Here is a 1,153,433-nt window from a genome sequence, read left to right as displayed (position 1 = left end):
GATGGTGCCAAGAGACTATTTGTATATTATACAATTCCAAATAGAAAACATCTCTTGGCTATTCTACTCTGGTTTTTCATCATTTACATGTGGTTTATTTGAATTCTATAAAACATGTCTTTACCCTTCCTTCATTCCTAGTATATTTCCACTCAGTTGATAAAACTAGTTCATTTGCTCACCAAGTTTATACCTATTTATGTATTAATGTTATATTCAAGATGTTTCAAGTTTCTATTTCACACTGTATAAACCATTGATCCAGTTTATGTCTATCTAATCAGAAAATTATTACCTTGAATTAATTTGAGATGAAAATATATTATGGAGAATAAATACTGTAAGTGCAGCCATCATTTATATTACTGTTACTCCTTGAAGACCAGTTAGGGTGGGGCAAGAAGGATATGAGAAGTTTATAGGTTAAAACAAAAACATTGCTTATTTATTTTTGTAGCTTCAGTCATAACAATCTGTTATTCTGCTATAGATATTGAAGTTACTTTGCACAAGTGAAATAAATAATAGAACTGAGAAACTATAGAGTCCTGAATCATATTTGCTGGGCATCACTCACCATTTGACTAGTGAATCCCACTCTTGTTTATCACTATTCTCTGAAGTATTTTGCTCCTATTTTCAGTACTAGAATTCATCTACATAACTTTGTTATTTATTCCAAATTTTCAGATTCTCCACTATTGTGATTTTTTAATTGCAAATTCCCTTCAACCACATTAGTTAACTGTTGTATAGCATACATTCCCTAGATACCTAGATATAGTGGCAACAAACAAACAAACAACGATTTCATTATCACTCATGAGTATGGAGATAAACTTGGTTGTTCTAATCTGGGTTACTTAGTTTGCTTGTGCATGTAAGGTCTGCAGTAGGTTGCCTGGGGGCTGGCTGGTGTTTGATTGCCTCATGAGTCTGAAGATTAGCTCTCAGTGGTTGGAAATAAGATAAAGTAGGCCATATGACTCTCCTTCTTCTGCACATTAGCTAATCTTGTTCACATGGCAGTCTCAGGGCTACATAAGCAGGAGAACAGAAGCAAGTAAGGCTTAGAATTCATACAATATGATTTGTGTTGCATTCTGTTGGTCAACATGTATTACAAGTACAGCCTAGATTCAAGGGGCAAGAAATAAATGCTACTGCTTGATGTATGACCTGCAATGTTATATCACAAAGAGGGTATGGTTATAGAAAAAAAAAGATGCATTGCAACTATTTTTGTAAATCATATTTCACAGTTTATTTCCTGACCACAATTGTTTACATCTATCCCATTTCAAGAGCCTCAAAATTCTGATCAAGTTATGGCATTTTGTTCCAAGTACAAGATCTCACAATCCACCTCAAGTTTTGATGTCACTCTTATAATAATAAAATTTATATGATATATAGCTCTTTACATGGAAAGCCAAGAAATAAAAACTAAACTATCAGACCCCATACATACATGTAACTTACAAAGGAGGGACAGAGACAGATTAACTCTAAGAGTCAGTGACACCCAAGGTGAGAAAGAATGAGGTGTGCTATAGTCACTGGCCCATGGCAATTCTAAAATCTTCCTGGGTAAATGTTGTCATAACATCTATGTTTGGAAAAAGAGTTGTATATATTCTGTGAATGCATTTGTGTGTTGATATGTATGTAGGCAATCGTATGATTTAAAAAATTCACAGCAATACAACTATTCTGAAAGTGTACTGTGTTATTGTCAGTAATTTAATGTTAGACTGAGAGATTTAGGAAGCATGGATGAACAAAAACTACACAAAAAACCACCCATGTTTATGTCCTCCTTCAGAGATAACCACAGTGACATTGTACATGTTTTTAAGCCTTTTAAAAGTGCATTCAGGGTAACTGGATGGCTCAGCCAGTTAAGTATCCAACTCTTGATTTCAGCTCATGATCTCATGGTTTGTGAGATCGAGCCCTGCATCAGGCTTGCACTTACAGTGCAAAGCCTCTTGGGATTCTCTCTCTCCTCTCTCTGCCCCTCCTTCTACTAGTATGCTTTCTCTCTCAAAATAAATAAACTTTTTTTTAAAAAGTGCATTCAGTTTTAATTAAAAATAAAAATATCAAAGTATAATACAGTGTATATGTAGAAAACATTGCATATAGACAAGATATATAATTTTATGTAAATTTATTTTCTTATTTTAATATAGGAGTTTGCTCCTATTAATTATATTTCTTAGGAATGATTATGTTTGTCTAAACAGAATGGATATTCTGCATCATCTATATGTAGTCATTGATTTCTATCAATTAACTCTTCAATTGTATATTGAGAGGATTGGTAGCTTTTACACTCTTTTCTGTAAATTATTTAAATTGTGTGGGTTTGTTTTAATATTGATTCTTAGTTTAAAACATATCTTGCATTTTCAAAAACAAGTAGAGAGATTAGTCTGGTGGGATTTATATGAAGGAGTGGAAGAATATTTGGGGGTATTAAATTTTTACAAAGTAGCCATTATTAAAATATGTAAGACCTTATAGATCATATATGGTCTTTATGTAAGTATAAACAGTTATGTTTACAAGGAAAAATGGTATATGATGGGGGAGCAAGGAGACAAGCTAGAGAGGGTCATTTAAATAGTCCATTGGTGAGATAGTGGTAAATTATTTAAATATTTTCCTTTAAAATTTTATTTATTAAAATGTAACTTCCACTTAAAAGTGCACATACACATACCATCCAATGGATGCTCATTAATTCAATACACTATCCAGATCAAGAAATGGAACCTTACCAGCAGCCTAGAAGATCCCCTCTTTTCAGATACTACTACACCCACTGGTTAACAATATCCTTACTTCTAGCATTATAGATTAGTTTTATATGTAGTGAAACCTTATTATATAAGGATTCCCTCTCCCACTTTCTTGCTAGCTTTTTTCCTCAACTTTGTGAAATTCATCCATGCTTTTGTACATAGGTGAGTTGATTCATTTTTGTTATTTAATATATTTTATTGTATTATATACTGTTATCATGCATTACAACATTCATGAACAATATGGTAGTTTTCAGTGTTTAGTTATTACAAATAATTTTCTCAACATTCAGGTATATGTGTTTTGGTGAACTTTTGCACAAATTTATTTTGAATATACACATAAAAATAGAATTACGGAGCCATAAGGTATATGCTTGTGCTCTAATTTAACAGATATTTCCAAACAGCTTTCCAAAATGTTTGTACAAGCTTACAATGTAACTATCCATGTATTAGAGTTATATAGAGTCCAGAAAAAGATCCATATATAGTGTCTTGATATTTGACAGAAGTGAATCAGAAATGCTGTAGAGAAGGATGATGTTTTCTTTTTTTAAAAAAAATTTTAACGTATTATTTACTTTTGAGAGAGACAGAGACAGAGTGCGAGCAGGGGACGGGGCAGAGAGAGAGGGAGACACAGAATCTGAAGTAGGCTCCGGGCTCCAAGCTGTGAGCCCAGAGCCTGATGTGGAGCTGGAACTCATGAACCAAACTCACGAACCATGAGATCATGACCTGAGCCGAAATCGGACTCAACCGACGGAGCCACCAAGGCACCCCTTTTTAAATTTTTTTTAATGTTTTAAGGATGATGTTTTCAATAAAAAAATGCTAGATCAATCAGATATTCATAAGGAAAAAATATATACTTAGTGCCACCCCTACCAATATCATACCCTTCCTAAAAATCTCACATCTTTCCTAAAAATCCGTTCTATACAGATTGCAAATCTAGATGTAATGGTGAAAAGTGAGGGTTTTAAGGGAAAAAAAGCATAGGAAAACATAATCTGACATTAGAGTAAGCAAAGCATTCTTACATGGGGATCAAAAGTACTAGGTCTTAAAAATGATAAATTATATGATAATGGTATTAACAACTTGTTCGTCAAGGATACATTAAACTATGAAGAACAATCTAAAGAAATGAAGAAGATATCTGCCATAAATATATCAGAGAAAAAAGACACCTACACCCAAAAAATCATAAAACATCTTACCGAGGTGCCGGGGTGGCTTAGTTGGTTAAGCATCTAACTCTTCATCACAGCTCAGGTCATGATCTCAGGTCATGAGTTCAGGCCCTGCATTGGGCTCAGTGCTGGGTACACAGCCTAGTTAAGAAGAAGAAGAAGAAGAAGAAGAAGAAGAAGAAGAAGCGGGAGGGGGGAGGGGAGGGAGGGGAGGTAGAGGAGAGGGAGGAGGAGGAGGAGGAGAAGAAGACATCCTATAATTTATTTTTATTTATTTATTTATTGGTGCATCCTAAATTTAATAAAAAAGAGACAAGCCAATTATCTCTCTGAACAAATAATTTAAACAAATATTTTACCAAAAAAAGGATACAAAATTGAAATTAATCATATGAAACCTGCTTAAATCTTTAGTCATAAGGAAAATACTCTGTAGAGCTAGAATATGATACTATTACATGTGAAAATGGCTGAAATGGAAAGTATAGAATATACCCAGTGCTGGATAATACCCAATATATGAAAGACCAGAAGTATGTTCCCTAATTCCTCACCCCTCCTCCAAAATTCTACTTTTGTCTGTTGTTTCCACTTCATAGTGCTAGGATTTTTATCACAATCTGATAAACTGACTTCAAGTCTCAGTTGATATATTTACCTGGCTGCTCAGTGTGTTGTTCTTGGCATAGACATTGTCTTAATTTCCATTACCATAACAATTTGGAATTACAGAAAGAGCCTGAAATCCTTTTAATGAATGTAAACTTTCTTTGCTCTCTAACAAAAAGAAAATGTTCTTTTTTTTCTAGAGTCAAAGTTTAAACAAACTTATATGCTCTAGTTATTTTTTGAAGTTTGAAGTTCTCTCATCATTCGTTAATTGGTTCACTGATTTATGTATTCTCCCTTATTTTTTTGTACTCACCTAGAATATATAAATTAACTTGTAGGGAATTGTGCTATGAAATGTTGTAAGTACACAGGGAAATACATAGCTTCTATGGTCAAGTAGTCCAGAATATATTTAGGAGAAACACTACCAAGGTGTTCTGTTAAAGTTAAAAATCATACTTTAATACTTATACATATTATATTTTTATAATTTTTTATGAAGGATTTGGGCATTATATCTTATTTTTACATGTCTTTTACTCCTAATCTTACAATGTGAAAGTAAATTTTTCACTTCATGAGGAAATGAGGGTTTTGTTTTTGGTTTATTTATTTTAGAGAGAGAGTGCACTTGAGAGCAGGGGAGAGGGGCAGAGAGAGAGAGAGGGAAAGAGAGAGAATCCCAAGTAAGCTCCCCACTCAGGGTGGAGCCTGATATGGGGCTTGATCCTATGATCCTGGGATCATGACCTGAGTGGAAATCAAGAGTCAGATGCTCAACCAACAGAGCCACCCAGGCACCCTAAAGAAATGAGTTTTTAACTGTCTCTTAGAATTTATTTATAAAATAGTCCTGGTAGTCTGAAAAACCTGATAATGTACTGCATTATCATAGTGAACACATTAATTACTTCTCCAATATTGATCTATTTTATTGCTTTTGATCTCTTTTTCCATTTAAATAAATTATCTATTCATTTATCAATATATTCAAGAGATGCTTTCAAAGATAAGCCTGGATATTCTGATTAGAAATAAAGAAACAGACCGTTTTCATACACTGTAAGATTGTTTAGGAATATAAAAATGTGTACACATAACCTCAAGGCGGAGTAGAAAGTAGTAAGTGAGAAGAAATCTATGAGTGGTTTAAGCTAAGTGCTAGATAATTATAAGGGCATGAAAAGGGTAAGGAAGAATCCACTTTGGTTGGTAGGACCGGGGGGGGGGGGGGGAATATCAGAGACATTAACTTTTCACCTGGCTATTTAAAAATGACAGGCATTTAGGTTGCCTGTTTGGCTCAGTCAGTTGGGTGTCCAACTCTTGGTTTCAGGTCAGGTCATGATCTTATGGTTTATTGAGTTCAAGCCCTGTGTCAGGCTCTGTGCTGTCAGCATGGAGCATGCTTGTGAATCTGTCTCTCTGTCTCTCTGTCTCTCTCTCTCTCGTTCTCTCTCCCTCTCCCACTCATGTTCTGTCTTTCTCAAAATAAATAAATAAACTTAAAAGAATTAAAAAAAAAGAAAGGCATTAGGACAAAGGAAGGAAAGCGTAAACAACCACAAGAACAGGAATACATGGTATAGATTTGAGGGTCAAATTGGCTATGAAGTTGAATGTATATATCAGAATAATAGGAAATGATTTGAGAAAGGGTTCCTCCTATCAGATGATAAGAGCCATGAATGCCACTCTGAGGAAAAAAGATAGTAAATGGTTAAGAACATAAATTCTGAGGCCAGACCACATGTTTGGAGCTCAGGTTATTAACTCTCACTCTGACCTTAGGCAAGGCACTGATCTTCAGTGCTGTGTGCCTCAATTTCTTCCTCCTAGATAAGTATCTTGTGGCTTTGTGGTAAAAATTAAAAGACTTAGTAAGTGCCAGCTGCTTAGAACTATGCCTCGAATGTGATAAGTGCTTGAGTTCAATAAATGTTATTTAATATTTTATTAAAATTATGCAGGTAATGTAGACCTTGAAATTTGTGAGCAAGTAAATCATACATATTTTGGGGTGCATCATTTTGGGTTCATTCTTTTTGAATTTAATGGGTGGAATGCTTCTCTCAAAATAAATAATATTTTTTCCAGTCCTATATAAGATAAACAGATTCAAGCACACATATCTTATGTGAAATTTACATACATAATTTATATTAGTAATAAAATCTCATGAAATACTATATTATTTTCTACTGCAAATCTTCACAAGAAATAGTAACAAGATTTTCCTAGATTTAGTATAGAAATACAGTAAATCCTTGGTTTGCCAGCATAATTTATTCCAGAAACATGCTTGTAATCCAAAGCACTTGTATATCAAAATGAATGTCTCCATAAGAAATAATGGAAACACATGATTTGTTCCACAACCCAAAGATATCCATATAAAAATGATTACAATACTGTAATATAACACAAAATAATAAAGAAAATACAAAATACAAAGAAAAGCAAATCTACCTGCACTTATCTATGAAAACATTCATGGCTGGTGTGAGGGAGACAAGAGAGAAGAGGGCTATTGGCAGGACGACTTTCACTATCACTAATGGAATCAGTGCTGTCGGCGCAATGAAATCTTCTTTTTGTGTAGCTTTAACACAGAACCTATCCAATGACACTTGCTTTTGCCTCCTTTGAGGGTTTCTTGGAAATATGACATTGCACGGTCGTTAAACAGACTCATTGCTCACGCTACAGCCTTATTTGGGTGGTGCTTTCCTACAAAATTTTGCACTGTTTCCCACATTTTGCACATCTCCCTCATCTCCTTTGAAGTGAGCCATTCCTCCGCCTTTTTCTCCTCCTCCTCTGGAAATGAGATCTCCATAACCTCTTGCTGTTGCTCACCCACCAGCTCTTGAATGTCTTCCTCATTCACCTCCAGTTCCATGGTCTTCCCCAATGACACAATTTCATTGACAATTGGGAGCTCCTGTTCGTGAGCAAGACCCTCTCAATCATATCCAAAAACGCAATTGGGCCACAGTTTTCTCCAAGCAGAATTAAGGGTTCTCTTGCTGACCCGTCCCAGGCCTTATCGATGATCTTGAGGCAGTTCACAATGTGGAAATTATATTTCCAAAACTCTCAGAGGGTAAGGTTTGTTCCTTCAATCACCTTGAAGCATCCCTGAAATAGTGCTTTGGTGTAAAGTTTTTTAAAGTTTGAAATGACTTGCTGATCCATGGACTGGAGGATTGGAGTGGTACTGGGAGGAAGGAACTTAACCTTCATGAACTCAAATTCCTCCAATAAGTCATCCTCAAAGCCTGGAGGATGAGCAGGAGCATTTTTCCGTAACCAGCAAGGCTTGGAGTGGCAGATTCTTTTCTAAAAGGTATTTCTTCACTGCAGGACCAAAACCTCATTGATTTACTCAATAAACAAGTTACAAGTGACCCAAGTCTTGCTGTTGGACCTCCACATAACATTTAACTGGCTCTTCTGTGCCTTGAATTTCTTGAAGGCTTGTGGATTCTCTGAATGATACATGAGCAGGGGGCTTGACTTTGAAATCCCTCCTTGCATTAGTACCAAACAAGGGTGTGAGATGGTCTTTCTTGGGCTGGTGACCGGGCATTGCATTTTCTTCTGTAATCTAGGTCCTCTTCAATATCTTTTTCCAAAATGCCCCCTCTCATTGCAGTTAAAAACTTGCTCTGGCAGGTAACACTCAAAAATCATGAGCTTCTGGAACTCAGTAGCCAGTGCCTCAGCTGCCTTAGTGTTTGAACTCACAGGCTCTCCCTGCCTCACAACACTATGGATGCCACTTCTCCTCTTAATGTTATCAAACCATCCCCTGCTTGCCTTGTAAACTTCTTTATTTTCTGTTGACTTACCCAGCAGTTTACTTATGAGGTCAGGGTACAAGGCCTTTTCCTTCTCACAGATAAAGTTTTCAGTCACAGTATCACCTGCCAGTTGCTTCTCATTTATCCAAACCAGAGGCAACTTTTCTACATCTTCCAGAGCACATGGGCATTGCTTTGATATTCTCATGACTCCTTTTTCTGCACCTACCCCCCTTCTTTCTTCTTTAATACTGTGCAAATGGTGGATGTAGACATAAAATCTTGCAGATTTGGCCACTTGCATACCTCATTTGACTTTCTTGATGATTTCCTTCTTAACTTCCAAATCATCTCCTTCTTCTTACTACCTTTCTTTTCAACCTTTTTCTGCATGGAGGCCATTGTATACACTCGCACGGATGTTGACTACAGTACAATATTAATAAACTCTTTTATTACTCTATTTAATGTAACTGACAATAAGACAGCAGAGGAAAGGGTCTATCTCTGTAGGCAGCTTGACCTAGAATAAAACAAAGCATTCCCAAGTTTACTCTTGTATGGAAAAGCAAAGGACTGTACACGGGTACTTTGAAGTGACAATACACTAATGCCAGTGGCTGGCACCTTCCAACATTCTGAAAAATCACTGATTTCTGCCACCCACTGTGGCCTGAGACTAACATCCATGCATGGGAGATTATCACCCACAATCCTACAGTGAGAGAGAGAGAGAGAATAACCATTGGCTTAGTTGTGACCATGTGACATTCAGTATCACATAATACTCATATTGCAAGACATTGCTCATTGACCAAGTTAAAATTTATTAGAAATGTTTGTTCATCTTGCAGAACACTCGCAGAACAAGTTACTTACAATCCAAAGTTTTACTGTAATATATATATATATATATATATATATATATATATATATATATACACACACATATATATATATTTAATTTCTACTTTGCCTGATTTTTTTAAAGCAATATAGAATTTGTAGCATTTACAAAATATATTTGAAACAAATTCTCTTTCCAGAACCCAATAAAAAGTTTTAAAAATACAATAAAACAGTATCTCTTTTGATCAGAAAAAAAGTAAAATTAGCCTTTATTTTTGTTCTACTGCTATTAAAGTATTATGCCATATGGAAATAGTATTCTCTATTGACATAATATGGTTTAGTATTGCGGTAAATAATTTGAAATGGATAATTTAAAGGATGTATACACTCAACGCATATTTCCAGTGAGGTTAGAGTATCATCTGTTTCCAAATGAAACTTTAAAATATGAAATCACAATTTAATCTAATTTAATCTATTTGATCTTATTAATGTAATATTTATACAGATCAAAAGAAATACCAATGTTCAATTTAATTTTATTTTTATCCATTTCTCCTCCAAGTTTTTCTTATATTTCAGAGATTTTTATCTTTAAGAAAAATCCTCCTTTACCTCTTATTATTCACAGTTTTTCTTCAGCTGCCCAAGAATTTATTTATTTTTCACACACACACACACACACACACACACACACACACACACACAACACACCCCATGTATCCTCTTTATACTGTTAAGGATGGGGTAAATCAATCATTGCTTTTTAGATATGGCAAGAATTTCATAAGTATATATAGTGATTAACACAAGATAGGAATCTGATAGCCATAGTTCAGATTTCTGCATTCCAGCCTTTGGTGACAACAAAATCTGTCCAATAAACCCAGTTGTGTTTTTTTTTTTTTTTTTAATTTTTGTATCCTATATATGGGAAACTCTTCTTGATCTCCCTTGTATTCTCCAAACCTTTATGGCCTATCTCTCAACCAGCCCCATTCAATAACTAATGTGGATATGTTTTTCCTAAATGTTACAAACAGGCTTACCAAAAGAATATATGCTCTGCACATCATTGGAGGCTGAGGGCACCTAGGAGTTGAGGGTTGAGTAAATCAAAATCTTAACTCATGGTACAACATCATCCCTTGTCTTTAGAAGACTTCCCTTTTGTCCAGTTTATTTATTTTTATTTTTTGTGCCAATTTACCACTCCTTAGATATGCATTCTAATTAGATAACCAGTCTAATGCATTTGATATATATTCTTTTCACTATATGTGTTTTTATAAATTACACATTGTTTTGCATGCATATTTTTTTCCATAATGGTTTGTGGTATAAATCATATTGTTCCTTATTTTTTTCATTATTATCTTTAAAAGTCTGTCCTTCTTGTTAAGTATACAAGTGGTCCGTTGCTTCTAATTGCTGTTGTTATGTGTTCTCCATTCTCCATGGTGTATGTGTGTGTGTGTGTGTGTGTGTGTGTGTATACAGATAATTATGTAAATAAGCAAATATATGTAAATATATATGTGTGTGACTTTAAGTGTGGGTGTATGTATATATAGAATATATATATGTATATATATATATGATGTACATTCAGTATTATACACATGCACAAACATAACTATATACAATGTATATGTATACATATAAAAATTATCTATGTATAATTCTTAACTACCCATTTTGCTTTCAACCTTTGCTTTAAATGCCATATTTAAATGGAACCTCTATAAAATAAATAAATGGCACCTTTATAAAATTCGTCCTACTCCACAGAGATAGAATTCATGATTTCTTCCTTTGTGCTATATTAAAACTTTGTATATGTTAGCTTACAGTCATTATTTGTCTAATTGTGTCACATTTATACATAATGCTAAGATCTACATAAGTCTATTTTGAACAAAGAGTAATTTCAAAGTATAGGCCAGATTTTTATTGTTAAAGAGCCATTTATAATTAAAATGTTCCAGTATCAAGGTGAGAGTGAGGGAAGAAGGATGATATTGCTCAGAGGGTGTTAACTACCAGCTATATGATTAACAAGTTTGGGGATGTAATGTTCAAAATGTTGATTATAGCTACTAATACTGTATCATATTATTGAATGTGCTAAGACAGTAGATCTCCAATGTTCTGACCATAAAAAGGTAATAGTAGCTATGTGGCAGGACGGAGGTGGTTGCTAATACTAAGGGAATAATCATTTCCCAATTTATAATTGTTATCAAATCAACACATTGTACACATTACAATTATACAATGTTATGTGTCAATTATATGTCAATAAAGCAGGGGGAAAGTTCAATTATCTTATTCTGAATCCACCTGAGAAGACATAAATTTATAGTGTGTGGAGAGGGAGGCCAGCAGGGGATGGAATCAATGAAAACAGAGAATTCCCTAAATAAAATTCAGTTCTTTCCCCTTTGGAGATGAAATTGGCATTGAAAATTATGGAAGAGTTTCACCACGAACTTCTGAGTTAAGATTCCACTCTGAGTATTAATATCTATCCTCAGGAGATGCTTTAGCCAAAATGGACTATGATGTGTCTTACTGACAAACAACTCCAAATGATTAGTGACTCAACTACACATAAAAAGTATTTATTTGTCATATTCAGTACTCTCTGCATCTGAATACAACTTCAGTCCAACTTTTCTCCATATGTTGGCTCAGAATTCTAGGCTGCTTTGACTTAAGAGCATTTTCACATCAATTTGTGCTATTATCATTGGTCCTGGAAGAAAGATGGCTAAAGATCTGAATTCTGGCAGTTAAATGATTTCATTTGGGAAGGACACATTATGCCTGCTCTCACTTTATTGCTCAGAACATGTCACTTGGCCGTGTCTAATGTCAAGAGAGACCAGGAAGTGCAGTCTTCTTATGTGCCCCAAACTAAAGGAGTAGCTTGAAGGAGGTGGTGTGTTTGTGTGTGTATTTAGAGAGACAGAAAGGGAGAGGAAAAGACAGGGCAACCGAACAGAAGCAGAAACATAGGAAGTATAGTCAACATTCATCCAGAGATTTTTAACGAGGATCTATGTTATGCATTAAAGGTCTCTTTGCTTATAGTTCCCTATTTGTGTATATCTCCCTTGTTATCTTGGGAATTTCCTAGTTCTGACAGCCCCCCCTATTTATGATGGATTGACTTACAATTTTTCGACTTTACAGTGGTCCAAAAGTAATATGCTTTCAGGCACCTGGGTGGCTGAGTTGATTAAGCATCTGACTCTTGATTTAGGGTCAGATCATGATCTCATGTTTCTTGAGATAGACCCCCTCAGGCTCTGTGCTGACAGCACGGAGCTTACCTGAGATTCTCTCCCTCCCTCTTTCTCTCTGCCCCTCACCCACTCTCACTTTCTCTCTCTCTCAAAATAAATAAATAAACTTAAAATAAAAAGTGATATGCACTTTTGATCTTTTCCTGAGCTAGCAACATATGGTATGATACTCTCATGGTGCTGGGCAGTGGTATCAGTCACATGGTCACAAGGGTAAATAACCAATACTCTAACAACCATTTGGTTTTTCACATTCAGTACAGTATTCAATACATTGTATAAGATACTCAACACTTCATTATAAAATAGACTTTGTGTTGGGTGATTTTGCCCAACTGTAAGCTAATGCAAGTGTTCGGAGTGCGGTTAAGATAGGCCAGTCTAAGCTATGATGTTCGGTAGGTTAGGTGTATTAAATGCATTTTCAACTTATAGTGTTTTCAATTTACAGCAGGTTTATTGAATTGTAACCTTATCATAAGTGAAGGAAGATCTGTACTGAGGAACTTGGTTTTCTTTGTTTCCTCAGGAGCTAACACAACCCTGCTGTGTCTCATGTTTACTTCCAAAACTCAGTGAGGCTTACTGCTTAAAACTTGAAACTGGTATTAAAGAATAAGCATCAGAAGAGGATTTAAAAAACAGGTTCTCATCCTGAATATGACTCTTCACTCTTTTGATCCAAGTTTAGTCTTTTATAAGATAAAAAATAAGGACTCTTTCACAGACTACCACATTATGATGTTAGTCTTAATACCTGAGTGCCTTACTGTTTAATTCACACTTGGTTTGTTGCAGATCATAGGAAGTGGGATGATTTTATCTACTTGGTTATGCAAAGGCATTTCTGGTGGTTTCTGGGAAACCTGGCTGTCACATTCAGAGCCAAACAGATAAACAAAATTAAACAAGCAAAATTCCCATATTTCTCATAAGTTAGAATACATTTTTAGTAAAAGTTTGTGTAGCCTTTATGTCATATAAACCCTAATGCAGAAATTTCCAATTCTGTTTAAAGTTGTGGCACACAGAGCAAGTAGCAATAAGCACAGTGAGGTAAGGACAATGTCATGTATGTCATGTCTAGCAGTAATCAATTTGGGTGCTCTAGTCCCCCTAGGACCTGTCAGGCAACATGGGGAAGGCTCTATATTGATATACCTGTAACTCAGGTTAGAGGATTTGTCCTTTTTTAAAAAAAGATTATTTATTTATTTTTGAGAGGAGGGAAGAGGCAGAGAGAGAGAGAGAGAGAGAGAGAGAGAATCCTAAGCAGGCTCCACACTGTCAATGCAGAGCCTGACACATGGCTCTATCCCAGGAACCTTGTGATCATGACCTGAGTTGAAATCAAGAGTCAGATGCTGAACTGAGTCACCCAGGTGCCCCAAGAAGTTCTGTCTTAAAGGGTCAAGTCTTGGAAAAAGCTGATATGTTTTTGCCTTCTTTATACTTTAGTCAATCATTGGAAACCATTCATTGAACACTCTATGTGTATTGAGCACCTTGTTAGCCACTGGGTACATGCAGGGGAGAGTAACATTATAGATATAGTTCTTATTTGTCAAACATTTTAAAATGAGCTTTCATTTTCAATTAAATGAAATTTATGTGGCCATCTCTGAAAAGTAAGGAGACTTCTTGAATCACTTGGTAATCAACAGTTTTCAATGTGGGTCCAGGTTATCTGGGGTTTGCAAATATTTCACATATATTTTTTTTTATGACTCCCATTTTGCTTAGCTGTTATTAAGAGCTCTTCATAGTTGTAATGCAATTTAAAATAGATACTTTGAGACCTTTCAAATAAGAGAGTTACTCATGTTAAAAATGAGAAAAGTTATTTTTAAAAATTTTTTTAACATTTATTTATTTTTGAGAGACAGAGACAGAGCATAGGCAGGGGAGGGGCAAAGAGAGAGGGAGACACAGAATACAAAGTAGGCTCCAGACTCTGAGCTGTCATCACAGAGCCCAATGCAAGGCTCAAACCCACGAACCATGAGATCATGACCTGAGCCAAAGTTGGGCACTTAACCGAGTAAGCCACCCAGGTGCCCCAAAATGAGAAAAGTTCTTAAAGCTGTCAAGATTTGCTCACAGATTCTTAATTTATGAAGAATCTCACATATACCATGTTTTTTTTCCATTTTATTTTGAGCCATAAAATAAATATATACTGTGTTTATTTTTGCATGATAATGCAACTGAAGATATACAAACTAAGTTGAAAAGATAGGATTCTTTCCCTACCATCAGTTGATAGTTTTGTCATAATAAAAACCTTGGAAATATCAACTATCCAAAAACAATCCTTTCTCAAAGGATAAAAGGATGTTCTGATCTAAATTCATTATAGGTAATTGAAATAAATAACTCCAGCTTATAAAAGCAACAAGGTATAATGAAACATTTGCAGTATTAAAATGTACAAGCATCACTTCAGGAGTTCATAAAAAATGCAAATCCTCAGGTTTATCCCAGATGTACTGTTTCAGTAGGATGGTGTGGAATCTCAAAACAATATTTTTAGAAGACCTCCATATGATTATTATGAAAGGGATACTGGGACCCACATTTTCAGAATACTAGTTTTATAGAAAAAAAAAGAATTAGTTTAAGTGTCAGGCAGGCATACCTGGATTTAAATTCTACCTCTATCTTGGGGCGCGTGGGTGGCTCAGTCAGTCCGGCGTCCGACTTCAGCTCAGGTCATGATCTCAAGGTCTGTGAGTTTGAGCTCCGTGTTCGGCTTTGTGCTGACAGCTCGGAGCCTGGAGCTTGCTTCAGATTCTGTGTCTCGCTCTCTCTGCCCCTCCCCTGCTCATGCTCTGTCTCTCTCTGTCTCAAAAATAAATAAAAACATTTTTAAAAATTCAAAATAAATAAATAAATAAATAAATAAATAAATAAATAAATAAATAAATTCTGCCTCTATCTCAAGTACTATGTGTGTTAGTTATATATTGCTATATATGATATAAATAAAACTCAATGACTTTAAGCAATGCACCTCTATTACATCATAAATTCTGTGTGTCAGGAGTTGGAACCTTCCTATCTGGGTCCTCTACTTATGGTTTCATAAGGTTGGAACTAAGGTGCTGACCAGAGTGAAATTCACCTTTAGAAGCTCAACTATGGAACAATCCACTTCCAAGCTCCCTCAGTTTGTTGACAGAAATCATTTCCTTTTGGTTATAGGACTCAGAAGTTTGGTGAGTGTTAGCCAGAGGGCACTCCTAGAGGCTGCCCATTGTTCCTTGACACATGAGCTTTTCCAACATTGCTGCTTACTTCAGGAACTATGCAAAGTGAATCTCTAGCAGAAATCCGTGGGCAAGATGGAGTCTTACATAATGTAACATAAGCTCAGATAGGACATTTTACCACTTTTTTCGTATTCTACTAGAATATGGAATATGCACCTCAACTAGAAAGGTCACATGTGCTGCTCTTTCTCAAGATGAAGGGATTATGCAAAAGGTGTGAACTCTAAAAGGTGCTGATCATGGGAAACTATCTGAGAATCCGTCAGCCGCAGTGTGACCTGAAGCAAATTGTTTAGCACTATGCATTCTTAACTTCCTTACCTCAAAACAGACTTAACACATGCCTTGAAGAGGTAACATAAATGAAGGTCTGGCATGTAGTAACTATTTTATTAGTTCTGTTAATGAATTATAGCTTTAAAAGGCAAAGAACCACAAGGCTTTAATGGCATGTCTAAAAAGTCCCTTCCAATTCTGTGGTTTAATGTCCAAAAATTATGTTCACACTTTTATTGAATATAATCTATCTGAAGAGCTTAACATAGGCTCTGTCTTATGGTAGACATTCAATAAATGTTTTTTCCTTGATAGGAGTATTTTAGTAAATGTTCTTTTCTTTTATTTCCTTAAACATGACTTTATTCAAGGATGTCCTTTCTATAGACAGCTGAGAGGATGACCCCTCTTAGCTGTGTTTTACTGAAAAATAATTTCAATTTGGGAGTGAAAACTGTGAATGCATCCAATGGAAATAAAAGCAAAGACTCCCGAAAGACCACAGGGAAGAGTTTCCATAGGGAATAGAGCACACAGAATGTTCTGTGCACTAAGGGCTGCAGCTGCTTCAGCTTGGGCCTCATCACATAGCTGTCTTGACAGCCTCTCACTGTAGAGTGCAAGCAATTAGTAGTGCTCTGAACATTTTCCTTTCTGCTCATATTCAAAGACTTAGCGTTTTCTCCCACTGGCTGTTTCCTCAGCACTTTTCCTCCACTTTTCTAACATATCAGAAGAAAAGCGTGTAGAGATCTGAAGATAATAATTTGAATGCTGATCTCAAAAATAGTAATAATAATGAAGTGGGGAAACTGAAGAAAAAAACACTACAAATAACCCCCTTATTTCTGTGCATATGCATCCTGTTTCCATAATTATTCTATCATTTTTCTGTTTTGTTAGAGTGGCTTTTTTAAGAGAATTTGGTAGGTAGAGATATGAGAATTAGAATGTTTAATGTAGAAGTAAATACTATAGATGAAAAAATAAAATATTCTTCTCTTTTTATCCTATCAATGTACACACAATAAGTCTTCAGAAAAAAGATCACAAGAGAAAGCATAATAAGAGATTTACTTCTCAATCAGATAAACCCATAATCTCTGAAAAAAATAATTTGTTCTTAATGCGCCATCATTTCTTAAATTAATCTATTCAGTCTCTGACCCCTCTGTATATCCTGTGTAAATCCTTCCTCTTTGCTCCATGATAAGCTTATTAAATTTATAAACAGTTGTTCTACCCAGTAAGCATCAACTGGTTATACTTGATAACTGTCACAAGTTGGGACACTTTTTTCATTATGCAGTATATTACAATTTTGGAAATTCTTTTGCCAGCAGCAAAGAGCCTTTTTTAACCACACATTAGCCAGAATATTAGCCAGCATACCATTACATTTTGGAAATTAGTGCTGCTAAATAAATATAAAATAAATTCTATTTAGAAAGTATTTCCTGAAAACTGAGATACAAGATAGATAGATAGGTACTTATGTAGGCAGGTAGATGATATGCTGTGAAAAAAATTACAAAATGGAATAATAAAAGGTTAAACCTGAGCCAAGATGAAAGTTCATTAGCTCAAACTCTGAGGTGCTAAGTGCTTATGTCAGAACTGGGTGTGGAATATCCAGCCCTGCTACTCCTGGTCAAAAGTTCCTTCCACCGAGCTCTGCTGACTCCATATAGGTTTGAAAAATGGAGCTCAGAGAAGTGGATAATAAAAACTCATAATCTTTTCCCATATAATGCATACTCTCCTTTTTATGCATAGCAATCAGGATTATTCATGCCTTCCTAAATGTTCTTATAAAGCCCTCAGAATCGTCCAAGCAGCTACCAAAAGGGCAGATTGTATAGCTAGAAACATCTATGTATTCACGCCTCACAGTCTGGGGGGAATAACAACAGAAATAATTTCAAAGTAGATACAAAGCTCTTGGGGATTAAGTCAGATAATTTGTCTAAATTTATGAAAGAAGTAACATTATTACTACTGCCTAACTTCCTATTTCTTTTAGTCACACATACAAATGGCTTCAAAACAGTATAGTTTTCTAAAGGTAAAAAATTAATGTAGCCCTTCAGAGTTTCCAATCCTTTGATTTATAGGAAAGGATATCCATACTAAGTATGTTCTCTCAATATATGCTCTACTGTGTGTGCTGCATATATTTTTTTACAGTGTCTCAGTTGTTCTGCCTGAAGCTCTGTGCTTTCCCCTAATGAAAATGAACCACATTACATTCAATGCAGGACATAAAAGAAAGATCTTTCAGGAATCAAGACAAGTAATTTATCAGTTTCATCCTCAAAGTAAACCACAAAGACCTATGGGTCAAATTTGGGATCAGTCACAGTACATCTGCACATTCACTTTAAAAGACCTGACTTCCAGGGGTCGTTAGGAGTCTGTTCAAGGTTTCTGGTACATAAACTCTCAAAATTTAATTACAGGCATGAATAAAGCAGTAATAGTTTCAAACTCCATAGTATTTATTTAGCTAGCCAACCCTGTAGTGATGCATTTTCATTCATTCAGGGTGAGATGAGCACAGTCAGCTATGCAACTGATATATGGCTTCTAATATAATGCCAGTTGGTTGAGACTTTATTGGTTAGACCCTCAGTTGAATCTGTCATATATTGAAATAGATACACAGTGGGCTTGGCTTTAGGAAATTTTAAACTCTGGCTCTTTTGGGAAATATTATCCATAAAAAGCCAATTGCACCAGGATTTGCTGAGTGGTGGTGACTGTTGGCAGAGAGAGAGTGCTCCGCATCCTGTTGTCTGCTATTCTGGAGTGCTGTGGGCTATAATGTAATTGGTAGACTATATCCTCTGGGGAGCCTTCAAAATCTGGCAGTCCATCTCCTGTTACCCCCTCTATAGGTTGTAAATTTAAAGATAATTTAGAAGGTGATCACTTTTTTTTAAACGTAAATGTACAGTAATGCAACCTGCAAGATTAGCATTAGTCAGACTAAGGTGTCACAGACAAGAGATTTAACTTCCTTTAATTTGATACTCCGGGCACTGGTTGGAAATACTTTCTATACACATAAATCTTCCTGAAATGGTACTGTGCATTGTATATTACATGGCATGTGTTTCATGAGAAGCTAAAAATAGTAAAAAATGAAAATAAAATTAAAAAATCCTAACTTTGGGTACTATAATTGTCCAAGGTTCATTTTATCAGAATAAAGCCGATTAGGTATTTTTAATCTTAGCTATTCCTAATCAAATGTATATAATTTACACAAAAAGGTATATGATATTATAAAAATTTCTGAAAGCATTTTTTTCTACCAGTAGGAATTTGAAAGATATATAAGTGAGATTGTGAGTCACAGGCTTTTGTGAGTTTTTAAACACCTTAATTTACATAAGAAAGCTTATGTCTTAAGTAACAGCGACTCTTTTCCCATGTTGCTACTGAGTACTACATTAGTTTGGCAGTCAAGTGGGGACAATAAGAGTTTGATTTATCAGTGTTACACAGATTGCTCTACAGAATTGCTTATCATCTTCAGAGTAGGTAGTCTGTAGTATAGCTTATGTAGCCTTGCAGTTAAATGTGATAAATTTGCAAAGAAGCCAATGGAGTTTAGCATTTGATAAAAGCTTTGGATCAGACAGACCAGAGTGCAAATCCTGCATCTGTGTGACCTTGGAAAAACATTTAACTATGTCAGCATGTATGGCAGTAAAAGGGATAATAATTCTATTAAACTCAGAAGTGATTGGGGAAGTCAGAAGAAACTATACCTATGCTGGGTTAAGTAATGTATTCGGTAAATGGTAGCTGATTATTATGTTATTTATAAAAGTAAAAATGGCAGTAGTAGTAGTACTAAGTAGTAATTAATTAAGACAGATGTTAAGAAGAGAATCTATTCACTTCTCCTGCTACTTTAGGACATACTGTAAGAGTTTTACAGGCAGAAGAAAAAGTTGGACAAGCATTCCAGTGGTGTAGAGTTACATATCTAGATAGTACTGAGAAGTGTGGTATAGGTAGGTATGAGATGGAGACGAAAAATGGTACATTCTGTGAAAGATTTGGAACACATTTCCTTGCTAAGCTAAGCTAGAATTTCTCTGAAAATACTGGGGACTAACAAAGATTTTTCAACAGTAGGCACTATGACACAACTAAACCTGTACATCTTCTAACGTGTTCTCAGGAGAGTGGAAATTGGTCACTGTCCCCACAATTTTATCTGCAAACCCCTATGTAAAACCTAGTTCAGTTCAGTTTTTCCAGTTACTTTTTGATTGAAAAAAGGTGCCAAACACCTTTCTTGGATTTTGTGAATGGGGAGCAAGACACAGGTATATTGTGCTGTTGGACTTAATTATTTTACGGAAATGGGAAATTAGATCATCTACTGAGAAATGGTAAGGCTGAGAATGAGGTGAAGAGTAAAAAGTGTTCCTCTTGTTTTTGTTTTGCTTTGTTTTAATAGATACTGACACTAAAAAAGGAAAAATATGATTAGACTTCCCTCATTGCAGACTGAGTTAGATCGGAGACCATTTTTTGTGTGGTCTTCTACCCTGCAGAAGCAGCAGAGTATGGGAGAGGAAGGGTGGGGGTCTAATCCAGTCTAGGCTTCAGATGAACAACCTTATGACAGTAAAGTAAGGGAACTGAAGAATCAGGGGAAAGAGTGGCTCAGAAGATCAAATTGCAGTCAGGATAGAATAATGACAGAAGCAAATCCAGAAAATAAATTAAAAAATATCCAACACTGGATATTGCTTGGAGTTCAATAAGCAGATTTAATAGGAAAGAGAAAATGGAAGATTAGAGAGCGGTATACTGGAATATAAGAGATCTGCTGTGTACGGGGTGGTAAGAAGAGTAAAGGCCTTAAAGATGCCGCATCATCATCCCCACAATCTGTGGATAAATTTTATGGCAAAAGGGACTTTATGAATATGATGAAGTTAAGGATCTTAATGCTTATTTATTAAAGTTTGTATAAGACTTCCCAAGACATGATCTTGGCAAGATTATCCTGTATTATTCAAGTGAACCAATGTAATCACAATAGTCCTTATAAAAGGAAAACAAAGATCCAAGCAGTAGTAAGAGATGTACCAATGGAAGCAAGTGGAATAATACAAGGAAGAGACCAGGAACCAAGAAATGCTAGCAGCCTCTAGAAACTAAAAGAGAGATGTAACAAATTCCCCTTCTGGAGCCTTCAGAAGTATCAAGCTCTGCCAACACCTCAATTTTAGTCCTTTAAGACTCATTTTGGACTTGTGTTCCACCCCCCCCCCCCCAACTATAAGAAAATAAATTTGTGTTGTTTTAAGCCACTAAGTTTGTGGCACCATAGAGAACTAATACAGAGGACTCCTGGTTGCAAGGTTTAAAGTTAAAGTGTGCGTGACAAAAATAAATTGGCAGTGAATTAATTGCAAGACTTGAAGTTGAGAGATTTACTAACTGATCCATGGAAATAGAGAAGAATGTGATCTTACTGTGAAAATCTTATACAAACTTTAATCAGTAAGTCAGAGATGCTACCTCCGCTATAAAGCTACAGCAAAACAGTTTTTTTTTTTTCTTTTCTGTGATCCTACAATACTTTGATTATGACTGTATGTATTAGGTAGGGATGCCATAACAAAGTACTACAGATCAAGTAGCTTAAACAACAGAAATTTATTTCTTTACCCTTCTAAGGGTTAGGCTCAACCCATGAATTGAGTTGGGGGGTAGGGAGACAAATTGAGCCCATAACACTGTACTGTAGCATTTATAATAGCAGTCTGAGTCTATTTTGAGTTTATTTTCTCTATCATGGGATCCTAACCTCCTTGAGGGCAGAGATGCTGCTTATTCAAATTGGTATCCTAGAAATGTCTATCACTGTCTTGCTTATAATAAATTCTTAACACATAAATAATTAAATGATCATTTTGACAATCCATTTTTTAAATGTCACTATCTAATTTCTAAAAAAAAAAGTAATTACCCATCTGGTATTAAATGCTAATAATTTTTCTACATTTCCACACATCATTAATACATTCTATCTGGGATCATTCTACCTTTGTCTGTGATGGTGTATAGAGATTAGATGATGATGAAGTATACTCTAAGTGGTGTACTCATAGTTCTATCTCAAAGAATAGCAACAAGCTACTTAAAATAAAATTTACAGACGCTCTTCATTTTCCTATAATCTGTATCATTCAACCCATTTCAATAAAAATTTTATTGATGAAAATTGATGATTTTCAATTTCAGTGATGAAAATTGTTATGCAAAGTGTAGTGGTAGCCATTCATTCATTTATCAAATGTGTATGAAAGATTTCTTATGTGCTGCTAGTGAACAAAGTAGACTGATGGAGAGGGTTTGGTTTTGTTTTTTTTTTTTTTTTTTTGATTAATTTATTTATTTTGAGAGAGAGAGAGCATGAGCAGGGGAGGGGCAGAGAGAGAGGGAAAGAGATAATCCTAAGCAGGCTTTAAGCTATTTGCATGGAGACCAACATGGGGCTCAATCTCATGAACTATGACATCATGACCTGAGCCAAAATCAAGAATCTGACACTTAACCAATTGAGCCACCCAGGCACCCCCAGACTGATGGAGTTTAAGTAAAGAAGTAATAAAGAAAGATCTTAATGAAATTCTTTCACAAATGTTTGGTTGCAATTGCCATAAATGAGATATATAAGGTACTATGGAGCCTTATAATGGGAGCTTTACCTAACTACAGAGGAGGGAATGTTTTATCTAGGAAGTTTGCTTTGTCATGGAAGATCTCTAATGAGACGGGGAGTCACTAAACGAAGAGAGGAAGGAAGACCATTTCAGTAAGAGGATAGTATGTGCAAATATCCTGTGACAAGACAGACCTTGAACTCAACTAGGGGTTGAAAGAAGAATGAGAACACTAGGAATGGGGACAGCTAGGAGGAATGTGGGAGATCAGCTGTGAAGGGCTCAAGAAGACATGTTAAAGTCTTTGGTATTTTTCTTAAGAACAATGGGAAGTCACAGCTGGGTTTTAAGGGAGAAGGTGCCATGACTGGATTAGTTTCAGCAGCACCATTTTACTTGAGGATTGTAGAATAACTTTGAGAAAGACCAGAATGGACATAGTAGGTCAGTTGCAAGGCAGTTGCAATGATCCACAAAAGTAAAGATGGCAATTGAATTAAATGGTAAGCTGTAGAAATGTAGAAGAATTTTCAAAATACTTCACATAATTTCAGAAAGACGAAAGGTAATATTAATATGTCATATTTTAATGTCATTTTATGCATATTTAAACACATTTATATTGCTTATTTTTCTTTTTTTTTTAATTTGTATTTATTTTTTTATTTTTTTTAATGTTTTGTTTATTTTTTTTTTTAATATATGAAATTTACTGTCAAATTGGTTTCCATACAACACCCAGTGCTCATCCCAAAAGATGCCCTCCTCAATACCCATCACCCACCCTGCCCTCCCTCCCACCCCCCATCAACCCTCAGTTTGTTCTCAGTTTTTAACAGTCTCTTATGATTTGGCTCTGTCCCACTCTAACCTCTTTTTTTTTTTTTTTTTCCTTCCCCTCCCCCATGGGTTTCTGTTACGTTTCTCAGGATCCACATAAGAGTGAAACCATATGGTATCTGTCTTTCTCTGTATGGCTTATTTCACTTAGCATCACACTCTCCAGTTCCATCCATGTTGCTACAAAAGGCCATATTTCATTTTTTCTCATTGCCACGTAGTATTCCATTGTGTATATAAACCACAATTTCTTTATCCATTCATCAGTTGATGGACATTTAGGCTCTTTCCATAATTTGGCTATTGTTGAGAGTGCTGCTATAAACATTGGGGTACAAGTGCCCCTATGCATCAGTACTCCTGTATCCCTTGGATAAATTCCTAGCAGTGCTATTGCTGGGTCATAGGGTAGGTCTATTTTTAATTTTCTGAGGAACCTCCACACTGCTTTCCAGAGCGGCTGCACCAATTTGCATTCCCACCAACAGTGCAAGAGGGTTCCTGTTTCTCCACATCCTCTCCAGCATCTATAGTCTCCTGATTTGTTCATTTTGGCCACTCTGACTGGCGTGAGGTGGTATCTGAGTGTGGTTTTGATTTGTATTTCCCTGATAAGGAGCGACGTTGAACATCTTTTCATGTGCCTGTTGGCCATCGGATGTCTTCTTTAGAGAAGTGTCTATTCATGTTTTCTGCCCATTTCTTCACTGGGTTATTTGTTTTGCGGGTGTGGAGTTTGATGAGCTCTTTATAGATTTTGGATACTAGCCCTTTGTCCGATGTGTCATTTGCAAATATCTTTTCCCATTCCGTTGGTTGCCTTTTAGTTTTGTTGGTTGTTTCCTTTGCTGTGCAGAAGCTTTTTATCTTCATAAGGTCCCAGTAATTCACTTTTGCTTTTGATTCCCTTGCCTTTGGGGATGTGCCGAGTAAGAGATTGCTACGGCTGAGGTCAGAGAGGTCTTTTCCTGCTTTCTCCTCTAAGGTTTTGATGGTTTCCTGTCTCACATTCAGGTCCTTTATCCATTTTGAGTTTATTTTTGTGAATGGTGTGAGAAAGTGGTCTAGTTTCAACCTTCTGCATGTTGCTGTCCAGGTCTCCCAGCACCATTTGTTAAAGAGACTGTTTTCCATTGGATGTTCTTTCCTGCTTTGTCAAAGATGAGTTGGCCATACGTTTGTGAGTCTAGTTCTGGGGTTTCTATTCTATTCCATTGGTCTATGTGTCTGTTTTTATGCCAATACCATGCTGTCTTGATGATGACAGCTTTGTAGTAGAGGCTAAAGTCTGGGATTGTGATGCCTCCTGCTTTGGTCTTCTTCTTCAAAATGACTTTGGCTATTCGGGGCCTTTTGTGGTTCCATATGAATTTTAGGATTGCTTGTTCTAGTTTCGAGAAGAATGCTAGTGCAATTTTGATTGGGATTGCATTGAATGTGTAGATAGCTTTGGGTAGTATTGACATTTTGACAATATTTATTCTTCCAATCCATGAGCAGGGAATGTCTTTCCATTTCTTTATATCTTCTTCAATTACCTGCATAAGCTTTCTATAGTTTTCAGCATACAGATCTTTTACATCTTTGGTTAGATTTATTCCTAGGTATTTTATGCTTCTTGGTGCAATTGTGAATGGGATCAGTTTCTTCATTTGTCTTTCTGTTGCTTCATTGTTAGTGTATAAGAATGCAACTGATTTCTGCACATTGATTTTGTATCCTGCAACTTTGCTGAATTCATGTATCAGTTCTAGCAGACTTTTGGTGGAGTCTATCGGATTTTCCATGTATAATATCATGTCATCTGCAAAAAGCGAAAGCTTGACTTCATCTTTGCCAATTTTGATGCCTTTGATTTCCTTTTGTTGTCTGATTGCTGATGCTAGAACTTCCAGCACTATATTAAACAACAGCGGTGACAGTGGGCATCCCTGTCGTGTTCCTGATCTCAGGGAAAAAGCTCTCAGTTTTTCCCCGTTGAGGATGATGTTAGCTGTGGGCTTTTCATAAATGGCCTTTATGATCTTTAAGTATGTTCCTTCTATCCCGACTTTCTCAAGGGTTTTTATTAAGAAAGGGTGCTGGATTTTGTCAAAGGCCTTTTCTGCATCGATTGACAGGATCATATGGTTCTTCTCTTTTTTTTTGTTAATGTGATGTATCACGTTGATCGATTTGCGAATGTTGAACCAGCCCTGCATCCCAGGAATGAATCCCACTTGATCATGGTGAATAATTCTTTTTATATGCTGTTGAATTCGATTTGCTAGTATCTTATTGAGAATTTTTGCATCCATATTCATCAGAGATATTGGCCTGTAGTTCTCTTTTTTTACTGGGTCTCTGTCTGGTTTAGGAATCAAAGTAATAGTGGCTTCATAGAATGAGTCTGGAAGTTTTCCTTCCCTTTCTATTTCTTGGAACAGCTTGAGAAGGATAGGTATTATCTCTGCTTTAAACGTCTGGTAGAACTCCCTTGGGAAGCCATCTGGTCCTGGACTCTTATTTGTTGGGAGATTTTTGATAACCGATTCAATTTCTTCGCTGGTTATGGGTCTGTTCAAGCTTTCTATTTCCTCCTGATTGAGTTTTGGAAGAGTGTGGGTGTTTAGGAATTTGTCCATTTCTTCCAGGTTGTCCAATTTGTTGGCATATAATTTTCATAGTATTCCCTGATAATTGTTTGTATCTCTGAGGGATTGGTTGTAATCATTCCATTTTCATTCATGATTTTATCTATTTGGGTCATCTCCCTTTTCTTTTTGAGAAGCCTGGCTAGAGGTTTGTCAATTTTGTTTATTTTTTCAAAAAACCAACTCTTGGTTTCGTTGATCTGCTCTACAGTTTTTTTAGATTCTATATTGTTTATTTCTGCTCTGATCTTTATTATTTCTCTTCTTCTGCTGGGTTTAGGCTGTCTTTGCTGTTCTGCTTCTATTTCCTTTAGGTGTGCTGTTAGATTTTGTATTTGGGATTTTTCTTGTTTCTTGAGATAGGCCTGGATTGCAATGTATTTTCCTCTCAGGACTGCCTTCGCTGCATACCAAAGCATTTGGATTGTTGTATTTTCATTTTCGTTTGTTTCCATATATTTTTTAATTTGTTCTCTAATTGCCTGGTTGACCCACTCATTCGTTAGTAGGGTGTTCTTTAACCTCCATGCTTTTGGAGGTTTTCCAGACTTTTTCCTGTGGTTGATTTCAAGCTTCATAGCATTGTGGTCTGAAAGTATGCATGGTATGATTTCAATTCTTGTAAACTTATGAAAGGCTGTTTTGTGACCCAGTATGTGATCTATCTTGGAGAATGTTCCATGTGCACTCGAGAAGAAAGTATATTCTGTTGCTTTGGGATGCAGAGTTCTAAATATATCTGTCAAGTCCATCTGATCCAATGTATCATTCAGGGCCCTTGTTTCTTTATTGACTGTGTGTCTAGATGATCTATCCATTTCTGTAAGTGGGGTGTTAAAGTCCCCTGCAATGACCACATTCTTATCAATAAGGTTGCTTATGTTTATGAGTAATTGTTTTATATATCTGGGGGCTCCGGTATTTGGTGCATAGACATTTATAATAGTTAGCTCTTCCTGATGGATAGACCCTGTGATTATTATATAATGCCCTTCTTCATCTCTTGTTACAGCCTTTAATTTAAAGTCTAGTTTGTCTGATATAAGTATGGCTACTCCAGCTTTCTTTTGGCTTCCAGTAGCATGATAAATAGTTCTCCATCCCCTCACTCTCAATCTAAAGGTGTCCTCAGATCTAAAATGAGTCTCTTGTAGACAGCAAATAGATGGGTCTTGTTTTTTTATCCATTCTGATACCCTATGTCTTTTAGTTGGAGCATTTAATCCATTTACATTCAGTGTTATTATAGAAAGATACGGGTTTAGAGTCATTGTGATGTCTGTATGTTTTATGCTTGTAGTGATGTCTCTGGTACTTTGTCTCACAGGATCCCCCTTAGGATCTCTTGTAGGGCTGGTTTCGTGGTGACAAATTCCTTCAGTTTTTGTTTGTTTGGGAAGACCTTTATCTCTCCTTCTATTCTAAATGACAGACTTGCTGGATAAAGGATTCTCGGCTGCATATTTTTTCTGTTTAGCACACTGTAGATATCGTGCCAAGCCTTTCTGGCCTGCCAAGTTTCAAAGGAGAGATCAGTCACGAGTCTTGTAGGTCTCCCTTTATATGTGAGGGCACGTTTATCCCTTGCTGCTTTCAGAATTTTCTCTTTATCCTTGTATTTTGCCAGTTTCACTATGATATGTCGTGCAGAAGATCGATTCAAGTTAGGTCTGAAGGGAGTTCTCTGTGCCTCTTGGATTTCAATGCCTTTTTCCTTCCCCAGTTCAGGGAAGTTCTCAGCTATAATTTCTTCAAGTACCCCTTCAGCACCTTTCCCTCTCTCTTCCTCCTCTGGGATACCAATTATGCGTATATTATTTCTTTTTAGTGTATCACTTAGTTCTCTAATTTTCCCCTCATACTCCTGGATTTTTTTATCTCTCTTTCTTTCAGCTTCCTCTTTTTCCATAACTTTATCTTCTAGTTCACCTATTATCTCCTCTGCCTCTTCAAGCCGAGCCGTCGTGGTTTCCATTTTGTTTTGCATTTCGTTTAAAGCGTTTTTCAGCTCCTCGTGACTGTTCCTTAGTCCCTTGATCTCTGTGGCAAGAGATTCTCTGCTGTCCTGTATACTGTTTTCAAGCCCAGCGATTAATTTTATGACTATTATTCTAAATTCACTTTCTGTTATATTATTTAAATCCTTTTTGATCAGTTCATTAGCTGTTGTTATTTCCTGGAGATTCTTCTGAGGGGAATTCTTCCGTTTGGTCATTTTGGATAGTCCCTGGAGTGGTGAGGACCTGCAGGGCACTTCCCCTGTGCTGTGGTGTATAACTGGAGTTGGTGGGCTGGGCCGCAGTCCGACCTGATGTCTGCCCCCAGCCCATCGCTGGGGCCACAGTCAGACTGGTGTGTGCCTTCTCTTCCCCTCTCCTAGGGGTGGGATTCACTGTGGGGTGGCTTGGCCCGTCTGGGCTACTTGCACACTGCCAGGCTTGTGTTGCTGGGGATCTGGCGTATTAGCTGGGGTGGGTAGGCAAGGTGCACGGGGGCTGGAGGGGCAGGCTTAGCTCGCTTCTCCTTAGGTGATCCCCTTCAGGATGGGCCCTGTGGCAGCGGGAGGGAGTCAGATCCGCTGCCGGAGGTTTGGCTCCGCAGAAGCACAGAGTTGGGTGTTTGCGCGGAGTGAGCAAGTTCCCTGGCAGGAACTGGTTCTCTTTGGGATTTTGGCTGGGGGATGGGCGGGGGAGATGGCGCTGGCGAGAGCCTTTGTTCCCCGCCAAGCTGAGCTCTGCCGTCAGGGGGCTCAGCAGCTCTCCCTCCCTTTGTCCTCCAGCCTTCCCGCTTTCCGAGCAGAGCTGTTAACTTATGACCTCCCAGACGCTAAGTCGCGCTTGCTGTCGGAACACAGTCTGTCCGGCCCCTCCGCTTTTGCCAGCCAGACTCGGGGGCTCTGCTTGGCCAGCGAGCCACCCCTCCGCCCCGGCTCCCTCCCGCCAGTCCGTGGAGTGCGCACCGCCTCGCAGCCCTTCCTACCCTCTTCCGTGGGCCTCTCGTCTGCGCTTGGCTCCGGAGACTCCGTTCTGCTAATCCTCTGGCGGTTTTCTGTGTTCTTTAGGCAGGTGTAGGTGGAATCTAAGTGATCAGCAGGACACACGGTGAGCCCAGCGTCCTCCTACGCCACCATCTTCCGGGTGTCCTATTGCTTATTTTTCAAGTCAAGTCCCCTTAACAGTAAAGAATAATACATTAAAGTTTGATAGGTGATTGAGACAAAAAGAGAAGAGTGACAGAAGGGAATTTCAGTGCCAGCAGAGGCACTCCTTACTATTACTTTTGAATAGTTATACTAAACATTCATGTAGGTTTTGAATTCTATGTCATAATATATTTGTGGTGGTTTTAATATAAAATCATTTCACTTCTCTCCCTAAAATTTTCTAGTGAAATTCTTTCTATTGGATGATGTACCATCTTTATTCTAAGAATCTTGTACCTCCTGATTACTTCCTGGGAGTAATCCTGGGAATCCCTGTCCCCAATTTTACAAGCCATCTGACCCTCTCAGCTATCACCCAAAGAGCCATGCCAGGGAGGGCCACTACCATGATAGAGAAGAGAGACCCGGGATGTAGCAAGACCAGGAGATCCCTAAGTTTGTTCCTGGAGATGAACAGACCTGGACCTATGGGACCATCATAAATACAGTAAAGTTTTTGTTTGTCAGATCTCAATGGCAAAGCTGTAATATGGCAAAGGTTAGGTGATTTATACATCACAGTATTGGGAAAATAAAATGTAATGAAATTCAGTTGGCTTCAAGTATTAAATCCATATAGACTAAAATATAAATAGGCATTGCCAAGAGAAAGCTGAGAAGGCCTATTTCAAAATGTAGTTATTATACAGAATCAATTGCAATTTTAATAGAAATAATACTTTATCACAAGCAACATAAGAATTACATGCTGCTGCATCAAGGTAAAATGGAAATAGTAGCATCGTAACACATAAAATAGCACATCCCTGGGAATGTTGAGACTTTGATAATTCTTGACACATTTTTAAAATTTTATTAGTTCCATGTAACTCCAAATAGGATAAATGGTGAGACATGAAAGTTTTCTCTATCAATTGGAAATTTAAAAATACAGTTTTTCAAAATACCTACATGAAAGAGATCACTGTGGAAAAATGGGTAGTAGGTTCTAAAATCTGGGGTTAAAAACTTGCTACCACTCTTTGACTATAAAGAAAAATGTAGTTTCTTGAGTCACAATTGTTTACACACAGCACATATTTGCATAAAAATAATCAGCTTTTTAAGATTGTGGGTTTTCTGACTCTGAAAGCATGTAATTTCAGTATGAATAATTGCCAGTTATATGTAGACATTTAGTGGCTGATGCTAGAAATGAAAAGTAACGACAAATTCTCTTGTATTTTTTCCCCAGTAAACTCTTTAATTCTTATTGTTGCACATGATACTTTAGCGGGGTCTTTCCCAACCAGAAGAAAGTAAAGCAAAATTGCTAACTCTGAAATGTGTACCACTGAAAAACAAAAGTAAAAACTATATTAAAGTTAGTGAATAAATTGCTTTTAATTATGTCTTGAAACAAAAGACTAAATAGAAACCATATTGTTTGGATCAAAATAAAATGTGAAAACAAAACAATAAAAATAAACAGAAAGATGAATCAAGAAAAGAGATATTTGCTACATGAAAACAAAACCTCTGTATTTCATTGCCCAGAAAGAACCAAAAACAATTTCTGAAATCTGGTATCCATGTTGCAAATGCAAAATTAACAATACTCAGTTTATAGCATATCCCAGGGGAAAAGAAAACATTAGTGGAAGAAATGAGCAGCCTTAGGAAAACTAAGACATTTTGTGTACTGACGGAATTTATAGAGCTTCCCCAGTTTTGCAATTTCAGTAGCAAATAATTACACCACTGTCTTACTTGGAAGTACCGACTTTTTTTTTTTAAAGTAGGACAGGAGCAGGTCATTGCCAGAGATAGAAAGTCAGATGTTAGAAAAGATTATGGTTTTAGTATGAGTACGTTCTTCACACAACTTGATAAGTATCAGAGGCAGAAAATAATGAGGAGAGTCTTGATGACAGGATAGTTAAGAGCATGATCTTTGGAGCTGGACTGACTACATTCAGATCCCAGTCTTGCCTTTTGATAATTACATGATCTTGAGCAAATCATTTAATTTTTCAATGTCTCGATTCATCTGTAGAATGAGGACAATAATAGTAGCTGCATCCTTTAATCACTGTGAGGAATAACTGAGTAAAAGGGAACCCTTCAGATTATGTTGAATGAATTTGAAGTACAAAGCGTTTGCTATGATAACAGTACATAAACTCACAAAAAATTATAAATAAATGGGCACATACATTTTAATTACTTTGTACCAAGCTTTGTACTTGTTCTTTACTTACTGTTCAAAATACCTCCACAAACTCATATTAAATTATTTGCTTATTAAAGACGGAAAAAGCATAGATGTCACATTTTTGTGGAACTTTTGATGATTTTCTATAACGAGGCTTGTTGCCTCTCCTTTGAGTTTCTATAGTATACTCTGTTGATCCCCATCTTCTCAGTTGCCATGCAGCATATTAATTGCCTTTCTAATTGTCTGCCTTCCAAATCATAATATAAGTTCTGTGAATGCAGTGTCTGTGTTTTGTTCACTCATAAATCTCAGGGGCCTGTCATGGTCTTTGTCATTAGTAGTGGGTCAATAAATACATGCTTGTTAAATATTCTATGAGATTCTCTGTGACAGACTGTAGATTGAGTGGCCCAAAACTTATTTTTAATTATTCTTTTTTTTGTCCCCTTTGCTATAAATCCTGAAAAATCCTGTCACTTGCCCAGCCTCTCTTGCCATGTGACACAGTTCTAGCCACTAAGCTATAAATGAATGAACTACGTGAAAGAAGTATGATGGTATGTGAAGCTTTTGTTTTTCTTTAAAAAAAAAAAAGGATAAATGTAACAGATCCCATTTCTTTCTCTCCTTATAGCCTATATGTATTGTAGAGCAGTACAATCTTAAGACCACAATCTGGTAACCACAGTGGTTATGGGTATTGTGTCCTCTCACCCAAAGCTATATGTTGATGCCCTAAACTTAGGTACCTCAGAATGTGACTTTAATGGAGACAGAATCCTTACAGAGGTAATTAAGGTAAAATCAAACCATTGGTGTGGTCCCCAATCTAATATGACTGGTGTCTTATAAGAAGAGGGGATAGTGACAAACACAGGCATATAGGGAAGACCATATGAAGACACAGGAAAAAGAGGACCATCTACAAGCCAAGGAGAGAGACTTCACAATAAACCCAACTCTGTGTCAACACCTTGACCTCAGATTTTTAGCCTCCAGAATTATGAGAAAATAAATTTTTGTTATTTAAGCCACCTAGTTTGTGATTCTTTGTTATGGCAACTCCAGCAAACAAATGAATTCATGGACCCAAGCCAACATGTGAAGGTGATACAACAGGGCTTGGATAGGGAAACCAAAATCCAATAACTACCTAACTTTAGACTTATGTGAGATAAATAACTTCTACTTGTTTGAGCCATTGTAAGTCAGAATTTAACTTCAGTTGCTACCTCTAGAACATTCTTCCTTTTTTTATACTCTCTCAAGTTTGGCATGAGAAGTATCCTATTCCTAAAACTTGTATCAGTTTGTTTACCTAACTGTCCAGAAATAGTAAACTAGCCAGACTGGGGTCAGAAAAGTCAAATGACAGCTGCAAAATCAGTATAAGGATAATAACTAATTTAAATTAAATTCAGTAGATTTTTTTTTAAATGAGTCTGCTAACAACTGACATTCTCTTTGAGAATGTGATTAAATGGGCCTTATCTGTAAAATATCCCAACATTTCAATATTTTTAGAGCTTTTAATAAAGATTATATGCTGGTTATTAGAAGAGAAAAAAAAAAAAAAACAATCCGAGCAAGGATTTTAATAGAGGTACACAAAAATATAAGTGGCAGAGGGAAAAACAAAATTTTAACAGGTCATGAGTGTAATAAGGGTCAAAAGGAATTTAAAATTAGAATGATGAGCCAGAAAACAAAAACAAATATTCTTAAATTCTGTTAATTATGGCTAAAATTTTTAATGATGGTACTGCTATTACATTCTAGGGTTTTTTAATCATTCTATTTATTATTCCAAACAATTAGGTCTTTACTGCATTCAGACAGGAGAGTAACTCCAAATTTCCCCCTGAAGGTCTATTCTCTATGACCATCCTAGACTATTTTTCTAAGCCTAGATTCCTTAGCAAATATTTTCTAAGACAAATCTTATGTGTAAACACTGCATTGAGAGAGGCAGTACAATCACAGAGAAACAAGAGTGATGGTGAAGGGAAGTGAGGCAGTGAAGAAGGGCAAGCAAGTTTAAAGTTGTATACTATTGAACTGTGCCAGCTTCACAGGAAATAGCTGCTTAGTCTTGTGGAATATCCTCAGAGCCTGTAAGATACCACCCTCTCAAAACTGCCAGGAGAGGAAGCAAAAGCAATCGTTTAGTATACTTTTTCCAGTCTTTTATCTTTCTTTGGTCAAAGATTATTTCATTTTGGGGGCACCTGGGTGACTCAGGTCATGATCTCATGGTTCATGAGTTCAAGCCCTGCATCAGGCTCTGTGCAGACAGCTCAGAGCCTGGAGCCTACTTCGGATTCTGTGTGTGTGTCTCTCTCTCTTCCCCTCCCCCTCTCACGCTCTCTCGCTCTCAAAAATCAATAAACATTTTTTTAAATTAAAAAAAAATTACTTCATTTTTAAATTCCCTCTCTCATTCTTCTGGATCTTGCTAATTGTCCCCTTTGGGTAGCTCCTGGGGAATCCGGCACTTCCAGGAGTCCAGTTAAGTCATACTGAAGAACTGGGATTGCTTCATCTCATACTGTGAGGGTGCAATAGAATTCTTGCTGAGGCCCCGCTCTCACTCTTGGGGTGGTAAGATCATTTAAAATGTTAAAAGATGAGGCAAATGCAGTGGTAATAAAGTTTGGCTTGGAGGCCATGGGAACAGTGAAAGCCGTCACTCTCTGTGGGAAACACCCTAGGGCTAGAGTGGAGCTAAGCAGATCTGGAAGGCTCATAAACGGGCCTGAATACAATTCAATTTTCAGTTGTCTGTGAGCTTCACACTTTCTGTTTGACTAATAGTACGGCATCAATACTCTAATATATTTATTTGTTTGAGCACAAACAGAATTATATTCTAAACATGCACTGTCATCATTCTTGCTATGTACATGTATGAAGTTAACATGAGCTTCAATATTTGCTTTAATTTCATCATAACTTTATGCTTAAAAAACACTTTTGAACCATTTATAAAGGAATCATTAAATTCTTCCAGTTTTCCCCTTTTGGGTTGCATGTCAGGGTGGTACTTTTACTCCTTTGAAGTTAGAAATGTAAGCGAGGGTGGCAGGTGTCACATTCAGGCAGAAGTAGAAGGGCCCTTACATGAGTAGCTGTATAATCTTCCTATGGTCCCATTGATCACAGAAGCAGGAGCTAAGCTGGAGCTTGTGAGGCTGAGTAAAGTAATCAGGGCTCCCTACCCATACAAGTGGGATTGGTAGTCTCAGAAAGAAACTTTTATTATGTTAAGCCACAAAGATTCAGGGATTGTTTGCTACTGAACCACAACCTAACCAATCAGAATCCTAAAAGGAACTCCTTAAACCAAATGATTGAGGAGATTTAAATGAAAGGTGTATTTTATGAAGCTATAGTCATCAGAGGTCAGGGAAACTGACCAGGAATGATGTAGTATGTGAGGCTGGTAACATTGGAGAGATGCTATAATGGCTAGACCAGAAAGGACAAGAAGAGGGAGAATTAGTTAATATCCAGGAATCTGGATAGTCTAGTTGTGTGGATAGGGCCTGACAATAGCTATAGCCTTCAGTAGAGGAATGTAGCCAACCCAGAGTGACCTGAAGGAGAATAAGTACCCTGACTCTGTTCTCCTTTTACTACCCAATTTTTCTCTTTCTCTTTCTCTTTTTAAGTTTATTTATTTATTTTGAGAAAGAGAAAGAGAGAGTATTTGCAGGGGGAGGGGAAGGGGTTGCAGAGAGAGAGGAAGAGAGAGAATCCCAAGTAAGCTCTGTGCTGTCAGTTTGATGCAGGGCTCAAACGCATAAACTATCAGATCATGTCCCGAGCCGAAATCAAGCGTCGAATGCTTAACTGACTGAGCCACCCAGGCACCCCCCTCCATCTTTTTCCAGTAACTTCTACTGATGGACACTCTTAGAAGCTGGAAGAAAAGGAAGTATATCAATGCCAATAATAACATCAGATGCCCCAGAAAGGAGCACAAAGTAACGAAGTGTAAAGAGAGATCTACAAGGCCAAATGGAAATGTCCACCAATGTAACCTATCCTAATTGATATAGAAACTGTTACTGGATACTACTGTGACAATAAGGCTAAAATATGTGGGATTGATATAAGGGCTAGGTAACAAGTAGGGAAGCATGACATAGGAGTCTGAAAGGATGATCCAAGTTATGCAGGGTCCAAACATTTGGTAACATTTCCACCTTTTCTCAGAAGGCAGCTCTGAAGGTAAATTTGTGGTCCTAGAAGTGACGGGAAAATACAACATTAATGGTGTATAGTGGTTATTATTGGCTGTATTTGGCAAGGTATCAGTAGAGCAAGATGCACTGAAGAAAACAGACTTTAAAGAAAATAGGAGGAGTCTGCAAATTCAAGGACATGTTGCTTTGAAAACAGAATTGCTTCTCAGTTCCAAATAGTAAAAAAATAAATAAATAAAGTGGAGAAATTCTTTGCATTAAAAAGGCCAATTAAAACTCAGACTCTTGGCAAGCATGGCCATTTAATGGCATGGCCATTAAACTCATTGTTAAAACCTCTGAATGGCTTACAGCAACACATGAAGAAAAATACGTTCATTTAATCAAAATCTCTCTGGGAAAATAGATTAAATGTTTAGATTTCCTACCCAAACCTGATCAGATTGTGGCACCTGCAATTATGCTAAGAGAGAGACTGATGGGGCTTTAGTCAATAAACTGTGAGCAGATGACACCCATTCATTCTGAGCATAGGTCTTAGGGCCAGTGCATGAGTTGTCAGGTTCTCTTCTCTGCTGTGGCAATCTAAGAGACAGGTGTCAAGATGAAGCCTCTGAAGGCCTTTGACCCTGGTAAGAGAAGAGAGCCCCCTACTGGTATTTTAAACATGAAGCAAGAGTAAGAGACCGCATTTGGTTCTATTAAGCCACTGAGTTGTGTGGTCATTTATCATTATCTAACATATCTTGAATATTACAAGCCAGTAATCAACTTCTAGAATTGAAGACATTATGCAATACAGTAGTAACTATGGAAATGTAATCTGAACAAGTGACACCATAACAGGCAAGTAATATACAATAAGAAAAACCATGAACTACAGTCAAGATGAAATGACTGGTACAAACCTTTATGCTCATTCAAGCCCTTTGGAGCATATGGTTAGTTAGGGAAAAAGAGAGAGAGAGAGAGAATTACTTTAAAGATTGTGAAGAATTTTACATTTCAACTTTGTAAAATATGTATGAATAAGTTTAGGGTTTTTAAATCAAAAAGTACAAAATCATCCATTCGCAATTTTAAATAATTTTCAGACACCATTTTGATCTGTCCAGAAAATTATAAAGATCCAAGAATAGAGGACAGGGGTTTATAAGGCTGATAGGAAAATTCTGTTTAGTCTACATGTCACCTCTGGAATTTCAGGGGAAAACTCTATGGTATAGTACAAATTATATACAGTTGATCCTTGAACAACATGGGTTTGAGTGAATTTTTTTCAATCAATAGAGTACAGGAGGGATTTTCATAATGACATTTTCTTTTCTCCAGCTTACTTTATTGTAAGAATACAGTTTATAATATATGTAACATTCAAATGTGTTAATTGACTCTATGTTTTTGGTAAGGCTTCTGGTCAACACAGGCTATTAGTAATTAAGTTTGGGGTGGGGGGGAATCAAAAGTTATATTTGGATTTTTGACTGCATGGGGTCAGGGCCCTCAACCCCCTGGTTGTTCAAGGGTCAAATGTATTATATTTATTCCAGATTCCTGGCATGGAGGTCCTAAAACCCTTGGAATTTCCTCTGTAATAAGAGTTGTTTGTTATTCATAAGGAGCCCCTTTGGACCCTGCCGGAGTTATGAGTTGGCTACTCACAGGCCCCTATATAGCTTCAGGATGATGGCTGGTCAGCAGAGGCACCAACCACATGATCATAGGGTTGGAACTTTTAGCCCAGTCCCTGAATCTCCTGAGAGAGTGTCTGGACATTGAGCTCAATTTTCAATGGCTTATGACTTAATCAATTGTGCCTATGTAATGAAACCTCAATTAAAAACTCAATAACAAGGTTTCTGGGGGCTTCTGGAATGGTGAACACATTGAGGTCCTGAGAGGGTGATGTTCTTATATAGGGCATGGAAGCACATGTCACCCCACCCCGTACTCCCCACCCCTGCATAACTTGCCCTATGCATCTTTTTTCTATTTGTTTTTTCCTGAGTTTTATCTTTTGTAATAAAACTAATCATTAGTATAGTGCACTCCTGAGTTCTGTGAGTTGTTCTAGTGAATTATCAACATTAAGTGGGAAGTTGAGGGAACACATGAATTTGTAACCAGGTTGGCTGGCAGAAGTGCAGATAACCTGAGGATCCCAATTTTTCTGGTTCCTGAAATCTGACTGGAAGTGATCTTGTGGGGCTGAATCCTTAACCATTGGGATCTGTGCTAACTCAGGGTAGTTAGCATCAGTATTGAAAAGAATTATTAGACAATCAATTGTTATTGAACTGTGGGAAAAAGACAGCTCTAGATCCAGAAAACAGCAAGAAAAGTTTAGTCTCAATTTTCCCTGAAGCCAAAGTACACTAGGCATTATCTGGATTAGGAGCTCCAAGTGGAGGCAAAAGTAACTGTGAGGGAAGTCATCATGTGTCTGGTAGAAAAATCGCATGATGATTGGAATATAGAAAAAGGTCCTTCAGAGGCTAAAAAGTCTGTGTGAAGGAGAGCAAATTTCCATACATAGAAGAAGCAATGTATGAGTTTGCTTGTTTTATTTCTATTCTGCTTGTTATATTTTGTCTAATATTAATTTCTAAATTTTCTTGGATTTCTGTATGCCTACAGATGTTCCATTAACTTTGGCCAGTTTGTTTTGTGGCTGTTCCTTCTAGATTCATTTATTTTCATGATTATTTCAACCTTTGTTTTTCTTTTCAGTCAAATTTCAGGGTACTAGGGTGCCTCCTCCAATAACTTGCTCTTAGTCTGTGTATTTTTCAGTTATGCATCTGGTTTTTCCTATATTCATACACTTCAGTCTTCAAACCCAGCTATGCCCAGAAATGTCCTCAAGCCAGTCTGTTAGTTGGGAAAAAATCAGCATATGCTCCAAAGAACAAGTCTCAGAATGATGGAAGTTAGGAAAGCTTCAGGCAATTAGAGATACCACAAAGCTCCCTATGCCAAACAAAGCACAGCACTAAGGAATCTTACATAGATTATTGATTTGGAAACAAAGTGTGTCTGTATTCAACAAACCTCTATTTCCAACTCTCTGGGGATTGGAGATTGTAAAACGCAAGATGTAGCCCCAGAAAAGGATCAAGAGTTGGAATGAGCTAAGAGAGGATGCATATTTAGATCCTAAATGAGAATGTGAATGTTAATTAGAACATTATTCAGTACTACTGGGAAGGATCCATAAACACCAATAGGAACTGTTTCAACCTGGAGCTACCAGGCTAATTCCTCTGGGTGCCATATTCCATAGGGAAGGAAATGCATCTCCTTTTCCTTTCCAAGTTACAGAAAATTCTATTAAAACTGTCTTAAATACAAAGGGTAATTTTTTTGTGTTACATAACTAAAAAGTCCAGGAAAAACTCTAGTCAACATAGCTTGGTACAAAGGACTAAAGGGTATTTAGACCAGGTCTATTGCCACTTGTTGACTCTTCTCTCTTCCATTTTGGCTTAATTATAAACTCTTCTTACTAGCCAGATGGCTTCCATAAGTATCATGGCTTTATTCTTTCAGGGTTGGGTCCAGTATGAAAGAGTAAGGTCTTCTTTTTCAAAAGTCTAACTAACATCTCAACATCCTCATCTCTGAATTAATCAGTGTAGCCAGGGGGAAAATGGTATGCTTAGAGATGCTGAGGCATATGATAGGTAAAAGATTAAAGCTATTAACCCCATTTAGTGAGCATCACAATAGCATCCTATATCTTTGGACATCACTAGGAAGAGCAAGAAGACAAAATAGTAATGAAAAAAATTTTTCCTCCAGCACTGGATAGGATATATAGTAAAGTTCATCAACATTCTATAATGACATATGAAGATTTAAGCATTTTAATCCACCAAAAAGGGGCTGATCAGTACACTAACATACGTGGATAGTAAGGGTGAAAAAAATAAAGATTAGAATTTGGAACCTCTTCAAGCCAAACATAGCTAAAAGATTTCATGATGCAGTCTTGCCTAGATCATGCTGGAAAGCCCAATACCTGGACCAGGTGCATCTTATCTATAATGAAATGCACAATATGATTGTTAAGGAATGGTACACAGAACAGATAGAGCTGAACAAAATTTTCATCTTTCACTCTCAATATCCCTAAGCTTATACAACTTGGGCCAGTACCTTCCTGAATGTATTGTTATAGAACTAAAATGAAGTTCAGTTACCCAGATGCCTCTGTGAGTAGCGGTAACAAGTTCTTGCCTAGTTTTAGACTCCATCCTTCCCTCTCCATCTGACAGACATTTCTGAGGGATCTAACCACCTCAGAGATAATGTTGGGAAAGAAGAAATAACTAGTTTCTATTCAGTCCTTACCATGTGCAAGGCTTTTATTTTTATTATCCACTTTACATAAATTATCTTTTCTAACTCGTCCAACAGACTGAAAAAAATATTATATATTTTTCTTTTTTTTCCTCAAGTGATCAAAACTAAGGCTTAGAGAACTCAAGTAATTTGCCTACATTTACACAGTACACAGTACTGTTTCAGCTTAATTTCAGAGCATCTGATCTCCACATATTATGATTCCTGTCCTTCCTCTCTTCTTCCTTCTCTTCTTTCTATTTCCTTTCTATCTTTATTTTTCATGTGTATTCATCTTAGCATTTTAAAAATAAAAGCCTGAAACATTTCATATATATTTGGAATTATCTTTGGAATTTTCTTCAGTCCCATTTCCTACTTTTACAATGGAAACCACTATACTGAATTGATGTATAACCTTCCAACTTTTACTAAGTCTAAGGATCCACATAAAATACAGTGTTTCCAGTTTAATAAAAAATCATAAATCATATGAAAAATTTCTTATTGTATAAGTTGTTTTGATCATTTGACTTATTTTGAGGATTTAATACATTGATACATGCGTATTTGGCTTATTCTGTTTTAACTAATTTATGGCATTTGAAATATAAACATACTATAATTTATTTATCCATTTCCCTATGATGGGCATTTAAAATAATGCTATTATTATCACACATGTGTATGATGACTGCAGCATTATATGTGTATACCTGTTTCCTTTTGCATATTGCATTAGTTTTCTATTCCTGCCATAATAAATTACCATAAATACAGTGGATTAAAGCAACACAGATTTATTACCTTAAAATTTGTATGTGTTTTGGCATATCAATATATCTCAAACAGTTTTCTTTCATTCCATATATTCTTCTAAGAATGCATTTTACTCAGGGCATCTGGGTGGTTTTGTCAGTTAGGCATCTGACTTAGGCTCAGGTCATGATCTGGAGGTTCATAAGTTTGAGCCCTGCGTCAGGCTCTGTGCTGGCAGCTCAGAGCCTGAAGCCTGCTTCAGATTCTGTGTCTCCCTCTCTCTCTGCCACTCCCTCACTTGTGCTTTGTCTGTCTCTCTCTCTCAAAAATAAATAAATATTAAAAAGAAAAAAACTCTAATGATTAAAAAAAAAGAGTGGATTTTACTCTTCTACTTCATGGATGTGTCTTATCTTTTAACTACTATTTTACTACTCTTGGCTGACATGTTTTAAGTTCTCTGCCCAGAATATAATAATTTGTTCATCGTTAGGGACATTTCTCCCTCCTAACTGTGTACTATTGTATCTTAGATGTGGTGTCCTGTCTCTGTAAAATAAGATATGCTCAAAATGTTTTATAAATGAATTCATAGGTAGTTGGGCTAGCGCCATGTAACTATGTTTTATTTCATGGCCTGGTCTTGCTGGCCATAGATTACTGGGCAGATGATAGGCATTTAGTCCAGTCTGAGCCAGTGAGAATCCCTTCCCTAGAGATTTGGAATTGAGGCCAGATGAATATAGTCTCAGATTTGGCTGGTTTCTTGAACAGCACTGTAAGGATATGGGCTTTGTGATGTGATCATCTTCTACCTGGTATACTATATACAGACAAAGTCTACAGAGAACCATGAAGTAGAGATACTGAATTAAAAAGGTAGAAATATATGGAGAAAATATGAAACATGAGTGCCCTGATGCTTTTTAAAAGTTTTCATTATACTTATAAAAATTTTTAAATGTGCTTTTCTTTTTAGCAGTGGTTCTCAATTTTTAATGTGCCTCAGAATCACTAAAAATGTCTGTTAAAAATTCAGATGCTTTTGTCCAACCCTGAAAGATTTTGACTCAATGTATTTTGAGTAGGCCTGGGAATTTACATATTTATCAAGTATTCCAGTTAATCCTGCAAGTGTATGAGAACCACTGTTTGGAAAGTGCTGCATTGTGTCGTGTTCCCTCTTTAGTACTTCCTCTGGACTCCTTTTTTTCCAGGCTTCTTTCCCAACATCATCATCGTCTACCTGCCTTGCAAGAAACAAATCTCCTTATTAAGTGCTATGTACATATACCACATAAAATATTATGTGAAGCAAGTACAAAATTATTTCTTTATTTCTCCTCTATCTAGTCACCTATCAACCATATACCTAAATTCCCAAAAGACAAAATAGTACTGGAATACATTTTATTTAAAATTTTTTAACATTTACTTTTTAGAGACAGAGACATTTATTTATTTATTAGAGAGCATGAGCAGGGGAGGGGCAGAGAGAGAGGGAGACACGGAATCTGAAGCAGGCTCCAGGCTCTGAGCTGTCAGCATAGAGCCCAATGTGGGGTTCAAACTCACAAACTGCGAGATCATGACCTGAGCCGAAGTCGGAGGCTTAACCTACTGAGCCACCCAGGCACCCCTGGAATATATTTTATTTAAATTGAAGTTACTCAAATGAGTGAAGGGTTATATATATCAGAGACTGTTGTTCTCTGAAAAGAAAAACAATAGAAGAAAATATTTTATCATCTTTATTATTAGATATTTCTCCTGAAGACAAAAGGAAACTTGTGAATATATCTTTAAAGAATCACATATTTAAACTGCTCATTATAAAAAACAAATTCACAAAATAAGTACACACAAAATCCCTGGCACTGCAAATTATAAGGATTCATGACTTTGTACTTACTCTTAGAAGAAAATTCTGATGCCATTAGTAGGTATTAATTGCCTGGTACCATTATGATATGATGGCAAGAGAATGGAATTAACCCAAATTTCAATCTAAAAGGAAGAATATCTTTATTTTATTAGCAGGTAAATCCTTGTAATGGAATATATTCAGTCTGCTAAATATGCCAGGATATTTAGTTTCATTTACAAGATTGCAATCAGAGTTAATGAGAAAGCATAATTATCTGATCTGTGTTTTTATTCCCTTCTTTTCCTTTCATTTTTAACTTCTTCATGTATTATTCTTCAGGATAGATGCTAGTCCGTCTAAATGTTCTATTTTATTATAACCTAAATATGCCATAAATAAACATGTTATACAAGAAGGAGAATTGTTTATTCTTCTCTCTGAGCCATTCAACTTCCTTCTGTGACAGGCTACAGAATCAAGCCAAATGAATGTTGGGAGGCACTATGAATTTATCAGACTAAACACACATTAAAGCCAGATATTATGTACTAGAACTGTATTAACACTTTGGTCATTAAAACTGCTTAATTAAATTTAATTGTATTTCCCCTACATTATAGAAGTTACACACTAACCATATCGTCTTTCCTGTCCTAGAAAAGAAAGCTTTATTCCAGAGCAAGTCAACAGTTTAGACTTTCAAGAGTATCTTTGTGATTAATTATATCATCTTTCATTACCAAGGAAAGAAATAAGGAAGATCAATATGTTTATTTGATAGTGCCAGACTAAGGGTTGAAACATGATATTATAGAGCTTTGTATAGAGCACTATTAAGTATTTAATCACCATGTAAGTGCTGCTATCTGTCAGTTTTGTATTATTTTTCTATAAAGTGAATAATACACTAGTAATAGTCAAGTCAAACCAAACAAGAAATATAGATTCAATGATTGGACAACAAAGATTCGAAATTGTGAATTTAGGCCAGTTCTTTGCTTTTAATTAGGGTCTAGGTCAGGTGATTACATGTGTGTTTAATATAGTAGACTTTGTGCATTCGAGAAATGCAAAGATAATTCAGACATGCAATTAAATATAAAATGGGAACTGAAACATACAATAAACCACATTTTGCATTTTTAGAGGAGGGAAAGAACTGTCTTCTTGCTGAGGGTTAAAGAAAGCATCATGAAGACTAAAATATTACCTGGACTTTTGAGAATGGTTGCAATTTGTGCAGGAAGAGAAAAGGTTAGTTCAGATGGAGGGAACCTCATGAGCTGTGACAGATATATAAGAAGGAGAAAAGAATCTGATTGAATTTGACTGAAATAAGAATTCATGATAGGAAGTACTGAGAAATAATTTTTTAGAAAAAACAATTGGAGGGAAATCATTAAATGGGAGATGGAGGGACTAAAATTTTTGTAGAGAAAAAGAAGGCATTGAAGATTTGAATAGTGAGCAGAAGGGACCATAGTGAGCCAATAAGCCAATACATTTACTTTACATGTTGTACACTTTAACTTCTTTTTAAGTTTATGGTGATCCTTTCTCATGATCATGGTCAGAGAAAAATAACAATCTGAATTTAAATCAGCCTTTCAGTAGTCTTTAGTCTAGATAATAAATGTAGGACAGGAATATGCTTGAAGGGCAACAAACACTGACAGCTGTGTCCTTAACCTATATTCCCTTGTCTGTGTGGGCCAAAGTGAAGTGCAAAGTTGTGCAGTCAAGACTAAGGGACTATATAGTTTATTTGATGAAGGAAATAGCTATGTGAGACTGTGTGTTTATGGTAACTCTGAGTATGATTATGCTTGGTTTTAGTGTGACAAGCTATTTCTTTAATGGAATATCAACTGTCACTCATTTCCTTAAAAAAATCAGTAATAATATTATTGTTCTGAATAAGGCAGACACACAATCATATCAGTAGTTTTTTCTTATCATTATATTTATGTACCAGAAATATATCAATTTGTGAACAATACAAATTATTCTGTTTCTCTGACAGGACAGGTCATGAATGAAACATACTGGCTATTCACAATGTGCACTGGTTGCGTATAGTTCTATTTGTGGGAAAATGTATACCTTCTTTGTGTGGCAATGCCACAGAATTTGTTTGAATGTGAAAAGTTACAGACACACCCACCAGGATTTTAGGATCTTCTTGCATTATATGTCAACCATCTCAGTGTAAGATATAAGTTGGCATAATGAGCCTTAGCCTGAGGGGGAGCATAGTCTACCAAATATAGAGAAAAATAAATTTGGCTGTTGAGGTATTACCATTGTGAGGTTAAAATTTTCTCTATCTCATTTGGATGTTTTATTATCAGCTTCTAGTTTACCTATATATTTCAGAGTGGACATATGTCTAGAATTAATAAACTTAAAGTTTTTTAATGGAGATATGTTTCATATTTTCTTGCCAAAATATTTCTAAGAACAAAGATGTTGCTATCCTTAAAAAATAAATGAATTATCATTTATTTTAAAATAACATTCCCAAGAATAGATTTAAAAATAATTTTCCTTTTGGCAGTGGATATTAGAAGTAGTGTGTGGAACGAGATCTAAAATCTGTGTGGAATGAGATCTAACGGTACTGTAATTTGCTTTAGACCAGGGTTTCTCAACTCTTTGTTGTTGGAAGACTGCCTTGTGTATTGTAGAATGTTTAATAGTATTTTTGACCTCTACCTGCTAGATTCCAGTAGCAACTCTGAAGTTACAAAAACCGAAAATACTGCCAGACAGTGGCAAATGTCCCTGTTTGATAACTGAGTATATACCAATGCATTGGTTATTCATGGCTCTGTGTGACAAATTACACCCAAAATTATCTGCTTAAAACAACAGACATTCATTATCTCACTATTTCTGTGGATCAAGAATTTGGAGATGGCATAAATTGGTTCTCTCCTTAAGAATCTCTCGAAAGACTGGAATCAAGTTGTCAGCAAGAGGTGGGGGTCTCATCTGAAGGTTCAACTGGAGAAAGATCTTAGCTGATTTGGTTATTGGCAGCATTCAGTTCCTGTACACTGTTTCCTGGAGAGATGGAAGGCCTCAGTTCCCAGATGGCTATTGGCTGGAGGCCATCCCATGTGGATCTCTTCCACAAGGAAGCTTTGCTCATCAAACTGTGCAAGTTGAGAAGGCAATACTAAAAATCTGCAAGCAAGACAGAAGTCAAATCTTTTTTAATTTAATCATAGAAGTGACATCCCTCAATGTTGTTATATTTTATTAGTAAGAATCAAATTATAAAAGGGGATTGAATAACATAAGGCCATGAATACTAGAACGTGAAAAATATTTCGGGGCCATCTGAGAATCTGCTTACCACAATCAGGTGGGAAAAACCTGACAGCTCATAAACTCTGCCGATATTATTCAGTATTCTGCTTTCTAGAACAATCACAAATGCCCTCCATCCATCCTAAGTGACCAGGAAGGTATACACTATACAAGTAAGATATAAAGATAGTCTAAAAACTAACCACCACATAAAATAAGTTTCAGACATACAAGATAAATCTATATGATTGGAGTGGCAGTAGTCCTACTGGGTGATGAAAACTATTGACTTTAAAACAGGTTCAAAAATATTACTTTTATCTATAGCACAGTGAGGATGGAAGGAATTGACTAAGTCAAATGGATGTTTTTATGAAGAATTAGTATTTTAAGGCATCAAGTCTTCTACCCTTTTCCTTTCAACCAGGAGAGGGAGAAAATTAGCCACAGTAGTTTTAGTTACATAGGCAACAAGAAGTGCATTTCTTTCAGTTAGGTCTCTTTCACTTTATTTTTTCAAATTCAAACATTTTTTGACAATTTATAGTGAGAAGCACATTTTTATATTAAGACACAGAACCCATACACACAGAGACAAGCAGATATGCAACCAGAGTAAACATCAAGTATTACCCACCTCTTAATCTATTCTGATTTAATACTCTTCTCTCCTATTCTATTGTCTCTATTCTATTCTATTCTATTCTATTCTATTCTCTTATTCTGTTTAATTTCATTTTGATTTAATTTCAATAATGATTTAAAATCATTACATTTATTTTATCACTCACTAATTTATAATGTTTGGAAATGACTGACCTACTCAAAATTGCTGGTCAGAGGTTGTTCAGGTTCTTGTATGTAATAATACATACAAGATAGACATAATTAGAATCATCTAAGTAACATAGTTTTAAAAACAAAAGTCAGAGAGAAGCTTTTTCTTCTGCCTGTACCAATGCTATCAGTGAGTTTTGCAGTGATGCATCAGCCACCAAGGTATTTTAAGTGAACAACAGCATCTGTTAACACGTCTAACTAACTTTAAAAAAAATCATCTGCAGACATGAGGGCAGTGATGCTAACAGGCCCATTATGGAAATATACCTGAGACCTTGGCCTTATTAACACCTTGAATGCTAACCAGGCATCTATGAAAAGACAGTGAAACAGGTCAGCATTTTTTGTCTTTGGATCATGTCAAAGGTTAGAATTATTTCTTAATGTTAAAGATTTTTACACAACTGCTTAAATATGAAAATAAAATTGCCTATCTGTGCATTTCTGGAAGGCTGAGGGGAAATAAGAAAAAATAAAAACTAAAGTGTATATTACATAGTTTTAGAATTCTTAGAAACTAGAAAATATAATGAAGAAATTTAGCCTTTAGAATTCAACTTTTAAGTACTAGTGTATAGTCCCAGGTTTGAAGACACCGTGTTCCAATGTAAATAGCATGACCAAAAGAAATCAGTGTAAATCAATTTTTTAATTCCCATTCGCTTACCCTTGTTTACACTGGGAATCTGCAAACTGTTTCGCAGAGTATTTTTCCAGTTAGCTACTCTTTGAGTGTGATCAGTAGGAGGAAGTACTGGGGACTCAGAGACAAATCAGGAAGAGAGGAACATGGTCATCTTTCTCACCCTTCCACACTCTCACCCAAGCTCCCTTTCTTTCTTATTCTGACATTACTTCTGGAGTGTTGGCCACTGTGGTGGAGGCCTTACCTCTGTGCTTCCATATTCTGGTCCTAACAGTTCTTTCTTTGTGTTCCCCCAGCCCTTCAGGTAGCAGCTGCTTCTCACAGTTTCTCATTTCTGGGTTAACACACATTCCAATTTTTGCTTTTTCCATTTCAAAAACCTGCATAAGCAATTCCCTGTGTTAAATCTTTTCTGTTTGAGATCCCTATTGTGGTTTCTGTTTTCCTGATTGTAGGCTGTCTGATACAAATGTAGGTTTGAATACTGCCTTTGGTCACTAGGTTTGTTATTTGGCCTGGGTTTGTTATTTAAATATTCTGAGGTTGATCTTTATCTCTGATAAAAAGATGGAAAAATTAGTATCTGCATTTCAGGACTGTTGTGAGCTTTAATAAGATGGTATACTTAATGAACATGGCATGGCGCATAATAGATATTCAAAAACTATTATTAGTAGAAAGTATATTTATAATAGCTATTTCTATAGCTGTAGAGAAAGCACTTTTGTTTATAGCTAATAGATTGATAATGCATATAAAATAGTAAAGTTAACAAAGTTAATACTTTGCATGAAGTGAAGTGACAAAAAGAAAGTTCAGTTGATTAAATACTGGTGTGGAAATTATCAATCTCATTTAGAAATTTTACTTAATTATTGAATTTCATCCTGACATCTCATATAGATAAAGGTCAGGTTGAATGATGATAAAAATATCCTGTAACATGTCTACATGCTGTGATTTCCAAAGATTCAGTGCTAGATTGGGAACAAGTTTGAATGTGAGCTGGAATGAGCAGTCCTGAACAGATATTTGTATATAATGTATGGAATATATTTATTCTTCAAAGAAAAGAATACATAGCAAATATATATACCTAAATTCATGTAGAGCCTTTGAGCCTTTTTTTTAACTTTTTACCTATAGATTTGTAGTAAGTTGCAAAAATTGTACAGAAAGTTTCCATGTACCCCGCACCCAACTTTCCCAAATGGTTACATTTTATATAACTATAGCATAATATCAAAGCCAAGAAATTAAGATTGGTATTCATGTCAAGTTCATGTCGTTTTATCACTTGTGTAGATTCATGACATAACCACCAAACTCAAGATACAAAAGCTTCATCACCACAAAGAAATCTTCCCTTCTTTAAATCCTTTGCTCTTTTATGTTTTATAATATTTTATAATAGCCTTAAATGTTTCCTCTGTATAGAAAACCACATCACACAAATGTAATAATTTTTGCTTCATTATCAAACACAATTTAGAAACTCATGAGAAGGAACATTTACTGTATTTGCTCGTATTTTTACTTTTTCAGTTCTTTCTTTCCTCATGCTCTGAGATTTGTTGTTGTTTTTAATCATGCCCATTTTGTTTCAAGAACTTTTTTAGTCATTCTTTTAGGGCAGATGTACTGATGACAAATTCTCATACTTTTGCTTCACTTGAGAAATTTTGATTTCCCTATGATTCCTACAGGATATTTCACTAGATATAGAAGTGTACAGAATTCTAATTGTTTTTCTACTATACGTAAGGTGTTTCTCTAGTGCTTCTTTCAAGATTTGTTCTTTGTCTTCGGTTTTCAGAAAGTTACTTATGATATATTTTAACATGACTTTCTTTGGGTCTATATTGTTTGTGGTTCACTCAGCTTCTTGAAGCTGTAGGTTTATACTTTTAATAGTTTTAGAAAATTTTTAGCCATTGTATCTTTGAATGATTCTTTAGCCACACTCTTTTCTCTACTCTTTTTCTGGGAATCCAATAACATGAATGTCAGTTATTTTCTTATAACCCCACACATCTCAGAGGCTCTGTTTATATTTTTTAGTTTATTCTTTCTCTCTTGTTCATACTAAGTAATTTCTATTGTTCTATCTTCATGTTTACTAATTCTTTCTTCTGTTCTTTACATTATGTTGTTGAGCTTATTCACTGAGGGTTTTTGTTATACATATTTTTTGTTCTGAACTTCCCATTTGCTTATTATTTGTATTTTCTGTTTTTTTTTTGTTTCTACTTTCTATTTTTTAATGCATTTAAAACAAGTTTATTATTTCTCTTTGAAGCCTTTTTTTTTTAATGACAACTACTTTAAGATCTTTGTTAGATAATGCCAGCATGTGTCATTTCCACAATGGCATCTGTTGATGGCTTTTTCATTCAAGCTGATATTTTCCTGGTTCTTGTTATGACAAGTGAGTTTCTGTTGTATCCTGGACATTTGGGGTATTATATTGATAGTGTTCGGAATTCATTTAAATCTTCTGATTTAGCAGGCTTCTTCTGATCCTGTCCCAGCAGGGGAAGGGGACCACAGCCTAGAATGAGTGTGGAAGTCTATGTTCCTCATGAAGCCTACACTGATACCATGAAGGAGGTGGTGTCATTAATATTAGGCATGAAAGTTCCAGCTTCCCACTCATTCTTCTTGGATCTCACTTTAGTGGGGAGGGTGAGGAGGAGGAAGAGAGGTGCTGCTCATTATAGACAGTAATAATGTGTGTCTGTACTCCTTACCCAGTGTTTGCTAACAGGGGTGAGTTGGAGCATGGTTTATTATCCATGGTATTTGGCTGGGATAGGGAAGATGTTGTCTAACAGATTTCTTCCTGCTAACCCTTTTATGGTCCTTTGGCTAGAACAAAGTGGTATTTATTGTATAATTATTTTTTTAACTTCTTTGTTGGCTATGCATCTTTTGTTGTTTTCAAGTTGGTTGCATTTTCATTTCTGAGTCCCAAATATATGAACCTGAGAAATTTCACCAAATCATCCCTTGGGCCCCAAAGTTCCTAGTTGGTCTGTCCTCTTCTCCATACCTATCAGAATTTTCATATATATATATATATATATATATCCTGAGCCTGATTGATTTTAAAAGTATAATGCATTTCTAATTAATACTGTGTTTATCATAATTTAAAAGGTGTTGTTTTAATATAAAACAGTAATTAGTGGTTAGAATTTCAACAATAAAAGTTGTTTAATTATGATACAAGCAAAAAATAAAATGTAAGCATCTCTGGGCAAATCTAGTACTTAAGGCATCTAATCCCTACTCAGGAGCAATGGCCTTGTTTCTATCACCATCAACAATGTCAGAGCCCAGAGTTTCTGGCACCTTCTTATCAACTTTGTCTCTTTTATCAGCTATTGGTATGATGAAATAGCATCCAAGAGCTAGCTCCCCAAGTTGCTAAGGTACAGAGTTAGTTCTAGATTACCTATAGTAAAAGGACAGTATGAATGTTGATCAATCAAATGACTTCCAACACATGTGCACACTATGTAAGAGAGGTGACTACAAACACTAAACATACACACATACTTGTAAATCACATACTCTTGCACATATGCATGCAAACTTACAAACATTTTTAAAAGACTTTGTTCCGATTCATATCTTTGTTCCATAAGTTTTATTATTGTACCTTATGATTCAAAACAATTGACAGTTTAGAATCAATCAAATATGGTATAACATACAACGTACAAGAGGTAAAGTTTACCCTTTCATTTGTATTCATTTATTCTATAAATATTTATTAAGCAGCAACTAAATGTGAGACATGGAGGAATTAATGTTAATAAAGCACTTTATCTGCCCTACAAGCTTCAGAAGTTTGAATTTCATTCATGGAGACAAAGAAAATATTTATGAAAATATGTCAAAGGGTATATCCAGGAAGTTACAAGAATAGCAGTCCTAGTCATCCATAATCTCAGTTTGACATGTCCTCAAGCCTTTACCTAGAATCATTTATTTCTTTATTACCCCTGGCTTATTCTCTCTTTCAAACTCCTATTCACATGTCAAATGTCAAGTATGAAGGTAAGTTTTCAGAGAAAAAAAAACTCTTAGAAAAGCAATTAAGAATTTTTGCCACAGAACTCTGATCATGTATTTTTTCTACTTAAAATATGCATTTAAAACTAGCTTTGAAAAAGAGTTACATTTCCCTTCAAATAATCTACTTTGTAAACTAATTGAAGATGTTGGGCTTAGTTCATAGTCTATGACCAAACTAAATGGCGTATTGTCCTGATAGTTTTTGACCCACCCTAGATGGAACCAGAAATCATGGTAAACATGGTACTGGCCTTGGGAAAATATTAGTTTGGATATAAAAGCACATACTCACCAGGCATTCATGCTGGCAGCAGGATGATCCAGTAGGAGGAAAGGAGGTTTTGAAATCAGAAATTCCAGCCATATCACTGGTATTTGACTTTGGGCAAGGTACATAACCTCTCTAAGTTTTTTCTCTGATCTCTCCAAATGGAGTTATGATTAATATTAAATGCAATAGAATACATAAAATTGTGTGTTTCCTTGCCACTGCTACCATTGCCACACTGATCTCAACCAGACTCCAAGTGAGAATATGAGAGGGGACAGTCTCAGAAAGGGATGGGAATAATAACTAGAGAACAGGAGGTTCTCTCATCTTAGATCAAGGTGATGATGAAGGTAGTAGAGAAGAGGAAGCTAGTTTTGTAGTGACTATTGGAGCCACATGATCTAGTATGTGTGAATAAGCAGGGCCCGGCATGGGGTTTGAACCCAGGCAATAAACCAGGCCTAGCCTCCTGTAATGTTGTGAATGTAGAGTCTAATGAAGGAGTTAAGAGCATGGCCTTAAAAGAAGGACATTTACAATTTTATTAGGTAAGCCTAGACCACAATTGGGCTCAGGAATACTATTATCCTAGGCTTACTCTAAAGTTTATTTAAGCTATAATCTCTGCCTCTAGCTATTTTAAAATGGGCTGTGGACTATATTCCTTATTTTCCATTCTTTCTCTTCATTCTTTCCCACTGCATGGCAAGTTTAGTGATATGGATAAAGCTTAAATATTTGCGAAGCCTTTATTTTACAACATCAATTAGTACTTTAAAATAACCGTTGATATTTTCTAATATAAATTCAATTTCCCCTAATTTATTCCAATTAAAACAAATTTCTACCTAAGTACCAATGACTTCGAAAAATATTAGTGATATATTTTTATAAACACTTACTTTAGTGTTAAAATTTATTTCATGGGGGTATTCTAGATAAAATTGAGATAAAATTTGTTAAAAGCTTTCAATGTTGAACAATTTCATAACATACAGTGGGGTACATGGCAATAGAAAAGAAGAAATTTTTCACCAATTCTGTTTTATACTATCTCAATTTCTGGTAGTAGAACAAGTCTGTGCCAAAATACTTTTTTGAATATTTTAATATGTGGCATAGTTTTATGATGCTTGATATAGATCTCTGAATTTGGACATCTAGTGTGCATATCTGTATTTGGAAATCCAAGATGAATACAAAGGTCAGAGAAGATGTCACAAATCCTAGAATCTTTAAATGATAAGACATGAGCCAATGGATTGGAGAGTGCAGATGTCATTATGCTATGATCAAATATCTCAAAGCTGATTCAAATGACCAGTCATATTATGTGCAAATGGGTTAAACAGATTTAAGTGGTATTAATGCAGCAAATTCAGAATTAATTTTAAAATCACTCCTATACAAAGCTCCTTCTCAATCTGTCCTTCCTATGCTGTGTTTCTATGGGATATTTAGACCATAAAGTTCTTTTACTTTTCCCAAGACTCACATTTCATCTGATGCTTTTCAATAAATTCACTGTATTTCTTGAGAAAGCTAAATTTGCTGTTAAACTTAGTCCATATTTAAATACGTAGACAAATAAAGTTACAAAAATGATTCATTTCATAATCTTGACATTTTTGACCAAACTCAGGAAGCTAAGGATAGATAGCACTGCAATGTTGAATGGCAATTAGCAATTAGGATCACTTTAACTGGAAGAAAATCACAGAGTATCCTATTTCTCTAAAATGGTTCCCCATTAAGGGGAGGGGAAAAGCAAAACAAAAGCTGGCATTGTCTAGTAAAAGTCATTAAAAGAAACATAATACAACTGAAAATGGAAAAGATACTGCCAGAAAGAAAATGGTGTGACTAAGAGCCCTGCAACTGTAGTTAGCAGTGAAGAACTACAGCATTTTGAATGGTAAATCACATTTACTGTAATAAGGAAATGTAAAATGTTTTTTCTCAAATATATTCTAGCTCCTTTAATACCCATAATTGGTCATTGTGAATAACCAAGCCAACATTTGAGGCGTTGATGGAAAAGGCATTTTTTAAATTATTTATATTATACATATCAAGTATTACCACATCATTTAGAAACTGTGTACTTTCTTGAACTTAATGAAGCTCATTAATTCTTCCCAACACAGTAAGTATTTACTAGCTAACACAATAGTGAAAGTTCCATTTCCAAGCCACTAGCTGAGCTATTGTAGAGGAGAGTATATTTTACGAATTGATTCAAAGCAATCTCTGTAGGCTCTCAGTAAGGAGGTACAGTAAAAAGTAGTGCTGTCTTGTGAGTCAGTTAGTCTCACTCTAGTTAAATATATACCCAGAGAAAGAAAACCATGCAGCATTTCAGAATCTGGGCTTAAAATCAATTTATGTTGAGAACCAAAATGTCTCCTTTATAAATATTTATAGGAAAGGATTTCAGATTATATGTTCACCATTGAATGGTGCATATTATTCTTATTAATGTTTCATAAACATTTGTACAAAAAACAATATGCTTTACTTTGCTTCTAAGTATTAAGTAGAATTATTGCAGCATCTGCTTCCAATGGTTGAGTGCACAAGCTATTCATGCCTTGTCGTAAATTCTGTGATGCATTAAGATGTCATTAAATGTACCTTCTGTGGTTGTCTCCTAATTTACATACCTTGTAAATCATCAGGTAAAAATCAAGTGAACTGGGGAATAGTCTCCTATGTTCTTCCCTTCTGCCACAGACTGAATGCAATTCATATTCTTCTCTATTCTAGACTCCAGCCACCTCTCATGCCTCATCTCTGAACCTGAGTCTCAGAACATGTGAAAACATAGTTAATGGACACAATTATTAATCATTTTTAAATTATGTCTATAATTGTATAGAAACAAACTTGGAAAATAGGCTAGGAGATTAAACATGAGGTTAGGCTTATATAGTTATATATTTAGTATGTCTGCTGTAAAGGAGAGGCTGCATTTCCAAGGGTGCAGCAAGTGGAGAGAACATGGAAGAACACTGAGGGATTAACTGTCTTTTTTCTCTCGGTCCTGTTTCAAATGCCCTCACCATATGGTTCCTAGAACCACGGAATCTCAGCATTAAAAGAGGCTTGTAGCTCACTTGGTGCAACCCCCATCCATTGCAGGATTCCCCTAGATTAGCATCCATCTGTTGTCTAAACACTTCCAGTTATGGGGAGGCCACAGTTTTGTAAAAAACTCCATTCAGTTTGTCATTTGGATAGACTTCTTTTCAGTGTTGGAATGATTTTCCTAATTTAACTTTTAACCCCTTGTCTTCTCCTTTTTCACAATTGTAACAGTGGCAATTTTTCTTCAGTTTCAGTGGCCAGATTGGAATCTCCTCATGTTGAGTGCTACTGCTTTGTTAAGGGACTTTGTCACTACAATATTATTCCTCTGATTTCTGCTACCTAAGGCATTTAGTTCAGAACTACTGTTAAAACCAACACAGTTTCAGGCTACTAGGCCAAGTCACAACTTTAAGGATGCTAGAAAATTGAGAGAAATGAACACATTTGCATTTTTACTAAAGTGGACCTAGAACATTAATAATAATTTTTCTATTACAGAGAAAGATAAGATGTCCTAGCAATTTTAATGTTGACCCTTGTATTTTGTACTGAAGTTTGGATGAGATTAATATCCCACAGAAGACAAACATAAAATTGTTTGAGAGCAGTGTCATTGAAAACAGATAAATATACATGGATTTTTATATCTAAGACACAGAAAAGGGAGAATGATAGTTTATGATCAGGGTTCTCCAGAGAAACAGAACCAATAGGATATATATGGATATTTATAAGAGGATACTTGTTATAGCAATGGCTCATGCAGTTGTGGACGCCAAAGTCACACAATCTACTCTCAGTGAGCTGGAGAACCAGGAAATCCAGTGGTATAAATCAGCCTAAGTCTGAAGACGTAAGAAATGCAAGAAAGAGGGGGTCACTGATGCAAGTTCCAGAGTTCAAAGACCTGAGAAACAGGGCAAGGGAAAATGGCAGTCCCAGCTCAAGAAGAGAGAGAGGGGATTCATCTTGCTTTGCCTTTCTCTTCTTTTTGAGCCTTTTAAGGATTAGATAGTACTCTCCCACACTGGTGAGGGTAGATCTTCTTGACTAAGTCTACTGATTCAAATGCTAATTTCTTCTGGAAACATCCTCACAGACATATCCAGAAATAGCTTGCACCAGCTATACAGACATACCTTAGCTCTGTCAAGTTTTCACATAAAAATTAACCATCACAATGGAGAACAAGAAAGGAGGCATGAAATCATTATTTACAAATACATGAATCCATGAGGAACCATAATTTTGCCAGATTAAATTAGCTTGTTTCATTAAAAAATTTTCTTCTAAACAAAAGTTGTCTAGCAAATAAAATGTGTGTGTGTGTGTGTGTGTGTGTGTGTGTGTGTGTGTGTGTGTGTGTTTTAATTTCAGGGTCAGATTTTCCCCTTATGCTATGTGATTTACAAGCTATAACAATTCCAACCACTAATTCCATGGTCACTTGTTATGGGCTTATACTAGAAGATGGACTTCTAATATTTTGCCTTAGAGAGGAAGACATGGTTACCAAGTGATGGGCAATTTTAAAAACACTGTAACATATAGAAAAGCATCTTGCTTTTCCTTGTTGTTTCTGCTCAAAATACATACATCAGTCTTTGCAACAGTGAATCCTTGAATTGCTATCAGACAGGGCACTGTGAGAAATGAGAATTCCCTGCAGTCTCTAAGCCTGTTAAAGCACCAAGAGATTCTTTTTGGTTTCATCCCCCAGAAAAACACTCCAGTGTCCCGAGGAATCAAGGGAAGGGACGAAGATGAATACAGGAGTGGAGAGGTCAGCAATAGGAGAGCAGAGAAAGTTGTTCCCTTTAAAAATGTATTAAAATAGTGTACAACACTCTAATATATCATTTTGCAGCATGTTTTCTCTTTGAGGCACTAGAGGCAATGCCAAGGAGCAGATATCAGGAGAAAAGTGTAGACAGCAAAAAGAAATCCAAGTGTATGAGCTTCTCTGACATTTTTCTCATCTTCCATTGGCAAGGTTTCAATGGGCACACCAGGTTTGGGAAACTAATTTTAAATGTCACTCTCATAAGAACACAGTCATGGTTTCTATCAAATGTAAAAGCAGATCCATTCTCAATAATAACACATATACAAGATTAAACCTGTGTTAAGTCAGTTTTTCGAAAGGAATTAAGATCTTATTAATGTCAAGGAAAACAAGCGTATACTTCCCACATGTTAGGATTTAGAAACTAAAATTCCCCTCTTAATGAGTGATAATTAAATAATTATCTGAAATGAGTTTATGCATACAGTGCAAATCTGGAAAGCTAATATTAAAAAGTTCATGTGAAAAAAAAAACACATTTCTTCTGAGGGATGCCTGTCTGGCTCAGTTGGAGGAGCATGAAACTCTTGATCTTGGGGTTTTGAGTTTGAGTCCCATATTGGCATAGAGAACACTTAAATAAAATACTTGAAAAAAATTAGAAAACAAAACAAAAAAAACATATCTTTCCTTTTTTGGAAGTCATATAAGTTTATGCATGGAAGATTTCACAGGAAAAATTTAAGAAATACTTGTAGATTACACCAGGCCTTTGATTCAACCCCAGTTTCACATAAATTTAAATATGGAAGGTATCTTTGAAATCACTCATCTTCTCCTTTGTCATTAGAAAATTGAGGCATCTTGGGGCACCTGGGTGGCTCAGTCCATTCAGTGACCAACTTCTGCTCAGGTCATGATCTTGCAGTTTGTGAGTTGGAGCCCTGCATCAGGCTGTGTGCTGACATCTCCGAGTCTGGAGCCTGCTTTGGATTCTGTGTCTCTCCCTCTCTCTCCTCCTCCCCCACTCACACTCTGTCTCTCTGTCTCAAAAATAAATAAACATAAAAAAAAACTTTAAAAAAGCAAAAAGAAAATTGAGGTTTCTTTACATCCTTCTTAACCAAGGACAACTGGACATTTGGTAGAAGAAACAGAACTAAAACTCCCAGCTCTTAAATTCCACTCAGTGTTTTCCTTTACACAACACATTGAGAAGTGCAGCAGCTTTGCATGTTTGTTTTTATAACATCAACCATGTGGAATCCTGGGTACCGGGAATTACAGTATTTCAACCTAATAATGATATAGATCATGTTTTGCCTACCATGTACTACACACTCTACTAGGTAGTTTATATCCATTTATTTCTGAATTAGTCAAGAAAAGTTTGATTGAATACAACTCAAACCCTTCACACAAGCTTAGAGAATGATTCATGAGTCTAAAGTTTTGAAGGAAATTTCACAGTCTAACTTCAGGAAATATACTCGTTAGAATGTTCTAAGCTACCAGTTCCATTTCTAAATTCTCTATTTTTGTTTCTCTTTCCATATGTAATCTATTTTACACAATGCTAACCATCATTCTTTTCAAAATTCTTAGCTTCTGCCTTCCAGGAGTTTGACAGGCCAGGAGACTTTGAACAACCATAGACCCATTAACCTCTGATCACTTCAAAGACCAAAAACCAAATTTCTGAACTTCTCTCTCTCTCTCTTTCACTCATTTGTTATTTGATAAGTAAGAGAATCTGATTGTATTCCTCCCTTTCATTAACTACAATAAAGTTTTTATTAAATTCTGCACGGGTCAATTGATAACTATCTTCTAAATACACACACACACACACACACACACACACACACACACACTGTCTACCTAATAAAATAGTCCATTTCTTAAGGTCAGGTACAATTTTTTAGGCTTCTTTTATATGTTCCGGAATCCTGGGCACATGGTTAATAATGAATAAATCATATTCTGATTGGTTGAACTGTCTATGGTTGCCTTAAATTTTGATACAATCGAAGACCATGTCCATGAATTATTCCCTCTTAGCCATTGTTAACTGTCTTCAGTTTCTGAAGGAATCCAAAACATGTGACAAATTCTATCCTCTCTGCAGTTTAATATATTCATATGGGAAATTATTCAAAAAACAGTTTGAAATGATATTAAGAATTATTCCCTTTATATCCAGACAATGTTGTATAATGAAAAATAAGCACTCCATAGACCAGTAGTCTAGATTCACTTCTCCCTCTGATAGTACAAGCGTGGAGAAATTCCTGAAACTCTCTGATCTCAATTTGCTCATCCAGCACCCACGTTGTACAATGGTAGGAGATGGAAAGAAGGAAGTTAGACAAGAAGTTTTCTAACTATGTTCTGTCCATTCTGAGGGTCCTTTGGAACTCAGAACTTTCTTGGACAATCATAAGAGCTGTTTACGGGAGAGTGTGGAAGATCAAGTAGGGTGGGGCTTTGTTATTCCCTTTAAGCCTTAACCAGAGGAGCTCCATTTTTATTGGGGTTATCACTCTCAGATACTAGAATTCTATAATCTGCTTTCTTTTGGAAAGTTGTGCTATTTTTTTAAACTACAGAACTAAATTATATTTCAATTCTTAAGTTATATGATATGAATGAGAGACAGTTATTTATGGTCTCTCATGGGTTAAAAGAATGGTCTGCCTCTCCAACTCTCACATTCTCCAAATTTTGTACAAAATCCTACCCCCCACATAGCAGCCAGGAGAAAGCCCCGTCTTAAAGCCCTTGCAGGTAACATAGCAAAGGCGTAATGCTCACACTTGAAGATGAAAGGGGAAGCTGCTGGCTCACCAGTCACAACTTTTGGTATCTCTGCCATCAAATGCAACTGGTATCACATAGGACCTGCTCTGTATTCATTTATTTTATAGGATAAACACCTAGAAGCTGGATAAAGAATAAAAGGGAAAGACCTAATGTATATCAGAGGTCAAAATGATAAATTTGAGAATTCTTGCTTAAAGAGGACACATGTGATTTGGCAGATTTTTTAAAAATATGTTTTATTTATGATTAGTTTTCTTTGGAAGTGAGGTGGGGAGAAGTGAAGCTGAGTTTGGTAGTGGAAATTAGTATATTTATTAGCATTTTATCTTTGAGCATCAGCAAGGCATTCTTGCTGTGTCAAATATTGAATTAGATACAGTTGTTTTCCAATGACCTCACTTTTTTGTTAGAATATTTTCTATTACTATCCAAGTATAATCAATTCTCATGCCAAGAAGCAACAGAGAATCCATTAGAGACATTCGTGTCTATTGGACACTTCTGAGAAGCATGGTGGGTGGTTTCCCAATGCTAAATTAATTTTTCGGTGTGATAATCCAGGATCATCTGTGTTATGGAGGTAGTCCATTCTTGCCATAATTTTCTTGGCACAAATATTTAAGAACTCGTTCACAAATATTCTAGAATCCCATCCTTGACCCAGTTGTTTTTAATCCAAGGTATGGTGGATATTTTACTTAAGGAAAAATAGTTATTAAATCACAAATTTCTATGTATATTTCTATGATGATTGATCTATTAAATCATACTAAGATAATAATACACATATGCCCTCCCCCAGTATTTTCTACATTATGACCTCATGCAAAATTAAATAAATCATTTTGCCACTCTTCTGGACATGAAAGTTGCATCCAATCACATTTTATGTCACTGAGTTTCTTTATTAGTTAGGAGTTGTGTTTTTTTGTTGTTGTTGTTGTTGTTGTTTTTTTTTACTTATAACAAGACCAGACTCCAGCAGCTAAAATTAACTAGTGTTTATCTTCTCACAAAAGAACATCAGTAGGCATTACTAGATTGGTGGGTGAAAGGACTTCATAATGTCATTAAGCAACTCAGACTCCTTCTATTTATCTGCTGCATGCTTTTCTTTCTATGTCTGTCCACAAAGTGAGAAGATGGTACCAGAACTCCAAATTCCATGTACATGTTGTAGCAGGAAGAAGGGAAAGGGGAAGGAAAGGGCAAAGGACTTCTCCCAAATAATTTAGCTCTAATTAAGGAGCCTTTCCAGAAACACCATGAATAGTTTGTATCTATACCTTATCAATGAAAATTTACACACCTGACACCTAGTAAATTTACACACCTTTACAACTAGTAAAGAAAGAAGTTGTAAATGTAATCTTTTAGCTGTACCACAGGACCACTTGAATAAAATGGAGGATGGAGGTAGGGGAGTATCTTTTCTTAAGAAAAGACAAGAAGGAGAGAAAGGATATCAACTAGTAACTAGCAATTATGGCACAGTGGACTGCATGTGATCAAGTGTCTAATTATTTTGTTAATGGCTTCCTATTTTGATTGTGTGTAATCCCTGAATTTTACTGCTTCCTAACTATGCATGCTCTTGGACAGACAGCTTGGTTCATAGAATGCCATATATAGGTTCAATGATGGGTAGAAAAGTATTACTAAATGTGTATGTGTGTGTGTATATTTTAAGATGAGCTGAGGCAAGTTTAATTTATTTGACATTATGTTAAAGTAATTTAAAAGAAGAATTCTGTAAACTTTGAACATGTTGTTTAGCCAATTTGATATAGGCATAAAGCTAAAATCTTCTTGAGGAAATCCTAATTCATATCTTGAACAGACTGATAGTATAACATTAAAACTCTGACAATAATATTATGAATTATAGAAAGAATAGGCTCCAGTTAAGTAATTAAAAAAAATTAATGTTATTTATTTTTGTGAGAGAGAGACACACACACAGAATCCAAAGCAGGCTCCAGGCTCTGAGCTGTCATCACAGAGTCCAATGCGGGGCTCAAGCTCATGAACCATAGATCATGACCCAAGCCGAAGTCAGACGCTTAACTGACTGAACCACCCAGGTGCCCCTCTAGTTCAGTGATTTTATAAATAAATGAAATATCTGTTATGATATTTTATCCTTATAGGATTCTTCATTATATAAGAAAGTGTAGGGGTTCCTGGGTAGCTCAGTCAGTTAAGACTCCAACTCTTGGTTTTGGCTTGCATCATGATCTCGCAGTTAGTGAGTTTGAGCCCCACATCCAGCTCCACATGAATCCCAAGAATCTTCTTGGGATTTTCTCTCTCTCCCTCTCTGCCCCATCCCTGCTCATGCACTCTCTCTCAAAAATAAATAAATAAATAAATAAATAAATAAATAAATAAACTAAAAGAACAAAAGAAAGTGTGACTTCATATTTGACTTTATTTCAATTCAATAAATGTAAAGCATGGTATAAAGGTTGACTTCTCAAATGAAAAGCACAAAATAATACTTTTTAAATGAAATCCAAGGTCATTAAGAAACTAAATGGTATCTGTAGATTAATCTAAAATAATGTACAATACCAATTATTATATATTTGGTAAATTCTATGTAGTGATTAGAATATGATGTTGGTGGTTAGTTCACTACATTGCTAAACTACTAGGAAGTTTTGTTGTTATTGCTATATTTAGCAATTTTTCCTTTCAGCTATAGAGTATAACCGAAAGACTTGTTTAATAGGATAAGCACTAGTCTACTCAGTTGATTGCATTATAGCAATTTTTTTTGTGTTTTTTTTTTCTTTATTTGTAAACATTTTCATACAGAGCATGGTCTTAAAGCATTTTATATCTAAAAAAGCTGGTATATCTCAAAAACTTGTCTAAAATCTCTCAGTGTAATTTCCACAACACATGAGGATTGCATATAGGATACTAGCACTTGGAATTCAAATCCCACTTATTTTTAGGATAAATTAGACAGGAGACCATCATGAAAACTGAGAATGAGAAGGTTAGTTAGCTCAATTTACCACCTAATGAAGAAATTACTCCTATCACTTTTGACAGATCATCATCCAGTTTTGTGTAAATATTTCTAAGAACATTTCTTTCTTTATATTTTTTAAAAAGCTGGCATTTCTTGAAAAAACAATTTTTTTTCCTTAGTGTGAGATTGTAGGGGAGTAAAACTTTTCCCTTCTCCCCTTCTAGATTCTTTGTCTGCTCTAATAACTGACAGATTAACAGGAGAAAAACAAATTTAATTTTGTATGTACAGGAGCCCCAAAGATATGAGGCTCAAAGCAATGACCAAAGCAGGCTGATTTTGTATACCTTTTATAGAAAAAAATAATAAATTTGTGAAGAATTGACAAGACAGATAAGTCTGAGCGTGGGGTAGCAAATTAGTGAGGAAGTAGTGATGTTTGTACGGCCTTCGCAGCCCTGAATTCCCTATCTCTGGCAATAAGGATGCTTCTATTCTCCTGGTATAGGGAGAGTACCTTCACATGGGACATCTGCTTCCTGCTTTCAGCAGGATAAATGAGGGTCAGAGTGTCTTTCTTGTACTTGCTGTTACTTAGGTAACTTTAATTCAAAATAATCAGTATGCTAAAATGGCATGATTTGGAGGGGCATACTTTGCTCTCCTTCAGGCTGAATACACCCTATGTGCTCCCAGATACTGCCTTAACTTCATGATGTAGGATGACACTGAATCAGTCTAAGCATCCCTCCATATGACTGGCCTTTACACATTGGGAACCAATAAACATACCTTTCCTATTTCTCTCAAGCTGACAATTCCTATCTGTTTTCTTTCATGTAACAGAGCTTTCAGGCTGTTAACCAGCTCTTTCCAGTTTTCTGGCCTTATAATAAATTTTTCTTTTGCCACATTCATATTAAAGTGTGCTTCTATAACAAACACAGAAATCAAGATATGGCTGAAAACTTTCACCTCCCTTGCTTCAGATACTGCATTTCCAATACAGCCTAAAGTCATTTATCTCTGTTTGCAGCTGCAGCTTGGTGTTGTCTCAGTATGAGCTTATAGTCAATTAAAATCACTAGGTCACTCTTGTTTAAAATTTAATTAAGTCAGTTCTCACAAAAACATAATGAGAGACATTTTCAGCAGCCTTGTTGAAATCTAGATGTCTGGGGCCCTATCTTATTCCAGTTAAATAATCCTATCAAAACAGGAGAAAAGTCAGGAAAAATAAAAGAACACTTCTTTTTTACTCAATAAACAGAGACAGAGTCATAACTACCAATACCTTCCATGATTTTGTTTAATTTTGTTGAGGTTGTTGCCAAGATTACTTGTCTATGTTTTTAGAGGTTAAGCTTCCATAAGAAAGAAGGAAGGAAAGGAGGGAGGGGGAAGGAGAGATTTGCATTTAATATTAGGTCAGGGTCTAAACCTGGTGTCTTCATATCTTCAGGATGCTATAACAGACTACCATAAACTTGGCAGCTTATTAAAAATAGAAACTTATTTCTTGCAGTTCTGGAGGTTAGGAAGTCCAAGATCAAGGCCTCTATAGATTCGGTGCCTGGTGAGAGCCCACTTTCGGGTTCTTAGATAGTTGTCTTCTTGCTGGATCCTTATATGGTAGAAGAGGCTAGAGAGCTCTCTGGGGTCTGTTTTATAAGGTCACTATTCACATTCATAACAGCTCCACCTTCATGACCTAATCACCTCTCAAAGGCCCCACTTTCCAATACCTTCACTTTGAAGGTTAGGATTTTAGTATATCAATGGGGGTGGGGGGAGGCAAACATTCAGCCCATAGTACCTGGATATTTTAAATACGTTGTAGTACCTTAAAAGTTAAGTCCCGATTGTACTCACTTTCAAAATCATTTAGTTCGGATAAAAAATATGACTTCTCACTAAATTGTTCTTATATACTGTGTCTGAGCTTGCAATCATAATAACTACTGTATTACAAACTGGGCATTATTCTTGAGAACTTTGCATGTATTGATGCATTGAATTCCAATCACAGCCCTGTTAAGCGGAAGCTAGCTACGTTCATCCCTCTTCCAGAAATGAGAAAGGTGAGACTCATAGAACGCAGGCTATTGCCCTGGGTCACACAACCAGCAATGGGAAGAGATACAGAAATACACACAAATGGGCTGGAGAGCCAGGGCTTCTAACTACCAAGCTATTTTGCTTCACAGTGATCATATATGGGGTTGTGCAAATGCAGGCCCCGAAATGAATTGTTTCTATTGAATTATTTTAATTCACAAATTTAGCAGATAATGTTGGTTTTTTGTGGTGATGGTGGGGTTCAGAGTGATGGCCAAGAAAGAATTCTTGAAGACATCTTTGGTGCAAAAAGGTGATTTTATTGAAGCATGGGGACATGACCCGTGGTCAGAAAGAGCCAAGCCGCACCGGGGTTGTGAGGAGTGGTTCCTTATATACTATGAGGTTGCAGGAGGTAAAGTCAAAAGGAAGTTTCTTAAAGGGATTTTCCATATGCTAAAGACTCACAGATTACTGGAGGCCTAGCTATTGTCAAACTAAGGTTGCTTTTCCCTCTAGTAAAGCATTAACATTAAGACAGTAGGGAGTTCCTGGAGAACCATTTTGCTCTGCCTGCCTCAAGTATTTGTCAATGGGCTGCAGGTTGTAAGGAAATCCAATTTTATCTGCCATTTCCTTCTGCCTTTGTTCCTCAAATCACTGTCGAGGGGAGGGTGATGTTGGGGCTCCAGGGAAGAGTCTATGGGTTTCTAGAGATTAAGCTAATGATAATAGTGCCTTTTTCTTGTAATTTACTAAGATATTTGTAAACTGATGGAGACCCTATAAGTTTAACCATTTGTTTTCTGTCCTTTCTTTTGTTCTTGGGCAGCCAGGAGTGCCTGAGGAATATCACACATATCCTACCTGTGGGGGGCAGGTAATGCTAGCTTGTGTTTGACCCTCGGCTTGCCTTATGGTCCCTCATCAAGACCACTCCAAGTTTTGTTTACCTAACAACTATTTAGGAATGGTCTGAATAGTCATCATTTACAGTAATCAAATTTCAAGTATGTGTCAATTTAGGGAGGGATTGCTATTTATTTATACATTGAGTGCCAACTTCAAGAGAAATAATTTAAAAAAAAAAAAAAGCAAGGATATATTATGAGTATTCTTCCATGACATTTAAGTTAGGTGTTCACAAGAAAGGATTTGATTGAACAGACACAATAAGATGTTAATGACAAATAACCACTCACCACTTGTCTCCTTTCTTTATATCTATTTGCATATTCAAAGAGAAACTTGTTAGACAAAGAAATGGATGTCACTTTTCTAACACTTGCCTTTCATTTGTAAAGGCAGTTTTACAATACCTCACAATACCTGCTTTTGACCCAGAGAAAAAGCATTTTTACTCATTTGAAATTGCCTTAGCATCTGAATTTAATATGGATTAATCCTCCAGTATAAATATAAATCACTGTTAATTTTATAAAGATCTCTCCCATAGGGAAAAATGACTATTACAGGTGTTCATCTTCATAACAAAATACAAATTACAGCTCTAATCTCTTTAGAGATTCACTCTTCATATACCTCAAATACTTCATTATGCAACATTATTTTGTTATAAACATCTCATTGTTCTGTCTTGCAACCAGATGTGCTGAAGACAACTCTCTCACTCGATAAAATATATGAGAATGGAAAAGAAAGAAAATCATTTCCTCTTTTATTAAGCTAGAATGGAAGCTATGTCTTGACCTGTATAAAAATAGCAAAGGGCAACTTGAGAATTTTTAAGGTAAGCATAGGTTCCTGAAATATCACTGTTGCCTGTTTTAAGAGAAAGAGAGAGAAATGAATTCTCACTTAGAATGTATTAAGATTCAGAAAATACACATGGATAATTATATGCACGCTAGACAGGGTTCTACTGGCCTGAAGGAAGTGTTTTGTTTATTTAATGAAGGTTCATTAAACCCATGTTTACAATGTAGTACACAAACATTTGAGAAAATAAAGTAACAGTTTAATATGATAGGATGGGAGAATACAGTAACCATATATAACTGGTAACTATTCTAATAAACATTTTTTCAAAACTGGGATTTCTTTTGTTCGCTTTAAAATACACACACACACACACACACACATATATATACACAAATACATATAAATATATATGTGTGTATATATATATATATATATATATATATATATATCTGTTACTATGTATATGAACATATCTGCATTTATTACAGTTTTAACCATGGCTGTAATAGGAGCTAGGATTTAAGTCTGGTGCCTAGAACTTAAAGGGAGGAGGAGGCTTTTCAAGGGCTATGGATACATACCCAGAGACAGGGAATCAGTCAAGCAAGGTCATTGGCTCAAAACATTGCACATATGGATGGATCACCTAATTCTTCAACAAAAGGAGCTATAGTAAGATGAATCTTGGAGGTACTTCTCATAGCCAGTCACTCAAGGTTTGAAGCTCCGTCCTGGGAAGCTGTATTTTTCAAATACTTAAATGTTCCCAAATGACACATCTAAAGAGTATAGAGTAATTCACAATGTGGGTGATCGCTGAGTGAATCTTGGATTTATATTCAAATGGAGGGGGCAGCTAGTGTGTGATAATCATGTTTAGGATTATGACTATAGTAGACAACTTTATCAAACCATAATTAAAAGTAATGATTTGACTTGATTTTCAGTATCAGTGACTTTTTTATTTAAAAAAATCACAACAAAAGCATTTCCTTTGTAAAACCAAACTTTTTATTTTAATTCAGTTATTGTTTGCCAATGTCCATTTTTTTAAATGTATATTTATTTATTTTTAAGAGAAAGAGAGAGAGAATGTGCACACACAAGCCTGGGAGGAGCAGATAGAGAGGGGGACACAGAATCTGAAGCAGGCTCCTGGCTCCAACCTGTCAGCACAGAGCCTGATGCAGAACTCGAACCCACAAACCATGAGACCATGACTCGAAACCACTAACCACGATATCATGACTTGAGCCAAAGTCAGACACTCAACTGACTGAGCCGCCCAGGCGCCCCACCAGTGTCCCTTCTAAATGATAGTTGTTAAAAAAAAAGTTATCACCTGCTAGTGAGAATTGAAGACATTACTATATAGAACATAGAATTAATGAATATATCCCTTATATATGGAATCTCAGTTTAACCCATAATTAGAATACATCATACAACCTAAAATACATTGGTAGGTATAACACAAACATATATTTATATCATGGGGTTTGAAAAATTACTGTACTATAGAAGTATACATTTTCTACAATCCAGAAATAACCAGAGGTTGATATTAAATCTGGTTCAAAACATATATCCAATTGTTCATATGTTCTGTTAACATAAGCCTAGATCTAAAAACTTAGTTTCATTTGTTCTATTAAAGTAGATTTCTATATCTGAAAAGAGTGTTTGTTTTAATGTGAGGCAAAGAGTCAGAAGGATAATGAAAATAATATTTAAAAAATTTTTAATGTTTATTTATTTTTGAAAGAGAGACAGAGTGCGAGAGGGGGAAGGGCAGAGAGCAAGGGAGACACAGAATCCCAAGCAGGCTCCAGGCTCTGAACTGTCGGCACAGAGCCCCAGGCTCTGAACTGTCGGCACAGAGCCCCATGTGGGGCTCGAACTCACAATTGTGAGATCATGACCTGAGCTGAAGTCCAGCACTTAACAAACTGAGCCACCCAGGCACCCTGAAAATAATATTTAAATACAAGTTTAACATTCTGAAAGCATAATTAATTGGGCCCATCATCATTATTTTCAGCCTATATGGTCAATTAGGCCTGACACAAGAAAAAGGAAGCTAGCATTCTAACTGTGTAGCCATAATGTCTAGTAAGTTTTGTCACATAATTTTCTGTAATGCATTGACAAGGATTTATATCTAGAGATGCCTGGGGCCCAGTTGTTTAAGCATCCAATTCTTGATTTTGGCCCAGGTCATGATCTCACAGTTCGGTTCATGAAATCTAGCCCCCCACTGGGCTCTGCGCTGATAGCCCAGAGCCTGCTTGGTATTCTCTCTCCCTTTCCATGCTCCTTCCCTGATGGCTCATGCTTGCGCATGCTCTGTCTCTCTCAAAATAAATACATAAATTTAAAAAGCACAAACAAGTATTTATATCCAACTTTGAACTAAATACACTGAAACAGTTTGTTTTATTTGGGTTTCAAAGCTCTTTTTTAAACTATATGTATTTTTTCATATAACATTATTTTTGTGTGTAAACATTTTGCCTTTCTTAAACAAATTCTATTTTACTTTACTTTGATTTTAAATATGTATACTTAACATATTTATGCAAGATGGAAGAGAAATCTTGTTTTACTTCTCTAGAATTTGAGGACTATTTAGGTACAAGCAAAGAAAAAAAGTGAAGAAAAAAATTATACAATTATCATATAAACAAAGGTATGTAGATAAAAAATGATGAGATTCACAGCCAGAACTCTGACCTGAGTCCCTCCTCTAACCATTGTTTGACATTGCCCTGAGGGAACACCTACCAGGTGGCTGGTAGGGTGCATCTACAAGGTAGAACTGTAAAATCTTGCAAAAAGCATGATAGAAAAAAGCAGGTCAATCTCACAGTCAGGCCAGAGCCAGAACCACTTCTTTATGCAACTTAATGACCATTCACTCTCTTGAAGACAAGCCTACCCCATACTTATACATTACCAGGCTAACACCTGATTAATAGTGATAGTTAGGTCACTAACTGTCAAAAGAAACAAAATGCATTAACAATTACATTTACAAAAAAAATGCTTAACATAGCAAAATTTGCACAGAATAATGGCTATAATTTATTGAGCATTTATTTTATGCCAAGTCCTGCCTGTTAACTTTTAATTTATCCATAATATCCCTACAATGTAGGAATTATTATTCCTAGTATTATTTCTAACTTCTTACTAAGTAAATAGAGGTTCAGAGATGTTTAATGACTTGTTCAATTTCCAAAGTAAAAAAAAAATGATTTAAGTATTCTTTCCTGCAGTTCTTATTTCTACAGTAAATTGCATCCCCAAAATACTTCATTGATAGCTGATAATTTCCATGTTTATGCATTATTATAATATGTATATAAATGCCCATTCTACTTTCTAGATTCATAATATAACTGCTCATATCTGTAGTCACACTAAATTGTGTCAGTTATCTATGTCCCAAAACTTCTTGTATATCGATATTATCATAGTATCTATATTATCTACATGTCATTAAAATATAAAAGAGACAATTGAAAACTTGAACTCTCAAAAAGTTTTTCTTTCTTCTGTATGAAACCAAAAATCCAGAGATTAGGAATTATAGCAGGTGAATACTTTTTCTCATGTGGAAAATCTGTGGCATGAGATAATGGCCCTAAATAAAATATAGCTCTGACAGTCATAGTGTACTTAGTAGTGTTATATTAGTATTTAGTGGTATTTTACTCCAATTTCATTCTTCCCTTTGGTGTTAATGGTAGGATCGATGATACTTTCTGTCTCTTCTTTGAAATCCCACAATGTTTTATATGGATTCTATAAGAATTTAGTGTATGATATGTAGTTAAAACAGCAACAGAAACCCTTAATTTCAGTGCCCACATGTTCTGCATTCAAACCTATACTTAGCATTTTAAGAATTCTGTAGCAATGATACTACTTTTCAGAAATGTCAGCGAATTACCCCTGAAAGATCTCCCCTTTCTCTTCCTAAAACTATAATAAATACTAGTGTATGATGTTTAGTGAACTGAGTTAAATGATGAGCCATATCCGTTACAATAAAAAACACTTTCAGAAATAAATGATATCTTGACTTGTTACACTAATGGAGAAAAGCATATGCCTCCTTGATCATACATCTTTCTTGAAGTGCATCTTAAGGTCTCTTTGCCATTGGCATCAGCCAGCTAAAACATTAAGCTCATTTGGCTCCTTTAGTGGAAAGATCCAGTCTGACCTAAGTCAATGAAGGTAAAAAGTGCATATGATTTAGAGGCTCTAATGCAATAGCTAATAGCTTTTCTGGAGTAGCACGTTTTATGTCCCCAGTGCATGCTTCCTGTTTCATTCACTTTAATTATCCAACATTTTAGGTATGGTTCTTCCCATCCAACTTCCCTGTTGTGTTAGAGTTAATTACTGTTCATAATCATAGTACTGGATCATTGAAGAAGAAGAAAGAAGCCACTCTCTGATGTCATGTACTTCCCTGGCAGATAACAGGATTATTCCCATGAGGATACTTCTAGTATTTTGTCCAATTTGGTTACAGTTGTCTCCAGAGACATGATTTCTATCATTTTTCCTGAAAGATCATTTGACCCCTTATTAATTTAATGGATTTTATGATGATTTTTCTTTTATACACAAAACATACATTCCATTTTCTTAATTTCACCTAATTTTCACTAGGTAAGAGACCTCATAATGGCGTAAGTAATTTATCTCCACTTTCCAACTATATTCTCTCCATAAGATAGTGATATAAAATGATCATAGTGTAATTTTATACTAACCACATAATATTAAATTGATTTTTCACCTATTGTGAAAAATGGAACTATATCTTAAGATATTTATCTTTTTAAAGTAACCATTAGTTAAGTAACCCTTGAAAGTAAAATAAATGAAATGTTTTCTTGGGTAATTATGGTCTTCTAAACTTAAAAAAGTTGGCAATATATTCACTTGCTATAAAATTCGGAAGGTAGCAGAAATTATATGATCAAAAGAAAAACTCTCCCATACTTTTCCCCTTAAGCATTCTTTATTGCAGTCAGTTTTTCCAGCAGTCTTTTTTTTTTCTTTAATGTTTATTTATTTATTTTGAGGGAGGCAGGTAGGGGCAGAGAGAGAGGGAGAGAGAGAATCCCAAGGCTTCATGCTGTCAACACAGAGCCCAACATGAGGCTCAGTCTCACAAACCATGAGATCATGACATGAGCCAAAATCAAGAGTCAGATGCTTAACTGACTGAGCCACTCAGGTACCCCTCTCCAGCATTCTTACAAAGGTTTTCTTTCTTACCTATTCTCTACACAAGTAAAATAAATACACATATAAATATATTGCATGACTGTATGTAGTGAGAAATCACAAAACACAAATGGCAGTATAAAAGAAAATTAATTTGGAACTTCATTATTTCACTTAAAATATCAAGTTGATATTTCCATAATATTATTAACAGGGCTGCCTCATTTTTTTTGTTGTTGTTGACTAGCACCAAACTTATAACCATAGAGGTGGCAAGAAGTGGTCAGATCTTAAACCAATTTGAAAGAACTAACAGGATTTTCTAGGTGCTAAGGATGACTCCCAAGTTTTTTGGTCTGAAAAACTGAAAGGATGCAGTTTCCTTAATATATATGGAGAAGATTTTATTTTATTTTATTTTATTTTATTTTATTTTATTTTATTTTATTTTATTTATTTTATTTTATTTATTTTATTTATTTTATTTTTTTGACATTTATTTATTATTGAGAGACATAGAGACACAGAGCATGAGCAGGGGAGGGGCCGAGAGATGGAGAGACACAGAATCTGAAGCAGGCTCCAGGCTCTGAGCTGTCAGCACAGAGCCTATGCAGGGCTCCAACCCACAAACCACGAGATCATGACCTGAGCTGAAGTCGGATGCTTAACCGACTGAGCCACCCAGGCACCCCCAGGAGATTTTAAAATAGACCAAGATTTCTGGGAGATGATCAAGAGCTTAGGTTTTAACATGTTGACTTTCAGATATGGGGTTTTTCATCCATAACAATATAGCTTTCATCAAGTTATATAAAACATTAGTTCTAAATCTATGGAAAGGTTCATACAAATTTTTGGTTATATTAAACAATTCCATATAACTAGAAATCTGGTTATCAGTTCTGTGTAATCAGCATCCTGATTGTCTAATAATTACATAGGATTTTTTTTAAGTTAGCTCTTTTCTAGAGTTTTTGTACTGATAATATCTATGTGTCAAAAAACTTCTGTAAATAATGCAGAAAATCTGCAAATCTGTAAATTTTCAAGAAGGTTACCATGATGTACAATTCCAGAAGCATCATTCCCATTCTGTTCCCTATAAATGGTGCCTCCTAGAGTAGAAGAGGAGTATGTATTTTTTAATGCATGTGTTCATGAGTGTTCAAAAGCAGATCAGATGTAAATACTGATAAACAACAACTTCATTAATTATAAAGTAACCTATTGATTAGTATATGCCTGCCCAAACTTTCTTTTGCCTCTGTTCAGCTGGTTTTCTTCACTTCTTCATTCTTTCTTCCCTTAGTACTCCTGGTTTCTGCTGCTACTTCAAACACTATCAAAGACCTCCCTTACTATTGGCCTCCTCTTGCTGAGGCTTTCTCCTCTCATACCAGTACTTAACTCAGCTGAGGAAGACTTTAGGGTGAGGCATCTTTGGTTCTAAGATGGAACTAAAACAGAATTGATAGCTGGCTCAGTTTGGCTCATCTATACAATGCTATTTAAGGGCAAATTTGAACTTATTTCTGATTTGCGAGGTGAAAATGCCAATTTTATCATTGTAAATTTATTTTGAATAAGAAATTCTATATGTGGGATTTATGGGCTATTAGAAATTTCAATTGTGTTGGAAGGATGAGAGGCTGAATAGATTAAACCAAAACTTTCTTAAAGCCCTATCAGCACATATCTAGTAGACAGATACCCAGCTTGAAATTGAAAAAGGAGAAGGAATGGGAAGAGGAAACAAGGGGAGGGAAAAGGAGAAGAAAGAAAAAGAAATGCTGGAAATTATATTCTGTTCTGCTTATAGAATGTACATTTTCTGTTTCTACCAGCTTTAGAGATGGAAGTTGTGTACCAATACTGAATATTTTTTTAAACACGTACTCCATTTTTATTGGCTAAAGTACTAAGTTAAACTGTATTTTCAAGCTTTATTTCCCAAATCACCTTCAAGAACAAAGTCTATAGGGTTTTTTTTAGTAGACCCATAAACAGTAATTCAAGAAAAGTAACAGTGACACATTTATTTTAATTGTTGAGTGCTTTTCAAACTTCAGTGATTCTCAGACATATAATGAAACTACATTTGATTTACTTCCTTTCAATTTTTATTTTGTTGTTATCAACTTTCCAACATAATGTCATAAATAATGGAAACTACAGTTATAAATTCTACTTAGATAAAAATTTCTAATTTTAAAACTATATTGAAATTTTTCTTCCTAGAATACCTTTGGGATAAAACTACTAATTTCACAGCTTTCATTCAGACAGTGGAGTTCTATTTGAATGTCCCATGATTAACCATTACATTGTTTAGTCACCTAGCATGATATCCAAAAAAAAAAAAAAAAAAAAATGTAAAGAGTCAATATAAATAACTAGGTAAATGCAAAAGACCAGAGCTGTTTTTGTTTTCGTTTTTGTTTTTGTTTTTCTGTCTATGACTACTAAAGCATAATTCAGAACTTGAGAGTGTGACTTTGTGCTGATTAGGTGCAGTTAGCAAAGTGAAATGTGTTTCAGCCTTATTACTCCAAGCCTGCCGTCTGGTAAAGAACACAAAACCCAAAACCACAACCTTTATGCTTGAAGCATATTTTCTTCTCTAGACCCTGATTTCCATGAATCACAGTCTTTAGATGCTGTTATCATTTTAGTCTAGAACCACAGATAAATCTTCCTTAGATAGTGGACCATGGATTCAAATACTTCTTTTGAAACTCTGGGATGTATCTGAAGCTTCAACTCTTTATGGAGCTCTTGGTTTTCTGCCACCAATTTGGTTAAGGGCCCAGTCAATGTCTCTCCTCAACACCTTGGCCATATCATCCTCATTCTCATTGCCTTCATCATGTTTAAATATTGTCAATTAAATTCTATATTTCCTGATGTTAAAGTCTATGACCAACACAATGGAAGGCACATACTAGGTACTCAATACACAAGTTTAATGAATGGTCATTGGCCTGGGCACATGTATCATCTTATTGGTTAATCTCCCAGAAGTACATACCAAGCCTCATATTTCTTTCTTTCTTCACTTGGGCTACTGGGACTTTTTTTTTTTTTTTTTTTTTTTTTGCTTTATTTCCTCCTTCCTGTCAACTGCTTTTGTAAAGGAAAAGGATAAGAAAGAGAAGGGAAGAAATAGTGCAAAGAAAAAAGAAAAGAAATAGTGCAAAGGAAAAAGAAAAAGGAAATAAATAGCAAAAATAAAGTAGGACAAAGGGAAAACTTGCATCAAAAAATCAATATATACTTAATTACTAAAATTAATAATGTATATAAATAGTTAGAAAAGTAAATAGGCAATATAAATTTCTGAATGGGGTAGGGAGAATAAATGCAGTAGATGTATCTTTTTAAAAGTAATTTCACCAGTATGGAATATAAGAAAGGGTGTAAGCTTTAGAGGCAGTCATTGTGGGCTTGAAATTTGTTTCCCATCCTATCCAAATTTATAATCTTGGGAAAGTCATAGCTTCTCTTCAGTCTGAATGTCTTTATTTGTAAAATGGAAATAATTATGTGCACCCTGTAGGGTAAAATTCTTGTTAAGATTAAAAGAGATAAATCTGGAAAACTGCCTGGTATGCAGAAGCTCAAAATGGTATTTTCCCTTCATTTCCTTTTTCACAAATCCTCTTTGTTAAAAAATAGTGTGAATCAATGAACAGGTGACTGGAATTCTCTGCCTCAGTTTGGAGTCAGTGAGGCCTTGAATGCTCACAGATATGCCAACTATACAGAGTGGAAGCAGATTTCCAGGAAAGGCTAGTTCAACTGTGATAAATTATCAGTATTTGATCAAAGGTGGTCACCTATGATGAAAATGATTATGCATTTTATTAGATTGAGCTTTAAATACTCTAATTTTGCCATTTTCTTTTTTAACCAGATTATGTACTTCTTGTCTCAAGGAACTTTAAAAATTAAAAAAGGCAGTTTTTCTGTACTGCAAAATAACTATGAAAACAAAGACTTTTCCTTAAAAAATCACTTTCTTAGGACAATCATTATATCACAGTACTCATTGTGTAACATAATGCTGAGGAAAGTTTGGAAGAAAAGAGAAACACATCTATAATTGCATTCATTAATCTTATTTTCAACGTTTCAAAATGAATTGTGAAAAATTGTTAGGTGTCCAAACTTCATAAATGCTTTTATCTCCCTAAATATTATTAAATTCCACTCAAATACAACTATTTTTCCTTCTTTACAAAATCTTTAATATTGTATAAATCCTCATTCTTCCTTTGGGTGCACAGAGGAAGTTACATGAACAGAAATTAATCTGTTTTATGATTAATGATAATTATATAATTATGATCTGCCATCGCAGATATTTACCAGGTGCTTCCTGTGTACATGGCGTTGAGCTTCTAAAGATACAGGTCAAGGGAGGGAAACCAGCACACAGCCTCTCTCCAAAGAGTCCATGGGGAATTGGCTGCTATTTGTCCTAGACCAAGGTGTCTGGATTATGCCTGTTCCAACATTAGAAGCTTCCGAACACAGAACTGTTTAATAAGCTCAGTGATCTCTAAGAAACATTTGCCAGAAAGAAAACCTGAGGACCATGATTTCAAAGTGACTCAAACAGAGCTTTTTACTACAAAGTGTCTTTTCAATTAGAATGGTGGAAATCAGACAGTGCTAAGATGTAAGGTAACAAGGGCGGGCAAGTTAGGGCTGCCTACCGCTCGATGGGACTATTCCTTTCACGTTTAATTCAGCTCCTTGAAGAAGCCTGGGGTGCAGCAGATACCAATTCTTTGCATTTTCTTCCTTGTTTCGGCTCTGAGTGCCTTTATATAGTCTGTTATTCCTTCAGGTCTACTATGAAGAAGCTATTAGTTTTTAAAAGCTTTTGTTTCCAAGAGGTAGCCTTTTACCTCTCCCACAAGAAAATAAAATGACTAAATACTACAAGCTTGGGCCTGTTTCTAATCACGGGGAGATTAAATGAGGGGATCATTTGACAGTCTCTGTATGTTGGAAACATCAACTAATGACCTTTATTACTAACGACCTAGACCCTCAGGCAACGAACCCAGACAACACTGATTAAGAGAGAAGCCTGCTGGTTTTTACAGCTATATAAAATAGGAGTCTTTGTGCTAATAGAGAAGGGGTAGGGCAGAGAAAGAAATGTAAAAATGAATGAGCTATAAAAAAAAAAAGAAGGGCTTTTGTCTTTCTTTGTGCTACATGTTAGAAAATTAATTAGCAACTATGAAGGCTCAGAAATAATTCTGAATTAATGTGTGGGACTAAGTCTCTGGAATGGACAAATCTAAAAAAAAAAAAAAAGTTATCCACCAAATTCTGTGAACTTGGCCTGCACAGTCTCCAGAAAATGCAAACGTATCATTGTCTAAAGGCAGCTACATCAAGCACCTGAGACTTAGCAGAGGCCTGGCCAACTTCCCACCTGACTTCAGTAGTGGGTTTAGCCATTAATATAGTAATAGTCCTCAGGGGTCTCTCCTGTTAAGTGCTCTTTCTGTTCTCCTGAAGTGGCACCAGGGGACTGCTCTACTGCTCCTCCTGGCAGGGTGTTTTTTTCTCAAGCACCGCCCACTGGTTGAAAACACTTCCTTGAGATTATTGCCTAAACTTTGTTTAACCATTGTTAGTCCATTTGTCTCTGTCCAGGACTTTACTGAATGCAGCTGGTTCATATCCTTTTTTCATTTTAAAAAGACTTTAATACTTAAATCCGTATTGACCTCAACTATTCATTGATTTTCAACTATTAAGATATCCACACACAGAGAAAGTTCTTGCAGTTGCATTAGAAACCCCTAATTAAAATAATCTGAAGTACAAAGATTATGAAAAAGCATAAAAGCTGACTGAATAAAATTAAAATCACCTGCAAACCAACCACCTTCTAGAAATAGCCACTTTTAATAGTTGGTTATATTTCCAAAGAATCTTTCCTTATAAAAAAAATTGAATTCACAGAGTGAACTCTTTGTACTTAACAATGCATTGTGAGGACTTCCCCATGATATTGGAAACACATTTTTTATTGGCAGTCCAATGCTGGGCATGCAGAATACAGAACTCCAATAGATATTCCACATGAAAATAATCAGATCAAGCAACTAGTTATTTCAAAACCAATCAGCACATGATTAACAGCTAATTGTTAAGTTCTGCCTCCTAGTTAATTTATGAACACAAATTGATAAATTGTCTCTTCTAAGCTCCTGATTAAAATTATTAATTTAATTAACTTATCACTTATTAAAATGCTTTCTACATGAAGAATAAGATACAGTTTTAGATCATGGTTAGGGAAAAACAATTAGCTCTACCTTCACGTGACCACTTATTTGAAAATCTTGAGAGTTTAAAATGGCTAGTTTTTCTCCTTTGTAAAGACGTAGTTGAATTCAACAGTCATATCTTTGCATCTGTCTCATTAACTAATTCATTCAACAAATGTTTACTATCAGAGAGTCTGCTAGGTGTTGCCAATACGGCAGAAAACTAGATAGAAAAGACTTTGGGACTCATAGAGTTTACATTCTAATAAGGGGAGAAAGTAAAATAAAAAAATTGGAGAAGGAGAATTTACATGCTAGACCTCTGTGGGAGGGTTGAGTCCTTCCTGCTGAAGTTGAGACCGAAATGACAGTGTGGAGAGATTTGGGGAAAGCATTCAGTCAGAAGAAAGAGCATATGCAAGGTCTGTGAGGTAAGAAAGCTCCTGGTTCCTGTGGAGAACAGAAAGGAAGTCAGTTACTGGGGACAGTAAGTGAAGTTACTGGGGTATCGTCATGATGATGGAGAGTGGATAGAACCAGATTTATGCAGTGCCTTCTAGGTCATGGTAAGTATTGAGTTGGGGGTTGAGAATACCACCTGATTCATATTTCTTGTGGCTCCACAGAGAGGTGAGAATTTCCATTTCCAAGTAGGGAAACAAAGTATGAAGACCCTTGCCCCTTTACTTCAGGGAAGTAGAGTATGTGTGACTCAGTTCCTTCTGCATCCTCATTTTGGCTTAAGGGCACTCAGGATGGGTAAATTCTTTCCATGCCTTGTTCTCCATAAGGAAAGCCAAAGCCCAGGCCTGCTTTCTAGAGACAGATTTGTAAATCTGGATATTCTTGTCTCTCTGCAAACCAAACATGCCCTCGAGTGGACGGTCCGGGGTGTAGCTAGGTGATGAATACATCTGGTTCTGCCATATTATCCACAAAATATAATAACAAAAGCTTAGTGAAACTGCCCTACTACTTAAACAACTGAACTCATTTAATCCTCATAAAAATCCTAAGAGATGAGCAGGATTATTTTTCCTATTTTATAGATAGAGAAATTGAGACACAAAGAAGTTAAGTAATGAACTGAATGCCAAGTACACAACTAGAGAGTAGAAGAGCTGGGATTTGAACCCAGGTTTTCTGCTCTAAAGTTTATGCTACATCATTGATGCTTCTTCTAGTCTGCTCTGTATCTGGAATACTTTGTAATAAAAAAAATGTGAATGTAAGTAGTGTGGGAGACATACTTTTAAATGACTTCATATTATCCTACCTCTGCATTCACGCCATGGTGTAATCCCTTCACCTTCAGTATAGAAGGAACCTATTATTTGATTGTAAATAAGAGGATAAGGCCAAAGGTTGTGAGGTAACTTCTAAGATTCTAATTTCTATCTTGTTAGGAGGCACTGTGTATTGACTCTTCCCCTTGCTGATTTTAGTGAAGTAAGCTAGCTATTCAAAAGGCCTACATGGCAAGGAACTAAGAATGGCCTATGGCCAACAATCACCCGGGGGCTGAGCCCCACTGCCTGATAGTCAAAAAGCAATAGAATCCTGGCAATAGCTACTTGAGCTTGAAAGTGGATCCTTTTCGATTTGACTTTCAGATGAGTCCCTTGCCCTGGTCAACACCTTGATTTCAGCCTTTTGAAATCAGCCTTTTGAAGTAGAGTTACCCACTAGCTATGTCTATTCCTGAAACACAGAAAATATGATAAAATAAATATGTGACTTTTTAGCCACTAAATTTATGATAATTTTCTATATAGCAATAGATAACTAATACAAATAGTAATAGGATGTATATATATTGGCTACAGTGCCACTATAGTAGTGACCTATTGGCCCCAGTAAGCTTTTCCCTACTTATCTCTTATCTCTGGTTCAGGTTGTGATACTCCCAAAACCTGGGTGTTCTCTCTGGAAGTGGATATAATATACACTTTCTAGAACTGCGACTTGTTCCTCCTCACAGGAGAAATCAGCAAGGTTCGTGTGCCTTTCTGAAGTCATCGGGACCCAAAATTGTATGATCCCATGCCTTGATTACATACAACCCCTTGAATGGCTTTGTCATCTCCTGTTCTTCACTGGGTCACTTCTCCTGGGACTGTCTACCAGCAGCAATTACTTCTTTCTCACTGACTCACTCACTCCACAGCACACACTCAAGAAAAGTAGAAATACATTACAATCGGTCTGATCACATTGTTCTGTTAAGAAGAAAAAATTTTAAAAAAGAGCAAAGAAAATTAATCAATCGATCAGTCAAGTAACAATGGCCAGTAGGAAGTTGTTACTCATATCAGAGTCCTTGTAGTTTATAAACCAATTTATATTTGCTTTTGTATCTTTACTAACTGGCTCAATGAATGCTTTTTGAAGAGTGAAATAAGTGACGGGGTCAAATGATTGGTTTCATTTATGGCAGAGATGTCTGGAAAGGGACAAACATCAGAAAGGAAAAACGTAAGAGAGAATGGTAAGGTGAGAGAGAGGCCAAAAAAAGTATTTTTTGGTTCTGACATTAAAGTGAGAGCTAAAGCAAACTTGACACTAATTCCACATGCTACTGTTCCCTCCTCCATCTTTTAACAGATCTGGAGTCAGAACAGCTTTCATAAATGCCATAGTCACCTTTCTATAGACACCATTTTAAAAATGATTTCATTTACTAAATAGATTTCCATTGGTCAATACCATCTATTTAGTTGGTGAGTTAAGATGAAATCCTGTCAATTTGAAAATACCATAAAAGGCAGTGTACTATTATATGTGTAAAATAGTTGCCTCCCCCAAAGATTTCACTACCTTCTAAGATTTTGTTATCATTGGCTTCGGTTTAATATTAATGGGACATTAGATGAAGAAAACAGTCCAGAACATGACACAGGACAATACCCTAGCTGAAATAAATCCTTATATTAAAGATAATAAATCTTTAAAAGAAGTAGAAGTATGGTAGTTTTGCAATCTTGTTCACCAGCTTACACAAAATATTTATTAGCATGTTACAGTTTAAGAGGAAAACAGTGATTTGAGATGTTGAGTGATTCTAGATATATCTGATCAGACATATAACTTCCAAGTGGCAGCTAGAATTTTGATATAGAACACTGAAATTATCCACAATGGATTACTGAGATACGTATATATGGTCAGTCTGGTATTATGTGCACTAAACCTTGCATTTCAAACCCTTCACTTAATAGAAGGATATGAAAAAGTCAACATTCTTCTCAGTATTAAAAAGATCAAATTCATGTTATCAATGTAGAATTCACTTACATATTGAGTTAATTTTTCCCCAAATAGACCCGCTTTCTTCTTTTTAATTTTTTTTGTCTTTGTGAAATACATCGCCATGCACCAGAGACCCAAGTTAAAAATTTAGAATCATTCATATTTAGCCAGTATATGCATTGGATTTCAAGGTCTTGTTGATTCAGCCTCCTTGTAACACTGTGACGCTACTGCTTCCCCACCACTGGTGCAGATTCCTTTTAAATATAGCTTGCCTACGCTTCTGAAATAGTCTCCAAAATTGTCTCTGCTTCTCTCTGTGCTCCCCTCACACTTGTTCTCCACAATTGAAGCCAACATGATATACCTAGTATCGACTTCAGTATTATTAACCCTCTCCTCTAAAACCACGCAATGTTCTTTAATACATTTTGACCAAAGTTCCAACCTTTCAGAATGACATGCAGAGTCCCACGGAATGACACAGAATACTGCAGAATTCTGTCTACAGCTGTTTTGCTTTTTGTTTTGTTTTGTTTTGTTTTTCCTAACATAGCCCACTGTGTGCCATTGCTTTGTCAAGCTGCTCAGATTTCTTTGTCACACCCCCTCATTCCAGTCTATATCATACCTGGTTACACCACTCCTCTGCAGCTCTTCTACTCCTGCTTGCACTTCCTGGGAGACCTTCACTGTTCTGACCAGCTGAGAACATCTGGCCGTCTTTCATCACTCAACCCAAGGTTTGGCATTTTTATGAAAACTTCCTTAGTTCTTCCACATCCAAATAGAATTGACCTCTATCTACAGTTTATTTTCTATATTTTCATAATCTGTAATATTTTTGTGCACTTACTTATGTATTATCATGCCCATCTATGTCATAAACATCTAAAAAAAGAGAGAAAATTTGTTTTTGCATACTGAGCCCCTAGAAACAGTCCATTTAAAGACTGATATCAAAGTAATGAATAGGTTTTCTGATATGTTATTCCATTTATATAGCTTTGCTTATTATATATTTGATTTGTATTTGATCAAAAAATCATAAAGTGGTCATAATATACATAAATGTAGAAATAAACATATTTGAAATACCCACTTTTTTTGTATATTCTCCCTTTCACTTTGTTTTGTCCTTCATTTCAAGCAGTTAGACCTTTTGTACTCAACACCTCAATAAGGCAGAAGGAAGACTTGCTCTACCTATTTTCTAACAGCATAATGCCCCTCAGTAAATGGAGAAATGCTATGTATACAATTAGTATGCAAAATATTTCCTTATTTATTTTGAGTGAGAGAGATAGAGAGCAGGGAAGGGACAGAGTCAGAGAGGAAGAGAGAGAATCTCAAGCAGGCTCTGTGCTGTCAGCCTAGAGCCTGACACAGGGCTTGATCCCACAAACCATGAGATCATGGTCTGAGCTGAAATCAAGAGTCTGACGCTTAACCACCTGAGCCACCCAGGCGCCCCTACAATTAATATTGAAGAAGAGAATCTTCACTCTCACTCCAAATAGAAAATGTTCTTTTGGAAAAGAGGCAAGTTGGTGATGGCACATGATGAGGTCAGGATAGTAAATGGGTGGTTCCCTCACAGACAAAGAGAGCCTGAGCCTTGTTTTCCAGATAACACCATGGAAGTGGAGAGAAAAGGCAAGCCCTTAGATAGCCTTCCAGGGATTTCTGTACCTTATTTTTGAATGGAAATAGCAGCATGATACTTGTTCTTAGCAATATGGCATGGGGCTATAGGAGGCAGAGCCACAGGGTAAGGCAGAGAGGAATGAAAAGTCCCTTTGTGGAAACATATATGGATTGGTAAATGGGTGTGGACAAAACAATGGATCTAGCCCATAGAGAATGGGGATACTGAGGACCTAATGAATCTCTCCAATGCCTTGTGCTATGTGAGATTTCCCAGAACTTAGCAGTAACTTGGAAAAAGAGGAAGGGTAGGTTATATCTTAAATAAAATTATGTTTCCACCACATTGGCAGAAATTTAGTTGTTATACAAAATAAACTTATAAAACAGAGATTCTTACTTATATAAATTTGAGACAGTCTATCCCCAGCCAACAAGTTGATTTATTTATAGTTGATTCTTTTACCAGTCATTTTAATAACAATACTTTTCATTGAATGCCATATCAATCACTCAGGTGACTGAGTCAGCCATTCATATTACCATGATTGACAGATTTTTAATCAGGTAACTTTTGCCAATTAAATATACATGCATATGCTTCACTACTTAGAACTTCTATGTTTACTGGTATTCAACTTCAATTAATTCTTGGCTTGATTTCAAATTCATCATATTTTAAGGAATTTAATCTGATTTTACAAGAAAAGTATTTAGAAAGTTCCACCAATTCTTCTGTCCCAACTGAAAATAACTGATTTGCACTTTTCTCAGGGAACATACTGCTTTTTTATATCTTATATTATAAAGATTTGTGGGGCATCTGGATGGCTCGGTTGGTTAAGTGTCCGACTCTTGATTTTGGCTCAGGTCGTGATTTCACGGTTCATGAGTTTGAGCTCCATGTCGGGCTTTGCGCTGACAGTGCAGAGCCTGCTTTGGATTCTTTCTCTCCCTCTCTCTCTGCTCTCCCTTGCTCATGCTCTCTCTCTCTCTCTCTCTCTCTCTCTCTCTCTCTTTCTCTCTCTCTCTCTTTCCCTCTCTCTCTCTCTCTAAATAAATCAACAGAAAAAATGAAGATTTTTGTGATTTTTTTGTTTTCTCTCTTGGTCTTGTAAGCACCTAGAGGGTCTATTTATTTTTGTGGGTTAAACATTTTTGTATCTTCTATGGAGTATAGTAGACTTGTTTAAAGGTAGAAGTGCTGAGCAAACATTTAGCGAATGAATGAGAAAATCAGTAAGTCACAATTATATTCTATAGAGCCAAAGTCACAAATACATTTTAGAACCCAAACATATTAGGATAGAAATGTGTTTCTATCATGCCTATAGCTACAGAAGATGTTAATACACAAACTAATTCCTTCTGAAATATTTCAAATCTAACTATTTTTAATAACAAAATGTCCTAATAAGTTACAAGTTCTCTTGAAAGTGACTTCTGTGCTATTTGTAATATTTAATGATATTTGTGGGGCTTTTTAGAAGTTACATATCACTTTGGAAGAATATTCAACTAGATAGTCATGCAATGAGCTAGATAATCCTCCCTGGGGAATGTTTTCTCTTTGTGTACATGGGAGTCTGAGCAATGTTCTCTTGAAGATTATCTTATACCATGAGATGAGGCACTGCATCAGGTACCAGCTGCAATCTCCACATGGTTTTCTGCTCTAGTTTCAGAAAAACACATTGAAATAGACACATCTGAACATGATAAATGCAGGGATCACTGTAGCAGAGTCCTGTGCTCTGTAGGAAAGGATGCAGACAGTCAGTCAGATGGAGAGTTTAAAAGGGCATCCTGGCTGCCTAAGCAATCTGAAAACCATCAAAAGTGATAAATCTAGTGATATTCCCAGGTCATGTTCCAACTTCACAGTTTGAGTATAACCAAAGTTCAATTTGTGATCCAATTTCTCCTCTACACACTATCAAAGTTTGGTTTCCTTCTTGACAATATCACTTTTTGTCAACTGAGGTTCTGTTCACCCACTCCTACCAAACATTGAGTTCTTGTTCTATTATTATTCATTGCCCAAAATGGAACTGTATTTATGTTGTATATAATCTAAATGTTCCATATTGTCTTGTTACAAATCTGTCCAATATTTATCATTCAGATTTGTCCATGCGTCTTGCCACTTATATATATTAACAGTGTCTGCCTTGGATTATATCTACCAGATGTCCCAACTAAATTGATGAAACATGACAGATGAAAAATATGACTTCTTTTGTATTATTAATATCTGGCAACAGATTGCTATCTCCTAAAAAATATTTTGTTGCCTCTTTCAATATTTTTTCAGTATCTGCTCTGTCCTGGGCCCAGTGATAGGCACTAGAAATGCATCTCACTGACTCATACTGAAAAACAATAAAAGGAAAAGTTCCCACTAATGACTCAGAATGGGAACATCTACAGTGACGGTAAAGAGGGCCTTCCAAGTTAAATGGCAGAAAGTCAGTGATGCCTGATTAACCTCTCTTCACATTCTCACTGAAACACAACACAAAATAAAAGGTTATGTGGAGAGATTTAAAAATACTGGAACTATTTTTTTTAATTTTTCAAATATCAATAGAATGTCCACCAACCAAAGTTCTGATGAAGGCTTCAGGCAAAACAGCAGGTGCACACGAAGAAAAAGCATGATGCTCAGCAGTATTGTAATCACTCACTCCCTACAGACCCAGACTTTTTGTAAGCAGAGAGAAATAAGTCACACCCTTATAATACCAAACCTAGTTTATAGAGCATTCAAAGCTGTTTAAATCCTTCTCCTAGCCACATAACCTCTTTTTATGCAATAATTCTTTCCTACTTCAATTTCTAGAAATGTGTTGTATTTGAAGGAGGAAAAAAGATGTATGTTAGTGCTTTATGTCTGCCAGTAGCTGTCAGGGGCTTCACCCTGCCAAGGCATAGGAACAATACAATCTGGCCATTGTAGCTTACCATTTATTATCTGGAGAAAAGACACTCTATAACGTCTTTCCATTCATTCAGAAATAGGTAATTTCTGGTACAAAATTAGCAGTTTATTCTCCTGCTTTTTTAAATACTATAGACAGTGAAACAAGATAACAAAACAAAATCTTGAGACTTGTAGATCAAAATATTAATAGTTGCTTTTCTTTTTCATTTCAGTATTTTCATCTGTCAAATTTTCTAAAATAAATTTGTATTATTCTTGCAGTCTTAAAAGACTCTCTAAAATAACTCGGTGAAATAATTTAAACTAGGTCAGTCTCATGCTTTCAACAGATACTAGGACAGCTGGGATCTTGCTCTATTGGATTTGATTCAAAGATGATGTAGAATTTTGTGTTCTACACAGGAATTGCCATATGAGTCAACAGACTATGTGACCTTGCTCAGACTTTAACTAGATAGGCTGGCTACACCAAGTGCTTGAAATGTCTGCCTCTGAGGAAACAGAGTGAAATTGGAATTAAACCAAAGGATTTACCAGAACACAGTGACTATTAGAGTAATTCTCAAGAAGCTGACAGCAAATACATTTCACAAAAATCTCATCTCTACCCAGAACAATAGGAAATAGAATACATCTTGGGAATGGTATCACTGATATGATATACTGTGAACATTTTCATTTCAATTTTAATTCAAGGTCTATATGAAATAGGAAAAATAAAGTCAGGTGTTCAGGTTGCTTGGCACAAGGGACAAATGAATTTGCATTTAAGTTTTTTTAACTTTTATTCATTTTTTGAGAGAGAGAGAGAGAGAGAGACAGATAGAGCATGAATGGAGGAGGGCAAGAGAGAGAGGGAGACACAGAATCCAAAGCAGGCTCTGGGATCTGAACTGACAGTACAGAGCCCCATGCAGGGCTCGAACCCACGGACTGAGAGATCATGATCTGAGCCTAAGTCGGACACTTAACTGACTGAGCCATCCAGGAGCCCCTATATTTAAGTTTTATAAGCAATAACAGAAAAGGAAAAATAATGCCAAAGACAATAATAATAGCAACTATAACAAAATAAGTGACAATGCTAATACAAAAGTTTGGATGAATAGTTTTAAAAAGACTTCATTTTATTTAAGTTTCACAACTGTCCTAGCATATTGCTTTTGTCAATATTATAAATAGTCTAAGAGTACTCACCTTTTTCACAGCTTCCTTGTTAATTGATATTTCATGGAGTTTACAGTAACAAACTGGCAAGGTACCTTGTCTACTTATCACCTTCCTCAGATGTATCCTTTTCCTTCTGGTTGGGCTAAACTACCTCACTCACTTTGGGTCTTGAAGTACTCAGTTCTTGGAAATTTAAAGCCCAGCCCATATTCGGAAAGTGTGAAGCAAGACCTTGACATATCGGAGGGGAATAAAAGATTTAAACTCTGGCTGTGTTCGGTGGGTCTGTCATGGATTGCATCTCTTTCCCTGGAAAGAAAAAAAAAAAAGATATAACCAAAGACTGTATTAATTTGTTCCTAGAGACTGAATGCACAAAATCCCTGAACTTTGCAAAAATCTATTGTTTTGCAAGTCTTACTGACACCTGGTGGCTAAATCTCAACAGATTTCGCAGTAACCAGTGATGAGCTGTTTTTGCAATAAAACATCTAGGATTTGCAACACACTTGACACTGAGGGAGCACTAAACACTTAACTCCAGTGTAAGCAGAGTAAGAAATTCAGAGTTAAAGCAAAATCTTGCAATTTATTCATGTTCAAAGACACTCATGGGTATTCATTTTTAAATTTTTACCCCTATTTCAAAAACTCAATTCATCTGCTGGAAGCTACTCTGTGGGGAAAATCTTCTGAGAGGTTGAAGGTGCAAACAAAATATCCAAGATGTATTTCTGATATTAAATAGATTTTGGTTGCTTTTTCTCTACATACAAAAGCACTAATAGAAGTACCAATATTTAAAAACCTTTCAGTATTATGTAGTAGGTCTGCTTTGTCCTCTTTTTTTTTTTTCTTCCAGATAATAAGCAACATAAAAAAAAATATTACAAATTCACAGCTCAGGGAAATTCTACACACTGAATTACTGAGAGACTGAGGCCTTCTCATGGCTGTAATTTTAACCCAGTGGTTCTCAAACTTTATGATGCTGGAAAAAAAAAATCACTTTATCTTTAAACACACATTGACAGGATACACCCCTAGCATTTCTGGTTCAGATTCAGTAGACCTTGGGTGGAGATCAGGAATATGTAATTTTATCTTACTTTCAGACTTATATTCAGAAATCCCAGAAGGATCCATCTCTCATTCTTCAAATTCCTCTGGTCCTTCTCCCATTCTCAGTATCCTGATTGTCTCTGGAATCCCCACTTCCATATCTGTAGCCCACCTAGCATACATTCTACTTCTTCCCATAATATCATCCTGATTTTCTCTTAGTGAATAACTTCTGCAGCCTCAGTCATGTTGAGCCAGTGTGATTTAGAAAAGCTTGACCCCATGTCTATTTGAGGGTTGGGCATGTGAGCCACACCTGGACAAGTATTCTGTTTCCCAGACCATAGGAATTGGTTCAATTGCTAGATGGTGTGCATTTAAGGGGAGACTTTTATTATGGGAATTACTGAGCAGGAATCAGTGTCGTTGTGGTCACTTGGCTGGAAGAATATAACCTTGAAGGTGCTGTTGGCCATACGTATTACTCTGTATGAAAAGTAAAATCACACACACTAAAACCTGGATTTGTTTGTGTCTGAAGCTAGTCAAGACACTAACTTTTTCTGTTCCATTTGTTCATAGATTCCCTTTGTTTTGTTTCCGTTATTTATAATGACAAATTCTGTAATCCTAGTTCCCTGGCATATGACTGCCTCACCTGTAAGCTCTTGTGTTTTTCCTTCCACATTTTCTGTGTTTGGGAAAATGGCAAGGGCAGACCCACTGTATAGAACAGCGCACATTACAGGGGATTTAGGGGGCTGAGGTGAGGGCAGGTTGGGTAGAACTGCGTTCCACATCAGCCCTCCTCCAACTCTAATGGGCCCCCACCTCCCCTGGCACCACCAGCAGGAGTTCACAGTTCTTTCTTCACAAGTGATATTTTAGAAATGTCCCAAGCTCGCTCTTGCCTCCAGTCCACTTGGGCATCTTCAGTTTGGACTTGAGGTTATAATAGGCATCTCTCACCTCTCAAACACAGATCCAGTGCTGCCTGTTGAGAGGCAACTTCAGTGAGAAGCACCTGCTGGAGGGCAGATGCACAATGAATCCCATGATTTTAGCGAGAGCAATGGCACTGACGTCACTGCGCTCGTCCCACCAGACAGCATCATAGGCTTTGGCTTGAACTGCCGCCATAATGATGTTCACGTCCTAGTTCCCATTTCCCAGCGTGTTCTGCTCGCGGCGGGGGGATCACTGTGGTGTTCAGAGACAACCTCTGGAGAATCTCTTGCAGCATTTCCTGGGCAAAGGCATTGCTGTCCTTGAAGATGTTACGGAAGGCATGCAAGGCACGAAGGTCCCTGTGCTGTGTTTTCATGGTAGATTTGGGGGGATGCTGCTTGGGGCAGCTCCAAAGATTCAGATTCAGATTGTCTCCTTTCCATGGCTCGTGTAACTCATGTTTTCACTTTTGTTTCCAGAGAGGGCTGAAAACCCCTGCCCTTTCCTCCGGAGGAAGAATGTAAGCTTCTCAGCCTTTTCAGGATTCCTGAGAACTACCTTATTTTCTGGCGTCCATGATTTATGCCTTGTCATGGGGAGAAAAGGCTGGAATCAAAAGGACACACAAAAAAATCAACTTCTCTTTTTAATAGAAAGATCACTATTGGATTGGTATGCTTTGCCACCAATGTCAAACTGCAGATTTAAAAAAAAAAAAAAATTAAAGAAAATCTGTGGGCTCCTGGGTGGCTCCAGTCATGATCTCATGGGTTGTGAGTTTGAACCTCACATTGGGCTCATTGCTGTCAGCACAGACCCTGCTTCGGATTCCACGTCCCCCTGTCTCTCTGCCCCTCATGTTCTCACTCTCCCTCCCTCTCTCTCAAAAATAAATAAACATGAAAAAAATTAAAATGCTTAAAAAATTAAAAAATCATAGAAAATCTAAGACCTTGTTTCCCTTCTCCCACTCTGCCTTTCAAAAATATCACAATTTTCTTGCTGTATTTTCCTTTCTGCAAATGCCAACTAGGCCTCAAAGCTGGGGGACACAAAAGAATTGGTCACTTCACTCCTTTTCTGACATTTCTTTCCAAGCGCAATGCCACTGACTCAGGAGACAAGGCCTAGGTGGGAGTGGCTGGGCCACGGCTATAATATTATCACAGCGTTGCCCTCCTCATTATATACATAATAATGTAAAAGCTTCATGATTTGGCTTCAACTTCAATGCCTGTCACTACACCGATTTCTTAAATACTTTCCAGCCAACCTGGTACTTTTTCATTAGCTCTTCCTTCATCTAAATGGATTATTGTTATTGTTGCTGTTGTTGTTATTATTACTATTGTTGTTATTAATGCACTATTAATTTTGCCTGAAATGTACGTCACCTCGTTCTGCACATGGATAACTCCTAGACACCTTTCAGACAGCAGCTTAAATGCCATTTGAACAAGACCTTCTATAACCACCTCCCCTAAAAGTTGTTCTCCCTGTTAGTGTGTGTTACTGCATCCTATTCGTTTCCTTCATTGCATTTTGCACAGATTTCAACTATGGATTTATTCTTGCTTGTTTGTGTAATGTCATTCCAAGACAGAAAAAACTATGTGTACTTTGTCTAATACCAATAATAGATCCTCTAAAAATGGCACGTTGAACAGATTATAATTTTTTTTTAATAAGGGTAGTCCTGCACAACTCAATTAAAAGGAAAGATGAAATTCATTGTATTTAAGTTAGCTTTTACTCCAAAATAGCAAATCACCATTGTCTGGCACGTTAGCCTAAGGCTGCTTAACAGACCACTAAATTTTGGCAGCAGCATGCCAAATACATTTTAATTTTAGCAAAATTGTTAGAAATATTAGTCCGTTTAGTTATGCAGTTGTCAAAACTTTGCAAATGTCCTTCTGGTTAATGCTCTGTAGTTTCAAATGACTGCATATCTGCACGCTTATCCTGACTTTTCACACCTGCTTTGGGTAATAACCCCGGTGACATATGCAGACACAACCTCGTGCCTGGCTAAAGAACCAACTGACTCATCATCCTTCCTCTCCCTCAAGGCAGTGCTACAAATGTTTTCCATCAGGGTCCTCCTTCCTTCAGTATTGTAAGAAACAATCTCATTCAAGAATAGTCTCTGTTGTCTGTCCTCTTTTTCTCAGTTCCATAAATCCAATCATTTGCTTGGTTTTGGATAAATCTGTTGTAAGCCCATGGAATACCGGCATCATAATTGATAAAGGTAAACTTCTTTTCAAATAATTAAAATAATGTTTCAATAATTTAAAAAATTCACTTTTGAAGTGAAATCATACATGAAAAACAAAACAAAACAAAAGACATGCTGTTGATTTTTAATGTCTATGTGAGGGCCTAGAAACTCACCTTACTTGCTTCAAATACAAGCTCTAAGGAAAATTGAAATGTTTTCATTATATGTGTTATTTATATATTTTATATTTATGGCTTGTACCACAACAGCATTTTATTTCAGTATTTCAGTATTCTGTATTTCACTTATACAGAATGCAGTTTGATTTTGTTTTCTCATTAAGTTCATTCTCTAACATTAATAGGTTTTGTATACTAGTACAGAAACATAGTTTTCTGTGGGAAAATGCATTCCAAATTATAAGCAATTAACGTATTAAGTCTTTTGTATTGCAAATCCCATATTTGAGGATTCTTTTGGGGGAAAGTGATAGGAAATCCAATCTAGTCTTCTCCATAAAGGAGCTGAAGATGAATCCAAGTATTAAGAACACATAATGGATTATTAAAGAGATTTAAATAATAGTTTGGGGAGGGGTTAATTTATCAACCATGTTTATTTATGTTTAGGCAGATATAGTACAACACTGAAGAGGAGATATGAGTAACCACACATGTATTGTTCCTGGCTGTAATAAAAAACTCTTAATGTATGTACAGAAGATATGTTTTGTAATGGTTTTCCGAGAGGTGCTCATTATCGTATTGTTTACAGATTTTTTTTTAGTTAATAGGTATTAAACTTCATAACATGATTTGGTATAGCTACCAATATCATGATACTATTTTATTTCTTCTTTAACTTGTTTTTGTAGTAAATTACATTAATAGATTTCCTTATCTCAACTAAGTTTTGAAGTCATTAGACTCCTTCATGAGTCTTTAATACAGTGATAGGTTGTACTTACTAATACTTTGAGTCTCTCACATGTTTGCTTAAATGTGAAAATGTTCTTTTTTTGCATTCTTTCTGTTGTTTGCTATCAGGGTTTTGCTCAACTGGTAGAATTTGTTGGAAGATCTAGAAAATTTAAAATGAGAACTGTAGCTTCCTTGAAAGGTTGGTAAAATTTACAGTTTCCATGTTACATTTAATTATCTTTTTCCTTGTGTTTCCCCCCAGCCTCATCTGTAAGTTCTTTCAGTGTAGAGACCAGGTCCTGTACCTCTGAACATCCAGTATTAGTGTCAGCTTTGCCACATAACAGATATTCTGTGAATTAATGTTCAGACATTAACAAAGTGGTGCAGTTGGAGAATTCTTTGGATCTAGCCAGGCATAAATAATGAAAGGAAGAGCTTTCTTTACACAATTCTCCAAACTGTAAGCTTTCTCCCAAACAATAAATAATCCCTCTACTTTAAGATAAATGAGCATAAGGAAAATTTTTTTCATCTAACAGTAATATTATCTGGATGATATTCCTTGAACTCATTGAAGTCCAATTTTACTTTCATTCAGTTTTCATGAATCTTGAATATCACAGGGTACAGCCACACAATAAACATTAAAATGTTAATTTTCCCTTTGAAGAAATGATAGACTTTAAAAGGAACATTAAAATAGAGAAGACAACCAAATTTTGCATACACAAAAAGGTGTTTTCAAAGGTCTGAAAATCTCTACCTGTGTTCTGCTCTTTCAAAATAAAGGGGCTGAGAAAGAGTAGGACTATAATGAATGCACAGGTATTTGTTATCCAGGTTTTGGAGATGAACCCTTAATGTTTTTTTTTTCTTCTATTATTAACAGTTGAAAGCCTCAGCATACTTGAAAATAAAAGTGTACTTAACATTCAGAACAGCTCCTACCATATTCCTCTCTGAATTTTTCATCTCTATATTAAACGTGCTGAGCTCTCCCTCCTTGTAGACCACTTAAGCTCTTTTGTGAAATAGACTATGTCTTCTTTATCTTTATTTCCTTAAATATCCCTAGCATAATGGTATTCATGAACTAAAACATTCTGTAAATGTATATGAATTTCTTTTTAAAAATTATAAAAAATGTGAATGTAAAACTATGACATTAAAGACCACATTAAACAGTATGTAAAAGATATACTAGAACCTAACAGATTATATAGAAAACATGATTGTGCACATTTTAAGTAATATATTGTTCTCTCTATAATGTAAATGTTCCTCATTGGCTTGTTTGTATGAGGCCAAATATCTCATTTATTATTGTCAAATATTTTTCTTCAAGCACTTAAATATTTCTTTTATAGATATTTTTCCTGAATCAGAAGTTCTGACAATTGGAATTACTAATTATAAAACCACAAGGAGTTCAAAGTTTAGGTTTACTTAAATGGAAGAATTTTTCATGAAATGCTAAACATTAAAAAAATCCTTGAGGAAAAAATTATAAATTGCATTGGCATGACCAGCAGATTCTAGGTAAATGGACACAGATGGGAAGTTTCAGAACTTTACAAAACCCTTAAACAGACATTTTTCTTCCAGTCTTTTCTTTGGTGATTAAGATCCATTTTATAAAGATTGAAGTCAAGGAAATTATTCACATCTATGCTTAGTACTATTGAAGCATTAAGCTGACAACCTTTCTCACTGTATTTTTCCACATTATAAAGTGCCCCAAGCATTGTGGTAATTACCCCCTTGGAATATATAAATTGCCTTATATAAACTCTGACTATCGTTGCTGAGTTGGGCTTTAGGATTTTCTCTTGGGGCATTATAATAAGTTAAGCACCTATATTTGTCTTAAAATTCATTGTCCAACTACATAAGCCTCCAGTGTGACAAAACCCATTATTTTATGGCTCTTTTGTCTAATTCTAACAAAAATTAAGAAATTCATTTCAGCCTTTTCTACATAGAAGTAAATATTTTAGGAGAACACAACAGTTTTTATAGGTAAAGTGTCATGCCAAATGGAATGAACCTTCTTTCTGTAAATATTTTTTAACTTTCTGTAGCTTAGTTTGGGGGTTATCTCAGTTATTTATTGGATGATTATTGTATGTCAGGCTAGGGATTGGCAGTAAACCAGGTTGTGAGTAATTAACTGGGTGTTGAAAGATAGGAGACAAATGTTTTGGTGAGGAAGGTAGGAGTGAGAGAGAAAATTAGGTTGAGTGCAGAGACCCAAGATGTACATTACTCAGGACATTCAGTTATTCCTTGCTCTCCTCTATCAGAAAGAATATACTGAGTGAGAATGGAAAATTGAGAGTAACAAAGTGTTCACTGTTACAGTGCACAAAGATGCACTCCTACTGAGAAGGATCTGATTAAATTAGGTTGCTTGAAATTTATTCAGTGGCAAAGTGTAGGGAAAATTCACTAGGAAATAAAAAGGAATAGGAATAGCTTGCAGAATTGAAAATGCTGGTTTAAATATTTCAATTGTTATTTCTCTGTAGTAATGGCATTCTGTAGCAAATGCCCTCGCTTACCAAAGTTGGACACCTAGAACTGGATTTAGGATTACGTATTTGTTTTCTGAGATCTTGATAAATGTCATAAAAACTGAAACAGCAATTGCCATGTTTACTTCTTCCAAGTCACAGTGCCCAGATTCAGAAGGGTCTCAATCAATGCTTGAATAAATAGATGCATTAAAATCCTGTCTATGAGTTGTAGCATTTCTTTGAATTAAGAAAAAAAAAATGAGAAGCAAAATGCTAGAAAATGCTGATGTAAATTGGAAATTAACATTTAAAAACTGTTTTTAGCTACCAAGCTAAATCTTCCAGCTGAATCATAGTAAAGTAGTGAAATCAGTTTGCGAAAACAGGGTTAGTAATCCAAGTATAGGCAGTCCAGTGGTGTGAATAGCAGTATTATGACTTTTTCCCTTTTTTCTTACTCACGTTTAGGAAACTATGAGATTAGATTCTGGCATGCACAGGATTAATGGGAGAATGGGGTGGCCAAAGAACATGGCAGTCATTACTGAATTTGAGCAGTATGATAAAGTCTCACGCACCTTAGTAAATCCCAGAGCAGCACATGTCCTAATACTGAAAATGAAAAGTTAGTTGTAAAGCATTATCATGCCAGAGAGCTTTGTTAAGATGAGATTTTAAGAATCTTTAAATAGCTGATATTTAAAGAAATAACAGCATTATAATTGGGAGATACTTAATTCAGTTACGTATGTACTCTCCAGACAAATGAATTACTTTTTGAGAGAGAACCATAGTACATTTGGACGATAAAGTAAAATTAATTAACTCAGTGTCACAGTACACAGAGATTTCAAACACAAAAAGTCCGTTAGCTGAGCATGAGCCAGAAACTCAGTTTTCCAGACGTAGACCTGGATGATAGCTGTAATTCATGTCATTTTATGACATTTCATGGAACATTTGGTCATTATGACATTTATGATGCAATGAAATAGGCCATAAAATGCTGTAAATTGTTGGGAACAAAAGACATTCATATTTGTGATGGGCATTTGAGTTTCAATCAAGACTTTAGTACGTTAAATCAAAACTCACAGTTGAATGCAAAAGTTTTACTTTAACATTGTAGTTCTTTCTTTTATTTTTTCTCCTTCCCCAGCTCCTCTCAACGCTTCTTCCTCTCCACTCCCTTTCCCTCTCTCTCTCTTCTTTATTAAATCAGATGAGTAGTACAGAAGGACTATAAGTAAAAACAGAGGGTTTTTTTCCTCTCATATTTACTATTTCAGTATTTCTAGAGAGTGAAAAACATCTATACATATTAGTCTATGTGAATGGGAATAGCAAATAAAGAAATTGCAGAATACACAATTATCAGTTCATTTGTATATGTCTTGTGCTCAAGTAAAAATGTGGAACATGCAGAATGCTTACTAGTAAATGATTACTATATTTTTCCTAAATCTTGTAATATCATTTCCTAAAAACTTATTTTAGCACTTACTGTAAGGTTTTTAAAATGTCAGAATTGACCTTGCTGAATTATGCATGAAATTAATACAAAAGTTTTTTTTTTTTCCCCAGGAAATAGATTTAAAATGCATATTCATTTTAGGAAGAGAAAGACAAATGTATGCCGGAGAGCATTTTTACTAACAAAGCTTGGCTATTCTTTTAGATCTTGTTACTTGTTTAGGTTAGTATCTAGAAAGTCACCAGAGTATCATTTGAATATTAAACTTTGATAGAAGATTCATTACGACCAAAGTATTCCAAAAATGTCGTCACCCACAATGCTCAATCAATGTAGAAGTGCCTAGCTGCAAAAATATGTGAATGCAAATAAGAGTACTACTGTTATTACCAAGATTACAACATTCTGGGCTGCCTGGGTGGCTCAATAAGTTAAGCATCTGACTTTTGATCTCAGCTCAGGTCTTGATCTTAGGGCTGTGCATTCATGCCCTATTTTTGACTCTGCACTGGACATAAAGCCTACTTAAAACACACACACACACACACACACACACACACACACACACACACACATTCCAAACTTGCAATTTTATGGCTGGTTCACAAATAAAAGATTAATTCCCTTACCTAATGCATATAAACTACTGTACTTTCCAATTATCTACTTGCAAACTCACCTTTTACCATTGGGTGAAAGATAAAGACAGTTATTTGAATATTCCAATATTACAGAAAAAACAGTTGAAAATATTATTTAAAATTTTTTCCAATGTTATTTTGTAGGGTGTAGAAAAATATAGTGATGCATAATTAAGCTCAGTAACATGAAAATACTATTAATAAAAAGTTATTATACTAGTAGAATTACTCTCCTTCAATGTATTTGAACCACATTATTTTATCCACTGTTTCTCATTTAATCTTGTACGGTGTTTGTGGTCGAAGACCAGAGTAAATCACAGAATGGAAAGGCAAATGGGTTTGTTAGGAAAGATAAGTTTTATTGTTTTAATTTAAAAAAGAAAGTCTGTGCCATGAGGAAAAGTAGATTAAATTTACAAGGATATCCTCTCCCTTACTGACTGTATCACCCTCAATGGAGCTATATCATTCTTAAACACTCTCAGATTCACTTTCACCTAACATTGATAAGCTTCATATGCCTGCACTCTGCTAAATGTCTGCAAGTGCAAGAACTTGGTGTAGTCCTCAAGAAAACTTTCTGAGGACTGTATAACTCCATTTTATAACTGGTAAAACAGACTTGAGAATCTTGCTCAAGGTCACATGGAGATTGTTTCGAGATAGGGCTTTGAATCCACATCTACCTAGAATCTAGCACCCAGTCCCATGAATAAAGTCAGGTCTATATTTTCTTTCCCAACCTGTGTTATCTTTTATTTCCTTTTCTTGCCATATTGAATTAGCAAGCACTTCTTGTACAATATCCAAAAGGAGTGATTCGGGAAGGCATCCTTGCCTTATACCTGATTGTAGTGGGAAAATTTTGAAGTTCTCACCATTAAGAATGATGTTTTCTGTAGATTATAGCTAGGCTGTATTACATTAAGAATGTTCCTTTATCAAATTGAGAATTTTCCCCTTTATTCCTAGTTTACTGAGCTCTTAATTGGTGTTGGATTTTGTCAAATGCTCTTTCTGCATCTATTGAAATGATCATATGAAAATTTTAAATCTGTTGATGTGATAGATCACATGAATTGATTTTTTTGTGTGTGTGATTTTTGAATGTTGAAACCCCCTAGCATATCTGGTATAAAATCCATTTGGTCATAGTGTACAATTCTTATTATACTTTTTTGTATTATATTTGTTAATGTTGAGGATTTCTGCACCTATATGTTCATGAGAGATACTGGTCTACAGTTTTCTTTTCTTGTAATGTTTTTGTCTGGTTTTGGCCTCATATAGTGAGATAACAAGTATCCCCTCTGCTTCTATACTTTGAAAGAGATTATAGAGAATTGGTATAAACTCTTCCCTAAAAGTTTGATAGAATTCATCAGTGAGTCTATCGGGGTCTGATGCTTTCTGGTTGGAAGGTTATTAATGATCAATTTCTTTAATAGATATAGGTCTGCTTAGATCATCTATTTCTTTTTGTATGAGTTTTGGCAAGTTGTATCTTTCAAGGAATTGACCTATTTCATCTAGGTTCTCAAATTTGTAGGCATAGAGATGTTCATATTATTCTTTTATTATCCTTTTAATTTCCATGAGATCTGTAGTGATAGATGTCCCCTCTTTCATTTATAATATTAGTAATTTGTAACTTTTCTCTCTTTTTCTTCACCTAGCTGAAGCTTATCAATTTTATTGAGCTTTTTGAAGCACCAGCTCTTGGTTTTAGTGATTTGCTCTTTTTACAAAAAACATTCCTGTTTTCAATGTTATTGATTGCTGCTGTATGCTTATTATTTCTTTTGTTCTGCTTACTTTAGATTTAATTTGCTCTTCTTTTTCTAGTTTCCTAGTGAAAATTTAGTTTATTGATTTTATATCTTCTTTTCTAACATATGCATTCAATGTTGTAAATTACTGTATAAGCACAGCTTTCACAGCACCCCACAAATTTCGATAACCGTTTTCATTTTTATTTAGTTCAAAATATTTTTCTCTTGAGATTTCTTCCTTGACCCATGTGTAAGTCAGAAGTGAGTTGTTTAATCTCTGTGTATTTTAGGATTTTCTAGTCATCTTTCTATTATCAATTTCTACCTTTATTCCATTTGTCTGAGAGCAGACATTGTATGATTTCTATTCTTCTAAATTTGTAAAGGTGTGTTTTATAGCCCAGAATGTGGAATCTTGATGAATGTTCTCTGTGAGCTTGAGAAAATGTATATTCTGCTATTATTGGATGAAGTAGCATACAGGTGCTAATTATACCCAGTTTATTGATAATATAGTTGACTTCAATTATGTCCTTACTAATTTCTTCCTGCTGGATCTGTTCATTTCCGAAAAAGGGCTTTGAAGTCTCCAACTATAATACTATATTCATCTATTTCTCCTTGCAGTTCTGTTTTTGCCTTTTGTAGTTTGATGCTTTAAGAATTGTCTTTTTGGAGAATTGACCTTTTTATCTTTATGTATTATCTTTCCTTATCCTGATAACTTCTCTTCCTTTGTAGTCTGCTCTGTATAAAATGAACATAGCTTCTCCTGTTTTCTGTTTGATTTGTGTTAGCATGGTATAATTTTCTCCATGCATTTACTTTTAATATATGCAGTATGTATGTATATATATAATATATACTCAATATATTCAATATATATAATATACTTTTAATATATATGTATTTTTAAGTTTATTTATTTACTTATTTAGAGAGAGAAGGAAGGGGGAGGCAGAGAGAGAGGGACAGAGAAAATACCAAGCAGGCTGTATGCTGCCAGCACAGAGCCTGACATGGAGTTCTATCTAACAAACCAAGAGATCATGACCTGAGCTGAAATCAAGAGTTGGATGCTTAAAACTGAGCCACCCAGGCACTATATATATATATATATATATATATATATATATATATATATGTGTGTGTGTGTGTGTGTGTGTGTGTGTGTGTGTTTTACAATGTGTTTTTTCTTATGACAGCAAATAGTTGGGTCATGTTTTTCTTTTGTTTTGTTTTGTTTATTTTTATTTACTCAGTCTCTCAGTCTCTGTCTTTTAATTGGTGCATTTAGACTATTGATATTCAAAGCGACTATTTATATAGTTGTGTTAATACCTGCTCTATTTGTTACTGTATTCTATTTCTTGCCCTTGTTCTTTGTTTCTGTTTTTGTCTTCAACTCTTTTTCTGCCTTTTTTGTTTGTTTGTGTGTGTGTGTGTGTGTGTGTGTGTTTCTTTTCAGAGAGAGAAAGAGAGAGTGAGCAGGGGAGAAGCAGAGAGAGAAAGGAAGAGAGAGAATTCCAAGAATTCCAGTCTGCTGACTGCACAGAGCCCAGTGTGGGGCTCAGTATCATGAATCATGAGATCATGACCTGAGCCAAAACCAAAGTTGGATGCTTAACCAACTGAGCCATCAAGTTGCCCCATCAAGTTTTATCGTTTGATTTTTGGAAATCTTTATGTGTTCCAGATGTAAGTCCTTTGTCAGAAACGTGTTTTGTAGATATTTTCTCCAGCTCTGTGGTTGATCTCTTTTTTCTCTCAATTCTTTCATGAAACAAAATGTCTTAATTTGATGAAGTCTAATTTGTCAATTTTTCTTTTGTGATATGTTCTCAGTTTCCTGCAAGACTAACTCTGAGACTAATCTCCTGAGAGACGTAACTTTGACTAACCCAAGATCATAAATATTTTCACCTATGATTTCTTCTAAACTTTAATAGTTTTACACTTTACATTTAGTTCTACATTCATTTTGACTCAACTTTCATAAAAGATGTAAGGTATATGTTGATGTCCTCTTTTTTTTTTTTTTTGGCACACAGTTGTCTAATTGTTTACTACCATATATCAAAAAGACTATTATTTTTCCATTGAATTGCCTTTGCACCTTTGTCAGAAATCAGTCATTTTTTGGGTGTCCTTCTGGACTATTTGTTTTATTCCATTATTATGATTCTATACTTTAACCAATAACTTGATCACTGCAGCTTTGATTGCTGTAACTTTGTTCTAAATCTTGAAATCAGGTAATGTGGGCTTTCTAAATTTATTCTGAGGAGGAAAGAACATGGAGGATGGCATTCAGTTTTAGGGGTCAGCTCTGGAGGTAGCATACCTTACATCATTGTCAAAAATCAGACACATGGCCAAACCTAACTGCAAGAGATGCTGATAAATACAGGTTAGCCGTATGCAAAAGAGGAAGAATAAACAAGTTTGGTAAAGTCTGCTGGTTTCTTCAACAGAAATCAATGAATATTTTGTTTTAGCTTTAATGATAAGGCTGTTAAGATATACAAATTTTACTTCAACTCTATCTTTCCAATCTCATCTTTCATTTTCCTTGGAAAAATTACTAAAAAGTGGTATGCCCCTAAGTCTTAAGATTATGGTTTCTTCTGTTTCTTCTGCTGTATTTCTACTTCTCAAAAATCCTACCTGTCACTCACAGATGGCCTCAGATGCTACCTACTAAATGAAACATTTCTGGATTCCTAATGATATGTATGATGTCTCCTTTCTCTGGACCTCCATAATACTTTATATTAATGATGTTCTGTTTATACATTTTATTTTCTTTACAATTATTTATATACTCTTCACTAGGTTTATATTTTTTGAATATGGCTATAGTTTATAAATATGTTTTATTCCTTGCTGTATTCCTAACACAAGAACTCAGTAAACATATGTTTTATTGTTAATGGTTCAGCCAAATGGCCCTAACATTTCTAGTGAATTAAATTGAAGTCCTCATCGGGCCAAAGCTCAAATGAAAGAGCATCAGAATTCATATGGCATTTTGTCACTATGAAATGCTTCTATAAGGGTCAAAATATTTCTCTCTAGATTATAACCCCTAAATCTGTCAGAGGTTAGGGGAGGTGGCTGGAGAACACAAGGGCAGGGAACTGATTTCTAAAACCTATACTTCTGGTCATTTTTGTGGCTATGACTCTTAAAATATCATCAGTTTGTCATTGCCAAGGGAAGGAAAGCAATTCATACCTCTATTACCTCCTATTCCTTTTGTCCACCCTAGCCCAGGTGGGTTTTTCAAAGGCAGTTGGAAGAGGAGAAGGAACAAGAAGGAAACAATGAAATAAGGAAAATAACCCTGAATGTAAGGGGATTTGAAATATTCTGTGACCTACAGAAGTCAAGTGAATGTCAGAGTAATAATAGAGAGAAGCATTTTCTGGCTACAAACTTCATTAATTAAATTAAGAAGTGCAATTCCATTAATTAATTTAGCCTACAATATTCTAAGAGAACCACTGGGAATTCTCAGCATTTTTGTATCTCATTTCTGTTGTAGATGATCCCTGTCAACTCTTATTTCCTCCAAGTACCATGTGGACCATGGTTTATATTTCTACTACAGGCAGATGTTGCACTTAAACAGTGTTACTCATGAAATAGCCAAATACAAGTATATATGTTTCATCAATATTATATTTATTCCTCTGTATCTAAAATATTGGTGCATTTGTTAATATGTACACATAATTTGTTGATGACGTTTTTGTCTTTTCATCCCAAATATTTCATATCTCTCTAAATGTTATCACCCAGCTTGTAAAACCAGAAATCTAAAATCATCTGTATCACTCAAACTTTAGTCAACAAATCCAATTGATTATATCTTCTACAGATTAGTCTTTCTCTCTATCTAGCCATCATTGCTCTATTCAGATATCTTTATCTTATTGTCTAGGTTACAATAATAGCTTCATAACCTATCTCTTTTCTCTAATCAGTTAGTGACATTGCACCCATTGTTAATGAATGTCATCAACTCATTGCCTTCCTTAAAGTTTCTTCAGAAAACTTGTAGGATACAATTTCAATTTCCTAGTAAGAATGGCCTTCAAAATTTTCCCTGGACCTAATTAACCATTGCTGGGGGCGATGGGTGGGGGGGAGCATTTATTTATTTTTAACCTGGATCCACAGATAATTTCAGAAAAATAACAAATGTTATATTTATGTGCGATTTTCTTATGAGGGCAGTATAATTATTTTTCATTATTTATTCAAACTTATACATGACCTCTCAAAATTTAGTCTATTGTTCTATAATTTTATCGCTAACTTTCCTTCATAATTTTATGACTCAGCATATTTTCCCATACTGTTACAGCTTCCAGGTGCCTTTCCTTTCCCCCTCGATGTTTTAACCATACTTCCCCTGTGCAAAAAAATAAAAAAAATAAACCCATAAAACAAAATAACTTTTTAACTACTATATAATCTTCAACCCATAGTTCAACCACATCATGCTTCTTTTCAGCTCTTTTCTCCACTCTAACAGATTTAACAACTTCTATGAGCTACTACTATATTTTTTATATATGCCTTATGGTAAGCTGCTTCTTTTCTTAAAAATTTTTTTAACTTTTATTTATTTCTGAAAGAGAGGGGGGGTGGGGAAGGGGAGAAAGCCAGAAAGAAGAAGACAGAGGGTCTAAAGCAGGCTCTGCACAGTGAGCACAGAGCCCAACACAGGGCTCAAACTCATGAACAGTGAATTCCTGACCTGAGCTGAAATCAAGAGTCAACCACTTAACCAACTGAGCCACTCAGGCACCCCTGGTAGGCTGCTTCTAAAATGGCTCCCAGTGAGTCCTAGTATTCAAATCCTTGTATACCCTTTTCCCTTTGAATGCTATCCACACCTAATTATTTCCCTCTATTGAATAGAATACAGCCAAAGGGATGAAATGGCACATCCAAAATTAGGTTAAAAAAATCTAGTTTCCATCTTACTTGGCCTCTCTTGTTTTCTCTAATGAAGAAAACTGCCATGTTGTGAAATACTATGTGAAGAAGCTCTTGTGGCAAAGATCCAAGGCAAGCTTCTGGCCAACAACTCATGAGGAGCCAACAACCAGAGAGGAACTGAATCCTGCCAACAACCACGTGAGTGAGTCTGGAGGTGGTTTCACCTCCAGCTGAGCCTAGAGATGACTGTGGCTCCAGCTGACACTTGATTGTCAATATTGCCAATATTAGGGGACCCAGGAAAACCATTCTCAGATTACTGACCCACAGCAACTTTGAGACAATTAAATGTTGCTTTAAGCCACTAAATGTTGAGGTAATTTATTATTAAACAATAGATCAGTGATACACAGCATTATTATTATTATTATTATTATTTTGCTTGTCACAGGGAATATGGATTAGATGAAATAAGGTAAGTTTTGGAACTAAATCACACTGAGTTCAAATTCTACTTCTGCCACATTGTCAACAATGGATTGGACAAGTTACAATAACAGTTTCCTTATTGATTAATTTTGATACCTGTGTTTCATGATTGTTGTGAGAACTATCACAAATAATAGAGTCTCTACTGATGCTTTGTTATTGTTTATTGTATTATTTGTCTACAGAAGTGACTCTTCTGCTTCTGTATATGATTCTCAAAGGCAAGGATAATGTTCTCATCCACTTCTGTATCACAGTATTTGACATATAGTATTCAATAATAAATGTTGAATTTAAAATTAATTAAGTAATGAAAATTACATGTATTATATTTACTCCTTCTCTTAAAAGCAAGTATTTAGAAACATTCAGTGCTTTGGATTCTTATTTATTTAATAGGCATTCAAGAAGCAAAACCTGGAATCTATTTCTTCATATAAAAGTTGACAGTTTTAATTTTGCAATGCAGCTATTCTATTTCCTTCATCTTTCAAGCAACCATAGGATTTATGTTAGTTTTAATGTTAACATATGCTCATTATTAATTACTTAATGTAACTACAATCAATAGTGAAAACAAAACCTTCAAAGTATGCTCATGAAAGTAAAGCACAGCCAAAGTATCGTCCATTATTGGAACAAATCTGTTGTTCTCTTTAATCCCTCTCTCCCCTAGAGTTCACCACTTCTTGAAATAAAATAAATAATACTGTGGAGCACACTACTTTGTAATTCCCAAGAATGTTTTTTTTATTTTTTTAGTGTATGTGAATTAAACGCAGATTTTTATGTAAAAGCTATGTTTTTTTTTGTTTTTGTTTTACTATTTACCTCTCTTCTATATTTTATCTCTTTACATTTTTAAAGGATAAGCTTCCAGCTCTTACCCTCACCTGTGTTTATTCTTTTTTTGTTGTTGTATATTTATTTATTTGGAGAGAGAAAGAGAGAGAGAGAGAGAGAGAGAGAGTAGGGGAGGGGCAGAGAGAGAAAATCCTAAGCAGGCTCCATGCTGTCTGCACAGAGCCCGAGGATGGGCTCAAACTCACAAACCAGGAGATCATGACCTGAGCTGAAATCAAGAGTCAGACGCTTAACTGACTGAGCCACACAAGTGCCCTCACCTATGTTTATTCTTAAGTACCAAATTCCCTTCCATGCAGATATGCTTTGTCACAATCCCCGCTAGATTTTAAGTATTCTGTGAGCAAATCAGCATATAGTCACCTGCATTTTGCTCTAGATTCCAACACTTGTAGACTAATAAGGAGGTCACCAAAACGGTTCTCCTACATGAACATTTCTCTTCCAGTACTGAATCACTCATATCGGCCTAAAAATTATGCTGCTGTATTTCCCTTCCTAAAAAGATGTCTCTCAACCTCACTGTACTGCCCTCTCCAACTAGCATTTCATTGATTGTCTTCCCTTAACCACAATACACATCGAAAGACCTTTCTATGTTAATGTCTTCCATTCTCTTTCCTCTATTTCTCTCTTGTAAACATTTGAATTAGGCTCTCACCCTACAGCTTCACAGAAATTACTCTTGCCCAAAAACAGTGATCTCCACATTGCTATTTCAACGTCAATCCTCAACCCTAGTTTTATTTCAAGTATCACAGTCAGTTAAAAATTGGACATGGTAAAAAAAAATTGGACATGGTAGATCAAACTCCATATCTACTTTGTCCTTCTTGAGATATTTTCTTCATTTGACTTTCTGGATGCAAGCATTTCCTGGTATCTGTGTTCCATGTAACTGCCCCTCTCAATCTGTTTTAGTTTCTTCTTACTTTCCAAAATCTTAATCTAGGAATTCCCTAGAGCCCCATTCTTAGAGTTCATTTTTCTCTATATCTACACTGTCCAATGGAAATATGAACCACCAAAGAAATAAGTGAAATTAATTTTAATATATTTACTCAAATGTCTCTAGACATTATCTAATATTTAACTATATAGAAGTTTTAGTGAAATATTTTACATTCTCTTTTGCACACTAAGTTTTTGAAATCTGATGCATATTTCACACTTACAGCACATCTCAATTGATGGTAGCTATATTTCAAATGCTCAATAGCCATATATGGTTGTGGCTACCACATTAGACAGTACAGGTCTATATCTCTACTCCATTGATGTTTCCTTCTTGTTTCATAGTGCTAAATATCATCTATATGATGATGAGTACCAAATTTGTATTACAAGGGAAGATCTCTCCTTGAAAGTTCACACTTTTAGGCACAATGACCTACATGAAATATCCTCTTGAATCCCCAATACTCATCTCAGGCTTAACACACACATCCAAAAACAAACAAACAAACACACCTTCATCTTGTATTTTTTCCCATCTCAGTTAATAGCAACAGTAATGATTCCAAACATACAACCACAAAATCTTGAGTCATTCTTGATTTGCTTTTGCTAACATAGTCCACGTTTAATCTTGTTGGCTTTACATTCAAAATATTTCCCAGCATCTGAACACTTCTCACCAACCCAAGTTCGGACACTATCATTTCTTGCTGGTACTGATGTTCTAGCTTGCCAATTAATCTCCCTGCCTCTTTATTATTTATTTCCAAACATAGCAACCAAGGTGATCCTGTTAAGATATAGCAGGTGATATCATTCCGCTACTCAAAACTCTCCAATGGCATACAATGTCGCTCATGATAAAATGTCTTAGACCTGGATGGTTATTACTTCTTTACCTGTCTCTTGTTGCTCTTTCCCTATTTCTTTCTGCTCCAGGAATATGAGCATCCTTGTTGCACTCATACAGCAAGACTACTATTTGCCCTTTGTTTTGCCTACAAAGTTTTTTTTTTTCCCCATATACTCATGCTGTTGGCTTTCTCTTTTAAGTTTTCATCTATATCCTTTTAGTTACCCTCCAATTAGCATTTTTATCCTTTTTCTTCACTTTATTTTTCTCCATATAAGTTATCTCTGTCTAACATACTATATATTTCCTTAATTATTTTATTGTTGGTCTTTTCCACAAGAATGTAATCTTCATGAAGGTAAGTATTTATATCTATTTTATGAACCACTGGATACACATCACTGGAAAGATTACCATGTATAGAGAAGGTTCAGCAATATCTATCAAAGAAATATATGAGTTAATTGATTGATTAATATAATAAAACATCAGAATGTTTTAATGACTTTGGCAAACAAGTTGTTAAAGAAATAAGTAAATCTAGTGAAAGACACAATCTATATTTTCTTGTAAATAATTTTTAATTGTGGTATTATTGTGTTCCCCATTACTTGAAGCATCCATCATGAAAGGTAAAACCTGTCTAGTTAGTGTGAAATTAGGCTCTTCTCCCATAGAGAAGAATAAGGAAAGGGAAGTAGGAAATAGACCTCTTTTATTCCTCTAGTATTTGTAGAACAACTAAAAATTGGAATAATAATTGTTGCTAGTTACTGTTTTTCATTGAGAAAGCTATTGTTATAATATAATATTTGCATATAATTGACCTCCAAAACTGTGAACAGATAATAATTATATTCCAAAGAAAAAGCCATCACTCAACCACTCCTTCTACCCATTTTGTATAGAATAAAAAATAGGTCTGAAACTATAGGCCTTGGCATATTCCTCAAATGATAATTGTCCCATCAAAAGTTATCAATGTATCTCCATCAAGTACTATCTCAAATAGAAGTTAAATTCACACAATTCCTCTTAGTGCATTTACTGGTGTCTGGAATTTGGACATGGTCCAAAGATTTTGATTTTTTTTTGTTATTTTTCTTCCTTTAATTTTCATATGAGCTATACTCATTTTTTCTTCAGCTAGGTCCTGAGAAAAATTCCTTTTCGTTTTTGTACTTAACTATATTTTAGAAGCTCTGGAAATGTTTGAAGCACATGTAATTACAGAGGGAAAACATTAAGTATCATTTTGGGGAAAATATGCACTGTTTCTAATACTCTGTGGAGCCTCTGGTCTTTCTCTTGAGCCTAACATGGTTTTAAAAAAAGTTTTCTGTTTATTTCATGTTATATGTGAGACTGGGAGGTGATACGGTATAAGGAATGAAAGCACAGACTCGATATAGCATGGCTGGATTCACATCCTGACTCTGGCCCTTACTAGATGTGTGACCGTGCACAAGTTACTTAACCTCTAATTTTCCTCATATACAAAATAGTACTAACAATATCTCTTATATAGCATTATTATATACAATTACATTACATAAATTAGAATTACATTAATGTATAAAAACCTGGAACAATGCCTAGAATATATGTAATACCTAATCAATAGATGTTAGCTATTAGTAATAAAATGCAAACTTTATTCACATAAAAGAAGCACTATAAACTTACAATCTGCTGAAAATACAGAATGTTCTCTGGAAAACTAGTCAATTAGATGACTTAATTCAGGATATAAAAAGAAAAGGAAGTTTTAAAAATATTATCACATTTGTCTCTTATTAAGGAATTCTTCTGAAGTAGCACAGGCATAATTATGCAATGGAGCATGCAAATTAAATCCAAATTACCTATTACACAATTTAAATTTTCCATTAATCTATGTATTCATACATACAATTTATTCCTCAACAATTGTTTATTGAGGGTCAAGGGGCACAGTGGTTCAGTCTGTCAAGCATCTGACTCTTGATCTTGGCTCAGGTCATATCTCAGAGTTATGAGATTGAACCCCACATCAGGCTCTGTGCTGACAGTGTGGAACCTGCTTGGGATTCTCTCTCTCTCTCCCTCTCTCTCTTCCCCTCCCTCACTTTCTCTATTTCTCAAAATAAATAAACTTTAAAAAAATAAATGAACAAACAAATTGTTTATTGAGGGTCTACAATATTAGATTCTAACAATACAATGACCAAAATGTGGCTCCTACATTCAAAGTGTTCATAGTCCAGGAAGACATAGATAAATAAATAATCACCAAACCAAACAAATAAAAATGGTTAGGGAATACTGCAATCGAAATAAATACAGGGTGCTATGAAGATACAAGTCAAGGACCATATTAAGTATTCAGAATGAGGAGCTTTAAGAGAAGACTTCCTAGAGAAGTGACATCTAAACCGACTCTTGAAAAATGAGTAAGAATTAGCCACGAGAAGGAGGATGAGAAGTGGAAACACCTTCTCATTAGATGGGATAGCATGTGCAAATTCCAAGATCTAGAAGGAACATGGAACATTTACAAAACTGAAAATAATTCCAAAACAATTATTGCTTAGAGTGACACCAGTAGAACAAGGCAAGAAATGGGTCTTAGAAGATCTGAAAAGTTCAGACGATTGGATTTCTTTAAAATGAGGATAGCATCATAGATTTGATGTTTATCCTGAGTATCATTCAGAAGCATAAACAAATTCTATTTTCAGTTTATAAAGGGCATACTGACCAAAATGAAGAAAAGAAACTGGTGGGGAGTGACAGAGAACCTTAGAGACCAGTGAGAAAACTACTGTAGACAACTAAGTGAGAGATAATGAAGGAGACTGGCTCATGAGTATTTTAAGAGGTCAGTTCACTGTGAGCCCAGATATGCAAACCAGAAAGCTCAAATTCCTCCTGGCACTTTCATCTTCCACCTTCCTACCCCATATCCAAGTCATCAATAGGCCTTGTCAATTTTTCTTCCTGCTCTGGACTGAATTGTGCCCCCTCCTCCCCAAATTCATATGTTGGAGTCCTAACCCCAATGTGATGGTATGGGAGATGAGGCTTTTGTGAAGTGACTAGGGTTGGATGAGGTAGTGGTAATAGAACCCTCATAATGGGATTAGTGCCTTTATAAGAAAGCACACCAGAAATCTTGCTGCCTCTCCCTCCTGTCTTTGCAAACACAAAGAAGAAATCATGTAAGCACACGATGAGATGGTTGCCACCTACACGCCAAAGAAAAGAGGTATTAGAATGAAGTCTACTTTGCCAGCACATTGATGTTGGACTTCTTGGGCTCTAGGACTTCACAAAATACATTTCTGTTGTTTAAGCCATCCAGTCTATGGTATTTTGTTATGGCAGCCCAAGCAGACTAAGTCACTATCTGAATATCTATTAAGTCTCTGTGTTTTGCTCCATTTCACAGTGATATCACTCTGGTCCCTTACCATTTTCTCTTCTGTGGAAAACTGATACAGTCTTCTAACTAGCATCTAGATTTTGGTTCCTCTGTAACCTGCTCTCCTCACTGCAGACAAATGAGTCCTTTTGAAGTGTAAATCTAATCATGTCACAATTCCCCCTTAAAATGCTTCAAAAGCTCCCTGTCTGCCAAAATGAAAATAAAATTCATTTAACAAGACTTACTAGGCCTTACTCATTCTGATTCTACATATACTGCCAAGTTTTTGGCACACTACCCTACTGGCTTACAGGCTCTGTCCCAACAATATTTCTTCTTGCCATGGGCCTTTTGCTAATCCTGTGCCCCTTCTTTCCTTTCCACCTGATAAATCTTTACCTTTGTTTTGCATCTCAGCCCAATCTTCATTTAGGGTATCTTTCTCTGACATTCTGAAGTGAAGTTGTGCTATTATAGTGCTATGTCCCTACCATTCATAATACTCATCATACTTGTAACATTTTAGATATTTGCATGGTTACAGGACTAATGTTTGTGGATTTGTGTGCAACACCAGAATCTTAGTGCTATTAGGGATGTGAATTACACCTATTCTTTCTCCCCATGGTTGACCCAGTGCTTAGCACAGTGCCTTATATACTATTGGTGTTTAATAAGTATTTTTTAAATGACTAGATGCCAAAGCTTGGTGTTTGCAGGAAGAGGAAAGGTAAAATATGATGATAAGATTTTCAATTTGGGATAGATATTAGGATAATTATGTATGTCAGGGTGTGATTAATCTTGCAACATGATGTAGCTGATCTACCTTTAGACATCTACTATGGACTAAATTGTGTCTCCCTCCAAATTCATATGTTGAAGCCTTAGCCCTCACAGTGGTGGTGTTTGGAGATGGACTTTTCTGTAGTAATTAAGGATACAGGAGATCATGAAGGTGGTACACTTATGATGGGATTAGTGCTTTTATATGAAGATACAACAAAGAACCTGTCCTCTCTCTCTGTCCTGCCATGTGAGGACACAGTGAGAAGGCAGCCATCTGCAAGCCAGGAAGAGAGCTCTCACCAGAGCCTAACCAGTCCTGATCTTGGACTTCCCAGCAACAGAACTGTGAGAAATAAGTGTCTTTTGTTTAAGTCACCCAGTTTTTGGTATTTTGCTGTGGCAGCCTGAACTGACCAATATAGCATCCAAGTGAAGATATCCAGTAAACATTTGGATACGTAGCCTGATGCTTAGAAGACAGACATAATTAGAAATGTTTTCCAAACAAAAAAGGAAATCTTCAGTATACAAATTATAATGGAAAACAGTAAAAAAGGTAATATTGCTTTCCTAGTATGCATATAGAATGAGAACAAAATACATTTAGAGAGAAACTTGAGTTTCACTAATAAATCCATATTTAAAAATATGTAAAAATGTGATGGTCCTGCATAGAAGACTAAGGAAGAGGTTCCAAAGAGGAGGAGTTATGGAAGCCAAAAAAATAATTTCTAAAAGGAAGCTGTGTCAGTATCAGCTACTGAAAGGATAAGTCACAGAAAGATTGAAAATTGTAGTTGAGGGAAGTGAGAAAGTGATCTGAATAGATACCCAGAGAAATTACTCAGGAATGTTGAAAGTTGAATTCATATTTTTTACACCAAATCCATGATGATAGTAGTCTAATTGATTATTAGAGTTTCGTTAGATGTGCTTGACAAAAAGACAGGAGTGAGGTAGGGAGATGGTGAAGACGTTTCCAAGATACAGACCATAGTATCTAACACAGAATATGAATGTGGGCAAAGACGAGAAGAGCTTGATGCATCAGGAGAATTGGAGGGATAATTTGACTGAGGAGCCTCAAAGAATTTGCAGTATAGATATAGCAGGAACAGAGAAAAGCAAGCAAGCAAGAAGAAAAAAAAGTTTGGTCACAGAATGGAAATCTTGAATTTAATATTTCAGAAGTGAAGCAGTTTCGGGTTGTGACAAGTACCAGGGTATGATGAAAAGAGAGTGTAACTGAGGACTAGTATAATCTTGTTGAAAATGAAAAAGTCATAAAATGGTTTTGGGGTGGATCATCTATACTGAGTTGAGTAATGTCCCCCCAAAATTCATTTCTATCTGGTGCCTATGAATGTAACCTTATTTGGAAATAGGATCTTTGCAGATATAGTCAAGTTAAGATAAAGCTGTATTGGATTAGAGTGGGCCCTACATCCAGAATGACTGGTGTCTTTATACAAAAAAAAGAAAAAGACACAAATTTGCACATGAAGACACAGACATGGGAAAAGGCACGTGAAGATGGATCAGTCATAGTGATGCCAAGTCCTCGTGCCAAAGACTGCTGGAAGCCACTAGATCCTAGCAGAGATGAAGAAGGATTCTTCCCACGAATCTCTGATGGAGCATAGCTCTCCTGACTCTTTGATTTTTGACTTCTAGACTCCAGGTCTGTGAGAGACTATGGTTCTATTGTTTTAAGCCACTCAGTTTGTGGAATTTGCTATGGCACTCCTAGGAAACAGATACACAACCTACACAGATATAAACGTTACTCAATACAATGGCAGGATTGAGATGGAGAAGAGAATTGTGAGTTTGACTCAAAGCTGAGGACTGCTGATCAGTAGCATAAATATAGACTAATGCTTAGACCTTGGTGATTTACTAAAGAAACTAAGGTTGGAGAAGTTGGACATGGGTTTTCAAAATAACTAATCCCATCAACATATAGGTTGGCAGTCTCTAAAAATTCACTGAGGAATTCATCATGGCTTGACATGATGAATTATTCTAACATGTTCTAACATTCACAACATGAATATTGTTCTAAAAAGACCTTCACCCAATGCAGCAGGACAATGATAATACTCATTTCCCCCCAAATTCTGCTTCTTTTTAAGGAAAATCAAGCTAAGATGATTGGAAGAAGTCCTCTACCTCTCTGAAAAAATTCATGTTCACTAAAATTGATTTGGGAAAGGCACAATCTATATTAAATTTGATGTGCAGATTAAATCTCATGTGCCTGGTGAGATAAATTTTACTTTTTTAAAAAAAGAAAATGACTTTTTAAAACTTCTGATAATTAAAGTAGTACATGATAAAATGGTAAAAGATTCAGACAGTACTAAAAACAATAAAGAGGAAAGCGATATTTCACTCATAATTTTACTACCTAGATACAGCCACTATTAATGGTTTGTTGTGGGGCACCTGGGGGCTTAATCCATTAAGCGGGTGACTTTGGCTCAGGTCATGATCTCACAGTTCATGAGTTTGAGCCTTGCGTTGGTCTCTGTGCTGTCAGCTCAAAGCCTGGAACTTGCTTCAGATTCAATGTCTCCCTCTCTCTCTCTCTGCGCCTCCCCTGCTCATATTCTGTCTCTCTCTCAAAAATAAATAGAAATATTTTTTTAAAAAATTAAAAAGTTTATTATGTACAATATCAAATAATTTCACATATTTATTTTAAATGTAAATAAATATTGTAACTTTATTATAAAAGTTTCTCCATGAGTAATATGGCTTAAATCTATTTTTATATTGATACTTTTTTATCATTTTAATTGATAGATCATATTCAGTTAGATAAAGAAATATAATCAATGTAATTAGTGCCCTGAAATATTGTTTTTCTAAGTACTATTATAATCATAACTTCAATTAACATCCTGTGTATATATTTTTGCAGGTATATATGTTTACTTGACTACAGCCTTAGGGAAAAAAAATCAATGAAATAGAATTATTGACTCAGAGGGTATGTTAGAATGTACTAACTGTTATAACAGCCCCAAAATTCATAAGTTTTTTCTGGGTCATCCAACAGTCTATGAAACTAGGAAACAGTCTATGAAACTGCTCAGTAAAGCAGATCTTCAATGGTGTTTTCAATATTAAGGCTTCTCCTATCTCATCATTCTGCATCCCGTAAGTATTCAGAGTCCTCTGATGGATATTTTGCAAAGGAAGTATGAAGGATCACTTGAGGAGTTTTAGGAGTTAGGCCTAGAGATATCACACATCACTTTTACCCACATTCCACTGGCTGTAACTTAGTCACATGGGTATACCTACATGAAGAATGTGGTCTAAAAGTGTGCCCCAGAGAAAAAGGATTAGAGCTTTCAGTGAACCACGGTAGCCTCTGATACCACGTATCCATCTGGTCCCCAAATACTAGTTTTACACTTTTTCCTACTCACCTCTGTTCTGAAGAGATACATTCTGAAGACTCATCTGGTCACTACTTCCAACTTGAAGTCCAGAATATTAATGTGATATGAGTGTGGTCCTCTTTATTGGATCCAGATATAGCTACTCTCATCTGATGACCTTGAAGTAAAGCCAATTAGCATTGGCTTCCCCTACACTCAATATATGCTAGTGTAGTCGGGATAGAATAGACACAACAGAAAATCCTATTGGAAAAGGGCAGGATGGGAGCTGCATATCGGTCATTCGTATGCAGACATCTAGGTATCTCACTAGGAAGGCCTTATAAAGACTCCTTAACAGAGGGTATAGGATATTCCTTTTTGAGACTATGATTTGGTCTTTGTGTGGAACTGCTTTGTTTAATGGTTCTACCTACTGAGAAGTTATTATCTTCCTATCCTCCATATTCATAACCAAGGTAGACTGAGGTGACAATGAGGAATATATACTTCTTAAGTCTCCCCTAGTTTCATACCCTGTTCCTCTTAGTACAAATACTGTATCCTGAACATTATCATTTCAGTGGTCAATGGCTTTTAAGTTTAGGCTCATGTTTACTTTGGCAATAAAACTCTCTTATAAATTTAGATGTCTGTTCTATTTGCTTGCGGTGAGTCTCATGTGCCACTCACCACAACCAAAGCCATCGTTTAGGCAAAAAAAAAAACAAACTTAAGACTTATTTCTTTGTTGCTTCAAACACATGCTACTCTCTCAACATAATGGCAATTGCTTTGGCTAGCATAAACAATGGATGTGAAGTCCATATGTTTAATCTGATTTTTAAAATATTTTGAGGGGCGCCTCGGTGGCTCGGTTGGTTGGGCGTCCGACTTCAGCTCAGTTCATGATCTTGAAGTTCGTGGGTTTGAGCCCCGCATCAGGCTCTGTGCTGACCACTTGCTCAGAGCCGGGAACCTGTTTCGGAGTCTGTGTCTCCTTCTCTCTCTGCCCTTCCCCCGCTCACACTTTGTCTCACTCTGTTTCTCAAAAATAAATAAATGTAAAAAAAATTTTTAAATATTTTTAGTATATTTGACACATGATGTTGCATTAGTTTCAGATGTATAATAAACTTACTCAACTTCTCTATACATTATGCTATGCTCACCACAAATGTAGTTATCATCTGTCACCATATATCACTATTACAATATCGACTGCATTTTCTATGTTGTGCCTTTTATTCCTGTGACTTATTCAGTTCATAACTGGAAGCCTATATCTCCCACTCCCCTTCACCCATTTTGTCCATACCTACCCCTCTTACCTCTGGCAATCAGTTTGTTCTCTGTATTTTCAGGTCTGATTCTGCTTTTTGTTTATTTATTTGTTTTGTTTTTTTAGATTCCACAGATGAGCGAAATCAAATGGTGTTTGTCATTTTCAGTCTGACTTATTTCACTTAGCATAATACTCTTTAGGTCTGTAAAACAGACACGATTCATTCTTTTTCAGTTAGAAGCTTTACAATATATTCAAAAGCACTTTTCAATCTTATCCTTCACTGTTTAGGTTTTAGAAATGATAAGGTTTTTACAAACTTTTATTGCTCCAAATCTCTGTGCTCTCAAAATTCCTTTTCACATATAGTTTCATATATAGAAAGCCAAGACTTTCTTGAGCTTATCAATTAAAAAGAGCCAACACACACTCTGATTCTTTCAAACCAATTTCTCTACAGCTACAAGATCAGTAAGGATTGTGTTGTGCCTTCCAAATGATCATAGATAAGAGTTTTAACAAATATTTCACTACTGAATAACCTGGATTACCATCTTCTCAGCCTCCGAAATCAGTTTTCTTGCTTTGAGCCACCTGAGCACTTAACCTAATGTCTCATATATTAGGGTTTTGCTGTGCCAGCACAATACGTTAAGACACCAATTCATTTGTAAGTCTGTGTTTGTTACCAATAACTCCCAAATTTTGGTGGATTAACACAAATATTTATTTTCATTTTGCAATGGCACAGCAACACATGGGTTTGTGCTTGCCAGTTGTCCTGAGTGGCTCTTTTCCATGAAGTGAATCAGACACTCAGACACCTACCAAATCATAGCTCTTCCATTTCTTAGGGCCTTCAGGTTCTTTGCTGGGTTATCATAATTTAACTGATAAATATTTTATAGAGAGTGCATGAAAGATTACATGTGATATGTTTTAGTGGTCAGGATTTTCAGTGGTATCATCACTTCTAACCGATCTCCATGGGCCAAACTTACAACCATGTAACAGCAGGTCTAACATTTAATAGGAAATCTCATCCAACTGTGGGCCAAAGATGAAAAGAGAAGTGAGTGTTTAGGAGCACATAGAAGCCTTGAGAAAGTACTTTTTGATATTTGTTACTGCATTGTCCCTTGGATTTATACCAGATTGCCTTCCTATCAGCACTGTATGAGAATCCCCAAATTCCCACAATCCCGTAAACCATAGTATTACCAATGTCTTATTAACTGTCATTCTAGAATGTAAAATATGCAATTTTATAATTTTTGTAACTTATTTTAATTTTTGTTTAATTTTTGTTTAATTAAAACAAATTGTTTAATTTTTTGTGTTTGAAATCCGTATTGTTTATTGCTCATCTGTATTTGCAATTTTACCTAGTCACATTATTTGTGTATTTGGTGTTAGTCCATTCAGCTTTTTCAGGCTTTATCTGATTAGTTCTGTCTTTAAGTTGCCTTAGGAAGATGGGACAATGAATAATATTGGGGTTGCTCTGACTTTCTACATTTGTTGAGCCCACTGCATTTGGGAAAGTAACGTTAAGTAAAATTAGGGTAACTTACCCCTTTGGTCAGTGATTACATTTGTTCTGTCACTTAATGTATTAAAGCTATTTTGGTGAGAGAAGACCCAGGTCATTTTAATGGTCATCTGTACTCTTTCTTTATCAAATTCCCTTTATATTTGCTGCTGTTGAGCAGTACTTGCAGAAAATGGCTCTTAGGAGATTCTTTCTTGAGGATTGCCAATTCTAAAGTTTATTTCTCAAACTGAGCTGCAACAAAACAAACAAAAATGGCTTTGACAATTCTTACATAATACATAATTCATCTTGAGAGCTTAAAGCAAAACTATTATTCAATAAGGTAATGAGACTTTATTAGATGTTTGCATGAATAAAAACAAATCTTTCAATATTGACATAAAATATGTATACAAATACATATGCATATACATTTTTTCATATATATGAAAATCCATTCTCCCTTATTAAAGGTGATAAAACCAAATTATTTGACTTACAACTAGCAAAGTAGACAGTAATCACTTATAACTCGTGCAAAGTTAGTAGAATGATTGGTAAGACGTTTTAGGAAATTATCGGTATCAGTTTTCTATCTCTATGTGACATACTACCCAAAACTTGATGGCTTAATATAGCAGAGTTAAAATAACAAAGTCATTTACTTTGCTCACAAATCTGCAATTGTGGCAGATTTCAGAGTGATGGTTCATCATTGCTCTCTTCAACATCAGCAGTGATGGCTTAACTAGAAGCTGGAGAATCCACTTTCATGATGACTCACATACATGGCTGGCAAGCTAGTGCTGGCTATCAACAGGGAACTCTGCTAAGACTATGTTCCAGGAGGTCTTGGTTCTTCTGTATGTAGATATCTCCATTAGCTGCTTGTGCTTCCTCACAGCATAGTGACTGGGTTCCAAGAACAAGTATTCAAGAAAATCAGTAAGAAATTGCATCACTTTGTAACCTAGACTCAGAAGTCATATAGCCTTACTTCTGCTATATACATCATTACATCCAGATTCAAGGAGAGGGAATGTAGACCTTACCTCTTAATGGAAGGAATGTTAAAGTCACATTGTAAAAATAGAATATGGAATGAGTGATATTGTTCTTGCTATTTGGGGGAAGTTCGATGACTCATGTTATCAAAATAATCTCATTAATAGCCTTGGTTTCACATCTATAAGACTGAACAGAAATTTTAGTTTGAAAATGTATCTGTTGATGTTTATGTCTCCAATCTTTCTCTCCTGTCATCTATTGCTATGAAATAGCAATTACTTGAACAAAATAATCTTCTTTATGAGATCTCAAAAAACAAAATATACTCAACAAAGATATACAAAACAATAAACAAAATATTCAAAACAAAAAAAACCTCAATAAACAAAAAATAAATATGAATATATAAAAGAATTAAGCAATCAAATTTCCATAGAGCCATTCATTTGAGTAGATCATTATGAGAAAACATAAAATTTAGGTACAAATAAAATCAAGTAAAACATTTTTCTTTTTTTGTATGTTTCCATTTTTTATTTTATGTATCTATACTGTGATTTCTGTATGTTTTCTTTCTGCAGTATTTAAAAGAATTTACCATTGATTAAGCATGGGGAATTTTTTCTGTTATTGAACAGAATAACCAAAATCATAAATGGAAAAAATATTAACCATAAATACAATTTATGTTAAAGGAAGACAAATTTTTCATTGTCAGGAGGAGAAAAGTAAGAGTTTATTGCCCTGAAACAAATAAACAAGAAGAGAGGGTAGGAAGATATCTATATTTCAATAGACAGAATGTAAAGTTTTTTATTATTATTGTCTGAATATCCCTATTATCAGGTATTTGATTATACCTGTAAAGAGATAGTTTATAATTAAAAGAGCCAGATTATAATTGACCTCCCCAAAATGAGCTCTTACTTTCAAAACAAATTTAGAATTTGTTTCTGTTTAAATTCTATTTTTAAGAATTTTTAAAATTTATTAAAAACATAGAACTCAGTAACAAAGGGTATCACTTACAACTTATTTTCATAATATTAAAAAATAAATTAAAATGTTAAACTGGTACCAACACCAACTAGTGTGTAGTAAAATATACATGAAACCAGTTTGGCTAAATTAAAATGTGTTTTGGTAAAATATTCAGTACGATAACCAATCTGGGAAATTTTATAGTCTACATGATGAATCACTGATATATTTCATTTTTCCACTTATTTCCTTATTCATATGTGAATAGGAAAACAGGTTCTCAATTTAGCACTTGGGCTGTCTTAACACAGGAACATAACGAACACTGAATGTTAGGATTTTGCAATACTTTGGTGACGGTTCACTTCCTCAAAAGAAATCTCAGTTCTTTGGAATACATCCAAAAACCTAGAAGTAGGCAGCCAAAATAGACAAATGTAAACCCATAAGAGAGTCTCTCAGGGATTTAATCAGAGACAATTTACCATAATTTCAGGCAATTTATCAAACTAGATTAATGCTCTCCAAAATCAACAACAATAAAAGGCATACCTCCTTTTTTTTTTTTTAATGTTTATTTATTTTTGACAGAGAGAGAGAGAGAGACAGAGCATGAGTGGGGGAGAGGCAGAGAAAGAGGGAGACACAGAATCCGAAGCAGGCTCCAGGCTCTGAGCTGTCCGAACAGAGCCCGACGTGAGGCTGGAACTCAGGAAACCGTGAGATCATGACCTGAGGCGAAGTCAGCTGCTTAATTGACTGAGCCACCCAGGCGCCCCTAAAAGGCATACTTTCAACAACACGGAAGAAAGTGGAAGGGAAAAACCATCTATTGAGTACTTTATAGGTACCAGGAATGCTGTTACATAGTTTATAGATGATGTTTGTTCATTTAGTTTGCACAACAGACAGGTCTCACTACCTTCATTTTACAGGTGAGAATAATAGTGAGTCTCATTTAATTTGAGTAATCTGCCCAACCTGAGAGATCCAGGGTACAGCTCAAGTCTGTCTGCTTCTGAGGCTCTTTCTGTTTTCACTATGAGGGTATGACTTCGTTTCCCCTGGGCAGTAAAGGGACTACTGCTGCAGCTACACGGACCACAGCATGACTCCTGAAAGCTTGACATCAACAGAGAAGCGAAAAACTGCGGGATTAAACACTGAAGCCATAAGTGCAGGATTAAACACTGAGAACAAAATAACAGCCTGGGACCATTTGTGTTTGAAGAAAAACTTTACAACACAGCTCAAGTGTCCAACTTGGAGAATTCACTAATATCGATAATAATTTACCCAAAAGAGTGTGTATTACAGTTCAGAAAATTTTTCCTATCTAAAATACAATACATACATACATACATACATAACAACTTTCCCTGCTTAGGATATAAACTTTAAATATATGGAAAATAATAAGCTCAGGAGTCAAGTGACCTTGTCCCTAGATTATTTAGTTTCCTCCCCCAAAATCCTTTTTCTTATCCTATCACTGATCCCACACTCATCCTTCAACTTTTATTCCATTTTTTAATTCTTAATCCTATTTGTTATTTTGTTTATTTCAAAAATATTGAGGATATTCATTGTTAGAGTTTTAGGCCTTAAAATAGCCATTTATTAATTAAAATAACATTTTCTAAAAGAGTGTCCTTAAGTATTCATAGAAAAAAAAAAAAAGAGCTTGAACTCTACCCTTGGAGGAAATTTCTGACTAGGGCTAATCACATTAACAAATTAATATGAGCCATATTTTTATTATCATTGGATACATTGTTTTTATAAATTAAGCCACTTGAGATTTTTTTCTAGTCATCAAACTTCACATGTGTTTCTCAGTTTTCAGTCATAAAGTCATATGTTTTCACACATAAAGGTATTTCAAAAGACATGAAGTTGAACAGAAGTGAACAAATTCTTACCATTACATGTTACAAATAGGAACCCAAAATATGCATTTACTATTTAAACCGCTCCTATTTCTAGATTACTCCAGATTAGGCATTTGTGGCACATGACTAGATATATCACACTTGTTTTATCATTAACATTTACTAAATGTGAACATCCTCAAGGAAAAGGATATTATCCTATTTGTACTGGCCAAACTCCCTCTAAATCTGGTCTTCATCATGTCAGTCCCAGGAGCATACAATTAGCTTTGTAGTTGGAGTCCCAGGAAACAAATTTCTTTGACTTCTCTCTCTTATTAATTAGATCTTGGATGAGTTCAGATTTTTAAATTTTTATTACAACTATGTCATGGAATGGTAGGAGGAAATTAATATTGTGGATGTGTGTTCTGTGGCAGGTACGGTGCTTTGAATTTTTGTTTGATTCTGCCCCAGACAACATCTCACTAATTCTTCTCAATAATTCTGGCATATACGGTGTGTTAGGTCAAGTTTGAAAATAAGGAAACTGAGTCTCAGGAAGCTCAGAAAACTAAGAAACTTCCTTAAGCCTCCATAGTTAGAAAATAATAGTGTTTAGGATTTAAATCCATGCCAACTATTCTCAGACCAATATCCCTTCCATGATACTCTACTATTACTATCTAAGTCAATAAGACATATTATACATAATTTTCCGTTTAAAAGAAGTAAGGGGGAAGAGGGTTTTAAAATGCTCTGAATTTGTGGTCAAATAATACATATAAAGTTTATAAAACATATTATCTAAAATTTTCTAACTATATTTAGTGTAAAAATATATTTCATTAAGTTGCCATTTTAGTAAGTACAATATATTTTATTATAGTTATATTTATCAGCTTTTCTACTACTTTTAATGTACTTTAATAAATATAGCACAATTTTCATAAAATTTAGAATAGTAGAAGACCAAAATCCTTTAAATATATTCATAATTGTGATTTACTAAAATTATATAAAACTTTTATTTAACAGAGAATTTTTAAAAATAGAATAATTCCTCTTATTTTAAATCATCTAACTAAACTAGAGGGAAAAAATTGATTATTTTCTTAGAAGAGTTTGTCCAATTCTTTTTGTAGCATTTTCCCTCCCTGAATTTATTACTCCTTAATTAATCTCTTTTACTTTTCTTAATATTGTCACATCAACCAGCACACTGCTTTTCTCATTAGGCTCATCCAAATGATGGATTGTTTCCTGATTGGCTGAGCTCTTTTCTTCTCACGAAAGCTTTCTTTTTTTGTTCTCATCAAACCTTTTAATTGATCTTTTATGCCTTTTCTAGTCATTCCTAAAGGAGGGAAATGTCTCATCACCTCTATATTCCATGTTTATGGGCCCAGACCACATGAGTTTTCCTCTGTATGGTTTACCCAAAGCAAAAATAAACAAACTTGTCTATCATTTAAAATAGGAGATTTATTACTTTTAATTAGAACAAATCATGGCATAGCAGAAATAGCATATACATCAGGCAGAATTGGTTCTAAGTTTAGGACTGCACTGATGAAGTATCAGAGAATTTGCTTGGCTTTAGTGTACAGTCAATGATGCAGCATCCAGGCTCTGAAATAAAGTATTAGAAAGAATTTGGTGGCTTGTACAGAAAATGTGAGATGATATACAGATCTTGATCTCCTCTGATCTTGGAGAGATCTTGCTATTATCTTCAAAAAATTTTTAAATATTTATTTATTTTTGAGAGAGAGAGAGACAGAGTGCGAGTGGAGGGAGGGGCAGAGAGAGAGAGGGAGACAGAATCCAAAGCAGGCTCCAGGTCTGAGCTGTCAGCACAGAGCCTGACGCGGGGCTCAAACTCATCAACTATGAGATCATGACCTGAGCTGAAGTCAGACACTTAACCAACTGAGCCACCCAGACACCTCACTAGTATCTTTTATACATATTTCTGTTCATATCAGGTACAGAGCTCTTCAAAACTGAAAGTTGGCCTCTCAGAATGGCCTCTGACCACCTGCTCACTAACAAACATTTAGGAGTGATGGAGTCAGTTGTTGGGTAAATTTCCTATATTGGGGCAACAGAAAACTGGACTGAGCAACAGAAGGCATCAGAGAGAAGAATTAAGATTGTCTAGTGAGAAAGGCCTTAATGGAAACATCTTTTAAATCCTGTTTCAGAGACCATTCTCTCACTTTCCAGCACTAAAGTTTTGTGCATTCTGCAAGGCATAGCTCAAATTATACTTCCTGAAGGAAACCTCAAATCCTTCTTTATTAGCATAATTATTGTCACCCTCCTCTGTACTGTCTTATCAAACATTTGCCGTTTGCGTCATAGAAACCTGCAGCAACGTTGTTTTAGTGGTTTATGGGTCTGATCTACTCACTGGATCATAAAGGGACTCTCCTCCTGCAACGTCTTCACAGAGAAGAAACTCAGTAAGTTTTTGTTAAACTGATCGGAAGTATCAAAGCTGCTGTTTGAATGTGGCCAAACTCAAGAGCTGAAAGGATCTTGATCCATAACATCAAAGGTGCTTCCATCTGAACTCTGAACTCGCCTCATGATTGGAATTTCTGTAGTTATGAGAGAAGAGCATCTGTGTATGTGAGTGTGCACATGCACACATGCACGTGTTGGTTTTTTTTCTAAAATTATGAATTATTCTACTGCAATATTAAGCATTAAACAGGTTGTCTATAAACCTTTTTGTTTTAAGTAAATTTTATAGGGGATAAAATCACTGTCTTTGCTCAGCACATTTCTGGAGTGGAATTTTTCTTAAGAATTTGCCTTCAGGGGCACCTGGGTGGCTCAGTTGGTTAAGAATCCAATTTTGGCTCAGGTCCTGATCTCACAGTTCATGAGATCAAGCCCCAGGGTGTGCTCTGTGCTTACAGTGCAGAGCCTGTTTGGGATTCTCCCTCTCTTTCTGCCCCTCCTCTGCTCACTCTTCAAAAAAAAAAAAAAATTTAATCTTTATTTTTGAGAGAGAGAGAGACAGAGACAGAGTGTGAGTGGGGAAGGGTCAGGGAGAGAGGGAGACACAGTATCTGAAACAGGCTCCAGGCTCTGAGCTGTCAGCACATAGCCCAACGCAGGGCTCAAACTCACAAACCGTGAGATCATGACCTGAGCCGAAGTCATACACTTAACCAACTGAGCCACCCAGACATCCCGCCTTTGCTCACTCTTGCTCTCTCTCTCTCAATAAATAAACCTAAAAAAATATATATAAAATAATTTTTCTTCAGAATTTACTGTGGAAGAAAATTGTTGATCTCATTAGTTATAGTTGCAGGACACACTTCTTAATCCTGAACCTCTATTCTCTCTTCTTCTCCCTTTCTCTATCCTAATTTTTTATTTTAAGATCTGTCATTTTGTCTTTATTCTCAACTGACTAAAACAAACAAACGTACAAACATCCACTTAGAGAAACGGTAAAAGCGGTAGGCTTAGGAAAGCCTCTGTAACACATATAAGGCATGGGATAGTAATTTGAGTGTTAACATTTATGGGCCATTTACAATGCATCGAGGACCTCGATAAGTGCTTTACATGAATTAACTTGTTTGTTTCTGTTGTCCAAACCATTTCATGTGCATGCCATTATTTTACATAGTGAAATACATGAGAAGTTAAGTGACTTGCCCAAAGTCATACACTTAGTTAAGTGGTTAAACAGGGATTCAGACTCTCTCAGGTTGATCGCAGGTCCTTAGCTCTGAGTAACTACTCTGTCTAATTGAGATGATTTCAGGATAACTGGGAGACTAGTCAGCTTTTCTGTTCCTTCTCATTTGTACTCAGCACTGTTAGAGTACTCCTTATCTTGTATCCTCAGACCTTGCTATTCAGGACAATCTCCATACCCATTGTTATCAGTGCTTTTCACCTTTCTTTCAGATCATATAGTATGCAGATTCTATGCTATGCTCACAATTTGACTATTGGGCAATTAATACTGATTATGAATAAGACTAAGGGGCCAAAATGTCTACTAGATCCTGTACTCCCCAGTGTGCAGGGTCATGTGCTGAAGATGATAAGACATCCATATCAAGAAATGGAAAGGATCTTGGAAAAAAGGTAACAGTCCCAGTGCAAAATGATTTATACTGCCTCTCCCTATAATATTCCTTCTATATTCTTTAAAAAATGTTTCAGGGGCACCTGGGTGGTTCAGTCTGTTAAGCCTCTGACTCTTGATTTCAGCTCAGGTCATGATGTCACAGTTCCTGAGTTCGAGCCCTGCAATGGGCTCTGTGCTGATAGCATAGAGCCTGCTTGGGATTCCCTGTCTTCCTCTCTCTCTGCCTCTCCCCGCTCATGTTCTCTCTTTCTCTCTCTCTCAAAAGTAAAATAAAAATAACATTAAAAAAATTAAAATGTTTCAGTGATTCTGGTATTAGGTTGAGAGATAACAGAAAGTGGAAACATAATATAATTTTTTTTGAGGAAATGGATTTCTTGGAACCTACATAAATCTTGGTACACCATTAAGACAGGTCTAAATCATGATGTTTCCAGTATCCTGAGCAACTTGATGAGGAAAATAAAAGCTATTCAATTATGTGATTTGTATCATTGTTTAATGTAACTTAATGCCACAATGGGTTGTGATAATTAAAGAGAAGGGAGCTCCTGGGCATAAGAGGATGCCATGTATATCACACAGTTAAATTATCTACCCTAAGCTTCAGTCTTTCCTATAGAACACTCCTTATCATCCAGATTTTACTTAAAAAAAACCCGCAAAACCTCCCCAAACAACCAATTTATCTGTCCACGGTTTTGACTTTTAGAATGGTTTTCTCTCTTCAATCAAAATATATATATACATATATATATATACATATATATATATATGTATATATATATATCTCCCAGGGGTGTCTGGGTGGCTCAGTTGTTTAAGTGTCTGAATCTTGGTTTCAGCTCAGGTCATGATCTTACGGCTTTGTAGGTTTGAGACCTGCATCAGGCTCTGCACTGACAGTGCAGAGCCTGCTTGGGATTCTCTCTCTCACCTCTCTCTCTCTCTGCCCCTCCCAGTCATGCTGTCTCTGTCTCTCTCAAAATAAATAAACTTTAAAAAAAAAAGAATGCATGGAATTGAAAAGATTCCCACTTTAAAAAAACAAGCAAAATCAAAACAAAATATATATCCCAGTCTTAAAGCCATACAAAAATAAATACAATTATTTTTTCTTTTGAAATATCTTTAGACTATTTTAATGACAGCTACTCAGATGTCCTCTCTGGAATTTTCTTTGTTTGAAATAACCATATGCACCCATTTAAGTAGTTTCTATAAGCCTTATTTTTTATTTTTTTCATCCATTAATCAAATATTTACTGAGCATCTAGTATATGCTAGACACTGTTCTGGGGGCTTTAATACAGAGAAAATTAAGATAGATGAGCTTCTGATTTCATAAAGGTTGTATTCGTTAGGGGTGATAGAAAATAATCACATATACATATGTGTACAAATATACATATACAAGACCATTTTAGACAGGATAGAAGTAGACAATATACAAAATATAAAACATAGTATTGGCATAGAGATTGCTAGTACAGTGAGATTAGGTGTGTGTATATAAGAGGGAATAATTTTGGATAAGTGTTCCTCTTTAGAAGAATAATATGATATTAGCTTTAAATATTTGATAAATAGAAATAAATCTAGAGTGAGTACATGTATGTAAGGTTTAAGGAGAATATTGTATGAAACCATTTAAGTGTAAAACCAGGTCAGACTAGGAAGAACTTTATCATAAATTTTAAGAAATCTAATGTAGGTGCAGTTGCAGCCATTAGAGGGTCTCGAGTAGGGGAAATATATAATTTGATCCATTGTTAAAAGACAAACAAAAAACAAAACCCAAGTTTCCAAGAAGATAACAGACCATGGTGGAACACAAAAATGAAAGCAGGAAGAAAGACAATTTGGGGCCAATTACAATGGTTAGGAAAGAGATGATGGAAATTTAGGGTAGTAATAGGGAAGATGATCAAAAATAGATAAATTCAAGATATAGTTGCAAATAGAGCCAACAGGACTTGATGATGAATTGTGAGTGAGGGTGGACAAGGACAGGAATAAGAATGATTTCTGAAATTTTGACCTGACCAGTTTGGGAGAGAGGGTGTGACTCTGGCATTTACTGAGATACAGAGAAAGGGGACATTCAGTAATGGGGTGTGTGATATCACATCGCTATAATGTACACCTGAAACTAATGGAAAATTATGTCAATTATACTTCAATAATGAAACAAAATGGGGTGTGGATGGAGGAATCAAAAGTGCTCTTTAGAACTTTGCTAATTTTGAGAAACTAACCAGATATCCTAACTAACCAGGAGATAGCTACTATGCAGGTAGACCATTAGAAATGGGACTGAAACTGTGAAATGGGGAGTCAGAAACATTTCAGATGCTCATGAAGTCATGGAGCTGATTTAAATCATCAATAAGGCATGTATAGAGAGTAAACATGACTGGAGGCAACCAAGATTTAGAGGACATCCATGGAAAGAGAGATAAGCCAAGAAGACAGACGAGCAGCAAATGATACAGGAGAAACTGTGATTGTGTTAGGACGACCAAGGGAAGAGAGAATATAAAGCAGCATGTCAACCTTGCTGAATATTTGTGACAAGTGAAATAAAATGAGAACAAAGTATTGAATATAGCATTTGGCAAAATGAAGGTCACCGGTGTTCATAAGAATACTTTTCTATGAAGTCATGAGAGAAATGTCAGATACCAGTGAGTAGAAGAGAGAACAGAAGGTGATATATCATTAGTAATATATCTTTTTCAGGAAGTTATCACTTGGATAAAGTTGTACTATCAAGGAAGAAATAGAAATGTAAACTAGCTTGGTTGGAACATATGATCACAGACATTGTCATTTGCTTTTAGTGGTAAATTTTTAAACATAACTTGATCAATAGAAAGGGGAAAACATGATGATATAAAAGGAAATGTAACTGATGGGATAAAGCTTCTGAAAAGACCAGGTTATGCAGAAGTTTAGGAACCAATAGCAGACTTGGCCTTAGAAGCAGGGTCAACTTCCTCACTATAATATAAGCATTTTCATCATCATTATCAATGTTGGATATTTTCTTAATATCATAAAGTATTTCAATTTTTTTGCTAAATATTAAGTGAATTACATATATATTTATATATATAAATTTTAAGCATAATCATAGATTTTTAAAGCACTATCTAGTTTTTTTTAACGTTTATTTATTTTTGAGACAGAGAGAGACAGAGCATGAATGGGGGAGGGGCAGAGAGAGAGGGAGACACAGAATCGGAAGCAGGCTCCAGGCTCTGAGCTGTCAGCCCAGAGCCCGACGCGAGGCTTGAACTCACGGACCGCTAGACCGTGACCTGAGCTGAAGTCGGACGCTTAGCCAACTGAGCCACCCAGGCGCCCCAAGCACTATCTAGTTTTAAGGTGATCTCATATATCTATTTAAACATTTTTAAAATGGATCTTTAAGTTTTTAAGACTACATAAAAAATTATTCATTTTGGACTGATTTTAATATGTAGAAATTATGACTGAAAATCATCTCAGAGTAACAGACTTTAGATTATTATTGTTATTTGGTGGTGATTATTGTTTTTTTCCAAAATCAAGGCAATTCAAAGAAATGTTTTGTAAATTCCCTTTTCTATGAACAATATGCACAAAGGTAATAATTGATGGGCATAGTTTCTTGATTAGGCATTTGATGGTCAGTTAATGCATTTTCTTTCTACTTAATCCAAATTTATTTACTCATTTTATTATTATCCAGTAACAGGGATACATTTGTTGTTCATTTCCTTCTGGTAGTTGACAATGGTCAAAGGTGAAATGCTGGAATTGATATTTATCAGTGCACACTGGTCATGTCATTGCCTAACCTAGTATGTGACTAAACGTAAGCAAGTATGAATGAAAAGAACAGAGAACAAACACACCCAAGGCTTAGAGTTCTGGCCATGCCTTAACACCAATCGCACATAATGCTTTTGCTCTTTATATTTGCTACAAGGATGTGTCATAGGAAGAGTGAGGAAACACAATACAGAAAATGTTTTTGCGACAGAGTAGTTTTAGATGAGTACTTTCTACAGGACAGGGTTTTCTCATATTAAACCTCTGAGGTCAACAAGTATAGCCTCCCACTTAGAAACTACAACTTTATCAACTGACTTATAGAAAATTTATGATTTCGCACAAAGAGAGAAAGAAAGGACAAAGAAGAAGAGAAGGATGAGTACAGGGAAACAGGAAAAAAAACAAAAAACAAACAAACAAAAAATACACAAGGCCAAGGCCAAAGTTGTTTCTATGCACTTATGGCAGACAACCCCAAATTTCATTTCAAAACAGAGGAAGACAAAGCAATAGTCTTATGCCAATGATTCATAAGCAGGATGGGACTAATACATATATTTTATAGGTACAGATATATAGATTTATATAGTGTGTTTCAAGAGAACACATCACAAATTAAAGCAAAAATACATCTTGTTCCAGTATCGAGAGCTTACCCTAGTCAGCCAACTGAAGGGCCAGTACTCGTTCCTAGTGTTAGCTGGGTTTGTTAGCTGGTTAACAGAAAACTTGTAGAAGTTTCTTGAAGTTGACTGTACGTATTCTTCATTTTTATTTATTTTTATTGCTTACTTTTATATGAATTACTTGGGCACATTTAAGTTAGAAATTATAGAGATTGGCACAACTGTCACCTAAAATAAGAAAAATCATACTTCTGTTACCTACAGAACATTTAAGGGCTTGCAATTTGTGGTTGGTTTGAAGGTTTCACACTCATCAGGGACTTAGTTATAAGTATAAAGGACTAAGTGTTTAAATATGAGTACACTTATAGAACGCTCCTGTACTCAACCCATTCACATGTTTCACTGTTTAGATAAAAATTTTATGCTGACATTTAAATATTCTCAAGTTATTAGTACAGACATCTGTTAGAATTAGTTGACTACTACAGAAACTATGATTAACTCATCTTCCTTCTATCTTTTGCTCTATGATTCTCAACATGCAGTTTCCATCTGAAAGTCAAAATGACTACTGGAAATCCAGCTAATCACATATTATAGAATACCAGCAAATACAATCTTATCAGAAAAGGAAGTTGCACAGTCTCTTATTTAAGCACTCTACCTGGGAAGTTAATGCAAAAATTCCACATATATTCTAATGGCTAGAACATAGTTCTGTTATCACAACTCGTGAATTTGGGCAGCTGGAAAATAAACTTTTATTCCAGATTTCTAGGTACTCACATGAAACTCTGAAGAAAGGAGGAGAGAATGGATACCAGGGAACTACCAGAATTTTCTGCTACAAAATCACTTATATGTTTATATTTATTTATAGGCATATAGAAAAATACATAGTTAGCCAAACACATATTACTAAGAAATAAAACGAACATGGGTATAGGTAGACAACTAACATTTGCTGCTACAAAATCATATGTGATATGTGTATGTATGTGTGTATACCTACTTATATAAGTGTATGTATATATATATATATATATATATATGTATATATACATTTATGTATATATACATGTATGTATATACATATATGTACATATATGTGTGTGTGTGTGTGTGTAATTATTTATGTCTCACTAATGTTTCTGGTACTATTCTAACAAATTGTTTGTTTGTTTTAATTTAATCCTAAAACACGTTGATGTTGCAGATGAGGAAACTGAGGATTTGAAAATCTAAGAATTTGCTGAAAATCTTGCAGTTTGGCTTTGACTGACTGTATAATTTGTATTCTTCATTAAGATAGATGCATGGGTGGATGGATGGATGGATGGAATTTGAATAGATTGATGATGATTGGAGATACATGGATGCCTACTTACATAGATAGATAAAGTATACACTTTAATATTTTTTTCATTTCCCAGGACTACTGTAACAAAGTACTAAAAATTGAGTAGCATAAAATATCAAAAATTTATTCTCTGATAGTTCTAGAGGCTGGAAGTCCAAAATCAAGGTGTTGGTAGTATTGGTTCCTTCTGGAGGGCACTGAAGGGGATTTTCTTCCTTTTTCTCTCCTGATTTCTAGTGATTTCTGGCAATCCTTCTTTTAATTTTTGGCACTTCTGGGCTTCTAAATGCATCACTCCAATCTTTGCCTCCATTGTCACATGGAGTTCTTCCCAGTATTTCTGTCTACTCTGTGTCCAAATTTCCCTCTTCTTATAAGAACATTAGCTATTGGATTAGAGCCCCGTCTAATTCAATATAACCTCACCTTAACCTGACTATATCTACAGAGACCCTCTTTCCAAATAAGGTCACATTTACAAATACTGGGAGTTAGGACTTCAATATATCTTTTTGGTGAACACAAGGGAACTTATAATGGAACTCTATTTCAGTAGGCTTAAATTGACTTTCAACAAAAACTAACACTGATTATTCACAGTGATTTTTTTTCTTATTTATGTATTTATTTTTAATTTTTTTAATTTACATCCAAATTAGTTAGCATATAGTGCAACAATGATTTCAGAAGTAGATTCCTTAGTGACCCTTACCCATTTAGCCCATCCCCCCTCTCACAATCCCTCCATGTAACCCTCAGTTTGTTCTCCATATTTATGAGTCTCTTCTGTTTTTCCCCCTCCCTGTTTTTATATTATTTTTGCTTCCCTTCCCTTGTGTTCATCTGTTCTGTGTCTTAAAGTTCTCATATGAGTGAAGTCATATGATATTTGTCTTTCTCTGTCTGACTAATTTCACATAGCGTAATACCCTCCAGTTCCTCCACGTAATTGCAAATGGCAAGGTTTCCTTCTTTTTGATTGCTGAGTAATACTCCATTGTGTGTGTGTGTGTGTGTGTATATATATATATATATATATATATATATATATATATAATCACATCTTCTTTATCCATTCATCCACCAATGGAAATTTGGGGTCTTTCCATACTTTGGCTATTGTTGATAGTGCTGCTATAAACATTGGGGTGCATGTGTCCCTTTGAAAGAGCACACCTGTATCCCTTGGATAAGTAGGAGTGCAATTGCTGGGTCATAGGGTAGTTCTATTTTTCGTTTTTTGAGGAATCTCCATACTGTTTTCCAGAGTGGCTGCACCAGCTTGCATTCCCATATTCACAGTGATATTTTATCTCAAATAATTGAGTTGCTTTCCTAAAATTCCAAAAGAAGAATATCCTCAGGATCTGTTTAGCTAGAAAAGTCTGAACTCAAGTGAATTTGATTACACGTGCAGATTTCCCCTATTTTGGGGCCTAAGGAATAGCTACTTAATCCTGTCTTATAATGTGAAATCACCTATAAAAAGAAGAATACTATAACATTTGAATAGTTGGGAAACAAAAATCCCTATCTAGATCTATTAATAACTACTTAACCATCTCTAATTTGGTTCTTTGCAAAATAAACTAATATATACTTGTATCTTAAAACAGTTGAGTGAGAAATGGATGAATTATAAGTTATTAGATCTAAATCAAAAGCTAAATCATAGCTGCAGGAACAATCAATGTAGGCACTATACCTATCAAGAAAAGATCAACTGAAAAAGTCCTAAAACAATTAGAAAAATCATTTACTAATAATGGTATTAATTATTTCAGTCTTTAAAGCTCAATTCAAAGCCAAACTCAAACAAGTCCCAGTAGATGACCATACCCTGGAATGTAGAGATTGATATAATTTAAGCTAAAGTTAAAGATGTATCATAGGATGTATATCATAAGATATGCAGTTCTTTGGATAGAGAAAGAGAAACGTTACAGGATGTAATGTTGAAATTCATTGTGAAGGATGAGTAGATAATGATATATATTTTTTAAAAAGATTTAAGCAAGGTTTATCTGTCATTTGTATGTAGGATGAAGTAGATGGGAGATACAAGTTAGAACGTCTATGAAACTCATTCGTCTTTGAGTGAGGTGATGAAAGTGTGGAGTAGGATGTTGACAATGAAAATAAAGTGAAAAGAACTTGGATAAGGGATGTCTTAAAGGAAAACTGCATAGAATTTGGTGACTAATGGATCTTAAAAAGAAGGATTGGGATGAGTCGCATATCATTTAAATTTTGGAGACTGAACGACTAGCTTGAATCAAGACTAAGAAATAAGAGTTTTTCATTCAATATAGCTAACTAAAATGTCACAAGCTAGGACTAAAGTAATTTACAATATGTTGACTCCCTATCCACTAGCATTTGGAAGAAATCAGGAAAATGTCAACTCAATCTGTTTTTCTTCTGTCTTCAGGTATCCAAACAAAACTTACAACATACTGCTATGCTCCTTCTATTACTCCTTTCAATTTTTCTCTGGTCTAGTCGATCCTCTCTAATGGAATGTTGAGACAAATGTGATGTGCCAATTGCCTCTCATAGACATTTGTGTCACCGATCCCATGGTACTTTCATATCATGTTTTCCCCCAGTTCAATATTTTAAACTATCTGGAAGATTAATGAAGAAAGTTTATGCAAAAGAAATTATATAATGAGCAGTGATATGATATGTGAAAGAAAATGTACACAAAATCTGCTTTGCACCTTGCAGCTTAATCACCAATGGAGACTGTATAAATTTCACAATTAATTTCTGTTCATGCCATTACAATTTTTTTATTTAGTTAAATTGACTTTAAAAGATTGCAATGCTTTTAAATTATGCAAAAGACATTGTTTTAAAAGTCATAGATCTTATTTCAAGGGCTTTTAAATTTATTCTCTAAGACCTATTTGAGAGTCACATGGGCAATTATTAGGGTAAGTTTGCCTAGTAAATTCCTGTATTTTGCATAAAACTTGCATCTCAAACTTGATATATTAAAGAGGATGCTTTTCCTAGGAATATCTTAACAAATATGGAACATATAACTTGTATAGAGTAGATACTTTTTGGGTTGTTCCATATTTCAGTGTTCATGGTTTCAATGAGCTTATGCAGCACTTTAAAATTATTTCTAAAAGCTTAGGACATCTTGATATGCTCAAGTAAATGGTATGATTAGTTTTTATAGTTTTACAAAAATGTTGAAAGTAAAAATAAATAATATTTTCTATAAAAGTATTATCAAATCTCTTATGGAAAGAGATTTAGTAGTTTGATCAAAGACTTAGTTTTGAAGACTGGAGATAGATTTAAGGTAATCAAATATTAGAATCAAATGTTAGATAGTCTTTCAGATAAAGTAAAGAGATTAATTAATTATATTTACTTGGAACTTATACTAACCTGTGGAAAGAGTCAGGTTTCACTGTTGAAACAAAGTTTTAGATTAAAATGCCTTCACATCTCACCAAAGGGACAGCACTCATAAGGATTCATAACAGGTCAGCTTTGTCCATATTTTAAAGTAAATATTATGCAGAGCTCATTTATTTTCAATTATAAAGCAGTAAGACTATTTTGTATGGCTTTCTTATGTAATGTTTTCTTGTATTTATTTGAAACATATGTCATACACTAGCTAATTTATATACTGCTATATTTTAATACTGATACCCTAACAAAATGGACTGTGAGGAATTTGGGACTGATTATTCTTGACTTTGACAGCACATCAAATGCAAGAATTCTTTCTAAGTCAATGAAGAGTTGCTTGAAGCAAAAATCAAAAAAATGTTAATGCCTGATTGATTATCTCACCTAGATCCATGAATGTTTTGAAAAACAACTTGCTTTTTAGTAATAGCATAGAGATGGTATATCAAACAAACAGGTAGCCATCTGATACTATTTCATGGAAAATGATAAAGTAGTCATCATATACAAACGAGGTTTGTTCACAAAGAATTATTTCTAGATGCCTATACATTCTTATTACCCAAAGTCTATGTGAGGATTATGGGTATAAAAACTCTCTGTGTGTATGTATATGTAAATGTATGTGTCTGTGTGTGTATGCATGTGTCTATCTAGAAAGCTGCCTTGAAAGTTTAAGACCTTACTTGAAGAATGGCTTTGAGCACATTGTGAATTTCTAATGATAAAGAACAGATGGGATTGATTGCTAACTCAGTGTGAAACAGGAGGAAAATGCCTGCAGATATTCAGGCCTGGTATGGAACAGCTATTCCAGCCCCAGTAGCCAGGGCTTATCAGGGTGAAAGAACCAGACTGATGAACACAAGGCAAAGTTTGTGCAAAAGAAGTGAAATCAGCCTAGTAATTACTTGATTACTGAAAGGAAAATATCACTTCTGAAGGGAGATGTTTTAAATGAACTGAAAAATAGAGACATACTGGTCTCAGTAGGCTTCAATTAAAAAGTTGCAGGATTTGTTTTACTGGCACCAGGAGATGCCCAGTAGTAATTTATGTTCTGAGAGGCCTTTCATACACAAAGTCAGTGCCTCTTTTATTTTTAGACCCCCTAAGGCTCCTAAGGAAAGAAATATGCCAGTCAGATGGCAAGTCGGAATCAAACATCCACATAATCCAGAGAGGGAAAAATTATTTAAATACCTACGCATATGTCAAATAGGCTGCTTGGAAATCTTACTCTGTTTCTTCTTAATATCTGAGGAAGATAAAAGAAGAAACAAATTATTGTGACATAATAAAGGAGAGAAAGATCTTAATTATCATCTGAGGATGGTTAGAAGAATGGACTCTTGACTCATTTGGTGTAACATTTTTATAATACTTCAGGTGCTTAGAAATGCATGGTGTGTATAAGCCATTATTCAGTTAATGAGATGCTAAACTGCAATTTGCGTTGAAATTGTCCAGTGTTGCTTTTCATTAAAGAGATAATGACTCAGAAGATATTTTAGGTGTTGCTACAAGCTGCTGTTTTCATTCCATTTTTATTTGGCAAATTGGGTCACATTGTATTACAAGAAGATAATCTGACTTATAATATACCCATGTTACCTGATTTTGCAACACAGAAATGATGAAATGTGATAGCCCTTTTGCACCTGGCATGCAATCTCAGCATAATGCTATGCTGAAGCAAGTCAGCAGACCTTTATGCAATAACCTAAATTTTGCTTTAAGGCACTTTTGTGTATATTAAACTGTGCTCTTGTAGGGAAAACATCTGCAGCAGTTCAGTATGCTAAAGTAGACAACATCACAAAAGTCTGATGGGTTAGAGCTCTTATATTTCTCCTCAATTTGTTGGCATTGCAAACTAGCTGAGGGTATGCTCTCCATAGAACTCATTAGATCGAGAGAGGAAGCACCTGGCGGCCACTGATGTGCTAATGCTAAATCCAGAAGTAATAGACTTTCTTTGGAAGCATATATAACCAAGGCTTCAGGGCAATTTTCTAAGCTGCCAGGACTCTTGATACAGGGTCTAGATCTCTCAATCTTCCTTTCAGAACAAAGTGTGAGACTATCATGGAGAAAAGGCAATTCATAAATGTTTTAGTAGGATCATAATTCTCATCACAGATGAAGGTATGGCAAAATCAGTCAACTCTTACTTTGTTGGTACTGAAAACTGCTTCTCAGGAATGTTTTGTCTCTGTCTCTAGGCAGAAGTTGGCCAATTTTTCTGTAAAGGATCGGAGATAAATATTTTCAGCTTTGTGGGCTAAACTATTCATCTCTGCCCTTGCAGTGTGAAAGCAGCCATAGACAATATCTAAATGAATGAGTGTAATTATGTCACAATAAAACTTTATTTACAAAAACAGGCAGTGGGCCAGACTTGACTCACAGGTTATAGTTTGTTTACCCCTTTTCTAAGCCATGGAAGTGTTCATGGCTTGACCTGTTAACCCTATTTCTAGGTATGTATATTAAGGAAGATATTTACAATTTTAAAGACATTTCCAACCTAGTGTTGTTCATTGCAATGTTATCCATAATGGGCAAAAAAATTGTAATTGCCTTAATGCTCAACAACAAAGAAATAGTCAAGCTTATTAAATAGAGGTAACATTATGCAACTGTCCAAACATTATTTTGAAAAATATATAATAATACCTAAATATCTATATTTTAAATAAATGAAATAAGTGAAAAATTCAAGCTACAAAAATGTGAACACTTAAGAACAGAAATTAAATATGAACACACATACTCAAAACATTTTAAAAACTCAGAATGTGAATGAAAGTTCAATTATTCAAAATCCATACATATAAGACAGGAAAATCACTGGGATATTTCTGTACCTTAATTCAGCAGTCTCATATTGAGCATTTCTTATGTGAAAGGTCACTGTGTTAGACATTGGGGTGGCAGAAGTAAATGATAGCCTTCCACTTAAAGACAATTACAGACCAACAATGGAATATGACAGAAAAGATGAAACTATAACACGTCCTTCAGCGGATAATGAGGGAGAAGATTCTAAGGGAAGGTCAGGAGAAGAACTTGCCATAAAGGAAGTTAGTAGTTTAGTACCGCAGGAGCTGTTAGGTGGGGAGGGGAAGGAGGGGCCATAAGAGACCGGGTGGGAGAGAACTTGGCATGACACACTAAGGAGTTGAGACTTTATCCAGAAGGCAAAATGGACAGGGGGAGTGAGCTGCATTGAAGGGATTAAAATTCAACGTCAAGTAATCTCTTTAAAAACAAACTTTTGATAGTAATATAAGGGATCTACTAAATAAAGCAAGGACAACAGATAGGAAACAACTGTAGGAAATACCACAAGAAAGTGGTGCTGGAGAACTGGTTAAATCCTGGATCCTTCTCTTACTAAGTACATGACCTGCAGCAAGTCTATTAGCCATTCTGTCTCCTTCCCCTCATTTGTAAAGTTGATATATTGATACCTCCCTTAATGTAGCTAAAACCATTAGCACAGTTTATTTTTAAAGAATAAACATATGCTTTATTACTGATTGTAATAATATAGGTTATAAATATTAGAGTTTGAATAAAACACCTAATAAAATCAGCTTGAGAATCGTGAAGAAAAATTATACATATGTTTAGGAAGCTCCTGGATAGAAGGAAAAGTGGGCATCAAAATTAACCTTCTGGGGAATTATGCCATTAATCTGATTTGGAATTGTATGAAAAGGAGCCAATTTTGGAGATAGACACTTAAGAATTTAGCTTATGTTGGAAAATTATTAAAATAATTGAGGTATAAAAATATTGGAGTCTGACTCAGTACTGATGTGCAAATATGAAAACATATGACTCCATTGGAGTATACAGAATATGTGTAACATAATTCTCACCTGGCCTAGGCTTACAGGTTTGGGAAAACTTGAAGTGAAGAAGAAAGAGGAGAAAATATATTTAAATATATGACTGAGAGAGTGCAGTAAAGATCTGATATGCCATTGTTTGTACGTGTTTGGACAGAATTTTGGACAGAATTTTCTAATCATCCATTAGCATGTGAAATCCATCTTGGCAGGGAAGATATAGCTCTTGTGGATGAAAAACTCTTTAATATTTTCTAAGGAATTCAAAGCCAGTGGAAATCCAAGGAAATAAATTTCTAATAATAGGCTTAATTTTATCCTAATTTGTTTGAATCAATACTATTGATTGGCAATGCTAGTTTTCTCCCAGCTTTCAATTCTGTTCCCGTTAGCAGATGTTGCTTTGAGCAGAGATGGCTTGTCAGCACAGCTGCAGCCCCTCCTATTTACTTCTTCTTTATATGTAATCTGGAATCCCTGTCAATGTTCTTTACCATTGTGCACTTTTTTTTCCCTTTCGATGTATAATTTCTCCATAAATAACGTGCTAATTTCATGTTCTTGTCTATGATGTGGTAGCATGTCAAAGAGGCTTTTTAATCTGTAAACAAATTATGTCTATTGCTTTACCCCTGTCAAGAACTCATTGACTCTCTTGCTTGATGGAAGTTAATTGGTTTGTTAAGCCTGACACTCATCTTTCTTTTCATCAATCCATGCTAAATTTTTTTCCATACCATTCTATAGTTGCTTAAGTGTTCTCACGTTGTCTTTCACAATCATTAATCCAATATATTTCTTCACTAGAGTTACATTTCTCCTTTCAAGGGCTTAATGTCTACTGAGGTCTGTCCATAAGAAGACAATATTTGGCTGAATTTTTCTCAATTTGATATTTATTTTTATTTTAACAAATGAATTTGCATGTGTTCTGAGTTTGTTAACTTAACAGTTGTTAAGAAAGAGGAGCACACAGTGCCAGAAGATGAATCATAGTTCAACATGAGACCATAAGAGAAATTGAGATAGAGATGTTTATCACTCACACGTCCTGGAGAAAGTACATGGCATGCCTCCAGGGGCAATATGAGGAGGTCAAGGTAGAGTGCAAAAACAGACCTATACATAGGATCTGGGGCACCTGCCTTTATTTAAGTCTCTGGGTGTGTTGCTTTGGGGTTCTTGGACTGAAACCAGATTGGTCAACTCAAACCCAAAGAAGCAGGGTTTTGATTAGATTCCATGGGAATCTAATCTAAGCACGAGGGGAAGACCTTGGAGGGGTGGGGGAGTGGCAGGTGGGAAGACAATTGGTCACAGTTGGGCAGTTGGTGAAGTCATATCAAGAATTTGCATTTGCTTGTGATCTAAGGGGTATGCTGCATGAAGGACTAGAGTTAGTTTAAGGTCCCTGCAGGCCACTTGGCCAAACAAATTGGATCCTGAGGTTGCAGTACCATGAAGTAACTTAGCTAACCTCTCGACCACCCAGATAGAAAGAATATTATTCAAGACAGTGGTCTCTGTCAAATATCTAATCACAAATTAATAAATTTCATATGAAATTATAAAGTATAATCAGTGGGGGCGCCTGGGTGGCTCAGTCGGTTGAGTGTCTGACTTCAGCTCAGGTCATGATCTTGCATCCGAGTTCGAGCCCCATGTCAGGCTCTGTGCTGACACCTCAGTCTGGAGCCTGCTTCAGATTCTGTGTCTCCTTCTCTTTCCCTACCCCTCTCCCACTTGTGCTGTCTCTCTCTCTCAAAAATAAATAAATACACTTTAAAAAATTTTTTTAATAAAAATAGTATAATCAGTACCTCTACCTCTCTGTGAGGAGAGAGATAAGACAGGAAGGTTCTGGAAAAGCCAATTTTAACTTTTATCTCCCCATAAGTCACAACAATATCATATTAAATCATGCTGTTTGACAGTGACATCCATTCAACAACAGATCTATGAGAATGTCCTACAGTGATCAATTAAGGGAAAAATGTGACTTCTAGATATATATTCTCTTAGATATTTCAAATAATAAAATTATACTTTCTGGACACTATAATTATTATTAGACTCTCATTTTAACTTAGTGAAATAGGATGCAGTATACCATTAATTCAAAAACATGACATTATGAAGTGATCAAATGTTGAGAAGCTGTATTAAGCTTTCTATCTAGTGTGAATTATACCTATAAAATGGTATTGTGGTCATTTAGAACCAGCAAGCAGCCCTAAATAGCATAGAACAAGTAATAAATTATGGCTGAAATGGGTAATTCTGAACAATGAAGTAAAATAGAACAATAAAATATGTATTTAATGATTGACAGGAAATCAATGAAGAATAGACTTGGCCATTTGGCAGCATACCAAAGAATTATAAATTTAATAGAAATAGTACAATGTTAATTCTATTCATTTCACACATTATCTGTAATTTATTTAATCATATTGATTCAGCATCTATTTCATACAAAACACTATTGGGCAAGTTATTGGGCAAGAGAAGTAATATTTTCTCCACTTTTAAGGAGAGGCAGGAATGTGCACAAATAACATGCAGATATTGACAAAGAACAGAAGGATGAGAGAGACCTGAATATAGTCTATGTTCAAGAAGTAGATGTGGTTAGTCTCAAGATGTCAAAATAGAGCATAGACATTATAATTTGAAGGGGTTTCATTTTTTATTGTAATTCCAGTATAGTTAACATACAGAATTATAGTAGGTTAAGCTGTACAATACAGTGATTCAACAATTCTAGGTATTACTCCGTGCTCATCAAGATAAGTGTACTCTTGGGGCGCCTGGGTGGCTCAGTCAGTTAAGCATGCGACTTCAGCTCAGGTCATGATCTTTGTTTGTGAGTTCGAGCCCCGCATCGGGCTCTGTGCTGATAGCTGAGAGCCTGGAGCCTGCTTTGGATTCTGTCTCCTTCTCTCTCTGCCCCTCCCCTCTTGTGCTCTCTCTGTCTCTCAAAAATAAATAAATGAAAAAAAAATGTTAAAGAAAAAAGATAAGTGTCCTCTTAGTTCCCTTCACCTATTTCATCCATCTCCCCCCACCCGCCCCTCCACCTCACCTCTGGTAACCATCTGTTCTCTATAGTTAGAAGTCTGTTTTTTTGGTTTGTCTCTTTTTTGCTTTGTTTTGTTTCCTAAATTCCACATACGAGTGAAATCGCATGGCATTTACTTTTACATTTTAATCCAACAAAAGAATTTCAGGTAGAGTATCTCCTCAAATCTGAAACCAAAACACAATCAGATCCTGTAACTTTTTACTTGTTACTGACTTCTAAACTATTGTCTAGACCCCCAAATTCTATCATGGATAGTTTCAAATGTCATTTTAACACAAAAATTAATAAAACAAACAAAAAATATCAATGAAAATTAATACAGAGAAAAATACTTTCAAAAGAGAAAGCAAAAGAAAAAATACATACACATATAGTCTTTATTAATACTTCCTTATTTTAAGAAATCAGTCATAGACACAAGAATAAGGAAATAGTGACAGACATCATGCATAACACATTTTAGTATTCTGGGATGCATTGTCATAAATTATATTGAGAAAAATCAAAGAGAATAAATCAGTATTTATACCTTTGATGCCAGAGCATTATTAATTTTTCAACAAACCTTAGAATAATTTTATTAGAATAGTATATGATACATAATAATCTTAGAATGACTATTATCCATATATTTCTTATTTATTCATACAACAAACAATTTTTTTAGTGTATATTAATGCCAGAAACTTTTCTGGGCATTGGGAGTAACTTAGTCCGCAGTATTACTAATTTAATGGGAAAATAATAGATGATGACAAAAATAAAAGAGGGAATTTGGAAGCAGAATGGTGGCTTGGAATGAAAAGGAGACAGTAAATAAGCTAGATAGAAATATTACCTTGAAGGAAAATTATTAAATATAGACGAGTTAAAACATACAGTTGATTAATTTGATTCCAGATGAATGGGGTGGTGGTGAGGTGTCAGAGAAAGTCAAGAGGTGCAGTTAAAGGGAAGTACTAATTTTACTGCCTTTGGCCTAGATATCAGGCAGATGAGGTAGCATGTTCATTCTGGGCAATACTGCTTACTAAGGTATATATATATGATATATATCATAGATATATATGTGTATATATATATATATATATATATATATATATATATCTCATAGATACATGTCATAGTATGTGATATATACTGATATATATATATATATATCAGTAAACTCTGAAGTAGTCATACAAATAGCCTGATGAAGATCTGGAACTTTTCCCATACAAGAATGAGCCACCTATAATTGTGAAAAAATTTAGTCTGACTAGAAATAGACATGTGGGAGTGGTAACGGCTCTTTAGAACACAAACATGTCCAGAACTGAGAAGTTATGGCTCTAATTCTGACAAGCAAACCTTATAAGTTTCAGATATGGTGGGGGGTGGCAGGGAAAGTTCATTTGTTGATTTATCTCCCAAATCCCCTTACAAATTCTAAAAACATTGTAACAGTATTGTTTCAACAAGTCTTCTAGGGATGTCTTTTAGACTCATCCAAGAGCAGTTTTATGGGAGAAGTTTAGCTCTTAGGAGCTACTGAATTGCCTGGATTGGTAACATTTCAGGAATGTTACTAGATTGAGTATGGATATATTGATTAAAGTGCAGGACTTCTGTTTAAGCATCATGAGGGTTTGTAAAAACATTATCCAGTCTGTCTGGCTGAAGTTAGTCTATCCTGTTGGCAAACTCCCTTTGCATTGACCCCACCTATTTAAAAGTGAAAGACAAAGAGAAAATACAAGATAAATGATTACTTAATCTAAGAGATGTACCAGTGAAAACAGACGGCTGTGGTAAAAACAACAACAATCTACCCAGATAAAACTGGAATCGGATAAAATGTTCTTCCTAAATTGAAAATAACCTGCTCTGAATGACAAATCTGGAGGCCAGTGCTGAAAATGCATCTTAAAGTGAAATTACCCAATATTGAAATCCTACACCAGAAACATCAAAACGTATAGTCAACAATCTGATTAGTTTTCACTCTCAACTGGGCAATTATTGAGAGTAAAAGGTAAATAACCCACCTCATTCACAAAAGTAACAAAGTCAGGAGATGATCCTGTGTATGGAATTTGTCTGTGAGTTAAACTCCTCCCACCCCCACTGCTGGACTGGCCATGTAGAGTTGAAAAAGTCTTCAGGTCATGTGTAGCCTCAGCCCTTCCCACCATCTTAAAATTAGTGTATGCACTGTGGCATACTTTTCTGTCTTCTAATCCCACAACTGCTTCCTGGATGACAACAAGTAAGTAACAGGACAAGCTGCCTAGAACACTTTAGTTATCTAAGTCCCCAGACTGGGGAGATATTGGTAGGGGCTGAGGCTTCCTCCAAGTCTCAGTAAAGGATTACTAGAACAGATGTATCAAAATGAACATATAACAATATGGTTTATTAACCATGCTGATCTGACCAGAATCAGCAAGGAAAACAACCCATTAACTCATACGCAGCACCCAGAAATTCTGAAATAAGCATATTTGCATTTACACATTAATGAAAACTCAAAAAGCACTCTTTCTTTAGCCTTTTTTTGTAAAAGTTCCATTCCTGGACTTCTGGGATGGTCTGTGTCACATCTTAAGGTTGGTCTCTATCACTTCTCTCTATCTCTGTCTCTCTCTCAATGTGGTCCACACCAGCTCTTCCATAGTGTCAAAGGGTTATCTAATTTTGAGTCCAAATTATGCTTCAAGTCTATGACCTTATAGCTCCATGTCTTTATGATATGGAGAGTGCTATAACCTACCTTTACCTTGCCTACACACTGTATCCTTGGTAATAACTCGTGTACAGTTTGGTGTACAACTTTGGTGCAGGTGTGTACAAAATATATTATCATCTGTGATCAAAATCACACGTTCAGAAACTATTGATTGCTTTTCAGTGTATCTCACAGTCAGCACACAGCAAATGGTGTTAAACTAATCTCAGCGTTTCTCCAGTGTCATTGCATTTTGTCCTGTTTCAGTTTCAAAGTTTTCCTCACATGACTAAATGTACATTTTCTAATATACTAATATATTTTCTTGTGAATTTTACTTTTCATTCTAGCTAAACAAATCGGGGCTAACTTCAAGAATGGTCCTTCTAGTCTCTTAAAAAAAAAAAAGAAAAAAGAAAAATCTTCAAATTTCCCCAGTTTCCCAGATGAACTTTCCTTGATGGTTATTTGTCAAGAATAATGTTAAATTTTCTTTTCTTAGAGGGATTTAGAGATAATTAAAGATTTCTGAGGCCCTTAAAAGTGGCAATTCCTAAAATGTTATAATTATTTGGATTCTTAAAATATATATGAGTACATGTAAAATCAAGTTAGTTTCATAATGATTTTAACCAGTTGTATTGGGAAACTTTTCAACCAATTGCATTGATGTCACATAGAAATCCTATGTGATGAAAATAAGATTCTAAACAAACAAATAAAAAAATAATAAAAATCAATTCCTAAATAAAATTTTTAATCAGTCCTTTCTGAACATCCTTTTTTTTAAAAATAAACTTATTGTCATAGAACAGTTTTAAATTTATATTAGAATTGCTACAATATTTCAGAGCTCCCATATACCCCACACTGTATTCCAGATTATTAACATATACAGTAGCATGATATATTTGTTACAATATTGACACTTTATTAACAAAAACCCATACTTTGGGTTTCTGTAGTTTTTACTAAATATCCTTTTGTTGTTGTTGTTGTTGTTTCAGAATCCCATTTAATTTTCAAGTGTCCTTAAGTTCTCCTTGGCTATGTGTGACAAATGATCTTTATTTTTTACTAACATCTAATTTTCCTCTTAATTACATTCAAAATGCCTCCCAAAAATGTTACTTATAAATATTATTGATTACTTCAAGTGTTTAGTTTCAAGTTTATCCAGAGAATAAACTAACCCACCAATTGAGAGATACAGTATTGCATATTCCATTTCTAAAAATAGTCTTCTTTCCTCCTTTCCTTCTTTTTTCTTTTTCTCTTCTCCATCTCTCTTTTCTTCCTGTTTTCATTCTCTTTCTTTCTTTCTTTCTTTCTTTCTTCTTTCTTTCTTTCTGAAATGTTTATTGACTGCCACCTGATACACAGGCACTATTATGGGAATTTATCCAACAAGAAACCACTAGAAAACTTAACTTTGTAGGCCTTATATTTTAGTGACTCGAGACAATATGTAAAAAATAAGCATAATAATTAAATTACACAGCACTTTAGAAAGTAACAGATACCATGAAAGGAAGTAAAATAGTTCAGGGTAAGAAATATTGGAAGGGAAGTAGTGGTCGAGGTCATCCTCAATGGGCTTTTGAGGGAAGAGCTAAAGGAAATCGAGGAGTGAACCACGTAGCCATTTGGTGAAAGAGCATTCTGTGCAGAGGCAAGCAAGAACGAGGGCAAAGGCTTTGAGGCAAGAGCTGCTTGAAATATGTGGGAAATAGATAAGAATTCTGGCACAGGTAGCTGGAGCAAAGTGAGGAAGGAAAAGGATAATGGGCAACACTGTCAGCAAGATCACAGAGGGCCAAATCTGGTGAATCCTTAAAGAGCATTGTAAGGATTATAGCTTTAACTCTGAGAAGTATTGAGTAAATTTAGAGAGATTGAGGAGAGCTCTTCCATAATCCATGGTAAAGTGGAATTATTCTTCCTGTTGTGCTGGGAATAGACTATAGGAAGCAAGAGTGGAAGCCAGAGGATTGTCAGAGTCAATAGTAATAACCCATGCAAGAGATGGTGGTCCTGTGGAGCTAGTTGTAGGAGTAGTAGACATGTTTGGGCATGGTCTAGTTCTGGAGATATTTGAAGGCAGAGCCAAAGCAATCTTCTAATAAATTAGATGTGAGGTACAGAGAAAAGTAAGAGGATTCTAAGGACATGAGTCTAAACAACTGTAGGACAAAATTGTCATTAATATGACAAAGACCAAAATGGAGCAGTTTTGTGGAGGTTGGGGGCAGAGTTAGGAGTTCAATTTTAGACATGTTGAATATGAGATATCCTTTAGACAGCCAACTAGAGATATTGAGTATGCAGTTGAATATAGAAGTTTGGAGTTCAGGACAGAGTTCCAAAATGTATATATAAACGTGGTGCCATTAGCACACAAATCATATTTAAAGCCACAAGATTGCATGAGGTGCTCCAAAGGAATATGTGTTTAATAGGAATGAGTCACTGTACCAAGGCCTGGGACCTTCCAAGAACAAACAGTTTGGAAGACAGAAAGAGTTGATAGTCAGCCAAGAGAAAAATCCAGAGGAGTGGTGTCCTACAAAGCAAGTAAAGGAACAAAGGGCTTTGGGAAGGGGTTATGATCAACATCAACAGAAGCTACCGACAATTTTGAATTGAAGTGTTAAAAATTATAGTGAGATCATTCTATAGTCCCTGTAAAAGTTAATTAATGTAAAGGGAAAAGAGTGTGTTTGGGATTCAGACTTACATAAATGCAAATCCTCTCTGTCACCCAGGGTGTTCCTTGGGCAAGTTGCATACCTTCTTCATCCTGCATATTCCCGAGAAAAGAACATCCTCTGATCTTCCCCTGAAGTTGTTTGTCAGTTTGCTTTATATTTTCAGGCTATAAGCAATGAAAATATTTTTCAATAGGTATTCATTTTTTGAAGGCGTTTAATTTTAGCTTTGACTAAATAAGCCTGTATATTTTTCTCCAATAACAGTAGAATCCTATTTATGAATTGGGGTAATCTTTAAAAAGCTAGACAATTGGCCCCTTTTTGTCCCTGGCCTGGCCTATGTATATACGAATTAATTATACCTTGGCTATAAATTACTACAGGGGTTATGGAAAAGCAGATGGTCTATGAATGCTAAGATGTACATCTTTGTCTTTGTAACTGTAACAGGTGGTTTTAAAATTTAGTACTTCTACCTAACTATATGAAAGAGGTAAGACTATGGAAAGGCATGGCTAAAAAAATTGGCGACCTAGGGCTATATTTACAAGATGACCTTATTTTCAATTAGAAAATGATACGATACTTTTATAACTGACAGCTCCAGGGTACATGACTTGTGATTTTTAGCAATGAAGACAACCATAATCATAGCAAACATGGGGAGAGATAACTTGGGAGGCAGGAACTCACTTAAAATAAATGTTTTAATTGTTTGAAGTCAATCATTACTGCTGGATTATCAGTTATGATTTCAGTTATATGTCCATATAAAATATTACCACTCACAAATTTTCCTCAAACTCAGCAAAATGTAGAATCTGTCCTAAAAGCAAGCCCACACCACTCAAGGTTTTAAAGAAGCAATTTTCTAATGAGGAAATGACCTTCTTTACCCTTAGTGATAACATAGATTTGGGGTCAGAAGAATAAATGTCTTACATGGAGAGAAGAGTGACACCTATCAAACAGAAACCGAAGTTGAGTAACAAATAGGTTAGTGTGGTATTGGTAGCAAAACAGAGATAAATATCTTGGCCCAGGTCAATGGTTAGCATTTCATTCAGTACAGGGAGCCACTAGAACAGTAGCTAAGGCCACTCAAACAGTGGGGCTTCATATGTTTTGTTCTGCAAAAGAACACTAATAGAACTTGAGGAAATTAGTCAGCCATAATTGCACCCCACTTAGAAGAGGAACTTAAGATGTTGGAGCCTCAGTGATTCCAGTGATAGGTCCTCAGGTTTAATTGTTCTTCCCTATGCTTCTAATGAGGGATGTTGGGGAAACCCATGTTATGTTAGTATGAGCATTTGTATCAGCATCTCACTTTTTCTGCTGTGAGTCTTCTGAAGAAATCACAAAAATCATAAAGCCAATTACTTGTTTCTCTATTTCAAAATAAGACTGGCTAAATCATTTCAGACAAAATGTAAATGTATTCTAAAAAGAACCCTAAGTAAACAATTCCATCCTGGGCAACTATGACATCATATAATAGAAACTCAATAAATATTGAATGATGAACTGAACACATTCATAACTAACAAAATTCAACATCAAGATACGTTTCCTCATTGCTATGTTAGTCTCTCTGATTTTATTTTCTCTTACTATGATCTCAGTAAATGTAGAGAATAGCTAGCCATCAATCTCTGTATACTATCTGTTCTGTACATGAAGACTGTTATCAAATTTCTTTCATGATCCTCAAACCTACTCAGCCTTCTCTTCTATAGGCTAAATAATTCATTTCCCTTTTTATATTTTAGTATTGTCTGAGTTTCTTGAATTAGCCAAAAGGAAAAGGCACAGGGGATTTTGAACCAAATATTCCTTAAGTATGTTAAGAGTAATGAGAAAACAGCAGTGGTGTGTGGAGATGCCTCTACTAATACATGATAACCAACAGAAATTTTCAAAGAAATTGCCTACATCTGAATAATGTTATAAGTTGAGTCTTCTATAAGACACAGAAGAAAAGATGCTCAATGAGGGAGAATAAAAGGTTTGTGCTTAGTCTATATTCTTTAAATACATGTGCCCCAGTTCCACAGTTCCAGAACTCCTAAAATCTTAGGCTCCCATCCAATATCTGCTAATGTGTACACTCTATAAAATGACAAATGCTTTGGAGTCTTTTTGTACTAGTAGATTCTCTCTGAATACTAGAGAAAAGAAAAAATGGTTCATAAATTTCTGATGGCCTCAGAGAAAAAGAATCTTGAATTCTACTCAGAAAAGTTAAATATATAGAATGCAAGCTATTTATCAGCCTGACATGCACGTTCAAAGGAGCAGGACATGAGAAGTTTTAAGTTATGAAGAAAAGTTTTGCTACTGAGTTTTGCCCAACATTCTGGTCTTGTATAATACAAGGGGAGGGCATCCTGAGATGGTTTATGTCATGAAACAGTGGATTCAAGGGAAGTTAAATGTCTTTTCCTCCAAGAGACTGAGAAGAAACTGCTGATGTCGCAGATCTGGTTCCAGAGTGGATACGGAAGATTGGACAGCTACAACTTGACCTCTGTTTTCATGAGGGTGGCACCATCGCATAAGAACTCTTGTTAGTCAGTCCTCAAATACTAAGGCTTAAACTTGTCATGGGATTACTTTACTTCTAAATATTTTACTTGAATCAAATGTAATAGAAATAGCAATCTCATATCCCTTTCAGACATAAAAAAAATTTCTTGCCTTAACATTTGGAAAGATTTCCCAGGAGACTTGTCATCATTACTATGAAATGCAAATAATATAATTTAGTCATTTACCTCAACTTAAGTCCTTAATGATACCCCATTGACTCAAAAGGCCTGTATACAACTCAATTTTAATTTTTGTCTTAATTTGCAGTATGATTCAAAGGGTCATACTTAACCAAGGTTTTGAGGAAAGGGGGTTCTCAAATTTTGCAATATTGTCATTAGTGAGAGACTGAATGGATAACTGGTTTCCTGCAAAGCCTGTTTTCCCTAGGGAAGGTACTCACGCTAGTTAATCAACTGGAAAACAAGACACCTAGGGTTATCTCTTTACCACCCTATTTGCCCCATCAATAATGTACAGGCTGTCATTAAGAAGTCATTCCTCCCTTATGGGCTGAATTTTGAGAGGTGCATCATGTAGGAAAAAAATAGGAGTTATAGTGAGAAGACTATGGGTCACACTGTAATCTCAGATACATGCTGTGCTATTCTGCAGACAGTCTATCAAGATATGTTCCAAGGCACGCACAAGTGCATATAAAAATATATAGGCTGAGACCACCAAACTCATTTCATTAGGACCTTTCAAGGTTAACATTATAATCATGCTTCAGGGTATAAACTGATCACCAGCTGAGCTCTGGAAGACATTTCTTCTGTGGAAAGGCTATCCCCAGTGGGTTAGTTGCAGAGCAAGAACATTTTACCTTTTGCAGATATTTCTGTAGCTGTACCAAAATGTCTTTCTTATCTTTTTCTTTATCTTGCAAATTAAAGCTCAAATCATCAAGCACTACTGGTTTTAAATAATTCCAATCTGAGGCTTTCTTTTTTCTTTTCCTTTTTTCTGTTGTTGTTTCCAACATTTCCAATTAGTAATGTATATTTTCTTGGTTTATTTGTTTTATTTGCTAACAAATTTACATGAGAACTATGTATTAGAATTCATTATAATCATCTCACAATGGAAATTTCATTTAACTAAGGACACCATAAGTACTGTCAGTAGTTATATTAGAATGTAACAGTTTCTATTTCCCAGAATGGTGTGTGATGTTTAGCACCGACTCCTGGATCCCGCATTAGGGTGGTAGATTTCTGATGGTTCTGATCATTCACCTGTTCAACAGCATAAAAGACACAGATGTGATCCCCATCATCAGCTCCTGCAGCACAGTTCTGGCATTGAAATCTTCTGTGGAGTAATACCTTCCAAACATTGAACTCCCATCCATTACAGGAGTATTCCCACATAAGGAGGTGAGAAAACACAAGTTCGGGCTCCAAATACAACCAGACGGTAGAGAGAAAGAATATGAACATTAGCATGCCATGCTGTTGTTCTTTCAGTAGGATTTACCTAGAATTTCTTGTTCATCACTTGCTCCTTTTAGTGGGTGTCCTCTTTCATTTCAGTCTAGAACCTGGAGATTATTAGATACATTAAAAACAAATGAATAATATCCAGCAGTGGTTTCTGATCTGCCAGTAATGCTATGACTGAGAAGTCACAGCCCTTATGTTTTCTTTTTAATTATATACGGGATGTTATCTATATCCCCACAACCTGCTTTTGTATGTCACCCAGCTTGAAAAATCACCTAGAGCTGCATAGTTAATGACTTAGCAGCAGAGCCTATCTGCTGAGGCAGTAAAGCATTGACCCAGAGTGCCTGGGTTCAAAACCCACCTTCACCACTTAATTAGGCAATTAGTTAACTTTTCTTTGCTTCAGTTCCCATCCCCCCACCTGCCACACTTGGGGTTACTCACAAGGTCAGTGTAAGGATTACATGAGTTCATTCAGAACAGTGCCTGGCATACAGTATATACTCAGAGTTTATTGAATAAATAAAGTGTAAAGGTGTACATGTGGCCTATAGTAAATACTCATTTATTTTGTACTTTTTTAAATTTTTACCTTATATTAGAAATCTTGGCTTTATTTGGAGATAGAACCAAGCAAAAGCTGCCATTCTTGACAAAGGCTGTCTTGGGCAGTGCATATCAGAAATCCTAGAATTTCAGAGTGGCTTGAAGGCTCCTTTAGGGGGAGAATGTCAAATTGCTTAAAACTAATTTACTTAAAATCAATTGGCATAATAATCAATTTGCCTAAGGACACATTCATCTAAAATGTTCATTTATCAAATATACAACTTTTCATTTGTACCAACATAGTGTTAGCTCAGAGGCGTTTTTATAAACTCTCATAGTAACTGTTTGTCTACTTCTGAGGGTTTCCAAACATTCCAAGACATTTCACTCAATTAAGACAAAATGCTTAAAGTTTTATAAAATAGGTTAAAAAATACACAGTATCTTAAAAATCATTAGAGTGGTATCTTCTTATATGTGCAATGCTATATCTATGACAGATTTTTATTAGGAATATGATTATTAGGCTAATGGGTGCTTTGGGGGCTTAGACATTAGGAGAATTAATTTTAGGTGAACAGACTTCAGATCCCTTAAAGGGTCGGAATGTGAGAGCAGTAGCACTGGTTTGTGCCCTTGTCATTTTCGTGACTTATCTCTGTGACTAGCTTCAGCTCTGTCTTGACCTGCTCCCACATCTAGCCTGACAGCATTCAACTTTAGATCCATGACAAATTTCCAGACCTAGAGCCTGCTCACCCACCTTGGTTGACCCTATGACAAAGTAGCAAATCTATATTCTGCACAGACTTGATGTGGCTACAGAAATCTATTTTGCCCTGTCTATGAACTCACAATGGTACATACAATTTAATATAACAGCTTTTCATTTTACCTGTTTTGATAATATATATGTTACAGCATCCATCTTCTCTGATAATAGGTATTCAGTTCTCATTAAGAAAATGGGAAAAGATAGTTAAGAGGCAGAGGTATGGGGAGTTTGCCTAAGAAAAGAAAGTATGAAAGAATATTCAAAAGGTAAGAGGAAACATACAGTTTGCACACAAAGGAATCCTGAGATGTGTGTGAACTCACAGTACCTCTTATCAAGGCAGCCAACATACTAGACCTTTCTTTGAAATCAGTTTTGCTTTTCATTGATTCCAGCTCTTGTGTGGAAGACTCAATTCTCTACCATTGCTACTTCATAAAACTCTTCTCCAATTGCACAAGGACTACAAAGGCAAAGAATTTATGTTTTGACGACGAGTTTTAATTTTTTTCTGAACCCCGAGTTTGGTACAGAACATGCTAGGTTCCCAGAGTTTGTTTAAAGTTCTGTCTGCCTATTTCATGATGTGAGTGTGTCCGTCACATCATGTAGTAACTAGTAGTGTGGAAACTGACATCTGCCAACCAGTAATGGTGGTCATACCTCACTGCTGCTCCAACTGCTCACAGTCCGGTTCAGCCTGCCACCCTGAGCTCCAGCCAGCTGTCAGGACTGTCACAGCTGCCATCTTATTTACTGCCATAAGCTTTCTTGGCATTGTAGACCCAGACACTGCTGAGACGGCGCCTGTCATTGGCTGTAAAAGGCACAGAGACGAAAGACTCTGAGGAACCCTGGGAAGGTGCAACATGTTCAAACCACCTGACAGTGGAACCAGTCAGCACTGAGGTCTCTGAGGTTGTTCTTTGTTGACTGATAAGATAGGACAAGGCACAGTAGGCCCTCCAGAACTCCTATTCAGAGCTGTTTTAATTGAATGTGTCACTGACAAGGGACAATCACTTGGGCTATGGCATCTATTCCAAATGAAACAATTGTTTTAAAGTAATTGGTTGACAAGAAGCCTGGCAGCCATTTAGGATAAAAGGCACACATTTGTACAATAAGAGACAGAAAACATGCTCCCTGTAATGGCCACAAATAAGCTTTTGAACTTTTCCCTTTACTTCTCATGAAATGAGTCCTTTCAAGACCTCTGTTTGAATAACTGTTGAACAAGTTTAGGGACACCACTCTGCTTTCCATGTTTTTTACAAACATAAGAGACTCATTCTCAGCTTGTTTGAATTATCTAGCCACAGCAATTTGCAGTGGATTTAATAGGGAAAAAAAGTGCAGAGGGTTGGTTTGTCTCTGAACTTTTTTCAGATCTCACTGTTAACAAGTCCTGGTACAGGGCTGCAATTATACAATGTAAGACAGAAGGCCAATTACACCAGCTAGTTAGCACAGATTGGGACACATTTTCCCCAATATATACATGGTTTCTTAGGAGGGCAACTCGGTCTGCAAAAGCCGAAAGTATCTAAGCAAGTGGCATTTAGCCACGTAACACACCTGTACAACCACAGAATATATGGCACATTAGAAAGAGAAAAATTATATGCTCTAACCCACAATCACTTCATATACTCTAGACAAGATCATGTCCCATTATAATGATAAAGAAATCCGGCACTGTATAATATTTTACAAAATATTTCACATATCTCATTTGAGCCTCACAGTATTTGAAGCAGGAATTATCTTTAACTATTTTATATATAGGATGATAAAGCCCACCTATATGACCATGGAGTAGAGATTAAAGTGAAAGCAGTATTTTTGACTCCAAGTCATCAATGAATGACTGTTTCCAGCCCTCTTCTATTTCTGCTATACTGAATATGTTCTTCCTGTGAAATCATATCTAGTCTAAATTTTAAGTAAAATATGAAACTAAGAGAGAGAGAATTATCCTTTTCTCTAATACCTTCTTTTGTGAACTGGAGTTTCCACTATGAGTCACCAAGCACAAAAAGCCACTATAGTGGTTAAACATGCATGTTCTTAGTAATATTTTATAGGCTTGAAACGCAGCTCTTGACATCTATAGTTGTATGAACTTGGGAAATTTACTTACTTCTTTATGTCTCAGTTTCTTCATCTCTAAAAAGAGGATTCATTCTTACATTCATCCAGCCAGTATTACACACTCACTGTATGTGGCACGTATTCTCGGGCCCCATGAATATAATCGGGAACAAGCCAAAGAAGATAGTTAATAAATAGATAGTAGATATATTCATAGTAATAGCTGTAATGAAGAAAGAGAAAGTTGGGTAGAGGAGAGAAAGTGATGGTAGAATAGGGGACAAGGTGCTATTTTACATAGAATGATCAGGGAAAGCATCTTTTAGGAGATGGCATTTGAATGGAGATCTGTCCGTGGGAGGGAATCCTGTGAAGAGACCTACAGGAAGAGAGGGGAACAAGTACACAAGCCTAGAGCAGGAATGTGCCTGTGTGTGTTCATGGAAGAGTGAAGAGTATGCCAAAAGCAGAATGAGAGAAGTGGAGGAAACTGGTAGGCAGTAGGTCAAGGAGGTAACCAGTGGTCACTCAGGTAGGGCATGCTGGCCTTTTAAAAGATTTCTGATTTAGATCTAAATGTGATGGGAATCAATTGGTGCCTCTGAGGCATGGAGAATATCATTGCAACTACTGTTGGAAGAATAGTCTGTAGGGAAACAAGGGAAGAACAGAGAAACCATTTAGGAAGCAGTTTCAAATAATCTGGAAAGAGATGATCACATCTTGAACAAGGGCTGTTGCCATCACTCATGGTGGTGAGTGACTGTATTCTTTACTGCTGAATTGGATGGAGGGTGGAAGGGTAAGATTAATCGAGGGCGATGGCATCCAGTCTAAGCTGTTAGGTGAGAGGTGGCCCCAACTACTGAGCTGGGACCATCAGGGGTAAACAAGTTTTAGGGGAATTAAACACATCCTTAGGGTGTGTTTAATTCCCTTAGGGGAGTTAAATCAAAGGTTTCATGTGAAAATGAAAGAATTCAGTACAAAGCCTGGTCTATAATATGCCCAATAAACATTAGGTTTTGTTATGATTATTATCATGATCATTATTATTACTAATTATTCAAGTCCTATAAATCTTATTTCCTTAATAGCTCTCAGATGCATACTTACCTGTCTCTACTCACTGTTGTGTCTTGGTTCAATCCCTCATTTTCTTGTACTTGGATTCTTGTAAGAGCCACCTGAATTTCCCACCTCTAAATTAGACTATATTTAATCTATTTTCTTCGTGGCAGGAAGAATGGTCTTTTGAATATGTAAATTGGATCATGTTTCTTCCTAGCTTAAACATTTCAGAGGCTCTCTGTGGCCCTACAAGGAAGCTGTGATTCCTTAATGATCTGGTCCTTGATTACTTCTCAGTACTATCCTCCTGTTTTTTTCAGGATCCGATAATATCAAAATGCCTGTAGTTCCCTAACATTATAGGTATTGGATACCTTTGCCCACGTCATTTAATTTGCCTGGAATACCCATTTAGTCTCGATATAGGTTGCAAAAAATTATTCTTCTGTTTAAATCTTGCTTAGGAATCATCTTTTCCTTTGAAGCATTTTACAAACTCTCCCTGTGAGTGGTACCTTCACAGTGTCCCCTGTCTTTACATAGTTCTGTTACTATAAATAACATCCTTTTACATACAGAGGACTTTAACATGTATGTGTCTAGTTCTCTCTCCTAGACAATTGCAAAATCCTTGAAGGTAAGGATATGCCTTCTCTACCTTTGAGTGAATACATGTATACAGTTACTGACACACATATGTCCATCTTGATTTTATACCATAGCTTAAATGGTTTGTGAAAAGAGGGTCTCTCTTCATCACTCCTGGGTTCTAGATGCCAGAGACCAAGAGTGGAGTCATACTATACCTCTGCACTCTATGACCTAAGATCATAGTGGCTTAAGACAGGTTTTAGAGTTTCAGCAGACTTCTTCAGTTTGCTATGAATTTTCCAATGATGCAGTGGCTATTAACACTAGTGAGTTATGCTAAATTTGAAAATGACTATAAAAATGAAATAATAGTGACTGTGGAAATAAGACTTTTTTCCTTTGCCTCAGTAACTACTGCATTTTATCATGCCTTTTTGATAGCTAGTATATGTATCCTTTTATCTCATTACTACCTCAAACTGTTCATACCAAACTAGCCTCTTTGTAGAGATTTCAAGATCATTGCTGCCTTGGACCTTTTACATTTCTACTATTTTTAACATTCTTTCCTATTTTCTGAGACTGTGGGCCTAACATACGCAATTTATGAGTCACCTCTTCCTTGAGGTCTGTTCATTCACTCTGATTTGAATTGATAACTCCCTTCCCTGAGGTTATAACATTATCTACACAATTCCCATTGGATTCTGAATTTGCATGGTTTCATGATATTTTTGTATATTTCATTTATGCATTTATTTCTTCAAATAGCTTTTAATATGCTCACTTGAAAATACTGTCACATATCCCTTTCTGTATCTCTCAAAGCCCATGGTACAGTTTTGACCTCAGTACAGGTGTTCAATAATAAATGTTGAAGTGAAAAGAAAAATGTATAAAATGTGATGATCAAACCCATAATTATAATCACTCCAAGCTTACATTAATGGCCTCTTGCTTGATCTCAGATAGAATGTCTTTTGAGGCTCTCAAGGCAAAAGGTAATAAACATTTTATTTGCTTTCACTTACAACCATATCTAGGAAAATGAATTAAATTAAAACTTAAAATTTGATCATGAATAGTCTTTATTTTAAAGTCAAAAAGGGAGGCTCTATTTGGGAAAGGAAAGCCAAACTCATTTCTCCTTCAATTTTAAAGGAATAATAAACTCACAGGTGATGTATTAGCATGATGGAATGAGGAAGCAATTTTATCAGATCTTCCAATTTACTCTTTCAAGTAAAATGGGCCCCATCTGAAAATAATTGGCTAAAAGTTTATTTCTTTAAGTACTGCAAGTGCCAACATCTTGGAGGTCAAACCTCCTGAAAGCGAGGGGCCCCATGGACACAGACTATATACCATCTCTGTTCTCCAGCAACTACCAGAGAAACAAATAATTAGATTCACCAGGGGTAAGAACTTTAAAGGACCCAGTGAAATTGATGTTATCATGGTAAATCTGATACTTATTTAACTGCATTACACCTTTGTTTTTCACCATTGAAACAAGTTTTTGGAGGGAAATTTGAAAGTATTTCCATTTATCACATATTAAAGCATGAAATAAGGGAGTGTACACTTTTTATAGTACATAGTCTAAGAACAGTTTCCACTGCCCATGTCATAGCTAGTTACAGGTTCCTCACTAGACAATTTCACCCTGGCTGAACAGACCCTCCCTCCATTACTTGTTTGTCAAAGAAACTTTAAAAATGAAAGCCTAGGACAAAGGGCGTTTTAAATGAATTAAAATGGTCACAGCTGTTCCAAGGAACCTGGGGAAGACATGTAGCAAATTTTACTCCCCTTCATGTTATTTTTTCTTAGGATAACTATTGGCAAGTGGTCAGCCTGTCATGACAGAGTCCAATTAAAATTATATATCATTGCAAGTTTTCTTTTTTCTGAGGTCAATAATAGAGATTCTTCAGATAGCCCTTTGATATCCACTCCTGGGCATTTTAATTTCCTGACAAATCTATCATCTGAAATTTGCCATCAGGAGTAGTCAATCTCTGAGCAGTGATAAAACAGCACAAATCCTGGTACTTCTCATAGCACTGGAACAAAGAGACCATCTTTACAGATATTATTGTGGCTCTGTATTCTTATAACCTTACTTATGTCTGTGTATTAGAGTACTATAGGAATGAAATTCAGCCATGGATTTGATAAACTTATGAAAGAATGTATGAATATATGATATCTTAGACCAATATTTCCTTATCTTCCAGACCTCTCTGGTCTCTCAAATTCTCATTATGTTGTTATAAATCTGTTAAACATATTTTGGCTCTGTAAACAATAAAATTTTTATTCACTGACACAGCAAAACATAATTTCTAAAGAGTATACTGAGAATGAGTGGACATATTTTGAAGTGGAAAAATTACTAACACAGAACCAAACCACAAATTTTAACAGTTAAAAATTTACTGTCTTTGTGATACATATTTATCCAATTAAACAAAATTTAATATTTTTCCTTGGAATAAACAGAAATGCTTAGGATCCAAGGGGAACGACAGTTCGTTTGTTTTTTAACTGTTAACAACTTGTTACTTAACAAATCGAAGTGGAGGTCAGCAAATTAATTTATTAGAAAAATTAAACTGGATTAATAACAGCACTCAAAATATTTGGGGAAGCTATTGAGTTTATTTCTCAATAGTGATAAGCTGCTGTGGAAGAGATTAATGGATAGATTAGATGGCTTGAACATGAGAACTGATAAGACTTCGGCAACATGGAGCATCATGCATACTACATGTTGAGGACAGAATTGTGTCTTCTCAAAATTCATATGTCAAAATCCTAATACCCAGTATCTCCAAATGTGACAGTATTTGGAGATAGGGCTTTAAAAAAGCAATTAAGTCTAAATGAAACATTGGAGTGGCCCTAATCCAACCTGAGTAGTGTCCTCCTAAGGAAATTAGGATACAAAGAGACACCTGGGATGTGAACGCAGAGAAAAGACCATGTGAGGACACAATGAGAAAGTGACCATCTAAAAGCCAGAGAGAGAAGCCTTAGAAGAAACCAACCCTTGCAACATCTTAATCTTGGCTTTCTAGCCTCCAGAACTATAAGAAAATAAATGTCTGTTGTTTAAGCCCACCCATTCTGCGGTATTTTGTTACAGCCGCCTTAGCAAACTGATATACTAGGGAAGGCCAAGACCCATTAGAAATCAGTGCAATAGCATCAAGAATGGAACTGAAAAAGTAAAAGCTTCCCCTACCCCATGTATTTACCAAAGAAGTAAGAGCACAAGAGAGCAGCAGTGCCTTGGTGGCTTAGTAGGTTAAGTGATTGACTCAATTTTGGCTCAGGTCATGATCTCACAGTTCATGAGTTCAGGCCCTGTATAGGGCTTTGCACTGACAGTGTGGAACCTCCATGGGATTCTCTCTTTCCCTCTCTCCTTGTTCCTCACCCATATGCATGATCTCTCTCTCTCTGTTTCTCCCTCAAAAGAAATAAAATTTAAAAAAAAATTAAAAGAGCACAGGAGAGCAAGTTTGCATTTGAAGACTTATGTCCAAGAAGCATAAGATTAGACAATGCTATATACCAAGAATTCCAAACCACATTCTGATATATAGCAATAAAGGAGGATTGGGTAATAAATGCATTCTGAAATAAGGACAGGTGGTGTTCTGTCAGGCAATTTTTACGTATAGACAAGAACTTCTGATAGGGGCTAGAGGTAAACTAAGCAGGATTTAGATGTAGGGTAAGAGGATGGGCAGAAATTAGTGAAGTGCCAGATATGTTAGGCACTGATTGAGGGTTAGAGCAAGGCCGCCATCCTCAATTACCAGATAGGGTGAAATGGAGAATAGCAGAAACCAGTGTCATGTGAAGAGAGAAAATGCTATAACCCAGAAGCTGAATGAGATTTAGCTTCTTCCACTTTACCATTCTCCGTACTAGTACACCAGATCTTTTACCTAGATGGCATAGACCAGACATGTGGACATTGGAGCATTGATAGAGGGGTAAAGTGAGCTCATGTAGGTGTATAGATTTATGCAAGAATCAATTAATCATGGTTCAGTCAGAATTCTAAGTCTAGGGGAAATTGACTTAATCAGGTTAAACATTTATTCATTCATTCATCCAAATGCCAACATGTATGGAGAAACCACAATGCAGAGGCTTCTTCCTGCCTTGATTGATTTAGTAACTGATGATGCAGATGGGGGTGTTAGGGTGGATAGTTTAGAAAGGGCAGCTATACCTAAAGGTAGAACTCAAATGTAGTGAGCTATAGGGGAAGAGGCAGAGAAGGAAAGGTTGAATTACATTCATTTAGGTAATCTACAAATCAGCAAATATTTGTTGCCCTTTTACAATGTGCCTAGTTTTACACAAGTTTCATAGAGAATTCACAAAAAAAACTAATACATGATCTCAAGTTTTAAGGAACGATTCTGTTACTTAGCAAAAAAATATATTTACCTGAAAATATAAACTATGTGGCTTAGTGGAAATGAAGAGTATAAAGAGTCTTATAGATGAGCAGGGCACACAAATGTCAATGTGGATTGGGATTTTAACTGTGCATTGTAAACAGGGAATGTAAATGGACATTGGCACCAAAGAAGAAGAAAGCATTGAAGCCAAACATCTTGAGAAAAGGTTTTGAATTAGGAGATTAGAGCAGCATATTTTTTTTTAAATAGAAAGCAAACAGATCTTACCAGAGGGAGATGATTAGTTAAAGAACAAAGGAAATTTAAAGGCATTGGCTTCCCTAGGAAAGAGACTCTCAGATGGAGAGTGTGCAGAAAATGCATTAGGGAGTGGTCCCAGGGTCAACAGCTGTGCCATGAAAGAGAAAGAAGTAGCACTGAGCAGAAGGAGAAATTGGGCTCTGAGGCTATCTCAACAAAAGCTTCAAATGACCCAAGGGGAAACTCTGAAACTGGGATAGTCCTTCAGATTTGCAGGGGGGACTGAGCATCTATAGTCTTAAACTGACCTGTCAATGGAGTACAGACAGGAAGGGATTTGATCTTGTACAAACCAGTTGTTCTAGCTGAGGGCAATTGCCAGACACCTGACAGCTAGGGATACTCAGCTGGCAGTTGGGAGACTCACTCAGTCTTTGTGTCCTGGAAGGAGACATAGGTAACATTCTAGTATCCATTCCAATCCTTGTCCCTCTCAGATTTAGTTCTTTGTATGTGTTCTTGGAACAGCTCTTCCAGAACTCCAGTTTTAATGGGACAACTGTCCTAAACTCCTGATGGTCCTTCATTGCTTTTGGTTATTTAGATTGAGTCATACCCTTATTGGCTACCATCTGTCTTTCTCCTAAGGGACACATATTCTATTAGTCATCTCCATAACTCTGTGTGTCAAGCCATCCATTTACTCCCTTCTATGCTATGACCTTGCCACTAATTACAATAATTCCATCTACCTAGTTTGTGTTGCTTAAGTCTCCCCACCTGTATTTTATTGCTTTGAGTTCCTGATATCTCCATTGCTCTCAGAGAATGCAGTTCTGTAATGCTATAGTCTACCATCCACCTTGGCTTAATAGAGAACAGGCATCACTGAACTTCTTAGCGATACTGATTCCATTATCACCAACACATTTGTTTTTGCTTTGGTAGAATGAGCCCTCTGGGTGGTTCCAAGGAATGCAGTCATTGGTGGTATTTCAGACTTTACATAGTAAGATCTAGCATTCTCTTGACTGGAAGTTTAAATCTCTTCTCTATCTGCTATAACAGTTTTGACATTTCTACCGCACTTTGTGTTGTTTATTTTTTGTTGATTTTTTTCAGCTTTTAAGATCTAGAAGTATGTTGCTGAGACCTTGTTAGGTTGTTAAATCCCACATTCCATGACAATGCACCCAAATTGATAAATTATCCAACTTTATATTCTTTCCTGCCATTGACATACCATTTTAAAAATCCAATTTCATGAGTATCTCACCTCCTAGTTCCTACGAGCATATATTGCCTAAGTTCTATATCTCCTTATAAGTATAGTTATTTTTCTCCATTTGCAGGAATAGCACTTCCCTAATCTGATTATATTGGGACTCAGTGCTAATTATTATCTTTGTGTCCAGGAATGAAAGGGGGGATTTGAAGGGGCTGGCGGGGATGTTCATACCTTCTTGCAGGTGGAGGCCTGTGCATCACCCTTAAGCAAGAGAAAGCAACAGCCCTTAATAAGGAAAAGTGGGCCACCCTCACAGGCTTAGAGAATTCAGGAATATTTGGTGATTCAATATTTGAATGCTGCAACACTGGCATCCCACCCCATGACTCAGGGCCCAGATCTTTGGACAGGATACATGACTATGTTTGGCATGTAAATCTCTTAGGAGCTTATTATTAAATTCTAGACCCAGTCTGAATATTTCTCAAGTTTGAAGAAGTGAGAGCCTCTTTATATTCTAATAGGAGGACTCCTGACTTCCACTCATAGTTCTAAATACCAGTTAATTCTCCCAGCCTTTTATTATCCTTTTCCAAAGCATCAATTATACCTAGCAATACACATCCAATTCCATTGTCCCGTAATTATTTCCTCATTGTTCTCAAACACCTGATACGCCAGCCCTATTAATGCAGTCTCTTCCACAGTTGTATCATCCCAGTTTGCCACCAGTAGAAGTTTTAAGGATTACATTTGATCCTTTATACCAGCAGCTATATGCTCCACCTGCTACCAGTAATGGAGTCCCCAGTGCCAGAGAGCTGGAGGATAAAAGCTCCAGGTTGTTATCTTAGCATCTACTTTCTTAAGGCTGCTCATGGAACCAATTCCTGCAGGTTGGGCTCTTCTGGAAGCAGAGTTTGAGGTGGAGATTAGCATGAAAAAATTGGTTAGGGAGTGTTCTTGAGATTAAGACTTGTACAAGGAAAAGAAGGAAGCAGGATTGAGGGAGGGAGAAGTTATATTGTTATACAGTCCACAATAGACTCCACTGACCCCTAAGGGAACTCTGAAGCTGGGAGTTTAGATTTAGCCTTCTTGTGGCAAGAGGGCCAGATCTCCATACTTACATATCAGCCATTAAGTGTGGTCTGCTTCTGAAAAAGGAACTTAACCTGGGTTAAAGAAGCTCCTTCTATCTGAATGCAATTTCTGGAGATGTGGTAATGAGGGATTTAAACCTGCATCACTCCTAGTATCTGGAAAAACGTGTCTTTAAGTTTTAAAGAGGTATCTGGGCAGTGTATTAGAACATCCATTAATGAGGAACTCTGAAAAAAATGTAATATTTTATATATTCATTTTATATAAAATTCCCTTCCTTCCATACCACCATTTACTTTGTATAATGACATAATTTATTCAGTGCAACTAAATCTAAGCTATCACATAAAAGAACATAGAATTTAGTGAAATTGTGAAAACACAACCCCATTTGATTTCTTAGCAATGTATCACAGGTTACATAAGGTCAAGAGTTGACATAAATTTTTAACATGTATGATAAACTCATAATTACATAGATTGCCATCAAAATAAGCAAAAATAGCACAGAGGTTGCAATAATCAGGGTGAAAGGTTATGAGAGCTCAAGAACATAAAAATCTTTTAGAAAGCAGTATAAGAAGGGATCAAAGAAAATATTTATATAGAATAGTTCACAGTGGCATTTTGTACCACACAGAAGTTTCAAAGAGAATAAAGTTGCAGTTTATTTTTAAAAAAATGTTATCTTGCAGTAGAATACTACTTCTAATTTATCACAAAAATCATATTGGAATGCTTGTTATAAACACAGGTATCTGGTCTTATTCCAAACCCATCAGATTCTCTTAAGTTGGGTGACCCCAAAAGAAAACCCTGAGAAAAGTGGTTGAATACAAACAATGTAGTTGGAAGAAGATCGTAGGAAGCAATAGTAAGGGCATAGGGAAATGAAACAGGAAAAAAGTGATCATTGAGCAGGTTACAATTGAGGATAGTTGGAATTAAGTATTGTTAGAGAATTCTGGGATCGTGCAAATAGTTACAAATAGTTATTTCACCCAAGAGGCAAGGAAGTTCAAACCCCCATTAGTCATTGGCTGAGATCTGTTTCCAGTAGCATTAGTGCTTCATCACTTTTTATCTGTCCCACATGATCAAAGAAGAGCCCCTGGGAGGAGAGCTGCAAGTGCTTATAGTAGATGTGCCAGAATAGTGAGTCCAGATTGGATATGGATAGGTGAGGGACAGTGGTTGCCAAAGAGACTTTCCAGAAGAGGAGAATGGAGTTAAGATTTTTTTAAGTATCTTTTTTTAAGTTTCTTTATTTTGAGAGAGAAAGAGAGCGAGCTGGGGAGGGGCAGAGAGAAAGGGAGAGAGAATCCCAAGCAGGCTTCATGCTGTCAGCACATAGCCTGATGCGGGGCTCAACCTCACAAAGTGTGAGGTCATGACCTGAGCCAAAACAAAAAGCTGGATGCTTAAATGACTGGGTCACCCAGGCATCCCAAAAGAGCAGAATGGGATTAATGTTTTAATAAGATTGTTATGTAATTGATATGATCAAATAAGTTTGTACAATACCACTCTATGACATACTGATGGAAAGCTAGACATATGTTACAAATGACCAATATAAAGATACTACCTCCAGAGAGGGAGCCAAGATGGTGGAACAGCATGGAAGTTTTTTGTGTGTCTCACGTCCATGAAATACAGCCAAACCAACACTAAACCATCCTGCATACCTAGAAAACTGATTTGAGGATTAACACACAATCTGCACAACCTGAACTGCAGAATTCAGTAGGTACGCGGCATGGAGAGGTGAAATTTGGGAGAGAGAAGCTGCAGAGGGCAGGGAGCTGATTTCGCATGAGAGAGAAGACATATATGGGGGTGTGGCGGGTTAGAATACGGGAAAACACCCCTCCCCAAAACCAGCTGGAGAGAAAGTAGAAAATTAGAAACAGCCTCAGGGACTAAACTAAAAATGGATAAAGGAGAAAGGAGAGGGTTTAAATTCCATTAAGACTGTAAACAGGGGGAATGCAGAGTCTGCAACTCTGCAGCTCGATACCTGGTGGTGCTCTGGTGGGAAGGGCAAATCTCCAGGAACAGAATGGGGTCAGGGAAGTTCTCAGGCCACACAGGGAAAAGTGGCTCCACTGCTGGAAGGACATTTGGTAGAGACTGTGAGGCCACCTGGTCCCAGCAGACCCCAGAGAATGGCCACACTCGCTGGTGCTGGAACAAGGTCATTAAGGCTGAAGCCTGGTGCCATATGTGTGTTGTGATTTTCCATAATCCCTGAAATGCTGCTGCTACAGTATCTCGTGAATTTTTTCTGGGGTGGGCTGGCACCTGGCCACAGTCTCTGGGCATCAGCAGCAGCACAGTCCCGTGAACTTTTCTGGGTGTGGCTTGCATTTGGCCGTTGTTCAGTGAGACACTCCACAGAGAGGTAGAACGGGTCAAAGCCACAGTTCCTCAGAAGTAAGGGGCCAGGAAAAACAGCTGCATCTGAGACAAAACTTGGGAAAGAGTTACTACCTGGGGCTTGGTCATGGACAGTGTAAAAGCGGGGAGTGGAGGAAAACTGAAGACAAAGGATGGGTGTTCAATTGCTGATTGGGGAGAACAGACTTCCACTACTAGAGACTGGGTAGCTGGGTGATGCCATTTTCACCACTCCTGCACATGCGCATATGCACCTACAAGTGCAACAAAATACACCCCAGTAGGCTAGTAGCGCCATCTAGTGAAGAACGGAAGTCATAGTCTGACTTCTAGGGGAAAACAAAGTAATTTCAGTCTTATTTCAGTAATATTTCAGTCTGTTAGCAGGTCCACCTATTCAATTTTCTTTCTTTCTTTCTTTCTTTCTTTCTTTCTTTCTTTCTTTCTTTTGTTCTTTTTTATTTATTTTCTTTTTCTTGAATACAGAAAGAGAAAAAATTCACTTTTATTTTCAATTTTTATTAAAGGTATTTTTCTTTAATGTTTTTTTACTATATTTTTTACTTTTGTGTAACTTTTTTTCAAATTCTATTTTACTTCCATCATTTCATTTTAGTTACTTCAGTATATTCATTTTTTCAAATTTTCAAAAGATTCCTTTTTTTTTCTTTTTTTCCCCCTTTTTTCTCTAATCTGTCAAGCCACTTTCAACACCCAGACCAAAACACACCTAGGATCTAGTATCATTTATTTGATTCTGTGTGTGTGTGTGTTTAATTTTTTAATTTTAATATTTTTTAATTTTAATGTTTTTAATTGTAATTTTTTCTACCTCATTAATTCCTTTTCTCCCTTCAAAATGACAAAACAAAGGAATTCACCCTAAAAGAAAGAGCAGGAAGAAATGACAGCCAGGGACTTAACCAACACAGATACAAGCAAAATGTCTGAGCCAGAATTTAGAATCATGATAATAAGAATACTAGCTGGAGTCGAAAATAGATTAGAATCCCTTTCTGCAGAGATAAAAGAAGTAAAAACTAGTCAGAATTAAATAAAAAATGCTATAACTGAGTGGCAATCATGAATGGATGCAGCAGCGGCAAGGATGGATGAAGCAGAACAGAGAATCAGGGATATACAGGACAAACTTATGGAGAATAATGAACCAGAAAAAAAGGAGTGAGATTAAGCCAAAAGAGCACGATTTAAGAATTAGAGAAATCAGTGACTCATTAAAAAGGAACAACATCAGAATCATAGGGGTCCCAGAAGTGGAAGAGAGGGAAATAGGAGTAGAAGGGTTATGTGAGCAAATCATAGCGGAAAACTTTCCTAACCTGGGGAAAGACACAGACATCAAAATCCAAGAAGCACAAAGGACCCCCATTAGAGTCAACAAAAACCGCTCATCAAGGTATATCATAGTCAAATTCACAAAATACTCAGACAAGGAGAGAATTATGAAAGCAGCAAGGGAAAAAATGTCCTTAACCTACAAGGAAAGACAGATCAGGTTTGCAGCAGACCTATCCACAGAAACTTGGCAGGCCAGAAAAGAGTGACAGGATATATTCAATGTACTGAATCAGAAAAATATGCAACCAAGAATTCTTTATCCAGCAAGCCTGTCATTCGAAATAGAAGGAGAGATAAAAAGTTTCCCAGATAAAAAAAAAATTAAAGGAATTTGTGACCACTAAACCAGCCCTGCAAAAAATTTTAAGGAAGACTCTCTGAGGGTAGAAAAGATGAAATGTAAATAAATAAATAAAAAGATAGATAGACATAAATACTAAAAGCAACAAAGATTAGAAAGGACCAGAGAACACCACCAGAAACTCCAATTCCACAAGCAACATAATGGCAATAAATTCACACCTTTCAGTACCAACTCTAAATCTCAATGGACTCAATGCTCCAATCAAAAGACATAGGGTAACAGAATGGATAAGAAAACAAGATCCATCTATATGCTGTTTACAAGAGACCACTTTAGACCTAAAGTCACCTTCAGATTGAAACTAAGGGATTGGAGAACCATCTATCATGCTAATGGTCAACAAAAGAAAGCTGGAGTAGCCATACTTATATCTGACAATCTAGGCTTTAAAATAAAGACTGTATCAAGAGATGCAGAAGGACATTATATCATAATCAAGGGTCTATCCAAGAAGAAGACCTAACAATTGTAAACATTTATGCACCAAATGTGACAACACCCAAATATATAAATCAATTAATCACAAACATAAACAAACTCATTGATATAATACCATAATAGTAGGAGACTTCAACACCCCACTCACAGCAATGGACACATCATCTAATCAAAAAATCAACAAGGAAACAATGACTTTAAATGACACACTGGACTAGATCGACTTAACAGATATATTCAGAACATTTCATCCTAAAGCAGTGGAATATACATTCTTCTTCAGTGCACATGGAATGGTCTCCAGAATAGACCACATACTGGGACACAAATCAGCCCTCAGCAAGTACAAAAAGATAGAGATATACTGTGCATGTTTTCAGACCACAACGCTATGAAACTTGAAATCAACCACAGGAAAAAAATTGGAGAGGTAACAAATAATTGGAGACTGAAGAACATCCTACTAAAGAATGCATGGGCTAACCAAGAAGAGAAAGAGGAAATTAAAAAGTATATGGAAGTCAATGAAAATGATAACACCACAACCCAAAACCTCTGGGATGCAGCAAAGGTGGTCATAAGAAGAAAGTATATAGTAATCCAGGCCTTCCTAAAGAAGGAAGAAACATCTCAGATACACAACCTAAACTTACGCCTTAAAGAGCTGGAAAAAGAACAACAAATAAGCCCCCAAACCAGCAGAAGACAGGAAATAATAAAGATTAGAGCAGAAATTTATGCTATTGAAACAAAACAACAACAACAACAACAACAACAGTAGAATAGATCAATGAAACCAGAAGCTGGTTCTTTGAAAGAATTAACAAAATTGATAAACCACTGGCCAGTTTGATCAAAAAGAAAAAGGAAAAGACACAAATAAATAAAATCAAGAATGAAAGAGACGAGATCATAACCAACACAGCAGAAATAAAAACAATAATAAGAGAATATTATGAGCAATTATATGCCAACAAAATTGGTAATCTGGAAAAAATGGACAAATTCCTAGAAACAAACGAAACCAAAACTGAAACAGGAAGAAATAGAAAATTTGAATAGACCCATAACCAGTAAGGAAATCGAATTAGTAATAAAAAATCTGCCAAAAAAACAAGAGTCCAGGGCCAGATGGCTTTCCAGGGGGAATTCTCCCAAACATTTAAGGAAGAGTTAACACCTATTCTCTTGAAGCTGTTCCAAAAAATAGAAATGGAAGGAAAACTTCCAAACCCTTTCCATGAAGCCAGCATTACCTTGATTCCAAAACCAGACAGAGACCCCACTAAAAAGGAGAAATATAGACAAATTTCCCTGATGAACATAGATGCAAAAATCCTCAACAAGATATTAGCCAACCAGATCCAACAATACATTAAAAAAAATTATTCACCACAACCGAGTGGGATTTATACCTGGGAGGCAGGGCTGATTCAATATCCACAAAACAATTAACATGATTCATCACATCAATAAAAGAAAGGACAAGAACCATATGATCCTCTCACTAGATGCAGAGAAAGCTTTTGACAAAATAGAGCATCCTTTCTTGATAAAAACCCTCAAGAAAGTAGGGATAGAAGGAGCATACCTCGATATCCCAAATACCATATATGAATGACCCAATGCTAATATCATCCTCAATGGGGAAAAACTGAGAGCTTTCCCGCTAAGGTCAAGAACAAGACAAGGATGTCCACTCTCACCACTGTTATTCAACATAGTATTGAAAGTCTCAGCCTCTGCAATCAAACAACACAAAGAAATAAAAGCCATCCAAATCAGCCAGGAGGAGGTCAAATTTCACTCTTCTCAGATGACATGATACTCTATATGGAAAACCATAAAGATTCCACCAAAAAAACTGCTAGAACGGATTCATGATTCAGCAAAGTTGCAGGATATAAAATCAACGCACAGAAATTGGTTGCATTCCTATACACCAACAATGAAGCAACAGAAAGAGAAATCAGGGAATCTATCCCATTTATAATTGCACCAAAAATCATAAAATACCTAGGAAGAAATCTAACCAAAGAGGTGAAAAATCTATTCACTGAAAACTATAGAAAGCTTAAGAAAGAAATTGAAGAAGACACAAAAAAATGGAAAAAAGATTCCATGCTCCTGGATAGGAAGAACAAATATTGTTAAAATGTCGATACTACCCAAAGCAATCTACATATTCAATGCAATCCCTAACAAATAACACCAGCATTATTCACAGAGCTAGAACAAATAATCCTAAAATTTGTATGGAACCAGAAAAGACCCCAAATAGCCAAAGCAATCCTGAAAAAGAAAACCAAAGAAGGAGGCATCACAATCCCGGACTTCAATCTACACTACAAAGCTGTAATCATCAAGACAGTATGGTACTGGTGCAAGAACAGATACTCAGATCAATGGGACAGATATTCAGATCAGTGGAACAGAGAACCCAGAAACGGACCCACAAATGTATGGACAACTAATCTTTGACAAAGCAGGAAAAAAATATCCAATGGAATAAAGACAGTCTCTTCAGAAAATGGTGCTGGGAAAACTGGACAGTGACATGCAGAAGAATGAACCTGGACCACTTTCTTACACCATACATAAAAATAAACTCAAAATGGATGAAAGATCTCAATGTAAGACAGGAAGCCATCAAAATCCTTGAGACAAAAGCAGGCAAAAACCTCTTTGATCTTGGCAGCAGCAACATACTCCACACGTCTCCAGAGGCAAGGGAAACAAAAGCAAAAACAAACTACTGGGACCTCACCAAAATAAAAAGCTTCTGCACAGCGAAGGAAACAATCAGCAAAACTAAAAGGCAACCAACAGAATGGGAGAAGATATTTGCAAACGACCTATCAGAAAAAGATTAGTATCTAAAATTTATGAAGAACTTATCAAACTCAACACCCAAAAAACAAGTAATCCAGTGAAGAAATGGGCAAAAGACATGAATAGACAGTTCTCCAAGGAAGACATCCAGATGGCCAACCAACACATGAAAAAACGGTCCACATCACTCATCATCAGGGAAATACAAATCAAAACCACAATGAGACACCACCTCACACCTGTCAGAATGGCTAACATTAACAACTCAGGCAACAACAGATGTTGGCGAGGATGCAGAGAAGGAGGATCTCTTTTCCACTGCTTTTGGGAATACAAACTGGTGCAGCCACTCTGGAAAACAGTATGGAGGTTCCTCAAAAAATTAAAAATAGAACTACCCTACGACCCAGCAATTGCACTAATAGGTATTTATCCAAGGGATACAGGTGTGCTGTTTCGAAGGGGCACATCACCCCGATGTTTATAGCAGCACTGTCGATGATAGCCAAAGTATGGAAAGACCCCACATGTCCATCAATGGATGAATGGATAAAGAAATGGTATATATATATATATATATATATATATATATATACACAATGGAGTATTACTCAGCCATCAAAAAAGAATGAAATCTTGCCATTTGCAACTACATGGATGGAACTGAAGGGTAGTATGCTAAGCAAAATTAGAGAAAGACAAAAATCCTATGACTTCACTCATATGAGGATTTTAAGAGACAAAACAGATGAACATAAGGGAAGGGAAACAAAAATAATATGAAAACAGGAAAGGGGGACAAAACATAAGAGACTCATAAATATGGAGAACAAACTGAGGGTTACAGGAGGGATTGTGGGAGGGGAGATGGGCTAAATGGGTAAGGGGCACTAAGGAATCTACTCCTGAAATCATTGTTGCACTATATGCTAATTAATTTGGATGTAAATTAAAAAACAATAAAATTTAAAAAATAAAGTTAAAAATAAAGTGTCTGAATGAAGGAACACAAAAAATAAAATGAAATAACAAAACAACAACAAAAAAAGATATTATCTCCACTGGGAAGTACATAGTCACAAGGTGGGAGAGGCCAACTGACAATAAGTGTGAACACAACCAACCAGCCAGAGGAATTCAATAGCCACCTAATCACATAGCACTTAGATGATGAATTTCCAGGTAATCTTAGTATAATTGTAATTTGGGGAGCCCTATCTATGTAAAAGATGCTTTTGTTATTTGTTTATGTGAGTTTAAAAAGATATATTAAAACTGATAAATTTTTAACCCACTCTTTACTAGCCATTTAATTTCTTGAGTATTTTTCAATACACTTTAAATAGAAAGATGCTAAGGCAAAAATAATTAAATTGAAGTCTGTCTGAGGTAATGAAGTTAGTCTCCTCCAGATGTGGACTGTATCCTCCTTCAGAATTCATGATGAGGAGAGACGTTTGGGGGATCACAGTGATACTCTTTAAGCTTTAAAGAGTAGGCTCATCAACAGTGGGAATGTTTGCTGTCCCAAATATAATTGTGTTCAATCTAAGACCTAAATTATTACATTGCTACCTTTAATGAAATGCATTGGAAACCGAGTTTGAAATAAAAAGAAATATAAGAAGGGGTCAGGTTGTACATTTGTTCACCAAGCTGAAAAATGTTAAAGAATCAATTATATTCACTTTTATAGCTTTGTGTGTGTGTTTTAGGGTATTTAAAACACTTAAGTTTTCATTTTGAGGCTCCTAATAGTATGTTGGAAGTGGTGAGCAGGAAATAAACCACGAATGGCCTTATCAGTCAGAATGAAGAATTTAGATTTTACTCTAAGTTTATTTTTCTCTAAGTTATTGAATTATTTTAAACAAAAGATTACACACCATTGTTTTTAAAGAGATCACTCTCAGGAATTAGAGGCACACAAAGATGAATAGTTAAGAGAGTACTGTAGTAATACAGAAAATAAAGAGAAAGGATTTAGGCTAGGGGTTGGAATTTAATGGAATAGAATGGACAGATTTGAGATAAATGTTTCAGATAGATCGATGGCTCTAACTGCTGAACAGGATGAGGGGCCATGAATACTTTGATATTTAGAGAATATTAATAATCTCTGCCACACTACGATGCAAGAATGAATACAAAGTAAAGATAATTTCCAATTAACAAACAGTGAGTGTTTATTATCATCAGATTTACTGAGGGTGTTCTAAAAGCTCCATCATAGGAAAATAAAAATTAAACCTCAAAAGATAGATTAAGATACAATAGGGAATAACGACAAATACTTTTGTTAACGTATGGCAAATATTTACTGCATAAAACAATGACAAAATAGTGATGTCTATAGAAGTTTTTAAATTATGGAATTAAAATACAGAAAAATAATGACATGAAAGTGTCAAGAGATAAACAGGGTTGAGTATTTTAAATCTTGTATTGTTTAAGCGAAAGTTTGAGATGTGGATTCATTTCAGACTTTGTTAGGTATGCAAACTAAAAATGTGAGTATACACTAAAAAATAGAAAAAGAATGTATAACTTCCAATCCAAAGAAGAACAAAATCAATAAATGAAAGAAAAATAAAATGTTAGTAATGAAGAAAGGGAGAAAAAAGCATGGATATAACTGGTTAAAAAGAAAGTACAAAATAAAATGCCAGTTGGAAGTGGGGAGGAGGAACAGGTAAAATGGGTGAAAAAGAGTGGGAGATACAGGTTTCCAGTTATGGAATGAATAATTCACAAGAATAAAAGTCACAGCATAGGGACTATAGTCAATGATATTGTAATAGTGTTGTATGGTGACAGATGGTAGCTACACTTGTGGTGAGCATAGCATAACATATAGAGAAGTTGAATCACTATGTCATATATCTGAAAAGTAATGTAACATTGTGTGTCAACTATACTCAAATAAACAAAAATAATGGTGTAATAAATACAACTACCTTGATAATCACAATAAGTGTAAGTGGATTAAATTTACCATTTGAAATTCAAAGATTGACCTTTTTAAACAATCCAGTTATATGCTTTTTAAAATAAGAAACATACTGGGATGCCTAGGTGACTTGGTTGGTTGAGTGGCCAGTTCTTGATTTTGGCTCTGGTCATGATCTCATGGTTGGTGGGACTGAGCCCAGTGTCAGGGTCCATGCTGACAGCTTGCTTGGGATTCTCTCTCCCTCTCTTTCCCTCTTCTCCCACTCATGCCCTTTCTCTCTCTCTCTCTCTCTCTCTCTCTCTCTCTCAAAATAAATAAATAAACTTAAATAAATAAAGTAAGAAACATACCTATAGTACAATGACAGAATGGATAAAACATACTAAGACAACTAGGCAGATACTATCCAGGATGTAGCTGGTGTGGCTATATATAAACATCAAATAAATGATACTCTAAGATAAAAAAAATTATTAGAAATATAATGCTTTTAACACACTATATATTGATTGATCTGCCGTATGTAGTATATAATAATTCTAAATATGCATGTATCTAATATGAATTGACTTACCACATATAATACATATATTATATATATGAATTCAAAATATGCATGCATCTAATAACATCACCTCAAAATACAGAAAACAAAAATTAACAGAATTATGAGAAATCAACATGTCAATTCATGTAATATATGAAAATAGTAAAGAATTTATAGTTTTGGTTCTTGATGTTAAATTATTTCTTTTTTTAGTTATCTAATGCTATGCAAAAACCAACTCAAATCTTAGCAGTTGCAACCAACAACATTTATTTTTCTCTTGAATCTGTGATTTGAGCAGGCTTAGTAAGGATAGCTTGACTCTGTTCTACTTAGCCTCATGTGAGATGGCTTAAATGCTGGAGATCACCCGAAGTCTTGGCAGCTGATGTTTGGCAACTATTGTCACTCAACTGAGACCTTAGCTGAGGTATTTGTCAAAACACATATATGTGGACACCATATGTAGCCTAAAATTCATGATATGGTTGTTGGGTTCCAAGGGTGAACATTCAGAGAGAGTTGGGGTGGGAAGAGGGCAAGGCAGAAGCCCTATCACCTATTATCACCTGGCCTTGAAATTTATACAGCATCACTTACATTGCATTTTGCCAAGGCAATCACCAAGACCTGCCTAAATTTAAGTGGATGGAAAACAGACTCTATCTCTTAATTGATTGTCTAGGTTCTAGAAGAGAATTATAGAACTGGAAATTCTGCTGTGCCCTCTTTTTAAGAAATGCAATATGCCATACCCTTGGACCAGAAATGCAGCAAAAAAACACCAGCATCTTATCAATTTGACAAATAATGACTTAAACTTGACTACTCTGCCTACTTATCTTATTTTAAAATAAGTATCTTTACCCAGTTCTCTTTTAAAAGATAAATCAATTTTTGAACTACAAGAATTGTTAGGCCACCTAAAACTTATTATCTAAAGTAATTACCTATTATCAGAAGCAGTACTTTCTTCATTGATAGGTGGAAGTTGAAAAATTGCCATTGAAGTAGGAGACAAATGAGGCCTATTTTATAATTGCCTTACATGGAGTTTGCTCCGGCTTTTAAAAACCCCTGACCAGTAAACAACTTGGGTCAGATCATGAGATAGTCTACAAAACGCTTATACATTTGAAGTTCAATGAGGGAATAAGTATTTACTTAGTTTCAAAGCCACATTTTTCTTAGTAAATGGGGAAAGCATCAATATACAATTATACTGAGGTTTTATTAGCAATGCACCCAAAAAAACTAGTTTTTTTGTTTCTTCATGTGTTTTTGCTTTGCTTGCCTTCCTCCAAGGGATAGCATCTGTAGGTGATGACCTCCATGTTTTGATTCATTTTAGGTCATCCCAATGACAGCAGCACTATGTTGAAATTTGTGTCTCCCTCATAGCATCCACTAGAGTGTACTTCTTATAAGTACTTCAAATGAGCTTAAAAATGATCACAATTATTTACCAAAAAAATCACTGAAAATTAAACATTAATAAAATAACAAGGATACAGAAGATTGGAACAACACAATTAAAAAGTTTCCACTAAAGGGTATCTAGTGTACATATCTGTTTTTTCTAACTAATGATTTGAGAAATACATTATAAGTAGATAAAAGATTATGTAAAGTAGTATTAGGCCATACAGTAATAAACAATTATCATTAACACAGGTCTTCTACTAGATTTTTTAAGTGCTTTAGAGTTTTTGTTGCTATAGTAGATATGTTTAATATAAATTTTATTTTAAGTAAAATAAATTTTATAACTGTTCTTGGTGTATAGGAATGTGCTTTTATATACTAATTTACATTGAGGAATCTCACTGAACTCTTATTACTTCTGAGAATATAGCTGTGGCTTCTCCCTGGGTTCAATGTGCATAAGGACTCTGTCCATAGAGTCCTCTGAAAGAGGAAACTGGGGACATAAGGACTGTTGGAAACAATTCTGACTTTCGTGGTGGAGGGCAGGCCACTCTGTCCTGGAGTTCTTATTCCCAATGCTTAGTTTGATGGTGCAGTTCCTAGCCCATCTCCCTGGTTCTCACCTGCAATACTCAAGGCATGGCCTCAGTGGGAGGCTCACACTCCAGTTTTCACCATTCTGAATGCATTCATTAGGACATTAAGAGTTATGAATAGCTCTTGTAAAGCAAAGACTCGTTATGTGGAAAATCTCTTTTAGAGGGAAAAAATCAATTATTACCCACTTAGGTAATTGCCATTAATAAATTGCTTTTTAATCTGCTCACTCTTAAATATAATAGCTGTAAATACTTCACTGACATATTTGTTTAATATTTTTCTTTGGCTGCTCACATTTACTATCATAAATATCTATGGCATTTTATCTAGGGATTATATCAAATATTCCCAAATAGGCAAAGCTGTAGTTAAATATTCTGCCTTAGTATACTGATTCCTCAAGTAGTATTAAAAACACTATCAGTGGACTATACAGCTGTTTATTTTGTGGAATTTGAGAGATATTTTGAAGGCACCCCTGTTTCTACCTGAAAAAAATAGTTTCCAGCGGTAAGAATCTAAAATCCTACAATGAAATTCAAATAATCATTGTTAAAATTGTTAAAAATCAAATAATTCAGGGAAATTATGACCTTATATTATCTGAAACTGCCTATAGTTTAGTCTGACTTATTATTGTCATAAATACACAAACTTACCCTGAAATCAAGCTCACAAAACACCTTCTGTACAGAGGTAACACAAAAATAATATGTCATACAACAGGTCTGGTGTTTGATTCAGAATATAAGTGGGCCCTTGGTTATGTTAACACCTTTCAGTTATGAATGTCTTATGTGGAATTAGATGTTTCTGACTATGAAACAAAGACTTTGTGGAAATGAGATGTTGAATATGGACAAACATGGTGAAGGATGTGAAGTAACTGTAAACACATTTGTAAATGGAGAGGCTGGGTGGAAAGTGTGTGCAAGAATGGTACAAGAAAATACACTCACACTTATGTTGCCTGAGAACAGATTCAATTTGAACTCTGAACAAACTAAAATGTAGTCCAAGTATCATACTCATCAATTTTCTTTTAAGCAATTGAATACATTTTCTATGTGTCTACAGAGATCTTCTTGTTAACATGGATAATAATATTTCAAAAATCATTTTTAAATTAAAATTTGAAGTCCAAAAAGAGTTATGTGATAAGATTTTTTAAGTCATGAGAGGTCTGAATTCAAGACACAAGGCTAGGGTGTGGGAAATGAAAATGTACTTCTATACTAGTTGGGTAAATGCTTGTTAGCCAAGTTCCCTTAAGTAAATATATGGTTCTGGGCATTGGTTTTCTCATCTAATAAAATGAGCCTCATCAATTTTAACTAATTCTTAGGAAGACTGTTAAGTTGGTGATTTGGGATGTTTTGGAAGGAAATCATATATTCATTCATTCACTAGGGCCTTCTTGAATAATATACCACCACTCAGAACAAGAAGGATGAAGTCTTTGCTTGGATAAAGCTCACATTCTATTAAGGGTGAACAGTTATATGAATATAAAATATGCCAGAAAACAACAAGTGTCTAACACACACACACACACACACACACACACACACACACACACAGATTAAACCAGTGTGGTTGTATGGTCTGGGGTTGTGTTCTACCAAGGGTGGTCAAGAAGTCATCTCTACAAGGAGCAATCTGAGTAGGGTTGTGAAGGAGGCAAACTAATGACTGAGCTGGTTGCTTCGGGAGAGAGTGATCCAGGCAAAGCAACATGCCAGGACAAGTGTTCCAGGATTAAAGCAAGAGTGGCATAGGCAAAGGACAGCATGGAGGATAGCATGATTGAGAGATGTGAGTGAGGGGAAGAGGGAAGGGAGGTAATGTTGTCTAGAACACATAGCCTCTTACTCTGAGTTACCCTGCAAACCATGGGAGATTCTTTGAAGGAGAGTAGCATGGTATTCTTATGTAAATGTTAGCAGGATCACCCAGACCATGGGTTGGAATGGCATGGGTAGAATGGAGAAACCTTTTCCTATTGTGACAACCGAGTTGAATGATCAGGGTGACTAAATAGGATGGTGGTGGTGAAAGTGGTGAAAGTGGTCAGTTAGCTTTGGGCCCTATTTTATTATTTTTTATTTATTTTTTAATGTTTATTTTTGAGAGAGAGAGAGAGATTGAGAGAGAGAGAGAGAGCATGAGCAAGGGTAGGGCAGAGAGAGAGAGAGAGGGAGACACAGAGTCTGAAGCAGGCTCTAGGCTCTGAGCTGTCAGCACAGAGCCTGACACAGGGCTTGAACTCACTAACCATGAGATCATCATGGCCTGAGCTGAAGTCGGAAGCTTAACCAACTGAGCCACCCAGGCACCCTGTGGGCTCTATTTTAAAGAGAGAACCAATAGGATTTGCTGATGGACTGCATGTGGGGTACCAAGGAGCCAAAGATGGCTTCAAAGTTATCATGACTTTTTTGAAATGGTTCAAATATTTTAAAAATAGATCAATGTACAGTCTTGAAGTGTTTTGTTTCTTCCCCCTTATGGTTTGGATCAGTGGTTATCAAACTTGAGTATGTGGCAGAATCATCTAGAAAACGACCTGAGACTCTATTTTATCAACTTCCTCAGGTGATTGTAACACATGCTCGAGTTTAAGAACCACTGGTTTAGGTAAAGAAAATCTTTTTGGGATATTTACTAATGGCTAAAGTCCTTTTGCAACAAAAGCCAAAAAATAAATTAGAATTTTACTTATTTCATTCTATGACCAGGGACTTTTTAAAATATGTTATTTAGTATTTACTGAATAAAAAACGAATCTCATTCAACTAATCATGGATTTTTTTCTTCTGACATTTCCTTTTCTTCTTAGATTTAATCCCCAAACTGAATAATTTCCCCAGTTTCCCTATTGTGTTTGAAAACCACATTTATTCTTGGTGCCTGTTGCCCATAACCGGGCAGGTGAGTGTGTAATTCTCTTACTGTTTCCATACACAGAGGAAGGAATATTTGCTGGCAAAATGGAACACCGTGCTAATAGTTTCTGCTTTGCTACACTCACCCTCTTGCTCTTTGGGGCTTTAAGTTTCCCATTGTGCCTTCATTCTTCCAACAGAGGAAATTGTACCCCCCACAGGGATCATGCTGTGTTTTCAAATCCTATAGGTAATGCAACAATGGTCATTCCTGGAAATGGGGAAACCCAGAGAAAGGAAAACAGTTTTCATATCTGGGTCATCCCAGCTGCTGCTGGCTTAAGAAAGAAGCACAAGAAACCCAGGCACATGGGAACCTATGGTCTGTACCCAGTTCCTTTTCACACAGCAGGCTGCCTCTGTGTGGCTGAGAGGGCACTTGATGAGATGCAGTGGAGTGAAGGGGACTTCAGGAGAGAGAATGGAACGTGAGGATAAAATATTGGACAAAATGCAAATGAAGTAAAGGTAATGGCCAGCATTACCAGGGTCCGTTGCTTTCAATAACACAGATGCTTTCAAGAAGATGAATTTCCAGGACAAGAGACAGCACAGATACAATCTAATTGACAGAACTGTTATGGACAACTGATTCTATTATTTTCAACAGGCTGAATCAGAGAATCTGTAGAAACACAGTCATACCTTGTAATAATATTCAAAAGAGAGGAATGTATAGAAAAAGACAGAATTTAACTTCTTCATATTCTTTCACATAAATATCAAAAGATGCAAAGTTTCAAAATGACCAAAGTATAAACCTGAAAAATAGAATCCATATGATGTTAAATAATTTAATTAACGTAGTTGACACTTAGAGGAGAAATCAAAAGTAAAATCCTCTCAATCTGATAGCTATCTTTCATTCATTAATCTTTCAAACAAAACTGCTTCCCGAAAATTCATGCATCACCCACAACTATGGAATTATCTGAGGGCAGTTAATTCTAAAAAATGATTATAACAGATTTCCATAAACGGCTGCAACATGTACTATTTTACAAGATCTTAATATATTGATGGTACTTGTAACATTTTATTTAGATTTATTGGTTCAGTCATGTAAAAAACTATTTTTTCTTTCATTTTGAAATCAATTTTCTGATGTAAAATTTTTTCTCAGTTTTAAACCAGAGAAAGAAATACATATTAGGAGATTTTTTTTGCAAAGATATTTCTAAAACTATAAATATCTACTTAATTTTTTTAAAAATTGTATTTATTATTTTAGAAGCAAGCAACCAATGAGAAAAAAAAAACATTGAATAATATCTGCATTTTAGTTCCTTTACCTGTTAAGTCTTTTCTACAAAATTTGTGTGAATATCATGCAGCTCATTAAAATTCTTAGGAGATATGTGCCTCATAAATGTAGGATTACTAACTTTTTTTAAAAATTAAGTTAGACATCACAGAGATTTAGACACACGCTATACTTGGAAATCCCCCAAAATAGAACTGGCCTTACCTATTCCCAGGGATATTGGTGAATCAATACTCTAGTAAAATGGACTTTGGTTGTCTTTTAAATGAGAAAGCACTTTTAAAACTATAAAGAGCTTACAGAGAGTACGAGTTTGGGCATCATTAAAAATATCCATCTGTGTCACAATGCAGGTTGAGGATCATAGTCTCTGGCTCTGGGGAGCAACAATTAAACAATGGAAGAGCGTTTTTTATAAGATCAAGTGAAGCTTTCCCAGTTTCCTAAATTCCATGTTTCATTAGGCTTAACTTTATAATAGAAAAAATTTACTTGAGTTGCTGGATCAATAAATAGTTTCTTTATTTGCCAACTGTTTATTAAAGTATCATTCAAAGAACTTCTTTCTCAAGAAGGGGGGGTCATAAATTTAGGGAGGTCACATTCCTTTGGGAATCAAATGAAAACCAATTCTCACTGCTCTACTGCTGTGTGTATACACAAAGTTGTACTTACAGTGTCAAGAGGTCTTCTAACCATCTGAAATCCACATGAAGAATTCCTCATCTCCAAAGGGACTAAGGTTAATTCATTCAACAATCACTGACTGAGCACCTGCTTTTTTTAAAGAAATGTCGTAGGTGCTGAAGACACACAGGGAAAGAGGCACTGTCACAATCCTAGAATACACATATTTTGGATAAAACATATCTCTCTGAATCACACAAATGGCTTCACTTGGCTTCACAAAAATGAATAAAAAGTAATTATGATGATTACAATTTTGAATACAGTAACAGAATTGAAAATATTGAGCTAAAGGAAACAATGAGCTTTTCCCCCCTTACTTTTTCTTTTCTTTCTGCTTTTTGCTGTCCTATTATAATGTAGGTAATCATGAAATCTAAGCTTTGCTTTAAAAAAGTACATTATGGCTTACCGTGGAGTTAATAAGCATTTTTGAGTGCCTACAGTATGAAGAGCACTGCACTAGATACTGTAAAGATAAAAATCTAAATATTTTAGTGCTTTTATTTCCATCCATTTCTATGCTTTCATAATCATGTGTTCTCTCTCACTGAGCACTTGCCTCTGAAAAATGGTATTTTAACACTTGACTGTCTCTTTAGCAAAAGTCATCTTATTGAAATGATAAAACAGACTATATCCTGCTGAGCATGATATTGTGTGAGCAAATAGAGGAAAGGAATTAAGATTTGCTTAACATTGATGAATGTAAGGAAAAATAAACAAAAATGTCAAAAGATAAAGAATAAATGACAAAATGTATATATATAAGTATTTGTGTGTATATAAATGCCTATATGTGTGTGTGTGTGCGCGCGCACACGTTTGTGTCTTCTATGCAGGAAGGTCCTGAACAAAGAATGTGACAGCGGTACGCAAATAAGTATAACAGTAAACTATCCCTCCATTTGTGTTTTATATTTTCTCATTTGGGATCCAATTCACTGGGTCACTGGAAGGTAGGTGAGTGGACTGACGTAGGCAATATAAATAGGCAAAATAATGGAAAAGGCCCTCTTAGAGGCCCTCTGGGCATTGTTCATGAAGCGGGTGTGCTTTTAGCAGAGACAGAGACCCAATACAACACTTCTATTTCTGCAATTATTCTTCACCTGGAAAGTAAAGCAAGAAACGCAAATAATAATCATAAAAGAAGGAAAGGACAGCAGAATAACAAATAACCACACACAGTCACTTCAGACCTATTCTGAAACAACAGAATACACTTTAAAAAGCAGTAAAAACAATAAAAATCCAGTCATTGTGAAAAAGGAGAGCCTTAGCTGCAATAAAGGCAGTCAATAAAGAAGCTCTCTCATTTAAACATCAAATGCACATTGTTTTGCAACACCTGTTATTCAGCCATAATAGCTTTCTTAACCTGTCAAAGTGTTTAAGCTGAGGAAAAGAAATGGGCCTCCAGCTGTGCAGTTCTGTGGAGAAAGCCTGTGCGAAGCGATATTAGTTTAATGAAATGTGTACAGATTGTAATTGTGGTAATAAGAGGGCAATTCCCTGAGGTGCCATAGGAAGGCGGTGAGCGCAGCCAGGCAGAAAACAGAAGCTTGCAGGCTGAGGGAGAAAATGCAGGCTGCTCTGGAGAGAGGGCAGGGAGTGAGCCGGAAAGACCAAGAAAGAGGAATCCTGCGAATGTGTTTTCCGCAGACTCAGTCCAAGAAAGAAACCAGGTCTACAAGGGGTTAAAACCTTCTCCTTGCAGCACAGCTGACCCAGAGCTAATCTGAATCAGTGTTAACTCTGTGCTGCAGGTGCTGGGGAACACAGGGGAGACAGCTCTCAGTCAGTGACAAGATGACAATGACCCTTCTGAAACTCATATTCAGGCTGAGAGACAATGAATAATCAAAAATAAGTGAGGTGTAAAGGGAGTGATAGAAAAGAAGAAACCAAAATATATTACAGATCAAATAAGCGTTGCCTTATTTTTGTGTTTATCTAGACATCATCCTAGGATTTACTCAGAAAAGATCATACTTTAAGAGTATTCCTGAGAGAAGGAGTCACTTCTATCAGTTACTTGATAGACAATCAATTTATCATTATTTTAAACTTCCTGAATAATTTAAAAGCCCAAAGGTGAGGCATGTGTGGCAGGTCTCCATAAACCCTCATTGTATTTCTAGTTCTTTTTCTAAGTAGCTGTGTGCCTTTGGGCAAGTCTTAGAACCTCTCTGGACCCCCATTTCATTACCTGGAAATCTGAGGAAGTCAGTCTAAGCAATTACTCTCTATGATGCCTGTCAGTGGTCCCTTATTACCTAATAACATCAAGGTTCATTTTAATCATGACCCTTCTCTCTCCTCAGGGTTCATGTCCTATGGCCATGACTGTAGAGTTGTGAATGATTATACCAAAATCCTAGTGCTTCCTTATATATCTGATGTGACTTAATTCCTCTATAATTCATGGTTTTTCCTCTCTCAAAATTTTATTCAACTGGCTCAATTCTGTTTGTTCTATAAGATGAAGCTGAAAGCGCTCTTCCTATGTGCTCTTGTCTAGGCTGGAATGTCTCTCCCATTTCCCCCAATTTGCTAGGGTATGCTTTCTCTTCCTTCAATTAGCAGTTCAGACATGGCTTCTTTCAGAATGCACTTCCTGAGTGCCCAAGTCCAGGCAAAGCATTCATCCTATATATTCCAATAGCTTCTTCTACTGCCCACATCATGATGTCAGTCTATATTGTAATTGCATAGTTCCCAACGTCAATTAGATCTAAACTTCTTGAGACAAGGTTTATAAATGCATGTTAATTTTGTTTATGGTGGTATTGCTAGGGACTAGTAAAACTCCTGGTGGCTGGTAGACTCTCAGTGACTATGCCTTGAATGAATGAATGAATGGATAGAGTGCTAGGAGAAGATTAGTTTGCACATCCAGGCAGGGCAAAGGACCCATTATCCGTGCTAGCACCCTATGTTCCCTCTGAGTTCAATATTCTCTTTGTCCACCTCACTCATCAGACTATTTACTTTCTTCATGGTAGGAAGGCTACTATACTACCTTGCACAACATCTTCACTACAGAGATACACATTGAAACGTTTGCTGTTTTAGAGTTCTATGCAGATTATACAATCAGCCATTTCCCAAAAGGTTTTTCATCCCAAAGGGATTTTTTTATCTTGAATGGTAGAGATTGATTAGGAAATTATATATCTAACTACCCAATACCTGGCTTATTTTAGAGAGCATACTATGAACTTTGAAGGAGGAAAACCAAAAACAAAGAAAAAGAAATACATCATCAGAGTTGAACAAAGATTATCCAGTGTACTTTCTGTCTCCATAGAGGGACTGTAGGAGATTATAATTTTTGTCCTCAAAAAATGTGTAGACTGAAGAGTCTTCAAATGTTTTTGATAACCACTTATGAATATTAAATGATTAAATTATATAAAACTTTTCTGGAACAAGTTTATTTTGTTAATCCATAATATATGCCCAGGGATTATTTTTTTTTAGTAAATTAGATTAATCCTTTAATAAAATTGATCTGATAGGGCTTGAGCTCTAGAAATCATCTGTCAAATTATCCTTTCTTTGTTATGCATCCAACACAGTAGAAAGCGGCTTAGACTTTGAAATGAAAAATTAGGTTCATGTCCTGGTTCTCCGAGTTTGTTGGTTGGCCTATCTGAACTCAGTTTCCTCTTACAAAAAATCAGAATAATAATATGCTTTATGTAGTCCTGCCAAGTTCACATCCACAGTTGTTTAGGGCAGCTACCTTGAAGGTTTGAGCTAAGAAAAGGGAGATCCAAGAACATAGCAAATTAAACCTATATTTGCATTGTTTGGAATTTGATATTAGAACAGATTTTGAAAACCTCTTTAAGAATTCACAATTACTTGGAGATGGAGTATATTCTCCATGTAATTGCTAGGATTAAAGGCATACAGATATTTAGTTAACTACTCAGAAACCACAGGGTGCCAAGCCGTATTACCTGTTACTTCAAACTAATACTTACATATAGTGTTATAGTTTGTACAGCACTTTTTTTAGGAACAGTTGCTCACTTATTGTATGTAAAACACTTATTACCTGATTACCTGAAACTTGTGGCTGGAATATGGTCAGCCCTTAGTCATTAGCCAAATTTCTATAGTTTATCTTCAACAACTCTTGCAAAGAGGAATAATATTCTAATCCATGGCTTACAAATAGGAAAACTGGCTCAAAATGTCCAGTGACTTGCCTAAGCTTACCCACTAAGAATTGGCAGGTTAGAATTTGAATCTAGATGATGTAGTAGCAAATTGTGTGATGTTTTCATTGCTCTATGTAACTACCTATCCATACGCATGAAAGATGACTAAATTATTATGGAAAGAGGACAATATTAGAATCCAAAAATGCACATCTTTCTAGTGACTCTATGTATTTCAAGGGTCATTTACTTTTACTGATAATTGATTATAGTTTCTTTTTCAAAATTATGCATTGTTTTCACTCCTATGAGAACGGCATTCTCCTGTGATATTTCCATCACAGGTGTTATCTTTTAGATAATTAGGCTACCACTTGAAGGGGACACACTTTGTGTGAGGCCCTGCAAAGCTAGGAGCTTTACTATCATCTTCTCATTTCATCCTGCCCCCAACCTTAGGTGGTAAATAATATTATTCCCTATTTCCTAGGTGAGGAAATGGAGGTTTAGGGTTGCTAATTGATTTGCCAGGTACACACAGTTAATGAATGAAGTTAGGATTCTGAGCCAAATCCATTTGCATTGTCACCACCACACCACAATACCCTGGGGAAATGAAGAAACAAGTTAAACACAGCTTTTTTGTAGAATTATTTTTTAGAAATTCTCAGGTCTTTAATATACTAATGCACAAAGATTCTCTCCAATTGAAGGTGTAGAATACATCATGACTCAAACATTTTTGAAAATGGAACTACTTTTTTCTCAGAACATCCTGTGGAAGTACTATCCGAAGTCCATATACTTTAGTATAATTAGGTGATTTCTAAGAAAACCTCAAATCCTAATATCTTGTAGTTTCAATCCAAACTTTGCTAACTGAATCTCTCTTCTTTTTTCCTCTCTGGATCTCTTTTTAATCAAGAGCCCATTTTTTCCATGTGAAATAATATCACATAAACACAGAGGGTTGTAAGAAGGTCATAGGTATCAATGGGTGCCAATAATAAAATAACATAAAACAAAAAGCGTTTATTTCTAACAGGTAATAAGTACCATGTACATTTAAGTAATATCAGAGTAGATTGTATCGTCGGTTGGAAAACTGAGATAGGCTTTCCTAACTGAAATATATTTTTTAAATAATGTTCAAATAAATCAAAGAATTTAGCAAGTGTCCCATGACATGAAACCTGAGCTAAGGTAGTGGGAGAATTCTAAAATCTGTCTCAAACTAAACAAGATCTCTGAACCCAACTTTGCAATCTTTGTTTACTCTCTCGTACTCTTAACTTTTTCTGAGATAAAATTTTGAGCCAAATAAAATTCAAACCAAGCAAGCTGAACTTTTCATCTCTAATTTGTGTTAATTTTAATAATAGTTTGGAGGGTTTCTGAGACTTTCCCCAGCTGAGACCTCATATTGCGAGGTGACACCATCTTTTTAAATGGTCTTTACTCTTCTCTGATCCATGATGTCATGTGGAGAATCATGACCAATAGAACCTGACACGCCCTGTCATGGAGCCAGATACACCAGCTGGGAAGCCTAGTGAGCAACAAGCTTCAGCAAAGGGTAACTTGGAGGTTAAAAACTTGGCTTTTTCTTTTGAGGACCAATCAATTTGAATTACAAAGAACCTTTTTCAAATCTAAGCCAAGCAAATGACTTAGAACTTGTTCCATGGTCACTTTTGAATATAACAAGACTGTAGGACATTCATATATATACACCTTCTTCTGATTCCTTTTAAAACAGAAATTAAAAGTTACTTTTCTTTTAATATTAAAACAAAACTATTATACTGCTATATTCTTTTTTTTTTTTTTTTTAGACTGGTACATAGTTTTTTTTTTTTTTTTTTTTTTTTTTTTACTTTTTTAATGTTTATTTATTTTTGGAAGAGAGAGAGACAGAGCACGAGGTGGGGAAGGGGGAAGAGAGAGAGAGGGAGACACAGAATCCAAAGCTGGCTCCAGGCTCTGAGCTGTCAGCACAGAGCCTGAGATGGGACTCGAACCCACAAACTGTGAGATCATGACCTGAGCCAAAGTCAAGCACTCAACCGACTGAGCCACCCAGCTGCCCCTGGACTGTGGTACATTCTTAATAAAGCTCGAACTATATTAAATTGGCTGATCTAAAAACAGAGTATAAATATTGGCTTTCCACTGAATTCTATTTGAGTATTTTAAGGGAAATGGTGATTTTTCTCAGTGACTTATGGAGTAACTTGTATTTTATGTATGGGGATGAGGGCAAGATGTTCTCACATGGCTACCAGCATTGGCTCCCTTCTTTTAGGAAGGACGTGGTGATACTGCCATGGGCAAAACTCTGCCTAGGGATTAAGGTAACACGACTATATTGCTACTATCTAACCTTATTAAGATATGTCTCCATTTTAAGAAGAAAACCTTACCTCTATAAATGTCAGGGGAGATGAGTTTGAATTTTGGCTGTTCCATCAACTCAACTATTCCAGTAGCCCTATATTTGGCACATAAGTAAGACTTCCAGGATGAAATGCCTCTGCAAGCATTAGAGTAGTACGTACTGCCCCCACATTAAGTCGCTGAACTTCTCCACATGCTTTTTCCTACTCCTTATCATCTTTCATTCAACATCTGAACCCTAAGAAGTTACTTCTCCTTTTACCTAATCTCCCTCAATCAATTAAAAACAAAAGAATCAACTTCAGGTTAATATGAATGAGTTTTGCTGATATATTATGCTTCCATAGATACTTAGGCCATCCCCCTAATCACCAAAACAAACACTTCTGGTACCCCATTAAAAGGAACATAAACTTCATTGAATGCAGTGAAGGTAGAAAACGTAATGGCTTGGGGAAGCAAAGTCCCTAGCACTTCTGTACAGAAGTGCAATTCTGACCAGGATTTTATTAGAAAAGGATTTAGTCCTTGCTCTATGTATTAATTCAACATAATCCCTACCTGGGCAAATGTTTCCCATTCATAGTTTCTGAATGAGCTCTACTCAGGCTATCGTTTTTGCTGTCAGTAAATGTCACCAAGGTGAGAATTGTCTATTTCTTTTCTACTTCAGCCTTTAGCTTCAGCAGAAAACTTAAAAGAAAATGTATGAGCTATCTGTATTAAAAGGCCTTGGTCATTGAATCTTCCATATGTGCTCCCTGGGCATCTAGAAGTTCTGTTTTATTCAAGCTGCTCAAATTTAAGCATCTATTCATACTACGTTGAAATTGATATAGTCATAGCTGTTCCAAAACAATCTATTTATTAGGTCCAGGACTTTCTACCCCATGTCCTGAATAAAATAATCAGAACAGCTTCCTTTTCTCTTTTCTGCACTTTATTATGAGTTAGACATTTGGAAAAAATACAGATCAATGATTTTCCCTTAACATATGACATAGGTGGTTTGTTTGTTTGTTTGTTTGTTTGAAAAAGAGAGGGCACAAGTAAATGAGAGGCAGAGACAGAGGGAAAGAGAGAGAATCCCATGAGGGACAGAGAGGAAGAGAGCGAGAGGGAGACAGGGAAAGGCAGGGCTCACATGAAGCAGGACTTGAGCTCACTTGAAATGGGGTTTGAGCTCACCCGATGTGGGCTCAAACTCATGAACCATGAGATCATGACCTGAGCTGAAGTTCAAAGCTTAACTGACTGAACCACCCAGATGCCCTGACATAGCCATTTCCTCACAGATTTTCCCAGGTTACTGGTTATGATACACATGAAATTGGCTTAATGAGTCCATTTGAAGCCTGTAACTCTTCTACTTTTTGTGGGAGTAATTCACTTCCTATCTTTATATATATCCCTGCTGACGGTTTCAAATAGTGTATATGTTTCCTTTTAAACGTAGTACACAAAACCGAGTGCAGCAGTAGCATTTTCCACCCAGAAGCCAAGACAATATCGCAAAAGCTGAAAATAGAAGAATTTTAAAAAGGTCTATTACAAGACCGAATTGTTAACTCTGACTTTGCCTAGCATACTCCTCAAATATGGGGAACAATATTGGCCCTTTGTCGTTAGCGTCATTGGAGCTTATGCACCTTGATTTTAATTTATTTTGGTGATTTGGATAATAGCAATATATATATGTATATGTATACATACATGTATAAATATATATGTGTGTATATATGTATATATATACTATACATACTATAAATACATATATATACATATACATACATATATATACATATACACACACACACACACATATATATATATATACACACAGTATGCTCACACACAAACTTGTCAATCTTTACTATTAGAGAACATGAATTTTCAGGGCACCTGGGCTTTTGTTGGGCATATCTGAGTCATTCTTTCTGGCATCAGGAAATGATACTTTTGATCTAAGTGAACACATAACCAAAGGAAAAAGTATTTTCTAAAGTTAGCTTATAGTTTCCACTGCTATTAATATGTTGACTAGTATAGCATGATTGAAGTAAATGGCTTTTTAACAGTTGATCCAAACTGAGGCCAGGAGACTTCACAGTCACCACCGAATTCATGAGAAACCTAATCATTTTCTCTTCTTTAAAGTAAAATCAAAAAGCATGAAATACAGAGTTTAAGAGCACGAACTTTGAAGTCAGCTAGGCTTTACCAGTTATAAACTGTTATTTAACCCCCACGATCCTCAAATTTCCTCTCTCTAAAGTAGGGATAACAAAGGATAAGTGGAGATGAACAAAGGGTAAGTGGAGTTTATATAACATAAACTAGCACATAGTAAATGATCAATAAACTATTAATACTAACCTGTATTTCCTTAACATTTGCCAAGGGCATAGAAGAGTTCCTTCAAGTGTCACTGAAATTGGGTAATAGTTCGAGACTCTTTGCCTAAGGCTAATCAGTCAAAAGTGCAATAACCAATAGACATTCAAAACATTCCTTTAACCTTACATTTTTTACAGGAGTAAATGGGAGCCATCAGCATTTTAAGCTTCCCTTCAACCCATCTCCTGCACGTTGGACTGAGCTTTACTTAAGGTGTGGTTACTGAACAATGGCCAAGTTGAGGAAGGAAGGAAGGAAGGAAGGGAGGAAAGAAGAAAGGAAGGAAAGAAGGAAGGAAGGAAAGAAGGACAAGAAGGACAGGAAGGAAGGAAGCAAGAAGGAAAAGAAAGAAAGAAAGAAAGAAAAAAAGAAAGAAAGAAAGAAAAGAAAATGGTGATGGAAAGACTGGAGTTCTGTGACTTAGCAGTGAAAGTCTTTGTATTAAATTACCAGGCCTTTGAACTAATATGTCTCCTAAATGGGTAATTCCTATCATCAAATTTTATTTCCTTTCTTTATTGATTGTATTTCACCCATCACTAATTTTCTATTTCTCTTGGTTCTCATTAACTGCTTTCTTTATATCTTTTTGTTTATCAGTCCTTTGAGGAAATGTGCTCTGCAACATGTTTTAAACAGTAATAAGTTCGTATTTATTTACTTACCAAGCTGTCATTAAGAAAGCATCCAGTATATGCAAAGAAATGTGCTAAGGATGGACAAGTATACAAGGATAAACAAGATAAATTTACTGTCCTTAAGGACCTCAAATTTAGTAGAAAAAATTAAAAAGTGCTCACAGTAAAGAATAACATAAGGCAGATTCTGATTAGTTCCATCAAGTTATCACCTCATTGGCTTATGATAACTGATTTCACAGTGTCCAGTCTTGCATTGCTTTAATGTATATATACCTCATCCTGGAGTCATACTGGTCTTAATAAAAAATCAATTAATTAATTGATTAAAAAAAAACCAGGAGCGCCCAGGTGGCTCAGTCGGTTGGGTGTCTGGCTCTTGGTTTTGGTTCGAGTCATGGGCTCGTGGTTCGTGGGTTCAGAGCCCATGTTGGGCTCTGCACTGGTGCTGCAGGGCTGGCTTGGGATTCTCTCTCCCTTTCTTTCTACCCCTCCCCTGCTCATGCTGTCTGTCTTTCTCCCTTTCTCTCTCAAAATAAATAAATTTTCTTCTGTTGTCAAGGAAAACTTCAAACTCCATAAGGCATTCAGTGTTTTCCATGATTTGGCCTTGGTTAGCTCTAAGTCTCCCAACTTGTCCTTATCTCTCCCAACCCCCACCCTACTTTCTGTTTACTTATCTCCACCACAGAGACAATACGCTGTTGGTTACTCTATTCTTAGCACATACCAGTACCTACCTCATTGAAGCCAACTGACATATAGTTTCATTAAGGGGAAAATTATATGTCTTGTAATATTGAATTTAAAGTTCTAGGATAATATTCAGACCAATGTATCTAAAAGGTAACTGGAAATGTTGGATTAATGCTTGATATGGAAACTGGGGTCCATCATATACAGTTATCTACAGACACATGATCCTTTAAAGCATAGCAATAAACAAGATACCAAGAGTTTAATATGGTGCTATAGGGGCGCCTGGGTGGCTCAGTCGGTTAAGCGTCTGACTTCGGCTCAGGTCATGATCTCATGGTCTGTGAGTTCCAGCCCCGCGGTCAGGCTCTGTGCTGACAGCTCAGAGCCTGGAGCCTGCTTCAGATTCTGTGTCTCCCTCTCTCTGACCCTCCCCTGTTCATTCTCTGTCTCTCTCTGTCTCAAAAATAAATAAACATTAAAAAATATTTTAAAAATAAAATAAAATAAAATGGTGCTATATATTGAGTTAAACACAAATCTTTTCATTCTAGAACTTGAAAAAGAATCTAATATGCTATGATGAATCATCAAGTAGAGTATAATATGTAGTATTTACCAAATTAATTTGACAAAGGAGCATTTCTCTTGGCTGACCATCATTGGCTTATAAACATTTTGAAAGAGAGAGAGAAAAGAAATGAGAAGTGATGAGAAAGGTAGAAAGAGAACCAAGTATGTTAAGTGTTTTGAAAATAAAAGGATCTGTTTTAGGAATAAAGTGGTGCTTAATAAATCAAGTAATATTGGGGCACCTGGGTGGTTCAGTCAGTTAAGCGTCTGACTTCAGCTCAGGTCATGATCTCACGGTTTGTGGGTCTGAGCCCTGCGTCGGGCTCTGTGCTGACAGCTCAGAGCCTGGAGCCTGCTTCGGATTCTGTGTCTCCCTCTCTTTCTCTCTGCTCCTCTCCCACTCATGCTCTGTCTCTTGCTCTCTCTCTCTCAAAAATAAATAAATGTATAATAAAAAAATTTAAAAAAATAAATCAACTAATATTGGAAGACTTGACCGACATAAGTTATTTGCAACAAAATAAATGTAACAAAATATACAATATGGGGTAGAATGGAAGAGAAAGAGAGAAGGATAGTGAGGAAGAGGTGCAGGCACAGAATGAGAGAGTCTCATAGAGGTCAAAAGTGGAACTCGAATATAGCCATCCTGAATTGTCCTAATGATATGATTGAGGTGAAACCACCACTTTCAGCTTCCGGCTACATGAACCATACCGAACTGGGCCAAGAACTCTGCAGTAGTAATTCATTCAGGGCATATAGACATAGCCCAAAATAGAATTTGGATGATGGTTGTGCCTGTTGGAATTATATAATTGATGGGCTGTAGTCCCCAAATTGAGCTTATTTATTTATTTTTGACAGCCTAATTCATTAGAACAGGCACATTGACTGTTTAACATTCCAGAATCATTTGCTAAGGGACAAATAACAAATCTGACCCCAGAGAGACTGCTGACTGCCAATATACCTGTGCTTATTTTATATTCTCTTTCCACACACCCCACTTTTATTCCATTTTTATCTGCCATTTCTCTGTTTTACTTGACTTTTTCCCTTTAGAACCAAGCTTTCGGTGAGTCTCATTTTCCGCTTATTTTCCACCTTCCATTTTTTCTCCTTTCTCTCTGACCAACAAATGCTATATAGAAGACAGACTCATTCATCTCTAGAACCTTATCTAGGGGAGCATATGTTTCTTTTCTTTGAGGTCAGATTAACTATTCCTTATATGTAACAAAGAGGAAATATGCATTGGCAGCAAATTCAGCTATGGTAAACCATCATTTCTGTCCACTACGTTAAGCCAATTTAACATGCTTAAACATGCCTTTTGTCATCGACAACAAAAGCAAAAAGCAGCTGAACTCTGGTTAATAAATCATTTTCTGAGGCAGAAAGACTGCTTGGGAAATATGATGCCAGACATTTAAGACTATTCTCTAAAGGGTTTTAGTCAGGAGTTCACCCAATTTTCTTATGATTAAAACTGTTTTAACAAAAGACATTTAAAAGAACATGAGGAGTATCTAAATTTAAAAACCAGCTCACTAAGTAGTTGAGGCAGACTTTGTAGTTGCAGAAGAGTTTATTGGATGAATTATTACTCCATAGGGTACAGTAATGGGAATATATTATGGAGGTATTTCATGAGGATATGAATTCCAAGAAAAGTTAGCTTGTGCATTTCAAACAAATTGCAGGACTTCAACCTCTCTCTATTTGAGCTTCCACTTTTATTAAATTAAATTAAATGCATTAATTATATTTCAATTATTAACAGAGTATATAATACGTAATAAGGTTATAGGTGGAAGTGAGGTGACCTGAGCCCTCACCAAGAGACCATTGTGGCCACTGCCTCCCAGCTCCAAGAGTACATTGCAAAGCATGTACTGTAAAAGACACAAAACATCTCAACACACACACACACACACACACACACACAGGACAAACTTCTGGAGACCACATGTTCAGTCGAAATGGCCATCTATGTTTTAACCACACACACAAAGATATTGTATGACTATTATGGTAAAAACTTGACAGTATCATGTTTTATAATTGTCACTGCCAAATATTTGAGAAGATAGCATAAACAGGACTAGCTATTCACACTCTTGTGTTTTATTTCATTACACGAGGAAAAGAAATTGTGTGGTATCATATATTCGTTCATGTTAGGTAGTACATGCTTTCATTTTAGCTAGGACATTTTCTGATCAGATGATACATTTAGAAATACGTCTTCAGGTGGTCTGGGATGAATTTTTCTGGCCCAGTTTTTAGCTTCTCCTCCCATCCAGCTGGTATATGACTTTTAGAGCTTGGTCATGCTTCCAAACTGAGCACACTCAGAACAAAAGAGAGTAAAAGCCTTTGAACACACAGGTGCCGCTATATGCAGAATCCCCTGTTGCCATGCTTATTGATGTATGTGGGGGAGTGACAAACAACCCTGGCCAGATAATATAGTAATCTCCAATCTCTGAAATGACATTGTTTTCCAATAGATGACTAACATTGCAAAATACCATCATCCATATGGACACATAGAGTAAAATTGGGTTGAATGGCTTTTAAGGTGGTACAGCAAGCTGTGCTTTGAAAAGAACCATCCACAACCAAAAGAGGCAAGCAGCAAATCTCTGACTAGTGTATAGCTTGATACTGTCTTTTTAACAACATACTATATTTATATAAATGCTTTAGCCTTAAAATAATTAGGTCCATAAGTTAGCTAAATGCCTTCATAGTAACCGTGACATTTATGTGCCAGTTACTGTGCAAAATGCTAAATGCTCATTATCTCTCTTTTGTATGAGAACACTGAGCTGATAGAGTAAATTATTTAGTATGCCCTTTTAATTGTATTTTTATTAGATGTATTTAATGGAAAGAGCACTTCTATGAGACAACTTCTAAATTTAAGGCTACTGCTCCATACAATTAATACTACCCCCACCATCTTTCTAAGCAAATATTTATTGAGCACATACTATTCTACAGGCATTGTTCTAAATGCCTTACTCATTCAACATTCACAATAAACCCATGAAATATTATTATTACCATCTTACAGGTGAGAAAACTGGGAGCAAAAAGGTTGTTCAACCAGATATTACACATGGGATAAGAGGCACACACAAGACTTGTTCCCAGACATTCTAAGTATTCTTTTTTTTTTTTTTTTTTTAATTTTTTTTTTCAACGTTTTTTATTTATTTTTGGGACAGAGAGAGACAGAGCATGAACGGGGGAGGGGCAGAGAGAGAGGGAGACACAGAATCGGAAACAGGCTCCAGGCTCGGAGCCATCAACCCAGAGCCTGACGCGGGGCTCGAACCCACGGACCGCGAGATCGTGACCTGGCTGAAGTCGGACGCTTAACCGACTGCGCCACCCAGGCACCCCTAAGTATTCTTAATCATTTTAATGTACTGCCTCTTTTACAACCTTGGAATAGCTCACTTTTTGGGGGTATTATTGCAAAAATTGTTGTGAGTAATGTTGGTGAAAGAGTTTTGTCTTGTGAAAAGTGCCATGCAAATAGTGGTGATTTATTCATCCATCCCTCCTTCATTCATTGACTGCTTTGTTCTACTAAACAATGAAAGCATCAAAGTCAGTGAAATGTTATATTGTTTCAGATGGTAGACTGACTTCCTACTTCCTATCCAGCAATAAAGGGTCAAAAACACTGATTACAACCCATTCGTGTTTAAATTACACTTTGCTAATCCAAAAGTAGTTTTACATTTGCCAACTCTTGTCTGATCATTTTGTATGTTTCCCAGACAAATAATTAAAACAGTGTGAAACTTTCAAAGATATATCAATAAGATACTCACTTTAAATTGTGGTTCAATTTAACAGCACCTGCATCAGTTTCTCCCAACTTCCCAATAAAGCTTGGAAAAGCAACTTCCTTCGCTAATGTAAATATCCTAGAGAAAATAATTACAACTTAAAGTCAACTGTATGTGATACCCTATGTAATTAAGCACAGTTTACTCCAGGAATGCACAGATGGTTTAATATCAGTGCAATTTATCAGTACAATTAATCACATTATTAAGTTAAAAAAAGAAAAAAGTGCATTCATAGGCAGTAAAAGGCAGTTTTCAAGCATTTACCATTTATTCCTGCCTCACACAGCAGCCAGATACATCATTTTAAAACACAAAGCTTGGGGTGCCTGGGTCGCTCAGTTGGTTAAGCATCTGACTCGATTTCTGCTTAGGTCATGATCTCAGTTTGTGATTTCAAGCCCTGCATTGGGCTCTGCACTGACAGTGAAGAGCCTGCCTGAGATTTTTCTCTCTCTCCCTCTCTTTCTACCCCTCCCCACCCCACTCTCTCTCAAAATAAACTTTAAAAAATAAAATAAATAAAACATAAAGCTTATTATATCATTTTTTTCTTCAAAATTCTCCAATGACTTCCCACACTCTTTGAAAACATTTCGAAGTTCTTACAATGTCCTGAACAATTTTATATTGTCTGGCCCCAAATCATCTCCCTGATTTCATCTTTAAGCCACTTTTCACCTTATTTTTTTCCCATCTGTTTTCTAAGAAACGAAATGTACCCACCTTGGGGAACTCTGTAATTGAAGTTTTTCTACTGAAAACCTTTTTCATTATATTTTCATGTAATTTTGTCTCCTCACTTCATCCAAATTTTGCTCAGGTTAACACTCTTTAGAGAAACCTCCCTGTGGGAAATAGTTTTCTTTCTTTGTCCCCATATCAAGTTACTTTCCAACCTTGCTTTACTTTCTTTATAACATGTATCCATGGGAAATCATATTTTATGTTTATGTATCATTTTTCTGTCTGCCTCAATAGAACAATACATGGCATATGCTGGATGTCCAATAAATGTTAGCTAAACCAAGTCGTGAATTCAAACTCTGTATGCACCATGATGAATCTAATGATGTCTTATCATCATCAAGAACAATTGGGCCAAATCAACAGCCCACACCATATTTAAAATAAAATTTTATTGACATATAAAACACTACATAGTGTACATGACTTTAATGTTTCAGAGGGAAAAAAAAATCAAAGTACATATTTATAGAAGAAAAGATTCATAGAAATTACACCTACAGTGGATTTTCCAAAGTGGAATGTTTAAGTAGAGCAGTTACTGGAATTTTTGTTTGTTTGTTTATTTTTATTGTCTTTTGTTTTATTGTTTTTTATCTTATCTACAATGATTTCCTGTTTGTTTTTTATAACTGTGTGGTTGGTGTGTACAGCATTTCTGTCTGACAGAGATACACTGTACCTCTTGGTTGGTACAGAGATTTGCTTTACACTTGATTGGTACAATGGACTGAATGTTTGCACCCACTTTCCCAAATATGATGAAACCCTAACCCTTGGCATGGCCGTATTTGGAGATGGGCCTTCTAAGGAAGTAAGTAACTAAGGTTAAAGGAGGTCACTAGGGTGGGCCCCTGATCCAATAGGATTAGTATCCTTACCAAGAGAGATACCAAAGGGCTCACTCTGTCTCCTCATACATGCATCAAAGAAAGAGCGTGTGAGTGCACAGCAAGATGGTGGCCACTTACAAGCCAAAAGAAGAGGCATCAAAATGAAATCTACCCTGCTGGCACCTTGGTCTTGGACTCTTAGTCTCCAGACTGTGAGAAAATAAATGTCTGTTGTTTAAGCCACCCAGAGTGTAGTACTTCGTTAAGACAGCCTGAGAGATCAAGACAGTTGGTAAAATAAACAGACGAAGCAAATCATGATCAAATCGTTCACCGTCAAGTTATATAGTGAACTTAAGGACAAGAGTCAGATACCCTTTTGACTTTCTAAAATGTTTAAATTCAGAAAATGCAAGAAAGCTTCACATTAAATCAATCGCTACATAATAGGTACATGTGTTTGTACACTACAAGATTTCTTACGGATAAAGAATAAAAATGTGTGTTTGAAGATATACAAATAAGCATTTTATGCTGGACACATAAAACCTCTCTCAACCCAGTAACTTCAAAAATCCACTCAAAAGAAGTATTGAAATATTGTTGCTTAAAGATGTCCAATACTTAAAGATGTTGCTTAAAAGATATAATGACATTGGCTAAGTAAAGTAATGATTTATGGTATATTCTTACATTGGGAGTATACAAATAATAAATATCACACTTTAAAGAGCAATCGTATGGAAAATCACTTACAACGTAAGTTAAGTAAAAATAATAACTTAAAAAGTATATATTACAGAATTTAATTTTCAAAAATATATTCTATATTGTAGAAATAGATTCAAAAGAAACAGCACAGTAGTAATCTTTTAGGTGAAGGATGTGTTAATAACTTTTATAATTATTCTCTTTTTTATACTTTTTAAAATTTCAAAAACTCCTACAATTAGTATAACCAGGTAAAATGACTATAACTTTTTTGAAGGACAACCTTGCTTCTTATAAACCTGAGTACTTTTGAGACTTATCAAAGGTTTAAGATATTGTATATGAAAATGACATATAAGAAGAATATATAGGGAATATCTATGCTATTATGTTTGTGAAGCACGGAAGTAATATAAAAGGATAAAAGGGAGAAAAGCGATACATTTCACCATTTGAGAAAAGGCATCATTTTCCTTTTCCATAAGACAAAACCTAGGAATTATCTGTAATCCCCTTCTACCAATTTAGGATCAATTTTAACCCCCAATTATTTATCAAAACCAACTTTTTTTTTCATCTTTAGTTTCCTTCCCACCTGCATTACCCTTCTTCCAACAGAGCTGCTACATCAAAGTCAGAATCATTTTTTGAAAATATGATTTTATTCCCACCCCCACCTCTAATCTCAAACTTTTAGTTGTTCTCCAATGATCATAAAATAGAACGAGGCCTTCTTCTGAGCCCTGCATGATCAAAACCTGTCAGCTTCCCTTTGTGAAGCATTCTTCTTCCTGATCTAATCATAGTGTGACCTCATTTCAATTGCTCAGAGTACCACACACCCTTCAACCAGAGAAAGGAAGATACTCTTACCTAGCTGCATTCTTCAGATTCTGGTTCACTGGTTACTTCACCAAAACACTCTATGGCTGGTCAGTAAGGTGTGTTCCCTTACTGGAAGCACTTATAACATCTTAGGTCTTTCTTTCAGGACACTTAGCTTGTAGCAATGGATTTGTTTTAGTAACGATTTTATAAATATGGCTCTTCTTTGACTCTAAGCTCAATGAAACTCTGTGAAGTCAAGGACATCACCTGTTTTCACTTACTATTTTACCATCTTTCCCATTAGGCCCAGAAAAGTGTCTTGCATACAGTAGTGATTAATAAATATTTATTGAATACATATTTTCACAATATTTCAAAAATCTGCAGTTAAAAAATAGAAATACTAAAATACTCATAGACAAGAAAGAAAGGACATAAAAAGACATAAACAGTGCAATTTATTGATAAATACATAAAATGTAGCCCTTCAAATAACATTTATAAAAGATACAACCTATATCTGCAAAAGCTAAAAAAATTTCAATTAACACCTTAATGTCAACAGTGGCATCTCCAGATATCACTGCTATAGATCTTTTTATTTTCTTTGATTCTCTTTTCAATGTGTTTTCATATGATTATAAGCACCTATTAATGTTATATTATTTTAAAAGAAACTTACTTTTGACAACAAGTTAAATAAAATGATTCAAAATAACTTAATAGGGATATTTATCATCTCACATACTAAAAAGCTCAGAAGTCAGTAGGATTCTCAGGCTGATATTTTCAGTAGCTCAGTGCTGTCATCAAGAACTCAGGTTTCAAAAATCTCTCTGTTGGTTGTCTTTTATCTGTCAGCTTCTCCTTGATTTGGGACCTCATGGTCCCAAGTTTGTTGACATATTAAGTGAATCATTGCCTTTTGTTCAGATCTTGTGAAAGAGCTGAAGAAACCTCTCCCACAATCATAGACTATAATTGGGCAAACTTAGTTCCTTATGCCCGACTCTGAATGAGTAATGTCACCAGGGCAATGCCAGGCATTTATTGGCTCAGATAAATCAGGTTCTAGTATCCAGATAAGCTTTCTCTCAATCACATGGTGGAGAAGTAGATACATGAACAAAAATGGAGTGCTATAATGGAAAAGAAAGAGGTGAGAGACAGATACTAGACAACTAAAACTGTATCTCCCTTTATTGACACATATTAGAATTTCAAAAAAGGAAAGGAAAGAAAAAGAAGAGTAGAGAGAAGAGGAGAGGAGAGGAAAAGAAAAAAAGGAAAGAGAAGAAAAGAAAAGAAGTAAAACAACTTAAATATCTAATCAAGCACAGTAATGAGTGCCTTATACCCATTTTGACTTTTCATAATTTATATAAGAGAAAACACAAATTTTATCCCTATTGAACTGATAAATATCTTCTTAGATTAACAAACTCATTCTGGATAAACAATACAAATTTACATTTTCTTTTTTTTTTTAATTTTTTTTTTTTTAACGTTTATTTATTTTTGAGACAGAGAGAGACAGAGCATGAACGGGGGAGGGTCACAGAGAGAGGGAGACACAGAATCTGAAACAGGCTCCAGGCTCTGAGCTGTCGGCACAGAGCCCGACGCGGGGCTCGAACTCACGGACCGCAAGATCGTGACCTGAGCTGAAGTCAGACGCCCAACCAACCAAGCCACCCAGGCGCCCCACAAATTTACATTTTCAAGTATACAGATCTGCTCTGTATGCTACACATTTAATTTAGCCCAGATCTAGGCACATCTACAGAAATAATAAAGTGGAATAATGATATGAGCATCCATTTGGTTCAACAACATGGTACAAATAAACTAATTAAATGCACCAAACCTACTTTCAAAGCTGCATATGATAAAATTGATCCTTCTGCAGAGATTCTAAGCTTGTCTAATTCACAAAGGACAGAAATTCTGACTTTACAAAATTATTACAATGGACAAGTGGTAGTATTTACAGTGCATTCACAGTGCAGCTACACATTAAAACCTCAGGAATTAATCGTTCAAAGAACATCAGAAGTCCAAAAAGTATACTTCAGTATTCTAATATACTATGCAGTTATGGATTTCCTTTATATGTAATAATATCGATTCCTAAACATATAAATTGGGTTGAAACATATGCATAAAAATAGCTCTTTTTTATAATATCTGCATGTTGCTTATATAGGTAGTTAGATTTTTTTGTACACTATAATAGCTCTAAGTTCTTTTTGTCTCTGAGAAACTTGTCTGTTGATATGAATAGTTGTCACCTTTTCCATTTGTATATTTCGATCAAATGGAGGAGTACTATTGTCAAAGATAACTCTGAGATTCTACAGAGATAAACACGTCTTGGGATTTCTTACAACTGACGTAGAAAGAAAAAAAAGCAAATATTAGTTTTGACCCCCTCCTCAGAAGTTTCTCCATGTAAACTCAGGTTCTCAGCAGATTTCTCAAGGAAAATGTTATGACAGTCCACTAGCTTTAGATATGCTATCAGAACATCTAACTCTGTCTAGGTCTTTGAAGTTACAGACAGATATATTCTGATTCGGTTTCTACTTCATGCTTCAGCATTAAGCAAGGGAAAAAAAGAGAGGGGATGCTTTCATTTTTGAGGGCACCTAATGCAAAGGAATTTTACTTCTTTAGCTATCACTGAGGAATGCTGTTTACTTGCTCAGTCTACTCAGATCACTAGGGCAGTGAGCCAGACCACAGCACCCCATCTTACATTTACATGAAGGGCTTCTCTCAACTTATTTACTTGAGGAATGAAACAACAACAACAAAACTTAAGAACTGGTCAGTTATTTTCATTTTATGTCACAAAGCCATAAATATATACAGAAAAGTATAACTATTATATTCATACCACAAAATTTTAATAAATCTAGAAAAGAAAAAGAATAAATAGACCCTGTTAAGTTCTACGAAATCACCTTAGTATATATTAATAAACATTTTCGTAAATATTATAGTGAAAGGGGTTAATATGTAGCATATAACATATCTTTAGACATAAAGTTAATCTTAGTGAACTATGTCTCTTTTCCTAATATGATTTCAGATCTTTTCAGATAGCTCCTGTTGTCCTTATGAAGTCATAAGGCAAAGAACCTTATTCAACTACACAGTTAAGAATAGAAATGTGAAATGAATTGACCCAAACAATATTAATGGGTGCTTTATTTATTTATTTATTTATTTTAAGGGTTATTTATTTATTTTTGAAAGAGAGAGAGAGAGAATGTGGGGATGGGGCAGAGAGAGAGAGAGACAGAGAATCCCAAGCAGGCTCCACACTGTCAGCGCAGAGTCTGATGTGGGGCTTGATCCTACAAACTGTGAGATCATGACCTGAGCCAAAATCAAGAGTCAGATGCTTCACTGAGCCACCCCGGTGCCCCAATGGGTACCTAATTTAAAGTAAGTAGTACTACTTACAAAAGAGGATTTTCTGGATAGTAACAAGGAGCTTAAGATATGAACTTCCTTTCAAAGAATTAAACAGGTCACTGTGAGTAGATAAGGAATTCATAAAGCGTATGAACAGCAATGTTTGTATTTGATTACATGCAAAATAATGGGTTCCAAGTGTAGATGTTATAGAAAGTCAAAGAGAATATTATCAACGTGAGAAAAATTAGAAAGCTTTTCTTAAGGAGACAGAATTGCTTAGGATTAACACCTGTGATACAGACTGTTAGGTACTTACCTCCCCTTCCTTTTTACTCCTCAGTAAGGTTACACAAATTTTTAGAACATGTTACCACCTAGAATAAGAGAATACATTTCCCAGCTTCTGCCTCTGCAAGATGTGGTCATGTGACTAAGTTCTGGCCTATCAGATATAAGATGAAGTCGAAGATTATAGAACTTCCATGAAAGTGCTTAATAAAGACATGATTTTTTCTTGAAGAGACTCCCTTTCTCCCATTTGTTTTCTCTCTCTTTGAGGCTGAAATTTAAATATGATGACGCTAAGATTGTGTCATCATCCTAGGAGCTGAAAGTTAGAATCAAAGAAGGATTCTTTTGTATTAGAAAGAAGTCCCAACTTGCTTATATTACTGTCATTTTAAAAGTATGCAGCCAAATTTAAACCAACTAATATAATAGAGAAGGTAAGTGTCCCTGCCTGGGACACCAATAAGTTTTCTTTGTATTGGCTGCCTTGGGGAACATGTTAAAGTGACCATATCTGCTTTCAGGGATTTTACCCTAAAGAAAAATATGCTGAACAAAAATATTGCTTCTTATCTTGGTATCTTTTCCTAAATTGATCTTGAATGTGCAATAACTTGTATTGACTTGAGTTCTTTTGATTGAAAAGCTAGAGGCCAATTTCACATATGTCAGTTTGTTCTGAAGCACAGATCACGTGATCTTAAAGAATTTTCATCATTAGGTACTTTGTTTCAAGCATATCCAAAAAAGTCAACAAATACCTTTGCATTGGATTTTACTTAATAAAACAGAGACATATAGAAAATAGAAATATATAGGGGGAAATTTGCATATTCAAAGCATTTGACCAATAGAAATGACAAAACTTTTTTTGAAAAGATTAGTAAGGCAAAAGCATATTTTAAAAACAGAATCATCTTTCAATTCAATCATCTCCACTTATGTAGAGAATCTTAAGCAAATGATAAAGGGAAATACTTCTTAAGATTAGCTTGTTTGATTTTTTTTTAATTTGCTTTTTTGCAATAGATGTTCCTTAAATGTTTAAGAGCCAGAATTATTGAAATATGTTTTCAATGTGTGAAGTATTTTACACTATCTTCACAGTGATGCTTAAATTCAAATATTATGCATAACTTCAGGAATCACCAAAAATGTTTTCCTGTTCTGTTTTGCCTTCATTCCACAACATATTTATATTGTAAAAATATAAATATTACAAATATGTGTTTACAAAATCTTCTGTGATAAAAAAGAATAAAAAACTACTGTACACTTATAAATATAAAATAAGCTTGGGACATCACACACTCCACAAATGGCAGAAACACAAAGTTCAGAGGCACTGTTAAACCAGAAAAGCAATTTGATAAGTTGCCAACATGGTTTGTCTCCCTTAAGTTTTATAAAATCCTTTGTGCATATCTGGAAAGATAAAGTGCAGAAGGGTTTTCAAGGATCATCTTACAATCCTTTCCAAATGTCATTTGCCTTCTTGCCTAAAATAAAGCTTCAGTTCAAAATTAACACAGCCCCCTTGCTTAGGATTAATTTGGATACCTTCCTTCTTTAAGGAGCCAGACATTTTATACAACTAGTTAAAGAGTCCTGTTTGGCAAGCAGTTGGCAGAGGAGATCCCACCCCCTAGAGTTTTGAGTATGAGGGTCTATCAATGTCAAATCTAATTGCTCTCAGTGTTTCCCACGATTGATAGAGTTGAAGCCAACAAGTCCATAACATATCTCATCATTATAGCTTTCTCACTGTGGGGCTGATTGGTGCACCTGCCCGTGTCTGACCAAGGGCCAGTCAGATTTGTTTTTTTGTCTCTCTTCTGCTCGTACAGAGTAGAGCTGCCTCCTACCCTGAACATGGATTCACATTTATCATTTAGAGGAAATATGGGTTCATTACCAAATTCATAAATGAACCAGTATGACTAATTTTAAACATAATATGGGCAAAAGAAAAACTGATATTTTTTTTGTCTATGAACTATAAGACAGGCATAGACTTAAACTATAAAATGTGCATATGATTAAACTATAAGATGGGAATAACTACCAACTAACCATACACTATAAGGTAGGTGTCAACTTAATGCAACAGCCCATCATGGAGAGGCAGTTAAGGAACATACATTGAGAGAAACTATACCTCTAGTGGCTGCAGAATCCAAGGGTCATGCGTTTATAGGCTTAGAAGTTCATGAAGATAATTTTTGCAATATCAAAAAAAAATTCATAGTCACTAGTATTCGTGGTGCTCAGCTAGTTCAGATACGGCAACCTCTTTGACAGGGAACTCTTCTGAGAGGAGTACACTGAAGTGAATTAATGGGCAAAGCTACAGAGGTCATTTTTTCTTACTAGAGAAATAATTGCCTATCAAGACAATAACTTAGAATGTTCAGATGAGTCGTGGTATGGTAAGTGCACAAATAGGTGTGCACGTGTCTATATGTGTGTGAAATATGTAAAAAACTACAAAATTAGCATTCTATCTTAAGACCTGGCAGCATGCAATTAATGATTTCATAAACCTGATGTATTAGTCTCAAATATCTGTAAATATCATGTCCTAACTATAAATGTAAAATACAGCAATTTATGAGACAACCAGAAATCATTTTTGGCATAAAAATTCACTTTGAATAAACAAAATTCAGGATGAACCGATCTTACAATTTTGTTTTGGCTTGCAATCTTTATTTTAACATCAACAATTAATCAACAGAACTTATCATGGTCAATTGGCTTTCCATCCCAATGGCCATTATATAGGATGGCAGTATGTTTCCTCTTAGAGACTGTGCCAGTTTCACTGTGGAACAGATGGCAAGTCAACTGGGTTTAGGAGGGTAGTCTAGATGATGCCATATTAAGTGACATCTTCCAGCAGGAATCAATTTCATTGGACACTGGTGCCACCTTGACACATCACAAGGCTATCTGCTGCCTTCCATCAGACCTGTTGCCACTGTCACATGAAAATAGAGAATCTTGGGCAGTCATTGGGATAGATCTCCAGTGCACTCTTGGAAATCTCTTACAAAAACGCCCCAGCTTCCAGGTGAATTTCTGCCCTTTAACTGTTCAAACAGAGAAGGGAGTGTGGTTCTAGTCCACATTCTGAAAGACCTAGTGGTTTAAAAGAGTAGAATGCACCTTCCCTATAGTATCAAACACACAACTTTTTGTCTGGCTGAAAAAAAAAAAAAACAAACAGTGATATTACAGTCCCTTTATCCCCTGCAATATAGTTGCCTAGAATAATTGAAAAACAGCACTTTCACAGTAAAGCAGTAAAAATACTAATAACGTATAAAATCCCTATCATTATATTCTTACTAAATGAAAATACCTGTCACCCTATTCAGTCTAAAGCCAGGTTAAATTTGGCATGAATTTGTACATCCTTAGCATGAGCTTGGAACAGAAATAATTTCTTCTCCTCCATTCCTGGAGCTCTGACTTCTATTTGACTTTAGCTCAGCATTTCCATTTTATACCAGAACATGAACCCTCACTGGTATTCAGTTCCCCTGAATTGAAGTAATGTCTCAGCTAACGAGCGGCTTCCAGTAGGGATCATGTAACTGGCATAGCTACAGCAGAAACAGCACTGCGTTCTGCCAACATTCCCATTTCATCTACCCTGGGTAGCTTTATTGTTGTGCATGTTTATGAGCATGAATCTTCTTGTCTAAAGATTACAATACAAAAGAAGCAGATCTCTGCCTCTGAAATGAGGACTAAAGCTTTAGAATGTGGCGCCTTTGATAGCAAAAATTGTCATTGGGAAATTTACATCTCAGAGCAATAGGACCCACCTTTTTGCCAGATTGTAATCAGTTTCAATTCGGTCTCTATTTTACCAGCTGAAAGAAATATGCAGATTGCCTTTCAACAACAACTTTTAAAATTATTTTAATGCCTATTTCATTATTTTTTGAAGAAAATCAGCAAAGGTTTCCTGTTTTCTATGCTTAATTTCTTGTATTAAGAAATGATTGCGAATTGGGGCTTTTTTTTTAATCTTCAGTCCAGCATGCCTAAGTTCATATCACAAATCATCAACATTGAAAAAAAAGCAGCATTCTCTATTGGCATCTTTGTCTTTGGGTTTAGCTTTAAAATCCATTTCACGAACACCTGCTTTCCATGAGGATCAGGCAAAATATTCTGTTCAAAAATCAGTGCTATAGAGCATTGCCTGGTGGCTAGCGCAGATGACAAGAAGCGATGACAAGGAAATTTTCAGTGGATCTGTATCTCACCCAGGATTGTTTTTGTGAACCCGGGTAACCTGTGCCCTGCATCTGTGGTTTGGTAATATTCTACTCAAATTTGTCTGTCTGCATGCACAGGGCAGAGAAAATATCCAGCCATGAAAGGAAGATGGTTATTTTGGTTTATGAGTTAACTGAAATACCTCCACCTTACCCTCTACCCTCAGTCAAGATTTATTTCTTTGTCTCTTTTTTTGCCCAAGGGGAAGTTAAAAAGACTACTCAAGGCAGACAGCTACAGACACTGTATGGCGTTACTTCGTTCTCACAACAACCTTGTGAAGGAGATAGTATTAGCTCGGTTTTATAGTTCAGAGAACAGAGGCCAACGGAGTTTAGTTAACTCTTCAAGACTTACAATTAAGAGATAAGAGTCAATATTTGAACCCAGGTCTACATGACGTCAGAACCCATGCTTTTTTCTACTATCAATGATGGCAAAGCAGTTTTTCGTCTCTTGATGTCAACTCCAACTGATTGGCAGCAGCTCTTTGTAAATTTGTCCTTAGAAAGATTCTGAGGTCAAGACCCAAAAGAGATATGTGCTGGGTTCTGTTAGTCTTACCTGAGAAAGTGGGGGAGGGAGGAGCTTTGTCACAGGTGCTATGTACTTGACATGAAACCATTTGGTCTCCCAGGACCGGGTCTGTTCTCTGATCTGCAAGTTGGAAAACAGGCTTTTGTATGTCTTCATGTTGCCACTCAGGGTTGAAGTGTCATCGTGGTGAGCCCTACTATGATGCCTCCTCTGAAAACAGAAATCTGTTGCAATGAGATTTATAGTTAAGGAACAGATTGAGCGTGATACAAATTTCACAGTTGCTTATGCGCAATTTCATTAATGACAAAAACCACATGACAGCAGAAAGCTGCACCCTTCCGAACCAAGACGCATAGGAATGAACAAAAGGCATACATGCGCACACCTCAAATATCTACCAGCTATCCCAGCTGTGCTGTGAGCCACCCCTATCCACAGCTGGCACTGCAACTCTCCGACAGATTTCGGATCACTCTCACTTCACCACTTCACTAACCTTCGGGCTGTACTTCTGAGGCCCCCTCCCAAATGAGCTTCAGGTCTCTGTCAAGGTAAAGTTTCATACTGTATTATTTATCTATTTCCTAAACACTTAGAAAGTGTGTAAGTATACTACAGTTTTTATCAGCTTCCTATCTTTTTCTAATGTGTCATTAAAGTGTTCAAGTGTTTGAGATGCCTGGGTGGCTCAGTCGATTGAGCTTCCGACTTGGGCTCAGGTCACGATCTCATTGCTTGTGGGTTTGAGCCCCACATGGGGCTCTGTGCTGACAGCTCAGAGCCTGGAGCCTGCTTCAGATTCTGGGTCTCCCTCTGCCCCTCTTCCACCACGCGCTCTCTCTCTCTAAGAATAAATAAACATTTAAAAAATTAAAAGAAGATAATACTCTTCAAGTGTTTGTGCCTCTAATTCCATTTTTGCCATAAGCTTGGTGATCTTAATTTGTGTGTGCAAGGTTAGCTAAACCACTCTATGACGTTGCTCCCTGGCATCCGTTTTGTGTGGCCAAGTGGCCTACAGGGGCCTTGAACTGGCACTAGCCCCCTCATGCAAGCTCATGTGATAAGCACTGTCTCCACCCCTCCCGGGGCCTTCCCCTTGTGCCCCCCTTAGATAAGATTCCTGCAAAATTGACTAAAACCCCACTCTTTGGTTTGAATTGACCATCTGGCTTTAGCCCAGAACCCCAAAATCCTCTGCCCATGGACCCTAGTAAAGGCATGTGCCCCAGATCCTGCCACCCTCTCTGCCTGTACCCTGCCTTGACTTTCCCAAGTGGCCTTTCAAGATGCACTGCAAAACCTCTTCTAGGACCCGTGAGTAATAAACGTCTCAATTTCAATCCTCTGTGGTCTTTTGTTAAACACAGCTCATCCTCTCATACCTCTGAGCTCTACTTAACAAGTGTTATTTTCACAAAGTCACAACAGAGTGAATTAGTATAGTGATTTTTAGAACACGCATGTCTCATTATAGCAGCACTTATTGTACCTGAAATAATCAGATTAGACTTCGATAAACAGGCATTTAAAAAAAATACACCTGGGAAGAACCTAATTGATTCAGTGGCAAATCAAAGGTAGGGCAGCAGGAACAGTCACCCCTGCGGACAGGTAATGCAGGGATGCAAATCTCTCTGCTTTTTCTTATTACCATGCTCCAGTGAGCCTAAACAACATCAGTGGTAAATTACTCCTCTATGAAAAAATCTTTTGGTGGCTAAAATTTTCAACAATTGCTGCAGTTACTATTAAGTTTCACTAATTGACAAAGAAGTTTAACATTAGCACATTTTTATGGCATGACCTTTAATAAATATTGTTTTCTACATTAAAGTTATTTCAGGCCACTTCTAATATAAAATTGGCCCTGACCCATGTGGGCTCAACTATACAAATTCATTTGAAGAATAAATTCATCAGTGCAGAATTTTTCAAGCTCATTTTGGAGAAGTTCATTTCTCTAATGTCTGTGAAAAACCCTGTGTTTAATAAATTAGATTAGAAATAACCGTATTTTTTGTGATCGATTTGTTAGAAATGAATGAATAGAACACAGTGATTGTGAAGACAAAGAAAAACAGAATTGAGTTCCTTCAATTCTGTCAGTCCATGTGAGCACTTGGAGTTTTGTGCGTGAGGGTTTAAAATGCAAAACAATAAAACAAAGGGCAAACTATAAGACATAATACTTTTGATTGGTATGTTAGGCAGAATAATTACCCCCCCACACACACCCAAAGGAGTCCCTGAATCTATCAATATGTCACCTTACATCAGCAGAAAGGACTTCCAGAGGTGATAAAATTAAGGATGCTGGGATGGGGAGATGATGATGGATTATCAGGATGGGATCAACATGATCATGAGAGTTAATATGAGTGAGAGAGGGAAGCAGGAGACTGAGAAGAGATGAGACAAGGGAAGGAACAGGAAAAGATAAGGAGAGAGCATCTCCTCTTGAGCCTTGGGAAGGAACTCAGCCCTGCCAGCAGCTTGATTTTAGTCCCACAAGACCCAATTCATACTTCTGACTTCCTGAATTGTAAGGCAATAAATTTGTGTTGCTTAAACTCACTGAGTTTGTGGTATTTTGTTATAGTAGCTAAGAAACTAATACAATTGGTTAAGTGCAATTTTAGTGCACACATGAAATATTTTAATACATTTTAGTACCTTTAAAAATTTGTTTAATGTTTATTTTTGAGAGAGAGAGAGAGACACAGAGAGTGCAAGCGTGAATGGGAGGGGGTGGAGACAGAGGGAGATGCAGAATCCGGAGCAGGCTCCAGGCTCTGAGCTGTCAGCACAGAGCCCGACGTGGGGCTCGAACTCAAAAACAGCAAGATCATGACCTGAGCTGAAGACGGACCCTTAACCAATGGAGCCACCCCACACAGGTGCCTCACTTTTTAGTACCTTTAAAACTGAAAGTAATTATCTGTTTAAATTGTTAATTGTATTAATAAAGAACAAATCAATAAAATCATGATTATGTTACTATATAATTGTTCCCCAAAATAATTTTGTCATAGAGAAGAGAGAGACGTTAAAGAAAAGGTGTCAAGTACACTAAATATGTCAGTCATGGCACCGGTGATGAAGCCCGAGAATTCTGTCAGCTCTTCCCTGTCCACTCACATCTCTATGGTATCTGCTCTGATTTAATTTTCAACCTCTGCTCCCCCTTTATCATCCTCTCCACTTATGACCCTAACTGACTGGTTAAACACAATTGTTTAAAAATTTGTATCAACATACTGCAGGAAGAAAAGGGAAAAAGATAAATTGTTTCCATAATATGAACAGTCACTGTTAATTTCTTTGAGGGCAGAGACCACATTTTATTTATCCTTCCTCCCAGCATCTAACACAGCGTCTGGCATAAAACAGAACAATCAATAGTATTTGATTAATACATGAATGCTATAAAGAAAAGGTATGTATTTTGCATGTCCCTACTTCTCAGATATATCCTATGTAACTCCCACATGTCTATTAATATTCTGTTTCAAAGCCATATGTTTACCAAAATTTTACTAGGTACCCCCCACCAAAAAAACCATGAAATTCCTTCTTCTTTAAGTTCTAATGGCCTATCATTGTATACCACATATTAAATCTAATTATACATGATTTTATTTCCTCTGCTAAACTATAACCTCTTAAAGATTAGAGGCATATAGTTTATTCTTAACTGTGGTCACCACGGGACCTACAGAATAATTTTCATATGTTACATGATCATAAATCATTGTTCAATTTAAGTTGAAAGCACTATCTCATCATTACCTATTTCACTTCTATCAATTCATGTTTGTAAAAGTATGAAAATGTCAAACATCTTTACATTTGCTTTAAAACCTGTAAAATGTGGGGCGCCTGGGTGGCGCAGTCGGTTGAGCATCCGACTTCAGCCAGGTCATGATCTCATGGTCCGTGAGTTCGAGCCCCGCGTCAGGCTCTGGGCTGATGGCTCAGAGCCTGGAGCCTGTTTCCGATTCTGTGTCTCCCTCTCTCTCTGCCCCTCCCCCGTTCATGCTCTGTCTCTCTCTGTCCCAAAAATAAAAAAAAAAAACGTTGAAAAAAAAAAATTAAAAAAAAAAAAAAAAAAACCTGTAAAATGTAAGATCATACCTTTATCTCATTATCTTTACTATTTTATACTATAATGCATCAAACGAAGAAATTTCCTGTAGGAAACTAATTCTTGGAGATCTCAATATATATTACATGCACTTGTTCATGACCCTGGCTATAAATGAGTTATTTTTCCCTTCCCTTATCAAAACTGAACAGTTTAAATGGGTCTCTTTGATGTAAATGCATTTTCATACATTTTCAAAACATTTTCCTTCCTCCTTTTTATCTCTCTAAATCCTCACCTTACCCTTGCCCACATTATATTACCACATGTCATATCCTTATTTTCTGCAGCTAAGTGACCTATTGAGATTTATGGAGACTAAATGGTAATGACTTTAATAAAAGATGTGATGTGAAACTGCCTTTGCAATTTAAGAGTATGTCTCCCACAGTCTTTCCTGGATGCTAAAATAATCTGGGCATCAACCTTATGTCTCCATGTACAAAGGAGGCAGACAGCTGGAATTTCAGACAAACTGCATCCCCCTCCCCCTGCTCTCAAGACACCCCAAGCTCAAAGCCAGTGACACTACTACCTCTTGTGGTACTAACATAACTACATCAAAAGGCCCCAGGAAACTTCAGCTTTTCCTGAGTCTGATGCAAAAACATCAACAGAGTCTGTCTTGAAGAATAGTATCCGGCTCGACTCTCTAACATTTCTATCACAAATAATACACATAACAGTATCTTGGATAAACCAAGTCCAAGATGTTTCACACGTAACTGCTAAGTTTTTAGGAAATAGAAAAGGAGTTTTTTAAAGCTAGCATGAAAAGACTTAGAGAAAAATGAATTTGACTGGAGGATATGGATAAGAAGAAAATGTTTTCTCTCAGATGAAGCTACTTTCTGAAAAAAGAAAAATAGTCTCAGTGAAATGCACAAAACAGATCATTAACAAATGGAAAACCTATACATGTATCTTGTCACAAAATTTGTTTTAAATACACACAGTGGTTCATGATATGGTATCACAGACTGTAAGGATTCACATACTTCGTGTGACATTTGTAGATTTTCTTTCTAACAAAACATGAGAAGTAAGACATGGTGAGACTTGAATTGTCTGGAAGGAAAAAACACCTTTACATCTCTCTCCGGTGATCAGAGTGGGAAAGGAAGTAGTAACTTTTAAAGAAAATGAAAGAGAGGATGCCTTTAAAATGTGGGCTGTATGCTGGAGCCAACTCATACTGATTGGTGAGTATTAAGGTCATTGTGGAATTATTACGGAATTCTGATACATCATTGGTAGTCTGAAACCGTCTACAATGGAGGTGTCTAAAAACATGGATATTATTTATCAGTAATTATCCAGCACACACTAATTTGTGAAGCATTATTTAGCCTAGTGTGGTTTCTTTTGCATAGTTGAAAAAGAAAGGATACATTTAGGCTTTTTCTCGAAGATGGCGGCGTAGGAGGACGCTGGGCTCACCGTGTGTGCGTCCTGCTGATCACTTAGATTCCACCTACACCTGCCTAAATAACCCAGAAAACTGCCAGAAAGCTAGCAGAAAGGAGTCTCCTGAGCCAAGCGCAGACGAGAGGCCCACGGAAGAGGGTAGGAAGGGCGGAGAGGCGGTGCGCACTACATGGACTGGCGGGACGGAGCCGGGGCGGAGGGGCGGCCAGCTGGCCAAGCAGAGCCCCCGAGTCTGGCTCGCAAAAGCGGAGGGGCCAGATGCAGTGTGTTCTGACAGCAAGCAGGACTTGACATCTGGAAGGTTATAAGCTAACAGCTCTGCTCAGAGAACAGGAGGGCTGGAGGACAATGGGAGGGAGAGTTGCTGAGCCCGGACAACAGAGCACAGCTTGGCAGGGGACAAAGGCGCCCGCCAGCACCATCTCCCTCGCCATCCCCCAGCCAAAATCCCAAAGGGAACCAGTTCCTGCCAGGGAACTTCCTTGCACCATACAAACACCCAACGCTGTGCTTCTGCCCATCCGACCCTCCAGCAGCTCTGACTCCCTCCTGGGGCCTCAGGGCCCCTCCCGAAGCAGATCTCCGAAGGAAAAGCGAGCTGAGTCTGCCCCTCCGGCCATTGTGCACCTTGCCGATCCACCCCAGCTAATACGCCAGATCCCCAGCACCACAAGCCTGGCAGTGTGCAAGTAGCCCAGACGGGCCACGCCACCCCACAGTGAATCCCGCCCCTAGGAGAGGGGAAGAGAAAGCACACACCAGTCTGACTGTGGCCCCTGCGGTGGGCTGGGGGCAGACATCAGGTCTGACTGCCGCCCCGCCCACCAACTCCAGTTATACACCACAGCACAGGGGAAGTGCCCTGCAGGTCCACCGCAGCACTCCAGGGACTATCCAAAATGACCAAACGGAAGAATTCCCCTCAAAAGAATCTCCAGGAAATAACAACAGCTAATGAACTGATCAAAAAGGATTTAAATAATATAACAGAAAGTGAATTTAGAATAATAGTCATAAAATTAATCGCTGGGCTTGAAAACAGTATACAGGACAGCAGAGAATCTCTTGCTACAGAGATCAAGGGACTAAGGAACAGCCAGGAGGAGCTAAAAAATGCTATCAATGACCTGCAAAATAAAATGGAGACAACTACAGCTCGGATTGAAGAGGCAGAGGAGAGAACAGGTGAACCAGATGATAAAATTATGGAAAAAGAAGAAGCTGAGAAAGAGAGAGATAAAAAAATCCAGGAGTATGAGGGGAAAATTAGAGAACTAAGTGATGCACTAAAGAGAAATAGTCTACGCATAATTGGTATTCCAGAGGAGGAGAGAGAGGGAAAGGTGCTGAAAGTGTACTTGAAGAAGTAATAGCTGACGACTTCCCGGATCTGGGGAAGGAAAAAGGCACTGAAATCCAAGAGGCACAAAGAACTCCCTTCAGACGTAACTTGAATCGATCTTCTGCACGACATATCATAGTGAAACTGGCAAAATACAAGGATAAAGAGAAAATTCTGAAAGCAGCTAGGGATAAACACGCTCTAACATGTAAAGGGAGACCTATAAGACTCCTGACCGATCTCTCTACTGAAACTTGGCAGGCCAGAAAGGAATGGCAGGAGATCTTCAATGTGATGAACAGAAAAAAATATGCAGCCAAGAATCCTTTATCCAGCAAGTCTGTCATTTAGAATAGAAGGAGAGATAAGGGTCTTCCCAAACAAACAAAAACTGAAGGAATTTGTCACCACTAAACCAGCCCTACAAGAGATCCTAAGGGGGATCCTGTGAGACAAAGTACCAGAGACATCGCTACAAGCATGAAACCTATGGACATCACAATGACTCTAAACCCATATCTTTCTATAATAACACTGAATGTAAATTGACTAAATGCACCAACCAAAAGATATAGGGTATCAGAATAGATAAAAAAACAAGACCCATCTATTTGCTGTCTACAAGAGACTCATTGTAGACCTGAGGACACCTTCAGATTGAGAGTGAGGGGATGGAGAACTATTTATCATGCCACTGGAAGTCAAAAGAAAGCTGGAGTAGCCATACTTATATCAGACAAACTAGACTTTAAATTAAAGGCTGTAACAAGAGATGAAGAAGGGCATTATATAATAATCACAGGGTCTATCCATCAGGAAGAGCTAACAATTATAAATGTCTATGCGCCGAATACAGGAGCCCCCAAATATATAAAACAATTACTCACAAACATAAGCAACCTTATTGATAAGAATGTGGTCATTGCAGGGGACTTTAACACCCCACTTACAGAAATGGATAGATCATCTAGACACACAGTCAATAAAGAAACAAGGGCCCTGAATGATACATTGGATCAGATGGACTTGACAGATATATTTAGAACTCTGCATCCCAAAGCAACAGAATATACTTTCTTCTCGAGTGCACATGGAACATTCTCCAAGATAGATCACATACTGGGTCACAAAACAGCCCTTCATAAGTATACAAGAATTGAAATCATACCATGCATACTTTCAGACCACAATGCTATGAAGCTTGAAATCAACCACAGGAAAAAGTCTGAAAAACCTCCAAAAGCATGGAGGTTAAAGAATACCCTACTAAAAAATGAGTGGGTCAACCAGGCAATTAGAGAAGAAATTAAAAAATATATGGAATCAAATGAAAATGAAAATACAACAATCCAAACGCTTTGGTATGCAGCGAAGGCAGTCCTGAGAGGAAAATATATTGCAATACAGGACTATCTCAAGAAACAAGAAAAATCCCAAATACAAAATCTAACAGCACACCTAAGGGAAATAGAAGCAGAGCAGCAAATATAGCCTATATCCAGCAGAAGAAGAGAAATAATAAAGATCAGAGCAGATAAACAATATAGAATCTAAAAAAACTGTAGACCAGATCAACGAAACCAAGAGTTGGTTTTTTGAAAAAATTAACAAAATTGATAAACCTTTAGCCAGGCTTCTCAAAAGGAAAAGGGAGAGGACACAAATAGATCAAATCATGAGTGAAAATGGAATTATTACAACCAATCCCTCAGAGATACAAGCAATTATCAGGGAATACTATGAAAAATTATATGCCAACAAACTGGACAACCTGGAAGAAATGGACAAATACCTAAACACCCACACGCTTCCAAAACTCAATCAGGAGGAAACAGAAAGCTTGAACAGACCCATAGCCAGCAAAGAAATTGAATCAGTCATCAAAAATCTCCCAACAAATAAGAGTCCAGGACCAGATGGCTTCCCAGGGGAGTTCTACCAGACGTTTAAAGCAGAGATAATACCTATCCTTCTCAAGCTATTCCAAAAAACAGAACGGGAAGGAAATCTTCCAGACTCATTTTATGAAGCCAGTATTACTTTGATTCCTAAACCAGACAGAGACCCAGTAAAAAAAGAGAACTATAGGCCAATATCCCTGATGAATATGGATGCAGAAATTCTCAATAAGATACTAGCAAATCGAATTCAACAGCATATAAAAAGAATTATTCTCCATGATCAAGTGGGATTCATTCCTCGGCTGCAGGGCTTATTCAACATTCGCAAATCAATCAATGTGATACATCACATTAATAAAAGAAAAGATAAGAACCATATGATCCTGTCAATCGATGCAGAAAAGGCCTTTGACAAAATTCAGCACCCTTTCTTAATAAAAACCCTCGAGAAAGTCGGGATAGAAGGAACACACTTAAACATCATAAAAGCCATTTATGAGAAGCCCACAGCTAACATCATCCTCAATGGGGAAAAACTGAGAGCTTTCCCCCTGAGATCAGGAACACGACAGGGATGAACACTCTCACTACTGTTGTTTAACATAGTGTTGGAAGTGCTAGCATCAGCAATCAGACAACAAAAGGAAATCAAAGGCATCAAAATTGGCAAAGATGAAGTTATGCTTTCACTTTTTGCAGATGACATGATATTATACATGGAAAATCTGATAGATTCCACCAGAAGTCTGTGAGAACTGATACATGAATTTAGCAAAGTTGCAGGATACAAAATCAATGTACAGAAACCAGTTGCATTCTTATACACTAATAATGAAGCAACAGAAAGACAAATAAAGAAACTGATCCCATTCACAATTGCACCAAGAAGCATAAAATACCTAGGAATAAATCTAACCAAAGATGTAAAAGATCTGTATGCTGAAAACTATAGAAAGCTTATGAAGGAAATTGAAGAAGATATAAAGAAATGGAAAAACATTCCATGCTCATGGATTGGAAGAATAAATATTGTCAAAATGTCAATACTACCCAAAGCTATCTACACATGCAATGCCATCCCAATCAAAATTGCACCAGCATTCTTCTCGAAACTAGAACAAGCAATCCTAAAATTCATATGGAACCACAAAAGGCCCCGAATAGCCAAAGTAATTTTGAAGAAGAAGACCAAAGCAGGAGGCATCACAATCCCAGACTTTAGCCTCTACTACAAAGCTGTCATCATCAAGACAGCATGGTATTGGCACAAAAACAGACACATAGACCAATGGAATAGAATAGAAACCCCAGAACTAGACCCACAAACGTATGGCCAACTAATCTTTGACAAAGCAGGAAAGGACATCCAATGGAAAAAAGACAGTCTCTTTAACAAATGGTGCTGGGAGAACTGGACAGCAACATGCAGAAGATTGAAACTAGACCACTTTCTCACACCATTCACAAAAATAAACTCAAAATGGATAAAGGACCTGAATGTGACATAGGAAACCATCAAAACCCTAGAGGAGAAAGCAGGAAAAGACCTCTCTGACCTCAGCCTCAGCAATTTCTTACTTGACACATCCCCAAAGGCAAGGGAATTAATAGCAAAAATGAACTACTGGGACATCATGAAGATAAAAAGCTTCTGCACAGCAAAGGAAACAACCAACAAAACTAAAAGGCAACCAACTGAATGGGAAAAGATACTTGCAAATGACATATCGGACAAAGGGCTAGTATCCAAAATCTATAAAGAGCTCACCAAACTCCACACCCGAAAAACAATAACCCAGTGAAGAAATGGGCAGAAAACATGAATAGACACTTCTCTAAAAAAGACATCCGGATGGCCAACAGGCACATGAAAAGATGCTCAATGTCATCCTCATCAGGGAAATACAAATCAAAACCACACTCAGATATCACCTCACGCCAGTCAGAGTGGCTAAAATGAACAAATTAGGAGACTATAGATGCTGGCGAGGATGTGGAGAAACGGGAACCCTCTTGCACTGTTGGTGGGAATGCAAATTGGTGCAGCCACTCTGGAAAACAGTGTGGAGGTTCCTCAAAAAATTAAAAATAGACCTGTCCTATGACCCAGCAATAGCACTGCTAGGAATTTACCCAAGGGATACAGGAGTACTGATGCATAGGGGCACTTGTACCCCAATGTTTATAGCAGCACTCTCAACAATAGCCAAATTTGGAAAGAGCCTAAATGTCCATCAACTGATGAATGGATAAAGAAATTGTGGTTTATATACACAATGGAGTATTATGTGGCAATGAGAAAGAATGAAATATGGCCCTTTGTAGCAACATGGATGGAACTGGAGAGTGTTATGCTAAGTGAAATAAGCCATACAGAGAAAGACAGATACCATATGTTTTCACTCTTATGTGGATCCTGAGAAACTTAACAGAAACCCATGGGGGAGAGGAAGGGAAAAAAAAAAGAGGTTAGAGTGGGAGAGAGCTAAAGCATAAGAGACTCTTAAAAACAGAAGAAACTGAGGGTTGATGGGGGATGGGAGGGACAGGAGGGTGGGTGATGGGTACTGGGGAGGGCACCTTTTGGGATGAGCACTGGGTGTTGTATGGAAACCAATTTGACAATAAACTTCATATATTGAAAAAAAAGGATACATTTAACTCATTTAGACTGGCTTTTTGTTATTTCTCATTACAGAGGTTTTACTGCGTGGGTTTTTAGTAGTTTTGTAATTGTTATCACACTGTTGCATGTGCCTATGTTTTCTTTCCTCACCTAGTTCCTAAGGACCTCAGAGTCAAAAACTGTATTTCCTGTTTCTATTTCTGTCTAAAAGACCTGAGTACGCTACTAGCTTTGAGATTACATTGAATACTTGAGTGATGTCAGATAACTAGTGACATATTTTTGAAAAACAGTTACTAATATTCTCAAGAGGAAAAAAAATATAATAGTTTTATTCCCTTTATTTGAATCCAACATTTAGTTTCCAAAGCAATAATGGTAAGAAAAACGTGCTTTATTAATGTTTTAGATATAATTATACAGACATACCCTCTTTAGTACATATCATCCTCATTTTTACGAGCCTTGAAGCAACGCTGATATTTTGTCTTTTTGACAGTGTTGTATGCCAATCACCAAGGATGCTGCTTTGCAGTATTTATCAATAAATGCTTATGGAGTGATATATCAGTTCTCTTAATAGTCACAAGAACAAAAGATCAAATGTGTAAGTTTCTACGTTTACAGGGGCCAGTTTTTGTGTTCCCAATTTTAGTTTCTGGTTACTTAACTAATTTACTTAATTTTAGCTTCTGGTTAACTTACTGTTAGATCAGAAAAATCGCAATGGTATTTTGTAAAGTATTTTTGTATTTAGCAAGCTCTCTTTTTACCTTTACTAATTTGTTGATTCTGTTGGGCTTTCTATTATATAACCATAATCATCTGAAAATAAGAAATACTTTTAAGTTCATACAAATAAATATGGATCATACAAATAAATACAAATATGAATCTCTAAACTGGTATCATACAATACAGGTGCCACAATAAATGATATTGTATTGCTTCTGATCATGAAAAATGTTTCTAGTCTGGTATTTTCTCCAAATGCTTCAGTAAATACTCTTTAAAAAAATTTTTTTAATGTTTATTCATTTTTGAGAGGGAGAAAGAGAGACAGAGTGTAAGTGGGGGAGGGGTGGAGAGAGAAGGAGACAGAATCTGAAGCAGGCTCCAGGTTCTGAACTGTCAGCACAGAGCCCAACGTGGGGCTTGAACTCACAAACCATGAGATCATGATCTGGGCCAAAGTCAGACACTTAACCCACTCGGCCATCCAGGAGTCCCTCGTAGTTACTCTTTATCAGGTGAAATTTCCCTTTAGCTCATAGTTTTCTGATAATTACTATTGCAGAATTGACTTTGAGCTTTATCATAGACTGAGGTAACCATACACTTTTAATAATTTTGGCCATTTATGTGCCAAATTACATTAATACATTTTACAATGATGAACTATCTATGCATTACAGAATTAAATCCTACTTGCTCATGATATATCAATTTTTAAGGTGATATGGTGGTCATTGATCTAATAATTCATTTAGAAATTAACTACTTGTAAGTTAAATCATCCTATAATTATGTTTTCTTATATAGACTGATCAGTAGCTTCCTACTCAATTCCAAACCCTATGTCTTCTTTGCTAATAAAACTCCAGTTTGTTCATTACAGTGATCTTTCCAGCAGTTTAAGGTCCTGATTAGTTTCTAAGCCAGCAGTTTTGAAACGTTTTTTTCTCAAGCCCTATTACACGTTTCAAAGTTTTAAGGAAGCCGAAGAACTTTCATTCATGTTGGTTAAACTGATTGATATTGACTATAGTAGAAATTAAAACTGAGACATTTAAAGCAAAAAAGTGCGGGAAAATACATCCCATAGCCCCCAGATCACTAACATTATAATTATCACATCATGTAGTCTCTGGGAAACTCCACTGTACACGTGTGGAAAAAATGAGAACAAAGGAAGCAAATAACATCTCAGTGTTGTTATGAAAATTACATTGACCTTTCAGGTTCCCAGATCACGCTTTGAGGACTGCTGATCAGAGAAAATAAAAATAGTCATATTCCTCAGGTTCCTCATCTCCTTCTAGCTTGCCGTATACCCCATGATTGGATTCTAGCCATTTGTACTGAAGCAGAACTCACCTGAGGAGGTTTCCAGAAGAACTCTTATTTGAGTGATAGAGGAGAGGAGTGTACCTGGCTGTCCATTTCTCTCTTGTTATTGACCTGAAAGGGGTTATGATATGTGGAGCTGGCAACAGCCCACTTCCAGCCATGAAATCACAAGTGTGAGGATGAACACCAGCCTGCTGTAAAGGCAAGAGTGGAGACAGAAAAGTGGCCTGAGTCTCATTTCCTCAGTTAGTATGTGGCTTTTTCTGTTATTTGAAGCTGAAACCACTTGTCTGATCCACTGTGCTTAATGACTTTGGGAATCAGAGTTTTACTAGCATTATCAACTAAGTTTAGAGCACACTCACTTCTCTTTTGTGGAACAACTCGTAGAAGACAGGGACAGCGGTTTGCTGGAAAGTTTGGTTGACTGATACTGCACATTAAAGATTATATATAAAGTTGTCTGAATCTGATGTCTTTTTGCACAGGATATCTCTCATGAGATTGGCTCCTTAAATTATATTCTTATTATTTCAGCTTCATTAGTGGTTTTGATATATTCAACATTTTATTTCTCCTTATACTAATTTTGACATGTATTTTGGAAAGAATGCTTCCATTTTATCTAGGTTTCAAATTTGTTGCTGTTCTCAATATTTTTATCATGTTTGTTTTAACCCTACTATGTTAGTTCTTTTAACATTCTGTATTTTGTTTACTTGCATCCTTCATTTTTCTTTATCTGTCTTGCCATGGGGTTGCCTAGCCTATGACTCTTCAAAAAATAGATTGCCGATTTTCTATCTGTTCCACATTTTTCTCCATTTTAATTTTTTTTGTTTCTTTGGTTGCCATTTTCTTATTCCTGCGGTTAAACATTTAGCTCTTTTTGTTTTCTGCCTTTCTAAAGCTAAAGGCTCTGAATGCTAAAGCTACAATCTAGCTAAAGCTACATCCTGTTTTATTTTTGTCTCATAACACTTGACATATGGTGCTTTCAATATTACTCAATTTCCATAGTTTTAATTTACCATTTTCTTTAACCCCAAAGTTATTAGCATTTTTTTTTCCATTTCCAGATCTCTGATATTTTCTCAGTGATTAATTTTTGTTTCCATTACCTGTCACTCCCATTTCCCTTCTTCTGCCTCTGTAGATTTTCCTTTTCTGGCATTTCACAGAAAATGAATCTTACAACGTGTGGTCTATTATAACTGGCATCCTTTAATTAGTATAATGTTTGCAAGGCTTATCCATGTTGTAATATGCCTCAGTATTCCATATCTTTTTAGTGCTGAATAGTATGCCATCGTGTGGGTGTACCACATTATATTTCTCCATTCATCAGCTGATGACCGTTGTGTTGCTTCCACTTGGGGGCTAGTATAAATAGTGCTGCTATGAGTATTAATGTACAAAGTTTTGTGTGGACATATGTCTTTATTTTTCTTGGATATATACCTAGGAGTAGAATTTCTGAGTTATATACCCACTCTCTGTTTAAATAGTCTGCCACTAGTTTCTGAAGTGACTAAACCTTTTATATCCCCACCAGCTATTTAGGATGAGTCCATTTCTCCACATCCTTATGAACACTTAACCATTTTCTGCCTTTTTGAGTATAACCACCCTAGTGTCTATGAGGTGCTATCTTGTGATTTCACTTGCAGTTTCCTGATGTCTAATGATGTTGAGCATTACTCAAGTACTTGTTAGCCATTTGTGTATCTTCTTTGAAAAAAATGTCTGTTTAGATCCTTTGCCCATTTTGAATTGTGTTATTTTTCCTTGGTTATTGAGTTTTAAGAGTTTTTTTTTAATATATTCTGTCACATGTATGATTTAATAATTAGGTATAGTTATTGTAGAAATTTTGCCCCATCCTGTGGATTGTCTTTTCACTTTTTTGGTGCTGTACTTTAACATGATAAAAATGAATGCATATTTATTGGCTAGGTTCATTAACTCTTAAATCCATCTAATTATTTATTTTTTTAATATTAAACCAAAAATGTATTTGTGTTCCTAAAAGATAGTTTAATGTAGTGCTTAATTCTGAACATTAAGAGCCAAATGATCAGTCTATGTTTCAAATTTTTTCCCTTTCATTTTGTTCACAAACCATTATTTGAGTCCTTATCCATGTAAGACACAATTCTACACTTAATGTAGGAGGAAACTTACATAGTTAAATTATATGCCAAACATTGAAAAACACTATCTTACTAAATTCCTGAGCAAATTCTGTATGATTTTAATTTGAATGTCACCAATATATAGATAAGAAAAATGAGATTCAGAGAGTTTAAATAAAACTTGTTTAAATTTTATAATTGAGGGAGCTAGAATAAAGATATAGGAGTTATGATTCCAGAATTAGACATTATTTTCCACTGTCTTAAGCAAACTAGTATTTTTTTAATAGTTCAGTGAGTTTTTTCAACTGAGATACAATTGGCATATAACATTGTATAAATTTAAAGTGTACATGTTGATTTGATACATTTATATATTACAATATGATTACCACTGTAGCATTAGCTAACACATTTCCCATGTCATATAATCATTTGTTTCTTGTGATAAGAATAATTAAGATCTAGTCTCTTAGCCACTTTGAAGTTTATAGTATTGCTGAAATTTATCACTGTGCTGTCCATTAGAACTTATTTATCTGTAAGTTGCAAGTTTGTACCCTTAAATAATATCTCCTCACCCTCACCTCTCCCCAGCCCTTGGTACCATCGTTCTACTCTCTGTTTTTATGACTTCAGTTTGTTTAGAGTCCACGTGTAAGTGATGTCATACAGTTCTTGTCTTTTTCTGTGTGACTTATCTCATGTAATATAATGCCCATAAGGTCCATTCATGGTGCAAATGGCAGGATTTCCTTCTTTCTTGTGGCTTAATAATATTCTTCTGTGTGTGTGTGTGTGTGTGTGTGTGTACATATATATACCTTATTTTCTGACCAACACTTGGGTTGTTTCCATATCTTGGTTATTGTGAATAATGCTGCAGTAAACATAGCAGTGCAGACATCTTTTCAATATCCTGTTTTCATTTCTTGTAGCCATGCAAGATCACTCAGCAGGGAGACTCCTGGATCATATAGTGGTTTTATTTTATTTTATTTTTTTTGAGGTACTCCAAACTCTGTCCCATAGTGGCTGAACCAATGTACATTCCACCAAAATTGCACAAGTGTTCCTTTTTCTCCACAACCTCATAAAAACTTGCTATCTCTTGTCTTCTTGATGATATCCATTCTAACAGGTGTGAGCTGCTGTCACATTATGGTCTTCATTTGCCTTCCCTGATGATTAGTGACATTGAGCATCTTTTCATGGACCTCTTGGCCATGTTTATGTCTTCTTAGAAAAATATCAGTTCAGTTCCTATGCCCATTTTTAATAGGATTATTTATTTCTTTGTTATTGAGTTGTATGAGTCATTTAATTATTTCTTCATTTCAATTAATACATTCTTCAATTGTAAGCTACTACTTTCTTGTGGGCTTATATTCTTCTGGATGTATCAGCTACATTGACTGGTTATTAATCACTTAGGGGAGGATCCAAACATGGCACAGAGATTTTGCCCCTTTGGTGATTCAGGATGTGGATACATAGGGTCTATCTCAAGGAAGAAGGTGTCGACTATTACAATCTGCTCAACCACCTCCAATCCACTCCCTCCCCACATGCCAGCCTCACAAGTTTACCCTGTCTCAAGCAAAAATCCCCATATCTTGACCAACATGACATTCTTTTAGATTCTATTTTGGTTACATTTAAAATCAATATCACAGCCCTTCTTTGAATTGATATTTTCCAGTATAGTTTTTGGTCCCTGGTGTCATTCTTTTCTCTGATCTCCTTCTCAAACTTAATCCCTCAGACAAAGAGTGGGAGAAGAAATAATTAGGAGCTGGCCCACTTATTTGTTAAATATACTATCTGCTCTTCACCTCAGTTGTCCCCCAACATCGTCCTGATGTTACTCTGTCACCTTTGGCTGATTCTGCTGTAGTACCACTCTTTTTCTGTCCCACAATAGTGCAGGGACAAGCAATTATCCCCCCACTGACACCATGATTAAGTAGTGAAGAGAGAAAGGCACAACTATGAAGCTCTCACCCACTTTGAGGAATCCACTTTTGCTCTGATCTGAACTCTCAGTGTCCCCATTGCAGATGTGACCCCAAATGACCTCTTTCCCCAAGAGTTTTTCTTTTTTTTTTTACCATTTGTCTAGGTTATTGAACCCACTAGTGTCATTCTCTTTTCCATTTTTGGTTTTAGGTTTAAGGGGTAAGCCAGCAGCCACGCAAGATCATCTTGTCTGGAATCAGAAACATTTTTTTTCCTGTTAATTATTTGTAACTGGAAATTTCCTTATACTTAAAAGATTCTAAAAGGGTATCATGGAGTATCCTTGCCACTTCCCCTAAAGGCTGAATAACATTTAACTAAGATCTAGAAATAACCTTTAAAATACTGTTTATAAAGATGTCACCAGGGATTCACTGAACACTTGTAACTTAAAATGCTTTTATTAATAATGCAGGAAAAAGAGAAGGCATGGAAAGAAAGGGTTTGAGAGCAAAGCGTAGAAAGATAGAAAAATATTTTATAAAAGACATATTATGAATAAAATTTTAAATAAAGGTAATATTTGGGGCACAAAGAAAAATTGAGGAAGTAAGGACAACAGGGCATGAAAGAATTTTAGATAGGTTGCCCTTTTAATGTCCTTAAAATGATAAATTTTGCCTACTTTGTTTATGTAGAATTGTAATTTTGATACTGCATTCAGACCAAGCTAGACAATTATGAAATGTAAAAAAAAATAATGAAGCGGGGCGCCTGGGTGGCTCAGTCGGTTAAGCGTCCGACTTCAGCTCAGGTCACGATCTCACGGTCCGTGAGTTCAAGCCCCGCGTCGGGCTCTGGGCTGATGGCTCAGAGCCTGGAGCTTGCTTCTGATTCTGTGTCTCCCTCTCTCCCTGACCCTCCCTCACTCATGCTCTGTCTCTCTCTGTCTCAAAAATAAGTAAATGTTAAAAAAAAAAAATTAAAAATAATGAAGCTTATTTCTAATAATTTTTCTTTGGTAGCTGTGTTAAGAAATCTATAGTCTGTAAAAGAAAATGTTTCAGTTGCAGAATAGCCATCTCCTCATTGTAGTTATAAGTAGTATACCTTAAAAGTTTATTTTTTCTAATATGTTTTTTAATTTGACAATGATGCAAAGTCTCCAGAAAAAACAGTCATCTCAGAGAGGTTATCTCCCTGACTTCTTTTAACGGCATATAACGTACTTATCAAAGAATTTTGATGACACTAATATTGAAATAACAATGATAGTACTGTAGCATTATTTACGGACAATATTCAACAAGAAAGGAGAAGGATCTGCCAGTTGGAATTTCAGGATGTCTCCCACTACAGTAGATGACAGATGAGTTTCAGAGTTGTCATTGCATATCGATAAAACTGACTTAGATATATCCCAAGGTCTGCCGACCAGAGTTAAATCTCCCCCTTGGTACAAAGCATATTTGGCTATTTCTGTACCTCTCTAACAAGGCAGACTGATTGCTGTTCGTTGGAAAAACCTGCACGTGGAAGGTATTCATCTTTAAATCCCTCACATATTATTTCTGTGTTTATTTTCATCGGCCATAATGAACTAAGAATCTGAACTAAATTATAATCTGAACAGATTAAAAATGGAAACCATTAGGATAATCCACCTTAAACCGCAATCTGTGTCATTCACTCAAATGACCCAAACTTTTTTTTAATATGAAATTTATTGTCAAATTGGTTTCCATACAACACCCAGTGCTCATGCCAAGAGGTGCCCTCCTCAATGCCCCTCACCCACCCTTCCTCCCTCCTACCCCCCATCAACCCTCAGTTTGTTCTCAGTTTTTAAGAGTCTCTCCTATGTTTTGGCTCCCTCCCTCTCTAACCTCTTTTTTTTTTTTTCCTTCCCCTCCCCCATGGTCTTCTGTTAAGTTTCTCAGGATCCACATAAGAGTGAAAACATGGTATCTGTCTTTCTCTGTATGGCTTATTTCACTTAGCATCACACTCTCCAGTTCCATCCACGTTGCTACAAAGGGCCGTATTTCATTTTTTCTCATTGCCACGTAGTACTCCATTGTGTATATAAACCACAATTTTTTTTATCCATTCATCAGTTGATGGACATTTAGGCTCTTTCCATAATCTGCCTATTGTTGAGAGTGCTGCTATAAACATTGGGGTACAAGTGCCCCTATGCATCAGTACTCCTGTATCCCTTGGGTAAATTCCTAGCAGTGCTATTGCTGGGTCATAAGGTAGATATATTTTTAATTTTTTGAGGAACCTCCACACTGTTTTCCAGAGCGGCTGCACCAATTTGCATTCCCACCAACAATGCAAGAGGGTTCCCGTTTCTCCACATCCTCTCCAGCATCTATAGTCTCCTGACTTGTTAATTTTAGCCACTCTGACTGGCGTGAGGTGATATCTGAGTGTGGTTTTGATTTGTATTCCCCTGATGAGGAGCGACATTGAGCATCTTTTCATGTGCCTGTTGGTCATCTGGATGTCTTCTTTAAAGAAGTGTCTATTCATGTTTTCTGCCCATTTCTTCACTGGGTTATTTGTTTCTCAGGTGTGGAGTTTGGTGAGCTCTTTATAGATTTTGGATACTAGCCCTTTGTCCCATATGTCATTTGCAAATATCTTTTCCCATTCCGTTGGTTGCCTTTTAGTTTTGTTGATTGTTTCCTTTGCAGTTCAGAATCTTTTTATCTTCATGATGTCCCAGTAGTTCATTTTTGCTTTTAATTCCCTTGCCTTTGGGGATGTGTCAAGTAAGAAATTGCTGAGGCTGAGGTCAGAGAGGATTTTTCCTGCTTTCTCCTTTAGGGTTTTGATGGTTTCCTGTCTCATATTCAGGTCCTTTATCCATTTTGAGTTTATTTTTGTGAATAGTGTAAGAAAGTGGTCCAGTTTCATCCTTCTGCATGTTGCTGTCCAGTTCTCCCAGCACCATTTGTTAAAGAGACTGTCTTTTTTCCATTGGATGTTCTTTCCTGCTTTGTCAAAGATTAGTTGGCCATACTTTTGTGGGTCTAGTTCTGGGGTTCCTATTCTATTCCATTGGTCTATGTGTCTGTTTTTGTGCCAATACCATGCTGTCTTGATGATGACAGCTTTGTAGTAGAGGCTAAAGTCTGGGATTGTGATGCCTCCTGCTTTGGTCTTCTTCTTCAAAATTACTTTGGCTATTCGGGGCCTTTTGTGGTTCCATATGAATTTTAGGATTGCTTGTTCTAGTTTCAAGAAGAATGCTGGTGCAATTTTGATTGGGATTGCGTTGAATGTGTAGATAGCTTTGGGTAGTATTGACATTTTGACAATATTTATTCTTCCAATCCATGAGCACGGAATGTTTTTCCATTTCTTTGTATCTTCTTCAATTTCCTTCATAAGCTTTCTATAGTTTTCAGCATACAGATCTTTTACATCTTTGGTTAGGTTTATTCCTAGGTATTTTATGCTTCTTGGTGCAATTGTGAATGGGATCAGTTTCTTTATTTGTCTTTCTGTTGCTTCATTATTAGTGTATAAGAATGCAACTGATTTCTGTACATTGATTTTTTACCCTGTGACTTTGCTGAATTCATGTATCAGTTCTCACAGGCTTTTGGTGGAGTCTGTCAGGTTTTCCATGTATAATATCATGTCATCTGCAAAAAGTGAAAGCTTAACTTCATATTTGCCAATTTTGATGCCTTTGATTTCCTTTTGTTGTCTGATTGCTGATGCTAGCACTTCCAACACTATGTTAAACAACAGCAGTGAGAGTGTTCATCCCTGTCGTGTTCCTGATCTCAGGGGGAAAGCTCTCAGTTTTTCCCCATTGAGGATGATATTAGCTGCGGGCTTTTCATAAATGGCTTTTATGATGTTTAAGTGTGCTCCTTCTATCCCGACTTTCTCGAGGGTTTTTATTAAGAAAGGATGCTGAATTATGTCAAATGCTTTTTCTGCATCAATTGACAGGATCATATGGTTCTTATCTTTTCCTTTGTTAATGTGATGTATCACATTGATTGATTTGCGAATGTTGAATAAGCCCTGCAGCCTAGCAGTGAATCCCACTTGATCATGGTGAATAATTCTTTTTATTATTTTTTTTATATATTTTATTTATTTATTTATTTATTTATTTATTTATTATTTTTGCTGTTGAATTCAATTTGCTAGTATCTTGTTGAGAATTTTTGCATCCATATTCATCAGGGACATTGGCCTGTAGTTCTATTTTTTTCTGTAGTTCTCTTTTTTTGCTGGTTCTCTGTCTGGTTTAGGAATCAAAGTAATGTTGCTTCATAGAATGATTCTGGAAGATTTCCTCCCCTATTTTTTGGAACAGCTTGAGAGGGATAGGTATTATCTCTGCTTTAAACGTCTGGTAGAACTCCCCTGGGAAGCCATCTGGTCCTGGACTCTTATTTGTTGAGAGATTTTTGATATCTGATTCAATTTCTTCGCTGGTTATGGATCTGTTCAAGGTTTCTATTTTTTCCTGTTTGAGTGTTGGGAGTGTGTGGCTTCGGAATTTGTCCATTTCTTCCAGGTTGCCCAGTTTGTTGGCATATAATTTTTCATAGTATTCCCTGATAATTGCTTGTATTTCTGAGAGATTGGTTGTAATAATTCCATTTTCATTCATGATTTTATCTGTTTGGGTCATCTCCCTCTTCTTTTTGAGAAGCCTGGCTAGAGGTTTGTCAATTTTGTTTATTTTTTCAAAAAACCAACTCTTGGTTTCGTTGATCTGCTCTACAGTTTTTTTAGATTCTATATTGTTTATTTCTGCTCTGATCTTTATTATTTCTCTTCTTCTGTTGGGTTTGGGGTGTCTTTGCTGTTCTGCTTCCATTTCCTTTAGGTGTGCTGTTAGATTTTGTATTTGGAATTTTTCTTGTTTCTTGAGATAGGCCTGGATTGCAATGTATTTTCCTCTCAGGACTGCCTTTGCTGCATCCCAAAGCATTTGGATTGTTGTATTTTCATTTTCGTTTGTTTCCATATATTTTTTAATTTCTTCTCTAATTGCCTGGTTGACCCACTCATTCTTTAGTAGGGTGTTCTTTAACCTCCCTGCTTTTGGAGGTTTTCCAGACTTTTTCCTGTGGTTGATTTCAAGTTTCATACATTGTGGTCTGAAAGTGTGCATGGTATGATCTCAATTCTTTTATACTTATGAAGGGCTGTTTTGTGACCCAGTATGTGATCTATTTTGGAGAATGTTCCATGTGCACTCGAGAAGAAAGTATATTCTGTTGCTTTGGGATGCAGAGTTCTAAATATATCTGTCAAGTCCATCTGATCCAATGTATCATTCAGGGCCCTTGTTTCTTTATTGACCGTGTGTCTAGATGATCTATCCATTCCTGTAAGTAGAGTATTAAAGTCCCCTGCAATTACCACAGTCTTATCAATAAGGTTGCTTATGTTTGTGAGTAATTGTTTTATATATTAGGGGCTTCAGTATTCGGTGCATATACATTTATAATTGTTAGCTCTTCCTGACAAATAGACCCTGTGATTATTATATAATGCCCTTCTTCATCTCTTGTTACAGCCTTTAAAGTCTAGTTTGTCTAAGGGCTCTTATCCAAAATCTATAAAGAGCTCACCAAACTCCACACCCGAAAAACAAATAACTCAGTGAAGAAATGGGCAGAAAACATGAATACACACTTCTCTAAAGAAGACATCCAGATGGCCAACAGGCACATGAAAAGATGGTCAGCATGGCTCCTCATCAGGGAAATACAAATCAAAACCACACTCAGATACACCTCATGCCAGAGTGGCCAAAATGAATAAATTAAGAGACTATAGATGCTGGCGAGGATGTGGAGAAACGGGAACCCTCTTGCATTGTTGGTGGGAATACAAATTGGTGCAGCCACTCTAGAAACCAGTGTGGAGTTTCCTCAGAAAATTAAAAATAGACCTACCCTATGACCCAGTAATAGCACTGCTAGGAATTTACCCAAGGGATACAGGAGTGCTGATGCATAGGGGCACTTGTACCCCAATGTTTATAGCAGCACTCTCAACAATAGGCAGATTATGGAAAGAGCCTAAATGTCCATCAACTGATGAATGGATAAAGAAATTGTGGTTTATATACACAATGGAGTACTACGTGGCAATGAGAAAGAATGAAATATGGCCCTTTGTAGCAACGTGGATGGAACTGGAGAGTGTGATGCTAAGTGAAATAAGCCATACAGAGAAAGACAGATACTATATGTTTTCACTCTTATGTGGATCCTGAGAAACTTAACAGAAGACCATGGGGGAGGGGAAGGAAAAAAAAAAAAAGAGGTTAGAGAGGGAGGGAGCCAAAACATAGGAGAGACTCTTAAAAACTGAGAACAAACTGAGGGTTGATGGGGGTGGGAGGGAGGAGAGGGTGGGTGATGGGTATTGAGGAGGGCACCTTTTGGGATGAGCATGGATGTTGTATGGAAACCAATTTGACAATAAATTTCATATTTTGAAAAAAAATAAAGTCTAGTTTGTCTGATATAAGTGTGGCTACTCCAGATTTCTTTTGACATCCAGTAGCATGATAGAGATTTCTCCATCCCCTCACTTTCAATCTGAAGGTGTCCTCAGGTCTAAAATGAGTCTCTTGTAGAGAGCAAATAGATGGTTCTTGTTTTTTTTTTAATCTATTCTGATACCCTATGTCTTTTTTTGGAGCATTTAGTCCATTTACATTCAATGTTATTATAGAAAGATATGGGTTTAGAGTCATTACGATGTCTGTAGGTTTCATGCTTGTAGCGATGTCTCTGGTACTTTGTCTCACAGGATCCCCCTTAGGATCTCTGGTAGGGCTGGTTTAGTGGTGACAAATTCCTTCAGTTTTTCTTTGTTTGGGAAAACCTTTCTCTCTCCTTCTATTCTAAATGACAGACTTGCTGGATAAAGGATTCTCGGCTGCATATTTTTCCTGTTCATCACATTGAAGATTTCCTGCCATTCCTTTCTGGCCTGCCAAGTTTCAGTAGATAGATCCGTCACTAGTCTTATCAATCTCCCTTTATATGTTAGAGCTTGTTTATCCCTAGATGCTTTCAGAATTTTCTCTTTATCCTTGTATTTTGCCAGTTTCACTATGATATGTCGTGCAGAAGATCATTTCAAGTTACATCTGAAGGGAGTTCTCTGTGCCTCTTGGATTTCAATGCCTTTTTCCTTCCCCAGATTAGGGAAGTTCTCAGCTATGAATTCTTCAAATACACCTTCAGCATCTTTCTCCCTCTTTTCCTCCTCTGGAATCCCTATTATATGTATATTACGTTTGATTGCATCACTTAGTTCTCTAATTCTCCCCTCATACTCCTGGATTTTTTTATCTCTCTTTTTCTCAGCTTCTTCTTTTTCCATAATTTTATCTTCCAATTCATCTATTCTCTCTTCTGCCTCTTCAATCCGAGCTGTGGTTGCCTACATTTTATTTTGCACCTCATTTATAGAATTTTTAGCCCTCCTGTTTCTTAGTCCCTTGAAATCTGTAGCAATAGATTATTGTCCTCTATACTTTTTTCAGGCCCAGCGATTACTTTTATGACTATAATTCTAAATTCTTGTTCCATTATATTGTTTAAACTGTTTTTGATCAATTCGTTAGCTGTCGCTACTTCCTGGAGTTTCTTTTGAGGAGAATTCTTCCATTTCATCATTTTGAATAGTCCCTGGGGTGGCTCAGAACTGCAGGGCACTTCCCCTGTGCTGTCTGGAGTAACTTATGGTGGTGGGTGTGGCCACAGTCATACCTGATGTCTGTCCCCAGCCCACCACTGGGGCCACAGTCAGAGTGGTGTGTACCTTATCTTCCCCTCTCCCAGGGTCAGGACTCTGTGGAGTGGTGTGGCCCCTGTCTGGGTTACTTGCACACTGCAGGCTTGTGGTGCTGCTTTGATGGGATCTGGAGTATTAGCTGGAGTGGATCCTCTTCCATGGGCCTCTTGTCTACACTTGGCTCTGGAGCGTCCATTCTGCTAGTCTTCTGGCAGTTTTCTGGGTTATTTAGGAAGGTTTCGGTGGAATCTAAGTGATCAGCAGGACGACGTGAGCCCAGCGCTCTCCTATGCCGCCATTCCTTCTACCCCAAACTTCTTAAATCTGGTTAGCATAGAACCAATCTATACATTTTCCAAAACCATGAAATTATAAAAACATAGAAATGTCAATAATCTACACATTAAATTAGAATATTCCCCATTCCTTATAGTTCCAAATAGAAACATTAATATAATACTGCTGGTAATACTGCTTTGTTAGTTGTTCATAAAATCTACACATTTTTATTGGGCCAGAAATTCTTCCAAGTTCTAAAGATTTGGAAGTGTACAAGATAGTTAGAAGTTCCCTTTCTCAGAGAGCTTACATTTAATGGGAGAGGCAGACAATTAGCAAGTAAATAAATAAGCAAGCTAAATTCAGGTCATGATCTTCACTATGAAGAGAAGAAAACAAAAAATGATGTATTAGGGTGGGTGGACAGTGGGGTGGGTGGAATCAGAGAAGGTACTCTAGAAAAGAACTCTCTAAAAATAAGATATTACAGCGAAAATTTTAATGATTAGAAGGAGTCAGCCGTGTGAAGATCTGAGGGAGTAACATCTCAAACAGTATGAAAGACAGAAACAAAAGGGAAAAAAATCAAACAAAGCAAACAGTTAAACAAATACTTGAAACTTGATTGAATTCAATAATTATCGCAGTTGCAAAACACTGTCAGGGCATGACCATATGTGTCTGTTTGCCTGGAGCAGTCTGTGTATGTCTATTGCCCAGGAATAATTACCCATAGCTCACCTATTCACTCTTCAAATGTTCTGGTTTCAAGCAGAGATGATGTGGTCACTCTGATTATAAATCTGAGATAATTGCAGCAATTTGTGGAGCAATATTAGAAATTTTAAATATTGGGGTACCCAGATGGTTGGTGGTTAAGCATCCAATTCTTGGATTCAACACGTCATGATTTCATGGTTTGTGAGTTCCAGCCTCACATCAGATTCTGTGCTGACAGTGTGGAGTGGAGCCTGCTTGGGATTCTCTCTCTCTCCCTCTCTCTCTTCCCCTCCCCCACTTGTGCATTCACTCTTTCTCTTTCCCTCTGAAAATAAACTTTAATTTTTTTTTTAATTTTGAATATTAATTTCACTCTTTTATTTATTAAGCTCAGAAATCAGAAAATTGCTTTCACTCATTACAATCTATTGTCTTAAGGCAACTCTTTTAAGTGAGAACAATATATTTTGTTTATCATCTTTTCCTATGATCTTCATAAACCCCTCTGGTAATTATCTAGCTATGTATTCTAAAGCGGCAAAAAAATAAAAATAAAAAAAATAAAAAATAAATTTAAAAAAATTGAAAAGATACCTCTTATTATTAGGTTTCTTTCATTGTCATTATTTTACTGTTAATGTTTGTAATGTACTTGGGAAGTAGGACTATATAAATAAGAGTGATTGATTAAACTTTCACTGTGTCCCTTCCTGTGTGTTCACGGTTTATTTCCCAGTTTTCTTCAATCTATACACAGAAAAGTCCTGCATGATCTGAAGCCAGTTTAAAGGTTGACACCACACTTGCCCAAGGACTGGACATAAAGACCAACAGTTTACAAAGCAGAATATTTGCCAGCATAAATGTGCCAAAGGAGATTTTTTTCAATTTTCAAGTTATTTTAAACTTTTTTTTTTGAGAAAAGTAGTGTGATAGATATTGATATTGATATAGAGATAGATAGATATACATACATATACACATATATATTTTTAAAGCATTGTTATATAACATATATGTAAAATATTACATAACATACATAAAATACTACACTTTAAGAGGAGCATGAACATCCAGAAAAAAAATGTACTTGCATGGAATTTTAAAAATATAAGATTTGAGATAGTGAAAATACAGTATGTAATATACTGGAAATATAATGAGTACCTAAAATTCATCCTTTATATTGTTCAGCATCTCATATATCAGACATTTTAGTTTTCATGCTTAGTAAATTCAATATTATTCCCACAGAGCTTATATATTAAGAAATTAGGATGGTCTTCCATTGGAAATTAAAACTCTTGAACTGGGACACTTGGGTGGCTCAGTCAATTAAGTGTCCAACTCTTGATTTCAGCTCAGGTCATGATCTCACAGTTCCTGATCTGGAGCCCCATGTTGGGCTCCATGCTTACAGCATGGAGCCTGTTTGTGACTCTCTCTTCCCCTCCCCAGCTCGTGCTCTCATTCTCTCTCTCACTCTCTCTCTCTCAAAATAAATAAACATGTAAAAAGAACTATATGAAGGACTACTTATGGGAAAGTGGTTAGACTGATTATGTATTATCCTGGAAGAGAAATTAAGGATCAAGAGACCTAAGCCTAAACTGGTAGGAGTAGCAAGAATAAGCATGTATTTCACCCTAAATATGAAGGATTTGAAAATATTAATATTCTCACATTTGAGTATTATCTAAATCTTATTTCTAAAATTGAGTTCTTTGTTGCCAATGAACATTTAGTACTAGCCATAATTATTAGGCGGTGGGTGGTACAGATGTATATACTTTTATGACCAGTTTAATATAAGCTCCCTGTTATAAATTTACTTTCTCGAAGGCAAAAAGAAAGAAATAATGCACATCACCTGCAACTGTTACATTGCTCACATTAGAAATGCCTCCTTTTAAAGTACCAGAATGAAACATGTCAGAGAAAGGGCAGGAGGCACCTGAGTGTTCCTGGATGTGGCACTTTCTAATGACCATTCTTTCTCAACCACGATGGCTTGGTAAATTAGAATTTCTGGTATGACTCAATGCTTACTTATTTATCTAAATTAAATTCTAAATGACTTAATAAATTTCTGGAAAAATAAAATCAATGAGCTATTCATGCTTGCTAAATTCTTTTTTTATTTTTAATGTTTATTTATTTATTTTGAGAGTGTGTGTGTGTGTGTGTGTGTATGAGCAGGAGGGGCAGAGAGAGAAGAGAGAAAAGCCCAAGCAGTCTCCACGTTGAGTGTGGAGGGCTTGATCCCATGACACTGGCATCATGACCTGAGGCAAAATCAAGAATTGGATGGTTAACCAACTGAGCCACCAGGTGCCCAAATATTGCTAAATTCTTAATCATGCTCATACCTAAGACATTTCTTGACATTATAGCAAGAATAAATAGAAAAAAATAAGTAGGAAAAAACATTTTACTTCCTGAATGGTTCACTAAAAATTACAGATGTGGCTGTAGGCCTCAAAAAGATCTCTCCAAAGTCAAAAGGCTATGTGGACACTGAGAAGTCTAGCTCCAGCCGAAGTCCTATGTGTGCTCTTGAGCTTTCAGGCCCAACCACAGACAACTGATTTCAAGATTTTGCTGACAGGCCTCTCATGGGTGGGGATATAGGAATATGACTCAGCCCCACCATTTCCATGGCCCAATCAGGCTTCTACTCTCATATGCATAATGGCAGTCCTAACCCAGGCTCCTCCATTTGGATGTGGAGGGTCTCAGCTGAGGCACTTTTATCCACTTTGACTCAGCACTTCTTCACTTCTATCTTTTCTCCCATTTCTCCCCTGGCCTACAGGTCCCTAAAAGACAGAAGTTTTTGTCTGGGACTCCTCATCAGGGAAACAATGCCTCCCATTTTCATTGCATCCACCTGAGCCTCTCCCTATGATGTTCTGCAGAAGAAATGAAACACCCAGGAGCTGGGAGTGGTGCCTGTTTTCTTGCCTTTGCACTGTCACAGTAACTGAACAAAGGCTTGGTTGTTACTTTCACTTTGGCTCATTGTCCTAATTGACACACTGACACCTTATTGCATGGCAACCACTAAATGGTTTTCAGACACCACGCCTACATTGAAAGTTGGGCATGAAAAAAGACTGCCAGCATCACTTTTGCAAGAATTACAAGGGGAATTATAACATTGCCTCATGGCACATGTTACTTGTTGCTATGAATGGCAGTTAAGAAACATAAAACATCATACAAGAACTAGCACAATCCGGATTTTCTCAGAAACATCTACCAGCCAAACAGCATACTAAATGAAAACATTTATATAATTAATTAAGGAAATACTTCTGATCTTGTTAAGCCCTGTTCATATCATACAATCCAATTTCCTCTACATCAATTCCTATGACATTTCTAACCGACAGATATAGATAATCTATCCCTCTCATTTTATTGTATTTTCCTCAGATTTCAATCATCACATTTGCTTTGCTACTAGTTTCCTTAGAATCAGTTACTTGTGCATGCCTACGTCTCCCTCCATACATTGTAAGCCTCTGGCATACCACCTCGCGTCATTATCACACCCAAACCATTTTAATTAGCACTGTTTTGATTGTGATAAACACTCAACAGGGACACCTGGATGGCTCAGTCAGTTAAGCATCTGACTTTGGCTCAGGTCATGATCACACAATTTGTGGTTTCGAGCCCCACATCAGGCTTTGTGCTGACAGTTGAGAGCCTGGATCCTGCTTCAGAGTCTGTGCTTTCCTCTCTGTCTCTGCCCCTCCCTTGCTCATGCCCTGTCTTCCTCTCCTTCAAAAATAAATAAACATTAAAAAAAAATTTAACACTCAACAAATATTTAAGTTGAATTGCTAATTTGGATTTGAAAATTGTGAGAGAACTTCATCACTATGTAGCTTTAAAAGGTAAGCCTCATCCAGGAAGTTCTACTGGTAGAATAGCCAGTTAAGGCTAGTTTGTTTTTTTCAATTTTACTTCTTATTTTGAGATACTTTTATTTTGAGATATATTCACATACAATTGTAAGCAAATAATACAGAGGTATCCTATGTACCCTTTATCCAGTGTCCTTCAATGGCACCACTTGCAAAACTATAGTACAACATACCAACCAGGATTTCAAGATGAATATATTCAAGGTACAGAACAGTGTTGTCACCAGGGTTCTTCTTGTTGCTCTTCTGTAACCATACCCACTACCCTCCCACCTCCACTACCTGCTTATCCCCTAACTGGTAATCTGCTTTCAATTTCCATAATTATGTCAAGAATGTTAGACAAATGAAGGAATAATTTTGGGTTTGTATGTAACTTTCGGGATATGCTTTTTTTCAGTCAGCATACTTCTCTGGAGATCCATGCAGGCTGTTGTATGTTTCAGTAGTTTTTCCTTTATATTGCTGAGTAGAATTCTATATATGGTACCTTTAACCATTCATCTATTGAAAGACATCTGGACTGTTCCCAGGTCTGGTTTTTAAGAATAAAACTGCTCTAAATATTCATGTATAATTTTTTGTGTGAACATATTTATTTCTCTGGGATAAGTAACCAGACCCAACAATTGTTGGGTCATGTGGTAGATGTATGTTTTAGGGTATTAAGAAACTGTCAAACTACTTTCCAGAAAGGGTGTACCATTTTACATTTCCACTAGCAATGTATAAGTCATCCAGTTCCTCCAAACCTTGCCAGAATTTGGTGTCATTGATATTTATTTTTAATTATAGCCATTTTGGTAAGTGTTAGTGATATCTCATTGTGGTTTTAATTTCCATTTTCCTTCCCTAATGGCTAATGATGTTGAACATCTTTTCATGTGCTTATTTGCCCTTTGTGTATACTCATTGACAAAATATCTCATCATGTCTTTTGCCCATTTCCTAATTGAATTGTTTGTTTTTGTTCGTTTTTTACCAATGAGATTTGAGAATTCCTTATATATTCTGGGTGATAGTCCTTTGTTAAATGTGTAATTTGCAAATGTTTTCTCCCAGTCTGTAGCTTGCCCTTTCATTGTCTCAGCAAGATCTTTTCAAGAGCAAGGTTTTTAATTTTGACATCCAATTTATCATTTTTTCACATTATGGATTGTGCTTTTGATACCCAGTTAAATTTTTTTTTGTCTAGTCTAGCCCTAGATTGTAAAGATGTTCTCCAATTCATTTATGTTTTATTGTTTTATGTTTTAAAGTTAGGCCCATGGCCCACTTTGGGTGAATTTTTGGCATAATATGTGACATGTTAGTCAAGATTCCCTTATTTATTTACATATTTATTTAACCTATGAATGTCCAATTGCTCCAGCACCATGTATTGAAAGCTCATCTTTTCTTCAATGAATGGTATTTGCATCATTGCCAAAATTCAGTTGGGCATATGTGTGTGTGGCTACTCCTAGATTTATTGTTCTTTTTCATTGCTCAATGTGTCCATTCTTCTGCTAATGTAATGCAGTCTTGATTACTAGACAAACAAAACAAAACAAACAAACAAACAAAACTCCACACCTAAAGGTAGAAGAGGCCACATTGAAGAAGGTGAGAAATGCAGAGACATGGTCTAGGAGAAAAATGGATGGTGGGTGCTCTGGAGGGGAGGCAGCTGTGGTTTTAGAGTAGGGAAAGAGAGAGAGGAACACACACGGGAAGACACATGGAGAACATTTCCCCAAAGCGATTGGCTTGGAAAACAAGAGGAGCTGCATTTTGTGAGTTCTTGCAATCAGTTGGTCTTAAAGCCTAGAGTTTTAAAGCTCAGAGGCTTGGCTGGGATAGAGCCCTGAAGGCACTTCCCTGCTCCTGGAGAGTGGGCAGGTAAATAACCCAGGGCAGACACCGTGAAAATAGCAATTTGAAGAAAACTTCAGGCACAAAGTGGAGAGATTATTCACTCTTCTCAGGAGGAGTTCCTGAGAGGCAGAAGTTCAAGGAGAAGCCTCTCTGGGAACAAAGGAACTGGCAGGTTCCATTTCCCTCCCCAGCCCTCAGCATAAACCCTTTCCATGTAAGAAAGCAGCTAGGCGTGGACACTGGATGCCTAACTTGCTTACACCAAGCCCACACCCACTGTGCTCTGGCAGGACTGCCCTTCTCAGCCAAACTTGCTCAGTCCCAGCATGACAGCCCATCCCCCACCCCCCAGAAGATCAGCATAAACCCTGCAGACACCATCTCTCCTGACCAGAGAATTCTGCAGGGCCTCAGTTCTGGTGGAGTTGGTGTCAGGTCTCACTTCACAAGCAGACCATAGCACACTTAGTTAAAACTCAATACGTTCAGTTCAGGGACCAAACACTGCCCAGAGCTGGCAAGGAAAGCTTTTGAAGATGACTAGCCAGAAAAATAGAGCAGTCAAAACACAACAGCATAGTTCACACAGCAAACACCAGAGACATTCCCTGAAGTGCCAGTCCCTGCACCCTACATGGGTTCTTCTTCATAAGGCCATTACTTGCAGGAGCAGGAGACATATTGGTTTTTCTAACATGCTAGAAGGCAGAGACTTAGACAAAATGCCAAGACGGAGAAATTTATCCCATATGAAAGAACGAGATAAGTCCATGGCCAGAGATCTAAGCAAAACAGATACAAGTAACATGCCTGATGGAGAATTTAAAGCAACAATCATAAGGATATTAACTGGACTTGAGAAAAGAATAAGACATCAGGAAGACAAAAGAAAGATAAAAGAGCTAAAAAAGAAACAATCAGAGATGACGAATGTCATGAATGAGTTCGGAAACAGGCTTGAAACAAAGAATAGAAGGCTGGAAGAAAAAGAGGAATGAATTAGTGACCTAGATGACAAAAAAATGGAAAATAATGAAGCTGAACAAAGGAGAAAAAGAAAAATTATGCAACACAAGAATAGAATTAGGGAACTCAGTGCTCCATCAAACATAATAACATTACTATTATAGGAGTCCCAGAAAAAGAAGAAAGCGAAAAAAGAACAGAAAATCTATTTTAAGAAATAATAGCAGAAAACTTCCTTAATCTGGGGAAGGAGACAGATATCCAGATCCAGGGGGCACAGAGAACTCCCATTAAAATCAACAAAAGCAGGCCAACACATACTTTAATTACTTGTTGTAATTAAATTTGCAAAATATAATGATAAAGAAAAAAATTAAAAGCAAAAAGACAAGTTTTTATTCTTATAAGGAAAGACCCATAAAGCTAGCTGGAGACTTCTCAACAGAAACTTGGCAAGCCAGAAGGGAGTGGCATGATATATTCAAAATGCTGAATAGGAAAAATATGCAGCCAATAATATATTATCCAGCAAGGCTATCATTCAAAATAGAAAAAGAGATAAACAGTTTCCTAGACAAACAAAAACTAAAGGAATTTGTGACCACTAAACCAGCAAAGAAATATTAAAGGAGACTCTTTGAGCACATAGGAGAGACCAGAAGTGGCAAAGACAAGAAAGGATCAGAGAAAATCTCCAGAAACAATGACAAAACAAATAATAAAATGGCAATTAATACATATCTATCAATAAATACTCTGGGGATGCCTCAGTGGCTCAGTCAGCTAAGCATCCAACTTCAGCACAGGTCATGATCTCACAGTTCATGAGTTTGAGCCCCACGTCACACTCTGTGCTGACAGCTCAGAGCCTGGAGCCTGCTTCAGATTCTGTGTCTCTCTCTCTCTCTGCCCTTCCCCTGCTCATGCTCTGTCTCTCTCAAAATTAAATAAACATTAAAAAAAATTTTCTTTAAATAATAATTACTCTGAATGTAAATGGACTAAATGTTCCAATCAGAGCCGTACTATGTCAGAATGGATTAAAAAACAAGACCCATCTGTAGGCTGCCTATAAGAGACTCATTTTAGACCTAAAGACACATGCAGATTGAAAGTGAGGGAATGGAGAAACATTTATCATACAAATGGATGTCAAAAGAAATCTGGAGTAGCAATACTTCTATTGGACAAACTAGACTTCAAGACAAAGGCTGTAAAAAGAGACAAAGAAGGACAGTATATAATCATAAAGAATCCAACAATCCAACAAGAAGATATAACAATTGTAAATATTTATGCATCCAAAAGAAACACCCAAATGTATAAAATGGTTAATAATAAACATAAAGAAACTAAATAATAAAAACACAGTAATAGTAAGGGACTCTAACATCCTACTTACATCAATGGACAGATCATCTAAACAGAACATCAACAAGGAAACAAGAGCTTTGAATGATACACTGGGAACAGATGGACTTAACAGATATATTCAGAATATTCCATCCCACAACAGCAGCATACACATTCTTTTTAAGTGTACATGGGACATTCTCCAGAATAGAGCACATATTATGTAAAAAATCAGGTCTCAACAAGTACAAAAAGATCAGTCACACCATGCACCTTTTCTGAACACAATGCTATGAAACTAAGTCAACTACAAGAAAAACTTTGGAAAGACAACAAACACATGGAAGCTAAACAATATGCAACTTAATACTGAATAGGTCAACCAAGAAATCAAAGAAGAAATTTAAAAAATACATGGAAAAAAGTGAAAATAAAAACGCAACAATCCAAAACCTTTGAGATGCAGTAAAAGCAGTCCCAAGAGGGAAGTATACAGCAATACAGGCTTACATCAAGAAGCAAGAAAAATCTCAAATAAACAACCTACCCTTAGACCTAAAGGAGCTAGGAAAAGAACAACAAACAAAACCTAGAGCCAGAAGAACAAAGGAAATAATAAAGATTAGAACAGAAATAAACGAAATAAAAACTAAAAAAACGAACCAACAACAACAAAAAAACCCACAATAGAACAGATTAATGAAATCAGGAGGTAGTTCTTTGAAAAAATTAATAAAATTGATAAACCTCTAGCCAGACTTACCAAAAATAAAAGAGAAAGGACTCAAATAAATAAAATCACAAATGAGAGAGGAGAAATAACAACCAATTTCACATAAACACAAATAATTATAAAAGAATATTATGAAAAGCTATATGCCAACAAATTGAACAACTAAGAAGAAATGGACAAATTTCTAGAAACATACAAACTATCAAAACTGAAAAAGAAGAAATAGAAAATTTGATCAGACCAATAACCAGCAAAGAAATTGAATGACCAATCAAAAAACTCCCTAAAAACAAAAAGTCCAGTCTTCATAGATGAATTCTACCAAACATCTAAAAAATATTTAATACCTATTCTTCTGAAACTATTTCAAAAGTAGAAAAGGAAGGAAATATTGCAAATTCATTCTATGAAGCCAGCATTACCAAAACTAGATAAAGATTCCACTAAAAAAGAGAACTATAGGCCAATATCTCTGATGAACATGGATGCAAAAATTCTCAATAAAATACTACCAAACTGAATCCAACAGTATATTAAAAGAACCATTCACCAATATCAAGTGGGATTTACTCCTCGGTTACAAAACTGGTTCGATATTTGCAAATCAATCAATGTGATATACCACATTAACAAAAGAAATTATAAGAACCATATGATTATTTCAATAGATGCAGAAAAAGCATTTGACAAAATACAATATCTATCCATAAAAACCCTCAACAAAGTAGGTTTAGAGGGAACATACCTGAACATAATAAAGGCCATATATGAAAAACCCATAGCTAATATCCTCAATGGGATAAAACTGACAGATTTTCTTCTATGATCAGGAACAACACAGGGATATCCACTCTCACCACTGTTTTTAACATAGTACTAGAAGTCCTAGCCACAGCAATCAAAAACACAAAGAAATAAAAGGTATCCAAATCAACAAGGAAGAAGTCAAACTTTCATGATTTGTAGGTGTCATGATACTTTATGTAGAAAACCCAAAATACTCCACCAAAAAAAAAAATGCTAGAATGATACACAAATTCAACAAAGTCTTAGGATACAAAATCAACATATAGAAATCTGTTGCATTTCTATATAGCAATAATTAAACAGCAGAAAGAATAATTAAGGTATCAATTCCATTTACAATTTCACCATGAACAATAAGATAACTAGGAATAAACTGAATCAAAGAAGTGAAAAACTTACACTCTGAAAACTATAAAACACTAATGAAAGAAATTGAAGAGGACACAAAGAAATGGAAAGACATTCCATTCTGATCAATAGAACTGAATAGGAAACCCGGAAACCCGGAAAGGAAACCACAACTACATGATCAATCTTCAATATAGCAGGAAAGAATATCCAATGGGAAAAACAGTGTCTTCAACAAATGGTGTTGGGAAAACTGAACAGCAACATGCAAAAGAATGAAACTGGACCACTTTCTTATACCGTACACAAAGTGGATTAAAGACCTAAATGTGAGAACTGAAACCATAAAAATCCAGAGGGAAACACAGAAAGTAACTTCCTTGTCATAGGCTGTAGCAACTTCTTTCTAGGTATGTCTCTGGAGGCAAGAAAATAAAAGCAAAAATAAAGTGTTAGGACTTCAATAAGACACAAAGCTTCTGCACAGCAAAAGAAAAAAAAATCAACAAAACTAAAAGGCAAACTTTAGGATGGAGAAGATATTTGCAAATGACATATCGGCTAAGGGGTTAGTATCCAAAATCTATAAAGAATTTATCAAACTCAACACTCAAAAACAAAATAATCCAATTAAAAATGGGAAGACACGAATAGATATTTTTTCCAAAGAAGACACAGATGGCCAATAGACACATGAAAAGATGTTCTACATCACTCATCATCAGGGAAATATAAATCAAAACTACAATGAGATATTATTTCATAGCTGTCAGAGTGTCTAAAATGAAAAATGCAAGAAACAGCAAGTGTTGGTGAGGATGTGGGTAAAAAAGGAACCCTCCTGCACTGTTGGTGGGATTGCAAACTGGTGCAGCCACTGTAGAAAACAATATGGAGATTTCTCAAAAAGTTAAAAATATAACTACCGTATGATTCAGCAATGGCACTACTGGGTATTTACCCAAAGAACACAAAAATACTAATTCAAAGGGATATATGCATGCTGATGGTTATAGCAGCATTGGCTACAATATCCAAATTATGGAAATAGCCCAAGTGTCCATTGATGGATGAATGAAAAATAAGTGATAAACACACACACACACACACACACACACACACACACACACGCATGCACACACACACACACACACACACAGTGAAATATTACTCAGTCATAAAAAAGAATGAAATCTTGCCATTTGCAACGATGTGGGTGGAGCTATAGTTTATAATATTAAGGAAATAGGGCAGTCAGAGAAAGACAAATATGATATGATTTAACTCATACATGGACTTTAAGAAACAAAAGAAATGAGCAAAGAGGGAATAAAAAAGAGAGGCAACCCAAGAAATAGGGTCTTAACTGTGTACAACAAATTGATGGTTACCAGAGAGGAGATGAGTGGGGGGATGAGTGGAATAGGTGATGGGGACTGAGAAGTGCACTTGTGATGAGCACCAGGTGATGTATGGAAGTTTTGAATCACTATATAATACACCTAAAACTAACAGTATGTTAAGTAACCAGAATTTAAATAAAAACTTTTTTAAAAAGGGATGAATCTGAGGTAGGAGCATATAAAGACAATTTTCCTATAATATATTGCTAAGTATGTGTTCAAATCTTAGACTAGTAAAAAATCATTTGTCCATGATCTTTTGATAATTCCTGAAATAAATTTCCCTAAATGAAAGTATTATTTGACTTGAACTGAGTTCTCTTTAGAGACCAACATTTTTTTTAAGTGGCATTGAAATTGAAAGGATGAACAAAGATTACTTTCATGGCAATATCTGGAATTTCTTACAAGAAACAACTTTATTTTCTATGTTTGACACTGTTAATAAAATATCAACTTGAAAAAATTCTTTAGTTCTTGATTTTCCATATAAATGGTAGAGTGATATTGCCAATAGCTACAAAAAACAACCTTGCTGGAATTTTGATAGGAATTACATTAAAACTTACAACAATTTGGGGAGAATTGACACACTTACTATGTTAAGTCTTCCAATCTACAAATGCATTATGTCTCTGCTTAGATTTTCTTTGATTTCTTTCATCAGCCTTGTATAGTTTCCACTCTATGGGCCTTTTTTTTTAGATACACACATAAATATACTTTTTGGGGGGTGTCAATGGAATTATAGTATTAATTTTGGTATCCATATGCTCATTTCTAGTACATGGAAATACAACTGATATTTATCTTATTTACTGTAATCCTATTGAATACCATCCTTTTTATTTCTAGGAGTTTTTTTTTATAGATTTCTTGTTTTCTATACAGTCATGTCATCTGAATATAGGGACTGTTGTATTCATTTCCGTGCCGTATTGTTTTTCTTTTCCTTTTTTGCTTTCTTATACTATCTAGAACACCCAGCATTATGTTAGATAAGTGTTGTGAGAGTGGTCATCTTTGCTTTCTTCCTGATCTTAGTGGAAAAGCATTCAGTCTTTCACCATTAAGCATAAGGTTAGCCATGTTAAGTTTGTTTCCTTGTTGTTTTGCAAATGGTCATGATCAAGTTGAGGGAGTTTCTCTACATAGTTACTTTTCTGAGAGTTTTATCATGAATTGGTATTGAATTTTGTCTAATTATTTTTCTGTATTAATTTCTCATATGATTTTTCTTCTTAGCCTTAATATGGTAGATAATATTTAATTTTTGCTTTTTTAAAAAAGTTTTTGTGCTCTAGTATGCTGAGCTATTACACTTTTTTTTTAATGTTTATTTTTTGAGAGAGAGTGAGACAGAGCACAAGTGGGGCAAGGTCAGAGAGGTAGACACAGAATCTGAAGCAGGCTCCAGGCTCTGAACTGTCAGCACAGAGCCCAATGTGGGGCTTGAACTCATGAACCCCAAGATCATGACCTAGGCCGAAGTTGGATGCCTAATCAACTGAGCCACCCAGGTGCCCCTGACTTTTTTCTTGTGAACCATCATTGCATCTCTGGAATAAACTCTGCTTGTTCATGATGTAGAATTCTTTATATATTGCTGAATTCTATTTGCAAATGTTTTAAAGAATTTTTGCATTGATTTTCATGAGGAATATTGGTCTGCAGTTTTCTTTCTTATATTGTCATCAGTTGATTTTGGTATCAGGGTAAGGCTTTATAAAATGAATTCCTTTTCTATTTTCTGGAAAAGACTGTGCAAAATTGGTGTTATTGCCTCTTTAAACTTTGGTAGGATTTTCCAGTGAATCCATCTGGACATGAAGATTTCTATTTGGGTTATTTTAAAATAATGAATTACATTTTCTTATTGGCTATATGGCTATACTGCTTTAGCTGTATCACACAAATTTTAATATGCTGTATTTTTATTTTCATTCAGCTTCAGGTATTTTTTGAACCAACTTCTTTGACTCATGGATTATTTACAAATATGTTGTTTCCTAGTGATTAGAGGTTTTCCTATTTTCTTTCTGTTACTCATTTCTAGTTTGATTCCATTGTGGTCAGAGAACACATTCTGTATGATTCAATTCTTTTAACTCTAATGAAGCGTGTTTCTGGGTTGAGGACGCCTTCTGCTCTTGCTTCTGGGATACAAGAGACAAAAAGAAAACCGGAGGTACTCACCACTGCTTCCCCCTCAGGTACTGAGTCCCTAGCCCGTCAACCTTCTTTCAGAAGAGGAAGATGAAGCCTTGTTTTATCAAGGCATTTGGTTAGCTATTTGGTTGTGGTGGTGGTGGAAATGGTGGCAATTAACAGAAGGAGAAAGTAAAATGTGTGTGTGTGTGTGTGTGTGTGTGTGCGCGCGTGTGTGTGTTGGGTCATACCACTTAATAAATTCCTACATAAATTTCATATGTATGAATAAAGAACTAATAGGAAAGTAACCAAACAATAGCATATCATAAGGAAATATAATTTAACTGAAAATTACAGGATAGATTAAGAACTTCTAGAAGTAGAAGTGATTGAAAAAAGTCAAAAACAGAAATGCAGACAAATATTACTAACATTAGAAAACTTTTTCTGCAAAAGAAGCACACAGTATTAAAAATACATAGTCATGTACATACAGTGTTTATAAATATTTATAAGGAGGTCAGTAAGATTTGAACAGACAATTCACAGAAGAGGAAGCATGCATAGGTAATTGTTAAATAATTAAAGTTTATAACAATTTAAAAATAGAAATTAAACAACAATAGTTTTCTAGATGATGTGTCTTTGAATATTTATTGTACTTATAGTACTGCATATCATATATCTGATTGGAACTTAAATTAAGCACGTTTGATATAAATTTTACAATGATACAGTAACTTCCTTTAAGACAAAAATAGCTGTCTAAGTTCTTACTGCCAAGGACCACATTGCCAACATGGTAGTAAACAAGCTTCTATATTTCCTCCATCATCTACATGATTATTTGCAAGTAGATAATATGGTTGTGCCCTTTCTTTCGTTTTTTTAAGTTTATGTATTTATTTGGAGAGAGAGAGAGCACACAAACAGGGGAGGGGCAAAGAGAGAGGGAGGAAGAGAATACCATGCAGGCTCCACACTGGCAGCACAGAGGCCAACGCAGGGCTCTATCCCACAAACTGTGAGATCACAACCTGAGCGACATCAAGAGTTGGATGCTTAAACAACCAGGCATCCCTGGTTGTGCCCTTTCATATAAATTCATATTTATTGTGAAGTAAGCTAAAAAGTAGTGAAGATTTATATTCGTTTCTGAATAATCTTTCAGCCTCCTGGAGGTCAGTAAACTTTCTCTGAAATGCCAAATAGCAAAATATCTTAGCCTTTGTAGGCCAGAGGATCTCTGTTGCAACAATTTGACATTGCCTTTGTCAGGGAGGAAAAATTTTTCCTCAGCTTTCTTAAGTTTGTTCTTAAGGGCCGCAAATTAAACTGACAAAAGGAAGACTTACAATAGAAAAGACAATGTTTATTCTTATTTGTTTATAGGACAGCTCACAGAAAATGTGGCATAAAGAGGGGGTTAGAATTTGGGACTTATATACCACATTAGTGTGGGAAAAGTTGGAGGAGAAAGGACCACTTAGGAAAGATAAAGGGGTACTTAGGAAAACAGATGGGAGATATGATAGTTTTGTAACAATTTCTTGGACAATTTCTTATCCCAGTGCTGGCTTCTCATCTTGTTGATAGGAGTCATCTTCCCTGGTTATGAAATTCTGCTGAAAGGATTTATGACAGTTGAACTCCTTGAGGAGGCTCTGCTTTTAGGCAGGTAAGGGGAGTTGAGACAAAGCCTTTTTACATCTCTTAATTCACAAATATCTTCAGCTCAAAATAATCCTTATATCAGAGTAGTATATTCTGGAGCCCTTTACAATTTTATTGTGAAAGCAGTCATAGACCATATGTAAATGAATGGGGATGGCCATGTTCCAATAGACCTTTACTTACAAAAACAGGGGGCGGTGGTTTGCAGATCTCTACTCAAGACTTTCTTTATAATTTCAGAGCACACACATTAAATATAGATAATAGTTAAGTAGTTTAATTAATAATAGTAGTAAAGATTAATTTCGTAAGCAAAGAAAGTAACTTAATTTCCTGTAACAGTTTGTCAAAGCCTCTAATAGTATATTTCCATAGTATTTATAATTTTTGAAATAGCAGAAATAATAGCATATAATGTTTAAAGAATTAGATAATAATTGTCTATATGAAAGAACATGATTTTGGAAACACACAAACATAGCTCATATTTCTGGCTCTGCCATTTGCTAATTGTAGGTCCAAGGAAAAAAATGTTTGTAAGCCTTCGTTTCTTCATTTATAAAAGATAAATAATAATATCTATTTCATAGGGTTATTATGAATATTACCTGGAAAATATCATAAAAGGGGTTAGCACACTCCATAGCATGTAGTAACCTCTTAAATGACTAATGGCTGTTACTGTTTATAGCTTATTATTTATTAAGTAGAAGTTTCACTGGACAGATAATGGAGAAATGAGCATTTGGGTTATGCTATTATCCCTGTAATAGATTTGATATCTGCACTTTGAAACATTCAGTTTAATGATGATAATTACCACTTAAAAACAATGTGGTCCAAATTTTATAACCAGGTCCATCTCATATTATTTTGTTTAGAATTCTGAGGAAAAAAAAAAAGTCTGTCCTAAAGCCCCTGCGGTTCATACTTAGATGAAAAAAAGCACTGGACTAGTACTAACATGATAGGGAAATGTAGGATAAAATAGGCAGAGGGGGAAAGGTTAGGACCTGAGGTCCCCGGTTGGGGAAAAACACATATTGTGACCATGAGTAAACTCCCTTAGGCTTAAGGTTCCTCTTAAGAATGTAACAGACACCACCCACTGCCCATCAGGTTCCCCTCAGGAATTTGACAATCACAATACCTAAGTAAAATCAGTAAATCATAAAACTTACGTTATATGAGGGACAGTAGGACCGCCATCTGATTCCTCACACAATGGAATTGAGCCAATCAGGAATGAACAACGCAGCACTTAGAGTGATCAAGCCAATAAGGGTAGGACCTGAGAAGAAACAAGGAAGAAGGAACAAGGGGGAAGGGAAGGGAGGGCCAACCAGAACCTTATCAAAAACCCTTGCCTATAGTCGCAGGCATTCTTTTTTGAATGTCCCCTCTCTGTAAAGAGAGTTTTCATGCTACTCTTTAATGTTTTTTTAGCTTTGATCATTTTATTATTTTTTTCTTTTTCAAGAGCTTTTTATTTATTTTTTATTTACTTTTAAATTTTATTTAAATCCAAGTTAGTTAATATACAGTGTAATAATGGTTTCAAGAGTAGAATTGAGTGATGCATCACATATATAACACCCAGTGCTCATCCCAACAAGTGCCCTCCTTAATGCCCATCACCCACTTAGCCCATCTGCCACACCCAACACCCCTCAAGAACCCTCAATTTGTTCTCTGTATTTAAGAGTCTCTTATGGTTTGTCTCTGTTTTTATCTTATTTTTGCTTCCCTTCCCCTATGTTCATCTGTTTTGCTTCTTAAATTCCACATATGAGTGAAATCATATATTTGTCTTTCTCTGACTTATTTCACTTAGTACAATACCCTCTAGTTCTATCCACATTGTTGCAAATGGCAAGATTTCCTTCTTTTTGATTGCCGAGTAATATTTCATTGTATTCTTACTTTCTGATCTTATATTGTAATAAACTCTTGCCTGCTGCTTATTTTATTTTGTGTTCACCTCTTCATTCTTTGAAACAGCAAGACAACCAATCCTGGGTATTGAGGTAAAAAAAAAATCCTGCAACACTAATGAAATAGACGCAAGTGGCAGTTTAAAAACTTACCATTTGAAAGGTGAAGAAAAGTGTAAATCAGTTATCCTAAGGTCAGGAGCATGGATCTTGTGTCCTTTCTTCTGGGCTTTCTAGTTTTATGTAGGGTGACTAGTAACTGAATAAGAGTACTACATTAAATTACAATACAATGAAGTAAATTGCTCTCAAGCCTGGGAGAAGCTGATGACATCACAGTCTCAAAAGCTCCTCTAAAAGTCAAAAATGCTTTATTCATCCTTAGCTCTCACCAGGGAACACTGACACACTAATGACATCTGGGTTTCTTTCAAGCCAGTGGATTTTGGACAGGGTTGAAAGTTTTTTCTTTGAATGGTTCATAGCCCCAATTAGGAATAAAATTAGCCATTATCAGGGGATGGATGATTCTTTTCACAGAAGACTTCCTCCTAGTAAATTTGAATTGCAAATGTCAAAACCCCTAAAGAAAATTAAGGCAAAATACATACATACATACATACATACATACATACATACATTCATACATAAATAGTGAGGGGTTTTTTTTTTTTTTAAGAGCAGCAGTAATTCATTATCAAGCAATTAGCCTTGCAATAAGCTCCCATTTCTCGGTTTAGAATATTCTGGTCAATATTGGCAATATAATTATGATAAAGGTTGAAGACACAGTGCAGTCCTCAAATGTTAACCATTTACAAATAATTTGTCTTTAATGACAGACAGGAGAGCATCTAATTACCCTCAGCATTTCAAGAAAGGCTGACTATTTGCCAAACAGCACTCCATTTGATTGCCTTTAAAGTGCAGCCCTGGGTTGTTAAAGGGAAAATAGGATTTTGGGCTCCAGGTAATTAACTTTCCCGCTGTTCCTTTCTGAGGCCATAATGAAGGCTCTTTGAAGTCTTCATTACCAATGGGTATTTGTCAAGGCCAAAATAATAATGCACAGCCCCAAGTCCTTCAATAACAGTTTCCTTTATCATTCCTCTATAAAATCTTTGAAATGACTAATGATCGCCTGAAAGGTGCAAAGGGCAAAATTCACTGTCTGAAATGAGACAAGTCATCTAGAGCTCTGGGACAGGACAGCCAAAGAAAGGAAAGTAATACTGAACTGAAGGAGGATAGAGGGGGATTATTTGAAATCTAGATTATTTTCAACAAAGGCTGATTCTTCAACGCTTTGTGAAAAAAGTATAGAGGAAAAAATGAAAAATGAAAAGTAAAGATAAGTGAAAAAAATAAAGCATATGTTAAAATACATACATGATCATAGGAACTCGTTATTGATGGAACGGGCCAACACTTAGTAGCATTTGCCTTGAAATAGGAGTAAGAGTGAAATCATTCACAGAGCTGGTCTGCTCCATTTGTCTCAGAGATCACTAGATATGTTTCTAGTACTGCTTTTTCTCCTAAGACTCTAGCGATGATAGAATCTATTGAAGGATAGCTCAGAAGTGCATTTCAGGGACTCTTCATAGGCTTTCTGAATCATATGCCAGTGTGCCACAGATTTTCTCAAAACCCCTTCCTTTATTAATTAAGGTGCAAGAAGAGATTCTAAATTAACGATTTGTCTTTTTAAGACTTTTCTGCCCAGCTTCCATAGTATTCCATTCAACACAAGTTTTCTTAGAGCGGGTAATAAGCTCTCTAATTGTGACACATTTTGGTGTCATATTCTTATATTTTTTTCAGAATATTCAAAGTAGAAGAGAACCAGCAATGATGAAATACTCACCATGTGTCACATTATCATATTCTCACTTTAACCTCCCAGCTTTTGTGTGGATGAAGGAGCAATTCTAATTAGTCCTCTCCTGCTTTTAATTCCTAGGGAGCAGCCTAGAGTTCCTTTTCATCATTGCCCTGTTCATCACAATGTTTACTCATCTGACGAAACTCAGTTCATGGCTACATGCACATCTCATCTGCAAATCTTGGATTCCATTTTCATAATACATCCCGATTCCAAACACTTCTCACACTAGTTCAAATCAGCATGACCTGACCTTCAAATAGATTAGTGCAATCTCCATTGACTTCTACCATTGCTTATACCATGATGTTCCCCTACTCAGCCAGAAGGACACTGAAATCCTATGTTAGATTATATTATTCCTCTGTTTACAACCAACCCATCAACAAACTCACTCAAAAGAACATGTATATATTATATAATATATATGTATATATGCATATATATATACATATAGATCCATCTAGATCCATATATATGGCTCATTCCCTCATTCCATTGAAATGCTACCTTATGAAAGACACCTCATCTGACAACCTAACTAAAAGAGCATCCCTGTTCCAATATTGTCCATCTTCTTAACCTACTTCATTTTCTTTCAAAGAATTATCCATCGTGTCATATATTTGGGTTTCTTTCTGTTGTACCCCCAATAGAATTCCATCTCCAGGAGTGGGGATCTTCACTGTATTGTTCACTGATATGTCCCTGAAACAGGGGACAATGAGTGAATAGGCAATAGATGATTCTATGGTCTTCTATTTTGTGTCCTCCAGTTACTAAAAATTCCAAGTAAAAATGTTTCATCACTTTTTTATGTTTCTCAAGACAGTCTTTTCCCAACTTTGAGATATTTGGAAACAAAGGGCATTATATTTCATAAGTCTACTTGTACCCAGTAACTTGTAAATTCATGTTCATTCATTTGTTTACTTCAAAGAGCTAACATTTCAGGTGGATGCCATGTTGGGGGATCATTAACACCATTTAGTGCCTTATGGAACAGAGACAATCTTCAAATCCCACATTTGTTTTTATCCTCTTGCCTAAACCAATTCCACTTTAGGGATAATTCCATATATTATTTTGGGGGGGAAACATGACAGTTTAAATATACTAGGTGTATTAGTGTCCTAGCACTGCCCTAACAAAGATTCACAAACTGGGTGGTTTAAAACATGAGAAATATATTCTCTCACAGTTCCAGGGGTTAAAAATCTAAAACCAACGTGTTGACAGTGCCATACTCCCTTCAGAGCTCCTAGAGGAGGATTTTTTTTTTTTTTTTTTTGGATCTTTCAGTTTCTGGTCCCTTGGTTTTACTCAGTTTGTAACACCAAACTTCAGTCTTTGTTTCTGTCTTGGTGACCATTTTCCCTGTGTCTGTCTCACCTACTTGTATGAGGATACCAGTTGTATTGGATTATGGGCCCACCTTACTCAGCATGAACTCACTTATAACTAGTTACTTCTGCAATAACCCTATTTCCAAATAAAATCACCTTCTGAGGTGCTGGGAGTCAGGACATCAACATATTAATTTGTGGGTCACAAATCCACTCTGCTGCATGAAGAAAACAAAACCTCGTATATTTCCTTCCCATGGATGATGTTCCATTATTCGTTTCACAGACATTTATTCAGCAATTCTTTTTTGTTACACGCAATGCTAGATTCAAAGCAGTAAAAATGAATTAGACCTATTTCTTATATAAAAGGAAATACAGAAATAAACAATTAAAATATGATGCTTAAATGCAATACCGTTGGTATGACCAGAGTGCCACAGAGGCTTAGATTAGTGTGTGATTAATTCTGCCTGTGAGACCAGACTAGCAATTACAAAGATAATTTTTTGAAGTTAATATTAATAGAAGTATAAGAACTAAGCATGCAGAAAGATCAGAAGAGGCATTCCGGATGAGTCCATTCAATGCACGTATATAAAGCACCTGCTGTGTGCTAAACATACAAGTTGGATGCTGGCAAACAGCTATAATTTGTGTTTGTTTCTGGGGATAGAGACATTAAATGCTTTTGTCTTGACAGAATATTAATTTAGTGGGGAAGACAGAAAAATAAACAGAAAATCATGATAGAATGTGATAGACACTATGGTGGGGCTATAAAGGAGTAGAGGAAGAGAGATAATTAGATTTGAATGTCATGTTAAATGACTCGGCAATTTCATAAAGAGTATTATATAGGAGAGTCACATGATTAGACATTTTGCTAAAAGGAAAAAAAAAGACTCCTATAAAACATCCTACTGCAGAATGAAGAATACTTCAGACGGTGCGGTGTCAATCTTGTTTGTATTTCATTTTAAGTCCAGAATCTCATATATTCATACCCATATGCCCTTTGCTAGGTGTTGCTTGGATGTTGTGTTTTTTTTATCACCATCCATGAATTAGCCACCCGGGGTCTAAAACAAAGAGATAATAAGAAAGCAATAAAAATGGGAGCCAAATTTCTATCTTTCTCTTGGACATTAAGCTATGAACATATGGAAAGAGAAGGCAAGTACCAAACCAATAAGTCTTTGGTAGTATGAACTTGAATTTAAAGTTTTTCTGAGCATTATTAAAAATTTAATCTCCTTTTGAATCACTGCATTCTACAGTAAGAAAGGATTTGAGAAAAATCTTCATTAACCAGAGTCCACAGTTTTTACTAAACACATTTTCTCATGATTACCTTTGTTTTAAGGGTATCTCAGAAATAACAATATAGACATATGTGAAAATTATAAGGAATTAATTTATGTATACATGAGTATACATGTTATAACTTCACCTTTTTAAATGCACATACATGAAATTCTATAATACGTTGGCGTCTGGAAGCCACCTAAAGAACAATGACAGAGAGAACTTCTAAAATTGTTAAGCATGAGCATAAAGCCCTATTTTCAAGGACATACTTTTCCTCTACCCTCTTAGTTAATTCTTGGGGACCCGTGAATTAAACTGACAGAAGACAGATTAGGAAGAGAAAAGCCTGATTTTAATGCATAAAGGGGAACATCAGGCAGTTCACCAAGAAAGGTGATTTCATTGTGGTAGTTAGAATTTAGGGTTCATAGACTTAAGGGGATAGGAAGAAGGACACTTATGGTCGGGGGAGAAGGGGAGATTAATTCTGAGGAAGGGGTGTGGAGAGAAAGACACTTAAGAGAAAACAAATGACTTCTTGGTAAAATGAATAGGCCCTTAGGAGAACAGATGGGCAAGATGATAGTTTTGTAACAAGGTCTTTTTGGTGTGCTGCTGACTTCTTTTTTGGTCTCTGGTGATAAGAATCAGTCTTTCCTGGCTGCTCTTTGGGAGGGGATTTATGACAATTGAGTTCTTTCTGGAGGCTCTGCTTTTAGGCAGATAAGGGATTTCAGAAACTCAAATGCCTTCAGCTTAAAATAATTGTTATGCCACAGTGGCACATTTGAGATCCCTTCATGAGAATTGAAGGATGGGCACGGGGTCTCAATAGAAAAGTGGAGACAATAGGATCCTGCCTCTCTTCCAACCACCCTAAGAATAAAAATGTAATCCTTCTGTGCTCTCACTTGTAACTGGTGGCTGCCGCACCCAAGGGAGTGTTTAAGGATCCATACATTTGGCCTCCAAGTTTCAACTCAGAGAATCATGAGCTACCAGCTTTTGCTCCTGTCCCTCTCCTCCTTTTCATAGGGAAGAATAATAAATAGTTTAAATTAGCCAAAATTCTCTCTGCCTCAGTTATTTTCTAGAACTAGATTTGCGGAAAAAAAAAAAAAAAAAAGCCACTCCGGATAGTGAAAGAATTTTAATTAGGACTTTGAAATCCAAAGGCAGTACAACCCTGTGTGTGCTTAGTAACTAAGGAGACCCAGGAGCATCCAGGGTGTCTGCAATGAGCCTGGGAATATTAGATCGGGGAGAGTATGAAACACAAAGAGCTCACCTGGAGAAAGCTGCCTGTATTTCTGGCACTTGCAGGGGGAGGCACCTTCCAACAGCGGCTATAGAGATGGTGTGGGGCCATGGGGAGGGTGAAGGGGGCTGTGCGGTTCGGTCATTACACTCCCTCCTCACAGGCTGATTATGACACCACTACCATCAAACATTTTTTAAAATTATCTGTACTTAACACATGTGATGCAACATGTAACCTGAAGGGGTGTTTCTTGCTGTAAAAATATTAAAAATGTATTTCCCTTTCTTCCGAGGACCAATGCCATCTTGCTCTATTTCTCTCATAAATTCTGTGGTTATAGCTTCTATTCTTTTCTATTTTTTTTACTCACTTTTATATACAGATGAGAGATTTTAAAGGCATTCTCATTTGCTGAATATAAAAATTGAAGTGTAGCTGAAATCCTTAGAAGAGCAAACTATGTCTATCACACACCATTACCTTCTACATTGTTTGTGATTACCGGGCTTGAACTTAACAAAAGGCTCCGTTAGAAATGAAGGGCAAGATCCCACCTTTTTGAAAGAATCTATTAAACAAAACAAAACCCATGAGATTTGGGGGGAAAAAAAAGAAAGAAATATCTGACCCATTTTTAGCATGCTAAAATAAACCACCAGCACCATCTATCAGGAGACTTCAAACAATGGCAGTAACACAGACTTAATCCAAATGGAAAGGTGATCTGAGTTAAATTGTCAGTATGCTTCGAAGCCTTTAATTTAATAATTACATTTATTAATTATTGCCCAGTTCAAACACAAATCACACTTCTTGTATGTAAAATATAAAAAAATATAACATACACGTGTGCATTTATGTGTATATGCATTTGTGTGTGAATACATACACCTATATGTAAAGCAGGGCAAACACCAGATCATACACAATAGAGCCATGTTAAGGTGAATCTAAGAAACACACATTATAAGGATTTTTCATATACTAAATATGGGCTCTCAGGTTCCTAATGGCAACAAAAGAAATATGAACATATTTCTCATATATGATTCATAGTGGCCCAGAATTTATAAATCTAGTTCAATTAAAATATTATCTCCATTTGGAACAAATAAATAAATAACCTCACAGAGCCCGTGACTAATCAGACTTGTGCTCTGATTGCATTATCCAGCATATCCAGCAAGTTTCTATGACTACCATTGAAATAGGAGAGCAGTGACTAAAAAGTTAAGAATTACTTGAGGGTAAGCAAGCACGGATATCCTGGCTGTTGTCACAAGTTATAAAACTCTGATTATTGCAGTCTTCATTTGAGCCTTTTTCAGAAAATTGGGCTTTGCAAAAAGAGATTATATAACACATATTAAATATAATTATTTAGCTTATATTCTAGATTAAAAATAAAGCACTTTTGTTTGTTTTTCAGAAGAAAAATGTTCTATTGGTAATCCACTTCCTTTCTCAGCGATCTCCTCTGAATGTCCAATTTACATTTGTTCGCTCAAAATGACCCAGCATGAGTGACTTTATAAAAATGATCTTTGGCCCAGTCCCTTATGTTATCCTGGCCCATATAATGTTTGGAAGGTATGATTTTAGGAGACAAGAAGTCAGTGAAAACTCTGAAATCCCAAACCCAAACCTCTTATTTCCTCTATGTATGAACTTCCTCTAGCCCTAACTTTCCTCAGCATTGGGAGAACAGGTGCAAGTTAGGACTATCATCTAAAGAATTATACTATTAGTATAACTATCCTTAGCTTCTGCAACATCTATTGCAGAGGCTAGTTAGAATCAACACGATTAGTTTTAGAGAAAGATCAAAGCACAGTCTTTGTTGTCCTGCTTTGGCTCTATATTAAAAGCGAGGTATTTTATTCAGCAATTTTCCATCTAGTGACTCATGATGGGTGATGGACAGGTGGATGATTGAGTTGTTTTTGAGATAAGAACTGCTTAGCGGAAGAGTTATGGACCAAAGCAGCCAATAAAACCATCTACAAAGAATAATGGACAGTGATGACAGAGCTATAAGCACAGCAGGAAACATTTTTAGCTCCCTTTCCTGTCATGGGGGTGCACTTTCCTCTGCATTAGCAAGGATTGGGTCAACACCTGCAATATAATGCATTTTAAATCTCAAATCTGAGCTCACCCTGCTTGAGAGAAAAATGTTCTATCAGATTCCACCTTCAGCTTTGTGAAACCCTTGTAATTGTACAATTACTTAACAAACACAGGGGGCTGGGCATCACAAGAAGAAAATAAATCAAATTACGACAAATTCTTAGTATCTGGTAATCCCAACTTGTTTACCTAAACAGGTTAAATGATCTCACCAAATGACAGAACTTGACTTCTCCCTCAACAGCAAATATATAAAAAGTGCTGAGTGAGCATATTTTATTCCTGTCACCTAATTTCAGTTTCCATCAACTTACTTCCAAGATATTATTGACCGGAAGTAGAGAAGAGTAGTGGGCGTAAGAGAGGTGCTGACTTGAACTTAAGCTGAGGGTACTCTGAGACATGACTGAGGAATTTAAAGAGTAGAGAAGTCTAATTCTATGAAGGATGAAAAATTTCCTGGAAAATACTCAGGCTTAGGGACACTAACCAACCCATACTCTTTGGAGGGCAAGAGCAAAGAGAGTCTGCCATGAAGATTGTCCTGGTGGATATGTACCTAAGGGGAGTGTCCCGTAAATAAAAACAAAAATTTGGCTTTCCTAAGAACTTGGTAACTCACAGGCAAACCAGAGGGGACATAAGAGTCCCCTGGACTGGTTTTATGTGTTACTTCTTTAAACAGGTCTAAAACATTTTTGTATTCAGTGTATATTTAACGAAGTCATGAAGGAATTGATATTCTCCTTAATATTGTTTAAGAAACAGATTCACTTACTATTTCATTTCCATTGTCTGAATCAGACCTGATGTTCTGAAGATAGTTTGCAAACCATTTCTCTTTGGTACTTGTTCTTTAACACTCTTGTGATTTTCCAAAACTTTTTGGGAGGCACAGTAAGCTATTTACAACTTAGATAATAAAAGAAGAAAAACAATCTCCATAAACAGCATCATGCCATGTATTATTATTTTCGGGTTTTTAGCTAACTGTGATCACTGACTTTCAACTAACCAAAGGACGTGACCTTGCAAAAAGAATTGACAGAAATAGAACTATGTTAGTGAGGAGCTGCTGCTGTTGCTATATGTATATGTGCCATTTGGTTTAGTTTTATCAACTTCCAGCCCATGGCTCAGTCCATCTCACAGGAAGTAAACACCATGGTATTTCAGTAGTGTTTCATTTCTACTACACTGAGTAGCAGAGCTGTGCCCTGGCTGACCCACTCTTTTCTCAGACTCTTCACCAGGACAAAATTAGCACGGCTTGATACCTTCTATCTCAAAGCAACCTTTCTCAGTGAGAGACAGATTGGTCTCCAACTTTCCCTTAGAGCAATACACAATGTTGGGGGTGGGGGGAGGTAGCCTATTCCATTTTTCTCATGTTTATGTGAATTTCTTCCTCCAGCTTCTCTGTCCTCCCCCTTAGTCCCTCCTCTCCACAGAAAAAGGATTGACTGATTTGACCGATACGATAAGCAGGATCTAGTGCCTACTGGCTCCTGTTCCTCAGTTGGTGAGAAAGTAGCCCCTGTCCCAGGGCCTTGCTCTCTGTCCCTGCTATCAGGGCTCAGTGTATAGCAGAGTCTGGTTTCCCCTTGCAGCTTACCTGTGTCAACAGCCTGCACATTGTGTATTGTTGAAAGGAGTTTTCCAAGATCAGAACTCAGGCAATGGCTATTAGGAAATCCACATACAGTCACAAACCCAAGGTGTTTTCTAATCCACCTCTACCGAAAGTAAAGCTGATGCTTTAGTCTATATTTATCAAGCTCCTGTGTCTGTTTTTTAACTGCTCTAAACTTGAGGGGAAGGAGTAATATGTACTACATTGGCCCTATTGAAACCTTCATCTCATAGATCTACCACCTCCAGTGCTCTAGGCCAATGTTCCCAGAGAAGACAATGGCCCCACCAGATGCCCAGGATCCCACACAGGCAGCCTAGAGCAGGAGAAAAAGTAAGAAATTGTGGATGGCATCTGGCTTCTGATTGAGAATAGTTATAAGAATATGAGAGATATTCTTTGGAAGCTCCCAAAAACACTTCGGGGGCAGGGGTAATTTAAAGGAGGTGCAGTGAACTTGGAATCACTTGTAGTGAACTATGGATTCAAAATACGTCAAGTCATTCTTATATATGGGATCTCAGACTTGTGAAATCTGTGGAAAGTTAAGCTACCTGCACGTACATCTTATGCTTATAGGAAACTTATTTGTTCAAAACATTTTTTGCTTATGTCTTTTTATTATAAGAATATGTTCATGAGATAGGCAGGATAACCATAATACTTCTATTTCACGTGTAGGAAATGGAGACATAGAAGGCTAGAAATGATCCTATGTTATATAGCTAGCAAGGGGTGGAGAAGGATTACAAAATGTATGTTCTCTAATTTCTAGACTGACTTTGTAATAAATCACTTAGAATTCCTTACAAATTCTCCTTCACAGAAATAATTTCTCAGAATTTTATAGGAGTACGAAGCTATTAGATGTAATGGGATCAAAAATTAGAGAAATACTTGGGCTTGCTGATTGTGATGTGCAGACTCTAAGACACCCCCCGTGATTTCTGCCTCCTGGTATTCATGCCTTTGTGTAGTCATTTACCTCTGAGTGTGAACAGGACTGGTGACTTACTTCTAGCCAACAGAATCTGGCGGAGGTGATGGATGTCACTTCTGTCATTATGTTACATAGGATTGTAGAAGACTCTCATTATTAGTTCTGTCTCTTGCTGGCTTTGATGAAACAAACTGCCATATGAACAGGCCTACATGGCAAGGAACAGGGGGAGATCTCCAGCGAACAGCCAGCAAGGAACTAGATCCTGCCAACAACAATGTGAGCTTGAAAGTGAATCCTTCCTTAGTCAAGCTTCAGACAAGAACCAAACCCTTGGATGCCTTGATTACAGCCTCAAGAAACCCTAAAGCAGAAGCCCAGTTAAGCTATGCCCTGATTTCTGACCATGGAAACAGGGCATAATTATGTGTTATTTCAAGCTACTAAGTTTATGATCACTTATTGTGTAACAGTAGATAACTAAATTGGTTTTCAGTGAAACAACAGGAATCCTCTAGCAGGTCCAAGCTACAAAGAGTCTAACAATTATGTTTCCTGCCATCACCCTGTTTCCTATGCTGCCCTAACTTGTACCAGATACTATAATAACCGCTTGTGCCTGGTGATCTTGTCCAGTAGATGTAGTCATCTTACCATGTTATCTCTTACCTCCCTGGCAGGATTTAATGCTCAGTTGTCTGCTACCAGACGCTGCAAGGCCAGAATCATTTATTACAGAGAGTTTAAGAATATTTCTGTATTAACAAGTCCTTGTCACATAAACATTAATGGAAAGCATAACTCAGTCTCAAGGTACCTTATGGAACATTTATCCTGAATTGCTTTGCCAAGGCCTGGAAACAGGTGATCAAAATTCTCCTCTGATGATGTATGCAGCCCAGGACTATTGTGACAGAAGAAGGAAAGGAGAGGGAAAAAAAAGGAAAGAGAAAAAAAAAAAAGATATGAACCTCCTTACATTGTTCCCAGGCAGCTTTCCTTCTGAGTGTCAATTTTTATTAAATGTCTCTTATTTCTCTTTTTCCCCATGCAAGTATTGGAAATGAGGAAGAAATTGGTTTAATAATTTTCTGAGAAATCAGCTAAATTCTAATGTTGTTTGATCACATCCAGTTACAAAAATGTCAAGTGCATTTCCATTTAGAGTGCTTGCTTAAACAGCCGTGCAAATGGGGAACACCCGAAAATCAGCATATATCATGAGAGAGTTTTGACTTTTTTTTTTTTCAGTACACACTTGCATTAATCCACTCTGTTACTCTTGAAAATAATGCATTTTTCCGGCACATCATTCCTTAAATGAGGGTGATCCATCACCACTGGAGATTCACCAGTGAGGCACATTAATAAAAGCAGACAGATTCAGCGTGTTTTCTTTGGGAAGGTTTGCTTCTCATGAGGACAATGTTTGGTTGCTTATGCCAAAAATTCAACCCAGATGTTTCTACAACTCCTGTTTTCCCTGCTAGGACATTTCCCTAGGTAACAGCTTATCATAATTCTCATTTTACTCTTCATTAAAGAGCTGTTCATCTCAAAATACTATGTGCTATAAGGGGATGTGATTTTTCTCCCCTCTTCTGAAAGCTGTTGAATTAAATATGTTATAGTAACTATACTAGACATCCTACTCTGATTAACTCAGGACTTGTGTGTGTGTTTATTGTGATTAAAACACACACACACACATACACACACATTCAAACACCTATGTGAATAGTAAGTAGTGAGGCTCAGACATGTGGAATTCAGGCAAATTTCACATTTTTATCACATATTTTTCAAATCTTAAATATTTCTGAATAATTTACTTCCTGAAAATGACTAATAATGGGCTATGGGAGAACTGAATATTTAAATTTCAGTATTTAATTAGATTAAAAATTAGCTAAGCAGTATTTTATTGAATAAAATTATATGGTATTTTTCTCCTAATCAACCCCCCCCCTTTTTATTTCATTCCAAAATATGTATAAGTACATCACATATTTAGGCACTGCTACTGACTATGTGCAGTTTAATCTCTAATTCCTGCTACTATATTTTAGAATATAGACTTTCTACAGGATGGGTGAATTCTCCAGCAGGCTACATTTTTTTTTAATGTTTACTTATTTTTGAGAGAAAGAGAGACAGAGTGTGAGCAGGGGAGGGGCAGAGAGAGAGGGAGACACAGCATCTGAAGCAGGCTCCAGGCTCTGAGCTGTTAGCACAGAGACCAATGCAGGGCTTGAACCCAAACCATGAAGTCATGATGGGAGTTGTAGTTGGACTCTTAACTTGCTGAGACACTCAGACGCCACACCTCCCTCCTTTTTTTTTTTTTTAATATTTATTCATTTTTGAGAGACAGAGCATGAGTGGGGAAGGGGCAGAGAGAGAGGGAGACACAGAATCTGAAGCAGGCTCCAGGCTCTGAGCTGTCAGCACAGAGCCCCACACGGGGCTCGAACTTACTAACTGTGAGATCATGACCTGCGCCAAAGTCAGACTGTCAACCAACTGAGCCACCCAGGCACCCTTCCCTCCTTTTTTTAATATCCAGCATAGCTACATTTTAGCCTTAGTGAGAAGACTTCATCTTCTCATATTCATTTTGACAATTCCACACTTAAACTATGTGTAATGATTGAATTGAATGCCTGTGCTTGAAGTATTGAATCAAATATTTAGTCACCTCAATAAAGCTGAGAATAACAAATTCCTTAGCACAGAAATTATCAAATACCCAGTGTTAAGACATATAGTATGTTTATGAAATTCAGAGTAAAACTGAATTTCAGAGTTATATAAAAACATAACAATAAGATATATAGACACTCCCTAGAGCAGATCAATTATTTTTGGTGTTATTCTCACCTCAATAAAGCTGAGAATAAAAAATTTCTTAGCACAGAAATTATCAAATACCCAGTGTTAAGCCATATAGTATGTTTATGAAATTCAGAGTAAAACTCTGAAATTCAGAGTTATATAAAAACATAATAATAAGATATATAGACACTCCCTAGAGCAGATCAATTATTTTTGGTGTTATTCTCAGTAAATGGATTTGAAGAAATTTAATCAAGTAAAAACAGTTGATAAAATATATGTGTTGATTAATCATAGCAACATACTTATATGATAGATTCAAGGGGCCATACATGACCTAAAACATGATTTACGAAAAAATATCAGTAAAAACTGTGCTGAGTATCTAATTGCATGAAGTTGCCAGGAAATGGGAAGAGTTTTAAAAGATAATTACCATAGACCTAGATTTAAGATCAGAAGAGTCATATGTCTCTATATAAAGAAAAGTTGGCCTACAGAGAGAAATGGTACATTCAAATCAGTTGAGGGTATCAGCACAAAGAAAAGTACTGAAGACATGAATTAGAACATTCAAGGCAAACAGCTTGAAAGAAGAACACGGTATGAAACAAAGGAGGAGATTAGAAATAGACACATTTAAACAGTTTTTTTTTCCTTAAAATTTTCTGAGGTTGGCTGAGAAGTTGATAACGTTCCAGAACATGAGCTCAAATTAATAGTACTAATTTTTAGTCACCAAATGGAGTTAGTATGTAGAAAGTTACAAGTGAGTGGCACTCTGCTCAAACTACTAGAACAACCTGGGTAAGCAACAAAATCGGAGTTTAAAAAAAAATCAGAGAATTGAATATGCAAAGAAACTAAAATAAACTAAAATCCCACAAGTTATTGTGGGACCCAAGGAATTTAACAAAAATCCCCTACCCCTGGACAAGCAGAGCAAGACTAACTCCATTTTGTGCTACACCCACCATCTCATGTATAACCCCCACACGACCTACTTATTGCTTAAAACACTCCCCCACCCTAGTCAAGCCACTGAGCACACCCTTACTGGAAACCGGCTCATATAAGAATGCGGAACCCCTAACCGCCAAAGAATGTAAACCCCGCCTTTTGCCCGCCAACCTTGCGCACCAATTCTGACCAGAGTGATAGGCTAGTTCAAACAGTTACTATAGGGTAAATTGTAATTCAATTGGCCACCTGTGTGTGGACTGACATGACTATGCAACTTTCTGTGTGTGTTACAATCTCATTGGCCACTGGCCCCTATAAAACTGCTACGCCTTTTAACCTAGGGGTCCAAGTCCCTGCTCTGCTGTGTCGGGTATACTTGGGCCCAAGCTCGAGCTTGCAAATAAACCCTTGTGTGTTTGCATCGGTATCGGCTCCTTGGTGGTCTCTCGGATTCAAAATCGGGGACATTACATTATGAGCACTTGGGAAGCTGCTTTTACCACTAACAGGGATGAGGAGAGGAGAAATCTTTCAGAGATAAGGGCCAGGCATGTAGAAACCTGACCGACTTTTAATGAACTTTCGCAGCACTACGCAGACGAGTTTGAAGGACGAAAATCACATGACACCTCAGCCAGAGTCTGGTCTGTACCCACTCGCCCTGTCTTTCCCCAAGTATTTACCATGATGGGGGTACACTGAAGCCCGGGGACAGAGCAGGGAAGTTGAGAGAGATACCCCTAAGGTACATGGGCCTTTTCCAAGGGCAAAATAACTATCCACCAAAAGCTGGAACTAGAGAGAGAGCAATAAGAGAAATCCATAGAAGTACTCTGAGCCTTTGCTGACTGCATTACAGCTACATGCCAAAGGCTGGGGACAGGGCAGGAGAATAAAGAGAAATCCCTCTGAGAAACTGTGGCTCTTCACCAAGGGTTCTACAGCAGGCCTCCAAACCCTAAGGGGTGGGCTGCAGGATAGGAAGACATTTCCCAGGGAGCAGGAAAAGAGAGCAGGACAAGAGAGCAAAGAAAACACCCAAATGACTCAGAAAACGAGAAGCTGGATGTGAGTGAAAAAGAGATTACCAGACTCTTGCTAATGCTCAGATCCCAAACCTTGCTAAAGGGAAGGTTTTAAGTCAATGCTTTAAAGTACTTTAAGTTAGTGATGAACTGAATTTAACCAAAGGGGCAAGAAAACTCAGATGAGAGTCAAACATAGATTAGGCTGATTTAGCCCACGGCACTAATGCTTGACATAAGAAGGGCAGCCTTTTTATGGAGATAAATAGTATATACTTGGTCTCTTATGTATAAAGTCTGTCATAAACAAAACAACAATAATAATAACAATGATAATAATAAAAGTCACAACAAAATAAGCAATATGACCTTTGGTGTAGAGAGAAAAGAATCAAGGGAAACAGAACTAGAATTGGCCTCAATCCTGGAATTATCACAGACTTTATTTTTTTGTTTTTTTAATTTTTGTTTAACGTTTTTATTTATTTTTGAGACAGAGAGAGACAGAGCATGAACGGGGGAGGAGCAGAGAGAGAGGGAGACACAGAATCTGAAGCAGGCTCCAGGCTCTGAGCCGTCAGCCCAGAGCCCGACGCGGGGCTCGAACTCACAGACCACGAGATCGTGACCTGAGCTGAAGTCGGAGGCTTAACCGACTGAGCCACCCAGGCGCCCCAATCACAGACTTTAAAGTAACTTGGAGAAACATGCCTAGTCGAAAAGGTGGACAATAGACACGTTTAGATAAGGAATTTTAGCAGAGAGGTAGAAACTATAAAAATGAAGAAAATGAAAAATACGATATCAGATTTTTTTCCTATGGGATTAAACAGCTGAGATCTGTGGAATACTGTCAAATGGTGTAATTTCAGTGTAATGGAGTTCCCAAGAGAAAAGAGAAAATGGACTAGAAGAACTATCTGAAGACATAATGGCTGAGATTTTTTCCTGATTGATAAACCATGTCAACCAATAGACTGAAAATTTTCAACAAAACTCAAACAAAATGCAAAGAAAACTATAATTGGTTTCATCATAAACTGATGAAAACCAAATATTAAAAAACAGCTAAAGAAAAAGCAAGTATTATGTTAAGAAAAAAACAACTATACATAGAAATATATTGTAGCTGATTTATCAAAAACAATGAGGATCAAATACAATTGAATGATATCTTCCAAGTGCTGAAAGAAAACACAAAAAAAGGACTGCCGAAGTGGAATTTCATATTGAGGGAAATTACTCTTCAAAAATAAAAACAAAAGAAAGACGTTTTCAGAAAGACAGAAACTAGGCAAATTCATCACTAGTACATCTGTATTGGATGGAATGCTAATAGGTGTTCTCTAGGAATTAATACCATATGGAAGTCAGATATGCAGAAACAAATAAGGGGACCTTATAAGGTAAAAATATGGGTAGACATCAAATACATTTTTACTTTATTTACATATGCACATACTAATTTATCTGTAAATGTTTTTAAAAAATAATTTAATAAAGTAATACACTTTTGCCACATATAGAAGTAAAATATATTACAAAGAACATAGAATTACACTGCTGTATTTTTTAAACATTGTTAATGACATAGTATAAATAGGAACAAATGTGAAGATGATAGACAAACTCAATCATAATATATAACATTAAAATGGACTAATAATCATGGGGTTCCTGGGTGGTTCAATAGGTCAAAAGTCCGACTTTTGATTTCAGCTCAGGTCATGATCTCACAGTTGGTGAAATCAAGCCCCACACCAGACTCCACACTGACAGTGCAAGAATTCTGCTTGGGATTCTCTCTCTCTCCCTCTCTCTCTGCTCGTCCCATGTGTGTGCTCTCTCTCTCTCTCTCTCTCAAAATAAATAAACTTATAAAAAATAAATAAAATGGACTATCATTCCACAGGCAGAGATTGTTAAACTAGATTTTTTAAAAAGGATTTGATTATATGCTGTTCTCAAGAAACACAGTTTAAATATTAACAAATATGTTGAAAATGAAAGTATGTAAAGATGCATCATGCAAACACTAAGCACAAGGCTATAAATTTCAAGATAATGGTCTTTACCAGAAATAAAGCATCTCATAACAATAAAAGAGTGAATTCATTTAGAAGACCTAACAATTTTAAATTTTAAGTACATAAAAACAAAGCTTTCAAGTACATGAAGGACAACTTAAACACTAAAAGAACAAATAGAACTCACATGTAGTTAGACATTTCAAGAATCTTTTCTCAGTAACTGAAAGGGACAAACATATCAGCATCATTGTAAAAGACTTGAACAATCACATCAACTGAGTTGGCCTGATTGATATTTGTAGAATACTAGACCCAATAGCTATAGAAATACACTTTTGTGTGTGTGTGTGTGTGTTGGGGGAGGTGGGTAGAAGCTATAAAAAGGTCAATATGGTGGGGGCATAAAATTAGTTTCAATAAATTTCAAAAGATCAAAATAATATAGAATAGCATTTCTGACCACAACATTAATTAGAAATTAACAAGATATCAAGAACATCAGAAAATATTTGGACATAAAAACACCTTTTAAATGGCCTGTTGTAAAGATGTAAAATGGGGTCAGTCTGACAAACTTTCAGATGTTATCAGGAAACAAGATTATGAATATATACCTATATGGTCAGATGAACTTTCCTGTAAGAGCATAATAAATGATTATTCCTTCTAATGTGATAGAGAAATGTCCTTTTTTGTTTCATGATCACTGATAGCTAATTCCTACTCCTTGGAGCCTTGATCACCTCTGTCATTCATTCATTTTTGTCTGAAATAACTGAAATATTCTTTTACAATTTCTCCCCAAGTCCCCATTTTATTCTTCATCCTCAGTAAAACAGAGTTTACTAGAATAGTGCAGGAGTCAGAGGTGGTAAATACATTTAGTTACCCCAGGAGTCCACAATGTTAAAGTTACTCCAACAAAAATATAATGGAAGGTTAGGATCCAGGAATGTATGTTATTAATGTATCAACTCATAATCACAGTTGTAATTTAAATAACAAAATGTTGAAATAATTAAAAAATTAATTCTCTAATATTAATTAATCATGTTATAACTAAGCAAGAAAAACAAATGTAAAGAATGGAATATTATGCAAAAATAGAACATAAAAGCCATAATTATTGTTTTTTAAGTAAATGCAGCTGCATGAAATGAGTGTGCATAAAAATATTTTACTTCACAGGACACCTGTGTGGCTCAGTTGAATATCCCACTTTGGCTCAGGTCATGCTTTCATGATTCGTGAGTTCAAGCACCATATTGGGCTCTCTGCTGTCAGCAAAGAGCCTGCTTCAGATCCTCTGCACCCCCCTCTCTTTTGTCCCTCCCCTGCACATGCTCTCTCCCTCAAAATAAATAAACTTAAAAAAATACTTCACAAATATTTTCTGTTAAATTACTAGTAAGTATTTGGGCCTATTTTGCATGTGTAATTATATTTTTGTCCCTTATTTGGAAGATGATTTGCTCTTCAGATTGTTTCTATAATCAATGTTACCTTGCTGTTCTATTTTATAAAAGTAATGCATGGATATTATTAAATATATAATATATAGAAATGTCTAAACTGAAGGAATACATAAAGGAAAAAATGAAGTTGCTCCTTAAATCACCGTAGAGATCATCATTGTTTAACACTCAGCAAATATTCATTCAGACTTGCTTATGTATATAAAAATTGGAGAGTTGTATGTATATACATGTGTGTATAAAACATTTATTAAATGTGCATGTAATTATAAACATATATATACATACATATTATCCTGTAACCTGATGTATTCATATAACAAATAATGCAATGAGACTATATTTCATTATGTACTATGGATAATAAAATCCAGCATGTATAATAGCTTTATGCTAGACGTCTTCCTCAGTACTTGACATAAATTAACTCATTTTAACCTTATAATAACCAGTATGATAGATGCAATAATTATCCTCATTTACAGTTCAGAAAAATGAAGTGCAAAGAAGTTAAGAAATTGTCCAAGGTTATATCGCTAAGAAGTAGAATAACAGAGGATTCATCCCCTTTAACAGTTGCCTAGTAGGCCAATGTATAGATGCCCCTTGGTTCACTTAATTCATTCCATATGGATTAACATTTAAGCTACTTCTATTATAGTTCTAATTCTTATATATATATATTTTTTTCTATTGTTATCCAATCATTTCCAAAGGATAATTTCCTAGGGTAGATAGATTAGCTGGGTTCTAGATTAGAGAGAGAGAAAGAGGTACATAGATATATATATATATATGCATGTATCTACATAATAAATAGAAAAAAATAATTTTTGTTTTTTGAAAGATTATTAGTAACAGTATGTATGGAGAAATATATACTTCAATGATAATTTCATATGTATGACATATCTGTATATATATTTTTACAAATATATTTTATACAGTATCATATATAAGTATTGTATATATGTATCATGTGCATGTCTCACATATACATATATATGATGTATATAACCATGAAATTTTATATCAAAGTGCATATTTCTTCACGCATGCCCTTATCAATAATCTTTGCAAAACAAATTGTATTTCTTTTATTATAAGTGATATTATGCATCTTTTCATAAAACTTATTAGTTATTTGTTTTCGTTTTTTGTTTTTTGTTTTTTGGTTTTTTTTTTCCCGAGAAATTTGATCCTGAGCTTACCTCTGCTCTGGGAGACTGTTGTTCCATATTTGTGGTTGAAGTTGGATAACTACACTTCTAGGGTACTCAGTGCTCTCAAAAGGCAAGCACATGTTCCCTATAACTCATCTATAGTTAAAATAAAAGTGCCTGAGCATTGGCCTCTGTGGGAAGAACACCTGCCTGGAATTGCAAGGAAAATAGATGCAAAAGCCCCCACGTGCAATGTGCCTGCCTCTATTTGTAATGTAAAGTTTGTTAATAAGAGCCAGCTGTCTCTTACAGAGCCAGCGAGTTCCTGCTCAGAATGTGTTTACTAAAAGACCCTCTTGAAATGACAACCAACTGCGCAAGTATCCTCAAGCAGTTTTCTAGATGAGAGAAAAGAAGGAAAAATAGGGTTAAAGATACATTTTATAGAACTCCTGCTGAACAACTTCAGGAAGCTTTTCAATAAATTTAAGGTGGTAGTCAATAAAGGAAAACCTTAATTCTACTTAGAAATTGCTTTCAAGACCTCATGAAAAGGCTAAGCTGTTTTTATGACCTTTAACATTCTTCATTTTCCTTTCATTTGGACCATTTCATTAAAGCAACTTCTAACCAGGTAATGATGCAGATCTCTTTGCTTGTTCAAAATATATACCAATTATCTATTTTTCAGCTTCATACAGAAGTGTTTAAAGATCATTATTCCTGTATCTAAAAATGAATTCCTTGAAATTACTTTTTCAAACTAAAATGTTACTTTTACTCTGTGTGTGTGTGTGTGTGTGTGTGTGTGAAAGCACTTTAGATAAAGAATAACATACATTTTATCTGAAAGACTTGGGAGGCCAGTAAGGATCTTTATTATTCATGAAAGGAAAACTGTGGAAGAGAAAATAAGCAAGTTGTTTAATGTATGGGTTATCATTTGGAATATCCTGAAAAACAGGACCTAGTTGGAAGAGATCCTTCAGAAGAATTCATGTGTTAAACCATGTCAACTTAAGCAGCATTTTATTTATTTGGGTGTCACAAATTTTGAACAGTCTAAACTAATGATTTCCAACATGTGGAAACTTTGCAGAATCCTCTGGACATATTAAGTTAATGCACAGAGTTGAATAGATCCAAATGCAAAGCAAAATGTATTATTATACCAGAGTTGTTGCCTTATGTTTAAAGACTTCTTGCAAATCAGTAATGAGGAAAATTGTAGTCCAAGAAAAGAATAGTGAGCAAAAAATACAAGTAGGGAACAGACTTTATAAAATGAGAGTAGCCAGGACATGAAATTTTAAAATGTTTCTTTTTTTCAGTAGGAAATTTCGAATGATAAAGTGGTGGGAGCACCAGCTCATGAGTGAGGAGGACTTGGATTCTAGCTTTGCGATCCATAGTAAGATCCTTAAGGCATGCTGAATCTCAGTGTCTTTATTTATAAAAGGACAATAGTATTAGTTCTTACCTCATAATGTTCTGTGATAATTAAAAAAAGAGAATACATTGGTGGCTAATAATGTGATTACTTTCTTCATTTATTTAGTCAAAATATTAAGTGGCGCCATTTGATGTTTGCATGATTTTGAGAAACAAACATAACATAAGTAGAAGTCCAAACTGAAACATCTTGCCACACTGGAAGGAAACTTGGCAATATGAATCAAGAAGGTAAGTAATTCTATATGTATAATACATAATAAACAAATTCTAAAAACAAATGTGTAGGATTGTTTGCTAAAAATTTGTTGATTGTAGCAAAAAATAATTCCAAGAGTATAAAATTCAGGGATATATCTCTTACATATATATAATGGACTGCAACACAGTCATTGAAAATAATGTGGCAGAATAAAATAAATGTGGATTGATATAATTACATGAAAAGATGGTTATATTATCCAATAAAATAAAAAGATTAATAATCCCCATAAAATGGCCCTATTTTCTAAAAGTTTTAAAATATATACATTTTTAAGTATAGAAGAATATGTTATGAAATATTTTGTCAGTTATTTCTAGATAGTGAAATTTAAGTTGATGTATCATTACATTTTCTAATTGTTCAATAATCAATGCATTTATTTATATACTTTAGAATAGTATATAAGAAGTATAGATGGAAGGGGAATATTACATAGTTTTTGACTATAGTAATAACACGTTTAGCCATGTAAAGCAGTACATATTAATGGTTATTTCCATGAATCACACAATTCCCTAACAATAGCAGATAAATGAAAACTCAGTGGACTATTATTTATTAATACGTTCTTAATTTCTATTCTCCCACCCCTTGTAGAGTGAGCTATTGCAAAGGTGGAGAAAAAAAAATCTTTTTAATCTGAGCTTCTCTCTTTAGTTCTTCTTTCCCCTTGTGGAAAAATCTGGGCATTTCTCATATTTTGATGTGTTGAATAACACATTGGTCAAGTTGGAAAGAGTAATTTTGCTAAGATTTTCTAACCCATTTTTTACCCAGAAACCATATCTATCAAGGCTAAATTACTCTTCCATTATTTACTTATAGAAAGAGAACATGTGCATGCATGCATGCATGCATGTGTGAGCAGGAGAAGGGCAGAAAGGGAGGGAGAGAGAATCCCAAGCAGTCTTCATGCCTAGTGAGGAGCCCAACCCAGGGCTCAATTTCACAACCCGAGAACACGATCTGAGACAAAATCAAGAGTTCATTGCTCAACCCAGGCACCCCTATTTTCCATTTATTGATCCAAAAATATTTATGGACTATTATGTATCAGGTATAGTCCTAGAGTGGAAGCCTATGTGTAAAAGATGGCTAGATGTATCTGTTGATATCTAAAATAAAAGGGTTACTAAAAGACTTAAAGGAACCTAGTACTGAAAGAAAGAGAGGCTAGTTGCATTTCTTTTCTCCTCCAATCAGTAACAGAGGATAATATAATGGAAGCAACTCAAAGAAAAATAATAATAATTTTATCCAAGGATTGATATAGCTTTAAGCTATATTGGTATAGTTTAAAAATGTTTTTATTAAGTTTATTTATTTATTTTTGAGAGAGAGCATGAGCACAAGCAGGGGAGGGGCAGAGAGAAGGAGAGACAGAATCCCAAGTAGGCTCCACACCATCAGCACAGAACCCAATGAGGGTCTTTAACTCGTGCACCATGAGATCAGGCCCTGAGCCAGATCAAGAGTTGTACACTTAACCAACTGCACCACCCAGGTGCCCCTACATTGATACAGTTTTAAGCTGTGATTGATATATCTCTAAACTCATTTAATGTTTTTTTTTTCTTTTCCTATGTCGGCTTTTATTTCCAACTGGTAAACCTTTGACTACTAGATTTGATTTGACTACTATTAAAAAGGTTACAATGATAACATTTCCATTACCCATATACAGAGCAGAGAGAAAGAAATAGCAAAAGTGAGGATGGGACTATCATAATACTTGGTGAATACTAGCTTAAATACTTTACATACATCAGAATCCCTTTCTAAGGGGTTTATGTGTAATTTCACTAATACAAGAAAATACCATCCTCTTTAATCATGACTGGCTAAGCTAGACTCTGTCAATGAAATGACATTGACTTTCCTTAGTGAATTTGTTGCTTTCTTTATAAAATGCAGATTGTGAAGAGAAATGAACAACCACAGGAGGCTCAATTCAAGTTTGTTGAGTCAATTCATTTAAATTCAACAAATGTTTATTGAATACCCACTGGGTATCAAACTTTGTGCTAAAGTAATTGATTCATAATGGTTTGGGTGCTTATTAATTAACAACATTTGCAATGCTTCCATTATTATATGTGTGATTGGGTGGCGTTCTGAGATAATTAACATTAAAATCCTGTGAATTTCTAAAGGAACTATACAGAAAGATAAACAAATATTATTCTCTGTACTCATAACTCATATTTTTTGTAACAATTTCTTTTGTAATGAATTTTCTATTCATTAGAAAATTGTGCCTTAAAACCAAAAATGGAATACTCACACTTGATAACAAATGTATATGAAAATCAAGTTTGCAATTATTTTGAGATTTTACTAAAATCCTCCAGAAATGACCCCATGAAATTACACTCACTCCAGAAGAAAGGTGCTTTTTAGTGGCACAATTAAATATTGGGCATCTCTTTGCATACATATTCAAATAATGAGAGAAAACAGTGAGAGGGATTAGATTCATTATCATGTGCATGTTTCTTCCCCTTTGCCTGCCTTTACTCCCCTCTCTTTTCCAAGGGAAAGACATGACTTTTTCCTACTTTGTAAATCAAGAAACAGGATACTGGGACAGAGTGGAGGTAAGAGTGTGCGACTTAATTTCAGTGGCTAAATCAATTACTGCAATGAAGACCTGGAAGTGGAGGGCGAAACTGGGGAAAAAGAAAATTTGGGTTGGAAAGAATGATTGGCAGGAGGTGTGAGAGATTCCAATCAGTTATGGCAAATGAATGGGTTATTTGAAACATTTGCCCTGGGTTCTTCAGGAGACGTGAGTAAAGAATGAACTTCCTTTCTCTAACATCAGTTGTTGTCTGTTGCATCTCTAAATATGATGGTGCAGGTGTGGAATCCCAGTGTCTCAGGATTTATAATATAGTCAGTTTATTGCTCCTGTTCCAGATTTTCACCTTCTTACCATCTACCATCTACCTTCTACCATCATTGATTTATCATCATTATTGAATGGTTGCATGATTACTTCAACATTTTCTACGATTCTACATTGGTGTTTCCAAATACTAATTTTTTTATTACAACAATTTAGTTATCACTTTCTTTGAAAGCATTACTGTTTGTGTTACCTTGAACATATGTATCCATGTGTGGATACAGACATAGATGTAAGCATGGGTATAGTCAACATAGAAGTTTAAAGGTATGCAAGCAGAATATTAGACTTTATTCTTAGAAATATTACAAGGATGTGGTGATTTTTTTGCCTGAGAAAACCTACTGTCTACCTCTGAAGTTAAACTATTTGGCAGCTACTGTTTGAATAAAGATGTAATATACCAATCCTGATACTGGGGATCTAAAATACTTTAAAATATCTTTTTAAGTTCTATTGTATTCTAAGTCTAGAATACCACTTAAGAAAATATTATTTTTAATTCAGAAATCAAATTTATGTCCAAAGATATTGAGTATTGTTTTTAGATAATGAAAAATTGGAAATATCCAAGATACCCTAAAAAGAGAATAATGGTTTTGTTAAATTGGTATAACCTTAAAGCAAAATAGCTAGAAAATCTTTTCAGTTATGGTATTGCTGAAAAAGGTAAGATTAAACTACTATATGTACATATACACAATCTAATTTTAAAATATGGATAGAAAATTATTAAAAAGTAATGCAGTAGAATGCTCATAGTGGTTTTTAAGTGTTATTGAAACCAGTTAATTTTTATTTCCTTTTACATTTGTGCATTAACTGCCTTCCTAAAATTGTATAACTTTCAAAATAAAAAATAACTTTAAAATCTTATTATTAAGATTTTTATCTTAATTCTATAAATAAAATTCCTTCTTCAGATTTCTCATATGCCCCCAAAATTGGCATGCACATCTACTCATTCAATCAACATGTATTGAGAGCACTCTATAGATGAGACAGTATGTTACATGCTGGGGACACGAAATGCCAAGCTTTAAATCAGGAATCTTTCCTTTCTTACTTTTTAAACAGTGAAAAGTGACTTGCCATAAGTCAAAAAATCAGATACATTATGGGAATTTTTACTAGGGTGTTAAAATGTGTATTATCTTTTTGCATATGTTGGGAATTTAAAAAAATAGGTAAAACTCACCTCCAAAAAAATCAATAAAATATATTAGTCACAGTTAATTTCCAAATGACATCTTAGAAGTAAATCAGCTTAAAAATAAGTAATAAAAAGCATGCTTATTTCACTCTCTCAAGCCCCAAAAAAAGAATCAAAATAAAAGACATTTCTAAGAAACAAATAAGACAACACAATAAAATCAACCAGGGAGTTTAAACCATCCATGGACTTCTGTCAGTCAACACAGGTGTAGACAATGCACAGGGTGCAGTTTTCAATTTCACTCCTTAGGTGATCTCATATCGTTCAGTGTATTACATACCATGTTTAGGTTCATGTCTCCAAGTCTTACATATCTTGTCTAGATTACTCCCTTGAATTTCATAATAATTTTATTTTATTTTTTACTATGAAATTTATTGTCAAATTGGTCATATATCCAACTAGCTCTTAATTCTATTCCCTTGGATATCTAACAGAAATCTCATTTTAAAAACTGGAATACTGAGAGTTTCCCCCAAATCTGTGTCTCTTCCAGTTTTTAGTTTTATTTTACCTGAGGCTCAGACCAAACTCTTGAGCGCCTCCTTTATCTTTTCTTTTCCCTTTCTTCACACTCATATCTGATCCATCAGCAAATACTGTGGGCTCTACCAAAATATTTACAGAATCTGGTCAATTCCTCTCTACCTCCACTGCTACCACCCATCTCACATCCGAATCATTATCTCTGTTTCTATCCTTCGTATCTCCTCATTCTCTTTTCAAAACAGACACAGCGTAATCTTGTCAAAATCTAAGGCAAGTGCCTGATCACTGCTCATAACTCTCTAGTGATTTCCCGTCTCACTCAGAGTAAAAGCCAAAGTCCCTACAAGGCCTTTGAAGGAGCACTGTGATTTGCCTCTCTCCAATGGCCTCTGATTTCATCACCTCATTCTAGTTCACTCTGCTCTAACACACTAATGTAATTACTATTCCTTAAACAACAAGCTCTCACTTCAGAGCATTTGTACCTGTGCCCGGATTTTTTTCTCACTAGCCGCAAGAATCACTCCTGCTCTTCCCTTTGATCTTCCCTCAAATGCCCCCTTCTCAATGAGAACTTCCCTTATTAGAGTAGGCAGTTAGGCTTTAGCAGGATGCCTGGAAGCCAGCAAAAGGAGAGTCCCGGCTTGTTATCAGGAAAGTTAGAGACCTGTCCTGGCAGCATTCCAAAAACAAAGCCACATAAAAGATGGATCAAACCAGACAGGCCAAAGTCAAAAAAAAAAAAAAAAAAAAAAAAAAAGCCTGGAGAAACTGACCAAATAAGGAAAAAAAGACATGAAACACTGCTCCCAAAGAAATTCCCTCCCCAAATATGAAATATTCCACTCCTTAGTTAACAACTGTCAATGAAAGATAGAGACCGGGTCCAGCTCTCCCTTGAATTTGCTTGCTCTCACTTCTCAAGAGTGTGCTCTCTTCTTAATAAACTCTTCACTTGTACCATTCAACCACTGTCTGGGGCATCCTTGAGTTCTTTTCTTGCTAAGAAAATAAGAGCCTCTGGTGACATCCCAGGGACAGGCTGGGCAGGGGTCTCAGAGCCCAGGAGTCTGCCTAGTTCTCTTCGCAACATCTTGGCCACCCTGGCCAAAATTGCAACACCACCTCCCATAGGAATATTCCCTAACCCCCCTCCCTCCCTGCTGTATTTTCCTACCTAGCACTTTTATTTATCTCTTTAATATCATACACCCAACCCTCCCCAATGTAAACTTCATGAAGGCAGGTATTTTTTGTGTCCTTTATTAATTGCTAGATTTCCTCTAGTTTCTAGGAGAGATGTTTTGTGTGTGGTTGATACACAACAAATATTTGTTTAATTAATGAATGAATGATCCATGGGGTGAGGGTTGTAACTTGGGTAGAAATATGAGTAGAATTTAAAAAAGGGACTAAAAAAGGAAACATACTTGTTTAAGAACATCTGGGGAATATAGCTGAAATATTTCTCTCATCAAACAGATAAATAGATGGTGAAAGTAAATCAGTATTGGTCAATTTTTATTGTTTCACTTTGTCTACCAACCAGCCTCATTGTAAAAGCTGGCTCATATCTTCAGAGATGGAATGGCTTTAGACTGGTCAGTTTCTGGCAATTATACCACAACCAAATTGCTCTCACAGTCCAAACTCCCAGCTAAGTTAGAGAGGGAGTTCTTCAATAATACCTGAACATGCAGGGTGCATTTTTCAATGCCTTTCCATTTACATAAGAGAGAGTTGAATTGCTCAACAGAGTAAATACAATCATTGGAACCATGTACATTTGCAGTTACTTTCAATGAGCTGGAAATGCTTTTGGAAAAGAGTATATTCAGTGTTGAGGTATCTAACATTTCAGTAATTGACTACATATGGAAACAAATGATTAGGAAATTAGATAAAGAAGTTACACTTAGTTTTATATTTCAATGAAATCACTTGGTAGGATTTTTTGCCATGGTTTGTAAAAAAATCATTTAATAGATAAGCTCAAGCAAACATAAATATGACCTATTTCTATTGCTGAGACACAAGTAACAATGATTCAGATATGCCATATTCAGTATATAACTCACAGATAATTATGTTCCATATTTGTAAGGAATCTAGTACATAAATCCTTAAATGGAGCAGTTTAACCAACTTTAAAAGAATGAACAGCTGAATGGAATTGTAATGATATAATGTAGAAGCATAAAAATTGAAAGAGTATAGTCACCTTATAAATTTTCTCCATTTCATATTTATGCTCTCTCTCCTCTATTTATTGTATCATATATAAAATGATTCTACTTTCTAGGAAACCTATTTTTATGAGAATAGCCCCAGTGATACAGCCATGGTAAATCTGGAGTAAGAACTTAAAGATACATGACCTCCTATACACTCCAGATGGCCTTGTATGATTTCTTCAATCATTTTGAAATTCAAAGAAGCTCTAGGGACATCAGTCAAATGGTGGCATTTAAATGTTCACCTATCTAGGGTTTTCTTGGGTGAAGAAGACGTCTGGATATATGTGCACATTTGGAAAGCAATGTAGTCCTAGCTTCTGCCACGCAGCCCTGAGAAAGAGCTGGTATAATCCATGAATAATGTGGTGATTGCCAACACAAAAGCAAATCGTGTTGTACCTTAAACCAATTCTTTACCTTGAGTGTCAAATTAAAGTGGTTAATATATCCATTGTCTTAGAAATAGCTTGATAACTCTTGATAAGACTGCAATATTTAAATTGCCACTAAGTTGCCGCCTTCAATAACTTTGCCATGATCAATAAGTGGTTCGCTACATTTTGTAAGGTGATACCTAAAGCCGTTGTTCATGATGAGATGTCTGAAGCATTTAGTTATTACACTGTTTAAAAGACCCTTATTGGGGCACCTGGGTGGCTCAGTCGGTTAAGCGTCCGACTTCGGCTCAGGTCACGATCTCGCGGTCCGTGAGTTCAAGCCCCGCGTCAGGCTCTGGGCTGATGGCTCAGAGCCTGGAGCCTGCTTGGATTCTGTGTCTCCCTCTCTCTCTGCCCCTCTCCCGTTCATGCTCTGTCTCAAAAATAAATAAACATTAAAAAAAAAAGACCCTTATTTTATAAAGATCTGATATATAATTTTTAAGATATTCTTCTGTCTGTTGCTAATAACTACTTTGAGTATACTTTGAATAACCATTATAGAATATTCATGTTTATCCTTTTGTCACATAATCTGGGCTTTCTTCAATCTCATCCAAGCCTATTCTTTTATTAGACAAGTATAAATTATTATTAGATTATTTCAAAGACAGAGTCTTTATTTATAATAATAATTCAGATATATAAGATGTTTATAATTTATAAAGCACTTGTATTTACACAACAGCCATATGCCATGAAAGTCTTAAAGCCAAAGTACAAGTTCACATGGCATCAGTTTTACTCAGGAGTAAATACAAAACAACATTTTATTGAAGCTAATGCAATATATTAAGAAGTAGAATTAGGGGCGTCTGGGTGGCTCAGTCTGTTAAGCGCCCAACTTTGGCTCATGATCTCATGGTTTGTGAGTTTGAGCCCCGCATTGGGCTTGGTGCTGACAGCTCAGAGCCTGCTGTGGATTCTGTGTCTCCCTCTCTCTCTCTCTGCCCCTTCCCTGCTTGTGCTGTATCTCTCTTTCTCTCTCTCTCAAAAATAAATAAACAATAAAAAAAATTAAAGAAGTAGGATGAAAAAGCCATATGCATGTGTTTTAGATTGCAAGAGAGCAAATATGTTTATTATTATTATTTTTTAAAGTAAACTCTACACCCAACTTGGGACTGGAACTCACAACCCTGAGATCAAGAGTCACATGTTTTGCTGACTGAACCAGTTGGGTGTCCTAGTTATATGCATTTTTATAAAATACCTAGTAAAATAAAGAAATTTTATATAGTCCCAGGATTACATATCTATACCCCTAGGACCTTAAGATATACCCATGCAGAACCTGTGAGAGACACCAAATACATTATTTATATTATTTTAATCACTCTAACAACTGTATGTGACAGGTAGGGCAGAAGTTTAACAATCCCATTTTATAGACAAGGACTCCGAGACTATAAAGAATTCCATGATTAGCCAAAATGATGAATTATTAAGTATGAAACCCAGTTCCCAGTTGCTGACCTATATAAGTCTAAATCTCCTTCCTGAATTTCATGCTCATTTTAATAACAGTGGAGGAGGACAAAAAACTGTTAAGGAAAAAGGTAGTTAAAATATTAATAAGAATAGACCCAAACCATCAAATCAGGAATTAGCTTTCTTCTTCAATTCTGATATATACTTTCTCTGATTTATACAAACTCTATTCAATACATTTCATCCATATGGCACTTCTAGTATGGCTCAATTTTCAAAATGATGTAGCACGAATCACCCATAAGAAGTATCCAGCTAGCTAGCTACTTACCTATCCAGTTATCTATAAGTCGGTGCTGAGTTAAATGAAAATAATAAAAATATAGAAGGAAATATTCCCTGACCACAATAATGACTACAATAAAATTGTTCTCTGCATGACAGCCATGGCCTGGTGTGATCTGTATTGGATGCTGTAATATGAACTAAATGCAGTATATTAGTCAAAGGATCTCAGCAGCATAAGCAGCTGTTAATTGACAAAAATAAATTCAGCTGGTACATGAACTCATACCATGAACCATGTTTTATACTCCAACAATTTATGTGAAACTGAATGGGGCCCACATGGCATAACAAAACAATGGTTGTTAGAAAAATTACCCCCTCCATGACCACTTGATTTGTATATTTAAGTACTCCATCGTTTGGTACTTCATGCAGACTAAGTCATTACCAAAAGTGAAAAAATTGTTGGGAAGTTCAATTATTTTGCATGTCTACTAAATACATAAATAAGTGAATAGATCCAGTCCAATCTAGTTTTAGAGAGGGAATTCTTTAAAATGTGAGTTTGAGGTTTGGTATTTCTTACAACAGATAGAAATCTGTGAGATTCAAATTTCCAAAAGCTGATGTTATGGATTAATAAGGAACGACTTCAAATGAAATGTGTAATCAGTAAAATCCCTTTTCATATATTGCATCTGTTTGACAGATTGGGTTATGCTACAGTTAGTTATCATGTGAAACAGATATTATTTTTTCCCAGATACTGACCTTGACTCTTACCTGAGTATCAAGATTTTTTTTATAAAATTGAAAAATAGATACAAGCAATCATCTGTATTGTCTCACTTTACCAAATCTGTTACATGTATTCTGTCATTTAATTCTCACAAAAAACTGTTAGGTAATTTTATCTGCATTTTCTATAAGAGTTAAGTCACAGTTCAGAGCAGTTAAACAACTATCCCTGAATCTCACATTAAAACTGGGATGTGAGAGGTGAAGGGGATTAAGAGTACACTTATCATGACGAGCACTATGTTGAATCACCATGTTGTACATCTGAAACTAACATAACACTGTATGTTAGCCACACTGGAATTAAATTTTTTTAAAAAAAAAAACTGTATTTGATACCAGATCTATGTAACTACTCCAAAGTTGATTTTTTTTAGTAATAAATACCATATATTTGCCTCTAAATGAATACAAGAATCTTTAAAAAATAAACCCAAGTCAGGGTATCTTTTCATTTTCTAAGCGTAGAAAAACTACATAAAATCATGAAATCTTTAACTGGATATGACAATCCCAAAGGTGACTACAATGATCTCTGCCTATTGGCATTCACACCCTTGTATAATCACCTTCCCTGGGGTGTGAGTGGGGCCTGTGAGTACTTTGTAAATAACAGAATATGTAAGAACTGATGGGATGTCACTCCTGTGATGACCTCACAGTTTATGAGTCTTGCCAGCCAATGTGCTTGAGAGCTTCTCCTTGCTGGCTTGATGCAGTCAGCAATGTTGAGAAAGCCTACATGGCAAGGAATCGGTGGTCTGTGGGACCTGAGGGAAGTCTCAAGTGAGAGCTGACAGCCAGTAAAAGTCAGGGCCTTCAGTCACACAGCCACAAAGAAGTAAATTCTGCAACAATGTGGATGAGTTTAAAAGCAGGTACATTCCTCCCTGGGTGAGTTAAAAGTACAGTTCAGCCAACGCCTTGATTGTGGACCTGCTTAACCTTGAAAAGAGAACCCAGTTAGGGTGTGGCAGGACTCCTGACCTACAGAGACTGAGGTAATAAACGTGTTGTTTTAGCCATAAGTTTATGGCAACTTTTTATGAAGCAATGTGATACTAACGCTCTGAATGAGAAGCAAGGTTGGCAGGGATGCTTCAGAAAGGAAAAAGGACATCTCTATTTGACTACGTTGCATCTGAAGCATATCCGTGTGCCTCCTCCATCCTTGAAATACCCACTGTAGACTTTTGGAGTTACCTCAATGGTCTTGACCTTGAGTGCTATCATGTAAAGTGGACAGAAGTTTTGCTTTTTCTCAAAGTATTTTTATTCTGTAAGTGAGAAATTATCTCCTGAGTCATTATTATTCAGCATCAAATATGCAGTATTTGAATTGAGATTTTGTTAATGCACCAGACAAAAAAAATAACAATGTTCTTTTATTTTTCTTGTTGTACCTTGATTTTCTTGAGTGCCCTTTATAAAAAGTCAAGGTGTACCCAGGGAAAAAGAACTGAATTTTAGAAACTTTGGAGTAATGTTGCTTAATTTCAAAGACTATTAAATGTCAGGAAACCATCTGAAGAAAGGTGAAAATGTTTGGAAACGATATTTGTTTGATCATTGTTAAATTGTGAATAGTGTTTGGAAGAAATTTAGATGTATTTATAAGCATTGAAGCGTTTCTTGATTTATTATTTGCATAGTTTCTATCACTACAATGAAAATTACCACAAACTTTGCAGTTTGACAACACAAAGTTACTATCTCACAGTTCTGTAGGTCAAAACTCTAGTAGGTTTGGCTGGTTTCTTTACTCTGGGTCCCACAAAGCCAAAACAATGTATCATAAGGGCTGTGCTTTTTTTGGAGGTTCTAGGAGAGAATCCATTTCCAGACTCTTTAAGAATCCATCCATTGGCAGAGTTCAAATTGCAGGGGGTCCTACTGAGGACCTATTTCCTTGCTGGATGTTGGCAGAGGGTTGTTCTTAGCTTCTTGAAGTGACCATATTCCTTGGCTCACGGCCACCTCCCTCCATCTTCAAAGCCAGTAATCGGGGCTCAAATTCTTCTCATGTTTCAAATGTTTCTGCCTCATCTAGCTGCTTCCTTTCTCTTCTGCTGCATGTCTCCAACTGTAGCCAGAGAAATTTCTCTCTTTTTAAGAGTTCATATGGTTAAATTGAGCACAGCTAGATAACCCAGGCTAATCTCCTCATCTCAAATATTGTACTCATATCTGCAAAGTCTCTTTAATATATAACCATAATATATTCATAGAATCTGGGAATCAAGGAGTGGGCCTCTTGGGGAGGAGATTTATTCTGTCTACCACACTATTCTTCAGATAAATTAAATTATAATTTAATAATAGATGACTGTATAGAGCCAAAAGCATCTTTAAATTGGGCAAAACAGTGTCTCAACAGAGTTTTCAGTTGTGTCATTCTGTGATCTTTATTTAGAATTACTCCAATCAGGGGGTGGCTGGATGGCTCAGTTGGTTAAGTGTCTGACTTCTGCGCAGGTCATGATCTCATTGCTCGTGAGTTCGAGCCCCATATCGGGCTCTGTGCTGACAGCTCAGAGCCTGGAGCCTGCTTCAGATTCTGTGCCTCCCTCTCTCTCTGCCTTTCCCTTGCTCGTGCTCTGTCTCTCTCTCTCTCTCTCTCAAAGATAAATAAACATTAAAAAAAAATTAGAATTACTCCAATCAGCCGGGAATAGGGCACACAATCTTGATTACATATTAAAAAAAAGTTCAAAGCAGAAAAGCGTACAATTTCTTATATCATTTTCTTTTCTTCCATGTACAGAAGCTCATTTCAAAGCCTATCTGTAGTTACCAAACTTCGTAAACTCTTATTTTATGTTTTTGCTACCTAATTGTCTAAAAATGATATATATTTCTATTTTTCACTCTTTATTCTGAAAGTTTCTTCACTGACTTTTTTTAATTTTTATAAAAGGTACATAGAGTTTAAAATTTTAACCCTTTTTTAAGTGTAATTCACTGTCTTAAAGTACATCCACAGTGTTATATAACCATCACCACTATTTCCAGACTTTTTCATCATCTCAAGTAGAAATTCTATACCCATTGAGTAGTAATTCCCCAACACCCTTCTCCTCCCAGCTTCTGATAGCTTCTATTCTACTATCTGTCCCTAAAAATTGTTCTATTCTTGGGGCACCTAAGTTAAGTAGCTGACTTCAGCTCAGGGCATGATCTCACAGTTTGTGAGTTTGAGTCCCACGTCAGGCTCTGTGCTGACAGCTCGGTGCCTGGAGCCTGCTTCAGATTCTGGGTCTCCCTGGCTCTCTGCCCCTCCCCCACTCGTTCTGTCTTTCTCTGTCTCTCTCTGAAAAATAAATAAACATTATTTTTTTTTAATTTGCCTATTCTAGATACCTTACATATGTGTAATCATACAATTGTTTTCCTTTTGTGTCTGGCTTACTTCAGTTAACGTGTTTTCAAGGTCCATCCATGTTGTAGCATGTATCAGAACTTTATTCATTTTGATTGCTGAACAACATTCCATTGTATATATGTACTACATTTTGCTTATCCATTCGTATGTCGGTGGACACTTGGGTTTCTTCTGCATTTCCCCTTTTGTGAATAATGATGTTAAGAACATGGGCGTATAAGTATCTCTTGGAGACCCTGCTTAACTTTTTTCAGGTGTATATGCAGAAGTGAAATCACTGGATCATGTGACAATTCTGTTTTTTACTTTTTGAGGAACTGCCGTACTGTTTTCTGTAGCAGATGCACCATTCTAAATCCCCACTAACAGTGTGGATTCCAATTTCTCCACGTCCTTGCCAATACTTATTATTTTCTGTTGTTGTTTTGTGTGTTTTTTGACAGCAACTACCCTACTGGATGTGTAGTGGGATTTAATTGTGGTTTTGATTTGCATTTTCCTAATTATCAGTGATGTTGAGCGTCTTTTCATGTGCCTGTTGACCATTTGCATATCTTCTTTGGAGAAATATCCACTCAACCCCTTGGCCCGTCTTATAATTTGTTTCTTGTTGTCGTTTTGTTGTTAAGTTGTAGGAATTCTTTATTCTCAATATCAAAAATAACCCACATCAGACATACAAGTTGCAAACATGTTCTCCCATTCTTTGGGTTGTCTTTTCACTCTCTTGATAGTGTCCTTTGATCTTTGATGCACAAGTTTTTAATTTTGATGAAGTCCAATGTACCTTTTTTATTGTTGTTGTTCTTTTTTGCTGCTGATGCTTGTGCTTTTGGTATCATAGCTGAAAAATCATCGCTAAATTCAAGGTTGTAAAGATTTTCTTCTATGTTTTTGCCTAACATCTTTATGGTTTTAGTCCTTATATTTACGTCTTTGATCTGTCGTAAGTTTTTACTGACTCTTACACTTACAGTTTATTCTTCCATTTTCAAGATTTCAATTCAGATACAAAAAGTGTTGTTCATTTTGTTTTCTTTCTTTCTTTTTTTCTTTTCTTTCTTTTTTGGATTGGCAGCAAAAAAGATTTTCCCTTCTGTTTCAACTGGAAATCTGAAATGAACAGTCTCTGATTGCTTCGTATTGTGTTTTATTTGTTTTAATAAATATAATAGAGAATGAAGGTATAAATACTTTATAAACTATATCCACCAACCTTTTTCTCATACAGTTTAAAAATGTACACATGGAAATCTAAGGAACTAAGGTTTCTTCTGCTTGGGAAGAAAGTTGTTAAATTTGTGTATCTACTATTGTGTAGTAAAGGATTTGGCTCGCTTTTGTATACAGTTCTTAGGAAACAACCTCTTAACCTTTGGAATTTTCCAAGTGATAGGGGTATCTTTGTTATCTAGTGTGGACCCCTGGATCACATTTGATACTTTATGTTAATGAGTTGACTCTGGTGGGTCCTTAATTTATGCTAATGAAATGACCCAGAATAGGGGCTGGCCATGCCAGAAAGGCCAGTCATGTGATTAGAGTGTTTGGGCTTTAAACCAGGTGATATCTACCCTACCTCTGAGGAGGATAGGGAATCTGGAGATTGAGTTTAACCATATGGCCAATATTTTATTCAGTTATGCCCACATAATGAAGCCTCAGTAAAACTTTGGGCACCACAGCTTGGGTGAACTACCTCACCCTTTGATTCTGAAAGGGTCATAAATCCCTGAAAATTCTGCATTTGAAACTCTCCCAAACTTTGCCCTGGGTACCTCTCCTTTTGGGTGATTTGTATCCTGTTGCTATAATAAAACTAATTATATGGGGCTCCTGGGTGGCGCAGTCGGTTAAGCGTCTTCAGCCAGGTCACGATCTCGCGGTCCGTTAAGCGTCCGACTTCAGCCAGGTCACGATCTCGCGGTCCGGGAGTTCGAGCCCTGCGTCAGGCTCTGGGCTGATGGCTCGGAGCCTGGAGCCTGTTTCCGATTCTGTGTCTCCCTCTCTCTCTGCCCCTCCCCCGTTCATGCTCTGTCTCTCTCTGTCCCAAAAATAAATAAAAAATGTTGAAAAAAATTAAAAAAAAAAACCTAATTATAAGTATGGTGCTTTCAGTAAGTTCTTTGAGCTTTTCTGCAAGTTATTGAACTTCAGAGGTATCATGGAACCCCTGAATTTGTGGCCAGCTGGTCAGAATTGAAGGTGGCTCTGGTGACTCCCAAACTTGGAGCTGGTATCTGAAGTGAGGACAGTCTTATGGAGGAGTATACACTTTATCTCAAATTTTGCCACCTCCCAATATCTATTCGAATAAATACTGTATGGTGAAGGGAATAGTCAGCTTCCTTTGTGTTAGGATACATTAGTGCCACCTCCCCAGTTGCCCCAAAGCAACTGAAACTCCGTACTTAGAAAGATACAATTAAAAACCATGTATCCTCAGAGATGTCTTTTAAAATTCAAAAGTATCTGTGATTGGTAGCATATCAAAGTGTTTTTAATCACTCATATCTAAGGCCACTTAATCTATTAGAGTAGTAAAAACAACCTGTCATGATGTATGAAAGAATAAGAGTTTCAAGAAAGGATAGTAACCTGAGAAAATTTCAAGGCTGGGTTTTCATGTGGACTACCAGAGAACACCATGTCCTCTGGAGATGTAAGCAGGAAAAGAGAGCGTAGAGAGAAGGGGCAAGATACTTTAAGAACAGGGTGAGAATGTCCCCAGTGCAAACCATTAATTTCATTAAACCATTAACAACCATTAACATAGCCTAAGGCTAAGCATACATTTTGAAATAAAAATTATTAATCTCAAAATCCACAGAAGATACAATGCATACGTGTGGGGTGCCTGGGTGGCTCAGTTGGTTAAGCATCCCATTTTGGCTCATGGTCTCATGAGTTCAAGCCCCATGTCGGGCTCTGCGCTGACAGCTCAGAGCCTGGAGCCTGCTTCAGATTCTGTGTCTCCTTGTCTCTTAGCCCCTTCCATGCTCATGCTCTCTCTCTCTGTCTCTCGATAATAAATAAACATTAAAATTTTTTAAATAAATAAAAAACAATGCATATTTGTTTTCCTTTTGTGTAAAAAAAAAAAAAAAAAAAAAAAAAAGAAAAGAAAAGAAAAAGAGCTTTCCTAAGCTCATCCCCCTTAATACAGATAACAAGAAAGCACCAGGGCAGTCCCAAGCCATAAACCAACAATGAAATCCAGTGACCTTTATTTGTTGTTGTAGATACTTGCAGAATTGTAGACAAGTGAACTGAATAACTGTGAAGCAGACTCATGTGATTCACCAAAGAGACTTCTGCGTTGTGAAATCTATGCATTAAATATTTATTAAGCAGTACCTGTAGTTCACCCTTGTAGTAAGTTTTATAGGATATTCAAAAGAAAAATCAGAATCAGATTATCTTCAGGAATTGTATTATTATGCTGGGGAAACATTTCACATTTTAGTGATACACAAAATGTAGTAAAAAATAATTCATTCTGAAAAAGATAAATAAGTCTAGAACACACAAAAGTCACTGGTTATTCCTGGGTGAGTGTTTCAGAAAAAAATTTACATAAGGTTATTTCTTAGAAGGAGTTTACAAATAAATAGCAATTTTATAGGCAGATTGTGGCACGATGTGTATTTTGGGTAGACAGAATAAAATATGTATGAAAAACAGAAAGTAATAGAAGGACAGATTTAAAGAGAAAGTAAAATAAATATAAAAGGTAGGACAGTCTAGCCATAAACCAACAGCTAAACCCAAGGAACTTTGTGGAGGAACAGAGAGGTTCAATCAAGAAAGTTCTCCTGTGTCCTCCTAAGGAGCCTATGCTTTATTGAGTAGTGAAGTCAAGTGAAGGGTTATCAGGAATAGTGATTACAGTGAAAAATAAAACAGAACCCTGGCTTTAGTGTGAAGAGAATTAGACAGGAGTGGAAGAGAGGCAGGTAGAAAAGTTAGGGGGGTATTTCAATAACCTTGCTAAATTATGAGTACTTAATACTATTATGGGTAGGGTGAGGTGCAATAGGAGAAAAATAGAGAAACTGAAGATATACAAGGATTGCCACCAACCACTGTTACTGGGGGTGAAGGGATAAGAATGGTCTTGAATTAGTTTGGTTTTAACATGTAGTGTTTTAGGTATCTGTGGAAAAGCCAAGGACAGATAGAGATATAAGCATAGAACTCAGGAGAAAAAAAAATGCATTCTAATTTACACCACTGAGAGTTATTATTGTATTGATTCTAGTTGAAGCCCCTGGAGTGAATGAAATTGCTCAGAGAAAGTAGATGCAACTAAAGAATATAAGGAAAGAAATATAAACCATGATCCTGGGGAACACTAACCCCAAATGAGATAGAAAGAGAATGCAGTAAAAAGAATAATATAGAATAATCTGGGAAGTAGAAGGAAAAGAAGAAGAGAGTGGGGGTGGCAGCCAAAGGAAAAGCTTTTCACAAAGGGGCAGTGGCCCACAATTTCAGTTACCACATGAAGAGCACAGGAGAACAATGTTGAGAACGGCCAACTGGAGTTGAGAATTACAAGGTTGTGAGGAACCGTCTGTGATACAGATTCAGTCATACCCTGAGGGTTATCTCCACTTCCTCCTCCTTTAAGTCAAGAAGGTCAAGCTTGACCAGGAGAAGCAGGGCAGCTTGGTGAAACACACACAGTTGAGAGGCTTGCACATGTGTATACACTAAACAATAGGATTCATTGATAAATCAGAAGAACAGATTAATGGAAATAAAGGACAATTAATCAGAGAGAGAGGAGGTCGACTTGAGTTCAGGGGAGGATTGTGCCTTAAAATTAACATAAACACATGATATGCTGAATATGAGAAAGAAAGATGATTCTGGGCTTGAAGTATTTGAGAGACTTGGAGCTGTCAGGGCTTGTGCAGGACCTTGAAGGCTGACCCAAGTTAACGGGAGAGAAGATGTGAGCACTTGGGGCAGAGAAACATAGTCACACAAACTGTTCATCAAACTGCTCGTCAATTTTGGGAGAAGCTTCATGGTGTGAGGATCTAGAGTTACAAATTGAAACTGAGAAGTTTTATAGTTTCTAGAATTTCTTTCCTAAAGTGAGCTATAAATGTTTGATAGTCAATGGAATGGGCTGAGGCATATCACCATGTTTTTCTTATTCTGTTGTAAAAGAATGAGAGCCAGAAAAAGATCATATACCACAAAATATACCACTTAAGCTCACCACGTGGAACTAGAATACCTAGGGGTTTTGTTCCTTTTCATTTATTTTTACTTGTAGGCAAGATTTTTTTTGTTTGTTTGGTTGGGTTTTTTTGTTCTGAAAGTGTGCAAGTGTGGCATAAAAGCTAATCTTAATAAAGATAATATAAAGAAGTGAAGTAAAATCATTCATCCTACTTCCATCCAGAGATGATAGTCATTATAGATAATAACTATATATTTTTAGGTAAATACCCTTCTGGTCTATGCATTTGTTACATAATTGATACACTGCAAATAGAGAGAATATAACTTTAATTTCATACATTTATAAGCAATTTTCCATGTCTTGAAAAAAGCCTTGTAAAACATTTTGAAGGTCTACAAAGCATGTTCTAATATGTTTAGCCATTTGCTTATTATTAAATATTTAGTTTGGGTTTATTTTCATAATTCTAAATAATATTTATGTGCATATATCATTGTATACATTGCAGGTTATCATCTTATAATAAATATTAGACATTATATTATGAAAACAATGGGTGGAACTGAGATATCTTATTTCCTCAACTGATATTTTTATCAAACTCACGAAATATTTGTTTTATGTAATTTAATGAATGACCAAGAATTAAACCCATGCCTTCACATACAAAGGGAAGGATAGTTTTCTCCTCTTGGGGTCTTTGATATTGTAATATTAGAATAAGTTTGTGGGAAACTATTTGGTGGAAGCACTTGGTTTGTTTAGCTAAGTTGAAGGAAGAGAAATAAAATAGTTATATACCTGGAACAGTGCTGCATATCTACTGTAATGCATATAACTAAAATAAAATATGATTTATAACAGTACTTAGAACAAGAATCACTATTACAAGGAACATTCATGGAAGAAAGTTTGTTAGATATATGAGTTTACCTGTATTTCTTTTTTTTATGAATATAATTTATTGTCAAATTGGCTTACATACAACATCCAGTGCTCATCCCAACAAGTGTCCTCCTCAATGCCCATCACCCATTTTTTCTCTCCCCCACCACCCCCATCCACCCTCAGTTTCTTCTCCGTGTTTAAGAGTCTTTTGTGGTTTGCCTCCTCCCTCTCTGTTTGTATCTATTTTTTACCCTTCCCTTCCCCCAGTTCAGTTTCTCAAAATCCACAAGTGAAAACATATGATATCTGTCTGACTGACTATCTGACTGACTTATTTCACTCAGCATAATAACTTCCAGTTCCATCCATGTTGCTGCAAATGGCAGGATTTCATTCTTTCTCATTACCAAGTAGTATTCCATTGAATATACAAACTACATCTTCTTTACCCAGCTGATGGACATTTAGGCTCTTTCCATAATTTGGCTATTGTTGGAAGCACTGCTATATGCACTGTGGGGTACACGTGCCTGTATGCGTCAGCACTCCTGTATCCCTTGGGTAAATTTCTAGTAGTGCTATTACTGGGTCATAGGGTAGTTCTATTTTTAATTTTTTGAGGAACCTCCATACTGTTTTCCAGAGTGGCTGCATGCAACCCACCGCTGAAACTAATAGAGAGCTTCCTTTTATTCAATAGCTTAATGTAAATCCCATGACAAAATATAGTATGAACTCTTAGGTAAACTGGTAGGTAGGTAGACAGATAATTTTATACGTCAACTTTACTGGACTAAGATACCCAGTTGTTTGGCAGTATCAGTGCAGATACTACTGTGAAGGTATTTTTTAGATGTGATTAACATTTCAATGAGAAGACTTTGAGTCAAGAAGATTACTCTCCATGTTGTGGGTGGGCCTCATCCAGCCAGTTGAAGGCCCTAAGAGAAAAGACGGAGGTCCCTGAGAAGGAAGGCATTCTGCCTCCAGACTGCCTGCAGATTCAAGACACAACATCAACTCTTGCTGGAATTTCCAGACTGCTCATCTGCCCTAAAAGTTTCAGACTTGTCAGCCCCACGATCACAACAATATGAACCAATTCTTTAAAATAAATAACTTTCTCGTTTATGACATATATTAGGTAGGATAACTATGTAGGACAGGAGATAAAAAGGGATACAAATATGTATCTTCTATTGTTTTTTCCCCTCTCCGGAGAACCCTAATATAAATAGATAGGTAGGTAGTTGCATAGATATGGATGGAGAAATAGGTAGATAAAGAGGTGCTGCCTCCAACTGATTTGAGAGTGTGTGCTGAAAGTACATTGTAATTAGAGTCAAAGACTGGGGTCCTGGCTCTACCATTTACTAGTTGTGTGGCCACAGAAAATCTTTTAACCTTTTTGGGTAACAGTGTCCTCATTTATAAAATAGAATCAGTAATATCTTTTTTGCACATTTGACATTATGAAAATTAATGATAAAAATAACATGAATAATGGCCTGCTTTCTAATACACATTGAGTGCTAACTGAACCATGCAGTGGTAATCACTTTGCACGCATTATCTCATTTAATCTTCACCAAAGACCTTTGAAATAGATACAATTATATCTTATGGGGCACCTGGGTGGCTCAGTCAGTTAAGCAGCCAACCTTGGCTCAGGTCGTGATCTCACAGTTCGTGGGTTCAAGCTCCACATCGGGCTCTGTGCTGACAGCTCAGAACCTAGAGCCTTCTTCAGATTCTATGTCTCCCTCTCTCTCTGTCCCTCCCCTACTCACACTCTGTGTCTCACTGTCTCTCAAAAATAAATAAATAAACAATTATCATGAAAAGATGCTCAATGTCACTCCTCATCAGGTAAATACAAATCAAAACCACACTCAGATACCACCTCACACTGGTCAGAGTGGCTAAAATGAACAAATCAGGAGACTATAGAAGCTGGAGAGGATGTGGAGAAACAGGAACCCTCTTGCACTGTTGGTGGGAATGCAAACTGGTGCAGCTGCTCTGGAAAACAGTGTGGAAGTTCCTCAAAAAATTAAAAAATAGATCTACCCTATAACCCAGCAATAGCACTGCTAGGAATTTACCCAAGGGATATAGGAGTGCTGATGCATAGGGGCACTTGTAGCCCAATGTTTATAGCACCACTTTCAACAATAGCCAAATTATGGAAAGAGCCTAAATGTCCATCAACTGATGAACGGATAAAGATGTGGTTTATATATATATAATGGATTACTACTTGGCAATGAGAAAGAATGAAATCTGAACATTTGTAGCAACGTGGATGGAACTGGAGAGTGTTATGCTAAGTGAAATAAGTCAGGCAGAGAAAGACAGATACCATGTGTTTTCACTCATATGTGGATCCTGAGAAATTCAACTGAAGACCAGGGGGGAAGGGAAGGGGTGAAAAAAAAGTTACAGAGAGGGAAGGAGGCAAACCATAAGAGACTCTTAAATACTGAGAACAAACTGAAGGTTGATAGGGGGTGGGAGGGAGGGGAGGGTGGGTGATGGGCATTGAGGAGGTCACCTGTTGGGATGAGCACTTGGTGTTGTATGCAAACCAATTTGACAATAAATTTCATAAATAAAAAAAAACTATAATTATGTCTTAATTTTATAGATAAAATCTCAGCTTGGGTATTACTTCCTCAGAGACCATCCTGATCATCTTACCTAAAATAACACCCATTCTATTGCAATTCTCAATCATCTCTCTGATTAATATTTTAAGAGCAGTAAGCACAGTCCAAGATTTTCTTCCTTAAAAGACTTGTTTACTATTTTACTATTATCTTGGCAGAGAATAGGCATTAATTTAATACTTGAAAAATGAATGTGTGAATGAATGAATGAAATGTTTTGGGGAGATATTGAGCATATGTGATAATTCACCATATATAACCATTAAAAATTTAGAAGTAAAAGCTCCAGGATGAACATTATTGCAGTTTATACTTCTACACAAGCAACGGGCCTGCACGACTCATCTCCACTCTTGCTGAGGGACCTGAAGCTCAAGCAGTTCTTAGTCGTCATCTCCACTGCCCTGTAGGACCTGACAGCTGCGGAAACGGATGAAGAAGGGAGATGCACTCCACAACCTCACATACTCTCTCCTTGTGCAATACTTTCTCTGGAAAAGCTAATATTTAGTGCATTATGTTGATTTCTGCCTCTTCCACCATAATTTCCCTTTTAATGGATCCAGTCTTTCACTAGAAAGTCCCTTTGGCTCTGCTGTCTTGTTGTTAGGGTCATGGTTTTATTTGAGGACCTCCACCTCTCACTAGCTCCTGTACACAGCAGTCTGTACCCCAGAGAAAGGAGGAGTTCCTGGAGGTGGTCAGTGTGGTCATAAGTAGAGGTCCCAGAAATGCCGGGCACATGTACATATCAAAAGCAACCAAGAACCAACACCTTTGTTTCCCCACCATAGTCTAGGATGAGCCAGCCTGACTGGCAGGGGCTTGAGGAGGAGTGTGAGAAGAAATATTTAAACTGAAGTTTTACTGATGGGTAAACTGTGACCCTACAGGTCATGATTTGCCCAGGTTTACATGTTAATGACAGAGAGAGGGTAGAACTCTTGATAATGATTCCATTATATAGTGTTTCACTTTTTTTTCATAACTGACAATAAACATTACAAAACTTATTCTTAATAAATACATTTGAATAATAAAGGGAAGAAATGCTCTTTCAGAAGATGATAGATGAATACCTGCATTTGGCAAGGCATTCTCTTCCCAGAGGCCTAATTAGGTTATAATTTCAAAAGATGCTTCATGCGGCTCTCTGATGGTGCCACTACTACAGTTTCATGCTTCATTTCTCACCCTCCCCTGAAACACTGTTGCACATGGTCCAGCAGCTGTTGTAACCAGGCATCAAATTTTCCTTTTACTAATAATTTTGTAGAAATCCTGATATGGTCACTTTTATCTTTTTTTTTTATTATTTTGAGATAAAAAGAGAGCACAAGTGGGGGAGAAAGAGAGAGAGGGTGAGAGAGAATCGCAAGCAGGCTCCATGTTGTCAGCACAGAGCCTGATGCATGGTTTGAAATTACGAACCATGAGATCATGGCCTGAGCCAAAATCAAGAGTCAGACGCTCAACTGACTGAGCCACCCAGGTGCCCCTGTCACTCTTTAAATGCAAAGTCAAAGAAAAAATATTACTTCATCTTCCAAAACCAATGCTTGCAGAGTCAAGTTGTGAAGGGCACTTTCCATTTGGCTCGTATTTGGTGTTTTATGAGTTGAATTATGAGGCATCATCCAGCAAAATTAAGCATTATCTATAGACTGGTGGTTCTCTTCATTGGCAAATTGTGCTTCAAAGTTGTGCGATTACTGGTTCAGACTTACAGGCTGGATGAGACAAACCACGCTTCAATCTGATGTGACATGCTTCAGTGTTAGAGGGTAACTTGTGAGCATTTGGTCTCACAGGGCTTAGTTATTTATATTTTCAATGACAACTCATAATTTCATCTGCATTTCTCTCCTAAACACATTCATATCCAGAATCCCAGAATCCTTCATTTCTCTGTTATTTTGTATTATGTTTGCATTATTTCCTTTGTCATCTTTAAAATCGCCCTAAACTCATTCTTTTCATCATTTCTGAACAAAGTAGTCACAGAAAGCAAACTTTGTTTTAATGCATAGTTGACTTGGCACACTGTAATTTTACAAGAGTGTAGCAAAGGCAGAGGCTGCTACAAAGTGAGATGGTTTCCCATAGGCCTTAATTATATATTTCTATCAGACAAGGTAATTCACTGAAATAAAAATTTTCACAGCAAAGTAGTGAGAACGGTAGCCATCTAATTAAGTCGTTCCCTAGGTGAGAGAAATCAGATAAAAATATCTAGGTGGTCTCCATGTAACATCTAGTCCATTCTTTCTCTAACTTTCATTTATCTTACTTTAAATAAAGAGGGATGAGGGAGTACTTATTTGGGAAAGTTTAAAGAGAGCTGTAGAAATGGCCACTAGTGATGAGGTGAAAAATGTTCCATAGAATGAAATAGAATGTATAGAAACAGCAAGTACCTGCCGCTCCCTTCAAATATGCTAATGAATACACTGAAACAAGACAAAAATTATGTATATACTCTGCTCTGTACTAAGAGGAAAATGTTTATAAATAAGAATGACTCCTGGGAGAATGTATATATAAAAGTAGACTATGACTATGTCCATATCAATATTTTCAGGAAATATTGTCCTGTCTTCCTTTATTTTTTAAAATGTTTATTTATTTATTTTGAGGGTGGAGGGGCAGAGAGCAAGGGAGAGAGAAAATCCTCAGCAGGCTTCGCACTGTCAGTGCAAACAGCACTCTACGTGGGGCTCTATCTCACGAACTGCAAGACTGCGACCTGAGCCGAAATCAAGAGTCCGATGCTCACCCAACTGAGCCACCCAGGCGCCCCCGTCTTCCGTTAAATGCATCCTGGCAGTGAGCAGTTTTTATTCACTTCATTGCTACCAACTTTGATCCCAAACACCGTGAGCTCACACCTCAGTTACATCAGTGGCCTAATGTCCTTACTTCCTACCCTTACTCTTTACAGTGCTTTATCAAATCAGCACTCACAGTGATCCTTTAAAAATATAAGGTAGGTTGGGGCACCTGGGTGGCTCAGTGGATTGAGCATCCGACTTCCGCTCAGGTCATGATCTCACAGTTCCTGGGTTGGAGCCCCAGGTCGGGCTCTGTGCTGACAGCTCCCAGCCTGGAGCCTGCTTCGGATCCTGCTTCGGATTCTGTTGTCTCTATCTCTCTCTCTCTGCCCCTTCCCCACTCACATTCCGTCTCTGTCTCTCAAAAAATAAATGTAAATGTAAATATATATATATATATATATATATATATATATATATGGCAGGTTGTATCAATATTCATTTTAAATTTGGTGGTCTCTTTCATTCAGGATGGAAGCCTTACAATGACCTAAAAAGCCTTACTGAATATAGAACCTGGTGTTCTGAGCATTTTCTTATTTCTTTGTAACAGATCACCTTAAAAGTTAGGGGATGAAGAAATACTGATTATGTTATATATCTCCTCATTATTAAATCAGATAAAACTATATTTTATTATTATATCTGGGGTTGATTAAGCTTGGCTGGTGGTACTTTCTTGGGTTCTCTCATGCACTTGGAGTCCAATGGTGGCTGGGCTGGAATCATCTGACAGGCCTTTTAAGTTACAAGTCTGACAACTGATGCTGTCTGTCAGTAGTCTGTTAGTTGGTGGCCTGTTCTTGTGGCCTGACAGCTGTGCTCTAAGAACAAGTATCCCAAGGAACGGAAGGTACAAGGTGTCAATTTCTTAAGTTTTGCAGCTAGAAAGTAGCACAGCATAACTTCAACTATATTATATTGGCCAACTAATCACCAGGCCTAGATTTAAAGGGAAGGGACCTAGGCCCCACCTCTTGATGGGAGGAATGTCAAAAAATTTGGAAGTTATGTTTTAAAATAACTATAGCTGATTACTTCTCAGACCTTACCTTGTATACCTCTTCATGTTGACTCATTTCTAGGCATACTCACCTCCTTGTTGTTCCTTGAACACATCAGGTGGACTCCCTTCTTAAGGCCTTTGTACTAGTGCTCCCTCTGTGTCCACAAATGAACCATCTCCTGTCTGCTCTCCCCGCCCCCAACACTGTCTAAATTCAATAGTGTTCCTGAAAGTGAGATCTAAAATTCCTTCCTTGAAAGTATGCAACTTTCTATACTAAGTTGTTCATTTCTTATAGGAACTTGATCTTACTTTTCCTTTGGTAAGCTTAATGAATTCAGTTATTACTGAATACAGAGTGGGTGGAAGGGTGATTAATCATTGATATTTATAATGAAGACTTAAGGTACACAAATAAACTTGACTCATCAAAAAAAATATAGTTGGCAAGATATAGTTAGTAAAACAAGGTTTTTTATGGTTGGTTGGTTGTTTATTTATTTATTGAGAGAGAGAGAGAGAGAGAGAGAGAGCACAGGGCAGAGGGCAGAGAGAAAGAGGGAGAGAGAGAATCCCAAGCAGGTTCCATGCTGTCAGTGCAGAGCCTGATGTAGGGCTCAATTCCGTGAGATCATGACCTGAGCTGAAATCGAGTTGGACTCAACAGACTGAGCCCCAGACAAGGTTTTAACAATTGTATTTTCATAAGATTTTCAATAATGAATATTAATATAAAGAGAGGATTATGGTTAATTTCGAGTTAACCAGAAAATGATTTGAAATACTTCTTTCTTTAGATTTCTTTAAGTTCAAGTTTCTACTGAAAGAAACATGTAAAGTTACATCACAATAGATAAAAATTGCATCTCATATTTATGTATACTTGAGTATTATGTTCAGGGTTTTTGCTGAGAAGTGATGTGATAGTTTGTTCAAAGATACATTTTATTTTTGCTATCTTACAAACTGGCAATAAAAAGCATTACAAATGGATGAAAATTTTCAGGCTTTTAACAGGTGATTGAGAAACGCATGCTTTGGTGAAGAAGGATAAAACATACAGTTGCAAAAATGTCCTTTGATGAACGATGTAGGAGGAAGGGCTAAAACATAATTATCCTATGTCACTCCTTGTGTCTAATTAACCACTAAGTGCTATCTACTCAATCTCTTGAATCTGTCCTTTTCTTTCCACCCTAGTACCAGCAACTTGAATTATGGCGTCATCATTTTGCAGTCCACTAAGGTAACAATTTTCTAAATGGCTTCCAACACTCCTATCTTGCCCCTCTAAGTTCACTTTTCACATTGTCAGGGTAATATTTCTTGAAACAAAACTCAGTCATGCAGTGACACAGTTCCTTTCTTAAAACCTTTCCATAGCTCTCCTTAGGCCTAAGGAAAAGGAAAGTTGAAAATCCCCAGTGTGACACCTAGGTCCTTTTATGGCCTGGCACCTGCTTCCCTCTTCAACTCCACCCTGTACCGTTCCCTCTCACACTCCCCATTCAAAATCCACTCATTCGGAAGCACTTGCAGTTCCTTGAAAAGAACCATGTTTTTCTTACTTTTGAGTGTTTGCACTTGTAATTCCTTCTGTCAAAACACCTCTTTCCTTTCTTCTGTAGGAATATATGAAGGTGTTAATATCTGTCCATTATCTAGTCCTCTCTATGCACATGAAGTGGGAATTGTGAATATAGAAAATTATGCGCAAGTCATATGGTTTGAGACAAAGTAGGAATATCATCAAGACCAGGATGGACTGATCAGCATGCGTGGTCATATGCATTACCCAGGTTAAAAGAAGGTCCAGCAGTATATCACACTGGACCATTGACTCTTGGCAAGGCCAAGGCTGGATACACACTCCCTTGCTCTCAGATGGGAATAACTGAATGTGTGTTGTCTCTGGCTTATTGCTGATAGAGAAGGCCAAATGTACCTGGGTCACTAAGAAATTCTTCTGACCACATTGGATCTGTTGCTAATGACTTAGAATCTGATAGCGTGAAACTACTGGCCAGCAGTCAAACTTGAGGATTAATATTTCCCTGCTTCTGGATGACTTTCCTTACTTCTCCCTGGCCTCTCCTTTCCACACTGGGCCAATGGCCTGCTGTGTGTCTGTGGTAGCTTGTGCTTACCTCTGTAATAGCATGTGCCAACCTCTATTGGTTGTAAATACCTGTTTATTATTTTACCTCCTCCACCTGTCTGTATGTTCTTTAATGACAAGGACTATGAATGATATCCCATCACCTAGCACAGTACCTGACACATAATGCATTTTGAATTAATAAAAGGAAGTCCTGAGACCTTGAAGAATACCGAAGTTTGAGACTATCACTTCAGTACATTCAAATTGTTAGAGAAAAACAAAAAGTACAAAACCTGCAAGTAGAGGACAACATTTTCCTGGATAAGAATTCTTCAGCTTACTTGGTAAGGACATGCGGTTCCAGTTTCTATAACATCACGTTATAACATACTGGTCAGAGTTGACATCCTTGCATTACTCTTAATCTCAAGGCAAAATGATGACTATTTCATCAAATTTGTCAAATGCCTCTTTTGATTCTATGGAGGTTATTTCATACTATTTTCTTCTAAATGTGATAATTAAATTAGTAAAAATGTTAGTGCTGAACAAATTTAGCTTTTCTGAGATAAACTCTGTTTGATTATGATGTATTATCCTTTTTATGTATTGCTTGATTTCATCCATTAATATTTTGTGTTTATGTTCATAGGTTTCAGATTTGATAAGTTCTTTTGACATTGATTCAGGTTCACTGAATCCTTTCCCATCTGTGCCCAGACCACATTAGCTTATTAAATAAATTCTTTATGATTTCACATATTCTTTATCCTTAGGAATCCCATTTGATTCTTTTTAGTTTCTCTCTCCTATTGTTCCCTTAAGTTGCTAAATTTTCTTCTAGAATATTTAACATATTTCTCATAGTTATTTAAAGATTCTGTCTGAAAATTCTAACATCTGGACCATCTCTGTGTCTGATTTTATGAAGTCTTTCCTCTTTTGAGTATATGCATTTTTTTGTTTACTTCTTTATGCGTCTTACAAGTTTTCATCACTTTACAGTTACCATATGAAAAAAAGAAAAAAAAACAGGATCTTTATAAATATTATATACCACCTAGAAAAATTTATGTTGGGTAAGGCGGTCTAATGCTCACAGCCTTCTGACCCCTGCTTGGCCTCATGGGAACACTCCTTGGGCCTGGAACACTTCCTTACTAAGAGATAAAGAGCCCACACAATCTGTGTCAGGTTATCTCCTTATATGGGAATATCTTTCCCTGTTTCAGCCTCAATGAGTGCACTTTCATTCTGCTTAAGTGTGTGTGTTACAAGGTACTTGGACAAACTCACCACTATCTGTCCTCCATGCAGAGGGGACAGCATCCTTCCATTGCAGCAAGAGAAGGGTATATATAGGAGACTTGATGGGTTGGCTCTCAGGAGAGACCTGCTGGCCATAGGAACCAACAGCCACTACAGAAGCTAACCTTGCTCTGTCTCTTCTCTGTGTAAGTAAAGCATTATTCCATCTGGTGCTTAAGTGCCTGGTGTTTTCCTTCATGACTCTGATATCCAGATTCAGTGGGTGGAAATGTTTGGACTTTTAATTTTTTTGGTTGGCATAATGATGATCTTTGCTATTCTCCACATAGTTGGAATCTTCTCTTGGGATTGGGGATCAGTGCACACTGTTCTACCAGACATTATGTCTCTTATTCTGTCTGTTGGTATAAGGGCCTGAGTTAATGCAATCTATATTTTATTTAGGTCTGAGCTTTGTTGTACTTATAGTTAGATTCAATTCACCACTGGCTTCAAATTTTTGAGGGGAAGATCATAAGCTTTCCCTTAGAAAAAGTTGAGAGGCTAGAAATGCATTGAGCTATTCCTGAAAACAGCATTATGATTTGGGAATGATCCTTAGAGGATGCAATATAGTTTTAATATCCATACTGCAGATAGATTTTTATTCTTTAAATGGACTTTTGGTATATAAAAATAAATGAAACATCTTTGAGTCAACTAGGTTAAATAAAATTTGTGTGACAAAAGGGTAAAATGTTGTTATGATTACAGTAAGGTAGTGGCCACAATGGGAAGATACTCATGATATCTTAAGATCTGGCCCAATGCAAAGTTCATAGCAGATTTCAAACAATGATAGTCTCTTTGGACTAGGTGTACTACCAAGGTAATTATTTCTAACAGGGCAGTGTCTCTAACTAAATCAGTAATTTGTTCTAGCCTAGTGTTTGTCAGAATATGGTGTCAATTCAAATCACTTGGAGATCCTGTTAAAATTTAAGTTCTAATTCAATAAATTTGAAGTGAGATTTGAGATTCAGCATTTCTAAATCATCTCCCAAATGATGCCAACCCTCGGATTAAACCTTGAATAGCTATGGTTTAGTCACCTGGCCCTGAAATCAAAATGTCTGACTCCTCACTAACAGTATTCCAAAATGGTTCTTAATGATCTACACCTGCTCATATTAACCCTTGTATTGTCGCCTCCCGCATTGTATTAGGATTTGTCTGTGTGACCAGTTAACTATGGAAGAAATGATGGTCTGTCACTTCCATGATTAGGTTACCAAAATCACTGTGGTTTCTGTCTTTGGTTCACCTCTTTTCTCTGGGTCTCATATCACTTACTTTGATGAACACTGCCATATCATGGACATCCCTATGGAGAGGCTGATTTAATTACGAACTATGGCCTAAAGCCAACTGACAGTGACAAACTGAGATTCAGAGTGGATCCTTCAAGCCTATTTAAGCCATCAGATGACTATAACCTCAGAGGCCAGTTTGACTACAACCTTGAAAGAGACTCTGAGAACCACCCAACTAATCTGCTTCTGGATTCCTTACCCTCAAAAACTGTTAAATAACAAAGGTTTGTTATTTTAATTCAGGGACTAATTTCTTATGGAGTAGTAGATAACTAATACAAGTTGCTTAAGCTCTATATATTGTTATTAGTTAATGTTTATTTATTTATTTTGAGAGAGAGAGAGAGAGAGAGAGAGAGAGAGAATATCCCAAGCAGGCTCCATACTTAGCATAGAGCGCAATGCAGGGCTCAATCTCAAGAACTGTGAGGTCATGACCTGAGTCAAAGCCAAGAGTTGGACATTTAACTGACCGAGCCACCCAGGCACCCCTTAACTTCTCCATTTTCAATTCAATAGTGTTAGTGGATTTTAGAGAAACCAGATCAATACTTTTCACTCTGGGTGCCTTAGTGATTGAATTATATCACCTTCCCTTCTCCCCCCAAGTATGTTCAGTTCCTAATCCCTAATCCCTGTGAATATTACCTTATTTCAAAATAGGGTTTTTGCAGATGTAATAAAGTTAAGATGAGATCATTCTGGATTGGGGTGGGCTCTAAGTCCAATGACTGATGTCCTTATATGGAGAGACATAGAGACACAGACACACAGGGAAGAAGACCATGTGATGCCAACAGAGGCAGAGAATGGAGAAATGCCGCTACAAGCCAAGGAATGCCAAGGATTGCCAGCAATCAGTAGAAGCAAGAAAGAGGCAAGGAAGGATGATTCCCTTTCAAAGCTTTCAGAGGGAGCAAGGCTCTGCCAACACATTGACTTTTGGCTTCTAGCCTCCTGAACTATAAGGGAATAAATTTCAGTTGTATTAAGCCACCCAGTTTGTGGTAATTTTTTATGGAAGCTCTAGGAAACTAACAGATGCTCAACAGAATTATCTATGAAATATCTAAAAATGGACATGCCAGTTTCCCATTGAAGACATAGTGAGTAAGGATCTCAAATTCTGATTCTTATTCATAAATACCTGAGACTCAGGTATATGTGTTTTAACTCCTAAAGCTTATTATAATGCATAGTCAAGCTTGAAAATCACGGAGCTAGATGATTTTGAAGTCTTAACTTTATAATTTGATGGCTTCAAGTCCCGATGGAGTATTTGAAAATAAGAAAGATATTAATTTATAGGCTACTTTGGTTATTCATGCAAACACATGAAAGCCATTTGCAATTGTTTGTGTGGATACATACATAGACTTAATTAACTGTTTGGTACGTAGACATTCTAGGTGTTGAGTTGTTTACATTAAATTGTTTGTTTTGGAGTTAATGCCAGTTTCAAAGACAAGTGCATTTAAATGTGTAAAGATTTATGATTATTCTAAACAAGAACAGCATATGGTTTTGCTCCACAAAGAATAACTGCCTGTATTTTGCTGCATTTTTGAATTGTGTGATAAAGTAGAAAATTATCAGGATCTGGCTCTTCAGTTTTTGCTAAAATAATTACTGAAAAAAATGAACAGATGCTAGCTATAAATAAATTTCATAAACTCAGATATTGGAGATCTTCTGTGGATTCTGGGCACTACTTGTAGAAATATATTTATGATGGCTTCAATGAAACAATTATTTTGTACTTTTCCAGGTCAGTGCAGTGAGGTGAATCTCTCCCCCAAAAATACCAGAGCCAACACGGTGTCAGAATGTCATAGTTTTTATCTGGCAGTAGAAGGGCAAAGAAGCTCATATTCCTATATAACCAGAGACTCAGCAGTCATAAATTACCTCCAAAATCATACTGCTCTTCTTTTTCTGTTCTCCACTGGCAGTACCCAAAGCACAGAAAATACGATTTTTCTACTGAAAATAGAGATTCTAAAATTTGTTTCTATGACTTATAAAAGAAGAGGTGATACCAATAGGCTATTACCACATGCATCTCAGGACACTTGGTGAGGGCCTGGTGAGAAAGGGCTGCCAGTCAAATTTATCAACGAGAAGGATGAGGCCAATTGATAAATGCCATTCTTGGGGAATTAAATTTAGAACTGCTATCATTGCCACACGCAGAGCAAGACTGTAAAATAAGGTGAATATACACAGAAAAGTTGAGAAGTATAAGATTCTATTTCTAACATCAGACACTTACCAGAGGGCAACTTAGGATTTATGATGATTTCTGCATATTCAGGCAGAAGGAGCCAGCATGCAGCAGAAGATGTGATTCACATGTGGGCTTCAATTAAGGATATCAAAGAGCAACCAGGGAACAAGATGCAAGGGTAGGAAGGTAATTAGAACCTACTCTTAACATTTCTTAATTGCCAACCTTTATCAGTAGCAGATGGTAGGTGAGCAGGAATTTTGGGGAATAGCCACCTTTTTGACATTACCTCTAATTAAGAAGGCTTTCTCAGTTATCAGGACAAACTTTGAAATCATTGTATTTTTCCCAGGTCAATATTAACTCAGAAGGTGTAATGAAGTCTGTTCCCCTTCTGTCTATCATTTACTCTAGCTGCTCCCATCTGTTCTAAGGTGAAAAGATGAACTTTTCAATGATTCTTGTCCAAGCTGCACACTCAGAGGTCCCCAATGACTCATGAGTGTTACTTCTCACTGGATAACCCTATCATTGAGACAGACCTGGAGAATCTAAAATGGGCTCTAATATGTCAGATTGTCATTATGTCACAGCAAGGGAATTTGATACAAAACAACAATGAAACAAAACATTGCTACTTTACCATTCACCTCAAAAGCAATACTGTTTTGAAAAAGGGAAACCATCCCAGACCAGCACAAGTTGAGTGCAGACCAGTTGAAGATGTTTGTATACTTCTTTACAAATCCTGTTCTTGGCAGACTCGAGGTTAAGATAATAACTCTGCCTAAATGCGCAGTTTTCTTAAATGTCTCTGGTATGTGTGTCTGTAAATTACTCTGATAAATGCACCTGACACAACATGATCACTTTGATAGCTTCTCTTTTTATAGAACACTTGTCAGTTATTCTATGACAATGATTCGCAAAGTGTGGTTTTCATACCAATAGCATCAGCAACACCTGGAAATTTGTTAGTAATGTAGATTCTCAGGTCTAACCCCAGATCCACTGAATCAGAAGCTCTGGGGGGTGGGGGGTGCTCAGAAATCAGAAATCTGTGTTTGAACAAGCCCCCCAGTATTTCTAAGGCAAACTAAAGTTTGAAGCTATGATCTTAGGAATAGACACCAGTTAGTGATGGCCTGTACCATACCATATACTTTAAAAACATTATGCCAGTTAATCATGACAATTGCCATGTGAAACAAGTTTTATCATTACTCCCTTTCTGTTGGTCAACAATCAAAGACTAACCAGTATAAAGTAACATGGTCAAAGTTCCAGAGCTAACAAGTGGGAGCTATATTTCTAACCACATTCTGACCAGTCTAAGCTCATACTCCTAACCACTGAAGAACATCTAAGCAGAAACAGAAAATAACTTCCTCAATTTTGTGCAAAGATACACTGTAGGCACTATAGAAAAGCCAACTGTAGGCCCCAAATAGAAAAGGTTACATAAACTTTTTAAAAACACAAGGCTCTGAGGGTCAGCAATTGACTGAGTGTGGAGAAAAAATGACCTCCCTTATAGACATAAAACCTTCTGTATTGTGGAACAAAATATCTGTACCCCATTTTAAAACATGATTTAAGGTCATGTTAATAAGTATTTTCCAAAATCTCAGTTGGGAAGCAACTGATCTGAAATGTAGATAATATAAGTTATAGTCCTGGGTGTTGTGGAAGGTGGCTCTTGCATTCCATTTTCATTCTATCTAGTGACTACAGGAAGGTTATATGTAGGTTAGCTTCCTTCAAGATCATCTTCAACACATTGTATTTCAGTGCTAGACATTCAATTTTTTAAAAAAAAGTTGATGGAAGCATGTAAAAATCAGTTTCTATTTGTTTTTTGGATATACGTTAAGAAAATTTTTAACATATTATTCATTGCCCTTTGAAGGACTCACATTAAACAAGACTTTAACATGAATTTTCCAAAGGTGATTCATGGTGAATCATTGGTTCTGCAAGATTTTATTTAGTGAGTCTTCCAGAAGACTTTTTCTGCTATTGAGTAGGTCTGCAAAATACTAGATTATATTTAGTTATCCTTATGTCTTCATTGTACATCTTCTCAAAGCCTTTAGCATGCCAATGTGTTTGTGAATTTCCAAGGAAATTAAGACATGGGTAACATTTCCCAATTCAATGAACCATGGAATCCTTTTCTGGATGACCACTGTTGAGACTAGAGTTCTGTGGAATATGTGCTAGGATGCATTTTTGTAATTAAATAACAGGAGAAATGTCTTCCTGGAGGAATTATTATGCTCTATTTTTGCCCTACATTCTGGAACTCAGAATCAAGTCAGATATTCACTTGTGAAAAATGATAGCATAATGTAGAGAAAAAGGCATTAACTCCAAAGCCTATCTATCTGGACACATCCCAGTTCCACCACTCACTAGCTGTGCGACCCTACCAAGATGTTTAAACTGTGTCTCCATTCCCTCAGTAGGAAAATGTTATTTTTTTTAGAGCAAGACCAACCTCTTGGAATTGTTTTTATGAATAAAATTTGTGAAGGACTTAGGAAAGTGCCTGGAATATGGTAACAACTACACAAACATTTGTTAAGTGGCAATTGAACTAGCTCTCATGGCTAATATCATTGTTCCTTTCTCTTTTGACCCAGCTCCTGCTTGTCAGCATCTATATCTCTTTTGTTAATTTTAAAGTACCCAAGTGACTTGTGGGTGGCATACTTTTTTTTTTTGGAATTATATAAATGATATGAGGGCATGTTTCAAAATGAAGCTGATGGGACAAAAAGGGAACTTTCAAAATAAACCTGATCAGTCAGTGTTTCTGAGAACAGTTCAGGGAGATAAGTACTTGGTCAGTTTAGTGTGAATATAGTTAATGAAGATTTCCCAGTGGATCTGGTTGGTTGATTGTAGTTGCCAGCATTGTGACACTCCTCCAAGCTTAGTATCTAACTCCATTTGCTCTGATCTTAGTTTCCCAAGAAAACTTTCTTCCTGTAATAAACAGCTATTGTGGAAATAGTCTATTCCTCTTAATAGGTTTATCTAAATAAGGTTTATCTTTTGTTCTTTTCTGACTTTGGATAGTGCAAATTAATTTATCAGGGTTTGACCACCTTGAGTGAATTGATAGAAACGTGTTTTTACACTGACAAAGATAAGAAGTAGAAACGTTGTAGAGGAAACTGAAACAGAGGCAGTGCCCATGACCAGAAGACTTGGAATTGATTATACTTGAGAGGATTCTGCTTCCATCCCTAGCACTGGCATAGACCTGCTGCCAGAAGGCTGTGCTTTATCCCTGTAGATCTTTAGTAGGTCTGGTGAAGAAGGCATGCTATTTGAAGAAATGGAAAAAGGGTGTTTGCCACCTGACAAGAGTACAGTTGTGAGACAATAATTAAATCAAGATGGACAGCAGGTTTGGAACCTGCCAGTGTTAATGAAGATTTATTCACTAGTGACATTTGATCAGATCTATTGGGTGGATTTTTAGATTTCATTAGTTAAAGACATAAAACGGTCTGTCTGATTAAAGAGGGGAAAAACAGTAGGGAGGGACCATAAATTACTATAGCTCAATTAGGTGCAGACAGTTTAGTGAGTGTTTATTACTAGTACAAAGGAAGATTTTCCAATTAGTTTAAAAGGTTTTGAAAACAACAGTTATAGGCACAGTGATTTAGACCAATTGCTGGAATAATGTATTGCGAGAAGTTTTATTGATTAAAAGTAAACTGATAAGTGATTTGTAGTGTTCATTGTTTATCAGTAGAACCCCTGCTGTAAGGTACAATTTTCTTCACAAAATCAATTGGAGGACTGGACTAATTTCTTCTCACCCTGAAAATTGATAAGAATATGAAGGGAAGCTGTATAACCACTGAAAATACCACCATTATTTATTCAGGTTAATCATCAAGAAAGTGACATTGTATAAATCATTGGGAATTTACCTTGTCAGACTGGGTCCTTCAAGCTGGTTTCACTGTCATAAGGTAGACCAAAGAAAGACAAAAGGGAGCCTAGGATTTAATCAACTGAAGCCATAAGCTACTGCAAAACCTGGAAATGGCAAGGAATCAAAGTTGCATAGACACCTTCTCCAATAATGACTACTAGAATTTATGATGATAATTTGGTGGGATACAGCCTAAGATGCAGGCTGGTAGCCTGGATGTCTCTTTTTTCCTTGAGGTATCTATATGACCTCTAGGAGTGCTGAGCAAGTGGGAAATCCCCACCACTTGGCCATAGGTCTTGGAGGAGGCATTTCATTGGCCACAGACTTCCTTACCATGTGGGATTAAATATGAAAATAAAGAGAGAAAAGCAACAAAATGATAGTCAAGTCTCTGGGTTCTGCAGATGAAAGCAATACTAATACATGCTACATGAAGCTATCACAACATATATTAACAAAAATTCTGCATAAGGAATAGAATGAACAAATATTTTCCTCATACAACCATTATTCTTTAAAAAGTAGTTTAACGGCAAACAATATTCCCTTTTCATTTCCTTATTGAAATATACTCTGAATGTGTCCATCTGAAAGAGTTGGCTCTTGTGGTTCTATTCTTTCTCATTCACTTTTTCTAATTTTGACTTTCCCAACTGAAATTCTAAAGCCAGAAGCAGCAGCTTGAAACGTCCAAAGGGCAGAGTAAGACAACAAACTAGCATTCCATCTGTTGTGACATTTAGTATTTGCTTTTTCTGAGAAACTGCTTAGTGAATTAACTTCATATTAGCTTTAAGAAATTAAGATCTGGGGCGCCTGGGTGGCTCAGTCAGTTGAGCGTCCGACTTCAGCTCAGGTCACGATCTCGCGGTCCGTGAGTTCGAGCCCCGTGTCGGGCTCTGGGCTGATGGCTCAGAGCCTGGAGCCTGCTTCCGATTCTGTGTCTCCCTCTCTCTCTGCCCCTCCCCCGTTCATGCTCTGTCTCTCTCTGTCTCAAAAATAAATTAAAAAATCTAAAAAAAATTAAAAAAAAAAAAGAAATTAAGATCTTAGTTCACATGCATGTAATTTCCCCTGAGTATGGAATCAGTCGGCCTGGTTTGAATACCTGCACTGCTCTTCTGGGCTGCATGTGTGTGACATAGACTCATATCTTGATTTCTCTGAACTTCAGTTTGCTTGTCTGTAAAATGGATAATAGTATTTGGCACATTTGATTGTTAAAAGAAATAATTGGGAGAATATATGTAAAGTACTCTCCACAATCCCTGGTACATAGGAAGTGCTCAATAAATGATAATTTTCTTATTCATATTTTTAATGTTTTTCTATTGCTACATTGTATACTGATTTATTGATGCAATGTAAACATGTTCTAATATTTCATATCATATCTAAAATTTTGTCATTAAACTAATTGTTTTTTTTTAAGTTTACTTATTTATTTTTGAGAGAGAGAGAGAGAGCAAGAGAGAGAGAGAGCACATACAACCGGGGGAGGGGCAGAGAGAGAGGGAGACACGGAATCCAAAGTAGGCTACAGGCTCTGAGCTGTCAGCACAGAGCCTGATGTGGAGCTTGAACTCATGGACCATGAGATCATGACCTTAACTGAAGTTGGATGCTTAACTGACTGAGCCACACAGGTGTCCTCTCATTAAACTAATTCTGACTTCATTTTCCTATGTAACAAGAGAAAAACATGTACAGAAGTAAACCATTCATTTCTCATTGTTTTTAATGTGAATGTTCATAAGAGCAAAGATGCAACGCTCCTCCAATCTGGCTCACATACTCAGGGGTTTAAAGGTTAGAAAACCTCAAATAAGTCTTGAATATACTGGGTACAGAATCAGCGTCATTAAGGGGATTGATCTGGGTAACCAAATGTACTAAATGTCACTCTATACTAGCTAAACAATCACCTTAAGCAGGTAAAAATCAGTGACCAGTAAAAGATACTAGTTAAACTAACTAGCCAGTATTGTTTGTATGTAAGCAGGAGAGAGAGAAAGAGAGAAGCTAGAAGATTGAAAACCAAAGACCTTAACTGAAGATCAAAAAACAAGGGCCTTAGTACATGAATAAAGTGCTAAGTGAATACCTGCCCCCCCCCCCCCCCCCTTATAAACTGTGAAAACCCAGAGAATCCTATTCCTGGCTTCCAGGAAGAGTATATAACCTAGTTAAGCTGGACATCCTATTGAGCATTGGGAATTAACGTGTTCTTTGGCCTTGCTAGAAATAATTTTTCAGGGAAATAAATGTCTCACATAAAATGGCCTTTTTCTCCACTAAGGACTTCTATCTATAAATGGAGATATTTTGACTTAAAAACTAAAAATGGCATATTAATTTCACTTCTAATTTCAGACGAATACCTATTTAAATTCTCCACATTGCATAAGAGCTGTCAAAGCATATTTATTGAGATATACTCTTTCAGGTATCCACCCTAACAATATTTGGGTCTGAGAACACAAGACAACTATGGACAACCAATTCTGCTGACACAGATGTGATCCCCTTTCTAATATGTATGTGGGAATAAATCAAGTAGTCTTATGCCAAAACCCACTAGCAATCTGAACAATAAACTTAGAAACTAGCAGTTACTTATCATCAAATCCTTTCCATGATGCCTTTGAAATAGCTCACATATCTATTCTCTTGTTCATATTTACAATTTTCATTTTCATTTTGTGCCATTATTTCTTCGACTCTAAATTACAGCAATTATTTCATAAATGACTCCATTGCCTCTGTTTTTTTTTTCTTTATTCAAATCTATGATCCTAAAGTCTTTTGTGAGCACTTACCATATGTCAGATGTCATGGTGAAGGTCTGACACATAGAATCTCACCTAATCCTCCCAGTCACCCTGAGTTAGGAGGTGATAATGTGGGTTGGTTCTCTCAACATTGAATCTAACTTCTTTCCAGTGTCCCTTCCTGGGTTCAGAGGTGGGAACGCTCAGTGCCACATTTCCAAGACTCATTTCTAGACGAGGGAAATCAGGGCGTCATTCATATGCATTCATGCAAAATTTGAACTGGAACTGAGTGAAGTTGAGAAAGATACAGAACTGGAGGTGTCCGTTTTGTTAGAAACTGTAGCAGAGATGCCATGACTGCACCTAAGAGATGTAGTGGTGACATTTCAATATAGCAGTGGCATCCTGATCATGACAAAAGCAGGAGTTTCTGTGGTGGTCCAGTCCCACAGTGTGGCTTTGGGCATCGCTTTCAAATCTTAGCATAAATACTGCTTTCTTCAGTCAATGCTTCCAAAAGGCACGTAATATCCTGTAGTGACTCTCTACGTGCTTAAACTAGTCAGAGAGGATTATGGTAACTGCAAATGGGTACTAGACTCTATATGTAAATATATTCCCACTGGACATTAGAAACAGAGTAGTGAAATGTCTGTTAAGTTTATACAGATGAGTAAGTAAGTGTTTGGGATTCCAATCCAGGGAAAACTGTCTGAAACCATGATTTGAAATACTATGGTAGGAAGAGTGTGTACTTTCCCTGTTCTATTCTCTCCTTGTAAATTCCTTGCTGCTGACAAGATGAAGTCTAATTACCTTCACTTGTCACCAAAAGCCATTTTTAGCTCACCCCAAGCTTCTCTCTTATTTCTTTGTCTTTTTCTCCCCCAGAGCATACTACCTTCCAGTCCCACTGAACTTACTCCTGGCCTTGCCCATCTATTTTGTATTTCACTCCAATTCTTTGGTCCGGAATTCTTCCCATCCACTTATCCAAATTCTACCCATGCTTTGGAGAATTTATTCTTAAACTATTTTTCTGAGAAAACTGTGGTGCATAATGATCCTTCCTCTTTAATTTCATGTTACTTTAAAGCACAGAATAACCAATTGAGACAGGAGACTGAAAATAGTTAAAGGGTGATTTAAGGAAAAAAAAAGTATTATTACCAAGAGATGTAGTGGTGACCTGGGAAATATTCCTAAATTAGGCAGAAACAAAAGATGTCTACCTAATCACTAAATACTTAGGTATAAATTATGGAAAGCTAGTATGAATCTGCATAGGAGGAAACATTATAATGATTTGGGAAGTTTGAATGGATTAATCATGCATGTGGGTAAAAGTATGCCAATTAGATGTTTTTCAAAAAGTCTTTGATGAGGGGTATCAATCATTTCAAGGTAATAATCATTATGTTTTTCCAGCAGATTTGAAAGAAACAGAAGAACGACAACAATAAGTTGATCTAAAAGGGCACATCTACGAGGGAACAATGCTAATAATCCTGGTGTTTTTCAGGTATCAGAACTAGGATTGCTCTCAATGACAGATTGTATTATGTTCTAAATTATTTTCTCTCTCTTCCCTATTATAAGATTATACATTTCTATCTTTTATCGTGTAACTTTCTATGGAAGGAGTATACTTTCCAACCTCAGTGGTACCATGCTGGTCCAAATGATTTGCCTTGGGCAATGAAATTTGGCTAGAAGTGAGAATATGCCAATGGTTAGCAGAAGCTTTGAGAGCCATTGCATGCTTTAGTTTGCTCTCCTTTCCTCTCTTAGAAGAATAGCATGCTCTAGATACGACCTTGAGGCTCTATTTTTAGCCTGCATTCTGGAATAAGGCAGAAATGTGGGGCAGGAGCAGAGCTACTGTGACAAGTAGCTAATACAAAATAGGAACAAGGAAAAAGGCAAAACCAAACCACAAAAAAACCAACCTTTAATTCTTATAAACTACTCGAGACTTTGGGGAAGGTCAGTTGTAATGGCAATGTGACCTAGAAAAAAAAAATGATGAAATCTTATGTAAAGAGTTGAATAATTATATATATGTATAATCTTATGTAAATTTTGTTGAGTGACTTGGAGAAAAGCCTACTTTGTTTTCCCTTCAAATTGCAGAAGGGAAATGATACAGAATAATTTTTTAACAAAGAGTCATTTTGAATAATTAAATGAAAACAGGTAAATTACCTGAACATTTGCTATGTCTCAAGCATTATGCCCCCAGCTTGAACAACTTTATTTTCAGTATCCTATTTAGTCCTTGCTAAAACCCTATTGCAAATGAATCCCTTTACTGGTAGGGAAACTCACTTGCCCAAAGTCACAGGTCTACTACCATGCACGCTCATTAAAACCTGGCTTCAAGTGCCTGGCTTTCAAACATTTATTCGTTTTGGCGTGAACAGGTGATATATAACCCACGCATGAAGTGGTAATCCAAACAAGGGTAATGGAATTGAAAACCCCGAAAAGGTAGAAATTACTCTAGAAAGGGTAAGAAAGAGCACCTGTAAAACATCTGAATAAAAGCAACTGACACACTATAGATGTTGAAAATAAAAGTTTCAAGATGCAACTGAAATCTAAAAAGCCATGAAGAGTGTGAAATAAATGGATATGACTTCAGATATAAATTTCAAACTATAATGAGTTATTTCTTATTTTGCTTGAATACATTTAATTTAGATTTAATAAAATTGTATTATGGGTTGAATCCTGTGTCCCCCATTCATCTGTTGAAGTCTTAACCCCTACTACCTCAGAGTATGACCTTATTTTGAAATAGAGTTTTTGCAGATGTAATTAGTTAAATTAAGATGAGGTCATATTGGATTAAGATGGGCCTCTAAATCCAATATGACAGGCATCTTTATAAAAAGGGGAAATCTGAACACAGACATGCACATAAGTAAATGCCAAGTGAAGATAAAGGCACAGATCAAGGTGATGAAGGAGAAGCTGAAGATTGCTGTCCAACCACCAGAAGAAGTTAGGAAAGAGGAATAGAAAAGATTTCTCCCTCACAGCCATCAGAAGGAGCCAGTCTCACCATGGGTTTTCCAGTCTCCAGGAAACAAGAGACAACACCTTTCTGTTATTTAAGCAACCCAGTTTGTGGTACTTTGTCACCCTAGCAGCCCTAGCAAACTAATACGAAAGGATTACTAACTTAGAAAATAAGTTGTAAACTTAAAGAACATACTTCATTACAATGGGATAATAATCAATTTATCAATAGAATAAAAAGAAGCATGTATAAATTCATAATTCATAAAGCAATAATGAGCTATGGAGAACAATTATGACATGTTCATGCTTCTAGTCTTTGAGGGTGACTTGAGGGAGAGAACCTGATGGCATGAAAAAATTTTAGTTTATGAGATGAAAGGGATAGACATTCGAGGTTACTTCAATAATTATGGTTATTTCAATCAGACTGGATAATTTTACAGATTTAATTTTTAGTATTTCCCAAGAGTACCTAATATCTCCTTGAAACATCTTAGTTACCTCAAAAATGTAGGCATAGTGGGAAGGACAGAAGTACCGTGTCTCCCCTAGAAACAGTATATTCTTTCATGTGCTCTAGCATTCAGCTGAAAGCGGCCAGAGAGAGTTAATTCACATCCCAGATGCCTAACTTACTCCCTGCGAGCAAATTACTCAACAGCGGGACAAGGTCATTCTTCATTTTAACCATTACCATAGCATTTTATATTGTCATGTGCTATGTGGTTTCACAATCCTTAAAGTCCCCTGGTGAAGTAAAGGGGATGACAAACACAATTATCTTTGATTTACAGACAAGGGAGCTGGGACGCAAGCAGGAGACAAAGCCGTCATTGGTAAGGGCCATCCCAGAAGACAGGAGCTCTGGCTCGGGTCTCTGTTTATCATGTGGAGTGCACGAATAAACCTAAGGGATATTAGTTATGCATGTAATTCTTACATTTCTTGAAACTTCAGCTCCCCACCCAAGCTGATGTTGGGCAGCAGCCATCTGTCAAAGGAACAAAAGGTATGAAGCAAGTTAAGTACAAATTGTGTACAGCATGTTAGAATTTCAGGATTAGAGATGTCTGCAAAGTCAAAATGAAACACTGTAACTTAAAATCAACTTCCTAAAAGAGTATCAAGAGGACTAAGGACAAACACTCCTATGTGACACTATTTTGACAGATGAATCCAGTTGAAAACATTAGTGGAGGTATGTGCAGGGGCCAGAAGGGACAAAGCTTAGGAAAAATACAAAGAATTCAATTACTTAGCATATTTTTCATCTGAAAATCCATATTAATTTGAAAAAAGAATCACTATTTCTACTTTGTTGCTTCATTATGAGATCAAAGCGTGACATGGCATTTATTTCAATGAGCTGTCTTACCTACACTTGCAGCATGTAAACTCAGCTTTTGTCCAAGTATCGCCTGTAAAGCAACACTGGGCTTTTTGTTGTTATTGTTCTGGGGCGTATTTTTATATCCAAACCCACAACCTAGGATCCAGTTTCTTGAAAACTTAGAAGTTTTAAAATGAAATATCCAAAAGAGCCCTTAAGTCAACATTCAAGTCTCAGCTAGAATCTTGGGTATTGGACTGCAAGGTCAGGGTGGCTGGTTCATTTTCAAATTTCTGAAGTTGAATGTTGGACGTTTCATGTCTGTGTCAAGGTAAATCTTAAGATACCAGCAGCCAGAGAAGATGTGATTTCATGTAATTCAATGTTTACTGGCTTTTATTTTATAAAGTTTGAAATGTTCTTACCCATCTTCCTGCTGCCAATCAGAGATCCAGTGCTGCCCTGAAAGTCTCATTGATTCCAAAATCAATGCCTGTGCTGCCACTGCTTAAGAGAACATGATTGCTCTTTCAAAGCAAGAGGCTGGCTAGAGAGGGCCCTTCTGAGTTTGATCAATTTTCCCACAATGAGGCAGAAGAGTTAAGAATCAGTGTGATGACCTATTTATATTGATGTCACTCAGGTCCAGGGCTCTTCTGGCACAGAGACTTACAGATGGGAATTACAATCTGGGGGATGACAAGTGTGGAAACAGCCGTCACAAATCTATGACAGAGCACGTCAAAGCTTTTCTAGTGATTTCACAATTTAGTAAAATGGACACATAATTAGACTTAATTGTAGGATACAAATCACACTCTTTAATACAGTTATAGAATTTCTTGTTTGGTGGCAAGACTATAGTATCTACTAAGCTAAATACCTTTCTTAACACACCAAGCAAATTTATTATTATTATTATATGCTATCACATGTAATAATGGGAAGTGTCTTCAGATATCCTTCACTTGGACTTTAAGATAAAATTCTACCCATTACAAATATTTGGAAAGAAGTTTCTACTTTAGTGAGAACCTAAACTTCAAAAGAATGTACATTTAGTGGGGGCATCTTTTTTTTTTCACAAATCATTTTTTTGTTGTGGTGGTGGTAAAAATCACATAACATAAAGTTCACCATTTTAACTATTTTTTTTAAATTTTTATTTAAGTTATTTTTTATTTTTTTTAATTAATTTTTTTAAATGTTTTAATTTATTTTTGAGAAGAGAGAGACAGAGCATGAACAGGGGAGGGGAGAGAGAAAGAGGGAGACACAGAATCCGAAGCAGGCTCCAGGCTCTGAGCTGTCGGCACAGAACCTGATGCGGGGCTTGAACTCACAAGCTGTGAGATCATGACCTGAGCTGAAGATGGACGCTTAACCAACTAAGCCACCCAGGTGCCCCGATTTAAGTTATTTTTAAATTTACATCCAAGTTAGCATATAGTGCAACAATGATTTCAGGAGTAGATTCCTTAACGCCCCTTAACCATTTAGCCCACCCACCGCCACAACCCCTTTAGTAACCCTCTGTTTGTTCTCCATATTTAAGAGTCTCTTATGTTTTGTACCTGTCCCTGTTTTTATATTATTTTTGCTTCCCTTCCCTTATGTTCATCTGTTTTGTACCTTAATGTCCTCATATGAGTGAAGTCAAATGATATTTGTCTTTCTCTGAATAATTTTGCTTAGCATACTACCCTTCAGTTCCATCCATGTAGTTGCAAATGGCAAGATTTCATTCTTTTTGATGGCTGAGTAATACTCCATTGTATACCATATATATACCACATCTTCTTTATCCATTCATCCATTGATGGACATTTGGGGTCTTTCCATTCTTTGGCTATTGTCGACAGTGCTGCTATAAACATTGGGGTGCATGTGCCCCGTTGAAACAGCACACCTGTATCCCTTGGATAAATACCTATTAGTACAATTGCTGGGCCATAGGGTAGTTCTATTTTTAATTTTTTTAGGAACCTCCAGACTGTTTTCCAGAGTGGCTGCACCAGTTTGTATTCCCACCAGCAGTGCAAAAGAGATCCTCTTTCTCCGCATCCTCGCCAACATCTGTTAATGCCTGAGTTGTTAATGTTAGCCATTCTGCAGGTGTGAGGTGGTATCTCATTGTGGTTTTGATTTGTATTTCCCTGATGATAAGTGATGTTGAGCATTTTTTCATGTGTCGGTTGGCCATCTGGATATCTTCTTTGGAGAAATGTCTATTCATGTCTTTTGCCCATTTCTTCACTGGCTTATTTGGTTTTTGGGTGTTGACTTTGATAAGTTCTTTATAGATTTTGGATATTAACTCTGTATCTGATATGTCATTTGCAAATATCTGAAGTGTGCAATTTGGTAGGATTTAATATATTCACAATGTTGTGCAACCATCACCTCTACCTAACGTCAGAATACTTTCATCAGTCCAAAAGGAACCTCCATCTCATTAAAAAGTCACTACCCATTTCTCCTTACCCACAAACTCTGGCAACCACTCATCCATTTCCTAACTCTACAAATTTGCCTGCTCTGGGTATTTTATATAAACAGAATCATACAATATATGTTCTTTGTGTCTGACTTAAACTTTTACGAAGCATAATGTTTTCAAAGTTATCCATGCTATAGCATGTATCAGTGCTTCATTACTCTTCATGGCTGGATAATATTCTATTGTACAGATAAACCACATTTTGTTTATCCACTCAACAGTTTATCAATATCTGTGTTGTTTCCATCTTTTGACTACTCTAGTGCTGTTATGAACATCCAACTGTAAGATTTAGCTTGAATATCAATTTTAAAATCTTTGGAGTATACACCTAGGAATGGAATAACTGGATCACATGGTGATTGTATGTTTAATTGACTGAAAAACTGACAAACTGTTTTTCATAGTAACTGTACTACTTAACATAGCAGCAATATATGGGTGTTCCAATTTCTCCATATCTTTGAAATATTTGTCATTTATTATTATTATTATTATTATTATTATTATTTTCATCTTACTGGGTGTTAATTGGTATCTCATTGTGTTTTGATTCACATTGATCAAATGATAAATTATGGGCAACTTTTCATGTGCTTATTGATCATTAGTATATCTTCTGTGGAGAGATTTCCTTTTTTCAAATTTTTTTCTTTTTCTTTTCCTTTGGAGAAATTTCTATTCAAGGACTTCACCCAATTTTTAATTGGACTATTTGTCTTTTTGTTCTTGGTAGTACAGATTCTTTACATATTCTGGATACTGGATTCTTTTCATATGATTTGCCAATATTTTGTCCCATTATGTGGGTTTCATTTTCACTGTCTTCATAGTGTCCTTTGATTCACAAATGTTTTTAATTTTGATGAGGTCCCATTCATCTATTTTTTCCTTTATTGCTTGTGTTTTTGGTATTCTATCTAAGAAACCATTGCCAAATCCAAGGTCATGAAGATTTACTTCTGTTTTCTTTTTTTAAATGTTAATTTATTTATTTTTGAAAGAGAGGGAGAGAGATGGTAAGCGGAGGTGGAGGGGGCAGAGAGAGAGAGAGAGACAGATATTTTGAAGCAGGCTTCCCACTGCCAGCACAGAGCCTGATGCAGGGCTTGACCTCATGAACTGTGAGATCATGTCCTGAGCTGAAATCCAGAGTCAGACACAACCAACTGAGCCACCCAGGCGCCGCACCTGTTTTCTAAGAATTGTGTACTTTTAGCTCTGACATTTAGTTATTTATTCATTTATTTAATTTTTGTATATAGTATGAGGAAAGGGTACAATTTCATTCTTTTGCATGTGGATAGCCAACTGTCCTAGCATCATTTGTTAAAGACAATATTCTTTTCCATTGAATGGTTTGGCCACCCTTGTTGAAATAAATTGATCACAAATGTATTAGTTTATTTCTAGATTCTCAATTCTATTCCATTAATCTATGTCTCTATCTTTATGTTATTACTACACTCTTTTGATCACTATAGCTTTGTAGTAAGTTTTGGTATTAAGAAATATGAGTACTCCAACCTTGTTCTTTTCCAAGATTGTTTTGGCTATTTGTGGTCCCTTGAAATTCTATATGAATTTTAGAATCAGCTCTTCCATTTCTTAAAAAAATAAATTAAAAAAAGGACATTAAGACTTTGATGGGGACTTCATTAATCAGTATGTTGCTTTAGAGAATAATTCCATTTTAACAATATTGTGTCTTCTGATCCATGAACATGAGATGTCTTTCCATCTATTTAGGTCTTCTATAATATTTTTAGCAATGTTTCATAGTTTTCAGTGTACCACACTTGTACCTCCTTGGTTAAAGGTATCCCTAAGTATTTCATTCTTTTTATGCTATTATAATGAAATTGTTCTCTTGATTTCCCTTTTGAATTTTTCTTTGCTGGTGTATAGAAATACAACATATTTTTGCATATTGCTCTTGTATCCTCCAACTTTGCTTAATTGATTTCATAAAACTGTTTTATATTATAGTAACTAGTCAAAAACAGACTAGAGAATGTCTGGATAATGGGTACAATGGGTTACCACAGAGTAACCATTATGCTTTAAAGAAATCAATAAGATGAGTTTTTAATCATGTTTCTATTTTAGTTGATATTATGGCTATTATCACATACTTATTTCATAAATTAATAGTCACTTTAAGATATACCCTTCTGGATGTGACTGAAATAATCATAGTATATACTGGCTTTCAGAATGACTTTTTAAAAAATTTTTTAATGTTTATTTTTGAGAGAGAGAGACAGAGAGACAGAGAGAGAGACAGAACAAGTGGGGGAGGGGCAGACAGAGGGGGAGACACAGAATCGGAAGCAGGCTCCAGGCTCTGAGCTGTCAGCACAGAGCCAGACACGGGGCTCGAACCCACAAACAGTGAGATCACGACCTGAGTGGAAGTCGGATGCTTAACTGACTGAGCCAGCCAGGCACCCCCAGAATGACTATTATTTATGCTTACAAAATGTTGTTTGTTTCATGGATAAATAATAAAGCTGCCTGCCCAAGACCTTTGAATCATTAGAAAAAGCAAAAAGGAACCTAGTAGCTAAGCAAAATAGAATTTTTAATAAGAAGACATGGTGAAAAGATATAAAGACCTATTTAACATTTAAGAGTTGCATATATTTTTTGTGAAAATTTGTATCTTAAATAGCACTTTGGTTCTGGTGAGGTCATCGGTCCTCTTTATCTATTGGTAGAAACTTCATAGTATTTACAGACAAAGTTTAAACCAGAGCACCAGAAAGTCTGCCACCAGAAAAAAAAAAAAAAATACAGGGCTGCCTGGGTGGTTCAGTCAGTTGAGCGCCCGACTTTGGCTCAGGTCACGATCTCACATTTCGTGGGTTCGAGCTCTACATCAGGGTCTGTGCTGTCAGCTAGGAGCCTGGAGCCTGCTTCCGATTCTGTGTCTCCCTCTCTCTCTGCCCCTCCCCTGCTCTGTCGGGCTCTGTCTCTCTCTCCAAAATAAATAAACATTAATTTTTTTTAAATATATAAAATTTATGCCATAAAATGTTGAGTAAATTTTATCAGTAAGCAGAAAGGACTTATACAAAACTAAAAAGTTTAGTGATGATAAAAGAGAAGTGACCATGGGCCAGCAGAAAGAATCTAGCTCTGAGAGAATTATATGATTAAAAAAGGTGGGAATGAAAACTTAATTTTCTAGCAATAAAGAAAAAGAGCTGAAGCAGAAATAGGTTGTCTCAGGGATGAGATTGATCACAAAGAAAATCTGAAGGAGCTGAATGGTTCATGGCCAAATACAGGGGAAGAATCAGGGGAAGGCCAACTTGGGGAAGAATCAGATTTCAAATTAAGAGCTTAATGAGCAAAGTTAGCAGTGTGCGGGGAACTTAAGCTACAGAATTGTGAAACTGTGCAATAGCTATCTGTGGTAGTGGTGGAACCTGAGCTCTCTAGGCAGAAGTATGAAGCAACTGGCTGAAAATATTTTAGGGCAAGTAAATAGGATACAGTTTATGGCATCAAGGTAATGGCATTTAGAATAATCTTGTTTTAAAGCCCTAGCTTAAATTCCCTGGAGTGATGGCAGTAAGAGGTGACCAGTGACAAATTAACAGGAGTCGCTCTTTAGTATTTGCTCTAAGTCAGCTTTGTCATGCTGACCTGATGGTGTCTGAAAGTTCAGGCCAGCATCCATCACTTAGCATTCCTAATTTTAGAGGGTGTTCACATACAGAGATAAGCCTTTCTTCCAGCAAGGTCAACATGTGAATACACTGGTTGTTTTAAAGCTAAACATCTAAGTTAGTGGGTGATTATTTCCTTCATGAAATAAATTATTCTTCATTTACAGAAGTTTTAAATATGACATCTCTGATCTCATAATCAAAATGGTTCCAATTTAAAAAGAAAAATGAATCCCTAGAGTATTAGGAGAGTATCTTTTACATTAAGGTAAGAGAGACTCATGGAAAATATTCATTCTTCCATGTAGTGGACCCTGAAATACAGTACCCAGGCTCCTTTTGGTGAAGGACTTACTGCCTCAGCTGCTGGGGAGTACTGTTGCCAGATAGCTTTGAACTGTCCACCCCTTCTAGGGATTGATTCAGCTACAGAGAGCTACCTTACACAAGGTCACACTCATTCCTGAGGCGGCCCACATCTAATGACTGATATATGCAGGAGTATAAAGGCCACCCATTTTAACACAAAGGAGCCCAACTCTGAAAGTTCCATTTTATCTGTAGAGCACCACACTGGGTTGACTAGGGCTGCTGCTGAGCTTGGATGGGGCCACTTCTCCCTCTGCTCAGTCCTGCTCCTTGCCCCCTCTTCTGTAACTGTTGATCTCAGGATCCTTAAAACCATTCTGCATCTTAAATTGCCTCCATACTGGAGACTGCTCCCAAAGGAGTCCAACTTCTAACATGATACAAAACACATCAAACATATATATATATACAAAAATGCATCCAGATTGTAAAAATGTACATATTCCAAATAAAATATGTAAAGAAAATATATCTAGATGGTTGAATCATACACATATTTTCAGAGATTATAGAGAAATGAGGGAAAATGATAAAAAATGGAACAGCTTTGATGACATGAAGTGGAGAATTAAGGTTGAAACTAACATAAATATAGTTAAAAATAGTGGTTAATAGGAATGTGTGGGCATATATTCTGAATGTTATGACATTCCATTAAAAATGTTTATTTATTTTAAGAGAGAGAGAAAGCAAGGCAGTGTATGGGCAGAGAGAGAGAGAGAGAGAGAGAGAAGCCCAAGCAGGCCCACACTCTCAGAGCAGAGCCCCTCGCGGATCTCAGAACCATGGGATCATTACCAGAGCCAAAATCAAGCGTAAGGCACTCAACAAACTAAGCCACCCAGGGCCCCTCCAGTTTTTTTTAATGACTATCACTAGAAGTTAAAAAAGGTGTTCCCCTTCTTTCTTCTTATCCATAATAAAGTATAATTTACCTACATTTTCTGTTGATGTGCAAAATAAATAAAATTAATAAAATTGAAAAAAGGCAAAAAAAAATGGAAATTGGAACAGGAAAAGAAAAAAGTCATTGATCATTTTACAGTATTCATTCATCTATTTTTTTAAATTTTATTTTCACTTCCAATATTGATCTATACACAGACTTTTTTTAAAATTTCACGAAAGTAAAATTTGATATTGCTTACAGATTTTTGTTGACTTCCCATCACAAACATTCATTATTGCCCCCCAAAGCACATTTTAACTAATAATAAAAGGGTTAAACATTAAATCTATTCTTATATTGCCTCAAAAGATACATCTAAATTTTTCACTGTTTGTGACTCATGCATATTGTGTTACTTTGTTAGGGCTGCAGGAACAAAGTACTACAAACTGGCTGGCTTAAACAATAGAATACTGACTCAGTCCTGGAGGCTTGAAGTTTGAGATAGTTTAAAGAGGTAATCTACACATGGAGTTCTCTCTGTGTGCATCCATAATGAGAGAAATTTTCTCCCTTTTACAGTTATGGAGTCATATTGGATTAGGGCACACCCAAATAATCTGTTTTAACTTGATCATCTATAGCTGTTCCATTTCCAAATAAAGTCACATTCACAGGTACTGGGAATGAGGACTTCAACATCTTTTTGAAGAACATAATTCAACCATACACATATGGAAGATTCTTTTTATCTGTACAAGTTACAACAAGTCCTAGTAAAATATGAACAATGAAGGTGACCTAATATTTTTGACAACATTGCCAGTAATATGTAGCCTAAACAAAAGGAGAAGAAAAAACACCTTACTTTGTTTCGCTGCATCTTTTATTTTATTGCCAATCTGGGATAGGCAGAATTAACATGTACTCACTATTTGACTATTACATGCAAAATATTTTGCTACGGGGGTGCCTAGGTGGCTCAACGGTTCAGTGTCTAACTCTTGATTTCAGCTCAGGTCTTGATCTCACAGCCCTGAGATTGAGCTTTGAGCCCAGGCTCTAGACTGCATGTGGAGTCTGCTTAAGATTCTCTCTCTCTCCCTCTCATTCTGACCCTACCTCTTCTTCTCTCTCTCTTTCTCTAAAGAAAAAAAAAAGTATTTTCCTATGCATTTTGGATGATATGAAGATATATACGTTGAAGACTTTGAACAGTCTCTATCATATTTATAAGAAGATCAAAACATTAAGAATACAAAGACATTTAAGTCTACTTTCTGCAATTTAAGGAAAATGTTATACTAGTGTTCTTCCATTTTATACACATTTCTTCATTGCAGAATTGGGTTTGTACTCTGTGAGCTGGAAGTTATGAAAAGTCCTTGAATCTTGTAATTATATGAATTTATACCACTAACTGCATTGAGAATGTAATAGAATAGGACTTATCAATTGTTAAAGAAAGTGTAAAGCATTTTTATTGCTGAATAAAACAATGATGTATTACACAAAATTTTCAAATGGTAGCTAACTTCCTTTCTAGGATCAGCAGTTTACATTTATTTGACATACATGGAAAGTTATCCTTAGGAATTAATTTCATAACTTTAATTGGGGATGAAGAGCTTTATACACAGGATTTGGGAAAGTACCGTTTCCTTTCCTAAAAATTTGTTCTGTGACCCCCTTAGCAAACAGCCTGCAATACATTATCATTTTTACATAAGAACCAGAGTGATTAATGCTGTATTCAAATTGCTTGTCTCACTTTTTTTTTATTTTTTAAACATTTTGTTTTTAATTAATCTCTACACCCAACGTGGGGCCTGAACTCACAACCGTGAGATCAAGAGTTGCACACTCCACAGAATAAGCCAGCCACGTGCCCTGCTTGTCTCACTATTGTTTAAGAAAAGAATAAGAATTAACATAAGTAAGAAACACTCTCTAAGAAGGTGGGTTTAAGTGTAATGTTCCACGTAATCCTACAGATTACATAGATCCCTATTCACTTTTGAAGCAATTTACAAGATGAAGTTCAAAATGAGGCAATTTGTATTTTTAGAGCAGTGTCTTTCTTTTTATAGATCATTTTGCAACAAGATTTAAGACATATTTAGCCATGGGAAGAGAAGATAAGCTTTAGTAATGAATTTATGCCTCCCCTATGATGTTATCTACTAAGAATAGTTTTAAATCCCACTTCAGATCTTTTATTATTTGACTGTAGAGAAAATTATATGTAGAGGCACTAAGGCAAACTGAAGGCAGTTCATCAACAAAATCTACATCATGTGAAGATAAAATCATAATCCTCAGTATATATCATTCTGGATATCTGAATTATCCATACAGCTGAGCTAGAAGTAACCCTTTAAATACTATCAATGAAAAATTTTAATTATTTTTTAAAATGTTTATTTATTTATTTTGAGAGAGAGAGACAGAGACAGAGAGAGAAGGAGAGAGAGAAAATCTCAAGCAAGCTCCACATTGTCAGTGCAGAGCCCAATGCAGGGCTCAATCCGACAAACCGTGAGATCATGACCTGAGCAGAAAGCAGGAGTCGGACACTCAACTAACTGAGTCACCCAGGTGCCCCCAAATTTAATTATTTTTAATGGACACATTTCTTAAATTGGCCATGTGCTTCACTGTCATGTTAAGTAGAAGTTTAATGAAACTTTCTTGAGACCTTAGTCATCATTATATAATATTTCTTACTTAATGTGGCAAAATATGATTTTAGACGTAGATGTATAATGAGAAGACTTATAGTCCTGAAATGGCCCTGACCAAGACAAGGGTTCTGAATTTTCTTTTCTGATGTCAGTTTGTTTTTTTAATTATCCGTTGCCTCATATAGAAGCTGCCTTGTGAAATATTAAATGGTATCTCATGGATTGATGTCATCTTGTTCTATGTGCTATCTTACTGTTCAGAAAATTGTAATCCTTATTGTGTTAGTTAATATCACTCAAAGTTTTGTCTTTGAATGAACATCACAGGCTCAAAACCATTTCCAAAAATTTTATATCCTTTCTTCTATGTTAAGTACCTTACTTTCAAAAAAGCATAGAGAAAACACTCCACATCTTTTCAAGAATTAATTAAAAATTTTTGGATAAGTAGCTTACTGCAAGTTTTACACACACACACACACACACACACACACACACACATGAGATAATTCTGCAGATGAGACTCCAAGATTTTCTTAGTGCTTGACATTTATTAGAATTCTAGGTATAAGTAATATTAGGAATCCTACATAAACAAATTTATGTTCAGTAGTTATGAGTGCGAGATTACAAATAAAAGCTTTGCTATCTTGAGTTTTATAGGTAAGACTCAGCTTTTAAAGTATATATATATATATATATATATATATATATATATTTACTATAAAAGTAAATTATAGTTTTAAAATTTGTAGTTTAGAGTATATATAGTTTAAATAGTATATATATACATGTATATATATATATATATATAATTTCTAAATAGTCTCTGTTAAATATAATGTATAATTTATCTGTATAGATAAAATTTTAATTTATAAGTGTTCAGTATTAAATCTCATGAAAAATGTTTCATCCATTTCCTCCAAATTTAGGGATAACCATGGTAAGGCCTGATTTAAAATAATGAAAAATAGGGCACGTAAAATACATTTCCAGCAACCTTGGAGATAAAGAGGTAGATAATAATTTTGCAGAGCTGTTAAAAATGAGGTACAGTGCTAGTTTTTAAATAGCTGCTGATTGGAAGAAATATACTATATAGTATTAATTAATATACCAGAAAGCAAGAGAACAAATAATAACTTTAAAATCAGATATACAATTAGAAGTCACAAGGGAAGATCATTCAAATCATAGATCCTGTTTGCCATGTAGATACTCCTCACATGGAGAACTGTAGGCAGCACGCCCTAGTGTGAGTTAGAGCAGGGATTCATCCATGTTACCATGGTTAATGAAAAGCCTAGGCAACATTGGGAAGAACTGACAGTGTAACAGTAACAGCATACATCTTGAGAGTGTGCACATGATGGGTTGTCCTGCTCATGAAATCTCTTTTGTAATAACATTTACTATCCTGAACATTAACACATGAAGCAAAGGTTAAATTGGATACTAACATTAAGAACAAAAGACGATTTAAAAATACGTCTAAACAAAAAATTGCAACCTCAAAATGAGCTCTATAATTATCAAATAAGAGACAGTTACCTCAAGGAAAACTAATATTAAGTGATAGTGATGGTTCATGTGAAAGAGATGAAAACTAACTAACTAAAGCAAATAAGAGAGTTATTGGATAAAATTACTAGAAACGATCAGTTGGTGGTAGGGGAAGTTTTTTCTAACTAGTTCCATTCTTCCAAATAGTTGTGGTCTAGAAAGTTTTTAAACAATTTTAGGATTATGGACATAAGACTTGTTCTACTGAATAATTAATGCATTATCTTAAGAGTAGTGATTGGTGAACTCTGCTGCATTCTAAATACTCATCTTTGTATTTTTCTTTCATGAACAGATTTTCATATTATGTAATATATTCCAGAGGAATAATAATTAAGAGGAAGACAATAAAAATAATTCCATGAAGTATTATCTGAAAATAATACAAGTGAGGTTATTGCAAAATATGTAATATATACTCCAAATGCTCTTGGTTATCTGAATCAATAAGATCTACTGTGACCAGAACTATAGTTTCCATGGTTCGCACGACATATGAAAAGGCACTGGTGAGGGGCGCCTGGGTGGCGCAGTCGGTTAAGCGTCCGACTTCAGCCAGGTCACGATCTCGCGGTCCGTGAGTTCGAGCCCCGCGTCAGGCTCTGGGCTGATGGCTCGGAGCCTGGAGCCTGTTTCCGATTCTGTGTCTCCCTCTCTCTCTGCCCCTCCCCCGTTCATGCTCTGTCTCTCTCTGTCCCAAAAATAAATAAAAAAACGTTGAAAAAAAAAAATTAAAAAAAAAAAAAAAAAAGAAAAGGTACTGGTGAAAAAAATACTATAGAGATGACAAAGACTTTGGGAATTATGTAGCTAGGGTTTAATTTCACCACATAAACACCTAGAGGGAAACACAGGTTGGAGGGCTTCATCCCAGAGTACAGACTATAGTAGCTGGGGAGTTGTTAGATACTGGGAAGTTGTGGTATTTTACCAACTCATTTGGCAATTGTGAAGCAGTGGCTATGTTTGAAAACTACTGACCCAACACACCGACTGCTTTTACAGCCATAGAACAAAGATTACGTACTTTAGTTAGGGTTACATAGCTAGGACATGAGCTCAGAGTTTCCATCCACCATCATTTCTGTGCTCTTTTCTCAATTCAATTAATCCAGTCCAATGGGAGAGCAAGTATTCATTGATCTTTGTTTTTCTGTTTTATCGTTCTAATCTTGAAAGATTGATCTTAAGTACATTAATTAAAAGAGACATTTTAGATGAAGTTTTCTTAAACCAGAATGCGTTGAAGAGTCCAAGCGTGCTTGAATCCTTTGAAATTATGCTAAATTTAGGTTATTTTTATCAAAGATGTTTCCATAGCTTTTATCAAAATTCCAAAGGAGCTTATGCTACCCTCCCTCCCAAATTAAAAATCATTGATCCAATTCTTATCTCTGACTTGTTTTTTGAGGCCATGTTAGAAGCAGACCATTAACCCCCAAATCTTGGGACTAATATTCAAGGTTACCATCTTCCCCAAATATGTAGGCTATTAAAGAGAAGTAAATGTATCACCACAATTTAATCAATTTTTCTTGATCTCCTATCTGTACATGAAATTCACACCAACTAAAGCATACACAAAGCAAGTCATTTTTTTGTGATTTTTATTCTCCACTTTTATAATTTCAGAGAACTGACGAGTAAGAAAATAAGTCAAGTGGATAACACACACATAATAACATCATGTACTTATTTTCAGCACACCTAGTATCTGGAAAATAATTGCATTCTCCGGTTAGAGAATGAGATTCTAAAGTTAAAAAGAAAGGGTTTTCAGATGTCTTTATAATATACAGCATTGTATTTTATACGGAAGCACTAGTAATATATATTGAGAAAGAATGCAGTGAATATATATACCACTATTGTAATATGAAAATTTTGAGAAAAAAAATAGAGAATTAAATGTCTTGCAAGAACAGATTTTTCTATCTCTTGAGGTTAGAAGAGCAATTATATTCCTTTGAGTAGCTGATGGAGGGCATCATCAAAATGGAATTACTTCTTTGTGAGAGAACTGTCAGCTTACCTTTATATTAATAGATAATACCTTTAGAATATATCTGTGGGGAAAGAAAAGCTGTTTCAGTAAGTGGTGTCTCTATTGTACTTCTCAACTGAAGCCAAAATATTCTTTCAGATTGCTCCTCTAGTTCATTACCTCAAATAAAAATGATAAAAAAATTCACAAAATACTTTTTTTTATAACCAGATTGACTAAGTATCATTTATATCAAGTAGTTCATATTATGTGATAGTCCTAGCTTTTAGATTGTCCTAATGACTCTGCAGGAGAGTTAAAGTAGTTAAAGTGTATATTCGATATATATTATACCTGCAGTTGTTTGGATATTATGTTATAATAATAGTGAATTTAACCCAACTGAGAAAACAGGAAAGAAATGGCAACCAAATAAGCCATTCAAAATTTCAAAATATAATTTAATACACTAATTTTTTCATTGATTAATATTCTTGGATTAAGATTTTTTATAATTAAACGATTACAAAATGTACTTGCAACACAGAAGAGACTATACCAGATTTCATCTCAGAAGAAATATCAATTCTTTCACTAAGTCTTACGTACGTGAGGCTACACGCAACAAAAATATTTCATGTTCATTTCCATGATGACCAAGAACAGTGAACAGAATGTGGCTTGGTTGATCTAGGGTAAACCTGTGAAGTTCAGCACTTTGTTCTGGTGACATCACTCCTGCTATTGAACGTTCAGATGGCAATTCTTTCCCCACTTTCAATCATCTAACAGACTTCTGTTATCTAGCTTGTTCCCCTTCACCCAAACCTGAGTGGAGTTGATAGAAGCTCTTTGCATATGGTAACTCACTCATTTCTCTTTAGTGTTAGTGTACTAGTTCAGCCAAGCATTAAGTTTCTCTATAATTGTGAAATAAAACTGTTTTTTTCCTGAAAGTTAATTAAAGAAGGGTGCCTCCAAATGACACTATACTGATTGAAATGCAGAATAATTCCGAATGGAAATATAATGTCATGTTTTGAGGTTGCCTGGTGGGAATGATAGGCGTATATAAACAGAAAAGATAGACTGTCTTTTGTTTCTCTGTAATGGTAATGTTGAATAAGGAGCTGGTCTGATTTTATCTTCTGGAGGTTTATGTCACAAAAAGTTTGGGATGTGGGTGGGCATATCTGGGATACTAAAATATTTCTGAAGTACTTATTTTTGTGTGACACCATGTAAATATAAATAGTTTGTAATATGACAATAATAATCTTCAAAGAAATAGATTTGCAAGTAAGTTTAATAGGGAAATACATTCCCTTAAAAAATAATATGAACTTTTGAGTAGGATATTGAATAAATGTGTCAAGATATATGATATCTAATATATCTTTTCAGTTATAAATATTCATAAAAGATATAGGATTTCTGGACTTGTTTTAGAGGTAAAAGGGACAGAAGGCAAACTATAGTAAAGGAAGAATTTTCAGATATGGCAGAGTAACTTGTTCTCAGAGCAAGTCTCTTAGAAAAATTAGAGAATTTACTTGTTTCTTTATATAAGAGAATGGAGAGCTACACAGACAACCTCAGGTCTTGTAAGGCTCAGAAACCTGGTGAGAAGGGTGAGCAGGGAATAGCATTGGAGGACATTCCCTCACATTCCCTTGGAGGAATTTAGTTTTTAGGCAGCACAGAAGACAACCACAAACTGGATAGAGATCGAAACTGAGGGGCGCCTGGGCGGCTCAGTCGGTTGGGCGTCCGACTTCGGCTCAGGTCATGATCTCGCACTCCGTGAGTTCAAGCCCCACGTTGGGCTCTGTGCTGACAGCTCAGAGCCTGGAGCCTGTTTCAGATTCGGTGTCTCCCTTTCTCTCTGCCCCTCCCTTGCTCACACTCTGTCTCTCTCTCAAAAATAAAATAAAAACATTAAAATAAAATTTTTAAAGAAATCTAAACTGAGATTTTTGTCTTTCTTAGGTTCTATAGAAACGAGGTGGGGGCAGGAAAACCTAGGGACATTAGAAATAATCTTTTAAAATGCATAAGGAAAATTTGAAAAAGCAGCCAGATAAATAAAAGGCACATTATTTTCAAAGGGAAAACATTTCATCAGAAACCATAGAAGGCATTATACAATGCAATGACATTTTTAAAGTGCCAAAAGAATGTGTGAACCTCTAATTCTTCACCCAGTAAAAATATTCTTCAAAAATGAGGATGAAATAAAAATGTTTCCAAACAAACAAAAAAGGAGAGAACTCATCAACAGTAAACCTGCATGAACACACATATGAAAAGAAATTCATTAGAAAGAATAATGATCCCAAAGAGGAGCACAGAAATGCAAGAAGGAAGAAAGAGCAATGGAACAGATAAGTATATGGGTAAATCTAAATAAATATGACCTGAGAAATGACAATAACAACCTCTTATGGGCTCAAACAACTAGATACAGAATTGGAAATTATGACATTGTGGCACAAAAGTCAAGGCAATAGTTTCAAATGACATGAAATAGCTTTCATATCTTTGCATTTTAAAGAAGTACTACATATTAATAACTAATGATGACAATGAGTAGTTAATGGGCTATTGCTCCCTGTCATAACAAAATGTGTAATAGAAGTGAAAGTATAATGTGTGAAGTGGAATTGAAAATAAAACATTATTGTAGACATTGTTTTCCAATATATTTGTTGACGAAATCACTACTCCAAAATATGGATATCCTAGACTAGCACTGTCCAATAGAAATATAATATGAGCCTATGACCATATTAAAATGTAAAAATAAACAGATGAAAATAATCATAATGGTATATTTTATTTAACCCAGTATACCTGAAATACCTGTATTAAATGTATTACATTTTAAAAAATATTATTAACCAGATATTTTATACCCTTTTTTTTTTTTTTGGTCAAACTAAGTCTTCAAAATCTGGTGTGCCTTTTATTTTTTTTATTTTTTTTCCAACGTTTTTTATTTATTTTTGGGACAGAGAGAGACAGAGCATGAACAGGGGAGGGGCAGAGAGAGAGGGAGACACAGAATCGGAAACAGGCTCCAGGCTCCGAGCCATCAGCCCAGAGCCTGACGCGGGGCTCGAACTCACGGACCGCGAGATCGTGACCTGGCTGAAGTCGGACGCTTAACCGACTGCGCCACCCAGGCGCCCCATGGTGTGCCTTTTAGACTTAAAGCATATATCAACTTGAAACAGCCATATTATAAATGCTCAATAGTCACATGTGACTAGTGGCTAACATTATGCACGGCAGAAGTCTAGGCTGAAAGAATAGACTCTGATGGCATCTAGATAAATTTGATCTACTGCTCCAACAAGTAGTCTAACAATATATCAGATATTAAACTCTACACTTTATTATTTTAATAAGTACTTTTTTGTTTATAATTCCCTAGAAATTAATATAATCTCAGTATGTTCCTGAAATACAATGCCATTTTGTGGTGTGGATACTGAAATAAAAAGCAGTCTTTGTCTGGAATATAATAACATCAAATTATTCAAGCCCAGGCCTACTTTACACACACACACACACACACACACACACACACACACATGCAAACACTGAAAAGTCTAAACCACTGTTGGTCATTACCATACACTCTGTGTTTAACCCATATCTATTAACTATTTACATAAGAATATTCTTAGTCCAAGCTTGCTTGATTATACAATTTGTTTGAAAAAGCCAAAATGTTTCACCGAGCTGTGATCTCACAATAAGTGAGTAGAATATGGCATTATTTTTTAGATCTCTTTGTTTTAAAAGATAGGTTAATTTAACAAAGGCTGTCAACTTCACCTTATTAAGGTAACTCTTCTACCTTAGCATTAAAGACAAATGAAGAGTAGACTTCTAAAAAGGAAAATATAATGGCTATTTTTGACCAGTCAACACTTACTTCTAGCAGCATACAGAGTGGCCCTTACTAAATATGTTAATTACTCTCTGTAGTTATAAACATAACCAATCTCTAGAACAGGGATACAAATGCATTGCTTTGAAGATTAAAAAAAAATATTTGTCTCAGAGATTCCATATGACAGTTAACTTACGGACTGTAAAAATGTGGCAACCCTATGATTCAGTGAGAACCAGCACACTTACCATTTAAAAGATTTTACTTTGCTTCCTGCGTGTTTTTGTTTGGGTTTTTGTCCTGTAGTAAAAGTGTTCTCTCTCTTGACCAAGGAAGGATTTGGTAGAGTGACATTGAATGTCCTCTTCAGAACAGAATGTCTTAAAAATGGACTGAGCTATTCAAACAAAAGAATAGCGTATTTTAATTATATCATTTATAAACTTTGAAAAATTATTTTTATAACTCTATAAGGAACTCATTAATGTAAATAACTTACAATTTATCAATACCACTCATTAATATCATACACATTTAGATTCCTAGGGTTAATATCTATAAATGTGCTTTAAAGTAAAAAATAATTACCAGTCATCAGGTTAACTAAAGCATGTTTAATAGTTTTGCCAAATGGTATACATATTTGAGAGAGACAAATATCTTTTGTGAAACTTTGAACATGCTTTTAAAATAAATATATAGCTTTTTGTATATATTAATATCAAATAATCTTTATTCTCAAAATAAATTTTGCTACCAATGAAGGTAGATACTGACTTTTCAGATGTTCCTTCTCTTAACATTTATCATTTCAACAAATATTGATTAAATATATATAACCTGCCCAAAATTATATTTGGTACTATGAACATGCAGTAACGGGATAAAGTCTATTTACATTCACCATTCACTTACCAATGAAAACATTGAGCAGGCAAAAATCTAAAAATCAAAAAAAAAAGAATCAAGAAATAGTGTCTGATTTTCATTTGTTGTAAGGGGTGTCTACTAAATCTCTTGCAAAAAGATCACTAAAAACAAAATTATAGAATATTCATTCAACTCATATTCATTGAGGTGCTTCCTATAAAGTAGGTACGAGTCCTAACATAGTGCTATGGACACTTAACTTTTGTTTGTTCTCATGCCCCTCTCTCCAAGAACACAGTACAATAGGATACATAAAGAATTTGGGAATTTAGATGAGTAGTTAAGTACAAATTGTTGAGAATACTGCATTCTCAGATTTATAGTTTTCATTGTCTGCATGTGATAGGATGAGAGTTACAAGTTTAGAGTCAGCTTCATGTAGAAGGATAATTAATAGAACTCAGTGCATTTTTGAACTTGGACACTTCAAATGTCTGTGACCTTTGGAAGGTTATTCCCCTTCTCTGAACTTTAGTTTCCTCATTTTCAAATGGAGTTAATGTCATCTACCCAATACCTACTTCCTGGGTATATTAATTGAATTAAAGTATGTAAAGTAATCTTTGTTCTAGAGAAGCAATACACTTAGTGGTTAAAAGCATGGGCTTTTGGTTGTAATCCCATCCTTGCTATCTGCTTTCTGCGTGTCCTTAAGTAACTTAACCATTCTCCCTGTGCTTTGTTTTGCACATTTAAAAAACAAAGATGATAAAATAGTAACTATTTTGGAGTATTGTTTTGAGAATTAAATTAGTTAATATGGTTTAAATATATCAAGCCTGCCATACTAAAACATCATATATGTTTCAAGTATTATTATTATCATTATCTTGTATAGTGTCTCCCCAAAAGTAAATATTTAAAGCAAGTTACATAAAAATAAATTTTCATTCTTATAGCTAAAGAATTGTGAAATTAGCCCTCAGTCTAGTAGTGGTCTGAAAAAACACTGAAAATTCGCTGGGATATATTATTCCAGCAGGACAAAATTAAAAGGAAGATCATTTTCATGATCAGAAAACAGAGAACAGAGTCTGGCAACCCCACACCTTGTTGTCAGAAAATATAAATTTTTCATACATATCCTCTTTTAAATGCATTAGTAAACAGAAATATATTTATACATTTCCAATAAATATAAAGCAGCATACGGAAAATAACATTAATTTGAATAATAACATAAGGGAAAAGTGCTAGTATTTATTTATTACATAAAACAATAAATACATTTCAGAAAAAATGTAATAAAATTAGAACTAAATAAAGCTGAGTTTATTTTTTTATTTTTTTATTTAAATACTTTTTTAAAACGTTTATTTATTTTTGAGACAGAGAGAGACAGGGCATGAGCAGGGGAGGGTCAGAGAGAGAGAGAGGGAGACACAGAATCGGAAACAGGCTCCAGGCTCTGAGCTGTCAGCACAGAGCCCGACGCGGGGCTTGAACTCACGAACCGCGAGATCATGACCTGAGCTGAAGTCAGACGCTCAACCGACTGAGCCACCCAGGTGCCCCTAAATAAAGCTGAGTTTAAATGTCAATCATTCCAAAATTTTAAAAGAGCATTTTGAAAAAGCTAGTAAATTAAGGAAAATATAAATATTTTAGAAAATAATTCAAAAGAATAACATCAACATTCACAGAATTACAGTCATAACCCAAATGTTTCATAATTTAAAAAAGGAAAACTGGGGAAATTCCACTTATTCCTCCTTTCATTCATTCCACAAGTGAATATCAAGTGGCTACAACATGCCAGGCACTGTACTAGGGTCTAATGATAAAACTGCCAACAAACAAGACAAAATTCCAGGCCTTGTGAAATCTACTGCCAATAATCGAATGATCGAATATATAAATGTAAAATCAAACAGTGATAAGAACTCTCAAGGAAAGCTACCCAGAAACAAATAGGAAGACCTGACTAAGTAAAGGCAATCATAGGCTTCATTAAGGGAGTGATGATAGAATGGAAATCTGAAGGAAGGACAGACCCTAGTTAGTCTACGATGAAGAGGAAGATGGAGTGAGGTAGTCCAGGTTCAGAGACCAACATAAGCAAAGACCTATTGCACATTCTAGACACTGAAAGAAGACTAATGGGCCTTGAGTGGCATAGAGGAAGGGAGGTATCATGTAAGGTGATGGTGTAGAGGTAAGTAGGCCATGTTAAGAATTTTAGTCTTTGTGCTAAAAGTGATGAGAGACCATTGAAGCCTCCTAAAAAGAGGATGAGAGATGATTTTCTGATTTGTTTTTTGGAAAAGTTATTCATTAATATACTTTGCATTAATGTTTTTATTGTACAGATACTGAGTATCATATGTATACTTATCTAAATATTGAAATGATTTTGTATCACTAATTCCAATGAGAATTATTTATTTTTGTTTGTTTTTTTAAATAAGAATTACTCAGCAAGAGGCTTTCAGATTAAATTACCTTCCAGAAGCAGGGAAGACTCTACAAGCCTGATGCTCAGAGAAGAATGGGTTAAAGATGAAAATGACAAGGTTATGTACAAATAGACTATTGAGAGATTATGGCACAAGAGAAGGATCCAGGGTCAAGCCATTAAGAACTCTAAAATTCATTGCAATGTATGGGGAAGGAGCCTATAAAAGATAGAGAAATGGAGCAGGTGGAGAGATTGGAGTAGTTATCAGGGAAGCCAAGAGAAGAATGCACAAGAGAATGTACTGAGATTTCAACCCTGCTGAGAAGTCTAATAATAAGTAGACTGACAGGGGCGCCTGGGTACAGTCGGTTGGGCGTCCAACTTCAGCTCAGGTCATGATCTCACAATTTGTGAGTTTGAGCCCCGTGTTGGGCTCTGTGTTGGCAGCTCAGAGCCTGGAGCCTATTTCGGATTCTATGTCTCCCGCTCTCTCTGCCCCTCCCCCGCTCACGCTCTCTGTCTCTCTCAAAAATAAATAAACACTAAAAATGTTTTAAATAAAAAAAAATAAGTAGACTGACAAATGTTCTTCATATTGAGAGAAAAGAAGCACATTGATTAACTTAGTTGAGGTAAACTAAAGTGGTTATAAGCTAGATTGGAGGAAATTGAGAAGAGGTAACGAAGTACAGCATTAAGGAGAAATTTTTTTTTAAGATATAGCTTCAAAAATAGAAAAGATAAAGAAATAGCTAAAGGTAAATGAAGGTTCTGGAAATATTGGTATATACATATATATATATATACACATATATGTGTGTGTATATATATATATATATATATATATATATATATATATATATTTAGCAGAAGAGATTTGAAAGTATTTAAGAGACAATGGAAATCATCCCATAATTGAGAGTGAAAGGGGATAACGGACGGTGAAATGTTCCAGAAAATACAGCAGCAATAAAATCCATAGCTTAAGATACGTGGTGGAAAAAAAAAAGTTAGAGAGGGAGGGAGCCAAATCACAACAGACTCTTAAAAACTGAGAATAAACTGAGGGTTGATGGGGGGTGGGAGGGAGGGGAGGGTGGGTAATGGGTACTGAGGAAGGCACCTGTTGGAATGAGCACTGGGTGCTGTATGGAAACCAATTTGACAATAAATTTCATATTAAAAAAAAGATACATGGAGGTATTGGTATTAGAAGGAAAAAAGGAGTAATCTTCTATTGTAATAGTTGAAAAGGATTAAAAGATAAATCCAGATGCATATAAATTTATAAATTATATAAAATGTAATTGAGGGAAATTCCATCTGATATCTTTTTGTTTGTTTTTCTCTGTAAGTGGCTTCAAATGTTCCTCTTACTCATATTCTCATGGAAATGACTAAGGAAATATACGATTACAGAAAATCATGTGTTAGTGTTGAAAAACAGGGATAGGACACTTATCTGATGAAAGAATTACTGATATAATAGTGATAGGAATGGACTGAAGGGGACTTTAGAGGGCTGCTGATTTAAGCCTCCTGTCTCCCATCTTCAGCCAAGTTCCAAGAAAAAATACTGACTTCCAGCATTTTGTCATTCTTGATCTAGAAATGAGGAAGTAGTATGGTATCATTGGGAATGAAATACTGGAATCAGTAGTTTTGAAAGGCCCCAAGTTTCAATCCTGGCACAGTACATAGAACAAACTTAGAAATGAGCATGGCCAATTTTATTTCTGACTTTAGAAGTCAGACAAAAGCCAAGATTCTACTATGCCTGCATTTGGGAAGTAGAAGTAGAGTAGAGGTATCAAGCTTTATCTATAGCAGACGAAATAACTGAAACTCTTCCCATGGCTATTCACCCCACTAGTTCTTTCTATACCTTTCCCCAAAGGTTTCTGGACCCCAAAATTGAACGTCCACCTAAAAAATATTTAGAGAGGTGGCATAGCACCAGATATTATAAAATAATATAAATCTATATATTTAAAACAATGTGGCTCAAGCCCAAAAACAGGTGGTAAATTCAGCGGAAAAGTAGCTTGCTAGGCTTAAAATAAACATAGGCATTTAGCATATGGTAAAATTGGCATTTCAAGTCAACAGGAAAAGGATGCACTCAAGGGTTTGGTACTGGAATAATTAGATTTGTAAAAATAAAATGAGTATCAAAAATATGAATATATGAAATATCATATCTTCACATTACGGGCTCGTGCAAATTTAAATGTTTAAATGTTGTTTTTAAAGTAGAGAATTAGAATAAACAGAAGAAAAGACAAGTTATATCAGGCCTAGGATTTTATTTTTAGGAAATTATTCTTATTCTTCATAAATTGGTACCTGAGATGATTTTTTATTGTATTGTTTTATATGAGAATGCTAAAAAGTCTTCAAATTTCTAGCAAGAACTTCTGATAATGTTTTGTAAATTAATTTCAATATAGGAAAAAAATAGAATGCTGCCATGGTCGTTTTATAAAGTTAAATATATGATTCTAAAACATGGCTACTGTTCACTATCAAAAAATATGTGCACTATCCAACATCAATAGTTCCCATAGAGCTACAATAATCAAGATAATGTGATATTGGTGAAAGAACAGATAAAGAGATAGATGGAATGAAATAAAGAGCCCAGAAAAAAATCCACACAAATATAGTCAACTGATCTTTGACAAAGGAGCAAGGACAATACAATGGAGAAAAGATTGCCTTTTCAACAAATGGTGCTGGAACAAGTGGATATCCAAGTGCTCAAAAATAAATCTAAACACAGACTTTACACCCTTCACAAAAAATTAACTAAAAATGGATCATAGACCTAAAGGTAAAATGCAAAAATACAAAATTCCTAGAGGATAACATAGGAAAAAAATCTAGGTGACCTTGAGTTTGGCAATAACTGTTTAGATACAACACCAAAAGCATGACCCATGAAAGAAACACTTGATAAGCAAGCCTGTATTAAAATTAAAAAACAAAAAACAAACAAACAAACAAACAAACAAACAAAAAAACCCTTCTGCTCTGTCAAAGATGCTGTCAAGAAAATGAGAAGACAAACCACAGATTGGGAGGAAATATTTGCAAAAGACGTATGATAAAGAACTATTATCTAAAATATACAAAGAGCTCTTGAGACTGAACGTTCTGATTTAAAAATGGGCGAAAGATCTGAACAGACATCTCAGCAAATAAGATGTACAGATGGTATATAAGCTTGTGAAAGATGTTCAACACCATTTGTCACTAGGGAATTGTAAATTAAAACAAGATGTCATTACATACCTATTCAGATGGCCAAAATTCAAAATACTGATGTCACCAAATGTTGGTAAGGATGTGGTGCAACTGGAACTCACTCGTTGTTGGTCAGAATGTAAAATGGTGTAGCCGCCTTGGGAGAGAGTTCGGTGGTTTTGTACAAAACTAAACATATTCTTACCATACAGTCTACACTCTTTGGTATTTGCCCAAATGAGTTGAAAACTTATGTCTACAAAAGACCTGCACACAGATGTTTAGAGCAGCTTGCTACATAACTCTCAAACCTTGGAGAAAACAAAAATATCCTTCAGTAGGTGAATGAATAAATAAACTGGTACATCTAGCAATGGGATATTATTTGGTGCCAAAAAGAATGAACTATCAAGCCATGAAAAGCCATGAAGGAACCTTAGATGCATACTAGCTGACAGAAGTCGAGCTTAAAAGACTGCATAATGTGTGACTACAACTGTATGAGATTCTGAAAAACAAAACTATGGAGACAGTAACTAGATAACTGGTTACCAGGAGTTAGTGGGAAGTAGGGATGAATAAGTAGAACACAAAGGAATTTTTAGAGCAGTGAAACCATTCTGTGTGATACTGTAATGGTAAATACATGTCATTAACATTTGTCCAAACCCATAGAATTTACAGCATCAAAAGTGAACCTTAATGTGACCTATGAACTTTCGGTGATAATGATGTGTCAGTATAGGTTCGCTAATTGTAATAAATGTATCCTGTGCTGCAGGATGTTGATAGTGAGGGAGGCTGCGGTGGGGCAGGGAGTATATGGGGCCTCTCTGTATTTTCCATGATTTTGCTACGAACAGAACACTGCTCTAAAGAAGTCTATTAAAATATGTGGAGTGATTCCAAAATTCATCTGAAAGAGTAGACAAAAAAGAATAGATTGGTAAATTTTTAATAATAACAATAATAAGCTTGCCTGTTACAAATTAAATAATTCAAATAGCCATAATGATTAAATTAGAGATATACTGGTATGCTGTTTGACAAATGTTTGGATGGAAACTTTTTATTAAACTCAAATGTTGCCATGTCTTATATGTTTCCATTCTAAATTCTAAGTTACCAAACATTTGTACATGTAATTTCATTTCATCTCTTTAATATACATTAAATAAAAAATAAGACATTTATGGTAAATTGTTCAAGAATGGATCTATACATTATTATCACTGAGGATGGTATGAACATAAAATAAATGGTTAAAAATCACTAATACTGCAAATAATTTGCAGAAGGAGAATGATAAACAAGTACATGAAGAGAGACAAATTAGGTCTGGAAAAGACCAAAAAGCTGGACTCTAAATTAAACATTAAATCTTAAACTGTGACATTTGAGAAATGGGGTGATGTTAACAGGAATCTAGAGAGACACAAAATTTAATGGCTCAAATAACCACGTTGAAGAGGTGACAATGATCAAAGAGCTAAACTTCTGCAGTCATTACACTGTTGGGTGAAAGAATGAAGCACGTAATCATATGTTCTTAACTGTGCATAACATCTTCTAATTAACAACTTGCTTTCTTTTGAATCCTATGCAAGCAGAAGTAAGAAGATTGCCATCCTTGCTATATAGAAATGAAAACAGTTATTTAGTATTCCAAGCATTTTCCACCTAAAGATAGAATGAATATGAGATGGCTCTTAAGTGTATTTGATCTGCACTGAAACCATGTTCAGATCATGGCTTTCAGAATACAAAAATATCTGAAACTACTCCTCTGCAGCAGAGTCACCTAATGTCCACTTAGACTTTTATATTCTGTGTTGTATGGTTTGCAAAGCTGATTTAAAATTAATCTGAACTAAAGAACAATTTATATATGCCATTTCCTTGGAATTATGATGAATGTGTTTGAAATTTGAATTACAATTGAGATAAAGTCAATACAATGTTAAAAGCTGTGTTTTCTTTCTCAAACTCATAATGGAATAAAAGTTAAAATGGCTCTATTCTAATTTGTCATGTCCATAGTTTTCATGAAATTATAAATAATATGGTATCTATTCATTATGTAAAGTAAAACACATTTCTTAGGACATTTTAGTCACAAAGAGTCATTAGGGTATTTTTATTCTTATGTTTGGTAGGATAGCAACTGTTGTATTTTTTCTGGGATGCTTAATGTCTTTCCAAGCCACAGTGGGATATTAAAAACACAAAATGCATTACATTGTTTCCTGCCAGAGGGTGATGAGATGACAATGACCTGATAACTTTTGTAATAGTGATTAGAGGTATGCATTTAGAATAAAGAATAAGCAAGTATTGAAATTAAGTCTACTGAATCATAGCTTCGAAAAGGTCAATGTCCTGAAAGACTGAGGAACTAGTATAGATTAAAGGAGACTAAACAAGCATGGTAATTAGAGATAATAGATGATTCTGGATGTAGAAAAATTAGAATAAGGACTGCATTACAGATAATGGTATTGTCACAATGTAAATTTTGCAGGAATTGATCATTGTTTTATTGTTAATATCTTTGTTGTCAGAAGATATGTGCTGAAGTATTTAAAGGTAAAAGATTGTGATAACCGGTTACACAATATGTAACTCCATCATCATCATCATCATCATAATAATATGTAAATATGTATGTATATACATGTGTGAGAGTGAGTATAAGAGAGTGAGAAACAGAGAGAAAGATAAAAAGAGGAAGAGAACAAATGATACAATATGCTAACAATTGATATTTGGAGTTGGAATTTTTTCAAAATAAATGTTGAAACAAAATTCAAACTCAAAACATACTCTGTTTTCTATGACTCCCAGTGTTCAACTGTCCTTTTGCTAATATCCTGGTTATAATGCCACCTCCCCTGCAATCAGGAGTCCTCTGTCCTCTACTCAATCCTACACCATGTGCCTCTTTTTCACAGTATCAGAGCTTTGATGGTGGTTCAGATTTATCTTTCTCCTAGAGATTTGTAAAAACTCTATTATTGGGCTCGTTGGGTCCTCCTAACCTTCAGGTCTATTTGAATTAACTTCATCCAACACCCTTATAAGTACTGGAGAGAAGTTTGTGATTTCTATTGCCTGTTGGTCTTGTTAAATAGCACGGTCCTCTGGTATTTTTTCTCTTCCAAATAATTAGGGAATGAAGATTAAAGAAACACTAATTAAAAAATAAAGCAAGTTTCATTACTAAGTGTATAGGGAGGAATGAGGGGTGGAAAAGAGGAGCAAGAGGGAGAATGACAATGAGACCAAAAAAGAGAGAAGGAGAGTATGAATGACATATATTAACAGTTGATGTATGTAGTCATTCCACATCTTCTGTGGCAAAGCACCTCACGGTCGGGTAACAGGTAACTGAATTACACACTTACCACAGAAAATTAGCTACAGTATTTGTAGAAGGAAGTCTTATTTTCTCCTCTTTTGTCAACCACACTATCACATCTACCCCCTTCCCTGCATCTGTACCTCTGATATCTCCACCTTGAGTAAGAGGAACCCCATTTAGGATTTCCGCATTGCTCCCAAACCCAGTATTTCATAGCCTCTCTCTCTGCTTTTTCTACTTATTAAATTTGATATTATATATTTTATTTTGTACCTTGCTTTATTTCTTATCTAGATTAGTAGAAGTAGTTTTTGTCTGTTTTGTTCTGTAGTACTTACAACTATGCCTGACACGGAAACCTGAGAGGTCTTCTTTTTGTTTGTTTTAAAATTCTGAGGACTTCAGGTCCTCATTCATTTCTGGAAAATTCTCAGGTAAGATTATTTGGGTATCTCTTCTCCATTTTCTTTATTTCCATTTTTCTGGAATTCTTATGAGACATGTGTTTAATCTTCAATATTCTCTATGTGTTTAGGTAAGTGTTTATTAAAGCATGGAGAAAAATGCACAAATAAGTATAATGTAATGTATCTTCAAAAAGTGAACATTGCTGTTTAAAAAGCACCCAGATCAAGAAATAAAACATGCCCAGTCCGCCAGAAGGCTCGTGCATGCCCCTGCCCAGTCACAATTCCCCATATTCACTGCAGAGTCTACAGGTCACAAGTATCCTGACTTCTAAGACCGTTATAAGATCATCTTTGCCTGATTCTAAACTCTACATAAATGGAATCACATAGAGGATCCCCTTCTGTGTCTAGCTTCATTCATTCAGCATTATGCTTAATGCGGTTGGTATGACATTCGTTCTGATTCTCTTTTACATTCCATTTTAAAAATATACCACAATGTATTTTATCCATTCTATTTCTGATGGCCATTTATGAGTTGTTTCCAGATTTTAGCAATTATAAATAATGCTTCTATCCATCAGTGTGCATGTCATTTGGTACACATATGTATGTATTTCTGTTAGTTATATGCCTAGAAGAGTAACTGCTGAATCATAAACTATCTGTACTTTATTTTTACAGAATATACCAAATAGTTTCCAAAGTATATGAGAGGTTCATTTTTTACCACATCTTTTCCAAGATATGATTGTCTTCCCCCCCCCCCAACCTTATACATCTTAATGGGAATGAAGTAGTATAATATTGTGATTTTAATTTGGTTATCACTTATGATGAAATGGAATACTTGTTCATATGTTTATGACCATTTGGATATCCTCTCTTTTTAAAAATGTGCGTGTTTCAGGGAACCTGGGTGGCTCAATGGGTTAAGCGTCCGACTTCAGCTCAGGTCATGATGTCACAGTTCGTGGGTTTGAGCTCCACCTTCAGGCTCTGTGCTGACACCTCAGAGCCTGGAGCCTGCTTCAGGTTCTGTGTCTCCCTCTCAATCTGTTCCTCTCCTATTCCTTCTCTGTCTACATAAAAATGTTAAAAAAAATTAATGTGCCTATTTCAAGTCTTCTCTCCATTTTAAATTGGGTTATCTGCCTCGTTTTCATGGATGTGTAGAATTTCATTTCCAGATGTATGTGTTGCAAGTATCTTCATCCCTCTCTGTGACATACCTTTTCATTCTTTTAGTGATATCCTTCAAAAATAAGTTCTAAATGTTAACGTTATCCAGTTTATCACTTCCCATTATTAGTTAGCATTTGTAAGTCTTGTTAAAGAAGTTTTTGACTAGCTCAAACTCATGAAGATAGTCCTGTATCTTCTTTTCTAGAATCTTTTCTTAGATCTACAGTACATCTGAAATAGACCTCATATGCGATGTAAGACAGCAGTCAAGATTCTTTTTTTTTCCTATATGGGAAACCAGTTGAATGAGCATTGTTTGTCGATAAGACCAACTTTTCCCACTGTACTACATTATCTTAAAGAGAAGTCTATTTGTAAGATATGTCTTCTCTTTCATTTGTCTCTTTATTTTCCATACTACCTTACCTACAATAGCTAGCTACATTCTTATTTCTAATTGTGTTGGCTATCAATTTCCATATACATTTTCAAGTCAGCATGTCAATTTCACACACAAACTGCTGAGATTTTTAATTGGGATTACTTTGACTTTAAAGAGCAATTGGGAGAAAACTAACTCAAAATATTTAGACTTCCACTTTGTAAACATATGTTTCAATTTATTTGATTCATTCCTATTTTTTCTCAATAATTTTTGTAGTTATCTCTTTAGAGATTTTTTATATTTTTTATATACATTTTAAGTTTTTATTTAATGTACCCTATAATTTTTCATGGCACTGAAGTTTCATTTAAAATTTTTGTTTTCTAACCATCTGTTGCTGATATCTATAATATAATTTATTTTTGTTCATTAACTTTGCTAAATTATTTATTTATTAATGTGGCTTATCTATAGATCATTTTGGACTTTTTAAATGCATGTTATCTTCATATGGTTGCAATTTTATTTCTTCTTTCTAATATTTGTACTCTTAATTTCTTTTTTATTCTGTCCCTTATTGTATTGACTAAGAATTCCAATACTAGGTTAAATAGCAGTGGTCTTAACACTGGTTATAAATAAGGAATCAGAACATACCACCCCAAAATATGTCACTTTGGCATATTGATTAGGAATAGCAGATTCAGGAAGGGCTCTCTGCCTTCTCCCTTTTTACCTAAAATCAGGTTATAAATTTCCCATGAGAAAGGTGTCCTCCCTGTACCAGGAAGAGAGGAATATCCTTGTTATCAGTGACAGAAATGAATCTGTAGAAACAAACCTTACTAAAATAACCTTATCTTCCATTAGTTTTCTCAATATATTTCCTAGTCACTTTCCCACAATTTACTGTCCCTAGCCCAAACTCCTTTTTCTTTTGTCTTGTCATATCTTCAAGATTTATCACTCTTTGTTAAAATGATATATAAGAATCCTTTCTTTGCGGTATTCATTTCCTTCCACGAAACTCCCCCACCTATGTCACATAGAAATATTAACATCAAATAAAATGTGTATGCTTTTTGTCTTATTAATCTATCTTTTGTCAGTTTAATTCACAGGCTCCAGCAAGTATATCAGAGGATAGAGGAAAAGTCTCCTTTACTAGAGGAGTAGACCACTTGCGTCATTCTCAATCATGGATAGATAGCTTTCAACAGTTCAGCTGTAAGTATGGCTTTTAAAAAAAATATTCTTTATTGGATTATGGAAGTTTACTTTTATCTCAATGTATTGAGAGTGTTTATGATAAATACACACGAATTGTATCCACTTTTTCTCAGTCTATTAAGATGATCACATATTCTTTCACCTTTTCCTACTTTTAAATGGTAAACTACAATTCTCATATTTTAGTCTTGTTACTCTTGTTTTTCTGGAATATTCTCCATGTTTTCAAAAGTTTTTAAAAATATTTTCCATCCATTCATCTCTTTGAATTGTATTCTGATTCCTCACATTAACTCATTACTCCCTTCGTTCCTCAGTTGTGTCTAACCATTACAATTTTTTATTTAAATGAATTTATGTATATGTGCATATATGAATTCCAGAAATATTATTGATGTTTCATAAACACTTTATTTAAGGGTAATTTTAGGTTTACAGAAAAGTTGCCAAAGATAACACAAACAGTTCCCACATATACCACATCTACTTCTCCCTATCGCTATTATCTTACATTAATATATTTGCTACCATTAATAAACCAATATTGATGCGTTATTATCTACTAAGATCATATTTATTCACTTTTCCTTAATTTTCACCAAATTATACTTTTTCTATTCTAGAATCCCATCTAGACTATCACATTATATTTAGTAGCCATGTCTTTGTGTGACTTCACAGCTCATTCCTCCCTGTCATATTATTCAAGTATGTAGATACATCAGTTTGTTTTTCCATTCACCTATTGAATGACATCTTGGTTTCTTCCACAATTTGGCATTTATGCATAAAGTTGGTTTAAACATTTGTGTGCAGGTTTTTGTGTAGACATTGGTTTCAAATCAGTTGGGTAAACACCTAGGAGCAAGATTTCTGGACTGTATGGTAAGACAAAGTTTAGCTTGGTAAGGAACTGTCAAATTATCTTCCAAAGTAGCTGGACCACTCTGCCTCCCCACCAGGAATAAATTCTGTTCCTGTCCATGTTGCTCCATATCCTCGCCAGCAATTTGCATTGCCAGTTGTTTAAATTTCAGTCATTTTAATAGGTGTATAGTGGTATCTTATTGCTGTCTTGATTTGCATTTCCCTAATTACAAATAATATTGAGCGTATTTTTATATGTTTATTTGCTCTGCCACTGTGCCTGGTATGCATTACTACATAATAGTGGTAATAAATAGTGGATGAATAGAATTATTTCAGAGAATAACTGCAAGGAGTAAATACATTATCACATAGGCATATATTAATAGTCATAAAAGGTCATGTTTACGCCCACTCTATAACTCTATAATAACTATAGCCTTCTCAACACATGCACCCTTAAAAAAAAGTCACCTATATTTTTCTGTGCCTCATTTTTCTTCAACTGTGATAATGTTTTAGAATTGCATCAGGCAAGGTCCTGTCCCTGGTGAGTAGACCTTTCACTGTGGAAAAAGCTCTGGGATTGTTTCGCAATGGTTTCTCCCCTTACTAGATTTCTAAAGGGATCTTTCTAAGATCGTCATAAGAAGACTCAGGTGGTGAAGTAACTGAAGAGGAAGCCCATGAAAGTGTGGCACCCCCTTAAGCTTGTATCCCCAGGACTTTCTCACTTTCAGGCTAGTGCACGCTCCACCTCCAGCAATTTGTTGCACTTACCACGTAAGTATTCCCACCAGTTTATGGCTCCAGTGGCTTCTGCTCCAGGTTAGTAAATCTCAGTTGCTGTGTATCTCTGGATGTGTCCGTCCCTTTAGATATCAGAGTGGTGGTTGTCCCTGCAACTTTGGTTTTCAGATGGGTCTAAGAAAAGCCACTGATTTTCACTTGGTTCATCCTTTTCTTGAAAACACAGGACCAATGGTTCACATGTGCTGCATGTATTAGAGCCGAAACCAGAAGTCCATGGGTATTTTCAAAATCTTTAAAATCTTTGTGTGTGTGTGCTTCCCAAATTTTTCATCTTGGTTTTTATTAAATCATATTATTCATGTGTATTTGATAGTCTGTTATCAGATTGCTTTATCATATATTCTTGAGTTTTCTAATTCTCCTGTTGTTTACATATGTTTATTCTCCCTCATAGTGGTTTCTGATGTTTTATTGTGAACGAATTTTCAGAAGTTAAGAAAAATCTGTTCAAAACTGAAAATAATCCTACAGAAAAGTTTTGTGGTTGCTTTTACAGGATTCTAGGTTTATGAGACACAAGGTTTAAAAATAATTATTTATATCTATTTATTATTACACCAGAAGGTAATAAAAAGTAGGCCCACACCTATTGTTTATGGGAGGCCTATGATTTATATTTCTCCTATTAAATACTCAGCCATACCAACCTCCAGCCCCAAAGTTGGAGAGCCTATCTCCGGGCTTGAAACTTTCGCAAGTCTATACAGCCATTCTGAGTATATAATTGACAGAAGTTGGGTCTCACCAACATCAGTTTAGTTTTGAAATATCTGTTTATTTCCTAATCGTTGTGCTGTGCATTCCTTTGTGTATATATTGTCCTTCTGCCACTTGCTTGTTTTTGTGTTACATACAAATGGTTACACAGATTATATAATGCAAGGATTTCCCCAAGGCTATTGAAACCTTTCACAAACATATTTTAGGGCTGCATCATATGCCACTGTGGTTAGGTCAACATGTAATTTATATTGCTTTCAGTTTTTCACTTTTAAAATAGATGATTAGACATAAACTTACTGAGCCAGAGGGAACCATATTTTGAGTTTTTTGAGGCCTGATTCATACTGCTATCTTCCTCATCATATACTTCTGTCATTATGCATTTTTCTGAACAAAAATTTTTGCTAATTGTAGTGTCATCTAGTTCTTTTAATGATTTTGCTTTGATTACTAGTATAAGGGAGTCTAAATTTTACCTTTACCTAACTGTAGTTTCTTTTGGCTGGGCCTCAGAATTAAATTGATCTAAGACAGATTAACAGAAGAAAAGCATATAAATTTATTTAATACAAGTTTTTCATGAAATGGAGGCCATAATAATAAGTGAAGACCCCCAAACTGGAGAAACCTACAGTCTTTTACCTTGCGTAGAACAGCAAGGCAATTGCGAAAAAGTAACTAAAATATATGGAGAGGCTAAAGGAGGGTAAGAATTATTTTAACAAGGTCTGTTTATATAGTATTCTTTTACTGTCAACTTTTTATCCTTGATGACAAGAATGTTACTTTCTTTTTGGTATAGCAGGACCATCTTTCAAACGGGATTTCATCTCCTGCTTTTGTAAGAAAGGAAAGTTACAGTGGTTTTCTTGTATTTGCCATTTTTTAAGAGCATTTAATTAAAAATAGTCAAACTGCCAGAGCGGAATACTTTTGGATTGGCATGTTTCAGAACTCCTTCATACCTAATGGAAATAATTTTATATTTCTTTTAACTCTTAGTGGAAAGGTTAAGAGCATGTTCTCTTGAACCACATTTTCTAGATTTAGAACTAAGCACTGTCTCTTAATAGTTTTATGAATGGGAATAAACCCCTGATTTCCTAATGATCCACATCTGCTAGTTATCTGTGGTATTTGCTAATAATATTTTTCTATTTCTATTTAAGGATTTTAAATGTGTTTGTTTACTTTTCATACAAAAGTTTTTACTTTTGAGATGGATAAGTCTGTCACATTTGTCTTTTGTAGGGTTCTTCCACTGCTTTTATGGTTATATTTTTCACACCCTCTGAGAGTTTAACAAAATCATCCAAAAGTATATAAACACCATAGTAAAAATGTTAGAATAAAAGTGAGCTACTTAAAATAAATAATAATGAATAAAAAAGGAAACCAGTGATCTTTTCTCATGTCCTTTCAGAAGACTAGATCATAGATTATTCAATGCCATAAATCATTCAAGTGTGAAATAGGATTACCTATAAGTTGAGAAGTAGTTATAGAGTTTGTTAAAGATATTTGCAATAGACTTTTTAGCACCCATGCTGGTATAGTCAAAACCCACAAATGTGTGAAGAAAAAAAATAGTTAACATTTTAGTGACATTTTTTAAAAGTTCACAACATTCAAAAGAAATATTATAGCTGAGAAACGGAAAATGACTAAGTTATCTCCAGTAACTGAAAAAGGTCATAAGAATTGTGTAGCCACTGAATTTAACCCCATCTTATGGGGAAACCTTAACCAGACAGTGCTTTGACATTATTACAGATAGAAATTATAAGCCAGAGTCACTGAAAATGTTCAAACTCTACCAATATAATCATTTTTAGTTTTAATAGCAACTATAAAAGAAATTTTTCATTTTTAAAATTATGATGATAAAAAGTATATGATTAAAAGAATAGAAAATACTTTAAGCTGTATAAAGGTATACACATTCATAGTTACATATCACTATAACCGAATATTCTTCTTTTTCATATAGAAAAAATTCCAAAACTATCATCATTAGTTTACTAATGGCAAAAATAGAACAGATTCACTAAATGGATGATTCACTAAAAGACAGGTACACACATTCATAGTTACATATCACTATAAACAAATATTCTTCTTTTTCATATAGAAAAAACTCCAAAACTATCATCATTCGTTTACTAATGGCAAAAATAGAACATATTCACTAGATGGATGATTCACTAAAAGACATTTTCAACTTTAAAATAAACCACATGAATAATGGGATTAAGAAATCATTTTACATTCATATAGTATTCATCTTATATGAATAGCACATATTAATATAAAGTAATTTTTAAAATCTATTGAAAGGGAGACCAGTGTGTTAATTGATTGATTATATTAAAAATGGAATTGGAAGGGGCGCCTGGGTGGCTCAGTTGGTTAGGCTTCCAACTCTTGGTTTCGGCCCAGGTCATGATCTCACAGGTTCATGAGATCAAGCCCCAAGTTGGGCTAGGCACTGACAGCGTCGAGCCTGCTTGGGATTCTCTCTCTCCCTCTCTCTCTCTGCCCCTCCCCCACTCACACTTGTTCTCTCTCTCTCTCTCTCAAAATAAACAAATAAACATTTAAAAAATGGAATTGGAGAAAAAACGAGAAAACTGGTAAATAGGTTGAAAAATCTAGGCTGTTGTGGTGACTAGGTCAGGAGATCAGTGTAAACTCACAGTAGACAAATGTAAAATAATCAGATTGTGATCAAGGAACACTGCCAGGAACTCTATACTAAATAAAAGACATCCCATGGTTCAAATAAGAATATGACTGATGCTGTTATTTAAACTGCTTTGTAATTTTTTTTACGATAGAACTTTGTTTACTGTAGTACAAATAGATTCTCTCCTTGGTAAGGCATCTGGAATACTGTGGACAACAGAGAATAGCCATTACATTCTCTCTAAAGATGAAAGTAAGGTGATAGGAAAAGGAGGTACAGCATATTTAAATGATTATTCTATAAATTCTCTTAAACATTAATCTCATGATTAAATTCTACTTTAACAGCCTATCCTTAATGTCTTAAAAACAAGGTAAACTAAAAGTAAAGCCACTATATCTAGGTAAATGTTTATAAGACTCTAAGAAAGTAGTGTATAAAATATTTCTGCAAAATGTTTTAGGTTTGTTGCTGCTTTTTTGTTTTGTTTTGGTTTGGTTTATTTGTTTTCTGCCATTTAATGATTACTTAAAAAATCTGTGACAGTGAGGGGAAACTGGCTGGCTCAGTATGTAGAGCATGTGACTCCTGATCTCAGTGTAGTGAGTTTGACCCCACATTGAGCACAGAGTTTACTTTAAAAATATATTCGACAGTGACAAACTTGTGTATTTAATTTTATTAATATTTGAAAACAATAATGGAAGCTAATTTCTTTGGGTGTAAAAAAATTCATGTTTATGTACCACCAAATGTCTGTTGTTGTTTTTTTTTTAATTAATCGAGGGTAAATGCTCTCTTTTCTTTTCTGATTGACAATTGGGAAAAAATGAAAAACTCCAGTGAGCACTGTGCTGTCTGGAAATGAGAATTTCAATGGATAGGTTGCTAAAATTGATTTCATCTAGGATGCAAGGTCCTAAAAAAAAAGTCAGTCTTCTTTCCTTCTGTTTTTTTTCCTCAAATTCCTAAATACATAACATTTGCTACCATATCAGTTTCAGTATCTAGAGACATTGAGATTTTAGAATAAAAGATATTTAAAAGTGATAGTGTATAGTTCCAACAGTTTCTCTGGAAGTGGTCGTTATAAACCTCATCCCTAGACTACTAATGTTTTTTCCTCTGCCCTATAAAGACTATAGGGCAGCAAATCAACTCCTTGCTTGTCCAACTGAATCCCATTTCCCCCTCCTTAGGCAGAAAAAGTTCTTCCATGTGTCAAATAGCCTATGGTAATTTTGCCTAACCAGTAGAATTGGCAAATGAAGAAAAGATGTTTGAGAAAAGTGTTTTATTTGGTCAAGCTGCTTTCAGATTTCCCATAAGATAACTAAACACCATGAACTCCCTTCTCTCTTCCATCTGGCTTGTTTTTCCACACTGAAGCAAAAACTACAACAGAATCCAAACAAAACCACATACAGCCGAAGTTTAATACCTTCAAAACATTGTAGTATGCTGGCGAGATAATTAAACTAGCTACCACTTGTTTAGGAAACGTGGGTCAGAAAAACAAAGGTGGGAAATACTCTCACACAGCTAGAAGGATTTTTTTTAAATCAGGCAAACATATATGATTATGATATTCATGAAGTATTATTAAACATCCACCTTCTTATTGGCTTAACAGAGTGCTCAATTTTGTATAATAACAACCCAATAACGTTTTAAAAAAATTTTTAATGCACATTAATATAGTAAGGAGCTGAGTTCACACTTAAGAATTTGGATTTAGAATCACTGTGGTCACTTTGTCTTCTTTTGGAATAAAAATGAACCAAAACCTGAAATGATGTAATATTGACTCAGGATAGTCTGTTATATCTGGAAGAGAATGTGGAGGAAAACATTGGGTTTGTCCAACTAGATGTGGCAGTGATGTACAGGAAAAAATCAGATATAACTCATAGGATGTTGCTAGAATTCACCAACAGAGTGAGTACAGTGGGAGAACCTATTCTGACAGGAAGATACTAGGTTTAGTTGTGGACATTTTGAATCTGAGATATCTGAGGGACAGCTAAGACAATGAAGACAGCAGGCAGTTGCATATTTGAGTCTAGAATTCACAGGGTAGGAAAGGTAAAATTAGTTGTTTTTGACCCATGATTATAAAGAAGACCAAACTGCACACACCCCAAAAATAAAAACAAACAAACAAACAAAAAACAGAGACAGAAGCAACACCAAAGGGAAAGAACAAGCTTAAAGAATCAGAAAGGGAAGCTAGAAAAATATCACATAAAGACACAGATAGAGAAAATACAAAAGCTAAAACAGTGAGGCAATAATCTATATGCCAGGAAGTCAGGAGGGCAAGAGGGAGTTGCAAATACCTAGAAAAGGTTTTGTTATTCCTTGCCTACTTGTATGTGCCAGTCAGGGTATTGTGAAGGAATGATCTGATAGAATTTAGATGATCAGTGGGGCACCTGGGTGGCTCAATCGGTTGAGCATCTGACTTCGGCTCACATCATGATGTTGTGGTCTATGGCTTCGAGCCCCGCATTGGGCTCTGTGCTGACATCTTGGAGCCTGGAGCCTGCTTCAGATTCTGTGCCTCCCTCTCTCTCTGCCCCTCCCCCACTCATGCTCGCTCTCTCTCTGTCAAAAATATATAAATATTAAAAGAAAAAGAATTTAGATGATCAGTAATTGAAAGGACAGACAAATTAAGGAGATTCTACTTTGAGTATGCCTCATTTCTAAGAGCTGTGGGTATATAAAAAAATAGAAACTAACATGTTAGTAAAAAATACTCTACTATAATAGTGGATTTTATTATTTATTTATAAGCTATGATTGTGTGAGATTCCAGTTTATAAAATATATATTTTCATTTTATAAAAGAAAATAAAAGTAAGATTTGAGACAATCATTTTGCAATTTGGATTCAAATCTTCTCTCTCAGGAGGTAGAAAATTAACAATAAAATGAGATAAAATATGGAGGCAATGAGATTTAGAAAATATTGTGGATGAAGTCTCTTAGTGAGAGCTCTGTGATTTTAAAACCCGGCTGATCAAGATCTGAGGCACCTTTGCTTTGCTGATTTGTGCTACTTTGTTGAGGTTTTTCACTAAACATTCTCTGTGATTTATAATGTGGAAAACTGTTTTTTCACTATTTTGCAAAGAATTTGGTATGTTATATATCTCCTTTAATATAATATTTATCAGTATATACTTTGAAACATGTAATTCTTAATATACTTGATTTATGGCATAAAATGAGTCTTTATAAAATTGTTATACACTATTATATCATATAAGATATCTTGATTATCCATAGTTTAAACTTTAGTCTCTTCGTCTGAGTAAATGTCTCTGACCACAGTCCTAGTTAGAATAAGGAAAAATAATAATATTCATAATATTAAAATACTATGCTATTCCTATTATCAATGTTTCTCAAATATTCTTCAGAATGGTACATGTCACCAGAGTTATTCCTTTAAAAGAAACATTGTAACCCACTAAAATTCAGTTGAATTTTTTTTATCGCTATGAGCTAGCAATGCTGAACATATCAGTGGTAAAAGGCCCCTCGGTACCAGGTGTCCACTATCCATTCCAACCACCATTTTTCCATGTTCTACCATTAGTTAAGAAACGAAGCTAATATAATTTTACATGCCAATTATATCTCAATTAAAAGGAAATTTTTGTGTGGGTAACCTCTTTAGCAACCTATCTCAATAGTGTCTATCTTGTCTCAGTTTTAGGCAAGTCTTTCTCTAGTTCACTCTTTGTTATCAACAGAGTGTGCGTGTGTGTTTTTTAGGGGCGGCAACTAATGAACTACATTTTTCTTTGTTAAATCTACTTTTGTCAAATAGAAATATATGTTCATAAAAAAGGAATACACACATGAAAGTTTATAAAATCTCTAATTCTCTCTTCAAAGCACAACCAGTGTCAGTTAACCTTTTGGTTCATATCATTCCATAAGCAGATATTTCAACCTTCTGATTCTTTTAGACATAGTCTAAAGCCCGCAACATATATTAACTATCATTGTTTTGTTATTGTTATTTTTGTTTTATTTTAACTTAAATTGCTACTATTTCAGTTTACTAATGCAAGTCACATTTGTTCTCTGACATGTGGGTCATTTATAATGATGACTTATTTTGGATAACGTTTTCAGCTCTGAACTCTTAATTGCCTGGTGGATGTCATCAGTTCTAGGAACTACCCTATCATGATCTTCCTAGAAATATATATAACAAAATTTTTTGTATCATTTTAATCTACCCTCAATCATCAGTTATTCTTTATGATTCTGTTTGTTTTCTTTTTTTTAATGTTCATAAACTCCTCCTTTACTATTGGCATCATTTACTATTGGCTCTCTACATCCTTTTGAAAAATCTTATCCCTAGTGTATATTAATCCAATAGATATTTTTAAATCACTTACTATCTTGTAAGAACAGATACTTTCAGTAAATAAAGGTAATCAGACAAGATATGTTTATAAGGAACATACGGTCTAGGGGCTCCTGGGTGGCTCAGTCAGTTAAGTATCTGAGCAGCTCAAGTCATGATCTCACGGTTCATGGGTTTGAGACCCACGTCAGGCTCTGTGCTGACAGCTCAGAGTTGGGAGCCTGCTTCAGATTCTGTGTCTCCCTCTCTCTCTGTCCCTCCTCTGCTTGTGCTCTCTCTCTCTCTTTCTCTCTCTCACTCTCAAAAATAAAAGAACATTAAAAAAATTTTTTAAAGAATATACAGTCTAATAAAAGATGGAGCTATCACATAACCGATATTAACACAAGGTAGGAATTAATATGCTTCCGATATAAAGAGTAAAGATGAACAAAATTCAGAGGAAGAGGTCAATATTTCTGCTTCAAGTGGCTAACAAGTCAGCATTTAAACTGATTTTTGAAACATAAATTGATTTTGTAAATGTAAAGATGATTAAGTGATACTCAAAGGAAAGTGAACAGAATGAGTAAACAAAATGGGAATATTGGGTCAAGTGATATGGAGAATAGCAAGTACTTTTCTTAAGCTAAAATTCATGAATATGAAATAAACTAATAGAAGTAATGTTTGAAAAGTTCATTAAGATCAGGAAATGGAAAGCTCTAGAATAAGTGAAGACTTTATTTTTTATGGTGATCTGGTCACATTTTTGCTTCAGGTAGATTAGAATGTCATGTATTTGAGATATGACTTGGAAAAATTAATGGCAGAGGATTGCTATAATTTTCCCATGATAATTTTAATGACTTTCAATTAGCAAGGTAGAATCTATTTTTATCTTGGATCCCATTTTGTCCTGAGTCCTACTAAGTCCAAAGTATGTAGATTATTTGTTTGTTAAATGTCACTTTTCATTATTTTTGCACTAATTTTGGTACAGATTAATTTTAGTAAAGTTAAATAATATTGTGATAAATTTATTAGGTTTTCTCTCCTACTAAGATATTCAATTTAATTATGCTGTTATTATTATTACCTAATAATTCAAAGAGCTGATAACCACTGAGATAACCGCAACAAAATGATTAAGGAAAAGCTTGCCATACTAGATCTCTAGAATAATTAAAATCACTAATTTATTAAATTGATTGACAACTATCCCAATGGTAAGCATAAAATGGAGCCCTGAAACCAAGCCATATATATGTGGAAGCTTGGTATATGAAAAACAAGACGCTATAAATAGAGAATGAATGTTAAGACAATGGTTTATCCACTTTAAAAGTAATTGGATCCCTAAACACCAGCTTACAAACAAACACACTGCCACAGATACAAGATTTGTCAAATATCTAAATATAAAAACAAATACTTTGAAACTATTAGAAGGATATAAAGGCTCACCCAAGCCTTTGGATATATGTATATGTCCATACATATGTGTGTGTGTACATACATACACATATGTATACATATATGTATACATATATGTATATGTAAATATATACGTATAAGAAATATATATAAAAGACACTTAGGGATAGGAAATGATTACTTAAACAACAAGCAAGAAGCAAAATGAATAAAAAGGTTGCCAATTTTGAAGTGCTGATGGCATGTAAGTCTAGAGATTTTTGTTAACTCTAAAGTTAAGGGACAAAGCTATTATTCTGAATATATGTCAGAGTACCTTAGTGTGACCACTTTATCCTCATCAAAATGCATCAGACCATAAATAGAATAAAGTACAAAATCTGTATGATAGATATAGCAAAATAAATTCTCAGTTTACCCAAAACCCTTGATTAAAAATAAACTCTACAGTGTACTACATCAAGACAAATAACTTGGTAGACTATGAATGCTCTTTAGACTCTGGCATTCTGATATTAAGTGTTAAATTTACTACATTGTAGCTGAATAATTGAAATAGCTACAGAATTGAGCAGCATCAATATTTCAAAAATTGAAGTCCTAAAGGCATACCATAAATTTTGCAAATGACATATCTGATAAAGGGTTAGTATCCAAAATCTATAATGTATTAAACTCAATACCCAAATACAAAATAATCCAGTTAATAAATGGGTAGAAGACATGAATAAACATTTTTCCAAAGAAGACATACAGATGTCTAACAGATACATGAAAAGATGCTCAACATCACTCATCATCAGGGAAACACAAATTAAAACTACAATAAGATATCACCCCACACCTGTCAGAATAGCTAAAATCAACAGCACAAGAAATAACAGGTGTTGGTAAGGATGTGGAGAAAGGGCAACACTCTTACACTTTTGGCTGGAATGCACTGATGCAGCCATTCTGGAAAACAGTATGAATGTTCTTCAAAAAGTTAAAAATAGAACTACCCTATGATCCAGCAATTGCACTACTAGGTATTATCCTATAATACAAAAATACAGATTTGAAGGGATACATGCACCTGATGTTTATAGCAGCATTATCAACAATAGCCAAATTATGGAAAGAGCCCAAATGTCCATATACTGATGAATGGAAAAAGAAGAGGTGGGGTGTGTGTGTGTGTGTGTGTGTGTGTGTGTGTATGTGTGTGTGTGTGTGTGTATGTATATATATATATATATATATATATATATATATATATATATATATAATGGAATATTACTCAGCCATAAAAAGAATGAATGAAATCTTGCCATTTGCAATGACATGGATGGAGCTAAAGTGTATTATGCTAAGCAAAATAAGGCAGTAAGAGAAAGCCAAATACCATATGATTTCACTCATATGTGGGTTTTAAGAGATGAAATGGTTGAACACAGGGGAAAAAGGAGAGAGAGGCAAACCATAAAACAGACTTGTAACTAAAGAGAACAAACTGAGGGTTGCTGGAAAGTAGGTGGGCAGGGGGATGGGTTAAATGGGTGATGAAGGAGGAGAAAGAAGATGGTGGCATAGCAGGACGCGGGGTTCACCTCTTCCTGCTGATCACTTAGATTCCACCCACACCTGCCTAAATAACCCAGAAAACCGCCAGAAGACTAGCAGAACAGACTCTCCAGAGCCAAGCATAGACAAGAGGCCCACAGAAGAGGCTAGGAAGGTCAGAGAGGTGGTGCATGCTACATGGACTGGCGGGACGGAGCTGGGGCAGTGGAGGGGCAGGCTCCTGGCAAGGCAGAATCCCTGAGTCTGGCTTGCAAAAGCAGAGGCACCAGACTGCGTGAGTTCTGACAGCCAGTGGGACTTAACATCTGCAATGTTATAAATCAACAGCTCTGCTCGGAGAGAGGGAGGGCAAGAGGACACCAGGAGGGAGAGGCGTTGATCCCCAGAAGACAGAGCTCAGCTCAGCAGGGAACAAAGGCGCTGGCCAGCACCATCTCCCTCTCCCATCCCCCAGCCAAAACCCCAAAGGGAACCAGTTCACCAAACTTGCTTGCATCCCGCAAACACCCAATGCTGTGCTTCTGTGGATCCATCCCTTCGACCTGGTTGGCCTCCCTCCCAGTGCTGCAGGGCCCTCCCGCAGGGGACCACTGAGGGCAAAGTGAGCTGAGCCTGCCCCTCCCGCCCCTGTGCACATTGCTGATCAACCCCAGCTAATACACCAGATGCCATCAAAGCAGCACCACAAGCCTGGCACTGTGCAAGTAGCCAAGACAGGAGCCACACCACTCCACAGTGAGCCCTGCCCCTGGGAGAGGGGAGAAGGTACACACCAGTCTGACTGCGGCCCCAGCGGTGGGCTGGGGACAGACATCAGGTATGACTGTGGCCGCACCCACCAACACAAGTTACTCCAGACAGCACAGGGGAGGTGCCCTGCAGTTCTGCACCACCCCAGGGACTATCCAAAATGACGAAACGGAAGAATTCTCCTCAAAAGAAACTCCAGGAAGTAGCGACAGCTAGTGAATTGATCAAAAATGATTAAAGCAATATAATGGAACAAGAATTTAGAATAATAGTCATAAAACTAATTGCTCGGCTTGAAAAAAGTAGGGAGGACAGCAGAGAATCTATTGCTACAGAGATCAAGGGACTAAGAAATAGTCATGAGGAGCTAAAATGCTATAAATGAGGTGCAAAATAAAATGGAGGCAACCACAGCTCGGATTGAAGAGACAGAGGAGAGAATAGGTGAATTGGAAGATAAAATTATGGAAAAAGAGGAAGCTGAGAAAAAGAGAGATAAAAATATCCAGGAGTATGAGGGGAGAATTAGAGACCTAAGTGATGAAATCAAATGCAACAACATCCATATAATAGGAATTCTAGAAGAGGAAGAGAGAGAGAAAGGGGCTGAAGGTGTACTTGAACAAATCATAGCTGAGAACTTCCCTGATCTGGGGAAGGAACCAAAAAGCATTTGGCAAATTTTAATAAATATTCATGGTAAAAATTCTCAACCAACTAGAAACAGAAGAAATTGTTTTCAACCTGATAAACAGCATCTATGAAAAACTTAAAACTAACATATTTATTTATAAAAGACTGAATGCTTTTCCCATAAAATGAGAAAGAAGGGAAGGATGTCTGTTTTCACATCTTCTATTCAACATGACATTAGAGTTCCTAGGCATTGTAATAAGACAAAATAATAAATAATAATAATAATAGGCATATTGATTGGAAAAGATTGCCTTTAACTGTCTTTAATTCATAGACAAAATTGAAAGTCCATGTGGAAAATCAAAGAAATTTACAAAACAGACACTAGAATTAATAAATGAGTTTAGCAATGTCACAAAATAGAAGGTCAAGATCAATTGTGTTTAAATATTAAGCAGAAATACTGGAACATGAAGTCAGAATAAAGCATTTAACAAAATATGTATTAGACTTATACACTGAAAATATAAAACACTGATGAGAAAAACTTTAAAAATTTCTAATAAATAGAGATTTATATGTCATTCATAGAGTGGAAGATGCTAAAATGTTCTCTCTAAAATGATCTATAGATGAAACATAGTACAAATATCAGCAGGCTTCTTTTTAGACTTGATACACTGTTTCTAAAATTTATATAGAAATTCAAATGACCTAAAATGACAAAAACAATTGTGAATAAGGGAAGCTGATGCTACCTGATTTCAAGATTTATTCTATAACTACAATAATCAAAATAGTTTGGAGTTTGTATAAGGACAGACATAGATAAGTAGAGCAGAACAGAGTTCACAAACCGACCAGCATATATGATGTGTTCATATTTTATGTAGGTGCCAAGGTTGTTCGATGTAGAAAGAAAAATAGTTTCAACAAACATTTCTGGAACAATTTTTTATATCCAATGCCAACAAAAGGTTTTCTTTCTGTAGGTCATGCCATATACGAAAATTAAATTTGAAATGGTTCTTAGATATAAATATAAGTACTACAGCTACAGAAATTCTTGGGAAAAAAAACTAGTAGAAAATCTTTGTGTCCTTGAGTAAAGCAATAATGTCTTATATAGGATACAAAATTATGGACCATACAATACAAAAACTGTTAATTTGGACTCCATGAAAATTTGTTTAAATGTTCTTCAAAAGAAACTACAGATCTGGAAAATTAAAAACCAAGCCACAGCCTGGGAAAAAAATATTTTAAAAACATAATATCTTAGTAAGAATTATAACCAGAGTATATATATATGTTAAAGAAAATCCTATAGTCAATAATAAGAAGGCAAAAATCAATGAAGTAGTGACAAATATTCTCTCCTGCCAAACTCTAGTCAGGCTCTTCTGAGCCCTTTATTGTCTAGGCCTCAACCTTGGCTTATAAAGCCTTGAATAAAATAGGTCAAAGCCACTAAAAGTGACCGTAGCTCCCCTTAAAGTGTCTGCCTGAGAAAACTGACAAAACAGTTACCCATTTTTCAGACTATGCCGCCAAGAGTTTCCTGTTGGTACCTGTCAACACTTGCAGACGGAGTCCCTGTCTCCCAGTTTCTGTGGGAGGGTGGCAGCCTAGCTTTGATAAGTGTGCCAGTTAATAAACCAATGTGGGTTTCACAGGACCAGTCTCTCTTCCCATTTTTTGCAATTTTTCATTTCCCTGACTCTACTCGGCCCCTATTCATCTCCCTCCATATACCTCTGTTCTCCCCTTAAAACACCCAGTTACTTCTGTACAATCAAAGTTGAGTTCACTTCACACTGGACTCTTTTCCCTAGTGTAATAACATATTACTGATTAAAATCTGTCCTTACCACTTTGCTGTCTGCCTTTGTTTGCCTTTGACATTAGGCAAAATATATGAATAGGCATTTCACAGAAGATTATAAACAACAAATAAACATATGGAAAGGTGCTCAATATTGTTAATCATATGGAAAATGGAAATTCAAGCTACACACCTACTGCAATGGCTAAAATTAAAAAGAAAGTATCAAATGTTGATCATGACAAGGAGCAGCTGACACTGTCATACATCTCTAGTGGGAATGCACAATTTTTCAGCCACTGTGGAAACTTCTTTGGCAGTCTTTTGTGAAGTTAAATACATACTCACTGATATCACTCTACCCATTTACCCAAGAGAAATGAAAACATATGTTCACATAATAAGTTGAACTCAAATGTCCATAACTGTTTCAGTCACAGTAGCTTAAAACTTGAAGCAACTCTAATACCTCATCAACTTTTGAATGTATAAACAATATATTGTATAGTTATTACTGAAATACAATTGAACAATAAAAAAAGAACAAGCTATTGACTCATTGAACAACAGAGAAATCCAAAAACTATTATACTAAGTGAAAAAAAGAGGCAAAAGTCCACATATGCTATGATTCAATCTACATGAATTTCTAAAAGATAATAATAATCACAGAAAGTAGAACAGTGGCTGCTAAAGGCGATGGGTCATTGAAAGAAAACTCACTGTAAGGAAGTGTTGGAAGGTGGGGTGGAAAGTGGGCAAATGGGTGAAGGGAGTCAAAAGGTACAAACTTCCAGTTATAAAATAAAGTCATGGGGATATAATGTACAGCATGACAACTATAGTTCATATTGTGCTGCATATTTGAAAGTTGCTAAGAGAGTACATCTGAAAACCTCTCACTGAGGCACGTGGGTGGCTCAGTCAGGTGAGCATCCAACTTTGGCTCAGGTCATGATATCATGTTTGTGGGTTTGAGCCCCATATCAGGCTCTGTGATGACAGCTCAGAGCTTGGAGCCTGCTTTGGATTCTGTGTCTCCCTCTCCCTCTACTCCTCCCCTGCTTGTGCTCCGTTTTTCTCTGTTTCTTAAAAATTAAAATAAAAAATTTTTAAAAAGGTTAAAAAAAAGTCTCATTACAAAAAAATTCTGTAACAATGTATGGTGACAAATGCTAACTAGACTTATTGTGGTGGTCATTTCACAATATATATAAATATCAAAAAATTATTTTCTACATCTGACACTGATATAATGTATGTCAATTATACCTCAATAAAAACAAATAAATAAGCGATGGAAATGTTCTATTATATGATTTTCGTGGTGGCTATAGAACTATTAAAGCTCATTGAATCAAACCTTTAAATTTAATTTTAAAATGTTATATGCATAGAATATCAATAAACCGGGGCGCCTGGGTGGCTCAGTTGGTTAAGCAGCTGACTTCGGCTCAGGTCATGATCTCGCGGTCCGTGAGTTTGAGCCCCGCATAGGGCTCTGTGCTGACAGCTCAGAGCCTGGAGCCTGTTTCAGATTCTGTGTCTCCCTCTCCCTGACCCTCCCCCGTTCATGCTTTGTCTCTCTCTGTCTCAAAAATAAATAAACATTAAAAAATTTTTTTTAAAAAAGAATATCAATAAACCTAATTAATAAATTAATCATTTCTTGATACTTATGTCTATTGAAAGAATAAAAACTGCCACTAGAAAAAAAAACCACATTTTATTGATTCCAAGACACCCATTTTTCAATATCTTTAAAATTACAACACATCTTACAATGCATCGGGTTTTTTTTCCTTCCCTTTTTTTCCTTTCCTTTCCTTTCCTTTCCTTTCCTTTCCTTTCCTTTCCTTTCCTTCCCTTTTCTTTCCTTTCCTTTCCTTTACTTCCCTTCCCTTCCTTTCCCTTCCCTTCCCTTCCCTTTTCTCTTTCTTTCTTTCTTTCTTTCTTTCTTTCTTTCTTTCTTTCTTCCTTTCTTTTGAGAGAGGCAATGGAAGAGAGGGGCAAAGGGAGAGGGAGAGATAGAATCTTAAGCTGGATCCATGCTGTGCATAGATCCAGCAGGACTGGATCTCACAACCATAAGATCATGACCTGAGCCAAAATCAAGAGTTGGACACCTAACCCACTGAGCCACACAGATGCCCCAACCTATGATTTCTTAAAGTCAGAATGGGAAATATTTTTTCTTTCTTAGTATTATATGAAGTAATGAGGCATCTAACACTGGATGGCATATTAGATTCAATGAAACATGGTAATACTAAAATGTTGAATTAAGCTAATTCTACCATTTATGTTTATGCTATGTGTGTTTCAGGAAACACACACATACATATAGATATATCACGAGTAATCTGCTTTTTAATTATTTTTTTCAAAATTAGAGAAAATATAGAATATAATATAAACCTATGTGTTTACCATCCATAATTATTAAAATTTCCATTTACAAGAAAAGCATACAGTTCATCCCTTCTCCCCTTTCCTTTTCTTACCATAGAAATAACTATACTCCTGAATATGTCACATGTTCTTTATACCCATATTATTACATTTTGTATTCATAGCAAGAAATAACGAAGTCGTGGGCCTTAACATAATAGAATACTATCTAACAGTCAAAATAAATGAATTAAATTGACATGTATCAACAGAGATCAATCTTGAGAACTTAAATTAGGAGAAAAATCAAATAATAAGTGTATGATAATTATAATACCAAAATACTTTAGGCTGTTTTCTATGTGCTAGGCACTGTTCTAAGCTTTCTACATATATTAAAAATAGACATATAAACTCATTTAATCCTGAGAAAAGCTCTCACATTATCATCATCCCAGTTTACATATGAGGAAAGTGAGGTATAGATAATGGATTAAGTGTTTTGCTGAAGATTAAACAGCTAATAATTACTTTACTCTTAGTTTGTCCCCAGAATCTGAGCTCTTACCCACTCTAATATGTGTAAATATAGTATTGACCTACATTGCTATAACAAATAGATAGTCACAATAAATATGTATTATTCAGATAAGATTGAGAACAAATGCTTCAGGTCAGCAAGGTGGATGGGGTGAGGGCAGTGTATTCAGTCTCTCTGGAACCCAGACTTAGAGCAAACCCACCATCTTCAAAACCTGGCTTCCTAGAGGACTCTGGCAATCCCCACTGAACAGAAAGAAAAATAGCATAGAGGACAAAATAGCATAGAGGACAAACAATGTGTAAGGGCCAGGCCTGGAAGTGGTAGATATCATATCTACGCACATTCCAATGACTAAAATTCAGTTATTCGGCCACGGTAACCATATGAGAGCTTCTGTCAGGAGCTCAGATTTATGACCTCTCAGTTTTCTTTTTTCTGATATTAACTCTCCTTTTTCCTGAACAATAATCATTGGCAAAAAGCACACAAACAAATGCACTAAAAAGCAAGTAAATATGTATATGAGTAAATATGTATATGACTATGTATAGAGTCGAGAACTTAGTTAATATAACCTCAACTGGCTTGGCAAATGTATTTTTGATTCTCTTTCTGTTTCACTAACTTAAAAATTTTTAGAATTTTTTTTGACAGTTGAAGTTATTGTCACTGTTAATTCATTCTAAATTTATGGTGGTATATTAACCTCATCTTAGTTGAGCCCTAAGTTTAGTCAGAAACTCACAAAATTTGCCTAGCTGGATTTCAGAATTGTTATGGACCGATGATTCCTATGTGTCTTCTGTCCTTCTCTCTCCCTCCTTATGTGTATTTACTGAGGTCATCCTATCTTGTTCTCCCCCACTGTATGTTGGATAAAGACAGGAAAAATTCCCATTCTAGTTTATAAGTCTTGTATTAAGTAAAGCTATATTTAAGGAGCTACCACTTAGGTAACAGCCCTGAGAAGCACCATCACAAATTGATAAGAGTTAGATGATGAGATGATAGACTTCAAGCTAATGCTATAATGGGGTGAGACTTTTGGGAAAGAAGAGAGAATTTTTCATATGGGCAGAATTTGAATATTTATGGTCAGAGAACAGATAGTGGTAGCTGCAAAGATAGCTATATATCGCTTATTCCACAAGCTTGTCTGCAATGTGACATTAACAGTCTTCCATCATAATAAATGTATAGAATGATACAAAATTAAGAAAAAAATATATGTCAATATGTACTCAGACATCCTAAATCCAAAATTAAACTATACCCATTGTAGACAATATAAATGAGAAAAAAGAATATAAAACAAATATCAAAGCAAATATTTTTGATATAGTTAATGAATGACAGAGCTTTAGCTGAAAAGTGTTTCAGTTAATCTTGATAACAAATTTTTAGTACTTGTATTTTTAGTGTTATTTTCAGAGAATAATTGTTTACTTACAAATATATAATAATGGATATATAGGAGCACCTGGGTGGCTCAGTCAGTTAAGTGTCCAACTCAGTATCAGCTCAGGTCATGATTTCACAGTTCGTTAGATCAAGCCCCTTTGTCAGTGAAGAGACTGCTTGGGATTCTCTCTCTCCTCTTTCTCTGCCCCTCTCCCACTTGCACACTCTCTCTCTCTCTCAAAATAAATAAATAAACTTAAAAAATAATGGATATATAAGCAATATGTGAAGATAAATTTACTTTATTGAGCTTATTAACATCTGGATGTATCTGTAAGTAGCTATTGTCCACATGAGCCTAAATATTTGTAGGCTTATTTTCCTTAAGTTTCAGTCATATGATAGAAGTGAGAGAACTATTTTTTATGTTCTCTATAGATTTCATGGACCCATTAAATAAATATTCAAAAAATAATTTACACACACAGACACACATACATATGTTGAAAACTCACAAAGAGCAAATGTGTTTTATAAATTCTATATGACTAAATTAACAAAGGCCAATTTGTTCAGTACTGTCATTTTCTGGTTTTTTTTACCCTAAACATGAAAGTACACTAAAAGAACCTACTTATGTGCCCAAAAAAGGAAGAAGGTGTTTTCAATCAGCAACACATTGTAAAGACAAAGCAAAAAACAGTTTGCAATTTTTTGTTTCATTTTAACAATTACAAATTTCTGCTTTTACCAATATAGAGTTTTCACAGTTGAACAGAATGTTTTCTGTATCTCAAGGCAGACAAAATAGAACTGCCTTAGGAAAAAAAATTATTAAACACACCTCCCCCCAAGACACACACTGAACTCAGAATTACACAGCATGGCCCTAGTCTCAAAAGATTGTGATTTGCTTTGCAGCCCAATGTTTCCTGCTGTTAGAAAAAAAATATGTAAGCTTTGTTTCATGAAAAAGCTTTAACCTGAGAATTACTGCACCACCATGGTTACTCAGTGAAATATATTGCATAATCTACAAGGTAGCAAGAAAACATTAGGTTTGGAAAATAAAATGATCTTTCTGTTGGAAAATCATCCATATGCCCCCCATGCATGTGTAGATACCTAAGCAGTTTACCACATTCTCTCAGAAACATCTTAACTATGAAGGAAGTTCCCACAGAGAAGTATGTGAATCCCAGCAGTGTGCAAATCACTTCTCTTATCTAATAATCTCTTACAAATATACCTTTGGTTGTTCTTTGACTTTCCTAAAGGTGAGACTCACCACAAGCATTCATTTTGTCTGCCAAATATTTTTTCAGAAGCTGTTTGCTTTTATGCTGTTATACCTGAGATGGGAGCTCATGACTCCATGAGAGAAGAGAAAGCAACATTCATATTCAAATGCTAAGAAAAATAAAGTAAGCTTCTCATGTTTAATTCCGTCGCTTTTTAAAAAAGCAGGAATTCTTCTGTTTTACATAGGATGAAAGAAGCATTATACAGAGTCATACAAGACAAATAAGTATTATTTAAAATAAAAATGATGAAATATTTTTGAAATATTACTTATTTCCATTACTTCCCAAGTATTAAAGATAATAAGACAGAAAACACATGCACATAGCGTACATGCACAGAGGTTCCCAATTCAACCTGAAAAAAGCTAGAATTCATTCTATAAAGCTGTTGATAAACAAGTCCTTTATATGTCTAATTATAATCATTTTACTATAGCATCTAAAAGAACCAGTAATTTAATACATGTCAGTTATTTAACGTTATTGATTAGGTTACATAAAACATGTAACATTGATATAAATGTTCTAGATAAGTTCTAATATAATTGGAAAAGGCAATACTTTTCCACCCTATCATGTTTTCCAAATTATTTTTCAAATTTTAAGGAATTACCTGCCAAAATAAATCCTATTAACAGAGAAAGATATACTTAGTTTATTTAAATTGAAGAATTTAAACATTTAAACATACATCTCTGTTCATTTCTATTAATTAAATTATTTTTAATTATCTATACTCAATATAAAATTACTACTTAGAAACTATAATTAAAATATTGCTGTGCTGTTAGAACTTAAAAAATTAGCAATGTAAATAGTAATATTCTATGTATCTATGCCACATACTTTGCCTTCTTTTTGCTACACTCTTACAGAGCTATTGTTTAGTATTTCTGTCTGAGGAATGCATATGATTTCAAAATATTAATAAGGAAAACAAAGTAGCAACCTATCACTATGAATTTTTCTATTCTTTCTCTATTCATATACGTATTTTCCTGATTCCTCTTTTTTATTGTCTCTATGTCTTCTGTTATTTGTTCCATTTCTTTTGTTGCCTCAGTATTACTTATAGATGCTGGAGCTTAACAAATTTTAATGGTAACAGCCTGAGAATCAGTTCCCCTAACCACGTGCAGGAAGGGGAGTAGAGAGAAGCAGTTATAGATAGTCTTGGCAAAACAAACCATGGGGAGAATTCAGAATCCCACTGACCTTTTCCGTTTCTGGAGATGGAAGTATGTAATTAAGGCATTTGTTTATTAGGTGAAAGGATTTTTTTTTTTGATATTTAAATTCAGTTTATTTAAAAATTTCTTTTTAATGTTTATTTATTTTTGAGACAGAGAAAGACAGATCATGAGTTGGGGAGGGGCAGAGAGAAAGAGACACAGTATCCGAAACAGGCTCCAGGCTCTGAGCTGTCAGCACAGAGCCTGACGCGGGGCTCAAACCCACGAACCATGAGATCATGACCCGAGCTGAAGTCAGCGCTCAACCGACTGAGCCACCCAGGCGTCCCTAAATTCATTTTATTTTCATTCTAGTATAATAAACCTACTATGTTATATTAGTTTCAGGTGTACAATACAGTGATTCAACAATTCCATACATTACTCAGTCCTCATCACATTAAGTGTACTCTTAATTCCCTTCAGTGAAGTGATTTTAAAAGAAATATTCAACTTAGTCTTGTGGGTCGATTATAGGATAGGCATTTTCAAACTATTACTCAGTTTTCATTCCTGAAGCAAATCATACTGCCCATCTTTTTTTTTTCATATATATATATATATATATATATATATATATATATTTAACATTTATTTATTTTTGAGACAGAGAGAGACAGAGCATGAACAGGGGAGGGTCAGAGAGAGGGAGACACAGAATCTGAAACAGGCTCCAGGCTCTGAGCTGTCAGCACAGAGCCCGATGCGGGGCTCGAACTCACAGCCCTCACGGACCGTGAGATCATGACCTGAGCTGAAGTCGGCCGCCTAACCGACTGAGCCACCCAGGCGCCCCTGCCCATCTTTAAATGGTAGACTTAATAGCAGAGAACGTGTTCATGAGGAGTAATGTTGCTTAAACAGGTGAAGTGTTTTTCAATTTGTGTCATTTGCATGTAAGGTATTAACAAATTTTTAATAAAAAGTTCACTTGCTTCAATTTTTATATTATGAATTTCAAGAAAACCTCCTTATAAAGATCTCTTTAACATTTGGGAAGCCTTTTTTGTTTTTGATTATATTTAACACTGCTGAACATTGCTGTTATTTAACTATAAAGACTTTTACAAATCACAAAACAATTGCTTTCATGTGTGAAACAAAAGAAAAATGCATAATCATACAGTTCAGGAAAATGTTATAGAAAGTCTTGCAGTAAAATCTATAGCTGGAAAAATAAAAAGCAGCCTGAAAAAAATATCATAATGGTATCGAAACTTGCAACAAATAACTGCATGCTTTAACTAAAATAAGAAACAAAGACACAAAAACATGCCAATAACACGGATTTTTGGCTTATTTTTAAATATTGCTGTACTTCTTTTTTTCTGATTTTTTTTAATGTTTGTTTATTTTTGAGAGAAAGAGAGAAACAGAGTGTGAGCAGGGGAGAGGCACAGAGAGCAGACACAGAATCCGAAGTAGGCTCCAGGCTCTGTGCTGTCAGCACAGAGCCTGATGAGAGGCTCAAACTCATGAACCGTGAGATCATGACCTGAGCCGAAGTTGGATGCTTAACAGACTGAGCCACCCAGGCACCCCAATATTACTGTACTTCTAAACATAAAATATAATTCATGAACTTCCTGCAAAAATAGAAGACTAAAACAGTATTGAAAAATCTCCCCCCTTTGATATTTAACAAAATGAAGAAAAATAGTAAAAATAACAAAATTCACCAGCAGGAGCCAAACTATGACAGAGATAAAATGAAAAGCCCAACCCAAAAATGTAGTAGCTAACAAAACACAAGTGATCTTAGTTTAAAAAAAAAAAAAGGTATCATCCCTGCTCCATCTCCCTCCAAAAAAGAATACTTAGGAAATTATGAGAAAAAATTATGTAAATTCTCAACACTTTCTAATTTTGAGCGAAGCTAACTGGAGTGATTCATCAGCCCTGGGCAAATCAGGATGACTCCAAGAAAGTAAAAATAACTTACATGATACAGGGAAACATCAGTAGAGTGAGAAAGTATCACCAGGATTTTCCATATTCCAGGATATTATACTGAGTTATGTAAAAGATCTAAAAGCTATGGGAGTGCCACAGTTTTAGCTGGCATTAGTGGCCCTGACACAGAATTTAATAAAACAATAAGAAAAAGAACCCAGCTCAGATTCCACAGAGACGCAGCTGAGGCCTAGACCTTTCACTACTTATTCTTGTATTCACTCCTTTAACCACTTTTTAGTGAGAATCTATGATGTATCTGGCACGGTTCTAGGCAGCGAAAAAATGACAGTAAAAAATCAGACAAAAATATCTTAGTATGACAGAGTTTACATTCTAATAGTTAGACACAGCTTTTAAAAACAAACAAAACTCAAATAAGTCTACAGCCTATTAGAATAAGATAAATTGAGTGGAAGAATTAAAGGAGAGAAGAGAGAGAAGATGACAAATAAGTAAAGACTGGAAGAAAGGGGATGAACCATGTACAGGCAAAGGTGAGATTCCAGGCAGTACAGACAGCAGGTGCAAAGGCAAGTGTAAGAAACAGCCAGCTCGAAGTGGTATTTACATGGAGTGAGCTAAGTGGAGATTAGAAGGTGAGATAAAAGGGTAATTGGAGTGGAAGCGGAGGCAGGTACATGGCATAGGGTCTTATACCATTGTATGTATTTTGGTTTCTATATGGAATGAGAAGTGAAGCCACTGAGTGCTTTGAACAGAGGAGAGACTTAATCTAACATATAATTTAATTGGCACATTCTGACCATGGTCCTGAGAATAGACACTAGGAAGAACAAGCGTAGAAGCCAGGAGACCCATTAGGGAATTATATGACTAATTCAGAGAAAAGAGGATGCTAGTGCTAGCAGTAGATTTAAAAAAGAGGTTAAAATTTGGATATATTTGGAAACTAGAGCCAATAGAATTTTCTGACTGATTAGATAAGGATGCGAAAGAGAGGAGTCAAGCCAGAAGTTTGGCTGTGGATATGTAAATTTTGAAATGCCCACTTAGACACCCAAATGGAGATTTGATGATTGGCGCTCAGTGAGAAAAGACCGAAGAATCTTGGCATCAGATAGGACACCCAGCCCAAAAGGAACCTCACCCTCTTTGTCAAATAGCCCTGCTATATTGGTCAGCAGCAGCAAAGGGCTATTTAGGCTAACCATCTAACAGTACCTCCTGCAATTAACCAGTTTACCCAGTCCTTGGACTGCCAAACAGCTACTCAACTGCTTAGGCTGACCCACAAATATAGACTAGAGACAAAGCAAGAGAAGAAGCAGAGGTTGTTAGTCCAGGCTGAGAAGAAAGCTGCTGGCAAAGGGACTGTCTCCACTAAGAGGCCTCCTGTCCTTCAAGCTGAGGTTAATACTGTCACCACCTTGGTGGAAAACAAGAAGGCTTAGCTGGTAGTGACTGCACCTGATGTGGATCCCATTAAGCTGGTTGTCTTCCCGCCTGCCCTGTGTCATCAGATGAGAGTTCCCTTGTGCATTACCAAGAGGAAGGCCAGGTTGGGGCATCTAGTCCACAGAAGACCTTCACCACTGTCACCTTCACACAGGTTAACTCAGAAGACAAAGGAGCTCTGGTTAAGCTGGTCGAAACCATCAGGACTAATGACAATGATAGATATGATGAGATCCACCGTCATTGCAGAGGCAACGTTCTGGGTCCAAAGCGGGTGGCTTGCATTGCCAAGTTGGAAAAGGCAAAGGCCAAAGAACTGACCACCAAACTGGGGTAAGTGTACGCTGTTGAATTTTCTGTACATAAAAGTAATAAAAAGTAGTCCTCTTCCCCCCACCAAAAAAAAAAAAAAAAAAAAAAAAAAAAAAAAAAAAAAAAAGATCCTTACTGGAGGTAAAACATGTGACTTTGCCAACATAAAGATAGTATATAAAGCTGACGTCAAGGTTTTGAGATAAAGAAAACAGGAAGTACAGGAAATTGAAAATCAGAGCCTAAGAGAATTCCAATAAGGGAAATCAGAAGGAACCAAAAAAGGAAATTAAACATATATGGTCAATGAAGCAGGATGGTGTCCCAGATGTTATGCACAGAAGTTTCAAGGAACGGTGTCAGTTGCTAAGTTAAATGCTGCTTGGGATGCCTGGGTGGCTCAGTTTGTTAAGTGTCCAACTTTGGCTCAGGTCACGATCTCATGGATCGTGGGTTTGGGCCCCCCATCAGGCTGTGCGCTGACAGCTCAGAGCCTGGAATCTGTTTTGAATTCTGTGTCTCCCTCTCTCTCTGCCCCTCCCCTGCTTGCCCTCTCCCTCTCTCTCTCTCTCTCTCCAAAATAAATAATGCTGCTAATAGGTAAGATGAGGACTGAGAATTCACCATTGGATTTAGCCACATTGAAGTTACTGTTGGCCATTCCTGTGCAAATGTGGAGACTGAAAACCAGCTGGGCTCAAGGAAGAATAAGAGAAGAGTTGGGGAAAATGGGTATAGAAACTATGAGAAAGTTTGCAGTAAATGGAGACCAAGACATTTAGCAGTGATCAGAGGAGACAAGGGATTAAGGAAACAGTTTTTTTTAATGTGATATATAAGCCTGTCTGTCTGCAGCTGGGATTATCTAGAAGAAAAACTAATGTTGATGATGAGGGGGGTGGGGGAAACTGTTAAAGAGATGTCTTTGAGTGAGAGGAATCCTGATCTAGCACACACTGAAGGAGGAGGCCTTAGGTGGTCCAGGAAACAGTCCAGGAAACTGTCACAAGCACTTCCAAATGTGCAAGTGGAGAAAGTGTGCAGATCATAGTATTTAGCCTTTATATGTAGTAACAGAGAAAATAGTCTTTTGAAAGTCAAAAATGAGTCAAGGACGATTCAGTCACATAAATCAGAGCAAATTTAAGATCTGAACAAAGCTGTCCATTTTAAGATTTTTTAAAAACGGAAAATAATTTGCATACGTAAACTATTTAAACATATTATAATAGGGAAAAAAGAAAAGAAAGAAAAGGTTTGAAGTGGAGAGAAGCAAAAGATAAAACAAACAAAGAATGAAACATCATATGCAAAATAACACAAAGAATTTACATGAAACAGAATCCAAGGACTCAACACCTATTCTCAAGAATATTCGGAGAGATAGAAGAATTTAGAGAAATTAGGAGCTGAAATGGATCACACAGATAATAGGAAAGAAAACAAAATGAGTTGAAACATAAGATTTCACAGCTAAGGACAATAATTGAGAGGCAAAATATTCAAATGGAATGTACAGATTAGAAATAGCAAGAATCAGAATAAACATGATAAAAAGTCAAATAAGTGATAAAAAGAGAATAATGGAGGCAATTATAAGAAATTAAGAGAAAATAGAAACAGATATTAAAGATTCACATTGCGAGATGATGGTAAGTGGGCACACTGACATGATCAAATATGTGAAAATTATTTATCAGAAATCTGGCAAATGGAATAAAAAAACTTAAGAAATATAATACAATCACAGTCTCTGACATGAAGGAAGAAAATAATCTAAAGATATTACACTATAGATCAGAAAGAACTTTAACAGAAGATTAACAAATGACACAGATTCTGGTTAAACTGTTCTGTGTCCATGATAAAGAATTACTTAGATAGAGGCAGAAAATGCAAGTCAATTTCTTCAAGAAGAAAAAAATAAGCTCGCCTCAAATTTCATCAATTAACATTAAATGCCAGAATACAGAGGAACAGTGTCTTCAAATTTCTGATGAGAAAAAAAAAATGTACGAGTGAAGATCAGAAAGTTACCTTTGGATCTAAAGGCAAATGTCAAACATTCACATAAATGAGACAACACATGTTGAGTGCCCATGAGTTCAAGGATGGTTAAAAAATTAACTATTCAGTATTCAAATCCAGATAACCAAAAGATGACTCAAAAACTGAGAATTCAAAAACAGTTTTTTAATGATATGAACGTGGTTAGTAAAGGGATGATGGTAAATATTGAATTCTTTTAGGGAACTAGGAAAACCATCTAGAAAAATTAGGGTTGCAGGAAAGTCTATAATATAAACCCTGAAAAAGTAAACTAGATCTAGCAACAGAATAAGTGTAAGGAATGGTAAAATGTGTAACTTTAACTTATAGAGCAGGGGGTCACTACATGCAGATTAAATTGAAACACAATTAAAAACATTTCTTTAATGGCTATTTTCTCCCCACTATACAATCGATAGTAGGGACCATGTCTATTTTACTCCCAAGTGTGAACGGCCCCCTCTCCCCTGCCATTGATGCTTAAAGTCTAGATCCAAGAATTCACTGAAGACAGAAAAGTTGTGATAGTTCATTCTATCATTGAATATTCATTTATAGCTGAAATAATTATTTATAAGGAGATGTTCTTATATACTATTTCGTTACCGAGGGGATAATTCAATTATAAAAGGATTCTAAATAGTCTATTCTATTGTTTTATTTGTATATATATTTTTTTACTGAAAATGATGTGATTTTTAATTTATAGATAAAAGACTCTCTGAATGATACTCAGAAAGTTTTACAAGTTTAATTTTAAAATAGATTTGAATTCACAACAGGTCTTAACACACAATGATTTCAATATATCAGTCACGCCAGAACACAATGTGGATGACAATTACGTGATGACTCCTTAATAGTCCAAGGGGATAAAGACCTTTTTCAAATGTGGGGAAAAATGAATCTTTTTATAGTATTAACCCCTGAAAGCTATTCTCCTTTATTGACTACACTAGTAATGTCAGTTTCATATACTTTTACTTTATAAAGAACTCCCAGAGGAAGAAATTTCTGGAGGTTTTCCCAGATATATACAGCTACGTTTTCTGTTGTGCTTGTAACATCTGCAAAGTATGGCACATCCAGATCCAGATTCTTATGATCATGGGGTTTCATAATTGCTTCCTCCATATTCTTTTTGAGGTAGGTCAAATTCATAACCACTCCTGTAACAGTATTAGTCTTTATAATTGTGCCTTTGGCCATTTGGATTGTTGCATTTCCCAAGCAGTTTCAAGTTTTCTTCCTTACTCAGAGATTTGCTGTGGAGCCAGTGGGTGGGTGGCCCCGAAGAAGACCAGGCGGCACAGTGGCTGCCTGCGGCAACCACATGCCCCACCTCCCCCCTCCTCCTGGCCGAGCTCAGGAGCTCAATGCCTTCTACTAGGAAAGAAGTACTACTACATACAGTACGTAGTTTTCAGGATGAGTAATCAGGTCTCTGAAATGTTAGAATGGCTCACACTAGCTCAAAGAACAACTGTTAAATTTTCAGAATTTCCACCAATGACTTGTTTATAATCAGCCATGGTGGAAGTATTTATGCCACAGAAATAGATGCTACAGCAGGAGTTATAGATAATATATTTATCTTATAATTTAGATTTGTTTGCAATGAGGAGACTCCATATTTTTCAGTAATGCTTACTTTCAAAAAATATTCATTTGAAAACATTTTAGAACAGCAAGAAAAGGGGCGCCTGGGTGGCTCAGTCGGTTGAGCGGCTGACTTCCGCTCAGGTCACAATCTCGTGGTCTGTCAGTTCGAGCCCCGGTCGGGCTCTGTGCTGACAGCTCGGAGCCTGGAGCCTGTTTCGGATTCTGTGTCTCCCTCTCTCTGACCCTCCCCTGTTCATGCTCTGTCTCTCTCTGTCTCAAAAATAAATAAACGTTAAAAAAAAAAATTAAAAAAGAAAGAACAGCAAGAAAAAAGAAAGGATATTTCAAAGTGTACTGCCTACCTAATCATAATTATTGAATATATAATATCCTTGTGTATTTTTATAAGATTTTGGTATGCATGTTTTTGAAAATTAAAATGCAACTTATAATTCTATTTTCCATACCGTACACTGTAATATAAGTATCTCCCACGTTTAGGTATTCAATAAACAACATTTTAATAAACTAATCCATGATATGTAATTATCTTGAATTTATTGAATATTTACATATTTTCAAAATATTCACAATTACACAAAAATTATATGAGGGATGTTTCTGTGCACTTTTCCCTTACTTTCTGGTTACTTTCTTAAATGTATCCTAGAATTTGGATTATATAGGAAAAGAATATTAACTTCTTCAAGACTCTTTAATAAATATAACTAAAACCTATCTACAGCTTATATTCAGTGGATTCTGATTTTTATACCAAAACCATACTTTGGCATTTTTTAAATATAATTTATTGTCAAACTGGCTTCCATACAACACCCAATACTCATCCCAACAAGTGCCCTCCTCAATGCCTATCACCCACTTTCTGCTCTCCCTCACCCCCATCAACCCTCAGTTTGTTCAGTGTATTTGAGTCTCTTATGGTTTGCCTCCCTCCCTCTCTGTAACTAATTTTTCTCCTTCCCTTCCCCCATGGTCTTCTGTTACGTTTTTCAAGATCCACATATGAGTGAACACATACGGTATCTGTCTTTTTCTGACTGACTTGTTTCACTTAGCATAATACCTTCCAGTTCCATCCATGTTGCTGCAAATGGCCAGGTATCATTCTTTCTCATACTTCAGCATTTTTAGACCTTGGCAAGTTTATAGAATTTGGGGAGGGGAAAGAATTTGGGGAAAAACGAACATCATTAAAAAATAACGAAAAAAATTTTAAAAGCACCCATGACAATAATGTTTAGCAAACAAAATCTCCTATAGGTTTTAAGTTCTAAGCTATGTTCCATATAACCAATTATTATATCCAGTAGAAAAAATAGTTTCTTTGTTAAACTTTTTACTCTCTAGGAACTTAAAGTTTGAGTGTTATTTTTATCAACCTATACTGCCATTTGAAAAATAGGAAAACAGCCAACATCATATACAATGCAGCAGATTAGAAATGAAAGGGCTTATATGAAATATCTTAGGGGACTGTTAAAATGAACAGAAAGCAAAACAAAAAAAAAGAAAGAAAAAAGGAAAAAATGTGTTTGAATTTTTAGCTAGAGAAAAATCCTTTTGCTTTACTAATACAGATATCCCCCAATTTATGATGGGATCATTATGTCCCTACAAACCATCATAAGCTGAAAATATTGTAAGTCAAAAATGCATTTAATACATTTAACCTACCAAACATTATGGCTTAGGCTCGCCTGCTAAAATGTGCTCAGATCACTTACATTAACCTATAGTTTGGCAAAGTCACGTAACACAAAGCCTGTTTTATAATAAAGTGTTGACTATCTCATGTAATTTAGTGACTACTGCACTGAAAATGAAACACATAATGGTTGTATGGTAAAAAATGGTTGTAAGTATATCAGTTATTTACCCTCAGGATTGCGTGGCTGGCTGGGAGCTGTGGCTGCTGCCACTGTTTGGCATCATGAAGCATCCTACCACATATTACTAGCTTAGGAAATGTCCAAAATCAAAGTAAGAAGTATGGTTTTTACTGAATGCACATCATTTTCACACTACTATGAAGTCCAAAAATCCTAAGCCCAGCCATCTTAAATTGGGGACTAGCTGTAGTCAAATGCCAAAAGAAAAACCTATTATGTCCCATGGACTATCCAATGGCAACTGTAATATAATGTGTTTTGCTTTTCACAATTCTGAAAGGAAATTATTGTCACCATGTTAAAACAAGGCAAGTCCAATGTTCATAGGAATTACGCTTGCCCTTTTTTAACAGAGCTAAAAACAAGTCTGAAGCCCAAGCACAAAAGGTCAGTCACAGATGGTAATATATTACAGAGGTATTTCTTCATTTAAGTAATCTGAGTTGGATCTTCAGCCTACAATAGCTAATCAAGTAAGACTATACTAAAGTACCAATCCAACCAGATTTCAAAGCATTTACTCAGGATGGACCCAAAGACATGAAAAGGGCCTAAAACTTTCTTCTTCTTTTTACTTTTGGTTTGTCACACTTTGCAATATCCTTGGGAGTATTTTAAATGACTCACCTCCCCTCAAGCAGCATTTTTCCTGCTTTTAAAATGATTAATCTCAGGTGCTTTTTGCTCACGATATATCACCCCTACAATGAACAGCATCAGCAAATATGTAATCTTCAAGACACTTAATTTATCTAATTGAGAAAATGAAAATAGAAGTTGAAAATAGTGGAAGAGATAAGTTCTGCGGATAATGGTTATTGAAATGATAGTAGTTAAAAAGAAAGGACAATTACAACAACAACAGCAACAAAAAAAAAATGAAGAAGAGAGTTTCAGGTACAAAGGGGTGTAGGTTGAGAAAACCAGGTTTTACCAGTTACATGCTAAAAAATGAAAAGATCCTGGGTTCTCGATGGCATTATTTCAATAACTGTGCATTGAAACTGTGCACTGATACTATTCTAATAATGAGTTATCTGTTATGAATATGCAATTTCAGCAACTAGTCTGTAAGAATGGTGCATGTTTTTAATAATCCACCTTACCTTTCTTATTTCTCTTTTCTAAATGTAAAAATAACCTGAATACGGTTCAGTTCTACTGTATTGTGCAACTCCAGGGGGCATGCTGTATTTTAACCAAATGGGGCCCCTAAAGTCATGCAATGGGCAGTCCTACCTTAGATATTTATGTTCATTTTGAAGAAGCTTTTTATAGAAAGTTGATTAGCTACTATTTTTATAGATGTTTTCCCCTTACTATCACTGTTAGCAATAATACACTCTTAAGGCCATATGTTCAACAAAGCAAATAAAATATTTCTTAGCAACTGAAATATATATGTTCTTCTGTATAGAGTGCTCATTCATTCAACAGATTTTCTTTAATCTCTAGTATGTTCCACACAATCAGATTACAAAAATGAATAAGACACTCTCATGGTCTTCAAGAAACATCTTAATTTGAGGCTATCAAACTTCAAATCACATAACTGACTTGCCTTTTCTGATTATATGCTCCCCAAACCATCTTTCAATTTTTGTAATGTAGTTTCTCACATGGCACCTAGGAAGAAAATGTGCTTACTATGAGACTTAAGTACCTGGTCTCCTAGATACCTGTATTTCTTATTATAAATTTATACTGGCATCTTAGTTATAATTAGGTTTCCCATGTAGCTTCCTTTATGTAGTACTTTAAGTAATTATAGGTCTTATTGTAAATTGATATTTGAATTTTATATCTTTCTGCTGAGCTTGGTTAACATGACCCTGTCCATGAATTTTATCTGCCATGGGATGGGCATACTAGAAAATAAAATTTCTGAAATAAAATAGCTTGTGGGTAATGGTAAATTTACTAATGCCACATTTTAAAACCTCTTGGGAGTGGGGACACTGAGTAGCTCAGTTGGTTAGGTGTCCGACTTTGGCTCAGGTCATGATCTCATGGTTTGTGAGTTCAAGCCCCACGATGGGCTGTGTAGTGACAGCTCAGAACCTGGAGCCTGCTTCGGATTCTGTGTGTGTGTCTCTCTCTGTCCCTCCCCCACTCATGCTCTCAAAATAAATAAACAGTCTCTCAAAAATAAATAAACAGTAAAAGAAAAATTAAAAAAAATAAAGTGCAAAAAATAAAAATAAGGAGGTAAGATAAAAAAGTAGAAATGACAAAATTAATGGACAGATTTCAAGGCAGGAGGCATTAAATTAAAAATTATACTTCATTTTTATAAAATATGAAATCAACAAAAATAAAATATACTAAAGTAGAGTGGCCTAACAATAGTGTTTCAAAATATATGCAGCAGGAAAAAAAAAAGTTAGAAATGCAGGAAGAAATGTAAGAGTCTGCTTTCATTAATTGGAGATCACATTATCTCCCCAAACTGGGCAGAAATTAAAATACATTTGGAAAGAAATTGATGGTATCAGTTAAGAAAGTTAATTAGCATATAGTCTTTGTACATTAAGAGATAGTGAAAGGAAATTTTGACTAAATCGAATGGACTATCACAATAAATTAATATAATCGATGGCTTCCTTATATTGTTAACATACATATACACTCACAGCAGGGCCTTGGGACTGGGGAGAGGAGAAGGGAGATGATTATCTAGAAAAGAGAGGGAGGAGAAGATTGAAAAGTAGGGATGGAGATAGAAAAAAATAAGCTTTATCTTTAACAAACAGGGAAAAAATACATTATTTATAGACAACCTCTGAAAATTCATTAAAGTTAACAATACGTTAGGAAATACACATAAAAATCCAGATAATTTGTAAATAAAATGGAGCAATCATGTAGGCCATATGTTTAACTGTATTGAAAGAAGTTTATGAATTAACAACCAAAATGAGTGATGTGATCATGAGACACTATGAAACACCAGAAGAAAACTTTAAGAACAGACAAGAATAAAATATTTGTAAATGCATAACAAGAAAATAGGTAATATCAAAAATATACACATAATGGCTTTGAGTCAACTGGAAAAAAATTACACATTGGAAAATTGGGAAAAGTATATAAAGGGCATTTTTTTGCTTGTTTTATTTTTTATTGAAATTCCAGTTAGTCAATATAAAGTGTTATATTAATTTCAGGAGTAGAATTCAGTGATTCATCACTTACATATAACACCTGGTGCTCATCACAAGTGCCCTCCTTAATTCCAATCACCTATTTATCCCACACCCCCCCTCCCCTGCAGCAACCTTCAGTTTGTTGTCTATAGTTAAGAGTTTGCTTTACGGTTGCCTCTTTCTTTCCTCTGCATGTTCATTTGTTTTGTTTCTCAAATTCCGCATATGAATGAACTCATATGATATTTGTCTTTCTTTGACTGACTTATTTTGCTTGGCATAATAGTCTCTAGCTCCATCCATGTCCTTGCAAATAGCAAGAGTTCATTCTTTTTTTTATGGCTGAGTACTTTTCTTTTGTGTATATATATATACACATATACACATACATATATACATACATATATATACATACATATACATATATACATATATATACATACACATATATATACACAAAAGAAAAGTACTCAGCCATAAATATATATATATATACATATACATGTATATGTATATGTATATGTATATATCACCACTTCTTTACCTATTCATCTGTGAATGGACATCTGGTCTCTTTCCACAATTTGTCTATTGTTGATGATGATGCTATAAACATCAGAATGCATGTGCCCCTTCAAATCATTGTTTGTATCCTTTGGATAAATACCTACCAGTGCAATTGCTGGGTTGTAGGGTAGTTTTATTTTTAACTTTTTGAGGAACCTCCATTCTATTTTCCAGAGGGGCTGCACCAGCTTGCATTGCCAACAATAGTGTAAGAGGGTTCCCCTTTTTCTGCACCCTCACCAACATCTGTTGTTTCCTGAGTTGTTAATTTCAGCTATTCTGACAGGTGTGAGGTGGTATATCATTGTAGTTTAGATTTGCATTTCCTTGATGATGAGTGATGTTGATCATCTTTTCATGTATCTGTTAGCCATCTGTAAATCTTCTTTGAAAAATGTCTGTTCATGTCTTCCACCCACTTTTTAACTGGGTTATTTGGTTTGGGGATTCTTTATAGATTTTAGAAACTAACTCTTTGTCAGATATGTCATTTGCAGATATCTTCTCTCATTGTGAAGGCTGCCTTTTAGTTTTGTTGATTGTTTCCTTCCTGTGTAGAAACTTTGTATCCTAAAGAAGCCCCAAGAGTTCATTTTTGCTTTTGTTTCCTGTGACTCCAGAGATGTATCCAGTAAGAAGTTGCTACAGCTGATGTCAAAGAGGTTGGTGCCTGTGTTCTCCTCCAGGATTTTGATGGTTTCCTGTCTCACATTTAGGTCTTTCACCGATTTTTGTGGATGGTATAAGAAAGTGGCCCAGTTTCATTCTTTTGCATGTTGCTATCCAGTTTTCCCAATACCATTTGTTGAAGAGACTATATATTTTTTCCATTGGATATTCTTCCTTAGTTTACCATGTATATAGCTTTGGGTCCATTTCTAGATTTTCTATTCTGTTCCATTGATCTATGTGTCTGTTTTTGTGCCAGTACCATTCTGTCTTATCACTATAACTTAAAGTCCAGAATTGTGATCCCTCTGCTTTTCTTTTCTTTTTCAAGATTTCTTTGGCTATTTGGGGTCCTTTGTGGTTTTGTACAATTTTTAGAATTGTTTCTTCTAGCTCTATTTAAAATGCTGGTGATATTTTGGTAGGGATAGCATTAAATGTGTAGGTTGCTTTAGGTAGAATAGACATTTTAACAATATTTGTTCTTCCAATCTGTGAGCATGGGATGTCTTTCCATTTCTTTGTGTCATCTTCAATTTCTTTCATCAGTATTCTATAGTTTTTAGAGAACAGATCTTTTAGCTCTTTGGTTAGGTTTATTCCTGGGTATCTTAGGTTTTTTGGTGCAATTATAAATGGGATTGATTCCTTGATTTCTCTTTCTGCCTCTTCATTATTAGTATATAGAAATGCAACAGATTTCTGTATGTTGATTTTGTATCCTGTGACTTTATTGAATTCGTGTATCAGTCCTAGGAATTTTTTGGTGGATTCTTTCAGGTCTTCTACATAGAGTATCATGTCACCTGTAAATAGTGAACGTTTGACTTTTTCCTTTCCGATTTGGTTGCCTTTTATTTCTTTTTGTTGTCTGATTGCTGAGGTTAGGACTTCCAGTGCCATGTTGAACAACATTGGTGAGAGTGGACATCCTTGTCTTGCTCCCGATTGTACAGGGAAAGATCTGTTTTTCCCCATTGAGGGTAATATTAGCTGTGGGTCTTTCATATACAGTCTTTATAATGTTGATGTATGTTCCCTCTATCCCTACTTTGTTATGGGTTTTTATCAAGAAAGGATGCTGTATTTTGTCAAACACTTTTTCTGAATCTATTGAGAGGATCATATGATTCTTATCCTTTCTTTTACTAATGTGGTTTTATAAAAAGCATTCTTGAAAAAAGAAATACAAATGACTAACAGACATGCAAATAGATACTCAACTTCACTAGTAATTATGGAAATACTAAACAAAAAATTTTTAAAAGGTACCATATTTTTCTCATATTTTGAAATCCTCAATAGATTGATACCTCATAGTGATTGGATGTGGCAAAACTTGTAAAATACTAAACCATTTACAGAAAATAATTTGGTTGTATCTAACAAAAACTGCAAATGTGCATATCTAACCCAGTAATGCCATTTCTAGTTATCTTATAAACACAATATTCATGGTTCACAAAGCATCATTTATAATTGTACACACACACACACACACACACACACACACACACATCTATACATCTAACCTATACATCTAACAATAGGCTAATGACTAAATTCACTACACTATAATTATACTATTCTATAAATAAACCAGAATAAGGAAGTTATTTATCTACCAGTATATCTATCCAGATTTAGTCATAAAAAGAATCCTAAAAATATTAAGCAAAGAAAGCATGTTCCTAAAACATATCAAATATGGTATTTCTTTTAAACTAACTACACATATTTCTGTTTTCTGCCAGGATGGAATGGCATATAGCTCATCAAAACTTCCACAGAAAACAACCAAGAAAGGCAGATAATTTAATAAAGAGCTGCTGAGGCACCAAAGTCTTGATGACACAATATACTAAGACAAAGAAGTCAAATGAAGTGACACCAACTTTCTCCTCACTTCTTTTTCCTTTCAAAGCATTTGCTCATTCTTAGTGCAAAGAGGCTTAGAAGCCAGGCAGCAGAGAGCTGCTAAGAGGCCAGGAGCCAGACAGCTTTCAGCAGTATCAAAGAGCTGAAGAAAAAATAGAAGGTGGGGCTAGAAAGGTAGCCAGTGCTTGAAGAGCCAAAATTCCTGAAAGAACAGAGGCACAGAAGTTTAGCCCAATGTTTGACAGACAGTTTTGTTCTGTGGCAATTAATAAATTTGAAAGCTGTTGAGAAAAGTGAATTCTGAGCTAAACAGAAAGGCGCTGTAACCCAGAGAAGGGTTTTAGCTGTTTCAAATTCTAAGGGCGAGCAAGATTTCAGGATCAGCAAGAGAAGGAGACTTAGAAAAGACTTGTTCTCAATTAAATTCTGTGGAAATGTAAGAGTGAGTGTGGACCAAATATAGCCTTATATTTACAAAGATTGCAAACTCACCTCAAGACAGCTTAGTCACTGATCTGGTTGAGGTAATCTGCCCTACTTTACTGACTGAATTAAGATAGAGTGAGTTTTCTCTGGAGAAAGGACATTTTTATCCAGAGACTCTACAAACTTTTATGTGCAAATCTGGCATTAATCAAAAGTTACTAGGTAGGTCAAGAAGTGGGATCAATAGAAAAAAAGATACAATAAAGACAGACTTGCAGCTGATCAGGACATGGAGGTTATCAGACAGAAACTTTGAAATAAAGATGCTGCATATGTTCAATAAAAAAATGACAAGATGGAGAATTTTAGCAGAAAAATAGAAACTATAAAATAGGCAGAATATTTTTAAGTAATTCATGGGTCAAAAAAATCACAATGCTTATTAGATAACACTTTAAATTGAATAATAAAAATACAACATATCAATAAAAGATTAACTCAGTATTATAGTGTTATTCTAAATAGTTCAGTTTCCCATTTTATTAACTTCTATTTTTCATTTATCAAGTATTTATATTCTAAATATTTTAAAAATTAATATCATATTTTATAGCCTATTAATAAATTATTTACTTCAGATAATATTGGGTTTACAAGAAAGTAAGAAGATTTACAGAAAGTCCTTCTGATATATTTGCAATATCGTATTATTACTCACAACCCCTTCTGATTAGCTGTCTTTTCTTAAATAACCAGTGAGGAGTTTTGTTATTTAAATTAACAAAGGGTTTTAGTAGAAAAAAGTTCAGTAAGTATAATTTGACTACATGAAGGATATGAAGCTAAAAGAAATCCACCAATTAATTCCAATTCATGAGAAAATTTTAAGAAGCTTCAGATGCAAATTTACATAATACAGAAGTTTCCATTTATGTTTTAAGAAGAAACTTTATTCCTCTTTATGAGCTTTAGACATCCAATCCATAAAAATTAGAATTGATGCACTAAATTTTAATTAGTTTCCAAAAAATCTGAGAAGAAATTGTAATAGTGTCCTTCCTTAAAATAAACTGTAACAGTGAAGTTTCATTAGCATGTTGTTAAGGGAATCATAGAGAGTTTCCAAATGAGAAAGAAAAGTGTGATAAAGAATAACTTAATGAGGATTTGTGTCATACAATATGAAAAAACAAAACACTAAAAACAAAGCCTTATTTAAGTGTTAACACTAGGAAGTTCTCATACTATTTGATTTTAAATCAAGATAAATCTGTACTTTTAACATTATGTAATATAAGGCCAAATAAAATATAAAATGCTACCATTGTTTTCCCTACTTTTGCTACATATTACACAGATGAAAGAAGGCATTTACTTTGAAGAGGGAAAATGGTAGTTTGTGCTTTAGAATTATAAATAACAACATAGTGTAGCCCAGGTATAAATGCTATCTGACTGAAAATTTAAGAAAGTTGAAACCTTAGCAATAGCTTTACAAAGAACATTAAGTATCTACTAAGAACAAAGCACTCTGCTAAGCCCTATAAAGAACACAAAGTAGAAGTATTGTAGTTACCAGAGTAAGCTGAGAAACTTGTCAGGGTCAAAATTGCATCTGTAGCACTAAATTATACATGCGTATAGAGAAACTATTGATACTAGAATCCTTTACCATAAGCTATTTAAAATATTTCAGGCAACAACAATATTTCATTGTCTCTTTCAGTATTGGAACCACAAAGACTGAAAGGAGTAAAGTGTGAAACATGAGTTTAACTTCTAATAATCTGTGTCCTAGCATGTAGGTATCTGCCAATCATTGATTCATTCTACATGTATTGTTCACCTTCCACACATCATAGACATAATGCCGGGGGCAGGGAGTCTAGAAACTCTACAATGCAGAGGCAGAGACAGATAAACACAACGAGCAAACACAACCAATTATCTCCTGCCCTCTGTACACACACATCCATATATACACACAAAGAGTCATTATTATCAAACGAGAAAAGTATTATGACCAAGATAAGGAAAGAGTATTACTCTATTATGAGAACCCTAGGAAAGAACAGGCTTTTGATCAATGTTCAGATCTAAACAGAATCTAGTAAGTTGCAGGTCAGTGCAATCGGGTCAGTTGTCCCACTGCAACAACTAGTAAAGCCAGTAAAGTGGATAACTTTAAAAAGTTACATACTTTTTTAAATATCAGAGTACTGAGGAAGCTATTAAGAGTATAAAAGCTAAAAATACCAAAGGGATGAACCTTTCCTCAACAGATAATCACCATCTTTTCTTCTCTAGGGGCATTTGATTTTGGGTGTGGTCTGAGGATCAGAGCAGGATCACAGAAAGTGACTTCACTGGAATAAGGAGACCCCAGAAGAATATTTGGTGAGCATAAAGAGCCAGTGTGATTGTTGGAAACTAGACAAACTACAGGCAAGTGTGGGGAATAAGCTTAGGAATTCCCTGAGCTTGCACTGGTGGGTTAACAAGGCATAAAGAAATAGAAAGCCACAGCATGTATGCATCTAAGATTAGGTAAAACAGATTAGGTAAACAGGACAAAGGCCCCAGTATAGCACAAAAATATAGGAATAGAAAAGTCTTAGAATGAAAGCATCAAAAATGAGGTAAAAAGATTAGGTATTCAGGGCAGAACCCCCCCCCCCCCAAAAAAAAAACAACTTAGTACAATAGCAGAAAGCTGCTTTCACAGGAAGGAAGGACCAAAATAGGTAAACAGGTAAACAGGGCTATGGACCACAGCAGGGTGAAGTTGCCCAGAGAGGAGCTAATTAGCTAAAGAAAGATGCCTTGTTGGCCCTGAGATAGCATGCTCTGTCTGTCTTGTCCTGTAGGCTAGCTAAGATAAACAGACTTGGTGCCTCATGCTTGCAGTAAAAAACCAGCTGCCTAGCACTCGGACTTTGTTTTGTATTGACCCAAATCCCTAACACCGCATATCTTTGAAACCCCCTTTCCATCACATTCATGAGTTAATGTTCATGGATTCATTGTCTCTTTGTTCATGTCCATCAGGCTTGTAAGCCTTCTGATCCTAATAAAAATGGAGCAAGGACCCTTACTCAGGGCTCTTGTCTCCTCCCGGACATTAGCCTCTCTTGCATTTCAATCCTGTGTCCACTATCTTGCTGGACAAGAGAACTCCAGACCCAGAGTCTATGACAGACAAGTGGTTAGTTTTCCACATCAAATTTATTTGGGTAAATGGACAAGGATGGCACTGGACCTGAAGGGAAGAGTGAAATCTTTCCATCTTGCTATAGTTGTGAGGCAAATACTGGGAACTGTGGAATGCATCACATACACATCTGACATATTTTGAAACTTTCTGGGGCAAAGCATGAAAGCTAAAACTCCCTCCGTCTTTCAAGGCTAAGGAGACAAAAATCTACCATGCTTTCAATCAAAAGTTCATAAGGGTCATGTCCAGGGAAATGGGCTGAACCAACGGTGAACTGAATCTTAACTAAAATTGCAACCCAAACATGATCCTATTCTGTCCTGGGTTGGATTGAAGTGACTAGCCTCTCATGGATAAATCCTCCCTGTTGGCAAATTAACTGTAGAGCTAAAGATTTTAAAAATATTTTATACACAAGGTCTGACATACAATAAAAAATTACTTGTCATGCAAGAAGGCAGGAAAATGAGACTACCAATTAGGACAAAAGGTAAGCAATAAAAAACATATGAATAAATGATCCAGATATTGGAATTATCCAAGAAAACCATTAAAATACCAATATGTTATCAACCATTAAGGAAAAGGTTGAAAATTTGATGGAAAGATGAAAATTTTCTATAAGGAATTAGAATCCACAAAGCAAACATCAAGTTGGTATTTAAAAATTGACCAAGCACAAGGTCTGAAACTTCAAGCCCACTAAATGAGGTTAATAGTAAACTGGACAGAGAAGAAGACACAATTCGTAAACTATAAAAGAGGTCAATAAAAAATCTGTAAACCAAAACACGGAAGGCAAAAAAGCATGGAAAGAACAAAATAAAGTGCAAGAGACATAAGGAACACAGTGAAGGTTTAACATACCTGTCACTAGACTCTCCAATAGAGATGACAAGGAGATTGTGGCAAAAGTAATATTTGAACAGATAATGACCAAAGATTTTCCAAAACTGATCAAAGATATCAACACACATATTCAACAATATTAGCTAACTGTAAATAGGATAAATAAAATGAAGAACATAACTAGCCACTAGCTATTGAAATCTGAAGACTAAAATAAATTGTAAAAGCAGTAACAGTAAAACTGATAGCAGACTTATCAATAGAAATGTGGAAGTCAGTAGAAACTATGCTGAGCCCCTAAAGATTAAAAAAAATTCCAAACTATATTTTAATCCAGTGAAAATATTCTTTAAAGGTAAGGGTGCAATAAAATATTTTCAGACAAATAAAAAATAAAAGAAGTAGCTGCTGAGATAATCGGTTGCAATATACATACATGCATACATACATATACACATATATATACATGTACATGTATATATAAAACACAGGAAGTTTGTCAGGATGAAAGGAAAATGACCCTAGAAGAAAAGATAAAACTAAAGGAAGAAATGAAGAACAGTAGAAATGATGACTATGTTGATGATACAGAGAAAAAAATATTGACTGTTTAAAAGAACAGTATTACTGTGTCTTGTGGACATACATCATAGAAAGAAAAATGTCTGATAACAATAGTTCAAAAGTTAAGAGGGGACTAAATAAAGGTAAAGTGTTGTGTGGTTCTAGCATGGCTTATAAAATGCTAATACATTAACTTAGATAGACTCTAGGACACTAACTTGGATAGACTCTGGTTGGAATTGGAACATGCTGTCTTTGAGGTGCTTAGGAAATCCCCAGTTGGAAATCTGTAGCATGAAATGCAATATGCAGTTTTGAAGCACTTGGGGAAGATGTAGACTGGATAAATGTGTTGGGGGTTATCAGTAGCAGCAGCCACTATAATGACTGGAGGAGAGCTCTAAAGAAAAAGCCTGAGAAGAAGAGAGAAGGAAGGTAAGAAGAGGGAAGATGGGGGAGAGGGGAGGGAGGAGGAAAGGGAAGAAAAAAGAAAAAGGAAAAGAAGGGAAGGGGAAGGAAAAAAGAAGGGACAGATAGAGGAATGGATATGGAGAAGGAAGAGTAAGGCAGGAAGAAGGAAGAGTGTCCTCAAGGTTTAAATATTAATAATGCTATAACTTATTGAGGGCTCATAAATAACAGACATCTTAATAGGCCCTTTAATAATTTTTTTTTCAAAAATTTGGTTCTATAGCCCTGTGAGGTAAATATGATTACCATCTCCACTTCAAAGCAAAAACAAAACAAAACAAAACATAACAACAAAAAAAAAAAAACAAAAAGCAAAAAACAAAAACAAGCACACAAGGAAACAAAATCCTGTGAGTTTAAAGAGATTAGGTAATATTTCCAATAATCCAGATATTAAACAGCAAAACAAAAATAGTAAATCTAGATATTTCTGACAGGTTTCATGAAATCAAACACATGCTTTAGTGCCCCTGAGAAGGGCCTCAGGCCCCCAACAAGAGAGCTCTTGGTTTTGTGTGAGAAATTCAAGAGTAAGATATTTGGAGAAAGGGACAAAGATTTATTAAGTATAGAAGTAATAAAGGAGATACTTCATAGACAAAGTAGTGACCTTTCCTCCCACATGGGAAATGGGTCCCTCTTTTCCTCTAACGAAAGGTTTTATAAGTTTTTAAAAACTAGCTAACCATATAGGGAGGGCTTACTCTTTAACTTTGGATTTATCATTTATATTGGGAAGTTAGTTTTTCCATTGTCTTAGGGTTGTGGAATTACCCACAGGGAGCAATTTTAAGAAAGTCCAGTCTTTATTACTTTCACTGCTAGGGGGAGTGTGGTCTTGTGGTCTTCCATGAGTCAGATCTCATTACTCTTTTTATGACCTACTGACATTTAGGTTAAAGTTCAGCTTAAAAACCAAAATGACTTTACTTTGGTCAATTTGTCTCCAGAGTCTCCCTTCCCTCCTACCAGCAAAGCTAAGTCAAAGTAGGAAGAGTCCCAACACTGAGGAAGTGGTCACAATTGACCACTGCTGTGAAAACAAAATGACCAAAAAACATAATTGACAATGCTTAAAAACATGTTCTTTGGATTTTGCTTTCAAGAGGTCACTGCTGCTCTTGACAAAAATAGTTGCCACTGAGTGGTAGAAGACAGACTACAGTAGGTGGAGGCATTCATAGAAGGTAGACAGATAAAGACAATAATATATCTGGACTCTGGACCCTTCTCTAGAGGCTGGTCATGAAGAAAGAACAATTGAGAATGGTTAATGTGTCATGGACAGAGGTTTTGTCTTTGTTCCAAATATCCTGGAATCATGAATATGCTGAAGTATCCTGAAGGAAGTGTCAGCAGCTGGAGAGGTTAAAGGAATAGAGAAGGCAGATAACTGAATGAGAGAGTAGTCTGAAGGAACAGGGCAGGGAAGAGACTGATGAAAGTTTGAGAGCCCTGGGGGATTGTGCCAAGAGGAATAAGGTGAAAATTGTCTTCCAATCCAAGGAGGGGTTTTCTTTCCACTAAGAAAGTCAATGCTCAAGAGTCTACAAAGGAAGGAGTTGAAGTTCTTTCTGAGACTTCTATTTTCTTATAAAGGATAAAAAAGTGAGTTGCATTTTATTCGCAATAAAAATATTTTTCATACAGCATATCATTTAGTATGACTTAAACTAAGAGTAAATACAACTCTGAATCATTCATATTTCTCCTTATAATTTTTTCATCTTCAAGAGTACAGGCTTTTATAGACTTGAAAATGCTATTTGGATATACTTAAGTAAAAGTTAAAGTTCCAGTTCATTGTGCCAGTTGGTTCAAAAAACTGTAAACCCTTAATTAGTTTGTACTTTATATTCTTTATAACTACCAAAAATTACACATACAATCAAGTGTGAATTTCTTTAAGGGTAACTCCCCTCTCCTGAATGTTTCATTACCTTGTAAGGTCACATTAAGAGACATTACAAATATAATATAATATAATATAATATAATATAATATAATATAATATGTATATAAGTATAATGATATATATAGTTACCTATGTTCATTTTAATCAATGTGTTCTCTTTCATCGGGAAACTGGTGATGAAGCAAGGCTGGGAAAAGTGGTCACTAACTGGAATATCTTATCTGAAAGTTCATAAATGTTATAAATAGAAACTTGAGGATGATTTTCTGAAACATGTATGGGTCTTTAAGACTGAAGTATTAGTGAAATCTAACTCTGCAAAATTATCAGGCCTTTGGACAAAATCAAAAATGTATCTGGAACATGATCTCCCTAAGGTGAATGTGAGGCATAACTAATAAGTGTTATGAATATATACAGTTATAATTAAGTGAACCACAAATCTGTTTTGTTGTGGTGTGGAACACTTTCAGAGATGAAAACCTTACTTATTGGAATGTGTGTGACCATAAATCATGGCCTTAGTAAATCTATAAGATTGTATTATTATAAGTAGTTATGGATATTACAAGCAAGTCATTTTTCCTTCTGGTTTTTCAGATTTAGGATCCCATATTCAGAAATGTATACCCATTTGGGACACCGCATTCTGGAATTTTTAACAAGATATAAAGTTTCATTTTCATAGAAAGACAGTCTCATTGTAAAGACCACATATCAAGTAAATGAGAAAAGACACGTACATGTGTTTGTGGGTGCTTAGAGGGGAAAAGCAGAAAAGGGAATTGAAAGAAGGAACAACTGGAAAATAATCACCCCATAAAAAGTCAACCACTGTCTCTAGAGTAGTAAATTATAAGTTGAGGGAGCAATTTGAAACAGGAAGTTAGGAGAGAATGCACAATTTGTAAAGTTAAAATACTGTAAAGTTGGAGTAAGGAATTTTAAAGTAATTTTAATGTATTAAGAAATTTTGGACCTATGCCATATTATTTTTTTCATATACTTCTAAAAAATGTACTGTAATACTGAGTATAAAATTCTCTATGAATTTAGCCTATAGTTATATGTCAGGAAGTACTTTTCTTTCCTTTACAGAGGCAAACTTTACATATAAATATAATACTTTATATACATGAAATATTACACATATATGTATGTATATGTATGTATATATGTATATATGTATGTATTTATGTATACATAAGGGATATATATATGTGTATATATATAAATACATACATATATATATGTATATAGTTTTTGTTGAAATCTAACTTTAAAACTTACATTGAGTTGCAACTACATGGATGGAGCTGGAGGGTATTATGCTAAGTGAAGTTAGTGAGTCAGAGAAAGACAAATATCATATGACTTAACTCATGTGAGGACTTTAAGATACAAAACAGATGAACATAAGGGAAGCAAAGCAAAAATAATTTAAAGACAGGGAGGGGGACAAAACATAAGAGAGTCTTAAATATGGAGAACAAACAGAGGGTTACTGGAGGGGTTGTGGGAGGGGGGATGGGCTAAATGGGTAAGGGGCATTAAGGAATCTACTCCTGAAATCACTGTTGCACTATATGCTAACAAATTTGGATGTAAATTAAAAAAAAATAAGTAAATAAAATTAAGTAGTAAAAAAAAACTTACATTGAGTATGTCTCATATTTTGTTCTGATATCGTAATATGGTATTTTCAGCCTGATTAAAGAAATCACTTCAAGAAGTCAGTATATTTTCAACTACTTGATGAAAACAATGAACACATGAAGATGTACTGAAGACTGAAGGGAATAAATAAAATATACCTGAAGCAATTCATCTTTTTCCCCAACACTGTCCCCAGGTACACCGTGGGAAATTTCATAGCTCTTTAGGGTCTCCCTAGGATACTCCCTCTTCCTTGTCATTCACAATGGAATAAAATTCTTGAGCTATGAAGCTGCCTATTTCTGAGCGGAGTTCATTCTCCTCTGGAAAAAAAAGCATTTCTGCATTCATACAAAATAGCAATCTATTTGCAGTCGCTTCTTTGTGATTTAACAATGAACTTGGACCTGAGTCACAGTCACAGAGTTTAGGGTTAAATGGAAGCTTTCAAATACTCTAATCAAACTCATTTGTTCTATGTGCAGATTTGGATGTCAGTTCCAATACAGTGTACATACTACTTTATTTTTTCTTTCGACAGCTGGCTATATGCAGCAAGTTTTAGGAAATCTGAGATAGATATCCATCTTACTTGGATTAAACTTTGTGCCATTCTTACGTCACTTCTAAAAACACTTCCTCGTATGAAAATTATATGATTTGGCCCTCGTGAGAAGACACAGTCTTTTCTCTAATGGTATTAATCAGGCTCTGAATTTGTGCTACACATTGGGCTTAGTCCTGGAAGCCACACTGATAAGCATGAGGGGATGGCCCCTGTTCTACTGGAGCTCCCTAAGAGAGAGACAGACTTGGTCCAAAAAACAAGAGAGTGTTATTAGGATCTCTGACTGCTGAAAGGAGAACAATACAAGTATTTTTTAACCTAAAACTCAACATAAAATGTACCAGGACACTTAGCCTTGGAACTCTGTGTGCTCTTAGTTTTATTTTTTTTTCCAGTTTTTAAAACCAATGCATAACTATGTTTATATTTATTCCATTATTTCTCATAAAATTCTATTTATGAAGTTTATTTCACTTTTCAAATTTCTCTTCAACTCTTCTAGGTGTCAAAAATCTATTAGTTTAACAAACCACATTACCACAGCCATTTCTATTACCCACAAAACAATAACTTCTAAGAGCCAACCCATGATTAAACTACAGTTTAAATGTTAACAGCTGAATTAATTTTAACATGCTGATACCTTGTTAGTTTTCCCATTTGAACTTTTGTATTGCTACTTCAACAAAAAGAACATCAACTATGTAATCTTTACAGATTGCTCTCTTATTCAAATAGCTATTACTCATTTACTAAAAATAGAATGAAAAATAGAACAAGGCTTTCTGAAACTATATATCAAGGAGAAAGTTTTATAGCTTCAGTATTGCTTACAAATCAATTTCTTAGAGTTGGTCTGCCATTAGTAGCTTTTAAGACTGCCTAGAGCTGTGTCATTCACTGCTATTTTGACACATTAATGCACTAATGGTATGTGCAAGCTGACATAACTTCTCTCAAGTTCTATTACAATAATTATCAAGACCCTTCTATGAGACATGCAAAGTTAAGCAAGGTGACAAAGAGTATGTAAATACTCAAGTATTCCTGGAGCATTCATTTAAAAATGACAGTGAATAATTAAGAAACTATAAAAACACCAAGATAAGAACTGTCTGCTGAGAACCTCACCAGAGGAAACAAACCGTGAATAAAAGAGACAGCCACTTAGAAATGAAAGCAGGTACACTTAAGTACTCATTTGCTTTTTACAAAACAAGGTAAACGTTATGACATGATAACACATATCACATATTAAAATGCTCAATTATTGGTAGGTAGTTCTATTAAGTGAGTACACATTTAAGGAGCGTGTAATATAGTAAAAATGGAATTATCATCAAAAATCATTTCACTTTTAGTGGGAAAGTAGACAACATTTTTTTGTGGGGAAAAGGCATTAATATAAATTAGTAAATATGATATTCACTGGAGGAACAACTTGGTTATAGGCAATAAAGTACTTAATAATCAGCCTTCTGTAGTTTCCCTCCTTCCTTTTATCCTATCCCAGGCTAAAAGAACAAAATTCTTCCATATAGCCCTCCTGTTAGATTGCTTCTGTCAAAAATATTAAATGCCTTCCTATTGTCTATCTTATCACATTAAAACAAAATGTCCACTATCCTGGCTCCTTCCCAGCCCTTTCTCAGAAACATTATTTTTCACCCCTAATTTGATGCTAATGTGAGGGAATGATATCAAATCCTTTTAATAGAATTGCTTTTCATCCTCACTTCCCTCTTGTCCTGTGAATGGCCCAGCTATTTGAAGAAATTTGCTGCCCCAAGGGACAGCAGAATCCAAAATCAAGACATCAAGTTCTTGACTTAAAACATAAAAAAAAAAAAAACAAGAAGTAAAAATGGTGACTCAGGCTTAAGACAGAGGATTAAAAATCATATGTGCTATTCTGTCAATACGGAAGAGATAAGAAATTATAAGGTAGAGATGGAGAAATGAGAGGTTTAGAACTGGATCTAGAATAGAGGACATAATTGCTCTCCTCCCTTGCTTGTCCTGGAAGGTATCAGGTCCAAAAAGTTATCCAGAATTCCATGTCAAAGGAAAATAGAATTGAAATAGCTATGTAAAGAGATTGGTGTAGAAAAGCCACACTGGCACTCCCAGAATGCCAGCAAGGTACAGAAGAGCTGTCAAATTTCCTCTATTGGAAAAAGGATTAAAAAGAAAAGAAAAAAGAAGAAACATATGGCCAGCAGACCCTGATGGGCCCTTGTGGTCATAATGAGGGATGATGCATGGAAAGTGGAATCAAATGGAGAAGCAAACAACTCTACAAATGCCAGCACAGAGGATCATGATCCCAGGCATAACTGTACTAACTCAGAAGATGATAGATCAGAACAGAAAATGTCCTTAAAGCAAATTTCACTTTGCATCTCTAGTCAGGACACTACACAAACAGAAACATATTATTCCAGAAAGAATAAGAAAAGACAAAAGGGAGAATGGGAGAGAAGGACAGGAAAATCTTGTAACAAACTAGTTAAGAAATCAGACTCTTGAGTAAAAAATGTCAGAGTTCTATCCCAGGTATATTGTATTTTCTGTATATCTTTGAGCAAGTTACCTAATTTTTCTGTGTCACAGTGTCCTTATCTGTAAAATAGAAATAAAATAGTGCTTACCCCTCATAGAGATGGTATAAAATTAAATGAATGAATTAATAAATACATAAGAAGAACTTCAAATTGATAAAGGTAAAGCTCTTAAGCAATTCTGGAAAAGAAAAAAAAAAAAAACAGCCAACAACAACAATACAATGATCATGGCATATCCAGGTAATAAATAAAAGACAGTTGGATAAAGTAGAAATATTATATACAGAGGAAAGGAAACTGAGTATGGAATATACTAGATAGGAACAAAGTATAAAAGGACAGAACAATGACTTGGGTCCAGTCTACATCCTGTGATCTACATGCAAAAGGGTCTAGTATAAGTAGGTATGTGATCAGTGTATGAACAAATGAACATGAACAGCCATGAAGATGTTTAAAAAGGATTTATATATAAAGCACAAGATTTTGAAAGAATAATCTTGCAAAGTTAGATTGAGAATAAGAGATGAGTTTGAAAGAAGTATGATAGAACATACACATATTTTTATAATAATTTGCCAAGAATGTTGATGAGAACAGTGACACTGAAAATTAAAGGGAATTTATCATTAGAAATATAAAGCAGAGGAGCACCTAGGTGGCTTAGTCAGTTAAGTGTCAGACTCTCGGTTTCAGCTCACGTCATGATCTTGTGGTTCATGAGTTCTAGCCCCATGACTGGCTCCATGCTGACAGTGAGGAGCCTGCTTGGAATTCTCTCTCTTTCCCTCTCTCTCTGCCCCTCTCCTGCTCTCTCTGTCTCAAAATAAATAAACTTAAAAATACATATAAAGCAAAAATAAATAAATACAGCAAAAAGATAGAACTGTGAAAATCATTTATCCTCAAATGCTGTGAATTCCATAACTAAAAAGAAAGAGAATAAAGGAAAATGAAAGAAATGTTTTAAACAACACTGAAGACAGTTTTTTTTCGGGGCACCTGGGTGCTCAGTCAGTTGAGCGTCCAACTTCAGCTCAGGTCATCATCTACTGGTTTGTGTGTAGAGCCCCGCATCGGGCTCTGTGCTAACAGCTCAGAGCCTGGAGCCTGCTTTTGTTTCTGTGTCTCCCTCTCTCTCTGTTCCTCCCCCACTCGCACCCTGTCTCCCTCTGTCTCTCAAAAATGAATAAACATTAAAAAAAAATTTTTAAGATAGTTTTGGGGCACCTGGGTGGCTCGGTTGGTTAAACGTCTGACTTTGGTTCAGGTCATGATCTCACAGCCTGTGGGTTCGAGCCCCACATTAGGCTCTGTGCTGACAGCTAAGATCCTGGAGCCTACTTCAGATTCTGTGTCTCCCTCTCTTTCTGCCCCTCCCCTGCTCGCACTCTCTTTCTCTCTCTCTCAAAAATAAATAAACATTAAAAAAATAAAAATAATAAAAATAAATTTAAAAAGATCGTTTCCCATTTATAGAAAGATTTAAAATACCCCTATAAATTGTATACTATGGACTAGCCTTGGCCAGTCCCCAAGTCCATAGTATGATACTTTGTTCTAAAATGTTTGTGAACTCTACATGATTAAGTATGCGAGTCAGAAAAACTCCATTCTAACTACCTTTGATCATCCTACAGGAATTTAGAAAAAATGTTGAGACTTTACCATACTATCTAGTTACATGTTATTAAGTTAGACTCTTAAAAATTTCCTCTGTGTATATATTCATCACACAATATTTTTTAGTTCGTGGTCTAGCATTTTAAAAAATGATACTTAAACTCTCCAAGACAGTTTTTGCTTTGTGCTCTTAAGAGGACAGTATTTCAGAAAAAGTGATTACAACATTTACACTTCACGGATGTATCATAAAGTGTAATTAATCTTTATGGATACCTATAAGAAATACAAAATTGTTACACTTCCTTTTAAGAGTTTATCTTATACACGGATTAAAATGTCAATAATAAATCACCTTTATTTAAATTTAAAGGGTAAACTTTTATTTCAAGTAACAGAGGTTGTAACAAAGTTTTTAAGAGTATGGGCAAATATGAAATAATAGAAATAGTAAAATTGATCTTGCTCTGAACAGACAGATAAGTGTGGGTCAAATTTTAATTTATAACAAAGAACCAGTTAGGATTTCTGAAAATGAATTCCAGAATTTTTAGAGTTATGTTGTTAGAACTTATTTTTTATATTTCACATGTAATACTTCAATATTTACATTTTGATAAAGAGACATATAAAGTTCACTGTTACTATTGTGCATTATTAAACAGTATATTGAAAAGAATAAAACTAAGTATATCATTTCTCCAATATATTTGCTAACCACTGGGGAATTTGAAATAGTCTTTCTCATCTCTAGATGATCATTAATTTTTGCTTAAAGAAATAATGAATGACTTACTACAGGACATAAAACAAATCACCAGGCATGTCAAAGAACTTTAGGGATTAAGGAAACTTGAGACGTTGGCTAGGCCAATCTACTAACTTATTTGATTGAAAACCAACCATATACAGTGACATAAATTGACCAGTTTGATACCGTTACAGACAGAGCTAGGATTAAAAGCCAAGTTTCCTAATGCTCCTTTGTTACACCACTCAGAATCATTATCTAGAACTGATAAACAAGTAAATCAATATTTGGAAATACACTCTGGACACAGGACATGAGATGAACAAAAGTGAAATTGGTGTTAACAACAATAACCAGGACCTATTATTTAATGTTATTTCAATATCTTTGAAAGCGCTCTTGAAAAATTAAACTAAAATTTTATCTTCAACAGAAATATTCATATGATCTAATTGTTCATAAATAATGTATACCAAATATTATATTTAAAAAGTGAGCTTATATTAACAGGTATGCATAAGTAGGCTAGAAAAAATCCTGAAGTTAAAAACAGAATGATTGAGATTCATTTTAAAAATTCTTCCATATTCATATTTAATTTGTCATTTAAAAAGGTAAGTCAAAACAAAATATCTGTTCTCTATATATATTATTAAAAATGTTTGTTGGAATATCGACCAGTACTGGTAAACATGGGAGTTAGTTACCCTTTCAATTTAAATCCTGAACTGTGCTATCTCCATGATAAAGAAAAATATGATCTATTTTTTTTTAAAAACCTGACTCTTCTTACATCCATGGGAGGGGGGGAGGTGAATAATAGTAAAACTTAATACTTATGAATACCAAATTGAGTAGTGTTTACACAAACAAGTAGTTTGATGCATTGTATTCATTAAATAATTTGATGCTACTGCTAAATTAGGAAAAGATTATCAGTGTTAAAACACATACTGAATCACTAGTAGTATAATTAAATTTCCATGTTTCTCTTGCACTGAAAAAAAAAATATTGCTACTTTGCCATAAGCATTACTAGTTTTTGTTTAGTATATAATTTATTTTTTTAGGATGTTTCTTTTATAGGTTTTCAAACTTTTATAATTTCAAGTAACTAAACATTTTTCATAGCCTCCAGTTTTACAATGGAATCTGGTGGAAAATCAAACAGTTGCATAGTAAACTTTGTTGGAGTGATTTTTTCTCTATGCAAGTCATATTATTTAGCTACTTTAATATGTTACCATAAAAGCTATAAATATACTTACCTTAGGGGTCACTACTGACACTTGAGTCATTTATAATGACATAAATTTTAGTAAAGAAACTTGACAAACCATCCTGCAGGTGACATGCAGTCTTTGTCTTATCTTAAGTAATACTAGCTCGGAGAAGAGGGATGATTTAAACACACACATGCGGTAGCTGGTGACTTATATTACATATAGATAATGAAAAGGTTTAAATTAGACTGGCAGAAATTTTGGTTGGAAAGTTGAAAAGTGAATGAAATACTGGTATGGTCTACAGGAGTTTTAAGTTTAAGGAAGCTGTTGACCCGTCTATACTGAAAAATGTCAACTATCTTAGGATTCAAGACAGAAGCTTGGAAAGAATAATGATTCATAATTTATCTCAGCTATGGTATTACAATGTTAATTTCTTGAAATACCATATACTCTTATACCACCTAAGATGTTTGTCACACGTGAATGGAAGAGTTTCTCCACCATAGTGAAGCAGTTACTTAAGGAAGCAAGCTAGTCAAACAATTTAAATGTCATCTGCTTTAAAGTTACAACTTTAATGTAATGCAAAGCATTTTTATCCACTATATAAATAGCACATGGTATTTGACATTTTCCTACTGTTTTATGGCTTCAGATTCGTAATCTAAAATTTTTAGGACAAAAAATTTAGTTCAATATTCTAGAAGAGTAGCAAGAGTATGCAGGAGCTTTGGTATAAGATAGATTTGGATTATAATATTGAATCTGTTACTTACCAGCTAGGTAAATGTTTTAAATACCTAGTCTCATTTTCATCATCTATGAAAACAGAGGCCATATCTATATACTTCCTAGGGTAATTATAAAGATTAAGTAAAACAATTACTATATAAAAATCTAGGAAGCACATGATAGATGCTCAATAAATATGGGTTCTTTTATTATTTTTGGGGGGGTTCTTTTATTTTAATATACTTCCCATTATCCCTTCAAGAAGGTGCTATGTAAAATAGAATTGGTGATTATAAGCAAATTAGTAATAGTAAAGGGTGACTGGACAGTCAAAAAATTGTTTATTAGACTTCACAGTCTTCAAAGGAATGATTATTTATTAGAAAAAATGCAACGATATAGTTTACTATGTAATTATTTCATTTTCCTCAAGATTCCATTGCAAACCTGGAGAGGTTGGGAAAATATGGTTTAACATAACAGAAAAAAAAAATTATTGGTTAGTGAGTGTGTCCTTTCTTGGCTGAAGTAGTTGTCTTACTCTATCCAACAACAAATTATGGCCATTCATTCAACACTAGTCACTGCACTAGATATTGACAATGCAGTGACAAACACAGATATAGATCCTGAGGGCATGGGACTCACAATAAAATGAGGGAGACAAACAATATTAAAATAATCACATAATGAAGCACATAATTAAACTCAGATAAGACATCTCAGTCTCCAGAGGAAGAATCAGACTTGGGTTCAGGGGACAGGGAAGACTTTCTGAATGAAGAGGCCTTTGCTGAACCCACATCCAACAAAGTAATAAAGGTTTGGTGACAGGAGTAGACAGTGGAGACTCCAGGTAAATAGCACAGCATACTAGAAAAGTTAAACTCTAGCAAAATATGTGACAGATCTATTTATTTTATAATATAAAAACAAGTAAAAAGTGAAATAAAATTGAGATAAACTTGGCCGTCAAGTGTTGAATGTGTCAGTTGTAGCAAGTTGTGGCAGACTTGTTCCTTTCTGGTTGGTGGTCTTTACAACACCAAATAAACAAATCTCCATATTTTTGCAGTGTTATCTAATTTTTTTGAGAGCAAATTTCAAAATTTCTGTGATAAGCAAGATCCATTTGGTGTTGTATTGGTGTGAGTCTTTTTTTGCAATTCATAGGCAGTTTCCTGTTTAATCTTCCTTAATTTATTATTGCCTTCTGTTCACATTAATGATGCCTTGCTTCTCACTCACTGTTTTGTTGAAACTCAAAAGATCAGCAATACTCTTTTCTCAAGCATTTTATTTTAATGGGATTCAAAAAAGCTAGTTGATTATCACTTTTTTTAAATGGGAGAACTAACATGTCCTTCATCCAACAACACTCTCTTTTGGAGCATTATCTTCTGAGATTCTTTCTACTAAGGGCCATCTTGTTTCCACTTCTGAGCTTCTCTCTGGAAAAGTTTTGTACAACTAATCACTGAATATCTGAGCTGACGCAAGCTAACATTCTGAGAATCATAAACTGAATCTTCACACTGAGAACTTTTTTTTTTGTTCTTCCTAAACGGAGGCCTGTGTTCATGTTTTTCCTTTTTAAGAATTAAACTTCAGTCACTAAAAAGTTGAGTGGAACAGCATGTTGACATCAAATTATAGAGCTGACTTTATATAGAACATGTACATTATATAAAAATATTTAACAATTAAAAACAAACTATATTTCATCAGAGATCTTTCTATATTTTCTAAAACAATATTATTGAAATGATTCATTTCTCTCTAAGTTATGAGCATGACTCTTTGAAGATATTATTTACCAAAGGATGAACATTTGCACTGATTTGTACTGTGACGTGCTTTAGAAAACCCAACCATAAATATTAAATTCATTTATGCATTTATGTGACATATTTATTATCATCTAATATAATTTACTGCCACTTGAAAATGTCCATTTTCACTTGTGTTTCTCAAAAGTTGCAATTGCAATAAAATTTAAACATTGCATATATTTTAGGTAAAGGATTATCACTTATATCTACTGGAAGAGTTATAAGTATTTTAAAGATGGAAGTTTTTGGGGGCACCTGGGTGGCTCGGTCGGTTCAGTGTCCAACTTTGGCTCAGGTCATGATCTCGCAGTTCCTGAGTTCTCCACGTCAGGCTCTGTGCTGACAGCTTGGAGCCTGGAGCCTGTTTTGCACGTCAGGCTCTGTGCTGACAGCTTGGAGCCTGGAGTCTGTTTTGGATTCTGTGTCTCCCTCTCTCTCTTCCTCTCCCTCACTCACACTCTGTCTCTCTCTCTCAAGAAATAAATAAACATTAAAAAAAAATTTAAAGATGGAAGTTTTCAACAGCCAAGTTATCTATAATTATTTTCTGTTGCAATAGAATGGTTATATTCATACACAGTTGTTCTAAAAATAATGTGTACATTTTGGTGACTACGACATAGATATAAATAACTGAAACAAAATTTAATTATAAAGCTGGTATTTGATTTATGATAAAAATATACAAAACAATAAAACCTCAGTTTTTGTATGAACATACTTCAATAAAAATAAAGTGAATGGTTAGCAACTGGTAACAGACTAGTTCCAAAATAGGTCAAACTACTGTTTACATTCACTGAAAAATAGCCAAAACATGAGTGTGATACTTGAGTGATGGAACCAAACAAATTTAACCTTGTAAGTTACTAATTTTCTATCTGGAGGCATTTACTGAACTCCAGCACAAGGAGGAAAAACCCAATTAGAGCATGGTGGGCTCACTGAGCTGAGGACACTGACAGTGCAGTTAGAAAGTCTGAGGCAGCTAGAATTTGCAAGTCAGAGAATTAGAGAGGACAGACCCATGGAGAGTAACATAGCTCCAAAATTCTGAAAAAGACATCCCTTGAGTCTTTTTCTAAATAGTAATCTGTGCATGCATATAGTATAACTCCATAAACATGTACAAAGAAAAATAATTACTGGGGTGCTGTAGCTTGAATAGTTCCCAAAGATTACACAGGAGAGAAGTTCAAGTTCAGACAAACCATAGAGCAGGAATTTTGTTGAACACTTGGGGCATCTGGGAGAATATGCAAGTCTTGCCTCAGTAATAGGAATAGAAACTTGAAAGGCTATTCTAAGCTAGAAAGGGCTTTAAACATCCTCAAAAATTATATATATTTTATATATGATCCACAAGTAAATTAGCTTTTTGTCAGTATAAACTTCAACAGCTTTCTGAAGAAAAACAATAATATCAAGGTATTAAACACCATAATAGTCAAAATGTTCAGTATCCAGATAAAAATTACTATACATGTGGGGTGCCTGGGTGGCTCAGGTGGTTGAGAGTCTGACTTTGGCTCAGGTCATGATCTCTCAGTTTGTAAGTTTGAGCCCCTGCATGGGGGCTGTCCTAATGGCTCAGAGCCTGGAGCCTGCTTCAGATTCTGTGTCTTCCTCTCTCTCTGCCACTCCCCCACTCGCACTCTGTCTCCCTCTAAAAAATAAATAAGACATTAAAAAATTAAAAGAAAATACTATACATATGAATAAGCAAAAAAAAAAAATGTGATTCATTACATGGCAGGGGACAGGGGGGATTAGCCAATAGAAATAAACCCAGAAATGTCTGAACGAAGGACATTTAAAGAGTCATTATAAGTATATTCAAGGATTTAAAGAAAATGTAAAGATAATGAGGAGCCCAAGAAAAAAAGTGAGATAAGATTTAAATAATAGTCAACTTTTCCCTAATTTTGACTTAACAACTATAAAATATAAGCTCTCAGATAAAAGAACTCAAGAAATCATAAACAGTTTCAATACAAAGATTGCTGCAAAAGAAAAGATTGGTGACATTCAAGACAGGGCAATAAAAATTGTTCAAATAAAGCCCAAAGAGGAAAAAAAAAAAGAAGACGAAAAATAATGGAGTCCCAATGACATCTAGAGCAATATCTAGCAGCCTAATATATGTGTAATTATAATCTCAAGTGGAAAAGTAGAGTGGAACATAAAAATATTTGAATAAATAAAAGCTGAATTTTTACAATTTAAATGAAATATAAATGTTAACCAAGAAGTTCAACAAATCTAAAGCAAGATAAATATCAAACATCACCAACATTCATAATAATAATTGTATAAACAATATAAAAAAGAATATCTGATATCAGAGAAAAAAGGGCACATTGTATACATCAGAACAAGGGTAACTGTCAACTTCAGAAAAGAAACAAGGAGCTAGAGATCATTAACTGCATCTTTACAATGTCAAGTATCAGAAGTTTCCTATGTTTGGGGCAAGTAAAGGGAGAAGACTGCAAAGGAACATAGGGAATATTTTGGCATGAAGGAAATGCTAATTATTTTTATTAGAATGATGGTTACATGGGTGTTTACATTTGTCAAATTTATAACACTGTATTTCTAAAATGTTTTTCATTATATATAAATTATATCTTGATGAAATTAATTTAAAAATAATAAAGATAACAGAAAAATATAATTTGATAAAGAAATGTATTTCCATTCACAAAAATTTAATAGTCTAAGAGAGTATAGATATTAAGTTGAAGATATAAGCTTATTCTCCTACTCATTATCTTATTTATTCATTCTATAAATAGTGTTTTAAGTCCTTAATATGCACTTTTCTGACTCTCTGTGATTATCTACATTGCTAAATTCTGTAAGAAAATATGCTCAGTAAGATGAATAGTTGTAAAAAAATTCAAACAGTTCTTGAACTTTGTCACACATACATTGCTTTTCACTACATAAAGAATACTTAAATGTATAGCTTTTATATGAAAATTGAATTTATTTTTTTATCAATTGTTTTAGTAACAGGCATATCAAATCAAATCTAACCTAGTACAAGAACACTTTTTGTACAGCAAATAATTTCTATCACTCCTTTAAGATACATTCCATTTTTCTCCTACACTAAAATGAGTACAAGTAATCTATATATTTTAACTATCTTTCAAATTTGATGAAAGCAAACTTTTACTTTGGTTATGTGTCTGGTAACAAAGCAGTTTATTTCATTTTCTTTTGAATACTTCTTTAATTCATCAAATAAAGAGAAATATTTCTGCTTTGTTTTATTTTGAAAGAATATAGTCATGACATCTAAAAATATATGAAAAATTTCTTTGAACTAAAAGGATTACAATGTTGATTTAGTTGGTAATAAAATAATCAAATAAATTATTGCATTTCAAATTTTTTTTGAGACATAAAAATCTTAACTGTAAATATAGATATGCTGAAAATTTAAGGAATCTGACAATATTTAAAAATATATTTTTGGGGGCACCTGGATGGCCTAGTCGGTTAAGTGTCCAACATCAGCTCAGGTCATGACCTTACGATTTGTGAGTTCAAACTCACCTAATTCAAGGTTCTCTGCTGTCAGCACAGAGCCCACTTCAGAGCCTCTGTCCCCACCTCTCTCAGCCTCTCTCCCACTTGTGCTCTCTCTCTCTCTCAAAAATAAAATAAACATTAAAAACTTTTTTTAATATTTATATATTTTGAACCAAGCCATTTCAACATTCTTGCCATAAACACCATCCCCAGCATAGTACCATACAATTGGGAGGGAACTCCCAACTCCCAGCTTCTCCCTGAAGAGTAAAGGGTTTGGACTTCACATCTAGCACCCCAACTTTAAAGATTCTCATTTGAGGAATAGGCCCCTAAAACACCCAGCTGTGAAAGCCAATGGGGCTTAAGTCCATGAGACCCATAAACCCATAGCAAATAAAGAAGTAGTTAATAGGAGCAAATACTCTCTGCAGCTGTCACCCCCAGGGTTCAGTGCAAAGGAAGCAAGTAAAAAATGCCCAATTTCCAGTCTTTCCCTAAATAAGGTCTATCTTCATAGTTTGAAAGCTGTTACCATGGGGCACCTGGGTGACTCAGTTGGTTAAGTGCCTGACTTGATTTCGGCTCAGGTCATGATGTCACCATTTCTGAGATCAAGCCCTGCCTTGGGCTCTGTACTGATAGCACAGAGCCTGCTTGGGATTCCCTCTTTCTCAATCTCTCTGTCCCTACCCCCATCTCAAACTAAATAAATAAACATTTAAAAAATAAATAAAATCTGTTACCAGAAGGTTAGGCTTCTAATTTAGCATGCATCTAACTGTGAGCCTCACCTGAGTGTGAGAATGGGGAATTTGGTGGACACCTCCCTCCCTCTCTCTCTTGCCTGCCACAAGTCACTAGTATCTCTCTAGAAAAATATTTTGCACACTTCTGCACCCAGCTTTAGCAGTTGCTACCCCAGCTAAGAGTCTCTAAGTAGTCTGGCTCTGATAGCCAATAGGGTTTCTATTCAGTAATCCCATAAGACTGTAGCAAACAAAGTTCTTAACGGGCCCAGAAGCATAGCTCTGCCCCTACAAACAGCTATATACCCAAGTCCAAAACAGTGGGAGAAGGCAAAAATACTTACCTTCAGTTTCCCTCAGAAAAAGGCCTAACGACATACTTTCCTAGCTGTTTTCTGAGGATCCAGCTTCCAGTTCACTTGCAGAGGTACTGAGTAAATCCATCCTTTTGGGTTACTGCTACCTTTGGCACACCCTAAAACTACTGAGAAACAGTAAGATCAAGAAGAAGGCTTGGACAATCATAATGGCTTGAGAGGCAACCAGAGCTGTGGCTATCAATAAGGTTTATCTCCTACACGACACCATCTCTCAAGACTGGGAGAGGTGGCTGTCTCATTTAGTACACAGAAACCAACATAAAGAATCAAGGACAATGAAGAAACAGAGGAATATGTTACAAACAAACAAAAACCAAGATGAAACTACAGAAACAGACCTTACCGAAACAGAATCATAAAGAATTAAAATAATGGTCATAAAGATGCTCACCAAAGTCAGAAGAGGAATGCATGCACAAAGTGAGAATTTTGACAAGGAGATATAAAATACTAAAAAGTATCAAACAGAAATCACAGAGCTAAAAAGTTAAATAAACAGAGTGCCTGTGTGGCTCAGTTGGTTGAGCATGCAACTCTTGATTTCAGCTTAGGTCATGATCTCACCATTTGTGAGATCAACCCCCACATCTGGCTCTGTGCTGACAGCATGGAGCCTGCTTGGGATTCTCTCTGTCTCTCTTTCTCTCTCTCTCTCTCTCTCTCTCTCTCTCTCTGCCCCTCCCCTGCTCATGCTCTCTTTCTCTCAAAATAAATAAACTTAAAAAAAAAGTTCAATAAGCAAACTAGAAATTCAGTAGAGGGGTTCAATAGCAGAAAACATGAAACAGAAAAAAGAATTAGCAAACTCAAAAACCGAGCAGAGAAATCCATCCAATCAGAGAAGCATAAATTAAAAAGACTGAAAGAGTGATAGTCTAAGGGACTTCTGGGACATCATTATTATGTACAAAAAAGGGGTCCCAGAAGGAGAAAAGGAAGAAAAAGGGTCAGAAAGTTCACTCAGAGAAACAACGGCTGAAAACTTCCCTAAGCTGGAGAAAGAAACAGACAGTCAGATCCTTTTGTATGAAACCACAAAAGACCTCCAAATAACCAAAACAATCTTGATAAAGAGCAAAGCTGGAGGCATTATACTTACTGATTTTAATCTATATTACAAAGTTATAGTGATCAAAATAGTACGGTATTGGCATAAAAACAGACACATAAGACCAATGAAACACAATAGGGTGCCCAGAATTAAAACGATGTATATATGATCAATTAATTTGCAACACCACCACCACCACCACCAACAACAAAAACAATAATAGACAATGGAAAACAGATAGTCTTTTCAATAAATGGTGTTGGGACCATCTGGACAGCCACATGCAAAAGACAGAGTCTGGGCTCCCATCTTACACCATACACAAAATTCAACTCAACATGGATTAAACACTTTAATGTAAGACCTGAAACAATAAAATTCCCAGAAAAAAACATAGTAAATAAGCTCCTTGACACTGGTCTTGATAATGAATTTTTGGATTTAACACTAAAAAGCAAAGATAAGAAAAGCAAAAATAAGCAAGTGGGACTACATCAAACTAAAAAGCTAAGCACAACCATCAACAAAATGAAAAGACAACCTACAGAATGGGAGAAAATATTTTCATATCATGTATTTGATAAAGGATTGATATCCAAAATATATAAAGAACTCATACAACTGAATAGAAAAAAAATCTGATTAAAAAATAGACAAAGGACCTAAATAAACAGCTTACCAAAGAAAATTAACAGATGGCCAACATATACCTGAGAGGGTGCTCAAAATCACTAATCATTAGAGAATTGCAAATCAAAACCATATCTCAAAAAAAGTGAGATATTATGTCATGCTGCTTAGGATGGCTATCATCAAAAAGACAAAAGATAACAAATCCTCATGAGGATGTAGAGGAAAGAGAACCCTTATATACTGTCGTTGGAATTATAAATTGGTATAGTCACTATGCAACAGTATGGAGGTTCTTAAAAAACTAAAAATAAAACTATCATACATGATCCAGCAATTTCGCTTCTGGGAATATATCCAAAGGAAATAAAAACACTATATATATATATATATATATATATATATAGTGTTTTTATTTATTTATTTTATTTATTTCTATATATGTATATATATATATGTATATATACACACACATATATATGTATATATGTATATACATATATATATATATAATGGAATATTATTCAGCCTTCAGAAAGGACATCCTGCCATTTATGATAACAAAGATGGACCTTGAAGGCCTAATGATAAATAAAATAAGACAAATACTGAATATCTAGTAACTGAGACAAGAATGGTGGTTACCAGGAGGTGGGGGTGGAGGCAATGGGGAGACTTTGAACAAAACTACAATCTTCTAGTTGAAAGTTGAATAAGTTCTAGGTATGCAATGTATAGCAGGATGATTATAGCAATACAGTATTATATACTGGAAAGTTGCTAAGAGAGTAGATCTTAAATGTTCTCACCACAAAAAATAAATGGTACTCATGTGTCATGATGGAGGTTAGCTAATGCTAGTGTGGTAATAATTTTGTAATATATACATGTATCAAATCAATATTTGAGAAGTAAGGTAGACAATTCATTTTCAGAATACTAAATAAAAGCTGTGTTGTCTAGTTAACAGTAGGTTTACAATCTACTGGAAATATATATGAACCCCCCCACCCCACACATGATGGAGTCCCAAACCCTTAGACACTTCACTTCCTGGTCCTGCTTCCCCTTTCCATTTCACAGGCTTATTTTGATGGGCTTTGCAATGAGCATGCATCAAAGAACAAAGGGAGGAGGGACTAAAAGTCTCTATGTCACCTCAGGGAATGTACATTTGTTCCAATCAGACTACTTTTTGCCTTACATGGACATAGGCAATCTCAGGGTAAGCCTGTAACCTTTGTAGTACTCAGCCAATGAGGAAGCAGGGGAAGGACTTGCATGCTAGGAAATAAATTGTCTGCTATAACTGCCCTGAGTGTGCCTGTCCATCAGACACCTGCTCTTGCAAGAACGTTGATTAAAGCCTTGCTTCACTAGGCTCCAAATCTCTGCATCCCTCCTTTGTTTGGGCTGGTGGGCTTATTTCTCACAAATACAGGGTACACCTTTTACTCACACAGTGTTTTATGTCAATAAAATTTTATCTCTATAAAATGTGGGGGATGGGAGCAGAGAAAGGGAAGTTAAAAAAAAAAAAAAAAAGACATGAAGGAGCCAATCTGTAAAGTTCCTAGGATGAGAATACAGGGGATCAGAAATAACTAGAAGAAAGCCATTCCAGAGTCAGTGTGGCTGAAACACAGTAAGTAAAAAAAAAAAAAAAAAAAAAAAAAAAAAAAAAGAATAGTCCAAAGCTAGGTAGGAGCCATATTATGTAGAAGTTTGATGGACATGTTGAGAAGATTGAGTATTATTCTAATTTGCAGCTTTCTATTTTAGTGAAAACATAAGAGAACATGAGCTGACATAGCCCTGTGGCTAAATCAAAAGGCACACCTAACATCCTCTCTCCTCACTGATAGATAATCCAGGAAGTTTCCCATCACAACATCCAAATGTCTTAAATGTCTCCTAACTTCATATGAATTATCTGTCCACCCAGAATACTCCTGGAAAGAATAAAGGGTGCCCCTTTACACCTTCTATTCTGGGAGCATTAGTTCTAGTGTTTCATACATAAGCATCAGTGCCTGTCCTTTGTTTTCCTAGGAGTCCAGTTAAGTTCTCATGTAAATTTATTTCCTAGGAGTTCATTCTAGAAAACAAGTTCACAGGTTTAGGGCTTTTCATTAATAGACACTAATAAATCCTATATCAAAGGTGTAGGGCTTTCTTCTTACACCCCTTCAAGCATAATTGTCTGCAAACAAATTTAGTATATAAAGAAGAAATTCCCTTTGGCAGAAAGACATAGAAAGAAATGTCATTTCTTTTTCTGACTTAATAGAGAGAGACTGATTGCTTATAGCTTAAAAAGGGATTTGTGAAAAGAGAAAGGCATGTAAGTCTATGAAGTCAATTTTCCTACCTAAAGCAGCTTTTGCTTCAATTCTGAGAGTATAGTTTTATGTAGCAGTAAAATGTAAAGCTTAAAGTATTTTTAGAAATCATATACTACTAATTATTAATAAATGTATAATTTATGAATTCAAGATAATTATATAAGCTCTCATTTTGTCTGGTATTCTTGTCTTTTTTATTTAGGTTGCTATACTGGTTGGCAAAACTCCTATGAGAGAAAATGCCTTGCCTTGATTTATGTGATAATCAAAATTCTACATGATTTACAAAATCAACATGTCTTTCATGGTTTGGATTTATATAATTTAATTTTGTAATATAACTGATTTAGAATATGACCTTTAATCTTGATCTAATTTTTTGAGATAATAAGTAAAGTCTCTTTTTAAAGGTTATCAAATTTTAGGAAAAAAATCACCAGGGGAACTTATTAAACACATAGATGATTGATATCAGTAGATCCTGGTAGGACTTGCATGTTTACATGATTGGTAGTGCCCTTGACAAATGTGATCTACTGTCCACATATTAGTTTATGAGAAACATTTCCAAAAGAGACAAAAATTAAAAAGCCTTTTTTTCCCAAGCATAACAAAATTTGATCTAAAAAGAACTCTGTCAAAGAGGTCACAGGAAGTTTAACTTAAACATATTTGTAAAAGAACTTCCTAACAAATTTAACTAAACAAATATACTCCATCAGAACATAAATTAACAAACAGAACTCTATCCATATAAAATTACAAAGATACAAATCCAATGAATTACATTACGAATCAGTATCTCAGAATGTGTGATCTTGAAGTTAATGGAATCTACAAAAAAGCGTACAACTCAGATTCAGATAACAGTACCACAGAGTAGTAGAACTTTTCAGATCATATCTGTGTATTATTGTGCTTTATTATAGGATTCACAGATTGAAATAAAGTCAGGACACATAGATTAAGTAATTTTTAAAAGGACAAAGGGGATAGGAGAGTTATCTTCCAACACTCAAATGACATTCACAAAGGAAACACAGGAGCCATATAAACTGCTGAAGAGAACTAGAAAAATTGAAGAGTGAATAGAAACAGCCTGCAGAAAGTACAGCCATCCAGTGAAATATCAAGAATTAAACAGAGGGTGGAGTTCAAACTCTCAGGAGAGGGGTTCCTGACCCAGGCAGATGTTACACTTGATGACCCTCATTTTCCCTATTGAATTTATGATTTCATGATGATTTCCAATCAACAAACTAAAATAATATAGCAAAAATAGAGTAGTACCCTTTGCAAAGTAGCAACATAAAAATAATAGACATACTCTTTTGGTTAAAGGAGAACTGAATTTCATAGTCATATTTTAAAATCTCACATGGGCTAAACCCACGTGAGGTTATGGAAGGAACAATATCTAAGGAAGGTCGATATCCTCCCTAGTACATATCTTAAAACAGAACTCAACACATCCTCACATCTCCAAAATACAAATCTCTACAAAACTTGAAGAGGCAGCAATGCAGTTTTCATGGAATATTTTCCCAGTTATAAAAGAGAAGGTACATTATCTAGTACAGATTGAGTAATTTAGTGATAATGACATTTCTCCTCTAGCCAAAAAAATCTCTCTTTACTCTCAGCTTCCATGCCTCTTTCTTTCCACCCTTCTTAGCAGCTTCTAAAAATTTCTCAGGCTTGAGTCTCTCCCTCCATCTACTTTACATCTCTCTATATTTTTTGGATTTCAGTGATGAACTGTTTAGCTAAATCCTAAATCCCTTGATGTTGCATCCTCCAAATTATTATTTAGTATCATTCTAATGTATATGAAAGGCCAAGGAATACAGGATGATTCTGTATCAAAAATCCTCAGGGTGACTTGTAAATTATCAAATACCTTATCCTGCTTCACTTTATTTTTTTTTTTCATTCTCAAGCCAAATTATGGCATGTATTAAATGCAAGTTCACTTTTTAAAAATATTTAATTTTTTTTTCATATAATACATCTCTAGTTAAGTGTAGGCTTCCCCTTAAGCTTTTGGTTTTAAGTCAAAATACACATATTCATTTGGATTGGTACTATCGGGAAGCAAAATTTGCCACTCCAGAATGTGTCTCTTTGGCATGTGGATTACTTTAGGCTGATCATTATTATTTTTTATATAATTGATTGTCAAATTTGCTAACATACAGTGTATACAGTGTACTATTTACTTTGGGAGTAGATTCCCATGGGTCATCATGTACATACAACACCCAGTGCTCATCCCAAAAAGTGCCCTTCTCAATGCTATCACCCATTTTCCCTGTCCCCCTGACCCTCTACCCCCATCAACCTTCAGTTTGTTCTATGTATTTAAGAGTCTTATGGTTGCCTCCCTCTCTGTTTGTAACTAATTTTTCCCCTTCCCTTCCCCCATGGTCTTCTGTTAAGTTTCTCAAATTCCACATATGAGTGAAAATATATGATGTATGCTTTTCTCTGATTGACTTATTTCACTAAACATCCACATTGTTGCAAAGGGCAAGGTTTCATTCTTTTTCATTGCTGAGTAGTATGCCATTATATATTTTATATCCATTTATCAGTTGACATTTGGCCTCTTTCCATAATTTGGCTACTGTTGATAGTGCTGCTATAAGCATTGGGATACATGTGCCACTATGAATCAGTACTCCTGTATCCTTTTGATAAATTTCTAGTAGTTATTGCTGGGTTGTAGGGTAATTCTATTTTTAATTTTTTGAGGAACCTCCACACTGTTTTCCAGAGTAGCTACACCAGTTTGCATTCCCATCAACAGTGCAAGAGGGTTTCTTTCTCCACATTTCTTTCTCCACATCCTCACTAACATCTGTTGTTTCCTGAGTTGTTAATTTTAGCCACTATGACCAGTGTGAGGTGGTATCTCAGTGTGGTTTTGATTTGTATTCCCCTGATGGTGAGTGATGTTGAGCATCTTTTCATGTGTCTGTTAGTCAACTGGATGTCTTCTTTGGAAAAGTGTCTCTTCATGTCTTTTGCCCATTTCTTCACTGGCTTATTTGTTTTTTGGGTGTTGAGTTTGATTAAGTTCTTTATAGATTTTGGATACTAACCACTTATCTGATATGTCATTTGCAAATATCTTCTCCTATTCCCTTGATTGGAACAGAAGGCTCAAGAAGAACCTTTGACATTCCCACTAACTGCCTAAAAAGTTTAGATAAAGGACCTGTTCCAGAAAGGGAGCTATCACCATAGATAAGTATAGTGTAATATAAACTAGCTCTGGCACACAGGGAGAAACTTAGCAAAGTCTGTTAAAATTCCTCTCTGTGTTCCATTGTTTCTGTATGGTTCATCAAACATTTTTTTGTTTATTTTAACTTGTTTTATTTTTTATTTTTTAAAATTTACATCCAAATAAGTTAGAATATAGTGCAACAATGATTTCAGGAGTAGAACATTTTCTTACCAAACATTTACTCTTTTTCATTTTCACCCTCCTGTGAATTGCTTTTCTTTCCTTTGAAGTCCAAGCCTACTACCTCCTTCTTCTTAGTTAAGGATGTGTGCGTGTGTGTGTGTGTGTGCATATATATAAAATATATATATATATATATATATATATATATATATATATATATACAATTTTGCCTGACTCTCTTTTGAATCTCTTATGTTTCTGTGGATTCCCTGCACATAGGTAATTAAATTTAATTTTCTCCTGTTATTGTGTCTTATGTCAACTTAATTCTTAAACCATCCAAAAGAACTACTACAGGTAAAGTATTTCCTCTTTAATAGTTCTTTTGAAATGGACAATAAATGGCACAATATAAGTAGGGATTGCTAATAAATTTACTAACTAAAATTTATAGTACATGATTAAAAACACATATGTAGATATTTTGTTTTTAAGAGAGGGGGATAGTTATCTTATATATTGTGGAATCACAATTTTACTTAAAATGTAAACTTAAAATTTAAAGATAATTTTAAAAGATAATACTTTAGTCTGAGTTTTTCCACAATAAAGGTTAAAACTAAGCTGTTCTAAAATAAAGCAAAACAAACAAACAAAAACTACGCTGCTCTAAAAAATAATTATAAGAAAAATAAAGACCAGAGGATTTCCAAGAAGCCAGAATATTATGAAATCAGGAAATTAGCATGGCTTTTAAAATTCCTCAACATATTAAAGGCTTTAAAACATATATGCAACATCTGCCAAAGATTTCTTCCTTGACCAAACTTGAGTCAGTCACCTCTGAGTCATCTTTTTGACCTGGTCCCAACCTTGGCCTCTGTCCTTAGCCTTTAGTTCAGTGTTAGCAAGAAACCTGCTGGGTCATTTTAGTTAAATTCCTTACCTTGGTCTATTATCACTCTGGATATCTGATTACATTTCTCGTCCACCATGCTCACTATCTTATCACTGCAGCCTGCCTTCAGCAAGAATCCTATTAAGTCAGTCTAGGAAAAATTCTCCTAGCCATGATGTTTCCTCCTAGTAATTTACTATCCATTGACCCTTATCCTTTTTCTTGGCTATGAATCACTACTCTACTTGTCCTTGCTCTATTTGTACTTGATCTCAATCTTTCTCCCCTATTGTAAAACCCCACTGCAGTAGTCCCTCTTGAATAAAGTCTTCTTTATCATTTTTAACAACAGTAATGAATAATTTATTTTCTTTAACACAGTAGGATAAAGGAGACACAGTGCCTAATCTTTACTTAAATATTTCAAAAAATTATAATGGAAAGTTTAACATAATGTCCTACATAACAAGTTCTGACAAGAATCATTTATGTAGCATATAATTTAGCGTCCAGTAAAAAACCAAACCAAATAAAACAAAACAAAAAAACAAATCCATATTCTCCATAGGTACTGCAAGGCCTAGAATTGAGGAGGAAGAAATTAAATCTGTAGCTGGTAGTATAAGTGACATGTGACTGTTTTCTTATACTACAGTGTTTCTCGAAGTGTGGTCTATTGAAAGCTTCTCAAATTTTAATGGGCAAAGAACATCTAAGAGTATTGTTAAAAGCTCAGGTTTGAAAACCACAAAAATTCAAAAACATATGTGCAGCTCTATGCTTATTGCGCCATTATTTACCACAGCCAAGACGTGGAAGCAACCTAAGTGTCTATCAATAGACTAAATGAACAAGGAAAATGTGGTATACATATACAATGGAATATTATGCAGCCCAAACCAACCAAACAAAAAACCATGAGATAATGCCATCTGAGGCAATATGGATAGATCTAGAGGGTATTATGCTAAGTGAAATAAGCCAGACTGAGAAAGAAAAATACTATATATCCCTCCTAAGTGGAATATAAAACAAAACAAAACAAAATGAATAAACAAACTGAAATCAGAATTAGACCTATAAACACTGAAAACAAATCGATGGATGCCAGAGGGGAGAAGGGTGGGGGGTTGGGTAGAATGGGTAAAAGAGAGTGAGAGATACAGGCTTCTAGTTACTGAATGAACAAGTTACGGGAATAAACGACACAGCATAGGGAATATAGCAAATGATGTTGTAATAGGGATATATGTAGATAGATGGTAGCTACACTTTTGATAAACACAGCATAATGTGTAAACTTTGAATCAATATGTTGTACATCTGAAACTAATGTAACACAGTGTGTCAGCTATACTCAAAAAAAAAAAAAAAAAAAAAAAAGTCAGATTCTGATTCAGTGTCCTGGAGAGAGGTCGGAGATTCTGCTTGTCTAACAAACTTCCAGGTGATGCTGATTCTTCTAATCCTTGGACAAGACTTTGAGAAGCAAAGCATAGACAAGTGGGATTCATTGGACTTTTTTCTTAAGAGGATAAGTGAGTGAACCAAACCACGCCAGACTCTGATTCAGCAGATCCAAGGGAAGTCATAGGAATCTACATTTTTAACATTCTCCGCCAAGTGATTCTCTATGAATTCTAAAATTTGAGAAGGACTGGCTCATAAAAAGGGCTAGAAGAGGATTTGGGAATGGGTTTCCTACATATAAACTATAGCTTTCTCCTCACACAGCTCCCAGAAGCTTTACACTTTAAGAATGTCCTTGATGGTAACTTTCACAGGATATCATAAGAACAAAAATATTAAGCAATGAGATTGCAAAATGATTTGGTTGGGGCCCTCTACCTCCCTAGGGATGGCCCTAAGCCATTAAAAACAAGTTAAGTGGTAGAAATTGAGTGGAAATAAGTTCTAAACCCTCAGGAAGCAAAGAGGTTAATTAGCAGGGTTAGTCTTGGATCCAGAGCTGTGTCTCTATTCAATACTTTTGTTAATGATCTGGAAAAGAAGGTGAAGTTTTAAAATTTGCAGAAAAAATTTATTTTAATTTTTTTGAGATTAAGGCAATCAGCTGAATTCCAAATGACCTAACAATACAAGGTAATTAAGAAACACAAAGGTTGATAAAATCCATTTAAAATATGTAAAGGCAAAGCACATTTAAAAAATAAATTCAAATTACTCATACACATTGATGAGCTCTGAACTAAATGTAATTTTCTCAGGAATAAGATTTATGTATCTCTTTGTGCAATTCAATGAAGACATTTGTTCACTACCTAGAGGCAATAAAAATGGAATGAGGTATTAAACCATATTAAAAGAGGCCAGAAATAGGACACACATATTATAATACCTCAATTTATGAATCAATAATATCTCTTTATCTTAACTATAGTAGTATAGTAGTCATCTTAGTCACATCATCTTTAGGAGGTTATATGAAAAAAAAAAAAGGAACCAGAAAGCAATGAGAAACTATTATACTTACAAGGAAAATGAGGCACTCTTTATCATAAAAGATTAAAGGATACATTTAGTTGAGAAAGGGAAAATTAAAAGGATATGTAATAGTATATAAAATAATGAATACTAATGGCAAAACCAATTGAGGACTCTAATTTATCTATATTTCCAAAGACCATTTGCTAGTAATAGAAAAAATATAATCCAATTATATTAGAAGGTAGACAAATATTACCAATAAAGGGTATATTGGTTCTTAACAATGTCCTCCTATGAAAAATCCATTGTAAAGGGTATTGTATTATCCAGGTAAATAAGATGACAGAATAAGATTAGGAGACATTGTTTAAAAATAATGGATTATGAGTGTATCTGCAGATGATATGCAGTATACTAAATAACATAATCAGTGGAGGTAGAAAAGTAATTTTTCCTTTGACTGTTCCTATACTTTACAGGATAGAGAGGGAGAAAAATGGAATTTTAAAAAGATTCCTGTTCTACCTGACAAGCAAGGTGGCTCTAAATCATGTGCATTTGGTGATTCTAAAAATACACAACTGTAAAAAATTCATTTATTAATTCTTATAAAGAAATAAATTTAAAATTAAGTAGATGTCATTGAAAAAAAACCTAAGAGATTATAATCATTAATTCATTAAATAATACATACTATAACAGGAATTGTGCTAGATGCTGGAAATAAACTAATCAACGGGAAAGACATTGTACCTAACTTCATCAAGCAAACCCAGGCAGTTGTATTTCAGTGTGAGAAGTGGTACAACAGAGGAAGTATATGAATTTATGATGATATAGGAACATATATAATAGACACATAATCCAGATATAGGGCATCAGATAAAGCTTTCTGGAATACTTGATTCCTGATATGGGGAGCTCTGAAAATATTTTTCAAGTGAAACGCAGCAGGTTAGATTGTTCAATACAGTCAATTACATGGTAAATTTTTGCAAATGAAAGACGTTCCATTTATCCAAACTAAACAAGAGGTGGGACAAGAGGCGCAGGAGACAGGTGAAGGCCTAGTCATGCATGCCATGATAAGGGGCTGAACTTTATCCTGAGAGATGAGAAACTCTTGAATGATTTTAAAGCAGTAGAAATATATAAATACAATTTCATTTTAGAAAGTACTCTGGCTGCAATGCGGAGCACAGATTGGGGGGCAGGGATTGGGGAAAAGACTGAAGCCGGAGAGTTTATACAGTATCTATGGAGTAGATGATTATGGGTAAGATATTGATACTGAGAATGATTAGAAGCAGACAAATTCGAGAAATGTTTAGTGGGTAGAATCCACAAGTTCCTAGGTGACTGAATGGGAGATGATAGTAGTGAAACTTTTACGAAAGAAAATGATGTATGCATTTGTTTAGAATTTCAAGACACCTTTTCCTTTCTAAATACAAATAGAAAAAAAACTTTACAAATTTGTTGATATTAAAAGTAACACAAGATATGTGAGATATAATTTCATCATTCTTCTTTGTTTATAATATGATACCATGCTGTACATAAATATGGACAATTTTATTGAAAAATACTCATGTATTAAAATTTCCCCCACTACGCCAGATTATAAAAAGTATTTCAATTTAAAAATTGTCTTTTTGATTGTGAGATTTTACTGCAGTTGTAATATGTTCATCACTATAATGTTGAATGAAATACTAGTATTGTACTCCACTTCTACTGTCATATTCTGAAAAACCTCTACTTTTATTAGAAACAGCACACAAAAGAGTCAGGTTGGTGAAAAAGCATACAAAAAGCACCCGTGGCAAGAAGGAGCATAATGTGTTTCAAGAAACTGAAAGACAGCTTGTATGGATGGGGTGTAGAAAACGGGAGGATGGAGGGAGTAAAGGTGAGCTAGGAACCACTAGAAAACATTGAGTTGGTTTTAAGAGAATTAACACTATGGAAAAATTGACTTTGTGAGCTCATTAGACATTTAACATATGACTATGCTCAATATATGAACTGGAATAAGATGAGTTCTGATATGGTATTATGAATCACTTTTGTAGTGAACAGACCAGAGCAGATCATCACTCTGTTTATCAACTTGTGGCCTTGGCATATTAGTTAGCAGAGCTAAGTAATATCTCTATAAAGTTAAAAGAAGGTATACATTATACCTGTTATAAAAACTAAATGAAATAATATATTTATTATATACATTCAATTCACTAGCACAATGCCTAGACATAGTAAAAATAAATGATAGAATAGCAATGTAATTTTTATCTGACTTGCTAAAATTTAATTTCATTATGTCTAAGTGAAATTTAAAGCCAGTTTAAACCATGCTGATTTATCTTTTCATAAATAGCTTTTGAGGTCTGGAAGTAAAGATGGCATTGGATTTGGAGAGTGAATAACTAGGTTCAAGACTTAGCATGTCTCTTATTAGTGTATGTAGATATATTGGACTGAATTGTGTGCCCCAACCCCCCAAAAAGATATGACCACCCAGAACCTGTGAATGAAACGTATTTGGGAAAAAAGTCTTTTCTGATATAATTACTTTAAGGGTATTGAGATGAGACCATCCTGTATTAGGGTAAGCCCTAAATCCAATGATAAGTGCCCTTATAAGAGAAGTCCATGTAGAAACTAAAGGGTTATGTGAAGATAGAAGCAGAGATTGGAGTTATGCTTCCTAGAGATAGCAGAAGCTAGAAACATGGAAGGATTCTGATCTAGAGCTCTCAGAGAAAGGATGGCCCTATTGACACCTTGAGTTTAGATTTTTGGTCTCTAGAACTGTGAAAAAATAAATTTCTGTTGTTTTAAACCATGAAGTATGTGGTAATTTATTATGGCAGCCCTTGAAAACTAATGCAGTATATTTTTGGCTTTGAACAAATGGTTTAACCTATATGAACTTCTATTTCCTTCTCAATAAACTAGTAAAATTATGCCTGTCACATAGGGTTGCTGTAGTGATTAAATTGAATGATGTATATAAAAGTATTTTTAAACTATGAAGTACTACTCAGGTCTAGATGCTTATTATGTTTTCCAATCTGTGGTATGAGGTTTTTAATAAATGTTTTGTTTTGAAGGATGTTACAAGAAGAAGAAAGAAGAAAGAATAGTATATTTAATGTTTATCATCTGCCTAAATCATATGCCTAAAAAATAAGTAAAGAAAAAGAATAAGGAAACATGAAAAGTTTAATCTTATAAACAAAACCAGTGGCATATGTGGAGTAAAAAAGGTTACAGACCAACCAAGATGTCCTTCAGTATGTGACTAGATGAGTAAACTGTGGTATGCAGACAATGAAGTATCATTCAACATTAAAGAAATAAGCTATTAAGATATGAAAAATCAATGGGGAAAACTTCACTGCATATTAGTAAGTGAAAGAAACCAATCAGGAAAGGCTACATACTGTATGATTCCAATCATTTGACATTCTGGGAAAGGCGAAATTATGGAGACAATAAAAAGATCAGTGGTTGACAGAGATTAGAGGGAAGAGAGAAATGAATAGTGCAGTACAGAGGATTTTTAGGGCAGTGAAACTACTTATTATGATACTATAATGGTGGATTCCTGTCATTACAAACTTATCCAAACCTACAGAATGCACAATACCAAGAGTATACCATAATGTAAACTATGGACTTTGGGCCACCATGTTATGTCAATGCTGGTTATCCTTGGAAACAAATGTGGCACTCTGGTAGGATGTTGATAATGGGAGAGGCTATGTATGTGTGGAGGCAGGGAAATATAAGGGAAATTTCTGTAACTTCTGCCCAATAGTGCTATGAACCTAACACTTCTCTAAAAATAAAATGTATTCAAAACAAAATGAGCCAAAAGAGCTAATTAAAATTATTGTAAATAAATTAATAGAAAAAAGCTTACAGAGGAGAGTGGCTTATACTATGGAATAGCCTAGTTTAGGAAAATCTTATGCTAGTTCTATGTTCATTTACCACCACATACAAAATGTTATAACACAAATAATTACAATTGCCTGTGTTGTTAGTGCTACTCACTGCAATGAATATAGAGAAGAATCATGTGTCCCTTATGATTTCTAAAAGGGAAGTCAGTTCACTTTAAAATTAATAAATCTCTGAATATTCTATGATTGTAGAATGAAAGTAGTGAATGGAGCTATTTTTAAACAGAATCACCTGTGCTGAGCTCTATCTTTGTGGAATAGGGCTTTCAATTTGCTCACACCATCCACACAACTAAATACAACACTGCCATTTCTGAGAATTTTTCACTTATAATTTCTTCTTAGAATATGGCTTCATAATCACTTTTGATCAACATCTGCTGTTGATTTTTTCAGTTTGCATTAGAACAAAACAAATTTCAATCTCTATTGAATATCTCCATAGGAGATCTAAATTCTAGTCTCTGCTCTCTTATTAATAGCTGTGTGACTATAGTTATTAATATGCTAATTATAATTTCAAAATGAGGAGCTCCTACTCATGTACCTAGACAAAATAACACTTATTATTACTATAAAAATTACTGATTTAGCTGTCTTTGACAGATGTCAAATATGTAGATAATAAGTTCAGGGAAACATTCAAGCTGTTAGGAAGGTTTGGTGGGTTCCTCACAGTTTCTTACTTATGGACACTTTCACTCCTAGTCAGAGATTGAGGTAACTCTTGCTGTGCCCAGTAAATGAATTTAAGAAATGATTAAAAGCTTTAAGACCTAATCAATGTTATGTGATACTATCTAGATTCTTAGATTCCCTTAATAACTAGGATGATGAGAGGATATAAACAAGGTAAAATTCAATGGGGATATATATAAAAACATGTTTTGTATATGTTTGTTTGTTTGTTTGTTTGTTTGTTTGTTTGTTTGTTTAGAGAGTGATTGAGTATGCAGAGGCAGAGAGAGAGGGAGAGAGAGAACCCCAAGCCAGCTACACACTGTCAGTGAAGAGTGTGACACAGGGCTCAACCTCATGAACAATGAGATCATGACCTAAGCCAAAATCAAGAGTCAGACACTTCGCTAACTGAGCCACCCAAGTGCCCCAAGACATGTTTTTAAAGAAAAAAAAATATATATATAGATAGATAGATAGATAGATATAGATATATATAATAAATATGTAAATTAGTTTAGTGTGTGTCAAAAAGATTTGGGTCATTTGTCTGTAAGCCCTATTGGGGTTGTAAAGGGATTGCAAAAAAGAGAATCTGAGTTAGGTCCATACAAATAAAAGAAACATATTGTGCAGCAAGTATTGAAATCAAGACTAATAAGCATTCCATTCTTTTTGCATAGCTCAGACATATCAGGGTAAATTGGGGCAAATTATTTCAGCTCTCTTGATTTCAGTTTATCTGTAAAATATGTATAATAAAAGCACTCACCATATATAGTTATTATAAGAAGTGAACAAATATATGAGAAGCACTTAGATTAGTTCTTGCATAGAATTAAAGCTAAAAGTATTTATAAAATAAAGAAATATATTAGCCTTTAAAAATCTTGGTAGATCTAGAAATTGATGGGACAGTAATTTTCCTAGACAAATGAGGTTTACTTCTGTCCCTTCCTTGTCCAATTTTGGTCAGATCTGATTTTTATTTTCTGCCTTTCTATAATCCTGCTATTCTGTAACTGGGTGTCATATCAAAGAAAAAAACTAATTATTAAGTTATCAAAATGTGATTTTTCTGCTACTGAGTTCTTTTTTAAGTATAATGCTATAAAATAAATTTAACATATAGACTAGAAAAAAAAGTTATCTGTTAATATTTGGAATATTTTTAGAATTTCAAGTTTAAAAAATCCATGAAAACCATACAAACATTGTACTTTGAGAGACAAACTGTAATGTAAAGAAGAAAAATGAAATGTTTTGAGTTTTCAGACATTAATAGTAGCATTGGAGCAAATATGAGAACATACTTTTTTCAAATCCTCTAAAACATGTCAGCAGTTACTTTCCATAAAAGTGAAATCATTTTATTCACTATAACTAATATCTGGACCCTGAGTCTTGAGAAAGGTCAAGTCATGCTATGAGTAATGTTTTAAAGCAAATCAAACCAGACTGATACTCTTAACTCTTAATCACTTTCCATTAGAGTAATAACTTGCAATCATAAGGCTCTTTTCCATGGAGCTTTTTTCTGAATAATCTACCTCCATTATAGAAGTAGATGAAATGCTCCTCTTTATACTTCTCAAGTACATCTCTAATTTTCTCCATTGTGGAAGCAGTTAATGGCTTATTTTCTCTTTCTTTATGACATGAATGTTAATAGCAAGGATCTGTGAGATAAGTGACTAAATCCTAAATGAGTAGTTTTGTTGGAAACATTCCAAATCATGACATAAAATGAAACTGTTTTTGCTTTTTTACTACTTTTTGTAGTATGGCCATATCATTTTTGTTACAGAATAATATATTGCTGCAAATGCTTGGGAAAGCTACCGCCAGAGAAAGAAATCACCAGACTAATGTAGATGCAGTGCGAACCAGTCATTCCTTTCTCATCATTATCAAATATTACTAAATCTCTTCATCTGAACCTGAGATATAGGCTATACAGTTTTGTGAATGTAGGTTGTAAACTATTCAAATTGTTAATTCATTCCAGGACCTCTTTTATTTAAATACCATTGCTAGATCACCTCTTCAATAACAAATGCTCAGCATTTACTTATGTTTTTGGTAAAAAGGATTCTGGGTATATTTGAAAGGACACTAGACTGGCTTTCAGATAACTGGTTTCAAATTTAATCTGCTACTCAAGTTTTGTGATATCTTTGGGAAGATATCTTCTCGTGACTCTCTCATCTCTATAAGACTATTTTGTCCCGGCCCCAAGCCTCCTTGGTCAATAGCAGTCCCTTAGGATCAACTGTGGCCATACTCTCCCTCTCTTGAGTCTAGTCGATTCTCTTTTTGAATTAGTCTGTTAAACAGCATTTGCAAACCACGCCTCATGACAATAAAATACCATTTTCCTCAGTACTGGCTCCATCTCATTATGGAGCAACTTTAAGGCCTAGATAATTAAGAAACTTGTGGTAGAAGACATTTCAGACATTCAAGTTCAACCTCGACTCCCTACTTCCTAGCAGTTCTAAGGTCTGTATTTAATTTCTTACCACAAAAGAGGTGGTACAGGAAGGATTAGGAGCAGCATGAAAAAAACAATCTCCTAGAAATGGGTGGGTGAGATAGAAACTTAACATTAAAGACGGGAGACTTCAAAGACAAACTCTTGCTCTCGGTAAGTCATTCTTATCTGCCTGTTTCACCCCATCAGCTGTATCTATTTCTCATTCCACAAAGGTCTTTATGGTTCCGTATTTTTTTAAGATAACACACATCCTTTTCCTGAGCATTAGAAGGCATGAGAGAGTCTTATCTTGCATCAGATTTCAGTATGATTTTTAAAAACCCCTAAAATGAACACAGTCATTCTTAGGTGTGTCTGAAAAATAGCTACTCTGAGTGATTAAAATACATTTATCGAAACTGGTAATGTCTCCAGGATACATCTGCAGAAACACAGAGATTTTATTGGACAACTATTAGACAAAGCACTCTTCATCTACTAAAAGATAAGCAAGAAAGTGGTCATTAGAGTAAATGGTGAAGTTACTTAGGTCCACATCAGTAATGCATGGAATTAACCATATTTAATGTTATTGGAGAGGAATAAGCCATCTCCCTAATCATAGTCATCTTGATCCAATTCCATCCTTCAGAAATTTTAATTTATCTAACTTATAAGAAAATGTGTTAAACAAAGGCACTTCACAATATTAGTGCAATTTGCATCAAATGCACTAGAGAAAATTACCTAATACAATTTTCTAAGCCATTTAGTATCATGAACTTGGCACTAAAAGGAGAAAATTGCATTTTACGATTTGTAGGCTGTTGAAAACATCACACACCTGAATTCACACAATCTACATATTTTTATGCTGTTCCCTCAACAAAATACCAAGTCTTTAATAAGCCAGAACACTAACTTGAAGATGTTACTGCATTAAACTAAAACATAAAGAGAAGACATCTAGCTCTATTTGAGAAAAAAACAGTAACTATAAAAACACTACAATCATTTCTCCCCTACTTTTGAAATAAAATTACAAATCTCTTCTTGTCTCTATAATTATTTTTCATAAGACTGAAAGAATAAAAGGGTAAAACAGGGGCTGAAAAAAATTTGTGGATGTATTATATTAATGTTCATACTCTATTGAATCAAAGGTTGCTGAGTAAAAGAACCAAAGAGAAAAGATCTATGTATCAATAGAGTACATTAATTTCCCTTTAAAAAATAGACTCATACTTTATTAGGTTCATGCCAGTATAAAACTAAATTATATAAACTGGATAAAGTTATTCATTTAGAAAACTAATCTTATAAGGAAGGCCTCCTGTTTTGTAATTCCCTAGTCAGCTATCTGAAAGAGGGGTGGGGGGGGGGGGTAGTCAAAATAAATGAAGCAGTTGATATTTGGAATTATCATAAAGAACACCAGCTTTCAGAACTTGTCAAATGAGATGAACTGAGTGGCTATCATTTCTATCTTTTCATCATCTGATGTGGCATATAAAACAGTGACAATAACATGCTGTAAAGATGACTACTCCTGAGATTCTTCTGATGTCATCTTACTGCAAACATAGCAGGCTCACATTTCAACTTAGACACCCGAAACCTGACTCATCTTGCTAAAGGGGAGGGAATATAAAACATCACTTTGACCTCAGCACAAGAAAGAGAAGTAAGATGGCAGAAGAGACACAAAGGCAGACACAAATTTCTCAGGCAAGAGAAGGAGCTACAGGGCCAAACAAATACACAAAAGTCATTCCTGAGGTTAACAACTAACATAGGCAGTAAGCATTTTGCTAGGCATTTGGAGCAAAGGAAGCAAAGACTCTGTAGAAATCGATTTATAAAGACTGTACTTAAAGTGACCTTTGAGCAATTGCATTAGCAGGGACTGAGAATTTCTTGCAAAGAGAGTAAGGATCCTGAAATAAGTGATATCAACACCAAGGAAAAAAGGCATAGAAACAAGAGCAAAGTGACATACACAAAAGAAGACTCTAGATTAAAGTGGAATACAATTTACTTCCTAAACCAAGCTAAGTCTTCCTTACATTTTTCTTAGCAAGGAATAATTGTCACTTTACATTAGAACTTTATATTATATTTTAGAGTTGGCTGCATATACCTGTGCCTAAGGTTGCTACGTGACAAAATCCATACAGTGTCATATTCACTGTCATTTCCTGGTATGAGTACAGGTGCTTTCAACAAATATTCATAGTCTATTAATTAATAAAGTTGAGAATCACCAACTGATGCTAAATACAAGAAAAAGGATGATGAAAAAGAGAATATTTACGTAGTCTCAAATATCTCCCTATAAATTATTTATTAATTATAAAAAAAGAAACATAGTATCTTTATAGTGAAGAAAATGGACAAAACTGTAGCCAAATGACCTTACCAAGGAGGGACAAATAGTCACTCTGTGCCTTCAAATGTGATACCCTGAAGAGTACACATATCACATATGTAGCATTCCAACCATAAATGCATAATCCAATCCTAATCATGAGGAAACACTAAAAAAGGCAAAATTTAGGGAAATTCCTCAATTTCTTCAAAAATATCAACCATCATGAAAGACAAAGCCCATTCTAGATTTTTTTTGTTTTTTTTTTGTTTTTTTTTAATATGAAATTTATTGTCAAATTGGTTTCCATACAACACCCAGTGCTCCTCCCAACAGGTGCCCTCCTCAATGCCCATCATCCACCTCCCTCTCCCTCCCACTCCCCATCAACCCTCAGTTTATTCTCAGTTTTTAAGTGTTTTATGGTTTGGCTCTCTCCCTCTCTAACTTTTTCTTTTTCCTTCCCATCCCCCATGGCCAATTCCAGATTAAATACAAGATACACACAACAACTAAATGTCAAACATGATCCTGGATTGGATTCTGTATCTCCCAAAAATGTTACAAAGGATATTACTGGAATAAAGGACAAAAGTAAGATGTGGGCTATTAAGGAGATAAAGTTATTGTATCTAATTTCTAAATTTGTAATGTATCAAAATTTCTAAATTCGATAGCTACTGGGTTCTATAAATGATATCCTTATTCTTTGAAAGCCACACTAAAATTTCAAGTGTTATGCCCAGAATTCGTGATCCCCAAAGACCGCCAGGGAGCCGAGTCCGATGTAAAAGCAAAAGAGCCTTTATTCGAGCTAGCTCGAGCTCAATCCCCTACCTGCACCAACGCAGCGGTGAGATACCGGGGAGAGAGAGCGAGCTTCAAAAGGACAAAGGTTTTATTGGGGCCTAGGGGCAGTTGGTGAGTTAATGGCTGTGGCCTCAGCGGATTGGCTGGGGAAGGGTCTGAGTCCTGTTAGGCAGGTGAGCGGGAGGTTACTCAAGGGGAGGAGGCGTGGTCAAGGTGAAGGACACAGAACAAGATAGGACTAAGGGGAAGTATATGTATAACTTTGTACATGTAACAGAAAATCCTGTACTACTGTAATTTTACCGTAAGTATAGAAATATTTCAAGATAAAAGGCTAAAAAATTCATTATGACATTAAAATTACATCTGAGGCCAAAATCACATATCAAAAACATAAAATGAACATCCACAGTGGTAGGATATATTTGAAATGTAATTAAAACAATTTTGAATATTTTTATAACCAACAATATTATATTTATTAAAAGTTTGACATAATGGTGCAGGGACAATAATTTCTTACTAATATCAGCTGTGAGTTTTGTTACTATACATATATAAAACAATAAATTATAGCTTTCACTTAAAGCTGGTGGAAGAGGAAGTATCTTTTGGCTCATTCTACAAGTATATGTATGATGTCCTCAGGTTCTTTTTTTTTTTTTTTTTAATTTTTTTTTTCAACTTTTTTTTTTTTTTATTTATTTTTGGGACAGAGAGAGACAGAGCATGAACGGGGGAGGGGCAGAGAGAGAGGGAGACACAGAATCGGAAACAGGCTCCAGGCTCCGAGCCATCAGCCCAGAGCCTGACGCGGGGCTCGAACTCACGGACGGCGAGATCGTGACCTGGCTGAAGTCGGACGCTTAACCGACTGCGCCACCCAGGCGCCCCTGTCCTCAGGTTCTTACATGACTAGTAACTGGCCAAGGTGTACACCTTTGTTCTTTTCAACTCCTGATTTTGACATCTGCTCCACAGTAGTAAGGCAAGTTAAGTGAAATAATCCATTAAACTGAAGTTTTGTGTATTGCTTGAATAAAATGCTTCCTAAACATTTTCAAGGCTATTGTCAGATTGCTGTCTTTAATTATTTTATTCCTAATACTTTTGCATTTGCTTCCTTTTTTTTTTTTTTTTTTTTTGTACAATCACGTGTCTTTGTTTTAGTTTTCATTACATGCACATTTTCAGTATGACGCTGGAATCCAGTGGCAGGAAGGTTGTAGAGGGTGTATGTGTAATAATTACCTGTACTCTCAATGCACAGACAGTTGGTTACATTGTCCACGGTTCCCAGAATGCTATTTTCTCTGCTAAACTACTGCTTGTTAGTCATTCCTGTTATTCTTGGTTTGATAAGATTTTTTTTCAAGCAATAGCTTGGCAATATTTTGTTTTGTTTTATTTCACATGCAATAACTGTTATTATATCATGGTTGAACATCTCAAAAGAGAACAGTATCCAAAGTCTTTTAACTCCAGCCAAAATTTCAAGAGATGAACATATTATAAATTACGTCTTTAGGTTTATCTCTATTTGGAGATGAATCTTTAGAAATTAACATAAAGGCAAATGTCATGCCTCATTTGTACTAAGGACTATATGCTTTGGAAGCCTTCATGATCCTATGACTACCAGTCACAGACATGTTCAAGGATGTCAGAAATTATTTTGAAATAAGTATTTTCCCATTCTATCTCCCAAAGTTTGAGACCTGAAGTTGAAGCATATTTTGGGTCTATTCCAAAACAGAATCCAAACTTCCATTCATGTGTAGTGTATATGGATGTCAAAGTTTTGAGGCACATACTTTAAATCAATGTGGGAAATGAGAAAACATGGTTAGTGTTAGAGATAGTAACTGTTCATAAATTTTAACTACTATTAATCAAATTCATACGTAAATGAATTTAAAATGAATTCAATGAGCTTTTAACACGTTTTGTCCCACATAGAGTGACGTATTTGATCTTTAACACTATAAAAATCCTCAGGGTAATTAGGAGTTGTTAAACCAGAAGTCTAGTTTGTTATCTCCCTTTTGCAGTGATTCAGTAAAAATGCCTCAGACATTTGCTAAGCCTAAATACAATGTGAAATCGCTTTCTCTATGCGAATGAATTTAATTTCCTTATTTACTTGGAGTTTTTGAATTCCTTATATATCTATAATTCTTCCTAATTTCATGGCAAATTGCTTTTATAATTGGAACAAACACATACATATTATATAAAAACTGTTTTGACAAAATATAAATTGTTCTATATATTTGAAAATAAAAACAGTAGCTAATATAATTTTCAAAATATTCTCTACAACTTAATAGCATATTCATTCATCCAAGCTGTACAAGTAATCATTAGATCAATACTGGTAATTCTATCAGATGCCTGACATCAAATAAAACATAAGATAGCTTTAATCATTAGTAGGAAATCAGAAGAGGAAAGGAAGAAAAGTCAGAGTGCTAGTTATGAGGGCTACATGGCAGAAACAAAACTTTATTATGGATTTATTAACAGGATAATAATTATTTTAAAATTATAAGAAAAAGATTTAAATACAAACAAAACTCAAAGTTCTGAACTTTCAATTAATTGAAACTTTTGTACACTCTACAAAAAAGACAAAAGCAATTTAAAACTAAATGATACTCAAAACTTAAATAAACAATTTTTTAAATGTATTCAATATTCCCTATGCCCGTACATATCCATCATTATTTTCACCTACAAGAAGCATAGCTTGGCGGAAACTATGGCATTACGAGCTAAGCCAACTGTGTTTTGGTTTTAATCCTAACAAGTGAAGGGTAGCAGAATATGTCCCCTCAAAAATGCCACTTGGGCATAAGGATTAATTTGAGCCAAAGGCACTTGTAAAATAACAGATACAAGAAGGGCAGTCTAACTCCTCTATTCTTCCTAAAAACAGGAGATAAAACTCCCATATGAGAGATGCCCTAGCTAAGCCAGCAGGAAAAGAACATTCTTATTATATAAGATGGGGAGTTAAGGTCAAAAGAAAACTATACAACCAAGCTTTGTTGAAATAACCCCTATCTTTTTTTTAATCTCTCCATATATTTTAGCTACTTTTTCACAATTATGACTCCATGTTCAACATAAGCACCTAGACTTAACTGCTTTTTGGGTCTTAATTTTTCTGTGATGGCTCCCATGTACATGTAAAACATATTAATTAAATAAAATTTCTATGCTTTTCTCTGATTAATCTGTCTTAGGTCAACCTAATATGCAGGTCTAGCTGGAGACCCCAAGAGGATAAAGGAAAAGTTTTGCCTCCCCTATGCAAGTACAGAAAGAAGGTCCCTAACTTATAATGGTTCAACTTAGGACTTTTCAGCTTTATGATGATACAAAAGTGATATGCATTCCAAAGCATGCAGACTATACTTTGAATTTTGAATTTTGCTCATTTCCTAGGCTAGTGCTATGTAGTACAATACTCTCTTATGATGTTGGGCAGTGGAAGTGAATCACGGCTCCCGGTCAGCCACGTAATTATGAGGGCAAACAACCAAGGCACTTAGAACTATTCCATTTTTGAATACTACGTGGCAATGAGAAAAAATGAAATATGGCCTTTTGTAGCAACATGGATGGAACTGGAGAGTGTGATGCTAAGTGAAATAAGCCATACAGAGAAAGACAGATACCATATGGTTTCACTCTTATGTGGATCCTGAGAAACATAACAGAAACCCATGGGGGAGGGGAAGGAAAAAAAAAAAAAAAAAAAAAGAGGTTAGAGTGGGAGAGAGCCAAAGCATTAGAGACTGTTAAAAAACTGAGAACAAACTGAGGGTTGATGGGGGGTGGGAGGGAGGGCAGGGTGGGAGGGAGGACAGGGTGGGTGATGGGTATTGAGGAGGGCACCTTTTGGGATGAGCACTGGGTGTTGTATGGAAACCAATTTGACAGTAAATTTCATATATTAAAAAAAAAAAAAAAAAAAAAAAAAAAAAAAAAAAAGAACTATTCCATTTTTCACTTTCAGCATAGTATTCAAAAAACTAAATGAGATATCCAACATTTATTATAAAATAGACTTTATTTTTAGATTATTTTGTCCAACACTAAAGTACTGGAAGTGTTCCAAGCACATTTAAGGTAGGCTGGGCTAAGCTATCATGTTTACTGGGTTAGGTGTATTAAATGAAATTATGACATGATATTTTCAATTTATAATGGGTTTATTGGGTTGTAACTTCATCATAAGTTGAAGATATGTAATTACTTTTTCAGCTTGTCAAACATCTTTAACATCACTAGGTCTCACCTTTTTTCATAAATAAAAGACGTTATGGAACAAAAACAGACACATAGATCAATGGAACACAATAGAGAACCCAGAAATGGACCCACAAACATATGGCCAACTAATCTTTGACAAAGCAGGAAAGAATATCCAATGGAATAAAGACAGTCTCTTCAGCAACTGGTGCTGGGAAAACTGGACAGCGACATGAAGAAGAATAAACCTGGACCACTTTCTTACACCATACACAAAAGAAAAATCAAAACAGGTGGAAGACCTAAATGTAAGACAGGAAGCTATCAAAATCCTAGAGGAGAAAGCAGGCAAAAACCTCCTTGACTTTGGCCACAGCAACTTCTTACTCAACACATCTCCAGAGGAAAGGGAAACAAAAGCAAAAATGAACTATTGGTACCTCATCAAAATAAAAAGCTTCTGCACAGCAAAGGAAACAATCAGCAAAACTAAAAGGCAACCAACAGAATGGAAGGAGGTATTTGCAAATCACATAAAGAATTAATATCCAAAATCTTTAAAGATCTCATCAAATTCAACACCCAAAAAACAAATAATCCAGTGAAGAAATGAGCAAAAGACATGAACAGACACTTCTCCAAAGAAGACATCCAGATGGCCAACTGACACATGAAAAAATGCTCAACATCACTCATCATCAGGGAAATACAAATCAAAACCACAATGAGATACCACTTTACACCTGTCAGAATGGCTAACCTTAACAACTCAGGCCATAACAGATGTTGGCGAGGATGCAAGAAAGAGGATTTCTTTTGCATTGCTGGTAAGAATACAAACTGGTGCAGCCACTCTGGAACACAGTATGGAGGTTCCTCAAAAAATTAAAAATAGAACTATCCTATGACCCAGCAATTGCACTACTAGGTATCTATCCAAGGGACACAGGTGTACTGATAGCAGCACTATCAAAAATAGTCAAATATGGAAAGAACCCAAATTTCCATCGATGGATGAATGAATAATGAAGATGTGGTATATATATACAATGGAGTATTACTCGGCCATCAAAAAGAATGAAATCTTGCCGTTTGCAACTATGTGGATGGAACTAGAGGGTATTATGCCAAGTGAAATCAGTCAGTCAGAGAAAGACAAATACCATATGACTTCACTCATATGAGGACTTAAAGAGACAAAACAGATGAACATAAGGGAAAGGAAGCAAAAAGAATATAAAAACAGGGAGAAGGCAAAACATAAGAGCCTATTAACTATAGAGAACAAACAGAGGGTTGCTGGAGGGGTTGTGGGAGGGGGGGATGGGCTAAATGGGTAAGGGGCATTAAGGAATCTACTCCTGAAATCATTGTTGCACTATATGCTAACTTGGATGTAAATTAAACAATAAGTTAATTAAAAATAAATTAATTAAAATTAAAATTAAAAATTAAAAATTAAAAAAAAATTTTTAAAGAAAAGACGTTAGACTTAAACCATCATTTCCAAATTACTACACATTTAGTTGCTGTAAACAACACAATTTGTCTTATAGTTCTGTTGGTCCAAAGTCCAACATAGGTCTCAATGGGCTAAAAACAAGGTGTCAGCATGGATGTGTTCTTTTCTGGAGGTCTAGTGATGTGTTTCTAGCTCCCACAGGGCTCATGGCCCCTTTCCTTCACCTTCAAAGCCATTAATGTTAAATTTCTCTTCTTCCATCTTTGTATGTCTCTATTTGACCAACTCTGGGAAAGGTTTTCTGTTTTTAAAAAGTCATGTGATTGGGGCGCCTGGGTGGCTCAGTTGGTTAGGCGTCCGACTTTGGCTCAGGTCATGATCTCGCGGTTTGTGAGCCTGAGCCCTGCGTCAGGCTCTGTGCTGACAGCTCGGAGCCTGGAGCCTGCTACAGATTCTGTGTCTCCATCTTTCTCTGCCCCTCCCCCACTTGTGCCCTGTCTCTCTCTATCAAAAATAAATAAAATGTAAAAAAAAAAAAAGTCATGTGATTATTTTGACCTACCCAAATAATACAGAGTAATCTCTCCACCTCAAGACCTTTAACCTTCATTATTTTGGCATGTAGGGTTACATATTTACAATTTGGGGAGATTAGTTCATGGACAGATGAGGGGCCATTATTCTGCCTATCACATAATATTTCATGAGACTGCAGTTTAGTACCAGAATTATTAATCTCTAAGAATGAAGAACTGCATGATCAATAAGCTTGTGAAATTTCCTTTTAAAAATATCACTTTTGGAGAGTCAAAGTATACATTGCTTTTTTAAGAATTTAAAAAAGTCTTCATAGTATTGAAAAATTTTTGTTAATTATCTTTTTCTATATTTCACACCCACTAATCTGGGAAGATTTTCTCTTAACACCAATTGTGAAATGCTTAATTACAATACTTTGTTTTAGCAAAAATAGTCTGTGATATCTGAACTCAACAATAATTATGGATATTCAAAATCATGATGAGAAAGATGCTAAAAACACTCAAAAAAGAGGTAATATGTGTACAACTATAGATATGTGTCAATTTTGTAGTAATTCATTAGAGTTAAGATTGGCAAGAAATATCATGGATATATCACATCTGCTGTGAGTTAGATTAATCCCTCAAGTTAGTTTGTCAAAGGGAATGTAAAGCAAGCAAGGGGACTATATGGGGGCAATAGATCCAGTGTACCTTGTGAGGTACTTCCTTAGCCTCTATTCTCTTAGTCTCAAAGTCACTTAGTGACCCTGTCTGCCAAGATCAAAACTTGAAAGACAAAAGACTAACTTAAATCTCACTCCTTCAAAAGTCTTTTCAATAAGCAAACTTTAGACTCTTCTGAAATGTGAATTAAAATCATCATCAGAAAAGCCATATCCTCATCTGTGCACGCATATCTCAGCTTCGACTTTCCCCACAGAATGGAAAGCCAATTTCCTCCAATTTTCAACTAGGGTGAAAACAAAAAAGAGCTTCTAGTAATTATTTACTTAACCAGAAATTCTAATAATGAAAGCAGCCCTTTTCCTATAGCAATACAAAAATTGAACTTACCTATATTAAGCACCCAGCTACTTAGGTACTAGGTTCCTGGCTATGATATAGCTGTGGCCTCCACTAGGTAGGAACTGAACATGAAAAACTTGGGGAAACAGAACTTGTTAAGATTTAAGAATTTACAAGGTTCCTATTCATTTAGCATCAAATGAACAGTATCTGTGTTATCACAGAAATAAAATATCCATCTGTTTTCAGCCAAGAACTCGGGATTAAGTGAGAAAATGAGAGAATATCTACAATAAATGATCACTCTATAATCTTTAAAGTGCATCTGTCTTTTAGACAGAAAAGTTATCTACTTCTGCCAAGAATTTTCATGCATTTTTAATAAGTTGATAATAATGATTGTTAGTTAGAGCTATTAAATGGTATTTGAATGTATCCAACATTACTCTCCTATTAATAGTAAAGTATATATTAAGATACTCAAGAGTTTCATATTATATACATAAATACACACACATATTATATACATAAATGTACACATGCATACAAACTCAGAAGATACAAAAGACTACCTATCTGAGTGAAAATATTAACTATTTTTACTATCTTATTTGGGAAACTGAAGGAAACAGTACCAACTAATACATTTTTTCTTTTATGTACCAATATATGGCTCTTAACAATTCAAAGTAAAATACTATAATTAAGGTAAAAAATGTTTAGTCCTAACACCTTAGAAAAAATTTGATCCTAGGATTTGAAATATGTCCAAATAGGAGTTTGGGGGTGAATAAAATGTTTATCTTTCTCTTTTCTTTGAAAGATATTTGTGCTGCTAAATGTATTACTTCATTTTATAAGTTCTGCTTTTATTTAAACTCCATTTTAAAGTAATTACAAATTTAAGAAGGGATTAAAATTGAATATATCTGGGAAAATTGCAAAAGTATGGCCTTTCATTTTCTAAGTAGCAAATTGTGACCCAACTGCTGCTGCCTTTATAAAAGAAACTTTTAACTTACTTTAGTTCATCTATTTACGTATACAGATCGCACTTTGTGCTCTCAAGTGCACCACACTAAGGAGATCTATAGTCATTAAGTTCATGCTTTGGTCTTCAATAATGGAGCTTGATTTTCTCTCATTTAATCAGATTTGTACAATTTTCCAAACTAATTGGGGTAAACTGCCTAATTAAAAAAACAATTATATTTTATAATTGACCAAGTTTTTTTTTTATCAAAACCACTATTCCCCATAATCATTGTAGATTTACACATATGCAGTCATCAAAATTGAGTATTATATATGAATGCTTTATTTATCTACCATCTATTATAAATGTCCAGTCAGTTAGAATGAGCAAATAGAGTGAAAGAAAGTTTGGATTGACTGCATATTCATGACTTTTATCACTCTAGTAAGCATATTAACTTGTCAATGGGTATTTAGTACACTGGGTATAACAAACTATACAAATAACTAAAGTCCAAATAATACTGTTACACATAGCAAATGACTGCCCCATAAAATATTATAAGAATTATGCAAGTGTTCAGCAGCTGGCAAATGAAGACACTCATTACCTATGTCTAGTCTGCAATAAAGTTACAAGACAGTATTTACTTATTTATTTATCTGTTTATTTATTATTTATTTTTAGATAGACACAGAGGGAGAGAGAAAGAGCAGGGGAAGAGTAGAGGAAGTAAGAGAAACTTAAGCAGGCTCCACACTCAGCTGTAGCCCAATACAAGGCTTGATCCCACGACCTAGGGATCATGACCTGAGTGAAATCAAGTCAGAGGCTCAACTGACTGAGCCACCCAGGCACCCCTACTCATTCATTCTAGATGACTCCATAACAGAATCCCTAAGAGACACACAAATGCAATTTATATAGTACAAACTATAATTATCTAATATGATCAATATATAATTAATGTAATTACTGGTGCAGAACAAGCTATAAAGATTATCAGATAGACCATTGCTTAGAATAGATCTTGTGTACCTATCACTAAATGAAATTTACAATATTCTTTTTATATGACAGTTTGAGAAGGACCAGTCATTGGTTTCCTACATAGATAGTTAGAAACCACGTTAAAAATTTCTGTCTCTTTCTCTGTGTCTCTATCTCTATTTCTGTCTCTTCTCTCTCTCTCTCTCTCTCTCTCTCTCTCTCTCTCTCTCTCTCCCCCCCTCACACACACATAAACAGAGTCATTTAAATTCCTTAAATTCTATTTTAATCATTAATCAAGTGTAGGGGCTTTCAACTTCCAAATACCTACAAACATCCTTAAGGGAAAAAGAAAGTTTATGAAAGTAAACCTACTCCACATTGGGTAAATATCTAAGTGTAAGAAAATCATAATTCGATGTAGGTTGAGCCAATTAATAAATACTTTATTGTCACTACTTCTTCCTATATGCTGGTGTAGAGTCTGATTCATTACATGAAATATAATTGGATTTTCAAGGAGATATGGTTATTTCTAGTAAGCATCAAAGATCATTTCCATGTTTACATTGTAAAGATGTGCTTTCCTTAGCATTTTCCTATCATTGTTATTTGTCAATATCATTGTTATTTTTCAAATCGGAAAAAAATAAAATCATAAACAGTTTTGATTAAAAACTGTTAATGGTTGAGGGGTGCCTGGGTGGCTCAATGGGTCAAGCATCTGACTCTTGATTTCAGCGCAGGTCATGATCTCACAGTTTGTGGGATTGAGCCCTGCATCAGGCTCGGTGCTGCCAGTACAGAGCCTGCTTGGGATTCTCTCTCTCCTTCTCTCTCTGCCCCTTCCCCGCTCATGAGTACAAAATAAATAAATTAAAAAAAAAAAAGAGACTGTTAATGATTGAAAATTAAGCTTTTCTCATTCTTCATTTTATATATTTATCTATGGTATGATTGCCATGGTGATTATTACTTTTGCATTCTAGAGCTGTGCTATCCAACAGAGTAAACACTAGCCACTATTTAAATTTAATAATATTAAAAATTCATTACCACAGTCACACTAACCATACGCTAACTGACCAAGTAACGGATAACACGAAACATTTCCATTATCTCAGGGAGTTCTTTTGCACCATGCTGCTCCAGAAGTCCTGCCAAGAATGAAAGATCATGAGTTTGGGCAGTCAGTGCTCTTTTGTTTTTGGTTTGTTTTTTTTCCAGACAGCACTCTTAAGTAATGTAGCCAACATTCAAACCACTCCTATCTCCAGAGGCTCTGCTTTTCCCGCTGCACTAGGCATTTAGCAACCAAAGATACTCTGGTCAACAATGCAGTTTCAGCACAATTTATAAATGTACAGAGTTACAGAGAGTTAGGTAAAAATTATATTTAAGCCCAACTCCCTAGCTATAGAGAACACTGCAGACATTTTTCAAAAGCATATCAGGAAATATAAGCATAGATTAATATACACTGAACTAATAAAAATTATAGGTTTGGGGTACCTGGGTGGCTCAGTTAGTTAAGCATCTGACTTCGGCTCAGGTAATGATCTCACCGTTCATGAGTTCAAGCCCCACGTCAGGTTCTGTGCTGACAGTGCAGAGCCTAGAGCCTGCTTCAGATTCTGTGTCTCCCTCTTTCTTTGCCCTTCCCCTGCTCATGCTCTGCCTCTCCCTCTCTCCTTCTCTCTCTCTCAAAAATAAACATTAAAAAAATTTAACTAAAAAGTGATAGGTTCATATGAGTCTGGACTCAGCCTACTTTCAAAAATAATATGGAATTGGGGCGCCTGGGTGGCTCAGTCGGTTAAGCGTCCGACTTCAGCTCAGGTCACGATCTCGCGGTCCGCGAGTTCGAGCCCCAAGTCGGGCTCTGGGCTGATGGCTCATAGCCTGGAGCCTGCTTCCGATTCTGTGTCTCCCTCTCTCTCTGCCCCTCCCCTGTTCATGCTGTGTCTCTCTCTGTCTCAAAAATAAATAAACGTTAAAAAAAAAATTAAAAAAAATAATATGGAATTATTTATGTTAGAAAGTCTAAATATCTGGCACTTTATTAAAACCTATAATTTAACTCATGAATTGGCTTATTAATTTCATTCTTCAGTTGACCAACTGGAAAATGACTGTTGTAATATTATTCAAAGACAAATGGGAAATATCTTAAAAAATACTTTTTTTTACATTTTATTTATTTTTGATAGAGAGAGAGCACAAGTGGGGAAGGGGCAGAGAGAGATGGAGACACAGAATCCGAAGCAGGCCCCAGGCACTGAGCTGTCAGCACAGAGCCGGTCGCGGGGCTTGAGCTCACAAACCGCGAGATCATGACCTGAGCCGAAGTCGTACACTTAACTGACTGAGCCACCCAGGCACCCTGGAAATATCTTAATTCGGGAAGCTATAACAAAAATAGTATAGATTGGTGCCTCAAACAACAAACATGTATTTCTCAAAGCTCTGGGGAGTAGGAAGTATAAGATCAAGGTGTCAGCCTTTTGGTTCATGTTGAGAGTCCTCTTCATGGTTTGCAGAGAGACACCTTCCTGCTGTTCCCTCACATCCTCTTAAAAGGGCACTATTCTCATTCATAAAGGTTCTACCCTCATGTCCTAATTGCCTTCCAAAATTCCAAAATTGATGGTACTTCCATCAATCCTTCATCTGAATGCCATCAAATTGGGGATTAGGGTTTCAATATATGAATTTTGTGAAGATACAAGCATTGAGGAAAGGATGTTGCAGGAAAGGACAACTGTATGCCCTGATACCAGATCTTTGCAATTCTTTTAAAAATAGTTTTAATACTGGGCACTTGGGTGGCTCAGTTGGTTAAACGTCTGACTTTGGCTCAGGTCATGATCCTGCAGTTTGTGGGTTAGAGCCCTGCATCAGGCTCTGTGCTGACAGATTCTGTCTGTGTCTCCCTGTCTCTCTGTGTCAGATTCTGTGTTTCCCCCTCTCTCTGCCTCTCCCATGCTCATGGTCTATCTCTCTCTCTGTCTCTCAATAATAAATAAATGTTAAAATAAAATAAAATAAAATAAAATAAAATAAAATAAAATAAAATAAAAATAGCTCTAATGTGTAAAGAAAGATATTCAGAAAACAGGATTATTTTCTAAACTAAGAATATTTTGAAAAAGCCAAAATTCCAAGGAATTATAAATGTATTGTGATTGATTTTATCTGGAATTCTTCATATTACCTTTCCAATGCATCCATGAGTGCCAACTCCTTATATCTAGTAGCTCTAGGAAATTATCCATATACTATAATAGAAGATAACTATATCATTTATAATTATTTCTTTTTTGGCATTATTATTTGGCCAAAACTAGCTGTTTTTAAGTAGAACTTTATACCATAAAGTAATTTGCCTAGGATCTGTAGCTATAATCAACACTGACTCCTGAAACCGTAGCCTATCCCAACCCCTCTCTTATTTCTGCCCCAGGGTTCTCCCTCATTGTGTAAGAAGTCAGACATTGACTTTAAAACCAACACTTTCTAAATGTTTCTTGAAACATAAGTTACTAAGACTTATAGAATGTGCATGCACCTACTCAGTGCATTTTTCAAATTGTGAGTTGAATCAGTTTAATGGATTAGAAAATCAATTTAGGGAATAGATAAGCTTCAGAAATAGTAAGCATCATAATGCAACACACAATAATTTTGTTTCAGTTACAAATTTCATAGCAAACAATAGTGAATGAAGACAAAGTGAACCAATCCAGTAATAAATAAAGAATATTGTTTCGTGTTAAAATCAAAATTCACTTGTTTACACCATTTAATTTTCTTTTACCTGCTAATTATACATATCATTGTCTTTTTCTCTGTTTTTTTTTTTCTTTTTGAGAGAGAAACGGTGCAAGTAAGCGAGGGGCAGAGAGAGAGAGAATCCCAGGAGGGCGGGGGGGGGGGGTGTAGGAGGCAGGGGGAGGGGAGAGAGAGGGAGGGAGAGAGAGAGAAGCGGGGCTCACCCAAAGTGGAACTTGTGTTCACCCAGCGTGGGGCTTGAGCTCACCCAATGTGGGACTTGAACTCACAAACCATGAGATCATAACCTGAGTCAAAATCAGGTGCTTAACCACTGTGTCCTTTCTGTCATTAATTTATATTCTCATCAACCATCAATAGATCAATTTTGTTAACAAAAATTAAATTTGATTCCTCAAAAAAGAATGTTTTAGATCTATTTTAGGGAAGAAAAAGTCCAAATCAAAACATAGTTTTTATAGCTGAGGAAAAGACATATTCTAGAATGATAAATTGATTGATGGCACAATTATTAGTTTAACTGTTGTATTTGCTGAATGCATCCAAATGCCAATAATAACCCTAAAAGCTATCCAAAAATAAATTTTAGGTTAACTGGATCACTAAGAAGCTTTGTATTATTTACACTGCAGCACAGAGATAAATGAGGTCAGTGCTATGCAAACTGCTGTCATAAACTGGGAGAAAAGAAGGCCTACAAAGTGACAAATATTATCAAGACTGTGACAATCTCCTGATGTTTCTGAGACATTATAGCACATTTATCAGTGAAACATTCCTGGGGATATATTTATTGCATAAACATAGAATTCTTGACATTACTGATGAAAATTCCCTTACTTTTTTACTCTGATAGTACTTTTTAAGCCTTTATCATTTGCCAATTTATAAGCAAATATAGATTTGATGATCTATGCTATGATGGTTTCTTGCCAAGACTACAAACAGAGTTATGAGGAATTTCTTCCACTAGAAGAAGAGATTCAGGGTCCGAAACACCAGTTTCATAGTGGCCAGGTCTTTGCTGCACCCTATTATCAGCTATACAAAATTTTAAAGTAAAAATAGAAAGAAGTCTAATTAGGGTCACTCAGAAAAGGTTGAAGCCATACTACTGTATATTATTGGTCAGTTGGTAGGCCCTTTATAATGCTCAAGTACAGAACTAGTCTAGTCATAATACAGGTGTTAACAGAGATTAAGTTGCTTTAAAGAGAAAAAACAATATTGGGGCACCTGGGTGGCTCAGTTGGTTGAATGTCTGACTCTTGATTTCACCTCAGGTCATGATCCCAGTATCATGGGATTAAGCCCTGTGTCAGGCTCCATGCTAAGTGTGGAGCTTCCTTAATATCCTCTCTCTCCCTCTGCCCTTCTCCCCTGATTTGATCTCTCTCTCTTTCTAAAAATAAATAAATAAATAAATAAATAAATAAATAAATAAATAAATAAAAATTAAAAAAACAACATTAACCCTTCATTTTACAAATTTGGGAAATGTTCTGCTTAAGCAAAATAAGTAAACAAATTCAAAAAAAAAATGGACAAAAATTTAGCTACTGCAATAAGGCCTGAAAGGCACACATAATGGAAAAGAACAAGTAGAACTTTCTTTGTTCACAGAAGGCATAATCATGTATGTAGAAAATCTTCTTGTGAAATCTAGAAGAAAGCTATGGGAAATAATAAATGAGTTTAATAGAATTTCAGGATATAAGATCAATATACAAAATTCAACTGCTTTCCTATATATGATTAATGAACAACCAGAAATTAAAAATTTTTAAGGGCACCTGGTGGCTCAGTCAGGTAAGTGTTTAAGTCTTGATTTTGGCTCAGCTCATGATCTCAGGGTTGTTAGATCAAGCCCCATGTACAGCTCAGTGTGGAGCACAGCACCTAACTGGGATGCTCGCTCTCTCCTCTCTGTGCCCCACTTGTGCTCTCTCTCTCTCCCTCTCTCAACATAAACTTTAAAAAATAAATTAAAAACTTTTTAAATGCCATTCACAAAAAATATGAATACTGAGGGAAAACTATGAGAAAATATGCGCAATATCTGTAAATTATAATGTTTTGTAAACACTGTTGAGAGAAAATAGAGTGAACATAAGTAGTGGAGTCATATCATGTTCATCAGTTGAAAGAATAAAAATTGTTAGGATGGTATTTCTTCCCAAACAGAACTACAGATTCAATACCATCTAAATAAAAAACCAAACAGAGTTTTTAAAAAATAAAACAAAAGTTGAGAAGGTGATTTTAAAATTTATATGTGATGTAAAATTTCAACATAACTTTGTGAAAGAAAAAATTTGAAGAACGATTTGATTTCAAAATATGTCATAAAGCTACAATAATTAAGACAGTGTGGAATTGGCTGCACATAGTCAAATAAATCAAAACAACAGAATAATGTATAGAATTGTTCAATCACTATATTGTACACCTGAAACTAACATAACATTGTTTGATAATTATACTGGAATTTAGAAAAAAGAAAAAATAGCTATAGTAAGCCTAGAAATAGACTCACTACTGATTTTGTCAAAGATAGAAAGGCAGTTCAGTGGAGAAAGGACGATCTTCTGATGCACAATGCTAAAACAATTGGATTACCATATAAAATACAAAGAACTACAGCTCAAAGTTCACACCATATTAAAAAATCAAGTTAAAAATATCCAAAACATAAATGTAAAACCTAAAACTCTAAAACTTCTAGAAGATAACATAGAACATTTTTGTGTCCTTGGGTTAAACAAACATTTCTTAGATATAACACCAAAAGTATAGTCTATAAAAAGAAAAATGGACAAATTAGACTTCAACACATTTAAGAACTTCTTTTTTGAATGTCATTATTAAGAATTAAAAAGACAAGACCCAAAAATTCACAAAACATATCTGATAAACTACTCTTATCTAGAATATAAAATAAACTCTCAAAACTCAATAGTAGAAGTCTCTTTGTCCCAGTGAGCCTGACCCTTCCTCTCCTACCCCTGACACCAGAGTGGACAGGTTGAAACAGCTAGAATGAACCAACCACAACACATAGACCAGACCAGATCACACCAGACTAGGAAGCCTCTTTGTTGTTCATGGTTTGAAACTCTTCTCTCTCTAAGATACAGAGGATAGTGAACACCATTGAGAAAATCAATCAAGAGCTCCACTAACGTTAAGCAACCATAGGAAGTGCTCTCCTTCACCACCAGGCAGCAGATTCATCTCAGCCAGAGAGAAATACCACAGTAGTTGGAATAGCACCAGTGAGAGGGATCTAGCCACTATGAGGAGCCCACCACAAAAAGCATCTTTTACCCTGTGACCTGAGACTCTCCTTGCTGGCACACTTCAAAATACTAATGTGGCCAAGGGCCAATAGTGGGAAGACCCTGTCACAACAAGTACTAAGGGAAGTATTCTAGATTTCTCACGAACAGTAGTTAACCCTGCCACAACAAGGGAGCCTCTTTAGTTACACATGTCTGAAGTCAGTCACTCCTTCCCCTTCAGAGAAAACTATGGCTCAGTCAAGGAAATGCCTTCTGCCTACTCAGGTCTCATCAGAAGGGACCAGTAGGAGTCCCAGTGGTACCAGATAAGTCAAAAAATATCAAAATGACACTGCAAAGTCTCTAAAATTTAAACAATCTTAAGAACCATCGTCCCTTAAAAGTAGGTCAGGAACTATGAGCTAGATCTAAACAGGGTCACTTCCTGAAAAAATAAAATATTTGACTATGACCCAGACAAAAAAGAAAAAAAAATGTAATAATAAACTAAATCTCTGGGATACAATAAAAAAACATTTATCACACCAGAAACCAAGATAATGACAACCAGAAAGAGAAAAGACTCATGCCAAATTGACATGAATTAGATGTTGGAATTGTCTGACAAGTATTTTAAGGGAGCCATCATAAATATTATTCAACAATCAATTACAAACTCTCTTAAAACAATTAAAAGAAAATCTCACCAAATAAATTATTAAAGAGGATGAAATGGAAGTTGTAGAACTGAAAAGTTCAGTAAGAGAAAATTCACTGGATAGACTCAATAGTTGAGTTGAGATGATGTAGGATAGAATAAGTCAAACTGAGGGCAGATCAATACAACTAATCTAATCCAAGAAATATACACTAAAAAAAAGAGAGCCAGGAGGGTCTAAGGAACCTGAGAGACAATATGAAAATACTAGCATTCATATTAACTGAGTCCCAGAAGGAAAGCAACAGAATTATCATATAAAACCATGGAGGCAAGAAAGAAGTGGCACAATGTTTTTCAAGCGCTAAAAGAAAAGAACTGTGGATATGAATTTTATACCTAGCAAAACTATCCTCCAGGAACAAAAGGGAAATGGGAAATAAAGACATTCTCAGATGAGGAAGACTAAAAGAATTTGCTGCTGGACAACTTACCTTTAATCATCTGGTAAAGAAAATTCTAAAACAAATAAATAAAAAAATAAAAACTCTTGGAGCATTGGAAAGGAAGAAGAAACCACAGAAAAAGAAGACTCGTGGATACCAGCCACAAACTCCCCTTTTCCTCATGAGTATTATAAATTACATTGACGATTGAAACAAAAAATTGTAACAGATAAAATACAGATTTTTCACCCTTCTTATGTATGGCACTTATCAACATGGCAATATAGGTAATGTTTATTTTCTTCTCTATGGTAAAACACAAGTGTCTAAAGAAATGGCTTCATAATTCACTTTTCTTAATATCACTATTTCAGAACGATTAGCACATATTAGTATTCAGTAAATAATAAATGGATGAATGAAATGAATAAAATTTATACTTATCACTCTCTTCTAAATACTAAGTAAATGCTTCAAGTATTAAAATGATTATTATCAAAAGTATTAAACGTACCTGATAATTTGCTAAGAAATACCACAATCTGTAATTAGGTATTATTTTCAGTCACATATTTTTAACCAACAAGCATCTTTGTGTTATGCTATTCTTAAGACAATATTCAACAATTTTTTCATTGACATATAACTTTATAAGTTCATGGGAAGAAGAAGTACAAGAAGGATATTAAAGAAATTACAAAAATATTCAAATTTTTAAAATAATAAGAACCTTCATTTTATTGCATAGGGACACTTCATTCATAGCCAAGTTCAATAATACAGGTAACATTAAGAGCTAAGGTGAGTAGCATAACTTAGTATGCAAGTTCTGTGATCCTATTTTTAACTTATGGTGTTTTTGAAGGAGGTCAGTGTTCCAAGTTTCTATTCTTAGATCTGAAGAAGATTTGAGACATATCTGATAGTCTTTGTAGCCCTAAAATGTCATAAGCTTCTGTTTCAAACTTCCCACATCCAACCTAAGTCCCTACCTTTATTCCTGTATCGCCAGCCCGAACACATTGCAGAATATAAAATGCGGTCGGTGTTCATTTTCTAAAAGACTTTCTTAAGGATCTTCAATAATTACATAGGAGGACTTATCCCAACCATCCTTAATGCTGAATGGATTCCTGATGGCTGTGTGCATCAGCACATTTATTTATAGGGATATGTAAACCTAAAAAAAATGAATTTCATATTCCCATTCACCATTAGGTATTTTTTAAGTTTATTTATTTATCTTGAGAGAGAGAGAGACTGCAAGATCGTATATATTAAAAAACACAAATTATTTATTTATTTACTTACTTACTTTTTGAGAGAGAGCATGTATTTACATGAGTTGGGGAGGGGCATAAAGAGAGTGGGAGAGAGAATCCCAATGCTGAGCATGGAACCTCATGCAGGGCTTGGTCTCATGACCCTGATCATGACCTGAGCCGAAATCAAGAGTCAGACACTTAACTGAGTCACCCAGGCACCCCAGTATGATTTTAAAGTAGTGAAAGCAATATAAATAATGATAACCCATGAATCAGTAATTTTTAACCTAACAATCATGAAATTCATTAAATAATTTGTTAATTTAATAATTTATTCATTAAACAAATATTTATTAAGCAATTAACCATATAAACTATTTTTTTCAGGTCAGGAGTTAAACTTTTTCTCTAAAATCTATATAGAAAATATGTTAGGTTTTGTGGATAATGAAATATTGGTCACAACTACTGAACTCTGCCATTGCAATGCAAATGTACAATAAATAATATATATATAAAAAATTACTGTGGTTGTGTTTTAATAAAACTTCATTTACACAAACATCTATCAGACCAGATTTGGTCCATGGACTATAGTTTACCAATTTTGTTCCAGGTGATTATGTTTAGTCTATCTAGGTGTCTTTAGATTACAAATACCACAAACGTATACTTACAATAAATACACACCCATATAATTCACATATGCTTATAGCCCACACTAGCACGCATCCATAGACACTACACAGCAAAAGAACCAACAAAGAGATTATGCTTGACTCAACTATAAGATGCAGATGTAATATCATGGAATGTTATAAAAATTGATAGTAATTATATACTTGGGTGATACCAAACATGTTACTAAAAGATAAGAATTTAGAGGAGAAAACATGATGCAGCTTTATTCTCAGATTTTGAATAAAGAAAGAGAGTGAACTAAAAAGCAAACTAATTGCTGTCTGGATTTACATTTATGCATCAAGAAAATAGGTCACTGCTATTTTGGGATAAGTACAAGACATCCCATATGAAAATAAGGAGGTAAAATTCTTCACTACACAATTATATTGAATCTGTATCCGGAATACTTTTTTTAGTTACATACTTCAGTATCAGAAACATACAGAATAACCCTATAAGCCATTCTTAACACAACATTAAACATAGCTCAAAGATAGAAGAAATTGATTTCAATTGATGAAATGATAAATATGCATCTAATAGCTGTATGACAACAAAGAAACTTAAAACTAGAAAGACAACAGATCCATTTATCAGAATATTTTTAAATAATTTAAATCAAATTGTAACTTTTATATTTTACAAGTCAATTTTCACTAATTTGGAAATTGGAATTAGACCAGAAATACATAACAGAAAGGGTACTCCTGTGGCAGGAAAAGATCATTTGCTGCTCCATTTTCTCTGACATTAATTAGTTTACATAATCATGAAACCCAAGTTATATAATCTTATCCCCACGTGAATCAGCCCAAAGGTTGACTTGCTCAATTTTTAAAATAAAAGGAAAGAAAGTTACAGCAGCTTGGAAAAATTTTGTACTTATAAATAAATGGTACACTTTTTGGATAACCTGATTCTTCCACAGATCATCACACTTGAAGATGAAAAATGATGTGAAATAAGAGATAAGAAGATAAAATTCTGAACAATGTATCTTTTATTTCTTTCAAGCACATGTTGTACCCCAGACTGCCATGGTTCACTGCAACCAAATTGGTTTTCTCTTTTTGTATCAATATCCAAATCATGGTTCTCTCAGAAGGCATAAACTAACCTTCTCATTAATCCTGTGAATGTCACCAGTCAGAATGTTGATAGCTAATCCATGTTGCCTTCTCGTAAGATGTATATTAATATTTCCAGAATGTAATTTGTTATAAGTAATATGAAATTCTCTAAAATATGCTTTTATCTAGATGATATATACTTATACTTTTTAATAATTCTTTAAGCATAGTATTCCTTTGATGAAAATTTAGAGAAATACCTGAATGCCTTTAAATCATTTTTTGTGATTAAATAAAATATCTAAAACTCAAACATGTGAACTGAGTATAAGGGAAATACCTTAAATAGGTTATTCTATTAAATAAATCACATTGACTAAAATCTCAGAAGAAATAATAATTGAAAAGGGCAATAGAAAAATAATCATTCTAGTAAGTATAATTAATCCTTAAATGATAAGAAAAAATAGATAAAAACTTTAAATTACTATATTGGGATCTGAAAGCCCAAATTGATATCAGTAGTTCTTTTTGATTTATTACTTAGGAGAATATATTTATCTGCTTCTAGAATCTAGCAAATGAAAAACAAAATATTAGAATGCTTATTTAGAAGACTTGTTTTATTAAAGTTAATTATTTAATAGAATAACAAAATTATTATATACGTATGTTTTTATACATAGGTCCATGCCAAAATATTTTTATAAGGTTTCAATTTATCAGGCTCAAGTAATTAATACACACACATAAAATTTTATTGTGGATATAATTTGGAATTTTTTTTAATTTTTTTTTTAAAGTTTATTTTTGAGAGAGAGAGAGACAGAGCGTGAGCATGGGAGGGGGAGAGAGAGAGGGAGACACAGAATATGAAGCAGGCTCCGGGCTCTGGGCTGTCAGCACAGAGCCCAACGCGGGGCTTGAACTCACGAGCTATGAGATCATGACCTGAGCCAAAATCAGCTGCCCAACCGACTGAGCCACCCAGGCGCCCCTGGAATTTTTAATCAAATGTTTCTTTTTTTGATATTAAAAGTGTATATCCTAAATGAACAAAGTTAAGAATTAAATTCAAAACAACATATGTTTATTAAATGCTCCCTATGTGCAAGGCACATGACAGATGTTGGAATATAAACATGTATAAAAATGAAGTCCTTTCTTCAAAGGGCTTAAAATTAAAAAGTCTAAAATCAGCATACAAATAGTTATAATGTAAAGCAAAAAAAAGGCAAATATTTTGAAATTGTTCAAGTAAATTTGGATCTTCAATGAGATATGTGCCTATTTCACATTGTTGAGGTTTCAAAAAGGAGTCATAAAGGAAGTAGCATTTGATTTGGGTTTTGAAGGCTGGATGGGATTTCTGCAGAAGGAGATGTATAGAGAGAACACTCTCTGTGGATGACACAGTATGAGCAAATGACAAAGTGATAAGGCAGTGACTAGAAGATACATTCATTCATACACATACACAAAAGCTAAAGCATGGGGTATGCCTTTGCATGGTGGGCAAAAATTCAAAAATTAGTGTTGTAATATTTTTATACATATCCTTAAAACCCACGATGAGGAATTGGACTTTGTTTAAGGAGCAATAGGAAGCAGGAGGTAATTTTGAACACAGTTAACCTGTCTAGGCATATAGATTAGAATGCAGAGAGATTTTAGGCAAAGATTAATTTGGAGGTTATTAAAATAATCAAGAAAAGTGAGGATGATGACCTGAACTACATGGTTGTAGAAGAAATGGAAGGAATGACGTGAGAAATGTGGTAAAAGTAGAATCTAGCACACTTACCAGCCAATTCGATTAGGGATGGGCATGGAATGGATGAGATGAAGCCAAACTGATTTAAGATTTTTGGTGGTATCATTATTCTAGTTTTCTGGGGAATTTCAAAATACTATGCCTTTGCTTCTTTTATTCATTTGTTTTTGTTTGCTTTTCCTTACATTGTACCAGGACATTAGTAGGGCTTTTCAATCTGGAGATTCATGGCTTTAAATCCAGGGAGAAATTTTCATATTTTGATTAATTTCTTATCTTAATTTCCACTGTTCTCTCTTTCTGGAATTGCTATTAGTTAGATATTCTGTTCCCCAGGTTTCCTTACACTATGTGCTTTTTGTGAATTTTTTAAAATAAAAACTCTTACAAAGATAGCTTCTATGTTTTCTTCTAAAAGCTTTATTTTTTTTAATTTTTTTTTAACGTTTATTTATATTTGAGACAGACAGAGACAGAGCATGAACAGGGGAGGGGCAGAGAGAGAGGGAGACACAGAATCTGAAACGGGCTCCAGGCTCTGAGTTGTCAGCACAGAGCCCGACACGGGGCTCGAACTCACAGACCCTGAGATCATGACCTGAGCCGAAGTCGGACGCTTAACCGACTGAGCCACCCAGGCACCCCACTTCTAAAAGCTTTTAAATTGTGTTTTCAAATCAAATATTTCATCTACCCAGAAATGAGTTTTGCATCAATGTGGTGTAATGATCCAATTTTTCCCCATAAGGATGATTAATTTTTTTGCAACAGGTCTTAAAAAAAAATCCATCTTTCTCCTGATGGTCTTCAAGCCACCGCTCTCAAATATCAAGTTTCCATATGTATATAAGTCTATTTTGAGCTATTCTAATCTATTGATCTGTGCATTTATCCCTACACTGATATCCCACTGAGTTAATTATTATAGCACTACAAAATCTTGTTATGTGGCTCAGTACTTCTTATACAGGTATAGGAATGTATGTGATACAGGTACTGTGATGTTCTTCCTTAGGAGTGTCTTATATATTCCTTTGAAATGTATTTCAAATACATTTTAAACAATCTTGTCAAGTTCCTTGAGAAACCTTTCCTTAAAAAGTCATTAAATTTACAGATGAAGTTGGGAGAATACAGACTTGAGAAGCTTCCTATTCATCAACATAGTACATTTTCCCATTTACTTAGGTTTTGTAACGACTTTCCATATATGGCAAAACCTTGGATTGCGAGTAACTTGTTCTGGGAATGTTCCACAAGTCGAGCAAGAATTTCTAATAAATTTTAACTTAATAAATAAGCAATATTTTTAAGAGCCGATGGTTCTTCTCCCTCTCTCTCTCTCTCTGCAGGATTGCGAGTGGTCATCTCTGATGCTTGGATGCTAGGTCTCAGGCTGGGTGTTTGGCAGAAACTGGTGATTTTTCAGAACGTTTGAAGGTGCTCACAACTGGTACTAGTGTATTTTTTGTCACTTCAAATCACCTATGGACAGTCCTTTGCTTTTCCATACAAGAGTAGGTTTAGGAATGCTTTGCTTCATTCTAGGTCAGGCTGCCTGCAGATATGGACCCTTTCCTCTGCTGCCTTATTGCCAGTTACATTAAGTACAGTATATGACAAGGGTTTTTTTAATATTGTACTGTAGTCAACATCCGTGCAAGCATATACAATGGCCCCCATTGTATATGGCCCCCATTGTAGAAAAAGTTTGAAAAGAAAGGTGGAAAGAAGGAGATGATTACAGTGGAAGTTAAGAAGGAAATCATCAAAAAGTACAAATGAGGTATGTGAGTGGCCAAAATTACAAGATTTTATAAGAAGTCTATGGGGCACCTGGGTGGCTCAGTCGGTTAAGCGTCCGACTTCCGCTCAGGTCACGATCTCACGGACTGTGAGTTCAAGCCCCGCGTTGGGCTCTGGGCTGATGGCTCAGAGCCTGGAGCCTGTTTCAGATTCTGTGTCTCCCTCTCTCTGACCCTCCCCCATTCATGCTCTGTCTCTCTCTGTTTCAAAAATAAATAAACGTTAAAAAAAAAATTAAAAAAAAAAAGAAGTCTACATCAACCATTTGCACAATATTAAAGAAAAAAGAAGAAAGAAGGAGGCTAGATGCAGAAAAAGGAGTCACACGTGTTCTGGAAGATGTAGAAAAATTGCTTTTGGCTTGGATAAATGAGAAGCAACCAGCAGATAATATTGTGACTGAGAACTCTATCTGAGAGAAGGCAAAGCCCTTGCACACCAATCTTTTAACTAAACTGTCAGGTACATGAACAGAAAATGAAGAAGGCTTCATGGCAAGCATGGGACGGTTTGATAACCTTAAGAAGAGAAGTGGCATCCACTGTGTTGTGAGGCAGGGAGAGGCTGCGAGTTCAGATGCTAAGGCAGCTGAGGCATTGGCTACCGAGTTCCAGAAGATCATGATTTCTGAGTGTTGCCTGCCAGAGCAAGTTTTTAACTGTGATGAAACGAGACTTTTTTTGAAAGAGATGCCAAAGAGGACCTACATTACAGAAGAAGAGATTGCAATGCCCGGTCACAAGCCTATGAAAGACTGTCTCACCCTCTTGTTTGGTGCTAATGAGGATGGAGGATAGAGGAACCCCTCACTTCAAATGAGATTAGAGAGATGTGTAAAATGTGGGAAACAGTGCAAAATTTTGTAGAAAAGCACCACAGGAATAAGGCTGCTGCAGTGAGAGTGATGAATCTCTTTAATGACAGTGCAATGTCACCTCTCGGCAAGATCCTCAAAAGGAGATAAAAGCAAGTGTCACTGGATAGGTTCCTTGTTAAAGCTGCACAGAAAGAAAAAGATTCCATTGGGCCAATAGATAGCAGTGATTCCACTAGTGATGGTGAGAGTTTGTCCTACACAAATAACCCTCTTCTTTCTTGTCTCCTTCACACCAGTCACGAAGCTTTTCAAAGGTAAGTGCAGGGTAATTTGTTTATTTTTCTTTATATTTTGTATTTTCTTTATTATTTTGTATTATATTACAGTATTGTAATCACTTTTATATGAATATTTTGGGGTTGTGGAAGAAATCATCTGAGTTTCCATTATTTCTTATGGGGAAATTCACTTTGATATACAAGTGCTTTGGATTACAAGCATGTTTCTGGAACAAATTATGCTTGCAAACCAAGGTTTTACTGTACTTTTATTTATACTTCTTTTATTAGATTTATCTCTATGTAACTCATATTTTATTGTCAATTATATAGTAACTTAGAAATAATTTTACATTTTCTAATCACTGCTGGCACATAGAAATGCAATCACTTTTAATATAATGATCTTCCAACAGTAGGTAGTCAAAATCTGTTATAAATTTTATTATTTGCCTATAGATTTTTTTTGTATGTTAATGTCATCATCAAATAATACCAGTCGTTGACATTTTTTCATTTTATTAATTTTCTATCACTAATGTTTCTCACATGTCCCATCAAATCCAATGCCTAATCACTTCAGTTTTCAAATTTAGAAGTGCATATGATAGGTTTATTATCATAGTTTTTGTTCTTTAAAACTCCATCCATCCTCCTCTTCCAATCTTTATCAATCCATTCCACACCAAACTTTATCTACCTTTGTTCCCTTTTGCCCTTAAATAGGAGTGGAATTATGAGATGTCCTTGTCTTTTCCCTGAATTTGATTGAAATGTTTCTAAGATGATAACAGTGAATGCAATGTTTGTCCTATATTTTGAGTAAATACTCTTAAATTAGATTAATGAAGTCTCCTACTATTGTTAGGTTCTTAGCAACTTTTATTGAGGATGGGTAAGACTCTGTGCCCAATTCCAACGTGTAGGTTTTTCCCCTGCACATCCAAGCAATTTTCCAATACCAGCTGGATATCCTACAATTCATATCAATTCTGACATTATCTATCAGGTGGTAGTGTCAGATCCCACATGGTAAGGGCTCAGTGCTACATACTGCCTCCCCTGTACACTTCAGATACCAAATTCAAGTCAACGTTGTCACCTGTGCTTCTGACTGAGTGGGTATAGATAAGAGGTTCCAGTGACCCCTCCTTGGGTTCAATTAACCTGCTTGAGCAGCTCAGAAAACTCAGAAACATTTTACTCACTAGATGAACAGTATATTGTAAAAGGATGTAACACAAGGAGAGACAGATGGAAGAAATGAGAAAAGTGTGCAGAGATTCCATGTCCCCTCTTTGCATTCCACTCTCCTCAAATCTCCATGTGCTTGTCAACTTGGAAGCTCTCCAAATTCTGTCCTTTTGGGTGTTTATGGAGGCTTCATTACAAAGGCACAAATGACTAAATCATTGGTCACTGATGATTGAACTCAATCTCCAGCCCCTCACCCTTCCCCAGAAGCCAGGGAGTGGGACTGAAAAGTTCCAACCCTCTAATCACGTGGTTGGATCTCCAGGCAACCAGCCCCCTTAGTTGTTTTCCAAAAGTAACTTCATTAACATAACAAAAGGCTCCTTGATAGCTTTTACCACTTAGGAAACTCCAAGGGTTGTAGGAACCCCTGTCAAGAATAGAGAGACCAAATATATATATTTATTATGTCACAATATCACAATGAGTGTTGGGTTTTAGGAAATGCTTTTGTTATTGTTAATTTGTTTTGCACTTAATGATACTATTGTATGTCTTTCTCCCTTCACATGTTAACATATAAATTATATTAATGTATTTTCTAATTCTCCATTATCTTAGTTCTTACAGGGAGAATTTAGGAAGGGAGATAAGTTGAGTGCACAATTTGACATTGTCAACCAAAAACTCAGGGTTAATATTTATTAAATGATAAGGATTCAGATAAACCAATAATAAAATACTAAGACCTTAATTACCTGGATACTTGTCAGTACAGATGGTTTACAAGAGACTAGCAAACATGCGGAGAAAGTTTAACTTCACAGCTATTTTAAAAATGAATATTAATAAAATGATTGTTGAAAATGGAATTTTTAAAGTATCAAATTAGATTTTTTTAAACATTAGAAGATATACAGATAATGTAGTACCATACACACCTACTATGAGTGGAGAGGTAAACTGACATAATCTTTCTGAAAGCCTAATTGTCAGTAAATATCTAAGCTTGTCATTGCAATTCTAAAATCAAGCAAAGGAATCAATTTGAACAATAGGAAAAGTTTTATGTACAAAGATGTTCAATGCAGTATTACAGTATCAAATATTGGTAGCAAATTAAATGTTCAACATTGATAGAAGGTAAATGTAGGTAGCAAATCAAAGAATACAAGAAATATTGAACAGTGTGGGGTTGTTTTAGTAATGTTGGGGACTATTCATTTGAAAGATTAGAAATAGTCTTCCTCACATAATGAAGTCATTAAGTATACATAGGAAGATATATTTCTTAACATCTATCTACCTATCTATCTATCCATATACACTATATTTTTTATATTTAAAGGAGCTGGAAATAATATGCTCTTAACTTCATAAAAATTTGGAAAAAAAGAGAATATACACTGAAATATAGCACTCTTTGCCTCTGAGTGATAATAGAGTATTTGTTCTTTCTTCCTATATGATCGTCTTCCTGAAAAGTCTATATGAAGTGAATATTTTCTAATTATAAAATAAACTTAAAAATACACAAGTCTTATCGAGCAGTAAGCAAGCCCATTTTATATTTCAGAGTGAAAGAGCGTATACATTTTAAGTTTCTATGGGAATCAACATAATTTAATACGTAAATGTTACTATATTAAGTGTCAAATGACCATATTAGTGCCTGGGAAGGCACTTCATTCGGAAAATGTCTGAAAAAGCTAGCCAGTAAAAAGTGCTGATGAAATAACCTCTATCTTTAAAATGTTGTTATGCCCAGAATTCGTGATCCCCAAAGACCACTAGGGAGCCGAGTCCAATGCAAAAGCAAAAGAGACTTTATTTGAGCTAGCTCGAGCTCAATCCCCTACCTGCACCGATGCAGCAGTGAGATACTGGGGAGAGAGAGCGAGTTTCAAAAGGACAAAGGTTTTATTGGGCCCTAGGGGTGGTTGGTGAGGTAATGGCTGTGGCCTCAGCTGATTGGCTGGAGAAGGGTCAGAGTCCTGTTAATGTTAAATAAAAAAAAGTGAGTTTGTCCACTCTAACCAACCACTAATGATGACTGATATGTTATTACAGCATTATTAGATGGAATAATGTCATAACTTTATAATTAGGTTATCCATAACCTATTAAACTTATATATTCAAAATGAGTCAACTCTTGACCATGAAATGGCAAACATTCCTTTTGTTATATGTATTACCTTGAAGAAACTGGCTTTTAAGAATGCTTAATAAAACTTCAAATATCTTAGCAATGACTTGGAAATTCTATAAATTATCTGATCACAAGAATGAAAATAAAGTAATAGAAGATGATATTTTTTGTGAATTTTGATTTAGATGTTAGTCTAGAATTTAAAAAAAACACTAGGAAAAAAAACAGATCTGAAAATAACGATAAAGAAGATCTGAAAATAAAGACAAAGAAAATCTGAAGATAAAGACAAAGTCAACTGTACCACAGGTAATGGATCTTAAGAAACCTTGTGTTTTTGTATGATGAAATTATCATTCCCATTTAACTCTTAGGATTGGAGGTTTACTGTGTTAGAATGATCAAAGCAGCATCAAAGTTCTTCTACAACCTGGAAAAATATAAAGCCAGCCACATGGTTTGCTCTAATTTTTAAAAGCCTAAAGAGAAGGGATGCTTCCTGACTAGTAAAGAGTTAGGAGTTCTAACCTAAGCACACATCTGAGTGACTGTTTTAAATATCAAAACTTGAATACCAAAACAATCTTCTACTCTCAATATATAAAACATAGAGCAGCAGCCAAGTTTTTAAGTGTGACTATAGTATCCATAAATCTCTTTACAGCAATCCATCCTAGTTATAAGTACTACATAAAAAGTTCTTGTGTAGCAGATATATTGGGTATCAAGACTTGGTATTTTCATTTTGTAACAGGAATTACTACACACAAGGGACAAAGGAACAAAATTGACACATAAATGAACAAGCAAAGGACAAATAGAAAAAAAAAAAAAGCAACAGGGTCTTAAGACAAGTTCTTGTTTCTGTTTTCATTAAACTTCCCAAGGGGCACCTGGGTGGCTGTCGGTTAAGCATCCACCTTCGGCTCAGGTCACCATCTCCTGGTTGGTGAGTTGAAGCCCCAAGTTGGGCTCTGTGCTGACAGCTCAGAGCCTGGAGCCTGTTTGGATTCTGTGTCTCCCTCTCTCTCTGCCCTTCTCCTGCTCACACTTTGTCTCTCTCTCTCTCAAAAACAAATAGAACATTAAAACAATTTTTTTTTAAATTTTCCCAAAACTCATGCTTCATGTTCACTGAGGGTATGGAAGAAAGAATGACATGTATTTACTCCTTTTATTAGTGCATACACTACAAGATCTGAAAAACCAAAGCATAGGTAGGGAAGACAGGTTGAAGCATTCTTCCTCCCTTTTCTTTGTCTCTGAGTGTGGGTGTCTGTGTGTGTCTGTTTCTTCCTTCTCTTTTATTTTCACATTTTGAATAAGGGAATGTTAAAATTATATTCTATTTCTTTTGAGCAAGGTCAAACCTCAGTAGTATTTCTACTCAAAAGACTTGAGTGATAGAGGAGTAGATTTGAGTAAACTTTGACATAGGTATAGAAATGACACAAAATAGATTCCAGAAATGGATTGACATAAATATAGTAATCATATAATAAAAAAAAATGGGGAGGGTGGTGAGAATGGCTGTTTAATAGTGTTCTTGGCAGGGGTAAGTGGGTGGTTCAGTTGGTTAAGCGGCTGACTTCAACTCAGATCATGATCTCATGGTTCGTGGGGTCAAGCCCTGTGTTGAGCTCTGTGCTGACAGCTTGGAGCCTGGAGCCTGGTTTGGATTCTGTGTCTCCCTCTCTCTGCTCCTCCCCCACTCATTCCCTCTCTCTCTCTCTCTCTCTCTCTCTCTCTCTCAAAACTAAAAAAACATTAAAAAAAATTAAAAAATACTGTTCTTGGCATAATTGTCTATATATCCCAAAGAGAAAAATATTTTTACCTCAAGCTACACGCACACAAAATTATCTTCCTATAAGCAAAGATATAATAATCTGTTAATTTTTTTAAAAAGTTGGAAAATATTGTTATACTTTTAGAATGAAAGAGGCCTTAAGGGAAAAAAAAAGGAACTATGAAGTAATAGATAACTAGATTCAAGTATATAAAATTACAAAATTTATGAATGCAAAAGATACCATAAGCTAACAAGGAAGACAAGTAGTCAAAAGGCAGTCCTAAGAATAAATGTTATATATCTCTACTATATGAGAAGCTTCTTAATCATTTGCATAGTCAAAAACAAAGAAATAAGAATGGGCAAAGATTGCATGCAACTTTGTGGAAGAAGAAATACAAACAGGTAACAGAAAATATACAAAGGTTCAGAAAAGTGGAAATTAAAGCAAGGACTTTCCTCTTTTTAACTGATAGGACAAAATTTAAAAATTGGTAATATCTAATGCTTGTATTATTGTGGGGAAATGGGAATTTTCATGCATTCTTGGTAGATATATGAATTTATACCACTTGATTGAAAAGTGACGTAGCCATTTCAATTGAAATTAAAAATGTGCATACACTCAGCCAATGGTCCCACTTTGGAAACTAACCCATTAAGATTAAACTCTAGCATGTAAGTTGGGTGTTCTTGGTACAACCAAAGTTTTTGTTATCATTATCAATAACAAAGATAGAAAGGCAATCTGAATAACCCAAAACAAGGAAACAATATAATGTATTTGGAATATCTATTCTATGAATGCTATATGTTACTACTATGCAGTTATGTAATATTAGGGGAAAATGTTTATACATACTGTTAGTGAAAAGGCTACATACTGCATGATTTCAATTACATGAAATTCTGGAAAAGGCAAAACTATGGAGACAATAAAAGATCAGTGGTTGCCAGGGGTGACAGGAGCAGAAAGGATAAATAAGCAGAGCACAAAGGATTTTTAGGGCAGTGAAAATACTCTGTATGACATTATAATGACAAATATATGTCATTATTCATTTAACCCCATAGAATGTACAACACCATAAGTGAACCCTGAGGTAAACTATGGACTTTGGATGATACCTATCAATGTAGGTTCATCCTTGGTAACAAATGTACCACCGTAGTTGGGGGTGTTGATAATGAAAAGGGCTATCCTACAGAGGATATATGTCAAATCTCTATCTTCTGTTCAATATTGTTCTAAAATCTAAAACTGCTCTAAAAATTAAATTGTATATTTAAAAAATAAAAACAACTGATGGAATGGAAGAAAATATTTGCAAACCATATATCTGAGACGAGATTAATATCTGGAACACATGAAGAACTTCTATAATTCAACAAAAACAAATAATCTGATTAAAAAAAAAGCAAAGAACTTGAATTTCTCCAAGGAAGATATACAAAGACCAACAGGCATGTGAAAAGATGTTCAACATTGCTAATCATTAGGGAAATGCACATCAAAACCAGCATGAAATATTATGTCACACCCAAGAAGATGACTATTATTTAAAAATAGAAAATAGGAGCGCCTGGGTGGCTCAGTTGGTTTAGCATCCGACTTCAGCTCAGGTCATGATCTTGTGGTCACGAGTTTGATTCCCACATAGGGCTCTGTGCTGACAGCTCGGAGCCTGGAGCCTGCTTTGGACTCTGTGCCTTCCTCTCCCTCTGCCCCTCCCCCCCACATGCTCGCTCTCTCTCTCTCTCTCTCTCTCTCTTTCTCCCTCTCTCTCTCTCTCTCAAAAATAAATAAGCATTAAAAAAATAGAAAATAACAAATGCTGGCAAGGATATGGAAAAATTGGAATACCACTGTGGTAGGAAGTAGAATTATGTAATCAGTAGGCAAAACTGTATGATGGTTCCTTAAAAACTTGAAAATAAAATGACCATATGATCCAGTAGTTCCACTTCTGGGTAATACCCAAAAGCATTGAAAGCAGAGTCTTGAAGAGACCCATGTTTATAACATATTCACAATAACCGAAAGGTATAGGTAACCTAATGATCCATTAGTGGATAAATGGATAAGTAAAATGTGTCATATGTGTACAATGTATTATTATTCAGCCTTAAAAAAGGAAATTGTGGCACATACTATTAAATTTTGAGAATATTATGTTAAGTTAATAAGCCAGTCACATACACACACACACAAAATACTGTATGATTCCACCTATGAGGTGCTTAGAATAGTCAAGTTCATACAGACAGAAAGTACAATGGTGACCGCCAGGGACTGGGGGCAGAGAAAATGGAGAATTGTTGTTGACTGGGTTTTGCAAGACGAAAAGCATTCTGGAGATTGGTGCCACCATAATGTGAATATATTTAACACTATGGAATTGTACACTTAAAAATGGCTAAGATGATAAATTTCATGTTTGTGTATATTTTGCCACAACTAAAATTTTTAAAATTAATCTTAAAAGATACTATTGGTCCCTGGATACTTTAAATAGGAAAATCTTTGTCATACTAGAAAAGATCCAGTGCTGAAGCTGAGAATCTGGTTTTGTTCTTATATTGATCTCTGTACTCAATTTTGCACTAAAGGTAGTTTCATATTTAAATGGTAATCTAGTAATCTATATTCTGAAAGTTTAGCTCCATATCTTGAAAGTTCTCTGAGTTGTGGCCAGAGGAAAGTGACATCAAAAATCTTTTATAGCTCATCCACATTGAACTTATTTGACAACTCAATAGTTGGCATTTTAAAAAGAGAATATAAGTCTGAATAGATATTTAAATATGTACAATGTATGCATTGGTGATTTACTTAGTTCTACAGTTATACCCATTGCTTCCTATCTTTCATGATACACACAGATATAAATCATCCAGCTCTGACCTATAATATTTCATTACCTTTTTAGATTCTACTACTGATAAAGACACAGAGATGTGAACTTATATATCAGATACACTTATTTTTAAATAAAGAATTTCCAAAATCATAAAAAAATTCAACCCAGTGAAAAATCTACATATATTACCTTGATACACAATATACCTGATAGTGCTGAAAGTGTTTAGATCAGAATTTAGAACATACATATATTTGGTTGTTGTTGCGCTGTTCTTTTGTGTTTTCTTTTTTTTTTTTTTTAATATAAATCCACGTTAGTTAACATATAGTGTAATAATGGTTTCACGAGTGGAATTTAATGATTCATCACTTACATATAACACCCAGAACTCATCCCTACAAGTGCCCTCCTTAATGTCCATCACCCATTTAGCCCATGCCCACACCCAATACCCTTCAAAACCCCTCAGTTTGTTCTCTGTATTTAAGAATCTCTTATGGTTTGTGGGGCGCCTGGGTGGCTCAGTCGGTTAAGCAGCCGACTTCGGCTCAGGTCATGATCTCGCGGTCCGTGGGTTCGAGCCCCGCGTCAGGCTCTGTGCTGACAGCACAGAGCCTGGAGCCTGTTTCAGATTCTGTGTCTCCCTCTCTCTGACCCTCCCCTGTTCATGCTCTGTCTCTCTCTGTCTCAAAAATAAATAAAACGTTCGGGGCACCTGGGTGGCGCAGTCGGTTGAGCATCCGACTTCAGCCAGGTCATGATCTCGCGGTCCGTGAGTTCGAGCCCCGCGTCAGGCTCTGGGCTGATGGCTGGGAGCCTGGAGCCTGTTTCCGATTCTGTGTCTCCCTCTCTCTCTGCCCCTCCCCCGTTCATGCTCTGTCTCTCTCTGTCCCAAAAATAAATAAAAAACGTTGAAAAAAAAATTAAAAAAAAAATAAATAAAACTTTAAAAAAAAAATTAAAAAAAAAAAAAAAGAATCTCTTATGGTTTGCTTCCCTCTCTCTTTTTATGTTATTTTTGGTTCTCTTCCCCTATGTTCATCTGTTTTGCTTCTTAAATTCCACATGAGTAAAATCATATGATATTTGTCTTTCTGTGACTTATTTCACTTAGCATAATACATTCTAGTTTCATCCACATTGTGGCAAATGGCAAGATTTCATTCTTTTTGATCACCAAGTAATATTCCATTGTTACACATACCACATCTTCTTTATTCATCAGTCAATGGATATATGAGCTCTTTCCATATTTGGCTATTGTTGATAGCACTGCTATAAACACTGAGGTGAATGTGCCCTTTTGAATCAGCATTTTGGTATCCTTTGGATAAATACCTAGTAGTGCAATTGGTGGGTCATAGGATATCTCTATTTTTAATTTTTTGAGGAACCTCTGAACTTTTCTCCAGAGTGGCTACATCAGTTTGCATTCCCACCAACAGGGCAAAAGTGTTCTCCTTTCTCCATATCCTCAGCAACATTTGTTGCTTCTTTAGGTGATAATTTGAGCCATTCTGCCAGGTGTAAGGTGGTATCTCATTGTGGTTCTGATTTGCATTTCCCTGATGATGAGTGATGTTGAGCATTTTTTCCTGTGTCTGTTAGCCATCTATACACCTTCTGTTCATGTCTTTTGCCCATTTCTTCACTGGATTATTTGTTTATAGGGTGTTGTTTGATAAGTTCTTTATAGATTTTGGATACTAACCTTTTATCTAATATATCATTTGCAAATATCTTCTCCAATTCTGTCTGTTGCATTTTAGTTTTGCTGACTGTTTCCTTTGCAGTGCAGAAGATTTTTATCTTGATGAGGTCCCAATAGTTCATTTTTGGTTTTGTTTCCTTGCCTCATGTGACATGTCTAGTAAGAAGTTGCTGCAGCTGAGCTCAAAGAAGTTGTGCTTGTTTTCTCCTGTAGGATTTTGATGGTTTCCTGTCTTATTATTAGGTCTTTCATCCATTTTAAGTTTATTTTTCTGTATGGTGTAAGAAATTGGTCCAGGTTCATTTTTCTGAATGTTGCTATCTAGTTTTCCCAACACCATTTGCTGAAGAGACTGTCTTTTTTCCATTGGATATTCTTTCCTACTTTGTCAAAGATTAGTTGGCCATACATTTCTGGGTCCATTTCTGGGTTTTCTCTTCTGCTTCACTGATCTATGTGTCTGTTTTTTGTGCCAGTACCATGCTGTCTTGGTGATTACAACTTTGGCTCCAACTTTGACTTTCTTTTTCAACATTACTTTGACTATTCAGGGTCTTTTCTGGTTCCATACAAATTTTAGAATTGTCTGTTCTAGCTCTGTGAAGAATGCTGGTATTATTTTGATAGGAATTGTACTGAATGTGTAGATTGCTTTGGGTAGTATTGACATTTTAACAATATATTTTCTTCTAATCCAAGAGCATGTAATGTTTTTCATTTCTATCTTCTTCATTTCTTTCATAAGCTTTATAATTTTCATCATACAGATCTTTTACCTCTTATCACCAAACAGGTTTATTCCTAGGTATTTGTGGATTTTTTTGGGTTTTGTTGCAATTGTAAATGGGATCAATTTCTTGATTTTTCTTTCTGGTGCTTAATTATTGGTGTATAGAAATGCAACTGATTTCTGTACATTGACTTTTTATCCTGTGACTTTGCTGAATTCATGTATCAGCTTTAGCAGTTTTTTTTGGTGGAGTCTTTTGGGTTTTCTGTGTGGAGGATTATGTCATCAGCAAATAGTGAAGTTTTACTTTTTCCTTGCCGATTTGTAAACCTCTTATTTCTTTTTGTTGTCTGATTGCTGTGGCTAGGACTTCTAGTACTATGTTGAACAACATTGTTGAGAGAGGATATCCCTGTCATGTTCCTGACCTCAGGGGGAAAGCTTTCAGTTTTTCCCCATTGATGATGACATTAGCTGTGGGCCTTTCATATATGGCCTTTATAATGTTGAGGTATGCTCCTTCTATCTCTACTTTCTTGAGGGTTTTTATTAGGAAAGAATACTGTATTTTGTTTAATGCTTTTTCTGCATCTATCGAAAGGATCATGTGGTCCTTGTCCTCTCTTTTATTAATGTGATGCCTCACACTGATTGGTTTGTGGATATTGAATCAGTCCCGCAACCTCGTAATAAATCTCACTTGATCATGGTGAATAATTATTTTAATACATTGTTGGATTCAATTTACTAGTATCTTGCTGAGAATTTTTGCATCCATATTCATCAATGAAATTGGTCTGTAATTCTTTCTGGTGGGGTCTTTGGTTTTGGAATCAAGGTAATGCTGGCCTCATAGAATAAATTTGGAATTTTTCCTTTCATTTCTATATTTTGTAACAGCTTCAAAAGAACATGTATTAACTCTTCTTTAAATATTTGGTAGAATTCCCCTGAGAAGCCATCCAGCCCTGGACTCTTGTTTGTTGGGAGATTTTTGATCACTGATTCAATTTCTTTACTGCTTATGGGTCTGTTCAAATTTTCTATTTCTTCCTGTTTCAGTTTTGGCAGTTCATATGTCTCTAGGAATTTATCCATTTCTTCCAGCTTCCCCAGTTTGGTGCCATATAATTGCTCATAGAGTATATATTTGATATATTAACTCTTTCAATGTAAATATCTCCATGAAACCTTTTAACAAGTATATATCAGAGACCTAAAGAGTTTATGTTATGCTAGTTTTGCAAAGTTGCAAAAATACTGATAAATGGGCTTGGGACTAAAACTCAGTTTGTGATTCTAAAACCTAAACTCTTTGTATTGAATAGAATATATTGCCACCAATTGTTAACAGTTAAATTAAGTTTTGGAAATGAGCTATGATTTGGAAGTATTGTATAGAGGTATTTTTTTTACATTAAATCACTGATGATAATATGAAAGCTAATAAGCAACTAATAAATATGAAATATGAACATAAATATGAAAAATATATTCATATTTCATATAACTATATGAAATAAGTGTATTTCATATAAATATGAAAACTAAAAAGCAACCACAATATGTGTACATATAATAGAATCATCAAAATTCTACACTATAATCAGGCATTTTATGATTATAAAACAAAAACAAAAACAAAATGAAAGTTCATGTTAAAAAAAAAAAAAAGAAAACAGAAAGACAGACTCCAGTATAAGTTCTTCAATCTCATCTCAAAATGTTTCACAAAGAATCACTTGAAAAACAACTTCAAAGCCATGGCAATTCCATTGCTGTGTTTTATGTGTCATAAAGCCTCCTGTTTCGAAATTTTTAGATCTCTAATTTTGATTCCTAGATAATAACTGAAAGACAGATTACTTTCAAGCAGCAGCTCAGCTCTATTCACCTTCTTCAAAATGATTTGAAATGGTCTAGGACATTCGAGAGTACAGGATGTTGATGATGTCTACTTCTAAATGTTTGCTCATTCCATCATCTGAGGCATTAAGGTACGCTGTGCTCATAATTTTAGTGCATGACATTCGACCACATCCTGGTATGTGTCTTTAGAGTAGCTTTCAAGATGGACACTATTCTCTGGACGAAGATTGCTAAATATCTTTATTTTCAAGTTAGTTTTGTTTGTTTTATTTTAGTTCTTAACTGATACCCTTGCTGAATATATATGAATATAACCAGTGAGCACTTAGGAGATCTGCTGTCTAGGCTGCACATTGTCTGCAAGTCCCACAAGTGGAACTCTACCAAAGAGCTTTTTCACTGCCCCCCAAATAGGAAGTGTATAAAAATATTTTATTGGGAAAAGGCAAAAAACACAAATATATAGGCCAAGTTCAGAAATTACACACAAATTCTTTGGTTATTTTCTCTTATAGATGTGTTTCAACAAGAGAGATGATTAAATATAGTACATGTTTGATTCATCCACTGGCTGATTTTATTTGTAGCAGAGCAATTTTTGTAATATTTATTCTTTTTTGGTGAAACTTATTCTTGAAATCACAATCTACTTGTATTATTTATAATACTGAGTCCAAATTAATGATTAAATAAAGATCGTGACACTTTAAAAGTCCTTATGTTGTCTTTCACTTCTGAAAATGTTTTTAAGTTCTTGCATTTTATTCGATGCTTCCATCTTTTCAGTTATGCCTATAATTCCAGAAATGTAGTTTACAAAGATCGTTCTAAGAGAAATATAAAACTGTTACACAACTGTCAAAATAAAATTTCAAGAGTACTGGCACTTATGAGCTACAGTTGATATTCCAAACAATGATACAGAACTGCAGTTATTTCTCTTCTATATGATAAAATAATAAAAACAAAACAAAGAAGTAATTATAGCAAAAAAAAATTATGGACATTGGTTTTGCTCCCAAGAGAAAGAAATCTGTACTAAATAACTTGAGATCTTCAAGTACTGATCTTGCGCACAATTTGATACACATATACTAACAAATTTATTTCAGCTGTGATAGTAGCAGCACCAGGAACAGCAGCAATGGCGAGGTCGGCTGCTGTTGCTGCTGCTACTGCAAAATCCAGTGTCCCAAAACACTTTACCCTGGCATGTTCCATTCCCCCTCCTTTCCTTCCCTCCCTTCCTCCCTACCTCTCTCTCTGTCTCTGTCAGTCTGCTTCTCTTCCTAGCAGCTCAGATGATGTAATGAGAGGCTCTTACTGGCACTATATTGTAGAAGAATTTGTAGAAACACTGATGAAGAATTTTCCACGACTCTTGGATTCATCACCCAAATCAGAAAGGTATCACAGAGAGAAGAGAAAATTGGTGGCAGGAGTTGTCAATATGCTGTTGAATTCCTCATCCCACCCATTTAGGAGTGGATGGGTGGGTGGGTAGGGCATGTTCTTTTAATAAGTCTTTAGAAAAGGGGCATTAAAAAACACTGTTTTTGAAATGTATTCCCTGAACTAGTTTGACATCTGCTTAGGATAATGGGATTAGCCTATACTGCTAGACTTAGAAGAGATTAGAAATGAGAAAGTTTTTCTCATAAATCAGGTTTGTGTTAGAAAAGAGAAAAAAACAGATTGAAGTTGTGTTGAGTCTTGTCTAATAAATCCAAGGAAACATCAGCAGAAAGAGTCTAAAAGGTTTCTCAGTGGTTGCAGGAGAATCGGTGGACCATTTGGAATAGATAGGTATCTGCCTAGATCAAGAAAAAGAGATCCAGGAGTGAATGCCTAGATTTCACAGAAGCATAAATAGATTCAGCTTTACATATCTGTCAGCTTAAAGGGTTTGAAGCCAATTTATTATCCAGTTTGGCTAAGTATTTTCTAATTCAATCTCTTCTCCTTTTCCATATTTCCCTCCCTGTGAAATTCAAAACCACAGCAGGAAGGTAGGGAGATAAGAAGGAAAGAAAAGTTCTAAACAAAGGAAAAGAGATGTCAATCACACAATGTCCTCTTTCACACTGTAGGTTCAAGTTGCAGGAAAGAAGGAAAAACAATTGCAACCAAGTGAATTTCACAGTTTGGAGGTTATAAGCAGTACTGACTGGGACAATTTAATTTCTTATTTGAGATTTGTTTCAGGATAAAATGACTATAGTATAACATTGTGTCTTTTTTCTAAAGGTGGGCAGAAAAGTCATGAGCCTGCTTGAGTTTTTAACCCAAGGGTAAGGGAACGTTGCCCTTGAGTAAAGTTTAAAGGGATGGTAAAAGGCAAACTCCACACATTGTGCGTACTCAGCATATTAGCTATATGTACATTTTACTTTACCTAGTAGCCAGCGAAAATAGGCAGTATTCCTTAATATCTTATATAGAAAATCCCCCCTTCTGAGTCATTTAGTTATCCCTTAATCAATCACTCTGGCCAAGCTAGTACTCTCATCAGGTATGGATAAATTTTCCATTTATTCAGGAAAAAAACAATCTGTTGCCATAAGAAAGGTGGAAAGAAAAGAAAGATGACAAAAACAGCAAATGTCCATGAGAATAAGTATCATCATAATATCCTGAGTGTATCAGTGAGTAACTAGATGCTCAAATGTCCTACAGTAAGCACATAAAAGAAAGGACATTATTATGCCCTGCTACTGTGGTCTTCTACATGGCATCTATCTAGTGAAATGTTTGTAATGATTTATATAAAAAGCACATTTAATAGAATTGCTTATAATTTCCATATTTTCCTAAATTAAAATTAAAATTCTCCCTACCATCAAGGGATCTCTAAGAATTCAAGGGATCAAAATTATAATTCAGATTATATCATGTTAGAATTTATATTTGAGTTAATCTTACATATACCTTGACTTCATATCATAATCAAATGTTTGTCTTCTGTCCCCACGTGAGTTTACATTAAAGATCATGAATATCTTTTCCCATCTTTCTTTATCACTAGAAAATGTATATACAAAACATTCATATGCATTATCAATGTTATATATGTATATACACATATAGTAGGACTTCTTACATGTCACCAAGAAAATTTCTTTCAAGTGAGAACATAATTTCCTGATGATATTCAGGTTAAAATATTGGCTAGCTAGAAGGCCTTTATTTTTATTCCCTAATTTTCCCACAGAAAAATATTAAAACTAGGAAAGAAAATAAAGCCACCAAAGCAGGGAGAATCAGGATAAATGGCCAGGCATGTGCCTGAGACCAGAAGGAATTTCTGATAACTAAAGGTTAGATGGAGCCATTAAGCAAAATCATTTAGGAGAAGGTAATAAATTATGTCCATCAAAATTTAATTCACATTCTTACCTCAGAGACATGGTACCATCACTAAGTAAAGAAAAAAAAAAGTCATTATTTTACTGAGTAGGAATGGTTTTCTAAGCAACTCAAAGCCATTCTCTGTTGCCTTCTAATACTACACTCAGGATTACAAATCTAATAATCAGCAGATCCCAAGACAAAATTTGCCTGGAAATAACAAATCAAACCCCAGAACGAAGTCAGTAGCAGAGGGAGATGAAAGCAAGAATAACCATGGGTAAAGTGCATACTCTCTGGGCTACATAGTCTTCATGATTGCTTCAAATTATCCTAAAATTAATTCCTATCTACATAATGACATAGCTGACCATGCAGTGAGAGTAGGAGTCTCAGTTCAGCATAGCTCACCAAATTAATGACTAAATAGCAAAGAGTCTTTTAACTGTAGACCTGGAAGAAAGATTCTAATAGCAAGCAGGTATTAGGGAAGTAGAGCAAGAAGGATCAATATATTGATGATAGGCAAGTATGACTCTTCATTAAATGGCGAACACAAAGTAGTAACATGTCAATTATACAAAAAAGGAGAACAATGCAGCTGGAATAAAATATTGTAGAAATTAAAATATTCTTGAATAATATGAACTATAGTAAATTTCAAATATCAGGTGAAATTTTTCTACATTTATATGATAATACTATTTATAAATCTATACTAATACATTTTAAAATCTGAATTAAGTAGAATATTATCTAAGGAAAAATGATCAAATTGTTAGAGACAGTTCTAAAATTTATGAAGGAATTTTTAAAAAATTGCCATAGAATTTCTGCCATTAGGAGGTTCATAGCTCAGGTTCATTCATTTAACCATGAATGTTTTTATTCTTTCAAATAACAGAAAAACTAAAAACTCAGATTTATTTACCCACTATTATCTATTATGTGCTAATGGATGCTAGGAGCTAAAAATAAAGTGGTGGGCAAGAAAATCATGTTCTCTGTCCTCATGGAGTTTATAATCCTGTGTGTATAGAGACCATGGATCCAACTGCTTGTGGCTAAATATTAAGGAAACGTTGGAATAGCTAATGTGTTACAGAATGACATACTTTGTTCCACTGAGCTGGCCAAAGAAAAAGTAACATAATATTAGCCCATTTTATGTGCAGTTTAGTCAAAACTAAGATGAGAACTTTTAGAAAACCATAGAGAAATATTAAGGTACCTTAAAAAGTTATGATGATTAGAATAGTCATTTGATGTTTTGTTTTGGGGAAAATTCCCTATTATTTCCTATATCCTTTTAGTGAGAGCAGAAATAAAACAATAAGTAATGTATACTCAATTAGCAAGGAAAGGAAGGGAATCAATACTTTCCTGTCTTTTTATTTTCTTTCTTACTGAGATTCTGATTTTTTTAAGTTTTTATTTAAATTCCAGTATTGTTAACATACAGTATAATATTAGTTTCAGGTGTACAATATAGGGACTCAACACTTCCATACAGCACCCAGTTCTCAACACAATAAATGCACTTCTTAATCCCCATCACCTTTTTTTATAGTCCTATTTTCACAAGCAAAGTAGCAATAGAACAGTAACTATTCATGACAAATTTTGAGAAATAACATAATTTTCCACCTATCTAGTAAAAGAAGTCTTTAGGATCATACTTTTAAGTTTCCTTTTCATTATTTGTAATATTCTCTTGGAGACTAGGAAATCAATTTTATTTTATTATTGCTTTTGTCTCTCTCTATATGGCATTATTGATTTGTTTCTACTCCATTTATTCCTGAGCAGAGACTGCATGAGGACTGATTGTTTAATTTGTTGTTTGTCAAAAACATCACTAGTGGTGGTATCAGCAAGTCTTGGGGAATAGCATTTGCTAACTTAGGCTCAACTATGTGTTACCACTCAATTCCTTTAAAAAAAAAAAAGGCTAAATTTGTACAATAGCAGAGGTTGTTTTTTAGAGAATTATTTCATTTCAAAAGGTTGACCAGTTTATGCCAATTCATATGTGCCCTCTGAAGATTTATTAAATTATAAAATTATCAAGAGGTAAGAGTGACTTGTTTGCAGTGAAGAAGGGGCATACTACTTTAAGTGTACAAGCTTGAAAATGTTATAAATACAGTTAATAAATTCTACCAAACTTCCTCAGATTTACAACAAATTTTAAATACTATATACTATTTTAATATTTTGGTTTGTAACTTTACTAGACAAATTACTTCATATTCACATTATAATAGAATGTGTAGGATAGAGAGATTATTTAGATAAAATATATGCAATATATATGCATTATATAATGTATACACACACACACACATATATATATACATATATATGTATATGTATATATATGTATATATATATATAACTTAAACACAATAGAGAAATATGAAGGTACCTTAAAAAGTCCTGATGATTAAAATGTCCACTCAATGTTTTATTTTTGGAAATATTCCAAATATGGAAACATTCTCTTATTCCCTAATCCTTTTAGTGAGATTGATCCCATACTTTTCCTTGCTAAGTGAGGTTAAATTTAATATGTAATGTTAATATATAATATATTAACACACAATAATATATAATATATGTTATCTTAGGCTTTAGAATGTAAGATTCATGAAGACAGATTTTTGTCCATTTTGTTCAAAGCTGTATCCCTAATACCTGGCATTAAATTGGTACACAAATGTAGAAAGAAGTTTCATTATCCCCATCTCAGAAATAAAAATAAGTACATACATATTAATTGATTTATGATTAGGATTTTAAGTGTCTAACTTCTGATCTCATATGAAAAACATGAGGTTCAGATTAGAAATGATTTATTTTTGTGATCAAGTTTAAGATTAGGAATTAGAATCAGTGATATCTCCATAATACATAAAAGGGATTAGTGTTTGACAGAAGTTGCAAGGGTACTTTTCTGGAAGATTCATTTGCATTGCAAAAATTTGTTTAAGATAATTGGCTTTAATAGGTTTGATGGAGATTCTTTAGGGGTAAAGCAGAGATAACCCTCCCCACCCCAACCAAAACCTTTTGACACTTACTCTCTTTTCCTTTAACTGGGAAACCAGACAGAGTGAGTATATACCATATTGGTAGGAATAACAAAATACATAGGCTGTTCCTTTCCACTCCATGAAAATCCCTTTAAGCTTTGAAGAAAGTGATATAGTAGCAAGTTTGCCTAAGAAAGAAGTGTGAATTACATACCAACAATGGATATAGTCCAGGTAGTATTAAGAATGAGTGCCAGAGTAACAAAGAGAGACATGCATTCTGGAAACTGGAAATCTACATTAGACTATGATGGTACTATATCATAGTTTACAAGAATGGTGGTTAGGCAGGTCTTTATTATTATTCAGTTTTGTCTAATTAGTATTTCTGGCAAGTAATTTTTAGTACCAAAATCCAGACTTGCTCACCAAGCCCAAAACCCAAGTAAGTAACTCTCTAAGAACTGTAGCACAAAATACTTCCCAAAGAGTATCTAATGCATTCTTCTGCAGTGTAATCTTGCTCTTCCTCCATCAGGAGTTGGAGTCTAATCCCCCTGGCCTTTGAAACGAGGCTGGAATTTGTGACTTGCCTAACAAACAGAATGTAGCTGAAGGGATAATTTGGGACTTCCAAAGCTAGGTCATAAGCCTACAGGTTCTGCTTTCACCTCTTAGAGGGCTTGTTTTGGGGCACCCAATTGCCATGCTGTGAGAAGCCAGCAGGAACTTCCATCATGAGAGTGATCCTTCTTGGACATCTAGCTCAGTCAAGCCTTTAGATAATGCCGGCTCTGGTTCACGTGTTATTTCATCTCAATGAGAGACCCCAACTGAGAACTGCCCAGCCAAACCCAGTCAGCCCACAAAATCATTAGAGATAATTTTTTTTGTTTTAAGCCATTGAACATGTGGGTCTTTCAATACATAGCAATAGGTAATACATATAGGAACAAAGTGCTTTTAACTCATTAAGAATGTAAAATATGTCAGGGTATGAGAAAGCTGGACTAAATGAGTGCTTTCAGGGTATCAGCTCATTCAGAGAACAGCTCAACCATAAAATTTTAATATCATCCAAATGGATGACCTGAGTATAAACACATGATTACAGGATGCACTGTGTTTTTAAATAAAATGCTATTTTCTTGTTAATCAAGTGGTTTGCATTCACTATAAGGAGCTTTCTGGCTAAAATCAATTTGAGGACTCGTGCTGTGGTAGTTGTTTTACTCTGTATTTTACATTCCCATTTGTTGTTAGGCAAGCGAGATAGCAGCCATAGCTCTCTCACTAGTAAGCTTTTTATAATTATGAGTTGTTGCCATCCATCAACAGAGTGGTGTTTTATATATATATATATATATATATATATATATATATATATATATATATATATATAAATGGGCCCTAAATATCTATCTTCATACATATGAGAGATGTAGGACAGAGCATAATGATTCATTACTACGTTATTTACAATAATCAATTGAAATGTGTCATGTAACTGGACACAGGACATAACTAGGGAACCATCTGTTCTTATTTTCTTATTTCTCCCCCTTATCACAAATGTTCCTTCTCACCTGACCCAAAACTGCACATATCCCTTCTAGGGAGGATTAAAAAGTACTGATTACCTCAATGCTATGTCTATTCAAATAGTGGTCAATGATGGGATAAGGGAAAAAAATGAATGTGTGTGTGTGTGTGTGTGTGTGTGTGCGTGTGTGTGTGTGTGAGCGTATTTTTACATGTGTATTTGATCTAAGGATCAAATAGCATCTGATTATCTCAAAATTCAAACGGAAAACCCTCTCATTTTGTCTAGGAGGACATATAGAGAAATAGTGCCTGGACACCATTTTGAAATTCTACCTACAAGCTTTAGCATTATGGTAAACTGACAAAATTCATAAAGTTATACAACCTTAGATATGAGAAATTCTGCTTGCTCATACGCAAAGAATACAAAGAGTATACAAAGAATGCCAAGATATATAATAGATAATACAAAAATATATTAGGTAATTAGGAGTTAAGGAGAGCAAAAGGGTAATTTGCTATCTATTTTAGAGCATAGATTAAGACAGCTTGCTTCTGGCGAAGAAACTCTTTTTCCACATTGGTTCAGATAAATATTTTCCCAAAGAATTTATTCTGTTTACTATGATCCCTAAAAATGTAAAAGCTAAAAGCTATTCATCCCAAAGGCATCAATTATCTTCAACTATCTGAAAAGAATTTGTTAAGTAGTATCTATTTATGAATATTATAAAAAAGATGTGGAATATTAAAAAAGAAAAAGTAGGACATGACTCTGGCCTCACTAAGATTATAGAGCAAATCAAAAGACAAAGCTAGGTTGGACTAAATACTAAAGATACAAATATAAAAAGCGATAGTGCTATATCCAAGGAAAGTCTTTTAGACTGGAAATAAGGCTGGTTTCAGTTACAGGCCTCAGAACTGTGGAGGAGACAATCTCCGTGAGCCCTGAGAATTCCTGCACACTCTTGCTGAGTATACAAAGAATGCAAGGCCTTGATCACTCTTTACTTGGTCCATTTTCCAGGTCTTTTTGTTTTTATTTTGTTTTTGTCTTTTTGTGGGGAGCAGGATTGAGGAATGAAGTTACATCTCTTCCCAAAAACAACCATGCTTGCATTCACTATGAAACCAAAACAGTGATCTTCCAAGCTCTGGCTTTCTCACGTGTAACACAGCCAACGGTATATGCAGGCATCCATCATGGGCCCCTTGCAGCCCCCCCTGTATAATTACCAGATAAAATATAGAATGTCCAATTAAATTTGAATTTTGTATAAAAATGGATGTTTCTCATGTAAGTGTGACTCAAATATTGCACGACACACACGCACATATAATGAAAAACATATTTAACTAAAATTCAAATTTAATTGGGCATTCTGTATTTTTTTATTGGTAAATTTGGCAAGCCTATCTTCACGCTACAAGGGGAACATAAGAACGAACAAAAATGAATATGAGGGTCTGGTTACTGATTTTGCTGGGAGTAATAAACTCCTTTGTCACTGATACAGGAGTCTCATGTTTTTCCCCCAACATCCAAGATAATAGTAACAGGCAAACATATTATCCTGCAAGTATGGAAAACTCAGATTCTGCACAATTCCTGACACAGAAAAGAGGACCTTTGTTTGTATCTGTCCACTTTGGCAGTTTATAGCTAAGTAGAAGCAGAGGGGATGTTCTAGGCAGGGGAAATGGAGCCCAAACAGAACACTTTTTGGAGAATAAAAAAAATAATAGTAAAGTTGCATACTTAAAAAAAAAAAAAAAAGGTTAGAAACAATTCTTCATGGGTCCCTTGCATTTCTTAAATGCAGAGATATTCATTGTTTTTGTTTTAACTAACTTTTCAAGGATGTTTGTAGAGTGAACAGCTTTGAATGAGACAGTATATTCCTTCCAGAGCAAAGGGCAAGTTTGTTTACTATTCAGTGAAATAAAGATAATGTTTCCTTCTTGCGCAAAGTTCAAGCAGGCTTACTGCACCTTATATTCAAATTCTCTAAATTTCATATTCCCCTTATGTAATCCTATACAGAGAGTGCAGGTACGACCTGGTCTTCTTCATACTACTCTAAAGGAATCCGGTCTCGGGAAAATGATGCAAAAGCTGATATTCTTGCTACTGCTATTGCTGTGAGTAATAAAAGATCTATGTCTCAGATGGAGGTATCTCATATCTTCTTCCAGCATCCATGAACAGCGGCAGACTAACTTGTCAGGTTGCAATAGAATAAAATACCAAACTGTTTACAGTTCTTAAGATTACATAGAATTTTAAAATTTTGAAGAATTTATACATGATGTGACAATCACTGGAGAGCAATTACATGTTTTGGCTTGAGAGCTGATAGGAAGATGGTATTTTGGCATGATTTCCATGGCTCATCCTCACTCCCAGGACCTTCCCATATACTGTTTCTCTGGATGGAACAATGTTACCTCACCATCTTCTTCCCAGTATTCGAAATGCATGCTTCTACACATGCGTATACAATTTCCATGTGTACTATGGCTAGATAATTCTCCTTCAGGAGCTGTCAACCATTCCAAGAAGCCTTCCCTGAGCCCCTCAAGTTCTGCTCTTTTGTCCTTTCTAAGTACTCCAAATCTGCCTTGTACTTTTCACATCAGTCCTTATCACATGATTGTAATTTTCTGTTCACATTCCATTTCACCCACTAGACTTCAAGCTCAGTAGAGGCAGGTTTTAAAGTTATATTCTCAATACTTGAGATTATTAAGTGGCATAAAAAATTATCAATGGATATTTGTTGAAATAAGAGTTGTAGAAGTTGCAGGAAAATTCCCTTCTTTGTGGTATGCATGGCTGAATTTTTAATTATTTTTGAACACTAATCTATATTTATGCAGTGCTATAAAAACATAATGAGAGGGGCGCCTGGGTGGCTCAGTCGGTTAAACGTCCGACTTCGGCTCAGGTCACGATCTCGCGGTCCGTGAGTTCGAGCCCCGTGTCGGGCTCTGGGCTGATGGCTCAGAGCCTGGAGCCTGCTTCCGATTCTGTGTCTCCCTCTCTCTCTCTGCCCCTCCCCCGTTCATGCTCTGTCTCTCTCTGTCTCAAAAATAAATTTAAAAAAAAGTTAAAAAAAAATTAAAAAAAAAAAAACATAATGAGAGGGACACCTGGGTGGCTTAGTCAGTTAAGTGTCTGACTTTTGGTTTCAGGTCCAGTCATGATCTCATAGGCTCATGGGTTGGTGCCCTGCATTGGGCTCCCTGCTAACAGTGCAGGGCCTACTTAGGATTCTCTCTCCCTCTCCCTCTCCCTCTCCCTCTTCCTCTCTCTCTGCCTCTCCCTCTCTCTCTCTTTCTGCCCCTCCCTAGTTCATGTTCTGTCTCTCTCAAAATAAATAAATAAGCTTATAAAAAAAAAAAACTTAATGAGAAAAGACAATGCCCCAATATTTTGCTTTCTCATTCCATTTCCAGAAAGATCCTCCCTATTTCTGTCATTGCATTGTTTAGAGGTGAATGCATGCAAGCTACCAACTCAAATCTGTTCTTCCTTTTTTCTTAGGCACAAAGTTATGACTGTATTTCCTGTTCAATATGAAATTTTAAAAATATGAAAAATATTTATTTTAGTAAGGCATTTGGTTTCTTAAAACCAAATGTTTTAAAAAATGAATTAGAAAGTAATTTTCCTATGTTAACCCACTTATTTAAACTAGGATACTTAACCTACTTGAGCTAATTTAGAAAGAAAAGTATTGATCTGAAAAGACTTGTGCATGTCTGAAACTCTTATGTAAGATACAGGATAGAATATAATAGGGGCACGTGGGTGGCTCAGCTGATTAAGCATCCGACTTCGACTCAGGTCATGATCTCACGTTGGTGGGTTTGAGCCCCGCGTCGGGCTCTGTGCTGACAGCTGAGAGCCTGGAGCCTGTTTCAGATTCTGTGTCTCCCTCTCTCTCTGCCCCTCCCCCACTTGCACTCTGTCTCTCTCTCTCAAAAATAAATAAACATTAAAAAAATTTTTTGAAAGATTATAATATAAAGTATCTTGAAAGATTTTGTTGTACATACATACTGATGGACATTCTGTAATTAGCCAAATATTTACAAAAATTATTTACAAAATATTATTTATAAAAATTAGCCAAATATTTACAAAAATTACAAATATTTACAAAAATAGGTTTCTTCAAGGACAGAATTATTTATACATATATCAATTTTGTTTTCTACAGTGTGTAGTATAGTCAGAGAAACACATTTCTTTGAGAACGTTATATTAAGAGATAATGCTCCTGATTTTATCAAGATTATCAATAAGAACCTGGTGAGTTTCAATAAGACATTTTTAAATCCCCTTTTTAAGCTAGCTGATAAATTGCATTCATCGGTCTATTTTTCACTAGGTATCTTAGCAACTCAAAAATAAAGCTGTGCTAGATTGAATAACTTAAACTACATAGTTCTGGTTGACAAGTCTAGATTTTTGCAAATATTCTTAGTACATAATACCAAAAGTAAATTTAAAGTTTACAACAAGAAAAATCAAACATACATTTATTTCTTATTTTTAAATAGCACTCTAATGTGTTATTAACTGTTTGTCCAGGCACTGTGCTTGGCACTTCATATGCATTACTATATCTAATCAATTCTAAGAAACTTATTTTTCACATTTTAACATCTCTGAAATATGGACTTATATTACAACCATGTTAGACAGATATCAGGATTCAATTATTACTGTATGTGCATAAATTAACTTGGCTATTATTCCCAGTGGCATGACTAGATAAGTAAAATTTCTCAGTCAATAAATCATCTAAGGACCATAGTTAAACTGATATTTTTTGTTCTTAGTACATAAAATAATGGTGCATTTTACAGTACTCTCACTAATGGCCAAGTTGTCTCTAGATTAATTTTTTGCTGGAAAATCAGAGTCTGTACTGTATCCTAAAAGACAGCATTCCCAGTTGCTCACCCAAAGCAAAGGCTTTGGAAATATTTTGTCTCTAAGTAGACATTTATATCTTTAAATATCAGAGTATTAGCTGATTTTGATTTCCCACATTTATGTATAAACTTTAATTCAGTACATTAACCATCTTCACTATGTATAGTGTAGAGTGCAAAGGGATTAAAAAATAAACTTAGAGTCAGAAGATCAGTAATAGTAATAGTAATAGTAATAGTAATAATAACCCTTGAAAGCCATCAGTAAGGTGTTATTGAAAGAGCCAGGTAATTATTTAAAATGCAAATTTTATATAAGAAAGCAAGCTACTATATGAAAATAGCATTGGTAATAAATCTGAGCAAAGGGCACATACAATCAATGATTCTCCTTAATAATGCAACAAGGAAAGTGTTGGAGTTTTTGTTTGGTTTGTTTACCATTTTTGCTATTTGAATATATTGTTGGTAATTGTTGAGATAAAAAAAAACTGGATTAAAAAAACCACATTCCATACAGAAAGTTCAACAAAGAGGTGTAGAGTCCTTAAGAAGAAAAACAAATTAAAGATAATAGTAAAGAGTGGCTTTGTTCCATCACTTATTTAACTGTAAATCTTGAACATACACTTTAAGAATGGTAACAACAGAAAACATTTTCAAGGATGGTTTACGCCAATACAGTGACTTCATGAGCACATTAATTTGCACCAACTAGGTATTTCATAAATTTTGGTTGAATGAATATCTGAAAAAGTAGAATGGTTACAAGATGCAGTAATCTTGAAAAGAATACAGATACATTTGGTTATAAAATAATACAAATTCATCTGTAAGATATAGCATCAACATTTTGAAACATGGCAGGAGTAACAGAATGAAAGGAATTAGGATGGCCAAATAAACAAGATAGAAATAATCATTAACATGGCCAAAACAAAAGGAAATTTTGTAAGAGAAATAGAATTTGTACAAGCACAGAAACTTTGAAAAGCTCTATGTGAAGCTGATGTGCCTATTAATCCATAGACAATATCAAACTGTTAATCAGCCAGTGAATCAATCTTCCTTGACATTAATTGAGTTGTTGTGAAATAAATTAATAATTCTCTACATGTTAAGCACCAGATGTTAGTCTATAATTCATATAAATATGCAAACATTTTCCAGACAAAACTAATCCAACTTATCAATGCAAAATAATAATGAAATTCATTAGCTAGTTTCAGAAACACAAAATGATGATCCGGCATGATCTGCAAATTTTGCTGTCGAACTATGAAATAATGCTTAGATTCACCCAAAACACAAAATGCCAAGGGCTCTATCTTGAACTGATTCAGCTCTTAAAGTTACTACTTATCTTGAAATAAAATAATTTGTGGTTATCTTACTATACAACAATCTGTCTCAAGAGAATATCTGAACAACTTTAGCTACTGTATACAACTTTCATTGTGTTAAAGAACTATTAGCTACAATTCAGCAAGTACAAAAGCAGTTGCTTTTTTTTTTAATGACATAAATTACCATAATGTATTTGAAAACTGAAACTACTGCTTGGCCCAATGTTATATGCTTCTGATTTTTCATTGTTAATCATTGAAAATAACTTATCTAGCATCTCTTATTTATGTATACATTTAAATCACAATTACATCTTGCTCACAGATTTTATTAAAACATCAATCTGAAAGTCAGATATAAGTAAAACACATTTGTCCTTCACAAAAATAAATATTAGCTTTCTCTGTAAAATAATTGGTTGAAAGCAAAATATAAAAATAATTAAGTATATTATAAAAATATTACAGTTATGAGAGAATGCTCTATTAGAGGAAGTCTTAGTCAAAATCAAAGATGGCTAATCATTTCTGTCTTATTAATCCTAAAATGTCTTACAAAATACAAAAAAAGTTATGAAATTGATTTTAAAAAATTCAGTGTCTTTAGAGTTAACAGACTACATGATCAGTATAAAAATGAAAATTAAATAGGAAAATTTATAAAATTGGCTATATAAAAACAATGAAGGCAGAATGTGACAAATATTCATGGTTTTGTGATCCTGCAAGAGACAGACCCTCTTGACTACATTCTTAATTTATTGAAAAAATGGAAAAACTACTCTGAAAATGACAGCAACATATCTAGACATATACTTGTGTATATACTGTTCTTAACCAAAACATTGCTTGCCATTTTAAGAATTGATTTTCTATCACAGAGGAAAAAAACACGTCTTATTAAATCTGAGCAATCAAAACTAAAGAAAAAAAGTATTATAATCACTATTTTAATATGATTGTTTCCTTGACAGAGAAGGTAAGATATTATTCAATATCAAATTCAGAACAAAGAAATAGATTTAGAAATATTTCAGTGTCATAAATTGCTTAAATTTCCATCAACACAGTGAGAATTATTCCTAAAAGATACTCAAACTGATTTACCAATTGACCTGGACAATGCTTATAAGACCTCATATCAATCCTGATGTTAAATTTAGCTTTTCAGCATTAAAAATAACTAAGTTGATATAATCAAAAAGTTAGAAAATTAAAAACGTATTCTGTGGGTTTTTTTTACAGTTTCCAAATGATAAAAATTTTAATAATCTCTGTGGTTTATAGATAATCTTCAGGTTATCTGAAAGTGAAAGAGAACTCTGTATTTACATTTGAGAAATGATTTTTAAATTCTAAAATTTCTAGTCTATTGAAAATACTGAAGAAATCTAAAGCAAAAAGTTTTCATACAAAGTTATCGCACACTAAATGCTCTCACGGCCACCATATCAAAGGAACAAAGGCCAAGAACGTCACCTGGTCCAGGAAGAATGTTTTTGCCTGATTGTGCTAGGCTGGTTGAGTTGTCAGCGTAAGATAAATGGAGCTGAGCTGTACCATTAACCTGTGACATTTCTGACAGTGCAAGGCTATGTGCTATGAGAAAAGTAGACTTTTTTTCTTTGCTGTTCCTCAATTTATAATAGAAATAAGAAAAGATAGATGAAATGTTTTAATGAAAGACAGAAACATATCAGAAAAGCCTATCTTGAATAGATGCTTTCCATTATATGTAAAAGCATATCCCCAAATAAAAATATATTAATAAATATATCACATAAATCTATCACATTGTCTAAGGAGATAAGCATTAAAATAGTCCTTACTTTAGCCATTTAAGAACAACAAAATTCATCTTTCCTTATTGATATCTTGACTTGTAGTCCTATCAAAAAAGGTAATTAAAACCAAGTCCTCATTTTTATGACAATAAATCCCATTCCACTCTTAAAATCACTGTTAAGTTTAAAATATACAAACAACAATGGCATATTTTGTTTCTAGGTTTACTAAAATTTCACAGAAAGTTTGTTTTTTATTTCTGAGTTTCTCACTGGCATGGGAAAAATAAAATAGATAGATGATGGCCATGCTAGAAAGATCAACTACCAAGATATAATAAAGACTAAATACCAGTTAATGTTTTAATAAGAGTAAAAAAAAACTAATAAAATCATAAATTAGTATTGATATTTACTCACAATTTAAGGGTAAAATCAAGTTACCTAATATGACTCTATGCTTACTTACATGTGTCAATAAAATGACATTTTGTGATACTGAGTCCTTGCTCAGAAATGCAATGCATACAAAAAAAAAATCAATTTTCAAGGACAGAATGTTACACATATACTGATTCATAGAAACCACTATCTTTTATAAATTCATATAATAACTAATATGAGCCAACAAAAAATGCTATATTAGTCACTGTGCTAAAAAATGACGGTATAAAGATGCAGAGATACAGAGCTTGTGCTCAGTGTGCCCAAGTCTAGGAAGGAAGGTGGAAATAGGACCAATGCCTATATCAATAATATAGTGCTAAAATGCCGGAGTAAGAAAAAGGAATTATCAATTATTCATTAAAGAACAATTTGTTGGGTTTTTACTATATGCCAGCTACTGTTTGATTATATTTAAAAGGATATGAATAGATAGTTAGATGGAAGGTATGTAAGCAGACAGACACTTACATAATACAGATATTTATCCCAAATACTTAAGGAAATATTATTAAAAGTGTTTTAATTTTATATAGAGATATCTCACAATCTTTAAATCATGTTACATACATATAGATTTGTAATGTGAGATGAGGGATTTTTTTTAACAAGTACAGATTTTATTATATTCCTTTCGGTTATTAAGCAATTTCTGTGATCTCTTAATCCTCAAGACACAATCCTACATTTTTTATTGTAACTTTGAAATTTCATTTAGAATATGAGGTGACAAATTCACCTCCTTAGTTTTTGTGTTTTATAAATTATTCAATGATCTCACAAACCCTTTCAAGGTTTGTGTTACCATCACTTTTCTAGATTATTACCTAGTTATCACATTGAGAATTTTAATTGTGGAATGTCAATGTATGATTTCAAGAATATTCATCAGTGTTAAAATTTAGAGACCGCTTATACTCCAAAATAGCTATTTAACTTTCTATTTTATATCTGAGGAAAATCATGCTGCTTTTCCCCTATAGGTTCTTCACAATACATGATATTTGCTTCTTAAAACATTCTCTTATTTTTCTTTATTCCCCGCCCCCAATTTATTGAAGTATAAATGACAAATAACAATTGTACTTATTTAAGCTGTGCAGTGTTGTGAAAAACGTTTATTTGTACTTAATTAAGGTGTGCAACATTGGGTAAAAAGCTGTAATTGAACCCAACTAATTCTGCATGGGTGTGCACATACCTTTTGAAGATCCCGATTTTATTTCCTTTCAGTAAGTATCCAGAAGTTGGATTGCTGGATCATGTAATAGCTCTATTTTTATTATTACAGAATGGCTATGCCAGTTTACATCCCCACCAAAAACGTGTAAGAGTTCTTTTTTCCCACATCTTTGCCAGCACTCATTATTTCTTGCCTTTTGATAAAAGCCATTCTAATAGGTGCGAGGTGGTAGGTATCTCCTTGTGGCTTTGATTTGTATTTCTCTGGTGATTGGTGACATTGAGTATATTTTCATATACCTATTTGTCATTTGTATGCCTTCTTTGGGAAAATGTCTAAACAAGTCCTTTGGCAATTTTTAAGTTGGGTTGTTTTGTATTTTGCTATTTTTAATATTAACCTTTCATCAAATATATGGTTCACAAATATTTCTTCCATTCTGTGGGTTTTCTTTTTGTTTCCTTTGTTGTATACAAGCTTTTTAGTTTGATGTAGTTTCACTTATTTATTTTTGCTTTTGTTCCCAATGCTTTCTTTTGGTGTCATGTTCAAAAATTCATTGCTAAGGGCAATGACAAGATTTTTTTCTCTGTTTTTTTTTTTTTTTTTTTTTTTTTTTCCAGGAGTAAACTCCTGGAACTATAAGTTTCAGGTCTTATATTTAAGCTTTTAACCCATTTGGGTTCATTGTTTTTCTTGTGTAACATAAGAGTCCAATTTCATTCTCTTGCATGTGAATATTGTGTCCCCCCAGCACCATTTACTGAAGAACCTATCTTTTCTCTATTGTGTATACTTTACCCCCTTATCAAAGATTAGTTCACATATGAGGGAATTTATTTCTGGGATGTAAATTATATTCTATGAATCTCTTTTTATTCCAGTACAACACTGTTGTGATTGTTATAGTTTTGTAGTATATTTTGAATTCAGGTGGTGTGAGGCCTGAAGCTTTGTTCCTCTTTCTCAAGACTGCTTTGGCTGTTTGGGGTCTTTTGTGGCTCCAGACAAAATTCTAGATTGTTTTCTCTATTTCCCTGACAAATGTCATTGGAATTTTGATAGGGATTGCATTGAATCAATAGTTCATTTTGTGTATTACAGACACTTTAAGATTGTTAATTCTTCTGACCCATAAACACAGAAAATCTCTCCATCTATATGTGTCTTCTTCAATTTCTTTCCTCAATGCTCATAGTTCTCAGTGTACAGATCTTTCACTTCCTTCATTAAATTTATTCCTAAGTTTATTCTTTTTGATGCTACTGTAAATGGGATCATTTTCCTAATTTCTTTTTGGAGAGTTCATTGTTAGTATATAGAAATACAACTGATTTTTGAATGTTGATTTTGTATCCTACAACTTTACCACATTTGTTTATTAGTTCTAATAGTTTTTTGTGGAGTCTGTTGGGTTTTCTATGTATAATATCACATCATCTGCAAACAGACATAGAAGAAAAGCATTTAACTTTTCACCATTGAATATGATTTTAGCTGTAGGGTTGTTACATATGGCTTTTATCATGCTGAGGTATATTCCTTCTTTATCTAATTTGTTGAGAGTTTCTACCATTAAAGTGTTGAATTTTATCAAATGCTTCCCCTGTGCCTGTGAAGATGATCATACGTAACATAAATAACAGGGAGAATAAACAGTAAAAGTTGGGCAGAAACAACAAGCGAAACAATAGTTTAAAAACAAAGTCAAGTGTAAATACCAGATCAAGTATCATGTAACGCAACGGGCATTTTAAAGAACGAAGGAGCTCAGTTTTGTAAGAGAGATAATCCTATAATGAATATATGACATCTATGTGAAACCTACATCTATGAAAACTTACATCATAATAAAGTAAAATACATAAATAAAGTGAAGTGGCATCCTTCCCTTGGGATGGATGGAAAATTGGGAAAAAGATAAGAATGTTAGGTCTCACCATTCTATTTAATATTCTACTGGAGGTGATAGCTAATGTAATAATGGAAGAAAAAAAGAAATAAAAGGCAGGGCTATGTATTCAAAGTGAGAAGTAAGAATTAATTCTCTTTTAAGCAAATATTATCATTGTATAAAAATCGAAGGAATATACAAGGCAACTGCTAGAACTAGTAAGTTAATTTAGTAAGATTGCAAGCATATACAGATTATATTTGTATGTATTATCAGAAAGGAATTAAAAATAAAATAATTCTACTTCTAATTGACATTAATTATGTGGATCAATTTTTCAATATTCATGATGCATCATTGCATATGAATGTTTATATACACACATATAAACACAGACACATATTAATATTCATGTATGTTCATCATCTGTCAGTTCTAGTTTAGTATTTCTATTATGTATGTGGAACAGAGTGTCTTGGAACTAATATGAAGGAAAGACATGGGAAATAATTTTGGCTAATTTTCTAATTCATTATAACTTTTACTATTATCCATTTCATGTTATGATAGACTATGATAACAGAATGGTTACATAAAGAGATTTTTTTAAATCTAAAGTTCACTTCTTTCTTTTATATGTCCAAATGAAAACAAAAAAAAAGAAAAAAGAAAAAAGATTTTGAATACAAACACAGATGCTCTCTTTTCCTCCCTGGCTGCCTAAAGCTCGACCGCCATCATGAATGACACAGTAACTATCCGGACCAGGAAGTTCATGACCAACCGACTACTTCAGCGGAAACAGATGGTCATCGATGTTCTTCACCCCGGAAAGGCAACAGTACCTAAGACAGAAATTCGGGAAAAACTAGCCAAAATGTACAAGACCACACCAGATGTCATCTTTGTATTTGGATTCAGAACCCATTTTGGAGGTGGCAAGACAACTGGCTTTGGCATGATTTATGATTCCTTGGATTATGCAAAGAAAAATGAACCCAAACATAGACTTGCACGACATGGCTTGTATGAGAAGAAAAAGACGTCAAGAAAACAGCGGAAGGAACGCAAGAACCGAATGAAGAAAGTCAGGGAAACTGCAAAAGCTAATGTTGGTGCTGGCAAAAAGAAGTGAGCTGGAGATTGGACAACAGAAGGAGTAAAGATGCTTCAGGGACTATCTGGCGTTTGTGCAGATTTTTCATGAGAGGATTAATAAACTAAGAACTTTTATGTGAAAAAAAAAAAAAAGAATACAAACACAGATATCATTTAGCACTATAATAACAAACGAAACTCACTGACGTCTAAACAATGCATATCGCTTCATTTCTTATTTTCCTCACAAATCAACAATGTTTGTTAAAGTATGAAATGATGACTACTACATATCTTTCTTTTAAATCTTTAGTTATAATTCACTTTCACCCCTGTAGGAGTTAATATGACACAGGAAAGTTATAAGTATAGTCTTTTAAAACAAGGCACGATTATGTTCATAAGATAATAATACCTATTCTTCCTCTTTCATTTTACTTACTATTTAACTTAAAGAGATTTTATTTGGTGTTTAATTTATTTATGCTATAGTCAATAATCCACAATCTTGTTTTTTCTCCAAATTATTTTACTGGCAATATTGACAAATGAACATGACATGCCTGTGACTTTTACTGCTCAACATAAATAGATCCATAGATTTTAAACTGGTATCTACTTGTTTAGAGTATTTTTAGAAAAATGTAAACTGTAATTCAGAATAAAAATAAGAATGAGACGCTCTAGAGTAATACACTAATTCTTGATAATTCATATATTTAATATCTAAGATATACCATAAAAATACTTATGAAAAATTAAAAATATTTAATGTCACATATTTTATAATAAATATACTAGTATATTTATTAATTAGGAAATTTTAAAAGAGGAAGTTTGATTTTAATACTTAAGCTTTTAAAGACATTGGAAAAATTATCTCAATTCTCTACTAAGGTTATTTGAATTATTAATGGAGAATTTCTTTGGTTCTGCTCTCACATTTTATGAAACAGTTTTATTAAAACTCTTTACATGCAATCAAGACCTTAGTAGCTTTCTCATTGCATAGCCACATTTTTAGTCACATAAGTTTCCTGGAGCATATTATCCTCACGTCCACCTAAATAATTTCAAATACAGCAATTTTGAATCAAATTTTGATACTATCATGGCAAATTTTATCTGAAGACACATGTACTTATCTATATATCACAGTAAAATACTAGTGCTTTCTTTATTCATTCTGAACTTTACAAATTAATCTCAATAATAAAACTATCTTTAACAGTTTCATACTTTAAATGGTTTGTGTGCAACAACATTATGCATAATTGTGAGGCCGTATACCCAGATATATTTACTTAGTTAATGTAAAATCTCTTTTCCTCTTTTCTTCTATGAAACTCTTTCAGTTGATTTCCATGAGCACACATATCTAGCAGTGATTAAAGCTGTATTAGATTAATGTGTCTTTTCAGGAAGTCATCAAAATCCTCGAGGAGAAAGCAGGCAAAAACCTCTTTGATCTTTCCCGCAGCAATTTCTTACTCAACACGTCTCCGGAGGCAAGGGAAACAAAAGCAAAAATGAATTACTGGGACCTCATCAAAATAAAAAGCTTCTGCACAGCGAAGGAAACAATCGGCAAAACTAAAAGGCAACCGACAGAATGGGAATAGATATTTGCAAATGACCTATCAGATAAAGGGTTAGTATCCAAAATCTACAAAGAACTTATCAAACTCAACACCCAAAAAACAAATAATCCAGTGAAGAAATGCGCAAAAGACATGAATAGACACTTCTCCAAAGAAGACATCCAGATGGTCAACCAACACATGAAAAAATGCTCAACATCACTCATCATCAGGGAAATACAAATCAAAACCACAATGAGATACCACCTCACACCTGTCAGATGGCTAACATTAACAACTCAGGCAACAACAGATGTTGGCGAGGAGATGCGGAGAAAGAGGATCTCTTTTGCATTACTGGTGGGAATGCAAGCTGGTGCAGCCACTCTGGAAAACAGTATGGAGGTTCCTCAAAAAACTAAAAATAGACCTACCCTACGACCCAGCAATTGCACTACTAGGCATTTATCCAAGGGATACAGGTGTGCTGTTTCGAAGGGACACATGCACCCCCATGTTTATAGCAGCACTATCAACAATAGCCAAAGTATGGAAAGACCCCAAATGCCCATCGATGTATGAATGGATAAAGAAGAAGTGGTATATATATACAATAGAGTATTACTCAGCAATCAAAAAGAATGAAATCTTGCCATTTGCAACCACGTGGATGGAACTGGGGGGTATTATGCTAAGTGAAATTAGTCAGAAAAAGAGAAAAATCATATGACTTCACTCATATGAGGAATTTGTAAAAAATAAAAAATAAATTAAAAAATGTCTTTTCCAATGGGACTTTGTTTCAAGAGTGTCTGAAAGTATAAGAGAATCTGAGATGAATTCCTACATTCCAAAGATAGCTCCTTATTTGCAGCCATATTTATTTTTCTATCAATACCTATAGGCTGAAAAGTGGGCCACACAGTTTTCAGTGGGAATCACCACGAAATGAGACATACTGAATTAACCTCAAAAATTGTAGAAGAATATCTTTAAAAAGTGGTTTTTGATTTTTCTCAAAGAATATTAAAATCTGATAATCTAGCCTCAAGCTGGAATGTCAACGTTTATGCCCTGCCATCCTGTAACTTAAGAGAATGAAATTCAAAGAAGATGCAATGTTTATTTGATGTGAACTTTGATCTTTGGATTTTCTAAAACCTTTGAAAAATAAACACAACTTTCATAGAATCTTTCATTTTGACATGGTATGTATATGTATATATTATTTAAAAGACGTATTTGCTTCATATTTTTCTTGACAATAAAATGAGAGAATGTTTTTAAAGCTTCTAGAACATAGAAGGAATCAGGATACATTAGTTCCTTTCCCTTGCAAAGAAAATAAAACACAAATTGTCACAAGAATTCATGAATAAGCATTCTAGCTGTCCTGCATTACTGCTTTTGACAAAAGAACTACCTTTGCTTAGTCCTCAGCCAAGCAAATAAGCACCTTTTTAAAAGGAACAAATGAACATTCTGCAAATAATTTTCCCTGATGAATTGTCTGAACAGTCTGCTGGAGGAATGTGTATTATTTTATATGACCTACCTTTTAAAACCAAATTAAGAGAATCAGAAAGCAAGCAAACATCAAATGGTTCTAATCACTCCTGAGATATTCTAGGTTAAATGCGACACTTAGCAGGTTGGGAACCCTTCGCATAAAATGATCTGTTTTTCAATTAAGCAGATCTCACTTGGAAGAGAGAGCAATGATGTTCAATACCCTCTCACTAGAAGAGCCACCAAAGTGATTTACTAGAGTACAATTAACAGATCAGTAATACATTTTTTAGCATGCTAGTTTTCCAAAGCCTGTTTATTTTGAACCTTTGGTCAAGATAGATAAATTTACTTTGCTTCCTTCCTCTCAAGCACGGATTCAGATGTACTAAAGTTTTGTCAGTGACAACGCTAGATTTTGGATGAACTGTTGTCATCTTTTGTTCCCCACATGTCATGTTCAAAATTGGATAAAGTGTACAAGCAAATTGCATGGCTCAGCAGGGTCAGGAAAGTTACAAGGAACTGCCTTGTGCTTTTTCTCATATCCTAAAGGTACAATTATGTAACTTCTCTGCTAACTTTAAAAACTAGCTTTCATCAAATATTATTTTGAGTATAATATGGGGCTTATAAATAAACTGTTGCCACTTTAAACAATCCAGAAAGACATAAAAGACAGATGGGGAACTGAATGTGGCCTATTGTTTTATATAGCTATGGTTTTTTAAAAAAAATCCCTACTCAGAAGAAAAAGCCTCTGCTAGATGGCAGCTGTTGAATAGAGAGTGAAAAGCATCTTGCTAGAAAAACAAAGAAACCAGCACCACAATGTAAATAGCTCAGCTCTATAGCCTTCTTCAGATGAAGGACTCGAAACTTGGGTTTTAAAGACAGTTTATAAAATAATATCAAGAAGCCTTTTTTTTTTTTTAATTTTGCTACTGATTTCCAACCAGGCTGCAGCTATCAAAGTTTCAAATACTCTGGAATCTTTAGGCTTCGCTAGCTGCATTTTAACCTCTGCCATGTGGCATGTGAATGTGGCTTGTTTAGTTAGGTTTAAGACATAATTAATAGGCAGTGTCAGGGACTCTCATTTCTGATCATGGGGGGCGTTGGCAACCTTTTGTTGCTTTCATTCCAGGTTCTGAGAAACTGGCCAGATGCTATGTCCTACTACCAAACTGCTATGTGGAAGACATTCCCTTTTAGGATGCTTTCAAATCCTTTCTGGCCAACTTCATGACTCCTGCAGAAGTTCAATTAAAGTTTTACTTAATTTGCTATAGGTACATAGAATGCTTCTAGATTTTGATGAAAACTTCATTGAGATAGAAATTATTACTGTAAATAATTACCATCACTTTTTTTCCTCCTATATTTGGCTTAGTTAGGAGGCAACAGGGGATACTGGGAAGTGTTTCTATTATATATAAATTCCAGCCCAAGCCCTGCCACAAACAGACTTCTTGAACCAGGGATGTATTTCACTCTCCCTGGGTCTGAGTTGCTTCACCTTTGTAATAAGACATTGGGCTGAATGATCTGATCCTTTCTCACTGGAAAATCCATGGTTCTGTGGGTCTTGCTATGTGTAATCAATCACAAACTTTATGCTGCTTGAAGCAGACCCTTGCTTGGTTTTCACAAATTAAAATGCATGGTTTGAAGATTTGTGAGAGTCCTTGAGGTTCCATGACAAGTAGCAATTTTTTAATTTTGCTGAGAAACAAATTTTATTTGCACACAGTGCAAGGCTATATGCAGGAAAGAGTCAGATTTATTATAACAATATTTAGCCCTTTACCTACCGTTTGTATCTCAACAAAGTCTATGTCATCTTCTTGTTAGCAGCCTCAGCAAGGTTCCAAAAGGATCACTTTGTTTTTTGTATATTTTGTCTTTTTCTATGGGGGGAAGTTGGTAATGCAATAATATTCTATTAATTTGAAAATTTAGTCTTCTTATAAAATTTGAATTATATATCAAAATCACCTAAACATAGCTCTACGATGGAAATGAAAACTGTAAGGACCTTTAGAAATGTCCTATATGCCTCCATAATTTCAATTCATATCAGCATTTCCTAATTTTTCAACCCTAAAAAATCACAGATTCCAAAGGCTTTGATGCTTTATGTAAATCAATATGTGCATATAGTGTTTAAAATACATTTTTATTCTCTAAATTAACATAATTATATACATTATAAAACTGTTTAATAAGTGATATATATTACAGTACAAATTATTCTAGTAATTTAAAAATCATTTGTTGAATTTTAGAAATGTTTGATGCAATCTTTTGTTTGATATTACTATCATTAAGTAATGCTTCTATGTAATGATTCGGCATAGAGAACTACATTTAATACTTTTATAATACTTTCTTCCATTTAATTGACAGTCGTTAGGTATCTCAATAAGTAATTTCTCTTCAGATCAACACTGTTTATAGTGCTTCCTCTTCCCTCAGCTTCTGTTAAATTAACAGTAAATGCATTTAAATACCTTCTAATCCATGTCTGAGACATTTATAGATTCAGTTTTCTATTATCAACTAACACATGACAACAATAAATCTGAATCTCGTATTTAATAGGATTAAACTGATCCTTCAGGTCAAATGAGAGGTGGCATAAAGTGGTGGTTAAGAGCATGGGCACGTTGCCAGGCTGCTTGAGTTAAAATCCTGGCACTTCTGTTTCAGTTCTAAATAAGCTCTTACTGCCTCAGTTTCCTTTCCTATTGAATGAGTAAGACTCAATTGTGTTGGAATGGTGTCTGGCCCTAATTTATTTTTAACATTGATGATAATGCTTGTGACTAGCTCTCTGAAGTGAAGTAAAGAGAGGTGATATTTAACTGAGAAGGCTGAACACAAAGATTTGCACTCTTGGCACTCCCGTAGGCTCTGTCCATCTTCTGCTTCTTCCTCCTGGAAGAATCAGAAGCCCCTGGTTTTTGCCTGAGGCTGCCCAATTACCCCCTATTTGTCAGCTCTCTCCATCTCTGTCGTCCTTCTTAAAGTCCTATGGAGGCTACAGTGTACCCAAGCACTATTTGGCAACAGCTGGGGTAGGACCCAGTGCTGGATAGCCACAACCTCATGGGGACATATGGACTCTAAGCATTTGTCCTCCAAGATGCTTGCACTACTTCTCAGGACGCCACCTTAGTTTTTGATATTTGGTATTTATAGGTAGAGGGAAACAGTTCAAGAGCTGCAGTAAGTGAAGTGAACCATCTGTCAGTCTAGCAGACTGGGGACAGTGTGGCTCTAAATGTTACCTACCTTGAGGTCCTTGTACATTGGGACACAGGATGGACATGGGATAAAAGAAGTCCCTTGGGCATTACTAGGTGTGGAGCCCATATTGTTGCCTAAGGACTGGTCTGAGAGTTTGGCCAGAATTGGCACTTACTAATCATAACAGCTGCCAACCCTAAAGAAGAAGCAGAGTCTTAAAGGCTCCCCATGGAAACAGACCTTAATTGTTTAGTTTCTAGAGAAGTCTGAAATGGTCCCAAGAGAGCTAGTGCAGCTGGATGGCAAAGGCCCTGGGACAGGGAAGAGTTTGAGATAAAGGCTATTTATCAACAGATAAGAGACATGTTTCAACAACAGAAAAAGCCACCCCAATGTGTGTTAGCTAAAAATCAGTCCAGTCTAGACTAACAAGGGAATTTCCATGATTCCTCCATCCTTCAGACATAGGCTAGTATTCTAGTGCATATTGGAACCTCACAGAATCACAATGCTAGCATCTGTTTTCAAATATAACTTGGTTTTAGAAGATATTTAGTGAATGAGGGACTGCATGAATTAATGTACTGATAGAAAGAAATCTTTTCTTGTCTTACCTTTCTGAAAAGTTTGAACCACTTACTATCAGAGATTACTTGAATATACCTTATGTTTGAGGTATATTGAATGCTTTCTTATCCACAGTGAATAGAGGACTAGTGAAATGAGCATTGGCCTTGAAGTCAAATACATCATAATCAAATCTCACTTTTGTTTTATACCATCTTTAATGATCATGGACAAATCATTTCTGCTTTCTGAGATTATGAGACAAAAAGACTAATTTTCTCATTATTAAACATAAATAATATATACTTTACAAGGCCATTAGGAAATTAAGGAAATGTATATAAAGTAAATATACCTAGTACCCCCAAAAAATAATAATAACTAGTACCTATTGTACACTGATGTTGCTATTAACATATTGCATTAGACTGTTAGCCTTCCCTTGTCTGGGAAGGGAAGTCTTAATATTCATTCAATCTCTCATGACTTCAATGAACTAAATTCTGGTTTCTCTTCCACCTTACACATCCAGGTTATAAATTTGTTGCATACTTAGAATCCAAGCCTGTTGGTCCAACAATAATTCAGAACGCATTACTTGACAAACTTATTTTTTAACTAAAATCTAGATGTAATTAAAGAATTCTCCACTAATTGTCAGGAAATGCTTTGAGGAAAGACTAGATACACAGGAAAAATATGCTTTGTGGTATATACCCTGCTGATGTGTCAAGCATCCTGCCCATTCTTATTACCAGAGCATTAATACTTTTCATCTTATAACTATGCTTAGCATTTCTCTAGAATTCAGATAATTATTTTACTCCATGGACCTGAGAACCCAGTTTCCAGGTTGAAAGGTTCAGGTAAGGTTATTTTGTTCTATAATCATATTAACACTTGCTGGAAAAAGAAAAACAGATATTCTAACACTGTTTGTAAAGCATTTCTCTATGTCCAGATCTGGCCTTGGTTTTAACTTTAAAAGGTCTTAACTACCACAAGCTACTTTTAGGAAAAAGTAATAGTTTAAATTTTTTAATTTTTTATTTGATTCAACTTGATTTGACTAAGGGCTTTGTGGGTACGTAAAAGGGACATGTTATCAAAGTAAGAATGTTGGTTTCTAGCCAGCAGGAGCTGGAAGTAGCAGGAGTCGGGGGGCTTTGCCTGCAGACAAATGGGCTACCAGTGTGAGGTGAAGAAGCGTAATGTAGATGTTTTTGTACATAATTTGAAAGAGACATTCAGTTCTCTGTCATAAGATAGGGACTTAACCAAGGTAACCATTTGAAATTACAAATGATTATAAAAGCACAGTTCAGTTATATTCCAGTGTCATATGCCCTTTCTAGAGAACCAAGGAAAATAAAATAAACCATGTATGTATGGTACATGTTTATAAAAGATTTAAAAAGCACTAGATGCTTACATCGTTTCCTCCTAAGAATGAAAGTAAAGTTTCAGAGACCTTAGAACCATTCTGATTTTTAAATCCTGAATAAGTCAGTAACTTTCTTGTATATGTGTGATTGCTGTTACATAAGTACAGTTTCCCAATACAGGGTAGAAATTATTGTTTAAATCTCCTTACTTATTAAAAAAAAAGATTTCTAAATCTAAAAATGTGAATACGGGTGCCTGGGTGGCTCAGTTCGTTAAGTGGCTGACTTCAGCTCAGGTCATGATCTCCCTGTTCCTAAGTTCAAGCCCCATGTGGGTCTCTGTGCTGACAGCTCAGAGCCTGGTCTCTGTTTCAGATTTTGTGTCCCCCTCTCTTTCTCTGCCCCTCCACCACCCATGTTCCCTCTCTCTCTGTCTCTCTCAAAAATAAACATTAAAATTTTTTTTAATGTGAAGAAAATTCATCAATGAAAAAGAATGCATTATTAGAAGATGCTGAAATCACTATTATAAAATCAATCTTGTGTAATAAAATAGCTCCAAACCTAATATCATGAGGCAACTTTTCAGAAATTATGTTGCTATAATTTATGTCATTAGGTTTCCTGGAACACTTAAAGCCATCAATGTAAAATTTGAATTGAATACAGATTCCTAAATTACGTACAAAAATATATGAAAAAATATTTAAAAAATTCAAATGATAATACATTTGGATCAGATAAACTTATATTTTAGATTTTAGTGGTGAGTTCCTTATTTTCTAACTAGCAAAAAAAGCACACTTTTCTCTCTTTTATTATTTTATAGGGAATGCTTGAAAGCAAAGAAGATAGGTGATAAAACAGTGAAGGATGAGATAGAATTACAAGAAACTGATAAAGCTGCATGAACTACAAAAGAGTCATTTGAATCTGAAAAGTAAATAAAAAAGAAATTAAAAACAGGTTCAAGTCATTGAAAAGAATTCTCCACATTTTAAAAACATTGGTCAATTACATAATGTGAAGTACTTTGAAGTTTCTTCACTAACTCCTAATAAATTCATAGGAAATTATTCTTGCCATATGAAAGGACACACATTTTATGAATATAGTTATGGTAAAAATATCAAATGAAATTTTTGGTAATGGTTATTAATATGAATTTCATTGTCTGACATATAATAAAAACAAGTTTACAATCTTGAACAGATAAATGGATACTCTGATGGTACTTACTATCACAAATTTGCACAAGCTGAAAGAGTTTTTATCTAAAGGCTTTGATATATCATTTATGATAAGTATTTTATGGGGTTTATGACAAATATTTCCATTTACACATTGTAATGAAGAAAGTGAAGCATAGAAAAGACTTAAAATTGTTAGCATGTCCTTTGCCATGTCCCACAAACATGTGAATTTATCAGTCTCTTACTGATAGAATTACAGTTAAATTTAAAAAGAAAAGGATGTAGAACTTTCTTATTCCATTTTATAATTATTTTCTAACTTGAAGGGAGAAAAACAAAAATTTGATGAAACTATAAACAAAATAAACCATGTCTTTTTCCATATAGAGTGTACCCCTAGCATGAGCTTTACCTGTCTCTGACCACTGAAAGATTAAAAAAATAAAAAGAAAAGTATGGAAATTAGTAATACATGTTCTTACAAGAAAAAAATGCTATAGTTTCATATTTCTCCATAAGCTAATTATATTAGAATGTATGATATTTTGTAAAATGACATAATGCTTTTAAATCTCTTAAATTTACATCTTTTATCCAAAAATTATAGTTTAATTTCCCTACTTCATTCTCAGCTCTATACATTGGGGAGATAATCAGAAATAAAATTAAATTTATGCCTTAAAGGGTAGTAGAAGGCTATGAGAGAGATAATGCATGTACATATAAAATAATAAAATATAATGGTAGAAATTATTCCATCATTAAAACTTTAATGAATTATATAGACAATAAATGAAGTTTCATAAGAGCATGAGAACTTTAAAAGCAAAAAAAAAAAAAATTATCAAAGATGAGATCAGTCATAACTAAGCAGAAAATTCAACAACTCATTTTACTGATGTTACTAAGGTTGTCCTTAAACCAGGATGGACTAAAATGATCATCACTTGCTATGATTTATTGGGTGCTAAGGGAGGACTTTTTGTCCAAACTATATACAATGATACCTCACATACCTTTAGTAGAAGACCAAAAGTTTTTCATAGTAAGAGTTAAATTTAAGTATGTAAGCAAAAGTGGTGACCTTGGTAATACAGTAATTTTAAATCACAATGTGGTATATATGTATTTAATATTGGATTCACCCCTAAATTCAGGCTTTGACTCAGGTATTAGGGAACCACACAGTAGCACAGAATGGGAAAAGAAAAGAAAGTTTGACAATCTAATTTTGTTACTTAACAACATAGCTAAAGGCAAGTTGTGATTTCAAATAATATAATGTCTCAATGAACAGTACTGGAAAAATAGTTACTGATACGAAAAAAAAAAAAAAAAAAGAAGTAACTCTGATTCTCCACCTTTCTCATTTTCTATCAAAATTCCAAATGAAAATTAATTAATTAATTAAGAGTGCCAACAAAGCATCAAGAGTTTTTGTTGTTGTTTGTTTTTTTGTTTTATACTTTGGAATTAAGTCTTAAAAAAGGGAAATATGGCTCTAATGTTAGAGAGCATTAAAGCATAAAGGAAAGAAAATGGATCCATCTCATCTCACAAAAAGACAAAACTTCTTAGAAAACACTACTAAAAAAGTACAAACTAGAAAAACGTCTGTAAGCAATGTAACTGAAAAATGCTTGTATTAATGATAATTAAAAAGTCTGTAGCAATTAGGGATAAGTAGAACAACTTTTGTCTGAGAATGCTGTTCAGTGTCCCCAAGCTGACTTTAACAATAAAAGCCACGTGTAGGTTACTTGGGAGGTGCTGGAAGCTGCAGCAATGGAGAGAGAAGGGAGACAGGGAAGAGAAGACAGCTAGTTCGGGGAACATTATCATAGCAGCTACCACTATGGGAAACAATTGTTTGAAAACCATGGGGAAACTCGAGGAAACTGTAGAACACAGGCCTCATAGTTATAAACGCAAGAGGTGAGGAAGGTGGGTTATATATCAACAACTCCTGCCAACTATTGATACAAATCTGCCTTAAAAAGTATTAATTCTCTGGGACTTGTAGTTGAGATGTTGGAGGTCAAAGTGGCCTTTGTGACTTCAGAGAACGCCCTGAAGAAAACAGATGCAGATGCCAGCAGTTGGAAGTTTGGCTGGCACTCACTGAAACTGTTAATCTCAAAAGAAATAGCTGAGATTGTAGGGCCTCAGCTATGAGAAGCAAATAACAGTAACTCCATAAGTAAAATTAACTGGTAGTTTGCATTAAAAAGACATAAATGTTTGAAGATCATGAAAAAGATAAATTTCATTAGTAATCAAGTAATGCAAATTTTAAAATATTTGGATTTTGCATATTAAAATTTTATTTTTATGTAAATCAAGTCATTATGCTGTTCACCTTAAACTTATACCATGCTATATGTCAATTATATCTCAGTAAAACTGGAACAAATGTAAAAAACTACAGTAATATTTTTAAAAGATAGATTTTAAAAAATAATGTCAGAAAAACACTTGATCATATGTTGGTGGAATGCAACTGACAAAAGTTTTATGGAAAATAATCAGCCAATACATTTTATGTACATTGATCCAAGAGTTCACTTCCTGGCCAGTCTATTTACAACTGCAACTCTATCCTTTGACACTTCAGCACTTTCATGCTTTCGCTTTCTCCACAGTATATTATCACCACCTAATAACGACATTTTTTTTTTTACTTATCAAATTAGTTTTATTATTCGTTCCCTTCACTAGACTATATGCCACATGAAAACAGGATCTTTTATCTGCTTTACTCATTGCCACCTAGACTTGAGAAGAGTAGCTATCACTAAATAGATAGCCAATAAAATCTGTTGAATGAATGATTTTCCATAAATATATCATTAGGCAACAATGGAAAAACTGACCACTAATACATTCAAATAAAGTTTATCTTAATGGTGTTTTGTAATAGTGAAAAAATAGAAATAACATAGTGACCAAACGAAGGTACTCTTTACATAATATACGTGTATACTACATGGGTTAAAAATGATAATATGCATCTGTATATTTCTGATATGAAAAAATAGGCATTCTACATCATTAAGGTAACAAAAGAGTTTACCAAACAGCATATTCAATATGACTTGATTTTGGTTAAACATATATATTTAGTATACATCTAATTTGGAATAATATGCAGAAAAATATTAACTCATCTCTGGCTGATAGAATTCACAAGTTGATTCATCATTCACTGGTGATTTTCAATATTTTCTACTGTGAATTTTATATAGTATGTGCTTATAATGAATTATAAACATATTTTTATTGTGAAAATATATTGAATCTAATATAGACAGCCTCTAGTGGCTAAAGGGTTGCATCTTTAATTTCTTTCAGTGCTGTGAACTGACCATCATCAGACAAGCATTTAAAAATGACCAAAACTGGGGCGCCTGGGTGGCGCAGTCGGTTAAGCGTCTGACTTCAGCCAGGTCACGATCTCGCGGTCTGTGAGTTCGAGCCCTGCGTCGGGCTCTGGGCTGATGGCTCGGAGCCTGGAGCCTGTTTCCGATTCTGTGTCTCCCTCTCTTTCTGACCCTCCCCCATTCATGCTCTGTCTCTCTCTGTCCCAAAAAATAAATAAAAAACGTTGAAAAAAAAATTTAAAAAAATAAAATAAAATAAAATAAAAAATAAAAATGACCAAAACATTTGTGCATATTGTTTTATGATACTAACTTGAAAATTCTTTAATGTGACTTAGACTAGTATTTTATTTTTTTTAATTTTTTAATATGAACTTTATTGTCAAATTGGTTTCCATAAAACACCCAGTGCTCATCCCAACAGGTGCCCTCCTCAATGCCCACCCACTTTCCCCACCCACTTTCCCCTTCCCCCCAACCCCCACCAACCCTCAGTCTGTTATCAATGTTTAAGAGTCTCTTATGGTTTGCCTCCTTCCCTCTCTGTAACTTCTTCCCCCTTGCCCCCCACCCCGGTCTTCTGTTGAGTTGCTCAGTGTCCACATATGAGTGAAAACATATGGTATCTGTCTTTCTCTGCCTGACTTATTTCACTTAGCATAACACTCTCCAGTTCCATCCACGTTGCTACAAATGGCCAGATTTCATTCTTTCTCATTGTCAAGTAGTAATCCATTGTATATATAAACCACATCTTCTTTATCCATTCGTCAGTTGATGGACATTTAGGCTCTTTCCATAATTTGGCTATTGTTGAAAGTGCTGCTATAAACATTGGGGTACAAGTGCCCCTATACATCAGCACTCCTGTATCCCTTGGGTAAATTCCTAGCAGTGCTATTTCTGGGTCATAGAGTAGATCTATTTTTAATTTTTTGAGGAACCTCCACACTGTTTTCCAGAGTGGCTGCACCAGTTTGCATTCCCACCAACAGTGTAAGAGGGTTCCCGTTTCTCCACATCCTCTCCAGCATCTATAGTCTCCTGATTTGTTCATTTTAGCCACTCCGACCGGAGTGAGGTGGTATCTCAGTGTGGTTTTGATTTGTATTTCCCTGATGAGAAGAGACATTGAGCATCTTTTCATGTGTCTGTTGGCCATCTGGATGTCTTCTTTGGAGAAGTGTCTATTCACGTTCTGCCCATTTCTTCACTGGATTATTTGCTTTTCGGGTGTGGAGTTTGGTGAATTCTTTATAGATTTTGGATACTAGCCCTTTATCCAATATGTCCTTTGCAAATATCTTTTCCCATTCAGTTGGTTGCCTTTTAGTTTTGTTGACTGTTTCCTTTGCAGTGCAGAAGCTTTTTATCTTCATGAGATCCCAATAGTTCATTTTTGCTTTTAATTCCATTGACTTTGGAGAGGTGTCAAGTAAGAAATTGCTGCGGCTGAGGTCAGAGAGGTTTTTTCCTGCTTTCTCCTCTAGGGTTTTGATGGTTTCCTGTCTCACATTCAGGTCCTTCATCCATTTTGAGTTGATCTTTGTGAATGGTGTAAGAAAGTGGTCTAGTTTCATTCTTCTGCAATGTTGCTGTCCAGTTCTCCTAGCACCATTTGTTAAAGAGACTGTCTTTTTTCCACTGGATATTCTTTCCTGCTTTGTCAAAGATTAGTTGGCCATACATATGTGGGTCCAATTCTGGAGTCTCTATTCTATTCCATTGGTCTCTGTGTCTGTTTTTGTGCCAATACCATGCTGCCTTGATGATTACAGCTTTGTAGTAGAGGTTGAAGTCTGGGATTGTGATACCTCCCGCTATTTGGCTATTCGGGGTCTTTTGTGGTTCCATACAAATTTTAGGATTGCTTGCTTCAAGAAGAATGCTGGTGCAATTTTGATTGGGATTGCATTGAATGTGTAGACTGCTTTGGGTAGTATTGACATTTTAACAATATTTATTCTTCCAATCCATGAGCACAGAATGTTTTTCCATTTCTTTGTATCTTCTTCAATTTTCTTCATAAGCTTTCTATAGTTTTCAGCATATAGATCTTTTACATCTTTGGTTAGGTTTATTCCTAGGTATTTTATGCTTCTTGGTGCAATTGTGAATGGGATCAGTTTCTTTATTTGTTTTTCTGTTGCTTTGTTATTACTGTATAAGAATGCAACTGATTTCTGTACATTAATTTTGTATCCTGCGACATGCTGATTGCATGTATCAGTTCTAGCAGACTTTTGGTGGAGTCTGTCGGGTTGTCCATGTATAATATCATGTCATCTGCAAAAAGTGAAAGCTTGACTTCATCTTTGCCAATTTTGATGCCTTTGATTTCCTTTTGTTGTCTGATTGCTGATGCTAGCACTTCCAACACTATGTTAAACAACACCGGTGAGAGTGGACATCTCTGTCGTGTTCCTGATCTCAGGGCGAAAGGTCTCAGTTTTTCCCCATTGAGGATGATATTAGCTGTAGGCTTCTCATAAATGGCTTTATGATGTTTAAGTATATTCCTTCTATGCCGACTTTCTCGAGAGCTTTTATTAAGAAAGGATGCTGAATTTTGTCAGATGCTTTTTCTACGTCGATTGACAGGATCATATGGTTCTTATCTTTTCTTTTATTAATGTGATGTATCACACTGATTTGCGAATATTGAACCAGGCCTGCAGCCCAGGATGAATCCCACTTGATCATGGTGAATAATTCTTTTCATATGCTGTTGAATTCGATTTGCTAGTATCTTGTTGAGAATTGTTGCATCCATATTCATCAGGGATATTGGCTTGTAGTTCTCTTTTCCTGCTGGTTCTCTGTCTGGTTTGGGAATCAAAGTAATGCTGGCTTCATAGAATAAGTCTGGAAGTTTTCCTTCCTTTTCTATTTTTTGGAACAGCTTGAGAAGGATAGGTATTATCTCTGCTTTAAATGTCTGGTCGAATTCCCCAGGGAAAACATCTGGTCCAGGACTCTTATTTTTTTGGGAGATTTTTGATGACTGATTCAATTTCTTCACTAGTTATGGGTCTGTTCAAATTTTCTATTTTTTCCCTTTTGAGTTTTGATTGTGTGTGGGTGTTTAGGAATTGTCCATTTCTTCCAGGTTGTCCAGTTTGTTGGCATATAATTTTTCATAGTATTCCCTGATAATTGCTTGTATTTCTGAGGGATTGGTTGTAATAATTCCATTTTCATTCATCATTTTATCTTTCGGTACTCTCCCTTTTCTTTTTGAGAAGCCTGGCTAGAGGTTTATCAATTTTGTTTATTTTTTCAAAAAACCAACTCTTGGTTTCATTGATCTGCTCTAAATTTTTTTTTAGATTCTATATTGTTTATTTCTGCTCTGATCTTTATTATTTCTCTTCTTCTGCTGGGTTTGGCGTGTCTTTGCTATTCTGCTTCTATTTCCTTTAAGTGTGCTGTTAGATTTTGTATTTGGGATTTTTCTTGTTTCTTGAGATAGGCCTGGATTGCAATGTATTTTCCTCTCAGGACTGCCTTTGCTGCATCCCAAAGCATTTGGATTGTTGTATTTTCATCTTCATTTGTTTTCATATATTTTTTAATTTCTTCTCTAATTGCCTGGTTGACCCATTCATTCTTTAGTAGTATGTTCTTTAACTCCATGCTTTTGGAGGCTTTCCAGACTTTTTCCTGTGGTTGATTTCAAGTTTCATAGCATTGTGGTCTGAAAGTGTGCAAGGTATGATCTCAATTTTTATACTTATTAAGGGCTGTTTTGTGACCCATGTTCCATGTGCATGCGAGAAGAAAGTATATTCTGTTGCTTTGGGATGCAGAGTTCTAAATATATGTCAAGTCCATCTGATCCAATGTATCAGTCAAGGTCCTTGTTTCTTTATTGATCCTGTGTCTAGATGTTCTATCCATTGCTGTAAGTGGAGTCCCCTGCAATTACCACAGTCTTATCAATAAGGTTGCTTATGTTTGTGATTGTTTTATATATGTGGGGCTCCCGTATTCAGTGCATAGACATTTATAATTATTAGCTCTTCCTGAAGGATAGACCCTGTAATTATTATATAATGTCCTTCTACATCTCTTGTTACAGCCTTTAATTTAAAGTCTAGTTTGTCTGATATAAGTATGGCTACTTCAGCTTTCTTTTGACTTGGTTAGGATTCAAAGTTCCGCTCTGTAGGCTCTGGTGCTGGGGAAGCACCTCTCAGTCTGGAGATATGTGTTCCTGGCTGGCTTTGTGCCCCCTCACTTCAGGGAGGACTACCTTCTCCTACTGCAGACTGAGCCTCCACCCTCACTTGGAGCCCCCGAGGTGGTGGACACAGGCAGGCTTTGTCTTTTCCCACAGCACTGCAGGGAAACAGTGGCCTTTTCCTCCTGCAGACTGCACCCTTGGTCCAGCCACCTCGCATGCTGGGGGGACGGAATGCGGGGGGGAGGGATCCTGCCAGGTTCTGTACTATTATGCAGCCCTCCAGGGCTGGAGGAAGGGAACCACTTTCTCCAGCTGTGGACTGAGCCTCTGACCTACCACCGCACCCAGGGCTGGCTCCCCTCCCCCCCAGGTGCGGGAATAGGGAGCTGGCCCCAGAAGAAAGCCCCACAGTTAGAGATCGAATCCCTCTCAGTCTCAGTCCGAGGTCTTTCTCCAGTCTAGCTACGTTCCTGCACTTCCCTAGCTGTTCTTTCTCTTCCCTTTGTCTCTCCGCAGAAGGGGGTCCCTCCCCTTGTGCACACGTGGCTTTGTTTTTATCTCCCCAGGTTCACAGTTACCCACCTATCTTTTTTCCAGCTTTCCCATTTTCTTCCTAGTAGATTCAGTCCCTTGCCTCCTAGGCTCTGGTGTTCCAAGTCCTTTGGCTTCTACACATCTTTGTTTGAGGGACGCGGGAAGTAGGGATCCCCTACTTCTCTGCCATGTTGGCCTGGGATCTAGACTAGTATTTTAGAGTTGCGAAACTGAACATGAGAACTAAACTAGTTTTCCTAAGTAGAGCTCTTTAATGGGATATATTTATGTGTATTTTGTAGAAAAAAAACACCAAATTAAAGTTTTCTTTTACCATTTCGAGGAGCTGATAGAACTATTGAACCAAAACATAACTTTTTACTTCAGTTAGCATCTTGATTCATACTAATGTCAACTTCTTATATTAATATTTTGTATGCTATAGGGAAAGTAAAATCTCAAGAGAAGAAGACATTTCTATTTTTGTTTGTTTATCAAGATAAAAAAATGTATAAAGCCCTCTATAACTATATTTAAGTAATGCCTAGAGCACCAAACAAGAAATTTTAGGTATTCACTTGAAACAGCTGGCAGAATTATTTATTTCCTACTTCGGTTTTAACAGCATATCCATCACTGATGTTGCTGCAATACTGCAAAATAGTTTTGTTTTTTTAAAAAAACAGAAATTATTTTATTTTTCTTGTCAATGTAGTCTCTTAATATCTTGTCATGTTTTTATAAAAATAAGTTAAACAATACAGTTTTAAGACCAAGTAGTGATACAAAGCTAGAACTTAATTTAGGATACACACTTTCCTCTAGTTATAAAGGAACAATTATTTTTATTCTGTATTTTTCATATGACTCATTTGGTGGCAATCACAAAAGCTATACAGATGTAATCTTAAATTGTACTATAACATCAGCTGTCTTTAGGTGGTGGTTGCAGTAACCGCGTATTACAAATCCTCAGGACTACCTATAGAATCAGCAAGAAGGCTCTCTGCCTGAAGCCCTGTGCTTGAGGACCTGTATTTCACAAACCCACAAGATAAATGTATTTAAGAATGAATGGATGTCCTGGTCACTTGGGATGCAATGCTCAGTACAGGCACACTATAACCCAAACATTACAAATCCACTTTTATGACCTACTACCGTTTACCCCAGCGAAACATTTCATATCTTTTTCTATGTTCTCAAAAATAAAAAGTGACTCCATCCAAATGTCATGAAAGTTTGTGGTATGTGCTCCTATCAACATCGGCCACAGACATATTTTGACTCTTGAGCAAACACAGAATGAGATGAAGCCAAAGGAAATTTACCACCTGGGACCTCCTCAAGGTGGGCCTAGGGCAACACTACAAATGGAAGTCCAAGTTCCATACTTTGAAATATTTTAAAGTTATACATCAGGCTAATAAACTTTTAAATATAATATGTTCTATTATCCTGCCTTAAAAGAGAAAGCTTTATAACCATAAGATTAAGAAAAGTACATCGTTTTATATTTTGGAGTTGGCATATAACAAGAGTGACTGAACATAATTTAATTATGGTACCTATCTGAATGAACTGATGATTGGCCAGCAGAGTCTGCATGAATAACAAAATACATATGTAATTCAAAATCACTACACCTTTATTCCATTAAATTTTTCTTGTTTTCATTTCGGCAAGATTACTAATTAGGTTGTTAAAATCAAGATCTTTCACATAATTTTGCTCTATTGATAGTAATGATTTAAGTTAGGATTATAAAACAATGGTAACTGCATTAAAAAGCATATCAAAAATTTTTGAAAATTTTAAACTAAGGGTTAAATGATTAAAATTATTTTTATGTATATTTTCAAAAAGGGCTCTTCTAAAATTTTTAAGTTATTAAAATTAATAATTGTCTTTCATATAAAATTTATAGTATTTATTAAAATTAAATGACAAATACAACATAACTAGTGAATATCAAAATTTTAAGTTTAATATATAGAGCTAAAATTTTTATGTAATAATCTGAAAATCAAATAAACATTTTAAAATATTTTTATAAAAATGAAACTATTTAATTCTAGCATCAGTGTCCATCTAGTTGCCAAATATAAAGAAATAATTTCATGCTGCACACGTTAGGTCACATATATACATGTTTTCCCACCACTATTTATTGAAGAGACTATCATTTCCCTATTATCAAAGACACAATGAGAAAACTATTGGCCAATAGTAAGGATTATCTCAGAAGTGGTTGTATTTCCTGGGTAAAAAGAGCAATGCCAACAGAGCCTGGCTACCGGGCTTGACTAAGAGAATATGGACATTAATGGGACACTTGCATTGAAGGAGAACTTGCGCAGTAGACTGTGTTGAGAATTGCTTTTCCTAAGAAATTGTCTTTAAAAAATCACAAGACCAGATATTATTGAATAAGCATATATGTATGGAAATATGTACTACATTTAAACTTTAAAATAGCAGGGACTATTGTAGCCAATGGAAGTAATAAGGAATATACACAAACATCCACAAATAAATACATATGCTGAAGGAATAACATTTTAAAAATACAAACTCTACAGTTTTCTCTCCCTATTATAGTCTTCTGTCCCATATGCTCTTTTACTCATTTGGCTAGATATTCTGTGTTCCTTGGGGGGCAGGGGGAACAACCCAGTAGTAAAACAATGAATTGATAAATACTGAAGAAAGTTATCTGTTTTGATTTCTCTAGTAAGTATTGATAGATATAACCCACAAAAAGAAAATCTCTTTGAAGTCCTCAGTAGCTTTTAAGAGTGAAAAGTGGTTCTGTGAGCAAAATGTTTGAGAATCACAGCTAGGAACCAAGCTGGTTCCAGATCTCCACTTAGGTAGAATGAAAAGGGTCTGTGAGAGAGGTTACTTCAAAAAATGTAAATTCACTAACCATTTATATATGTGTAACAAACAACAAAATAACTTCAATATACATGTGACATTTTAATTGCTATTTAGTTTGGATTGAACATCTGCAGGCTCTGAAGTAGCTACTGAAAACCATTTAAAGACAGAATTAGAACTTGATACAAGGATTTTATTACTTCATTTACAAAGGTAGACTTTAGATCCCTACAGAACTAAAGAGGGTACACTACATAAAAAGAAGCAAAGTTGCCTTTTATATGATGACTCTCACATGACAGTGAGTTCTTATACATTCTCAGGCTTTATGTCAGTTCATGAAGCTTGCTGGAAAGCTTGGGAATGAATGACCTTTTTATTTTTGAAGTAGCTATTTCAGACAAAGCTTTATCTGCACCACAAAGAGAGAAAAAGAAAAATGCTTTGGCCTACTACATGTGCCTCACAGGTTTCAATGCCAGTTCAGTAATATAACAATAACTATTTTAAGTTTCTGAATAGTTTACCTACTGTACTGGGCATGTCTCCTTTTTGTTACATAATAAACAGTAAGTCGAGGGAAAAATCACCAAAGCTTATCTGAACTAGTGGACACACATATAAAAGAATGGGAAAAGTAAGCTAAAATATACTAGTGTGTGTTCTGTTGAGACAGAACACATCTATCATATTCCAACAACAATTCATCATAATATGGTTCCTTTAGGCCTCTGACCAGTAATTTGGAGTTGATCCTCCTAAGGGAGAGGAACATTTGTAGATGAGGCTTCATATTATATTGATGGATCTGTTAAATTAGATTTTGCCTTGTAGCTATTGAGCAATAGTTGAGATTCCATCCCCCTACCCTGGTGCCACACACCCTGACGAGACCCTTTGTGTACTTCATCACATACAACTACCAGAACTAGAATACTGCAACAATCCTACCGGGATGAAAGAGGAATGTGACACATGGTATCAGGGATTTCTTAAACACCCGCCAGCATGGATGAAAAGTGTGTGCTTTATTCATACTTTTCATGAAATACATCTACTAAATAATGGCAACATTCCCAGATCTGGGGATACTGCTCTAATTGTTCAATCTGCAGACGGGACAAGTAATATCTGGTTAAAAGATTTATTGTACACTTATTCAGGGTCTGGCGTGATGCCAAGTGTTTTACATGCATTTTCTCATGTGATCCCCAGAAAAACCTTGTAAGGAGGTTAGTGTCACCATCTCAATTTTATAGAGAGGAAATGGAGGTTCAAAAAGGTTAAATAAATTCCCTAGATCACAAAGTTAGTAAATGGAAGAAGCTAGATTAACTTTTTCCAATTACAATCATTTCATAGATTAACCAATGTACATATTAATTCACTAACTGTATTCCAACTGGTGAGATTTGTTGGGAGGGGTTTATATGAAGCACACTTGGCCAAACTACTTAAAATAAGAATATACACATTTGTATGGTAAGATTAGTCTCTGAAACTGATACTTACAAAATATTTTTATTAAGGTAAAAATGACTAACATGCTAATATATTGTTAAAATGATAAAAGAAATCCTAGATGAAATCTACTTATAGCTAGCACAAATACAGCAATGATTCCACGGTTAATATGGATTCATCCTTGACAAACCAGAAAAGCAATTTATAATAATAGAGTGAGTTTAGTATAGTGAAAGCAAAACAGAACAAACAGAAACACAGGCCTTAGACTAGCTAGACCTGGCTTTGCTGCTTATGACCTGTGTAAATTTGGGCAAGTTACTTAACCTCTCTGGGCTAGTTTTCTCATCAATAAAATGAGAACCCCAGTACCCAAATGGTACGGTTGCTATTACGATTAGTGATTATGTACTAAGCCCACTGTGACATGGTGAGTACTCCTCGATCTCTATTCATTGTATCATTTCCTAGAGTGACTTATATCCAAGTAAGGCATTTACCGTCTGGAGCTGAGAATTTGTATGCAAGGAAAATAAAAAAGCCAAGATTTTAATAATTTGAGAACACTGAATTAGAAGACACAGGGTACCTGTTATCAAATGTTCTTTATAACAGAGATGAAAGGAGTGAAGGCTAAGTTCTCTGTACCTCTCACAATCTCAATATCTAAGAGAGAAATGGTATGTATAATATGTACTTCTAATGGGAAAAAATGTTATAGGGGGACTAAAAAAAAAAAAAAAAAAAAACATGGATAAGAAAGAAAAAAAACCAAACTTCTAAATCCTAGGCTTAAGCTCTAGACTTTGTTTTTCCCAATCATCTGCTAGTTTTCCTAGCCCTGATCTACCAAGAAAGAGTTTTAGAAGCAGTGGCCCAGAGCAGGGGACTAAAACACCTTGAATTCAAAGTTGGTTTAGGAAGTTCCAGCCCTGATTAGTTCTGTAATCCCAAACAAATCAATGGATTCTGAGATTATTCTTCTTTTATAAAATGAGCGTTTGGGCTATTTGCACTAGTTCTACAGTCTCTACTAGAAATGAAATCCAATAACTACTTCAAATTTTAGTAACTGTCACCAAACAGGCTTCATTAGGAGAGAAACAGTGATTTCTGAGACATTTTAAGGGAATTCCAAAATATTCTCCACAAACAAGTATATTATTTGGCATATAGAAATCAAACCCACTTATTCATAACAATTTTCAGGTAACTGTAAAATAAAATACAATAAACTATACTAGATTCAAAATAAAATATTAAGACAACATTATATATTGTTAGATGACATATACGAGTTGTGATAAACCAATGAAATTGGAATTTGAATTCATGTCATAGCTTATAGAATCAGTTTCATAGGTTTATATTCATATGCTTAATGCATTTTGGCACATGACAACTAAGTTTCGTTAATTTATTTCAAAAATTCCACAAATATTTGCTGAGTACCTAAATATACCAGACACTAAGTTAGCTAGAAGAATGATATCAATGATTAAATATTTCACATTTCATGGGGATAGATATTAATTATATAAATATGATAAGTACTGCAAAGGAAAATTAAAGCTTCGATGTGAAAAATTAACATAAAATCTGATTCAGATTGTAAATTTAGGAGGGCTTTTTTTGAGGAAAGGACTTATATTTAATTTAAGAACTGTGAATGGGATGCTGCCAAAAAAAAAATGTAGAGGGAATCTGAAAAGGCTGCATACTATACAATTCCAACCATTTGACATACTGGTAAAAGCAAAACTCCAGAAACAGTAAAAAGATCAGTAGTTGACAGGAGTTAGGAGGGAAGGAGGAATGAATAGGCAGACCACAGAGGATTTTTAGGGCAGTGAAACTACTCTGTAGGAGTATACTCTATACTGGTGGGTACATGTAATGATAAATTTGTCCAAACCCATGGAAAGTACAACACCAGAAGTGAACCAATGCAAATTATGGAGTCAGGTGATAATGATGTGAATATATGTAAGTTCATCAATTATTAAAAAAAAGTATACCACTTTGGTGGGGTATGTTGATAGTAAGGGAGGCTATACATGTGTGGGGACAGGAGATCTCTGGAAGATATATCAACTTTCTACTCAATTTTGCTGTGAACCTAAAGCTGCTCTAAAAAATGAAACCTTTGGAAGAAGATCCAAGACATGCAGGACTAAAAACAGGAAAATTTTAGAAATTTGGAATAGAAGCCATGGTTTTCTCATCATTCTAAGATATTCTTATCCATATAAGGTAGATACTTCTTAAAAGCTGATAAATATGAGCTATGAATGAAATCTAAACTGAATACATAAATAAAAACAAAGTGGAATGCATTAAATGCTCATGTAAAAGTATTATACTAAAATGCTCTCTTTATAGTTATACAAATTGATTCCATAGTACTCTCTACCTAATATTGTTTTAAATTACCTAGATAATATACATTAATAATGTCAATTTTAAAATATATAAACTACAAATACTCTCTCTAAAATTCACTCTAACTTTGGCTCAAAAGTTAGATCCAATGTAACTTAACATCTACTCCAGTTTCTAATACTATGTAACAAATTAACCCAAAACTTAGGGATTTAAAATAAAATATTCATTCCCTGTGTTCTATGGATCCGAAATATAGGCCTGGATGATTTGTCTCTATTATAGCTCAACTAGTTAATTTTGAAGCTGGGACTCATGTGTCAGCCAGAGGGCAGTATCATGTAAAATCTTTCATTTGCATAGCTGGTACCTGGATAGGAACAACTCAAAAACTGGGACTGCTTACTGGAGCACCAATTTGTGGCTCCTCCATGTGGTTTGGCTTCCTCCTAGAATGTTGGCCTCAAGGTAGCCCAAGTTCTTACATGGAATCTTTGGGCTCCAAACACAAATATCCCAGAGAACAAAGTAGAAACTGGGTTACCTTTGAGGATTTGGCCTCTGAAGTAACACACCATTGTTTCTGCCATATTCTATTGGCCATAAACAATGTGTAAACCCACCAAACTGGGAAGAGTATAGTTGTCACTGTTTATTGAATAAATGTGAAATTCACATATTGAGTAAATGTGAGAGAGTTTGTGGCAATTCTTAATTTCCACCACATCTAAAGGACTACCATAATCATGAAAAAAGTAACCATTACTTTCAGATGTGCTCATTGCCTACTTTTTCTCAGGAAACTATTATTTTTCCTGAGGTAAGCATTTAACCCCACTTTTCTGTCATCTTTTTATGTTCTCTACTTTGATTGGCCTTGGTGTCTCCACTAACTTCCACTACATTCTCACCTAAGGGCCTACACTGATTACTTGGATCACTACCCCATCATCTTAATACTGCTTTTCTCCTTACCACTCCATGAAACATATTAATATAATATTTTTATAATTAATAAAGATATTTAAATAATATTTTAATTATTCTATTGCATTCCAAATTTCTCACTTGACCTAACTTCTCCCATCCTTACTCTGGTGGACTTGACATGACGTGCAGTAGAACTCAGCTGTCAGCTTTCCTTTCCTTCTCGTATGTTCTCACGCATTCTCAGACTACCACTTCCATGTCACAACTCTCTCCATCTCTCCATAGAATATTTCAGAGAAGTTAATGCTCTTAATTTATATGCATGTTTGTTTTTGTAATGAGAAAAAAAAGAATACTTTCTCTATCTAAACGTTGGTAATTTAACAGTACCCTAAATTTGCCCAGCAAAGCACTACAACAATTCAAAATATATGAGAAAATATAAAACATCATCCCCAGTTTCATAAATTTCAAAACTTAAAATTCTGGAAGAAAATTATGACTTCTTTTCTATTCTTCTGTTAATTGATGTAACAGGACAAATGAAGTTTGTGAGCCAAGAAGTCTGCACCACTGTTCCTCAAACAATCAGTGGTTGAAGAGCCTTGTTTTAAAATCTCTAGTCCTTTTGCAGACTAAAATTCTTACAAAACAACATAAGTGAATTAATAGAAAAATGATAATTCCCTTGGATCTCAAAGTAATGCAAATTGCTATTAAAATTTCTAAATAATTGCTCTTAAATTCTGGTCTCATCTAGTCACAGACTGGCAATAAAGTTAGTTAACACACCACCATGAGTCCTCACACCATGATTTCGAAAGCAATGTTCTATACAGTCTCATTGCAGGGATTCTCTAACTTTTTTTTTTTTTAATTTTTTAAAGCTTTTATTTATTTTTGAGAGAGAGCACACGAGCAAGTGAACATGAGGGGGGGGGGGGGGCAGAGAGAAAGAGAGACACAGTATGCAAAGCAGGCTCCAGGCTCTGAGTTGTCAACACAGAGCCCCACAGGAAGGGGCTGGAACCCACAAACCGCAAGATCATGACCTGAGCCAAAGTCGGATGCTAAACTGACTGAGCCACCCACGTGGCCCGGGATTCTCTAACTTCCAGCATGCCGTCAAAGATATGTCTTAATACTTGGTTTCCAAATTCCACAGCCTAGTTGTACTAGAAAGTAACCATTTAAAAAATTGAGAAAATAATTATCCAGGAATAAAGACATAGCTATCAAATTTCTTTGGGGCACCTGGGTGCCTCCGTCCTTTAAGCGTCAGACTTCACCCCAGGTCGGGATCTCAAGGTTGCTGAGTTCAAACTCCACCCCGGGGCTCTGTGCTGACATCACAGAGTCTGGAGCCTCTCTTCGGATTCTGTGTCTCCCTGGCTCGCTGCCCCTCCCCCGCTTCGAGGTCTTTCTCTCTTCTCTGTCTCTCAAAAAAAAATAAACATAAAATTTTTTTTTCTAAGTATAACTTCAGGAGGCAGTACATCTGAGGAGAAAGTAAATTAACTAATGACCAATAAAAGAAAAAACATATTTTAAATTATTACCCCAGTGAAAGTGAATGAAAATCATTTTATAGGATAAGCTTATAAGAACAAACTGATAATAACATTGGAATAATGGATTTTCTTCATTTTCATTAAAAAAAAAATATCTGCCCTGGGTGCCTGGGTGGCTCAGTTGGTTAAGTGTCCAACTCTGGCTTAGGTCATGATCTCACAACTCGTGAGTTCGAGCCCCACATCAGGCTCTGTGCTGACAGCTCAGAGCCTGGAGCCTGCTTGGGATTCTGTGTCCCCACCACTTTCTTCCCCTCCCCTGCTCATACTTTGTCTCTGTCTCTTTCAAAAAATAAATAAACATTAAAAAATTAAAAAAAAAATCTGCCCCAAGGAAAATATTTTACTGACTACCTTAATAGTATTTAACAATTTTGAGTCCATAGGTTTATTTTAGAGCTTGATAAAAGCTAAATATAAATTCAAATATGTAACATTCATGTTTAATTTCAGACTCTGAAAAGTTCACAGATCACTGATCAAGAATGTTTGATGAATTTGCAAAAAAAAATTTTTCTTTTTATAAGTTTAATAATCATTTAATTTTCAAATTCTGAATTGTTACTTTCTTTTTAGTGGAACGGTATTTAGATTTTATTTTATTTTATATTTTTGGCTTAGATTTCGTTTTTAAAGTTTATTTATTTATTTGGAGAGAAAGAGAGAGCACATGAGCATGGGAGGAGCAGAGTGAGAGAATCCCAAGCAGGCTCTGTGCTGTCAGTGCAGAGTCCAACATGGGGCTCAAACTCACAAACCGTGAGATCATGACCTGAGTAGAAACCAAGAGTCCGACACTTAACCAACTGAGCCACCCAGGCGCCACTTGTTTAGATTTTAAATACTAAAAAAATATAAAGTGCAAGTCTTCAGGAAAGTGAAACTATTCTGGTTTACTAACTTTTCATGTAGTCATATTTTTAGAATGCATTCATATAAATGTGCTGCCATTGTAAATCATAGCAAATGGATCGTAAATGTGTCCCTCTCATAGTACTATTGGGAGAATAAACTGAGATAAGGTAGTTCAAGTCTTTAGCTTAATGTGTAAGAATATTTAATACTCAGTACATTTTATCCATTATCATAATTGTTATCATTACCATGAGCTCATGTTGAAAGTAAAAACCCAGGCTTTAAAATCTGAGATAGTATACCAGAGAAAGAAAAAGAAAAGCCACAAAAGTAAACAAACTTAAAATATAGAAAGCATTACAGATATTAATAAACTAAAATATTGGACTTTAAATCATTAGTTCACTCAACAAATGTATCCTTCAATTTTTCATAAGAAGGAAGAGCAAATAATGGTGTCACTATTTTAAATATTACATTTTTATGAGAAAAGTAAACTTTTTATTGCATAGAAGGACCTTTTTTCCTCCAACCATTACAAGTGACCTTTTTATTGCTGACTAAAAACTCCAGAAAAGAATATATGCTGAAAAGCTTACGATGTCTTTAAATCTAATATTGAAAATAATCACCATTAAGAAAATACAAATCCTGTCAATACCAAAGACAGTTCTGTATTATTGGCCCTTTTCTGGAAACTATTCATTATATCTGAGTGGTGCTAGTATTCTTACCCGGAAACCTGCTGATTCCTGGAATGTATCATTTGATGCTATTCCAAACAGCAGCCAAAAGACACAAAACTGAAATAGTAAGGAAACCTTTGAACTATGGTAAATTGTACTCTTAAAATTTGCCAGTAATCTCAAAGTTAATAATCAAATCATTATATTATTACTAGTTTTAATTACTGATAATGTAATATATCTTGCATGTAAAATTCCCTGAGATTATTAAACTAGCATACCATGAACTGAATAAACATGTACATGTGTAAGTATACTTGATGTGACAGTAAGTAAATATACATATGGCTTAGTATGTTCAGATGGAGAATTGGAAATAATAGTAATTATATATATATGTATATACATAATTTATTAAGCACTACTTTATAGCAGTCATTTTTCCAACTGTTTTGCCTCCTTTATCTCATTTAACCCTCATAAAAACCCTAAAATGCGACTACAATTATTATTCTCATTTCACAAATAAGAAACCTGAATGTAGAAAGCTTAAGTATTGTTTAAAGTGACTCAGCTAAAGCAGTGGAAGAAGTAGGATTTGACCCTTAGGTCTGATTCCAAAGCTCACACCTTTAACCACTAACCATGTCGCCTTCCACAAGAATGAAATTAATGACAATCTAATATGTACCAGGCACTTCATAGATTTTCTCATTTTTACAGATGAAGAAATTCACAGAGGTTGTTACTTTTACGTGTTAAAGTACCGGAGTTCTTTCCCTATTTCCCAGTGTTTCTCAAAGTATATTCTATGGACCACCCACATCAAAGTAACCAGATGCTATTTTATTTTTTTATGTTTATTTATTATTTTTATTTTTGAGAGAGAGACAGACAGAGAGAGAGAGAGAGAGAGAGAGAGAGTATAGGAGTGCAAGTGGGGAAGGGGCAGGAGAGAGGGGGACACAGAATTGAAGCAGGCTCCAGGCTCTGAACTGTCAGCACTGAGTCCCATGCAGGACTCAAACTCACAAACTGCACCTGAGCTGAAGTTGGTCACTTAACTGATCGAACCACCCAGGCACCACACCCAGATGCTATTTTAAAAGGTAGATTCTTGAGCTTTAGTTCCAGAGATACAGATTTGATACATCTGTAACAAGGCACTTTTAACAAGTTTCCCTGTGATTTACTCCAGAGATTGTGTGTGTGTGTGTGTGTGTGTGTGTGTGTGTGTGTGTATTTCTAATGAGAAGGTTTCTAGTTTTTCACTTAAGTATCTGCTATGAGAAAATGAGATATTCATGGACTGGCAAAAAGAAAAAGAAAGAAAGAAAGAAAGAAAGAAAGAAAGAAAGAAAGAAAGAAAGAAAGAAAGAAAGAAAGAAAGGAAGGAAGGAAGAAGGAAGAAAGAAAGAAAAGGGAAAAGAAAAGAAAAGAAAAGAAAAGAAAAGAAAAGAGAAAAGGAAGGGAGGAATTTAGTCTCCAAAATATTCAAGGTTAACATGTGACCATTTCATTGATTCTCATTCAGGACAAAAAGTGGATACTTAAATTATATCTCCTGAGGAGATGCCTTTTAGCTTTTCTGTTGTTAAAATGTTACTAAGTAATATTTACAGAAATGAGAATAATAGGATATCCAAATATTCCTCCACTTTTGGTTTAGAAACCTCAGAGATCTTGAATTTTAGATATATTTCTATTCTTCCATTGAAAATCTAACCTTACAAAGTTGTGCACAAAATCAGAAATAAAACAAAGCCACTTTAGGATATATAACAGTTGGCATTTACTAAGTACTGCAGGCCAGACATTGTGCTAAGCCTTGTGAATTGGGTAAATTATTATAGTTTTGTTTTGTTTTTCATTTTTTAATGTTTTTATTGAAATTCCAGTTAGTTAACATACAGTGTAATATTAGTTTCAGGGGTAGAATTTAGTGATTCAACACTCCCATATGACATCTACTTATCATCACACCAAGTAATGAATTAGGTAAGTTATTATCTCCATTTTATACATGAGAATCCTGAGATTTAGAGAGGTTAACTAACCTGAACCAGATGATAAAAATAGTAAGCCTAGAGCTGGGACTCAAACTCAAGACTATTGATGGCAAAGGCCTCAATTGTGCCAGCTTCATTCCATCACTCCCAGCCCAACTACCACCTCCAACATCACCACCACCACTGACTACTCCTACCACCGTTATCACCACTGGATCACTACTACCATCGCCAAACCATCACCACGACCGCCACCACCTCACCTTTTGCCTCAGTCTGTGTTACTGAAGAAGTCAATTTCCAGAGAACAGTTGGAGTGGTGGTATTTGTGATCAGGATAGGGAGTTAAAATTCAAAATGGACAGGCCAGATATACTGAATCAGAATCTCCCATAGTGGAAAAGTGCATATGGATGCTGTCCCCAGGCAATTCTTACACAAAGTAAAAGGAAAGGACCACTATAATATGCAACAGTGCTTCCATTTCTATGAGCATTACAATTATTAAAATACGTCAACACACATTTTTAAGGCTGGGAAAAATATAAATAGAAGTGTAAATGAGATAATATTTTAAGCATGGATACAGTTGCTTACCTTTTTATGTTTTGTGACATTTGAAACAGTACACGATGACCTTGTATAATTTTCAAGCAGGAATACAGTATGGAAAACAATTAGGTTTATAAGGAATAAATGATTGCCAAAGTACTGATATGTTTCCATAATTTAGGAAAAAGAAAGCAAGACAATATAAACTCACTTTCAAAATTTTGTATTTGCACTTGCAGTTAAGACATGTTAATGAGAGAACACACTTTGACATGGCACAGAAAAAAAAATGTGAACTAATAGATTTTGTTTTCAAGCCTTCCATTCCTTACATTTATTTGCATCATATAACTACATGCCAAACCAGGCATAACCTGGGAATTTTGACACTATCATACTTCATACAAGGACATTTCAAGTAAAGAAAATTTGGAAAATGATGGCAGGTGTCTACATTTCACTATCCTCTCATTACTCTCCACAGGTCCCCAGATTAGCCATTTGAAACTAATTCATTAATTACTTAATGAATTGTGCACATATGTTCAAAGATACAATGGCAAGATTGTTCACTGTAGAATTTTTTTATGCCAAGAGGAAAAAAAGGTAAGAACAACCTATTTGTCCCTTACTAAAAGAAAACAGTGGTTTATTTGCACAACAGAACGTTATCAGGAATCAAAAGTAATAAACAAAATCTACATCTTTTGACATTTGATACATCTCAAAAAATTTGAGTCAAACAGTCAGCTGCAAATATTTATACATACTCGGAGTCAATTTATGTAAAAAATTAAATATATAAAAGAGCAACATATAATGAATATTTGGGGACTGAATTTAAGAATTAGGAAGAGGGTACCAAGATAAAAAAGTGAGTAAGGCATTCAAAACAGCAGTCAAAACCGAAGTAAAGGAAGAGAGACACAAGATATGTACCATATTCTGGGGATAGACAGTAGTCCTCCATCAGAAACTATCAGGAAATGAGGCTGGAAAGATAGACAGTGGCCACACTGTGAAACATTCTTCCTGCTTGGCAAGGAATTTGGACTTTACCATGTTAGAAATGGAGGACCAGATGGGTATTAGGAGGGCACTTGTGATGAGCACTCAGTGTTATATGTAAGTGATGAATCACTAAATTCTACTCCTGAAACCAATGCTACATTGTATGTTAACTAAGTAGAATTTAAATAAAAACTTGAAGGGCACCTGAGTGACTCAGCCAGTTAAGCATCAACTCTTGATTTCGCCTCAGGTCATGATCTCACATTTTGTGAGATTGAGCCTCATGTTGGGTTCTGTGCTTGTTAAGCCTTCTTGGGATTCTCTCTCTCCCTCTCTCTCTGCTCCACACCCTGCTCACATGTGTGTATGCACGCTCTCTATCTCTCTCACCCTCTTAATGGGAGGGTGAAATGATCAGATCCATGCTTTAGGAAGATAATTGTGACTTTGAAAGATAATCAGTAACTCTCTCTGAGAATAGAAAGAGTGGCATGTATTTCAGAGCAGTTGTGGAAATCAAATTCATAGGCTTACAAATTCACAGAACTGAAGAATGAGAAAGGAAGAAAGGTTAATAGATAACATCAACATTTCTCCTTTGAAATAATGGGAGGGATTTGACAGGGGAAGCAGAGTTTGCATTGTCAGAAGATCTTTCAGGAGCTGATCTCAGTAGATGATTAGAAACAAATGTATCCAAAACTCATAGAAAAAAAGGATTCTAACAAATTAAGTGATATAAATTTGAGAATGAAGTTATGGTACCTGAGAAGAAAACAGGATAGGACAGAACTCTGGCAAACATCTGCAGGCTGACATTTATGCAGCAGGCAAAGGAAGAAGAGACATCATGAAGGACAGAAATCAAGAAAGCAAGATTACCTAGGCGAAAGGAAACCGGGAGGATGTCAATTCAGAAAAAAGCGAAGAAAATGTAAGTTTGCCAAATATAGAAGACACTAGCTAAATGTAATTTAAGGATCTTTTCAGACATTTTGATAGCTATATAAGTGGATTTTTGTTAAGAAATATTTCACAAACTCTCATCTAACAAAAATACATACATGTATGTTGATTCATGAATTCTTAACGGTCATCAGGATGCCATAGGTTATGGTCTCATGTGCAATGTATTAAAAGTTAGGACTAATAACACTTTTTGAAAGATATAATCTTGTAGAATCAGACAAGGGAGTATATTTTGGAGAATAATAAAGAAACCAGAAATGTACTGATAAAATGTAGTTTTAACCTGCATCATCACTGATTTAATTTTCACTGTATCTTTTCCTTTAAAAGCTTAAATCATTATAATGCTGATGCCATCATGAATATTAAAAGAGGTATAGTAAAGCAACTCTACATATGCAGTAGCCAAATTTAATATATAAAAAAATAGATTTATTCCCAATGTGGAGGGCTACTCACCATAGATAAGTGCTATGAAAGTACTTTTTTATTATTGCTATATTCCTAAAAAATTAGAGGGAAACAGATATCCTTTATAATATTAAAAACCAAACCCATCCGCCCCCCAAAAAAACTTCATTAAATTGTTGGTAACATTTTTGATGAATAACAAAGTTCTAATCTTAAGGATCCTTCATTTTAGAGCATTTTTAACATGTATTTATTAAAAGCATACATATGTTCCACCTCTGTGGTTTTTTACAGTGATTTTCTCAACAAATTCCCAGATGGACAATATTGATTAATTAATAACTAATTATAAAATAAACCTAAATATATAATTAAAATCAAATATGTTTCCCAGCAGTTCCTGAAAGATTCAGTATTTTTCAAACAAATATTAAAAAGGAATCAAAGTGGTTAGTCATGATTTGTACATGATTGTTTTGTTCAAGTATTTAATTTAAATAATTCATTCGAATGATCCATATAATGTAGTATTTCTTGAAACAGAACTTTTAAGCTCTTTCTTAATTTAAATAGTGCAACTAGAGAAAGCATGCAAGTAAAACAATGAGCTTTAGATCACAGCGCTTTCTTCTGCAGCAGATTAAGAGCTCACATTATGCTATTTTCTCTTACTCTGATAAATTTATTCTTGACCTTGCCTATTATTACATAAGAAACCACTGCTGAGAATTGCAGTTAACACAGCTATGAAACTTTAATATCATCTTCCCCTGTTACAAGTGGTGTGATTTTCTGTCATTACCGAGATAGCTTAGATTGAGATATAAAGGCAGATGCACTGACACATTAGATAACCATATACTGTTTAAAGGACACAGAAGTAGTTTCAAAGGAGGGGAAAGAAGCTTCACAACAGGTCCCATGTCATGCCATCAATTATAGACCTGTCACACTAATGACTAAGGAAATGCAGGGAGCAGTGACAATGGGAACATTCATCTTGTTCTTCCCTGGAAAAGGTGCACCTGTATCCCACTGCACTCTGTCTTCTGCTACCTCCTGCCTTCCTGACTTTTGTTCTCCATGACAGTGAATGTGGTCGTGACAGTGCAGCCTATCTATCATCCTTTCTTCCTGAAAGGCACCTTGACTGCAGTTAATGACTGTAATAAGACCAAACAATAGACACCATACCCCCAAGCTCTTATATTCAGCTGCTCTGAAAATGGGCTCAATTGAGACGAAAAACAATCAAAATGATTGCACTGGAAAGGCAAATATTTCTATATCATCTCACTTAATTTGCTCCTCTAGTTGATGGCATATGTCTCTACCAATATTTAGACAGGAAGCGTGACTAAAAAGTAACAAAATTGAATTTGTTGTGTGGATTATGCAAACAGCGGTATATGGTAAACACATACTCTATATACTTAGAAATTTAGATACGTGGTCTTTATATTTATCAGTAGCACTTTTTATTTTGAGGTGCATGTTACCAGTGCTTCCCAATATTAAAGCAATCATGTTTGTAAACAAAGAAAACAATGTGAAAAAGAGATTCTTTATAACATGGGAAAAGAAAAACTCTCTCCAACAGTTACTGCTGCTGCTCGTACTGCCTCCACTATCATTGCCACTACTTTTTTTTTTTTTTATTTTTTATTTTTTTTTATTTTTTAATATATGAAATTTACTGTCAAATTGGTTTCCATACAACACCCAGTGCTCATCCCAAAAGGTGCCCTCCTCACCCATCACCCACCCTGCCCTCCCTCCCACCCCCCATCAACCCTCAGTTTGTTCTCAGTTTTTAACAGTCTCTAATGCTTTGGCTCTCTCCCACTCTAACCTCTTTTTTTTTTTTTTTTTTCCTTCCCCTCCCCCATGGGTTTCTGTTATGTTTCTCAGGATCCACATAAGAGTGAAACCATATGGTATCTGTCTTTCTCTGTATGGCTTATTTCACTTAGCATCACACTCTCCAGTTCCATCCATGTTGCTACAAAAGGCCATATTTCATTTTTTCTCATTGCCACGTAGTATTCCATTGTGTATATAAACCACAATTTCTTTATCCATTCATCAGTTGATGGACATTTAGGCTCTTTCCATAATTTGGCTATTGTTGAGAGTGCCGCTATAAACATTGGGGTACAAGTGCCCCTATGCATCAGTACTCCTGTATCCCTTGGATAAATTCCTAGCAGTGCTATTGCTGGGTCATAGGGTAGGTCTATTTTTAATTTTCTGAGGAACCTCCACACTGCTTTCCAGAGCGGCTGCACCAATTTGCATTCCCACCAACAGTGCAAGAGGGTTCCTGTTTCTCCACATCCTCTCCAGCATCTATAGTCTCCTGATTTCTTCATTTTGGCCACTCTGACTGGCGTGAGGTGGTATCTGAGTGTGGTTTTGATTTGTATTTCCCTGATAAGGAGCGACGTTGAACATCTTTTCATGTGCCTGTTGGCCATCCGGATGTCTTCTTTAGAGAAGTGTCTATTCATGTTTTCTGCCCATTTCTTCACTGGGTTATTTGTTTTTCGGGTGTGGAGTTTGATGAGCTCTTTATAGATTTTGGATACTAGCCCTTTGTCCGATGTGTCATTTGCAAATATCTTTTCCCATTCCGTTGGTTGCCTTTTAGTTTTGTTGGTTGTTTCCTTTGCTGTGCAGAAGCTTTTTATCTTCATAAGGTCCCAGTAATTCACTTTTGCTTTTAATTCCCTTGCCTTTGGGGATGTGCCGAGTAAGAGATTGCTACGGCTGAGGTCAGAGAGGTCTTTTCCTGCTTTCTCCTCTAAGGTTTTGATGGTTTCCTGTCTCACATTCAGGTCCTTTATCCATTTTGAGTTTATTTTTGTGAATGGTGTGAGAAAGGGGTCTAGTTTCAACCTTCTGCATGTTGCTGTCCAGTTCTCCCAGCACCATTTGTTAAAGAGACTGTCTTTTTTCCATTGGATGTTCTTTCCTGCTTTGTCAAAGATGAGTTGGCCATACGTTTGTGGGTCTAGTTCTGGGGTTTCTATTCTATTCCATTGGTCTATGTGTCTGTTTTTATGCCAATACCATGCTGTCTTGATGATGACAGCTTTGTAGTAGAGGCTAAAGTCTGGGATTGTGATGCCTCCTGCTTTGGTCTTCTTCTTCAAAATTACTTTGGCTATTCGGGGCCTTTTGTGGTTCCATATGAATTTTAGGATTGCTTGTTCTAGTTTCGAGAAGAATGCTGGTGCAATTTTGATTGGGATTGCATTGAATGTGTAGATAGCTTTGGGTAGTATTGACATTTTGACAATATTTATTCTTCCAATCCATGAGCAGGGAATGTCTTTCCATTTCTTTATATCTTCTTCAATTACCTGCATAAGCATTCTATAGTTTTCAGCATACAGATCTTTTACATCTTTGGTTAGATTTATTCCTAGGTATTTTATGCTTCTTGGTGCAATTGTGAATGGGATCAGTTTCTTCATTTGTCTTTCTGTTGCTTCATTGTTAGTGTATAAGAATGCAACTGATTTCTGCACATTGATTTTGTATCCTGCAACTTTGCTGAATTCATGTATCAGTTCTCACAGACTTTTGGTGGAGTCTATCGGATTTTCCATGTATAATATCATGTCATCTGCAAAAAGCGAAAGCTTGACTTCCTCTTTGCCAATTTTGATGCCTTTGATTTCCTTTTGTTGTCTGATTGCTGATGCTAGAACTTCCAGCACTATATTAAACAGCAGCGGTGACAGTGGGCATCCCTGTCGTGTTCCTGATCTCAGGGAAAAAGCTCTCAGTTTTTCCCCGTTGAGGATGATGTTAGCTGTGGGCTTTTCATAAATGGCCTTTATGATCTTTAAGTATGTTCCTTCTATCCCGACTTTCTCAAGGGTTTTTATTAAGAAAGGGTGCTGGATTTTGTCAAAGGCCTTTTCTGCATCGATTGACAGGATCATATGGTTCTTCTCTTTTTTTTTGTTAATGTGATGTATCACGTTGATCGATTTGCGAATGTTGAACCAGCCCTGCATCCCAGGAATGAATCCCACTTGATCATGGCGAATAATTCTTTTTATATGCTGTTGAATTCGATTTGCTAGTATCTACAAGAGACTCATTTTAGATCTGAGGACACCTTTAGATTGAGAGTGAGGGGATGGAGAACTATTTATCATGCTCCTGGAAGCCAAAAGAAAGCTGGAGTAGCCATACTTATATCAGACAAACTACACTTTAAATTAAAGGTTGTAACAAGAGATGAAGAAGGGCATTATATAATAATCACAGGGTCTATCCACCAGGAAGAGCTAACTATTATAAATGTCTATGCGCCAAATACCCGAGCCCCCAGATATATAAAACAATTACTCATAAACATAAGCAACCTTATTGATAAGAATGTGGTCATTGCAGGGGACTTTAACACCCCACTTACAGAAATGGATAGATCATCTAGACACACAGTCAATAAAGAAACAAGGGCCCTGAATGATACATTGGATCAGATGGACTTGACAGATATATTTAGAACTCTGCATCCCAAAGCAACAGAATATACTTTCTTCTCGAGTGCACATGGAACATTCTCTAGGATAGATCATATACTGGGTCACAAAACAGCCCTTCATAAGTTTACAAGAATTGAAATTATACCATGCATACTTTCAGACCACAATGCTATGAAGCTTGAAATCAACCACAGGAAAAAGTCTGGAAAAATTCCAAAAGCATGGAGGTTAAAGAACACCCTACTAATGAATGAGTGGGTCAACCAGGCAATTAGAGAAGAAATTAAAAACAAACGAAAATGAAAATACAACAATCCAAACGCTTTGGGATGCAGCGAAGGCAGTCCTGAGAGGAAAATACATTGCAATCCAGGCCTATCTCAAGAAACAAGAAAAATCCCAAATACAAAATCTAACAGCACACCTAAAGGAAATAGAAGCAGAACAGCAAAGGCAGCCTAAACCCAGCAGAAAATACAACAATCCAAACGCTTTGGGATGCAGCGAAGGCAGTCCTGAGAGGAAAATACATTGCAATCCAGGCCTATCTCAAGAAACAAGAAAAATCCCAAATACAAAATCTAACAGCACACCTAAAGGAAATAGAAGCAGAACAGCAAAGGCAGCCTAAACCCAGCAGAAGAAGAGAAATAATAAAGATCAGAGCAGAAATAAACAATATAGAATCTAAAAAAACTGTAGAGCAGATCAACGAAACCAAGAGTTGGTTTTTTGAAAAAATAAACAAAATTGACAAACCTCTAGCCAGGCTTCTCAAAAAGAAAAGGGAGATGACCCAAATAGATAAAATCATGAATGAAAATGGAATGATGACAACCAATCCCTCAGAGATACAAACAATTATCAGGGAATACTATGAAAAATTATATGCCAGCAAATTGGACAACCTGGAAGAAATGGACAAATTTCTAAACACCCACACTCTTCCAAAACTCAATCAGGAGGAAATAGAAAGCTTGAACAGACCCATAACCAGCGAAGAAATTGAATCGGTTATCAAGAATCTCCCAACAAATAAGAGTCCAGGACCAGATGGCTTCCCAGGGGAGTTCTACCAGACATTTAAAGCAGAGATAATACCTATCCTTCTCAAGCTATTCCAAGAAATAGAAAGGGAAGGAAAACTTCCAGACTCATTCTATGAAGCCAGTATTACTTTGATTCCTAAACCAGACAGAGACCCAGTAAAAAAAGAGAACTACAGGCCAATATCCCTGATGAATATGGATGCAAAAATTCTTAATAAGATACTAGCAAATCGAATTCAACAGCATATAAAAAGAATTATTCACCATGATCAAGTGGGATTCATTCCTGGGATGCAGGGCTGGTTCAACATTCGCAAATATCATTGCCACTTCTATAGCCACGTGCCAGGTGCTGGAAGGTACTTTAAATTATTTTAATTGCCACAGAAAACAGTAGGTTACTGTTATCTCCACATTACAGAGTAAGAACCTAAAACTCAAAGAAGTTAAATTCTTTGCACAACTAGTAATTCTAAAGTCTTCTCTTTGCATCAGTATTATGAACACTAGGGTATATAAACAGTAATACAACCTGTTGCTAACAAGTAAGAACGTTATAGTAAAAGGGAGTAAGCAATATAAAGTATATCCACAAATAGCTCTGACACTATGATAATTTAATGAAATAATTTAATGAAAGTTTCAAGAGGGGTACAAAGATTTACAGAGTCAAAGGAAAGGAATTTTAGTGGTGGATCTCATGAGAACATAGCTTTTCTGTTGGAGGTCAGTATGCACTTACACCAACTGGAGCGTGAAGAGAGTTCTCTTCATTAGTCACACATAATGGTGTGTGTAAGACACCAAAAAGCTGTAAAATTCATGTTAAAATCCATTGGTGGGGGTGGTGCTTGTTAATAGGGTTCTAGGTGCTGGTGTTTGAATCCAGGAAATCACTGCCTTTTTGAACTTCCCTATTACCTCTATATTTGCAGCAGTTCCTGAACGTGAACCTGAGCAAAACCCTACACTGTGTACAAATACATCCTAATGTCTGAGAAAAACTCACACTTGTGATGCTTTTCAGAAATGAGTGGATTAGAGGTTTATTGTAAGTAAGCCTGTAGGGGGAAAAAACCAATCCTGAATGCATTCTGTCTCACAAGCAAACTCAAGTCATTTACATAAGAAAGTTCTAGGAAAAAAAGTCAGTGAGTTCACAGTTGATATGACAAGTGTGCTTGGGTAAAGTCAGCTTCCAATGAACAATAGAATTTACAATTTTAAATAAAAAGGCAGGTATTTCAGCATAAACATTTTAACATGTAGTCTTCTATAATGAATATTTATAGCTTCACGGTCATAAGTCAACAGCCCTTGGGACTTTAGAAGTAAATGATTCACAGTTACTGGAAAGGTTTTTGGCCTCCATAGCCAGTATATTTAAAGAAAAATTCAAATTTATGGTAACTAGAAAAAATAAATATATACTTAATTTCAATATTTTAGTAACTGATATATAAATATTCACTAATCTTTTCTTTGTCTAAACAGATGTAATGACTTGCTCAGGGTTCGTCTTAAAGTACCCGGAGTCTCCCATTCTTTCAAGAGTCTTCATTAAACTGTCAACTAAGACTTATAGCCTCTGGTTTCAGTTATATTTTCTATCAGAATTAAATTAAAGAATATGAGGCTTTATATTGTTTTCCTTCCACATTAGCAGGGTCCCATAACTATAATGAAAATAATTAAAATGCAGAAACATACATGATTTTTCTATCATATTCTATCTCTTTACTATACTGTATAAAACATTTCTGGCATGTTGTTTTATATATATATATATATATATACACACACACACACACACACACACACACACACACACATACATATATGTAAGTGTATATTTTTTGTAATTGATTTATCATCTGATTGAAATTCTCATTTTGTATTTGAAATTTAAATTTGATTGGAAAGATGATTTAGTTCATCATAAATTAAAAATGTCAAGCAGTTTATCACAAATTTACTCAAAGTGTCTATCAGGGTCTAACATTGGCCCACAGGGTTTAGCATATATATATTTATATATATTGTAATATTTCTGTCTGAAGTTTCTGTTAATTGAGTTAACCATGCACTCATGATCTCTCCCTTCCCTGATTTTCTCTAATGCTTATCATAATGCTTTTTTTTTTCTTTAATGTTAACTAGTCTTTGCTAGAAAAGGCCTCATCCCGCTAACCAGACTGTAAGTTCTTTGTGGGCAAAAGTTCCTTACTTTTTCATATCCCTAGTTGTAGACAGTAATAGGTCATTCACATAACAGATTCATGAAATGTTATTTTTAAGAAATGATGATAATGAAAAAAAGAAGAAAGAGGAGCAGAAGGGAGGGGCAGAAGCAGAAATTTAAGAAATGTATTATTGGGATTTGAAAATTCAAAATGATTCATAATATTTAGAAGGTGAGAAAGTAGGACTCTAGCTGGTTATTTTGGAGAGCTGGTATAATTAATATAGCAGCAAATTGGTCAAAATAGCTCAACTGCTAAAGCAGTAGCTTTTTTACTTGGATATATTTATTCCACATACAATTTTCTGGACCCAAACTTAGATTTTCAAACTTTAAACAGAGTAGCATAATGAAAAGGATGGTGCTGAATCCTCTGCAATTAATCCCTTAAACTATCCAGAGTTCTAGAATGAGTGAACACTCAATTTCTCCTAACTCCAAATGATCATTTCTGTCCCTTTAACACAGTCTGCCTTAAAGTGAAAAGCACCACATTGTTATTAATGCCATTGTTGCCAGTTTTGGAGAGATTAACCAAATAGGTATTCATTCACTCTCATGTTTAAAACACATTTTTCCAATAATTTTAATCTAAATTCTGAAATTAAAATGTTACATAAAACAAAATTATCAGTATATTAATAGTAATTAATACACTTAGGGAAAATAGCACAAAACAGAAGAGATTTTAGCTTTACTCTCAGCACTGGCACTAAACATTACAATCTAAGGTAAAGTCACTCAATCTCTTTGACCTCAACTGCTCCAACTATATATTGATAGCAATCAAGTATACATTCTCCAAGGTCTATGAAATCTATGTTTATGATTTTATGAATTAATTATATTTACAAGCCCAGGAGCAACTTGGCAAACATTCAAGATCTGCCACCTTTATAAAAGTTCTAGGTCTTCACTGATCCGATACAGTCAAACAAAAGTTTAAAACTCTACACTCTTGGTCATTAGGAAAGAGATACACATTATGGTGGGCCTCTTTGTTTTGTTTTTTGTTTTTTTTTCAATATATGAAGTTTATTGTCAAATTGGTTTCCATACAACACCTAGTGCTCATCCCAAATGGTGCCCTCCTCAATACCCATCACCCACCCTCCTCTCCCTCCCACCTCCCATCAACCCTCAGTTTGTTTTCAGTTTTTAAGAGTCTCTTATACTTTGGCTTTCTTCCACTCTAACCTCTTTTTTTTTCCTTCCCCTCCCCCATGGGTTTCTGTTAAGTTTCTCAGGATCCACATAAGAGTGAAACCATATGGTATCTGTCTTTCTCTGTATGGCTTATTTCACTTAGCATAACACTCTCCAGTTCCATCCATGTTGCTACAAAGGGCCATATTTCATTCTTTCTCATTGCCACATAGTACTCCATTGTGTATATAAACCACAATTTCTTTATCCATTCATCAGTTGATGGACATTTAGGCTCTTTCCATAATTTGGCTATTGTTGAGAGTGCTGCTATAAACATTGGGGTACAAGTGCCCCTATACATCAGCACTCCTGTATCCCTTGGGTAAATTCCTAGCAGTGCTATTGCTGGGTCATAGGGTAGGTCTATTTTTAATTTTTTGAGGAACCTCCACACTGTTTTCCAGAGTGGCTGCACCAATTTGCATTCATGGTGGGCCTCTTTGGACTTTGGAGCAACATATGTTACATTTGAATGTGCTTCCCTACATGGCTTATAAAGCTCTATCTCCTTGAGTTTGTTACAAATAAGGGAAGGCTCTCCAGCTGATGCCACAGTAGGATTTTCTTCTTTGTTTTGTTTGTTTATATTTGAGTAGGATATAGATAGATAGATAGATAGATCTACAGTTTCCTTCTAAGTACCCCTCTTATATCTTCTTTGTATTATAGAGGCTGCAAACTTCTCAGAATTCTTTACAGTGGGATTCTGGATACAGATTGGGTCCTAGCAATTAAAAGTACACATGTGACATGGTAGGTATACTCAAGTGGAAGCCATTATTTTATCCTTAGCTCTGCTTGAAAACGCAGTTAATATATGAAGTTTTCTGCTGCAATATTCCAATTCATACAATTCCATGTGTCAAGTGGCAGTTATGGAGTTAGTGCAGTTTACCTACCAGCATTACAGATTCCAGTCATTAGTTTTATGGATATAGAAAGAAATGTAGGGCAGCAGTCTCAGCTCCTCTGGTGGAATGCACCATGGTCTTCTGCAATTATTTCTGGAAGCCCAGATTGGAGTTTAGTCCACCAACTTTTCCAACAACATTACAAGCACCTTATTTTCTGTATCAATTTTTTTTTGACAAAACAAATTGATTCCCTTTTCTACAACTGAACTGGTATGATACACCAACACTTTAATGCTAATACTAATAATATATAGCACAGAGACAAAGGAAGGAAGTAAAGAGGAGAAGGAGGGAGGGGGGGAAGTGGAAGGGAGACAGAATACATTAGCTTAAAACGCAGTCAAACCCCAGTCCTGATTTCAGCACTGCCACTAGCTCATTAGTGTGACCTCACACTTTCCAGACCTTAGTGCCTCAACTATAAAATGACAGCACTGAAAGATTTATTCTCAAAAGGTTTCTGCAAATTCTAAAATTCTATGCCTGATAAATTAATTAAAGTTAAATCAATTGCTGTGTTGCCACAAGGATCTTGAATCCTAAAGTAAATGACTTGCTTCCATTATAACCAGAATAGACAAGAAACTGCATTTTTTAACTCTCTGATGATTTCTGTCATATCTTAGTAGTTTCATCAGAAAGCAGGAACAGTCAGTGCTACTTTGAATAGAGATAATTACTCCTATGAACAACTTTCTGAATGTGATAGCTATTTCAATTTAAATCCTTAACAAATTTAGATTAGTTTTCCAGTTCTTTTTCAAAATTAAAAGTATGAGTTAAATTATTTTTCTAGAAGTCAATTACTGAAGCATTTTAGTCAACAGGAATATGTCCTAAAGCAATACTCCTAACAGACATTCAGGCACTATCTGCTCATAAACTATAAAATGCACTCTGCAACTGAAGATTGTTACCTACTTAGTGAAAATGCTTTAAAGAAACTCTAAAATGGTTTGATGTATTGAAGAGTTGTAGTATGACATGGCATTTACTGGTTTTTAATAACTTTCCCGTTTTCTTAGCAGATGATGCAGAACCAATTGTAGCTATTATAACAATTTAATTATGAAAAAAACAAATGATGACTAGATTGTAATAGCCTGACCAATTTGCTATAGTTTACAAAGCCAGATTTAACAGTTGTCTTTAACATTTTTAAGTGTGTACCAATAGTCTTCAAAAGACAGTGTGGCAGAGGCCGCTAATGGGTTTTAACATCCCAATGTTTAGCTGGGTCCCTCACTGCAGGACGAAGCCATGTATCTGTAAGTACTGGCTATTAACCAAGTAAAGAGAATTGCTATCTGATTACAAAAAGTAACTTTTGTGGCAAATGTGGGTATATTTCCTTCAAAACTTTTCTCTTCCCTCCAGTATGTGGAACTTGGATGTGGTAGCTGGAATGATTGTCTCAAACCAGAGGGTAAAGACCACATGGCCAGGGGTTGCTAAGGGTAAGTTGGTTGCAGTTCATGTTCCTGTCAACCTCATGGAGCCTCTATATGAGATCCAGACTGCCTATTTCTTACATGAGAGAGGAAGAAATTTCTATCATCATTTTGAGTTTTCTTTTATAGGCAGCTGAACCTACTCCTAACCAACATCAGTATTTTTAAGATTAGGAGGTTGTTTTAGTTCTCATTAAAATTATACCCACAGATTTCTTAAAGAATCATGAAATATCAACATATATGCCATTAGATATTGTTTCTTGGAAAAACTATATAACTGCTTCTTTAAATTTTTTGTGGGTATTATGATTTATGTGCAGATATACTGAAAGAAAAAAAAGGAAATGGAAATGCAAGATATTGTAGTAAGTATATACCTCAACAAAAATATCCAAAGTTCATTTTAATTACATATTTTAACATCTAGTTTGGGCCTCATACTTAAAATGAATTACTTTTTTTCAATTTTCTAACTGGAACCACTATTAAATCATGCCAGTAATAAACATATAGAGCTAACGACTGTACATTACAGATTCCTCTGCTAACCTACAGATGAGAAAACTAAATAAAGATCCCCTAAAGAGGATTAAAGTCAACACACAAACATTTTGAAAAAGATTTTTTAATGTTTGTTTATTTTTGAGAGACATAGAGAGAGAGAACACAAGCAGGGGAGGGGCAGAGAGAGAGGGAGACACAGAATATGAAGCAGGCTCCAGGCTCTGAACTGTCAGCACAGAGCCCGAGGTGGGGCTCAAACTCACAAACTGACAAACTGTGAGATCATGACCTGAGCCAAAGTTGGACTCTTAACCGATTGAGCGCCCTGGCACAAAAACATTTTGAAATGATCTATACGCAAGTGAAAAAGAATTCAAACTAAATTATCTATTAACCAATTAGGTCATATATATATATATATATATATATATATATATATATATATATATATAAATATTTTTAATGGCACCTATTAATAATTTTTTTTAAGTACAAATAATGAAATCCGCACATACTGTGTGCCAGGCAGTATATATACTTTTTCTTAACCCTTTTAATATCTTATCAAATAGATACTATTATAATCCCCATTTTAAGGGTGAATCTGTGGTTCAGCTCTCAAATTCTCTGGAGATAAGTGAAATAGGCGTGAGTAGATGAGCCAGTGGAACTCCTATGTCTGTCTTATTCAAAAAGTGAGCTCCTAATGACTGAACTATGCTATCTACAAACCTCAACAATAACAAGATATATACAGTTTTCCCAGTTTTCCCTTTATACCTTCCTCACCTCCAAGATCATCTTGCACTTAGCTAATAGACAGTATCTGTAATCAAAACTAACAGAGAGATGCCTGGGTGGCTCAGTTGGTTAAGTGTTCGACTCTTGATTTCAGCTCAGGTCATGATCTCTGCAGGCTCTGCGCTGACAGCATGCAGCCTGCTTGGGATTCTGTCTCCCTCTCTCTGCCCCTTCCCAGCTTGCGCACTCTCTCTCTTTCTCAAAATAAATAAATAAACTTACAAAAATTAATTAAAAAACCATAATAGGAATGTGGCTTTAATGGATTTACCATATAAAGTTCCAATTACTTTAAGAACTTGTAAAAATCTATGATTTGTGATTTTGCTCAAACATATATTTACATTACTCATTATTAGGATGTTGGCATCTGCATTTCAATTCAAACTGGTTATTTTCTATTTGCCTCTGCATATGCAGTAATGCTACAGTAACTATTATAATTGCATTTCCTGGAGAAATACAGACTCCGAGAAAAACCCATGAATGCAGACAGAAGTAAAAAGGAAGTGAAAATGTCTAAAACATAATGATTCTTAACTAAGAATATAATTTCAGATAATATGTAGAATGTTGAATAGAGTAATGGTTCTCAATTCTAATGTGAATAGGTTCGTTTATGTTTTATACAGAGACAAGACAAGAAAATTTATTAAAATGTTTTAGGAAGTATTCTAGTCAGTGAAAAGAATAGCATTTGTGGGAGAAATTATATGCTATGTTGGGAATCAGTGAAGCTTGATTTTATATCCATTTTAGCTGCCCAGAATACAGTACATTTTCTTTTTTTGAATGAAGTGACTGATGTCACTTGTTTCTCTGGATTTTCATAAATTGGCATTCTAAGTTTAGCATTAAATTTTTAGCCTCTTTTTATGGAAAATGATAGCACATATCCCTTTGCTTCGTTTCTAGTGAATTGCAACTGACTGTGTAAGCAATTCAGCACTTTACAAAAGGCATAACTTTTAAAAAATCAAATCAGAAGCCAGACCTTTACTAGTTATCATGTTCATTTTAGAAAATCAACCTACGTGTTCAAACAGCCTTATATGAGAATTATTCAACAGAGATTCTAAATGTGGTAGAGTTGCTCTAAAATTATTTACTGAATGTATTTGTTCTGGTCACATCCCTAATTAATTCCTTTTGTGAAATAACAATACAATCTGATAGTGATCTTCAGCACCTTTACCAATTTAGCATTTACAGAGTGTTGGTTGCACTGATAAAAATCAACTTTTTAAAAAAAATTTTTTTAACGTTTATTTATTTTTGAGACAGAGAGAGACAGAGCATGAACAGGGGAGGAGCAGAGAGAGAGAGAGAGACACAGAATCTGAAACAGGCTCTAGGCTCTAGCTGTCAGCACAGAGCCGGACGCAGGGCTTGAACTCACGGACCGTGAGATCATGATCTGAGCTGAAGTCGGACGCTTAACTGACCAAGCCACCCAGGTTCCCCTCAACTTTCTAATTTAAACCAACAAACTACTGAGTCAAGAACCATTTGAGTCAAATAATATTGCTCTAAATAACTCGTTCATATAATATTACACAAAATGTTCAGGATCAAATCCCCCATATCTTTCTAATGTAGATATCTGTTTACTCTATGGATTTTCCTATAGGTTAGTATTAAATGCAGGAAAGTTCATTTTACCACATTTCACAAATTATGTAAGTCATACTAAGATCTCTACCGGGCGTTCAAAAGAACTATAATTTCAAAAATATGTCATTTATAAAAGAATGTGGCTAAGAGAGTCAAGATTATAATCTCAAAAACTGAATAGTTAATTTACTCTATCATCACCACGAAGTGACAGATGGAAACTATCTTGAGCATCATTTTCATGATAAAAATATCAAACAATAGTTAGATTTTCTATTTTAAACTCTGAATTGAATTAATTGAGCATTGTTACTATTCTTTTATTTTTTAAAAGAGAGAGAGGGAGAGAGCTGGGGAGAGGGGCAAAGGGAAAGAGGGAGAGAATTTTAGGCACACTGCATGCTCAGCATGGAGCCCAATGCGAGGCTCAATCCCATGACCCTGGGATCATGACCTGAGCTGAAATCAGAAGTCAGACCCTCAACTACTGAGCCACCCAGATGGCCCACATTGGTACTATTCTTATATCATTTAATTATCAACAGATGTTCCGATAATATTTAGAGATATTCTTTTATACAAAGAAAGCTTAGAATGTTCTATAAGATGCACCTTTCTTATTGTTGAGATTTAAGTTTCTAACACTAAGTTTCTTCCAAAGTTAAACTTTTTAATGCAAACTTCCATAAAACCTAAAATGATTACAAAGATTAGATCACAAAAATAACCATGTAATACTTCCAGATTCCTATAACTGCCTAGAGTATTACTAAACTTACTGTCCAATGCAGATATATTTTGCATAAGCACACAGAAAAATTCCACAAATAATATACTGTTCTCAATTTTGGTCCAAATATCTCTTCTACTACCTCACTTTCAATAGTTTTTAATAGTAGTACTAACACTTATATGTTCAGCACAATCCTAAGTACTTTAAGCATATTAACTCAGTGAAATGAGATTGCAGAATTTAGTAACTATGTCAGTGAATCTTCACAACAAACATAGAGACAACACTATTATTGTGTCCATCATCATTATCAAATGAGAAAACAGAGGCACAGAAACTGAAACTAATTTGCCTAAAGTCATATAGGTTTATGTAGTGAAACATTCAGATTTGCATACAGGAATCATAGTTTGAGCCCCTGGTGATAATCATGACTCCATAATATCTCTTAATTTTATAATAAAAAAAAACCCTCAATTATAAAAAGAGGCACTGACAGTGACCATAGTACTGGGGACCATGGCAAACCAAAGAAAAAGATTCATTGAAAGAGGCAGCTGCTAAGTAGCTTCAGCCAACTACTGCCATGAAGAAACATATTAGGTTGGGATTTCATCTCACGCTACTTACAAGCTAAAAACTTAGTCAGTTACTATATACTATTTCATGATGTTGGCAAAAACAATGAGATTTCAGGGTCAGAAAAAAAACAACTTTGCTACTCAAGGAGGCACAAGCAGCAAGATCATTAGCATATTTGCGTCCTTTCCCCTTCGGTTTTGGTCCAGATTTAACATGTATGGTTTCTAAATGACGTATGCAAAACATTATTTACACAAAAGGACCTATTCAGTCACTACAGATATCTATTTTATGCTCTTATAATTGCATAGATTGACATTTTCCAGAGAATTGTGCCTCATAAATCAATACATTTCAGACTTATTTGCAATTAGCAACTTCAACAGAACAGGTACATCCTGCTATAAAAGCATTCCATAGATTAGACTCTGCCAGTGGTAAATACCACTAGTGTGACTGCAAGGATGTCTTATAAGGAGATTTGACCGGTAGAAAAATCTTAACATCATAATAGATACAGAAAAAACATTTAACGAAATATGACAGCCATTCAAGATAAAAACTCTTGACAAATGAGGAATAAATAGGAAATTCCTTAACTTATAAAGAACATCTACAAAAAACCTATAGTTAACATCATACTTAATGGTGAGAAACTAGATACTTTCCTTAAGATCCGAAGCAAGACATGAATGTCCCCACTCACCACCCTTACTTATTATTATACTGGAAGTCCTAGCTAATGCAATAAAAAAGAAAAGTAATAAAGGTATACCAACTGGCAAGGAAAGAACATTGTCTGTATTGGAACATAATAAAATTATCTATGTAGAAAATCCAAAACGACCAACAAAAAAATCTTTTGAAAGTAGTAAATGATTATAGCAAAGTTGCAAGATACAAAATTTGTAGACAAAAGCCAATTGCTTTCCTATATACAAAGAGTGAACAACTGGAATTAAAAATTAAAGATACAATCCTATTTACATAAACATCCCAAAATACAAAATACTTAGGGAGCACCTGAGTGGCTCAGTCAGTTAAGCATCCAACTCTTGATTTCAGCTCAGGTCATGATCTCAGTTATGAGATGGAGCCCCATGTTGGGCTCTGCGCTGACAACATGGACCCTGCTTGGGATTCTCTCTCTCCCTCTCGCTCTGCTCCTTCCCCACTTGCTTTCTCTCTCTCTCAAAATAAATAAATAAACATTTAAAAAATAAAACAATAAAAATTATTTTAAAAATATGAAATTCTTAGGTATAAATCTAACATATATGTATAAGATCTATACAAGGAAAACTATAAAATTCTGATGACAGAAATCAAAATTAATATGAATAAATGGAGAAATATTCCAAGGTAATGAAAAGAAGGTCCTGATATTATTAAAATGTCAATTCTTCCAAAAATGATTTATATTTTCAATGTATTCTCAATCAAATCTCAGAAAGTTATTCTGTGGATATCAAAAAACTGATAAAGTTTATTTGGAAAGGCAAAAGATCAAGAATAGGTCTAACATGGAAGAAAAAAAATCATAGGATTAGCACTACTTGACTTCAAGACTAACTATAATGCTACAGTAATCAAGACAGTATGATATTAGCAAAATAATCAATAGATCAATGAAACAGAATACATAGCCTCAAAATAGACAAATATAGTCTATTGACCTTGGATAAAAGAGCAAAGGCAATCCAAATCATACTGAAACAAGTGGGCATCTACATGCAAAAAACTATACATATATGATATTATATATAATATATAAATACATGTTATGTATTGAAATATATTTGTGTGTGTGTGTGTGTGTGTACATACACACACACACAGAGGTCTTACAACTTGTACAAAAACTAACTCAAAGTCGATCTCAGACTTCATGTAAAACGCAAAACCACACAACTTCTGGAGGTAATACAGGAGAAAAATCTAGGTGACCCGACATTTGGCAATGATTTTAAAAGGTAAAGAATTATATGATCTGAAGAGAAATCAGAGAATCAGCAATGATTTTAGATATAACATCAATAGAATAATTCATGAGAAAAAAAATTTCTAAACTGGACTTCATTAATTTTAAAATTCTGCTTTGTGAAAGCTACTTTGAAAGACAAGCCATAGACTGTGAAAAAATATTTGTGAAACACATCTTATAAAGGACTTGTATCCAGAATATACAAAGAAGCCCAACAATTTATGTGTGTATGCATGCATTTATTTATTTTTGAAGGAAAGAGAGGCAGAGCATGAGAGGGGGAAGAGCAGAGAGAGAGGGAGACACAGAATCCAAAGCAGGCTCCAGGCTCTGAGCTGTCAGCACGAGCGCGACACGGGGCTCGAACCCACCAACTGTGAGATCTTGACCTGAGCCGAAGTCGGGCGCTTAACCATCTGAGCTACCCAGGCGCCCCATGTATGTAGTTATTTATGTATTGATGTATATTTATTTTTGAGAGAGAGAGAGAGAGAGAGAGAGAGAGAGAGAGAGAGAGAGAACTAGTGGAGGAGGGGCAGAGGCAGAGGGAGACACCAAATCATAAGCAGGCTCCAGGCCTGGAGCTGTCAGCACAGAGCCCAAACTGGGGCTTGAACCCATGAACTGTGAGATCATGACCTAAGCCAAAGTCAGATGCTCAACCAACTGAGGCACCCAGGCACTCCACGAAACCCAACAGCTTTAAAAAAATTACAGGGGTGCCTGGGTAGCTCAGTCAGCGTCTAACTTGAGCTCAGGTCATGATCTCAGGTATGTTCGAGCCCTGTGTCCCTGGTCTCTGTGCTGACAGCTCAGAACCTGGAGCCTGCTTCAGATTCTGTGTCCTCTTCTCTCTCTGCCCCTCTCCCACTGGTGCTCTGTCTCTCTCTCTCTCTCTCTCTCTCAAAAATAACCAAACATTAAAAAAAATTAACTTAAATTTTTTTTTAAATTTTTTAAGAATTTTAAAAGTAATGAAATGGGCAAAAGATCTGAACAGACACTTCACCAAAGAATAGATAGATAGAAAATAAGCATATGAAAAGATACTCAAAATCATGTCATTAGTAAATTGCAAATTCAAACAACAATCAGATATCACTACACACGTGGTTAAAATTCAAAACACTGACAACACCAAATGTTAATGAGAATGTGGAGTAACAGGAATTCATCCATTGCTGGTGGGAATGAAAAATAATACAGTCACTTTAGAAGTCAATCTAGCAGTTTCTTACAAAGTTAAATATAGTCTTGCTTTATGATCCAGCAATCATACTTCTATTTACCCAAATGAGTTGAAACTCTTGCCCACCCAAAACCTACACACAAATGTTTTTAACACCTTTATTCATACCTGCCCAAAAAAGCCAAAAAAAAAGTACCCAAAATATCCATTAATAGGTGAATGGACATAGTGTGGAATAACCATACAATAAATATGAAGTACTATTCAGCGATTAAAAGAAATGAGTTATCAAGCTATGAGAAGAAATGGTGGAATCTAAGATGCATATTACTAAGTGAAATAAGCCAGTCTGAAAAGCTACATGTTGTGTGACTCTATATGACATTCTCAAAAAGGCAAAACTATAAAAACAGTAAAAAGATCAATGATTGCCAGGGAATCAAAGGAAGACAGGGAAGGATGAACAGGTGGATCACAGGATTTTATAAGGAAGTAAAACTATTCTGCATAATATCGTAATGGTGGCACAGGCCATTACACATTTGTAAAAACCCATAGACCTGTACAATACAGAACACTGATGTAAACTATGAACGTTAGCTAATGTTAATTAATAATAATGTATCAGTATTGGTTCATCAGTTATAACATATGTACTACACCTGAAAGATATCCATAACAGCAAAAACTACGTAGGATGGGGGGAGGATCTGTGGGAACTCTGTAACTTCAACACAATGTTCTGTACCTACACACCTGCTCTAAAAAAATAAAATCAATTTTGTTTTAAAGAAGACAAAGAACAAAGCTCAGGATGATATAGTGCATAACATACAAAACTTAAAATAGTATTAGCTCAAACCATAAGAAATTGCCAATATTTAACCATTGGTGACTTACAAAATTTGTAATTTTATATGGTTCAACCTGAATGGTAGATGAGTTCAGATAGTGAGAATTGTTTGAGAAAAAGAATGGAAGAAAAAAGCCTGCATTTCAAGTAATAGTAAGCAGTATGCAAGCACTCCTTACAAAATAAAAGTCCATCGAGTGCTCTCATACCATGAATAAAGTGCCTCGTCTGAAAATTGTTAATACTGGATTATTTCAAGTTTTCTTCTCCTTGTAATATTTGTGTGTCCTCAAAAATGATCTTCTTTCTTCAGCTCTGTGCTGACAATGAAGGACCTACTTGGGATTCTCACTCTGTCCCTCCCCTGCTTGCTCTCTTTCTCTCTCAAAAAATAAACTAAAAAAGAAAAGAAAAGAAAAGAAGTTCTTGGGCATAGCTGCGCTTGTAAACCTAATCTTATGATGATGTGGCTTAGTTATTTCATTAGGGAAACCTTGATGTCAGTACTTTTAAATTGCTTTTGTTTTTCATTCTTCTTTAGGCTTAATCTGTTCCCCAGAGCAAAATCTTAACATTCTCCTTCCTAGAAGTTAGACTCCTGGATGCCAACTAAGAAGTAAGCTGGGGGAAGGATGGTAGTCTGGAGATGCAGTAAATAGTCACTTGCTCCCACCCCCTTTTTTGTATATACTCTTCCACTTTTACTTTTGGTGTTGAATCTACTGGTTGGCAAAAATAGTTTTATTTATTTGATGATTTTTAAATTGTGATTTTAAATCACTTTTTAGTTAACTAAGGATCTTTTTTCTCGATTTGATGAAACACATCAGAGTGGTAAATGCATTACACTTAGTTTTATAAGTTGATATTTACTTTTCCTCTAAAATTATTTTATGTAAATAATTTTCCAAATGGAAATTTCCATTTTCTCTCAAATTACATGCTTAGCATTTTACTGTGGTTTCTAATTTAAGTCCAGAATAAAGAAAACAAATGAAAGCATATACACAAAATCTTAAGACCCTAGCCTTTTCCTTCTGCCTGCCTCTATGGAATGAGAGAAGGATTTGGGGATAAAACTCCTTCTTAAAAATATCAGTAATGACAAAGTCAGAATTAATAAGGTATCTTTTGAATGATGAATATTAGCTAAACTTATTGTGGTAATGACTTCACAATATATGTAAATCAAACCATCCTGTTGTACACCCTAAACTTATACCCTGCACTGATGTATGTCAATTATTTCTCAACAAAATTAGAAGGAGGGGATTTTTTTAATATCTTATAGAATGTGTTCATCACACACACATACACACACAAATCTGGCATATGTTCTGAAGTTATTTTTTAGTAAATCACTGCCTTCTTAGTTATATGCTTGTTATTTTTTAATCCTCCAATTCAATTGTGAACACCTAAACACTAATCAACTCACATATCCTTCATAATACCTAGCTTAATTCTTTACATGCTATAGATGTTCAATGAAAGAATAAAGTTAGAGACCATATTAAAGAATTAAATGAGGTAATGTTTCAGGACCCTTCAAATCCCGGATTCTATGATCTAAAAGCAATCTTCATATGATATGTATAAAACCATAAGGTTGTTCAAGTTAGCAGTCTACTACTTCTTGGTTTAACTTTTAATCTTTTATTCAAATATTAGGATATAATTTGGACAAATATTCATTTAAGTGCCAAATGAAGACAAATTTTAATAAATTTCTAAATGTTAGTTTAGCAAGTTATGATAACTATGAACTTTGAAAATCTGCTTGCTTATCTGCTACTTATACCAAATTATTGAGAAGGATATATAAAATATAATTGGAATTATAAATAGTCATCAAAGATCTTAAATATAATTAAGTTCAATTAGAACAAGTGCACATTAAGAAAATACATGTATAAATAGAAAAATACTAAATCTCTAAAATAAAACCATTCAGTATTTCTTGAAAATGCTAAGTTTTTAATAAGACAAAATAAGATCTTATGTATGTCTAACAGGTATCAGATTATTTTAAAAAGCAGGCCACATATGTCCCTGATCTTCAGCAGTCAATTGAAATTATTAAATATATGGAAATTAAGGTAGTAATATTCTTATAGATTAGTTAACATAATAAGGATGTAATATTACAGGATAAGTTAGAACCACATTTACTAATTTAACAAATAATAATTAAGTATTTATTATACACCAGGAAAGCTACTCTAAGATCTTTCGTTTACTTAGGACAGAGATCAGAAATAATATACATAGATTTCTAGAGATTGATGAAAAGGAAATCAATCTTATCAACTCATCTATTTTCTGCTACAGAAATAAAATGTTATTTTATTTTTTTAAAAAATGTTTATTTAACTTTGAGAAAGAGAAAGCAAGAGAATACAAGCAGGGAAGGAGCAGAGTGAGGGGCGGACAGAGGATGCAAAGCGGATTCCATACTGACAGTACAGAGCCTGGTGTGGGGCTCAAACTTGCCAACTGTAAGACCATAACCGGAGCCAAAATCTGATGCCTAACCAACTGAGCCATCCAGGTGCCCCATAAAACATGATTTTAAAGCTTGGCTGCTTATTCATCCAGCACTGAACACTATACTCACAAAAGGAGCTAAATATGCTCCCCAATGTTGATTTTACTTTTCCTAGTCGACCTTTTGGCCACCACAAAGGAAATAATACAAGATTGAGAGCTAAGCATCTGAGAATTTAAAATAAATGACATGACACTTTTGTATTCATAGAAGTTACGTGCCTATCTTCTTATCATCAAGAAACTGATAAATATTTTGAGCAAATATAAAGCAGTATGTGTCAGACAGAAAAAGATGCTATTTAAAACTGTCAGTTACATATGAATATAAATATATGTTTATTACTACAAGGGGAAAGTGTTGCAATAATTGAAGGTGCTAGTGATACTTGTTATTTTGTGTACAAAAACAATTCATAACTTTCAAACAGAAAAGTGAATAGTTTATATGAATCATAAACAGTGCATCTGTTAGAAAAGTTTAGGAATACTTTTTTTTATTTTTTAGAACAAAAAATGAAAATATAAAATAATACATGGCATAATTACAGACATTAAATCATAACATAATTTAATTGTAGAAATATATGGAACAAGAGTATTCATAATATTAATCAAAGTTACCTTTAAGAACTGTGTTTAGTTTATAACCATTTAATTCCATTTAAGGCACAAGTCTCTCAGGAAGTCTTACTTAGGAATTCTTCAGTTTTCATGAAAATAAATTAAAAAGAGAATTTATATTGTCAATTTCAATGCCTTAAAATTTCACATGGAGAGAAAACTCCAAAATTATGTATGTCTTCTTTCTCCTTAATTTTTTTTTATTTTGCATAAAATAATGCCCACAAGAAATTTCCAATTTTTCTGTTGTCTTATAATTAGGAATATTTTCTCTACAATCTTCACTAACATTTCAGGATATGAGGGAGCTTAAAACTAATTTTACACTTCAAGGATATTTAAATCTATAAAGCAGTTACTGAAGCAATATATTGAATAGCATTTTTAAATATTTTTTTAATGTTTATTTTTGAGAGAGACAGAGACAGAATGCGAGTGGGTTAGGGGCAGAGAGAGAGGAAGACACAGAATCCGAAGCAGGCTCCAGGCTGCGAGATGTCAGCAAAGAGCCCAATGCAGGGCTCGAACCCACGAGCTGTGAGATCATGACCTGAGCCGAAGTCAGACGCTCAGCTGACTGAGCCACTCAGCTGCCCCTTGAATAGCATTTTTAAAATATAGCTTACAATAGTAAAGAATACAAACATAGCACTTTATTTTTACAAGGTCAATACTATCATCACCTTTTTCCCTAGTAAATTAGAGTTATTGATTTTTTTTTTTTACATTTTACAGACAACAGCTACTCAGAAATATATTTCAGACTCATGGTAATTAAGTTTGAGCTACCACATCAGATCTCATTATAAAGGAATTAATGTTTTCCAGGACACAAAATGGACTATTTTGCAAGATTTTAAGACCATTGATAGAGGAAGTAGCCACAAGGTGGCCTATTCTAGTCCTCATGGCAAAAATATGAATCTATTTGGGCAAGTCAGAACTATATATGATGCATCAAGAGTAGTCCATAGGTGGTCCTATGTATATAAAATTCAAAGAGAATTCTTAATTCCTGATGTGTAATTAGAATACAAATTAATAGGAATGGTTTTTTTGAAGGTCCAACATTTTTATTCTATGTGAGGAAACCAATCATTTCATGTATCCCTCCATAAAATACCTGGTGAGCAGAAAACCCACAGTGAGGTAGGAGTGAGTTTAGGGTACCCCAACTTGTTTAAGCAACCCTGGATAAACAGGTGGCATTAGTTCATACATGTGGCTATTAATTTATATGATTCATTTAATATTTCTTTCTTCCAACTTCTTCTAGAACTAAGGAAAAAAGGTGCTAAGAAGGAAGAAGAAACATCAAGGAAAATAATGTAACTTGGGACTCTGAAAACTGTGAATAAAAGATATATATTTTTGTAGTCATACCCTCTGTTTTTCAAGAGTAGAACTACTGAACAAGAGCATAAACAGGTCAATATCAATTGCCTCAGGAATGACTAGGTCAACATCAATGACAGAATGAGTGAAGATAAGGCATTACTGCACCAAGTGCCAATATCCACTCAGACTGTAATTAGTGCAACAAGGCCAAGGAAAGGAACACACTGAGCCCTGAGGGGCGTCATCCTTGGAATTGAGTGATATCAGGAGAAAAAGAGGGCCAGAGGGTGTATACTTTGGCATTTGACAGTAAATTTTTTGACTGTCAAAGAGATCATGAGACTTTTTCTTTCTTGAAGAAGAAAACAGTTGATATTTCTAATGATTTTATTGTTGAGAATTCAAAGTCTGCTTTCCATATTAATTTACTGATTCTCCTCTAACAATGATTCTAATCTGTAACTAAACCTCAACTTAAAAACAAGACGCTATGGCTGGTAAACTAAAGTTTATATTTTACGAAAATATGGAAATAAAAATATGATTTATTATGATAACCAGAAATAAAAGTTTGGTAACTATTTATAAAATATCCTTTCCTTGGTTATAAACATGGTTAATTATCAAGAAGTTAAAGTTGAAATAGTACATTAAACAAATAATAAAACTTCTACGTTGCAGTCAGAAAAAGAGAATAGAAAAATACATAACTTTCATTTTGGCAAGATTTTTTCCTGCCTTTATATATCAAACTTAAATTGTGTCTCAGGCAAAAGTACTTTTTGGTAATAAAAAATAGTGATGGCTTAGATAATTTTTAGCATATTGAAACACACCAAAAAATAACACTATTTCAAGTTAAAAATAGGTAACATGCATATGAAACTGGTTTCTTTCCACTCTATTTTTTATATTGTTATGTTCACATCATCACCAAATGCCATTGTGAAAATCCTATATTTCACTCGTCTTTTTAACCATAGTACTCAAATGTCTATGTAAAATATCACATGTAATTTTCCTGGTTTTAAAAACATTTTACATAGGTAATTCTATAAGTAATTTCTGTGTTAAATAAAATTTGCATACACAGGAAAGAAATGACTTAGTACCTAAGAGGTTTGCAGCCATGGCGATTAGTAAAGCCAGAGCTTGATTCTTTTCTTCACAATATCACCCTAGAGGGGATAGAAACTGTGATTCTCTGCTCTTTAGCCAAATTATAGATAGCTAAAGGTATTCTTTTGTTAAAAAAGTGATTCTTAAACTTTTTTTTTATTTTTGGTGGGGATGGAGGGAAGTTAGTTTACTTTGAAAGTATTATGGAAACTATCCACAGAAAAATACACAAATGTAAGAGCACACAATATTTTGCTTTTTTTAAAGGCATTATGGATGGGGCGCCTGGGTGGCTCAGTGGGTTAAGTGTACGATTTTGGCTGAGGTCATGATCTCACGGTTTGTGAGTTCGAGCCCTGCATCGGGCTCCATGCTGACAGCTCAGAGCCTGGTGCCTGCTTCAGATTCTGTGTCTCCCTCTCTGCCTGCTCCTCCCCCACTCATGCTGTCTCTCTGTCTCTCTCTCACTCAAAAATAAATAAACATTAAAAAAAAATTTTAATATATAAAAATAAAGGGATTATGAACTCCATGAAAATGATTCATAGTATATAATCACCCAGACAATTTTTATAGGTTGAAACCAGTCCTTAAAGTCCAAAGATTTATCTTTATTCCAATACAATAACTAGTAACATAATTAACCTGGAATTCTATCAAGATATAATAGAGCAGACCATACCTCTGACAGGCATCTCAAGGCCTAATATGATAAACTTAAAATAGATTTTCCAGGAAAGACCTTAACAAGTCTCTCCAAACTTAGTAACTTAGGAAGTTCCAAGGACTATCAAGAGTTCTGTAAGCAGAAATGAAAGGAGAAAATTAAACAAAGGATGTGGTCCATGGAGAATCAGAGAATTTTGTTGGGAATGGCAGATGACAGGTAGCTTTTCAGCATTCATTTTGAGGTTTTAAATAATGTGCCATGACCTTTAGAATTGAAGTGCAAACTGACTTCTAAAAGCAAAAAATTCAAAACACATTTCCAAAGGATATAAAATACTGTCCTACAAACTTTGAAACTAAAGTATAAAAGTGGGTTTTTAAAAGCAGAAGTTTAAAATAAATATAATTTATAACTATAAACAAACATTTTCTACAAAGACAATATGAGCATTTGGAAATAAATTTAGGAACTAACTTCATCCAAAAACTATATAATTTACTCAACTCTCACCATCCTTTATTAGTAATATATTCATAAACAAAGGGAAAATAATATTTTTGAAGTATTAAAAAATTTAAAATGGGTTTTGCTTAATTTATATTAATATATATGGTATACCTCTACTCAGAATCTTAGTGTCTACAGAATCTTTAGTATCTACCTGTAGTTAAGAGTAGAAAACAAAAACTCTGTGTTTTATTTAATATACTTTGTAATCTAACATTGTCTACATGTCTAATGTCATACCATCTACTTTATGTTATAGCAGAACTGACTCAATAAAAGCTTTCCAAGGATATTTTATTCTTCAGTGTCTCTTGGAGTCTGCATATATTGCAAGGATTGTCCAAGTAGAAAATTCCTATTATTCTCATATTTCATATAAAATGCTGTCTGAAGATTTGCCTGACTCATTTGGTTGACTTAGAGATTTCTTACCCCACATTGTATCTTTTACTTATTTTCAATAAAAAAATATTTTATTGTAATTAAAATAGTTATATATTTTTCTCCTTTCAAGATTGCTAGGTATTTGGGAACAAAGATTTTTTTTTAACTTTTGTATTCTCAGAGCCTACACCATACTGAGTTCATTTTTGCAAACTAAGTATAAATGAGTATAACCACAAAATGAGAGTAATATAACAATAACTACAATTTATGGATCCAGCTGTTTGTCAAGTACTGCAAAAATAAAAAAGAAAATCAAAACATTTTTTGGCACATTTTTTACTGTATTTGTAGCAGATTTTTTAGCCTTCTATCTGAGTTATTAAATGGCTGAAGTGAGATTTAAATTTTTTTTAATGTTTATTTATTTTTGAGAGAGAATGAAAGAGCACTAGCAGGGGAGAGGCAGAGAGAGAGGAAGACACAGAATGTGAAGCAGGCTCCAGGCTCTGAGATGTCAGCACAGAGCCAGAGGTGGAGCTCAAACCCACAAACCATGAGATCATGACCTGATCATTACCCTCAGCTTAACCAACTGAACCACCCAGGTGTCCCTAAAGTAAGATTTAGAACAAGTTTCCTCTTAACGCAATTAACCTACCTTTTCTCTACAACTGTGACTTTAACTTTTCTTAAATTCAGACAGTAGAAGGAACTCTTTCTCTAATGTAAATTTATACAAATATATAATATATGGAGCATAGAAAATGGAGTTACTCCAATTGAAGCAGATAATGGAGATCTAGACACTTATATATTAGGAATCCTTTTATCTGTTGTAAGTGGCCCTTTGGAATGAATTTTTGGAAAATTTGTTTTCAACATTTCTGATCTTATACTACCTACTCCATTTTACTTACTGTAAAGATTATGTACAGGCAATTTTCAATATTAAAAAATAATCTGTATTGCAGTACTTAAGCATTTCTTCTCAATTTTCTTCTATAATATCTACAAAGTCCCACCAAAACTTGAGAAATTTCTGATAACAATAAAAGCCTCATTTGTTAGAATCCGAGAAAAAAATATACTACTATCAAGTTGAATGGAGCTCATCTGAGACTAACAATTGATATCTAACATATATTTTTTCAAGTAATAATGAACAAAATCCAGTGACTTGGAGATATTTACCTTTCCTCAAATTTCATTTCTTCTTGCTCAGCTTATGATTATAAGACTCAAATGGCAAATTTCTGAATCTCCCTTCCAATGTACTTATCCTCCTTTTGAAAAATCCAGAGAACTGCTCTTCTTTATTACATTAGTAAATGAAAACAAACAGACACTAAAATATAAAAAGCCTAGGAGCTACTGAAAACAAAGACAGCTTTTAATCTAGAACACAACTAGTTGCCTCTCTTCCAAGCTCAGTGCAGAGCAAACAGGCTAAAAACCTCAGATCCCAATTTATCACTGAGGAAGGAAAGAGTTAGACCAAACATCTAATGATTCAACTTCTCTGGGGGCTGCCTGAGGAACTTTTATCTGCCTCATTTATCTATGAGCACTGATAGGATCCAGAATACTCTAGATGTTTGCAGGCTGCTAAGAAAAAGGAAGCAGGTTGAACCAGGACAAAGGTTTAATTAAGAGGTTCAGAATCTCTGGTTGCATTTATTGGTGAGAGTCTTCTCCTGTATGAGGCTAGGCATGAGGACTAGGAGAGATGGCTGTTTTGTTTAACGTACAGACACCAAAATAGAAAATCAAGGAAAATGAAGAAACAGAGAAACATGTTCTAAGCAAAGGAACAAGTCTCCAGAAACTGACCCTAATTAAAGAGAGATATATGATTTACCTTTCACACTATTCAAAATAACCAACATAAAGATGATCATCAAGGTTGAAACAATGCATGAACAAAGTGAAAATTTCAACAAAGAGAAAATATTAAAAATCACCAAACAGAAATCAAAAGGCTCAAGGTACAATTGAACTGAAAAATGCATTAGAGGGCTTCAGCAGCATACTAGATCAAGCAGAAGATAGGAATACAAACTCAAAGACAGTTCATTGGCAATTATTCAGTCAGAGAAGCAAAAGAAAAAGGAAAAATAATGAAGATAGTTTAAGGGCCTCATGAAACATCTGCAAATGAATCAATATAGGCATTACAAAAGTTCCACAAGACACAGAGAAAGGACCAGATAATTATTCAAAGAAATAGTGGCTAAAAATGTCTCAGACTGGGGAAGGAAATGGAAATCAGATTAAGGAAGCCCAAAAGATCCTTCCAAAAAAATGGATCCAAAACATTCACAAGACACATCATAATCAAACTGTCAAAAGTAAAACACAAAGAGAATTTTGAAAGCAGTAAGAGAAAAATGACTTGTCACACATACAAGTGAACCCTCACAAAACTGTCAGCAGGTTTTTCAACAGAAACCTTACAAGCCAGAAGGGAGTGGGATGATAAATTCAAAGTGCTAGGAGAAAAAAATTATTGATATTTCAGTAGAAGAAAATGGTGATGTAGAAGAAGACAGCTTCCCTGTTTTCTCACAAAAATCAATGATTGGACAGCTATCCATGAACAAAAACGTCTAGAGTCCACTTAGGAAAATTTAGCAAAACATTATAATTAAAAAAACAGAATAATAGCACAAGAAGAGAAAGAAGACAATTGAATTTTGCCTGAGTTTTCATATCCCCCAAGTGGCATTTTTCAATTCCAAGAAGCAGCTTCCCAGAAAGAAAGAGTTTCACTTGCCAAGAACAAGCAGAGTGGGTGACCAGCTTTGCCAGCCTCCTGGGGTACTGTGGGAGGGTCCTGCTTTGGTTTCACCCCACCCAGACCAGCAAAACTAAAACATCTAGTGCTGACTTGAAACAAGAAAGAAAAGCAGAGGCTATTAGCATAGATGCAGGATAAGCATAAGCAATTGCAGTTCACAAGTCTTACTCTGCAGATAAACTCAGTAGACTGTACCACTGGCAAAGCCAAAGGCCAGCACAGCTGCTGTGGATCTCCAATAGATCTCACCAGCTTTCTTGCCACAGGTATTTGAATTCACTGATACCAGCCACTTGAGTCTCTTCTCACTCCCTCCACTCCCCCAAACACCCCTGTTAGAGTCTTGGACCACACTAGCAACCACCCAAGGTACTATGGTTGGACAAGTGTAAGATACAAGCCACTTGAATCCCTCCCTGCCACCTTCAGACCCTAGGAGACATGACCATAGCCATCTCTGGCTTATGCAGCTTGCACAAGGCAAGATGTCTGCCTAGGCAACAGGAAACTATAAAACATCCATAAAATAATTAATAAAGTGGCATTAGTAAGTCCTTCTCTATCACTAACTATAGTATAAGTAAATGGATTAATTTTCCATCTAAAAGAGTAGAAAGGCTACATGGACTTTTTTTTTAAATACACAACTATATAGGTATTTCAGGCTTAAGGATTCACACAAATTCAAAGGGAAGGGACAGAAAAAGATATTCTATGGAGGTGGAAACTAAGACAGCAAGGGTAGGTATACTTATATCATAAAAAATAGACTTTAAGCCAAAAATTGTATAAACAAAGAAAGCCATTTTATAATCATAAAGGGTCAATTCATCAAGAGGATATAACAATTGTAAATACGTAGGTACACAACACCAGAGTACTTAAATGTATTAAGCAAATAGTAACATATCTGAAGGGAGAAATAGATAATACAATGAGAGCAGAGGACTTCAATCATCACTTTTAAAAATGAATAGATTATCCAGATAGAAAGATCACAAAACAAGCCTTAACAAATGTAAGGATATTGAAATATCACAAAGATATTTTTCCAACCCCAATGGTATGAAACTAGAAATCAATAAAAGGGAAAAAAACTGAAAATTACACAATATGTAGAAATTAAACAACATACTCTTGAATAACCAATGGGTCAAAGAAGATGTCAAATGAGAAGTTAAAAACTATTTTGAAACAAATGAAAATGGAAACACAACATACCAAAACTTATGAGATGTAGTAGAAACAGTTCTAAGAGGAAAGTTTATACATTAAATGCCTACATCAAGAAACAAAAATAATCACAAATAAAAAAAAACTAACTTTTCATCTCATGGAACTAAAAAAGAACAAATTAAGTCCAAAGTTAGCACAAGAAAGAAGATAACAAAGATCAAACAGAAATAAATATGCAGACCAGAACAACAAAAAATGAATGAAACAAATTTGTTTTTTTTTCAAAAAGGAATAAAGAAAATTAACAAATCTTTACCTAGACTGAGGAACAAGAGACATCAACTAAAATCAAAGATCAAAAAGAAGACATTACAACTGACATCACAGAAACACAAAGGATCAGAGAGACTAATATGAACAACTATACACCAAAAACTGCATAACCTAGAAAAAATGGATAAGTTCCTAAAACATACAATCTGCCAACAGCGAATTATAAAAAAAATAGAAAATCTGAGTAGATCTACAACTAGAAAGAAGATTGGATCAGTTATCAAAAACCTCCCAACAAAGGAAAGTACAGATTGTTTCATTGGTTAATTCTACTTAAAATTTAATGAATCAATGCCAATCCTTCTCAGAGTCTTCCAAAATTTTGAAGAACAGATAACACTCTCAAACTCATTTTACAAGTATTATCCTGATACCAAAGCTAGATAAGGATGCTACAAGAGGAGAAAATTACAGGCCAACAAAATATTAGCACAACAAAATACTAGCACAATAAACTCAACAGCACCTAAAAAGGATCTTACATCATGATCAAGTGAGATTTATCACTGAGATACAAAGATTGTTCAACATATACAAATCAATAAATGTGATGTAACACATTAATAGAATAAAAGATAAAAATCATATGATCATCTCAATACATTCAAAAAAACCCACATTTGACAAAATCCAACATCCTTTCATGATAAAAACTCTCAACAAATTGGGTATCGACTGAACGTACCTCAATATAATAAAGAGTATATGTGGCAGGCCCACAGTTAATATCCTAATCAATAATAAAAAGTTAAAAGCTTTCTTGCTAAAATCAAGAACAAGATAAGGGTGTCACTCTACCCACACCTATTTAACAGTACTGGAAGTCCTATCAAGATCAATCAGGCAAGAAAAAGTAATAAATGTTACCCAAATTGGAAAGGAAGCAGTAAAATTATGTTTGCAGATGATATAATCTTACATATAGAAAGTCCTAAAGATGCCACAAATAAACTGTTAGAAATAATAAATTAACTCAGTAAAGTTACAGGATACAAAATGAACATACAAAAATCAGTTATGTTTTTATACACTAACAACAAACTATCACAAAAATACCATTTGTAATAGCATAAAAAGTAATAAAATACTTAGGAATAATGTAACCAAGGAGTTTAAAGATCTGTACATGGAAAATTATGACAATGATGTAAAAACTTGAAGAAGATACAAACAAATAGCAAGATATCCCATGTTTATGAATTGGAAAAATTAATAATGTTTAAATGTCTATTATACCTAAAGTGATCTATTGATTCAATGTAATCCTTATCAAATCCCAAAGGCATTTTTCACAAAATAGAAAAATTAGTCCTTAAATTTGCATGGAACCATGGAAGACCCCAAGTAGCCAAAGAAATCCTGAAAAAGAACAACAAAGCTAGAGGCATCACATTTCCTAATTTCAAAAGATAGTACAAAGCTATAGTAATCAGAACAGTATGGTTATAGTATACAAACAGACATATAGACAAAGGCAACAGAAAAGCGAGCCCAGAAATGAACTTTTGCATATATGATCAACTAATCCTTGATAAGGACACCAACAACACTTAATGGGGAAAGGATACTGTCTTCCAATAAATGTTTTAGGAAAACTGGATAGGTACATACAAAAGAATGAAATTGCAGCCATATCTTACCCTACTCACACACACACAAAAATGAAGACTTAAATCTAACACCTAAAACCATGAAACTCCTAAATCATAGGGAAGATGCTCTCTGACACTAGTCTTTGCAATGGTTCTTTTAGATATGACACCACATGTAACCAAAATAAACTAGTGGAACTATGTCAAACTGAAGAGCTTCTTTACAGGAGAAGAAACAATAGAAAAATGAAAAGGCAATTAATGGAATGGGAGAAAATATGTGCAAACCATCTATCTAATAAGTGGATAATATAAAAAATATATAAGGAACTCATACAACTCAATAGAAAAAAAAAGTTGAGTAAAAAATGGGCAGAGGACTTGAATACACATTTTTCCAAAAAAGATATACAAATGGTGAACAAGTAGAAAAGGTGCTCAACAATCCCCCCTATCAGGGAAATGCAAATCAAAACCACAATGAGATACCACCTCACATCCCTTAGAATGGCTAACATCAAAAAGACAAGAGATAACAAATGTTGGTAAAGATGTGGATAAAAGGGAACTAATGTGCACTGTTGGTGGGGGTATAATTTGGTACAGCCTTATGGAAAAGAGTATGGACATTCCTCAAAAACTAAAAATCGAACTACCATATCTAGCAATTCCACTTCTGGGTATAGATCTGAAGGAAATGGATTACTACTTTGAAGAGACATCTGTACTCCACTGTCTCTATGGCATCATTCACAGTAGTCAGGCCATAGGACAACCCAAGTATCTATCAAAGGAAGAACAGATAAAGTTGTGGTTTGTGTGCATAACAATGAAATATTATTCCACCATTAAAAAAAAAGAAGGAAATCCTGCCATTTCTGAAAACATGGATAGACCCTGAAAGCATTATGATAAGTGTAATAAGTCAGACAGAGAAAGATAAATACTGTATGTTCTCACTTACATGTGGAATCATAAACAGCTGAACTGATTGAGATAGAGTAAAATGATGGTTGCCAGGGGCTTGGTGGGGGGGAGAGGGGAATAGAAGACATAGAAAGAAATTGGGTAAAAGGTATAAACCTTCTATTAAAAAATGAAAAAAATTCTGGAGAGCTTATATACTGCATGGTGTATACTATAGTTAACAATACAGTATGATTACTTGAAGGCTGCTAAGAGAGTAAATCTTAACCATAATCATCACACACACAAAAATGGTAACTACGTGAGGTAATGGCATCATTTATTGCCACCTCATTGTGGCCATCATTTATAATACATACATATGTCAATTATATATGAACAAAGCAGAAAATAATATTAAAAATACTTGTATTATTAAATTTCAATTAATTTCAGTAGAATTTGCTTTTTTAAAGAGAGGTATATTTAAATTTTTCTGTAATATTTAAATGAAGGATTTTTTAAAAGTTAAATTTATTGAAGTTTCTTCTATCCTATTTTAAAATATTCTCATATAACTGTCAATTTTAAATTCCAGAAAATAATGTGTTGCTTCATGTAAACCTTAAAAATGTTCGTGTTTACTGAGAAGACTTACTCAACGAGAGAACATTAATCAGTCAATAAAACCTGCTATTTTGAAAGGGCATTTACATATTCTTCTCACTAAACTAAGTTAATAAGTATGTCTTTATTCATGGATAAAGATTAGTGATCTAATCATGGGAAGAAAATCTTAGAATTATCCATTTTGTTTATTTATACAATAAGCATTTATTAATATGCTCCTATATGCCAGATTCTGTGGTTGAAGCCCTAATAATATAAAAGTAAATAAGTGTCACTCTTATAGAGTTCAGAATCTGCTACTGGGAGTTCTTGATTGAAGCCATAAGTGAGTTATTGTGGATTAACAAACCATTTAAAATTGTATACACGTTTTTTTACATGAACATACGTGCACAATTTTCCCCTTTAAGGTCCCTAGCTTTCATTATATCTTTAAAAGGATCAGTGACAGTGAACCAATAAATATCAACAACTAGAAGGAGTAAAAATGACACAGATTAGTTTGTAATTGAAATATAGTGAGTAATGTTCCAATGACAATTCTGACCACACCCCCATCCAAAAAATAAGTACATAAAATAGAGAGAGAACACTAATTGTGCCTGGGACACTCAGGAGACTGTTTAAACAAGAATAAAAATAGTAAGCAGACTTTGCAAATATGGCTGTGTAACTTAAGAGAGCTATTGTAATAGATATTATTGTTATAGTACCACCTATATTGGATAGGTTAGATCCAGTGTGAACATGTGACACTGAAAACCTATAACTAATGATGGCACAAATCATACACATTTAAGTGTTTTTTTAAATATAACATAATATTGCAATCTTAAAACAATGTTATAAATTTCTAAAATCATCTTTTTCTGTAAAAAATAAAAGTAAAATATTTAGGCAAACATGTTCTCAAGAGTTACCAACTGAAATTTATTAAAGTCAATAGAGAAAGAAAGAAGTACCAAATTAAAAACTAAGAGCAAATAATAATAAATGGACCTATAATTTACTGGTCTATCAGATTAAAAATAACTTTTCCTTTAAAGAAGGAAAACTTTGAAAGAAAATTACTTTTTCAAAAAACTTTTCAACTATTAAAGAAAACAATAGGAAGACAAAAAAATATTATACACTCCGTTCTCAACAGAAAAGTTACCCTGAAGTGCAGTATGTGTGTGTGTATATATATATATATATATACATATATATACATTCAAACAATACCTGAATAAACATCATTATCAAACCCATAAATGTTTTCATTTGGCATAGAAAATACTATGAAGAAGTATAAATATAATTTATAAAATCTTAATGAAAGAAAAAGAAAGATTTTGAAATACTAGAAAGATTAGTAGATACATTTTCTATGATAAATGCATCACAAAATAAAAGGGTATCATTACATTTACTGACATTATTATTTGTAAATACCACTAAAATCAGTTTTAAAAAGTAAGGGAAAAGGATTCAGCTAAAGATTTAATATGATAATATATCAAACTATGAACAGCTATACCATCTAACTTATCAAGACTGATAGCTTACTGATCAACACTTACTTTAAGACCCTTTCTCACTGTGCCTAATAACCCAAAGTAAACAAGTCATAAACTTTGCCCAATCCCAGCCAGTTTCCCGTTTGTAAGACCTGTCTTACATCACAGAGCTCAGGTCCTAAAACACCAGAAGTCCTTTGATTTGCATCTCCTAAAACACTATTAAGACTGCTTAGCAGATTCTCCCTTTCCAAAGTAAATAGAATTAGCATTGCTTAATCAGTAGGAATTAGCAGTGGTCTTCTGGGGGAATCAACAGCCAACAAATAAAATAACAACTCTTTCATTATTCATTTTCTTTTCTTTTTCTTTTTTTTCCCTGATGTTGCATTATGAATCTGCTTTGACAGAATGCCTAAAAATTATTTAGATCATGACATTTTAAATAAGCAGAAAGCATACATTCAATAAAAGTGAACTTGTCATTAACTAACCCAAAAAACAACATTCACTATGGTTTGGCCTGAGTATTAACTCTTAAATTACTTGCTATAAGCCACTATAAAATATTTCACTTTTAATAGTGAGTAGAGTACAAATGGGGGACCTATTCATCCTAGAGTGGGAATTAAGGCCAATCGTGAACACAATTTTTAAAACTTGAAGGTTTACTTAAGCATTCTTCTTGTAATCAGAAGGCCCACAGCTTAAGAGTCCTTTATTTATTATGAATCTAGACTACAGCATCTATACTTATTTAAAAAAGATAAAAGATCCAAACCTGATTTTACTGGAGCAACAGGGCTATCTTCTGAGCCTTCTAATAAATCCATGATTGCAATAAATATTTGGAAATTTCCATTTGTGTATGTAAACAACTAAGTCTTTAAGTTTCAGGGATGTAAAAAATTATATATATAACAGTGCTTAGTGGACATTTATAGATAAATTGACAAATAATTCTTAATTCAGTCTTTAAAAACTGTCAGACTGTATTTTTAAAAATGCCTCCTTAGAAGATTTTAATAGCTAGTAATATGAATAAAACATATGTAAAGGACTTTAATGTAGACATTTTCAGTACTTTCTGGAAATTATTCTATTCTTTTGTTACTGATAAAAGAAAATTATCATTGACAAACCTCATATGTAGCTGGACCAGGAGTAATCTCTTTGGAATCTTTAAAACGCTTTGATGCCTTAACAAATAAGGGTATGGAGCAAGATTTCCTTAAAACAGGATTGTATGCTGCAGGTCCTAAAAGAAAACAAGTGTAGAAAATAATAAAATATTTTAAAATTATTGATTTGGGTCATATAATTACTATTCTTAGATTCATGCTCTTAATATGTAATTTTAGCATCAAACAATCTTGGACTCATTCTTTTTGAATGCTTAAAATCATTCAGTTTAGGGCTTTGAAATATAATAAGCACAAAAAAGTGATATTTGCTTATCTAATAATTAAATGTAATATAGAAGTATTTTCCCAAAAAAGCAAATAGTACTCCCTCAAGATAAATATACATCATGAAAAAAAAATACCCGACTTCTTTATTTTCTAAAAATGCATCCATATGCTCAGTGAAGATATAGGGCTTGAAGTGCATTTGGAAATATGAATAAGACTCAAAGAAGCAAAAAGGTAGTTTAACAGCATTCTGGGCACTAAACATGATGGAAGCCAAGGTACAAAGACAGAATTCACATGAAACAATTAGATATAATAAACAGACTGGTTGAATGGAATAGGGCCTAATCCTAAATGAGAATTTTGTACTAGAGCCAATAGGTTTCAGACTGTATTACAAAGTGTCCCAGAATTCCAGAGAAGTGCCTAGGGAACACTGTATAGGTGAAGTCCAAGTAGAAGGAGGCTGAATTATTTTCATTCAAAACATCTCTAGATTTACTTTTCTTTGTTTGGGTCTCAGGTTAAAAAAAAAAAAAATTAACTAAAATTGTCTAATATATATATTTTTAAGTAAGCATTTGGAAACTACTTCCACAGGTAGTGGATAGCTCTTGAAGGCTTTAGACTAAAGGAGATTCATAAAGAAAGAGGTAGTTTAAGAAATAAACTTCAGGGGCGCCTGGGTGGCTCAGTCGGTTGGGCGGCCGACTTCGGCTCAGGTCATGATCTTGCGGTCCGTGGGTTCGAGCCCCGTGTTGGGCTCTGTGCTGACAGCTCAGAGCCTGGAGCCCGTTTCAGATTCTGTGTCTCCCTCTCTCTGACCCTCCCCCGTTCATGCTCTGTCTCTCTCTGTCTCAAAAATAAATAAACATTAAAAAAAAAAAAAAAAAAGAAATAAACTTCAGCAGTACTTTATAGGATGGCATGACTTGCTTTGTTTTAAGGACACTAATAAGGAGTTTACTAACATTGGTAAAGGAAAGGAAGAACAACTCCAATATTTTCTAATAAATGCAACAAATATTTAGTATGTTTAGTGGCTGGAAGAAGATAAAAATAAAAAATGGCTAATGAAAAGGCAATACTGTGGGGCACCTAGGTAGCTCAGTCGCTTAAGCATTCAACTCTTGATCTCAGCTCTAGTCATAATCTCACAGTTCGTGGTTTTGAGCTCCACATCAGGTTCTCTGCTCTCAATGCAAAGCCCGCTTTGGATCCTCTTTTCATCCCCCTCTCCCTGCTTCTTTCTTTCTCTCTCGCAAAAAAAAAAAAAAGGCAATACTGTGACAAAAAAAAAAAAAAAAAAACACAGTAGAAAGATACCATTGAAGAGGAACATCATGTGTTTGGTTTTGAACCAGTTATGTTTGAAAAGATGGCAGGATATCCAATAGAAATGTTCAGAAGACAAGTGAAGGTACACAATTGAAGCTCATGAGAAAGCTGTCCTGGAGAAAAGGAAAGGAGTTATTCACGTAGAGGCAATAGTTGAGGTATCTCTAAATGAAAGAGCGTGGAGAGAGAAAATTAAATAATTGAGGACTGAAACAAGGGGGTGCTGCATATAGGAAAAGAGGAGGAGAATCAAGGAAGGAAATAGTCTAGTGAGTAGAATATGGCTAGCACAACATCATAGGGAGAAGTTTTTCTTTTCTCCATCCACATGTTAACCAAAACGTACTGAGTGTCTGCCATTTGTCAAACCTGTATTTCCAGAGAGTGCTAGAGGTCTACTGTATCAAAGTTTTAAGAGGAGACTTCAAAGAGAGGTCCCAGTGGAGCATATAGAAAAGTGGTGATGCATGAAACCAAATTAGAGGGCATTAAAGAGATAATGTGGGGAGAGGAAACAAAAACGTGAGCACCGAATATTATGTTCACTGAACATAAACAATGAAATACATATAAAGATATTAATAGAATACAAAATTAATGCCTCTGTCTCCCTACTACACATGCAACTGAAAAATCACCTACTTTGAAGAATAGATTCCTCCAGATGTTTTCAAATCTAAAATATTTTTAGAATTGACAAATTCATATGAAACATTTTTAAGGCTTTAGCTTCATTAACTAGGACACGTCAAAATTTACAATAAGAGATGACATTTGACTCTAGTTCAATCATTCTAAAGTCAATTCAATTCATAGGATAAATATCCAAAATTATAAAGTCCTTGTGGGAAGCTGGTATGAACTGAATGATTGTGGCCTCCCTGCCCCATTCATACGTTAAAACCCCAATCTCCAATGTGATGGTGTTTGGAGATGAGGCCTTCAGAAAGTAATTAGGTCACAAGAGTGGAGCCCTCATGATAGGATTACTGGTTTTATGAAAAGAGACATGAGAGAATTTATTTTCTCTCTCTGTTTCTGCTGTGTATGCAGATGTCTATCTGCAAACCAGAAGGAAAGCTCTCACTAGGAATGAAATGTCACTTTGGGCATTATGATTTTGGATTTCCCAGACTCCAGCAACTGTGAGAAATAAACTTGTACTATTTAAACTACTCAGTCTATGGTATTTTTTTTATAGCAGTCAGAATTGACTAAGACAGAAGCTAAAGTGTATTGATCTGCCAAAATACAAGTAAAGTGTTGTAGCAAGTGCCATCTTGCATCCATGACTTTGGAATAATAAATTTCTATTCATAGTGCAGAAAAACAATGTACATAGACATACATAATATCTTTAAAAATAGATAAATACAAACTAAACTACACTGGGAAAATGTGTCAGTTACTGCAGTATCAAGAAAAGAACACAAACCTATTATCAGGAACTGGGTGCATGATTCTACAGTCAATTAATTAAAAATTACAACTTTAACCATAAAGATGTATAAAGTTTAATGCAATAGATAAGACTATAAAGCAAACACTGGTTTACTGTTGTATCAGTAAATTTCATTTTCAACTATGAAATGAAATAGTCTATTCCCGGTCCTTACCATCATGCTACAACAACTGATAAATATGTACCTTTATGATTATAACTCATTAAAAGAAAATAAAATATTCAAATGTAGTTTTAGTGGATTTCCTCTTATTGGAATTCCTTTGAGAAGCATTAAGTAAAGTCAAACTCTCAATATGCATCTTACTGCATTTTAGCACTTAGCTTGCTTTAAGCTACAGAGCATTAAAAAAAAGGGGTCTATTTTACTTGATCTTAAAATATATTTCCAATTACATATGTTACTGCTTATATGATACAGGTCAAAGATTTACATTGCTTCACCAGCTCTGATTCATGGCTGGATTATGCAGAAATTATCTTCTATTTATTTATCAAAATGCCACATTTTAATCACAGGTCATGGAAGAAGAAAACTTCTCATTCCAAATCAAACACCTATGAAAAGTCTGCCTGAGTCATGACTATTATATAATGGGAAATTCAAGAGCAGGTGATTCTTATAATTACATATTTTCCAGCCCTATGCCAGCTTAGTCTCTATGAAATGTCAACCAATGCTACAGGGCAAAAATGGGAGAGAACAGGAACAATGAGTAATTTAAAATAAAAATAATTTTGGTACATTAGAGTGGTCTCAGAAATAACTACTTCTATAAATAAAGCTACAAACCTCAGATTAAAAATGGCTGTCTTCATAACAAGCTAAAATTTATAAATCATGTACTCAAATTTGTTTATGAATACTAAGTTGTTTTTTCACATGAAGCTGAAAGAAACTACTGAAAAGTAAATAATCCATGTGTGAGCATATCTTTAGGAATTAAAAAGCATCTAGGAAACTATTCATTACAATGGACCACATGACTTTAAAATGTCATTTAGAGAGTTTAGTTTTATGGAACACGTTTTCTCATGCTGATTTTATTCTCTAGCTCTACAAATGAAATAATAGCTAAAACAAGAGATTAGTACAAGTACACAAGGAACTATTATCATCAATGTCAAAGCCACATTTAGGTACCAAGCTCTTCTCCTGCTTCCTAAGACTCGATTTGATTAAACGGCACTTCAGATTATTACCAAACAACCTGTGGTCTATTAAACTGAGCTTATAGGTGATGAGAAAAAACAGGTATGAGTCTCAATAATGCATAAACTTTTAACCAAAGTTCCATGTATGTTTTACCATCCTGTTAATATCGCTGTCAAAAACAAAATGGGAACTATGTGTTTCAAGAAATAATATCTTGGGGTGCTTGGCTCAGTCGCTTAAGCATCCAACTTTGGCTCAGCCCTGTGTCAGGCTCTGTGCTGACAGCTCAGATCCCGGAGCCTGCTTCAGATTCTGTGTCCCTCTCTCTTTCTCTCTGCCCTTCCCTGGCTCGTGCTCTGTCTGTTTGTCTCTTAAAAATATCTAAATGTTAAAAAAAATTTTTTTAAACAGAAATAAGACCTTAAATACTTAAGAATGATACTCTAAAATTACTATAGAGTATCTAAGAATTATTGCCAATACAGTCCCTAAGAAATGGTCTCTTATAATGAACTCCAACCTAAGTAGACTGAGTACTGCATCAACTGGAGTCTACCTAAATCATCCACCTGTTAAAACATGTGTTCCTAGCATTGAGTAAGCAGTAGGACTGTCACTGTTATGACATGTAAATACAAGATCAGACAGATTTGGATTGACTGAAATATATCTTCAGACAAAAAAGTCTGTTTATCCATGTATCTCTATATGCATTCTTATAAAATTCTTACCAAATGTGCATCCATAAGCCCTATCAAATGAAGTCTTTGAACTGATCCTGTAAAAAATATTTCACTCTCTGATAATGTAAGTACATTATACAAATTTGAATGACTTTCATCAGTCTTGAATATGTAGGTATAATACACTTTCTGTATGAATTATAGAGTCAACTGGTAGGAAGGATGATAATCTTTCATCTTCTACCACTTTGAGTAGGTGGTATATGAAAATGTAACACATGAGTGATTATTTTTTTTTATTTTTTTTTAAATTTTTTTTAAGGTTTTATTTATTTTTGAGACAGAGAGAGACAGAGCATGAACAGGGGAGGGGCAGAGAGAGAGGGAGACACAGAATCGGAAGCAGGCTCCAGGCTCCGAGCCATCAGCCCAGAGCCTGACGCGGGGCTCAAACTCACGGACCGCAAGATCGTGACCTGAGCTGAAGTCGGAGGCTTAACCGACTGAGCCACCCAGGCGCCCCCCATGAGTGATTCTTAATGATAAATGAACAAAGTTATCAAATAATCAATGAAATATAAAGTTATTTTCAAAGTAAATAAAATATCTCACAGCTGCTCCGGCAGAGTAGCAAATTTTCCTTTCATAACTGAATTTTGGTTTTTACATCCCGCTGTTCATATTTAAACATTTGGAGCAGGAATGCCAAGAAAATTATCTAAGCAAAAACATAAAGTCTCAATATGTATTTAAAGTCCCTTTATATCACTATCATTATTTTAACTCTCACTTAAAGCTGAATTAGGAAGGTATTCCCCCAGAGACTGGCACTTATCTCTGTGAATATTATATGTAAAACTCAGGATAATGCTATGTATCTTTGTAAAGTACATTAGGTCATAGATTAAGTGATGAGAAGTTCTTTAAATATAAACATTAAATTTATTTTGAACATTTGATTAATATTAAACAAGCTAAATTCTTTAAGAAAGAAATAATAAATACGTAATGATTTAAAACATTTTAATGGCTAATAATTACCATTTTAAAATGTAACTATTTGACTTTTCTTTAACTTACTAAAAATTGTTATATTCTTAAGTTTTTGGATTTGAAACTTTCTCTGAATAGCTCTGCTATGATAAAGCTAGACTCAGAGTTTAGCATTTTCTGAAAGAAGAGCCTACATGATTAATATAGAGACAAGCGAATTAAACAAAGGTTAATATATTCATTGGCACCCTAAATGAAGAAATTTTTGCATCTTAAAACAAAATTATTTTATAGATTAAGTAAAAGATAAAATGGTTCTCATGCTTTGATGCATAAATGTTACATTCACCAAAGATTAAACAAAAACCATTAGGTTAACCATCAAATATCCTAGAAAACTTCTTGCTCCTTTTCCATAAACTTAAATCTATGTCTAGATATAAATCTAGAAAAGATTTTTTTCTTCTCCTTATCAGTGTTGTCTGCTCACTCCGCTCCTGTGATCACAGGATATAATGTACATACTCTCTAATGCTGTTCCTATAACTTCATGGAATAATAATAGCAGGCTAAGAATTCAGCAGAATTCTTCCCTTGCAAACCTTCTCATCAACTACCACTAGTTAATTTTAAACAAGACAAATAACAGGGGGATTGGTTTATCTTAACAGTACTTATGTCCAAACAGTAAATGGTTTCCTCATCTGGCTTCAATGCCCATGACCCACCAGACCTGTTCACAGCCCTTCCCTAGCTTCGGATGTGTTTCTCCTCTGGCCTCTGGCTGAACTTGTTCTATAGCTTGAAATAACAAGACTGAAAAACAAAGAGAATCATATTCAGCACTATATATTTTAAATTAATCTTTTCCAAAGTGTAGTTCATGGACCACAGCCATCAAAATAACCCAGATTAGTGTCAGACTGTAGATTCCCTTAGATTCATAAATCATAAAATCATACTCTCTGAAAGTGGAACCAAGAAAACACAACTTTAACAAAGCCCATTGCTTTAGACCTTTTAACTATAACTTAATATGTTGCTATTAGTAAATATATCTACACATTAACTCTTTTTTCCCTCAAAAAATCTCAAGAATTCGTTATCCAGAGCAAAAACTTTCTGAAATTATGGATGAGACTATCATTTCTCCAGAATATATCTGAATCTCTTATGCCCAGCGCCTGTTTATGGTAGAGCTTCAGTCAGGGCCTACTGAGCTGAACTAGGCCAAGCCAAAGAAAGAGTCTGTTTATAAGCCAACTAGAATCTACTCCTGAGACTTTAAGCATTCTAATTATTTTCTTTTCATTTTAATTTCTTCTCCAGTAATTGTCTATGGAAAAATGGATACCTTAAAATCCTATTTCTATTTATACTGTGAAAATGACATTTAGATGATATATCACATAAATGTTTGTAAATACATTCAGAATAATCATTGCCTGAGAGATTAGTAGGAGACTGCAGTATTAAGATGGAAAAGAAACTTACTTTATAGTGTATATCCTTCAACACATTATGAATTCGGTTATGGCCATGTCACACTATTTCAATTTGGGGCCAAGTATGCAAAACTTATATTTCATGATCATGGAAGATGAAATTCTGTAAAGTGTAAGTATATTCTCATCTCTATTTTAATCTATCATTCTCTGGAATAAATCACAAACCTAAATTTTAATTCAAGATTTCTTATACTAGCCATGTGACCTTTATAAATTCTTTAAACCTTTTTAAGTTTCAGTTTCCTCCTTTATAAAAGGGGGTTGAAATGGTCCAGAAAAATTCCTCAAAGCTACACAATAAGTAAGGACACATCATTCAACTGCTTTAAGTCCTTGGGAACCTCCCCCAAAGAAAGGAAAATAAAATTATTTAAATTTTACAGAAAACTGATTTAATAGCTGAGCTATGACAGGCTCTATGATTTTAACAACTCCTTTACTACTTTACGCTCCCTTCTTAATCTTTAGCTGTCTCTAGCACTTGCCAAAAATATCAAAATTGCCAAACAAATATCATCTTAATTAAATGAAGATATGCTTTCACCTGAACATGGTATTTCTCAAACAGGTGAATAAGGTCTAGGAGATGGAACAAATTGAGGTTTCTATGATAAATTTAGAGATTTTTGCTCCTGGATTATTATTCGCATACCACAAGTGGGTGTAATTCTGATTTGCACCTATACTTTTAAACTTATAATAAGTACACACACATTTAAGGAAAACAAAAATATCACAATTCTAAAAATCAAATTGTCTTCATATATCCACAATCTTGACACTGCTAGTTGCCAAGGATGCCACATACTGCTACTTCCAAAACCTGTTATAAACAATAATTTTTTAAAGATCAAGAGTTAAATGATGTCTTAGAATCAAACAGGCCTCGGTGCCATCTTTTGGTGAAGGCTGCCTCTCTGTGGCAGAATACAATGTGTCATGTTCTCTGAAGGACAATTTTCTCTTATTTTTTTTAAACCGGTAGAAAAGATCTGTATAATATTCATAAATACATAGATTTAAATACAGTATTTTTACTACATCTTTCAGAATATTCTTGGATTCAGGTTTGGAAAGGTCTTGGACCCTGAGGAACTGCCTCACTCACAAGCATGTAGAACAAGGGATGAAAATAATTATGCAAGTAACAGAAATCAAGTAAAATACAATTGCTCAAATAGAATGGTCATGTTTGCTGTCTTTTTTGAAAGTTAAAGTCATTATTCACTTAAACTGAGTGACCTCTGCTGGTCAGAAAGACATACTTATTAACAGATATCGAGCCTACCAGAAAGCAGCTGTTATCTTAATTTCCTGAAGGAATTCCTTAAAAATACTAAGTGTACCATAAGATGATGCTTCTTACTCACTTAAAGAACAATGATACAGGAACATATCCTATTTCAAACACTGAAAGCCAAGAAGCAAATATCAAGTGGATATCTTTGAAGAGCACTGATTTAATTGTTCTCTCTTCATTAATGACTACTGTTAGTCGTAATGAAAGTAGGCTTAAAAGACCTTCTTATTATATTTAGGAAGGACATATGTTCTACAATGAATTTTTTTAAGACTTGGTACTTTTAACCATATGATAAGTGAAAAAATTAGCATGTGTGCATTTTTTTAACAGAAAGGAACAAAATATCTCTCAATCACAAGCATGCAACTTGTTATATCTCAAAAATAAAGGATTTACTTAATTAAGCAATATTATCACAGAAGTGACATATACCTTATCTAGAATGGAACATACTCCCTCATCAGAAACAGTAAAAACTAATTAGAAGAAGATACCCAGAGGGCCATAGTAAACATTTCAATAACCAATATCAAGCTGCTTTGTTGTTTTCATTCAAGGCATAGGTATACCAAAAAGCACCACTGAGAAAAAACTCTGCAGATTCTTTTTTTTACATTTTAATGGAGGTCTAAACCTTTGGCATGAAGTATACCAATAAAAGCGCCAAAGAAAGTTGCCTGAAAAAAATTTTAGTCAAGAAAATTATTATAATTCCTCATTGCTAATTATTGTAATATCTCATTCCCCTCTTCTTCTTTTTTTTAATCTGTTTAACAATGTCCAGAGGGAGAAAAAGAAACATATTTGGTCTCTGCCTCTGCAAATACTGAAATCTATTTATATGCAAATAAGCTATCCATTATTAGTATGAGAAGAGACTTGTGCATAAAGGGAGAAATAAATTATCACTAGAAACCATTAATGAAATCTATTTCAAAACATAACATTTTACAAGAGCCCTCATTCATGTAATATTTGTTTAAGCCTCGAGGGGAAATAGTGAGTTCTACACTTAGATGAAACCTGATACTATATTATTTCCCATGCCAATTTGTTTTGTAAAATGCATTTATTCTTTCCCTAGAAATGACTTGATAATTGTAACTCCAATGAGTCTTTTTAAGAGAACTTTATCATTGAAGTTAAAGTCCTATGTGTTTGTCATATAACTGCCAGACTTTTTAGGGGAGTTCATTTTTGCTCTGTTACAATAATTGTTATTCCCTGAGGTTTAAAAACATTAACATTCATTTTTATACTCTTATGGTAGTAACATAAAAATAAATGAGTTTTAAGAAGAAGGAACATGAGTCTTTCTGGAATAAGTTGAATTTCTATAGAGAAGAATAAAATAAGCAATAATCAATGCAGACTATAAAATAATTTCATATGCTTTGCCCATTTTCTCTATGGGTTTCTTATTTTATTTTTTATGTAAACTTTATTGTGTTTATCCATTTCTTCAAAAAGTCCAAATAGAATTTTAAGTGGTATTACATTAATACATTAGAATAGAGAAAACTGGTATCTTCATCATATAAAATCATCCCATTCAAGAGGCTACCCTCTTGAGTTAGTAGAATTAGTTCCTCATTTATTCAGACCACTATCTCTATCCATTATCAGAATTTAAAAATCCTCTTTATGGAAAACTTTTGCCTTCTAAGTTAACTCCTCAAAACTATTCCTTTTGGGAGATGTAATTACTTTTATTATTTTTTTTATACATGATCACTACTGGTATAGAAAAATGTTACTGATTTTTATGTCATTCTTATATCAAGCAAGTGTGCCAAAATTTCTTATTAGTTTTAATAGCTTCTGGATTTTCAAAAGTTGTTTTGCTATACGATGCTATAATCTGAAATTAAAGATAATTTTATTTATTTTAATCCCTGTAGTTCTTCTGTGTTCTCAGGTATTCTCTCCTTACGTACTGGTCTGAACCACCTACTTTGTTAAGAAAGTTTGGTAATAGTGGGTATCCTTTTCTTCCTTCCTTTAAAATAAGGCACAGTGTGGGTTTTAAGTTTATAACCTTTATCAAGTTAAAAAACTTGTAATGATAGTTTTCTGAGTTTTTGTTTTATAAGCACACTAAGCAAATTTAACTAAGGTATCATTTCTACAGTTCTTTATTAAAGTATTTTTTTAATGTTACAATACAGAAAAATGAAAACACCCTGAAATGCACTGCTAACTCTCTTGTCTCTGGCCTTGTTAATTTATCTTTGCTCTTAGATGACTAAGCAGTTTAAGATGAAATGTTCTGCCCATTACCCTCTACCATGCCTCACGCTGGCATTTAGGAGAGAAGAGCACATGACAGTGAGGATGTGGTATTATTGTAGTAAGGAAGTCAGCTGTTCTACTTATTCATCCTAAAGCAAAGCCCACGGTTCAACATACTGCTGCCTTCAACAAACAAGACAAAGTTTCAAATCAGGAATGTTGTTAAAAGAGAGAAGAAGAGAATAGTACTACTTATACTGCTGTACCCAAAGAATACCCAAAATAGTCTGTTTTTTTTTTTTTTTTTGTAATGTATGACTGGACAGCAAAGTTCACCAGGCATATGACAGGAGCTAGCAGCATGAAAGACAAAAATCAAAATAAATTTTATAATGGGCCCTAGAGGAGAAAGAGATTGTTTAGGAAAAAATAGAACTTTAAAAATTCAATAAATAATAGATAAAACACATTTATAATGATATTGCATCTATAAAACAAAGAACAATCAAAGAAAAAGAAAGTATTCTAAGAACACATAACTGTTAGTATAGAAAATTCATGGGGCGCCTGGGTGGCTCAGTCGGTTAAGCGTCCAACTTCGGCTCAGGTCATGATCTCACGGTCTGTGAGTTCAAGCCCTGCGTCAGGCTCTGTGCTGACTGCTCACAGCCTGGAGCCTGTTTCAGATTCTGTGTCTTCCTCTCTCTCTGACCCTCCCCCATTCATGCTCTGTCTCTCTCTGTCTCAAAAATAAATAAACGTTAAAAAAATCTTTAAAAAAAAAAAAAAGAAAATTCAATGAAATAAGAAAATAGCCAAAGGGAAAAACACACCATGCAGAATACAGAGCTAAAGGACAAAAAGAGAGAGAGAGAGAGAGAGAGAATATGATAGAAAGCTAGAGACATTTTAAAAAAATCTGGTAGGTCTACATCCAGAGTTTCCAGAAAGAGAAAATAGAAAACATTGAGGATTTTTTAAAAAAAATCCTCAATGTTTCGACAAAAAGATAGTCCCCTACAAAGAGAAGAATACTCAAAATGCCATCTTACCTTATCTGTATCAGCAAAACTGGATATTAGAAGATAATGAAGCAAAATAAGACAATGTATGAGAAAACTGAAGACATTTTGAAATATAATGTCCTGCCACCATTTCAATAAAATGAAAGTCCAGAGCTAATAATATACATCCTTCTTATAGGAAAACCAATGCACACAAAAATAGATCAACAGAGCTAAAAGAAAGAGGACCCCCATTGGGGCACCTGGGGGGCTCAGTTGGTTAAGCATCTGACTCTACATTTTGGCTTGGATAGTGATCTCAGGGTTGTGAGTTGAAGCCTTGCATTAGGCTATACACTGACAGTACAAAGCCCACTTGAGATTCTCTCTCTCCCTTTTTCTCTGCCCTTCCCCGCTCATGCTGTTTCAGTCTCTGTCTCTGTCTCTCTCTCTGTTTCTCTCTCTGTCTCTCTCTCCCTTAAAATAAATAAATAAACTAGTGAAACTCTTGCTTTTCTAAGCATTAGAGAAATATTCCCCCAGTTTTTTTCTGCAGAATTAAAGTTTTCACAGAATTTTAGTTAATGTCGCATATATAGAGTGTTCCTTAGTCAAATAAATTTGGGGAAAGTTGGACTGAACAAAATTAAAACAGTTTTCTTTATCGCAGGTCATGACAGACACTATGATATTCTAATTCACACATAACAAAGGACCAATATAATGTGTGCATTTTCTACCACATATGTTTGCTCATGGATTTCCCTCTTCTTCCCAAACTTCTTAGAGAGTTAATGTTTGCAAAACATACTTAGAAAAACTTTAATTCTGGGAAGCCACCTTGGTTTCCAAATTTCTAGTGTCTATGTATATATATACACATATGTATATAATAGTTTTTAAGTTTATTATTTTTGAGAGAGAGAGAGAGAGACCCCATGAGGGGCTCAAACACATGAATGGCGATATCATGACATGAACCGAAATCAAGAGTAGGATGATTAACCAACGCCCCTCTAGTGTCATTTTCAATGTACTAATTCTGAGACTGTAATTTAAACCTTAACTATAGTGTTGGTTAAAAGCACAAATGAAAGCCGAGACAAAATTACACTGAGGGCATTTTTTTTCTATTGTTATTAAAAATTCAAAGTAAATTACAGTTAAATAGTTCACATTTAAAAGCCATTTATATCATCTTTGGTTTTGGGTATTACAGAACTGTGTTTCTCAGCTTGCATAATCAGTCATCTTTAGCAATGCATAGTATTATCTAGCCAAACAATAGCTTCATCAGTTTCAGCATGTAGTATCTTCAGATAACCACAGAGTATAAACCAAAGAATTCCATCAATAGTGAATGGTTATTTTCTATGATTGGCCACAGCTGCAAGAAATATATTCATTTATATTCTCTTCAACCTCTCTATCCTCTAATCAAAAAAAAAAATTAGAAACACAGTATCTATAGTCTATCTGAAATTTGTGCAATAGAATTATTATGTGGTATAGAAAACACAAATATGAACAATGAGAAAAATGAGCTACTCTGAGGTCAAGAAGTTAACTTATTTATAAATATTGGTTTAAAAATGGCTTCCAGTCCATCAGTGATATTTTAACTTTAATTAGTATTTTTTTTTAATTTCATAAGAGCATACACACAAAAAAAGTCACCTAAATAGGAGGTAGAAATTATTTGCTTTTAGGTTCAAGAAATTTATGTGTGGAAGTATTTTCCAAGTTGTCATTATCTTGACAATTTATTCATTTTCTCTTTTATATGGCCAAAGTAATTTATTCATGAACCTCTCAGAGAAAAATTCAGGATCTAATCTTGGTGAAAGGCTTACCTGACCCAGGAAACAGAGTCACATGAAAATCTAAGGATACCTGCTGAAGCAGCCACCCAGAACTGAGGGGGGAAACCTGCATGAGAGAAAAGCTCAACTGGATTTATATAACCTGTTTGACCAAACTGAGTAAATCTCTCAGCAGACCCTATGGAAAGATTACAGCAGTGCTAGGTTACAGAAAAATATCCAAAATGTAAGCAAGCAAGGAAAAAAATACCTTATCCCTATAAATATCTTCTGGAGAATGTATTAAAGAAATCTGTTCAAGGTGTGTGTGTGTGTGTGTGTGTGTGTGTGTGTGTGTGTGTGTGTGAGAGAGAGAGAGAGAGAGAGAGAGAGAGAGAGAGAGAGAAAGAGAGAGAGAGAGAGAGAGAGAGAGAGAGAGACAAACAGACAGACAGACCAAGACAGAGAGAAAATAGTGTATGACTTTAGATCTTAAAATCCTCATTTCATTTCTAAGGACTTGTGCCTTTGACTAATTTATGGAAAGAAAGCACCTGTTACCAAGATCAGAGGAAGATTTGATGGATGCTAGTAGACTATGGGGGAAAATAAATGACTTTGGTTACTTTGCAAATTTGGAGAATGGAATATAATCTGTGTGACTATAGTTCCTTTTGTCTTGATGATGCTACCTGGATGGGTGATTCAGTTGGAATTTCCATATTAGATTAATGTTATCAACCATTATTGAAAGAGAAATGTGTCAGAAACTGATATTAGATATATTTTTTGTGATAATACTGTGACTTTACAAACCCTGATTTTGGGGGGAGAAGTCCTTTCCTCTCTTATATAACCCAGAACTTGAAATACTGAACAAGGTGGGTAAGGTAAACTGGACTTAGCCCATAGATGGAAGACTCGAAATCAGGCTGCCTCCACCATCATAAACAGTTGCAAGGAGTATGGCAGAGAAGGAATTTAGGTAAAAGGCCACAGCAAAAAATACGAAAGACACCAGCTAAGACTGATAAGATTTATCACAAGTGTCCAGAAACACATCCTTCATAAAGTCAATTCTTTTTAAAGGGGCTTTTGTGTCAGGCATGAATTGAAAGAGAATGAATAGTAAGAAAAGCTACTCCCTTTTTTAAAGTATAGTATTATTGGGGCGCCTGGGTGGCTCAGTTGGTTGAGCGTCCGACTTCGGCTCAGGTCATGATCTCACAGTTCGTGGGTTCGAGCCCAACATGGGGCTCTGTGCTGACAGCTCAGAGCCCGGAGCCTGTTTCCGATTCTCTGTCTCCCTCTCTCTCTGCCCCTCCCCCACTCACACTCTGTCTCTCTCTCCTTCAAAAATAAATAAACATTAAAAAAAATTTTAAAAAAAAAAATATATAGTATTATTGTTTTGTTTATTTTTAAGATATGCATTGAAGATTATCAAGAGCTAAGAACTCTATTTTGGTTGCATTAAGAATAACCATTCTTTTAGACTGATGCTGCCCAAAAGGTTAGTTTCTTATCTTCCACATCTAGAATCGTGCAATTGCACAAAGTGGTTGTTTTTGAGATCAGATTAAATACACCTAGTTCCAAGCTTTAGAGAAATGTTTACATCTTGACCATTGTCTCATTTACATGGACTTCATCTTATATACACAACTAAGCAAATCTAAATTTTACATCATTATTCTGGAAGATTATGGTAAACCAAAGATATGATCATTTGTTTCCAAACTACTCAGAGCTTGAATCACCTATTAAAGTTGATATTTCATTTTATAATGTGATATTTCATTTTACATTTCTGATCTGTACAAAATGATGTTAACAAAGATTCTCATTTTATTAAATCTTCTGTTCAATAACGTCCTAATTCATTTAGCATCTTGGTGCTCAGGGATCCAAAGGGGAAAAATAATAAAGTCCTACCTCAAGGATATACCAGTACAGTGGAAAGGGGAGATGAGACAAATGCACATATGCCTATACCATAAAATAGAATAAGATTAGTACTATCAGTTCTACAGGGCTCTAAAAGAGAGAGATTTCATCTGGTTGGCAGAATCAGGAAAGATTTCATAAAAGGGGACATTTGAGATAGGCCTGGAAAATGCGTAGAATTTTGTTAAACGGTTACAAGCTATTCCCAGGTGAAGGAAACAGCATAAGCAAAACCTTTATATAGCAGAGCATGAGGCATGGCTTGGAAACTAAACAGTATAATTTCACTAGATTATATAGTAGAAGAACACAGTGGGAGGGTGAGAATAGAGAAGATAGAACTAGAATGGAAAGTCTGGGATCATAATATAGAAGTTGAAGCCTTTGCACTTATATAATGGTCAACAGCAATGAATTGTTGGTGAAGTTGGAAATGGTAAAGTCAGAGCTGCATACTAGGAGACCTTGAACCACTCATTTTCCAATATATATGATAATAAAGAAAATTACTTCTTAAATGGTATTCTTTTTTTTTTCTTTTTCCATAACATTATTTCCTATACAATAAACTAAACATCTTATCTATACTACTCAGATTATGTAATATTCACTATTCCAAATAGTGTAGAATAGCTGTGACAAGAATAAGCACCTGGGTAATTACTGTGTGGCCTTATCAAATGGGCCTTTAATGTTGGAAGTTGGGGGAGTAGAGTTGAGAAGATCAATATTATCTCCTTATTATTGTATATTAAATTTCCACAAATGTTGTTTTAATTTTATTAAACATTTACCAGAGGAGTTCATTTTTAAATTTTAATAATAGTTTTGATTCTTCGAGCTGATTATTACTATGTTCAGAAAATTAAATCAAATTAAAGTTTTTAATGGGAGACTCCAGTAAATTCCTTTCTCTTTGCCATCTGTTTTTCACATAAAAGAGCAAACATAACACTTTTAAAAGTGTTACTCCAATTACCAATGAAATTTCTATTCCCCTTAGTTATGCTGAGCTGGTACTTCTAGAAATAGTTCCTTATAAAATAGCCTATTCACTCAACCTAAAAACACGCTACCAACCAATGGTTTAAGAAGAGGTTTAAGAAATGTACCTACAATATGGTGTAATTTATGAACTTATATTGACACTTCCAAACTAGGGCCTATGCCAGAACTGCTTTCAGTCTCATTTAAGTCATCCTTACCTGCTCTTTCAGAGCACTCTGAACAAAAATAAGAATAAAATTGTATAGAAAAGTGTCATTAATTGGTTCAATATATCAAATTCACATCAATAAAGAGCAATTATGGCATATTTAATTTTATTCCTTTTTAAATCAATCTATAAAAGTATGTGTTAATCTCTGTACAAAAGATATTTTAAAAAACTAAAGATATTTTTTCTTCTTCATTTTCCCCTTTAGTCCATTGATTTCATGAAATCATCTCATATACTCACAAGGCCATAAACTGTGCTACAATTATAAATATCATAGTTTGATATATCTCATTCAACACTTTTACCATGAAAGATTTTTAGTGGAATTAAGACTGTCATAAATAAATAAAATGTAGGAAAAGCTGTTATCTTAATATCTATGGGAAAACACAATGTATGCTATGAGAGCTTAGCAAAAATTGAATGAATAAAACAATTTTATGCTAATTTATATGGAACTATGTTGTTCAGTGAACCTAGATTAAAAGCAGCTATGAAAACTTGGGAAAAGCTTATACCATATGTGCATATGATTTTATCTTTACAAAATATTTCACTGAGTCAATTAAAGAGCAGTTAAGAGTAACAAAATGAAGGTTCTCAAAATTACATCGCAATTCAATACTTGTTTGAAAAATAAAGAGTTAATCTTAACATCTGGATTTCTAATCTTCATTATAAAATGTAGTATGAGAAGATGACAGTCATTTGAGATAATTTATCCTTTGGTTTTAAGTGCCTCATCTTTTTCTCTAAAAGTTCTTGGATGTTCTAGTTGTCCATTTCTGCATAATGTTTTAACCTTCATATCTAGTTTTGTTTTCTTTATAAAGATGGTCATTTGATAATGACAGATGAAGTGTGGCTGAATAAAAAGTTATGAAACAGATATACTCATGAGAATTACAGACAGTACCAATAATTTATCGTTGAGACTTCAAAATATTCTGTTACAATGTACACACATAAAGCCATATCAATTTGCATCTTTAGCTTACTAAATTAAAGGCCATCATAAAAACAGTTTTAAAGAAATGCTATAAAATCAATGTGCAGAAATCAGTTGCATTCTTATACACTAACAATGAAGCAACAGAAAGACAAATGAAGAAACTGATCCCATTCACAATTGCACCAAGAAGCATCAAATACCTAGGAATAAACCTAACCAAAGATGTAAAAGATCTGTATGCTGAAAACTATAGAAAGCTTATGCAGGTAATTGAAGAAGATATAAAGAAATGGAAAGACATTCCCTGCTCATGGATTGGAAGAATAAATATTGTCAAAATGTCAATACTACCCAAAGCTATCTACACATTCAATGCAATCCCAATCAAAATTGCACCAGCATTCTTCTCAAAACTAGAACAAGCAATCCTAAAATTCATATGGAACCACAAAAGGCCCCGAATAGCCAAAGTAATTTTGAAGAAGAAGACCAAAGCAGGAGGCATCACAATCCCAGACTTTAGCCTCTACTACAAAGCTGTCATCATCAAGACAGCATGGTATTGGCATAAAAACAGACACATAGACCAATGGAATAGAATAGAAACCCCAGAACTAGACCCACAAACGTATGGCCAACTCATCTTTGACAAAGCAGGAAAGAACATCCAATGGAAAAAAGACAGTCTCTTTAACAAATGGTGCTGGGAGAACTGGACAGCAACATGCAGAAGGTTGAAACTAGACCACTTTCTCACACCATTCACAAAAATAAACTCAAAATGGATAAAGGACCTGAATGTGAGACAGGAGACCATCAAAACCTTAGAGGAGAAAGCAGGAAAAGACCTCTCTGACCTCAGCCGTAGCAATCTCTTACTCGGCACATCCCCAAAGGCAAGGGAATTAAAAGCAAAAGTGAATTACTGGGACCTTATGAAGATAAAAAGCTTCTGCACAGCAAAGGAAACAACCAACAAAACTAAAAGGCAACCAACGGAATGGGAAAAGATATTTGCAAATGACACATCGGACAAAGGGCTAGTATCCAAAATCTATAAAGAGCTCACCAAACTCCACACCCGAAAAACAAATAACCCAGTGAAGAAATGGGCAGAAAACATGAATAGACACTTCTCTAAAGAAGACATCCGGATGGCCAACAGGCACATGAAAAGATGTTCAACGTCGCTCCTTATCAGGGAAATACAAATCAAAACCACACTCAGATACCACCTCACGCCAGTCAGAGTGGCCAAAATGAAGAAATCAGGAGACTATAGATGCTGGAGAGGATGTGGAGAAACAGGAACCCTCTTGCACTGTTGGTGGGAATGCAAATTGGTGCAGCCGCTCTGGAAAGCAGTGTGGAGGTTCCTCAGAAAATTAAAAATAGACCTACCCTATGACCCAGCAATAGCACTGCTAGGAATTTATCCAAGGGATACAGGAGTACTGATGCATAGGGGCACTTGTACCCCAATGTTTATAGCGGCACTCTCAACAATAGCCAAATTATGGAAAGAGCCTAAATGTCCATCAACTGATGAATGGATAAAGAAATTGTGGTTTATATACACAATGGAATACTACGTGGCAATGAGAAAAAATGAAATATGGCCTTTTGTAGCAACATGGATGGAACTGGAGAGTGTGATGCTAAGTGAAATAAGCCATACAGAGAAAGACAGATACCATATGGTTTCACTCTTATGTGGATCCTGAGAAACATAACAGAAACCCATGGGGGAGGGGAAGGAAAAAAAAAAAAAAAAAAAGAGGTTAGAGTGGGAGAGAGCCAAAGCATTAGAGACTGTTAAAAACTGAGAACAAACTGAGGGTTGATGGGGGGTGGGAGGGAGGGAGGGCAGGGTGGGTGATGGGTATTGAGGAGGGCACCTTTTGGGATGAGCACTGGGTGTTGTATGGAAACCAATTTGACAGTAAATTTCATATATTAAAAAATAAAAAAAAAAAAAAAAAAAAAAAAAGAAAAAAAAAAAAGAGAACTAACTCATGGTTACCAGAGGGGAGGTGGGAGGAGGGATGGGTGTAACAGGAGAAGGGGGTTAAGAGTACACTCATCGGGATGAAAACAGTAATGTATAGAATTGCTGAATCAGTATATTGTACACCTGAAACCAACATTACCCTGTATGTTAATTATATTGGAATTAAAAGAAAAAAAAAAAAGAAGAAAAAAAAAAAAAAAAAGAAATGCTATATATCATAACTTAGCTGAAATGATATTCATGCTTTAATCCATAGATTTTAAAGCTAAAAGTACTAAGAGATTATTTGTTCCAGGCTTTACCCAATGGAATGCTTTCTGCAGTATACTTGCAATGTGGTTATCCAACTTAGCTGAACTTCTCTAGTAAATTCTTACTGGCAGAAAACAGAAGGAAGAAGACTTTACTCATAAAGAAAACTACTGGAAAGTAACTTTATTTCAGCAGATAGCACATACAAAAGACCAAAGTCCTGGCTCTTTATTTTGTCAGGATTTAACAGATAGTGGATAATATTGTAATATAATATTATACTCAAAATCTAGTCAGCTGTATTATAAAGCTATCGATGACTAGTAGTGGGATTTAAAAAAAAAGGTTTTAAACAGCCTAAACAAATTATACTGACAGCATTGTTGCCATCTTTTTTAAATGTTTGTTTCCCTTACATGGCAATGAGCACAGCAGACTCGAACTTTCTGCTCACTTCTAAGACATCTCACAAATCATCACAGTAATAGAGAATTCATAAGCTCTAAAATACCCCAACCAACAGTCTCGGATGCACTGCAATACATCATTTCAGCTAAGTTTCCAAACCTCACAGTAGGTACTTTTATTATATCCATTATTGAATGAGTAAATCAAAAAGTTATTAAGCGACTTGCTCAAGGTCCCATAATTATTAAGAGTAGCAAAGTTGGAGTTTTAATCGATGCTGCCAAATCCCTAACTAGATACTTTTTTTTGTAGTTTCACATTTTTATTTAAATTCCAGTTGTTTTACATACAGTGTAATATTAGTTTCAGGAGTTGGATTCAGTGATTCATCACTTACACACAACACCCAATGCTCATCACAACAAATGTCCTCCTTAATGCCCATCACCCATCCAGCCCATCCCCCACCCACCTCCCCTCCAGCAACCCTCAGTTTGTTCTATATAGTTAAGAGTCGGTTTTATGGTTTGCCTCTTTCTCCCTCTTTTTGCTCCCTATGTTCATCTGTTTCATTTCTTAAATTACACATATGGGTGAAATCATATGGTATTTGCCTTTCTCTGACTGACTTATTTTGCTTAGTATAATACTCTAGTTCCACCCATGTCATTGCAAATGGCAAAATTTCATTCTTTTTTATAGCTGAGAAATACTCCAGAGTATGTATGTATGTATGTGTATACGTACATTTACATCTTCTTTTTTATTTTTTTTATTTTTTTAATGTTTATTTTTTGAGAGAGAGACAGAGCGCAAGCAGGGGAGGGGCAGAAAGAGAGGGAGACACAGAATCTGAAGCAGGCTCCAGGCTCTGAGCTGTCAGCACAGAGCCTGACGTGGGGCTCGAACCCACAAACCGTGAGATCATGACCTGAGCCGAAGTCTGGCGCTTAACCGACTGAGCCACCCAGGCACCCCTACGTCTTCTTTTCCGTTCATCAGTCAATGGATGTTTGGGCTCTTTCCATAATTTGATTATTATTGTTGATAGTGCTGCTATAAACATCAGGGTGCATGTATCCCTTCGACTCCATATTTTCTAGCACTGCAATTTCTGGATTGTAGGGTAGTTCTATTTTTAAATTTTTGAGTAAACTCCATACTGTTTTCCAGAGTGGCTGCACCAGCTTGCATTCCCACCAACATTGTAAGAGAGTTCCCCTTTCTCCACATCCTTGCTAACATCTGTTGTTTCTTATGTTGTTAATTTTAGCCATCCTGACAGGTGTGAGGTAGTATCTCATTATAGTTTTGATTTGCATTTCCCTGGTGATGAGTGATGTCGCACACGTTTTCATGTGTCTCTTAGGCATGTCTATGTCTTCTTTGGAAAAATGTCTATGCATGTCTTCTGACCACTTTTTAACTGGATCATTTGTTTTTTGGGTGTTGAGTTTGAGGAGTTCTTTATAGATTTTCGATACTAACCCCGTATCAGATACATCGATTGCAAATAGCTTCTCCCATTCTGAAGGCTTCCTTTTAGTTTTGTTGATTGTTTCCTACACTGTGAGGAGCTTTTTATCTTGATGAGGTCCCAACAGTTCATTTTTTCTTTTGTTTCACTTCCATCTGGAGACGTATCTAGTAAGATTTTGCTATAGCCAATGTCAAAGAGGTTGCTGCCTGTGTTCTCCTCTAGGATTTTGATGATTTCCTGTCTCACATATAGGTCCTTCATTCCTACATTGGTTCATTGTCATGTGAGGGCATGACATTTGGAGTTGCTGCAGCCTCTTGCTACCATGAAGTACAAGGCTTCTGAGATTCACAGATCAGAAAGAAGGAAAGCACCTACATCTTTGATTCTTATTGTTAAATTATCTGTAACTGGAAGCACAAACCTAGAGTATTATGGGGGGAGATAAATTCTCAAATGTGAAATGTTTACATATATCTCATAGTTTTAATGTGAATGCTATTATTTGGCCATTGTTCATACAACTTAGTGAGAAATTAAGTTATGAAAGTACACTATGGATGTCAGATATAAGACAGAAAGAATAGAAAGGTTAGTGCATTGAAAGAAAATTGAATTGCTCAGTGACTTATAATACTAACTTAACACTTTACTCACAAGACTAATTTGGAAAACTTCTGATTACAAAAGTCACAGAACAAAAAGGAAGGATGGGGGAGGGACATATTATTTTCCTGATCACATAAAGCAAGGGGCCAAAGATTTTACTGTAAAGGGCTAGAAGTTAAATATATGGCCTCTGTTGCAGCTACTCAACACAGCCATTGCAGCACAAAACTAGCTATACACAATTTATAAACAAAGGAGCATGACTGTGCTCCAATAAAACTTTTATTTATGTACACTGAGATTTGAATTTCATATAATTTGGCACAAAATGGTGTTCTTATTTTTTTTTCTTTTTTAAGTATCTAAAAATGTGAAATGACTTTAAGATCATGGCCATACAAAAATAGCTGGATTTCATTTGTAGGCCTTAGTTTGCCAAACCCTAAAGAAAAAGAATTCTAATGGTCTAATTATGAAACAAGTCTAATTCCATATATCCCATATATTCCCATATTCCCAGGGCTTTAGGAAATTCTATTTTGGGTGTCTACTCTGTTCTCCAGGGAAGAATCTTATATAAAGAAGCATTCCCAAGTAGCTGCCAAAGATTGCTTACAAGGGACTTCAAATCAATGTGTGCATCAGTGTCTATGAACAGAAAAAATAAAATGATTCACATATTCACATGAAAAGAAAATCAAAGGTGTTCCATACTTTTTACCATGACTAATCTTTTCTTACTTTACTCAAACCTAAAAATTTAGAAATTTAAGCCATAGTAAAGCTGAAAGAGATGACCACTTTACCTTTTATGTATTTATTTATTATACTGGTTATAGAATACAAATTCCCATTATTTCTTATTCAGTATCACTACATGAGTGGCTCCTATTCACCCATTATTCATCATTTTATTTTGTGTCTTTTGCTAAGTAACATCGTAGTAAAAATATCTATGCCACAGGAGTAATAGCAATATCAAAAGAATTTACCAACTTAAATTAAGAAATAGTTCAGTCTGATTAATGAAATTATAAAAGGAAATAGAATAATTTAAATGAATGTATTTTATTATTTCATTGATGTATAGGTAGGCCTAGGTAAAAACCTTTGGGGGTGATTCATTGTAAATAGCATGACCATACATCTCAGCCCAGAATAGTGCCAAATTAGCACCCTTGTCCTGTGTGTAATTATTCACAGTGGTCTATTTCATTTTGAAAAGCATATCCAAATGGAAAAGAAATTATATGGTTTCCATAACTTTAGAAACACATAAGCCTATTTTGTAGTCTATATCTGATAATTCTATTTTCTAAAGTTCTTGGAAGAGGTCTAATTCTGATGTTTATTCCTTCTTAAAAATGATATATTATTTATTTGTGCAATTTTTGATTGTGGATTGTGAACTCATGTTTGGCAGGATTTATTTCTGAGAATCTCATGAGGACTAGGAGAGAGGTTTCTGCTCTGCCAAGCACCCTATGGATGGTACCACCATAAGACAACTTTATATGTTACTATCTCAGGTTGAAGTCTTTCAAACTTATGAAAGTAGTATAAAGCAAATACTAAACTTAAGTGAGTAAAGATTTATGATTATGAAGTCTCAGGGAAGAACTTTTTTAATTCAGGCCAGAACAAAATGCTTTCTTACAGGTTTGTTTGTTTTGCTGATATTAGATATGTTTTTCTAGCCCATTCTTTACCTGATAATGTAGCCTTTACAAAATCCTGGCTTCATATAGATGTAAGTTTCTACTCACTAGTTCTGAACCTAAATCCTTTCCTCTATGTGGGTATCAAAATACTAATTCTTCTCCTTCTGCAAGACAATAAAAGCATTAGTAATCACTTATTACTCAAGAGACAATATCTCTTGAAAGCTCTTGAGTTCCTCAAGCTTAGCTCTGCATTTTAAAGCACGTTTGCCATATTTTATCCAGCATTTCTTTACAGTGTGAAGATTTTCAAAATATCTAATCTTCCATATTTCTGGAAACCAAACAGAATGGTGAGTGGGAAAGAAAAGAGTAAAACTAGCAAATAATAAGTTAAAGAGGTCAGAAGAAAATGTAGAGAATGGACACAGTTAATGGGGGAGATTTTCAAAAAAGACCTGATCAGCCAACTGATATAGCAACCTAAGATAAAACATGAGAAAAAGGACATTAGCTTTATATAAGTCTGCTGGGAATTTAAGATTGTAAGTTCAGAGTAGCATTTCAGGTGGTGACACCTGAAAAAGATACCCTTATTTATTTGAAGAAATTAGCTGGAAACAGAGACACAGAATAGCCTCCTAAGGCTGGATATACTTCATTAGTGAAATTATTGTACAGATTTAAAAATTTATACAGTAATCCTAAGCATAGTGCTCTGTAGACACTAAATAATCATAGTTACTTTCTCTACTCCTTTCCCTTCTTCCACGAGAAAATTATACAGATACTGTCAGATGCTATAAGGCAAGAACCTTAGAAAATAGAATTCTCAGATATAAACTCCCATGCAGGAAAGGGTTCACTGAGCAGGCCTCAGTTGCTGAAACCAGCACATCTCCAAGAAAGGCCTGTCTTATGTGAATGACCCCAAATAAAAACTCTGGACACCAATGCTCAGGTGAGCTTCCTTGATTGTCCACATTTTTCACATACTGCCACACATGACTGTGGGAAAATTAGGTGATTCCATGCAATCCCACTGGGATAGGATACCTGAAACCTTGTGCCTGATTTCTCCTGGACTCCATCTCATGTAACTTCTCCCTTTGCTGACTTTATTCTGTATAATTTCATTGTAATAAATTGTAATTGTGAGTATAACAGTTTTTCTGATTCTTGGGAGTTCTAGTGAGTCATCAACCCTGTGAGTGATCTCAAGGATCTTGAACACAACTACAAAGTAGTTTCATATGTTTCCAAAAGTTATGATGAACATGAAGCTCGTTTCCAAATGGATATACTTTTCAGAGTGAAATGAGGCACTATTAACAGTTACAGACAGTACAAGATGGATGATAAGGGTCAAATCAAGCACATTTCTATTAAGAACTTTTTATCGTAAGAGAAAACAGAGGAACAAAAATCAGTAGGGAATTAGATACCCTGAGGACAGAGTCAAAACTTTGGAACAGCCACTGTGAAGAGTATTCATTGAGTCAAATAGATAAATTCCACTGAAATGCCAAATAGCTGTCAAGACTTCATTGTATTTATGAGCATCAGTTTGGAGTGGGTCACACATGCCCAATAAATGGAAATTTATTCCAGAGGCCCTCAGTAAAGAAATTGAAAAAAACAAAGCAGATTTTGAGGATGGCTTTGAATTCTCACTCAAATACTAAATCCTGCCAATCCCCTCAGATTTTTTTCTCTAGGTGTGCATATTGTGTGTCTCATTTTGGGTCCCTAACAGCTTACCAATAATACTATTGGCATAATACTCTACAAGTCCAAGTTCTAATCTAGAATCAGAACTATTTTATTACTTATTTTAATTAAAAAGTAGCACATGCTTTCATTATATCTACAAAGTAATATATATATGTGTGTGTGTATATATATATATATATATATATATATATATATATACATAATGAATGAATCACTTCTTATACACAACTCATTATTTTGCTGCATTTATTTCCATTTATTTTAATGTAAATACCATTCATCATTAACACATAGTTTTGATTTTTTTAATGAGTTCATATCCTATAGAAAATTAAATGCTCCTTTTCTCCAATTGATATTTAACTAAAAGCATCTTATCAGCAGATCCTGTGTGCTTTTTGTTCCTTAAAGTTTATTTATTTTGATAGAGAGGGAGAGAGAGAGCACAAGTGGGGGTGAGGCAGAGAGAGAGAGTGAGGGAGAGAGAGAATCCCAAGCAGGTGCCATGCTGTCAGCACAGAGCCCAATGCAGGGCTCAAAACCATGAACCATGAGATTATGACCCCAGCTGGAATCAAGAGCCAGACACTTAACTGATTGAAGCACTTAACTGATATAAAAGTATATCCTTTAAATGACTTTATTAGATTCCATCCCAATGAAACCGTCTATCTCTTCATTTTTTCAGATGAGAAATTTGAAGCTTTGAGAGGTTAAGGGACTTCTCCAAAGTCACAGAGTTAGTCACATTAAATTTAGGACAAAAAAATAATTTCTCCAGATTTCTTGTTTAATATTTTCTGACTTCACTTTAATCTGCCCAACATAGTGCTGACCATTTAATCTTCCTAAAATATTGACTAAATCATATAACCCCTCTCCTTTATAGCATTGGCTCCCAACTCCACAGGGGAAAACATCCAAACTCTTACCCTAGTTTCTAGATTATTTAAAATCTAGCTTTGTACTACTTTCATTTTCCCTATCCCAAACTACTTTATATTAAACATCTGCTCAAATTTAACTTGTAATATTACCCTAGAATATAGCATACTAATTACAGGATCCAAGACTTTTTTTTTTTTTAATTTACATCCAAGTTAGTTAGCATATAGTGCAATAATGATTTCAGGGGTAGATTCCTTAATGCCCCTTATCCATTTAGCCCATCCCCTCTCCCACAACCCCTCCAGTAACCCTCTGTTTGTTCTCCATATGTAAGAGTCTTATGTTTTGTCCCCATCCCTGTTTTTATATTATTTTTGCTTCCCTTCCCTTGTGTTCATCCGCTCTGTGTCTTAAAGTCCTCATATGAGTGAAGTCATATGATATTTGTCTTTCTCCAACTGACTAATTTTGCTTAGCATAATACCCTCTAGTTCCATCCACGTAGTTGCAAATGGCAAGATTTCATTCTTTTTGATTCTCGCGTAATACTCCACTGTGTGTGTGTGTGTGTGTGTGTGTGTGTGTGTGTGTGTGTGTACCACATCTTCTTTATCTATTCATCCATCGATGGACATTTGGGCTCTTTCCATTACTTTGGCTATTGTTGATAGTCCTGCTATAAACATTGGGGAGCATGTTCCCCTTCGAAACAGCATACCTGTATCCCTTGGATAAATACCTAGTAGTGCAATTTCTGGGTAATAGGGTAGCTCTATTTTTAATTTTTTGAGAAACCTCCATATTGTTTTCCAGAGTGGCTGCACCAGTTTGCATTCCCACTAGCAGTGCAAAAGAGATCCTCTTTCTCTGCATCTTCACCAACATCTGTTGTTGCCTGAGTTGTTAATGTCAGCCACAGAATCCAAGACTTAGGTACCTTGTTTCCCTCACCAAGATGTAATTTTCTTTTATCTCACATATCCAAATACTAAAATCCTTCAGGGCGCTATTCAAATCCTGTACCCTTCACAAAACTTTTTCAAACCACTCTAATTTACTCTAAATTTTTAGTCCTCTACATTCTTTTTATATGAATAGACTGTCCTCCAATTGGGTATAAATTATCTCAGTTATTCATTGGCATGTCAATCACCCCTGCAATGTTAAAGAAAAATACTCAACTATACTGAGTAGACTTGCTTTAAATTCATGAATGCAAACTTCAGATGGATTCCTTTTTTCAAAAAGTTCTATTGTAGTAAAATATACATAGCATAATATTAACAATTTTAACCATTTGAAACAGCACAATTCAGCATCACTAAATGCATTCACAATGTTGTACAACCATCACCACGATACATGACCAAAACTTTTCAGCATCCCCAACAAAACTCTGTATCCATTACATGATAATTCTCCCTTCCCCATCTCCCCATCTTTGGTCATCTCTATTCTACTTTTTGTGAATTTGCATATTCTAAGTACTTCACATAAGTGAAATTGTACAGTATTTGTCCCTCTGTGTCTGGCTTATTTTTTATAAAGTGTAATGTTTTCAAGGTCCATTCATATTGTAGCATACATCAAAATTTCATTCCCTTTTATGGCTGGATTATATTTCATTGTATGTATATAACACATTCTGTTTATCTATTCATCTGTTGATAGACACTTGAGTTGTTTCCACCTTTTTGGCTATGAACATTGGTGTACAAATATCCGTTCGAGTCTCTGTGTTCAATTATTTTGTATATATACCTAAGAATGAAGTTACTGAGTCATACATTAGTTTTATGTTTCATCATTTGAAAAACTACCAAACTGTTTTCCATAGCAGCTGCACCATTTTATATTCCCATTTAATACACAGGATTCCAATTTCTGTACATCTTTTCCAACACTTGGTATTAGCTGTTTTTTGGATTACAGACAAGCTAGAAGGTATGAAGTGGTATTTCATTGTGTTTTTGATTTTCATTTCTCTAGTGAATGATGTTGAGTATCTTTTCTTGTGCTTATTGGTCATTTACATTATCTATATTGGAGAAATGTCTATCTAAAAACTTTGCCCATTTTTTAAAGTGGCTTATTTTTGTTGGTGTTGAGTTTTTAAATTATGTATAATATATGTGATTTGCAAATATATATACATATATTTGCATATATATATATATATATATATATATGATTTGCAAATATTTTCTTCCATTCAGTAGGGTTTTGGCATCTTGATAATATCCTTTGATATGCAAAAGTTCTTAATTTTAATGAAATCTATTTATCTACTTTTTGTTGTTACCATTTGTGCTTTTGGTGTCATATCTATAACATCATCACCGGGTCTGACATCATGAAGATTTCTTAAATTTTTCTTCCAAGAGTTCTATAAAATTTTAGCTCTTCTTTAATATTTTATAAACTAATTTTTGTATATGGCAAAAGGTAAGGGTCCAATTTCATTCTTTTGCATGTGGATGTCCAGTTATTCTAGCACTGTTTGTTGGAAAGGCTACCTTTCCCTTCATTGAACAGTCTTGGTACTCTTGTTGAAAAGCAATTAATCATATATGCGAGAATTTATTTCTGAGCTATTTCACTGGTCTAAATATCTTTCCATATGCCAGTACCATACTACCCTAATTGCTGTAGCTTTGTTGTAAGTTTTGAAGTGAAGATATGTAAATTCTCCAACATTATTCTTTTTCAAGGTTGTTTTGTCTATTTGGGGCCCCTTGAAATTCCTTGTGAATTTGAGAATTGGCCTTATCATTTATGCAGACAAAGCTGTTATAATTTTGATTCAGATTGTGTTAAGTCTGTATGTGTTTTTTTTTTTATTTTTTTTTAATGTTTATTTATTTTGAGAGAGAGTGCAAGCACGGAAGGGACAGAAAGAGAAGGAATGAGAATCCCGAACAGGCTCCATACTGTCAGTGCTGAGCCTGATGTGGGGCTGGATCTCACAAACCAAGATCATGACCTGAGCCAAAACCAAGAGCAGACACTTAACCAACTCAGCCACCGAGGCTCCCCAAGTCTATAGATGATTTTTTAATAGTATTGACATCATAACAACATTAGGACTTCCTATTCATGAACACAGGTGAAAGCTTAAGGTCTTCTCAGGTCTTTTCTGAGCCTGAAACTTTCCCTGGGCATGCCCAGTGGCCTACTAAATTCCCTGTATGTGTGGTTAATTTTGAATGTTAAAAAGATAACCAGGTACTGTCTTTTTAAATCTCTTGGAAGCTGCTGTAGCCAGTAGAGGTTAAAACAACTGTGACTTGCCTTTTGCACCAAAATGATCAGGAAGAGCAATATGCAATTAGAACACAGAGCCCCAGCATTTGAAATACAAGGTCCTTATTGCCCACCCTGGTTCCAGCAACTCAAGCCAGAAACAGGGGTTGCCATTTCCACAACTGCCTGCCACGGGGTGGGTGTGAGGGTTGGGTAGTCACTACCACACTGAAGGTTGAAATGGACAGACAGTAACAACTCACCAGCTAAGCTTTCTACTAGTTGGTGAAGTATTCAGACAGGCTCCAGAGTTCCAAAACAAGCACTTCAGTGTGCCAGTACAATTGTTTTCTAGGAGGAGAGACAAATCCCTGGCCTTTTGTACTCTGCTATCTTCCCTGACTTTACTCCTTACCAGATGGGTTCTTAATCCCCTAATTTATGTATCTATCCCAACTTCTCTCCCAATACCCAGATTTAGGCATATAATTCCAACCTCTATGGACTCCTAATGCTACTACTCAATCATAATATTTCAGTTTGATCTATGTAGTCTCCCACTCCAAAATGACTATTTCATAACTTCTCTCTTTTTAGTCACTCAATCTTCACTCTCAGCCAATTACAGTACTTTCCATACCTCACTGAGAAAATCAAAGCAATCAGAGGAGACTTCCACGGACTCCCATTACTCTCTGCCCAATTACCAGCATCTTGCATATACATCCTACTCTCCCCTGTCTGTTACCACAGACCCATACTGAAAGCCATGAGAGCAAGAATCATTGAGGCCCTCTTAGAAATCTACTTACCACATTCATAACACAGGAATATCCTGGGGCAAGTTTTGCTGACAGTAGTTTTGAAACACCATTCTGGGTGAATGGGTGACTAAAGTTAAGGAGGTCAAGTTAAAAAAAGAAAAAAAGGAGGGGAGGTTAATTAAAGGTTTTGCTTATTTTCAAACTTCAAAAACAAAAAATACCCTTTTTTGTGGCAAGTTTTAGGGGGAAAGGGTATACTATTTAACTTTTTTTATTTTCATCTGTAAAATAAAAAAGTCTTTACCTACATATATATATTTAAAATTTAACAAAAAATGGCACACCATGTCCATTAGTGATTTAAGCATGTCCTCTAACAATATACTTATAACTACACTCAGTTTAATGTATAAAATTCTGAAATACATTCTACCTGAATTACTGGTTTGTGGAAAGCAACCTAAGAGTTAAAAGGGAGAGAACTGTGCTCATATTGCATACTCTACTATTCTTTTCTTTTGTAAAGATTTATCAATATCTGCTCTACAAGTGAGTTATCTTTATTTATTCTGACATAAGCCTATTTTCCACAGACATACTGCCTTTTCTTTTCCCTAGGAATATAAATTATCTACTTCCTTAAAAAAATAAATATACTTTATATTGCCTTCATTTCTCTTCATCTTTATTTGATATGTTTATAAAATATTTGGCTTTCAAGAATATACTGGTACTGTATGTGTACGTAAATCTGTCCAATACTTTCTTAAACAAAGAGATCAGCTAAAACTTTATATTAATTTATATTTACTGGCTCCCTGAAAATGCTGCAGACTGGTCAAAAGCTCTAAAGTTTGTATTCTTAGAAAATGATTCTCTATGAAAGATGTATAATATCCATCCTATTTTTATAGGTTCCTATCTCTATTCCATGCTATGTTCTTTGGTTTTAAATGTTATAAAGTCCTTGGATAAAAGTCTTAGGAAACACAGCCTGGTGAGAGATAACTGCAAATATAAAATAAATACTCATGACACCTGGTGCAGAATTCACATAAACAATAAAAAACTTTGACCGTGACATTAGTTTGCCCTTCAAATGTATGGTTCCTATTGAACCAATCAACATTGCCTGAGTTTATTTCTGATTTCTTCTAATCATCATTTTTTCCCTCTTTGCCTCTTCACTTTCTCTTCTCTCCCTGTTTAAAAAATAATAATAAATTGCTCTTTCTCTCATTCTGCTCTCCCCACAAGAGCTATTTCAAATCTCCCCACTTGTTGAAGCACTAGAATCAATCACATGATTTCACGTTCTGCCTTACCATACTCTGATGTTTTATTATTGAGAAATCATTAGATAGACAAAATTATTAAAAGCACAAAAGAAGTATTCCCTCTTTTATTCTTTATAGATTGTTCCAGTTCCCTCCATTCATACTAAGAAGCACAGGAGCATTTCCACTATTTCTTTTTTCCTCCTTTTAATTTCAGTAGAAGAAAACTGATAGCAGACCATCAGGAAAAAGTTAAAAATATATTTTTAAATTTACATATATCTGATTACATTTCAATGTGCTTATCACATTGCCCCCCACTTCTATTATCCTATCTGCTTTGGGTAGATGCACTCCTCTTTGCTCTAGCAAGGGACTAGAAAATAATCAAAGCAGCAAGCTTATTACTATTGACTGTAACCCAAACCAATAATTTGTAAGAGCCTTATAAGTTATGAGAATGTACCCTACCATTTCAAAGCTGTTGGATCTTCCTCCAAGAAGTGGAAACACCAAATCAAAAATATGAGAAAACATGACTTCACAGATATTTTCTTTATTTACACTGACTACAGCCACAACACATGGAGTATCCATGAAGTTGAAAACTTGATACAAGCTCTTTTATTTATAATTCAAATCCATCTCTTCATTATCTCATCCTTTCATCTTTTCTTCTTAAAAAAATATTCTTTGAAAACTCCCAGACCTCCCCCTAAAATAAAGTTAATTATATCACAAGCAGCTCTGCTCCTAATTAAGTTTAATCTACCACAAATGCATTTTCTCATTATCACTAACACTAGAATAAGGTCCTCTGGTTTGTAAATGCTCTGCTCCATGAGATTGACTCCCAAGTGTAATATGGGCTTAACTCAGGTTTGTGGTCACAAGAAAGTTAACATTTAGCAAAATAAGTTCTGGAAATATTCTTCATGACACTCAACACCTTCCAGCATTCAGTGAGTTTTTTTTTCTGTTTTCACTCCTAAACTAGATAGATAGATAGATAGATAGATAGATAGATCCCTAACACAAAACAATAGATGGCATTCTGATTAATATTAACAATACGCACACTGAGACTGAAATTTCCACTAACTCAAAACTATCAAGTTTCCAAACAAATGTATTATTAGTGGTGAGTGAGTTCATCCTATTTCAGTACAGTGTGTTTTCCCTGTCATTTTCTTGTACACATTCAATATGGGTGCAGATAGAAGTCAGTAAGTTTAATAAATTATGAGATTAACAACTACATCATTAGTCTTATACTAACCCAACTTACCATATGAAATTAACACCAAGAAACAATTTTCTCTGATACTTCAGTGAAGAAAAAAATTCTATAAGTTGTTGGTAAATGTTGCTAAACACGATAAATGGTAAATATTTAAATAATTTTAATTAAAATTATTATAGTCATTATTTTCACACTGATGGTGTCAGTCTAGACTTTAGGGGTTCTGAGTTACTGGCCTTTCATCTTTTTAATGAGAACTAAAATGGTATATTAAGAGGTATGGCATATTTTCCAGCGAAGAATGGCTTTAGTTTATCAAAGTATCTCAGAAGGCCATTTGTGTCAGAATACGGAGGCCCTAGAGGGCTATCTGCAAAGAAAGTGCAAAAAAAAAAAAAAAAAAAAAGGATCTAAAAGACTCTATGAGACAATGAAAGATATTTGGTTTTATTTTGCTCTGGCATTTTAGACAGGAAAGAGATGAAGGACCCAGTAAATTAAGGAGACAAGGAAGTTGTAGATGGAAAACCAAGGAAAGGATTTAGCAAGATGTCAGAAAGCTGGCAATCATATACCTATAAGAAAAAGATGTTTAAAAGACTTAAGAAAAATGGATATGTTATATTTACATTTAAACTGTTTACTGATGAGACAAACAAAATACATTGGACAGTTAAAGAGATAGTGCGGTACTTTGCGGGAATTGAAGGAAAGAGTTGAATTTTGTTTTAGATTAATGGAGTAGAAGCAAAAAAAGAAGAAGAAAGGTGGCGAGATGTAAAGTCATGATCAAGGATTGGGTGGAAAGAGGAAATAAAAACAAGAGGTAGTCAGAAAGAAGTCACCAAGAATCTTCAGCACTACTGCGTGGTCAGGGAGTAAGGGGTTGTATTTTTAATGCATGTGGATAAGAAGATCAGAGGATTTGCTGATTCCTAGGTAGTTAATATTTGGGCTATTCAAATAAAACCAGAAAAATCAGGTGCCCATAACAAAATATGAAAATATTTAAGGTGCCAGCAAAATAATTGTTTTGCTGAAGTTTCAGGAACTTCTTTCCTGGAGTTTCAGATGAGATCTAAATATGAGTCACAAGAAGGGATGCTGCAATCCTTTATCTATGTAGGTAATAAGCCAGAAAGTTTTTAGAGATGCCAGATATTCTAGGAATTATAAATATCTGAACTATTGCAGGAGCCTCTTAACTTGTCAGTCTGCTTCCACTGCTCTTCTTTCCAATCCATTCTCAACACTAGCACAAGTTTTCTCAAGTATGAATCTGATGTGTTACTTCCCTATTTAACAGCTCCTGATGGCACACCAAGATTGTTCGTGATTTAACTCAACATAGTTACATTCTCAAGTTCTGCTACTCTCACCATCACCAGCCACATTATATTACTTGTTTTCAAGTTCATCTATTGACCTTCATATACCTTAACAGAATTGATTATTCCTAAGTCTTTGTTTCCAATGTATTCTATTAAAGAACTTACCATAATAAAATCCTAGCTAATGAAGTTTGAATTCATTCACCATGCTAAAATCTTAAGGACAGGAACTAAGGTTTGGGATTTATGTCTCACACTCTATAACCTGCCCAAGCCCAAGGTCTAATGGGTGTTCAATAAATGGTTTTAAATTAATGACCAAGGTGCTATAAGTATCTACCCTGGAAAGTAAATGAGCCAAAGCAAGTATACATATATACATGTCTGAATACATGTATTACTCGGGAGGTGGTGATTTCATTTTACATGGTACATATGTCAAAATACGATGACATTTCAAGGATGATGGAAAGAAGACACAAGCTTGAAACAGTGAGTTGAATTATATGGTCTTCAAAGTTTCTTACAACCCTGTGGGTCAACAATTTTATGATTAATATATCATGAATGGAAGAAAAAGAAATTCAGAAAGAAAATATAATGCTAAGCATCTATAGATGGTCATACTGGAAGAGAAAATACTCTACTGCAGGTCCTCAATGTCTCTGTGTGTACCTCATTAGCAAGGATCTCTGTTGTTAGTTTCCTATTACTATTGTAACAAACTACCATGAACATTGTGGCTTAAAACAACACAAATTTATTTTCTTACAACTCTGGAGGTTAGAAGTTGAAAATGGGTCTCACTGGTCTAAACCCAAGGTGTTTGCAGAGCTGCATTCCTGTCTGGAGGTATGAGGGGAGAATATATTGTATCACCTTTTCCAGCTATTTGAGGTCACCCACATTCCTTGCCTCATGACACTTTCCACCTTCAAAGCCAGCAATGGCAGGTTGAGTCTTTCTCACAATACATCACTCTGACTCTCTTTTTCTCTTTCACTTATAAGGATGCTTCTGAACATAGAACCTTCTTGAAAAATCCAGAATAATCTCCTTATCTCAAAACCATTGGTTAGCAATGTTCACTTAATTACCCCTCCCATATACTATGGGTTGAATTGTGCCCCCTAACAGATATATTGATGTTTCAACTTCCAATAAATCACATTGTGACCTTATTTGGGAGTAGGGTTGTTGCAGATTACTTAAAATGAGTTCATATTAAAGTACTGTGGGCTCTTAATCCATTATGACAGCTGTTATAAACAAAAGGAGACAGACGCACGAAGAGAAAATGGCCATATAATGATATAGGCAGAGATTGGAGTGACTCATCTACAAGCCAAGGAATGCTAAATATTGCCAGCAAACACCAGAAGCTAGAAGAGGCAAAGAAGGATTCTCTTCTACAGGTTTCAAATGGAACATGGCCCCCTGCTCCCTTCATAGGAACTCCTTGTCTCCAGAGCTGTGAAACAATACATTTCTGTTGTTTAAAGCCAGCCAGTTTGTGGTACTTTGTTATGGCAACCCTAGCAAAGTAATGCATTATATAACAGAACATATTCACAGGTTCTTAGGATTAGGACATGGACATCTTTATGGGGCCATTATTCTGCCAACCATAGTCAGTGCGAAAATGATAAAAAATAGAATACATTTGCCCTCTAATCAAGAAAGAACAAGATAAATCTCTTTTTTGGAAAATGGAAATAATCATCTTTTTTTTCCCTTCTATTTTACATAGTATCCTGAGGCTTTTATCTACTTGGAACTTCTATTAAGAATTACAGGTCACTTAGCTACAATTTTTAACCACTGCTTTTTCTATTGATTTCAGTATTAAGTGAATTAAGTGCTTATCTAATATAATGGCTACTTCAGGTTCAGTTTAGGAAAACATATAATTTAAATAAAAAATTAATAGCCAATGGGATGCCTGGGTGGCTCAGTTGGTTAAGCATCCAACTTCAGCTTAGGTCATGATCTCACACTCTGTGAGTTCGAGCCCCGCGTAGGGCTCTGTGCTAACAGCTCAAAGCCTGGAGCCCGCTTCAGATTCTGTGTCTCCCCCTCTCTCTGCCCCTCCCCAGCTCATGCTCTGTCTTTCTCTGTCTCAAAAATATATGAAACATTAAAAAATTTTAAGAAAAAATTAATAGCCAAAACATAGACTAGTCACCATGACAGAGCTTAAATAAACTAGGGGAAAAAAAATCTGTAACTGCTCAGTATCATCGAGTTTTATTTAAAAAAAAAGGAAAAAAAAGTTTCCACTCTAAATTTTTAGAGGTTATTTTTTTTAATTTTATTCTATTATGGTAAGAACACTTAACATGACATCTACTCTCTTAAATTTTTTTAAGTGTACGTTATTGTTGACGGTAGGTACAATGTTGTACATGAGATCCCTAGAGCTTATTCATCTTGCTCAACTGAAACTTTATGCCACTGATTAGTAATTCCCCATTTTCCCTCCCCCCACTTCCTGGAAACCACCATTCCATGCTGAGCCTATGTATTTAGCAATTTGAGATACCTCATATAAATGAGAACATTCAGTACCTGTCTTTCTGTGACTGGCTTATTTCACTTAGTATAATGCTATCAATGTTCATCCATGTTGTCTCACATTGCAGAACTTATTTCTTAAGGCTGAATAGTATTCCATTGTATGTATATACCACATTTTCATTATCCATTCATCTGTCATGGACATTTAGGTTGATTCTACCTCTTGGCTGTTGTGAATAGTTATGCAATAAACACGGAAGTTCTATTACCTCTTCAAGATTCCAATTTCAGATTTTTTAGATAAATACCCAGAAGTAGAATTAATGGATCACAGGGTAGTTCTATTTTTAATTTTTGAGGAATTTCTATATTATTTTACATAGTAGCTATACCATTTTGCATTCACACCAAGAGTGTGCAAGAGTTATGATTTTGCCACATCCTTACCAACATTTGTTGTCTTAGTTTTTTTGATTATAGCCATCCTGACAGGCATGAGTTGGTATCTTGTTATGGTTTTGATTTTCATTTCTTTGATGATTAGTGATGTTAAACATTTTTTCATATAACAATTGGCCATTTGCATGTCTTCTTTGGGACAATGCATATTCAAGCCCTTAACCCACTTTTAATCAGACTATTTATTTATTTATTTATTTATGCCGTTGAGTTGTAGGAGTTCCTTATATATTTTAGAGACTTAATATCTTATCAGATATATGCTTTGCAAATATTTTCCCCTATTCCATGGGTTGACTTTTCACTGTTCCTTTGTGTGCAGGAGTTTTGGGGCTTTTAAAGACATTTAAATCTGTATTCAGCACAGCTTGTATCTAACAACCCTTTTGAAGGTGATAAGACTGCATTCCTTTTTATTATTTTTAAATATATAAATATATATACGTATATATTTATACGTATATATATTTATTTATTTATATTGGAAATGTATATATTTCCAAAGATCTTTTAACCCCACGAAAGCAAAATGACATACTTTGCATTTTTTCATTCTGTCAGATTCATCTTTCTCCTTAATAGAGTAGGATTAACACATTTGTCTTTTGAGATAAGACACATTCTGTGCTGTTCCCTAGTGACCAATCTTTATAGGAACATCAGGTTCAGACCTATTTTGCCCATATAACTAGAGGCTAATAACAGGAGGGACAGGAGAATGTGAATGGGGACAGGTAAAAGAATGAGAGCTTTTGGCCTAATAGAAAGCTTTCTCCCTAAAAAAATGAATCTCATTTGCCTTACAGATTTGCATACCATTAACAAATATGAACACTTATTTCAATTGTGAGGAGCATGTAGCTAAAATGCCCGAGGGGAAGAAAAAGTATGGAAAGAAAATCTTATTTTACAAGAGCAATGGAAAAAAAAATCAAAGGTACTGTCTCTCTCTTATTTGAAAAATATTCTATATTAAATACAAGACCAAATACATATTTGAAGTATTCCAAATTGAAAACAAAAAATACCTCAAGAGAAACAAACAAAAAACCTACAACAGAACAAGTCATTCAAGAACTCTTCAATTTCTTAGGAAATATTTTCATTTCCTTAGCTTTCATTATTAGATTATGAAAATATATTATTCCTAAAATCATATGGCTAAAAAAGAACAATGCATTCCAGCTTCTGCATAAATGTTAATAATTTCCTTTCTCTCATAGTCAAAGCATCCTGGTTAAATCTTGCTAACGTTCTTTCAATTCTGACTCTCAGAGGACCTAACTACAAATATAATAATGTATGTAATATTTTTAAAAAGAAATATTGGACAAAAATCTTAACACTAGAAAATAATAAGGGGCATCTGTGTGCCTCAGTCAGTTAAGTGTCTGACTTCAGCTCAGGTCATGATCTCAGTTTGTGAGTTCGAGCCCCACATCAGACTCTGTGTCGACAGCTCAGAGCCTGGAGCCTGCTTCGGCTTCTGTGTCTCCTTCTCTCTCTGCCCCTCCCCTGCTTGCACTGTATCTCTTTCTCAAAAAATACATGAACATTAAAAAAAATTTAAAGAAAAAGAAAATAAGAGCCCTCTATCACAAGAAGAAAATAAAGGTCAGTATGTAGTTATCTGTATACTATTAGCTACTTGTATAGCATATAGATGTTAAGTGAGAAATTTAAACATGGTACCCTAAATTACCTGAATCCTGGATTTTAGAAGGCAAGAGACTAATGCTTTTATGTGCAAAGATAGGCTACAATTCTGCAAAACAAAGAATGATTTAAGTCCAATGGCAAGGATTTTAAGGTAAAGCTTTCAAGTATATTTAAGTTTCAATTAATTCTACATATTTCTATTATACAGTTTATTGGATTTCAGGCAAAAGCTTTTATGAGATGGCATGAACTAAGGATAAATAGGGACCCTATAAGTAGGTTGACCAAATGTCCCTGTTTGACCAGGACAATCTTATTTTATGCCTGTTGTCTGAATATTTTTTTAATTTTTTTAACATTTATTCATTTTCAAGAGACAGAGACAGAGCATGAGTGGAGGAGGGGCAGAGAGAGAGGGAGACACAAAATCCAAAGCAGGCTCCAGGCTCTGAGCTGTCAGCATGGAGCCCAACACGGGGCTTGAACTCATGAACCACAAGATCATGACCTGAGCCGAAGTCTGACACTTAACAGACTGAGCCACCCAGGCACCCCTGAACATTTTTAATTGAATCCTTTTTGTCACAGGATACAAAAATTAATGTACAAAAATCTGCTACATTTTGATACACTAATAATGAAGCAGCAGGAAAAGGAATTAAGAAAACAATCCCATTTACAACTGTACCAATAATAATAAAATACTAGGAATAAACTTAACTATAGATGTGAAAGACTAATACTCTGAAAATCATAAAAGATGATGAAAGAAATTGAAGATGACACCAACAAATGGAAAGACATCCCATGCTCATAGATTGTAAAAGCAAATATTACTAATGTGTCTATTACTACCCAAAGCAATCTACACATTTAATGCAATCCCTATCAAATACCAACAGAATTTTTCATAGAACTAGAAAAAATAATCCTAAAATTTTTATGGAACCACAAAATACCCCAAATAGCCAAAGCAATCTTGAAAAAGAAAAACAAAACTGGAGACATCACAATTCCCGACTTCAAGTTATATTACAAAGCTATAGTAATCAAAACAGTATGGTACTGACACAAAAACAGATACATAGGTGAATGAAACAGAATATAAAGCCCAGAAATAAACCTACAATAATATAGTCAATTAATCTTCAATGAAGGAGGCAAGAATATGCAATGGGAAAAAGAAAGTCTCTTCAACAAATAGTGTTATAAAAACTGGACAGCTACATGCAAAACAATGAAACTAGACCACTTTCTTTATACTATATTCAAAAATAAACTCAAAATTGATTAAGGGCCTAAATAGGAGACCTGAAACCATAAAAATCCTGTAAAAGAACACAGGCAGTGTCTCTGGCATCAGTCATAGCGATGTTTTTCTAGATATGTCTCTTGAGACAAGGGAAACAAAAAAAAAATAAACTATTGGGACTACATCAAGATAAAAAGCTTCTGCACAGCAGAGGAAATCATCAATAAAACTAAAAGACAACCTCTGAATGGGAGAAGATATTTGCAAATGACACATCCGATAAAGGTTTAGTATCCAAAATATATAAAGAACTGATACAAGTTAACAACCCAAAAAACAAATAATTCAATTAAAAAATAGGAAGAAGACATATTGTTCAAATGAAGATATACATATAGCCAAAAGACACATAAAAAGATGCTCAACACCATTCATCATCAAGGAAATACACACACACACACACACACACACACACACACACACACACATACACACAGACACACACACAAACATATACAATGGAATATATACAATGACAAATCCTTCCATTTGCAAAGACACGAATGGATCTAGAGAGTATAATGCTAAGCAAAATAAACCAGTCAGAGAAAGAGAAATACTGCATGATCTCACTCATATGTAGAATTTAAGAAACAAAACAAATGAACCAAGGAAAAGAGAGACACACAAACAAAAAAACAGTCTTAACTACAGAGAACAAACGAAGGGATATCAGAGAGGAGGTGGGTGGGTGGATGGGTGAAACAAGTGAAGGGGATTAAGAGTATACTTCTCTTGATGAGCACTGAGTAATATACGGAATTGCTGAATTTCTATATTATACACTCGAAACTAATACTACACTATATTTACTCAATTTTAAAAATTAAAAAAAAAATTAAATCTAAATTTAAATTTAAAAATTAATTAACTTTTAAATTAAATTTAAATTTAAAAATACAAGATATAAATAAAGTATTCCATGTAGATGCAAACCAAAAAAAAAAAAAAAAGCCCTTTTCACTCTCAAAGTCCTCTTAGTAGATCACTCTATCCAAACAATTAAATCAGGCTGACTAAGCCTGTAATTATCTTCTAAAGTTGTACCTTGTAAAAATGTTTTAAGTTATGTTTATAATTTAAAAATTAAAAAAAAAAAATATATATATATATAGACACATTATTTACATCTAGTAATTTATTTAACTTTTTTTAATGTTTATTTATTTTTGAGAGGGAGAGGGAGAGAGAGAGAGAGAGAGAGAGACAGAGCATGAGCGGGGGAGGGGCAGAGAGAAAGGGAAACAGAATCTGAAACAGGCTCCAGGCTCCAAGCTGTCAGCACAGAGCCTGACGCAGGGCTCAAACTCACAAACTGTGAGATCATGACCTAAGCTGAAGTCATACACTTAACCGACAGAGCCACCCAGGTGCCCCTTCATCTAGTAATTTATTGATAATATATCACAATGAAATAGTAGCAGAGTCCTCTCCAGGAAGTTGGCTCCAACTCGAAGCTAGCTTTCTTATCTCAGCCTGGTATATTTCAGGTAATTGAAAGGCAAGAAAGGGTTGATAATAAGTGGAATAGAAATCCACATTGTGATGCACCTACCTGCTTAGAAATCCAAATTTAAGAAATTCAAGTCTACTGGTTTGGATGTAGTATAGGCCAGAAAGTGAGGCAACTAGAAATTTAGATTATGAGACCATTACTATGATTTATGAGGAAATGTAAAGAGTGTGAGAGTTGGAGGAGAAGGAAGGTTTAAAGCAATTCCATTTTTTTTTCTAGTTGGAAGAGGGTAAATTCTATAAACAACAGATCAGTGTTCTTCAGTTTTGCTACTCTGTAGAACAGTGAGCCATAAATATAGCCTATCTAGACTTTATCAAGGTATTTAATAATGTCTTTCATTATATAAATGCACAAAAAGTAGATTTTTTTATCTGAATATACCTACTTCACATTCAGCTACTCTATATACTACACTGTACCTCTCATAAGAATCAAAGCAGACAAAAGCATATCATTCCACACAATCGCTTTATATTCAACAGTCAGCCCTCACTCTGACCTCAGTTGTTGTTTTGTTTGTTTGTTTTTTAATGTCCTTAGGAATCAAAATTTCTTTAGGCTCATTTGATCTTTACTTATACGGCTTATTGAAATCAGCCTCAAAACTCATTTCATGGTCTTGTTTCCCCTAATATAGTTATTTCTAACATTCTAGAGAGAGTCACTCCGTCTACCACCTCTAGTCCCACGGAATAAACTCAAGACCAACCCAACCGGGACACGGTATTTGTTCTGTATGATATTACATAAATGTTACTGATCCATTATCAGCATCAATCAGAATGGATAGTTCTGTTGACTTTCTTGAAATTGTGTTCAACCCTGTTTTTATCTTTATCTTAGATGATGATACATTTTTCATGAAGATGAAGTCACATTTTTCATTGCATAATAATTGAGATTAAACATTTTTAAGATGGTCTGCAAGGCCTACATGATTTGGCCCAAGCCCACTGACCAACCCTTAATTTGTACAACACTTATCTACTCTCCCTTTAGCTATACTTCCCTTTTTTTTCCTTTTCTTTTTCTTTTTTTTTTTTTTTTTTCAGTTCTTTGAATGTGCTATGCTAGGAGTCATAGAACATAATGGTACCTCTGCCTGGGACACCCTTCAAATTCAGCCTCCAAAACATATTGCACACATACACTTAGATTAAACTTTTATAGACCTCAGCTTAATTGGCACTTACCTGGTGGTGGCTGTCCTTAATCTGTAGAACAGAACCCTTCTTTATACACTCTCACAGAATCCTTTATTTTGTAGCATTTACTTCAGTTTGCAATTATAAAGTATTTGTATAATAGCTGATGATCTCCCGCCTCCAGATTTTAAGACATATTATGCGGTATGAATTTTATACCCTACTGGATCTGCCATATTCAGCACAGTGGCCTACTACAGAGAAAACACACCATAAATAATTGTTCTTTTGTAGATTAAAGAATACAAGGCTGGAAAGATAAAGAATACCTTAAAGGAGAGAATCAGTACCCAAAATAATCTTGGCAAACTGGAAAGATAAGCGACAGTCAGACCCAGGGGTGCTAGATGATAAGTAGTAAATGATAAATTTAAATATATCACCTATCCTCCACACAGCAAGCCTATGAAGGACCTTGTCACAGTCTCCAAATTAGTTTTATTATTTTAAGTGCTGATACTCTGTTATAATTCTTAGATTTCATCCTACATTTGTGTTCAATTGAGTAAGCATAGAGAATATAGTTAAAATTTAGTCACATGGTACATAGCCCAGGAATTTTTTAGAATAGTCATGAGAACTAGTCATAATCAATAAATAACAGAAGTCTACTCAATAAGATTGCTAAACAGATGTTGCAATATGGGACAGAATTAACAATGTAGAATCTACAGTAAGGACAATAATAAGACTATTCAAAACTGCTCAGAATACTCCTGGTATACTGTCTAATCTTGGGAACTTCACTTTAAGTGACATACTGAAAAAGGACATGGTTTGAGACTGTTCATGATTGTATTATCATTCTTAACTGTTTGTTATCCTTCCTGTAAGAGGCTTGTAAATCCCTGCCCTTTGCTATGTGACTTAAAGTGTCTCCCAGTGAGAGATATAAAATTTCCTACCCCATTAATGTTACAATTGGATGTGTGACTTGCTTTAGCTAAAATTTAAAAAATGAGTAAAAGTAAACTGTATATGTAAAATATGAATAAAAAGATATATGCCACTTCTGAGTAAACATTGCACCTTTTTCCTCTATTAAAAGATTGGCAAAACTTAGAGGCTGCTCCTTCACCCAAGGTTCTAAAATGAAGAAGAACTTCAGCAAATACATAGCTGACCTATTATGTGCGTGAGTAATAAACATTGTTGTAACCACTAAAATCATAGGATTGTTTTTTACCACAGCAAAGCCCAGAGAAAGTTAATTAACAGTGTCAAACAAAATAATTAAAAACCGTGAGACCATTTCATATAAGGAATAGTTCAAGACACTGAGATGTTCCATTTGTTGAAGAAAAAAAAATGTATAGGGACATTGTAGCACTATAGATGAGGGAGCACTTTTAATGAGTGGTCAAATACGAGCGTAGTAGAACTGGTCTGAGTATTCTTCATGGGTCAAGTTAGGACCAATACCTGGGAGCTTTAGGGAAACCCATTTCAGCTCAGTATTAGAATTTCCTACTTGCATAGGTAGTCAAAAACGAAATTGGCAGTTTTAGAATGCTTGTAAAGTTTCCTGGCATTGGGAAGTTCAAATAGCTCAGTACATTTAGTTGGGGTATTTTAAAAAGATTCAAATGTTGGTTGGCTCCATAGACTACATAGACTCTTTATAAACCAAAATGCAAAATTTATAACAAAATACAGAAGACTTGAACCCACTTTTCTCCAAATACTCATTGTCCAGTATACGTTGGCTTTCTTCCTTTCATTCTGTTCTTGTTTAAACATTATAAACAATAATTGGTAAAGAAGAAAAGATTTCTTTTAAATAAGTCATATGCTTCCAAAATTAACAGTCTAAGATCGGATATAGCAGTCATATATGAGACAGTAATACCATTCACAAAGATTTAAATATTTAAAATAAAGTAATTGAATTTTAAATTAAAATAGGAAACTACAAATACAAAATTGTTTTTGGTTCTAAATATTATTCAAAATAAGACTAACTAATGAGTGCACAGAGATTTATAAAATAATGCTCCATTTTCTATATGCAGAATATGATTTCTCCTTCATTTATGAGTCTATGGTGTATTTATAATCATTAGTATGACAACTAATAGGACATTTGATTATTTTAATTTACCCATCCAATATAGAATTTGTTGAATGAAAGAATGTAATATCAAAATGAACCAATCAACTTTATATTTAAAAATTAATGAATTACATCTTCAGAAGAATTTTCATGCCTGCTTTTATAAGAAAAATAACTATCAAGTAAGTTCTCTTTTAGTACTTATTTTTGGCATACAAATAAAGTCAATGCCATCTTAATAATTAACATGTTAAATTGTGGCTGCCAACATCTGTTTCTTCTATTCCTTCTAATTAGTTCTCTTATATTTAATTTTAGTTATCATAGAGGAATGTTCAATTTTATCATACATTGTAATTTTTTTCAAATAGGTACTACACAGTCACTTAATATTCATTAAATGTCAATAATAAATTCAAAATAACTATAAAGTCAATATTTTAACAGTATAAAAAATATCTCACTATCACATCTGAAATCTCAAAATATTTAGCATGAGTAACTGTAATACATTTTTGGACACATTAAATTTCTTTAGCCTCAAATTTAGAAGCTCAGTGATTTTTATGACTTAAAATGTAAATGAAACTCAGCTGTTGATAATTTGAGAAAGGCTTTAAAGTGTTTAATCCATTACCAATTATGTTTGCCTTTTTATTCTATTAAAATTTTGACTAAATACAAAGTACCTTGCATTCTTTTAATCAGTCTTTCCATTTTTTAACCTATAAAAAACCACAAAGGGGTGCAATGGACCAGGGAAAGTTTGGTTTTATTTTCCTTTCTCCTAGTTATTTTTTAAGTTTTATCATTTGTCATTTATCATTTTATCATCAGTCTCAATGATTCATTTGGTAGAAAAAAAAAATTTAGAAGATCCTGAGTATCTCTGACAATTAAACATGACAGCATGTTTCAATAATAAACTATAGCTTCTATTAGAGTTTGAATTTCACCACATTTACTATACTGGATTACAAAAGGAATTAAACCTTACATAATTTGTTTCCATGCAATTTGTTTTCATATTTAACATTTATAAAATTACAATTTTTGAATCAAATTCCTCCCCAAAATTATTGGCTTTGTCTACAAAATTAGGAAATAGCTTTACATAATATGCATTTTTCCTTATCATAATACATCCACAAAAGAGCTAGTTTGCTTTGGCCTTTTCCTAGAAAACTGGCATTTTAGAGAAAACAGGAAGTGATTGAAATTTAACAGAGGGTAAGAAAGAGTGAGGTGGTGAGAAGAGAAAATCGGAAATAATGAAGGGAAAATATAGAAGCAACCCTTTGATTACAGGCACATACAGATGACCCGCTAACACAATGACAGTTTTAAAGACACAATGCAAACTGAAGCTTGAAACGAGCGGGTGTGCACAATGAGGTTTGCTCTCTTCAAACTTTGCCAGTGACAGAACATGCCAAGATTAATCTGCTGGAAAATGAGAGTCATATGGGGCACATCGAAGTTGCCCCAGTTGCCCCAACAATGGCCACTCTAGATCAAGTCGATAATCATCTGACTCCCAGACATGTAGCTAACAAGCCCAGCCAAGATCAGTTAAGCCTCCTTGTCATCCCTAGATGCTCCTGGAGGAGCAAACAGTTGCCACCCAATTTTAGGGTCCTTTGTTACATAGTAAAAGTAAAAAACAAATAATAATACCAAATAGTTTGCAATTATTAGGTGCAAATTTTGGACATTCTGACAATTGTTACCCTAAATGGAATAAAAGAGACCTAATATAACACTTAAACACTAAAGGAGCCTACTGTCACAAAATAAGCAGCTAAGAAAATAATCTTATTTCAAATATACTTTAAAAAATTCTTATATTGTTATACATTTGATCATATCTATTTGTAATACATATTAGAAATTCTGAGAGATGATATGAAAATCATGTACGGGCGTTGGTTACAAATAGGCTTGGATTGAAATCCTGTCTCCACCATTTATTACTATCTTATTTATTATTATTATTTTTTATAAGCTGTTTATTCATTATTGCCATGGGAAAATAATGTAATTTTTTGTGGTACAGTTTTCATCTATAAAGTGTGATTTGATATTACTCCATAAAATTAATAGTGACGATTAAAGAACTATTACACGGAACAAACTTATTAACTAATTATTTCATTGGTTCATTCATTCAACAAATAGTTACAGAGCATCTACCACATGCCAGGCACCATTTTAGGTGCGAGGATATGGCAGGGCACTAACTAGGCAAATTGATGTTCTGGGGTAGCATACTGACAATAAGGAATGAACATGTAAATATTAATTGAATTTGTGACATGAAAAAAGTACTACAGATAAAATAAAATGAGGTAAAAGGGCCTATGAGTGCTAAGTGGGGTTGTTGAGGAAGATTTTTATTGTAAGTTGAGATCTTTTTTCTTTTAAATTTTTTTAATGTTTATTTATTTTTGAGAGAGATAGAGAGAGAGCACAAGTGGGAAAGGGGCAGAGAGAGAGGGAGACACAGAATCCAAAGCAGGCTCCAGGCTCAGCTGTTAGCACAGAGCCCCAGGCGGGGCTCAAACTCACAGACCGCGAGATCAGGACCTGAGCCTAAGTCAGACACTTAACCAACTGAGCCACCCAGGTGCCCCTATTGTAAATTGAGTTCTTAACAGAGACCAAAAGAAGGTGAAGAAATGAGCCACGTGGGTGTTGGGAGGAAGAACAATATAGGATGGAGCTCACTTGGTAAGTTCAAAAAACTGTCATATGCCTAGAGTACAGGTGAGCAATGGACAGAGAAGAAGATGAGTTCAGAGAGGCAGAGGAAGCCAGATTCTACAGAGCCTTACAGGTCATAATAAGAACTTTGTTTTTTATTCAAATTAATACTGGCAGCTACTAGACATTTTGAACAGAGGAGCAACATGAAGATAGACTGTATGGGCAAGAGAAGAAACAAGATTAGTTAGGAAAATTCCTGCAAAGATCCAGCTAAGATAGCTTGAACCAAAGCATTAGCATTAAAGGAGAGGAGAAGCTATTGGAATTTGGATATATTTTGAAGACGGAACCTGTAAGACTTGCTGATAGATTGGATTTGGGATTGAGAGCACAGAAGAATCAACGATAAGGTTCTAGTCTAAGAAACATGAAAATGGAACTGCCTTTCTTGAGATTGGGAGGGCAGTTAAAGAGCGGGTTATAGGAGGTAGGGGTGGGATGGATCAGGTATTTGATTTTGGACAATATTTCTTCTTTTTGTTTATGTTTTGATTTGTTTTTGAGAAGTCTGTTTAGCTGTCCAAGTAGAAATGTTTAATAGGCACTTGGATATGCAAGTCTGGATGGAGTTCAGGAGAGAAATGTTGAACGCTAACAGTAGGAGTGCCCTCAAGTTCAGCTTTAGGTTGGGTTTTGAGATAAATTCTGTTATTCCACTTTGGAAAAGTGAATATATTGCCTGTGGGCGTTATTTCTGGTACTTGTGATCATGGCTGTTACCATCAGATCCTGCCAGCATCACAACTATTATAGGAACAAAGCATGCTGTATCGATGTCAGGCCATTCGGGAGTGATTGAAAGCACACAGTGGTTTAAATAGAGAAAGTTTAATATAAAGAATTATTTAACTATGATAAAAGAGTCATAACTAGGATATAAAAAAAAACTCTATATTTTTCCCTAGGGCTAAAGGAGAGTGCCTAAGGAAGGACAAAGATACAAAGGTGCCATTCCTTCCTCAGGTTGGATTTCAAAGTATTTTGAAACCTACTGGGAGACAAAGAAGTCTTCTGGTTTTCACAGCTCAGAGCTGGTCTGTAGTTGATGAACAAGCAGGAAGCATCCCTCTGGAGGGCAGGACGGGGCAGTAAGGGAGGAACAAGTGGGACATAGATGAACACAGCTAAGCATGTGAGCATGTAGAGGGAACTGGGGTTCTGATGCAGCAGAGGGCTTGAAGCACACAGTGCATATGTGAGCCATTGCCAGTAGGCAGCATGCAGACATGCAGAGTAGAGACAGGGGTGGAAACTAACTGCAGCCAGGGAGCTGGGCATATGAACATGCAGAGAGAGCAGGAGCCCTGGTCCAGCAGGAGGCCCGGGCACAGAGTGTCCATGTCTGGAGGGCCATAGCATAAGAACCATGGAAAAACAATCCTGGGTGGGTTATGATGAGCAAGCAGGAATAGGGATGACAGTGTGAACAGGAAAACTTGAGGATGTGGTATCCATGTTGAGAGGGTTATGGGAAAGTAGTCACCAGAACAAGGGCTGCAAAGTTACTGAGGGTCTGTGCATTCTAGATGGATGGCTACAGCAGCATATAACCAGATGGCTTTCCTCCCATACTGCTGACTCAGCATGCAGTGGCCAGAAAGAGCAGGGGAGCCCCTGCCTCCTACAATGTCCCTTTAGCACCCTCTACTGAGAAAGTTCAACATCATATTCAATGAAAAGGAGAAATGCTTAAAGCAATTCTCCTCTATCCATTTGCTGCAGCAAGTGTTACGGAGTGAATTTGAGGCTGAGAGGCAATAAATAGATAACTGGCATATATGTCATTAAGATTTATTATTAATATCTGGATAGTCACTCTCAAATATAGGCAAGCATTCCAAAAATAACTTTAAGTAAAATTCCCTATGTGTATTAAATGTTCAAATCTATCATTCAGTTGTAATTGCATGTTTACTGCTGCAGGAGGAAATGATGATTGTGTAATTTGAAATGTTATACATAAAACACTTATTAATAATTCTCAGCTATCTAAATAAATAGCAAATAGATTGACAGTTAACATCTCTTTTATCAGAGAACATGTTAGCTACGTAATGTTAGGAAAAATAGATCCCTTTTTAATAATAAATGCTTATAGAAATTTAAATAAATCATCAGAAAAGAGTTTTTGAGTATTAGCTTACATCATAATGATAACTTTTGTAAAATATTTGATATACTAGCTCCATACATTAAATAAAATAACCATTTCTGCATATATGTATTTTGTAGTCATTTAATTTTTACTCAGGACATAAACCTCAAAAGAAAAAAATTCTATTTGGTAATTCTTCTTAAATACACTGAAAACCCAAAAGAAAGGTGAGTTTTATCTCTTTCTCACAAAAAAGAAAAATCAGCAAGCTATCATCAGACAGTTGACTCAACACTAGTGAGGAACCCAGCTCCTTCCCATCATCCTCTCCCACTCTACGTGGAACCTATTGTTTAACCTCAAAGTTACATACTGCTCCAGAGAGGAAAATGGCTACCAGAGCTCTGAGGGAGAAAATGAAATGGAAGGGGCAAAAGACATCACCTGTCTGTCTCCACTTTACCTATTCTTCCCACATGTCCCACACAATGATGTCCGAACTTATGATTACACCTAGCTGGAATGGACTACTAGGTTTGTAGTATTTTATCTGGATACATTACTGTTCTGAATTGAATTAGATTCCAAATAATACTGAAATGTAACTAGTCCATCCTATCTACCATCCTATAATAGAAAAGCTGATAAATAGAAACGATATAAAGCATGTGATAGAAGAAAAAACTGGAAGAATTATTGGGAACAAAAAGGGATGAAGTAAAGTTAATGTGGTCCTTGGAGAACAGCACTTCAGTGTTAAAGAGAAATTGACAGAGATGAAGTCAGGAAAACAAGACAGAAGCAAAAGGCAATCATTTATTTATTCGCCTGTTATATATCAGGAACTACACTGGGATACTGTGAATACAATAGCAAACAAGAGAGATAAAATCCTTGCCTTGATGGAATTCATATTCTAGTGGATATTACGGGAGCAATAAAATCACAGAGACTCTAAATAGTAGGTTGGAGAGCAAACAAAGAATAAAGTGGCCCTTGATATTCATATTATCTACAACAAAGCAAAATGAATTCTCAAGGTCTCACTAAACTTTTAGGGAAGGAAGAGTCTAAATTGCGAGTGAGCACAATATGGTAAAGGAATCGGTATTGATAATTACTATTTTAAGATATACAAAATGTCACTAATGTTTTCAATTTAGGGATGCTGCATTTATTATTTAAGTAAAAATAAAAAATTAAGGATTTTCATTATATACATTCATATTCTATGTGTGTGCATTCATCCATATATATTTTATATGTGTGTGTTTTTACATGTATATATACAATTTATTTACTATGAGCATTGTTAAGTTTAATTGTTAACTTGGTAGGATTATTATCATCCCATTTTACAGATAAGAAAATTGAGTAACAATTTATTGGGCAATAACCTGCCCATGGTCACATAACTTGTAAGTGACAGAGCTGAGATTCAATTCTGGAAGTCTGGTTCCAAAATCTGTTCCCTTAGCCAATTCATTGTTTCCTCTCCATTTTATTCATTCAGTCTACCTAACCTTATTTTCTATTCCCATTAATCTTAATTTTGTTGCCATTAAATTTTCCTTAACCCCAGCAACAGTAAGAGGCTGATTTATGAACAAAATATTTAGGGAGATGAATGGATTAGAGAGAGGAACAAGGAGAACAAAGACAAGATCTGCCAAGTGTGTAGAAGAAGTGGCATTTAATATATTATTGGAATAATGAGTAGAATTTTCAGTTGGAAATATGGGCAGACTTTCCCTATAGGGAAGAAGAGAATATTTAAGCATTAAAGCCATAAACCTGAAACTGAGATAACATTGTGTATCAACTGTATTTCAATAAAAATAAATAATAAAAGTATTAAAGCCTTCATTATCTACTAGTTTAATAAAATTAAATAGGCCAATCAATCATAAAAAGATGATCTCTGAAATATCTCTAAAAGATATGTTATTTATTATTGTTATTTTTCAGAGTAGTGGGATTTGGAGAGGCAACATCGTGAGACAAAAAAATCACTGGAGTGCATGCCAAAAATCCTAGAATTTGGTGCCGGTGCTTTCAGTTTGTTAATTTTCAGAATAATAAGAGAATAGTGTTCAATCTATGCTGCCTACCTCACAAGTTTAAGAATTATAAGGGCTTTTCTTCAGTGCTTTAAAAACTATTGAGTATTGTTAAAAATAGAAGGTTAGGTCATTATGCTTAATCACCATCATTATACAGAGCTCAGTAAATAAAACTTAGAGGATGATCACAATGCACTTCACACAAGAGAACTGATCCAGTAATAACTTCACAAAAAATGCAGAAATACATGTTCCCTATTAGTCAAAGGGGAAATATTGTCAACTTCAGTTTACAGTTAAGTTTCAACAACTGCCTATATAGTTTGTCAGTTTTTCTCCCTGACAATTTTTAGCCAAAATTTTATCACAACTAGTCACTTCTTTTCTTTTCTCTTTCTTTCTTTCTTTCTTTCTTTCTTTCTTTCTTTCTTTCCTTACTTAGTTAATTATTTACTTACTTTGAGAAGGAGAGAATGCAAGCAGGGGAGAGACAGAGGGAGAGGGACCCACAGAAAGGATTGTAAAATCAATGAAAAGTTTTCAGTTTATTAAATTCTGTATGTAACACCTACTCCGTGGGAGGTTTTACAGTCAAATATAAAATATAATGTTAACCCCTACCATTTTGTTAGCTAAAAAGATATTAGTTAATTTTGCTACTCTACCTTTCATTATTTTAGACTAAATAATATTGACCCTAACACTTGCTTTAACTAGAATAGAAATTATCTCTCTTCATTGTTATTCATAGTGGATTAACCATTCTCCTTATTTCTCATATTATGCCTCTGATATTCAGCCTCAATCTATCAATTTTCTACTTTTAGAAGCTATCAAAGATGAGGATTAATTATATCCTCTCTCTATGGCCTATTCCTTATTTGTAAAATTAAAATTTAATTGCATAAAATCATGGTAGAATACCTCAATAGTTTGGGTAATTTTCTGTGTCAGAAATTCCATTTTTTACTAAAGTACTATCTGCTACTTTTCTGAACCAAATTTTCTTGATTCACTGTCAAATTGTCTCTGCCAATTATGTCTGATAATAACATTTCACTACTAGGGATTTAAATAATGATGTTTATGTTGCTACAGGGATGTGATAATGAATATAAGAAAAAATCACTAGAGAAATTAAGACATCAAAATGCATTACCAATAAAGTTTTAATTTACAATCACTAAATATTTTTCTGCCCCGTATAAACCAACTACAAATAATTTAAATGCAGCTCTATATTGAATCAGTAGGAATATAGCAGAATCTTGGCCCTACAATCTCTTCTTGCTTTATTATTCAATGATTTATGTTACTTAACATTATATTGATGTTTTAAAGAAAAAATACTAAAAATTAACACAGGAAATAACATTTTCTCTAGCTCAAGTAATTTGGACTTATATAATTAATTGGCAGTAATTAAAGAGAATTATACAATGAGTCCACAAATAATCTATAAATGTATCCTTGTTGATTGCTTCATGTATATGATTATTTAATTATATTTCCTTAGAGTAAAAATTAAACAATTATATATCCTACTATATTGTTTGTATCTATATCCATAATATAGCTACTGAGAAAGAGGAGAATATATATTAACATATATATTATTTTATAAATATAATTTTTCCCCCAGAAAGTCCATAGTGGGAAGAAATGTCATTAGACTAAATACTGAGAAACCTACAATTTAGTCTTGGCTCTTTTTCTCACAGGCTTTTTAATGGTTGAACATCCCTTAACTCTTGGCCTCACATTCCTGATTTGTAAGCAGAGATTGGATCAGATGATATATACAGTCCTGTCTACCTTAAAGATTCTACAATTCCATGAAATATAATTTCAAGATGTGTCCAAAGCCTTTATCCTGCATAGATAAAATTCATAAGAATCAGCTCTCTTTTTCTTTCACTTGGATCAAAGGTGACTAAAACTGATAAAAGCAATTTGTTCAATTCTTCTTCATGACAAGGCATTCCATCAACTCTGACCTAGGTGCCTATCAAATACAACTTCTGATTTAACAGTTCACCAGTTACATTCTTAACTATCATCAAGTTCTCATGAATGAAATTTTGTTATAGTTCATTCTACCCCATCTCTGTTCATAATTTTAACTCAATAATATATATGGGCCTTAGAAATATTGTCCTTTAATATGTGAGCTAATTTTATAAATATTTCTAATAACACATTTGAAGGAATGCACTCAACCAACTTTTCTCTCAGTTGTACACTAGAAGACTATTTTCCAAACACGAATGATTAACTTTCTTCTTCTCCCTAGATGCTTATAGTTGACTTTACTCCCCCCCACAGAAAACAGTGAAGATAGTTCAATGATGATATTTACAGTATTTATCTCTATAAATAGAAAAAGAGATATGCAAGATAGGGAAATTGTGCTCTTCATCACGTCATTTCATTCAATCAGTTAAAAAAACTACTGAAACATAAGATAACATTATCAGGGAGAATAATATGTTATTTTTTAAACCCATAAATATCATTGCTAAACAACAAAGGGGAAATGAATGAGAAGTCTTATGTGAATTACATCTATAAATTCTGACAAAATTATTCTAATGTAATTTTTCTATATCACTTCAAAAGGATAATCATCTGTAAAAGTGTTTTTCAATGAACTCTGCCTGAAATGCTTTTGAATTTTCTGATCAAAGATCAAAAAAATATTTTGCATGAAAAAAAATAATAAAGGCACTACAAAGGTCTTATATTCTGCTGTAACTGGGCTAGATAACAAATATATATACATATATTTTAAAATAAATACAAGCAGCATAATTTTACTAGTCTTTAAAGTAAATTATAATTGTTGTGTTAAATCCTATAATATTTTTCCAAGAGTTTTTTTAAATTAATGGTAATTTGATAAAAACAAAACTTAGCGTATATTCAAAAACTGTTCATCTAGAAGTGTATACCACCCTAAACAAAAGCTATTGTGAAAGGCAATTCCAAGCCATTTATATCTTATCTTAAATATAAGCATTTAATACATTAGAACATCATGTAAATGATGAAAAATATCTCCTTGAAGTGTACTACTACAAATTACTCTTACCACCATGAAAAGAATGATTTTAAGTCATTGTGTAAGGTTTTCCAAGCATTTTCCATTTCAAGTAATAATATAATTTATAATAAATATTATTTTTATAGGTTTGCGTTCATTCAAATGAATAATTGATGACTAGAATAAGAAAATAGATCTCTTTTTTAAAATCTGTGTTCAGATGTTATGGTGGTTGTGACAGAAAGATAAATGTGAAGAAGAAAATGGGAGAAGGGCAAAAGCAAAATATATGCATCAGGGTTAAGAGAAAAATAAAATACAACAGCAAAAAAAAAAAAAAAAAAAAAAAAAAAAAAAAAAAAAAAAGCATTTTTCCCCACCTGGCACCAACTTCTCTAAGGAAAAGAAATGGTTTAGATTGGAAAAATACCTTAACTAGCTGATTGGAGATAGGAAGAGAAAATTCAAGTGACATAGTCTTTATGAAGAGAATAAAACACACAGCAAAATGTAATTCAATAATATTTTCTTAAATGTTTCTGTGTCTGTATTCATGAGGGATACTGATTTGTTGTTTTCTTATTGAAATGTATCTGTATGCCTTTGTTATCCAGAATATGCTGGCCTCATAGAAAAGATAAATAATATTCCTACCTTTTCCATTTTCTAGGAAAGTTTCTGTAGGATCACAATTTTTTGTTCCTTAAATGTTTGTGCCTTAAATTTTCTTGTCAAAAGATTTTTAATTAAAAATTAAATTTCTTTAGTAACGGAACTGAACTATTCAGATTCCTTTTTCTTGAGACAATTTTGGTAACTTATGTCTTTTCAGAAATTTGTCCATTTCATCTATAATGTCAAATTCTTTGGCACAGCGTTTTCCATAATGTTTTATTATTATTCCTTTAATGTGTGGAGAATATGTAAGATGGCCACTTTTTAATCTCTCGTGTTGCACAGAGAATTCAATTAAAACATTTTTATTGCAAGTATATAGGTGGTTAGATTTTGTTGTATATATCCCTTATATCTTTTTAATGTATATCATCTTTATCTGGTTAGTCTACTTAATGGTTTATCGATCTGATGAACTTTTTTTAAGTTTATTTATTTATTTTGAGAGGGGAGAGGGGCAGAGAGAGAGGGAGAGAGAGAATCCCAAGCAGGCTTCATGCTGTCAGTCAAACCAAGCGTTGGATGCTTAATCGACTGAGCCCCCCAGGCACTCCTGATCTTATTGGCATTTTTAGAATAACAAGTTTTTTTTTTCATTATCCATTATATTTTGCTTCATTTAAGTTTCAAAACTTTCTTCTCTAATATAAACATTCAGAACAGCTCAGTGCAGTATGGCATATGAGAAAAATCACTGATTTCGGAGTCAAGATAGACCTGGGTTCTAATCTTGATGCTGCTAGTCACTAGCTATGCTACTATTTTTTTACTTTGTTACTAAAATGGAGAAAATGATACCTGTTTCACAGAGTAAGGGAGAGAATTAAGAGAAAATATGCATGCCCAACTTCTTAGATATTTTTATTATGTTGTACAAATAAAATGTCACACCTAAAACTAAAATATTCATGTATCAATTATCTTAATTTTATGGTAACTAAAACATAATGAAAAAAGATATAATAACTCATATAGCATTCCCAATATACAAGTGTTTCATCAACTAAAGCATAAAATTTTCCAAAGCATTAAAAAAAATTAAGGATAATTTCAGTCTCCTATTTTAAGACTATTGTTTTCCATTAGCTAGTTAAAATCATTATACGATGGTTATACTCTTTTATTTAATCCACAGTCCATGCTATCACTACATCTGTCAGGATCAAATATAAGCACTATATAATCTCCCTATTCAAATTTTATCTATTTTCAAATTCTCAAAGTATGGATAATTATATAAGAACTATAATACAAAAATAAAACTAAGTCTCACAATTTTCTGGTGAATTAATAAAAATTTTTATGTAATTTTTCAAAGGATTTTTAACTGTATCCCTAACATGTTTTTCTTTTGAACCCCTACTAAACAAGATTAATGCCTAAATTGTTAGCCAATCTATGACTACCTGGGTGAAACAGGCTGGGTCTATGCCCATTACACTGAGACAATGGACTTTGCAAGGACAACAAGCTATTTTCTTCTCATTCCTTTCTTTCAGTTTTCTTTTTGGTAGTCTTCTCTTAATTCCAAATATGTAAAAATTTCAGACCTCTAAGAAATGAGTGATCGCCCACTTAAGTAACAGAATCCTAACCATGAAAGTCAGGCTTAAGTGAAAATTTTAAAAAGGAAAATTAAAAAAAAGAAAGAAAAGAAAAAAGTTGTCAGCCTTTTACATTTATTTCTTTGACGATTTGTATGGTTTCTATCGCTCCCACTAGAATTTAAACCCCATGTAGGCAGGAATTTTGTCTACTTTTGCTCATCATTATATTCTAGTACCTAACAAAGCTCACCAAGAACAAAGTGTTCAATGCATTTGTAAGATAAATGAATTGATTAATCAACTAAAATTAATGAGTATGACTCTCTCTCCCTCTCTTCCCAATATAAGCAATTATGGGAGGAAAAAAAAGTAAAATCTCCTCTAAATTCACTTTTCTCTAGGAAAACTGAGAAGTCTCTTCAAAAATAAATAGATAAAAACAAAACAAACAAACAACAACAAAAACAGAACTTTTCGTCCAGGTAGTTTGATTAACTAAGCTACTTTGCAGACTTCGACAAAACATGTAGTTAATAAGAAATTCTTATGATGTAACAAGGTATAAAGAGATCCTATTTTTTGTTTTCTTATCTCTAACTCCTACAGTTTTCTGACTAGGTATGTAAACTATTCCACAGCAAAGGGTAGAGGACAGGTAACTATAGAAATACACAAAGAGGACTGAATACTGGATATCCTCAGAGATGCAGGTCTCAAGATGCACAGTGCTACATAACTAGCGATTAGATTAAGTAAACTTCTCTCTCTGATACTCCTCATATATAACATGACAGATCATAACTGGAGTTAAGAGGATGTTTTAAACTTTGGAGAATATGGCTGTAATTTTAATCTGTACAGCATAAAAACTGAGGTGACAAAGTGAGCCAAGACATTAGGGAATGAAGATTCTTAATGAATTAAAACTTCCAAGTTTGCTTTTGTTTCTACATATATTTCTAAATACATTCTGTGCTAGTGTGTGGCACTCCATACTGTGAATGCCCCATTAAGTTTCACTTAGGTAAGAGTATCACTAACCTCTCTGCAGTAGGGTATATTTTTTGCTGGGTTTCAAAAACTGATGGTTTACATTGCTTTCCCCAGATTCCAGCCCAGTACTAGGTACCCATCCCCCTAGGTACTCAATTTTTATACCCAGAGAAAGTTTAGTGGAAGCAGAGATAGGATCTATTGTATTCAAGGAACTAAATTTTCATCTATGAAAAAAGGAACTGAACTTCAAAAGAATTTAGCAGGTGACTTGGGGCTCATTAGCACCAGACTTCAATCAAATGTGCTATATTTCCTCAGCAGTTAGATTCCCTCAGGCTTATTGCTGCAGAAATTGTATTATCTATTTTTTTTTTGCTTTATTGAGGTATAATCAACAAATAAAAATTATATATAATTAAGGTACAACATGATGGTTAGATACATGTATGTATTGTGAAATGACTACCATAATCAAGCTAATTAACACATACATCACCTCACATAGTTACTTTTTTTTTTTGGTATGATAAGAACATTTAAGATTCATTCTCAGCATATTTCAAGTATACAATACAATATTATTAAATATAGTCACCATGCTGTACATTAGATTCCCAGAACTTATTCATCTTATAACCAAAAGTTTATACCCTTTGACCAGCCTCTCCCATTTTGCCCCACCCTCCAGTACCTAACAATATCATTCTATAATCTGGTTCTATGAGTTTGACTTTTTAGGATTTCACATATAAGCAACATCATATAGTTTTGTCTTTCACTGTCTGGCTTAGTTCACTTGCATAATGTCCTCAAAGTTCATCCATGTCATTGCAAATGTCAGGATTTACTTCTTTTTTAATAGCTGAATAATATCCTATTATATATGTATCCCACATATTCTTTACCCATTCATCTGTCAATGGACATTTATTTAGGTTGTTTCCATTATCTTGGTTATTGTGAATAATGCTGATTGACATGGGAGTATACATACCTCTTTGAGACACTAATTTCATTTCCTTTAGATACATATCCAGTAGTGAGATTGCTGGATGATACTATAGTTCTATTTTTAATTTTTTTAGAAACCTCTACACTGTTTTTCCATCATAGTTAAATTTACAGTCCCACCAGCAGTAAACAGGGTTCCTTTTCTCTAAACCCTTGCTAACATTTGTTATCTTCTTGTCTTTTTGATAAAAAGCATCCTAACAGGTACGAAGTAATATCTCATTGTGGTTTGATTTGCATTTCCCTAGTGATTAGTGATGTTGAGCATGTTTTCATGCGTGTATTGACCATTTGTATATCTTCTTCGGAAAAATGTCTGTTTAGGTTCTTTGGCCATTCAGGTTCTTTGGGTTATTAGTTTTTTGCTGATGAGTTGTAGGGAAAAAAAGGACCTTATATATTTTAAATGTTAACCTCTTATCAGATACATTGTTCTCAAATATTGACTCCCAATTCCATAGCCTGCCTTTTCATTTTGTGGATTGGTTTCTGCTGTGCTGAATAAAGCATCTTTGAGGTAGTACCAACTTGTTTATTTTTGTTTTTGTTGCCTGTGCTTTTGGTGTCATATCCAAAAAATCATTGCCAAGATGAACGTCAAGGAGATCTTTACCTATGTTTTCGTCTAATATTTTATGGTTTTAGGTCTTACAATCAAGTCTTTAATCCATTCTGAGTTAATTTTTGTGTATGGTATAAGATAGTGATCAAATTTCATTCTTTTGCATTTAGATATCCAATTTTCCCAGCACCATTTACTACAGAGACTTTCTTTTCTCCATTGGGTATTCTTGGTACCCCTGTCATAGATTAGTTGACTATTTGTATGTGGGTTTATTTATGGGCCCTCTATTCTGTTCCTTTGGACTATATATCTGTTTTTATGCCAGTACCATACTCTTCTTATTACTGTAGCTTTGGAATGTAGTTTGAGACCAAGACGTGTGATGCCTCCATTTTGTTCTCAAAATTGTTTTGGCTATCATATCATTCTTCCATATCTTTCCACTTATTTCTGTTTTCTTCCATTTAATTCATCAGTGTCTTACAGTTTTCAGTGTATATATTTTTCACCTTCTTGGTTAAATTAATTCCTTAGGATTTTTTTTATGCTATTGTAAATGAGATTGTTTTCTTGATTTCTTTTTTGGATAAGACTTTGTTTAATTTTTTAAATCAAGTTTTCCAGTGCTTATAAGTTCACTACGCATCCTAGACTGTGACCTTCTTCCACCGCAGTCATTGTTTTAAGAAAGAAAGAAAAAGTTACAAATATAATGAATGTAAAGAAATAGAAAGGGATACAGGCATAAAATTCAGAAAGAGGAAGATATTTCCCCTATCATTTCAACGTATTTTATATGATGAGATTTCTGTAAGAGGTCTCCTATTTTAGAATAAAAATATTGCCAATTGTATTAGTTTTCTATCACTGCTGTACGAAGTTACCACAAATTTGGTGGTTTAAAATAATACAAAAATATTATCTCACACTTCTTTAGATCAGTCTGGTGGGGTTGGATTATTTCATTGCATCTACCTCACAAAGACCAGAATAAAAGTGCCTGCAGAGATGCAGTACTTTCTGAAGTCTCTAGAGGAGAATCTGTTTCAGAAAACATTCAGATTTTTGCCAGAATTAAGTTCCATACAAATGTAAGAGCCCCCATTTCCCTGCTGGCTGGTGACTATTCTCAGCTTCCTGAACCTGCACGTATTGCTTCACTTAAAGCCCTCCTCCTCCATCTTCAATGCAAGTAGGGAAAAGTAGAATCCTTCTCACATTTTAAATCACTCTTCTTCCTCTTTCTTCTGCTGCATCTCTCACTGACTCTTATGCCTTCTTTTTCCAATTTTAAAGGCCAATGTGATTAGATTGGACCCACCTGAGGAACAGCATTTACTTCCATCTCCAAAATCCCTTTGCCATGTAACATAAACATATATTCAAAGGCTCTGGAGATTAAGGCATAGGTATCTTGAAGGGGTGGGTGAGGCAGGATGGCATTATTCTGTTCACTAAGCCTACAATTATGACAATTAGTTATTTAGCATTCATAACATTCTAAACATAGCGGTTACTCAAATTCTACCAAACTTTTGCATAATTTCTAAATAACCTGAAGTACAATTTATGCTTGTACTCTGTAAAAGCAAAGCAGACCATTGGAAGGTGTGTTTTCATTATTTCTTACTGATATAAGTTCACTTCAATTTGTATTTAATAAAACCTTGCAGTTGAGATATGAGAACCATTCTGAAAAAGTGCAGTGAGATGGAAAACTGTCTTTCTGAACTTTTTCCTACACTAAAAAAATTCACAGTATAGTTCAAACAGATAGGAATTGTTACAATCTCTGAAAGCATGTACCCTGCAATGAATTTAATTTAATCTTTACAAAATAACTTGACTGGAAAACACAGTTCAGAAGGCCATGCTGAACAATGAATTTCATTTATAGCAAAATAAAATGGCTAAGAGTATAACTATTATCTCTACTCCATACACTACACTGATGTTATGATTTTATGTAACTCCATTTTTCTGCCTAGCACTGAATGCAATTTTAAAGTTGTCAAAGTCAAAAATACTTTAGAATACAAATAATCTCTATGAAATACAGTTTATATCACACTGAATCTCAAGATGATATTTTCCTTCTAATAATTTTACAAAACCTACAGTCTTATTTTTTATTATAGTCAATTAGGAAAGATTAGTCAAACTTCAATACCTCTACTATTATCAGGATTAAGAGTCACATAAATAGAACTGATGTGACATTATCAAGATAGTAATCACATAAAAAACTATTTTTTCAAGGTGACCTCAATATGCAGCAACCTGTTCTCTTTTTCTGCAAATATGCATATTGTGATACACCTTATAAATAATAGTATGAAATACTTTTTAAGATATAAATATACATATATACCAAGTCTACAACTTTGTTTAGTGATACTAATCTTTAAAAACAAAACTAAATTCATACTGCACACTTCTAGGAAGAAGATTACTTTGCTAATTGTGTGAAATGTATAAGTCATAAAATTCAACTAGTCCAGAAACATTATAGCAGTAATGAATAGCTCACAATATAGTAGTCCTCTCACTTGTCTGTTGGGGGTACATTCCAATACCTCCAACAGATGCCTGAAAGTACAGATAATACTGAACCTTATATATACCATGTTTTTCCCTATACATAACAGACATACATACGATAAAGTTTAATTTATAAATTAGGCACAGTAAGAGACTAATACTAACTAATAGTAAAATGAAAAATATATACTTAATAAAAGTTACATAAATGTGATCTCTCTCTCTCTCTCTCTCTCTCTCTCTCTCTCTCTCTCTCTCTCAAAATACATTAAAGAGAAAAACCATAAACCATAAAACAGACTCTTAAGTATAGTGAACAAACTGAAGGTTACTGGACCAGAGGTGAGCAGGGGGATGGGTTAAATACATGACGGGGAATAAGAAGTGCACTTGTGATGAGTACTGGGTGTTGTATGGAAGTGTTGAATCACTAATTGTACATTTGAAACTAATACTACACTGTATGTTAACTAACTGGAATTTAAATAAAAACTCATATGTATATATAGTATATTATTATACACATTATTGTACTGTATTCACTTTTCTTATTCTTGTGATGATATAAGATGATAAAATGCCTATGTGATGAGATCTAAAGTGAGGTGAGCGATGTGCATTGATGTAACATTAGTTTAAGACTGACCTTGTAACTATATATCGAAAGGAGGACCATCTGCTTCCCAACCACAGTTGACAGCCCCTAATGGAAATCTTGGAAAGGGAAACTGCAGATGGGAGGCGGCCACTACTGTACTCTCATAGTGAGAAAGGATAGGGTATCAAGTCTAAAAACGATAGGGTTACTAAAAGCTGGGACCATCTCCTAAACAACAGTAACAATGGATTTAGTGACTTTCAGGTTTAACATGTAGACTCTAGAAATGAAAGGTATATATATAGATCTTCCTTGACTTATAAGGGTTTCTATCTTGATCAACCCATCTAAGTTGAAAATATTAAGTTGCAAATGAATTTAATACATGTAGCCTATGAACATCATACCTTAGCCTAGCCTACCTTAAATGCACTCAGGACATTTTCATTAGCCTACAGTTGGGTAAAATCATCTAACACAAAGCTTATTTTATAAAAGTATTGATTATCTGAAGTAATTTATTGAATACTGTACTGAAAGTGAAAAACAGAAAGGCTGCAAGGGAACAAAGTGGTTGTAAGAATATCAGTTGTTTACCCTTGCGATGGCGTAAGTTGACTGGGAGCTATAGCTGCTGCCACCACCCAGCATCACGAGAGAGTTTCCTAAGGCATATCGCTAGCGTGGGGAAAGATCAAAATTCAAAATTCAAAGTACATTTTCTATCAAACGTGTAACACTTTCACACCACTGTAAAGTCAAAAATTTGTTAAGTCAAACCATCACAAATCAGGGACCATGAAAAATTTCTGAGAGACTGAAAGTAGGTAACATTGAAGAAAACTTCAGTCCAGGGCATGCACTGGAGGAGAAAGAAGCATGCAGGACAGAACTTAGAGAGAAAGGCCAGGGTCATTTGAGGTACTTGAGCAAGAACAATTAGGCACTATCACTTACCTCTTCCAAGAAGCCACATAAGTCTCTGTCCTGTATTTAGCCAGAGGCAGATGTGGAAAGGTGCCTAGAACAGAGAGATTAAGCGGAAGAGCCAGGACAGGGACATAAGGGGAGTGTCTCAGATGGCTAGTGAAACACAGTACCTGAAGAAATGTTAAAGTACTCCCATTGATTGTTACAGATTAGCTATCTTCTTCTTACTGGAAACAGTTTAGAGAGCAAACCCTAATAGCAACTTCCCCTGCCCCAAGTGGGCTACACCAACACATGCATTCTAGGCTCTAACAATTATGTGACCATGTGCTCTGGTTTTCCCAGGACTTTGTTCTATGCCTATAGTTCTTGTGTCTCATTCAATTTAGCACATATTTTGAAAACAGCAGCCAAATTTGAGCATAATATCATGTAAACTATCTAGCAATTAATCTCAACCTTGAAGATGAGCACAAAACCAAGTACTGACAAACATTTAAGGAAAGACAACTCAATTAAAGGGATATTTTTTAAAAACCTCATAACCTCAGGGCACCTGGGTGGCTCAGTCGGTTAAACGTCCGACTTCAGCTCAGGTCATGATCTCACGGCTTGTGAGATGGAGCCCCTCGTCAGGCTCTGTGCTGACAGCTCAGAGCCTGGAGCCTCTTCAGATTCTGTGTCTTTCTCTCTCTCTCTGCCCACCCCCCCGCCCCCGGCTCACACTCTCTCAAAAATAAATAAACAGTAAAAAAAAACCCAAAAAACTCATAACCAAAGAAACAAAGTGAAAGGTCATTCAGAATCATAATTTTATATCAGAATATTTAATGTCTTAAGACAGGTAAACGAACATATGTAAAATGCTAGAAAATTCAAGATATAATAAAGTAAATAAAATACTAAAGAAGGTTGGTGAAACAACATGAGAAGAAATAATTACTTGTAGTTTCTGAGAATGAGAAGAAATCATATGAGCTCAGACTGAGAGGGTTCAGCTAGATCCAAGCAGAATAAATAAAACAAAAAAACAAATAAAATTCTTATATCTATCCAAGTTAATGAAAATTAAAGACCAAAAAAAAAAAGAAAAAAAAAAAAAACTCAACTCCCATATGATTGGAACAAAAGGAAGAAAATTACATTGACAAAAGAATGTTCAGAACCAGTATGAGACACAAGAAGACCACTAAATAATATGAGACACAAAGAGATCTCATTAACAGGTAGAGAGGACAGATTTCCAATAAAGAGATAACAATTTGAGGACTGAACTGTCAGCAGTGACAATGGAAGTTTGAAGTCGGTGGAATGACACTTTCAAGTGCTAAGGAAATTAGATATCAAGCAGAATGATACAGCCAGTAGGGCAATATTACAAAAATAAGGATGACATTAAGACATTTTTATATTTTTTAAAGTTAATTTGTTCAAAAGTAAACTCCTGATGGTCTTTCCAAAATCATCACCTCTTAGATTTGTCTCCATCTCGGTTAATGGAAAATCTCCCAATAGTTGCTTAGACCTAAACCTCTAGGTCACCTTTGGCTTCTCTTTGTCTCACAGCCTATATCAGAACCAGTGGCATATTCTATCATGTTTGCCTTCAAAAAATATCTAGACTGTGACACTTAGCAGCACCGTGACAGCCAGTACTCTGCTCTAAGCCACTATCACCTCTCATTGATACAGCAATAGCCTATTAACTGCTTCCTCTCTTGCTCCCCTCCAGTCTATAATATACAGAGTAGACTTGTTAAAACAAATCACATCAACAGTCCATTCAAAACCCTCTAATAGCCTTCCATCTCACCATGAAGCATGACCTACCAAACCATGTATCATCTGGATATACATGACATCTCTGGGTACATCTACTAATCTCCAAATAATTCTTTCTGCTATAGCCTTACTGGCTTCCTTGCTGTATCTTGAATTTGCTAGTCCCTCCTGTAAAATATATTCCATTTATCTTCAATGCATTTTCATTAGACACTTTCATATTCCATCAGTTCTTTCTGGTCTTGATTCAAAAGTAAGGATTCCTTTACCTGATCTAAAATTTTATGTCATATATTTTTGCTTTATTTTTTCTGCGACAGAACATAAGATAAAACACAACTATATATTTTATATTTTATCATGCTTATTGCCTGTCTTCCTCCCTAGAATTTTAGTGTCATGAGAGCAGGGATTTTTGTATGTATATACTTTATGCCTACTACACAATATGTACTGAACTGAATGAACAAACGAATGAATGGAAGCACTTATCACTAAAGTCTATAACTAAAGGAATTTCTAAAAGATATACTCCAAGAAGAAGAAAAATGACCGTAGAAGGAACGTCTGAAATTTAAAGGAGATGAAAAAAAATTATAAATATGGGTGAATCTGAATAGCACTTTATTGCAGAAAACAATTCGTCACGTTAAAGAAAACAAAGATCTTGATGACACGTAAACTTTATTAAGTGTGCATGTAACACTACCAAGGGCATTTACTAAAAAAGAGAAATTAAGGGTATATGGTTCCAAATTAGTATGAAAAACAAATGAAACAGGGTGGTGGTAGAGGATGGTGGAGGCCCTAAATCATTTCAAAGAAAAAAAAGACAAGAAATACAGAAAGTAGAGAACAACAGAAAAATAGAGATTTTGTCACCTGGTTATCAAAACAAAATCTACCTCTTTCCTGAATAGGAAAGGGTTCTCACTAAAAAAATAGTTGGAAGTAAAAGGATGAAGAATAATATGCTAGACAAATTCCAACAAAAACAAAAGGCTGATATAGCTAAAAGTATGAGTAAAGATAAAGAGGGGCAATATAACACGATAAAACGTTCAGCTCAACAGAAGGCTATAATATGTAGTCACCTAATAGTATTGATTCAAAAATTAGTAAGTGAAAATTAAACAGACCATTAGGAGTAACTGTAAAATATATCATTATAGTGGAGTTTTTTGACACACCACTCAGGGTAATTAATACATTAAGCAAGATATAGAAGATATATTGGGGCGCCTGGGTGGTTCAGTCAGTTAAGCATCTGACTCTTGATTTTGCCTCAGGTCATGACCTCATGGTTCATGAGTTCAAGACCCACATCAGGTTCCGTGTTGACACTGCAGAGCCTGCTTAGGATTCTCTCTCTCTCTCTCTCTCTCTGCCCCTCACCTGCTTTCTCACTCTGTCTCTTAAAAAATAAATAAACAAATAAACAAATAAATAAATAAACTTAAAAAATTTTAAAGATATAGAAGATTTGAAAAATTCAATTAATAAGCTTAATCTAGCCGACATCTATAGCATTATATCCAATGACTGGAAAATACACATTATTTTCAATTATAAATGAAATATTTACTAAAATACTATGTATTAGGCTATAGAACAAGTCTTAAGAGATTTCAAAACACCGACAATATGTAAATAACATTTCTTGACTATAAAATTTATAATTTAGTTAACACGCAATTACAAAAATGTTTTTAATAAGGCTATAAACATTTGAAAAATTTAAATAGAATTTTAAATAACATAGGTCAAAGGAGATACGATAATGTACATTAGTATAAATTTAGAACTGAATGGCACTTAAAACACTGTAAGCAAAAGGAAGTAGCAACAAGTAAATAAATGTGGTTGCTTTAAGCCAGAGAGATTTTGAAATTGTCTGCTTACAAATAGACCAATAGCTAATTAAAAACTTCCCAAATCTTTCTTCCTGAAGCTAGAAAGGAGCAAAAAAAATCTGGTAACAATGATTGATAAAAAAAATTTCAAGAAAGTAATATTATAGGCTAACCTCATTCCTAAATATATGTACAACAATCCTTGAGATAATATTGTAGATCTAATTGTGAAAAACAAAGCAACAAAATGTCTATAAAATTATTTAAGAACTATGATAGGAAAATAATTCTTTTTTTTAAGGTTTATTCATTTATTTTGAAACAGAGAGAGAGAGCACAAGAGGGGGAGGTGCAGTGAGAAGAGAGACAGAATCCCAAGCAGGCTCTGTGCCATCAGCACAGAGCCCAATGCAGAGCTCCAACTCATGAATTGTGAGATGATGACCTGAGCCAAGACCAAGAGTCACTCAATCAATTTAGCCACTCAGGTGCCCCAAAAGGGAAATAATTTTTAATCAAGATACAAAAGCAATGACTTTAAGGAAAAGATGAATAAATTCAATATTAAAACTGAGAAGTTGTGTTCATCAATAGAAATCATTAAGAAACTGGAAAACAAATCACAGTATTTACAGTATGTATAACCAATAAATATAACCATAATATATTAAGAACTACTAATCAATAATAAAAATAATTAATAGAAAAGAGATATGAAAAGGGACTTAAAAAAATTATCCAAATGGCCAAAGAGCACATGAAAAAGGATCAAATTTCACTAGTCATCAGGAAAGTGCAGAATAAAGCCTCAGTGAAATACTCCTAAACCAGAATGGCTAAAAGAAAAAAGAGTGACAACACTACAGTTGGTGCAATTGTGGAGCAAGTGCAAATCTCATGTATTACTGGTGGGAATATAAATCACTACATCCACTTGGAAAAACTAAAGCATCCACCTGAACATACATCAGACACTATGACCCAGAAACTCCATTCCCAGGCATATGAATCAAGAGAAATGCATATTTATATACACCAAAAATATATCAACAAGAATATTCACTCTAACATTTTTCATGAAAGCCCTAAACTAGAAACAACCCAAATTTCCATCATAGCAAGATGGATATAGAAAATCTGATACATTCTCATAATGAGAATGAACTAATGACTGCCACCTGAAACAACATGGTTTACAGCCCATTCAAGGTTGAGAATGAATTCATATACAAAATAGTATACACCTTATTACTCAATTTACACATAAGTTGAAAATAGTGAAAATAAACCAGTGGTGACAGAAGCCAGAATAATGGTTAGCAACTAGGAGAGAATTAGGGGAGAGGTTAAGGATATTTTGTTTCTTCATTTGACAATGGTTACATGGGCAGTTAAATTTATAAAAATGCACTGAGATATAAACTAATAACTTGTGTACTTTTCTATAATATTTTAATTTAATGATTTTTATTAGGAGGTAAAGCCAGAGGCTTCATTGTCTCCTGAAAATATAAATTTGATATTTCTGTTATTGCTTTGTAATATATTTACAATAAAAATTACATATGATACCCAAAATGCTAAGAGATAGATACACTGAACCTATGTTGGCATAATTTAGCTTTATATATAAAAGTAGACTTTTAAAATATATTTTAACACTGTAACATTTCTAAGAATTCCACATTTGATTACATTTCCTCAAAATGCAAATCATTCTGTAGTGAAAGAAAAAGTCTGCACATATAATCTCAAGTTCAGAAATGAAAACTTTTAACAACATGGAATGATGTTTTAAGAGAATTGTAATGTATTCAGGTAACCAATGCTGACTCTTCAAAGTAAGGTACAAAAAAATCAATTTTTATCACTTGAAATCTATTGCAATTAGAGAGCAATGCCAAGTCACTGACACACTAATGGGTTTCGAAATATTTCAAAAAGAAAAGGAAATTGCTAAGTGTTTTAATTGAAATGCAGTTCTAGTAAGTATAACAAATTGGATAATATAATTTTTCTGTAAAGCTACCGTATAAAACTATCATAACAGTGTTGAGTTTTAATAAATTTATAGCATTGTCTAGATACATTTTACATAAAGTTATCCTACATTGAACTATTTAAAAACTTTTATTATATCTTCTACTACAGAAACAGTTGTTTTTCTGTGTTCCAAGTGTCTGAATTCTAATTTAATTTTAGAACAGTTGTGTAGCATTTCCAAAGAGGATTGGCTCTACACATGGCTTGCTAGAAAAGAATATTCTGATTGAAATATATTTTTATGAATTTAGCTGCAACTGTAACCTACATGGAAATGATTAAACTTAGAGTTAGACACTAGATTTTCTAATTCCTGGGGTGTAAAATTAACAGTTGCAAAACCATACTTTCTGACCACAAAAAAAAAAACTGTAATAATTACACATAAAAAGTAGAACCACTTCAGGGTGTCTGGATGACTCAGTCAGTTAAGCACCCAACTCTTGGTTTTAGGCTCAGGTCATGCTCTCACGGTTTCCTGAGTTCATGCCCTGCATCCGGCTCTGTGCTGTCAGCACAGAGCCTGTTTGGAATTCTCCCTCTCCCTCTCTCTCTGTCCCTCCCCCACTTATGCTCTCTCTGTCTCTCTCAAAAATAAACAAATAACCATAAAAATTTACAAGTAGAACCACTTCAAGAATATCACTATCTTCACTTTTCCTATCTCCCTCTATTTCTTTAATCCTGCCTTCTTGTCATTTAGTTAATAACATTTTATCCTTTGAGTCTCCTGATTTCTATGATTATATTCCCTGGGCTTAAAAAGAAACATCCCCTCTCCAACAAACACACACATTTCTACACTTTATTATCATTCAACCATGTCAAGAAAATCTATCTTCCTCCTTCCCACCCATCTTTCCTTCTTTTCTTCCTATACCTCTCCCCCTACTGTAATGCTAATATCACACTATGGTCAATAAAACGCTTTAATGCTGGAGCAGTATTTCAAGGACTAGCACAACTTACTCCTGGTGCATTTAGATTTCTTTCAACCACCAATTTAGAAACTATGGTGAATATGTAACCAGACATGAATCTAAGTAAGTTTGGCCAGTGACACAGCTGGCTGCTATTCAGAATTAAAATTACAACAGAATAAAGCTCATATCAACCCTCCCACCCCCACAAAATTTCTTTTTGCTTTCTCCCTTAAGATTCATTTCCCCATACTATACACTGGGGAAGGCAGTATGAAGACTGTCTCATTCTTTTTTCACATTCTCCACAGCATGGTAGGCCCTTCATTCCTCCCAGGCTTGTAGAGTCTGGGGTGAAGGGGTAATGGGGAGTTATTGCTTAATGAGCATAGAGTTTCAATTAAACAAGATGAAAAGAGTTCTGAGGATAGATGGTGGTAACGGTGGCAGAACATTATGAATGTATTTAATATGACTGAACTGCACCCTTAAAATGGTTACGATAATCAATTTTATGTTATGTGTATTTTACCACACACAAAAAAGAACTTAGAGACCAGTACACTAATAACGTTCCAATCCATTAAAAAGAATACATTAAATCTCCACTTGGCATCAGTGTCATCCTATCCTTTGCAGCCTTTAACTGTAGAGATTATGCTTTTCATTCTCAAGGATTAGGTCTTTGAGGGCATTCACTCCTAATAAAAACTAGTTCCATCAATAATAAATTCTAAAAACTAATAATAATAAAAATCTGACCTGAGGTGAAGATTTCATGAATCAAGTTTTTCTTTTGTTTTGTTTTGAGGTGTTTTTTATTTTGTTTGTTTCGTTAGGGGTGTGTGTTTGGGTTTTTGTTCGTTTGTTTTACTGTTTATTTTTTAATAATTTTTTTAACGTTTATTTATTTTTGAGACAGAGAGAGACAACGCATGAATGGGGGAGGGGCAGAGAGAGAGGGAGACACAGAATCGGAAGCAGCCTTCAGGCTCTGAGCCATCAGCCCAGAGCCCGACGCGGGGCTCCAACTCACGGACCGCGAGATCGTGACCTGAGCTGAAGTCGGACGCTTAACCGACTGAGCCACCCAGGCGCCCACTGTTTATTTTTTAAAGACAGAGACAGAGACAGAGTGTGAGTGGGGAGGGGCAGAGAGGGAGACAACAGAATCCAAAGCAGGCTCCAGGCTCTGAGCTGTCAGCAGAGAGCCCGATGCAGGGCTTGAACCCACAGACCACGAGATCATGACCTGAACTGAAGTCCAACGCTTAACCAACTGAGCCACCCAGGCACCCCAAATTCAAAAAGCAGATTATACACAGAAGAAAGAATTAATGAACTGAAGAGAAGGCTAAAAAAAATACCTACATGATGCATGGGGAAACAAAAGAATGGGACAGGAAGAAGAGGTTGTAAAAGAAAACAAAAGAAGCTATGTTTAATTGGAGTTGAAAAAGAAGGACGAGGGGGAGGAGGAATATGAAGGAGAAAAGAAAGAAGAGTGAAAAGATGCAATCTTTGAAGATGTAATGACAGAATTTTCCATAAACGGGAAGAAAAAAAAGACATCAAGGCAAACTCAAGAAGCAGTATATAAATCTATTAGGATAAATAAACAGAAAAGCACACCTAGATACAACTTAAGTATTCATGGATGGATGAATAAATACAGAAGGTAAAGGTGCAATAGAATGTTATTCAGCTATGGCCGCCTGGGTGGCTCAGTCAGTTAAGTGGCCGACTTTGGCTCAGGTCATGATCTCCCGGTCTGTGAGTTCGAGCCCCGCGTCGGGCTCTGTGCTGACAGCTCAGAGCCTGGAGCCTGTTTCAGATTCTGTGTCTCCCTCTCTCTGACCCTCCCCTGTTCATGCTCTGTCTCTCTCTGTCTCAAAAATAAATAAACGTTAAAAACATTTTTAAAAAAAGAATGTTATTCATCTATAAAAAAGAGAAATTCCTACCATTTGTGACAACATTGAAGACATTATGTTAAGTGAAACAAGTCAGACAAAGACAAGTACTATATGATATCATTTACATGTGGAATCAAAAAAAAAAAGAAAGAAAAAGAAAAGAATTACTAGTGCTTTTGTTTAGGAAAAACGTTCCTAAAATTTGGAATAATGAATAGAGACGGTGTCATTTGCCCTTAAATTATTCTCTGTAAATCCAAATCTCTTTCATAAATAGAAAAATTATCTCATTCTAGTGATATTACAAATTACATTATTATATTTTATACTGGCCTGCCTCCTCATTGTCTGGAGAATTATTAGACTAACAAGGTGAGAATGGGTAGAGGGCTTAAACTTTCCCAAGCCCAGCTTCCCACTCTTGGCAGAAATCTATCCCAAAGCATTATGAGCAGTTAAATCATCGAGCTTATGCTTACATAACTCCATTAACAAGAAGCCTCCTGGTTTTTTTTTTAATGATTCATTTTTTAATTAAAAAAAATAGACACTCAGAAGCCAAATATCAACTTCTTTTATTTCTCTAGGGCTTTGAGTTTTGATCTTCCTGTCTCTGGAACCATGTAGGCCAAACTTCTATTTACTGGAAGAGAAACTTAAGGGGATTTGAATTAAATAGTTTTTTCTGTTTCCCTGGAGCATATGGTTAAATTTGGTATATTAAATTAAATGCATGTGCAAAACACCTGTTGTTCAAGGTTCTTGTGTAATAGATTCATATCTGACTTTCACAGTAAATTATAACTTTATGATGAGACAGCATATCTGCCATGGTCACCGATATATTTTATGAGCCTAACACTGCCCTACAAAAGTACAGAGCTCAGGAGATATGTGTTGAAGGAATGAATGTATTACATCATTCCCTTTCATAGGTGTTAGTTTCTAGTTTAACTGATACTTTCTGACTCATTTCAATAAAAGTTATTTCCCTTAATTCATTTAGCCCTGACCGGGTGAAAATATAGTACTTACACCTCATACATTTGAAGAAGTTTCCTAACTCTTGAAGCAACTTCCTCCATTAAAAGGCAATTAAGTTGTTCTTATAGTCCCAAAATTTTCATACATTTTAGACAAAACTTAATTTGGGTGTTTTGTTTGTTTGTTTGTTTGTTTGTTTTTTGGTGTGTGTGCTTTTTTAAGTAGAGTCTATGCATGACTTGGGGCTTGAACTCATGACCTTGAGATCAAGAGTTGCATGATCTACCAAATGAGTCAGCCAGGTGCCCTGCTAAGACTTAATTTGATTAGCTTCATTCACATTTGAAAGTCAGTATCAAAGCAATGAGTACTCTTTATGAATTATAGGATTATATAATGAACCTAGGATTATATAGTTGACCCTTGAACAACACAGGTTTGAACTGTGTGGGTTCACTTGTACATGGATTTTTACAGTATAAAACTATAAATGTATTTTCTCTTTATGACTTTCTTAATAACATTTTCTTTTCTCTAGCTTACTTTATGGTAAGAATGCAGTATATAATACATATAATATTCAAAATATGTGTTAATCAACAGTCTGTTACCAGTACAGCTTTCAGTCAACAGTAGGCTATTAGTAGTTAAGTTTGGGGGGAGTAAAATTTATGCATGGATTTTCAACTATACAGAGGGTCAGCGTCCCTAATGCTTGCATTGTTCAAGGGTCAATTATATAAATGCATACATCTGTAAAACAGTTTTCTCTTTGAAAAATTACCATAAAATTTAATAAGCAAATATTATTTTTAACATTATTTTCATAGGTAAAATGTCAAAAAATTTTAAAAGATACAGCACTTTGAACTACTACAAATATATATGTAATTATAAATTCACATGATATGTCATAATTATTTGACAAATCAATGAGGATTTGCCACTGTGTACCTTCCTGGCTTACTAATATACTATAAACTGTTTGTAACCTTACTCTTTCTATGTTTAAGAAACTTATATTAACAGCTGCTCCTCTACCAAGGAGATATCTGTACACCCATGTTTATTGCAACATTATTAACAAGAGCCAAGATATGGAAGCCAAGGTGCCCAACAACAGATGAATGAATAAAGAAGATGTGGTATGTAGAGACATGGGATATTTTTCAGTCATGAGAAAGAAGGAAATCCTGCCATTTGCAACAACATGGATGGACCTTAAAGACATTATACTGGGGTACTTAGGTGGCTCAGTAAGTTAAGCATCCGACTCTTGACTTCTGCTCAGGTCTTGATCTTGTGGTTCATGAACTCAAGCCCTGCATAGAGCTCTGTACTGACAGTGTAGAGTCTGCTTAGGATTCTCTCTGTCTCTCTGTCTCTCTCTGCCTCTCTCTCTCTTGAAATAAACTTTTTTTAAAAAGGCATTATACTAAGTGAGATAAGTCAGAAAAAGAAAGATAAATACTGTATGATATCAATTACATGTAAAATATAAAGAAAGCTGAACTTATAAAAAAAAAAAAGAGAGAAAGTAAAATTGTGGTTGCCAGGGGCTGAAGACTGGGGGATAGGAGTCTTTATGGGTACAAACTTATAATTAGTAGGTAAGTAAGTCCTGGAGACATAACACAGCATAATGATTATAGGCAACAATATTGTATTATAAACATGAAACTTGCTTAGTGACTAGATCTTAATAATTCTCATCACAAAAAAGAAATGATTATGTTACCTGATAAAGCTGGTAGTTAATGCTACAATGGCAATCATATAGCAATATATAAAAGTATCAAATCAACCTTATGTTGTATACCTTAAACTTATATAATGTTGTATGTCAAATATATCTCAGGAAAAAAAATTTTAACAGACCTGCTCATCCATTTGCAATAAATTTATATGTGATTTTGGAAACAACTGTGATATAGGGGACACTAAAATTGACTTTTATTATAATCATCTGTGGACATTTTTCTCCCTTGCTAGATACCAGGAGTTTGAATACAAGGATTGAATAATTTTCCTTTATTCATAGCACAGTGCCTGAAACATAATATGTGCTCAAAAAACATTTTTTTTATAAATAATGAATGAACAAAACAATTGAACCATCTGGGTCTTATTTCTGTTTATATTATTTTCTATCTGTGTTAATATGACCAAATTTTCTCCTTTTTTTAATTACCTGCCTTTTAGTTTTCTCCTTTATAAATAAGGACGGTGATCATAACTCATAAGGTAGTTGTGATAATCCAGTAATGAATGTGAAATGCCTGGGAAACTTAAAACTTTCATTCAAATATAATACATGTCTATTTTAATCATTAATTTATCTAACTGAGCCACCTTCCTCTTTGTGGCTTTTATCTACCCAACTCTAATGTTCTCTCCCACCTTCTTAGATGATTTCAGAACATGAATCATCTTATTACATTACCCTATTAAATATTTCTAAAATAGTTTAATATTACTATTAATAGCCTTTACAATCCTGGACTTTCTAACCTTAATCTTGATCCAACTTTAATTGTAGGCATGAACACACCTTCAACTTAACAATGACATAGAATATCAATTTCTTATTCTTAAATCACATCACCTTTGAGACCTATAATGAAGCCTTGTCTTGCCCACCCATCAATTATTCCATATTTTTACTTAGAACTAACTTTATCTGCCTTCATTTGTCCCCTTTCTCTGCTTAGAATTTGTTATCTAGTGCTGCATTAAAAACTACCCCCTCAAAACTAGTGGCTTAAAACAACAATAATCATTTGTTTCGATCAAAACTCATGCACTTTAAGCATGACTCAGAAGAGAAGATTCATCTCAGCAATACAGGGTATGGTGTCAGCTGGGGCAGCTTGACTGGTGGGTGGAGGTTCTTGTACTTCCATTCACTTACAAAGCTGGCTAGTCCGTGCTGGAGGTTGTCCCTGAGCTAGGACTGGGGGCCTCATTTCCTCTTCACGGACATCTTTATAGGCACTTGGTTAAGGCACTGCAGGATGGCTAGTTTCAAGAGTAGGCATTCTGAGAGGACCATCCAGAAGTGCATGAAGTTATTATGATTTAGCCTTGGCAGTCACATAGCAATTCTTTTGCCATATTCTACAGAAGAAATACCAAAAGTCCACCATGGAATTGGAAATAAACTCCAATACTCAATGAGAGCAGTGTCAACACTGCACTGTGTGAGGAACATGTAGGATAGAAGATATTGTGGCAAAAATTTGGAAAGCACAATCTTCCATAGTCCATTCTCTGGCTACATTTCGTATCTCCCATATGTAAAATACAAGCCACTCTGTGAAGGACTCCCAAATTTCAACCTGTTGTGGCATTAACTTGAACCTCAGGATTTTGTCATCTAATTCTGATTCAGATGTGGATGAGACTCCTCTGTTTTAGTACTTCCGTACAACTCTTTGAATACCGTTCCTCTCAATCTAAAGGCCTTGAATTAAGAGACAACTTATCTGGCTCACAGATAACCTATAGCCTAATGGTAGAACAGACATAAGATAAAGGCTATCACTACAGCTACTCAAAGGGAGAAAAACAGGAGGGACATAGCAGTCATAGGCTCAAGGCATTTCAAATCCAGTGGAGTTCATATTGCCAGTTCCTAAATTAGGGTCCAATCCTAATTCCTAGGAGTTGTTCGGTATGTTTCATTACTCCATTCTGTGGGCTTCTGGTTCTGTCTTCTAAGTTATCTTTCTTTTTATACAAGAAGTAGCCCATGTTTGCAACGAGGTGGTTTTTAGCCAACTTCCTATCTGTAGAAATTTGAGAGTCCAAAGTCTTCTTTTTATTCTATATACTGTGTCTATCCTTCTTAATTCCAAGCCAATGTAATTTTTTCAAGTGTGGCCTCTTTGTTTTATTGATTTATAATTCACTCCATTATATAATGCTATACCCACAAAATGTATAAGATAAGATCTCTTCTATATATTACCTGTCTATATAAAATACACATGTTGTTATAATTCACTCCATTATATAATGCTATACCCACAAAATGTATAAGATAAGATCTCTTCTATATATTACCTGTCTATATAAAATACACATGTTGTCAAATATTTCTTACATTTTTACATCATTTTCTACTTTAAGGCTATAACTCTATGTCAGACTTTGATTATATTATCCTTTATATTCTAAAATACTGTATACAAGTTCCTTCCAACCCCCACTCCCACATACTTATTCTCTACTTCTCAAATGAAGCTTTTCCCAAAGTCTCCAAAAAAAAGTGAATAACTCTGAAAACTCAGTATACCAGGCATAGGATAATTTTGCCTATAATATATGCTTATTAATAAATATGATCATGTTCAAATTGTATATAAAGAGCTTACTTGAAATATATATAAACTGCCCAATGAAATAAAGTTAACTTGAGGTTGAAATGAATAAAATTAGCTCATTTTCAATAATATTTCCACCATTTTTAACAAAGATATAGAATCAACAAATCCTCAATACTGATCTGATCTATTTTTGCCCACACTCAGAATTACCTTGCATTTTAACATCCCAGAAGCATTCTGGAAGCTATAGAAAAACAACAGCAAAAATTACGTATTTATTGCAGTAGGTTAAGTACTCACCAAGAGGGATAAACTGCATTTTGATAAACCCTATAGCATTTCTAAAGCTGTAATATTACAAACCACTGAGAAAATAGAATAAATAATTAGTTTTCACACTACACTGACTTTTATATCAAAGGTATTACTTATGTTTATTGAAAAAGTGAACAAAACTACCAACATGGTATATGTTCAATTAACTTCTAAGATAAATTATAGTTTTTTTCTGAAATAATTTCCTATGGGAGTGTGATGCAGAAATCACAATGTTATTTTCATGAGAAATGATCTATACTTTCTACATAAAATAAGTCTCAGCACCTGTTACTATCAGCCTTCAAATGTGTTCTATGCTGCATATGTTGCAGAATCTTTCATTTATTTAACTATTTTATTTTAATAAACATTGTGCTTTAAACTTCAATTGTTTTTCACCTAAAATCTTAAAATAAGTTTTACTTACTATAAAGCAATGTATGTGCTTTATTAGAGGAAACAACTGAAAAGCAAAACAAAATCTTCTGTGAATCTAAGGTAGTTACTTATATATTGTTTCCTCAGTAAGTAGGCCTTCCCTGATAACATTATTTGAAACTGTGCTTAACCCACTCTGAACTCCTACTCTTCCTTCCCTCTCTTATTTTTCTTCATAGCATTTATAATGATTTGGTATTCATTCTTTTTCCTTTCTTCTTTTGTTTTTTTCCTTGCTTTCTTTCATCTATCAATTTATTGATCTATTTATTCTCTTAAATGTCTAATCCATTAAATGTCTCTTACATCTCATATTACACTCTATGAAACAATGTTTCTATTTTGTTCACTGCTTTATCATAAGGCCCTGGAACAGTGGTTAATACATAAGAGTCCCTCAGTGTATATTTGTTAACGATTAATCAAATGAATCTTATCTTGTTACCAGGTTTAAATACATATACCATTTGAAAAATTTTCATAGGACTCTATCCAGTTGATGTATGAGAATTAACTAAACCCCATTTTTGTTTCTTTAGAACATTTTAAACTTTTCATTACTAGTGTTCTTTAATGAATCTCCTCGATGCTTAAATTTTGGCATATCATTTATTATTTCCCTAGGGTAATCCCAGAAGTAGGATTTTGGGGTTAAATGGCATATATTTGAAACATTGTGCCAGCCTGCCTTTGAGAATCACTGCTATCAATTTACACTCCCATCATGTTGTGTAAGAGTCCCCAGTTTCTCACACTCAATATTTTCATTCATTTTCTTTTTTTTTTTTTTAATGTTTGCTTATTTTTGAGAGAGACAGACAGACAGACAGACAGAGCGTGAGCAGGGGAGGGACAGAGAGAGAGAGGGAGACACAAAATCCAAAGCAGGCTCAAGGCTCTGAACTGTCAGCACAGAGCCCAATGCAGGACTTGAACTCACGTACCTGGGGGAATCATGACCTAAGCTGAAGTCAAGCGCTTAACCGACTGAGCCACCCAGGTGCCCTCATTCATTTTCTTTTTAAACTTGCTGTTAGGGTACCTGGGTGGCTCAGTTGGTTAAACATCCAACTTCAGCTCAGGTCATGATCTCACAGTCTGTGGTTTCAAGCCCCATGTCGGGCTCTGTGCTGACAGCTTGGAGTCTGCTTCAGATTCTGTGTCTCCCTCTCCCTCTCTGCCCCTACCCTGCTTGCACTCTGTCTCTCTTGCTTGCTCAAAAACAAATAAACATTAAAAAAAAATTTTAATAAAAACAAAAAAATAAATAAACTTACTGAGTCTTTCCCTCTTGTAAATGTCCAAAACCAGGTCAATAAGAGTGATAAAGTAATGTTTAAGCCCTTTTTCACTTAACAAAAATTTTACTTTACCTGAGCTGGATAAATCACAAAACCATTCACAGGTCTATGAATTAAACCTTGATGCAATAAGAGTAGGTTGCTTTATAATGTGATGCACTTCATTTAATAATTTCTTCATTAAATTTTTGTAATGTGTTTTTATGGGTTACACAACATTTAATGCTCTTATACTAATTGCAAATATACTACTTCCCTCTTTAATTTAGACTAATGAAAATAAATTTTCTCTCTCTTAAGTATATGCAAAAACTTGATTTATGAATATAACAAAACCACTTCCGTGCTGTTAATAAGAGTTCTAAAATAGGGGCGCCTGGGTGGCTCAGTTGGTTAAGCATCCGACTTCGGCTCAGGTCATGATCTCACAGTTTGTGAGTTCGAGTCCCGCGTCGGGCTATGTGCTGACAGCTCAGAGCCTGGAGCCTGCTTCACATTCTGTGTCTCCCTCTCTCTCTGCCCCTTCCCTGCTCATGCTCTGTCTCTCTCTGTCTCAAAAATAAATAAACATTAAAAAAAAAGAGTTCTAAAATAATTTGAAATAAATACATCACTATAAAATGCTGAGTGAATGAATGAATGTCCTGTAAGTTGGTAAATAACATAAGAATATTATTCATTTATCAACCAAACTCATAACTCATATCATTTATCAACCTCAGTTCTTAACAATTTAACTACAAATGTTAACAGTATGCATATTCTTTAAGTTTTGTAAGGCAAACCACTCAATTCTTAGTAATGTCATGACTCAAGGAACAAATATGGATAAGATGCTCTATAAATTCAATTTTATAGTTTCATTTATGTGTATATGTATATACACACATAACAACACAAAATTATTTCATCTGGCTTACAAAGAATTTGACATACAACCCAAAAGGTCCTTCCTATTAATAATAAGGTAAAGAAAAAATACCAATGTTTAAATGAAAAAATAATAGGATTAAAAAACACTTATTTTTTTAAAGTGTTTATTTACATTTCAGTTAGTTAATATATAGTGTTTTGTGGTTTTTCTCTTTTTTCCCCTATGATTATTTGTTTTGTTTTTTAAATTTCACAGATGAGTGAAATCATATTGTATTGTATTTCTCCAATTGACTTATTTTGCTTAGCATAATACTCTCTAGCTCCATCCACGTCATTGAAAATGGCAAAATTTTATTCTTTTCGATGGCTGAGTAATATTCCATTATACTTATGGAATATTCCATTATACACATACATACATATATCACATCTTATTTATCCATACATCAGTTTATGGACATTTGGGCTCTTTCCATAATATGGCTAATGCAGATAATGCTGCTCTTAAACATGGGGGTTCATGTATCCCTTTGAATTAGTATTTATGTATTCTTTGGGTAAATTGCTGGATCATAAGGTAGTTCTATTTTAACTTTTTGAGAAATCTCCATATTGTTTCCCAGAGTTGCTTCATCAGTTTGCCTTCTCACCAACAATGTAAGAGGGCTTCCTTTCTCCACATCGTCACCAACACCTGTTGTTTCTTGAAAAAACATTCCACTCATAACTAATTCTAAGATATGATATGAAATGATATTATCTATAGGATAAAAATTGACACAAAGCATATAACCAACAGAACTATTACCACTGTATCTTATTTTATAACAATGATTTTCCTTTTATAAATCACAAGACTTAACATATTTAGTTAGATGGTATTCCCAGGAAAAGTTGAACGGTATTAAGAATTATAAACAGATATGGGCTATTCTCATTTTAGACCAGAAAACCATATTACTATGTATATATTAAAAAGAATCAAGAATTCTCTGTCATATTCATCAAAAAAACCTAGCCTAACTGAAAAATCAATAAAAATGAGGAATCTATTTAGAGAGTTGATAATATGATGCCTGAATATCTTTTCCTTGATTAAATCAGTGTAAGAGAATAGGACATATGGAAGTTAATTTTCAATTACCAAAACAAAGCATGGATATTAATTGAATTGGCCCCAGTCACCTATTGAATCTATGTTAAAAACATGTTTTGGATGGTACACCTTAAATAGTAGATTAAATTTAAAATAATGAACAATTCTAATTACTACAATATTTGCACATTTTAGAGGAAATCAAATTTTATACATCATGATATCAGGTAATAGCTTCAGAAATCCATTTTTTCTAATGTGTTTATTATAGAGGCATGTGGGATTTCTGCTGTAATTTCTTTGAATTATAGGCTACTTCTAAGATGCAGGATGGCAATCTTGATGGATTATTAGTTTAACCAGTGTGATAAACTCGTTTCACTTAGCAAGCTGGCTACTCTACAGTTGTGTAGTGACTTTGACAGTCATTATGTCTTTGAATTCAAATAATAACTGTCTTTATAATGAAGATACTCCCCTCTCCCAAATTGTTTCAGAAGCTAGTGCTGGCTTGACAACAAGAAGAAATATATTTCATATTATAATAAGGTTTTATACTTCTAAGGAGCTTCAGAGCTTCTGGAGATGACTTTGAAATTGTCTTATTAATCTTTAATATTCTCATGAGAGCCAAGTAGACAGCAAGTATTATCTGAATTTTGTAAAATAAAACTAATAAAACAATTAGTGAATTTACTTGCCCTAGGCTAAATACTGAAACAATGAAAAATCACAGTGCCAATCCTGACACTTAACTGAAACCTATACATTCCATCTACAATAATTTTTATGGAGAGAACAGTAAAGGCTGAGAGAAAAAATAATCTTCAGAAAATATGAAGTTCAACATAATTTACTTCAAGAAACCCTGAAATGGATATTTTTAAAAAATTTTTTTAATGTTGATTTTTGAGAGAGAGACAGTGTGAGCAGGGGAGGGGCAGAGAAAGAAGGACACACAGAATCTGAAGCAGGCTCCAGGCTCTGGGCTGTCAGCACAGAGCCCAACATGGGGCTCAAACCCACAAACTGTGAGATCATGACCTGAGCTGAAGTTGGACACTCAACCAACTGAGCCACCAAGGTGCCCCTGGATATTTATTTATTATTTGATTGTGCTTGGTGATGGTGACCGTGATAGTACCAGAATTTCAAAGAACTAATTCCCCTGTTCCACTTCTGGGTGACCACATAATGAGTGTGGTCAGGGACACTAACAGTGTTTGAATTCTACTTCATAACAAAGCTGAAACCTGACAAAATCAACAATGGTACAGCAAACTCCAGAGGAAAAAAAAAATACACAAAGTTAAAATTTGACTTACAATGGACCTTTACGTTGGCAAAATACTTGATTCTTGAAAGAACAGTGAAAAACAAAGCAAGCCTCTATGGATTGTAGGCTCTCTAAGTATTCTCATTGGCTGACAGGTTGTAGTCTCCTAATTTGGTTCTTCATTAAAAACCCTTGAAAGAGTTTCTCCATTCTGTTTCATTTTTTTTCTCTTCATATTCTCATAAGTAGTCACTACAACAGTTTGGTTGTTTAGTGGTAATACATTTCTAAATTACTGCTGGAAATGATTGTTCCTATTTTCTATCTAGTTTTCCTGTGTGAAATAACACACTTACCTGATTTATCCTCATTACCAGGAAAAGTTATTGCATTCATTTTTAGTCTAAGAAAACTATTATTAGTAGCTGAACTAATCCTAATTTTTAAAATCAAAATTACTTTGGGAATTTTAACCTTCCCAAATAAATGTTTATCTTTTTATATGGATGTTTTCTTGATACTTGAGAAAAATTAAAATAATTCCATGACACTAACATGATGTGTGTCTTATACATAGTTAAATTCCTTTCTCCTCTAACAAATCTACCATACTAAGAATTTTGGGTTATTCCCTAGTAGAAAATGACTTTATTAGTTTTAAGTTCAAATGAGTAACATTGTCTTTGGTAAAATTAAGGGACACAAAACTCAAAAAAATCTTATGGCTAAAAAAAATCTAAAATCTTTCACTGAATAAAGCAGATTTTTTTTCATCTTATACATTTAAAAGAGGGGTATGGTAAATATAAAGGTATGTTTATAATATTCTATTTTAGTATGGAAACCTTAATTTTTTTTCCTCATAGCTTTAAAAACACAGTCTGTACTTACCTGGCCCATCAGTCATTTTCTCCAGGCACCGAGGAGCTGTGCTAAGAAAGGAGCTATGTTTCAGCTTAGCCGCAAAACTACGAGGTGGCATGTATTTATGTTGAACTTGGGACATCTCATATGATTTTTGAACATCATAGCTGCCAGGTGCTGGAATGTCCTAGAAATATTTCAATGGATGAGCATAAACATATCTTATATGGACTATATCTAAGACTAGGTAGCATAGATGTTCACACTAAACAATGGCATAAGTAGAAAAATATGAAAATTTTCTAATCACTTTTTAAAAAAAGAAATTTAAAAGAGTATCCCTAAATTTATGCTCTCCTAATAAAAGTGTAAATTTGCTTGTCAAAATTTAAGGTTAAATAAATAGAATTAGGAAACTTAGATCCATATTCTTTAAAAAAAATAGCCTTTATAATATAGATCAAACTTTCATTTTCAAATTTCACATTGAAAATCAAATTACATACAGGAATGAGAACAATAATTTTTTGTTTTCATAAGCAGCAGAACTATCTCTGCTATATCTGTTCTACATGACCATACTTCACTTCTATGAATGAAACTGCTTATTTCATTTTTAAGATTCCAATTAAGTTAAAAGCCTTCCCCTTTCATCATTTATGGCTGTTTATATGCTCTACAGTTATATTAACATTTTTAATCAACATAAACCACATGGAAATTAATAACTACAATAATAATTCTAAACTCAATTAAATATAAAATATCATTGCACAATTAATGCCTGTAAACTATTAGCTAATTATTTCAATGAAAAAAATTTAACTCCTTTTGCTCAAATTATTTTAAAATAGAAAATGTTATATGTAACATATCTGTTCATCTCTATGATGTAGAAAGATGGAACTTTTCAAGTTTTAATGATTTTCTGGTACACAGGTGACTCTTGTGGCTAATGGTGTGCACTCTAGCACTAGACTTCTTGGGTTTCAAATATCTGTGCCTTACTTCTTTAGAGACTCTAAGCAAGCCACTTAACCTCTGTGATTCTCAGTTTCCTCATTTGTCAGTGGGAAAGATAATAATATTTACATCATAAATCATAGGGTTGTTGTGAGGATTAAATGAATTAAAACAGGTAAAATACTTAGATTGGTACCTAATTCTATAAAAGCTTTAGCTAATCTTAACTATTCTACAAAAGCCAATTGCAATGCAAACAAGACAGAACTACCAGAGTTTGGACTAATAGGGGAGTATTATAATGTTTCAAATAAGTCAAACAAATCTGGATATTGAAAAATCAGACTTTTAAAGTCCATGTTTTATAAAACATACTTTCTCTGGTTTTTCATACCCTTGTCATCACCTCCAAGCACATGCCAACTACATTATTTTCTACTTCCAAAGAATCACGAAATATGGTAAGGGCACTCAACATGACTAGGGGAGAGATGCTTACACGAAACCTCACATTTCTGGTTTAAGTCCTGTGTCAAACACCAAATGCCACATCGGAAAGTCAACTAAGAAAGGTCAACAGTTGTTTTCTTCTGGCCTATATCAACAGAATATTTAATAAGAGTGGGCTGAAGAGAAGCAATAATAGCAGTAGCTCCAAAGATGACTTCTGGATCTTTTGGGGCTGCTTCAGTAGTATGTGGAAGGAAAGTGGGAGAGAGTGCCAAAGCACAAAGAAATCGTGAATACACACAACATACTCAAGGGTATTTAGGAAAGCTTTGCAAAGATCTTGACTGTCCCTACTATACACTTTATTTTTCTTATCTGACATTATTATGGTTACTGCTTCCTGAACACCGTGCCTGGTGTCACCACCTATTCCTTTTTCCAGTGCCCAGCCTCTTTATGATTGATGGCTATGGCTCCTGCCACATAGGAATCTTTTTTTTTTTTTTTTTTAATGTCTTGAATAAGAAACTGCATCCGTGATCAGTTTTCTTCAGAAATACTGTGTTCCCACCCAGGAAAATTCATCACACTAGTTATCCTAAATTTCAATAGATTCACTGGCTCTTTTATTAAGTGAAAATATATTACCCTTGCTCATGATCACCTGTTCTTACAGCGTATTTACGCTTCTCTGAAAACATACTACCTTCTTTTATCCTTTATCAGTGCTTCTAAGTTCTTCTTACTCATCTTCAATTCTCATTTTGTCTGACCAAGAGACTGATTTTTCAAGTCAATTTCCTAGGCAAATGATTGGTAAGATAAATCTGAAACAATGTCAAATAGCAATAATTTAAACAATACATATAAATGGTACCCTAAACACCATTTCAGGAAAAAACAGTATGTGTAGCTAAGATCATCAAATCTCTCTGGGTGATCCTTTATACATCACAGAAAATAGGAAAGGCACACGGTGAGTGGATATGAAAAACATTTCTCATGGCTTTTTTTTTTACCCCAGTTATTTGTATCCTGTTGCTGTATTTGGAAAATTCAAAATACTTCCCAGCAGAATCTGAGTCCTGGTCCAAAAACTAAAAATGCCTGATTCGCATATTCCTGGTCTAATTTTTTAGCTAGGACATGAATCTAGGTCCTAGACTTAAATGACAAACTTTGAACTGGCAGCCAATTATTCAAAGAAACAGCACTAAAAATTCCATTCTAGTGAGGGGCTGGCAATGCTAGAAGCTATGTCCAGCTCACAGAGGCAACAAGAGTAAGTACAGACTGAGGGAAAATGCCACAAAATGTCTGATGAAATAAAAGCTATACCTCAGTGCAAATTAGAGGTAAATCTAAGGTATCCTGACTTTATCTAGAAAACTCAGTCCCTATCTAAAAATGACATAATCACAGAATTAAAATAATTGATGTATGTAAAAATCTTAGAATGGTATCTGATACATAACAAGCACTAGAACTTCCTTCTATTGCCATCATCGTTGTCATTAGCATTATTATTCCTATTAGGTGTGACACTGCATGTAACCTCAAAGATACCTTCCTTGCCTGGAGAGATGTCAACTGGATATTTAAAGGGAAAGCTGCTAGTATGTTAAGAACCAAACAAACAACAATAACAAAACTGAAAAGTAGTCAAGTCGTTGAGAATCACAAGAAGACAATGTCCCAGACAGTTAAAAAAAAAAAAAATCACTAGTTTCAACCAGCTTCAAGGGAAAGCAGGTCGCCACATTTATGTTTTGGAAAAACTATTTCACATACTTTGTGACCTTATTCAATTCTGTCAAGCAAGTTGAAGCCCCTGTAAAATTCTCCATGCCTAAATACAAGCTTCTTCTTCAAGGTATTTGACAAATTTTGAACTTGGAAGAGTAGAAAGCTGAAGAGTAAAGCTGAAACTTGAGAGTAGAGGGTAGAACATGCAGGAAGAAATAAGAGACCCTCAGGGTTTCAACCGGAAACTCAAAAGGGTGACAAGGGCAGAGCCACAAAGACAGAGTGGAATCTTAGTCTTGTGGCACTTCTCTGGTAAACCGTCACTAGAAGGACGAACCCCAGCAGTCTACAACAGACCTGACAGCAAGAGCCATATGACAGAAATCCGTGCACTAGACTTAACACTGTGGGTAACTGAACCACAACTACTCTTTTCAAGTTATACAGTAAATGCTCTTTCATATCTATTTTCATTTCTTTTCTGTTTCTAGGGACAAACATATCAATACAATGGTAGGTAGCATAATATAAGAATTATCACTATGCTTTGGCTGAAATAAGCTTTCATTACACCTTTTGGGTAAATTGTTCTGGCTGTTATTTCCTACCTACCTGAGTGTATTCCAGTCTAAAAATGTATTTTAAAATCCCAAATATATAATTATTAAAAAAATCACTAGAATGTATTTTCTAATGAAGCTTGTCCTATCAGTTAAGCGACTTAAGCAGACTTCAATGAAACTTTCAAACAAAGCTTTGAATCACAATCTTTAATCAAATGTATATATAGTATATATAGTATGTATATACATATATATATATGTACATATACATATATATGTATATATATATACATATATATGTATATATATATATACATATATATATATGGGTCATAAATGTAGTGATGTTTGCTTCAATATGCAGAAAACTTTTTGATTAAAGCAATTTACCAATATGTTTATTCAAGTTGCTTCATTTGGGCTTTGTAGAGAATAAAGGCATTTCAGATAATAATCAAATTATCTTTGTTTTGCGTGTTGCAAATTATAATTACAATCACATTACCCTTGCCATTTTTCAGCTTTCCTAACATTTGTCATCCTGAACACATGCCTCTTTAAATATCTGACTTAGGAAAGAATAAGTGTTATTTTAGAACAAAAAAATAATAATATATAATATTCATATAGATAGGAAATTATACTGTTTTGTGATAGGCAAAAATAGAAAATATTGATTTTATTTGCCATAATCTCCTAGCACACCAGAAAAGACTTTTTACCCTAATGCTGGTTTATGAAAGGAACTAAAATTGTAAGCTACACCATGGTACTTCAGGCTCAGTAAAGTATAACAAAAAGTGCTGATGGACAAAATCATGTAGACAATAAAACCACTGATTTCACCTACTTTCTCTAATGTAACATTATACAATTCATACTTGAATCACAATTTTGCAGTTGTTTGCTGACATTTCCACTTCATTAGCCTCAGATAGCCTTAAAGTAAAACTCATTATCTTCCCTTTCCCAACTACCCAACCTTCTATCCTTTCTTACCTACCTATAATAACTCCTTATTTAACCAGGTCTGCAAACAGAAAGCTGGCATTTACTTTTCTTCACCTTCCTCTCCCATATTTAAAAATCATCAGTTATAACCATTGTTAACATCTCTCCCTTTATCCTTTTATTGTCTTTACTACCAAAACAATCTTGCTAAGGGCTCTAAAATATACCTGACAACTGTACTGTCTCTTTAAATGTTAGGTCTTCTGTCTCAAACCATCTGCATCACAGTTGCAAATAAGTTATTGTACTAAAACATGACAGAATTCTGCGGGAAACATGCATTGGTTCCTGAGTGCAATGTGAAATTTTCCGGAAAATTATCTTTGGCAGTAAAAGTCTTCTTAAATTTGAAGGCAAATTTACAATTGTAAAACCCAGTTCAAGTAGGTCCTCTTCCATTCTTGATCACCCTAGCTAGAAGTGACAGCCTTCACTTTTCAATTCTTCTGTTCCTTATCATATAAATATACTTATCTATATAAACACATAAATATAAGTATACTGTTTACTTATTTGTAAACATATAAACATACAAAGAGTTCATTAAACAAATATATTTATTTGAATATATATTTCTTTTTTCATCAATGTAAAAGCAGGAAGAAGGTATATAGCTATCTGATGCTTCCTCAAATAAGATTCTATTTACCTTATATATTTGCAGATTAATTTTCCTTTTACTCTCTCAAAGAAAGCTGACATTAAAAATCCAGGAGCATAGGGGCACCACAATAGCATTGGACATTTAGGCCCTTTCATGCTTCCTCCTGTACCATTCTTTTTTTTTTTAGTGTTTATTTATTTTTTAGGGAGTGCAAGCATGGGAGGGGCAGAAAGAGGGGGACAAAGGATCTGACATGGGACCCGCGCTGACAGCAGCAAGCCTGACATGAGGCTCAAACTCATGAACCATGAGATCATGACCTGAGCGGAAGTCAGTCATTCAACCAACTGAGCCACCGAGGCATTCCTCTCCTGTATTATTCTTAGACTAGCTCATCCTTATGTTCTCAAGATACTGACCATAGCCCAAACCATAACATTCTCATTTCAGAAATGAAAGTAAAGGACAAAAGGCAAAAATATGTTTAATAACACAACAGCTTTCTCTGAAGAACTTTCCCAGTCCCATAACTTTTGCTTTCTTTGCATTAGTTAAAAGTATGTCAAATAACTACCCTATAACTATAATAGAACTTGAAAAAAGAAATTGTTTTAGCTGGGCACATTGCTCTTCAAATAAAATTGGATTCTGTTGGTAAGGAAGAAAAAGATAAATATATCTTTATATCTATATGTGGTTGGCAACTAGTAACCTCAGTCATAATATTCTCTGCCTTTGAGGGCACTAGAATTATAAACTATAACTCACTTCTAGAGTACTATCCAGGATATTAGACTATCTCACTCAAGAGCTATTTTGACTAGAGGTTTGTGGGCTTTGTTCTCTAATTCTTGCTCATCCTGTGGGTCTCAACCTTTCCTGAATCCATTAGCTGTCAGGTCTCCAGTGATACACGTTTAGGACACACCGCTCTTAACTTTGTCGCAGTTGTTACATTTTCCATTAAATAAATCTTCAATCACTTGTTTAATATCATTCATCCGCATAGGTATATGTAAACTTTGAAAGGTTCAGAAAGTATTTTGTTGATCATTGTATCTTCAGTGATGGCAAGTGCCTTGCAGTCACTAAGTGATCAATGAATATTTTTTAATCAATGAGAAACTATACGAGCTAATGAAAGTGAATGAAAATGTTAGCATCTACCTTGAAGTCATTCATCCATGTGTGGCCTTATCACTGAGCGCCCCCCCTAACAGCAGGGTTGCCATAATGCCTTGAAAGTATTTTCACCCCTAGAGTGCCTAAATTTGTCTCACATATAAACAGTTTATATTAAATGTGTGCTAGGTAAAGATTGTTCAAGTACTGTTTTCCCTAAAGATGTTAGGGATGTTCCTGTTTCTAAAAAAAAAAAAAAAAAAAAAGTATAACTTACAATCTCAGCAATGATGTAGAAATATGCATACATCTATTCATACTGACCAAGGACTGACTTCCACAAAATCGTTAGGTAGTTAATTAATATTTTATGTGAGATGCATTTCCTTCTCTTTTCTATCAAAAAAGTAGACTTTTACTTTTGAGGCTTGAGCTTTTCATGACCACCTTTGACATTGGTTTTATAGAAAAAAAAATGTGTATCTCAGCAGATTAAAGTAAAACACATGACCAGAAATGGCCTATATAACCTTTCTTTTCCTGTAAATGCTAATGTTACTGAGGCAGGAAAAAAAAAGCATAGATTATTGCCAGTCCTAATAGTCTAACTGACATGATAACATTTCTTCAGAGTTTCATCAACTCAATACAAATCCGGAAGTTAATTCTTTTGTAAGTTGAAAGTGCAAAGAGTTAATGTAAGTGATTTTTTAAAAGACCATAACTGTTCCTAGAACCAGTTGGACAGATTTAGATAAGGCACTAAAAATTATCTTGATAAACTTGGAAAACTTAACAGAGTTAAATTTTGAATGTGATTCGTGAGGGATGAAATCAAATGACCCTCTATTGTCATCTATTATGTTCAATATGGCAAGAATTACCTCTTATATAAAAAGAAGGATCATTCTGAGGTAGTGCTATTGAAATACCATGGAACCTAGAGTCAGAATTGCTGGGTTATATTCATAGCCTTGTTATTAGCATCATTCATGCAGGCCTTCAAGAACCTCACTCATCCAAGCCCCTCTCACCCTGATGATGCTGAAGGTCATGTTCAGAAACATTTTGTGGGTCACTGTGCAGGGGATGTGTTTTCTCCCTTCTCTTCTTCCTATGACATTGGTAGTGAGATGAGTCGTAGAACTATTTATATTTGGAAGTTGCCTCTCCCACAGTAAGCTATGAGTGGGCAGGATAATCCGGACTTCCTTTCTGTGAGGTATAAATATCTTAGCATTCCATTACCTGCATCAAAAATTAATTATGGCTGGGATGCCTGGGTGGCTCAGTAGGTTAAGTGTCCTACTCTTGGTATTGGCTCAGGTCATGATATCACAGTTTATGAGTTCAAGCCCCATGTCAGGCTCTGCAGTGCCAGTGTGGGGGTGCTTGGGATTCTTTCTCTCTCCCTCTCTGTGCCTCTCTCTCTCTCTCTCTCTCTCTCTCTCAAAACAAATAAATAAACTTAAGAAAGTGAAATAAAAATAATTATGGTTATATCTAGACAGAGAAGAGTAAAGGTGATGACAGAGAGGAATAAAGTATGAAAAAGGAGAGAAAACAAGGTAATTAAGACAAAGGAGATAGGGAACAGGAACCGAAGGCTGCCTACACACACAGGTAAAGATCCCTGGTAATGTTAACCATACACTCAAATAATGTCTTCCATGTTATGACACATAGTTTATAGATCTCAATAGCAAAAGGCAAACTGTACATTTGAAATGAAGGAAACCAAATTATTCTCCCTGAATGTTCCTCTTAATATCTTTTCTAATGAATGAAATATATTTTAAATATCCCATTTCCTTCCAGATTTATAGTGCTTCACATAGCACTAAAGAATTGTTCAAGTCAGTTTATACTTGGTGTCAAATTTAATAGCACATTTTTAGTGACACTAAATGTTTCTTGATTGAATAGATAAAGAAACAAAACAGGCAGAATAAAACATTAGATGAAAAAGCTTCAAGGGTTCTATCACTGTGTCTAAGTGTCATACATATAAAGGTTATAGCCATCTAAAAACATCTAAAATATCTTTTAACTTCATAAAGAATCAAGAAAACGATCATCTAGAATAATGCAAATATCCTACTTCTTCCTTTCCCTTTTTTTGAAAAGTTTGGTATATTGTTTCCCCTGTACTGTAAACAAAATGCTGCTTAAGTGATCCTGTTTTTAAATGCTACACTCTTTTAGTTTTGGTCTAACAAAAATTTACTGACTCTTTACTAAGCACTGATGCTAGTAACCATCCATAGTGAAGACTGTGGACTCTGAAGCTATGTTGTCTGGGTTCAAGGTCTGGCTCAGTATTTCTGCTAATCACATGACCATGGGTAAATCTTATGTCTCAATTTCCTCATCTATAAAATGGGAATAATAATAGTTCCTACCTTGGAGGCGTGTTGTAAGGATTAAATGAGTTAATATATGTGCAACACAGAGTGCTAGGTGACACTATGAGAACCGTGTAAATTTTAGTTATTAATATGCCTCCTAAATACTGATATTTGGGTGATACTTGATTTTTCCCCAAATAACTACTACAAGTACTATTTGAAAGTAATATATTCTTCAATGTCAGAAATAAATTAATTTAAAACATGAGGGTTTTTTTTGAACATGCAGTTTAAAAAAATATCAGTATATCTGTTTCAAATGACAAAAAGCACAAAGACTGACATAAAATTGTAACTTGGTTATGGGCCAAATATAATTTAACAAATATCTTCATTAGACATTAAAAAAAACCCAAAACTTAGAATAGAGTCCTCTATCATTTACTAACATTATTAAATAAATGTCATGCTCTAAAAAAACAAACCAAAAAAAACTCTTTTCTCCATACATTTCAGGAAGATGAATCAACTCTTTTTAAAAAGTAGTATTTATTGAACAATTTCAAATGACTTTGTTAGAGTTATTGGAAATCTACACTTCAATATATAAATAAAATGTAAATTTTCTAGTCCCAGGTTCTGGTTTTGTAGAATATAGATACTTTCATCACCTTAAAGATACAACTATCATAAGAAAAGTGAATTTCTTTATAAAGATATTCCATATTAATGCCCATATAATAAAAGGCAAAGTCAATTTCACATGCACAGAAGCATGTGGGAAAAAAAGACAAGTGCAAGAGAAAGAAAAAAGAAAGTTCATGGTGTCAGCTTAGAAAAGCATCTAATTCACATCTCTCATGGATTCACTCCAAATTTGCCAGAGAACTCATAGGAAAAATTAAAAAGAAACATGCACACGCGCACACACACACACACACACACACACACACAGCAAAATGAAATGAACAAAAAAAAGCTAACAAACCAGAAATAAAAAGGGATATCTAACTTAAATCATATAGTCCTGATTGGCAAGCAAAAATTGGTATAAAACATTTATTTTGTTTGTTTAGCTGAAATATAATATCAATTAGCATAAAAAGAGATACTGCATCCTGTCTCCACTGTCTATTGCTGGCTTAGAGATCTAGGATCTATATCACATAGATTACTGGCCCAGTATAGATCACCTTTGATGTAACTACATATTGTTCTATTTTTCCTTCCCATTACTACACCACATTCTCACTGTAAATATTGAAAGTACAAAGTAAAAAAGAAAATCCCTCTTTTACCAACCTGCACAGTTGGACTCACTGAGTACAATATTATTGTACAATATTGTACTGTACAATATTATTCTACTCTATTACTTTAACTAGTCTTCACTAGTGAACATTTAACTCATTTCCACTTTTGCATTGTTATAAACAATTACATAATAAATTAAAACATATACACATACGTCTATGTACTTCTGGGCAAATGCCAAGATAAATTCCTGGAAAACAAAATTGTTAAGGCAAGGAATATGTGCAATTTAAGTTTTGGTTGAAATTATCAAGTAGTCTCAGAAAAGTTTTAGCAATGTAAACTCCCCCAATAGTACAGGGGCCTTTAAACAACATGAATTTGAATTACATGGGTCCACTTACATGCAGATTTTTTTAAATAAATATATTGGAAATTTTTGGAGATTTGCAACAATTTGAAAAAATACACATATGTACCGTGTGGTCTAGAAGTATGGAAAAATTTAGGAAAAAGTTAGGTATACCATGAGTGAATAAAACATATGTAGCCAGTATCTTATCATTCACTACAATAAAATATTTACAAAGTTAATATGTATCAAAATGTACACACACACACACACACACACACACACACACTTACAGATAGCACATGGCACCATTTGCAGATGAGAGAAATGTAAACACACATAAAAATGTAGTACTGAATCGTAACTGTATAAAATTCACTGTAGCATGTACAGTACTACTGTGATAATTTCGTAGCCATCTCCTGTTACTGCTGCAGTGAGCTCAAGTGTTGCGAATATCTGCTTAAAACACTGTGTGACACTAATTCCTCCACATGAACAGTTTCTCTCTCCACTAAATTGCCTACCACAGCAAAAAGTGATCTCTTGTGGTGCTCACATATTTTTCAACATGTTGAATACAATACTGTTAGCCCTGAATAACACCATAGGACCCATACAAAGTGCCACTAGTGATGCTGGCAGTGCTCCTAAGAAACAGAAAAAAAGTCATGTCAGTATAAGAAAAAGTTGAATTGCTTAAAATGTACTATAGATTGAGGTCTACAGCCCGCCATTCCAAAATAAATGAATCCAGCATTAAGGGCCAATGTAAAAAAAGAAAAGACAATTTGGGAAGCCATCACTGTAGCTACACCAGCAGGCACAAAAACCCTGCACTTTTTGTGAAATACTTTTTTATCTCGTATTAAAAATGCAGCTTTTTGTGTGGGTGCAGGATTGCTATAAGAAAGTCATACCTATAGACTCTAATATGATTGAAGGAAATCTGAAGTCATTATAGGACAACCTAAACCAAAAAGAAGGTAAAGCAACTAACGCTGGAGAATGTAATGCCAGCAAAGGATGATTTGAGGATTTTCAAAAGAGGTGTGGCTTTAAAAAATGTCAAGATAACAGGAAAAGCAGCTTCTGCCCAACCAAGAGGCAGCAGACAAGTTCCCAGACACCACCAAGAAAATCACTGAAAAGAAAGGATATCTGTCTGAATAGGTTTTTAATGCAGATGGAAGTGCCCCATTCTGAAAACAAAAATGCCAAAGGACATGATTGGTAAGAAAGAGAAGCAAGCACCAGGACTTAAGGCAGGAAGAGATAGGCTAATTCTACTGGGTTTGTACAAATGCAGTCACTTTTATGATCAGGACTGCCCTTACCTCTAAAGCTGCTAATTACCTATAAAGCTGCTAACCCCCAAGCCTTGAAGGGAAACGAGAAAACATCAGCGACCGGTCTTGTGGTTATACAAGAAGGCTTGGACAAAAACCCTTTTTCTGGATTGGTTTTATCTGTGTTTTGTCCCTGAAGTCACGAAGTACCTTGACAGTAAGGGGACTGCCTTTTTTTTTCTTTCTTTCAAAGTGTTTAGGAATTCTTTAATTATAAAAAGAAAGGCAATGGGATTATCTATCAGGTTCTAAAGGTACCCATGCATTAAATCACTCAAATTCTATCTTAAAAACCAAAACCTTAAATTACAATACTATTAAGCTTCCTTATAGTAAGGAATAAGACCAAGCTATACTAGGGTACAAAATCCTGAAATTCTTGGCATGAAAATGATTTAGTAGACATCTGATTTATTCAAACATTAGGCCTACTGAAGACAGAATTAACAGAGCTCATGGAGTAGGGAGAAAAAAAATCCATACAGCATCTGCTTCACTGCAAATTTCCTGGGGAAAAATTTTATGCATTCTGTACTACAGTCTTACCAGAAAGCATCCACATGTGCTTGATACAGGTTAACTTAAGCAGGAGACTAGAAACTTTCTGTACATTCAACTGGGCAAGTAGCAGTAATGATGCAACTTTCAGAAACATTTTTAGGCATAAGAAATAGCACTGCCTACAGTGAGAGTCTTTGATAATCAAAGAAAAGAATATCACTAAATATAATCTTATAAATAAGAAGGAAAATATATGCATTTTTACGAAAGCATTGCTTTACATACCAGGAAAAATGTCACAATGAGATCTTCTATGAAATTAAAACATTAATTGTTATACTCAACTTTAATCAATTCTGAAGTTATTTTGTGGTATAAATCAGAGAAAAAAAACAATTTAATCTAAATGCAATTTAGGTAAGAAATGAAGGACTAATATGGAAAAGGAGCAGCACTTCTCTGGCTAACTCATTAAAAAAATGCCAAATAAAGATTTTGAGTCAAATTTTATTAAACACAATAAAAACAGATCACCACTACAATTCAAGAGGATAATCTAAATATGCACTTGACAATAAAGCACATTTGAGTATGGAGTGAAAAAAAAAAAGTTTTCCAAAAAACCATCAAATGTATCATCTCCAAATACCCAAATAATAAATCACTTCTGCAGGCCTTTTGTTGGGTGGAATCATAATGAACTGAAGATTTATTGCTATGAAAAAAAAATCTGTAGTACAGTAACATGAATCTTGGGTATTAAGCATAATTAGCTGAATCGAGTTAAGAAGTTCAAAATCTAATAAGAAACGTGTGTGTGTGTGTGTGTGTGTGTGTGTGTGTGTGTATGTGTGTGTGTGTGTGTGTGTGTGTGTGTGTGTGTGTGTGAAAATCTATAAGCCAGTTGACCCAAGAGCAACCGAGATATCTAACCTGTTCAGTGAGAGCAAATATTATTTTAAATCTTGTTCTTTGAAGGCAATTGAAAATTACAGTTCCAACAGCCCATAAACCAAATTAAAAAAACTGTAGAAAGCAATTAAAACCACATTCAAAAAGCCATTTTTTTTCAGCTCAATATCAGTACCTCAAGGGGAAAAGAAAAGCATCCTTCTTTTGATACTGGACAATGCCCCCATCCACCCCATGAATTCAACAACAAAGGCATAAAAATGGTCTACCTTCAAACACATCTCTAATTCAGCCTCTAGATCAGGGGGTCAAAAACACCTTTAAGGCTCCTTACACATGGTACTCTATGGAAAGCACTGTCAATCCTATGGAAAAAAACCCCAACAGAGAGAACATCATTAAAGTCTGGAAGGATTACACCACTGAAGATGCCATCATTGCTATAGAAACAGCCATGAAAGCCAGCAAGTCTGAAACAATAAATTCCTGCTGGAGAAAACTGTGTCCAGATAGTTTTTTTTCTTTTTTAAGTTTTTACTTAAATTCTAGTTAATATACAGTGTAATATTAGTTTCAAGTGTACAATTTAGTAATTCAACACTTACATACAACACCCGGCGCTCATCATAAGTGCCTGCTTTAATCCCCATCACCTAATTACCCCATCCCCCTACCCACCTTCCCTCAGTTTGTTCTCTATAGTTAAGAGTCTATTTCTTGGTTTGCCTCTCTTTTTTTCCCCCTATATTTGTTTGTTTCTTAAATTCTACATAGGAATGAAATCATATGGTATTTTTCTTTCTCTAATGGACTTATTTCACTTAGCATAATACTCTCTAGCTACATCCACATCATTGAAAATGGCAAGATTTCATTCTTTTTGATGGCTGAATAATATATTCCATTATATCTATCTACCTATTGATCAATAAAGATGTGATCTATCTATTGATCAATGATTAATATATTGTTAAGATTAATAGATAAGATAGATCACATCTTCTTTATCCATTCCTCAGTTGATGGACATTTGGGCTATTTCCATAATTTGGCTACTGTAGATAATGCTGCTATAAACATGAGGGTCCATGCATCCCTTCGAGTTAGTGTTTTTGTATTCTTTGGGTAAATATCTAGTAGTGCAATTGCTGGATAGTTTTCTTTTTAACTTTTTGAGGAACTTCCACACTGTTTTCTATAGGGACTGCTCCAGTTTGCATTCCCACCAAAAATGCAAGAGGGCTACCCCTTCTCCACATCTGTGCCAACATCTGTTGTTTCTTGTGTTGTTAATGTTAGCCACTCTGACAGGTGTGCAGCAATATTGTAGTTTTGATTTGTATTTCCCTGATGGTCAGTGCTGTTGAGCATCTTTTCATGCATCTGTTGGCCATCTGTGCTCTTTGTAAAAGTGTCTATTCATGTGTCTAAATGTTTTGCATTACTTCATATGACTTACAACAAATGTAATTTTTAAAAAAATCATGCAAAAGACTGGAGATACGGCAGAAGAGGTGGGAGGAGACAGTTTCAAGATAAGTATTTTGGAAACATTCAAGATCTAATAGACACCACACCAAAAGAATGAACAGATGACAGCTTTATGGAGAGGAGTACTTCTGAACCAGTACCAGATGATGAGGAAGAAGATACAGAAGAAGCAGTGCCAGAAAATAAACTGACGTTAGTCAATGTGGCAGAAGGGTTCTAATTACTTAACACTGCTTTTGACTTCCCTCATGACATGGACCCAGCACTGAAACTAAAACAAATGGTGGAAGAAGGACTGATTGGTATCATACAGCAACATTGTTAGAAAAATGAAAACAGCAGAAAAGTCAGACAGAAATTATGTGTATATTCTGTAAAGTTGCACCAAGCATGCCTGCCTCTTTTGCCTCTCCTTCCAACTCCCCCACCTCTTCTACCTCTGCCACCCCTGCGACATCAAGACCAACCTCTATTCTTCCTCCTCCTCCTCAGCCTACTCAACGTGAAAATGATGAGGATGAAGGCCTTTATGATGATCCACTTCCACTTAACAAATAGTAAATAATCATCATAGCCAATCGATATAGCCAATAAACTTAGCGTTGTGTGTCTTTGTGTGAAAATCTAATAACTGTACAAGAACTGTATGAGATGGTTTTGTGTCATCATCATCATCATCAGTGGCTACGTATTAATCATGTGGGACATCATGCACAAACCTGTATGGAAGTGGTAGCCTATCCTCACATAGGCATAAAATGAGTGATATTTAATATAAAATTAGTAAGGTGCTCATTTTCTTACTGCCTTACAACTTTGCTTTCAAAGGATTACATTACTGTACAGTGTGCCTCTCTCTCTCTCATCACTGGAGAAACTGACTATCATCACAGGTAAGTGGCTTTTAAAACAATAACAATGTGTCCGATACTGCATTATGAATATTATTGTAATACTTTATGCCATAAAAATTTTATGATTCATTCATTAGTGGCTAGGCTACCATAAGGCAATCATATCGCTGCTTCTTCATTATCAATGCATGAATCATCATACTTGTAAATAAATATAAATTTCTTTTTCAAATTATCTTTTCATTTTTGATATCTAGTGTAATACATATAATAGCTATAGTATTTTTGTATCATATAAGACAGCATTGATGTACGCACAGACACTTCATTTTTATAAACAATGTAAACTTAACAGTATCAATAAATACAGCACAGTACTGTATATATATTTCTTCTTCCTTATGAGTTTCTAGACATTTTCTTTCCTCTAGCTTGTACTACTGTAAAAATACAGTATATAATATATATATAAAATGCAAAATATGTGTTAACTGACAGCTTATGTTATCGGTAAGGCTTCTGGTCAATAGTAGGCTATTAGCAGTTAAGTGGTGACCTCAAAAGCTATACACAGATTTTCTCTTTTTTATTTTTTATTTTTAGAGAGAGAGAGAGAGAGAGAGTGCGCATGCAAGTTGGGGAGGGGGGTAGGAAGACAGAGAGAGAATCTTAAGCAGGCTTCACACTCATCACAGAACCCAATGCAGAGTTACGATGAGCATGGAGTCCAGTGCTGAACTGAGTGAGCCACTCAGGCACCACTACACCACACATTTTCACCTGTGCAAGGAGTTGCTGTCCTCTGCCCATGCATTGTTCGAGGGCCAATTGTATATCTATTTCCCCTACCTTTGCCAACACTATTATCTTTTTTAAATCTCCCAAATGAGAAACATTTTCTTTTTAAAAAATCTACATTTCTTTAATTTCAAGTGAATTTAAGCATCTTTTCACATGTTTACTAGGTTTGTATGGATCATTTTCTAATTAAGTTCATCTTTTTTCATTCTAGTTTTGTAATCTCTTTGCGTATACTAAGGAAATAGTCTTTGTCTTCATATGCATTTAAAATATTATTCCCAGTTTATAATTTTTCCTTTGACGTTATATATGGCATTTGTCTTAAGGTCTTGAAGTTTTCAGTTTTGTTTATTTTTAATAAGGCATTTTGTAGTAATCTTTATTTAGTTTTGCTACAGAAAAGTGTTAAACTTTATGAAGTCACATTTTCCTGAGGTTTACTTTATAGTTGCCCTGTTTCCTACTTTGGATAATTTTTCTTTAACATTTAAATATTTAGTCAATTTAAAATCTGCTTTATAGAAAAAGTATTCAACTTATGTTTCTGTAGCTACTTGAAATTTGTCACTCTCAGAATATAAATATTACCAGCACAGAATAGGAGAACTAGTCACAGAAGATAGCATTGTAGGGAGACCCATCAAAAAGCAAAACATTATAGTCAGGGATAGAGAGAAAATGATATGCTAGCAGTACTTTGCAGTGTACTTTTCCATTTACTCCATAGGTTAAAAGAGCTGAAAATAAACTTAGAGGATGGGGGAAGGTGGCAAAACTCAATCCCACAGAGTTGCTCTAGGTGAATGCCTACTAGATAATGAAAATTGATCAAAAATATACAAATCAACTTGAACAGCAGCTGTAGATTAGATGATAAACTATCATTCAACTCAATAGTGAGTAGGTTTAAGAAGAAAACCACAAACACCAAATGTTGATAAATACTGGGTTTAGATAGTCTTATCATTATTTGAGAATGTTTAAAATGTATGGCAGCATGTGAGTTTGATAGAGCAGGATAATGAATGTGAAAACCTTTGTTGTGTTATTCTCTATCCTTTTCCATAGGTTTGAAATATTTCCTAAACCAAAGATTTAAAATGGTGTGTGAAAAAAAGAACATAACAAGAACTAATATAAATTTATTTGGCTCATTTCAAGATGATATGGGTCTTATAATTGCAAAACAAATAACCCAAAGGAAAAAAATCAATAAAAGTGTAAAAAAATTAAGATTTTTAAGATTATTGCAAAAAATTTACAGAAAATAAATTCCAATTAGTAATTAACTATAACTAGTAATAGTTCTTGTTGCTAATGGGTTCTTTTCTATAATACATGGATATCTCTTAGTAGTAAGAAAAATATAAATTTTATAATATAAAATAGAAAAATACATGATTGTTAGATTTTCAAATTAATAAATAAAGTCAGCTAATAAATAAAAATCAATGACTAATAATCAAAATAATGAAAATTGAATATTTACTGGGAATCAGCCAACAAAGCAACATGGAAGGATCCTGAGCTTCCCCCCTCCCACAAATGTACTAAACATACAGCTACACGTGCAAAAATTCCCTGTGACCCTTTAACTAGGTACAGAAACTAGCTGAGTGACTCTTACACATTGGATGAATGAGAAATACTTACATCAAAATTGGTTAGGAAAGGCTGAGACACACTCTCACCATAAACCCCACTCCTGACACAGTGCCAAACAATCAGGAGGAAACCCCCAACTCCTATCCACTCCCTGAGGAATGAAAGGTTTGGCACTCCACATCCCAACTGTAGCATCCCAAATGATAGATTCCCACCAGAGGAAAGAGCTCCAAAATGCTTAGCTCTAAAAAACAATAGGATTGTACCCACAAGGCCCATAAGACTAGAGCAAAAAAGAGGCAATTAAAAAAAATTAATGTTCATTTATTTTTTGAGGGGTGGGGGAGGGCAGAGAGAGAGGGAGACACAGAATCTGAAGCAGGCTCCAGGCTCTGAGCTGTCAGCACAGAGCCTGACGCGAGGCTTGAACTCACAAACTGAGAGCATGACCTGAGCTGAAGTCCAATGCTCAACTGACCTAAGCCACCCAGGCACCCTGCAATTTTTAACAGCTGTATTGAACTCACCACAGCTAGCCATCAAGGACTCATCACAGAGGGAGTAGGCAAAATTGACCATCTCCCAATCTTTTCATGGAAGAGCATTATTAAGCCAAGCTTCTAATTGAGTAGACATTAGGGACTGGCTGTAATTCTCCCCCCAGAACCAGGGAAGAGAGTGGGTACCTCTCCGACATTCTCTCTTCAGGCCACTCCACATTCCTAGTATAAATATATTCCTATAGATGTGAGGGTACAAAATATTATTTTGCATTCTTTATTTCATCACATAACACTAAAACTCAAAGTGAATTGCTTTTTTAAAATTATTATTTAATATCATTTCAAAATAGAAATTATGTATTCTGAAACTCTTGGTCATTCTATTATCAGATTTCATTATTAAAATTAAATATGAATTTTAAAGATCTTTGAGTATAGGTCTGATTCTAACAGTATCTGATAAAACTAACATATTTATAAACAATACATTGGATTTAGAGGATATGCTTTCAAAACATTTCTAAGGCCTTAATTTTGGTATACTAATGTAATTTTATCTCAAAATGAAAGGAAGGTACTCAGTTTTTAATACTCTTAATACCTGCATTACTCCTTTACTCTTCCCCTCCTTTCTTCCAAAAGTCAGTAAAACTGTCTTTGCCTTTCCCTTTTTCCAAGCAACATAATTTAATCTAATATTACAAAACATACTGCTCTCAGAAAGGCTTTTAGACCAAACAATATAATATTATCTAAGATCTATGGAAATTTGATTATTTGAGGCAAATTAAATAATGTTTTCATACTAACCATTTTTAATGTATACCATTAAAACATAGATAATATAAATTAAAGTTGATGTACAGTGCCACTTAAAAATTCAAGAAAGCTCTAATCAAACAAAGCACAACGTGACATCCTTATATAGTACCCACAATTTTACTAAAAAAGTCTAATAATTAATACACTATATTTCCTACTCTTGATTTTATAAATGTGCTTTATTCTATTTAATTAAGTCTGAAAAACTGTTCTCACTTTGATTTTTTCAAGTCAAAATACATTTGCTTGTCAGTATCTGCATTTCATGATCATTTCTGCATTTTCAGGATTCATCTAGTGCAAATGGTGCTGTTGCATTAATCAGTACTTACATCATCATTTAATAATGTTCCTAAGCATCAAAAATACTCACAAATGTACAGCGTTTTTATTCATATGTGAAATACAGAAGAAAATCAGATTACATTTTAGATAATCAGGGAAGTATTAAGTATGAATTGGAATAAAAAAGCATACTCCTTTTTCTCTTTTAAATTTAAAACATTTATTAATATGAACAGACTAAGTCAAATTATTTCTTAGGGACATTAAGCGAATTTAGTATGAAAAAATAGGGGTCTCACTTTGTGGACTAATGTATTAGTTTTCTAATGCTGTATAACAAATTGCCACAAGCTTAGTGGCTTAAAACCATACTTGTTTATTAGCCTACAGTTCTGTAGGTCAGAAATCTGGAGTGGATATGGCTGGATTCTATTCTCAGGGTATCACAAGTCCAAAATCAAGGTGACCAGACAGGCTGAGCTCTTAACCTGAAAGGTCAGAGGAAGAATATGCTACCAAGCTAATGCAGGTTGTTAGCAAATTCCAGTTCCTTGCAGCTTAAGGTCTGAAGTCCCTATTTCCATGCAGACTGGCAGCTTCTCTCTGTTCCTAAAGACTGTCCATATTCTTTTCAGGTGGCTGTTGCTATCTTCAAAGCAGCAACAACCTATTCAGTCTCAGATTCTAATTTCTCTGGCCTCCCCTTCTGCTCCCAGGTAGAGAAAGTTCCCCACACTTAAGGGCTCATGTGATTACATTGAGTCCACCTAGATAATTCAGAAGAATCTCCCTATTTTAAGTTCTACAGTGTCATATATCATAATTTAATCATGGGAGTGATCACTCATCATATCTACAAAGTCCAGGGAGTTGTGTGGAGCCCAGATAAACTAATTATTTAGTGATCCAAGAAGACAAACACTGTGATGCATTTTTAAACAGACAAGCTTTAGATATTTTAAGGCATTTAGATAGATATTTTTAATACATTTAGATATTATTAAAAAATTATTTAGATTAGGGTTTGAACACAGTCTGTGAGATGAATGGAACAGGCAACACTTGATTAGCAGTTCAGCCTTCATGTCTCATCTGTGGCTCTAATTTCACAAAACTCTACACAGAGGCCAAATTCTTACAGTTAATCAGCCCTTGCCATATTAGAAAGCAATTTTGTCATCATCTCTTATTAGAAGCATAACCCTTAGAAGTATTGACTTGCTCTCCAACATGAAAAAGCTAATTAACCAGCATTCAGTAATTTCCTCAGAGGATTTCAGATAAATATAGTATTTAGTTTCTTTTCATATCCAATAATAGTCTAAAGCCCTGGGATATTTATCTCTGAGTTATATAGGTCATCCTGTCCACAAACAAGATCCTTTTGTTTCACATTGCTGTTTATCAGTGACAGAGTCAGGACAAGAACTCAGAGCTTTCACATATAGTTCAGTGCTGTATAAACTACATCTTCCTCAATCATTTAAAAGTTCTCTCAACCAACCAGAATAAAATAATTTCTCCTCATTGTGCTAACTTACATTATCATAGTGATCTGATTTATTATATCATCTATCAAATATAAGATCTTCTGTCCCACATTCTCTTATGATCATTATGCTGTATCCTAAAAGATTAGAATGACTTTCCCCACAAAATTGACTACTATGTATGTTCTTGATTAAATGTTCACAGCTTAAGGAATATCAAAATTTATTTATATATATATGTATATGTATATATGTATATATGTATATATACATATATACATATATACATATGTATATATATATATATATACGTATATACATATACGTATATATATAAATTTTATACATATATATAAATTTTGATATATATGTATATATATGTATACATATGTATACATATATATACATATATATATATACTCTACATCTCTACAGAAAGAAGAGAAAACCATCAAAGCAGTAGCTAATTAATGCTCCCCCCGTCAAACACATATTCACACACACACACACACACACACACACACACACACACACACCAGAAGAAAACTGTAAGACAAAACTACAAACCAACTTAAATTTCTTCAATAAAGCTTTTGGAGATTAAAAAAAATTATTAAATACAATTTAAAAATTAGAAACAGAAATGAACAAAAAATAAAAGAAATAAAAGTTTATTTGACTTATACTAAAAACATATAATCATCTAAAACAAGACTAAGTTACAAGGCAACCAGGGAACAATAAGTTCACATAAAAATTTCATAAAATGGGGCACCTGAGTGGCTCAGTCAGTTAAGCATCCAACTGGATGCACCTGGGTGGCTCAGTCCTTAAGTGGCCTACTTCAGCTCAGGTCATGATCTTGCAGTTTGTGAGTTCGAGCCCCATGACAGGCTCTGTACTGACAGCTCAGAGCCTGGGGCCTGTTTCAGATTCTCTCTCTCTCTCTCTCTCTCTCTCTCTCTCTCTGCTCTTCCCCCAATTGAGCTCTCTCTCTCTCTCTCTCTCTCTCTCTCAAAAATGAATAAACATTAAAATATAATAAATAAAAAAAATAAACAGATGGTTGCAAACTAGTTGTCTCCAACAATAAAAACTGATATAAAGCTTAAAGGCATGATGGTACAGGATGCATATAATGTAAAAATGAGGAAACTGTTGATCGTTATGATGATTGGTTATTAGAATGGGGATTTCTGGAAGGCAGGCAATTGGTTAAAAGTGATTATCTCATACCATTTTTAGGAATATGACTTCAGTTTCTTTACGACAGTCAAAGGCATTTACAAGAAATAATCTAAGTTTCACTTATATTCATAAAATAAGATAGATTTAATCTGTTTACATGTGTAAATTTTTTTTCTACTCAGAGAATTCTTAAGTGCAGTCTCTATTTTATATTTAATTTTAACAGAACTAATATTTAAAGTAATAACATCGGACAAACTTGTGTAAGTTGAGAAAAAAAATCTATTTGAGTATACATAGTGAAAGGAATGAATTTATATCTCAGAAAACTGAAACTTAAATGTTCAATTCTGGAAATGTGCCAGTAAATCTACTGGAATTTAATTTTTTTTTCTTAGTCTTCAAGACCTCTAAGCAAAAGACCAACAAACTTGCAAAGGCAATTAAATTATGCAGGCTGCAGACTTCTCAAAAATAACATACCAAGTTGGGTAACAAGACTATTATTATTTCTAAATGTTTATTTATTTATTTTGAGAGAGAGAGTGGGAAGGATGGGCAGAAAGAAATGGAGAAAGAGAATCCCAAGCAGTCTCCCTGCTGTCAGCTCAACACATGGCCTGCTCTTACAAACTCTGAGGTCATGACCTGAGCCAAAATCAAGAGCTGGTTTCTTGGTTTTTTTTTATTTTTTTATCTAAAAAAAATTTATTGTGCATTCATTTTTTGAGCGAGAGATGGAGAAAGAGCATGAATGGGGGAGGGGCAGAAAGAGAGGAAGACACAGAATCCAAAGCAGGCTCCAGGCTCTGAGTTGTCAGCACAGAGCCCGATAGGGGGCTTGAACCCATGAACTGGGAGATCATGACCTGAGCCAAAGTCGGACATTTAACCGACTGAGCCACCCAGGTGCCCCTCAAGGGTTGGATTCTTAACTGACTGAGCCATACAGGTGCTCTAACAAGACTATTATTTTTAATAAATACACACAAAAGAAAATATGAAACAATAAATCTAGTCAAGCCACCTTTAATTAGTATCAAGACTTCGGGGGAAAAAATTCAAATGCATAGGAATTCAGGTAATACTATATTTATGAAAAATCTACACAAAGAAAGGTGTCAACTAACCAAGATATTATAGGCAAAACTTTAACAAAATGACTTATAAACATGCTTAGTATATGCAATAACAGATCTAAGACTAAAACAAAGTAAAAATAATGCAAATGAATAATGGCAGGAGAAGAGAGAGGAACAAGAAATAATTTAAAAGCTCTTAATTGCTATGTAAGTTGTATATGGTAATCAAAGGATACCATTAAAAACTGATAAATCAGAAGGTAACAGGATAAATAAGGAAATGGGACTAAGAGAATTTCTAAAATGATTAAGTACAAAAATAACAACGATAGCAAAAATACAAATATTCCTAAATAAATAAATTGACATCATGAGAGGCCAGAGGAAAAAACAATGTTAAAGGCATTAACATAAGGGCAGAGAATTGGGTGGTTAGCTTAGATGGTGGAGTGGTAGAAGGCCTCTATACTTGCTGCATCCCTTAAACACAGCTAGATAAATATCAACTCATTCTGAACACCCAAGAAATCATTCTGAGGACTGACAGAACACACTGCACTACTACAGGAAGAGAACAGGCCATATAGTGAAACGTAGGAGGGGCAGAGATGTGATCTGGGGGAGAAAAGAATCACAGGTGCTGCAGAGAATGGGGAGCCCTAATCACAAAGAGCAGTTAGAGAGACAGAAAAAGAGACTGGATCAAACAGGGGATTGCACAAGGAAAACACTTCCTTAAAGCAGCTAAAACATAGCAGCAGAGTCCACAAAATACACCAGACACTTCATGAAGCACCAGGTCCTGGACAGTATAGGACCTCTTCTTAATAAACCCATTACTTTCAGGGGCAGGAAACAAAACAGGCTTTCCTAACACAAAGAAGAAGACAGAGACCTAGACAAAATGCCAGGATAGAGGAATTCATCTCAAAAGAAAGAACAAGGTCATGGCCAAGGATCAAACTGAAACAGATACAAGTAATATACCTCATCTAAAATTTAAAACAACCATCATAAGAATACTAGATGGGATTAAGAAAACCTTAAAAGATACTAGGGAGTCCCTTAAAGCACAGATAAAAGACCTAAAAACTAGTCAGGCTGAAAAAAAAAAATCTATAACTGAGATGCAAAACCAACTGGATGTATGAACACAATGATGGAAAAAACAAAGAAATGAATACATGATATATAAGAAAATTATGGAAAATAATGAAGCTGAAAACAAGGGGAAAGAAAAATCATAGATCACAAACACAGACTTAGGGAACTCAGCTAATCCATGGTCATAATAACCTCCATATCATAGGAGTCTCAGAAGAAGAAAAGAAGGAAAAGGGTGCAGAAAGTTTAGCTGAGCAAATTATAGCTAAAACTTCCCTAATCTGGAGAAGGAAACAGACATATAAATCCAGGAGGCAGAGGGAATTTCCAACAAAATCAACAAAATTAACTGTAAGACAATATGGTAATAAATTTGCAAAATACAGAGATAAGAAAAGAATCCTGAAAGCAGCAAGGGAAAAGAAATGCCTAACAGGGAAAGTTAAATAAGGTTAGCAGTAGATCTGTCCACAGAAACTCTGCAGTTGAGAAGGGAGTGGCATGATATATTCAATGCGCTCAGTGAGAAAAATATACAGCCAAGAATACTTTCTCAAGCAAGGCTGTCATTCAGAATAGGAGAAATAAAGAGTTTCTGAGACATATAAAAACTGAAGGAGTTTGTGACCATTAAACCAACCCTTCAAGAAATATTAAAGGGGACGGTGGGAAAGAAAGACCCAAAGCAATAGAGACCAGAAAGGAACAGAGAAAATCTCCAAAAACAACAACTTTACAGATAATACAATGGCACTAAGTTCATATCTATCAATAATCACTCTGTATGTAAATGGATGAAATGCTCTAATCAAAAGATATAAGGTATCAGAATGGAGGGAAAAAAACAAAAAAAACAAGACCCATCTGTACACTGCCTACCAGAGACTCACTTGAGACTTAAAGATGTGTGCAGACTGAAAGTGAGGGGATGGAGAACCATAAATCATGCTAATGGATGACAAAAGAAAAGCCAGAGTAGCCATACTTAAATCAGACAAACTAGATTCTAAACTAAAACTCTAACAAGAAATAAAGAAGGGCACTATATCACAAAAAGTGGTCTATAGAAGATATAATAATTGTAAATATTTATGCCACCAACTTGAAAGCACCCAATATATAAAACAATTAATAGCAAACATAAAGAAACTCATTGATAACATTACAATAAGAGTAGGGGACATTATACCCTACTTACAACAATGGACAAATCATCTAAACAGAAAATCAATAAGGAAACAATAGCTTTGAATGACACACTAGGCCAGATGGACTTAACAAATATATTCAGAATATTTCATCCTAAAGCAGCAAAATACACACTCCTTTCAACTGCACATGGAACATTCTCCAGAATAGATCATATACAAGGTCACAAATCAGGCCTCCACAATTCCAAAAAGACTGACATCATACCAAGCATATTTTCTGACCACAACGCCATGAAACTTGAAGTCAATCACAAGAAAAAATTTGGAAAGACCACAAATATATGGAAATTAAAGAATACCCTACTATAGAATGAATGGATTAACCAGGAAATCAAAAACAAATAAAAAATTACATGGAAGCAATTGAAAATGAAAACATGACAGTCCAAAATCTTTGTGATGCAGCAAAAGCAATTATAAGAGGGAAGTATATGGCAAAAAAGACCTACCTCAAGAAGCAAGAAAAATCTCAAATACACAACATAACATAACCTTACACATAAAGGAGCTAGAAAAAGAGCAACAAATGAATCCCAAAGCCAGAAAAATAAAGGAAATAATAATGATTAGAGCAAAAATTAATGATATAGAAACAAAAAATACAGTAGAACATATCAATGAAACTAGGAGCTGGTTCTTTGAAAGAATTAATAAAATTCATAAACCCCTAGCCAGACTTACTACAAAGGAAAGAGAAAAGGACCCAAAATAAATAAAATAATGAATGAAAGAGGAGAGATCATAACCAATACCACAGAAATAAAAACAATTAGAAGACAATATTATGAATAATTATATGCCACCAAATAAATTCCAAGAATTTATTTGCCACCAGAATTATATGCCACCAGATACATTCCTAGAAACATATAAACTACCAAAACTGAAACAGGAAGAAATAGAAAATATGGACAGACCAATAACCAGAAAAGAAATTAGATTGGTAATCAAAAATCTCCCAACAAACAAAAGTCCAGGGCCAGATGACTTCCCAGAACAATTCTACCAAACCTTTAAAGAAGAGTTCCCTCAAACTGTTCCCAAAAAAGGAAATAGTAGGAAAACTTTCAAACTCATTCTTTGAGGTCAGCATTACCTTGATTCCAAAACCAGACAAAGACCCCACTAAGGAAGAATTACAGCCCAATATCCCTGATGAACATGGATGCAAAAATTCTCAATAAGATACTAGGAAATTGAATCCAACACTACGTTGAAAGAATCATTCACCACAATCAGGTGGGATTTATTCTTGCAATGATGGTTCAATATTCACAAATTAATCAATTTTTAAATCATTAATCATAAATCATTAATCATTAATAAAAGGAAGGATAAAAGCCATATAATCCTCTCAATAGGTGCAGTAAAGGCATTTGACAAAGTACAGCATCCATTCTTGATAAAAATCCTCAACAAAGTAGGGATAGAGGTAACATACCTCAACATCAGAAAGGTTGTACATAAAAGACCCACAGCTAATATCATCCTCAATGGGGAAAAACTGAGAGCTTTCCCCTTAAGATCAGGAACACAACAAGGATGTCCACTCTCACAACTGTTGTTCAACAAGTACTGGAAGTCCTAGCCTCAGCATTCAGATAACAAAAGAAATTAAAGGCATCCAAATTGGCAAGGAAGAAGTCAAACTTTCACTCTTTGCAGATAACATGAAATTCTATATAGAAAACCTGAAAGACTTCACCAAAAAATTTCTAGAACTGACACACTAATTCAATAAAGTCACAGGATACGAAACCAATGTACAGAAATCTGCTGCATTTCTATACACTAATAATGAAGCAGCAGAAAGAGAAATCAAGGAATTGATCCCATTTACAATTTCACCAAGAACCAAGATACCTAGGAATAAACCTATCCAAAGACGTAAAAGATCCGTACTCTAAAAATTATAGAACACCTATGAAAGAAACTGAAGAGGATGCAAACAATGGGAAAACATTCCACACTTAAGGAGTGAAAAAAAATATATATTGTTAAAATGTCAATGCTACCCAAAGCAATCTACACATTTAATGCAACCCCCATCAAAATACCACCAGCATTTTTCACAGAGCTAGAATAAAATTCGTATGGAACCACAAAGACCCCAAATAACCAAAGCAATCTTGGGGGAAAAAAAACAACAAAGCTGGAGGCATCACAATTCTGGACTTCCAGCTATACTACAAAGTTGTAGTCATGAAGATAATATGGTACTGGCACAAAAACAGACACATAGATCAATGGAACAGAACAGTAAACCCAGAAATGGGCCCACAACTATATGGCCAACTAACCTTCAACAAAGAAGGAAAGAATATCCAATGGAAAAAAGACAATTTCTTCAACAAATGGTGTTGGGAAAAGTGGACAGCAGAAAATGAAACTGGACCATACTCTTACACCATACACAAAAATAAATTCAAGTGGATACAAGACCTCAATATGAGACAGGAAGCCATCAAAATCTTCGAGAAAAACATAGAGATTCTACACCAGCAACCTCTTTGACATCAGCCATAGCAACTTCTTACTAGACACTTCTCCAGAGGCAAGGGAAACAAAAGCAAAAATGAATTACTGGAACTTCATGAAGACAAAAAGTTTCTGAACAGCAAAGGAAACAATCACAAAAATAAAAGGCAACACATGGAATGGGAAGAGATATTTGCAAATGATATATTGGATAAAGGGTTATAAGTTCTATAAAGACCTTATCAAACTCAACATCCAAAAAACAAATAATCTAGTGAAGAAATGGGCAGAAGACATGAACAGACCTTTTCCCAAAGACATCCAGATGGCTAACAGACACTTGACAAGATGCTCAACATCACTCATCATCAAAGAGATACAAATCAAAACCGCAATGAGATACCACCTCACACCTGTCAGAATGGCTAAAATTAACACAAAAAACAATAGATGTTGACAAGGATGTGGATAAAGGGTAACCCTCTTACACTGTTGGTAGGAATGCAAACTGGTGCAGCCACTCTGGAAAACAGTATGGAGATGTATCAAAAAGTTAAAAATAAATCTACCCTATGATCCAGCAACTACACTATTAAGTATTTACCCAAATGATACAAAAATACTGCTTTGAAGGGGCACATGCCCTTTGAATGGATAAAGCTCTGTGTGTGTGTGTGTGTGTGTGTGTGTGTGTGTGTGTAATAGAATATTACTCAGCCATCAAAAAAGAATGAAATCTTGCCATTTTCAATGACATGGATGGATCTACAGTGTATTATGCTAAGCAAAACTAGTCAGTCAGAGAAAGATACCATATGATTTTACTCATATGTGAGGTTTAAGAAACTAAACAGGTGAACATAGAAGTAGGGGGAAAAAAATAGAAGGAGGCAAACCATAAGAGACTATTAACCGTAAAGAACAAATTGAGGGTTAATGGAGAGAAGGTGGATGAGAGATGGGCTAAATAAAGGGGGAAAAATCATCAACAATAAAATGAACTTATCAAATTTTTAAAAATTACTTAGATTACTAATAATATCTCTTAAATGTTTATTTATTTATTGAGAGAGAGAGAGAGAAAGCACAAGCAGGGAAGAGGGACAGAGAGAGAGGAAGAGAGAATCCCAAGCAGGCTCCATGCTCAGTGCAGAGCCCAATGTGGGGATTGATCCCACTACCAAGAGATCATGACCTGAGCTGAAAGTAAGAGTCAGACGCTTAACTAACTGAGCCACCCAGGTGCCCCACTAATAATATTTTTTAAAGCAAAGAAATTAACAACAAAAAGCACTACTGAACATGAATATTTTTCTCTACATGTGTCTTCTCTTTTTAAGAAATAATGTTATACTACACTAAAAAATACAATACCCTATAGAAGGAAAAATTTGTCATACCTTTTCTTTCATTTCAAACTGCTCAAAATCACCCTACTACTAGAATTCTATTATTCTTATATCCAATTTATTTTCCCAGGGACAAAAAACAAAAATAAAATCATTCAATTCTAATATCACTACATGTTTGATTGAATTAGAGGTATTTTCATCTCTTACAAAATTAAAGTTCCAGGTACTAACTTAACACATTAATTCTATTAAACACATTGATGCTTTGAGTCTAGAAATAACCTTGGACTCTACTAAGCTCACAGTGTCTCTGAAAGTTTCTATTAGTGAAGGATGCCAAGAAAATCATAATTGATAATAATAATGCAACTTTTTTTCCTAAACTATTTTTCTTTAATTACATAATTAAAATTAAATCATGGATAATCAGAAATGTAGATAACAAAAGAAAAGTTTAAATATTGAAGTAGCCAACATGTTCTGCAGTGAAGAAATTTACCTCATAAACAGAGTAAAAGATATAAAAGTAAATATTTTCTCATCAATCAAAATAAAGGATCATTTTAAAACTTTGAACTTTAAAATGAAAATTAGTTATTCAAAATTCCATTGGAAATGCTTTATGAAACCCATTATTCCCTGGAGTTACCAATTCACACAATGATCATCTTAATGACTTATTTTTATTTGTCATTAATGTTTTCTCTGTATTTTTATGACATATATAAATTCATCTTATCTCAAGTAACTTTTTTGCAACTTTGCTATTATATACTTGACATACAGTAAACTTCACATATTTGAAGTGCACAATTTGGTAAGTTTTGGTATGTCACCCACATGAAACAATCATTACCAATGAAGGTAATAAACATTTTTTTTTTACTCTTACATAATAAGCATTTTTCCCCTCTCAAAATTTGTGTGTGTGTGTGTGTGTGTGTGTGTGTGTGTGTGTGTGTGTGTGTTCCTTTTAAGTCATCCCATCTTCCACCCACTTTCACATGTAAACACCAATCTTCTTTCTGTGACTACACACTAGTTTCCACTTCTAAAGTTTTACATAAACGAAACCACATATTACATGATATTTTGTTCCTAACTTCACTCAGCACAATGATTTTAAGGTTCACCATATTCTTATGTTCATTTATTTAAATTGCTGAGTAACATTCTATTGTATGGATATCCTATTCTGTTAATTATTCACTGGCTGATGAAGATTTGGGTGGCTTCCAGTTTGGGTTTAATAATAAGTAATTTTGGTTAATAACACTGTCATAAACATTCACATACATGCCTCTCATTTCTCTTGAATAAATACCTGGGGGTGCAATGTCAGGGCCAATGGCAGGTGAATTTTAAACTTTTGAACTTAAAAAAAATTTTTTTTAAGTTTATTTATTTTTGAGACAGAGACAGACAGAATGGGGGGGGGGGGGGGGGGGCAGAGAGAAAGAGACACAGAATCCCAAACAGGCTCCAGGCCTGTGATCCAAACTGTCAGCACAGAGTCCAACACGGGGCTCAAACTCAAAAACTGCAAGATCATAACCTGAGACGAAAGTTGGAAGCTTAGCCAACTGAGCCACCTAGGTACCATGAAACTTTTGAACTTTTGAAGAAACTGCCAAACTGCTTTCCAAAGTGGTTATATATGATTCTCTCTTCACATACTTACTGATATTTCAATTATATCAATCTCTTTATGTACTTTTCTCTAAATGCTAAAAATCTCCAAAATACCAGGCTAAGAAAAAAAGATCAGAACCTAATGATTTTAAAGAAAAAAAATGAAGAAAAAGTTGAGAATCCATCATAACATTAAATTACAGGTTGAATGTACATATTAATGGAACAAGGAATCATCTAAATAGTATATTAAAAACCTTATTGCCTCAGAACTTTTCTTTAAAGGCATTAATCTTACTTTTGGATGAAATTCTTCCAAAGGAATGTCACAGTTATCTTTGTATCCCAATTGCTATCATAGTACATAGCAAGGTTATAATAGTGTTTTATCAGAATCAAAATCATGAATTCAGATTAGTTAATATAGGATAGAAAATGAGCACACATTATAATAGTATATAAAATATTAAGAACTTAAGGTAAAATATGTTATGTCACAATTGGGTTCTAATATATAAGTTTTCATACTGCTATTTCCCAGCACTAAGTTTTCAAATCTACATTGTTTTGCCTCTTTCATTTCACAGTCTTGTAAATGTACAACAAAACATTACTAAAATATTTGAGACGTGGCATATTAGAAAGACAGTGACAACTGAAAAAAATAAAACAAAGGATACTTTGAGAAATGACCTTGTATACAAGATAAAGAGAAAAATTACATAAGAATAAAAGTAAAAGTTAACTTCATTAAAAATTTAGTTGGTACATAGTTCATCTACTTCACTGTGTCAGGCCATCAAAATAATTATGATTCAGTGAATGCAATCTAATCTCAGGCGAATGCTAAAAAATCTGTCTTCCAATTAGCACATTGGTGGGACCTGCCTAATTAAATCAACTGAATTCCAGTAGAAGAAAAGCCCCCTAAGTGTGCACTGTGAGACTCATATGAAGAAACAGATGTGATCATGTATTTACAATGCACATTAGGAAATTGTTGGCAAATGCTTAATATGTAATTTTTTTTTCTTTATATACAGCAAATCAAAGGTCTAGGAAAGGTCTTAAACCCTAGTGAAATTCTCAAATGTGCAAATTCCAATTTTAAAAATCTAGTCTGTTAATGCTTCTTTTATAATTAAGCAATGATGTCTTAAAAGCATATTTCTAGAATTGGATATGGGACCATAAAAATAGGTAAATTAATTTTCTAAATATAAGTGCCATATTAGAAAGTAATTAGAAAGTCCTCAGAGATATTTATCACTAAATTACATGCTGCTTTCTTTATTTTCCACTGTGTAGGGAATGTTTTACTTTTCTTTGAACATCTTTTCCATACTAATCATTACATATATTTAAAAGCTAATGATACCTTACTGTATGAAAGTTACTTTTTACATGTAATTATTTTTTTAAGTTTTGAAAGATTTTTAAGAGAAGATAAAACAATAAAATGCATAAAATCTAATTTTGCCTTTCAATTATTACTAATTAAATAATATTTCACAAAAGTTTGTATTTTACATAGATGAGAATTATGAATGTATTTGCTTCCTGCAAAGAGATTCCAATGCTCTCTTAGTCTGGAAAGAAGCAAGAGAGAACAGAAAAACTGTGGACTCGAACACAGCAGCATTTGACAGCAGACAAGACAGCACTCTCAGAGAGATGTGTACAGAATAATTAAAAACTGTAACCTAGTACATATCTCTCTGGATTTGGTAAACGAAAGAGAGCTATGAAAACCATTACAGAAATACAAAGTTTAATAAGGAAATTGGGGCTTCCATCAATGTGAGAGAACCTAGAGAGTAAATATCTGGAAGGCTGTAGTCAGAGAATTGAAGAAAGAGGCACAATGTTAGCCCAGAACACTGGAGTTGGCAAAGAAGCCAACACTCACAGAAAAGTCTGATAAACTGCTGCATCCAGGGACCACAACTATAAAACAGGAATGTGTGCAAAGATCTCTAAAGCTGCTATAACTGGGCATCATGACATCCCCAAAAAAATGACTTCTGCTTTATTCCACATTCCAAATATCATGTGAGATTCTCTTATTGTCAAACTCTACCCTGGAGCCAGCCATACAGAGAACAGAATTCTGGAAAATGTATTTTCCAGCTTTAGTAGAAAGTATTGGTGGTACCCAGTTGACCACATAAAATCCAGAACACGTAGTATTTCAAAACAAGCCAAAAATTAAGAAAATGTCATGATATTAAACAACAATATGAATTATAATTAGAAAAAATTCATAAATGAAGTTATAGACCTCAGGAAAGCATAGAAATGAATCAAAAGCTATTTCTTAAGTGAAGAATAAATTTAAAGGAACAGGAGAATAAACACCATATATGATGTCCTAAGACGAAAATAAGATTGATTTTCAAAAATTAAAAAGAAATGAAGAAAGAAAAGTATTCAACGCAGAGTGACAAAAATATAGAGTAGTCAAAGATCAATGTGATTATATAAAGAAAACAATCAAAGAAATGGAATAGAATACACACTAATGCCTATTATTCAAGAAAAACTTCTTAGAGAAAAAAAGATTTAAAACTACATATGTGAAAAGCACAGCACTTACCTTGGGAAACACTTTCAAGAGGGGACAAAATCAAAGTATATCAAGTAAAATTACTAAATTTTATTTAAACACACACACACACACACACACACACACACACACACACACACACACCTACCTTAGGCATCCAGGCAAAAAAACAAAGAACTTTAAAGGGAATGAAAATACGACTTTTATCAGACTTTTAACAGTAGTGCTTTATGCCAACAGAAAACAGTAATATATTTAAGATCGTCAAAGAATGAGCTTGTGAGTCAAAGATTTTAAATGCAGCCAAGGCAATTTTCAAGTATAAAGGTAACATAAAATTTGTTATCAGTAGGGAAAAGTAAAGGCATAATGTTCCCATGAGCACTTTCTGATGAATCTACTGAAAAATGAGCTTCAAAAAGCCAAAATGAATGGAGAGGCATTGACATATGGACAGGTGGGGACTTGTAAATATATATTCCTGGAAGAAGGAAAACTAAAAGATAATTTTAGTGGAGAGATTAATTACTTTTCTCCTCCTCCACTGCCAACAATTTGGCTTAGGTCACAATCATTTTCTGGGATTAGAGCAATGACCTCTTACGGTAGGCAGAATTGTTTCCCAAAGATATCCATGCCCTAATCCCTGGAATTTGTGAATATGTCACTTACATAGCAAAAGAGACTTTGCAGATTTCATTAAGGTTATGTATTTTAAAATGAGGAGATTATCCTGAACTATTGAGTGGGCTAATCTAATAACATGAACTCTTAGAAGCAGAGACCTTTCTCTGGGTGATGTCAGAAGTCAGAGATTTGAAACGTGAGAAGGATTCAACACACTATTGCTGATTTAGTAGGCCACATGAGAAGGAATGTAGCTGATCTTAAGCAGCTGTGAGAGATTCTCCTGGCTAATAGCCAGCAAGGAAATGGGGACTTCACCCTACACCTGCAAGGAACTGAATTCTGTCAACAACCTGAATAAGCTTGGAAACAGATTCTTCCCCAGAACCCCCTAAAGGAACATGACTCTGCCAACAGCTTGATTTTGGCCTCATGAGACCCTTAAACAAAGAACCAGCTGAGCTGAACTGCCGCTGGACTTCTAATCCACATGAACTGTGAGATCATAAATGCATGTTGTTTTAAGCTGCAGAATTTGAGGTAATTTGTTATAGCAGTTATAGAAAATTTATACATTTCTTTACTAGTCTTGTTGATTCCTATATATCCCACTCCAATTCATTCTCTACATGACTGCCAGAGTAATCTTTCTAAAATTTGTATCTATTTTTGTTTTGCTCCTGCTGAAAACCACCACTTACAACCTCACTGCCTTCTAAATAAAGTTCGAACTCCTGTGCTTGGCCATAGGAGAACCTTGTTTGATACAGTAACTGTTTACTCCTTCAGCCTATTCACTCACCCTAATCTCCTCACACTCTGTGCTGTAAATATTCTGAGTTATTTTGTCCCTAAAAATTGCAGAGCAAAGGAGCCTTTGTACATGCTGAACACTACATGGAAGGCCCTCCTTTCATTCAGCTCTCTAGCCTGAAGGACTCAGGTTAAATATTACTAAACCTCCTCAGCTGACTCCTCAGGCTGGGTTAAGTAGTCTGCCTATATTTACTCCTATCAGAGTGTCTCTCACTATTTATCGAAAAAATGCCTTCATCTTTCTGTTTCCCTCACTAACCTTCAAGGTATGAGATAGGACATTTGATGTTTTATTCTTCAAAGTAGTTTCAGTGATGATGGCCATGAAAAAAAAAAAAAGGAAGGTAGAATGTTAAAGAACCTACTGATTTGAAATAGACTAAAAGAGGAAAGTTGAAGTAATAAACAACTATCAAACAGAATGTTAGAGTTTCTAGATTAGTGAATAATTTCTACTGTCTTTGTAACATTTAAGAGTACCATATTTTAGGGGGTGGTGCCTGGGTGGCTCAGTCAGTGAAACAGCTGACTCTTGATTTCAGCTCAGGTCATGATCTCACAGTTAGTGAGATTGAGGCCCCAGTTGGGCTCTGTGCTGACAGCGGCAGAGCCTGCTTTGGGATTCTATCTGTCTCTCCCTTTCTCTCTACCCCTCCCCTGCTCGTGTGCACATTCTCTCTTTCTCTCTCAAAATAAATAAATAAACATTAGAAAAAGGAATACCATATTTTTAATAATTTGAAATTACTTTGAATTTACTGTATTTTTTAAAGATTTTATTTTATTTTATGTAGAAAATGGCTTGTGACTCCTTTATTATTTTTTAATTTTTTTAATGTTTATTTTTGAGAGACAGAAAGAGACAGAGCATGAGCGGGGAGTGGCAAAGAGAGGGAGACACGGAATCCGAAGCAGGATCCAGGCTCTGAGCTGTCAGCACAGAGCCTAACCACAGGGCTCGAACTCGCGAACCGTGAGATCATGACCTGAGCTGAAGTCAGACGTTTTATCCGACTGAACCACCCAGGCACCCCTAAAGATTTTATTTTTTTAAGTAATGTCTATACACAATGTGGTGCTCAAACTCATGAGTTCTGAGATCAAGAGTCGCATGCTCCTCCAATTGAACCAGCCAGGAGTCCCTGAATTTACTTTAAATTTGAATTTATTTTCAAATTGTTTTCCCCTAGGAGTATCTCTGAGAAAATATTTATCATTTTTTGGTTAGACATTATTTTCTAAGTACAGAAATACCAAATTCGTGATCTCACTTCATTTTTCTCAAAGAAGTAGTCTGTTTCTAGCTAAATTTTTTTCTAAAGCCTCTCAACCCAAGAACCTGTCATAGTGCTCCCAGTGAGTCACCATGGTAACTTTAAATGTTTCCCACCATGCTATAGATAAGCTCCATCCTGACTGCTATGACAAGACCACTGAGAGAGTGATTAATGGGTAAAGCCACTGCAAAAGGGTCTGTAAAAATGCTATCATAACTGAAAACTAGAGAACAATATAGAGTGTTACCATTCAGAAGATTAGTCAACACTAAATTTTAAAAATACATTAATTATTTTTTGAAACAGGAAAAAGCATACTAGCAAAAGATCAAGTCCTTATGATTCTCTTGGAGGTCAAGTCTTCTCAAACACTATGCCAACAAAAATATTTGACCTTAAATATCATAAAGAAATCTGAAACAGGAATAATAAAATTAGCTTAAAGGGCAAATAATATCTTATATAAAGATACAAAAACAAATTAATATTGCCCTGTCTTCATTGTATTCATGGAGATCAATGAATAAAAACATTGATATAGGCACATCTATCTTCACAGACTCATCACAGAAAGCTGCAAGTCAAACATGGAGTTCTGCCTTGAATCTCTATGAGTAATATTATACACTAATATTCACTGAATTGAATATTCACTGAATTGGGAAGAAGGCTACTAAACTGTTAGCTAGCAATTCTAATCCAATGTGCTCTCACAGAGAACAGAGAAAACAAAGTTACCTTCAAGGAAGAGAGAAGTTTTACTGAAAGCCCATTCCAGTTTCTGATTCACAGGAGGAAAGTGATACAAATAAGACTAGCTTGTTAGTTGCAATTTGAATCTCTGTCATTTCAGTACTGTGAACATAATAGCAGAATTCAAACACTAGCTGCTAATTATCATGCTGATTTTCGTTAAATTTGGCAAAAGGGTGCCCAGCATGGAAATATTAAACTACTTTCACATCATTTGACTAAAAAGATTCTTCTATTTATAGCCATTATGTTTAATTTTTATTTTCTAATACTGACACTAACCAAAGTCTAGGTAATTAAACTCACCCAATGATTCTAGTACAAAATACTTTTTTGCAAATGTTCTTCCCTAACTGATAAAAAGATACTTTCATAAAAATACTTGAACTTAGATAATGTGTTACATAAAATAGAAAATTGTTTATAGTTTCACCAATATTATAAATAAAGCAATTTTTAAAGAACATTAATCATATAAACAAGATTGTATTATTTGATAACTCAAAAATAACAATCATCTATAGAAGTCAAATTTCTTCATCTGTATTATACAATGGATCCCAAAATCTTCCAAACTCCCAAAGTTCCCTAATTTTCTAATTTACAAAGAGCACGGTTTCACCTTTACTAAGTTTATCGACGTTGAGCTGGTTGAGAGGACTCAGAAAACTAAAACAATACAGAAAAACTTAAAAACTACTTGGACAAAGTCTCTATTAACGCTGTGAAATTTAATTCATATACAAGTTGACATCTGTTAAAACTATTATCCATCTTTCAAACTGTGAGACATCTCAATTTCTTATGAATAGCCCTTAAAGATTTCCTAAATTAGTGTGGAGATTAGTTACCTGATATCCACACTGGGTCTGATAAAAGAAAAAACTGAAACATAATACAGACAACACAAGCTCAAAAGGAGAAAACTGTTTTCATAATCTAAATTATTTAGTTGACACTTTATAAAGTTATACTTGCAAACTCAGCCTCTACCAAGAAGGTAATGAATAGAAGACAGGCATGTAAATAAAGACTTGGCCAATTTAAGTACATGATGATGCCATTTGGCCTGGGAAACATTTTAATTCCCATCAAGTGCATATGACAGCATTCTTTCCTGAACTTCTAGCCTGAGAGGTTGTGGTTTCATGGGTAAATCAATAATGTACTGGCCCAATCTGACTTTATACAATCTATAACTCAAGTTAGCCCTCAATTTCTAGCTGCAGCACTGGCTCTGGGTCCAAGGCAATGATGGCAAATGTATTTTGAGATTCTGGGGCTATATTTTCTCTGGACAAGAGATCCTAGATGTTTATGGTTTGTGTGTGAAAGGTCTCCCAGGTCAATCAATGAATTTCAAAATTATTTCAATTAGTTTTGGCTAATTGTTGCCTACTTCAACATAGATTGGCCCTGTATTGTCAAAACCAATTCCTAGTTTTATGGAGACAGATATTCTTCCCCTACAATGCCAGCTCTTTTGACCTCTGCAAATGTCCTATATCTGGAACTATAGCCCAAAGGAGATCAAATGCTCTTCCTGGAAATCATAACTATATGACACTGAGATTCCTTGCAACCTTGGTAGCATTACTTTGAGAGAGGGTGGCATCTACTCAGTACCCTGTAGTATATGAGTCAGAAGCTTAGTTTGAACAAAGGCAAATAAAACTGTAATGCCAGGTGATAATAGTGGTGGTCGTTCTGGGGAATTATTTAGAACTGAGAGTTTTTCTCTTATTTAATACTGCATACAACTAACTGCGACAACATAACTTCAAAAGACCTAAGGCCACTGGAGGTAGCCAGTGAAAGGAGAGGCAGCAACTATGACCATATGTTATTGAAAACAATACATTAACTCAAAAAGGTTCTATACAAGTTGCTGTAAGTAACAGTAATAATAATAAAAACAACACAATAGTTTTTTTTGAATGCTACATTACTTTTCATACAGTATAAATATTTTAGATTTCACAGTATTTATTATTACTATTATTATCAGTAGTATTATTGGTACATTATCATAACTAAATAAGATGACAGAATAGCAGATAAAAGTAAGAAAAATTCAGTTTCCAAATTTCTCATTTCAAAAAATTCAGATTGTATATACTGTGTTCCTCTTGTGGTATGCCTGTAATGTTGCTTTAGTAACAAAACTCAACTAGCAGAAACACATGCATTTTGCTGATCATGATTTGAACATTAAAGAATTATAATGTAGGAGGTTAAATAAGTTAAGCAGGATGACAAAGTTCAAAATCCAAGATTCCCAAGATTTGTCATTGTGTTATACTGAATATTTTCTTGTTTGCTTCTGTGGATTGATAAAATATGAGAGCCCCCAAGGCTCCTCCAGATCCTAATATGAAGTAACAAAAACTGTTATTATCTTGGAGCACCTGGGTGGCTCAGTCGGTTAGGCATCTGACTCTTGGTTTTGGTTTAGGTCATGATTTCACAGTTTGTGGATTCAAGCCCCACATTGGGCTCTGAGCTCAAAGTGCAAAGCCTGCGGAGGCTCCCTCTCTCTCTGCCCCTCCCCAGCTTGTTCACGCACGTGCTCGCTCTCCCTCTCTCTCTCAAAACTAAACTTTTTAAAAACTGTGATTGTCTTACATTATAACTATCTGAAAAGGTAATTCCTTAGAAGCAGTAATATAATGCTATTCTGTTAATATAAAAGATTTTTGCTACATTTTATATTGGCCTAAAAGACCAATAGACTAATAGAATAGTCTAATAGACTAATAGAATAACAAGAGCTCAGTTCAGAATGCTTTCACACTTCAAATGAAAACACCATAAGTAAAAGTAAAAACAAAAAAAGAAAAAAATCTAAGTTAACACTCAATCTCGGAAATGTGCCCTACCACCTAGAATCACAGTATGTATATTATTATAAGTATATAAAATGTTGGAACAATCTATAAAAAGTAGTTTTACACTGCACAGAAAATTGTGCAGTACAATTAGATTTCAACCTACAAATTTTTTTCCACAATATCTTTTGTTTCAGTTGATTTATATTTCACACAACTCTTTAATGCAACTTCTTTCAGCTATAAAATTGCAGCTTTCTGTACATTTGTCTTTCTTTCCAACATGAAAGGAATATCCAAATATTATGAGTTGTAACAAATTAAAACTTCACCCTCACTATTAGGCAAATAGTTCCTGCTTGAGAAATTGACTTAATTTAATAGAACTACCATCACATCTCTTGCTAAAACAAATAAATGAATGAATGAATGAATGGGCATGCTATTAACCTGTATTTAAAAAAAAAACTGGGTCAAATCTATAAAATCATGATTAAGAGCTTTAGCTGCTTAGACACACCTGGGTGGCTCAGTCAGTTAAGCATCCAACTTTGGCATCATCATCTCATGGTGCGTGAGTTTGAGCCCTGTATGGGGTTCTGCATTGACAGTGCAGAACCTACTTGCAATTCTCCCTCTCTCTCTGCCCCTCTCCCATTTTCTCTCTCTCTCTCTCAAAATTAATAAATAAATAAAAACTTTTTTTTAAAAAAGCTTTAGCTACTTAATTTAACAATAATTTGATGAGCACTTTTTTTTTTTTTTTAAGTAAGCTCCACACCCAGTGCAGGGCTTGAACTCACAACACTGAGATCAAAACCCCACCTGAGATCAAGAACTGGATGCTTAACCAACTGAGTCATCCAGGTGCCCCTTGATGAGCACTTTTAAGCCCAGAATATCCTTTTACCAAATATATTACAGAAAAAGCACAGAATAGAAGCACAAAATAAAAGATGGACTCCACCAGAGGAACTTAGAAAAAGGTTACTCAACAGAAGTGAGTGGTAGGAGGAAGCAGAATCTTGCATCCAGGTACTGAATAAATTCACTGCGAATGTATTACCTCATGGGATAAAAATAACGGAGTCACAAAAGTAGAACTGGGGGTGTGCAGGTACCAAAACATCCCAGGAACTAGTCCTTGACCAAATGCAGACTACTTTCCTCAAAAATAACAATGGGGTACACTGTTAAAAGTCGTCATCCAAATGGAGAAACATCAGCCTGACCTTGGTAGTTGCAACATGAGCCTCTTGACGGTAAACAGGCCACTCCAGCGCCTCCCTGAGGTGTAGGAAATATGTGATTGCAGTAGCAACATCCTGCAAACACATGTAGTAGCACTGATAACAACAGTTCATGTTTTGTTTTATTTTGTTTTGTTTTGTTTTGTTTTTTGAAAGAGAGAGTGAGTGCCCAGGCATGCAGGGGAGGGGCAGAGGGAGAGACAGAGATAATCTTAATCAGGCTCCACTCTCAGCACAGCCAGATATGGGGCTTGATCTCACCACTGCCTAACCAACTGAGCCACCAAGGCACCCCCAATTCCTGTATTTTAAAAAATGCCAGTGCATGCTAACTTTGGGATATTTTAAGAAGCACTAAGAGAGTTATAGCAGCAGTTTGGGGAAAGGATGATAGCCCCCAAATTTCCTCTCTTTCTAATACCGAGAAAAGAAATTTGAAAGCCTGTGACTAGTTTTTATCTCAACTCTACCCTAAACTAAGGGTCTACTATAAGGTTAACAGGCAAAACTAATTCTTATTTCTAAAGAACATGTTTAAAATTATTTAAAACTTAAGTATTAGTTTAAAAAGCTAATTTTGTGCCTTCCCATTCTCTACTCAATTTATTTTTTTTAATGTTTACTTATTTTTGAGGGTGGGGAGAAAAAGAGGGAGACAAAGGATCCGAAGCAGACTCTGTGCTGATAGCAGAGAGCACTATGCGGGGCTTAAACTCACCAACTGTGAGATCATAACCTGGGCCTAAGTTGGACACTTAACTGAACTGAGCCACCCAGGCACCCCTCTACTCAATTTCCTTTAAATTCTCTCACCCAACTCAACTATATTCAAAAAATCAGTAGAGGGTCACCTGAGTGGCTCAGTTGGTTGGGCAGCTGACTCTTGATTTAGGCTCAGGTTATGGTCTCATAGTTCATGGGATGGAGCCTGAATTGGGGCTTGGAATTCTCTCTTTGCCTTTCAGCCACTTGTGTGTACGTACATGCACTCTCTCTCAAAATAAATCAATAAACTTAAGAAAAAAAAGTAGAGGGTCAATAATAGGTATTTTCTCCTGTAAAACTAGGCTATATTGAAGGAACATAAATTTTTAATTTAAAGAGTAGTTTTTAGAGTAACCTGATTTTTAAAAAGATAGAATAAAAAACAAATATAAAATAACTGTTAGACACAAGTTAAATTTTTTAATAGTTTGTCTCTGTATAGTATACTTTGATACTATACACATTTAAGAAAAACTGACTGAATCAACAACAAAAATATAAAAGGGGATAATACAAGGTTAATGTAAATAAAAACATTAACCTAAAATACACATAAAACCTGGAGCTCAGTTTACTGACTTAGATAGCATACTCTTTTTTTCCTTTCAGAAAAGGATGAAATCCCCATGGAAGTATCTGAAAGATTTTGAGAAAAAAATGTCTCCCTTAGGTAATCAGATAGAGTAAAACAAGGTGATAAAACAGACATGATTTCAGGGATAGTTTTAGAATAAGTAAAGAAACCTCATTTATGGACTTTTTTTTTTTACTTTCACAATTGTTTTGTGAGGTATAACTGACATACAATAACTGCACATATTTAAAAAATACAACTCGAAAATTTTGACATATGTATACACACTCATGAAACCATCATAGTAATCAAGATAACAAATATAACTATCACCCCCAAAAGTTGTGCTGTGCCCTTTGTAATCCTTGCCTCCTATCCTTCCTTACTGTCTTCATCTGTGGGCAACTGCTGATCTGCTTTTTGTCATTATAGATTAATTTGCATTTTCTAGAATTTTATATCAATGGAAGCAAACAGTATACATAGTAAAATACATACTATTTTTTTTGTCTGGATTCTTTCACTCAGCATAAATATTGTATTCATCCAGGTTATTTTGTGTATCAATTCATTCCTTTGTATTGTTGAGGAAAATTGGTATTTATGTTTCCATTATATAAATATACCACAATGTTTTTATCCACTCAACAATGATAGACATTCAGTTTGCTTACAAGTTTTGATTGACTAGTAAGTAACATTGATACATTCATGTACGAGTCTCTGAATGGATATATGCTTTCTTTTCTCTTGGGTAAATACTCAGACATGGAAAGGCTGGATGATACGGTATCACACATTACAATTTTTAATGAACTGCAAAACTGTTTTCCAAAGTGGTTGTACAATTTTACACTCTGACCAGTAGCATATGGGATTTCCAGCTCCTTCACATCCTCACCACTTGGCTTAATCTATATTTTTCATTTTAGCCAACTTAATAAGTGGGTAGTTATATCTCACTGTGATTTCTCCAATCCCTCCAGTAAATTTTCAGACACTTAATCTGCCTCATAAATCCCTTTCTTCTTAAAATAGTTAAAGTAGTTTCTTACTGTCGGCAACTGAAGTCTATACAATATATCTTGGATATCAAAAGCATTTGTTTGGAGAGAAAGGATAAGAAGTTAAAGATAGGGGTAACAATTATTTCAAGTGGACAATAGTTTCTTTCCTAATGTATACGAAGTGACGAAGCAAAGATCTGAAAATAAAAATAATCCCAAAGGCCCAGGGATATAAGGACCATGAAAGAGAAGATCAGGAAAAGAAAGACAGCCAATGAAAATTTTATTGGGAAATATGTCATCTCTGAAGAGCTAAAGAGGAAAGGTTATGAGAAGACAAGGCTTATAAGTTTATCACCAACAAAACAAAAGTGTGTGAAGACATAAGTGAACAAAACCCCAGTGTAAGGCCATAGCAGCAGCAGGGTTACGGTTAGAGTGGGAGTAAGATAAAATACAAATGATTGATACAGTTGGATAAAATGTGGGTAATCTAAATAAATATGAGTAAAATAGATCAAGGCAGACAACCAAGAGTTCCTAAAAGTCCTGCCTATATAATTATAAAAGATGAAGCACATTCTAGAGGGTTATTTTATGAATAAATCCAGTTTTAATATTATTTTAGTTTTAAATTTCCTTCCATATATCTTTTCTGTAATATAAGTGATTCACAAATTACCTACTGTAATATTTATATCATCTTGTTTGAAAAAGGAATTTAAGATGGTAAATTCCTTCACTAAAATATTATCATTTTTTCTCAGAACACTCATCCATGGAGTGTTAATAAAATGTAAAATAAAATGTAGTATAATTGCTCATTGCACTATTTAGAAAACAGCTCATTCAAATCAAAGCAACTGCTTCTGGTTCCTAGTTTCAAAAATAAAACTTATTTTCTAAAATAATTTACTTCCTAAGATAGGATTACCTCCTGTCTACTTTGGCTTGTAATTTTGCCTCACAGCACCTCTTTTCTTTTGATCATCTCCAAAGGGCTTGGCATGTCTCTCCTGAGTTAATTTACCTCAGGATTCCCAGTTAACTGCTTTACTCAAGTCTTAACCACACTGTTCAGCTATCAGCTTACATTAACTAATGCTCAGTGTGATCCTTAGTTATCTCTATGCCTATAAGTTATATGTCTGAACTGAAGTCTTCCTTGATCTAAATTAATGCCAGTTCAGGAAACTTGCACAGATTTTCCAATATTGGTATTCCTGATCAGAAGGCTGCATCTCAACAGTAACAATCAGCCTGGGGCTGGTGAACAAAAGTAGCTCAGAGAAAGAGTAAGAAGTGGATCTCAAAATTGGCAAAAGGAAAAAAAAAATTTTAATTTAAAAAAAAATGATTGCAGTTCAACTGGCCAAAAAAATCCAAAAAGTAATAAGAATATTTGACGTCATTTGCACTCCCAATTTTATTTCTCAATTTTATGTTTTTCAGCCATCCTGTGAATTTTTTAAATAAATACGACTAAATGCTAAAAGAAAATTCTCTAACTCAGACAGAAGATAAGAATATATTATTTATTTAAAAATCAGATCAAAATTGGGCTCATGGTATAATCCCAAAAGAAAACGACATTATAACACATGGTCAAGCAACTGAAATGAGTCTGATAATGATGACTCAGTAACAAGTAAGATGCTGTAACATTCTGCTAGTAAAATGTGAAAGATAGTTTGTTACTAAAATAGCTTCCTTGAAGTGCCTAATTTACACCTAAAATACTCCAAAGAAATAAAAAGACAATGTTTATCTGTAACATAGAAAGAAAAAACCATAAATCAAATCTAAGATTACACAATCTTTCCTTTTTTAAGTTCATTTATTTATTTTGAGAGAGAGAGAGAGAGCATGCAGGGGAGGGGCAGAGAGAGAGGGAGAGAATCCCAAGCAGGCTCTGCACTATCAGCATGGAGCCCATTATGGGCTCAAACTCACAACTGTAAGTTTATGACCTGAGCAGAAATCAAGAGTGAGACACTTAACCAACTGAGCCACCCCCGTGTCCCAGATTACACAATCTTTCAAGAGATGTAGTCAACTTTATGACAAAGTATCTTTTTGCTATCTAAATGAAAAAATATTGGAGCAGATATGTCTGATTCTGTATTATATTCTATTAACTATCCAATATGAAATAGAGTGTTTTCATGAAGCCATAATTCTATCTACTTAGTATGGCTTAACATGTTCTTATCTCATTGCAGTGGTTTGCACCATTCCCTTTTTTCCAACTTTCCTAACAAATTGAACTTAATAGTTGTTAGATTGTTTTAATAAGTGCTAAGCCTAGACTCTGGGATGCTAGCATATAAATTCTGTACTGATGCTTTTCATGCCAACTTTCCTTCCTAAATTTTTTTCTAATGAAATCTCCTTTCCTGGTTTATCAGTGAGGTCGATTTTAGTTGCATATAACAGAAAAAGAAACACAAATTACCTTAAATAATAAGAAAATTATTGGCTCATATTACTGAAAACTCTAGAGCAATAGTTCTCAACCCTGTCTGCACTTTAAAATAACCTAGGGAGGCTTTTTAAAAATATCCTTGCCTATATCCCAATGCTTCCTCTCCAGAGGTGATGCTACAAGTAATTTTGGGTACCCCACACGTATTATATATTATGGTGTATATATATATATATATATTATATATATATATATATATATATATATATATATATAATATATATAATATAATATATAATATATAATTATATATAATATATAATATATATATTAACATCATATATATATACCAGTTACCAATATATATTATATATGTATATATATAATGTTATATGTATTTTATTATATTATATGATATATATTATATATATATTATAAATATTTAAAAATGTTCTCAGATAACTTCCAACGTGTGCACAGGGTTAAATACCACTGCTTTAGAAGAAGGGTGAGTTTCAGACATCATTTACACAGGATTTCAATTCTATTTCTCTTTGATTCTCTAAGCCCTATTCTCTTCTATGTGTCAATTCCTTCTGTGGGCAGGCTTTCTTCCTGATAGAATAATGGCTGCAGCCTTATATCCATCTGTTAAACAATTCAGTTGAAGAAGAGAAAGCTTCTTTTTTTCTTCAACCAGAGAACATAATCCTAGACTATTCTCTTGTCCATCTTAGCACCTATTCACTGTGACAAGAGAGAGGATTATGCAAATTATCATAATTAACCTAAATCAAGCAACATAAAATTAATGCAAAAATTTATGTCTGGAACTAATGAAACCTAGAACATTCTAACTGAAGCAAAAGTGTCAATTATCTCTTACAAATGCCTATATAACTCAGAACACAAATGGAAAACAAGAGAAAAATCACAAATAAATAGTGTCAAAAGTAAACAAAGACAAATGTTGTAGACTTTTGATCTGCAAAAAAGAGTTACATAACTAGGTAGGAATAATGGAACATTTTAAAAAGCAAAACAAAAACAACCACCTGTGAGTGATATGACTACAAAATCAGTGCCCATAATCTGTTCTTAAATTACAGTGGATGGTCCCTGAATATGTACCCATAACTGTATATTTATTCCTATGTGAAAATCGTTAATTGAATGAGACTTAAATTATAGGACATCCTTAGTAATGCATTCCTCACAACAAGTGAAAGAGTCTACATTTTCTATTCATTAAGTAATGGTAGTCAAAATGCTTTAAATCATAAAATACTTATAATAGTCTTGAAGAAAACTGCAAAAAAATCATTTTATTATTATTACAATGAAAGAAAAGTTCAACAAACCATTAACAGTTGCTATTGTTAGATGGTAGACTGCATAAACTTTTCTTTTTTCTCCATTTTTGTTTTCAAAAACTTTTTCAATTATGTATTTCTCTTATAAATAAAAAAAATTTTATTAGACCAACAAGTTGTCTCAATTACAGAATTGATAGAAATACTAAGAGAAATGAAAACTTGAAACAAATCCTTCACGACATGGATGGAGCTAGAGAGCATCATACTAAGCAAAATAAGTAAGAGAAAGACAAATACCAGATGATTTTGTTCACATGTGGAATTTAGGAAACAAAAAAATGAACATAGGGGAAGGAGAGAGAGAGAGAGAGAAACCAGGTAACAGACACTTAACTATAGAGAACAAACTGATGGTTCCTGGAGGAGAGGTAGGAGGAGGGATGGGTTAAATAGGTGATGGGTATTAAGGTGGGCACTTATGATGAGCACTGGGTATTTGTTGTATATAAGTAATGAATCATGAAATTCTATACCTGAAATTAATATTACACTGTATGTTAACTAACTGGAATATAAATAAGAACTTGGAAAAAAGAAAGTACATTTTGTTAACTCACTGTCAAAAAAAAATCCTTCACTTCATTCAAAAACTTAAACTTCTACATTTCTCTTTTCCAAAAATTCAATGTTTAATCACTAAATCTTTGTGAATGTTCTTTGGGTAAATGTCAACAGTATGGTATTCTAATGTTTACAATACATACTGATATGTTTTCATATAAGGTAACACTACCACAGTTGTTTGATTCACAAAAAAGAATTACATAACTAGGTAGGAATAATAGAAACCATCATTTATCCCTTGCTTAATATAATCTCCATGGCAAGGCATTTAGTTTTTCGTGAGACTAATGAATTCATGAGACTCATGAATTTAAGTTACAGATTAAATTCTTCAATTATTAAATTGAGAACAACTTGAATGCAATGATCTGTATTCTTTACTTATCAAGATGCAGATAATTGCAAATTTTAATTTTTTTAAACTTTATTTTAAGAGAGACAGAGACTGCATGAGTGGGGGAGGGGCAGAGAGCGAGAAGGAAAGACCGAATCCCTCGCAGGTTCCCTGCTGCCAGCTCAGAGCCTGAAGTGGGCTGAACCCACAAAACCATGAGATCATGACCTGAGCTGAAACCAGGAATCCGATGCTTAACCAACTGAGCCACCCAGGCATCCCCAGATAAATGGAAATTTTAAAGTTCAGAAAAAGTATGGGGTAGAAGAGAAATGGTGAGCAAAAGCTGGCATTTTTATAACCGAATTACATTTTTACATATTATTCATGTAATGGGAAATAAGAGGAAAGGAGAGAATTACTTTTAAAAGGATGAATCAAGAATTAAAAATAATCTTCATCTTGCTGTGATTCTGCAAAAACAATCAATATTAAAAGAAACAATAAATATCCACATTGCAAGTTCAAGATTTTAAAATAACTGTCTTTGTTTTAAATAAGTATATATAGAACAAGCAGGAAAAAAAACTTAAAAATATGGAAGAGCTGAACAGCACAATTAACAAATGTCAAGTGATTGACATATCTAGAACACTTATCTAATAACAGCAGAATATACATTCTTTTCAAATATATGTGGAACAGCTACCAAAATATGCCATATGATATTCTATAAAACAAGTCAAATTTTTTTCAGGATTTAAATTATATAGACTGTATTTTTGACTACAGTGAAATAAGCCAGGAATCCAGAAAAAGATAATATCTAGTAAATCCATAAGTGTTTGGAAATTAAACAATACAATTCTAAAAATCCACTGGATATGTGAAATATTGACATGACTGGAGCCATTTTAAAATGGATACAGAGTGATGACTGCAGAGAAACTGCCTCACTCATCTCTGTTTGAATTGGGTCAAAACCCTTGGATTGGTCAAAACATCAGTTGTTATAAGCAGTTGTAAGAAGTCAGCAGGATAATGGACATCCTGATTACAATACTGGTAGTTGTGGACTTTCTGAAGATACAATTAGTTAGTCAACCAATCTATAACCCAGACTAGTTTAGCTTCTTAACACCCGTAGAAAAAGTTTTTTCTTTTCTTCAAACCATGTAATGGCTCCCCTTCTTTTTTCTCATAAAAAACCCTTGCTTTTGCCCTACAAGAGAAAATACTACTTGGGTTTTTTACCAAAATATGTGCTCCCCAAATTCAAATTCTTTAATACCAAATAAATGCTCATTTGCCTCTCTTTGCGGCTCTTTATTTCCAAGTTGACATGTCAAAGAACAAATTATAATGGAAGTAAGAAAATATTTTAAAGTAAATGGTAATGAAAATATGATGTATCAAAATCTGTGGAATGCAGCTAACATGGGGCTTACAGGGAACTTTATGGAGAATAACCAAAATCAAAAATCTAAGCATCCAATTAAAATTCTAGGGAAAAAAAAAAAAACAGCTTAATTAAACCTAAAGTGGAAAGTTTTTTAAAAGACAGCAAGAGTAATAAATACAAAATAGAAAATCAACAAAGTCACAAAATGGTTATTTGAAAAGATCAATAAAATTGATTTTAAAAATCTAGGGGCGCCTGGGTGGCTTGGTCGGTTAGGCGTCCAACTTCAGCTCAGGTCATGATCTCAGGGCCCGTGAGTTCAAGCCCCGCGTCGGGCTCTGTGCTGACAGCTCGGAGCCTGGAGCCTGTTTCAGGTTCTGTGTCTCCCTGTCTCTCTGCCCCTCCCCTATTCATGTTCTGTCTCTCTCTGTCTCAAAAACAAATAAACGTTAAAAAAAATTTGATTTTAAAAATCTAGCAAGACTGACCAACCAATATAATGGGGAAAAAAAACAGTGCAGGAAAAAAATAGAAAACTAGTCCCTAAATATACTACAGGAATTTAATATGTTATTAAAAACTATCTCAAAAAATTCTAATCTGAGATGGTTTCACCACTGAATTCCAAGAAATATTTAAGGAAAAATACCAATCCTACACAAATTCAACTGGGAAATAAGAAATGAGGCAATCATTACCAAATTAATTTATGAGGTAACCATAACCATGATATTAAAGCCTAATAAAATCATTAAAAATAAAACAAATACTAATTTAAGCCATGGATACAAAAGCATAAGTCCTAAAAAAATATATTAGCAAGTAAAGTGTTATAACATATAAAAAGGATATTACATCATAAACAGATGGAGCGATTCAATATATGCAAAAATTAATTTCATATTCAAAAAGTAATCAATGTAATTTACTAAATAAGAGAATAAAGAAGAAATGTCATAAATATGCCAATATATGTAAAAATAATATTCTGTACATATTCCCAATATAAACTCTTAGCAAATAGAAACAGGACTTCTTTAAATGATGAAGACTATTTTTTAATTACTGTTCACATTACACAACATAGTGAAATACTGAAATGTTCTCCCAGAAACAAAATAAAGATGTTCATTCTCACCAGTTTTATTCAACATTTGCTGGCACCAGTGCCAGTCACTAAAACATGATAATCATCTTCATCATTATCATCATCACCCTCAGTGATTGCAAAGTCATTTTCCATAGATTATATGGTTTTGCATGTAAATAATCTGAAGTATACTATAAACTATTAGAATAAATGGGTGAATTTCTCAAAATCAGTGTATATAAGGTCAATGTATGCATTATATATTCTAAATATTAGAACAAATCATTGGAAAATAAATTTTTTTAAAGATACTTATATTTTAGCACTAAAAAAAAAAAAACACACACACACACAGGAGTTTTAGCTCCAGTAAAAATAGAAAACACATAATCCATCCTGCCTCTCCTGCTGAATCCATCTAAAGACCCTAGACAGGGGCGTCTGGGTAGTTCAGTTGGTCAGGCATCCAACTTGGATTCAGGTCATGATCTCATGTTTCGTGAGTTCAGGCCCCATATCGGGCTCTGTGCTAACAGCTCAGAGCCTGGAGCCTGCTTCAGATTCTGTGTCTCCCTCTCTCTCTGCCTCTCCCCTGTTTGCACTCTGTCTCTATCAAAAATGAATAAATGTTAAAATTTTTTTTTCAAAAATAAATAAAAACCCTAGACAGAATACATAGAGCAGGTAACTAAAAGCTATGAAAACTAAGTAGGCGACTTCCAGTTCCAGACAAAATGGCATAAGCACATTCTACCCTAATCCTGTAAGTTACAACTAAAATCCTGGATCAAATATAGCTATCAGAAGCCCCTGAAGACCAGAGAAAATAGAGTAGACTAAGATCCTCAGGACTCAAGGGGAAGACCTGACAATTAATTCACTTAACTCCCTAAATTTTTTTTCCTCCTATACATCCTAGCCTAGACACAAGAGTAGCCCACACCCTGGAAATGGCAGTTGAAACAGGAAAAAGGAAAGGAAAGGAAAGGAAAGGAAAGGAAAGGAAAGGAAAGGAAAGGAAAGGAAAGCAAAGCAAAGCAAAGCAAAGCAAAGCAAAAGAAAGAAAAGGAAAGCAAAGGAAAGCAAAGGGAAAGGGAAAAGGAGAAAAAGAGAAAAGGAAAAAGAAAAGGGAAAGGAAAATAAAAGGGAAGGGAAGGGAAGGGAAGGGAAGAGAAGAGAAGAGAAGAGAAGAAGAAAAGAAAAGAAAAGAAAAGAAAAGAAAAGAAAAGAAAAGAAAAGAAAAGCAGTCTCAAGAAATGCCTGTTCTGTCTAGCCAAAGAACCAGGAAGAAATCCCTGTAGGACTTTTGACTATAGTCATACTACTCCATAGAAACACTGCTAAAAAGTCTGCACCCTGCTCCTCCACCACCAGGTGTTGTGGACACTATGGAGCAGAGCCTTATTAACCATGTATGTGCTGTACTAATGAAGTGCACTGTCCCACTCCCCACCTGATGATGCAGAAACTACAGGGCAGAGCCTTGACCCAATTCTACTCTATACTAAGCATGACAACAAAAAAGTAGCACCTTACCTCCTTCCAGCTAGAGAGTGTCAGGAGAGGAGTAGATTATAGAAAAGAGGAAGCTGAAGAAAGGAATTATTTATATCTGTATATGAAGTTTTTGGTATACCTCCAACTGGCTCATGGGTGAAACCAGAATCAAATTAACAAAGTAAAAGCTCTGAGAACTGAAATGTCATGTGAAATACTGTCCAAGTTTCAAACTGGCCACTGGGTAGCATACAAACAAGATAGAACAAAATAGCAGTGCAAAGATTTTAAGTACTAAATTGACATTTGAACTACAGCCCACAAAAATGGTCCAGGATGTGTGCCCTAAACCCAAATAAATTGACTATCTGTTAAAATAGATTTAAGTAGGAACCAGAATTTCATAACATAATACTGCAAATGTCCGGGACACAATCCAACATTACTCATCGTATGAAGGAAAAGAAAATCTCAACTCAAATGAGAAAAAATAATCAAGAAGAGGACAACACCAAAATGAAACAAATGCTGGAATTATCTGACAAGGACCTAAAAACAGACATCATACAAAAGTACCAACAAGCAATTATAACAGTCTTAAACAAATGGAAAATTAAAAATTCTTAGTATCTAGAGTATACAAAGAAAAACTAAATGACAACTTTAGAATGGAAAATACAATTAACAATTTTTTTTAATTTCACTAGATGAGCTAAATGGCAGAACGGAGATGACAAAAGAAAGAATCAGTCAACTTAAAGATAGATCAGTAGAAATTATCCAAATGAGAATAGACAGGAAAGAGATTTTAAAAGAATTAACAGAGCCTTAGGGATCTGTGGGAAAATACCAAAAAGTCTAAAATTTATATTGATTCAAAAGGAAAGAAGAAAGAGTATAGGGTTAAAATGCATATATATTTGAAGAAATAATGGCTAAAAAATTCCCCCAATTTGACAAAAGATATAAACCCCACAGATTCAACAACCTCAGACAAGACAAACCTAAGTAAATCTATACCCAGAAACATCAAAATCAAATTGCTGAGAAGTAAAACAAACCAAAACAAAAATCTTGAAATAAATCAGAGAGAAATATATACATTACCGTCAGGGGAACATCAATTCAAATAAGAACTGATTTTTCTCATCTGAAAGTCATCCATCTCATTTCCTTTCTGTTCCTCAAATACATCAAGTCTTTTCCTCCTCAGGGCTCTGGTGCTATAAGCTCCTCCTGTCTGAATCAACCTTACTTAGCCTCTTCTCACCATTGGTTTCTCATTTAGAATCTTAATGCCATTTTATCAGGGAAAACTTCTGGGAGCATCAACCCACCCCATATCTCTGTCATTTCTCTCTTTCACAGAACTTGTATATTTCCTTCCTGACTCATAACAGCAACAGAAAAAAAAGTCATGTTTATTTAATTTTTTTTACTTATGGCCTCCTTTCCCCTCTGCACTAAAATAGTATTTCTATGAAGACAAAGATTTTGCATGTCTTCCCCACCACTATGTTCCTAGCACCTAGAACTGCACATGTTAAACCCTAGTAAGCATATGCTAAATGAATGAATGAATGAACGAATGAAAGAACAACTGGATAAGTGCTTGAAATTAAACTAATTAGAAAGAAAGGGAGAGCTAATATTGAGTAAAACTTAGTATAAATTAATTATAGGACATTCTAACTCAGTTTTCAAACATGTAATTGTCTTAACATTGTCTGAGAACTTTAAAAAATATAGATACATGAACCCCACTCCACAACAATTAATAATTAATTATTATTATTAATTCATAATATCTAGAAACGAGAACTTGACATGGACATTTTTTTAAAGCTCTCTAGCTGATTCTACGAAGTTTTCCAAGCCAGGACTGAAAAACACTGGTCTTACTAGTTGGCATATAATTTTGGATCTACTAGCAAATGAAGAAATCTAGTTATAATAATGATCCAACAATTGTAAAGAGGAAAGGGGTACCTTTATAATAAAGTTTGAAAGACCTATTAGCTTCCAATAATAACGGTTTTGGCAAAATAAATTCACACTAGTATGTACCTTCCAAGAATATTGGCAACACAACAGATATTTTTAAATGATGTTAAAAATAACCTTCATCCTAAGAGAATTTGAGCAATTTAAGCTTCAGTGAAAATCCAGATAGTCATGACAAAAACAGAAACACAAAATGAAAGAGAATAAATAGCTGCCCTGGGAAGTTAACAAATTTGTCTTTTCTTCTTCATCTCTCTCATCCACTAAATTAATTAACTTTAAGAGCCCACTGAAAGTTTACTTCCTTCAAAAATTTTGTCTGCCTAACTTCATCACTTGAGTTGTGTTTTACCATACCTACATACTATCTGTCTGTAATTAGAGTAAATGAAGAAGTTACAAGAATTAATTGTATTTGGATGCATTAAAATAAAAAAATACCAATTAGAATCTAAGTGGAAATGTCAGACAGGCAGTTGAACATATATCTGAGGTCAAGGCAGACATAAGTGATCCACTGTGTCCTTGAATTATAGAACAGCTTCTACTCTTTGATATTTGTAATGATGGGACTATAGTTTTAAACTCTCAATTAAGATTATAATGCATATAAAAGGTAATTCCAAGTGTTTACTATTCTCAAGCATGACTAATATTGGACCATAAACCTACACATGATGGATTAAATAATAATCCTCATTCAATATAGGGGCATCATCGTGTTTTTAAATGTAACAAATACCAGACAGAATCAATGGATTTCAAATTTTAAAACGTTTAGTGCATACACAAACCCCAAATTTTTCTATACAATTTCATGCTAAGTTTGAAATTTAAGTCTGAATATTTTAAATTTAATAGGCAAATTTAAATGAACAAGTTGAACACAAATTTTAACATTTACAATAATATAATTTTTAGGTTTGCTTCCTGATTTGTGTTTATTTTAATCAAAAATAACAAAATTATAATTGCAAATCCTGAGGATATTGAAGCTCAAATCAACTATACTTTAGAACAGTTACTAAAAATAAATCCCCCAAATTTATAACAGTTATAACATCTGGATCTACACATGAAAGATAATTCATTGAAATGATTTATCTAAACCTAAATATAAATAATAATTGATACCAACAAACAAGAAAACCTCCCCCTATATGGTTATTTTCACAGTAATCTCTATCTGAGAGCAAATTCTTATCTCAAGCTAAACTGATGCTCATAATATATTCCTTGAAATTATATTTAGGGCAAACACAACTAAACTGATGATTCTCTGAAGCCCAATTAGAGCCACTGAAATGGTGGTTCGCCAACCCTATGGAAAAAAATTAGCACCCTATACTAAGTTAAAGAAAGTAAAATGGGATAGGTTACGAAGAAAATAAAGTGCTAGGTCAAGTAAGGATTTTGTAAGTAGAACAAATTGAGAAAATCTGAACACACAATGAACACTGGAAAACAATGACTTTCATATATTCTATTTTTATGTAAAATTAACTTATTTCACCCAACTAAGAAAAATTCAAAACGTAGTGATTGAAAAGTTTAGATACATGGCAGCATTTGAAAATAAATAAAATAAATTTAATATTTATAAAGTATATTCTAGGGTGCCTGGCAGGCTCAGTCAATGGAGTACGCAACTCTTGGTCTCAGCATCATGAGTTCAAGTCTCACGTTAGGCATGAAGCCTACTTAAAAAAAAAATTGTTAAACAATAAACCTTTAAAAAATAAAGTAAATAAAATTATATTCATACAAACTATATTGATACAGAGGATAAAATAACCTCCAATAGCCTTGGCTTTCAGAAAACATAGGCACAAAAACACAACTAAACTACATGCAAGGTATAACATAAAAGATAAGTACATTTTCTCACCTTTCTCTTTTTTCAACTTTAATGCAGACAATACCAAATGTTTCTTTTAGACTATGTATCAATTTGATAAGGATTTCATTTCCTTTTTAGGTTCATTAGATTTTTCATAATTACATTATTCTTCCCTTGAGGTAAGTACTGCTCATAAGAGAAAAGAGAATCTTCTCATTTATATTCTTCCTTAAATGTCAAACTATATGCTGTGAACCTAGTATGTACCCAGTATGATACAAAACCAGGAAGGACAACAATGAAACAATATCTACCTTTAAGAAATTAATAATCTGTTTAAAGTTAAGACAAATGAAAACCAACCTCATAGCAATGGTCTTAAATAAATGTGTGACACTGGTCCAAATTAAAATAAAGATTTTAAAAAAGTATTCTTGACTAATGATATTCATAAAAGGCTTACTATAAAGAAGACTGAGAAAAAAATTACCAACCTCCTATTTTATGTCCATATTTTCTGTCAAAAAATAGCTTTCCTACTGAAACTAAAAATTCGTATATTGGTTTATAAGAATAGATTTCAAAATGCTTAAAAGTAATTATCAGAGATAATCAGTATGTTCCAAATAAAGTTAAATCTGCAACTCCTGATGAATTCTATCTCATGATATTGAGAGACCCTGCAGATAAAATAGTGTGTATTGTTAATGCATTCAGGAGAACTCTAGAGATATCACAAAGTGATGATGTGTCATTCCTTCCACATACACACACAAAAAGTTGATCACATGCTGATCCATAGAGAAAGCCTTTGTATTTTTAATATTTTGAAATAATTGAGTATATTCTATTTTTCATAATGGAAGCAAGTTTAAAATAATAACAAATAATTAGAAATTAGTACTCTTCTAAACAGATCAAATTTAAATATGACTTAATACTTTAAGCTAAGTGAAAATTAAAAACAATATAAAATGTGTGGCATATAACTAAGCAGTATATGAAGGAAATGTATTGCCTATATATATAGATGTATATATATATATATATATATACATCTATATATATATATATATATATATATATATATATATATAAATAATCAAAAAGTAACTGAAAATCACTGAGCTTCCATTGCAAGACACTAGAAAAAGAAATACAAATCAAACCTAAGGAAAGTACAAAGAAAAATTATAAAGATAATCAATGAAATAGAAAATACAGAGAACAGAGTATTAGAACAGAGAAAATCAACAAAGTCAGAAGTTTTTCTTTAAAAAAATGATTACAAATATTGATAAACCTTTAATAGGATTTATTACAGGAAAAAAGGAAGGAAGTGAGAGGGGAAAATACAAATTACCAATATCAAGGGGAAAGGAAGGAGCATCATTATAAATCCTACAGATAAAAAAGAAGGCAATATTATGATTAAGCAAATATATTTGACAATATGGAAGAAATGGATATATTTCTCTAAAAGTTGAATTAATAAAAGTAACCAAAAGAAGAAATATAAAATATACATAGTTCAAAATCTATTAAGGTGTTTAAAAATAGGATTATTATTATTCAGGTATGTCAAGGTAAACAGATTGAGAGCCGACCACCATTGAAAACAAAGTCTGTTATACTCACAGATCCCAATTCCACAGGAGGTCACACAGAGAAGCACCAAGGTTGGTGGGGAGGCAGGAAGGGGAAAATATGGATGAGAGTTTTTACTGTGGTTTCCACTAGAAGGAATGGTGACAAAGGATATGCAGGTTTAGGATTGGCTAGTTTGAGTAATTTCAGAAGGCTCAGGGGCTTAGGGGGCTGTCCCTTATTGTCTGGTACCTGTCCCTGGGTGATTAAAGCAGGAGAATAATGGCCCCTATTGGCCTCCATAAAGAAGGCTGTTGGTGGTGAGCTCTGGATTGGTTAGTTTGCATAAGAAAGGAAATTTGGAGGAGAGTCATTCCGGGCTAATCCTGGAAGGGGCAGTTTCTCCAAGGTCAACAAGACCCCAGAGGCCAAATCATCAGAAACACAGGGTTAACAGATAAGGGAATTGAATCCTTTCTTTAAAACCTTCCCACAAGTAAAATCTCAGGTCTAGAAGGCTTTAACAGGGAATCCTTACAAACATTTAAGAAAGAGTAAGTCAATCTTGCAAAAAATAAACTATTCTCTCTTTGAGAGACTAGGAAGAAAAAGAACACTTACTCTCTTTGAAGAATCCAGTATAACCTTGACTCAAAATCCTTAAGGTCATTACAAGAAATTGTCTTCCCTGCCAATAATTCTTTCACCAATACTGCCAGCCTTAGACTTAGAGAATGGCTTATTTACTGTTATGGTATTCTAGACATTATTTATGATCAAGGAACTCATTTCGCAGTAAAAGAAATGTAGCATCGGGCTTGTGCTCACACAATTCACTAGGTCTAACATACTCTCAGCACTTAAAATCATCTGACCTAAAAGAACATCAGAAGGGCTTGTTGAAAACTCAATTAAGGTACCTGCCAGTTGAAAGACAAGACCTTGAGAGGACAGGATTTAAGCACACATGGTGGGGGTGCCGGGGTGGCTCAGTCGGTTGAGCGTCCTACTTCGGCTCAGGTCGTGATCTCGCGGTTTCTGCGTTTGAGCCCCGAGTCGGGCTGTGTGCTGACAGCTCAGAGCCTGGAGCCTGCTTCAGATTCTGCATCTCCTTTATTCTTTGCCCCTCCCCCGCTTGTGCTCTATCTCTCTCTGTCTCTCAAAAATAAATGTTAAAAAAAAATTTTTTTAACATACATGGTGCTAAGATACAATATATATCAAGTACCTCTTCTCATTATTTCACTAATAACATGCAAAATGTTTGCCTCCTGTCTCCATAACTTTGAGCTCTACTTATTTATAAGTCTTGCTTCTCAAGAGAGGAATGTTTCCATTAGAGATACAACTGTGATTGTACAAGTTGAAAGCTCAGTGTCAACTAGCATTTGCGGATACTGATGCTACTGAAACGAGGTAGAGTTTACTGACTGGAGTGATTTGTCACAATTAACAAATGGAATCTGGGTTGCTAATACACAGTGAGGACAGGAAAAACTTTATCAGGGCATTCTCTGCAATTCTTCTAATACTTCTATCTCCAATGTAAGATTGTTAGAAAGCACATCAAGCAAAAAAAGGAAGAGTCGTTAAGGATTCACATCCTTCAAAAATGAAAGTTTGGTCTTCTATTAGGTAAAGAACCCTAAACAACTGACACTCTTCTTGAGAGCAAAGGAAAAAGGCAGAGAGTAATAGAAGGAAGTCAGAAGTATCATCTACAGCCTTGGACTATTTAAAAAATAAGGACTGTGGCAGGTCTTCAGATAAATCTCCTTCTCTCTCTCTCCGCTTCTCTCCCTTGTATGTGTCTATGTGTTAACTATTTTAATCTTCCTTCTTCTCTTTCTCCTTTTTATTTTCTAAAAGTTTTATAAGTTAACAAAGTATGATTTAGTATTTATGTAACAATCAAACTGCACATTAACACTGTATAACAGCATTTAGATAACAAAATATTTAGATGGACTATGACTAAATTTGGCCAAAAATGAAGATAAACACAGTTGGAAACTTGTATCTCCTCATGTTGGAGAGTGAGGAAACTTATGTTATACAAAGCATAGTTGTTTGTATTAGGCAGAAACACAGAGTTGTTTGGAATATCATGTGGAAATTCAAACATGAGTAGAAAGACACATATGGATGCTAAGTGGTCTAAGGGGTGAAAGGTACCAGATTTTAAGCAATTTATTATCCCAGCTCAAAACCTGAGAATCTTCAAACCATATTTGTGCTTTGTCAGATGGCTCTTTGCGGGTTTTGCCAACAGGAGGTACTAGAGGATACTGGAAAGGCTGACGAAAGAAGGGATTTCTTCCTATGCATCTGCTTCTTCATTTGAAAGCAATTTCTTCCTATAGTAGCAACTGAATTTACGTAGCTACAATTTCTCCTACAAGTTCCTGCTTTGGTTTTCCTTATGTCATTCTGTACCCCCTCAAACTTTATAATGTAAGTACTTCTTCCCATTATCTCCTTTCTTTATCCTCCTCTTAGCTCTGACTCTTCCCTTTACCCTCTTTTTCTATTTTTCTATGTCATTTTAACTTATATAAACCTGTTACAGTTTTCCATATCTGTTCCCTATGTACTTGTGACAATGATATAAAACTTACTTAGTAACTACATTTTAAACTTATGTGATGGAAAAATACCTTTTCCCTTAGACATCTATAATAATTTGTATAATAATACAAAGGGACTACTGTTTGTCCCTAAAAGTGCCAACAGAAGGACAATTAGTACACACTTTTGTATATAATGATGACCGTGTACCTAAAAGTTTAATGTTTTCAATTGGTCAAAAGATGTCTGTGATAACCATGTCAGTGAGATATCTGTAAATGAATCCAGCATTTCAAGCTATAGCTTTTTCCATCAGTGGAGGTAATTTTGAAAAGAGATATGAGTTCCTAAATATTTAAACACACTGAAACAAGGTTTACTCCTCATGAATATATGCATCCTAAGTAAGATAATTAGAAATTTGAAGTCAATTTCTAAATGCCATAATGCCATGTTTCATTAGTCATGAATTTATTATAAAGAGGTCTTAATGGTATTAATGCCATCATTGTTATACCATTTGTAGGGTTGCACATGTGGTTATATTGGCTTCAAGGACTTAAATGATGGAGTTATAGTCTTGACTAAACATTTCCATATCACCGTTAACATACTTCCTCTTGTTTAATAACCAAATAAGCTGTAAAACAATGACTGGTTGATATAAAATGTAGGAATCATATTGGGATGGATGCCACAAATGTCACAAAATTTAAACCTCCGAAAATATATAAAATATGAGTCATTTTTCTGTTCATTTTATTTTTTTGTTAATTTTTTTAATGTTTATTTCTCAGAGAGAGAGAGACAGAGATAGAGTGTAAGCAAGGGAGGGAGGGCAGAGAAAGAGAGACACAGAATCCAAAGCAGGCTCCAGGCTCTGTGTTGGAGCTCAGAGCGAGGCTCGAACCCACAAACGGTGAGACCATGACCCCAGCCGAAGTTGGGAGCTTAACCGACTGAGCCACCCAGGCACCCCTCTGTTGTTCATTTTATTTATTTATTAAGTAGGCTGCAACGCAGGGCTTGAACTCATGACCCTGAGATTAAGACCTGAATCAAGATGCACCCATGCACCGGAGCCACCCAGCAACCCAACTATTGTTCATTTTAAATAATCGTGACACCTTCAAAGTTAGGACAGATTTCATTCTCAAAACACATGAAAGTGCAAAAATTTTTTAGCAACTGAAGAGTAAAGATAAAATCCTTTCTTTATGAAGCTATTATTTACTTCTGAGATCTATGTAGGGCAATCAAAAATAGCTAAAACTATAGAAAAGCATTCTTCTCACAATCTGTGTAAGTACTGGTAGGTAACTGCACCCAATCAAAATGCAGGCCACTAGAATCTGGCTTATGCCAGCGAATCTGGCTCGGCAGTTGTCTTCGCTATCCTTTCTCTGCTTTGATGAAGATGACAGCCAGCAGCACTTGTTCTTGCTGTTTGCATATCAAACCCATTTTCTGAACTAATGAAGTTACACAATTAAGTGAAAGTTATAAAGACTTCAAAATGTAATGTAACTCAAGGAAGTATCTAAGTGTACTCTGACCAACTCACTTTCCATGATTTCAGAAATCATGTGCCTAAAATCCTTTACTTACATTAATGGGCCTATATTCAGAAAATTCATTTTCATGTGCTTTCCTTCACCAATGGTTAGGTGAATGATAAGATACCAATAAGCAAACTAACCAACAAAATAAAGTCTAAAAACTATGCAAAAATTAAAACACTTTCTATATCCATTCCAATGAGAAATTATAAAACAGCCTGAGAGTAATACAGATTTAGTCAGAAGAACTTTAATTCTTGTGAAATAGTTCAGCTGAAATCACTTCTGATATATTTTTACTATCTTTAGGGTCCCACGGGTCTGATTTTACTTGTGAGTTCCTGAAACACTAGCACCAGCTAGGCTATGCCTCCTCTTCAGAGGGCTAAATCCCAGCAACTAAAGGTCTCTCCGAGTTTTCAAGTTTTAATAATTCTACCCATTCCCTTTGTCCCCCAAGGCCTAAACATGGTGGCACTGATTGCCTGTGTTACTATGTCCAAGATACTTTAGCATTCCCTCTTTGTCTTTTTAGTTCTCCAATATACACGATTCCTTATATTCTCTATCTCAAAATAACTAGTGAGGTTCAATGTTCTGACCAGGGCCTGACTGATATAGCCCCTCTCTGCCTAAATATACGTTTATAACTTTTCTATCTGCAGCAACCACCCAGTGTGAGGGAAAGAGGGTGTTACTCTAGCACATTTCCAGACTCTCAGATATTAAGAGGAATTCATGCTTTATCATCTCTTGGATTTCTTTTTTAATAACTTTTTATTTATTTATTCATTCTGAGTGAGAGAAAGAGCAAGGGGACATGGGGGGGGGGGAGGGCGGTGCAGAGAGACAGAGGAGAGAGAGAATTCCAAGCAGGCTCCATGCTGTGCTGTTAGCGCAGAGCCCAGTGAGGGGCTGCAACCTGTAAAATCATGACCTGAGCCAAAATCAAGAGTCAGAGGCTTAGCTGACTGAACTACCCAGGTGCCCCTCATCTCTGGGATTTCTTAACTTCAGTCTCCATTTATCCACCATTACTACCCAACACTCAATCTTACCAGAGTTCACAAAGAATGTGGAGGAGCATAAAACAAGCCTCACATTCAAATATCAACTCCATTGCTCTGCTGTCTTTCTCGATTCTTGCATATTCTTCCAATTCAGGAGAGGCTTTCTCATTCAGTATAGCAAGAAGCTTCCCTTATTCTACAACTTTCCTATTATCTTTCCTGTAGTAAAATTATTGGATTTCTGCTATCACCATGAGGAGAATATGCCCCAGCTATCCTGCTGGTCCCAGTCAAATGGCAGCATGCAGTAGACTTTCCCCCAGAAAACCTGCAGCCTGAATTAAGCTTCCCTACCTGAACTGCAAACTTGCACGTAATAAATGTCTTTCATGTTATGCTACTAAGATTTTGAGTTTATTATTCAGAAATAGCTAATTAATACAGAAGTTGGAACTCTTGGCCAACCTCTAGTTCTAGAATATTTAAAGGAAAGTTGAAATTAGGAAACACTTTAGAAATAACGTAGAAACTTCTTTTCATTTTATTAAGCCATGGTCCCCACAATTGCTGTCTCTGAAGTAAACTTCAAGAAATGTTTCCTAAGTCAAAAACTCAACATTTATTCCCTTTTCATTCCTGACATAGTAATACCATGCAAGACAGAGGTGCCTCAGGTGGAAGAAGGCGAATTTCACTTTCAAAAAAGTGTTAAAAATAAAAAGACATTACCATATTTCAATATATACTCTTCATTAATATTACAGAATGGTGAAAAGAGAGCATAGGCTTTGGAATAGGACTGACTTAGCTTTGAGCCATAACCCTGACGTTTACAATCTTTATAACTAACTTATTCATAGGTTACTAACGCAATGAAATAAGTGTTAGAAGCAATAATACACTTACTTCTTACTTTGATCCTATTGGGCTATCCCTATTTAATTTACTATCCTTATTTAATGTTTGAGGAAACTGAGATTTAAAGAAGTTGCCTAAGCTCATTCATCTACAAGGGGGAGTAAAAATTTTTAAAAGCATTTCTCTGATTCCAAAGCTTTTGCTCTTAAACTTTAACCTGTTTAGGGATTGTAATCAAAATATTTAACAACTTAAATTATTATAAATTAAAAAATATATAAATCACAATTTATTTTTAATATTCTCTTCATTCTCAACTCTCTGTATTCTAGGTCTGTTTTTCAAGTAATTAAAGCTATAGTGCAAACTGCTCACCAAATAATTCTAATAAATTTAGAAAAAGTTGCTCTAATTTTTTGTGACTTTTGATACCAGTTGTCATTAGGCAAAGGATGCCCCTTTATGAGGCATGAAGAGATCTAAGAAAGTATATCAAATTCTTCCAATGACTTTCCCACTAAATGATAATCATAGTTAATTTTTAGTCTCTCAATAACTAGAGGAAAGTTATTAACTTCAATATCGTTCATAATACTGAATTCTCTATCAGCTTCTGGAAGACAGAAATTACATTAAAAAAAAAAAAACTTCTATTCCTTATAATAATGTCTGAGATCTTTACAGTCTCATCTCTTTTGTTTTAAATCATAAAAGTAATTTATTATACTGTCATATTTATTTCACGTAAGCCTAATTCTTTAAGCCGGAGAAGAGTAGCGCAAAAAGACTGAACTCTATTACTAAACTGCCTCCGTTTGAATTCTGACTCTGTCATTTAAACTTTAAACTTGTGCCTCAGTTTCCTCATTTTTCAAAATGACCATAATTATAGTACTCAAATGAGTTACTATACATTTGGAATGGTGCCTAGTACAGAAGAAGCATTAGCACTTATTTTTATTAACAAAATTAATTTAGTTAACATCTGTGACAGATTTCTTTTGTTGTTGTTGTTGTTGTTTTTAACAATCCATGTCATTAAATGAATATAAAATGTAACAGATTCTCAGTGGTGATTCCCCTAACATACACTCAAAACCAAAAAGTCCAACACTGGTAACTTCTCACAAATCCTCTGGTGATTTCACTCTGCATTTCACTCCTGCATAGTTTTTTGCCCTTTGGAGCTGTAACTGTATTAATGACTCTTCTTTGAGAGGACCCACTATGAGAGAGTCTTAGGCTTTGTTTCATTCCCTAGAGGCCTCTAAGGCTGTAACAATTAAAATTCAAAGTCATCTAGTTGTTTGGCAAATGTCCTCAGGGTAAAAGTGAACTTCACTGCCACTCTGGGTCCCTCCTAAATTTAGCCTTTAGCCTGTGTACTCATTTCTTTCTAATTCTTGGAAGCACTCATGAAAACATTCTGTTTCTATTTTATCTAGAATTTTGCTTGTTTGCAGAGAATAGGTCAGTCCAGGAACCAGTACATCATAATGCTATTCCAAACACATACTCACCATTAACTCATGAGTACTATTTTTATTTTTATTATTATTTTAAAATAATACATTCACAGCATAATAAAAATCAAATCATAGATGAGTCTAAAATAAACAGTAAAATTGTCCTCCTTGACCTCTCCCTGTTCTATTCCCAGAAATAATTTAACAGTAATTGGGTTTCTTAGAGGTTGGGATTTTTTATTATTATTTACCATTACAAACTTAATATAAGGACTTATACTGAAATTTGTCAACTTTTGACATCTGTTGACTCTGCACACTATAAGAAATTTAGCATATTTTACTGCCTCCCAAACTTTTACCTCTTTCTTTTATTATTATTGATATTAAGTTTTATAATATTTACAGTCTTTTATTTTTATTGATATTAAAATTTAATTGATATTAAGTTTTCTAATATTTACATTTTATATTATAACTAAGATCTCTGCAATTTGTATAGATTGATCTAAAACCAATCAGTATTAAAACAGAAATTAGAATATCATATTTATTGCTTATCAAACCAACTAGTATGGCCAAACACAAAAAGAAGCAAATAAAATTCTGTCACCAAATCCCTGACTCTTGAAGATGACCCATGAATGAGCTAAAAATGCCTTCTTTATTAATTTGTTTTCACTTTATTTCATCCAGGAATTGCTTAGTTTCTATTCTTCTCTAGGTTTATATCACTCTTCTCTCATTTCTCTCCTTATATTTTGCTGGAACATCTTTATACATGGAAATGTAGAGGTACTACAATTTCCAGGCTCTTGTGTGTCAGAAAATTATTTTCTTGATTCATTTAATTGGATTTATATTGGATAAAGTCAGAATTCTACATCCAAAATTATTTCCTCTCAGAAATCCATCATCTTCTAGCTCTGAAATATTGCTAATACTACTGGGATAGTGTTTGATATCAGTATGTTTCTCATCCCTCTGTAGGTGACCCACTTACTTTTCTCTGTGGAAGATTCCAAGGTATTTTATTTCTAGTCTTCTGAAAATGCAACCATGTGAAAGGGATTTTTGACTTCTAAAATTCATCCTTCCTGGTATTTTGTTGACTTCTTCTTATTGAAGACTTGTGTCTTTATTCAGCTTAGGAAAACCTTCTGTTGTTGTTTTGTTTGTTTGTTTGTTTGTTTGTTTTGTTTTGTTTTGTTTTTTTACCATCAAATGTTCCTAACTACTATCTTAGCATTCCACTTTTGGAATGCCTAATAAACAGATGTTTGGTTTGTTTATAGCTTCCATTTATCATATATTCACTCTGTATTTTTATATTAAACCAATATTATGTTGTAGTTAAAAATAACTTATTTTACTGCGACCATGTAAAAAGAAAAGAGATATATGTTCATGCTTTTCATATGAAAGCAGAAGCCTGAGTTTTTAAATATTTTTATGTGAAACTTATATAAAATTTTGAAAATCAAACAATGTGTCCTTTAAGATTGCAGTATATCCGTATATATAAATTTTAAATATGTAGGAGGTAAACTGTCTAATTTTTTTTTAAATATGGAATGCTTCAGGGATGCCTGGGTAGCTAAGTCGGTTAAGCGTTCAACTTTGGCTCAGGTCATGATCTCATAGTCCGTGGGTTTGAGACCCACATTGGGCTCTGTGCTGACAGCTCAGAGCCTGGAGCCTGCTTCAGATTCTATGTCTTCTGCCCCACCCCCCCAATCTGCCCCTCTCCCACTTGTGTTCTCTCTCTCTCAAAAATAAATAAAAATAAACTTAAATAAATAAATAATAAATAAAATATGGAACACTTCACATATTTGCATGTCAGTCTTGTGCAGGGGGCCATGCTAATCTTCTCTGTGTCATTCCAATTTTAATTGTTATGCTGTCGAAGTGAGCACTGTAATATTTTTATTTGAAGTGAAAATTATAAAACTAATCCCATTATTTCATAAGTTTAAGATCAATTTTGATATGAAATTAATAATTTGGATTCTCATTACATATATATTATACACCCACAGGTTTGAAGAGTATCTCATTTGCAGAAGAGTTTCAAAAGCTAAAATATTCTATGTGATTAAACTATTCTGCTTCTTGGGTAAACAAAGTCCCACCCAATACTTTCCATTGCAAGTATGTCATGTCAAAAAATAAAAATACAAAAACAGAAGTTTCAAGATCCAGTGAGAGACCAAGGTAAAAGAGAAAAATGTATATTAGATAACAGCAATTGGTAAGTAACTCATCTTTCTTTAGGGCACATCACCATCTTTTTTTTACTACAAGCAAATTTAGCACATACATATGCATTCCTAGGGGTACCTTCAGAGATTTGAATTTTTTTCCTAGTAACTACGATATTATGATAGAAATAACTATGAATCCACTAAATATTCCTATGCTTGAAAGCTTTAAACTAGTAATAAATTACTTCTGACATACCTCACAGTGGATCCTACAATGTGTACAATGATTCACTTGAGAAACAACACAACCATAAAATTGCTCAAGATAAAGAAATGATCTATGAAAACAACACATTTATTTAACAATTATGAGAATCTCTTACATGTCAAGAAAACTGACAGATAATTTTAAACTGTCTTTTGAACTTATTGGTACAAAAACGTCATAGAACCTGATGTCAATTTTGACACCATCTCCTACATTCAGTCAACCAATGTCTCAGAAAAAAATAAGTCTATTCCTGATGCCTCTCACCAAATTAGTGTAATTTGTATGATTTTTTAGACTTTACAACGTATTAATTTAACGAATTAATCAACTCTTGGCACTGTGAACCTACTATAATTTTATTTCAGCAAGCAATACTATTTCTCAAGTTTTAAAACCTGGTTGATGAGCTTGTTTCGATAATTTGTTATTAAGAATATCTTATAATGACAGTCTAATTTCTATATAGATTTATTTTAGCAATATCTATACATAGAAGTCTAACTTTTTAACTGCAAATTTCAAAATGTACTTTTAGTAAAATCAATCTGGATGAAACAGTCAAGTATTCATGTTTAAATGTCATCTGCTTTATGTATTTCAATTTATTCAATACTAGCTTTTTATAAAAAATGGAAATTTAGTTAGAAAAATATCATAAAACACAATTTAAAATACAGATTCACATGGATTTAAAAAATCACTATAGAGTCTTAGGTTTCAAGATTGACTCAAATTTAAAAGAAAAAAATTTACACTTATAAGTAAACTGTTTTGAACCTTAAGTAGGCCTTCCCCTTCATATACAACATGATTATGTTTTCCTACACATTCTAAAAACAAATGTTCTCTGATCCTACAGGAGATGTTCCATATAATCACCTCTCATAGAGCAATGCTGGACTCTGCTTAGCTTCAAGACTTTTGGTGAACTTTAAAAAATGGAAGTATTGGGGCACCTTGTTGGCTCAGTCAGTTGAGCATCTGACTCTTGATTTCAGCTCAGGTCACAATTCCAGGGTAGTAGGACAGTGCCCCACAGCACTGGGCATGAACCCTGTTTATGAGTCTCTCTCTCTCCCTCTGCCTCTCTCCCCCATTCATGCTCTCTTAAAAAAAAAAAAAAAGGAAGTATCATACTAGTCAAAGATGTTACCAACAGCCTACCATGTACCTCTCTCAGATCCTAATATGCTGTTCATGTTATACAGTCCCTCCATGATTCCCAGATTACAAATAACTTTTGTTATAAAGGGGTCTTCTTACCATATCTGACAGTTTAGTAGGTTTTTCTGGTCTTGACAAAATAACAGCATATCGGTTAGTCAAGTTAGGTAATTCATCAGAAACTCCACCAACCTGTGAATTCCAAAAAGCATGTTGAAAAAAGAAATAAAAAAGAGTGTGTCAATGCTATTTATCAATTCAAGTGGCCCTATGAGTAATAAATTTTCAAGGAAGCCCATCAATGTTGCTCTGTCACTAAATAGAGACAGATATATATTCATTAAAAATTAAAAATTTTAAATGGGATATAGAAGCAAAAGACTTTAAGTCAATGAGACATTGAATGGAAAAAAAAAAGAGTTGATTATATGGACCTCTAGAAAAACAAGATAGATCTACATACATTATTTAAGCACATTACAAGTGAGTTATTATCTATACCATAATGTCAAATTCAAACATCAATTCTTGTTGTTTCATTATATATATATATATAAGTAATATACATGTATATATACACATACATCACATACACATACACACATATATAAAGATATTTGGCCAATTATATAGTATTATTTGTTAGTACTTAATTATTAATACATGAAATAAAATATATGAACAATAACTATTTACACTGATTATGTGAAAATCCTGGATGAATAAATTTTCTAAGCAAAATCATCTACACTCTCTTAAATACTACAATTCCTAATATGCATTGAGTATGTAAATTAATAGGTTACATAAAGCTGGTAACCTAAAAATTTAATTAGCAATTAATTAATCTTTTTGATATTATACTCTTTCTGATTCATCATATAATTTAGCCATTTGTATCCATTTAATATTTTAAACTGTTAACCAATAGTAACATTCTTTGTATATACAAAGGGATGAGAATATTCTCATTTTCCCATTTTTATATACTTTACTGTTTTTATTTCAGAATCTGATATACTTGTTTAATACTTCAGAATTTGGTACCTACTAGAATAGATCTCTCTTTGTACACTTTATGAGGAACATTAATCTACCATAAAATCTATCCCTTAAAAGACGTATCTTTTAAACTATGTGCCTCTTTACCCTAAATGCTGAAGCTGGTGCTTCTCCATTCCTTTCCTAGTATTATTCCTACGTAGTCATTCAAAAGAAAATAGATTTTTATCATTTTCAAACAGAAAAATTAGTCATAAATTGTGAAATCCTTCAAATCTAGGACATCAGACCCAGCATTATTATTTTGTGTGGTTTTATATTTATTAAAGTTAAAAAATAATTTACTTTTATAATAATTTTATTATTATCATGTATATAGTGCTAGAAATTATAGCATAAAGAAGGTCAAAAGTATTTTGCAACTTTTACTGTTTATGGGTAGAAGTTCAGAAAATGAATCAGTCATTGGATGACTTTGGCTTTAGAGGGAATATTAAGTTTGCAGAAGGCCATATTTTCACAAAAATAATTTAAATCCAGATAAAATATAAGAAAATCCTATTTTTAAAGGCCTAATAGAGTCATGGATACTTCTAACTTTGAGTTGTCAGCATAGACAAGAGGGGCTAAGAGTCTAAAGAGGGTAGAACCTCTGAAAAGTGAGCTATTGCCTTGTAGGTGCTTTCTCCCTGGTAGCATTTGCTCACAACAGGCAACAGAGAATTTGAGTTTAGATCTGGCAGAGGGATGCTGTTAAAACATTGAGAAACAAGCTTATTTTGGTCTTGTGAAGCCAGAATGGCAAAATTGCAGATTTAAGAAGCTTCAAACACATGATCTCTTTCTCCATGAAGACGTTTGCCAGGGGATAAGGGATAGGGGTGATGCTAAAAATCTGAACCAAAATACTAAAAAACATATGCATTAAAGATTGCAATTCAGAATCTGACAAAGCAAGGGGTCTTGAACACATCAGGCTCACAGCTGAAATCCCCAGAGAGACTACACTTAAGGAAATGAACAAACCAGAGGTAAATAAACTAAGCCCTAAAAAAACTATAATCACTAGAATTCATTATTGCTTTAAGGTGATCTCCTCTGACTTCTCCCCAACTTGCAAAGGAAAGTATAAACTCTCTCAAATAGAAGGTAACACCATTTAAAGTCTCTATATTGTATACAATATCTGGCATTTTATTAACACTTCGTGAGCATACCAAAAGACCGACATTCATGATCAAAACTCAAGACAAAAAAAATAACAGAAAATAACAACAGACAATAGATTATCCAGATGTTGGAGTTAGTACACACAACTTTAAAATAGCTATAATTAATGTGTTCAAGAAAACAGAAAAAAAATGGAAAATAATAGTTAAAACATGAAGAATTTCTCCTAAAAGTGAAATCTTTAGAATGATTTAAATAGAATTCACTCTAGAACTGAAAAATAGAAGATCTGAAATTAAGAATTTAGGTCAATTTAATAACATTTGAAACACAGTTTTTTTAAAGAAAGATTAATGAATTGAAAGATATGTCTGTAGAACATATCTAAACTGAAGCACTAAGAGAAAAAATGTATAATAAAACATAGGGATTATAAGAGATGTTTGAGGCATAATGAATAGGTGTAACATATATATTAATTAGAGCCCCAAAAATATAGATAGGAAAGAATGTGACAGAAGAAATATATAAAGATATAATAATCAAAAATTATTTAAAAGTGATTAAAGACATCAACCCAGAGGCTCTGCAAACTTCAGGCAAATAAATATAAAGAAAATCACACTTTTGACACATCAAAGACACAGGCCAATAAAAGGGGGGAGGGGGATCAATTGCTTTCAAGGGGAAACAATAAGTTTGACAATGTACTTTTCAACAGAAATTACAAAAGACCTAAAACAATGGAATAACATATTTAAAGTGCTGGGAGAAAATAACTACCAGCCTAAAAATCCAACCCCCCAAAATTAAAAATGGCAAAATAAAGACATGTTCAGACAAAAGTATACAATAATTCATCAACAGACCTTGACCAAAAGAAGCAATAGAGAGAGTTTTTCAGGAAGAAGAAAAATAATGTGATATAGAAAAACAGAAATGTAGAAAGAAACAAAACACAACAGAGAGGGTAAATATTTGGGTAAATATTAATAAATATTAACTGTACAGAACAATAATATTCAAAGAATTTAAAATATATGTAAACTTAAAATGTATGACAATAATTAAACAAAAATAGGAGGTAGGAAAATGGAGCTAAAATGTTCTAAGATAGCATTATTGGAAAAGTGGTAAAAATAATCCTTTTTATTAAACTACAAAAAGTAAAAGATGCATATTGTAATTTTGGTGGCAACCACTAAAACACTATAAAACAATACATAACTAAAAATGTTATGGAAATAGATGAAATCGAATAATACAAAATATTTGATTAATTCAAAAAAGGTGAGGTAAGAAAAAATCCTAAAACAAGTGAGCCAATAGAATATATGAAACAGTTTGGTTTCTATACACACAAATCTGTCAGCAATCATATTAAGTGAATTAATTGTGCAGTTAAACACAGTTTATCAGACTGGATTTTTAAAACTCAGGTTTAGGGTGTATTTTTCACTCTTGACTATAGTTTATTAAATTTTATGTAAACTAAAACAGTTTGGGTTATACCTATAGGTAGTTTTTAATCGTCAGTAACAGTAACAAAAGTTATTAAGTTCTTACTATGTGCCAGGACCTATTTAAAGTATTTTACAAGTATTTATTCATTTAGTATTCATAATAATGCTTTAAGGTGTGTACTATTATGATCTCCATCTTACTAAGAATTTAAACAACTTACACAAAGTCAGTGACAGAAGAAAATATACCCAAGTAGTCTTGAGTACTCTGACACCAGAGATCATGCTCATAATCACTATGCTATACTGTCTCAGCATATGCAGTGGAGAATAAAGATTATAATGAGAGCTTTTTAAAAATTTCTTGCAAGTAATAATTTTCATAACTCTTTTAAATCTAAATGTCAGGTTACTTAGAATAATGAACTTCTAGTACATTTTAAATAAAATACAACAAAAATATTCTAAAAACTACTAATGTTCATGCGGCACTAAAAATACACTTAAATCAGCAGCTAAACATGGTTAAGATAGTAAATTTAATGTTATACGTTTTTTACACTAGAATATATATAAAATAAAATTTTGTAATAATTCATGAACTTCTCACTTTGTAAAACTTTAATTTTTGTTTAAATAAGAAAAACCTTCATTTACTTTTATTTTTCTGTTATGCCTACAAATCTTCAGCATCTCTTGGAGATTACCGTAATGATTTACAGCTGTTCTTTCATTACAATGAGATCTATTTCAGCTACATCTGAAGCTTTTAACTAATTTAAGGCACTAGAGTGATAACTTTGGCAGCACATATACTAAAACTGGAACATCACAGAGAAGATTGGCACCCTGTGCAAAAATGACATGCAAATTTAATTTCACTTCATCTTTTAAAAGTGTTGTAAAGCACTAGGATATTCTTACATTACCACCATAAATATCTTAGGATTCATTCCTATAAACCATGTGTGTTCCACTCTTTCTGGAATAAAAATACTTTTCCTGATAGGAAAGACAAATCCAATTCAGCAGTTCAGTGGCTCTACTATCCGTATATTATCCCTGCAGAGTTCTTATCTTTCTAGCTACTCTTTTTGGTAAACTAAACTTATACAAACTAATTTTAATTTTCCATAGTATTTTTTACAATAAATTGTCTTTCTCTTTAAGCTTCTTTAATTACAGTTCTATGCCTCTTTTATTCATTTATTCAATTATAATTTCCTGAGTGTCAACTATAGGACAGACACCATGTTTCCAGTGTTCTGTACATGTCCTTTTATGATTTGACAACTATGTTCAAACTTCCCCAATGTTTAACTTCTATTTACTTTCTATCTGTAAAATATCTATTTGTTCTATCTATATCTTTTACCCTAAATGTTAGCTATTTTTACTTTTCCATATGTACATTCTTTTAAACTTTCTCAAATTCTTTAGGAATGAGAAAGAATAAATAATAAATATATACACATATATTAAAATGTCCTTTTAAAATGTACTCTTAAAATTTTAATGTGAATCAAAACTGCATTGTCAGAATTTTACTCATGAGATTTTCTTCCTGTCAATCCTTACAGGCCAGTTTTACTCTTAAGAGTCTCTGATCTTAAGAACATTTCTTGTTTCCTGATGATCATTTTGAAACAGGGATAATCTAAATTCCTTGTACATACCTAACAATGTCCAGAATCCCTTGTTTGACAATTCTAAACTGTAAAATAATATGATCACTATTTGTGAAATGATTCTTCCCTTCTATTCAATTAGTTCTCCTTTATTTAGTCAAAATTAAGCTAGAGTATGTGTTCCTCCCATAGCTTCCTCTACCTTATGTGAAAGTAAATTATCAGTAAATCAAAAACATGTAAGATGGTCTGCTTTCAGTAAGATGAGAAATACAACAATAGCCTTTTATATTTACTCACATAGTTATCATCTTTGATACTCTGTATTACTTTATATAGACCCAGATTCCATCTTCCATCTGGTAATATTTTCCTCTGCCTGGAAGACTTTAACATTTCTTATACTACAGGTCTTTGAAGGATGACTATTTCAGCTTGTGTATAGATACATATATATGTATACACACACACACACACATACACACACACACACACACATATATATATTTCATATATTTCACATATTCCAAGTGTTTTCATTTTTGAAAGATGTTTTAATCTGCTATAGAATTATAGTTTGACAACTGTTTTCTTTTAATACTTAAAAATGTTGCACTATGTCTTCTGATTACATCATTTCCCACAAGACATATGCTCCCATTGATAACTTTGCCCCTCAATACTATATATTCTTTTTCTCTGGCTGCTTTTAAGAATTTTTTTTAACGATTCTAGTCAATTTGGTGATAATATGCCTTTGCATAGTTTCCTTAATGTCTTTTGCTGCAAGTTTGATGAGCTTCATGGATATGTCAGTTTTTATAAAGCTCTGATCAAAGTTTGGAAATTTTCAGTCATCATTCCTTGAAATATTATTGTATGACCCCATACTCCTTCCTTTCCTTCAAGGACTCTAATTACACATATATTAAGCCACTTCAAATTGTCTCATAGTTTACTTATACTTTATTCACTACTTTTGTCTCTTTTCTCACTGTGTTTCATTTCAGACAGTTTCTATCAGCGTCTTCAGGTTCACTAATCTTTTCTTCTAAACCTCCTAATCTGTTGTTAATGATAGTGTACTTTTTAAAAATATTATACTTGCCATCTCTGGAACTTCAATTTGTGTCTTTTTATTTGTGCCATTTCTCTACTCAATTTACTCAATCTTTCTTCTACCTTTTGAATATGAAATGTAGTTATAATAACTGTTTAATGTCTTTGTCTACTATTTCTACCATCTGTGTAATTTCTTGTCTTTTACTATTGGTTTGTTTCCCTGATTCTAGGTTATGTTTTCCTGCTTACTTGCATACCTATTTTTTTATTGGATATCACACTCTGTGAATTTTATTTTCTTGGACACTGAATATTTTTTAATTCCTATTAATTTCCTTGAGATTTGTTTTGGGATACAGATGTCCAGTAAGGAATAAATATATATAAAAGATGAAACACTTAGAGAAAAAATATAAACTATCATTCACAGGTGGCATAATGTGCTTGAGGAAACTTTTTTCAAAACTAATAATAAATTAGTAGAATTAATCATAATTTAGCAAGCCACATGGATCATTGGTAAAGCAATCTTCAATAAAGATTATAATATTTTTTATACCTATAACAGAAAGCTAAACAATGAAAATATTTAAAAGGTACCATTTACAATAGAATTTAAAAACATGAAACACTAAATACAAAGGAAGAAATCTAACAAAGATGGGTAAGACTTGTACACAAAAATCATAAAGCCACAAAGAGCATGTAAAGGAAACTTAAATTACTCTCCGAAAATAGTGGAGCAATTTTAAAATGAAGATAAATATTTAAACAAATACATATGACATCCATAAATAAATAAAGAATATGATCCATTTTTAAAAAAGAAATTACAAACATAGTTGCAAACCAAATTAATGTTTATTCTTATGTCATAAGTTACCATATAAAAATGATTTCAATAATAATAGTATGGCTTAAAATAATGGGGAAAATATGTCACATGTAATTGTTATAAACCCTAAGTCTTGGCATTAGATATAAAGAATATTATTTTGGTATTCACAAATTACCTGATAATCGGCAGGACCAGGAGAAGTAAAAGCTTTTTTCTGAACCAGCAAGAGAGTCCGAGGAACAGAAGAACCAAATGCACTTTTCTTTTTTTTCTTCAAGTAGGTATTGCTAATGTTGTCAATCATAGTATTGTTTAGGATATTATAAAACCCAGGACCTAAAATCATGAGGAATATCATATGTAAGAATAAATATGCTTTTAATTCTTTTAAACTGAATAACTTTAAATAAAGTAATTTTTTGAAAGAACTCACATATTACTGGCAAGAATGTAAAATGGTATGACATTTTGAGAAACAATTTTTCAAGTTCTCATAAAACCAAACATATACTTAATATATGCCCCAGAATTTCTAACCCCAGGTATTTTCCCAAGAAAAATGAAAACAACCCAAATGTCCATCAGGTAGTGAAAAAAAAAAAAAGAAGTTCTATACTCAAACAATAAAATACTACTCAGCAATAAAAAGAAATATAAATACAACAATATGAATGGACATTAAAAACATGATCCCAAGTGAAAGAAGACAGACACAAAATTCTGAATAACGTATGTTCCATTTATATGAAATTCCAGAAAATGCAATATCATAGTGACAGTAACAGTAGCCTGGAGAAGGTGGAGATTAACTGCAGAGGGGAAAGAGAAAACATTTTTAAAATGATGGAAATGTTATAAAACTTAATTGTAGTGGTGATTACCTGACCACATACATTTACCAAACCTCATCATACTTTACACTTAAAATGAATTATTTTATGTATAAATTATATCTCAATAAAGGAGAAAGGAAGGAAAGGAAAGGAAAGGAAAGGAGAAAGAACAAACGAAAGAAAGGAATTCTTGATGCCAAAAAGTATTGAAAAGTTGATATAGCAACATTAAAAATCAATTTGGGAGAAAAAAATCACTTATCATCCAATATTCCTATCACAGCAGTTATTTTATTTTTGCCTTTTACCTTTCAGGACATATTTATAGCCAGAAATATTTTCTACAGTGGCAATCTGAGTAAATAACATCTTTTTCAATCAAAATAATACAAACTTTCTATGTCATTGAGAAAAGCTTTATCAAAACATTAAAATATTTGAAAAAATATTTGTATATGTTTTATAATTCAGTAATTTTAAAACATCAGTTCCAGGAAGCAGCAATATCCATAAAATGCAATATATACTTGAAAGGACATTTAACCTGGTTGTATTCATGTTACCCGAATTCTACTAAATTAGCTCTGCAACTAAATAGATATAAAATGTAATTTCAATCTCATTTGTTTTTCTGGGCTTCAAGTTCTTTGTCTGAAGATACAGAAACTGACTAGATCAGTACTACTCAAAATGTGGTCTATGGGCTGTTGTTAATCCAAAAACAATCTACCAGAAAAAGAGCTTATAATTAAATGTAAATTGACTATTCCCTAGGCATTTTATAACTAGTCTTTCTCCATAAAGGAAGCACTGTGTTGATTTACATTTTGGTGCAATCTCCTTTTTCATTGTAGGTAGGAAACAAGTTGCTGACAAGTGAGCACTTTGAATACTATGAGGCTAATGATACTTTAGGTCATTTCTGGACTAAAAATGATTAAATCATTATACATTGTAAAATAGAAGATTTTTCTCAAACAAGCCACCTAAAATCTTCCAAATTTTTCAAATATTCCAATTCCAACATCTTTTCCTCAAAAGTCTCTCCCAGGAGCGCCTGGGGGGCTCAGCTGGTTAAGCAACTGAGTCTTGATTTATACTCAGGTCACGATCTCATGGTTTGTGAGGTCGAACTCCATGTCAGGCTCTGTGCTGACAATGCAGAGCCTGCTTGGGATTCTCTCTCTCTCCCTCTCTCTCTGCCTCCCCCCTGCTCACGCTCACTCTCTCTCTCTCTCTTTCTCTCTCTCTCTCCCTCTCTTCCAAATAAATAAATAAATAAACAAACAAACAAACCATTTTTTAAAAAGTCTCTACCAAAGAGTCTCTTGTGCCAACTCTCAGAAAACCTAAATGCTACTATGGTTTATTCTTGTCATCTTCATAATTCCCTCCACTAGTAATGTTTAGGAAAAAGGTACATGGAAAGTGTGATAAAAACTATTTAGACCACCATTTCAGGTAATTAAAAGACAAGTATGCCAGATCTGACTCTTTTCTGGCATGAGAATACAATAAAACACATTACAACTTAAGTGCTTAAAATACAGGGACCTCACAGTGTATACATCACAAGTACTGCCTTGTTAAGCTTCTGATTTGAAAAGCCATCCTGATCATGTAATTCACTTACATTAGAGGTTTTTCATATTCATTTTCCACTCAGTAGGTGTAGAAATGCCAAGGAACCCCAACGTTAGTTTAGGGTTACCTTCTAACAGTAATCTGTAAATCTGTCCTATGACTGAGGGGTCCAATTCATTACTGTACCTAATCTCTACATGCAATAAAAAAATTTTTTTTAATAAAATAGATAAATAAATAAACTCAAAGTTCCATGAGGCCATTCTCACTGATTCTTAAAACATGTAAGACTTGGGATTAGATTGGAGGGGGTCATCAAAATTGCATGTAATCCTTTAAAAATTAACTAACCTTTGGGAAATTTATATTTTATTCATAATACACTAGGCCATCACATTGAAAACAAGACCCAATCTTAAGGCAGTTGGGTCAATCAATAAGTTCATTTATAGAAATAATTTGGACTTCAAATTCATGATAAACACACTGAGCTAGCCTCAGGTGGGGAAGTGTCGAACACTTACACATGACCTCTCCAGAACTAAAGTCTTGGAACAGTCAGACTTCATAGAGGCTCTGGACAATTGTTTCAACAGGGCCAGGTGTATGGTGTAAAGCTTATAACTTTGCCTAAGAAGTTCTGGAAACCATAAGAGACTCTTAAATACTGAGAACAAACTGAGGGTTGATGGAGGTGGAGACAGGGGAAAGTGGGTGATGGGAATTGAGAAGGGCACTTATTGGGATGAGCACTGAGTGTTCTATGGAAACCAATTTGACAATAAATTATATTAAAAAAAAAAAAAAGAAGTGCTGGGATATCACTTCCACCACATACCATTTGTCAAAAAAGACACCAGATTAGCCAAGATTGGAAGGGAGAAGAATGAGACTCAACCTCTCAATGGCATGAGTAGTGAATAATTTTGTACCCCTATAAACTTACCATAACCAATTGCCATAACAAAACTTGTAGCAATGGTTTGGGAAGGGGCGATGGGTCAGAAGCTGAAACAACTCAAGACATAGAGACAGGGCCATGAAAGGACTTGGTGATGGCTTAAAAGACAGGAGGAAAATGTTATTGCAAGCTGGAAAAAAAGAAAACATATAATGTAATGGCAGAGATTTTAACAATACTAATGCTTGAGACAATAAAGAAAATACCTAGTAAAATAAGGAGTTTCTGGCTAAGAAAGTTTGAGGGCTGAATATCATCACAAGTGCCAAGTAACAATTTTCAGCCATGTGTGAGAAGGTATGGGAAGAAAGAGATGGGCTAAAACTGTTGTTTTCAAAGGGAATTTGCAGAAAATGAAAATAAATCAAGATTTTCTGGATTTAAAAGTAAAACTCTTCTTCATCCATCTCTCCGTACAGCAAAAAGCTCTCAAAGCAAGAAATGGCCTGAGAGCAAAGACCTCAGAAAGATTTAAGATGGTACCTCACAGAATTTCTCAATTAAAGAAAAGGACTTCTATGAATCTTAAGGCCATATGTCACAGACCCTCTTGGCTAAAATAATAGTGCTCCTAAGAATCTAAGAAAATGGAAACAGAGAAGTACCAAAGGTGACCCAAAGTAGAGAAGGGTTTTTCTAAAAAGTACATCTGAATGTGGCTTCTGTCCAGTGTACTTTATTAGAAGTCAATTCAATAATATACTCACAAAGTTTTTATAAGGAATTGTACAAGGTTGGAAGAAAAAAGACAATAGTGCAAAATGAAAAGTGGCTATAGACCCCCAATCTTCTACAGGCAGGAAGCAGGTTGAGAAAGCTCAAACTACAAACACAGCCTATTTCTTTGGGATTTTTTTTCTTGCTTCTTGAAGTAGACCTGTATTGCAATATACTTCCCTCTTAGGAACAATTTTGCTGCATCCCAAAGGTTTTGGACCATTGTGTTTTCATTTTCATTTGTTTTCATGTTTTTTTATTTTTTTGATTTCCTGATTAACCCATTCATTCTTTATGTTGTTCATTCATTCATGTTGTTTTAACCTCCATATGGTCTTCCCAAATTTCTTCTTGTGGTTGACTTGGAGTTTCATAATGTGTGGTCAGAAAAAATGCATGGTATGATTTCAATATTTTTGTATTTGTTGAGGCCTGTTTTGTAACCTAATATGTAATCTATTCTGGATAATGTTACATGTGCACTTGAAAAAAAAATGTGTATTCTGCTGTTTTAGGAAAGAATGTTCTGAATGCATCTGTTAAGCCCATCTGATCTAGTGTGTCATTCAAAGCCATTGTTTCCTTGTTGATGTTCTGTTTAGATATCTGTCCATTGATGTCAATGGGGTGTTGAAGTCCCCTACTATTATTGGGTTATTATAAATTAGTTCTTTTTATTATTGTTTTATATATTTGGATGCTTCCACGTTGGATGCATGGAACATTTACAATTGTTATATCTTCTTGTTGGATTGTCCCCCTAATGATTATGTAGTGTCTTTCTTTGTCTCTTTCTAAAGTCTTTGTTTTAAAGTCTAGTTTGTCTGATACAGGTATTGCTACTCTGGCTTTCTTTTGACATTCATTTGTGTGGTAAATATTTCTTCACCCTGTAACTTTCAATCTGCAGGTGTCTTTAGGGCTAAAATGAGTCTCTTATAGGTCATATATAGATGGGACTTTTTTTAATGTTTATTTGAGAGAGAAAGAGACAGAGAGCAAGCAGGGGAGGGACAGAGAGAAAAGGGAGACACAGAATCAGAAGCAGGCTCCAGGCTCTGAGCTGCCAGCACAGAGCCTGACCCGGGGGTCAAACACACAGACCACAAGATCATGACCTGAGCCGAAGTTAGATGCTTAACCGTCTGAGCCACCCAGGCGCCCCTGGGACTTTTTTTTAAATCCATTCTGACACCCTATGGCTTTGATTGGAGCATTTAATCCATTTATATTCAAAGTAACTATTGATAGATATGTATTTATTGCCATTTTATTACTTGTTTTGTCATTGTTTCTGGAGATCTTCTCTGATCCTTTCTTGTCTTTGTCACTTTTGGTCTCTCCTTTGCACTCAAAGATTTCCCTTTAATATTTCTTATATGGCTGATTTAGTGGTCATGAATTCCTTTAGTTTTGTTTGTCTGCAAAACTCTTTACCTCTACTTCTATTCTGAATGATAGCCTTGCCAGATAGAATATTCCTGGCTGGGTATTTTTCCCATTCAGCACGGTAAATGTATCATACCACTCCCTTTTGGACTGACACATTTCTGTTGACAAATCTCCAGCTAGCCTTTTGGGTTAAGGACTTTTTTTGTCTTGCTGCTTTTAAGATTTTTTTTTCTTTATCACTATATTTTGCAAATTTAATCACAATATATCTTGGTGTGGGCATGCTTTTGTTGATCTTGATGGCGGTTTTCTGTTCCCTCTGGATCTGGATGTTTGTTTCCTTCCTCAGATTAGGGAAATTTTCTGCTATTATTTCTTGAAATAAATTTTCTGGCCCCTTTTCTCTCTTCTTCTTCTTCTGGGACTCCTATAATATAAATGTTATTACATTTGTTGGAGTCGCTGAGTTCCCTAAGTCTATTCTCATGTTGCATAATTCTTCTATCTTTCTTTTGTTCAGCTTCATTATTTTTTATTATTTTGTCTTCTAGGTCACTAACTCATTCTTCTACTTCTTCCAGCTTGCTATTCATTACATCAAGCTCATTTCCAATCTCGTTTATTGTATTCATTCTTTTTTTAACTATTTTATTACTGTAATAAGGGTCTATCTAATGTCTTCTTTTCTTTTGTCAAGCCCAGTGAGTATCTTTATGATTGTTGCTTTATATTCTCCATCAGGCATGTGTGTGTGTGTGTGTGTGTGTGTGTGTGTGTGTGTGTGTGTAACATATATGTCATATCATATATATATATATATATATATATGACATATATGTTATATATATATATATATATGACATATATGTTAGATCTCTGGCTGTGGCCTTATCTTGTTCTTTCATTTGGAATAATTCCTCCATCTTGGCATCTTGTATAAGTCTCTGCCTTTTTCTCTGTTAGAAAAGACAGTTATGTCTCCTGCTCCTGAAAGTAATAGCCTTATGAAAAAGAGGTATGTAGTGTCCATGGCATGGCACTTCAGTGAATGTCTCTGGTGTGCCTGTGTGTGATCTATTATTCCATTTTGGCTGCACTGTCCTTCAGGCCAGTAATCTGGAGAGGCTTTCTTTGCCTGCTGTGGGCAGTATTTGATCCCTGGATGAATGTGGCAAGTTTTAACTAGGTGTGCTCTGATCTGATTGTGAAATGAGATCTGACACCGACTCCACCAGAACTAAGGCCTTGCAGAACTTTCTAGTCAGGAGACATGGTACGGGCAGGGGCATCTGCTAGTCTTCTTAGGGAAGGGCTTGCCACACTGGGACTGAGGCAACCTTTACTGAGAAGGGCAGTCCCTCCAGAGCATGAGGGGTGGGGCTTGGTATAAACAAGTTAAGTAGCCAGAAATACAGCCTATTTCTTAAAGAAGAGAAAGGATGTGGGGCACCTGAGTGGCTCTGGTTGAGTATCTGACATCAGCTCAGGTCATGATCTCACAGTTCATGAGTTCAAGCCCCATATTGGGCTCTGGGCTGACAGCTCAGAGCCTGGGCCCTGATTGGATTCTGTGTCTCCCTCTCTCTCTGCCCCTCCCCAACTCATGCTCTGTCTCGAAAATAAATAAAAAAACATTTTTTTTAAAGTATGATTTGAAAGATAGAACCAAGAGCCCAAAAGGTAAAACAAAGGACCTTAAAAAATCATTACCATTGAGCCAAACTGGGCTCTAATCAAGAAAACGACAAATGTACTTGGTTGGATTTTGGAATTGCTATAGGGCTATGACTACTATAGGCTTCCAGTTTTCTCTTTTCTGAATAGAAGCATCCAGTATGATTATCCTCTTTCTCCCATCACTGTGTTTTGGAATGTGTGGGACAGATAATGTGTATCTTTAGTTCACAGCTCTTCTCACAAAGAAAAGTCATACTCAAAAGCTAATATAAAGTACTAAACCCACAAATTCTCACCTATAACTATACTGGACCTTAGATAACAAAATCCTGAACTTCAAGATTACATTCATAATTTCATGAGACTTTGGAGGCCTTGAGAAGGCATGTAGGACAACTGTAAATATTTTGTGGCCATAGGGTAGTCTACAGTAAATTAAAGATGGCCACAAATTCTTTGCTGCTCCTGTCATTGAGAGATGAAGTTTCAGGTTCTTCTGTTGCTCTGAGTAATTTGATTAACTAACAGAATGTGCTCTTTCTGACATTAGGTCATAAGAAGCATTGTACAATGCTGCCAGGTCTTATGGAGCCCTTAGCTACCAAATTAAAATACCAACTACCCTGGGGCAGCAATGCTGAAGTTATGCATGCACTCTGAATGAGTCTCATCTGACCTCTGCCTCCCAGGCATCCCACAAAATAATAATATATAATTGAAAACTCTGTGTTTTTAAGCCACTAAGTTTGTTATGCAGCAACACATAATTATATCTTAACATTTATATAAGTTATTTTTGTGCTGTATTCTTAGTTCTGTATACTAGAATACCCAGTGAGAATACTAGAATATGTGATGGAATATCCTTAAAATAAAATTTTAACAAAAGTGCATATCATAAGTTAAATTATGTGGCAGTGACCACATAGTTGACATATATGCACATCCATCAAGAGAAATTAGGAAATTTACTGAATAAAGAAAAACCATAGAAAATTACAATAATGATATCTAACATGTTAAATTGAAATCTTACTAAAATTGTACATTATTTTTCATCTATCTGTGTTTAGTATATAGTCAATACTTTAAAAATGTGATTTAAAATGACAGCACAAACCACAGAACAAAAAAAATGTACTCTCTTGTTACGTCCATCTTGTTAAGAATATTAAGTTATATAAATACATGGATTAATTGCTAACCTGGCATTTCCTCTGTCCTGGAGTCCTGTGTGAATCGAGGAGCACTCTGACCAAATGGGGTATTTTTCAGTCCTGGTGTTTTCTTCAAGGAATTGAAAGCAGTTCGAGATTCATTATATGTGCCAGGAGCTGGGGTGATTGATTTCATAGGTACAAATCTCTGGTAAAGAACAGGAAAATATACCAATGAGCAACTATAGTATATTTCGATATTTCATAAATTAAAAGCTGCCATCTTAGTAATATAACATCTGGAGTTTAATTAATTCTTAAAGGAGTGAAGAAAATATAGATGAATTAAGATCTTGTAACTATTAAAGCATAAAATATATAGCTCTTAGTAAAATCATATATAAATTAACATAGTAATGCATTATGTACTTTACTAAGCCAAATAGACTTTTTTGAAGGAAATTATCTCAACATGAGATTCTATATGATAATGTATGGACAATCTTCACATTTATAAGATAAAAAATAAAAATCTATATGATCTAACATGATTTCTTTTATGTAATAAAATTATACAATTGACAAAGTTCCTCAACATATATATTCACTTAACTACACAATATCATTAAATATCTTTTTAAAAAATCTCAAATATAAGTGATATATAAATCCAATTTAGCTTATAATTTTAAAATTATTATATTACAAACATAAAAGTTTATTATAAAGTTATAATATTTAACTTCTTAATAATATGTATCTATATGTATAACTGAACTCTTAAGAAATATAGCATTGTATAATCTTATTTTTTAACATTTTATTTGAAATAAATTTCAAATTTACAGAAAAAAATTGTACGAATAAAAATAAGGCAGAAAATACATGTATGTATGTTTACTCAGATTCACCCGTTGTTAACATGTTATGCCATTTGTTTTCATTTGCCCACACTCTCTGTTTCTCTCTCTTTATTTCACTACACCCATTCCTTCCTCTATGTGTCTCCCTGTGCGTCTCTCTATGTGCATGCACACACATACACACACACATGCAGTATATATATATATATATATATATATATATATATATATATATATATATATATATATAGAACCAGTCAATGGAAAGTTATATATGTCATGGCCCTTTACCCCTAAATACTTTGGTATGTATTTACCACAAATATGGATTTTTTTACATATCTGAAGTATAATTATCAACTTCATTATATGTACAATTATATAATACTATTATCTAATCAACTATCAATATTCAAAACTGTCAGTTGATCTAATAATACCTCTAGTACATTTTTCTCCTTCAGTATATAATCTAGTCTAGGTTCAGATATTGCTTTTAGCCTCTTTTAATGTAGGAACATTTCTAAAACCTTCCCTTGTGTTTTGTGACTTTGGAAGAATATAGCACCCCTCTTTTGTATAAAAGAACCTTCCTTAGTTGGGGCTTTTGTGATGCTTCCTCATGATTATATTCGGGTTATACATTTCTGGATAGCATACTAAATAGGTGATGTTGTAGCTTTCTGAGAGTATCATATCCAGAGGTACATGATGTCCTTGAATGCCAATGGTGATTTTAATTTTATAAAATTGAATACTCTCTCTATACTTACCAGTAAGCACTCAGCATTCTACTATAAGCAAGAGCTCTCTCTTCTCCCCCAATTATTCATTTTTTATCTATTTATGTATTTACTATCTATGTGGAAATATAAATGTCAGTTAAAACTATTGCGATTCACTACTGTGTTGTTGTTTTTTGTTTTGTTTTTTTGTTTTTTTAACCAGTAGGGAGCCATTAAAGTTGGCTCACACATCCTTATGATAAGTCATCATCTTTTTTTTTGAGACTTTTTTTTAATTTCATGACATAAGAAGATGTTACAGGTTCATCTTCTACCTACTTTGCACAATCCCTGCTTCTTGGCTTATTTAATAGACAAAGCTAGAATATATATCTATATATCTATATCTATCTATACCTATTTCTATATCTATACACACACACATACTCAGGGATATATATACCTATATATATATATATATATATATATATGCATATATATGCACATACATATACATATATATGTATTACAAATCATGAGTTCACATTAAACCTTCATTTAAAATCTGTCCTTTCTCACCTCCCCCAATCCATATTTGTATGTACCTTCTTCCAACTGAAAACCCTGGTTCATGATATTGACTTTTCTGCTTAACTCTGTAATACAACAAGTTTCATGATTGCTTCACCCAAAGGTGTATATTGGAATTGAAACCATACATTAAAATTTTTCTATTAAATTTATATATGTGAAAGTTCAGTTTAGTTTAGTCTGAATTTTAAAAAATATTTTTCTGGGGCGCCTGGGTGGGTCAGTCAGTGAAGCGTCCAACTCTTTTGATTTCAGCTCAGCTCATGATCTCGGTTCTTGAGTGCAAGGCCCACATCAGGCTCTGCACTGACAGCATGAAGCCTGCTTAGGATTCTCTCCTTCCTCCCTCTCTCTCTGCCCCTACCCTGCTCACACTCTGAAAATAAATAAACTTTAAAAAATTGAAAAATTAAAAAAATAAATAAGTAAATAAGTAAATAAATAAATAAATAATACTTTGCCAATGAATATATGGAGTGTTAAAATGTAATCTTTGAGGACACACATATCTTTCAGAGAAGGTTCTGAAGGCTCTCTGTGGAGGGTGGGGATAGATCATATCTACCACTGCCACTAGGGTCTTTATTTGTGATGCAAGAGTGTATTTCACAGTAATCATATCACATTCTCCAGGGTATGCACTAAGGCGACTTGAAGATATCTAATATATTTCTATGGCAATTTAATACCATCAAACTTTTATAATGTGGCAGCTTCCAGATCAAAGTAGTTGTAATAATTATCCAACTGCATTATGTACAGCTCTATTTATTTTCTCTTAACTCAGGAATGTTATTAACCTTCAGATGACTACAGGTTACTACTTTGGAACTTAAGAGGCATCTCCTTAGAGACAATTAGATGGATTGCAGGTATATTTTGGAGACATAATTAACACAACTTTTTAATAAATTACAACTTTTTAATAAATTTTAATAAATTACAACTTTCTAATAAATTAATGTTGTGGTGAGGGGCAAGGAAGAATCAAGAATGAATACCAGATTTCTCCTTTGAGCAACTTGATAGCACTTAAGGTACTACACAAAATGATTGTGTAAGAACAGGATACTTTGTGTGTGTGTGTGTGTGTGTGTGTACCTTTGATTTTTTTTAATATCATTATTACAACTAGATTCTCAGTTCTCATGCTATTTCTGTTCTTCTAATATGTAGTGCTGATTTGATATCACTTGGCACCAATTATAATATTTTAAATATATTTTCAGAAATGGAAAAGAATATGATATCTGTTTTGTTTAAGGGGATGATGAAGAAAGCAATAATCATTCCAGGGTGAAAGATATGGAAGAGTTAAAACCAACAGGAATGACTGCTAGAGGTAGTGTTAGTGTTTAGTTAACTATGAATAGGTACATTACTGACTGATAGGAAAAGCAATAATGCAATTAACAAGGTACACTTAAAACACAAAATTTTTTATTTATAAAAATAAAAATGGATTATATATCTGAGATATCAGGGGTTTTTTGGCCATTTGTCTACTTTATTTATTTGTTTGTTTCAAGTTTTAATTTAATCTAATTAGTTAACATATCATGTAACATTGGTTTCAGGAGTAGAATTTATTGATTCATCACCTATAACACCCAGTGCTCATAACAGCAAGTGCTCTCCTTAATATCCATTACCCATCTAGTGCATCCTCCACCCACCTCCCTTCTACCAACCCTCAGTTTGTTCTCTATAGTTAAGAGTCTCTTATGGTTTGCCTTCCTCTCTCTCTTCTTTTTCCCACTTCCCTAATGTTTATTTCTTTTGCTTCTTACATTCCACATGAGTGAAATCACATGGCATTTGACTTTCTCTGACTGACTTGTTTTGCTTAGCATAATACACTCTAGCTCCATCCACATCATTGCAAATGGCAAGATTTTATTTTCTTTTTTTTTAACTTTTTTATGTTTCATTTATTTTTGAGAGAGAGAGAGAGACAGACAGACAGACAGAGTGCAAGCAGAGGAGGGGCAGAGAGAGGGAGTCACAGAATCCCAAGTGGACTCCAGGTTCTGAGCCGTCTGCACAGAGCCCGACATGGGGCTGGAGCTCATGAACTGCGAGATCGTGACCTGAGCTGAGGTAGGACGCCCAACCAACTGATCCACTCAGGCGCCTCAAGATTTCACTTTTGTGATGGCTGAGTAATATTCCATTGTGTGTATGTGTGTATGTGTGTGTGTGTGTGTGTGTGTGTGTGTGTGTGTGTGTATTCTTTATTCATCAGTCAATGGAAATTTGGGATCTTTCCATAATGTGGCTATTAATGATAATGCTGCTATAAACATCAGGGTGTATGCGCCTCTCGAATCAGTTCTTTTGTATCATTTGGGTAAATACCTAGAAGTGCAATTGCTGGATCACAGGGTAGTTCTATTTAGAGGAACCTCCATATCATTTTCCAGAGTGGCTATACCAGTTTGCATTGCCATCGACAGTGTAAGAGGGCTTCCCTTTTTCCACATCCTCAACACCTATTGTTTCCTGTGTTGTTAGTATTAACCATTAAGACAGGTGTGAGGCGATATCTCATAGTTTTGTTTTGTATTTCCTCGATGATGAGTGATGTTGAGTATTTTTTGATGTGTCTGTTAACTATCCATATGTCTTCTTAGGGAAAAAATGTCTATTCATTTCAGACCATTTCTTAAATAAATTATTTATTTTTGGAGTGTTGAGTTTGAGAAATTTTTTTATAGATTTTGGATATTAACCCTTTATCTGATATGTCACTTTCAAATATCTTCTCCCATTCTCTAGGTTGCCTTTTAGTTTTCTTGATTGTTTCCTTCACTGCAGAAAGTTTTATCTTGATGAAGTCCCAATAGTTCATTTTTTATTTTGTTTCCCTTATCTCCCTTATCTCCAGGTCAGAGCTTGAAACCTATGTTCTCCTACAGGATTTTGGTGGTTTCTTGTTTCATATTTAGGTCTTTTATCTGTTTTGAATTTATTTCTTTAATATGAAATTTATTGTCAAATTGGTTTCCATACAACACCCAGTGCTCATCCCAACAGGTGCCCTCCTCAATACCCTTCACCCACCCTCCCCTCTGTCCCACCAGCCATCAACCCTCAGTTTATTCTCAGTTTTTAAGAGTCTCTTACATTTTGGCTCCCTGCCTCTCTAACCTTTTTTTTTCTTCCCTCCCCTCCTCCATGGTCTTCTGTTAATTTCTCAGGATCCACATAGGAGTGAAAGCATATGGTATCTGTCTTTCTCTGTATGACTTATTTCACTTAGCATCACACTCTCCAGTTCCATCCACATTGCTACAAAAGGCCATATTTCATTCTTTCTCATTGCCACGTAGTATTCCATTGTGTATATAAACTACAATTTCTTTATCCATGCATCAGTTGATGGACATTTAGGCTCTTTCCATAATTTGGCTATTGTTGAAAGTGCTGCTATAAACATTGGGGTACAAGTGCCCCTATGCATCAGTACTCCTGTATCCCTTGGGTAAATTTATAGCAGTGCTATTGCTGGGTCATAGGGTAGGTCTATTTTTAATTCTTTGAGGAACCTCCACACTGTTTTCCAGAGCGGCTGCACCAGTTTGCATTCCCACCAACAGTGCAAGAGGGTTCCCATTTCTCCACATCCTCTCCAGCATCTATAGTCTCCTGACTTGTTCATTTTAGCCACTCTGACTGGCATGAAGTGGTATCTCAGTGTGGTTTTGATTTGTATTTCCCTAATGAGGAGCGACGTTGAGCATCTTTTCATGTGCCTATTGGCCATCTGGATGTCTTCTTTAGAGAAGGGTCTATTCATGTTTTCTGCCCAATTCTTCACTGGATTATTTGTTTTTTGAGTGTGGAGTTTGGTGAGCTCTTTATAGATTTTGGATACTAGCCCTTTGTGCAAAATGTCATTTGCAAATATCTTTTCCCATTCCGTTGGCTGCCTTTTAGTTATGTTGATTGTTTCCTTTACAGTGCAGAAGATTTTTATCTTTATGAGGACCCAATAGTTCATTTTTGCTTTTAATTTCCTTGCCTTTGGGGGAGTGTCAAGTAAGAAATTGCTGTGACTGAGGTCAGAGAGGTTTTTTCCTGCTTACTCCTCTAGGGTTTTGATGGTTTCCTGTCTCACATTCAGGTCCCTTATCCATTTTGAGTTTATTTTTGTGAATGGTGTGAGAAAGTGGTCTAGTTTAATTCTTCTGCATGTTTCTGTCCAGCTCTCCCAGCACCATTTGTTAAAGAGACTGTCTTTTTTCCATTGGATATTCTTTCCTGCTTTGCCAAAGATTAGTTGGCCATACTTTTGTGGGTCTAATTCTGGGGTTTCTATTCTATTCCATTGGTCTATGTGTCTGTTTTTGTGCCAATACCATGCTGTCTTGATGATGACAGCTTTGTAGTAGAGGCTAAAGTCTGGGATTGTGATGCCTCCTGCTTTGGTCTTCTTCTTCAAAATTACTTTGGCTATTAGGGCCTTTTGTGGTTCCATAAAAATTTTAGGTTTGCTTATTCTAGCTTCGAGAAGAATGCTGGTGCAATTTTGATTGGGATTGTATTGAATATGTAGATAGCTTTGGGTAGTATTGACATTTTAACAATATTTATTCTTCCAACCCATGAGCATGGAATGTTTTTCCATTTCTTTATATCTTCTTCAATTTCCTTCATAAGCTTTCTATAGTTTTCAGCATACAGATCTTTTACATCTGGTTAGGTTTATTCCTAGGTATTCTATGCTTCCTGGTGCAGTTGTCAATGGGATCAGTTTCTTTGTTTTTCTGTTGCTTCGTTGTTACTGTATAAGAATGCAACTGACTCTGTACTTTAATTTTGCATCCTGCGACTTTGCTGAATTCATGTATTAGTTCTGGCAGACTTTTGGTGGAGTCTATCGGGTTGTCCATGTATAATATCATGTCATCTGCAAAAAGTGAGACCTTGACTTCATCTTTGCCAATTTTGATGCCTCTGATTTCCTTTTGTTGTCTGATTGCTGATGCTAGCACTTCCAACACTATGTTAAACAACAGTAGTGAAAGTGGACATCCCTGTCGTGTTCCTGATCTCAGGGAAAAAGCTCTCAGTTTTTCCCCATTGAGGAGGATATTAGCTGTGGGCTTTTCATAAATGGCTTTTATGATTTTTAAGTATGTTCCTTCTAACCCGACTTTCTCGAGGGTTTTTATTAAGAAAGGATGCTGAATTTTGTCAAATGCTTTTTCTGCATCGATTGACAGGATCATATGGTTCTTATCTTTTCTTTTATTAACGTGATGTATCACGTTGATTGATTTGCAAATGTTGAACCAGCCCTGCATCCCAGGAATGAATCCCACTTGATCATGGTAAATAATTCTTTTTATAAGCTGTTGAATTCTATTTGCTAGTATCTTATTGAGAATTTTTGCATCCATATTCATCAGGGATATTGGCCTGTAGTTCTCTTTTTTTACTGGGTCTCTGTCTGGTTTAGGAATCAAAGTAATACTGGCTTCATAGAATAAGTCTGAAAGTTTTCCTTCCTTTTCTATTTTTTTGGAATAGCTTGAGAAGGATAGGTATTATCTCTGCTTTAAATGTCCAGTAGAATTCCCCAGGGAAGCCATCTGGTCCTGGACTCTTATTTGTTGGGAGATTTTTGATAACTGATTCAGTTTCTTCGCTGGTTATGGGTCTGTTCAAGCTTTCCACTTCTTCCTGTTTGAGTTTTGGAAGTGTGTGGGTGTTTAGGAATTTGTCCATTTCTTCCAGGTTGTCCAGTTTGTTGGCATATAATCTTTCATAGTATTCCCTGATAATTGCTTGTATTTCTGAGGGATTGGTTGTAATAAGTACATTTTCATTCATGATTTTATCTATTTGGGTCATCTCCCTTTTCTTTTTGAGAAGCCTGGCTGGAGGTTTATCAATTTTGTTTATTTTTTCAAAAAACCAACTCTTGGTTTCGTTGATCTGCTCTACAGTTTTTCAGATTCTATATTGTTTATTTCTGCTCTGTCTTTATTATTTCTCTTCTTCTGCTGGATTTGGGGTGTCTTTGCTGTTCTGTTTCTATTTCCTTTAGGTGTGCTGTTAGATTTTGTATTTGGGATTTTTCTTGTTTCTTGAGATAGTCCTGGACTGCAATGTATTTTCCTCTCAGGACTGACTTCGCTGCATCCCAAAGCATTTGCATTGTTGTATTGTCATCTTCATTTGTTTCCATATATTTTTTAATTTCTTCTCTAATTGCCTGGTTGACCCATTCATTCTTTAGTAGGGTGTTGTTTAACCTTCATACTTTTAGAGGTTTTCCAGACTTTTTCCTGTGGTTGATTTCAAGTTTCATAGCACTGTGGTCTGAAAGTGTGCATGGTATGATCTCAATTCTTGTATACTTATGAAGGGCTGCTTTGTGACCCAGTATGTGATCTATCTTGGAGAATGTTCCATGTGCACTTGAGAAGAAAGTATATTCTGTTGCTTTGGGATGCAGAGTTCTAAATATATCTGTCAAGTCCATCTGATCCAATGTATTATTCAAGGCCCTTGTTCCTTTATTGATCCTGTGTCTAGGTGATCTATCCATTATTGTAAGTGGAGTATTAAAGTCCCCTGCAATTACCACAGTCTTATCAATAAGGTTGCTTATGTTTGTAATTGTTTTATATATTTGGGGGCTCCTGTATTTGGCACATAGACATTTATAATTGTTAGCTCTTCCTGATGGATAGACCCTGTGATTATTATATAATGCCCTTCTTCATCTCTTGTTACAGCATTTAATTTAAAGTCTAGTTTATCTAAGTATGGCTACTCCAGCTTTCTTTTGACCTCCAGTAGCATGATAGGTAGTTCTCCATCCCCTCACTTTCAATCTGAAGATGTCCTCAGGTCTAAAATGAGTCCCTGTAGACAGCAAATAGATGGGTCTTGTTTTTTGATCCATTCTGATACCCTATGTCTTTTGGTTGGAGCATTTAGTCCATTTACATTCAGTGTTATTATAGAAAGATATGGGTTTAGAGTCATTGTGATGTCTGTAGGTTTCATGCTTGTAGTGATGTCTCTGGTGCTTTGTGGTCCTTGCAACATTTCATTCACAGAATCCCCCTTAGGATTTTGTAGGGCTTGTTTAGTGGTGATGAATTCCTTCAGTTTTTGTTTGTTTGGGAAGACCTTTATCTCTCATTCTATTCTGAATGACAGACTTGCTGGATAAAGTATTCTCAGCTGCATATGTTTTCTGTTCATCACATTGAAGATTTCCTGCCATTCCTTTCTGGCCTGCCAAGTTTCAGTAGATAGATCTGTCACTACTCTTATGGGTCTCCCTTTATAGGTTAGAGCATGTTTATCCCTAGCTGCTTTCAGAATTTTCTCTTTATCCTTGTATTTTGCCAGTTTCACTATGATATGTCATGCAGAAGATCGATTCAAGTTACTTCTGAAGGGAGTTCTGTGTCTCTGGGATTTCAATGCCTTTTTCCTTCCCCAGATGAGGGAAATTCTCAGCTATGATTTTTCAAGTACACCTTTAGCCCCTTTCTCTCTCTCTTTCTCTTCTGGAATTCCTATAATACGGATATTGTTCCATTTGATTGCATCACTTAGTTGTCTATTTCTCCCCTCATACTCCTGGATTTTTTTATCTCTCTTTTTCTCAGCTTCTTCTTTTTCCATATTTTTATCTTCTAATTCACCTATTCTCTCCTCTGCCTCTTCAATCTGAGCTGTGGTCGCCTCCATTTTATTTTGCACCTCATTTTTAGCATTTTTTAGCTCCTCATGACTATTTCTTAGTCCCTTGATCTCTGTAGCAATAGATTCTCTGCTGTCCTCTCTACTTTTTTCAAGCCCAGCGATTAATTTTATGACTATTATTCTAGATTCTTGTTCCATTATATTGCTTAAATCGTTTTTGATCAGTTCGTTAGCTGTGGCTACTTCCTGGAGTTTCTTTTGAGGAGAGTTCTTCCGTTTTGTCATTTTGGATAGTCCCTGGGGTGGCCAATCTGCAGGGCACTCCCCCTGTGCTGTCTGGAGTAACTTGTGTTGGTGGGCGGGGCTGCAGTCATACCCCATGTCTGCCCCCAGCCCACCGCTGAGGCCACAGTCAGACTGGGTGTACCTTATCTTCCCCTCTCCCAAGGGTAGGACTCACTGTGGAGTGGTGTGGCCCCTGTCTGGATTACTTGCACACTGCCAGGCTTGTGGTGCTGCTTCGATGGGATCTGGTATATCAGCCCGGGTGGATCTGCAAGGTGCACAGGGGCGGGAGGGGCAGGCCTAGTTCATTTTGCCATTGGTGGTCCCCTGTGGGAGGGCCCTGCAGCACCGGGAGGGAGGCAGACTAGTCGGAGGTATGGATGCACAGAAGCACAGCGTTGGGTGTTTGTGCAGTGCAAGCAAGTTTGGTGACGGGTACTGCTTCCCTTTGGGGGAGAAGATGGCAGCATAGGCGGGCGCTGGGCTCACCTCGTCCTGCTGATCACTTAGATTCCACCCACACCTGCCTAAATAACCCAGAAAACTGCCAGAAGACTAGTAGAATGGACTCTCCAGAGCCAAGTGTAGACAAGAGGCCCACGGAAGAGTGTAGGAAGGTCGGAGAGGCAGTGCACGCTACACGGACTGGCAAGAGGGAGCCGGGGCAGTGGAGAGGCAGCCTGCCTGGCAAGGCAGAGTCCCTGAGTCTGGCTTGAAAAAGCGGAGGGTCCGGACTCAGTGAGTTCTGACAGCCAGCGGAACTTAACATCTGGAAAGTTAAAAGTCAACAGCTCTGCTTGGAGAGCGGGAGGGCGAGAGGACACTGGGAGGGAGAGATGTTGAGCCCTGTAAGACAGAGCTCAGCTAGGCAGGGAACAAAGGCGCTGGCAAGCACCATCTCCCTCTCCCACCCCCAGCTGAATTTATTTTTGTGTATGGTGTAAGAGTGAGGTCCAGTTTCATTCTTCTGCATGTTGCTGTCCAGTTTTCCCAACACCACTTGTTAAAGAGACTCTTTTTTCCATTGGACATTCTTCCCTGCTTTGTGGAAGATTAGTTGACCTTATAGTTGTGGGTCCATTTCTGGGTTTCCTATTCTGTTCCACTGATATATGTGTCTGTTCTTGTACCAGTACCATACTGTCTTGCTAATTACACCTTTATAATACAGCTTGAAGTCCAAAATTGTGACACCTCCAGTTTGGTTTTCTTTTTCAAGATTGCTTTGAATATTCAGGACTTTTTGTGGTTTCATACAAATTTTAGGATTGTTTGTTCAAGTTCTGTGAAAAATGTTGGTGGTATTTTGAAAAGAATTGCATTAAATGTATAGATTGCTTTGGTTAGTATAGACATTTTCACAATATTTGTTCTTCTCATCCATGAGCATGGAATGTTTTTTCATTTTTTTTGTGTCCTCGTCAATTTGTTTCACAAGTGTTTTATAGTTTTCAGAGTACAGATCTTTTACCTCTTTGGTTAGGTTTATTCCAAAGTATCTTATGATTTTGGTGCAACTGCAAATATGACTGATTCATTGATTTCTCTTTCTGCTGCTCATTGGTATAGAGAAATGCATCTGATTTCTGTATGTTGATTTTTTATCCTACAACATTAGTGATTTCGTGTATCAGGTCTAGCAATTTTTTGGTGGAATCGGTCAGGTTTTCTATATAGAATAACATGTTGTCTGAAAACAGTGAAAGTTTGAATTCTTTCTTGCTGATTTGGATAACTTTTATTTCTTTGTGTTGTCTGATTGCTGATGCTAGAACTTCCAGTATTATGTGAATAACCGTGGAACTCTCAGTTTTTCCCCAATGAAGATGATATCAGCAATGGGTCTTTTGAATATTGTCTTTATGATGTTGAGGTATGTTCCCTCTATCCCTACTTTGTTGAGGGTTTTTATCATGAATGGATACTGTATTCTGTCAAATGTTATTTCTGCATTTATTGAGAGGATCACATGGTTCTTACCCTTTTTTTAATTAATGCAGTGTATCATGTTGATTAATTTGTTAATACTGAACCACCATTGCAGCCCCAGAGTAAACCCCACTTGATCATAGTGAATAACTTTTTTAATATACCATTGGATTGATTTCCCAGTATCTTGTTCAGAATTTTACATCCATTTTCTCAAGGATGTTGGCCTATAATTCTTCATTTTATTGAGGTTTTTATCTGGTTTTGGAATCAAGGTAATGCTGGCCTCATAGAATGAGTTTGGAAGTTTTCTTTCTATTTATATTTTTTGGAATAATTTGAGAATAGGTATTAAATCTTCTTTAATGTTTGGTAGAATTCACCTGGGAAGTCATCTAGCCCTGGAATTTTGTTTGTTGGGAGATTTTTGATTACTGATTCAATTTTTTTGTTTGTTACTGGTCTGTTCAAATTTTCTATTTCTCCCTGTTTCAGTTTCAGCAGGTTATATGTTTCTAAGATTTATCCATTTCTTCTAGATTGCTCAATTTGTTGGTATATAATTTTTCATAATATTCTTTTATAACAGTTTGTATTTCTGTGGGTGTTAGTTGTGATCTCTCCTCTCTCATTTGTGATTTTATTTATTTGGGTCCTTTCTCATTTCTTTGTGATAAGTCTGTCTAGGTGTTTATAAATTTTATTAATTCTTCAAAGAACCATCTCCTAATTTCATTGATATGTTAACTGGTGGGGTTTTTTTGTTTGTTTGTTTCTATATAATTTATTTCTGCTCTAATCTTTATTATTTCCCTTCTTCTGCTGGCTTTAGGCTTCATTTGTTGCTCCTTTTCTAGCTTTTTTAGGTATAAGGTGAGGTTGTGTATTTGAGGTTGTGAGGTTGTGCTTCTTGAGATAAGCCTGTATTGCTATATACTTACCTCTTATGACCATTTTGATGCATCCCAAAGGTTTTGGACTGTCACGTTTTCAATTTCATTTGCTTCCATATATTTTGTATTTCTCTTTAATTTCATGATTAACTCATTAATTCTTTAGTAGGATAGTGTTTAACCTCCATGTATTTGTTGTTTTAACAGTTAATTTTTCTTGTGATTGGCTTCATTTTTCATAGCTTTGTGGTTGAAAAATATGCATACTATGATCTCTATCTTTTTGTGCATATTGAAGCCTGAATCTGTCCCCATATGTGATATTTTCTGCAGAATATCTTTGTGCACTCAAACTAAATGTGTATTCTGCTGCTCTATGTTGAAATATTCTGAATATATCTATCAAGTCCATTGGGTACAGTGTGTCATTCAAAGCCATTGTTTCCTCCTTGATTTTCTGCTTAGATGAATTGTCTATTGGTGTAAGTGGGGTGTTAATGTTCTCTACTGTTATTGTATTGTAATCGATGAGTTTATGTTTGTTATTAATTGATTTATATATTTGGCTGCTTCCACATGGAAGCATAAATAATTATATTTGTTAGGTCTTCTTGTTGGATAGACCCTTTTTTTATGATATAGTGCCCTTCTTCATCTCTTGCTCTGTTTTTGGTTTAAAATCTAGTTTGTCTGATATATATATATGGCTACTCTGGCTTTTTTCACATCCATTAGCATGATAAATGGTTCATTCTCTCATTTTCAATCTGTAGGTGTCTTTAGGTCTAAAGTGAGTCTCTTGGGGCATCTGGGTGCCTCAATCAGTTAAACGTCCAACTTCAGGTCATTTCTCATGGTTTGGGGGTTCAAGCCCCACCTCAGGCTCTGTGCTGGCAGCTCAGAGCCTGGAGCCTACTTCAGATTCTGTGTCTCCCTCTCTCTCTTCCCCTTCCCTTCTTGCTCTCTCTCTCTCTCTCAAAAAATAAATAAGCATTAAAAAAAATTAGAGACAAATGGCCAAGATGACAGAGTAGCATGGAAGTTCTCAGCTTCCCTCATCCTGAAATGAAACTACATCAGCATGAAGTGAGTCTAGATTTTAAAATAAAGACTGTAACAAGAGATGAAGAAGAGCATTATATCACAACTAAAGGGGTATATCCACCAAGAAGATCTAACAATTGTAAATATTTATGCCCCCAACATGAAGAAACCCAATATATAAATCAATTGATCACAAACATACAGAAGTTCATTGATAATAATACCATAATAGTAGGGGACTTCAACACCCCACTTACAACAATGGACAGATCATCTAAACAGAAAATCGACTAAGAAACAATGGCTTTGAATGACACACTAGACAGGATGGACATAACAGATATATTCAGAACATTTCATCTTAAAGCAGCAGAATACACATTATTCTCCTGTGCACATGGAACATTCTCTAGAATAGATCACATACTGGGACACAAATCAGCCCTCAACAAGTACAAAAAGATCAAGATCATACCTTGCATATCTTCAGACCACAGCACTATGATACTCAAAATCAACTACAAAAAAAAAAAAAAAAAAACTTTGGAAGTGCCATGAACACTTGGAAATTAAAGAACATCCTTCTAAAAAATGAATGGGTTAACCAAGAAATTAAAGAGTAAATTAAAAAGTACATGGAAGCCAATGAAAATGAAAACATGACAATCCCAACTGGGATGCAGCAAAGACAGTAATAAGAGGGAAGTATATAGCAATCCAGGCCTTCCTAAAGAAGGAAGAAATTTCTCAGATACACAATCTGACCTTACACCATAAAGAGCTAGAAAAAGAATAGCAAATAAAGCCCAAAACCAGAAGAAGACAGGAAATAATAAAGATTAGAGAGCAGAAATACAAACAATAATAAGAGAATATTATGAGAAGTTATATGCCAATAAATTGGGCAATCTGGAAGAATGGACAAATTCTTAGAAACATATAAACTACCAAAACTGAAACAAGAAGTCATAGAAAATTTGAACAGATCTATAACCATTAAATTAATTGAATTAATAATCATAATCAAAAATTTTTCAACAAACAAGAGTCCAGGGCCAGAAGGCTTTCCAGGGGAATTCTACAAAATATTTAAAGAAGAGTTAATACTTATTCTTTGGAAGCTGTTCCAAAGAATAGAAATGGCAGGAAAACTTCCAAAATCATGCTATGAGACCAGCATTACCTTGATTCTAAAAGCAGACAAAGATCACAATAAAAAGAATAACTATAGACCAATTTCCCTGATGAACATGGATGCAAAAATTCTCACCAGGATACTAGCAAACTGAATCTAACAATACAGTAAAAGAAGTATTCACCACAATCAAGTGGGATTTATTCCTGGTTCAATATCCACAAATCAATCAATATCATACATCACATTAAAAAGAAAGAATAAGAACCACATGAACCTCTCAATAGATGCAGAGAAAGCAATTGACAAAATACAGCATCCTTTCTTGATAAAATCCTCAAGAAAAATACCCACCACTAATATTATCTTCAATGGGGAAAAACTGAGAGCATTCCTCCTAAGGTCAGGAACATGACAAGGATGTCCACTCTCACCACTGTTATTCAGCATAGTGTTAGAAGTCCTAGCCTCAGCATTCAGACAACACAAAAAAAGAAAAGCCATCCAAATCAGCAAGGAGAAAGTCGAACTCTTCACAGACTATAGGATACTCTATGTGGAAAACCCAAAAGATTCTACCAAAAAACTGCTAGAACTGATCCATGAATTCAGCAAAGTCACAGGATATAAAATCAATGCACAGAAATCCATTGCATTTCTATACACCAGTAATGAAGCAGCAGAAAGAAAAATCAAGGAATCAACCCCATTTACAACTGCAGCAAGAAACATAAAATGCCCAGGAATAAACTTAACCAAAGAGGTGAAAAATCTATACACTAAAAACTATAGAGAGTTTATGAAAGAAATTGAAGAAGACACAAAAAAATGGAAAAACTTTCCATGTTCATGGATTGGAAGAACAAATATTGTTAAAATGTTGATACTACCTAAAGCAATCTACATATTAAATGCAATGCCTATCAAAATAACACCAGCATTTTTCACAGAGCCAGAACAAACAATTTTAAAATTTGTATGGAACCAGAAAACACCCCAAATAGCCAAAGCAATCCTGAAAAAGAAAACCAAAGCTGAAGGCATTACAATTCCGACTTCAAGTTGTATTACAAATCTGTAATCATCAAGACAGTATGGTATTGGCAGAAAAACAGACACATAAATCAATGGAACAGAGTAGAGAACCCAGAAATGGCCCCACGAACATATGGCCAACTAACCTTTGACAAATCAGAAAAGAATATCCAATGGAATAAAGACAGTCTCTTCAGCAAGTGGTGCTGGGAAAACTGGACAGCGACATGCAGAAGAATGAACCTGGACCACTTTCTTACACCATACCCAAAAATAACCTCAAAATGGATGAAAGACCTAACTGTAAGACAGGAAGCCATCAAAGTCCTAGAGGAGAAAACAGGTAACAACCTCTTTGACCTGGGCCACAGCAACTTCTTAGTTGACATGTCTCCAGAGGGAAGGGAAACAAAAGCAGAAATGAATTATTGGGACCTCATCAAGATAAAAAGCTTCTGTACAGTGAAGGAAACTATCAGTAAAACTAAAAGGCAGCTGACAGAATGGGAGAAGATATTTGCAAATGACATATGAGATAAAGGGTCAGCATCGAAAATCTATAAAGAACTTATCAAACTCAACACCCAAAAAACAAATAATCCAGTGAAGAAATGGGCAAGAGACATGAATAGACATTTTTCCAAAGAAGACATCCGATGGCTAACAGACACATGAAAATATGCTCAACATCATTCATCATCAAGGAAACACAAATCAAAACCATAATGAGATACCACCTCACACCTGTCAGAATGGCTAACATGAACAACTCAGGCAACAACAGATGTTGGCGAGGATGAGGAGAAAGAGGATCTCTTTTGCACTGCTTGTAGGAATGCAAACTGGTGCAGCCACTCTAAAAAACAGTATGGGGGTTCTTCAAAAAATTAAAAATATAACTACCCTTCGACCCAGCAATTGCACTACTAGGTATTTATATTAAGGATACAGGAGTTCTGTTTCAAAGGGGCACATGTACCTCAATGCTTATAGCAGAGCTATCAACAATAGCCAAATTATGGAAAGGGCCCAAATGTCCATTGACAGATGAATGGATAAAGAATATGTGGTATATATATACAATGGAATACTACTCAGCAATCAAAAAGAATGAAATCTTGCTATTTGCAACAATGTGGATGGAATAAGAGTGTATTATGCTAAGCAAATTAGTCAATTAGAGAAAGACAAATATCACGTAACCTCACTCATATGTGGAATTTAAGATACAAAACAGATGAACATAAGGGAAGGAAGAAAAATTAATATAAAAACAGGGAGGGAGATAAAACATAAGAGACGGTTAAATACAGAGAACAAACTGAGGGTTGCTGGAGGGGTTTTGTGAAGGGGATGGGCTAAATGGGCAAGGGGCATTAAGGAGGATACTTGTTGGGATGAGTACTGGGTGTTATATGTAGGAGATGAATCACTGGAATCTACTCCTGAAATCATTATAGCACTCCCAAAAAGTCCTCTTTAATATAATTTTTTAAAGTTTTATTTATTTATTTTTGAGAAAGACACAGAGAGGTGGGGGGGTGGGGGAGAGGAGCAGAGAGAGAAAGAGAGAGAGAAAATCAAGCAGGCTCCATGCTGTCACTGTCAGCATGAATCCCAATGCGGGCTTGATCCCACAAACCATGAGATCATGACCTGAGCCAAAATCAAGAGTCAGACACTTAACTGCCTCAGCTACCCAGGCATCTCTAACTTTTCTTTTTATAATCTCCCAAAACACCACCAGATTTGTTTCTGGCTTCACTTGTATCTATTATGCTCTATGTATGAAAATGACTGTAGAACATTACCTGGGACTGAGAAAGAAAAGCAGGTGATGCATCATTTACGCTTGGTATCATACTTTCAGTCTTCTGAAATTGACTTTTAATGTCATATTTTCCAGGCCCCGGTACTCCCTAAATTACAAAAGAAAAAATACATGTTCTCATTAAGAAAGCATCTATAGTACCTAAGGGAACAGTTGGCTAAATATATGAACCAAAGTTACAGGGTTTTTAAGCAAATTCCTACACGAAATTACTAAAGCACTTCATTAAAAGGCAAGCCAGAACAAACTTAAGAGAAACAACAAAAAATTTTCCTTAGCAAATTTCCCTAGGAACCTGAAAACATACTACTTGAAACTTTGCTGCCCTCTACTGATAGAGCTCAGAAAAAAATTATCTACTTCACATAATTAAAAATTACAATGAATAAAGGTGGTTTCTATATTTCTTCTATTTAAAAGTATACAACCAAATCTTATCTAAGAAAATATTTTTACTATATTTTCAAGTTTCTATTAATCAATAAACTACCTTGTTTCCAACAAATAAGCTTCAGGATATATTTTATTTCAAATACAAATATTAGAAAATGTAAGAAATTAAGTTTTAGCCAGATACTTTATAACAGTAAAACTTAATTCAGAAAATACTCATACTGACTTTTCTATTATCTTAAACACATTTAACTTGAGATATATATATATATATATATATATATATATATAATATCAAGAATTTAAACACAGTACTATATATATTTACAAAATATATACAAGCGTTATTTAAATATATATCAAAAAGTAGTATATATTAATCATCAAAGATTTTAGTAATCTTATACAATACTTTTCATACTATTAAAAAGTTTCAAATCTTCTGTTTCATATATACCTCCTCTGCTTTTTTACAATGTAAAGAATTATTCCTTAATTTATGAATTACATACTTGGATATATAATAAAACTCTATCAGGAAATCCTGTCATCTCTATCATTATATGTCTAAAACCAACCCCACTTCTCTCCATCTCCAAAGACATCACTCTGATCCAAGCCTCCATCTCTTACCTGGATTATTGTGAAATCTTCCTAACTTCCCCCCTGCTTCCACCCTTATCCTCCTTCAGTCTATTTCTCAACATGGCAGCTAGTGATGGATCCAGTTAAGGTCCTGAGTCATACTGTACCACTCCTCTTCTTGAATCCATTCAGTGGCTTCCAATCTCATGTTGAGCAAAAATCAAGGTCTTAATATGATATGACTTTCACCCCCCAGACTCACTATCAGCACTCTAACCTAATCTCCTATTACTTTTCCATTTCCCTTTTTTTTTTTTTTTTTTTTTTTTTGTTTCATTGTATTTATTTTGACAGAGAGAGGGAGAAATCAAGCACAAGCAGGGGAGAAGCAGAGACAGAAGGAGAGAATCACAAGCAGGCTCCATACTGTCATCACAGAGACCCACCTGGGGCTCAGTCCCACAAACTGTGAGATCATGACTTGAGCTGAAATCAAGAGTCAGGCACTTAACCAACTGAACCACCCAGGCACCCTATTTCTCATTTCCATTCACTCTGTTTATCAATAAGATCTCAGGACCTTTGCACTCTGTTTGAGATGTTCTCCGAGATAACTCCAGGGCTCACTCCTTCATTTCAGTCATAACACTATTCAATGTTACCTTCTCAATGAGTCATTTCTAGGCCACCCAATCTCAATTTAATTGCCTCCCCTAAGTAACTCCTTCCCCCTTTCCTACCTATTTTTTAGCCTTATCATGTTTTACTATCCAAAATACAATTTTCTGCTACATTGTAAGCTCCAAGAGGGCAGTTATTTTTTGTTTTGTTTGCTCCTGTATCTTTACAGTACAGAAGACTATGTGGAGCATAGTAGGTGCTCAGTTAATATTTGCCCGAAGAATGGATGAAAAGATAAATGTATGCATTGAATCCTACATTTTCACTGATCATATAATGGATTTGGAGATAGGTTCCTCTGGGAAATAATGTGACTCCAAATTAGAGCAATAGCTAGTTCTAACCATAGTAAAATATCTTAAAGCCTACATATTAAATAATAACAATAACACCTGGGAAATTTTTATTGAGGATAAATTCTTATACACAAGTACCTATTCTTATTAATAAGTTTGAATCTAAAAATGTGTATGAAGGTCCATGTTATCTTGTCTCAAATGAACAAGTCTATGCCATTATTTGGTGGCTGCTAGAAAAGATGTACTTTGGCTATGGAATAAGATTGTTTTTAAATCTACAAACTTATAGGAAGTTAAGTTTAGAATTAAAAAAAACTTCTACATAATTCTGTTTATACAAACCTATGAGATACATATCAAATATAGAAATATAGAGAACATAACTTGAAATATACCATATTAACCTATTTTCTTAAATGTTACCATTATGCTATATCCATCTTCTACATATAGGCAGGCTTGGTATAAAATAATCAGCTACTGAAAAATTGGGATTACCTTCCTACTGTTATAAACATTGTGTTAGTGCTCATTACTATGGATCACAGGGAAAAGACTTAAGTGTGAATAATGAGATAAATGAATATACTTAGTCTTGGGTTTATTCTGCATAAAAGCAGAAATGAAATCTTGACCTCTTCAGTGAATATCTTTTTCCTTTTTTACTGTTTTTTCATAAAGTTCCTAATGTTACTGAACTTTATTTCACGAAAATAAGATATAGTAGTAAAATTAGCTCTTGCTTCTAAAAAGTTAGGCTTAGGACAATTAAAAAAATTTTTAAATAGAGGACTATGAGACACTGACCACTCAAGACAAGCCTCCATTTATGACAATATAAAGGTGAAAAGACTTTGAGAAGACCAAACCCTAGGCACTGGCTGAAAATGCTGTAATATTTATCCTGCTTTTTAAAATTGTTATCAACAGACTACCCACATTAGTATCAACCTATTAAATACATAGTTCCCTTCACCACAGTGTCTCATCTGAGATCTAGTGAGCAGAATCTCACTGAGTAGAGGAATCCACACTTCTAACAAGCCTCACAGATGATCCTCATGTATAATAAAGAACCACAGCTCTGTCCAAAAGGGGATTACAGCATCTTCTGCTAAGTACATACATCCCAAGGGAGAAGTCCTAGATCTAAGGAGTATTCTGCCTTGGAAACGGAAGCTAAAGATTATTAAGGCAGGTTGTTTATGGCATCTTTTCATGTGTAACCTAATAAAAATGGGCCTCTTCTTTTAAATAAAGTATAATCATCCATTTGATCAGATGGCATGCAGGGATTAGGGGGACAGGGAGAAGCCATACGGTTCTACCTTTACTCCTTTACCTTGGGAGTCACCATCAGAGATGATTATTCTTTTAATTAAAAATACTAAAAGTTTAGAGGTGCCTGGGCTGCTCAGTCAGTTAAGTGTCCAACTTTGGATCAGGTCATGACCTCGTGGTTCATGAGTTCGAGCCCCACGTTGGGCTCTGTGCTGACAGCTCAGAGCCTGGAGCCTGTTTCAGATTCTGAGTCACCGTCTCTCTCTGCCCCTCCCCCACTCACACTGTCTCTTTCAAAAATAAATAAACATTAAAAAAATTTTTTTAAACATTAAATGTTTACTATGTGCAAAGCACTGGTATATAGTAATAAGTGAAGCATGGGGTCTACTTTTGAGAAGCTCACACTAGGTTAATGGCTCTAAAACTAGGCTGCACAAGATGATCATTTGGGGGATTTATAAAAATAACAACGACTCAGTCCACTTTATTCAAATTAAAGACAATCGAAATGAGACCCAGACATTTTTTTTAAATTTAAAGCTTTCTGGTTCATTTGTTTGTTTGTCTGTTTGTTTTGTCTTATTTTTGTTTTGTTTTGTTTCCCCCGCAAGTAAATCTTTATTTCTATGGTTTTACACAACTCGTACATCTACTACAGAGACTTGGGGAATCTGGGACTCTGCTTTCACAGAATTATTTTATCTTGTCTCTCCAGAAATTTTACCTTATTTGTTGTTGTTGTTATAAGCAAAATCAACTTACATAAGGATTTTTATTAAAAACAACAAATGACCCTAAATCTCTAATGTCCATTAAATCTTTCTAAAATCTAAATTTTGAATTTTTCCTGAATCTTTTTGAATCTTTCTTGAATCCTATGTTCTTTTTTAATTTTATTTAAATCCAAGTTATCTAACATATAGTGTAATAATGGTTTCAGGAGTGGAATTTAGTGATTGATTTATCACAAATGCCCTCCTCAATGCCCATCACCCATTAGTCCATATCCCCACCCAACACTCCTCCAGCAACCCTCAGTTTGTTCTCTGTATTTAAGAGTTTCTTCTGGTTGCCTCCTCTCTGTTTTTATCTTATTTTTCCTTCCCTTCCCCTATGTTTATCTATTTGATTCTAATGTGCAGCCAGAATGGAGACCTAAATCAGTTTAAAAATCACATTGGTAGGCCTCATCCAGGTACACATTCCAATGGTTCTGTAACCACCACTGTTTCCTAGAGTTTCAGAGCGACTTCATGTAAATTAAGGACTACAGTAAGACCAGGTAACCAGGTATTTCTTTCAGCTCGCATTCTATAATTTTAACTTCCGCAGTCACATTTTTAATTCTCAAGTTCGCTAATTCTCTAAATCTTTGTTCATGCTTGCATTATCCTCCATATTTCCGAGGATATTAATTATAATTTTATTTATAGTTCTGCTCTCTTTATTGTCTGTTTCCTTGGAGTTTTATTGATGTTGCATTTTTGTTTGTCCTTGTGTTTTGCATTGGAGGATTTCCTCAAATGTCTGGTGATCCCTTGCTCCCCATTCAGATTTAAGAGTGAGCCAATAAAAGAGCTGATTGAAAAATTCATATGTGGACAGATTTGCCTTGAAAGCTATTGGACTTCATTATGCTGTGATGGAATCATAATTCATTAGCGGGTCCCCAAATATCAGTCTTTTCTCAAGTCTGATGACAATTTGGGTGAGTGGGAATGGTACCTGGAACTCTCTCGCATTCTGCATATAAACTTCCACTTAAACCCTCCATTTTCTTCTTGTCTTAGTTATAATTATGCAAAATTAAAAACATGCAAAAAAACATAAAGCACAGTTGAAGAAACTCCTACATACCTTTCACCCAGGGTCAATAATAATTCTCAACTCATGTCCAAATTTGTTTCTTAATCCTATCAGCTTCCCCAATTCTAACTCCAATGTGGTAGAGGAGAATGCAAAATATAATGTTATCAATACATACTTCAGCATGTATTTCTAAAAGATAAGGGACTCATTTTAACATAAACACAAAACCATTTTTCCAACTTAAAACAATTATTTGATTCTTTATTTATTCAGAGTTCTAATTTTTGTGACTGCCTCAAATTTATGTGAACAATAATAAAAATAATTTTGTTTGTCTTAATCAGAACCCAATTACAGTCCACACTTACAAGGGGCCAATATTTTTAAGTCTCTTATCATCTTATAATCTATAGGTTCTTCTGCATCACTTTATTTTATTCTCTTTCAATTTATTTGGTGAAAAAGCTAAGTTTTTGTCCAATTTCTGAGAATTCCCCACAGTTCGTATTTTCTTGACTATCTATGTGTCTCCTGTCCCTTGTACTTCCTGTAAACTGGCAGTTTGTTGTAAGGGCTTGATCAGATTCGAATTCAATATTTTTTCAAGATTACTTCATTGGTAGCCCTGTATACTTCCACCAGGAGGCACATATTATAACTGATTCTATCTATTCTACAATGTTAGCAGTCATTAATGATAACTGACTAGATCTAGTCATTCAGTAGGAATTCTAAAATGATAATATAATTCTATAATTCCTTCTTATTTATTGCCTGAAATACTTCTATAAAAAGAGACTTCTCTCATGAATTATTTACTTACCCTAAGATACAGTTCATATAGGAAAAGCAAGATAAATGCTTGGTTGTTTTTTTTTTTCTTTCCTTCTATTTACCAGTTTCAAAATACCAAGTTAGACTCTTGCATCTTCCAATACTAATCAATGAGTTTTTAAAATTCTAATTTTAAACTCATGGATTTAAAAAGATTTGAATGATCTTAACTCATTGGAGTTGTATTGCTTGTTAAGACTGAATTCATCCTATATTTCGTTGGTGGGAACCTATTTAAATGAGCCCCTGAGTCCTTTTGATATGACCCTGGGTAGTCTATCATAGCCACCCTGCTTTCTGGTATAACAATATGCTTTAGGTTCTTCAGATACAATTCCTGCTCCAAACCTGGAATCAGCCATTTCTCCAAGGAGCTTTCATTCTTTTTATCTGGAGTCTAGAAATACCCTCCATTTTTGTTACATCATCTCACGCCTTTCCTCTTTTATCTCAATATCCCTAAATCCAGAGGCTCTCTCATTTGATTTCTCCGCCAACAGACCTCACATCTTCTCCTGCAGTGGGGGTGAGAAAGTTGTCCAGCTATAGGAGATTGTGCTTCGTATCCAGATTATCACCAATCCTGCTGTTTTCAGTCCCACCTGCCACCTTCCAATGTAATTAATATTCCTGGGCTTTTTGAAGGTACTATAAGGTAAACTGGCTTTCTTGGTGGCATTCCTCTCCGAAGGTATTCACATAGTAGCTTCCTCCACTCTACCATTTTACATTTACCCATCAACTTTTACATTTACCATTTGCCCATCCACTTTACAGTTTTGAAAACTGAAGATATCTTTTATCTATTATCATCTCTTCTCTCATTCTTTTTGTGTTTGTAGTATTGCACCTTTCATATTCTTTTACTTATTAATTTAGTGGCGCTTTGGGAGTATTATGGGCTAAACTGTTGTTCCTCCAAAATTCATATGTTGAAGTCTTAACGCCTAGTACTTCAGAATATAACTGTATTTGGAGATAAGGACTTTAAATATATAATAAGTTAAAATAAGGTTTTTAGGGTTGGCCCTAATCTTATGTGACTGGTTTCTTCATAAAAAAAGGAATTTTGAATATAGACATGACTGTGCACAGTGGAAAGATCACATGAAGATGCAAAGAGAAAATAGCTATTTACAAGCCAAGGGCAGAAATCTCAGAAGAAGTCACGGACAACACCCTGATTTCAGACTTCTAGCCCCCAGAACTGTGAGAAAATAAATTTCTTCTGTTTAAGCCTCCCAGTCTGTGGTACTCAGTTATAATAGTCCTACCAAACTAGTAGAGGGAGTGTAGCAGGATTCTCACACAGAGATGGTGACACGGAGGATTTTCTTTCCAGGAAGCAACTTTATTTGTGCCAGCACCACTCAGCTGGGTTTATACCCGAAGAACCGTGCCCTGAATGCCACGGGGTATAGTTTTATATATATATATATATATATATATATATATATATATATATATATATATATATATATTTGTCTCCTATATATGGTAACCCACAAACATGAAGTCTGATTAAGTGGTCTCATGTCACAAGGTCATGAGGGATGTTGTTATGTACATGTTTAACCAGGTTGCCTTGAGGCTTTTCTTTTGTTTTTGTTTTTATTTTTGTTTTTCTCCTTAGGGAGGGGATGCTACCACAAGAGGAAGCTAAGATATAAGCATGGATTCAATCTATCTTGTTCAACCAGAAGTCTGTCTGTCCCATTCCACAAAAACTAAAAATATAAAGGATTTCATGAAACCAGAAATGTAGCAGAAAATATAACACTGGTACCAGCCAAGTCTAAGCGTTGTGGTGATGGTAATTCTTAGAAGGAAAAAGTTAGCTTTACAATTTTTGACACCTAATAGTTCAATAATATTAATTGAATAGATGGAACTACAGACGGATGAATACCATCCATAACTTTTGACTTTTCTGCATCTCTCTTTGAAATACAGAAGATAGTTTGCAAGATCTCTGATATTTGCACAGAACGTAGTAGCATGCATATAGTGTCTGAACTTATGTCATGGACTTAAACTGATTATTCCAGTATAGAACTCAAAATAAAAAATACTCAAACTGACAATATTATGATTACCAAATGAGATTTGGTGCAGTAAGATTTAGAGAGAACTCTATTTTTAAGATTTTCTTTGTTTCAGGGAGCCTGGGTGGCTTAGTCGGTTGAGTGTTCAACTTCAGCTCAGGTCATGATCTCGCAGTTTGCGAGTTCAAGCCCCACATCAGGCTCTGCACTGACAACTCAGAGCCTGGAGGCTGCTTCGGATTTTGTGTCTCCTCTCTCTCTGCCCTTCCCCACTCATTCTCTCTCTCTCTCTTCCTTTCTCTCTCTCTCTCAAAAATAAACATAAAAAGTGTTTTTAAATATTTCCATTTGTTTCTATACACTTTAGTTTCATATCTAATTTAATTGTTGCTTGTTCTTCCATTTTGAAAATGGCCTCATTCTAAAGTTTTATCATCACATATCTAATACCCTTGCTATAATGCCATGACATTGCAGAAAAGGTGTGTGGGGCGGGGGGGACTGAATGTCTTTTTACTAGCATCCATCTAGGTATCACAAAAAGGGTTTTATTAGTTTAGAGGCTTTTCTTAGTCTATAAAACTCTCACTTCTGCAATCAATATTTTCTTAATGCTTTTAGCTCTCCCTATCTTTGATCCTTCTTACAAAAAAATGAAACTTTAATTCCCTATGTTTACTGAGCACCACTGTGTGGCAGGCACTATATTCCTATGTTATATTCATATATATATATATATATATATATATATATATATATATATATATATATATATATATTCCTATGCTGTGTTCCAATATATTCCTATTCCAATATATTCTTGAGTTACCTTTAATCCTTAAATATCCTGCAAGATAGACACGATTCAATTTTGCCCAATAGGAAAAATGAGATCCAGAGAGATTAAATAACTTAGCTTTAAATACAACCAGTAGGGACACAAACGAAACTAAGGTCTAAGTAACTACCAGCCCCTCTTTTTTTTCCCCCAAGAAATATTACAAAAATGCAATATTGCAGACATCATGACAAAAATGATTGAAAACAATGATTGAAAAATATTTATTAACCTATTATTTAGTAACATGCCCTGTTTTATTTATTCTGGAATGCAGCCAGATAAGTGATCCCAGCTGATACCATATGGATTAGAAAAATGAGGCAATTGAGTCCAGCAAAACCAGAGAATCATTGTACTTGTGAAGGTTAATTCCAGTAGACCTGGAATTAGTGTGAGTTGTTTTGTTAAATTATCTACAAGGCACTGATCTTTGGTAAAGATATGAAACTACTGACTAATAGTCTTGCTTTGCAATTATGGCTCCCATAAGTTTCAGAGTGGTTTGTACCAGCTTGTCAGCATTGTTTATTAATAGCAGTGAGATTGATGATTTGCCCCTGGCCTTGGTGAGACTCCTGGAGGGCTTTACTATTGGTACTGGTTATGTAGCAAAATATCCCATGTGGCCAACAGAGTATAAGAAACTGTGGAAAGGTTCTGTTTTGGGCTCCCAGATTCTGAGCTGTTCATGAATGTGTTCATAATGCATGTCCTGATATGGCATTAGAGAAGGAAGACAATTAGAGCTCACTCTTGACTTCTCTGGAACCCTTGTAGCCTTTAACTATGAAGAATATTCTTACTTTAAAGTTGTTGATATTTGTATTTTTTTCCTGCAATGGACTGTACCTTTAAGCACTGTCATTTTGGGCCCTAAGTCTTTAGCAATCAAACCCTATGTGTCACTATTAGTGCAGTCATGAAAAATAAATTGTTTTTGTTGTTATATTGTTATTATTTTAAGACACTACATTTTAGGGTGACTGGTTATGCAGCAAGAAATTACAGAAATGTTACTAATATTTACTAAGCACCTACTATTTGCCCAGCATTCAGCATTCTGTATCAATTCACAGATACAGAAACTGTCACAAAGAAATTAAATTAATTCCAAAAGCAACAGAGTTTCTATGTACTTGAGACAGATCTTATTGGTTGCTACCACAATCCCAATTTCCAACCTCCCTTTCCACAGCCTTCTGCCAGATAATGGAGCCATGCAACACAGTCCTGGCTAATAACTGTAAGCACTTGTCCAATAGAGAAAACAGAAGCCAGAGCAGGACTGGAAGAAAGACAAGTTCAATATTGAAATGTTTTCTTGTTGTTATAAAACTTCAAGGTAGAGATGTCATACATACAGTAATTCATGGAAGACTAGAGCTCAGTGCAGAGTTCAGGGTGTAAATACATACTGGAAGCAATCTGTATATTTGGAAATGATCAGTACTTATACGTGGTACCTGAAGCCATGAAACTAAATGTGGCTTCTGGGAACATTGTATAAAGAAAGGGCAAAGAATATTATGTAATATTTGTGATTCTTTTATATTATATATTTTATATCATTTGTTATTATTTTATATTAATTTTATATTATATTCTTAACACCACTAATCTTTTTTAATGGTGTATATGAATTAATGAATCATTCTAATCTTCAGACTTCATTCTGATAATTTTTCAATCACTTACCATATTCTTCAGCTAATAACTAGACTAAATATTTTGACAAGATTGATGATTACCCCATTTTCCAAAGCTAATTAAATGTATCTATTCTAATTCCTAAAAACAAGATTATATTCTGCTTCCTTTTTCTATTTTTGACACAATATAATAAGGAGAAACAAATTTATAAGCAACTTAAAGTGAAAGTTTTCAACTTAAAATATTTTCAGTATGCTTATATCAAAATCATTTTTGCTATATAATTATACTTAGCATTATATTCTTAATAAAAGAAAATAGGGGCGCCTGGGTGGCTCAGTCGGTTAAGCGTCCGACTTCGGCTCAGGTCACAATCTCGCGGTATGTGAGTTTGAGCCCCACATTGGGCTCTGTGCTGACTGCTCAGAGCCTGGAGCCTGTTTCAGATTCTGTGTCTCCCTCTCTCTCTGATCCTCCCCCGTTCATGCTCTCTCTCTCTCTGTCTCAAAAATAAATAAACGTTAAACAAAATTTTTTTAAATAAATAAATAAAAGAAAATAGCCTCTTCATTTAAATATATTGAATAAGTATGTTCCAGACATAGTTAACTCTTTAAGTGACTAATTATAATGACTGATTAGCCAGAGAAATATATAATTCTGACTTGAGAGTATAGAAAGGAACATGTGTCTATTATTTCCATTTTCATAACTGCAACATAAATTTTGGTTCATTTAGACAGCATAATACCTTCTTTCTGATGTCAGGAAACAAACACCCCATGTGTGATTTTTTTTTTAAGAACAAATTAAACAGAACCAAATCAAATAAACATGGTATGAAAAACTCTAAGTGAACAAAATAGATTTGAAAAGTAACTGTATTAATCAATAACAGCACTATAAGTGTCACTGAGTCTCAGATACAACACTTTGGTTATACATCACTGAAATTAGAAAATTAAGTAAGTGACAGGAAATACATTGTAGGATAAATCATAAACTAGTTAGCTTACCATATGTTCAGTAACAGAAATAAAAACAAAATAGTTTTTCCATGTATATCTAGAAAGCATATCAGGAGAGGCAGAATTCAAATATAAGCTGCTAGGTTTGACTATATATTGTTGCTTTGGAGGATGGGGTTATTTTATGCAGTTTCAATTATTCCAACATGAAATTGAGCAAGGCTGATGAAAAGCTACTTAGATTCCTTAATATATCTGCTGAAATAATAGTTCCTATCAACACTGGTGTTTGGTGTTTACCAAAATATGGTAAACCTGAAGCTATCCTGCCAAGTTCTAAACTAGAGTAAAGGTGACTAAATGTGGCTATCCTGAAAAATATTACACAATGACCAACAATTATGTAAGAGTGTCGTGCTCAAGTATCTTTGACCAAGAGAAAACATATACAAATAGATTATATAGTTTTCCCATAATTACTATACCTTATATGATGGATTATCTAGTAGTAGTCAAGATTTATAATGTCTATTTTAGTAAATTAGTGCCATGTAAATGTTCAGAGTTCATTAACATTTATTACAGTGCAATGCAACATGAACTTCTGAATAGTTACTTATTATGAGTATATTCTTCCTGCTCTTTGCAAACCCAAATTCCTCATTTTAAAGGAAAAAGAAAGAATAACACTTAATGAATAATACATAGAAAACTGAACACATCCAAATAAAATAATGTTAAAAGTTCCAAATCTTAAATGGAGCTAAAGGACCACATAAGATTAATTGATATTACATTAACAAGGATGAAGAATTCAAATGTCTACTTGGAGCCAGGCAGGCAAATAAGAGTTGCATGGAAAATAGTACACTGGAGATCACTCACCCTCACTCCCAGGGGCAGCATTTAATCAGCTCCAATTGATTGTTGTTAGGATGTTAGGATGTTGTTGGTTTTTTTTTTGTTTGTTTTTGTTTTTGTTTTTAAGAAAAGCTGAAAATCTGGATTTGTATATGAAATGCTACAAGTTACAAATGTTGGCAATCAATTCCATTGTTTTAGAACTACAAGTTGGCCATAGTCCACTTGATTAAGTTCAACCCACTGACTACTAGATTCCACTCTGCTTAGTCTTAGTCTAAATATATTAAGAATATACCTCCTTATATAAATTCCTACATACACCTTGGAATATCACAAAATGAAAGGTTTGATAAATGAGCTGGATTTTTCCATGCCTTGTTGCAGTATCAGGATGAAATTATAATGTTCATAATCACAAGTGATTAGCAGAGACTGGATCTTTATACACATTGATAGTTCTGAAACTAGGATTGTCTTTGTCTGAAGTAATCTCTGAAATGCTGTAGAGGGAAGGGACCCAATTACTCATACTTACTTTCACTAGATTACTGTGCAGTGATCAGACTACTGAATCACATCAAGGCACTGCCTGATACTATGAAGAGTCTGTTTTGTCTTCACAATTCTTATTGCTATGAGAGAGTTGATCTAACTTCCTGTGACATTCACAAGTTAGTGAACACAATAAATCAGAACTTTCCATACTCCTCTAAGAAGTGTATGGGGATATGTTGGTGGCAACCAAAAAATGAAGTGTGAAAGTAGACTCAGTTGGACAGATTTGTAGACCCCCTGCACAGATAAGGTTGTAGATCAAGTCATCAAGTAATGAAAGTACCAGAATAAGAACTTGCACTGACTCTGTGCCATGGAATGTCAATATGGATTTCATAGGGATGGGAAGGTCAAGAAGATGATGGGGAAATTCTAATTCCCTAAATTGAGGATAGTTGTGATTACCCAAGAGCACTGAAACAAGACATTTAATACCCAAGATTAAGGAGATTCTTTGCCTATATCTTCAATTGCAGTGTTCATAAAGTTTGGCACTTATGTACTCCTTAATGGGCAATTAGTGTAAATGAAGAACATCAATTTAAGGCAAATTTTAGAAAATATGTTTCTTAATTTTATTGATAAAAAATAACCATTATGTTTTTAAATTAACAATAAAATAGGTTTTATTTCGATGAGAAGGATAATATTGTTTGCAGTCTTTCACCAAGGTAGCACTATGCAACTCAATGGGAGATAGTTTAATTTATAATTAGGTTACATTTGCAATTGATTTCTCATGCTAGCTTCTACTAAATTAGAAATCTTAAATTCACAATCATAGATCATTGTAAATGTCACCAAGTGTTTCGTGCTTGCCAGATAAGTCTGGATATTCATATTAAACACAAATGGCCCAGAAATTATGGAGAGACGGCTCACTGCAGACTACTTTCAGCACTCTAATAGATGATAAATTCTAACATTTTACAGCCAAATGCTGGAAGGTTGGATGTTTCAACTTGGAAGACAACAGTAAATGTATTTCTAATTCACTCTTATTTTCAGTTCTGGAAATTATTTCTTCATGCTCTGTTGCAGCATTTGGATGTGGTTTATATATTAGTTAAATAATATGTCATCAGTTTCTTTCTCCAAAAACTAAAAAAGACATTGAGCTGGGAAAAAGTCCAAATGTCAGACTCAAGCGATTGTATTGCAGCTTCATTGTCTTTAAAAATCCAGAGATGTATATTGTAAACCCCGAAGCAACCACTACAAAATAAAGAAGTGTAGCTAGTAGGGGAGCCTGGGTGGCTCAGTAGGTTAAGCATCCAACTTTGGCTCAGGTCATGATCTCACAGTTCGTTGACTTTGAGCCGTGAGTCAGGCTCTGTGTTGACAGCTCAGAGCCTAGAGCCTGCTTCAGATTCTGTGTGTGTCTCTCTCTCTCTGCCCCTCCCCCACTCACGCTATCTCAAAAATAAACATTAAAAAAAAAATTAATTTAAATAAATAAAAAAATCCCACATGATAATCTCTGCATTTTGATTGAAGTGTTTAGGCAATTTGGATTTAAAGTAATTATTGATATGTTGATATATTATTGATAGATGCATAGTTTTTTTATACTCTCCATTTGTACCATCTGTCCTTTGGGTTTTTTCTCCTGTCATAGCCTTCTTTTGGATTAACTGAATATTTTTTAATGATTTTATTTATCTCCACTACTATCTTATTAGTAATTTCCCTTTAATTCCTTTTTAGTGGCCTCTCTAGATATCTTTAACATCACAGTCTACCTTCAAATAATAGTATGCTTCCGTATGTATAGTGTAAGAATTTTCTATCAGTATTCAATTTTCTTCAGACCTTACCTTGAGGTATTGCTGTCTCACATTTTGCTTCTACATGTGTCATAAACCCCCAGACATTAATATATTAATTATACTTTAGACAACAAATTATCTTGTAAAGAGATAAAAAATTAAAAACATCATTCATATTGGTTTATGTATTTACCATTTCTGGTACAGTAGGAGTCAGTGTCAAAGGAGTCTGCGTATGTGTAAATTTATTGTATCTTCTGGACATGCCTGGGTCTGATCTTTTATATGCCATTTCCATTTCATTGTACATTATTGATGTACACTCCAAACCTTATGGCCATTTGGTTAGAAAAACCTAGTTCATGATGACAAGCTTAGGCTACAATGGTCATCTGTGATGTGCTATGATTAGATACTCAGTTTCTATCAAGGCCCAGTAGCAAACCAGAGCCGTTTCTCACAATGAAAACAGTTATCTGCAGAAGAGGACATAGAAGTACTCCAAAATCCTAGAGGTATATACTCTTATTTTCATATTAGTACTTGCCAGAATTTTTCTACTCTATTCTAATTTGCAACAGACACTTCAAGTATGATCAAATCTTCTGAATTATAAGGCCCAAGTGAAAGAGTAGCTTGCAATGCAGCCTGGACTTGCTATAGAACTTTCTCTTGCTCTAGTTAAAAACTGGCCAACTAATCTGTATCTCAGTAGATGAGCCAAAGTAACACACTCAAATGTCATATACATTTCCCCCTAAAAACCATAAAGGTGTGTCAAGAAGTGTACTTTTTTTCATAGTAGGGGTGTGGAAGGACTAGGAACTTGCCTTTCACTTTGGAGGGGATATCCTGACATAATCTGAGCCACTAGACCCCAGAAACTTCACTGAAATAGGAGGCCCCTGAAATTTTATAGGGTTTATCTCCTGCTGTCTGGCTTGCATATGTCTTCCTAAGGCATATAAAGTTCTTGCTACCTCCTGCTCATCAAATCTAATCATCCTAATCCCATCAATATAGTGGGCCATGTTGTTTTACAACATATTTTACACAGACTGTGTCCAGGATAGCAGCTGCAATCTGCACCACAACCTGGTTAAGTTTATGATGATACACAATCATTCCCTAAAATTCATCTGACTTCTCCACAAATAAAATTGGATAGTTAATAGAAATGTAATAGGTATAAGCACTACTCAGTCTTTCAAGTCCTTTGATTGTGGCCCTAATTTCTGTAATTCCCTAAGATTTCAATACTGCATCAGGCTTAATACCTTGGCAGGGAAGAGAATTTCCAAGGGCTTCCACTTAACTCCTTCTACCATAATGGCCCACATCCTATATGTGAGAGAGTCACTCTGGCGATATTGCCAATTCTAGGTATATCTATTCCAGTTACACTTTCAGGAACAAGAGTTACATACAAACTAAATCTATGGACAAACTTTTCCCTCTACGAGTCTAACTTCAGCTAAGACCCTATCTATCAAGTGACTACCATAATCCCCACTTTGACTATTGGACCACAGTGGCATTTTTAAGCCTCCAAGAATTAGTATCAACTCAAAGTCAGCAACTGGTATTCTCCACAATTTCCTTTGCCCTAGACTACTCAAGTAATTGAACCTAGATCCCATTGTAGAAGGCTTGAAGAAGTATTTATAGAATATACATGTGGCAATATTGCTGGGTCCTCAAAGGCAACTCTGCTTCAGTTGACACTGCATCATAATCCTCCACAAGTGATAGCTCAATTGTGATACTACTTCATGCCATGAATTACTAGTATACTATTTCCCATTGCAAGGAAATCAACATTGTGCTCAAACCTTATAGTATGGCCAAACCAATTCCAAAATCTCATCTTTGATTGTACAGCTTTTTGGACTCCCCTCCTAGTAAAATTCTGGATTGGTCAGAGGCCAACTGAGACAAAGAAGCCAAGATAGTAATTTGAACATGGAATACTCAGTATAAAGAATTATTAACAGATAAAAGGTAATAACCCACTATAAGTAGTAAAAGAAGACTAAGAAATACAGTAATTGCTAATGGAAGAAACATTTACTACCTCTAGAACTGAAAGAGAATAAACATGGAAGAAACTAAGAATATGGAAGAAGGCAGGGCACCTGGATGGCTCAATCAGTTGAGCATCGGACTGGCTCAGGTCATGATCTCGTGGTTCGTGGGTTCAAGCCCCATATCAAGCTCTGCACTGGATAGCTCAGAACCTGGATCCTGCTTCAGATTCTGTATCTCTCTCTCTCTCTCTCTCTCTCTCTCTCTCTCTCTCTCTCTCTCTGTCTCTCCCCCTCTCCTGCTTGTGCTCCCTCTCTCAAAAATAAATAAATAAATAAACATTAAAAAGAAGAATATGAAAGAAGGCAACTCCCACAAACTAAGGCTGAAATTCTGACCTAATTGGAGACCATATGGCTGCTACAAACTTCAGGGGATAGGAGAAGCCTGCTGCTGTGCCAAAAGGCACGACCTGATTCATAAGAAGTTGACCACTAGGGCACTAGTGTGCCAGAAATGGTCCTCCAGAAAGCACTCTCCATGGCATGGGTGGGCTAAAGGTTATCTGCAGGAAGCTGTCTCCTATAGCAGTAGCAGGCTGAGACTGGTTCTCAGCCTGATAGGTGCCTGAGAAGCTAGCCTGAGAAGCTAGCAATTGACACTAGTCTGAACACTGTTGGAAACCATACCATAGAAGGAATAAAAGGCTTACTAGAACCAGAAGACAAGCCCCTTCCTCCACTATTCCTGCTCTGTCCCTCTAGTACCATCTATTGACAAAATCTAACATTATGCCAGCTGGCAAAGGAGAAATGCTTACATATCCAACTCTAGTATCACAAAGCAGTACAGAGAAAGGTATATTTGGAGCTATGGGGCAATAAATAAATGATTAGCGCATGGAGCCAAGATGGGGAGCCTGATGAATACCCCTTATTTTGGAGCTAAACTACTGGGATACAAAGACAAATCATAACGTAGTACGATATTTTGATTCACCATTCTCCCTTCAAGAGATGAAACACCTTTTGTCAGAACCTATGGCACAGAGCTAAGCCAAACTAGAAGAAAATGCAATCTTAAAATCTCATATTAAGGGGCATCTGGGTGGTTCATTTGATTGAGCGTCCAATCTCACAGTTCATGGGTTTGAGCCTGGCATCGGGCTCGCTGCTGTGCAGAGCCACTTCAGATTCTCTGTCCCCCTCTCTCTCTGCCCCTCCCCGACTCTTGTTCTCTCTCAAAAATAAACTTTAAAAAAAATTCATATTAATATATAGGACACATAATTACACGTGCAAAGTAGGACTGTGCAAAATAGGACTCATGGTCATGCTAGAAATAGACCAAAAACCTACAATAATTTAATATATGTTAAAGTAGTATCTAAAATAGTGAGTAAAATTGGATTAATATATGTCTGTTGTTGGTACAATCAGTGGCCTTCCAGGAAAAAGGTAGGTCTTTCTGTAAATAAATAAAATGTATTTTTCAATAAATTCAAATATACTAGAGGAAACCATGTGAGAAGTATTTCAGAACAGGAAAGTATAGAAGGCATTTTTTTAAAATGTATTTATTTAAATTCAAGTCAGTTAACATACAGTGTAGTATTGGTTTCAGGAGTAGAACCCAGTGATTCATCACTTACACATAACACCCAGTGCTCATCCCAACAGGTGCCCTCCTTAATGCCCATCACCCATTTAGCCCACCCCTTTACCCACCTCCCCTCCAGCAACCCTCAGTTTGTTCTCTGTATATAGAGTCTCTTATGGTATAGAATTTTAAATTATGATGTAAAACTCAAAAGCCATAAAAGGGAACACTGATAAATTTGACCATGAAAATATCTAAAACTTCTGTATTACAAAAATTACCATAACCAAAGTCTAAAGTCAAATAACAAACTGGGAGCTAATATTTGCAACCCAATCACAAAAAGGTAAACTTTAATATATACAAAGTTCCTATAAAACTTTAAAAAGAAGAAACCTAATTTTAAATACACAGAATACCAAAAAATATGCACAAATGGTTGTTAGCCATATGAAAAGCTGCATAATTTCTCAGAATAAGAAAAATGCACTAGATGCCATTTTCACATATAAGATTTTAAAACATCCAAAATTTGGATACAGACCAGTTTACTGACCATAGGGGAATTACGAACACTCCTATGTTTATGATGAAAGGGTAAGTTGGAAATATCTAGCACAATTTCAAATGCACACATTATTTCAAACATCAATTCTAAATTTAGGAATCATCCTATGGATAGAATTCCATATGTGTAAAGGAATAAATACAAGGCTATTTATTTCAGCCCAGTTTGAAAAATAGCAAAAGACTGCAAACAACATGATTTTGCATCCATATGGAACTGTCAAAGTAAATCATGATACATAACTATGATGCAATGCTATATACCTTTTTTAAAAGGGATATTCTTTGTGAACAGATATGAAAATATCCACATTTACTGTTAACTTTTTAAGAAAAGCTTCAGAAGAGCATCTAGAGTCTACTACCATTTTCTGTAAAAACACAAAAAAAGTAAAAATGTATATTACTAGTATGTGCATAAAATGCTTCAAGAAGTAATATAAATTAATGTAATTTATTTGCTGGGGTGGATATTGAGATATGAATACATAGGGAAAAGTGGTGGGAAGCAGACATTTCCCTACGTGAATTTTTAAGTATGTACTGATTTTAAACCATGTGAAACGTGTTGCTTATTCAAACATTTTTTTAACTTCAATTATTTTTATTAAAAAGTCAGAAGGAAAATTAATAATATAATGAACCTAAAGTTTAAAAGAAAGGAAATTAAAGTAACAGAAAATACTTCAGATATTCAAAACCTAAAAGCTAGTTCTTTGGAACTATTAATGGACTGACTTTTAATAACTTAAGAAAAAAGAATAAGGGTAGAAATAAACAACTTTAAGAATAAAAAAAGCAATGCAATAAAAAAATATACTGTTTCCATAGCCATAAAAGAAGATAGCAAACTTCAGGGCAAAATGTTTTTATATTTAGCTAAAACAGACAGTTTTATGTAAAATGGAATTAAAAATAATTAATTCAACATTAGAAAACCTGAGTGAGTTAATATTGATTAAAGAAACTCAATTAATATACAAAAATTTCCCCCTACAAAGAGACACTCAAGCCAAGGTTGTTTTATAAATAATTTCTACTAAGCTCTCAAGGAAGAAAAATGTCTTTTTTTTATGCTAACTTTTTTAAAGAGTAGAAAAAGAGGACTTGTAGATTCTTCATAGAAAAACCAAAAAAGGAAAGCAAAAGAAAAGCATGTAACAATCCTACTTATGACACAGAAGTAAACATATCAGTAAAATTTAAAACTAATAATATATAATAAACTTCAATATCCATTCATGATCTTTTATAAGGTTAGCAAAATAAGAATAGAAGCATATTACTCTAAGCTAATAAAAACTATCTCCCAAAACCTACAGCAAACATCATACTTAAAAGTAAGATTTTATAAGCATTTCTATTTATTAGGAAGATGAAGATATCTTTGACTGATGCTAATCAGTATAGTATGTCTTGGTGAATGTGATAAAAGAAAAAGAAAAAATGAAGGAAGGAAGGAAGGAAAGAATAGAGGGAAGGAAAGAGGTAGGGAGGGAAAGAGTAAGGAGGGAGAACTGGAAAAATATGTCAAAGTTAGTATTTTTAAAACTGAAGAGAATCTATCCATAGAAAAAACATAAACAAATTAAACAGGGCTGCTTGATCCAAGAATAAAATATACAAATCAACATTACTCCTATATGCCAACAATAAATCATTAGAAAACACAGTAAAAAAAAAATGTAATTTGCAATAGCAAATAAAATAAAGGCCTATGTGATGTCTAGGAATAAATTTAACAAATATGTAGAAGACGTTTATGGAGAAATTAATAAATATTACCAAAGGACATAAAAGTAGTAGTAAATAAATGGAAATATGTACCATGGTTTTAGATGGAAAGATACATAATAAAGTTTCTCTTACTGATGTGATGTATCATATTGATTGACTTCTGTATTTTTAACCACTGTTGCATCCTGGGAATAAATACCACTAGATTGTGGTGAATGATTTTTTTCAACATATTCTTAGATTCAGTTTGCTAGTATTTTGTTGAGGATTTTTGCCTATAGTTCTCTTTTTGTGTGGTATCTTTATTAGAAATATTAGCCTATAGTTCTCAGAAATATTAGCCTATAGTTCTCTTTTTGTGTGGTATCTTTACCCGGTTTTGGTATCAGTATAACGCTGGCCTCATAGAATGAATTTGGGACTTTTCCTTCCTCTTCTATTTTTTGGAAAAGTTTGAGAAGACTGGGTATTAACTGTTCTTTAAATATTTGGCTGTGAAGCCATCTGGTCCTGGACTTTTGTTTGTTTGGAGTTTTTTGATTACTGGTTCAATGTCATCACTGGTAATTGGTATGTTCAAATATTTTATTTCTTTCTGCTTCAGTTATTCACAATGTTAAGTGCAACTAGGATCCCAATAAAGATTTGGTTTTGGTTTTGGTTTTGGTTTTGGTTGTAATAGTCTGATATTAATAGATTAAATTTGTATGGAAAATCAAATACCCAAAGAAAATCTGATATGTAAGAATTCAAGGTGAGAGCAGTAAGGAAGATCTTATTCTTTGTATGTGTATATGCTGTAGTAAACATATACATACTATTACAGATACAAACTAATGGAGAAAAGAGCATATAATTCAGCAATATTTTGATAGATACCTTTAAATATGAAAAAAGGATACCTCACACAAATAAACTAAAAATCTCAATATGCAGACTTAACAGTAACAGAAGAAAATATACAATAGCCCATTTTAACAGGATAGGAAAAAGATTTCTTAGAAAAGGTACCCAAAATACCACAATGTATGAATTAAAAGATTGATAAATATGACTATAGCAAAGAAAAAAATAGTAACTGTATGGGAAAAGTCTATGAACAAGGTAAAATGACTAGCTAAGGACTAGAAGATATTTGCAGCACATCTAAAACACATTGGGATTGGTGTTCAGAATGTATAACAACAGCCTACAAAAAATATGAACAGGAAATTGAAAGAAGAGTAAACAGGAACAACAAATAAACATAGGAATATATGTCCATTTAAACAGAACTTAAAAAGACTCATATCCCCATCACAATGAGTTCAGAAAATACAAGTATTAGTGAGAAAATGGTGAAAAAGGAATTCTTATCCCAAAGCTAAAAAGATAAATCACTATAGTCATTTGGAAAGAAATTTGGTAATGTCCAATAAAGTTGAAAATACTTTATAAATAAAACTGCTGTCTCTGGTTATATACCCATGTGTACCAGCACACATCAGCAAACACATTTAGTGCAACATTATTTGTAATAGCAAAAAATTAGAATCAAAGTAAATGTATCAATATGTACATTGGTAAATAAACTACTAGTCACACAATGGAATACTATACTAGAGTAGAGGTAATTAAACAGATCTCCTTGTATAAATGTGAGTAAATCTTCCAAGATTTGGGTGAAAAAGTATTGAAAATGTGTAAAGTAGGATAGTATTTATGTAATTTTCTAAATAGATCATTTATAGATCAATATATACCCCCCAAAAAACCTAAAAAAAAGTACTGAAGATATACACTAAATTCATGATGAGAGTCGCCTTCATAAAAGAAGGGAAAAAGTGGGTACGAAATGGAAAACAATAGGGACTTCAGCTTTATGTCCTATATTTTAAAAAATAACCAAAACCAAATTCTATATTTTAAATACACAAGTATTTGTTACATTATTGTTTATATTTTTATTCATCGCAAACTTTTCAAAAGTACATTCAGAGATTTAAAAACATTAATGAAGTGCAAATTAAGCCTGACCTTAAAGGTAAATGTATAACTGATACATAAATATGGCTGATAATGTTTTTCCTGATGAGGAGGAAATTCTCTCAGAGATTATAGAGTCCTGAAACAGTACTACTCAATTAAGTGTAGTATCAGACTTACCAGAAAAACTCTCCAAGAATATACAAGTGAGGCCCTCTACCAACCCCATTAACTCAGAAACTAGAAATAAAAGTATGTTTTGGTTTTTGTTTGTTTTTTTTTTAAAGCAGGATTCAAACGAACATCCCACTTTAAGAACTGCACTGAGGAATGTAGGGAACAAGCAGACCAAAGGAGTAACTCTCAAGGTTGGAAAGTATAAAGCAATATATTACAGTCTGGCCTGGTTTCTCTTGGTTTTCTCTTTTAACTCACAAGATAAAAGAAGATAAAATAGGTACAAGATTGTACAGAGGAACTCTAGATTCTTGAGAATAATAAGACTATATCTTAGATAAGAGTTCATATAATTAGAAATAGCAGTAAGGCAATTAATCCTGGCTAAAGAACAAATTTTCTCTTAAACTTGAAATGAAAAGAGCAAGTAGAGTTATATGTAGGTTTTTTGATATATAAAGCACAAGAAAGAGTACATAAAAAGTTTTGAGTTCTTTTTTCTCTTACAGAAGAATTTATGGAAACTTAAATTAGCTAAACAATACTAAATAAGAATTGAGTTCATAGAAGAATCTCCAATGGATACTGAACTAAAGTTTTAGAATAAAATGGTTCTGGGTCAGAATGTCAGGCCCTTCATTTACTAGCTGTAAACCTTGGCCACATTTCAGTTTCTCTGGTTTTAAAATAAAGGTAACACCATGGGGTGCCTGTGTGGCTCAGTCGGTTAAATGTCTGACTCTTGATTTCGGCTCAGATCACGAACTCACAGTCGTGAAATCAAGCTGCAAATCAGGCTTAATCAAGCTCCACACCCAGCACAGGGCCTGCTTAAGATTCTCACTCTCCCTCTGCCTCTGCCCCTCCCCAGTGTGTGCACACATGCATTCTCTCTCTCTCTTTCCCTCCCCACCTTCTCTCTGTGTCTCAAATGATAATAATAATAATAATAATAATAATAATAATAATAATAATAATTAAAATAAGAATAAAAATAAGAATAACAACAAAAGGAACCAGGGCTCCATTAAGAAATGATTAAATACGTTTCTAATAAAGATGAGCTAAGAACATTTTATTATACTAGAAAACACAAAAGGGATCAAAGGCTGCCAGGTTTGAATAAAAAGAACTCAGGAGCTAAGTCAAATTAAGCTCCCAACTGCCAAAAATGGAAGGCAGCACAGTAATAAGAATATTCATTGAAACAGAAATTATATGTTTAACTCCATTAATTCATAACAATATTTTTAAAAGATCATTGGTCACCACTGGAGAATGCCAAACAACAATGTATTATTTTGAAAAGTGGAAAGTAAAAGGAATGAATCAAGCATTTATCTTGATTTTTCTATATGAACTATACCACAGTGTAACCAAATAGTTGTATGTATTTCAACTTAAAAACGAGGTGGAAAATTATAGAAGTTCACCATTTTCAACTCCTAATAAATAACTGGGTATAGACTCTGATCATCAATGGCCACCAATATCACAAAAAGATAGCAAACAGACATCATGTACTTCCTGATGGAAGTATACAATCCCACGTATGAAGTGGTCTTGCTGAAAAGATGGAACATTAATCTGATTAAGCCTCTAGATCTATATAGTGATTTGCAGGAAGTAAAAGAGACAAAGGAACATACTAAAGGACACCACTAGGAAATACTCAGCAAGGCCAGGCATGGGAAATTTAAGAGAACAATAACGTTTTTATTTCAATAAATATATAAAGAGATGGAGAGAAAGTCTATGTATTAAAAGAAAGCTAAGAGCCACATCAACCAATTACAAATGTATGAATCTTACTTGGATTCTTATTGAAACACATTTTTTTAGAAACATGAGGCAACTGGGAAAATTTGAACAGCAAATAGCAACTTGAGGATATTAAACTATTTTCATTTTGTTGGTATAATGCTTATGTTTTAGATAAACATATTAAAATGTCTACAGATTAAAATACATAATCTCTAGGATGTGCAACAAAATAGTTCAAGAAAGAGAATAAAGAGAAACATGATTGTGAGCTGAAAATTACTGAAGCTGCATGATGAGTACATGGGAGCTGATAATAGTCTCTCCACTTTTGAGTATGTTTTAAATTGTTTATATTACAGGTGCCTGGGTGGCTCAATCAATTAAGCATCTGACATTTTTTTAATGTTTATTTTTGAGAGAGAGAGAGATAGAGTGTGAGCAGGGAAGATGCAGAGAGAGAGGGAGACAGAGAATCCGAGGCAGGGTCCAGGCTCTGAGCTGTCAGCACAAAGCCTGACGTGCGCCTTGAACCCAAGGGCCATGAAATCAGGACCTGAGCCAAAGTCAGATGCTTAACCAACTGAGCCACCCAGGCGCCCCAGCATCTGACTTTTGATTTTGGCTCAAGTCATGATCTCACAGGTTCATGAGTTCAAGTCCTGCATCAGGCTAGCATGGAGCCTGCTTGAGATTCTCTCTCTCCTTCTCTCTCTCTCTCTCTCTCTCTCTCTCTCTCTCTCTCCCCTTCCCCCACTTGCACACAAGTCTTGCTGTCTCTCTCTTGCTGTCTCTCAGTCTCCCCCACTCTGAAAATAAATAAACTTAAAAAAAAAGAAAAAGAAATTTTTCATATTAAGTTTCTTAGAATAAAAAAATAGAATTATGTCCCCCCTTCCTTGGCAAGCCTTGCTCACACTAGCCAAATTGCCTACTGGCAGGCAACCACCCCTCAACTGAGTTCACTGCAGCTCCCAGCAACCTCAGAGGAGTCAAAAGGCAGTGAGCCCAAAGCAGAGCCTGGGTTCCTGCAGAAGCTCATCTGTAAGCTTTCCATCTTGGGCCAAATCTGCTAAAAGACAATCATCAAAAAAGTGAAGCTAACGAAACAGAAAAATCCATAGCAACATTTTAAAAATGGGGTGGGATGTACTTTAAGCCTTGGAGACTAGTATTATACTATGAAAAAAAAAATGCAAAGGCAATTGTTTTTGATGAGGTGGCTCTGACAGATGCTAATATGGTTGAATCCAACATCATGTGGAAAGCTCATCTTATGTACTGGTAGCAGAAGAAAAGAAAGCAGGGACTAGCCTAAAAGATCGGAAAACATTCAAAATGGGGAATAATTTGAGCCTACACAGCACGACATGTACCATTTCCCAGTGATGGTATCCCTGATCACATGCTAGACCAATGTAATTGTAATTTGTGTCAAGAGGTTTAATCCAGGGTCACGTCACATAGATCAGTTGTCGGCAAAATTTTTCTGTAAAGGGCCAGGCAGGGATTATTTTAGGCTTTACAGACCATATATGGTTCTCTCTTGCTATTCTCTTTGTTTTATTTTACAATCCTATAAAAAATGTAAAACCCATTGTAAGCTCAAGGGCCCATACAAAAAGAATAACAGTCCCATAGGCCATGGTTTGGTTCATAGTCCATAATTCACCAGTCCATAAGGATTATCTTATGAAGTATGTAAGTTTAAAGCCCACAGTTTAAACAACCTATAACTGCAAATGGACTATAAAGGAAATGATTGGGAGGAAGTGCATCAAGGATGTAGTTAGGTTAGCCATCCCTTGCCATTAGGTGAACGAAAATTCCCTGTGAGTGCCACGTGTATGATAAGCTGTACTGCATCATGTAAAGAATCATTACTGACCAAGCATCTCTTGGTCTGTGTAAAGTATTGGCCCCATGTCCTCCTTTTTGCAATGCTCATTGTAGGTGTTTGTCAATTCAAAGAGAAAAACAAATAAAGGTATGCAGTTACTTAGGAGATTGAATTAACTAATGAATCCTTTTCAGGTCTCTGCCTAATCAACAAAATACCCCACCAAAGACACCTGGCTAGACATGTGGAGGAAGTTCCCTTTAAACCGCCAAAGTTAAATTTGATTCTATCAAAAACTGGAGTATCGAACTGATCTATGTTGATGCTACCTTATTATCCTTTGGGGAAAAAAATTTTCTAGCACAGAAGAAAATCATCTCCGGATAAAAGGTTTTGGAAGTTATGCAGATTGTCAAGGAAAAGAAGAAAGAAAGGACAAGAGGCTTGATAGTATCACAAAGCTACAGAAACCCAGGCTATTATGTATACATAAAAAACAAATTCACAAGTGACCAGCAGGATGGTCTATAAAATTATTCTTTCCCAGAAACTACTTAGGTAGGAGACGAGTATCTGATAAAGACTGAGATGCTCCACCCCCCAGCAGCTCTTTGTTTGGACAGGTATGTGATTTATTGCTTGGTATATTTTTTGAAAAGAACCTTCTTACTGTTCCTATTTCTTTATCTCTTGATGGAAAGGAATTTAAACATACTTGAACTTGTCAAGTCAAAGATGGGTCCAGGGGCCTTAGTCTTTTGTGCTTCCTTTTTTTTTTAATTTTGAAAAATAGTATGTATTCATGAATCCTCACACCTCCTTCTTCCTAGCCACAATGATAAGTAACCACTGTTAACATTTTGGTAAACATACTTTAAGACCTCTATCCAAGCATATATATGAATACAATTTTAAGTTAAATGGGCTTCACTGTTTCATTAATGCATTTTAGAAATCAATAACATGCTCTTGACATCAAGCATTCCATTTTAATAAATATAAATCTTTATACATAGTTAAATAAGAAATGCCAACAATTTATACTTATATAGTTATTAGGAGAATTAATAGAGACAAGTATTTGGTAACTAGAAAAAACTAAATAATATCACATATTTGAAATACCTAACACAGTGACTATTACTTAGCAGACACTGAACTGTTGAACACATTATGGAGAAGAATCTTTATCTTATGTTGATACACTCATAAATAGGCATCACCTATTAGGAGACAGCTAGTATATTTAGTGACTAAATTCAATCTTTTCCCTCCCTAACTTCACTGAGGGAGGGCAACACAGACTTACTATCAGAAAAAGATTTCTCCAACATATACTTAACCTTCCAAGATTTCAGAAATACAAAAGGACTAATGAAATATCAGTTCTCAAAGGCTAGTTGGTTGATAAGTTTCCCTGACAAAAGACCTAAGGCCTATTTATACCAAACATTCCTAATTTCTTAAAACAAAATGATAACAAAGAATTGGGAAAAAGTAATTAAAGTAGTATGAAAACCCAGGTATGTTAATAGAATTAAAAGGACTTATTCTGTGTTCACCTAAAATATCATTGGAATAGGTGCCAAAAATGTCACTAATTTTAATGAGAAGCAAATGAGAACGTGCAATTGGAGATCAGCTTTTAAGCCTTCATAAACCCATTGTGTAATCAGACTTCGAGTATCCCCTGCTTAGAGTATAGGTACACAGCATCCCAAATCCTTTAATATCCTGGTTTCCATAGACACCTCTAGCAGGGACTTGACTCTACATGAGCCATTAACTAGAGTTATATAAAACCTCTAAGAATCAATCCCTAAGACATTTACAAAAGCAAACACAACAAAATCTAAATTGGAGTAAATTTAATATAAGCGCTTAATGATTTTAGGCTTTTCTTGGGTACCTGTGTCATAATGTACTCTCTCCTCCCACTTTTTTCTACATATCAATTTAGACAACCAACAATTTTATCTTTACCCTTTACATGAACTTTATGGATTCTCTTGAGACATAATCATGGAAGCATTGATTGGTTTCTTTTGGCAACATTTTATGATAAATACACTATTCATTCCCCAAAAGTAAAGATATTCGAATCTTAGATATATCTTATTTTACAAAGTAAGCAAGGATAGCTATATACCTGATTTTTCAGATTCTTTACTCTGAAAATTCATATGCCTTCAATACATGAACTAATGAAGACTTTATAATCAGTTCTAAATTTTGTAGTTCTATTTTGAGCTTTGATCATGATTGTATACATTCATTCTTATGATTTACAATTTTGCTAATTATTTAGGAAGTTCATTTTGGGTAAAATGTATTATCGGTTTGTTTAGTTTATCTTGAAGCCTCTTAACCTGTAGCTAAATATTTTCTCTGATCTTAAGATATATTCCTTATAAACTAAATTTATTCCCTATAAAAAATATATCACAGTTCCAGACATAAAATTTTAAGATGACAATAGCTTAGGTTATGTTCCTGTTTTTACTTTTCACCATTCCTTCATGATCACTATGTTTTCATATGTTTCATGTAAAACAGCTGATATTTAGCAGGAAATCAAATCAAAATGCGTAACCCCATTTAAAAGAGTATAAAAAACACAGGTATTACTTACAAAATATTTAATTTTCCACTTCTTACTTTTATACAATTTAAAGAACCAAAATACAAATGAGAAAAATTGCTCTTCAAAAGGAACACCCTAAAAAACTATGAACATGAAAACAAATAACCTTTGCATTACTACAATTTGGATTACAATTGCAAGCAAAATTAATCAGCATAGGGTTTATTTTATTAAAGATTATTAAATGTGATCTCTCCAGATGCTTAGAGTTCAAAATTCTTTATAGTAAATCATCTTTATTTTACCTGCTAAAACAAAAGTTTTAACTCAATATTTTTATTAAAACTTTTCACTAATCTTAATAACTCTTACATTTACTATAAAATGAAATTCTTAAAACTAAGATCCATTTTGGAGCTTATCTAGAAGCTATTAATTATTGAAAATATTACCAAATCATTAACTCTGAAAATAATCAAAATAATGACACTTTCGTACATACCATTAAGTGACTCAGTTGCAATTTTCCCTTGGTGATGTTGTTTTCACAATGTTTCAATAAAGTTAAAATTTAGTCATAACATAAGGAATTAACAATGATAGTAACTGACACATGGCAAGTGTTTAATAAATATATTCTATAATAACTGCATAAAATTTTCTACAGTAAAAAAAATCCTGGAGTCTAGGGCTAGGGCAAGGCTAATGGGAGTGTTGCTCCCGGGAGTTCTGTCAGGATAGAAGAAGCTGAGACTGTTCTGCGTCACAAAGGATCCAGGAGAAAACTAGATCATGGAAACCTAAAACAGTCGGTGGGAGAATCCTGGAGCCAAGATTATAGTCTGAAAGCAGTGACCAGCTCAGAGTTCATTACATGCAACAAGTTAGGGTAGGTAAATTGTATGGGACTAAGTCTATGAAGGACAAGAAAGTGCTAAGAAGGACAAGTGAAAGCTGAAGGCCTGCTTTTATGTGATACCAGTTATGTAGCAAAGGGTCATCTGCTGTGGCTCTACCTTTAGAATATTCCAATATAATCCGATCATTTTTCCTCTGGGACCTAAATTTACATGAATGCCCTTACAACCATATTGAAGAAGTAATATTGAACCAGAAATTTGAATGAAATGAGGGAAAAGACATTCCAGGCAAAAAGAATAATAAATGCAAAATAGTTGAAAATAGGAACCAGTTTGGCATGTTCAAAGAAACTAAAAAAGGATAGTAGAATATATAAGTAGAGGGAAATGTGGCAGAAAATAAAAATGAAGCAGTAGGCTGAGTCTCTATCATTAAAGACTTTATACAGTATTATTAAATGCATGAATTTTATTCTTAAGGTGGTGGAAACCAATGGAGGGTTTTGAGGAAGGGAACTACTTAACCTGATTTTATTTTAGAAAGTCATCTCTGAATGATATGTGTAGAATAGACTATAGATAGATTATGAAGAGAGATTAAAACTCGTAAGTCTTTTTGGAAAAAATGATACTATTTAATGACTGGCTAGGTCGAATGAATGGGAAGGGCAAGTGGAGGAAATCAAAAGTCTTGTTTTGCACATGGGTGATTTGAGATGCCTATCAACTATTCAAGTAGAGATGTTGAATATGCAGTTAAATAAAAACATCTCCAGTATGGGTGAGAGACCTGACACAGAAATTTGCAAGTAATCAGCACATAAATGGTATCCAAAGCCAGGAAACCAAATGAGATCTTTTCTAAGAAAAGGGTATAGAGGAAAGGCACAAACTAAGCAAGCTGAGCACAGAAAGGGAACAGTGGGTATGAATAGATACAGGAGCAGAAATAAATGGTGATGTGTTGCACAATCATTACAGTAATTCAGAATGAGCCAGGAAATCCTCTTTAAATTTAAAGTCACAAGGATGTAAACTACAACATACGAAATAAAGCCAATAATATTATAATGATTTTAATGGTGACAGGAGGTAACTGGACTTATCATGGTGATCATTTTGTCATGTATATAAATGTTGAATTACTATGTTGTGCACCTGAGACTAATTAATATTTTATGTCAACTATACTTCAATAAAAATTGTTTTAAATATGTAAAATTTATTTTAAGTCTATTTAATACCCCCCCCCCAAAAAAAGTACTTACTTTATGACTGGTAGGTTCTGGGATGTAAGAATAAGTGAACTATACCACAGAGTTGTTGGTGCGTACAAATATGGCAGAAGCCAGGCTCTACTGCTCTGGTAACATGGTAAGGGTAGTTCAACTTTGTTGTAGGCCACATTACACTTTATGGTACATTGTATTTGGAATGAGAGAACTATAAATACCTAATGGGCATGCCATTGCTTTGAGCTTCCCTAAATGACTACTGTAACTTCGTATTTCTCAGGAAGACTCTGGAAGCCATGGCTATGAAGTTGTTACAAGAGATATTAGCTCCAATGCGACATGAGGCTTTTAAACCAGAAAGTATCCTCCACCTACCCTATATGCGTCTTCTCCTGCACCTGAGCTACACTGTTAGGAGACTGCCACAACTCCCTCAGAAGGCAAATGTTTGGTGCTGCCCTACTGCTAAGCTAAGGTTTCTGTCCTATATTCTTCCAAGTAGACTGATTTTTGTAAAATGACCTGCTTGTTTTATTATATATTATTACAAGTATTTACCAGAAAGGGAAACTTCAAGATGTTTGCATTTTTACATAAATCAAATTGGGATTTGAGGAGCACACTTTTAGTTAACTTGACAATGATGCACTGGCATAGCCAAGAATTTTCAGAATAACATTTCTATAACACATTTAAATGATTTTTATTCTAACATCTTAACAACAATACCTAACATAAGGCTTGAGCTACTTCATATCTTTTCTCAGTTCACCAGTGATGGCTTGCCATAATTAGGTCTAAGTAAACTGATTTAAAGCATGACAGTATGGGCTAGACTTTTCTGAGCTTTGACCCAGTGTCCAAGGTACTATGAGAGGAAAAGGATTGGAAGGTAGAAGAGATCTTTAAAAAAAAAAAAAAAAGAAGAAGAAGAAGAAAGAAGGAAGGAAGAAGAAGGAGAAACGAGGAAAAAGGAGAAAGAAGCAGAAAGAGGAGAAGGAGGAGGAGGAGGAGGAGGAGGGAGATGCTAATGAGATACTGATGCCTGGATAGGGGATCTTATTTACCCTTACTCATAGCAAAGTTCTAAGAAACATAATAGAAGATTTTCTGTGCTTGTGGGAGTGAATACAGGTCAGAGTAAATTCAGGTTTGTGCTAAGAGGAAAAACTGCTCACTCCCAGACTACTCAGAAACCCAGTCACAGGTGGGCATGAAGTAATGATGCCTACTGACCAAATTAAACTCTGATGCCTGGCTAGGGAGCTAAGGTGGGCACACAAGCCTGATGAACCCATTTTTGTGACCACTCTGATGAAGGAGTGTCACACTCAAGAAATGTCTGTGTATGTGTTAGCCAGCAAAACCAGGCAGGATCAAAGGGTGTCAATACTTGACCAACATTTCCTGCTGCCTTGTTATAAGTACCAATAAAAATAAACTCCATAAATAAACTTATATGATAACTGAGCATTTTAAAAGCCCAAGCCCAGGGAATAAAGTAAAATCTTGATTATGATTTCAGACTGTGTAGATCTCCAGATTTACCGGTGGTATTTTTTTAAATATACCACCAAAAATGAAAGAGACATATTTGATTAAAAGGATACTTAAAAAATCACTATACTGCTTGGTTTACTAAACACTGTCATGTTTTTCTGTTGTAAATTTACCTGTGATTTACAGCATTAAAAGATATGGTGGGCCATATAAAACTAATTGGCCAAAATTCTATTCCAATCAACTAGAAAGCAAACATCAATGCCCCACTCATTGAATAATGCAAATACTGGTGTTCACAAAACATGCTGATTGTCTTTTTTCTACATGAATGTTGTTAACCAAAGGACAACAAAGTTAACCAAACTTTGGTTTGGTTGTAGTTTCCTGATTGGTAAGATATAACTGTACCTGGAGAACTATAAATACATGATGGGACACCATACCTTTGGTTGTTTATCATTTGTAGCTGGCATGTCCCTGGAAGGATCCTGGAAGCTACGTCCTATGAAGTAGTTACCAGAGATATTGGATGCTATGGGGCATTAGACTTTTAATCCTGGGAAAATATCACACTCTCTTGACATGTATCAAATCTTGCACGTGAGCTGTAATTCTGTGTAACTACTAAAATGACTCCTGTAGAAGAATTCCTGATACTTTTGGTGGGGAAACTGTGGTTCCTATCCTATGTCACCCAAAAAAGACTGTTCCAAATATGGTCTATGACAATTTTAGGAGTCCAAATGTTTAGCTGAACCAAGGAAGTTGAATCAAAGCCCAAGATACCACTCTAATGGGCCATCAATCTTCAAGAGGTATACAAACAACAGATTTCTATCAGAAGAATCTAAAAGAGAATGCTCCAAAACTAGGATACAACATAAGGCCTTTGATCTGATATATGTTTGGAGAGGCTATGAAAAAAAATAACAGGGAAATAATGGCTAAAGCTAGAGCTGGATGAGATAGAGAAGTAAATAAATAATCTTTATTGGGTCATACACTAGAGAACAAGATTAAAATCACAACTCTGATGGAAAAGAAACCCAAGAAAATTCTGATGTTATAAACTCTATGTCTGCTTTATTGCTAACATATCCCATATATTTCTGTATATTTAAAGATATGGCATGGATACAGAGTTACCAAATGCCTCAGCTTATCACAGTAAGTATTTCAAAGAGATCAAATGATCTACTATGGCAGCGCCACGGTATAGGTGAATAGACACTGGGTCTGATTTCTCTCACTAAGGATAAATTGCTATGTTAAACAGTATATGCCACCACTACCAGTCTCTTACCTTCACCCCTTTGCTTGCTAAAGAAATATGGTACACTGTGGGACCACAAAATTCTCCATAAAGAAGAAATCCCAAACGGAAATGGCTTGGGAGGACATATAAAAATCCTTGACCCACCAGATGTGAATGACTGAAATGTATACAATCTTCAAATGATGGAAAAACCAAACCATTTTATATAATACAGGTTTACTTTCTATCACAATTTTGCCAAGGTATATTCTTCAGAGTTGCCTCCATATTTCAAGCAATACTTTTACAACAAATAGCCTAAATCTTATATGGAATGTTCCATTTAGTGGGGAACAGTTCATGTGAAAATTTTATATACAGGAAAATTATCATTCACAAATCTTCTATGAAAAACTCTTCCCTAATAAAAAGAAAGGTTAAATATATCTGTTTCTGTTTTGAATGAATGAAATAAAACTAACGGGCAGAGGTGAGAGGGTCTTTTTTCACATCTTGAGTAACCAGAATTACGGTACAACCTTGCTGCTTCCATTAAAACATGAGTAAGTCAGGGGCGCCTGGGTGGCGCAGTCGGTTAAGCGTCCGACTTCAGCCAGGTCAGCCAGGTCACTCACGCGGTCCGTGAGTTCGAGCCCCGCGTCAGGCTCTGGGCTGATGGCTCGGAGCCTGGAGCCTGGAGCCTGTTTCCGATTCTGTGTCTCCCTCTCTCTCTGCCCCTCCCCCGTTCATGCTCTGTCTCTCTCTGTCCCAAAAATAAAAAAAAAAAAAAAAAAAAAAATATATACTTCCTAAAGCAAATTAAAACAAAAAAAAGGGGAAAACAAATCATCATCAAGAAGTAGGATTCATGTGAGACAGGAAACTATTAAAATCCTAGAAAACACAGGCAGTAACCTCTTTGACATCATCATAGCAACTTCTTATCAGACACTTCTCCTGAGGCAAGGGACATAAAAGTAAAAATAAATTTTAAAAGTTAAATAAATAAATAAATAAATAAATAAATAAATAAAAAGTTTCTGCACAGCAAAGGAAACAATCAACAAAATTAAAGGCAACCTATAGAATGGAAGAAGATATTTGCAAATGATATATCTGATAAAGGGTTAGCATCCAAAATATACAAAGAATTTCTAAAATTCAGCACTCAAAAAACAACCCAATTAAAAATGGGCAGTAGACATGAATAGACATTTCTCCAAAGAAGACATACAGATAGCTAACAGACACATGACAAAATGCTCAACATCACTCATCATCAGGGACTATAAATCAAAACTACAATGAGATTATCACCTCACACCTGTCCGAATGGCTACACTTAACAACACAAGAAACAACAGGTGTTGGCAAGGATTTGGGGTAAGGGGAACCCTCTTACACTGTTGGCAGGAATGCAGACTGAAGCAGCCACTCTGGAAAACAGTATGGAGTTTCCTCAGAAACTTAAAAATAGAACTACCCTATGATCCAGCAATTGAACTACTAGGTATTTACCCAAAGAATACAAAAATACTAATTTAAAGGGATACATGCACTCTGATGTTTATAGCAGCATTACCTACCATAGTCAATTTATGGAAACAGTCCAAATGTCCATCAACTGATGAATAAAGTTGTGTGTGTATGTATACACACACACACACACACATTCACACACACCTTCATACACACACACACACACACACACACACACACACACACACCTTCAAAAGAATGAAACCTTACCATTTCAATGATGTGGATGGAGCTAGAGATTATGCTAAGCAAAATAAGTCAGTCAGAGAAAGACAAATACCATAAGATTTCACTCATATGTGGAATTTAGGATATAAAACAAAAGATCATAGGGGGAAAAAGAGAGAGAGACAAACCAAGAAACAGACTCTTAACTATAGAGAACAAACTGATGGTTATGAGGGGGGCGGGGATGGGTTAAATAGGTGATGGAGATTAAGGAGTGGAGTTGTTGTGATGAGTACTGGATATTATATGTAAGTACTGAATCACTAAATTGTGCATGTGAAACTAGTATTACATTGTATGTTAAGTAATTGGATTTTAAATAAAATCTTTTTTAAAAAGTAGGGATTCAGAGAAAATATATAATCAGAATCTATAAGGAATTTCCACATGCTACAGGCACAGACAGAACAAACCTGAAAGAAATAAAAGGATGACTTCAATATTATACCTCCCTTGCAAAAAAATCATAAACCAATGTAGGTAACAATCCTACTGAGTATGTGCTACTTTTTAAGGAACCTAGAGAAATACTCCACCTCATCTCTCCTGCTTATTTACACATCTCTTTCCCTGTGCATTGAGAAACAAATATCAAAAAGGGTACATTACAGGGATAGAGAATGGTATATCCTGAGATGTAAAGGTCCCTTAAGTAAAGATGTTTTAAAGGCCCTGTCAAATATAGATGCCAGAAATTGCCATTTGACATATATTCCATACATTATATTTTATACATTAATAAACCTGTTATTAAATTTTATTCATTCATGGATAGAATAAAAAGATGCCATTTCACACTTAAAATTGGATAATCAGAGAAATGACTCCAAATTTTTTAAACCTGAAAGCAATTATGAATAGAATTAAAAATAACAAATGTATACATTTGCCTCAAGAAATTCTTTCTCTTCACATATAGAATATACCTAAGTAAATCCTTTAAACTTTCCACCAACTTAACTGATTATAAGCCAAACACCAAAAGGAGATATCAGTATGGAAAAAAAAAATCCTGGCATTCATAGAGAGGTAGTTCTATCTTTTCCTGCAAATACAATCTCAAATCACTATAACAATTGTCACTCCCTACTGTTGCTTCAGCCACAGAGAGAAAAGTATCTGCTTCAATAACCACACTGAATGTTTTGTCTTGAATTTTACTTTGTACAAAATGAATTTGGTAAGTCACATATTCTACTTCCATTTGTCTGAAATATCCTTCTCCGTCCTTTCACTTTTAGTCATTCATATATTTTTGTGTATGTGTGTCCCTTATAAATAAAATTTTGTTTTTTAATATAATCCAAAGTTGTTGCCTTTCATAGGAGGGTTTAAACTATATAAATGTATTTACATAACAGAATAAATGGATTCTGTTATCCATTTCCCATCTATACTCAATTCAAGTCTGTACCATAGCAAAAAATGTCCTTTTTCTCACTTTGAATGTGGCTGAAGAGTCCAATGGTAGGCTGAAAATTTTCATTCCCCACAAAAATTATAAAAATTAAGTTCCCTACATTTAGAATCATCCTGCCTGGAAAAAAGAACCATAATCAACCCAGCATGGAGAAATGTAGTTGCTATCAAATCTTGTTCCAGCTATGTTCCAAATCAGATGCAACATCATAAAGAGCCAGAGGATGACTTTGGCTTCTTCTGTAAGGACACCATCCAAAATCACCTGCTTCACTCCTCAACTGTAAAAGTTTCACAAACTAATATTTGATCACTTAATATTATACCCTTTCTTGTGACATTCACTGAAATAGAGTCTGATATTTGACTGCTAATAGCTTTGAAAACCTCACCCTGCCCTCTTCCCTTCTGCCCACATCTGGCAAACTGATAAGAAAGGCTGGGTGCTCCCTCCTTTAGTACCTGCAGGAGTTTCAAATCCTATCTGCATGTAGGAACCACTAAACATAGTAAAGACTCAAGCCGATTGATTGAAAATTAAGTAGAAAAATCTAATTAAAAAATTATAAAAGTTTAATTATAAAAGCTAATTACTAATTCAAAAATGATCCAGACTAGAAAATTCTGCTACCAAGATCTTTAAAATGTCAAGATTAAATCATGTAATTTATTTTATGAGAGAAATAATTCTAATATCACAATCTGACATATTTGTTATCACAACTGACCTCACCAAATAAGCCCAAATAAAACCCGATAAAACACAGTCATCAACTGCATAACATCATTTCTTTTTAAAAATAAAATTTTCTGTGCTAAAATAATAATTACAATGCATTATACATCAACCTAAAATCTCTAACAATGTTTTATGTAGTAACTAAAACCCTATAAAATATTTATATATGTAACAATGTTTAAGATGTAAAATATTAAAATATAACTTCCTAATAATCAAAAAATCCACCTAGCTACTAACAAAATGTTGCTTTACACATGTGAATAAATACAATAATGCCTCTCTTAACCCAGCAACATTGGAGATGAATTATGCCTTCACTGATAATTCAGTGCACTTTACAAAACATCTACAGATGGATTTTATGTTCTTTAAAAATTATGTTTAAAATGTCCCCAGAGACTTTTCCTGAACATCCTTTTGTTAAAAATTTTGTATTGGGTTTAAAGGGTGTGTGTCCTATGGCATTACTATATACATAAACAAGGGACAGTCTCTACTGGGGAAACATTAACCAGGGAGATGTTCTGTGGGATAGTTGAATACTTGCAAAATTGATTCAACTATATATTAAGGAAATCGTCTACTCAAAACTGAAGAGTGGTTTAATATAAGAAAATCTCTCAAAATATCTATCAAGTCAGTAGATTTAGTGAGATTCACCACACGATGACCTCATTAGATCACAAAAACAGCACTAAACACACTTTCCAGATGGAAAAATATTACAAAACCAATAATAAAAGATATTTTTTAAAGGGTAAAGAGTATTCATTTTAAACTAGAAGCCAATGCCATGCAAAAGGAAAAAACTAAAGGCATTACCATTAAAAACAGAATAGGATACCACATACCATCCATATCATTTAATATTGCCTTATAATTTCTGTCCAAAGCAGCAAACTAGCAAGCCAAAAATAAGGATGAGAAAGGTGGAAGCCAAATTATCATTCTGATGACAAGATTGTGTGTGTGTGTGTGTGTGTGTGTGTGTGTGTGTGTGTAAAAGCTAAGAGAATTATTTAAAAACTTTTTAGAACGAGGGTGCCTGGATGGCTCAGTTGGATGTTGCATCCAACTCTTGATATCAGCTCAGGTCATGATCGCACAGTTCCGTTTGTGGGTTGGAGCCCCACTTTGGGCTCCACACTGAGTGCAGAGCTTGCTTTTAATTCTCTCTCTCTCTCTCTCTCTCTCTCTCTCTCTCTCTCTCTCTCTCTCCCCCTTTCTGCCCCTTCGCCACTCGCGTGCTCTCTCTCTCCCTCTCTCTCAAAAAAATAAGTAAATAAAATTTTAAAAAATAAATACATAAATAAGGGTGCCTGAGTGGCTGTCGGTTAAGCATCTGACTTCAGCTCAGGTCATGATCTCATGGCTGGTGGGTTTGAGCCAGGTGTTGAGCTCTGTGCTGGTGGCTCAGAGCCTGGAGCCTGCTTCGGATTGTGTCTCCCTCACTCTCTTCCCCTCCCCGTTCAAGCTTTGTCTCTTTCTATCTCTCAAAAAGCAATAAACATTAAAAAAAATTTTAATAAAAATAAAAATAAATTATTTTATTAGCTGTATGAACAATCTAAATAGCCCAGAAACTTGGGGCACCTGGGTGGCTTAGTCAGTTAAGATTCCAGCTCTTGGTTTTGGCTCAGGCCATGATCTCATGGTTGGGGAGTTCCAGCCCTGTATCAGGCTCCTTGCTGACAGCATGGAGCCTGCTTGGGATTCTTTCTCTCTCTCTCTCTAACCCTCCCCGCTCCTTGCACATGCACATTTGCACACTCCCTCTGTCTCTCTCTCAAAATAAACTTTAAAAAATAAGTAGCCCAGAAACTGATCGTAAATATATATAAAAATTTAATAAATGATAAATAAACATCACAAACCAGTAAATTATTCAAAATGGACTTCTGTTTGAATTATCCAAGAGCAGAGATACTCTTTTCTCACTATACTTGAACAAGAGACTGTGAGGCTATTTAGTGCAACAGCCATCTTTCCACTATTAGTAAAAATCTTATCTGTGAACAAAACAAGTACAGAAGAGGCTCCCAGAAGTAAAACAGAGAAACCAGGTGCTGGTGACATCACTGGAGCCTAAAACAGTACACACCTACTCCAAAATGTACCAACAAATTCCCTTTATATTTAAATTAAGACAGACTGAGCTCAGTCTGATACACCTCAGGGAAAGTATATACCTGGCGTGCCTGGGAGGCTCAGTCACTTGAACATCTGACTCTTGATTTCAGCTAAGGTCATGATTCCAGGAGCGGGATTGAGCTCCACATGAGCTCCACATGAGTTTCATGCTGAGCATGGAGGCTGCTTAAGATTCTCTCTCTCTCCCTCTGCCCCTCTCCCCTGCTTGCACTCTCTCTCCCTCTAAAACAAATAAATAAAATTAAAAAAAAAAATTAAGTTACATAAAAAAATAAAAACATATATGTATAAGGACTATGCAAAGTAAACAAATATATATTTGAATAATTCCATTTAACAATATAGACAAGAAAGAGACTCACTCATCATCAATCTTTCATTTTGACAACACTGAGCTACTTTACCTAAACAACTGCCCCCCCCCCATTATCTAGGCTATTTCTGCTACTGAATCAAAATGAGGCAATAGAGTTTAAATACAGATGCACTAAAAAGACCACTATTAGTTATGACATTGACTTATACTGCAAGATAATATGTTTAAGTTGTGTATTTTTTATAGCTACAACATTATCACTATGAGTGAATTTACAAATACATGTAACCATGTTTTAATCTGGATATTTATCTGTAGTTTAGAAAAGTACTGTACTATAGTATGTTTTGTGAATAAAGAGAAATGGATATATCTTCCATTTTATTTAATGTTTGTACTGGATTATGCTATAACTAAAACATAATTTAAAAATTTGATGCCTCAGAGTCTTGAACTACTTAGAAGTAAAACAATATGCATTTGAATGCATTTGTCTGAGGATTTGAATGCATTTATCAAAACTGAGGAAAGTTTGTTTTGTGTATCAAAAATATATTATTTATAATATAATCAAACATCACCTATGTAAATATTTAAATGACTTTAGTGACTAACAATTTTACACAATTTGGTGGGAAATGTAATCCAACCTGACTCTCACAAAAGGCAAATTGAGTATGGATACATAGTATGTCTTAATACAGAAGTTATTTGTCAAAATTTAAAGAGAAAGCCACACTTGAATATTTACCCTGTTTGAAAAAGAGCTATGTCACATTCCTTTATCCATATCTAATACGAAAATATATCTTAATCTGTAGGAACACTGATAAAATACAACAGAAATGGCAGCAGATATATCCCCTTTCTACTAAACCAACTATTAATGTTACCATTCATGAGTCAGGAAGAGGTAATATCCATAAATCACCTTCACTATTAAGTGAATAACATGTACTCAAATTGCCTAACTCATTCTCTCTACCTTTAACTGTACAAGTGAGTGCTTTATTTATTCAGAAGTTTATTATTTCTGACAACCAATATCAGTTATGGTTCTTTTTATTAAATGTATAATATATATTCAGAAACATGAAGAAATTACATTCTTTTTTTTTTACCATTTAGTATTTATGTATGTCAGAAGGCTCAAGTTTCAAACATGGCCTCATCAATTATGGCAACACATTGAGGAAATGCTTCCTTTTCACCTCTTTCCATTTTAGGAATCTAAACAATCAGTCTATTTCATGGAGTCAAACATTCTCCTCATATAAAAATCCCCATAAAATACATTAAAATTATTTGTTTGATTATCATATAGGGAGGGGTTACGTTTTTTGTTTTGTTTTGTTTTGTTTTTTCAGAAGGCAGTCTGGAACTCTATCTAAGACAAATGTGTCATAAGGCCTGAATTCCACAATGAAAACACTAAAGAAATTGCTTTGATCTGAAATAAGCTTAGCAGAATTATTGGTATAGCTCCTATAATATTCAATTTTAAAGAAATTTTTAATCCAATGAATAATTGGATTAAACACAATAATTTAGCTATTAAACTTTGAATAGTGTTGTTTATTATCACACATTTAAAACCAGAGAGCCTATACTTTGGTTATTAATGGAGGTTAATGTCTTTTTTTTTTTAATGTTTATTTATTTTTGAGAGAGAGAAGAGAGAGCAGAGCGTGAGCAGGGGAAGGACAGAGAGACAGGGAGACACAGAAGTGAAGCAGGCTGTCAGCACAGAGCCCAACTCAGAGCTCAACCCAAGAACCGTGAGATAGTGACCTGAGCCGAAGTCAGGAGCTTAACCAACTGAGGCACCTGGGCACCCCAGTAAGTAATGTCTTAAATTGTCTTTCACTCAGTAATACTGAAAAGATTCAGCTGCTTCATGAAGATTTGAGAGCAAGAAAGGAGGCATTATTAATATATAAAACAAATGCATTCAACAACTTATTTTATATATTGAAAGCACTCATATCCAGATAATGTATTATTTGTACTACATTATTTAGGCATAAAGCTATAAGAAATGAGAGATAAGGCTAATACATTTTTGAAAGGTTTTCAACAGTGAGCACTGAAACAAAAGTGGTTTCTTGATAAACCTGTACCTTTCAATTTAGTTTTCCAGATTGAAGCCTTGCTAATAATGCTTTATTGGGTATTACAGAAAAGAATCCTTCTGTTCCTAACCCCATTATGCATGCATGCATGTATGTATGTATGTATATATGTATGTATACATACTAAGAAATAAATACTTCAATATTTCAATAATAAATGCCAGATGGGATTTTGGATGTTATATTTATATCAACATCCAAAATCCCATCTGCCATTTATTACTGAAGTTAGAAGAAAACAAAAGGTGTTTTTAAAATTTTCACTTCTCTGATAAAATTTTCCTGATGGTATGCTCTAAAAGACCTGGTTGTCTAAATTTAATCTTAATTCCACAATAATGTGCTGAATTTACAAAGTAATTCATAATCTTTTGTACATTTCCTTGCATGTATGTATGTCAAGAAATACCTAGGCTGGGCTCCTTTGACTAACTTCTGCCCATAACCACCACAGAGCCTTTGATGTTCCTTTTGCAAGAATGTACTTCCCTTACATCCTCCTCTAATTTATGTTTTCCTTCAGATCTCACCTCAAACCTTGTGTCTCAAGGAAAGCTCTTCTTTCCTGATTTCTTCAATGACTAGGTCAAATTTCTTCATTTAAACTCTGAAAATCCTGAGTACTGCTCCTCCCTAACATTGTTTCTGTGATGGTTTTTTTGCTAGACTGACTATAAAATCCTTGAGGAGACAGACTACACATACTTTTGTTTATGACTGTTATCTTCAGAGGTTAGCAAAGTACATAGCATATGGTAGAAGCTTAATCAATATATGTTGAATAAATTATTAAATGAATCACAAGTATGTAGAAATGGCCATTAATCTGAAAGGCTCCTAAGTTTCATGGTAATATGAAAGCCAGCCAAAGTCAAGAAAGGAAAAGTACCCATTTTTTCCCTTTAAAATATGTATGTGTTTTGTGGATCCAGACTCAAACAAGAAGTTCCAAACATTATGTGTGAGAGTGTTTAAGCATAGTAACAACCTCAGCGTGCTACTACATTTCAGAATATGAGCAGGCAGCAAACATATTTAAACTTGTAATTTTTTTTTAATTTAAGTTTTTAAATTTTTAAACTTTTAAAGAACGTATGTATAAAGATATGAACATTTGCTCTTTCTACTGTAACTGGTCATTTATGTAAGTATATCAATCACCATTTTTTGAAATAATTGTAATATATAATAGGAGAATTTAGTGTCCTACATATATAAATTTTCCAGAAAATTCAAAATTATTCTTGAAATAAGTAAACTTTTTAAATTTAAGTATTTTTAACTATTGAATAGTAATTCAGAAACAACTGATAGGTCAGTGCTCCTGCCACAATAAACAGCTCTACGAAATTATTATAATTCTTGCATATGTTATTTATTAAGTTTTGCATTCTTATCTGTCATCATGACTTGCTTTAGTCAGTTTGCCTCTAATCTGTTCTTTCAAATTGCTATGGGCTAGGATAAAGTAACAGAAGGTTTGTAGGCAGATGCCTAAAGCAAGAGCAGTAAGTTCTAAGGGTCTCTCTTTGCCAAAACAACAACAATGAATTTAGTGGCTGAAAATTTTGGTGTTTAGCAGAGTTTGAGTTCTAGCTGTTGGTAGAATCTCCATGAATCTCTCACACGTCCGAACACAGATAGCCCTGAAAAGATGAAGACAGTAACTTCTGGAGAAAACTTATTTACATTTCCAAACACTAAATATAGAGACATCCCTGCCCCCCCCCCCCCAACTTGACTAGAGATAGTCAAGGTAATAAAGACAAAATGCCTACCTCCCCTTTCTGGGGTAGAACTGCTACAATGTCTCCTCTGGAAGTAAGGATGGGGCAGGTTTGCCAGCACCTCTTATATAAGATCAGAGCCTACCAGTGTCAGGGTTTCTGTCCTGACTTTTAGAGGGTAATGCACCCCCACTGTGTGTGCAGGCAGCACTTGGCCATATTAGCTTTACTCTGTGTGGACAGGAGATCAGGCACCAGAGCCAGAATGTCACCATTGCTATAAGTATTGAAAGTAAACCCATTTACTCATCACTGTGGAAGCCTAATCTATGGAGGAGTAGCAAGTCAACCTAGCAGCTGCCACCACACTACTGCCTAGAAACTGCTTGATCACTTGACAGTAGTTCCCCTGTTAGTATCGTGATGGTGACAAGCTATTTCATCTCTCTCTATCTCAAGTGATCTCATTTGTAAAGTGTATATAATAACAATTACCTCAAAAGACTGTTGTGAAGTGAATGCTGTATGAAAAGAAGGTAGTCACCATGCCAGAAAAAATGAAAAAATAAAAAAGATGGTTACTATTGATACTATTATATACATTACTTATTCATTCATTCACTTATTTGTACTGTGTAAAAAACTTTTTATACTTATTTCCAGATTTCGTTTTATGTTCCACAGTTAATACAATTGGATACAAGGAGCATTAGAATTTTTTCTATTTGTCTTTTCTTATACATTAAAAATATAATACCAAATTATAATTCAACTCATATGTATTGAGCATGCATACACGACAGCCACTATACCAGAATTTTCTTATTTTACAGTATCAATGTATACTTAGTACTCATTGAAAATACCCTAGCAACATTCCTAACACTGATAATTCAATAATTTGGATGATATAAAAATAACAATGAAATTAAGAATAAAATAGAAAACAAAAACTCAAAAATGCATAGCCTAAAGCATTGTTACTTTGTTATAGGCACATTGCAAATAGATTTCAAATAAAATTTGAAGGGAGACCACATAAATCACTTCCTAAAAAGAGAATGTCAACTCCTAGAGTAGAAGCAAAGGAGAGGAATATGAGAATCAATGGCAAAGCTCCTTCAAACCATGTAAATCCCCTCTCCTCAGATATATGCTTACCTACACAATTTTTATTTTTATTTTCCAGGTGCGAGGACTCTGTGTATGTGTATTCTGAATGTTCATTTCTCCCACCTCCCACTAAACATCACTGACTCAAAAGGTAACCTACTCATAGATGTACCTTTGCCTGTTACAACTTTTTAGATTTTATTAAATTGTAATCGATTTTTAAAAGTAAATAAAATAAAATGTAATTGATGATGAAAATATCTTTATTTCACCTTCATTCTTTGAAGGATATTTTCTGTGGGTATAAACTGCTAACTTGGCAGCTATTCTCTTTCAAACTTTAAATATACCATTCCATTTTCTTCTAACTTGCCATCATTTCTGTAATAATCATCTGCAGATTATTTTTGCTCCTTTGAAAGCACTGTGTCTTTTTCTCTGACCACTTTGAAGAATTCCTCTTTTGTATTTAGTTTTCAGCAATTTTAACATACTTGACCTTGATGTGATTTACTTTGTGTTTATCCTCCCTGTAGTTTGAAGAGATTCTTTAATCTGTAGGTCAGTGTCTTTTGTCACTTTTGGAAAATTCTCATGCAATACCTCTTTACATAATGGGTCTGCCCATTCTCTTTTTCTCTCCTGGAACTCCAAGTACACATATGTTTCATATTTCTCTTGTACTCTTTTCTGTACCTTCTATCCTTTTATTCTGTTTTTCAGTCTTAATATTTTCTACTGGACTAGCCCCCAAGTTTCCTAATCCTCTCTTCTGCTCTAGAATTAATAAAATGACAGGTATCAGTTCTAATCTTCGGTTAAACCTATCGATTGAGTTCTTAATTTCATGTATTGTACATTTAGCACAAAAATCACCATTTTTTTTTAACAAACCTGGTTCTCTGTTAAATTCTCCACCTCATTCCTTATTCTTGATCATATTAATCACAATTATTTCGAAGGCTGAAAACTCAAATATCTTGATTAACCAAAGGATCTAACGTCCTGTTGGACTGTAAATGAATGCTAGTCATTATTTATGGGAAAATGTATAAACTGAACGATGTTATCTTCTGCTAGAGAGGATTTACTATTCTTGGGTCTTGCAGTTAAATAGGCAGATCATCTGGGCCAATCAGGGACTGAGAGATTTTGATGCTGTGTTTAAATCTTTGTGGAAGCTGATCTATTTCCTCCTATTTGCCCTATTCCTGAAAATCTGTAGTGTTTACCAGAGCCCTCTTACTAATCCTTCTGAGTATACATGCCTTATTGCTATTTTCTGTCTCCCTAGCACATGAGAATGTCAAATCTAGGCTACCCTTTTAGGTGCCACTTCCTACATGGATTCTTGGTTTCCTGCCTGCACATGTTAGAAATCAACAAACGCCTCAGAGAGAAAAGCAGCACAGAATGCCAGGACTGCTTATCTGCAGTTCCCTTTGCTCAATATTCTGGGTTTCTCGAGTCTTGACTACCTTAGTATTCCTAAATTTCAATTTTTCATTCCCCCAAAGTTTGAGACTGATAAAAGATTTTTATCAGCCATTTCTGCTTAATGTCTCAGCCTTTCTTCCTATGCCACTTACAAATCAAAAGATGCCTTGATGGAAAAAGTTCCAGAAAATATCAGGTTAACCTCAATGCATTTCTCTTTCTCTCTGAAATCTTTATCCTTTAAGTTCCACCTCCTTTGGTTGTTTTCTGCTGCCTTCAGCTATTTGGCAATCATATAATTTATCTAGTTTGTAATTGTTCTCAGCAGGATATTCGGTCTGATAACAAGATACTGCAGTATAGCCAGAAACAGAAGTCTTAACTATGCTTTTTAAGATACTGAAGTATGTGATTGAATAAAATCAAATGAGAAGGAAAAAATGAGTCATGTAATAATAAAACCCAACCTCAATAATAGGAATGTATTCTGTAGATTATGAAAAGAAGTCCCTCTATCCTTCAGAACATCACATAAAGTTTTATATTTTTCTTGAGAGTTTAAAGTTTGGAACCCTTGAGGGCACCTGTAAAATCTTCAAACAAGAAAAACCACACAATTTTAAAAGGTATTAAAGAAACAAATGAATAGTAAGCATCCAAAGAATCCAACATGAAAAATTGAAAGTAAAAATGAAAAACTCAAAAGAGAATTTAATCTCTAAAACAGAGGTCTTTAAAATTTTTATTAAAATTATATAACCTTAATCTCATAAATAGCTACTGTTTTCTAGCTCATACCTTTAATCACAATTGAAAATGTTGGGGGGGGGGGTTGTTTCCATATGAATATTTTATGCAAATTCAAGTAAGAAGATGAATCTTAAATGTAATTTTAAAAATTTGTAGAGATTTCAGATCCACTGTAACAAATGTTGAGATTGACTATGTGTGATTTTTGACATTAAAAGGAGTTATGGGTATTTTAAAGTTTATGTCTTTGCCCAAGCCTGCCATTTCAAACTAGTCAATCCTCATGTTCACTGATAGGCAGTATAATGTTGAAAGACATTTGATTTAAGAGTTGCAAATGCCAGTATTATCTCAAAAGGTCACTATAATTTTAACAGGTATAGTTAGAAAATCTATTTTCATCCCCAATTACAACGTCACTATGTGTTTAAAGAAAGAATACAATTGTACTTTATTAGCTAAAAATATTTATATTAAAATCTGCATATACATTAAAATATACAACTTTGTAATATACATAGTCATAGAATTTTTGCTACTAACCATTTCCTAACATGTTAAAGAGTCTCTGATCTAGGCTGTTAATCAACTAACAAAATAATGCTATTAATAACAGCAAAGACCTTACAGTTATGGTTCTCATGAGCATATGGTTCTTGTTTGTTCCTGTGACCCCTGAGAGTCCACATCTTTTCAAGGAATCCTCAAGATCAAAAATGTTTTCATAGTAATTCTGTCTTAGTCTGTTTGGGCTACTGCAACAAATTACCATAAACTGGAGAAAGCTTAAACAACAGAAATGTATTTCTCATCACAGTTCTGCAGGCTGAAAAGTCCAAGATCTGGTGTATGGCAAAGGCCGACTTCCTGGTTCATAGACAACCATCTTCTCCCTGTGTCTACACTTAGTGAAAGGGATAAAGGAGCTATCCGTGGTCTCTTTTATAAGGTCACAAATCCCATTCATGAGGACTCTACCCTCATATCCTCATCACCTTCCACAGGACCTACTTCCAAATACCTTCATGTTGGGTATTAGGTATCAACATGAATATTGGGGGGACACATTCATACTAGAAATATTAAAATTATATTTGCCTATTTGACTCTTGTTCTCTCATGAACACTTGTATATGTGTTTTAAATAATTCTCAGGTTCAACTTCAAATACAATGAGTATCAAAAATATAACCCACCTAAATAAAAGTTCTTTAGCAAATAATCCTAAAATTTGTATGGAATCATAAAAGACCCTGAATAGCCAAAGCAATCTTCAGAAAGAACAAAGCTGGGAGTATCACAATTCCTGATTTCAAGATATACTACAAAGCTATTGTAATCAAAACAGTATGGTACTAACCCAAAAATAGACATGTAGATGAATGGCATAGAGAGCCCAGTAATAAAACCACACTTAGAGAGTCAATTAATCTACTGCAAAAAAAAGGCAAAAATATCAACAGGGAAAATACAGTCTCTTCAACAAATGGTGCTGGGAAAACTGGACACCTACATGCAAAAAATGAAATTGGACCATTTTCTGTACCATACACAAAAACAAACTCAAAATAGATTAGAGACTTATATGTAAGACTTGAAACCAGAAGGCCTGCAAAAGAAAAGATAGGCAGTAATTTCTTGGACATCAGCCTTAGCAAATTTTTCTGAATGTATCTCTGCAGGCAAGGGAAACAAAAGCAAAAATAAAGTATTGGGAGTACTTTTGCACAGTGAAGGAGACCATCAACAAAACAAAAAGGCAACCTAGTGAACGAAAGAAAATATTTGAAAATGATATATCCAATAAGGATAACATCCAAAATATATAAATAACTCATACAACTCAACACCAAAAACACCCCCAAATAACCTAATTAAAAAATGGACCAAGGACATGAACAGATATTTCTCCAAAGAAGACATACAGATGGCCAACAGACACATGAAAAGATGCTCAACACTAATCATCAGGGAAAAGCAAATCAAAACCACAATGAGATATCACCTCACACCAGTCATAATGGCTAGTATCAAAAATGCAAGAAACAACAACTATTGGTAAGCATATAAATTGGTGCAGCCACTGTGGAAAACAGTATATAGAGGTTCCTTGAAAAATTAAAAACAGAAATATCATACAATCTAGTAATTCCACTGCTGGGTATTTACCAAAAAGAAAAGAAAAAAAAACTCAAAAGATAATATGTACCTCTATGCTTATTGAACCATTATTTACAATAGCCAAGACATGGAAGCAACCTAAGTATTCATCAATAGATGAATGGATAAAGAAGATGTAGTGTATTTGCATGTATATATAAATAACACACACACAATCGCATATTACTCAACCATAAAAAAGAATGAAATTTTGCCATTTGCAACAACATGGATAGACCTAGAGGGTATTATGCTAAGGGAAATAAGTCATACAGAGAAAGACAAACACTGTATGATTTCACTTATATGTGGAATCTAAAAACCAAAACAAACAAGCAAACACACATACACACACACACACACACACACACACACACACACACACACACAAACAATCACATAAATACAGAGAACAAACTGGTTGGTGGCTGCCAGAAGGGAGGAAGGTAGAGGGCTGGATGAAATAGGTAAAGGGGATTAAAAGGTACAAACTTCCAATTTTAAAATGAGTAAGTCATGAGAATGAAAAGTACAGCATAAGGAATATAGTCAACAATTTTGTCGTAACTTTGTATGGTAACAACACTTTCTATGGTGAGCACTGCATAATGTATATTATTGTCAAACTAGTATGTTGTATACCTGAAACTAATATAATATTGTATGTATTCATATAAAGTTCTTCGGAGTTCTCAATCATTTTAAGAGTATAAAGAGATCCTAAGGTCAAAAAGTTTGAGAACCAGTGCCCCACAACCTAAATGATAAATTAAGAGAGAAAATAATCAGAAAAAAAAGTGTTGCTATATCTATAGAATCTTTTTTTTAAATATCACACAAGATAAAAATAGTACAAAAATAATTTTATATGCTGTACTGATAAATCCCCAACGTTGAAGAGTACTAATGAAATACAATAAAACTTAAGTCAAACAGCAAAATTCACCAAAACTAAATATTCCTACTCTCACAGGATGTTATAGAATTAACTATATCCCTCCCCAAATTTTATTTGTTGAAACCCTAACACTCAGTGTGACTGTATTTGGAGACAGGGACTTTAAAGAGGTAATTAAGGTCATAAGAGTGGGGCCCTGATCCAATAGGACTGGTGTCCTTAGAAGAAGAAGAAGAGATACCAGGGATGAACATGCACAAAGAAAAGATTCTGTGAGGACAACAGCAAGAACATGAACATCCACAAGCTAAGGATAGAGCTCTCAGAAGACAGCAAACCTTGATTTTCAACTTCTAGTCTCCAAAATTGTGAGGAAATAAATTTCTGTTGTTTAAGCCAACCACTCTACTATTTTGTCATGGCAGCTCTAGCAAACTAACACACAGGACTAAAACTTTGCATATTATCTAGTGACCTTCTGTAACTTTTAGCTATTTCAGTGAGAATCACAAGGGCAGAAGAAAGACAGTGTCCAAGTACCCCACAATGTGTTCCTAATTCTTTTATTGTCTGATCCCTTCAAAATTTAAAACTTAATATGACAGTTTTCCTAAAATAAATTTTATCTCGTATGCAGAGCTTAAAGGTCATCTCAAATATGACCCTTAAAAATCTTTGTTTCTCTCTCCAATTGTAAAGCAAGTTAATTACTGTGAAGAAAAAAAAAAAAAAAACTCATGAAGAAAGCCTAATTTTTAACAAAAAGCGGGGCACTGTGTTTCTAAGTATATCCTCATTTGACTCCCTAGACAGAGAATATCTTCTAAGAATTTCCTTCTAAAGGGAAAGCTAGCCCAGAATTTATTACTACTACTACTATTACTTAGAAGCCCTCATAATATATTTCTCTTAGAGATTTACATAAAAGAAACCCAAGTCATCATGAGCTAGCCATTCAGATTTAGGGAAAAAGTTAATTCCTAGAATAGGTAAGTATTCCAAATCCCTAGCTTCCAGATTTCTAAATAAATACTACCAGATTTAAAATACCACTTCACAGTATTATTATGAAGAGTAACCACTTCACAAAATAGTTTTCCTAATTCACTGTTCTAAGTATATACAGATTGCCTACATTTGCAGTGACCCTGAATGTTAATGAACAAAGGCATCTCAGTAGATAAAAAAGAGAAGCAAGAGTGCAAAGACAAATGTGCACAGTCAATATCTTCCCATCATTTACACGCAGGACGTTACAATGAATGTAATTAATCTGCCATTACAAAAGTGTTGCAGCCACTGAAGGAAACCTTCTCTTTAAAGACATGTTAAATGCTAAAACTTCATATTTTAAGGCTATGAACATTATTTTCCTGTTATTTAAACCAGTAGATAAACATATAGATCTCTAAGATTTTAATATCTTAAATCTGGAATTTAGTATCATATGTAATCAAGTATAATCTTATTTGAATTCTATTAGATAAATGGAAGGAAATCTTCATGATGTAAAAGCATCAATCAATAATAACTGTATCTATTATGTATTATGTTTCTCTTAATGTCTTTCAATATACTATTAGATTCAAATATATGAATGAAAATTTATCAATTTATGTTTAATTTACAATTCAATTGTATCCTAGCTTTTACAGATGTTCACAATAGTTATATTTTAATTACACATTTAAACAATTTCTCTCTCCTCCAAAATAACATTTTTGCATAAACTGTTTACAGATATGAATCAATACAAGCAGCTTTTTGGTTAAAAATATCTTACTACATCACCATTATTCAAAATATTTTGCTCACACCCTATTACGTAAACGTGGATATGTATCCTGTACAGGATGACTTTGCATGTCCTCCAGGTAGGCCCAGAGGGCGATGTTGGCAATAATGACCCATCTGTTCACTACTGGCAACTAGAAAACTTCTAATGAAGACAGATGTGGGTCACCCTGTACAAGCAGGCTGCAGGGTGTTAATGAATCCACCTAATGGTCACTACCTGCCACTCTTCACTGATTGATGACCCAGAAGGTTTAGTTTGAAAAGCAAAGAGGAATATTTCACATACTCATTAGTCTGATCAGGACACTGCCTTAACTTTCTCTTACATACTCACTCTTCACTAATTTTCTTTTATCAATTCTTACAAAATATTACTATTATTTATTAGGCCCCACATTTTAAAATAACCTTGCTAGAACTTTTAAAAAGTTAATTCCTCCTCAATTTCTCTACTGACAAACTTACAAAATATTAATTCCATATTGTGATACAACAACCCTAAAAATATGAAACAAAAAAGTTACTATTTTCCTATGTCATAAAACTGTTTAGGTAAATTTACATATAACTTTATCATCAATGTCAATTTCTCTAAAATGTTACTTTAAGAAATACTGCTGTCATTATATGTTTGGAAATAAAATTATTAGTTCATTCCAGATCCCAAGAAGAATGTTCACTTATAGAGACAAATTCCTGATTTATATACCCATTAAAAATGTGTAGCCATGGCATTTCACTTTCTGAAAGATGCCGTGGATGAAATTTAAAAATCATAATTTATGGAATTGTTTTTCAAAAGAAAATTTGAATTACATTATACCTAAACTCTTAAATAAAATTCAATACAGCCATTTTATAAGGCCAGTATTACCCTGATTCCAAGACCAGATAAGGACATCACAAAAAGAGAACTACAGGCTAATAACTCCAATGAACATAGATGGAAAATTCCTCAAAAAATACAAGCACATTGAATCCAAGAATACATTACAAAAATCATTCACCACGATCAAGTAGGATTTATCCCCAGGATGCAATTGTGGTTCAATATTTAGGTGTCAGTCAACGTGATACCTATATCATTAAGAGAAGAATAAAAACCAAATGATCAATTCAATAGATCCATAAAAACCATTTGACAAAGTACAACATCCATTCATTATAAAAACCTTCAACAAAGTAGGGCTAGAGGAAACAGATCTAGACATAATAAAGGCCTTATATGAACAACCCACAACTAACATCATACTCAGTGGGGAAAAATTGAGAGCTTTTCCTCTATGGTCAAGAACAAGACAAGGATATCCACTCTCAGAATTTTTATCCAACATAGTAGTGGAAGTCCTAGCCACAGCAATCAGAAAACAAAATGAAATAAAATGCATCCAAACAAGTAAAAAAGTAAAACTTTCACTATTTGCAGATGACATGATACTCTATATAGAAAATTCTAAAGATTCCATACCAAAAAACTATTAGAACTGATAAATGAATTCAGAAAGGTCACCGACTATAAAATCAATGTACAGAAATTTGTTGCAGTTCTATATACTAATAAAGAAGCAGCAGAGAAATTAATAAACAATCCCATTTACAATAGCACCCAAAATAATAAGATACCTAAGAATAACCTTAACCACAGAAGTAAAGACCTATAATCTGAAAACTACAAAACACTGGTGGAAGAAACTGAAGATGACACAAAGAAATGGAAAGACATTCCATGCTCATGGGTTGGAAGAACAAATATTTTTAAAATGTCTATACTACCTAAAGCAACCTACAGATTTAATGCAATCCCAACCAAAATACAAACAGCATTTTTCACAGAACTAAAACAAACAACCCTAAATTTTGTATGGAAAAGACTACAAAAGACCCAAATAGCAAAAGTAATCTTGGGAAAAAAAAAGAAAACTGGAGGTATCACAATCCCAGACTTTAAGATGTATTACAAAGCTGTAGTAATCAAAACAGCACGGCACTGGCAAACACACACACACACACACACACACACACACACACACATCAATGGAACAGAATAGAGAGCCCCGAAATAAACCAAAAATTATACAGTCAATTAATCTTTGACAAAATGGAATAGAATATACAATGGTAAAAAGTCTCTTCAACAAATAGTGTTGGAAAAACTGGACAGCTACATGTAAAAAATGAAACTGGACCTCTTTTGGGAACCCACTTACACTGTTGGTGGGAATGCAAACTGGTGCAGCCACTCTGGAAAACAGTATGGAGCTTCCTCAAAAAGTTAAAAATAGAACTACCCTACGATCCAGTGATTGCACTACTAGGTATTTACCCAAAGAATACAAAAATACTAATTTGAAGGGATACATGCACCCTGATGTTTATAGCAGCATTGTCTACGATAGCCAAATTATGGAAAGAGCCCAAAAGTCCAACGACTGATAAATGGATAAAGAAGATGTGATATATACATACATATATATATATATGTATATATATATATATGTATACACATATATATATATACATATATATATATATATGCAATGGAATATTATTCAGCCACAAAAAAAGAATGAAAAAGGAGCTAGAGTGTATTAAGCTGAGTGAAATAAGTCAGTCAAAGACAAATACCATATGATTTTGCTCATAAGCAGAATTTAAGAAACAAAACAGATAAACATAAGGAAAGGGTAAAAAAGACAGAGAAGGAAGTAAACTGTAAAAGACACTTAACTATAGAGAACAACCTGAGGGTTGATGGAAGGAGGTGGGCGGGGGATAGACTAAATAGGAGATGGGTATTAAGGAGGGCACTTGTGGTGATGAGCACTGGTTGTTATATGTAAGCGATGAACCAATAAATTCTATATCTGAAACCAATTTTACCATATATTTTAACTAACTAGAACTTAAATGCTTGAAATCAAAACAGAAAAAAAAAAAAATAAAGATAAATCCAGGGTCAAAGATAAAAGGAAGAAAGAAAGGAGGGAAAGAAGAAAGGAAGAGGAAAAAAAGAAAGAAAAGAAACTGGACCACTGTTTTACACCACACACAAAAATAAACTGAAAATGGATTAAAGACCTAAATGTGAGACCTAAACCATAAAAATCCTAGACAAGAACATAGGCAGTGATTTCTCTGACATCAGTTGTAGCAACATTTTTCTAGATATGTCTCTTGAGGCAAGGGAAACAAAAGCAAAAAAAAAAAAAAAAAACTATTGGGACTTCATCAAAATAAAAAGCTTCTGCACAGCACAGGAAATAATCAACAAAACTCAAAAGCAACCTATAGAATGGGAGAAGACATTTACAAAATATATAAGGAACTGACACTCAACACCCAAAAAACAAATAACCCAATTTAAAAAATGAGCAGAAGACATGAACAGACATTTCTCCAAAGAACATAAACAGGTGGCCAACAGACACATGAAAAGATGCTCAACATCACTCATCAGCAGGGAAATGCAAATCAAACCTACAATGAGATTATCACCTTACAGCTGCCAGAATGGCTAAAATCAACAACACAAGAAGCAACAGGTGTTGGTGAGGATATGGAGAAAAAGGAACACTCATGCACAGTTGGTGGGAATTCAAACTGCTGCAGCCACTCTGGAAAACAGTATGGAGGTTCCTCAAAAAGTTAAAAACAGAATCACCCTTCAATGCAGTAATTGCACTACTGCGTATTTACCCCCAAAATACAAAACACACTAATCAAAGGGATACATGCACCTCTGTGTTTATTGTAGCATTATTTACAACAGCCAGATTATGAAAGCAACCCCAGTATCCATCAATAGATGAATGGATAAAGAAGATGTGGCAAATATATACTCTGGATTATTATTAAGTCATAAAAAAGAATAAAATCTTGCCATCTGCAAAAACATGGATGGAGCTAGACAATATAATGCTAAGTGATATGTCAGCCAAAGAAAGACAAATACCATATGATTTCACTCATGTGGAATTTAAGAAATAAAACAAATGAGTAAAGGAAAAAAGAGAGAGAAACAAAGAAATAAACTCTTAACTGTAGAGAACAAACTGATGGTTACCAGAGGAGAGGTGGTTGCAGGATGGGTGAAATAGGTAAAAGGGATTAAGAGTACGCTTATCATGATGAGCTCTGAGTAATGTATAGAATTGATGAATCACTATATTGTACATCTGAAACTAATATAACTGTATATTAACTATACTGGAATGAAATTAAAACATTTAATTTAAAAAAGAATAAACAAAAATGTTCATGATGATGCTCTGCTACAAATTCTGAAAACAGAGAAAAGATCAAAAGTGTATGTTCTGAAAACACCATAGGAATGTGAAATGTTAACAGGAGAAACTGGGTGAGGGGAAACTGTACTATCCTTGCAACTCTTTTCTAAATCTAATTCTATTCTAAAATAAAGAATTAATTTTTTAAAAATCCAATATATCCATAACTTGGTTGCTAGAAAAATTCTCACATATAAAAAGTAAACATATACAATCAAAAAGTGAAAACATACAATTTTTAAAAATGTACATTTTATGTATAAATAAAACTATGAGAAGTATTTAGTGTAAAGTAATTGTTTAAATTTAAGTTTGAAGGAGTTTCTATAGTTTATAAGCTATATTGTTGTTTCACTTTATATAGAGAGGTTTAAAACAATCTGTTGTTGCTTAAGTCACAAGTGGACGACTTACTCTTACAGCAAATCAGTTTACTAGTATCAGAACCATGATTGAGCTTCATTGAGATTACCTAGCAATTCTTCAATTACAATTCAAATGTGAACACCTACACACAACATATACATACACACAAACATACCACCCAGATAACTACTTTGCGAGTGAAGAGGTGTTCCTTTTAGGCTGACAAATCTAAATTATTCAGTAAAACATCCAATGGAATTTTTTTAATAAAAATAATAGGACTATTCAAACATGTAAAATTAGGCAATGTCAAAGTACAATTCTAAATACAACAGCATAATCACATTATGAAATACAGCAGCTTTATTCATATAAAGGCAGTGATATAGCTATCACAATTTCTTTTTTTTTAATATGAAATTTATTGTCAAATTGGTTTCCATACAACACCCAGGGCTCATCCCAACAGGTGCCCTCCTCAGTACCCATCACCCACCCCACCCCCTGCCCTCCCACCCCCCATCAACCTTCAGTTTGTTCTCAGTTTTTAAGAGTCTCTTACGGTTTGGCTTCCTCCCTAACTTTTTTTTTTCCTTCCCCTCCCTCATCGTCTCCTGTTAAGTTTCTCAGGATTAGAAAATCTTTTCTTTTTTAAATATGAAGTTTATTGTCAAATTGGTTTCCATACAACAGAGAAAGACAGCTATCACAATTTCTATCCTCAAAACAGTATACGATGAATTACACACAGCTGCTTCATTCACTCAAGTAACCTTAAGAGTGTTATATTAGAAAAGTAAATATGAATTTTTTTCAAAAAGCAACAATTAATATATCTAACACCTTAAATGCAGTAAGTGCTTTCACATGCATTATCTCATTTCTTACATAACCTGTGAAGTAGAAATTATCATAACTCCCATTTTATAAATAAAGGGCTCAGAAAATTTAAGTTACTTGAGAGATGGAGCAAAAGTTCACATTCATATGCTCTAATTCATAATCCCGTCTTTTTTCCCCACACTTTAAAGTTGAAAACGAGGTCTACTTGATTTACAGTGTAACCATATCTTGTTTTACAGCAACACATCATTTACCTAAGGGGTTTGTATTCAACTATAACAGATACATGAAACAAAGTCTAACACCAGAGAAAATCAAAATATATCCATGAGTAAGTATAAGAAATATCTCACAGGCAAAAATTTAAGATTGTGGGTTTTTTTCACAGGCAAGTAGAGATCTACATTGTATTTCCTAACCTAACAATGTTTTAATAACCTAAACCATATATAATCCTTCCAAAAGAATGAAAACCAAGAACCTGCAGGGTCTCTAGTAAAAATCACAAATTTACTGGCAGGTTTAGTGTGTGATCTAACTGACAGGGTTGAGAATGTTGTAGATGCAGAAAGTGTAGAGAGGGGATGGTATCAGAAACAGTCAAAGCATTTGAAGATCAGCACAATGGAATAGATCTAAGAGCAATCTAGTCCTGACAAAAGTCTCTTTCTGGTCTAAAACTGCTTTGAATGGCCCACTTACACTTGTCTTGGCTCTTGCTCTACAATAACTGCAAGGTGCCTCCTAACTCTAGACACCACAGCCCTCTGCCACCACCAACCTCTGCCCTCTTCTCTACCTAGGGCATGAGCTCCATGAGGTTTAGTGATAGAAGGTGCATACAACATCAAGAGTGCACCAGGAATGAAGGTCCATCCTGATGATGTGGGATTCCAGTTTAATTACAATCAGATATTCTGATTAATTTCTGCTATAATTGACTTAGGGTAATAGAGTATTTGATGGATTTGCAGACCAGGAAAGTATACTCTCTTGGAACTGCCAATACAAAGCCATTAATGACACAGAAGAGTTGCAGATATTTTCATTTTGCTTCTATAAATGTCAGAACAAAATTGAAACCTTTTGTTTTCCTAGGATAACCTTAGAATGATCCATAGAAAGCCCAAGTCATTATAAGCTACATTATTTCTAGACAAGTCAGTGGATCTAAGTTTAGGACTGTCTTCAACCCCAAAGGACCCAGGAGATCTTAAATACCTTCCAGTTACTCACTGAAGAGGAGGGATGTATCACGGCCTAGAGATTTTATGCACAGAGGTGTACACAAATACTAATGTATGCATGTATACCAGGCTATCAACAAAGAAGGCCCATTCCAAATTATAAACAGGAGTTAAAAACATTATAAAATACATTAGTGTGTTTGCACTTGTCAAAAAAGGAGGTGAAGTACAAGTTCAGCAGAATGATATGTAGTCTAACTTGAAAAACTTACATAGTCCAGCACATCTTTAAAACATGAAGCCAGGGGGGCCTGGGTGACTCAGTTGGTTAAGTATCTGACTCTTGATTTTAGCTCAGGTCATGATCTCATGATTCATGAGATTGAGTCCTACATCGGGCTCTGTGCTGACAGTGTAGAACCTGTTTGCGATTCTCTCTCTCCCTCTCTCTGCCCCTCCCCTGCCCAAGCTTGCTTGCTCTCGCTCTCTCTATATATATTTCAATACATAAATAAACTGGGGTGCCTGGGTGGCTCAGTCTGTTAAGCATCCAACTTCAGTTCAGGTCATGATCTTTCAGTTCAGGAGTTTGAGCCCTGCTTGGGGCTCTCTGCTGTCAGCATGGAATCTACTTTGGATCCTCTGTTTCCCTCTCTCTCTCTCTCTCTCTCTCTCTGCCCCTCCCCCACTCGTGCTCTCTCTCACTCTCTCTCTCTCTCTCTCTCTGTCTCTCTCAAAAATAAACTTTTTTAAAATAAATAATAAAATTTTTAAAAATGCAGCCAGCAGTGCATAAAAATGGGCCTCAGTGTGTTCACACTATTCACGATTTCTGTTCTGACCCTGCGTCAGCTGCCTCTTATTATGTTTACTAATCTAATATTGATCTTCCTAGATTCTGGACTCTTTCCTCTCTCTCCTACTTATAATCTAACCCCACTCTTCAGACCTGATAATCAGCTAGCTTTGAACCTTCCCTGTCCCCCTTATCTATATTTCAGATGCTCCCTCTAGCTCGGTTCTAAGTGGTTAAAAAGTCCTCAAAGCAGAGAATGCATGGAAGTGATGGTGTCCTGTAATGATGCTCAGGTATTCTGGCTGCTGAGATAAAATGTTGACATGGAATTAGGGTTTCCAAATTTAAAACTAAAGGCACTAAATTAAAAACAAATGGAGGAACTACCATATTGATCAAATTATAAGTCTCTTGGTTATACTTTTATCTGTGGGATCAGTTTCAAATATCAGTATACGCTGAACCTTTCTCTGATAGTGATCTCAGGACTACAACTTTTTCAAAGCCAGAAGATACAGCCTTTTTTTGTAGTATGAGATAGTTATCATCCACTTAGTTTCCTTTCCTTGAGAACTATATGCATGAGGCAAGGGAAAATAAGAGCAATAAGGTAATAGGGTTCTCTTGTGAAAACTTGGTCAATCTTTCTTCAAAAACAAAAATCTGAAGGAAGGCCATCATTTATGAAAATTCAGAACAAAGCACTGGAAATAACCATGAGAATTTCTGGATAGTCTTGACTTAGTTTCATGGAATCTATTACTCTGACAAAGCATCACATTTTATTAAAAGCTAAAGCTAAAGATGTGCCTAAACACTTAATTCTGTTTAGGGGTATGACTTGTGTTTGTGGGGCATATCTTGTGTTCCTGTTTCCAACAGAACCAGATTCTCTATCTGGAAGTCGGTATTTTCAGTTCTTGAAAACATTTCAATCTTGAGGATGGCTACAAGCATTTATTAAAATAAGGGAGGCTGAGTAGGGATCAAAACTTGGGCTTTATACAGAATCAGAACTATACATACAGAGAACAAACTGATGGTTGCCAGAGAAGAAAAAGGTCCGGGGTGATGGGTAAAATGGGTGAATGGGAGAGGCAAATATAGGCTTCTGGCTATGGAATAAATAAGTCACAGAGTGAGCAGGGAGAGGCACAGCAATATTCTATTAGGATTGTATGGAGACAGATGGTAGATGCACTTGTAGTGAGCACAGCACAGTGTATAAACTTGTGACATCACTATGTTGCACACCTGAAACTAATGTAACACTGTGTGTCAACTCTACTCATATTTAATAATATGCATATACCTTGGGTTTTATTGGGTTAGGGTAGGAAGTAAAAAGAAGTTATTAATTCAGTTCAAGATTTGACAAGCAGGGTCACAGCAAATAGCTTAGTTCAGTAGAGGCCATGGTAAGAGTTTGGTAGAGTAAGTACAAAAAGCCATTACCTAGGGAGATAGTCAAGCATTAAGAACTGAAAGGAACTGTCAAATAGGAGACAAGAATGTGAGAAAATTATAGGGACAACTATGCTATCCTTAACAGTATACTTCCCACCCACCAAGGAGGCCACCAGAGCCTAATGTTAAATCCCTGTAACTACATTGTACTCTAGTGCCTCCAGAAATTTCTCCAGCTTCTACTTCCTACCCTCCAATTTGAACCCACTTTTTATGTTAAGGAACAACCTCCCCAACGTAAGCACTCAAGTCAAATTTAGTCTCAATTTAGTCCTACTGCATCTTGTAACTCCTGCACAGATGGATTGCCTCCAGATATGATTTATCCTAGAGGAAATATCAGAAAACTGCTACCACAGACCCAGAACTCCAGCATTTCCGATCTGGTATATTAAAGAAACTTATACTTGGTTTCCCATCTGCCCATCTGTCCCCTATTCAAGTCCATCCTTAACACTGCCAAACATTTCCTAAATAACAAATCTAATCAGGTAACTCCCTGATAAGCTCTTCATTGACTTCCTTTGGCTATATAGAAAAGTGCAGAGTTCACAGATTGGCATTACAAAGCCCTTCTCCTATCTCAGTCTAAACTGTACCCTGAATAAATATATTCTATCTCTATAGCCACTATTACCATAATCTGCTACTCTTGCCCTCTCCATTCTAGGGTCCTTCCAGAAGAAATACCATGTTAGTCCCCTATATGAAACATATTATTGCCCTAAGAACAAAATCTAAACTTCCTACCAAGGCCTATAAAGACTTGCCTAATCTGGCCTCTCTGGGTCTCCCAAATATCATCTTGTACCATCCATTCTCCTTTCTCACTGAACCCCAACTCCACTGGCCTTCTTCAAGTTCCTCTCATTCCCATCTCAGAAAACTCACACATGCAATAATGATTATTAAACACTGAAAACTGGAAAATAGTAAAACTGTGAATTTAAATCCTGGTATAGGATACTTTAGAATTAACTATTTCAGAATATTTAAGATTATCACAATCATTCTTTTCCAAATCACTGATGTAAATATTACACTGATAAAACTTTCATTTTACTATAAACAGGCCAAGATGATCTTTAGTGGAGTTTAATCTTTTTATTCATATAAATTCTTAGAAACTATGAAATAACAATATAAAAAAAATCCAACGTTGACAAGTAGAAAAAGATTGTGGAAAAATAATACTGAAAAGCAAATGTCTTGTAGTATGCTTAATTCAAATATCTATCAGATTTTTCAATCATTCATCACATACACAGTTCCAAGAAGTGGAGATATTAAAATAATCAAATCAACATAAACGTTCCAATCATAATCACTGGTTATCACAGTTCTCATGTTCCTTATATATATTGTTTCAGTATAGACAAAATAATTTGAAAAAAAAGACAATGAACAATAAAAACAAAAACCCTTGCCCTCTCACAGCTTACCTTCCAGTAAACTATATATCATACAATTTACATATACTATAAAGTAATTTACAAGCAATATAATATACCCACTTTAAATATACATTCTAATGAGTTTTGACAGATCCAAAAATTCTATAACAATTAAACCATAAAGCCATAATCAAGATGTAGAATGTTTCCCCCAAATTTCCTTGCACTACTTTCCAAACAATCTTTCTGTCCTAAGCCACAGGCAACACCTAGTTTATTTTCAGTTATTACAGACTGGATTTGTCTTTTCTAGAGTTTTATATAAATGGAAGCATACAGTAATATTTTATTAATAGTGGGTTTCTTTCACTCAGAAGAATGTTTCTGAGATTTGCCATGAGGTTTTGTGAATGAGTCATTCTACAGGTTGTTCTCTCTATTGCTAAATGGCATTACATTGCATGAATATCCACCTATTTTCCATTCACCTATTGATGAACATTTGAGTTGTTTCTGCTTTGGGGAATATTCATAATAATGAATAAATCTGCTATGAAAATATGTGTGTAAGTATTTGAACGTATATGTTCATTTGTATTATGTAAATATCTAGATGTGGAGCTGTTAAATTTTTAATTTTTATGTGTTAATATTTGAAATGTAATTTATTTTTGTATATTGACTCTATCATATGATCTTGCACATTCACTAGTTCCAGTAGCTTTGTTGTAGACACTCATAATGTTTTATTTCATTAAAGAAAAGGGAAAACAAGAGGATTCTGTATCTGGGTTCAATAAAGGTATTAAAATTATCAAATCAACACAAATGGACCAATCATTATCAATGGTTACCACAGTTCTCATGTTCCTCTTATATATATTGTTTTAGCATAAAGACAAAATTATTTGAAAAAATAAAGACAAAATAATTTGGGGGCAAGGGTAAGCAATGTCTTAAAGTAACACAAATAAACTTAAAAACTGTTGGAACAGAAGTATATCACTTTGAGATAAATGAATGTATATTCGTAGGCTATAACAGAAAACAAAAATCCTACACATACTGTGACTTTAAACTTGTTATATTTTTAATATCATAGAAAATAATAAATTATTGAGTGTCATGTATTTATCACTATAATAAACACTACAGTAAACACATCTCCTGCACTGTTGAAATTAATTCTCACAACAAACCATGAGACACTCTTCATTGTATTTTTTTTAATGTTTATTTTTGAGAGAGACAGAGACAGAGCGCGAGCGGGGGAGAAGCAGAGAGGGAGACACAGAATCCGAAGTAGGCTCCAGACTCAGTTGTCAACACAGGGCCCGAATCAGGGCTCAAACCAACAAATCATGACATCATGACCTGAGCTGAAGTCAGACACTTAACCGCCTAAGCTAGCCAGGTGCGCTGAGATACTCTTAATTTTAAAGAAAAGCCTTGAAACAATTAAACAATTTGTTCAACAGTCTACGACTAGCAAACGCTGGAGAAGAACTCAAATCATGTCTGACTTCCATAAAGTCCATGCTATTGTTTTTCAGTACTTGTTCCTTTAAACCAAAAAAAGGGCAGAAAAAGCATGTTTTAAAAATACACAATATCAAGGAAGAACTCATATATATGTGTGTGTGTGTGTGTATACACATATATATGTGTGTGTGTATATATATACACACATTACGTGTATATGTGTGTATACATATATATATACATATACACATTTAACAAATCAAAAAACCTGTAAGTCTGCATAAAAGTAATATATTTCAATCATTTTTAAAAGAACATAATTAAATATGGATCTGCATCATTGTCCAAGCTCTCATTACTTGAATCCAAATATTTAAATAATGACCTGCCAAACATCTTACCCAAAATTCAATACTTAAATAGAAACTTACTATAATGAATCTGCAGGCGCATACAAGCAAACAATGTGACCTGCACAAATCTGGTCAGAGAATTTAGGGTGGGCCACAGTTTTATCTCAGCTGTTGTCCTCATGAGACCACTCCTGATTTTGTTTAAAGTGCAGTGCGTTACTGCAATGATCTTATCTTCCCACTTCCTCCCATGCCTTCCTTGCTGTCCAGGCTTAGTACTTCACTGATCTCAGATTTTGCTTCTGTCACTTGGCTGAGGACATAATCAACCCGGAAAATTTATATACTTTTAGTATCCATAACATACTATTTCACTGTTTATTGACATTACAGAACATGTTTTTTGCAAAATAAAGTTACGTGATATACAGCAGTATCATTATTGACTACATAAAACCTTACTAATGAGCTCAATACATATATTTTTTTAATTAAGTAACTGGTGTTTTAAATGCCTTATAGAAATCCTTGTGTGATTGTTATATAAGTGGTTAAGTGTGTTTTATTTGGGAAACCGATGTATCATTTTGCATGAACCAGATGTATTATCTTTTTTAGGTTTTTTTTATGTTTATTTTTGAGAGAGACAGAGAAGACAGAACATGAGCAGGGGAGGGGGAGAGAGAGAGGGAGACACAGAACAGATGTATTATTTTTTTGTCCTTAAAATAACAGAATACAGGTTCCTGCTACCTAAAAATTTGTTATCCAATATGCTTTCAGGAATGAATGAGATTTAAACAAGGGAGTTCTGTAAAATAAACAACTATCAAAATAAACAACCTGAAAAATGTTTCCACGTCCTCCTGCTTAAAAATGACTATTCCAATTTATATTGGAATCTGAACATTTCCAGCTTGCATTAAAAGCCCTTTATTATTTCCATCTTTAGGGTTCTCTCAGTACTAAAATAATCTCATTAGCTAGCTAGATTACTCTGCCAGCTACACACAGGCCATGGTTTCTACTTCTACCCAAAATGTCCTCATTTGCTACTGTCCACCAATCTTCTGCCCAACATTTCCTGTAAGAGCCAAACTCAATGTGATTTTATTCCTTCACTCAATAATTCCTTTCATCCACCATGTGTTAGGGATTTAAAAGATTTAAAATCAATAAGACATGATCTCTGACCTCAAGAATGGCATGGTCTGGTGGCAGAAATACACAATGATATTATAAAGCATGATAAATGCCATGATTGAGGTATGTGTAGACTATCAGGTGTTAAATCTCAAAGAATGAGCGCAAGTCAGCCACATGAAGAAAAAGAAGAAAAAGTCTTTCCAGAGGAAAGACTAGCTTATGCAGAGGGAGAGAGGTGCGGAATGAGGCACAAGAATGGTAAGCTCAAGAAACTGAAAGGAGTTCACTATGACTAAAATATAGGATACATAGAGAAAAAATGTGAAATGTGCAATTTGGAGTAAAGGTCAGATTATAACAGCTTTGTATGTCATAAGAACTACTAAAGCCCATTGCATTCAGCATATCCCTGTATTTCACATATACTCTATTTTTAACCCTCATAGATCTATGTCATTCATTTGTTCATTCATTCATTCATTCATTCAGTAAATGTCAGGGGAAACACCATGTATTTTCTGTTTCATATATGTGTTCTGTGTCTCCAATTAGAAGGAAAAGAAGTTTTTTTTTTAATATCTGAAGTCCTATGGCAACTAGTGTAATGCTAACCAAACATTACTCACTTCAATAAAAGCTTTTTGAATTGAAATATTAATAACTTAATTATCAGGTTATTTAAAATCATTAACCTAGCTTTTATTTTGGCAATAATCCTAAATTAGCAAAAGGTAAATAACACATGTAGAGATTTATAGTGGCAAGAACTATAAAGTCTCTCCTCTAGAAAAGAAAAAAAAAAAAAAAACTCTAGCTATTCAATAAGAGCTTATCTCTCGGCCCTCCATGCTAGGCAAACTCTCTGAAAGAGTAAGCAATCTATATTCACAAGATTTTCTTAAGTCTATCCATTCTTTTTTTTAATGCTTTATTTTTTTAATATGAAATTTATTGTCAAATTGGTTTCCATACAACACCTAGTGCTCATCCCAACACATGCCCTCCTCAATGCCCATCACCCACTTTCCCCTCCCTCCCACCCCCATCAACCCTCAGTTTATTCTCAGTTTTTAAGAGTCTCTTATGGTTTGGCTTCCTCCCTCTCTAACGTTTTCTTCTTTCCCTTTCCCATCCCCCATGGTCTTCTGTCAAGTTTCTCAGGATCCACATAAGAGTGAAAACATATGGTATCTGCCTTTCTCTGTAAGACTTATTTCACTTACCATAACACTCTCCAGTTCCATCCATGTTGCTACAAAAGGCCATATTTCATTCTTTCTCATTGCCAAGTAGTATTCCATTGTATATATAAACCACAGTTTCTTTTTCCATTCGTCAGTTGATGGACATTTAGGCTCTTTCCATAATTTGGCTATTGTTGAAAATGCTGCTATAAACATTGGGGTACAAGTGCCCCTGTGCATCAGCACTCCTGTATCGCTTGGGTAAATTCCTAGCAGTGCTATTGCTGGGTCATAGGGTAGATCTATTTTTAATTTTTTGAGGAACCTCCACACTGTTTTCCAGAGCGGCTGCACCAGTTTGCATTCCCACCAACAGTGCAAGAGGGTTCCCGTTCCTCACATCCTCGGCAGCATCTATAGTCTCCTGATTTGTTCATTTTAGCCACACTGACTGGCATGAGGTGATATCTCAGTGTGGTTTTGATTGTATTTCCCTGATGAGGAACGACGTTGAGCATCTTTTCATGTGCCTGTTGGCCATATGGATGTTTTCTTTAGAGAAGTGTCTATTCATGTTTTCTGCCCATTTCTTCACTGGATCATTTGTTTTTTCAGGTGTGGAGTTTGGTGAGTTCTTCATAGATTTTGGATACTAGACTTTTGTCCAATATGTCATTTGCAAATATCTCTTTCAATTCCGTCTATTGCCTTTTAGTTTTGTTGGTTGTTTCCTTTGCTGTGCAGAAGCTTTTTATCCTCATGAGGTCCTAATAGTTCATTTTTGCTTTTAATTCCTTTGCCTTTGGAGATGTGTCAAGTAAGAAATTGCTGTGGCTGAGGTCAGAGAGGTTTTTTTCCTGCTTTCTCCTCTAGGGTTTTGATGGTTTCCTATCTCACATTCAGGTCCTTTATCCATTTTGAGTTTATTTTTGTGAATGGTGTAAGAAAGTGGTCTAGTTTCATTCTTCTGCATGTTTCTGTCCAGTTCTCCCAGCCATTTGTTAAAGAGACTGTCTTTTTTCCATTGGATATTCTTTCCTGCTTTGTCAAAGATTAGTTGGCCATACATTTTTGGGTCCAATTCTGGAGTCTATATTCTATTCCATCGGTCTCTGTGTCTGTCTTTGTGCCAATACCATGCTGTCTTGATGATTACAGTTTTGTAGTAGAGGCTAAAGTCTGGGATCAATGTGATACATCACATTAATAAAAGAAAAGATAAGAACCATATGATCGTGTCAATCATTGTAGAAAAAGCATTTGACAAAATTCAGCATCCTTTCTTAATAAAAACCCTTGAGAAAGTCGGGATAGAAGGAACATACTTAAACATCATAAAAGCCATTTATGAAAAGCCCACAGCTAATATCATTCTCAATGGGGAAAAACAGAGCTTTCCCCCTGAGATCAGGAACAGGACAGGGACATCCACTCTCACCACTGTTGTTTAATATAGTGTTGGAAGTGCTAGCATCAGCAATCAGACAACAAAAGGAAATCAAAAGCATCAAAATTGGCAAAGATGAAGTCAAGTTCTCACTTTTTGCAGATGACATGATATTATACATGGACAACCCGACAGACTCCACCAAAAGTCTGCTAGAACTGATACATGAATTCAGCAAAGTCACAGGATATAAAATTAATGTACAGAAATCAGTTGCATTCTTATACACTAATAATGAAGCAACAGAAAGACAAATAAAGAAACTGATCCCATTCACAACTGCACCAAGAAGCATAAAATACCTAGGAATAAACCTAACCAAAGATGTAAAAGATATGTATGCTGAAAACTACAGAAAGTTTATGAAGGAAATTGTAGAAGATACAAAGAAATGGAAAAACATTCCATGCTCACGGATTGGAAGAATAAATATTGTTAAAATGTCAATACTACCCAAAGCAATCTACACATTCAATGCAATCCCAATCAAAACTGTACCAGCATTCTTCTCAAAGCTAGAACAAGCAATGCTAAAATTTGTATGGAACCACAAAAGACCCCGAATAGCCAAAGTAATATTGAAGAAGACCAAAGTGGGAGGCATCACAATCCAAGTCTATCCATTCTAAAGTCCATTGTCATCTGCTGCCTGCAACCTGGTCCATCAGAGTGTTTTGCTAAAATTACCATTGATTTTAAAATTCTGCAACATTCAATGGATTCTTTTCAGTTATCTTTATTTTTTTAAACGATGTTTTGATTTTTTTTTAAATTTTATTTACTTATTTTGAGAGAGAGCAGGAGAGCAAGCAGGGGAGGAGCAGAGAGAGAGGGAGAGAGAGAACCCCAAGCAGGCTTCATACTGCCAGCGCAGAGCCCAATGCAGGGCTCGAACTCACAAACTGTGAGATCGTGACCTGAGCCGAAATCAAGAGTTGGATGCTTGACCAACTGAGCCACCCAGGCACCACTTGGGTTATGTTTATTAATCTATCCAAAGTATGTGACACAGATGGCAACCACTTTCTTGATATGCAATCCTCCTCTGGCTCCTATGAGATCATTTCTTCCTCATTCTACTCATACCATTTTTAATCCTCCTTCTTTGTTTCTTTCTTAGATTCCCCTGATCCTCCACTTACTCATTAAAGGTTGTCAACCTCCAGGTTCAATCCTCATTCCTTATGGACTATATAACTTAGCCCGAAGACTAATTCCTAAATCTCCAATCCAGATTTTTCTCAATTTTCTGACAACCTTCAAGACATTTCTACCTATATAACAAACAGATGCTTAAAATAATCTGATTTCCCAGAACTACACATCACACACACACACACACACACACACACACACACACACACACACACTGACATGCTTTCTGTATGCTCTCTCTCCAACTCTCTCTAGTATCCATATAGTACTCTAAGTGAGAAACCTAGCAGTCATCCTCAATACTTCCCACTCATCCTCCTACATCAAATTAATCACTAGATAAAAACCAATATTAGCATACAAATATATGTCACTTTCCCATCATTTCTAGGGTTACCTCACTATCTTTATTTTTATTTTCTTTTTAGAGACAGCAATCAGGGAGAGAGGCAGAGGGAGAGAGGGAGAGAGAGAGAGATAAAGAGAGAGAGAGAAATCTTAAGCAGGTTCCATGCTTAGCACAGAGCCCAACATGGGGTTTGATCCCAAGACCCTGGATTACAACCTGAGCCAAAATCAAGAGTCAGATGCTCAACTGACTGAGCCACAAGGTGCTCCTCATTTCACCATCTTAATAAGGGAATTTACTATGTGAATCACTATGTACACCCCATACATTTGACTCACAGTTAACTGTCCTACTTTTCTAAAATCACAAAGCTGTTGTGAATTTCCTGCTTTAAAATATTTACTGGTTCATCATCACCTCTAGATAAAAAAAAGATCGCTTTTCTCAAATGTTCATGGCTTTGCACATTCTCTTTGCCGCAATGTTATATTTCATCCAAATAACTACCCATCCTTCAAAACACAACCCAAACATATTTTGAAATCCTTTCCTGACTTCTGCCATCCTCCAAGAAGAACCAATGAGTTTCTCTTCTGAAGTCCCATTGTAACTGATTTGAATATTATTGAAAACTTTTGTACATATTTGTAGCTTCTATCAAAGTGTGAACTCCTTGATTTAAGAGCCTCTGTATTATTCATCATCTTTCTATTCACAACATGGAGTAGGTATTCAAAAAATATTCATTAAATGAGTAATAGTAATATGTATCACTTATCATGTTAACAAATGTCAGACACTGTGTTAAGCAATTCATGTGTGTGTATATATAATTACATCTCATTGGATTCTCACAACCTTTTTGCAGATACTATTATTTATACTTTAGAAATTTAGATGGAAAACTGTTTAAACTTAAAATGGCAAAATAACTTGCCCAAGATCATACAACTAGTGTATGCTAGAGTAAGAATTTGGAGTGTGAGTCTAAAGCCTGGAACTCTTCACCACTAAATCAATAATGTTTTATTTATTTTATATAGTTCTTAAAATTTTACCATGAATGAGCATGACTTCAGTATATAAAAGTCATGAGTAACAATACCAATCATTTTATGATTAGGCTTGAAAATATCAGATGCTCTTCCAAAGGATAAATAACCACTGTCTGACCAATAAATAAGTGTTTCCAAACTTCTTCCTCACTCCATTTCTCACATATAATTTTTTCTCCCATCTTGACACATTTCCTTTCCTCTTTGAAACCCTGATTTAAAAATTGGAAAACTTAGAAAATAAAAAAAGTTTGCACTCCAACTTTTAGACACAGTAGCCATTACACAAACCACTAATTTGTGTTTAGGAAAGAAAAACACATTTAATTGTGTGCAAGTCCTCCTAAATCTTTGTTTATCCTCAAATTTAAGTTATTTCAAGGCCACCACTACATATTACTAACTGCAATAAAATCCCAAATACCTGTTAATAATGCTAAGTAATCAGGTAATTTAATAAATATTAAAGACTAGCAATGATAAGTGAAAAGGTAAAACCTTTCCATCATAAATAATGGAACAATCCACCCATAAGAGAGAGCCATTAGTAATAATGACAGGCTTCAAAAAATAATTATCATTGGGGCGCCTGGGTGGCTCAGTCGGTTAAGCATCCGACTTCAGCTCGGGTCATGATCTCACGGCTCGTGAGTTCGAGCCCTGCATCAGGCTCTGTGCTGACAGATCAGAGCCTGGAGCCTGTTTCAGATTCTGTGTCTCCCTCTCTCTCTGACCCTCCCCTGTTCATGATCTGTCTCTCTCTGTCTCAAAAGTAAATAAACATTAAAAAAAATTAAAAAAAATAATAATCATCATCATTAATGTTTATAAGCATATTTTTACTTACTTGAAACTACACCTTTCTACTTGAAATCTACTTAAGATCTTACTTAAAATTAATAAATTATCTTAAATAATCTATTAATTCAGAGGAAAACCTAGTTTATAAATTATACCTTTTAAATGTAACTTTTAAAAAAAAATTTTAACAAATAAAATTCTGTTTTCATAACTTTATATAGATAAATGTAATGATAGCTCTATAACTTATTTTGCAACCAGAATTTAAATAACATTTTTAAATACTTACTGCTAAGTTATTTCCATTTGGCAGAACAGACGAAAAACTAAAATTTCCAATTTAGGTTTGCTCAGGAGAACTACAAAGCATATTTTCATATCTTGCCACATACTGTTTAAACATTTGTTTTAATGAATATGGGAAATGAATAAGTAGTTTTATGTCCATAAAATCCAAAATATTGGCGCCACCTAGTGAAATTTTGCTCAGTTTTTTAACAGATAAGAAGTTATTATAGCAACCTCATAAATTTTGCATTACCAAATCAAAGAACGTCAATAGAAACTATTATTTAATGTCTTTCTATATTAAGGACTCATTAAGGAAGTTAATGAAGATGGATGGCCAAAAGCAAGAAAGATTCTTGTGGAAAATGTTCAGGTTGAATAAAAGGTAATATTGTGTTTTTTAACAAAAGTTCTCAGTAGAGTAGGACACCATAATATATTCAAAAGATGTACTGAAACAACACTGTATACATAGCAGAATTAAACACATCTCAGGGATATGATAAATTTTTAAAAACTCACAATCATTCATTAAAATATTATATTCATATTATATTTTGTGGCACCATAAGAAAATGCTTAAATCCAAAGACACTAGAGTATTTAATTATTTTATTGCTTTAAATTTATTCTTCCAGGACATTAGGATAAATGGAAGGAAAGATAAAACCTAAGAATTCTTTCCCTAAATTCAAATTTTAAATAAAACTGCTTGGGGCATCTAGGTAGCTCAGTCGGTTGAGAGTCTGACTCTTGATTTTAGCTCAGGTCATGATCTCCTGGTTAGTGGGACCAACTCCCACACTGACAGTGCAAAGCCTGCTTGGGACTCTCTCTCTCCCTCTCTCTATGTCCCCCCTCCCCACTCATGCATGTGCACATGCTCGCTCTCTCAAAATAAAGAAACAAACATTTTTTTTTAATTTTTGTACATTGATTTATTTTTTTTTGAGAAACAGAGTGAGACAAAGCCTGAACTGGGTAGGGGCAGAGAGAGAAGGAGACACAGAATCTGAAGCAGGTTCCAGGCTCTGAGCAAGCGGTCAGCACAGAGCCTGATGTGGGGCTCGAACTCACAAACTGTGAGACCATGACCTGAGCCGAAGTTGGACGCTCAACCGACTGAGCCACCCAGGCGCCCCGAAACAAACATTTTTAAAAAACTAAATAAAACTGTTCATTTTTCAAATCTGTAATCAATTTATTCAAAATGTGTTAACAGAGGATTGGGAGGGAAGATGGCGGCGTAGGAGGACGCTGGGCTCACCGCGCGTCCTGCTGATCACTTAGATTCCACCTACACCTGCCTAAATAACCCAGAAAACCGCCAGAGGATTAGCAGAACGGAGTCTCCAGAGCCAAGCGCAGACGAGAGGCCCACGGAAGAGGGTAGGAAGGGCGGCTAGGCGGTGTGCGGCGAGGCAGTGTGCGCTCCACGGACTGGCGGGAGGGAGCCGGGGCGGAGGGGCGGCTCGCCTGCCAAGCAGAGCCCCCGGGTCTGGCTGGCAAAAGCTGAGGGGCCTGACGGACTGTGTTCCGACAGCAAGCGCGACTTAGCATCTGGGAGGTCATAAGTTAACAGCTCTGCTCAGAAAGCGGGAAGGCTGGAGGACAAAGGGAGGGAGAGCTGCTGAGCACCCCCCCCCCCCCCCCCCCCCCCCCCCCCCCCCCCCCCGCCGCCGGACGGCAGAGCTCAGCTTGGCGGGGAACAAAGGCGCTCGCCAGCGCCATCTCCCCCGCCCATCCCCCAGCCAAAATCCCAAAGAGAACCAGTTCCTGCCAGGGAACTTGCTCGCTCCGCGCAAACACCCAACTCTGTGCTCCTGCGGAGCCAAACCTCCGGAAGCGGATCTGACTCCCTCCCGCTGCCACAGGGCCCCTCCTGAAGTGGATCACCTAAGGAGAAGCGAGCTAAGCCTGCCCCTCCTGCCCCCGTGCACCTTGCCTACCCACCCCAGCTAATACGCCAGATCCCCAGCACCACAAGCCTGGCAGTGTGCAAGTAGGCCAGACGGGCCACGCCACCCCACAGTGAATCCCGCCCCTAGGAGAGGGGAAGAGAAGGCACACACCAGTCTGACTGTGGCCCCAGCGGTGGGCTGGGGGCAGACATCAGGTCGGAATGCGGCCCCGCCCACCAACTCCAGTTATACACCACAGCACAGGGGAAGTGCCCTGCAGGTCTTCACCACTCCAGGGACTCTCCAAAATGACCAAACGGAAGAATTCCCCTCAGAAGAATCTCCAGGAAATAACAACAGCTAATGAACTGATCAAAAAGGATTTAAATAATATAACAGAAAGTGAATTTAGAATAATAGTCATAAAATTAATCGCTGGGCTTGAAAACAGTATACAGGACAGCAGAGAATCTCTTGCCACAGAGATCAAGGGACTAAGGAACAGTCACGAGGAGCTGAAAAGCGCTTTAAACGAAATGCAAAACAAAATGGAAATGACGACAGCTCGGATTGAAGAGGCAGAGGAGAGAATAGGTGAACTAGAAGATAAAGTTATGGAAAAAGAGGAAGCTGAGAGAAAGAGAGATAAAAAAATCCAGGAGTATGAGGGAAAAATTAGAGAACTAAGTGATATACTAAAAAGAAATAATATACGCATAATTGGTATCCCAGAGGAGGAAGAGAGAGGGAAAGGTGCTGAAGGGGTACTTGAAGAAATTATAGCTGAGAACTTCCCTGAACTGGGGAAGGAAAAAGGCATTGAAATCCAAGAGGCACAGAGAACTCCCTTCAGACATAACTTGAATCGATCTTCTGCACGACATATCATAGTGAAACTGGCAAAATACAAGGATAAAGAGAAAATTCTGAAAGCAGCAAGGGATAAACGTGCCCTCACATATAAAGGGAGACCTATAAGACTCCCTTTTGATCTCTCTTTTGAAACTTGGCAGGCCAGAAAGGCTTGGCACGATATCTTCAGTGTGCTAAACAGAAAAAATATGCAGCCGAGAATCCTTTATCCAGCAAGTCTGTCCTTTAGAATACAAGGAGAGATAAAGGTCTTCCCAAACAAACAAAAACTGAAGGAATTGGTCACCACTAAACCAGCCCTACAAGAGATCCTAAGGGGGATCCTGTGAGACAAAGTACCAGAGACATCACTACAAGCATAAAACATACAGACATCACAATGACTCTAAACCTGTATCTTTCTATAATAACACTGAATGTAAATGGATTAAATGCACCAACCAAAAGACATAGGGTATCAGAATGGATAAAAAAACAAGACCCATCTATTTGCTTTCTACAAGAGACTCATTTGAGATCTGAGGACACCTTTAGATTGAGAGTGAGGGGATGGAGAACTATTTATCATGCTACTGGAAGCCAAAAGAAAGCTGGAGTAGCCATACTTATATCAGACAAACTAGACTTTAAATTAAAGGCTGTAACAAGAGATGAAGAAGGGCATTATATAATAATTACAGGGTCTATCCATCAGGAAGAGCTAACAATTATAAATGTCTATGCGCCGAATACCAGAGCCCCCAGATATATAAAACAATTACTCATAAACATAAGCAACCTTATTGATAAGAATGTGGTCATTGCAGGGGACTTTAACACCCCACTTACAGAAATGGATAGATCATCTAGACACACGGTCAATAAAGAAACAAGGGCCCTGAATGATACATTGGATCAGATGGACTTGACAGATATATTTAGAACTCTGCATCCCAAAGCAACAGAATATACTTTCTTCTCGAGTGCACATGGAACATTCTCCAAGATAGATCACATACTGGGTCACAAAACAGCCCTTCATAAGTTTACAAGAATTGAAATTATACCATGCATACTTTCAGACCACAATGCTATGAAGCTTGAAATCAACCACAGGAAAAAGTCTGGAAAACCTCCAAAAGCATGGAGGTTAAAGAACACCCTACTAACGAATGAGTGGGTCAACCAGGCAATTAGAGAAGAAATTAAAAAATATATGGAAACAAACGAAAATGAAAATACAACAATCCAAACACTTTGGGACGCAGCGAAGGCAGTCCTGAGAGGAAAATACATTGCAATCCAGGCCTATCTCAAGAAACAAGAAAAATCCCAAATACAAAATCTAACAGCACACCTAAAGGAAATAGAAGCAGAACAGCAAAGGCAGCCTAAACCCAGCAGAAGAAGAGAAATAATAACGATCAGAGCAGAAATAAACAATATAGAATCTAAAAAAACTGTAGAGCAGATCAACGAAACCAAGAGTTGGTTTTTTGAAAAAATAAACAAAATTGACAAACCTCTAGCCAGGCTTCTCAAAAAGAAAAGGGAGATGACCCAAATAGATAAAATCATGAATGAAAATGGAATGATTACAACCAATCCCTCAGAGATACAAACAATTATCAGGGAATACTATGAAAAATTATATGCCAACAAATTGGACAACCTGGAAGAAATGGACAAATTCCTAAACACCCACACTCTTCCAAAACTCAATCAGGAGGAAGTAGAAAGCCTGAACAGACCCATAACCAGCGAAGAAATTGAATCGGTTATCAAAAATCTCCCAACAAATAAGAGTCCAGGACCAGATGGCTTCCCAGGGGAGTTCTACCAGACGTTTAGAGCAGAGATAATACCTATCCTTCTCAAGCTATTCCAAGAAATAGAAAGGGAAGGAAAACTTCCAGACTCATTCTATGAAGCCAGTATTACTTTGATTCCTAAACCAGACAGAGACCCAGTAAAAAAAGAGAACTACAGGCCAATATCCCTGATGAATATGGATGCAAAAATTCTTAATAAGATACTAGCAAATCGAATTCAACAGCATATAAAAAGAATTATTCACCATGATCAAGTGGGATTCATTCCTGGGATGCAGGGCTGGTTCAACATTCGCAAATCAATCAACGTGATACATCACATTAACAAAAAAAAAGAGAAGAACCATATGATCCTGTCAATCGATGCAGAAAAGGCCTTTGACAAAATCCAGCACGCTTTCTTAATAAAAACCCTTGAGAAAGTCGGGATAGAAGGAACATACTTAAAGATCATAAAAGCCATTTATGAAAAGCCCACAGCTAACATCATCCTCAATGGGGAAAAACTGAGAGCTTTTTCCCTGAGATCAGGAACACGACAGGGATGCCCACTCTCACCGCTGTTGTTTAACATAGTGCTGGAAGTTCTAGCATCAGCAATCAGACAACAAAAGGAAATCAAAGGCATCAAAATTGGCAAAGATGAAGTCAAGCTTTCGCTTTTTGCAGATGACATGATATTATACATGGAAAATCCGATAGACTCCACCAAAAGTCTGCTAGAACTGATACATGAATTCAGCAAAGTTGCAGGATACAAAATCAATGTACAGAAATCAGTTGCATTCTTATACACTAACAATGAAGCAACAGAAAGACAAATAAAGAAACTGATCCCATTCACAATTGCACCAAGAAGCATAAAATACCTAGGAATAAATCTAACCAAAGATGTAAAAGATCTGTATGCTGAAAACTATAGAATGCTTATGCAGGTAATTGAAGAAGATATAAAGAAATGGAAAGACATTCCCTGCTCATGGATTGGAAGAATAAATATTGTCAAAATGTCAATACTACCCAAAGCTATCTACACATTCAATGCAATCCCAATCAAAATTGCACCAGCATTCTTCTTGAAACTAGAACAAGCAATCCTAAAATTCATATGGAACCACAAAAGGCCCCGAATAGCCAAAGTAATTTTGAAGAAGAAGACCAAAGCAGGAGGCATCACAATCCCAGACTTTAGCCTCTACTACAAAGCTGTAATCATCAAGACAGCATGGTATTAGCATAAAAACAGACACATAGATCAATGGAATAGAATAGAAACCCCAGAACTAGACCCACAAACGTATGGCCAACTCATCTTTGACAAAGCAGGAAAGAACATCCAATGGAAAAAAGACAGTCTCTTTAACAAATGGTGCTGGGAGAACTGGACAGCAACATGCAGAAGGTTGAAACTAGACCCCTTTCTCACACCATTCACAAAAATAAACTCAAAATGGATAAAGGACCTGAATGTGAGACAGGAAACCATCAAAACCTTAGAGGAGAAAGCAGGAAAAGACCTCTCTGACCTCAGCCGTAGCAATCTCTTACTCGGCACATCCCCAAAGGCAAGGGAATTAAAAGCAAAAGTGAATTACTGGGACCTTATGAAGATAAAAAGCTTCTGCACAGCAAAGGAAACAACCAACAAAACTAAAAGGCAACCAATGGAATGGGAAAAGATATTTGCAAATGACATATCGGACAAAGGGCTAGTATCCAAAATCTATAAAGAGCTCACTGAACTCCACACCCGAAAAACAAATAACCCAGTGAAGAAATGGGCAGAAAACATGAATAGACACTTCTCTAAAGAAGACATCAGGATGGCCAACAGGCACATGAAAAGATGTTCAACGTCGCTCCTTATCAGGGAAATACAAATCAAAACCATACTCAGATATCACCTCACGCCAGTTAGAGTGGCCAAAATGAACAAATCAGGAGACTATAGATGCTGGAGAGGATGTGGAGAAACGGGAACCCTCTTGCACTGTTGGTGGGAATGCAAATTGGTGCAGCCGCTCTGGAAAGCAGTGTGGAGGTTCCTCAGAAAATTAAAAATAGACCTACCCTATGACCCAGCAATAGCACTGCTAGGAATTTATCCAAGGGATACAGGAGTACTGATGCATAGGGGCACTTGGACCCCAATGTTTATAGCAGCACTCTCAACAATAGCCAAATTATGGAAAGAGCCTAAATGTCCATCAACTGATGAATGGATAAAGAAATTGTGGTTTATATACACAATGGAATACTACGTGGCAATGAGAAAAAATGAGATATGGCCTTTTGTAGCAACGTGGATGGAACTGGAGAGTGTGATGCTAAGTGAAATAAGCCATACAGAGAAAGACAGATACCATATGGTTTCACTCTTATGTGGATCCTGAGAAACGTAACAGAAACCCATGGGGGAGGGGAAGGAAAAAAAAAAAAAAAAAAGAGGTTAGAGTGGGAGAGAGCCAAAGCATAAGAGACTGTTAAAAACTGAGAACAAACTGAGGGTTGATGGGGGGTGGGAGGGAGGGCAGGGTGGGTGATGGGTATTGAGGAGGGCACCTTTTGGGATGAGCACTGGGTGTTGTATGGAAACCAATTTGACAGTAAATTTCATATATTAAAAAATTAAAAAAAAAAAAAAAAAGAAACAAAGTCAGACCTAACAGAAAAAAAAAAAAAATGTGTTAATAAACATTAACCTCACTCCACTAACTATAGTTATATCAAAAAACAAGCAGAATGAAAGATTATCATCTTCCAGAAATAATGGTTTAATTGTGGACATAAGATAAACATTTTTTAACAATTTCACATATAAGAAATAATGTTATTGAAATTAATCATGGGGCGCCTGGGTGGCTCAGTCGGTTAAGCGTCCGACCGGCTCAGGTCACGATCTCACGGTCCGTGAGTTTGAGCCCCGCGTGGGGCTCAGTGCTGACTGCTCAGAGTCTGGAGCCTGTTTCAGATTCTGTGTCTCCCTCTCTCTCTGACCCTCCCCCGTTCATGCTCTGTCTCTCTCTGTCTCAAAAATAAATAAATGTTAAAAAAAATTTTTTTAAAAATTAGAAAAAAAGAAATTAATCATAAATCCAGAAAAAAGCAAATCAAATTTACAGAACTCTTACAAGTCAGTAATAAAAACAGACAATCCATTTTAAAATGGGCACAGACTCTAATGAGACATTTCTCTGAAGAAGATATATGAATGGCCAACAAGTACATGAAAAGATACTCAACATCAATAGTCTTTAGGGAAATGCAAATCAAAACCACAATGATACATCACTTCACACCAACAAGGATGGCTACAATCAGAAAGACAAACAATAGCAAGTGTTGCAAAGACATGTTGAAATTGAACCTTCAGTTTTATCCTAATGTAAAATAGTACTGCTGCTTGTAAAACAGTTCCACAAAAAGCTAAAACATAAGAATTATGATATTATCCAACAATTCCACTTCCAGGTGTATATCCCAGAGAAATGAAAACATATGCCCACATAAAGACCTATATACAAATGTTCATAGCAGAATCCTTCTTATGCTCATTCTTATGATTTTATTTAGCATAGTATTATACTTATTATTTCCATTCTTAACCAAAAAGTATAAACAACCGAAATGTCTATTAACTGATAAATACATCAACAAAATGTGGTATATCCATGTAATGGGATATTATTCAGCTATAAAAAATGAAATATTGATACATGCTATGACATGGAAAATACTATGCCAAGAAACCAGTCACAAAAGGACAAATAATGTATGATTCTATTTACATTAAATGTCCAGATAGGCAAATCTACAGAGACAGAAATACATTGCCCACAACTGGGAGGACGGGGGCAAAATGGTAATGACTGCTAATCGGGATGAGTTAAATACTCTAAAATTGATTGTGATGATGGGTGCACAACTCTGTGAATACACTAAACCATTCAACTATGTACTTTAAATGGATGAATTGTGATATATGAATTATGTCTCAAAAAAGTGGTCTCTACAAAACAAAGCAAACTTCTAAATTTAAAAAGAAATGCATTTTGAAATAAACTTTACATAGCATGGGGGGAGAAAGATGAACATGTTGAGAAACAAATCTAATAAGACTACACCCCTCTTCTAGAATGTGTGTTAACTTCCCCTTACATGGAAGTAAAGGGAAGGGAAGGCCCTGGATTAGCCAGACCCAGAGAGTTCAGAGGAAGAAGTTTGTAAAGATGTGAAAACATAAAAACCTTAGAGGGAAGTCAAAGTCTAATAAGCAAAAAGAAGAGTATGAATGTGTAAATACAAGCCTGAAATCTGAGTGAGATCCAGGCGAACAAGAGAAGGATCAATTGGCTCCATGTAAGTAAAGAGCATTCTGAGAGAGTTTTGAGGAATCACTACCTACAATTAATTTGTAGGTACCATCTATTGTAGGAGTCAGTGCATCAGTGGAATTTAAAGAAGGAAAAAATGGAATGAAGCTAGTCAGCCTATTCCACACCAAATTTACCAACTTTCCCAAGTCATACTACACTTGCTGCAACTGCTCTTATTATGTGGGAGAAGTATTCCAAACTGTTATTTCCTAGCATCTTTAAAGCTGATCACTCCTCCTTGTTCTTTTTCCCATCCCTGCGCCCCCAAAATGAAGATATTTCTCCAGTCTATTGAAAATCCTGCAGCACTCCACTACTGAAATCCTTCTCCATATTCTCATTTCTATTCATCTGCATTTGGGCAGCTAAGACTATAAAGGATATACAGAATAAAACTCATTTTCCTGTAATTAACTAATGTTAGAGATCAAGCATTAAGACAAAAAAAGAAAATACTACCACAGAGGCTGTTTTTCCATGCTTTTTCTCTCCTTGCCTAAGAGAAAGATCTCATGAATAAGGGAATAGAAAGAAAAGCAAAAGACCATGGATACGTGTGCTTGAGAATGGGCCCTAAGCCCTATACTTCCCCATCCTAAGTGCTAAACTGAAGGGCAGGAAGGTTTCAGCAATCCCAGGTGGGTTTGTGACTCAAAGAAAACCTCTGCATCATTCCCTAGAGGGCAGCTAGAAAAAGTGGTAAACCATAGGGTTCATCCAACCTTCATCCACATATTGACAGTTTAGCTAAACTACTCCATATGGCTAATTCAGCATCCATTTTTTTGTGGCCAGTCTGCAGGGGCTTTGAACTGACACCAGCCCCTCCCTTGAGGGCTTGCCCTAGATAAAAGACTGTAGAGTCACAAGTAAATGTAAATTCCAGGCATGATTCCCCCAACAGCCTTTGTGAAAAGCACTCACTCACTCACACCTTCCCCTTGCCTACCCCTTAGATGAGATTCCCTTGAAGCTTACTAAAACTCCACTTTTTTAGGTTTGAATTGACCAATCCATATGTAGCCCAGGAACCCCAAAGCACTCCACACATGGACCCTAATAAGGGTATATGCCCCAGAAGTTCTACTTCACTCTCTGCCTGCACCCTGCCTTGACCTCCCACAAGATCATGCCCTGTAACTCCTCCACCACCTCCGAGTAATAGAGTTAGATTTTAGTTCCCTTGTGGTCTTCTGTTGAACCAGGCTCACCATCCAACACCCCAGGTCTCTACTTAACAAATGGTAATTTAACAAGATCACAAAAGCACAACACACTCAAGGTTTTGTCAGTTTTCTTCCCCATAAAACTGAATTCTTGTATCCTCAGTGGCAACTATCGTTTCACTTCTATTCCCTCTATCCTACCTACTTCCTGTTTACCCTCATTTTTATCTCCAAATTCTCAACTTTGCCTTATTATTACAGTCCATCAAGCCCCTTCTGATTTCTTTTATTCCCTCCACATAGGCTTGATTCCATGGTTAACCATTCTGGCCTTGAAAATCCTTATTCTCTCAAATTCTCCCCACGTCACCATATTTATAGTCTCCAACAACATATAGCCATATAATACAAATCCCCACCCTTGCCTCCATAGAAACAAGCTTTTGTTGACCAGTATCAAATGGGATCTTTTTCTGTTGACCTGGAACTATTTTATTTACCTCAGTTTAACTCCTTATCACATCCCCCATAGTGTGCATTCATTCTTCTCAAGTGCTGAAGACCCACCTCCCTCACTTTTAAAGAGTGTTTTACATATGTCACCAAAATGATATAAGCCATCTAAATAAAATCGTAAGTCTATATGCTCTGTACCTCAATATCTTTCTTTCAGGAGTCAGCAAACTATGGTCTATGAGCCCAATCCAGCCTAAGAATCATTGACAAATTACCATTTAACATTACGTAAGCCAAAAAAATTGGAGTTCAAAAAGTGGAAAAGACTCCATCTTCTCTTGTTACCTCAAAACTTAAAAATTTTTTAGAAACAATATTTTTCAAATCTCATAAACAAATACTTGCTATGACAAAAAAAAGCATTGAGAAATGTCAAGTACAATTATGATCCTATTTTCAACTACTTCAACTTAATTCCTTATTCTTTTTACCATTATAGGACAAATAAATTAAAAGTTATTCTTAAGATTTTATTATTTTATTATTATTATCTAGGTCAATATACTATCATGGAAAAAGTTGTGAGGAAAAAAATCTTCATTTTGAACAAAACATTTATTAGTTTTATATTACATATGTAGAATATATCAATACATTCATATTATCTGCTTTCATTATAAACACCCCTTGATACCTCAATATTCTTAGTTTATCAAAATTGTTTTCAGAGTTTATTTTTAAAGGAAAAAGAAGCTAACTGCATATAGTTAGAACAGATAAGCCCCTAGGTAAACACAATATTTTGTTTAAAATTTGTACTTACAAGTATATATAATTAGAATTAGCTTCCCCTTAAATATGGTCAAATTAAACTATACATTAGATTTCACTAGAAAAGGACACACTAAGCAGCAATCAAATCTTCAGCTCTTTATAGTGTTCACATCTTCTACCATCCACTCCTCCAACTCACCAAGACTTGTGCTGTAACCATTCCTTATCTTTTACAGTTTTTCCATGTATAGCAAATAACAGTGATGTATCACAGGATAATACTGACATAATATTTTGGCATTTAATTTACAATACATGTAAATGAAAAATACAAGATAAGAGCAAAAATGATAGTGGTATATATTTAAGGTGTACCATTTGATCATTTGATATATAAATATAGTGAAATAATCACCACATTCAAGCTAATTAATATATATCCATCATCTAAGATAGTTACCATTTTCATTTTTTCTATTGATGTTAGATCCTTCCATACTGCTTTTGTTCAGTTTCAACCATGAATGAGTGTTGAACTTTATCAAATGCTTTTTCTATATCTATTGAAATGATCACATGGGTTTTTTTTCCTTCCATTTTCTTAAGTTGTTCTATCATGTTGTGTATGTTGAACCATCTTTGCATCCCTGGGATAAATCACATTCAGCCATGGTATATGATCCTTTAAATGTGCTGTCAATTTTTTTATTTAATGCTGATATTTTATTAAGGATTTTTACAACAATGTTCATCAGGAATATTGGCTTGTAGTTTTCTTTTCTAGGGAGTGTCTGCCTGGTTAGGGTATCAAGGTGATGCTAACCTCATAAAATGAGTTTGGAAATGTTCCCACTTGTATTTTCTGGAAAATTTTAAGGATTGGTATTAATTCTTCTTTGAATGTGTAGTGAATTTACCCAAGATAATGGGTCCTGGGCTTTTCTTTGCGGGAAATTTTTTTATTACCAAGTAAGTCTCCTTGTTATTGGTCTGTTCAGACTTTCTACTTTCTCCTGATTCAGTTTTGCTAGGTTGTATGTTTCTAGGAATTTATTCATTTCTTTTAGGCTGTACAGTTTGTTGGTATACAGTTGTTCATAACAGTCCCTTACAATTCACTTTATTTCTCAGGCATCCATTGTAATATCTACTCTTTCAACTGATTTTATTTGAGTCTTTTCTGTCTTTTTCTTACTCTAACAGTTCGTCAATTTTATCTTTTAAAACACCAACTCTTAGTTTTGTTCTTTTTTGTTGTTTGTTGTTCTCCATTTGACCCATTTCTGCTCTAACCTTTATCATTTCCTCCCTTCAGCTAATTTGGCTTAGTTTGTTCTTATTTTTTTAGTTCCCTGGGGTGTAAAGTTAGGTTGAGATTTTTCTTCTGTTCTCATATAAGTATTATTCACTAAAACATCCCTTTGAGAACTGCTTTTGCTGCAGCCATAGTTTTGGTATGTTTTGTTTTCGTTTGTTTCAAAATACCTTTTAAATTTTCCTTTTGATTTCATCTTTGACCCAATGATTTTTTTCTTTTATTATTTTTCCTTCTCATTTTTTTAAATGACTTTTTATTCAAGTATAATTAACATACAGTGTTATAATTACTTTCAGGTATACAATGTAATCCAACAATTCTATACATTTTTCAACATTCATCAAGATAAGTGTACTCCTGGGGTGCCTAGGTGGCTCGGTCAGTTAAGCATCCAACTTCGGCTCAGGTCATGATCTCACAGCTCGTGGGTTCAAGCCCCACATCAGGCTCTGTGCTGAAGGCTCAGAGTCTGGAGTCTGCTTCAGATACTGTCTCTGTCTCTCTCTCTGCCCTTCTCCACTTGTTCTCTCTCTCTCTCTCTCTCTCTCTCTCTCTCTGTCTAATATAAATAAACATTTAAAAATTTTTAAAGGTAAGTGTACTACTAATCACCTTTATCCATGTCACCCATTCCCCCACTTACCTCCTCTCTGGCAACCACCAGTTTGTTCTCTGTATATGAGTGTGAGTGTGTGTTTTTGTTTGCCTTTTTTTGTTTTGTTTCTTAAATTCCACATATAACTGAAATCATATAGTATTTATCTTTCTCCGACTTAATTTCACTTGCAATATACCTTCTACCTCCACCTATGCTGTTGCAAATGGCAAGATTTCATTCTTTTTTATGGCTGAGTAATATTCCATTGTATATACACAACACATCATCTTTTAGCCATTCATCTATCAACAGACACTTGTTTGACCCAATGATTTTTAAGAGAATGTTGTTTAGTTTCAATGTATTTATACATTTTCCCATTTTCTTGCTATTGTTGATTTCTATTTTTATTCCATTGTGGTCAGAAAAGATAGTTGGAATTATTTTGATGTTCTTAAACTTGTTAAGACTTGTTTTGTGACCTTTCAAGATATGTATCCTGGAGAATGTTCAGTGTGCCTTTAAGTAGAATGTATATTCTGTTCTTGGGTAGAGATTTCTACATAGGTCAGTTGAATCTATTTGGTCTATAATGTTGTTCAAGTCAAATATTTCTGTATTCATTCCTACTATTTTGTATAGCTGTCAATTTTTGTCTTAAGATATGTCAATATTTGTTTTATATGTTTAGGTACACTGATATTGAGTACATATATAATCGTTATACCTTCCTGTTGAGATGACCTTTTGATCATTATATACCGACCTTCTTTGTCACTAGAGATAGTTTTAAACTTGAATTCTATTTTTTTCTGACATACATATAACGAACCCCACTTTCTTTTGATCATTATTTGCATGAAACATCTTTTATCATCCCTTTACTTTTGGCCTATGTGTATCTTTAATTCTAAAGCGTGTCTCATAGACAGCATATCACTGGATCTTGCTTGTTTTTTTTTTTTTTTAATATATTCAGGCACTACAGGCCTTTTAATTGGTGAATTTGATGTATTTACATTTAAGGTAATTATTGATAAGTGAGAAATTTATTATTGCCATTTAAAAAAATTATTTTCTTTGTGCCTTATAATGGTTTTATCTTTCTCTTCTTGTGCTCCTTTCTTACTGGATAATTTTTTGTAGTGATTTGTTTGTTTGTTTTTTCTCTTCATCTTTTGTGTACCTGTTATAGGTTTTTTTCATGGTTAGCTCAAGAGTTATACAAAATATAATTATGACCTTCCATTTTAATTTAACTTTAATCACATACAAAAATACTAACCTTTTATTACCTCCACATGCATATATAGTTTGTGCTCTTATAGACATTTTGCTTCTTTTTAAATTGTGTGCCATTAAAAAATATATTTATCAGGACGCTTGGCTGGCTCAGTCGGTTGGGTGCCCAACTTCAGTTCAGGTCATGATCCTGCAGTTTGTGGATTCGAGCCCCGTGTCAGGTTCAGTGCTGATAACTCAGAACCTAGAACCTACTTCGGATTCTGTCTCTCTCTCTGCCCCTCCCTGGCTCAAACTCTGTCTCTGTCTCTCTCTCAAAAAAAATTTTTTTTTAATATATATTTTTAGCTAAAAATATATATATTTTTAGAGTTCAAGCAATTTACATACTATCTTTACTACTATAGTAATCTGTATGTGTTTATATATGTACCTTTATCTATGGAATTTATGTTGTCCTATATTTTCATGCTGCTGTTTAGCATGTTTTCAGTTTTAAGAAATCCCTTAAGCATATCTTATGAAGTAGGTCTAAGGGTGACAAATTCTCTTACGTATTGTTTGTCTGGGAAATACATTATCTCCCTATTTTTAAGGAATGTTTCTGGGTACAGTATTCTTATTTGGCTGTGTTTTTTTCCCTTAGCACTTTGAATATATCCTCTCACTCTCAACTGGCCTCAAGGTTTCTACTGAGAAATAAACTTATATTCTTAGTGAACAGTTTGGGGGAGAGGAGTCTAATATGTGATGAATCAGTTTTCTCTTACTCCATTAAAAATTCCGTCTTTGCTGTTGACTTTTCATAATTTAAGTATAATGTGTCTCAGTGTAATCTCCTTTGGGTTGATCCTATTTCAAGACTTTTGAGCTGCATGAATACTAATGACCATGTCCTTCCAAAGATTTGGGAAGTTTTCAACCATTATTTCTTTCTGCCCCTTTTTCTCTCTTCTCCTACTGAGATTCCCAAAGTGCATATATTGATTCTCACATGATGTCCTATAAAGCCTGTAAGATTTCCTCACTCTTTTTCATTCTTTTACTTTTTCTTTCCTTTGGATAATTTCAAATGAACTTTCTTTGAGTTGACAGATTCTCTCTTCGCATGATTGAGTCTATTATTGAAGCTCTTTATTGCATTTTTTCATTTCATTCACTGTGTTCTTTAGCTCCAGAATTTGTCTGGTTATCTTTTGTGATTTCTTTCTCTGTTAAACTTCATATTTTCTTCAATTATTATCTTGATTTCACTTTGTCTTTGTTCTCCTGTAGCTAAATGAGCTTTCTTAAAACAATAATTTTGAATTTATTGACAGATCTCCCTTTCTTCGGAGCCAGTTACTATAATTACAGTGTTCTTTTAGTGGTGCCCTGTTTCCTTGATTTTTTTATGTGTTTCTTATAGCCTTGCATTGATGTCTGCACATTTGAGGGAGCAGTCACCTCTTCTAGATTTTATGGACTATCTTCAGTGGGAAAAGACCTATGAGTTATTGTCAGGCCACCAGTTGAGTAGGGCACAATGGCTCTAACTCCAAAGGAAAGGGGAACCACCAAGGAGGTTTTGACTTCAGGGAGGGTGCAGCAGTATACACTCTATGAAGCTAGGACACCTGAGGCCAACATGGTCAAAAACCACAGGGTTCTGTGGCAGCACCAAAGGCTACTGGTCCTCAGTGTCAAAAGCCGCTGCAATTCCCCTGTTCTCCTTTTCCCCACAGGAGGAAGTCATGGCCAAAGGGATCCTCCTAGAGCTGGGTCCAGTCAGGGTCTTGGGTTTGTACATGGTTATGAGACATGAATGGCAGCTCCAGTCCTGGTGTCTCCTTCTCCAATGGAGGCACAATGGGATGGACTCCAGACAGCTCCATCTGCTGGATTAAGCATCAGTGAAGACTGCAGGGATCCTCAGTAGCAAAAGTTTCAGATATCCATGGTGGTAACAAGGGCTGCAAGGGTCCTCCTGCTGTCTTCACACATGGTAGCAAGTTACACTACTGAGATCCTTCTTGGCATCAAACTATGATGGACTGAGGGATGGTGTGAAGCAGATAAAATGCCTCTTATACTTTTCTATGTGGCCATCCTGAGTTTGAGCTCCTAAGGGTTTATGTAGCTTCTTCATTGTACTCTAAGCTCTCCCATAGCTATTTTCATCAGTATGTAGTTGTTTATAGTTTGTTTCTTTTTGGGGGCGGAGGGGAGCGGAATGAGTGTCGGGACTCCTAGTTCACCATCTTCTTGATGTGACTTCCAGAAAATATTTTATGTTTAAAAGACTCATTTCCTCTCTTTGGTCTCAACCACAAAAACAAGATGACAAAAGGGACGTGGAAAGCATCATAATAAGAACCACACATTATGTCACTGCTATGGCTCTCAGCCCTACCACATCTTCAGAAGTTGACCTATGGAAAATGTAGCTATCCTGCCAAGCAGAAGAGAGAATAACTGGAGTGCCAAGGCTAAAAGGTGAAATACCACTGGGACTGATCTAATGAGGCCTCTAAAAATTGTATACCACAGATTAAGGCATGGATTTCGTGAAGAAACAACACCTAAACCCACAAAGGCAACTGTTGCACATTGAAATCTTAAGGACTCCAATGATTAATCATACAATAAATGTTCTGGTTTAAAAAAAAAAAAACTAATTTCCTGTATTCCAGTTTCCATTTCTGCACATAAGAACTTGGATGTCATCATTCCTCCCTAACAACAAGTAGAAACCTGAACAGAATGTAAACTCAAATTCTTCTTAGATCCATGAAAGAGCAAAAAACACAGGGCAAACCACTGCCCACAAGATCGGAGAGACAGACAAGCAAATACAGGGAGTCACAGCTTACCAGAGCAGAGATTTGCTCTGTATAGGAATACCTAAACTGTAATTGAAGAATTGCTGGAGGCCCAGTGAAGACAAATCTGAGAGGTAAAAACACCATGGGCCAAGTCATAGGGGAGGACCCCACAATCTGGTTTACTTCCAGGAGCTCAACTAGGTTCTCACAGTAAATACTGGAGAAAAACCCCTTGTGCATCTGGCAGGGGGAGAGGGAAAAGCAGCATTTTGAAATATACCAGAACATTCTGTTTTTCTTAACAAGATAAGCTCTCTGGAAAATCAAACTAACCAGAGCCCAACTTGCTGGCGCATTATCAGCACATAATTGACCTACAGAATGGAAATGCACAACTCCAGTCACCTCTAGCCTTCCACACAAGATAAAGGAAATACCTAACTCCAACCCACACTAGCCACTCTAACCCATCTAAGAGGGGGAAAAAACTGAGAAAGACTTGTGAAATTCAGTCCAGTGCAGAGGCATGGGCTCACTAAAATACTAAGAGCTAATCACAGAACTAAAAACTCTTCCCCTCCCCCATACCTAACCACCACATTACTAAAGTCATATTTACAATACTAAATTTACAATTTACAATACTAAATACTAAATACTATTTACATACTAAAGTCATATTTAGTTTCTTTGCCTAATACATCATGTCAAGTTATACAGATAGAATTTTTGTATCCCCCCAAAATTCGTGTTAAACCTAATCCCCTATGTGATGTTATTTGGAGGTGGCACCTCTGGGAAGTGATTAACTCATGAGCACAGAGCTCTGATAAATGAGATTAGTGTCCTTATTTGAACAACAACAACAACAGCAAAGTCACCCAAGATAGCTCCCTTGCCCCTTCCACCATGTGAAGACACAGCAAAAAGATGACCTGTGAACCCTAAGTGAGCTCTCAACAGAACTGAATCTGTTGCCACCTTCATCTTGGGACTTCCCAGACTCCCAGAGCTATAAGGAATAAATTTCTCTTATTTATAAGCTACCCCATCTGTGATATTCTATTATAGCAACCCAAACAGACTAAGACATCTAGTTATTAAGAATAAATTACAACAAATATAAAAAAAAATTAGAAGAAACAGGGCAAGCATCAGAGCCAGACATGACAGGAAGAGTACCATCACCAGATGTGAAACTTAAAACAAGTAGGATTACTAGGCTAAGGGCTCTAATGAATAAAGAAAACAGAAGGCAAGAAGAGATGAGAACCACAAAAGGCAGAAAAAGAATGAATGAGAAAAATAGGAGCAAAAAACAAGGGCATCAAATAGAAAATAGTAACAAATGTAGTAGATATTAATCCAACTATATCAAAGATCCTTGAATGTAAATGGTCTAAATTTACCAATTAAAAGACAGATATTATATATCTATATCTATATCTATATATCTATATCTATATCTATATCTATATCTATATCTATATCTATATCTATAAATTAAAAGCAAATGGAGAAAAACACACCATGCTAACACTAATCAAAGGAAAGCATGACTAGGTGTAATTTCAGACAGTACAGATTTCAAAGCAAGGAAGGTTATCAGGGCTAAAGAAGATCATTACATAATTATAAAGAGGCCACTTCTCCAAGAAGACAATTTTTAACGTGTATGTGTCTAACAACAATGCAGCAAACTAAATGGGGCAAAAACCAATAGATCTGCAAATAGAAATATCACACTTCAAGACTTCAACACCCCTTTCTCAGGCAGGCATAAAATCAATAAGGACATAGTTGCAATCAGTAATATCATCAATATCAATAAACTAGATATAATTGACATCATTAATAGCAATGAAAGTATATATGAAAATCTAAGTTCCCATCTTAGGAAAACTTAAAAAAACAAATTAAATTGAAAGTAGGTAAAAGGAAAGAAATAAGTAAAATTAGAGCAGAAATCAATAATATTAAAAATAAATGAAAAATAATGAAAACAAAAGTTGGTCTTTAAAAATATCAATCAAATCTATAAGTCTCTAGCCAGACAAACTAAGAAAAAAAGAGAGAGGGCACAAATTACTGATATCAGAAATGAAGGAAAGAACATCACTACAGATCTCACAAACATTAAAAGAATAAAGGAACATTATGAACTCTATGCTCATACATTTGATAAGCCTGATAAAATGGACCAATTCCTTGAAAAGACCCAAGCTTTCAAACTCACACAAGAAAAAATAGGTGATCTGAATAGGCATATATCTATTTTAAAAATTGAATCCATAATTAATAACCTTCCTAAGAAAAGAAAGCACCAAGCCCAGATGGATTCACTGGTGAATTTTACCAAACATTAAAGGAACAATTTAGATCAATTCTCTACAAACTCTTTCAGAGGATAGAAGCAAAGGGAATACTTCCTCTCATTCTATGAAACCACCATAACCCTAATACCAAAACCAGAAAAAAAATTACAAATATAGAAAACTACAGACCATTATCTCTCATGATTCCAAATTATACACTTTTTATCCTGTTTGAGATTTATAATTGTAATCCTATAAAAACAATTATATTATTCTATTATCGTGTCTTTTCATTTCTAGAAACAATACTTTTCATTGCTGATTGATATTCAGGGGAAGACTAAGGAAATCAAATGCAGAGAAAATTCTTATTGAAATAGTTATTGATTTTTCAGCTGTGAATCATTTATTTATCCTTACTCTAAATGGGTTCATTTAAAAATTTTTATTCTATACTCTTCAAAGTTTTTTTAAAATTTTTTACTTGAGTATAGTTAATACATAATGTTACATTAGTTTCAGATGTACACCGTAGTGATTCAATTGCTCAATACATTATGCTATGCTTGCTACAAGTGTAGCTACCATGTGTCACCATATAACACTATTACAATATCACTAACTATACTCCCTTTCTGTCCCCTTTATTCTCATGACTTATTCATTCCATAACTATAAACCTGTATCTCCCACTCCCTGTCAACCCCCTCCACTCCTTTCCTCTGGCAACCATCAGTTTGTTCTACACATTTATAGGTCTGATTCTGCTTTCTGCTTATTTGTCTAGCCATTTGTTCTGTTCTTTTAAACTCCACATATGAGTGAAATCACACAATAGTTCTCTTTCTCAGTCTGATTTATTTCACTTAGTAGAATATTCTCTACGTCCAACCAGGTTGTTGCAAACAGCAAGATCTCATCCTTTTTTATGTCTATGTAATAGTCCATCATTCAAGTTTTTATGTTTAAATATAAAAAATATACTGAAGAGGAAAAAAAAAAGTTCCAGGGCTTTATTTGCCTACAATTTCTAAATAAGTAAACTGAAGCATAGCTACAAAAAAAATGTAATGGAATTTTGGGTTTTATATTAATAAATATATACTATCCAGAAGGAGGATGAAAATCCCATGTACAAATCAGACCATACCAAGAATATTATGCTTAGTTCTAGTATCAGATTAAAAAGAGAGACAGACAGAGAGGAGACTTACAAACTACTTTAAGAAGATCCCTAGACAACTTCAAAGGAAAATAAACTATCATGAAGTTAAATAATAAGAATAGTCAAAAATAGTTAGAACTTTTATCCTTACTAGAAAAAGACTAAAAAGAAAGCATAGGAAGAGGGAGAAAAAGTAGGCAGAAAGCAGGCAAGTTTAGGTCAGTTTAAGAAGGAAATTGTAAGAAACAGAGTTGTCCACTAGTGAAACAATAAACCTTAGGGCTAGTGAGTTCTTTATCACAAGAGGTGATCAAGCAGAGATGGTAATCACTTGGAGATTTTAAGTATAGTTCCTTCAGCAATATTCACTGAATAACAACTAACTACCAGGCATGATAAATCCAAAGACTACTCTAACCTTGTAATTATCAGAGTCAATGATCTTAAAACATAGAAAGTAGATGAACTAGCTACATTTCAACTTACCTTTTTTTCCTCCTGCTGTATTATTACTTCATAAAATCGTGGGAGATATGAGCAATGATTTTGCTGTTGATCTTTCTTGATATTAATATTTTCATAATGAGGTGTCTTTTTCCTTTAGAAAAGTCAGAAAGAAATTGAGGAACTCTCAATTGCAAATACATAATTATTTACTTAAGCAAAGAGAATACTTTTACACTAATGTTTCCTGCTTAAAACGTATGCAATAATGAGGAGCCTGGGTGGCTCAGTCAGTTAAGCGCCCAATTTCAGCTCAGATTATGACCTTGCAGTTCATGAGTTCAAGTCCTGCATCAGGCTCTCTGCTGCCAGCACAGAACCCGCTTCAGACCGCTTGTCCCTCTCTCTCTGTGTCCCTCCCCCTTTCTCTCTCACTCTCTCTCAAAAAATAAAATAAACATTTTTTAAAAACGTAGGGGGAGCCTGGGTGGCTCAGTCAGTTAAGCGACTGACTTTGGCTCAGGTCATGATCTCATGGTTCGTGAGTTCAAGCCCTGAGTCAGGCTCTGTACTGACAGCTCAGAGCCTGGAGCCTGCTTTGGATTCTGTGTCTCCTCCTTCTCTCTCTGCCCGTCTCCCACTCGCCTCTTTCTCTCTCTCTCTCTCTCTCTCTCTCTCTCTCTCTCTCTCTCAAAAATAAATAAAGATTAAAAACAATTTTTTAAAAATCAGATACAGCAATAAGATTATCTGGGCATTGGGGTGCCTGGGTGGCTCAGTCAGTTAGGTGTCCGACTCCTGATTTCAGCTCAGGTCATGATCTCAAGGTTGTGAGATGGAGCCCTAGAGAGATTCTCTCTCTCCTTTCTCTGCCCCTCCCCTGCTCATTCTCTCTCTCTCTCACAAAAAAAAAAAAAAAAAAAAAAAAAAAAAAAAAAGATAATCTGGTTATGTTGGTTAGTTCTGCATTTTCCAATTCAGAGCATTATAATAAACCTATACTAATAATTACACCAAATAAAAAAATAGGATGTAGGATTTATGTCCAGAGGTTTGTTTGGTTTAGGGTTTGTTTGCTCATTTTTATCCAGAGCTTAAATAAAAAGTTACCAAAAATTTTTTCCCGTGAATTCCATTTAACAGAAAACATCTTTCAAATTTCAAATCCCCTGATATCTCAACTAAAACGAGAGGGTAAAGTTCTATGCTATTTATAGCACAAAATTTAAAAAAAGGCATAAAGACCTTTGAAAACAAAAGAGAAAGCTTTATTTTTCTCTGAAGATTTTTCTCTGAAACCACAACCTCAAGAAAGAATAAGAAACTAAGTAAACAGTGATTAGGAGCCCACAAGCTTCAGAATCAGACATCCTGATGTGAATCCTAGCATTGTTATCTATTAGCTGTGTGACCTTACACAAATCATCTTACTTCTCTAATCTTCAAAGTAGATTCTTCACCTAATTGGAAATAGTAACAACCAATTCTCAAGATTGTAATGATTAAAGTGGATAATATAGGTGAAGTGTTTAATGCCATACATGGCCCATAAGTACACAGTAGCCATTAGCTATTATTATTACAAGAATTATTATTTAATAGCTATACTGACTATACTGTTTTCTCCATTTCTTAAACAGAACATCCAAAAAAAACCTCATATTAAACATTTCTAATGAACTATACTGAACATAAGCATTTTCAAAAACAGATTAATAGAAAAACATAAAAACAAATGTTTAAGTCACATAATTGCAATTATTTTCTTTGACATTGCTATGATTTAAATATACATTTAACATCTCAGTTCACTGGTAAATGCTCACTTTGTTGATTCTTTTCACATGAAATTCAACAAATTAACTTGTTTTCAAAACCTCAAATAGTTGTATGGATTATCAAATTTATATTTGGGAGATCAGAAAGATCACATATCATTTAGGTTGGTGTCTTTCCCAAAAAGAGACCTAGAAGTTTGTCTTTCCATTTACAATTCAATGACCAAGTATCTCCACTTTTATACTATATCAGATCTCCCAGAACAATTCTCACTTGACCAATAAAGCAAAAAAGTAAAAAAAAAAAAAAGTTAAAAAAGGGTAGAAATGTCAGTTACCAGAAGGAACCAAGACAATTCCAACTAAAAGGTACAGTGAAGGCAGCAACACCAAAGAGCAGACAAATTATGGAAATGGTGACATAACTGAAGCAGTCTGGAATGCAGTCTATATGAGTACATTCCTACAAGCAAAAGTGAAAAATGCAAATGGAAGAAGAAATGCAGGAAATAAAAAAAGCTCAAAGAGAAAGTAACATTACAAAGCCAGTAATTAGAATGGGAGTGGACGATAATTCCAGAAACAAAAGAAACAGGAAAAACTACCAAGCAAAATCAGAGCCACACGGTTAGACAGAGTCCTGGTTATGACTGAAGTATTTAGTCAGAAGTGTAGTGAAATGGAAAGAAAGCAATCATCAGAGAACCACATACTTTTGAAAAGGTTAATTTTGCTTCATGTTAATTAAACCTCAATAAAACTGATGAGAAAGTAGGCAAAGCAAGCAGGCAGACAGACAGATTAAACAGACAGACAGATAAGCAAATCAGCCAAAATGGAAGAAAAAAGACAAGATTAGGATACTGAATAACAAAAGCATATGTCAAGGGGATGAGCAGAGTTAGTAAAACCATTTCACAGACTTTGTTTTGTTTGGAAGAATGACAAAGATATTAAGTTTAGACCCCATTAAGCTAAATGTACATATTAAAGTTCTCATGTAACTACTAAAAGAATAAAAGTACAAGATGTACCTCCTATATTAGGAGAGCGAAAAAAAATGAAAAAGAAAAGAGAACAGGTATAAATTCCCCAAAACAAGAACCATGTTTTATTCTTTTAACTCTCAGTTACTATGTTTAGTACTAGCACATAGCAAGAATTCAAACAATGTTTGTTCAATGAATGAACATTAGCAAGGGAGTCCAAGCAAGACAGCCTAAGCTACATCCACCACTGGCATATAGATGAGTCTAAATCTGTGTAGGAAACTAGTAAGATAGGTAATCACTGTGGGACTTCTTAGAAGAAAACTCATTCTATGAGAGAAAAAATCAGGCAGATAAGCTGGATCCTGTTTAAAATTTTTAATGATGAAAGCAGGTGACAGGTTCTGAGAACAACATAGTATTGTTTCTCAATTTTCCCTTCCATGTACACATGTCTAAGACCTTACTGTAGGAGGAGAGAATAAAGATAGAAAGACTTATTTGTCCGGAAATGCATTTCTTAAACTTCACAAATATAACTTTCAATCTGATGCTATGGCTCTGACCCTGCCACCCCCCACCTCCAATGAGAATGGTTTATAAATCTATCATTTAGTCAGAAGAATGGACACCAGAGCCAGGGACAAGATAAATACTGAGTCATCTTCTTTTATATTTTCTCTGATCTTCTGTCCATATTTTAGTACTCAGACACATGGGCTGTACAATTACAAACAGACCTCAGTTAAAGACTAGCTCTGTCACTTAACAGCCTCATGATCTTAAATGTTAATTATTTTTTGACCCTTGCATTTTTCAGTGATAAATATGTATAACAGTGACTACACAGAGACTTGCAATGATTAAATGAGGTAATACATGTAAAGCAGGTAACACAGGATCTGGCTCGCAAAAAAAGCAATAGTTTTCATATAGCCTATTCCAAAATATAATACTTCTTGGAGTTTTTCATGCTGATTTGCCCTTTCATAACAGCCTATCCTAAATTATTAGAATACTTTCCAGTCAAGAACTACATTAAAAGCATATTTCTTTTACTTACTGGACTATATCATACTGCCCAGGACCAGGCCCTGACTTCATAGGAAACTGGAGTCTTCCCAAAGAGTTGCCAAAATGTATCCCCTTATATTTCAAAGTTGCATTGGCAAAATCCTTAAAAAAAATTAAGAAGGTGAACATGAGACATAGTTTAAAAGAGTCGTGAAACAATGTTTCATTTTATTTGGGTCTAAATCTAAAACAAGGACAGCCTTAGTCAAGGGGGTTCCACTAACAAATGCTAAAGTCTCCTTCAACCTAAGTTTATTGCCGCTGTGCCCCATCCCACTCCTGACTCAGCCAAGACTCTAGGGAAAAAGTATGTCTAGCTTTAGTATATCCTCAATCAATATGAACGGCTTTGTCTTGGCAGTGCACGAAGCAATCTAAAACCTTAAGGGCAATAAAGATGAGCTTCTCATTGTTTAACAAAGTGAGGATGGGGCAGAACTGTATGATTTAGGGAACAGAAAGTCTGTTAAAAATGATCTTAATTAAATAGAAATTAATTTCAAGAAAGTAAATTCAAATTCAAGTATCACAGATATTAGAGAATTTCTAATTACCTGGTATTTAAAACTATAATCTATTCATGTAAACTTTTCAAAAAGTAACAAATACATGACAAACAAATTAAACACTACGCCTGGTTCATTTTCTCAACGCTCGAGGTCCAAATCAGTTCTTTAACACTACAGAAATTATTTGTGATATGAGAAATCAACCATCATGTTTCCTTTGCATCCCCTGTAATGTCAATTTTTTAAAATCAAGCTGATGAACAGCCACTTTTATTTTTTTTTATTTTTTAAATGTTTTTATTTATTTTTGAGACACAGAGAGAGACAGAGCATAGTGGGGGAGGGTCAGAGAGAGGGAGACACAGAATCTGAAGCAGGCTCCAGGCTCTGAGCTGTCAGCACAGAGCCCTACGGAGGGCTTGAACTCAAGAATGGGAGATCATGACCTGAGCCGAAGTCGGACGCTTAACCGAGTGAGCTACCAGGTGCCCCAATAAATGTCAAAATTAAGCATGACCCTGAAAAGTTCACTTTAGAGAAGTTAAAGGATCTGCTTTCATTAGAAATGAATAAAATAATAAAATATAACATAAGAACAGTAATCTCTCTTACAGAAATTCTTTTTTGTTGACCTAATATATTCTAAATTGAGCAATCACTTAAATATTTTTTAAATCATTTTTTAACCAATGGTAAAAGGTAAACTCTATTTTTTAATTCATATTTGTAAAAACATACCTTTAAAATAAGCTTGGATAAATACTCTAACTTATATACACATAAAAAAATAAAATCCCCATAATAAACTTGTAGGTTAACTGCATAAAACAGTGTCACCCCTTCTACGTGACTATTACTCTTCTAGAATAGTTAGACCAACCTCTGTCAATTATCATAATTGATATATAAATAATCATTAATGATAAATCATAATGATTTCATGATAATCATAATTGATAAGTAAATAATCATTAATGAAATAAATAGCACTATTAGTGATGGAAAGTGTAATTCCAGTTCAAAATGGTGAATCAAACCCCACATCTGCCCAACTCCTACTAAAACTTCAAAAGGAGTGTATAAAATAGACACAAATTATCAATGCTAGAAACTAAGAGAAAGTGTTATTCACCTGCCAAAACTTCAATGAATTTCTGGGAAATATAGCACAGCAGAGACTATAACTAGAAAAGGAACTTATTGTATATGAAAAGAACCTCCTCTGAAGCTTTTGATGATCCCAAAGAGACAGAAACTAGAGATAAGGATGGACTTGGGTGGTGGGAGCAATTCTCGAAATTCCTTGCACCCTTTGAGATTTGTGCCAGAGCCATTACGTGAAGTGATGAAAGACAATGTTAACACCACTCTATTCTTGGCATACATGGTTGAAAATAAATTGGAAGCACAGCCATTGCCTCCAAGGAGGACACACTTTCTATTTACAGAGGCACCACTCCAGAAAGCTTCAGGACACCACAACAAAATCCAAAAAGAACCTGGTACAGCACTAAAATTCCCTACTATGTCAAAATGCCTTTTACTCCCTAGGACTTACCATTAATCACTAACCCTCACATGTTGTATAATACAAACACAATAAAACTAAACTGTCCCTTCCACACCCACCAGATCTTCAAGAATTAAAAAATAGGGGCCAAGACAATCTCTGACAGAATTTTGATGCTTCCATAAAGTGAAATGGGACCTTTGCTGATTCTTTTTATAGATGCAATCACAAAGAGAAATTGAACTACAGTTTCTCTACAGGTTTCCCTTGCTTGATTTCCCTTGTCTGTTCCTTGCTTGGGGGTGGTAGAGGATGTTGGAGCCAAGGGTAAAGAAACAGAGTTAATAATTATTTCTAAGTAGGATGCAGACATGTCTTGAAATGTCTGGTGAACTGAATGGGCAAACCAACCAGAAGGCAAATGTGAAAACAAATCCTATAGGAAGTAACTAATCATAATGACTCTCACCCAGTAAGAAATTTGTACTGTCAAAAGAGTAGCAATGCTAAATACTGAATATTTTCTGTTGACTGAATTCACCACCTAACAGTCCCCACTGGATTTATGCAAGTGTCCTGTGGGGTACAAAGAGGCTATGATAAAAATCTAAAAGACCTCTTTCATTAAACACTGGTAAAACTGAGCGATACTTTTAGACCCCTCTAACACAGTATAACACAAAGACAGAAGAACATTATCCCCCCAACCTCACCCCAGCTCATCACGCACTTTAGCTGTGATCAAGTACAATGGTACAAACGCCCAGCAGAGAGCACCATCTGGCAAGAGACTGAAGAGCCTGGTGGAACAGCAGCTGTCTCCGTGGAAATAGACTTGTCAGGGAGCATGGTCCAGACAGCCTCCTGAGGACTCCCAGAAACACTGGGAAAGGAGAAGTCTGCAGAAGGCTAGAGGACCTCTACCATCATTAGGAGGAGACAACATACTTATATTTGAGCTATTAGCAAAGCTGTGACTCTCTTTAGTATTCACAATCCAATGAAGTCTGGAAAAACTGGTTGTATAAATAAAAAAGGATTAATCCTTATTTCCACAAGAAATATTCTGATCTCAATGTACTTAGATTATTAATGCATAGATCCCTTCTAATGAATTACAACACAAATAGAAGAGAGTATACATACAGAGTACATACATACATACATATATAGAAAGTATATATTGCTTTGGCACTCCTGAGTATAACACAAAAGGGAATAAGGCAGTCAGACCATCCAAAGATTTCTCATCTTCACTACAGATGTTCAGCTTTAACACGCTATGAAGCTATAACACTATAAAGCACTAAATCAAAGTAAGATGATATTATTACTATTATTACAGTCATAAGTACGCTTTCTAGCCGATCCATAATTCTCAAGCCCAGATCTTTGTCAGTACTAGAAGGAACAGAGATATGAATAAAAATGGGAAGAGCTATCCCACCAATCTCTGTAACACATAGAGTATACACTGATTTGGCACTCCTGAGTGTAACACAAAAGGGAATAAGGCAGTCAGACCATGCAAAGGCTTTGGATCTGGCTGCAGACACAAATGCTATAATACCTAGCAGAACAGCATAGAAAAACGGCACAGACTAACACGTCCAGCAGAGCCACAGATGGTAGTAGAGGAATGCTGGAAGAAACTGCGGCATCCCCTAGAGGAGCTGAAAAGCAGCCTGTTCCTTCAGGCCAGTGACAACTCCAAAGACTGCTGCACCCTACAGAGCTTCAGGAAAAGGAAGAATGGCAAGCCACACAACACTTTCTTTTGCTAAAGTACATGTTCTAGACCGTCTTTCACATGCAATTACCTAATATAGCCATAAATTTCAAAGTACATATATGGTTTTGCAGACAGAAAAAGCGTAATTTCTCCATTTGTTCTGTACTTTATTTCTACTTAGAAATTAAGTCAAGTTTCATAATTGTGCAGATTTTTGGCATAATAAGAAGTGAAGCACACAAATGTAGAACTCTGTTCTAATATAATATAGCCATTTTAGGTATGTTAGATGTTTTATATATTTCAGGCAGGAGCATATCCATTTTTATTTACTATAGCCTATAGATTTTATTCATTTTTGAGAGACAGAGTATGACCAGGGGAGGGGCAGAAAGAGAGAGAGGGAGACACAGAATCAAAGCAGGTTCCAGGCTCCGAGCTGTCAGCACAGAGCCCAACACAGAGCTCGAACTCACAAACCGCGAGATCATGACGTGAGCCGAAGTCGGATGCTTAACCGACTGAGTCACCCAGGTGCCCCAAGCCTATAGATTTTTTAAATATCAATATTGTAAGACAGCATTTTGATAAATCATCTTACATCACATTTTTAAAGCCTAAAAATACATGTTAGAGTTTTATATTAATTCTTTTAACATGGCACTTCAAAACCTTGAGCAGAATTATGTCTAAGAAGCTTTCTTCAGGTTAATTTCCACTGTTCTGATTTTGTCCAGTAGAAGGGAAGATTATGCACACATGTGCATATTCACCATTCAACACATTAGCAAAATCCTTTTCCTGTATATATACTAACATTCATTTCACCTAAACCATGTGAATTGACAACTACTTAATTCACTAACCTCTGACTGTGGAGGTTACTCAGGTAAATGTTCAATCTGAAATTTAATTTAAAAGCCTCTTAAAAACGCAACACAGAAAATGAAAAATAAATTGATGCACTCTTAACTCTAAATCATACTCTCTTTATGTCAAGAAGTGTTGACAATACCAATTTCAAGGTCATTGTCAACTTGGAAAATCATTAGCAAATAAAATATGACTTAATTGAAGCAAACTCAGCATGGAGCTGCATTATTTTAAGTGAATGTTGTAATATAACTTGAAGAAGAATTACTAACTGCCACTCCCATTGACAATAAAATGTATGAAGAAGGGGCTATGCAACTTTTCCACCACATCTTTTCCATAATTAAGTATGGAAATAGGATTTGTGAAGAATTAAAAGTCCCAAAGTGCATCAGTTCAAACACTAATGGACTGCTCTCCAGCATGGCAGCACATAGGTATTTCCCAGCATGTTATCATTAGCAAATGTCAGTGCCATAATTCCAACCACAAACGTTTGAAATTTCAAGCTTGTGAAATCCACTTCTGGAAAGTAGACTTCTAATGGTTACCTGGACTTTTCTTAAAAAGGGAGAGAGAAATAGAGAACCTATATTTTATAATTCAAATGTTAGAAAGAGACAGAGAGAGAGAACCTAAATTTTATAATTCAAATATTACACAAAGTAATTTATACATACAATTTTTCTTTACTGATTATATATGCAGCTAAAATGTATCATTTGTTGGCTAGAATCTTATATAACTCTTAATTTCAGAATTTCTTCTCTATTTAAATGCTATGTAAAATATCTTCAGCAGATGTTATTCACCACATCAGGGAAGAATCACAATAATTACACATCTATTGGATTATTTTTCTTAATTTTCTATTAATACATCTAGAAACTGAGTCCATATATTATATTATCTCAAAAAGTAGCTAAGGAGATATATAGAATTAACAGAAATCGGGTAAGACCTAAATGAACATTACTACAGTATCAATTTCATAGTAGTCTATAGGAACATGTTGGTTTTTTTTTTTCTGAAGGAAAAATAAGAAATTTTACATGTAAAAGTAATGTTTAGTCATATGTGGAAAAGGTTTTGTACATCTAGGTAAGCTTGGAGGCATGATTTTGGTCTTCGAATAGATGATATATTATTCCAAAACAAAGAAATAGTGTCTGTGTGTGTGTGTGTGTGTGTGTGTGTGTGTATGTGTGTGTGTGTATGTATATATATACATACCATATATATCTATATACCATATTTATATACCATATATGTATACATACCATATATATACATATCATATATATATACATACTATATATATAGTGTACATATACATATAGTATAATTTTTCAAAAGAATAACCATCTTAAGATATAAACAGAAATCAGAGAACTGTTTAAGCTAAGGCCAAGGATCTATCATTATTGTGAAAAAAGTTTAAGTAACCTGGCCAAGAACAAATAACTCTTAAGTGGTAAAGTGAAGAAACAAACCCAGGCAGTATACTCCATTACACTACCTCTCATAACTTTTTACCTTGGACAGCATATACTGCTATTAAACCACAGGACTTCCATTAATTTCACAGCAATTTTTACAATATTTATTTCCATTGTTCTTCTAAGCATCTTCCTCAAATATCTAGGATACTGGTACTCTCTGTTGATGAAGACTAATTATTTTGACATTATTAACAGGATGATGGGATAGTGAATGCCTAAAAAACCAGGTATGGCATTGAGAGAGCAAAATACTCATGGGACAAAAGACCCATAGTCAGAAATAAATGGGAAATCTCAAGGTGAGAATAAGAGACACATCTTTAACTCACAATGTCCTTATTCTCCATATTTCCAGAGGTAACCTCATTCCAAAGCATGAAGCCGTCCATGAGGTCTTAAAACATCTATATTTGAATATAAAATGTTATCATTTTTACTATGTTCCATAATCAGTAGGAATCAGAGGAGTCACAAGCTAAAAATTAAATAATACTGGCTTATGCATTTACCATTATCATTGTTATTTCTTTGTGTGGACTTAAATTACTCTCTAATAACCTTTCATTTCAGCCTGAAGGACTGCCTCTAGTATTTTCCTTAGGAGAAATACCAGAGAGAAATTCTATCAGTTCCTGTTGGTCTGGGAATGTCCTAATTTCACCTTCAGTTTCAAAGAATAGAATTCTTGATTTTTTTTTTCAGCACTTTAAGGCTATCATCCCACTGCCTTCTGGCCTCCATAGTTTCTAGTAAGTCAGTTGTTAATTTTATTGGGGAATTCCTTGTCCCTTCTCTTGTTCCTTTGACTGTTTCTCTTTGTCTTTGGCTTTCAACAGTTTGACTGTAATATATCTCTTTACATTTATCCTGTTTGGAATTCATTGAGCTTCTTTTATGTGTAGATAAATATTTTTCATCGAATTTGGGGTGTTTTTAGTCATTACTTCTTCAAATATTCTCTCCACTCCTTTTTCTTCTTTCATCCTGAGACTTCCATTAGGCATATGTTGCTATGCTTGATGGTGTTCCAAAGTCTCTAAGGCTATGTTAATCTTTCTTCATTCTTTTCTCTTTTGTCAGACTGCACAGTATCAATTGATTTGTCCTCAGGTTTGCTAATTCCTTCTTCTGTCAGTTCAAATCCATTACTGAATCCCTCTAGCAAATATTCATTTTCATAACTGTCTTTTTCAATTCTAGAATTTCTATTTGATTTCTTTCTATAATTTCTAACTTTTTATTGATATATTCTACTTGGTGAAACACTGTTCTTATATTTTCCTTTAGTTCTTAGTTCTTTAGACATACCTTCCTTTACTTCTTTGAATATATTTAAAATAGCTGATTTAACAACTTCGTCTAATAAGTCCAACATACTGGCTTCCTCAAGAACAGTTTCTATCCATTGCTTCTTTTCCTACATATGGGCCATATTTTTTTGTTCTTTGTATCTCTCAGAATTTTTTGTTGAAAATTGCATGTTTTAGATAATAAAATATTGCAATACTGAAAATCAGAATCTCTCCCTGCCACCTAAAGGTTTGTTGTTGTTTGGCTAGTGATTTTCCTAGACTATCTACAGATTCTGTATTCTTTGTCATAATGTATCTACTGAAGTCCCAGCCTGGTTAGTGAGTGGTCAGGTAATGGTTGGACCAAGGTTGGACAAGGCATTTCTTTAAATGCCTTGAACCAATAAGTCTCCAACCTCTGCAGAGGTACTCTTTGCATGTGTTGGGGCACACCTTCAATGTTCAAGTACACAGTTTATAAGTCTGCCTTAGTCTTCACTTCCTGCCTGTATAGAGCCTCAAGGTCACCTACAGGTAAGAGCTTTGTACTTTGTCAACTCTGTTTTTGCAGTGATGGGTTAACTATGAAATTCCTTTGAGTGTTTTACAGGATTAAGCAAATAAATATATTGAGAATAATGGAATGATAAGTTTCTCAAATATGGAAAAGGAAAGCCTAGAACAAATCTGTGGTACTAGACTGGAATTTCCTAAGAACAAGACACTCTCTTTTATAACCACAACATAGTTATCAAAATCAGGTATCAGCATAAACTCAAAGTTTTTAATATAAAGATCAATAAAAAGTAAGTATGAATCTCTAACTCATCGACTGATGGCCTGGAGCAGTGACACCTCATTAGCAATGCATGTACATAGTATACTGATCTTGTTTTGAAATACCATTCTCTACTAAATGGAAGTAGGAGGGTTCCTTAAAGAAATGTCTGATTCCAAAGCTGGGGCAGGGAAAAAAAAATAAGTGTACCTGAAACATCTTATTGTGCCAGAAGGTAAAGAAATGCTAAAAGAATGATAAGGACATGTCAAAAAGACACTAGGAATAGCTTAAAAGGACTCCTAAGGATCAAATCTGAGGTAATTTAAACCTCAAAATAAATAATGACAGTAATAAATTGTAACTCTTTGAGTAAAACAGGAATTCATTAATCTATACCGATATAAATGGGAAAGATAAAGCTCTTCTTCATAATAAAGTGCCAACAAATAAATGTTAAAGGAAAGATGGAGTTATAAAACCACCATTTGAGGAGCGCCTGGGTGGCTCGGTCAGTTAAGCATCCAAATTCAGCTCAGGTCATGATCTCCCAGTTTGTGAGTTCCAGCCCCCCATGGAGCTGTGTGCTGACAGCTCAGAGCCTGGAGCCTGCTTCGGATTCTGTGTCTCCCTCTCTCTTTGTCCCTCCCCCACTCACACTCTGTCTCTCATCTCTCTCAAAAATAAATAAACACGGGGCGCCTGGGTGGCTCAGTCGGTTAAGCGGCCGACTTCAGCTCAGGTCACCATCTCGCGCTCCATGGGTTCAAGCCCCGCGTCCGGCTCTGGGCTGATGGCTCAGAGCCTGGAGCCTGCTTCCGATTCTGTGTCTCCCTCTCTCTCTGCCCCTCCCCCGTTCATGCTCTGTCTCTGTCTCAAAAATAAATAAAACGTTAAAAATAAATAAATAAATAAACACTAAAAAAAAAAAAAACACCATTTGATAAACACAGTAAAATTAATTTAGGCACCATCAAAGGATATTAAACTAGTGAGTGTGATGAAGAAAATAATATCTATCCTTAAAGTAACTCCCACAAAACATCTATAATTTAAAAAAAAAATGGTAACTTTACAGTAGATAAAACTGAAAGACATCACCTCAAGTTAACATCACCAATCTTGGGATAAGCAGACATCCTGTGCCTGAGAAGGAAACATCACTTTTGTAGTACTCCTGCCAAAATATAAACTTACTCTAATCATGTGAATATGCACAAATCCCAAATTAAGAAATATTCTACAAAATAACTAGGCTGTACTCTACAAAAACTCAAGGTTACAACTGACAAAGACTAAAGAACTGTGCTAAATTAAAGGAATCTGAAGAGACACGACAACTAATGGCAATGTGTAATACCAGATTTGACTCCAGAATAAAATTATTTAAAAAAAAAAAGATATCATTGAGATCATTAGCATTTATTTTAAATCTGTAGATCAGATATTAGTATTATGTGAATGAAAACTTCCTGCTTTTGATAATTACATTGTGGTTATAAAAGAGAATGTCTTGTTCTTAGGAAATATACATTGAAGTATTTAAGAGTAAAGGGACATCATGTCTTAAATGTGCCCTCCAATTCTTTGATAAAAATAATAATATAAATATATAGGAAGAAAAACTGATAAAGCAAATGTGATAAAATGTTAACTGCAGAATCTGAGCAAGTTATATGGTAATTCTCTGGACTATTCTTGTAACTTTTCTATCAGTCTGAAAATATTTCAAAATTTAATTTTTTTTTTTAAAGAAAAGTAATAGGGCACCTGGGTGGCTCAGTTGATTGAGCATCCAACACTTGATTTGGGGTCAGTCGTGATCCCACGGTCGTGGGATTGAGCCCCATGTCAGGCTCCACACTGAGCATGGAAACTGCTTAACATTCTCTCTCTCTTTCCCTCCGCCCTTCTCTACCTGCCCCCAAATAAAAAATTTTAAAAAGTACTAACTGAGAACAATAAATGAATTAGATCCACATTAAGTCAAAAAACAAGCAGCCTACATACCAGATGATACCATTTACTTAAAATTTTTAAATCACACAATATATATTGTTATTCATGTATGTAATATAGATTCAGTGTTTACTTTGGCAAAGGAAAAAGAATGGAAGGAGGGAAACTGGGTAATTATGTTTAATGTTACTATGTTATATGTGATGGTGGGTCCTCCATGAGTATCTGTTATTTTTGTTTACTTCATTTTAGTTTCAGTAAAATCAACATACAGTGTTATATTAGTTTCAGGTGTACAGTGATTCCACAATTCCATACATCACCCACTGTTCATCATGGCAAGTGCACTCCTTTTTTTTTTTAATTTTTTTTTAACATTTATTTATTTTTGAGACACAGAGAGAGACAGAGCACGAGAAGGGGAGGGACAGAGAGAGAGGGAGACACAGAATCCGAAGCAGGCTCCAGTCTCTGAGCTGTCAGCACAGAGCCTGATGCAGGGCTCGAACCCACGAAACATGAGATCATGACCTGAACTGAAGTCAGCCGCTTAACTGACTAAACCACCCAGGAGGGTGACAAGCACACTCCTTAATCCCCATTGTCAATTTCACCCATCATCCCACTGACCTCCTCCCCTCTGGTAACCACCAGTTTGTTCTCTACAGTTCAGAGTCTGTTTCTCACTGCTTCTCAGCCTTTGGGCTAAGATCAAGTGCAGAGTCAGTTTCTTAGTTTATCACTCCCTTTTTTTCCCCTTCACTCATTTTTTGTTTCTTAAATTCCACAAGTGAAATCATATGGTATTTGCCTTTCTCTGGCTTACTTAATGTAGCATTATACTCTCTAGTTCCATCCATGTTACAGCAAATGACGAGATTACATTCTTTTTTATAGCTGAATACTATTCTATTGCGTATATGTATATGTATATATATATATATATATATATATATATATATATTTCTTCTTTATTCATCTATCAATGGATACTTGGGCTGCTTACATAATTTGGCTATTGTAAATAATGCTGCTATAAACATGAGGTGCATGTATCCCTTTGAATTAGTGTTTTTGTATTTTGGGGGTAAATACCTACTAATGCAATTACTGGATCATAGGGTGATTCTACTTTTAACTTTTTGAGGAACCTCTATACTGTTTTCCACAGTGGCTGCACCAGTTTGCATTCATGGGTATCTGTTATTATGTTTGTGCTATTCTGTGTGTAATTATATAAATTATAATTAATATATTTTAAAAAAAAACTTTTCACAATTCAAAGTATCTAAGACCCAAAATGCCCCAGTATAGCCACAAACCAAATGGTTTCTAAAGGTATTTGGCCCTAAGCCCAAAGATGGACATATATACAAACAAAAAACTATAGAGTATTGAGAGTAAGAGTTAAGCCAAATCTGAGAATACCCGTTCTTCACCCAAGGTGTCTCTCTCTTCAGCCTCTCCTCAAGTCTATGCTTAATTTTGGTCATTTTCCTCATAAGGATTATTCTTCCAGATTTCATAAAAGTATAAAAATACAGCAGGTCCAAAGCACTATGCACTTCAGTCTTGTAATTAAAGAAAAGTTCCTTACCTTTTTTAACAACCATTTGTGGAATAAATAATGATTACACTATCAGATTCAAATTCCTTTAGTATAAAAATTCTCATTTCCCTTTCAAATTCAGGAAAAGAATATCTATGTATCGCATATGATTATACATTGTAGCAGAGACTTCTAGTAAGTGAAACCTGTTTCCTCTTCTTCCTAGATATAGTTAGACTATATTTACCAGCCTCCTTGGAAGTTAAGTATGGCCATGTAACTGAACTTTAATACCCAGATTTGGCCACAAAATCCTCCCACTAGCAGTGTGATTTTCCCCTTCTGCCAGCTGGATACAGATGAACCGAAGCCCTTTGATGATGAAAGTAACAAATGGAATAAGCATGCATCCCTGAATCTCTACATAGAGGAAAGTCTCTTGTCCACAAGGAACACTCATGTGAGTGAGGAAAAAAAGAATTTCCGTTAAGTTAAGCCATTGACATTTGAGGGTCTATTTATTACTGCAGTTAGGGTTACATTAACTAACAGATGCATAATTATAAACAATCTTCCAATTTTTAATAGGAAATGCATCATACTTACAAATTGAGGTTTATAGTATGCTGGACCTAGTGTGCTGTCACTAGCAGGTGGAAAATGTTTTATAATACTGCCATCCTCATTAATATCATATCCATATGATCGTCCACAAGAAGGAATCGAAGGAACATCAACACTTCTGGAAACTGTAGGTGACCTTGAAAACTTCTGTAAGAAAAACATTTTCTGTTATTTGCTTGGAAGCAAGAGAAAGAATGAAGAACCAAATATTAAAATTACTAAAACGCAATTATTAAATATTGACTTAATAAGTTTCATAATATAAACCAAAAAGGTTTGTTCTATGGAAGTAATTTAAAGGAGTAAATTCAAGTTTTACCTAATCATATAAATTAAGATAATACATAATATTACTATTAAAGCCACCTTAAGAGGTAAGGAGTCCCTCTACCTTGGCTCAGTTATTTATCTTGCTTAGTAAATAAGTGTTTCTCATGCTTAGAATAGGCATTCACTCCTACAGTCACATTCCCAATCACCAGTTCCAAGAGGTTATTTACGCCATGCTATCATAACAGCTGCCAGGCAAAAATGAACTTCATAGTTTTTTTTTTGTTTTTGTTTTTTACGTTTATTTATTTTTGGGACAGAGAGAGACAGAGCATGAACGGGGGAGGGGCAGAGAGAGAGGGAGACACAGAATCAGAAGCAGGCTCCAGGCTCCGAGCCTTCAGCCCAGAGCCTGACGCGGGGCTCGAACTCACGGGCTGTGAGATCGTGACCTGAGCTGAAGTCGGACGCTCAACTGACTGAGCCACCCAGGCGCCCCTGAACTTCATAGTTTTGTGTAACATTTCCTGGCTTCATTCCTTCCCACTTCCCAGTTCCAGACTTATCTCCATATTACCTATGCCTTGTATAAATATCCTAATTATGCTGACTAGATAGCAAGGAAAAGGTCTATGACATAATACTAAATGGAAATAGAAAGTAGACTTGATGACTATAGGTACATACGATATATGAATTATACATAAGTATATATAGAAATATACATAAGTCATTTAATGATAAACTGAAAGGAGCTATGCAAAAATTAACAGAATTCTCAAAGTTAGAGCCAGAAGTTTTAGGGTGATTATCCTTTTTTCAAAATTTCCTTTAATGTAAATTTATAATTCCTGTAATATATATTTATAATTTAAATAAAAACAAAAAGAAGTAACATATAGTAGAAATACTAGTATAAAATATAGCAAATAAAATACCGGCATTTAAATGATTTATTTATCTGGAAAATTACTTACTAAGAATATATTGATAGGGCACCTGGGAGGCTCAGTCAGCTAAGTGCCCAACTCTTGATTTTGGCTCAGGTCATGCATGATCCCGTGGTTCGAGGATTTGAGCACCACATTGGGCTCTGTACTGACAGTGACGACCCTGCTTAGGATTCTCTATCTCCCTCTCTCTCTCTCTGCCCCTCCCCTGCTGCCTCTCTCTCAAAACTAAATAAACATAATAAAAAAACTTTTTAAAGAATATATTGATCCTTTGTTGTTTCTGAATAAATAAATGCTATAGTTGAGTACATGCATGCCCAACAGACAATTATGATATAAACATACTATCACTGGCAGAATTTTACTTTTTTTTATTGCTAGAGACAACTATTAAGTAGTTTCAGTGACACTTATGAGACTGATTATCAAGTTAAAACAGGAGGTATTGAACGGCTTCTGCTACTTTCAAAAATTATTTGCATAACGTCAAGGCTTTCCAAAATATATCCCCTACCTCCTTCTCCATCCTCTTCCTACTATTCTCCCTTATATCCTGTACTACAAATATTCCAAAGAACTTTGTTCTTTTCCAAACATACCTTGCCATTAAATACCTCAATGTCTTTATTCAGGTGGTTTTCTCTACCTGGAGTGTTTTTTTTTCCCATTCTTCTTACCTATTTAGTGAATCATTCTTCAAGATCCAGTTCGATTGTGCTATGACTACTCCCTCCAAAAACTCTCTACGTTGGGCTACTAGTAGACATTTTATTATATGTTTATTAAAATACCAACGCATCAACTGTTTTGTACTGAATTACATTCATTATTTCCCTATTAAAATATAGATCCCAGAGAGCAGTGATTTGTCTTCTATGTATTATCAGTGCCTAGCATTATATCTAGTATTCATAGTCACTGAAAAAATGTCTGATATTAGTTTCAAATGCACAACACACTGATTGACAATTCTATACATTACACAATGCTCACCACAATAAGTACAGTTACCAAATGTCCCCATACAAAGTTATACAATGTTATTGACTATATTCCCTATGCTGTACTTTTCATCTCCATGATTTATTTATTTCATAACTGGAAGGATTCAAAAAAGAAGAGAAAGAAATTCCTAATGTGTCAGTTAAAAAGCATTCATAAGTCTGAAAAAAATGACTTACTACTTTTCAAAAGAAAATACCACACAGTGTCACAAAGAAAATGCAAAAGATTAATGTCTAATAAGACAAGTACTTCCTTCTTAAAAAGACAAAAAAAAAACAAAAAAAATGTATGATAAATCCTTACATAAGTAAATGAACATTTACTTTGTCCCCCCACACAAAATAGCTGATATTTAGATATACTTAAAGGGGCGCCTGGGTGGCTCAGTCAGTTAAGCGTCCGACTTCTGCTCAGGTCATGATCTCATAGTTGGTGAGTTCAAGCCCCGTGTTAGGCGCTGTGCTGACAGCTCAGAACCGGGAGCCTGCTTTGGCTTCTGTGTCTCCCTCTCTCTCTGCCCCTCCTCTGCTCATGCTCTGTCTCTGTCTCTCAAAAATAAGTAAATGTTAAAAAATTTTAATAAATAAATATAAACCTTAACATCATTGTCATTGCACTGACATTATTCAACTGAATAGTTAGCCCTAAAATATGTTCCCCTAAACAAAGCTAATTAAAATTTAATTAATATGAGCTATGTGAAGGAGTTAGAGAAAGAGGAAAGACAACCACTCTAAATAAACCATGACCAAAATCTTCTAGATTATTTATTTTAAAGGGGTAGGACTTTGGTGTAAAAATTATTACAGAACACCAATGTACCTTTTCAAACATATCACCCGCTAGTCTCCTACACAAATTTTTTACTCCACTTACTATATAAAACATTAAATCTTTTCTATTTTAACTAAAAGAAATATCAGAAGCATAATCTAAAACAGAACATACTGATTGAAGATGCTCTTTAACCTGTAGTGCTTTTCTATTCATGATATCTGATGCTCCATGATAAAACTGATCATAGCTTGCTGGTCCTGGACTATCTGAAACAAACTTCTTAAAACGCTCCTCCCGGTTTTGTAGACTATGGCCTCCTTTTATATTACACTAAATTAGAGAGAAAAATATGAAATAATTTTAAAAAACATTTTATAATTAATACCTATTTGGTAAATTTTACATATTAATATGAACAAACAGTTTTAAAACCCAACCTGAGAGGGTTAAGCCTCTTAACTAAAGACATAGTTCTAGTAAAAGGGGATAACAAGAGAGGATGACAATTATAGTTTTAATTCTGACCTCAAACTAAAATTTACTGTACTTAGGACACTCTAAGAGAATACAAAACTCAGTTTTATAACAGGAATCAAGACAAAGGAATCTTCAAAGTTGTACAGCAGGAATAAAGAGTATGTACTAACAGGCCTCTGGAAAATATGCACCTCTGAAATGAGCTTAAAAAAACTGGTAATCAGGGGCACCTGAGTGGCTCAGTCGGTTAAGCGTCAGATTTCGGCTCAGGTCATGATCTCATGGTTCATGAGTTCGAGCCCCGTGTTGGGCTCTGGGCTGACAGCTCAGAGCCTGGAGCCCGCTTCGGATTCTGTGTCTCCCTCTGTCTGCCCCTCTGCTGCTTGCATTCTGTCTCTTGCATTGTCTCAAAAATAAATAAACATTAAAAAAAATTTTTTTTAAACTGGTATTCACACTGCAGGGAAAAATCAAACCTTCCAAGTTTGTTTAGGATTAATTATTTTCGTGAATTATTTTTTGGCTACATCTAGGGACGTTTATGTAGGCTTACTGGCAACAGCATGGGTTTTTGTTTGATTGATTGTTTTTTGTGTTTTTTAACAGCTTGGTTTTATCCCAAATTAGTTTTACACATTGTTTTTTGCAGAATAGGTACAGGGAGGAATCTCCCACAGCTCTCCATGCCACATGTCTGGATTCTCTGGAATCAGAAAATTATCAACTCGGTAATAGTCAGTGAATTCAGATAAAATTCCATCATATTAGTTTCAATTAACAGTCATAGTGTAATCATTTAAAAATGGTTCATAGTAATAGTGGCATTTGATTAATCAGATTTTTTTAAGTTATTCACTTACCAATACATACTCATGGTATATGTCAGTTGTTCATAATCACTATTAATTGAGTCTATCTCTAGTTTGCATCTTATTCAGCTGCTTTCAGTTTTTTTAACATTTTTTCATTTTTAAGAATGAGAGAGAGGATGAGTGGGGGAGAGGCAGATAGAGCGGAAGACATAGAGTCAGAAGCAGGCTCCAGGTTCTGAGCTGTCAGCACAGAGCCCCATGCGGGGCTCGAACTCACCTACCCCTAGATCATGACTTGAGCTGAAGTCAGATGCTTAACCAACTGAGCTACCCAAACGCCCCTGAGCTTTTAAGAAATACACAAAAGAGGGGCACCTGGGTGGCTCAGTCAGTTAAGCCTCCAACTTCGGCTCAGATCATGAGCTCCCGGTTTGTGAGTTCCACCCCCGTGTCGGGCTCTGTGCTGACAGCTCAGAGCCTGGAGCCTGCTTCAGATTCTGTGTCTCCCTCTCTTCTACACCTCCCTTGCTCACCCTGTGTGTGTGTGTGTGTGTGTGTCTGTCTGTCTCTCTCAAAAATAAATAAACACTTAAAAAATTAAAAAAAAAAAAAAGAAATACACAAAAGACATCTTATGTTAAAAAAATGAATCAAAATTATATTTTTAGGTCACCAATTCACTACTTAATAACTGTTTTAATGAGATCATAATCCCTATGTTGAAAAGAGCTTGGACCTATAATGAAAAGTAATGATTTTGCAAAAACACTAACAAGTTAGATAAAAAGTAAAATCATGTGAAAGGAGAACATCTCCTCAAAACTTAATTATTTGAAAGCCATTACTATAGTCTCTATGATCTTACATTTCACACTGCAGTTTGAATTTATATTGAACTTCAACAGAAGACAGTAAAATTAATCTGATTTTTTAACTGGTAGAAATTAACCAAGAATTTTTTTCCAATTATTCATATTTCATAATTACCAATTCTACTGATTTTACAAGAGTTTATAAAAGGAACTACATGTCAGATAAATAACGCAAAAATTATATTATGAGGTAACTATATATTTTATATGAAAATCTGTGAGAAAAATAGCCTTACTACTTCTTGTGTACTGTGCTTTTGTCTATATGCTATGGTTACTTGATGAATTACTATATTGCCACCAACCTCCCAACAATAAAGGAGGCAGAGTCTCATTTGAAGGGTGAGACCATGCACTGTATCACATACAATATCCTATCATTCAGCTCTAGTGAGATGTATTTCTCAGATCAAAAGTAAAACAGGGGGGCCTGGGAGACTCAGTCGGTTAAGCATCTGACTTCGCCTCAGGTCACGGTCTCACAATTCGTGGGTTCAAGCCCCGCATCGGGCTCTGTGCTGACAGCTCAGAACCTGCAGCCTGCTTCGGATTCTGCGTGTGTCTCTCTCTCTCTCTCTTTGCCCCTCCCCCCTCACACTCTGTCTCTCTCTGTCTCTCAAAAATGAATAAACATTTAAAAAAATTTTTTTTTAAGTAAAACAATTTGGACATCTATTACTAGGCCTAGGTAGCAAGAAATATGAAATATAACTATTTATCTACATCCACAGAAGAGATCTCCACATCTAGAACCAACCTTACGTAGCAAGAAACAAGATGGTATCTGCCATGCAGAGACAGGTCACAAACTAGAACAGAATTAGAACCAGGAAAACATAAGTGAAATCTGAAATGACCCTTAGGAGTGGGATTCATTCTAGGAAACAGGATCTGAACAGAATAAGGTATACAACTTAATAGGCTAATAAAATAAAATAAATTAAATTAAATTAAATTTCATTTGAAGTCTCCAAATAATATTTACTAAGTAATTGCTAATAGAAAGCAACATTTCAACCTATGCTTCCAAAATAAAAGTATTAAAATAAATTATTAATCACTTGCATTAATCTCTAATAAGATTATCCCTTTAATTATTATTCAGTATATTAATTATTTACAGAATTAGTATGCTAACTATGCCACATCACAAATGTATTTCCTAATTCACTCATTTAAAATAATGAACTTTAGGGGCGCCTAGGTGGCTCAGTCGGTTAAGCGGCCGACTTCGGCTCAGGTCACGATCTCGCGGTCCGTGAGTTCGAGCCCCGCATCGGGCTCTGGGCTGATGGCTCAGAGCCTGGAGCCTGCTTCCGATTCTGTGTCTCCCGCTCTCTCTGACCCTCCCCCGTTCATGCTCTGTCTCTCTCTGTCTCAAAAATAAATAAACGTTAAAAAAAAAATTTTTAAATAATGAACTTTATGTTTTAAACTGTGATAAATTCACATTTCTTGAAGTTCTAAAAGTTCTGTAGGAATTTAGCCTAAAACTACCAAAAAAAAAAAAATTCAACAATTGAGTAAATAAGTCATAGTCATCTTTTAAATGAAGGAAATCAATCTTCTCTTGGCATTTGTTTATAGTTTTAAGAACAAAAATAGAGAATACTAGAACTTTTTTTTTTTTAGGTCAACTATTACATTAAAAAAATTACATTTTCTAATTCCTTATTCTTGAAATCCAAGAAATAAATTGGAATAAAATAAAGTCTGATCTAAATTGCATTTTGCATTATTTTACATGTGGAATTCACTAAAATCAGTATTAATAAAATATCCCAACACCCTCATATTTGTCATATTTAACAAGTTTGAAATCTATCTATTGTATATTTTATTCCATTCCCCTCTTCGAAGAGTGGAGTTACAGTCTTTATAAAGCACTACTGGTAGAACTAGCAAACCCATAGACCCATAATACACTGGCCATAGGCCATGGAGAGGAAATGGGAGTGACATTTCCAATTAACTGTAATGACCCACTACTATTTTTTTGCTTTTTGTCCTCTAGGCATTAGTATTCTAGAAGTTTTAAGAAACCAGGAAAGAGCCATAAATGTCCCACTGAATTGGAAGTTGAGACCATGCCTGGCCATTCCAGCTTCCTTATGCTAGAAAGCAGAAAACAAAATAAGGAAGTCAGTGTATTGGCTGAGGTGATTAACACTGGCCAGGACTGAAAAACAGGACTAATGAGGGGGCCACAGCACTGTGGTGGGAAGAACACAGAGACACACTTTGCAGAGCTTCCTCGAACTATAATGCCTAGTGAAAATGCTAAGAGCAAGTTTATTTAAAGATTTGAGAAGGAAGCCTGTGAACAGAGCACAGACTTCTTAGAACTAAAGACTGTAGTCACCACATCAAGCTAAAAACTCCACCAGATAAAGTCCCTGTTAAAGAGACAGGGAACACAGAATGAGTAATGGAAAAATCTTAAGCCACCTACAGCTTCATGATCAGTTACAGAAACTAACAGATCCCATCTGCATTTCCTTGCTTCCCACATCACTTTGTTTTCATTTTCCCCCTCTCTCTTTCCCTCTTCTATTGTAAAATGGCAGCACTAATAATGGATAAAATTTATTGAATGCTACCTATAATCAAGCACTATTTTTAAATGCTTACTAACATTTAATTCTTAGAAAAATCCTACAAATTTAGTATCTCTGTTAAACAGATGAGGACACTAAAGCCCAGAGATTAAGTAGTGAAGATTAAGTCTTACAGTTAGTAAGTGGCAGAGACAGATTTCAAACATAGGTAGTCTAGGGGCACCTGGGCGGCTTATTGGTTAAGCGTCTCACATCAGCTCAGGTCATGATCTCGTGGTTTGTCAGTTCGAGCCCTGCAGCAGCTCTGTGCTGACAGCTGAGAGCCCGGAGCCTGCTTCAGATTCTGTGTCTCCCTCTCTCTCTGCCCTTCCCCCTATCGTGCTCTGTCTCTCTGTTTCTTTCTCTCTAAAATGAATAAACATTAATTTTTTTTAAAAAAAAACAAAATGAAAAACAAATGTAGGCAGTCTAATTCCAGAGTTCACACTACTAACCACTTCTTTATAGTATCTCATGTTATATTTACTTACCATTTAATCTATAAGTTGCAGAATAATGGAAAAGGAATATGAAAAAACAAGAGTAAAAATGGCCTTAATATAGAGATCCATTCGATAGTCACACTGTAATACCATCTCTGAATGCAATAGCTAGACACTAGTTTGGCTCCTTCAGAGAAGTTATACTTGAAAATTATACATAAAATAATTTCATTTTTAAAATTATATGTATGGAAAGAATTGTGTGTATGTGTGGTGCACATTAGAACGAAGAGAACTGGACGGTCAAGGGGTAAAATGTAATGTAAATCTATTGTTTTCTATCTGTCCAGCAGATAGAAATCTTCCCTATACTTTGTGGTTTTAAAGGAGGTTCCAAACACAGGATCCTCTATCCCAGGAACCATTGGACCAATCAGGTTCTCCCTACTGGGAATTTTAACACTGAGTGGAGTCACACATAAAAAACAGACGGAGTTCTAGAATTAAGTTATCTAATGGCAGTTCCCTATTGCAGTTCTTACTTCTGACATACCTGGAATCGTCTTAGTCCTGTCCCTCCTTCAGACCTCACTGTTCAATTCATCCTTCAGGTCCATAAGCCACCCAAATACTCTTCCTATACATATTATTGTAAATCCAGTATCTGTCTTAGAAATCTATTTTATTGCTTCCAACAAAAAAATCCTGATAGAATAGTTGCTATTATTAATTTAGGAAGTCTAATTCAACAATTAAGGCATCAATGACTGCACCTGGGCCTCCAACAGAGGAGATAAAGATCTGCTGGGCTCAACAAGGAGTCATTATGTATGAATGCAAAATGTATGTGAAAAGGGTAAAAGATGATATTCATGATTATGAAGATATTGGAGTTACATCCATGGCTTCTGAACATGAATGGGTCATCAAAAATATTCTGGTCATAGACTCTTGAGACTGTATAGGTGCAAGATGAGACAATGGCAATACTATAGCTTAAGAGTATGACACAAAAACTAATTCTTTCACTCTACTGCCACCCTCCTTCTACAGATCTTGATCATTTACACAACTTTCACATACCATAATTCATTCAATAGTCTTATTCTCCCATTGAAGAGTCTCAAGAACCATGAAGCATGTAACAATGTTTTATGTCTTATAGAATATATAGAATAATGGAGAACACCCAACCAGGCAATCAATATTAAACACATTTATTTTCTCTTATTCTAATAACAAAATATAGATTAAAAGGAGAAAGAAGATGATATGAAGGAAAAATAAAATATGATAAATGACATATTAGTCTATTAGAGGAAGAAAGCATGATTCTTATTAACTCAGACAATTATAACTATTACAAATTTACCTGTGCTTCTGAAACATTATAGTGTCCTGGACCTGGAACAGCTTTCTCAGTGTTAGAAGCAAAAGTAAAAGTACTGTCTCTGGCAGCCAAAGAAAGGAATGGTGCATAGCCACCTATAAAAGTAAAATCATATCACTGGCAGATAAGATAGGGTCCCAGTGACTTCACAGAAAAAGCATCCAAAATATATAAAATCATTTAGTAACTTCAGTTGTTGAGACTACATTTTCAGAACCAATGGGTGCCCTCAGAAGTTGTTGCATTTTTTTAAAAATCTGGTGTAACAGCAGAGTGTTTATTAATATATATTAAATAAAAGAACCTACAGAACTGGAATTCCTAAACAACAGAAAAAAATACTTAAAGAAATAAAAAACAAAAGTCCTTTTTCTTTTAGGTACATCTGGTTGAGATGAAAATGTCAGTTATGCTTAGCTAATAAAATGTTTTTATCCACAGAAGACCAGTGTTTCATATTCTGGAATAGCACCTACTATTTGTAGAAAATAGCATATATAAAGTTGCAGAGACAGCTTAGATCGAAATAATTTAAAGTGAGTTTACAGCAAGTAATTAAAAATGTCTCTTTACTTTGGTACATAGTTGGTACTTGGTAAATATTTCTTGATTACCTGACCTCAAATAAAGATTACAAATCTAAGATACAAATTTCATTGGAACAAGTAATCATAAAATTAGACAAACTTAATAAATTTAGTAGACACACGTAGTCTGCTGAAAGATTTATAAAAAAATTTTAAGAAATGGAAAATGAGTATAGTGTAAGCAACACACATTAAAGAAGTGATGGAAGAGAATAGAGCAACTATCTTCAACAGGTAATAAAAGAATGAAAGTGAGGACTCATATTTGTGTGAATCTTAAACACTAAAGGAAGATGTACAATACTGTGAGAATACATGGTATTAATTAGTGTAGCTTAAAATCTTGTTAATCTTGATTAAGGAAAAATATTTTTAAAACAAGAAATAATGTGTTTATTTTAAAGCACACATTTATTAAAATGCAACTGAAATCAAGAATTATTTGTTATATCACTAAAGAAAAGCAGCAAACCATGAAAGAGAACAAGATACAAATTTCCTTCAAAACACACACATAAGCACACACAAACCAAGCCACAGATTATAAAAACATGAACAGTGCACACACCAGAAAATGTTCTTCCAAAAGGCAGAAAAACACGTCCCATAAACAGGAGGAAAATCACTGAAAAGAAACAGATCTATACGTGAGAAGATGGAATTAACACACAAGAACATTAAAGTATCTATTATAAATATTCTTCATATGTTCAACAAGATAGAAGAAAGATGAACATGATAAAGAGAGAAGATATAACAAGACCCAAATCAAACTTCTGAAATGAAAAGTACATTCATAGGATTAACAACAAATTTTCTTCTCAACATTTCTTCTCAATTCTTAATCTCTTTAAAAATAAAAAATTTAATGTTTTATTTTATTTTTGGAGAGAGAATGTGAGCAGAGGAGGGGCAGAGAGAAAGGGAGACACAGAATCCCAGCTGTCAGCACAGACCCTGATGGGGGGGCTCAAACCCAAGAATGTGAGATCATGACCTAAGCCAAAGTCAGATGCTCAACCCATCGAGCCACCAAGGTGCCCCTAAAAATAACCATTTAAAGCAAAAATAATTTGGAACTTTCCAGAACGCTCACTGAAAAGCGGAGAAGCGGCGGCTGCCCAGCTGTGCCCAGCAACACGTTCCTTCCCGCTCCCCCACACCAGCCTCGGCCCCCTCACCGGATGTAGAAAAAGGTAAAAGAAACTACTTACTATGATGTTTTGGGGGTCAAACTCAATGCCACCCAGGAAGAATCAAAAAAGGCTTACAGGAAATTGGCTTTAAAGTACAACCCTGACAAGAAGCCAAATGAAAGAGAGAAGTTTAAACAGATTTCTCAAGCTTATGAAGTGCGCTCTGATGCGAAGAGAAGGGAATTATATGACAAAGGAGGAGAACAGGCAACTAAAGAACGTGGAGCAGGTGGTGGTTTTGGCTCCCCCATGGACATCTTTGATATGTTTTTTGGAGGAGGAGGAAGGATGCAGAGAGAAAGGAGAGGTAAAAATGTTGTGCATCAGCTCTCTTATGTAACCTTAGAAGATTTATATAATGGTGCAACAAGAAAACTAGCTCTGCAAAAGAATGTGATTTGCAACAAATGTGAAAGCCAAGGTGGTAAGAAAGGAGCGGTAGAATGTTGTCCCAATTGCCCAGGTACTGGAATGCAAATAAGAATTCATCAGATAGGACCTGGAATGGTTCAGCAAATTCAGTCTGTGTGCATGGAGTGCCAGGGCCATTGGGAACGGATCAGTCCTAAAGACAGATGTAAAAGCTGCAATGGAAGGAAGATAGTTTGAGAAAAGAAGATTCTAGAAGTTCATATTGACAAAGGCATGAAAGATGGCCAGAAGATAACATTCCATGATGAAGGAGACCAAGAACCTGGACTGGAACCAGGAGATATTATCATTGTTTTAGATCAGAAGGACCATGCTGTTTTTACTAGGCGAGGAGAGGATGTTTTCATATGTATGCACATACAGCTGGTTGAAGCACTGTGTGGCTTTCAAAAGCCAATATCTACACTTGACAACAGAACCATTGTCATTACCTCTCATCCAGGTCAGATTGTCAAGCATGGAGATATCAAGTGTGTGCTGAATGAAGGCATGCCAATTTATCATAGACCATATGAAAAGCGTCGCTTAATCATCAAATTTAAGGTAAACTTTCCTGAGAATGGCTTTCTCTCTCCTGATAAGCTCTCTTTGATGGAAAAACTCCTACCTGAGAAGAAGGAAGTAGAAGAGACTGATGAAATGGACCAGGTAGAACTGGTGGACTTTGATCCAAATCAGGAAAGATGGTGCCATTACAATGGAGAAACATATGAGGATGATGAACATCACCCTAGGGGAGCTGTTCAGTGTCAGACCTCTTAATGGGGCCAGTGAATAACACTGCTGGCATTTTATATGCAGTAGTGAACGAGTGAAGGACTATAATCATAGCTCACTACTTGCTATTGTTTTTGTTTTAATATTCAGCTATAGTAGTGTTTTAAACGTTAAATGAAGAAAAAAAAATATAAAAGCTCTGAAAAAATTAAAAAATAAATAAATAAAGCAAAAATAATTTAAGTTACTGTGACATAGCATATATATAGAAGTAAAATATATGGCCACAATGGTACAAAAGATGAGATGGGAGAAATGGAAGCACACTGTTGTAAGATTCATATACTATATGTGAAGTGGTACAATATTATTTGAAGGTAGACTGTGATAGGTTAGAGATATATATTTAAGCCTCAGAGCAACCGCCACAAAATAAAGAAGTGTAGCTTGTAGGGGCACCTGGGTGACTCAGTCGGTTAAGTATCCGACTTTGGCTTAGGTCATAATCTCAGTTTCATGGGTTCGAGCCCCGTGTCAGGCTCTGTGCTGACACCTCAATGCCTGGAGCCTGCTTTGGATTCTGTGTCTCGCTCTCTCTCTGCCCCTCCTCTGCTTGTGCTCTCTCTCTCTCTCTCTCAAAAATAAATGTTTAAAAAGAAGAAGAAGTGTAGCTAGTAAAGCAACAGTGGAGATAAAAACAAAATTATTTAAAAAAAAATAAACTCATTCAACGAAGGTAGGGAAAAAAGAAAAGAGAGACAAAGAGCAGATGAGATAAATAGAAAACAAATACCAAGAGAATAAATATAAACACAACAATGTTGACAATTAAATTAAATAGAAAAGTTCTAAACACCCCAATTTAAAAGGCAGAGATTGCCAGCTGGATAAAAAAGCAAGACCTAACTCCATGCTGTCTACAGAAAACCCTCATAAAACATAAAGACATAAAGAAGTCATAAAATATAAAACATAAAAACATAAAGAAGTTAAAAATAAAATGGAAAATATATACCATACATCCATGAATCAAAGGAAGCTGGAGGGACTATATTAACATCAGACAGAGCAGATTTTAGAACAAGGAAAACTACAGAGAGACGTTGCTTTCTGACAAAGGGGTCATTTCATCAACAGGATTTAATAATCTGTAAGAAACGCAAGGAAGTGATTGCCATAAAAATCAGAATAGTGCTTACCTGTAGGGGAGAGGAAAAGAGATATCATTGAAAGGGAAGTTTGGCAATGTTATGTTTCTTGAGTATTCACTTTTTGTGCCATACTTTTTATGCAATTTTCTGCATAAGTATTTAATCTCACAAGTTTTTTTTTTTTTTTAATTTAGCTCCATGCAAACATGAGGTAATGTGAGATAGGTATGAAAACAAAAGCTAAGTTCAGACTAGTTCTGAGGCAGCTGTCCTAACACCATGGCAGAGATTCTAACTGAATCTACCTAAACAAGTGTGAAATTAATTGCAAAATATTGAAATTCATATAAAAATGGGAAAAAACACACAATAGCCCCACATATTGAAGAAAGCCAGTACTCATAAAATCTTCATGGAAGTTTTCCACAATTAATTATACAGAATCTTTAATCAATAGGCTAAAAGTTTGTATGAAATATTGAGCTCAAGTAAAACCACAAGAAAATTAAAATGTTTATACTAATTAGCTCCATGAAAGAAAGGACTTTTCTGTTTTATTCATAACTATATACCTAATGTTTACATATACCTAATGTTTAACGTTTATAAGACAGGACTTTTAGTGCTAAAACCAGGACATTCCCATATAAATCAGGACGGCTAGTCTCCCTATCATAGCACCCTGCATATTAATCAATAAATATAGAATTCAATAGGTGATATTCTAAACTACACCATTATTCATTCAACAGTGAACACTTTATTGTGTGCAGGGAGAGGCAGTGAGGGTACAATAACAAATAAATTAAATCCCTGGCCTCAAGAAGTAGGAAAGCCAGACAAATAAATAATTACACTACAAAGAGTGTTGTCAATAATTAAGACATAAAAATATAGAAGATTCTGGGGAATTAGGGCTGATGGAGTGTGAGATAACAGGTTTGATTTGTGACATGGATAGATTGGCATATGAAGTGCCAATTATGAATGATAAACTGTCAGGTACAAAGAAGAAATTAGGAATATAGAAGAAGGAAAGATTTGAGAAGAAAGAAATAAGTTCAGTTTGGGAAATACGGAGTTTGAGGCACCAACAGCAGAATATAAATCAAACTGGCATGAAGCAATAAAAGTCAGTACGTTCTGAGAAATAAGGTGGGCAGCATGTGATTAAAGGACAAATTCTATAGCCACAGCTACAGCCACAAAACCAAAAGGTCATTCTTCACACAAAAGCAGTAACTCCTGACTCGATTTCAGCTCAGGTTATGATCCCAGGGTCGTGGGATCAAGCCCAGCTTTGGGTTCCATGCTGAGCATGCAGCCTGCTTAAAATTCTGTTTCTCTCTCTCTCTCTCTCTCTCTCTCTCTCTCTCTCCCTCCCTCCCTCCATCCATCCCTCTATCCCTCTCCTTATGCTCTCTCTCTCTCTCTCTCTAAAATAATAAATAAATGAATAAATTAATAAGCAAGCAAGCAATAACTAGATCTTTGAAACATACTCATCTTCAGGAACATCAACATATCCAGTAAACGTATACCTATTGTTTATTTAAACTTAAATACAGATTGCATTTCCTGAGGTGGTCTCCCTAAATTCTAATTGGCTAATAACTCATTATTGGTGACATAAGCACATAGTTGTAAGTACAAAACCATAAACAGCTCATGCTTCTGTGGCAAGTAAAGCTAACCACTCCTCCATCAAAGAAGAAATCTGGGAGCCAGTGTTACCCAGCTTAGATAACTGATATAGAACCAATATAGATAATTAATACACAGCTAATGTATGGTGCCCTTATTATATAAATCAGGTTCAAAAAGCAGTTAAATCCTCCTTAACACAATAATGCCAGGAGCAGTCACATTACTAAAAGAACTATGTTTTTATCATATTTTACTAGGGTGGTTGTCTCTGAGGAAAATTTGCTTTGATGAGACAAAATATGCTTCCTACTTAGAGAAATGAGAGAAAATCAGGAATAGCTCTCACTAATCTGGAATTGGAATATCCATTATCTCTCCTATTCATGAAATCAGAGCAACTCAGTCCTGTCCGTTTTAGGCTGTAAAGCCTAGGTTGAAAGAGTCTTTCTGATTCAATAGCCAAAAGCTGGGGCAATGAAGTTTGCAGATTGGGGTGAAAAGAATTTCCTGAGGAAAATGTGAAGATAATACACAAGAGCGTTGACCAAGCAGGCTATGGTAAGAGGAAGGGTTAAAGAGAAGAAAGAAAGGTTAGGAATAAAGAGTATTTGCATCTTTCTTTTGAAGATCTAAGACTCTAAGATCTTCCACTCTTCTATGATTCAAGGTAACAAGTTATATAAAGTCCCAACATCTAATCTTCCTACATAATATTCTATAAAATCTACATGACCCTTAATTGAAATAACTGTGTATATTTCTGCATAGTCCAGTGCATTACCCCAGAGAGGTAAGGCAGAATAAACCTTGGAAAGGGGTAATAGCTCCTTTTTTTTTTAACATTTACTTATTTATTTTAAGGGGGGGAGGGAGAGGGAGAGGGAGAGGGAGAGGGAGAGAGAGAGAGAGAGAGAGAGAAAGAGAGAGAATCCCAAACAGGCTCCACGCTGTCAGTGCAGAGCCCAACCCAGGGCTCAATCCCATCTGTGAGATCATGACCTGAGCCAAAATCAAGAGTCAGATGCTTAACCAACTGAGTCACCCAGATGCCCCTATAATAGCTACTTTGAAATTATCCAGTACAGAATTGATATCTGTACCTTCAATTGATTATCAGCATGTGGTCACTGAGTATTGCTAAAACAGGGCTCAATAGGATGCAGCTGCTCGGAGTTGCCAAGCATAGAATTTCTTAGTTTATTTTACAAGTCAGAAAGGCACAATTCTACAAAACAGTAAAGGAAGACCCTTGTTGCAACACCACACTTACTGCTAAGCAGAATTCACACAAGTCATGTAATGAGTTTTTAACTCTCCTATGTGTAGCTCATTAGACCATTTTTCTAACTTTATTCCAAGAATTATTGTTTATTTTTTTTAATTAAGCCTTTATGTGATATGCTATTGAGCTAAAAACTGAGAGGTACCAGTAAAGATCATGGTTACTGCCCCCCAAGAAGCTCACATTTTAGTGTGGCAGCCACATAAGTTAACAGATAATTAAGATACAGTATCAAAGTGCTATGAAGGAGACATTAAGGAGTCAAAGAATGCCCTGGAAATCGTAATCAGAGAACAATTTCATTTCACCTGAGTCTGAAAGAAAAAGCAGGACTCAGTCAAATGAAAAAGGAAGAAACAGCATAGTGGGCAAAGGTATCAGCAGCTGCAAAAGCATGCAGCTGAGTAAGCATGAATTTATAGAAAATGCAAAGTTGGACCTGCTGATATGTATACAGGTCAAGTGTTGGGTGTGGGTGCCTGGAGAGATAATGTGGGAGGCCAGGTCAGGGATGAGACCATGAAGAATCTTATGCACTACGTTAAGTACATCAGATTTTAACCTTAGTGTTAAAAGAACTTTTTTTTTATCAAATAACATAATTATATCTTAGAAAGATCACTTTAGCCATAAGAGAAAAGTTGGAGACTGAAATAAAGCAAAAAACAGCAATATTTTATTGGTTTAATTCAAAATAGAAATAATGAGGCCTGAACAAAGTCAAGGGCAGTCAAATGAAGAAAGGAGACTAACTTGAGAGACAATAAGAAGACAGAATCAATAGACCTTAATGAGCAATGGGTATGATCAGTCAGAGAAGAAGTCTAGAATAATTTCAAAGTTTAAAGTTTATGACTGATTGACAGGTAATTTTTCAAAGACGCTAGTAACGATGGGGAAAATGATGAACTCAGATATGTGGAGCTTCAGATGTCACAGACCACCCATATAAAGATGTCCAAAAAATTAACAGCAGTAAGAAAGCCCTGAGATCAGAACGTTCATCTTAGAGATATAAATCACCTATATCTCTAAAGACTTTCTTCTGGAAGTCTTCAGAATCAGAATATGGATAGTTCAAGCTATGGATCTGAATGAGAAAGTATACATGAGAAAAGCAACCAGCAAAGGATGGAAAATACACCATATAAACATTTAAAAGCATTGAGAAAAATAAAAACCTTTAAAGAGGGCAATGGAGGATTGGTTGCCAAGGTGGGGGGGGGGGGGGGGGGGGAAGGGGAATGATTCCCTGATTCCGTGTGTAACAAATGTTTATTAGGTCCTAACCATGAATCAGGCACTGTTTAAAGACAGTGTCAAAATAAGGATTGAAAAGCATCACAGGTATAAGTGTTTTGGGTGGTGGTTGGTAGCTAATATATTGCTAGGGAGTTAATGCTTAGAACTCCACTGTATTAAATACAGACATAGGCTCCAAGAAGACTAATACAATATCAGATGCTGAAAAGTAGTAAAATTCAAAATTAAACCAAGGACAAATGAGAAACCTGCACTCCACCCAAAGAAACCTAAATCAACCTAATATCCTAATCTGATCGGTCATATAGAGTAATGGATTCGTTTAAAAATATATAGTGCAACACAGAGAAAATGCAGATTAACAAGGGAAAAACTACAGCTTGAATGGTAGTAAACTCCACAAAATCATCAGATTAGAAAAAAGCAGAAAGCAAATTAGAAGTATTTGTTATGGGGGCTCCTGGCTGGCTCAGTTGGAAGAGCATGCAACTCTTGATCTCAGGGTCCTGAGTTCCAGCCCCACGATGGGTGTAAAGGTGACTTTAAATCATATTGCTAAATAGAAATATAAAAGTTAAATCTTAGTAAATAAAGTATCTCTGGTTAATGGTAGCAAATGTGTGTCAGGCAGACAGGACTACAAGGAAAAGAAACAGTAGGCAGTAAGAAACACAGAATTTAGAGACTCACATAGTCATCAAGAGTCAGGAAATCAAAATCCCAGATCTAACGTGTACAATTTAAAGTTTGATGGAGACAACCATTGTACCATCATATGTCCTAGCCATACGATTACTGACTTTGTGAAATAAGACAAATGATTTTACCAGTCACCGCCTATAAAACAAGGAGAGTATTTTCTCTGCCTAGTTCATGTTTCGTTATACTTATGAAGTGATACCATTATGTTTAACAGGCACACAGAAGCAGGGCAGGCCGAAAGTGAGGTGCCTGTCACAGAATGCTTGCCTTTCCCTACCTCTTACCTGTTGCCTGCCGCTTCAGGAAAGGTATCTGGTAGGACCCAGGACCCACATGTTCCTCAGTGCTGCCACCTTCAGACAATCTGAGCAAGCGGGGAGCCCGATCATACATAACTGCAGGAGGGAGGGGCGGGGCGGGAGGAACTGCCTCTGAAAAGGGATAAAAACAAGGCGACTAGAGAAGGTGTGCAGTAAAAGGAAGGTTACGACAGTCTGTAGAGGGAACAGTAGAGCTTGAGTAAATGGACGAGCTGCCGTAGGGAGCTATCTCCCACCTGCTCATTGGGGTCAGATTTCCCCCAGGCCAAATTCTAGCCCCGTGGAGTGCGACCAGAGATAAGCTATCCCACACAAACATTTATCAGTTCACCAGGCGAGAGGTGAAGCGCTCCGCCAAGAAAGGAGATTAAGTACGCGCCACTCGGTGTGCTTCCGGCCTTCTCTCCGCCCCGGAAGTCTTTGGGAGAGAGAGGTTGAAGTGCTCCTCCAACTCCGCGGCCGAACTCTCCAAGCATGCGTACTGAGACGCGAGCCCCTCCTCCCACAATCCTTCCCGTCGGAGCTCACCGCCTACTCAGCCGGAGGGCTGGGCGAACCTTGGATTTCCTTTTGAGGCGCCAAGTGTTTCAGGTTCTGGGCTTGTCGGGAAAACTCTGGAAAACACGTTAGACTAGGTTAGAGCTCACTTGACCATGATCCCTTTCCGCTATAAACCAGTTAGGGCGTCTGGGAAAAGACTACCAAAAACTATGAAAGAAAAAACCATTCTCTCGAAGCAGAGCCTGGGTTCTGCACGCTCAGCCCCCACTCCCATTCCAAATACATTCGCACCCGCAGAGGGAAAACACCTCTGAGTTTACCACACAGATAATCCAAACAATGAAGAGATACTCAGGAAGTGGTGGTGAAAAGAAACGGTTGGAACCCAGGGAGGAAACGAAAAGCTCACCAACCGAAGCAATGCAAAGTTCAGGTAACTGAAAGCTGCTTTTGTTGTCACATGCCAGGCAAGGGCAACATTGACTCCTTACTCTTATTTGTAAAGCAAAGGCTTGAGAAAACAGTCCACCCTCTCTGAACCAATGAGTCGCTTAAGCTTAGGCAGAAAGAACCTGGCTTCTGCAGATGTGTTAAGAAATCTATGTCAGAATCCACCTTATAAGGTGTCTCAGGCTGGGTTTGGGGGTTTTTTGGTTTGTTTTTTGCTTTTTGTTTTTCGTTTTTCCCAGCAAGAATCCTTTCCAGATTCTAATCACCCTTAAAGGTTGAAATAAGTCCTGCCTTGACTACGCCTTGCCCCCAAATGAGACACAGAACTTTAATTTGTACCTACTACAAATTTTTACAGTATTTAGATTCTGTAGAGCACGATCTGATGTTCAATTCAGTGGGTCATTTAGTATGACAGTTGTTCCAGAAAGATCAGAATGCTCTCCATAAAAGGATAGATGCTTCCCAAGGATGTATCTGTAATACCTCTTTTTTTTTTTCCCCTATTCAGCTAGCTGAATAATTATTTATTTACTTAAAAAAAAACATACTGGCATGTACTATAGGTTCAGTACTCTGCTGGACTCTGGGGATACAAAGATGCAGGAAAGTTCAGCCTCTGGGATTCTGTATGGAATGGAGTAGGGATGCGTATTAGCCATAATATGAGGTGATGAGATGTATAAAATCAGAAAAAGAAAATATTGCAGGTCTTTGGGAACCACCTCTCTCTAGTAAGAAGCTAGATACTCATCAGTGATCCTTTCTCACTGACTTCATTTTTCTCCTTGCATGCTTACAGACTCCCTCATAGTTTTTTTAAAGTTATTTAAACCTTATTTCCCCAAGGTTCCACAGATACCCACTGAGATCTAGAATACACTTACTGTTAGATTTTATGATATAGTATGAAGAAAAAAGTCACAGAGGTAAAACGAGAAAAACCTATATGCTTTGGTGGATAATCCAATAGTGCTTTTACATTAGCCTTCTATTGGTGGACATTCCTTAAGGACATCATTTTCCCTTGACCCAAACAAGAATCTAAACCCAGAAAGAAAATTCAATTTTAGGCCGTCTTTGCATAGACATGGTGCAGACTGGCAACCTCTTTCTGGCTGTTCATGTCTACCATCACCTAGCTTACTCTTTCCTTGGACTGATTTGGGTTTGAGATTGGGAATGGAAGTGATAAAGCAGGGTTTATCTGCTTTCTGTCTAATTTGATTTTTGGCCAGTTGAGTCTAACCTAATTTAGACAAAAGGAGTTCTTCATAGAATCTATCCTAGCTCATTCACAGATCTCTAAAGGAGAGTTTGTGACCTTAAGGCCTTTGTACCAGCTAAGAATACAGTGTTTTTCTATCTTTCCTGCCTCCTCACTATACGTTAGTTCCTCAAGGACCTCATAGAAGGATAGCTGATCAATGGCACGACTCTAATGTTACTGGGTCTTGTGGCCAGATCCTATAAAATAACACACCTCTGTATCTAAATGCAGGTACAACCTCTACACTCTTTATAATTTTGTAATACTTGGAGTCTCTCAGAATCTACACTCTTAACATAGTCTTTCTTTAAAAACTTTTTAGTGTGAAAATCCTTCCTGTATTTCCTTGATCACTGTGGCTGTTCTCTCAACCTTTCCCAGCCATTATTTCCCTCTTATGGTTCAATAACAAAAATGATACACCATATTTCAGAACTGGAAGATCTTTTTAGAGCCTGGGTGGCTAAGTAGGTTAAACGTCCAACTCTTGATTTTGGCTCAGGTCAAGATCTCACAGTTTGTGAGTTCAAACACCACATCAGGCTCTGTGCTGACAGGCAGAGCCTCCTTGGGATTCTCTCCCTCTGTCTCTGCCCATCCATCCCCTGCTCGTGAGCGCGCGCTCTCTCTCTCTCTCTCAAGAATAAGTAAATATTTTTTAAACTTTTTAAAAAAAGGAAAATCATCTTTAATTGAGAACAGTAAATATTTTTCATTATCTCTCATTGTGGTAAATATTTCCTGAACAGTTTAGAATGAATATGCTACAGAAAAAAAGAAATATATTAACGCAGAATTATAATTGCATATAAGTTCAAAATAAAGAATTTGGCTCAGCATTTCTCAATTCCTGCAAAAATACTTTTAATGCTAATTTACTACCCTATACAACTATTTCTATGGTGTTCATGAGAAATGGAACCTATATTTGAACTAAGATTTACTTGACTACAAAATCTGGAGACTTTTCATTCCTCCACATTGGCCACCACTAGAATAAACTTTAAGATGAAGCTTTATTAAATAAAGTTGATTCTTTATCAAGTATGTTAACTGCAATGAAGAACTTCATAGTCACCAATTTTTCCTTATAACATTTTGAGGATTAAGTAGATAACAGGTCACATCTGGAGTATTGCATGAGGTGTGGGAATTCTGCCTTAAATAGTCTTAAATACCTTATAAATATTATCAAGCTGAGTTGAAACTGATTTCTTAAACCCATTATGACTTAGTTTTTCATTGTTTTGCTTTTTGTAAAAATAAAATTCAAATGATGATAATAAATCACTTAGCATGTATTATACAACTGAATGTATTTGTCAGTGTTATGAGAGGTCACGCTGTAAAATGGTATGCGTTCAGGTTAAAATGGTAAAAATTTTTATTTATATAATAAGCTGAAGCTTACAAAGTATATTTTATGTTCATTATTTTGTTTAATATAAATGTGTTTCTCTAAACTACAGACTTTGGGGGGAGGCACGGGGGGAGAGAGCACAAGCAGGGGAGGGCCAGAGAAAGAGGGGGACAGAGGATCCAGAAGTGGGCTCTGCCTTGACAGGCTGACAGCAGTGAGTCCAATGTGGGGCTGAATTCATGAACATCGAGATCATGACCTGAGCCAAAGTCAGCCACTCAACCAGCTGAGCCACCCAGGTGCCCCTAAACTGCAGACTTAATATGATTCTGAAATTACAACATTTCATGAAATATGTTTAAAAATTACAGCACGTTATCAGTGATCACCTGATTTTTTTCACTTACATTTATTGAGCACCTACTATGTGCTTGCACTGTGTGAAGAACCTTATATAAACAATCTAAATAATTTCTCATATAACTCTTGAGGTAGGTTCTATTAATATCTGTTAATATGGTGACAACCATTACATTTTTCACCCAATATCACATAGTTAATGGATAACAGAGCTAGATTTAAAGCCAGTCAGTTTGACTCTAGACCTGTTTTCATAGCCATTATGAGGGAAATGTCCCCAACTGTGCTCTACTATCACACGCAATAATTTTTTTCTCAATTCTTATTTGAGATTGGCTGTATGTTTATTTATTAATCTGAAAAAGGAAAGTCCAGAGATAGTTTTTCAGGAGTGATATAGTGGCTTCTTCATGGCAGGGAACCAGGATGCTCTATTATGCTGTTCCATATCTTGATGTGTGCCTCCCAGTCTGACATGAGCTCATGGTCTAAAAATTATTTGCTGGAGTTCCAACCATTATACGCAGCAGGAAGAAAAAATAAAAGTATACATCCCTCCCTTTCAAGGAGACCTCCTAGAAGAAACGCAGAAAATATGTGCTTACATTTCACTGGCCCAAACTATGTCAACAGGCACATGTAGATATAAAAGAGACAGGGAAATGTAGCCTGTTTCTGGGTACCAGGTTGTATTTCTCAGGAGAAAGGAGTCAATGTAAAGAGAAACGCCTCAGTTTTTTCCACAATCACCCTCTTGGGGAACTTTCCCCTCCTTTGATGTCCATGGTACCCTATCTTCCAGGTTCTCATTATACTTTATTATAAGAGCACCTACTGTCTCCTCTAATTTTTGTTTTTCTCTCCTCTTTCTTTCTCTTCCATCCTTTTCTTTTTCCCTTGGTAATGCTCCATTCTCAAACTATGTATCCTCTTTGAGATTCATGCGTTTCAGGTGCCTGCTCAACATTTAAATATAAGTGATCCACCATCACTTCAAATATTCTCAAATCTTAACTCATTTTTTTCTCTGGAATGCCAGATCATCCTCCTAATCTCTTTTCTGTTCAGAAGAGCAGTATCTTCCCATATATAAGCCTTAAACTACTTCTTAGACTACTTCTCTTTGTGCTCCCACATCCAAACAAGTGCCAGTTGTACTGTTTTCATCTCTGTGATCTTTCTGAAATCCACCCCTCACTGAATTCTCACTGTTATTTTGTTGATAGGCCCTCTTACTTACTTATTTGTTGTATTCTAACATTTCAACTGGAATCCTTTTCTAATCTCTCTGTTGCAATTGATCCCACACATATAGTTAGATTAATCTTCCTAAATACAATTTTGAGAATGTCACTCTCATGCTCAAAACTCTCCTATTGCTATGACGTAAGCTTGGCATTGGGTGTTTCAGACAAGCCAGTCTACTTTCAATTTCTCTATCTTCCAGTATCCCCCATTCATACAAGTTACATATTCAACAAACCTTGCCCTTTTCATCTCTGTGCTTCTATTCAGGACTTTATCCCTGCCTGGAAATGCCCTTCCTTCATTTCTTACTATGAATGGTAAACTCTAGAGAACATCACTTTTTAATTACAACATTTAGATAGCACATTTTTTCTTTTTTTTTTAAATTTATACCCAAGTTAGTTAACATATAATAATAATTTCAGGAATAGAATTTAGTGATTCATCACTTACATATAACACCCAGTGCTCATCCCAACTTCTGTCCTCCTTAATGCCCCTCACCCTTTAGCCCTTCCACCTACCCAGCAACCCTCAGTTTTTTCTCTGTATTTAAGAGTCTCTTATGGTTTGTCTCCCTCTCTGTTTTTATATGATTTTTCCCTTGCCTTATGTTCATCTGTTTTGTATCTTAAATTCCACATATGAGTGAAATAATATGATTTGTCTTTCTCTGACCGACTTACTTTGTTTAGCATAATACACTGTAGTTCCATCCACATTGTTGCAATTGGCAATATTTTATTCTTTTTGATTGCCGAGTAATATTTCATTGTATGTGTGTATACATATACATATACATATACATATACATATACATATACATATATATGTATATGTATATATATATACCACGTCTTCTTTATCCATTCATCAGTTGATGGACATTTGGGCTCTTTCCATACTTTGGCTTTTGTCAATAGTGCTGCTATAAACATGGGGGTGCATGTGCTCCTTCAAATCAGCACTCCTGTATCCTTTAGATAAATACCTAGTAGTGTAATTGCTGGTTCATAGGGTAATTCTATTTTTAATTTTTTTTTTAATTTATATCCAAATTAGCATAAAGTACAACAGTGATTTCAGGAGTAGATTCCTTAGTGCCCCTTACCCATTTAGCCCACCCCCTTCCCACAACCCCTCCAGTAACCCTCAGTTTGTTCTCCATATTTATGAGTCTCTCATGTTTTTGTCCCCTCCCTGTTTTTATATTATTTTTGCCTCCTTTCCCTTATGTTCATCTGTTCTGTGTCTTAAAGTCCTCATATGAGTGAAGTCATATATTTGTCTTTCTCTAAGTTCACTTAGCATAATACCCTCCAGTTCCATCCACGTAGTTGCAAATGGCAAGATTTCGTTCTTTTTGATTGCTGAGTAATACTCCATTGTATATATATACATCTTCTTTATCCATTAATCCATCGATGGAAATTTGGGCTCTTTCCATACTTTGGCTATTGTCTATAGCACCGCTATAAACATTGTGGTGCATGTGTCCCTTCAAAACAGCACACCTGTATCCCTTGGATAAATACCTAGTAATGCAATTGCTGGGTTGTAGGGTAGTTCTATTTTTAGTTTTTTGAGGAACCTCCACACTGTTTTCCAGAGTGGCTGCACCAGCTTGCATTCCCATATTTTTAATTTTTTGAAGACCCTCCATACTGTTTTCTAGAGTGGCTGCACCAGTTTGCATTCCTACAAGCAGTGCAAAAGAGATCCTCTTTCTCCTCATCCTCACCAACATCTGTTGTTGCCTGAGTTGTTAATGTTAACCATTCTGACAGGTGTGAGGTGGTATCTCATTGTGGGTTTGATTTGTATTTCCCTGATGATGAGTGATGTTGAGCAGTTTTTCATGTGTCTGTTAGCCATCTGGATGTCTTCTTTGGAAAAGTGTCTATTCATGTCTTTTGCCCATTTCTTCACTGGATTATTTGCTTTTTGGGTGTTGAGTTTGATAAGTTCTTTATAGATTCTAGATACTAACCCTTTATCAGATATGTCATTTGCAAATATCTTCTCCCATTCCATCAGTTGTCTTTTAGTTTTGCTGATAGTTTCCTTCACTGTGCAGAAGCTTTTTATCTTAATGAGGTCCCAATAGTTCATTTTTGCTTTTGTTTCCCTTCCCTCTGGAGACATGTCAAGTAAGAAGTTGCTGTGGCCCAGGTCAAAGAGGTCATTACCTGTTTTCTCCTCTAGGATTTTGATGGCTTCCTGTCTTACGTTTAGGCCTTTCATCCATTTTGAGTTTATTTTTGTATATGGTATAAGAAAGTGGTCCAGGTTCATTCTTCTGCATGTTGCTGTTCAGTTTTCCCAACACCATTTGCTGAAGAGACTGTCTTTATTCCATTGGATATTCTTTCCTGCTTTGTCAAAGATTAGTTGGCCATATGTTTGTAGGTCCATTTCTGGGTTCTCTGTTCTGTTCCACTGATCTGTGTGTCTCTTTTGTGCCAGTACCTTAATGTCTTGATGATTACAGCTTTGTAATACACCTTGAAGTACGGAATTGTGACGCTTCCAGCTTTGGTTTTCTTTCTCAAGATTGCTTTGGCTATTCGGGGTCATTTCTGGTTCCATACAAATTTTAGGATTGTTTGTTCTAGCTCTGTGAAGAATGCTTGTGTTATTTTGATAGGGATTGCAGTGAATATGTAGATTGCTTTGGGTAGTATTGACATTTTAAAAGTATTTGTTCTTCCAATCAATGAGCATGGAATGTTTTTCCGTTTCTTTGTGGCTTCTTCAATTTCTTTCATAAGCTTTCTATAGTTTTCAGTATATAGATATTTCACCTCTTTGTTTAGTTTTATTCCTAGTTATTCTGTAGTTATTGGTGCAATTGTAAATGGAATTGAAATCTGAATTTTTTTTCTCATGCTTCATTATTGGTATATAGAAATGCAACCAATTTCTGTACATTGACTTTATATCCTGCGACTTTGCTGAAGTTATGTCTCAGTTCTAAAAGTTTTTTGGTGGAGTCTTTTGGGTTTTCCATATGGAATATCATGTCGTCTGCGAAGAGTGAAAGTTTGACTTCCTCCTTGCTGATTTGGATGCCTTTTATTTCTCTGTGTTGTCTGAATGCTGAGGCTAGGACTTCCAACACTATGTTGAATAGCAATGGTGAGAATGGACATTCCTATTGTGTTCCTGACCTTAGGGGTAAAGTTCTCAGGTTTTCCCCATTGAGGATGCTATTAGCAGTTGGTCTTTCGTATATGATCTTTATGATCTTGAGGTATGATCCTTCTATCCCTACTTTCTTGAGGGTTTTTATCCAGAAAGGATGTTGTATTTTGTCAAATACTTATTGTGATGTATCACATTGACATTGGACCAGCCCTGCATCCCAGGAATAAATCCCACTTGATCATGGTGAATAATTCTTTTAATGTATTGTTAGATCCAGTTTGCTAGTATCTTGTTGAGAATTTGCATCCATCTCTATCAGGGAAATTGGTCTATTGTTCTCTTAATTTTTATTGGGGTCTTTGTCTGGTTTTGTAATTAATGTAAATGCCGGCCTCATAGAATGGGTTTGGAAGTTTTACTTCCATTTCTATCTTTTGGAACAGCTTCCAAAGAATAGGTGTCAACTCTTCTTTAAATATTTGGTAGAATTCTCCCTGGAAAGCCATCGGCCCTGGACTCTTGTTTGTTGCGAGATTTTTGATTACTAATTCTATTTCTATACTGGTTATGGGTGTGTTCAAATTTTCTATTTCTTCCTGTTTCAGTTTTGGTAGTCTATATATTTCTAGGAATTTGTCCATTTCTTCCAGATTGCCCGATTTGTTGGCATATAATTGCTCATAACATTCTCTTATTATTGTTTGTTTTTCTGCAGTGTTGGTTGTGATATCTCCTCTTTCATTAGTGATTTTATTTATTTGGGTCCTTTCCTTTTTCTTTTTGATCATACTGGCTGGGTAGATCAAATTTTGTTAATTCTTTCAAAGAGCCAGCTCTTGGTTTCATTGATCTGTTCTCCTGTTTGTTTTTTTGTTTTTTTTTTTTTTTTTGGGGGGGGGGTTGTTTTTTTGTTCGTTTTTTTAATTTCAATAGCATTGATTTCTGCTGGTTTGGGGTTTTATTTGCTGTTCTTTTTCCACCTTTTTAAGGTGTAAGGTTAAGTTGTGTATCTGAGACCTTTCTTCCTTCTTTAGGAAGGCCTGGATTGCTATATACTTCCCTCTTATGACCACGTTTCCTGCATCCCAGAGGTTTGGGGCTGTGGTGTTATCATTTTCATTGGCTGCCATGTACTTTTTAATTTCCCGTTTAACTCATTCATTCTTTAATAGGATGTTCTTTAGTCTCCAAGTATTCATGTTCTCTCTAAATGTTTTCTTGTGGTTATTTTGAGTTTCACAGCATTGTTGTCCAAAAATATGCACAGTATGATCTGGATCTTTTTGTACCTATTGAGGGCTGGTTTTCTTGTGATTAATTGACTTATATATTTGGGCGTTTCCACGTTGGGGGCATGAATATTTACAATTATTATATCCTTGTTGATTTTCTGTTTAGATGATCTGTACCCTTCTTCAACACCCTTTCCCTTTCTCTGTCCTCTTTCCACAAAAACAACTCCCTACCCTCCATGGCTACATAGCACATTTTAAAGAGTACATTTTTAATATTTGTTGAACTTTTTAAAAAGGATAGTAAAATATAAAATGAAACACCAGAAAAGCAATATTGCTTTGATACTAGCTTAGTATTTTAAATTTAATGAGAACCAAAATTTTTAAATGTTATGAAACAACAAAGGATTAATGGCTACTCCTTGAGAAAAAGAATGAACCATGTTTATCATAAGTATTCATCTCCTAAAAGTTTTCACAGACAACCACATTTGCTGATAGTTTTTGTTGCTTTTTAAAAAGTATTATTCGGGACACCTGAGTGGCTCAGTAGGTTAAGCATCAGACTCTTGATTTCAGCCAGGTCACGATCATGGTTCATGAGATCAAGTCCCACGTCAGACTCTGCAGACAGTGCAGAGTCTGCTTGGGATTATTTCTCTCCCTCTCTCTCTGCTCTCCCCTGTTCGCTCTCTCTCTCTCTCTCTCTTTTTCTCTCTCTCTCTCTCTCTCAAAAATAAATAAATAAATAAACAAACAAACAAACAAATATTTTTTTTAAGCAGGCATAAATACCAGATGAAAATCATAGCTAAGTCTCATGTAACCTAAAAAATGATAATTCCAATATTACTTAAAATATTCCATATTATAGATAAAGATAGAACTTCTCATGAAGTTCTATGAACTTCATGAGAACTTTCATGAACTTTTCATGAAACCAGTATAACTTTAATATCAAAAGGTGATCAAGATTCTACCAAAAAAAGAATAATATAGGTAATCTCTATAATATATACGTAAAAATTTTAGTGAAATAATAGCAAATGGGACACCTGGGTGGATCAGTTGGTTAAGCGTCTGACTCTTGATATCAGCTTACATCATGATCTCACAGTTCATAAATTTGAGCCCAAGTCGGGCTCTGCACTTACAGTGCAAAATTATCAGCGAAATTAATATATGCTCATGTCAATAGATGCAAAAAAGGCATTTGACAAAATCAAAGGACAATTCTAATAAAAATTCTTCATGTATTGGAAATTGAAGGATATCTTTTTAATATAATAAAGAATACTTAAAAAATTAGAAACAGAAAATATTAAATAGCAAAACACTAGAACTATTCCAATTGAAATTAAAAAACAGATGTTTCTATCAAAATCATTAATAATGAATACAATAAAACAAAGTAAATAATGTATTAAATTGGAAAATATATTTTTGCCTTTGTTGTGATCAGATAACAAAATGACACAGGAAAATGTATTAAAATTACCCTAGAATTAATAAGAGAAATAAGTAAAGTAACCGGGTTCAAGTTAAATATATAAAAACCAGTAATTTTTTAATCTATACTAATAAGTAACTAAAAAGGAAATTGTAAAAAAAATCATTTGCAATAATGAAAAAATTATATACATAGAATTATGCAATGGGAAACTCATAGAACCTAAATACAGAAGATGTAAACAATGGAAAGATACCAAAGTTAAATGGGAAGACAATATCATAAAAATATCAATTAGGCTATTGGCCTAAAAATAGAAAATAGATCAAAAGAACTAAAGAAAAATTCCAGAAATTTTTTCCAATATATGTACCCATTTAATATAAGACAAATATATTTTAAGTGAGAAACAAATGAACTCCTTAATAAATTCGGCTGACACAAATGACTACCCAATTTAAACGACAGTAGAATTTACCCCTATATTTCACATTTAAAAAATAGTTTCCAGTTGGAACAATATAGAGAAGATTTGAATGGCCCCTGTGCTAGGATGGCATACAAATCCATGAAGCATTCCATATTTGGGGCCATTAAGGAGGACACTAATTGTGATGAGCACTGGGTGTTATATGTAAGTGACGAATCACTAAAAACTACTGCTGAAACCAATACTACACTACACGCTATATGTTAACTAACTTGAATTTAAACACAATCTTAGAAGAAAAAAATAAAAATAATTTCCAGATTTTTTAAGATGTAAATGTAAAACATGGGACATTAAAATTCATGTGTAAAAATCTAGAAAATTATATGTATGGGCAAGGGAGAGCTTAACCCCTAGAGACAAAAACTTAGAGAAAAGATAGTCCTTATATGACAATATCAAAATTTAAAAGGAAATGCATATCAGAATGACGTAAAATACCACTTTTTTTAGTCATCATAATGACAAAGATTTAAAAGACCAATGAAACATTTTCTGGGAAGATGCAAGAAAATATAATTTCATAATGGATAAATGTGAACTATTGCTTTTTTGTAAAGCTATCTGTGAATATGCCATAGATATCCCATAAAACTTAAATACTATATCATAAAATGATATACATACATACTTTTATCCATATATTTAAACAAACTTTGTACTGTGTAAAAAGTAAACAACAATAAAAAATGAAATACCTATTAATGAAGGGAATGACTGAATCATGTCACCATAAAATACTATGCAGACATTTTGAAGATTGAATTAAAGTCATTGCAGTTAGTTGGCATGATTTCCATCAGGTATTGTTAAGAACAAGATTCAGACAAATGTGAGACATCATTTTTCTAAAACCAAGAATTACCCCGCCCCCCAAAACCACTGTACATGTTAAACGTATATGTGCTTGTATATTTATGTATATGATTAAGCATGGAGTAAATATGAAAGGATGCATATTTGGGCATTAATAGATTACCTAAGTTGGGGAAAAAATGTGGGCCAAGGAGGGGAAGAATAAGGAAGGAATAAATAATTATCACATTTATTCATTGTTTATAAAATAAGAGAAATGCTTCAGGATTATTTAATAAAATTTAATATGTGAAACTTTGGTTGAAAGAGACAAAACAGGGGGTGGGGGGAACAGGCAGAACTGTGAAATGTTTATATTGTTTTAATGCCATGAATGAGGTAAAGCAAGAACATGGTGAAAGGTAAATCAGGTCATATTTCCAGTAAAGGTTGCAACACACATGCATATACCATTTGGGCTCATTTGGGAAATATGTATCTTCCCACTTGATTCAAATGATACCTTGATGAGAAAAATCCAATGCCAAAAGAGGTAAACAGTAATTGGAGGCAGAGCCATATGTGGTCTTGTGAGGTCCATCATGGGGAAAGATGTGGAGAGGCAGTTGGAGAGGTTTTACCACAAAAATGTTGGGTCATGAAGGAAATTAAGTTATGTAAAAATGGGTTAAGTGAAGTTTGCATACTGAGGAGTTTCTCAGGAAGGGACAGATAACATGTTTCTATTACTAACTTTGTCCAAAATCAGTCTGCATAATAAATCACCTGCCTGAAAAGCAGTGGCAACTGCTTGCTCATTCTTCTGTTGTTACTCTGGAAATTGGGTTTGAGATCCAGACAGATGCTGCAACCTGATCCTTAGATTGCTTTCCCTGTCCTTATCATGGGTTACTCTGGGTTGGGTCCTCCTATAATGGATAGTTCCAGTTAACAATTTACTGATCATATGCTTTTAATGGTGAGAAAATAAGGCACACAAATAACAAATGCAATACTTTTGTTTAAAAAAGTGTGAGTAACATGGTAAGGTATTTAACTTTTTCTTCAAGAAAGTAAAATGAAGACAAAATGAAAAGTCTTTTAAACTGTGATGTGTGCTTTTTAAAGATTAGAGATCAGTAAATTTGACACTTCTCATCATTTAAATTCAGTACATTAAAAATGGAAACTACATGGTAGGTACAAATCTCATCTGGCTCAGCTTATAAATTGTTGATAAAAAATTTAAGAATATATTTACATGGCATTTTAAAAAGCCTACTGTCTTGCATAATAGTCCCAAAGGAGCTTATTATAGTTTTAGAAGATTCTCCATTATTAGAATTCTGTTTCAGCATTGTACAGTGTTTTACTAAATATATGTATCTATATTCTTCTGTTATGTAGAACATATTAAATTGATTTGCAGTTCTCATTAATTAAGTCTTCTGACTAAAATCTCATACTCTAAAAATAATTACCTTGAATATTATCAGCCTTAAAAAGGAAGGAAACCCTGTCACATGCTTATGACATGGATGAAACTTGAGAACATTATGCTGAGTGAAATAAGACAGTCACAAAAAGACAAATACTATATGATACCACTTATATGAGGTATCTGAAGTAGTCAAATTCATAGAAACAGAAAGAAGAATGGTGGCTGCCAGGAACTGGTAAAGGAGGAAATGGGGAGTTGTTTAATGGATACAGCGATCCATTTGGAAAGATGAAAAAGCTCTGGAGATACCTTGCACAACAACATGAATACACTTAATACTGAACAATAGTTCATTACTTAAACTACTTAACACTAAAAAATAGTTAAGATGGTAACTTTTATGTGTTTTTTTACCATGATTAAAAATAAAAAATAAGGTTATGATCTTAAAATACACAAGTGTTTATGAAATTTCAAATGTGTTTGATGAAATATACTTTCTTCTCATGGTTGAAATATAAAGGATTTGTTGGTAACATGTCTTTACCTGGGTGAAGGAAAATTCTACTAAAGCCCAGTAAATAAGGTAACAAGTATTTATTAATTCCTTGTTATAAACAAGATATTGAGAGGTATACAACACATTTTTTGTAGATACATAGATAGATGATATAGATATGGATATAGATATAGATACAGTAGTTGGTGCAAGTCCTAAAAACGTTAATAAGTGGCAATTCAAGATACAAAAATGTCAAGAAAATAATAGAAGCCACAAGATGGTGCATGATCAGTAGTTAAAGGAAGGTTACTAGATAAATCTTTAGCCTAATTGAACTGGCTGAATAACTAACACAAGTGATATGCATATGTTCCACATATACAGTAGATAGTTGAAGACATTTTTCCTAACATATTTGTGGTTAAAAGGAACTGATATTCATTATGTCACATTTTATACAACTATTTGATAAGATATCTGAATTTATCTTTCTTTGCTTCCTCCTCTACTTTTTTTTTTTAGCATATGAAAATTAAGTCTCCAAAAGTAATCCAGTAATTCCAAACTCACACAAACCCAAACCTGGATAAATGTGACTCCAAAACTTTCTGTCAAATTAATTTCAGCTACTAGGACATTAAAGTATAATCTTTCATTTTTCTGCCTTCTCCCTCACATTTCCCCCTGTTTATTCTAATATACCTCAGACACCTCTTTTCCCCTCTTATCAAAACACAAGCACACAAACCCACACACAACTCTGCTTACCCCAGTTCTTGGGATACATTCTGAGGTGGCAACATAATCAGATAGGAAAAGTAAAGGAGAGAAGAATCTTCGGGCCCCGTTCTTGAAGGTCATCCCATTCGCCACCAACTACCAAGAATCTCATTATCTAGTGGTCTTTTAGTCATTCTTCTTATTCCTACTCTCCACTAATGCACACACTTCACAGAGAATGTTATAATAGGTGTGGTAAACATATCTTAGGAAATCCTTGGAATGACCACACCAATTCCTAGGTATTTGCTAGAATTCTTTCCTGTGCCTGGAGTACACTCTTCCAGTAACGTGTCCTAACTTTATTTTCATTTTTGCACTCATATTTTTATTTGTAATATGTAGGAGTTGGAAAATGATTTCTAGACTCATTTTTTAATCTGTAATATTTAAGATTCTGGAAACAAAATTTTTTTAAAAACAAGTTTTTTCAAAAAGGGCACTAGATGGCACAATTTTACCAATTTATGCTAATAAAGTCATTCATCCTCGTATTAATTCACAAATAAAATAATTTCTTTTTATAAATAGTTACATGTAAATAATTTAATAGGAAACCTGTATAACAATAAAGAGAAAAGTTCTTGGCAATATAATATTTCCAATATACCATGTTTTATGGCCTTATTTATGAACATAGCAAGCACAATTCTAGCATTGGATGAATAATTTAACCCAGAGAGAACAGCCATCTCTATAGTGAAATACACCAAAAACCTATGGATGTTTAACATTCATGTCTATCAAATGTACATTTTTATAGTATTACTAATACATAATAAAACACTATAATATAGTAAAGTGGACTGATAATTCCACTGACTTTGAATGCTTAAAATCAGATGCTAGTGAATGTTTCTTACTTCACTGCTTGCCTTAAGCTCATTATATCCAGTTAGGAACCTTGTCTCCTCATGCTTAAAAATGAATAAATTCATCCAGTAACAATAGAAAATGACTAAGGTCTATTCAATTTAGTAGCCACTTGACCTTTCATTTGCTAAAAGTACCATATTTAGAGCAAAAGTCCCAGATCTATCTAATGTTTTCACTATCACTTCATTTTCTGGAATTATTTATATTTCACAAAGTTTATCAGTTCTTGAACTGTATCTTGACATACAGGACAGCACATCAGCCAAACAAACAGAATGTACACCTCACCTGGACAATCTCCCAACCCTGGCTCAGGTTCTTGGAGAAGTCTTGCCTCATTACCTAGTGTATACTTCCACCAGATGGTACAATCAACTGTGGTAAATCCTTATTTAAGAGACTAATAGGGAAATGTCTCTACTTTTGCCTAATGAAAAAGTTCTCCTGTTTAGAGGAAAGTCATCATCATGGACAAAAGAAACAGCTTCTAGAGGATCACATATGAAAAGAGGAGTAGGGAAAATGACATCTACATTGTTAGCTACACTGGGCTACTCTAAATATTAACAGAGTAAATATAGCCAAATTGCCCTTATATTTCAACAAACCAGGCAAAGCAGTGTGGTGAATGGCCTGAGGGAGTAAGAGAACAAGAAGTTGGATAATTACTAGAGAGGACCTCTTGAAGCAATACTGGAGATCCTTGAAAGTTAATGATTCCATGAATAGCTCATCAATGGTAATGCTAAGTGGACAATGATTTCTTATAGAAAGTTGTTCCCAGACATCAAAGATGACTTACCCTATAACCGCTGAACAAATATCAGCAGTATCTGCCAAATTCTACTACATGTTTTACATAAAGACATGAAAGAAATTCCAAATTTGAAACCATAACACTGTTGCCAACCATCAGCCCAACAAGTTAATCAGCTGTCTAAGATCGGTTACCATGATAGGATAGGAAAGATAGATTCTGTTCTTTTTGTTCTTAAATGCTAGGCTTCACTTCAAAAAGTCTTTTTTCTCTTCCCTTAAAATAATGTTTAACTGATATTGTAACCAATGTGTACTACCCACTGTGATAAATAAGGAGGAAAATAGAGTAATAACAGGATATACTGTTCTTCGTAAGAAATGTGTGTATGTATGTATATATATAGGGAGAGAGAGAGCGAGAGAGACAGGGAGACTAGAGAGAATATATGAGCCCTTTTAGCACTTCTCAAGAGAAACATTATAATGTGAGTACATAGTGGACATTATTGTTTATTCCCCAACATGTCAATTCCACCGCAGAAAACTATCTGAGTAAACAATGGTAATTCATTCCCTTTGACAATGATTAATTCAGAAAGGGTTTGTGACCCAACTATGGCTATTGTAGGCATAATTCTAAAATGAGTCCTTAAAGATTTCTCACCCTAATCCCTGAAGCCTATGAACATGGTGAGATGTCACTTTCATGCTTGTGTTCTCTTCTTTGGCACAGTCTTAAGAAAGAGAAATTATCTAGGCAAGCTTAAAATCTAATCACACCAGCTCTAAAAAGCCGAGGGGTTTCTTCAGATGATAGCAAAAAAAGTCAGAGATGGGGCACCTGGGTGGCTCAGTTGGTTGAGCGTCAGACTTTGGTTCAGGTCATGATCTCAAGTTCAAGCCCCACATCGGGCTCTGTGCTGACAGCTCAGAGCCTGGAGCCTGCTTTTAGATTTGTGTCTCCCTCTCTCTCTGCCCCTTCCCTGCTCGCTCTCTCTCTCTCTCTCAAAAATGAATAAACATTTAAAAAAAATTTTAAAAAGAAAGAGATTCAAAACAATAGGATAGAAGAGAACCACTTGACGAGGAATGCAGACAGCCCCAAATTACTCAGATCCACCCCTTAGCTAATAGCCAGCAAGGAAATGAGGATGTTGGTCTTATTACCACAGGGAACTAGATTTTGTGAACAATCTGAATGAGCTTGGAAGTGAGTTTTTCCTCAACTCTTCCAGAAAGAAGCCCAGCATCCTCTACAAACTGGACATTAGCCTTGTGAGTTTCTAAACACAGAACCCAGTAGAGGCCACCCAGATTTCTATCCTATAGAACTATAAGATGACAAATGAATGTTGCTATAAGCTACTAAGTTTGTGGCCATTTGTTACGACAGCAATAACAAATTAATCCAGTGGCCAAAGAATTGTAAAATATAGTCTACTAGTGATTCTGAGGAAATTGTATTTCTACAAGAGAGCCACAGGACAAAATGGTGTCTCTTCTTTTTTTGAATGTTACTATGTCTAGACCTAATGGGCAGAACTAATTTGTGGATATATAGAATTATGTTGTTGAAATTCCTAAAACTAAATCATCCTTAAAATCACAGAATAAATGTACTTGATAATAATGTACGGGACATAAGCATATTAGAAAATAGAGTAAACCTATGTCTTCATGCTACTGAAGAGACTAACCTTGGAGCTGACCCTACTTCAGGAATAACAGATATGTGAGATAATCTTTTTGTTGTTTAAGCCAGTTGGAAGATTTCCGTTAGGGACAAAATATTTTAACTGATAAGACATTGATATAAAACTAGTATAGTTACATCTGGAGACCCAGTGTTAAGTAAAAGAACACTGAAATGAGAGACTTGAGATAACATATATCCAGCCGTAGTTATGTATTTATTTAATTTCTCATACATTTATGAAAGTATTTAATTTTCTCCCCTTTTTAATTTATATATCTAATGAAATAGAAAACATTGAAAAGAAGATTATATGGAAGAGATTTCTGTGATGACATGAAAAATTTATACCTAATATCAATACAGCTTGTTAAGAAATTTCAAAAAAAAAAAAAAAAAAAAAGAAATTTCAAGTTTGGCCAACAAAAGTGATGCTTTATTTCCATGTTGTGAAATACCAAAACATTGCCAATACATAGAAATTTGTAACTAGTTAGTTATCTAAGTATGAAAGGAGGTATCGAGATTGGGATAGAGATTTGGAAGTCAGCATATGAGAGGTGCCTGGGTGGCTCAGTCAGTTGAGTGGCTGACTTTGGCTCAGGTCATGATCTCACAGTTTATGAGTTCAAGCCACACGTTGGCCTCTGCACTTGTAGCACAGAGCCTGCTTGAGATTCTCTCTCTTACCTCTCTCTCTGCCCCTTCCCCACTCAGGCTTTTTCTCCCTCAAAATAAACTTTAAAAAAAAGGGAAGAGAGATTAATGGTCACCCAACATAAGACAAAAAGAGACAAACAGTGCCTGAAGATAGGAAGAACCCTCAGACACAACTAAGATTAAAGACCTGTAGGCAAAAGAGGAGGATCCTGTGAATGAAAATAATAAAATTGTTTAGGCATATGTGATTAGAATCAGAATAAATAATGTCAGGAAAGCTAAAAGCATAGAGGATGGAGCTTTGAGACCTGTTTGTCCAACAATCAGAAGTAGAAGAGAGATTTAGTAAGATAAAGATTGAAGTGGATTGTCTGAATTTGGCATTTTTAATGCATTATTTATTTCAGTACAGATAATCTCAGTCATGGGGTGAAGAAGGTGGGGGATAAGCAGAAGCCAGATTGCTGTGAGTTGAGCAGTGGGAGGAACACTTCATCTCCTGAGACTGGAGGGAAGGAAATAAGGATCAATGCAGATGTTTATCACAATGGAAATATGCAAATGAAGGCACATGGAAATAATACAACAGCAGGGTACCTAAGCTCAAGTGAAGTAATTACAAGGAGAACAATGCTCAAAAGATTTCCTAAAACACCATCTTACACAATCAGAATAGTTATCGATGTCCAGAATATGATACCAACCTCAGTGTAGCTATAAGTAAAACATTAATTTACTTTCTGCAGTTGTCAGTACAGAATGCTACTGGGGGTGTTCTCTAAAGAATTTGGATATGAGTTAAATAAAATTGTCTTCAATGAATAAAACTATGTACTTACATGTAATTCATTTATAGGCAAAGTCACCTGAAAGACAGAATTCTTGCCAAGTCAAGCCTGCAATATTTGAGGTAACTTATTGAATATATTAACATAGCTAATGAAAGAATGTATCCATAAAAAAGGGAAGGAAGTATTGATTGGCTATGGAAGGAAATAAAAAACAAATCACTCAGGCAAAGCCACCCCAATACAGAGATGAATATTTTTGTCTTGCTGGCCAGGCTATTCCTGGTGGGAAGACCAATAGAGAAAATATATGCACAAAAATTATTATAATTCAACCTATAGAGTACCATGGTAATTAAGAGGAAAGGAGATAACTTCTAATTGATCAGTGATATATGAGGACTGAAGCAAGGAAGAATGAAATGTCAGGAATATGGAAGAATTTGCTATTGTTCTATAATTTTTTCATTTCTGTGTTTTATTTTCTCAACCAAGTTACCAAGTCCGTTCTGGTCAGGGACTCATAGATCGCAAAACAAAAAACAAAACAAAACAAAATCTCAACACCACTTGCTCTAGAGTAGGATTACAACTAAACTCGTACAGGTTTGCCAGCAAATATGTAGAATATACTCTTTCCAATGACCTCATGGGAATTTCTGTCAACTTGGCACCTCATATGGAATAGTATCAAAGCTCTTACTTCTGGGGTGCTGGCTGGCTCAGTGGGTAGAGTATGTAACTCTTATCTCAGGTTTATGAGTTCAAGCCCCACATTGGATGTAAAGCTTACTGGAAAAAAAAAAAAAGTAGAAGAAGAAGAAGCAGCAGCTTACTTCTGATTTCCAGAGCAGGTTTACAAAGTACATAGAGCTACTTACAGTTGATATCTTGAGGCCATGAAAAGAAGTGGCAAGTAATTAAGCCAAAGTTATGCAACCTGTGAGATCAAAGACCCACCACAAAGATAGGACAGGACAATCTTCATGTACCAAATATTTGTTACGGATCTGCTGAATGCTAGGTCTTGATCTAGGCACTACAGAAACAGAGACATAAGAACACATTATCCTTAGTGTTAAGGACATGACAGTCTAATGCAGAGATAAGTGAACTACAGCCCATATTCCATACTCCATTCACTGCCTGTTTTTACAATAAAGTTTTATTGTAACAGTCACACATTCATTTTCATATTATTGATGAATGCTTTCCAGCTACAACAGAGCTAGATAGTTGCAAAAACAAGCCATATAGCCTTCAAATATATATATATATATATATATATATATATATATATATATATATATATATATTACAGTTTTTCTAATGAAATAAGTTGCAGACATCATTCCCCTTAACCCCTAAATGCTTCAGTTTATATTTTCTAACAAGGGAATTCACTCACATAACCATAATAAAATGATCAAAATCAGGACATTTAACTTTGAACAATATTATTTAAATTGAAATTTTACCAGTTGTTCTTATGTTCTTATTTCATTTATAGCAAAAAAAAAAAAAAAAATCTGGTGCAGAATCCAGTCTGGATTACACTTTACATTTAGTGTTTATGTCTCTTTTGTCTCTTCTTTACCCTAAAATAATTCATTAGTCAGGGAACCTGGGTGGCTCAGTCAGTTAAGTGTCCAACTTCAGCTCAGGTCATGATCTCACAGGTTGTGGGTCTGAGCCCCGCATCAGGCTTTGTGCTGACAGCTCAGAGCCTGGAGCCAGCTACAGATTCTATGTGTCCATCTCTCTCTGCCCCTCTCCTACTCTCTCTCTCTCTCTCTCTCTCTCTCTCTCTCTCTTTCTCTCTCTCTCTCAAAAGTACATAAATATTAAAGTTTTTTTAATAAGTCATTAGTTTTTCATGATATTGATATTTTTTTAAGAGTATATAGACCAGTTATACATCCTCACTTTCGGTTCATCTAATGATTAGATTCAGGGTATGCATTTTTGGCAGGAATACTATGAATGTGATCCTGTGTTCTTACCAGTATTTCACATCACAAAGCACATGATGTTGACTTTTCCCACTATTTATGATGTTAACTTTTTAAATGTTTGTTTATTTATTTTTGAGAGATAGAGCACAAACTAGAGAGGAGAAGAGAGAGACAGAGGGAGACACAGAATATGAAGCAGGCTCTGGGCTCTGAGCTGTCAACACAGAGCCCAATGCAGGGCTCGAACCCAAAAACTGTGAGATCATGACTGAGCCAAGGTCAGACACTTAACTGACTGAGCCACCCAGACAACCTGGTAATGTTAACTTTGATTGCTCAGTTAAGGTGACGTTTGCCAAGTTTCTTCATTATAAACATATTACTTTTCTTTCTGTAATTAATTAGTAATTTGTGATTAGAAACTTTGAGACCATGTAGATATCCTATTCTTTATCAATGGGATAGTTTCAGTACCCATTGTTGATTCATACCTGAATCAGTTGTCACCTAATAATAGATTTTTTACTTCCCATTGGAGAGGAATAGTCAAAAAGGCAATGGGCAGACTCCTTAAACTCATAGTATCATCTGCCCCTGACAGACAGTTGAACTAAAAACTTCAGGTACCTTTTAGACCAAAAATGAGAATTAAGTTGGAGACTTTAAAGGAAGCAGATATGTCAAATGTATTAGAACCTGCTGCTATTATAGCTATCACAGCCATTAATGAGAAGAGGCCCGCATACTAGTTTAGAATGATTTATTAAATAGTTAAGCTCTACCTGAAAGGAAAACTTATGTATATATCCCTGACTTGTGGATTTCTCAGACAAATCAAAGAAAACAGAAAGAAATATTAGGACCAAACATTTAACTTAAGATGATTTTTGTCTTAAACTTTATCAAAAACAAAGTGACACAGTTATAGGATCAGCATGAATTTAACTCAGATTGAGAAGGGGCTTATCCATGGTTTGTGCTCAGAAGGAAAAGGAGGATATTGTAGGTGAGGGAAAATCTTTTCTTCTACCCATCTTAGTTTTTCTAGCTATGGTCCTGCAAATTAGACTGATCAAAAACAGATTAATAAGAGAAAAACAAGGTTATTAACATGTGCATTGTGCATATACACAGGGGAGTACTCAGTGATGGGTAAACCCCAAATGACTGGTTGGAACTTGAGTTTAAATACCACCCAAGAAAAAGGAGTTTGGGGCATTTGAGAAGGGGAGGCCAGTTATGTGAAAGTGACTAAGAAAAGTATGGTACACAGGGATTGTTGGATGAGATTTGTTATGCAGATTAAAATTGGTGCCTTCTCGAATGGCCAGTTGTTAAAGGTCCTCCTCTTATTGGTAGGAGAGATTGAGGACATCTCTAGAAATAAACATTTCCTTTATATAGCATGGTATGTTAACCAACTGGAATTAAAAACTTAAAAAAAAAGAATTTCCTTTATAAATGTAATTTCCTTTACAATAATAAAACTTGTGTCCTGTTTTTAGGGCTTTTCCTGCATCTGCTAGTTTTCAATGGCCTTTACTTCAAAATAATCCATATGCCAAAGAGGTGTATTTTGTGGTGGCATATTTGGATACTCCTCAATATTTATAAGGGACTAGGAATTCTACTGGTTCCTGCAGTAGTGGGAAGAGAATCCATCTCAAGCTGCCAGAACCTAGTTTTGCAAATAGAGTTCGATGTTCTTTACTCTTTCCCTCCATGAGATGGGTAGCAAAGAACATGCCTACAAGGCTTCTTCAGGTCATACCCAGTATTTTAGGCAAAGCATGATGCTGGAAAACTATAAAGGATTGACACAAATGAGATGACCTTGAGAAATTTTAGGGATAAATATTATTCAATTTTTTTCAATTTGTTTTTATTGTGGTAAAATACATATGATGTAAAATTTACCATCTTGATAATTATTAAATGTACAGTTCAATGGTATTAGATACATTCAAAATGTTTGTTGTGCAGCCATCACCACTATCTATCTCTATAACTCTTTTTATTTTGTAAACCTGAAACTCTATACTCATTAAAAACAAAAACAAACAAACAAAACCAAACAAACAAACAAAAACAAAACTCTTCATTCGCCCCTTCCCCTAGCCGCTGGAAATCACCATTCTACTTTCTGTACAATGGCTTTGACTACTCTAAGTATTTTATGTCAGTGAAATCATATAGTACTGTCTTTTTGTGACTGGCCTATTTTATTTAGTATAATGTACTCAAGGTTAATCCATGTTGTAGCATGTGTCAAAATCTCCTTACTTTTTAAGGCTGAATAATATTTCATTGTATATGTGTACAACATTTTGCTTATCCATTTATCAGTTGATGGACACATGGGTTGCTTCCACATTTTAGCTATTGTGAATAATGCTGCATCATACATGGGTATACAAATATCTCTGAGATTCTGCTTCCAATTCTTTTGGATATATACATAGAAGTAGAATTGCTGGATCATATAGTAATTCTATTTTTAACTTTTTGAGAAACCATCATACTGTTTCCACAGAAGTTGTCCCATTTTAGACTTCTACCAATAATGTACCAGGGTTCTAATTTCTTCAAATCTTAACAGCCATCATAATGGATATGAGATAGGATTTCATTATAGTTTTGATTTGCATTTGCCTAATGATTGATTATGTTGAGCATCTTTTCATATGCTTATTGTCCATTTGTAATCTTTCTTGGAGAGATGTCTATTCAAATTCTTCACTCATTTTTGCATTGCATTGTTTGGTTTGCTATTTACTGAGTTTCAGGAGTTCTCAATGTCGTCTGGATATTAATCCTTTATCAGATATGATTGCTATATATTTTCTCCCATTCTGTGTGTTCCCTTTTTACTATGTTAATATTGTCTTTTGATGCATTATTTTTTTTAAATGTTACAAAGTTCAATTTGTCTTTTTTTTTTATGTTTTGTGATCTTGGTGTCATATCCAAGAAATCATTGCCAAATCTAATACTGTGAAGCTTTTGCCCTGTTTTCTTCTGAAAGTTTTTTAGTTTTCAGTTTTACATTTAGATCTTTGATCCATTTTCAATTACATTTTGTATATGGTTGAGTAAGGGTCCAACTTCATTCTTTTGCATACGGATATCCAGTTTTAGCAACACCGTTTGTTGGAAAGATTGTCCTTCCGTTGAATGGTCTTGGTACCCTTGTCAAGAATCAGTGAACCATATATAAGAAGGTTTATTTCTGGGCTATCAATTCTATTTCATTGATAATTATGTCTGTCTTTATGCCAGTACCATGCTGCTTGGATTACTGTTGCTTTATAATAAGTGTTGAAGTCAAGAAATGTGAGTCCTCTAGCTTTGTTCTCCTTTTTCAAGATTGTTTTGGCTACTGGGGATCCCTTGAGATTTGATATGAATTTTAGGATGGGTTTTTCTATTTCTGCAAAAAACATTGCTAGGATATTGATAGGGATTGCATTGAATCTGTAGATTTCTTTGGGTGGTATTTACATCTTAACAAAATAAGTCCTCCAATCCATGAACATGGGATGTGTTTCCATTTATTTATGTCTCCTTAATTTCTTTCGGCAATGTTTTATAGTTGTCACTGTACAAATCTTTCATGTTCTTGGTTGATTCCTAAGTGTTTTATTCTTTTTGGTGTTATTATAAATGAAATTGCTTGCATAATTTCCTTTTCAGATTGTTCATTGTTAATGTATAGAAATGCGTCTTATTTTTATGTGTTGACATTGTATCCTGCTACTTTGTAGAATTTATTAGTTCTAACGGGTTTTTTTTTTGTAGAATCTTTAGAGTTTTCCACATATATGATCATATCATCTGCAAACAGAGATAATTTTACTTCTTCCTTTTCAATTTGGGTGCCTTGTATTACTTTTCTTGCCTAATTTCTCTGGTTAAAACTTTTGATGCAATTAACTCATAGTTTTAAAGAAGTTTCATAACTTCATAAATTCTTCATTGCTTATTAAAAGGCTTAGGTTGTTTTGTTTTGGTTTGGTTTGGTTTTTCAGACCTTGTCATTAGTCAAGCACTCTTAAGAGTTGGAGGCAGTGCTAGGGAGTAAAAAAAGTAAAGTATTTCAGATATCGTTCAGAGCCATCAATCAAAGGACACCCTCACATGTGCTCGGGAGAGCTCAAATAAGCAAGAGTTTTCTGCATTGATCTTTTTGACTAAACCCATAAAGTCAACTCATAATCCAGTATAAAGGAGTATTATATTTAAAAACAATTTGTAGAATGAGAATTAACAATCATAGAGTGCATAATCTATGAGTTAGCACTATATAATCTTTAGAAGAATCATGTATGGTTTTATTTACAAAAAAGAAAACTAAAGTTCAAAAACATCGAGTGACTTATAAGTTACAGGGCTAAGATAAAAGCCCAGTTCTGAATCTAGAATCCTTTTCACAGTGCTTATGTATTACTCTTATACTAGCAGGTATTTGTTTGAGAACAACCAAGAAAAGGAAATGACTGAGGTCAAAATAATTTATAAAGTGAATTTAAAATGCTTTTTGTACAACTTTCAAATTTGAGTTTTGGTTGTAAGAACTTTCAGTTCATGAAAAGAAATTGTTCCATACACCACTGCAATAGTACTAATAGCTATTAAATACTAATAGTTATGTCTAGTTATTATTGCTGTAGAACACCCAGTAGCTTCTCTACAGTAAAGGCATTTAACAGGGATGGAGTTCATCAAACTCAGAGTAACTACACAGATATAAAAACTAAAGAATGCAAAAATTAAAATAAGACGTGCTACAGTAATGGGATTGTGTATGATTTCACTTTCTTTTAACAAATAAAAATCACTGCCATGGGCCACAGGCAGCCGATCAGGCAAGTCAGGGTGGCCTTGTGGCCCTGGAAGGAGGGCCCTTCTCCCTCAGCTCTGGGAGCCTTCCCTGGCCCCAGCTGTCAACTCCCCACCCCTCCCACGCCCCCACCCACCCACCCACCCCCCCACCCCCCGAGCCCAAGGTGGAGTGCAGGGATGGGGCACCAAGCTGGGTCTCAGGATTCTGACCTTCAAGAAAATCCTTCCATGATTGGACAGGACCCCTGGGGTAAACATTGCAAACCTTCAACCTATTCACTATTACGTCTTCAAAAATGAATCACCGTTGGAACAAAAGCTAAGAGAATTAAGACAAGAAACACAAGAATGGAACCAAGAGTTCTGGGAAAACCAGAATTTGACATTTCGTAAGGAAACAGAAGAATTTATTTGCTCAAGACTGAAAGTTAAAGGCCTGGAACTGAGAGCCAGATCAGGTCAAAATGCAACATTTGACCAGAAAAAATGGCTGACTTTTACAAGGAATTTTTAAGTAAAAATTTTCAGAAGCACATGTATTATAACAGTGGAGCAGCCATCACTGTGTGCCTCTGCCAGATGCAGGAGGAGGTGCTGAGTTGCACAGCACCTGTGAGGTATTCTTACCAAAAAAATGGAGTGAAATCTAGTGAGACCTCCAAACTCAATACCAGTTCACAGGAAAAAGAGACTGGTAGAAGTATAATTTTGCTATCACCTTCTTCATGGGAAAAGTGACCCTGGAGAGGGTTTGGAACAAGCTTACACCAAACAAAAGAAGACCAGCACTTAGAAGCCTACCCTGAACCACCCACCGATGTCCAAGTTTCCAGGAGAAGCAGCTATTTTGGGAGTTCATTTACAAGGGCTCTAAAAACCTGTTAGGGAACTGAGTCCTACACCTTTTTTATGGGGGCCCCTTGGCTTATGTCAGCACAGGGTGGACTGGAAGAGGAGTCCTGGTAAGCAGGGGGCCATGTGACTCTGTCCCCACTGTGGATTCCAAGCTGGTCCTGGGTCACAGACATGATATCAAATAAAACCCAAGCACTGTGTAAAAATAAATAAGTAAATAAATAAAAGTAATTTGTCGCTATTATCATGGTTATTTTTAATAAATAAACATCAGGGAGAAAAATACTTCTATGGAATTTGCTTGTGAATTGCTCTTCTAGCCTCATTAAAAAAATTATTTTCCTAAGCCTCGGAACTAATTGAATTCTGAATAAACTTACTCCATTACTTGGAATTAATTTTTTGGACTCTTTTTACAATGCAAATCTTTTGGTCTATGCTGAATCAGTAAATTCTGTTTCCCAGGCAACTTTGTGTAAATCAAAGCTGAAGGTCAGACCAAAATTAATGCATTACATTAAAGTAAAATAGGATTGCTTTGCATTTCAATTGACGCTATTTGGTTTTGTGTGGTTAAATGTCCCTACTACCACTGTTTAATTCTAGGTAGCTTGAATCTCTTGTACATTTTATGTATAAAACATTTTATGAAAGAAAAATTACATTTTAAAAATTAAACAGGAGTGAAACACAAGAATTAATCCAGTGATAAATTTTCATCTTCATTAGTAATGAAAGACATTGAAATCCAATTAACAATGAAATGATTTTGCTCACCTATCAAGTAAGCAGATTTAGAAAATAATGCTCAGTACCAGTAACAGTACAGTGAAATGTTTCCTATTTTGGCTCCACATCTCTACGGCCTCCTAATTCAGGTCCTCATTATCTCCTGCTGGAACAATCTCAGTAATTCCCTTCTAAATTGTCTGCCTGATCCCAGTCTTGGATTTCTTAAGTCCAGGCTCCACACTGCAGCTTGATAAATCTATTTAAAATATAATTCTAACCATATCATTGCATGTGTTTCTCAGCCTCTCAGTTTCCAGGGTGGAATAGTTAATGACGTACAGCATCTGTAAAGAAATTGCTAAATGTGTGGTTGCAGTTCAATTTTGCCATGGTTAGTACAGACAATAAAAAACTCACTAAATCTAAGATTTGTTCCTCTGATACCCACAGGAAACCAAATTAGAATTTAATGTTTGCGTAGTAAGCCTGGAATTAGAATAGGGACCTGAGTTGTACAATTCAAATGGTTAAAGGAAACAAGTTTAAAAAGCTTGGATCTTTCACCTCCCTAGCCATTTTCATCAATAGGAGATTCTCTGCCTGGACAGTGCTTCATAGGGATATGTGCAACTTTTCATTTTGGGGTTCCATATCTTGTACTCCAAAAAGAACTTACCTTTCTATTTTTGTAGGGGAGGAAGAACTTTTTCTCTACCCTCTTAGGGTCTCCAACTGGGCCTGACATAAACTGACAGAAGACAGATTAACAGAGAAAAGCATACAAAATTTCATGCATATTTTCATATGTACATGGTACTTAGTCTTCATTGGAAAATTAAAACACAAAAAGCTGTTAAGCCTGGGTGCTTACATACCAGGTTGATTGAACAAAGTACAGTAAAACCTTGGTTTGTGAGCATAATTCATTCCAGAAGCTTGATTGTAATCCAAAGCACTTATAGATCAAAGCCAATGTCAAGAACCATTGGCTCAGCTGTGGTCATGTGATGCTCAGCATCACGTACTACTTGTATTATAAGACATTGCTTATTTTCAAGATAAAATTTATTAGAAATGTTTGCTTTTCTTATGGAACACTCACAGAACAAGTTACTTGTAATCCAAGGTTTTATTGTATAGTAATTATGGAAAACTATCTAAAATATATGGGGAAACTAAAGGAAGATGAGGGTTATTTCAACAAGATTTGTTTGTACAGATTCTTCTCAGCCTTGAGCTCCCTCTCTGGAGATGAGAATTTTCTTTCCCTCCAGGTGCAGGAAAGGGCTGCTTTTGCATGGGAGTTTTCTCTCTTGTTTTCAGGGAGAAAAGGAAAGATCATAGCGCCTTTCTTGCACCTATTGTTTTTCAAGTAACTTTAGCTCAAAATAGTCAATATACCAAGTCAGCATATGTTGGGATGGCAAGTTCTGAAAACCTTCATTTACATTATCTCTCTAAAAAAGGTATAATACCACTGCTTAGGGTTTTATTTATTAAAGTTTAATCACTTCCCAGACTTGCTCCTCAAGATTATTTTGATTAGGGTTGGAGGTATTCCCAAACCCTTTAGTCCTAGAGTCCTATACAGTCCCCAGGTTTTTTACTACAAAGTCACTAATTTAAGCAAATGTTTGAGTACCTATTCTATGCCAAGCACTTTTTGATGTTTTGGAAATAACCTATGACCTAGACAGACACTATTTCTGTTTTTTGAAAAATGCTATAAAAGTAGTTTTCCCAGGGAGCAATCTTACTTTTTCTTATTGTTAAGTTCTTGGGTAGCCTCTCACTGTTGTCACTATTCCCAAAAATAGATCATTGGGAAGTTTATTAAAACTTTAAATAATCATTTTATATAATAAATAATAATTTCCCAATTATCTATCATATATTGGCTTTTCTTAAAATATAGCAGTGAGGATGATCCTAACTTTTCTATTCCTCTTAAATTTAACAGTAGATAACTTTAGATAACATGTGTAGAATAGGCATTGCCGTTAATTCATGTTAAAGAGTTTGAATTAGGGGCATAGAATTTGAAAGTTGTCATTAAATTATTTGCTACATTCACATACTTCTCTCATTCTTCCCTCACTTGACAGTGTTGAACTTTCACCTGAGCCCTGTGTTTTGAGCAGCGATGGTTAAGAAATCCTTGTACCCTTTTGTGTTCCAGGAAATGACTGTCCTCAAAGCACAAACTTGGCCTCACATATTCCAAGATGTCTTCATCCTTCCTCATAACTCCCACATTGCAGATGACTGATTTGTTTACCTACCACTATAAAGCCCCCAGGCTCCCCCTTTTTCTTTGAGATATTCGTCATTAATAAATTTTCTCTCTAATGCAGTCATTCATATGCAATCGTCTCTTGAACTGTCCAGTAAAATTTGTCTTTTACACACCAAATCATAATGCTCAGTGCTACCTTAACACAAACTTTACTGGGTTTTTATGAGAATTAAATGATTTAGTATTTGTGTAACATTTTAAATGATGTCAGAAATCTAGTATGTGTTCAACAATGTATTATCTGTAATACCTGTATTATCTATTACTATCATCATTATTTAATTGATGTTAATTCCTAATCAATGTTAGCAAAAAACTATTTTTCAAATTGTTAAAGAAAAATTATTCATGATACTTGTTTAAGATAGTAAGGCAGACCTAATTCCAAGTGGACCATTGCAGTGTTATAGGGATAATGCAATGGGTCTCACAGTAGGGGAGAGAGATTGGACTCAACTCCCAATATAGCATGGGCAACTGGGATGGGGGTCATTACTAAGAGGAAACATTAGGGGTAAGAGGGGGTGGGATGGGATTCTGGCTAAACCGACCCAATACGGTTCTCGCTGAAGGCAGGCCACGATGTTCAGACATCACCTGGGGGAATGGTGGCAGATGAGGAGCCCAATTAGATATTGAGGGTGATCAGATATGGAAGATGGGAGATTTTAGTTACACCAACTTATCAAGACTCTTAATAAAAGTGAACAATGCTGAGAGGGTCACTGGAGTCCAAAAGTCAAGCCTAGTTGAAAAAGAGTTCAAGTGAACTCAAGAAGAGTTTGATCAAGGAAAAAAATCTTTGGCATCAGGAAAGGGGTCTGGAAAAAATCTCATCTATATATTGTATTGCTGTGCTGCAATCTGACCTAAAGTTCCCAGAAGAAGAGCAGGAAAATGTCAAGAGGGGAGGTACAGGGGAAATATCAAAACTGAGAAAAGAAGTGGTATTCTCCTAGATTCCCAATCCTACTTCTAGACAACAGAGTGAGCAATTTCCTTCCAATCTCACCATTTGAAATGTGTATCCTCAGACCAAATCCCCTACCCCTACTTCATAGCATCACAGCTCTCATCTAGCAGAGACCTCTTCCTTCTTCAGTGCCTCCAGCCTAGAACAGTCCATCCTTCCTCTACACCAATATCCTTGACATTCTAAGGTAATTTAACAGCTCCAGTTCCTTTAGTTCATATTTCTTTTTTTCCTTGACTCTATAGACCTCTCATCTCCATTCTATCAGCCAGGCATTTACAGAAACTTTACTTTGATCTTCTCATCACAAGAAATCTGAGAATCTGAGAACCCTCAGATTCTTTAAATCAGAAATCCCTCTCTTGTAACAGAATTTCTTTTTTGAATGTCACATTTACATTTGCATGTTATAGAGGCTAACTTACTTTGTACCTTCATTATGACTTTCAGTTACCTAACCATTCTGTCTTTCTCAAGTTAAAAAGGACCTCCTTGCTTCCCAAGACTCTCTTCAAACTCAATGTGTTCAGGGATATGTTCAGCTTTAGGGAAGAGAAAGTACAACTAAAAGTGGCTGGAATCAGAATTCTTTCAGAGTTGCAAATGTTTAAAAGTAAGCTGAGTGTGGTCATTTAATCTTTGGAGTGGGCAAAGATGTGAAAGATTATCTCCTAAGCAGCTTTGTCCATCTACCTTCATGTAGCAGCATATGAATATGTTCATTCCTTTGTGTGCCAAGACATGGAAATGGATGGGAAGGACTGGCTTAAAGGAATAGAGGTTTACTGTCTCACCTGACATGAATGTTGGGAGAGGCAGTTCCAGAGTGGTGCCATGGTTCTACAATGCCATTGGACACCCAGGCTCTTTCTACTTTCTTGGTCCACCATCCTTATCATACTATCATTTGTCTTCTTAATTGTTGCCTCACAGTACCACATGGCATCAGTTCCTCCAGGCCTCAAAACCACAAACCAGGACAAATAAAAAAAAAAAAAAAGAAGAACAAGAAGAACAAGAAGAACAAGAAGAACAAGAAGAAAAGAAAAGGGGGGGGGGTAGTGACACCAGATCACATCTTATACCTCATTGGCCAGAACCAAGTCACGTGGACACTTTAGTGTCAATAGAGTCTGAGGAATGGAATTTTTAGGTTTTACAGCTGCTGTAATAGAGTCAAATAAGAAAAAGGGGGGAGGTTGGTGGAATGGGTGTTATGTGAGCCCATCAATCTATAATATCTGACACACCAAGTTTCTAGGGTAATTCTATTTTTAATTTTTTGAGAAACCTCCATACTGACACAGCAAGTTTCTAAGATGGCAATATTTAATATAACCATCTCTAGCGGAAGTTTAATACTCTAGACGTATGGTATCTCACCCAAACCTGAATCTTCCCCAGTGTCTACTTCTAGCCTCTTATTGAACATCAGAATGATGCTGAAGGAAGAATGAGGCTAATACAATTATTCTCACTCTCCAGTTGAAATCTGACCCTTGTTGTAGCTCCAATTTTCAAACACAATCCTAGTTGTGGTTATTGTGGGCTTTCTTTTAAAATGGCCATCCTTTTTCTTCATGAGATTGAAAATAATACCAAATCTGTCTTGTGTCATATCTCATGTCATATATAGGTCAAAATTCCTTTGATGCTATTAATATGAATAGCAAAAGCAGAAAGAGGAGTGGGGCCAGGTCAGGAACCCAGCCAAGTGACAAAAACATCGAGAGTAAAGAGAGGGCTAGTGTGAAAATTTAAGCTGAAAGGAAGTGATCAAGATTGTAGCTGTTATTTGGTAACAAGGTAAAGAGGCAGGGCAAGAAGTCAGGAGGGCTTGCACTACACCCAAATAAAGCTATGAGGACTGCATTATACTCTAACCTGGTCTCTTTTGAAGGCTTCTGGCCCTGCCCCCAAGAATATGCCACAGCACTCTGAACTCACCATAGGGCAGATTAATTCAGCTAAATACCTTTGCTATAGTTTCTCCTAAATTTCTATTTCTTTCCTTGGCATTTCACTTTATTTCAGTCCTACATTTCTAACTACTCACAGAATAACCCTACTCAGATGTGTACAATGTGCACAAGAACATTATAGTGATATCTGAAGCAAAATGGAAAATAAAGTCACCTGCACTACTACCCATCCCAGTGGGTTAAATTCCAATTTGTAGGATATAAGCTGTGAAAAGCTTCTTGGATGGATTACCAGGAGGAAGAAAGGTGTAGGGCAACTAAGCTCCACAGAATCTTGACACCTTGGTTTAGATGACTAGGAGCTGAAAAAAATCGCCATTTCAAAGCTGCCAATAGTTTTTTGTTTCAGAAAAACATGATGACATATTTGGGAGAAACAATCCCTTTGTCCTGATTAAACCTATTGAATTTTTTTGTTATGTTAATACAAAGCAAAGACTACAGTTTAAAAAAAAAGAAAAGAAGGGTTTTGTTTAATTATGCAAAAGATTGTTCATTTGGTAGAGAAGAGTTGAATTTCCAGATTTGATTCCCTTGAGTGAATGTCTCCCCTGAGATTAAGACTCCTTTATACCTGAAAAGGGTTGCTTTTTCTTGGGAAGATGTGAGTTGAGGACATTATTGGTAGAAGATAAGGACCTGGGGGCCAGAGGTTGAAGGAACTCTTTATATAAGACACATTGTGAGCCCTGGGCAGGAACAGCAGTTTTCAGCTCCAGATGGTGAAATGTGATACAGAGTTGAGGAGGCAGCCTCCTCTGCCCAGAATCTTTCATCAACTAACACCCCGAGGAATGTCAGCTTTTAGAATCTCAGACCTGGAAACAGCATTCAATGTTTCCTGGTCTTTCTTTGTCTCTCTCTCTGTCTCTCTCTCTGTCTCCTTCTCTGTCTCTCTCTCTCTCCCCTCTCTCTCTGCATCTCTAACTCTGCTATCCCTCCAGTGGTTTCATTATCTCTTGCGGCAAACAGCCATTCTCCATAAGACAAGAAATAGGACCAATGGCATCTGTTTTCACAGACTTTCACAGACTTTCAAAGACTTCTAACTTTAAACTCTTGTTTAAAAGCAAGGCCTTCTTCCTTCCTTGCCATCTCTATCTAGAACAATCCTGATCATGATAACGTGACTCGGATCATATGACTTACCTCACAGAGTGAGAAGTATTCAGACTGACCTGGTTTTAACCACACACCTAGAGATAGAAGCTTTATCACTAGAAGAAGTCAGTGATCTGACTGGTGTACTTGGCAGCTATAAACAGTAGCTACCTCTTGCATTTTGTGAAAAGTTGAGTAAGATTTATTTCCCAACTCTGGGCATATATCCACTGTTTCAGAGCCCCATCTGTACTGCCTTGTACTCTCAGGCAAGCCCTTAAGGAAAGAGAGAACAGACATGTTGTCCAAATGCTGGAACACTAGCCCGAAGAATGGGACCCAAATATTTGTGAATGAAGAAATGAACAAAAATTCTGAATGCATTATTTCTTAGCCCTTTCCTACTACCCACTTTGTTCACCTTACTTCTTTCCTTCATGTAATCAGGGTCAGGGAATATAGGGAAGAAGAGTGGTCTTATCTGCCCTGACTCTTAACTGGATATTAGGGGAAGGGATTTGAGGGATACAATCTGTCTTCAACAACATAAACTTGAACCATTTAATCCCCATAAGTCTGTGAAGTAGGAATATCCAAGATTTTGGATCTTTAAACATGTAAATCAGTCAGCATGAGTGTGATAAATTTAAACTGCTATAGGATCAGAATAGATATTAATATTTATCATTATTATATTTATTGAGAAAAAATTTTCTCATAATTTTATTTAGAAAAATCAAGGAAATTAATTTTTAAAAAGAGGGGAAACAGTTTGACACCATAACAGTAATATAACTGTACTCATTAAAGAATTATTTACAGCAGATTCCTAATTATCATTCAGGACAATAACAATTATGCATTATCATTAATTATGTATCAAATTTACTGGAGTGCCTGGGTGGCTCAGTGGGTTAAACATCTGCCTCTTGGTTTCAACACAGGTCATGAACTCACAGTTTGTGAGTTTGAGCCTCGCATCGGGCTCTGTGCTGACAGCGTGGAGCCTGCTTGGGATTCTGTCTCCCTCTCTCTCTGCCCCTCACCTACTCTCTCTCTCTCCCTCTCTCTCAATAAATAAATAAATAAACTTTAAAAATTATGTATCAAATTTACTTTGCAAATTTTTCCAGTTTTATTGAGATGTAATTGACATATACTATTGTATTAAAGGTGTACAATATAATGATTTGCTATATGTATATACAGTTGACCCTTGAACAACACGAATTTGAACTATGGACAGATTTTTTTCGACAAATGACAGTACAGTACTGTAAATGTATTTTCTCTTTCTTAGGATTTTCTTAATGAAATTTTCTTTTTTTCTAGCTTTCTTTATTACAAGAATACAGTATATAATACTTATACAAAATATGTGTTAATCAACTGTTTATGCTATCAGTAAGGCTTCCAGTCAACAATAGGCTATGTGTAGCTAAGCTTGGGAAAGTAAAAAGTTATATGCAGATTTTCAACTATGCAAGGGTTGGGGCACCACATTGTTCAAGGCTCAACAGTATTGCAAAATGATCACAACAATAGTTTAGTTAACATCCATCACCTTACACAGTTACTAGTCTTTTTTCTTGTGATGAGAACTTTTAAGATCTACTACTCTAGTAGCAACTTTCAACTTTCAACTTTCAAATATACAACACAATATTGTTAACTATAATCACCATGCTGCACATTACTTCCCCAAGATTTACTCATCTTATAACTGGAAGCTTATACCTTTTGATCACCTTCATCCACTTTCCCCACCCCTCAAGGAGGATATTGGCCTGTAATTCTCCTTTCTTGGGGTGTCTTTGTCTGGTTTTTGTCCTTGTCCTTTTCTGGTATCCATAATGCTAGCCTCATAAAATGAGCTCAGAAGTGTTTCCTCTTCCTCTGTTTTTTGAAAGAGTTTGATAAGGACTGATATTAATTCTTCTTTCAGTGTTTGGTAGAACTCATCAGCGAAGCCATCTGGTCTTTTTTGGAAGGTGTTTGATTACTGATTCAGTCTTCCTACTAGTAATTGGCCCATTCAGATTTTCTATTTCTTCATGGTTCAGTTCTAGCAGGTTCCATGTTCCTAGGAATTTATCCATTTCTTCCATGCTATCCAACTTGTAGGCATACCATTGTTCATAGTATTCTCATGTCCATTTCATTAAGAACTATTTCTGGAGTTTTATCTTGTTCTTTTGTTTGCAACACATTCCTCTTTTTCTTCATTGGCTCTGTGTTGACATCTGTGGATTACATAAAACAGCCACCTCTCCCAGTCTTCATGGAATACTCTTATGTAAATGATGAACATATTCGTTCAGCTCACCCTGAGCTCTTGGTTGTCTCTCAAACTGCTATGATTGCACAATCCACCTTCTTTTTTTTTTTAACGGCTCCTAGTAGCTGAAGATGTACCAAGATCTGTTGGTGTCCCAAAGGGGAGGATCTCAGTCAGCACCTAGACACTGGCTATTTGGATGCCAAACCCAAGATGAGGTGTCACCATCTTGGACTGGACCCTTTTGCAAATTCTATGTGTTTCTGATGCTTAGTTTTGAAATCTTGGTTGTCAGCATTTGTTGTTAATATTGCATGGTCATCTGCCCATGTATAAAAAAAAAAAAAAAAAAACAAAAAACAAAGAAAGCATTGATCAGTATCTCATCATGAATGCCTAATTGTTCTCTAATGTTCCATGTATTTGTATTACCTTGGAAATTTCTTAAGATATCTTACATCTGTGATTTTTTAAAGTATCCAAATAGGCCTCTTTCTGGGAAAACCTGGGAGATGGGTATTTTTGTTTGCTCTCTGTGCTGGGCCCTGGGAGGAGAGCCAGTTACGAACTTTTTCTTTGATTGCTACAATCCTGTGGGTACCCACTAATATAAGTCCCACTGGCCACCAGAGCCAGGTGATTAAGGGATGTGTCCCCTAGGTGGCATCCACAAAAGCCAGGGTGTCAGATGTGTGCATAAGCTTCTTCTAGGTGGACAACGGTCCTGTGGAACAAGCAAGAGGGATGTAGTGATAACACCTTCAGGTCTCCTGGCCTGGGAAGAATCATAGTCACCCCAGATGTGTGCTAACTTAGAATGCTGACCTTTAGACAACAGCTTTTAAAGTATACAAAAAGGCCTCTTTCAGGGACAGGGAAAGACTGGGAGAAAGGGATTTCTGTTTGTTTCTTCTGCAATGAACTCTAGGTAGATAGCCACTGTGAGTCTTTGTGAGGAGGCCGAGAACTATCTCTTTGTTGGCTATATCCCTATGGGTCACATGGATGCGAGCTCCACTGGCTTTCAGAGCGAGGTGTTCTGGGGGACTGTCACCCAGATGGAAGTTTTAAAATTTGGGGCACTAAATGTTGGGTCCAAACCCTTCACTCCACAGGAAGAAGCTGGCAGTTGTAAGTTCCCTCTGGATTGCATGTTGCTATGCCAGGGGTGAGGTTAACAGCCCTTCCTACCCATTTCCACATGGGTATTTTCTTCTTCACCCAATGTGTAGGAGTCACTCAAACGCTTTCTGGATTTTACTGGAAGGAATTGCTTTGTGTGGAGCTATAGATTCAGTATGTCTGTGAAATGAGGTGTCACCACCTTGGACTGGACCCTTTTGCAAATTTTATGTGCTTATGATGCTTAGTACTGAAATCTTGGTTGTAGGCATTTGTTGTTCAGATTGCATGGTTATCTGCCCATGTATTTAAAACGAAACCAAAGAAAGCATCGGTCAGTATCTCATCATGAGTGTCTGACTGTTCTCTAATGTTCCATGTATTTGTTTTACCTTGGAAATTTCTTAAGATGTCTTACATCTGTGATAAGGTAATCGTAGGTTGAAAATTGACACTATGACTATTGAGAACTCTTGATGGAGACAAGAAAAACATTCCTTCAAACCAGTAGGTTTTATGGCTATCAGATACAACACTTTCTCTTTAGAGCAAATACTTTGAAATGACCACTTTACCATCCAAAATGTAATTATTTGGTGATATAACCGACAAATAATTTTGGCCAAAAAAAGGGCTATATAAGCCCTATCTATAATACAGAAGAGAAATAAAATGAATTTCATTTAAAATAAAATTACACATATATTGTTATAAATGTATGAGCACAACTTTATTTACTTAATATGGCTCTCCCTTTGAAAGTCAGCTCTATGAAGGCAAAAGAATCTATTCTGTTCACTGATATATTCTCACGTGCATAAAGTGGTGCCGGACATATGGAACATGTCACAATAAATGTTGAATAAATGTGACATTTAGGAATGCTTTTGTTTACAAATAAAACAATTAACAGTAGATTAAAGCCTAAATACATTTATTGTTTATATTATAGGAAAACCTGGTTCATGCCACAGATTCTCTGCATTGTCATTATCAAGGTGCCAATGATATCTTCCCCTATTTTAGCAAGTTGGTTGCTGTAGCTGCAAACATTATGTCTTTATACAATAGGAAGCAGAAGAAATTATAACAGAAGAAGAATATCTTCTTACTTGTTTTTTTTTTTTTTTTTTTCAGGATGCTAACTGTTTCCCAAATGTCTACAGTGGACTTCTTCTGAGGTCTCATTGGCCAGAATGGCTTCACACTGTCATTTCTACATAAATTACTGGCAAAAGGGAATGAATAACATAATAAGCATATATACCAATCAAGGTTTATGCCAGGGATTGGACACAATGCCATCTAAACAAAATTGGATATTTTTTAACAAAGAATTAGGAGACATGATGTCTTTCTACCTGATAGTTCAATAAATATTCTTAATTATAAATTTATGATAAATAATAAGGTTACCTTTTATAATTATAATAAATTTACCTTTCTATAGTAAGCATTATAATAAGGTTACCTTTTTAAAAATTTTAATTCTAGTATAATTAGCCTACAGTGTTGTATTAATTTCAAATGTACAATACAGTGATTCAACAATTCTATACAATACTCAGTGCTCATCATGATAAGTGTACTCTTAATCCCCTTTACTTATTACACCCATTCCCCCACCCATCTCCCCTTTGGTAACTACCTGTTTGTTCTCTATATTTTAAGACTTCGTTTTTTTATTTCTCTTTTTTTCTTTATTCATTTGTTTTGTTTCTTAAATTTCACATACAAGTGAAATCATATGGTATTTGTCTTTTCCTGACTTGCGTATTTCACTGACATCCATGTTGTTGCAAATGGCAAAATTTCAAATTTCATTCTTTTTTGTGGCTGAGTAATATTCCACTATATATGTATACCACTTCTTCTTAATCCATTTATGTATCAGTGGAAACCTGGGCTGCTTTCATATATTGACTATTGTAAATAATGCTGCAATAAACATAGGGGTGCATATATCCCTTCAAATTATTGTTTTCATATTCTTTGAGTAAATACCCCATAGTGCGATTACTGGATCATGTGGTAGTTTTCTATTTTAATTTTCTGAGAAACTTCCATACTGTCTTCCACAGTGGCTATGCCAGTTTGCATTCCTACCAACAATAAATGAGGTTCTTTTTTCTCCACATCCTTAGTAACACTTGTTACTTGAGTATTAGATTTTAGCCATTCTGACAGGTGTGAGATGATATCTCATTGTGGTTTTGATTTGCATTTCCCGGATGATGAACGATGTTGAGCATCTTTTCATGTGTCTGTTGGACATCTGTATGTCTTCTTTGGAGAAATGTCTGTTCATGTCTTCTGCCCATTTTTAAATTGGATTATTTGGGGTTTTTTTGGTATTGAGTTGTATAAGTTCTTAATATATTTTGGATACTAACCCTTAATCAGATATGCCCTTTGCATATCTCCCATTCAGTAGAATGTCTTTTAGTTTTGTCGGTGGTTCCCTTTGCTGTGTAGAAGTTTCTATTTTGATGTAGTCCCAATAGATTGTTTTTGCTTTTGTTTCCCATGCCTCAAGAGACAGATCTAAAAAAAAATGTTCTATGGCTGATATCGAAGAAATTACTACCTATGCTCTCTTCTAGGATTTTTATGGTTTCAGATCTCACATTTAGATCTTTATTCAAGTTTGAGTTTACTTTTGTGTATGGTAAAAGAAAGTGGTCCAGTTTCATTCTTTTGCATGTAGCTGTCCAGTTTTCCCAACACCACATGTTGAAGAGACTATCTTTCCCATTGGATATTCTTGCCTAATTGACCATATTAATGGGTTTACTCCTGGGCTATTTATTATGTTCCATTGATCTATATGTTTCCTTCCTTCTTTCTTTCTTTCTTTCTTTCTTTCTTTCTTTCTTTCTTTCTTTTCTTTTCTTTTCTTTTTTTTTTTTTTTTTTTTTTTTTTGCCTGTACCATACTATTTTGATTACTACAGCTTTGTAATATAACTTGAAAGTCTGGGATTTTGATACCTCCAGTTCTGCTTTTCTTTTTCAAGATTGCTTTGACTATTCAGGGTTTTTTGTGGTTTCATACAAATATTGGGGTTGTTTGTTCTAGTTCTGTGAAAAATACTATTGGTATTTTGATAGTGATTGCATTAAATATGCAGGTTGCTTTGGGGAGTATAGACATTTTAACAATATTAGTTCTTCCAATTCATGAGCATGGAATGTCTTTCCATTTGTTTGTGTCGTCTTCAGTTTCTTTCATCAATTTTACAGTTTTCAGAGTATAGTTTGTTAATTTTTGTTAAGTTTATTCCTAGGTATTTTATTATTTTTGGTGTAGTTGTAAATGGAATTGTTTTCACAATTTCTCTTTTTGCTGCTTCATTATTAGTGTACAGAAATCCTATGACTTTCTGTATATTGATTTTGTATTCTATATCTTTATTGAACTCATTTATCAGTTCTAGTAGCTTTTGGTGGAGTCATTAGGGGTTTTTATATACACTATCATGTCATCTGCAAATTAATAAGGTTACCTTTTAAATTTTAATGCAACTGAATAGGAAAAAAAAATTCCAGACTGATGGTGTATCACTTAATGTTGCTTTTAGCTGAATGAAACAGAAACAAGACTAAAATGGATTACCAAAAAGGGTTTTTTTGCTGTTGTTTTTGCTGCATTTTTTGTTGTTGTTGTTGTTGTTGTTTTAGTAACAAGAATTCCCAAAATAGGCAGTCTCAAAAACTGATAAAATGGTTTTATGATGTCACCAGAAACTCAAGCTTTATTCTGCCAGACCTCATGCAACTTTCTTTCTTTGGACCATAAAATGTCTGTTGTTCTCCTAGCATGTTTTTACTCTATGCAGGAAAAAGAGGGAGAAAAAGGGAAAAACGCAGAAGATGATTGCCAGGCAAGTTGGCCACCTTTCAAACAGTGTCTACTAAGTGATTTTTGCTTCTATCTTCTTGGCTAGAACTGGTTCACAGGTCCACCACTGTCTGGGGAGATAAGTATTTGCACTTGATTCAAACAAAAATTTGGATCTGTTATTAACAAATAAGGGGGAGAATGAATATTTTGCAGGCAACTACTCGTGTCTCGTATTTTGGTCACAAAATATTTTAACAATGGCTGCCTTTGAGTGGTGAAATTATAGATGAGTCCTATACCTTTTGTATTGCCTGAATTGTTTTCAACATGGTGTTGTTTTCTTTTAACTGGAAAAGAAAACACAACAAAGCTATATTCATTCTGAAGGAGAAAACAGAAAGTTTGAAGATTTTTTTTTTGCAGGCTGTACCAAAATATCCCTGACATTAAAATGTCTGTTTCAAATAATCATGTCAAAATAGTCTTACTTGCCCCTCTCATGGAGAGTCATGGCTTTGGAAGTTATTCCTCATGACCTCCATTATTTGCTACAAATAAAGTTTACTTTACATGATAAATAAAATAAAATATTAATTTAAAAACAAAATACTTTTACTGAATATATAACTTTGGTTATACTCTTTGAATCTTAGTTAACTTATCCATAAAATAAAGACACTACAGTCAACTCTCAAAGTTATTGTAAATTTTAAATTAAATAATGTATACAAAATAGGGGCACCTGGGTGGCTCAGTCGGTTGAGCGTCCAACTTCGGCTCAGGTCATGATCTCGCAGTTTGTGAGTTTGAGCCCCGCATGGGGCTCTGGGCTGACAGCTTGGAGCCTGGAGCCTGCTTCAGATTCTGTGTCTCCTTCTCTCTCTCTGCCCCTCCTCGACTTGTCCTCTGTCTCTCTATGTCTATCAAAAATAAATAAAATGTAATAAAAAACTTTAATAAAATAATTAATGTATACAAAATATATAGCATAGTTGTCACCAAATGACAGCTTTTATTTATTAGTGCTTGCATAAATGGTAGATAATATAAAATAACCCTTTTAATTAACTATATAATTTATGTATTTTACTTAGCTATATCTTTTACATTAGCTCATTTCTACCGGGCATTTACTAGGTAACAGGAACCATGCTAAGTGTCTTGCCTATATTAAATCATTTAAACCTCAAAATGACTCATGAAGTAGGTAGGATTATTATTTATTTTACAGACAAAAAAAAAAAACCCTGCAGCTTAGAGAAGTTAAGGAAATTGTCCAGGGTTATATAGCTAGGATATGGCAAAACTAACATTTTGATCCAGGAGGTATGACCCAAAGTGTTCATCCTTAAATAGTCTACCAAAACACAAATCTAAAATGCCTCAATTTAAAAATTATAAAAACATCATTAGCCTGGTTATAAATCAATTCTTCTGAGATATTACTCGTTATTTTAATTTCTGAATCTAGCAAAAAGAACTGTAGAATCAGCTGAATACATTTTGAATAATATTCAAAAATGTAAAACTTGTCATTGCAATTTTTCCTCATGATATCACCCTGGTTGAAAGTGCTGTATTGAATAATTTCTGAAAATTCTACTATAAATTCTCAGCTAAATATATCAAAATGTAAAATTTTCAAGATAATTCATGTACTGGTTTACAGTTTGGCTACATCAATCTGGAAAACTAACAACACTGTGAAAAAGAATCAGCAATCTGTAACAAAGAGTAATAAATATAGATATTCTTTCTCAGATATTTTACTTACATAACTGATTGTATTAACTGCCAAAAAGAGTCCACTCATAAGTATGAAATTAATAAAATGAGAAGAGAATAATGGATTATTATATTTAAAAATACTAAGTGAAATCACTATATAAACAATTTACAAATTATCTTAGCTGAATCTAAAAGGACTATGTTAATTAGCAAAATACATTGGTAAAAAAAATTTAGACAATTTTTTAGTATTACCACTACAAGGCTAACTGCATTTACCAACACAAATAAATTAAGTTCAGTAAAAGTTAATGAGTGCCGAATATCTTCTTGCTGATTACCAGAAAAGGCAGAAGAGTCTAAGAAATGATTTTTTAACGTGCTTATGAAGCACAGAGGTTCACAGAAGAAGAAAGGATTTTACGTGGAGCTCAGTCAGAAAAGCTTCAGATAGAATATAACAGAATGCATCTTTAAAAGATAAATAGAAAACTTCTTTGGATGATTTCAAGGAAGAAAAGCATTCCAGGCAGAAGGACTAATATGAGCAAAAGCAGAGTGTATAAAACAGTAGGGTAGTTTGAGTAATTGCATGCTTTTCAACACTCCTGAACATGAAGTTTTAGGAAAGTAATATGAGATTTAATGATAAAGCAGGTGATTAATGGAGGATCTTATCTGCCCTAATTGTAGTTTGAGCTTTATCCAAGCTCACTGGGGAGACATTGAAAGATTTATATCAATGAGGTAATATGGTTATCTGGAGTTTTAAATCAATCACTTTCATCACTTGCATGAAGACTCTTGTATCATGAAACATCTCTCTTTGCTTCTAAAACCATATCTTGCATTAAAAACTGTATTGAAGGGAGCCTGAGTGGCTCAGTCAGTTGAGGATCTGACTCTTGGTTTCAGCTCAGGTCATGATCTCATGGTTCGTGGGTTCGAGCCCTGCATCAGGCTCTGTGCTGACAGTGTGGGGCTTGCTTGAGATTCTCTCTCCCTCTCTCTCTGCCCCTCCCACTCCTTTCTCTCTTGCTCTCTCTCAAAATAAATAAACTTAAAATAAAACTGTTTTGATATTAGTATATCTATACCAGTTTTACTTTGGTTAGAGTTTGAATGGTCTGGAATTTTTAATTCTTTAAATTTTATGCATCCTTTTATTTAAAATGTTTCCTTTGAACATATAGGAAAGAACTTCTCCCCCTTTGACAATAGTCTTTATTGAGACTATTTAGAATATTAACCCATTTATATTTAATACAATTTTACTAATAAAACTATTTGCTTTCTAATTGTCCCATCTGTTTTATATTCCTTTTTTTTTCACTCTTTTGAATTAGTCAAATAATTTTTACCGTTCATTCTCCTTTTCTCCACCATTAGCTTATTAGTACAAACATTTTAACTTTTATTTTAGGAGTTGCTCTAGAGCAAGGTTTCTCAACCATGTTATGACTAACATTTGCATTGAATAATTCTTTATGGGGAAGGTGATGTGCTGTTCTGTGTTTATTGTAGGATGTTTAGCAGCATACATAACTTCTACCCACTACATACCAAGAATACCAATGACCCTCTTACAAACAAGACAATCAAATGTTGTTTTCAGACATTGTCAAATATCTCCTGTGGGGCAAAATCTCTCCTCACGAGAACCACTGCTCTAGACCCAGACTGTCCAATATGTTAGCTAGTGGCCACATGTGAGCATGTGAAATGATCAACAAAATTGATGAACCTCTAGCCAGACTCATTTAAAAAAAAAGAGAAAGAGAGAAAGAACCCAAATATTCTTTTTCTTTTCTTTTTTCTTTTTCATGTTTTTTTTTTTTTTTGTATCTCCTTTATGCGTAAGGTTAGGTTGTTTGAGATTTTTTCCTACTCATTGATGTAGGCCTCTATTGCTATAATTTCCTCTTAAAACAGCTTTTGCTGAATCCCAAAGATTCTGCACTGTTGTGTTTTCATTTTCATTTTCATTTTTCTCCACATAATTTTTGATTTCTTCTTTGATTTCTTGGTTGACCCATTCATTGTTTAGTAGCATGTTATTTAACCTCCATGTACTTGTGGTCTTTCCAGATTTTTTTCTTGTGATTTATTTCTAGTTTCATAACGTTGTGGTCAGAAAAGATTCATGGTTTGACTTCACTCTTTTTGAATTTGTGGCCTAATATGTGATCTATTCTGGAAAGTATTCCCTCTGTGCCTGGGAAAACAAAATGTATATTCTCCTCTTTTAGGATGGAATGCTCTGAATTTATGTGTTAGATCTATCTGGTCTAGTGTGTCATTGAAAGTCACTGTTTCCTTGTTGATTTTCTATTTGGATGATCTGTCCAATGATGTAAGTGGGGTGTTATAGCCCCTACTGTTACTGTATTACTATTGATTAATTTCTTTGTTATTAACTGTTTTATGTATTTGGGTGTTTCATGTTGGGTGCATAAATATCTACAAGTGTTATACTTTCTTGTTGGATTGTCCCCTTTATTGTTATATAGTGTCCTTTTTCATCTCTTTTTTACAGTCTTTGTGTTAGTCTATTTTGTCCTATGTAAGTATTGTTACTCTGGCCTTCTTTTGACATCCATTTGCATGACAATGTTTTTCCATCCCCTCACTTTCAATCTGCAGGTGTCTTTAGGTCTGCAATGAGTCTCTTATAGGCAGCATATAGATGAGTCTTTTTTTTGTTTGTTTGTTTTTTAATCCATTCTGTCTCCCTATGTCTTTTGATTGGAGCCCTTATTCCATTTACATTTAAAGTAATCATTGATAAGTATGCATTTATTGTCATTTTGTTACTTGTTTTGTGGTTGTTTTTGTAGTTCTTCCATGATTGTTTCTTCTCTTGCTCTCTTCTCTCATGGTTTGCTGGCTTACTTTAGTGATATACTTCGATTCCTTTTTCTTTATTTTTTGCATATCTATTACTAGTTTTTGATTTGTGGTTACTATTAGGTTCGTATTTAACATCTTCTGTGTATAGCAATCTATGTTGAGTTGATGGTCACTTAAGTTTGAGTCTGTTCTGTACTCCTCTGTCTCCACATTTTAGGTGTATGCTGTCATACTTTACACCCTTTTATTTTGCGAGTCCTCGCACTGATTTTTACAGATATACTTATTTTACTGCCTCTGTGCTTTGTATTTTTCTTACTCTTATAATTTTTCCTTTCCACTCAGAGTGCCCTTTAACATTTCTTGTAGGGCTGGTCTCACGATCATGAACTACTTTAGCTTTTGTTGGTCTGGGAAATTCTATCTCTCCTTCTATTCTTAGTGATAGCTTTGCTCGATAGAGTATTGTTGGCTACAGACTTTTTTTTTCTTTAAGCACTTTGAACATATCATGCCACTCCCTTCTGGCCTGCAATGATTCTGCTGAAAAACTTGTGATAGCCTAATGGGGGTTTCCTTCATATGTAATTGTCTTCTTTTCTTGTGCTGCTTATAAAATTCTCTCTTTATCACAACTTTTTGCCATTTTAATTACGATGTGACTTGGTGTGGACCTCCTTGGTTGATTTTGTTGGGGAATTTCTGCCTTCTTTATCTGGATATTTGTTTCCTTTCTCAGATTCAGGAAATTTTCAGCTATTATTTCTTCAAATACATCTCTGCCCCCTTTTATCTCTCTTTTTCTGGGATTCCGACAATGAGAAATGTTATTACACTTGATAGAGTCACTGAGTTCCTTCAGTCTATTATCATTTTGCACATTTTTTTTTCTCACCTGCTCAGCTTGATTACTTTCCAATACTGTCTTCTCTGAGTTTCTATTTCATTCTTCTCTTTCTATAGCCTGCTGTTTATTTCATTAGTTATTTGTAATTTCATCTATTGTGTTCTTCATCTCTGATTGGCTCTTTTCTATGGCTTCTGTCTCTTTAGTAAGGGTCTCACTGATGTCCTCCACTGTTTTCTCAAATCCAGCCAGTGCCTTTATTATCATTACTTTAAATTCTCTATCAGACATATTACTTATATATGTTTCACTTTGGTATCTTGCTGTGATTTTGTCCATTTCTTTCATTTAGAACATATTCCTCTCTCTCCTCAATTTATCTGCCTCTCTATTTCTGTGTGTCGAGGAGGTGAGCTACATCTCCTGCGCTTAAAAGAAATGGCCTCATGAAGAAAAGTTCCTATAGTACCCTGCAGTGAGGTTTCCCTGGTTCACCAGTATCTGGCACTTCAGGGATGTCCGCTATGTGTGTTCTGTGTGCCCAGCTGTTGTGCCCTTTTCCTGTTGGCTACCTTTTCCTTCAGTTCCATTATCTGCAGAGGCTTTCTTTGCTCATGTGGGCAATGTTTGCTCCCCAGCCACGGTGGGGCACACAGTTGTAACAACGTGTGCCCTGTCTACTTGCAAAATGAGACCTGCTGCCACCCACTGGGACCAAGGCCCCACAAAGCATGCTGGTCAGGAGATGGGAGACACAGTGTTAGGAAGGTTTGTGCCAGCCTTCTGGGGGTAGGGATCCACAGTGCCCAGATTGAGGCAAATGTGACTAGGAAGGGTGGATTCCCTAAAGCACAGGGGGACAGGGCTTGGTGTAAGCAAGTTTGGTAGTGAATGTGTGCTGGTTCCCACTGGTTGCCATCTGTTTTAGCTGGGTAGCAAGGGAGGTACAAGATGCCTGCCAGTTTCTTTGTTCCTGGAGAAGTCCCTCTGGGAACCCTGCCCCTTCTGGGATATACTCTGAAATGCTAGGTAACTCTCCCTCCCATTTACCCCAGGCATTTTACACACTGCAGATTCTATGTTGTAACTCCTTGTGCTGTTTGTTGTACTGTCTCTTTAAGGGCAGGGACTCGGCTTCCTGTCTGCTCTAGGTTTTCCCAGAGCCGAGCCCTCAGATTTTTAAAATTCCAGCCTTTAAGTCTTTTAAGACTTGGTTGTAAGAATTCAGCCCCTCTAGTGTACAAAACCAAATGTTATGAGGATTTGTCTTCCCCATGCAGACTCCCTGGTGTGACAGTCTATTTCTTGCCCTTCATGCCCATGGCTTCCTAACCACCCCTCTATAGATGGCCATGGTCTTCCTCCCCACCATATCTCCAGCCTTCCTACCCTCTTCTCTATCTTTAGTTGTGGAGTTTGTTCTGCCCATCTTTGGGCCATTTTCTGGGTTATTTCACTGATGTGAGTGTTATCTAGTTGTATAAGATCTAGGGGATAAGATGAGTTTAGGATCCTCTTATTCTGCCATCCTGTGACTTTAGAACACTTTCACACTATTAATTACTCCTTCTCTCCTTTTGTGTTATTGCTGTCAAGTATTTTAACTCAAGATACTATAAATGTCATTTGCCATTACTATTATTGTTTTATACAGTTAATGCTAACCCACATTTGACACGTTCTGTTACTATTTGCTGCTTCCTGCATTTCCATGCTTCCATTTGGAATCATTTCTTTCTGGCTGATGCACTCCCTTTTTTGTTTCTTTTAATGCACACCTACTATTGATTAATTCTTTCAATTTTTGTTTTTCTGAAAATGTCTTTCATTTCAGGTAAATGAATTATTATATGTATGTACATTTATGTCACCACAACCTAGATCAAGCATTCTAGAAGCATTTCCACCAGTCTAGGAGGTTCCATTATGCCTCTCCTAATCAATATTTCCCCAAAGGTAATACTATCCTGATCTTTACAACTATAAATTAGTTTGCCAGCTCTTGAACTTCATATAACTGGACTTACACAATATGTGCTGCTTTGGGCCTGGTTTCTTTTGCACAAAATTGTGTTCATGAGATTTATCTATTTGATTGCATGTGGCAGTTTTATGAATAATATTCCATTGCATGACTATACCATAGTTGATTTATCCATTATTATATTGATGTAGATTTGAGTTGCTTCCAGATGATTGAGATTATGAATAAAGCTGCTATAACCATTCTTGTACATGTATTTGGTAAACACAGTATTCACTGTACTAGGAATGAAATTGTAGACTGTTTAACAGATGACTGCCAAACAAATTCCCAAAGTAGCTATACCAATCATCCTTCCTATCAACAATTATCATTATGAGAGTTCATTTCTTCACATCCTCACTAACCCCTTGGTATAGTTCATCTTTTTATTCTTAGCCTTTCTGGTGGATATCAGGCTTTGAGTATACAGAAGTCTTATGAATATATTCTGACCTTTGGCTTCCCTTTTTGCCTCTTAATGGTGTCTTTCAATAGACATAAATTTTTAGTTTTAGTGAAGTCCAATTTTGTTCTCTATTATGGTTATTATGATTGATTTTAAGGATAATTGCTTACTCCAAGAATATGAAGATACTTTCTTATTATTTAGTCTAGAAGTTTTATTATTTAACATTCACATCTAGTTCTATGATCCATCTTAAATTATTATAAACGCTTTTGGAGAGAGAGAAAAAACATGAGTTGGGGTGTGGGGCACAAGGAGAGAAAGAGAGAGAATCTTAACCAGGCTCCATGCTCAGCACAGAGCCCAATATGGGGCTCAATCCCATAATCCTGGAATCACGACATGAGCTGAAATCAAGAGTCGGATGCTCAACCTACTGAGCCACCCAGGCACCCCAAATTATTATAACTTTTGAAGGATATATTTGCAGGTTTGTTATTATAAGGCATTTGCTTTCATTTGATTACAGAAATTATTGTATTGTTTGGTATTTCCATCATTGCTGTTGAGAAATCTCATCATACTTCTTTAAAGAGTTTTTTCCTTCCAGCTGCTTATAAAATGTTCTCTTTGTAATCACTTTTAGCAGTTCAGCTATTAATGTACCTACATATGATTTTAATTATCCTGCTTGGAGTTCATAAAGCTTCCAGATTCTATGACTTGATATCTTTCGTAAATTTTAGAAAATCTAGGTCATCATCTCTTCAAATATTACTTCTGCTCATTCTCTCCTCTCCTTCCAGAGCTCAAATTACATGTAACTTAGAATATGTCATCATGCCCCAAAATTCTCTTATGCTTTTTTTTCCATTTCCTATCTCTTTTTCTTATTCTAATTCAATCTGGATAATCTTTTCTAATCTTTTTTTTCTCATTTATCAATCCTTTCTTCAGTCATGTCTAATCTGCTATTAAGCTCATTAAGTTCTTATTTGAGTTACCATAATTTTAAGCTTTTTAATTTTCAAAAAATTTGTCAAAATTTCTGTTGAAATTTCTTTTATCTTTTTCCTTGAATGTATTGACAGTTACTCTAAATTTCATGTGCAATAAATACAATATATGGATCTCTATGGATTTATTTATTTTATCTGTTTTGTTTTTTTTCTCTCACGTTGTGGTCTCATCCTGGAATATCTATAACTTTCCACAAAATACTGGAAGTTATGTATAAAAATTTGTAGTGATAACTTGAATCTCTGATGCTGTCTTTCTCCAGAGAAGACTTAATTCTTTATTTATGTATTTATTTTTGAAACGTTAGAATAGGGATAATCACCTGAACACGCTCTGGGGCTATACCAATTCAAAGTTTTGGTCTTTGTGATAACTTTATATCTTTTATTTGTACCATTTCTAGTGGGCCTCAACTGAGAGTCTAGAGTGTTTACCAAATCCTCTTTCCTTTGATGGTCTCTGAACTCAAATTTTATCTCCCCAGCATCATGAGAAATGAAACCCCTGTGCAGTTAATCAACCTCTTGGCCACTGCTTTCTATCTGATATCTAATCCCCCGCTATTGTACACAATTAGTGTACAGTTAGTACATGCCTGGAGGGGATAAGCAGCACAGATTGTTGGGATCATCTCAATTTATATACCTCTTTTTCCAAAATCCTGGGTTCAGGGTTTCTTTTCCTAGTTGCTTCAAAGCCAATTTTTTACTTTATTCAGTTCTGTTAAAGTTGTTGTTGGAAAGTAAGTAATTATGATATAAGCTGGTCCATCTATACAGAAGTAAAAATCCTCTAAATCTGTCTCTGTGGATTATGTCTGTGAAAAAGAAAAAATGGAGGAGAAAGACCAGTAGGAAGATAATAACAATCTGAAGTATTGAACTTCAATCTGAGATTAAGACAAAGAGACAAAAAGTATATTGAAAAGTGAAAATTACTAGAATTTAGGGATCAGATGTGATCAGATATGTAAAAAAAAAAAAGATTCAGAAGCGACAAAAAGAACCAAGCATGCTTAGATGATGGATAGTGGTGCCACTAACTGAACAGGGCACACAAGATAAAACAGGATTGAGGGGGTCACAATGGAAAGGGATGTGGTCAAAAAGAAGAGATAATAAATTCTGCTTTGATTATGTTCAAGGTGTGTGTGGACCTGTTAAACAGAAATAGCCACTAAACAACTAGATTTGGGAAAAGAGGTTTGGACTATTGATACAAATGTGTAGTTACCTGAAATATAAGTGGTGGTTAAAATTATGATGCATGCAAAATGATATGCTATATTTATCAGGTGTTGGGCCTACAATTATGCAGGTAAAGTTCTATATGCAGAATAAGTGAACAAGGCTTAGGACATAACCCTGGAAAACCTGGATAATTAAGATAAAGGAGGCAAATAAATGTTTAGAAGCAATATCAATTAATTATATACAAAAATAGTTCAGCAGTCCAAACAAAAACCATCAATCCCTTTTTTTCAGTTATTCTGTGAAAAATCTTTTCTTCCCAATGTTAACTTTTCTATATTCTTTCTTTGTGTAGTTCTAACTTAACAAAGCTAGCATTTTAGTAAGCCCATAGTAAAACGGTTATCATGTATTTCCATAAAGATTTATGAATCTGGAACAAGACACAAACACCAGAATGATAAAGGAAACAAAGGTAACATGAATAAATTCAAGCTGGGGTTGATCTGGTATTATGGGTTTAGAGAATAGGCTCTTGGGGCACCTATGTGGCTCAGTCAGTTAAGTATCCACCTCTTGATTCCAGCTCAGGTCATGATCTCACAGTTTGTGGGATCAAGCCCCATATTGGGCTCTATGCTGACATCATGAAGCCTACTTGGGATTCTCTCTCCCTCTCTCTCAGCCCCTCCCCCACTTGCACACACACACTCTCTCTCTATCAAAATAAATAAACTTAAAAAAGAGAGAGAATACTTTCTAAAGTAAGACTACAGGTTGTAAAATCTGAATGCCAAATTTGCATCCCGACTCTTCCACTTACTAGTTGTGTGACTTTGGGAAAGATGCTTAATTTCTCAAAGCCTCAGTTTTCTTATTGATGAAATAAAAATAATAGCAGTACTTATCCCATTGGGTTGCTATTACAGCAAAATGAAAGAATGTGTGTAAAGTGTTTAGCACAGTGTCAGGTATATAATAAACTATACATAAATATGGGAAGGTATATAACTTCAGACCAATTAAATTATATAAAGGTAAAATTGGTGTGAACATTCACACCACGGTTGGATTCAATCTTAAAACACATTTTACCTATGTCCAAATGCCAGGGGAACTTAATTGCAATGTTTTTCACCCCTTTGATTACCAAAACTAATCAAACTTTGAATATTTCCTTTTTGCTATGTTGTCCCCTAAAATGAAAATAAAGATGAACTTCCTACATAGAATGACCATCTTTTTGTCAAAGCATGTGAATGACCATGTTCCTTCCTTTAATTGCCTTTGTATATGTAATGGAGGTAATTGTAATATATGCCTTCCAAACTAGAGGGAAGGGTTATTGGCTTATGCAAAGGTATATGCTATATTTATCAGGTATTGGGCCTCAATCAATCATACTGTCAAAAGATCTAGTTACTGCTCCTGTTAAAATTTCATGTGATTGGAATTCTCCTGGGGAATTAATTCTCCTAAACCAAGAACAAAATTTGTATTTGGCCAAGATGATAGCTTCACTCTTGAAACCAACAAATTTTAATGATTGAAAAGCTAAATACTTGCTATTTATCCAAAGATAATAAGCAAGTTTATATTCAGCACTAACTGTATTGACTTTACTTTCTTTTGCCTTCAGAGATCTTTTTTCAACATTTTTTTTTTTACCTCTAATACTGTCTCCACTTGAATGTGCTTAGTTAAAATGCACTAATGCATTCAGAAAACATTCTTCTTTCTTCAAGAAAGCCACTTTACCTGGGTGCATGGAAAAGAAGAAACTTGTTGACTCTATTCTCTCATTTTCCATATTTTACAAGTCAGAAATGTTAAAAATGAGGCAGCTACAATGTATTCTTAAGAGTCTTTCAGCTTTAGGTAGCAGAAACAATACAAATTATTTGGTACTCAAAACAAATGTGTAGGCAAGTAACTGCAATGCACAGGAATGGCGCTGGCTTAGACACAAATAAATCAAGGGTTTCAAACTGCATCATCACAACCTTCATCACTATTGAAGTCTTCACTGAAGTCTGTATGTCTCTTCCTCTATTTCTCTCATCTCTCTTTTATCTCTCTGGAAAAATATGTGTATTGGTTTTCTTTTGCTGCTTTAACAAATTATCACAAATTTGATGGCTTAAAACAATGCAAGATTTAGTCTCTTCAAGTTCTGAAAGAAGTCCAAAATAAGTCTTGTAGGGCTAAAATCAAGGTGTGGACAGGAATCATTCTCTCCAGAAGTTCCAGGATAGAATCTGTCCCTTGCTATGATGGTTAATTTTAATGTGTCAACTTGACTGGGCCACATGGTATCCAGATATTTGCTTTAAATATTATTCTGGGTGTGTCTATGAGGGTGTTTTGGGGTGAGACTAAACATTTGAATCTGCAGGCTAAGTAAAGCAGATTGTGCGTGGGCCTCATCCAATCCATGGATGATCTGGATAGAACAAAAAGGGCAGAGTAAGGAAGAATTTGCTCTCTCTGCTTGTTTTGGATATGGGACATCAGTTATCTGCCTTCAGACTCAAACTCAAACTGGAACTTCATCATTGTTCTCCTAGGTCTCTCTAGCTTGCTGACTAAATATCTTGGGACTTCTCAGCCTCCATAACCACATGAGCCAATACCTTATAATAAATCTCTTTATGTTTTTTTTTTTTTTTCTGTTTCTCTGGAGAACCCAAACTAATGTACTTGCCTCCTCAAGCCTTTGGAAGTTGCCAGCATTCCTGGTTTGTGGCCACATCACTCTAACTCTCTGCCTTTATGGTCATTTTGTTTTCTCCTCACTCTGTTCTCCTGCTCCCTCTTATAAGGACTCTTGAGATTACATCAAGCCCACCCAAAATGAAATATCCAGATAATCCAGGATAATCTGCTCATGTCAAATATTAATTTAATCATATCTTTAAAATCTCTTTTACCCTGTAACATATGCACAGGTTCTAGAGTTTCAAATGTCAACATCTTTGGAGGGCCGTTATTCATCCAACCAGAGAGGATGTTGTGTTCACCAATTCTAGCAGAGAAATCCTAGGGAAGACTCTAATTGGCCCAGTTTAGGGAACATGTACATCCCTAAGTCAAACATCATGGCCAAAGGGATGTCAGGATTAGTCAGCCTAACTTGCATGCCTACTCCTGAGGGATGGAATGGAAATGTTGTAACCATGGTCCAATTAGGTTTATAGGAATTTGGAGTGGAAAGGCTCCCCAAAAGAAATGTTGCATTACCAGAAGAGAGGAGGGATGGTGGTTAGACAAAAACAAACAAACAAAAAAACCCACAACAGATGCCCAGTACATATCTGAATGCTCTTTGGTAACAACAGTAGAACTCTTCTTATTTAAAAATTCTATGTGTGAGACTGTGTACTTGTCTGTATGTTTTCAGTCTGGAACAACAACAACAACAAAAAAGACTTGAATAAGGGAATGGGATTTAGAGGTAAACCAACCTGAATTTATAGTTTGACTCTACCCTTTTTGGCTGCATATAACATTTGACATGTTATTGAAATTTCCTGATTTTCAGTTTCCTCACAGGTAAAATAAAGTCACTTACTATATTGCACATGGATATTTGTCATGTTTCCAACCCAGTACATTTGAAAATATCTTTATTATAGTGGAATATTCCTGGGGAACCTGGGTGGCTCAGTTGGTTAAGCATCTGACTGCAGCTTAGGTCATGATCTTACAGTTTGTGAGTTCGAGCCCCATGTCGGGCAGAGTCTGTGTCTCCCTCTGTCTCTGTGCCCCTTTCCCACTCATTCTCTGTCTCTCAAAAATGAAAAAACATTTTTTTAAAAAGATATTTATAGTGGAATATTCTCAGTCTTAAGAGTGCTGCTTCCACAGGGTAGAATCCAGAAAACTAAATTCCCTGGGGTGCATGGGTGGCTCAGTCAATTAAGCATCTGACTTCAGCTCAGGTCATGATCTCACGGTTTGTGAGTTCAAGTCCCACACTGGGTGAGCTTGAGCCCTGCTTCAGTTGAGCCCCACTTCTCTCTCTCTCTCTCTCTCACACACACTCTTTCTCTCTCTCACTCTCTCTCTGCCCCTCACTCACTTGCACCCTCTCCCTCTCTCTCTCAAGAAAAAAAAGAAAAAAGAAAATTAAATCCCCAGCCTCTCTTGCATCTAGACCTGAGGCTATGACCGTGACTCGGCTTCTCTATTCAGACTTATATGCACTGGAATTTGCATCAGTAAGTAAGCAACAAGTAGGAGTCTCCAGTCTGAATGCATTTTTGCTGCTTCTTTTGATGGTAGCAGCAATAGTGTACGCAGTTTCTCAGTGGTTTGATGGTCAACTTCCTGGCACGTAAGTGGCATGGGGGCTTGGGGAGGAGCTGGGAATTGGCACCACCTTCCCTAATGCTCTGTAGGACAGCAAGAGAAGCAGTGGTTTCCTCTTTAGTCCAACTGTACCATATGGTGTTGAGAATTGTTTCTAGGAGTATAAGTTGAAAGTCCAGTTCTCTAGGCCTTCTAACAATTCTGCAAGCCAATGAATATCCTTGTAATAAACTCCCTTCTCTGCTTAATTAGCTAAAGAGAATTAGCTTCAGTTGCTTGAAATTAAGAGTGATGACTGATAGATCTACCTCAGGGTTGGTGTATAATTAAACAAAATAAAGTATTGTCACATAATTGGGCTTCTTTAATTTGCCTGCCACTTGGGATCATCTCCCAAATACACTATCTGTGCCCAAGCTCTTGTTTCAGGGTCGGCTTTTGAGGGAACCCAAGGAGGACAGACCACGTTAAAGGAAGCGCAATCCCAAGAAAACAGTAAACATTGACTTTGAACATTTCAGATAAAAAGAGGCATTTGAAACTAAAATTCCAAAGTGAATGCCCCAATCATTCTTTTCTTCAAGTCAAATTGCTTGAACATGGAATTTTATTTTTAAAATTTTGGAATGATTCCCATGACTTTCTATGCCATTAAGGTATCTGGCATAGATTATTTATTTTCCACAGAAATGTTGACAAAATTCTCTAAAGGGAATAGTATTTTTAATATATCAAGTTATCTCTGTGTTTATCCCAGAAGTAAAAGGTTTCATATGTGTTTGCACTGAAAATAGTGCTGAAATTTGAGAATGTACTTAAAAGGAGAAGACTAACATGCAGTAATATTCTACTGGTTGGAATGTATTTTACAAGAAATCTAATTACTTTCACAGAATAGTTGAAAACCTTAGACCTAGAATATGTGAATGATTTTCATTTGAACAAATTAAGAGAATTGATTCATCTTTGTTGCAAAGCAATCTAGTTACATTTAGTCAGGGAACATTCACAATGTTTGAGCTCAGTGTTTCTGGAAACCTAAAAAGAAAACTAGAGCACATTTTCCCTGCAGGCTATAACTTGAAAATTCAATTAAGATTTATTGATAAAAGACTGCACCAGCTAAAATATATTATCCTAATTTAGGAATCAATAAGCATTTCTGTGATTTTTATGCACTATAAATTATATACTTTAATTTATACCTATCTGATGTCCAAATGTGTTGGCAAATAAGATGCCTAAAGCAACGTATGGGGATAGAATAGAATTCTGCTAATGTTGAAAAGATGTGGCATTTGTATTCTAAGCATAACAGAGCTTATGTGGACTGTTTTAACAACTTGCATACTAGAATCATTACATTTATATAGTGTCCCTTCTGTCTCTAGTCTTTTACACCTGGCTGAGCCACCCACACACCATAAAGACAGACTGAAAGCACTGAAAGTTTTAGGCAATTGCCTCCACACTTTCCCATTTCTCTTCCCCAAAACTTATACCTCCTTCTGGCCTGCTTTGGCTTTTGATAGCCTGTATGTGTAATAAGGTTTCAGGTGGGGCTGAATTTAGAACAGTGGCTGGGTGGCTCAGTTAGTTAAGTGGCCTACTCTTGATTTCAGCTCAGGCCGTGATCTCAAGGTTTGTGAGTTTGAGCCCCACTTCAGGACTCTACACTGTCAGTGCAGAGCCTACTTGAGATTCTCTCTTTCTGCCACTCCCCTGTGTGTGCTCTCTCTCCCAAAATAAATAAATAAACTTAAAAAAAAAATATTGAATGACAAACTGGCAACATTTCTTTGGTTAGTTTCCTGTAGCAAGTCCTCTTGGAGATGTCTGTTTTGCTCTCACTTATGTAAGATGGTCAGGCACCTGTTCTCATGGGGCGAGTCTCATAACCTCATGTTTTTCCTAAAGACTTCTTGATATACAGAGCATGCTTTTAATGGAAGGTATGGGGAAATTTGCATACTGATGAAGATGCCATTTGAGAAAAAAAAATGAATCAAGATCTGAACAACTTCCTTTTTGAGATTTAACATTGTTAGAAATTTTCTGACAGATTGAGGTGGTTCAGTCCAAGATTTTTCATTGGAAAGTAGCACCAAGGACTCTGAAGTAGAACTCTCCCTCAGTGATTTGTCTTTAAGACTCAGCCAACTCAAGACCTAGATGTCTAAAATAAGCACATGGGATGCATGAAAATACTCCAGTAGCTTCCGGTAATGGCCTAGCATAGATCCTTTGGGGACCAATGGCTGAATGTGTGCAAGTATAAATTTGAAAATTAACTATGCTATAACTGTAGAGGGCTAAGGGATCTGGCCAAGTAAAGGATATCCTTGTAGCAGTGGATAAGTGTTCCTGAGACTGTGTAGAACAGGTGCTTAGTAGAGATACCAAGTACAAAAGCGGAACACCTCTGGTGTTAAAAGACTTGATAGACTTTTTGGATCTCTCCTCTAGCTTCTTTCTGAAAGCTGAACTGACCATTGTGAATGATTTGTTATGGGAAGATCACAGTAGGCAGACATTGGTGTTTCTGCAAATTTGAGAATGAGATATGTCAGGCTGATAAACTCAGTTGTGGTTTCCAGCTCTATTTACTTTTAGAGTTTTGAAGCCTCCCTCTATTTTTATATCTTTGGGTATAAGCCACATATATTGTGAAACTTAGATCACAGTTCTATTTTTTTAATGGGAGTGTAATAACTGAGCAGGAAAACATAGTTGATAAATTTACTTTTTAAATATCAACATAAGTCAAAATGTTAAGAAAAATTTTAAGAACAAGAAAATAGTGTATAGATTTATAATACCCTTTTTCACAAATCTCAGTGTTTAAGTGAACAGTAGGGAGCTGGCTAACTGAGAAAGATCCTGAGATACAGATTGATTGAATGATAAGAGAAGACTATTCTGTGTTAGAATGAATAGGTGGCAAGTAGAAGACCTAGACAAAAACAAGACCAAATATAGCCAAGAAATTTACATTGTTTGTCTTAACTCTGTACTTTAAAACCCGATTCACACTCCCATTCCTTATATAGCTGGCACCCAATAAAGAAACAGAACTTTGGAAAAAAATATGTTAGAAAACAAAATGAAAGAGGGGTACCTGGGTGGCTCAGTCGGTTAAGGCACCTGGGTAGCTCAGTCAGTTAAGTGTCCAACTTTGGGTCAGGTCATGATCTTCGGATCAGGTTTGTGAGTTCCAGCCCCTCGTGGGGCTCTGTGCTGACAGCTCAGAGCCTGGAGCCTGCTTCAGATTCTGTGTCTCCCTCTCTGTCTGCCCCTCCCCCACTCACACTCTGTCTCTCTCTCTCCTTCAAAAATAAATACATATTTAAAAATTTTTTTAATGAAAGAAAGAAAATCAGATTTTAAAAATAAGGTACTTAGTAATAATCTTAAAAATAAAAGTATAAGATTTACTTGGGAAAAAAATGGGAAATAGAGATATACTTTGTATAGAATGACTTAATAATATAAATATGAGAATTTTCCCAAAGCTTAATGGGTTAAATCAATGTCATCCCAAAAAAAATTCCAAAAAAGCTTCCTTTTTTCTTTTTGGACTTGCAAAAATAATTCTGGAGTTCACCTATAAAAATAAATGTATTAGTGTAGAGCCAGAATACTTCTGAAAAAGAATATTAATATGAAGGGAAAATACCTACCAGATGTTACTATATGTAAATCTTCAACATTACGGAATATGATTACTAGCAAAGAACAGACAAATCTGTGAAACAAGAGAATTCAGAAATAAACCCCCAAATATATAGGAATTTACCACATAGTAAATATATCTTTTTGAGTCTCTGAGGGGTGAATGGATTATTCAATAAATGATACTGGAACAACAGGGTAGCAATTTAAGAACAATCTCACAATAAATTCCAGATAAGTAAATATTTAATTGTGAAAATAAAAACATAAAAGAACTAAAAGAAAAGATGAGACCTTTTTTTTTTTACAATCTTAGAGTAGGAGACTTTATAGGAAGATTGAAAATCCAGAAGTCATTAAGAAATAGAGTCATACATATGACTAAACAAAAACTAAGAGCTCCTACAAGACAACAATAAATATTACAAATAAAGACAAAACACAACCAACCAAGTAGCTGGAGAAAAAATAATTTGTAACACATGACAATTAAGTTCTAATTTTTTTAATATACAAACAACATTTGTTAAACAATAAGAAAAAAAGCAACCGAATAGATAAAAATTGACCTAGGATATAGACTTGGAAATACACTTAAAATATTTTCTTTCAGAAAGAAATGATGCAGGCACAAAACAAAGTCTCTTTCGTGAGTCTTAATTCTAGTAGGCAGGGCTGATAATCAGCTGGTAAGTTTTGTACAACCACACTAGTTGCTATTATGACTTATGCCCAATCCGATTGATTAGTGCCCATACCCTTCCCTGTTGTTAAATATTTTAAATATCATCCCTGCTAGTAGAGGATTAACAGACAATAAACCAAAAAAATATACATACCAGAGTTTCTCAACCTCTTCACTACTGATATTTTGAACTGAATAGTTGTTTATGTTGGGGGCTGTTCTGTACATTGTAGGATGTTTAACAACATCTCTGGCCTCTAACTCACTATATGCCAGTAGTAGCAGCTCATCCACCTCAGGAAAATCAAAATGGTCTCTAAACATTGTCAAATGCCCCTCCCACTGTTGAGAACCACTAATACATATAATATGCCAGGTAGAGCATTATAAAGTGTTATAAAGGAAAATAAAGGTGGGTGGGGAGTGACAGAATGGAGGGAGGCCATATGCTACTTTCAGTAGGGCAGTCAGGTAAACACTCTATGAAAAGATGACATTTGAGCAGCAACTTTAAAGTGAGTGAACTCCCTTTGAGTGTGAGAGAGGGAAGAGGATTCCAAGCAGAGGAAACAGCAAGAGCAAAGACTGAAACATGAGCAGGTCTGGCATGGTTGAGGAATAGTGAGAAAGCCACACTAGTTGGAACGGAGTGAGAGAGGGATTGATAAATGAGGTCAGAGAAGACTCCAAGAGTCAGATCTTTTAGGGTATTCCAGGCTTTGGAAAGAACTTCAAATTTTACCTTGGATAAAATGGAAAACCACAGGACAGTTTTGAGAGAAGATTGATATGATCCATCTTATTTTAACAGAAAAAAAAGGAGTAAAAATAGCTATGAATCTATGAAAAAATAATCAACTTCAGTTGTAATTAATTCAAAGGACTTTAAAAAATTGATGTATAATTTTTTTTCACCTAGGATATTAGCAAAGATTACAAAGTTGAAACATTCAGTGATACCAAATCTTTAGGGAAATAAGCACATTCCTCTGCTTTTAATGGATGTAAACTGGTACAACTTCTTTGGAGGACAATTTGTCAACACCTATTAAAATTTAAAAATTGATGCAGTAACTGCATTTAAAAGGAATTTAACATACAGATGTACTCCACAAATGTACAAAAACATAAAATTATTTCAGGGGCATTGTTTGAAATATTAAGAATTCAGCATTTTGCTCAGTGTTCACTAACATTGGACTGGTTATATAAATTACAGCAAATCTATATAATAGAAGTTGTGCAGTAATCAAAAAGTTTAAGGTAAATCTACATAGGCTGATATGGAAAGATCTTCAAAATATATTGCTCATTCAAAAAAAATAAAGCTAAATACAAAGCAGTTTATCGTATAATTCCATTGTTATTTAAAAGGATTAAAAAGATGTATGTGTTTTGCCTTAAGGATACTCATTTTCTTTATATCTGATTTCAATTAACTGATTTGTTCCCTATGTTTTTCATTAAACACAATACAAGATGATTACTAATGAATAGTTCCTTTTGTTTGCACGCTTGATTTTTAGAATTTTGTTTACTTTGTAGATTTATTTTGGGGGACTCTGCTTTTTAAGATATTACATTTTTACATTTATATTTTAATTTAATTTCATAATAAATATAATAATTCTACAAGTAAAAATCTGATGAACTAGTATATGGTTAGAATATTCTTGGAGAGGTACATAGAGAAATGTTAACAATGATTATCTCTGGAGAATGGAACCAGAAGTGGATGGAGTAGGAAATTTTATATTTCATTTTATACCTCCAAGTACTCATTTAAGGGTTTTAGCATGTTCATATTTTCTACAATATCAATAATACTTCAAATTAAAAGAATACAATCTTCTGGAATACTAGTGCTATTCCATGAACAGTCTCTATACCAGTGGCTTTGAACTCCTGTCTTCTGGGCCTGTCTCTTATTCCTGGTCTAGGATTACTTCTTGGAAATAATGACAAATTTGGTTTTCCTGGTTTTTATGCTCAATTCTCTGAACTCCATTTGCATTTGGTCTGGCTTCCATTCCTCCTAGTGCTCCAGGTAACCACCTCATGTGATTTCACGTGTGATCCATCTGTGTGCTTAACTGGCACCCACTGGTCTTCCATGAAAGCGGGCCAGACCAGAGTTTCATTAACTTCCAAGTACAAGCAACAGTATCACTTAGGGAAAGTGATGGCAAAGAAATAGTGATATTTAATACAAATTGACTTCATAAAGGTGCTCATTAACTATATTGTATTCAAGTTGAAGATAAAAACTGGTCGTTGTTGCATGCTTTTATTATAAAGTTGTAGGTTATAATGAATGGCTTATATGGTTTAGGGCTGTGGGCATGCCTCGCTCAGAAGAGGTACCCACACCATATACAAACACAGTCATTACAAAATAGTAGACGAAGTTGGGTAATTGCTTTCTTACTGGCACTCAACAGGCTCATTTTTGGTGCCACACAGGCCACAGAATCTATAGGAATATTGTTTCAGATTGCCTTGGGGCCACATGTAGTTTGCAAGGGAAAACTTATCTGTTACCCACCCCACACCCCATGGTTAGTTTCCTGTCAAGATTCTTAAACACCACTTTCTGGCCATTACTCCTACTTCTCACGTGTAGGTTGAGTACTTTTCATCTCTGCTACTATGACAGGTTACCCTGAGTTGCTAACATGTAGCCAATAATAAATAATGGCATTCCTGACATTTTACAAGGAATAAAACAATGTACATAGGTGTACATGTCACTTTTTTGTTGTCCAAACTTATTTCATGCTTTTTCTAACCTTTATTTTTTGCCTAGTGTCTAACATCTATTTCTGAGCAGAGTTTTCTAGTTAAAAACTTCCTGATTTGTTGACATCTTCTGGCTAAGTAACTGTCAGATTCCCATTTGGCCTTTAAACTTTCTTCAGCTCCAAGTGAATAAACACTAAAGGGGAAAAAAACACAGATGCTCAGAACCAGAGTAAATAGCATATGTTTTTTTCCTCCTCTGCCAATGCCAGTAGTGGTATTGCAATCCTAATTAATAAATGTGGTTTACTGAAGCCAAAAAACAGTTATTATTTTTTCCAGGAATTACATTAAGACAGTATTAAAATGATTATTCAGGTACCCTACTCTTTAAGGACAGATGAGATTCTATATAACTGTCTGAAAAGCTAATTTGATGAAATCCTATTTGGTATTTTAATTACAGTATTGGGGATATTATTACCATGAAAAACAAATTCTCCAATCGCCGAGTGAAAAGCTTTCAGGAAAGAAAAGATTGCTGTGGTGGTCATTAATGTGGTTTGCTGGGCACTGTCAGATAATAGCACTCCGGATTATCATTGCATCTAGAGATCAGCTCTTTCTGCCTTCAGGTTTTGGACATTTGGACAGATCTTAGCAGTGCCTTTCCTCCTTCATGATCTACCTTTCATTTTCCTTCCATTACAAAACCTTAGGAATTTCTCTTTTACCAGGGCGTGTCCACATTCTACATAAAATTCTCCTACCTCCTATGTTTTTAAAATGTGCTTATGGACCTACACAGATACATAACTAGCACATGGTATATTCCTTGGGAAAATTTTTTAACTTTAAATGATATGTTAGTTTAATTCCCTATTGTATCAATTTTGTAAGTTTTAAGTTTTACATACTGAATAATGGTTGAGATCTGCTATGAATTATATATATATATACATATATATGTATATATATATATATATATATATATATATACGTATATATATATACATAGTAAACCTCACTACTAATGTAGAAAGTATGAGATATAATCAATAGAACTTTAATTTATATTCAACCAGCCTCAAAAGAACTGCTACCACTTTGTATGTGAATATCTATTTTATCTGAGATGTAAAAGGAAAAAACTGAAATTTTACTTGCCATCATAATAATTATTGGGAAGTGATAATAATGTTGTGTAAGTCTTTCAAAAATATATTTTATGAGAAATTAAAATGTTTTGATGTTTTAAAAATAGGTTCTTAAATTTAAGATACATGCATTTGCAATATGAATGGAAGGTTTCTTGAAATCTAATTTTAATTACCTGCTTTGAAACTTGTGTGTTTTGTGACCATATATAATAACTGATGATTACTAATAAATAGGTAACTCATCAATTTTTACTTATTTAATAGTTATATTGTATTATCAGCTCTCACAAAGAATAATTACTTACAATTATTATATTTAGTTTTTTTCTTTTCAAGTACCTTTATGAAACAGAGTTTCTAAAGTTCAAAACAAAAGCAAAAACATAATTTTGACCCAGATCTTTTTCCTGTATATGACTCATGTATATTCTCCTTCTAGAACTTCTTTTGAAGTGATGACAGGCCAAAAGATGGAAGAGGGAAACAATAAAGAGAAATCAAAATTTCACTGCAGTTATTTAATATTATTATAAAGTCAATTCACCAACTTTAAAAGAACAGATAGGAAGTGGTGAGAAAAGAGATCAGAGAGAATAAGTAAACAGAGATTTGATGAATGGATGAGAAATGGATTTCATTCAACAAGTAAAAAGAAGCCAGTAAAATTTCCTGATCAGGGTATTGACATAATAAAAATTATCTTTGCAAAGATTAATCTGCAACAAATTAACAAGATGGGAAACAAAATGATATAGGAATCTGTTATAGTACAGAGGTCCTGACTGCCTGGAGTAAAGTAGTTCTTATGCAGAGGCAGAGAGTGTATAAGAAATATTGTGAAGAAGAAATGGGTAGAGCTTTGGGACTAATTGGTATAGGTAACAAATGAGAGGGAAAGATGAAAGCAACTCTCAGGCAATACGTTTATGTTGCAGCAAAGTTATTTGTTTTGTTAAGGACATCTTCTGAAGATTGTCATAGCTACCAACAGGATACCAGCTATAATTAAAAATCCCGGGGCGCCTGGATGGCTCAGTTGGTTGAGCATCGGGCTCTTGTTTTGGGCTCAGGTCATGATCTCACAGTTTGTGAGTTTGAGCCCCTCATTGGGCTCTGTGCTGACATTACAGAGTCTGCTTGGGATTTCTCTCTCCCTCTCTCTCCCTCTGTCCCTCCCTGGCTCGCTCGCTCGCTCTCTCTTTCTCTCTCTCAAAAAGTAAATAAATAAACATAACAAAGTTAAAAATAAATAAAAATAAAAATTCGATGACAGGCATGCCTGCCTGGTTTAGTCAGTAAAGCATGCAACTCTTGATCTTGGGGTTGTGAGTTTGAGCCCCATATTGGGTATAGAGATTGCTGAAAAAATAAAATCTTTTGGGGTGCTTGGATGGCTCATTCAGTTAAGTGTCCAATTCTTGATTTCGGCTCAGGTCATGATCTCACAGTACATGGTTTTGAGCCTCGCGTTGGGCTCTGTGCTGACAGTGCAAACTCTGCTGGGGATTCTCTGTCTCTCCCTCTCTCTCTCTGACTCTCCCCTGCATGTTCTCTCTCATGTTCTCTCTCCTTCCCTCTCTTTCTCAAAAATAAATAAAAATTTAAAAAATTAAAAAAAATAAAGTCTTTAAAAAATAAATAAAAATAAAAATCCAGTGACAAAGAGAGAAACACATACTAACAAACAAGTGCCATTAACTCACATAATGCTTTTAGATGAAACTATATTTTATGAATCACAACAGCCATATGTGTGTTCATATTGTGCACTGTTGGGTTCTTCTGAACATTGATATTGAGATGAATGCTACCTACCAGTGGCTGTGACTATAACATCTACAATCTTTGGAAGCAGTTGAGCAAAACTTGAGGAAACCTATTTATTCAGTTCTCAGATACTATCTAGCTCAGAATGGCTTCTTTGCATGAACTCCTTAATTCCCCAGGGGCCAGTCATCCATAGATTGGCTACCAACTGGATGAAGAGAAACAGGAGTGTTATACTGTTACCAACAGTGATGGGAAAGTTCACAGAAGGAAGGACTCTTCTCCCCACCAAATCCCTGGTGTCCTTGCTTTCTTAGATGAAGTGGGAACTAAGAATTATCTACCATACAATCTTAGTTTCCTAGGGCTGCTGTAAAAACATCAACATAAATTTACTGGTTTAAAATAACAGAAATCTATCTTTCACCATTTTGGGGGTCAGAAGACTGTTTATGGTGTTTATAGGGTCATGCTCCCTCTGAAGTATGAAGGGTCTGAGGAAGAATCCTTGTTTGCCTATTCCAGATTCTGGTGACTCCTGGAAATCCTTGGTATTCCTTGGTTCATAGTCCTGCTTCATTCCAATCTCTGCTTCTGTCTTCACACGGCTTTCTACACGTATCTGTGTGTCTTCACCTCTTCTTATAAGGAGACACCTGTCATTGGATTTAGGGCCTGCTTTAATTCAATATAACCTTATCTCAAGAGCCTTAAGTAATTACATCTGCAAAGACTCTATTTCTGAATAAGGTTAACTTTCTGAGGTTCTAAGTGGACAGAGATTTGGGGGAAACACTGTTTAACCCACTATAGATACCTAAGTAAAAACCTAAACATGTCCCAGGCATGCTCCCACATCTTGTAAAGAAAAATGTTGCCTCTTTACAGTTGCTGAGTTATGCAAAGGTAAAAAAGCAATAAGTTCTGAATCTAAAGATCAAAGGAAAAAATAGCCACAAGGCTACATTGGGAGTAGGTTAAAGCAAAAATGTTTTGATTGAACACAGCAACACAGGGCATTAAAGAAAAGGCACAGTTTCCAAACTCCAGGTTTAAATTCTTGAGAACACAGCCTTCCCATGAGTGCTGGCTTTTATACACACACCTTTCCCTACTTGTGATAGACACATTCTGCCTTTATTTCACTATGAAAGAAGGAAATGAAGGAAAGAAGATAGGACATATTCCGCAGGCTTGTTATCGGACTTTCTTTTCATTAAACAAAACCCTTTTATTTTGTCAATTGATGTTTAAATTGTACATTTAATGCTATCTTCATCTTTCCTTTCATTCTCTAGTTTAGCATATTCATCCATTGAAGCCCAATTGTAATATTTTATTTTATCTAAAACACTCTGTTTAGTCATGTAGAATAGAATGTGTGCGATTTTTAAAAAATACTAGTTTGTAATTCTTTTTGAAGTTTGTGTAAAATTGTGACTTTTTAAAAACTCATCACAATTTTTTTTCTGAACATGAATATAATTTGCATAAAAAATCAGAAAGAGGTAATATGAGAAAAGATATTAGATTTATAAAACTATCTTCTTTCTTATTGTTGCTTTCACATTCTTATACAGCAAATGAAAGGAAGAATTACATCACTGTAGGAATTCAGTAAGCTTTTCCTAGATAAGACTAAATTTGTCCTCCTGTCTGAATTAAATAAAAACAGAAGAAATATGGTTAGCCAGAATAATAGAGGCTGATGATAAAGAGATGAGTGAAACTGTGCCCCTGCTATTGAAGTGCTAAACAAACTAGTGGCAAAGAAATAATTATAATGTGATGCATGCTTCAGTGGTGATATTTACGTATTGCTATGACATTATAGGAGTTAAGTTGGTCAGAAAAAGGCTTCCCTGGGAGATGGCATTTGAGCTAAATCTGGAAGGATAAGAAAGACTTTGCCAGGCAGAGAATAAGTTGGAGAAGGATGCTCTAGGCAAAACAAAGAGCTATGCCAATTTGTGAATTGTATTGTGTTCAGAAAATGTTAAGACAATTATTGTATTTAAAGAATAGGGTTTGTGTGCCAGATGGAACATGGCAGGAAACAAAGATAAAATGATAAAGCAGATTAAGATCAGGTTATGATGTGCCCTGTCCATGCGGTAGGTATAATATTTTACAAACACTACATCAATGCACTTTAATGTCTCCATTAAAGCATATTCCTTTGCATGCTTGCACTTCCAAAGTCAAGCCATGAAGCTTATCATACCAAAGTATGGGAGATACCATAAGATAAGGCGGCCTTTGATTAGCTTTAAGTCTCAAAGCAGACTTTTTTTTTTACTTCTTTAGGAAGATAGTAATTGAAAGAGTCAGGTTTTAGAAGGGAGGAAAAAGGATTTACTAAATTCCTTGATCTCTCCCCCTAATATTTCAAAAGCTAGCCTAAATAGTTTGTATAAGGGAAAGGCAATCCAGAAAGGAAGGTTATGTGGGAAGAGTCTGCTTCTTTCAGTCTTGTTCATTAAACAGAAAGATGAGACAGGAAGAGTGAAACCAGGGGCATGTTTCCTCCCTCCTCCTACTTCCTGCTTTGAAAGCAGTAGGGTTGCAGGTGGAGGGTGGGGCATGAGAGGGAAAAGCATTTAGAAGTGTCAAAAAGTGAAATTAGCAAGATGGAGGGCTTTGGACCTAGGGACTCACTCCTTAGGAGTAGTGCTGGGGAGGCCATAGGCCTAGACAAACCCCACCCTTCACTCAGTGCAATGTTCAACACGGCATAGGAACCATGATGTGGAGGTGGGGATAAATGATGGCCACATAAACAGACCTGCAGCACATCTCCTGGCTGCTCATGGCTTATGCATGTCCTACAGGAATCTCAGAAGTTCCTGAATGCTTTTGAGAGGGAAGCTGAAAGTGCTGAGAATGCCAGTAGACCAGCCTAGCCTGGGGTCATAGAAAGGATACTCTGTGAGAGAACTTAAAGTCCCAGAGCAAATGACCAGGCTTCAATAGTGAGTGCCATCCCATCCTCCCAAAAGCTGCACCTCGATGTTCACCAGTCCAAGGAGAATACTCATTCAGCCTTTTCACTGTAAAGGTTAGCCCATCAGCCAAGTAACATATATTTTTTGAGCAGCTGTATTCTTTGCTGTGGGGATACAGAGATGAAGGAGACAGGCAGAACTTTGTGAAGAAGTGATATTTGACTTGAGCCCTGATTGGTGAGAAGAAGGCAGCACATGCAGATCTGGGGGAAGATCTGAAGAGAGCTAGGGCACTGTGAATGAGGAGGACAATGGCAGAGGCTAGAGTCAGAGAAAGACGCAGAAGCAGAAGATACAGAGCCTTGCAGGCCATGGTAGACAGTTTGGATTTTATTCTGATTACAATGGGGAATCATGAAGAGTTGCAGGAAGGGGAGTGACATGATCAGATTTACCCATTAGAAAGATCCTTCTGTGGGTGTCTGGGTGGCTCAGTCAATTAAGCATCCGACTCTTGATTTCGGCTCAAATCACGATCTCACAGTTAGTGAATTCAAGCCCGCAGTGACAGTGCAGAGCCTGCTTGGGATTCTCTCTTTCCCTCTCTCTCTGCCCTTCCCCTGCTGTCTCTCTCTCTCAATCAATCTCTCTCTCTCTCTCTCTCTCTCTCTCTCTCTTGCTCTCTCTCTCCCTGTCTCTCTCAAAATAAATAAACTTTAAAAAAAAAAGATCATTCTGGGTGCCATATAAAGGGCAGACTGTAAGGGACAAAAGTGAAAACAGGGAGGTGGGTCAGGAAGCAATTTTAGTATTTCAAGTGAGAGATGACAAAAGCATACTTATAACAGCAGAGACAGTAAACGTTGTTGGATTTGGCATATATTTTGGAAGTAGAGCCAATAAGTCTTGCTGATGAATCTGACTAGGATGTGAGGCAAAGAGAGGAATGGAGGCTGTTGGATTGATCAACTAAGGCACAGTGGCCATTACTTGATGGGAAGATTTGGTGGGAGATGAGTGAATTTGGGGAGAGGTGGAATCAAGAGTCTTGTCCTGGCAGTGTTAAGTTTGAGATACCAGTTAGACATCCAAGTGGAGATACAAAGTTGGGAGATAGATATACAAGTTCAGAGCAGGACAATATAGGGTTGGAGGTGAGAGGTTAGTCTACAGATTATCTGTCGCATATAGATCATATTAAAAGCCAACAGGCAGGATGAGGTCATCTAGATAGGGAACAAGGAACCCCCCTCACCACCGAGAAGTCCTGTGAGCTGCACCACCCTTTCTTCCCAGCCTAGATACTCTTAGAGAGTAATGGTGGAGGGAGAAGAAATCTCAGAGACCAAGCACTCTACAAAACACTACACATTTTATCCAAAGGGATGTTTAAAATTATTTTGCTGGATTACATTTACAGGTTTAGATTAAAATTTAGATTTTCTCTTACCCACCACACAGTAAGTGAGGGCTTATCAAATCAGCCCTAAACAAAATAAAGAAATTCCATTTTCTTTGATTACCTGAGCATGGTGGGAATAAATCTGAGATCTTGCTTCATATATAACTTTAAACCAAATAATTCTTACCAACCTACACATAGTTCAAAAAAGTCAATATAATATTTTAATGTCATATCTAAAAGAAATAAAAGGAAAGTAATTTATAATAAAATAATATGTATTTCAATATGTCAGTGCTCAGACACGACTACACTAGAAAATATGAAGTAGTCAAATGCTTGCATCTATATATAGACTCACCATAAATGTGACAGCCAGAAATGTGGATGCATTTTTGGCAACTCAAATACCCAAACAGCATCCGCCATCAATAACACGATTCTCCAAAATGGCAAACAACTTTTGTAAGGTTCTGAACAAAACCTAAGTACATACTTCCCTCAATTTGCACAATACTTCCATTTCTGTAAAACCACTTTTTAGATGCCTAAACAGGCTTTCCACTTACATGAATTTCTCTGGAAACACTGTGCAAGATATGAAATAATTTTGCATTAAGCAAGAGTGTCCATGCATTATAGGCCATTTAGCTTCCCTGGCCCGATAAAAATTAATAGTACTCCCAAATCATGTGACAACCAAAAAGGCATTCATAAATTTGCAGATATAGGGAGTAGTATTACTCCCATTGAAGACTTCTCTTTAAGTAACATCAGATCATTTTTTAGTTAATATAGAGCCAATGAGAAATTATAAGCAGAAAGGTGTTCACACACTGGTGTTTTGGAAGATACCACCAATGGTATTGTATAGATTTAAATGGTGGAAATCAGTGGCTTAGAGTTCCATTAAGTGGTCTTTGCAATAATTCAGATAATAGAAAATAAAAACCTAGATCAAGATCATGGCATTATGAAGGGAGGAGAATCATAATCTAGACACAGCCTTAACAAAATGAAAAAATCAGAAAGTCCATTATACATAGATTCAGGAAGAGAGAGGAATGTGAGATGGCTCTGTATTTTCTAATTTGGGAGAAGTGATAATGTCATTCACTGTATTAATGAATATAAGAAGAAAAGCAGATTTGGAGAACAAGAGGGTAGAAAATAAGTTATATTCCACTTCAAGAAAGACTTGAAGAAGCTGCAGGACAGTTTTGTTTCCATCCATTTTACTATGACTAATTCATTAAAAAAGAATATATTGACTCAACTATTTGCCTGTCACTGGGTTTGTAGCAGTAAGACAATCATATTCTCTGCCCTCGAGGAATTTACTATCTAATAAGAAAGAAATACATCGCATTTATTTAATTATAATAGTAGTTAGCACAGTTATGATAAATGCAATAAAGACTTTGGCATCCAATGAAAAGTTGGCCTAATTAGTCTGGGCAGCAAGGAGATGTGCCCTGCCTGAGAGGCTCCAGGAACATTTATGGCCCCCAGTTTCTCAGCTGTACTTCTCTACAGCACTCTGCACTGCTAGGATTTCACATTAGTTGAGAATCATTGAGATGACCTATTGTTCAATTTCCTTAGCCATCATCTTTTTGTGGTCTCTGAGACAGGCCTGCAACCTTTATTATCTATCATGGCTTTCAAGTGAGAAAAGAGCTGTTAAATCTTTCATGGATACAAAGTGAATTCATTAGGAAAAAAATAAAATAAATCATTTTTCCGTAACCAGACTTTTTCTCACCAAACGCCTCTACCTCTTGGTAGAGTTGTGACAGCAACTGACCTTTTTGAAGTCTCATATACATCCATAGAGCTAGATACTCATACCGGTGACCCTATGCCAGAGAATTTTCAGGTATACCTGGAAATGTCTACTTGTCTTTCAATGTCACTTCTCCCACTATGTCTATAAAACTCCACCTCCACTTTCCTGATTTATATGGGCAGCCTACAAGAAAGCTGGTTCTTTCAAAAATTGTCTTAGACCAGCAGTCTTGAGGAGACTAGTAAGGCAAAAAGCCAATCTAAAACTGCAGAGCAGTTCCAGCAAAATCAGCAGATCCTCAGCCAGAATTACCTGACACTTCCCATATACCAAAGGAGACTTGGTCCCACAGGAATCCCTCCTTACTTACACGTTGTGAAGAAAAACTGGTGCAGCAATTTCTCAAATGAGAGAAAGCTTTAGTTATTATCAGAATAAGAGGGGAAAGTGTTATATAAAGTGGACTTTGGTGAGTTATAAGACTGTAGATGAAATAAGTTCCCTATTAGAATCTGACCAACTGATATTTAAAACATCTGTGTTCAAATCACTCAGTATTGAACTGGCCAGGGGAAATGTGGAAGATTTTCTACTTTGTAGTTTTCACTGCAAAACTCTTTTAAATGTAATTTTCATGAATAAGTGACTACTACAATGTAACTCATAGTTTGAAAAATCAATATTTGTGTGAACTTCGGAATTTTGCCTCTGGACCTAAACCATAGTTAACACACACACACACACACACACACACACACACACACAACTTTTTTTTTTTAATAGAACAAATACAAAATATAAGCCAGGCTACAGTGAAAACAGAAATATCTATTAAATAGAAATAGAAACAGCTTTTAAAACACCTAAAAGATCATTAATTCGTAAAGCCCTGATCATCCTCCAAACACATTTAGATCAGTTAAGAAAACCTAGATGATTAGAAGGTTTATGGAATATTAAATAATTAAATAGAGGTGTTTCCAGGGGGTGCCTGGGTGGCTCAGTCACTTAAGCCTCCAACTCTTGATTTTGGCTCAGGTCGTGATCTCATGATTCATAAGTTCAAGCCCTGCATTGGCTCCGCACTGACAGTGTGGAGCCTACTTGGGATTTTCTCTCTCTCTCCCCCTCCCATGTGTATGCTCTCTTTCTCTCTCTCTCAAAAACAAAATAAAATAATCTTTAAAAAAATAGAGGTGTTTCAAAAAAAAACTATAAAAAAACAAAAAAATGAGGTGTTTCCAGAGGCAAAGAGGACATCTGTAATATGTTTTGCATCTGTAATATGCTATTTTACTATTATCATTGACAATTTGAAGACTATAGACACAGACATCTGTTTGTAGAGCAGATAGGATCTATGCAACATCTACAGAAGAGTAATTCATTTGTGTTGATGTCTAATTAGAAAATTGTGAAAAGCTATGTACTAAAATACTCCAGCTATTTTTAAGAAATAGAAATAATATAGGGGCGCCTGGGTGGCTCAGTCAGTTGAGCGTCTGACTTCAGCTCGGGTCATGATCTCGCAGTTGAGGAGTTCAAGCCCCACATCAGGCTCTGTGCTGACAGCTCAGAGCCTGGAGCCTGCTTCAGATTCTGTGTCTCCCTCTGTCTCTGCTTCTCCCCTGCTCATGCTCTGTCTCTCTCTGTCTCAAAAAATAAAGATCAACATTAAAAAAAAAAAAAGAAATAATATAGTGTGTGTGTGATTGTATAAATATATAAGCACAAGTCACACTACTATTCTCTTTTAATTACAGTTTCAATGAAGATAGAATCAGTTGCATTTCTGATATGATAGGTGTACCTTTAAAAAATATATGTATAATTTCTCTTTCAGTAACTAAAAATGATGACTGTGGAAAATACCAACCTATCTTAATAACTAGGGGTCAGAAAAGGGATGATGATAAATACATTCAATCCTAGGGCATATATTCAAACCAAGTATGTATAAATAATGAGGTGTCCCTTAGCTATAATCTCTTTGGGAACCTCTTTTCAAATTCAGATGTGAGAACTGCAAAACACAAGCTGATGCAATATTCTGAAAAATCCTCCAGAGGCAAAAACATCTACAAAACAAGCATATCAAATGAATTGTGTTCAAGAATTTAAACCAAAATGGTAATGCTAAAAGAGCAATATAGGATCATGAAAATAAAATTATTTTGCATTATCATTTTAGATCATTCTCTCTGTTTTGGAACTGAAGTAATTACTTTCAAGAATATATTCCTTTTATGAAACCTGAAAGCTATTATTGTTTTATCTGTCTTGGTTTAAAAAAAAAAAAGCTATTACTTTTATGATAGCATTTGACTTGGTAAAAGTAATAAAACTATAAACTCCCTTGTCAAAAGCATGGAATTATTTAAATAGATCCCACTTTGACCACACAAACATGATAAAATTAAGAGAAGTTTAATGTTCACAATAAATCCCATAGGATCTGAGAATATTTTTATGACCTTGAATATGAAAGTTCCCATGAGAAACATTTGCGTTTTTTCACTGCATGAAAAACAAAGCAAATTGCAAATAAGGTACAGAGAACTTAATCAAAAGTATTTCACCAAATGTTAACAATTGAGTACCTACAAAACCATTGTGATAATATTCTCATTGACTAGCTAACAAGGAAAAAAAAATTTAATTTTTAATTTTAAGTAGTTTTCTAAAAGTATAAAAAAAATCCTCACTCTAATCCTGGTTTACAGTTTAAAATGTTAATATATGATAATGAGGCTACCTTCTGAATTACTAGTGGAAAGTAATCACTGGGATAGCTGTTTTTATATTTTAATGTATCCAATGGAAAAAAAAAATAGTTCTGTAACTTTGGCAAGATACAAAAACTTCTAATAATTTTTGTAGTTAAACTTCTTATGCATTATTCAGTACTTACATACTATTGTTTTATACTGATATGAATAGCAATCTCACAAAGCACTTACAAAATTTAGAATCTTTGATAGAACAGGATTAGTATAAAACCTACATTAAAAATTTGTTTCTGAATTATAAAATCAAACATATTCAAAGTAAAAGAAAAAATTATATGTTTGGTATCTATTCATATTTCTATCGATTCTTCTATGTATTTGTCCACTTCTGTTTTTCTCGTGGGTTGTTTGCCCTTTTCCCATTGATTTAAGGGCTCTTTTTATATCAGAGACTGGCCCTTCAGTTAGAGAATGTGTCAAAATTTTTTCCAGATATTGCCTACTACTATTTAGTGTATCTAAGACAATTTTTCTATATACATGCTTATACAGTAACTTTAGATTTGCTCATTTAGTGACTTCTAATTTTCATGATATTCTTTAAAATATCTACCTCATTCATGTTTTCTTCTTATACATTTATGATTTTGTTTAATAAAACTTAAGCCTTTGATTTAGCTATTTTGATTTTAAGAGTAAAATGAATAGCCCTATTTCTGATTTTTCAAGTAGCTAGCCCACTTATTTCAATATCATCTATAATTTATTTTCCCTCTGACTTGAAATGATAATACTTTCTGTGATTAACAAAATAATGCTTCCCCAAAGAACTCCATATCCTAATCCCCAGAACCTGTGAATAAATTAAGTTATGTGGCTAAGAGGAATTAAGGTTGCAGATGGAATTAAGGTTGCTATTCAGATGAACTTGTGGTGTGGAGATTATCCTGCATGATCTAGGTGGGCCCAATGTAATCATGAGAATGCTTGTAAGTGGAAGAGGGAGATAGAAAAGACGGAATCACAGAGAGATTTGAAAATATTATGCTGCTGGTTTTGAAAATGGAGGAAGGGACTCCAAATAATGCAGGCAGCTTCTAGAAGATGGAAAAGGCAAGAAAATGTCCTTTAGAGCCTCCAGAAGGAATATGGTCATGCTAACACCTTAGCCCGGTCAGACCCATTTTGGACTTAGACCTCCAGAACTGTAAAAATAATAAATTTGTGTTGTTTTAAGGCAGTATGTTTGTGATAGTTTGATACAGCAGTAATAGAAAACCAGTATGTCTTATTTTACGCGTGAGAAAATGAGAATTAAAGTGACATTAATTTCCTAATTAATGGCACATTTTGGTTAATATAAAGGGATCCTTATTTTTAGGCCCACAAGCTAAACTTCTTATATTTACAAATAATAAAAAATTAGTAAAAGAAAGAGAAAAAAATAGAACTTAAAAATATAGCACAAATAATTGAAGGGTTGAACTATAAGTAAACTGAAAAAAAAAATAGGAGGTAACTGCTGCGCAGTTCAACATTACTATGGAGACCTATAGTAGATTACCCTGAGGATTGGATAATCAGTTCCTTTAACTTTAGAGTATAATTTTCTATGAACATACCTGACATTTTTAGAATTTCCAGAGCTACACAAATGAATGGCCACAATAATGATGCCATAAAATAAAACTTTTACTGAGAACAAGGAAAACTTTGAAATATTATGCAACCTTACCTTTCTACTCAATGTATGATCTCCTTTCCACATAAAGGTTGGACAGAAAAACTTTTCCTATCAGTTGAAAGTGTCATGTAAGCAGAGAGAATCTTTCCAAGTGTGCTTTCTCATGCATTTTTCTGGTGTAGAGCAAGCATGAAGCACTAGGCTTTGAAAGAATGTTCAGAGATTTACAGTCAAGGTAACACTGTAAATTTAGGCTTTGGTGTACCCCTGTAGCACCAAAAATGAATCAATAATACGTAAAAACATTAGGAGAGAAAACCAAAAAGATGTAGTCAAACTCAAACATGAGATAGGTCTCCATGGATGAGAAACAGAAGAGAAATGCCAGAAGTTCTGCTAGACTCTAAATCCAAAAGCAAGCACTAGTAGCTAGGATTTTGTTTCTGAAGGCTAACAGAGACAACAATATGGCACGCAAGATGGAGAACTGAAATGACATCCACTGATCAAGGCTAGGGCCTGGGGTGGAACTCACCTCCTAAAAGGAAAATTAAAAAACACTGTTGTATCTGCTGCTTTGGTCACAGTACATATGGAGCTTCAGGCCTAAGCAGAGAGGCACAGCTCCTTGACTGTGGAAAAAAAGCAAGTTATTAGGTGGCTTGAGGAACAGATCTGCAGTACTGTCAAATCAACATGTACTGATGACTCCAAGTTCTATTATAAAACTCTATTTTAGCCTAGAGATTTGGAAGAGGCAACCACACGACCACCAGCTAAGCAGAGGTGAGCACAGAAGTAGAGATAGAAATGCAAAGTAAAATTTCAGAATATATACGTGTGTGTGTGTGTGTGTGCGCGCCTGTGTGTATCCAAGAACAACAACAATAAAGTCAACAATTAAAGGAATCCATTCCAGATGAAATTAACTTAGAGAACAGTCTAACAAAGATATTTAGATAGGTGTTTAGCAAGTTCATTGATATAAATGAAGACATAGTTTTCTTTAAAGAAGAAAAAGAGAAGAGCTGAAAATTTTCAAATATTGATTTAGACTAGTGGATAGGACTGACCATTTTCAATGGTCATTATCAATTTCATTTTTAGTTTCTTAAAGTACATATATCCTCAGCAGTATAGTTTCATTAATACTAGAATAAGTACTTGTTTGAAAATATCTTAACTGATACATAAATTAACTTATGCAAACCTACCTGGTTTTGCCATCTTTGGGTGTTTGTACTTTCTATGGGCTTGTAGTAAACATAAAAAGAGAAAGAAAAATTTGTCCCAGTAATACAGTACTTAAATTTTGTGTCATAAAGCTGACAATTGCTGTTCCTTTAATGTCTTCTGATATGTAAACACTGTAGCCAAATAAAAGATAAAGATAAAAAAGGAAAAGAAAAAGAAATCTGAACAAAAGGAGACAGAAATAAAAGAAAAAAAAAACCAGGTAAATATGAGAATCATAGAACTTACAGAAATTAAAAATGAAGTTATTTTTAAAAACACAATAAATTGAATAAAATTCACAATAAGACATAATAGATACAAAAAAGAGAATTAGTACACTTAAAGATAATATCAAGAAATTTACCCCAAAAGTAGAACTTAGAAACAAAGAGATTTATTATAAAGAAGATAAATAGAGGATTTAAGGGTTGATATTTATTGAAAAAGAGCAGATGACAGACTGCAAAGCTTTACTATGTGTCCAATAAGTATTCTAACAGGAGATAATGGAGGAATAGTAGAGAAACAATTATTGAAAAAATAGTACCTGAGAAATTTCCAAACTCAAGACAGACATAAATCTTCAGATCAAGAACACTCTAAACATCATGTAAAAAAATGAAACTAAATTCATATGAGGTGTATCCTACTGAATGTATATAACATTAAGAATAAAGATTAAAAATACAATGAGATACATCTACGCACTACTAGAACAGCTAAAGCACAAGGAGCAACTAGAACTTTCCTACATTGTTGGTAGGATTATAAAATCAGACAACCACTTTCAAAAATATCTTTGTTATTTCTTATAAAAACAAACAAACAAATAAACTGTATGAACCAGAAATCACATCCCTAATATTGACCTAAGAGAAAGAAAAGCATATGTCTATAAAAATATCTGTAGGAGAAGGTTTATAGAGGATCTATTTATAATAGCCTCCAAACTGGAACTCAAAAATTCATCAACTGGTGAAAAGTGAGTAGATAAAAAAAATTGTGGAACATCTATACAGTGGAATGCAACTTAGCAATAAAAAGACACAAAGTATAATGCATATAAAAATATTAATAAATCTCCAAAGCTAAGATAGAAATTAAACACAAAATCTTATATAATCCCATTTATGTAGCATTCTGAAAATGGCAAATCCATAGAAATAGTAATAAGATCATTGTCAGAGACTGGAGATAGGTGAAGGGTTGAATAACAAGGGACATGAAAGAATTTGGGGGTTGATGGCAATGTTCTATATATTGAGCTATACACATGAAAAAAGTGGATTTCACTTATGTAAAATACACCTCAATGAACCTGAATTTTTAAAAAAGAATGAAGAAAAATATTAAAAGCTATCAGAGAGAGAAAAGGAACACATTTTAAGACTTCTCCTTGAAAAATAAAAGGCAACAGAAGGCAAAAAATTATTAGATTTAAAGCAACGAGGAAAAAAATATATATAAACCTGATCTTTTATAACCAGTCAAACTATCATTCAAGAATGAGGCAGGGGCACCAGGGTAGCTCAGTTGGTTAAGCGTCTGACTCTTGATTTCAGCTCAGGTCACAATCTCACAGTCCTGTGATGGAGCCCTGTGTCCAGCTTAGTGCAGAGTCTGCTTGGGATTCTCTCTCTGCCCCTACCTCACTCATGCTCTCTTTCTCTCTCAAAATACATCAATAAACTTAAATAAAAAAGAATGAGGCAATTATATTTTCAGATATATAAAAGCTAAAAGAGGTTACTGCTTATGGATTCTGACGAAAAGAACTAATAAAAAATGTCTTTCAGCAGTAACTAAAATAAAACCAGTAGGGACATATGAACATTTTTTTTAATGGTGTATAAAACTCAACAAAAATAAATTTAATTAGTACTGAGGGTAAGACAATTCACTGCTTTCACATTTTAAAAAGTCAAGCAATTCTAAGACTAAAGAGGATAATAATGGATCATTAAAACATGCTAAGATCATTTTTATGTTTGAAGAAGAATGGAAACACCAAATAATTTAAAGTCTGTGAGAAAAATCTATAGTTAAATATTATGCCAAAAAAATAAAGATTACAACTAAAAGACAAAATATAAAATCAACAATAAATGACTCAGCAGATATAAAGTGGAGAATAGAAAATTTTTGTAATAAGTCAGAAAAAAAATTTTAAGTAACCAAAAAAAGAATGTGGGTATAAAATATAAAATAACTTAGTAAAAATAAGTGCAGCCATATCAGAAATATTAATAATTGAGATTATTAGGTTGGATAAAACAACAAAATTGCTGTATGCTGCTAACAATACACTAAACCTAAAGACCACACACAACAGCTGAAAATAAAAAACAAAATATATCTTATGCAAATACTAGCAAAAGAAAGTTATTTTAGCAATATAATATTTGAAAAAAATCAAATTAAAAAAGGGGTTCCCGAGTGGCTCAGTCGGTTGACCATCCCAACTCTTGGTTTCAGCCTAGGCCATGATCTTAGGGTTCACGGGATCAATAAAAAAGACTAACTCAAAAGAATGAGATGACAAATCATAGACAAGGAGAAAATGTTTGCAAAAGACACATCTGATCAAGGTTTGTTATCCAAAATTTACAAAGAACTCTTAAAACTCAACAATAAGGGAAACCTGAGTGACTCAGTGAGTTAAGCCTCCAACTTTGGCTCAGGTCATGATCTCATGGTTCATGAGTTCAAGTTCCAAGTTGGGCTCTGTGCTGACAGCTTGGATCCTGGAGCCTGCTTCAGATTGTGTCTCCTTCTCTCTCTACCCCTCCCCCACTCATTCTCATTCTCTCTCACTCTCTCTCTCTCTCTCTCTCTCAAAAATGAATAAACATTTAAAAAATGTTTTAAATAAATCTCAACAATAAGAAAACAGCCTGATTAAAACAATGGGCAAAAGACTTCAACAGACATCTCACCAAAGAAGATATACAGATAACAAATATGCATATATAAAGATGTACCATATCATATGTTATTAAGGAATTACAAATTAAAACAATAATGAGATACTATTACATATCTATTAGAATGGCCAAAATCTAAAACGGTGACAACACCAAATGCTGGAGGGGATGTGAAGCAACAGGCATTCTCATACATCCCTAGTGGGAATGCAAAATGGTATAGCTCTCTGGAAGACTTTTGGAAGTTTGGCAATTTCTTAGGAGGCTATACATATTCTTGCCTAACGCCCCAGCCATTGTGCTTTTCAGCATCTATCCAAAGAAGTTAAACACTTATGACCGCACAAAAATTGACACACAGATACTTATAGCAGATTTATTTATAATTGCCAAATTTTGGAACAAAGATGTTCCCCAGTAGGTAAATGGATAAACTGTGATATGTCTAGACAATGGAATATTATTCAGCACTAAAAAGAAATGAGCTATCGAGCTATGAAAAAACATGGAGGAATCTTAAATGCATGTTACTAAGTGAAAGAAAATAATCTAATAACGTTACATACTATATGGTTAGTATTTTATGACTTTCTCAAAAAGGCAAAAACATAGAGACAATAAAAATGTCATTGAGTGCCAGAAGTCGGAGGAGGCAGAGGTGAAGAAGCAGAGCACAGAAAAATTTTAGGGTAATGAAAATACTCTATGATTTTATAATGATGAATATATGTCTATTATACATTATACATTATACATTTGTCCAAACCCACAGAATTTACAACACCAGGAGTGACATTTAAGTTAAACTAGGGACTTTGGGTGATTTTGATGTGATGCAAAGGTTCATCTTTGGTTAAAAAAAAAAGTATTCTGGTGAGTGATTTGATGATGGGGGAGGCTATGTACATGAAGGGAAAAGGGAATATGAGAAATATCTATGCCTTCCTCTCAATTTTGTTTTAAACCTGAAACATCTCTTAAAAAATTAAGTCTCTAAAAATAAAAAAGATGCACTATTTGGGCAGTGGTGTCTTTATAGGACTAGCTTGGCTTCAGACTTCCAACTTAGTTCCTATATGTGTAGCTTCCAAGATTGATTCCCCTTTCTTCCCAGAGATTCTGAGAAATATCCAGTAGTCTTTACCATAATCCTTTTCTGTTGATGCCTAGCGGAACTGTTTTTATTGCTTATAGCTGAAAACCTAAACTGATACAGCTCTGAGGTCCAATCTACCTGGAAAGTAAGGGAAGAGTTCATCATATAAACTCTGTTGAGAAACAAAGACTGTGCCCTTGGGCTGTATTGTTGGGAATCTGGGCCTCATGACATTAGGTGAAAGTTTGAAGAATCTAAGAGTATGCCAAATTCCACTAAAACTCTACTGAAACTTCTGTCTGAGGTCACCTATGATTTTGTTACTGTTATATCCAATGCATTTTCTTCTCAAGTTTGATATTTTGGCTATATCTGACACTGTTGACCATTCCATTCTTCTTGAAGCTCTATAGTCTCTTGACAGAGAGAATTTTGAGGGCAGAGATTGAGCAGATGATCTTTGTATTGCCAGTACATTGCATTCTGCAAGCAGAATGGCATTCAATGAGATTTCAATGAATGAATAAATACATATTTTATTTTTAACTACAACTAAAGGAGAGCGCCTAATCGAATAAAGCACACAGGAAATTTTGGTTGATAGGGAAAAAAGAACAGTAATTCATTTTGACTGTTTTGAGTCCATTGTAATTATAGTGATTAATAATGGCATGTAAGCAAATTGTAAAGTAATGCAAACGTATCAATGGGGTTGGTCTATTTGTTAACATATGTTGATTTATCAATTAAATTAGGGAGTAAAAAGATAATGAAGGATATAAAAACTGTATGCAGTTGTCAAGATCCCAAAGAACATCAAAAGTCCAGTGGATATTCAGTTAATCATACAGGTCTTTACCTCAACAAAACCAAAAGTACCTTGCTGGTTTAACAATACCTTCTCATTTTTTGGAGCTTCAGAGATCACAGACTGATTACCACATCTAGATCAAATCTGAAGATGAAAGCAATTTTCACCTATACAAAAGCAAACCCAGCTCCATTGGAGGTTTATAGTTAAATAATATTTATACCAAGATCAAACTTGCCTCAACCTACCAGATATCAATCTCATGGACATTCATCGACCAGGAATAGGGGTCAGAAGACTTTAGTCTGTGGACCAAGTCCAGCCTCTCATCTGTTTTTGGAAATAAAATTTTATTGTAACATAGTTGTACCCATTTGTAAATGTATTGTCCAAGGCTGCATTTGCTCTATAATAGCAAAGTTGAGTTGAGATAGATATAATGTGGCCCACAAATAGCCTAAAATATTTACTATCTGGATCTTTACAGAAGAAGTTTGTTGATCCCTGATCAAGAATATATGAATATATGAAGAAAGCAGAGAGGTCTAATTTAGATTTTTGAACTTGTACAAGGAGCCTTGAAAATGTGAATTCTTTCTATCCTATTGTCAGAACTAAAGTTTCTCCCTCATCTCCTCCCCTCTCCATCTCACCTTTTCCTTATAGTTAGGGCTTACAACTATCAACAGTTTGTCATAATTAAAATTTGTGATTAAAAACCTATGATGTATCAGAATTCCATGTCCACTTGTTAATTCACCTAATTCTTTTTCCTAGTTTCTCACATTGTTCTTACTTGCAAAAAAATAATGGTCCCTTTTTGCTAATACTCCTTCTTCTAACAATCCTTCATCAATCTATTTCTCTGCTCTTATTTTTTTCACAAATATCTTATATGTAATACTTCCTAATGTACATGTTCTTAGTAACATTTTCTCCCAGCTCCACACTTGTTCATGAATCATTTATCTGTCTCCATAGACTTCATCATCATTCTGTATGGCTTAATTCCCTCTTGCTTTGACCTTTCCTTTAAACCTCACACCTGCATTTCCAAATGTACATCTTCATGTGGGCGTGTTGCTTTCCTACTCACACTTGTCTGGTTTGACATCTAAATCATTGTCTCTACGCACAAAAAAAACAAATCATAAAATACACACAAAAATAGCACAGCTATTCATTGTTTACATTCCCTAAAGCAATTAAATGCACCACTCTCTTACTGGTTGCCAAAGCTAGAAACAAGGGAACCTTCTCAACCATCTACATCGAACCAAACCTAAAATTCTGAAGAGTCTTCAAATTAAAATGTATTCGGGAATTGTATTCTTTACATTTTATTTTTTAAAGAGAGAGAGAGAGTGCAAGCTGGGAGAGGGGCAAAGGGAGAGAGAGAATCTTAAGCAGCCTCCACAGTCTACACGGAACCCAACGCGGGGCTCAATCCCACAACCCCCAGGTCATGACCTCAGCTGAAATCAAGAGTTGGATGCACAACCAACTAAGCCACCCAGGTGTCCCCATATCATTTTTATTACCCTATTTTATATTCTCATCATCAAATAACTTTAAAATAGTAGCAACCTATGTTCCTGGTTTCAATTGACTATTTCTCTAATTGATCACTCATATTATTCTCAGACTTATTATAATATGAATCTGATCATGAAACATCTCTGTTCAAAAACCTTCGAGATTCCCCCCCCATAACCCCCAAAGCAAAAGTTTTAGAGTGGCATTCAAGGTTGATTATGCCCTGAGTGTCTTGTCTTGTCAGATTTATTTCCACTCAAATACCCTCTTAAATTTAAGTATAATAACATTTGATTATTTTCCATTTTCCAAATATATGTGGCATAAGAGTTGAGCCATTCTTCCCATCCACACTCCTTCAAAGACTTTCCTAAGCACTTGAGAAAAAAATAGGTGGTCATAGTTTGGCTGACAATTCCATTTTGGTTTACTAAGAACCTAATGCAAGCTGGCTGAAGAAGAGGGAAGGGTACAAAGAGGACCACGGAGATTCTGAGGAAATAATAAGGCAATTATAAGAAAGAGAAACTTTGCAGAAAGAGCAGGGTTTTGAGCTGTTTTGCTGTATGACTCCTTCCTCTGTTTTCTCATTAAATCTTTACTAAGTCTATTTTTCTAAATAATACTCTACACAGTTGGATTTATTTAAGAGCTAAAACTGAGTGGCCTGGCCTGAAGGAGTACATGAGGTAAGTCCAAGCTGACCTTGGATTCCATTTAACTGCATATTTGTTTGCTTCCACCTTTATTTTATAAATGTTTTTGAAGGCATGAATCAGGTTTATAGGGACTGATCTCTGCTTATGTGATTGATTTGAATTCTATTAGTCTCTAACCTGTATTTTTCCTTTAATTTCTATTTTAATACTATCTCTGTGTACTATTCTCCTAATCCTTCTAGTATAATCAGCTGGACAAATGAATTGGCTCATTTCCACAATCTTATCTCCTCTCTATTGGTGTCCCCTGCTGTGTTACTCCATTTGGGTTTTATGAAAGACCTACATTAGTACCTGTCTTCAGTAATCAAAAGAAATATGAAGAGGATTTTAGCTTTTACAAAAAAGGTGGAAGGTGGCATTTGTTTTGCAGTGAGACCTTACAGAGGCAGCAGCACCTCCAGCAGCGCCCCGGAGCTTTTTCCCCTGGAACTACACTCAACATCTCAGCATGAGGGGGCATAACTTTGAGCTGTGTCTGTACCTGTGCTTTATCTCAATCCCTTTTCTGCATCTGTTAGCAAGATATGTCCTAAGGTATGAGGAAAGCCCAAGAGAGATTATTTTGAGGGGTCTGGAAACGCTCACAAAATTTTACATAGAAATAAATGGTAATTACTTCTTCACTTTACATCATTTTGGCTCACAAATGATTTCATAGAAATGCTCTACTTTCAAATCACAGGGAGACTTATGGGGTGGGGGGTGGGGGCGTAATCCTCTCACTATCACCAACATAGCACATGCTTAGAAAAGCTCCTTGTTGGGGCGCCTGGGTGGCTCAGTCAGTTAAGCGTCTGACTTCAGCTCAGGTCACGATCTCGCGGTTTGTGAGTTCGAGCCCCGCGTTGGGCTCTGGGCTGATGGCTCAGAGCCTGGAGCCTGCTTGCGATTCTGTGTCTCCCTCTCTCTCTGCCCCTCCCCCATTCATGCTCTGTCTCTCTCTGTCCCAAAAATAAATAAACGTTAAAAAAAAAAATTAAAAAAAAAAAAAAAAGAAAGAAAAGCTCCTTGAGGCTACTTATTCCTTCCTTGAATCAGAAATCAAAAGCCATTAAAATTCTTTAGAAAACAGCTGTTGCGTTTGACTTCTTTACCACTACCAAACAACAGTTGTTGGATATGACCCCTTCTCCCACTAAACAGCATTAGATGTGAGATACTTTTAATGAGGCTTATGATAGTCTATCTTTAAAGCTCTCTTCCAGTGCACTAAATTAGAGCATGCAATTGGTGTTTAAAAGAAAATCATGCCAGACATTATTTTAACAGTGCTAATTAACAAAATCCTAACTCTCATTGTTGCTACATTCTGGTACAGGGCAAAAACAAACAAATAAGACAAGATTATATCAGACAACAATAAGGCTGTGGGAAAAATAAAATAGAGCAATGTGATAGAGTGACTGACTGATTACTTTAGATTTGTTAGCTTCAGTACATTAGAGATGTGAGGCAACTGAGGTACTCTGCGATATTTGAGCTGTGACCAGAATGACAAAAGAAAGCAATTATAGAAATATCTGAGAAAGGAACATTCCTGACTGAGGGAATAGCTAGCTCAGTGGCACTGAGGAGGAATGAACTTGGCATGTTCAGGAACAGAAAGAAAAGGCAGTGTAAGGGGATGGAGAGTTCAAAATGATGACAAAGATGCATGCATGGGGATACATCACATGAGGCCATGCAAGCCATGGTAAGGAGTATGGATTTTCTTCTAAGTGAGATAGGAAGTTTTTGAAAGGTTTTAAGCAAGAGAGTGATGGATCTGATTTACATTTAAAAATGAAGACTCTATCTGCTGTGCAGAGATGAGATTGTGAGGGGGCAAGAGGAAAAGTAGGAGGCTCATAAAGAAGTCTAGCCATGAGAAGACAGTGGCTTGGGCCAGGGTGGTGTAACAGAGACAGAAGTGGTCAGATGTGAAATATGTTTTGAAAGAATGAAGAATCAGATGGATTGGGTGTGGAGATGGGAGAGGAACAGAGAGAGAAAAAGAAGAATCAGCCAAGACTTCCATGTTTTTGGCTTAAACAAAATGAGATGGTAAATATTAACAAAGAAGCAGACTGGAGATGGCAGGACTACTGAACTTTCTTTTCTGGCCATTTCAGATTTGAAATGCTTATAAGACATGCAAGAGGAAATGCCATTATAGGTAGCTAGACACACAAATCAGAAACTCAGCGTCAAGATCAGAGATGACGTACAGACCAGGGACTAAATAGAGACTATCAGGGAGTGCATGTAGAGCAAAGAAGGGAAGAGAGAAGAGGAGATGTTTAGAGGGTATTTCTACCAATATTTTGGTGACAGCAGAGGAGAAGGGCCTCTGAGTTCGGAGGACAAGCAGAGCGTGAGCTCTTCTTTCTTTCTGAGCTCCAGACTCCTACATCCAATGTCTATTTTATAATCATCCCGAAACAACCAACAAGATATCCTTTTCCTCTGTTACTGCTTGAAGAAATTCTAGGATTTTTCTGTGAGCTGCTTGTCCAATATTCATATTTGTTCTAAGAATACAAATGTTTCCAATGACTTCCTCCTTTTGCCAGATTATTTTCCTGATGCAAATCACACCCCAACCCCCCCCCGTGCCCTCCCCCCCCCCCCCCGCCCCCCCCCGTCACTTCCAAACTCAGCATACTCTGTTCTTTGACTTTGGCATCTAGATGTTCATGCTTTCCCTGATGGCACAAGTCCTGTTGTGCTTTTTGTTTCAGAGGTACCTTTGTGTTCTGTGTTGAAGCATTTCATACCTCATCTTAGTAACTGAAGAGTTTAAGAGAAGTACTTGAGGCAGAGAGCCTGGCCAATTAGCTTAATCTTCACCACTGACTAGAAGTATAATCTTTGGTAAATCCTTGAAACTAATCTACCTCACTTCTAAAATATATACTAAAAGTTATGGAAAAAACATTAAGTGAATGAGTAAATTAATAAATGTATATAATAGGTACCTAAAGACCAGGAGTTAGATCAGATCTCTTTGTCATCTAGAGGTCTTGACAAACACTAACAGTTTTTATTCTCTATGATTTGGTGATTAAGAATTTTGCGTAAGAAAAAATAAACCAGTAATACCAGTCTCTTCATCCTCTCTCTTATGCCAATTCTCATCTTTCAATGTGAAAGTCATTGTTACAACTATTGTCTGCATGTAGTTGGGGCTTAAGAATTGTATTGCAGTGAGACTTTTTGGCATGAAGTCTCCAGTACACCAAGAGTTGCCAGAAGGAACAGTAACCTAACCCCAAAGACAGTTTCAATGTTTTACTTAGGCCTATATTGCTAAAAAACCCAGTGTCCATCCTCTTTGTTCTACTCAAAGGACATGGTTTCCAAAGTGCGGTGTACAAAACAATGGGGAGCAAGAATAAAATATTAGACTTGACACATTTATTTTGTGTCTAAAAAATATGAAGGGATTTATACTTTTGTAATACTTAATGCACTAACACGGTTGACCTCAATGTTCCACAAGTCAAACACAGTAGCATGTACAGGAGGCCCAGGAAGGGTTGGCATTGAGGTGCTCATAAGTTGATAGTTTTTCTAGGTGTTATACCGGAATTTACATGCTACACAGAATGTTGTCAATGTGGTTAATTTTTATAAGATTAGATCTTTAAAATAACAATGGAGATTTTATATACTTTGTCTAAGACAAGGTGGGACCATGAAAATATTTTTACCACATGGTAGGCAGTTCACTGGTTATCTCCTAAAAAGGATTATCCAACTAAAAGTTGAGTAATATTTATCTTTAAAAAATTTTTGATAAGTGTGTCCACTTTGCTGAGCTTTGCTATGAATACAAGTGACTGTCAGATATTTTTGAAACCAAAATAATATTCTTAATCAGTTTCTTCAAGGTAAAGGTGATATTTTCAATAATGAAGGAAAAACTGCTATTCAAAAGACATTTGTGCTACAGAGAGATCATTTTTAAAATAGTTACTTGGAAATGTCCCACTGTTTTGTTGCTGAAAACAATTTAAATGTAAAACTTCTAATATCTACACACTTAAAAACATGGAAATAGAGTTCTTAAAACTGTTGTTAAAAATTTTCCAGGTGAGTAGTTTCAATGGGTTTTAAACCCCTTTCTTAAAATTAGAAAAATGCAATAAGTTCTGATTTGTTTCTGAGAACAACTGACTGATGTTGGGGATGATACATGTTTGCTAGCTACATTTCAACAAAACCCTTTGCATAATTGGGAATGGGATTTAAAAATAAGTATGAGTTATCAAACACAGATAATGGTACACTTCTATCTGGCTGTACTTATTTTTGTGCGATAGCTCTTTCAGCTAAAATAGACATTAAAACCAATATGGGAATAAACTGAACTTAGAACCAGACCTCTGAGCCACTATATCATTAGATATTAAACCAAGATTTTTTTGCTAATGTTTTGTTTTGTTTGTTTTTGTTTGTTTTTTGAGAGAGAGAGAGCAAGTGCGAGTTGGGGAGGGGCAGAGAGAAAATCCCAAGCAGGCTTTGAAATGTCAGTACAGAGCCTGATGCAGGGCTTGAGCCCATAAACAGTGAGATCATGACCTGAAATCAAGAGTCAAACGTTAAACTGACTGAGCAACCCAGGCACCCCTAAACCAAGATGTTCTAAATTAATGATGTATGTCAACCAAATTGACATCACCAAAAAAGGCAAAAGGTTGTTGAACCATTGATAAATAGAATGAAACAGAATGATAAATAGAATGATGAATAGAATAAACAGAATGAACAATTGATAAATAGAATGAAACATTGATAAATAGAATGAAAAGATAATGGAATGAAACCAATGATAAATAGAATGAAAACTATTATTTAATCTTTTTTTTAATCTCATCATTCTTAATTTCTATTTTGTTTGTTTTATGAAGTATGTATTATAGTCTGGGGTGCCTGTGTGGCTCAGTAGGTTAAGTGTCCAACTTCAGCTCAGGTCATGATCTCGCTGTTCATGAGTTTGAGCCCTGTATCAGGCTCTGTGCTGACAGCTCAGAGCCTGGAGCCTGTTTTGGATTCTGTGTTTCCCTCTCTCTCTCTGCCCTTCCCCCACTCATACTCTGTCTCTTTCTCTCTGTCTCTCTCAAAAATAAACATAAAAAAACTAAGTACATATTATAGAACATGATTAAATATATATAATTAATAATTATATAATTGTAATGAATGAGCAATATTTAAACATTTTTAGTCAGGAGTGCAAAATCTAAAAAGAAATTTGGAGATCACTGCTTTAGTAGAACCAATCCCATGATGCCTCAAATTCCCGTTTACTTCACCCATCTCTGGAGGTACAAGTGCCTTTATTATCAATTACAACCTGCTGGTCCATTTCTATACTGCTTTTCAATCTTCTAATCTGACTGAATCCCACTCCCATCTCAACCTTTCCACTCTGCCCTCTAAAAAGCCTGAGTCTGGATCACCAACTTCTTGTGGTAGCTAATCTCCTTAGATAGCTCCCAATGATCACATCTCCTGGTATTGACAATATTGTGAGTTTCTCCCTGGAATCTGGATTATCCTTGTGACTCACTGTAATAAATAGAATGTGGCAGAAGTGGTACTATGCCAGTTCTGGGTCTAAGCCTCAATAATTTCTGTGAGCTTCCACTTTTGTGCATTTGGGAGCTCTGAGCTGCCATGTTAGAAGTGTAGCAACACTGCTGGAAAGTTCATGTGGAGAGGGAGAGACCCTGAGACTATAGGGAGAGAGACAGGGAATTGTCCTAGCTGAGCCCAGCTTTCCAGTCATCTCCACTAAGGCACCAGATATGTGAATGAAGCAACTTGGATTTTCAAGCCAAATCAAATCCCAGGTGACCTCAGCCCCATCTGACATCATGCGAATTGGAAGAATCACTCAGCTGGGCCCAGTCAACCTACAGTATCTCAAGAAATAGTAAAATTATTACTTTAAGTCACTGAATTGTGGTATGGTTTATCAAGCAGCATTGATAACAAAACCCTCTGTTATATTCTTAATCTTCTAGAAACTTTCCCTTCCATCTTTTGACTGAAAACTGACTTTCCAGTTGAGGACATTTTACCCTACAGTCCTCTCAAGTGACAGCTGCTTTTCCCCTCACACCCCACCTATGCCAGGGCCAATAAACTGAGCAGGTATTGTCCTTGCTCCCCACTGTCCTCCTGCAGAGACCTCTGCTCTCTTGAAGCTCATGCCATCTGGCTATATCCTTCCTAAATCATGCTGCTGCCATCTGCTGATCTCTTGGCCATTCCTTTTACTCAAAGACAAGCTAGCCCCTGGCTCACACTCTGATTCCTGCTTTTGTCATTGTGCTCTATAATTTCAACATCCATGTGAATGACTCAGCCTATAACCTTCCTCTTAGTTCCTTGACTTCTTAAGTGTTCCTCTCCTCTTTGGCCACCTGATCCCACGGTCATACCCTCGAATTTATAAACGGAACCACCTCTGAAATATAAATTTCAAGTATCTCATTCTTTTACCTCACATGTGCTATTAACCACACTGAAACACTTATTTGGCCACATCAGAGTCTCTAATAGGCAATGACATGTTGAAGGAAATAACACAATCAGACTAACATATTTTTTCATTGATAATTACAAACTTCATACGGACATTCATCACTGTCCACAATAGTAATTAGTTTCTGCATTAGGTTTGCATTCATAATTTTGGACACAACTATTTTATGCCATTTCTTCTCACCTCAAATCTCCTATTTCCCCTGCCCCTCCCCTTACCCTCCATTAATGATGTCTCCTCATGCTTCATAAATAAAATAGAAATCATTCAATGGAGACTCCACATCTTCCTGACCTCAAATCTACCAACCCACCTGTAAGTGGGTTAGTATCTTCACTCCTGTTACAGAGATTCACTTCAGGTGTCTGTCTCTCAGGCTCATCAGCCCACTAAGAGCCCTGGGTCCCATCCCCGCTTGCTTTTCCAAAGGTTTTGTACCTCCAATTATTCTGTCTACTTTGCATCACTGAGAGACCATCCACTTCAGTGTAAAAACAAAAGATATTTTTATTTTATTTTTCAAAAAAAATTAATGTTTATTTGAGAGAGAGAGCACAAGTGGGGTAGGGACAGAGAGAGAGGGAGACACAGACTCTGAAGCAGGCTCTAGGTTCTGAGCTGTCAGCACAGAGCCGAATGCAGGGCTCAAACTCATGAATCGTGAGATCATGAACTTGAGCTGAAGTCAGAGACTTAACCAACTGAGTCACCCAGACACCCCAATTAAAAATATTTTTAAATACCATATCTCCCTTTAAAACATTTTTTAAATGTTTATTTATTTTTGATAGAGTGCACACATGCATTTGCATGCGAGTTGGGGAGGGGCAGAGAAAGGGAGACAGAGGTTTGAAGAGGCTCCACACTGACAACAGAGAGTCCTCTGTGGGGCTTGAACTCATGAACTGCAATACCATGACCCCAGCCAAAGTCAGATGCTTAAAACTGAGCCACCCAGGCACCCCAAGTCCCATATCTCCCTTATTATGCTATTTTTCTGCTCACCTCCGCAGAAATTCTTTTAAAAACGCACACAAGCAATCACCTGCTAGCCCTTCTTCAAACTCTAAATCTGGCTTCACTTTGGGGCACGTGGGTGGCTCAGTCCAACTTCAGCTTGTGATTTCATGGTTCAGGGGTTTGAGCCCCACCTCCAGCTCTGTGCTGGCAGCTTAGAGCCTGGAGCCTGCTTTGGATTCTGTGTCTCCCTCTCTCTCTGTCCCTCCCCCATTCGTACTCTCTCTTTCAAAAATAAATAAACATTAAAAAAAAAATATCTCTGGCTTCACTTCCCAGTATTCCCAAAAATTATGCTTACAGAATTACCCATAATCTTCTCATTGCTAAATCCAATAAATACGATTTTCTTGCCCTCTTGTTTCTTTCTCAGTTTTCTCCATTTGAATACAAGGCATCACCATCCATCCAGTCACTGAAACCAGAAATCTCAGCCTTAATTAGCCTTAATTACTTACACTTAATTCCTCCTTGACTCTCTCACCTAAATCTAATTCATCAATAAGTGCAGTCTTTTTGCCTCTATACCTGTAATCTTTTTACTCTTCTTCTCCACTACAACCAGCCTGGTGCAAACCACATCCTCTCACCATCAGCTCTTATTTTTTCACCGGAGCCAAGGTGATCTTTCTGAATTATAAACTGTACTTAAAATGAAATCTTAACTCTGAAACATGACCTATAAGACCCATCTGATGGGATTATAATGGTAATATTTATCCTTCCCCTCCACTCCACACATTCCATACAAAGGAGAGAAACTTCCCTCTGAAGGAAGAAAATTAAGAAAATACTCCTGTTTTCTCTCAGCAACTGCCCCCTTCACTCTCTTCCTTCCTAAGCCTTCCATCCCCTGAAAGATAGAGCTAAATTATCTCACTGATGAGTTGGGGAAAGGGAACTGAGAATGTGTGGCCAGAGATTTCTTGGGTTCTTTCCTTCAGAATGACTTAATTCTCCTCTGCCCTTTAGTAAATAGCCTGCCACTGGAGGGAAAACCCACAGTTCAGCTCTCTTTGGGATGACAGGAGAGTTGGTTTGTTCAAGGCCATGGCAGGGGGAGGAATGCTAGTATGCCCATTTGGCTCTCCTTGCTCATTAGCAGTATCTGTAATATAGCTGCTAATTTAACCTCCAGCTAATCTGACTCCTGAGTCCTGTATCTCACTTGGTTTTAAATTCTGGGATAACACAGAGGGCTTTTATTTATTGGTACCTATTAACACATCAGATTCTGCAATATTTGAGTTTTCACTGTCTCTGCGACTTCATTTTTTGCCTCTCGTACTATTATGCTTCAATTATTCTGGTCTTTTTTCATTTCCTAAAACATAGTCACAATTTTCCTGCCTCAGGATCTTTGCACTTGTGGCTCCCCCAGCTCCTCCTCTGGTTTTTTGCACGATCTGCTTCTTATCTGCAGGTCTCAGATTAATTATCTTGTTCAAAGAGTGGCCTTCTCACACAATGTTAGTTACAGAATGTTCCTTCCTCACTGCCATTTTTGTCCGTTTTAGCTCCTTATCTGCTCCTCTCACAGTACTTATCATATGTTTATGTTTTGTTTGTTTATTTAGTTGCTTTTTGTCCTTCTCACTCAAATGGATTCAATGAGGAAACAAGTCTTCATTGTGAACCGCTATATACCCAAGTCTCAGCTCACAGTAGGCTAGTAATCACTGTTTGTTGAATAAATGAATGACTACGTGAAAACAGTAACTTAGAATTAATATCTGACTTGTTGAACTGATAATTACAAAGTGTTAATTCCAGTAGATTTCCATGTGAATTTTTCATATTCCTATAATTGTTTCATTCCCAGAAAACTGGGAATAGGTTTGTTTATCATAGAAATTGGATTTCAAAAGTGCAAATGCCTTAGAGAGATGATTATGTCAAGAATACAGGAGTCAATCAATGATGTTTACTGAGAGCTTACACATATTGAACAATTACTAGGTTCTAGGAAGGAAAGAAAAACATTAAAAAGTGGATCTGGATAGTGGATTGGGAAAGACAAAAACCCATGAAATGATGAAAGCATACATATATAGTAAAAAGTCAGAAAAAAGTATAGAAAAAGTCAGATTAGAGAACTATTAATAAATTATCAAAGATACTCATATATGTAATATCACATATGTGTCATCTGTACACATAGGTTTTAACTAATTTTCATACATTTGGTATACCAAAGTAAGTTTAATATTAACTAGTCAGGTAAGTGGAATAATGCCCCACCCCAACTCCAAAATGTGCATATCTAAGTCCCTAGAGCCTGTGGATATGTTATTTTACATGGCAAATGGGACTTTGTAGGTGTGACTGAATTAAGGATTAGGAGATAAGAAGATTACCCTGGATTGTCCTAGTGGGGCCCAATATAATCACAAGAGTCCTGGCAAGGGAAAGAAAGAGTCAGAAGAGGAGGAGAAGATGTGATTGCTGGCTGGAAGGAGCACACAAGCCAAGGAATGTGGGCAGACTCTAGAAGCTACAAAAGGCAAAGAAACAGATCTTTCTCTAAAGCCTTCAGAAAGGAATGCAGCCCCCTTGATACCCAGATTTTAGCCCAGTGAGCTCCATTTTAGACTTCTGATCTCCAGAACTATAACATAGTAAATCTGTGTTGTTTTCAGTCAATAAATTTGTGTTAATTTGTTATAGCAGCCATAGGAAACAAATACATTAAGCAAAAACTATATTCAGTCTTTAATACTTCAGAATCTTGCAGCCCCTCAGGATCATCACTATAAGAATCAATTATTAGTGAACTGTAGGTAAATAGACATGCTGGTTAATGAGGCTTTTCTATTAGAAAGTCTGAATGAGCCAGTTTTTATTATAGAAGCTTTATAAGTACTAAGAATTGCTTAATCAGGGTTGAATGAGATTAAATTAGGATATGTCTCCTTAAGGAAGTCTTTAAGTGATTTTTAAAGTGTTAGAAGAGGACCCCTAAAAAGGAAATGATGGAGATTATGAGAGATCTGGAAAAATCCAGAGGAAATAGGCAGTCACTGGTGACTTGAGCTACATAGAAGTATATGGAGGAAGGATAATGTAATCAAAACTCCTCTTTTGAATTAGTTTATTTTTATTTAAAAGGCCACTCTCAAAGGGGGCCTGGGTAGCTCACTCAGTTGAGTGTCAGACTCTTGATTTCAGCTCAGGTCACGATCTTACAGTTTCATGAGTTCGAGCCCCACGTCAGGCTCTGTGTTGACAGTGAGGAGCCTACTTGAGATTTCCCCCCCTCTATGCCCCTTCCTAGCTCACACACTCTCTCTCTCTCAAAATAAATAAATAAACTTGGGGGGGAGAAAGGCCACTCTCAAAATGCTTATAGATGTTTCACAAGAGGAAAGGATGATTACAAGCCTTGGGTATAGATTATTAGATTAGCTTCAGTTAACTCTGAGAAGAAAACTATTCCTAGGTAGAAACTAAATCGGACAGGTAACTTTGCCAGTATAGAGAGGTAGGTAAGATAAGATATAGGTGTTTCTTTCTTGTGCAGTGTCATAGTGGAAGTGAAGTTAGGGGTAATGAAACAGGTTGACGTTCGGCAGTGTGATGAAATGAAAGGGATATGGACTTTGAAATCAAACAGACCAGGTTCAAATTCTGGCTCTATCTTTTTTTTCGTCATGTGACATTAGGTAAATTAATCAAACTATTTTGTTTCTCCATTTCCTTATTTGTAAAACACCTAACTCATGTGGCAAGTACTGGAGGTTAGTATTACATGAGAGTTCTTGACACATAAATAATCCCAAGAGCATCAAAACTAATTTCAATTACTTCCCAGTTTTGCCTTAGGCCAGTTCAGGGTCAGAGGAAAGGACTGTTGTAAGACTTAGAGGATTTCTCTACCAAGTCGGTGAAGATGTGTATATGTGGGCAGGTGGGGTAGAGAGTCAGATAATTTTAGGTAGTAGAGCTAAGTGCCTCTATCAGAACCAAGCATCATGAAAAATATATTCCTTAAATTTGAAAGGCAGTTCATGCTTTTTTCCCTTGACAAACGTAATTCACAGTTTTTACAAAGATGAATTGAGAGTCAGAGACAAAGTGAATTGCCCCCACCCAAGCCAAAATTAACTGCCACAGACAGAAGTCTTTAAAGGTAGAATGGGCCTCAACATTCTTGTGTCCTGAACTTTCTTTCTTTCTATGGCATTGTACTCAACCATCAGTTCTCTTGGTGTTCTGAAGTCACCTATTTTTTTTTTTTTTTTTACTTTGGCACAATTTTCTCATTATTATGCAATGTGGAACATACAAAGGAGTAGAGTTGGTAAAGAACCTGTAAACTGAGACCTCATCTTTCTCTAAGCTGACATCTTGCTAATGAACTCTTTAAGGACTGACTTAAATTCAAAGTTTAGAGATGAAAAGGAATGAAAATTTACCCATACTTATCCAATGTTCTAAAAACATAGAATTATAATAAATCATTGCATATTATGATTTCGAATCCTAGATGCATAGCAAGTTTCTAACTCTCTTTTTAATGCAATAGAATGGCAAAGCCAATTGAGATTAAAATAGACTAAATATCATTTCAAATAACTGAGCCTATATCCTAATCAAAAGTAGTTGTGTTAAATTCACAAATAAAATATTATAGTAATGCAGGGATTTTGTCTTTTATATTTGTAAATTTCAGAGAAACAGGGACAAAAAATACTTTAAATACTTTAAAGACAATGAATAAAAAGACAAAGATATTTTACAATATAGTATTATTTTTTAATCTGATGAGGTCACAAAAAATATAAGGTATTTTTCCTCAATACATTTATTTCCATATTATTGCAGTGTGGATTCGAACCAGAGAGGCTTAGATCTTATTTCTGCTTTATTTACTAGTTATAGATCCTAAGTTAAATCATTTAACCTCTCTGAACATGTTCCACTATCTGTAAAGCTGAGATAATAATACCTCACTCATAGTGCTGCTATATTATTTAAAATAAGCAATACTGGGGCGCCTGGGTGGCTCAGTCGGTTAAGCGGCCGACTTCGGCTCAGGTCATGATCTCGCGGTCCGTGAGTTCGAGCCCCGCGTCGGGCTCTGTGCTGACAGCTCAGAGCCTGGAGCATGTTTCAGATTCTGTGTCTCCCTCTCTCTGACCCTCCCCTGTTCATGCTCTGTCTCTCTCTGTCTAAAAAATAAATTAAAAAAACGTTAAAAAATTTTTTTAAATAAGCAATACTACACGATACCTTATCAGTCACGAAGCCAATACCATTCCCTTAGTAAATTTCTCAGGACTATCCATTACTCACTATCCCCACTGCTTCTATTTTAGTTCAGCTCACACCTAGAATATGATAATGGTCTCCCAGCCTCCAGTGTAGACCTCATTCTTAGCCACTTTTCACTTTGCAACTACTAAAATATAAATTTAACTATGACATTTTCAAACTTCAAACCTTCAAACCCTTCAATAACTCCCTGCTACCCTCAGGATAATATCTAATACCTTACCTCAGCCATCACGGCCTTACAAGATTTGATCCCTCTTACTTGTCCACTTTTGTTCCATGACTTCTCCCTTTCCCCAAATCTGTGTACACCTCACCCTAACCATTAATGGCTTACAGATTCTTCAAAAAGATTCAAGCCCTTGTCTCCAGGCCCATACATATATAGCTTTCTGTTTCGTTGACTTTTATTCATCTTTCAGGTCTCTGCTGAGATGACATCTTTTCGAGGAGGCTTTCCATGATAGGGTTAAATGTCCTACCTATATTCTTCCACACTACCCATCTTGGTAGTTATAGCACTGTATTTTAACTATTTACTTGTCTGTCTCTGTGCTCTTTGAGGGCCAAAACTGTGTCCTAGTCATACTTGTATACCAGTTCCTAGGTAGACTGGCACTTGCCCTCAACAAATACTGCTTTCTTTAATCTATTACTTCTTTTCCTGCCCCTATACTGTTTTCATCATGTCATTCTATTTTTTAATTTTTTTTTAACGTTTTTATTTATTTTTGAGACAGAGAGAGACAGAGCATGAATGGGGGAGGGGCAGAGAGAGAGGGAGACACAGAATCGGAAGCAGGCTTCAGGCTCTGAGCCATCAGCCCAGAGCCCGACACGGGGCTCGAACTCACGGACCGTGAGATCATGACCTGAGCTGAAGTCGGACGCTTAACCGACTGAGCCACCCAGGCACCCCATGTCATTCTATTTCTAAGAAACTTTCAGTGACTCTCTATTTCCTACCTTATCAAGTTTAAATTCCTTGCTTGGCATTTTTAACCCCCCACAACATGTCCCTCATACTAAATTTCCAATCTTATTTCTAACTATGCCCTAATATGTACCCTTTTTTATGATCTTACATATATGACATATCTTTGCTCATGCTGTTTCTCTCTCTTGGAATAGATGCCTTTCTTCCCAACATCTCTCCACAAAAAAATTCTATCCACCCATATCCTCTTCTTATGAAGCCATCTTTGACTAATTTTTTTTTTAATGTTACCACTCACAGACTTAGAGGATTTTCTAAATAGGAGAGACTTTAACAGGCTACTCCCTACTTTTGTTCCACATGATAAGCACCTATAGTTATCTCTTAATAGTACTGAACACAGTGCTGAGCTCAGAACAGATGATTTTGAAGTGCTTTGTCCCATTTAAAAAAAAATGGGCATCTGGGTGGCTCAGTCGGTTAAGCATCTGACTTAGGCTCAGGTCACGATCTCACAGCCCGTGAGTTTAAGCCTTGCATCGGGCTCTGTGCTGACAGCTCTGAGCCTGGAGCCTGTTTTGGATTCTGTGTCTCCCTCTCTGTCTCTACCCCTCCCCCACTTGTGCTCTGTCTCTCTCTAAAAAATAAAAAAAAGAAATAAAAGAAATGTATTCAATCTGAGGCTATAGTTGCAATATGTAGATATTAGTCAGTTTGAGGTGATAGACTATGAAAAAAGAAAATTTTAACTTCATAATATTTAGAAAACGGTTAACCTATTAAGTAAATGAAAGATGTGTGTGGACTGCGGGTGGGGACGGGGTGGGGGGGTGGGTAGGGTTATAATGAGCCAGGGGCTGAGACATTTCTGTTGTTCAACCTAGACCAGCCTAAACTCATAGAGATATTTCGAAAATAGTTTAGGGGTGCCTGGGTGGCTCAGTGGGTTAAGCATCAGACTTCAGCTCAGGTCACGATCTCATGGTTTGGTTCATGGGTTTGAGCCCGCATCTGGCTCTGTGCTGACAGCTCAGAGCCTGGGGCCTGCTTCAGATTCTGTGTCTCCCTCTCTCTCTGCCCGTCCCTCACCCTCTCTCTACAAAATAAACATTATAAAAAATAAAGAGTTTAGGTAGAAGACTGTTCACTGCCAACTCATTTTTTATCACTGTAAAGTTCAGTTAACTACTCCAGTGAGATTCCCTTAAATGATATTCAGAATGTCATGGTAAAGAAGAGGCAATCATTTCCCTATTATTCTTTTAAAGAACATTCTCTTTTCTCTCGACTTCCTCTTGCTCTTCCCTTCCCAGTACAGTTCCTTTAAAGAATTTAAATCACTTTTAACCTCTTTAAGGATATACACATCAATGAGGTAAGTCATGTTATAAACCTTGCCAAAATGTAGTGCTTCTGAGCCTTTCTAATAAGCATTTTCTTTGATCTTTCTCCACCCACTCCCAATAGCTATCTGGCTAATCATAAACCAATTTTCAAAAATAACTTGATAGACAAATAAGTCTGTGATACTTAATATATTTTTTAGATAGAATTTGAAAACCTTTGCTTTGTGCCAGAATTTCCTCCTTTGTTTTGCAGCAGGCCTAATGAAATCTTGACTATTGTCTAACCCGGAGCATGGACACTAGTAACTTTATTTCTGGAAAACTCTTGACATCAGGTGACTATTTTCTAGCTGTTTATGTAATCAGTGACTAGAGGTATCCTCAAAGCAATTCTTCTAATAAATAAGGTTTTTTAAAAAGTTTATTGATTTTGAACAAGAGACATTGTGAGTGGAGGAGAGACAGAGAGGGAGAATCCTAAGCAAGTTCTGTACTGTAAGGGCAGAGCCCAACATAGGGCTGAAACTCACGAAACTGTGAGATCATGACCCAAGCCAAAACCAAGAGTTGGCCGCTTACCTGACTGAGGCACCCAGGCACCCCTAATGTGTAAGCTTTTTGAGGGCAGGGGCCATTGTTTATTTTTTATCCCTAGTGCCTAGTATCATAGTGCCTGCATCGTAGGCACTCAGTAAATTTCTATTAGTCAATAGAGAAGAAACTAGTACAAAGACCAGTAACCACCCAGCAGAAGACTCATAGTTTAGGATAGAAACAACACAGATAGCAGGAAGCATCATCATCATCAATTATAAATATTTATTGAATAACTAATTTTACTTGGTAAAGCGCTAGAATTTATCAAATGAATATTAACACCCTTCTTTCTCTCTTTCAGGATAAAAACTCTGAGAGAATGAAGACTCATTCATACAAAAAATTTTTATTGAGCACTTGCTGTGTACTAGCATTGTACTGGCCCTGGGGATACAAGGGCAAATAAGGCAGACAAAAATCCCTGCCTTTGGGGAGCTTAAATTTAAATGGGGGTGAATACCATATTATTTTAGAGGTAAGTGCTAAGGAAAAAATTAGTATGGAATTCAGGATATAAAGTGGGAATGTTGAAATTTTAGATAAAATGGCTAGGAATCCCGCATGCAGGTAACTTTTGAATAAAAAGATGAAGAGAAAAAGGTCATATTCCTATAATAGGAGAAGAAAGGTGAGCTATAATAGGAGAAGAAAGGTGAGGTGAGGAGAACTAGTGTTCAGTGTGAAAAGGTAGGTGTTACATTGGTCCACTTCTGCATGTAGCATTAAGTATTGGGTCTCACTACCGATATACCAGTGCTTTGGGCCTCACTGTATGCAGTCTGCCTAGACAGCCCTGTAATTTTAATTGGTAGGAGTGCTGAGGGGATGGTTTATGGATTCAAGCAGAACCAAAAAAAGCACTTAAAGTAGTGTCAGGTAGGAGGTCACAAAGCTGCTGAAGCAGCTTTTGCTAGTGTCAATTTGTATATCCTAATGAAAGATAGAAAATGCTCTTAGAAATTAGTGTAATGTATAAGAAAAGGAAGTAGCAGGAAAACTGAAGCAAGTAAATTTGAGAATCTGGGAGAGATTAATGAATAAGGAAAGAGAAAGACAAAAAATGAAGAGCAGCAATACAAAGACCCCACGGTGATCTGGAGAGGTTCAAAATGAATGTGAAACATGGTGTGTGTCTCCAAAATGAATACAGAATATGGCAGGGGTGTGTGTATGTGTGTAGCTTGCATTGGTGTGTTATGGATTGAGTCCCGTCCCCTGCAAATTTGTATGTTTAAGACTGACACCTAGTAACTCAAAGTTTAACCTTATTTGGAAATAGGGTCATAGCAGATTTAATTAAAGATGAGGTCACACCAGAGTAGTTGGGTCTCCAATCTACTATGACTGGCGTCCTATAAAAAAGGAACATTTGAACAGACATGCCATGAAGATTGTGGAGCTATGCCACCCCAAGCCAACGACCTATAGAAGCTAAGAGAGGCCTGGAAGAGATCCTTCATTAAGTGCCTTCAGAGGGAGCATGGCCCCACCAACACTTTAATTTCAGACTTCTGGCCTCTAGAACTGTGGGACCTTCAATTTCTATTCTAAGCCACACAGTTTGTGACACTTAGTTACAGCAGCGGTAAGAAACTAATTCGGCGTGTAAGATTATTTTAAGGCAAACACCAAGAGCACTCTTTTATCACAGAAAGGGAAAGGGTGCAGAAGAGTGATGTGCCTGATTGTCTTTATGCATCAGAAAAGCCCAATAGCTTGGATATCTGTAGTTCAGTTGTATTTTCTTGTTTTACCAAACCTCTCTAATTATCGTGTTTCATTTTTGTTTTAGAAAACTCACATAAAATCTGCTTTCAACGAATTACAAGGCGCTTCTGACTTGTGTGCTTGTATGGAATAAACGGAAACTGATCTGGCTGTGGGCGGGGGAGCGGGGGGGGGGCGGCCCGGATTAAGAGAGAGAAAGCGCCTTTTTCTCAACATTGAATTGAAAGAATAAAAGTTGAAAGGGAAAAGCAAGCCCGATTCAGCTATGCAGCATCTTACTTCCACAGGTTGTACTGCTGTGGCCCTCTCCCCTGCAGGAGTGCGGGTGCTGCTGTCTGGGGAGAGCTAGCTGATTCCTTACCACGATTACGAGGGGTCTGGGCAAGACCAGAGTGTGGAAAAAAAGAACGTTTCCTCCAGCCTCCTCCCTCCCGGCAGAAGAACCAAAAACCTGGCGCCTTGCGCGCATGCCCAGTCGGGAGGGCGCCGTCCAAAGAGCGCGCCCCTGCTCAGGCTTTTCCCGCAGCTGTTGGGGGCTGGGGGGGGAGGGGGCGGCGGTGCCGGGAACCCGCAGCGGCCCGGCGGCCGGGGGAAACTCCGGCCGGCCGACTGGGCGGGGCCGCCGCTAACTCAGCTAGACTTTTATTTTCCTGCCTGGTAACCATGTTCCCGCCACCGTCCCAGAGAGAGGGGTGTGCCCTCGCGGTAGGGTGGAGCCCGAGGGCACCCCAGTTAAAAGGCTGTTGAGGCGTCTCGGGGGAATGGAAGGCCGCGCTAATGTCGGAAGAACAGCTGACTCCCTGAAGGAAATCCAGGGCGGTCACTGTTCTCGACTGCCCAGACCTCTCTGTTTTTAAACTAGCCACAGCCAAGACAGCCCTAACTGTCCCACCGTTACGCCCGCTAACATTAAGCGCCCTCCCAGCGACCACCTCCCTGGTCTGTGCTCAGCGGGCCCACAGGCTGCTCTGAAAACGGGCGTCCTCAGGTATCTGTCTCTCAGAGGTGCTGGCCTTATCGCCTATGCGTCCATTCCAGCTTCATTTCAATGTGCCCGCTCTGCTTCTCGACCACCCTCCCGGGTCTGAGGCGGCCCAGCGTCTCCGGGAAATTCCCGCCTGTGCAACCGGGTTGTCCCGTAAAGAACATGGGTCGGTTTTCCGGGTGTGGACTGGCGGGGTCGGAAAGCAAGCCGGGGCAGGCCAGATGGTAGCACTCGGGACACCGTATCCCCTTGCCTTGCCTTCTCCCGGCCCACCCACCGCACCGCAGGCGGTCGCCATCAAGCGCCTCCGCGGCGGCTGCAGCTGGTCCGCAAACACGCCCACCCGCACGCTCAGAATCACTTGCCTCTGGAGTGGAGGAAAAAAAAAAAAAAAGAGGGAGGTATTGAGCATGCTCGGCGGGGAGGGCGGGGCGCTCCCGGGCCGCGAGTCAGGGCAGGCGCTCCTCAAGTCGGCTCGGCGTCTCCGCCGCCCGCCCGCTCGGAGCCGCGCCCGCCGCAGGCTGCGCCCGCCCGCCCCGCCCCGCCCCGCCCCGCCCCCCGCCGCTCGTCCCCGCCGCGGCCGCGCCGCCTGCAGCAGCAGCAGCAGCAGCAGCAGCTGCTCCTCCCCGGCGGCCGCCCCCCGCGGGTCCTTCCCTGGCTGCGGGAGAGGCAGAGGTAGAGGGAGGACACAGCGCCGCGCCGCCCGCACCGGAGACCTTCGCCTCGCCCTGCTGGCTCCTCACCCTCTGGGAGGAACATGGGTAAGTCATCCTTCCTCCCCCGTCATCGCCTGACATTTTTCTCTTTCTCGGCGTGTTGCAGGGTGGGAAGCATTCCTCGCGCAAAGTTGCCAGATTTCTCAAATCCACGGGTGTAATACAGTGGCTCTTCCTCCGGGGAGAGTCGGCGCACGCGGAACGCACGCCGGTCCCTGGGCTGGGAGGGTCCCGAGCGCTGGGTGGGGTCGGGCCACGGCTCCGGGCACCTCGCTGCCTCGCCTCCCCTCCTCCATTCTTCCTGCCCGAGCGGGTGCCCGGGCACCGCGGAGCCTGCCTCGCGGGCTAGCCTCCTCTGCCTGCCCCATCCCCGTTTCTCCGGAGGCCGCCCGCTTCCTTTCCCCGGCGTCTGCTGGGCTGGAGGCTCGGTCGGACCGCCAGAGAGACCACTTCGCCTAACTTCCCTGTCAGGGCGACCTTTCCCCATCTTGGGGACTGTTCATCCCGAGGCGGGGAAGTGCGAGCAAGTAGTTTGTCAGGGCGATTGTACAACGTGCACGGAAATTATTTTTGATGGGGGAGAGCGGACAGCCTCATGGGTTGAAAGGATGACTTGTCAGAGGCCACGAGGAACGTGAGGAAGGATGCATAGAGCCGCTAGCTGTTGAATTAGTGTTGGGTGACTACAGTGTGCAATATTCCTGTGCTCAGCCCATTTTCTTGGTTCCTTCGCCTGTCTACTGTAGGAGGAAACGCACCCTGTAACATGTTACCGAACTTACGTGTTAGTTATTCGTTCCCAGCTTAGCCTGCCTACATCTACATAATCTGATTTTAGTTCCTTTGTATGTCTGGTTAATCTCAAGAGATTGTTTTGGATGAGGTATTTAAAAGCAAATATATTTTCTAAAACTGCATATAATTTATCTTAAAATTTTTTCATAACATATTGCTTAAATACTAAGTTCAGTAATTACAAAAACGTCTGATTAATTCTGCAATTATTTTTTTTAATAGTAGCATTTCGGAATAGCATACTGCTACATGTTCCCAGTTTGCTTCCACTGTTATCACAGTTTCCTCTTTTTAAAATTTGCTCCATTGGCATCTGTCAACTCGGATTCTCCTACCCCTTCCGTGCAGGTTATTTTAAGCCTAAAATGAGTGTGGTTCTTTGATCTGTCAATACAGTGCTCAACACATCTAGAGTTAGGTCGTGGCAACTCAGAATCTTCAAGGAAGTATCTAAATCTAGAAATGGTGTCGATGGAGCTTACTGGGAAAGCAAATGCTCCAAGCTCTGTTTCAGACTTTTGAGGCTAGTGTTGCAGGAGGTGATATGAATGAAAAATGAATCTGGGTCCCTGAATTTTATTTTCAGTTCAGTTTTTCTCCCCCTTTTGGTGTGCTATTGACATGGTGAACAAATTTATGTGGAAATGGGTGGCTCATATGTACTTAGCTTTTCTCTAGGAGTAGAAATTTAAATAAATATTAATTCAGATTATCGGACACATTGTGAATTTTCCTTGAACATTCAAAAATTTACTCCTAATTGTAGGTCACAAGTTTCTCCTGTAAAATACATTTGCCCATGTTTCAAGGTGAGCTACAAAATCCATTTAAATAAAATTTTAACTTCCATGTTGAGTAAGAATCTTTTCAGTAGAAAAAATTCAGTTATGTTGCAATACTTATGAATAAAAATACTTAAAACACAATTATTTACTTAAAAATAATTAATCTTCAAAATCTTGAATGTTATTGCTTGATTTCAAAGAATGGCCAGATAGAAACCTCTTATTTGGAGCTTCTCAGATACTCTTTGATTAAATCAGTCTCCCATAGCACTCTGTACCTTGTTGGAGGCTTTTTAGTACTTACATAATCTGTCTTATAATGGAGTTGTTTATGTGTGTGTGTGGTTAGCATTTAGTCATGAGTTCCAAAAGATGAAAATTATGTCTTATTGATTTTTGTGTATCCCCCCCACCCCTCCGTGCTTTACACATAGTAGATATTCAATAAATCTTTGGTGAATTCATTGTTGAACTTAAAACCTACCTATTATTTTCAGTTTGTGAACCTGAAAGTATGGGCTGTGAACAAACATTCAAGTTGGTAGACTATCATGGAGGCTTGGAGGAAATGGGAACAGAGAAGTATAATTTTACTATGACTACTCTTCTCTCACTAAAAAAAAAAAAGAAAAGAAAAGAAAAGAAAAAGAAAGTTGGGTCTTCTCAGAGTTAAAGGTTTTGGAATAGCCTCCAGGCTAGCCATTTCCTTCTGCACTGCTGTTTTCAATGGTAAGGTGGTTTATCAGATGATCACTAGATACATACAATAATGTAAAATTGAAACCGTGGAAAGCAATTTCATATTCTGAACCAAGGAAGTTATAACAATTCGTGTATACATAAAAGGTATCTTGATTAATGGTAGGAAAAAAATCACTTTTTAAGGCTTTTTAATCACTTTTTAATCACTTTTTAATGCTTTTTAATCACTTATTAAATTAAATAAGGTGACTTAAAAAAAATTTTTAATGTTTGTTTGTTTTTGAGAAAGAAACAGAGTGCGAGTGGGGGAGGGGCAGAGGGCAAGGGAGACACAGAATCTGAAGCAGGCTCCGGGCTCTGAGCTGTCAGCATAGAGCCCAATGTGGGGTTTGAACTCACAAACTGCGAGATCATGACCTTAGCTGAAGTTGGATGCTTAACTGACTGAGCCATCCAAGGCGCTCCATAAATAAGGTGATTTTTAATAATCTCATGGCAGTGATTTTTCCCTGTAAGAAAGTGAAGGAAACTTCCTATATAATGTTATGGGTGATGGCTATTATTTAATGTATATATTTTATTATAAATTCAACATGTACTTAATATTTATTGAATATCAACCACGTACACTGTACTGTGGGAGGAAAGAGAGGAATAAGACATTCATATTTCAAGCTGCATATAATATTAACAGGAATGAGATGGTACATACACAGCTATAACAGAAATAAAGTATAAGTGATTTAAAATAACTTTACATTTACATGTATTGTAGATTGAGGGCATGGAGAAAAGGTTTTAGAAAAATGATGTTATTTGAAACAAAAAAAGTTGGTTAAGCTTCTGAAAGGTAAAAATGAATCAGGCCGGGGGTTGGGAGGAGAGAAATGGCATAAGTGAAGTTAGAGAGGGAACACTCAAGGAGTTTCAGGATATGGTTAAATAACCATGTTTGGTTGGAGCAAAAGGTAAGGTAAGAGTGTGTGTCACCTTCCTCAGTACTAATAGGTAAAGACCAGATAATGGAGGACCTTAAATGACAAGTTGAAAAAGTTTTTGGACTTTGACTTGTCTATTGAGGGACTGTGAAATGTTTTTCTGTAGTTAAGTGATGGATCAAGTCTGTGGTTTAGGAAAATTAATCTGTCAATTGAGTCAAGGATGAATTAGATGAAAAAATAGAGAACACTTCAGAGGGTGGTTGTTGCAGTGTGGGTGAAAATATTTACTGGTCTGAACTTGGCTGTGACAATGGGAAGAGAATACTGCAAATAAAGAACAGAATTTCCTTGCTAACCTATTGAATATGGAATTGAGAAAGGAGTCATACATTGTCACCTGGGCAATAGAGAGATGTAAAATTATTAATATATATTTAATCCACTGGAAGAGGAAATGTGAATCATTAGTTTTGGACCTGGTGAATTGGACTGTTTAGTTTGCCATTTAGATTCTCTGTTCATTGATGACAGGGATTCTTATAATAGGTTTTGAATACATTTCTAACACTAGTGTCTGACACATAGTAGCCATGCAGTAACCATTTGTTAACTGACTGAAACTAGGTAAAAAAAAAAAAAAAAAAAAATTTAACAAACAGTTATTTTAACTCTTAAGAGAGGATTTTGAACTAGAGATCTGGAAGTTACCCATAAATCTCCTGAGATGATATTTCAAGTTAGGTAGGAGGCTGAGAGACAACAGAGGGAAAGAAAAAATTTGTCCAAAGTAAGAATCTTGAAGAATGACCCATTGTTAGGGAAGTGGAATGGAATGATTTGACACTGGAATGGACGTAGGAGTGAAAGACTAGAATCTGCATGTGGTTGGTTTCATGAAAGAATGGTCAATAATGTCTTTTGCTTCAGACCAGTGATATGGACTGAGAAAAGGATCTTTGTTGATGTAGTTTGCTTAGGATATTACTCAGTATATTTTCTAAAAAGCAGCTTTAAGAGGTATGCTAGAAATGGAGGTCAGTTGTAGAGGCTAACTGGATAATGAGTAAGTGGAACTAAGAATTCCCAATGTATTCATGCTATATCCCTTGACCTATTTAAAGATCTGTAAGTAAGCATAGGTTTTTAAAAACATTTTTAAAATGTTGCACTTTACATGGAATGACACATGCTATTTTCTTGCCTGAGAATAATTTGTTATCTCACCATAGTGCTTCAAAATTTCTTTGACATTCCATTTTTTATGTCATTGTGTCTTAGTACAGTATGCTTTTTATGTTTGCAATATCTGTCATACAGAGTGAGCTTAGAAATGGTTTTATAATTTCACATGACATTTTACATAAAGTGTACTCTTCACTGATGAATGGTTTTATCACTTTTTATTTACTATTAGTCTTTGTGAATTTTGGATTTCTCTAGTTGTATGTATGCCTCTAATTATACTCTTAATTCCTGGAGTTTTGTTTTTCTCTATAAATTTGTGTTAGCTTTAGATATAAGTCTTTTTTTTTTTTTTTCCTCTTGTATTTATAAGTCCAGGAATGGTTTCATAAATAAACAGTAAAAAATAGTACTTTTACTTGTTCTTTGCAAAGTAGAGTGATAAAAATCTTTGTAAACTGATAATCACTAAAATTTATTATTTTAAAAGAGATTGACTAGTTCAATAATTTTTATTATGTTGCCGTTATATCTATGTTGTATATGTCTTTTTTTTTTTTTTTTTTACTTATAGGAGAATTGAAATCATTAACTTTGGTAGAGTCATAGTCTATCTAGTACTATGGTTTGGGAGGTTTTAATAACCCTAATTCATTTTGTGAACTGTAGATTTTAACTTTCACAGGAGCTTCTAGCTGCCTTTGGGGAAGAGTATGGTTTTCCTCTTCAGAGATTCCAAGTCACCTGAATTTGAACTTGGAAATTCTGGTGTTATTGGTGGCACCAACAACAGCTATAAGAATGACTTAAATTTTTTAATCCTTGCTCATAAATATCTGGAAGAGTGGAGAAGGAAGATCCACTCCTTTGGGAACTTCATGTTAATTTTAGATAATCATGTTCAGATAATACTTAATTTAAAATACTTTCCTAGGCATTTAACTTGGCAAATAGTTCTTTCTTGTGGAGAGAGGAGGTATAATAAATGAAGATACCAGAATAGGTTATAAAGTCTATTTTGGTTATAAAATCCTATGATTCTGTGAAACTGAACTTTAAAATGTACTCAGTATCATTGATGTCTTAAATATGCCATAAACATACTTATATAATTCATTTTTCTTTGGAGTAATGTCGACTTGAGGTAGCACTTCAGGGTTTGAACCAACCTGTTAGCTTTGTCTAACCAGACAGCCTTAAATACCATTACTCATACTGGCTAAGATATAGATTCAAATTGCAGAGTAATGTCATTCTCTCAGTACATCCATTTATACAACTTTTGTTGCTAGAAGCATTCCAGGCATTAAAAGTGAGAATTAGGATAGTGATAAATGGAAGTAAATTGAGCTGCTAGCTATGATTGGCTATGCTTACAAACTCCAAAGTCCTTCTAACTTTTTGTACAGAAAGTTAATTTTGTCTTTTATGAGCTATGTATCTGACCTCTTCTCTAAAAGCTGTTTTGCTTAATTTTGTCCATATTTATGATTTTAATTACTATGTGTATGCTGTTAGTGCCTGTGTGTGTGTGTGTGTGTGTGTGTGTGTGTGTGTGTGTGTGTGTCTGGGCTGTCTTTTCATCTAAGAGATTATTAGACATCTCTACATGCATAGTTAATTCAAACTCATTTAGTTCAAAAGCAAACTATTGTGTAATTATTAATAATGATAACTAGAGGTGTGATGGTTAATGTTTAACCAGAAACCCTTCTCCACAAAAGCCCTGATTTGTGGTGGTTGTTGATATCCTATGAATTCATGGTTGGGAAGAGATGAGATACAGCACACTAGTATATGGTGGATCCGCTATATAGATATAAGAACCTGTGAGCACAGATAATAGTAAAGGGTAGTAAAATAATTAAGTAGTAATGAGTTTTGAGTAGTAAAATCTTTGTTTTAATATAACTTACTTAAGTTTATAAGATTTAATTTTCAATAATGTGTGTTTTAATAATTGCCTCGAAAATTCTTAAAAATTTAATAATCATTTCTCATGGGCTGGTACAGGTGGGTTCTGGTATACCACTGGATTAATAATTACCATTTATTACTGTTTAATAAGAATTATTGATGAGTTATGTTAAACTTTACACTTTCTCATATTTTTAAAATTTAATTTTAATCTTTTCAACAATTCTATGAAGTGGGTGATACTATCCCCATTCTACCGATTCAGAGAATTAAGTAATTTATCCAGGGGGAGAGAGCTCAGTCTCTAAAATCTTGTTTTAGAGCAGTGATTCTCAAATTCTGGCTTGCTTAAGAATCCTGTAGCATTTGTTAAAAAAAAAAATTACTAGGCCCGCCCTCAGAAATTTTGGTAAGTAGGTGTTGGGTAGGCTGAGAATTCGCATTGTCAAGACATTGGCAGATGATGCTGCACTTTTAATAGCCTCACCATAGAGCATAGGTCTGCAGACTTTTTACATAAAGGGTCAGATGGTCAATATTTAGGCCAAGAGGCAAAATCAAAAACAAGAGAGAAAATATATATGATGAGAGAAAACAAATATCCACAAATATTTTGTTGACTGTGTTCAAAATACAACATTAACTGAACAAAAGTTATTGCAATATAGGTCTACCAATGAAAATATTGTAATTCTGTTTTTGAGATAGCATTTCACTTAATTGGGACTCAGAGTTACCCTGCCATCAAAATTGATCCAGATGTTCATTTGTTAATGCAGATCTTTAATGTGATTTTATGGATTTTGTCTTTGGAACATGTTTTCACACAGATAGGTACTCTCAAATGCTCGTATCCGTGTATCCGTCCATGGGCATATGATTTTATTAATGAGACTATTTATTTCTATGGAAGGAATTATAGAATCTTTTAGATTCTTCTCTTGACATTTAACATTTAGCATGCTACTACATTGTAAATTAACCACTTGTAATAGTAGAGTAGAAACTCCTCTGTTACTTAAATGGATTTTGATGTTTGGAAGTTTCATTTGCGTCTGAAATAAGGTCTGAAAAACAGTGCTGCAACAGTAGTTTGAGCTTGCAAAATATATCTGTTGTAGATTTGTATATGTGTGGAGATCTTATTGTATAACATTTGACAGCATGAGAAGGGTATATAGCAGATTGATGGTTACTTGTGTTTCCAACAACGTTGTCAAAATGACTTAACATAGTTATGTTTCTCATGTAAGCACTATTTTGCCTTGATTTTCAGGTCAAATTCTAGGAAACACCAAATCTGCAGCAAAATCTAATTTCCAGAGGCATTCATTGTTTGATAATAGTGGCATTTTTCCCCCAGAAATTTCATTCTCACTTTTTTTTTTAATGTTTTACTTACTTGGGGGGGGGGGGCAGGGAAGGGCGGTGGGGGGGGGAGGGGGAAGAGAATCCAAAGCAGGCTCTGCACCGTCAGCGCAGAGTCCAACGTGGGACTCGATCTGAGCAGAAATCAAGAGTCAGATGCTTAACTTACTGAGCCACCCATGCACCCTGCATTCTCACCTTTCTGCTAAAAAATAACAATAAAACTCTACCATTGGTAAGCCATTAAACTGCTCTGTGACAAGGTAAGTCAGGATATTTGGCTTCTAATTCTTATCAAAGTACGCAGAACTGACAGTGGTTAAATCAATGAGAGTGAATGAAGTTGATACTCCTGGCATGATAATTTAAAATATCTTCCTTATAAAATGCCTGCCAATAAATAATGTAATGAATAGGCATAGACTTTAACCACCTTACATTTCCACAAACATTGTAAGTTTGTTCAGCTATGCCTTTTACTGTTCTTCACATTTTTACCATCATCATTTGTAACACATCTTAGCAGATTCCACTTCAGGTTGTACTGAATTAATATTTTCTCAACTTTGAAAATATTCTTGCCTATTCTATGCAGACTCTTCATAGAAGCTACTTCTTTAGTTACTTCACACTCAGCATCAGTCGTTCCACAGATAACATGCAGTGTCACTAATACAGGTCAGCTCATCAAGAACCAAGGAAAGCCTTTCAAAATCATTTGCCTTATTTTTTAGTTGAATATTTATATTGTTCCTAGTGTCCTCACCTCTTCAAGTAGCTATCATCACAGAAAGGCTGCCTCAAACAAATCACCGCATCCTCCCCCCCCCCCCCCCTGAAATATTTCTTTAGCTCACCATGAGCTCACCAAGCTTTCCGTGCTTGGTTAATGAGTGAACCACTCAGAAACTTACTTCATTTGCAACTTCATTTTCATTTTTTATTTTTGAAAAGAAATTCGGCTGTGATGAGCCATTATGTTTTATGTTTTCTAATTTCTCTGACCCTTTCCTATGAATTGTGAATATGATGAAGGCTTAGTCTGATAATATAGTGCTGTATTTTTCTAGCATAGCTATAGTGTCACTGCATGATACAGTGGTTTGCTATCTTATTCAATAACAAACTAATCCATATACCACTTTAAATACCTTAAAAGTATGACATTTGAAGTATGCTTTTCCTGTTTTGACTTGATCAAAGTGAAATGTTGTGTTATGTCAGTAGACCTGGTACTTGAAACAGTGGACAGCCATAACTGTGCTATCCACGGTGCTGCCCATAATTTGGAGCACATCAAACAACAGGGCAAACTGATGAAAGTGCTACCCACGGTTTCTGTCTCACCTACTCAACTCTGTCATCATAATGTGAACACAGATATAGACAATAAATACAGGAGTAAGTTGTGTTACACTAAAACTTTGTTTATGGACACTGAGTTTCAATTTCATATAATTTGCACATCATGAAATATATTTCTCTGTTGATTTTATTCAACCATTTACAAATGTAAAACTGTTTTACCTATAGGCTATTCAAAAACAGGAGTAGGGGCACCTGGGTGGCTCGGTCGGTTAAGCGTCTGACTTCGGCTCAGGTCATGATCTCACGGTCCGTGGGTTCGAGCCCCATGTCGGGCTCTGTGCTGACAGCCCAGAGCCTGGAGCCTGTTTCAGATTCTGTGTCTTCCTCTCTCTGTGACCCTCCCCCATGCATGCTCTGTCTCTCTCTGTCTCAAAAATAAATAAACGTTAAAAAAAAAATTTTTTTTTTTTTAAATAATAAAAAACCAAAAAACAGGAGTAGTTTGCTTGCTCCTACTATAGAGTCATGCTAAACTACCTCATCTTTACCGGTGACTTTTTCTCCCTGTGAATTCCCTAGCTCAGTAAATGGTATCACTATCTATCCAGTCAACCATTCCTAAAATCTAGTCATTATAACATCCTTTGGATTCCCTAAGTTCTAACAGTTCTGCCTCTTTGAATCAGCCCTCTCCTCTTTTCTCTGCTGCAAACATGCCAGTTCAAGGTTTTATTACCCCTTGAAATCTTCTTACTCTTCTGTAACAGATGTTCTTTCCCCCAGCATTTCCCCTCTTAACCAGTTTTTACATGCTGCTAGAGTACTCTGTTTAAAAGGTGAATCTGATCATTTCACTTCTTAGATATATTTTTTTCAGTAGCTCTCCAACACATCTAGCAGGGTTCCCAAACTCAAATGAAGAAACTATATGATTAAAGAGGGTTAAAGTGGTAAGCTTTTGACACCAGTGCAATTTTTTCCTCACATACTAAATTGAAAGGGATATTTTTTAAAATTAATTTATTTTGAGGAAGAGAGAGATGGAGAACAAACGAGGAGGGGCAGAGAGAGAGAGAGAGGGAGAGAGAGAAACACAAACAGACTCTGCACTGTCAATGCACAGCTTGATGTGGGGCTTGAACTCACGAACCATGAGAAGTTGACCTGAACCAAGATAAAGAGTCAGATGCTTAACTGACTGAGCCACCTAGGCACCCAAGGAATATTTTTTATTTTCATAAAGATGTATGTTTCCTCTCACTTTTCTTAAAAATTGTCTGTTTTTCATTTTCTCTCTTTTGATAAAAGACAAAGGTTAGAAAAATATCTCTCTACTATAATAAGAATAGCAATGAAAGCATGATGAATGGCAACTAACACTGGGCCTCAAGGTGAAGATACAACACGAAATGAGGAGACTATGGCAGACTAGAGGGTATGTGCCTAACCTACAACAGGAGTTCCCTACTGCACTCCAACCGTTTTTGCCGTGTAGGAATGTGGACCCAGGGAAGCCAGATTTGGGGACTTTTAAAAGAATCCAGCAATTAGATTTTTATCTACAGATAGCTGGCCCTTGAACAACATGGAAAATGGTGGCATGGACCTCCCACACAATTGAAAATCCACATATAACTTTTGATTCTCTGTAAAGCTTAACTACTAATAACCTGTTGACTGGAATCCTGACCAAGAGTAGTTAATTAACATATTTTTTAAATTTTATTTTGAGAGAGAGAGCGCGAGTGAGTGGGGAGAAGTAGAGAAAGAGGGAGACAGAGAATCCTAAGCAGGCTCCGCAGCTATCAGCATAGAGCCCAGCATGGGGCTTGAACCCATGAACTGTAAGATCATGACCTGAGCCGAAACCAAGAGTCACACGCTTAACCCCACTTGGCTCAGTTCGTGATCCCAGGGTTGTGGGATGGAGCCCTGCCTTGGGCTCCACACTGAGCATGGTTGCCTGCTTAAGATTCTCTCTCTCTCTCACCCCATCTCCCCCGCTCACGCGCACATGCTCTCTCTCTCTCTCTCAAATAAATTTTAAAAAAGAAAACCATAAGAGAAAATACACTTACAGTGCTGTACTGTATTAATTGAAAAAACATTCACATATAAGTGGACCTGTGTGTGATTCAAACCTCTGTTGTGCAAGGGTCATCTGGACTTAAGATTGTTAATGGTTTTTGGAATTGTAAGATCCAGGGCCTCCAACAATGACATCATGGCTCTGTATCTTTCTGTCCAGGGCAGAGAACTGAGGGTTAGGGAGGCTAAGAGACATGCCCAAGTTCACACATTGAGTTAGGGGTAGTGTCAGATCTAGAATCTTGATTTCCTAACTCCTCTGCAAGTGTTCTCTTCATTATACCAGGCCAGCTCCAATTTGTTAATGAAAAAAAACATATCTGTACACATACACAAACACACATACCTATACACACATGCACACAGAAATGAGCTAACTTCAAGGATTCACTCACGTAAATAGGTTAGTGGAAAACTCTTCCCTTTGTAACATTTTTATTACTAAAGTCTAGGTCCTCATCTCTTCATTCCTGTACTACTGAGACCATTTCTTAGTTGGCCTCCCTACTACTAGACTCTGTGCTCTCCAGTCTTTTCTACATGCTACAACCAGATTAATCCTTTTAGATTAGTAAAAAGATACTGCATTGATTATATCATTCTTCTCAAGATCTGCTACTTGAACTGACTGTCCTATCACGTCTAAACTCGGCTGAGCTTTCAAAAGTCATAGAAATCTGTTACCTTTCTTATATTTCTCTCTCTGAAATACATCTTCCTTTGATAATCACTGACCCTGAAATATTCTTTGTCAGTGATAACACCAGTATACCTTTGTTCATGTTATTCCTCCTCCTAGAGTAACTTTTTTCCTCTGTTCTTATTCATTCTCCATTGTCTAGCTCATGAAGGCTACTTCAGACCTCTTATTTCTCTGGATACCTGTTACTTCTTGGACTCCTATAACACATTCACTAATACAGTTTTAGTCACTCAGTGTTTCATATTTCTTGTTGGCATTCAGTAATACTTGTTTGTTCAAGTCATAGAGTCACTGCAGACTTAGGTCAGTCTTCTTAATTAACAGCATTATCCTATAGTGATTATAGTCATGTTTATAATAGAGCTTGCAAACCAGCAGCCAACGGGCCAAATATACTTTGCAGATGGGTTTTGTTAGAGAAGTTTTAGAAATTGGAATTAGTCAACATTTAAATAACATGAAATTTCTGATAGAAATCTATTTTGCAAATTTTTCTTGAAACATTAAAAATTTAAGATCCCTGAGCCTGTATTCCTATTGGTGACAGTTAACGGTAGTGTCCTTAGGCAAGGTGTGGGGTCTCCAGTTCAGTACTTCTTCCTATTATTTTAAATCCTACAAATTTCACTCAGTACTCTATCTGGAAGATATTTTTTAACCTGTTCATTTGTACTTTATTTTTTAGTTTATTATTTTTTTTTAATTTGAGTATACCTCTTTCATCTGGCAACTATCTTTTAATTTTGTGTATTTATAGATTTGATTCTGCTTTTTGTTTATCTGTTTTGTTTGTTTTAGATTCCACATGGAATCATATTGTATTTGTCTTTCTTAGTCTGATTTAACTCACCTAGCATTATACCCTCTGGGTCCATCCATGTTGTCACAAATGGCAAGATGTCCTTTTTTATGGTTGCGTAATACTCCTGTGTGCGTGTGTGGTGGGTATGTGTACACTGCGTCTTCCTTATCCATTTGTCTGCTGACGAACACTCAGGTTTCTTCTGTATCTCGACTACTGTAAATAATGCTGATTAAACATAGGGGTGCATATATCTTTTCAATTAATGTTTTTGTATTCTTTGGGTAAATACCCAGTAGTAGAGTTATTGGATTATACGGTATTTCTATTTTTAACTTTTTGAGGAACCTCCATACTGTTTTCCACAGTGGCTGTACCAATTTACATTCCCCCTTGCAGTGCATGAGGGCTCCTTTTTCTCCATATCTTTGCCAACACTTTTTATTTCTTGTCTTTTGATTTTAGCCATTCTGACATTTAGCCAAGATGACATCCATCTTTTCATGTGTCTGTTGGCCATCTGTATGTCTTCTTTGGAGATGCGTGTTTTTATCTTCTGCCCAGTTTTTCATTGGATTATTTGTTTTTTTGGTGTTGAGTTATATAAGTTCTTTATGTATTATGTATTTTGGATATTAAACCCTTGTCCTATATATTATTTGCAAATATTTTCTCCCACTTAGTAGGTTGTCTTTTTATTTTTGCAAATATTTTCTCCCACTTGTCTTTTCATTTTGTTGATGATTTCCTTTGCTGTGTAGAAGCTTTTTTGTACGTGTATGTATGTACACGTATGTATGTGCATGTATGTATGTAGTCTTCATTTCTTTGAAGAGACATATCTAGAAAAATATTGCTGTGGTTAATGTCAGAGATATTACTCCCCATGCTGTCTTGTAGGACTTTTGTGGTTTCAGGTTTCATAGTTAGGTCTTTAATCAATTTTTAGTTTATTTTTGTGTATGGAGTTAGAGAGTGCTCTAGTTTCATTCTTTTGCATGTAGCTGTCCAGTTTTCCCAGCACTATTTATTGAGAAGACTGTTTTTTTTTCCCTCATTTTATGTTTTTTCCTCTTTTGTCATACATTAATTGGCTATATATGTATATAATATATATAATATAAAACATATAATATTAACTGACCATATTGTGGGTTTATTTCTGAGCTTTCTATTCTTTTCCATTGATCCATTTTTATGCCAGCCCCATACTGTTTTGATTAATACAGCTTTGTAGTATGTCGTAAAATCTGGGATTATGATACTTCCATCTTTGTTCTTCCTCAAGATTACTTTGGCTCTTCAGAGTCTTAGTTCCATACTAATTTTAGGATTCTTTGTTCTAGTTCTGTAAAAAATGTTATTGGTATTTTGATAGGGAATACATTTAATCTGAAGATTGTTTTGGATAGTATGGATATTTTAACAGCATTAATTCTTCCAATCCATGAACATGAACTATCTTTCCATTTGTTTGTGTGATCTTCAATGTCTTCCATCAGTGCTTTATAGTTTTCAGAGTACAGATGTTTCACTTCCTTGGTTAAGTTTTATTCCTGGGTATTTTGTTGTCTTTGGTGCAATTGTAAATGGAATTGTTTTCTTAATTTATTTTTTATTCTGTTTGGTTATTAGTGTATAGAAAAGATACCAATATCTTGTTATTAATTTTGTGTTTTGCTACTCTACTGAATTCATTTATTACTTCTGTTACTTTTTTGGTAGGGTCTTTAAGGTTTTTTTATGTATAGTATGTCGTCTGTGAATACTGACAGTTTAACTTCTCCCTTACCAAAATGGATGCTTCTTCTGTTTTTCTTGTCTGATTACTGTGGCCAAGACTTACAGTACTATGTTGAATAAAAATGATGAGAGTGTACATCCTTGTCTTGTTCTTAACCTTAGAGGGAAAGCTCTCAATTTTTCACCATTAGATATGATGTTAACTGTAGGTTTTTCATATGGCCTTTATTATGTTGAAGTATGTTCTCTCTAACCCCACTTTGTTTAGAGTTTTTATCATGAGCAGATGTTAAATTTTGTCATGTTTTTCTGCATCTGTTGAGATTTTCATATGATTTTTATCTTCGTTTTGTTGTTGTGGCATATGGCCCTTACAGGTATTTGAATTTGTGATCTCTGAGATTTCTGTTATAACTTTTGAATTACCAAAGAGTTAATTGTATTCATTTGGCCATCAATCATGGTTTAATCTGCAGTTGATCAGAATGATACAAGGAATTAGAGAAATAGAGGATAGAATCTCTCCTCTTTCATAAATTAATTCTGTAGTATAGCCTTTAGCAAGTTACTTAAGCTCTTTAAGCCCTCATTTTATCTGTATCCTTAAAGTATTATCACTATTATTGAATAAGAACCAGATAATAGATTTCAAATAAAAATGGAAGGGGGAAAAAGCTCATTTCATAAAGAACTAATACAATTCATAATAAGGAATCCTTCACACTCAGTTACTTAATAAAGGCTGACCAACCCCCAGACCCAGATCTATTGTATTTTTTTCCCTTTTTTGTGTGTGTGGGGGCATGCCCTTGAGCATTAAATACACTTACTAGGGAAAATGATGGTATGGTATTTTTTAAAAAGTCATCAAAGTGCAATAGGCTGCTAGATTGTTTCTAAAAAAATTATTTTCTTGTACATATTAGAAAGCATTTTCTAACATATAAGGATTATATAAAATTATTTAAAATAATTATATCAAATGAATTACATAGAATTACATAATTTTAAAGTATTTAAAGCAACAGTTTAAATTTAAAATTATGTAAAAAAGAATTACACAAAATTATAAAAATAATTTCAAGTAACTAGTAAGTTCCCCTTTTTTATGTGTGGGGATTTTGTTTTTATAATCAGGAAAAGAAAAAAACAGGAATCATTGTACTTTAACAAAAAATTGCTTTCAAAGCTGTGAGAAGCTTACACCAAGATTATTTTTAACAAGAAATTTGTCAGGAATGAAAAACTGTTTCCTTTAGTTCTTATAAAAAATATTCCATTTTGAAGATTCCTCCAGTAGCTCCATTATAAAAGATGACACTGATCCTTATAAAGAAGCAAAGCTTACACTGAAATATTTATTTTACAGAAATATAGATGTTAGTTTATCTTTAACAACAAAATTATAATAATGACAGGACTTTTATATGAGCTGATTAACTTAATTTCCTTTTAGTTGCAAGAATGCGTTTTTGGGAAGGGTAGTGTGAAGCTCCAAGAAAGAATAACTGTATTGTGTCACATTTCTGGCTTTTATGTGGTTTGTATAAAACATCATCAGTCAGATCAGAAACACAGGACTATCCTATTAGGCAATACAGAAAGTGACAAATAATGCAAGCAGTGACAGTTTTGCTTTTGAAAAGCTTAACCTCTAACTGTAAGATAATAACATAAAAGAAATGAGTAACAGAAACACATAAGGATATAGTTTGGATTCTTGAAAGAGAAAACGCAGAGACCAAAGAATTTAAATAAGAGAATAGATCATATTTACCTTTTAAGCACCTAATAAAACTTCTCAAGAATATACAAGCGTTCATTACTTACAGTGATCTGGAAAATTTTTCTTAGAATTTATTTTTCTATTTAACAGTTAATGAAAGCTGGAGTATGTATCCAGCATTGGTACTGCCCTTGAGATACTATGGCAGAGACTGCTCCTGGTACATCTCATTGTGATTTCCTTCCTTCCTTCCTTCCTTCCTTCCTTCCTTCCTTCCTTCCTTCCTTCTCTCTTTTCTTCCCTTCCCTCTTCCTTCCTTCCTTCCTCTCTTCCTCTCTTTTCTTTTCTGTCTTGCACACATTCACATATATAGACAGTTGTTAGCTCATAAAACTACCTAACACGGTTGGGTTATAAATTAATTTTTGAAGAATTTACATCTACATAAAGCAAAATATAGGTACTCCTTGCTTTGCACAGTTCTGATATGCATGAAATATGAATGAGTTTCATTTAACCTGGTACTGTGAAGATTGCCTGTTCACTGGAAAGAGCCTAGACATTGAAGACACATGTGTCTGGATTTATCCCACCTTTGGCACTTATCTTTCTGGGCAAGTTATTCAGCTTCCAGATACAACTTTCTCCATTAAAATATGGACAATAACAATAACACCTATTTCACAAGGTAGTTACAAATATTGATGAAATAATAACTATATAAATTTTAATTTCTATTCCCAAAGGTGAACATACATTTTTTGGGAAACTGTATCTTGTGTTCAGATGAAAAAGCAGTCAAAGGATCTAATGCTGTTGGTTGTGTTATTTTAACCAAATCAGTATACCGAATATCAAATTATTATAGCAGATTGTGCTTTCCAAAGATGGCCACAACAATATGTCTTTCCCCACACATATTTTTCAAGAACTTGCCATTCCCCATTGAGAGCTGGGGAGTTCTCTTCCTGTTTAAAATGAGCATGCTTGTGACTCACTTGTAACCAATAGAATGCACCACAAGTGTTCTATCATTTCCTAGGCCTGATAGTAAAAAATGTTGCTTCCATACTGTTTGTGGAAATGCTGACCTGCTTGGAGCCCTGAAAGTCTGACCCTGTAGCTACCATTCTGTGGGGGAGCCAGGCCATCTGGAGGAGCCTCGGGTCTCAGGTTGGCATTCATAACCTCCCAAGTCCTTTCAGTCCAGTCACCAGAACCATCAAATGATTCAGATGATGCCAGCCCCTGCTATTTAGTCACTCTCGGAGACACACCCCTATCTTTTGAGACTCTTCACTGAGGCCCCAGACCTTGTGGAACAGAGACAAACCATCCTCAGTGTGCCCTTTATGAATTCCTGGTTCACAGAATCTGTGAGTTCAATAAAATGGCTTTTGTTTTATGCCATGAAGTTTGAGGGGGTGGGGGGGTTGCTAATGTAACAATAATAATTGGAACGGTTATAAAACCTGAAAGATACATTGTTTCAGTAAGAAATGGGTTGCTATTAAAACTTTCCAAAGTGGGAACTACCTGATGAATAAATGTTTACTGGGTTTTTCTTTTCATTTTAAACAAAGATGGCCTAACAGAGAATTTTGTCTAGTAAATAGCATTTCCCTGTGGTTTATTTAATTGTCTTTTACTTGACATTGATTCCCTTGAAGAAATATTTGCTGCCAGAAAAGAAATATGCATGTTTAAACAGTTTAAACAGTTTTATTATTGCTTTATGGTAAACTTTACCTGTGTGGCTAATAAAAACTGTCAATACTCTTAGTAAGGATAGTTACCACTAACATTTGTGTATTTTTAAAAAAAATTTTTTGTTTATTTATTTTTGAGAGAGAGAGACAGAGACAGAGAGAGAGAGAGACAGAGGCAGAGCATGAGCAGGGGAGGGGCAGAGAGAGAGGGAGACACAGAATCCGAAGCAGGTTCCAGGCTCAGAGCTATCAGCACAGAGCCTGACATGGGGCTTGAACCCACAGACTGTGAGGTCATGACCTGAGCCAAAGTCAGATGCTTAACCAACTAAGCCACCCAGCCACACCAAAATTTGTGTATTTTTTTTCTCAAAGCACAATAGCCTAATAAAACCTGATAGGAACAAAGGAATATCTATATTCATCTTTCCAAATTAAAATTTAGTAGTTATCCTTAATACCAATTTTAATGTTGATCTTATAATAATAACCTCATATTAGTATATTTGGCAAAATTATTTTGAATTTGTGTCTTCCCTATCACTTTTTGGGGGACTGTGGATTTCTACATTTATTACCACCAAATAATAAAATAATACTTTGTTGTACATTTACCAAGGGATTTCAGTTATAGGGCTGTTATTATGATTTTCTAAAATATAATTGTCATAATAATGGTACTTTTTATTAAGGCTATTACCATGCAGAAGATAATCAGTATTGTAGTAACATTTGGATGGGCTGTGCTTTAAAGTTTGTGTGTGTGTTTGTAAATATAAATAACTGCATATATATACACATGTATATACATATGTGTACATCTGTATACACATACACACACACACAAGGTGCTTCTAGAAGAATGCACAAGAAAATGTTAACATTGATTGCTTCTGGGAGTGAACTGGGATATGTGAAGGTAATTCCCACCCAAAATAAAATCGAAAGTAAGGGGGAACAAAAAGTTTTTCTAACTGTGATAACTGTGGTATCTATATTCATGTTTGTATCTTTGGCACTTAGTGCAGCGTTTGGTGCTAGGTCAGCCTTTAGTTAGTATCATTGAACAAAAAGAAGCTTGAGGTTATCTTGTTAATGTATTATTCACTTGATCCACAGCATTCATGACCTGATACATTATGATATTTTTCACTGAAAGAGCTAATATTCTTTGTCTTTTCTCACATAATTTCTCATTTTTCTAAGAAGGCAGACCACATAATGTTAAATTTATATGTATATATAAATATCCTGACAAGAAACATGAAGTATATACATCATACAACATAGCTTGTTATTTACAGAGCATTTTAGTACATACAGCAGGGTTGCACCACAGGAGAGGAACTCTGAAATTACAACACTAAAAGCTTATGTAGGGTTGCTGGCACATCTGTCATCCAAGATACACACACACACGCACACACACAGACACACACACACACAGTCTATAATCTGGAATTAAACAAATCATTCCTACTGAAGGGGAAAAGTATCTCTAGTGTTATTACCCTAAATGTAAGCTAAAAACAAACCTCTGGAAAGAAGAGGGGGATTTTTTTTTTTTTTTTTTATGTTCCTAGAATGTCTCCAGAGAAGGAGACTTATTATAGCTTATCAATTTCCCTTGCTCAGAAGGCCCTAGTAGTAAGGAATGTCAAGAAATCCAGGGAGAATGGTCTTCCATTACACAGAAATGTAAACAGGAGACATTTAATGTAAAAAATATTAAGCAATAATAGGAGAGTAACTTTAAAAGTATATAACAAATCTGATGGGTAACCTTGAGCTACGAGAGTACATCCAAGGAAGGACAAACTTCCTCGGAAGGTGAGTTCTCATTAAGATATAATTAAGATCACTGCGTTGCCCAGGCCAGAGGTAGCCCACAGTCACTAGGCCTCCAGGAACAACTCTTTGGAGAGCATGCAAGCTGAGGTTGATGAGTGGTCCCCAGACAGTAGGGCATGCAGAGGAAGTTGGGGTGCCCCAGCAGGTACTGCTAGAACTGGGCTAGAGAAGCCCCTTTTTACAGGAACCCAGCACACTTCTTTGTACCAGAAGTGTACCAGAAGTTTGGACCAGAGCGGCTCTGGGCATCCAGCCCCACAGGGTTTCCAGCGTGTACATTTCCAGGGCTGAAGAGATGATGTGGGAAGCAGTGACTTGGGCTGGGATGCAAACGAGTTGTCTGGGGCTATTGTACAGAGTTCTCCTGCCTCAGTTGAGAGCTGGAGAAAAAGTATGGTGAAAGCTATGACTTGCAGATGTGTGGCACTGGAGAAAATTATGAAGACTGAGCATGAAGGAGAGCACTTCCTCTTCAGTACTATCCATTGTCCTCTACAGATATACCTTGTATCTTGCCATCTGGCAAAGGGAGAATATTTAAAGGGCCAGGATTCATTTTTACAGATCAGGCAGTGAGGGTGAATTTGGAGCTGACAGACATAAGTTGATAACTGACCTAATGTCTCTTCATCCTGTTGCTTAAATTTTCTTTCAAATTTATGGTGCATCATAGCTTTAACACCATTTAAGTAAGGGCATTGTCATACTTTCTGATTTATTTAGTTCTTATCTAAATCGTCTTTTGTTTTATCTTGACTCTAAATTTTCATTATGCTTTCTGTAGCAGTATCCTGGGAAAATATTTCTTTTGTGGGTTCATAAATAATAGTTTAGACAGTATCATTTTCTAAAGATTTTTTAGAAAAGATTTTTAATATATACCTATGTTTAACTCACCTGTCACATTTATGATTACTTGTGTAGGTATCATTTTTTCTTTTTGGCATTTTATTCAGAAAAGCTAGTGTTGCCTAAAAATTTATAAATTTCAGTGTACATTATCTCTTCCTTGTTATTTATTAGATTACTAAGTGAAACTATTTGCTTTGCACCGATCTTAATGAAATATACTTCTTTATATGTTTCTCCAGCTAAAGAAAGTTCCTTTTCTGTAGGTCTTTTATGTCAGTCTTCCATCCAATTCTCTATTATTACAAAGCGTTGTAAACAGGGTCTTTCCTTCTTTCTCTTTGTTTGATTAGTGACAGCTTTAAGTATATTCTGATGGAGAATCTTGCTCAAGACTGCTTGTAAGTCAGAGTGTTTAGCCCCAAACACTTCTCTCTATCTATGTTATGTAGATAGCCTTCGGAAATTCCCATACACTTAGGCAGAATTTCCTCTTATATTATCTGCCCCTTGTCTGACCTTCCTTCCCTGTCAGGCATATCTTAGAGTCTAGGACAGAGCTTGGAGGCATGATATCATTTACTCTTGAATGTTAAGTGCCAGGAACCAAAGCATTGTAGGCAGATACTTATCCTGGAGGAGTAGAAGGTCACAGCTAAAATAGTTAAGTCTAAGATCAATGTGTTAATCTAAGGGGCTAAGTGGAGTGTAAGGGATAAATTAGATGGGGCCTGAACAAAACTGGGAAATACAGGATAGAACATTGTTCTGTAAGAATCCTGGTGGTAGAATATTGATACTGTGAGAACTCTGGTTTGCAGGCACATGCTAGGTATAAGAAGTTAGAGCAGAGCATATATATTTCATGTGGTTATTTGTATGTTTACAGAGTTTCTCTTCTGTTAAGGACTCAATGAGCTTACCTGTACAGGAGTGAAGTTTGAAAGTATATAGTTTCCACTTTCCAGCATCTTCTGGAACTCATATGTCCAGAGAGCATCCCGGTAGTTCTTCACACAGAAGCTGTTTGTAATGACAGATTGCACGTTTTTACCAACATCATTCTGGTATAATTCTTGGGTTTCTTTAAATTCTTTGACAAATGCCATCAGACTTTGTTGATTTATCTACATTGATTTTCTAAGTTGGCTTATAATATTTTGGGTGTTGAACTACTATTGGGTATAGTATTTTAAATCATTCTGTTAGGGAATTGTTGAGAAAAAGAAATCGCCCTCATATTTTTCTGGGTCATTTCTGCGACAAGGCATTAAGCCTGGATCTCAGTGTAAATCCCTATCTAATTTTAAAAAGCCAATGTATTAACTTTTTATCAATTATGTTACATGCTAAAGCTATAATTGATAGTTATAAAACATGAAAATAATTCTTGAACTCTAAGTGAAAAGGTTTTAGGCATAGTGTGAAATAAAATTTTACAAACTATTTCTTGCTTTTATCCATAATGGCTTAATATTATAGTTGTGAAGATCATCTGTCAGACTCTTGACCCTCTAATCAAATGTGACAAGTTAGACTACATTGTTTCTGGTTTAAACTAAAATAGACTTTAACATCATTTAAGAATGAATGAAAAGTGATTGCTCATAAAGTTTTTATCTGATTTCTGAAATAATTAGAATGAGAAGAACACTTAGAAATGTCGTTATTTTTAGGATAGTTCGTCTTAATAAAAATATTAATTATGGTGGTTTGTACCATAATTTATAATAAAAGATGCAAGCACAAGTAACTCAGAAAGTAAGGTAGATTTTCAGGATTCGTGAAGTTTCTACTATAGAGAACAGTGTGAGTACCTTAGAAGAATTTCCTGTGCTACAAGAATTTTCCTTTAGTATAATAAATAAGCTAAATAAATTTCCCTCTAGTATAATATCTTAGTGTCTTAGTATCTTAGGGTATCTCAGAAGAATTAGCATCTTAGTATCTTAGAGTATCTTAGAAGAATTAGTATCTTAGCGTCTTAGAGTATCTTAGAAGAATTTCCTGTGCTATAAGAATTTCCCTCTAGTATAATAAATAAGCTAAATAAATTTCCTTCTAGTATAGTAAATAAGCTAAAAGAGTTTTATTAACCCAGGACTATAAAACTAGCAAAATGAAAAAAGCAGAAGAGATAGGGTGATCTTGGTTCTAACATTGAAGGCGCAGAGAGAGGAGAAGGCCAAGAACAAATGTTCAGAGACTGGTGTTTTGAAGTCAGTAGAAACTATTCCAAAAAAAGAAAAAGAGTCTGTTGCTTCAAAGATATCAAATAAGAGGACTGAGAAAAATCCACTGGATTTGTTGTGATATCATTTAAGACCTTTGCCTGAGTAGTTTTGATAGAATTTAAGAGGACTTGGTTAGATTGTGGTTTTAAGAGTGATGAAATGGTTAGAAGTAGGAGATGCAGAATTAATGACCAAAGTCAACTTTGCTTACCTCTTTGAAGATGTTATGTTTCTTTTCACAAGGCAGGCTAGACCATCTACTGTCATATAGGAAATAAATTACTTTTAAGAAAAATTATTAATACTTCTTAGTAGTAGAACCTCCCATGAAAATTATCATTCTTGACTCACTGCCCCCCCCCCCCCCCCACTCCCACCAGCCAAAAGCTGACAAATTTTTCATTAGAAGAGTTTCAGTGTCTTAATGGTAAGGATTCATTGCTGAGATTTACTGTCATGGTTTGAGGGAGTCCAAAAATAACACCCTCTGTTCCTTACCCAAGTTCAGAATCACTGGAGATGTAAGCAAATGAGTTCTCTGATGGAACTCAAAATAACTGCTTTAAAATTGGTGAAGGCTTATTTGTATAGTTACAAAGGAACTGCTAATACTCCAGGGCTGAATTAGATGTATTTGCTAATGTTGTCACTGGTGTAGCTGGACACCCAAAGGTATGGAGGAACAGAGAGTTCTTGCCATTCTAAAAAATCAGGAACCCAGAAGGGGCTGAGTTATACATATCCATTTCTTCTTTCTCAACTTATTAATCATATATATTACTTCTTTCCTAGAGAACAGAGGTAATGGTGGGCAGTTGCCAAGGGAGTACGCAGAAAGGACCAGAAGTGTCAGTGTAGTAGAAATTTTTCCATAAGGAAGCTTGAGGCCAGTGGGAAAGGGGTTGCAACCCCAATCATTTTACTTTCCAATATGCTCTTTTATTTTATTTTTGTAATGTTTTATTTATTTTTGAGAGAGAGGGGGACAGAGTGCGAGCAGGGAAGGGGCAGAGAGAGAGGGAGACAGAATCTGAAGAAGCTGGTTTCAGGCTCTGAGCTGTCAGTACAGAGCTTGTCGCAGGGCTAGAGCCCGCAAACCCTGAGATCATGACCTGAACTGATGTCAGACGCTTAACCGACTGAGCCACCCAGGCTCCCCTCCAACATGCTCTTTTAAAATTGATGTATATTTGGGGTGCATGGGTGGCTCAGTTGGTTAAGTGTCTGACTCTTGGTTTCAGCTCAGGTCATGATCTCATGGTTTGTGAGTTGGAGCCCCTCATCCAGTTCTGTGCTGACAGTGGGAGCCTGCTTCGGATTCTCTCTCTTTCCCTCTCTCCCCAACTCGTGCTCTGTCTCTCTGTCTCTCTCAAAAATAAATAAACGTTAAAAAAATAAAATGCTTAAAATCATAATAATGTGTAGTAATTCTCTTTGACAGCTTTAGTTGTCTCTGGATGAAGAATTTAATGAACTTTCCTAAAAAGATCTCACATCATTAATAGGCATGTAATTATTCCCATGGAGAGACTGAATGATTTTTTGTCAATAAGAAATCTTTTAAAAGTAGGATGATCTATGTAGGTTTTAGTTATATATTTTATATTCTTTAATGCTTCAATTGACTTCATTGATCTTAAAATATAAGACACTATATACTTCAAATCATATGGAGTACATAGTAGGTGCTTAACAGGTCACATTTACCTTCCCTTTGCTATTGGTACACTTTGGTTCTTCAGCATGTCATACAAAGGATGGTAACTAGACAGCTTTGTACAAGTAAGTAATTCATTCCTTTGTTTACTCAATTAACAAATATTTACTGGATACCTCCTATGTATCAAGTGATAGGTATAGTGCAATGACTATAATTAACAAGATGCCCCATACAATATAGTGGGGAGCATATGTTAACAATTAAAAAATATAATTAAAAATTATCAGGGGCACCTGGGTGGCCCTCTTGGTTGAGTGTCCGACTTCAGCTCTGGTCATGATCTCACGGTTTGTGAGTTCAAGCCCCGCATCGGGCTCTGTGCTGACAGCTCAGCCTGGAGCCTACTTCAGATTCTGTGTCTCCCTCTCTCTCTCTGCCCCTCCTCCACTTGTGCTCTGCCTCTCTCTGTCTCTCAAAAATAAATAAATAAATGTAAAAAAAAATTTAAAAAAAAATTTAACCTGGGGCGCCATGGTGGCTCAGTCGGTTAAGTGTCTGACTTTGGCTCTGGTCATGATCTCGCAGTCTGTGAGTTTGTGCCCTGCATGCCAGGCTCTGTGCTGACAGCTCAGAGCCTGGAGCCTGCTTCAGATTCTGTGTCTCCTTCTATCTCTGACCCTTCCCCACTTGCTCTCTCTCTCTCTCAAAAAAGTAAATGAACATTAAAAAAAATTAAAACAAAAATCCTGTGAAGGATGGATATAGTGATTGAGAATGAACCCGTAGGGTTAAGGAAGAGGACACTTAGGTGGAATGGGCAAGAAGGTCTCTAGGGTGGTAACATCCAGATTGAGACTCGAGGAGGGCATGTCAGGTAAGGAGCTTTGGGAATGGGATAAAAGGAAGGAAAGAATTAAAAAAGACCCAGATGCCAATATAGAGTATGAATAACTCTCAACTGCTTTTTATTACTTGTTTACTGATAGTTTTGATAGATTGCTATAATTTGACCAACATAAGTCTTACTTTTTTCCTCAGTGTTGGGATAATTGCTTTTCATTGCTTTTAATAATATGAACTTAGATATTATATGTTATTCATACTTTATTTCAGGAAAATCACCTTAATATGCGCTTAATAAGTTTGAACAAGAATATCTAAGATATGATTCACTACAACTTTCTTTTTAGCTTATAGAAGAGAAGAGATATATACAAATATACGGTTTTCTTTAGACTAAAAATCTAATTTCTCAAAACTGCTTAGTCCCTCTTAAGAAAGTAAATATTAATCTTGGATGTGAAGTCCAAGGTTGTCAAGGTTGTACGAGGTGTCACTAGACCGTGTTAGTATTATTAGATATAAAACTTAAGTTTACTTTTTCTTGGGTTGGCAGGGAAAATAAATTATCTTTCATTTCATAATAGGGTGTTTCATCATATTTTTAGAATTGTCATCAGCTGGCAATGTACAAAAGTCTATTAAAATGTATACCTTACTTTGAAGTAAGAAAATGCCTGAAATTCTAGTACTGTAGCAGCAATGCTGGAGGTCCTTGGTATCCCATTAGGGTGTCTATGAAGTCAATACCATTTGCATAATGCCATCAAGACATTATTTGTCTTTTTCACTCTGTTGACATTTCCCTTAACAATAGTACAAAAGCAATTATGGGTACAAAATTGTGGGTGCTTTCAAGTATATGTGAATCAGGGTAGTAGCAGCACCAAACTAGTATTAGTACTAGTAGTATTCTTCACCATGACATACTTAGAGTAAAATATATGTACATACACACACACACACACACACACACACACACACACACATACACACACACCAGTTTCACGTAAGAATACCCATGATGAAGCAGGAAAAAATGTTTAAAAAAAAATCTCAGTCTCCTTAACACACTTAAAAAATATTCTGTGTAATGGAAGGTGCTCATAAAACACTTTCATTGCATTGCAAAGTCTGATGGCTGTTTTGAAGAGAAGCACTTGTGCAGTTGTTTGAGTTATGAGCTGACCAAGGTACCTTTTTCCATGGAAAAACATTTTTTATTTGAAAGAACTGAAAGACAAACTGGTTTTTCATATTTGGAAGACGTTTTCTCACAAATGAATGAAGTTCATTTTTCACTTAAGAAAAACAACTGACAATATTTGTTGCTGGTAGTAAAATTGAAGTTTGTAAGAGAAGATTAGAATTTTGGAAAACTTGGGGGCACCTGGGTGGCTCAGTCAGTTAAGCATCTGACTTCGGCTCAGGTCATGATCTCGTGGTTCCTGGGTTCAAGCCCCCTATCGGGCTCTGTGCTGACAGCTCAGAGCCTGAAGCCTGCTTTGGATTCTGTGTCTCCCTCTCTCTGTGTCCCTCCCCCACTCATGCTCTGTCTCTCTCAAAAATAAACATAAAAAAAAAGGATTTTGAAAAACTTGTATACCTTCAGCTTGACATTTCACCAGTATTTACAAAGTGTCTTTTAGTAAGATTAGTGATGATACTAACAAATGTGATCTTTGGAAATAGTACAATGAAATGTGTCAATATTTGGAAGATAACTCCATGACCTAATTTTTTAAATGACCAACGCACTGATGATAAATATCTCACCTGCATGAAGGATTCAAATTGCAAGAGATCAGTGGTTTTGAATGTGAGAATTGGAAGCATTTATTAAAATTGTTTCAGATTTCTCATGGCAACCAACCTTTAAAAAACTACCACTTTTCAAGGTTTGGTATGGTATCAAAGACTATCCAAGATTATCTGAAAAGGCTATTAAAATACTGTTCTGATCTTCCAACTATGTATATATGTAAGGCTGAATTTTTTTCATCTACTCAACCCAAGCGACAAATTATAGAAGATTGAGTACAGAAGCAGATACGAGAATCCAGTTATCTTCTATTAAGGCAGATTTATAGAGATTTGTAAAAATGTAGAATAATATACCACTCTTTTCAGTGAGTTTTTTGTTTTTGGAATATATTTTATATTAAAATAATAATTTTAACAAGTAATAGTTTTATAATATTAGGTTTAAGTAAATTACTAAAATAAATCCTAAAAAGTCCCAGTTTTAATTATTAGTATGTTAAATGTCAATAGAAATAATTGATGTAAATAAAAGCCCTTTAAGAATCTGAATTTTTAATAGTGTAAAGAGATTTTGACAATCTATGGTGTAGCAGAATCCACATATAATTTAGCATGAGAGCACAGCTTTATAATCCAAAATGTACATGTTTTGGCTTCAAGCAGTGCTTTGGTTTGAAGTGTTTTTCAAATGGCAGTGTTAAAGTAGGTTTTATAGTCATCAGCTTTGTATTATTTTAAGTCACATTTTTTTTAATGTTTGTTTATTTTTGAGAGAGAAAGAGAACGTGAGTGGGAGAGGGGTACAGAGTAAGGGAGACGCAGAATCTGAAGCAGGCTCCAAGCTCTGAGCTGTCAGCAAAGAACCCAATGCAGTTCTCAAACCCGCGTACTGGGAGATCATGGCCTGAGTTGAAGTTGGACGCTTAACGACTGAGCCACCCAGGTGCTCCTAAGTCACATTATTTGAAACTTTTCTAAACCTTCGTTTTCATTTTATGTCTTTAAAATATAGCAGAGGAAGCCAAAAATGAAACAAGATATTATTTGCAAAGCTATATAATTTTTTCGTGGATGTTCAGTTTTTTTTCAATTAATCATGGCTGGTTTCCTGAACAAGCTAACTATGGAATAAGAATCCCGAGAAAAATGTTCTGTGATAACCTGTATTATTCCTGAATATTCTTGGTATCTTAATGGATACAGATTGACTATTTCATATCCAAGTTAAATGGGTACATTTGATTTAAAAAATTTGTAATAGTATAGTCGATTGCCATTTTGTAATGTATGTGGGAGTTAATTTGCAATAATGAGGGCCTGTTGCCTGTTAGTGATAACTGCCATGAAACATGATGATCATATGTTAGTGAGATTTCTGATTTCTCTTTTTTTCTATACGCAGATAATCTCAGTGATACCTTGAAGAAGTTGAAGATAACAGCTGTTGACAGAACTGAGGATAGTTTAGAAGGATGCTTGGATTGTCTGCTTCAAGCCCTGGCCCAAAATAGTAAGTTTCATTATGTTTCGAATGCCAAACAAAAAAGTCAAATCAGCAGTCATTCAGAAATTGGTATGTAGTTTAGCACATAACTTGCATTCACATTACTTGAGTTCTTTTGAATCCTATCCCAGAATACTGGGGTTGTTTCACATATTCCCCCCACCTACCCCACCCCCCCCCTCCACCCCCCCCGCCACTCTCAAAGTACTGAAAGCCAACTTGATAGGCAGAAGAAAGGAGGAATTGATTGGTGGTGATGACATTAATATCAGCCTCAGAGAGAGACCAGTATTTCATTCCTAACAGATAAGCAACATAGTTGTTTTTTCTTCTTAACTCCTACCTTTGTTCTTTGAACAAGACTTCTGTGCATTTGTGGGGAGACTGGGGAGGAGAAGCAGAGGGGAGCTTAAAACACCTAAAAATTTTTTCTGAGATCTTATGGTCACCTTTTTATTTTATTGTTATTATTATTATTAATTATTTTGAGAGAGAGAGAGAGAGAGAGAGAGAGAGAGAAAGAGAGAGAGTATGAGCAGGGAAGGGGCAGAGAGAGAGGGAGAGAGAATCCCAAGCAGGCTCTACACTGTCAGTGCCAAGGCTGATACAGGGCTCGAACTCACGAAACCTTGAGATTATGACCTGAGCCGAAATCAAGAGTAGGATGCTCGATAACTGAGCCACTCAGGTGGTTCCTTTTTAATAAAAGTCAACTTTTTAATAATTTTATTTTAAAATAATGTAAAATAATGTTTATGCTTGGATTTAATTGGAAAGAGCCGTAAGTCATCCAAAAATCCCTTAAACCTGAAGTAAGACTTGATCTTTGATGCTGTAGTAAATAATAACAGGGATAAAAATTATACAGCTCTTCATTGGCTAACGTATTGTTGCACTTGATCCATCATATTTCCATTCATTAATTTTTGTAGTATCACAGAAAACAGGTACAGAATGATTTTTATCTGCTCCCTTAATTCTGCTTTGTCCTGCTATGGCTTGTGCTGTACTAGTTTTTAATTACACCATTATCTTATTCTAGGACTAATTATGTAGCTGTCAAAGAATTCAGGAGAAAGTATGTAGTGTTAGAGTTTTAATTTCAAATACTCAGAGATGTTTGTTATTATTTCTTTTTTACTTTATTTTTTAGTGTACTATGCTTAGAAAATCTAAGATGATTGCAGTACTCTCCATCAAAAAGCACATTTTTAAAATGTTTGTTTATTTTAAAAGGGGGGAGGGGCAGAGAGAGAGGGGGGAAGAGAGAATCTCAAGCAGGCACCACACTGTCTGCACAGAGCGAGATGTGGGTCTTGAACTCACGAACCTGAGCTGAAGTCAAACACTCAACCGACTGAGCCAACCAGGGGCTCCTCGAAAAGCACATTTTAAAGGTAGCTTGGAAAATTCTTTTTTAGTAGTTCTCTTTGCTTTTGAGATTGTAACTCTGTCCAGCTATTTAATCTTAGAGATAACAGAGAAAGGGTTTGAAACAAGGAGTTCAATAAGAGCAAGGTTCACCATGGTAAAGAGAAACAACAGAAAAGCAGAGTGTCTAAGGCTGTGCCGTCCATTGTACTGGATATATGTGGCTATTTAAATTTAATAATTTAAAAGTAATTTCCTTAGTCTTACTTTTCAATAGCCATATTTGGCTAGTGATTACTTTATTGAAGATCACACATATAAGCCATCTCCACGATTACAGGAAATTCTTTTGGATAGCATAGGTCTAGAGGCCTAGAAAGAACCTGATTTTTAAACATGGCTGTATAGGCAGATTTACATAATCATGTGATTAAGCCTAAATAAATTGAATATCTCAAGCCCATTTTTTTGGGAAGAGTTGTTTTATTATACTCTTGTTTTCGGTGGCCTTTTTTTTTTTTTTTTTTTTTTTTCCTGTTTAATGAAAGAATTTTCTAGATGGACCATTTGTTCAGGAACTGAAGGATATGGAGGCAGTGTTCTTGCTTATATGTAGAGGATTGTTAAGTCCTGTCCTGGAAAGACTAATGACAGAGAAGTGAAGTTGAAATGAAATGAAATGAAATGAAATGAAATGAAATGAAATGAAATGAAATGAAATGAAATGAAAAATGAAATGAAAAAAGGAAGCAAAAGTTTATAACTTTTTGAAGAATAGATTTAAGGAATACAAGTATATAATTGTTGGATTAAATTTCAGATCCATTGCAGACTTACTCGTTGAACCCACTGATTGAAAATAGCTTTGAAATTGTATATTATAGTGTTAAGGCCAAATAGCCACAAGGTGTTAATAAACCAACAAATGCTACCAGTTTAACTCTTGACTCCCCAAGAAGGGAGCAAAGGAATATGTCTTTTTGAGACTCTGTAACAAAATTCATGTGTCCTTACCTCTAAGACTATTGACACTAAAGAATTTGACACAGGAAGACAGAGTTCGTGGAAATGTTCAGTCTATGACTTAAGAATGATATCTGTCATTGATTGAGTGCCTCCTGTGTATTCAACACTGGACTTGGGACTATATCTGTTATTTAATCTTTCCTATAGTCCCATGAAGACAGATTATCATCACCATGTAAAGGAAAAGGAATAGACACTATAAGGTTACTTCCCTTGCTCTGACAGAATTTAGCATTTGGATTTGAACTCTTAGTTTGGATTTATTTTGAACTACCAAATAAAAAAATTACATTCTGAGTAAAGTGTGGCTTTTTGCTGAGTGTATAGAGTACAAACTTGTTTCCAAAAGCTAGGTTTTAATATTGTGTCTTGAATTTTTGCTTTTTCTTTAAAATAGGTTCAAATTATATTACTAAAGAGGGGAATGATACATAAACTTTTTTTCCCTTGAATTACAGACAAATGGATTATTTTATAGGTATTGATGTATTTTTTTTAAATTAGCATGTAGCTTTTAAACAAGAAAAAGTAAAAAAAAAAAATTGGTAAGATCTTTATTTTCTACAGTTGTTCTTCCTTGAAGTGATTGATCCATTGTTATTTTCATCCTCTTCAAGGTAAAATTATAAAACATTTAACTTAAGTGAATCTGTACTGGCTTTTTTTTTTTTTTTTTTTTTTGGAGAGACCTTCTGGTGTCATAATTCTTCCTTAGTGTCAGGTGTTTTAGCTAAAAATATCCCTCTTTGTACCAGAATTACACCTGATCAAGAAACAATGATTTCTCCATTCTGTACAAGATGGTAATGTGTGTTAATAAAATCTGAACTTAAATTTTTATTTTACAATCTACTAACCTGTCATTGGAAAGGACAAATCTGAAAGGAAAGAAATTATGCTTTTTAAAATTTTTACACTGTGGGAATTTGGTATATTTGAATTGCCCATCAAAAATCGTAATCTGAAATTAGAATATTTGCTTTGATGTATGACTTCAGAGTGATTTTCTTTCTTAAATTTTTGGAGTAACGTTTTATACACACATACATACACACACACACACACACACACACACACACACACCAGAATCTTAAGAGGCATGAGTTAGAACATTTTAATACTGACCAGGTTTTATGGAAAACATTTTAAGTATTTTGTGTAAATCTCTGATCTAAATTAATAATAGAAGCAATTATTTACTCATAAATACTTCAGATCTCAATTTTAAAATGTTTTTAGGGGCGCCTGGGTGGCTCAGTCAGTTGAGTTTCCAAATCTTGATTTCAGCTCAAGTCACGTTTTCATGAGTTCGAGCCCAGTGTCTGCCTCTGCACTGACAGTGTGGAGCCTACTTCTCTCTCTCTCCCTCTCTCTCTGTGCTCCTCCCCTGCTTGCATGTGCGTGCACTCTTTCTCTCAGAATAAATAAATAAATAAACTTAGAAAAAAATAAAAACATAAAATGTTTTTAGTAAATATTTGAAGGCCATCCACTAAGATATCAGATTTTATTTACTCTTGTCTCTTTTGATTCAGAGAATAGAAGATTCTCTGTAAATGCTTATTGTAGTATGCTTACTCTATTTCATGCTTATTTGAAAATTTAAAACAATAGGCCACATTTACATCCCTAAACATTAGGACAGGAATTGTCCTTAGAGAGTATGATATCTAAATCACCTTGTCAGACAAACTACTAGCATAAATCAAAGGTCCAAAGACAAAAAAAAATTAACAGTCCATTCATGGTAAAAAATTCTATTCCATTGTAAGAGTGTGGGGACCATGTTCTGTTGCTGAGGGAACCACAAAACAATGCCAGCATGATCACCAACACAGCCTTAAATTCTTGTTCTAAAGGATTAGGCTGTTTTCCTCTGTCTCATTGCATCATGTATCTTTGTACTCTTTGTTTAGTTAATTGCCTGACTTGATACAAGTCACATAAACGTTGATTTTCTGTAGAACAACCCTGTGAGAGAACACCAGTTTACTTGTCTTTAAAGAAAAATGTATTTAGTATATAGTTCCACATTCCTAACTTTATATCGTATTCCTCTACTTGTCTTAGGATATTTCTTAGCCCTTGTTCTTTTTTTTATTCTTTATTTTGATTTTTGGCTCCCTTCTAGGCTATAATCCTAAGCATACCAGATTATGTATACAAACTGCTAATGTAGATTACTCTGAATCTTTTCTAACAGAACTTGCTGTTGTCATTTGCTTTTAGTCTGTTTCATACCTTTAATGTTTCCTTTTTAAAATTTTTTTTTGAATTTATTTTTGAGAGGGAGCGCAAGTTGGGGAGGAGCAGAGAGAGCGGGACAGAGGCTCTGAAGCGGCCTCTGTGCGGACAGTAGGGAGCCAGGTGTGGAGCTTGAACTCAGGAATTGTGAGATCATGACTTAAGCCAAAGGCAGACGCTTAACCGACCGACTGAGCCATCCAGGCGCCCTTTAATATTTCTGAATTGGCTTACTTTTGGGTAACAAAATTATTTCCTAAGGGACTTTGAAACTTGTTATCAGATGGTTTTCAATAGCCATGTTAAATCTGAAATCACTGACCATGAAAGATTACTGCAAATTTAGTAGAAACAAAAAATTATTTTACTTCTTTCATAGTAATATCTGGATTTCAATTTTTTTAATGTACCATAGAAGCGTACGATGTACCACAGAAGCAATATATTTCTTTTGCGAGCCAAATTTTTTATGTTGTTTACCTCATTTACATAGTTTTCTTTTATGTGATTCTTGTAGTTATTGTGTCCATAGTCCATAAGGGCTTATTAGTGGTGCTAATCATAGATTATCAAAGTTCAGTTTTTACTAAATAAAGATAGCATTGTGGAATAGAGGAGACTAAAGTAGAGAAAATGGTCCACCAAAAAGACATTGACAGTACTGGATGAATTGAGACTCCTGGATTGCCATAGAATAGTGGGAGCAAGTGACCTAAGTCAGAAGTTTCCACACATTCTCTAAAAACTCATACAGATCAATAAAGATACCAGGTAAATATATGAATTTAGTGCCATACTGTTATCTGAAGATTTCCTGTTTCTGGTGATGTTCTCTGGTCCTTTGTAGTCTTTACTGCTTTCCACTCAGAGAGTCCCCCTTAGAATTTTTTGCGTGGCTGGTTTAGTGGCCACAAACTCCTTTAGTTTTTGTTTGTCTGGGAAAGTCTTTGTCTCTTCTAGTCTGGATGACAGCCTCACTGGATAAGGGATTCTTGGCTGCATGTTTTTCCTATTCAGCACGTTGTATATTTCCTGCCACTCCCTTCTAGCCTGCCAGGTTTCAGTGGACAGGTCTGCTGCTACCCTTATGTGGCTACCCTTGTAGGTTAAGGCCCGTTTGTCCCTGGCTGCTATCAGAATTCTCTCTTTATCTGTGTATTTTGCCAGTTTCACTATGATATGTTGTGGTGTTGACCTGTTTCAGTTGATTTTGAAGGGAGTTCTCTGTGCCTCTTGGATGCCTATTTCCTTCCCCAGTCTAGGGAAGTTCTCAGCTATAATTTGTTCAAATAAACCTCCTGCCCTTTTTCTCACTCTTCTTCTGGGACCCCTATGATGTGGATATTGTTTCATTTTTTGGAATCTCTTAGCTCTCTAATTCTCCTCTTGTGATCTAGTAATTTCCTTTCCCTCTTTTTTTTTTTTTTACCTTCATTATTTTCCATAATTTTATCTTCTACTTCACCTATTCTCTCCTCTGCTTCTTCATTCCTCACTGTCACTGTATCTAGTTTATTTTGCATCTCAGTTATAGCAAAAACTGAATAGTTTTTAGGTCTTTGGTCTCTGCAGCAAGGGTTTCTCTGGTGTCTTCTATGCTTTTCTCAAGCCCAGCTATTAGTCTTATGGCTGTTGTTCTAAATTCTTGTTCAGATATATTGTTTATATCTGTTCTGAGCAATTTTCTGGCTGTGATTTCTCCTTGATCTTTCTTTATTTTTGAGACAGAGAGAGACAGAGCATGAACAGGGGAGGGTCAGAGGGAGAGGGAGACACAGAATCTGAAACAGGCTCCAGGCTCTGAGCAGTCAGTACAGAGCCTGACGCAGGGCTCGAACTCACGTACCGCGAGATCATGACCTGAGCCGAAGTCGGACGCTCAACCAACTGAACCACCCAGGCGCCTCTCTTGTGTGTGTTTTAAAAGCTTGTTATGTGTCCTGCACTTGAGAGGACTACTATATTAAAAAGGAGTCATACACTGTCCAGGGCCGGACACTCCAGGAAGCATTCCAACAAAGAGATCAAGTAAAACCAATTAACATAACTTATGTCTTAAGCATAACTAGAAGTTAGACTAAAACCTTCAAATTATTAGGGAGAGAAATAAATATCAAAATCTAGCCTACTCAGCATCAGAGCCATGATAGAGAGAGTTCATTGAGACTGCAGAAACTGCATGGAAAAGAGGAAAGGAAAATTGATTGAACCAGGACCCCAAGGGTGATAGCACATATTTAAAATTGCCTTTAGAAAGAAAAAGTCCTAGCCTGAGAAAATACTAAGATCTGGTCTTAGATTTGATTAGAATATTTGCTATTGAGATATCAAAAGGAAGAGACTTAAAAACAGGACCCTAGGTAACAGATCAAGTGAGTGCCACTTTTGAGGATGAGCTTATTCTGCCTTGCAGACTTGGTGGTGGATGGAAAGAAGGAAGCAAAATAGGGAAATTAAGTGTTCTGTATAAGTAAGAAAACCATAAAATTAGAAGACACACTAATAATCCCCTTTGGTTTAAGTTCAGAAGAGGGAGCTTTTGAACTAGAAACCTAGATGTTGATCCCAGATCTTTACCCTTTTTGCATACATTTTTATTGCTTGTATATACAGAATTTGAAATTGTAGGTGATAAACATACAAATTGCTATAATGAATAAAGCAGAAAATAAGAACCAACATTTTAGCTATTAAAAGTTTTCTTCCTAAGCCAACCATAAAGCAGTTATCAGTAACAGAACACCATGACCTATATTAAATATCTTTAAGTCTTTGCATATATGAAAACAAATCCTCAAGTAAGAATTTCAGATACTTGGAATAAAATTGGATAAATACCACGATGATGTGAAATAAGAGTTAACTAGAAGACTGATTGAAGAAAAAGAATCATTTAAAAACTTTTTTTTAATGTTTATTTATTTTTGAGAGTGAGCAGGGGAGGGGCAGAGAGAGAAGGAGACAGAATCCATTGCAGGCTCCAGGCTCTGAGCTGTCAGCACAGAGCCCAACACAGGGCTCAAACCCACAAACTGAGATCATGACTGAGCCGAGGTCAGAAGCTTAACTGACTGAGCCACCCAGGCATCCTGAAAAAGAATCATTTTAGTAATTAAAACTAGATTATAAGGTATCAGGAAAGAATAGAGGTGACTGAAAATTAAGGGGCTTTGAAGAAAACAGGCAAAAGAATGAAGACAAAACAAAGGATCAGAGGTAAATTGATAGATATGTAAGATAGGCAAAAAGATCCAACATACACACAATTGAAGCCTAAAGGAAAAAAAAAAAAATAACGACAACACTGAAACAGAGCTAATATTTAAAACTATGAACTTTTCTGAAATAAAGACCACAATCTACATGATGTGGAAGAGCCAGCCATGTACTTGCAAAAATTGACCTGTAATGGTCAACTCAGAGAGTTAGTCTAGTAAAATTTTTTACTTTATTTTTTAAAGATTTTTTTAAAAATGTCATCTCTACACCCAATGTGTGCACAAACTTAAAATCCAAAGATTAAGAGTTACATGCTCTACAGACTTAACCAGCCAGGCTCCCCAAAAACTTTTACTTTAAAAGTAAAAATAAGTACAAAGAAAAAATCCTTAGGACCTACATTCAAAAAGGTCAAGTTATTTAAAAAGGAAAGAAGGGGCGCCTGGGTGGCGCAGTCGGTTAAGCGTCCGACTTCACCCAGGTCACGATCTCGCGGTCCGTGAGTTCGAGCCCCGCGTCGGGCTCTGGGCTGATGGCTCGGAGCCTGGAGCCTGTTTCCGATTCTGTGTCTCCCTCTCTCTCTGCCCCTCCCCCGTTCATGCTCTGTCTCTCTCTGTCCCAAAAATAAATAAAAAACGTTGAAAAAAAAAAATTTAAAAAGGAAAGAAAATCAGATTGGCATCAGACTTCTCAGCAATATATTGCAATATAAAAGCAATTCAAAATGAAACAGTATTTTAAAAAAAATTCAAGGAATAAGTATTTTATATTGAGGTAAGCTGCTGAGTATCAAGGCTATTAAAAACAACAACAACAAAACAGCTAAATGTGGAAAAACCCAGGGAACACTATACTCTTTAGTCTTCCACAGGAATCCTCTAAACTCATGCTGTCCAGTATTCCTTCACTGACATGGCTATTGAACATTTGAAATGAGGCTAGTCTGAATTTAGGCACACTGTAGATTTCAAAGACTTAGTACCAAAAAATAAAATAAAATAAAATAAAATAATAAAATAATAAAATAAAATAAAATAAAATAAAATAAAATAAAATAAAATAAAATAATAAAATAACCTTAACAGTTTTTAAAATATTGATTATATATTGAATCTCATTTTTTAAAAGTTTATTTAAATTCAGGTTAGTTAACGTACAATGTAGTATTGGTTTCAGGAATAGATCCTAGTGATTCATCACTTACATAAAACATGCAGGGCTCATTCAAACAAGTGCCCTCTTTAATGCCATTCATCCATTTAGGGCCCCCCACCCCCCACATTCCCTCCAGCAGCAACCCTCAATTTGTTCTCTGTATTTAAGAGTCTCTTATAGTTTGCCTCCCTCTCTGTTTTTATCTTATTTTTCCTTCCCTTCCCCTATGTTCATCTGTTTTGTTTCTTAAATTTCATATGAGTGAAATCATATATTTGTCTTTCTCTGACTTATGTAGCATAATACTCTCTAGTTCCATCTACTTGAATCTCATTTAAAAAAATTTTTAAGGTATTTACAAATACTTGATTTCTATAAGCCATTGTTTCTTGAATGGTGGCTGGTGGCTGATTAAAGTGGGTTTAAGAGTTGGGCTGCCCAGTGTGATATGATGGAAAATGCAACATCATCAATAAAATACAATTGCGTTATTCAGTGTAGGAGAGGACATTTATAAGAAGACATTTAAAATAATGAACTTAAGTTCATTAGTCAAGGGTCACATTCTAAGGAAGAGGCAGCATATTGGTTCCAAGATATGTTCTGTGCACTTAGTCAAAAGCAGAAAGAAGAGGACAGTGTATATCCAAATATATTTGTATCCAGGAGTTTGCAGAAAGGCTTGAATCTGATTGGAGGAATGAGAAAGACCGTCTTGACATCTGTCACAGGCCATGAGATTAGCAACAGAAGCAAAGTATAACTATGATACTGGACGCTGTTTGCCTTTTGAGGTGCTTTTAAGCTGTACTTCATAAGGAGCAATAAAAGCACTTGTTTTGTGCATTCTCCAGAAGGAGATAAGCTTCCATTGGTATTTGTACTTTGTGATTAAAACATTGGCAGAAGACCTGGTTTTCTAACATTAGCTATAAATGTTACCATTTTGCTTCTTAAGTTTGCTAAATTTGAAAAACTTCTTCTGTTCCTAACAGAGAGTAAAATATGTAAGAGAAATGATGCTATATGCCAAATATATACTTAAAAGGATCTGTCCTCAATATTCATAGTACCAGTGCTGACTTACTATCACTAAGGAGTACACTTTTAAGTTATTGTTGAGGGAAAAGTGATGGGGTTTGTGCTGCTCTGTTTTTTTGACATTCTTTTTCTTTTTTTTTTTTTTTTTTTTTTTTTTTACTTGACATTCTTTTTCAACAGAACAGGGTTGCATGTAACTCTGCCTGGACAGCTACTGTGGGTTTTCTGTGGTTATATGCTTGATTGATGTAACTGGCTTCTTTTATTTATTTTTTTTATTATTTTAGGGTTGCATGTAACTCTGCCTGGACAGCTACTGTGGGTTTTCTGTGGTTATATGCTTGATTGATGTAACTGGCTTCTTTTATTTATTTTTTTTATTATTTTAGGGTTGCATGTAACTCTGCCTGGACAGCTACTGTGGGTTTTCTGTGGTTATATGCTTGATTGATGTAACTGGCTTCTTTTATTTATTTTTTTTATTATTTTATTATTTTTTATTTTATTTTTTATTTAAAAAGTTTTTTTTTTTTAATGTTTATTTTTGAGACAGAGAGAGAGGAAGAAAAAGAGAGAGATGGAGTGCAGGCTGAGGGAGGGGCACAGAGAGAGGAGACACAGAATTTGAAGCAGGCTCCAGGCGCCGAGCTATCAGCACAGAGCCAGATGTGGGGCTCAGACTCACAGACCACGAGATTATGAATGACCTGAGCCGAAGTCAGATGCTTAACCAACTGAGCCACCCAGGCACACTTGACTTCTTCTTCTTTTTTTTTTTTTTTAAGTTTTTATTTAAATTCCAGTTAGTTAACATAGTGTAATAGTAGTTTCAGGTGTACAATATACTGATTCAACATACAACACCCGGTGCTCATCACCAGTGCCCTGCTTAATCCCTATGGCTTGTTTAACCCATCCCCCACCCACCTTCCCTTTGGGAACCATCAGTTTGTTCTCTAGACTTAAGAGTTTGTCTTGGTTTGCCTCTCTCTCTTTTTCCCACCTTTGCTCATTGTTTTGTGTAACTGGCTTCTCTCATCAATTAAGCACTATCCCAATATGTTCTGAATGTGTTAAAGAATATGAGGTATATAGATTGGACTTTTGACTGATACAGTGAATTAGAAATGAATTAATACATTCCTAACAGAAAGGTATAGTTGATATTTAATGGAAATTCTCAACAGAAGGGTATAGTTGATATTTAAAGGAAAATAGCACAAAGTAATAGATTGACTAATCTGTATTCAGTGTCTTTACTGTGATTATAAATGTTTGAAGCTGATATTAAATGTATGGGCAGTATCATACCTTTTACCTCCGTAGTACCATAGTCCATGGTGGTTGTGTTTCCTCTAGCAACCTTCCTTACATGGTTTAAATGTTTTCACTTTTACCTCTGGTAATTCAGATTTCCTGAGTACCCATTTGAAACAAAGATTAAAGTTTCACCATTATGTACTCTTTCAATTCTATAAATGAGAGAGTTTGTGAAATAATAAACATTTAATCATTTTCCTAATGGAAACTTTTTAATAAAATATACATATTATAATTAATTGATAGAATTATGTTTATGACTTATTTTGATATACGGTATAAGGTGATGATCTAATTTTATATTTTTCTAGACAGTCACTTTTCTCCAATATTCTGTGTTGTTTAGTCTCCCTATTGGTTGATGATGCTCCTTTTATCATATAATAACTACATAATTTAATGTAATTGGGCCAATTTTGGAGTTTTATTCTATGCCATTAATCTGTTTGTCTATTATTGTGTTGTAGCCATGCTATTTTAATTATATTAGCTTGATGGAGGAAATTTCTCTATAAATCTGTCAAAAATTTTTATTTTCATGGGTTTAGTATATAACAGAAATTTTGGAAATTTGCATTGTCATATTCCTGTAACAATCTAAGAACACAGATTATATCTTCTTTTATTTAAGTTTTTTTGTGTCTCAGTGAGATGTAGTTTGGTACATATGCTTTCCATACATACCCCATTTTAAGTATTCGTATTATTTTACATTTTTTGGTTGTTATAGCAAATGGAATTTTTGCCATTGTAACTTCTAAGTGGTTATTGTTGGAGATCAATTTTAAATCTGTATTGATTTTTATATTTTTATTTGTATTCAGCTACCTTCTAAACCCACCTAGTAGTTAAAATAAAACTTCAACTAGTTCTTTTTGATTTTGCAAGCAGAACATCTGCACAGTCACATTTTTGCTTCCTCTTTCCCTTGTAATTCTAGATGACTTACCATGTTAGCTTGAAATACCAGCAAAACAGTAAATAACAATTATATGGATAGTATCTTACTTTAATTTCTGCTGTTAATGGCAGCCCTTTTAATGCCTCATCATTCAGTATAATACCTCTTGATTTAATGTAAAAGTTTTCTTTCATATTAAAAAAATAGTCTTAATGAATTTTTTAAATCAAGAGGAGTTTACCTTTAAAGCATAAACCTTTAGCCTAATCAATTAATACTAAAAATAATATTATTTTTAATATTATAAAGTTTATGATAAAATTATTTGTTGGGAGAATTATTACTAGAGGAAGTTTTTCTTAAGAATGGGATGGACAAGCTTTACAATTTCAGATTGAAGGCCATTTAGTATACCAGTAAGGTTCAGTATGATTTATATTTTCCTTTGCATATTCAGGGACAAATACTTACCTAATAAGAATTAGTACCTGAAGAATAATTAAAATTAACAGTATGAATTGTGTATTGTAGAATGAGTGATTATTAAATGGTCTGATAAACATTCTAGGAAATTTCTCAATTTAGTACTACATAGCCCTCAAAGTTTTCAGAAGTACAGTCAGTAAAGCATTACTTTTTTTTTCTTTTTATAGGGGTGTCATACAATTTTTTAATTAAGTTTAAAAATTTTAATTTCCATATAATCAACATACAGTGTGATATTAGTTTCAGGTATACAGTATAGTGATTCAGCATTTATATTTATTACTCAGTGCTCATCATGATAAGTGTATTCTTTAATCCCCATCACCTATTCCACCCATTTCCCCAACCACCTCCTCTCTGGTAACCATCAGTTTGTTCTCTATATAGTTTGTTCTCTATAGTCTGTTTCTTTTTTTTTTTTTTTTTTTTTTTTAATTTTTTTTTTTTCAACATTTTTTATTTATTTTTGGGACAGAGAGAGACAGAGCATGAACGGGGGAGGGGCAGAGAGAGAGGGAGACACAGAATCGGAAACAGGCTCCAGGCTCCGAGCCATCAGCCCAGAGCCTGACGCGGGGCTCGAACTCACGGACCGCGAGATCGTGACCTGGCTGAAGTCGGACGCTTAACCGACTGCACCACCCAGGCGCCCCATATAGTCTGTTTCTTAATCTCAGTCTCTGTCTCTCTCTCTTTCCTTTGTTCACTTGTTTTGTTTCTTAAATTCCACATATGAATGAAATAATATGGTATTTGCTTTTCTCTGACTTATTTCACTTAGCATAATATTCTCTAGTTCCATCCATGTCACTGAAAAGTAAGATTTCATTCTTTTGATGGTATATATATCTATATATATATATCACATGATATATATATATAGATATATATATAGATAGATAGATAGATCACATCTTCTTTATCCATTCATCTTTCAATGGACACTTGGGCTGCTTCCATAATTTGGCTATTATAAATAATGCTACTACAAACATCAGGGTGCATGTATCCCTTTGAATTAGTGTTTTTGTATTTTTTGGATAAATGTCCAGTAGTGCAATTATTGGATTATAGAGAAATTTTATTTTTAACTTTTTGAGGATCCCCCATATTGTTTTCCACAGTGCCTGCACCAGTTTGCTTTTGCACCAACAGCTCACGAAGGTTTCTTTTTCTCCACTTCTTTGCCAACACTTGCTGTTTCTTGTGTTTTTTATTTTAGCCATTCTGACAGATGAGGTAATATCTCATTGCACTTTTGATTTGCATTTCCTTGCTGATGAGTGATGTTGAGACTCTTTTCATGTGTCTGTTGGCCTTTTGTATGTCTTTTGGAGAAATGTCTGTTGGTGTGTTCTCCCCATTTTTAATTGGATTATTTGTTTCGGGTATATTAAGTTGTATAAGTTCTTTATATATTTTGGATACTAACCCTTTATCACATATGTCATTTGTTAGTGTCTTCTCCCATTCTATACATTGTCTTTTAGAATGTTGTTTCTTTTATTGTGCAGAAGCTTTTTATTTAATGTAGTTCCATTAGTTTATTTTTGCTTTTACATCCCTTGCCACAGGAAGCATATCTAGAAAAATGTATCTACAACCAGTGTCAGAGAAAATACTGCCTATGCTGTCTTCTAAGATTTTTATGGTTTGAGGTCTCACATTTAGGTCTTTTGAGGGTTTTTGTGTATGGTGAAAGAAAATAGTCCAGTTTAATTCTTTTGCATGTAGCTGTCCAGTTTTCCCAACACCATTTGTTGAAGAGACTTCTTTTTCACTTTGATATTCTTTCTTGCTTTGTCAAAGATTAATTGACCATATGACCGTGGGTTTATTTCCGGGTTTTTTATTCAGTTCTGTTGAGCTGTGTGCTTGTTTTTGTGCCAGTACCATACTGGTTTGATTACTGCAGCTTTTAAAAAAAGTTATTTTCAATGTTTATTTTTGAGAGAGAGAGAGAGCACACACACATGAGCACGCATGAGTGGGGGAGGGGCAGAAAGAGAGAGGGAGACACAGAATCCGAAGCAGTGTCCAGGCGTTGAGCTGTTAGCACAGAGCTCGCATCCACAAATCATGAGGTCATGACCTGAGGCAAAGTCAGAGGCTTAACCGACTGAGCCACCTAGGCACCCCAATTACTACAGCTTTGTAATATAACTTGAAGTCTGGAGTTGTCCTACCTCCAGTTTTTTGTTTTTGTTTTTGTTTTTGTTTTTTTTTTAAGATTGCTTTGGTAATCAAGGTCTTTTGTGGTTCCATACAAATTTAAAGATTGTTCTTTTTTCATGAAAAAGCCTGTAGGTGTTTTGATAGGGATTGCAGTAAATTTTAACAATTTTTGTTTTTAACAAAATTTGTTTTAACAATATTTGTTATTCCAGTCCATGAGCATGGAATGTTCTCCCATTTTTTTGCATTGTCTTGAATGTCTTTCATCAGTGTTTTACAGTTTTCAGAGTAAAAGTCTTTCATCTCTTTTGGTTAAGTTTATTCCTAGGTATTTTACTGTTTTGGTGTAATTGTAAATGGATTGATTTTTATTTTTTGAGAGAGAGAGAAAGAGAATGAGTAGGGGATGGGCAGAGAGAGAAGGACAGGGAGAAAAAGAGAGACAATCCCAAGCAGGCTCAGCAACGTCAGTGCAGAGCCTGATATGGGGCTCGAACTCATGAACTGTGAGATCATGACCTAAGCTGAAATTAAGAGTTGGATACTTAACCAGCTGAGCCACCCAGGCATCCCTAAATGGGATTTTCTAAATTTCATTTTCTCCTGATTTATTATTAGTGTATAGGATGCAACAGATATCTGTACGTTGATTTTTGTATCCTGAAACTTTACTGAATTCATTTATTAGTTCTAGTAGGTTTTTGGTGGTGACTTTAGGGTTTTCTATATATAGTATCACGTCATCTGCAAATAGCGAAAGTTTTACTTCTTCCTTACCAATTTATTTATGTTGTCTGATTGCTGTGGCTAGGAGTTCCAGTACTATGTTGAATAAAAATGGTGAGAGTGGAATCCTGGTCTTGTTCCTGACCTTAGGGGAAAAGCCCTCAATTTTTCCCCGTTGAATATGATGTTTGCTGTCGGTTTTTCATATATATATGGCCCTTATTATGTTGAGGTGTGTTCCTTCTAGACCTATCCTGTTGAGTATTTTTATCACGAATGGATATTGTACTTTGTCAAATGCTTTTTTCTACATCTGTTGAAATGATCATACGGTTTTTATTCTTTCTCTTGTTGATTGATAATATCAGGTAAAGCATTACTTTTAGTATAAGAAAACTGTTCACAAAGTTACATCATACAAGCTTTTGAATTGTGCTATAGCTATAAATTTAGATACTCATTTTTTTGCCAGTTTATGTTTATATTATTCAACACTGAAAGTGTGAACTTGATTGCTTCTGATTTTTCTTACTTTAATGTACTTTTATATAGATACCTCTTAGTGAGTTTTTAATGTCATGTGAATTTGGTAGTTTAAGATTTAATGAAATAATGAAGTATACATATAAGTTATTTTATAAATTAAAAGTGTTTTAAGTACTTAGCCTTAAAGACTATTTTTTTTAATGTTTTATTTTCATTTTTAAGAGAGAGAGAGAGCACGCTAGCAAGGGAGAGGCAGAGAGAGAGAGAGAGAGAGAGAGACAGAAGCTGAAGCAGGCTCCAGGCTCCAAACTGTCAGCACAGAGACCTATGCAGGGCTCAAACTCATGAACCGTGAAATCATGACCTGAGCTGAAGTTGGGTGCTTAACCGACTTAGTCACCCAGGCGCCCCACTAGAGACTATTTTAAAAGTTTCTAACACTAGCCAGAAAAGTAGGTAATTAAAGTAAATTCTTCCCCTTTTTTGAAGTTTGATTTCATGTAAATCTTCACATAAAATTATAGTTTTTCCATTATGTTAAAACTGAAAGAGATATCACACCATGGGAATATGTTTTATACCAAGTTAATAAATAAAAGCGAAGTAGTTTTATTTTTCATTGTGACTCATTTATTATTAACTGCAACTTTCATTTTTTTTGAGTTAGGAATATATGTGAATATTAATGACCAACAGCAAAATTGTTAAATTGGAAAAATAGTCATAACATTAAAGACAAAATAGAGTAAAAGATTAATAACTCTGCCTGAGATAGTCAAAGTTTAGACAGGTTTAGAGGAATTTAATTATGAACTTTGTGCTAGACCTTTGAAGAAAGATTTGTGGAATTTTGTCAAAGACTCTAACTTAAAAAAAAAAAGTGAGTATATATTTGTCATTGTGTTATTAAGAAAATGAAGAGAAAAATAAAAGCAACTGTTTGTCCTATGGGAAAGTAAGATTCAACCTATCATCTCTAAGACAACAGAATTTACTTACATATCTAAAGAAAGGAGAGAAGGAAAATTGTCATAAAAAAAAATCCATATAGTTATAAAGATACAATTGTGTTGGCACAGAGAGATCTTTTATCTAAAGTAATTGCTTTTTTCTTAGATATTTTCTCATTTCTGTATTCTTAAAAACAGTTAAGCAGTGGATGATGAAATTAGAATGGGGAGAAACATAAGGTAGAGAAAAGTCAGAGAAGGAAGGGGACAATAGTAGAGGATGGAAGAGAATAGTAAATAATAATAGAAAGCAGTGAGGACATAGATGATTATATTTAAGGTTGGGAACAATTCTTATAGTGTCTTCTGTTATACTTGCAGACCTGTTTGGCTAACTATTTTCGGGGCCAAGGAAGGTGTTTTTGTTCATGGAAGGTGTTGTTCAAATAGTTACTCAGGCTTTATGAAGAGCTCCATTATTTTTAAGAAAATCCCTTTGTTTTTCTTTTTCTTTTCTTTTTCTTTTTTTTTTCTTTCTCTTTTCTCTTTTCTTTTCTTTTCTTTTCTTTTCTTTTCTCTTATAGACCTAAGACTAGAAAATACTTTTTAATATTGATTGTTCATCCTTGCAGTTGCCACTCTTTGGTCCTATTTGTAGCTCCTAGATAAACAAACAATATTTCCTCCCTAACAGACCTTCTTTATTTGGAGATAACTATCACATTTCTCATTTCCTTAGTTGGTCTTTGTATGACAAAGAGACAGTAGTATATTGATATAAGGTGATAGAACCAAGGTTGAGAATATTTTTTCCTACTATCTGCATGGCATGTGTGTGTTCTTCCTTAGAAATGTTTAGGAGGATAAGATGATCCTCTTTTCTAGGGGCAGAGGTATATTAGGGTTCTCAAGGGAAATAGAAACAATAGGATATATGTGTGTATATCTATACATATGTGTGCGTGTGTGTGTGTGTAGGTGAGAGAGAGATTTATATTAAGAAATTGGCTTACTTGATTATGGAGCCTGGTAAATCCAAAATCTGCAGGGTTGGTTGGCAGGATGGAAACCCAGGGAAGAGCTAATGTTGCTGTTCAAATCTGAAGGTTGTCTACTGGCAAAGTTTCCTCTTGCTCAGGATGAGGGGAATAGGGTAGGTGGAGGAGTGGGGAGAAAGGGTTAGGGAGGTTAGTCTTTTGTTTTATGTAGGCCTTTATCTGATTGGATAAGGTCTAGCCACGTTTAGAGGGCAATTAGCTTTACTCATACTCTATGCATTTAAACGTTAATCTCATCCAAAAACACCCTCACAGAAACATCCATAATAATGTTCCAAAAAATATTTGGGCACTGTGGCCCAGCCAAGTTGACACATAAAAGTAACCATTACAGGGGTACTTGGATGGCTTGTCAGTTGAGCATCAGAGCTCTTGGTTTCGGCCCAGGTCCTGGTCTCATAGTTCCTGGAATTGAGCCCCAACTTTGGGCTCCAAACTCAGTGTGGAGCCTGCTTGGGATTCTCTCTTTCTCCTTCCTCTCTGCCCCTCCCTGACTCATACACACATGCTCTCTTTCTCCCTCTCTCAAGATAAATTTTTTTTTTTTTTTAAAGTACCCATCACAAGTGGAATATGTATTCTACTGAAATATCAAAATGGATTGTGTGGCATAATACTTATGTTTTGGGATAGCTGCTAGTGAAGAATGATGCCATTAGTATTAGAACTTTCCAGAGAGGAATCTATAACTGATTTTACTGAGGTTTTCCATGACCTCTGTTTTTTAATATTCATTGGGATAAACCCAAAAATAAGGCTCAAAAAGGCAGAGTAATGGGCTTTTTAAAAAGACATAAATTCAAAGTCTAGGTTTTAGCACACAATGTTCTGTGAGGTGAGTTCATTTTAGATGCATGTAATTTTCTCTTCCCATAGTTAAGTATTACACATCTTTTCTATTCATTGTACTAAAGGAGCAAACAGAATGTTTTCGTTTGGCTCATAATAACTTAGTTATGGATTGATCATCTTTTCTTTCTGATGTGTATATGTGGGAGGGATAATATAAAGGCAAGGTAATTTTCTGCAATGATTTCTGAAGGTTTAAAGAACATTTTTGCATATGTTTGCTTTTGAAAACATGTAATCTAAGGCCTGATTAGCCTAATGCAAAGTGAAGAGTTTAGTCTCTGCATGAGGTAGTGATAGGTAATTCTACAAGAAAACTTCATTTTTGATGGGAGAGTTCTTAAAATATAAGGCAATCTTACAAGCTCTATTCTCTTTTCTGTTAGAAGTAACTGTGCCTATGACAACATCAATAAATGTAACGTGGTTACTCCATCTTTAATATTCTATAACAGTTTATACATACCTCTGTTTGAACTTAGTGTGTATTAATTGTGTATGCCTTTTTCATTTATTCAGGGCAGGGCAATTCTATTCAACTAGCGTTAGTTGGGTACCGCCACACATTAATTGGTACTTTGCCCTGGAGAGTTTAGACAGACAAGTGGTAGATAAATTTTAATACAATATAATACATTATGTAATAGAGCTGATTACAAAGTACTGGGGAAACAGCTGGATTCAAGTCATATTTTAAGAGTCTTTCAGAGTATCATTGACATCTCACCTGGGTTTGATGGATAAATGAGTATTTTATAGGTGTACACTTCTTCTACCTCCCTCTTCTTCATACCTTGGATAATACCAACTGTCTACCTTTTTCACTTCCCAATTCTGGTACCCTTCAGCTGTTGGCCAAATAAAATAAAATAAAATCACCCAATAGTATGGAATGTTGCTGTTTCAAACTTAGGGTCCCTAGCCTCAGCTGGTAATGCTTGTACATATTCCTTTTTTGTAGAATATATTTTTCTCCTTTTCTGCTTACAATACTTTATTATCCTTCAAAACTCAGCTCAAATGTTACCTTCTTATTGAAAATTTCCATGATCTTTATGGAACTGTGATTGCTTCCCACTATATCTGTTTTACATAACCTCATTGTGGTATTAGTCACATTGAATCATGATAATTTATTAGCCCCTTTCTTTCTCTTACTAGACAGCTTTATGTGAGGATATGCCATTTCCTGTTTGTCTCCTATTCCCAACATAGTAGGAACTCTGTAAAAATTAATTTTTTTTTAAATGATCTCAGATCTACTCCCAAGTCTTCAACTATCAAATAGGTGTTAAGAACTTGGAAACAATTACAACATTGTGTGTGAGTATTGGAGGAGAGGTGTGAGTTTGATAAGAAGGATCATAGTGCTTCTTAGATCATAGTGTATTTTGAAAATACAGCGCACTTACCCAGGTACTGGTGAGGGCTTAAGGATTATGAGAAGAACATCCCAAGCAGAGGAAACAATATACACAAAGTTGTAGTAATGATAAGAAAAAATATGGTTCAATAAGACACTGAAAAGTTTGGTATGGCCAGAAAAAAAAAAAAAAAAAGTACATTCAGGGAAGGGGCAAGAGATGATAAATGGAAAAGGGAGTAAAGGGTTCAAATTATGAAAGGACTTTTATGACATGTGTCTTTGTCTGCTTGGGCTGCTATAACAAAATACCCAAGACCAGTTTGCATTTCTCACAGTTCTGGAGGTTGGGAAGTCCAAATCAAGACAGTGGTGGACTCAGTGTCTGGTGAGACCTGCTTCTTGATTCAGATAGCTTTTTGCTGGAACCTCACATAGTAGAAGCAGCCAGGCATCTCTCTGGGGTCTCTTTTGTAAGGTCACAAATTTCATTCATGAGAACTCCCCTTATGATATAGTCATGTCCCAAAAGGCCCCACCTCCTAATGGCATCACTGGGGTTAGGTTTCAACATCTGAATGGTGGGGTGGAGGAGGGGGACACAAACATTCAATCTATAGCACCATCCTAAGGGAACCAGCACAAGCAAATAAACATCAGATTTGTGTTTTGAAAAGATTATGGTAACAGTTTGAAAGAAGGGTTGGGGGATAGGCAAGGAGAAGAAAGAGGAGGAGGACATTTTTTCTCAGAGGCAGGAATTAAGGATAGGTAATATCATAGGTAAGTTTAACTGTGAAGGAACAAAATATTTACACTCTGAATTATTAGGAAAAGTTATTTGTTGACCATGATGGAGAATATGGCATATGTATAGAATAGTAGATGTTTAGAATTATTGGCTTAGGAAATGTGGAAGGGAAATAACTAGGGATAAATAAAAGGATTGCTGAACAATGTTGAGGGTCCCGTTAAGATTGTAAAATGTGAATTTGTTGTGGTACTAGCTATCATATTTAATAACATTTTAAAATTGGAGAGCAGGAAGAAGTATATGGCTGGATTCATCCAGTGTCAGGGATTGAATGGCAAGGTTAAATAGCTAGGTAGAGTTTTAGGGAACTGAGGTAATACTAGAATTGCTGAAATCATTGATCATTTTATTCAGAGTAGGTAGGGATGAAGTCAGTCATGGAAAGGACTGATAGATTGGGAAAAGAAAGGAGGAGTTGAATGAATAGAGGTTTCAGGGAGATTAAAAAATATTTGCTTCCTAATAAGGAAATAAAATACATGATAAAATAGCAGACTGTAATAGAAAGTAATTCCCAAACTTAAGCTTTCAACTAGCTTTCAACTGTGGAACAACTCTCCAGGATGAAGGGGCAAGGGCCCTGGGTGTTACTGTGTGAAGGATTGGTACAGAGCAGTGGAGAATTAGGCCATTTATTAAAGACAGGGAATGTGAGGCCAAGTTATTAACTTCCCTGTGTAGATTCACAGTTGTTCAGAATGATGGCAGGAATTGGAGGGGAGAGAGAACCTAAGAGAAAGATCCAGTGTACTTGAGGGTTAGGATACTAGTGATGAGAATTGCACAATCTTACTGGATGGTAGGGGTTGAAAAGAGAGAAATTGTTTTTGAGTGAAGCCAGAGGACTAATGGTTTAGAAATGATATTTTTGAGCTCAGAAAATACCAGCTCAAGCTCCAAGCTCTAAGCTCTGAGTCTTGTGGTAAAAGGGGAAGAGAAGAGAGTTGAGATCTGCTTGAGAGCACTTCACAGGAAATTCCTAGAGAGGGATTCCAGCTGCAGTGAAGGTGGGGAGGTAGAGTTCGGAGAGGGACTGGTGTTTGTACACAATAGTCAAGGGATCCAAAGGACACAGTAAGGAAAGGTTCAGATGAGGTCTGAAGAAGGTTAGGGATGGGAAAGTTCTTTAACTGGCCATCTCACAATTATTCTTTTCCCTGTTACCGTGTTCTGTCTATATAGCTTGGGATATTGTGATCCATTTTCTCATTTATGATCTTTTGTCAGTCTCTGCTTAGCAGAGTGAATTCTTTGACTAATGTTTCCCCTTTTGTTCTGGGTTAGGCACTGTTAACAAACCTCCATCACACTTTTTTCTCTTACCATTTAGGTAAGCTACCCTGTGATGCCCTGCTTTCTCTCTTAGAACATTTTGCCTGGACCTTTCCCTGTTGGTTTGTAGGATTTTTACAGTTTGATATTTGTCTTCAGTGTTACAGAGACCTAGTCAGTTATTCCAGTGCCATGATACCTGGTAAATCCAGGACCAAGTTGGAAAACTTTCAGCACTCATTTTAGGGTGCTACATATTACCATTTCCCACAGTTTGCAAAGTGCATTGTAAGTTTTTAGAGCACAAACATCTCCAAATTGGGGCCAAGGTTACTTTGCCAGTCTTGCTTTTACTGTCATAGGGCAATTGGTTGCTATGGTGATAGGACTGGGAGAGTAAGTGTGGTAGATAATGAAGAGTTGGAGCTGTTTTTGAGCATAGGGCTGAGGTAGAAGACCATTTTGAAATATTGTACTTGGAAGAGTGTTCTGACATCTGCAAGGTTCTGTAAGCCAAACTAGTGTCTTTATGCTCTAAGCTATCATGGAAACTTAAGTGGCTACAAAAGTTGTATGTGGGTTAAGGAGAGGGAAATGGATGGTGAAGATCCTAGTGATGATAACTGACCTCCTGATATGTTCTGTTACTTCCACTGTGAAATCTACTGTATTCTTGAACCCTGATTCTAACCACCTTGAGTAAATATTCTGCCTAGTCTAGCTTGGTCTGTAATACCTTCCATTTCAGTATGGACTTACAAAGGAGTAGGGTACAGAAAATGGTAATTCTCTGCAGGAAATGAGGTTCTAAAATGATGGATAATCATCAAATATTATGAAGATTAGACAAATGGAAGTCTACACTGAGTTTGGTCCCTCTGTACATTAAGTCTGCTGTGGGATTTTTATCAAAATCATATAACTTCTTTTATACTCTTTGAGGGCAAGGTATAGACTATATGTCTTGTTAGCCATTTGCCTAGCACAGGGTAGGTATTTACTAAGTATTTAAAGCTAAGCCAGTGCATGAATCTAGTAATTTTCTTTAGAGTGGTGAGGAAGACTTACAAATGTTAATAATGTAACTTACATATTTGTAATGGTGATATCCTCCTCCTTCATTAAGCTTATATAAGGTTTCTTTAAGGAAAGGAAAGAAGTTTCTCAAGTAACATGGCACATATTTCCTCACAGCTTTCATTTAATGATGTGTAATGTCTGTTGGTTTACTGATAGCTTTTCAGTCTCGTGTGTATTTTAAGAGCTATTTAGTTACTATTTTATCAGCAGTAATTTCAACGCATAACTTACCCCCAATTTTGGTAGGTTATGGTAGTCTGAAGTCTGTTTCTCTTTTCGGAGTTTAGTATTGGGGTTTTTTGTTCCTACTGTAGCCAGAGTATATTGGAAACATTTACTTGGAAAAGTTTACTTGATTCACCTCTTTCAAAATGATTCATGCACTTGTAGTGCTAGACATATTTTGAATAGGATTATCAGTATTTTGCCAATTGTTCTTTACCCTTGTTCTTGATGTCTCTCAACAAATATAAAATCATTTATGGTCTCTGAAAGTCTCTCATGACTTATTCTGTAACAATTACTGTTTGTTTGGGTTTTTTTTTAACGTTTATTTATCTTTGAGAGAGACAAAGACAGAGTATGAGCAGGGGAGGGACAGAGAGGGAGGGAGACACAGAATCTGAAGCAGGCTCCAGGCTCTGAGCTGTCAGCACAGAGCCCGACATGGGGCTTGAACCCATGAACCGCGAGATCATGACCTGAGCCAAAGTCGGATGCTTAACTGACTGAGCCACCCAGGTGCCCCAGCAATTATTGTTTCAACTGACAGTCTTTTTTGTTATTTTTTTTGAAGTGCTTTGGCTTGGTATTTCTTCCATTCATAGCACTTCATTCTCCAGTCTCCCTAACACACACTTTTTAAAATAAAGAATTTACTTAAAATATATTATAGTCAACTATTCCTGTGTCACAGCATATAGCCTAGTCACTCATTCCCCCTAATAACTAAAAACTTCTGCCAAAAGTTTACATAAAATTGATTATCATTTCAACATTAGGTCATCTGTTCTGAAGTGTTTTTAATCTTTGTGAAATTAACATCAAATTTTTTTCTTGATTAGTAATATCTTCTCTTTTGCTTTCTTAAAAATTTTTTTTTAACGTTTATTTATTTTTGAGATAGAGAGAGACAGAGCGTGAATGGGGGAGGGTCAGAGAGAGGGAGACACAGAATCCGAAACAGGCTCCAGGCTCTGAGCTGTCAGCACAGAGCCCGACGCGGGGCTCGAACTCACGGACCGCGAGATCATGACCTGAGCCGAAGTCGGCCGCCCAACCAACTGAGCCATCCAGGCGCCCCTCTCTTTTGCTTTCTTATTCTCACTCTTCATTCACTCAATTTTTTTTTTGTTTTGTTTTGTTTTTGTTTTGAGAGAGAGAGGGCACAAGTGAGCAAGGGGCAGAAAGAGGGAGTGAGAGAGAGAGAGAAGAGGGACTCACCCAAAGCATGCACCAGCTCACCTGCAGCAGGGCTCAAGCTCACCTGATGCCAGCCTCAAACTCACAAAGCGAGAGATCTTGACCTGAGCTGAAGTCAGATGCTTAACTGACTGAGCCACCCAGGCGCCCTCACTTTTATTTTGAGTATAGCTGACACAATGTTACATTAGTTTCAGGTATACAGCCTAGTGATTTGACAGGTTTATACATTATGTTGTGCTCACCAAAAGTGTAGCTACTATCTGTCCTGTTACATGGCTATTATAATATCATTGACTGTATTCCTTATGCTGTATCTTATTCCAGTGACTTACTCATTCCATAACTGGAGCCCTGTATCTTGAGCTTTGCTTGATAACTTAGTTCCTATTCTCTAGGACTATACTTGAAAGAAAATTATAATTTCCTCCCACAAAACTTTAAAAACTTTTCAACTTTACCTAAGCTAACATAATTTTATTTGGGTTTGTTTCTTCTTTCTAATAGAGCAGTAGTAAATCACTACAAATCTTGGTCAGTTCTTTGTTTCATTTATGCCCTGTGTCTCTTCATTTCCCCTTTTTCTTTACTGTGACTTAAATTCTTCTCCCCATCTTCCCCTCTTTTTCTCATTACACAGCTCTCCTCCTTTGGGGAAGCCATGAAATTTAACTCCCAAGATTATAGGGGCTATTTGCTGAAATTGGTTCAGGCCTAAACTAATCAATACATGGCATGGCATGGCATGGATCTGGCCAAAATAACTAATTCAGATCGGTTCAGTTTGGGTGAACCATGGTACTTTTGGGGTTTGTTTTGTTTTTTGAGGCAGGGAGGAGCGGTGTGGGGAGAGAAGACTTCTGTGTTGCTCTTCAATAAGACCTGAAACTGGTACAACCATTTTTCCTCCATGATATGGGCTAGTCTGATAATGTCAACACACAGAAGAAGAGAGTTGAGGGGAGCTCAGAGGAATGCAGCAGGAGCAGGAAACCATTCATGAAGCTCACTATACTTTCACATTTTACAATGGTGCAAATTGTAGGGTAGTACATTCCTCTGTTGGAGCATAAATTGGAGTATGTAGTAGTTTCTGTTATTTACAGTATGTCCTGATATGTACAGATTTAAAATAGATTTTCTGTTTATAAAATAATGCCAGCATATGGTATAGAACTTGAAAATATAGAAAATGTTTTTATTGTAATTTTTTTATTTTATAAAATTTGAAATCATGCCACGTAAGCATAGCTTACTTTTTTAAAAATGCTTTTTTGTTGTTGTTGTTTATTTATTTTTGAGAGAGAGAGGGAGACAGAGTGTGAGCAGGGGAGGGGCAGAGAGAGAGGGAGGCACAGAATCCGAAGCAAGCTCCAGGCTCTGAGCTGTCAGCACAGAGCCTTACGTGGGGCTCAATCAAACTCACGAGACACGAGATCATGACCTGAGCTGAAGTCGGATGCTTAACTGACTGAGCCACCAAGGCATCCCTAAAAACTTATTTTTGAGCATCTGCTTATGATGTCAGATATTTTTAAATGATGTTTTTAATGATTACATAATGTTCTTTTGGATGGCTAGATCACAATGGTAGTATCTATTGTTGGATATTTCTTAATTAAATCTTAATTAAAGATGATAATGTGAGCCATTCAGCTCTCCTTCGTCCAAGGTTACAGTAATGTCAATTTTAAGTGACTCCTTTTTTCCTTTTCTGTATACTTTTTTGCTGTTTGTTTTCCTGAAAAGGTGGAGTAAATTTTACATCATGTTGACTTGTTTGCTTCAAGTTGACTTGTTTGCATTAAGTATTATTTCCTTAAGTGCATTTCTTGGATCACTCTTTTTTTTTTTTTTTTTTTTTTATGATGCTCCATTAAGAAATGACTTGTTTATTTGAGAAAGAATGTATACTCCTGTTATATGCTTACAGTAAACATTAACAAATTAAGGACTTTAAAGAATCCTGAATCCTACAGATGTCAAATCTCTAGCTTTCTTTATGGTTTCACCTAAAGTATTTGACTTAGAGTGGAGATGTGTCATTTACTGAAAATATTGCTGCACTGTGTTTTACTATAACCTCATACTCTTAATTTGCAATGAAGAAATCCATATTTACTATAGGAACCATATTTTCAGTACTTTCAGCTTTTAAGTGAACAATTCTAGTTATATACTCTGCTTTTATTGCAATCATGAAAACACTTCCTCCTGGTGTTTACTTTCTCAGTAAATATCTTTCTTTTATTTTTTAACCACAGAACTCTTAATTTCTTAGCAACTGTTTTATGACCTAGTTAGTGGTAATGTTAAAGTAATCAAACTAGTAGATATCCTGGCTTTTTCTTGCAGAGATTTCCAAACACATGACTTCTCCCACTCCCACAGCTTACATTATCCCTGGAGTTGAAATGACTGCAAGACTTTCAGAATCATTTGTTGTAATTTTATAAAATGACTGTCACAACTTACTCTTTTAGTAAGACCTGTTTCTGATGGTGAGTCATTGTGTAAATGGGTCTTTGTTCTGCCCTCTTTCTTTTCATGACTGCATACATTTTCTCGCATCTCATGGTCCTTTTATTTGCTTAAAATCCTTACTGGAGGAAAAAAAGATTCTCACCAGTGAAAGAAACTGTTTTATTCATTCCCCACTCCCCACTTCATATATTTCCATTTTCTTTTAGGAACATTAATTTCTTATTTGTCAGGCTCTTACTTTAATCTTCTGAAGCCAGCATACATTCCTCTTATGTGTTTTAAATTGGTTTTAAACCTGCTTTGCTTTCTCTATACTTAGTTCCCATTCTTTCCTTCAATTACTGCCTCAGTTTATCTCAAAATATTGTATATCCTTTTATTACTTCAGTTCTTACTACTGCAAAATATGTCAAATAAAAATATTTCTTGGGGTGCCCAGGTGGCTCAGTTAAGCGTCCAACTTCAACTCAGGTCATGATCTCATGGTTCATGAGTTCGAGCCTCGTGTCGGGCTCTGGGCTGACAGCGTGAAGCCTGCAGCCTGCTTTGGATTCTGTGCCTCCCTCTCTGCCCCTCCTCCATTCATGTACTCATTCACTCTCACTCTCTCCCTCTCTCTCTGCCCCTCCCCCACTCACTCTGTCTCTGTCTCTCAAAAATAAACAAACATTAAAAAATTTTTAAAATATTTCTCACATAATAACTGGTAAATCTAGTCAAAGTATTGTTATCACCACATATCTGAATGAGTTGTGGTAGGAAGAGTAGGGGACTGGGAATCAGAGAAACTGGTTTCTTTTTTCTTTTCCAATATAATCTTATGTGGCCTTACTTGTAATATTAGAAAAACATAACCTGTAATGCAGTTCTACATGACTGTTTTAAAAATGATGAGAGAATATCTTTGAAATTGCTTTGAAATTTAAAAAATGCTCTCAATACAAATTTAAAGTAGCTGTTATGCTGGTCAGATATGATTAGAAAGATTGATGGACTTTCAGTCAGGCATCTTTAAATGAAAACACTGAGTCTGAGTAGGAATAACCTAAAATGGTGGGGTGGCATTTCAGAGAGGAAACATGTGCAGTAGGGACGTATAAAATAAGGTTAATTTGTTTTACTACAAGTAATTTAGTGTGACTAGCGTGTAGGATGTCAATGCAAGAGTTGGGAGACCGGTTGGGAAATATGACAGATGTGCTTCACTATTTCATTAAATGTTATGGTGGATCATTTAAAGATTTCAGTAGAGGAGTGACATGAAATTTACATTTCCTGAAGTTTATTTTGGTGTCATTGTAGATGACAGATGGGGGAGGATGGGAGCTGGAGTTAAGGAGACTCTTGAGGAGGCTGTTGGATTTAATAAAGGTCAGAACTGAGAACCTGAAGTAACATGGATGTACAAAGGATAGATGCAAAAGATGCTGGTGAGATGGAATCTGTGGAGCCTGTGTTTTTGATTAAATGTAGGTGATAGGAAGGCATTTAGTAAAAGAGACAAATTTATAATCATTCAAGAGCTTCTGGCTTAGATGGGTTTCCTGCCATTCACTGAGATAGAGACTAGTATGAATCTAATGGGAAAAGGGTAAATTTAATTTTGGAAATGTTAAATTTGAGGTATTTATGGCATATCCAAGTGCAAATGCTTTGTTTTCAGTTGAATAAAAGAAGAGAAGATTTGGGACTTGTCTATGTGGTAATAATCAATGATGCCTTGCATTTGGGTCAGATGGCCTAGGCACAGGGCCAGGTCTCTTGTTACACCTTATTCTAAAAATCTACCCCTTGAGAAATACATAATTCCCCAGGGAACTTTGAGTTCCCTGGCCCTTTGGGTCATGAGTCCTATTCTTGGTCCTTGCAGTCAATCCCAAATCTGAATCTTTTCTTCATAGTCATAAAGCTCCCTTGGACATGTAATATAAAGATACCAGTTCTTTATTCTTCCCATAATTCTAAGTAAAATTGCACACATTTTTTTTATTACTCTAAATCAATACTTTTAATCTAATCTAGGTACATTTTTAATCCTATAGAGTCATACTAATAACAGTCATTATTTTTGTTTTTCTAACTTGGAGTTTACTATAAATTGGTTATCAGATGCATGCCGTTAATTTATTCTCATGTAGTCTATCTGCTGACATAACACCATAAATTCAGCTTATCTTAGTAACATACCTGAACACCCCCTCTTGGTGTTTAACTGTAAACCCAGTTACTTTAATGTATTTACTTTGCAGCTTTGTTGGGAATTTTGGACTTTGTAGAAGGAATTATGAGTTCCTTCTCATTCCACCTACTCTTCTACCAGGTTATTGGCCTTGAGAAGTTCTACAGGTAGTTCTTTAACTTCTCCTCTAAGGCATTGTGTGTTATTGGCATTGTAGCCTGGCTCCTTGATTTATTCTTCTTTCAAGTTTCTCTAATCCAGTTGCCTGCTTTTCTTGTTCTTTCTATCACTGGCAGTTTCATAACTAAGTTGCCTCCTTGCCATCAGGAGGTCATGTGGAGTGTGGACATAGGACTGCAGGAACAGAATGAGTGCTTGCATAACTGCAAAGGCTACTGTGATGGATGTGATTCTTGCAGTAGCTCCCCCCAGATATTACTTAAAGTAGCAATTGTCCTTCATATATGGGTCCTTCAAACTTCAAGGACTGCCAGCTGCCTATAATTTGTAGGCATAGTCAAGCATTTTTATGACCACACCTAAATGTGAAGGGGGCGCGGGGGAAGATGTTGAATTGATTCCCACAAACATTTACCAGGAGTGTAGTTAAAATGTCAGTAATAGTCTGGCTAAAGATAATGAAAAGTCTACCTTTTTTTTTTTTTCCTAAGACTCACAACCACAGTGCATGATTTCTTTACAGGTAGCCAATCATTTGGATTGCAAACACTAACTGCCGACTATTTCTTTTTTTTTTTTTTTTTTTTTTTTTTTTTAATTTTTTTTTTCAACGTTTTTTATTTATTTTTGGGACAGAGAGAGACAGAGCATGAACGGGGGAGGGGCAGAGAGAGAGGGAGACACAGAATCGGAAACAGGCTCCAGGCTCCGAGCCATCAGCCCAGAGCCTGACGCGGGGCTCGAACTCACGGGCCGCGAGATCGTGACCTGGCTGAAGTCGGACGCTTAACCGACTGCGCCACCCAGGCGCCCCTCTGCCGACTATTTCTTAATGTTCTTTTAAAATTATTTCAAGAGTACTCACAGATATCTGAGAACATCTTTTCGTTCACAGATAAATATACATTTTGAGATACAGTAGATGGCCAGTGCAGAAAGTATATATGAAATGAGGCTCAAACTTTGTAATTATTTACTCTACAGTGGCATTTTAGTGGTAAGCAATATTTGGTTCTTTATGTTTTTATGCCTAAGGAAAGAAGATAATTCCCAGCTGTTTAATTTAAAATGAAACTTACATAGAAATCCTATGCTAGCAGGTTAATAGAATTCCTGTAAGATTTTTCTAAACTGTAAATCAGATTTATGTGAAAAAAAAACAGATTACATTTTCCCTTTTATTTCTCTGACAATAGCATTAAAAAAATACTATTCCCAAATCCTCATTCGTTTTAGTGCAAACTATTTTCCCAATTCCTTGGATTGTAATCTGTGGCAAGTCTCATCAGAGTGTAAGAGTTTTGTATTGTTTTGTTTTCATTTTTGCCCCTGATAGTTCAGCTCTGATGCTAAGCCATTCTTTCAGTTAAGGTTAAAAAAGAGACACGTATGAGTGATTTGCACTTAACTGCTCGCCTCCACACACACAAATGCCTCAGCGTCACATCTAATTGTGATTCACGCCTTATGCCAGACTCTTGCTGTCATCCCAGCACCAGCAGATGGTGGGACAAGACCCCTAGGGCAGCGTGTCCCAGCATTCTGGGGATGTACATCTTCTGGTAACAATGGTCAGAAAAGGGAGGATTTTAATATGGCAAATTGAGTTCAGTTCTTTTTGGCTTCTTGGGGAAAAAAGTCAATTAGTGGAAATTTGGTGTCCAATTTTCAGGTAGTACCTTAAAAACTTATTTTTTAGTCCAAGAAACAAAATAAAAGCAAAACATCACACTGTATTTTATAAATATTCTTGCTCAAAGGGCAGCTTCTGTGTTTAAGTCCCATCATGGGTAGTTTATGTTTGTAATAATCTGAATTATAAGAAACTTAGTAAGAAACTGCACACAAAAGAACAGGTTTCCCCTATTCATGCTCAAGTAAGTGTTCTTTAAGAAAAACATACCAGTGGATGCCAGATAAGACACATGTTGATTTGTTAGTGTCAGCATCTGAAGTTGCTGTTTATGCTTTATGATTAGTGGCTTTAGACAAGTTTTACTTCATCTTTCAGGGCTCTGTTTCTTCACTTAAGAACTGAGGTTGTTTTAAGGTATCCCCACAATATCCTTTTTATTGTAGTATATAAAATATAAGAAGCTAAAATAGTATCAGATGTGTGAAAATGTACTGGGTTTATGGTAGCAACAGGAAATGCATGGGTGGAGTTTCAACATTGAATAACCTTGGTTACTTGATCTGTAGTACTGATATCATAGGTGAATACACACACACATATAACCAATTGCGCATAACTTTTTTTAAGATAATAAATCCATGGAAGTACAATTTTCCATACAGTTCTCCTTTTCTTCAACCATTTCACAGTTCTCCTGATGATGTTAAGAGAATGTTAAGGTTCTTTAGCTCAGAATCCGCTGTAGTCAAAGAGTGCACAGAATAGTGGTTTTTAACTTTTTTGACCAGAACCTATAATTAGAAATGCATTTTGCAGAGAGCAGTCATACACGTACAATTACACGTGTGTCTGCATACACATGGTTCAAACCAGAGTTTCACTTTTTTACCTCACTATGGGCAAAATTTTTTTCTGTTCTTTTGTTGTTGCAGATATTATTTTTGTTTCTCTCTTTTTTTAAAGTATGGTTTAAAAAAATTTTTTTTTTACATTTGTTTTTGAGAAACAGAGTGAGACAAAGCGTGAGCGGGGGAGGGGAAGAGAGAGAAGGAGACACAGAATCTGAGGCAGGCTCCAGGCTCTGAGCAAGCAGTCAGCACAGAGCCTGATGCGGGGCTCGAACCCACAAACTGTGAGATCATGACCTGAGCCGAAGTTGGACGCTCAACTGACTGAGCCACCCAGGTGCCCCAAGTATTTATCTTTGAGAGAGAGAGAGAGAGAGGGAGAGGGAGAGGGAGAGAGAGAGAGAGAACGAGCTGGGAAAGGGCAGAGAGAGAGGGAGACACAGAATCTAAAGCAAGCTTCAGGCTCCAAGCTGTCAGCACAGAACCTGATGCAGGGCTCAAACCCACAAACCATGAGATCATGACCTTAGCTGGTCAGATGCTTAACCTACTGAGCCAACCAGGCTCCCCTTTTGTTTCTCTTTTTAAGAAAATACTGGTTCTTGTTCACCAAGCCAGAGTTCCTAATGGGCATTGGGATCCACAATTTGAAAAACACTGTACTAAACAGTCAGCACTTACCATAAAGAAATACATTATTTTTTGGTAGACTCTCAAATTATTCTATTAAAAATGATTTTCTGGGGCGTTTGGGTGGCTCAGTTAAGTGTCCAGCTCTTGCTTTAGGCTCAGGTCATGATCTTATGGTTCTTGAGATTGAGCCCCCACATCGGGCTGTGTGGTGATGGCACAGAACCTGCTTGGGATTCTCTCTTTCCCTCTCCCTCCCTTTCTCTCTCTCTCTCCCTCTCTCTTTCTCTCTCTTCCTCTCTGCCCCTTGCTTACTTGTGAGCATGTGCATACAGACTCTCTCAAAATAAATAAACTTGAAGAAACGATTTTCCTATTTCCTACTGATCATATCAGCTGCCATTTACTTAACAAGAAATCTTTAGAGTTCTCTCTTATTTGTACAAACATTTAAAAGGAGTGTAGTTACAATGTCAATAGTAGTCTGGCTAAAGATAATGAGAAGTCTACCTTTTTTTTTTTTTTTTTTTTAAGGATATAAAGGATACAGAGGACTAAATTTAAATTGAACGTTTTAAAGAGCTTTTTAATTCTCTGTCTTTAAACACATGCCACTCCTCTTCCTTGATCAGAATCAAATAATGATTTTAAGTTTTGTTTCCTTGAGTTTTTCTTTAGTTCCTTCATTCCAGGTTCTTACTGTCTTTTAATAGGTCATGCTTTCAGTGACATGTTAAGAAAAAGTGAAGTAGCTTGGTTTCATAGAAAGGCTATTTGTATTTTAACAAAGAAGAGAAGGGAGAAAGGGAACTCTTGAATTTCTGTATCAACAAATAGAGTTCTGAATACCATGGCCTTATTGCTGCTCATTCTCTTCTTCATGAGCAGTTATTTGAATGAGTTATATGAAAAACATAGTATTGGAACTATATGGTCTCCTCTATAGGATTCCATATAAAATGACACAAGGTGAATGATTTGCTCATTTAATTGTCATTAAAAAATTGCTATAGCATTGTAGGAAACCATAGAAATTATATAGATAAAGATATGCTGTTAAGAATTCGGAAGGGAAGTAGAAAAAAAGGCCTTGCTAGTCCAAATAGACCAGGTTGGAACTAACATTGAAAAGCAGATTTGGTATGCCAGTGGTGTATATTCAGAAAGGATTCCTTTATAATATGACTTTAGGTAGACAAAACATTGTATTATAAAGTATTTTGTGCAAACAAAAACTTAAGGTAAAAGCAGCTTTTTGAACTGAAAATTATAAATATATTTCTTTTGTATAAATATATATACACTTGAACATATACTGAAGCAATTTCTATTATGGATGGTGGAAATTCTTGGAAGACTTTATTGTAGATAATGTCAGTATTAGTGTTGAAGATTTTCCTTAAAGCTCTTTGTATCTCTTTCAGATATGGAAACAAGTGAAAAAATCCAAGGAAGTGGAATACTTCAGCTGTTTGCAAGTCTTTTGATTCCACAGTCTTCCTGCACAGCCAAAGTAGCTAACATCATAGCAGAAGTAGCCAAAAATGGTGAGGTTTTCCTCAAGAACTTTTCTGCTGGGAACATCTTCAGTTTTACACCTCACTTGTCAGTATGTTTTATTAATTTATGTTTTAATTTTGTAGATTAGACATTGTCCATTTCTTTCTATTTCTCTTTTCTTTGACTTTTTTTCCCATATAATTGTTTAAAATGACTATACTTATAGTCATTCTATTCATACATTTCCCATTTACTATTCTGTTCCTTCAGGGTAGAATTAAAGGGAAGTACTGCTAGTCCCTGCTGTACCTGTGTCATTTATTACTTTGGTAATAGGATTCTTGAGCTTGCCACTGAGTCATTCATCTTTTTTTTTTTTTTTTTTTAATTTTTTTTAATGTTTATTTATTTTTGAGACAGAGACAGAGCATGAACAGGGGAGGGTCAGAGAGAGGGAGACACAGAATCTGAAGCAGGCTCTAGGCTCCGAGCTGTCAGCACAGAGCCCGACACAGGACTCGAACTCATGGACTGTGAGATCATGACCTGAGCTGAAGTCGGATGCTTAACCGACTGAGCCACCCAGGCACCCCTGAGTCATTGATCTTAATTGTCACAGGACAGCTTACCTTTTTCAGTGTATTATATGTTGGTGTGTATTATACCCAGATAAACTTCCTTTTTTTTTTATTTTTATTTTTTATTAAATAGTCTAAACCTATCCTACCAATATTGGCACTTGGCTCTTAACTGCAACAGTGCAGTTGGAATGTATGTTCTGTTTTCTGCACTCACCTATGTAGGACATCTTTCTTTCTTTCTTTTTTAGTATTTGTTTATTTTTTATAGTGCAGGCAGGGAAGGGGATGAGAGAAAGGGGAACAGAGGATCTGAAGTGGGCTCTGTGCTGACAACAGGGAGCCCAGTGCAGGGCTGGAACTCATGAACCATGAGATCATGACTTGAACAGAAGCTGGTCACTCAACCAATTGAGCCACTCAGGCACCCCAGGACACATCTATTTCTTAAGTTTCCACATAAGAATACTATGAAAAAACAACAATGACAGCAAGACTTAGATTATATGATATCTAATCCATCCTATTACATGTGGTTTATGTCCAGAAGAGATTCTTTGGAAGAATTGTATTTTAGCAGAAATATTTGCACATGATTTTAATTCAGTTTGAGAAAAACATGACTTCTTTTTAAATTTTTTTTTTTAGAGGCCCCTGGGTGGCTCAGTCGGTTAAGCGTCCAACTCCGGCTCAGGTCACGATCTCACTGTCCGTGAGTTCGAGCCCCGTGTCGGGCTCTGTGCTGACTGCTCAGAGCCTGGAGCCTGTTTCAGATTCTGTGTCTCCCTCTCTCTCTGACCCTCCCCCATTCATGCTCTGTCTCAAAAATAAATAAATGTTAAAAAAAATTAAAAATAAATAAATAAATATATATTTTTTTAATGTTTATTTACTTCTGAGAGAGAACGAGGGAGACAGAGTGCAAGCACGGGAGGGGCAGAGAGAGGGGGAGACACAGAATCCGAAGCAGGCTCCAGGCTCCTAGAAGTCAGCACAGAGCCTGACACAGGGCTTGAACCCACGAACCATGAGATCATGACCTGAGCCAAAGTCAGACGCTTAACTGACTGAGCCACTCAGACACCCCAGAACACTGACTTCTTAAAGCTGTTTTTAAGTATAAGGGCTTTAGTTAATGTCATGTCTTTAGTGTGCCTGGATTCTCAAAATTTGATATTATTTTTAGGCCTTTTATTTTAGTAATTTGCATATATTATACTTTTAAGAAGTTTTAAAAATTCTGGCTTCATTTACATAATCAGTAGAGCAGGTGGCATGTAAAATACTGGTGTGTGTTGTTTGGGGCCCAGTGAAACAACTTGTTCATGTGTGTTGCCAAAAAAATTGCCATGAAATTTTTTCATTTGTTTAGGAGTTCTCAAAATGTCTTTCAAATTCCAATGGGGTTCTGTATTGGTAACTCATTTTTTGGCCGTTAGCTGAAAACTGGCCACCTATTGTTTTATGTCATGTCTCAGCTACTGTACATATATAATCACTATGTTGTGCTTTGTAGTTGAGCTGGTCATAAATGTTCAGATTCCTAGTGGTTTGGGAGTATTTAGTGTACTTCAAACAGATTTGAACTGCTCTGAATAGATTGCCTTGGGGCAACAAAGAACTCCAGAAGCAGATCTAGTTTGAGAATGGAACCCTTCCAGATGTTGTTTATTAACTAGACCAACCACTATGTGAATCTTCTTAGATGGAATACAGCTTGATTTCTTTTTTAACTGAAAAAAAAAATTTTTTATGTTTATTTTTGAGACAGACAGTGTGAGAGGGGGAGGGACAGAGAGAGATGGAGACACAGAATCTGAAGCAGGCTCCAGGGTCTGAGCTTTCAGCACAGACCCTGACGTGGGGCTCGAACTCACGAGCTGTGAGATCATGACCTGAGCTGAAGTCAGATGCTTGATCAGCTGAGCCATCTAGCCACCCCAATACAGCTTGATTTTTAAGATCACATGGTTTATTTTTAACTTAGTGAGAATTACAGTATAGATTTCCAGAAATCAGTTATTTTCTCAAAGTCTTTTCTCTCTTTTTTTCTTCTCAAATCTTTATTTAAATTCTAGTTAGTTGACGTATAGTGCATATTGGTTTCCAGAGTAGAATTCAGTGATTCATCACTTAACAACATCCAGTGCTCATAACAAGTCCCCTCCTTTAATACCCATCACACATCTAGCCCATCCCACACCCACCTCCCTCCATCAACCCTCAGTTTGCTTTCTATCTTTCAGAGTCTCTTGGTTTGTTTCCTGCTCTCGTTCCCTCCCCCTGCCCCTTTATGTGTTCATCTCTTCTGTTTCTTAAATTTCACAAATGTGTGAAATCACATGGTACTTAACCTTTTTCTGACTTACTTCACTTAGCATAATACACTCCAGCTCCATCCACAAAAGCCTTTTCTCTTAAGAATGAGTTTCCATACTAATTTTAGCATAGATTCAGAAATTTTGGATAGTAAATTTTTGTGGATTGCCATTCCTCTGTGATCTTACTTTTAATATCAGTCATTATAATATTTTGTCACAGTTTCATGATAACTCCGCTGCTATAGGTTGCTTCTAGTAATACTTTAGTAGATGACAGCTATGTTCTAAAGACATAATAGAATTTGTAGCATTTATACTTTTAATCAGAGGCTTGTTAAGGGCATATCACTTACCTCTACTGGTTAAAATAAGTGGGATACATTTAAGTAGTTATTTTTTGCTTAATCACCACATTGTTTTTGTAAGTGACTGGCTGAGAAAGTAAATTAGAATCTTTTTTAAAAATAAATAATATCTTCAGAAATGCAACATGACCCACAGAGTACATTAATTGGGCTTATATTTCTTCTTTTTAGAAACTTGGTGGTGAAAACAAGATTTTGTGAACCAGAGTTAAAAAGAGATTGGAAGGTGATTTTTTCATCTCCACTCTGCTGTGCATTTTATGTAACTACAGAGGAGAAATATTAGCATATACTTCATAGATTCAGATTAACCTTAAAATATAATTATGTTTAAATTTGTGCATACAAAATCTCCCAAAAATTAGCATACTAATGTTGAAATTCGAGAGGATTAGCAAGAAGTTTCATGTGCAAGTTTAATGTGGGAGCATAGCCATGATCATAAATTACAGTAAAGGATTTTGATACCTTTAAATAAAATATTCCCCTATGCAATACACTTAAGACTGATTTGAGGCAAAGAAAAAATAAGCAAGATAGGAGGTGTCTATGAATGTTTCCTCCTTTTCAGAATTGCATTGTCAAGATATAATAATAATTTCCTAAGACTAGGTGCCTGCCATTAATATGCCTACATTGTGCCAGGAGTTATGTACATTATTTCAAATTCTAATAACAACCCCATATGAGATAGGATTTTGCACATGAGATAACAGGCTAAATATCTTGCCTATCTTTACACAGCTAGTAGGTAGTAAAGCTGAGATTCAGACACTTATGTGGGGCACCTTGGTAGCTCAGTCGGTTAAACATCCAACTCTTGATTTCAGCTCAGGTTATGATCCCAGGGTCATGGGATTAAGCTTCACATTGGGCTCTGTGCTGAGCATGGAGCCTGCTTAAGATTTTCTCTCTCCCTCTGCGCCTCTCCCCCACATGTATGTGCTCTCTCTTTAAAATAAAAAATTTAAAAAAATATATGTGATAGTCTTTGGAATTTATGCTTCACCTTGTTTTATTCTTCTTTACTTCTCTTCAGTAATGAGATATTATGATAGCAGTGGAAGAGGTACTAGTGATTTTAATGCAGGGAGAGCAGTGTATGACCTGAAAGATTAAGCTGATAACTGAAGTTAAAGGGTATAAAAAAGCAGACAAAAGGTCAACCACTTGGCTTCTGTTCCTTTAGTCCTCTAAAACACTCCTTCCCTGTCTTGGACCATCAGCATCAGAATCACCAGGAACTTATTAGGATGCAGATTCTTTGATCCTCTCGTTCAGACCTATTGAAACAGGGACTCTAGGACTGGGATCCAGCCATTTGGTTTAACAAGTCCCCCAGTGATTCTCATACCTCTATAGCTTGAGAACTAAATCGCAGTCTAACGTAATATGGAATCAGTAGTTTGGATCAACATTATGCTTTTTTCCCCCATCTGTACTTTATCAGATTATAAAAGTCACTATCAAACTTTTCCACTTGAATGCTCCCAACCACAAAAGAATAAAAGTGTACGCCTCGGATGGACTAGAGAGGGCACTGCCAGAAACATGGAAGTCTCGTGTTTTCTCTTGTAAATTTGTTTTAATTTTGCCCTCTACTCTATAACAAGTATATGTCTATTTTAGTATTAAATATATGTATGCTCTAGAAAAGTTGTTGGATAAAATTAATACCCACCACCAAAAATAATGCACCAGGTTGTCAGGTAGCTTTAAGTATTCCTTGATATTGTAGTTTTGGAAGTTTAACCTCTGTCATTTTGTAAGAATTAGTAGCAATTTTTTAACAAAAGGCAATACAAAGTATAAATGAAAAATGTGACAACAACCTGCATATAAAAGTCACAGCTTTTTATATATTTATGCCTCATAGTTTTCCTTGTTCTTCTAAAGAAAACTATAAAAAGCTAAGAGTTAATAATTGCTATGAGGTTATTAGAGAAAATTCAAACTGAATATACTTATTGTTTAGTGTAACAAACATTAAGGCAGACTCTAGCACTCTGTTTTTATTTGGCTTAAAGAGTTTAGTTTTAATAAAATAGATTTGGTTCTGTCTGGCAGCTGAAAGTGGCTTTTAATATTTGATAAATAGATACGTAAAAAGCAGGTTTTATAAAAAGAAATTTTTTATTTTATAGTTTTATCACAGTACTGTACTTTGTGATGATGCTAAATGATATGTAATTCAAGTAGGTTTGGGAAAGTAAAAGCAAAAAAGAAAGGAAGACTGGATTTAGAAAGAAATAGAGATATTCTATCAAGCATTTGAGTGTTTTGCTACAAAGGAAAAAACTACTCTTAAGAAATCAACTTTATGTTAATAAATTTGGGTTGGTATTGAGATAGAACAATGCCTATTCCTTAAAGCTCTATATTGAATTTCTGCATTGAAGTCCACACATTATGCAAAAAGCAAAATGAATTTTATCTTGCATAGACACACATACATGCGTACAAATACTTAATGTTTTCCTTTTTTTAAAAAAATTTTTTAAATGTTTATAATTTTCGAGAGAGAGAGAGAGAGAGAGAGTGCAACCAAGGGAGGAGCAAAGAGAGAGGGAGACGCAGAATCTCAAGTGGCTCCAGGCTCTGAGCTGTCAGCACAGACCCAGATGTGAGACTTGAACCCACAAATCCTGAGATCATGACCTGAGCTGAAGTCAGACACTTAACTGACTGAGCCACCCAGGCACCCCAGTGGTTTCTGCCTTCTATTGCATAATGGCTTCCACAGACTTTGGTTTTTCCACTCACTGTCATTCTGAATGTATCTTAGTTTCAGCTTTCCCCTGATAGTCCTTCCCTCACTCCCTTGGAGTAAAAATTGTCGAGAGAGGATCTGATTTTTCTTTCTTCTTCTTTTTTTTTTTTTTAATTCATCACTATTATCCTGTTTAGTAGATGTTTTTTTCTTAACTGGGCTCCATATCCAATATGGGACTTGAACTCACGACCCTGAGATCAAGAGTCGGGTGCTATATCACCTGAGCCACCCAGGTGCCCCATTTAGAAGATTTTTTGAACTAGAATATCTGATAGGCCAGCTTGTATAGTCTGCACTTGAGTCAGAGTCCATCCAGCTATGATCAGGTAACAGGCACAAGCAGTGTGAACTAGGGATGTGTCTAGTGGGAACCCCTTTGAACAGGGATGACTGTCACAGCCATTCATTCAATTATATATATAATATTATACATAACATATAATTATGTTACATATATAATATCTTAATTATGTTATATATATAATATCTTAAACACATTCCTTTTTAAGTCCTGGTATATTTTTACACATATCCATCTAAAGTATGTAACTACATTATATAATGCTATATATATATAACTATTATATACTCTATTTCATATATAACACTATATTATATATTATAATACTATATTATATATTATATCATAACATAATTACATATATTATATAAGATCTTAAACATATTCCTTATTAATTCCTAGTATTTTTACATATATCCATCTAAAGTATGTAACTACGTTATATATATATAATATTATATTATATATATAATATATATAATGCACATATATATGCATATTATATAACTATATATATAGCTATTATATACTATATTTCATATATAACACTATATTATATATTATAATACTATATTATATATAACATAATTATATATATTAATTATATAAGATCTTAAACATATTCCTTATTGATTCCTGGTATTTTTACATACATCCTTCTAAAGTATGTAACTTCATGTCTTTAAAACTAGCTAAGGAGGGCTGCACTCCTCAGTTAAAAAACAAATTGGCTGAAAAGCAGGTTTTAGAAGGGAATTTACTCTTTTCAGGGACTGGCAGTATTGCCTTTATATTGAAAGCTAAGGAATATACTAGTTTTATTTTATTTTTAATGTGCTTTTAAAAAAATTTTTTTTTACATTTATTTATGTTTTGAGAGACATAGAGAGACAGAGCACAAGTTGGGGAGGGGCAGAGAGAGAGAAGAAGACACAGAATCTGAAGCAGGCTCCAGGCTCCAAGGTGTCAGCACAGAGCCTGACGCGGGGCTCGAACTCACAAACTGTGAGATCGTGACCTGAGCCGAAGTCGGACACCCAACCGACTGAGCCACCCAGGCGCCCCTTTAATGTGCTTTTTAAAAAAATTGAAACCTAATTGACCTATAACATGGTGAGTGTTTAAGGTGTTCTTTATATGCTTTTCTATTTAAAAAAAAATGTTCAGAACAGCTTTAGTTTTATTTGAATCTGCAATTTTCCTGTAATTACTTATTCTCTATCATTTCAAAAATAACTGAAGCTGTTGATTGTACCATCAGAATTTTGAAAGATATGTTGGTATCATATAGACAATTAGGGTATCAAAGCAAAAATAGTAGCTCATCAATGTTGCCATTGCGTGAAGCATAGCAACAAACAAACCAGTACAATCTAACAACAGATTCCATTTATGACATAAGAGTGCAAATCAGACTGTTCCTAAATTTCTTATTTTAGTAGTTATTAAAATGATCTCACTGTTGGAAGCTAGTTATAGGAAAAGGTAGAAGAGATAATGAATATGTGTATTTAATTTGATTAATTTGAGTTGGTGACGTGCTATTTTAAGATTTGAAATATATAAAGATCCTGAAGTGTGACCATTAACTTAAGAGGTAGACAAGTATATTGATGTGTCATCTTCCATAGAAGATGGTCATTGAATTCTTGGAAGTACATATAGATGTACATATACATGATTTGTTTTCCCAATAGGGAAAACTCCTGTTAGGGAGTTAAAAAAAAATTAACAGTAAACTTAAAAGTTAGCTTTAGAAGTAACAAGTATTCTTAATCTTGGAAGTTTAAATTACAGAGAGCTTTCAATAATACAGTAGTAAGTAAGAGATATAATAGAAATGCAATCCTTTGTTTAAGTAGAGAGGAATACTTCTGTGACTCATAGCTATGTTAGCAGGAAAAGTTGTGTCAGAGGTAACAGCTCACATAACAGCCCTATATGATGTGCTCTAGGAATTTGAAAATGAAGAGAATGAGAAGGAGGGTTGCTTATGATGGTGTTTGTGGAGCAAGCTAAGGAGTGGGCCCCCTTGAAAGTAATACTGAAAAGATAGTGATTTATTTATGTAGGATGGGTTATAGGTAGAGGAATTAGATGTATGTTGACTAACTTCATTGACCAGTACATCCTTACAGCAAATCATGATGTCCAAAATAATGGTTCTAAATACGGATTATTTGGAGAACTTTTATTAATTAGATGTCATTATTATCCTTTAATTATGTGGTAGTCTATCATGAGACACCGTAAAACTTATGTCTAATCATCACGACTGTGATGCTGTTATTGGGAGACAATAAATTTGAGAATGGTTTACTATAGAGCTAATGAAAAATGAGTTGGAAGCATAAGAAAACTTAGCATTTGGTACTTAAGACCTATGAATGTGTGGGTGTAACAGCAGATACTAATGATCCATACAAATAAAGAGTAGGAATGAAGATAAGGAATAGATGATTCCACTAGATCTTAACAATTGAAAAGGACCTATTATTTTTAATGAGACACTTGAACCTTTGAAAAAAATCATATTTTGTCTTTTTTAGAGACCATATAGTGAAAATTCACACAATTTGATAACTTAGTTTATAACTGTAGTACGTTAATTATCAGGTTCATGGAAGGAGCATTGCCAATGTTTCCATCATCACACATTGCTTCCCAAGCACATTTGTAATTATAAGAAGATAGTAATCAATTAGGTATAATGAAAGTTAATTAAAAGTCTTTTTGGTTGTGGCAGAGACTGTCAATAAAAATAAGAGCCCACTCATTTTGTGTACTTATTCTATGAAGTATTTAGTAGGGTTATAATGGTGCTTTTGAACAGAATGTACTCTTCAAATGGTAAGCCATCTTAAACATTTTAATCGTAGGTATTTATTAAGGGACGTGATTTATGTAAATTGTGAATTTTTAGATTTTTAATTACATATGTCTCTTATTTTCAGAATTTATGCGTATTCCATGTGTGGATGCTGGATTGATTTCACCACTGGTGCAGCTGCTAAATAGCAAAGACCAGGAAGTGCTACTTCAAACGGGCAGGGCTCTAGGAAACATATGTTACGATAGCCGTAAGTGTTGAAATATCAATGATACACTTAAAAACTTTTGTGTAAGAATTATGGTTTTCAGACTAATTCCACTTTTAGTGTTAGCACTGTCTTTTCTAGGCTAAGACACTAACATGAGCCAGATGATTTAGCTCTGCTTGCTTAGCAGAACCAGTGGAAATTTGAGCCATAGGATTCTTAACTAAGAAGTTAAGGAAGTGAATTCTTTTTCTCTGCTATCACAAATAATACTTTCAGAGGAAAGTAAGTCAATTTCTGAGAAATTGGGGTTTTTGAAGCGTTTTAGAACAAATGTATGTTGTCTTTTCAGTTAGGTTTTATTGCAGTTATAGCTCTGAATGAGAATGCTTATGAACACAGTTTTTTAAAGTATTTAAGTCTGTCCAAATAAATTTTTAATTACTTGTAATTCAATAAAACCATTAATAAAAACCATTGTCTTCTCAAAAGCTAGACTGGCCTACTGCATCTGCATTGACTCCATTCCTATTTGTCATAATGTCATTATCATCCTCACCGCTTTCTGTAATACGCTACCGTGCCAGGTAAAGACAAAGCAAGAACTTGGGTTTGGATATATTGCAAAAATTTTACATTTTCTACTTCTCCTCTCCACAAATATGTAAACAAAATACAGAAAAATCCTTAGTATATTCAGTTAAATTTGCCTTATCCTGGATTTTCCTTAGATTTATATTTTCTGAGCCAGAAACACATATTTTAACATTTACCTTTAAAGTCTCCTAGGAATTTAGTTCTATTTATATAACTAAGATAACTTTTACTATTTATTTTCCCCAGTGATTTCATGCACAAAAGACATAACCCTTTCATCATAGGCGATGCCTCACAAAGTGATTTGGACATGTAAACCAGATAGAAAATAAGGTCATAAACATATTTATTTATGATAAAAGAAAGTAGAAAAAAGACTGAAACTGTAACTTTCAGATTTAATTTCTTTGTAGCATTGGTGGTAAGGCTAGCCTAACTTATTCCCTTTCCTTACTTTTTCTGGAACATAATATATTATGTGTGAGGATGTGGATGTCTTAATATGAATTTTAACTTACAATTTCCAGTCCCCAATACTGATTATAAAATTATCTATCTGTTCCTTCCTTCTAGTGCCTTTTATCCTAGGGTATTAGCTTTATTTATAAAATTCTAGTGCTTTATGTTTGTAACTTTGCCTTTTTATATTTAGGATTTTTATTAAACATCATAGCTTACAGTATTAGCTTTGAGTATTGAGTGAACCATTTAAGATATATTTTATATCATTAATGTTAAGAATAAAAGTTAAAAAGATCTCTACAGAGTAATAGTCAAAGATTGATGGCATGTATTTGGTGACCGTTGATCATTACTATGTTTATTCTTATCCTTCTGTGTTATATTACTAGAATTTAGGGCTGCCACAAGTATTCTTTAACCCTTGCTCTGTTTAGTTATTCTTAAATTATGCATTATTTAAATATAGGAATTCTCTATTTTAAGTACTTTTGTCCTGGAGTTTCCCTTAGTTTTGGCGCAATAGAAGAAACACTCATAGTGATCTCTCATCTCATACTGCTATTATTTTTATGGGCACACAGTAATTTTATTTCCTGTGTACTCTAAAGAACCATGAAGTTAGGGTAGTAAATGTGTAGTTAATAAGATTATCATTCTGATGAAAGTAAAGTCCATTTGCTCTGTTCTTATGAGGTATAAAGTCTGTGGTGTGCTTTAGGCTATGAATTTAATTTTTTTTGTTTCATTTACTTATAAATATTTATAACCACTTCATTTTCATTTAATTCAATGTAAATTATAGTTAAATGGAAAATTAAGCATAGCAAATATAGGCTGTTTTTTATACTTGTAAACCTTGTTTAAGGAAAGTGAAGTTAATAGTCTTAAAAATGTATAAATATAAAGAGTGATTTATTACTGTAAATTATCTGATAAAATGTATTCATTGTGCCATGCTATCTTATGCATATAATTTCTATAAGCCTGTATGCTTTCTTATCCTTTTATTTGAAATTAAATCTCTGTGAACATCTCAGTGATTTTGTCAGAATAATTGTAAGAAAAGTACAGCACTTTTATTTGAATTACGAAAATGATATTTTAGTCTGTAAATATGCTGTGTGCTTGATTTGTGAATTTATTTGAAATGCATTTCTCATTATATATTTTGACAATTAGGAGTTTGAAAGAACCCAGGAATTAGATTTCTTTTTTAAAAAGTAGTGAGTAACTTCTCTTTTAATTAATTAGCCTTCTTCCCTCTCAAGAATGTAATGCTTCATTATTGAGGGTGGCTCAGTCGTCTAAGCATCTGTCCTCAGCTCAGGTCACGATCTCATGGCTCATGGGTTCGATCCCCACGTCAGGCTCTGTGCTGACCACTCAGAGCCTGGAGCCTGCTTTGGATTTTGTGTCTCCCTTTCTCTTTGCCCCTTCCCTGCTCACACTGTCTTTCTCAAAAATAAATTAAAAAAAAAAAAAAAAGAATATAATGCTTCCTTCTTAAAAAGAAAATAGAAAACTACACATGACAGCTTTATAAATACAGGGAATCTTTTTCTTATAAATAATACATGTTTTAAAATTCACATTGGTGTTTTATCAAACTTACCTGTCAGACTAAGCAGTTTACTTACATTTTATAAATGCACTCCCAAGTGGCTAATTTTTTTATTAAAAAATTTTTTTAATGTTTATTTTTGAGAGAGAGAGAGTGGGAGCTCAAGTGGGAGAGGGGCAGAGAGAGAGAGAGGGAGACACAGAATCTGAAGCAGGTTCCAGGCTCTGATTCAGGCTGTGATCTGTCAGCACAGAGCCTGACATGGGGCTCAAACCCACAAAACATGAGATGACTGAGCCACCCAGGCACTCCTAAGTGGATAATATTTTAATGCAGGTTCATTCAGAATGTTACTAGGCTTACAACAGATAATAAAGCCAATATATGCAAAAAGCACCAGAAGGAATTCACTATAAGAGATAAAAATTTGAGAAAATTTGTGTATATTTTATGGATTTTTATTTTAACCCTTAAAAGGTAATGCAGTTGCTAAGATATTTCAGTTAACACAGTTTATTTGAAAGGAGGAGAACTCCAACTGTAAAAGGAATTACACTTGCCATAAAATCCATGGAAATCTTTTGAAAAAAGTAGGTCAGATTTCAGTTTTACTGGCTTTGACATTTTAGGAACTCTTCCGAATGGAAGGAAACTCTTACATAACATAGGTAGCAGGCTGACAGAACTGCTAAATAGGACGGAGTGAGGCTTTGTTACTGATCAACTTTTTGAATCCCAGTCTTTCTCCTGCATATAGAGATGAAAGAATCACTGGATAAGAACATTTTTCATTTAAGATGCCTGGTCTTTTTTCTGATCTTCCAAAGAGCCTCCAAAGATACTTCAGTTATGGATTTTTCTTTCCAAGTATCCAAACAGACTTCTGATATAAGCAACATTTTAAAGCTGTCTTGCCTTGAACTTTGCCAAAAAACCCTTTTTATGAGACATTTGAGATGCTTTAAATCAAAGATTAGGGGGGCGCCTGGGTGGCTCAGTCGGTTAAGTGGCTGACTTCGGCTCGGGTCATGATCTCGCGGTCCATGAGTCTGAGCCCCACGTTGGGCTCTGTGCTGACAGCTCAGAGCCTGGAGCCTGTTTCAGATTCTGTGTCTCCCTCTCTCTGACCCTCCCCCGTTCATGCTCTGTCTCTCTCTGTCTCAAAAATAAATAAACATTAAAAAAAAATTAAAAAAGATTAGGGAAAATTTGTATTTCAATTTAGAAAGGAATTAGCAAAATTGTGATGGGATATGTTGGGTAATGTGATTTTAAATAAAGAGAAGTAGCATTACATTTCAGAATTGCATGCCTTCAGCCTATTTCATTTACATTTCTCTCAAAGGAGATATTAAAAAGAATGAGTTCTTTTTTTTCTCATTTGTCTATCTCTGTAGTATTCCCTTCTTTCAATGACTAGTTTTGTTTATATAGCTGTACACATTTTATTTATTTATTTATTTTTTTTTTAACATTTATTTATTTTTGAGATAGAGACAGAGCATGAATGGGGGAGGGTCAGAGAGAGAGAGGGAGACACAGAATCCGAAACAGGCTCCAGGCTCTGAGCTGTCAGCACAGAGCCCGACGCGGGGCTCGAACTCACGGACTGCGAGATCATGACCTGAGCCAAAGTCGGACGCTCAACCGACAGAGCCACCCAGGCGCCCCTAGCTGTACACATTTTAAATTGTTGATATAGTTAAATAGCCTTATGGTAGTGAAGAGCTGCTTTTTAAATTTCCACACTGTATTTATAATTTGTTAAGGATAAATTGGTGATTGCAGACTGAGTTTTCTCTGTTTGAAGATGTTACTGCTTGAGGTCAGGAAATAATTGATATTAGATGTATTTGTCCAAGGTTATTTAGTAGAAGCTGGAAGAAAATGATTAGACAAATATTTCTGCCTTTCTATATACCAGAGAAAGAATAATGTACAATTCAAGTTAATACATATTAAAATTAAATGTGCATCTTTATAGAAAATTAATGATTATTATATAATTGATACTATTATTGGAAAGGTACACACTTAAGAAACATATAATATGCCATCTTACATGATATGAAGAAAATTGGATTTGTGCTCACTGAAGAATAAATGAATATTCAAAATGAGATGATGATCAGGCTTGCCATAGCCAGTATTTATGAAGTGAAATAAATATTGTTTATTTCATTGACTTCAAGTATAAATGGAAAGGATACCAAATATATGCCTGGACCTATTTATATATTAATGATTATAACTTTGCTACACTATTTTTATGTAAAAAAAGAATTCATCATTCTGATTGCAAATGCTAAAATATAATTTGCATTAATTCTATAGTATTTTGTAATATAAGTTGGTTAGATAAGTGTGTGTTATAATACAGACACGCTTTGAAATTGCCTAAGTAAGCAAAGTGTATTTGCAAATTTATGCCTGGCATTTAAAATAAATGCTTATTTCAGTGGTATAAATTAGGTTAAGTATTTAATCATGTATTAGAGAGTTTTGCAGGTTCATACATTTACCCTACTTTGTGTCAGTAGTCAGTTTTAGAATAAAATAGAATTATTATCCAATAAGTAAAAACCAGATTCTTTTATCAGTTAATGTGTTGTATAAGAATGGGTTTATCACCAAAGTGTATTATGTATAGGAGAATAAAAAACTACATGCAACTGCAATTTTTAGAGATAGTAATTATGGCTATTATCACATGAAAATACTTTATTACACAGATATGCTGAGTATATTGGGAAAAAATGTTGTTTTGTAACACGATTATAAACTGAAAAATTTCACGCCATTAAAGATGTCTGTCTCTAATATGATAGAGAAAATAAAATGCACAAAGGAACACAACTTGTTGACAGTTAAAAGTACACACTAAATTTATGTGGGTTTTGGTCAGAATAAAAATAAATAGATGATAGGAGTTGTAATTGGAGCCATTTTTAGAAATTAAGCAAATAGTGCATTGCTTATATAAAATATAGTTCATTTTAAAATAGTAATTATAAATAAGTGAGATTTTACTATGCCCCTGGAAGGCAAATATTGCAGATGTTAAGATTTCCAATTCTGCCATTTACTAAGTTGTCATTTAATCTTCCTGAATTTTAATATCCTCATTGGTAAAGTGGACTTATGTGAATTAAGTTAGGTTTATATTTAGATGTATAATACAAATTTTGGGCTGCTGTACAAAGGAAATATGTAGCATATATGCATGATCCTTTGTCTTAGTTTGGGCCACTATAACAAAATATCATAGACTGGGTGGCTTAACCAACAAACATTTGTTTCTCACAGTTCTGGAAGCTGAGGAATCCAAGATCAAGAAGCCAGTAGTTTTTGCTCACAGCAAACTGTATGCGTACATGGCAGAGAGAGAAGCAAGAGAGGAAGCAAGCTCTCCTGTCTGTTATAAAGGCACAAATCCCATTATGAGAGTTCTACCTCTATAACCTAATTATTTCCTACTACCATCACATCAGGGATGTGAATTTTGGAGGGACACAAACATTCAGTCCATACATTATTATTTCTAAAAGTGTGCTGTGACATAATGTAATACATATACTAATATACATAAGATATCTAAAATAAAGATACAAGGACCAGAAGCCATATAAAGAGAGGCAAAGATAAATCATTTAAGAATCAGGGATAATATACTTACCATAATAAGCACTAATTTAATTTGAGCTTCTTGGCAGCCAGGGTGGAAAAAAAAAAGTTGTTATGCTGAGTAATTTTTATTTTATGCAAAGGAGAAATAGTCTAGTTCTTTGGTCAAAAAAAAAAAAAAAAAAAAACTGTTGAGACAAATGCTAGAAGAGATTTATCACTGGGATATCAGCTCCCTAGATGAATCTGTACACATCCCTCTTAAAATATGCAGAGGATATTGGCTGTCATTGGAGACAGCATCTTCAATAATGGCTGTATAAAAATTGCCTAGATAGTCTCCATATGATTGTTTCTTATACCAAATCTTCAACAGAATCCAAGAAATAATACTGAATACTTTAAGTTTTAATTGGACATCATAGCCCAGATATATTGTTTTTTAGTGAACTGAAAGCATACAACTTAAAAATTTGAAATTTTGACTTGAATGTATTTTCTAGTTTATTTTCAGCCAAAATACAGTTCTACTTTGTTTGTACTCATTGTACATGCTCAATTTCTATGTTGTATAATGTATCCACGTTTCTGTTTTCTGAGACCAAAAAAAAAATGCTTATCTTTTATTTTTAAGCCTGTTATCAATTTGATAAAAATCTGATTTGCATGAAAGTGAATATTTAAAAATACCACATATTGAGGGTGGCTGTATGAATCTATATATGTGATAAAATTGCTTGGAACTATACATGTCCATACACATACACAAGTGCCTATGAAACCTGATGAAATCTGAACAAGGTCTGTGGGTTGTATCAGTGGCAGTTTCCTGGTTGGGGTATATTGTATTAAAGTTGTGTAAATGTGACCCTTCGAGTGAGCTGGATGGAGGGTACATGGGACCTTTCTGTACTGCTTTTTTTTTTTTTTTTTTTCAGTTTCCTTGAGCATCTAATTATTTCAAAATTAAAAGTTTACAAAGCTCCTTATATCTGAGAGGCATACATGTTCTTTCTTGTATGTGAAATGACCTTGTTTCTTTCAACTCTACTTGTGTGGAGGAAATATATATATATATATATATATATATATATATATATATATATACACACATATACATACATATACATATATATATATGTGTATATATATATGTATATGTGTATATATATATATATATATATATACACACACACACACACATACACACTTATGCATGTATACACATGCATATAAAATTTTAAAGTATGATCTACAGCAATAACTGTTGGGGTTTTTAAGGTTTTGTTTGTTTTGGTTTACTGGGTTTGCGCAATTAAAATGGAGGATACAGTTGCCTCTATTTTTTTCTCCCTTCAAATTTTCAAATTTGACTTTCAGGAAAAAATCAACAAAAAATTGCTAGTCCCAAAATAAGATTTAGGGAATTTATTTTATTTTATTTTATTTTATTTTATTTTATTTTATTTTATTTTATTTTATTTTATTTTATTTTATTTTATATTATTTTATTTTATTTATTATTTTACTCTATTTTTTTGTTAAGTTAGCTAGCATACAGTGTATACGGTGTGCTCTTGGCTTCAGGAGTAGATTTCGGTGATTCATCACTTACATAAAACATCCCAACAAATGCCCTCCTCAGTGCCCATCATCCATTCTCCCCCCACACCTCCCCACTCCCTTCCATCCTTTATCTTTCCCTTCCCCCGTAGTCTTCTGTGAAGTTTCTCAACTTCCACATATGAGTGAAAACATAATGGTATCTGTCTTTCTCTGACTTACTTCACTTAGGATAATATGCTCCGGTTTCATCCACATTGTTGCAAATGACAAGATTTCATTCTTTCTCATTGCTGAGTAGTATTCCATTGTATATATAAACTACATCTTCTTTATCCATTCATCAGTTTATGGACCTTTGGGCTCTTTCCATAATTTGGCTATTGTTGATAGCACTGCTATAAATATTGGGGGTGCACGTGCCTCTGTGTCAGCCACTCCTATATCCTTTGGATAAATTCCTAGTAGTGCTATTTCTCTGTCTTAGGGTAATTCAATCTTTAATTTTTTGAGGAACCTCCACACTTTTCCAGAGTGGCTGCACCAGTTTGCATTCCCACTAATAATGCCAGAAGGTTCCCCTTTCTTAGGGAGAGGGAATTTATACTCTCAAGTCTTAGAACAGGTAATGAACAAGTTACAACTTATTAGCTTCTGCCTTCTATGCAACCTATGGTGATAGGTTACACATTAGCATTCCTAGTCTCAGGAGAATTTCTGTGTTTGGCCACAAGCATCTACTTCAGGTGAGATTTCTGGTAAGTATCAGCCTTTAAGTAGTTTATAATTTACCCTTGTTCTAGAAAACCAATACAAATAATGTGAGGGGGAAAATGATTTTGCTGATAATCACTTCTGTTTCTGTCCAAGTGTGTCTCATATTTAAAGAAGTTGTAGTGTATTCATTGTATTGAAGCATGTATATCAATGTTAAAAAACAAGGTACTATGTAACAAATGCTAAAAGAGGTTACATAATATAGGTCTAGGAAGGACCTCATTTGTGATTGAGCTCTTTCAATAGTATCCATGAAAAAGAAGGCATTTAATCTGCATAGGATTTCAGCCTGTGGAGAGAATGTTAAAGGATTTTTTCAGGAGCACAGAAAAGCCTTTTAAAAGATAGATAATATAATGGAGTGATGTGTCAGAACCCAGGTTAGGGAAGAGCTTCTGTAATGGGGAGCCGTTGAAGGTATTTCAGCAAAAGAATGAAATGTTCAAATTGATACAATAGACAAAGTTAATTTGAAAGAGATGTACATTATAAGATAGGCAGACATTCTTAAGAAGTGTGCATCTGAAAACACTTAGGGAACATTTTCAGAATACGTTTTTGTAGTCATATGCTAGAACAAGTAAATCATCAGCATCTCTGAGGCTAGAATACAGCCTATTATATACATATTCTGCAAAGGCTCCCTAAATGATTCTGATGCACATTCCTACTTAAAAATCATTGGGCAGTGGACTAGATGAAGAATAACCACTTAAAAAGCTTTTTTTTCCCCCTTTTTCAAATTGAGGAACAAATGAAAGAGAACAGGAAGGAAGTGTGTGTGTGTGTGTGTGTGTGTATGTGTGTGTAGAATCAAAAAAGGTATCATTTAAGAGGAAGGAGTCCATGGGTCCAGAATTTGAATCAAGATAATACCAACAAGAGACAGAAATCGTGAGATCCCATCTAGGTGAATATGTTTGGAGGTGTGTTGAACCTGAAGTGCTGTTGTCACATTCTGGTGAATGTGCTTTAGGATTCATGCATTTATGAGTGATCGTTGACCCATGAGAATAGAAGAAACGCTTAAAGGAAAACAGCCATATTTAGGATGTAGAAGACATGGAGGAGCTTGTGAAGAAGCACTGAAAGATTCAAGGGAAATAAATTTATGTCTTGTCATGGATTTCATAGAGTTGGTGCTAAACAGTGTCAAGTACTGCCGAGAAAAAAAATACTGAGTTTTGGTGACTGGAGAAAGAGACATTCATATTTTAAAAGACATCTTTAAGTTGAGTCTTGTTTAGAGAGAAGTCAGATTTCAAGGGCTATGGTGGGTAATGAGGAAATGAAGGGGGAATATTAACTTTCTGGAAGTTTAATGAGAAAAAAGATGAGTAGTTTGAGGGAAGGGCAGCACTGTGAGAGTGATATAGAGCAGCGGAGAGAGGAACATATGTGTTAGGCTAGAACCTGTGGACAAGGACAGAGTAAATCTCTTATAGGGAATAACTGATGGAGAAAGATCATGGATGAAAAGAGGAGAAATGAAATCGTGAACCCAAGTAAATCTGGTATTATAGAAAACTGTCACAAGATAGATGAAAGTATAAAAAAGAAATGTTAAGGCAGTAAAGAGGGCAATCAGAATAGTGTTTCTGGCATGGCCTCCTATCTTCCCAATAAAATAGAAGTCAAGTCCATCTGTCAGTAAAAGTCAGCAGCAAGGCAATAGTAGGAAACTTGTGTGGGGGGAAAGTTCAGAATTGGGGCTGTGGGGCATGATATCAACTGTCATGAAGATAGAATTTTTTAAATAACTAAATAATAGTGGAGGTTTACTGTGGTTACACATCTTGATTTTTGCATCCATGTGTCAATGTGTGTTGTGCACTTAAAATGTATGTAGACTATAAGGAGTTATTTTGTACTTTGATGTCTGGACAGGAGGAAAAAAACACTGAAAATAACTTTAAATTGATACTTCAGCTTCATAGAAGCATATATTTGGATCAGAATGGGAAGAAAAGTGAGGCAAAAAGAGGAGGAAGCCATTACAGTAGGCCAGGTGTGATGTGGTAAAAACTGACTACAACAGAAGGAATGAAATTATAATATGAATTAAGATTAGATTGTTTTTTATCAGTGTGGTTTATTTTTGCGAAGTAAAACATGCACTGGATTTAAACAGTGCATGAAGGGTTAAACCTGAAGGGTTTAAATAACCCTTCAGATAGTTTACATGTTGAGGAACTGTGATCTTTTCCGTTTTTATACTTGCTATCACATTCAGATGCCTCTTGTTTATTAAAGTGGCATTTAAAGCTCAAAGTTTCTTTAAATTTTTACCTCGATAATTGTAGGGCAAAGGACACATTACAGAGCTGCTTTTTTCCAATACTTCATTAGTTTCCAAGTACTATAAAGATGTGACTGTCTTGTTAAAAAGAGATGGAATAATCATTTTCAAGCAGTTGTTACCAATTTTATAGATATGAAGGTGAAGACAGCATTTGAGAAAGTGTTGCATGTGACAGAAATATTAGATGATTTTTCTTGAGTTCAATAAGAAGTCATACATAGTTGCCAAATTAATTTTTTTTTTTTTTTTTTTTTTTTTTTTTGTCCCTGGATACCAGGCTCCTTCCTAGTCTCTGAGTCAAAGCCTGAATGGCCTTTGGAATTTTTCTTTCCTGAATAATAAGTCTTAGGGTGGGGAAAGTCTAATTTATCAAGTTCTTCAAAAATAAGATTTGTTTTTGCTTAAAACTTTCCCCCCTTTATTACCTTAATTTCACCGTTAAAGATGAAGTCAACGTTTAGATATATTAAACATAAAATTTTCAGTCTGCTTATGAGAACCTTGTTAATACATGTTATCCTCTGCTCTTAATTGTGTTCTGTTTTAATTTTTCAGTTTTTGTTCTTTGTAACCAAGCTGAAGTACTGAGAACTCTCTCTGTTCTTAATCAGTAGTCTCTGCTGCATGTTGCAGATATTTCCCTTGGCTGGGAGGGAATATAAAAGATAAATGCTATTTGAAAGTGAATAATTCACATTCTTCTTGCTGGCTGGAATAAATGTTTGTATCTTTCTCAAAACCGTGCTGTTGTCAGTTCAAGTTAAATTTTAAGTCGTAACTGTATATACATGTGGGCACACATACACACATACATATACATAACCTAGCATTTCTTTTAAGTATGAAATGGTTTCATACAAAAGCCTCTCTCATATGTAAAATAATTGGAATAAAATTTAGTTTTGATCTTGAGCAGTTTAGACTTATAAAGTAGAATAATAAATTATTTACATTGTAACCCAAAAGCTATTCAGAAATCATTTAAGGTAATTTTATGGAAATAATTGAGTTTAATTATTGTATAATTTTCTTATAATCTGCAGTTACTCAGTCTTTTGCTAATAAAATGATAGTATAGAAATATAAAAATAAGCGGAGTAATTTCAGTGATTTCTTGGTGATTCGTGGATGCTCTATTATTTAAAGGCTTTTTGAAAAAAAAGATTATCAAACAGTTTAGGCTAATGTAAGAAATCTATTGACTGCAGAAATTAGCACAAGTATCATCAGGCGCCCCAAAGCTATGTCTATCAGATGCCATGTTGTGACCTAATTTTAAACTGCATCTGTGGAACTAGTGCTTTCTTCCTGATCCTGCATTATAAATGTAAATATGTAAATGTATTTGAAATTTTCCCGCATAAAGACAAAATTTAAACCTGAATATAATACTGTGCCACAAAATTGCAAGTTTGATGCTTTTTTGATATGTGAGCATTTATTTAATGATCGTGGTTTTTTCTTCATGACTCTTTTTTGTAATTTCACTGATGTAATATTTATAGCTTTTACTTTTATATCTAGTCTTTCATACATTTTACCTGCACCTGGTTCATGAATAAGTTGCTTTTTGAGTTCCAGAAAAGATACTGATGGATTCACATTTTTCGTTTAAATGCTTAAGACATATTTGAATAAACTAACAAAGATTTGACCTGTTGAACCATCCTTTCAGTCAGTCTTTTATATGACATAGGAAAAAATTTATCACTACTAGGAAGATTAGATTTAGAAACATGCCTTTATGTCATTGAAGACATGTGTTTATGTTCCTGCCTCTAGAAAGTCTCAGCATCTACACCATGGGTCATATGGTTTGAGTGTTTTTATTCCAGTAGTGATGATGAGTAAATCCCTGGAAATTCTCACTTTGTGTCTTTGTATTCTTTTGTGTATATGGATGCACCAAGTACGTTAATCAACAAATATTGATTGAGCCCACTGTGTTCAGGGCACTATGCCAGTGATGGGCATCATAGGAGAAAATAAGAGCAAGAAATTCACATCCTTGTGGGGCTTACACAGGAGGAAATAAAGAAGTAAATAGTACAAGAAGAAAATATTTACAGACTGTGGTCATTGATATCAAAGGAATAAGCAAGATGATGTAACGGAGAGAATCTGAAGGTGAAGAAAGTTGTCTCTGAGGATGTTATTTGAGCTGAGGTCTGAGAAAGGAGAATAAACTATTTAAAGAGAAGGGGAAGAATATTTCTTTAGAAGTATAGCAACTGCAAAGCCCTGAGTGAGGAAAGAACTTAATATGTTTAAAGAACAGAAAAGAGATCAAGATAAAGGAGCTGCGGTGTACAGGAAGAGTATTGTACAAAAACATGGAAGAAGTAAGACCTAGATCATAGAGAACCTTGTGGATTATTCTAGAGTAATAAGAATTTATCAAAGGGGATCTGATTCGGGTTTTAAAAACCTCACTCTTGGAGCTGCATGGAAAGTGGGTTGAAAAGAATGGAAGTTGAGTAGTAAGATGGAAGCATGGAGACCCAATTGTGAGACTTGTAGTTGTCGTTGTTGTTGTCGTTGTTCAGGCAAGAGGGAAGGGTGACCTGGTTTAGGATTATGGTAGTGAGGATGATGGAAGGCATCAGAAGAATTTGAGAAGTATTTGCAGTGGTGGATGGATCAGGAATGTGAGAATAAGAGAGAAATCAAGAGTAATGTCTAGATTTGGAGCTTCAGCAGCTAGAGGTTAGGGCAGTTTACTGATACAGGAGAGAACAAAGATTGTTTTCTTATATCTTTCTGACTTTTGCTCTTACTGCTGCTTGTTTTTCTGGGGGCAGTAATAAGTCTGAGTTTTTAATAGAGATACACAAGAGGAATGATAGGTGGGCAATTTCTATATCTTTATATTCATGTACATTTTGGGGATAAACACCCAAAAAGTTTAGGTAATTTTTTGCATTTAGCATAATATTCAGATTATACTTGGATAGGTGGTGTAGATTCGGAAAAAAAAAAAAAAAATAGAAAGCTTAAGGGAGTAAAGCTAGAATTCATCATTTTTAAAATAATGATTTCTTGGGGCGCCTGGGTGGCTTGGTCGGTTAAGCGTCCGACTTTGGGACTTCGGCTCAGGTCATGATCTCACGGCCCGTGAGTTCGACCCCCGCGTCGGGCTCTGTGCTGACCGCTCAGAGCCTGCAGCCTGTTTCAGATTCTGTGTCTCCCTCTGTCTCTGCCCCTCCCCTGTTCATGCTCTGTCTCTCTCTGTCTCAAAAATAAATAAACGTTGAAAAAAAAAGTTTAAAAAAAAATAAAATAATGATTTCTTTAAGTACAAGAAACTTCTAGAATCAGTCATCTATTCCACCCCTTCCAAATTTTACAGGAAAGGAAACTGAGTCCTGAGAGTTCAAGTGATTTTTCAGGTTAGTGTTAAACTAAAATCCATTTCTTTGGTTCATTGTCTCTGTAAGTACTATATTTGAAGAAGTTATCACTTTCATAAATACATACTTCATTAAGTACATTTATGCTTCAATTTTTTTTAGTTTTTTTAAATGTTTATTTATTTTTGAGACAGAGACAGAGCATGAATGGGGGAGGGGCAGAGAGAGAGGGAGACACAGAATCTGAAGCAGGCTCCAGTCTCTGAGCTGTCAACACAGAGCCTGATGCGAGGCTTGAACCCATGGACCGTGAGATCATGACCTGAGCTGAAGTCGGACGCTCAACCGACTGAGCCATCCAGGCGCCCCAATTTATGCTTCAACATTAATGGTTCAGCTCTGAGAATTGCAGATATAGGGGGAAAATTGCAGCTATAGGAATATGCTGTAAGAATTTTGCTAAAAGTTAATCCTAAACCAACATTTTGTTTAATCTGTTAAAAATCACAAAAATAAACTTTACCTAATTGAAAGAGATGGAGCAGAGCCAAGTGAGGAGGGAAAAGCTCCTTACATTTTTCCAAATTTGAAAATGTTATGTAAAACATATATATGTGCATAAATATGCTTTATTATCATATTTGATCCTTTACTTTTGTCATTTTCTATAAATGTAGAGGAGTCTATGAAATACTTCCCTGTTTATTCACTGGGAAATAAAAGACACTGTGATTTCATTAGGATTCTCAGTAAAACTAAGGAAAGCCATATAACAATCTGAGAGTTTTATTGTTCTCAAACCAGTTAGACAAAGATAGGTTTTCAGACAAATATCTGTTGCTTTGTCTTATTTCTTGTGTATACAAAGTGATAGATGATAAAAATTAAAATTATACTGTCTTTAATAATTGTCTGAAAAAATTCTGCCATTCCTGGCATGAAGAATGATAGGAATTTATACACATTTTACATATTTTTAACAAATATTTTTTCTAATGTTTATTTATTTTTAGGAGACAGAGACAGAGTATGAGCAGGGCGGGGGGCAGAGAGAGAGGGAGACACAACTGGAAGGAGGCTCCAGGCTCTGAGCTGTCAGCCTAGAGCCTGACACGGAGCTCGAACTCACAGGCTATGAGATCATGACCTGAGCTGAAGTCGGAGCCTTAACCAACTGAGCCACCCAGGCGCCCCAACAAATATTTTAAAATTAAGTTTTGATCAACTTTTACTGATTGATACGCTTTTAAATTTGTCTAATTTATTGGCATTGTAAAGTGATCTTTTCTTTTTAGTAGCTCACTAACAGAAAATTTTTTTTTGGATACTGTGCTTTGATGAAATAAATTGAGGATTTATTTATTTTTAATATAAGTCTAAGTTAACATATAGTGTGATAATGATTTCAGCAATAGAATTTAGTGATTCATCACTTACGTATAACACCCAGCGCTCATCCCAACAAGTGTCATCCATATAGCCCAGTCCCCCACCCAGCACCCCCACCAGCAACCCTCAGTTTGTTCTCTGTATTTAAGTCTCTTGTGGTTTGTCTCCCTTTCTGTTTTTATATGATTTTTGCTTCCCTTCCCTTATCTTCATCTGTTTTGTATCTTAAATTCCTCATATGAGTGAAGTCATATGATATTTGTCTTTCTCCGACTGACTTAATTCCCTTAGCATAAATACAGTCTGGTTCCATCTATGTTGTTGCAAATGGCAAGATTTCATTCTATTTGATTGCTGAGTAATATTCCATTGTATATATTCCATTGTATACGCGCACGCGCGCGCGGACACACACACACACACACACACACACACACACACCACATCTTCTTTATCCATTCATCAGTCGATGGATTTGGGGCTCTTTCCACACTATGGCTATTGTTGATAGTGCTGCCCTAAACATTAGGGTGCATGTACCCCTTCAAAACAGCACTCCTGTATCCTTTGGATAAATACCTAGCAGTGCAATTGCTGGATAATAGGGTAGTTCTATTTTAAATTAAAAAAAAATTTTTCTTATTAGTTTTCTTTAGTTTTGAGAGGCAGAGAGAGAGCATGAGTGGGGGAGGGGCAGAGAGAGGGGGGAACCCACAATCTGAAGCAGGCTCCAGGCTCTGAGTTGTCAGCACAGAGCCGATGCAGGGCCCAAACTCACTAACCGTGAGATCATGACCTGAGCTGAAGTCGGACGCTCAACTGACTGAGCCACCCAGGTGCCCCTCTATTTTTAATTTTTTGAAGAACCTCTATACTGTTTTCCACAGTGGCTGCACTCGTTTGCATTACCACCAGGAGTGCAAAAGTGTTCCTCTTTCTCTGCATCCTTGCCAACCTCTGTTGTTGCCTGAGTTGTTAATTTTAGCCATTCTGACAGGTGTAAGGTGGTATCTCATTGTGGTTTTGATTTGTATTTCCTTGATGATGAGTGATGTTGAGCATATTTTCATGTGTCTTTTGGCTATCTGGACGTTTTCTTTGGAAAGGTGTCTATTCATGTTTTTTGCCCATTTCCTCACTGGATTATTTGTTTTTTGGGTGTTGAGTTTGATAAGTTCTTTATAGATTTTGGATACTAACCCTTTATCTGATATATCATTTACATTTGCATTCCGTCGGTTGCCTCAGTTTAGCTGATTGCTTCACTGTGCAGAAAATTTTTTATCTTGATGGGGTCCCAGTAGTTCATTTTTGTTTTTGTTTCCCTTGCCTCAGGAGACATGTCAAGTAGGAAGTTGCTGTGGCCGAAGTCAAAGATGTTGCTGCCTATTTCCTCCTCTAGAATCTTGTTAGCTTCCTATCTTACATTTAGGTCTTTCATCCATTTTGAATTTATTTGTGTGTATGGTGTAAGAAAATGGTCCAGGTTCATTCTTCTGTATGTCGCTGTGCAGTTTTCCCAGCACCACTTGCTGAAGAGACTCTTTATTCCATTGGATATTCTTTCCTGCTTTGTCAAAGATTAGTTGGCCATACATTTGTGGATCCATTTTTTGGTTCTCTATTCTCTTCCATTAATTTGTGTGTCTGGTTTTGTGCCAGTACCATATTGTCTTGATGATTACAGCTTTGTAATTTAGCTTGAACTCCAGAATTGTGTTGCCTCCAGCTTTGGTTTTCTTTTTCAGGATTGCTTTTCCTATTCGGGGTCTTTTCTGGTTCCATACAAATTTTAAGATTGTTTGTTCTAGCTCTGTGAAGAATGCTGGTGTTATTTTGATAGGGATTGCATTGAATATGTAGATTGCTTTAGGTAGTATTGACATTTTAACAATATTCTTCTAATCCATGAGCATGGAATGTTTTTCATTTCTTTCTATCTTCTTCATTTCTTTCATAAGCTTTCTATAGTTTTCAGTGTATAGATTTTTCACCTCTTTGATTAGGTTTATTCCTAGGTATTTTATGGGTTTTGGTGTAATTGTAAATGGGATCGATTCCTTCGTTTCTCTTTCTGCTGCATCATTATTGATGTATAGGAATGCAACCGATTTCTGTGCAGCAGGGTTATATCCTGCGACTTTGCTGAATTCATGGATCAGTTCTACCAGATTTTTGGTGGAATCTTTTGGTTTTCCACATAGAGTATCATGTAGTCCGTGAAGAGTGAAAGTTTGACTCTCTTCTTGCTGATTAGGATGCGTTTTATTCATGGTGAGAGAGGACATATTTGTCGTGTTCTTGATCTTAGGGGGAAAGCTCTCAGTTTTTCCCCATTGAGGATGATTTTAGCTTTGGGTCTTTCGTATATGGCTTTTATGATCTTGAGATATGATTCTTCTACCACTGCTTTCTTTCTTGAGGGTTTTTATCAAGAAAAAACATTTTGTCAAATGCTTTCTCTGCATCTGCTGAGAAGATAATGTGGTTCTTACTCTTTCATCAATGTGATGTATCACATTGATTGATTTGTGGATATTGAACCAGCCCTGCATCCAAGGAATAAATTCTAGTTGATCATGGTAGATAAGTATTATATTATTGGATCCAGTTTGCTGGTTTCTTGTTGAGAATTTTTGCATCATGTTCATCAGGGAAATTGGTCTGTAGTTCTCCTTTTTAGTGGGGTCTTTGTCTGGTTTTGGAATCAAGGTAATGCAGGCCTCGTAAAATGAGTTTGGAAGTTTTCCTTCCATCTCTATTTTTTGGAATAGCTTCCAAGGAATAGGCTTTAAATTAACTCTTCTTTAAATGTTTGATAGAGTTTCCCTGGAAATCCATCCGGCTTAGACTCTTATGTTTGGGAGATTTTTTGATTACTGAGTCAATTTCTTTACTGGTTATGGGTCTGTTCAAATTTTCTATTTCTTTCAGTTTTGGTAGTTTATATGTTTCTAGGAATTTGCCCATTTCTTCCAGGTGGCCCACTTTGTTGGCCAGATATAATATTCTGTTATTATCGCTTGTATTTCTGCAGTGTTAGTTGTGTCTCTTTTTTTTATGATTTTATGTATTTGGCTCCTTTCCTTTTCCTTTTTGATCAAGCTGGTTAGGGGTTTATCAGTTTTGTTAATTCTTTCAAAGAACCTCCTCATGTCATTGATGAGCTCTACTGTTGTTTTGATTTCGATACCATTGGTTTCTACTCTAATCTTTATTATTTCCCATTTCTGCTGGTTTGGGGCTTTATTTGCTGTTCTTTTCCCAGCTCTTTTAGGTGTAAGGTTAGATTGTGTATTTGAGACCTTTATTCCTCCTTTATGAAGGCCTGGATTGCCATATACTTCCCTCTTACAACTGCCTTTGCTGCACACAAGAGGATTTGGGCTGTCATATTTTCATTTTCATTGGCTTCCATGTAATTTTTAATTTCCTCTTTAATTTATTGGTTAAGCCATTCATTCTTTAGTAGGACGTTCTTTAATCTCCCAAGTAGTCATGACTTTCCAAATTATTTTGTGTGTGGTTGATTTTGAGTTTCATAGTGCTGTGGTCTGAAGATATGCAAGGTATATCTTCTTGATCTTTTTGTACTTGTTGAGGGCTGATTTGTGTCCCAGTATGTGATCCACTGTGGAGAATGTTCCATGTGCACTTGAGAAGAATGTGTATTCTGCTGCTTTAGGATGAAATGTTCTGAATATATATGTTAAGAATTAGATCTTCTTTGTGGATAGACCCCTTGATTATGATATAATCTCCTACTTCATCTCTAGTTACAGTCTTTATTTTAAAATCTAGTTTGTCTGATATAAGTATGGCTACTCCATCTTTCTTTTGATGACCATTAGCGTGATAGATGGTTTTCCATCCCCTACTTTCAGGGTGCAGATGTCTTTAGGTTTAAAATGAGTCTGTTGTAAGCAGCATATAGACAGGTCTTGTTTCTTATCAATTCTGATGCCCTATGTCTTTTGATTGGAGTGTTTAGTCCTTTGACATTTAGAGTAATTACTGAAAGATATGAAGTTAGTGTCATTGTGTTGCCTCTAGAGTTGGTGTTTCTGGTGGTATTCCCTGGTCCTTTCTAGTCTTGCTGCTTTTGGTCTTTTTTGTTTTGTCTTTTCTCCACTCAAAGGGTCCCCCTTAAAATTTCTTTCAGGGCTGGTTTAGTGGTCATGAACTCCTTTAGTTTTTATTTGTCTGGGAAACTCTCCTTCTATTTTGAATGACAGCCTTGCTGGATAAAGAATTCTGTCTGCATATTTTTCTGATTCAGCCTGTTGAATATATCCTGCCACTCCTTTCTGGCCTGCCAAGTTTCTGTGGATATGTCTGCAGCAAACCTGATTTGTCTTCCCTCATAGATAAAGGACTTTTTTCCTTTGCTGCTTTCATCATTCTTTCCTTGTTATGTATTTTGTTAATTTGACTATGATATGCCTTGGTAATGGTTGGTTTTTGCTTGGATTTTGATGTCTGCATCCTTCCTCAAATTAGGAAAGTGTTCCGCTCTCATTTGCTCACATAAAAACTTCTGCCCCTTTTTCTCTCTCTTCATCTTCTGGGACTCCTTTGGTTCAGATGTTATTCCTTTTTAATAAGTTGCTGAGTTCTCTAAGTCTTGTATCATCCTCTTTTGCCTTTGTTTCTCTCTTTTTTCTGCTTCCTTATTCTCCTTAATTTTACCTTCTGTATCACTGATTCACTGCTTCATCCATCCTTGCCATTGTATCATTCATTTGAGATTGCCTCATGGTTATAGCATTTTCAATTTCATTCTGACTAGATTTTACTTCTTTTTTCAACCCCAGCCAGTATTCTTTTTATTGTGGTTCTAAATTCTAGTTCAGACATCTTGCTTATCTCTGTGTTGTTAAACCCCTGGCTGTCATTTCTTCCTGTTCTTTCTTTGGGGTGAATTCCTTCATTTTGTCATTTTGGAGGAAGAAAATGAATTAGTAAAATAACAATTAAAATTAAAAACAAAACAAAAAATTAAATAAAGGAAGCTAGATCCTAGGTGTGTTTGGTCTGCTTGTTGAAAGTAGCTTGATAGAATAGAGAAAGGAAAGAAAAGAAAGAAAAAAAAAGATAAAAAATATAAGAATAAAAATTATATGCTAAAAAAGAATAAAAATGAAATAATTTTTTAATTAAAAATAAATTTAAAAAATTTTTTAGATTCAAAGAAAAATATATTTTTCTCTTTCTGTATCCAAGAAAAAGAAAACAACTACAAAAACAATTTAAATAAAAACAGAAGCAAAAAAAAAAAAATGAATGAACGAGCAAACACAATGAAACCTGAGTGAAGTTATATCCAGTTTCTCCTAGAACTGAAACTATGAAGGTTCTATTTTCTGTTCACTAAGCAGGTGGAGAGACTTGTGCTGGTTTTATAGGGGATGTGCTTGGAGGGCACAGTAGGGCAGGATTTGGTGTATGGCTCCATTCTCCACTAGGTGGTGCTTCTTAGCTTACTGGCGTGGATCATTGAGGCACCAATGCATGAGAGAGGTTTAAGTGGCTTCACCCAGCTCCCTAGTCTGATACAGGAACTTTGCATTCTCACCTACCTGCAATCAAGCACCCCTCCTTTGTCTCAGGGCTCTTTCCACTCCTACCTGTACCTTGTCCATGTCCCAAGTTTTCTGCCTGCCAGGCAGCACCTCCCTCCAGAGTTTTATCTCAGAAGGAATGTGTTTCAAAACCACACACTTCAGAAACCCCTGTGGCTTGGACCCACGCCAACTCTCTGGGAGCTGGTCTCACTGAGCAATGGCCAGGTGCCAGCTTGCCCCAGAAAATGTTCATGTGATCACGCAGTGCAGAGGTTCAGAGATTGTAGCAAATCACAGCACACAGCTGGCACCAGGTTTCACCACACTCTGGCATCTTTGTCCCAATACCAGCAAATGTGGCTGTTCTCCAGGGTCCAAAGGGACCTTTACCTGTGGGGAGACCAGATGGTCTCTACCAAATGCTCTCCAAGCAGGAGAACCACTTCTCCCCATGTTGCACAAGGACCCCTGAGACCCGATGCCCTGCTTCCTTACCAGAGCACCACCAGATACAGAGCACTGATACTTCAGACTCTGTGCTGCACTGTTTATAGAATCCTGTTGGTAGTGAAACCCTCTCCTTCCTTTCCATCAGTGGTTTTAGGGAACAGATTTCTTGTTCAGTCCCCTGCAAGTGTTTTTATTCTTTCTCTCTCTCTAGCTACTTTCAGGGGAGTGTTTTTCCTGCGCTCTCCTGATGCTCTGCGTTCTCCCTCTTTCTCTGTCCTCTCTCTGCAAAAACAACTCCCTACCTCTTCTGTCCCCCAGTTTACCTCTCCGCACTGCATAGCTGCCGAGTTCTGTGGCTCAAGTTATGCAGATTGTTTGTTAATCCTGAGATCATTTTCACAAGTGTGCAAAATGGTTTCCTGATGATCTTGATGCGTTTCAGGGATGAGACCAGCTGAGGGTCTCCATGCTGCTCCGCCATCTTTTTTCCTCCAACCTAAATTGAGGTTTTAAGCTGCAAAAACATAGTAATGTGTCAAATAAACAGCAAAAAAAGTTCTTCAGTGACCTGAAAAACCTTAAAATAAGCAGTGATAGGAAGATGAAAGAACAGAAACTGGTTGTTTCAACTGGACAGCTTGTCACTTGCGTGAATACCAGGTGATTGTTGTTGTTTTTTTCTTTGTTCCACATAATATAGTATAGGCCAATTCATAACTATTTAATATATGTCATTTGTATCACCTAAACTTTACTAAATCATGTCAGTATATATAGTGCTTTATGATAAAGAAATGATGGAAATGAAGAAATGCCAAGTCATTTTTTACAGAATGGTATATATTTCAGGAAGCCATAACTGAATGAAAATCACAGGCAATTTTTTACATAAATAATTTAATGTTAAAATTGATTGACTTAGAACCAAGCCTCCAGGTGAAAATATTTAATGATTTCTGAGTGTAGGATCAGTGCTATTATTCTTGCACAAAGACCTGGTTGCCTTTTTCCTCTTCACATTTCTGAGTTGTTATGACATAATTTCTGTCATTTCTAGAATTTTTTTCTTAGCTACCCTTATTTCTTTTAACCCTGATTTTCCCCTCATTTTTTGATTTGGATGAATATTATAAAGTTAATTAGGAAAGTTGTACATTAAAAGCAATCTTGTAGAATGGGGCTGATGCTTTTCTGTGGTGGTCAAAAGTGATTTTGGAGAAGGAGAAACCCTGTCCTTACAAAGTTATGAAGCAGCTAAAGTTTGCCTTCAATTTGATGTGTATTTAAAGCACCTCTTAAATGTCAAGAATACTTACTTTTTTTTAAGGTTTTCAATTTTTATAGTATTTGAACCTTTTTTTCTTGTCGTTTATTTATTTTGAGAGAGTGAGAGTACACACACGCACAAGCAGGGGGAGGAGCAGAGAGAGAGAGAGAGAGAGAGAGAGAGAATCCCAAGCAAGATCTGCACTGTCAGCACAGAGCCCAACACGAGGCTCGATCCCATAAACCATAAGACCTGAGCTGAAATCAAGAGTGAGCCACCCCATGTGCCCAGTATTTTGAAAACTTAAGTAAAAATTTTCAGTGGTGTTTCACATTCTTCTTTTAAATATAATAGCGCTCAATAATGATACACTCATAAATACCCACCATATGATTCAGCTATTCCATTCCCAATTATTTACCCAAGTATTTGTATATCAGCATTCGATGCAGTTGTATTCACAATATCCTCAAACTAGAAACAACCCAAATATCTACCAATATAGGTAAATGGATTAAAAAAATAGTCATGTATCCATATGGTAGAATATTCTTTAGCAGTAAAGAGTAAACCACATACATACCTGACACCATGGATGAACCTCCAAATCATTAAGCTGAGCTAAAAGAGTGTCAGACATAAAAGAATACATACTGTATGAACATACATATAATATATTTATATCTAATGCACATATATATATATATATATATGCATATACATACACACACAATGCAAAATACTCTGTACTGACAGAAAACATTCATTGTCTGGAGCCAGAGGTAGAGGGAGAGATGGTTTGCAAAGAGACATGAGGAATCTTTTGATTGTGATGAAATACTTGCTATGTTGATTGTGTTGGTGGTGTCCAGGGTAAACAGAACCATCAAAACTCATCAGGTATACATTTTATATCTATTTAGTTTATTTTACATAAGTTTCCTTCAATAGAATTAATCAGGGAATCAGAATCTAAACAAAAAAGTCCACATTTTTTTTTATACATATAATAAATGCCACTGGTCTTAAAAGACATTCTGGAAAACATGACCATAGGTCTTTCTCTGATCCTTCCATGTAAACTAATTTCCTTATTTGTCCTTCCATTATATTCTGAAAACTTTATTGTGTTTACTGCTTAAATATTTTCCTTCATACTTTTCTCTCCTTAACTGTGAGTTATTTTTGTATTCCTAAAACCTAGCTGAAGTTTATGAAGAATCATAGGTACCCACCCCCAAAAGTTTGATAAATAAAGGCAGGAAAATGAATGCTAATTTGGTCACAGGTTTTGAAATCCCTTGACCAAAATGATTATGCAATATATATCATTAATCAGTATTTTAAGAAACTGTTACTCCTATTTAGTAGTGGCTAACTTAGATTACAGGTGAGCTAGAGAAGACACTTTAATTTTACTGTATAAATCTACTCATTATGAATTCATAATGTATAGATCTTAGGTGAATATACTTATGTTTGTCATAAATATGGACAGTTAATTTCTGTGAAATTTTATATAAACCACCTTTCTCCTTTTTTTCTCCATCGGCTCCTCCAGAAGATGTGTATATTCTCTGTGCTTCTATAACACCCTATAAAAAACTTTATTGAAGCATTTATTGTTTTTCTATTCTTATCTCCCTCATGGGAATAGAAACTCCATGAAAGCAGCATCTTATATTTGTTTGTGCCTGACACAAAGGCTAAGTTAACGTTTGATAAGCACCTATTCTATAATGAAATGTGCCAATCAGTTAATAGTTTTTATTTTGTAAATATTGAAGGTCTGTTTAGGATTGTATGTCTTCTTAACATTGTATTATGTCCCACTTTATCCCTGGTGATACTGCTTGTTCTGTGTCTACTATCTCTGACCGTATCGACACAGATTTCCTTTGATTAGTGTTTGCATAATATATCTTTCACTGTTCCTTCATTTTTAATTTGAATGCCCTTATAAAGTGGGTTGTTTATAGATAACACAGTTGGTCTTGTTTTTTATCCAGCCTATCTCTACTTTTTAAGTAGCAGATTTAGAACATACGTATTTAAAGTTACTTTCTGTGGTTAGCTTTACTTGACATTTTGCTAGTTGTTTTCTGGTTTTTTGAACTTTTCTTTATTCCTGTTTCCATCTTTTTCTGATTTCTTTTGGAAAAATTGGGTAACCTTTATTCTTCCCGTGTAGTCCCATTATTGGCTTATTACTTACACCTTTTAAATTTTTTAGTGGTTCCCCTTGGTTTGCAATATAGATCTTTAACTTATCACAGTTTACCTTAAAATATATCATATATAGTTTAATAACCTTACATCTGTGTACTTTTAATTCTTCCCATTCTTTGTGCTATTGTCATATATTTTGTTTTTACATAGGTTAGAAACCCCACAATATATTGTTCTTTTTACTCTAGACAGTTAATTATCTTTAAAAATAGGAGGAAAATTTAATATTTAGTTTCATTTTTGTCATTTTCAGTCTTCTTCATTTCCTTGGGTAGATCCAAAATTTTGTTTAGTATTGTACACCTTTTGCCTAAAAAACTTTTGTGAATATTTTTATGCATAAGAGATTTGCTGTCAGTGAGTTCTCTCCACTTTTATTTGTTTGAAAAGTTTGTTACTTCACCTTAACTATTGAAAGATATTTTCAATGGCTATGGAATTCTGGGTTGCAGGTTTTGTAAAAAACATTTTGAAATACCATTTCAGTATTTTATAGATGTTATTCCTTTGTCTCCTAACTTGAATAGTTTAGATGAGAAGTCTGTTGCTTTTCTTATTTTTTCTTATCCAAAATTAATTTTTTTTCTTTCCCCCCACCCAACTGCCTTCAAAGATTCTCTCTCTCTGTCTCTCTCTCTCTTTTTTTATCAGCTTGGCTCTTTGATATGTATTTTTATTGTGTGCTTTTTTGGGGTTCCCTAAGCCTCATAGATTTGTGGCAAGGTATATTTCATTATTTTTGGAAAATTCTCAGCCATTAACTCTTTAAATATTTTTTCTACCCTATTCTTTATCTCTTCTTCTGGGATTCTAATTATAGTATGTGTTAGACTGCTTGCTATTTTCTGTGCTTCTATAACACCCTTCATTTTTAATTTGAATGCCCTTAGGTGCTTTTCAGCTCTTAGGTGCTCTGGGTTTTCTCACTCTTTTTGTCTCCTTATATTTTAGTTTTTATAATTTCTCTTGATCTACAATTACTGAGTCTTTCTTTGGTTTTGTTGAGTCTACTGTTAAGCCTCTTGAAATAATTCTTCATCTTTAATATTGTGTGTTTCTTTTCTAGCATCTCCATTTAACTGTTCATAGTTTTCATTTCTCTGCAGAATTCCACATCTGTTCATGGACATTATTTACCTTTTCCACTCCACTAGTTAATCATAGTTATTTTAAAGCCTGTCAGGTATTTCTAACATGTAGGTCACAATGAGTCTCATTCTTCTTCTTTTTAATATAATTTTTTTTTTTTTACATTTAATTATTTTTTGAGAGACATAGAGAGACAGAGCACAAGTTGGGGAGGGACAGAGAGAGAAGGAGACACAGAATCCGAAGCAGGCTCCAGGCTCCGAGCTCCGAGCTGTCAGCAGAGCCCCACGTGGGGCTCAAACTCAGAAACCGTGAGATCGTGACTTGAGCCAAAGTTGGATGCTTAACCAACTGAGCCACCCAGGCGCCCCACAATGAGTCTCATTCTGATGATTGTTTATCATTTAATAGTGGATTATTTCTTTTCTCTCTTTTTTAATACATCTCTTAATTTTTTATTGAGTGCTGGGCATTATGTATAGAAAAACAGCAGAGACTGAAATGAGCAGTATTTAATCCCCTGGAAAAAAAAGCACACTTCCTTTTTTTATTTCAGGCAGTCAGTACAGGGTGGAGGTCCAGCCAATCTAGTCAGAAGTTGGCTGGGTTCACATTTTACTGTTGCTAACTTTACTTCAGTGCAGGAGTCTTCAAACTCTCTCAGTAGTGGGCTCTTCTTACCTTGTGCTTAGAGGAGGCGTGCTTACTGTTCTTGCTTTCTCTTCAGCCTTTATTCATCTGTGCATACCTAAAGGTGGTATGTGTGTACCACATGTGGTATGCATGTGCCACAAAGGGATTCCCTGCATATTTCTATTCCTCTTCCAACAGTAGACTGTGGTTGACAAGCACAAGGCAGAACGTCTATCTCTATTACTACTAGTGCCCAGAGTAAAACCCATTTCTAAACATCTGGATGCTAAGTGGGAAAAAAAAATTCAAGGACAGTCAATTAAGTAATGAGGAAATAATTTTCCATAGGTTGTGCCCATATCACAGTTTACTACATGTACACTGACTATTGATTAATTAAAAGTGTATATTAATTATACATTATTGTTAGTGATCTGAAAACCATAATTTCTGTGAGCTGTATAAAATCTGAATATATAGTAAAGGCTTACTTGAATCTTAAATGTCAAATCCTTTTTTTCTGCTTTTTAGTATGAAGCTTGAATATTATACGTTGTTTATGTGGGGGAGTATAATAGTTTCCTAGGAATGCTATTACAAAGTACTACAAACTGGGTGGCTTAAGAGAACAAAAATTTATTGTTTTATAGTTGCGGAGGCTAGAAGTCCAAAATCAGAGTGTCAGCAGGGTTGTGTTCCCTCTGAAATCTGTAGGTGAAAAGGACTTTTGTGCCCCTCCTGATTTCTGGTGTCCTCCAGAGTTCTTTGGCTTGTGGGAGTAAACTCCAGTCTCTTCCTGTCTTTACATGGTTGTCTTCTCCCTTTGTGCTTTTATAATTTCACATGGGCATTCTCCTCTCTGCATCTGTCTCCTTTCAAGAGGATACCAGCCATATTGCATTAGGGACCCACCCTACTCTAGTATGACCTCATCTTCTCTACTCACATCTGCAGTGACCATGATTCCAAATAAAGTCAGATTTTGAGGTACTGGATGTTAGGACTTGAACATATATCTTGGGAGAACATAGTTTGACCCCATAATAAGCAGGCATAAAAGCTGTATCTCAAAAGCGTACTTCTATATCAATACCATTATCTCAAGCAAGTAAAGATATCAAACTACTGAATTTGAAAGACAAGCTAAGAATACATTCATGAGTAAATCTGTGTCATGGATTTATTGTAACTTTTTAGGAAGGATTTTGATAGCTGATTCCTTTTCAATTCAAGTAAATTTGCAAACAGCAACTGACATTTTAAAAATCACATTTAATGAAAATATTTATAAACTCTGTCCCATTTGCTGTTTATTTGGAGCACTGTTTGCATAGAACTCTGGTGACATCAGGCAATTCAATCCTTTCCTTAACTCAGTAATGGGATAGTTTGGGGATTTTCAGTAATATTGTTCACTTAGCTTTCTAAAACATCTGAATTGCCTCACACATGTGGCTGGCATTCCCTGAGAAGTAGTGGGCTCTTTGAAGTTTAAAATCTAGTCTCTAGCGACAGTTTGGGCTCGACTAAACAGACTCAGTAGTATTTGTGTCCCTACATTTAAGAGTCTAATTTACGTTGCCTGTTGTTTTGAATCCCTGCGCAGAATATATTTACATGTGTTCAGGTTCTATCATAATAAAATATTTGTTCTTAGAGGTTAAAAAGTAGCTTAGCAATGGAGTTTGAAGAAAAGCAGTGATGGACTTCATTAAAATAAATTTTATCGTGGCACCTTTGTAATGATTGCTTTTTGCAAACTAACACTAGTAAGGACTTCAGTTATAATTGTTTGACTTAAAGCATCTACTCTGAATCACGTCTGTGTTCACTAAGAAAGAACACTTGAAAAATTATTATTTTTAGACAGTATAATTTTTCAGAACTCAGCAGGAAAAAAACCAGGTCTCAGCTTTCCAGCTTAGCTTGTAAAAAGAATGTTTGATTTATTTACCATACGTCTTTTATAGTTTCTAGTAATAGTTACTTGGGGAAAACAAAAATAAGTACCTGATATAATGATTAATGATTGGAAAGTTAAAAGAACAAGATTTGAAGGTTTTTAATGCGTTAAAAACCAAAACTAAACACAGCATATACTAAGTACTTCCTGTGTGCACGACACAGGCAGAGTAGAAATAGAGGTTGAAATAGAAATGAGTTAGAGTGTCAGAGCTAAATAGAAGCTCAGAGTCTTCTGTTCCTTCATCCCTTCTTCCAGAGCAGGGAACACATCAACAGAGGTTAAGAGGCTTTCTTATGGTCAAATTTAACAAAGCTTATAATCAGGAAACCTTATTATGGCTACTTTATAAGTCACTATTACGTCAATGATAATACAGTTTTTCTAATATTAAAAGCTGATATCTTGCCGAATTGAACTTCTTAAGTTAACATTTCAACTTTTAGGTAACAAAGAAATTCTGACTCCCTCTCCCAACAATCAGGACTAGTCCTAGGTTTTCATTATGAAATGTTCTTTGCATTCAGCTCCTCAGAGACCCTAGCTTATGAGAAGCGTACAACTTTGTTTACTTGAAGAGTAAAAGTTTTACCTCCTATTATAATTTACTTTCTTAAATTACAATAGGAGAGTCTAAAAGTGTTTGGGAAAGGATGCACATACTCCTACAGCTAATAGTGGAGAGGGTGAAAAAGTGAGGAAAGATGGTGTTAGATGTTTTCTTTGTGGAGCAGCAGGTGTGGTTTCTGTTAAGAATGCAGGCATTGAGAAAGGGAGGGGCTTTAGAAAGTTGTGACTGGGTGGGTCATCGTGGGTGATGTGACAGGGACATGTGAGGAAATATTGCAGCACAGTTTGAGATTTTGTCCATGCTTATGAGGCTTACAATTTTTGAGTTTAAGAAAAGATTATATAACTTGTCCATTCTTTGCAATGTTTCTAAATATTGTTATTAAAAGCACATTCTCTAGGAGTGTTAGAAATTTTTCACTCTCAAAATGGATCTCATTGAATGGATTAGTGGCTATGAGTTTTGACATGGCTGTGAAAATTGTGTTATTGTACTTTGCCTCTTTAATCTTTAACCAATTATATGTGAAATAGAGTTTGTCTATCAGCTGCTCTCTGTTTAGTGTGCATTTTGGATGGCTGTTGTAGTGTATAAATTAGTCTTAATATTTATTAAGTTCATGGATAGTCTAAAAAGATTTTTGGCAGGAAAGATACCAAGAACTTTTCAAAAGTGTATCTCCAAACATAGATTCTCAATTGATAGTAGACAGTGCTATTGTCTTAATGAAATGAATGGCAAAAGTATTTCAGTGTGCCTTTTTTGTGTGTTAAATGAGGAAACATTGAATTAGAATTCAGATTTCCCAAGTTGTAGTTCAGAATACTGATGTTTAATTATAATCTCTTTAAGCAAAGTCCAAGTAGAAAAAAGGGAAAAAGAAAAACGGTTTGTAATTCATCTTTTTAATTCACTTATCAGAGTATTATCTCTGAAGTACATTTACAATATAAGTCATTTGTATTTATCAGCTCAGTGCCTTAGCTTCTGTTTTTGCCATCAGTAACCTTAAAAAGCCTTTATAGCTTTATGCTCTATGCCATTTTAAGCTACACCAAACACTCTAGCACTTACAGCAGTGTGTGTGCAGCCTGTGAACAGCCAGCATCATTAATTAACCCTTGCAGAGTATTATGTGCAGGATGCTTTTATAGAAAACAGAAAAAGGGAGACAGTGCCCAAATCCATGGCACATTAGAATGTTAAAGGTAAACTTTTTATTTGCTAAGAGTTCTTTGAAAGGATAAGAGATAGTTTATTTAGCAGTATCTCTATAAACATATACTTTCTCATGATCCTCGGTATGAATTTCTAACAAAATTTAAATGAAACCTTATTAGTATGATCAGCCACTGTTTGTTTCTCTCGTGTCATCTTCTGAGCTGTACATGATAGTTGTCACCACAATAACCATTCCTGATGTCACAAAGAATTATGACTTCTGTAGGAAGTAAGTTTGAGCAGATGAATGCATAAGGAAGCAAGATCCTATTGTTATACAAATAATTAGAGGGTGGGAGGAAACTAATTTTAATTATGTATGTAAGCATAATTTTTAAAATAGATTTTAAATTTGTATTTCATACTGAGAATTTCTGAGAAGAAATATGAAAAAGGTGATGTTTAAATCACAAAAGTGGAAGGAGCATGGAAATCATAGACTTTTAAATTGTAAAAATAAATTAATACTGTAAAAAATTTATTTCAGATAATATTTGCTATTGCAGAGTCTAGTTTGTTTTTTTTTTGTTTTGTTTTTTTTTTTTTATCCAGCAACATGCCACCTCCCCAATTTTTTTCTCTTTAGTCTTTTCAGAGAGTTGAGTCTTTTCTTTTGGAAATCTGGTGATGATAGAAATGATAACTATGTATTTGCTGATGTTATTATACAGCTTTTCTATAAAGCATGAATATAAAAAAGTTCCAGAATTATGCCTATCTCATCATATTTTACATGAAAGGCACTTTCTACTAGCTACTTGGCTTCCTTTCTATTTTTTCTTTCAAGTTGTAACATCTATGTATCTCTGCATTTATCTGTTTCCCTCGTTTCCTCCCTAACTTGAACTGTTGTGGGGTTTTATTTTTTCATGTACATGCTGTATACACTTGATACTAACTTGTCTTATTGAATGTACAGAAAAGTGGACTGTCAACAAAGACCTGCTTTTGTATATTCTGGAATAGGTTCAGCCTTACCTATCAGATTGCCTAATCTTTAAAAGTCAAGCAACCCCACAACCCCAAATCAAACAATACCCAAGTAGTAGTGGAGGGATGAAGCCATAGGAACTCACACGCTGCTGGGAGGAGTGAACACTGGCCTTGGAAATTATGTTTCCATTATGTTGTCATTATGGAGAACCTGGAAGATGTGCAAATTGTGTGAACCAACAGTACCATCTGTGAATTATTAATGATAGCCCAAACCTAGGAACAACCCAAGTAACAGTCATCAAAAGAAGAGGCAAATAATTGCAAATAACAAAGCATGAGTTTCACAAACCTAATGTTGAGTGTAAGAAGACAGGCACAAAAGGATAAATGAGGGGTGCCTGGAGTGGCTCAGTCTGTTAAGCATCTGACTTCGGCTCAGGTCATGATCTCGCGGTTCATGAGTTCAAGCCCTGCATCAGGCTCTGTGCTGATAGCTCGGGCCTGCAGCCTGCTTCGGATTCTGTCTCCCTCTCTCTCTATCCCTTCCCTATTCACGCTCTGTCTCTCTCTCTCTCTCAAAAATAAACATTAAAAAAAAAAGAAAAGAAATGCAACATAATTCCATTCAAATAAAGTTCAAAAAACAACCAGAGCTAAACTATTCTATAACCATATTGTGCTGCTTAAAACAAAAGCAATTATATTATTTTCATTTTCATTCTCTTTCTTTCTGACACATGTACCCATACACCACACATACACACATTCACGTTCATCCTCAAGGTGAATGATAATTACCAAAATGTAGGCAAAGGCCCCACTTATTCACTAAATACCAAGTGTCTACTATGTACTGAGTATTGTTGTCCACAGGGAGAGAAATATACAAGTCAATCTGAAATTAGAATACACTCTAGCACATCACAATGATTGTATTCAGTGGTTGTGTTTAGGTTCTTTCCTCAGCCTTAGGGTATAACTTGTACCTGATGATGGAATACCAACTTGGTAACTTTTTTTGGTAACATTTTTTCTTTCTCATTTGTGAAACATAATAACCATGACATACAGGTTTTATTGTTTCCTGCTTTTGGCTACTGAAAAGTAATGGAAGTGCAGTATCTCTTTAGATTCATAGCTCTCCTCTTACCTAGTGTGAAGAAAGATCATACTTGTGCTGGAAACTACTTCCTGTGACAAGTCATAATTAAAGAATGTAGCAGGGCCCCTAAAGAGTTGGTGGGCTGCACTTTCATCAGTGGTTGGATACCTTATAACTATCGAAAATTAAGATAAATTCTATTTCTAGAAGTAACATTGCAGGATGCGTCACAAGTTAGAAGATACTTACTATGAGAAGAGTTAAAAGTCAGCCTACATTCTGGGGATATGAAAGTTTAGGATAAGGTACCTTTGTAAATTATTTTTAAGTGAACAATAATAACTCATTTTAATACTGTAACATAAAGCTATAGAGCTACCTTTATTGTAGGAGAATAATTTATATGGATTTGTGCAATGAGAGATGATCTAATATGTATTTAAATGATTTGTAAGGTATCTTTAAAGACATACTCTTTCACTGGTTTTGGTGAAGTAATAGAATTCAGCATTTTACATTCCTCAGATTCATCCCTGGCTAACTTACTAAAATAGGGGGTGGTGAGGGGGAGGGAAGGAGAGAGGGAGGAATGAAGGAAGGAAAGAAAGAAGGAAGGAACTGTATAAATGTTGCTGTAGTGATGGTTAATATTTTTTTTTAGCTTAGATTTCTATTAGTATATCTGCTTTGCTTTTTTTCTCAAATTTGGTATAATGTAATTTCTACTATAGAGATTGAGTTTACATTCTGTAACCAACCCCTGATAATACATGACTGAAGATCTTTGTTGTAAATAATCCAAACCGGGCTGGAAGGGAGGAAGGAAACTGAAGAAGGAAGCAAAGGACAGGAGGAAAAACACTGTGTCTCTGAAACACAAATAGGTAGTTTGCTTTCTAATTGTAGTTACGTTCTTATTTACTGCATTATTAAATTTGATGAACAAGTTTGTTGAATAAATTTGTATTAAAGTTTGTTACATTATTGAATATTTTGAATATTGAATAGCTAACTTTTGAAAGCCAGCTTAGCTTTTAAAATTCACAGCAAATAGGCTCTATAAAGATTCTTAGTTTCCTAGAACATGAAATTAAGGCTTACTTTAGCAATTCTCTAAGATTTCTAAGTCTAAGCATATGTGATTTATATTTTGAAAGCACATACTCACTCAGCAGTTTGAATCAAAAACTATTAAAGCTTTACATTTTAGGCATGGGCTATACTGTATATTCATAATATTGAAGGTCTAACCATTTAGATTTGTAATCATACTGTTCAGTTTTCTCGGACATCATCCCCATACAAATTGCCCAGCAACTGAGATAATTTACATTTATGTTATTGGATAGTAAAACCTTGGATATTAGATTTCTAAATGAGATATTACCATTGTTCTCGGCTGGTTCATGACTAGTTACCCTGATAACTAAGAATTTTCTGTGGTCTTATTAGCTGATTAGCATAGTTTCCTGTTCTGCACGTATATAACAATATAGTAAAGCTAAGTGGACATGGCACAAAACTAAGTGAACAAATTTTTTTTTTCATTTGAGTTATGGATTTCCTGAAAATTTTTCAAAATTATGAAACTAGAATTTATGAGGCCCTGCTTTGTAAGGTGTGTGTGTGTGTGTGTGTGTGTATCATAAAAAATGATATATATTGTTTCATTGTCTAATATGATTCAGCAGCGATTATAAAGATATGACCTTAGTTTCAGTTCTCTTACTAGAAAAAAAAAAAATCTTTCACTTACTAACTTCATAGCTGTAACTCCTTTGTGAGCCATTTCTTTTACTGATCCTTTATATTAGGCTTCTGTAGCTGCACTCTCCTGTACGGTGGCCACCAGCCAGATTTGGCTATTAAACAATTGTGAAATGTGGCTTGTCTAAATTAACATGTAACTGTAAGTGTAAAGTGTACTCAGATTTCAGAGATTTGTTGCATAAAAATGTAAAACATTTCACTAATAATTTGTATATTGATAGCATGTTGAGATGCTGTTTTATTGGATTCTATGAAATAGATTATTCCAATTGATTTTTTACGTATTTCTTTTCACATTTTTAATGTGGCTCCTGCTAAATTTAAATATATATTAATGTGGATCATACTTAGGCTCTCATATTTCTATTGGACAGCACTGTTCTAGAGTCTCTCATTGTTTGTATGTGGAAGTCAGATTTAGAAATGCAGATACTCTTTCTTTCATCTCTTTCCATTCCTGCGCTCAGGGGTCAGAAAGTATTCGAAAGCTCTTTATATGTTCCAACAGTTAAGTGACATCTATTCTATGTAATATAGGTGTATACATAAGAGAAAGTATGTTTAACCATCATTTTGACCACTGGTTGTAATGATGAAGTGTATTGGTGTGTTCTACAATGGAGGGAATAAGATGAAACACAAAGTAGCAAGAATTGAGAATGGGAACATGCTTATAGACTATAGAAATGCCATTACAGAGACCCCAGTACTAATATTTAAGAATTATATTTCGTGATCTCGAATTATTCTGTAGGTCAGAAGGTTTTCTTTGATAATAACTAACTTTGAAAAACACTGATAGGAAGATATATTTAGTAGTTTCCAAGCTGAGAAAAAAAAATGTCTACAAAATATTAGTTCCTGTTTTTTCCTCTAATTCAGAATTATCAGTTGTGAAAGAGGAGGTGAAAATTTTCACATGTGATAGTCATACATTCCTAGGACACAGAGAAGTTCTTTAAGCTCCTATATGATGCCAGTGAGAATAATCTTTTTTCTCTGAAAAAGTGATTGTCTCTTTTCCCCATCCCACCCCCATTTCCATGTTTACTTGTTTTATTTTGTTTTGTTTTTCCAAAAAGACATATTTAATGCCCTGCTTAGTTTATTTTCTACTTACTCACTAAATAAGGATTAACAACACTGTTATGTTTTATATTTGAAATTGTAAGGTACGTTTCTTTTTTCTTTTATTTTTAATTTAACTCTTTGTTTTACAGATGAGGGCAGAAGTGCAGTTGACCAAGCAGGTGGTGCACAGATTGTAATTGACCATTTAAGGTCACTGTGCAGTATAACAGATCCCGCCAATGAGAAGCTCTTGACTGTCTTTTGTGGCATGCTGATGAACTATAGCAATGAGAATGGTAAACAAAATTGAAAACTTGCTTTATCTCTGGGGGAAAATTAAAAATCAAACTACAGTACAAACCAAAAATATTTAGAAAAATGATGAACAAAGAATTCATAAGTGGCATATAAAATTAATAACTAGCCAACATTAGATCACAGTGTTTCAAAAATACAGAATGGTCTAATTATTAAATGGGATGAGTTTTTGAAGAGTTACCCATGTTAATTAATACCAAAAACAAAACAACATAAATGGTTTAAGATTTCTCACTGTGCACATTTTAAAAATAACAATATTAAAAAATAGCTTCACATTTATTACTTTATATTAATGCCAGGAGTAGCTTTAAAACACAAATACTGTCTATATAAGTAAAATTACTTTATCTAGGTACTAGATTTACTTGTAAGAATAGAAAAAAATTTTTGTAATTGTTTTTTTATGTTTATTTATTTTTGAGAGAGAGAGCACACGAGTGGGGAGGGACAGAGAGAGAGGGAGACAGAATCCTAGGCAGGCTCTGTGCCATTAGCACAGGGCCCAACGTGGGGCTTGAACTCATGAAGTGTGAGATCGTGATGTGTGCCAAAATCAGATGCTTAACCAACTGACTAGACTTAGAAAAATAAAAAAATCTGGACTTAGAAAAATAAAATTCAGGGCAATTGCAGTGTCTGATTTTAGAAATTTACTAAATATTTGTCTATAGAAGTTTCTTTTCTCTGTAAAAACATTCTTAGAACCTAGCAACAAGTGACATGTCAAAATTTTCAGATAATCTATATAGTCATTAATTAAATGAACGTAGAATCAGTGATATGAAAGCTTCACTATACTTTTGAATGTCACAAAAAATGATTCATCTTCTATGAGTTACGGCATGGATCAAACACTCAAATTCTGATCATTTTCTAGACTGTAATATATACATAAGGTCTTTTTATGGTTTGTTTTATAATGGCATCTCAAGCTGTAGTCTTTGGCAGAGACAGATTTTATTTGCATATTGAACACATTATTCTTTACTTTCATGTGTTCTAGAAACATGTGGACCTTCAGGCATATTTTTCAGTTTTCAGTTTTATTAGTTACAAGTCCAAAGAAATACTCTTAATAATTAAAAAAAAAAAAAAAAGAGAAACATTGATGACAAATGGCTTCTGACATTTGGCCTTGGTGTTGGTGACAACCACAAATGGTAGAGACTGTAACCCTTGTCCCATTGTGTGGAGAGAGTCACTACTCTCCTCTTGCTGGTGGTTTCTATATAGCAATTTGGCCAAATACTGCCAAATCTTTTCATTTGGAGATGGGGTGGACTGAAAATCTGTCTTTTCATGTGATATCTGAGTTTTAAATGTTGGATTATATATGCTTTTTTTTTTTTAATATTTATTTATTTTTGAGACAGAGAGAGACAGAGCATGAACAGGGGAGGGTCAGAGAGAGAGGGAGACACAGAATCTGAAACAGGCTCCAGGTTCTGAGCTGTCAGCACAGAGCCCGACGCGGGGCTCGAACTGATGGACCGCGAGATCATGACCTGAGCCAAAGTTGGACGCTTAACCGACTGAGCCACCCAGGCGCCCCTATATATGCTTTTTAGCACTGTACAAACTAAACTTAGAATGTGTCCTCAGGTCACATCCTAAGCAGGGGATACCGGCTTTAAACCTTTGAATTAAATTTTCCAACAACAACAATAATAAAATAGTTTTTATTTGTCAAATGTCTGGCCTATTAAACTGAAGCTAGTAACAAATGGTAGTGTTTATAGGGTCAACTACCACTATTTTTTTTTTTTTTTAACCCTGTAGTGGAATCATTTTTGAAAAGAAAATGAACAGGGGAAACAGAAATGATAGAGTCTAGGTAATCTACAAATTGAGGAGCTAGTTCCTAAATAATTGAAATTTGACCATAATAGATATGTATCTGAATTGCATTAAGAACTCATTGGCCAGTTGTTCATGTTCCTTTCTCTTCAACTTCATTTGGGACATCTTGGACACCCATCTTCACTGGGTGTTCCTCTTGGACACCTTGAGAAAGTGGGACAAGCACTAAATAGGAGAATTGTTTAGAAAAGTAAATGAAAGAAACTAGTCATGAAGCTATTATAGCTGCTTTGGATATAAAGGAATTAGTCTTGTTATGAATTTGAACTCATTGTTTGTCCTTTGAGGAAGCTGTTGTTCAAAATCTATGCAAAAACATATCAAATGGCTAAATGGTCTTTAAAAATATCACTAATTCTAATCCAAAGGAGACTGCAATTTCCTTTGAGTCTCTACAGTAGGATATTACAGCATGTAGACATATGTACTGAGAAGGAAATGATTAACAACATGCAGAGTCCACAGATGAAATGCATAATATATTTGTTTTGTAAGGATAGGCTTTTTTTCTGGTGTGCAAGTATTCCCCAAAAGTAGATACTTTGGAAAACTTGATTAACTTTTCTCAGAAAATTATTGAAGCAGAAGTGTTTTTGTTCCATCATTCTAAAAGCTGCAACTTGAATGCAGCCTCAAAACTTACTAGATAAAATAGAAATACAGTTATCTTTAGTATTTTAAACAAACAGATGCCAAATGTAGAACTATCTTCTTTCCTTTGCTTGTATTTACATTTGTCTCTCATGGGATCATAGTTTGTGAAGTGATTCTTTTTCTCCATAATACTCTTTAACTTATATTCCTTTTCATTTTGCGTAATTATTGTGTCTTTGTTCTGTTGATTACTTTTTCTTCAAAATGCCTGTTTAAAGACTTTCCTAGTTAAATATTAGGTCTTTTTGGCTAACTTCAGGTCTTTTGATATTGTGTACCCCTAGATGAGTCACTGAGAAAAAAATAGAGCTTTTTGAAATTCAAGAGACAGTTTTTATTAGCCCTCGAAAATGAGTTCTTCTTATGAGTATTTACTGTTGAATTTCAGTACGTAAGCCTCTTCTAGTTTTTGAGTAGAATAGTTGACTGATAATACCCCCTTGTTACTCTACCAGAAAAATTAACTGTGTCTTTAGACCCAGTAACTTAAGCCTTATTCATAGTTAGGGAGTTGTTACTTTAGCTTCACAGATAAGAATTTTTAAATACAAAGATAAGAAAGTACTGAAAATGGTCACAAAGACCTACCAATATAGTTTCTTTGATGAGAATATTTTCAAATTGTTTATTAGGCCTAAAAGTGAATTGACACAAGACCGAGACCTAAGATAATCTTGATTCCTGTCCATCTGGTGGACAACTGTGAGCACATCCAATTTTTAAATACATTAAATAGGGAATAAAAAAAATTTCCTAACCACATGCCAGACAGATATAGTGTGAAAATACCTATGTGGAAAAGGCATTCTGGTACCCTTTGATAAAGCTGTATAAAATTCAAGGTTCATGAAATTTTAAACTTTTTGAACCAGCTCAAGACTATATACACTTTTAAACTATGAGCTGGATATATTCTTTTGTTTCCCCATTGGTGAAGCAATTAAAATTTTTATACCCAGACTGGTAAGTATGGAGTATCTGAATAGAAAAAGTTATAATTGCTTAGCCAGAAAAGTTGTATCCATAATATTATATAAATCAAATCATGTTTACATAAAATAAGACAAAATTTTTGTTTAGGAAAAATCATTTACAATTTATCCTTTTGGGAAAAATCATACCTGTTTTTCACATGGCAGAAAAACACTCTTCAATTCTGTTGCCCTCCAAAATAGTCTGAGTGTTCGACAGTTGTGGTTATAGTAAAGCATGTTGACAATTTGATAATCAATTTGAGGAAATGTGCTGAGCTTCCTATATTTTCTTCATCTAGTTATTATTCTATAAATAAGAAACCTAAGCCTATTATTATGGATATTTTTGTATCTCATTAGTTTCTTGGATATCTTTTTTTTTCTAGCATTGTTTACCCAATACCAAAACATTGCAGTGAAGACTAAATATTTTGTTCAGATCTATTTTCAAATATAACACCATTTTAGCATATAGTATACAGTTGGAAAATATTTATTGACTTTTCTGGAAATTTAGTATTGTCTAAAATTTTTTTATTAGAAAAATCAATACTTGGAAGAAAAATGGGTTTTTGGAATGCATTTTCTTTATTCTATCAGAAGATGATAATCTCTTGTCTACTGTATTAGTTGATATTCTCTGTTCACATACATGGCAGCAGCAGAAAGTGGCATTGAAAACATCCTGATAATAATGCCAAATCTGTCATCAAAAATTTACTCTAGGTGATCCACAAATTTAATAAATCTGAAAGTTGATTGCAATTTGAATACAAACAAACCAGTAATCTAAAGCAAAGCACCAGTATAATTTAATACTTTGTTGACAAATCTTTTTGTGGTTACCATTTTTATTATCTTACATGTACTATGTAATAACCATGATTAATCAGTAAATATCTCTTAGAAAACTCTGTAATTGAGAAAGTAATTTTTTTTTCTTAATATACCTATGCTAGAGACATAAAATACAGTGAAAACTCTGTTACAATTCTTAGGAAAATTATTGGTGGTAAGCAATAAAACAAGGACTGAAGTGACTTGTTTCACATAATCTGTGCCATAAGAGAGAAGAGTAAAGGAAATAAACTTGCCATCAAGAAAGGAAAAATTAGTTTCTTTCTAAAATAATTAACATAATATACACAATTTATGACTGGCTTCTTCATGTGACCTATATTATATATGTGATGTGTGTGTATGTGTGTGTGTGTGTGTGTGTGTATATATATATATATATATATACACACACACACACATATAATCAATTAAGGAATATGATGTATATTGGATATATAGGATATCAGTTTGAGGATATGATATGTATGCATATATACCGTATATATGTGACATATATGTGAATATATATATGATTTTTACAAATAGAGTTGATTTTTCTCTAAAATCTTAATAACTCCCTGTTATTGAAAGAGTAATTTCTCTTTTTTGTGGTTTCTAAAAATCTCTCTGGGATACTCTTAGGATAATTCTCACATTAATTTACAGCACAGACTCACGATAACTGAACTATGATTGAAGGGAGGCTGTGCAGTTTAGGAAATGCAACTCAAATGCAAGGGTATGTTGTTGGAGCTAACAATTGAATTTAAGCATTCAGCCTAGTGCATAAATTCAGTTCTTTAAAATAGGCCTGTAAAGCATTTTCTCTCCTCTAAGTAAAGATTACTTTATACATAATTAATTTTAGCTGCTACCTTCATTTCAACCATTAGCAACAATTTCACAATTTTAATCATTTTCCTAGTGAAATCAGTCCAGTAACTTGCCTTACTTGATTTTTCTTCACATTTAAAATAAGAAGAAAAGAAATTAATAAGGAATGATCCTGATTAAAAACTAAAAAGCACTTTGGTGTGAGCGACTTATCTATATTTACATTTTGGTATTACTTCATTACAGGTAAAAAAGGATACTACTTCCTAGATGTTAGATGTTTAGAAAATGATTTGCTTTGCATGAGTGAGGAACTATTTCTGCAATTTATTTACCATGGGTACAAGCTAATTAATGATTACATATATTTTCTAAATACTAACAAATTTTTCCCTAACTTTAAGGTAAAAAAAAAATCAAAATGTAAAATTTTATCTTTGCAATTTATTGTCTTTTATTCCCTTAATTATATTGATTTTTCAGTATACCATTTTCAGTGTATTTTGTGTTCATTTTTTTTCCTCTGTTTATAAAGACCTGGAAGATGTGCTTTTAAGCTCACATTCTTTAAAGTCCTGTTTGTCAAATTAAAGTATTCTACTAATGTTAAACAAATTGTGTTAAAGACTTTTATTATGCACCTAAAAAGTTTTTAGGCTTTAAAAACTTTTGTAGAAGATTTCTGAATTTCCACTGTTTGTCCAACAGAGCATTCAAATTTACTCACCCGGTTTGCACTCATGAAGTTCTGCTACGAATGTCATTTTAAACAAATTATTTCACTGAAGGGCAGAGCAGTTAGTTTTTCTTTTGCCTCCTGTTAATTTGTGTATTAACTTGGACCTATTACACTAGCTTAGCTTTTCATCATACTCCTTCTGAAAAATTACTAAAATGCTATTACTTAAGATAGGGTAAGAACTTGGTTTTTAGTAGAAGTGTACCAAATGCACATTTGGTTTAATTCCACATGGTCAAGTAGTGGCATTATTTAGCTTTGACCATTATAGAATGAACTTCTAAATGTAAGAATCTGAAATTTTATCAGAAAAAAAAATGAATGATTCATACTTTTTTAGTTAATGATTTAAATTTTGGCATTATGGTACAGAAATAATACTTTCTTAGTATTTTCAGCTTCTAGATTTTTCCTATATCATAATAGTACATTTATAATTGTGATACTAAATAGGTAACACAGTTTTAACTGAGGGCAGTAGAGTAACAAAATATGTTTGTGATTCCTCATTCTCTAGCATGTTTTTCTTTATTTGCTTCATGTCTGGATTGAAGATGATTAATTGTAGATATTATTGAATATCATTTTCAAGATTTTCCTCATAGTAAAAGTTTGAGGTGACAGAGGTGGGTTTCTGATTTTAATTCATCCTCACAAGATATAAAGAATTTCCAATTTGGGCTTTCTGAAAGATTCATGGCCTGAATGAAATTAAGTAACTAAAAATTAAAAGCAGTTCCTAATATTTATTATTGTAAATTCTAAAGAAGATACTCTAATCTCTATTATTGTGCCTTAATTTAATTTTTATATTTGTATATTTGTCACCATCATTAGTTATTGCCACATTTTAAATAGCGCAATGTAAATATACATTTACATTTCAGCTGACTGACAGAATTTCAGCATATGAAGCACAGAGGGAGATTTTCTCTACACGTGAAATGCTTCCCAAATTTAAAAATGAGTATTTAGAGTAACAGTAAAACTGAAAGACCAGGCCTTGTTTTTATTCTTGACGTTACTGTACCAGTTGAAATATGATGGTGTCAGGCACATGATTATTGGCCACATACAGGTTTGTAGGTGCCAGAAGTGACATTGGAGTAAGTTTTCAGGTGTTTGACCTTCTAAGAGCTAAGGCTAAAGCCAAGGATAAATGATGGAATTTGTCCACATAGCCATCTTTAATGTGGGGCTACTTACAATGTCTGCCTAGAGAGAAACTCAAGGCAGAGAGGTATCATATGTAAATTCTTTTGTATAAAAAGTAGTAATCCTGCTTTCTAACTACCAGTAAAATCCAGCCAACATCAAACTGCCTATATTTTGTTAACTGAAACATTTTTAAGTAAATACTGTTTGAAAGATGGATATTGGCCAGAAATCAGAAATCTTGTGTTATGTAGATATATCTTGTTAACACAGTTTGTGCATTGCAAATAACTTCAGTATAATTTTAAAGTGTGGAAACTTAGTATAATGCTCCAGGGTAACTAGCAATATTTGTTTGGGTTTTTTTTAAGCTAGTAAATCCTTTTGTAAAACAAAAGACTTTTTGTTTTTAAAGATACATGTTCATAAGATATACATGTTGTGATGTACATTAACCTGGCATTTAGTTTGATTTGCTATACAAAAATGTAGGCTTAAATTTTCACCTACTATGGATGTGGCCTTTCTCTCAGCAATGAGAACAGAGACAGGATATTTTTCTTCCACTAAGAGCTGCTTAAGCAGCAGCTGGTAGTAGTCCTCTTAAAACAAAACAAACAAAACAACAAAAAATTTTAACCTTTGAAAGACAGTTTTCTTCAGTCAGAGTAGACATACTTTGTAGAATTTCCTTTTTAGCAGTATCCATTATAACAAGAGTGAGCCTAGGAGAAAAAAATTAGTCTACTATACTAGATTGAGACATATTCATTCTAGATGTCATTGGATTGAGAAAAGTAAATGGGTAGGTGTCTTAAGAGTAATAAACCATTTTTCCTTTTTGTGATTCTGCTTTGGGGATTTTGCTGTTGCTATTGTTTTACATTATACTCACTCGTAATTTTGTCATTTCTCTAAAACTTTTACAAAAAAAAGGGAAATTTTACTCTTGTAGAGACTCTTGATTTTCAGAACCCAGAAAAAACTTTTGAATTCTTTTCTGTTTTTTATTAACTGTTAAAAAGCAAGAATTGTGTAAAGGTATTGCTTTAAACCTCCATGATTCTCAGTACTAATGAATCTTGATTCTCTGTTTTTTTTTTCATTGAAATTACTGTTTGTCCTTGAAATGCGTAACCTAGGGCTTAAATTATAGGGATAATCCAGTTGTAGAACACATAATGCATGTTTTTGTTTAAAAAGAGCTTTTAAAATTGAAGTTAATTTTAAACACATGTATTTTTATTTTTTTATATGCTCAACACTAGGTTTAGAATAAAAGTTCTCCACTTTCCTGACCAATCAGCAAAAAAATACTAAGTAATAAGTAACTGAAAAGGAAGTCTACTTATTCCTGCACATGTGTATGTGTAAAGTTTTTAACCATGAATCATCCTCTTGGTAGCTGTAAAGTCAGTTTCCTTTTCACTATTATATTCACTACAACTTGTTTAAACTTATCATTTCTATTCACTGTTTTACATCATTTTTAATTTTTGTAGCCTTTTTTGGAAGTATATATATGCCAATAGTTAGGTGCACTTTCTTCAGTCTTTATTCTTAAATGGCTTTTATCCAATTTGTATTACAACTCTTCATCAAGATTTATATTTGTTTGTTTTTGTTGTTTCAGCTGTATATAATTCACTTGATTGTAGATGGGGTTTTTATGCAAGCCTGTAAATAGGAATATTGTACTCTTTATACTATGAATAGTATACATACTATTTATACATACTAATGTAGAGACTACGTATTTTGAGTTGTGTATATCTTATTTGACACAGTTTCATCATTAAATCCTGTTTACCAATAAGTTTAATCTTGTAACATTGTCTATAAGGGCCTTTTCTTGTAAATAAGGTAAACATGTGTTACAGTCTTCTTAAACTAATTCTTTATAGTAATTGATCAATGTAACTTCAGTTGAGTTACTGGGATTCTTTTCTGGACCTATAATCTATCTATACCAATGTTTTAAACATTAAACTTAAAACTCAGGGGGAAAAAGGTTCTTCAACTTAAGATCTTCTCTCCAGATCTCCATTCTTTGGAGTTTCCATGAGTGTGACCTGAAGAACTTGGAACCATTGAAATTCAAATGTAGGTAGGTAAGTGTTCACACCAGCGCATGCGTTGATTGCCTTATATCTCTTTGTATATGCATCTGTATTGCACCCCCTCAGTGCCTTTCTTCCTCTTCCTCCCCATAGATCATGTAGGGCCTGTGTCATCTTGATATTTTGTAATTCTGTATTTTGGTCAGTATTTGTCTGTGATGTGTGTCAGGAGCAGTTTTTAAAAGTCTTCAGACGTTTATGACATCGTGCTGTCTAAAGACTGTCTTTCACACATAAGTGTTTGCTATGTACGAGCCTGGGTTGCATTTTGTGAATTGTGTTTGTTGAGCTCTGATAAACATTCCCCTGGAGTTGCTGGTATTCATTGAAGGATACAAAACTTCTCAGTCTTGGACTGTTTCACTTTTTCAATTCTAGAGAATGCGAACCATTTCTGGTTCTAAGAATTTTTTCCAGTTAGTCTTTGATTTAAAAGTCATACTCCTGATAACCATTCTTAATAACATGAGCGTGTCACCTTCTATCCTTTGAAGACCATTCATAAGCTTTCTTTGGGCAATAAGAAAAAGTGATTAAACTTCATCATTTGCTTCCAGCAATAAGAATTAATACCAATTTATTCCACACAATTTATTCTACTTAACCCCCACCCCACCCTCCAAAAAACTGTTGCTAGCTAACATACTAAGTTGTAACTGAAATAGGCAAATAGACCCAATCATGGAATAGTCCCCTAAGCTTAAGTAGAATTTCTACCCAAATAAGCAAAATAGGATGTTCAGGTGCTTAATGTAATTTTGGTTAAAATATCTGAACACCAAAATCTAGTATTCCTACCATGCTTTTAATTTTTATTTCTTCTCCTGTTATCTCATCTGCCAAGCACATCATTGAATTTCAGAATCTCTATTCCATGTTTTGTTTTATTTTCAATCTCCTCTAAAAGGTAGGTAATCCTTTGGCAGTGGTTCTTAAACTTTTGGTCTCTGAACTCTTTTAGACACTTAACAATTACTGAAGACCCTATAGAACTTTTGTTTATAAATATGGACTATTAAAAAAATGAGCTACATCTATCAATATCTACCATATTAGAAATTAAAATGGAAACAGTTTTAAAAATTATTTAATATTGCATATTAAAATAATAGCTCATGTTACCGCATCTTTTTATGCAAAATAACTTCAATTTTAAAAATATTGCTGGGGCACCTGACTGGCTCAGTCAGTAGAGCATATGACTCTTGATCTGAGGGTCATGAGTTCAAGCCCCACCTTGGGCATGCAGCCTACTTAAAAATTAAATGCAAAATTAAATATATTGCTGAGAAGAATAGCATTTATTTTACTGTGAATGTGTGCTGCAGAAGAATATGATGACTACCAACACAATTTGGTGCCACCGACTGGGTCATAATAAAGCCCAGCGGTTTTACCCACCATTGTTTTTGTACCATTGGGTAAATATCAATACAGTGAAAAAGGCACATAAAATCTTGGTATTTTTATGAAAGTAGTTTTGATTCTGTGATCCTCTGAAAGGGTTTTAGGGACTCCATTTTGAGAACCGTGTTCTAGGATGCCTGCTTATCTTGAAATGAAAATTTGTATCAATCTGTTTGAGTAAAGTTTTTTTTTCCTCATTTGGGCCTTCATTATCCAGGGAGAATGACTTGCCTGCAGTTGGTATAAACAGACGTTAGAGTTATTTTTTGAGTATAATTTTTGTTTTAGTTAGCCTCATAGAAGTGGATATAAAAGAAAACACCCAAGTGATCAAAAATGGGTATGTCCATTGGATGACTATATAATTTTTCTCTTTACTTGTGTGTGGTATGTGTGTTGTATGTGAGTATACAATTAATTTGGCTCCTGGGTAGCTTTGAAACACATTTTCCCAAAACAAAGTGATTTTCATGATTTGTGGCGATTTTCATCAAATGCCATTGGGCTATACTTTTTCTCCTGATCTACTATAATTTCAAATATTATTGCTTCAATTTGTATGCCAAAGATTTTATGAAACTATGCAACATTTCTTAACTTTTTGCCCCTCATTTCCCTGGAACCAAAATTCATACCTTACAAGCAGTCCAAGAAAGTGGTAGAGATGCCAAGTTAGGAGAATATGAAGAACATCCTCTTCTAAGTGGCATTCTCCTATTGAGTTATCTCCTTCATAGCATTTGTTATTCCTCTGATGTCCCTGGACTGTTGGATTTGTATAGTTTGTACCAACAGTACTGAGGGGGTGTGTGATGCTTACATATATGCAGACATACAGTGGAGTTTGACTCACACTCAATGCATGCGCTAGTGCTCACGCTTACATACCTGAAATTTAATGATTCAACAGCTCTGCAGTATTTGAAGAGGTAGTCAAAATGAGTAAATAAATAAATGAAAGTTAAACATACTGCTAAGGAACAAAGATCTGCAAAGGTGATCCAATAATAAGGAACTTACTGGTAAGTAATCAAAATAATTTCTAACTTGGAAGGCTTATTGGTGCATGATCATTACAAATACTGTGGCCACAATACAAGTTTTCTGCCAGTATAACACTTAATACTATACCTTATAAGTAATTTAATAATACCTTATACCTTATAAGATAATTTAATAGTGTGAATCATTCATCAGTTGCTGAGTTGTATAAGAAGAAAATATTTAGCATCAAAAGCATAAAAACATCATTTAGTTGAATATATTCTTTTATTTCTGTCTCCTTTTATAACAGATTTCATAACTCCATTGCAAAATTTGAAATTGTTTCAGATTTTTTGAACTCTAAATGTAAACTTCCCTTTTTCTCAGGGCTGTTTTCTTGTTTTGGTGATAGGCCCCTTTCTAAGATAGATGGGCCCCCAACAACTGAACCAGATACTATGCATACACTCATCAGTTTTCAGGGTGATAAGCCTCTGTTGGCTGTCTCTTCATACTTTACGCTGAAAATAGGAAAAATTAACCACCGAGACTGCCAGGCATACAATCAACTGGAACGTGAGGCAGCTCAAGGGCCTTCCTGTTCTTATCTGACAATCACCCAACTGCCTCCTTATCTATTGGTTAAGAACTATAAAGAGTGATGAAGGGTTATTAGGCAAACTGTCAAGGGATGCATGCTAAAAGGAAAATGTGTTTGTAATAAACAGGATTTTTATCTTTAGATTCCCAATAGGGAACTTAAAAGAATTTGGAGAAAATTATTATCTTAAAAATGGCATATAATTTTTAAAAAATTTGAAACCATTCTTGTATCTTTGGGTGAAACAGTTATTAATAGTGTTTTGCATAAGCATGTGTTGATGTTTTTCTTAGCTTATTCTGAGAGGCAGTACTTTTGGTTTTCATTTGGTTTATTTACCTTCAGCTTTGGTACAGGTATTCTATCATAATTGTTCATGAAGACCATTGTGGAAATCCAAGGCATATTAAATACTTTAAAACCAATTAGTTTCTTAGAAAATGAAGGCAAACAATGATGACAAAGCTTATTGATCTCATTCTCTTCACCTCTCAAGCCAAATTTTCCTTTCTTTACTAAGATGCTTGTCACTATTATTAAAGAAAACGTTGAAAAGAAAAATATTTTAAGTAATACATTTTTTCCTTGTTAAAACTACTTTCCTTCCTAGCAGTCATCGAAGAACGCTCTGGTGCAAATGATCAAAATAATTTTTGTGTCTTATATATACTTTTCATTATTATGAAGCAACTATTTTTAAAAGATTCTAAGATTCTGTCTTCTCTTGGTCTTTATTAAATTGGTTTCTCTATGCTTTTCATATAGTCTGATTTCCTATAATACAAATATTACTTTGACTAACATTTTCACTTAACAACCAGCGGTAATGTTTAATTATTTATGCACTTTTAAAGCCTGCTCTACAAAAGTATAAGACCCTGTTTTAAAAAAATGATTTGACACATTATTTATTTCATTTCTAAATTTCCTTTAATCATTGAAAAGATTCAAAACTCAGCTCTTGTGAACTAATGTTTTAAAATGTTTCAGATAATTATATGGATGAACTTAATCTTGTTTTACTGTACTTGAAATAGTATTGAGTTTGCAATAGGGAGAATAAGGTGTTTTCTTCTTACTAATGTCCATTTGATACATAAACACTTCTGTTTGTTTGTTTGTTTCTTACAGATTCCCTTCAAGCTCAGCTTATCAATATGGGTGTTATACCTACCTTAGTGAAATTACTGGGCATCCATTGCCAAAATGCAGCTCTTACAGAAATGTGTCTTGTTGCATTTGGCAACTTAGCAGAACTTGGTAAGTCCTAGCCATGAACCACAAATGTAATTCACTTATCAGTGTACTTACAATAAATTTTCCTTTAGATGTGAACATCCGAAGATCCACGCAGATTGTATTATTTTTTGGCAGCATTTGGCTTGCTTCAGTGTTTAAAAAAGTAGATCCAATTATATTTTATGATTGAATTGTTTGTAATTGGAGCTGCTTTGCTTCCCTCATTGTTTTATTTATCAAAATTTAAAATTTACACTTGTATATTATTCATTAGAGTCAAATATTTAAAATGATTTCCACTTGACTTTAGTATTCTTATATGAGAGACAGTCTTGAAATCAAGTATTGTATTTCCAGGACAAAAATAAAGTCGGTAATTTATTACATTTTATATAAACTATTTGTTCATCAGGTAAAAAGGAGTCTAGCAGACTAAGGCTTTCCCCCTCTTTTTACAAAATCCATCAAAATGAGAGAGGACTTTTTTATAAAAATATGTTTATAACAGCGTTAGAAAATATTCTGAGAACTCCTTGAAAATCAGAAGGCAGATGGAAGCAGACCAGCCCAGTCATAACAGAGAAGGGGACTGATGACTCCAGCACCCCTATCTCTTTTCTCTGTTTTATTTTTCTCTGTATCATTAATGATACTCTTCTTTCTGGCCTCCCTTCCCATGATTCTTGATATAAAGTTACAATTCCTGGTCTGAATCTACCCCCACAACCATATTCATTATAAATTTCATATTCTGGGAACAATGAAGCCAAATGATGTTTTGTCATAACTAAATATAACAGCTAAAGCAAATTCTATTAATCATACCCATTTTATACATAAATAAACAGAAGCACCAGGACTCTGACCTTGGATTTTCTAACTGAAAGCTCACGTTCTTACATACTGCATATTAAAGTCTTGATCTCAGTACTTTACTTTTGCATTGACTTCAAGTGAAAGGAACAGAGATTATTTATCAGAGCTAAATTTTAAAAGTCTTTTTTTTTTTTCTTAAAAATAGCAACATGTTTAGATTTAATTTCTTTTCATGAGACAGCTAGATTTTTTTTAGCATTGATGACACACAGTGTTAAAAGTCATTCTTATTCAGTGGGTCATCTCCTGGTATTTATGAATGTTCTTGTCTTCTATTTTCTTCTGCTTTTCTTCTTTTTCATACTGTCTCATTATTTCTATCATTCACGTAAGACCAAGAATGAAAGAACATTTATTCATTGTTTTACAAGATATTAAAATGGGTTGTCAGTTTGTGTTTGGTATACTGTATAGAAATAAAACAGAAGTCATGTTATAATCCCTGATAATGTCATAATCTTTGTAACAGAAGCATAAACATCATTTAATGTGTGTTGCCTGTGTTAAGGTATCAGGATTTATTTGGGAGATTGCATAGACCACCTCAATTCAGCCTCCTCTCCCTGGCCTTTACTAAAAGATGGATATACACTCAATTAGTTCGGTCCGATTTCATAGTCTATTTCCAGTTGTTACTGCCTTTACCCCATTTGGAGGACAAAAGGATAACCAGCTGTTACTGCCTTTACCCCATTTGGAGAACAAAAGGATAAAAGAGAAATATTCCTTTATATACTAAGACTTCTAGAGTTTATATCATGTCTGTTATGTTCATGTACTATCTAGGTTATATGTCAATACTGAAGTAGAACCTTATGCCCCAGAATACTTTTCTTCTTTTCAGTGTGTGCTTTATTCCCCATGAGTTAAAAAATCGACATAGTATTATTTTTATCAGCATAGGGTAAATATCAAGTTCCTATCATATTTGTATTACAGACTTCTGAATATGGCATATCACTATATGCTAGCGTTACTTTTTGTCAAAATTTTTAAATAAAAATGTTAAACAGCAGAAATTTTTGTGGTTTTTGCTCACAAAACATATAGCTTAAAGACAAAATATAAAATAATTCAATAAGTACAATCTATTATGGAATTGGGGACAAAAAAAGGAAAATGCAGCTCTGCCTTTTTGTTCTCGTTGAACCCTAGTTTATGTACACATAATTTTTTTATATTCACAATTATAGCATGAATACAGTTTTAAAGTTTGCATTCTTATCTAATATTATAGATTAAGTATGGGATTTTTTCCCTTTTTATTTGGTTCCAAAATCTTCTATAAAGAAAATTTTCTGCTTAAAATACTAGGATTTTGAGGGTAGAGATGTTAGCATAAAACTTGAGTTTAATTTCACTTCCTTCTGGAAACTAAAACTTCAAAGGGATACTTTTTAAAAGGCTTAAATTTTCAAGGAAAGGGGGAAAAAAGGGAGGGGAGGGGATAACAAAAACATTTTAGGACCTGGGAAGAAATACCAGCAATAACTTGTGTTTTTAGCAATACTTTGATATCTTAATCCTGAATTGGAAAGCCAAGAAGTAACCAATTTGCTCTTTGGAATCTTCAAAAGGATCAGAATTTGGTGGTATGAAAATGTTATTCTCTTTCCTCTTTCTTGTTCTCTCTCTCTTTCTCTTTCCCTCTTTGTTTTTCTTTCTGTCTCTCCTCCCTTCCTTCCTTCCTTCCTTCCTTCCTTCCTTCCTTCCTTCCTTTCTTTTTTTCTCTCTTTCTCATTCATTCATTCATTCATTTAATCAAACGTGTTTATGGGGATAGTTTCCTACTCATCGTGATTCAGGGTGCTTTTAGTGCTGCTTCCATCTGAAGGAACACCCTTCTGTAAGCCTTGCTTTTCCTCCCATAGACTGGCAAAGGACAGTAGAGCAGCCAACACAAACAAATTCCTTTTGGGCATGGATGTTTTGGATACTAACCCTTTAATGGATTTGTCCTTTGCAAATATCTTCTCCCATTCTGTAGGTTGCCTTTTAGTTTTGTTGACTGTTTCTTTCACTGTGCAGAAGCTTTTTATTTTGATATAGTCCCAGTAGTTTACTTTTGCTTTTATTTCCCTTGCCTCAAGAGACTTTATCTAGAAAAATGTTATTACAGTCAGTATTAGAGAGATTACTGCCCATGCTCTCTTTTAGGATTTTTATGGTTTCAGGTCTCACATTTAGGTCTGTAATCCATTTTATGTTTATTTTTGTGTGTGGGAAAGAAAGTGGTCCAGTTTCACTCTTTTCCATGTGGTTATCCAGTTTTCCCAACATCATTTGTTGAAGAGACTTTTTCCTATTGGTTATTCTTTCCTCCATTGTCGAAGATTAATTGACCATATAATCATGGGTTTATTTGGGGGTTTTCTCTTCTTTTCCATTGATCTATGTGTCTATTTTTATGCCAGTACCATACTGTTTTAATTTTGTAATTACTTTGTAATATAACTTGAAGTCTGAGATTTAGATACTTCCAGTTTTGTTTTTCTTTTTCAAGCTTTAGCTATTCGAGGTCTTTTGTGGTTCCATACAAATTTAAAGATTGTTTATTCTATTTCTGTGAAAAATAGTATTGGTATTTTGATAGGGATTGCATTAAATGTATAGATTGCTTTGAGTAGTATAGACATTTTAACCATATTTGTTCTTCTAACCCATGAACATGGAATGGCTTTCCATTTCTTTGAATGGTCTTGAATATCTTTCATCAGTGTTTTACAATTTTCAGAATACAGGTCTTTCACCTTCTTGGTTAAGTTTTCTCCTAGATATTTCATTGTTTTTAATGTAATGTACATGGATTATTTTCTTAATTTCACTTTCTCTTGTTTCACTATTAGTGTATAGTAATGCAACAGATTCCTGTACACTGATTTGTATCCTGCTACTTTACTGAATTCATTTATCAATTCTAGTAGTTTTTTTGGTGGAGTCTTTAGGGCTTTCTATATATAGTATCATGTCATCTACAAATAGGGAGAGTTTTACTTCTTCCTTACCTATTTGGATACCTTTTATTTCTTTATGTTGTCTAATTGCTGTGGCTAGGACTTTAGTACTATGTTGAATAAAAGTGGTAGAGTAGAATCCTTGCCTTATTCCTGACCTTAGGGGAAAAACTCAATTTTTCACCATTGAGTATTATGTTCACTGTGGTGTTTCATATAAGGCCATTATTATGTTGAGCTCTAAACTTACTTTGTGGAAGGTTTTTATAATGAATGGATTTTCTACCTTATCAAATGCTTTTTCTGCATCTATTGAAATGATCATATGTTTTTTTATCTGCTCTCTTATTGATGTAACATATCATACTGATTGTTTTGCAAATATTGAACCATGCTTGCATCCCAAGAATAAATCCCACTTGACCATGGCGTATGATTTTTTTAAATGTATTTTTGGATTCAGTTTGCCTAATGTATTGTTGAGGATTTTTGCATCTATATTCATGAGAGATATTGACCTAGAGTTCTCTTTCGTTGTAGTGTCTTTATCTTGCTTTGGTATCAAGGAGATACAGGCCTCCTAGAATGAATTTGGAAGATTATTTCCTCTTTTGTTTTTTGGAATAGTTTGAGAAGAGTGGGTATTAACTCTTGTTTAAATGTTTGGTAGGGTTCACCTGTAAAGCCATCTGGTGCTGGACCTTTTTTTGTTTGGAGTGTTTTGATGACTGCTTCAGTTTCATTGCTGTTAATTGGTCTGTTCAAATTTTCTATTTCTTCCTGCTTTAGTTTTGGTAGGTTATATATTTCTAGGAATGTATCCATTTCAACTTGTTAGAATACAGATTTTCATAATATTCTGTTAGAATTATTTGTATTTCTGTGGTGTTGGTAGTTGTTTCCCCTCTTTCATTGGTAATTTTATTTGGACCCCTCTCTCTCTCTTTTTTTTTTTTAATCAGTCTTACTAGAGGTTTTTATCAATTTTGTTGATCTTTGCAAAGAACCATCTCCTGGTTTCATTGTTCTGTTCTATTGTTTTTTGTTGTTGTTTGTTTTGTTGGTTAGTTGGTTTCTACATCATTTATTTCTGCTCTAATCTCAATTATTTTCTTCCTTTTGTTGGGTTAGGCTTTTGTTTGTTCTTTTTCTAGATCCTTAAGGTGTAAGGTTAGGTTGTTTATTTGAGATTTTTCTCTCTTCTTGAGGTAGGCCTGTGTTGCTATAAACCTCCCTCTTGGAGCCACTTTTGCTGTATTCCAAAGATTTGGGACTATTGTGTTTTTGTTTTCATTTGTTTTCATGTAATTTTTTATTTCTTCTTTGATTTCTTGGTAGACCCATTCATTGTTTAGAAGCATGTTATTTAACTGCCATGTATTTGTGTTCTTTCCAGATTTTTTCTTGTGGTTGATTTCTAATTTCAGAACATTGTGGTCAGAAAAGATGTATGGTATGACTTTGATTTTTTTTAAAACGTTGAGATTTATTTTGTAGACTAATATGTGATCTATTCTGGAAAATGTTATATATGCACTTGAAAAGAATGTATGTTTTGCTGTTTTAGGATGAAATGTTCTAAATATGTCTTTTACATCCATCTGGTCCAGTGTGTCATTCAAAGTCACTCTTTCCTTGTTGATTTTCTGTGTGGGTGATCTGTCCATCAATCTAAGTGGGGTGTTAAAGTCCTCTACTATTACTGTATTACTATCAGTTAGTTCTTTTAAGTTTGTTATTAACTGTTTTATATATTTGGGTGTTTCCACGTTGGGTGCATAAATATTTACAATTGTTATATCCTCTTGTTTGATTGTCCCCTTTACTATTATATAGTGTCATTCTTTGTCTCTTGTTACAGTCTTTGTTTTAAAATCTATTTTGTCCAATATAAGTATTGCTTTGCCGGCTTTCTTTTGACAGCCATTTGTATGATAAATGTTTCTCTATCCCCTCACTTTCAATCTGCAGGTGTGTTTTGGTCTGAAATGATAAGCAGCATGTAGTTGGGTCTTGTTTTTTAATTCACTCTGTCACCCTGTGTCTTTTGATTGGAGCTCTTAGTGCATTTACATTCTAAGTAATTATTGATTATTGCTATTTTGTTACTTGTTTTGTGGTTTCTGTAGATTCCCTCTTATCCTTTCGTCTTGTGCTCTCTTTCATTGTTATCCTTCTTTAGTGATATACTTGGATTTCTTTGTCTTTATTTTTTGCATATCTATTAACTGCTCTTTGATTTGAGATTGCCATTAGGTTTGTATATAATCTCTTCTGTGTATAGCAGTCTATATTATGTTGGTGGTTACTTACATTTGAGTCGTCACTTCTCTCCCCACCACAATTTTAATGTATGGTGTCATACTTTACATCCTTTTATTTTGTGAGGCCCTTGACTGTTTTTTACAGAAATATTTATTTCTACTGTTTTTGCGTTTTTTTATTTATCATACTCTAATTTACAGTTTTTCCTTTTTCACTTGAAGAGTCTCATTTAATAGTTCTTGTAGAGCTGGTTTAGTGTTCATGAACTCCTTGAGAAACTTTTCATCTCATTTTATTCTGAATTATACCCTTGCTGAATAGAGTATTCTTGGCTGCAGATTTTTCCCTTTCAGTACTTTGAATGTATCATGCCACTCCCTTCTGGCCTGCAAATTTTCTGCTGAAAAACCCACCGATGGCTCTGTGGGGTTTTCCTTGCATGTAACTGTCTTTTCTCTTGCTGTTTAAAAATTTTTTCTATTGATCACTACTTTTTGGCATTTAATTACTGTGTGTCTTTGTATGGACCTCCTCAGGTTGAATTTTTCGAGGGAATCCCTGTGCCTTCTTAATCTGATACCTGTTTCCTTCCTCAGATTAGGGAATTTTACAGCTATTATTTCTTCAGATAAATTTTCTGCCACCTTATCTCTCTCTTTTTCTTTTGAGATCCCTATAATGTGGTTGTTATCACACTTGATGTAGTCAGAGTTCCCTAAGACTCTTCTCAATTTGTAGAATTTCCTTTCCTTTGCTCAGCTTGGTTACTTTCCATTACTGTCTTCTGGGTCGTTAATTCATTTCTCTGCTTCATCTAACCTGGTATTTATTCCATCAAGTCTATTTTTATTTCATTTACTGTGTTCTTGATCTCTGATTGGTTCTTTTTAATCTCTGTGTTAATGGTCTTACTGATGTTCTCCACTCTTTTCTCCAGTCCAGTGAGTATCTTTATGATCATTAAATTCTCTATCAGGCATATTACTTGATATCTGTTTCATTTTGGTCTCTTGCTGTGGCTTGATCCTGTTCTTTCATTTGGGAGATGTTTCTCTGTCTCCTCATTTTGTCTGACTTTGTGTGTCTGTTTCTGTGTGTTAGGAAAGTCGGCTACTTCTCTTTCTCTTAATGATATTAGTCTTATGAAGAAGTGGTCCTGTAGTGCCCTGCAGTTCAGTGTCCCCTGTTCCCCAGGGCCTGCACTTCAAGGACAATCTCTTATGTGTGTTGCATGTGCTCTGCTGTTGAGTCTTGGCCTCTTTTTCCTTCATTCTAATTATCTACAGAGTCTCTCTATTGTATGCAGTAAGGTGTGTGGTGGTCAGCTTACGAAACACCTGCCCCTGCTGGGACTGAGGTCCTGCAAAATGAGCAGGTCAGGAGATATGTTATTGCGAGGGTTTGTACTGGTTTTCTGGGTAGGGAGTGGATAACGCTGGGACTGAGGTGAGCATGACTGGGAAAGGTGGATCTTGACCAACGTGTTGGGGAGGGAGATTTGATGCAAGCAAGTAAGGTAAGGAGTGTGGAAGCCTCACTGGTTCCCACAGGTGGCTATTGTTTTTGCTGTAGAGGAAATGGTACCTGCCAGCTTCTTTATTCCTGAAAGGGGTCTCTCCATAATCCTTGTCTCTCCTAGCTGTGCTCTGAGATGAGCAAATTACTCTCTCCTCACCTGCCCCCATCCTCCCACCCCCTATTTGCCCCCGGGGTTTTCCAAACTGCTCGTTCTACACTGTATCTGCACAAGCTGTCATGCTATCTCTTTAAGGGCAGGAACTCTGCTTCCTGATACCTTCTGGGTTCTCCCAGAGTGGAGCCTCCTTATTTTTAAAGTTCTAGTCTTTAAGTCATGCTGGTTTCAAGAACTCATGAAATTTGGCCGCTTTCACTTTCAAAGGTAAATATTAGAGACCCATCCTCCCTGTTTGTTGTGGAAGATTTGTTTTCTGCCCTTCTCTGTACTACCAGCTTCCTCCCCACCATATATGGCCACAATTTATTTCCCTCCCAGGTTTGTTTCCCTCCAAGACCACATCTTCGCATCTTCACCCTTCCTACCTTCTTTGATGTGGCCTCTTCCCTGTCTTTAGTTGTAGAGTTTGTTCTCCCAGTCTTCAGGTCATTTTCCTGGGTTATTTATGCTGATATGGGTGTTATCTAGTTGTATCCATGGGACAAGGCAAACTTAGAGCCCTGCTATTCTACCATCTTCCCAGCCAACTTAAATCCTAATCTTTAATGAATATGCAGACAATGAGACAGGTGAGGATAGCTTCTAACATGAAAGATAATGAAATAAATAGAAAAAAAGCATTGTAGAGAAAATAGAAACTGTACAGGGTAAGGAAAAAACCAGTATCTTCAGATAAGTTAGAAAAACATACTGTGAGCATGAAACTATAATGGGATGCTATTTTTAAGAAAGAGGAACAGAATGAAAAAGGCTGAATGTTAAAAGCACAATAGCTAAAATGAAAGACAGATGTTTGGAGAAATAGTTGCAGAAGTAAAGCAAAAAACAAGAAGATGGGAAATACAAAAAAATATAGAGAGAATTGGGCCAAGAGTTTTAGAAAGAGATAAACAGGAGGAAATCGCCAAATAACTCACATATCACAGAACTAATGTACATAATTTTCTATGATTAGAAGGGTCTGTCAAATGCCTAGCCTAATGGATAAAAATAGACCCATATCATGGCCCATCAATGTGAAATTTTAAAATGGGACAGGGGCACCTGGGTGACTCAGTCGGTTAAGCAGCCAACTCTTGATTTCGATTCAGGTCATGATTTCACAATTCGTGATCAAGCTTCACGCTGGGCTTCATGCTGACAACACAGAGCGCGCTTAGGATCCTATCCCTCTCTGCCTCTCCCCTATTGATTCTCATTCTCTCTCTCTCTCTCTCCCTCTCTTTCTCTCAAAGATAAACTTTAAAATGGGACAAAGAATATCTTACAAACTTAGAAAAAAGTTACATACAAAAGACTGTAAATCAGTTGACATCAGATATCTCAAAACACTGGCCGTCAGAAGAAAATAGAGTACTGCCTTCAAATTTTGAGGGGAAATTAGTTCCAATATAGAATTCTATACCCAATCAAACTGTCAATCAAGTGTGAAGTTATAATAAAGACATTATCAAACATGAACATCTCAGAAAATCAGTATCCTACATACTTTTCCTCTGGAAGCCACTGAAAATGTGTTCCACCAAAAGAAGGGATTTAAATTAACAAAGAAGACTACATAGGAATCAGAAAACAAGGGATCCAACAAGAAAACAAAAATTCCTAGTAGTGTGGTGACACGAGAGCCCTAAATGGCCTGTTTTCAAAGAGCAACCAGTCCAGATTGGAACAAGTCAAAAGGCTAGACTCAAGATTGGGGTAATTCTTGGAGGAGATGAAATTGATTAAATACTTAAATAAGCTTAGTAAGAGAAGATCAGATAATTGATGGGGAATTTGGAGTTTAATTAATGATAAGTACTAGACAACTGATGGAAAGTTTGGAGTTGAATTAATGATAACTACTTAGAAAACTAAGCAAATGAAAAAAATAATCCCAGGGGAAGTAAAAGTAATTCTAGGGAAAATAAAATACTATGAGAAATACTTGGAGGAATAGAATATGGATAGCAAAAAAGAACACTAACACTATCATTTTTAAAAGAGTGAGAGCACATAACCAGATAAATATTAATGTCTTTCTGATTCACCCCTGATTTTATGTTTCTGTAATTCTTCTCCTTTGAAGTATTGTCTGAAGCAAAGGAGCAACCAACAGTGTTCAGGACTTAAGTCATCCCTACTTATATCAAAGTAACTTTTTAGACTAAGGCTGCTCACATTTATAGAATATGATCTCTGAGGGCTTAGGTAGCTTATTGGAAAAGACAATCCATACTCCACTCCTACTTCTTTTTTATGGCATTAAGGAATCTTTCAAGTTTTGGAGTGGATTTTCATCATTTTGGCATCGATCTGGTGTTAAAAGCAGTGTAACAAGAGAACAAATCAAAACTGTTAAGCCATATTAAGATTTGTTTTTCTCCTTTCTTTTAAAGTTTGAATTTGCAAACTTTTTTATTTGGTATCAATGGATATTTACCTGAAACTAGAGAGTAGAACCTCACTCCTGTATTTATTTAACTGTTCATTCAGTCACACATTCATTCAATCAAGTGTTCTTAGGTACTGGGCATTATACTGTATACGGTGTTTGTGGTTGTTAATCTGCACTGTCCCTGCCCTCAAGGAGCTTATTATTATACTTTAGCTTATACTCAAGGGTGAGATGGAAATTTATTTTTTATTTATTTTTATTTTTTAAAGTCTATTTATTTGGCGGGGGGTGGCAAAGAGAGAGGGGGAGAGAGAAAATTCCAAGCAGACTCCATGCTATTAGCATGTCATGAACCATGAGATCATGACAGCCAAAATCAAGGCGGAAGTTTAACCAACTGAGTCACCCAGGAGCCATGGAAATTTGTTTTTTAAACAAATTTACAAACAAGCATATAATTATAAATTGTCATAATTTCTTGTATCAGAAAGTAATGGAATAAGGTGAGGGACTAATTTAAATTAGAGGCATAAACTCTGGGTGGGATAAAGCATTTTCAGACAGTCAAGATTTCAAAATATTTACCTCCTATATATATTACAGTTCTCTTAGGAAGCTTCTAGAGGATGCTTCTATCAAATCAAAACAAGTGAAAGCAAAAGGATGTAGGTAACAGAGGAGAAGAAAGTATCAAGATAATGATAAAAAATAAATTCTAGGATATCAGCTGTGCCCCCAAAACAGAAGCAAATCTATATTGGATTTGGTCAGAATTCTCTGAAAATTCTGGATAAATTATTGGGAACTCTGAAGCAGCAAAGCAAATTAAGAAGATAATTGGAAAGAAATGGAATGGATTACTGTTGTATTTTGGGGGTAGATTGGTAGACTTTGGTAATTCATTGGATGTAGAATTAAATGAGAACAAGTGAGCAATGACTCCTAGATTTCTGCCTGCATAGATGGATAGATAAACTGTTCATTTACCAAGTAAAGGAAGTCTAGAAGAAGACAGATTTCAGGTAATACCAGAAGTCCTTTTTAGACATGGAGTTTGGATGCTACAGGGGGGAGTATTCAAATGGAGATGTCAAGTGACCAGTTAAATAAATAGCTTGAGGCACAGAAGAGGGCTAGAGATGTGACTGTATAACTATCAACATAGAGGAGCAGTTTTGATGCTATGAAAGGGAATTAGATTTTCTGAGATGAGAGTAACAACCAAAATAAGGTAAGAAAGAAAAGGATCAAGTCCCAAGGAAATGGAATTTATAGAGTCTGGTGGAAAAGGAGGAGCAAGTTTGAAACTACAGAGGGTGGATGTAGGCCAAAGCTAGTTTGAAGTGGGTTTAAGAATGCATGTGAGTTGAGAAAGTAGAGACAGTGTATGTAGACAGTGCTATCAAGGAACTTGTTTGTGAAAGTGAACAGAGATTGGATGGTAGTTGAAGAACAGTGAAGTAGAAGAAAGTTGTTTTTAATACTGCTTTTTTTGTATAAGAAATATTAGAGCATATTTAATTGCAGATGATGAGGCTATAGAGCGAAGAGAGATTGAAGATGCTAAAGAGGCAAGCGGGACTGAGACCCCAAGCACATGTGAAGCATTCACCTTTAATAGTAGGCATATCATGCCAGTGCAAGAGCATACCACTTTAATGATCTGAGGGTAATAATAAGTCACCTTTACTTCAGCCATGTAAAAATGCAGCCTAATAAGAGTAATTTTTCTTCTTTGGCTAAAAGCCTTGAAACTATGAATTTATAACTTAGTAATTTAATTGTTGCTATGGTTACACCTATATGTTATGCTGGTGAACATTTTTTTACAGCCTTGAATAAAACTGGGTTAGAACGTTTTCTTTAATGCCATTTTTCCTTTTCAAGAGCATTTAAACTGTATCTGATAGTTCCTGTATTTGAAAAGTATTTGCATTTATCAGTAATGGTACAAAATGAGCATGTATTGAAAGTAATGGAATACAGTTACTGTGTTTAAATTTTATTTGCTTACTCTATATGTCCCTCTCCTTTTTTGCAGAGTCAAGTAAAGAACAGTTTGCCAGTACAAACATTGCTGAAGAACTGGTAAAACTCTTCAAGAAACAAATAGAACATGATAAAAGGGAAATGATTTTTGAAGTCCTTGCTCCATTGGCAGAAAATGGTGAGAAATTAAATGCACCTCTTGATTATTTATCATGTATGCTTTCCATTCTTCCTGATATTATTGAATTGCCAGATATTTAACTCAAAGCCCTTCTTTGCTTTATTAATGATGTGTTAAGTTTTATTTTGGGTGTCCATAACTTTAGCTACATTATCTACTCGATTACTATATCTACATTGGCCAAAGCTACTTACCAAGTTTCTTTGATTTTAGAGTCTTGCCAAACATCGTTCTGTAGCTTACACATTTTTGTGCCCATCTGGAAAAGGCACCAGAGAGGCTGAACTCCACTTATGTAACCTTGCAGGGCAAAGGGACAGTGTAGACACTGGTAAACTATTCCCATCTTTGCATTAAAAAATCTTAAGGGATACACCATTGGAATAAGAGTGAACCAGAGTAAACAAAACATCCCATATAATTTTTCAGATACAATGTCTAGCATAATCAGAGAAGACCAGATACATGAGGAGACAAGATATTGTAAGCAAGAACCAGCACAAAGAACAGGCAACCACAGCAAATCTCCAGATATTGAAATTATTAGACAGTGATTCACAGGTATGCTTATTATGTTCAGAGAGTTAAAGGCAAGCTTGAAACATTTAGAAGGAAACTAAAAACTATAAAAGGTAACATAGCAGACTTGAAAAAGAAACAATTAGAAATTCCTGAATTGGAACAATAGAGCCCCAAATAAGAACCTAATGGATGCATTTAACAGCAGATTAAATATAGTTGTTTTAGAGAACCAGTGAACTGGAAGATAGACTGGAAGGAAATCCACAATGAAGTATAAAGAGAAAATAATCAGCATACATAAAAAAGAGAATAAGAAGTACAGAGGATACAGTGAGAAGGTCTCATATACATTGTTTGGAGTTCCAGAAAGTGCAGGGGGGGAAGCAGAGGCAATATTTTTTTTTTTTTAATTTTGGCATAGAATTTACCAGAAATTGTGAAAGATAACAAAGATTCAAAAACTCAAATGAATCTAAAACCTGATAAAAAGAAATCTACATTTTTTTTTATACTGAAACTACAGGAAACTAATGACAAAAATCTTAAAAGTAGCCAGGAAAATAATAGATTATCCTAAAAGAGGTGATAGTTTGACTGATTGTTAATCTTCCAGCACAACAATGAAAGTCAGATGACAATGAAACATCTTCTATGTGATGAAAAAATAAATAAATAAATGCCAACCTAGAATTCTAAACCCAATGAAAGCATCCTTCAAAACTAAAGACAAAATAAAGATATTTTCAGAGTAAAAACTGAGAAAGTTCACCACTGACTTTTAAGGTGATTACTAAAATAATTTTTAAAAACAACATGTAACTGCCAAACTAATGGAAGGATTTATGGGAAGATTTTTTTTATCTTTATTAAAAAAATTTTTTTTTTAATCTTTATTTATTTTTTGAGAGAGAGACAGTGTGAGCAGGGGAGGAGCTGAGGGGAGGGAGACACAGAATCTGAAGCAGGCTCCAGGCTCTGAGCTGTCAGCACAGAGCCCTACGCGGGGCTTGAACTCCCGAACCGTGAGATCATGACCTGAGCCGAAGTCAGACGCCTAACCACTAAGCCACCCAGGCGCCCCTATGTTTATGTATTTTTGAGAGAGAGACAGAGCACGAGTGGGGGAAGGACAGAGAAAGAGGGAGACACAGTACCTGAAGCAGGCTCAATGCTCTGAGCTGTCAGCACAGAGCCTGACTGGGGGCTTGAACTCAGGAGCTGTGAGATCATGACTTGAGCCAAAGCCAGATGTGTAATTGACTGAATCACCCAGGCGCCCTGGAAAGATTGTTTCTTTAAATACACCTTCAATCAATACACCTTCAATAACAGAAAAGAGGAGAGAAAAAGGAACATAGAACAGGGGTTACAAATACAGCATAAAAAATGTATTAGATTTAAGACACAGTATTACAGTAATTACATTAAATGTACTTGACCTAAATGCTTTAATTAAAAGACCAGTTGTCAGCTGAATTTTAACAATCAACTATACTTTTGGGATGCCTTGGTGGTTCAGTCGGTGGAGCATCCAACTCTTGATTTCAGCTCAAGTTATGATCTAACGGTTTGCGGGTTCGAGCTTGTGTCGGGTTCTGCGCTGGCAGCATGGAGCCTGTTTGGGATTCTCTTTATTTCCTTCTCTCTCTGCCTCTCCCCTACTTGCTCTTTCTCTCTCTCAAATAAATAAATAAAACTTTTTTTTAATTAAAAAATTTTTTTTTAAAAATTAACTATACTTTTTAAAACAAACAACCCATTTGTTAAATATAAGGAGATTTAAAAAATTTAGAATAAAAGGATTTAAAAAATCATTCAAACTTAAAGAAGGCTGAGATAGTAATATTTAATATTAAATAGAATTTAAGATTAAAAGACTCAGTAGAAATAAGGTGACTTATGGTGATGAAAGTTTAATTCAACTGTGAGCTATAATAAATATACATTACCCCAAAACATATGAAGGCAAAATACTCAGAACTATGAAGAGAAATAGAAAAATTCATAAATATCATGGGAGCTTTTAATGCCTCTGAGTAATTTATACTACAAGCAGATTAAGAAAAACAACAAGGATATAGAAAATGTGAACAACATGATTAAGAAAATTGATTTAATGGATGTATTTTAGAGTACTGCACCCAGCTGCAGGGCCCTTTCTTTTCAAATACACATGAGATATATAAAACATGCATAGTTATGAAAAAGTTTTAACAAATTTCAAAGGATTGCAACCTTATGGAGTATATTCTCTGACTTAAGTGAATTGTCTAATAATAAAAAGATAACTAGGAAATCCATTTATACTTACATATTTAACAATATACTTCGAATACCTCAGAGGTCAAAGAAGAATCATGTTGGAAATTAGAAAATTTTCTAATAATGAAAGCAATGCTATATTTTAAATCTTATGTAGGTAAAGTCATACTTGGAAAGAAATCTGAAGAGCTGAAATTAATAAAATAGAAAATTCATAATGCGATATCGGTGTATAATCACTAAAATTCAGTCTGAAAGACTAAATAAAACTGGTAAATCCCTGCTAGGATTAATCAAGGAAAAAAAAAAGAAAAAGGAGAGAGAGCAAGAAAAGGCATAGATAACCAAAATCAAGAATGAAAAAGGAGATCTCACTATACAGATCTTATATCAAATACCAACAGACACCATTTATAAGAATAAAGGCCAGTCTCACCAAGAACATAGATCTAAAATTCCCCTTCAAATTTTAGCAAGCCAAATCTAATAATATATTCAAAATTAATCATTATAGCAAAATGGATTTATTCTGAAAATACAAAGCAGTTTAATATTCAAAATGCAATGAATATAATTTGTATTAAAACTTGTTAAAAGAGAAATCAAATGATCTTCAGAAAAGAAAGCATCTGGTAAGATTAACTATCCATTCATGATTTTAAAAAACTCTTTGCAAGCCAGCACTAAAAGAGAGTGAGAAGGATATATATCAGAAGCCTACAGAAAGTATCATACTCAATGGTGAAACAAAAAGTATTTCCCTTGAGTTCATGAATAAGAAAAATCATTCCTGCTTCTGTTTATTATTGTCTTATGGGAACTAACCAGTGCAGTAGAGAAAAGATACAGGAAAGACATCAAACAAATAAATAACATATACCTCCTTATTCATAGATGATATGGTTATATATGTCAAAAATTCAAAAGAATATTTTGAATTAAAAGAAGAGTTTTTTAATTAGAATGAGTTATGTTGGGGTGCCTGGGTGGCTAAGTTGGTTGAGCGGCCAACTTCGGCTCAGGTCATGATCTCGTGGTCCATGAGTTCGAGCCCTGGATGGGGCTCTGTGCTGACAGTTCAGAGCCTGGAGCCTGCTTCAGATTCTGTGTCTCCCTCTCTCTCTGCCCCTCCCCAACTCATGCTCTCTCTGTCAAAAATAAACAAACATTAAAAAAAAAATTTAGAATGAGTTATGTTGCTAGCCAAAGCAAAACATAAGCAAACAAAAACTCAAAAACATTTTATTCCTATAAATCAGCCAAAAAATAGTTACAAAATGCATTTTTAAGAAATATATTATTTATAAAGCATAAAAAACAAAATACTTTAAGAATGGACTAATAAAAGATGTGCAGGGTCTCTTGTAGAAAACTGTAGAAAAACATCAAGAGATGATATGTTGTAAAAGTATTATATCTCCCCATATTGATCTGTAGACTCAGTGGAATTCTAACCAAATCTCAGAAGACCAGGTATAGCCAAGACACTGAAAGAGAACAAAGTAGCAAAACTGGTTTTACTGCATAACAATAATAAAACTTTATTCTGATAAAACTATAATAATTAAAAGGCAGTGTGGTATTGGTGCTAGGCTGAATGAGAAGACCAGTAGAACAGGATACCCCAGAAACAAATGGATGCATTAATAGGTGCTTATTTTATTAGGAGGAAGAAAAGTTGTCACTGCAAAACAGTGTGGAATGAAGTCTTTTCAATAAACAATGCTGGGAATATGGGGGGAAAAATCAATTGAAGACACGTATATAAACTCCCATTTCATACTGTACTAAAAAAAGGTATTCAGATAGATTATTAAGCGAAATGGAAAAGTTAAAACCAGAAAGCATACCTTAAAAAATAGAAGATAGAAGAATATCATCATGGCCTTGGAGTATAGTTTTATTAGGTCACAACAATCTCAAGCATAAAGGAAAAGATTGATAAATTTGGCTAAAACTTTCTAATAATGAAAATGAAAGACACCAAAAAAACACCATTAAGAGTAAAAAGCAAGACAGTGTGTGAGAGAAGATATTTATAACACACATAATCAAAAGAGTGTGTAAATATATAAAAACTCCCACAAATCATTAAGAAAAATGTAGAAATTCCAGTGGGAAAATGCATAAAAAATTTAAATAGGCACTAGACAAAAGATACAATCCAAATGGCTAATAAACATGAAAATATGCTTAACTCATTAATAACTGAGATACAAAATAAAATCACAATAAAATACTACCATGTATCTACTGGAAAGTATAATAATATCAAATGTTGATGCGGTTGTGGAGTAGTGGAAACTCATTACGTGCTGGTGAGTGTGTACATTGGTACAATTTGGAAAACCATATCTGTTGAGATGGAGATTGTATTCTGTGTGATCCAACAATTTTGCTCTTAAAGTGTACCCAGAAACATGCACATGTGCACCAGAAGCCATTACAGGAATGTTCTTAGCACTATTTATAATAATGAAAAATTAGAAACAACTCCTATCCATTAACAGTAGAATAAATAATGGTATATTCATATAATGGAAAAATATATACTTACAAAAAGGAATGAAGACAACTATAACCAGTAGTATAGATGAATCTTATAAACATTGAAAGGGAAAAGCCAACACTGAAAAATATGTATTGTAAGATTCCACTTATATAAAGTTCAAAAAAATGTAAAATTAAACTGGTTTTTAGGAATGCCCATTTGATAAAAAATAAGGAAAAGTATGACTATGATTACCATAAAAATCAAGTATTTAGAGGGCTGGAGGGAAGAATATGTGATAGGAAAAGGGAATGCACAGAGGGGCTTCCTGGGATGTTGGCAATGAATTTCTTGATCTAGGTAGTAGCTGCATGGTAATTTGCTTAATAATAATTAAGCTAATATGTATATTATGCACTTTTCTGCATTTGTGGCTTTTTTCACCATTTAGAAAAGATTTATATATATATATATACACACACACACACAGATACATATTATATACATACATACATATGCAAATAGTAGTTATAAAGATAGATGGTCCTTAGGCAGAATGGTGTTAATAAATGGTGCTGGGCTGTCTGCTTTGGCAGACTGCCTTGCTGATCTTCCTTAATAAGGCTATTGAAGCCTCCCACATATATATGTATATGATTAAAGTCAAACTGTGAGAGGAGAGATCTATAAATTTTAATCTTGACAGATTTAAAATTTTCTAAATGCCTTAGATCTTATTCTTTAGGCAGAAAGTTGTTTTTCATCTCATTTGGTGGTTTGGCCAAATGAAATTTTTATGGTGACCTTCAGTCAATTTTATGCCATAGAATTACCTGTAACCTTTCTTGTAATATGTCAAAATAACAGTTTTTCTTATATGTTTTCTCCTTTACTATCTTCACTTCTATCTTATAATCGTGCAGCAAATTGAATGATACCTTTGAAAACTTGTTTCTGGACTATCGTTAGTATATCACCCTTGGTTTTCCTTATGTGCAAAGGAGACATTTAAATTGGGATTTGTATAATTCAAGGTTTTTAGGAATTTTAAGGTTTTTTTTTTTTTTTAACATGGCTTTGATTCTAGTCACCACACATTTCTAGCCCTAGCATTCTGTAACCAAGGAAACGCCCTACTTTCAGCATAGCACAGTACAAGTGTACCTTTTAGAAAAATATTCCAGTTTGAATATTCTGTGTATTCTGGAGATAATATTCTAAAGATTATCAGTGATCCTGGTGTTAGGGGGAAATGAAACCTAAATTTTATATCTTAAAATTGCCCAAAAGAAAATGTCAAGTATAAAAAAGGTCTTTGTTTCTCTCAAATAATAATAACCTGAAGCTGCCATTGCTGTATATGTGCACATATACAGCTTAGGGAAACCAATGGCTAAAATAAAATCCAACTAAAAAATAAAATTTAAGTTTAAAAATTTCTATGTAGCAAGTTTCTAAGGTCAGTTCATCTACATTTATTGTAAGCTGTATAAATATACCCAGAGCATGTAGGTAGACCAGTTTAGGTCAAAATACAAAGATGAAAGAGGTATGTCTACTCTAATGAGGGAGACAGATATGGATATGAATATAAAACCTGCAATTAAGTAAGTTCTATAATAAAAAAAAGTTATTAGGGGTGCAAACAATTTGATAAGAGTAGAACTTACTATGAAGAGAATTGTTAACAATATAATTGGGATGTAAATTTTTCTGTTAAAATACCTTCACACTGTTGGTTATCAGAAAGCTCAAAAGTTATTTTTTTCTTTCAACTTTTATTATGGAAATTTTAAAACCTATTCAGATGTAGTGAGAATATAGTCTAATGAACCACCAAAGATCCATCACCCAAGCAAACTTGAAATTAATGAAAACCTGAAGTCCTTTTTCAAAACATGGCTTTTAAAGTTCAGAAAGTTACAGATTTATTAACTGCCTTAGAAAAGTAACATCTAGGGGCACCTAGGTGTCTCAGTCTGTAGAGCGTCCGACTTCAGCTCAGGTCATGATCTCATGGTTCGTGGGTTTGAGCTCCATGTAGGGCTCTGTGCTGACAGCTCAGAGCCTGGAGCCTGCTTCAGGTTCTATGTCTCCCTCTCTCTCTTCCCCTCCCCCACTCACACTCTGTCTCTCTCAAAAAAAATAAATAAATAAACATTTTAAAAATTAGAAAAATAACATCTATACAAGTATGAATCCAAATATATACGTATGGTATAGTTTGAAATTTACTAATAGCTCTTTACTTTTCAATAACTTTCTATTCACATGCCATTAGTGAGTATATTTTTATTTTATATAACAGCATATCTGTTTTAGTTTAAACAGTGTATTTAATAGTATTACCTTTTTAAAACATGAGCATAATATCTACAATAACAGTGGAGTGCTATTACTTTCCTTCAAAGCTGAGAATCAATTTGTTTAGGTGCTGCAGACATTGCAAAAAGTGCCCTAATGTCAAGTAAAAAAGAAAAGTGAAATAAAACTTTTGTGTATATAACCTGCACTGTCAGATAGTTCCTTTTGAAACTCAAATCTTCAAACATGTATTATGTAATCATGCATTTTCTTGATTTCTTATAAGTCTTCATAATAGGTTGCTTATACCAGAACTTCTGTTTCATCTCAAGTTTTGGTTATTTTGTTCACATTATTTTTTAGATGCTATTAAACTACAGCTGGTGGAAGCAGGGCTGGTAGAATGTCTACTAGAGATTGTTCAGGAGAAAGTGGATAGTGAAAAAGAGGATGATATTGCTGAGCTCAAAACTGCTTCAGATCTAATGGTTTTATTACTTCTTGGAGGTGAGTTATAATTTAAGTCAACCTAAGAACATGATTATTAGATTTTTTTTAATGTATTGTCTCTTTTGTGAACACTATATATATTAGGCATTTTCTCATTTTCCTGCCTCATTTAATCCTGGTGTGATGATTTGAAACCTTAAACACATCATGAAGAGAACTCGAGATAGTGAACCTGGAAAAGAGGAGTTTTCACTATCTTACAATATTCAAAGAGCTGTCATAGGACAACTGTGGCACTAAAAGCTAGAGGGCTACTTGGGACTTAGACTAGAAAAATCCTAAACTCTTTTATAAAAAGAGTCATTACTTGTCCTTTCATGAAATATCATTTCTGAAGTATATAGTTATCCAGTTGGATATTCATTTAGGAATATGGATTTGTTGCTCTATATTCTTTTCCTGTTATCTATTTGTTTCATTTACTTCCAGATGAATCCATGCAGAAATTATTTGAAGGAGGAAAAGGTAATGTGTTTCAAAGGGTGCTGTCCTGGATTCCATCAAATAACCACCAGCTACAGCTTGCTGGAGCACTGGCCATTGCAAATTTTGCCAGAAATGGTAAGCATCTCATATTATCCTTTTTAAATCAGATGTTCTATTTTGTTTTTGTTTTTGTTCACCGTTACATGTACTAAAACAAACAGTTCAGAAGTTAGTATGAAGTGTACTGCTACCTTAATTTTTTAGAGATACGAAATACTTAGTGTTTGTTTTTGTTTTTGTTTTTTTAAAGTAAGCTCTGCTTACCAACATGGGGCTTGAGCTCACTACCCCAAGATCAAAATTCACATGTTATACCAGCTGAGCCAGCCAGGCACCCCTACTTAGTGCTGTTTCTAGCAAATTACATATTTTGTGCAATTTAACTAAGTCCTGGTATTTTATTTATTTTTTTTTTTCAACGTTTTTTATTTATTTTTGGGACAGAGAGAGACAGAGCATGAACGGGGGAGGGGCAGAGAGAGAGGGAGACACAGAATCGGAAACAGGCTCCAGGCTCCGAGCCATCAGCCCAGAGCCTGACGCGGGGCTCGAACTCACGGACCGCGAGATCGTGACCTGGCTGAAGTCGGTCGCTTAACCGACTGCGCCACCCAGGCGCCCCTAAGTCCTGGTATTTTAAAGATCATGAATAGTGATTGTAAAGTCCTTCTTTGAGTACTCTGTACTTTAGAGATCAGTAAATTTGAGTCCCATTCTAATATCCTCTTACCTGGGAGGATATGCTCTCTTGGCTGGTGATTGTTTTTTTAAGTTTTTATTTATTTATTTTGAGAGATAGAGAACGAACAGGGGAGGGGCAAAAAGAGAGGGGGGAACAGAGGATCCAAAGCGGGCTTTGTGCTGACAGCAGAGTGCCTGATGTGGGGCCCAAACCCATGAACCATGAGATCATGACCCAGACTGAAGTCAGTTGCTTAACCAACTGAACCACCTAGGCGCCCCGCCTGGTGATTTTTTAATTTAATAATGTGAGTATTATTTGTAGGGTTATTGTGCCTTATTTATCCTTTTATGCCTACTGAACTTAAGTGTGAGTAATCAATCCTCTCGTTTAGACTAGAATATTTAATTTGCTTTAATAACATTTCCAAGGCACCAGACCTTCATGTTCCTTTCTGAAGTCTGGAACTTCTGTTCAGTCTAGAAACTTATACTGTGTCTAGGAAAATCGGTTCTTCTTGTTTTTAGCTTGAATTTATTCTAATGTGAATTGTATATCATAATGGATGGCTTATTTCATTTTTACTTCCTTCTGAGGATGATCATTCACTCCTTAGTGATGTAATTAGGAATAGTAAAATATTGGTAATTGTTGAAGGTAAATGTGGAGTAGTGAGTGGTTCATTATAATATTCTCTCTGCTTTATACATACATATTTCAAAAGTTTTATCATTGAAAAATAAACATCAACCATGATAACAAAATATAGAGTACTGTCACTGTAACATTGGCAGGACTTAGGCCTACTTGACTATAAATGAAAATTATTGGTAGACATTTTAAGCATGTGGTTTCTATTTACTCATCTAATATATGGTCAGGCTCTATGCTACAGATTTTTCTGGTCATGACTTCTCACTCAATAAAGAAAAAAATCTATAAATCTGATGGGAGAAAGTATTGGAATTCATCTTATTTTCATGTAGTTCCATTTTCCCTAATGTATAATGGACAATTGATAGGCATCACTATTATAAAATATTTATAGGTATTTGTAAAGAGGAAAGGAAAAAATGCTTTTGTTTTGTTCAGATGGAAATTGTATCCATATGGTAGACAATGGAATTGTAGAAAAACTTATGGATTTACTGGACAGACATGTAGAAGATGGAAATGTAACTGTGCAGCATGCAGCATTAAGTGCCCTCAGAAATCTGGCCATTCCAGGTAAGACGTAAGAATGGTGAACAACTATGTAAGAAATAAGATCTATTGTTTTGGGAAGGTGTTTATTTTATGTGATTTGTGGACCTGCCCTGACCAAGAAAAAAAATCTTCAAATTATTTATATTTTTCTCACTAGTAAATGGAGATATATCAAATAAGTTTTCTAAGATTGTACAGGTATAATTGTTGTATTTGTTCAGATCATTCAAATATTCTGTTACCTTTTGTAAACTCCTAGATTTTCATCATATTGTATGGTTAAGCTTTTTTAAGCATCTTCAGTTGAGGTAGGATAATAGCATCATTTAAGAGAGTCCCTATAAGAATGACTTTTAGGGGGGTTTTCCCCTTCTATATAAGCAGACATAATTTTTAAAAATAGCCTTAATGTGTCTTTGGATTAAAGACACTTTGAGCCATGAAATCACATTATCATGGTAAATAGTACAGGAGATAAAGCTATTATTCTACTTTCTAAAAATAAATTTCTGATTAGGTAAAATAGTATAACTGTATGATGATACAATCTATAAGATATCAATTTGCTTCATATAACAGATTAATATTGCTTATTAATGTCTATAACATCTATAGTAACACAATTGGATCAAGAACACAGGTAAAAAGAAACATTAAACCTGAGGAATTGTGCTTTTTGTAAATAAGAAGACAACATTGTCAGAGTTCCTTTTCAAATTGTTTAAGTGTTTTGAGATTAGGTTTAAAAAGCCAGTATGTATGATTTTGTATGTTATGTTCCTATAGACAAACAAGATAATTACCCTCACCCCCAGTCCCATTCTTAAAATACACAGAAAAGCAACATGACCTTTAAGTAGAAAAATGTAACGTGGGGCCTTAAAAATAGTAAGACAATAAATGTATATTGAACTGAATGACTATCATCAAGAATGCTAGCACCATTTTAACTATATTCTTTTTCCTCTCCCTCTCTCTCTCTCTCTCTCTAGTTGTAAATAAAGCAAAGATGTTATCAGCTGGAGTCACCGAGGCAGTTTTGAAATTCCTTAAGTCCGAAATGCCCCCAGTTCAGTTCAAACTTCTGGGAACGTTGAGAATGTTAATAGATGCACAAGGTAAAAGAAATGCTTTCCCAAGGTACATTTTTGGTATGACAGTCAGTGTGCCTTAGTTGAAAAGGACTTGTTTTTAGCTTTGAGAATTATGTAATCATAAAGATAAATGGCAAATAAAAGGCAAAAAGAGATTGGTTTTAGAGCTCCATTCATTAATCCCCATGCTTGGTTATAATTGACTTTAAATGGAAATTATATTGCATCTCTTTATTGTACATATAATCCTGGTTTATCACTGATTCATTAGCAGTTCTGAAGGGTTTTTATGTTTTAGTATTTCATACCCATTTTTACTTTGTCTTAAGAATCATGTCTCAATATACTGACAGTCGAAATTTTTTTAAATTTGTTTGGCAAACAGGGAGATCATTTTTCTGTTTACAGAAACAACCATGAAAACCACTGCTTGGAATGAGTTACGTTTATTTACTTATTTCTAAATTCTAAACCTTTGTCTGTATTGACTCCTCAGAGTCCTTCTGATACTCTTTGTTGTATTTTGCCAGAGTACTAACAGACTACCAGGCTGAACCACAAGAGTATAAAATTGTATTTTTGTATTTTGTATGAAAGTCCACAACTTTATAGAAAAAGCTGAACAGTCCATCAGATACGGAGTATTCGCAGTTCTTAATAAAATCATTGTGCTGTGGTTTTAGATGTATAGTTTCCTTTTGCACTCTTACAGTCTGTGCCAGGTACTTCAGTTGGTTGCCTATCAGTGATTGTTTCTTTTGTGGTTTGCCTTCTTTCCTATAGCAGAAGCTGCTGAACAACTGGGAAAGAATGTTAAATTAGTGGAGCGTTTGGTGGAATGGTGTGAAGCCAAAGATCATGCTGGTGTGATGGGGGAGTCAAACAGACTGCTGTCTGCCCTCATACGACACAGTAAATCAAAAGTAAGTTCCAGAGGAAACCATTTGCTGGAAAACCTGCAAGTGGCCCCTTTGGAAACTCAATATCATAGATCCTATAAATAAGCTTGCATTTCACTATTTATATATAAATACATTACAGGTGTACCTCAGAAATATCATATAGGTTCAGTTCCAGAACACTGCAATAAAGTGAAAATGCAGCAAAGCAAGTCAAATGAACATTTTGGTTTCCCAATGTATATAAAGTTGTGTTTACACTATATTGTCGTCTCTTAAGTGTGCAATAACATGTTTTAAAAAATCATTTTTATGCCTTCATTAAAAAAACTCTTCATGCCTAAAAATGCTAACCGTCATCTGAGCTTTCAGTGAGTTGTCAATCACTGATCGTACATCACCATAACAAACATAATAATAATGAAAAAGTTTGAAATTTTGTGAGAATTACCAAAAGGTGATGCAGGCATAAAGTGAGCAAATGCTGTTGGAAAAATGGCTGACAGACTTGCTTAACACAGGGCTGCTACAAACCTTCACTTTGTAAAAAACACAGTATCTGTGAAACACAATAATAAAATGAAGTGCAATGAAATGAGGGATGCCTGTGATCCAGAATTCTGAAAAAAGAACTGAAAATTGAGGCTTTTAATTAGTTCTAGTCCATGATAGTTAAGAGTAAGGCTTTGGAATCAGAGAAGTTCACGTAGTATCCCCACTATTTACTTGGTCAAGTGTCTTTCACATCTCAGTGTATTAAACCTGGGGTGATACCCACCCGAAAGTGTTGTGAGAATGATTCAGTGAGATCACCTATATGAAGTACTCAACTGGAATGTAGGACAAAGTAAGCACTCAGTAAATGGAATCACCATAAATGTTGATGTTATTATTTTTACCACTATCCTCAGTGTAAAATATCTTCTGTGTACCAAGCACTGACCAAGCTAGCTAATGATATTAAAAATTAAATGATATCTAGATAGTATATGGTGCCCTGAACTCACAAAGTTGGATGAAATCCATTCTTATAGCAGTGTCCAGTCTAGTATGTGTCTGACATGTGGTTGATAACCTGTGTTTGTTCAGTGAATGACTAAATGAATTATTTTAAAGATCATGATGGTGGGAAGCTAGGCCAGCTGATTTAGTATCTGTATTATATACCTTTTATTTTTTTTAAGCCTGTTATCCAGAGTGAGCCTTTTGACCATTTCACTTATTTCCATGGGAAAATGCATCACAACTTCTTAACCTAATCTTGGAACTAAATTCATTAAACTGTTAGACTAAATTGAGATTTGAGGCTTTTCTGCTAATATTTATCACAGGGTTCCCTTTCCCTCATCTAAACCCCTACTCTCCCCTCCCCCAGCAAAAAAGCTTTCCGGTACCCATTAAGCATCCATCACATGTAGGTGCTTTAAAAAGACAAGAGCAACATTACATTGTACCTTTCTAGGGTGTGTGTGTGTGTGTGTGTGTGTGTGTGTGTGTGTGTGTGTGTGTGTAACAAAAACAATTTCCCCCATAGAATCTTTTTTTTTATTTCAAGTTTTTATTTAAATTCTAGTTAGTGTAACAAAAGGGACGCCTGGGTGGCTCAGTCGGTTAAGCATCTGACTGTTGATTTCAGCTCAGGTCATAATCTCAGGGTTCGTGGGTTCAAGCCCCACATCGGGTTCTGCACTGACAGTGCACAGCTTGCTTGGGATTCTCTCTCTCCCTCTTTCTGCCTCTCCCTCACTTGTGCACTCTTTCTCTCAAAATTAAATAAATGTAAAAAAAAAATTTTTTAAAGAAAACAGTTCCCCCCATGAATATTCCCTTATTTTTTTTTCTTTTCAATTTTTTTTTTCAAATTCTAGTTAGTTAACCTATATGGTAAAATTGGTTTTAGGTGTAGAATTTAGTGATTCATCACTTACATACAATAGCCATGATACAAGATTATAACTTTATGGGCACATTATAACTTTATGTTTATAATTCAGTACCAAATAGACTGGGTTTTGTTTGGGGTTTTTTTTTTTTGCATATCTTTCCTACAGTTGAGTGTATATTGCTGCTAAGCAGCAATAGGAACCTTGATTGACATACTTTAATGATCAGAACACAGGTGTGTTCCTTGTGGAGCTCCAGATTAGAATTATTTTCAAATTTCACAAGCATTGAAGTGGAATCTGGGATTCCTTTTGAGCAGTTTCAGAACATGTTCTATTGAATAATAACCGTAAAGAATATTCCACAAAGAGAAACGGTTGTACGATCAGATTAGAGAAATAGTTCATTTCTTTTCCCTGCCTTTGAAATTCACAGCACACATTAGCACTACTCTAAAAAAAAAACAAAAAAAAAACACATCCTTTACTATCGCACAGTGGGTCTTTTTTGCAAGTTGCATCTATTAAATACATTCCACTGAACATACTTTGGAAAATGCTGCTCTGGAATAAGCTTTTAAACACTAGGTTCAAGGGTTTTTTTCTGTTTTTTTGTTTGTTTGTTTGTTTTTTTTTTACATTCCTGTAGATCCTTAACCAACTGTTGTGAATTATAGCTCTCTCCTTGTGTTATTTTTAAACTTTGAAGATCCTACTCCTTTTAAAGTCACCCTGAATTCTGTCTTAGAGTCCAACCCTCTGAAAGTTTGCACTGACTCACAGGGTTTCACACTAGCTTAGTCATCTCAGCCATATACAGTATATTTCTGCACTTGTGCCAATAGGTAAATTCACATCTTCCTTCAAAAGAGTGCCCTGGACTAGAACTCTTGAGCAACTAGCTGGACCTTCTGATTTAGATATCAAAAACAGAAAATATATTTTGCCTCTACATTAGGAACATAAAAATTACCTCCTGTCAAAGGCACTTTTTTCTTTCCTTTAAGAGTAAAACATTCTTCGTCAATTATCAAGCTAAAAACTTGTCTAAACAAATGTTTTTAGTCATTCACTCATTCATCTGACAAACATTTAAATCCTATACTGAGAAGTAGTTTTTGATGCTACAAAGTTGAGAAAGAAAATTTTTTGTTAGGTGATTCAGTGCCTACACCAATCTGCAATCTTATAAATTACCTTGAACTCAGGCCTATTTCAGAACATTACGTTGTAATAATCAGTGTTATTATACAGTTTTCAACAAAGTTTTTAGCAGGAATTTATCTCAGTTATTAAGGGCATATTGACCGTAAAAGTTAAATATGCAAGACTGTTACATAGATAATTTGCCTTGGTTATGTATGTACCAAAATTTAGCTTTCCATAAGAAAACTTGAGAAACAGGATTGCAAAATAACACATCATTTAAAACTTTGTAAAGCATTAAAGTATGTCCAAAATTTTTGGAAATTTTGCAGATACATCTAGGGTTTAGAAGGATTACCCAGAAAAATATCTTACTATTTCTACAGTTTACTTATTATAAGTGAAATGATTTTAGAAAAGTTAAAATTATTTTTAGATGTGGATATTGAAATTATTTGTAATTCTCCAGACGAACCTCTTTGCTCTGTGGAATGGTGCTGATATCCCTTTTTTTTTTTTTTTTAAATATCTTGAAGTTTAAAAATGTAACTTTAAAATACATCCATAGAGCCTCTTTAGAACACATTAAGTGACTGCCTGTGCATGGCACTATGATGAATTCAGTACACTTACTTTTGGTTAGACCACAAACGGTCTAACTGCCTGGATTTGAATCATGGCTTTTTACCTCTTAATCACTGACAATTTTCATAACTTAATCTGAGCTTCAGTTTCTTCGTCTATTAACTGGAGAAAATACTAGCTAATGGGATTTTCTTTGAGGATAAAAATATGCTAATATCTGTAAGCTACCCGGTATAATGTCCAGCATGTAGTGGTTGCTCTATAGAGGGCAGCTATCAATATCATTCTCTTTTGTCATATAACACAAGTACAATGCTTCATTTGTCTTTTATCCCCCATTCTGTCAGGCACAGTAACTCCATAGCGGACCTACTCAGTAAAACTTACTGAAGTAGGAGGAGAGAGGGCAAGGGATTTAAAAAAAAACAAAAAACTTCAATATCTGTTCAAAAAACTGAGATGGAAAAGGACCTATGCTTGAACTTATGGGGGAGCTATTTGCTTCTGATATACAGTTTCCTTCTTCATTCATGACCTGCCCCTTCTACTACAGTAGACTTTCCAGGGTGAATCACAAAATAAAGGATGAAATAATAGGCCAGGAACCTTCATTAGGTGACTGCATGTGTGTCTATGAATCTCTTGTGGTCTATACTCAATAAATTCCTTTGTGATTTTTATAAAATGCTTCACTAATTTTAAGAATTTTATATCTGTTTCAATAAAGTGCCCACCCAGTAAGCAGTGTGTTGAGAGGCTTTCTTTTCATTAGAAGAGATTTTAAAAGATCATTTTTCACTTACTAAAAGAGGTTGATGAGAAAAAGCTTGTTGGATGCTAGAACACAACTACCATAAAATCTCAGTACTAGGACCCCATCAGTTTAGATTGTTTGATCTCTAAATGTTGTTTGGGCTCAAAGCAAAGACATTACAGATAGTTTTCTTAAGAATTTATATAAGGTGGAACCATTAAAAAAAAAAAAAACCTTTTTCAGGGTGCCTGGGTGGCTCAATCGGTTAAGCGTCTGACTTTGGCTCAGGCCATGATCTCACGGTTTGTGAGTTCGAGCCCCACATCAGGCTCTGTGCTGACAGCTCAGAGCCTGGAGCCTGTTTCAGATTCTGTGTCTTCCTCTCTCTCTGCCCCTTGCCTACTCACACACTCTCTCTCAAAAATAAACAGTAAAAAAATAAAAATAACCCTTTTTCAAATATTTTAGCAGATTAATTTTAAAAATATTTCTAATTACAGTAGTTTTATACTCTTGAAGGTAATGCAGATGGGGTATTTAATATCTGGCACTTCAAATGACTGAAAGTAGTAAGAACCAAGAAAATTACTTTTAAAAATTCTCTAATTGAGACTTTGCACTAAATCATATTTAAGCCAAGAGTTTTCAGGCAACAAAACTTTGAGATGAAAACAAAAAAATAAATAAACGTGACCATTTTTAAAAATCTAACTTTTGCCATATATTCTTATATGTTCTTTTTATGTAATAACCGTGTAATTATCACACAAACCTATGATAACACATTATTCCAGCATTATAGAAAAAGTCACCAAGATGCAGAGAGGTTCTGTAATTTCCTTGGTCAATGTTGGCACTGGGCTTTTTTCAATCTGGAGCACACTGTCTCCTTTGCCATTGGAGAAGACAGAGCTATAGGTACCATGAGGAATGAGGGAAACAATTTTTTTTTTTAATGTTTATTTTTGAGAGAGCGCATGCACATGAGCACGAAGGGGGGAGGAGCAGAGGGAGGGAGACACAGAATCCAAAGCAGGCTCCAGGCCCTGAGCTGTCAGCATAGAACCTGATGCAGGGCCTGAATCCACGAACCTTGAGATCATGACCTGAGCCAACGTTGGACATTCAACCAACTGAGCCACCCAGGTGCCCGAGGGAGACAGAATTTTGACGTAAGTTCTCCTCAAGTCCCTTTGCATGTAATCCAGTTTTGTCAGATCCAACAAAGACATAAAAGCTTAAAAAAACAAGAGACTTTACCTGGATCACCTGGGGAACAACTGCCTGGTGCTTTAATAAATATTTAAAAGGAAGGACTTTTTTTGTTGTTGTTATTCCAAGTCTTACTCTCTTTTGTTAATCCTGTGGTAAGGCAACATTTGGGGCAATCACACTTTTATTTCTTTGGTAGCTTCTGGGACTCCCTATTCCTCGCTATGAACTGCAATGGTCTTTTCCACCTGGGTAATTTAAGTTGTCATCTTTTGATGAATTTATTTAAAGCTAAAAGCTTTTTCCTTTTCTTCTGTGAAGAAAAAAAAATATGGTTAAATGTAATGATTCATACAGGACACTGTCAGGAAACCACTCAATTTAACAATGAATTGACTGACTATAGTGCAGTTTCTTTCTGTTTAAAAGTAAAGTTTATAATTCTTTGATATTTATTTATTGTAGGATGTAATTAAAACCATTGTACAGAGTGGTGGCATCAAGCATCTAGTTACCATGGCAACTAGTGAACATGTAATAATGCAGAATGAAGCCCTTGTTGCTTTGGCATTAATAGCAGCTTTAGAATTGGGTAAGTACCCCAGTGTCAAACTTATTTTCTCCTATTTTTATCTTGGATGAAATGAAGCACAGGAGTGGAATAGAAGTCAGACAAAACCTTGACTAGAAGCCTTTTGCTAGTGTGTGTCTGCAACCTAGAGCTAAGAATATAGGAGATCATGTTCTGTAGATTGCCACGACAGCTTTTGCTTTCGGTAACATTTTTAGGCCAATCATTGACTCTTTTTTAGAGTTTGACTCTTAAATGTTACTTCAAGTTATAGGCACTTAGTGAATACAGAAAACATTTTCAGCAGGCCTCCCAGAGAAATGAAACATTATTTAGAACACAACAGCGGGTTTAGAGTCTGCTACTCTTCCAGTGACCCAGACCTTCTCTTCCATCTCTACTACTGATTCTCTTATCTCCTTCTATCACCATGGTTTCTATTGCTTTACAGTATTGCCCTCATTCTAAATTTTCTTCTGGGTCAGTCTTCTGTGTGTTTTACATTCAGAATACTGTAAAAGCAGAGTTTAAATTAGTTAATTTCTGTCTAGTATACAGCATCCCTCTTGGTCAGAATTCTTCTTGAGAAGCTAGTTCATAGGCATCTAGCTTATGGATAGTAACCTTTGTCCCAGGAACCAATCTCTGATATAGTTAGCTGGGGACAATCAGTCACATGCCTGTGGTTAAGGCCTGAGGCTGCCTTCCACAAAGGAGGACTATAGACTTAGTAGGTTTGTCCTGTCAAAGCCATTTAGATAAACACTGTTAACTGATCACCTCTTAATTCCCAGTGATGACTTATATCCATAATTCTACACAAGAGCAAGTGGACCCACCAACCCCTATCCTAAGGGAGAGGCCAAAACATAAACATCATATATCTTCCTCTAGTGTCACATTTACTCAGAGTTTAGATGTGAGAGATTTGGATTTTTTCATCTAAAAGGGTTTTGAATTTTAAAAGTTTTTAAAAAATCACAGGTATAAATAGGATGTAAAATTTTTCTTAATTTTAAAGATAAAACACTTCAAGAAAACATATGCTTATTCTCAGTGACTTGGCCTATAGTTAGAGATGCTTTGGAGGTCATTTTGAGTCCTGGATTAGTCATGACTTAACACAGGGTTTGGGTGGAATCAGCCTAGAAGTCCAACCATCTTGGAGGGTTAGGTTGGAGGAGCTATGATGAATGAAGGTGGGAATCATTGAGGACATTGAATACCAAACTGGGTTCATGGCATGATTTTAAATGGTTTAAAGTGATGGGGCAATTTCAGAATAGGCTTGACCACCCAGCCTGGGATGAATCTGGTTTTGTGCCAGTATCTTCCAAACAAGCTGTAATTGCATCGCTTCCTGATAGCAGAGCATTTGCCTGAATCTGGTCCCCTTACCGTAGAATTATATAAAAGGCAGTACATACTTTTTTTATTGTTACCTAATGTTTTCTAGGCTCCTTGGGCTTAAGATAATAGTTTTTAATACACAACCCACTTTGAAAACCATATTTTTCTAGCCTTGTTTCCTTACAAGTGTTTGATATGATTAAGGAATTGCAAATCTTTTGTATGATAATAGTATTAAAGCAACCTTTAAGAGTCTTTTTTTTTCTTTTTATTTAATTATAAATTCACATGCAGTTTTGTAAAACTAAAAAAAAATACTACAGAGATCCCTTGTATACTTTGCCCAGTTTCTCCCAATGGTAACATTTTGCAAAACTATAAACAATATTTTAACTATTCATGTAATTTACCAGTCCTACACAGATTTCCCCAGTCGTTTGTGTGCGCTTGTTAAGTTCTATATAGTTTTATGATGTGTAGGGTTGTGTATCGACCACCACAGTCAAGCTACTGAATGGCTTAATGCCACAAGGATCCCTCCACTTATAACCACACTCACCTACCTCCTACTCTTACCCCTCACCTTGCTTCTAATCCCTAGAAACCACTAATCTTCCCTTCATTTCTAAAATGTTATATATATAGAATCATGTAGTATGTGACCATTTGGGATTGTCTCCCATAATTTCCTAAAGAGTCATCCAATTTGTTTGAGTCTCAATAATTTTTTTTATTGCTGAATAGTGTTCGATGGTAGGTACATACCAGTATTTGTTTAACCATTCCTGTCAAAAAACATCTGGGCTGATTCCAGTTTGGGGCTTTTAAAAATAAATAACTACTATAAATATTCATGTGTAAATTTTTTTGTGAGCATTGTATCCATTTCTTTGTATATATGTCTAGGAGTGCAATTGCTAGGTTATATGGTAATTACAGGTTTAATTTTTTATGAAACTGTCAAACTATTTTCCAGAATGACTGTACCATCTACATTCCTGCCAGCACTATATAGGTGATCTAGTCCTCTCCACATCCTCACCAGATATTTGGTGTTGACACTTTTTTATGTTAACCACTCTGATAGCTGTAGTTAAAGTATCTCATTATGGTTTTAATTTCCATTTTTCTGATGGTAAAGCATATGAAAAGATGTTCATTATTTGCCATCTGTATACATTCTTTGGTGAAATACCTATGGATATTTTTTGCTCATTTTTTTTAAATTTATTTTTTAATTTACATCCAATTTAATTAGCATATAGTGCAATAATGATTTCAGGAATAGAATCCAGTGATTCATCCCCTGTGTGTAACACCTAGTGTTCATGCCAACAAGTGTCTTCCTCAATGACCCTTGCCCATTTAGCCATCACCCCACCCACAACCCCTCATTTTGTTCTCTATATTTAAGAGTCTCTTATGTTTTGTCCCCCTCCCTGTTTTTATATTATTTTTGCTTCCCTTCCCCATGTTCATCTGTTTTGTATCTTAAATTCCTCATATGAGTGAAGTTATATGATATTTGTCTTACTCTGACTTATTTCGCTTAGCATAATACCCTCTAGTTCCATCCACATTGTTGCAAATGGCAAGATTTCATTCTTTTTGATTGCCATGTAATACTCCATTGTGTATACATATACCACATCTTGTTTATCCATTCATCTTTCGGTGGTCATTTGGGCTCTTTCCATACTTTGACTATTGTCAATAGTGCTGCTATAAACATTGGGGTGCATGTGTTCTTTCAAAACAGCACACCTATATCCTTTGGATAAATACCTACTAGTACAATTGCTGGGTCGTAGGGTAGTTCTATTTTTAATTTTTTGAGGAACCTCCATATTGTTTTCCAGAGCAGCTGCACCAGTTTGTATTCCCACATGCAAAAGAGATCCTCTTTCTCTGCATCCTCACCAACATCTGTTGTTGCCCAAGTTGTTAATGTTAGCCATTCTGACAGGTGTAAGGTGGTATCTCATTGTGATTTTGATTTGTATTTTCCCTGGTGATGAGTGATGTTGAGCATTTTTTCATGTGTCGGTTGGCCATCTGGATGTCTTCTTTGGAAAAGTGTCTATTCATGTCTTTTGCCCATTTCTTCACTGAATCATTTGTTTTTTGGTATTGAGTTTGATAAGTTCTTTATAGATTTTGGATACTAACCCTTTATCTGATAAGTCATTTACAAATACCTTCTCCCATTTGTGGTTGGTTTTTAGTTTTGCTGATTGTTTCCTTCACTGTGCTGATGCTTTTTGTCTTCATGAGGTCCTAATAGTTCATTTTTGCTTTTGTTTCCCTTGCCTTTGGAGACATGTTGAGTAAGAAGTTTGGCTGAGGTCAAAGAGGTTGCTGTCTCCTTTCTCCTCTAGGATTTTGATGGTTTCCTGTCTTACATTTAGGTCTTTCATCCATTTTGAGTTTATTTTTGTGTATGGTGTAAGAAAGTGGTCCAGGTTCATACTTCTGCATGTTGCTGTCCAGTTTTCCCAGCACCACTTGCTGAAGAGACTGTCTTTATTCCATTGGATATTCTTTCCTGCTTTGTCAAAGATTAGTTGGCCATATGTTTGTGGGTCCATTTCTGGGCTCTCTGTTCTCTTCCATTGATCTAAATGTCTGTTTTTGCGCCAATACCATACTGTCTTGATGATTACAGCTTTGTAATATATCTTGATGTCCAGGATTGTGATGCCTCCAGCTCTGGTTTGCTTTTTCAGGATTGCTTTGGCAATTCGGGTCTTTTCTGGTTCCATACAAGTTTTAGGATTGTTTGTTCTAGCTCTGTAAAGAATGCTGGTGTTATTTTGATAGGGATTGCCTTGAATATGTAGATTGCTTTGGGGTAGTATCGACATGTAAACAATATTTGTTCTTCCAATCCGTGAGCGTGAACAAAAGTAATATTTGTTTTTCCATTTTTTTGTGTGTCATCTTCAATTTCTTTCATAAGCTTTCTCTAGTTTTCAGTGTATAGATTGTTCCCCTCTTAGTCTCATTCCTAGGTATTTTATGGGTTTTGGTGCAACTGTAAATGGGATTGTTTCCTTGATTTCTCTTTCTGTTGCTTCATTATTGGTGTATAGTAAAGCAACCAATTTCTGTGCATTGATTTTATATCTTGTGACTTTGCTGGATTCGTAGATCAGTCCTAGCAGTTTTTGGTGGAATCTTTTGGGTTTTCCATATAGAGTATCATTTCGTCTACAAAGAGTGAAAGTTTGACTTCCTCCTTGTTCATTTGGATGCCTTTTATTCCTTTGTGTTGTCTGATTGCTATGTTAAATAACAGTGGTGAGCATGGACATCCCTGCCTTCTTCCTAATCTTAGGGGGAAATGCTCAATTTTTTGCCATTGAGGATGATACTAGCAGTGGTCTTTTATATATGGCTTATGTAGTCTTGAGGTATGATCCTTCTGTCCCTACTTTCTTGAGGGCTTTTCTCAAGAAAGAATGCTGTATTTTGTCAAATGCTTTCTCTGAATCTATTGAGAGAATCAGGTGGTTCTTGTCCTTTATTTTATTAATGTGATGTATGATGTTGAGTGATTTGTGGATATTGAACCAGCCCTGCATCCCAGGTATAAATCCCACTTGATCATGGTGAGTGATTTCTTTAATGTATTGTTGGATCTGATTGGCTAGTATCTTGTTGAGAATTGTTGCATTCATGTTCATCAAGGAAATTGATCTGTAGTTCTTTTCTAGAGTGGTCTTTACTTGGTTTTAGAATCAAAGTAATGCTGGCCTCATAGAATGAGTTTGGAAGTTTTCCTGCTATTTCTGTTTTTTTGGAACAGCTTCAAAAGAATAGGTGTTAACACCTCTTTATGTGTTCAGTAAAATTCCCCTGGATAGCCATCTGGCCCTGGACTCTTGTTTTTTGGGAGGTTTTTGATTACTAATTCAATTTCTGTAGTGGATATGGGTCTGTTCATATTTTCTATTTCTTCCTTTTTCAGTTTTGGTAGTTTGTATGTTTCTAGGAATTTGTCCATTTCTTCCAGATTGCCCAATTTATTGGCATATAATTTCTCATAATACTCTCTTACTATTACTCGTATTTCTGCAGTGCTGGTTGTGATCTTCCCTCTTTCATTCTTGATTTTATTTATTTGGGTTCTTTCCTTTTTCTTTTTGATCATACTGGCTAGGGGGTTATCAATTTTGTTAATTCTTTCAAAGAACCAGCTCTTGGTTTCATTGATCTGTCCTACTATTTTTTTTTTTTAATTTTGATACCATTGATTTGTGCTCTAATCTTTATTATTTCCAATCTTCTGCTGGCTTGGGGTTTTATTTGCTGTTCTTTCTCCAGCTCTTCAAGGTGCAAGGTTAAGTTGTGTATCTGAGACCTTTCTTCCTTCTTTAGGAAGGCCTGGATTACCATATACTTCCCTCTTATGACTGCCTTTGCAGTTTGGGGCTGTGGTGTTATCATTTTCATTGGCTTCCATGTACTTTTTAGTTTCCTCTTTAGCTTTTTGGCTAACTCATTCATTCTTTAGTAGGATGTTCTTCAGTTTCCAAGTATTCATGGTCTTTCCAAAATTTTTCTTGTGATTGATTTCTAGTTTCACAGTGTTCTGGTCTGAAAATATGCATGGTATCATCTGGATCTTTTTGTACTTGTTGAGGGCTGATTTGTGTCCCTGTATGTGATCTATTCTGGAGAATGTTCCATGTGCTCTAGAGAAGAATGTGTATTCTGCTGCTTCAGGATAAGTCCGGTCCAGTGTGTCATTGTTTCCTTATTGATTTTCTGCTTAGATGATCTGTCCGTTGTTGTAAGTGAAGTATTGTAGTCCTCTACTATTATGGTATTATTTCAGTGAGTTTCTTTATGTTTCCGATTAGTTGATTTATATATTTTGGTGCCACTTATTTATGTTGGGGCATAAATGTTTACAATTGTTAGATCTTCGTGGTGAGTAGATCCCTTAATTATGACATAATGCCCTTCTTCATCTCTAGTTACACTCTATTTTAAAATCTAATTTGTCTGATATAAGTATGGGTACTCCAGCTTTCTTTTGATGACTGTTAGCATGATAGATGGTTCTCCATCCCCTTACTTTCAATCTGAAGGTGTTCTTATGTCTAAAATGGGTCTCTCATAAACAGCATATAGATGGATCTTATTTTCTTATCCATTCTATTACCCTATCTCTTTTTATTGGAGTGTTTAGTCCTTTTACATTTAGGGTGAGTACTGAAAGATATGAACGTATTACCATTGTATTGCCTCTAGAGTTGGAGTTTCTGGTGGTATTCTCTGGTCCTTTCTAGTCTTTGTTGCTTTTGGTCGTTTTTGTTTTATTTTATCTTTTCTCCCCTCAGAGAGTCCCTCTTAAAATTTCTTGCAGGGCTGGTTTAGTGGTCACAAACTCCTTTAGTTTTTGTTTGTCTGGGAAACTCTCTCTCCTTCTATTTTGAATGACAGTCTTGCTGGGTAAAGAATTCTTGGCTGCATAATTTTCTGATTCAGCATGTTGAATATATCCTGCCATTCCTTTATGACCTGCCAAGTTTCTGTTGATAGGTCTGTTGCAAACCTGAGCTGTTTGCCCCATATAGGGTTAAGGAGTTTTTTCCCCTTGCTGCTTTCATCATTCTTTTCTTGTCTGTGTATTTTATAAATTTGACTCTGATTGCCTTGTTGATGGTTGGTTTTTGTTGAATCTAATGGGAGTTCTCTGTGCTTCCTAGATTTTGATGTCTTTTTTTTCCCCCAGGTTAGGAACGTTTTCTGCTATGATTTGCTCACATAAACCTTCTACGCATTTTTATCTCTCTTCAGTTTCTAGGGCCCCTATGATTCGGATGTTATTCCTTTTTAATCCATCACTGAGTTCTCTAATTCTTATAGTGTGCTTTTTTGCCTTATTTCCCTCTTTTTTCTGCTTCATTATTCTCCATAAGTTTGTCTTCTATATTGCTAGCTTGCTGCTCTGCTACATCCATTCTTGCCACTGTGACATCCATTCGAGATTGCATCTCAGTTACTGCATTTTTTTTTTTTTAATTTTTTTTTTCAATGTTTTTTATTTATTTTTGGGACAGAGAGAGACAGAGCATGAAAGGGGGAGGGGCAGAGAGAGAGGGAGACACAGAATCGGAAACAGGCTCCAGGCTCTGAGCCATCAGCCCAGAGCCCGACGCGGGGCTCGAACTCACGGACCGCGAGATCGTGACCTGGCTGAAGTCGGAGGCTTAACCGACTGCGCCACCCAGGCGCCCCAGTTACTGCATTTTTAATCTCGTCCTGACTAGATTTTACTTCTTTTATCTCCGCAGGAAACAATTCTATGCTTTTTTCAACCCCAGCTAGTATTCCTGATTCTAAATTCTGGTTCAGACATCTTGCTTGTATCTGTGTTAAGTCCCTGGCTGTCATTTCTTCGTGTTCTTTCTTTTGGGGTGAATTCCTTTGTTTCATCATTTTGGAGGAAGAAAAAGAATAAAAACATACACACAAATCAAGTAAAGGAAGCTAGGTCCTAGATGTATTTTGGTGTGGTTTGTTGAAAGTAGCTTGGTAAAATAGAGAAGGGAAAATAAAGAAAAGGAAAAAAAAAGAAAACATTTAAAAATGTATACAATAACATAGGACAAAATGAAGTAGACTACAAAAAATAATAAAAATATCGTCAAAAATTTTTAAAAATCTTTTTTATAAAACAAAATAAAAATAATTTTTTTCTCTTTCTCTATCCATGAATAAGAAAAGACAAAATATGAATAGATGGACCAGTCAACAGAATGAAATTACATCTAGTTTCCCCTAGAAGTCAAACTGTGAAGCATTTTATAGTCCATACACTAAGTAGGGGGAGAAATTTGTGGTCGTCCTCTAGGGCTTGGTTGGCACAATTGGATGGGGCTTGGTGTAATGGCTCCATTCTCCACTAGGTGGCGCTGCTTAGCTTACTGGGGTGGATTGGTGTGGTGTGCATATGCGTGTATACACTTGTGCAGGGGAATCACCCAGCTTGCCAGGTTCTAGCATCAGAGCTGTGCTCTTTCCAACTGGCTATCAAGCATCCCTCCTTTGTCTCCAGCTTCCATCCACTTCCGCTTCTTCACTGTCCACCACCAAGCCATTAGCCTGCCAAGCAGCACCTCCCTCCCAAATTTTATCTCAGATGTTTCTGTGTTTCCAAACCCCTCACTTCTAATGGCCCTGTGGCTTGAACCCACTCTGACCCTCTAGAGGAGGGTGTCACCAAGCAATGGCTGGGTGCCGGCCGGCAGGCCAGAAATGCTCCCACAAGCACACCACTTCAGAGACTGTGTCCGGGTGCCAGCCCACCCCAGAAAAATTTTGCATGATGGTGTAACAGCAGCGATCCAGGGACTAAGGGAAATCATAACACATATCTGGCTCCAGGCTTCACTGCACCCTAGCATCCTTTTTCCAACACCAGCAAACTTGTCTATAATCTAGGGTCCACTGGGACTTTTGCCTGTGGGGAGGTTTCACGGCCTCTACCAAATGTCCTCCTGGCAGGGGAACTGCTTCTCCCCGTGTGGCCCAAGGACCCTTCAGACCTCACTGTCTGCTCCTAGGGATTCATCCTTCCCACCAGAGCCCCACCAGGTATCAAGCTGTGGAGTTCCAACTCTGTGCTCCCCTATTTATAGAGTCTTAATGGTATTGAAACCCTCTCCTTTTTCCCTTTATTGTTCAGTTCTTTGTGGGTATTTCCACTCTTTCTCTTTCTTTCTAGAGGCTTTTGGGGGGAGTGCTTTTCCTGTACTTTTCCCCCCTGTCTTCACCCTGTCTCTGCAAACAAAAACAGCTCCCTACCCTCCATGACTTCTCTCTCCCCCAGTTCACCTCTCTGCACTGCTTACCTGCTGAGTTCTGTGGCTCTAGTTATGCAGATTGTTGTGTTAGTCCTCAGCTCAATTTTCTAGGTGTGCAAAATGGTTTGGTGCTGATTGAGCTGCATTTCAGGGATGAAAGAAGCAGAGAATTTCCATGCTCCTCTGCCATTATGACACCTCCCTCTTTGCTCATTTTCTAATTTTTAACTATTGAGTTGAAAATTTTTTATATATTCCAAAAGTTTTATAGTTTTACATTTTCTACTTACGTCTATAATCCATTTTGAGTTAATATCTGTACAGGGTGTGTGGTTTAGGTCAATGTTTCTTGCAGAGGCTATCTTGCCTTCCCTGAATTGATATTGTACCTTTGTCAAAAATCACTCTGGGTCTATTTCTGGGGTTCTCTGTTAAATTCTCTGTCTCTCCACCAAGACCACATTGCTTTGATAACTGTGCTATATAGTGAGCCTTAATATCAGGTAGAAAATTCCCCCCACTTTATTACTTCTTTATCAAGATTCTAGGGCCTGTGGCTTTCCATATAAATTTTAGTATAAACTTAGCGATTTTCTACAGAAAATCTGCTGGTATTTTGATAGGAGTTGCACTAAGAGACTTCATTTCTTAAAGATACATACCTAAATACATATGAAAGAAGCCATGTCATTTTTAGGATTTTCTCCAAAATAATTTGGGATCGGTGAAAGTAGGTGAATGAATCTAGAGCTAGATGAACATGTTTGGACATAATAGTAATGTATCACTATGTATTCTTTTCTACTTTTGTATGTGTTTAACATTTTCCAAAATAAAGATTTTTAATTGCCTCAAAAGGAATATTGTAAAGCTAAATTTTAAGCTTAAACTCCTGAAATATCTGAATTCTTAACTCTATTTTTTAAATAAGGTCTAAATTTAATATTCTATCTCTCAGTCATTGTTATTTAATTTAATCAGTCCCTTTTGGAGGGTTTTATGTGGTCAGTTTCTAGAAAGGGAATCGATGTTTAGCCACATTGCACCAGGCTCGTAAACAGTGGTCATAACTGGTACTTTGTTTCATATTCTAGGCACTGCTGAGAAAGATCTAGAAAGTGCTAAACTTGTACAGATTTTACACAGACTGCTAGCAGATGAGAGAAGTGCTCCTGAAATCAAATACAATTCCATGGTCCTGATTTGTGCTCTCATGGGATCTGGTAAATATTTCTTCTATCATTTTACATCTATCAACATATGGTTGACATTAAATATAGAATAGTCGTAAATGGTGGCTTTGGATTTTAAGAACATTAGAAATTAGTTTATGGAGGATATAGGATTACTTGAAAATATTTCAAAAAGATTAAAATGAAAGTATCATATAGCAAATAGTCAAAAATCAGTGTTAAAAAAATAATACCTGTTTCATCAACTCAAATATTTCATATAAAGAACAAGTTCTGATTTTGTGTATCATGATATTAGCTAAGGGATTTGGTCAAGAAATCATTGGCATATCTTGGTATATGTTCCATGGACACTGAAAAGAATGTATATCCTGTTTATTGGGTGGAGTGTTCTTTAAAATGTCAGATCCTTTTGGTTGATGGTAGTGGAATTGAGTTTGCTATATTATTTTGATATTCTAATTGTTCTGTCTGTTGTTGAGATAGGGGTGTTGAAATCTCCAAAAATAATGGTGGATTTATCTATTTCTCCTTTTAATTCTGTCAATTTTTGCTTCCCATATTATTTAGCTCTTTTGGTAGATACACACACCTTTAGGATTACTGTGTCTTCCTGGTGGATTGACATTTCTATCGTTATGTAATGTTCCTCTCCATCTCTGGTAATTTTTTGGCTTTGAAGTCTACTTTATCTGATATTAATATAGCTACTTCTACTTTCTTTTGAATAACATTCACGGGATCTTTTCCCACCCTTTTAGTTTCCATCTGCTTTATCATTATATTTGAAGTACAGTGTATTGTTAGGTTATGTGCTTTAATCTACTCTGTCAGTCTCTTTTAATTGTGTATTTAGTCCATTTACATTTATGTAATGACTGATGTTATGGCTTATGTCTGCAGTTTAATTTTTTTTATTTTCTGTTTGTTTCTCATTCATGGCTTCTTGTTGATTGCTTGAACATTTAGTTTCATTACCCTCTCTCATTTATAATTATCTAAGATATTCCTCTTATATATTTACAACAGCATTTAGACATTGTTACAACTTTTGTTTTCAACCTTCAAATATAATTCAGAAAACTCAAGAGAAAGAAAGTCTGTTCTATTTATTTACATCTTTGCTATATGTGTTGTTTTCCTTCTTTATGTTCCAAGGTTCCTTTTCTTTTTTTAAAAAACATTTTCCTTCTATTTAGAGAAACTACTTTAGCCATTCTTTTGGGTTAGGTCTACTAGTGACAAATTTTCTTTGTTTTCTGTTATTTTAGAATGTCTTCATTTCCCCTTTTTGTGAAAAATATTTTCTCTGGGTATAGAATTCTGGGTTGACAGTTCTTTTCTCTCAACACTTGAAAAATGTGCCACTTTCTTCTGGCCTCCATAGTTTAAGAAAAATTCAGCCTTCGTGTTATTTTTTTCCCTTGTTGGTAAGGTGTCATTTCAAGGGTTGGGGTTTTTTTTTGGGGGGGGGGGGAGGGGTCTTTAATATTCAAGTTTGACCATGATGTGTTTTGGCATGGATTTTTTTGGGGTTTATTCTGTTTCAAGTTTTCTCACCTTCATGGTAGGCTTATATCTTTCGCTAAACTTGTAAAGTTTTTTTAACCATATTTCTTCAGGTACTTTTTCATTCCTACCCTATTTCTCCTTTCCTTCCAGGTCTCTAGTGGCAGGAACGTGAGATCTTTAGTTATATCCCACAAGCCCCTGAATATTTCATTAAATTTTTCCCAGATTTTTATCTCTCTTGTTCAAATTGGGTAATTTCTGTTGTTGTTAAAGTTCACTGATTTCTTTTATCCCCTCCATTCTACTCCACTCTGATTCAAAATTATCCAGTAAGTTTTTATTTCAAGTACTATAGTTTTGGGTCCTATAATTCCCATTTGGTAGTTCTTTATGTCTTGTTCCCTTGCAGAGACTCTGCTATTGAGATTATTATATACATAAAGTTTACCATTATAACCATTTTTAAATGTACAGTGTATTGGCAGAGTAGTACATTCACACTGTTATACAACCATCACCACCATTGTTTTTCCCAAACTAAAACCCAGTACTCGTTAAAATATGTCACCAATCACCCATCCCCCAGCTTTTGGCATCTACCATTCTGTCTTCTGTCTCTGAGAATTTTATTACTCTAGGTACCTTACATAAGTGGAATCATGCAGTGTTTTGTTTTTGTTTTTTTTGGTCTGGCTTATTTCACTTAGCATAATGTCTCCAAGCTCACCCATGTTGTAACCTGTGTCAGAATTTCATTCTTCTTAAGGCTGAATAATTTTCCATTGTATACATGTATTACATTTTGTTTATTCATTCATCCATCAATGGACATTTGGGTTATTTACACCTTTGGGCTATTGTAAATAATGCCACTATGAAAACGCTGGTGCACTAATATCTTTTTCAGGCCCTGTTTTTAGTTATTTGGGGTATATACACAGAAATGGAATTGCTAAATCATACAGTAATGCCAAGTTTAATTTTGGGGGAAACCATCACCCACAGGGGCTGCACCATATTACATTCCTACAAGCAATGCACATGGGTTTCAATTTCTCTACATTCTACCATTTATTGTTTTGTTTTTTCTATAATAGCCATCCTGAGGAGTCTGAGGTGGTATCAAATTGTGCTTTTGATTTGCATTTCCTTAACAATTAGTGACATTGGGGATCTTTTCATGTGTTCATTACCCATTTATTTTTCTTCTTTGGGGCATGTCTATTCAAGTCCTTTGCCCATTTTTTAATAGGGTCATTTTGTGTTGAGTTGAAAAGGTTCTTTGTATGTTTAGGATATTAATCTTTTATTGGATATATCATTTGCAAATGTTTTCTTCCATTCTGTGGGTTGCCTTTTCACTCTATTGGTAGTATACTTTGGTACACAGAAGTTCCTAATTTTGATGAAGTCCAGTATATCTGTTTTTCCTTTTGTTGCCTGTGTCTTTTGATGCATATCCAAGGTCATCCTTGCTAAGTCCAATGTCATTTCCCTTTCTATTTTAAGTCTTAACAGTTTTAGTTCTTAAATTTAACTTTTGTATATAAGGGCTTGTGGCTCTCCAATTTTACCAGCACCATTTGTTGAAAAAACTGTCCTTTCATCATTGAATGGTCTTGACATCTTTGTCAAAAATATTTTGACTACATATATGAGGGTTTATTTCTGGGATCTCTGCTTTATTCTGTTGGGGTGTGGGTGTGTATATGGCAACCTATCTATATGATATAAAGACAGCACCACACTGATTTGATTATTATAGATTTATAACAGGTTTTAAATTAGAAAGTGTGAGACCTCCAACTTTGTTCTTTTTTGAGATTGTTTTAGATATTGAGAGTCCTTTGAAATTCCATCTGTATTTTAGGATGTGTTTTTCTATTTCTATTAAAAACATTATTTACAATAAGACCTCAAGTCTTTTTAATGTAAATATATCAATTTAAGGAATGCTGATTACATTAAACTTACTAGACCTCAGTCTTCTCATTTGCAGTCTCAAAGTCTTAAGAAGAGCCTTGTATTTTCCTGTAATTGAGGTTAGAACAAGAAAGCCAGAAAGAGGATGATCAGGAATAAAAAAGGGAAGCCTGTTGACACAGAAATTTGTTGAAGGGATGTGAAGTACAACCTATTCATTTGCCACAAAATTAATTTGAAACAGATCTGAGATTTTTTTTAAGTCATCGACTTCATATTTGAACTGATGATAGAGTCAAGGGGTATATAACTGAAACTTGAGATCATACAATGAGCTGTGTTTCATTATAACTCATTACCCTAATCAAACTTAGACTCTAGAACTTGACATTTGATTTATCTATGTATAAATATGGCAAGTAAAGTTCCTTTGATTTTTTTATAACACATCTATAAAGAAGACATTTTTAGGCTACTGCTGTGCCCACTTGTCTTTAAAAGTGTCTTAGCATTTCTAGGCTACTACAGTTTTTTCAAAATATTATCTAAATAAACATTTTGGGTATATGTATTGGATAGACTGTATAGTAAGATTAGAACAGTTTAATAGAAGCATCTCTGTTATCTTGTTTTTTTGTCTTCCAGAATCTCTACACAAGGAAGTCCAGGATTTGGCCTTTCTAGATGTTGTATCCAAACTTCGCAGTCATGAGAACAAAAGTGTTGCCCAACAGGCCTCTCTCACAGAGCAGAGACTTACTGTGGAAAGCTGAGAACCGCCCTTCCCTGACACACAGCATCATCCCACCTCTGATTTCCCTTGTCCTCCCATCCAGCTGCCTCTTCTGCTTCATTTTCTTCCATATCACTTGTGCATGCGTGTAATGTTCCCGTACCAATTGAAGAACTGCTGTAGGTACCTGCCCAATAAGATTTCTAAACCCATAGTTAGTGTGAACATGAATTTGTCAAAAACAAGTCTCCACCCCATAACTGTTCTCTTGTATTCCTGTTGCTTGAGCTACATTAAGTAGAATGTGCATGTTGTAGTCCTATGATGATGTAAACTTGGTACTACATAATGACTTGCTCCTCACACTTGGTAAACTACATAATAATGTACTGGTAAATTAGAATCAAACAAGAATGCAGCAGGATCTGTCTAGCTTATTAAAGATGGAATTGAATAGTAAAAATAGCTCCATTTTTTGGTGCTTGGGAAGCACAGTGACCAAAAAACTGTATGGCTGCTCATTCATTAGTCTTACTTACTAATGTCAAACCATGGTACCTAGAGTTAAATAAAATCCAATGCTCTCACTCTTTACCCTATGGTTTCTTCTTCTTCTTAACTATGTAGACTCTTGAAATTGCCACAAACTTGGCAAGACTTCCCTGAGGTTTTTAAATTTCATATTTAATTGGCTATCATCAGTAGCCTGATATTGAAAACATTTGTGGTTTTCAGCATGAAACTAAGGGGCTGAAGAATCTATTTTACACTAAGTACATCTTTTTTTTTTCTCTATATTTTAGAATCTGATATAGTTTGACCTCAGCACTTCTTCTATCAATTAATCAGCGTCGTCCAACACTTGTCTTTAAAAGTCACTTGGCATTTGTTTTCACCTAAGGAAATTGAGTATAGTTCATTGGAGGGTAGTTCTTTTGGGGGGGTTTTTTGGTTTTTCTTGGCTGTTTTTCATCATTCAGCTTGAAAGTAAGACATTTCCCCTGTTATAATCCTTTTAAACCTTCTAGTAAAACTAGCAGGACATAGGAAACATGATTAAGAAAATAGAAGTAGCAGTACATAGAATAAAAGATTAAGAAAGAAGTTTGTCTATACTAAAGAAAGGAAGCAGGTTATAAAAGCCATAGTAGCCAGTCCAGCTCATTCTGCAGATGGCCTCATACCAAGTAGCTGTTAGAGTGTCCCACCTCCATTTGCCACAGAGAACTGCAATAGATCTTAAAGCTATCAGAAAAGGTGACAACGCCAAGACCCAAGAGATGAGAAGACCCTCTTGGCGAAATATAGTGTATTCTTCACTGCCACTACTACCACCAAATGGGTTTTTAGAACTTTGAAACACAATCTTTGTAAATCAAAAGATCCTTGTGACATACCTGTCTTGTCCCCATGCACAAGTTTGACAAATACTGGCTGAAAGGTACGATGATGGGCTCCAATATGGAAGGACTGCAGGACAGTAGAATGGGCTGCCCGGGGTGACAGAAGCTCTTTCCTGTCCAATGGGAGATGCTGCACATATCTATGGAGTGATTGAAGTTGGACTTTTGACTCAGAAACAGTTATAATTCAAGAAAATTAAAACCTCAGTGGAGGTAAAGAAACTTTGTTCCCTTTGATGTCCAGAAAAGGAACGATTATTGTGAGTGCTTATGCTACACTTACTGTAAGAATGATCTTGTTTATTGTCTTCTTCTGGGCTGGATAGTGGACTATATTTTATTATAGGTTTTGAAAAACATCTGTAATGTTGAATAGGCTATCCATATTAATAACTAAATAAATAAATAGTATATCAAACTATTATGGCATCATTTGGTTTGTTTGTATATTTTACTTCTATTTTCAGCTCCTAGAACAGTAATTGCTCATTGTTGGTGCTAAGTATTTGTTGATGAATTCCCATTTACATAGAGAAATTGAGATTTAGGTGTTTTTGTCTGGCTTCCAAGAATATCTTTTATAGGATCTATCCCTATTGAAAAGCATCATATAGAAAACCTCAAGTCAGAGGCATCCAAAAGTTACAGATTTAAGAGAAGCTATCATCTGGGCCACCTACCAGCAATCAATTGATACACTAGGAATTCCCATCTGCAGCAAAACAAAGTACATTTCTAATCACCAGTCTTTCTACAGCGAGACCAGAAGGCTATGCCCTTATGATAACAGAGGTCCACCAAACTGGGTGACGTGCTGCTCTGCCAGGGCAGGAGGTGGGAGTCTACAGACAATACTATACCATATATCCTGCTACTTCATCTTAGTTCTAGAGGCCACATTTAAATGTTTGCTACCCATTAAACGTGCATTCTGAGGGAGACAATGGGAGGAACCTCCTGGCATAGCATTAATTATCACTGTGTCAGGATTAGAGCATAGCTGAAAAGCAAAAAGGCCAGGAATTAGAAGGAGGATGATGTCTGAGTGAAATGTGCTAAAATGTCTTCTCTCCCTCCTGGGAAGGAAGCCCATTACCTCCTTGGGATCTTGCTAACCCCCTACCCCCACCCTAAGACTAACCTCATTGTGCTCAAAGCAAAACTAATTAAATGCTGGTCCATAATTCAGTGTTTTCAACTTGATAAAACATGGTTTGTGCATATTATCTGATAACCATGGAGATGTAGACAAAGTTTTTTGGCTGTGAAATGATTTTGACTTGGAACAAAATGCAGCTCTTAAATATAAGCATTAGTGTGAAGTGTTCTGAGAAACCCTGCATGTGAAGATTTCAAACAGAAATGCTCATTGGTGTCATTAGAAAGCTTATTATCTAATTCTGAATATGAGGGATGAAAATGTCTGTTAGGTAAGTTTTACCCCCTTTGTGTTCAGCTGTTAACTAGAATCAGTAAGCTTTAAAGTCATAACTCTAGGCAACCATAATATTTGAATTATACAAATATCTTTTAAAAAGCACTCAATGATATTTGGGATGAATCTTCATAGCTGTAACCAGGAAAATTGAGGGTTTTTTTTTTTTTTTTTTTACAGATGTGTTCTCTTAATTTATATAGATACAATACATAATGCCATGTAGCTTCATAGGCTGATGTTTTATAGGGGTGTCTGACAAATGTGAAAACTGTTTTAAGTGTAATTAGTGGAAAGAGTAAGGTCTTTACTGTGTGATCTGAAGTCACATCCTGGTTCTGTTACATACTGGCTATGTGACCATCACAGAGTTACTTAAACCCTCTGGGCCTGTTTTCTCATCAATATGATGAGTTTAATAATCTCTCCTTCCCAGGGTTTCTGTAATAACTGAAATTTGCAGAGGTTGAGGGTAAGGAACTATAATATCTGTGATACCCTATGGCCTATCCCCTTTTCCCCCTGCAGGATCCCAGCTAAAGGAATTCAAAGAACAGCCAAATAGGAGACACTGTCTGTTAATAGTTTGAGGAGCACTGAGTTATTCTCAGTTCAAAATACATAACCCCTTCCCCTCCCCGCCAAAACTATGACAGCCAGGTCTGCAGAGCAGGCCTTGGATGTAGGTCCCTAATACAGTACTTCCCCTTCCCATTCAGATGTCTCTGTCTCTACAGTGGAAATAATAGTTCAATAATCTTACCTTTTATTATTATTAAGCCAATATAAATGAAACTGCAGTACTATGAGTTCTCAATCCCTCTTCCCATTTTCAATGTTGCTCAGTTTATCAGTATATATTTTTATATACCTGTTCATTTATGTCTTTTTCTTAAATATAAATACTGTGTGTTTTGCATGAAGGCTTTTGGTAGCTATGCTCTGAATCCTGATAGAATCCACCTGTGATGGCCTATTGGTCATTATGCTTCTTGACTACACAGGCAGAGTCTCTTTATGTTGGAGGTTTCAAGGGTAAGCTGTTGGTTATATGGCATGAATGGTCAGCTACAGTATTTGAAGGAAAAAAGGGAGCATTGCATGGAATTTATGCTCCTTTTTAAATTTAACTAATTCCTTATTCTTTCCTTCTTAGTGGACTTTTAAAAAATCATTATTTTCTTATTCTCACTTTATTTCTTCCTAGAAAACCAACAAACCAAAACTTTTTACCAAAACTTTTTCGCTACGGCCACAGACATTTTAATCTAACATTTCAAAAATGGACAGTATACACCTGTTTATAATACTAGATAGATAGGAACTTAATATGGCGACAGTTCATTTATATATTAGAACCAATTACAATTAGACCAAACTTAGGTATGTACTGATGCCTGTGGTTCTCCTGACATTTTTGTTTTCTCAGTCCCTGGCTTTCCCACTGCCTAATACCACATTTATCCAAAGAGAGATGTAGAGCCTCCTACTTACTGAGCAAAATGGAAGATCAGGGTGATGTTATGAGCAGTGTCCTGGGCTCACAAGCAACTTCAATGGTTTCTCTGGTCCCCAACATTGTCAATGCAGTTTTCAAGGAATCAAAAACAGAGCAAGCAAGGTGGCTAAGGCATGGAAATGGGGGCTCAAGGGAAAATTGACTTGAATCAAAAAAAAAAAAAAAAAAAAAAAAAAAAAAAAAAAGGCTTTTACCTTCACACCTGACCTGAGGGCACATTCTTGGAACTTGTCCACGGCTCAGAGATTTGTAGTCTTGCTGGTAGGCATGTGTGCGATTTTATTTTACTCTGTTTAGCCAAATAGAGTTAAAACCACATTCAGCAGTGTGTGGAATGGTTTTTAGTTGGTATTGGTCACATATGTAATTTTCTGTTTCAGGATTAGGCTTTCAGAAATTTTGCTAAATTTATCTTCATCAGGGAAGTATAAAGCCTAATCTTGTCATACTTTGAAACCTATTTGAGGTTTCAGGTTTTGTTTTTTTTTTTCAGGAAATAATTTTAAAGTTACTAGACTTCTGTTAATATTTTAAAATGTTAAATCCTTAACACATACATCCAGTATATGAACTTTAAATATAACAATAGATCTTTTAAAAATATATGTAATCTATTTTCACATATAATTGAGAGACATTACTATTTAAGTAGTTACTTGTTATTTATTGATTCCCAGGAATCCTGAGGAATTTTGAAGGAAAGAAACTCTGGCTGTCCCTTTAGATTACAGTCCTACTAGATTTCTCTGTGAATGCTCACTTTAAATTTTATAACCATATCTACTTTAAAATAGGCCTAGCAAAATAGTGTCTCTGTTGGCTTTTAAGGGACTGCAATATAAACGAAGCCAAGACCATAGGGAAGCTGGCTTCATCCCTGACCTCACAGAGTCCATGCACTCAGATGAAAAACTCCTTCTCCTTTTGGGACATTTCACAGGACTCTTCCAAGGTCAGCATCACCCCATCACCAGGAACACAGCAAGGTAGCTGCTTTTGACCTTGTCTTCCCTTAGGGATATTCTGCTCAGCTTCTTGGTTCTCAGTCCCATCCCCATGTCTAGCATAGGCACATCAGATGAATACCTATACTTACCTAGAACTTATGAAGGAGGGAAAGGTTGAATTATACCCTAATATAAAGGCATGTAGGTTGCAACCCAACACAAAAAGATAAATAGCTGACCTAATCAGTGTGAACAATGGGGAGGAAATATTAACCAGAGCAGCTTTGATTTCAGACCCATCTCTGAAGCAATCCAAAACAGTTCTCAATTTCACTTGGGGCCAACCATCAGTATACAATTCTTCACCCCACCTTCCCTTTTTTTAAGGTTCTAGAATGCAACCCACTCCCCCATCATATCTTTCCTACAATAACTTCCTTTCTCTTGCAGGCAAGGAAAGTAAGGGAGGAAGTATGAATGACTCCTATTCCACTCTTTACCCATACCACTCAATTCCTAGTACCCAGAAAGTAGAGGAAGTGACACAGCAGAGTGACCATTGAGCTTTATAATATCACATACTAATACCTTTTAAATCCTCTGCTTCCCTGCTCCTACATCCTGCCCTCTTGTTCCCCTATCAGGATAACTGTGAGCTGCAGTGCCTTACCCGGAACCATGAGAAGTGGAGCAAGATGTGCACTGACCTAAGAAAAGCATCCGAGGGTTACCCGTACATATGAGCACCTATAACCGGATTTGGCAGTCCCTTACTCTAGAAAATGCAGGCTTTGTTAAACCTGTGACTAAAGTCCTATGCAGAGTTTCAGAATGAGGTTCTGGCATGCTCGGCCACAGCAACTGCCCTGTGCGTGTGCATATGATGCAAAGGTGAAGCGTCCTGCCTCGTGTAGCTACATCATCTTCTTTCCACTTCTACAATAAGCATTTGTCCACATTACTAAGAACTCTATTTCATAAACCTCATTTTTAATGGATGCATATTCTTCAAGTATATGGATGTACCATAATTTACTTAACCATTTTCCCCACATCTAGACGCTTAAGACATATTTTGATTTTTGAAAAACAAACCCCAAACGCTAAGCCGTGAGCACTTGGAGATGCTAGAGCAGTTCCTAAAAAATTATCTGACCTGTCAGTCCCTCTACTTTCTACCTCTAATTCCTATTACAATCTTCTTCAGAGGTCCTTGTCAATTGCTCAGTGTAGCCTCTTTGCACCCTCCTGATTCCACTTGTCCTTTCATTACTTCCTGGACACTCTGCTCCTGCCAAGCCCTCCCCATTCTCCTAAGGGGACTGACCACCCTAGGGAAGAGGGGCCACAAGAGCAGACTGACAGCACCTCCCTCCTGGGCATCTAGGCATTAAGTCCGTTACACCCACTCACCATTGACCACACCCTCTTCCTTACCAAATGTATCAGAGTGGGCCAAAAAAGAGTAGGCACAGAACACAACTCCAAACACCCATTAGAGCTGATGTTTAGCTAATTGGAGCCTAATTGCCTCTTGGCACTGTCCTCAACTGCTACCAGCACTTTTGCACCTGTTACCAATCCTGTGAACCACCACTCTTGATTTGTTCCAAGCTGATAAACACTCTCCAGGCACCACTCACATGGAGAGGGGAAGAGTGGGGTGGAGAGCCTCTTCTTCCTCAAGAATCTTCATTTAACACTCCTTGGGGTTCAATAACCCGGCTAACCCATTTCTTCCTATAGACCAAACATGGCAAACTGGGGACCCTCATACATCTTTGTATCACAGGGTATTTTGAAAAAAACGGGGCAGGGGGTGGTGCTGAAAAGCTGTAAACATGTAAAATTTGGATGATTTTGGGGGTGCCTGGGTGGCTCAGTCAGTTGAGTGCCTGACTTTGGCTCAGATCAAGATCTTGCTGTCTGGGTTTGAGCTCAGAGCTCAGAGCCTGGAGCCTGCTTCTGATTCTGTGTCTCCCTTTCTCTCTCTGTCCCTCCCCTGCTTGTACTTTGTCTCTCTCATTCAAAAATAAACATTAAAAAAAATTTAATATAAAAAATGAAAACTTGGATGATATTGGATAAAAACCTAGTCTTTTTTTTTTTTTTAATGGGGAAATCTGGTAACCAGGAACTCTCTATTCCAGGAGGACAGCATGTGGCTGTGGTCCCCCTTTGGATAAGGCATGCTTCTCCAGCCTGTTAAGAGTCCCTGCCTGGTCGCCTTCCCCTGTTCCTCCATAGTTCCTGGAAGTGCATGTGTCTGCGACCCTGTGGAGCCCTTATGTGCAAGCTACCTACTTTTGGAGCAAGAGTAAGGGGAGTGGATTTTTAGGGCAAAAGCAGCAGCACTATGGGAAAAGCCATTTCTAATGGAGGTCCAAATATTTGACCCAAGGGCATTGACCCTGAGCAAACATGCATTGTTTTTATCCCCTCAAAGACTTGAAATTCAGAGGGTCAGTGACAGCTGCAATCTGATGAACGTTAGGTGCGTGGAAATGCAGACAGCTACAAGCCATGCCTCGGCCTGCCCCCACTCCATCCTGCTAGCAGAAGGGGGCTGGTGCTGACCTTCTTGTCCCCTCACAGGGCTGGCAGCACACTGTGGTGACTGCAGAAATTGAAAAAGTCCCTTCTTATCTGGGTCAGAAATGCATCCCTTCTCCTGAGGCCAAAAGTATCCTAACCATCCCCATGAGCTGGGTGCTTTTATACAAAAGGGGGACACTGCTAACCCAAAAAGAAAAGCACCCTGCTCCTAAATGTTTCATTGACATCATATACCAAACGGAAGTATGTTCCCTGTATACTCCAGAGTGAATAAGCCCCAAGGGCCAGGTAGTTCTCTGTGATTCAAACCACCAACATCACACAGACCGTGAGCTAAAATATGACAATAGCACAGGAACAGTTGTCAAACCTTGTTTTCACTGGAGGTGACTAATTCAGGACCAAATATGTGCCAGAGCTCCCATAGCTCTGCCATATTGGAAGATGAATATAGTATCAAGAAGAGACCCAAACAAACAAAACGTCTTCAGTTTGAGAAAATGAGGCAGAGCATGAAAAAGCAGAGGAAGAATAAAGCAGCCATCACTTGGGACACAGACATGGTGCAAATGTCTATAAAGCCAGCACATATGGGAACAGTGTGCTTAGGCAAAGGGTCAGATTAGTAGGATCAATTAAAAAAAATTTAGAAGACATTTTGTTTTTGTGATAGATATTATGAATTTTTCACCCAATATCCAGCTCCCCATTCCTTTTTACCAGAACTCCAGTTTTGTTCAGGGGGACATTAAGCCAAGCTTAAAATACTCCAATTTCTCAGCTTTCTAAGCTTCACCTTTTCCTTTTCTTCCTTTTCCCTGCCTCAGATAGTGATATGGTTCCACATGTCCAGCAGCCCTCTTGCAAACATGAGGTACAAACATGAGGTGAAAGGACTATACACCAAGGATAGTGGAGCAGAAAGGTGAAAAGCGCCTTGACCCTCAGTAGCATCCATGACCTGGAGGAGCTGCCCTGTACCAAGGACTCTCAGTAACACATGAGACACACACCTGCTGTTCAAACCCCTAGAGCAAGGTTTTCTGTTATTTGGAGTAGAATGCAATTTTGATTAGCAAGGCTAGTCATTAAAGCATCAAAACCTCTGAAGACAAGTTGTTCTGTTCATGAGCCATAGACACAGAACTCATTAAAACAAAAGACAAAGGATTAAAACAGTTGGGGCTACCGGCTTTCACTCTCAAAGTTCAGAAAAGTCCCCGAACAGCCTCACTTGCTGATGTAGCAGCTTTCCTCACTACACAAAAATTTACTGAGCTCTTACGGTGTACATCAGGCACCATGTTGGGATAGAACGAGAAGACAGATATGGTCCGTTGGGGAAGAAGATGAGAAACATTAATCTATTACATTAAGTAAATAAGTAAGAGTGTTAACTGCATAAACAATTACAGGGGTCTGTGGAGAGAGGACTCCGAGCATCCTGCAGCAGAGAATACATAGGAAAGAAGGGTGGAGGCAAAAGATAAGGTGGGAAAAATAGAGAAGACCAGATGGGGACAGTGGGGCTTAGACATTTAAAATTTTTATTTTGTCATAGAAAACCAAAAGATTTTAAACAGAAGATTGGAATATTGGCTTTATGTTTTGTTCTACAACCAGAACTATTGCTAATAGGACACGCACGCACCGGCAGGAAGATTAATAGGTAATTGTGCTAAGTTCCTAATATTGAGAGATAATTCTCCATGGGCATCTTGTGTTTCTATACTTCTGTGAAGACATAGCTTTTTGTCTCTAACTATCCCTACAAGGATGTTGGTATAACAAACAGCCTTGTAAGATAGAGATAATGCCTCCTTTGATGGCAAAATATGGCCAAGATTGTTTGCAGACCCCTTTATAAGATTGGGGCTCTTCTAAGTGTTCCTCAGTTGAAGCACAAACCTACTATGTGTATAGTCACCATCTGAGTCACTGCCCCCTGTGGGACTAGGGGGCATGAGAAACTTACAACCTGCAGGGCAGTGAGTAATAAAGTCCTGTGTCTCTGACCCAGGAATCTCATACCTCCTCTCGGCATTGGTGAAACAGAGGCAGGCTGACCTGTTAGCTCACGTGGAGGGTAAAGCCTCAGAGTCATCACAGTTCTTCATGCTTAAATTGGGACCATATGGACAGAAAAGGGTGGATTTTGGAAGCAAAGTTGATTGTGAAGTGTCTGAATTGGGTGGCAGTGCAGAAGACAGTGAAGATGTTAATGGAGAGGAGGAACAAAGGAGGAGAAACAGGTTCTTGTAAGAGAACAGTGAGCTGGCTTTGATGCACTGGGTTGGAGGTGCTTAGGGCATCTTGAGGAGACATCCAGTGGCAGGTCCTTATCTAGCTAAGCCATGCCTATAGGAGATGTTCCATATAACAATAAGACCCTCAGCCTGCAGTGTGCCTTTTAGTACTTCCTAAATGCACATATTTTTGTGTTGCATCAGGGTCCCCAGGAAACACCAAAAACATCCCCCCTGCCTGCCAAAA

General features: G+C 35.2%; 3 protein-coding genes, 1 long non-coding RNA gene, 2 other non-coding genes and 4 pseudogenes across 14 annotated transcripts; 7 read left to right on the top strand and 3 right to left on the bottom strand.

The window, feature by feature from the left end:
• Nucleotides 1–88,838: 88,838 nt before the first annotated feature.
• On the bottom strand, nucleotides 88,839–207,233 carry LOC122218459 (annotated as a pseudogene).
• Nucleotides 207,234–254,130: 46,897 nt separating this feature from the next.
• On the bottom strand, nucleotides 254,131–872,335 carry STPG2 (sperm tail PG-rich repeat containing 2). Of its 5 annotated transcripts, XM_042935852.1 has the most exons (17): nucleotides 872,169–872,335; nucleotides 871,897–872,043; nucleotides 862,618–862,730; nucleotides 856,216–856,374; nucleotides 853,022–853,186; nucleotides 840,701–840,813; nucleotides 836,913–837,024; nucleotides 743,915–744,022; nucleotides 725,978–726,137; nucleotides 717,784–717,944; nucleotides 710,545–710,637; nucleotides 641,715–641,874; nucleotides 557,369–557,484; nucleotides 334,005–334,153; nucleotides 261,975–262,061; nucleotides 254,890–254,964; nucleotides 254,131–254,205 (listed from the first exon to the last, which is right to left on the bottom strand). In XM_042935852.1, the coding sequence occupies exons 2-16, from the start codon at nucleotides 872,003–872,005 to the stop codon at nucleotides 254,904–254,906; spliced, it is 1,866 nt and encodes a 621-aa protein (XP_042791786.1). In that variant the 5' UTR covers nucleotides 872,006–872,043; nucleotides 872,169–872,335; the 3' UTR covers nucleotides 254,131–254,205; nucleotides 254,890–254,903. The 5 variants fall into 5 exon arrangements, 3 of the variants coding, with proteins under 3 accessions (XP_042791786.1, XP_042791787.1, XP_042791789.1); XM_042935853.1 differs by lacking the exons at nucleotides 254,131–254,205; nucleotides 254,890–254,964; nucleotides 261,975–262,061 and adding exons at nucleotides 329,535–329,937; nucleotides 334,672–334,698; XR_006201804.1 differs by lacking the exons at nucleotides 254,131–254,205; nucleotides 334,005–334,153 and having other exon boundaries at nucleotides 254,909–254,964.
• LOC122217215 lies at nucleotides 371,882–373,154 on the top strand (annotated as a pseudogene).
• LOC122218029 (40S ribosomal protein S24-like) lies at nucleotides 486,768–487,289 on the top strand. The gene has a single exon (XM_042935856.1). It carries the CDS (start codon nucleotides 486,801–486,803, stop codon nucleotides 487,194–487,196), a length of 396 nt encoding a protein of 131 aa, XP_042791790.1. The 5' UTR covers nucleotides 486,768–486,800; the 3' UTR covers nucleotides 487,197–487,289.
• LOC122218762 lies at nucleotides 708,615–708,722 on the bottom strand. The gene has a single exon (XR_006202093.1). It is a non-coding gene; the product is annotated as a U6 spliceosomal RNA (small nuclear RNA).
• LOC122218825 lies at nucleotides 714,872–714,971 on the top strand (annotated as a pseudogene).
• LOC122218028 lies at nucleotides 864,890–865,612 on the top strand (annotated as a pseudogene).
• A 119-nt stretch (nucleotides 872,336–872,454) lies between the features above and the next one.
• On the top strand, nucleotides 872,455–902,441 carry LOC122217066. Its single transcript, XR_006201277.1, has 3 exons — nucleotides 872,455–872,567; nucleotides 872,761–872,866; nucleotides 902,301–902,441. It is a non-coding gene; the product is annotated as an uncharacterized LOC122217066 (long non-coding RNA).
• LOC122218792 lies at nucleotides 883,437–883,541 on the top strand. Its single transcript, XR_006202120.1, has one exon. It is a non-coding gene; the product is annotated as a U6 spliceosomal RNA (small nuclear RNA).
• Nucleotides 902,442–975,991: 73,550 nt separating the features above from the next.
• Nucleotides 975,992–1,143,674, top strand: RAP1GDS1 (Rap1 GTPase-GDP dissociation stimulator 1). Of its 5 annotated transcripts, none has more exons than XM_042935848.1 (15): nucleotides 975,992–976,171; nucleotides 1,004,496–1,004,603; nucleotides 1,038,937–1,039,059; nucleotides 1,048,305–1,048,430; nucleotides 1,084,029–1,084,175; nucleotides 1,097,500–1,097,628; nucleotides 1,109,817–1,109,942; nucleotides 1,117,888–1,118,031; nucleotides 1,118,464–1,118,595; nucleotides 1,120,295–1,120,429; nucleotides 1,121,401–1,121,526; nucleotides 1,122,289–1,122,425; nucleotides 1,128,447–1,128,573; nucleotides 1,138,814–1,138,942; nucleotides 1,142,993–1,143,674. In XM_042935848.1, the coding sequence occupies exons 1-15, from the start codon at nucleotides 976,168–976,170 to the stop codon at nucleotides 1,143,118–1,143,120; spliced, it is 1,821 nt and encodes a 606-aa protein (XP_042791782.1). In that variant the 5' UTR covers nucleotides 975,992–976,167; the 3' UTR covers nucleotides 1,143,121–1,143,674. The 5 variants fall into 5 exon arrangements, with proteins under 5 accessions (XP_042791782.1, XP_042791781.1, XP_042791783.1 ...); XM_042935847.1 differs by having other exon boundaries at nucleotides 1,122,286–1,122,425; XM_042935849.1 differs by lacking the exon at nucleotides 1,084,029–1,084,175 and having other exon boundaries at nucleotides 1,122,286–1,122,425.
• The last annotated feature ends 9,759 nt before the right edge of the window (nucleotides 1,143,675–1,153,433 follow it).

Source organism: Panthera leo, chromosome B1 (genome assembly GCF_018350215.1).
Source record: "Panthera leo isolate Ple1 chromosome B1, P.leo_Ple1_pat1.1, whole genome shotgun sequence".
Lineage (NCBI taxonomy): Eukaryota > Metazoa > Chordata > Mammalia > Carnivora > Felidae > Panthera > Panthera leo.
The sequence above is the reverse complement of the archived record's forward strand: the minus strand, read 5'-3'. Positions and strand labels throughout refer to the sequence as shown.

What these genes read in the sequence shown, in the direction of transcription:
- LOC122218029 (XM_042935856.1), top strand. Translation starts at nt 486,801, where the DNA reads ATGAATGACACAGTAACTATCCGGACCAGGAAGTTCATGACCAACCGA.
- STPG2 (XM_042935852.1), bottom strand. Translation starts at nt 872,005, where the DNA reads ATGTATGATCGGGCTCCCCGCTTGCTCAGATTGTCTGAAGGTGGCAGC. An exon ending in CATACTATAAACCTCAATTT is followed by an intron (nt 840,814 to 853,021) that starts GTAAGTATGATG and finishes ATTTTTTTTAAG; the next exon opens with GATTTTGCCAATGCAACTTT. An exon ending in TACAGCAGGAGGAAAAAAAG is followed by an intron (nt 744,023 to 836,912) that starts GTAAGTTGAAAT and finishes TTTGTAATTTAG; the next exon opens with GGAGTACCGGGGCCTGGAAA.
- RAP1GDS1 (XM_042935847.1), top strand. An exon ending in AAACATATGTTACGATAGCC is followed by an intron (nt 1,048,431 to 1,084,028) that starts GTAAGTGTTGAA and finishes TTTGTTTTACAG; the next exon opens with ATGAGGGCAGAAGTGCAGTT. An exon ending in GGTTTTATTACTTCTTGGAG is followed by an intron (nt 1,118,032 to 1,118,463) that starts GTGAGTTATAAT and finishes ATTTACTTCCAG; the next exon opens with ATGAATCCATGCAGAAATTA.